This window comes from Lissotriton vulgaris, unplaced genomic scaffold (assembly GCF_964263255.1).
Source record: "Lissotriton vulgaris unplaced genomic scaffold, aLisVul1.2 SCAFFOLD_846, whole genome shotgun sequence".
Classification (NCBI taxonomy): domain Eukaryota; kingdom Metazoa; phylum Chordata; class Amphibia; order Caudata; family Salamandridae; genus Lissotriton; species Lissotriton vulgaris.
The window spans coordinates 1-888,158 of record NW_028254755.1 but is presented as its reverse complement, the minus strand read 5'-3'; the positions used below and the strand labels follow the sequence as shown (position 1 = coordinate 888,158).

The 888,158-nt window shown below is 45.1% G+C and overlaps 1 protein-coding gene across 1 annotated transcript; it reads right to left on the bottom strand.

Annotated features, from left to right (window-relative positions):
• Positions 1-44,099: 44,099 nt before the first annotated feature.
• On the bottom strand, positions 44,100-848,805 carry LOC147659421 (cytochrome P450 2G1-like). The gene is made up of 8 exons (XM_086951755.1): positions 848,349-848,805; positions 835,387-835,539; positions 791,954-792,114; positions 646,898-647,074; positions 484,195-484,336; positions 406,659-406,846; positions 45,772-45,913; positions 44,100-44,404 (listed from the first exon to the last, which is right to left on the bottom strand). The coding sequence occupies exons 1-8, from the start codon at positions 848,803-848,805 to the stop codon at positions 44,100-44,102; spliced, it is 1,725 nt and encodes a 574-aa protein (XP_086807881.1).
• Between the last annotated feature and the right edge of the window lie 39,353 nt (positions 848,806-888,158).

Sequence of the window (888,158 nt, the reverse complement as noted above, 5' to 3'; positions counted from 1 at the left end):
TGTGGCTTGGTTGAACCCAAACTCATTAAGCTTAAAAGTTATAGTACTGAGCTCCTAGTTCTAGGCAGCAACTGCTCCCTTTGGGGTCCCAAACACTGATCTGACTAGCTTGGGACCCCTCCCACCCTAAAGTAAACAACCTGGGATTTCTTAATGATGATAAGCTCACTATGAAAATGCAGATAGCTAAGGTAAGGGCCACTTGTTTTGCAGTCCTTAGATGGTTGAAAAAGATTCCAGGACTTATTCCCTAAGTGGATCAGCGGACTGTTATTCAGGCTTTAGTTATTTCTTGCCTGGACAAAGTGCATGTTCTGTATTTAGGCACTGATAAGTCATCTATACAGCACCTACAAATTGTTCAGAACACTGCTACTAGACTGCTTTAAAACTTACCCAGATATCTTACTGTTTCTCATTTGCTTAAAGAACTTTATTGGCTTAAGGTGGCCAAATGCATTGAATTTAAAGCATTGTGCTATATGTTCAAGGCCAAATTTGGCCTCGGACCTTGCTATGTGCTGCGACTTGTATGTCCTTATCTGCCCACTTGACCACTAAGATCCTCGCCCCAGGCCCTGTTCCTTGTCCCCAGGTTTTTCCTAATCCATATGAAGGGCCACTCCTCCGCCTATCTGGGTCCTAAGCTCTGGAACCCCCTACCAGATGCCTTTAGGAACTGTAAATCATTTCTCACCTTCCGCAAGATGCTGAAAACTTGGCTATTCTGAACTTTTTCTGTGTTAAAGCAAATCTGTGACCACCCTGCACCGGGAAACCCTTTGAGATAGCTGTGCGCAGTACAAGTTGCTAATAATAATATTCCAGTCTCTGCTACCAAAGCAACCTTGGGATACTCCCATCCTCTGATAATACTAACCAGTAACACCACTGTTGTTCTCCATTAAAAGAATTTGACATTGCCAATTCTTCCTCCCCTCACTATCTCAGAAATACAATGTGCTTTCCACAAACTTATGAATACAATGTGCTTTCCACAAACTTATGAATGCCTTAGGAACTCCACCTGCAGAGCAGAAAACATGTAGAAAAGTAACTTTCATATTAATATTAAATGTCTCAACTGTGAGCTTAAGGCCCACAGTCATGTTTTTTTTTTAATGCAAATTAGCTCTACAACCTACATGTAAGCCAATAAATGAAATCTTTGATAAATTAATCAAGCTACAGAATACTGTAAATTGATACATGTATTATTAATTGAAAATGACAACTGGTCACATTTTATACAAAAAGCATTGAACACACATATGATTGATTCTCACTAATCCTTGGTGCATGCACTGCATTAAATAGATTTTAGCACACCACCTTACAATTCAAACCTATAGAAGATTATTATCAGCAATCCAGATATTTCTGAAATGGAAAAACTTTTTCACACATATATATGTTGAACACTCAATATATGCACTTTCTGTATCTTTGGTGCACCATATCTTATTAGTATTATCGCCTCATATGAGTACATAAAACCAAATGTAAATATATATATATATATATTACCTACTGGCGGTCGCCAGTAGGTATATATAGTTAGGATTTTTTCTCTATGGGACTTTTGAAAATTCTATGTCTAATAACTTTGGCGTTTGTGGACGGAATCGGCTGAAATTTTTAGGAAAATGGCACATTTTGTTTTTGAGCAGCCCCTGAAAATTTGGGGGGGTTTCGTCAAGGGGGTGCCGAGAAAAAAGGGGGGTCCCAAAACGCATTTTTCCCATTCATTTTTCCATGAGGCGGTTGGCCTCACTTTTAGCTCGAACGGCTGAATGGATTTGCACGAAACTTGGCAAAATTGTAGGGACTGTTAGCCTGATGTGCCTTTGCTAGGTCTCAATATATGTGCTCCAGTGGATTTTGAGAAATTAACGTTTTAAAAAACAGATATATCTGTGACAGCGTCCCGGGTAGCGCTCCGGTTCGCGTACTTTTCGCGTAACGGAACTTTGCGAAGCTGATTGGCTCTCCGGTGTCTGTCAACATTCTAAACAGTCCGGAACGGCCGCAATCTTGTCTCTCGGTAGGATCGAGAGACAAGAGGAGGAGAAAAACGAAGGGGGAATTTAATGAAAGGGGGCAAGGTAGACCCCTCTTGACCCCCTAGGAATGATGTTGGGGTTATTAAAGGGTCCCGTGGGGCAAATAAAAATAAATAGATTTTTCGCGGTAGAAGCGCTTCCCGGTTCGCAAACCGGGTCGCGAACCGGGTCGCGAACCGGTAGCGAAACGGGAATTCGCCATTTTGTGTTTCGTTTTAATTAAATTACAAGATGGAGGAAAAACAATGTGAGAAATGGGTATAAGGGGGTACGGGAGACGTATCCTGACCCCCTATGTTTTCTGAGGGTGGCTGAGGATGCTCATATATGTTGATACATGTCTTCCAGCGGCTGCGCGTGAGCGGATTTTTTTTTTTTTGCTGCGTGACGTCTGTTAACATTCGATTCGAAGGAAATCAGGAAGTGTTGACCGCCATTTTGTCACTGCGAGTAAATATATTGTTAAAAATAATTGTTATAAATTAATCCGTATTGATAAACATTGTCTGCGCCATCTTGCCTTTTTACCAATGCCACACTTTTGTCGTGCACGGCAGCCATTTTAGATGCCTTGACAAGACCCACTCTCTGCACGCCGCCGATCCTCAGCATGGCTCCCCACCCTCGCAAGCATCTTCCCCACGCACTGGTCACCCCCGCTCTCTCTCTCATGCATGGGCCATAAACCTCCCCCCATCTGCGCTGCTCTTCCCTGAGAATCACACCCTGTGCCCGCCCGACACCTCCCTTTCACCCTATTCACTACCGCACCCTCTGACACTCCTCTTCCTCTGTGTCCGATTGTGGAGGCCGGTCCCAGGCTATCACCTAGCCCTGCGGATGTAGTTTATGGCCCTGTTAGACCTGACATCATTGGCTTGAGTCTCTCCTCCATTTTTCTGTTTGCCTCTACTGTTTTTACGATGTTTTGCTGGTATATGCTTTGGGCGCCGTGTCACTGCTGATCAGTGCCATAGCGCAAGTGCTCCCTCTGTTAAAATGATGTATCTATTGTATCCATGTTTGGCTTATTTGGTTTACTGTCAGTCCCTAGTCTAGTGCACCAGGAGTGCCGGGGCTTGTAAATACAAATGCCGCTCGTGGGCTTGCAGCACGTGTTGTGCCACCCACAGGAGCGGCCTCGTAAAAGAATGTCTACGGGTCGGTCATTGCGAGACCCACGTGCAGTCTTGTACTGCCACGCCGGCTGCGCAGGTATACCTACTTGCCAGCCCCTCCAACCTTCCCTTCACTGCATGTTAGTCACCCCTATGGTAGACCCGTGGGCAGGGTGCATTGTAAGTGTAAGGTAGGACAAGCCTGACCAAGTTGGCATGTCCTGATAGTGAAGTGCCGCCATCTTCGTGCTTCACTATTGCGAGGTAGCCTGCTCTCCATTGCTTAGAATGGGCCGCCGGGATTGTTAATGCTATGATCCTAGCTGGCTCGGAGAGTACGGTGCAATGTCGAGTTTGGTATCCCTGAACTCGGGGTTTGATTACGCATCCGGTGGTGTGGATGGTTTTTGGACTCTGGGTTCGAAAATAGTACTTTTAGAAAGTGGCTATTTTCTTGTCTAACCATATCTGGTCTCTGCTGGTCTTACGTGTGTGTGACAGGAGCTGGGTGGCTCCAAGAGGTCTGGATGAGTCAGTGTGGGATGAGTGGGACATTTACGTTGAGAGTAGGGGGAGAGTAGTTGTTGATAGCCTGCCTTGCCTGATACAATGCTGGCTCCACCTCCTGCCAAGCGACTGATGGCTCTGTGCCTGCCATGGACGATCCTAGCCCCACCTCCTGCCAGGAGGGCGATAGCTCTGCTCCTGCCAGTATCAATGCTGGCTCCACCTCCTGCGGGGCGTCTGAGGACCCGGCCCGGCTCAATGAATAGGCCAGGTGCTACTGCCTAGCTCCACCCACCACCGACCCAGGATGTTGGGAAACCCCCGGCATAGACAAAGGGATCAAAGACGAAAAGGGGTATAAGAGAAGGACCCCTGAACTAGGAAATCAGATCACTTCTGACAAGGAACCCTGTAACCAAGGACAAGAAGCCTACTGATCTAAAGGACTGCCTACCCCTTCTGCCAGTGTGCTGTTGTTGGGGGAATCCTGCAGTGCTTCTTTATTTTTGCCAAGGAACCAGGAGAGAGGAACTGTGTGTGTACTCTCACGCTTGCTAAGAAAATCTCCAAGGACTGGAAGAGTGCCAGTCTCCTGCTGAAGTCACAGGGCTAAAGGACTTCATCTGCTAAAGGTGCTATTTGCTGGAAGCGTGAATCCAGCACCTCTGAAAGAACCAGCAATCACGACGATCGGTGTTGGGCCCGACCGACGCCAGCAGCAACGCCAGTGAGTAGGAGTACGGCTCTAACTCCAGAGGACCTTGTGTCTGCCCCGCTCCTGATCGCATCAACCGTGTGCCCTTCGACGCCGTGAGCGCTGCTCACTCTGTGCAACTGCATCATCGACAACGCCTGCGAAGGCCTGATCGACACCGAAGACGCGACGCCGGATTGCTCGACGCCGCTGATCATCGTGTGCTTCATTTTCCTAAGGTACTGTGTTATTGGGGGTCCGTGTGACTCCAGGCCAGGCGCAGCGCTCCTCGCGGTCGACGCCGAACCTGTGGATTATCTTTGCCCCAGCGTTGTGTAGCTCCCGTGTAGTTACCCTGTTGCTAAGAACTGTGTTTCCAAGAAGAAGATTTGCTTGATACTAAAAGACTCTTGTGCTAAAGAAGAAACTACCTTTTGAACTATCCTTTTTCCTTCCCGAACGTTTTTATTCCGATTGTGTACAGTATTGCCGTTATTTGGTCTTGTGCTAAGTCTTATATAAAAATACTTATTTTTATAATACTACTGTGTCGTGTCCATTTGTAGTGTATTCACTTTATTACTGTATGTGGTCATAATTGCTTAACACACAGCCTCTGAGATAAGCCTGTTCTGCTCTGCCAAGCTACCAAGGGGGTGAGCAGGGGTTATCGAAGGGTGTGATCCCCTTGCCCTGACTAGAAAAGGAGTGTCCCTATTTGTCAGAAGTGTATACCTCTGCCAACTAGAGACAGCCGGTTCTAACATTGGATGCAGCGGGGAGGATTTGGACCTTGCATTTATGACCCATGTACAGTGATTAGTGTGCACTACGTAGTGAAAGCAGACCATAACGCAGTCACAATCTGATTCGGGAGGATCCTATTTTTATTCTCCGCTTTTCTGAAACTTGATTTTCTGAACACTGCCAGTTGTAACCATGAGTGACAACGGAGTCACTGCCCCTGCTATCGTTGTTGTGGAAGAGTTCGAGAGGAGTAAGCTAAAGAAATACAAGAAAGATGAGCTGAAACACTTTTGCAACCGGTTTGAAGTTCCTACCACCGGCCTCTCGAGAAAAGATGATTTTTATAAAGCATTGCAGGCCTGGTGGGAATCCAGAAATCCCTCTGATGTGGTGGTGGTACCCACAGAGGAAGGGGATGAGGAGGTGCCAGTGAATGGACCTGTGCCCTCTCCCGGAAGCAGTGTTTCCTCCAAAGGTCTTTCCCCTGAAGAAAGAGAAGAAAGGGCGAAAGAGCGAGCTTACAACATGGAGATGGCAAGGCTAAAGATAAATGGGCAGTTGGAGTTAGAAAATGCAAGAGGTAGAAGGGAAGCTGATTTAGAGATCAAAAAGTTGGAGTTTGAACGAGAGAAGTTAGCTTTGGAGCGTGAAGCCAGGTTGAGGGAACTGGATATCCAAGCTAAAGAGTTAGAGTTGAATCCCTCTGGTGGCAGCATTCCATCCGAGCCTGCAGAAAGTAAGTTTTACTTTCCGAAAGATGTGATCAAAGATTACAATAAGAATGAAGATATTGGTCAATGGTTAAAAGCATATGAGTTAGCATTGTTGGCCCACCAGGTCCCTGAGAAGAATTGGGGAGCGGGGTTGTGGGGTCGCTTTGTGAATGAGGGAAGAGATACCCTGTTAGACATGCCTGTTGCGGATAGGATGTCGTATGCTCATATGAAAGATGCTTTAATGTTACGATATGGTTTAACCCCCGAGCAGTACAGACAAGCTTTTAGAGAATGTAAGAAGTTGCCTGGTACGACGTGGGTTGAATATGTGTCTTATTTTTGCAGAGCCATGGATGGTTGGGTAAAGGGCAGCAAAGTGGAAAGTTATGAAGCTCTCTATGATTTGTTTGCGTGGGAGCACTTGTCTAATAACTGTTTTCCAGAGCTGCGCCAGCACCTGATTGATAGCAAGATATCTAACCCTAGAAAACTTGCTGAGGAGGCGGACCGCTGGGTCAGTACCAGGGTCCACAAGGGTCCAGTGGGAGACTCAGCCAAAGGTGGGCAGGGTCCCCAGCAGAAGAGTGGGGGGGACAAGGGTAAACAGAAGGAGTCTCAGAAAGGGCCCCAAAGTAATCCCCAAGGGAACCAAGGGAAAGGTTCCCAGCCTTCCCCTGAGAAGAAGCCAGGGGCCCCGACGGGTAAACCTGTTCATAGGGGCCCCCTAACCTGCTACGGTTGTGGGCAGGTGGGACACCGGTTTTATGACCCCCAGTGTCCCAAGAAGGATTCGAATGCACCGCCGCGTGCACCCCCTCATCAGTTGGCAAGTGTAGCCTTGGGAGGGGAGGAGATGGTTGTCCATGGTGGGAGGGGTCCCGCAGAAATGTCCCTGGTCTCGCTAGGAGACATGCAAATGGTCCCTCCACCCCCTCTGCCTAGTAACACTAGTAAATATAGGCAGTGGGTGACCATTAATGGCCATAGAGTGGAAGCTCTCAGAGACACCGGAGCGAGTGTGACAGCTGTCAAGTGTCACTTGGTGTCCAGAGAGCAGGTGGTTCCCCACGCATTCTACCCCGTGATAGCTGCCGATAACTCCCAGAAAGAGTGTGAGGTGGCTCAGGTTTCCTTTGAATGGAGGGGAGTTTCAGGTACTCTTCAGGTTGCTGTGAGGCCCGCCATGCCTGTCGACTGTCTCCTGGGCAATGATTTGGAAGACTCCCCTTGGGCTAAGGTGGAGAGAGCGGCGCACTTGAAAATGTTGGGTGTGCCAGAGTGGGTGTGTGCAACCACTCGATCCATGACAGCGAGTAAGGGTGTTGATGGGGTCCCGGAGCCTGAAAGTACGGCCCAGGACCCAGCTGTGAAGAGAAGAGGCAGGAGGCGCGGGAAACCGGCCCCCGTTGTTCCCGTGGTCCAGAAGGAGGTAGACCCTGAGGGGGATGCCCTGGAGCCCACAGGGGAACAAATTGCCGAACTGGGAGATCTGCCCGAGCTGACCCACTGGCAGCAGGATGGTGGTCCCTCCAGGGAGGAATTCTGTGCGGAACAGAAAGTGTGCCCTTCTCTTGTGGGCATGAGGCAGCAGGCCTCAGCCCAATCCTCAGGTGATCAGTCAGGGTCACATTTTGTGTACTGGGAGAACGACCTCCTGTATAGCGAGCCTAAGGCTGCTGAACCTGGGTCAGCCCGTGTGCTGGTGGTACCCCAGCGCTTCAGAGCCTTCCTACTGGGTTTGGCTCATGACGTACCGTTAGCTGGACATCTGGGGCAGGACAAGACCTATGACAGGCTTGTCACCCATTTTTATTGGCCTCAGATGCGTAGGGATGTAGACATCCATTGCAAGACTTGTCGCACTTGCCAGGCAAGTGGGAAAAGCGGAAGGAAGCAGAAGGCTCCCCTCCAACCTTTTCCGGTGGTCAGCACCCCCTTTGACCGGGTGGGTATTGACATTGTTGGGCCCCTGGACCCCAAGACAGCCCTGGGCAACAGGTTCATCCTGGTCTTGGTGGACCATGCCACAAGGTACCCGGAAGCCATCCCTCTCAGGACAGTGACGGCCCCCGTGGTGGGACGGGCACTGATGGGTGTTTTCTCCCGGATGGGGTTCCCCAGAGAGGTGGTGTCCGACCGAGGCACCAACTTCATTTCGAACTATATGAAGTCTCTGTGGAAGGAGTGTGGGGTAACCTACAAGTTCACCACTCCTTACCACCCTCAAGGAAATGGGCTGGTTGAGAGATTCAACCGGACCCTGAAAGGCATGATTATGGGTCTTGAAGAACCAATGAGGCGGAAATGGGACGTCCTCTTGCCATGCCTGTTGTTTGCTTACCGTGAGGTACCGCAGAAGGCTCTAGGGTTCAGCCCCTTTGAGCTCTTATACGGTCACCCGGTAAGAGGGCCTTTGAGTCTGGTCAAGGAAGGCTGGGAGCAATCTCCCAGGAAACCTCCCCAGGATGTATACAGCTACATGCTGGCCTTTCGGAACCAGACTCGGCGCTTCAGAGAACTTGCTCAGGCAAATCTGGAGGCCAGCCAGGAGGAGATGAAGCGATGGTACGACCGGAATGCCACTCTGGTAGAGCTTCAGCCTGGTCAGGAAGTGTGGGTCATGTCCCCTGTGGAACCTTGTGCGCTCAAGGACAGGTGGACTGGACCGTTTAAGGTTGTGGAGAAGAAGAGCGATGTCACCTACCTGGTGGACTTGAAATCTCCCAGGAACCCCTTGCGGGTCCTGCATGTCAACCGTTTGAAGCCCCACTTAGAAAGGTCCGAAGTGGGCATGCTCCTAGCTACAGATGATGGAACGGAGGAGGAGAGTGAGCCTCTTCCTGACCTCCTGTATGCTAAAGAGCAAGACGGGTCAGTGGATGGTGTGGTCCTCTCTGACACACTGACCCTTGAGCAGAAACAGGATTGTCACCAACTGTTGGGGCAATTCCCGGATCTGTTTTCCTTGGTTCCGGGTGTCACGCATTGGTGTGTCCATGACGTTGACACCGGAGACAGCCCTCCTGTGAAGCACAAGGCTTACAGGGTGACTGACAAGGTCAGAGCGTACATTAAGGAGGAGGTCTCCAAAATGTTCGCGTTAGGGGTGATTGAGTCCTCTAGCAGTCCTTGGGCCAGCCCAGTGGTCTTGGTCCCGAAGGCTGCAGCGCCTGGTGCTTCACCAGAACTCCGGTTCTGCGTGGATTACCGAGGACTCAATTCGGTCACGAAGACTGACGCGCACCCCATCCCCAGAGCTGATGAGCTCATCGATCGGTTGGGAGCTGCCCGGTACCTTAGTACGTTTGACTTAACGTCTGGGTACTGGCAGATCGCCTTGACTGATGGGGCAAAAGAGAGGTCAGCGTTCTCCACACCAGATGGGCTATACCAGTTCCGGGTGATGCCCTTTGGGATGAAGAATGCCCCCGCCACCTTCCAGAGGTTGGTCAACCAGGTCTTGGCTGGACTGGAGAAATTCAGCGCCGCCTACCTGGACGACATCGCAGTGTTCAGCGCCAGCTGGGAGGAACACTTGCGCCACCTTCAGGAAGTGTTGTTGGCCCTGCGCGGAGCAGGCCTCACAATCAAAGCCAGTAAGTGCCAGATTGGGCAGGGTTCTGTGGTGTACTTGGGGCACCAAGTAGGTAGTGGTAAGGTGGCCCCCCTGCAACCCAAGATTGATACCATCCTGGCTTGGGCACCGCCCAAAACCCAAACACAGGTGAGAGCCTTCTTAGGACTCGCGGGTTACTACAGGAGGTTTGTCAAGGATTACGGTAACATTGTGCACCCCTTGACTTCGCTGACTTCCAGGAAGCAGCCACGAAACGTGATCTGGACTGATGCCTGTCAAACGGCCTTTGACACCCTGAAAACTGCAATGTGCACAGCACCTATACTCCAAGCACCCGATTTTTCGAAGGAATTCATTGTCCAGACGGACGCTTCAGAGCATGGCGTGGGGGCTGTTCTAGCTCAGGTGAATGAAGAGGGCCGAGACTTGCCTGTAGCCTTCATCAGTAGGAGGTTACTTCCCAGGGAAACGAGGTGGAGTGCGATAGAGAGAGAAGCATTTGCTGTGGTCTGGGCGCTGAAGAAGCTAAGACCCTACCTGTTTGGGACTCACTTCCGGGTTCAGACAGACCACAGGCCCCTCAGATGGTTGATGCAAATGAGGGGTGAGAATCCAAAACTGTTGAGGTGGTCCATTGCTCTACAGGGGATGGACTTTACGGTGGAACACCGCCCTGGCACAGATCACGCCAATGCTGATGGTCTGTCCAGATTTTTCCGCCTTAGTGATGAGGACTCCCTAGGTTAAGGGTAGTTCTCCCCACATTTCAGCTGGAGGGGACACGTGTTAGACCTGACATCATTGGCTTGAGTCTCTCCTCCATTTTTCTGTTTGCCTCTACTGTTTTTACGATGTTTTGCTGGTATATGCTTTGGGCGCCGTGTCACTGCTGATCAGTGCCATAGCGCAAGTGCTCCCTCTGTTAAAATGATGTATCTATTGTATCCATGTTTGGCTTATTTGGTTTACTGTCAGTCCCTAGTCTAGTGCACCAGGAGTGCCGGGGCTTGTAAATACAAATGCCGCTCGTGGGCTTGCAGCACGTGTTGTGCCACCCACAGGAGCGGCCTCGTAAAAGAATGTCTACGGGTCGGTCATTGCGAGACCCATGTGCAGTCTTGTACTGCCACGCCGGCTGCACAGGTATACCTACTTGCCAGCCCCTCCAACCTTCCCTTCACTGCATGTTAGTCACCCCTATGGTAGGCCCGTGGGCAGGGTGCATTGTAAGTGTAAGGTAGGACAAGCCTGACCAAGTTGGCATGTCCTGATAGTGAAGTGCCGCCATCTTCGTGCTTCACTATTGCGAGGTAGCCTGCTCTCCATTGCTTAGAATGGGCCGCCGGGATTGTTAATGCTATGATCCTAGCTGGCTCGGAGAGTACGGTGCAATGTCGAGTTTGGTATCCCTGAACTCGGGGTTTGATTACGCATCCGGTGGTGTGGATGGTTTTTGGACTCTGGGTTCGAAAATAGTACTTTTAGAAAGTGGCTATTTTCTTGTCTAACCATATCTGGTCTCTGCTGGTCTTACGTGTGTGTGACAGGAGCTGGGTGGCTCCAAGAGGTCTGGATGAGTCAGTGTGGGATGAGTGGGACATTTACGTTGAGAGTAGGGGGAGAGTAGTTGTTGATAGCCTGCCTTGCCTGATACAATGCTGGCTCCACCTCCTGCCAAGCGACTGATGGCTCTGTGCCTGCCATGGACGATCCTAGCCCCACCTCCTGCCAGGAGGGCGATAGCTCTGCTCCTGCCAGTATCAATGCTGGCTCCACCTCCTGCGGGGCGTCTGAGGACCCGGCCCGGCTCAATGAATAGGCCAGGTGCTACTGCCTAGCTCCACCCACCACCGACCCAGGATGTTGGGAAACCCCCGGCATAGACAAAGGGATCAAAGACGAAAAGGGGTATAAGAGAAGGACCCCTGAACTAGGAAATCAGATCACTTCTGACAAGGAACCCTGTAACCAAGGACAAGAAGCCTACTGATCTAAAGGACTGCCTACCCCTTCTGCCAGTGTGCTGTTGTTGGGGGAATCCTGCAGTGCTTCTTTATTTTTGCCAAGGAACCAGGAGAGAGGAACTGTGTGTGTACTCTCACGCTTGCTAAGAAAATCTCCAAGGACTGGAAGAGTGCCAGTCTCCTGCTGAAGTCACAGGGCTAAAGGACTTCATCTGCTAAAGGTGCTATTTGCTGGAAGCGTGAATCCAGCACCTCTGAAAGAACCAGCAATCACGACGATCAGACGTTGGGCCCGACCGACGCCAGCAGCAACGCCAGTGAGTAGGAGTACGGCTCTAACTCCAGAGGACCTCGTGTCTGCCCCGCTGCTGATCGCATCAACCGTGTGCCCTTCGACGCCGTGAGCGCTGCTCACTCTGTGCAACTGCATCATCGACAACGCCTGCGGAGGCCTGATCGACACCGAAGACGCGACGCCGGATTGCTCGACGCCGCTGATCATCGTGTGCTTCATTTTCCTAAGGTACTGTGTTATTGGGGGTCCGTGTGACTCCAGGCCCGGCGCAGCGCTCCTCGCGGTCGACGCCGAACCTGTGGATTATCTTTGCCCCAGCGTTGTGTAGCTCCCGTGTGAGTTACCCTGTTGCTAAGAACTGTGTTTCCAAGAAGAAGATTTGCTTGATACTAAAAGACTCTTGTGCTAAAGAAGAAACTACCTTTTGAACTATCCTTTTTCCTTCCCGAACGTATTTATTCCGATTGTGTACAGTATTGCCGTTATTTGGTCTTGTGCTAAGTCTTATATAAAAATACTTATTTTTATAATACTACTGTGTCGTGTCCATTTGTAGTGTATTCACTTTATTACTGTATGTGGTCATAATTGCTTAACACACAGCCTCTGAGATAAGCCTGTTCTGCTCTGCCAAGCTACCAAGGGGGTGAGCAGGGGTTATCGAAGGGTGTGATCCCCTTGCCCTGACTAGAAAAGGAGTGTCCCTATTTGTCAGAAGTGTATACCTCTGCCAACTAGAGACAGCCGGTTCTAACAGGCCCCAACTGTAAAGAATCACCCCTCTTCAAAGGAGCTACAGTAGATCAAGGCCCCCACCCCATGAGATCCATCACACCACACGCGTTCCTACTATCTGATAACGATCCTGTATTGTGATTGGGGAGGGGATTCTCACTATAAGGGTGTGTGGGACCGAGCCTGAAGCAGAAGATTCCAGGGATGCCTTTTTGTACATCAAAGTCTTCACAATTATGTGTCACATTAAAAATATATAGCACTCCAACAAAGTAGTAGGATTATAACACTTTAATAACTTATAAATATATACAACGCTCTAACAAAGTAAACACGTTAAAAAAACATTTTAAACAACTATTTACATGGCAGCCTGCTGCAACATCCATCTCAAAGCAACAATGGGCTGCTTTGGTCTGTCTTTTAGTCGGCAAAATCCGTCGGCCTGTGAGGTGGCATCAGTAGCGGTCCGTTGTGCGAATAGGCCGAAGGCAGCACAACGCGCCGAGATCCGGACGGCACCCAGGTGGTGTCCAACAAGTTGCCGCACTGGTCTGGCCATCCTACAATGCTGCGCTGAAAACGGCGTGGGGCGCCCCTGGGGGGGGGGGAGGCGGCGCGAACAGGCCTCCCCAGGTGGAGGCTCCTCAGCTGCAGTGGGGCGCCCCTTGGCATCCAACTGAGTTGCACCCGCTCTTGCGACACAGTGCCTCGCTCGGCCAGCTGAATTGCGCCTGCTCTTGCTATTACAGCGCCTCACCCGCCATCCAGCTGAGTTGCGCCCACTCTTGCGGTGCAGCGATAGGCGGCTGCCACAGGACTCTCAAAATGGCGGCCGGCTCTTCGGATTTGGGCCTGGTCCACTAAAATGGCCCTGGGACACATTTGAACTCGGACATTTGCCTGCTAGGGCATGGGCCCCATTCCCGAAAGCGTCCCCTCAGCCTTGAAGATTCTACAAAAGTCATCGGGCCCCCGACTCCCGCAGGCTTCTGGTGGGGAGCGGCTGCCATGATTGCTTGCGGAATGGCCACGACGGAGCCACGAGATGGTGGTGCTCTCATGCTGACGCCAGCTTCAGTCTGAAACATCCAGAAACACTGTAGACTACCAATTCGATGACTTTCGGTGGAGCCCCAACGTGAGATGGTAGGGAAGAACTTGCCCTCCCCTCTTTTGACTGATGGTTCTTGTTGCCTGTCCCCTCTGTTGTCATCTAACGGAAAAAATGTTCTAAACCAATGAAAAGTGTTATTTTTAGGTCATATGATCAAGCCTTCCATCATTAGGATACCAAAAGTAAAATGAACCAATGAAAAGTTTTATAAACAAGTCACATGACCTGTTATGCGGCTTTGGGCTATAAAAAGCCTACAAAATCCGTTGGCCTGTGAGGCGGCGTCAGTAATGGACCGATGTGCGAATAGGCCGAAGGCAGCACAACGCGCCGAGATCCGGATGGCACCGAGGTGGTGTCCAGCAAGTTGCACTGGTGTGGCCATCCTACAATGCTGCGCCAAAAGTCGGCGTGGGGCGCCCCGGGGGGGGAGGCGGCGCGAACGGGCCTCTCCCGCCTCCCCAGGTGGAGGCTCCTCAGCTGCAGTGGGGCGCCCCTTGGCGTTTCACTCGCTATCTAGCTGAGTTGCGCCCGCTCTTGCGGCACAGTGCTTCACCCGCCATCCAGCTGAGTTCCGCCCGCTCTTGCGGCACAGTGCCTCACCCGCCATCCAGCTGAGTTCCGCCCGCTCTTGCGGCACAGTGCCTCACCCACCATCCGGCTGAATTGCGCCCGCTCTTGCGGCACAGTGCCTCACCCGCCATCCAGCTGCATTGCGCCCGCTCTTGCGGCACAGCGTCTCGCCCTCCATCCAGCTGAGTTGTGCCCGCTCTTGCGGCACAGCGTCTCGCCCTCCATCCAGCTGAATTGCGCCCACTCTTGCGGTGCAGCGATAGGTGGCTGCAACAGGACTCTCAAAATGGTGGCCGGCTCTTTGGATTTGGGCCTGGTCCACTAAAATGGCCCTGGGACACCTTGGAACTCGGACGCTTGCCTGCTAGGGCATTGGCCCCATTCCCGAAAGCGTCCCCTCAGCCGTGAAGATTCTACAAAAGTCACCGGGGCCCCCGACTCCCGCAGGCTTCCGATGGGGAGCGGCTGCCATGATTGCTTGCGGAATGGCCACGACGGAGCCACGAGATGGTGGTGCTCTCATGCTGACGCCAGCTTCAGTCTGAAACATCCAGAAACACTGTAGACTACCAATTCGATCAGTTCCGATGGAGCCCCAACGTGACCCGGTAGGGAAGAACTTGCCCTCCCCTCTTTTGACTGATTGTTCTTGTTGCCTATCTCTTCTGTTGTCATTTAACGGAACCTTTTTTGACTGCCATAAGGTGTTCTGGTCTGACCGCTGGTTGGTGGAGACATTTTGACTATATCCTGGACCTGCCCGGCCTCGTCCAAAATGGAGCTGGTATAAATGGGACTCGTAACTCCTTGTTGTGTACTGGTTGCCCAGCCTTGATATCACGAGATACGTATGCAGTTTTGAAGCACATGGCGGGCGGGAACGAGTACTGATTGAGCATTTGGACATCCCTATTGATATTAAGTTCTGATGCGTTATTGATTACTGTACTATTGAAAGTTCGAATTAATGTCACCCATGGTACTTGCCCGCAAATGTATATCTAGATAATTTTATTGTAACTGGCCCTGTCGTACTATAAAATGTACGTCCACCGATTCCGCAACTGTTAGACACCTTAGTTCTTGCAACCTAATGGCCCGCCCGTTACGTTCTTCTACAGTGTAAATGTCCCCTCATCATATACGATTACAGTTTGCTCCGTGGCCGGCCCACGTGGTTATAGGCCCGTATTTGTATACTGACATTTTCACAATAAAGGTTTTTAAAACAAAACATGGTAGTAGTACCTAGATTGGTAAAGTTTTGAATGATAGCCACTGTTTTCGAATCAGTAAAAGGCAAGTGAAATAAAGCAGCCCGATTACATGACGGTTAAAAGGTATAATACGCAGGTAAGCAGTAAAGATAAATGGTCAAGGGCTGTTGTGTTTTCCACTCCTGCAACATAAAGTGATCGATAAGAATCCGATATTCAGGCCTATCAGCGACTAAGACAGCAGGCCTAGCCTCTTTTGCTCAACGGCTCCCTCATGGGACGAAGAAACGCCCTTTTTCTCGAAATAGGAATATTTTACTTGCAGGACAGTTGTAAATTTCCCGGGAAAATACATTAGCCTGGAACATTGTTAGTGATAAACTGTAAATGCATCTGGGTCCTTTGCTTTACAAGTCAGAGTGAGAAAAAAAAGGTGGGGCTTTCATCATTTGGGAAAAAAAAAATGTTCTAAACCAATGAAAAGTGTTATTTTTAGGTCATATGACCAAGCCTTCCATCATTAGGAAACCAAAAGTAAAAGGAACCAATGAAAAGTTTTATTAACAAGTCACATGACCGGTTATGCTTACGTTACGCGCGCCGCGCCCCGGATCACTTCCGGGAAGCTGCGCTTCGCGCCTCGCGCCCCGGAGCACTTCCGGGTGCGTTAACGCGGCGCGTCATATGACGCATTACGCAACAATGCAGGTCCAGAATATAGTCAAAATGTCTCCACCAACCAGCGGTCGGAACAGAACCCCTTTCAGCAGTCCAAAAAGTTCTGTTAAATGACAACAGAAGGGACAGACAACAAGTCTGTGGAGCCGACCGCCATTTTGTGAGCTCCGTGGCAGCCGCCTGTCGCTGTACCGCAAGATTGGGTGCAATTCCGTTGGATGGCGGGTGAGACGCTGTAATATCAAGAGCAGGCGCAATTCAGCTGGCCGAGCGAGGCACTGTGTCGCAAGAGCCAGCGCAAGTCAGCTGGTCGAGTGAAGCGCTGGGGTGTAGCTGAGAAACCTCCACCTGGGGAGGTGGGGGAGGCTCGTTCGCGCCGCCTCTCCCTTCTAGTGCACCCCACGCCGTCTCCTGGCGCAGGAATATGTGATGGTCGGACCAGAGCACCGCAGGACGTGTCTTCAGGTCAAACGGATTGTGGGACAACGTGTGGAGCAGGCGCAATTATCTCGGGGGCCTCCGTCAAGCGGTTCAGGGAGGCACCGCATCACATTGTTTTCCAATGCAGTCAGGTCCACAAACAGCCCCCACTTACTTTGAGAATAGTGAAGCTGCAGCAGGTGCAAATAAGCTTCAGACAGTGTTACAAGCGCTGCTTGGAACCCTCAACTATGGCACCCAACATCCAGGACTTATGCCATTTGTGCAAGGCAGTGACATCAAAGCATCTCAGGGACCAAGCAACATACCATATCCAGAGTCCTTCCCACAACCTCTGCCTTCCTTCTTACCTAGTTATTGTTCTTTCACTCCCACTCCAGGCTTTTAGTCTGTGGATGGAAAACCATGAACCTACACTCACCTATGAAAATCTTACTATTGATGGTTGATTTTGAGCCACAAACACAAAGGCTTGTTTGGATCGATGTTGCAGCAGGCTGCCATGTAAATAGATATTTAATAAAACGTTTTACCCTGTTACTTGTTGATTTTGAGCCCCAAATACAAAGGCTTGTTTGGATCGATGTTGCAGCAGGCTGCCATGTAAATAGTTATTTAATAAAACGTTTTACCCTGTTACTTTGCTGGTGTGTTGCATATATTTATAATATTTGCATAGGGTTTGTCGTTATTTTGGGTGGGTAGGGCGGCGGAGCCGAACTGTCTTGCAGCCATCATGGTGTCGAGCTCAGTTCCTCTCACTAGTTTCGTATTTCTCATGAGGGGTTGTTCATAATGTTTCTATTTCAGCGAGGTCAAAAAGAGATCCCATTAGTGGCCTACTGATTTTGCTTGATTCCTTTTGGTTTTTTTAACGATTTTTCACTATCTGCAAAGACTAAACAGAGTATTGCGACTCTGTGCTTGTTTGTAAATAGAGAATGAACCAAAGAGAACCAATTCCAAAACAATAAATGCTAGGATAACAATCAATCAAATGGAGAGGGAAGCAGGCACGACGGATTACAACGGGGGCAAAGGCCTGTGTTACCTACCCTTCACTATCTGCAAAGAGAGAATACTCCTAAAAGAAAAGAGAAGGGGGGGCAGCGTTCAAAGCACATCAGCGTGCATAAACATGAAAATGTTTTTACCTACCACGTACTTGACATTTTAAAGCTTTTGATATTTGCTATTAAAAAAACATTGAAATTCACTGAAAAAAACCATAGGTTATAGACCATATATAGTTAGGAATTAGCATTCACAAAACCTTGAAAATTCACTGAAAAAAACATGGGTTATAGACCATATATAGTTAGGAATTAGCATTTACAAAACCTTATTTTACTCACACAAAACCATTGAAATGTCATATATAGTTAGTTGCACAAACTATATATCGCGCACCCGCAATCCACTGCTGATCATGTCACATATTACATCATTCATGAGATGATCAGTGACATCACTGATGACATCATTGATGACATCTCAAATGACATCACTGATGACATCACTGATGACATCTCATTTGACATTACTGATCACATCACTGATGACATCATTCATGTGATAATACGGTGAACCTCTTCAGACTCTAATATAATCTTAGATACACTCAGAGTAAATAGACACTCACAGACTGTCACTCATCCATGGAGTTACTCACACACCTAGTCAGTCATGCAAAGAATCAATCACACTTCCATTTCCTCAACTATACAGTTATACACACCTTACTTATTCAAACATATACTAACACATATTTACTCTCTTATACAATCCCTGATACAAGTTCACAATGATCCATACAGCCACTCACAAATTCACTGGCTCTTATGCACAGTTATTTATATATGTCAACTCTCACATGTACTGTGTTTAACATATGTACTTACTTTGACATGTAGTACTGAGATACTGAGATATCCATTCACTCACCAATACACTCATGCACACAGTCAACCGCCCATACAGCTGTTTCCACATGCACTTTTGAACCCATACATCTAGTGAATCAACTGCTCACACATCTATGCACAGAGTCATACACCTCCCAGCCACCCACACACACACTCAGTCTCCCATACAAATACTTGGGCAACCAATCAATAACCCATATACTTAATCATAAAGCTACTGATCAACACATGCAGCAGTTTACAGAACAACAGATATAATGATGCACAAATTAAGACAGTTTAGTCACTAACCCATGCACTCAGTGAGACACATTTAATCACTCACTCATACAGTCAGTCATGCACCTACTAAATCATTCATCCAGACACTTATACATCCACTCATTCTTCAATATGTAAGACATATTTTGACTTTTCAGAAACATACAGTCACTGGATGTTGTCATCTGTGATGTCATCAGTGATGTCATTTGAGATGTCATCAGTGATGTCATCAGTGATGTCATCAGTGATGTCACTGATCATGTCATGAATGATGTAATATGTGACATGATCAGCAGTGGATTGCGGGTGCGCGATATATAGTTAGTGCAACCAACTATATATGAAATTTCAATGGTTTTGTGTGAGTAAAATAAGGTTTTGTAAATGCTAATTCCTAACTATATATGGTCTATAACCCATGGTTTTTTCAGTGAATTTTCAAGGTTTTGTGAATGCTAATTCCTAACTATATATGGTCTATAACCTATGGTTTTTTCAGTGAATATATATATATATATAAATGTGGCCTAACCAATCGTAAAAGCATGGAGCCAAAATTATGCTAATCCAATCCCCCTTCTGATGGTGATCAAGCCAACACAAATTATAATCATTATCAGATTATGCCTAGTGGTCTTGAGCATCTTCCCAAGCATGTGCCACTTCCAACTCTTTCAAATCCTTTGCCAATCCAGATATATTCTTGACATATTTCTCCAAGTCCTTACTTTCATCGGGGACATAAGTACATAATTGCTTAACTTTTAACATCCGACAGACTCCACCCCCTTTTGCAAGCAAAGGGTCTAACGCAAATCGGTTTGTATAACCATAGACTTTATTGTAATAATCTCAGTATTCATATGTAATAAGGGATTTGCTGTACTAGTATCCATTTTGTCCACTATTGTGGACAGCTTTCTAATTTTCAAATCATTCAGAATTACTCCTACAGATGGAATTAAAGCACCAAACAAATCTACTTCTGCTGCACTTATAGCTTGGTTTGTTCTGGATTTATTTTTCCATTCAGGATCATTAAAATGTTCCACATGATAAATCTTCGATAAAACTTTGCCAAGATTATAGGTACCATGCCATCCATATGGCATTTTAAAATAAGCATTCTTTCCACAAAAAAAAGAGTCAAGGAATCACAGATTCCTGTCCCCTCCATCAAACAAAAATTATTTCCTCTCACTCCAAAAGTATATTCACATTCATATTCCCCTATAAAGAACAGATCTGTATAACTCTGATCAACGTTTATACACAACTACTCTTTGTGTTGCTAATCTAAAAATAATTTGGGTAAATTTCCTTTTTCCTGATGTTCAATTTCTTCACAACCGCACTTGTGATCTTTAGGATTGCCACAAAGAGCAATGGTGGTAGTGTTCCCCTAACAAAAGGGAAAACGTCCACACATAAGATAATATCTTTCACAGAAACAGTTTTAAACGTGTAGTACAAAACGTAGTAATTGTTATGTAGCCTGCAATGGGTGCTCTTGTGGCCTGATGCACACCCACCACCAGGAGTGTCAAAAGGCACAATGTGCCTAGAAAACAAGTAAAGATGAGAGCAGGCCACTCAGCACTCCACCTAATGTCCAATTAATATATATTCTAGGAAGTCCTAGATCTGTGTTCAGATTCTGTCAAAACCAGTTGATCTATCTTACGTTAGTCCACAATCATAGATATGTAATGTCCAATATTTTCCACAAAGCTCCAAATTCAGAGATCCAAGCCAAGTCGTATTCTTCCAAATTTTTATTGTAAATCCATACCTATATACCAACTTCACAGCTAACACCGCCGACACGTGTTTCGTCTCACAGAGACTTTTTCAAGGCAAAGAAGATAAAAGTGTAGGTAGAAATGCTGTCCCGGATCCGGTTTTAGTAGGTCGGAATATGTTCACCCAAGTGTGGGTCCCCAATTATGATAGAGATGGAAAATATACGCCCATAAATCCTCTCCTCACAAATAAACTGTGTGGAGAATCTTCTATTGTTGGTTGCATTTAGGATTGTGCTCTGATTCAGTTTTATACATTAGAACTCTCCATTTATCCTCCACCAAATAAAAAAAATGATTCTCCACATCTGACGTCAAACTAGTCAAAATATGTTTATGTGTATACGTAGTAGTGCCTAGTGACTTAAGGGATACAAAATATTTGCCTGTGATTTCTGTACCTTTCAAATAAGGATTCTTAATAAAAATTTCATAAGGGGAACTTGTGGGAGAACTACATCATAATTAAAAAACAGAATATTGAAAACTACATTCTCTATGAAGTATACTTCATAGAAGACTACAAGAGATAAAATATGTTAGAGGGAGATGATGATAGGTAATCCCGGCTGAAGCAGAAGCAGGTAACTGAATACAGACATAACAACTTCTAGCATTCATTGTGTCTTTGTACTCAACAAGCTGTCTAAAATAAACATTTGAAGTATAATCTCCTCTGGATACATCTTTGTGTAATTTCTTAACCCCCTACAACTGCATGTTACTATCAGAACAATGCTGCATGGTAGAGTTAAATTCCCCTGAGCTACCTGTAGCTGAATATAACCCTGTAAGCACTACAGCTAATGCTACAACTTAAGCCTTTAGTCTGCCTGTTTTGATGTATATATGCCTACTAGTATTAAGATGAGATTGGCTTCAATTACTTGGTTGGAATCTAAACCTAGGGTGGAATATAGCAGCTGCAGAGACTTCTCTGTCGGTTTACACTAGAGGTGGGCAGAACTTAGGGAGTTTTACTCAGCAAAATTCAGCAGAGTTACTTAAAAACTGTGAGATTCTGCGGAGTTCCGTCCACCTACGTGATGCTTTACATGAGATCATTGTGGAGGCTGACATGCCCCATGGAGGAGTTGTGCGCACCACCTGCCTGTGTCTTTGTGAGGAGTGGTGAGGGGAATGGGGGCGATGGATGAATATAGCAGATCTGTAATATTGAATGTGAAGAGGAAGACACTGGGCCAGTAGGGGGAGGACTTACTCACATCTCCCACCTGTAAGGGATCCAGTCCAATTGGTGCAACAAAGCCATCTCTCACTCACCAACTGCAGCAGGCCCCACAGCATGAGATGAGAAGCAGTCACTGCCCCCTCGGCCCCCTGGAATGTAGCTACAGCATCCTCCGGGCAGGCCAGCGAACCAGAGTTAGTAGGGGAGAGAGTGGCTTCAACCACAGCGAAAGGGCAGTGTGTTCCCTGGTGTCCCCGAGGGGGACCCTATCCTCTACTCACAGGGTTTCCCCAGTCGCATCTGGAAAGACTCCCGGGTCAGGGGGCAGGGGGTTGCACAGCTGGCCGGGAAGTTTAATTTAAAAAAAAATTAAAGTTAACTTACCTTTGCCGGCCTGGTCCTTCATCATACATCCTGCTCTCCTGCCTCTGGCAGGAACAGGAAGCAAGCAGCCTCCCTCCCCTCCCCTAGGGCAATCACAATGCTGCAATGGTAGCGTTGTGATTGTTCAGAACCCCAACCAGCCAGGAGTCTATGGGGAGGCCATTTTCTCCATGTAGGCTGCATTCAGCCTACATGTTTTTTATCGCAGTGCGAGAAGCAGGAACATAAAATGGTCATTTTACAATTTTATGTTTCCGCTTCTATCACTGCGAGAAAGCAGTGGGGCAACGCTCCTCCACCCTAGTAGAGGAGCCGCCCCTGGCTTTCCCTCATTGTGTACCTTTTGTGTATGTGCATTCTGGGGGAACAAGAGCCTGTGGTACACAATGCTCTGAGCTGGACTGATGCACACCGAACTGTGCTCCCCATCAGCTACTGCCTACCACTGTCTGTAGCACCAGCTTCACTTTGGACCTGCAGAAATGACGGGCGCCTCAAGTACCTAATTATTATTATTTTATTATTTATTTATTCTCAAGTACCTAATTTAGCAGTTGCAAAATGGCGCTCTGCTAGCATTAAGAGGACGCAAGGAACACTGGGCCTTGTAGTTATTACAACAACGGTGAGCGGTGAAGGGATCTAGTGAAAAGAACTGACTATTAGGAGAAGACCGTTTGCACACCAGAGTGCAGTTTGGCTGAAGGGGGGTTGTCCAAATGAAATATTGCTGCTGAGCTGATGGGAAAGTCCCTTCATCCGCAGAAACGTATTGCTTCTCTTGGCCCCACTCACGTATTTAGCGGGGTTTGTGCTTAAAGATCTGGTGGATTTTTCTTCAGCACCTGTGACTCATGTGCAGTTCATTCACCTATGGGAAGCTCTGGGAATCATTTTTATTGTACAGTAACTAATTAAAGAAGACAAGATTAAATGAAGCATTACAGAAAAGGAGAAAAGACAGGAGAGGAATCAAGGTAGAAAATGGAGCACTGTACTACTGAGAAACTGTACAAAGGCTTGAGTTGCCGGCTGAGTCGGTAAACATGGACACTTAGTGGTTTGATGCTCAGTGCTCACCAGCCAAAAGCAGTACGTTGAGAAACTGAGTGAGGGCACCAGTAAACTCCGCTCCGCCGGCAGTTGGTAGACTTTTGCCAAACTCTGGGCTTCAAGCGGAGTGGCAAAACTCCACAAATTTCTCTGGCGGAGTGGAGTTTATTGGCCAGGCCTAGTTTCAATCTGTGCAAACAGCAAAAACAATTTTCAAATGATACACAACAATATATATTGAAATCTTTCTGAATCTTCCTTAGCACTATTCCATGTTCTTCTAAAGGACAACCTTGGGCTCCGTTGGTCCCCTTAGAACTAAGTACTCCTCTTTCTTCTCTACAAAGTATATACAATTTCTTCAATAATAAACAGTTTTAGCTCACTAACTAATAGTCCCAGGATAAAATGCTCCAGTTCATCAACTAGTACTGGGAACTTGTTCCCTACAAAGTCTTTTTATTTTTTTTTATTTTAAAGTTTTTTATTGCAAGCAAGTCAGATCATGAAAGTATTTCATACATACAAACAAAATAAAGATATAACACATTTCGGTGTAAGCTTACAATCATCAATAGTTTCATACATGACTAATATAAATATGAATACATATTACTCTGTTTCCCCCTGGATCCACTGTTGAACTGGCGCCCACATTTTCCTTCCTGCATGTCTTTTTTTCCACCCTTTTGTTGCATAAATAGCATGTTCCAAATTATACATAGCTAGCCCTCCAAGTAGAAAAGGATGGAGGATCTTGGCTAATCCATTCTTGAGTAATACAAGCACGCAAGACAGACATAGCAATAAATATCAGCTTTCTATTATCATCTCCAGTTATTGCAGAGGACACCCCTATCAATATTAATTCTGCCGTTAGGTTAACTGAGATTCCCAATAATACAAAAAGAAAAGATTGAATTTCAGAGAGTAGTAATGTTAGTTGTGGACAACCAAAAAACATGTGCACTGCATTCGCAGTATCCAATGCACATCTATTGCATGATGTTCCTTTACCCGCTCCCCACTTAGAGACTTTTGCAGGGGTGTAATAGAGATCAAAAAGAACCATGTAGTGCTGTGTGCGAGATCTACCGGTCAATAAAATGGAATTAGCCAAGAAAATGGAGTCTTCAATCAATACATTATCCACACCAACCTTCTCATCCCATCTCTCTTGTACAGATAATAAGTCATCTGAGTAGGATGAAATCAACAGATTATAGAGAAAACCAATCTTTCTTTTAGCGTATAGGCTGTCAATCAATGGGATTTTCTGAAGACGGAGACGTTCCTGTGGGGATAATGTTTTAAGAAAGCTATGCAGCTGAAGATATTTATAATAATCTAAAGTGGTAAGATTAAACTTGAGTTGAAGCTCCAAAAAGGGTATTATATCATTATTCTGCCATAAATCTCCAATGCAGTTAATACCTCGATTACGACATTTTATCATGATATGATCTCTAAAAATAGAGGGAAGAATATGTTGAGACGTCAAAGGGGTATAACTCACGATTTTAAACATCCCCAGATGTCGCCTAATTATCTTCCAAGCCCGATAAGCTGCTATTATAATCTTAAATTTCGTTTTTTTATAGTAGCTGGGTTCTACATTTTTGAGCAAACATCCACGGGCCTCAACCCCTAGAGCGAATTCATATATAGAGCGGGAATGTGCCTCTGACATTGGTGCTTTAGTGCCTAAAATTAAAGGATTAATAAATTGCAATACAGATGCTAAATAGTAGAACAAAAAATGTGGAACACCCCATCCTCCTCTAGCCTTCGGGAGAATCACTTTTTTATAGGCTCTACGATGCCGTTTATAACCCCATAAAAATCTCCCCGGCATCCTCCCAAGTTGTTTAAAGAAGTCTAGAGGGAATTCTAAAGGCACAGTTCTAAATAGATATAATAGTCTAGGCAATATTATCATTTTTAATACATTGTTCCTTCCATGTATAGACAGGTGTAAATGATCAATTTGTTCCAGTGTAGAGTTAGCCTTTTTAAGAATAGGGTTAAAGTTAAGTTTTGGGATATCGGACACTCGGGTTCTAATCTTGATTCCCAGATATGTGGCAGTAGGTACTAAATTAAGATGTAGCGGTGGGTTCTGCCCGACATATAGCGTTTGAGTCTTCGAGAGATTGAGCTTATATCCAGAGAAAGCCCCAAAATGAGAAGCAAGCTCCTCGATCTTTGGCAGTGCCTTTGAGATGTCTGTTGTAACCACCACCACATCATCTGCGTAGGCCAGTGCTCTATAAGAGATGCCCGCAACCTCCAATGGCGTTATATCTTCCGCTCGGTTCAGTTCACATAGAAAAACATCAATATATATAGCGAAAAGGAGCGGAGATGAGGGGCATCCTTGCCTAGTGCCACGATAGATAGACAGCGGGGTAGATTTATTGACCCCAAATTTGGTGATTGATACAGAGCCCTCAAAGCCACAAGTCCCCTTTCTCCTTCCGTCTCAGACAGCGTTCTCCTGCTGTCCCTTGTGGTTCTCTAGCACTATGCCCTTTGCTGGGGTCCGAGTCTATCTCTGTCCTAACCACTGGTTTAGCCTCTCTTTCACAAGTTTTGTCATCCAATTCTCCAGAACCCTCCTCAGGTCGATCAAGTGCTATTTCAGTTTCTGACGGTTGCCCTACAGCTTGACTAACCTGCTCCTGTGATCTCTCCACAACTACTGGCTCTTCTGGAAGAGGAACTGTTATTTCATCAAAGGGATATGGAACCCTGTGAGTATAGACAGCATGCATCCAATTGGGGAGACCTCTGCACTTCACAACAGTTGCAGTCACGAGTATTACTTGATATGGCCCTCGCCAACAAAGCTCCAAGCATGACTCCCATATATGCTTCTTCACCACTACCCACTCTCCAGGACTTAGATCATGGCACTGCTCCTGGTGTGGCTGGGCTGTAGCAGCTCCAACCTGATGAGATGCCGAACGCACCACTGCAGCCAATCCTTTGCAGTAATCTAATATCATATCATCAGTAACATTCACAAGTGCATTTTAATGTATAGCTGGCATACTCATTGCCCATCCCATGGTGATCTCATGGGAAGATAGTCCTATCCTATGATTGGGTGTGTTTCCTAGGCTAATCAACATCAACAGCAAAGCATCTAGCCATTTCAAAGACACAGAGGCACACACTTGACTTTGGTGTCCCATTGACTTGCTCCAATAGACCTGAAGCTTCTGGTCGATAGCTACAATGCAGTCTCTGTTCACCTTGCAAGGCAGCATTCTCAGCACATCATTATTGAAGTGCGCGCCTCGGTCCTATTCCGAAGAAGTCGGAAAGCCGATACTTGGTACTTCCTCAACAACAGCTTTGCTGCTGTGAGACTACCATTCCTTATGGTGGTATATGCCACAACCGATCATAAAAAGATGCACATAAGAACCAACACATATCTTAGCTTGTTGCACACTAGCATCTCAATAAAGTCCTTCTGCATTCTGTTGAAGGCACCACCTAACCTCCCTATGCGGCTGAATGTCACGGTGGTTCTTTTCCCTACATTGTCATTTTGGCACACAACACATGCGTGGCATAATGCTTCAGCCATCAGCCTGAACCTTCGGATGAAGCCATATTTGATTAAACAATCTGACCATGGCATCCCTCCCTACCTGTCTTCAGCCAGGATAGCTTGACTCCAGTGGTGTGGAGAGCATGGGACTCACGTCTGAGCATACCCATCCCACTCAGGGTGACAAATGCAAAACCAACAGTTGATGGACAGAATGCAGAACAATGTCATACATTCACCCCAGTACAGAGATCTGGGCCTAAATCCATTGTTTTTTTGCACTCCACCCCAGTTCAGATATGGCCATATGCAAATCAGCCTTGACCCTGTGCCTCATGGGAACAGTCCAGCACGAACTGCCAAGCCATGTCTTTCCTGGACCGGAATCAAGCATCCTAGGACCGGTTTCTGGCTATCAGCCGTCTTCAGCCAGGATAGCTTGACTCCAGTGGTGTGGAGAGCATGGGACTCACGTCTGAGCATACCCATCCCACTCAGGGTGACAAATGCAAAACCAACAGTTGATGGGCAGAATGCAGAACAATGTCAAACATTTACCCCAGTACAGAGACCTGGGCCTGCATTATGCAGCACTTACCAATAGGCTTCTGCAGGCCCATAATAGGTAAGTTACATGGATTCCCCATGATCTCCTACAGTATCCATTGTTGAATCATTGTCTTTATCACCAGAGTTATTCTATCAAACATTTGAGTGTCAAAATATACCGCAGTGTTCTGGTATATTCCACATTCAGCTTTATATCCTTACGGACAGGCTCAACTCCTTGAATGAGTCCAAGGCCCTTTCCTGAAATCCAAAACTTCTAGTCTCACTGAATCTCTGAGATCTATAGGAGAGTCTTCTGTCATCATCATCGAATACATTCCAATAATTAGATTCTGATTTTCCAACATAAAGGCAATGTCCTCATCATTAGTTCGGAGCTCTATTCCTTTTCGGGTACAGTATATGGTGCAGTTCAGTTTGCACAACAAATCTCATTCAAACAAACTCACAGGACTTAAATTACAAACCACAAATTAATGATTATCCTCAAAACTTCCTATCTTTACAGGGACATCCTCAGTAATGGGATTCTCAATTTGTTGATTAACAACTCCAACAACTTGTATAGTTCTTCCCAATAAGAGTAGGTTTGCGACTTTCACTGTTTTCACAGTACAACGGGTCGCACCACTATCAACCAAAACTGATACATCGTGGCCATTTACCTCAGCATCTATAAATAAGCCACACTGGTCTACCTCCAAGACAGCACCAAGCACACAATCTTCCTCCCCCCTCAAGCACCGTCAGGAAGACTGATTGATCCCAAATTCTAGAAAGCATTCTGATTCAAATTAAGGACCTGGTATGAAGAAAATCTGGGAACATTAGCAGCTGTGGCATTGGGGGTTGGTGAACCTGTATCACCTGGGCCTGTGGAACATTCAAATTCTGTGATCTAGGTCTGGGTACATTCTGTTGCTGCATGGGATTACTAATCTGAGTTGGTACAAGCACTGGATTTTGACCGTGATTTGCACGATTAAGACACCATTCTTGCTTCCAGTGACTCAACCCATTGCATTACTGGCATAGGTTAGACTTCTTCATTTTTTTTGTTGTTGCAGAAAATCAAAAGACCACAAATAATACATGTCATGACTTCTTTTAGATACTTACAATATACCACATCACATGCATGGCAAGAAAGAAAATTAGAGACAAATTTCAATCACAAATATATCTGAAAATAGCAGCTCGGTTTACCTCAGATTACTTTTGATAATATAGGATAAAAGTGCCTGCGCAATAAATAGGTTGATCTAATTACTCAAGCTTTGGATTGGGAACGGGATAAAAAGAGAGACAACAAGGATTTCATTCACAAATATATCAGATAGGAAAAAAAAGCAGCTTGTTTTACCTTTTCAGTTATATTCAACTATATAAGAAAGAAAGTGCCTGTGCATTCAATAGGTTTATCTAATTAACCAAACTTCTGATCAGAAAAAGGGGATAACAACCAGACTTCATTCACAAATATAGAGCAGCTCCATTTACCTCTTAAGTTGCAATTGATTGTGTAGCAAAAAGTGATCTAATTAACCACATTTCTGATTGGAGCCCATATTTTTTGCCCAAACTCCCTTTTCCGTCGACCTCTTAACTTATATACTGCAGATTCTATATTATATATAGCCAGAATCCTGGACATCCAGGTGGAGAATGTAGGAGGGTCAGCACTTACCCATTGGGAAGTAACACATGTATGGGCAACGGCCATTGCAATAAACATAAATCCTATCTCTGCCCTAGTCCTTTTATTTGACTCTATATCATCTAATAACCCCAAAATAAAAAGGGTAGAGGTAATTAAAACTGGAAAACCTAAGATTTTTGTTAAAAAGGCCTCAAGGTTCTGCACAAATATATTCAATTTTGGGCGAAAATAAAACATGTGTAAAGTATCAGCAGCAACTTAGCCACATCTACTACATTTCCCTCCTCTCCCTCCAGCCCATTTAACAACATTTGCTGGTGTATAATATAGATCAACCACAGACATAAAATGTTGACTTCTAAGACTCCCAGTTATAATCACCTGGTCTGCCAGCTCCAGTGAATCCTCAATATAGATTGCCTCCCTTCCAAGCCTGTTTTACCATTTCCTATTCTGGGCTTCTATATCGTCCGGGGAGGTCTGAATTAAATGTTGATAAATCTTCCCAATCCTAGATTTACCCCTCACTAGCTCCACCAAAGACATCCTTTCAAGTGTTACATTTATCCTATTCTCGCTACAACCCAGAAAACTCTGTGTCTGCAGATACTTTAAAAATTCCCTTTTATCCACCCCATATTTATCCTGCAGATTTAAGAATGATAGGAGCTGACCCTCACTGTACAAATCTCACAGGGTGCTAATTCCTTTTCTCCCCATCTATGAGTAACTGTGTCCTGAAATATTGGCTGAAGTAAACCTGGAGCCATAAAAGGAGTATGTGCAATCAGCTTTGAGATTTTCATTTTCCGCCGTACCTGTCTCCAGATCCTATTTGCTGCTTTCAGTATTTCGAATTTAGTTTTTTTGTAATAACTGGGTTCTGGGAATCTGACCAGACAACCCTTAGCTTCAGAGCCCAGCCCTATTTCATATATTGTTGGTCTGGTTTCCTCTTGGATTTCAGCTTTATCTCCCAACTAATAGGATACCCATATGTTGTAAGATAGACGCCTAATGATACAGGGAGAAAGTGGGGATCAACCAAAAACCCCGTTGTTTTGGAAGGAGCATCAATTTGGCCGCTATTCTTGATTTACGGTATCCCCAAAGGAATCTCTGACAGATCCCATCAATCCTTGCTAAAGAGGATGCAGGAATCATCCTGAAAATGTACATGAATTTTGGGAGAACCGACATTTTAATAACATTGCTTTGACCACATAAGGAAAGGTGAAGATGATATAGCCATTCTAGTTTCTGGCTTACATTATCCACTATTGGAGTCATATTCATATCAGGGATCTGGTCTACAGCCGCTGTGATCCTAACCCCCAGGTAAGATGCCTCTTGGACAATCGGGAGATCTGCAGTTTGCGCTGTTCCAGAGCAGAGGATTTGTGTTTTATTGATATTTAACTTATAGCCTGACAGGGTTCCAAACTGTTCAGCTCATCGTTTTACCTCTGGGACTGCTGAGACAACATAGGTAGATAGCACCGCAATGAAGTCTGTGTATGGTAATGCTCTGTAATCAGTATCATGGATGCTCACCGCCTTGATGTTAATGTCCAGCTCTAATTTTCTTAAAAAGGGGTCACTATAAAGGGCAAAGAGCAGAGGAGAGCACAGGCAGCCATGCCTTGTTCTCTGCTAATATTAAACTCTCTTGAGTCCTGCCCTGAAATGCAAATTACTGCTTTTGGCGAGAAATATAACGCCCTAATTGCCTGAATGTATTGCTCACAAAATCCATTCTACTTCAGGACATACCATAGATACTGCCAGTGGTGATTCCGTGGCCCAGGCCAAATCAAGCAGGGCTATAACTCGGCGGACATTGTCTGTTGTGTCTCTGCCGGGGATGAACCCATGCTGGTGGAGTGAGACCTGAGGAGTGATTATCTTGCCTATTCTAGATGCAAGTATTTTAGAATAGATTTTACTATCACAATTTATAAGTGAGATGGGTCGGAATGATGCTGGCAACAAATCAGGTTTCCCCTTTTTTATCACCACTATGACTGTCTTCTGCCATGATTCGGGAGGATATCCCCTTGGAGCCAATTGAAAAATGTGCAGCATCTCTTGTTGAATTGTTTTTGCAAAAGGACTATAAAACTCCAGGGGAATTCCAACTGGGCCAGTAGCCTTACTGAGGGCTAAAGAGGTTAAAGCTATTTCTAATTTTTCCCCGATAATAGGGGACGCAATGACTTTATTTTGTTCATATGAGACCTCCTTTGTTTCTAGATCTTTTAGAAAGTCCATTAATAATCCCCCATTAGTGAAGGCCCTCCTTCAGTATACAGTTGCTCATACTAACTTTAAAAAACATTTAATACTGCTATTGGGGGTTCCTGAATTCAATCTAGGTAGTCTTTAATTTGTAAAATTCTGTTCGTTACCCCTTGTTGTTGAAGGCGTTTTGCCAGAACCCGCCCAGTATTTTCCCCCAGCTCATATAGTTCGGCCCTGAGAAGTATGTATTTAGCTGCCAGCTCTGAACCAAGATGTTGATTTATTTTGGATTTATCATTGATGCTACAGATATTTAATGAGCATGTACAAATTTTAGCCATCATCCCTATATTGAAAAACAGTACTGAATGTCTCCATTAAATGCAATAAATTACCAATAATCATAGAAATCATCTCAATCTTTCTTGAAAATATGCAAACACCATGACATGTATTTAAAAAGAAAGTTTAACCTTTGCTGAGCCATCCAACCCCTTCTCTCCCATCTTCCCTTAAACCCAGCCACCTTGAACCCCCCCTCCCCTCTCCCCTTGTCCCCCACCACCCTTCACTGACGGCTAGACTTAACAGGTCCAGTGATGGAGAGGGAGCCCTCCTGGTACCCTCCCTGACCCAAAGAGAAAAAAGAGGAGAGAAGTGATAAAATTACTATTGCCCCTGATAGCCAGGAAAAGGAAAACACAATTACAAAAGAAAAAAAATCACAGCAAAAGGAAAAGAAAAAAGACCCAGAAGAAAGCCAGCAATACAGTGAATTCCCTTCCAGCTACATATAGATTTTACTCAGAAACTCCTTAGCTAGAATCTCTGATGAAAAAAAATGAGGGATTTCCCTCCAAATTACTTTGAGCTTAAAAACACCTGAATTCCCTTATTTTAGAATGGCTAAATAATCTGGATCAGTCGCCAGTGGCGTTCTACTGTCGAGTGGCAGTAATCAGATCTTAAAAAGAACGTGTGATCACTAAAAGATCGTTGTGGGTCTGGACGGGCTAGATCATAGATTCCTTGAAGCAGGAGAAAGTTCCAGACATAGATCAGAATAGCGTGAGGTTTATTCCCTGTTGATGACAAAGATTCCCTTTTTTTAAATGGGAACCTGTGAACGTGCTGTATTTCTGGGGCCCAGTCCCAATTTCCCAACTCAGGCAATGCACCTTTCAAGAGCTTGACAGTAAACCTTTGAATATTCCCCCCCCTGCCCCTTCTGCAATGCCCAAGATCCTCAAATTATTGTGTCTCATACGATTTTTGAATTCTTCCAATTTCCAGCAAGTGTTTATCATTTGCTTCTCCAGTGACACTGTCATCTCTTTATGGGCAGAGGGGTCATTTTCCTGCACGTTAACTATCTGCTTTCTGCCTCCTCCATTCTTCCCAGAAATTCAGAGCATGTTTTGGAGACCTTCTGAATGACCCCCTGCATCCTCCTGCACGTTGTCTGGACCCTTAGGCTTTCGATGTGTGCTTCATCTCTTTGGGCCATGATGCTTTGGTGGATAGAGTCCAGGGAGGCAGGTTCAGCTTTGCCTGAATTGCTTCCACCTGTGACAGTGTTTCCTTCTAAATCCAGAGAGACAGAGTAATCCCATAGAAGACCCAGGTTTTTTTTCACCTTTTTTTTATTTCCATTGTCATGAGGATTCCGCCCTTTTTTAACTGTGGAGACATTGGCCAGGGTTTCACTTGCCCATCATTAGAGTTACTGGAGTCTGAGCTCTTACCCTGGCTATCTGAATCAGACCAGTCCGAGATATCAGACAGGGAAAAGAACTTATCGCTGGTTTCTGCCTCCCCCTCTCGGTTAGTAGCAACTTCTTCCTTTGCCCCAACCTGTTCAGCATTAAGGCCAGCTGGGTGAAAGATTTCATCGCCTGACGTTATTGCCTCCCCTTACCATTAGAGCTCTCCGAGACCTGCCCTGCCACTTGCTCAACCAACTTATTCTGCCAACATATCACATGCTGGTGAATCATACTAATCTCAGGCCTCAATCCTGTCACAAACCAGGACACAAAATGTCCCATATCTTTAAGCCTTGAAAAAAAGGAGAGGGGCTTTGAAGTTCCAAAGGGATAGGACCTAGTAACTTAATCGTTTAAAAACAAATGTTCCCTCTGGAGATGTCATTTCAATCATCAGCATTTATATAATTAAACCAACCATACGTCAATTATTCACATAAACATAGATGCTCCCTTCAGAATGTGTACGCACTTATATGTATATTTAATAAGTCATATCAAAATTTCAATAAAACCACGTATCATCATCAACAATAATAAAAACAAAAAAATGTTTTTTTAAACATACAAGTAATTTCATAAATCAACAATTAATGCCACGAGTACGGATACCAAACAGTGGGTTGAGGAGTACATTAGACCTCATGATTAAAAAGATATAAAAAAATTATCGAGACCTAGGTTGAAAATACAGACACGTAAAAATGGCAGGTTAAAATGAGATTACTAAGGATAATAATATGCAATAAAAAGGAAAAACATTAAGGGGCCCATTAGGATGTCGGGCGGATTGCCTCCGCCAGGGTAGTGGTGGCCACCGCCACCCTGGCGGAGGCAATCCGCCCGACATCCTTCCCTGCATTCCCCCCGCCATATTACCATGGCGGAGGGGACCGCAGCGGTGACCAACACCGCCCGCATGTTTTCCGCCCCGGTCGCCTTGCGGCCGGGGTGGAAAACCAGTAACATGGTGGCGGTGTCTGTTAGACACCGCCCGCCATATTACAATGGGCTGTGGACAATGCCTTTCCGTGGCGGCAATGCCGCCACAGTAAGGCATGCGGAGACTCCCTGCGGGGGCCCGTTGCGGGCCCCCTGGGAGTCCGTGGCTTGGGGGGTGCACATGGGGGGTACCTATGGTACTCCCCCGCATTTCAAAGTGCAACATGGCAGGCACCACGCGGTGCCTATCATGTTGCCCTTTGAAAAGCACAACATGCACTTTTACCATTGCGGCGGGCGGAGAATTCTGCTCCGCCCGCTGCAATGGTAAACATACAGGATGCGCCCGCCTGCATGGCGGGCGCATCCTAATGCCTATGTCGGGACCCCCGCACTGTTAGCAGGCGGTCCGCTTCTCCGTTAGGGTGGCGGGCGGCCAAAGCCCGCCCGCCATCCTAATGGACCCCTAAGTCTTGCTTGTTTCTCTACAGCTATGCTCTTGCACACTCAGGGACAGGCATAAAAAAGAGTGACTGCATGCGCTCTTTTCACCAATTGACAAAAGGTGAGACGATTAACCACTGTGTCCATCTCTAACTATTTAGGTTAGAATTCAATAGCAATTTAGGGTATGTAAATGAAAAAAACTTCTGACTATAACAACGAAACAGTTTTATGTGCTTTCACGCAGGATTATGAATATGTTTTTTTTTTAATTGTAGGACAAGATTAACGACACGTCCTCAGAATTACTACGGAACTGAATGGTGAGAGCAAATAAATCATATGTATGTTTAGAATGATGATCAATCATGCCACTACCAAACAATTAGACTGAGGTGTTTTTAACCCATATAGGTAGTGACCGTACTGAAAGTGAATGCCTATCAAACAGACTACCTATTCGAAGCAAAAAAAAGAAGGAAAAAGGTAACAATATAATCAGGATCAATAGTATAAATTGGCAAGAAAATTAACTCTACCCACATAGATGTGGAATACCTACTGTTCCATCTCTTTTCTATATTATATATAGGATTTTATATTTGATATCGTATCATTGAAGTGCGTACAATCTATATTCTACAGGAACCACACCGCCCGAGTGCTGTAGCACTGGTGAGTGCAGTGATTTATTAGTTGCAGCATTAAAGGGAATGAATGGATGTGATTTAACCATATAAATACAAATGTGATAGCAATGAATGAATGTGGAATCTCTCTGAAGCTCTATTGGGAGTTGTATTTGTACTTATGAAATGCTACAGTCTATGGCTTGTTATACATCATTAATTTGGTAATGATGTATAGGTCTGTGCCTAGTACACATTAAAGATATCGGTTTAATAATTGTCATGTATCCGTTGATCATAAATATGTTGTGTCTAAATAGATGGGGAAAGGATCACTTGTCCTGCGAAAAACTCAGGTCTGCAGGTTGGTAACTGGGTGTCTCCCAATAAAATGACCCTCATACACGTGTGTTTTTTTCTTGCTTTCGTCAGCGGTATATGAGGTGTCCCCGCTTATATCACACGTGCGTGCGTAATCACTGGGTCAATTCATTTGTGTGCACCCTCCACCAGGAGGTTATACCTTAAGTTTTAAGGCAGTAGTGATCGTGGAAATAAAGTGGTGAGGATGGTGATAAGTGATTTTAAAAGTATAGTCCGGATATCCAGTACTTGGAAGTTTATTAAATCTGGAATCGGACTATTGTTAAAAAATGGGGAGTTCGTGCTGCTGTGGAATCTGTTATGAATTCTAGCGCACTTAAAGGTCTACTAAAATGGTCGACATGTTTCAGCTATAGATGAGAATTAGTCAGACAGCTTTCTTCAGGACCATGGGGTGAAAGTGGTGAAATAAGTGAAAGAATAGGTACATTTATAACCTGATTCTTCAAGTGATGAGAGGTCTCATTGTACCCGGGTGGACGGAGGCAGAGACAGCACATGCTGCAGGCGTGGACGCGAAGGCGAAAGCGCTACCGTCTTCCTCAGAGAACCTCCCTCCCCTGATGAAGCTACTAGCTACTAATAAGGAGGTACAATGAGACCTCTCATCACTTGAAGAATCAGGTTATAAATTTACCTATTCTTTCACTTATTTCACCACTTTCACCCCCTGGTCCTGAAGAAAGCTGTCTGACTAATTGTCATCTATAGCTGAAACATGTCGACCATTTTAGTAGACCTTTAAGTGCGCTAGAATTCATAACAGATTCCACTGCAGCACGAACTCCCCATTTTTTAACAATAGTCCGATTCCAGATTTAATAAACTTCCAAGTACTGGATATCCGGACTATACTTTTAAAATCCTTATCACCATCCTCACCACTTTATTTCCACGATCACTACTGCCTTAAAACTTAAGGTATAACCTCCTGGTGGAGGGTGCACACAAATGAATTGACCCAGTGATTACGCACGCACGTGTGATATAAGCGGGGACACCTCATATACCGCTGACGAAAGCAAGCAAGAAAAAAACACACGTGTATGAGGGTCATTTTATTGGGAGACACCCAGTTACCAACCTGCAGACCTGAGTTTTTCGCAGGACAAGTGATCCTTTCCCCATTTGATGAAATGCAATTTAACAGGAGTTTGAAAGGATCCTAACTCTCACTCCCCCCCAATTGATTACCAGTGTCTAAATAGATGTCGTATGTTTTTAATTTTTAAGTGTGGAATAATGAAGATAATTGTATTATGCAGGAATATCATTACGGAAAGATTATGAAACATTTTGGGAATGTCCCTGGTTTTTATGTACATCTATTCTTGTCTTTTTATGGTAGGCTTATACATACTGTTGGGATAAGGAAAAGGAAAAGTGTTAGTCCTGAGGAAGGTGGCGTTATTTCTCACTGCTCCACCAAAGCGCTTCGACACACAATTTCATTGTTAAATTTGAGAAGAGTCAGCGATCAGTAAAAGACAGGGAAGTTCTTCTCCCCTGCAGGGTTCTGCCTACGATAACTCAGATTAACAGATCAAAGAAAAAAAGTATTGTCTCATGTAATTTTCCTGTCTGAGGGGTTGCTTTCTGATGAATTGTTGATTTATGAAATTACTCATATGTTTTTTTTAAAATGGTTTTGTTTTTATGATTGTTTATGATGATACATGTTTTTATTGAATTTTTGATATCACTTATTGAATGTACACATAAGTGCGTACACATTCTGAGTAGAGCTTCTATGTTTATTTGAATAATTGACGTACGGGTGGTTTCATTATATGAATGATGATGATTGAAATTACATTTCCAGAGGAATTATTTTTTAAACCATATTTTTAATCTCCAATATTTTGATTCTGCTATACTGTTTAAATACCTTTAACATCTCTCATAGTATGTATGAATTGTCTCTTTCGCTTCCTCGGTCTTCCGATCGATCTTAACCCAGTTAATATCTTGGGGTGGCACCTTAGACTTCAACCAAATCATTACCTGATCAAACTTCCTCATCACTATAGCTGAAGGACCATTAGTCACAGGATCTCTTGTTAACTGTCTTTTGGGCCACTCTATAGCTATTTTACATGCCGTCCAAAAAACACTTGGGACCCCAATATCAATAAAGGTATTCAAATTAGTCTGCAAAACTTTTGAAATTCCCACAAACCACTCAGCTTGTTTTAACTACCCCACAGGCTTCTCTCTTAATTTAGAAAATTAATACGTAAATGAAGCAAAATCACTCCGACTCCATGGTTAATATATGTAACCTCCACTAGGTACCTCCCATAAAGGGAAGCTTATATCTCCCCCGTTCTCCGGAGGAGTTTTTGTCTTGCTTATTCTAGACGCAAGTATTTTAGAATAGATTTTATTATCGTAATTTATAAGTGAAATGGGTCGGAATGATGCAGGCAACAAATCTGGTTTCCCCTTTTTTTTAATCACCACTATGGCTGTTTCCTGCCATTATTCAGGAGGATATCCCTGGGATACCCCACAGGTGATCTCTGTAGGTTCTGAGAGGAACTAGGGTAGTCTGGCTAACTGAGTTTGGCCGTTAGGGAAGGAGTGGATCCAGTCCACTGCCTTGTTGCAGATGCTACCATTGTGGAGCCTCATGATGAGGGTGGGGTGGGAGATGGTATCAAAGGCAGCTGAGACTTCCAGTAGGATGAGGACTGCAGTTTCTGCCTGGTCAAGGAGAGAGAGGATGTCATCAGTGGTGGTGAGTAGTGTGGTCTAGGTGCAGTGGTTGCTTCAACGCCAGATTGGGAGGTGACCAGGACGTGGTTCTCTTCGATGAACTTTGAGCGTTGGATGTTGGCCTTCTTGATGACCTTGGCTGGGAAGGGGAGGAGGGAGATGGGTCTGAAGTTCTTGAGGTCTGCTGGGTCAGCAGACGGCTTCTTCGGAAGGGGTTGATCTCAGCGTGTTTCCAGTCATTGGGAAAGGTGGCAGTTTCGATGGAGCAGGTGATGGTGCAGCAAAGCTGAGGGGCGATGGAGGCTGCTCTATGGAAGATGTTGTACATGCAAAGATCCGATGGAACTCCTAAATGGATACTCTTCAGGTCCTGAGTGTGTTGTGAGTCCGGTTGAGCATGATCTGTTGGGGTGTGGTGTGGTTGTGCACCATTGTGGTGGGTGTTGTGGGAGGGTCTTGGGTGTCAAAGCTGTCATAGATCTCCCTGATCTTGTGGTGAAAGAAGGTGCTGAGTTTGTTGCAGAGGTCTTGGGAGGGTGGTATATCTGTGGTTTCGCTGTTGGGCCTGGCGAACTCCTTGACAATGGTGAAGAGTTCTTTGCCGTTTTGTGCATTGGTGTTGATTCTGTCTTGGAACGCTGTTTTCCTTGTGGTTTTGAGGAGAAGGTGGTGTGCGTTGACAACAGATTTGAAGGTTGAGCGGTTTTCTGTGGTTTTGTTGCTCCTCCATCTCTCCTCGAGTTGTCTGTAGTTATGGAGGGTGGGAGCAAATCAACTGGCTTTCTTGGAGGGTTGCTTCCTTGGTGTCTTCTTGAGGGGTATCAGAGTGTCACCGCAATTGACGATCCATTGGTGAAGATTGCGTGCTGCAGTGATGGCGTCTGTTGGTGTTGGTTGAGCAGTCACGCTGAGGAAGTTGATGAGATGTTTTTCAGCTGCCTTGTTCCTGCTACAAAGGGGAAGGGGCGGTGATGTATTCTGGGAGTGGCAAAGGCGAAATGCACACAGTGGTGGTCGGTCCAGAGGAGTTCGGTGGTGTGGCTGTAAGTGATGTTCCCCCTAACGGAGAAGATAGGGTCAAGCATGTATCTGACTGTGTGAGTCGGTGCAGTGACAAGCTCCTTGAGTCTAATTTTGGCAAGGTTCTCCAGTGGGAGGCAGTGTTCTTGTCACTGGGGTTGTCTAGGTAGATGTTGAGGTTTCCAAGTACGATGCAATTGATGGATGCGAGAGCCTGGGGTACGATGAGATCTACAATGGTGTCGGTGAAGGGCAGGCAGGGGCTGGGGGGCCTGTAGATGAGGGTGCCACGGAGGGTGGTATTGTGGTTGGTCTGGATCTGGAAGTGGAGGATTTTCATGGTTGTCATTGGCTTGAGTGAGTGAGTGGTCAGTCTGAGAGCATTCTTTTTGACGATGGCGGGAATGGCAGTGGCGATATCCGGTCCAGAACAGAGGTTGGTCCATATTTCGGGGAAGAAGGCAATGTCGGGAGAGGCAGCATCGAGGAAGTCCCAGATTCGTGGATGCAGTTGAGCCGGTCGCTTGTGATTTTGATTGGCTGGGAGGTGAAAGGATCTGGCTTTTTGGCATGGGTGAAGGTATGGCTGCATTCTGGTAGGAGATGGATCCTTTGGTCTCCTTCAGCAATGCAATGTGGCAGGTGGTGTGGCATCCTGAGTTGAGGGCAAGGAGGGTGCTGGTGTCGTAGCAGTGGAAGGTTCGAGAACCAGGGTCTCTGGTGCTTGGCATGGTCCAGTCACAGACGAGCGCAGATGGGCTTAGCTTTATCCATTAAGTAGTGTTGTGGGGGGGCTGGACAGTTGGGAATTTGGAAACAGGGAGCTGTAAGGGTGACTGGAGGGGTTTGGGGCTGCGAGGGATAAAAGCAGCAGGCTCAAGAGTGCCATAAAAAAGAGAAGAAAAGGCAAAAGCAACAGCCGGGAAAAAAGCTGAACTAAAGGCAGAAAGCAGAAAAAGCAGAACAGAGAGACAGAGGGGCAGCCCAGCAGCAGAACAGTGATGCTCTACCACTAGATCACCAGGGATGAGGTACAGGCTGGAGCCTGTGGGTAATGGAAAGCCTTGAACTCCTGACCATAAGGTCAGCAACAGCAACCAAGTAGAGCTGTGCCGTGAAGGAAGCAAATCCACTAGACCACAGGAACTGTAAGTGCATCTAGGACTGTACAAACAATAGAGGCCCCAGGAACGCAAGTCCCTGAAATTCCTTCTATCATGTTTTGATTCACTGTGATAGTCTCCATCACACTCTAGTCCTTTTTCACAGCGGAAATCCCTCTTATATTAGGGCTCACATTCACTGGTGCAGTAGGCAGTCCGGTATTCCCACCTGCAACAGTGCTCCCACCTCCCTCTGTTCGAATATCAGTATAAGCGTGGGTAGCTCAGACATTAACACGTCTGTAAGACTGTTACTAGTATCACTATTGATGCTTTAATTTTTCTCTCAGTGCTCTCTTGTTTTATCCTTCCTTCACTTTTTGGTCTCTTTTTCCACTTCTCTACGTTGTAAAAATGGGTATAATTTTGCTCTTTTTATCATGTCAGTTCTTCACCTTTTCAGCTCTGCATCCAAGTCTGCATAAGTACACAGTGCCTTTTTCACCAATCCCTGATATCTCATTTTTTCTATGGTGTGAGCCACAAGCTCCCAAGCGTTAAGTACTTGAAATTGCGTGGGTCTAGGTTTTGGTTTCATCTCATATAGAATTATCGTCAACTTTTCAATAATTCTCAGTTTAAATGTACCATAACTTGGAAACACCAGTGCACCTTCTTTCACCTTGTGCAAGTGTTCAAGCTAAATACATGTGTGCAACTCTACATTTATCACCATATAATGACATGTCTTTATGCAGGGCTTCTCCCCACCGCTGAACATATCCTCTAAATAAACTTCATACGACTTTAAAGCATTTCATTTTCAATTAAAATGTATTTGTTTAAACACAAAAATGAATATCTTACTTAAAAATCTTGTTCCAAGTCATCAGCCAATAACAGCCAGCTTCACACCAACAGACCTATCCCAGCACGGAACGCTGTGATGACAATCTCACTCCTTGCAGCAGCTCACCTTCCTTTGCAATTTTAAGAAACTCACTCTTTTCAGAAATACACTTGGAACTAAATACAATGCAATAGCAACTAATAACAATTGTCTGCTTTACTAAAGAATCAACAGAAATCAATCGTACAAAAGTAATACAAACACACATTCAAATGAATCCTCATTCTGCAGGGAATCACTCTGATCAAGCAGCTTTCCTCTGTGCAAAAGGTCTGTCACACGAATCATACCTCACATTAACCCATAAAAATAAACATCCCAATCTTGATTGGTCTGCTGGGGATATCTCATGACAAACCCCACAACACCTCAGCAGACAATCATGATACAGTGTGTCCTACACATTTTAATATCATCCCAGAATCTTACGCCAAGTCATACCCAATAATAAATCCTCCACAATAAGCACAACACTCACAACATCAACCAGGGCCGGCTTCAGTACTGGTGGCACCATGTGCGACAATGTTTGTTGCCCCCCCCAATAACCACCTCACCATGGATTCCCTCACTACCACCATTTGACAATACCCCCCAAGCCTCCATAAATACTGTCTCTTAGATTGATTTAGTTTTATAGCACCACGCATACCAGTTTAAATCTGTCAGAACACTTTATATCACACATACATTGCACGCAGACAATCATACATGTGTTCCTCAGTGTATAGGAAATGTTACGTAAGACAGAGGCCTACAAGGTGTAGGAGTCACATGTCATCCATACTGGTAGGCAGTATGGTATAAGAGTCCTTGGTCTGGTAAAGCACAAATTCAGAATTTAAAATGTAACACCATTGTTATGGGTTTTCTTTAATATTTAGAATTGATTTGTACCCAAATTAACCCTTTTTGCAATATTAGGATAAGGAAAGTCTAGGCAAAAAAAATGTAGCTGCAATGCATCCCTTGCAACTTGCATGCAGCTCTTTGATGACAGTTAATAGCTTACTGCTCTATATTAGGATTATACCTTTTAAACTACAAGTAAAAAAAGGATCTCTCTCACAAAAGCGATAGCCCATTGACCTATTTTATAGTGTATGCACTCTGTGATCTGAATGGGACACGTTCTTTGCAGCAGGCATATTAACCTTCTGCGCAATGATGAGTCAAAACTTCCTCTACTAGACAAAGCCTTGGTCCCATCCAGGAAGAAAATTAATCACCGAAGTTATTGTGACATTTTTATTGATGCTTGAAAATTGCTGGGACAAGGAATGTGGCACTTGGTGCTTCTAAAAGAATAAACATTGTGCCCCCACCCCAAGTCAGCGCCTGATGAAGTGGCATCGATCGCACCGCCCTAGATCCGGCCCTGTTATCAACTTATCACATCGTATCACGCAATCTCCATGAAACACCACACAAATGCCATAACCACCGTAAGCTAAGCATGAGACTTTTACACACAACTCTATTGATACTCACTCCTCCGCTGTTACAACTTGATCTAAAACCACTGGAGAATCACCAATTCAAAACATGGGCACTTGGGACTGAGACTGGATCTAGACTCTAGGGTAACAGTTTTCTAACCTCTCTACTTCAGGTACCAAAAATCCTTGGTATGTTGCATAACTGAGAATGCTCTGAGTCATTTCTTACAATTAAACTATAGTCAATAGTCCTTTGTAGCAGCCTGAGAGGAAAATGTAGAAATTCTATAGGAAAGGAATCATATATAGCATAAAGCCACCCAATCAGATAGATGTCAGGAGAGGTCTGTACCTCTCCAAGTCTAAAGGGAATCGGACTAACCCTGAGGTGGATTCACTAATTAAAATGCACAAAGAGCATTCAAGCAATATGACCTTATGCATATCAGAGTACTTTTCCAGTTCGCAGAAACAAACTTGGCACTTTGAACACTACTCCCATATTCCAGTCTCTGCTTTCAAAGCGTCCTTGGGTTCCTCCCTTCGTCCGATAGTACCAATAGGTAACACTCCCTTTGTTCTTGATTAAAGTTATTTAACTATCACAATTCTTCCTCCCATCACTATATCAGAAATATAATGTGCTTTTCACTAATTAATTAATGTCTTTGGTCTGTACCTGCAGATGAAGGAGGAAACATGCAGAAAAATAACGTTCATATTAATAATATATGTCACAACTGTAAGTTAAGGCCCACAGTCATGCTAACTTAATTGCTTTCTTTAAAAGCATATTAGTTCTACAACCTACATATAATCCAATAAATGGAAATGTTGATAAAAGAATCAAGCTATATTATACTATACACTCATATACAGCATAATATTGATACATGTATTATTAATCGAAAACGACAACTGGTCACATTTTATTAGAAAAGCATTGAACACACATATGATTAATTCTTGTAATCCCTGGTGAATGCACTGCATTTTAACACATCACCTTACAATCTAAACCTATAGAAGATTAATATCAGCAATCCAGATGTTTCTGAAGAGGAAAAACGTTCATATGCACACACATAGATGTCAAAAAGCACAACAAATGTACTTTCTAGGCCTTTGGTGCACCATATCTCATTAGTATTTTTGCATCATAGGAGTACATAAGGCCAAATGTAAATATATATGTGGCCTAACCAATCGTAAAAGGATAGAGCCAAAGTTGTGCTAGTCCAGTAGCATTACCAGAAACGATAAACATGTGGAACATATTCCCAAAGACCCCTAGAGTATTTTCTAGCATCCGTGCAGGAACACAGCATGTATATACCAATATAATGTACATAGATACTATTTACAGAGGCATACAATATGAGGAGATTAACAAAAGGATATTGAATCATGTGCTCCTTTTTTACTCTACATAGCTGAAAAAGTCTTTGCAGGAGGTATCTAAATTTTCTGATTGTCATGGTGGGCCATCTGGACACCAGGACTCCGGCCATGCTGTTTGAAGAGGGATTTCAAGAATTTCAAAGCTTCTTTCAAAGAGGTGAAACACATGGTGTGGTTATTTAATTGGAAGCATATCCTAGCAGGATATATAGTAGCATAGGTGTGAAGTCTTTAGATCAATGTAGTTTCTAGACCTCTGCAAAGGCACTGCAGACCTCCTGGAGTGCCACAGTGAAATCCAGATAGATGAAGAACTCAACCCTTGGTATTCCATAGTCTTTTTCTCTCCCAATGTGGAACACAGTGTCCAGATCCCTGTAATTTAGTTTTGCCATGCATTCACCAAGTGTGGTGGAGCTCCAAGCAGGAGTCTTGGGCCCTGTGTTCTTTGGGCTCTCTTTACCAAAATGATTCAAGAGAAATTGTGTTTGAGTAGCAGCTTTCTGAGACGCTGTTCCTCGAATGTCTCCATCCTTCTCACATTCATGGATTCCTTCAGACCAATCATGTGAAGATTATTACTCCTGGAGCATGACTCAAGCATTTTATTTTTTGCCACTACTTTGGTTATTTCAGCAGTCAGACGGGCACCACCGTCTCACAGGTTTTTCAGTGACATCTACCTGAGATCCTATGCTCTGCCTCACCCAGCCAACTTCCATGCTTATCCATTTTCTCCTTCATTTGGTCAAGGCACACTCTGAGATGATCTAGCTTGCCATCAATTTGCACAGGCTGGATTGCATTTCGAGCAAGAGAAACAGTGTTCCCTCATCTTCTTCACTTACAGGGCCACTTGTCTGTTTCTCCAAGGAGTCAGTCCACACCTCCAATTGGCGCATAGCTAGGAGTAGTACATTGGATTCAAGCTTCACCTGCTTAGAGTCCATTTTCCCCTTGGCCAGAGGCTGGATAATCAGGTTTAGTAGGATTGGTTCTTGCTGCATGGGACATGGGAGTTGACTGGGTTGGAGGTCTTGCCTACACTCGGTATCATGGCATCGGGCACCTGGATGGCTGGTCAGAGGTACTCTGCTATGCAGTAAACAATACCCAACCAATGGCATTCAATGTTGAGTACCCCCAACAGGAGATGGCAGTTCACATGGTGTGGATTTCTATGATGCAGGTAGCTCAGGGTTCCAATATAGAGGGAAGTCAGATTGGGTGCATGGAGGCCCTAGAGCTCCATTTGCGGGTTAGTGGAAGGGAGGGGACATTAGATGTTGAGGAGGCAGAGATAAACTTTAGCCCCTCCACCCAGTGGAGTGCACTCATTCACTAGCATCACTGCTTACTCACATTTTTTTAAAGTGAGCCATAAGATTCAGGCGCAGCAGTGGCCTGCTCCTGTGGTCTCACAGATTTGGACTGGACCAAACTCTAAATCATCCCCTTTGAGGTTGTTAGTGGTCCATTAAAAAATCATGAACTTTTCAGTGGAATGGCAGACATTATCAGAACCAATACATGGTCAATATTTAATATTATCAGGACAGATTCACAAAGGTAAAATGAGACGAAAGTCTAACTTTACGACTTTCGGTATTCACAATGGCCATTTACTTCTCATAAATGTCCTTTGTGTATACCAAAAGTCGTAAAGCGCAACTTTTGGTATTCAAAAAGGGCATTTATTAATAATACCTTTGCTGATTGGGCCCATCATCTTTACTTGACCTTGTCTGGAAATTACTCTATCTTCTGACAGGCCTTTAATTATTTCCATCTGCCATGAGAAACTACTGGTAGTGTCAGATCGAATGAATTTAAAACTTTAAATATCAGGACCATACTAGTGGTGAAATGTACTAATGTATGATAATTGACATTGGCTGAAAATACAGCTTTAATTTGTACCTGCGGAAAATGGTATGAAAGCATCATTCTTCTTGAAACTGCCATCATCATTCAGGAAGTTCTGAGGAGTGAATTCTTCTGGGTTAGGGAATTTTTCTGGATCCCACAATACAGAACCAAGCATGAAGAACACATCAGTTCCCTGCAAAGGCAACAAAATGCAGAAACAAGAAACTATGAATACAAGCAACTAGAGTAAAATAAGCCATGAGAACTACATTATTTGAAAGAATAATCTCAAAAACATTTTAACAGACTTATAGAAATCAAACCACTAACAGACGTATATATGCTTTTCTCCAATGAACAATAATATCTGTTTCCACCTATCATGAGATATTTCCAGGATGTATGTATGTATTGTTTGGAGTAGCTAGAGTGAGAAATAGTTCTAGGGACTGTCAGGACATAGGCTTAGCTGTGAGTGTTTATGTAGTTGGTTTCCTGGGGGGTATGAATTTCATTTTAAGAATCCAGATTTCCCAGTTGTTGAATCGCAGATATATTGATCTATTAAAATGTAGTTGTTGGTCAGGACCAAGTCGAGCAAAACGAGTGAAAGGCCTGGAAAACTGTAAGCATGACTTTTGATTCAAATGTTGCAGAGCACTACACTAGGGTAATGTAGCAAACCTTTCAGCTTGATGGGGCTCAGATGAAGGCCATTCATTTTGTAGGTTGCGTACATTAGTAATAATCATGCTTATATCCATGCAGTAAAATAAATACTGTTGCTATTATTTACCTGTTGTCCAAACTCAAGCAGCTCTGTCACATTACACTGGGGCTTGCAGTTGAAGATATGGCACTAGAATAATTTACAAAAGCTAATTCTAGTGCATAACGCACCCAATAGGTCAATGGAACAGTCTTTTGCCTTTGGGAGAGCCTCCGATCATCTAATTGTTATACTAGAAATGCTACTGCCTACGCATTATCCTATTTAAGTTAGCATTTGTGGCACCATTTTCTATATATCCTTCTCTGTTTCTGAGAAAAGGCCTATGTTAAGTTTTGATTTTCCACAGTTGGGTTTTTGCTTTACTAATGAATATACTGTTCTTATTAGTGCATACCTTTCTTGCTAGATAGAGCCCTTCTTCCACTTGTCTAGTAGTGGGCATGAGCAGAACGACCTTGAGTAGTAGATAATATGTACCTGGAATCTGAATCGAAACATATCCTCTGTATTTCACTACTTAGCACCATCTGCTTGGAAAATTTCTCTGTGGGTGTGTCTTCATTGGTTTCGAAATTTACACAATGTATCTTTATGCTTGTTGATTTTAGTCCCTCTGATTGTATTCTGAATAAACAATTATTGGCTTGTATTCTCTACTGTCTTGCTGACTCTTTATTTGATACGGAAGGCTGAGAGGTGGTCATTAGTGACCTGAGTGACCCTAATCGGGCCACTTCCTTCAGTTGGCCCTGAACAGGGACTCTTTCGGGTGATTGATCCATCTCCTTCGGTGGACGGGGGGGAAGTCCAGGCCATCGTCGGGTCAGACTGAGGGTTCAGGGATCCCTGCACGAGAAGTATTGATTGCTCGCAGCTGCCCCTTACATCCTGCCGTACGGTGCCTCACCCAGTGATCATCCCGACTGGAGTCCTGAATGGCAAAACCCTTGGATCTGATTGTTTGGTCTGAAGAGTCGGCAGTGGAGCATCAGTTCGTATGTGCTACTCATGTCAGGTGAGTTTGCTTTGGATTTTTGTGGATATGGTACCATGCTGATTTGAGTTTGGTGTGGTCTGAGGACCGTTTTTAATAAAAACACTTGTAACTGCTTTGCCAGGCATAATTTGTTTTCTTCTCGGAAAAGCCTAGAATCAGTATGTTTTTCTCTTTGTGTTGTCATTTTTGTTCTGCAGATGCTCTATTGGAAGAAGCTCAGGCGGCGCCTCTAGAAGGTACCCCTAATTTTGATATGTATGTGAAACATGGGCTTGGCCCTATTATGTTTACTGGTGCAGAGCAGGAATATCAACGTATAAATATTGAGGGACATAAATATCCCGGCAAAAATATTGTGGGGAAGAAATAGACAACAAAAATATCGTGGACAAGAATACCGACTGACAGGTAAGTAATATCGATTTCAAAGACATCGACGTCTTAAATATCGTTGACAAAAATATAGTTGACAAAAATATTGAACTATTACTATTGTTAGGTATTTTAGTGTTTTTATTGAGAATTGTTTGTCATTTTATTATATGTATTAACATTTTACAATTTAATACTTTATTTTAAGTTTAATTTTGTGTTTTTAGTTCCGTAGAAGGGTTGTGGGTTTATAGAGGAGTAGGGTGGGAAGTAATGTAAAGTGTGTTTTGTGGTGTGTATATGTGTAAATGGTGTGAAGGGTGGTAAGTAGTTAATTTTTTATTGATTAATTATTATTTTATTTAAAATTAATTTCCATTAATTATTTAGTAATTAATAATTGTAATTGTGTAATTCATTTTAGGTGTGTGTTGTGGAGTTTATATGTGTAAATGGTGTGAAAGGTGGCAAGTAATTAATTTGTTATTGGTTAATTAATACATATTTATACATTAATTTCCATTAATTAATTAGTAATTATTAATGTTAATTGTGTAATTAATTTTAGGTGTGTGTTGTGAATATTATACTGTTAATTAATGATTTTGTATTATCTTTGTTGATAATATATTTACATTTATATATTAATTACGTTAATATTAGAAATTAAACTTAATAAAAATGTTGATGGTTTTGTTTTTTACTGTTGGGGTACTCCTCCGCTATCAAGCGCTTTCCCTACTGTTGCACTCACTGCAGTGGGAATAGTAATTTTTACCCCTCCACTATCCAATGCTTTCACTACTGTTGCACTCACTGGAGTGGGAATAATTTTTTTTACCCCTACGGTATCCAGCGCTTTCCCAACTGTTGCACTCACTGGAGTGGGAATAGTAATTGTTACTCCTCCGCTCACCAGTGCTTTCCCTACTGTTGCACTCACTGGAGTGGGAATAGTAATTTTTACCCCTAAGCTAGCCAATGCTTTCCCTACTGTTGCACTCACTGGAATGGGAATAGTAATTTTGACCCCTATGGTATCCAAGCTTTCCCTACTGTTGCACTCACTGGAGTGAGAATAGTAATTTTTACCCCCTCGCCATCCAACGTTTTCACTACTATTGTGTTTATTTTGTTATTAAATGTATGTTTTATTCTTTTTTTAATAGTTTAATGTGTCAATTAAATATAGAATATTTTATTTTTAAATTATTTATATCCGTGTATATTTTAATTTTATATAACTTAAAAAGTTTATAAATTAAATAAAGATAATAGTTAATAAAATGTATTTAAGTAAATATATGTATATGTACACATGTTTTGGTGATTCTATTTATTAAATTAAGTTTATTCGTTATAATTGGTTAACATATTTATTAAATTTAATGTATTGTGTTAATAATATTAATATTATTTAATTAATTTTATTTAAGTTATGTAATTTTTTTAAGTCAATATTCTTTACTTCTATATTTTTTACATCAATATTTTTGTGTCGATATTATTGTACGTACCTGTTTATGTATAGGAAGTTGATATTTTTGTTATCAATATTTTCACATCAATGTTTTTACTATCGATATTTTAACATGGAACCATGTTTACTACACTATGGCACAAATATATGCGGCACAAAGCCTAGTTACAGTGACCGTTGACCAGCACTTTTGATGAATAAAAGATTGGGTTTTTACAGGAATAGTTATTTAAGAGACAAATTAGACAGTCTATGTTTGATTCCCTCAGAACATGGCAGAAGGCAGCTATACAGAGATGATTGAATATGAAAAAGGAAGGGGAAAATGCAAATTCTGACCTAGAAAGCTGTAGCGTACGACAGGGAAAACAGGAAGCAGGAGTTGAATATGAAGATAGGAGGTTTCGATTACAGATTGATAAATCTTATTTGGCCCAAGAGGAAAGTGTTACTTTTTTGAGGGAATTGTTAGACACTCGATCCCTGCCCCCGTTTGCCCAGCAGAGGATTTATCCTGCTGTTCCTTCGTTACCACAGCAGTTTGTTACAACTACTCCAACTGTTCCTATGTCTACTGCTGTTGTTTCGACAGCTTTGTCTACGGCACCCTCTGCTCCTTCTTCTTCTTTGCCATCTGTGGCAATTGTAACTGTTAATGCACCTATTGACTCGACTCCTATATCTCCTGCTCTTTCGCCTCTGGCACAACCGTCAGTGACGATTGTACCTGTCACTTCTGTTACTTCTTCTATGGTTCTTTATCTTTCCACATTAGTGAATGTTGAGACACCAATATGTGGATTTGAGGATAGAGATTAGATAAAAGATAATGACTAATTGGATCCCTTAGTGCGATCTGGGGTGGGGGATGAAGAAAAACAAGTAATAGCTGATCAAGCTTAGCAGTGGGGTTGTAATCCCACTTATAGTGTGGAGAATGTTTGGGCAGTTATGCGAGATTTTGAGCCCTTTATATCAACATCCTCTTAAGCATATGTCTGCTATGTTGATTTGTCTTTGGCAGCAACACTTTAGGGATGATGTGCCACAAATTTTATTTGATATGAGCGATTGCTAGTGGCTTGGAGCCTAGCCAAGTGCTCATGAATACTACGACACTGACTGCCTATAGGGCTAGGTTTCATGAGAAGAGTCCTACCTCAGCATCTCGGTTTCCGATACAAGAGTTTCACCCTATTTATCATCCGAAGATACCTACGTTAACGGATCAGCGAAGTACTATTATCAGACTGCCTGTGGCAGCTCGTTTCCAGGAGCAATGGGTTTATACTCTGAAAAAGAAGTGGTTTTGTCTCTTAAGGCTCAATTACCCGATCCTTGGAAAAATCCTACAGCCTGGTATTAAGAGCTCAAGGACGCCGCCCCTTCTACTGTAATGACTCTTACTGATATTGAAATGTTTATTGGTCTGCTTGTTCCAGTTGATGTTTGGAGGCAGGTGCATACTCAAGATCATATCACGGAATTTGGAGGTACATGGGATGAGAATAGAGGTTGGGATCAGGAACAGAAAGTAGGAGATAAGCCTTGTGCTGAAATACTTGTTTGCAAGGACATATTATTACATATATGCATTAGCTTATTCCACCTAAGAAGGTGGATTGGGACAAATTGACAGCTTGTCGACAGAAGAAGGACGAGAATGTGTCGGATTTCTTTACTCGGTTTGAAGACACATATCTGGATTATAGAGCGCAGGATATGTCTATTGGGGGGAGTTTGATTGTTTGTTTACAGATTTGTTTCTGGCCTTCTTCCTGAAATAACGACTCATTTAGAGTTGGCTCGAAGAATTTTGTCTACGTCTTTTCCTTCTGTTATCTTGAATATGGCCCAACATTATGAACATCAAGATCGAGAGAAGAAGGAGAAGACAGATAAAAAGCATAAGGAGTTGAAAACAAAGGTATTGTTACAGCAAGCATGTATGTGTAATGGTAGAGGACGTGGTGGTTCTGCCAGACAGCTTCCACGCACTAGTAGGCAGCTGACCACAACAACATTGGGGAGAGGAGTTAGCCTAATGGCTAGGACGGTCGACATCAAATCTGGGGAACTGGGTTCGAGTCTCAGCAATGACGCTGAATATCCTGTGATTCTGGGCAAATCACTTAATCTCCCTGTGCCTAACAAAACAATGAATGTGTCCCCATGTAATGCAACTGGTGCTATGTAAAGCGCTCTGATACCCAATACCTTCGGATCAAGTTTGCGCTACATAAAACTCTGTAAAATAAAACAAAAAACCATTGGGGCTGAATCAGTGTGCGTATTGTAAGTAGGAGGGCCATTGGCGTAGCGAGTGTCCTGTGCTTTTGCAGAAAGTGGAAGTACCTAGAGGTTGAGGTACTCGTAGACGAGGTCATGGGATTGATGGAGCTCAAAGTGCTGCGGCCTCACAGGGTCGTTCTGATACCAATAATTTTGATGACCCTCTTGATGGACAGTACTACCAAGATGATTACAATACAGATGAGGTGACAGGGATGTCTTAAAGTTAGCACAGCCAGGGACAGAGTGAGCGACCAGTTCTGATACCTGTGGATCAGCATGGTCCTTATGTTACTGCAGATTTGCAAAGCTTGACTAAGGATTTTTTGGTGGACACAGGTGCAACAAAGAGTTCTGTTTCTCGACATTTGGTTCCTGGGGCGGCTTTGTCTGGCCATAATAATGTTCCGGTAGGTTTTTCAGGTGTACCGTTGTAAGTCCCATTTCTCGACCCCTTGCATTGACTGATGATCCTTTTACAGTGGATTCTCCATATTTGTTGACCTCAAATTGTGGAGAAAATTTGATGGTTTTGGATTTGTTGAAGCAATTGAATGCTACTATTTATTGTTCCCCAGTAGGAGTTTATATGACGATGGGCCCAAATGTGAGTACTAAACAGTGTTTGTGTCACCCTCTTCCTGTTGAATTTGCTAAGGTGCCATCCATGTTATGTGTGACAGGTGATAGAGATGTAGGACTGTTGCACATACTGACAGTTTCCATTCAGGTGAAAGACAATGTTGCTCTGTCTCGTATTCCTCAGTATAAGATACCTCCGGAGGGGGAAGGAGCTCTTTTACATATTATTCAGGATATGATACACAAAGGTGTAGTTGAAGAGATTGCTGCCAACATTTGTAATAGTCCCATTCTTCCAATTTTTGAATGGACACCCTCAGGTTCCTCTGATGATCATGAGGATGTTTACCATTTTGTGATTGACCTAGGCAAAGTGAACAAGATTGTGGACCGTCAGTTTCCAGTGGTTCCTGATATTACCATCCTTTTGACAATGATTCCTTCTACTGCTCAATTCTTTTCTGTTATTGATTTGAAAAATGCATTCTTCAGTATTTACATTCATCCAGATAGTAAATATCTTTTTGGTTTTACTCTAGCTGGTAGGAGCTTTAGATTTTGCCGAGTTCCACAGGGCTACACAGAGAGTCCGAGTATTTATAGTCAAGCTTTAAAGAATCAGTTGGATTCTCTTTTGGTTCCCTCAGGGAATGTATTGGTACAGTATGTTGATGAGTTTCTTATCGCTTCTGACACTGAACAAGGTTGTAGAGAGAGTACATTTCATTTGTTGCTGCATTTAGCTCATCATGGACATAAAGCTTCCCTTTCTAAATTTCAGAATTGTCAACAGGAGGTTACCTATTTAGGTCACCTACTCTCGAAGTATGGTAGGAGGCTGACCCCTGAGCGTATCAGTACTATTGTTTAAATGCCCATTTCACAAACTCAAAAAATATGTACACCCTTTTTTAAAGGTATCACTTCCTACTGTCGCCAACTCCCTGCTAATTAAAACTTTGCTTGCACTAACAATAAAAGAAGTGCACGAGCCTTTGCCTTGGATGCCTGAATGCCATCAGTCTTTCGAGCAAATGAAAACTGTGCTTCGTTCATCTCCAGTGCTTGGTACACTAACTATGGCAAGTCGTTCGTGCTCCATGTTCAAGAGATGGCTGGCTGTGTGCTTCATTTCTCTGCTCTGCTTAATTCTGTTGCAAGGGCTTTCTGGAGTTGTCTAAGAGCAGTTGTGGCTATGGCCACTTCAATCAGACAATCAGCTCGACTCTTACTTGATACTGACCTCACGGGCATGGTACCCCATGCTGTGGATACGCTTTTGTACAAGACAAGGACACTGCACCTCGCCAGTGCATGTCTTACTGGCTATAAATTGACATTGTTTGCTAAACATATCACGATCAAAAGATGTGCCACTCTGAACCCAGCCACATTACTACCCCTCCCTTCCGAGAGTGATGAAATTGACAAAGTTGATTGTATCTTCCGAACGGAGGAAGAGACAAAAGGACAGGTAGACTTGAATGATGTTACTTTATATGACCCACAAGGGGAACTATATGTCGATGGCTCTTGTTTCAAGTTACCAGATGGCACTAATACTGCAGCCTATGCTATTACCACACTGCGCACGGTAGTTGAGACATCACGGGTCCCTTATCAGTCGGCTCAAGCTGCTGAGTCAGCTGCCTTTATTCGAGCTTTCAAATTGAGTGAGGGACTGGTTGTCATTATCTATTCTGACAGCCAGTATGCCTTTGGGGTCGCACATAATTTTAGGCGTATCTGGGCTGAAAGAGGGTTCCTTACTTCCCATGGCACAAAAATTCAGCATGGACACCTTATATTGAGGCTTTTGTCTGCTCTGAAACTCCCAAAGAAATTAGTAATTGGGAAGTGTGATCGCCCACTGGTAGGTTACTGATGATATAGGTAGAGGGAATGCTTTTCAGACCAGACAGCTAAGGAGATGGCCCGGACAAAGATGAAAAGAATGTTTGTACCAGGTCCAGCTAGGTGGTTCCCTGAGGTTGTTGTGTTTGAAGATACCCTTGAAAGTGTAAAGGAAATACAGAGTGAAGCCACAATAGAAGAATTAGTGGAGTGGCAGAAGAATACAACATAGTTGGATGACAAAGGATGTTAGATTGATAAATCGGGGAAACTGAAATGGGTGTTGCAAGATGCAAATGGTCTTTCTGTGGTTACTATTTCCCACAGTCCAGCTCATATTAGTGCTAAAGGCATTTGTAAATTATTAGATCCTGTATGGCAGAATGACAATATTGCTAAGACAGCTGCGCACTGAGTGAAGTACTGAATGGCATGCATGATGCACAATCCTGGGAAGGGTACCCCTACACCGCCTGGTAATTTTGCCCCACCCAACTTCCCTTTTGAAGTCCTTCAAATGGACTACATTGAGTTAGAGAGATGTAATAATTCAAAGTATGTTTTGGTGGTTGTATATGCATTCAGTAAATGGTTTGAGGCTGACCCCAATAAAGACAATAAGGCCATTACAACTGAAAAGGTACTCCTAAAGGAGTTCTTTCCTCATTTTGGTTTGCCCCTAGTGATCTGGAGTGACAACAGAAGTCATTTCAATACAAAAGTGATTGAATTGATTTATGTGGGTCTCCATGTTAAGCAGAAATTCCATGCCGCTAATCAAACTCACATGTGCTACTAGTGGAACACTAGATGCATCCCTGTGGGCACTCTGTTTCTCCTCAGTGCGAAATGAGGGTTTTGAACATAGTTTATGTTGCAAATTATTCCGTGTTTTATTTCACACAATTTTTGTTGTGTTTGTGAGTTTACATATTCCAATTACTTCGTTTTTCATGTGTTCATACGTACGACATTATTATTTTCAGATCCTCCAAAGCATTTCGGGCGTACCTAACTGCCTTCTTCAGGGAACAACACTACAAAAATGAACAAATAAACAAACATAATAAGCAAATGTATTAAGATGCTTGCATTCAGCCTAACAAAGCTCATATGGTATGGTAGTTCGTACAGGTCAGTTCTGAGAAAGTAGTAACGCTTAAGAGTAACATGTTGGTCCAGCAAGGTGGTTAAAAACGGCTTAACTATATCGGGTTTGTTTTATGTTTTTTGACAGCTTCCATATTGAGCCAAATCACACACTACGGTCGAATGCGGCATGTAAGTGTGACGTTTTTTTACATCACCTTGTAACTCACGGTTTATAAAGGTCGAGCAGGTGACCAATTAAATCTCAGGAATTCACTTCACAAACCTCGTTAGTTTTTCACATGTAAGACACAGAAGCTTTAAAGGGTCATCATACCATATGAGCTTTGTTAGGCTGAATGCAAGCATCTTAATACATTTGCTTATTATGTTTGTTTATTTGTTCATTTTTGTAGTGTTGTTCCCTGATGAAGGGCTGTTAGGTATGCCCGAAATGCATTGGAGGATCTGAAAATAATAATGTCGTACGTATGAACACATGAAAAACTAATTAATTGGAATATGTAAACTCACAGACGCAACAAAAATTGTGTGAAATAAAACACGGAATAATTTGCAACATAAACTATGTTCAGAACCCTCATTTCGCACTGAGGAGAAACAGAGTGTCCACAGGGATGCATCTAGTGTTCCACAAGTAGCACGTGTGAAGTTATATATTTGGCGTCCGGGGACGATGGACGTCTCCTGTGGAGCACCTACAATACATTAAAACAATTCATAACAAAGAGAACCAGCTGTGAACCTGCCTCAATATTACAGTGCTAATCAAACTCAGTCATCGGGTTTGGTTGAGAAGTACAATGGTATTCCCAAACTTAAATTAGCAAAATTTCAGGAGACCACAGGGTTGCAGTGGCCAGATGTTTTACTGTTAGCCCTTTTGTCAACAAGAATGACTGCACATTCTAGGACAGGATTGTCTCCTTATGAGGTCGTGTTTGGGTGCCCGGCAAATGTCTGGGGCGTCCCACGTCCTTGTAAAATTTCAAATATTGAGTATCCTATTCTAATAGATTATCTTGGCCAGTTAACAGAAAGTTTATATTCTATTCACCAACAGGTGTGGGAATCCCTACCTTCTACACCAGAATGACAAGGCCATGATATTCGGCCTGGTGACTTGGTACTCCTCCGGTTTGGAGCCGCAATGGAAGTGGCCCGAGCAGGTCTTACTGGTGACACGGACTGCTGTAAAGTTTGCTGGCCATAGGAACCGGGTGCTAGCCACCCACTGCAGGAAGGTTCCTCTGCCTCTACCCTATGACAAGAGGGTAGGAGACGGCATTGTGGACGAGCTTGAGCAGGTGACTTGGTTTGTCCCATTCAGCAATGGCCAACTAATTTGGACACAGACAGATAAGGAACATTTTGACGTGTTGAATGCGGTTGTTCCTCCAGAAATATGAGCTATTCAAGAGCCGTTGTTCACCTATCCTACAGTGCCTCAGGCTACCAGGTACAATGTGCACCCTCGGCTGAGGGAAAGTGCATCCAAGGAGAAAAAAGATTAGGGATGGACTGCGTAAGATAGGTTGTACTGAGTTGTAGTGCCAAAGGTGATCTATCGAGCTTGGTGAAAGGTTTCTGCTCAATAATTAGTTGTTTTAACATTAGATAGGAAAGACAGGATCGAGGTATACTGTGGAGGTTTACCATCGAGATTGACGTGGGGGACAAGCTTAGGACAGAGCAAGCTCCACCTCCGGTGCTCAAGAGCGCCAACGTATTGATGAACAATAGGAGCCTGTACGAGTGAGGCTCTGACGGACACTGGCAACTTGCATATTTTTTTGCATTTTGTCCCCATTTCATCATTCATTATGCAACCCTTTGGTAGAATGGTTGCTGAGGAAGAGCAGCTATTACTTTCTGTTGCCCAGCATAATATGGTGTGGACTCGCAAAAAGAAAATAACATGTGTTGTTCTCGTGATGTTACTGTTGATAAAATTGTGTGTGGTGTCGTGGGTTTTGGAAAATGATCAAGATGTGTCTTTGCGTACAAAGGTTAAAATCGTTTCCCCGACAAGGAAGAAAAGGACAGCCTTGAGTAATATATTTTAGACACACATAATAGATTTTTTGGAGAAGGAATTTCTTGTTACCCCACTGAGTCTGTCACTAGTTTATGGACTCCATACCCATTATCTCTTCTGAAATATACCTACATCTGTCCAGAACAATTTACTGAAGTGAAAGGAGTTTTTGGTTTTGGCTAACCAGGTCCTTTTCTATGATATAGAAAGTCACAATGAATAGGTTATCCAGCGTGTGATAACACATATTGCAACACATTTTACATGGAAGAGCAGAATGGCACGTTGGTGGGTTGGCACTATAAGGAATTGATAGTTAACTGAGAGGCTGGTTATTATCCTGCTGGTTGCCCCATCTAAAACAATACATACACTTCTCTGTATATCAATTGTTCTGTAATAGTTCTGTAGAAAAATGCAATGTCCCTGGTGAATGACAAAGATCGGAGTACGTTTGGAATGAATACTAGATATGCTGCAGTAGATTTTGAAGGACCAATTTATGCACACCCGGGGTTCTATTTCTTGTCTAACAGTACTTATTCTAATGTTCATAATGGTACCAACGATGTTGCTCTTGGGATGGTATTGCCCTTAGGTGTGCCCACATATATATGATTAAGAGGCTTGCACTGCCGGAGCCTAAAAAAAGTGAAACTTTGACGGCGCAAGCCTCTCATAAATACATCCATGTGTTTTTATTAATGCAAAGGATGATTTCTTTATACAACTTGACTGTATTATCCTAATTAATAGTTTGTTTTCCTTCAGTATTACCACAGGCAACTGAGGAAAATAGTCCAGTACTTCTTTTACTACTTTCTTTTTTAGTTTCAAAATAAGCTTTATTAAGTTTAAAAAAACAAGCATATCATAATAGAGGATACAAAGTAATTAAAAGGGGGACAAATAAACACCAGCACAAAAATGAATCACATAGTCTCTAGGAGAAGGCTGCCATAGTACAGTGGATGTATATATACTCAACATTAGAATAAGTAAAGTGTTCACATGACTGGATATGGATGCAGAGCAGGATCATAAGGGAAGGATTACAGTAAAAGGGCACATATTTAATTGGAAACATCTGTTGCTTAGAGTGTATAAAGGATAACTAGATCAAGCTGAGGTTTCAGAGTAATTTGTACAGTTTATGATGGTTTGTTAGTAGCAAAGTTGTCATCCAAACATTTTCAAATAGGTCTGTGTTGTGATTTCCAGGGGGAGTGTTGTAGGTGGTGTTGTCGGCCCTCAGTTATGTGATATCTAGTTGATCCAAGCTTGGAAGGATGCCTTGTGTGTGTCCTTCCAGTTAGAGGTAATGGTTTTGATTATAGATGATAGTAAGAGATCAAGTAAAAAAAGTGATCTGCTGAACTTCTGATGTTCGGGTCAAGAAATTTTTGATGAGAAATGAAAATTCCTTCTTGGGTTGCATGTGTTGGAAATGGGGATGTTTAGTTGACAGAGGTATTCACCTTTGTCCAAGTAGGAGCCCTTCCTTTGAGCATACAGGCTTATCCCAAAGGCAATGTGTCAAGTATTTGGACCCAAACACGCAGTACCACGATGAAAACACCACAACAGTTTAGAGAAATAAAGTATCTTTATCCAAACCAAACAAGACCAAATAAAACAAAATCCATTATAGATGTATCAAGATATAACTTTTAAAAGTTTTACTTCAAAAATAGAACTTGTAGAAACATAATAGCTACACCTAGGGCTATTACGATGTTGTGACGGGCACACGTCCAAAGAACCGCGCCAACCGCGAGGTGCGACGGTAGGGGACGGAGTCACACAAATCCTGCAAACAACAGTACCTTGGAAACAAAGTCAACAGACGATGCAAGCCGTTGTGGAGGTTAGGTGTCAGTGATGAGGTGAAGCAGGATCCTGACAAAAATCCGGTTGTTGCCTCTATATTGGGTCCAGGAAAACATCAGGCCACGAAGAGGTTTAGAACCATTGTCAAGCCTAGCTTGGTAAACATTTGGGAAAACCTTTGCGTGTGGAATTGCACACAGTAAGATGGCCCCCGTGTTGTTTGCAGTCTAGTTTTCATTTCTAACACACCTGTGTAGTCACTAATGGTTAAGACAGGTGCGCGTGCTTCCCGCGGCGCACTTCAACTGAATTCCGGAGAGAGTAGTTGAGTTAGCGTTTCCTCCGCACTTATTTCAAGTGCGTAGGTTCGAGTTCGCAGTTTTCATAGAAATATTTCAGAGAGTATTCCGACATTTCCAGAGTCCAGACGGATATCCATGGAGCGTTCAGAGAGGTATCTGACGTTTTTGTGAAATCAGTATTGTAGCAGCTTCTCGACACAGAACTGGCAGAGAAGCTCTTATCCTCTTTGCAAGAGAGGTTAGCAGCGAGAGTGCAGAGGAGAGTGGAGCAACTTTCAAGTAAGACACATTTGCCGTTCCTGTTATCTCCGCCCAGGTTGCTGCAGTATTAAACCCCCAGCAAGGTCTTGACTGAGGATTTCCCTTGCGTCTTACCTTTCCTTTCCTTCCCTCCTCCCCTTCCCTGTTCCTTTTTGCGTGTTTGGAACCAACGTGGGAAATTCCGCATCTGTGCAAGATACTAAACTATTCAATTATACAGTTAGGTTTAACAGAACTCCCCGTCAGGCATACAGGTACAATGAATATCAGCATTGTTTGTCTCTAACACTTTCCTTGCATAGTCAAACACTTAATGTCGTATGTTCATTTATAGTTGCAGGGAGTCAGTCGCAACACAAAGACAACCTTAGAAGAGGGGCCATAACTCTTTCTTAGACTGGTAGGAAACTCTCTGTGATGTTATATGATATTTAGAGTGTTAGAGAGAAGTTGTTTATCTTTTGCCCCTTTGTGCATTAGTTATCTTCTCCTTCCTGAGAACTACACAAAGACTATCAGGGAGCAGAGAGTGAGGAACAGTGTCAGAAGGAGTTGTTTCATCTTTCTCTGCCACTTCCTCTGTTGGTGAACTTGCTCTGTACATTTGAGCGAGGATACTGGTAGAGGGGCGTTGGGAGCTATTGTCACTTCTACCTCCGTGAAGTTTGGAGCACCTTGACAGATTGAAGTGCCCACGTAGTTTTCTTCACCTGGGTAGAATGGCGGAAGGCTTAAATATAAAGGCGTTAGGCGCTATATTGGAAGGCATTCAGAAGGAAATAGGCGCAGTTAGAGAGGAAAACAAAACCTTGAGACATGAGTTATCAGCTTCACGGCAGGAAACTCACTTATTGGCACAGAAGGTTGAAGGGTTGGTTTTGAGTAATCCCACTGCTTCTCCTCCACCCACTTCGCTTCAAGCTAATCAGCAGTCAGTAGCACAGGTTATACATTCTGTCTCCCCGATTATTCCTTTAGCTGCCCCAGAAAGGTTTCATAGGGATCCACAAAAAGCCCAACTTTTTTTGACGCAATGTTCGTTATACTTTATGTGTCGGGCCAGTTTATTCCCTGATGCGAAATCTACAGTGGCCTTCATTTTATCTTATTTGCATGGAGATGCAGCTAATTTGGCAATGCCATTAGTGTCCAAAGATGATCCCTTTCTGTATGATTTTGAATTATTCAAAACGGAATTCTTGAGAATTTTTGATAGACGAAAAATTTCCCAGGCCACTAATAATGAGCTGCTGGAACTTCGTCAGGGTTCCAAGGACTTGGTGACATATTTAACACAGTTTAATAAGCTTCTTGTAGAAACCAATTGGCCCGAAGAGAAAAGAGCCGCCTTTTTTTATCAAGGGTTGAGAGATGAAATCAAAGATACCCTGCCGCAAATTCCAAACCGTCCAACGGAATTATCTGCTCTAGTGGATTTAGTGCTGGTAATAGATTTTCGTTGGTCGGAGAGGAAGGGAGAAAAGAAAAAAAGAATCCAAGTGGAACATCCCTCGTTTCGATAGAACTCGACAAGACGTTGAAAAATCATCAGGATCTGTTTCTGAAGGGGAACACATGCAGATTGGAGCAGTATGTGGGCCGCTAAGTAAAGAAGAGAAGGAACAACGTTGAGTTAAGAAACTGTGCTTGTACTGTAGAATCAGTGGTCATTTTGTTAAGGAATGTCCAAAAAGACCAAAGTTTCCGGTAAAGGGAAATGCCCAAAACCACCAGTAGACGGGATCGCTCTGGTGGCGCAAGAAGACAAAACGATCCCAGAAACTCATCAAATAATCAATACATTGCAGACTTTAGCCCCTCATTTGATTCTTCACATGACGATCAAATTCCGTGAACACCAGATTCTTGGAGGAGCTGTTCTGATTGATTCAGGTGCTACAGGCAACTTCTGTGACCTCAAATATGCTCAGCACATGGGCATTCATGCTATTTTGAAAGAAAAGAGTGAACCTGTTCGTGCATGAGACGGTACCAACTTATCGTCAGGTCCGATTACCAGTCACACAGAACCGTTGGAGCTTATCCAGGCTGATGGTCATCGCGAAGTGTTGCAATTTAACCTCATTGATGCACCCCAATTTCAACTTATTTTAGGATTACCTTGGTTAGCGATGCATATTCCTACCATCGATTGGGAAAATCGAACTGTGGAAATGAAGTCAACCTTTTGTTCTGAACATTGCTATTGTGCAGTTAACGAATCACTTGAACCTTCCCAAGCGTCCTTATTATCTTACGGAGGGGATTCTATCGGAGTGATTAGTACTGTGGAGATTCCTACAGAGTACCAAGACTTTCAAGAAGTCTTTAGCGAAGCAGAAGCCGAACAATTGCCTCCGCATCGTCCTTACGATTGCGCCATAGACCTGGAACCTGGATCCGTCCTTCCTTGCAGTCGCATTGATGCATTAACGGAAGCTGAGAACTGCCATCTGAAGGAGTATTTGGATAAATACCTTGCCAATGGATTCATTAGACCGTCTCAGTCACCAATGTCGTCTCCTTTATTTTTTATTCCTAAAAAGGAGGGCACTTTGAGAATGTGTATAGACTATTGTGCCCTAAATCGAGTGACAGTAAAGAATCGCTACCCCCTTCCGTTGATTTCAGTCTTTTTGGATCAGATAAAGGAAGCTCAAATCTTTACAAAATTGGATCTAAGGGGGGCATATCATCTAATTCGAATGAAGGCAGGACACGAGTGGAAGACGGCTTTTCGAACCAAATTTGGATTGTTCGAGTATTGTGTGATGCCCTTTGGGCTCTGTAATGCTCCAGCTGGGTTTCAGCATTTCATCAATGATGAGATGGGAGATCTCATTGATAAGATTGCGGTAATTTATTTGGATGATATTTTGATTTTCTCTCAAGATCCACAGCAACATCAGAGCATGTAAGAATTGTAGTTAGTCGCCTCCGTTCCCACCATCTCTACGTCAAGCTCGAAAAATGTGTCTTCAACTCACCTAGAGTGGAGTTCCTGGGTTTTGTTCTTCCCCTCAGGGAATCACCATGGATTCCAAAAAGGTGTTGGCAGTGGAAAGTTGGCCATCCCCCAAGAACGTAAAGGAGATTCAAAGGTTTCTTGGATTTGCTAACGTTTACCGACGTTTCATTCAGGGGTTCTCTCAACTAATTGTACCCATCACACGTTTACTCAAGAAAGGAGCGAAATTCCAATGGTCTGCAGAAGCGGAACGAGCATTTGCTCTTCTCAAGAAAAGTTTCACCACGGCTCCCATTTTACTGCATGCTGATCCTGCGGAGCCCTTCTTTGTGGAAGCCGATGCTTCAGATCAAGCCATTGGTGGGGTCCTGTCTCAACGTCAAAAAGAAACTGGACAGTTGCATCCGGTGGCATTTCGATCCAGAAAATTGAGTGTGGCCGAGATTAATTACACTATTGCAGAAAAAGAATTACTGGCAGTCAAAGATGCCTTTGAAGATTGGAGACACTACCTATTAGGGGCTAAACATACTGTGACGGTTTTTTCCGATCATAAGAATTTGCAATTTTTGAAGACAGCAAAGACACTCACCCCTCGACAACTCCGCTGGCCCTTATATTTTGCAGATTTTGATTTTGTAATCACAAACCGCCCCGGAAGTAAGAATGGAAAGGCGGATACCTTATCTCGGATTCTAACGGAAGAACAGGAACATGCGGTGGACCCTCAGCCGATCATTCCTGAGACCAAGATTGTGTGTGCCATGTCCATAGACAATATGCATGAGGAGATTCGAAAGGAATTATCTCCCGAAGCGATGGAACTTTGGATTTCACAAGGGCCATAGAGAAGAATACAAAACAATCTACCTTATTTCAAGGAAACCTTGTATTTGCCCACTGAGGCTCTACAGGAAAAAGCTATGAAGGAATGCGATGATCAACCTTTGGCTGGGCATAAAGGCATAGCTAAAACCCTAGATTTGTTGCAGCGCTATTTTTGGTGGCCTGGAATGTCTTCCCAAGTGAAACAATATGTTCTGACTTGCGAGCTTTGTGCTCGTAGTAAACCCGCTCGGCAGGCACCTCAGGGGTTATTGCAACCTTTGCCCACACCTTCCCATCCTTGGCATACAGTCACTATAGATTTGATTGTTTAGCTACCTCTTAGTCAAGGGTTTAATACCATTCTGTTTATGGTTGACACCTTCACCAAAATGAGTCATTTCGTACCACTAGTTGGTATACCCACTGCTTCTGAGCTTGCAAGGCACTTCAGTGAACACATAGTAAAACTGCATGGAGTTCCTAAACTAGTCATTTCAGATAGGGGTTCGCAGATGGTGTCCCATTTCTGGAAAGCTTTCTTATAAGGGTTGGGAGTGGAGGTTAGACATTCTACTAGTTACCATCCAGAAACCGATGGCCAAACAGAACGTGTAAACCAAGAGTTAGAGCAGTACCTTCGATTGTTCCTTTTGGATCAAGGGGGAGAATCTTCCAAGTTGTTATGGATGGCGGAATTCGCATTTAATAATGCTAAGAATATGTCCACTGGATATTCTCCCTTCTACTTGAACTATGGGTGACATCCGAATCCTTTTCAGACTCACATTGATTTGGAGGTACCAGCTGTGGAGGGACTTATGGAACACTTGGCTTCCATTCATAAGTCAGCTGAAGCTAATTTGTTAAAGGCAAAACAGCATTACAAAAGACATGCAGATAAACACTGTAGACTGGCCCCTGAATACCGGGTGGGAGATCAGGTTTGGTTATCCTCTCGTAATCTTCATTTAAAGGGTAATCGAAAATTTCAACCCCGATTTGTTGGTCCTTATCAGATTGACCAAGTGTTAGGCCCAGTTTCAGTGAGACTAAAATTACCTCCTGGTCTAGGGATTCATCCAGTTTTTCATGTATCACTCTTGAAGAAAGCTGCACCACACACTAGGTTATTGAAACCTCCAGCTCTCCTGGTCATAGATGGTTACCCAGAATACATAGTTAAGGGCATTTTGGATTCCAAATACACTAGAGGACAGCTTTACTACCTGATTGACTGGAAGGGGTATGGTCCTGAGGATAGGTCTTGGGAACCGGCAAGAAATGTTCATGCCCCTCAAGTGAAGAAAAGATTCCACTCACAGCATCCACACAAGCCAGGACCAATAAATCGGTCTTTGAGAGGGGGTACTGTCAGGAATCCGGTTGTTGCCTCTATATTGGGTCCAAGAAAACATCAGGTCACGAAGAGGTTTAGAACCATTGTCAAGCCTAGCTTGGTAAACATTTGGGAAAACCTTTGCGTGTGGAATTGCACACAGTAAGATGGCCACTGTGTTGTTTGCAGTCTAGTTTTCATTTCTAACACACCTGTGTAGTCACTAATGGTTAAGACAGGTGTGCGCGCTTTCTGCAGTGCACTTCAACTGAATTCCGGAGAGAATAGTTGAGTTAGCGTTTCCTCTGCACTTATTTCAAGTGCGTAGGTTCGAGTTTGCAGTTTTCATAGAAATAATTTAGAGAGTATTCTGCGTTTCCAGAGTCCAGACGGATATCCATGGAAGCGTTCAGAGAGGTATCTGACGTTTTTGTGAAATCCGTATTGTAGCAGCTTCTCGACACAGAACTGGCAGAGAAGCTCTTATCCTCTTTGCAAGAGAGGTTAGCAGCGAGAATGCAGAGGAGAGTGGAGCAACTTTCAAGTAAGACGCATTTGCCGATCCTGTTATCTCCGCCCAGGTTGCTGCAGTATTAAACCCCTAGCAAGGTCTTGACTGAGGATTTCTCTTGCGTCTTACCTTTCCTTTCCTTCCCTCCTCCCCTTCCCTGTTCCTTTTTGCGCGTTGCCTCTTCAGCGTTTGGAACCAACGTGGGAAATTCCGCATCTGTGCAAGATACTAAACTATTCAATTATACAGTTAGGTTTAATGGAACTCCCCGTCAGGCATACGGGTACAATGAATATCAGCATTGTTTGTCTCTAACATTTTCCTTGCATAGTCAAACACTTAATGTAGTATGTTCATTTACAGCTGCAGGGAGTCAGTCGCAACACAAAGACAACCTTAGAAGAGGGGCCATAACTCTGGTAGGAAACTCTCTGTGATGTTATATGATATTTAAAGTGTTAGAGAGAAGTTGTATATCTTTTGCCCCTTTGTGCATTAGGTATCTTCTCCTTCCTGAGAACTACACAAAGACTATCAGGGAGCAGAGAGTGAGGAACAGTGTCAGAAGGAGTTGTCTCTTCTTTCCTTGCCACTTCCCCTTTCCCCTCTGTTGGTGAACTTGCTCTGTACATTTGAGCAAGGATACTGGTAGAGGGGCGTTGGGAGCTATCGTCACTTCTACCTCCGTGAAGATTGGAGCACCTTGACAGATACTTTCTGCCATGGGTGAGGCGAGGTGTTGAATCCAAGACAGGGGAAGTAAGGCAGCATCAGCGATGAAGTGTCGATTCTAGTGAAGCATTGTGACATTGAAGAATTTGCGTGGTCACCCTCGTCGGTTATCTGCTCCACTATAACGTGATACTGGCACTGGCTGTGCCGGCATTGGTGCAAGCTCTGGCATTGGGAAGGTCAATAACTGCAGCCATTGAAGGGTAGTCAGAGCTGTGGGGCAGGAGGGGCAGTGCTATGTGTACTTCATGAGCAGCACACCCCGACTCGGTTTAGGTTGCGGAGTCACGGGCGGCATTGCTGGCAGTGCCGGAGATGTTCTCCTTGCTTTGCCATAAATCACACACTTTTCAGGGCCCAGGAACTGAAATTGGCACCCTTATGAATGCAGGTGTCCACAGAGGATTCCAGGTGCTGGTGGGTAGGTGTAGGTAACGTCATTGTGGCCCTAAGACTTGAGAACAGGAGGAAAGCACACCCAAGCCCTTGGAGATTCTTCTTCAATCAGGTTCACAGCAAAGTTCAAGTCTTTGTCCTCTCCTTGCAGAAGCAGAAACTGCAGGCCAACCCAGCACGGCACACACAGCAAAGGGTTAGTACTCCTCCTTCCATCTCTCCAGTTCTTCTCCTGAGCAGAGGTTCCTCTTGAGTCCAGAAGTGATCTAATTCTCTGAGGTTTAAGGTCCAATTCGTTTAGCCCATTTTCTCTTTGGTCTCTTTGTGGCCATGGTCTCAGAGCCCAGTCCAAAGCAATTCTGTCCTCTCTGGCCCAGCATCACTACAGGAGGTGAAAACAGTATTTTCAAAGGAGATACATCCTATTCAGGTGCTAGTGAAACTCCTCCCACTACTCTAAACGAGGCCCAGGTATATTCAGCCTGGCTATAAGTCATTCAGGAAAGGCAGGGCACACCTCAACCCCCTTGGGGCTGTCTAGAGGGAATGCACATTCCCAGCTCCTGTCAATCCAAAACCAGAGAGTGAATACACAAACAGGCAATATCCCACAGAATGGTTGAACAAGAAAATGCCTACTTTCTAAAAGTGCTCTGGCAACAAATGATGGACGGAATGCTGAATGAATCAAACTTCCACCCCCAGTCAAGAGATCTGTGTTAAATCCATCGTTCTTTTGTTCTCCATGCCATCGCAGTTTGGACCAAGCCATATGCAAATCAGTCATGACGCTTTTCCTCATGCGAACAGTCCAGACCGAACTGCCAAGTGGGGTTCTCCCTGGACTGGAAACAAGCATCCTGGTACCAGTTTTGGGGTAGCAACCTTCATCAGCCAGGATAGCTTGAATCCAGTGGCACAGCAAGCAAGGGGCCAATGTCTGGGCATACCCATCCCATTTATTTTAAAACGTGCTGCGGCAATAAATGATGGACTGAATGCTGAATGAATCAAACATTCACCCCCAGTTAAGAGATCTGAGTTAAATCCATCAATCTTTTGCTTTCTACGGCACCCCAGTTTGGACCAAGCCGTTTGCAAATCAGTCTTGACCCTGTTCCTCATGGGTACAATCCAGCCCAAACTTACAAGCCGGATCCTCCCTGGACTGGAAACAAGCATCCTGGTACTTGTTTTAGGGTAATATGCCTCATCAGCCAGGCTAGCTTCAATTCAGTGGCACAGAGAGCAAGGGTCCCTTGTCTGGGAATACCCATCCCCCTTAGGGTAAAAAGTTCTCTGGTAACAAATGATGGACAGAATACTGAATTAATCAAACATTCACCCCCTGTCAAGAGATCTAGGTTAAATCCATCATTCTTATGCACTGGAAATTTTTTATATGCCCAGATGGCAGAGACATAATTGTAAGATATATCAAGTTAGAACTCCTACAATTGGTCATATCCGTTAGGTGTTCTGTATGTCCTCCATATTGAAACCGGTCTATTGTTAGTGCAGCTTTACATGCATGACACACGCCACACCTGTGATTCACTTACATTGGAGTGGTTTCCACAATGGAGCTTTGTTTATGTATTTTTATTGTGACATCTAGTATAGATTATTTTGTTCCTTATATTTGCATTCTTCTGTATGCAGATATGGGTCTGTCTAAAACATTCTCATCTTCATTGGTGTGCAACATTTTCCGATTTCTGTCAAAATTCCTTTTGACTTTGTATTTAAGATTTGAATGATTTATCACCCAGACACGTTTATGCTTGTGACTCTGCCCTAATAACAGACAGGTGGCAATAGGGAGGACATATAGGACATTTAATGGATTTGACCAATTATAGGAGTTCTAATGTGATATATCTTATCTTATGTCCCTGTCATCTAGGGTGTATAGGAGAAGCAGGCAGAGAATGCCGGATCCGTTATGCAGAACATAAGTCTGTGATTCAAACAAAAAAACTCCAAGTACCCTTGGTCCAACATTGTTGTGATCAAGGACATACAGAAAATAAATTGAAGTGGATCATTTTGAAAAAAGTCTGGCCAAACTAGGACAGGCCATGACTGAAACACATAAAAACAGAAAAACATATTTGATTTTGTCTTCCGATACAGGAAAAAAAGGATTGAACAAGGAAATTATATGGCGAGTCACATGATCTGCCTCATACCATGTGTTCTGTATGTATTTTACATTTTTCAATTTCAATTAGATGTCTACACTCAGGAAGGTTGCCTTCTCCCTAAAGCCGCTAACATCATGAGGTTGTCAATATGCCAGGGGGCTTAGCTAGCCGGCTAACATGGCGGATGGGAACTACTAGGGCTCCGGCCGATCTTCCTACTAATCTGGCCAAATCATCCTTGCAGTGTGCCATCCCCGCAAGAGATAGATGGTAACAGGCAGCCCGTGAACTGCGGCAGTCAGGGAGACCTTCTACGAGCTGTTTTGGCCTGCAAGGCAGTGAGGGTCACCATGGGAAGAAGCAAGGGCTGCAAGCTGTGAGTCCGCGTGGAGAAGTTCGCGGACGGAAGGCGGCCGCCTGTGCTGAGAGGGTGGCTGCGGCTCGAACGTAGGGTCGATACAGCGGGGAAATACCAAAACCCCGAAGAGATGACTGTAAAGGCTGCGGATGGTGTTACCCCAGATGTGTTACGAAGGTTAGCGGGGCTACATACTGGGCATCAACTACAGAAGAGACGCCCCTACGCCGCACCGGAAACCGGGCCAGCTGTGTCCCGTAGCTCTCTCCCCAGTGAGGACGGTGGGTAGCTGCGGGGAGAAGTGGCGTTGCTCCCGCACTGTGCATCGGAAACATCGTAAAATACCTGGAGCGCCTGAAGTGCACCGGTCCTTAACACCTTAGCTGCTTCGCAAATATCCCTCCCCAGTGCTGCGCTGTCCATTGGAACTAGTGCTGAATGGACGTCCAATGGTCGTGCGCAGCACTGGGGAGGTAGCGCTCGTGACGACCGTTGGTCGTCAGCAGCACTTAAGAGGTTAAAGCTTGTGGCTCCCGGTGAGTGAGGCAAGGCAGCCCAGGCTGCAGCAGGGGTGAGAGAGCGCATCCCGCTGTGAAAGCTGAAGACTGCACGATGGTGGAGGCCTGGAGTGAAGAGGGACAGCGCAAGCCAGGGAGACCGGGACGGCGCTGGAAACCCCTCTGTGCATGAAAGCGGAGGCCTCCTGTTAGGAATATAAAAAGGCGGTCACGATCTGGTAAACTGGTGTCCTCGCGACGGAGCCTGCGACTCCTGGCACAGCCGAGCTGGTGAGGTGGATGACTACAGGAAGGGGGACTGCTCTATCAGTGGCAGCGAGCCAATATAAATTAACAAGCATTTACAATGCAATGGTTTTGCCTTTGTTAAAGTTAGAGCTATTGACATTGCTCTTGACATTATTTTTATTTGTTTTTTTTTTAACATAAATAAATGGCATTGTCATTTACAATAGCAAATTCAACCACTCATCTAACCCATCTGAACACCCAGCCACTGATCCACCCGCTCATCTATCTACGAATGCACTTGCCAATCTCTTCATTCACCCACCCAGCTGCCCACTTGTCTATTCTGGTACCCACTCATCTATCAAAGCAGGCGCCCGCCGACCTCATCATACATCCGCTCCCTCGTCCCTCCCTCCAGCTGCCCACCTACTCATCCATCCACTCATCCTTCCACCTATTCATCCATCCGCTCACACATCCATCCACCCACTCATCAATCTGTTCATCCTTCCACCCGCTCATCCATCCTCTCACTCATCCATATGCTCATCCTTCCACCCACCCATCCGCCCGCTCATCCTTCCACCTACTCATCCATCCACTCATCCTTCCACCTACTCATCCATCCATCCACCCACTCATCCATCCGCTCATCCTTCCACCTACTCATCCATCCGCTCACTCATCCATCCGCCCACTTATCCATCAGCCCACTCATCCATCCGCCCACTCATCCATCCGCCCACTCATCCATCCGCCCACTCATCCATCCGCCCACTCATCCTTCCACCCACTCATCCATCCGCTCATCCTTCCACCACCTCATCCATCCACCCACTCATCCATCCACTCATCCTTCCACCTACTCATCCATCCACTCATCCTTCCACCTACTCATCCATCCGCTCACACATCCATCCGCCCACTCATCAATCTGCTCATCCTTCCACCCGCTCATCCATCCTCTCACTCATCCATCCTCTCCCTCATCCATCCGCTCATCCATCCGCTCATCCTTCCACCCACGCATCCATCATGTGAATGAGAATGGATTAACCCACAGGGGAAATATTTCCTTATGGTGAAAAAGGTACAGTGAAAAGCTGCGAACATGCATTTCCGCCATGTATTCTCCAGCGGATTTTTCCTCCTCGTGGATAAAGCAAACACTTGATTGTATGTGGCACAATACACGTCGATTTATCACTTAAGTTCTGCAGCGCAGCGGTTATACGTGATTTTTGCCGCATCCCCTGTACATGGAGAGTGACATATAGCCATGTATCGGAGTGCAGACATTCATGTTTTTATCAGATTTATTTTCTGTGTATTGCACTGTTCCCTACTTGAACAGCAGACACGAGTAAACAGAAAGTGGCAGTTAGAAATATCACATTCTGAGGGCGGCATGGGGAAAAAAATAAAACGATTTCACTGCGTGTCAAAAACATCGCAACACATTTTCCATTGAGCCAAGAAACCTACAGAATGTTTGCTTCTATGTAATATTTGCAGAGGTCCACATGAAAGAAAACTAATAGCAACTGAGCCCCGCTAATTTTATTTTCACTATTATGTAACTCCTGACTTTTACAGTCACTCTCACGTTTACACCACCTTTCTTTCGCTGCTAAAACACCCGATTTTAATTTAATCTTAAAATTGTACTTCTATTTCAAGCGAATACTTTCACATGCTCTCTGCTTAGCTGGGAACCACCCGCAGTCCATTCACAAGCCCAGACCTTTCATCTGTCCCTGCTCCAGCCTAACGCGCGCTGATCATAGTTTTACTCTACGTTTGGAACACTTCAGCTCTGGATATGAAGATGACACCGGTAGGTAGGTGCACACGTGTACAGTTCATTCATTGCACACGATTCTGCTGCAATCACCCATGACATTCGCAGGCCGAGTGCTTTTTACAGACACAGGTATGCTCGCTGTTCTCATATAAAAAGTGAGAAAATAGATATTTACATTCCACCACAAGAGTTAGAGGCATTTTCTAATAAACGCATGGCCCATGTTTTTGGCGCATGCGCACTACGTGCGCATCGCCAGTCAAAACTTAAAAAAAGTTCATTTGGTGAAGTGCCCTTCGCCCCCACGTGTCTGCCAAGGGGCACAAGCCGGCTTTGGGAACAGCCAAGAGGGACACAGTGCAGCAGGAAGAGACAGCTGCAAGCTGCGCTTGGCCGGTGACTGCATTGGACCGCGGGATGTTTCAAAACGAGAGTAAAAGAAAGGAAAAGTCTAGACAAAGAGTGAGCAAAGAGAAACTAGCGCACCTCCTGGTCAGAGAGAAGTGTGACGTACGTCTGAGCACACGAGGCTCTTAACGTAAACACGGGCAGTGCCCGCGTCATACATGCACCCGGGTGGATGTTTCAGGAGAGCCCTAGGGCGCTTCACGCAGGTGCACAAGGGCATGAACCTCCATTCCAGAAGGGGTGGGTGTTAAGGGCACATGCCGGCGGCAGAGATGGGGGCACAGCAGGTCCACCCGGGTACATTCATTCAGCCTTCTCGTTCTGTCAGCCCTCGCCTGTCACTACAAGAACCACTGTCCTAATGCAAACAGGGCTAATGTCCCCTCCCTCTCCCGTGATCGCTAGAGTAATACAATAGTCATATCTGGGGTGCCGTGGGCCTTGGTGCCACTGCACCTGCTGCACGATGGATACCGACGCCCCTCCCCCCCTTTTCTGTCATCAAAGTTACCTAAAACTGCCTCAGTGACTCAGCAGCATCACAAGGGCCATGGGAGAACCGGATGGGTGTCAAAATAAAATGAAAGCAAGGTAGGAGTAAACAGCTCACTCTCTGGGTGCGGACTCATCGAAGCTACACGTGCGACACTCAGCGAGTTAAACAAAACTCGTCAAAGGCAGAGATCCCACGGCAGGATCCGGCTGCTCACCGAGGAGGCACTGAAAGCATGCACTGGCGCAATGCCAACCCCATACAGGGCTACAGAGCCGTCTGAGGGCAGCACACAGCTGCGCTTGTAAAGATCACACGCCTCGGCACACGGGATGCGGTGACTGAGTCCGGCTTCGGGAGAGCACACGCTGTAAACAAGGAGCACGTGCACGGGGCTTTGGCTCGTGCAGCTTCACTGTCAGAGCCGTGAGAGTTATACTGCATTCTGGAACTTGCAGTTTAGGGGTTTAGAGGATTATAAATCAAAATTGCCAATGGCATACATTATAATAAAAAGCATAAGACTGTTAGTTAAGTGCCGGCAGAGAGGGGCAGAGCCGAAGCTGCCCATCGGGACCCTCGCTCACTTTAAACGAGCCGTGCTCACTCAGACTGGTCGGGTTTGCTCACGCTTTCCAGCATGTACGCAGCGTGTTCTCGGCCAGATCTCAGCGTTTCATTCCAGGTGGATCGCGTTACAGGAGGCGGGGGCCGTGCCCGGTGCTGGCGCTGCAACAACCACACAAACTCCAGAGCGATCCCCGGGTCACACCGCGCAGGGGCGGGCGGGTGATCTGCCGCCTCCTCCCCGGGCACACGGAGAAACTTGTACCGGTACCGACCCCCACATCAAGTGCTGGTGCTCGCTTCAAGTGTGTGCTTTTAACGAGCCCCAAAGAACACTCCGGGGGGAGGGTGGATTACAGGGCCTCAGCTAAATGCAATTCAAATGTACTTGCCAAATGTACACATCTGCCCACAACCCTGAGCAGGAAGGCGGGTGCCGGCAATGCCGGACCAGATTCGGGGGCGTTCCAGAGAACAGGCTTTCGGCTGACGTAGCCAAAAGCCAAAAATTCTCGGGAACGCCCCCGAATCTGGTCCGAGATTGACGGACAGAGCCCTCTCCCAATGGCTAGCCTCCATTTATGGAGCTAGCCAATGGGAGGAGGGGGCGTATACCCGACCCCACACAGAAAACATAAAGTTTTTTGGCGCATGCGCACTACGTGCGCATCGCCAGTCAAAACCTAAAAAGTAGTCTGTGATCAGGGCGGTGCAGGTACTGTGGCCTAGGTAGCGCTGACCCCACACAGGCGGCCATCAGGTGAGTGCGATACATTGTGGGGAGCCAATATGCGAGGGTGTTGTGCCTCATTGGGAACGGGGCCTCTGCGGACCACAAACAAATCGGATACCCTTCACAGAAGCAACCCCTTGCCATTGAGTTGCGCCACAGGCCGATAGACTGTGGAATGCTTGGGCGGGCCTTGCCATTGCTCATCAGCAGATGAAGAGCCGTTGAGATGCCGCCTTATCTACGGAGGTGAGCCACTACACAATAGGACACGCCGCCCCGGATGCACAGCTTGCGCCATAAATTCCATCTCCTAAATTGTGTCCGGGCAAGCTGCTGCCACACACGTAGAACCTCCAAACCTGCTTTGTACGCCACAACTGCCGGAAGATAATAATCTCTCATTGCATAACGAGCTAGCGGGGAGAAGACAGACGCGGGTGAATCGCTGGAGGTACCTCCACTAGAACAAGTCAATCGTGAGAAAGAGAGCATTCTACAACGGATACGTTTTGCGGAAATGCCGCCACGATTAGGGGCCCGATGCTGAGGGTCACTGCCGGCTGTCATCAGGTGGAAGCCCAGATATTCCAAACTGTCACGAGACTGATAGAACAGAAACTACTAGGGGGACCCAGAGACCGCGACACATACCTCTGAGCCCAGACAGTCATTCATGATAGGACTGTAATATGCGCCTCAACCTGAATACGTCATTCAAGTAGCACAAGCCTAGATGACAGTTGACCTCTACCCTGGGCTCCTGACATGGCCATACCACCTTTGTACTGGCCCGACAGGTACTGGATGTAAATGCCCACGGCACAACAACTTGTGATGGACCGTATGCGTGCCAAGATGCAGCAAGGACCGCTGCGCACAGGTAACCTGGATCCTTCACGTTTAAGAGACGAGGGAGAGACGGAGCCGACGTCCACAGCACTGGCGGCCAAAATGGACTCTGTCCTTGCCGCAGAGGAGAAAATAGGAGCCGCACTAGAACATACCAGGGCATCCCTGGAAACCCGGACTGATAAGGTTACCTCGGACTTCACGCTTCTTCATGCAGATCAACCAGTCACTCACCGGTCACTCACAGTCATGCTGCCGCACTGCATGATATGATGGATTGTGTAAATGCCCTGGAGAATAGAGCAGAAGATGCGGTAGGACATTCCCGACGCAACAACATTCGGGCTGTGGGCTTGCCAGAAGGAGAGGAAGGCAGATGCCCAGAACAATATATTGAGAACTGGCTGTGCGTCCTTATGCCCCAGGGAACACTGTTGAAGCAGTTTGCAGTAGAGAGAGCCCATCGGGTGCCAGCACAGAGGCCTCAGCCAGGAGACAGACCCCGCCCATTCCTTTTTAAACTCCTCAACTACAGGGATAGGGATGCGGTGCTGCGAGAGACACGGAAGCTGGACCAGCTCACAGTAAGAGGTAGCGAGTTATGCTTTTCCCTGACTACACCGCTCTTGTAAAATGGCATAGAAACAACTATATGGCGGTGAAACGTCAGCTCCGGGAACTTGAGTTACTATACTCGTGTTGTTCCCTGCCAGGCTAAGAGTGGTTGTGAAGGGTAAGACCCGCTGTTACGATTCCCCTGCGGAGACATGGGACTGGCTAGAAGAATCCGGGCTGTAGATGCCTGAGCAGGCAAGAGGAATAGACGGCGCGGAGGACGAAGGGCACCACGCGGAGCAGCATCAAGAACAGTAGCCCCAACCCCAGAGAAAATGCGAACGGAGCGTCAGAATGTTCTGAAAGTGGTCACAACACTCGGAACGCCGTACCCTAAACAACGCTTGGAATCCTACGTGCAGTCCACGGTGGTGGTGAGAGGCTCATCATCACCATCAACTAAAATATCTGATGACCTTTGCCTACCAGTGGTCACTCCACAGACTGCTGATGGTATCCTAGGATGAGAACACTATCGTACTGAACTCTGTAGCAGACCACACATGCAAGTAGTACACTGTTTTTTACTATGGTTCTGTTAATGCTTTGCGGGGAGCGAGGGCAGGTCAGCAATACTAACGACCATACATACCCGTTAGACGCTACCTAGGAATCACTACGCTTATGCCTAGATACCTGATGAGTATTTCAATGGGAAGTTAACATGCACGCGACAATGCTTAACTCTTAACCCTGAATCCACCTGACCCGCAGACTCAACTAGCGATGCTTCTTAGCGACACACCACACATGCAGGGGTAATAAGGGGACAGCCACTGCAGAATGTCACCTGCACATGCACCCCATCAGGCACGCTTCTCTGGTGATGCGATGGCAACAGCTGCGACTGCGACATGCTTCTCTCGATGGGTCGGGCTTCCAGCTCCCAGCGACACTCAGGTTTTTGTATACAGAATTCCCAGCAAGGAAACTCTGAGGGAACTGAAGATGAAGTCTTTTGTCCCTGAGACTTCAGCAGGAGGCAAGCACAAGTTTAAGCCCCTGGAGTAATAATCTGCAAGATGATGAAAGTTCTTTGAAAGTTCCTTCTCCTTTACTTGGCAATGATGAAACCACTGCAGGCCAACCCAGCAAACAGCACACTGGCAGAGGGGCAGTCCAAACTCCTGCAGCTTCCTTGGTTCTTCTCCTTGGCAAAAGGTTTGTCTTGTTCCCATAAGAGATCTAAAGTTCTTGGGTCTGGTTCCCACTATTTATACCCCAAAATCCTTTGTTCTGGAGCACTCTGTTTACATGACTCCTTCTTTCCTTTCACAGTGCAGGGCAGAAACATCAGACGCCCCACGGGAGGTGGAGCCAGCATTGTGGAGGGAAGGCACAGCCCTGGAGCACCTTGTTGACATGATTCCTTCCCTCCTTTAACATTGCAGGGCAGAGACATCAGACACACCACAGGAGGTGAGGTGGAGCCAGCATTGTGGAGGGAAGGCCCAGTCCTATTCAGGTCCCAGGTGCAACTCCTCCCTCCCATCTAGATGCAGATCTCTCTATTCACCACTGGGCTGCCTTGCCTGTCTCCTGGAATCCCCCAGCCCTGTCACTCAAACTCCAGAAAAGGAATACACAATCTATCAGAGGCAGGCCTGGATAGTTAGACAAGAAAATACCTACTTTCTAAAAGTAGTATTTTCAAACACAGAATGTTAAAACCAACTTTACTAAAATATGTATTTTATCATTCTGAGTTCAGGCGTACTAAATTCAATTTCTACTTTGTTCCCGGAGTCAGTTAGGATTATAAAATGTAATAATCTAACTGCCCATTCTGGCCTTTGGAGAACAGGTATCCTTGCAATAGTGAAAAACGAAAATGGCTGTAATTTACTATCAGGACATGTAACACATGCATGTTCTACCTTTTACCTACAATGCACCCTGCCCTTGGGCCTACCTTAGGGGTGTCTAATATAAAGAAAAGGGAAGGTTTAGGGCAGGGGTCTCCAAACCGGTCCTGGAGGACCGGATCCATGCCAGATTTTTAAAATTACTACATGTATCTCAATGGGGATATCCAAAAAATCTGGATTGGATCCAGCCCTCCAGGACCGGTTTGGGGACCCCTGGTTTAGGGACTGGCAAGTAGGTGCACTTGCCAAGTCGACATGGCAGTCACCGACTGCACACAGGCCTTGCAATGGCAGGCCCGAGACACACTTTACAAGCTGCTTCTGTGGGTGGCACAACCAGTGCTGCAAGCCCACCAGCAGCATTTGATTTAAAAGCCCTGGGCACACATGGTGCACTGTACTAGGGTCTGACAAGTAAATTAAATAACCCATTCATGGAGTCACTAATCAGTACATCAATTTAACATAGAGAGCACGTGCACTGTTGCACTGAATAGCAGTGGCACAGTGCTGCTCAAAGCATATAACCAGAAAAACATATCAAAAACAGAGGAGGCAATCAGTAAAAATGGAAGGGAAACTCACGCCAATGATGCCAAGTCTAACAGTGCCTATATCTCACCAGGGCTTTGGTTCCCTATGCACCGGCAATGCCGCTGGAAGGCTCCTCTTCCAGGACCGGAGCGCTCACATCTATGAACTCACGGGCTAGCGAGATGCTGATATACAGACACTGGGCGATCTATACTGTGATGGCACACTTATCCCGTATGAATCCCTGGTTGAAGATGAGGGACTACCACCGGAGCAATTTCTAATGCACCGGTCACTGATTGCAACCCTGACCGCTAAATGGGGGGACATGTCCACAGAGCCAAGCCAACACCTTACCAGACAATACCTCCACTTCATGGGGCGAGGCAGACACCTGGTCCGTTGGTTTGCAGCGTCACTCTGTACACATGCAGCGATTACTCTAGATCCCATTCGATGCAAATGGGAACTAGACCTTGGGAGACAACTAGATGACAAGGAATGGGAAAGGGTACTGAAGAGCTCAGTACGTAAACCCAGAAACATGAGATTCCGACAAATACAATTGTTCAGTGTACACAGGGCATATTTCCACTGTACACAGTGTTCCCTAGATGTACCGAGCATGGGGCTGGGTTTGTCCACATGCTGTGGAGTTGCCATTGACTGCATACATATTGGCACACAATCAGTGAGTTACTGCACGCATGTACAGGCTGTGACATACCCTTTGACTGGACTGTTTAGCTGTTGCACAACTTTCGTAGAACCCCAGCCACAAAAGTAACATCCCGGTTCCTCGACCTGTGGCTGGTGGTCGCCAAGCGACTTCTCACCAAGAAGTGGAAGGTGCAGGAACAACCTCATATACATGCACGGCGACACTCGCTCTCCGCATGGGCTAGAGCAGAGGGAATTGCCATACAACGGGAAGAGACACTGGGATTGAGAAGGAGCCCATAGCTACTCAGTGGGAGGGACTGCTCCAAGCGCTTCAGCAAACCGAGGAAGCATACACAGGGGGATAACCAGAGGGGAGGGAGTAGGTGCCGAAGGCCATGTTCGTGTGCAACCACAGTTTTCCATGTATACACACATACTAATTGACACCAAGGGTGGGCACAACCAACGACAATGTAAGAAGGCAACTGCCAGACTGAAGAAATATGATGGGCTAATGGGGGAGCCGGGGGGCGGGGGGGAGGTGGGGATAATTAAAATAGCAATGGTCTACGTTATAATTGTTGGTTTTGAATTTTTTTAATTACCCGACATCTGTTCCGAAGTCCAAACTAATCGAATTGAAAGACTTTACGCGTTGGACTAATGGACACACGCTATCACTGAACTGTAACCTGTATTTATGAAATGAGCTGAATACTGGAGTCAAAACTCGTCCTCGTGCAACAGACGCCATATGTATCCTTGAATTGTCAAACTTTATGTAACAGCTGTATGCTTCCACTGTTGACAGGTGATCCAATGTACAGATAGCTCTCCGAGCATGTTGCCTTTAATGAACATATAATCTAAAAATCAATAAAAACAGATTTAAACTAAAAAAAAATGAGGTTGTAAATATGGCATTCTGTTTGGTGCATGATAAGATCCATCAGACCAAGGGCCAATATTTGTCACCTTCTACAAAGTTTTAAATATTGAGCCTTATCCCCCCTCGATCATTTCTGAATTATTTACAGTTCTTAATGTAATACATTTTCTAATTCATTCAGCCTCCATTTATTATTGATATGAGTGAATACCTGTTTCATACATGTATATTCGGCTCATAACAATGCCATTAGAATTCAAGTTTACATAAAAATTACAAGAGACTCCTAAGTTTAATCATATAACTAAGTTAACAGAAGAGAAAATATAAGTATGAAGGCATCTCTATGACAACATAATGCTAACATTTGATTAGTCACTCAGTAGTCATGCTTATTCCTCCTAGCATCATCACATCAGTATGCTACATGTCACATGTTCATGCTGGTTCTGCTTTTCTAATAAATTTGCGTTCGCTTAATTAAACGTGTTTTGTAAGAATATGTGACCAATGGATCAAACCTGCTAAGAGCTGCAAGTCTATCCTAACAGGTAAAATGAGTAATCTTTTCGATGTCACACGAGATAAAACCCCCACCATCCATAGTCTTTTGTTGATCCCGTAAATCTGAACATTTCGTAATAACTATAAGGTTAGCAAAATTGGTCGCTAATCAAATTATCTTTTCCTGTGTCTATACCCCTTCGGTAAACTCTGCCAGATCTCACTAAAATTGAAAAATATCTTTTGCAGGACTGGATATCAATCACTAAAATCAAAAATTAATGCCAAGTTGTCCATAAGGATCTCATATTTATGGAAAAGCAAGTGCAACATCTAAACTCTGAAAAAACTACAGACTATATAAAAAGGGGGTACTATAAATACAACCTGACAATTGCATGGTGTTTCTTCTATAAAAACAAATCTAGGCATAAGTATCTATTATTATTGTAAACATTACATACTTATGTCGGTTCCACTAGTCACAGCTTCCCCGAATATGTATTATTCATGGACCATAGCACGCGAGAATCTATATGTCAATTAGAATTACAAGACCTTCCAAGGTAGTAGCCTAACAAGGCACTAACATATTTGAACACAGACACAAAGGTGTGAAAACACAATGAAAACATGGTAGCACCTGTGCATATTAGGTAGAACATGAAGCCAGAAAATGGCATGATATACATCTCTTTATGCCTGTCCACACCCTGTGGGGTATAAAGTAAATCACAGTGAACAAATACTTTAGCAGAATGAACCTTGCACCATTTTACCTCTCAACTTAACAGACTTTTCTTTCTTCTTTTTTTCAAAATTGTGGCAGAAACAACATTGGGGCATATTCTCAAGGATCTATTGCATAGTTATCCGCACTTTGGCGAAGCCAAAGTCGCAATAAGTTCATCGCCCCATTCACAAGCTGGTGCTAACAGCCCATATCACCAGTTTACCTGCAACCGCAAAAAACATCGCATCAGATGACCCCGGTAACTAATGCTAATGAGAGTAGGCGTTCCTGATTAAAAACTCATGACAACACCACTTCGCAACATTCTTAATGACCATCCAGATCTGTGATAAGATAGCAAAACAGTCGATAAGGCGCGTTAGCAGCAGGAAACGAACACCTTCTCTGAACTGGTGTAAAGTCAGACAACAACCGTCACCTGATAAGGGAGCACAGCCCAGAGCCACACATGAAGAACAAAAGATGCCCAGGAGCAACTGAACATGCATCCCAGAACCCCAATAGGGCAATAACACCCACCACTACCCCCCCAGGACCCCACCACACCCTCCCCCCGGACCTAACCCAGGCACCCCTCCCTTTGGACAAAGATATTTCACATCAACTACACGAAATCATGAACCACACAATTTGCCTGTAGTCGCACAATCACAATCACAACACATTACATACATTTGTGATCAGAAAAAGGAGAATCATACATTAATCTTCAAATATCCAAATAATCCCTTTATTATAGAATAAACCTAAAACAACAATTGAGAAGAGTCATGGCAGATCTTCTCAGGACATTTTGAAGTCACAGCCTGCAAGACAAAAACCTAGATAAGAAGGTGTGTCATGCGCTCATCAAAGCACAGAGAGAGAGAACAAAAGAGAGAGAGAGAGAAAGAGAAGGAAAGAGAGAGAGGGAGGGACAAAAAGAGGGAGAGAGGGAGAGAGAAATAGAGGGAGAAAGAGAGCGAGGGAGAGACAAAGAGAGGGAGAGAGAGAGTGAATGAATGAATGAATGAATGCCTTCTCCTATAGCGCATGGCTACTCTTAAGCATCCCAGCGCTGTAAGACAAAGGAAAATAAAGACACTATTGGAAAAGGTGCGTCTTTAAGCGCTTCCTAAAAGCAAGGTGGTTTGACTCATGCCTGATGACATGTGGGAGTGCGTTCCATTCTTTAGCTGCATGCACCGAAAGTCGACGGCCACCCATCCGGGCCAGCTTCATCCTGGGAACTACCAGCAAGTTCCGCTGGTTGGATCTCAGAGATCTCACTGATTGGTGGCGACGAAAAAGGGGATCCAGAATAGGCGGGCCAGCACCATGGATGGATTTATGCGCCATGCACATGGTCTTAAAAGTTATCCTTCCCTTGATGGATAGCCAGTGCAAGGATTGAAGTGCGGCTTTTGCTGAACATCTTTTGGGGACTTTCATGAGCAGTCGAGCAGCACAATTCTGTACAGATTGCAGAATTTTTATGGTGCCGACTGGGGCCCCCATATAGACGGCGTTTGCATAACCCAGCCGTGACATAATCAATGACTGGACTAGCAATCTTCTGGCTTCGAATGGCAGAAGGTCTAACACTTTTTTTAAGACTCTCAGCAGCCCATAGCAGGTTGCGGCTACCTTTTTTGCCTGGTAGTGGAATCCTAGGGAGGAGTCTAACCAGATCCCTAAGCTTTTTATATGAGTCTTGGGTGCTGGGGGGGGTCCTAGGCAGTGAGGCCACCAAGGGTCAAGATTAATTGGGGCCTTGTAACCTAGGAGCATGATGTCCGTTTTGGCCCCATTTAGCTTTAAAAAGGAGGAAGTCATCCATTCCAGAACCTTGGTGAGACACGGGGTCAGATTGTTGATCCCCTGATTTGAAACATCGTTCCTCAGCAAGGAAACCACCAGCTGCGTGTCATCGGCGTAGGTAACGAGTTGGATTCCCCAGGGAAGAACCACCTCAGCCAACGGTCTCATATAGATATTAAACAGAGTTGGGCTGAGGGAAGAGCCCTGGGGGACGCCGTGATTCAGTTGCAGCTGGCTGGATGACACCTCTCCCTCAAAGACAGAGAAGCTTCTGTCTGATAAAAAAGAATGGAGCCATTTGATCGCCACTCCCGAGACTCCTGTAAGATGCAGCCGATGCAGCAGAAGAGAGTGGTTTACTGTATCGAAGGCTGCGCTGAGGTCCAAGAGGACCACGGCAGCACAGCCTCCTGCATCCACTATACCCCTAACTGCCTCCACTACTGCTACCAGGGCTGTCTCTGTTCCTTGTTTTGCTCTAAACCCGGTCTGGGTGGGGTGCAATCCTTCCGTGGATTCAATAAAGGAAGAAAGGACCTGATTCACATATTTTTCAGCTATTTTGCTGATAGTTGGTAATAGTGAAATAGGCCTATAGTTGGCCAGGTCTTCAGGGTCTAAGTTGGGTTTCTTAAGCAAATCTCTGACCTTGGCCTTCTTCCATTTGGGGGGCACTACACCGGAGGCCAGAGACGCGTTGATGACCTGCGTTATCACAGGGCATACTGTCCCTGATACCTGTTTAAGAACTGCCGGGGGAGCAGCGTCTAACGGGGAGCCAGATTTAAGATTACTAAGGAGACTATCCACTTCAGCCAGATCCAATGGAGGAAAGGCTTTGAGATCTACTGATGGGTTAGAGTCCATGTCCAGGTCCTCCTTTTTTCCACTCTTCCAATTATCTGGGGTGTCTGTCACTGATGCAAAGCCGGAATAGATGTTAGACACCTTAGATGCGAAAAAGATAGCTAACTCATCACAGTGTTTCTGTGGATTCTGAATAGGACTAATAGTCCTGGGTGTGGTTGCCAGGGATTGAAAGATTTTAAAAATTTCCCTGGGGGCGTTAGCTGCTTCCGCAATTTTGCTCTGATAATATGCGGGTTTGTGTGGTTTTTATTAGAGTTTTGTAGGATCTCAGAGTTGACCTATATTCATTTTTCGCAGCAACTGTGTAGTTCTTTCTCCACTTCCTTTCCGCACGTTTACACAGTTGTTTGTGTTCCTTGAGTTCCCTGGAATACCATGGTTGTTTATTGGGACCCTCTCTATGCCGTAGCTCTTTTTTTGGGAGAATAGGATCTAGTGTGGAGTTGATCCACTGATCAAAGGCTTCATTAGCTGCAACCGGGTCCTCATGGGGTGCGGGCGAACAGCTTTTCAGTGCTGCCTCCCATTTTTCAGTGGGTAATCTAGACCATACTCGACTAACCTTTTTTAGAATGGAGGCCTTGTGGGTCTGTGTTACTGGGGACCACAAGAAGGACAGTAGTGCATGGTCTGACCATGGTACAAAACTGGGCTGAGCGCATACTATATTTCCAAGATTAGTAAAGATGTGGTCTAGTAGGTGTCCACCTGTATGAGTGGGACTGTCCACGATTTGTTCCAGGTGCACCACTCTCAGGGTATCCACCAGGCATTGCGATGGCATGGCATTGACTTCATCTAGGTGAACATTAAGGTCGCCCAAGATGGTAAAATTAGGGGTACTACTGATAAGGAGAGAGATCTTATCTAAAAGATTATTACAAAAATCATGGGAGTCGCCTGGGGGTCTATAAACCAGGATCCCAGAAAAGGTGCAGGTGGGTGAGAAGGATATAGAAAAACCAATACTTTCACAGTCCATAAGTGGACTCTCCGAGGTTCTACATCTGAAGTTGTTTTTATAAATAATCGCCACACCTCCTCCTCTACCGGACATACGGTCCTGTCTAGCAATTGAGTACTTAGGTGGTAGCGCTTGCACTAAGTGTGGGTCTGAGTCATCAGTCAGCCATGTCTCAGTTAAGAATAGAACGTCAAAATCTCGTTCATCCAGGAGCAAGTTTTTTTCAGTGGTATGCCTTGGAAGAGAGCGACAATTAATCAGGGCGAGGGAAAAACTATCTGTGTTGCAGCTCCTGGGGTTAGGGGGCTTACAGTAGGGACATGGGACCGCTACCTCCTCTAAAAGTATATCCCCAGGGCAAATATCCCTAGCCCTTCCTCTAAGTGATCTGAGAAGGTCTCCACTGTAACTTACGCTGGTATGAGGGGTAGGATCCATGGGTATATCCCCTAGCCCAGTCCTGGCCCGTCCTGGCACGGACGGGCACAGACGGGCTCTCCTTAGGTGCTCCTTTGGCGCGGTATGGCGCGTCCACAAACGCGTACGCTAGCGCGTAGAGTGACTGTTTCAATTTATGCGCTTCAGCGCCGCGTGAGCTAGCCCTGCCTCGCACCAACTAGCGCGGCAACCTGGTCCTCACTCAAGATGGCCGCTAAGTTGAATCGGCCCCTGTGGGTCCCGTGGATCCAATGCCCAACTCGACTAGGTGGGAGCTGAGAGTCCCTGAGCGAGCGAGGCGCGAGGTGGGTAAATACTGAAGCCTCAGGAAGGGGTCTGAGTGTCAAGTGCAAAATTAAAATACAAGTGTGCACAATTTAAAAACACGTCAATACAATATTGTTTTAAACAGCTAATCACAAACTAGCTCCCGGCTTCCGCCTCAGGAGCGCTAATGTCCCTAGGTCTTACCCGGGCGTGCAACTCTGCTCAGAGAGGAAGAGAGAAAGAGAGAGAGAGAGAGAGAATGCCGACACAGCGGACCCAGGCCTCACTGCTCACCTGCTGCCACTGGTGTGTTTCCAACCACATGCAGGTACACACTGCAGTCCCCCTATGTTTACAAGCAATGAACACACATCTTTGAATGGTATTGATACAGTGTCTCATTGTTTTAACTTTCATAGGTGATGTCTTGTTTAGAATCAACACGCTAACCCTCTTTTTTTTTTTTTTTACTAAGCAATATAAGCATTGACAAAGCCAACAAGTCTGGCATTACATTGCTAAAACATGCTACATTTCACCTGGGAAGTGACAGCACATTAACACCATCCCTGCTTAAGATCTTCCCCTCCTGTGCTGAGGGTCAATGTTAATGGGTGTGGTCAGGACGAGCTCAGCTCGTCATGAGCACAGCTCCACTGTGCCTCATGACGAGCTGAGCTTGTCATGAGCATCGAAGGGGTTAAAGCCATGTGTATTAGCTTTGCCAGTACTCATGCTTTGTTCAGACACCATTTTATGCACATGGTAAGGCCATGCTGGCAAATAATCATGCAAAAATATCCTTTGTATCTGAACAGATCCAGTCCTAACATGGAATATGACAGACTAACGAATGATTGACCTACAAGATACTGACTACTTAAATTATTAAGCGACAGGGTGGAAACATGAATTTACTCAGAAACAGGATCACTGTCAATGCTTGGAGCATTTTTACTTGGAAAACAAAAATAGGTTGGTGGGGCAAGTCCAGGAGCTTGGAAGTAGAATTCAAGATGGTTGATGGATGCACACAGAGGTCAAGGCAATGCTCCTCTACGGGCCGTCCGAGGGGATCGGCTGCAATTTCAGCCTGCCGGTCGGGTTGCATCCATCAACCATCTTAAATTCTAATTCACTGATTTTCACTATCTGCTCAGTCAATATCAGAGGCCTTGACAATAAATTAAAGCGTGTTAGGGTTCTTGAAATGTTAAGAGTGCAAAAAGCAGACGTTATATGTCAGCAAGAAATGCATGTTCTTTGGGGTAAACAGGATATCTTAGAGATAAAAGGATATAATCTGGTAGCATGCTCTACTCAAACCTCAACTATCAGGGGGGTAACGATACATGTTAAAAAAGGCAGTGGCCCTGTCAAGTGTGTTTTAGAAGACAAATGGGTGATATGGACTATTGCATCATTGCCTATGGGAACTATCTGTACGATATATGGATCAAATGAGGATGATCCGCGGATTTTTAATGATTTAGAAAAAGAATTAGCATCATGGCCAAGCCCATTAATAATATGTGGAGACTTTAATATTCATTATGAATCAGGCTGGGTTAGAACACAGAAATATCACAGGAGAAAACCCCACGTTCATCAGGCTTTATCGGCCTTGAGGACCAGCTATGATCTGAAAGATGTGTGGAGGTAAAGCATCCTACCGACTACGGGTATACATATTTCTCAAATCCTCATAAGAAATGTTTAAGGCTAGATTACTTTCTTGTTTCATCATCTTTGATCACTATGGTAGATATAAGGAAATTACCTAAACTTTTATCTGACCATAATATTTAAGTCATGGACCTACCATCTCAAAATGAAGATTGTCCTCAGTTCAAGTGGACATTTGATAGAACGTTATTATTCAGTGAACAATATCTTAAACATATGAAACAATGGGTAACACAATATTATGATATGAATCGATACAGGGCCTATCGTTCTATAGTTTGGGACAGCTTTAAAACAGGCTTAAGGGGAGAAACAGTCAGCTTCATCAGTAGACCATGAAACAAGAAAAGAAAAAAATGAATACTTGGATAACAGAATTTGGAGAATTAGAAAAAGAGCATACTAGTGCAATTAGGCAAAAACAAGATATTGAAGAACTAATATTGAGGCAGAGAATAATGGTGGTAAACGCTGAAATAAACAGCTATTACAACAAGAAGGGGGTTGCTGTTTTTCAGGCACGAACAAATGAGAGATATGAATATGGGGAAACCATAGGCAAGATACTTGCTCTTTGGACTAAACAAAGAGCAGCTAGAAATAATGGGCCCGATGTAGGTAAACTCAATATACCGATTCTCAAATAAGGAATTTTACCGATTTGGTATTTAGGAATCAGTAAATATGACGTAGGTAAAAAATCAATGTACCTATTTTGTAATATTGCTTAATACCAATTCGGTAATACCGATTCGTTAACAAGGAACACCTTCCCATTCATTCCTATGGGCCCGGAGGCCCATAGGAATGAATGGGAAGCCATTCACTATTACCGATTCGGTATAACCGAATCGGTAATAGCGGGACCATATTCAAGGGTGGCAGGGTATCACATTGACACCCTGTTGCACCTCTGAATCGTGCATGTGGGCACATGTGGCGCACATTCATGCCCCAAGGGCTTGTATGTCTGCCACATGGCACCTTGAAAAAAGCAAATTATTGCTTTTTAAAGTTATTCAGTATTTACCACCAACTTGTAGTTGGTGGTAAATAACGAATCCTTAAAGCAAAAATGCACTCACTTGAGGGATACCTACATAGGTTTAAGGATTCGGTAATTTACAGATTCCTTAAAATAAGGAATCAGTAAATTACTGAATCCTTATTTCCAGCCTCCTACATTAGAAAGGGCTAAATACCGGTTGGTAACGGGAAAATCACTGATTTTCGTCCGTTACCCACTGGTATTTAGCTACCTACATCTGGCCCTAAATAACTGAAATTAAAAATCAATATGGAATTTCACACACAAAAATAAAAGATATTATAAAAGTTTTTGAAAAATCTTATCAAGAATTGTATGGGCAAGATAGCCTTGACCCCGTCCCGCCTAATGAAACAGAAGCAGTTCTGGGGAATCAGCTTAGGCTTAGTGAAGAAATGAAGCAAGACCTGGATAAAGAGATCACGATGGAAGAGATATTATTAGCTATACAGTCTGTGGCCACAGGAAAAGCAGCAGGTCCGGATAGAATTTCACTGGAATTATATAAAGCAATTCAAGTGGAAATAGCCCCGCTGCTTTTGGATCTATTTCTTGGAATACAATATAATGGGGCTCCTCCGGAGTCTTGGCAGAGAGCAGGTATTGTGGGTTTTTAAAAAAAGGGAAACCCTCTGATAATCTGGCATCTTACAGACCCATATCTCTTATGAACGTGGATGCTAAATTGTATTAAAAAATTCTTGTGATGCGGTTAGGGGGGATCATAGCTCATCTAGTCTCACCATGGCAGCAAGAGGCACAGCGGACCATATCAGACGTGCTATAGCCTTGTTTGATATAACGGAGAAAACTGGTGAGAAGATGGCTATGATCCTCCTAGATGCGGAGAAGGCATTTGACTGCGTCTTGTGGAAATATTTGTGGGCAACTATGGTACAGAGTGGATTTGGGCCTGGATTTATAACAGCTATACAGGCAATGGATCATGAGCCATATGCGAGACTTAGCATTATGGGTCAAGAATCAAATTCCATTCATATTACAAGAGGGACAAGGCAGGGGCGCTACTGTTCACCTATTTTGTTTTGCTCTATACATAGAAGTTTTTATACAACAAATCCTTCAAGAGCAGATAATTACACCAGTTATCAGTAATGGCCATGAAACAAAGATAATGGCCTATGCCGACGATCTGGTGGTAGTAACTGCTGATCCAGAGAAAGCAATTAATCAAATTCAGAGATTAGCCACAGCATATGGACATAAATCAGGCTATTTATTGAATACAGAGAAAACCCAGATCCTAAGTAATACTAATACTCCCTGTTGTGATTTTCGAAAATTAAAGGAAGTGGTTTATCTCAGAATCACGATTTACAGTAACGTAGACTCCATCTGGAAAATAAATCTGTTACCCATGATAAACAAGATTATTGCAGACTTACAGTGCCTTGATAGACTTCATCTTTCGTTTATAGGACGATGTAATATACTTAGAATGGTTATGCTGCCTAAGGTCTTGTATATGTTTAGATCCATTCCCCTAGAAATTGAAGATCTATTTTTAAAGAAATTGGATGGTATTTTCAGTAACTTTGTATGGAAATACTCAATAATCCGACGGTCCCTTAAACTTAACATTACCGCAAGATCGTGGTGGGTGGTCAGCTCCTAATCTAAGATATTACTATTATGCAACATTTTTACAACAGATGGCTTTTGTGATTTCAGCATTGATTGATGTAAATGGGGATCTTCCCTCGATATATGAGTTAGCTATAGGTAAGACTGCACAGGGAGTACTTCATCGACAGATAGAGGCCAGTTATTATAAAAAGACCAGATTTAAGGTAATGGTAGCAAATTGGAAAGTATGGAAAATAATGGTTGGGCTCATGCAAATAAAAAAATATAACAGATACACACCACTGTGGGAATCTTCCCTGTTTCCTACATCAATTTATGACAAACTGGCCAGGCAATGTGAAAATAAGGGAATCCTGAGGGTGGGAGATTTATATATAGCTGAACAATGGCTGTCATTCTTTGAGCTGTAGCAAAAATATGATATAACATCTGGAATATATTTTAAATATTAACAGCTCATCAGTGTTTCTTGAATCAAATCAAGTAAGAGGATATTTTAATGAATACAACATCTCCAATTAAGGCCATGTCTCAACCTCAGATACAAATTTAAAATCTTTATAGACTTCTGATAGATACACTCCCTGATGACCTGGAGTCAGTGGAAACAAAGTGGGCCACTAGGGTAGGAGACCCCGATGTTGATCTGTTTCAATCAATAGCTTTAGCAAAGAGAACATTTCTTGCAGTTAATTTAAAGACCCAACATTACTATGCGATCTCTATTATACCCCCGCCAAGCTCCCTCAATGGGGGAAAAAGGAGGATAATAAATGCCGACGCTGTGATCAAGGGATAGCAGATTTTATTCACATGTTTTATGGTTGTGACAAACTAGGTACCCTAAAAAAGCAAATAAAGGAGTTTTTGACAGCAGCAACAGGCAACAGAATCAATATCACTCCTACATTAATGATGCTAGGCTGTGATGAGAAGACGCAACATGACTGCCGGAAGAACAAATTTGTTTTTATATCAATAGCTGTAATCCGGCTTCTCATTGCAACATATTGGAAGGATGTGGATCCACCAGCATACCATGTCTGGCTAGGTCATTAACTGGCAATATATCATCTCGAGAAATCATTATATAAGTGTAAAGGTCATGCCACTTGCCGGAGAGGTTGGGAAATCTGGGCACCAATAAAGAAATGGATTACATGGCAAAGTCCAGTCAGGGATGAAATTAACTGATTAGAAATCTAAGTTGTATGATATGTATTCATGAAATGTCTAAGATGAATTTCTGTTTCTTTTCTTTTTGGTGTTTAAATTTGCTCACGAACAAATGTATATTTAATATTTTTGTCCTTTTTATACTCTCTCCAAGAAAATATAAAATAAAAAAAATATTCTAATTCACTGATTTTCAAGGCACATGCCACAATATCCATTAAAAGATAGAATGAACTCAATGTCTCCGTTCTTTGGTGTGTTCTCTTGTATTTCTCATTAGCCACAAGCCAACGCATTTCCTCGCAATGGGATTACCCTTGTGACTTCATCAGGGCTAAAAATACAATAAAAATACATCTTTTGTAATACATATTTTAACACTATGTTAAAAAATAGTTTGCAGTCTTATACACCCATACATCAGACTCTGTGATTATCCGCTCCATAGTAAAAAATATTTTTACAAAAGTTCTCCTAATACAAATTGATTTATCATATGTACTTAAGCTCATACTACTGTTTTAACTTTGCTTTTTCTAACTATAATGTTTCCACGTTGCTTTTATCCTCAAGACAGCACATACAAAGTGAGCTTAGGTGTGACTTATCGGCATTCACATCCTAATAGGTTATCTTGGGCAGGATTGGAGGAAAGGGTTGACACTTCCACCTAATAGACTGTGTCCTGTCCCCACATGAAGGGCTGCATACCCCCCTGTAGTGAGTCTGGAGCCAGAGCTGGGAGGGAGGACCTCTGAGCACTTTAAACCCCATATTTTAAGTCACCCCCACTTCAAAGGTACCACGGAGTATAATAACTGGACTTCTGACCCTCTCACTTCAGTACACTACTGAAAATGTGAAGAACTCTGACAGGAGGAAGGACAACTATGCTGCTAGAAGGACTGCCACTCTGCTGGACTGCTGCTTTGAAGAACTACTTTTTCTGCTGTCTGCTACCCTCTGCTCTGCTGATGAAGGACTGGATCCATCTCACTTGAACCCAGAGTGACTCCAAGGGTATGCTGACTTGCCCCCTGTTCTAAGTCATAGGGACATCAAAGACTTATCATCAATTTGCAACACCTGGACTTTGCTGTGCTGACTTGCCCCCTGTTCTAAGTCATAGGGATATCAAAGACTTCTCATCAATTTGCAACAACACCTGGACTTTGCTTGCTATAAGTCTTGCCCTGCCTTGTGGTGCTAATCCAGTCCTGGGCCCTTAGAAGTGGGTATAAAGTACTGCCAGACTCACACTTCAAATAAGTTGGCTGATTGGAACTGGCTCATCTCCCTTGATGCAAACGCATTGCCACTGATGCACAGACCACAGACATCGCATTGCTGACTGTTCAGAGCATTGTCTACAGTTTCTGACACATCTCCGGCTTTGCTCGGCTTGGCACTGACGCATCACCTTGAGTTCAGTGGTTCAATAACAATACATTGTCTTTTTTCTTCCTGCATTTAAGAAGATTTTCAGCGGGTCAAGGCTAGTCCCTATATCTGACCCATGCTCCCTCGCAGTCAGCCTGAACGTTTGGATTTACCCCAGTCTAGAGTGACCAGATAGTCCTGGTTGGCACTTTAAGCTTTCAAGCACTACATTTTTATTTATTCTTTTGGATTTTCGTCCCTTTAGTCTTGTTTTGATCAGAAAAATATAAGCTATTTCCTAAAGTGGCATGAAGTCTTTTTGTGGTGTTTTCACTGTGTTGTATTTTGAAGTATTTGATGTGTTACACAAATACTTAAACACATTGCCTTTTAAGTTAAGTCTGCCTGCTCTGTGCCAAGCTACCAGAGGATGAGCAAAGGTTAATTTATGATGTGCATCTGACTTGCCCTGAATAGGATTGTGGTTCCTGCTTGGACAAGGTGCATACCTCTGCCAACCAAAAACCCAATTTCCAACAGTCAAAATGTAGACTTTGACAGTAGTGATACCTTATCAAAACGTGGTAGATATGCCATCCGCCATAATACCAGTGCATCATTGCCTATACCACTTGTAACATGGATATCTGTAATTTTTGTATGTAGAATCCAGTCTGCCAAACTCTAAGTAAGCCTGAGAGCCCTGGTCATACTATGTAGAGGTGAAAGCCAAGTCCCAGCATACATTATAGACAGTCATTATTTTACAGCTGCTCCAAAAAGAACATATTGCTTATCTTCATACCACTCTTTTCAATGACTACTCTATCTCATCATAGATTCCTTACCTTTTGAATGCCTTCCAGGCACCAAACTGAATTTACAAATATTTCCAATAATTGCTCCTAAACCTACTGGTGTCAGACTCCACAGGGGCCTTGTCCTGCCCTCAGAAGTGGTGCCACTGAGCAGACTCTTTCCTGGTCAAAGCGTAGCACATTTTTAAACAAAGGACTATCAACATCAACAACTTTTGTTTCTGGACCCATCTTCTCTACTTTGCACCAGCAAATCCAATGAAGAGTTGGTTGTCCACCTGCTTGTACTTAGTCCTGTCTGTATAGAAACTGTGGAGCCTCTCAGTGTCCAGCAAATAAAGCCTCTCCTCCACATAAAGAAATGCAGCGAAGAAAGGAAAGCAAGGAGCATGATGAACTGCCCCACACGGTAGGGCAAGACCACTGTAGCCTTCCCTGATGCTGTCTGACCCCGTAAGGTGTCCACCTGCCCCCATGCTGGAGCCAGGTCACACCTCCATGACTTTGCTGAAAACCATGGCATTTTCAGATGGATCAGTACTGGCCACAGCTCAAGAAGCAGCTGCTGACCTCAAAGCAGATCTCAGATTTGTAATCAAGCTTGACTAAATCTCAGACAGTAACCCATTTCAAGATTAAAAAAGCACAGCCAAAGGCGTGAGAGGGTACTCAGGTGGTGCATTTGCCTCAGCACCAGGATGTTCAGTGCCTTGTGGCATTGTTGGTTTCAGACTCAGATGTGATACAGGACCTTCAGAATGTTCTAAATTACAGCATGATGCTGAGGAGGCTAACTTGCCATCCCTTCATTCTACAAGGCATTGATATGGCCACCAATAAAGATTACTTGTTGGTCATTCTGCCCTTTCTACATTTGCCTAAGATGGCATCCCTATTTAAGGCATAATGTGTGGGATTCAGTTCTCACCTACCATCAGAGATGTTGGCCTGGTTCTTAGCTAGCTCACAGTACTCCATCTGAACCCCTAACCTTACCAGGATTCCAGATAGTATCAGCAACCTCGACCAGACCACTATTTATTCCCCAAGGCTGTCTGGCAAAATTAAATGGGGGGAGCAAAGGCTATTGCGCAAGGGGTGTTGTATGGCGTTTTAGATTCTGAATGAATTTTCCCTATTCATGCCCTTATATAGGTACAATTTGTGTTGCTCTTATATAGGCATAGAAATCAAGCCCTTATTTAGGCATAGCCCATGCTACCCAAATTCAGGCATGGCTACTTCCATCCATTCACCAAAACGTCACAACGATTTGTTGGAAAATTAGACTCTTAAGCAGAAGGGACTTCCCCTAGCCTGGATATTGATTTCTCCAAGAACTCATTTATTATGCATGAACAACTATTCCTTAGGGGTTCATTCATGACCTTCATATGCCTGACTGTACGTCAATACTGGCATTCCTAAACAAAGCACGGTGTGGTTTGGTGCAATTTGACTACCTACTTGCCCGACGCAGCTCGCTACAGCAAGTGCCGAAGGTTGCCGACTCTCCAGCTGACTCACTGATCAGAAGCTGTCCTCCTCTGCTGAAATTCCAGGTCCAGTATTTCTAACTCTCCTTGCGGGGAGTGGGGAAATCGAGTCCGAGACAGAGATACCAAACCTCCTTCATTCTCAGGTATGGAGCTGATTAGAACCTAGGGAAACCTTTGGCAAATTCTTGGAAAAACTAAACCTATGCTAAAGACCATACTTACTTCTTCCCTCGTACTAGACTTAGGTTAGGTACATTGGGGTAGACGTATTTTAGAAGCACCAGTTGAGTATTTTAGCCTGTGTTATTTATGTATGTATTTTTCTATGGCTTAGAAACCATACAATGCTTTTACTGTAGTGTTTTATATTACTGTTCACGCTGTACGCATTATACTTTGCATTCTGTCTAACGATTGTAGCAGTTCACCTCTCTTGCATGAGAAAGAAGACTGTTGAATAAACCCCTTCTATTGAAACGCCTGTCTCTCTATTTTTCTCTGCAACTCTGCAGAAACGAAGCATGCACGATTGACTGAGTGAAATAGTTATCTATTGTTTCCACGACTCTGAAGATACGCTTTTATTCTTGGGGAAACAAAGTTGTCATGTTTATGCGGTTGTCAGAAACTAATCCCTTCTTGTGTATTCAAGAAAGCTTCTATTGACCTCTGAGCTAGCTGGCACTCACGATTAAGTTTAGTATATTCGATAGAGACATACTGACCTAAGTCCTATGTCATATCTATAGGGTATATTATTCCAATGCGCAGAGCCTATTGGTGCCCAATGTTTGGTAAGGCACTAATTTAACGCTAGATACTAAAGTAACTCAATCGTGCTTTTCTCAGAGACCCCTTTTCCATAATACTCCAATAGATATCTGGAGTAGGTAAATGGATAATATCCGCCATAGCTGAGTAGGACGAAAAATCCAATGAATTTGCTTTTGGGCTTGTTCAACGTTGAAGGATACAGCGTTCCAAAATATTGTGCTCCTTATCTTTGTTTCCTTGAAACTTGCTTTGCAAACTTTCAGTCAACAAAATGGCAGATGAAGATAATCCCAGGGCCAGTGGAGCTGCAGCTGATCCAGCCGTTGCAGCTTTAAACTATTCAGGTTTCCAAGAAACCGACGAGGATGCTATATGCATACCTCTAAATTTAAGCAAAGCCATCACTACAGGGCTGGACTGGCCCTAGCGGGCACCGGGCAATCCCCGGTGTGCCGCACGGGTGGGGGGCTGGTTTGGTACCCCTGGGAGCCATTTTTTACAGGGCCGTTTTTGCAGCATAGCTGCAAAATCAGCCCTGTAACAAAATCGGTCTAAAACCTGCCCGGGCAAAGAGCTCGGCGGCACCCATCCCCGGATGGGGGGAGGACGCCGAACACTTTGCCAGGGCTGGTTTTGGTTCCCAGTCCGGCCCTGCATCCCTATAAAACTTATAAAACATGGCCTATCAGCAAGATGTGATAGAGGCACATGAATATCACCAGACAGAGGTATTCTATTCATGGATAGTCTTTCCTGAAGCAGATCCAAAACCACATGTGTTTCACTTCTACAAAGAAGATGAACCACCAGAGGAATACATTCCTTTCGAGGACATTGAAATTCCGCTAACTTACCAAGAGCATGCGCTCTGGTTTAAAGGCGCCCTAAAAAATATTAATCACATTACCAGGCTCGGTCCACTAGGTAGACCAGGAACAACATGGCCGGTCTTAGCCAGCTATACACCACATCCTGAAATTAATGAAATGACACATGTGGCACTACTAGCTCAACTCAAAGAGCTAATCAAAATCTATAGACAATTGGTTCAATATGTCATGCGAACTCTTACAGTCCAACCGGCAATAATGATTCCACAACATCCCCCTCACCAGGGGAATACACAAAAAATTACACCACAGACTTTACACTCAGTCATTAGCAAGTTACCTGCAAAGCGGAAACAAATTCCATACTGTATAGCTCAAAAAATTCCTCAAATCGAAGCAGTATTTCCCAATACCAACCCTCATGAGAAACACAGGATTTTAACAATCTGTTTACCAATGGGGATCACACCATATCTGGAGGACTGCACCACTTGGGGTACAGTCTTCGCAGCTATTTACACTAAAACACACGGTGTTCCGTCTATGGTGGTAATACCTGATGTCCTGAAACAGATTCAAAATGAATACGGGGAAGAGCCTGCTTTAAATTTGGGTATGAAACTACTGAAATATTTCAAACAGGTCGCAATGATAATATTAGCTAATATTAAAGGTGAAGCAGCATCCGTGGCGATCCGACAGAAATTAAGGGAATTTGATCTAACTGAGCAACCAAAAGAACTAGCCAGAATAATTGAAAAATCCTATGAAGAATTAGGTGGAGACAGATTGGGTGGTAAACCAGTTAAACCTCAACTGTCTGACAGTCCTGAAAAGGTCTTTACTAAAAACACTCCTACTCCTTCTACAAAGAAGTGAGAAAACACTAAACAAACTTTTAAAAAGAGAAGCGTTCTCATTCCAGGGGTAGGTCTCCTCAAAAGGGGCCCTCTGAAAGGAGGTATAACCTCAGGAATAGGGATAATTTGAGAAAACTTGATAGATATCAAGATACTGATGTAAATGTAAATGTCATGGTACTTATAGAGCGCACTGTCACCAGACGGTCACCTTGCGGTGTCACCTATTCGGCTTCCTGGCGCTGATACTCATACCGCTGTGGAACCCCTCCTGGCTTTCCCTGTGAAGGGTCCACTCCTGGGCACCCCCAGGGTGAAGCCAGGCATCCTTAGCGCTGTTGGGGCCGGTGTGGAGGTTAAGCAAGCTACTGCCCAGAGTTGCAGCGTGGGGCCCGTGATTAGAATAGGCACTGAGGCGAGAATTAACAGGTCCGAGGAAATTGTGCCCGAGACCCCGCCAAGGTGGGAATCGAACCCTGGTCCTTGGCCAGAACTCTGCATCAGGGTCTGCCGCTCTAACCATTGAGCCACACTCCTCCACATTCCTCTCGTACCTTTCAGACTTTGTCACAGAAATCCGAAAGAAGAGGGGTCCAAAAACAAGGAAGAACGCGTGAAGTCCAAAGACGATCATCACGTTCATAAAAACAAGAAACCTCAATTCACCAAGATGAAGGTAGCAGGTCTAAAGATCAGACATGACGAGGATCTTGAGGGCAACTCAAGAACAGGGAATGGGCTCAGACAATGTTGGACGGCGCAGCAGAAGTCACCATAGCTCGCTAGAACTTGAAGGATCATCTGGAGACAGTGGACTTGAATGAATTAATTCAAGTTGAAACTGCAGATTCCAGGGTTAGTTCTCCACATGAGTTATATGAAGTAACACTCCGGATGGAAGGAGACATACCAAGAAAAGTGAGAGCCCTATTTTGGGAGCGGCTTTGGAAAACTTATGACATTCTTCTCACTGAACGAGAATGGCCACCAGAATTTGTCAGGGAGTGCCCACATGGCGAAGACATCATTGTGCCAGGCTTCTCCAACCACATTCCAATTCATTTAAAATATACTTATGCCAGGAAATGGGCAGTTGCCCAAGCTCCCGCATTATACAAAAATCATGTTGGATGGGATGAGGATTCTCCTCACCATAAAATCCAGCTACAAAATCGACCAACTGCACAAATGCAGTACCCAGTTAAGCAAGAAGCTAAAAAACAGGTCAGAGAGATCTTAGATCAACTTGAATACCAGGGGGTGATTGAAACATGCACCTCTTCAATGAACAATCCTTTGTTTCCTGTCTCCAAACCAGACAATAGATATCGTCTAGTATTGGATTACAGACATTTAAACTCTTGTTGCAAAACATTTGCAGTACAAAATGCACACAGAGCAGCATTAATGAATAACATTGTGCGTAAAAAATATAAAACCACATTAGCTATTTCTAACAGTTTCTTCTGTCACAACATTGAACCAGAAAGTAGGTATTTGACTGTTTTCTCAATCATGAGAACACAGTGTCACTTCTGTCATCTCCCTCAGGGATTCAAGAATAGTCCTGGGTTATTTTCAGCAAGGGTAACCGAGTTACTACAAACATACGATGACGAAGCATTGACATATGTCGATGACACCTATCTAACAGACGATGACTTGTACAGGCACTTGAACGGGGTGGACAGAATTATACTGGACTTCGCCTCTGAAGGGTACAAATTCAATTTTAAGAAATCAAGAAATGCCCACCTCAACGTCCTTTTCCTATGATACGAACTTTCAAGTGAAGGCAAAAGCCTGGCAGCAAACTTTTTAGAAAAGTGTGCGCTACTCCAACCTCCAAAAACGCTGAAAAAGTTGCAGTCAATTCTAGGTTTCCTGAACTTCGGAAGAACATACATTCTAAATTACGCAGAAAGGGTTAAACCTCTCTACGAATTAATCAGACCTGATTTTAAAATAGTTAATTGGACACAAAAAAACACCAACATTTTGCGTTCACTCCAAACAGACATGTTAGCAACAAAACATTTGCAAACACACCTAAACGTAACCAACTTAGTGATCCAAATCATTCCAGGACAATGCGGATTCACGTACTTAACTTTTAACGAAGGTGAAAAAGTAACAATAGCTTACAAATCACACTTGTATATACAAGCATAAATTAAATTCACTTCTGCAGAACAAATTCTGACAGCTGTTCAAAATGCTGTAGAAAAAGAGAGAGACCTCGCACAGAGAAAACGCATTATGGTCGTTACACCTGTACCTGCCTTAGAGGCTATAACAAAAACGAGTATTCCAAATGCTAAAGCTTTACATCCAAGATGGATACAATGGGTTAATTATCTTGCTGCAACAGATGTTGAATACGTTTTTGATCCTTATTTGAAAACACAAGCATTTTTACAATACGAACAAGAATGTCCTCTACCTCCTGAAATTCTGCCTCTAGAGTAGTATGAATGTATAATGTATACTGACGGATCAGCACAGCCTGCTAAGGGGGTAAACAAGCATACAGTGCTGCATGCACGATCGTTAAAGGTCGTTGGCTCGATGGCAAATTCCGACCAATGGTCACTAAAACTCAATCTCTAGAGATTGCACAGCTCAGCGAGCTGAACTACAAGTATTCAATGGCGCTTGATAATATGGACCGCAAATTCCCCACACTTAAAATGCGCAATTCGGATTATTGTGTTCAATCTTACAATGAATACTTGCAGAACTGGATTCAAAATGGTCACAAAGGTGGGACAATCAAGCATAAGTTGCTTTGGGAACAAGTAGTTCAGTTAAGACAAGGACTACAAAACACTCACGTGATACACACGCTGAGTCATCAACGTGATGGCGTTCACGTTGCAGGGAATTCATTGGCTTCCGTAGCTGAAATTACTTGTTCAAAAACGAAAATAGACGGCAAAATAATGATAGCTGTCAATGCTACAAGCAAAGGCAGCGGTGCAGCGTTACCTAATAAGTTTCCACTCGAATACTCATATATAATTGATGCAAACTCCGTTCCTTTTGCTTGAATCCCTGGAGTGGGGGGTAGAGGGATTCCAAACAGGAAACGTAGAGTAGCTCTGATATACAAAGAACATTTGGGAGAGGGTCGGAAACATCAAGGGATCTCTAAAATGATATTTACTTGTTAAAGAGATGTACTGGTGCCCAGGAATGAATGCACACATTCATATGTTTGTCGTTGACTGCATAGACTGCAATAGAGATCACAGCACAGAACGTCGCCAGATACCTGACTATACCATAGCCAGCCCAGTACAGACACCATTGTTCAACAGCATTAGACTTTCTTGTGGACAAATGCGGTCCCACAACTATTAAGGCAAGGTTCATTTGGATGTGGCCTCAGCGCTCGGCTGACGCTCGAACTGTTATAAAAGATTTGCGAGTCTTTATCGGCACATCCGTAGTCGGCACGCTACATTCTGCCCAGGGTCCTGCATTTAGCTCTCGAGCTTACAAGGGTGCCATGGCTAATCTGGGCGTTGCATTGCGGTACTCTAGTCCATTCCATCATGAGGGAATTTCGGTTGTGGAGAGCAAAAAACGGGACATAAAGCAATCTATAACAGCTAGGGTATTAGGCTCGGGTGACGGGTGTGTCAAACATCTAATAAGTATCCAAAGTAGTCCTAATCTGCCAAGAATTTCTCTAGGGGGTATCACTCCATATGAAGTCCTTTTTGGAACAAGAATGTTAGTAACTGACCTTGATTGTCAGACTTCAGTGGTAGACCAAAAACTCCTTGATATTAAAGACCGTTTGGCTGTTTTAGAGGACTTGAATGAAATAAGAACTAAACAAAGTAACGTGTTCTTGAAACCAACAACCACTGAAGAGAAACCGACCGTTCCAGCAAGGCCTGTCTGGATCCCAAAGCTTGGTGATCTGGTCAGAGAAAAGATCACGGACAAGAAGGAATTTGGGCCTTCTTACAGATAACCAGTACCTGTCCTAACAATCCACGGATCAAGAACAGTATTACTGCCGCCCCTTGCTGGAAAAAAGGAGAACCAGTTTGTGTCCATCGACTTGGTCAAACCACATCATGTGGCTGATAATAAGCAGTAGGCCAAGTGGAGTCTGTCAATGTTGCAGACGCCCAGCTCTGGCTACTATCCAAGAGGTTCAAACTGAGAGACTCATCACCTTTGAAGAATCTGCAGTGTGAAATAAAGGACTAAGCAACAAAGCTATGGAACTTGTACCTCCTGAAACCCAATCAATCAGAAATTTATAGAGCGCGCTACTTACCGGTTAGGGTCTCAAGGCGCCGGGGGGAGCAGGGCGCTGCTACTGCTCGAAGAGCCAGGTCTTGAGGTGTTTCCTGAAGCTGAGGTGGTTCTGGGTCAGTCGTAGGTGGGTGGGGAGGGCGTTCCAGGTCTTTGCCGCTAGGAGGTAGGAGAAGGATCCTCCTCCGGTGGTGGCTCTGCGGATCCGTGGGATGATGGTGAAGGCGCGGCTGGTGGAGCGGAGCTGGCGGGTGGGGGTGTAGAACGTGAGTCCGCTGTTGAGGTATTCCGGGCCCATGTTGTGGAGTGCTTTGTGTGCATAGGTGAGCTGTCTGACAGTGATCCTTTTGCTGACGGGGAGCCAGTGGAGATTTTTTAGGTGGATTGAGATGTGGCTATGGCGGGAAATGTTGAGGATGTGTCGTGTGGAGGCGTTTTGTATGCGCTGGAGATGGTTCTGGAGTTTGCCGGTTGTTCCAGCGTAGAGGGCGTTCCCGTGGTCCAGTTGGCTGGTGACGAGGGCCTGGGTGACCTTCTGTTTCGGTGGGGATCCATCGGAAGATCTTCCGGAGCATGCGCAGGGTGTTGAAGCATGAGGATGAGACGGCGTTGACTTGTTTGGTCATCGTGAGCGAGGAGTCCAGGATGAAGCCCAGGTTGCGTGCGTGGTCCATGGGTGTCGGTGTGGTGCCCAACGCCGAGGGCCACCAAGAGTTGTCCCAAGCCGAGGGGGATTGTCTGAGGATGAGGACCTCCATCTTGTCTGAGTTGAGTTTGAGACAGCTATGCTTCATCCAGTCTGCTACCTCTTTCATTCCTTCCTGGAAGTTTGATTTGGCGGTGGCTGGGTCATTGGTGAGGGAGAGTATCAGCTGGGTATCGTCGGCGTATTCCGTGCGATGGTGGCGGGGGGGCTCATGTAGATATTGAAGAGTATTGGCTGAGTGAGGATCCTTGGGATACGCCGCAGATGAGTTCCGTTGCCGAGGAGCGGAAAGAGGGGGAGGCGGACTCTATGGGTTATGCCGGTGAGGAATGAGGTGATCCATTCCAGGGCCTTCCCCTGGATGCCCGTTGTGTTGAGGCGGTGTGTTAGGGTGCGGTGGCATACGGTGTCAAAGGCTGCTGAGAGGTCCAGGAGAATGAGGGCTGCTGTTTCTACGTCATCCATCATGGTTCTGATGTCGTCTGTGACTGCGATGAGGGTGGTCTCGGTTCTGTGGTTTGCTCGAAATCCAGACAGGGAAGGGTCAAGTGAGTTGTTGTCCTCGAGGAACGCCGTCAGGTGTTTGTTGACGGTCTTCTCGATGACTTTGGCCGGGAAGGGGAGAAGTGAGATGGGCCGGAAGTTCTTGAGGTCCCTGGGGTCTGCGGTGGGTTTTTTCAGGAGGGCGCTGATCTCAATGTGCTTCCAGCTCTCAAGGAAGGTAGCTGACGTGAAGAAGCTTTTTATGACGTTCCGTAGGTGGGGTGCGATGATGGTGTCGGCCTTGTTGAAGATGTGATGGGGGCATGGGTCGGAGGGGGAGCCGGAGTGGATGGTGTTCATGACGTGGATGGTGTCTTCACTGCTGATGGGGGTCCAGGAGTTGATTGTAGTGGTGGGGGTTGTTGGGCTGGTGTCCGGAGGTGGGGGTTGGGGTCCGAAGCGGTCGTGTATGTCTGCAATCTTGCGGTGGTAGAACATGGCGAGGGAGTTGCAGAGGTCTTGCGAAGGGGTGATGTCGTTGTTGCTGGCGTCCGGGTTCGAGAACTCTTTGACGATGCTGAAGAGTTCCTTGCTGTTGTGGGTGTTGTTGTCTAGTCATTCCTTGAGTGATGTCCTCTTGGTGTTCCGGATCTGCTGATGGTATTCGCTGGTGGCGGATTTGAGGGCTGTCATGTTTTCCGTTGTCCGTTCTTTGCGCCAGGTGTTTGAGAGTTCAGCAGGCTTTCTTTGCGGCTTTGAGAGTGCCCGTGAACCATGAGGGTTTTCTGGTGGTGGTCTTGCTGTGGGTGTTCTTGACCGGAGCGAGGTTGTCAGCGCAGTTTGTGATCCAATGTGCGAGGTTGAACGCTGCGATGTTGGTGTCGGGGCTGTTGGTGTCGGCAGTTGGGTTCTGGCTCAGTGATGTGGTAAGCTGGTCCATGGTGATTTTGCTTCAGCATCTGCGGGGGATCCGAAGCGTGTGGTGGTGAGATGTGGTCCTCTTGAATTTAAAGTGTAAGCAACTGTGGTTGGTCCAGTGTAGTCCTGTGGCGTGGTGGAAGGCGATGTGGTTGCTGGCTGAGAAGATGGCGTCGAGGGTGTGGCCGGCGAGTTGAGTGGGGGAGTCCACTAGCTGCTTGAGTCCGAGGCTGGTGAGGTTGTCGAGCAGTGTGGCGGTGGCGCTGTCGTTGTTGTTTTCTAGGTGAAAGTTCAGGTCTCCTAGGAGGATGTAGTCTGGTAAGGCTAGGGCGTGCGGGCAATGGTTTCGCTGAATTGTGCGCGTGGGCCCGGGGGGCTGTAGATGAGCGTTCCTCTGAGGGTGGTCTTGGGGTCGGTGTGGATCTGGAAGTGTAGGTGTTCGGCGGTGGGGATGGTGTCTTTGGTGTTGATCGTGATGCTGAAGGTGTTCCTGTAGATGATGGCGATCCCTCCTCCTGATTGGTTGATGCAGTCCCTCCGGGTGATTTTGTAGCCGTCTGGGGTGGCTATGGCGATGTCAGGGTCCGAGGAGGCGTTCATCCAGGTTTCCGTGAGGAAGGCGACATCCGGTGCTGTTGAGTCGAGGAGGTCCCAGAGGTCGATGGCATGCTTGTGTACGGAGCGGGTGTTGAGGAGGATGCACTTGAGGTGGTTGTTGCTGCTTGGTTTGGCGGGCATGGAGCGGTTTTGGAGGCAGGTGAATTTGCAGGCTTGACAGGTGAAGGGTCCGTGGGTGCGCTTGGGGGTGGCCCAAATACCAGTTCGTCAAGAAACGCCTGTATACTATATAAATGTAACAAGTGATCCTGTGGTTCCAGCGATTTCAACGAATCCTGATGCAATCCCGACAATTGACAAAACTGCCTCTGGCTATTTCATTAACTTTGATACGTTTTCCGAGGATCCGAGCGAGCCTGAAACAACGCTAGTAAAAAAAACTTTTAAATAACAAGCAACAGACTTTTTTCATGACCTGGAAAAAACGTATCTGGTTTCACCATGGATTGAATTTTGGATTGTGTTGGGTGTGCTTTTTCTTCTAATTTGGTTAACTCTGGTAATAACTGTGGGAATGCTGATAAATGGAAGATATGTCAAAATGGACACAGCAAGTAAGAACACCAACTTACTCCTCAAACCACACAAATCATCTCATCGTGAAGAAAGAGACTTGTCATCACTGAACATCAGAGCCCTTCCTATACCAGGGGGTATAGCTTGGGACAGAACTAATTCAGACATTTTTGGCCCGTCAGAGCTGTTGAAGATTCCTCCCCAGTTCAAGAATGACTTTGTTTCATCAAGTACATTTTCTGATGATTGGGACTTTGAGACTGTTAATAATATGATGTCAGACGTAGAAATGTCTGCAGTATATACTAATCATGAATATTTAGAAGGTTCATCAGATTATGAACAAATGTATTGTTATAATCATTATGGGTAGCTCAAAAAAATTTGCTAGAACATTTCCGTACTTTTCAATGTTCAATGTATCCAATCCAGAATCATTTGACTTTAAACATGTAAACAAAACAGGAACGAAAAGTATGTTGACTAATACCCCCAAAAATTATTCTGCAGCCTTTATTGCTCAGCTGTTTACACTAGGTTTCGACTTTTGGAAAGACAACATTGAGACAAAAACTGTCTGGGGCACAAAGGAATGGCAGGTGCAGGGGATAGAAGCTATGTTTAGAGCCTGTAGCATCTCGGAGCAAATTATGTTTTTGAATGACACTGTCCAACAGAAGTCTTGTCTTGGGTTTGCCAAGATGAAAGACTTGAACAATCCGTCCATACCTACTCCTACACAAGATAGTGATAGCACTTCAAAGGGGGAGGTCGACGTACATACTATTTTGAATCACAACAGAACAGATCCAGATTGGAAGAAATGGTTAATCTGGCCAACAAACACAAACAACTGTCAAGATAGATTCCTGAATAAAACACAGGGTTTAATTTAGAAAAAGGTCTGTAGTTTCGTCAGTCACACATTTGACAATACACACATACATTTCTAGGTTGGAAAGATACTGATATAAATAGTTATGTCCCACTTCTTTTTTTTTGTTTTTTTGTTTTTGGGGGCGTTGAGATCCTGCACTCAGGATACTTCCTGGTTACCGTCTTCCGGTCAAGTGTCTGATACACAAAACACGGTGATCCGGGGAGACAAGACGTGGGTCACACGGCGTCTTGACATTATTTGGGCAGTGACTGAGGGTTATCCGCTCCCGGCTGTGCAAGGAGTTTTCCGGGTTTTACGAACAGTCTCACGTATTGCAAGAATGCTACTTACCTCGAGCAGCACCGGAACTACTAATCTACGTAGTCTCCACTTTATCAGGAAGCCCGGAGGATGCACATGCACTGGCTTTTACCACTACGATTTTAGACATTACTAACTGGCAAAGAACGGTCACAGGCCCGCCGGTTCGGAAATATCACCGGTGGAGCGACCTTCACTTGGTTCACGCTGTACAGGCAAGCCCTGAGGAGTCACGAACCACTCCGTTCCTAACGCGACAAAACACGTGTCGGCTGGTTGTGGAACGATTAAAACCTTGAAATTCATGGATACCTAGTGTCAAGGAATCTGATTAATATTGTTGTCTTTGGTTCGACAATTTTGCTTTTGTTGTGTACAGATACGAATGTAAATGACCATTGCGAGTGTGTGCAGAGGCATTTTCTGTATCAGATGACATGTAAGCATGGTGTGATGATCTTCCCCCCTTGCCTGACCTATTAGATTTTGTATTTTTATGATATTGAAACTTTAGTGGGTGGAACATGAAAAACGAAAGGTATAATTGAAATAGCTTTGGTTAGTTAGTTAGCACAAGAGTTACAAATTTGCTGAATGCAGCAGAGCTCTGGATGCTGTCTGTGTAGCGGGAGATGCTGTTGCTGGGAGAGATGCTGTGAGATGCTGATGAAAAAGCAGAATGCTGAACCTTCTATCCTAATTTAATTAGGTTAGAGAAGAAGATTGCGGAAGAATCTCGAGGAGGAAGAGAGTGTTGGAGAGGGGTGCGGCGCAACCGTCAGTATTTCTAGAGAGGTCATCTATCCTGTCCTGAATCTTGTCCTGAAGTCTTTGTCTCCTGACCTATCCCAGGGGACCCTTACCAGACCTTTGGCCAAGGGGTTGGCCTTCACACCATCCTTCGTAAATATACTTTTGTGTTATTTGAAGATGCTCTTTTCTCTCTATCCTCTCCTTTTCCTTAGACATCGTTCATTGAGTAAGTCTGTGTTATATTTATTTGATGACTTAATTGAATTTTCTCTCCAAAGAATGATGGTGATTGCATTGTGTATTTGAGATGGCTCACATGAGTCTGAAAATGTAGATAAAGATTTTAAAACTTTCCCAAATCTGTGATTATTTTACTTTAAAATTTAGAAAGGTTAGAGTTATGTACATTTTCACCATCAACTAGTTCAACTAATGGTCCTTCGACCAGAGGAAATAACTTTTTGATAAGTGAAAGGTTAGTTAGGAGTAAGAAATCACTAATCCTGAAAATTGTGTAAATTATAAACTTTGACTCCAGTGGTTTACTCAATTGTGTGTGTTTATGGGCCCAGGTGAGTATATGGTAGTGAAGTATCTGTTGTTGGTACGCCGCTGTATGAAAGGTAAGCCCTAGACTCATTTTTTTTGGGCTGTGTATCGAGAAGTCTGCATACGTTCAAATCTGGTTACAACTAAATATGTTTTTTATGTGCTCTTGTTGGCGATGCTGGAGATATGCAGGCTTTGGAATTCTAAAAATCCCCCACTGTTAGCGAGTGCCCCAGAAGCATTAACTATGTGAGCCTAATGGATATTACTGATGGCGTTAAAAGTCTGGAGAAAGGTAGGGCATTGTTTGTAGAAATGGAAACAACAGAAAGGTGGGTCCGATGATTAATCCACATATGCTGGAGGTCCCGGCTCCCCCCTCGCCCCCCAAGTCATAATGGGAGGAAGAGGAACATGAAACCAGCAGTAATCTTTCAACGGTTATACTCATCTACCCCTACTTACTTATTTTGAGGGACAAGAGTAACACCAGCAAGAAAGTTGGCGGAATGAGGACAAAAAAAAAGGAATTACAGCTTGGGGGTATTTTTAAGGAATTCCCAATGTTATCCTATGAGAGGAGTACTCCTCACATCAGTGAAAAACACATTTAGCTGTTTGTCACTACCAGAATATGTCAAACATACAAGTACATGTCCTACCTTAGGGGTGACTTTTAGCTATCATAAAAGGGAAGTCAAAGGCTTGGCCAATAGTTGTAAATGCCAAGTCGAAGTGGCAGTAAAATGCACACTCAGGCCCTGCATTAGCAGGCTTAAGACATGGTAGAGGGCTACTTAGATGGGTGGCAGAAGCAGTGCTTCAGACCCACTGGTAGCTTTTAATTTACAGGCCCTGGGCACATATAGTGCTCTTTACTAGGGACTTATAAGTAAATTAAATATGACAATTGGGTATGAACTAATGTTACCATATTTTAGGAAGAGAGCACATGCAGTTTAGCACCGGTTAGCAGTGATAAAGTTTGCAGAGTCTTAAAGTCAGCAAAAACAAGTACAGAAAAATGGGAGGAGGAAGGCAAAATAGTTTGGGGCTAGTCCTGCAGAAAGGACCAGGTCCAACAGACCTTGATCCTAAATGTGGTTCTTTCTTGATTTGCATACTCTTTGAGGCTATGCACAGCTGTCCTTTGAAATTACCAACCCTTAAGACTGCTTTCCTTGTTAAAAACCCTTTGCAATGTTACATTAGCCAACTGTGGCTCTGTCAGCACAATCACCCCAGACAACCTTCCCAGACAAAGTGGGTCTTTAGATTCAGACGTGGTTTTTGCTTTGCTTCTTTACTTCTGCTCTCTGTTAGAAATGAAACGTATTACTGCCATACTACTCGTACTTTACCTGGCATTATGTTAGCTATAGCTATATAGCTATTTCATAATACATTATTGCTAGATGTATACGCAATTAACAAGGGCAGATGTTATGCCACCATTTTACCACTCAAAGACGCCATTTTGTATTATAATCAGAACTGTTACTTGATCATTTATGAGAAATGGTCCTTGGTAAGTTTTGTTTCTCAAATGCTGAAACTTGCTCATTAACGCATGCCTTTTCTGTTACATAGAGGCCTTCTCCCACCGGTCTAGTGGGGAGGATAAGCCAGATGCAGAATCGAAATTTATGTTCTGTACCCCCACTGTATTACTACAGATACCAGTTTTTTCCATAGTAGGCAGGTCTTTGTGGACTCTGCAACATACATAATGTAACCGTATGCTTGGTAGGGTCAGTCCCTCTTTAGCCATCATAGAAGGCTGGTCAGATTGGACTCCACTGCAGTGTACCTTGTGAATAAACTAGTTTGCTTGTATTCTATACTACATCATCAGCTCTTCATTTCTTGGAATGGTAGAGGAGGTAAAGAGTGACCTGGGTGGCCACTTCCTTCAGTTTGGCGTAAGAACAGGGACTCCACCAGGTGACCCATCCCACCGTAGTCGGGCTATGGGGTTGGGGTTGCATCCGGTCAGATGGGCGGATCAGGGATCCCCATATGATAGAGCCTGGTTCTCGTGGCTGCCCCTATTGTCTGATCAGGCAGCTCCTCCTTGAGAGCTCTTTTGTTTGTATGTGTTTTTATTGCGTGTGTGTGTTGATTGAGTGCATAGTGAATGTGTCGGTTGCTAGGATGCTAGGGGTGTTGCTCTTGCTCTGCTGACCATCGGCTTGAGGAATGGCAGCCTGCGACTCCAGAAGGCACTCTGAGTTTTGAGATGTATGTGAAGCACAGTTTTGGCACTATCATGTTTCGTGCATTATGGCACAAGTATACGAGGGACAATACTGAGCTTCAGTGGCCACTGGATGGTACCTTTGACAAACAAAAATTGAATTATTTACAGGACAAATAATTCGCTAGAAGAAGTTGGCAGTCGATGTTCGATACTTTGCAGGTATGGCAGAAGGAAGCTAAGCAGAGGCATATACCAGCCGAGAAGGAGTCTAGGAAGAAAGCAATGCAAACAGTGTTTCAGAAAGCTGCAGCTTATGATAGAGAACAAACTGAAAATGTTATTGAGTGTGCAGATTGGAAGTTTCAATTACACTGTAATAAATCTTATGTTGTTTGAGAGGATGAGGATCCTTTTGTGGAGGATCTGCTGGAAACTCGTCCCCCACCTCCCTAAGCCCCACAGAGAATATATCCTGCTGTTCCATTGTCTCAGTCTTCAGTTGCTCCACCGCCTTCCTCTGGTCTTTCTGCAGCTTCGGCTCCAGCCCTATCTGTCTCCCCTCCAGTTTTGCAACCTGTGAGTGTGGTGTCTGCAGGTACCCCCCCACAGTGTCTGCTGCTTATGTTCATTTTTCTACTCCTACTCATAAACCTACCACACAGCCATTGCTTACACTGTTACCTACATCTGTATCTCTTGTGTCTTCCCCAGACATTTCATCCGCAGTGTTGGGAAACCAGTGTGAGGGTCAGATGGAGGGAATTGGGCAGCAGCACAGGAGCAAATGGAGCGGGTATTGATTTGATCTGATGTGGGTGAAGAGGAGAAAAGGATGGTTGCAAACCAGGCAGCACAATGGGCTCGGAGTCCGATTTATAGTGTGGAGGATATATGGTGTGTGATGAAAGATTTTGATCCGTTTGTACAACTGCATGTCCTTCAGCATATGTCGGCTACATTGATTGGTTTGTGGGAACAGAGTATTGGAGGCACAGCTCCTCAAATTATTTATGATATTCGAGCTCCTGTATATTCAGCTGGTATGGCCCCTGCAGAAGTTCTTAGTAATGTTGGGACACTACTCAGTCATCGAGAGAGAATATATCATTGTACTCTGACTAGTGTGTCCCAAATTGTGATGAGGGAGATGTGTCCTATTTTTCATCCTGAGATTCCAGAGCAGCGCAACCAGGGAGGAGTTGTGGTTCAACAATGGGTGGCAGCTCATTTTCAGGAACAGTGGGTTTATACCCCATGGAAGAGAAGTGAGGTGCTAGCTCTTAAGAGTCAGTTACCGGATCATAGGAAAAACCCTTTGGTGTATTATAAAGAATTAACAGAGGCCGCCTCCTCGTCAGTTATGACCCTAGCAGATATTGAGATGTTTTTCAGGCTGCTGGTGCCAGTGGATATATGGAGCTATGGAGGTAGGTAGGTATGAGCGACCCTTGACCCTTCCAGGTAGGTCGCTCCCCCTCCGCCTGTGCCTCCCTGCCCAGCTGCCGCTGCTGAGGAAGATCGAGGACCGCCACCACCCGCAGGCTACCACCTGCGCCTCATCCCTGGTGGCCAGTGGTAGGCCGTAGGTTGGCTCATCCTCCATTGTATTGCCTGTATTTTCTTTTATTGCTCCCGTTGTAGTGATTGCATTTTCATTGTTGTGTCTGTGACTGCTGGTGTCTGTCTCCCCCGCTGCCTGTACGTGGTCTGTGCCCGTTCTCTCCCTCTGTTCCCCTCACTGCCCCCGTGTCTCTCTGCCCGGTTTCCCTTCTGCTCCCCTCGCTGCCCCTGTGTCTCCCTGCCCGGTTTTTCCTTCTGCTCCCCTCGCGGCCCCCATGTCTATCTGCCCGTTTTTGCCTTCTGTTGATTAACTGCCCCTGCATTTCTGTGACCTTTCTGCCTTCTGTGCCACTCATTTCCCCCCTTTTTTGTGACCTTTCTGCCCTTTCTTGTGACCTTTCGCCTTCTGTGCCACTCGTTTCCCCCTGTTTTCTGTGACTTTTTTGCCCTTCTTGTGACCTTTTTGCCTTCTGTGCCACTCGTTTCCCTCTGTATTCTTGTGGCCTTCTTGCCCTTTTTGTGACCTTTCTGCCCTCTGTGCCACTTGTTTCCCCCTCAATTGTTGTGCCCTTTCTCCTTCTGTTTCCTTCTTCGCCACTCACCGCCCCCGCCGCTGCATCCCCTGCGGCTCCGCCCCCTGACTGCCCATTCGCTGCCTCTACCTCCCGCCTCCCAGCTGCTCCTCACTCCCACCTCCCCATACATGCCGGTTGGCACGCAGCAAACCCGTCTGAGCCTGTCTGCGCCTGGACCGCGCCCAGCACCCGAACCCCTGGCCCCCGCAGCCGCCACAGCGACTGCCGCCACTACGACACCAGCACTCTGCACGCTCTCAACCCCGGACGGACCCACAACTGCTTCAAGGCCACCCCGAAACGCACACACGGTCCCTTCACCTGCCGGAACTGCAGCTACACCAGCCTCAAAGCCGACGAACCACCCACCAAGAAAGACATCAACCACCTCCGATGCATACTACTGAACATCCGCTCCGCATGCAAACACGCCGTCGAGCTCTGGGACCTGCTCAACACAACCTCCCCGGACGTCGCCTTACTGACAGAGACCTGGTTGAACAACTCCTCCGCACCCGACATCACCATAGCCATTACAGACGGCTGCAAGATCACCTGCAGAGACCGCACCAACGGAGTCGGAGGAGGAATCACCATCGTCCACAAGAACAGCATCAGGGACTCAACTAGCACCGACGACGGGCTCAGCACCGCCGAAATAATGCATTTCTAGATCCACACAAACCCCAACTCCACCCTCAGAGGCACCCTCCTATACCAACCCCCCGGGCCGCGCCACATAGTTAGCGACTTCATCGCCTACTTCCTCAGCACGCACGCACTTACCTCCACCGACCTCATCCTCCTCGGAGACCTGAACTTTCACCTTGGGAACAACAATGACAACAACTCCACAACCCTGATCGGTAACCTCCCAACCTCTGAGTGAGACAACTTGTCACAACGCCCACCTACTCCACCGGCCACACGCTCGACCCAGTCTTCTCCTCAAGCCCGCACGTCTATGTCGGCCACACCACCAAACTCCTCTGGACCAACCACCGCTGCATCCTCTTCACCTTCCAGAAACCCACCACACACCACCGCACCCAACAGATCCCTTGCTGCCGCTGGAGCAAAATCACCGAAGACCAACTACATGCAAACCTCGCTCTCAGCCCACCCACCGAACCCTCCCACACCGACTTCGCTGCCCACAACCTCAGACGCTGGATCGAGGACTGCACCAACACCCTCGGCCCACTGAAGAAACTCCCCCACAGAGACACCAGCAACAGGGCCAGCTCGTTCACCCCAGAACTCTTAGATTCCAAGCAAGCCTGCCGGAAACTAGAGAAGAAATGGCACAGTGAACAAACTCCGGACAGCCATACAGCACACAAGGACGCCGTCCGCAATCACCACCACCTCATCAGGGCTGCGAAGAAGACCCCCTTCAAAGACCACCCAGACAACAATGCACACGACAGCAAGGAGCTCTTCAACATCGTGAAGGAACTTTTCAACCCCAGCTCCAACACCAACGGCATCCCGCCGTCGCATGCCCTGTGCGACTTCCTCGCCACCTTCTTCCACCACAAGATAGCAGACATCCACAATAGTTTCAACACCCAGACAGCTCCAACAGACAGCAACACAACAGACCCTCCGCACACCATCGACCACGTCCCCTTGCTAGCCTGGACCAGCGTGAGCGTCGATGACACCATGAAGACTATGAGCACAATCCACTCCGGCTCTCCTGAGGGATAAAAATCGATTTCTCATGTAAAAGGAGTATCTGATCTGTATTATGTTAGCATGATGCATCTATACATACCCTCTTTTGCTGAAAATTATCTATAGACATCTATATCTGCGTGCAAGGGCAAAAATGTTTCTTCCTCCCTGGTATAACTATTGCTAGCCGAGTAGGCCAAGAACCATACAGACGCCATTTTCTCTAGCCTATTCTTGAACACGAGCTGTGATCACTTGTTAGTCTCCAGTAATTGTCAAGCCGCAGTTTAGTTGAGTTACAGGGAGCAGCTGAACATAGATTATTTTCTCTACTGTCCTGAGACTCAAGGTCGCATCTGGCTTTGGGTGCGATAAGCGCATTACTGGAGGCTCCGTGCCTACACTCCCGGGCATTAAGACGAAAGGGAGTCACCCCTCCTGACCTTTTCCGTAATAAATAGTTAAGCTTTGAACTAATCATGTGTGCCATATATGGTCTTTCCCTGGAGCTCGAGGGCCAACTGGTGTTTTTCCTTTTACAGTGATTGTATGTGTTGAACTGCAAGTATATAATCACATGTTTGACTGCAAGCCAACAGTCTTCTCCGCGCACCTGATGGGTGAGAGTTGGAGAGGCTCCTCTATAGAGTATTTTGACTAATAAACGATTGAACCTTCTTCACTGCCAACTGACTGATTATTTGGTAGGGGGATTTGGGCTGTTGGTAGGTACAGCCCTTTTTGTTATTTTTGCAGTACTTCAGTTGGCAACTCTGGTGGGACTTCATGATAGCGTCGTCCTCCCGTAACCTGGTAGAAAGGACAAACTTACTCCGTTCTCGCGATGAGAGCGCCCCAGCTGCTAGTTACCCTTCACCGGAGTCCTACGGGCGTATCCCAGGAACTGACCGTGTTGGTCCTCAGGAGTTGGCAGGGGAGAATACGCAATTGTACCTGCGTGCACCTGGTGAGTGAATTGCCTTTGATGTCTTTTGAAACGCACTGTTGAGCAGTGCTTTTGAAACAGTTAACTGTGTCGGATTTGGTGGTAAGTGTACCACGGAGAATCTTGGGGGTCTGACGGGGCAGCATTGTGGCTGCACGGGTAGATGCTCCACGGACTTGTTTTATGAATAATAGAGACTCCGATCGGACGCCATGGAGTGGCTAGTGCAGCGCGCACCCAGTCGGACTGGTCTCGGAAAGGCCTGTGGTTGTACCTGGGTAGCCTTGGGGACACATCTGAGGCGATGCTAAGGCAGCAGGCTTGGTCAGAATAGTCCCAGGGGTGAACCAGGAAGACTGCGGGATGGTCTGTAGGACAGTCTGTGGTTATACCTGTCTGTCGGTCTCTTGGTAGTCTGTGGACTGCTTGATTTTGGTATCTGTTGGTCTGGAATCTGAATGGATTGATTCTCCATGAACACGAGTCGACGGGCTCTGTTCCTTGTTTGGAAAGAAAAAGAACAAAACACACAAGATGATGGACTGAATGTTGCATAATGGCAAAACATTTACCCCCAGTCACAGATCTGGGTTCAATCCATCGTTATTTTGCTCACCAAGCCACCCCAGTTCAGACATGGCCATTTGCAAATCAGTCTTGACCCTGTGCCTCATGGGAACAGTCCAGCCCGAACTGCCAAGCCATGTCTTTCCTTTACTGGAATCAAGCATTCTAGGACCGGTTTCTGGCTATCAGCCGTCTTCAGCCAGGATAGCTTGACTCCAGTGGCTTAGTGAGCAAGGGACCCACAATTGGGCATACCCTTCCCACATAGGGTGAACAGCAAAACACACAAGATGATGGACGGAATGTTGCAGAATGGCAACACATTAACCCCCAGTCACAGATCTGGGTTTAATCCATTGTTATTTTGCTCACCAAGCCACCCCAGTTCAGACATGGCCATATGCAAATCAGTCTTGACCCTGTGCCTCATGGGAACAGTCCAGCCCGAACGGCCAAGTCATGTCTTTCCTGGACCGGAATCAAGCATCCTAGGACCGGTTTCTGGCTATCAGCCGTCTTCAGCCAGGATAGCTGGAAAGAAAAAGAGACATGTCATTTTGATTATTTTGTATGTAAATGTATTATTGTTTTGTGTATGTTCAAGTCAGAGTGAGGTTGAATTGTTGTAGATGATTCTAGGACTCTAGTAAATATTCCCGATTTCATGCCCTTATGTGGTTATATGAAATCATATCCTTATATAGGGATAAGAATCATACCCATATTAAGACATAGCCAATGCAGTCCAAATACGGCAAGGCTACTCCCATAGACTCCTAGAAAGCACAACGGGTTCTTAAACAAACCAAGCCTCCAGCAGCCCGGGAATTCCCCCTGCTTCTGTATTGATTTGTCCTAGAACTCCGGGAGTCCTGAAAGAACTGCGAGTTCTTAGTGACATCTTATGTCCAACCTTACATCAAGCTCGGCACCTTCCAGGTATAAATATACCAGCATCTGCCTCAAGCAACACACGGTGGTTTGGAGCAGATCGGCTATCTACTTGCCCGACGCCCTGCTGATGCGAGTGCCGAAGGAAGCCGACCCTCCCTGCTGACGCACTGAGAGAGACGCTGTCTTTTCTCATGCCGAGAAATCCATCTCCAGTGTTTACCTGTCACGCTTGCGGGTTGCTGGGAGATCGAGTCCTGAGAAAGAGATACAAGACCTCCTTCATTCTATAACCAAGGTACGGAGCTGATTAGACCCTTAGAGAATTCTTGATTCAGATTCTTGGCAAAAATGATAACTCATCTACTCCTTCCCTGTACTAGGCTTAGGTTAGGTACACTGGGGTAGGCGTATCGTAGGAACACCAGTTGAGTATGTTTAGTCATTATGTTATCATTGTATGTATTTTATCTATTTTAAGTATCTTATGGCTTAGAAACCATATAAATGCTTTTAAAGTATTATGTCATAATACTCATTTTACTGTACGCACTTTACTTTATGACAAGTATTGCAATTGTGGCAATTCACTTCTCTTGCATGAGAAAGAAGACTGCTCAATAAATAACCTTTTTATTGAAAACGCCCGTCTCTCTATTTTCTCTGCACTCCTGGTGAAACTAAGCATGCACGATTAACTGAGTGAAATAGCTATCTATTGTTTCCGCGACTCTGGAGATATGCTCCTTATTCTGGGGGAGCAAAGTTGTCATGTTTATGCGGTTGTCAGAAACTAATCCCTTCTTGTCTATTCAGGAAAGTTAGCACCTTCTTGTTTACTCGAGAAAGTTTCTAGTGACCTCTGAGTTAGCTGGCATTTCATAATTAAGTCTAACATATTCAATAGAGACCTAGTCGATCTCAGTCCTACGTCTACACTGTCGTTTATGTTATTCCAATGCGCAGAGCCTATTGGGAATATAGGAACTACTCTACATGGCGCCCAACGTTTGGTAAGGCGATAATTTAACGCTAGATAATAGAGTAACTCAGTCGTGCTTTTCACACAGACCCCTTTTTCCCGTAAAAACTCCAATAGACGTCTGGAGTGGGTAAAAGGTTAATATCCGCCAGAACTTAGTAGGAAGAGATTCCTATGTAATAGTTTTTGGCTTATTCAACGTTGAAGGACACAGTGTTCCAAAATATTGTGCACCTAATCTTTGTTTCCTTGAAACTTGCTCTGCAAACTGTCTGTCAGCAAAATGACAGAAAGTGACGATGAAAGAGAGAGAGCTAGACTAGCAACTCAACTTTTGGCGGAAGACACAAGTCTCCAACAAAATGAACCGGATGCAATTCTCATCCCGGTAAATGTAAGGAAAACCATAACTATAAAACTTATAGAAAATGGAGTATCATCAAGAGGTGGTACAGTCATATTTGTTGTTGAGGCACATGAATATCGGCAGAGAGAGATATTCTATTTCTGGATAAAGTTTCCAGCAGCAAATGCTGTAACACGCGAGTTCCACTACTACAAAGCAGGCGAAACTCCAGCGGAATACCTTCCTTTCGAGGAAGTTGAAATTCCACTAACTTACCGGGAGCATGAGCTCTGGTTCAATGGTGCCCTAAAACATCAAAATCACAATACAAGGCTCGGTCCACTAGGTAGACCAGGAGCCACATGGCCGGTTCTAGCCAGCTATACACCACATCCTGACATTGAAGAAATGTCAGACAGAGAACTATTAGTTCAGTTAAAACAACTAATTAAAATACATAGACAATTGGTACAATATGTCATGCGGACTTTAACAGTCCAACCAGCAATAAAAGTTCCACAGCACACCCCTCACCAGGGGAACACTAATACAATCACACCACAGACTATACAATCAGTCATTGGCAAGTTACCCACAAAACGGGAACAAATTCCGTTCTGGTTAGCTCAAAAAATTACTTAAATAGAGGCAGTATTTCCTGCTACTACCCCTCACGAAAAACACAGAATTCTGACAATATGCCTACCAATAGGTATTGCACCACATGTGGAAGACTGACACTTGGGGAACAGTACTTGCTTCAATCTACACAAAAACACATGGTGTTCCGTCTATGGCGGTTATACCAGATGTACTAAGACAGATTCTAAAGGAATTCGGTCCATAGCCTGCTTTAAATCTAGGTATGAAATTACTAAAAGACCTTAAGCAAGTATCGGCTATACTACTAGCCAACATAAAAGGAGATTTACAAAAGGGGGTGGTGATGAACAGAGTGTCTGAATTGAGCAGACCACTCTTACCCAGTCCAAAGATCAGGGCTTGATCCATCACCGTTATTTATCTCACTGCCCCAACCCAGCTCAGAACCTGGCTATATGCAAATCAGTCTGTCCCTGGCCCAGTGCATCATGGGAACAGGGCAGACTAAACTACCAAGCCAATTCTTTACCAGAAAGGAGACAAGCTACCGGGGACCGGTTTCTGGCATTTCAGCCTCTTCGGCCCGGCTTGCTTGAATCCTGATGGAGCAGTGAGAAAGGGACTCATGTCTGAGTATACCCTGCCACACCTATAGTGGCCAAAATCGATTTACAAAAGGGGGTGGTGATGAACAGAGTGTCTGAATTGAGCAGACCACTCTTACCCAGTCCAAAGATCAGGGCTTGATCCATCACCGTTATTTATCTCACTGCCCCAACCCAGCTCAGAACCTGGCTATATGCAAATCAGTCTGTCCCTGGCCCAGTGCATCATGGGAACAGGGCAGACTAAACTACCAAGCCAATTCTTTACCAGAAAGGAGACAAGCTACCGGGGACCGGTTTCTGGCATTTCAGCCTCTTCGGCCCGGCTTGCTTGAATCCTGATGGAGCAGTGAGAAAGGGACTCATGTCTGAGTATACCCTGCCACACCTATAGTGGCCAAAATCGATTTACAAAAGGGGGTGGTGATGAACAGAGTGTCTGAATTGAGCAGACCACTCTTACCCAGTCCAAAGATCAGGGCTTGATCCATCACCGTTATTTATCTCACTGCCCCAACCCAGCTCAGAACCTGGCTATATGCAAATCAGTCTGTCCCTGGCCCAGTGCATCATGGGAACAGGGCAGACTAAACTACCAAGCCAATTCTTTACCAGAAAGGAGACAAGCTACCGGGGACCGGTTTCTGGCATTTCAGCCTCTTCGGCCCGGCTTGCTTGAATCCTGATGGAGCAGTGAGAAAGGGACTCATGTCTGAGTATACCCTGCCACACCTATAGTGGCCAAAATCGATTTACAAAAGGGGGTGGTGATGAACAGAGTGTCTGAATTGAGCAGACCACTCTTACCCAGTCCAAAGATCAGGGCTTGATCCATCACCGTTATTTATCTCACTGCCCCAACCCAGCTCAGAACCTGGCTATATGCAAATCAGTCTGTCCCTGGCCCAGTGCATCATGGGAACAGGGCAGACTAAACTACCAAGCCAATTCTTTACCAGAAAGGAGACAAGCTACCGGGGACCGGTTTCTGGCATTTCAGCCTCTTCGGCCCGGCTTGCTTGAATCCTGATGGAGCAGTGAGAAAGGGACTCATGTCTGAGTATACCCTGCCACACCTATAGTGGCCAAAATCGATTTACAAAAGGGGGTGGTGATGAACAGAGTGTCTGAATTGAGCAGACCACTCTTACCCAGTCCAAAGATCAGGGCTTGATCCATCACCGTTATTTATCTCACTGCCCCAACCCAGCTCAGAACCTGGCTATATGCAAATCAGTCTGTCCCTGGCCCAGTGCATCATGGGAACAGGGCAGACTAAACTACCAAGCCAATTCTTTACCAGAAAGGAGACAAGCTACCGGGGACCGGTTTCTGGCATTTCAGCCTCTTCGGCCCGGCTTGCTTGAATCCTGATGGAGCAGTGAGAAAGGGACTCATGTCTGAGTATACCCTGCCACACCTATAGTGGCCAAAATCGATTTACAAAAGGGGGTGGTGATGAACAGAGTGTCTGAATTGAGCAGACCACTCTTACCCAGTCCAAAGATCAGGGCTTGATCCATCACCGTTATTTATCTCACTGCCCCAACCCAGCTCAGAACCTGGCTATATGCAAATCAGTCTGTCCCTGGCCCAGTGCATCATGGGAACAGGGCAGACTAAACTACCAAGCCAATTCTTTACCAGAAAGGAGACAAGCTACCGGGGACCGGTCCCCGGTAGCTTGTTTCCTTCCCAGTGTAAGAATTGGCTTTTGTAGTTTGGTTTGCCCTGTTCCCATCATGCACTGGGACAGGAACAGACTAATTTGCATACAGTCAGGTTCTGAAACTGGGATGGTGCAGTGAGCTAAAAAACGGTGTTGGATCTAGCCCTGATCTCCTGACTGGGTGAGAGTATTCTGTTTAATTCAGAGACTCTGTCCCTCACCACCCCTTTTTGTAAATATTTTTGTCCACCCTAAGCGTGGAAGGGTATACTCAGATGTGAGTCCCTTGCTCATTGCACCATCAGGATTCAAGCAAGCCGGGCCGAAGACGGCTGAAATGCCAGAAACCGGTCCCCGGTAGCTTGTTTCCTTCCCAGTGTAAGAATTGGCTTTTGTAGTTTGGTTTGCCCTGTTCCCATCATGCACTGGGACAGGAACAGACTAATTTGCATACAGTCAGGTTCTGAAACTGGGATGGTGCAGTGAGCTAAAAAACGGTGTTGGATCTAGCCCTGATCTCCTGACTGGGTGAGAGTATTCTGTTTAATTCAGAGACTCTGTCCCTCACCACCCCTTTTTGTAAATATTTTTGTCCACCCTAAGCGTGGAAGGGTATACTCAGATGTGAGTCCCTTGCTCATTGCACCATCAGGATTCAAGCAAGCCGGGCCGAAGACGGCTGAAATGCCAGAAACCGGTCCCCGGTAGCTTGTTTCCTTCCCAGTGTAAGAATTGGCTTTTGTAGTTTGGTTTGCCCTGTTCCCATCATGCACTGGGACAGGAACAGACTAATTTGCATACAGTCAGGTTCTGAAACTGGGATGGTGCAGTGAGCTAAAAAACGGTGTTGGATCTAGCCCTGATCTCCTGACTGGGTGAGAGTATTCTGTTTAATTCAGAGACTCTGTCCCTCACCACCCCTTTTTGTAAATATTTTTGTCCACCCTAAGCGTGGAAGGGTATACTCAGATGTGAGTCCCTTGCTCATTGCACCATCAGGATTCAAGCAAGCCGGGCCGAAGACGGCTGAAATGCCAGAAACCGGTCCCCGGTAGCTTGTTTCCTTCCCAGTGTAAGAATTGGCTTTTGTAGTTTGGTTTGCCCTGTTCCCATCATGCACTGGGACAGGAACAGACTAATTTGCATACAGTCAGGTTCTGAAACTGGGATGGTGCAGTGAGCTAAAAAACGGTGTTGGATCTAGCCCTGATCTCCTGACTGGGTGAGAGTATTCTGTTTAATTCAGAGACTCTGTCCCTCACCACCCCTTTTTGTAAATATTTTTGTCCACCCTAAGCGTGGAAGGGTATACTCAGATGTGAGTCCCTTGCTCATTGCACCATCAGGATTCAAGCAAGCCGGGCCGAAGACGGCTGAAATGCCAGAAACCGGTCCCCGGTAGCTTGTTTCCTTCCCAGTGTAAGAATTGGCTTTTGTAGTTTGGTTTGCCCTGTTCCCATCATGCACTGGGACAGGAACAGACTAATTTGCATACAGTCAGGTTCTGAAACTGGGATGGTGCAGTGAGCTAAAAAACGGTGTTGGATCTAGCCCTGATCTCCTGACTGGGTGAGAGTATTCTGTTTAATTCAGAGACTCTGTCCCTCACCACCCCTTTTTGTAAATATTTTTGTCCACCCTAAGCGTGGAAGGGTATACTCAGATGTGAGTCCCTTGCTCATTGCACCATCAGGATTCAAGCAAGCCGGGCCGAAGACGGCTTAAATGCCAGAAACCGGTCCCCGGTAGCTTGTTTCCTTCCCAGTGTAAGAATTGGCTTTTGTAGTTTGGTTTGCCCTGTTCCCATCATGCACTGGGACAGGAACAGACTAATTTGCATACAGTCAGGTTCTGAAACTGGGATGGTGCAGTGAGCTAAAAAACGGTGTTGGATCTAGCCCTGATCTCCTGACTGGGTGAGAGTATTCTGTTTAATTCAGAGACTCTGTCCCTCACCACCCCTTTTTGTAAATATTTTTGTCCACCCTAAGCGTGGAAGGGTATACTCAGATGTGAGTCCCTTGCTCATTGCACCATCAGGATTCAAGCAAGCCGGGCCGAAGACGGCTGAAATGCCAGAAACCGGTCCCCGGTAGCTTGTTTCCTTCCCAGTGTAAGAATTGGCTTTTGTAGTTTGGTTTGCCCTGTTCCCATCATGCACTGGGACAGGAACAGACTAATTTGCATACAGTCAGGTTCTGAAACTGGGATGGTGCAGTGAGCTAAAAAACGGTGTTGGATCTAGCCCTGATCTCCTGACTGGGTGAGAGTATTCTGTTTAATTCAGAGACTCTGTCCCTCACCACCCCTTTTTGTAAATATTTTTGTCCACCCTAAGCGTGGAAGGGTATACTCAGATGTGAGTCCCTTGCTCATTGCACCATCAGGATTCAAGCAAGCCGGGCCGAAGACGGCTGAAATGCCAGAAACCGGTCCCCGGTAGCTTGTTTCCTTCCCAGTGTAAGAATTGGCTTTTGTAGTTTGGTTTGCCCTGTTCCCATCATGCACTGGGACAGGAACAGACTAATTTGCATACAGTCAGGTTCTGAAACTGGGATGGTGCAGTGAGCTAAAAAACGGTGTTGGATCTAGCCCTGATCTCCTGACTGGGTGAGAGTATTCTGTTTAATTCAGAGACTCTGTCCCTCACCACCCCTTTTTGTAAATATTTTTGTCCACCCTAAGCGTGGAAGGGTATACTCAGATGTGAGTCCCTTGCTCATTGCACCATCAGGATTCAAGCAAGCCGGGCCGAAGACGGCTGAAATGCCAGAAACCGGTCCCCGGTAGCTTGTTTCCTTCCCAGTGTAAGAATTGGCTTTTGTAGTTTGGTTTGCCCTGTTCCCATCATGCACTGGGACAGGAACAGACTAATTTGCATACAGTCAGGTTCTGAAACTGGGATGGTGCAGTGAGCTAAAAAACGGTGTTGGATCTAGCCCTGATCTCCTGACTGGGTGAGAGTATTCTGTTTAATTCAGAGACTCTGTCCCTCACCACCCCTTTTTGTAAATATTTTTGTCCACCCTAAGCGTGGAAGGGTATACTCAGATGTGAGTCCCTTGCTCATTGCACCATCAGGATTCAAGCAAGCCGGGCCGAAGACGGCTGAAATGCCAGAAACCGGTCCCCGGTAGCTTGTTTCCTTCCCAGTGTAAGAATTGGCTTTTGTAGTTTGGTTTGCCCTGTTCCCATCATGCACTGGGACAGGAACAGACTAATTTGCATACAGTCAGGTTCTGAAACTGGGATGGTGCAGTGAGCTAAAAAACGGTGTTGGATCTAGCCCTGATCTCCTGACTGGGTGAGAGTATTCTGTTTAATTCAGAGACTCTGTCCCTCACCACCCCTTTTTGTAAATATTTTTGTCCACCCTAAGCGTGGAAGGGTATACTCAGATGTGAGTCCCTTGCTCATTGCACCATCAGGATTCAAGCAAGCCGGGCCGAAGACGGCTGAAATGCCAGAAACCGGTCCCCGGTAGCTTGTTTCCTTCCCAGTGTAAGAATTGGCTTTTGTAGTTTGGTTTGCCCTGTTCCCATCATGCACTGGGACAGGAACAGACTAATTTGCATACAGTCAGGTTCTGAAACTGGGATGGTGCAGTGAGCTAAAAAACGGTGTTGGATCTAGCCCTGATCTCCTGACTGGGTGAGAGTATTCTGTTTAATTCAGAGACTCTGTCCCTCACCACCCCTTTTTGTAAATATTTTTGTCCACCCTAAGCGTGGAAGGGTATACTCAGATGTGAGTCCCTTGCTCATTGCACCATCAGGATTCAAGCAAGCCGGGCCGAAGACGGCTGAAATGCCAGAAACCGGTCCCCGGTAGCTTGTTTCCTTCCCAGTGTAAGAATTGGCTTTTGTAGTTTGGTTTGCCCTGTTCCCATCATGCACTGGGACAGGAACAGACTAATTTGCATACAGTCAGGTTCTGAAACTGGGATGGTGCAGTGAGCTAAAAAACGGTGTTGGATCTAGCCCTGATCTCCTGACTGGGTGAGAGTATTCTGTTTAATTCAGAGACTCTGTCCCTCACCACCCCTTTTTGTAAATATTTTTGTCCACCCTAAGCGTGGAAGGGTATACTCAGATGTGAGTCCCTTGCTCATTGCACCATCAGGATTCAAGCAAGCCGGGCCGAAGACGGCTGAAATGCCAGAAACCGGTCCCCGGTAGCTTGTTTCCTTCCCAGTGTAAGAATTGGCTTTTGTAGTTTGGTTTGCCCTGTTCCCATCATGCACTGGGACAGGAACAGACTAATTTGCATACAGTCAGGTTCTGAAACTGGGATGGTGCAGTGAGCTAAAAAACGGTGTTGGATCTAGCCCTGATCTCCTGACTGGGTGAGAGTATTCTGTTTAATTCAGAGACTCTGTCCCTCACCACCCCTTTTTGTAAATATTTTTGTCCACCCTAAGCGTGGAAGGGTATACTCAGATGTGAGTCCCTTGCTCATTGCACCATCAGGATTCAAGCAAGCCGGGCCGAAGACGGCTGAAATGCCAGAAACCGGTCCCCGGTAGCTTGTTTCCTTCCCAGTGTAAGAATTGGCTTTTGTAGTTTGGTTTGCCCTGTTCCCATCATGCACTGGGACAGGAACAGACTAATTTGCATACAGTCAGGTTCTGAAACTGGGATGATGCAGTGAGCTAAAAAACGGTGTTGGATCTAGCCCTGATCTCCTGACTGGGTGAGAGTATTCTGTTTAATTCAGAGACTCTGTCCCTCACCACCCCTTTTTGTAAATATTTTTGTCCACCCTAAGCGTGGAAGGGTATACTCAGATGTGAGTCCCTTGCTCATTGCACCATCAGGATTCAAGCAAGCCGGGCCGAAGACGGCTGAAATGCCAGAAACCGGTCCCCGGTAGCTTGTTTCCTTCCCAGTGTAAGAATTGGCTTTTGTAGTTTGGTTTGCCCTGTTCCCATCATGCACTGGGACAGGAACAGACTAATTTGCATACAGTCAGGTTCTGAAACTGGGATGGTGCAGTGAGCTAAAAAACGGTGTTGGATCTAGCCCTGATCTCCTGACTGGGTGAGAGTATTCTGTTTAATTCAGAGACTCTGTCCCTCACCACCCCTTTTTGTAAATATTTTTGTCCACCCTAAGCGTGGAAGGGTATACTCAGATGTGAGTCCCTTGCTCATTGCACCATCAGGATTCAAGCAAGCCGGGCCGAAGACGGCTGAAATGCCAGAAACCGGTCCCCGGTAGCTTGTTTCCTTCCCAGTGTAAGAATTGGCTTTTGTAGTTTGGTTTGCCCTGTTCCCATCATGCACTGGGACAGGAACAGACTAATTTGCATACAGTCAGGTTCTGAAACTGGGATGGTGCAGTGAGCTAAAAAACGGTGTTGGATCTAGCCCTGATCTCCTGACTGGGTGAGAGTATTCTGTTTAATTCAGAGACTCTGTCCCTCACCACCCCTTTTTGTAAATATTTTTGTCCACCCTAAGCGTGGAAGGGTATACTCAGATGTGAGTCCCTTGCTCATTGCACCATCAGGATTCAAGCAAGCCGGGCCGAAGACGGCTGAAATGCCAGAAACCGGTCCCCGGTAGCTTGTTTCCTTCCCAGTGTAAGAATTGGCTTTTGTAGTTTGGTTTGCCCTGTTCCCATCATGCACTGGGACAGGAACAGACTAATTTGCATACAGTCAGGTTCTGAAACTGGGATGGTGCAGTGAGCTAAAAAACGGTGTTGGATCTAGCCCTGATCTCCTGACTGGGTGAGAGTATTCTGTTTAATTCAGAGACTCTGTCCCTCACCACCCCTTTTTGTAAATATTTTTGTCCACCCTAAGCGTGGAAGGGTATACTCAGATGTGAGTCCCTTGCTCATTGCACCATCAGGATTCAAGCAAGCCGGGCCGAAGACGGCTGAAATGCCAGAAACCGGTCCCCGGTAGCTTGTTTCCTTCCCAGTGTAAGAATTGGCTTTTGTAGTTTGGTTTGCCCTGTTCCCATCATGCACTGGGACAGGAACAGACTAATTTGCATACAGTCAGGTTCTGAAACTGGGATGGTGCAGTGAGCTAAAAAACGGTGTTGGATCTAGCCCTGATCTCCTGACTGGGTGAGAGTATTCTGTTTAATTCAGAGACTCTGTCCCTCACCACCCCTTTTTGTAAATATTTTTGTCCACCCTAAGCGTGGAAGGGTATACTCAGATGTGAGTCCCTTGCTCATTGCACCATCAGGATTCAAGCAAGCCGGGCCGAAGACGGCTGAAATGCCAGAAACCGGTCCCCGGTAGCTTGTTTCCTTCCCAGTGTAAGAATTGGCTTTTGTAGTTTGGTTTGCCCTGTTCCCATCATGCACTGGGACAGGAACAGACTAATTTGCATACAGTCAGGTTCTGAAACTGGGATGGTGCAGTGAGCTAAAAAACGGTGTTGGATCTAGCCCTGATCTCCTGACTGGGTGAGAGTATTCTGTTTAATTCAGAGACTCTGTCCCTCACCACCCCTTTTTGTAAATAACATAAAAGGAGAAGCAGCATCTGTGGTGATCCGCCAAAAATTAAAAGAAACAGATATAGCAGAACAACCTTTTGAACTTGCCAGAATATTCGAAAAATCCTATGAAGAATTAGGTAGAGACAGTTTGTGTGGGAAACCACTAAAACCACAACTAACTGAAAATCCTGAAAAAACATTTATTAAGAATAATCTCATTCCTCAAAAGAAGAAGTGGGAGGGTAATAAGCAAATCACTCCCAGAGAAAAACAGTTTCAGACCAGAGGAAGGTCTCCCCAACGGAGAGATAAATCTCCATAAAGGGGGGGCAAGTCTCCACAACGGGAGCCCTCTGAAAAAAGATATAACCTTAGAAATAGGGAAAATTTGAGAAAACCTGACAGATATCAAGATATTGATATACGCCCCTCTCGATCTTTTCAGACTTCCTCACAGAAATCGGAAAGAAGAGGATGGTCAGAACATAAAGAAGAGCGTGTCAAGCCCAAAGACAAAGAACCTGCTCATCAAAGTAAAAAATTACAGTTTCCCAAAAAGAAGGTAGCCAGTATTAAAGTAAAACATGCCGAGGATTCTGAGGACACAACTCAAGAACGGAGAATGGGCCCAGACAATGCTAGACAGCGCAGCAGAAGTGACCATAGCTTGCAAGATCCTGATGAATCTTCTGGAGACAGTGGACACAAATGAATCCATTCAAGTGGAAACTGCAGACACCAGAGTCAGTGTACCTCATAAATTATATGAAATAACATTACGTATAGAGGGGGGCAAAACTAGGAAAATAAGAGGTCTCTTCTGGGAGAACCTATCTAAAGGTTATGATATCCTTCTAGCAGAAAAGGACTTGCCACCAGAGTTTGTCAGGGAGTGCCCACATGGCGAAGAAATGATTATACCTGTCTTCTCAAATCACATTCCAATCATAAAAAATACACATATGCTAGAAAATGGGCAGTGGCCCAAGCTCCTGCATTATATAAAAACCATGTAGGATGGGATGAGGATTCTCCTCACCATAAAATCCAGATAAAAAAATCAACCTACTGCACAGAGGCAGTATCCTGTTAAGCAAGAAGCTAAAAACAAGTCAGGGAGATCTTAGATCAAGTTGAGTACCAGGGGGTGATTGAAACATGCACCTCACAAATGAACAATCCTTTGTTTCCTGTCTCCAAACCAGACAATTCATATCGTCTAGTATTGGACTACAGACACTTAAACTCTTGTTGCAAAACATTTGCAGTACAAAGTTCACACAGTGCAGCGCTGATGAATAACATCGTGCGCAAAAAATATATAAACGACATTAGATATTTCAAATGGTTTCTTCTGTCAAAAAATTGCACCAGAAAACAGCTATTTGACCTCTTTCTCTAGTATGGGGGCCCAAAAGCAATTTTGTCGTCTCCCACAGGGATTCAAGAATAGCCCAGGATTATTTTCAGCCAGAGTAACAGAGTTACTACAAATGTATGATGCTGAGGCATTATCCTATGTCGACGATATCTATCTCACAGACGATGACCTGGAGACACACTTGAAAAGAGTGAACACCATAATACTTGTGTTTGCATCTGAAGGGTACAAATTTAACTTTAAGAAGTCAAGAATTGCCCACCTCACTGTCCTATTTTTGTAGTGTAGTTCCTATATTCCCAATAGGCTCTCTGCATTGGAATAACATAAACGACAGTGTAGACGTAGGACCGAGGTCGACTAGGTCTCTATTGAATATGTTAGACTTAATTATGAAATGCCAGCTAACTCAGAGGTCACTAGAAACTTTCTCGAGTAAACAAGAAGGTGCTAACTTTCCTGAATAGACAAGAAGGGATTAGTTTCTGGTGATGGGTGGGTCAAACATCTAATAAGTGTCCAACATAGTCTTAATAATCTGCCAAGAAATTCTCTGGGTGGAATCACTCCGTATGAACTTTTGTTTGGTACAAGAATGATAATCGAAGATCTCGATTGTCAGACTTCAGTGGTGGAACAAAAAGCGTTTGATATCAAAGATCTTTTGGCTGTTTTACAGGACTTGAATGAAACAAGAAGAAGTCTAAGTAACACAAAGCTAAAGCCAACAGCCACTGAAGAAAAACCACCTGTCCCAGCAATGCCTGTCTGGATTCCAAAGATTGGGGATCTGGTCAGAGAAAAAATCGCGGAAAAGAAGGAATTTGGGCCTTCTTACAGAAAAGCAGTACCTGTCTTAGCTATCAGTGGAACAAGATCAGTTGTACTACCGCCCCTTGCTAGTAAAAAGGAAAACAGGGTTGTATCAATCGACCTGGTAAAACCACAACCATGTGGCCAATAATAAGTAGTAGGCCCAGTGAACTCCCAAGAAGTAGCAGAAGACCAAACCTTGCTACAATCCAAGAGGTTCAAACTGAGAGACTAATCACATTCGATAAACCTGCAGTGAATAAAAAAGGACTATGCAACAAAGCCGTGGAACTTGTGCCTCTTGAAACCCAAATTGCAACAGTTCGTCAAGAAACACCTGTCTACAATGATGTAGCCTCTGACTATACTAACATGACAAAGGAAGAAGCAACTACAAAGATTGATAACAATCCTGATGCCATTCAAACAATTGGCAGAACTGCATCTGGCTACTTCATCAATTTCGATGACTTTTCTGATGATCCAAGTGAACATGACGACAAGCCAGCAAACAAAACGTTCAAAGACAAAATTACAGAACTCTTTCATCAACTTGGGGAAACATATCTGATTTCACCGTGGATTGAATTGTGGATTGTGTTAGGTGTACTTTTCCTCCTGCTCTGGCTCATTTTGGTTCTAAGCTTGGGAGGAATGATTGATGGAAAATACAGTACAATGAACACAGCAAGTCAGAACATCAACTTGGTTCTAAAACCTCACCTATCCTCTCACATTGAAAAAAGAGAACTGTCATCAGTGAACATCACAGCCATTCCTACACCTGGTGGTGTAGCATGGGACGCTACTGATTACGACATCTATGGCCCGGTTAACTCTTGAAATATCCACATCAGTTCAAGATTTCTTTAAGTGACTTTGTATCACCTAGTACTTTCTCTGATGATTGGGACTTTGAAAATATTACCAATATAATGTCAGCTAAATATACAGAACATGATTATTTACAAGGTTCATCAAATTATGAAGAAATATATTGCTTTAATCACTATGGGCATCACTATTTGCATAAATTGGCTAATCCTAGAAATGTTTTTATTTATAATCAATGGGATCATTGTCCAACTCCGCCAAAAGGCAGCTCAAAATCATTTTATGAGAAACTCCCATACTTTTCAGGGTTTAATATCACTGATCCAGAAATGTTTTATTTTAAATTTTTGAATAAGACAGGAATGAAAAACATGTTGACAAATACTAAACTGATTTATTCTGAAAAATGTTATGAAAAAATGTCTACGTTTGGTTTTGAATTTTGGAAAAACAACATTGAGACAAAAACTGTCTGGGGTACAAAAGACTGGCAGGTACAAGGTTTAGAATCATTATTCAGAGCCTGCATGACCCCAGAACAAATAATGTTCCTGAATTACACCATTCAACAAACGACCTGTCTTGGCCTAGCCAGGATAAAGGACTTAAACAAACCGTCTATACCAAAACCCATACCTGATAGTAATAGCACTACTGAAGTGGAGATAGACGTATCCCATATTTTAAAACATAACAGAACACTTCTTAATTGGAACAAATGGTTGATCTGGACCACGGACACTAATAACTGTCAAAATAGATTACTGAACAAAATACAGGGGTTTAAACAGAATAGGCCAGACCCAAGATATTCCCACAACATCCAGGGATAATAACAACCTATAGTGTTGGAAAACTATGCCTCGAATGGCTACAGAAATCCACACTACCTGAAAATAAGCAACACTTGACTTTACTTAGAAGGTGCTGACTTGCGAGATTTCTTACTGGGACCTCGCAAACAGCGTCAAAAACATTTCATATACGCCGATATATTCGCAGCTTACAATGAAGCTTGGAAAGTAACGCAAATTGAAACTGCAGAAAAAATACGAGAAATTGATCGTATTAATTTGGAAAAATCACTGTCTGTAGTGGACAATGCGTTAACGACTCTGTCCTCCAGAATTTATTCACTGGACAGCATTGTATCATCTGCTATTGATATAATAGAACAGGATATGCTAATGTTACAACATGGCCAGTCCCAATTACGTTCTATTGTACAGTTAGGCTGGATGTTACAAAATCTGCGTTCAGGTTACGTGCCATGGCGTCTGATAAAAACAACGTCATTATTTTCTATCTTTAACCTTACTGATAAACAAATCTCTTTGGCACAAAGAGGGGCAGACTATACGGTGCTGAGCATTGAAAAACTAGAAAGATTACCATTGACAGTCTCCGAAAAACCTGTAATTGAATGGATAATACATGGCACCATTACAATTCCGATAACGACTTTTCAGTTTCAATATTGCCAAAAGTATATACCAGCAGGCCTGTATGAAAGGTTGGGTAAAGGGTACATCAAGTCAACCTGGAATTTACCTTACACACATAGATGTTGGAGTGGGGGCAAGAAAGAGGTATTCCTTAGTGGTAACAACTGTAAAAATTCACTAAGCTGTACACTTCTGTGTCAAGGAATTAACTTACATGGAGCCTGCGAAGGTTCATCAAATAACCTTTCATGCCACTTGCACGGCACCCCTGCTACACAGATAGAGCCTTTTTTCATACAGCTTTCCAACGGCAGCTATGTTATAATAAGTGAGCACAGCTGTTGTGGCATGGTGCCAGGAACGGCCTATCTTGTGAGCGTTACTTCCAGGGTCACTTGTTGTATGCAAGTATTGTATCCAAACAACAAGCCAGACATGGAGGCAGCAATATGGCCTTCTTTGAATATCTCTTCTATTCGAATTGATACTTTAAGCAGAATGAAGTCTATTATTTTACAAACAACTGTGCCTTTAACTTCGTCTAGAGAAACGTATGATCTGCAAGTTGCAAGGACAGCAGCAGAGATACATACATTATTATCGACAAATTGCCCCGTACATTTCGTAGAAATGTTAAGCCAAATCTTAAACATGTCTGATACCAGTGGCATCGCACATGTATTTAAGACAATTTTTCGGTACTGTTAGCACCCTTTGAAGCTGTCCTGAGCATCTTCTCGAATTTCGTACACTCTGTGTTTGGCGGCCTGCCTCTCATCTTGGGACTCGTAGTAGGAATCTTATTTTTGTTCCTTCTGCTCCGATATGGCAAGTCTAGTCACAGACAAAACTCAGGCTACAATGGAAGACACGATCCTAGCAATGCAATACAGAAAGCGGATTACTAAAGTCCTCGGCTTGGCTCGGCTAAGAGATCTGAATACTACCTGGTTTCTTTCATTCAGACCAATCTGGCAAGATTGCATCTTACCTGTTCTACGATGCCTGCTCTGCGGAGAAGAATGTGTGTTAGAGGTCTGTCTCACACTTCCATCAGCAGTACCTATGGATATCGATACTTTGCTTGGTTCGGAAACGGCTCATGCAACGTGTTGTCCCCAGTGGCTACCCATTTTGATGACGGCATTCGTTGAGACCTCACCATTACGATTAGGTGGCGGTGAGGTACGAGATGAAAGCGGCACACAGGTACAACCTTCTGTGACCATTGCTGATCTAGACATCGATGATGGCAATGGTTCACATATATGCACTATTTCTACTTTTTTGGACTTGATCCAACTTTCACCTACTGGTGTAGATACATTTTTTTGCCAGCCTATCTGAGTTAATGTTCTCTCCTAACAACGAGAATAACTGTTGAAAAAGCAAGCACAAGGCGTTCCCTGAAATCTGAATTCGGCCGTCAGATTTGATAAACAGAACCTAAAAAACTTTGGATTTTTTTTTTTTCCCCAGAGAGCGAAATTGATTTTTTCCAGTTCCCAAAATATTTACCTTTTTGGCACATGACACCCTGCTTAAAGTAGAACTATTCTTAGAGAACAAGATTTCTATTCTTAGAAGCTCTAGAGACAATATTACTTAGTCTCTAACACATGTACAGTCTTCTATAACTATGTGATGAAATGGTCTCGACCTTCTCTTCTGTATTAAGAGCCATTTCATAAATGTAAATTTCGTGATTCATTCAGTCAACATTCTAAATGTACAATATATGCATTATCTGAATGATACCACTGCTTACAAAAAATGTACAGAATAATACTCCTTTTTTGTGTATATACCATTTCAAATGCATTTTATGTATTTTGGGGTGGGATGGAAAACGCATGCTTAGATATGCTTAAACATTGCTTAGTGTTTAGTAATGATGGACATTATATGTGGAGTGGGTGTTGTAGATGATTCTAGGACCCTAGTAAATATTGTCGAGTTAAAGGCCTTATGTGGTTATATCAAATCATATCCTTACATAGGCATAAGAATCATACCCATATTAAGACTAGCCCTGGGCGGAGTTGGCGGAGTGGGGCTTCGCGGAGCTACGCGAAGTGGGCGAGAAACTACGCCCACCTCCGCACTCCGCGTAGCCCCACTCCGCAAAACCACTGGCCGCCAGCCCCGCCACCCGCCTCCCTCTCGCCCTCCCTAAATACTTTCAAATAAAGGAATGAAATAATTTAAAAAGCACTTACCTTGCCGCCGCTGCCCGCCGCGTCCCCGGGGCTCGCTATCTTCCGTCTTCTTTAGTAATGCGCATGCGCGGGCGGCCGCGCATGCGCATTTTCTCGTGAAAATGCGCATGCGCGGCCGCCCGCGCATGCGCATTCCTAAAGAAGACAGAAGACGGAAGATAACGAGCCCCGGGGACGCGGCGGGCAGCGGCGGCAAGGTAAGTGCTTTTTAAATTATTTCATTCCTTTATTTGAAAGTATTTAGGGAGGGCGGGAGGGAGGCGGGTGGCGGCCAGCTATGCTCCGTCTGCGGAGCGTGGTTAGTGCCGCCTGGCTCCGCCAGCTCCGCAAAATGCGGAGTAGGCGGCACTACGCACACTCCGTGCACGGAGCGTAGCTGGCCGCCCACCCCTAATTAAGACATAGCCAATGCAGTCCAAATACGGCACTCCCGTAGACTCCTAGAAAGCACAACGCGTTCTTAAACAAACCAAGCCTCCAGCAGCCCGGGAATTCCCCCTGCTTCTGTATTGATTTGTCCTAGAACTCCTGGAGTACTAAACAAACTGCAAGTTCTTAGTGACGTCTTATGTCCAACCTTACGTCAAGCTTGGCACCTTCCAGGTATAAATGTACCAGCATCTGCCTTAAGCAACACACAGTGGTTTGGAGCAGATCGGCTATCTACTTGCCCAACGCCCCGCTGATGCGAGTGCCGAAGGAAGCTGACCCTTCCTGCTGACGCACTGAGAGAGACGCTGTCTTTTCTCCTGCCGAGAAATCCAGCTCCAGTGTTTCCCTGTCACCCTTGCGGGTTGCTTGGAGATCGAGTCCTGAGAAAGAGATACAAGACCTCCTTCATTCTATAACCAAGGTACGGAGCTGATTAGACCTTTAGAGAATTCTTGATTCAGATTCTTGGTAAAAACAATAACTCATCTACTCCTTCCCTGTACTAGGCTTAGGTTAGGTACACTGGGGTAGGCGTATCTTAGAAACACCAGTTGAGTACGTTTAGTCATTATTTTATCATTGTATGTATTTTATCTATTTTAAGTATCTTATGGCTTAGAAACCATATAAATGCTTTTACAGTATTATTTCATAATACTCATTTTACTGTACGCACTTTACTTTATGACAAGTATTGCAATTGTGGCAATTCACTTCTCTTGCATGAGAAAGAAGACTGCTCAATAAATAACCTTTTTATTGAAAACGCCCGTCTCTCTATTTCTCTGTACTCCTGGTGAAACTAAGCATGCACGATTAACTAAGTGAAATAGCTATCTATTGTTTCAGCGACTCTGGAGATATACTCCTTATTCTGGGGGAGCAAAGTTGTCATGTTTATGCGGTTGTCAGAAACGAATCCTTTCTTGTCTATTCAGAAAAGTTAGCACCTTCTTGTTTACTCGAGAAAGTTTCTAGTGACCTCTGAGCTAGCTGGCATTTCATAATTGCCTGATGACATTTGCTTGAGCGATTGTATGGTTGTAGCGCTTATTTTGAAACCTATGTCCGCTGTGTGATTGAACTAGAAAATTGCACCGAGTATTTTTAAAATTGGGAGCCTGTTCTACGGACACTCCCCAATGACATGCGCTGATACGACTGAATGTTTATAGCGCGATTTGTGAAATTTTGTAAACAGCACTGTGTCGATTGATTTTAAAAACTGCACCGTGTACCCTGTTAAACTGCATTTTGTATAGCACTCACCACTGAGGCACTTGTCGCCCCTGCAGCCCCGGTCCACCGCAAGTGCTAGGCTTGTTAGTGTGGAGGGTGCAGGGCGGTACCTTCTTCCGGCTTCCCGCCCGGGGCAGGCACTGATTGGGCGAGTGTGTGGAGGCGGAGCTGATGACTAGCCCATCCTCTACATAAACCTGATGCCCTCTACGACGTGCAGCAGGTACGCGCTGCGCCCGCGCCAAATACGCGCCGAAGACCAGCCTAAGACCAGCCCGTCTGGGCCCGTCCGGGTCAGGACGGGGCAGGGAACTATGCCTTGCCGGCCCTGCTAAACCCAGGTATGACCTCTGAGCAGTTAAGGGCCTTACATCCGGCTAAACACAGCAACTGTACTACACTTAGGCCTTCGCTCATAGGAAACACCACCTGCCCAAATTGCAAATTTACTCTCACTAACTTCCAACCCTACCCTGACCAAAGAGACTGTAATTCAAAGCAGAAACAGCTCCCCAGGCCTAAGGCTCAAGATTTTTCTTTTTATAGCATTAACTGTCGATCTCTACCGCAACACAAACTAGACATTTTTAATCTACTGCTTGACAATAAACCCAGTGCACTTTTCCTGACAGAAACTTGGCTACATGACTGCGCTGGTCCCGATGTAGCAACCGCTCTCCCGCCTAATTATGCTATTGCCAGGAGGGATAGAGCGGGTAAAATAGGCGGTGGTATCGCAATTATCTTCTGCAGAGAACTCAAATGTAGCCTTGAGTCGATCAACATCCCTGAATGTGAAGCTGCCTTTTTTAAAATCACCCTTAATCCCAATTTCACGTTCTCCGGTCTTCTGATGTACAGGCCCCCCGGGAATGCTAACACGTGGGCTGCAAATCTAGCGAACCACATCACACCATTTCATCTTGCCTCCAACAACTTCTCATTGATTGGAGACCTAAACCTGCACTTTGATGATCCAGCTAACGCCTCATGCACAAACCTGCTAGATGATCTAGCGGCATTGAACGTGAGACTACTTAACTCTGGCCCCACGCACAAGGCAGGACACCTGCTCGACCCTATTTTTTCAAACATTCCAGAATTGAGATGGCGAAATACTACTCCCATCTGCTGGTCAGACCACCATCTTATTCATTTTAGTCTAACACTATCAGCACCCACCCAGCTGAATCCTGTCTGGCCAGCTACCTCAATGAGAAATTGGGAGTTGCTTGACCTCGAAAAACTAATTGAAACTCTAGCCATAAATCCCCAACTCCTGGCCTCGATATGGAAAGCATTGGGAACGCAACACACACTTGGCTTGGAAACGCTGCAGATGGCTGTCTCCCTTCCTTTCCCACAAAGGGGAACGTTCACTGCCTCCCAGCCCCCTAGTTTAATGAGCTCCTAAAAGCGGAAAAATCAAAGTGCTAAGCGCTTGAAAGACAGTAGCGCAAACATTACGCACACGAAAAAAAAGAGACATACCATAAAGCCAGGAATAAATACCACACTGCCTGCATTAAAGCTCGAGCCCTTTATGTATCAAATACCATCAATACAGCACCAAATAGGGCAAGAACGCTCTTCATTACTGTAAAAGAACTAGCGGGTACGCAAACTACCGCAACTGCCTGTCCTCTTAACAAGCAACAATGTCAAGATCTCGCTATTTTCTTCACTGAAAAAATCGACAAGATCATTATTGACATAAATAAGAACACCACTGCAAATGACCCACAAGATGACATGGTTCCCATGCCGGCTGTAATGAACACCTTAGAACACTGGCCTCCTATTACCCTTGAGTCACTAAGGTCCACCCTCAAGACCATCAAGTCTGGCTCCCCCCGTGATCCGATACCCATTAGTGTTTGAAACAACTGGACGCTCCATCCCTGAACATCATCATCGACACTCTAAACTCCTCCCTCCAACTCTCCACAGTTCCTACACTCTGGAAACACGCTATGGTCAGTCCACTTCTGAAAAAACCCACAGCCAACCCCGAATTACTAGCCAATTACCGACCCATATCTCTTCTCCCAGCTTTCTCGAAACTTCTAGAAAGACACATCCACTCCGCCCTCACCCTTTTCACTGAAGAAAATTCCCTCCTTCACCCGTCACAGTCCAGTTTTAGGGCAGGTTTCTCCACTGAAACTGCTCTACTAGGAGTAACCGAAATCATCAGGAAACTCCTAGATGAGGGTCAAACAGTAGCACTCATTCTGTTAGACCTGAGTGCGGCCTTTGATACCATCTCACACAATAAACTACTTGCCACGCTTAGTAGAAATGGTATCTGTTGTGCCGCACTTAAGTGGATCAGGTCCTTCCTGACACAAAGGACGTTTCAGATCACATTTTCCCTCGCTTGCTCAGAAACGTTCAGCGCCCCGCATGGAGTACCCCAGGGCTCTATCTTGAGCCCACTGTTTTTTAACCTCTACCTCCGACCCCTGGCCGATTTAGCAGACAGATCAGGACTCACCCTCATGACTTATGCGGATGACTCGCAGATCATCTTCTCACTGTCTGAATCTAATCCCCTAGCCCCATCCCCTCTCAGACAGGGGCTCCACAATATCTTCAGCTGGATGTCTACCAATCAGCTGAAGTTAAATGGAGATAAAACGGAGATCCTTCTTCTGGGGAAAAACAAAGACCTATGGAACTCCTCCCACTGGCCCTCTGAGTTAGGAAACCTCCCCATACCAGCCACCCAAGTAAGAAACCTGGGGGTCACTGTCGACAATGCCCTCTCCATGAAACAACAAGCCAACAAAGTCGTAGGCCTCTGTTTCACCATCATGAAGTGGCTGAGGAAAATCCTCTGGATGCTGCCCTCTGCGACCCAAAAGACCGTAGTCAATGCACTTATTACTTATCGTCTTGACTACGGCAACATTCTTTATCTGGGTTCGAATCAGGCTGTAATTAGGCGGCTGCAACTTGTTCAAAATTCAGCCGCAAGATTCTGAAAACCGCCAGTGTATCGAAACACCTGAAGGACCTGCATTGGCTCAGGGTTGAAAACCGCATCAGGTTCAAAGCTCTGAGCTACATGTTCAGGATCAAAGCCGGTACGGCACCAAAATACCTGCAAGCACTGGCCCGCCCTTACATTCCTCGACAGAATTAGCGCTCTCAAACTGCAGCAAATTTTGGGGTGCCTAGTTTCAAACTGGCGAGAATGGGAGGGAGGTCCTTTTCATTCATAGGGCCCACTCTCTGGAACGCACTCCCTCCTCACATTCGCAAGGAAGACAACTATGCCAGGTTCAGGAAAAGCATCAAGACCTGGCTTTTCGAGAAATAACTTTAATGATCAGCTCATCTCATACCTCCGTTCAGTGATATGTCTCGGCGTCGGGAAACCCTTTTTGGGTAGCTGTGCGCCATACAAGTGTAAAAAAAAAAAAATAATAATTAAGTCTAACATATTCGATAGAGACCTAGTCGACCTCAGTCCTACGTCTACACTGTCGTTTATGTTATTCCAATGCGCAGAGCCTATTGGGAATATAGGAACTACACTACAGAATATGTTGTGAATGTCTGAACATGGCCATGTTTGAAAGTTTGTCATTATGATTGAATGAGGAATATGGCATAATTATCACTATGCCATGCATTAGTAAATTGTGTTGTTTTGGATGTTGTTGCCACCCTAATGATACCCGCTTGGCTGAAAGTCAACCTGCCCCACCTGAGGGCAGCCCGCGTTATGATATGTATGTAAAGCATGGAATTACACCTCTCTTGTTCAATACACTATGGCACAAGTATACTAAAGATAATGTAGAATTGCAATGATCCTTAACCGTGTCTTTTGACGAGAGCAAGATATGTTTTCTACAGGATTGATTGTTTTCTAAATGTAGTCGACAGTCAATGCTTGATTCCCTAAACCTATGGCAGAAGGAAGCAAAACGTAGGCGTATACGGGAGGAAAAAGTATGTAGGATGAAAGGAGGTCAGACGATTATGCAGAAAGCCATTGTTATGATAAAGCTCGAACTGAACAAGGAATTGATTGCGCAGATGGACAATTTAGACTACAAGTGGACAAGAACTATGTGACTAGGACTGAAGCTGAGGATGAGATGGAGGATTTATTGGACACACATCCACCTCCACCTTATGCTCCACAGTGTGTATATCCCGTTGTTTCCTCCACCCTAGTGTTGGCCCCTTTAGCCACTGCCCCTGTTGTTTCCTCTTCCCCTGTCTCTCCGGGAACGTCTTCTGTTTTATCTCCCTCTGTGACTGAGACGAATTCCTTATGGTCTGTTACATTTCCATCTTCTATTATGTCCGCAGCTGTTTTATCTCCCCCTACCCCCGCGTGGACTTCACAGTCCGCAAGCGCAACCCCATCCCTAGCTGTTTCAACCCCAGCTCGTGTTCCGGGAGATTTTGACACATGAAAGTTGTTTACTCATTTGACTGTAGGACCAAATGAGAAACAGATGATTAAAAATCAGTCCTCTCAGTAGATGCGACAGCCTATTTATACTGTAGCTGATATAAGGAGCACACTTCGAGATTATCAGCCTGTTATGGAGCAACACGCTCTGAAACACATGGCCACCCGTCTTATTACTCTATGGGAACAGTGTTTTGCGGGAGGGATGGCCCCCCAAGTGATGTATGATATTCGGGAAAGGGCTCATAAGTCTGAACTTAGACCACAGGAGGTGTACCAAAATGTTGAGGTCCTATTAAGTTATCTAGAACGGATGCACCAAAAGTGTTCTTCATGGGACTCTCAGCACCCGATGCGAGAAGTCCATCCTATTTTTCATCCTGAAATGCCGGAATTAAAAAATGATCAGGACGTGGTAACTAGACCTCGTGTAGAAGCACTAGTGCAGGAACAATTGATTTACACTGCTCGGAAGAGGAGTGAAGTCCTCTGACTAAAATCACAACTACCTGACCCCTGTAAGAAGCCCACGGCTTATTATAAAGAACTCACAAAGGCGGCTTCCTCCACTGTTATGACCCTAGCAGACATATAGCTATTTTTTGCATTACTCATCCCTGTTCATGTATGGTGACAGGTGCATGATCAGGACCATATTCAAGAGTTAGGTGGAACATGGGCTAAGATAAAAGATTGGGATAAGGAACGAAAGCCTGGTGATAAACCCAAACCCGAGCTACTGGCATTACATGGCTGTATCATTACTTACATGCATTCCTTAATTCCGCCTCAAGAAGGTGGATTGGGATAAATTGACAGCATGTAAGCAGAAGAAAGATGAAAGTGTTTCTGATTTTTTCACTAGATTTGAAGTTGTAATCATTGATTTTAGTGGGCAGGATTTATCAGTGGAAGGTGGTATACGATTATTTGTTAACCGCTTTGTGACTAATTTGTTACCCGAAGTTTCTGCACGGCTACAAGCCGCTGAAAGTACTTAGACTACGTCCTCGCCCTCGGCAATATTGAGTATGGCCCAATATTACGAACATAGGGAAAATGAGAATAATGATAAGACGGAAAAGAAAACGGAGGATCTTAAGACATGGGTATTGCTACAACAAGTTGTGCGAGGACGAGGCAGAGAGAGAGGCGTTAGAGGGTTTGCTCCAAGGGGGGCAGGCACTGGACGGGGCGTAGGGCCGGCTGTTGTTTTAGGAATAAACCAGTGTGCTTATTGTAAGCAGGAAGGGCATTGGCAATTCCAGTGACCCCTTGTTGCTGGCTCAGAATGGGGCTATCAGAGGTGAAGGAAGAGGTCGAGGTGGTGTGGATCGCAATGATATGCGTCGTACAGAGGTGATGCATGTTGGATCGGAAAATAATTATTTTGACAATCCACAAGGTAGGCAGTATTATAATGAGGATTGTGCGATGGATGCAACCGAAGGGTATGCCTATACATAGGACAGCCAAGGACACAAGGGGGACCAGGTGTCAGTACCCGTTGATCTACAAGGTCCTTATGTAAAGGTGCATTTGATGGGGACATCTGAAAACTTCTTAGTTGATACTGGTGCGATGAATAGTTCTATTTCTCATTCTCTGGTCCCCACGGCTGCTCTGTTTAGGCAAAAAAATGTTTTGGTGGGATTCTTGGGAATTCCTGTGGTAACCCCCATTTCCAAACCTATTCCTTTTACCATTGGTCCAGTTACGGTAGACTCTCCGTTTCTTTTGACTTCCCATTGTGGTGAAAATGTATTGGGCTTGGATTTGTTGAAGAAATTACGTGCAAAGATTCATTGTTCACCTGATGGTGTTTACTTGACTATCAATTCTCCTGGTGAACATACCTTGCAGTGCTTTGCCAAAAATGAACCCCTTCCTCCTGAATTCTTTGCTATCCCAGTGACACTGTGGGCCACTGGAGACACAGATGTAGAATTATTAAAGATTCCACCCGTTTCTATTACTTTGAAGCAAAATGCTCATCTTCCACGTATACCTCAGTATAAGATTTCTCCGGCTGGCGATAAAGCTTTGCTCTCCATCATTCAAGATTTAATCAAAAGGGGTGTGGTGGAAGAGACAGGTGCTAATACATGCAACAGCTCCATTTTGCCGATCTTGAAAAGGCCCCTGTTGGTAGTGATCCTGATTATGTTGATACTTATCGTTTTGTGATTGATTTGCGTTAAATTAATAAAATAGTGGTGCCCCAATATCCTGTGGTTTCTGACATCACTACTATTCTGACTATGATTCCTCCCACTGCTAAATATTTCTCTGTGATCGATTTGAAGAATGCTTTCTTTAGCATTCCGATACATCCTGATAGCCGTCATATTTTTGGCTTCTCATTATCTGGTCGCAGCTTCCGGTTTTGTCGCGCTCCCCAGGGGTACACGGAGAGTCCTAGTATCTATAGTCAAGAGTTGAAAACATTATTAGATGATTTGGTCCTGCCCCCTTGTAATGTACTTTTGCAATATGTTGACGATCTGTTAGTGGCCTCTGATACTGAGGAAGGTTGTAAGGATGCCACTGTACGATTATTGTCTCATTTGGTGGCTAATGGCAATAAAGTATCTCTTTCTAAATTCCAATATTGTCAAAAGGAGGTGACCTTCCTAGGTCATCTACTGCGAAAGAGGGGAAGAGACTAACCACTGAGCGTGTGACTACCATTTCTAATATGTCTGTGCCGCGTACTCAGCGCGATGCTCGTGCATTTCTGGCATAACTTCTTACTGTCGCCAATGGATTCCTAATTTTTCTCTTCTCACAAAACCTCTTTTGTATTTAACCACTAATGACGTGCATGAACCTTTACCCTGGACTGATGCTTTCCAAAATGCTTTTGACTCTTAGAAATCTGCGCTTTGCTCTGCACTCGTTCTTGGTACCCCTGACTATCGAATACCTTTTGTACTCTATGTACACGAGGTGGACGGTTGCTCGCTTTATGTGTTAACACAAGGCTTTGGTGGTAAGCAAAGACCTTGTGCCTATTTCTCTGCGGTGTTGGATAACATCGCCAGATCACTCCCCAGCTGCCTAAGGGCTAGGGCTGCGGTTGCGGTGGTGATTCGGCAGTCGGAAGGGCTCGTTCTGAACACTGACCTTACAGTGATGGTACCGCACACTGTGGATACATTACTGAACAAAACAAAGACCCAGCACCTTATGAGTGCACGTCTTACAGGTTACAAATTGACTTTGTTTGCTCCCCATATTACAATTAAACGATGTGCCACTTTGAACCCTGCCACGTTACTACCACTCCCTTCGAACGAAAAGAACAATGATGTTCATGATTGTATATTTTGGACTGAGGAAGAGACGAAGGGACAGGTAGATCTGACAGACACCCCTCTATCTGACCCTCAAGGGGAGTTGTATGTTGATGGCTCATGTTTCAAGTTACCAGATGGCACAACAACTGCTGCATATGCAATAACTACTCTTCACACTGTAGTTGAGGCCTCTCGAGTACCCTATCAATCAGCACAGGCAGCTGAGCTAGTGGCATTACTTCGAGCTTGTGAGTTAAGTGAAGGACCGAGAGTAAATGTTTACACAGACAGCCAGTACGCCTTCGGCGGGGCTCATTGTTTCGGCCGGCTGTGGGCTGAAAGAGGTTTTCTCACTTCCCATGGTCAGCGAATACAACATGGCCCTCTGATTTTGCGATTGCTGACAGCATTGACGTTACCAGAAATGGTGGCTGTAGTTAAATGCAGGGCACACAAGGCAGTGGTTGATGCAGTGGGTGAAGGCAATGCCTTTTCTGATCAAGTAGCTAAGTAGACTGCAAGATGTAAACTGACCTCAATGTTTGTGACTAGCTCTGTGAGGTGGGTGGTTAAAACAGAAATTTTTTATAACACCATGAAGAGTGTCTGTGACATACAGCGAGAAGCTGCTCCTAGTGAGCTGGCCCATTGGAAAGAAAAAGTTGGAAAATTAGATGCAAACGATTGTTGTATTGATTTGACAGAAAAACAACGGTGGTTATTGACCAATGCGCAAGTGAATGCATTCGTGACAATGGCACACGATTCAGCTCATATTTGGGATAAAGGTTATTTGTGCATTACTAGACCCTGTGTGGTATAATCCCAATATTCCAAGGGCTGCTGCTCATTTGGTACAATACTGCATAGTTTGTTTGCAACATAATCCGGGGGGCAGGGAGCCTGTTCTGAGTGAAAACTTTGCCCCACCATCTTTGCCTTTTGAGGTGCTTCAAATGGATTATATCCAGCTGGAGCTCGTAAATGATTTGAAGTATGTCCTGGTTGTGGTGTGCGCTTTCAGCAAATGGGTGGAAGCCTACCCGACTAAAGAAAATACTGCTTTGGCAACGGCAAAAGCTTTGGTAAAGGAGTACTTCCCATGCTATGGATTCCCTTGGGTGATCTGGAGTGATAACGGAAAACACTTTAATGCGGAACTCGTCAGTAATGTGTGTAATGGACTACAGATTAAACAGAAATTCCATGAGGCTCGACACCCCCAGTCCGCTGGGTTGGGCGAGAAGTATAATGGAATAGTGAAACTCAAATTAGCCAAAATCCAAGAGAGTACTGGATTGAAGTGGCCAGATGCCCTGCCACTGACATTAATGTCAATCCGAGTTACCCCACATTCTCGTTCTGGCTTATCCCCATATGAGGTCATCTTTGGACGCTCTGCAAATGTGTAGGGCGTCCCGAGACCCCGGACATTTCATGACATAGAGTATCCTATGTCAACAGACATATGCTTTGACTAAAGGTCTACGTTCCATTCATCAACAGGTCTCAGCAGTTTTGCAGCCCCTGCCAGAGGGTCCCGGACATTGCTTGGAACCAGGACAGTGGGTTCTAGTCCGAAACTATCAGCGAGAATCCAGTTTGGATCCCCAGTGGTCTAAACCCTTCCAGATCCTGCTGGCAACACGAACGGCGGTGAAGGTGGATGGCAAGAGACACTGGATACATGTGTCTCACCTGAAGAAGCTACCCCTCCCACTTGCATATGATCAGCAAATCCAGGAAGGGGTTCTGACCGAGGAAAGTGAGGGAGTTCCTCGTTTTGTCCCTTTTTCTGATGCCCAGGAAATTGGAGAAGGGCAAGGAGAAGGTGTTTTGCGTTCAGGAGGGGCTCTGTCATCAACACAAGTGATTGCCCCCGATTCTGTTGCCCCTGCAGTCGAACAAGAGGCTCGCAGTATCCCTGTTTCACTGGATTAATCATCTTCTGTTCTGTTCACTGGTCAGGAAGTGCCTGGCCATGTTCGATACAACCTGCGGCCCAGTAAACAACGCAGTACCCCAGGTGAATATAGTAGGAGATAGGGAGAGACTTGAGTGACAGGGTACAGACCTGCTCTACAAATGTCTGTTAGATACACTTCTGGGGTACTGAGCGAGACACTGGACTGAACGCGCTGAGAGCATTGAACATTTGTTTGCTCTGTTCAGAAAGAAAGACTGAATTTCTTGTTTAAAGAGGCCCAGGTTGCATTTTCTTCAAGGGTTGTGTGAAAAACATAACTCCAACGCGAGAAGTTTGTTTTGGCATTGTTTGTGATAAACGATAGGAGCCTGCCTGTGAGGCTCTAACGGACACAGGAAAGAAGCACCCTCTGGCAGGTTGGACTGCATCGCCCGAGTTTGTTTTTGGACTATTAGTTAGCATGTATTCCTTTGCTTGTTTCACTCCGTCATTTCCCTGTATATATGCCTGTCTATCCCAGGTGGACCGAACAAGTTAAAATTGAATTTGTAGGTATTATAGCAATATTAATAATCACATTAATGGGAGTATTCATCTACTTAGAATTTCGCCACCCTATGCATACTGTTTTAGAAACCACCCTCCCCCCCCCCCCCCACCCCCACCTCCGGAACATGTGTTTCACACTTTTGCCCCACATAAGGAAAGGCATCGTCAGACTTATGTAAAAAATGTATTTGCTGAAATGCTTCATCAAACACACAGTGCCACCAATACTACAAATTGTTGGGTTTGTGGTCTTTTACCATCTGTTATGCCAAAGCATGACTTGTTCATATCCTTACCCTTGTCTCATCTGGGGAGTTGTGAGGCTTGGTTTTAATTGCTTTCAATGATGTATATACATTATGCTGTGGACACTACAAGGTTTTCAGAAAAGGATTATGAAATGATTTTAGCATATATTGAGATGCATCAAAGATTCGATCCTGAAGGGAATAATAGAGAGGGAACATTAGATATGAATGCATGTATAAATATGTACACAACACATGAAAATGTCACCTGGCTGAAGAATGAGATTCTGGATTTTGTTGAATTTAATTTCACTAAGTATTTTCGACATTTTCAAGACTGCAATGTTACTGAAGACAGGGCTATCCCAGTGCCTATACTAAATAGTACCTCTGCGTTCTGCGTACTGGGTGTAGGATACATATCAGTAGGAGAAAGTCGATGTAATTACACTTATCAGTTACGTACCTTTAGTAGCCCCCATAATTAACCCCTCCTAATGTATATTTTGTTTGTGGAGAAAATGCCTATACTTGGCTTCCACAAGGTCGGGCTGGACGTTGCTATTTGTCTTTCCTGTACCCTCCGGTCTATATTGCTCCTTCCAATTATCATAAGGATCACCGCCTAGATAAACAAAGTATGCCTATTAGTAGGAACAAACGGATGATAGATACTACAGATATAGATCAGACAGATACTCCTGAACAGCATTTTATCGATATTTGAGTGTTTCCCATCTGGGGGCCTATAATCACCAGTAAAGAGGTACGGCATTTGTCCAGGGTAGTTGAAGGGGTAATCAACACTACTGCAGGAATACTGACTAACGTAACAGTGTAGCTTCAAGTGACTAGGCTCGTTTCGCTTCAGAATCAGATGGTTTTAGACGTTATCTTGACAGATCGAGGGGGAGCATGTTGTGTGATAGGTAGTTCCTGCTGTGTTTATATTCCTGACTCCGCCCCCTCCGTTCATTTGGCTATCCAGAAGCTACATCGTTTGGCTTCTGAAATACATGTAGAGACTGGTACATGGTCCCTCTCTGGTTGGTTCTGGGGTTGTTGTCTTCCTGGGGATGGAAAATTCTGATAGTACTGGCATGTATAGCCGGTATTATATTCATGTGCTGTCTTTGTGTACAATGTGGGCCTAACTGTTGCTCTCCCTTGAGACCGCAACCTTCCCAGAGAGCTGGAAACACGCTGAGATCAACGCCCTACTCAAAAAACCCAAGGCAGACCCCACAGACCTCAAGAACTTCTGACTCATCTCTCTGCTCGCTTCCCGGCCAAGGTCATCAAGAAATCGTTAACAGACAGCTAACCCGATACCTCAAAGAGAACAGAATCCTGGACCATTCCCAGTCAGGGTTCCACAGCAACCACAGCATGAAACCGCCCTCATCGCCGCCACCATCGACATCAGGACCCTGCTAGACAACGAGGAGACTGCAGCGCTCATCCTCCTCGACCTCTCAGCCGTCTTCGACACCGTCTGCCACCGCACACTACGCGTACGCCGCCACGCAGCAGGGATCTGAGACAAAACTTTGGAATGGACCACCTCCTTCCTCTCCGGCAGAACCCAGAGCGTCCGCCTCCCCCATTCCGTTCCGAAGCCTCCGAGATCATCTGCAGCGTACCCCAAGGATCCTCCCTCAGCCCGACACTGTTCAACATTTACATGGCCCCGCTCGCACACGTCGCCCGACAGCACGACCTCAACATAATCTTCTACGCTGACGACACTCAACTGATCCTTTGCCTCACCAAGGACCCCATCACCGCCAAAGCCAACCTCCATGAAGGAATGAAGGCCGTCGCCGACTGGATGAAGATCAGCCGTCCGAAGCTGAACTCGGACAAGACGGAGGTCCTCATCCTCGGCTCCAACCCGTCAGCCTGGGACGACTCCTGGTGACCAACAGCACTGGGGAAAGCCCCGACCCCCACCGACCACACACGCAACCTGGGAATCATCCTCGACTCAACGCTCTTAATGACCAAGCAAGTCAACGCCGTCTCCTCCTCCTGCTTCAACACCCTCTGCATGCTCCGCAAGATCTACAGATGGATCCCGACAGATTCAAGAAAGACAGTCACCCAGGCCCTCATCAACAGCAGACTCGACTATGGAAACGCCCTATACGCGGGAGCCCCGACCAAGCTCATCAATCGACTTTCAACGCATCCAAAACGCTTTGGTACGACTGATCCTCGATGTACCACGACATGGCCACATCACCCCCACCTGAGAACCCTGCACTGGCTCCCGTCAACAAGAGGATATCCTTCAAGCTCCTCATCCACGCACACAAGGTAATTCACAAGACCGGTCCAGCCTACCTCAACAGACGGCTCTCCTTCTACACTCCCAACCGCCAGCTACGCTTCGCCGACCTCTCACTCGCCACCGTCCCGCGCATCCGAAGAACAACCACCGGCAGGAGATCCTTCTCCCACCTCGCCGCTAAGACATAGAACACCCTCCCACTGAGCCTACGATAGACCCGAGGTCTGCTGACCTTCAGGAGGATACTAAAGACCTGGGGCCTTATTTATGAAGGCCTTGCGCCACCGGTGCGTGTCTTTTTCCCATTTTAAAAGTCACGTAAAAGTCGCGCAAGACCTTCATAAATAAGGCCCCGGGCTGTTTAATCAGTAGCGGCCCTCACCCACCCCCAGCGCCTTGAGACCCTCGCGGGTATGTAGTGTACTTAACAAATGACTGATAGATTGATTGATTGATATTTAGGATCACAAGATGGAATTGGGTTGCACAATGGATGATATTAAGGCATAGGATAAGGAGCGAAAGCCGAGTGAAAAACCTAGGGCTGAGATTCTGGCTTTGCCAAGTCGTGTCATCACTTATATGCATTCTCTTATCCCACCCAAATGAGTAGATTGGGAAAAGCTGAAGGCATGTCGCCAAAAGAAAGATGAGAGTGTGTTTGATTTTTTTACTCGATTTGAAGGGGGTGTTCTTGGATTTAAGTGGACAGGATTTGTCAGTTGAAGGTGGTTTTCCTTTGTTTGTTAACAGGTTTGTCACAAATTTGCTTCCAGAGATTGCGGCTCGGTTGCAAGCTTCTGAGAGTACTTGGACTACCTCCTCCCCTTCGGTGATATTGAATGTGGCCCAGTACTATGAGAATCGAGAAAATGAAGAAAAGTACAAGGTGGAAAAGAGTAAGGATTTGAAAATGAGGGTGTTGGTGAGGCAGGTTGCAAAGATGTCTCGAAGGGGAGGAGGCACTGGTCCAGCACAGAGGTTGCGGGGTGCCGGTAGAGGTGGTGCACCCTTAGGACCGAATCAGTGTGCATCTTGTAAAAAGGAGGGACATTGGCAAAGCGAGAGCCCAGAATTGATTCAGAAAATTGCAGTACCTATAGGGCTAGAGTGGAAGTGGTTGGGATGAGGTTCAAGCAGGTGCATCCTCTGGGGTTGCTCTGATCAGAACTATTTTGATGACCCTCGGGAAAGACAGTACTATCATGATTATAATGATAAGGATGAGCCTGCAGAGATGTCCTATGGTTAGGACAGCCGGGACAGGGAAAGGGACCAGTCCAAATTCCTGTAGATCAGTGTGGTCCTTATATCACAGCAGATTTGCATAGTTCGGCACAGACATTTTTGGTGGATACAGGTCAATGAATAGCTCTGTTTCGCATTTGCTGGTACCCGGGGCAACCCTGTCTGGCCATAATAATGTTTCGCTAAGTTTTTCAGGCGTACCGTTTGTGAGCCCCATTTACAAACCTCTTGCTTCGACTGTTGGTCCTTTTACTCTGGACTCCCCATTTCTTTTGACGGCGAATTGTGGGGAAAATTTATTAGGATTGGATTTGTTGAAAAAGCTACATGCTACTATTTATTGTTCCCCAAATGGTGAGTAAATGGCTCTTGGGCCTAATGTGGTTAGTGCAAAACAGTGTTTGGCAAAGGATGTGCCGCTTCCTGTTGAATTTAAGGATGTGTCTCATCCTCATTGTGGGCCACAGGGGATATAGATGTGGCGTTGTTGCAGATACCACCAGTTTCTATAAAGGTCAAGGATAACGCTGTGCTGCCTCGCATTCCTCAGTACAAAATATCACAAGCTGGGGAACAGGCTTTGATGTAGATTATACAGGACCTGATTAAATCGGGGGTAGTTAAGGAGACATTAGCGAATGTATGCAATAGCCCCATTCTCCCTATTCTTAAGAAGGCACCTTTGGATTACCCTGATGCACATCCTGATGTCAATCGCTTTGTGATTGATCTGCGGGAGATTAATAAGATAGTAGTCCCTCAGTTCCCTGTGGTTCCAGATATTACTGTCCTCTTGACCATTATTCCTTCCACAGATAAATTATTTTCAGTGATTTGATTTGAAAAAGACTTTCTTTAGTATTCCTATTTATCCAGACAGTAGGTATCTTTCTGGATTTGCTCTGGCTGGTAGAAGCTTCCAATTCAGTCGAGCTCCACAGGGGTATACTGAAAGTCCCAGTATTTATAGCCAGGCTTTGAAAAGTCAAATAGACTCTCTCGCTCTTCCCACAGCCTCCGATACCCAAGAGGGTTGTCTGGATGCTAAAATTATTAAAGCATTTGGCAAACAAAGGACATAAAGTGTCCCTTTCCAAATTCCAATATTCTCGACAGCAGGTGACCTATTTAGGTCACCTGCTGTCGAAGGAGGGTCAGCGGCTAATACCGAAATGAGTTAATGCCATTGTTAAGATGCCTGTACCTGTGACTCAGACAGATGTGCGTGCTTTCATAGGCATCACCTCGTATTGTCAACATTGGATACCGGCTTATTCTTTATTATTACAACCCTTGCTTTGCCAAACAACTAAAGATGTGCATGAACCCTTGCCCTGGATGCATGAATGTCAGCATGCTTTTGAGCAATTAAAAGTTGCGCTTTGCTCTGCATCTGTGCTTGGTACTCCTGATTATAAGAAGCCTTTCGTGCTGTATGTACACGAAATGGCCGGGTGTGCGCTTTCGGTGTTAACACAAGCCTTGGGGTAAGCAGAGGTTGTGTGCTTACTTTTCTGCTATGCTTAACTCTGTCACCAGAGCCCTCCCGAGTTGTTTAGGAGCTGTGGTGTTCTCTATTTAATGATCGGCAAGGCTCGTTCATAATCATGATCTCACAGTAATGGTACCTCATGCTGTGGATTTACTTTTGAACAAAACAAAGACACAGCACCTTACCTATGCTCGTCTGACCGGTTATGAATTGACTCTATTTGCGCCTCATATTACTATCAAAAGATGTGCCATTCTGAACCCAGACACGTTACTACCCCTCCTTTCGGAAGATGAGAACAAAAATTGTCCATGATTGTTTATTCCGCACTGAAGAGGAGACGAAGGGAAGGGTAGACTTGACTCATGTTTCCTTATCTGATCCACAAGGGGAACTATTTGTCTATGGTACTTGTTTCAAATTGTCAGATGGCACCACAACAGCTGCATATGCTCTTACCACGCTGCACACTGTATTTGAGATATTACGTACTCCTTACCAATCTGCGCAAGCTGCGGAGTTGATAGCCCTTTTGCGAGCATGTAAATTGAGTGAAGGACTGACTGTCAATATTTACACTGACAGCCAGTATGCCTTCAGGTGGCCCAGAATTTTGGACGCCTCTGGGGAGAGAGAGGATTCTTGACTTCACATGGCAGCAAGATGGTCTGAGAAGCTGAGATGGATATTACCCGACACATATGTATTTCCTGTATTTACAATTGCACATATTCCTGCTCATATTAGTGCAAGGGGAATTTGTAGATTATTGGATTTTGTGTTGCAAAATTACAATATTCCAAAGGTAGCTGCCCATTTGGTAAAACACTGTATGATTTGTTTGAAGCACAATCCTGGAAAAGGTACCCCTACACCTTCTGGTAATTTTGTCCCACCTTCCCTCCCTTCTGAGGTACTCCAGATGAATTATATTGAGATTCAACAAGTTATTCATTTGAAATATGTACTAGTAGTTGTTTGTGCATTTAGTGAATGGATTGAGGCCTGCCCAATGAAAGAAAACACAGCCATGGTGACGGCGAAGGTTCTTATTAAGGAGTTTTTCCCACACTACAGTTTGCCCCGTTTGATTTGGAGTGACAACGGAAGTAACTTTAATGCAAAGGTGATCCAATTTGTGTGTGATGGTCTGCACATCAAGCACAAATTTGATGCAGCACATCATCCTCAGTCACCAGGTTTAGTTGAAAAGTACAATGGTACTCTCAAGCTAAAATTGGCCAAGATTAAGGAAAGTACTGGGTTGCAATGGCCAGATGCATTACCCCTTGCTCTATTGTCTATAGAATGGCAGCCCATTCTAGAACTGGATTATCACTGTATGAGGTGGTCTTTGGACGTCCCGCAAATGTGTGGGGCATCTTTAGACCAAAAGAAAATTCTGAAGTTGATTATCCTCTGCTTGTCGGTTATTTATATGATCTTACCAAAGGTTTACAGTAAATTCATCAACAGATACATGAAGCTTTGCGTTTAGCACTGGAGGGGCCCGGGCACACCATACAGCCTGATGATTTTATCCTCATTAGGAATTACCAGGGGCAAGACAGCTTGGAACCTAGATGGAAACGGCCATATTTGGTCCTCATCACGACAATGACGGCAGTGAGAGTGGACGGCTGGAAGCATTGGATCCGTACCTCTCATTGTCAGCGAGTGCCGCTCCTTCTCCCCTATGATGATTGGATTCGCGAGGGGATAGTGGTTTATGAGACGGAGAAGGTTCCACATTTTGTTCCCTTTTCTGATGCATAACTGACTTGGGCACAGACGGAGGAACAGAGTGAGGCAGTTCTGAAAGTGGCAGTTCCCCCAGAAATTAGGGCTGCCCAGGCTTCTTCTTCATCTTATCCGCAGGAGCCTGAGTCTCGGTCTCCGACACCCCTTGAATTTCAGAATCTTCTCCGTGATGAGACAGTGCCTGGAGTAGCAAGTTACAATTTGTGTCCTCGACAAAAGGATAGTGCACCAAAAGAGAAGTGAGTGTTGCAGGGATGGACTTTGTGGATAAGATTAGTAAAAATGTTCCTTGTTTCTGCTTTTTCCTATTAGATTAGGGTTAAGAAGATTGGTGCACTGCCTGTGACGGAGGACAGGATAAGTTGAGGGTATTTTACAAGGAGGGAGAGTGCCCTATGCTGAGAACAGTGAACATTTGCTGATGGGCTGCAACAGTGTGGCTCCACCGTGAAGTGCTCAATAGCACCACCGAGGATCGAACAATAGAAGCCTGCCCGGGAGGCTTGTCACGGACCCTGATCTTCTCAACGTTTTCCTTTTTTTCTTTTTTATGTGTCCTTTCCTTCTTTGGTTCGATTACATTATTATTATTATTATTATTAGGGAGTTTTGTAAAGCGCCTGGTTTACGCCCAAGGCGTGTCCCCGCGCTGTGGTAGGTAGGGTGTCCGTGAGCAGTCAACAGTAATTAGCGTCTGAAGAGATAGGTCTTAAGTTTTCGCCTGAACAGGGTTTCCGAAAACTCCATGCGTAGTTCCATCGGCAGATCATTCCACCGCTTAGCGGCCAGGTATCTGAATGATCTACCCCCCATTCGTGTTTTCTTTATTTTGGGGATTTTCAGAAGACCTGTGCAAGACGAGCGCAGGCTCCTGGTGGGCTCATACCAGGTGACCAGACTTTGTAATGGGGCAGGGGCTTTTCCTCTCAGAATGCGGTGGCATGTGGCCAGAGCCCTGAATTCCACCCTACTCCTAACCGGAAGCCAGTGCAACTCCTGGAGCGCTGCCCTGGAGGGGGATCTTCTAGGAAGCCTCAAAACAAGGCGGGCGGTAGCATTCTGCAATACCTGGAGGCGGTTTAAAACCTTTTCCGTTGCCCCCAGATACAGCAGATTGCTATAGTCCATGCGAGATGTAACTAACGCATGCACCAGCGTCCGTCGAGCATCAAAGGGTAGGAAATCCAGGATCTTCCTCATGGTTTTTAGAATGCCGAAGCATGTCCCCACCACTCGACTAACCTGGGAGTCAAAAGCAAGATCCTCATCTAGCCATACACCCAGATTCTTTGCTTCATGACATGGAGCAGGTACCTCTCCCAGACAGGGTGGCCACCATGCCGACGACCAGACAGGTGGACCCCCCCCCACCACGAGCACCTCGGTCTTGCTGCCATTAAGTTTTAGGCAGTTGGCGGACATCCAGGCTGCCAGTTCTTGCATGCAGACTCTGAACTTGTCCGCCATTAGACCAGGTGCACGTGAGAGGGATACCACCAGCTGAGTGTCGTCAGCATAGGACACAAGACGTAGTCCGTGGCCTTCAACAATGGTCGCCAGCGGGGAGACATAAAGATTGAACAGGGTAGGGCTCAGGGACGAGCCCTGTGGCACTCCCTGGCCCAACCCAATCTCCCTAGAGTAACACTCTCCCTGGCGAACTTGGAAACACCTGCCTGTCAAGAAGGACCGGATCCATCCAAGCGCAGCTCCTGCCACCCCTCCATCATTCAGACACTGTAGCAAGGTGGAGTGAGCTACAGTGTCGAATGCTGCGCTTAGGTCCAAGAGGATCAGGGCCATGGTTTGGCCCTCATCCACTCCCTGTCGCAGAGCTTCCACTGCCATGAGCAATGCTGACTCCGTCGAATGGCAAGGACGGAAGCCAAATTGAGAGTCATGGAGTAGAGAAGCTTCTTCGACAAAACCCATTAGCTGGAGGTTCACGGTTTTTTCGGCAATCTTCGCCATATATGGCAGGAGGGAGATGGGGCGAAGATTGTCTAGCCTATCATAGCTAACATTGGGCTTTTTTTGAAGGGGGAGAACCACCGCTCGTTTCCAAGCATCCGGGACAGTATGAGTCTCGAATGAGAGATCCAGAAGACGACGGATATGAGGCTCCAAGACATGCAAACTGCCCATCAGGCGTCCAGGAGTGGTGGGATCACGAGGGGAGCCTGATTTAATTGACCCACAGATCTGAACGAGTTTTTCAGTGGGTGGGGTTACGAATGTCGCTAGCACCCGTCGTTCATCACATGCCTTAGATACCTCTACCACCTCGGGGTCCATGTCAACCCTACTGGGGAAGGTTGAGTATATAGTAGCGACTTTGTTGGAAAAAAATTCCGCTACTCGGTTGCAATGGTCAACTGTACAGAGTTCCTCTGGAACTGCTGCAGGCTTTACCACTGAGAGGGATTTGTATATTAGAAACAATTCTTTCGAGGAATTTTCGGCTTCCCCAATCCTAGTACCATAGTAGATTTTTTTGGCTTTTTTGATTAGTCCATGGTAATATCGCCTGCTAGAAACATAGTCCAATCTAGCTTGTGTGGCGAAATCAGTTCTCCAGCGCCTTTCTGCCCGTTTACACTTGGATTTGGCCATACGGACTTCTTCACTAAACCAAGGTGCATTTTTCAGTGCGCGTCCCCCTGTTTTAATCTGGGCAAGCGGGGCTACGTGGTCTAGGGCGGCTAGAATGCGTTGGTCCAAACTATCGTTAACAGTTTCCACATCCGTTCCCCTTAGTTCATCCCCCACCATAAGAGCTTCATTGAACCTGGCGAGTGAAAAATTGGCCCATCTCCGTCCAGGACGATGAAGTGCCACTTTTTCTAATACTTTAGCTCCCGGAATGGAGATCGAAAAGGGCGTCAGGAAATGATCCGACCAAGGGATGGGTACGAGGGCTAGAGCTTCCACTTGCCCCCAGTCGGCAAAAATAGGGTCCAGCAGGTGGCCCCGTTGATGGGTAGGGGATTCACCTACCAGCTCGAGCTGAAGGGCCCTCAGCTCCTTGCGAAGGTCCCCTGCTCCCCTATCAGTGGGGTCATCCAAGTGTATATTGAGGTCACCCAGCACCAGGAACTTATCTGTGCGTAGGGCTACCTCTGTGGCATTTTCAATCAGACTTTCTGTAAATCTCTTTCTCTGGTGGTTCTTTTTTTAAATCTATAGTAAAAATTTTTCTGTTTGGTCATCCTTTTGAAGAACATGAACAGCCTTGTGTTGCCCTGCGACCGGGGCAGCTCAGTTTCGATTGGTTGCTCAGACAGAAGATGTTCTGTATTGTTTTCATATTACTGTTCTTATTGATGTGAGGGGAGATGTTTTGGGTCTTGGAGTGTTCTGGTGATACCCCATTGTGTGCTTTATATCGGATTGTCTCTTCAGATCGTAGTAAAAGAGCAATACAAAGTAATGTTTTCTTAGATACACACAAGAAGTTTTTCGGAGGTAACACAGCTTCTGTTACAGGTTTATGGACTGCTTACCCATTGTCGTTGGTGAATTATACATGTGTTTGTCCTCCTCATTTCATATTGCCAAAGGGTGAATTTGGTGTGGGATATCCTGGCCCTTATTTGTATTATAGAAAACCCAGAGGGGCAGGTTACCCAGGTTGCATGCCTGAAATGTATTGTGATAATCTGTATATTGATAAATGAAATGTCACTCTGACAGGCTGGCATTATCAAGATCTGACAGTTACTCAAGAGGCAGGTTTTTATTCTGCATGTTGACCAATAATAAATAGTACTGATGCTTATTTCTATCTAACTTGTTCTGGATCGATAGTGTACAAAATTATATTGCATTTAGGGATAAAGGATAACCCTAGTATGAAGGGCATGAATACTAGATGTGCTCCATTGGATTATCAGGGTCCGCTTTAAGCACACCCAGATTTCTATTTTTTATCACATGGTACCTATTCTAATATGTCAAGTCAAGTCAAGTCAAAGAATTTATATAGCGCACTACATACCCAGAGGGTCTCAAGGCGCTTAGGGAGGGGAAGAGGATTACTTGTCAAATATCCACGTTTTAAGTTGCTTTCTGAATGCTAGGTGGTTCTGGGTAAGGCGAAGGTAAGTGGGTAGTGAGTTCCATGTTTTAGCAGCCAGGTATGAGAAGGATCTGCCTCCCATGGTTGTCTTGTTGATGCGAGGTACAGTGGCGAGGGCTTGGCTGGAAGAACGTAGTTGGCGGGAGGGGGTGTAGAAGGACAGTCGTGAGTTGAGGCATTCTGGTCCGATGTCGTAGAGTGATTTGTGTGCGTGGGTTAGCAGTCGGAAAGTGATCTTCTTATTGACGGGTAGCCAGTGGAGGTCTTTCAGGTGGCCAGAGATGTGTTCGTTACGCGGGATGTCTAATATGATCCTGGCTGAGGCGTTTTGGATTCGTTGGAGTTTCTTCTGGAGTTTAGCGGTAGTACCTGCGTAGAGGGTGTTTCCGTAGTCCAGTCGGCTCGTGACCAGAGCATGGGTGACTATTTTTCTGGTTTCGGTGGGGATCCAGCGAAATGTTTTTTTGAGCATGCGAAGAATGTTGAAGCAGGATGAGGATACGGCGCTGACTTGTCTGTTCATTGAGAGTGAAGAATCCAGGATGACGCCTAGGTTCCGTGCGTGGTCTGTCGGGATGGGTGCTTTTCCAAGGGCTTCCGGCCACCAAGAGTCGTCCCATGCAGAGGGGGATGTACCTAAGATGAGGACTTCTGTTTTATCTGAGTTCAGTTTCAGACGGCTGTGTTTCATCCATTCGGCAACTTCTTTCATTCCTTCGTGTAGGTTAGTTTTGGCGGTGCTGGGGTCATTGGTGAGAGAAAGGATCAGTTGAGTGTCATCCGCGTAAGAGATGATGTTGAGGTTGTGTTGGCGTGCGATGGCCGCGAGAGGGCTCATGTATACGTTGAAGAGGGTGGGACTGAGTGAGGATCCTTGTGGTACGCCGCAGATGACTTCAGAGGCCTCGGACTTGAATGGTGGAAGGCGGACTCTCTGGGTTCTTCCGGTGAGGAACGAGGTGATCCATTCGAGTGCTTTTCCTTGTATTCCGATGTTTCTGAGGCGTTGTAAAAGGGTGCTGTGGCAGACTGTGTCGAAGGCTGCAGAGAGGTCGAGGAGGATGAGGGCGACTGTGTCTCCATTGTCCAGTAGAGTTCGAATGTCGTCTGTTGCTGCGATGAGGGCGGTCTCAGTGCTGTGTTTTGCTCGGAAGCCAGATTGTGAGGAGTCGAGGGATTTGTTGGCTTCGAGGAAAGCGGCGAGCTGGTTGTTGACTGCTTTCTCGATGTGTATAACGGCACAGAGGATGTGGCCTTGGGAATGGTGCTACCTCTTGGGGTACCTTGCAAGTATAATAAACCAAATACAAGATGGGTAAAAAGAATGTTGACCAAGGAATTTTGTGAGGGAGTTACCGATTTGGAAGTCAACAATTACAGTAACAGTATCCCTTTTGGATATATACTTTCCTCTATTATCACATTTGGTGGCACTGCCATGGCCAGGGGTGAATGAGCTAGAGTGCATTTTGTGTGCAAACTGCAGATTCTGTCTCATTCTACAGTGGCAGCTCTACGTGACATGACCACCCAGTTACAAAGTATGCGCATATACTCCGAGCAAACAAAATATGCGGCAGATTTTATTTTAGTTAAGAGCGGCGGTGCATGCACAATAAAAGGAGAGCAGTGTGTGATCGGTATCACGAATATGGAAAGGAATATCACTCAGCATATTTTAGACATCCTGGAGAATGCTCGAGGAATGGAGAGTGGTAACCTGAGTTGGTCTTTATTTGGTGGTTGGGGTTGGATTCCAGAAAATGTCATATATTTCATTGTACTCTTAATTTGCTGCTTTGTTTTAATTCAGTGCCTTCCTTTATGCTGCTCATACTGTATTACTTGCATCTCTCCCAAAAGGATTTCAGTTCATGATACTAATGCGACTATAATGCTTCAAAAGGAGCTTGATACTATTATGCAAATAGATGAAGGTGGTTTTCGTTCAACTGCTTCTCTTGCAGGTTCTGTTCCTGATGTTATTTGTACCGCTAATGTCTAGTGTTATTTTCTCCCATAAGTTTGCTATGCCTATATACATACATATATCCATACTTGACATATTATTATTGCCTGTCTTTCTATATTGTCTCCACCTTTAAAATTGTAAAGACCCTTACCTGATAGCAAGAATAATGGTTTTGGTGTTAGCTAAATAATGCTGAAAGGAGGGTCTGTTAGAATCGAAACGGATTACTGTCAAATTACTCGTATTTACCCTGGTATTATGTTAGCATTTATTTAGCTACCTTATAATACATTATTGCTAGATGTATACGCAATTAACAAGGGCAGGTGTTATGTAAGTTAGGTTGACATCTGTGCCACCGTTTTACCACTTGAAGATACCATTTTGTATCATAATCAAAACTGTTACTTGATCATTTACGAGAAATGGCCCTTTGTAAGTTTTGTTTCTCAAATGCTGAATCTTGCTCATTAACACATGCCTTTCCTGTTACATAGAGGCCTTCTCCCATCTGTCTAGTGGGGAGGATAAGCCAGACGGCTTTGGGCAGTAGACAGCTTGTGCCAGGCTGCAAAATCGAAACTTATGTTCTGTACCCCCATTGTATTACGACATCTACCAGTGTTTTTCCATAGTGGGCGTCTCTTTGTGGGCTCTGCAACATACATAAGGTAACTGTATGCTTGTTAGGGTCAGTCTCTTGTCAGCCATCATATGAGACTGGTCAGATAAACTAGTTTGCTTGTATTCTCTACTGCGGTACAAAAGTGGGTGGTGATAGACGTAGCATCTGAACCAATCAAACACTCACACCCAGTCAACAGATCTGGGTTTAATCCATCATCATTCTTTAGCCCACTCTGCCACCCCAGTTCAGACATGGCCATATGCAAATCAGTCTAACCCTGTGCCTCATGGGAACAGTCCAGCCCGAACTGCCAAGCCATGCCTTCCCTGGACAGGAAGCAGGCTTCCTAGGACCGGCTTCTGGCATTCCAGCTAAAGAACGGTGATGGATTAAACCCAGATCTGTCCTGTGTTGGCTGATCTAAGATCCGGTCATGGGGAGTACCAGAGGAAGAGTTTCTGCATGTCCAATTCTCCTCTCCATACAGCGCCTTTTGTGCAAGGCAGAGGGCTTTACATTTGACATGCAGTTGAATCAGAAGCAAGTGGAGCTGCCTAATGCTAGATGGAGTGATATTAATGTTAAGTAGCACACATGCTGCGGCATTCTGCAATGAATGAAGTTTAGCTACCTGGTCCTTGTCAATGCCCAGAAACAATGAGTTACAGTAGTCTATTTTTGAAAGAATTAGCGCGCCTATGACCGTTCTTCTTGGATCCTGAGGTATGAAACGCAAAATCTTATGTAAGATCTTAAATAAGAAAAAACATGAGGAGGTCAGGAGATTGATCTGGCCTGTAAAGTTTAACTGCCTCCATTGGCCAACATGCTTGATTCCATATAGGGGGACCCTTTCAAAACGCCATGACCTCTGTTTTGTCTGTATTAAGTTTGAGGAAATTCAGGTTCATCCAACCCATGATGCACTGCAGACAATTATGGAAAATGCCAGCTGTGATTTCAACACTGAGATAGATATAACTATCTGAGTGTCGTCAGCATAAGAGATCAACGTGAAACCATGCGCTCTGATTAACTTGGCCAGAGGGGTAACATAGATGTTAAATAGGGTCGCGATAGTGCTGAACCTTGTGGTACCCCGCATGGGAAGCACAATTTCTCTGATTTCAATTTGTCCCAGCACACCCTCTGCTCCCTAGATATCAGAGGGGCGGAGAGTAGGGTTAGAGCCATGTCCCTAAAACCTATTGCCCTCAGCTGCTGCGTTAGCACCGAATGATTAATGGTGTCAAACGCTGCTTATAGCTCAAGTAGAATAAGGACAGCTAATCCCCCCATCTAGCTGTTTACGAATATCTTCTCTGTGACTCTAATCAGGGTATATTCTGTAGAATGGCGTGGTCTGAAGCTATGTTGGGTGGAGTCTAGGAGGTAATTTGAATCTAAGTAGTGAGTTAGTTCAGTATTGACTGATTTTTCTACAATGTTAGCCTTTAGCGGTAGACATGATATTGGATGGTAATTCTTTACTTCAGTGGGTCCAAGAAGGGTTTCTTTAAAATAGGCCTAATACATGCTTTTTCTATGACAAGGGAAAAGACCCAGAACTAATCACCTAATTTAGGAGAGGGGTTAGATGGCAGCTGATCTTTTCTGAGACCAGATGTAATATACCAGGGGGACACGGGTCAGTGGGAGAGCCTGACTTAGTCAATAGCAGCAGGTCATTAACTTTCCCTGCTGTTAGTGGGGAGAAACTGGACAAGTGGCTAAGGGTTGAGTTCTCATCAATAGTTTTGTCATTGTTTTTAGTTGAACTAGTGGCTGTTCCTTAGAGTTCAGTGTAGATTGATTGCACTTTAGTTTGGAAGAAGTTAGCAAACTTATTGCGGAAGGCTTGATCTGGTATGCACTTGTTCTCCTGTTGCAGCTTAGACAGGCAAATTACTGTTTTAAAAAGCTCTTTGGAAGTTTAATAGTTTCGTCCATTCTGTTTGTGAAATAGTTCATTTTGGCTTTTTTAATTGCTTCCTTGTATTCCTCTAGGGCTAGTTTGTAGGCTATTTTGTGTTTCTTGCTATAGTCAGCCCTCCATGTACGTTGTTCTCGCCTACATTTTGATTTAATGATTTTAAGATCCGAATTATACTAAGGTGCTGATGCCTGATTTCATCTCTGTTTCTTATTTTTTTCCAAAGCCAACTGGTCTGCTGCTGATTTAATCCATTTGTCAAAGTTGTTAACTGCCAGGTTGTTATCTGAGACAAGCGTAGGGGGGTTCCTATCAAGGGCCTTTTCAAACTCTTTTTAGTGTATTCTGTGCCAGGGGCGAGCCTGAACCAAGGGTGGCCTATTTAAGTGGGGCCTTTTTCTCTCTGGGATTGGTATTTGAAGCAAATGGCTTTGTGGTCCGTCCATGGTAGGGGAATTATTTTATCCAATCTAATATTAGGATTATCAGTAAACATACCTTTCAAGTTGCGGTCAGCCTTGTGTGTGGATTCAGAGATAATATGAGTCAGACCGAATCCCGCCAGGTTGTCCAGTAGCGTGGCTGTATCTCCATTATTATTTGATTTGAGGTGGAAATTAAAATCACCTATTATTGTGAAAGTAGGGAAATCTAGACATGATTCCAAGAGAGTCTGGAATGACTGAATACATTTAGACTTTGGCCCCGGCGGCCGATAGAGAAGTAGGCCCGAGAAATTCCAGGGGTTATTGATTTTAATAATAAAGTTCATGGCATCAGCTTTGAGTTGGTGGGTAGGATCTATGCTTACTCTGAAGCAGGAACGATATATTATGGCAATGCCCCCCTTTTTTCCCCTTCCTGCCTCAGCAGGCCATTTGATAGCCTGCTGGTACGGATATGTTCCAGACTGTCTCAGAGGTATCATTGGCCTAGGTTTCTGTTAGAAAGACCAAATCTGGATTAGACACCTGCATCATGCATTCAAACTTGTATTTATGCTTTATCATGGATCTGGTATTTAGCAGAATACACTTTAACGTGTTTTCAACATGGTTCTGGGAGTTACTTCCTCCAGTTTAGGAGTCCCTTTTTAGGAGCTCTTTGGGATTTGGTGATTACATAATGACTTCAGTATCTTTACCTATTGAAAATGTATCCCTGTTAGCCAGTGATGGGGCTATGAGAGTTCTGGTTGTGAGGTTAGTTTGTTTGCTCGATGTGTCCCTAAAAGAAAAGGCACCGGAGTTACATTTAAATGGGAGGCTATCACAGTTCCCTTTCCATAGAAGGGGGTAAAAGCACTCACCGTTGTTGTGCATAAGTAACTGTTCCCTGGTGTAGGCTTGAGGGGGAAAACGGGCAGGGGTCCTGGCGCAAGGTGAAATCTGGGCACTCAAGGGTGCAGACGAGCTTGCCTTTGGTGTGCCGGCAGAATGCCCGCTGCGTGGACACGCCAGTATACCGTTTTAAAGTCTACCATCTATAATCAGTTAATTTCTTTTTTTTTAAATAAAGTGCAAAAGGGCAATTGACACAGTAAAAGCTGTTTAAAACATACTTGCTGTTGCAGCGGGCGAGAATTCATCCGTTACTAACACAGAGTAATATGGACACGTCACACGTCATTCTATTCCACATGACAATTTTGGTGCAACCCCACAAGTCTGGTTCAGCACCCATTGCTTCAGTGCTGGATGCCTAAGGAGTTTGTGTAGTACATGTCAATGCATAGAGAGTAAGTGATTTGCAACATGTCTGTCTTGTAATCTTAATAACCAAACATGAAGCACAATATAAAAACACAAACTATATGTCTAATTCCAATTCTGCTGCTTTCCCCTTGATATTGACTCTATTCATTAAGATCCTTTTCTACCAACCTGATAAAACTGACACAGACTGTGGTCCTGTGAGCTACTAACAAGTGTCCGGCATCCTGTCTGCCATACTGAGGTCTCAACATCCATAAAAAGGTTGAAACATTGACAATGCGATGCACAGGAATACCTGGTACTATATTCTAGACCCAAATTACCCAGACCTCAGTCTTGTTGAACAGAAATTTCAGATGCATGTCTTTCTGTATGTACACAATATATGCGTGAAATATGTTCTTCCTTCCCTGTGTAATCACTAAGGACACAAAGCACTTTCAATTAATCAATCAGGATTCACAAAGCACTGCAAAGCACCCATGAGTGTCTCAAGTTGCTTTCTTTCCTCCACTCTCACTGTCCTGCACTAAAGGCTTATTTACAAAATGTGTGCCTTTTCTAAATATAGCTAATATACTTATGGTTACTTAATTGTCAGGCAAGACACATACACTTATCCCACATGGACTTCATGCAGACAGACATGAAGAGAGTCCCCTGTGTCAGACACTATCTCCTTGGGAAACCCCATTTGGGTAAAGATTCCTATCAGTGCCCTTGCTAACATGGGTACAGTCACTGTTCTAAGGGTTATGGCCAAAGTAATACTGAACTGGCAGAATGCATCTGCTTTGGTCTGCATCTAGGGCCGATACAAGTCTATGGCTAGCCTGTCAAAAGGTGTGGTCTGCCTCAGGTGTCCAGCAAAGAGTATGTCAGGAGCCTGCTCTAGTGAGAAGGCCCAATAATGCTGGGTGATTACCAACTATGGGTGGACAAAATATTTCTTTCCAACTGCGGAATTGGTGGAAATTTGGCAACTTTGCATCACTCTTCAACTAGGAGCTCTGGCCAGTTCCACCAATCACCGAGTGGTGAAATGTTTCTCCCATGAGGCTTCAAAATATGCAAGCTGGTGAGTACAAATGAGATTTGGACTCTCCTAGCAGGATTTCCTAAAACGGGCGGTCGACAGCATTCACAAGGGGTCACGGTTGATAGGCTGCCATTCAAGTAGATTTGCTGCAGCTTAAGTAGATTTTCTATTCGAGTGGCAGCAACATCTACTCGAATGGCCACATCCTCTTCCTATGATTTTCAGTGCCTTTAGTGCTACTACCCTAAATTGCAAAACGAGCAACACAAGCTGCATATTTTCCAACCGTTGTTAAAATTCCACAGAATCTCACAGAGTTGTTTTGTAACTCAGCGGAATGTCATGGAGTGAAATTCTGTGACTTCTGCTCACTCTTAAAACCAATACTCTCCTTGACCCAGACTCAGGGACCTTAGACTCACTGTACCGGAGGCAGTTTTCCCTTTAGATATAGTGATCATGAGAGGTGTCTCAAAGTTTCTGGACCTCAGCCAGGATCCAATGGCCCTCAAAGAGTGCCTTGCAGAACTGTACCTGGGATGGTTCTCCTGCAGCTAGCAATCCAGCCAGCTCAGGTAGGGCACCCTGGGTATGACTCTACTCCTTCTGGGCTATGGGAGCCTTAAAGTCTAGTTTCCCAAGTCCCTTGACCTCTCCCTTTATGATGTATGCATGGGCCATAGTTTCCATTGACAATGTATTCTGCAGAAGCCATTCAAGCAATCACAACATCTCCCGATGGACCTTAAGCTCTACCTCTTTCCTGATTGTATGCTTCAGGTCATTTATAAGCATACAGTCTACAGGTGTGGTGGGACTGACAGCTAATTTCAGTAGAACAGAGACCGCACCCCACTCCAGAGAAACCATTGCCATGAGATGCTAACCTAACTGTCAGCATTCATCATATGGTACAGTACATTGGGAATGATCTGCTCTGCAGACATCAGCTAGCAGCGGCAGTAGTCATGTTGGCTCCTGTGTCTCTCAGAGCCTACTCGCGCTCCCCTTGGAGCCGCTGCTGATACGTTTATTATTATCAGGCATGTGGACTATAGGTTCAATCTCCTTTCCACCAAGAGACTCCAGTGTGACCATTCCACAGCTCCCTCCAAGCCAAATTCCTCCCCTAGTCCTATACTGGCAATTACTAGGATCTGCCAACCTGTGCGGAAAATTCTAGTACATACAGAGTCTCTCTTCTTATTCTCTGCCTATAGACAGTCATTACACTGGGCCTAGTGATATGGGACCATGGACTTTTCTCCTGAAACACCTTCTTAATCTGCTTGGATGTTGCCCGGGAATCCTTCAACTTCAAATACTTTTGAGGCCCTTTAGAGAACTCCTTTGTAGTATCCTTGACCCTAGCGCCCTCCTTCTGTAGGTCGGGACCTATCCACCTATCATGTAGAAGGTGACTTTTTGGACACAGTTGCTGAGCCTGATATCCACTTCTTTCCTAAGCTTCCATGGATAGTGAGCTTGAAATCTATTAGGTACTAGGTAAACTCTGCAAAGCCATTCCTTAAGATGTACTCCTGCATAAATTTGACAGCCCTTCACAATCATACACATAGACCGGACAGTGGACCAATATGCATAGAATCAGCACCAACCCCAGAAAGTAAACCAATATTTATCTAAATATCAAAAGTAATTCCATGTGCCAGCTCCAAAGGTGCCATCTCTCCAAGGACACCACCATTGTTTCTTTCCCTATTTTGTTCTTTTTCTTTCCATTTCATGTTCCTGTCATATTCATGTTCTACAAGACAGATTTAGAAGTAGAAACATTATTATCTATTATTCAGAAGAAATATTTTGCCTCATAGTTCCACAATATTGATTAGACTCAAAAGATTTATGAATGGTATGTTCTATTTTGATACATATATATATTTTCTCTGATGTGTTTGTGAAAATTCATGTCTCTTTCTGATTTAATATCGTACTATATCATAGTACTGGAGCACATTTATGGCACATTTTACTATCTCTATATGGAAGTTGATTTACATGCAGACAATTTGGAGATCAGCCAATACTAATTGTTAATGCTTAACGTAGAAATGTAAACTAGACTGCATGTTCTTTCTTACCCTTATTGGGTTGAGTACTTAATAAGGTTGAGTGTTAGGTTGAGAAGTTCCTATACAATACCATAGGAACTCCTATTTGTGAAGGGGCTATGATCCTATGTTTGTGCCATTATAACTCCATATAGAAGATTTTTTTCCTAATCTTGAAAGGCATTGTTGTGTTATGTAGGGAGATATGTATATATCTCCATGTGGTTAGAACCCCTAGATGGTTCTATGGTGTCTGCTGATGTAATATCATACGGTTACATCTGATGTGTGGTCGTACAGGAGTCAATAATAAGTATAACATCTTTAGAGCTCTGAACATGTAGTAAATACAATGTTTGGTTGTATCTTAAATGTTTGTTCAGGTCATTATGAGTCATGTTTAATGTGGTTTTGTAATTGTTCATCTCAATGTATTGCATTATGTCATACGAAACGTCTTGTTGTATTTGGCTTTTCAATGTTTAATAATGTTTGATATTGTATTGTATATGTATTTTTATATGTAGTTTTATATGTGTTTTATATTTGTTCTATATATGTTTTAACTTTACAGCCCTGAAGAAGTTCTGTTCGCAGAACGAAACGCGTCGGCTGTGGCTAAAATTTAAAGAAAAATAAAAGCATTTGAGAAAGAATCACAATCATCTTTTCGATATGGACTCAGTATGAAATGACCTGACTATATATGTTTGGAAAGTGGTGCAGCAGTAATATAAGAGACAGCCCTTCACAATCCTTTACTTTACTGCCTTTCACCCAACCAGGCAGTACCTTACTAGTTAAATACATAAAATCCTCCAAAGACTGGTGTGACTGTTTCTGAAAATCTGTGAACTTCAGGCAATATGTTTCTGAGGTCAATCCAGATCTGAGAATGAAGGCCTCATTCATACAGGCATATTTTTCTGCTGAGCTGAATCTAGGGGCAATAATGTATTCCTTATAACAATGGGTATGTGCTTTTGCATGCTAACCCCGTCTCCAGGTCCCTCTGGTACTCTATGCACATGCAAGGCCACCTTATAACCTGCAAGCAACTTATCAATGTTTTCCACTAACACCTAACTAGGCACTATCTCTTTTGGGAGGTCGCCCTATGTTTATCTTCCCTTCAGAATTGCGGCACCATCATCACTGGGCTCTGATACCTTTATGGACCTCAAGTCCATCTTGCACTGGCTCCTTTCATGGGTCATCAAGGCATTCTTCTCTTCTAAAGCCAAGGTCAACGTTTTGCGCTCCACTGCCTTTTTCTCCTTAACCCCTTCCATGCTTATGATGAGCCCAGCTCCTCATGAGGCACAGTGGAACTGTGCTCATGACGAGCTGGGCTCGTCATAACTGCCGCAGCTCTCCCACGCGTCATTGATTCCCTGCTTGTGCGGGAGAATCAATCAGTGGGCGGAGTCGTGATGAGCCCAGCTCGTCATGAGCACAGCTCCATTGTGCCTCATGAAGAGCTGGGCTCGTCACGAGCACTGCGGTGCAGTGACCCCTCCCCCTCCCCCACACCATGGGGGAATTACCCCTGTGGCGAAGAGGTTAAGAGCAAGGGTAGCCAACTGAAATTTTAAGGCTCTCTCAGCATTCCTGTCCTCCAGTTCTGATTGGGACTATTAGACCCGACATCCTTGGTGCAGTATTTACCTAAACATTTTGCCTTTTCTCACCTACTTTTCTGAATTTGTTCTTCTTGGCATTATGATTCTATGCACTTTACCCCCACTAACCAAAGCTGAATTGCTTGTACTTTCTCCTTAGAAGATGGTAAAAGTGACCTACACCTAACTGCCACATTTAATTTACCTGTAAGTCTAAAGTAAATGGTATGACCTGTACCCAGGGGCTATACATGTAATTCTACTAGGGGGCAACAGCACCCATTGTGCCACCCACTAAAGTTGCCCTGCGAAACGTCTCAGGCTGCTAGTGCAGTATAAAACTGCCATTTTGACTTGGCAAAATAAACGTTTTTGCCAGGCCTTAAACTTCCTTTTTAATATTTAAAAGTCACCCCAAAGATAAGCTCAACAGGCTCATATGGCAGAGTACATGGTATTTAAAAATGAGTAAATGTGAATTTACATTTTATATGTCCTCCCATTGGAAAACTGCTCTAAGGCTGTCTCTCCCTCAGACTAACATTGTGTTACCGTATTACACTTAATAAGTGCTAAATTCAGAATGGGATCAGAGAGAGATATACTGTTTACACTCAATGTATAATTTATAAATCCTGTTTGATGGTAGGGTTGGATTTTAAATTACAATTTTGAAAATGCCAATTTTAGGAAGTTTATAAATCTACAACAAGAGTTCTAAGCAGAATAGATGAGATTTGTAAATAATCACATTCATTATTTCAAATAATGAAAAAAGGATCAGTCAATAATAATCAGCGGAAGGCTCAATCAATAGTATCAGTCAAGAAACTGCACCATTTATTTTATACTCACTGTGTGATCACCTGAGCGCTGAGCACATACATATTGAAATATGATTAACACAATAAACTTCCTGAGGCCTGCACTGCAACTGCCCAGCTGACCAGCACCAACAGGACCTGCCTGGTCCTGCTTGAGCCCTGCTGCTGGCCTCTGTTGGTGTGAGTCCTGATCGCCAAGCAATGCCCCCTAGATTCTGGACCCTTGGCTGGCCTCAGTGAGAACAACTCCTGAAGAAAAGGTGAAGATATGGAAGTTTTGGACTCCTTGCTACCACTTCGTGCTGACAATCGGCCCCCCATAACGACCACCAATGCAAAGCTCCATCAAGACCTGCTCTTCACATTTACAGAGACCATCCATGAAAAACAGGCATAGTGAGACCTGCATTTTGCGCCCACTGCCACCGACTACAACAACCAACCAATGTGAAGCAGCAGCGACGGCTGGCTCATCATGATACAGCCATGACCGTCCATAAAGCTCGATCTGCTCTTCACACCAACAGCATTCTCCTCGCATCCCCCACCAGCGTGAATGGACTTTTTAAAAATGTTTTTATTAGGATCCAAGCATTGCATTCACATAGATACAAATTCCAGGTAATGATCATAAAAGACTCACCATATGGATAATACATTTAGAAATAAATACATCTTTCATTTTCTATAACTTAATTGATGCACAGACTATACAAAATTACAATGAGCAGCTATCAACAGGGCACAAAAAGAATATATACCATAAATACAGTTGTCTTAAAAATAGATAGAGAAATAGCTTGTTAAGTGCACAGCAATTAAATGAGTGAGTAAAGGACTTAATCAAACCTTGCACACTAACCCTGCCTCTTCTGGCAGAAAATATTTCCCCCAGAGTTTCTTACATTTCTTCACTCCTCCAGTTCATATTGCACTTAGCAGTTCATTAATTCTAACTCGCCTAATTTTCTGTAGCCAGTCCTTCATCGTGGGGATCAATTGAGTATGCCATTATTGAATTAAGAGGGCCCGAGCTACGGCTGTCACTATATATACTCTTTTCACCCACTATCGGGCATCCCTATCGCAGGATTGTACCCTACGACTCTCAAACAAGAGGTTTAAGCAATATTGACCTTCTATTCCCTTACAAGGTAGTGGAATATCTCAGCCCAAAATCCCAGGATAGATGAGCAATTACCTATTACATGCAGACAATTAGCAGGAGATTGGATTATACATTGAAAACAGTTACCCGAAAGGTTGGGATTTATGTGTGCTAAAAAACGCTGGGTTTCTATAGAGAAGCCATTTAGCAAAAAAGAACATTCAACGCCAATTAGCTCCTCTCAATACACTAAAATGTAGTGCATTACCTTCCTTCCACATCTTATTTGTAATTTTCAGGCCTTCATATTTGTCCCATTCATTAATAACTTTTTGGGTGTGGTCAGGTTCTTTAAAAGCAGAAAACATTATTTTCCATTCCCCTGCCTTTTCCAATGCCCCGTCATCAAATGGCGCAAGGACCGCCTCTCGGCTACTGAGGATCTGGCCTAAGTCTAAATTAGACAGTATTTTATTAAGTCATTTGACTGAACCCTGGATTTAAAAAATCGTCTGGTAAACGCTGTCGGACTTTCGCTAAGTTTTGCCATCCATACCCTACCAGGAAACCTGAGATTTTCCTATATCCCGCTTTGCTGCACTTTTGGACAATTTTGGGTGCAAGCCTCATTCCAGGTTCAATATCTACTGCGTCCATGGGGATTGCCGTATTCATCAGGGGAAAGGAATATCTCCTAAACAGATCCCAGTGTTTCCGAAAGAACCAGTTCAAGCTCTTATAGCAAACTCTATTGGGTAGTTTAACAGACTTTAACACATCCACAATATGAAACTCTTTAAAAATCAAGTGCATACAATTATGTAAAAGAAACCCTGTATGTAATTTTGAATTAAACCTAGACATTTATTGTGCAAAATAAAATAAGATTGAGAGACAAGGGCAAAGGAGCATTATGGTTGAACAAAGCTCTTAGGGAACAAAAACAAGTCCTCCGCCAATGTGAGAGAGCTTGCCGTAAGTCTCCCATGCCCAGTGCGCGGGAGGCTTACACTATGCAGTTCGCATCATATAAAAAAGCTATCCGTTTGTGGAAGGCCGAATTCTATGAAGCAGCAATCCAGGATGCTGCCAATCCACAGAAAGAAGTATTTAAAGTCTTAAACGATTTACGGACAGTTAAGGGGCCAAATCCGACTTTTAATTTAACGGACTGTCAAGACTTTCAAAACTTCTTCATGAATAAAATAAAGGATCTGATGGTAGAAATCAGACAGACCCCTAATCTTCCGTGCTCTATTGAGCCTCCCTCTACTTCTTCGAGGCCAACAACAAACTGTCTGTCGGGGCTGCCTGCCCTCACCAAGGAGTCTCTATTTCTTATAATGAACCGGGTGAAGTCAGGTTCTCCAGCTGACCCCTGCCCGCCTAATATTTTTAAACTGGGATGGTCTGGGATGGAGGACAAAGTCCTTGCCCTGCTGAACCACTCCTTGGAGATGGGACTTGTTCCCTCCAACTTCAAAGAAGCTCGGGTGGTCCCCCTCCTAAAGAAACCAGGTTCCAATCCTAAAAACTTAAAGAATTTTAGGCCAATCTCCCAGCTACCTTTTCTCACCAAAATTCTGGAGCAACATGTGTTGCACTCTCTCACCCACTTCCTCGAAGGCAATCATCTTTTCGAGCCCAATCAGGCAGGTTTCAGAGCCCATCAAAGCATGGAATTGGTGATGCTTTCCGTGCTGGATGACCTGAGACTCAAGGCTGACAAAAAAAACCCTTGTGCCCGGGTCCTTTTGGACTTATCCGCGGCGTTTGATACCGTTAATCATGGCCGACTTTTATCGCGGATTAGGGATCAAAGGATACAGGGCACGGTCTTGGCCTGCCTGACCTCCTTTCTCAAAGATCGCTCGCAACAAGTTTAACTAGCAGACCTTATCTCAAATCCATCCAAGTTGACTTGTGGTGTGCCCCAGGGTTCAGCCCTTTCACCCCTGCTCTTTAACTTATATCTACAGCCTCTGATTGCAGCACTGAACAGGATGGACTGCAGGGTTTATAACTATGCCGACGATAAGCAGATTCTGATCCAGATTGACCACTCATCTACGGCCCACTTGAGAATGCAAGAAATTCTCAAGTTTACGAACAACTGGATATTGGACAACTCTTTAAAAATAAACCCGGATAAAACGGAAGTCCTGGCAGTCACTACAGCTGCCAATCCGTGGAGTGATCTTTTTTGGCCGGCCGAACTGGGGCCCTTTCCAGAACCGGCAGTAGCAGTAAAAAGCTTAGGCATCAGAATTGATGCCCTGCTATCTATGACACAGCAGGTATCCGCGGTGGTGGGCACCTGTGTTAGTCTGCTGCGTCCGCTGTGGAAACTATCTTCACTACTGTCTCTCTCCACCCTCAGGCTGGCGGTCTCTGCCCTGATCCTGGCTCGGCTGGATTACGGCAATTCCTTATATTATGGCCTCCCAAAAAACCTTTTGGCCAGACTTCAGGTGGTGATGAATGATGCGGCCAGGCTCATTTTTAATAAACCTAGGCGAACCCGGGCCACGACCCTACTACGGGACCTACATTGGCTGCCAATTGCTCAAAGAGCAAAATTCAAGACCCTTTGTATTGCTCACAAGGCCGTCTATGGCTCAGCCCTCAGCTATATCAAGGACCGGCTCATTAATTACATGCCAAGTAGGACCCTTCAGTCTGCTGAGGAATGTAACTTGATATGTCCTGGGTTCAACCTTGCATCCAAGGGTGGCAGAGCCTTTTCTAGCACTGTCCCCCTGGCATGGAACCTTCTCCCAGCTGAATTTAGGAAAGAAACCAATCTCCTAGTCTTTAGGAAGATTCTGAAGACCGTGCTTTTTATGGAGGCATGGGGGCCCCTATGATTCAGTGGCCTGGTGTCCTACTGATGTTGTGTGTCTGCTGATAGCGCTTAGATACCCCTGGGTAATAATGCGCTCTATAAGCTCATAATAACATAACATAACATAACAAAATAGGCAAAGTAGTAATCCTTAAGATTGGAGAGCACCAACCCTCAATCCTCTTGCAGTTCATAAAAAGTGCTTAGTGCAGTTCTAGCTGATTTTTCGCCAGGGTAAACAATGAGAACATAGACTTCACAGATTTAAAAAAGGTGACTGATAAAACACACAGAATAGCCCAAAACAAAAAATTGAATAGAGGAAGGACCGACATTTTAATCAGAGAGACTCTCCCAAGAATAGAAAGCAGGAGAGAATTCCATCTAGAAAATAGATTTTGAACTTTTTAAAGGAGAGGAGCAAAATTAAGAGTGTACTGATACTCAATCTTAGAAGAGGACCTTATCCCTTGGTATCGCTTCACATGTAAATTAGCACATGCAACCATATCAGAGTATAAAACATTGGTTTGAAGCCACACAATATTATTTCTGTCTTCTTCTTGTTATTTTGTATACCCTCCCAGCTCCTCATATTGAGCAAACAGTTCAAAAACCTTTCCTCAGGTCTCCTTCCTACTCTCTAAAATAAACATGATATCATCGGCATATACTTTAATCTCATCCATCTGTGGGGGAGGAGGATGTATACTATAATTTTCTTGAATTGCTCTGGCTAATGGCTTAATGAAGAAGGCAAATAAAATAGGGGATAGCGGGAACTCCTGCCTTGTGTCACGCAACACCTTTATTTGGCCCCCTTCTACTGAGTTGATGATAATACTGGCTTCGGCTTTACAGTACATTTTATATATGAGCTCTGTGATGGAATACCAAACCTGGTCAGAATATTGAATAGGGTTTCCCAGACAACGTGGTCAAAAACTTTTTCCACATATAGCAGAAACACCAGACCTTGTGTATCATTAACTGCAAAATAGTCCAGAGCTTCAGCTTGATAGTGTGTATTTGTACCCAACTGCCAGCCTGCTATAAACCCATTCTGATCTGTATGGATCAATCCAGGAGCTATTAAGTTAAATCTCTTGGCAAGCAACTTTGCAATGATCCTAAAATCTGTATTCAGTAATGAGATAGGGCGATAGGAGCTTTCCATCCTCGGCATCCTTACCTTTATTAAAAAAAACGTGCAACATTCCCTTTAAGAAGGAAGGGGGTATAGCACCCACTTGGAGCATTACATTTCCAAGCGATAAAAGGTAATCAGACAGAACATCTGAAAAACTTTTTAAAAATTCAAAGCAAATTCATCCGGGCCACAGGCTTTACCATTCGGAAGATTCTTTTATTGACAAGTTTTTTACTTGAAAAAAAAACATAAAACAATACAAATTAAACAAATACAGTACATATTGGTCCAAAGTCGTGCATGGAAAAATTACAGCAAAATATAACTCAGCATAATGGGTCAATAACATTATTAGATGAATCATTGCCCCATTTATCATAAAAACCTTACAGTGTCTTATTGCCAGCATTGAATTGAGAAGTGTCGCTAAAGGGAGTACAAAGGAAACCTCTGCTCTCATTCCATGGCCCCCATATTTGCGTCCATTTGCCCTGGCATCACAAGCTTTTATAGACCACCCTCTCCGCCTGCATACACCAGTCCATGTCAGACTCCCAGTCAACATATCTAGGCTAAAATCCTCCCTTCCATGTTCTGGCGATATTACCTTTTGCCACCATGCAGCCCAACAAGACCCCCCCTTGTTCAGTTCTGGACAAATCAATAGCTTCCCAGATGTTAAATAGACAAAGCCGAGGGGAAGCCTCAATAAATTTATGACATATCTGGGACATGGTGGGCACAACTAGCCCTGGGCAATGCACTACACTACGCTCAGGTAGTTTGCGAAGTTTGCGCTACTACGCACTACGCGATCTGCACGTAGCACAGTGCAAACACACGTAGCACAGTGCAAACACGCGTATCGTAGCGTAGTGCAGCGGTCATTTTTCGCCTGCTTGCAGCCCTCAACGTCAAGTTGGCGACCGCGAGCAAGCAAAATTACATCCCAAGCAAAATTACATCCCGGCAAGACTTTTTCCTCGTTCGAGATCAGCAACATCAAGTTGCCGATCGCGAGCGTGGAAAATAAACCTCCCGGCGAGATTCTCAACGTGGGGAGGTCAGGTTTCTCATTGCGAGGGGTCGCGTATGCTCGCGACCGCTCACGATGAGAAAATACCAGTCCGCGTTGAGAAAGCTGCTCCTCGAGTAAAAATCTACTGGAGCGGCAGTAAAAGACAGCTCACACTGTGCAAGATGCCGTTTTCAATGATTCCACAGTGCGGAAAAGCATCCGGCACTGTGCAATCATCGCGAACAGCGCACTACACAGTTCGCATAGCGCTACGCGTAGCTCGCTTAGTGCGATTGTGCACTTCGCGTAGCTACGTGTAGCGCTACTTCGTGAACTACGCCCAGGCTTAGGCACAACCCTACCCAATATTGATGAAGGACAGGGCATTCCCATTAATGGTGCAAGAAGGTACCAGTGGAACTACAGCCACAGGGGTGGACCGGGGAGTCGAGAAGCCTCATCTTAACAAGCACTGAACTAGTGTGGTAGAATCTGTGGAGTAGCTTGAGCCGTATGAGCTTGAAACAGGAACGGATAGCCACCTCCTGGGGTGAGGTTAGGGCCTCCCTCCAATCCTCATCGGTCATATCTCCTACATCGTAAGCCCATTTTGCACATATTTTATCATGAGTCTCAGGTAAATTATTAAGGATTTTACGATAGGTCAGCCAAATGGCTTTTTCTTGGAGGTAATCATCCAGGAGCCTATCGTCTAGAGGCGAGGAAACAGGTGGGTCAGAACTCTTGGGGATTGCTTTATATAATGAACTTCTTGCCTGAAGATATTTAAAAGTTTCCCCCTCGTGCAGTTTGTACTGTATCTGCAGCTCACAGAACGGATCAACTCCGCCCCTCGCCATAGGTCCCCAATTGTGGAGAGGCCAATCAGGTCCCATTTGTCAAACCCCGGCTGCCTTGAGAGCCTACCTAATTGACAGGACTCTCTAGCGGTGGAGTAACTCGCATGATTGTATCCTTCTAGCCCAAGGCCGCAGTAGCAGCATGCCAGATTGAAACCGTGGTAGAAGTCGGGGTGTATTTAGGTGTATATCTTGTCCCTCCATAAAGTGCCCTCAAGTAGTTGCCTGCAACCATATTATGCCTGTCCATTCTATTTGCTGGGTCTCTGATAGGTTGGTGCATCCATTGATTAAGGACCACTAGCCGTGAGGCCCAATAGTATGATCTAATGGCTGGTAAGGTGATACCCCTGTCGTAACAGCTTTTTGTGAGCTTGGCAAGAGCGATTCGGAGTGTGCTGTTGTTCCAAAGCAGAGTACATACCTCAGAGTCAACTGACTGAAAATATTGAGGTGGAACTAAATATGGCGCGTTCTGTAAAGCATAGAGAAAACGGGGAAGTGCCATAATTTTATAAAGGATGGATATACAACAAGGGGGTGATTCAATTTAGGAATTTCAGAGGCTGGAATCATATACTAATACAGTTATAAAGACAGATACCTCTGAATATCATAGATCACAACTATTCTTTTTGGCCTACAACAGTCCTTTTTATTGACTTTGGGCAACAAATTCTTTATATTTTTACTTCAAACCTTTTTTTTGTTTGACATTTCATACATCAGAGATCTTTTTTTTCCTTTTTCTTTTCTTTCAGTACATGAAAGCAGTTATATACAAATACACTTATATGTACAACATATACATCATTATTACATTTACACATACACCGCAAGTGATTAAACCAAAAAATTATCTTTACAAAAAATACCAAGACTCACTCAAGATTTACAATTAGTTACCACTCTTTTGGCACATATTCAATTTAATTTTGAGGGTCCTATAGTTTCCAATACCGTTTACTGGGACCAAAGCTACCTAGGTCCTTGAAGTATCATAATTTTAAGGTCCTGTATAGGGTCGGACATTTAATTTAGCAGTCTATTAAAAAGGAACATAAACGTTTCCGCTCAACTATCTGACCACTCCGGTGACCAATTAAGTACTCAAATAAGGGGATTACCCCTAATCCATAGAGCTAAAGGTTCCAGACCCAAAGCAAACAGCAATGGTGACAAGGGACAGCCCTGTCTCGTACCCTTCCCCAACTCAAAGATTGCTGGCCTGCCACCGTTAACGGTAATCCGGGCAAGGGGTTTTGAATAGAGTAAACCTACCCAGGATAAAAACTGACCACCAAATCTGTATCACTCGAGTGAGGCAAACAGGAAGGGCCATTCTATCATATCGAAAGCCATCTTGGCATCTAAAGACATAATCACTGAATCCTCTTGTATGGTAGAGGCCCTGCCCAGCACCCCAAAGAGGCGACGGAGATTAAGCGCGGTGTTCTAGCAGGCATAAAGCCAGACTGGTCCAGGTGTATCAGTTTGTGGAGAAATGGCGAGAGATGGAGAGCCTGAATTTTGGCTAATAGCTTGACCTCCGGATCTAGGAGAGAGATAGGTCTGTATGAGCAGCATTGTTCCTGGGGCTTCCCCTTTTTATGTATGATGACAATATTTGCTAATCTCTGTGCTTCAGGCAGAATCCCTCGATCAACACTCTCGTCGTACATTCGAACAAGAAACAGAGCAATCACTGAGGTGACAGTTTTGTAGAGTTCAATTGGAAGGCCACTCAGGCCCATGGCTTTTCCAGATTGTAGTGCGCTGATCGCCTTAGATACCTCCTCAGGAGTCAAGGCTGCATCAAGCTCTGTTACGTCCTGAGGATCTAACTCCAGCAGGGGCAGAGTGGAGAGTATTTTGGCCGCCTCTTCCTGGGTAGACGCAGACGAGGGGACATAAACATGCTCAAAATGGTTAATGAATGCCTCTGCAATCCCGAATCTATTGTGATGTCTTACGCCATTCGGATGTACAATTTCAGCTACCCGCCTGTTGGCTAATTCTTGCCTATCAAGCCATGCCAACAACTGACTGGCTTTGCCACCAATGTCATTCACACAGTGTTTAGTGGCCCGGTATTGTACCCTGGCTGTATCTTCTGCGATATCTCTATATTCTTTTTGTTTTACAGCTAGTTTATGTGAGGTGTCTAGTGATGCAGATGCCACTCAATTTGTGTTGGAGAAGGGCCACCTCCCACTCGATGTCCTCCAGCTGTTTACGTTTTTCTTTCTTGTGGCTCACCACTGCCGCCACCCCGCAACCCTGGATCACTGTCTTGTATGCCTTCCAGAGCATTACATCTGACTTGACAGAGCCATTGTTTTCCTCAAAATAATGTTTGGTGGCCTCTCTCAATTTGTCTCGTATCGCTGGCACGGTAATGTACCACAGGTTGAGGACCATTTCTTGACAAGTGGGTGGTGGCGTGCCAGGCACTCCACACCACTGGAGTCAAGCTAGCCGGGCTGATGAGAGGTGTTACCTCGAAACCGGTCCGGTCCTCGGATGCTTGATTCCGTTCTGGGAAGGACATGGCTTTTGTAGTTCGGACTGGACTGTTCCCATGGGGCACAGGGTCAGAGCTGATTTGCATATCGCCATTGTCTAACCCAGGGTGGTGTGGAGTGCAAAAAAACGATGGATTTGGGCCCAGATCTTTTGACTGGGATGAATGTGTGACATTGATCCACATTCGGTCCATCACCTGTTTTGTTTGCAATACCGCCATAAGTGCGCTGGGGATGCTCAGACGTGGGTCCCAGGCACTCCACACCACTGGAGTCAAGCTAGCTGGGCTGATGAGAGGTGTTACCTCGAAACCGGTCCGGTCCTCGGATGCTTGATTCCGTTCTGGGAAGGACATGGCTTTTGTAGTTCGGACTGGACTGTTCCCATGGGGCACAGGGTCAGAGCTGATTTGCATATCGCCATTGTCTAACCCAGGGTGGTGTGGAGTGCAAAAAAACGATGGATTTGGGCCCAGATCTTTTGACTGGGATGAATGTGTGACATTGATCCACATTCGGTCCATCACCTGTTTTGTTTGCAATACCGCCATAAGTGCGCTGGGGATGCTCAGACGTGGGTCCCAGGCACTCCACACCACTGGAGTCAAGCTAGCCGGGCTGATGAGAGGTGTTACCTCGAAACCAATCCGGTCCTCGGATGCTTGATTCCGTTCTGGGAAGGACATGGCTTTTGTAGTTTGGACTGGACTGTTCCCATGGGGCACAGGGTCAGAGCTGATTTGCATATCGCCATTGTCTAACCCAGGGTGGTGTGGAGTGCAAAAAAACGATGGATTTGGGCCCAGATCTTTTGACTGGGATGAATGTGTGACATTGATCCACATTCGGTCCATCACCTGTTTTGTTTGCAATACCGCCATAAGTGCGCTGGGGATGCTCAGACGTGGGTCCCAGGCACTCCACACCACTGGAGTCAAGCTAGCCGGGCTGATGAGAGGTGTTACCTCGAAACCGGTCCGGTCCTCGGATGCTTGATTCCGTTCTGGGAAGGACATGGCTTTTGTAGTTCGGACTGGACTGTTCCCATGGGGCACAGGGTCAGAGCTGATTTGCATATCGCCATTGTCTAACCCAGGGTGGTGTGGAGTGCAAAAAAACGATGGATTTGGGCCCAGATCTTTTGACTGGGATGAATGTGTGACATTGATCCACATTCGGTCCATCACCTGTTTTGTTTGCAATACCGCCATAAGTGCGCTGGGGATGCTCAGACGTGGGTCCCAGGCACTCCACACCACTGGAGTCAAGCTAGCCGGGCTGATGAGAGGTGTTACCTCGAAACCGGTCCGGTCCTCGGATGCTTGATTCCGTTCTGGGAAGGACATGGCTTTTGTAGTTCGGACTGGACTGTTCCCATGGGGCACAGGGTCAGAGCTGATTTGCATATCACCATTGTCTAACCCAGGGTGGTGTGGAGTGCAAAAAAAAACGATGGATTTGGGCCCAGATCTTTTGACTGGGATGAATGTGTGACATTGATCCACATTCGGTCCATCACCTGTTTTGTTTGCAATACCGCCATAAGTGCGCTGGGGATGCTCAGACGTGGGTCCCAGGCACTCCACACCACTGGAGTCAAGCTAGCCGGGCTGATGAGAGGTGTTACCTCGAAACCAGTCCGGTCCTCGGATGCTTGATTCCGTTCTGGGAAGGACATGGCTTTTGTAGTTCGGACTGGACTGTTCCCATGGGGCACAGGGTCAGAGCTGATTTGCATATCGCCATTGTCTAACCCAGGGTGGTGTGGAGTGCAAAAAAATGATGGATTTGGGCCCAGATCTTTTGACTGGGATGAATGTGTGACATTGATCCACATTCGGTCCATCACCTGTTTTGTTTGCAGTGCCACTGTATTGAGCCATAATGAGAGAGTGGTCAGAGATACCCCTGGGGAGGAAGGAGATCTCGTTTAACTTGGGAAGGTGGATGGCTTTCCAGAAGAGATAATCTGAGTGGATGACAACCATGGTTCACGTCGGAATTGAAAATTTACAAACTCTCCAGTAGGACGGCAGAACGTCAATGGAGCAAATTTAAAACTATTCAAGACTGTACAAGATATAAGCAGATTCACCATATCTATTTAAATAAGACCAAACAGGCCAAAATGCTGTATTTAACTGACAGGATTATTAATGCCACAAACTCCAATAAAGAGCTCTACAAAATTTTGAAGGAGTTTGCCACCCCTCACGCTGAACAGCGTGTTCTCCCCCAAACAAGAATGGGTTGACACAGTGTCCTCCTTCTTTGATGAAAAGGTCAAAGTCATATATAGGTCTTTCCCTCAAGATAACCTTAAGAACACTAATCTTCACCCAGTCGGAAATAGCCATCCTACTTTGCCATTGCTGACGGCTTTCAAAGCGGTGACTTGTGAACAAGTATCAGCGGCTGTATCAAAGATCAAATCAGGTTCCCCAGCAGATCCTCTTCCACCCCATTTGTCTGCTAAAATAGCACCCCTGTTAACATCTAGTCTTACAGAGATCTTTCACATGTCACTAGATCAAGCTATGGTCCCAACCAGATGGAAAACAGCTCAAGTCAAGCCCATCTTGAAAAAGCCAAACTCAGATCCGAGGGTACCAGTTAACTATCACCCTATCTCGCTACTGCCTTACTTTGGGAAGGTGCTGGAATCCCTGGTAAACAAACAACTTACTGCCCACCCGGAAAATCATGGATTCCTTTATCCATCGCAATCTGGTTTCGGGTTGGCACATAGTACCGAAATGGCAGTAGTAGAGATTGTTGAAAATATCAGGCTGGCCCTGGACAAAAGAGAATCCGCTATGCTGGTCCTTTTGGACCTTTCGTCTGCTTTCAACACCATCTCCCACAGCATTTTAGAACAGCGGCTCTGGGAGGTGGGAGTCAGTGACAAAGCCCTGGTCTGGTTCAAAAACTTTCTAAAGAACCGTTCAACCACTGTACATATAGATACCCTGGCCTCATGGAGTAGGCCAATAAGCATAGGAGTTCACCAGGGATCCATCTTAAGCCCTATGCTTTTTAACCTCTATGTAACACCTTTGGCCAGGGTAATCAGGTGCTATTGTTTTGAGGCTGTGTCCTACGCTGATGACACTCAGCTGTTGATCATGTTTGGTCCCGACCCTGCAGACACAATGATCTGATTTAAAAACTGTATGATCCATATTAACAAATGGATGGGCAATAACAAACTACAGCTCAAAGGCAGTAAAACGGAGATCATCTTGTTTGGCAGGGTGGAAGAATATTAGTTCAACAATTGGTGGCCACAGGAATTGGGCTTATGCCCATCCCCAAAACAAGCTGTGCATAATCTTGGAATAACCATCGATAATAAACTATCCATGAAAACCCATGTCACCCTTGTATTAGGCACCTGCTATGGCATCCTGCGGAAATTACGTATTTTTTTTAATGGATACCTATTGAAGCCAGGATAACTCTGGTGCAGGGTCTAATTGTAAGCTGATTGGATTTTGGGAATGCTTTGCTGGCTACCCTAAACGAAGATCTTTTTTCCAAACTGCAGATCCTGCAGAACACCGCTGCCAGACTTATTTTGAATCTGCCATCTAGATTTCCTTCAGCCCCCAGCCTGAGGTCCCTCCACTGGCTTCCGGTAAGAAAGAGAGGCATTTTAAAATCAAATGCCTCACTCATAAGATCATATATGGAACCGGACCCTGTTATCTAGCGAAAAAGCTTAACAGGTACCAGCCAGGAAGACTGTTAAGATCTAGTTCAAAATCTCTCCTTACCTCACTTCGAATCCGCACTGTATGAAGTGGGGGATGATCCTTTTCCTTTCTTGCCCCCCCACCATCTCTTGAATAAGCTTCCATCCCATCTTCTCTCCATTGTATAACACAAACATTTCCGTAAAGAATTAAAAACTTGGCTATTTGATCAGAAATAATGATGAATAGATATGACCTTCAGTCCTACTGTTCGAGCAGTAGCGGACCCCTTCCCCCAAGCGCCTTGAGACCCCCCCGGGTGAGTAGTGCGCTATACAAGTGCTATGATTGATTGATTGATTGATTGAGTCCCGCAAGCGCCCTGAGACCTTAAGGTGATTTGTGTGCTCAACAAGTTTCTTTGACTTTGAAGGTGCACTGTCTAGGGGAAGGGTGGCGTACTTGCCATACATCTATCAGTCCTGTGACCCCCAGAAAATCTGCCAATAGCTTCCCAAGTGGTTCCCCTTGCCTAGGTGGTAGGCGATCAAGTTCACCACTCAAGGCCGCATTACAGTCACCATCAATATGTCACCCTCGGGCAGGCCCACCATATGTGGACCTAGGTCAATCAAAGTGGATGAATGTATTTTGGGGGGTAAATATAAAGAACTCCGTACCAGGATGCCCCCCCCCCCCCGGATCCCCAGGCGTAACCTGCATCAGCTATCAACTTATAACCCAATCTGTTAAGTGTTCAATAGGAGATACCCTGGATATGTGTTTTTATAAGTAGTACTAGCTCAGGGAACATGGCGTTTTAGGTATTGTAATACTATCCCCCTCTTAATTCGGTCTCCTAGTCCATTCACAGTCCACAAAACTAATTTGAGGAGACCCAGTGGTGGAGTTGTATTGCAGTCAACACTCATCTGTCAAGATGGCTAAGGGCCCTGCTTCCCACATGGGCAATGGAACAGTAATAAATACCAATACAACCCTTTACCACAAGACACAAAGGTGAATACAAAACAATTTCGTCCATGGAAAATTCTTGAGTTGGCTTTTAGTGACCCGAGTGACTTTAAAAGCAACATCTCAATCGGACTGCACCAAACACACAATAAGACACTGCAAAAAAAATTATTACGTACATTATTAACGACCCAAATACCTTTGAATGCGACAACAGTAGACTCACCGCACAAAAAGCACATCACAAAACCATAAACACACATCAAAAATGCAACAGCACCCATTAACTCACCCTGGATCCCACCCCCACCCTGCCTCCCTGCAACGTCGGCTCAAAACTGCCCACCCGCCAATTTTGCAGAGCTCCTGTAAACCCAATTCAATTCTACTCTACAGAGGGAACTGCTACACAGCCGAACCACGCAAAAGGCTACGTTACCAAACCTTCGAGTTAACTTGTGCAAGAGCCCCTAAACATAACCATACAAGAGACAGTTTCTACATAGCTACCAAATATTTCACTTCCGCAGCTCTGCCCCCAAACAGTGGTTCTAGACAGTGCGCCAGTGACATCCCCAGCCGTTCCATTAGTTCTGACCGCACTACCAGGTAGGGAGATTTGCCACCCCTAATTCTGTATCCGGTAATATGAATGGACCACCCACCCCCATAAGACCAGTCAATACTCATCATGACTGCTGCTTGGCCAAGGTTCAGCTCAAGTTTGGCAGGCAAATTGGGTCTTTACTGCAGGAAAATTGGACCATTAGTCAGTTATCCTTATTTCTATCAGTACGTTCTGGGTGACTGTCCGGACTCCCCCCATGACTCTGGGATGATCACTTTCGAGGATTGGAGGAGCGACAACCTTCAAGCCAATCCCAGGTCTCCTTCGGCGTTTGGAAAAACCACGATTTCCCCTCGGCGAGTACCCTGAACTTGGCCAGAAAAAGCATAGCATATTTTAGGTTGTGATCATGAAGTGCCCGCTTTACTTCGAGAAAAAATCTGTGTCTTTGTTGTACCTTGTAGGTAAAGTCTGAAAAGAATGTGATAGTAGAGTTTTAAAATTTAAATGGCGGGGCTGCCCGTGCCGTAGGATAACATCTCTGTCATAAAAATTAAATATCCTCGCGAGCAGGGGCCGTGGAGGGGTGCTTGGTTTTGGGGGTCCCCCCGGCACATGATGAGCCCATTCCACAGAGAAGTATTTTGAAAGAGTCCGAGGCTGTAGGTGCTTCTGTATTAATTCTTCAATGAACAGATCCACGGCTTTCCCTTCTGACCTTTTGGGAACCCCCAAAATTCGGACATTGTTTCTTCGTGCACGCCCTTCATAGTCCTCCAATTTAGCCTAAAAAGCCTGGGCCTGTAATCGCTTGACCGATAATTTGAGGGACTTAGTCAAGGTCTGAAATAATTTCACTGAATCTTCGGTCTCCTTAACTCTATCGCCCATTTTACGAAGATTCACACGTATGAGGGTGACCTCTGTCATCACCATGTCTATCTTTTGCTCCAGCACCAAGTGAACCCCTTGAATGGCCTCCATAACGTCGGTGAGAGACGGGCTCTCTGTGGCGGAGTGTTGCTTCAGTTCGGTCTCAACTTGCTTTTCCCCTGCTGCATCAGCTTTAGAGTGGGAAAATTTGGATAGTTTCAGCAGGCTGGATTGCCTTGAGCCTCTGTTGAAAGCCATTATGTTGGATGAGGGGATAGCGGGCGCATATACTGGGGGGCCAATACCTACAATGATTAGAAAAAAATCCAGGTGCTCTGTCTTCTCTCTGACCCCCCAATGGAACAGTAACACGTCATGGGAGACAAAGAGTGACGTGCTCACCCTTCACCGCTATCATGTAGTTCCTCCATGTTTCTGGGGCAATAAAAGCCACCAACCCGGGTGTACAGGTCCCAGTCCTCTCCCTGAAGTGGGGCTAGCTGATCCCAAAGGCTTGGATCTATTAACTGTTGCTCTATTGCATTTGTTCTTCATTCACCCAATGGTCGACTGGAAATTAATTTCTCAGCCCGGATGGGGGAGTGGCACTGCGCTGCCGCACAATGGCGGGCCTGACGTGTATTAATGCCAAATGTCCCAAATTATCACAGGCGATCTTTTTTTCCAGTGGAAGGGGGGAGGCCGTGTCCACTGCTCCCAACCTCCACTGCAGCCTCGGAGGCCGATAAATGGTACCCGCCTCTCACCAAGTATTTTCATGCCCAACCGGCACAGAGCAACGTCCGCCGTCCAGCCCTGCCGACAAAGAGCAGATGGGGATTCACCAGGACCAAGATATGTCCCCCTCCGCAGCAGGGCCGTAGCACCAAGAGCAGAATGCCAGAGCGCGCCCGTAGGCCCTCACGGCAGTGGAGGTCGCGTAGAGCAGCTCTGGACATCGTCACAGCCACAGCGTCCTCGCGGTTCCGGTCCGGCATCGCAGTTTGGTTTTCTCGGGCCAGAGCTGGCGGATCTCCGCTGTTGGGGGGCCGGATGACTCTGTAACTTTCTGAGCACCCAGGTCGATGGTTTTTAAGGGCTATCCAGATAATTTAATGGCGTTTTGGGGGAAATTCAGCTACTGGAAGCTTGGAGCTTCACTTCTCTGCGGCCATCTTGGGTGTCGGCTATTCATGCCCCCCATTCAGAAGATTCTTGATTACCTCTATCAAATCCTCTTCAGAAAGGGTTGAGACATGTCAGCCCCCTCCTCTGTACATAATGTTGGAATATTGCAGTCTGTTAAGAATCTACCCAGGGAGAGCAGTTCCATCATCTGCTTTTGAGCATAAATCTGTCCATAATGCTCTAACATAATTTCTCCCACCTTCTCTGGTTCCAGACTCGTAATTCCGAGGTTGAACAATTCAAAACATTTATCCTGTTCTTGGCAGCTTGTTCACATGCCTGCCAGGCTAGAAATTTCCCAGTAAAGTTGCTTTCCTCATAAATTATTTGAGAATGGGCCCAGCTCAGCAACGGGCACTTTGCATAATATGCTTCGCTCAATGCTTGGCTAGCAATGTTGAAAGCTTTTTTATTAGCCCTGGGTGAAATCTTCAAAAAACTATCCTGGCTCTGCTGTACCTTTTGTTATAAAATTTGTTTTTGTTTTTTGGCTTTTAAGCTAATTTCTGCATCCTTGCTTGTTACTCTTCCTCTAATGAGTGCATTAATAGCATACCATACAATGCCCGGTGGTGCAGTCTTATCATTAAACATCAAAAATTATCTCATCCCCTCATCTAGGGCACACTGGGGGTTTACCCACTACTGTCTCAAAAATAATCATGACATGATCTTAAAACCCATTTGCTATCGAACTTTGGGATTTGTAATTCAGGGCTCAGTAGATTAAAAAAAATCTATATGTGAAGAGCTGCGGAATCTCCCTGAGAAGCAGGTGTATGAGATTTTGGTAGGACAAGCTGCCCTCTAGGGTTCAGATAAAGCAAGTATTTCCAGGAAATTCCTAATGACTTTCGAGGATTTTGGGTTTGTCTGTTTTTTTGCCTGAACCAAAAAGTCCAGTTTTGGGTGCTGCAGGAAAGTAAATCCACCCCAGATTATCAATTCACCAGGATTTTGCAATAGCGATTGAAACAGGCTCTCATATGGCATAATATTATCTTCTACTGGGGCACACAACCAGGTGACTGTTACAAGCCTGGACCATACTGACCACCTCACCCAGCACCACTGATCCTCTTTATCAGAGGCATGATTCACCACTTCAGCCCCCAGCCATTTTGCCGAAAAAATATCCATCCCACATTGAGCAGCTTGGGAAGATGACCAGTTTTTAAACATCGAGAATGCTGACAGCTTCCCAGCCGGAATATGGGTCACCTGAACCAAAATCACAGCTGGGTTTTCAGCTAGAATCCAGCTTTCTATTGTCTGCAATTTCTTAGTATTATTGAGGCCATTTGCATTAAAAGAAACTACTTTTAGGAAGCTACTCACACTGATAGTCTATTCTTAAATAGCCTTTAAGGAAACATATTACTTTACTAATCTCCCTCCCACAGCTGCACACCAGGATAAATCCACCACTATAATAGCCTTTCACATAGATGAAAACTAGATCCAGCTCTTTAGCCCCATATTTATCCTGCAATAAAAAAATGAGCAGGTACCTTTGGTGGTTGGCCCACATTCTACTCTACCACCCTTGATGCCTAAACTAGACAGCTGCATACTTGGATATATTTTAACAAGCTTTTCACCCCTACCTTTCACTTCACTTACCTTCACTTACCTTGTGCCTCCCCAGACCTGACTCCCTGAAGCTGCACTGAGTGGTGCACCATCACACTCACACCTAACATGGTTCCCCACCCCTTGGAATCTGGCACCCTAACCTTGGGCCTAGATGGAGCATCCTACATCTTCCCCTCCTACCCCGTCAGGATGCTAAAAAGTAAAAAGGGAAACATCATCAAAACAAAACAAAATAGTGCTGCATCAGAACTTCAGCCCAGAAATCCAGAGTTATAACAATGGGATGAACCATAAGCCACTGGGCCTGGGTAGAAATGTTTTTCTATCCGGCATTGAGCATTAGTGAGTGCTGGTGTGGGCTCCTCTGGATTTCTGGTACAAAAAGATTGTGTCCCAGTGGAAATCAAATGAAACAGAAAAAATCGATAAAGTATATTAATCAATAGAATCTAATCAAAGTCAAACACCACCATTCATTCCTTCCAAGCAATGGGTCTACTTTAATTGAATCATAATATTTGAATAAATCAATACATACAATGGAAAACAAATCCTAAATGGATATATTCTTTAAAAACAGGTGCACAGGGGAGTGAAGTGATAGGTGTATCGGAAGGATTGTGAAAAAGGACAGTGGTGCAGACATATATACATCAATCAGATAATTATAAACTATCCCGACAGTGTTACTGTCCAATCATTAAATGTCAAGTCATAACATATTTACAGATAAAAATTCTCTGTCATTTATGTCTGACCAAAAAAGTTGTGTTGACGTTTCGACCCCTAAACAGAACAGCCAATTTCATGCATTGTGGGTGGGGTCTTCATCAGGACAAAGGTGAGGGTGGGGAGGGGTTTTGGCACCTACGGACAATGACATAAGATTATTTGGGTGGTGTGTGCATAAAAGAGAAAAGATTTTTATATGCAAATGTCATGGTGAGTTACCAGTAGAGACTGCTCTATTGCTTCAGGCTGTATTTGAGAAAGGCTGGGCTTGTAGGCTCCTGTAAAAGAGAGGAGACAGGATACTAGGACCTGTGTTCCTAGAGCTACTGAGGGGTAACAAATATAAATTATATAAAGATTCCAAGACAACAAACTTACTCAGGCTTCTTAAAGATGATCGAGGTATTCAAAAAGTAAGGGCCCAGGTTGATGAGTAACCTGTGGCTGAAAACGGTAATATCTATGTCACAAAATAGCCCTCTAAAATAGGTCGAGTTTTAAAGCGACATATTACATGCCAGAGCAAGGTGGCACATTTACAAAAAACAGTACCAGTGATGTGTGTAATAGCATATAATAGCCATTAATATGCAATGTGCTTATAACCACTGTTATCAGCTTAAGGAAACCAAACTGTCAGCTTAAGAAGACAAACCCGGGCATCTGTATGTAACTCTGACAGGGTTACTTGTGTGAAAGGGAATTCAACAACTGGTTCTCAAAACATGAATACATGCATGAGTGCGAGTTCATCTTTAGAAGGTATATCGCGCCTGATGGGGGCAGTTTAAGCAAGATATTTGCAATAGACTCCTGTTTAAGTTAAATAACCTTGTGACGCTTGAGCATAAATACAAGGGGCCTCATTTATGAGAAATGACACATCGCTGCGTGAAAGCAGCGATGCGTCACTTCTCAGTGCGCACTCCTTGCGACATTCCTGCTGCGTCATATTTAATGTATGACGCATCATGTCGCAAGGACTTACAGATACGTCAGTATTTCTGACGTAACTGTAAGCGCAAAAGTGACGCATTGCTGGAGTGTGTCACAAAAGTGACGCAACTCCAGCAATGCGACCTTTCACATTGGGCAAGCCCCATGTGAAAGGGCCTGTGTCAGTCTTACGCCTGCTGTGAGGCAGGCGCAAGATTTGGCGCAACGGTGTCCTAAAAGTGACGCAGTGAAATCTCATAGATTTCACTGCGTCACTTTTACGACCCTTCCTTGCGTCAATACGCCCCCCTTGCATACATTATACCTGGCGCAGATATACTGTGGCGCAGGGGTTTACAAAGTGACGCATCTACCTAGATGCGTCACTTTGTAAATATGGCGCAACAAGGCGCATTTTTTACGCTACTGGTGCGTCACAAAAAGTGACGCACCGGCGGCGTAAAAGTGACGCACAGCCTCATAAATGAGGCCCCGTGTGTGCTAGATGAGAATTATGAACGAAATCACTAGTTGAATGCAAATAGATTGAAAATATGTGTAATATATTGTGGATGCAATATGCCCCGGAGGATCTGGGTCGTAAAATAGCAAGTCATGCTTTAACGTGCAGAATGTGCACGTCTCCAGCATGTATTTGAATCTCTCAACTGACAAGTTCACGGTGCTAGCAGATCACTGTTCTTGCCAGCAGCCGGGAGGTATGTAACCAGTCACCCTCCTGATTATCAGGAGATTTAATGTCTTCTCTCCCTCTTTTTTTTTAAATGATGTACTACACTGTTTTGAGGATGATTCATACAGCATTAGTTAACAACTTTTCTAGTAAAATCATCACGCTTCGTGACATTTCATGCATCCTTACTCACAAGGGATCAGGGATGTAATACATTTCACATATCTTTGGTATGTTTTTTAAATAATGGCTTTTACTGAAGCACAAATGAAGTGCTTTTTTCACCTTGCTCATCCCGGGAAGTTTATTTGGGACAATCACTTTACTAATTAAAACTTTTCCAGTTTAATTGGGGCATGCAACACAGCGCGGTTCTTGACATTTTGGTGCATCTGTACAGAGCGGAGATGCAACATATTGCACATATTTTCAATGTATTTGCATTCAACTAGTGCTTTCGTTCATAATTCTCATCTAGCATACGCAGTATTTATTTTCAAGCGTCACAAGGTTATTTAACTTAAGCAGGAGTCTAGTCCAAATATCATGCTTATACCGCCCCCATCAGGCGCAATATACCTTCTAAAGATGAACTCGCACTAATGCATGTATTCATGTATTTACAACCAGTTGCTGCTTTCCCTTTCACACAAGTAACCCTGTCAGAGTCACATACAGATGCCCGGGTTTGTCTTCTTAAGCTGACAGTTTGGTTTCCTTAAGCTGATAACGGTGGTTATAAGCACATTGTATATTAATGTTGACAAGGCAGTTATTATACGCAATTACACACATCACTGGTACTGTTTTTTGTAAATGTGCCACCTTGCATGTAATATGTCACTTTAAAACTCAACCTATTTTAGAGTGCTATTTTGTGACATAGGTATTTCCTTTTTCAGCCACAGGTTACTCATCAACCTGGGCCCTTACTTTTTTTTTAATACCTCGATCATCTTTAAGAAGTCTGAGTAGTTTGTTGTCTTGGAATCTTTATATAATTTATATTTGTTACCCCTCAGTAGCTGTAGGAACACAGGTCCCAGTATCCTGTCTCCTCTCTTTTTGTAGGAGCCTCGAGCCCAGCCTTTCTCAAATGCAGCCCGAATCAATAGAACTGTCTCTACTGGTAAATTACCATGACATTTGTATATAAAAATCTTTTCTCTTTTATGCACGCACCACCCAAATAATCTTATGTCATTGTCCGTAGGTGCCAAAACCCCTCCCCACCCTCACCTTTTGTTCTGATGAAGACCTCGCCCACAATGCGTGTATTTGGCTGTTCCGTTTAGGGGTCGAAACAACACTTCTGTATTTTTATGTCAGAGATATATGACAGAGAATGTTTTTCTGTAAATATGTTATGACTTGACATTTAATGATTGGACAGTAATACTGTTGGGATAGTTTATCTGATTGATGTATATAAGTATGCACCACTGTCCTTTTTCACAATCCATCCTATACACCTATCACTTCACTCCTCTTTGCACCTGTTTTTAAAGAATATATCCATTTAGGATTTGTTTTCCATTGTATGTATCGATTTATTCAAATATTATGATTCAATTAAAGTAGACCCATTTCTCGGAAGGAATTAAGGGTGGTGTTTGACTTTGATTTGATTCTATTGAATAATATGCTTTATTGATGTTTCTGTTTCATTTGATTTCCACTGGGACAAAATATTTTTGAACCAGAAATCCAGAGGAGCCCACACCAGCACTCACTAATGCTCAATGCCGGATAGAAAAACATTTCTTAAAATCCTACTTTCAAACCTGGATTAATCCAAGCTATCAATAATCTAATTTTGGAATTTCTGGATACACTATAATAAGCACATTGAGAAGCTAAGGCTCATTCAGCCAACATTGCATAGCAAGAAATCACTACCTGAGCCCACCAATCCCTGCACTTGATATCTCATGGAACAGGAAGGTATTCCTTGGGCATAATCACTAGCCCCCAGTAGACCAAAACACAGCCAAAATCTAATCATTCAGAATTCAAAAAAACATATTCAAGATTTGCTGCAATAATTCCTGTGCCTCGGAGACTTAACAGAACATTTGGAACTGCCCCTTTACCTGCACTCTCAGTTTAGATTGCTGAGCAATCATTGCCTGGGCTCCCTCTGCTTTGAAAAAGTGAAGCATCTTTACAAATCCTTCCTCTGACATGTCCAAAAAGATGTGACAGAGCGGGATCTCTCGAATAGTGAACTTTCTCTGCTTTATTGCCTTTGAAAGAACTTGTTATTTCACCCGGTAATCTGTCAAATTCATGAGAATTCTGCGAGGGAATTTCTGATTTGTGAGCTGATGAGCTGGTACGTAATGAGCTCTTGTGAGTGTAAGGTCACCAGATTTCTTAGGGAGAACATGCGTTTTAATAAAAGTGTACGCCCACTGAATTGTATGTTGTCTCTCCAGCCCTTCTGGATCCAACAATACAGAGATTAGAGCTCCAGGAGTGATTTTCCAACTCATCCAGTTTATCCTCAATTGAAGAATTTTGTTTCTGAAAGGTGGCACACTTTTCCTGCAGTATTGATACCTGATCCTCTAACTGAGAGATCCTTACTTCCTCCCCTTTTAAACTCTCAGGAATCTGAGCCACAGTCTCCTCGATCTTCAAAACTTGCATGCAGAGCTGCAATTTCAGTAGTTTGTGAAGCTTTCAAGTCCCTAACCTCCTCCAGAATAAGGTTTAGCAAAGTTTGGTGTTTTAGATTTGGCTGGAATTAGTCCTCCCAGTATTAATGTTATACAACCACCTCTGTTAAACATCGCCACTGGTCTCACACAAAGTTTACCTATGATGCCATCAGCAGTCCTAAAAATAGTGTCCTGGAATGTGGCAGGGCTTAAAAGTAAATCATTTTCAACGGAGTGGACTACTTTCATTGAAGAACATGATAATATATTCTTACAAGAAACATGGGCAGTGGACAAGGTGTTTCTTGAGGGATATTCTAATTTCTTTAAACCCGCTGTACAGGGAGAAAGAGGTAGACTAAAGGGTGGGTTGTCAATTTGGATTAGGCAGTCCGTCCCATACCATCCTGAGGAGATTATAATTGAATCTCTGGATATTCTCACCCTTAAGTTATCAAATGGCAACACTCAGGACACTCTTCTTATTAATGTCTACTCAAGGGGTTTACAAGGTGGGAAAATGTCTGACACAGTAGATGTATTACATGTCTTTTTAACTCACCACAAAGGGTTCTGTATTATTATAATCGCAGGGGATTTTAATTGCACTTTCGAACCACTAGTTTGTGAGGATTCAAATTTTAGCCAGGAGGAGGATGCCCAGTGGCTAATTCCTTCACTGGACATCACCCCTATTAAAAAGTGGACTAGAGCAGCGCTCCAGTTAAAAGCTCTGTCCCTAGAACATAGGTTAAGAGCAGCAAATAGTCGCACAAAGTCAGATACGCAAGAGGCTGCAACATTTAGCTCCAGGGATCACTCCAGTCCGATAGACAACCTTCTGGTTAATTTAGAATTATGGCCAGATTTGATTGATATGGAGGTTATTTTCCGACCCAGACGTGGGTCCCATGCTCACTAAGCCGCTGGAGTCAAGCTATCCTGGCTGAAGACGGCTGAAAGCCTGAAACTGATCCTAGGATGTTTGATTCCGGTCCTGGGAAGACATGGCTTGGCAGTTCGGGCTGGACTGTTCCCATGAGGCACAGGGTCAAGACTGATTTGCATATGGCCATGTCTGAACTGGAGTGGCTTGGTGAGCAAAATAACGATGGATTAAACCCAGATCTTTGACTGGGGGCGAATGTTTTGCCATTGTGCAACATTCCGTCCATCATCTTGTGTGGTTTGCAGTTCACCCTATGTGGGAAGGGTATGACCAGATGTGGGTCCCGTGCTCACTAAGCCACTGGAGTCAAGCTATCCTGGAGGAAGACGGCTGATAGCCTGAAACCGGTCCTAGGATACTTAATTCCGGTCCTGGGAAGACATGGCTTGGCAGTTCAGGCTGGACTGTTCCCATGAGGCACAGGGTCAAGACTGATTTGCATATGGCCATGTCTGAACTGGGGTGGCTTGGTGAGCAAAATAACGATGGATTAAACCCAGATCTGTGACTGGGGGCGAATGTTTTGCCATTGTGCTACATTCCGTCCATCATCTTGTGTGGTTTGCAGTTCACCCTATGTGGGAAGGGTATGCCCAGACGTGGGTCCCGTGCTCACTAAGCCACTGGAGTCAAGCTATCCTGGCTGAAGATGGCTGATAGCCTGAAAACGGTCCTAGGATGCTTGATTCCGGTCCTGGGAAGACTGGCTTGGCATTTCGGGCTGGACTGTTCCCATGAGGCACAGGGTCAAGACTGATTTGCATACGGCCATGTCTGAACTGGGGTGGCTTGGTGAGCAAAATAACGATGGATTAAACCCAGGTCTGTGACTGGGGCGAATGTTTTGCCATTCTGCAACATTCAGTCCATCATCTTCTGTGGTTTGCAGTTCACCCTATGGGGGAACGGTATGCCCAGACGTGGGTCCCGTGCTCACTAAGCCACTGGAGTCAAGCTATCCTGGCTGAAGACGGCTGATAGCCTGAAACCGGTCCTAGGATGCTTGATTCCGGTCCTGGGAAGACATGGCTTGGCAGTTCGGGCTGGACTGTTCCCATGAGGCACAGGGTCAAGACTGATTTGCATATGGCCATATCTGAACTGGGGTGGCTTGCTGAGCAAAATAACGTTGGATTAAACCCGGATCTGTGACTGGGGGCGAATGTTTTGCCTTTGTGCAACATTCCGCCCATCTTGTGTGGTTTGCAGTTCTCCCTATGTGGGAAGGGTATGCCCAGACGTGGGTCCCGTGCTCACTAAGCCACTGGAGTCAAGCTATCCTGGCTGAAGACGGCTGATAGCCTGAAACCTGTCCTAGGATGCTTGATTCCGGTCCTGGGTGACATGGCTTGGCATTTCGGGCTGGACTGTTCCCAATAGGCACAGGGTAAAGACTGATTTGCATATGGCATGTCTGAACTGGGGTAGCTTGGTGAGCAAAATAACAATGGATTATACCCAGATCTGTGACTGGGGGCAAATGTTTTGCCATTGTGCAACATTCCGTCCATCATCTTGTGTGGTTTGCAGTTCACCCTATGTGGGAAGGGTATGCCCAGGCGTGGGTCGCGTGCTCACTAAGCCACTGGAGTCAAGATATCCTGGCTGAAGACGGTTGATAGCCTGAAACTGGTCCTAGGATGCTTGATTCCGGTCCTGGGAAGACATGGCTTGGCAGTTCGGTCTGGACTGTTCCCATGAGGCACAGGGTCATGACTGATTTGCATATGGCCATGTCTGAACTGGGGTGGCTTGGTGAGCAAATTACAATGGATGAAACCCAGATCTGTGACTGAGGGCAAATGTTTTGCCATTGTGCAACATTCCGTCCATCATCTTGTGTGGTTTGCAGTTCACCCTATGTGGGAAGGGTATGCCCAGACGTGGGTCCCGTGCTCACTAAGCCACTGGAGTCAAGCTATCCTGGCTGAAGATGGCTGATAGCCTGAAACCGGTCCTAGGATGCTTGATTCCGTTCCTGGGAAGACATGGCTTGGCAGTTCAGGATGGACTGTTCCCATGAGTCACAAGGTCAAGACTGATTTGCATATGGCCATGTCTGAACTGGGGTGGCTTGGTGAGCAAAATAACGATGGATTAAACCCAGATCTGTGACTGGGGGTGAATGTTTTGCCATTGTACTACATTCCGTCCATCATCTTGTGTGGTTTGCAGTTCACCCTATGTGGGAAGGGTATGCCCAGACATGGGTCCCGTGCTCACTAAGCCACTGGAGTCAAGCTATCCTGGCTGAAGACGGCCGATAGCCTGAAACTGGTCCTAGGATGCTTGATTCCGGTCCTGGGAAGACATGGCTTGGCAGTTCGGGCTGGACTGTTCCCATGATGCACAGGGTCAAGACTGATTTGCATATGGCCATGTCTGAACTGGGGTAGCTTGGTGAGAAAAATAACGATGGATTAAACCCAGATCTGTGACTGGGGGCGAATGTTTTGCCATTGTGCAACATTCCGTCCATCATCTTGTGTGGTTTGCAGTTCACCCTATGTGGGAAGGGTATGCCCAGACATAGGTCCCGTGCTCACTAAGCCACTGGAGTCAAGCTATCCTGGCTGAAGACGTCTGATAGCCTGAAACCGGTCCTAGGATACTTGATTCCGGTCCTGGGAAGACATGGCTTGGCAGTTCGGGCTGGACTGTTCCCATGAGGCACAGTGTCAAGACTGATTTGCATATGGCATGTCTGAACTGGGGTGGCTTGGTGAGCAAAATAACAATGGATTAAACCCAGATCTGTGACTGGGGGCGAATGTTTTGCCATTGTGTGTTATTCCGTCCATCATCTTGTGTGGTTTGCAGTTCACCCTATGTGGGAAGGGTATGCCCAGACGTGGGTCCCGTGCTCACTAAGCCACTGGAGTCAAGCTATCCTGGCTGAAGACGGCTGATAGCCTGAAACTGGTCCTAGGATGCTTGATTCCGGTCCTGGGAAGACATGGCTTGGCAGTTCGGGCTGGACTGTTCCCATGAGGCACAGGGTCAAGACTGATTTGCATATGGCCATGTCTAAACTGGGGTAGCTTGGTGAGCAAAATAACGATGGATTAAACCCAGATCTGTGACTGGGGCCGAATGTTTTGCCATTGTGCAACATTCCGTCCATCATCTTGTGTGGTTTGCAGTTCACCCTATGTGGGAAGGGTATGCCCAGACATAGGTCCTGTGCTCACTAAGCCACTGGAGTCAAGCTATCCTGGCTGAAGACGTCTGATAGCCTGAAACCGGTCCTAGGATACTTGATTCCGGTCCTGGGAAGACATGGCTTGGCAGTTCGGGCTGGACTGTTCCCATGAGGCACAGTGTCAAGACTGATTTGCATATGGCATGTCTGAACTGGGGTGGCTTGGTGAGCAAAATAACAATGGATTAAACCCAGATCTGTGATTGGGGGCGAATGTTTTGCCATTGTGTGTTATTCCGTCCATCATCTTGTGTGGTTTGCAGTTCACCCTATGTGGGAAGGGTATGCCCAGACGTGGGTCCCGTGCTCACTAAGCCACTGGAGTCAAGCTATCCTGGCTGAAGACGGCTGATAGCCTGAAACTAGTCCTAGGATGCCTTATTCCAGTCCTGGGAAGACATGGCTTGGCAGTTCGGGCTAGATTGTTCCCATGAGGCAAAGGGTCAAGACTGATTTGCACATGGCCATGTCTGAACTGGGGTGGCTTGTTGAGCAAAATAATGATGGATTAAACCCAGATCTGTGATTGGGGGCGAATGTTTTGCCATTGTGTGTTATTCCGTCCATCATCTTGTGTGGTTTGCAGTTCACCCTATGTGGGAAGGGTATGCCCAGACGTGGGTCCCGTGCTCACTAAGCCACTGGAGTCAAGCTATCCTGGCTGAAGACGGCTGATAGCCTGAAACTAGTCCTAGGATGCCTTATTCCAGTCCTGGGAAGACATGGCTTGGCAGTTCGGGCTAGATTGTTCCCATGAGGCAAAGGGTCAAGACTGATTTGCACATGGCCATGTCTGAACTGGGGTGGCTTGTTGAGCAAAATAATGATGGATTAAACCCAGATCTGTGAATGGGGGCGAATGTTTTGTCATTGAGCACAATTCCGTCCTCATCTTGTGTGGTTTGCAGTTCACCCAATGTGGGAAGGGTATGCCCAGACGTGGGTCCCGTGCTCACTAAGCCACTGGAGTCAAGCTATACTGGCTGAAGACGGCTGATAGCGTGAAACCGGTCCTAGGATCTTTGGTTCCGGTCAAGTATGGGCGGAAAATCCGTTACGCTCGCGGATTTTGCGGATTTTCGGTAAATTCGCAATCCGCGAGATTTGCGAATTTCCCGCAAAATCCGCAAATTCGCACGCTGCGGATTTTTTTTTCTTGGTGATACAATTTTGCGGCGCGCGGCGTTTATCATCGTTTACCGAGTTGTTTTTCTCGATATTTTGCGAGTGCTGCGCCATTTTGGATCTTGCTGCGGGATCCCGCGGGAATTTGGCAAGCGCGATTACGTAATCGCGGCTTGCCAACTTTTGCAGCGAGCGTTTGTCAACGCGAGTACGCCGAGATCACGTCTCGCGGTACTTCGCAATTGCGAGATTTGAGATGCGGCGAGCAGCAATAATCTTGCACACGCGAAAATATAAAATTTGCAATTCTGCACAAGAAATCCACCAGCAAGCAGCATAAACCTTCTTGAAATGATGATTTTTATCTGAATAACTCCTTAGGTTGACATTTGCCTGCACTTTTTTAGCGAGGAGTCCATTTTGGGGAGGGGGGGAGGGGGGTGGGACGAAGGAATTGCCCCACAGTCTTCAACTTCCTGTTCCTGTCCAGCAGGCTCCTCCCAGTGCTTTGTCCATCTCCTGGTCACTTTTCATTTGGATCTGGAGCTGGAAGGATTACTTTTTGTGGATGCTGCTGGATGTTTTGATTTGAGGCCTTTTTGACTTTCTTTGGATCACTGTTGGATTAGAAATTTTACAAGTAAGTTTGTTTGGGGCATTACAGTTGCTGCAAATACAATTTTGGAATTTTCGATTTTTGGGCTGTTTTGGGCCTTTTGCCCAGGGGTACTCAGTGGTGGGTGGACTGAGTCTTTCTGTGGGGTGTCTTGAACTTAAACATCATGGAGGGCATGGATGGATTGGGATTGTGCTGATTTTTCAGTGATTTTCGTTTTTTGGGGCTGTACTTGTGGCCTTTTCACCAGGGGTATTTGAGTCTAGCATGGGCCTAGTCTTTCTGTGGGGTGTCTTGAACTTAAACATCATGGAGGGCATGGATGGAATGGGATTGTGCTGATTTTTCAGTTATTTTCGTTTTTTGGGGCTGTACTTGTGGCCTTTTCACCAGGGGTATTGAGTCTAGCATGGGCCTAGTCTTTTTGTGGGGTGTCTTGAACTTAAACATCATGGAGGGCATGGATGGAATGGGATTGTGTTGATTTTTCAGTGATTTTCGATTTTTGGGGGTGTTCATGGGGAGGGACAGGCCATGTGGCTGGGGGCATTTTGAGTGCTGCTACAGGCCCTGGCCATGTGCTGGGAGGCAAGTGGCCATTTTGAATGTAGGCATTGTTGTTAGGCCTGCAACCATTTTGCCTACTTTTCAACCTTTATGCCCAGGGGTAGTGAGTCTTGCATGGGCCTAGTCTTTCTGTGGGTTGTCTTGAATTTAAACATCATGGAGGGCATGGATGGAATGGGATTGTGCTGATTTTTCAGTTATTTTCGTTTTTTGGGGCTGTACTTGTGGCCTTTTCACCAGGGGTATTGAGTCTAGCATGGGCCTAGTCTTTTTGAGGGGTGTCTTGAACTTAAACATCATGGAGGGCATGGATGGAATGGGATTGTGTTGATTTTTCAGTGATTTTCGATTTTTGGGGGTGTTCATGGGGAGGGACAGGCCATGTGGCTGGGGGCATTTTGAGTGCTGCTACAGGCCCTGGCCATGTGCTGGGAGGCAAGTGGCCATTTTGAATGTAGGCATTGTTGTTAGGCCTGCAACCATTTTGCCTACTTTTCAACCTTTATGCGCAGGGGTAGTGAGTCTTGCATGGGCCTAGTCTTTCTGTGGGTTGTCTTGAATTTAAACATCATGGAGGGCATGGATGGAATGGGATTGTGCTGATTTTTCACTGATTTTCGTGTTTGGGGGCTGTACTTGTGGCCTTTTCACCAGGGGTATTTGAGTCTAGCATGGGCCTAGTCTTTCTGTGGGGTGTCTTGAACTTAAACATCATGGAGGGCATGGATGGAATGGGATTGTGCTGATTTTTCTGGGGTTTTTTCCGATTTTTTTGGGGTGTATAACTGAACTGATGTTCCTCTGTCTTCCATTGTTTTTAGGTGCACAAGACTCAAGAGAACCACCAGTGCCAGGAAGAAGTCCTGCAGCGGTGTGTGTGTGCAGCATAACGTCACGCGACGTCACGTCTGGCCTCAGACAACTCTACAATTCGTGCAACTGCGGCCTGCTGTCTGACCTGCTCTGAAGAAGATGGCCCCAAAAAAAGGTCTCCGTAGCTCCTCTAGCAAGAAAGTTGCTAGTAAGGAGCAGAAGAAGCAAGTTACCAAGGAAGCTGGTGTGCCAACCGCCACGTTTTTTGGGAGCAAAAAAAAATGTACGCCTGCAGCAGCAGGATCTTCTGGGGACCAAGCTGGGAGCAGCACCCCCGCTGCATTGGGTTCAGTGCCTCCACCACCACGCCAACTTAAGTCAAAGCCCTTGAGTGCTTCAGAGGCAGTCAGTGTACTTCTCCAATCACCATCGACCAGTGATGTTGGCTCATCGCAAGAAAGTAGCAGCAATGTCCCTGAATCAACACAGGTTGTTGTAACTCATCTGACAAGTGTTGAACAACCACAGCCGCAACAACAACATGTGCAAGTAGTACAAGCCCAAGTACGTGTGGAAGGAGAGGCAGCGCAAGGAGATGCGCAAGCAGAGGTGCATGGAGGGTCACAAGTGCCCACAATAGTTGTTCCTCCCGAAGTAGGGGCACATCAGGAAATTGACAATCAGACCGAGGTATCATTTGAGGAAGCCACTCCTCCTGATGATCATTCATTGTCTTCCACATCCCTAGCAAGGAAAAGATCAAGGGGGGTGTCTACATCTTCTTCAAGCCCACCTCCTACTGATGATCTGGATGACGATTGGGTACCACCACGGCAGACTGAGAGTGAGGCACACCATGATCTGACAAAGATACCTAAGCGTAAAAGGAAGGTCGTCGAAAAACTCATAGCTATGGAGTGTGATGAGACTCAACAAGAAGTGACGCATACTGCTGCTGATGAAGTCCTTCACGACGACGATCCAGTCATCATAATGGTCACTGCAGCTCCAGCGGGCATGCAGCAAAGAGACATTTTGACCCTATCCCGAGAAGCTGCTGAGCGTGATGATGATGTCGACGAGGAGTCAATGGAAACACAACAATCATTGGATTTGGAGTTAACTAGTACACCAACACCTACCGCTTCCATATTTCTTCCTCGCAAAAAGGGACTTCCATCCACCTCGACCTCAATTAGTGGTGGTGAAAGTGCAAAACGTACTGAAGTTCGGCAATCCACATCCTCCACTTCATCTGGCATTAGCAGCAGGACCACCACCACCAGTATCGCCGCCTCCTCCGGCCCCCAAAGACATTTCAAGTCTCCAGTTTGGGACTTCTTTAGTGTTTGCCCAAGAATGGAAAACGTAGCCATTTGTAGCATGTGTAAGCTTCGAGTTAGTTGTGGTAAGTTTGGTACCAACTATGGTACCGGAGGCCAGAGAGGTCATCTTAGGAGAGCGCACCCTGTCCAATGGTTTGCGCACCTAGAGGCGGTCAAGAAAGCCCGAATTGCACGTAATGAAAACGTTGATTTTTCATCTGATGATGACGAGGAGGAAGAAGACGATTCAAACACTTCACTTACACCCAGTACCCCTGTCAGCAGCACACCCCATGTGAGCCACACTAAGAGTGCGGGAGAGAGTGAGACATCAATGCGGAAAAGTTCATCAGCGAGCGTAACTGGGTCGAAGATATCATCATCATCCCGTAAATCCTTGGTCCAGGGCAACATTAAAAAGATGTTGTTTACAGAAGCGCAATATGAACGCAACCACCCACTGACGCGTCTGTATAACACTAAGCTGGCTAAAATGCTAGCTCTGGACCTTCTCCCTTTTTCTTTTGTAGAAGGGTTTGGTTTTCTAGAATTAGTGGCAGCGCTCTGCCCTAAATGGAAGGTTCCTAGCTGGTTCTATTTTGCCCGAGTTGCGGTTCCAGCACTACATGAAGATGTTCTGAAGGTGATTGGGGCAGCTTTGCAGAAGAGTGCTGTTCACACTATACATCTGACAACAGACATGTGGACCAGTGGTGCAGGCGCTGATTACATGTGCATCACTGCACACTGGGTCTCTTTTTCAGGGGCTAAAGCAAAGCTAAACACAGGTGTTGACGCGGACATTGTTTTTAAAGCTGCTCGGAAACATGCAACACTAGCCATGTTTGGTTTGGAGAAACGTCACACAGCAGAAAACATTTTGGATGTCTTTAACACAAAGGTCCTTAAGTGGCTGTCCCCAAAAAAACGCCAGGTTGGTTATGTTTCCACGGACAATGGCGCCAATATAGTTAAGGCCATGAGGCTGGGTGACTATTTCAGAGTGCCGTGTTTGGCGCACTGTATAAACCTGGTTGTCCAAAAATTCTTGGGTAATAAAGACAGTGCAGCGTACAGAGTATTGGACACCTGCCGAAAAATGTGCAACCATTTCAGCCATTCTTTTAAGGCCCGGAAGCAGCTGAGGAGCCTGCTATATCAACGTCAAATGCCAGTGAAAGCACTCATCCAGGAGGTGGTAACACGTTGGAACTCAACCTTCTACATGCTTGAGCGTCTGTATGAGCAGTATACGGTACTCGATCAATATTTCTTAACAGAGGGTACAGCTCAGGAGGACCTGAGGATGGGTGCGGCGCAATGGAACATAGTTCAAAGCCTGACACGCATGCTTCGTCCTTTTGAGTTCTTCACGCGTGCAGTCAGCAAGGAGGACTGTAATTTGGGAAAAGCTATCCCATTGTTGTACATGCTGGAGCACCAACTGAAGGAGGTGTGTTCTGTGTTTGAAAAAGATGTAAAAACCAAAGACTCTTTTGTTCTGGCTGAGAAATTATTAGAGCTCCTACAAGGTGATGAACGTCTTAAAAAGATCCACTCAGAACAGCATTACATTTGTGCTACTATTCTGGATCCACGCTACAAAAAGGCGCGGGCAGGCCAAGCATTCTTTCCTTTTGATGATGAACATGTTCCAAAGTACAAACGTTGGCTAGCCTTGTCAGCCAAGAGGTTTGAAAGAGAACGGCAGAAAATTGAAGGAAATGGATGTACATCAGCATCAGCAGGCCATCCCTAATCAAAACAATCCACTTCTTCACCTGTGGCTGTGGCACAAGTGACCTCTCAGCCGTTAAAGACACCGGCAACCGGATCATCTGCACCAGACACAACAGAAACATTGGAGGCTGAAGAGGATTGGCTAGCTCGGCTTGGGTTTGGTTCTCAAAAGGTCAGAGGCACAGCAACAGCTAAGCAAAGTGGAGGAAGCTTGGATGAGGACCTTGAGTCGATGGTGAAGGACTATCTGAATGACTCAACAGAGGTCTATGTTAATGCTGACCCATTGGCGTATTGGCATGGGAAAAAAGAATTGTGGCCACAGCTCACCAACCTGGCTTTAAGCTACTTGTCTTGCCCACTCGCAAGCGTGTCTTCTGAACGTGTTTTCAGTGCTGCTGGTGGCATTGTAACTTCCAAATGGAGCCGCCTCTCGCCCAAAAATGTGGAGAGGTTAACAAAGATCAAGATGAATCAGCACCTCATACCACCAGATTTCAGAGTACGAGAAAGCGCGCCGGATGAAGACGAGGTGGACAGCAACATAGATGAGGGAATTTCTACTCTGTCAGGTGACACTGAGCTCACCCTGCCTGAATTCGCAGAGTATGATGACAAAGCCTTATTCTTATTCCTGGACCGTGATACCGAGCCCTGAAAATGAGACAACAAATCAATAACTTTCTTTTTCGTCCTTATTCACTTTTATTCCTGTGTGTCTGTCTTTCTTTGTTGTGCACAGTTAATATATTTCAAACTTTAATCAGATAATCACAAAAACAAGCCCATCAGCAGAACTGTCTTCACTGGTTTGCTAATTGATTTGAAGGTGCCGCAGTCTGCATTCCTCAGGTTCACAAGTTCAGAAGAACATGCTCCTCTATCCTCCTCCTCCAGACTCCTATTTCCATCAAAGCAGAGGGCTGGTTTACGCCCAATGAAGAAAGACTCAGCACTTGTGGGGGTGTTGTTCTACCTCTTTGCAGGTGAGTTGACGGCTCTGGGACAATTGTTGGGAAGCTCTAATACCGGATAAAAGTGGTTTGGATCAAATCCGAGGCGCAAATTTTTTAGTGTTTTTGCTGACTTGCTTGCCTTTGAGGTGCTCTTAGGGGGGGTTCCGTCTGTTTGTGGGTGAGTTTCGGGGTCTGTCAGCACTGCTGGGACACTCTAATCTTGATTGCATTTGCTTTTCAGGAAATCCGTGGTGGCAACCCCGACTTATGGCCTAGCTACGCAGCGCGTTTGGACCGAAGGCCGAGAAATATTGTAAGTAGGAGATGTTGCTTTTGGCCTGTTTGGGGGTGTTATGCTTTTTGGCGGGTGGGTTGGCGGGTCTTGGGGCATTCCTGGGAAGGTCTAATACCGGGTAGAAGTGGTTGGGACAAAATCCACGCCGATTTTGTTGTTGTTGCTATTTTTGACATTATGCTCAATGTAGCGTTTTCGGGGGCCTGTTTGGGGGGCTTCCTGGTGTTTGTGGTTGGGTTTCGGGGTCTGGGCGCACTGCTGGCTATATATACTTTACTTTGCAAGAGGTTTGAAGCAAATCCATGGTGGCAGAGGGGAGTTAGGGCCTAGCTGCAGAGCGCGCGCGGAGTGATTTGGGAAATTTGGAAAAAAATGACAAAGTCCCCATTTTTGTACTTTTGCTCTTTGGCTGTTTGGGGGTCTTCTACTCGTTTTCTCCTGGGTTGACAGCTCTGGGGCCATTGCTGGGAATCTCTAATACCGGATAAAAGTGGTTTGGACAAAATCCACGCCGATTTTTATTTTGCTATTTCTGACATTTTGCTCAATGTAGCGTTTTCAGGGGCCTGTTTGGGGGGCTTCCTGGTGTTTGTGGGTGAGTTTCGGGGTCTGGGAGCACTGCTGGGACACTCTAATCTTGATTGCATTTGCTTTTCAGGAAATCCGTGGTTGCAAACCGGACCTATGGCCTAGCTACGCAGCGCGTTTGGACCGAAGGCCGAGAAATATTGCAAGTATGAGATTTTGCTTTTGGCCTGTTTGGGGGTGTTATGCTTCTTGGCGGGTGGGTTGGCGGGTCTTGGGGCATTCCTGGGAAGGTCTAATACCGGGTAGAAGTGGTTGGGACAAAATCCACGCCGATTTGTTTTTTGCTATTTCTGACATTTTGCTCAAATGAGCGTTTTCGGGGGCCTGTTTGGGGGGCTTCCTGGTGTTTGTGGGTGGGTTTCGGGGTCTGGGCGCACTGCTGGCTATATATACTTTACTTTGCAAGAGGTTTGAAGCAAATCCATGGTGGCAGAGGGGAGTTAGGGCCTAGCTGCAGAGCACGCGCGGAGTGATTTGGGAAATTTGGAAAAAAATGAATTGTGGCCACAGCTCACCAACCTGGCTTTAAGCTACTTGTCTTGCCCACTCGCAAGCGTGTCTTCTGAACGTGTTTTCAGTGCTGCTGGTGGCATTGTAACTTCCAAATGGAGCCGCCTCTCGCCCAAAAATGTGGAGAGGTTAACAAAGATCAAGATGAATCAGCACCTCATACCACCAGATTTCAGAGTACGAGAAAGCGCGCCGGATGAAGACGAGGTGGACAGCAACATAGATGAGGGAATTTCTACTCTGTCAGGTGACACTGAGCTCACCCTGCCTGAATTCGCAGAGTATGATGACAAAGCCTTATTCTTATTCCTGGACCGTGATACCGAGCCCTGAAAATGAGACAACAAATCAATAACTTTCTTTTTCGTCCTTATTCACTTTTATTCCTGTGTGTCTGTCTTTCTTTGTTGTGCACAGTTAATATATTTCAAACTTTAATCAGATAATCACAAAAACAAGCCCATCAGCAGAACTGTCTTCACTGGTTTGCTAATTGATTTGAAGGTGCCGCAGTCTGCATTCCTCAGGTTCACAAGTTCAGAAGAACATGCTCCTCTATCCTCCTCCTCCAGACTCCTATTTCCATCAAAGCAGAGGGCTGGTTTACGCCCAATGAAGAAAGACTCAGCACTTGTGGGGGTGTTGTTCTACCTCTTTGCAGGTGAGTTGACGGCTCTGGGACAATTGTTGGGAAGCTCTAATACCGGATAAAAGTGGTTTGGATCAAATCCGAGGCGCAAATTTTTTAGTGTTTTTGCTGACTTGCTTGCCTTTGAGGTGCTCTTAGGGGGGGTTCCGTCTGTTTGTGGGTGAGTTTCGGGGTCTGTCAGCACTGCTGGGACACTCTAATCTTGATTGCATTTGCTTTTCAGGAAATCCGTGGTGGCAACCCCGACTTATGGCCTAGCTACGCAGCGCGTTTGGACCGAAGGCCGAGAAATATTGTAAGTAGGAGATGTTGCTTTTGGCCTGTTTGGGGGTGTTATGCTTTTTGGCGGGTGGGTTGGCGGGTCTTGGGGCATTCCTGGGAAGGTCTAATACCGGGTAGAAGTGGTTGGGACAAAATCCACGCCGATTTTGTTGTTGTTGCTATTTTTGACATTATGCTCAATGTAGCGTTTTCGGGGGCCTGTTTGGGGGGCTTCCTGGTGTTTGTGGTTGGGTTTCGGGGTCTGGGCGCACTGCTGGCTATATATACTTTACTTTGCAAGAGGTTTGAAGCAAATCCATGGTGGCAGAGGGGAGTTAGGGCCTAGCTGCAGAGCGCGCGCGGAGTGATTTGGGAAATTTGGAAAAAAATGACAAAGTCCCCATTTTTGTACTTTTGCTCTTTGGCTGTTTGGGGGTCTTCTACTCGTTTTCTCCTGGGTTGACAGCTCTGGGGCCATTGCTGGGAATCTCTAATACCGGATAAAAGTGGTTTGGACAAAATCCACGCCGATTTTTATTTTGCTATTTCTGACATTTTGCTCAATGTAGCGTTTTCAGGGGCCTGTTTGGGGGGCTTCCTGGTGTTTGTGGGTGAGTTTCGGGGTCTGGGAGCACTGCTGGGACACTCTAATCTTGATTGCATTTGCTTTTCAGGAAATCCGTGGTTGCAAACCGGACCTATGGCCTAGCTACGCAGCGCGTTTGGACCGAAGGCCGAGAAATATTGCAAGTATGAGATTTTGCTTTTGGCCTGTTTGGGGGTGTTATGCTTCTTGGCGGGTGGGTTGGCGGGTCTTGGGGCATTCCTGGGAAGGTCTAATACCGGGTAGAAGTGGTTGGGACAAAATCCACGCCGATTTGTTTTTTGCTATTTCTGACATTTTGCTCAAATGAGCGTTTTCGGGGGCCTGTTTGGGGGGCTTCCTGGTGTTTGTGGGTGGGTTTCGGGGTCTGGGCGCACTGCTGGCTATATATACTTTACTTTGCAAGAGGTTTGAAGCAAATCCATGGTGGCAGAGGGGAGTTAGGGCCTAGCTGCAGAGCACGCGCGGAGTGATTTGGGAAATTTGGAAAAAAATGACAAAGTCCCCATTTTTGTACTTTTGCTCTTTGGCTGTTTGGGGGTCTTCTACTCGTTTTCTCCTGGGTTGACGGCTCTGGGGCCATTGCTGGGAAGCTCTAATACCGGATAAAAGTGGTTTGGACAAAATCCACGCCGATTTTTATTTTGCTATTTCTGACATTTTGCTCAATGTAGCGTTTTCGGGGGCCTGTTTGGGGGGCTTCCTGGTGTTTGTGGGTGAGTTTCGGGGTCTGGGAGCACTGCTGGGACACTCTAATCTTGATTGTATTTGCTTTTCAGGAAATCCGTGGTGGCAAACCGGACCTATGACCTAGCTACGCAGCGCGTTTGGACCGAAGGCCGAGAAATATTGCAAGTATGAGATTTTGCTTTTCGCCTGTTTGGGGGTGTTATGCTTCTTGGCGGGTGGGTTGGTGGGTCTTGGGGCATTCCTGGGAAGCTCTAATACCGGGTAGAAGTGGTTGGGACAAAATCCACACCGATTTTTTTTTTTGCTATTTCTGACATTTTGCTCAATGTAGCGTTTTCGGGGGCTTGTTTGGGGGGCTTCCTGGTGTTTGTGGGTGGGTTTTGGGGTCTGGGCGCACTGCTGGCTATATATACTTTACTTTGCAAGAGGTTTGAAGCATATCCATGGTGGCAGAGGGGAGTTAGGGCCTAGCTGCAGAGCGCGCGCGGATTGATTTGGGAAATTTGGAAAAAAATGACAAAGTCCCCATTTTTGTACTTTTGCTCTTTGGCTGTTTAGGGGTCTTCTACTCGTTTTCTCCTGGGTTGACGGCTCTGGGGCCATTGCTGGGAAGCTCTAATACCAGATAAAAGTGGTTTGGACAAAATCCACGCCGATTTTTATTTTGCTATTTCTGACGTTTTGCTCAATGTAGCGTTTTCGGGGGCCTGTTTGGGGGGCTTCCTGGTGTTTGTGGGTGAGTTTCGGGGTCTGGGAGCACTGCTGGGACACTCTAATCTTGATTGCATTTGCTTTTCAGGAAATCCGTGGTGGCAAACCGGACCTATGGCCTAGCTACGCAGCGCGTTTGGACCGAAGGCCGAGAAATATTGCAAGTATGAGATTTTGCTTTTGGCCTGTTTGGGGGTGTTATGCTTCTTGGCGGGTGGGTTGGCGGGTCTTGGGGCATTCCTGGGAAGCTCTAATACCGGGTAGAAGTGGTTGGGACAAAATCCTCGCGGAAAAGCCATTTGGCACTTTTTGTAACTTAGGGTTCGTTAGGGTTAGCCCTAGCAGCAGGATTGCATGTGTTTCGGGGTGTTCTAGATTTTTGCAACTGAGTTCTGGGATCTTAGAGCACTCGTGAGAATGTGTAATTTTGGTTGCAAGTCATTTGAAGAAAATCCATGGTGGGAAAGGGGGGATTTGGCATAGTTAAAGAAAGCCTTTGCCACTATTCTTAACTTAGGGTTCGTTAGGGTTAGCAGTATTTCTATTGCATGTGTTTGGGTGGGGGGGTTTTCGAGTCTTGGAGCGATGCTGGCTATGGATACTTTTGCTTGGTTGCTTGCAAGTGGTTTGAATGCAATCCACGGTGGGTAAGGGGGTACTTGGGCCTACTTTTACTTTCAAAGTACGTTTTGTCACCAGTTTTCTGCTAGGCCTCGTTTTTTGAGATTTGATTGGGGGTCTTCTACATTTTTGCGACTGGCTTTAGTAAGGGTCTGGGTGGGAGCACTGCTGGGAAGATCTAATTTTGTTCTAAAACACAGTTTACAGTACACCTAGCTTGAGGGGAAAGATCCGCTACATTAATTTGCCCATACTTATTTATCCTTCAAAAGGTGACTCAGAGTACGCACTTTCAAAAATATTGTACTGTCTACTAGGAAAATCAAAGTGTGACTTTTTGCACTCCACAGCCTACAAACCTTATATTTATTTATCAGTGGTGTTGTAATATTATATCACTTCCTGTTTTTCGTTGAATAATTACAGGCCGGGTTTCAGTCTGTGCAATGGGGAAAAAAGGATGGAGTCAGGCTTCACATTAGCGAGCCACAATTCAGCATCAGGCAGGCAGTGGACAGGGTGTCTTCTGGTGACCAACATCGATGGACGAAGCGTCGGCTGCAATGGAGGAGTGCCGCTAATAAGAGGATTTTTTTTCTGCAGGCAACTTACTTACCAAATTCAACAGGACAACTACAACAACATACAGATACAGTATCCTTTGTCTTTTTCTCTGACTGTGACTGCATTTCTTGGATCTCTCTCTGCTTCTAAATTGATCCCTTAACACATCACTTAGTCCACTCCACTATCACATCTGCACCACACATAGTCATTTGTAAGTGCTCCTACGTAATTCGCAAGTCGCAGCACGCCCCAGCCCGTAGAGGACTGGGATGGCCCCAATGATGAAGCATGTCACCAAGGGGCAACCCTGGTGAGTGAGGGGACACCTAGAAAAATAGCAATTTCTCCTTTTCTATCTACTATACCTTCCAGACCAACCCCATTGAGTGTTGTGAATGGATTTATAGTGACCAGCAAGGCTCTCAGGTATCTGGCAACAGAGACCTTATGTTGAATATAGTTATCAATAATTCCACACACGCCCTGTACTGTCGCATTCTTTCTTCCACAGTTGTCGAAAGTACTACTTACTTTTCACTGACATGCATGCAGTAGTGCATGCACTTTCAAAGATTGATGGATAGGTTTGTACCCAAAGATTTGTTTATGTTCAATTGTTTGTCCATGCAGTGCTTTTTTTACAGGGTGTCTGTGACCAACATCGATGGACGAAGCGTCGGCTGCAATGGAGGAGTGCCGCTAATAAGAGGATTTTTTTTCTGCAGGCAACTTACTTACCAAATTCAACAGGACAACTACAACAACATACAGATACAGTATCCTTTGTCTTTTTCTCTGACTGTGACTGCATTTCTTGGATCTCTCTCTGCTTCTAAATTGATCCCTTAACACATCACTTAATCCACTACACTATCACATCTGCACCACAGATAGTCATTTGTAAGTGCTCCTACGTAATTCGCAAGTCGCAGCACGCCCCAGTCCGTAGAGGACTGGGATGGCCCCAATGATGAAGCATGTCACCAAGGGGCAACCCTGGTGAGTGAGGGGACACCTAGAAAAAGAGCAATTTCTCCTTTTCTATCTACTATACCTTCCAGACCAACCCCATTGAGTGTTGTGAATGGATTTATAGTGACCAGCAAGGCTCTCAGGTATCTGGCAACAGAGACCTTATGTTGAATATAGTTATCAATAATTCCACACACGCCCTGTACTGTCGCATTCTTTCGTCCACAGTTGTCGAAAGTAGTACTTACTTTTCACTGACATGCATGCAGTAGTACATGCACTTTCAAAGATTGATGGATAGGTTTGTACCCAAAGATTTGTTTATGTTCAATTGTTTGTCCATGCTGTGCTTTTTTTACAGGGTGTCTTCTGGTGACCAACATCGATGGACGAAGCGTTGGCTGCAATGGAAGAGTGCCTCTAATAAGAGGATTTTTTTTCTGCATGCAACTTACTTACCAAATTCAACAGGACAACTACAACAACATACAGATACAGTATCCTTTGTCTTTTTCTCTGACTGTGACTGCATTACTTGGATCTCTCTCTGCTTCTAAATTGATCCCTTAACACATCACTTAGTCCATTCCACTATTACATCTGCACCACACATAGTCATTTGTAAGTGCTCCTACGTAATTCGCAAGTCGCAGCACGTCCCAGTCCGTAGAGGACTGGAATGGCCCCAATGATGAAGGTTGTCACCAAGGGGCAACCCTGGTGAGTGAGGGGACACCTAGAAAAAGAGCAATTTCTCCTTTTCTATCTACTATACCTTCCAGACCAACCCCATTGAGTGTTGTGAATGGATTTATAGTGACCAGCAAGGCTCTCAGGTATCTGGCAACAGAGACCTTATGTTGAATATAGTTTCAATAATTCCACACACGCCCTGTACTGTCGCATTCTTTCTTCCACAGTTGTCGAAAGTACTACTTACTTTTCACTGACATGCATGCAGTAGTGCATGCACTTTCAAAGATTGATGGATAGGTTTGTACCCAAAGATTTGTTTATGTTCACAATTGTTTGTCCATGCTGTGCTATTTTTTCTTGTCTCCCAAAACCTTTCCCAAAAAACCCCCGTACCCATCCATTTTTCAAACACTAACCCTCTTCCCCCGGGCTGTGTGGTTTTGATTGATGTGTGACTAAATTACAGCAATAAATCCACACACTTGCTGGGGAGGATAAGGTTATAGCAACAGGCTGGTGAAGAAATCCGAGGATATATTCTTACTCTGCTTGACAAAGACCCATGGCTAATGTCAAAGAACTTCAACCGAATTAGTAGTTATACTTTACCATTTGTTAGGCTACAATGCGGCACTGTTCTAGTGTACTTCTGTCACCTGCCATATTCTCTATTGTATCGTTGGATTGCTCAGGAGGACAAACCAGATTTCATTTTCTTTTTTTTCATAGGCATGCAACTGCCACTGTGTCACACCACTAGTACCACCGCTATGAGGAAATTTTATCCGCCCAGGATTGCCAACCTTATTCGCTGTTTCCCGTGGAGCCATCCCTGGGTCTAGCCCTACTTTCAAACACAAATTACAGGTAAGATAAGCGTTTGGTGGTTTGGGAGTATAATGGAGTATTAGGAGAGACGAGAGACTGACGGTAGTACTACTAAAGTCCTAGGACTCTTGAATTCACTTCACTTACTCTGTGAGAGGCACTTAGTGTTGAAAACATTTGGGCATTTACACTTAAAGGAAGAAAATGGAACTAAACTTTCAGGAAAACAAAGTCACTGTTAAACCCCCACCCACCAGGCAAGCAGTAAAAAACAGGTATGCTCAGATAAAGTTCGACAAAGTATATTTATATCCCTAACAAAATAATCTCCTGCAAGACCCTCCCTAACCCCAACGATTGTCCTTCAAAAGTCCCCAAAAACCCAACTCCCAATTCCCACCCCCCAAAAGTCTCTAAAAAAGGGGCAAGGGTCACTACGGGTGGATGCTGTTTACTTTTTGGGCCAGGGCATCATGCTCCTGGCGGAGCAAGGCGTGCTCTACGCGGACCCCCTCCAACACGTTTGTAGCGTGGTGGAGCTCCTGCTGAAGGCGGGACACCATCAGGGTACTGCGGCGCAGGCGTGCCTTCACTGCCCTGCAGGTGCAATGGCTGTGAGAGGCAACTGTTGTCCTTGCTGCTCAGCGGTGGCGTTTGGCTTTGGCAGCCCGGCTCTGTCTGGGTGGAGCACTGTGCTGGGTGGCAGCCCGTGGGGGCACGGAGGCCGATGCAGACGACGTTGTTGTTGTGGTCGAATGCACACTTTCTTCGTCCTCCAGGGCCACCAGCCGCCGATATTCCGCAACAGTGGCATCGATCCTCCGTTGCCGGGCCGCTCTAGCCAGCTCCTTCCTCCTTGTTGGTTTGGAAGGAGCATCTATATGAAGAAAGAAAGACATAGTCTGTAACCAATGCTCTTTAAGATTAACTCAATCATTTAGCAGAAATTTGTGTTGCAGTACAACTAGCAACTTGCAAGCGCATTACATAACTATTGAGGCCAGTATCTATCTAACCTCCCACTTCTTCATCCTTGCTCTAACATTAGTGGGAGTTTAAGGAACAAATTCTACGAGCACTATGGACTTCCATTGGAGTCGACTATGAAAGTACACCAGTCTTATTCTTCTTCTTGTCTCTTGTTTAGGAAAATTGGTACGTTATCTTCTGCAAGCCGGCATAATGCCAGCGCAGTGAACTTGCACCCGAGAAAAAGAGACGCACGCCATGATGAGTGACCTAGACTTGCGTTGCATTACTGTACCCGTCCAGTACATGCAGGTGGTAAAGCTCTTACTTTTCTTTTACGGGTGGCACTGAGAATACTCTGTTACAAGGGCTACTGCTTAATTAATTTAACTTTCACCCTACAGTGAAAATGAGTACTAGAAATGGAAAATTGAAGAAGATAAATAATCTGATTATCGATCACTTCACATGGGATGTTTTTGCTTATATATGGGATGACTTTAGGTGCTTTGCTTTTTATTGAGTGACCAGTGATACATCCACACATGAATGACTGAGTACTACTAAACTTATTAAGAGAGGTAGGGAGTGGCCAACGTAATAACCAGATCTATGCTGTGCTTGCAATACAAACTACTGCTACTATTGATGGTTGTATTTGGACAAAATTAAAACTTCTTTTCCTTGCCTTTCCTACACTGGAACGGACGTGCGGGTGCAGTGTTACATGCTCTTCAAAGTTACACTTAGTTCATCCACTGACCGTCCACTCTCTCTAGATCATGGGTACTCACAAACTTTCTCTCAGGGGCTAAATTTACAGTGTAGTTTGTGGCCGAGGGCCGCACTGGTGGGGGCGGAGTCAGAGGGGGCGGGGCTAAAGCAAAACGAAAACTTGTGACCATGAGGTTGCACACAGGTCCCTGCAGCAGATGCCTTCATCCACTGAGCCACCAGACCCAGCATTTACATACATCTCTCTCCCTCCTGCTCTCCCTCCTGCCCTCCCTCTCCATCTCTCTCTCCCTCCTGCCCTCCCTCTCCCTCCCCCTCTGTCATCTCACTGTGTGTGTGTCTGTCTGTGTCAGCCTTCAGCCCGGGCTGAGACCGCTTCCTCAACGTGCACACACAGACAACCACACCAAAGTACTTAACAGGTCTTTAAAAGACCATTAACATATTATTGAGGCTTTGTTTGTTGTAGCGCCCCTGCATCTCCACCCTGACAATCACTGCTTGCCCGGCTCCACAGAGCAGAGGCTTTGTTCTATTTCACCTCTTTGTGGCCCTGCATCTCCACTCTGTGGGGGCCGGGGGAGCAGTGATTGTCAGAGTGGAGATGCAGGGGCGCTAACAGGTGAAATACAACAAAGCCTCTGCTCTGTGGGGGCCGGGGGAGCAGTGATTGTCTGCAAGGTCTGCGCACCGCCAAGGAAGGCTTGCCGGGCCACCACCGGCCCGCGGGCCGTACTATGAGTACCCCTGCTCTAGATACACATATGCTATCTAAGAGTCAGATAGTAGCATGATTCAGGTATATGGACACATACAGTTTCTGTGTCACCCACCCAGGCTGTTGTCCTTCCACCCATCATTGCTTCATCATTCATCCAGCCATGCATCTCATATTCTTGCCTTCCCAGGCACGTCTTCAATCTCAATAAGTAAGGAATATATAAGAGCTTACCTCTGGCCGCCACCACCACCGTCTCAACTCTCACAGCCGCCGCCTCCTCCCCTGAAGAATTGCACTCCGCCTCCGTGTCGAGCACCACCACCTCCACGCTGGCCCCGCCACCAGATGTTCCACCTACAAAGTACATTTAAGAATGTTAGAATAAAGCACTCACTAGTCTTTGGTCTAGGAATGAAGACATGTGAAAACAATGTAATTTGTGACTGTCTACTTTAAAGTTAAAAAAAATGTCCCTTTTTCCAGGAAAGGTTGTCTTGCTGCACTTTTTGGCACAACTGATGAAGGCTGGTTTTTTAACACGCACCATTTTTCTCCACACAGACAGAAGATGGACTTCTAACAACAAGATCAAGTTGAAACCAGGTGAGAGCTCGGCTCGACCACAAGAAATGTCTTCAATTAATCGTCAGCACTAACCACTTTTCCATTATCAGTTAAACGTTTCGTTTTATTATGACTTCATTTTAATAAATGTGTTTACTTTTAATAAAGCTTTTAAACTTAAATAGACTCTGTGTTTTTTGTCCAGACTAGAGTGACTGAGCGAAAGGTTTTGCAATTTTTGCAAGCATGAGTCCAGATAGAACACTTCAAAAGACATTATGGACAATCCCAGAGGACTGCACTAAGTTGATAGAGCTATTGCTGACTAGAATGGGAGTTTCGCCAACCGTGCAATCTTAGTTAGCTACACAGACAGACTAATAAGAATAATCTAGTAATACCACAGGGAGTCATAGTAGAGGCAGGATAAGAATTTAGATACAGTCTACAAGAAGATCAAAGACGATTTTGAAAAAATCAAATGAGGAACGCTAGGAAAAATAGGTACTAGTCTAAAATGAAAACTTACTGGGGCCAGCAAAGGAGCCCTCGCCTGCCCGATCCTGGCCCTGTTCAACAGCATCCGCCGCCTACTGCTCCTGTGTCCTCCCCTCGCCCCTGGGGGGAGCTGACGTACAACATGAAAGAAAGAACAGAAAACATGGATGATTGTTGCTTGTCAATGTCAACCAAATCAAACATTTCAAAACAACAATAAAATATTTCCGCGAAATTACATTGATTAGGGTTAGTTTTCATTGATTTGCGGACCTGCGACTTCTAAAGTCACGTAACTCACTAAACAAAGTACTGAAAGGTTCACCTAGGACTGGCAGGCAGCAGTCCGCAGGCAAGACGCAAAGTGACAGACAAACTCCATTGTGATTTCAGTCAGATCAGTGACAACACTAACAGTTGCCTGCTACATAACCAGTCATTTAAATAGTCAAACTATCAATCCACCGCCACTATTTTTCTTATTGTCAGGGGTACAAAGGAAGGGGCAGATTTAAGCCCCTTGAGGCTCTTTTGCTCCATTCTTGCGTGACTTTTTTGACGCAGCAGCTAAACAAAAGAGGCGCCATGGTGCGGCGTATAATATTATAACAACGTGGCGCATTTGGGAGATGCATCCCGTTATAAAGCCCTGCGCCATCAGGGGGCGTTCCGGCGCAAGGGAGGGCATTCCTGCGCTGGAACACATCCTAAAAGTGGCTGAGGGAAATCTACAAAATTTCAATCAGTCACCTTTAGGACAATGATGCGTCACACAAACCCTGCACCTGCTTGAAGCAGACGTACGGCTTGATCCAGCATTGGGGAGATAGGGTACCCCAGAGCATTGCTGGAGCTGCGCCATCGTTGCGACGCAACTCCAGCAGTAAAGCTTCGGTGACGTTTTGGGCCCATGGTGCGCCGCATTGCAAATACGGCGCACCATGTTTGGTGGTTGTAGCGGGCCGCACAATTAATGGCGCATCCCTGCTACTTTGCAGGGATGCGACAGTAATTGCAATTCTGCCCCTTAGGGGCATACTTCGCCAGATCAAATGCGTCACGCAATACTACCCTTGCGACACGGCAGATGCGCCTCATTTACAATGCGGCGCGCCCTGGCGCAAGGGTAGGCACTTGCGTGATGCATCTCGTCACGTAAGAGCGGCACATCGCTGGAGTCACGTCGCCAACGCAATGCAACTCCAGTAATGCTCAGGGCCACCCAATACTTAACATGCTGTGTCAGTCCTTACGCCTGCTTCAAGCAGGCATAAGGAATTGAATTGACGTAGCAGCGTCGCAGAAGTGCCTGCGTTAAATCTTGTAGATTTCACGCAGGCACTTTTGCGAGGCACACAGCCGCCGGACCGCGCCCACCCTGCGTACTAGGAACACACCCATTGTGGCTTTATAACGTGACGCATCTCCCTAGATGCGTCACGCTGTAAATGACTCGCAGGGATGCGCCACGTTAACGTCGCTGTTGCGTCACGCAAGGCAACGTAAACGTGGCGCAAGGGGCTTGTAAATGTAATCTGCCCCCTAGTGTCTAGCATTACGCAGTTCTGTAAAGTACACTCATACATAATAGTTACTCAGGCCAATGAGACCACAAAATAGAAAACAAATAAGCATAGTAGCAACGCCACTGAGAAGGAGAGCGGTGCACCTGAAATGCACAGAAGATTTTGAAATATAATTTAACTACAATGTAATCGTCATCAGCGGCATTATTGGCTTGCTCCATGTAAAAAAAAAATATTTGCAATACAACAACACAGAGCAGGAGAAAACATAGTAGTGAGTGATATAGCTACTACTACTCACCAAGCCCGGGGATCTCCAAGCCGAGCTGGTCCAGCAGGTCGCGCTCCCGGTCCAGGAGGTCGGTCCAGCGGTGGGTGGCCTGGCTGTAGGTGCGCTGGACCCCGTAGAGGTGGGACATGGCCCAGCACACCTTCTCCCACCGCTTCCGGCGCTCCCGGATGTTGTAGCCGCCGGCCGCGATCCTGCCGCCTCCCGCGATGGTCCTGGGCAGGCGGCGCTGGACGAAGTAGACCAGCGCGCCCACTTCCTCCGGGCTGAAGATCTCCCGTCGCGTCTCCTGCTCCCCCCTCACTCGACCGCATGCTGTCCTGGCACGGGGTCCAGGACTCCTCCTCCCAGCCGCCGCTGCGGCCCTCAAGTGCCTGGGCAGCTTCACGGCGCCTGGCTTCACCATGGTCTGGGCAGGTAAGGTAGGAAGTAGAAAATTAAGAAGGAATAGGATAGGGAAGAAGAAAATAAAAGAGTTTAAAAAAGTAGTTTAAAAGTAAAGAAAAATAGCAGAAAAGACAAAAATATACAGCTAGGAAAAGAGAGGGATAGATAAGAAGCAAAACCGTTCAAAAAAAACTGAAAACAAGCAAAGGATGGCAAAGATAGCAAGAGGATTAAACACCATGCCCAGACACAGGAAATGAATGAAAAACAAGATGGCCGCCGCCCGTTCACGAGCGCGAAAGTAAGTTCGCACGAGATTTTCCTCGCGATCTCGTGCGAACTTGTACTCGCAATGCGCTAACTTCGCGAGATTTTACATAGAGGGCGGAAACGGAACTACGTCACGCAAACAAAATGGCCGCGCCCGTACTCGACCTTGGGGTAAATTTGCGTGTTGCGCTGCAAGCGGCTCGCGAATACTTAAAAAAAACTCGCGAAACAACAAGCCGCAAAAAAATATAAAGCTCATTCGCACGAATTGGCGGCTTCCGCGGTCGGTTTCGCACGACGCCGCGCCTCGCGAATAGCGCGAAAAAAACGAAAAACGATTTTTGCAAAAGCAATGAGCAGGTGCAAAAGGTCAACCTCATAATTTGTAACGATTCCCTGTAGTGCTTCCTGAGGGGGCCCTCCAGAATTCGGTTGCCTGCTTGCAACTATTGTGTGACCCTGCTCTGACCTTAACTGTATGCCACGAAGGTCCTGATTTACAGCTAAGGGAGCAGACAAGCAGGTGCCAGGCTGGAACTTCAAATTCAGTGACACATTAATTAGCCCCTAATTCATTATTGTCAGTTGGGGCAGGGCAGGTGTTGTTATTAAACTAACCCCAAATTAATTCATGTCAGTTCAAGCAGGGCAGGTGGGCTTGCTTTTCCCCCCCCCATCTTCTACAGTGATGATGAACTAGAGGGTGGCATTGATGTAACAGAGGGTGGCATGGGTCAAAGAGAGGGTGGCAGTGGTGAAACAGAGGGTGCTGGGAGGCTGTGATGATGAACCAGACGTAGAAACAACATAGTCGCGACCGTTGCGAGCCGACAAGTAAGTTCGCAATTGCGAACTACTACCAAATCCTCGCGAACTGGCAGAAACACTTGCGAACACACAAAAAAAAAATCCGCGGATTTTGCGGATTGCGAATTCGCAAATCCGCAAAATTCGCGAACGCCAGATTCGCAAAATTCGCCCATACTTACCCTGGGAAGACATGGCCTGGCAGTTATGGCTGGACTGTTCCCATGAGGCACAGGGTCAAGACTGATTTGCATATTTGCCATGTCTGTACTGGGGTGGCTTGTTGAGCAAATTAACGATGGATTAGACCCAGATCTGTGACTGGGGGCGAATGTTTTGCCATTGTGCAACATTCTTCCATCATCTTTTGTGGTTTGCAGTTCACCCTATGTGGGAAGGGTATTCCCAGACGTGGGTCCCGTGCTCACTAAGCCAATGGAATCAAGCTATCCTGGCTGAAGACGGCTGATAGCCTGAAACCGGTCCTAGGATTCTTGATTCCGGTCCTGGGAAGACATGGCTTGGCAGTTCGGGCTGGACTGTTCCCATGAGGCACAGGGTCAAGACTGATTTGCATATGGCCATGTCTGAACTGGGGTGGCTTGGTGAGCAAAATAACGATGGATTAAACCGAGATCTGTGACTGGGGGTGAATGTTTTGCCATTGTGCAACATTCCGTCCATCATCTTGTGTTGTTTGCAGTTCACCCTATGTGGGAAGGGTATGCCTAGACGTGGGTCCCATGCTTTCTAAGCCGCTGGAGTCAAGCTATCCTGGCTGAAGACGGCTGATACCCTGAAACCGGTCCTAGGATGCTTGATTCGGTTCCTGGGAAGACATGGCTTGGCAGGTCGGGCTGGACTGTTCCCATGAGGCACAGGGTAAAGACTGATTTGCATATGGCATGTCTGAACGGGGGTGGCTTGGTGAGCAAAATAACAATGGATTAAACCCAGATCTGTGGCTGGGGGCGAATGTTTTGCCATTGTGCAACATTCCGTCCATCATCTTGTGTGGTTTGCAGTTCACCCTATGTGGGAAGGGTATGCCCAGACGTGGGTCCCGTGCTCACTAAGCCACTGGAGTCAAGCTATCCTGGCTGAAGACGGCTGATAGCCTGAAACTGGTCCTAGGAAGCTTGATTCCAGTCCTGGGAAGACATGGCTTGGCAGTTCGGGCTGGACTGTTACCATGAGGCACAGGGTCAAGACTGATTTGCATATGGCCATGTCTGAACAGGGGTGGCTTGTTGAGCAAAATAATGATGGATTAAACCCAGATCTGTGACTGGGGGTGAATGTTTTGCCATCGTGCAACATTCTGTCCTCATCTTGTGTGGTTTGCAGTTCACCCAATGTGGGAAGGGTATGCCCAGACGTGGGTCCCGTGCTCACTAAGCCACTGGAGTCAAGCTATCCTGGCTGAAGACGGCTGATAGCGTGAAACCGGTCCTAGGATGCTTGGTTCTGGTCCTGGGAAGACATGGCTTGGAAGTTCCGTCTGGACTGTTCCCAAGAGGCACAGGGTCAAGACTGATTTGCACATGGCCATGTCTGAACTAGGGTGGCTTGGTGAGCAAAATAATGATGTATTAAACCCAGATCTGTGACTGGGGGTGAATGTTTTGCCATTGTGCAACATTCCGTCCATCATCTTGTGTGGTTTGCAGTTCACCCTATGTGGAAAGGGTATGCCCAGACGTGGGTCCCGTGCTCACTAAACCACTGGAGTCAAGCTATCCTGGCTGAAGACGGCTGATAGCGTGAAACCGGTCCTAGGATGCTTGGTTCCGGTCCTGGGAAGACATGGCTTGGCAGTTCGGACTGGGCTGTTCCTATGAGGCACAGGGTCATGACTGATTTGCATATGGCCATGTCTGAACTGGGGTGGCTTGGTGAGCAAATTAACGATGGATTAGACCCAGATCTGTGACTCGGGGCGAATGTTTTGCCATTGTGCAACATTCTGTCCATCATCTTGTGTGGTTTGCAGTTCACCCTATGTGGGAAGGGTATGCCCAGACGTGGGTCCCATGCTCACTAAGCCAATGGAGTCAAGCTATCCTGGCTGAAGACGGCTGATAGCCTGAAACCGGTCCTAGGATTCTCGATTCCGGTCTGGGAAGACATGGCTTGGCAGTTCGGGCTGGACTGTTCCCATGAGGCACAGGGTCAAGACTGATTTGCATATGGCCATGTCTGAACTGGGGTGGCTTGTTGAGCAAAATAATGATGGATTAAACCCAGATCTGTGACTGGGGGTGAATGTTTTGCCATGGTGCAACATTCTGTCCTCATCTTGTGTGGTTTGCAGTTCACCCAATGTGGGAAGGGTATGCCCAGACGTGGGTCCCGTGCTCACTAAGCCACTGGAGTCAAGCTATCCTGGCTGAAGACGGCTGATAGCGTGAAACCGGTCCTAGGATGCTTGGTTCCGGTCCTGGGAAGACATGGCTTGGCAGTTCCGTCTGGACTGTTCCCAAGAGGCACAGGGTCAAGACTGATTTGCACATGGCCATGTCTGAACTAGGGTGGCTTGGTGAGCAAAATAATGATGTATTAAACCCAGATCTGTGACTGGGGGTGAATGTTTTGCCATTGTGCAACATTCCGTCCATCATCTTGTGTGGTTTGCAGTTCACTCTATGTGGGAAGGGTATGCCCAGACGTGGGTCCCGTGCTCACTAAACCACTGGAGTCAAGCTATCCTGGCTGAAGACGGCTGATAGCGTGAAACCGGTCCTAGGATGCTTGGTTCCGGTCCTGGGAAGACATGGCTTGGCAGTTCGGGCTGGGCTGTTCCTATGAGGCACAGGGTCATGACTGATTTGCATATGGCCATGTCTGAACTGGGGTGGCTTGGTGAGCAAATTAACAATGGATTAGACCCAGATCTGTGACTGGGGGCGAATGTTTTGCCATTGTGCAACATTCTGTCCATCATCTTGTGTGGTTTGCAGTTCACCCTATGTGGGAAGGGTATGCCCAGACGTGGGTCCCGTGCTCACTAAGCCAATGGAGTCAAGCTATCCTGGCTGAAGACGGCTGATAGCCTGAAACCGGTCCTAGGATTCTTAATTCCGGTCCTGGGAAGACATGGCTTGGCAGTTCGGGCTGGACTGTTCCCATGAGGCACAGGGTCAAGACTGATTTGCATATGGCCATGTCTGAACTGGGGTGGCTTGGTGAGCAAAATAACGATGGATTAAACCGAGATCTGTGACTGGGGGTGAATGTTTTGCCATTGTGCAACATTCCGTCCATCATCTTGTGTTGTTTGCAGTTCACCCTATGTGGGAAGGGTATGCCTAGACGTGGGTCCCGTGCTTTCTAAGCCGCTGGAGTCAAGCTATCCTGGCTGAAGACGGCTGATACCCTGAAACCGGTCCTAGGATGCTTGATTCGGTTCCTGGGAAGACATGGCTTGGCAGTTCGGGCTGGACTGTTCCCATGAGGCACAGGGTCAAGACTGATTTGCATATGGCATGTCTGAACGGGGGTGGCTTGGTGAGCAAAATAACAATGGATTAAACCCAGATCTGTGGCTGGGGGCGAATGTTTTGCCATTGTGCAACATTCCGTCCATCATCTTGTGTGGTTTGCAGTTCACCCTATGTGGGAAGGGTATGCCCAGACGTGGGTCCCGTGCTCACTAAGCCACTGGAGTCAAGCTATCCTGGCTGAAGACGGCTGATAGCCTGAAACTGGTCCTAGGATGCTTGATTCCAGTCCTGGGAAGACATGGCTTGGCAGTTCGGGCTGGACTGTTACCATGAGGCACAGGGTCAAGACTGATTTGCATATGGCCATGTCTGAACTGGGGTGGCTTGTTGAGCAAAATAATGATGGATTAAACCCAGATCTGTGACTGGGGGTGAATGTTTTGCCATTGTCCAACATTCTGTCCTCATCTTGTGTGGTTTGCAGTTCACCTAATGTGGGAAGGGTATGCCCAGACGTGGGTCCTGTGCTTACTAAGCCGCTGGAGTCAAGCTATCCTGGCTGAGGACGGCTGATACCCTGAAACCGGTCCTACGATGCTTGATTCCGTTCCTGGGAAGACATGGATTGGCAGTTCGGGCTGGACTGTTCCCATGAGGCACAGGGTCAAGACTGATTGGCATATGGCCATGTCTGAACTGGGGTGGCTTGGTGAGCAAAAAACAATGGATTAAACCCAGATCTGTGACGGGGGCGAATGTTTTGCCATTGTGCAACATTCCGTCCATCATCTTGTGTGGTTTGCAGTTCACCCAATGTAGGAAGGGTATGCCCAGACGTGGGTCCCGTGCTCACTAAGCCACTGGAGTCAAGCTATCCTGGCTGAAGACGGCTGATAGCCTGAAACCGGTCCTAGGATGCTTGATTTCGGTCCTGAAAGACATGGCTTGACAGTTTGGCTGGACTGTTCCCATGAGGCACAGGGTCAAGACTGATTTGCATATGGCCATGTCTGCACTCGGGTGGCTTGGTGAGCAAAATAACAATGGATTAAACCCATATCTGTGACTGGGGGTAAATGTTTTGCCATTGTGCAACATTCCATCCATCCTCTTGTGTGGTTTGCAATTGAGAATTATGGCCAGATTTGATTGATATGGCGGTTATTTTCAGACCAGAGAGCGACCATAATCCCCTTGTAGTGTCTATGCGGAATTCCGCCTCTAATATTTCGGAAGTACAGCTTAATAGACTTGATAACATAGAGGCCTGGTTGACGAACGACACCAGATGTCTTGAATGGTGTAAGGTAGTATTAGACCCGGCTAAGTTGCAAGCAATGAATTCTTTGGTAGTAAATTATACCACTTCCCTTCAGGTTGATGTTGCAACTGGGCTGTCTAGGGACGGAGCTGCTAATACATATGAGCATCTTTTTAATCAATTAAAGGAATTTTTTTATTACACATAACACAAAAGGCCCTGCTCAAGTCAAGAGTAAAGCAGCACCCTGGTATAATTCAGACTGTTGTGCTGCTTACAAATTTTTAGCAATTGCAATAAGGAATAAGAATCTGGCTTGGATAAGAGAACAGCGTCAGGGCTATAAGTTATCCAAACACAAGGCACAACGAGATTGGGACGAGGCACACTGGACTGAACTTCAAAATGCCTGTTCTGGTAGGGACATGTCACAATTTTGGCATCTGGTGAAATGGGGGAGCGGGGCTCCTGCTAAAGCTCCCACCAATCATGTGGTCCTGGACCTGTGGGTTTCACATTTTAAAAGCTAATTTGCAAATAACCCTTGTTCACAGGACACTTTTGTGATGCCATTGTCACCCCCCCACTTAGTATCTCTAGCAAGGTAGTAGAAGTAGCATTGCTTAAAGTTCCAAAAGGGAGGGCGCCGGGTCTAGATTGCATTCCTGCCCCATGGATTCAATATATCCAACTTCTAATCAATGCCATTGATCAAGGGGGTGCGGTCCCTAGTTCCTGGGCTGGTGCGGTTATTCTCCCAATCTTTAAAAAGGGGATCGGCCATTGCCAGGAAACTATAGACCGATCAGCTCGATTGATTGTATTCAAAAAGTGGTAGCTAGAGTGATACTGGGGCAATTACAGACATGGTCGGATGACTGTCACATCTTATCAGACCTTCAAGCTGGTTTCAGGCAAAGGATTAGTACAGTGGACCAGGTGCTAAGGTTTATTCTTATCTACTGGTGCACTGTTACTCTGGGGAAAGGTGCTATCTACGCAGCATTCGTGGTTCTAAGATCCGCTTTTGATCTAGTTCCTCGCCCCAAAATGTGGCATAGTCTGCTAAAGCTGGGTATACCCCTGGAAATCCTGTCATTTATAATCAAACTACATACTGATAACTATGCCCAGGTTATGTGGGATCCGGCTGGGTATACTACAGATAAATTCCCTGTTGAAAAGGGGGTTAGGCAGGGGTGTGTCTTTGCACCCACCTTATTTTCCATCTACATAAACGGGGTTATGACATACTATGAAGATTATCCAACGGACGCCCCAAGTTTAGGTGGGAAAAAGATACCACTCCTGATGTTTGCCGACGATACTCTGACAGTATCAAAAACAAGACGGGTCTCCAACGTGTCCTGTCTCGCTTTGAGGAGTTCTGCGTGGACCATGACCTTGTGGTCAATTTTGACAAAACTAAGTTTATGGTCCGCCAAATCTCTTCAAAGCCTATCAGAGCAGTAAGGATGCAGGAAGGTCCATTGGAACTGACGGAGACATTAACATATCTTGGAGCAACACTAGATAAAAAGATGAGCTGGAAACCTCAAATTGATTGTTTATTGGTTAAACACGCTCAACATTCGGGGGCGTTGATTAGGGAATTTAATCATTCCCACACCAAACCGGTGGCCCCAGTTCTCCAGATATATAACTCCAAAGTTAGTGCGGCCATTTTGTACGGTTCTGAGTTGTGGGCATATGTGAACCTAGAGGCATTAGTAGTAAGTTAAAACAAATTCCTAAGATCTGTAACAGGTTTGCCGCAGTCTACCCCCCTAATTCTGCTATATTTTGATCTGGGTTGCCACTCACTAAGAGATGTCGCCCGACTTAGATCAGTCTTATATTGGAGAAGACTCTGGGTGACCCCGGAAATAATCTCATTTGCATTGGCGGCTCAGGAGATTCGTGATTTGGATGTGTACAATAAAATTGAGTGGTTTAGGGGCATTAAATTTACCCTTACCGAGCTGGGCTTGGTTCGGTTGTGGTCCCACCCGGAGGGAAGTGTATTTCCTACAGAAAAAGAGCTCAAGATGTTATACTGGAACTGGATGTATACCTGCCAGTTTGCATCTATTAGTAGCTCCACTCTCTCTAGCACCTTCTTATACTTAAAGTCAGAACCCCGATTTGAGCGATATTGGGACCTAATTACTTCTACTTGTGACCGCAAGCTTTTTCACCAATTCAGAGCTGGTAGCCTACCAACCAAGGCCTTTACTTCTAAATGGTTTGGGTCTACAAATAGCAATAGTAAATGCCCATTCTGTCCAGATAGGGTAGAAACGGCGGCCCACAACTTATTTGCATGCCCTGCTTACTATAACTCGAGACGCTATTGGATTAAACCCATCTGCATTTCGATGGGGACTAGGGATCACAGTGAGGCATATAGATTATTTAAATCTGCTGTGGACGGCCCCTATGTGGTCGCCCTAGCCAAGTTTCTGGGCCGTGTGGGTCACACGTTGGTTTGAAGGAGAGTCCCTGTAACCTTTACTATGTGTCACTTCAGAGTTGTACATATATTTAATTGTTGTTTTAACCTTTTGATGTATTTCCAATTATGAACTGCTTCTGGCCCACAGAAAAGGAAGGTTTTTTATCTATATCTTATAATATTTATAGCTTTAAATGATCATTTTGGGTCTCTCCTCCCAGTCTTATGTATTGGAATAGTGCGATGTAATGCTCTCTGATTATTCCCCCAATTTTGTATTCTGTATTTTTATATATCTGTGTTGACTTTTGTGATTTTTGAAATCGAAATAAAGAAATGAAAGTAAAGCATAGTCTTTGCATTCTTTTGCATGATAGATGAAGGGTTCCCTTGAGATGTCTCATCACTTGATAAAACCGGGGCCTCTTGCACCTCACTACTTCTTGCATCTTCCTGTTCAATATCTGCTGAAACCTGATTGGGTTAGTGGCAACAATAATTGAGACACCTCCGGAATGTTCCTTGCCGCACACACAAACGATGCTTGCAACTGCTTAACCTGGGCAACTCCTGAGGGTGCTGCTGCGCCCTTGGCCATCATAAAGGGGATATTCCATGACTTCTCTGGGCTTCATTAAGCTTTGCTTCTAAATCTGACTGGAAGAGATCACCCCAGTTATCTGACTCCTAGGGTTCTGGATGGGCTCATAGTAGTTTCTCCCAGCGTCCCCTCCAAGTATTGCTGGCCCTCAACAATGCTTACACCTTCTCCGTGCTCCTTGGTATTGCTAGGGAGTGTGTAATGTTTTGGGCGGTAGCATTGTGATTTGCTGCAGCTGTAGCTTTCACTACTCGCTTTTTGACCCATTGGGCCAGAACAGATGTATCAAAATGGGTCGTGGTTGTAGCACCAGAGACCAGAGTCCTAAGAGTGACTTCACATTATTGCGCTAGACACCTGTTCTTCAATCTTGCCCTCCCCCTTGCTTATCCACTGTGATAATAGCAGATGAAACTAACAGGCTCCCATGAGAGTTCTTACAGGTGTGGCCCAACCAGAGACCCTCTACTGGATAGTGCTACCAGGCCCTGCAGAGATAAAAAAAAACAGAACACATGCACTTACCCCTGATGAGAAACCTGGTGGCCATATCACAGCATGTAGGGGACCCAGTCTCTCAAGGGCAAGGACATCAGAAGCACAGGAATGAGGATAAGGAATGAGGATGGTATCCAACTTCTCTTGAAATAGAAACTCCTTTTCATTATCAGTCTTTTTTTTTACACAATCAGCCAGTGGGGAGATAGCAGTGAGTGGTGCTTTGTGATTTGTGACGCTATCTTCACCTAAAAGTATGAAAACTCATACCTACTGATCAGACTTTTTTCATTTTATTGTCATTTTATTTGCTAAAAATTACTCTATTTTTATAAATTGGTCCGGGATTTTTCTTGTGATGTTTTATCACTTTATTAGTGTATGAGTGCTGCATAAATACTTTTAACATTGCCTTTAAGTTAAGCCTGTCTGCTTTTGTGCCAAGCTACTAAAGGGTTACTCAAAGGTTAATGTAGGTTCTTTTGTGGTTGACCCTGAGATGGATTGTATGTATAATTGAGTGGGGCTTTCACCCCTCTCAAATGATTTCTTACATTTGTGCTTATTGGTGGGCTCATATACTTGTTTGTAAAGTGCCACTCAGTGAGAGGTGCAAAACCAAAGATTCCCCCAACAATTTGCCATCAGACTGGACTTCTTTTTGATTGGTTTTTGTTTCCTTTTTTTGTTCCAAAGTCATTCCTGCCTCATACATGTGCACCTGTGAAACTTGTTTGTAAAAATTTAAGAAAACCTGAGCAACATTGAGGGTGACACTATGGTGGATATGAAACAACTTTGTAGGGAGTGCCAATGTATAAGCGCTCAAAAAAGCAGATGCATATAGCACTCAGGACCTGGGTGCTACAATCTGTAGTTCAGGGAATATAAGAGGAGCAGGGTGAATAGAGAAAAATAGAGGAGAAGGAAAATGATCTCACCCCGGTCCCAGAGCAGCAGCAGGAGGAGGAGAACACCTCGACCACAAGACTGAGGTTCTGTGCCACAACAGGAAGTATTGTGTCCTTCAGCAAACTGTCCAGAGGAGATGGTGCACAGGAGACCTGAAAGGGAATCCAGGCTGCAGCTGGCCATGCTGAAGCTGACTGCAGGGGAGAAAAGAGTGGGGCAGCAAAGGAGGAAGTTGGCTGGGAAAAGGGCCTTGGAGGAGAAAAAAGGTCCAGCAGCAATGGTGGCAGTGACAACCGGGTGTCCACTAGAGATAATACGGTCCACATACCCAAGGATCTGGTGACTAAGGGCCAGATGTATCAAGATACCCTTTTGCGATTCTCAAATAGCCATTTATGAGAATCTCTATTTAAGAATTGCAAAATGGTATGTATCTAGAAATTCGCAATTTTTTTGCGATTTCTTAAAATTCCTTAATTGCAATTAGCAAATTGCTAATCGCAATAAAAGAATAATTTCCCATTCATTTCTATGGGCCAGGAGGCTCATAGGAATGAATGGGAAGTTATTCTCAATTAGCGATTCGCAATTTGCTAAATGCAAATTGAGAATAATTTCAAGGGTGCAAGGGTGTCTTAAGGACACCCTGCTGCACCCCTTAAATTTACATGTGTGCGCATAAGGCGCACATATTTGCCCTAAGGGCATGTATGCGCGTCACATGGAACCTTTACAAATGCCAAAAAGTGCATTTGTAAAAGAAATCGCAAATTACCACCAACTACGAGTTGATGGTAATTTGCGATTTCTTAATGTGGATTTGCAAAAAAAAATGCTTGATGCATAGCATATAAGGAATCTCAAAATTGCGATTCCTTAAATGCTTGAGCAAAATAAGGAATCGCAATTTTTGCGATTCCTTATTTAGCGATTTTGCTCATACATACCAAAACACAGTTTGAGATTCGCAAACGCCGGAATTCTGCAAATTCCGGCATTTGCGAAACGCAGACGGCTTCATACATCTGGCACCAAGTTTGTAGTGGGAAATTATATATACAAGTGTTTTGAGGCCTGTGAGACAGCTCCAGAGATGGATATTGTCCGTGAGGAGGATTGGGCAGTCAGCCTCTGGAGGAGTATACGCACTGATGGGAGGTATTCATGGTAGGCCCTAGGAAAGTGTGACACAATGAAGTGCCCACTAATGAAGGAAGCCCTTTTCAGGAAACATGCTTGCACCCCTGAGAACTACAGGTTGAACTTTAGCTGTCAATCCTGTCCTGCATGGATTTCATGGATTACTTTTGCAAGGCATTGTATAGTTGCAAGGGTAGCAGAGTGAGTAACTACAATGAGCTGTATAATCTGACTGCAAGGGAGTACATGCATTGTAATTGTTTTCCAGAGCTGTTTCAAAACCTGACACATTCCTAGCTCATTTTACCCCAGGAGCATGCAAAGGAGGTGGGCTTCTGGCTGATAACCAGAGATCACAAGAAGATACCTGGAGTTGACCCCAAGAAGGGTAGACACAGTGCTCCCCAGTAGAAGGAAGGGGCAACAAAGATAAAACTATAGAGTTCTCTCAAGGTACCCAAAAGAGCTCTCAGGGGAAGGAGTCGCAGAACATTTGGGAAGAAAAAAACGTTGTATCTTTGGGATGGAGCCGCCAAGCCACTCTAAGACCACATGCAATAAATGTTACAAATATGGGCCCTTTAAGAGGGATCCTAACTGCGAGTAGAGGAAGCAGCCCCCCCTTGGTGGGCAGACCACAGAGAGGATGAGTACAGTGCTTGAGGATGAATTTGCCCCAGTTAGTGGAGGAGAGAGCAATGGTTACCCTTGTGTCCTTGGGTGACAGAGAGAAGGCAGCAAAGATGCACATGCCTGACAATACTAAAAAGTATAGGCAATGGGTCATCATCAATGAGCTGTATGTGGAAGCTCTGAGAAACACGGGAGCCATCATGACTACTGTTACTTGTCATCTGGTGTCCTTAGAGCAGCAATCCTCAATGTCATCCATCAAGCTTTAACAGCTGGCAACAATGAGAGTCAGTACCCCATGTTTCTGGTTCCCTTTGAATGGGGTGTCTCAGGTTCCTTAAGGGTAGCTGTGATTCTAACAACTACTACCTCAACAAAGATGTGATTCTAAAAAGCCGCCAAGGATGAAAGTGTGTTAGTAATCCTAGGATTCTCCTAGAGTGAGGATACCCATCAGTCACCACACAGTACCGCCCTGGTCATCATCTGGGACACCTTTTGATCTTCCCATTATGAGACATACATGATGAACACAGGACTGAATGAAATGTCCTACATCAATTAATGACTCACTAAATGGTCCTTAACTGATAATCAAGTGTGATGGGTAAAAAGAAATTGGATTTCAAGTGAAACTATTTTTTCTTTTTCTTCATTACTAACACACCTTTGTTCACTTTGCACATTGCAGTAGCAATCATTTTTGAAGGTCCTGAGGAAGGCAAGGACAAGAGTGTTTATTTACATTGCTGAAACATGTCGACCTAAATATATTCTGGGCAGATATTAGTTTAAACTGCTCGATATTCTCTGTTTTTAATCTTGGGGAACTGAGTAAAAAGAATAAAACATAGTGTTGCTCATTTACCCAATCTTAATTCACTTTTCTACACTCACATGCACTGCAATTTCTTTTTACCCATCACACTTTATTATCAGTTAAGGACCGCTCAGTGAGTCATTAATTGGTGTAGGACATTTCATTCAGTCCTGTGTTCATCATGTATGTCTCATAATGGGAAGGTCAAAAGGTGTCCCAGATGATGACCAGGGCGGTATTGTGTGGTGACTTATGGGTATCCTCACTCTTTAGGAGAATCCTAGGATTACTAACACACTTTCATCCTTGGCAGCTTTTTAGAATCACATCTTTGTTGAGGTAGTAGTTGTTTGCATTTAGACCCGTGGACATTTTGTATGTAATGAAGTTATAATTGGGGGTTGTGTCCACGCTTGGTCTTTGAAACATTCCCTAGGGCCCTTCCCCAACGTTCTGTTGTGTTTGTAGCTGTGATTCTAGCCATGCCTGTGAATTGTCAGTTTGGGAATGACATGGAGCACACCATCAGGAAAGAAATGGAGCTCGTTCCCACTTGGAGAAGTTAGGGTTACCTGAATGGTGTGCCTGACAACACAGTCCGTGGCAGCCCAAGAGGAGATCCAAAGGTCCTGAAGCTTGCAAAAATTGCCCACATGTCTACCAAATGAGAAGGGATATGGGGCCTGGGAAACCTGCTCCAGAGGTTCCCATAGTCGGTGAGGAAGATGGTCCTGAGGGTGATGCCCTGGAACCTATAAGGGAGGATATTGCTGCCCTGGAAGACCTACCTGAGCTAACCAGTTGACAATCAGAAGGGGGCAACTCCTTGGCAAAGTTCTTTAAACCACACAAAGAGTGCCCCACTCTTAAGGGCCTATGGCAATAGGCTGAGGCCGAGGAAAATGGAGACATTTCTGGTGATCCCCTCATCTACTGGGAAAATGATCTCCTGTATAGTGAGGATAAGGTTCCTGATCCTAGAGCAACGCAGTGTTGGTGGTCCCCCACTTCTATCAGATTTTCAAACTTGTACTGTCTCATGATGTATCCTAAGCAGGACAAGACCTTTACAAGGCTGGTCACCCACATTCATTGGACCTGGATGATGAAGCACTCAGCTGCATTCTATAGGTACTGTCCTACCTACCTTGGGAGTGGGAGGTCCGATATAAAGCAGAAGGCTCCCCTGGTCCCTTTCACTGTCATGAGCACAATATTTGAAGATGTGCATTTACATTGTGGGGCCTCTGGCCCCAAGACAGCTCTGGGCAACAGGTACATCCTGGTCTTGGTGGAACATGCCACCTGGTACCAGAATCAAAAGGAACACATGATGGACGGAATGCTGAACAATCTAAACATTCATCCCCAATCACAAGGATCTGGGTTTAATCCATTGTTCTTTTGTTCACCATGCCATTGCAGTTTGGACCCAGCCATATGCAAATCAGTCTTGACCCTGTTCCTCATGAGAATGATTTGCATATGGCTGAATACAAACTGAGGCGGCATGGTGAGCAAAAGAACAATGGATTAAATCCAGATCCTGGTGACCAGTGCTGAATGTTTGCATTGTTCAGCATTCTATCAATCGTTTGCTCCTTTTGCACCTGGTACCAGAATGCCATACCTCTGAGGACAGTGACTGCAGCCCTGGTGGCCTGGGCGTTGATCACAATATTTACACAGGGATGGGAGTAAGTTCCCAAGAAACTGTCCCAAGAATGTAGTCAGTTACATGTTGGCTCTTAGGACTCAGTTGAGGCGCTCCTGAAGGAACGTTGAAGATACAGACATTTTGGGGTCCGTCCAACTGCAAAGTGACCTCTTCTAGCAAGAAATCAACCATTCGCAACAACCGCTAACACTAAACTCCATTGGGACCTGCTCTTGAAGCTGACAGCAACCATCTTCAAACGCTGCCAATGTGAGATGTGCACTATGTATGACTGTCTTGACCATCAACCAGTGTGAAGCTCGAGTAATAACCGCCTCTGCGCACTTCAGCCATTACCATCCAAGATGCTTGACCTGCTCTTGGTGCATACAACCTCCTCCTTGTAGACCGAATCAGCACAAAGCATTCTTTCTTCAGAATGCTTTGAACAAACTTTTAGAAGGTAGATCTTCACTGGGACTAACCTGGTCCATGTGTATGACCCATGCTCCATCGCGGTCATCCTGAAATTGTGCCTTTGCCCAGTTGAGGCCAAAAATCTTCAGCATTAATGCAAGAACAATGTACCTGAGCTCAAACATCACTTTACCACAGAAAGGCTATTGTTTCTGGTACTCAGCAACAACCTCTCTCTCAATAATTTCTTTTTCAAAAGATCCCTGCAAGCCCAACCCTGGGATATCACATCAATCCCTTAATCCACTTCATCTTCCCTTGCAGAACATACAACCTATTTCGCAAAACAACAATATGGCCTCCAATATGATCGTCAGGACTGAGACAAACTAAAACAGCACTAATTTTCCTTTGAACTCAAGAAACCAAATAATGTGTAATGTTGATGACTTTGTGGAAACAAATGAAAATAAACAAAAACAGAAACAATTGATGACTGCCACTGAAATGCATACAAGCACCGAGTCCACTGAAAATCCCTAAAAATCGAATAAAGGGAGAAAGGTAAAAGAAATTCCTGGGGAGAAAGGAATCTCACTGATATTCTGGCCATCTTTTGTCCACCCACAATTCAGCAGATACTCAGAGACTTACAATGTAACAAAAACAATCTAGAAACTGCAATAAATGATCAGTTCTGCCTTCACTAAAACATTTGACCTCAATGAAATCACATGATGACACATCATATGATGTTTGATTCTGAATTCCCCAAAATTATGCCATAAAACCTTAACCCTCATGAAACAATATTTGACATCACTGAAGCCTGGGGTATACCTCAAAGAGAAAAAAGTATAACTAAATCTCAATGAAATGATGAATGGTAATGTCAATAATCAGGGATGTCCTCTGGGATAGTGACATCTCTAAATTTGGAGTGTTGTTTTGTAGAAATAGAATATTTTACCCCGTTGCACTGATGAAGTAACCTCTGCACGCCAAACCGTAAATTATCCCGTAAGTCCAGACGTTTTAATTTTCTGTCATGAAAATTCTATGGCCAGAAGTGTAAATAATTAAGTAAATGATCCAATTTGCTGTTATAAGCCACAGTCACTACATCATAGTTGCATGGTTTACTGGGTATTTTATAATATGGAAGAAGGGTGTCCAAATTACAAATGGCTACTTAAGGGAACAAGCGTCTTTGTTCTTACTCACCAACCTCTTTTTTCTGCATTTCCTTATATATGTAAGACAAGCCACTATGGTGCGTAGTTGCCGCTAATCTGTAGGATCTGCAAGTTTGTTGGACAACATAAACTTTTGGTGAGGTGCCTAGACTGATTCCAAGCTCCCCCACAGGATATGTTGGCTTGGAGACCAGTTAGCTCACAGTGCTACGATAAGCCCCACAACCCTATCAGGGAGCAAATAGTTTCTGGCAACCACTGAACATGACAACCCTGACCCCTTAGGGATTGTGGTAACAGATCAGAACCTTTCGCTGAATCACTCATGTTTACTCGTGGTCATAGACATATACAAAGAATACACAGCGGGACGTTTTCAATATATTTATTGAACCAACGTTAATCTTGCATAGAATACATGTGCTGCAAAAATCAGTAGACAGAAGCAGATGTAAGTGATTACATGCGCCAAAAGAGTAAATAGTAGATACAGTTCTATCATGGTGTTAAAACAGTGTATACATGTAGGCATCTGAAATGAGGCAGTAAACCGGCATACTCCTTGTATGCAAACCCTACTCTGTTGGTACTGAGATTGCGTGTAGGTATGAAGCCAATAAACCCCCAAGGTAGGATCCAAAGCCTTTACCTGGTGAGAGAGAATGTAAGAACTTGTCCGGGTCCTGAACTGGACACCCCTCATGAGATATCAGACCGTTGTGTGGTGAAGTCCCAGCATGCAGGGACCCTCGGTGTCAGCTGAAGTGCTATCTCTGGTAAACTTTCATGATGCTAGTTGGTTATGATAGAAAGCATCCTTGTGATGTACGTGTAGATTAGTAATGTTATGGATATGTAGATAGCCCTGTCGCCACGTGGTTGAAGATAGAATGACTTTTTTACATTGTGTGATAAAGGGCCTTGTACATGATGTTCGAGGCATAGTGATAATGTTATGCGAAACTAGATTTATAAACAAAAGTAGTTTCAGAGAAACAATTCCAATCTTGTCACACTCGCAAATATGGGCAAAAGGTCACAGCAGAGATGTTATTGTGCAAAATTAGTACAATGTAAGAAAATGTGCAGCTTCGTTACTTGTATCAAAAAGACGGGTTATGCCCTAATCCCATCTGGGCAAAAACAAAGCAAGAAGCACAAAAAAGGATGTCCAGGGAAAAATATGAACAAGCGACTATAGCAAAAAGACAACCAAATTTGTCTCATACATGTGAGCAAAGTCCCCAACTATAACTTGTCAACTCTTTATAGACTTACAAGGATGTACTTAGTTCTTTTAACGTATCTTTCTTTTATCATAGATATGGGTATTTGCACGATTATACATTTATCATAAAGCAAAAGACAATATATATACATAAACACATAATCACAGTCAAAAGTTGATCAAAATCTTTTGTAGTACCCATCCTTTTTAACCTGGTTGCACTCAAATGCAATATCACAGCAATCCAGGTGGAGGTAATCCTATTCACACACTACCTCGACAGAGAGGTAACTTTCTATCTATTCAGTCACTTATATAGTGTGTAACCAACATATTCAAACATCATAATTCAATTTAGATGGACTCCTCCTCTTCATATGTCGAAGCGTTTCAGCCCACTGAGTCGGACCTCCTTAGGACAAGGGTAACACAATTGAACACAAATACTCCCTACAAAACAACATACCACAATTTAAAACCATACTCTTTGTTCTCATCATGAACAAACATGCTGTGTATTGCCCATGAATAGAAAAGTTGAGGTGATAAAACAGCCTTTGCACCCAACATGTGTACCTGTACATCGTGATACCCCTCCAAAACTAACCCTGGGCGTAGTTTGCGTAGTGGTGCTACGTAGCTCCGTGAAGTGCACTGTGCCCTATGCACGCTAAGCGTAGCTACGCGAACTGCGTAGTGCAGTAGGGAAAATCCTGTTCACACTGATTGCACAGTGCCCGATGCTTGTCCACACTGTGCAATCATTGCAAACAGCATCTTGCACAGTGCAAGCGGTCGTTTTCTGCCGCTCGAGTAGATTTGTACTCGAGCGGCAGCTTTCTCAACGCGGACTGGTAGTTTCTCATCGCAAGAGGTCGCAAGCATGCGTGACCACTCAGAATGAGAAACCTGACCTCCCCGCGTTGAGACTCTTGCCGGGAGGTTTATTTTCCACGCTCGCGATCGGCAACTTGATGTTGCTGATCGCGAACGAGGAAAAAGTCTCGCCGGGATGTTCATTTTGCTCGCTCGCAGTCGCCAACTAGACGTTAAGGACCGCGAGCAAGCAAAAAATACCTGCTACGCTACGTGTTTTTGCACTGTGCTTTGTGCAATTCACGTAGTGCGTAGTGGCGCAAACTACGCGCGCTCCACGAGCGTAGCGTAGTCCTATGCCCATGGTTATCCAAAACCTCTCCTTTTGAATACCCATGCTTAGTGTCAGTGCTCTGTGCCAAAGAGTATGTGTGCAAAACTCGCCCACTTTCCAAGTAATCACACCTCTAGTTAAACCTTCTGGGACCGGGGTAAACAACTACTGACCTCGTGCTGTTTACCCCAGTCCCAGCTTGTTAAGATCCTGTTGCGTGAGATTCCCGGACAGGATACTTGTAAGTAATTTAAATGGGGCACAGGAGATGTGCATTTTCTGTGGCAGTGAGACCCCCAACACTAGATTTTACTTTATTTCAGCAGGTACAGATGCACGGTGGCGTCTAGTTCCAAGTTTGTGAAGCTGTTGTGGCCCAACCAAAGTAGGTTTAACTGGAGGTGTCACAAAATGTGTGCCCCTAACTTGCCGACTGTCCCTAGCCGGTTGAAGTAATTTTAAAAATAATGTTCAATCAAAAGAAATTCTGTTAAGATTTTATCCAATAGTTCTTTATTTCATTTCTTCTTTACGAGTTGAAATTCACTCATAACTCCAATTTTTCATTCCGAAATACATGTACTTAATACAACCAATGCATTTCGGCTACAAAGAAGCCTTCCTCAGGGAACATGTTACTGTAAACAGAAGTATGCATTTAATACATGGGGATATGAATGGTTTACCAAACTGATCAAAGTACCAAGGTGATGTCCTAGCCATGTGACGTGACTGCTCCTGTACAAGATAGTGCTCAAGAAGTGAATCCTCAGTGATGAACCATGTGAAGTCAGTGGTCTCTGTGCTAGCTCAAAAATAACCTAATAATCTGAACGAAGGAATTGTGCTGCGAGGTGAACAGTGGATGTGTGACCGGTCATAGAAATCGATAACAGTCTGTAACACAACATAGCGTCTATACAAAGGAAGAGTAACAATCCCGGCTCTACGAGTTAAAAAGGTGATGTGACCCGATCGTCAAATTACAGCGGCACAAGTGTAAATCCAAGCGTCTAAACCAAAGAGGAGCGTATTAATCATAACGTCTTCACCAGAGTGGAGTGCATTAACGGGCAAGTGTTTGCAGTGTATACTCTAGCGGGTGCCTCGAGTTCTAATAAAGGGAGGTTCCCTATGTCATGTTAAATCAGTGCATGTAACCTTTATGTTAAAATAAATCGTTCTCGACTACCGATACATCGGGCCAATATTATTAAACGCCGCTACTTACTTGGGCAGTATGAAAAAGTTTGCGAAGAGATCCTCTGTGGCAATCTCGAGGGTCATAATAACAGATGCTGTGAGGGGGTGAAATCCCGGAAGTCATCTTTGTAACGTTAGTAAACACAGTGAAAGGACTGAATGGGCTGAATGGTGAATAGAGAAATAGGACTAAACAAACGTGTTTAGGTGAGTGCCATCTTGGAATATACGCAACTCTGATCAATCCTGCTTCTTCAACCTAATATAAATGTCAAAAAAAGCGTTAACAGTTCAACCATGGTACTTATAACCATGATATGCTATGTAATCGTGGTGAATAAAACCAGATCATACATTATTGCAAGTCTAAAAAAAAGAGCCGGATAAATGAGATTTCAGCAATCATCATTTCAAAGTCAGTGTAGCAAAAGAAAGGACTCATGATAATATCAATGTCGCAAGGGAGATATCTCAGAGGCTGAAGTGTACATTGAACAATGTTTATAAATAACAGCTATGTTCCACTCTGTCATTCATCCCCAATGGTTTTAGGGTTTCCAATCTATAAATCCAATAGTTTTCTCATTGCAATAGTCTTTTGTTGTTATCTATTCCTTCACATTTTTGTACAATCTCTAGTATTGTAAATCTGAGTTGGCTTATGTTGTGTGATGCGTCCATGAAGTGGCTAGCCACCGTCGATTTCGTCATTGTGTTGCGTATGTTTGATTTATGCTCATTCATCCTTGTCTTCATTTTACACTCAGTTTTCCCCACATCAGCTTGTCCACAGGGACATTTCAGGAGGTATATTACATTCATAGTGTCACATGTCGCAGATACCTTGAGTTTGATCTTATGACCCTTCCTCTGGTGTGTAATTGTTGTACCTTTAATGACATTATTGCAATTGTTGCAATTGTAACATGGTGTTGTGCCCAGATATCTTGCCTCAGTCTTACAATGTTTGTACTTAAGTATCTCACCCAAGTTATTCGCTCTCTGATATGCAAAAATAGGTTCCTCCTTGAATATATAATTGAAATCTGGTTTCTGTGTCAGTATAGACCAATGTCTTTTAATGATGTGTTTAAAAACGTTACTTTTGGTGGAGTATTTAGAAACTATTACTACTCGAGTGTTCTCTTTTTTGGTTGTTCTTATCAAGAGATCTTGTCTGTTTTTTTGTGCACATCTCATTTTTGCCCGGTCTAATACCTCCTGCGGGTACCCTCCTTCCTGAAATCTTCATTCCATTTCCTCTGTGCAGTGATTTGCTTTTTCCTGTGATGATACAATTTGTTTAACCCGAAGCATTTGTGAAAACGGTAGGTGCTTTTTTAAACTCTCCTGGTGGAAGCTGTGGTAATGGAGGAGGTTGTTGCGGTCTGTGGGTTTGCGGTATATGTCACTACTGAAACCTGTGTTGTTTCTTGTGATCTCCACATCCAAGAAAGTAATTCTGGTTGCATGTATTTCAGATGTAAACTGAATGCATTCAATTTTTTTGTTAAGATTCGCAACAGCTTCAGTTAAGATTAGTTGAGATCCACTCCATAGGATGAGCACATCATCAATATATTTTAGGATAAGTTTATTTATTTATTTTATTTATTTATAGGTTTATAACGCGCCGGAATCACACCCGAAGGTGTATCTCAGCGCAGTGCTGAAAGGAACAGGTCTAGCAGGCACTAAAGCTGAAATAGGGTTGTCTTGAGACTTTTCCTGAAGGCTAGATGACTAGAGCACTGTCTAAGGGAGAGGGGGAGGTTGTTCCACAGGCGCGGACCCATAACAGAAAGAGCACGTCCTCCCTGCCTGGTCTTGTTATGTCGTGGAATCTGTAGTAGCAGCTGATTACTGGACCGTAAATTACGAAGGGGATGATGATGAACACATTTTTCGGCCAGATAGAGCGGTCCTAGATTATGGAGACTTTTGTGAATCACACAGCAGGTCTTAAATTCCACCCGTCTCCGGATAGGAAGCCAGTGGAGCTTTTTGAGAAGGGGCAGAGATTGTGTTCTGGGGGGGGGCATTCGTCACCAGACGAGCCGCGGTGTTCTGAACCACTTGAAGTTTGTTGAGCACTCCTTCGTTGGCCGCTAAAAGAAGACCATTGCAATAGTCGAGGCGACACAATACGAGGGCCTGGACCAAGGTCTTCCTTGTGCTGTCAGGGAGAAGAAGAAACACTTTCCGAAGGAGGCTGATGATATGAAAACAAGACCCCACCGTGGTGTTGGCATGATGTACAAGATTGAGGTCATGGTCCAGGCGGACCCCCAGATTTTTCACCACCTGTTTGGGGGAAGGTGCCACTCCCAAACTCGTAGGCCACCAGTCAGGGGTCCACAGAATTTTTGCTTCCCCGAACAGCATGACTTCCGACTTCCCCACGTTGCACTGGAGAAAGTTCCTGGCCATCCAACCGGCGACCGCAGTCATGCCATTCGAGAAAGCTTGCCTTACCTCCGGGGTAAAGGTCTTAAAGGTAAACAACAGCTGAGTATCATCAGCGTATGAGATGGGTGAAAACCCAAAAGACCTCATAGTGTCTGCTAAGGAGGAGACATAAACGTTAAATAACGTGGGACTGAGACAGGAGCCCTGCGGGACTCCTCTGGTGATTTTGGTGGAAATGGAACTGAAGGATCCCATGTTGACCTGCTGGGTGCGATCTGCAAGGAAGCTGGTGAACCACGCCAGGGCAGATTTCTTTATGCCGATCTCCTTTAATCTTGTTATGAGAATGGTATGGGATATGGTGTCGAATGCTGCGGACAAGTCCAACAGCACCAACACCACAGAGAGACCCTTGTCCAGAGACATACGTATGGTATCCGTGACGGAAAGCAGGGCCGTCTCGGTACTATACCTAGGTCTGAACCCTGACTGAGAGTGGTCCAGACAGCCGATCTGCTCTATATAACTGGAGAGGTTAAGATTAACATGTTTCTCCATTATTTTGCCGACAAACGGCAAAAGGGAGATAGGCCTCAGGTTGGTCATATCCGACCAGGGAATAGAGGTGTTTTTTCTTATGGGCTTAACCAGGGCCTTTTTCCACTCCAGAGGGACCAATCCTTCAGAGAGGGAGCGATTAATCACCATATGAATGGTGGGACTCAGAGCATTCCCTATAAGATGCATCACTCGGGCGGGAACAAGGTCCGCCGGGCTGCCCGATTTAATCGTCCCAATCAGTGAGTTGACATCATTCCAGACTGATCTCGGGGATAGCGGACAGTACCGGAGGGCCAAGGCCAGCAGTTCCGAGTTTCGGGCTAGGCGAGGAATCCTCAATATCAACCAAGGTGGTGGCTTTAGCAATATTTTGGTAGATAGTGTCGATTTTATTTGCAAAAAACCCAGCAGTATCATCGCACAATTGTTGGGACACCGTCTCTGGGCTGTCGCACGCGATGGGGTTGGTAAAGGTACGAAGAACCTGATACAGTATTTTAGGGTCATTACCGGCCTTTAAAATGTGTTTTCCATGTTCTTGTGAAAGGATGTTTTCTTCTTCATATCTTTCCATGAAAAGGTTTGCATAGGCAGGAGCTGCCGAATTTCCCATGTAAGTTCCAGAGTGTTGCAAAAAATATTGGTTCTTCCATTTAAAGTAGCTGTGAAAGAGAGTGAAACATAGGAGTTCCATCAAGAAAACTTTCATATCCATATCAATTTCTGTTTGTAGTAATGCGTGTTCAATTGCTTCAATCCTCTCTTGATGGGGTACGGAGGTATAGAGAGCTTTGACATCCATGGTGCAGAGTAAGATAGATTCATCTAGTGTTAATTTAATGTCTTCAAATTTATTCATGAAGTCGGTGGTATCCTTAACATATGTCTTCATTTTCATCACGCTGGGTTGCAAGTATTTATCCAACAGTTGTCCAATTGGTTGGTGAATGCTTCCCCTTGTGGACACTATTGGCCGAAAAGGTGGTTTATGTAAGTCTTTGTGAATTTTTGGGAGCATATATATTGTGGGACTTCTTGGGTGTGTTGTTGTCAGGAATGTTTTGGTTCTGTCATTAATGGTCCTCTTTTCATATGCGTTATTAATGATCATTAGTAGTTGTTTGGAAAACTGTTCCATGGGATTAGTATCTAAAGATTGATAAACCCCTTGATTAGATAAGTGTAGTTCTACTTCTATTTTGTAATGTTTAGTATTGAGGATTACAATGGCTCCCCCTTTGTCTGCCTTCTGACAAGTGATGTTCAGATTTTTAGCTATTTGTTGTAGGATGCTCTTCTCTTTTTCAGTAAGGTTCTGCCGTCTGTTTTTTTGGGAAAAATTCAATTTAGATAATTCGATGTTTATGAGGTTCTCAAAGGTGTCTAATGTCTTGTGACTAGTCAGTCCCATATATGTGCTATGTGGTGTTAAACCTCGTATTTGATAACAACAAAAGACTGTTGCAATGAGAAAACTATTGGATTTATAGATGGAAACCCTAAAACAATTGGGGATGAATGACAGAGTGGAACATAGCTGTTATTTATAAACATTGATCAATGCACACTGTGTTAATTCAGCCTCTGAGATATCTCCCTTGCGATATTGATATTATCATGAGTCCTTTCTTTTGCTGGACTCACTTTGAACTGATGATTGCTGAATTCTCATTTATCAAGCTCTTGTTTTAGACTTGCAATAATGTATGATCTGGTTTTATACACCACGATTATGTAGCATATCATGGTTATAATTACCATGGTTGAACTGTTAACACTTTTTTTGAAATTTATATTAGGTTGAAGAAGCAGGATTGATCAAGAGTTACATATATTCCAAGATGGCACTCACCTAAACACGTTTGTTTAGTCCTTTATCTCTATTCACCATTCAGCCCATTCAGTCCTTTGACTATGTTTACTAACGCCACAAAGATGACTCCTGGGATTTCACCCCCTCACAGCATCGGTTGTTATGACTCTTGAGATTGCCACAGAGGATCTCTTTGCAAACTTTTTCATACTGCCCAAGTAAGTAGCGGCGTTTAATAATTTTGGCCCGATGTAGTGGTAGTCGAGCACGATTTATTTTAACATAGAGTTTACGTGCACTGATTTAACATGACATAGGGAACCTCCACTTAATAGAACTCGAGGCACCCGCTAGAGTACACCCTGCGAACACTTGCCCTCCACTTAATAGAACTCGAGGCACCCGCTAGAGTACACCCTGCGAACACTTGCCCGTTAATACACTCCACTTTGGTGAAGACGCTATGATGAATCTTAACAGAATTTCTTTTGATTGAACATTATTTTTAAAATTACTTCAACCCCGGCTGGGGACAGAGCAGTGACCAGGTGACGTTTCCCAAGTTAGGGGCACACATTTTGTGATTTAAATACGTGCACAATGGAGTACACACCCAGGAGCATGCAGCAAACAATAAATCTGGAAAATCAGGTGTGCGAGTGTATAACTAATTAACTAGAGGTGTGCCATATATGGTCCAGCTCAACCCCACTCCCCAAGCACCGGGGGCTGAGCTGGCCGTCGCTGTACCTTCCCCAACAACGGAGAACTGCGCAGTCCCTGGAGACCTCTCCGTGCTGCTTCTCTCCCTGAGGGAGTGGTCCGATGCAGCTAGTGAAAGCCCTTGAGGCTCCGGCGACCTCTGGAGGTTGTGCCCGCCCTCCTCTGTCATCAGTATTGCTCCGGCAATGCGGAGGAACTACCGTCTGGGATTCCTCTCTGCGGGGGCACGGCAATGACGACTGATGCAAATTTTCGATGCTGGAAAGATAGGCCACATAGAGGGGAGAGTGCTTCCTTCACCTCTGCTCTCCCCTCTGGTGGCTCCAAGAACACCAGGAAAGTGTACGGCTCAAAAACAAACTAGGATAGTGGGCCTTTGACCAGCACTCTTCACGTGCTGTATTAAGAAACAAAGCACTCCTCATGCTCCTTTCACCAAAAGGCCAGTGCAGCGCTGGACGATGTTGGGCTGAAAAACAAAAGTGCTCCCCTCATACTTTCCTTCTCCCAACAGAAAGTTACCAGGGCAGTCCAGTCCTTTTCCTGGCCCAGGCATGGCAACCACTGCAGGCCATCCTACCCCACAGTAGTTAGGGGCAGCCCTCCTCACACAGCTACTCCAGCTCTCCTCGTAAGCGGGTTACTCTTTTTAGGTATAGCATAGATCTTTATCCTGAAGTCTTTTGTATCCCTGAGACACCCAACAGGAAACCAGCACACACAATCCTTTGGAGATTCTTCACAAGCTGGATACCACAGCAGGGCAACGAGAGTCAGTCCTCTTCCTCCACCATAGATAGAATCAGCAACTGCAGGCCAACAGACCCCTCATACAGAGAAGGCAGTGCTCCTCAAACTGCCCTTCCACTCCTCTTCTTGGCAGGGTCCTCTTGTTCCTTGAGGTAATCTAAAGTCCTGGAGTTTTAGATGTAATGCTTATACCACACAATCTAATTGTTCTCTTTGTGGAAGGGTCTCTGAAACTAGTTCAAGCAAGTCCTGTCCTCCTTGGTGCTGCATGACCACAGGAGGTGGAGACAGCATTGTGAAATGGAGACCCAGCCTATTAAGTTACAAGAGAAACAACTCCTACCACTCTAAATGCAGACCAGGTCCATTCAGCCCTGCGATCAGTCACCCAGGCAAGGCAGGGCACACCTCAACCCCCGCAGTGACTGCCTAGAGTGTATTCACATCCCAGCTCCTGTCACTCAAACACCAGATGCTGAATGCACAAACAGCAAGAGGCACACAGAATGGTAAAGTAAGAAAACACCCACTTTCTAAGGCATTTTCAAACACAGAATTTAAAAACCACCTTCACAAAAAATGCGTTAGTTCTATGTTCAGATAGCCTAAATGTTATTTTTCGAACTTGTCCCTATTTCAAGCTACACATGTACAAATGTTACAGTGGAACCCCAATGATAACCCTATAGGACAGATAGCATTTCAATAGTCAAAACGAAAATACACAGTATTTCACTACCAGGACATGTCAAACACACCGGTACATGTCCTACCATTCACATACACTGCACCCTGACCTTGGGGGTACCTTGGGCGTACCTTGCGGTGCCTAACATGGAAGAAAATGGCAGGTTTGAGGCCTGGCAAGTGAGTGCACTTGCCAGGACAACATGGCGGTTTACAACTGCATGCGCAGACACTACAATGGTATGTCTGAGACACATTTACAGGGCTACTCATGTGGGTGGCACAGCAAGTGCTGCAAGCCCACTAGTAGCGTTTGATTTACAGGCCCTGGTACACATCGTGCATTTTACTAGGGACTTGCCAGTAAATCAAATATGTCAATCATGGATAACTAATGATATCACAATTTATACAGAGAACATGTGCACTTTAGCACTGATCAGCATTGGTAAAGTGACCAAAATCCTATAGCCAACAAAAACAGGGTCAGAAAATGGTAAGCAAAAATAAAACGTTTGGGGAGGACCCTGCAGAAAGGGCCAATTCCAACAGAAACATTTATCTAAGGCCATAACATTGCCTCCCTAACTGTGCGGGCAAGTGAAAACAGTACTTGTGTACAACAAGTGACTATAGAATTAACCGTTACCAGATAAGTGATGCCTGGTTCCATTCCGCAGCAACCTTGATCATTCAGCTTCATATCGCTTCCATTACTGAACAGCTTGAAAACCGGATGAATCACAGCACACGAAGAACCCTTCAGATAACAGAAAAGGTTTGCAACTCATGCACTGCCTACCCTATGAAGTATGATGTGAAATGTCCTATCATACTAAGGACCGGCTCAAAGGATTCCCACAGTCAGAACCGCTAAGAAAAATGTCTGTGTCCCCTTTCCTGCATCTGAATCTGAATGGTAACTCTCAGTATTCATGCACATAACCTCTCCCTAGTACTTCATAACTGCCTACTTGGTGATATTGTAGACAAAATTGGAATTGGGAAGTCGTGACTGGTAGAGTTATGTAACCATGGATTATCCAGTCTGTGGATGGTGTCTCAGCCACACTGAAAGGTAATTGGTCTAATTTTTTAATGTGCAACCTGGTGTATTTTGCACCTCTATCTGCCATTAAAATCAGTCTTTCAGTAAGCTCTTGTGCAGAAAACAGACCTGTGCTGTTGATATAACATCACAGCACAAGGCCAGAATGTAATGTTTGCAACGTCCAGTTTAATAATGCAATGGATGGTTGTTGCGGTTATCCATGTTGTAAAATAGACATATCTTGCTGTATTATGCCAATTTCAGAAGATACTATGGTGCCCAGTAAAGACATTCTGGATGTTAATGTGGTTATACCATTGTCAGACAAAGTCTTTTCTAAATTAACCCTATCAATCTCTCATAGTGACTCAGCAGCCTCATGTTGAGAAACTTTACATGCTTGTATTGCATACAAGAAGCTCTCTTGACATGGTTTTCAGGGACCTAACAATCAATCCCTGAGATCCAAGTTACCAGAAAGAAGGGACAAGTATTTTTTTACCTGAGTGACCGTTGAGGTTTTTTGCCAATTGAGGTAAAACTTCCCATTACTTCATGATGTCAAATCCCCGAGTGTTCTGATTGTACAAGTAACTGATATGGCATATTGGTCCTAAACCCTTCTGCATTGCCCAGGAATCTAGATTGACATCCCTTTTTATCCAAAGGCCAAACCAACCATCCCTTCTAATTGGAATCTAATGACTTGTAAGAACCATTACTTTCATGGTATCAAGTGTATCTTTGCTGTATTTTGTGAAATGCAGCCAGTTCTCAAAGCATGAGAATGCGGGAATACAAGGTGTGTTCAAATTCTTTATCCTGGCTAATCCAAGACAGGAAGTCTGTTGCACTGTTTTGCACAGGAAATTCTTTTGGTGTTTTATGAGGCATGCTCTGAATAAGGCCTCTGTTCCCTGAACCTGCGAATCTTTTGTCCACCCGACAGATTTTGTGTGTATGGTGTCTTTCCAAAAGTCGTAACCCTGTACAGACAGCTGGGAAAGAAAGGAAGCAGATATTTTCAGCTTGGTATTTGTTAGCATATTTTTCTTTGCAGGTGAAGGTGCAAGCCTATACTACTGAGACTGACGTTTCAAAAGCAGAATAATAAGTAAACTTTTGTGCAAATGTTATTGAACTACCTTTCAGTGGTATTGGGCAGTGTCCCCATTGAGTGTAATTATAAACAACACGTGGAAGTGGTGACTATAATGTTGATAACAAAACATATCACCGAAATGAGATGCACCATCATACCATTCATCCGAAGAAAATGCAGCTGATTGCTTTTGTAACAGCCTCTAAGGTTGGTACCAGGGTTACCACAATTATGCTCTTCTCCAGTGCTAGTGCTTGCTCTCTCACTACAGCAGGCTGTACTGCTGAGAGAATTTTTTTCATTAGGTGGGAAACGCATTTCAGTGTTTGTGTACAAATGTTATTTGTATGCAATACATACTATACAACCTTCATTAAAAATTATTTTGGTGTACCCAGTTGGTCAAGCAACTATGCGGATCACCAGGTTAGTGTGTGTTAATGTTTGGAAGCTATCATATCAGCATGTACGGAACATAAAATGTTCCTGTGTCCAATGTTTGATTGAGTATACAGGTCTAATTAAATCGTAGAGCAGTTTTACTCATTCTGCGTAATCCAAAATGTATGTGCTGCCAACATTTTAAGAATCCTAAAATGGATTGTAGGCTTTACAGAGTCGTTGGAGGTTGGAGCAATGCACATTTTTATAAAAAGTGTGCCTCTAGGCTTTTGCCTTGACTTGACATGACCCAGTTGAGCAAACTCTAGAATTATACGGTCTACACTGTCCAAGTGTTCCATTAATTCATTATCCATCAGATAAATATTATCTACAAAGGACAATGCCTCCTCATCAAAATTTTGAAGAAACACTGAGTCTAGCTAAAAACAGCCCAGGGCTATCCCTATACAACTGAGATAAAAATGCTGTCAAAGACTTGCTTTCAAGTGCTATATGTTGATAGAAAAATCAAGTTTATATATCTAGTGTTGTTTTGTATTGTTCCTGTACAATGTTATTCATTAGTGCAGCACTATGTGCATTTTGTAGGGCAAATGTGTAAGAAGACGGTATGAACTGTCTGTTTTATTACAGGAAACAAGGGATTATTCATAGATGAGGTGACATTTTCTAATACACCCGGGTATTCAAGTTGTTCTAGGACTTCCCTAATTTGTTTTTTAGCTTCATGTTTAATTGGGTACTCTCTCTGTTGTTGAAGAGTTGTTTTTAATGGGATCTTGTGATGAGGTGACTAATCATCCCACCTAACATGATTGAGGTATAATGCAGGAGCTGGCGCTAACACCCACTCCTTGGTGTAAGAATGTTTAATAGATTCTGGAACGAGGTAAGAGAAAGCAGGAAAAATGTGTGTCTCCCTCATTGCGCATTCCATTATGAACTCAGGTGGCTATTCCTTTTCAGCCAAAAGAATGTTGTAACCATTTGTCAAGTTTTCCCAAAAGAGAACCTTGATGCTTCTGGGAGTGTCCCCCTCCAAATTGAGTGTTATTTGATCTAACCAATGGGGGGCACTTACCCTAGTATCAGATGGTTCCACCATAATATGCTCACTCAGCGCTACTACCGCCAGATAATCCATCACGTTCTGGTGAGCTATTGCGACTTCTGCCGCATAGCCCATCATTGTAATTACCCATTCCCCGTTCAGAAGCAGAGTCCTCATTAGCCTGGACATGCCTTATTTTAACCACAGCTACCTTCTTATTATAATATATGGGTTTAGGAGTCTTTCATTTGTCTCCTTTTTTTTTTGTCAAAAGTGTTTTTATTGGCATTTTTAGAATAGAACATGCAACAATCCCAAACAACTTCCCACGCAGGGGGCAGAATCAAGATCAAGAGCAGTACAGGGCCCAGTCTCCCGAAATGTTGCAGTGGAACCAGGTCCTTGTCAGGTCGCCAGTTGTGGGGGAGAAGGGGAGGCTTAGCTAAAGCGACCGTCTAGCAGGGTAATGGAGAAGAGCCAACGCTCCCAGTGAGAGCAGGCACCGCTACCAGTCACCTAATACGTGGGACAAGGCAAAAGTGCGACCCACAGTGGCAATAGCATAACCTCACACGTGTGCCGGGATGTCACATGAAAGAAACAAGAAGAAAAAGAAACAACCCCCCCCACCCGACCCCTCCCACCTCCCCAGTGGTGGTAGCATTGCCCAGAAGAAGTAACCAACAATCACAGCTAAAACAGATGGAGGGCACGTACACTGAAAGGACAAACCGCGGATGGAAGTCCTTTGGAAAGGAATCGAACTAGGGGACCCCAGCGGAATTCCAAGTTTTTGAAATCATCTAAGAAGATGTCCCCCATTCTCTACGCACTCAGTAAACTCCACAGCCTCGCATGCCAGAGGGAGATGGCCGGGGCCTCCCTCTTCTTCCAAGCTGCAGCCAGTGTGAGCTTGGCCGCACTTACACAGAGCCATAGTATCTTCTTATCTGCTCTGGTTTGATGTTCAAGGTCCGTATCCCGGAGGTCCAGCAATACTTGGGCCATCGAGTCCGAGATGGGATAACCCAGCACCTCCTTAATGTGGGACAGGATCTCCTCCCAATAGGGACGGATAATGGGGCAGTCCCACCAAATATGCTGAAAATCCCCCAGCAGTCGGCACCCCCTCCAACACCTATCGGAAGAACCAGGGAAAATCTGCTTCAACTTGGCCGGGCAGAGGTACCAGTCCATCATAGTTTTAAGATGCGCCTCCCGCAGTTCCACCGAATGGTTGTGCTTTGCTATATCTGACCACAAGTGGGACCATTCCGCCTCGGAGATGTCCCGGCCGAGCAGCCCTTCCCACATAAACATGTAGCGAGGTCTAGGGGATATGGCAGTGGACAGGAGGAGTCTATAGATGAAGGAAATGGCCCCCCTCATGGTAGAGGTTCTGGACAAGAAGGCCTCAAAGGTCGAAAGTGGCCTGGTAGCAGCATCTCTTACTCGAGGGGACAACGCCCAGTGGAGTAGTTGGGTAAGGCGGTAACGCTCAGACAGCTGGACCCCATAGTCCTGTATGCAATTCTCAAAAGTGAGCGGGCATAGCCGTGGAACAGGTGCGTGAGTGCCAGGCATCCCCCTTCCTTCCAGGCATAAAAGGGCCCCTCAATCAGTGCCGGCGGGAAGGCGGGGTTAAAGTGTATGGGTGTAAAGGGAGAAGGAAATGTCGTCCATCGCTCATCCCCAGAAACAGAATCCCAGATCTTCAAGGTAGTGCTAGTGAGAGTACTAATATAAGCGTTCTTGGGCCAAACGCATTTAGGTTTCCACACTAAGTCCCAGATCGTCCTCCCTGCTATACTTCTGTCCATGTGTAACCAGTGTTTTTCCGACGTAGGTTGGGCCCATTCCACCAGCACTCGAAGGTTTGCTGCCTTATAGTACAGATGCATGTCGGGCAGACCTACCCCCCTCCCTCCTTGGACGGCGTAGGGTGGCAAAGGAGAAGCGAGCTCTACCCCCCTGCCAGATGAAACGCAGCATCAGTGTTTTAATGCGGCGGAAAAAGTCCCCCTCAAGAGTGATGGGGAAGGCCTGGAAGATATACAAAAGCTTGGGAAGGAGAGACATTTTAATCGCGTGAATCCTCCCCAACCAGGAAATGAACATCGGTTTCCACCGGCCCAGGTCCTTCTGGATCCTCGCGAAGTTAGCAGAGTAAAGCTTCCCGATCGTAGGGGTCAAATGAACCCCCAAATACTGGATAGAGGAGGAGGTCCAAGGCAGAGGCGTGAGTGGTTCAAGGCGCAGGACGTCAGCAGGAGGGAGAGTAAGGTTAAGGATATAAGATTGCTCGTAGTTGACCTTAAAGCCCGCCACCGCCTCATAGCGCTCTAGTGCCTCTCGTACGTGAGGGAGAAAATGGGCAGGGTCCAAAAGGGAGAGCAGAATGTCATCCGTGAACAGGGTGATCTTGTGCGGCTCCCCAGTGAAGGGAAGCCCCCGAATCTCTGGGTTCTCCCGCACTGTGATAGCCAACAGCTCTATGCTTAGAGCAAACAGGATAGGGGAAAGGGGGCAACCCTGCTGCGTACCCCGAGATTGCTCAAAGAAGGTTGACAGATGTCCGTTAATGGCCACGCGAGACCGGGGGGCGCTGTAGTTAGCCCTAAGCATCGTCCGGAATTTGGAAGAAAAGCCAAATGCAGTCAAGGCCAGGAACAGGAAGCTTAAGTCCACCCTGTCAAATGCCTTCTCGGCGTCAAGGCCCACAAGGACAGCAGGTATTCTAAACTTGTTGGCCTTCTCAATCAAATGCACTACTCTCCTGGTGTTGTCATGGGTCTGTCGCCCCTTAATGAAGCCGGATTGGTCGGGATGAATAAGAGCCAGCAGTAAGTTGTTGAGCCTGCCCGCTATGATTGATGAGTACAGTTTAGAGTCCAGGTTAAGGAGGGCAAACGGTCTGTACGAGGCGCACTTAGAAGGGTCCTTCCTGGGTTTGGGAATGACCGATATCAGCGCTTCTGCCATAGTGCCCGACGTCACCCCCTCCTTCGCCATTCCATTAAATAGGCGCACCAAGTAATCACAGAGCTCAGCGGCAAAGGTTTTATAAAATACGGCCGTAAACCCATCCGACCCAGGGGCCTTATGGGGTTTCAGGGCTTTGATGGCGGCCAATACCTCTTCCCTGGTGAAGGGGGCGGAGAGCGCCTCATTCCATTCCGCTGACACCTGGGGTAGCGGCAGCACCCGGAGATACTCCCTCTGGGCCCCAGCTTCAAGGGAGTCTCCCGCGTACAGCGACTTATAGAAGTCACCAAAAAGGGCAGCCTTGTCCTCATCCTGATGCGTTAGGGCCCCGGCCCCGTCCTGTATACCCCCAATATACTCCCTCTCCCTCTTGTCTAGGAGCTGCCGGGCCAGATGCCTCCCTACCTTATTCCCCTGGGAATAAGAGATGCGTTGTAGCTTCAGCAGCGTGAATTCCGCCCTGTTGTTGTAGTGAGCCCTGAGTTTGCCCCTAACCGCCGTCAGCTGCCGCAAGATCTGTCTGGAGGGGTCTGTTAGTGAGCCTGCTCTAGACTAGATAGCTCTTCCTCCAACTTCTCCCTTTCCTTCCCTCTCAACTTATTAAGGGCAGAGTTGAGTGCCAGACAACTCCCGCGAACAGAAGCCTTGAAGACGTCCCACGTGGTGAAAACCGACGTGTCACCCGTGTCCATAAGGGCAAAGAATTCGTTGATAGCCATCCATAAAGCAGTGCAGGAGGATTTATCCCGGATCAGGGAGGCTGGAAAGAACCAGTTGCGGTGGGCCCCATTCACCGCCTCCCAACGGAGACACACAGTAAGCAGGCTATGTTCAGAGACCGACAGAGGAAAAATCTTAGCCTCGCCTAGGTCCCCCCAAAGAGACTGGCTCAGGAAGAAGTGATCCAGGCGGGAGTAAGAATGGTGCACATAGGAGAAAAAGGTGTAGTCCCTGGACTGCGGGTAAAGAGCGCGCCACCCATCAAGAAGACCCATATCTGCAATCATCTGTTGCGTCTCGGCGGAGAATAGGCCGGTGTCAGATCTCTGGTGATGAGTGCTGTCTAACTCCCTCTGCCATACCAGGTTGAAGTCCCCCATTACAATTAGCGGACCCTCTATGAAGTCCAGGGCCTTCGGCAGTAGCTCCTGAAGGAACCCATTCTGACCCGTGTTGGGGGCGTACAAGACCAGAAACGTGCATAACCTGCCACGCAGCACGCCCTTGACCATAAGCCAACGACCCTCCCTATCGCTATGAACTCCTACTGGTTGGAAGTGCAAGACCGAGCGGAACATAAGGGCCACTCCCCTGTGCTTTGTGGGGGCCGAGGATCTATAAATAAGGGGGAACTGTTTATGCTTAAGGCGTGACTCCTCCGACCTAGCCAAGTGGGTTTCCTGGAGACCAACAACATCTAATTGGTGATCAAGGATATATTTCCAGATCTTCTGACGTTTCTGGGGAGAGTTCAGCCCATTTACATTCCATGTTCAAAAAGTGAGCGTCATTCTAAAAGGGGTGACATACCTAGCTCAACTGGGGTGTTCCCACACCTCCCTCCAACTCCCCCACCCCAAGCCCGACACCTCCTGCTCCCCTCCCTCCTCCCAACCAAGCAACCAAAAAGGAACACAATCTTAGGGACTCTAGTCCATCCACGTCGATCATCCCACACCCCGAACCCCTCCTCAACTCACTCCGTTCCCAGCAGCAATAGAAAACATACACACACCCCTGCTACCACCACTACCCCCCTCTCCCCCCACCCCCAACTCCCCCATCCCTCCCCGCCCCAACTCCCAGGAAACTCAGGCCCCATAGAACAGAACAGAGTAAAACAACAAGAGACCCCCCAAGAATGGACTGTGAAAAGAGTCTCAAGGGACGGGGGAATAGGCACAAGTCAATGTTCCACCAGGACCGGTAGCAGGAATGTCTCTGCAGAAAGAACATAGAGTACCCTCGATACCTGATGGAGGTGGGCCCCTCCGATACCAGCGATTCATCCTCCCAGGATCTCACGCAGCAGAAGAACCATCTGTTGACCAGCCTCAGTCACCAGCGCCACCGAGACCACCTCGGCCCCTCTCTCCTGGAAGCTTGCAGAGGAGTCCGGCCTCCCAACCGTCACGGTCCGGCACACTCTCCGCCAGGCCGGCGAGCGCTGTCGTCGCCTCGAACATGCTTCCTCTCTCCTGGAGGCAGAAGCAGAGTCCTCCAGGCCAAGGATTTCCATAGCCGCTGCAAGAGACCTGACCTGAATCAGCTTGTTCTGCCAGCGAAAGATGAGGCGAAAGGGGTGGCCCCAAGAGTAGGCCACATTCTGCTCCCGCAGGTAGGTGGTAACTGGCGGGAACTCCCGCCGCTTCAGTAGTGTGGATGCCGCCAAGTTCTGAAACAACTGGGGGGGATGCTCCCGGAATATCAGGGGGCTGAGTCCACACGCTTTCCTGAGTATCGGCTCCTTCAGCTGGAAGTCGTGGACACAGACCAGGATATCAGGAGGGGGCGCCCCCGGGCCCCGCGGCAAACCAACCCAATGCACTCTGTCCATGCGAATCCCCTTCAGGTCCTCCTCACCCAAGACCTGTAGAAAAAGGGCCTCCACGTATTCTTGGAGATCTGAGCCTTCGCCTTTCCATGGTACCGCTCGAATTCTGATATTGTTACGGCGGGATCTGTTCTCCAAATCCTCGGCATGGGCCTGGAGGTCCAGGTTCTGCTCCATCAGCCGGATTACGTGCTGATGGAGCTGGTGTACATCTTCTGCCAGCCCCAGGTCGTGCTCCTCTAGGGTCGCCACCCGTTCCCCAATGCCATCCACATCTCTCCTAACCTCCCGCAAGTCCGATGCCAGCTGGGATCTAAGCTCAGAGATATCTTCTTTAATGGCCGTGAAGAATTCGATCATGAAAGCCTTGCTGGCGGGTGCATCATCGTCCTCGAGCCGCGGTGACTTGTTGGTCCCTGGGGATACGGCAGGTGGTGCCCCCTTCGGCAACCCCTCCTTGCCGGGCTTGTCTTTCCGCAGTCTGGCCGCCATTCCGCTGGGCCCGACCCCCTCGCCCAGAACTCGCGAGGGAGGGGGAGCGTCCACTCAAGGGAACCGGGCCCCTTCGCTGTCCTACCCGCTATGGGACTCGCTCCGCTGGCCACCAGCTTGGCCCCCGCCGCCGGCTCTCACCTCGGCCAGGTCAGGTCAGGATATTCCTCCTCTGGCCAGGTCTCTCCTCGACACCTGCTGATCATCCTATATATTTGAACGTCTCGACAACATATATAGTCCATGAGACTCCATATAACAGTGAGTAACATATACCACTCGAAACTTTGAAGAATCTCTGTTAGTTTGAATGTCCAAAGTTGATGTGTTATATTCGGATAATGACGGCCAAGATCTTTGTATAAACAGGTAGATATTGGAGTTAACTGTTTATGCTTAGATACATGTTCATGCCTAGTATACAGCCGTACTTCTCTTAAATGAATATACGATTGTAAATTGCTGGAGCTATATGTATATATACATTTTTTGAAATTAGTTGATGAACGAGTATGGCATAATTCTTTTCTATAACCACATTGGATGGTCTTGGCAACATGATATTTCATTCTCTTTTGACAGTGATCACCTAGGTGTTTATATGTTTGTGTTTATAAATGTATTTTAGGTTGTTATGCATTGTTAATGATGAAACGGAATACATATTATATGGTCGTGATAATATTTTTTAATGTATATTTTAGATACCAACACGTTTTGGTGGCTCCTGAAGATGGCGTTCTCACGCCGAAACGCGCGTCGAAATACACTCGCCACAGTGTGATTTTTATTCATTAAATGAGTCTTATTTTTGAATGTATTGTCAGTTATGAAATGTATGCTTTTTATTGTTAGGCTCAGTTTGTACTTTTTGTAAGTTCATGAAAATGTTATATATGTGTATTGTTTTTAACTATTTGCATTAAAATCTTGACCAATTTTAATATAAAATAACTTTTTTGTGCACCTTGAGTTTTTACTGTCAATTGTTGTTACTTGTTTGCCATTATTACTGATTGCCTAGGGTGTTTATTCACATATTGTTGTCCCTGCCCTAGGAATCTCACTGCTATCAGTGTCCAGGGGGTCCTTGTTTTTTTCAATCCTCTCCTCGACGCCAGTCAAGCCAGAGCAGGCCGTCACCGTTGCGCAATCCCCATCCACATGTGGCAGGGCCGCAGATCCTTGTTCCGGGGACCTCCCCGGGTCACTCGGGCCGTAGTGGACTGGAGCCGGATCACGGTAGATGCTCCAGGGAAGGCGTTGCGGATCAATCTCCCCAGAAGCTTCCTTATCCCAGACAGCTGCCGCGCTAGGCCTCACCCGGCCGCACGGGGCTCCACCAGTGCTCAGGGTAGGCTCCCCGGGTCCTTCCCAGCGCAATCACTGAGCCACCTCCTGGGGCGCTAATCCGAGCAGGACCCACAGGCGGGGCGAAATCAGCAGGCGTGGGGCTTAGGGGGCTCGGGCGTCCACTCCCCGCTGGTCTCCAGGCCCACACGCTACCACCAGCCTTCCCCACTGTAGGCTATCTTTCGACTTCCTGGGCACCCCTACCAGGCTGCTCCAAGCCGCAAACTGCCCCAGCACGTGCTCCCGCCCACGGCGCTCGCAGCTCGCTGTCAGGAAGGCCCCACTGAGACTGGGGGCCAGCCACTCCAGGCCGGAGCGTCCTCCTCTGTACTCTCGAGCTTGCGGCAGGCCCCGCGTCACAGCTCCGGGGTAGTTGCCGTGTGTACACCGGCAGCACAGCAGGGGCCCAAAGTCACATCCACCGCCAGGAGCACCGGCGCAGAACCCCTCGACAGTCGCCTGGAATTACGGGTACTATTGCTGGTCAGGGCCTACTCAGGTCCAAAAAGCCCCGGCATCAAGCAGCTGGCGCGGCCGCGTCGCGGAGGCCAAGTCCAGGCACTCGTTCACTGCCCCCTCCTCCCCAGTCGCCGGGCCGCTGCAGCCTCACCTCACAGCTCTCCACACCGCCAGCAGGCAGACACCCGGCAGATCACCTCCAGAGCCGGACCTTGGCTTCCCCGACCGCAACACTTCGGGCAGTCACCACTCCGGGGCACCCTGCATCAGGCCGCCCCACAGCTCAGGCGGGCCCACGAGTGCCGCCAGGCAGGCCGCAGCGGCGAGCTCCTCTCACAGCATCCCCGCGGGCTAAACGGGACACTGGGGCACCACAGGCAGATTCCGGAGCCCAGGCAAAGTGGGGCACGGGACGTTAAAGCCCTGGGAGGAAGCTTAAACAATGCTTTATTCCGCTCGGCACCGGAGAGACTTGAGAACATGTCTCACTCGGTCGCCATCTTGGCCACGCCCCCTTGTCCCCTTTTTTAATGATGTAGTCTGAAGTGCGATGTGTTTCCCTTTTTGGCTTCATGCGCTCTTCTGATCTACGCTCTGACCATTCACTTCTCTCTGAATGTGTATTGAAAGAATCCTGAAAGGAACGAGAGGAACGTTTATCAGTATCCTTATACCTGTCAGGCTTTCTAATGTTATCACAGTTTCTCAGATTATATTTCTTTTCAGTGGTTTCCTGTTGAGGAAACCCACCCTATGATTGTGCCATGTTTATTTTTTATTGTACCATTTCTTCCTAAAAGAATCTGCTGCTTGCTTAAAGTTATGCTTTTCAGAATTAGTTTTAAGATGTGGTTTCCCAGGTCTGACTCACAAATTATATCTACCTAGCGTAACATAGGTTACTTTGATATTCTTAGACAATTCTCGCACCTGTTGGGAAGGAGTTAACTCCCTCAGGCATTGGAATATAGCTAATGCAGCTGCCTTGCCTTTTATGTTACTCAAAATAAAAGTGGGTACTGTGGCAAAATTGCCCATCAGTTTCATTCCTAAGTATGGGAAAGGTGCTGCTCCATGCACATTCATAACCTATTTCAATATATCAGGTTAAACAGCCACTGAAGAGGTCAATGAGTTCTGGTATAAACAGCAGCAAAGAGTGCACCTGTACCCCAAGAGGCACAATCTTTCACCAGGAGAGCCACCCCCATTGACAAGCACATTTTTAATATACTATGTTCTTCCTGTGGGCCAGTATGGGGAAAAACTGCCTCAAGCTGTTTTGTTTTCTCTGCTAACCAGAATGAAATTTGCTCCCGACTGCTGGGAATCTTATCCCATTACAACATTCAGCATTTGCAGACTGATACCCATATTAGCTAATATTGGTTTAGCAACCTGAGCAGTCCGCACATGGTTAACTGTGAATGTTTGAATTATGAACTGTGTAAGATTTCTGTACAATTTTACTAGATCCTGATATAGTGTGCTTAACTCTTCTGCACCTAAATTAGCAAAATTAGGATGCAGTGTATAACCCGCTAAGACCGGTCATGTCTTTACTGAGTGGACAGAGTCTCACATTTTCTGTAGTGTGGGGGAAGGCGCCTTTAAACCAATTTATGTGTTCTTGGTAAATTATTGGAATTTCTATATCCACATATGGAATGTATTCCTCTGGTGGTTGTTCTTCAATGTATATGTGAAACAATTGTGTGTGAGCATCCACAGCGAACAACTGAACCCAGATATAGAATACCTCTGTTCTGAATGCTTCATGTGCCTTAACCATAAAGGTAGCACAATTGTATGTATATTTCTAAATTTGGTGCTCCAGAAAGGGAATGGAGAGAGAGCTCAGGAAGAAATGTGCGCTTGTGAGGGTTGTAGAAGAGGAAAGGCGATGTGCAATATATACATCATAGACTGATGAAACCTATCCAGCCACATGAAGGCAAATCTATACAAGAAAACATAGCATCCTCATGACACAGATAATTAATTTTTGTTGTCTGTGCTTGATAAAACAAGAAAGACAATCAACGTTTCGACCCTCTTGTCATGTGTATGTTAATTGTTCCTTAGCCTGGGGGCTTCATCAGGACAATATAGAGACACCTAGAAATAATTGAATTGGTTCTTATTAATCAGGTGATGGAGAGTACAAATGTAATTGTTCTTGAAAGATAACAATGAATGTTTGCCAATTAGGTCCAGCTAGATGAATCAGGCAGTAGTTTATGAAAATTGTAGGCCCGTATGCTCCTGCATCAGAAAGGCGAGCAGAGAGGACCCGCAATGTGCTGAAACTTCTTCTATTTTCAGGGGGAATACTACCTACAGACCACTGGTGTCGCCATGAGTGCGAGTTTTGCTCTGGACCTAGCGATCCTTTATATGGATAGCTCTGAAGATACATTTATTTACAACCAAACTAATCGCTAAGTGGACCAGATCGCCATGTGGAAACGTTACATAGATGATGTGTTACTCATCTGTACTGGGAGTCCAACAGAGCTACAGATATTCTTTAAGTGGCTTAATGAGATATTGAATGACATTAAATTCACAATCCATTGGGATTCCAATATCATTGACTTTTTGGACATCACAATAAAGTCTGAGAACAATTCATTGTATACTACTCTCTTTCGAAAACCAATAGATAGGCACACCCTACTTAGATATGACAGCCGTCACCCTAGGGCGCTCTGGACAATTTGCCCTTTGGCCAATTCCTAGAATTCCTCTAAATTGTTCTCATAAGAAGGATTATTTCACAGATTTCGATTGCCTTCTGAATCGACTGTGGAACGTGGGTACCCAAAAAAATTGGTGAAACGAGCCAGAAAATGAGCGTGGTTCAACCCAAGGGAGTCTCTCTTGACACCTAAACCATGTGTCAAGGATCCCATGGACAGGCTCGTATGCGTCACTCTAGGAAAGTAGGATCTGCTTCTTATGGTTACCCCCATTTTTTGCTTGATATTACACAGTTTTTGACTAGTCCGACTGGGATCCTTCTAATCAGGACCCCAGTCTATCTGCTTTCTCCCTTAAATTGTCATGCATGTACTTTGGTACACTCCCGATTGGATACTAAGGTACCCTTATCAGTCCCTAGTATATGGTACAATGTACCCAGGGCATAGGTACCACTGAGGCCTCCCATAGGCTGAAGCAAGTATTATGCCCTCCAGGAGAGGCCATGCAAAATGGAACTACAGGTCTGCTACTGCAGCCTGTGTATGATGGTGCTTGCACCACTTACTTTAGATATAGGTTCACTATATCTATAGGTCACTACACTTAAAACTTATAAGTCCCTTCTATATCAGGCCTTATAAATCCTGAAGGCAGGGTGCGGGGTTTTTTGTGAGAGGGTGTCCCTGCATGAGCAGTGCCTCTCTGCATCCTTCCGAGACCATTCTCCCGGGTTGTCTGTGACCCTGCCCGACATATAGGTAGAGGTGCATTATAACCTAGCGGTAAATGCTATGTTGAAAATGGCTGCATAGAAACATATTGTGTTTGGTATCAAACACCTTGAAATCATACCTCCACATCAGCAACCGGTGTGGGAGGTATGATTCCACCCTTCTAAAGTGAGCTTTGTGGGGTCACTGATCTATCAGGTGCCAGCTTTCTCGACCCGGTCAGCACAAAATGGATGCTGCCGACCAGAGACACATTTCTGCCTTCCTGCTGCTAAGCCAAGCTTGAGCAGAGGAAGAATGCAGAATAGGCATCCTGTCACAGGGAGGTGTGACCACCTCTCAGATAGGATTTTGTGTTTTGGGGCTGGGTGGGTGCACTCTGTGAGTGCCTGAAAGTCTGCACTGTGGGCACATTTGGTGTCCCTTTGCCTAGTCCAGTTAAAACCAGTTCTGGGAGCCATTGGCACCTGCTCTGACGCAAAACTGGACAAAGGACATGGGTGTAACCCCACTGTCCTGACCCTCCCCTAGGAGGGTCCCCCGAATCTGTCCAATCTCTTCCAGTGGGTACAAAAGGGCTTACCTGGCTGTAAGACTTTAGATTTTACGTGGACAAGATTCTACAAGAAGAAACCACTGACCTTTGTGACCATCTGGATACTCTGGACTTCGCTGGACTTTGTCTGTGCCAGACTTTGTCTCCCTCTCTGTCCAAAGCTTTGTTTGTGCCCTTGAAACATACAGGCTCCATGCAGGACCTTTGGTATACTAAGGGCAACTGAAGAACCTTGGAGTGAAGGAGTCACTCCCCTGCACTAGCAGGCACCTCAAAGCAACTGACCAGTCTGCTGCTCCCGAGCTCCAGTGGACTATGAAGATTTCAGCAACACAGGAGGTGGGTTACTGAAGGTCCATGAGCTCGATCTGCCCTCACAGCAGGTTTGAGGCCAGTATCCCTTGTGGGGAGTGCATAACCTGAACCCCTGTGCACCGCATTGATTTGCAGTTGCATATGCTTGTTGGCAGTTCCCGAGCTTGTACATTGGACTGTAGTCCTCACCCTGAGCAGTATTTGCACCAAAGAACTCTGGCCTCCTCACACCGAATGCTCTGTTGGCTGGTACTGTGCAATCTTGTTCAAGGTCCCCTCGCGACTCCTGGTCATTCTGCCTGTGGGTCCTCCTGAAGGTCAACTTGATTTCTGTTGGGCTTTCCTGGTTGCTCCAGATGTGCCCTGACTACCCATTGCTTGATGAGTCCCCTGGGCATTGTGGGTCCACAACGTAACCTATTTGACCTTCTTGCATGGGTTGCTTTTGCCAAGGCTTCTTGGTGCTCCAGCCAGACACCGACCCCTCAGCACTTGACATCCTTTGTGGGACAGCTTGCATCTGGCTCCTGGTTGTCCTCAACATCTCGTGGCCCACGTGGCTGCAGAGTCAAGCATCCCTTCTTCGTACCTGAAGCACCCGGCATTGGTGTGCATCCATCTACTGAGCCCCTGGTCACTCTGAAGTGACCCAGGCTCTGTACCCTCTGCTTTCAGGTTCCTTCCTTCCAGAACCCAGGCTTTGGTTCCATCGGACCCTATTCACTTTCACGGCAGCGGTACTTTTTCACAGCCCTCCATTGAGAACAACAGCAGTTTTTGAAACCCAACCAATCCAGACCTATGCACCCAACTGCTCTGGGATAGGTAACTCGGGTACTAAGGTATCCATAGGTGGGGTGGCTCTTCAACCTCATAAGTTCCAAAGGGTTTGCTGGAAGTCATCCTAGAATGGTCCTTAAACTGTAAAATTGTAACCGCGACTTCCCTATAGAATTGTACGGAGCCCGTTGTCGTGTTAGAACTCTGCACCCGTCCTTTTTGGGGTCCCTATCTACTCACTATGGGTGGTTCCTTATAGTCCCAGCGATTCTACGTGTTCTAGACCTTGTCTCGACTCAAGTCGTGATTGCTATACCACTATTTTAGTATATGGTTTGGTCTCCCCCTGGAGCCCACTGTGTATTGTGCTACTTACAACTATTCTATTGATCTCCTATTGTGTGCTTTGGGTTTTATCCTCGTGTAGAGGATACTAGAGAGTGTTACATTAATAAATACATATTTTTATATAACTACTGTGTGGTTCTCCTTTCAGTTAGTCAATATAGCAGGGGATGTTAAAACAAGCTGCTTTACATTCTTTCAAGATTAAGCCTGAAGGCTGCTCTCCACAGCTACCACTAGGATAGCTTTCTAAAGGTTTTCTTTCACCTCATACTTCATAAGGGTCGTTTGGACAGGTGCAAGGTGTCCACTTTAATTAGTGGACTGCATATACCAGGCCAACTTCTCACAGTCAACACATACTGCCCATACAACAATGAGATAAAATGGATTATTAACAATCGTTGGATATTAATCTCTGATGACTTGGAATTGTTAGACCCTCCAATGCATTCTTATAGGAAGGGCAAGAACATGCAGGACCATGTGATCCTCTCACTCCTGGAATCCCCGCCACAGCTTTCCATTCAAATCCTGAGTCACTTACCTGAGATTGTGGGCCATTTCAAGTGCCACCACTGTAAAGCATGTACGCTTACTATTGAGACCAAGCAGCTGAACTATAAACAGCACACATTGGATTTAAAAATGCACACCAATTTCAACACTACTGATGTAATTTATGCTATCATATGCCCATGCGAACAGATGTATATAGGGCAGACATGTCAGAAAGTAAAGGCACGCATCCTCCAACATTGTAGAAGGATCGGGTGTGGTACTGTGGATGCACCCCTTGTAGAATATTTTCAGGCACTAGGACATCAACCTGAGAACATTAAATGGGTTGTACTTGAGAAAGCTACACTTGGTCTCAGGGGTAATGACATCAATTAAATTCTTAATACTTGTGAATGCAAATAGATGCATTCCATGGACACTCTTCTTGATCGTTTACATGAATTTGATGCCACCAATGCATAGTTATCTTGTTTAAATAATGAATGAACATTTTTGGCACTAAATATATATATGGTATAACGGTACCTGCATTTTTATACATCTTGCTGCATATGTGCAAGTATGTTTCATCAACTATCAAGTTGTCAATATTGTTTAAAAGATTCTCGAATGTTGCACCCGGTGCAGTTCGCCTTTATTACATAGTACCTGTTCAACTGCATCTATGTCTAGGATTAACTAGATTATGATGTTTTTATGTTAACTTCATTGAACCATCTAGCAGTTATATGTAAACATTGTCTTTCCTGTCCTCTGTATGATGATGTTGATTTTGCTCGTAATTTGTGATATCTTTGAGATATATTGCCTCTCTTGATGGGTCCCGTACTACTCGTCATATTCATCCATTATGTAAGGAATATGTCACCTGTTTGTTTTCAAGCTTGCACCATGGTGAGACCTCATGAAGCATTATTTCCAAAAGTGGAGCGTTTGACCTGGACGGGTCATTTGTAAAGATGACATATATTTATCACCAATATATTTATTTTACACAACACACATTTCCCCTATTTTTGATGTATATATGTTTTTTATGTATTTTTTTTAGCGCTATAGCATTATGCCACCATGTACTGAGGCCTTTATTTATTCATCTTCCCTGATATCTACAGAATCAATAGCCCCCTTCCATGCTCCAAACAAACCTAGCTGGGTTCGGTTTTTAACATCATCGCCTGTACTGAGGCCTTTATTTATCTATGGTAACGATAGCCCCCTTCTATACTCCAAACCGACCCGGCTGGGTTGAGTTTTCAGCAGCAGGTTTTTTTGAGATACATGCCTACTGTGTCCCACGGTCCTTTTGGAAATTTATGGAATCTCCAACCTCGTTTAAGATTCAACAGACCCAGACGGCTTTTGTCATTCACCTTCCGCCTCCTCACCCACGCACACAAAGCCCTACACGACCAAGGCCCGAGCTACCTCAACAGCCGAGTCAACTTCTACGCTCCCAAACGCCACCTCCGATCAGCCAACCACGCCCTCGCCGCCGTCCCCCGCATCCGAAGAGCGACTACAGGAGGAAGGTCCTTCTCCCACCTGGCCGCCAAGACCTGGAACTCCCTCCCGACCGACCTGCGCCTGACCCAAGACCACCTCTCCTTCAGGAAGAAGCTGAAGACCTGGCTGTTCGAGCAGTAGCGGCCCCCCCCCCCCCCAGCGCCTTGAGACCCCACGGGTATGTAGCGCGCTTTATAAGTGTCACTGATTGATTGATTCATGACACAGGCCGCTTCCGAGCGTGCCTGCATTCAGCGGCTGACCGGTTAGCGTGCCGCGCATGCACGTTTGTGGACTCATCTTAAGCGGCAGCGCCTCCAGGGCCAGTCTGTCAGTTTCAGGATTTCTTTGGACTGAAAAGACGGGTGAGTTAGAGCTTGCAGATTTTTTACTTAAAGAAAATCTTCCGTTCGCAGTTTAATTTGATGTGGTTTACGCTCACAATGGTAACTAACCCCCAGATGCATCAAAGTTATGTTTTGCGAGTCCTTAATAGCGAATTTTAAGGAATCGCTATTAAAGACTCGCAAAACGGGATGCATGTAGGAATTTCAATGTTATTTGCGATTCCTACTGATTCATTATTTGCGAGTCGCTAATTGCTAATCGCAAATAAGGAATGGAGGCCCATAGGAATGAACGGGAAAGCCATTCCTTATTTGCGATTAGCATTTAGCGAATCGCAAATGTGCCGCAATTTCAAGGGTGCCAGGGTGTCCAAAGGACACCCTGTTGCACCCCTGAAATGGTAATGTTCACTGGTGTTGCGCACACACATGTCCCAAGGACATGTGTGTGTGTGTAATATACAACTTAGAAAAATGCACTAAAGAGCATATTTCTAAGTTTTTGCTTTTTACCACGTAGTTTGGATTCGCGGTAAATAGCGACCCCAGATTGCGATTTCGCAATCTTGGAATGGTTCATGCATTGCATTTAAGGAATCGCAAATTACGATTCCTTAAATAAATCGCAATTATTTGCGAATTCTTAAATTGCGAGTGCATGAACCCTTGATGCATCTCAAATGCCATTTTTGCAGGGTGCAAACTGACGAATTTTGCGATTCGCACCGTTTGCGCCCGCAAAAATGCTTGATGCATCTATGTCCAATTCTTTCCCCTTTTTTGCTTCTTGTTTAAATGTAGTTGATTTAATCACCGCTTCAAAACACTGAGGTATGATGCAGTTTACAATGTTTATATCTGTCATTGATTTCCTGAGGGGCTTTCATTGCTATGTTCATCTGTTAAATACCGATACGAGTCTCAGCCTGGCTCTCGTGTTTCTTGTTTCAGGCAGCCACATGGTCATAGGACACGGTGGATTTGCAGTAAATCCATGTCTGGATAAAGTGAGCGTTTGGTGACCATAGTGGACCCTTATATATAGATCTCTTCATTTATATGTTTTTTTACACTCCTCCTTACTTGTTTAGTAGGATTTTGGTAATTCATTGCCCGTGATGATACACAAGGTTTCCCACTGGGCGACCGGCTAAATTGGATTTTAACACAATCCGCGATTTCAACATGTTTTATCACATTGGATCCCATTGAGGATCCTGCAAGATTTATCCAGATACACCGTTTTGCCTTGAAGTAAGTGGCATTATACCTTCGCTCATTGTGTAATTATCCCATTCCCCTCTTTGTGCTAGTGTTGACACATGCTTCATTTTTGCTTCTTATTTAAATGTAGTTGATTTAATCACCGCTTCGATACACAGAGGTATGATGCAGTCTAAATTTTTTTTATCTGTCATTGATTTCCTGATGGGCTTTCAGTGCTATGCTCATCTGTTAAATACCGAACACGTCTCAGCCTGGCTCTCGTGTTTCTTGTTTCAGGCAGCCACATGGTCATAGGACACAGTGGATTTCCAGTAAGTCCATGTCTGGATAAAGTGAGTGTTTGGTGACCATAGTGGACCCTTATGTAGAGATCCCTTGATTTATATGATTTTTTACACTCCTCCGTACTGGTTTAGTAGGATTTGGTAAATCATTGCCCGTGATGATACACAAGGTTTCCTACTGGGCGACCGGCTACATTGGATTTTAACACAATCTGCGATTTCAACATGTTTTATCACCTTGGATCCAACTGAGGATCCTGCAAGATTTATCCAGATACACCGTTTTGCATTGAAGTAAGTGGCATTATTCCTTTGCTCATTGTGTAATGATCCCATTCCCCTCTTTGCGCTAGTGTTGACACATGCTTCATTTTTGCTTTCAGCACACTGTGAGCCCTCTACATGCCTTTCTGATGCAGGAGCCTACAGACCTACCACTTTGATAAACTAAAGCTTGATTCATCTAGCTGGACCTAATTGGTAAACATTTATTGTTATCTTTTAATAACAATTACATTTGTACTCTCCATCACCTGATAATAAATATTATTGGCCCTCCGACCCCCAAGAAAGCCGACTATCTGAACTGTTCACTGACACCCTTACTAGCTTGAACTGTCAGCAACTGATTTCTACCTCCACTCACTGTAAGGGTCATATACTTGACCAGCTCTGGGTGGCCAATCTTGACATTTCGCCTCCACTGATCACCCCTTGTACCTGGTCAGACCATTACCTCATCTCCTTCTCTGTTGATTTTCCCCAGTTTTCACCGCCCTGTGGAATTTTAGTTTGCGAGCTAAACATCATCTGCGCCAGCTTGTCATCCACGTACGACATGCACAGCAGCCATTTTAGGTATCATGGTCTCCCTGTCCACGATCGATCGCCAGCGCGCCCCTCTGACCCAGCAAGCATCCTCCGCGCACCCTGGCTCCCCCTCCCTCCCCCTCATGAGCATAACCCTTCTGCATGACCCTGTCCTTGGGAGTCACGCCAGCGCCTGACCAACACCTCCTCTCCTCCCATGAATGCCCCTCTGTTGATAAACCTCCCCTCCGCACTGGTCTGTCCACACGGCATGAATACCACTCCTTTGATGACCCCTCACCCCGTGTCCAGCTGTCCACGCAGGTCCGAGGCCATTGCCTAAGCCGAGAGATATCATTTACTGCCCCTTATTGTATGAGGTCGCTCTCCTTCAAAGGACCCTCTATTGATCCAGGCCTCCCCACCCCCTGTGATATGATCAGGCGCACACATCCTAAGACTCGACGGAACACTCAGCTGCGTGATGACCCCCTCCTCTTATCAGCAGGTTGAGGACCTCTATTGTGAAGGTATATGGGGGTGGGATTGACACGAGGATTACGGGGATGTCTTTTCCTTGCTTTACAAAGTTCTGATTGTAATAAAGAAAGGTCACATGCCATAAACCAGTGTATAAGAGGCCAGGCCTCCGAGAGGCTGTAGAGCACCTCGAGACGATACCTTGTTGTCTGATCTGATGTGTTCTGCTCCGTCGGAATAAACTTCTGTTTCCTGCCTTCTGGTCTCCGGCGCCTGCCTCATTGCTTGGTAAACTTGAATGGTACAAGGGCGGTTAGCGCCGGGCAAATCTTGAGAAAGGTCCTAGCCCTACCTTTTTCCACAATTGGCGTCCCAAAGCGTGGGGCCCATCAGCGGCACGTGGATCCAGTGGGAGAGGTCCCGATGACAGAGTGAACGACTGCAACGATCGGGAAGAGCTCGTGTCCGATAGACCCTCGTCTGACAGCCGATCATCCGACCTTCACTAGTTCTGAACAGACCTCTCTCGAGTGATCTACGGTCCTGACTGGGAACCATCAGGAGTGCCACGGGCATCACGAAGGAGAGAGGACGATCGGGCGCTGGATCCAGAGGACAGGAAACCGTCCATGCGGTCCGGGTAAGGTCGTGTAAACACGACGAATTGAGAAAAGATTGTTTTGTTTGGATAATACTAGTATTACGCTTTGTTGAAACCTCTGGAGATTCACTGTCTGCAAACGGAGAAAACAACAGGCTCTCTCTTTGCAAACAGTGAAGGATAGGTAACGCAGACTTTTGTCCCCGTTGTAACCCGTCGTGCCTATCTTCCTCCCCCACTGTTTCCCGAACTGTCGTTCGTGGATTATTGTCTGGAGATTCTTTTCCTGCAAACAGGGAAGAACAAGGTCTCTCTTTGCAGGTAGAGAAAGAGTGGGTAACGATAACTTTTCGTGCCCGCTTATTCTCCCCACTGAATTGTTTTTGATGGACCGATTGTTCGGTATTGGTTCGTTTGAGGTATTCACCGCCGGCAAACAACGGAGAATAGAAATATTCTGTCTAGTCTTTGCCCGCCGTGATAAGATAGGTAGTGCAGACTTTTGTCCCCATTGTAATCCGTCATGCCTATCTTCTCCCCACTGGTTGGTAGCCTGTTTAGCCCGGACCGCTTATTAGAGATGAACCATCCAGCTCCACTGGAGGGCACCCCTAATAAGGACATGTTCACTAAGTATGGACTAGTCGCTATAGCTTACACTAAACTATGGCATAAATATACAAAAAAGAACCCTGAAAGTCAGTGGCCACTGATAGGTTCCTTTAATGAAAATAAAATAAAAACATTAGAAATAGCGCTCCAGAAGAATAAGACCACGCCCACTATGCTCGACAGTATCGGCATGTGGCGCAAAGAAACGGAACAACGAAAGAAAAGAGAAGAAGCAAAAATAGGGAAAGAATTACGAAAGGCAGCCCACCTAGCCGCAAAGCAACTAGAAGAGGAAATAAAAGAAAGAAAAGAAGCTACACAAAACCAAGAATCAGGGTCGACAGGCCAATGTCCTGTTAGGACCCCCTCTGCACTCTACCCTGAATTGCCCTCCAAACAACGGGCAAACGATGAGTTACTGCTAGGTCCCCCAATCATCTACATGCCCCCTCCATATGCTCCCAGCCAACAAAGCCTGCAAGCCCCGAGTGTGAGTGAAAGTGACCCTAGCGCTAGTGCACCAGCCCTCACGGCCTCTGCACCAGCCACATTAACAACTTCGTCAGGCGATCCCGAGGCTAGCAAACAATCACCAGCCAGACTAAATAGGTTGAGCAAAGATGAGCGGGATGGGATCGACAAAATAGCAAAGACATTAGTAGAACGAAGGGAGAGCGAAGATTATACAATGAGCGTATATAATTCACATGCCGACAGCCACAGACGGCATTTCATCTTGCGATTCAGCTACTACACCCTGAACGCATATGAAGATAGGTATCAAAGTAAGGGTCCTGCTAAACTAACAACGCTGTATAGGAAAATTGATGTTGGAGATGGGACTGAACGCGAGGCGACGGAGCTCTTCATGCAGATGCTTGAGGTCTTCCGCCACCTCGCGGAACAAAAACCAGAAGCCAAGGCTACAGTCCCTGAAACGACCTCGGTAGAAGTAGCCAATACTATGATGCCTATCAGAGAAGCGGCCCCTTACTGGATCCCGCCACGGGGCCAGGGAACAAGCGATGATATTAATAATGAAAATGCAAACGGGAGGGTTGTGTACAATTGGGTTTACCAACCATGGGACCGACAAGATATCCTAACCTTCAAACAAACCCTGCCCGATTTAAGAAAGAACCCGACGGCATTTTATACCGAATTAGGCACAGCCTTGGGTTCGACAATAATGACTTTAGCGGACATTGACTTGTTCTTTGGGTTATGCCTGCCAGCTGATGTGTGGAAGCAAATCCGGAAGGCTGACCACACGGATCTGTTTGGACATACCTGGGACCAACTCGGTAAACTAGATAGACAGCGAGAGCCAGGGAGGAAACCAGTAAAAGACATACTGGAACTCCCAGACAAACTAGTCCAGAAATTAAAGACACTGATTCCAGAAAGAAAGGTAGACTGGTCGATAGTCACGGCCTGCCGACAGAAACCCCAGGAAGATGTGTCAGAATACTTCTCCCGATTCGAGACAGTGTTCTCCGACTACAGTGGCCAAGACATGACCACCGCAACCGGACAACACCTGTTTGTACAAAATTACGTAAAGGGCCTAACACAAGAAGTCTCCCAAAAGCTGCAGACGAGCGAGAGTAGTTGGGGGGCCTCCAAACCCGCAGCTATCCTTCAGATGGCTCAGTATTACGAGCACCAAAAGAATGAGAATGATAGGGCGTCCGAGAAAAAGAAGAAAGATTTAAAGGAAAGGGTAATGATAGCCCAGATACAGGGTATAGCGATAGGACGGGAACACCAAAGGGGGAACTACCAATCAACCACCCCCAGAGATCTACCTTCTAAAGATCACACCCCAACACCCCACACTGGACGAAGAGACATTAGCAATGACCAATGCGCCTTCTGCAAAGGGTTCGGCCATTGGAAATCCCAGTGTCCGGTTCTACTAGAGATGAATAGAAATAGGGACTCCAGGGATGTGGCAGGAGGGCCAAGAAATAAAGTACAAGGACGAGGGCACACCAACGACACCAACAATGACAGATCAGGGAGACTGAACACATTTGACCGTCCCCGACAGAACCAATATCAGCTATCCGAAGGTGAAAATGCCCCCGATTTTGCATAGGACTGCCAGGGGCAAGGGAGGGATCCAGTCGAGCTCTGTGTTGACCAGCAAGGTCCTTATGTCACCGCTAAGGTCCTGGGTACAGAGTCTCCATTCTTGGTAGACACTGGGGCGACACGTAGTGTGTTATCAAAACGACTGATTCCAAGGGCACCCTTGTCTGGCTCACACATAACGTCGATAGGTTTCGATGGAACGCCCTCCACTAACCCCCTGTCCGTACCTATTACCTTTGACCTAGAAAACAACACCACTGACGTGACATTTCTGCTCTCCTCCAACTCCCCTGACGCCATTATGGGCATTGACTTACTGAAACATTTTCGAGCTACCATTAGGTGTTCCCCAGACGGAATACGAGTCATCCTGTACGACAACCCAGACATGCCCAGATCCCGTCCCCCACGACACATGTGCTCCATAACTGACGCTGACCTGTCCCTGCTTGACACCCTGCCTCCGTACCTGTGGGCCAAAAATGACTCTGATGTGGGGCGAATGATGATTGATCCTATTCACATAACTGTACGACAGGACGCTATGCTCCCGAAACTCCCGCAATATCGGATATCGCCAGAGGGTGAGAAGGCACTGGTAGCGATCATTCAGTCTCTGGTAGATGCAGGAGTGGTTGAAGAGGTGGTTAGCAACGTCTGCAACAGCCCAATCCTACCTATTGTTAAGAAGCAAGGTGAAGGAGATGAGAAAGCGTACCGCTTCATCATCGACTTGCGAGAGATTAACAAAGTGGTTGTACCCCAATATCCTGTAGTCTCCGATATCACCACCATTCTGACCCTCATCCCGTCCACTGCCACCACCTTCACTGTTATCGACCTTAAGAACGCGTTTTTCTCTATCCCCATCCATCCAGACAGCCGTTATCTCTTCGGCTTCACTTTAGAATCCCGCTCGTACCGATTTTGTAGAGCTCCCCAGGGGTACACTGAAAGTCCCAGCATTTACAGCCAGGCCCTCAAAAGACAGCTGGATGCCTTCCAGCTACCAGAGGGAGTGGTGTTGATCCAATATGTCGATGATATCCTTTTGGCGGCCGACACCACCCCACTTGCAACGACAGCCACCGTCCAACTCCTACACTTTCTTGCAGAAAATGGCCATAAAGTCTCCAAAAAGAAGTTACAGTTCTGCCAGCCACAAGTGACTTACCTAGGCCATCTCCTGTCCAAGGAAGGGAGGAAACTTACACCCGACCGAATCCAAACCATCCTAGACACCCCCATCCCAAAAACACAAAAGCAGGTCCGCTCTTTGGTTGGCCTAACCTCTTTTTGCAGACAGTGGTTGCCTAATTACAGCCTCATTGTGAAACCATTACTTGCCCTGCTGACCAAAGATGTCCCCTCCCCGCTTCCTTGGACTACTGAGTGTCAAGCCTACTTTAAGGAATTACGAGATGCACTCTGCTCAGCACCCGTCCTCGGAACCCCGGATTACTCCAAACCCTTCTCCCTCTTCACCCACGAAAGGGAGGGGTGTGCATTGTCTGTCCTAACGCAATCAATTGGTCCTAAGCAGCGCCCTTGTGCCTACTTCTCCACCACTCTTGATCCTGTAGCCAGAGCTTTACCTGCCTGCCTTCGAGCGGTAGCTGCCGCTGCTGTCTCTATCCGCCAGAGCGAAGGAATCGTACTTTCAAACTCCCTCACTGTGCTAGTACCCCATGCAGTCGACACCCTCTTGAACCAGACAAAGACCCAACACTTGACTAGCGCACGACTGACAGGGTACGAGTTGACTCTGCTTGCACCCCACATCACACTAAAGAGATGCACGACTTTGAATCCTGCCACATTGTTACCCCTGCCTGAAAATGACCCCGACATTCCTCCCATCCACGACTGTGTGACCCTCACGGACAAACAGACTAGGAGTAGGGTTGACCTCCGAGACACTGCTTATCCTGACCCCGATGGAGAGCTATGGGTAGACGGCTCATGCATCAAACTCCCAGATGGCACCACTTCAGCTGCCTATGCAGTAACGACAGCCCGAACAGTAGTTGAGACAGCCTGCATCACACAACGATCTGCCCAGGCAGCAGAGCTGATAGCCCTCACCCGAGCATGCATCATAGCCGCAGGGACCACCGCGAACGTATATACGGACAGCCAGTATGCCTTCGGAGTGGTCCACCATTTCGGGCTCCTGTGGAGGGAGAGGGGATTCCTGACGTCCCACGGCACCCCAATCCTCCACGGAGATCTAGTTTCCGCTCTGATTGAAGCAGTTCTCCTCCCCAAACGATTAGCGGTGATCAAATGTCAGGCACACAAAAGGGTAACAGACTTAGTCGGACAAGGGAATGCATTGGCCGACATCACTGCATGAACCACAGCTGAGAATAGGACAGTGACACGCATGTATGTGACCAGGTCACAAGCAGAGAAATGGACTGACGCAAGGGAAATGATCAGAGACATCCAGTCGGCCAGCACCCCTCACGAACTGACTAAGTGGGCAGGGGTGGGTTTGAAGGACGAAGAGGGCTGCTGGCGAACGAAGGATGCAAGCAAATGGTTGCTGCCCGACTCATATCTGATTCCCATACTGACAATGGCTCACTCCCCCGCACACATAGGATCTGCACCCATGATCGAACTCATTTCCAAAGTCTGGCACAACGACAAAATCCCTGACTCAGCCAGACGCCTAGTTCAGCAGTGCCTCATCTGTCTGCAACACAACCCCGGGAAAGGAACTGTGGTACCCCGGGGAGGGTTTGGGACCCCCAATCACCCCTTTGAGGTCCTTCAGATGGACTACATCCAACTAGAGAGATGCCAAAACCTGAAGTATGTACTAGTCATCGTATGTGCCTTCAGCAAATGGGTAGAGGCCTATCCAACCCGTGACAACACTGCCATGACTACTGCCAAAGTACTACTGAAAGAATTTTTCCCTCGCTATGGCCTTTGTCGAATTTTATGGAGCGACAATGGCCCCCACTTCATAGCTGAGGTTATCCAACTAATCCTAAAAGGGTTGGGGGTGAAGCAAAGGTTTCATGCGGTCTTCCACCCCAATCCGCCGGTCTGGTGGAACGCCATAATGCCACACTAAAGCTGAAATTGTCAAAAATAGTGGCCACCACTGGACTTAACTGGCCGGATGCCCTCCCACTGGCCTTGTTATCGATGCGCTCCACTCCCACCAAGCACCATTTGACCCCCTACGAGGTCGTGTTTGGGCGACCGATGAATCTCTGGACTGCTCCCAAACCGACCTCCATTCATGACGTCCCAGACGTCCTACTATCTGATTATTTGTGCAAGTTAACTAAAACGTTGTCTGTCATTCATCAACAGGTGCAGCAAGCCATCCCCGATGCCTCCAGGGGCCCCGGCCATGACATCCAACCGGGAGATTTCGTGTTGATACGAAATTTCCAGCGGAACAAGAGTCTGGAACCTCGGTGGACGGGCCCCTGGCAAGTGCTGATCACCACCCGAACGGCACTCCGAGTGGAGGGGAAGAAGCACTGGCTGCACGCGCATCATTGCCGGAAGGTCTCTGCAAACCTGGCCACGACAGAAAACGTCAGCGCCCAAGAAGAGCTCCTGAGCAAAGACCGACCGATATTGGACTGTTATCCCGATACTGAGGCACTCGAACTTGCAAAATTCTCTGATCCCACTGTGCCATCCAGAGAAGGGTATTTCCTGCGACGAAAGGAGGGAGTTTCGGCTAAGTAGGCCACGGACTAAGTTAAATCTCAGAACGGTGACCTGAACACAATCAAGGGTTACCGGGAGAGAAGCTAAACGAAGTCTGTGGTTCTGCCCACTACCGAGCCCCTTGAAGGTGATGGAAGCGCCAGATAAGAAGATGATGGAAGCGCCAGATAAGAAGATGATGGAAGCAACAGGAACTACCCAGTATAGAAATCCAAAGACTGACAACTTGCACAAATCAAAGACAATCGCACTCTTCATTGTCTTCCTCTTCTGCCTCCTCCTCATGACCTCCTTCTGGATTCTGGAGGAAAGCACACCGGCCCACAAGGCACTACTACCTACTGCACAACCGACACCCCTGAAAGAGCATCACCTAATCTCCCTGTCGCCTCAGCTCCGAGAAAGGCGCAGGGAATTCTGGAACAATTCCTTCGTGCAACTGTTGCACCAACACAACCTTGCTGCAAATGCTACGAACTGTTGGATCTGCGGGTTGCTCCCGCATGCCACTGGACACTCCATCCCCTTCATCCCTTCACCCTTCTCAGTTCACGGCTCTTGCCTCGCCTGGTTGATCCTCATGCAAGAGAGCCACAAGGACAACGCCACCTCCAGCCGGACAGTGTCACACTTCTACTCTGGGTTCTGGCTGAACAAAACCGGAAAGACCCCTGCTGCCCTGTGTCCTGCGCTCGCAGGCGCCACCTTCCTCAAAGACATTCCAGCCAAAGAACGAGTCGAAGTACAGGTGCTCCACAATCCAGCCAGAACCACCTTCACTCATCTGCAAAAACAAACTACCGCCACTCTGACTGTGGCCCTGTCTGTTATCAATGTCACAGGTCTCGTGTGTCTCGAAGGCCATGGAACGCAGCTGGTGGGTCACAGCGCCTGCCGAATCACCAGAACATTGGACTCAGCTGACCCCCCTTCCTTTGTTGCTTCTCCGAACATGTACTTTGTGTGTGGCACCAAAGCTTACACCTGGCTCCCGAAGGGTTGGAAGGGTATCTGTTACATTGCCTTTGTTCTTCCACCCACATATGTAGCCCCTGCCAACCATCACCGGCAGAGGCGTGCAGACGACCTTGGACAAGCCGACTCCACCGGAGCACAGTTCCTGGATGCAGCAAAGGGTCTTGTTCCTCTGTGGGGCCCAATGGCAAACAGCCGTGCTATCCGACACCTGACCCAGGCAGTAGAAACAACGATCAACATCACGGCTGGCATCCTCGCCAACAACACTGCGGAGCTTCAGGCGGTCCGCCTTGTGACCCTTCAAAATCGTCTTGTCCTAGATGTGGTCCTAGCCGACCGAGGAGGAGCATGCCGCATCATCGGATCCAGCTGCTGCACCTACGTGCCAGACAACTCGCCTTCAGTCTACAAAGCCATCGAACACCTCCACAGACTTTCCTCAGAGGTTCACCAAGAACAGGAAGGATGGTCGCTTGGGAGCTGGTTTTGGGACACTTTGAAGAACTGGGGTTGGAAGTTGTTTTCCTTCGTGCTGATACCTGTTGTGATATTATGTGGGTGTTGCTTAGGTATCCAATGTCTGCCACCTTTGTGCGGCCTTGTTTCTAACTGTATGTGCCCAAAGACTTTGGACTTCCGAAAGGAGCACATGAGCCCCCTCTATGAAGTAGAAATACGTGGCCTTATGGGGATAAATCCAAACTGACAAGTTGGCGAGACATGTTAAAAGGGAGGACTGTGGAATTTTAGTTTGCGAGCTAAACATCATCTGCGCCAGCTTGTCATCCACGTACGACATGCACAGCAGCCATTTTAGGTATCATGGTCCCCCTGTCCACGATCGATCGCCAGCGCGCCCCTCTGACCCAGCAAGCATCCTCCGCGCACCCTGGCTCCCCCTCCCTCCCCCTCATGAGCATAACCCTTCTGCATGACCCTGTCCTTGGGAGTCACGCCAGCGCCTGACCAACACCTCCTCTCCTCCCATGAATGCCCCTCTGTTGATAAACCTCCCCTCCGCACTGGTCTGTCCACACGGCATGAATACCACTCCTTTGATGACCCCTCACCCCGTGTCCAGCTGTCCACGCAGGTCCGAGGCCATTGCCTAAGCCGAGAGATATCATTTACTGCCCCTTATTGTATGAGGTCGCTCTCCTTCAAAGGACCCTCTATTGATCCAGGCCTCCCCACCCCCTGTGATATGATCAGGCGCACACATCCTAAGACTCGACGGAACACTCAGCTGCGTGATGACCCCCTCCTCTTATCAGCAGGTTGAGGACCTCTATTGTGAAGGTATATGGGGGTGGGATTGACACGAGGATTACGGGGATGTCTTTTCCTTGCTTTACAAAGTTCTGATTGTAATAAAGAAAGGTCACATGCCATAAACCAGTGTATAAGAGGCCAGGCCTCCGAGAGGCTGTAGAGCACCTCGAGACGATACCTTGTTGTCTGATCTGATGTGTTCTGCTCCGTCGGAATAAACTTCTGTTTCCTGCCTTCTGGTCTCCGGCGCCTGCCTCATTGCTTGGTAAACTTGAATGGTACAAGGGCGGTTAGCGCCGGGCAAATCTTGAGAAAGGTCCTAGCCCTACCTTTTTCCACAGCCCTCCGCGCCCTGCTGGCATCACGGCCCGCAACTGGAAAAACGCCAATATGACTTCTCTTCACTCTCTTCTGGCAGCCTCAATTCCTCCAGCTCCTGAATCTGTTTCTCACCAAGCCTCCACTCTTGAGCTTTGGCTGAAGGCAGCTGCCGACGTTGTAGCTCCTTTAAAGACTATTAAAACCTCACGCCCCCATGACGCCCAGCGATGGTTTACTGACCAGTTGAAACTTGATAAGCTAGCCCTCCGCCAGGCTGAACGCCGCTGGCGCCAGAAGTACGATCCTGCACTCAAGATTGAATTTACGACTTTACTAAGCAAATATAAATCTTCCATTCTAGAGGCTAAGACTTCCTACTTCTCACGCAAAATCTTGGAGTCGGCTTCAAAAGCCAAGGACATTTTTTCTATTGTCAATGAGCTCTCCCTCCCCGATCGTATTACCCTCCCGCCTGTTCCCACCCAGGCTTTGTTTGATGAGCTCAATGCCTTTTTTCAGGATAAGATTTCCACAATTAAAAATAATATCTCTCCACCTTCTCCCTCCAAATCATTTCCCCTCCCTTCTGAAAATGTCCATAAATTCCACACCTTCCCTCCCATTTCCATCACTGAATTTCACAGCCTTCTCCATAAGGTCAGTTCTGGCTCCCCTAGGGACTGCTGCCCCCACATATATTCAAAGAAATCTTTAGGCTCTGCCCCGACCCCGCCCTGGCCCTCCTCAACTCCTCCTTGACATCAGGAGTCGTTCCAGAGGCTTTTAAGCAAGCCATAGTGCTACCCATCTTGAAAAAGCCCAGCGCAGACCCTCTTGTGATGAGTAATTACAGACCCATCTCTCTCCTTCCTTTCTTAGGAAAGATCTTGGAGACGTATGTAACCAAGTGTCTGAGTACCTTTATGGAAACTTCCTCTTTCCTTGACCCTCATCAGGCAGGCTTTTGCCCACTACATTCCACAGAGATGGTGATAGCGGCAGTAATGGACACACTTAGAACTGGTGCCGACAATAATATCCCCAAGCCCTTGTACTATTAGATCTGTCGGCGGCTTTTGACACGGTCGATCATACCATCTTGATCGACCGTGTCAGCAACGCCGGCATCCGCGGCGTCTCCCTTGATTGGGTTTGATCCTTTTTGCAAGGCCGTTCCCAGGCAGTCCACCTCTCCACCTTCTCTGCTCCTTTTACCCCCCTCACTTGTGGTGTTCCCCAGGGTTCAGCTCTTTCCCCTCTTCTCTTTAACTTATATATGCAACCACTCATGGCATCCCTTCGTCACTCCCCAGCTACTATATACAATTATGCAGACGATTTGCAATTGATTTTCCCCCTGGACACCTCACCCTCTTCCCGTCTTAACATTCAAACCACAATGCTACTCATCTCCGATAGGATGGCTCATAGCCAACTCAAGTTGAATCCGTCTAAAACGGAACTTGTTCTGGTGGGCGGCCCTACCAACCCTTGGGATGATAACTTCTGGCCCCCTTCCCTTGGCTCCCCCCCTCGCCCAGTCAGCACTGTGAAAAGCCTAGGAGTGATCATCTCTGAGGACCTTTCTATGAAACCTCAGATCTCTGCAGTAACATCATCCTGCTTTTTCCAGCTGCGCAGGATCCGCAAGATCTGTAGATTCTTAACCAGAGAGGCACTCATACTAGCCATATTGGCTTTGGTCATCTCCAGGGTTGATTTCTCTAACATCTTGTATGCGGGGATCCCTGCCTACCAGCTTCAAAAACTTCAGCTAATTCAGAACCAGGCTGCCCGCCTGGTGTTTCATCAACCCAAACACCAGCATGTTTCCCCCCTCCTGAGGAGCCTTCATTGGCTCCCGGTGGCTAAACGGTGCTCCTTCAAACTTGGCTGCACCTTATTCAAATCCCTTCACAATCACGCCCCCGAGTTCATTTCCTCTAAACTCAAGCGATACCTTCCATCCCGCAATCTTCGATCCTCGGCCGATAATCTTCTCTGCATTCCATTGAACCGCCGCAAAAAACACGGCGGCCTTCGTTTTTCCTTTTTAGGCCCCACCTTCCGGAATTCCCTCCCTTCTTCCTTTCGCCATTGTTCCACCTACGAACTGTTCCGAACAACCTTGAAAACTCACCTCTTTAAGCTAGCCTTTGAGTAACACTTTCTGCCCCGGTCCGTTATGTCTGTTATGAGCGCCAAGAAACCGTTTCGGTGTACGTGCGCGGCACAAATTTTTTAACATAACATAACATAACCAATTCAATTATTTCTAGGTGTCTCTATATTGTCTTGATGAAGACCCCAGGCTAAGGAACAATTAACCTACACATGACAAGGTGGTCGAAACGTTGAGGGTCTTTCTTGTTTTATCAAGCACATACAACAGAAATCAATTATCTGTGTCAAGAGGATGCTATATTTTCTTGTATAGATTTGCCTTCGTATGGCTGGATAGGTTTCATCAGTCTATGATGTATATATTGCACATCGCCTTTCCTCTTCTACAACCCTCACAAGAGCACATTTACTCCTGAGCATTCTCTCCTTTCCCTTTCTGGAGCACCTAATTTTAGAAATGTACACACAATTTTGCTGCCCACTGAACATATAATCATATTATGATTAAGAATAAATTGCATTTAGTTGATTTGTTATGGTGATGTTTTGCTCTTTTTTTGTTAAATAAATATCCACTGCGACCACTTTTTTGTACTGGGTCCGGTGGATTCTCAGGTTACCTCCTTGTTCTATAACTTAACTAGAAAGGTAACATCGCCACCCGTTGTCGGGAGACCATGTTGTAGTAATTTCATAGTAACTGCATATCTGCAATTTTCCGTAATATTTAGAGTTACAACTTCTTCTCCATTGTTATCTCTGTGTTGGGACAATATTTTTAAAGAAGAAGGAAATTGATTAAATGAATTCCTGGAGATAGGGTAAACACAATGAGGGAAATTTTTATCCGACAGGTTTGTATAAACTAAAGCCAATACATAGGGTATACCTAGTCAGCTGCAGCGGATTTGCCTACCACCACACACGTCTCCGGTTTGGAGGTGAGTAGGGGTCCCTTGGAAAACACAATTGAACTACTCAGGTAGATTGTTAACTAAGAATCCAACGAACATTGGTGGCACCTTGTCGTGTAGTTCCCACTAATCTGTAGGATCTGCACATTTGTTGGACAGCATAAACTTTGAGTGAGGTGCTTATACTGATTCGTAGACCCCTCAGGATATGTTGGCCTAGAGACCAGCTAGCTCACAGTGCCACCAAAATCTCACCTAATCCTACCAGGGAGTGAATAGTTTCTGACAACCACTGAACAACCCTGACCCCTCAGGGATCCTGGTAACAGATCAGAACCTTTCGCTCAGTCACTCGTGCTTACTCGTGCTCAGAGAAATATACAAGGAATACACAGTGGGAATTTTTCAAAATATTTATTGAACTGATGTAATTCTGGTATAGAATACATGAGATGGAGCAAGGAAATGGAACTTGCTCAGATCAACCTCTCCTTAACAGGTACTAACAAATATAAATAGTAGGTAAAAGAAATTAAAATACACACGACCAGTGTTCCATGTAACGCGCGCGGGCGCGCGGGCGCGCGCGCACCTTGCTTTCCCCCCAAGCGCGCAGAGTGCCGAGGGACGCGCGCACACATCCTGTGAGTGCTTTCGCGCCGCCGCTTTTAAAATGCGAGCGGCGCGAAAACGGTAATTCCGGCTGTGGCTGCGGGGTGTTTGTGGCCCTTTGTGAAAACATTTGTTAATTGCAGCCCCGTCATGCGCTGCAATTACCAAACATTTTCACAATGGTTCACAATCAGCCCCCAACCGCGCCCCCTTAAGAGAAGACATTTAACAAGTCCGTGCTTTTGGACTTGCTAAATGTCTTCTCTTAAGGGAGCGCGGTTGGGGGCTGATTGTGAACCATTGTGAAAATGTTTGGTAATTGCAGCGCATGACTGGGCTGCAATTAACAAATGTTTTCACAAAGGGCCACATGGTTTCATAACTTCCAAGGTTTCAGATTGCTTTGTGTGACGTATGCGCACAGGTCCCTGCAGCAGGCCAGCCAAACCTTCATGCTGAGATAGAAATGTGACGCGAATAAAGCTTCAGGAACATCTCGGTAGCAGTGGCATTAACTGTCCAGGCTATCAGACCTGCACTTTTCATCCCCATGTCTACCGTAGGGACATAAACCCACTGAGCTGTCTCACTTGGAGTGAATCATGAGAGCTGCACATACTTTTCTGTTGCAAAAGTCTTTGGCCTGTAAGTTATGGAGAAATCAGCGCAGCATGTCCTGAACCCATTGAACTTTCTGTTTAGTTAGTTTTTGCCTCGCACACAGACCCTTGAAGGTTGATAGCTTATTTTTGGCCAATGCTATATAGTTTTTTATGTAAGTACCTGTCCGCGTGACGCTACTTTGCAGCAATATATTATTTCATTATTTAAGGGGTGCTATTTTACTCCATTTGGGCCAGTGCTGTTTTCCAGAAAGTCCATATTGGTAAAAAATATGAATATTGATTTTAGCTGCTGTAGAAAAGCACTGACCATTTGAATAAGATATTGGACACTATTATAATCCGCAGGTGCTGGCAAATAACTCCTCATTCCCAATTAGCGCCATTAGGATAATTCACGTAACCAGCTCAGTGGGGTTCGTAGATAAAAGGGACCGAGTTTGTGCAGCTGATTCAAATTTACCTTAAGGTGGTTAAGAGGCTGTGATACTCCAGTTCATTGGTACTCATTTTATCAACCTCAGAAGGACGAAATGGCGAGTTGTTCCCGCCAGTATTTTTCCCTCAACTCTGCTGCTTCTGGAGTTCTCTTTAGGAGGTTCATGCCTGCGAGTTCTGAGTGGAAAAAATACACAATGTGTGAAGAAAGCTCAACAGGTAGTGTGTGCTGTTGTGACGAGTGAATGGTTATTGATCCATAGGTCACAGGTTCAAATACTCAAAAGGACTTCACATCCTTTTGAAGTAAGTAAAATGAATATCAATTTCAATTTGGCAATCGTATTTATGTAAAAAAAAAAAAGGTCTTTTTACCATACTTTGGATAAATGTAATACATATAACAGAAGAAGTTGAAATGGAATTTGAAATAATCTATCAAACGTATTTATTGATTTTCTTAGATCTTGAGGTGCCGGGCACGTTACTAGTCAGGATAGAGATGCATTGTCAGAGCACTTGGAGTGTCTTGGATCTGAGGCACAAGTACACTGCATGTGGGGACATGGGGGCATAGCAGAGTCTGTGAATGGGTCTGTACCTAACAGTTGTGTATGCAGACTGCATTATGAGAGATTCATTCGATGCATAGTGTAGATGTCGGTGATGTTGCATTATATGCCCACCCCCTCCCCCGAGCAGAAGTTATAAGCGATGACTCATCTGGTGCAAAAGAACAAACACAGACTATTTGTGGTGAAACAACTTGAGTTGCATTTATTATACACGTGTGTTACAAGGTAACACACCTCCACAATTGCAACATCAATAAATAACTTGTTAGATGGAGTTGACACCATTTCTGTATGTATACCCATGGCTTGCATCACTGATCGCATTTTTCTTTTGGGACAATAATTGATTTTGATGAATAAAGGTGAGAGTATAAGCACCCGCCCCTGCACTTCTGCCAGAGAACAGATCAAATTCTCAATCTTAACTGTTATTGCTATTATATATTTCTTACTACCCCTGATGAGGCGGCGAAGCGCTTTATGCCGGGCAGCACATTGCTCGGAACCCGTGATTAATGGTTAGTTCAGTGTTATTGGTTACTGTTTGTTATTAGGGTTAGTCTTGTGCACTTAAAGCAAACCATTGCATGCAGTCATTTCAGTTTGTTATGGTGTACTAAAGTAATAGTGGATGGTTGCTGTCCTTAGTGGTGAGGTGAGCTCAGGCACATGGTTGGTGGTATTAATACAGTAGTTACAGGAGATTAGCTTATGGTAAGGCTTCTCTGTGTAGTTAGGCCTCTGGTGTTTGCAGTCTATCTTTTCCCCAGTAGGATACAACCATTGTTTGGCCTTCAGAAGCTGCTGCAGGACTTGCTTCCCAACACAGCTGGAATTGATCCGTAATTGGGAAATCCAGTAAGATGACTTCTGAGGTCTTTAGTAGAACAATACATTCATCTCTTCTACATTTCCTGGCCCAGTTCCCAAAATGACCCCAACTTGCAGTGCAGACTCTGGCCTTTTGTTTAAGTATTACTGTTAATCGGAGCCCGTGAAGGGGCTCTGATTAACATCACTACTTAAACAAAAGGCTACAGTGGCTGGGGAACCGAGCGGAACAGGAGGCAAAATGGGCACGAAAACATGGAAAAGCGGAGTGGGACAAAGGGCAGAAGGGCACAAAAACGAGTGGGACAGAGGGCAGAAAGGCAAAAAAACTAGTGGGACAGAGGGCAAAAGGGCACCAAAAACGAGTGGGACAGAGGGCAAAAGGGCACCAAAAACGAGTGGGACAGAGGGCAGAAGGGTACCAAAACGAGTGGGACAGAGGGCAAAAGGGCACCAAAAACGAGTGGGACAGAAGGCAGAAGGGCACCAAAAACAAGGGAAAAACTAGTGGAACACAGGACAGAAAGGGACAAAACGAGTGGGACAGAGGGCAGAAGGGCAACAAAAATGAGTGCAACAGAGGTCAGAATGGCACTAAAAACGAGTGGGACAGAGGGCAGAAGGGCACCAAAAATGAGTGGGACAGAGGGCAGAAGGGCACCAAAAATTAGTGGGACAGAGGGCAGAAGGGCACCAAAAATTAGTGGGACATAGGGCAGAAGGGCACCAAAAACGAATGGGACAAAGGGCAGAAGGGCACCAAAAATGAGTGGGACAGAGGGCAGAAACGCACAAAAAACGAGTGGGACAGGGGGCAGAAGGGCACAAAAAACGAGTGGGACAGAGGGCAGAAGGGCACCAAAAACAAGTGACATTTGGCACCGCAGACACGCGCGGTTTGGTTCCTGGCACACATAGCCATGGTTGCAGCGCACAGAGACCCTCCACTGCCGCACACAGAGGAAAAAAATTAGAGGGAACATTGCACACGACATTCATACATGGGTAAAAGGCTTTATGCTTGCTTAAAGAACAAACAATAATTTGCTACGTAACTGAAATCCCGCTTGAAATGGAAAATCGCCTTGTGCATGTACGAACCAGTACCGCGCAATTAACCATGTGATCAACCCATGTGAGAAGGAAACTCTCATGCATGCGCAAGGAGTTACTAACTGTTGGTTATCGAGGAGCCGCGTGGCTGGCATATGCTTGCCTTGATTTAAAAGGAGCTGTCGCTGCTAATGCTTTTGCTTAACAAAGAAGAAAATAACATGGGATACAGTAGAAGTGGGTGGTGAACAGTGATAATAAAATATTTGAGAAACTAACAACTGTTTATGATACCTTTATCAATAGTGTACGTTTGGGCTTGATGTACTAAGCCAAGGGAAAAGATGGTTGAAACGTAACACAAGTTGAGTCTGCGCACTGAAGGTTTGAAGTGACCTGGTGACTGGTCATTGACAGGCTACCAAGGACAGATGCCTGGGAACCCTCTTCAACTGCAGAATTATATACAATTTGTATCTAATCTGTTTTGTGAATGTGTATGAAAGGAAATGTTTCTGAAAAATGAATAAATTAAATGGGAAGGGTTCACTAAGCCAAGAACTAGTTAAGAAATCAACGATGACAGCATGACGTGATGACAACTCCCCTGCCCCTGCCGAATCACAGTCCTTGATTCACAATTACTTGCATCTTTTTAGGGTGGGACACGCAGAATTAAAGAGTATAACTTGAGTGGCTAAAAGTTAAGAGGAGAGACGTCGATGCTGAATGAGGAGTGGGGGAGAGCTGCTGCTGGAAAAGAACAGACTGAGAAGATTCAATACTGGGAACCTACTGGACCCTATATTCTCTAATTTAATCTCTCTAAAGCCAGGGTCTCCAACCGGTCGATCGCGAGCTACCGGTAGCTCGCCGACCCTCTGGGAGTAGCTCGCGCTACTTTCCAATTACTAGAGGCCATTTAAATAGTCTATTTTTGATCCTTTCATTGTCTTTCGCAGCTTTAAGACCTTGCCCGCCCACTCACAAACCAGCTGCTCTGATTAGCTGAATGAGCTTAGCTGGGGCGGGGCGGGACAAAGAAAGTGACGTTCTTCCTAAAATCCCGCGCCGTGGCGCAGTTCGTAATTGCCATCTGGCCTATCTTATCCTCCTGGGAAGCTGCGCTGGGAAGCTGCACAGGACTGGTAAGTGTTCCCCCTGATTATTAGAAGTATTGTTGGTAAAACTGTGTACGATTTTAATATCGGCTGCCACCGTGCTTTACATCTGCCTTCAGTAACAAAGCGCGATGGCAGCCGATAATAAAATCAAGATCCTGCAGGCAGTGAGCAGCTACCGCGCTCACAGCTGATTTAAAAATCCAAAGTCCTTGCCTGCACCAACTACTCTCACTATCACGCAAAGGCAAATTTAAAGCGTGTGGAAGTCAGTGAAAGCAGTTCAAGGCAGACAAAGACTTTTGATTTTTAACATTGGCTTCCGCTGTTGTAGCAGCTCAGTGCCTGCAGGATCTTTGCATTCACTGAGCAGCTTTCACTGACCACAGCACGCTTTAAATTCGAAAGCTGCTCAGTGAATGCAAAGATCCTGCAGGCACTGAGCTGCTACAACAGCGGAAGCCAATGTTAAAAATCAAAAGTCCTTGCCTGCCTTGAACTGCTTTCACTGACTTCCACACGCTTTAAATTTGCCTTCGTGTGGAAGTCAGTGAAAGCAGCTTTACAGTTTGGTGCTAGTGATGTCTCCGGGCAGATGAATGTGGGCAGATGAATGTGAGCAGGCCGGCTGCCGTTCCTCTTAGGTTAAATGGCGTCTCGTCTCACAAGGGTATTCTGAAGATGTTGTGCTCTTCAAGCAGGGAAGTCTTGGATGAGAGGGGACATATTTTGGACTTGGAAACTGGTCCTTAATCTACTAAAAGTGTTGGATTCCAGGAGCAGTTGGTGACAGCTGAAGCATTCCAGCTGGCTGCTCAGTACTCGAGTTGTGAGAGTCTCCTTTATTGACTGTCCTTACCATTGACAGAATTCCTTCCCTGTGACAATCTGCGTGCCTTTCAACCTTCCTGGGTCACATCCCCTGGAGAACCTTATCAAAAGACCACCACTCAAGACCTGTGCAGTCTGCATTTTTAATTAATATGATATATTTCCTGACCTATGCATACCTGTAGCCATCAGTGACTCACGATTAGTGCATGCAAGGACCTTTTTTAACATCGGCTGCAAACATGCTTTATATTTGACTTCAGTAACAAAGCACGGTGGCAGCCGAGGTTAAATTAAAGTCCAAGGTCCTTGCAGGCACTGGGCAGCAACTGCGGTGGCAGGCAATGTTAAAATCAAAGATTCTTGTCTGCAAGAGCCACTTTCACGTACTACTACAGCACGCTTTAAATTTGCCTTTGCGTGGTAGTCAATTAAAGCGGCTCAGTGCATGCAAGGCCCTTTGATTTTAACATCAGCTGACAATGTGCTTTATTATATCTTCTTTCAAATTATAGCACTGTGGCAGCGATGTTTAAATCAAAGCGCTTTACATGTACTGACCCAATCCTCCCAAAACAGGCCCTTCCCCTCTCTGTCCTGTCGCTCCCAGTCTCTGTCTCACACACTCTACCTTTGTGCCAAGGCAGCTCTGCTTGTGTGACAAGGAGCTGTGTTTTGCTGCACAACAGATACGCAAAACAAATTGTTTTGTAAGTACTTCTACTGGTTTGCGTTTAATAGAGGCAGTTTACAATTTTAGTGGCTGAGATGATGCAATTTCTTCTTGTGTGGGATTTTTCTAAGCAAGGCTCATAAGTCCCTAAGGCAGTGATTTTATCCATGCACTTTGATCCTATTGATGTTCTGTCTTTATTAGCATGGTTCTTGCTTTGTTTTACTTTTTTTGATAAGAAAGGGGATGCCTTCTATTGAAGCATTTTAATAGCGCTTACTAATGTGCTGCACTGAAGCACTTACCTACATGGTTAGCAGGCTATGGCAAGGGCAGGGCAGGGGGTTCAAAGTGTTTTCTTAGTTTTTTTATCCTATTTTGGATGGGCTTCCTTGTCTTGCCTGATAAACACCAAGTTGCAGTTATCATGTTATGGGACGCATTGCATAGCAGTGTGGTGAATGAGGTGTGAGACAGATATACAGTTTACTATGTTATGATTTTCAGTCTGCTGACCGCTTTGAACAGCTCTATAGTTGTATTTTGTTCAAACCACAGTATGGGCCACAAAGAAATTAGACTTAAAGACAATGAAGTAGGGCGTGGGAGGTGTCTTCGAAAAATGCGCGAGTTGCTTGACCTTTAGTAGCTCACGACAATTTTCACTGATCAGAAGTAGCTCTCACTACAGAAAAGGTTGGAGACCCCTGCTCTAAAGGTTTTGATACCGATCCCTCAGGTCTGGACAGATCACTTTCTTGTTTCTTTTTCCTTGCGGTGGCAGGGAAAGCTGGTTCTGAACCCTTCTGCTCCCGTTTTAAAGCGTCCCTGGCACAAGCTAGACATTAGTCATGATTCAGATCTTTTTTCAAGCCACAAGCCTCAGCTTCCACCTGATATTGAGTTTGCAAACATGAGTTTCCATGACTGGCTGACGCTAGTCTTGGATAGTTGTAGTCCTGCTAAACTGTGTGGAAAAATCGAGGGCAGTCCCCTCGTTTAATCACTTGCTGATTAAAGCCAAAAAATATTGTAAACAACTTGAGTTCGCTTGGAGACACTCGTATGATCTGGGAGCAAAATGCAAATATCGAGCATCTATTAAGCACTACCATAAATTAATCCGGAGAGCACGAGCGGAGTTTATTGCCGTTAAAATCTCGGCGAGTAATAACCCCTCTATAACAATATTCACCCTGCTCAAGGGCATGAAGAGCTCTGGCTCAACGGTAGACTCACCGATTACATCGAATTTTCAGTGCTATGACTTGGCCAGTTATTTTTTTAGTAAGGTGGAGAATATATATAAGAGCCTCTCTCCGGCCATTGGCATCACTGATTTTGTGGATGGACTAGGGGACATTGCACCCTTGGCGGTCAACAAATTGTCATCTTTTCCCCTATTGTCCTCCACTGATTTTGAGTCCCTTTGTTTGCAAATTAAATCTGGCTCTCAGGCCGACCCCTTGACACCTGCCCACTTTTGGCAGTTTCATTCCTTGATTTCACCGGTGAGCAAGGTTTTGGTCAACCTATCTCTGACTACAACGTCTGTTCCATCGGCGTGGAAGCATGCTAAAGTTGTTCCTCTTCTAAAGAAACCGTCTCTGGATCCTTTTGAGCCGGGCAATTATCGCCCTATATCCCAGCTGCCTTTTTTGGCAAAGTTGGTTGAATCTCATGTAAATACCATTTTTACTGAGTTTATTGAGATTAATGCCATCTTGGATCCTTTGCATAATGGTTTCCGATCTCACCACAGTATATAATCAGCTCTGTTGGCAGTGATAGAAGAAATCAGCGGCAGTCTTGAAGTCGGTGACTCTGCGGCCTTAGTTCTCCTGGATCTAAGTGCCGCCTTTGACACTGTTTCCCATGTGATACTTTTAAAGCGCTTACAGGAGATAGGAATCAGGGGATCGGCCTTGGCTTGGCTTTGTTCCTTCCTGGAGGGGCGATCCTTCCAGGTTTTGGTGCCACCTTTTCATGCACTGTAGCTCGCCCTGCAACAGGGGGTGCCACAGGGCTCAAAACTGAGCCCCCTGCTTTTTAACATTCATGTTCAACCCCTTGCGTTGGTGGCTAAAAGCAGAGGGTTGTCATTGGTGTCGTATGCCAACGACACCCAATTGGTGATTGCCTTCTCTAGGAAATGTAGTCATAACCTTAAAAAATTTAAGGAGGACTTTTTAGAGATTGCGGATTGGATGGCTTTAAACTGCTTGCAGTTGAATGCCAGTAAGTCTGAAGTCCTGCTGTTTGGGAAGGACCGGGATATGTGGTCTGAGCAATACTGGCCGAATCGTCTAAAACCGGCTCCTGTGCCTAAAGAGGCATTAAAGAATCTTGGTGTTTGGATCAACAGTGGTCTCACCTTTGACACCCAATCGAAAGCTGCGGCAGGGACCTGCTTTGGGCTCCTGCAAGGATTAATACCTCTTCTGGGTTTTTTTGCTCCAAAAGCTCATCAAACCATTGTTCAGTTGGAGATTTTATCTAGACTGGACTATGGTAATTCTCTTTACCTTGGTGCCAATAAGTCCAGTATTAGGTGCCTGCAGATAATACAGAATGCAGTGGCGCGCATTCTTGTGGCGCTCCCAAAATCTTGTACTGTATCCCACGTCTTACCTAAACTACATTGGTTGCCTGTCGAAAAAAGAATCCAGTTTAAAACGCTCTGCGTCTCTCACAGGATTCTGACTTAACAAGCACCTTTCGTATTGTCCAATTTGCTAACTTTCCATACGCCGCGGCGTACTTTAAGGTCCATCGATCAAGGCCTGGTCTGTATTTCTCGAGTCTTAAGAGCCAGAGCTGAGGCCGCTCTTTTCGTAGTCTTGCGGCGAAACTATGGAATTTGCTCCCAGTCTCTATCAGAGGGATTGAGAATCATTTTGCAGTTCGTAAAGCTATAAAGACCTGGCTCTTCCCCGTGTAATTTCTTCCCTCCCTGCTCACTCTCAAGTCTTTGGCGGCGCTGTGATGCCCTGTTAATGGGACAGCCATGCGCATTACAAATCCGACAATAAATAAATAAATTAATAAATTAGATTGAAGATTTGCAGAAGAATATCGAGGAAGGAGAGAGTTTAAGAGAGGGATACGCTTCAGTGCTCCGGGTTCTAGAGAAGTGTAGTAAGTATAATCCTATCTTGTACCTGTTAATAATCTTTGTCTCCTGACTCTTTATCAGGTGACCTCCACCAATCCTTTTGGCCAGGGTTTGGGTTTCCCCATTTCACCAATTAGTAAATATATTTCTGTCTTGAATTTGCATATCTTTTGAAAAGTATGAGTTACTGTGTCTATTGTCTCTTCATCTATCCCTCCTAATGCGTTACAGTTATTGAATGTGTCAGTATATTTGAATGTAATTTGATAAATCAATTTTTCTCTCCCATGAAAGTTGATGGAGTTTGCACTGTGAAGCTGTACAAATGAGCGTTCATTTTGATTGAGTTATTAGATAAAAGTTATTGAATCTTACTTGGAGTCTGTGATTATTTTATTGAAAGATATAAGATAGATTAATGAATATGTTAATATCACCATCAACTACACGACTATTGGTCCATTGACCAAAGGAAGTGTTGATCTGTGAAGGTTAGTTAGACATTGACTAATTCAGTTCAAAGTGAAATAAAACTTGACCCCCAGCGAAACACCCAGGAAACTTGAATGTGTATATGGGCCCATTTTGAGTAATTGTTTATTGAGAAATGTTGATCCTGGCTTTTCGCTGGATCAGTTTTTGTGGTAGCAGAGTGATGGTTATTATCGATTAGTTTGGTGATTATTGATCATTGATTATTGACTATTGTTCTGACTAATTGACTATATGTTTAACACTAAGGGGCATACTCTCAAGAACTCATCGCCGATTTAGCTTTTCCGCCACGAAATTGGCAATAGATTTATCGCCCTATTCACAAGCTGGTGCTAACAGCCCATTTCACCAGTTTACCTGTGATAGCTGCAGCAAAACACATTGCCACAGATGACCCCGGCAACTAACGCTAATCACCAGCAGAGTAGGTGTTCCCATCCAAAAACTCACAATAACACCACTTTGCTATATTCTCAACAACCATCCAGATCGGCGGTCCAAAAACAGGCGATAATATACGTTAGCAGAAGGGACTTAAGACCTGCTTTTTTCTGGTCTTAAGTAGGACGAAACCCTGCAGTAGAAAGAGAGCCGAGCTCAGAGTCACATCTGAAGACCAACATATGCCATGGAGCTACTAATCATGCAGCTTTGAGACCCAAGAGGGCCACAGCACCCACCGCCACAACCTCCCAGACCACCCGCACCCCCAGGACCAACGCCCCCCCCGGACTACCACTGAGGGAGCGCAGAACAATGCACCAGCCTCAGAGACGTAACGCCTGAAGATGTCATTGCCCACTACAGGCTCAAAAGGACAACCATCCTTCGCATCCTGACCCACATTGCCCACAGGCTGATGGTACCAACACAGCAGAAAACCAACATCCCTCCTGTTAGAACTGGGATTTCTGGTTGGCTAAGGCTTACGCCAAAGCCAGGAAGAAACCACCATTCTAGTCAGGGCAAGGGAGTCACATGCCAAGATAACCCCTGCTCACCCCCTTGGTAGCTTGGCACGAGCAGACAGGCTTATCCCGGAATATATGTGTAAAGCATTTGCGCACTCACACAACAGCAACAAGATCCTAGGCACACCACAAAAGGAACTCCACACAAGGTTATATAAAAATAACTTTTGTATTGTCAAAACACATCAGATAGTAATCACACAATATACATTGTGCCAACTGGCACGGGCAATATTCACACAGGATTATTTACACCTGGACAGGGCCACATAGGCCACTGTCAGCATCAACACTTAGCAGAAATAGCACTTCTAGAACTTAGAATAAGTGTAGCACAAAATAAAAATTATAGGTCACAACCAGTAACCACTGATAACCTACTAGGCAAAGCAAACTTCTAAGCATGAGCACCTTTAGAAGTCTACCACAAGCATAAAGGCAAAGCACATTACGCATAATCACATTTAGGCCTAAACAGTATAACTACAGTAGGCAAGCTCTCACTAGTCTAAACACATTAGACTCTCCCCCTAAGCATAACTCACATTTAGGGGCGTGACTCACAGTGAAGTAAACTCTCACTAACATAAACCTACATAGGTAAAATACCCTCATAATCATAGTAACATCACATTGCACAAAAATCACATTAGGCAATTATCATTCTAAACATAGTAAAATCACATTGCGCAAAAATCATATTAGGGCCTTGCGCCCTACCCACATACCAGCCCCCTGGCCAACTGGCCATCTCAAGAAGGGGCTCAAATGCGCTGTGTCCAGAATGTCAGGGCGCGCTGCCAATGCAGCGCCAGTCAGGCGTGCGCCACCGGCGCAAACCTAAACGTTGCAGCTGCCCACTAATTGCTGGGCAGCTGGGAACAACAACAGGGCCTAAACGTTGCAGCTGGCACTAAGTGCTTCACAGCTGTAGCAGGCCTGGCACCTCTGTGCCATCTGTCCCTCTCAGGGACTCTCAAATTGCGGCTAAATGGTGCAGTTTCCCACTACTTGCTGGGCAGCCGTAAATCAACTGTGGCATGGGCTCTCACTAGCCCGGGAACAACACTGTGCCAAATGCTGGGGTCACACAGTCTCTGGAAATAAAATATGCCACTAGGAGCACTCCAGCTCCTGAATGAATTGTGCACCCAGTCAGAGCCACACAGGCTCTCTAAACAAATGCAAAGTGCCCCCAAAGTGATTATGTCCCAATGTGCAGCGATAGGGGCTTTAAGCAACACATGCCCCCCAAGTCCCTCGTGGGGACCCTAAAATCACTGTGGGCCTCGTTGGAGCCTACGGGCTCGAGACATCAATTATGCCCGTTGGAGCACTCTGGCTCCTAAAACAATCATGCCCCTCGGAGCACTCTGGCTCCCAAAACAATCATGCCCCTCGGAGCACTCATGATGCTGTGCCTTCACCCGGCAACAACACACGCCCGGAGCCCCCAGGACACTCACCGGTCGTTCGTTGGAGGGACTGCTCCTCTCTTTGCCTGGTCCCTCTCTCTCGGGACTGGGGCTTTGCCACGGAGCCTGGAGGCTCCAGCACTCCTCTGTTCGGCGCGGGCGGGGCTCTCTTTCACCCTGGAGAGCCTCGCGGCTGCACTAGCGGGTAGGTAAAAATGACTTTTCCCACTCCAATGAGTGCAACATCACCCGGGCCGCTTCCCCTTCTCGGCGGCGGCGGGCGGGACTTCCGGCCAGGCCGCGCTGCGATTGGCCGGCCGGCCAACCACTTCCGGGTCGTCGCAGGCAGGGCGGCGGCCCAGCGGGGGCTGCGCACACTCCGGGGCTGCGGCGGTGAATTCTCTCCGTGATACGGGGTGGGCTCCCGTAAATTAAATAAATAATCACAGTAAAAGGGGCAATAAGCGGCAGGCTCAGCGGGGTGTGCACCCACGCCGCAAATTACCTCCAGAAGGGGGATCCTCACGCAGCCTCTCTGCGCTGCAGGCCCCCAGCAGCCCCTGAGTAAAGCGCTCCCAAGCGCTGGGGGGAAAAATAAAGCACTCCAAAGCGCTAGAGGCAAAAATAGAGTCTTCTAGTCCCCCAGGCAAGACCAGAGGGGTCACAGGAATTCCTCCAGCAATTCAGAGCATCCAGGGGCTGGGCAGGGCCCAGGGAGGCAAGCCTTCCCCTGGGCCCAAGCAGCAGCAAGCCCCTGGTAGATTCTAGTCAGAAACAAGAACATTTTCAGAGTGTCACAGCACCTTTTTATACCCAAAATCCTTTGTCTAGAAGGGTGCAGGAAATGTAAAAACCAGCTACAACTGGTTATGGGGAACTCCTTTCACTGGCCAGGCTAGGGACATCAGACGCACCACAGGGGGTGGAGCCAGCATTGTGGAGGGAAAACCCAGCCCTATTCAGGTCCCAGGTGTACCCCTCCCTCACATCAGCATGCTAATCTCTCCATTCACCACTGGGGCAGACCCATCCAGACTCCTGGAGCCAGGCTCACCAGCCAGTTCCAGCCAATCACACGCCAGACACAAATTACACAAACATGCCAACTTCTAGAAGTGGCTTTTCTACACTAGACACATTCATGCCTCATACATCATTGCGCAGCATTCAATCTCACGAGTTCACACATACCAAACTCGACCCTGCACTCCCCACACATCAGGAACTACCATGGTCACACATATTCCCCATGCATTCCTATGGGAGGGCAGGTCACTCTCACCACACACACAGAGAGCGCACGCACTTTACACTGGACCACAGTGAAAAAGTGCGCAGAGACCTAAAATCACCAACACCAGGTTACAGAAACAGGCTAGGAAAAAGCGAAAAGTTTCGGGGTGAACCTGCCAAAAAGGGCCGGGTACAACACAACCCCCTTCCAGCCAAAACACAGGGTAGACCAATAAATCCCTTGATGGGCTTCCCTGCTTTGGGTGACAAAACACGGACACGGGCCCGCACGGCAGGGACACCCTCCAGTTCTACGCCACTCTGAACCCACATGGATCTCTCTCGACAAGAGCTCTCTGGCCCAACTAGGATACCCCACTGGCACTCCCTAGTCGTCAACGCACAGGACCAGGCCCTAGGCCATCTAAATGTCACAGGTCCTGACCACTTCACAGAGTGGGGGGCAGTAACCCCTGGCACACAATAGCCATTCTCCACTCTCCCTCTCAGGGTAGCTACAACTACCACTGATCCTTCAACCTAGGGACCATACCCCCAGGCTGACCAGAGGTCACGGGCAAGAATACCCCACCCTACCTCTACTTCTGGGGTTCCGCACCCTCCCAGGGAAGCACCCACCAGAACACATCTCTCCCACCAGATCAGGACCTCTCTCCATCACTGGTCTACCACCTGGGATCTGGAAACTATTTCACTTCGGAGGTACAAAGCACACAGCACAGTCCCTCTTCAAGCAGGTGGGGGGACACAGCACGCAGCAAGTCCCCTTTCCTCTACCTTAGTGGAAACAAAAAACTGTCAAGGCCCACAATGACAGCAGGTATTCTAAACTTATTGGCCTTCTCGATCAAACGCACTACTCTCCTGGTGTTGTCATGGGTTTGTCGCCCCTTAATGAATCCGGATTAGTCGGGATGAATAAGAGCCGGCAGTAAGACGTTGAGCCTGCCCGCTATGGTTGACGAGTACAGTTTAGAGTCCAGGTTAAGGAGGGCAATCGGTCTGTACGAGGCGCACTTAGAAGGGTCCTTCCCGGGTTTGGGAATGACCGATATCAGCGCTTCTGCCATAGTGCCCGACGTCACCCCCTCCTTCGCCATTCCATTAAATAGGCGCACCAAGTAATCACAGAGCTCAGCGGCAAAGGTTTTATAAAATACGGCCGTAAACCCATCCGACCCAGGGGCCTTATGGGGTTTCAGGGCTTTGATGGCGGCCAATACCTCTTCCCTGGTGAAGGGGGCAGAGAGCGCCTCATTCCATTCCGCTGACACCTGGGGTAGCGGCAGCACCCGGAGATACTCCCTCTGGGCCCCAGCTTCAAGGGAGTCTCCCGCGTACAGCGACTTATAGAAGTCACCAAAAAGGGCAGCCTTGTCCTCATCCTGATGCGTTAGGGCCCCGGCCCCGTCCTGTATACCCCCAATATACTCCCTCTCCCTCTTGTCTAGGAGCTGCCGGGCCAGATGCCTCCCTACCTTATTCCCCTGGGAATAAGAGATGCGTTGTAGCTTCAGCAGCGTGAATTCCGCCCTGTTGTTGTAGTGAGCCCTGAGTTTGCCCCTAACCGCCGTCAGCTGCCGCAAGATCTGTCTGGAGGGGGTCTTTTTTTGAGCCTGCTCTAGACTAGATAGCTCTTCCTCCAACTTCTCCCTTTTCTTCCCTCTCAACTTATTAAGGGCAGAGTTGAGTGCCAGACAACTCCCACGAACAGAAGCCTTGAAGGCGTCCCACGTGGTGAAAACCGACGTGTCACCCGTGTCATTAAGGGCAAAGAATTTGTTGATAGCCGTCCGTAAAGCAGTGTAGGAGGATTTATCCCGGATCAGGGAGGCTGGAAAGAACCAGTTGCGGTGGGCCCCATTCACCGCCTCCCAACGGAGACAGACAGTAAGCAGGCTATGATCAGAGACCGACAGAGGAAAAATTTTAGCCTCGCCTAGGTCTCCCCGAAGAGACTGGCTCAGGAAGAAGTGATCCAGGCAGGAGTAAGAATGGTGCACATGGGAGAAAAAGGTGTAGTGCCTGGACTGCGGGTAAAGAGCGCGCCACCCATCAAGAAGACCCATATCGGCAATCATCTGTTGCGTCTCGGCGGAGACTAGGCCGGCGTCAGATCTCTGGTGATGAGTGCTGTCCAACTCCCTCTGCCATACCAGGTTGAAGTCCCCCATTACAATTAGCGGCCCCTCTACGAAGTCCAGGGCCTTCCGTAGTAGCTCCTGAAGGAACCCATTCTGACCTGTGTTGGGGGCGTACAAGACCAGAAACGTGCATAACCTCTCACGCAGCAAGCCCTTGACCATAAGCCAACGACCCTCCCTATCAATATGAACTCCTACTGGTTGGAAGTGCAAGACCGAGCCGAACATAAGGGCCACTCCCCTGTGCTTTGTGGGGGCCGAGGATCTATAAATAAGGGGGAACTGTTTATGCTTAAGGTGTGACTCCTCCGACCTAGCCAAGTGGGTTTCCTGGAGACCAACAACATCTAATTGGTGATCAAGGATATATTTCCAGATCTTCTGATGTTTCTGGGGAGAGTTCAGCCCTTTTACATTCCATGTTCCAATAGTGAGCGTCATTCTAAAAGGGGTGACATACCTAGCTTAACTGGGGGGTTCCCACACCTCCCTCCACCTCCCCCACACCAAGCCCGACACCTCCCGCTCCCCTCCCTCCTCCCAACCAAGCAACCGAAAAGGAACACAATATTAGGGACTCTAGTCCACCCACGTTGATCATCCCACACCCCAAACCCCTCCTCAACTCACTCCGTTCCCTGTGAGTGGCATACTCCAGCAGCAATAGAACACATACACACACTCCCCGCTAACACCACTACCCCCCTCTCCCCCTCCTCTCCCCCCACCTCCAACTCCCCCATCCCTCCCCGCCCCAACTCCCAGGAAACTCAGGCCCCATAGAACAGAACAGAGTAAAACAACAAGAGACCCCCCAAGAATGGACTGTGAAAAGAGTCTCAAGGGACGGGGGAAATGGCACAAGTCAATGTTCCACCAGGACCGGTAGCAGGAATGTCTCTCCAGAAAGAACATAGAGTACCCTCGATACCTGATGGAGTTGGGCCCCTCCGATGCCAGCGATTCATCCTCCCAGGATCTCACGCAGCAGAAGAACCATCTGTCGACGCAGCCTCAGTCACCAGCGCCACCGAGGCTACCGCGGCCCCTCTCTCCTGGAAGCTTGCAGAGGAGTCCGGCCTCCCCGCCGTCACGGCCCGGCCCACTCTCCGCCAGGCCTGCGAGCGCTGTCGTCGCCTCGAAGATGCTTCCTTCCTCCTGGAGGCAGAAGCAGAGTCCTCCAGGCCAGGGATTTCCATAGCCGCTGCAAGAGACCTGACCTGAATCAGTTTGTTCTGCCAGCGAAAGATGAGGGGAAAGGGGTGGCCCCAAGAGTAGGCCACATTCTGCTCCCGCAGGTAGGTGGTAACTGGCCGGAACTCCCGTCGCTTCAGCAGTGTGGATGCCGCCATGTCCTGAAACAACTGGGGGCGATGCTCCCGGAATATCAGTGGGCTGAGTCCACACGCTTTCCTGAGTATCCGCTCCTTCAGCTGGAAGTTGTGGACACAGACCAGGATATCAGGAGGGGGCGCCCCCGGGCCCTGCGGGAACCCAACCCGATGCACTCTGTCCATGCGAATCCCCTTCAGGTCCTCCTCACCCAAGACCTGTAGAAAAAGGGCCTCCACGTATTCTCGCAGATCTGAGCCTTCGCCTTTCCATGGTACAGCTCGAATTCTGATATTGTTACGGCCGGATCTGTTCTCCAAATCCTCGACATGGGCCTGGAGGTCCAGGTTCTGCTCCATCAGCCGGATTACGTCTTGCTGGAGCTGGTGTACATCTTCTGCCAGCCCCAGGTCATGCTCCTCTAGGGTCGCCACCTGTTCCCCAATGCCATCCACATCTCTCCTAATCTCCCGCAAGTCCGATGCCAGCTGGGATCTAAGCTCCGAGATATCTTCTTTAATGGCTGTGAAGAGTTCGATCATGAAAGCGGGTGCATCATCGTCCTTGCACCGCGGTGACTTGCTGGTCCCCAGGGATACGGCAGGTGGTGCCCCCTCCGGCAACCCCTCCTTGCAAGGCTTGTCTTTCCGCAGTCTGGCCGCCATTTCACTGGGCGCGACCCCCTCGCCCAGAACTCGCGAGGGAGGGGGAGCGTCCACTCAAGGGAACCGGGCCCCTTCGCTGTCCTACCCGCTATGGGACTCGCTCCGCCGGCCACCAGCTTGGCCCCTGCCGCCGGCCCTCACCTCGGTCAGGCCAGAATACTCCTCCTCTGGCAAGGTCTCTCCTTGCCGCCAGTCAAGCCAGAGCGGGCCGTCACCGATGCGCAATCCTCATCCACACGTGGCAGGGCCGCAGATCCTTTTTCCAGGGACCTCCCCGGGTCACTCGGGCCGTAGTGGACTGGCACCGCAAAAGGAGCCGGATCACGGTCGCTGCTCCAGGGAAGGCGTCGCTGATCAATCTCCCCATAAGCTTCCTTATTCCAGACAGCAGCCGCGCTAGGCCTCACCCGCCCGCACAGGGCTCCACCGGTGCTCAGGGTAGGCCCCCCGGGTCCTTCAGAGCGCAATCACCGAGCCACCTCCTGGGGCGCTAATCCGAGCAGGACACACAGGCGAAATCAGCAGGCGTGGGGCTTAGGGGGCTCGGGCGTCCACTCCCCGCTGCTCTCCAGGCCCGCACGCTACCACCAGCCTTCCCCACTGTAGGCTCTCTTTCGACTTCCTGGGCACCCACACCAGGCTGCTCCAAGCCGCAAAATGCCCCAGTGCGGGCTCCCGCCCACGGCGCCCGCAGCTCGCTGTCAGGAAGGCCCCACTGAGACCGGGGCCAGCCACTCCAGGCCGGAGCGTCCTCCTCTGTACTCTCGAGCTTGCGGCAGGCCCCGCGTCACAGCTCCGGGGTAGTTGCCGTGTGTACACCGGCAGCACAGCCAGGGCCAAAAGTCACATCCACCGCCAGGAGCACAGGCGCAGAACCCCTCGACAGCCGCCTTGAATTACGGGCACTATTGCTGGTCAGGGCCTACTCGGGTCCAAAAAGCCCCGGCCTCAAGCAGCTGGTGCGGCCGCGTCGCGAAGGCCAAGTCCGGGCACTCGTTCACTGCCCACTCCTCCCCAGTCGCCGGGCCGCTGCAGCCTCACCTCACGGCTGTCCACACCGCCAGCAGGCAGACACCCGGCAGATCACCTCCGGAGCGGGTCCTTGGCTCCCCCGACCGCAACACTTCGGGCAGTCACCACTCGGGGGCACCCTGCATCAGGCCGCTCCACAGCTCAGGCCGGGCCCATGAGTGCCGCCAGGCAGGCCACAGGGGCGAGCTCCTCTCACAACGTCCCCGCGTGCTGAACGGGACCCGGGGCAGATTCCGGAGCCCAGGCAAAGCGGGGCACGGGACGTTAAAGCCCTGGGAGGAAGCTAAAACAATGCTTTATTCCGCTCGGCACCGGAGAAACTTGAGAACACGTCTCACTCCATCGCCATCTTGGCCACGCCCCCCTTGTCTCCTTTTTTAATGATGTAGTCTGAAGTGCGATGTGTTTCCCTTTTTGGCTTCATGCTCTCTTCTGATCTACGCTCTGACCATTCATTTTCTCTCTGAATGTGTATTGAAAGAATCCTGAAAAGAACTAGAGGAACGTTTATCAGTATCCTTATACCTGTCAGGCTTTCTAATGTTATCACAGTTTCTCAGATTATATTTCTTTTCAGTGGTTTTCTGTTGAGGAAACCCACCCCATGATTTCTCCAGGTTTATTTTTTATTGTCCCATTTCTTCTTAAAAGAATCTGCAGCTTGCTTAAAGTTATGCTTTTCAGAATTAGTTTTAAGATGTGGTTTCCTAGGTCTGGCTCACAAATGATCTCTATCTAGGGTAACATAGGTTACTTGGATATTCTAAGACAATTCTCGCACCTGTTGGGAAGAAGTTAACTCCCTCAGGCATTGGAATATAGCTAATGCGGCTACCTTGCCTTTTATGTTACTCAAAATAAAAGTGGGTACTGTGGCAAAATTACCCATCAGTTTCATCCCTAAGTATGGGAAAGGTGCTGCTCCATGCATATTCATAACCTGTTTCAATATAACAGGTTAAACAGCCACTGAAGAGGTCAATGAGTTCTGGTATAAACAGCAGCAAAGAGTGCACCTGTACCCCACCAAGAGGCTCAATCTTCCACCAGGAGAGCCACCCCCATTGACAAGCACATTTTTAATACACTATGTTCTTCCTGTGGGCCAGTATGGGGAAAAACTGCCTCAAGCTGTTTTGTTTTCTCTGCTAACCAGAATGAAATTTGCTCCCGACTGCTGGGAATCTTATCCTATTACAACATTCAGCATTTGCAGACTGATCCCATATTAGCTAATATTGGTTGTGCAACCAGAGCAGTCCGCACATGGTTAACTGTGAATGTTTGCATTATGAACTGTGTAAGATTTCTGTACATTTTTACTAGATCCTCATATAGTGTGCTTAACTCTGCTGCACCTAAATTAGCAAAATTAGGATGCAGTGTATAACCTGCTAAGACCGGTCATGTCTTTACTGAGTGGACAGTGGATTTTCTGTAGTGTCGGGGAAGGCGCCTTTAAACCAATTTATGTGTTCTTGGTAAATTAATGGAATTTCTATATCCACATATGGAATGTATTTCTCTGGTGGTTGTTCTTCAATGTATATGTGAAACAATTGTGTGTGAGCATCCACGGCGAACAACTGAACCCAGATATAGAATACCTCTGTTCTGAATGCTTCATGTGCCTTAACCACAAAGGTAGCACAATTGTCTGTATATTTCTAAATTTGGTGCTCCAGAAAGGGAATGGAGAGAGTGCTCAGGAAGAAATGTGCGCTTGTGAGGGTTGTAGAAGAGGAAAGGCAATGTGCAATATATACATCATAGACTGATGAAACCTATCCAGCCACATGAAGGCAAATCTATACAAGAAAACATAGCATCCTCATGACACAGATAATTAATTTTTGTTGTCTGTGCTTGATAAAACAAGAAAGACAGTCGGCGTTTCGACCCCCTTGTCATGTGTATGTTAATTGTTCCTTAGCCTGGGGGCTTCATCAGCACAATATAGAGACACCTAGGAATAATTGAATTGGTTCTTATTAATCAGGTGATGGAGAGTACAAATGTAATTGTTCTTGAAAGATAACAATGAATGTTTGCCAATTAGGTCCAGCTAGATGAATCAGGCAGTAGTTTATGAAAATTGTAGGCCCGTATGCTCCTGCGTCAGAAAGGCGAGCAGAGAGGACCCACAATGTGCTGAAACTTCTTCTATTTTCAGGGTGAATACTACCTACAGACCACTGGCGCCGCCATGGGTGCGAGTTTTGCTCTGGACCTAGCGATTCTTTATATGGATAACTCTGAAGATACATTTATTTACAACCAAACTAATCGCTAAGTGGACCAGATCACCATGTGGAAACGTTACATAGATGATGTGTTACTCATCTGTACTGGGAGTTCAACAGAGCTACAGATATTCTTTAAGTGGCTTAATGAGAGATTGAATGACATTAAATTCACAATCCATTGGGATTCCAAGATCATTGACTTTTTGGACATCACAATAAAGTCTGAGAACAATTCATTGTATACTACTCTCTTTAGAAAACCAATAGAGAGGCACACCCTACTTCGATATGACAGCCGTCACCCTAGGGGGCTCTGGACAATTTGCCCTTTGGCCAATTCCTAGAATTCCTCTAAATTGTTCTCATAAGAAGGATTATTTCACAGATTCCGATTGCCTTCTGAATCGACTTGTGGAACGTGGGTACCCAAAAAAATTGGGGAAACGAGCCAGAAAATGAGCGTGGTTCAACCCAAGGGAGTCTCTCTTGACACCTAAACAACATGTCAAGGATCCCATGGACAGGCTCATATGCGTCACTCTTGGAAAGCAGGATCTGCTTCTTATGGTTACCCCCATTTTTTGCTTGATATTACACAGTTTTTGACTAGTCCGACTGGGATCCTTCTAATCAGGACCCCAGTCTATATACTTTCTCCCTTAAATTGTCATGCATGTACTTTTCCTACACTCCCGATTGGATACTAAGGTACCCTTATCAGTCCCTAGTATATGGTACCAATGTACCCAGGGCATAGGTACCACTGAGGCCTCCCATAGGCTGAAGCATGTATTATGCCCCCCAGGAGAGGCCATGCAAAATGGAACTACAGGTCTGCTACTGCAACCTGTGTAAGATGGTGCTTGCACCACTTACTTTAGATATAGGTTTACTATATCTATAGGTCACTTCACTTGAAACTTATAAGTCCCTTCTATATCAGGCCTTATAAATCCTGAAGGCAGGGTGCTGGGTTTTTTGTGAGAGGGTGCCCCTGCATGAACAGTGCCTCTCAGCATCCTTCAGAGACCATTCTCCCGGGTTGTCTGTGACTCTGCCCGACATATAGGTAGAGGTGCATTATAACCTAGCGGTAAATGCTATCTTGAAAATGGCTGCATAGAAACATATTGTGTTTGGTATCAAACACCTTGAAATCATACCTCCACACCAGCAACTGGTGTGGGAGGTATGATTCCACCCTTCTGAAGTGAGCTTCGTGGGGTCACTGATCTATCAGGTGCCAGCTTTCTCGACCCGGTCAGCACGAAATGTATGCTGCCGACCAGAGACACATTTCTGACCTCCTGCTGCTAAGCCAAGCTCGAGCAGAGGAAGAATGCAGAATAGGCATCCTGTCACAGGGAGGTGTGACCACCTCTCAGATAGGATTTTGTGTTTTGGGGCTGGGTGGGTGCACTCTGTGAGTGCCTGGAAGTCTGCACTATGGGCACATTTGGTGTCCCTGTGCATAGTCCAGTTAAAACCAGTTCTGGGAGCCATTGGCTCCGGCTCTGATGCAAAACTGGACAAAGGACATGGGTTTAACCACCCCACTGTCCTGACCCTCCCCTAGGAGGGTCCCCCGAATCTGTCCAATCCCTTCCAGTGGGTACAAAAGGGCTTACCTGGCTGTAAGACTTTAGATTTTACGTGGACAAGATTCTACAAGAAGAAACCACTGACCTTCGACCATCTGGATACTCTGGACTTCGCTGGACTTTGACTGTGCCAGACTTCGTCTCCCTCTGTCCAAAGCTTTGTTTGTGCCCTTGAAACATACAGGCTCCATGCAGGACCTTTGGTATACTAAGGGCAACTGAAGAACCTTGGAGTGAAGCAGTCACTCCCCAGCACTAGCAGGTACCTCAACGCAACTGACCAGTCTGCTGCTCCCGAGCTCCAGTGGACTCTGAGGATTTCAGCAACACAGGAGGTGGGTTATTGAAGGTCCATGAGGTCAATCTGCCCTCACAGCAGGTGTGAGGCCAGTATCCCTTGTGGGGACTGCAAAACCTGAACCCCTGTGCACCGCATTGATTTGTAGTTGCATATGCTTGTTGGCAGTTCCCGCCATAAGTGTGGCAGGGTATGCTCAGACGTGAGTCCCTTTCTCACTTTGCCACTGGATTCAAGCAAGCCGGGCTGAAGACGGCTGGAATGCCAGAAACCGGTCCTCGGAAGCTTGTTTCCGGTCCAGGGAAGACATGGATTGGCAGTTCAGGCTGGACTGTTCCCATGAGGCACAGGGTCAGACTGATTTGCATATAGCCATGTCTGAACTGGGGTGGCAGAGTGGGCTAAAGAACGGTTATGGATTAAACCCAGATCTTTTGACTGGGTGTGAGTTTTTGATTGATTTAGATGCTCCGTCCATCACCACCCCTTTTTTTGTACCACTTTTGGCCGTCAAAAGTGTGGCAGGGTATGCTCAGACGTGAGTCCCTTGCTCACTTTGCCACTGGATTCAAGCAAGCCTGGCTGAAGACGGCTGGAATGCCAGAAACTGGTCCTCGGAAGCTTGTTTCCGGTCTAGGGAAGACATGGCTTGGCAGTTCGGGCTGGACTGATCCCATGAGGCACAGGGTCAGACTGATTTGCATATAGCCATGTCTGAACTGGGGTGGCAGAGTGGGCTAAAGAACGGTTATGGATTAAACCCAGATCTTTTGACTGGGTGTGAGTGTTTGATTGATTCAGATGCTCCGTCCATCACCACCCCCTTTTGTAGCGCTTTTGGCCGCCATACGTGTGGCAGGGTATGCTCAGACGTGAGTCCCTTGCTCACTTTGCCACTGGATTCAAACAAGCCGGGCTGAAGACGGCTGGAATGCTAGAAACCGGTCCTCGGAAGCCTGTTTCCGGTCCAGGGAAGACATGGCTTGGCAGTTCTGGCTGGACTGTTCCCATGAGGCACAGGGTCAGACTGATTTGCATGTAGCCATGTCTGAACTGAGGTGGCAGAGTGGGCTAAAGAAAGGTTATGGATTAAACCCAGATCTTTTGACTGGGTTTGAGTGTTTGATTGATTCAGATGCTCCGTCCATCACCACCCCCTTTTGTACCGCTTTTGGCCGCCATAAGTGTGGCAGGGTATGCTCAGATGTGAGTCCCTTGCTCACTTTGCCACTGGATTCAAGCAAGCGGGGCTGAAGACGGCTGGAATGCCAGAAACCGGTCCTCGGAAGCTTGTTTCCGGTCCAGGGAAGACATGGCTTGGCAGTTCGGGCTGGACTGTTCTCATGAAGCACAGGGTCAGACTGATTTGCATGTAGCCATGTCTGAACTGGGGTGGCAGAGTGGGCTAAAGAACGGTTATGGATTAAACCCAGATCCTTTGACTGGGTGTGAGTGTTTGATTGATTCAGATGCTCAGTCCATCACCACCCCCTTTTGTACCGCTTTTGGCCGCCATAAGTGTGGCAGGGTATGCTCAAACGTGAGTCCCTTGCTCACTTTGCCACTGGATTCAAGCAAGCCGGGCTGAAGACGGCTGGAATGCCAGATACCGGTCCTCGGAAGCTTGTTTCCGGTCCAGGGGAGACATGGCTTGGCAGTTCGGGCTGGACTGTTCCCTTGAGGCACAGGGTCAGACTGATTTGCATATAGCCATGTCTGAACTGGGGTGGCAGAGTGGGCTAAAGAACGGTTATGGATCAAACCCAGATCTTTTGACTGAGTGTGAGTGTTTGATTGATTCAGATGCTCCGTCCATCACCACCCCCTTTTGTACCGCTTTTGACCGCCATAAGTGTGGCAGGGTATGCTCAGACGTGAGTCCATTGCTCACTTTGCCACTTGATTCAAGCAAGCCGGGCTGAAGACGGCTGGAATGCCAGAAACCGGTCCTCGGAAGCTTGTTTCCGGTCCAGGGAAGACATGGCTTGACAGTTCGGGCTGGACTGTTCCCATGAGGGACAGGGTCAGACTGATTTGCATATAGCCATGTCTGAACTGGGGTGGCAGAGTGGGCTAAAGAACGGTTATGGATTAAACCCAGATCTTTTGACTGGGTGTGAGTGTTTGATTGATTCAGATGCTCCGTCCATCACCACCCCCTTTAGTTCCCGAGCTTGTGCATTGGACTGTAGTCCTGACCCTGAGCAGTATTTGCACCAAAGAACTCTGGCCTCCTCACACCGAGTGCTCCGTCGGCTGGTACTTTGCAATCTTGTTCAAGGTCCCCTTGCAACTCCTGGTCATTCGGCCTGTGGGTCCTCCTGAGGGTCAACTTGATTTCTGTTGGGCTTTCCTGGTTGCTCCAGATGTGCCCTGACTCCCCTTGCTTGATGAGTCCCCTGGGCATTGTGGGTCCACAACGTAACCTATTTGACCTTCTTGCATGGGTTGCTTTTGCCAAGGCTTCTTGGTGCTCCAACCAGACACGACCTCTCAGCACTCAACATCCTTTGTGGGACAGCTTGCATCTGGCTCCTGGTTGTCCTCAACATCTCGTGGCCCTCATGGCTGCAGAGTCAAGCATCCCTTCTTCGTACCTGAACCACCCGGCCTTGGTGTGCATCCATCTACTGAGCCCCTGGTCACTCTGAAGTGACCCAGGCTCTGTTCCCTCTGCTTTCAGGTTCCTTCCTTCCAGAATCCAGGCTTTGGTTCCATCGGACCCTATTCACTCTCATGGCAGCAGTACTTTTTCGCAGCCCTCTATTGAGAACAACAGCAGTTTTTGACACCAATCCAGACCTATGCACCCAACTCCTCTGGGATAGGTAACTCGGGTACTAAGGTATCCATGGGTGGGATGGCTCTTCAACCTCTTAAGTTCCAAAGGGTTTGCTGGAAGTCCTCCTAAAAGGGTCCTTAAACTGTAAAATTGTAACCGCGACTTCCCCATAGAATTGTACGGAGTCCATTGTCGTGTTAGAACTCTGCACCCGTCCTTTTTGGGGTCCCTATCTACCCACTGTGGATGGTTTCTTATAGTCCCAGCGATTCTACGTGCTCTAGACCTTGTCTCGACTCAAGTCGTGATTGCTATACCACTATTTTAGTATATGGTTTGGTCTCCCCCTGGAGCCCACTGTGTATTGTGCTAATTACAACTATTCTATTGATCTTGTATTGTGTGCTTTGGGTTTTATCCTCGTGTAGAGGATACTAGAGAGTGTTACATTAGTAAATACATATTTTTATATAACTACTGTGTGGTTCTCCTTTCAGTTAGTCAATATAGCAGGGGATGTTCTGTTAAAACAAGCTGCTTTACAGTCTTTCAAGATTAAGCCTGAAGGCTGCTCTCCACTGCTACCACTAGTATAGCTTTCTAAAGGTTTTCTTTGACCTCATACTTCATAAGGGTCATTTGGACAGGTGCAAGGTGTCCACTTTAATTAGTGGACTGCATATACCAGGCCAACTTCTCACAGTCAACACACACTGCCCATACAGCAATGAGATAAAATGGATTATTAACAATCATTGGATATCAATCTCTGATGACTTGGAATTGTTAGACCCTCCAATGCATTCTTATAAGAAGAGCAAGAACATGCGGGACCATGTGATCCTCTGACTCTTGGAATCCCCTCCACAGCCTTCCATTCAAATCCTGAGGCACTTACCTGAGATTGTGGGCCATTTCAAGTGCCACCACTGTAAAGCATGTACCCTTACTATTGAGACCAAGCAGCTGAACTATAAACAGCACACATTGGATTTAAAAATGCACACCAATTTCAACACTACTGATGTAATGTATTTGAATTTGAATTTGAATTTTAACATATTTATTAAGCGCGCTTATACCGGGGCGGTTTCATGGCGCTAGACGGCGGTGAACCAGTGGAGGCAGAGAGGAAGGCTAGACTGCTAGGGATCTGGAAAACAGGAAGGTCTTGAGATGTTTACGAAATTCCGGATAGGAAGCAGAAGCTCTGAGGGCAAAAGGGAGCGAGTTCCAAAAAGATGGAGCTAGAACCGCAAATCTCGTCCCCCCGGACCTCTGCTTCCTGAAGCGGGGAACTGACAAGAGGGCCTGGTGAGAAGAGCGAAGCTCTCTGGCCGGAAGATAGGAAGATATAGCTTCACAGAGGAAAGCGGGGGCAGTCCCTGACCTGGCCTGATAAGTGTTGCAGCCCAACTTGAAAAGAGCCCTCTCCTTCACCGGTAACCAGTGCAAAGATTGCAACAGAGGGGTGGTATGGTGAAATTTAGGGAGACCATAAATCAGGCGGGCGGCCTGATTTTGTATCAGTTGAAGACGGCGGATTAGGTAGTCTGGGGCGCCATTGTAGACCACATTCCCATAGTCAAGGCGCGATAGCACCATGGCCATGAGAATGAGCTTAAGGGCGGGAGCAGAAAAAAAACGGGAAACCTTACGAATGGTGCGAAGGGAAAAGAAACAAGAAGACACCACTGAGTGAACCTGCGTGTGAAGAGAGAGGTGGGAGTTGATAAAGATGCCTATGGTTTTGACCTTAGGAACCGGGAGGGAAGGGGGACCAAGTGAATGGGGCCAGAAGGAAGGGGACCAAGGACTGCAACCACTCCCAGTCAAAACCAACTCGGTTTTGTCGGGATTCAATTTGAGGTGGTTGCAGTTCATCCAGTCTTGGATGAAGAGCATCACCCTCTGGAAGTTCTGGGCAGAGGTGGGGGAGTGGGAGAGGTTAAAGATGAGTTGGAGGTCGTCGGCGTAATTAAACACCGAGACCTCCATCTGCTGTAAAGAAAAAATGAGGGGTGAGATGTATAAATTAAATAACAGGGGAGACAAGGAGGAGCCCTGGGGAACGCCGCAAGTCATTCTGTGAGGAGGGGCAGCAAAGTCTGCCAGATGAACGGCCTGCTCCCTGTCTGTTAAAAAGGACCGGAGCCAGGCATGGGCCGTGCCCCCGATGCCCGCCGCCTCGACACGGGTCAACAGAATGTCATGGTCCACCGTGTCGAACGCGGCGGACAGATCTAAGAGGACCAGGGCCTGGGGGAGGCAGGTGTCAATGCCCTCCCTCAATTTGTCCATCACCAAAACTACCACCTTCTCGGTTGAGTGCAGCGGGCGAAAACCAGCCTGACAAGAGGAAAGGCGGCCAGTGGACTCCACAAAGGAGCTCAGAGTCCCGGTAACATGGGCCTCTGAGACCTTCGCCAGGTAAGAGAGAAGGGAAATGGGACGGTAGTTAGCCGGCAGGGTTGGATCAGCACCTGCCTTTTTTAGGATCGGAATAATGACAGCTGATTTGTGGGCATTTGGAACGATACCAGTTTTTAGGGAGTGATTGATTAATGTGAGAGGAGGGGAGTAACAGCTAGAGAAGATCTCTTTCAGGGCAAATGCCGGTCCGATGTCCTGGGGTGAACCTGATTTTACCCGGGCCAGTAAGGGAAGGAGGGTTTCTCGTGTCAAAGGGGGAAGCTGGGTGAGGGAAGGAGCAACGGGGAGCGGGTGAACAGTGATCGATGTCGGGGATGTGGGAGGGATGTTGGCCTTAATGAGAGCTACCTTCTCGATAAAGAAGGAGTTAAGGGAGTTACAGAGTGATTGAGAAGGGGGAATTTTGGAAATCACCCTGTCGGAGGCAGCGAGCTCGTGTACTGTGGCGAATATTTCCTTGGATTGATTTTCCGCTTCCAAAATTCTACCAGAGAAATACTCAGTTTTTGCTTTTAGTATGTCCCTTTTATATTCGTTGAGTACCAGGCAATAGTTAGCTTTAAGAAGGAGACAATAGGTACGTTGCCACGCTCGTTCTGCTCTGCGCGCCGCCAACTTCTTGTCCCTAAGGAGGGGGGTGAACCATCTGTTGGCAGCATGGGCGCGTTTAATAGCCACTCTCTTAAGGGGAACAAAGCTGTTGCACGCCTTTAGCAGCCAGTTATTGATAGCTGTGAGCTGGGCAGGAGGGGGTAGATCACTAAGCTCAGGGCTAGATGCAGCAAGGGAAGAGCAAACATCGGGAAGGTCAGCCTTGTCCCACTTTCTGACCCAGGTGTTTTTGGGCAAGGGAGGTTTTGGCGACCGTCCAAGGTCTAGTGCAAAAGAAATAAGGGAGTGATCTGACCAGGGGCAGGGCGAGGTAGTGGGGGGGTTGGTTGGGATATTGAGGGTTCATATTTGGTCAAGCTGATGACCTTGGATGTGAGTAGGTACAGCAAGCTGGGGAAGGAAATTGAGGCTAGTGAGCAGGGTCGTGAACTCCTTAGATCTGGCGTCCTCAGCCGGGTCATTCGGCCAGTAGTTTAGGTCCCCGAGAACCAAAACTGCCGAATTGTTCACTGCTAAGGTGGCCAATAGGTCCTCAATAGAAGTAAGGAATTGGGGGGTGGGCTGAGGGGGACGATAAATGAGTACACAAGTCAAGGGAACCCCGAATGAGGTAGAACGGGCTACTAGACAGTCCACAGCGGGAATAGGGGAGAAGGGTAATGTCTGAAAATGAAAATCAGAGCGGGTAATCAGGGCGACGCCTCCCCCTGCCTTTCCCCCAGAGCGGTCCATTCTAATGGCCGAGTAGGTCGGGGGCAGCATGGCTAAGAGGCTCGGAAGGGAATCGTCCCTAAACCAAGTTTCCGTAAGAAACAGTAGGTCGGGTTGGCGGGAATCGAGCAGGTGGAAGAGCTCAAGCTGATGCCCGACCGCAGACCTGGTGTTAAGGAGGATCGCGGTAGTGGTGGACTGGGGGCTACAAGAGGTGCAAGGATGAATGGAGTCGAGACTAGATGACAGGTGAGCAGGGGGAGGTGGGGCATCAGACAGCTGGTGGGATAACACACCAGGGCGTGAAAGTGTAGAGGGAAAGCGGCATAGCCCAAGAGAGGCAATACGCTCTATCACTGTGGAGGGAGGAGGACATAAGTGCCAGAAAGAGAGCATGGCCGCCGGGGGGTATCTGATGATCTGTGGGGCAGAGTGACAGGCCCCAGGCCCCGGCCATCCGCAGACGGTGTATGCTATCATATTCCCATGCGACCAGATGTATATAGGGCAGACATGTCAGAAAGTAAAGGCACTCATCCTCCAACATTGTAGAAGGATCAGGTGTGGTACTGTGGGTGCACCCCTTGTAGAACATTTTCAGGCACTAGGCCATCAACCTGAGAACATTAAATGGGTTGTACTTGAGAAAGCTACACTTGGTCTCAGGGGTAATGACATCAATTCAATTCTTAATACTTGTGAATGCAAATAGATGCATTCCATGGACACTGTTCTTGATCGTTTACATGAATTTGATGCCACCAATGCATAGTTATCTTGTTTAAATAATGAATAAACATTTTTGGCACTAAATATATATATGGTATAACGGTACCTGCATTTTTATACATCTTGCTGCATATGTGCAAGTATGTTTCATCAACTATCAAGTTGTCAATATTGTTTAAAAGATTCTCGAATGTTGCACCCGGTGCAGTTCGCCTTTATTACATAGTACCTGTTCAACTGCATCTATGTCTAGGATTAACTAGATTATGATGTTTTTATGTTAACTTCATTGAACCATCTAGCAGTTATATGTAAACATGGTCTTTCCTGTCCTCTGTATAATGATGTTGATTTTGCTCGTAATTTGTGATATCTTTGAGATATATTGCCTCTCTTGATGGGTCCCGTACTACATGTCATATTCATCCATTATGTAAGGAATATGTCACCTGTTTGTTTTCAAGCTTGCGCCATGGTGAGACCTCATGAAGCATTATTTCCAAAAGTGGAGCGTTTGACCTGGACGGGTCATTTGTAAAGATGACATATATTTATCACCAATATATTTATTTTACACAACACACATTTCCCCTATTTTTGATGTATATATGTTTTTTATGTATTTTTTTAGCGCTATAGCATTATGCCACCATGTACTGAGGTCTTTATTTATTCATCTTCCCTGATATCTACAGAATCAATTGCCCCCATCCATGCTCCAAACCAACCCAGCTGGGTTCGGTTTTTAACATCATCGCATGTACTGAGGCCTTTATTTATCTATGGTATCGATAGCCCCCTTCTATACTCCAAACCGACCCGGCTGGGTTGAGTTTTCAGCAGCAGGTTTTTTTGAGATACATGCCTACTGTGTCCCACTGTCCTTTTGGAAATTTATGGAATCTCCAACCTCGTTTAAGATTCAACAGACCCAGACGGCTTTTGTCATTCATGACAAAGACCGCTTCCGAGCGTGCCTGCATTCAACGGCTGACCGGTTAGCGTGCCGCGCATGCACGTTTGTGGACGCATCTTAAGCGGCAGCGCCTCCAGGGCCAGTCTGTCAGTTTCAGGATTTCTTTGGACTGAAAAGACAAGTGAGTTAGAGCTTGCAGATTTTTTACTTAAAGAAAATCTTCTGTTCGCAGTTTAATTTGATGTGGTTTACGCTCACAATGGTAACTAACCACCAGATGCATCAAAGTTATGTTTTGCGAGTCCTCAATAGCGAATTTTAAGGAATCGCTATTAAAGACTCGCAAAACGGGATGCATGTAGGAATTGCAATGTTGTTTGCGATTCCTACTGATTCATTATTTGCGATTCGCTAATTGATAATCGCAAATAAGGAATGACTTTCCCATTCATTCCTATGAGCCTAAAGGCCCATAGGAATGAATGGGAAAGCCATTCCTTATTTGCGATTAGCAATAAGCGAATCGCAAATGTGCCGCAATTTCAAAGGTGCCAGGGTGTCCAAAGAACACCCTGTTGCACCCCTGAAATGGTAATGTTCACTTGTGTTGCGCACACACATGTCCCAAGGACATGTGCCTGTGTAATATACAACTTAGAAAAATGCACTAAAGTGCATATTTCTAAGTTTTTGCTTTTTACCACGTAGTTTGGATCCGCGGTAAATAGCGACCCCAGATTGCGATTTCGCAATCTTGGAATGGTTCCTGCATTGCATTTAAGGAATCGCAAATTACGATTCCTTAAATGCGATTGCATTTAAGGAATCGCAATTATTTGCGAATTCTTAAATTGCGAGTGCATGAACCCTTGATGCATCTCAAATGCCATTTTTGCGGGCGCAAACGGACGAATTTTGCGATTCGCACCGTTTGCGCCCGCAAAAATGCTTGATGCATCTATGTCCAATTCTTTCCCCTTTTTTGCTTCTTGTTCAAATGTAGTTGATTTAATCACCGCTTCAAAACACTGAGGTATGATGCAGTTTACAATGTTTATATCTGTCATTGATTTCCTGAGGGGCTTTCATTGCTATGTTCATCTGTTAAATACCGACACGAGTCTCAGCCTGGCTCTTGTGTTTCTTGTTTCAGGCAGCCACATGGTCATAGGACACGGTGGATTTCCAGTAAATCCATGTCTGGATAAAGTGAGTGTTTGGTGACCATAGTGGACCCTTATATATAGATCTCTTCATTTATATGATTTTTTACACTCCTCCTTACTTGTTTAGTAGGATTTTGGTAATTCATTGCCCGTGATGATACACAAGGTTTCCCACTGGGCGACTGGCTAAATTGGATTTTAACACAATCCGCGATTTCAACATGTTTAATCACATTGGATCCCATTGAGGATCCTGCAAGATTTATTCAGATACACCGTTTTGCCTTGAAGTAAGTGGCATTATACCTTCGCTCATTGTGTAATTATCCCATTCCCCTCTTTGTGCTAGTGTTGACACATGCTTCATTTTTGCTTCTTGTTTAAATGTAGTTGATTTAATCACCACTTCGATACACAGAGGTATGATGCAGTTTACAATTTTTATATCTGTCATTGATTTCCTGATGGGCTTTCAGTGCTATGCTCATCTGTTAAATACCGAACACGTCTCAGCCTGGCTCTCGTGTTTCTTGTTTCAGGCAGCCACATGGTCATAGGACACGGTGGATTTCCAGTAAATCCATGTCTGGATAAAGTGAGTGTTTGGTGACCATAGTGGACCCTTATATATAGATCCCTTGATTTATATGATTTTCTACACTCCTCCTTACTTGTTTAGTAGGATTTTGGTAAATCATTGCCCGTGATGATACACAAGGTTTCCTACTGGGCGACCGGCTACATTGGATTTTAACACAATCTGCGATTTCAACATGTTTTATCACCTTGGATCCCACTGAGGATCCAGCAAGATTTATCCAGATACACCGTTTTGCATTGAAGTAAGTGGCATTATTCCTTTGCTCTTTGTGTAATGATCCCATTCCCCTCTTTGCGCTAGTGTTGACACATGCTTCATTTTTGCTTTCAGCACATTGTGAGCCCTCTACATGCCTTTCTGATGCAGGAGCCTACAGACCTACCACTTTGATAAACTAAAGCTTGATTCATCTAGCTGGACCTAATTGGTAAACATTTATTGTTATCTTTTAATAACAATTACATTTGTACTCTCCATCACCTGATTAATAAGAACCAATTACATTATTTCTAGGTGTCTCTATATTGTCCTGATGAAGACCCCAGGCTAAGGAACAATTAACCTACACATGACAAGGTGGTCAAAACGTTGAGGGTCTTTCTTGTTTTATCAAGCACATAGAACAGAAATCAATTATCTGTGTCAAGAGGATGCTATATTTTCTTGTATAGATTTGCCTTCGAATGGCTGGATAGGTTTCATCAGTCTATGATGTATATATTGCACATCGCCTTTCCTCTTCTACAACCCTCACAAGAGCACATTTACTCCTGAGCATTCTCTCCTTTCCCTTTCTGGAGCACCGATTTTAGAAATGTACACACAATTTTGCTGCCCACTGAACATTTAATCATATTATAATTAAGAATAAATTGCATTTAGTTGATTTGTTATGGTGATGTTTTGCTCTTTTTTTGTTAAATCAATATCCACTGTGACCACTTTTTTGTACTGGGTCCGGTGGATTCTCGGGTTACCTCCTTGTTCAATAACTTAACCAGAAAGGTAACATCGCCACCCGTTGTCGGGTTACCATGTTGTAGTAATTTCATAGTAACTGCATATCTGCAATTTTCCGTAATATTTAGAGTTACAACTTCTTCTCCATTGTTATCTCTGTGTTGGGACATTATTTTTAAAGAAGAAGGAAATTGATTACATGAATTCCTGGAGATAGGGTAAACACAATGAGGGAAATTTTTATCCTACAGGTTTGTATAACCTAAAGCTAATACATACGGTATACCTAGTCAGCTGCAGCGGATTTACCTACCACCACACAAGAGTCTGGTTTGGAGGTGAGTAGGGGTCCTTTGGAAAACACAATTGAACTACTCAGGTAGATTGTTAACTAACAATCCAACGAACATTGGTGGCACCTTGTCGTGTAGTTCCCACTAATCTGTAGGATCTGCACATTTGTTGGACAGCATAAACTTTGAGTGAGGTGCTTAGACTGATTTGTAGCCCCCTCAGGATATGTTGGCCTAGAGACCAGCTAGCTCACAGTGCCACCAAAATCTCACCTAATCCACCAGGGAGTGAATAGTTTCTGGCAACCACTGAACATGACAACCCTGACCCTCAGGGATCCTGGTAACAGATCAGAACCTTTCGCTCAGTCACTCGTGCTTACTCGTGCTCAGAGAAATATACAAGGAATACACAGAGGGTAATTTTCAAAATATTCATTGAACTGATGTAATTCTGGTATAGAATACATGAGATGGAGCAAGGAAATGGAACTTGCTCAGATCAACCTCTCCTTAACAGGTACTAACAAATATAAATAGTAGATAAAAGAAATTAAAATACACACAACATTCATACATGGGAAAAAGGCTTTATGCTTGCTTAAAGAACAAACAATAATTTGCTATGTAACTGAAATCCGGCTTGAAATGGAAAATCGTCTTGTGCATGTACGAACCAGTACCGCGCAATTAACCATGTGATCAACCCATGTGAGAAGGAAACTCTCATGCATGCGCAAGGAGTTACTAACTGTTGGTTATCGAGGAGCCGCGTGGCTGGCATATGCTTGCCTTGATTTAAAAGGAGCTGTCGCTGCTAATGCTTTTGCTTAACAAAGAAGAAAATAACATGGGATACAGTAGAAGTGGGTGGTGAACAGTGATAATAAAATATTTGAGAAACTAACAACTGTTTATGATACCTTTATCAATAGTGTACGTTTGGGCTTGATGTGCTAAGCCAAGGGAAAAGATGGTTGAAACGTAACACAAGTTGAGTCTGCGCACTGAAGGTTTGAAGTGACCTGGTCATTGACAGGCTACCAAGGACAGATGCCTGGGAACCCTCTTCAACTGCAGAATTATATACAATTTGTATCTAATCTGTTTTGTGAATGTGTATGAAAGGAAATGTTTCTGAAAAATGAATAAATTAAATGGGAAGGGTTCACTAAGCCAAGAACTGGTTAAGAAATCAAGAATGACAGCATGAGGTGATGACAACTCCCCTGCCCCTGCCGAATCACAGTCCTTGATTCACAATTACTTGCATCTTTTTAGGGTGGGACATGCAGAATTAAAGAGTATAACTTGAGTGGCTAAAAGTTAAGAGGAGAGACGTCGATGCTGAATGAGGAGTGGGCGAGAGCTGCTGCTGGAAAAGAACAGACTGAGAAGATTCAATACTGGGAACCTACTGGACCCTATATTCTCTAATTTAATCTCTCTAAAGGTTTTGATACCGGTCCCTCAGGTCTGGACAGATCACTTTCTTGTTTCTTTTTCCTTGCGGTGGCAGGGAAAGCCGGTTCTGAACCCTTCTGCTCCCGTTTTAAAGCGTCCCTTGCACAAGCTAGACATTAGTCATGATTCAGATCTTTTTTCAAGCCAAAAGCCTCAGCTTCCACCTGATATTGAGTTGGCAAACATGCGTTTCCATGACTGGCTGATGCTAGTCTTGGATAGTTGTAGTCCTGCTAAACTGTGTGGAAAAATCGAGGGCAGTCCCCTCGTTTAATCACTTGCTGATTAAAGCCGAAGGCGCGCCAAAGGCAGGCCCGTCTGCGCCCATCCGCGCTGAGGCCGGGCACAGGGCCAGAAACTCTGCTCTGGTAACTACCTATGTTTCTCCAACTAAAAACTTTCTTTTATCTCTGGATACCCACACTATGCACTGTCCTCAAACCCTTGCGGTAGACAAGTGGGTAGGCCCTATAAGCTGCCAACTATGCAAACAAAACATAGTACCCTTCATGAAACAACGGATTACAAACATCGAGAGGACTCTCAGGGGAGGCCTTATAAATGCCCGCTCTATGTGCAAGAATGCTCAGCACATATATGACCTAATTGCAGAAAATGAACTTGACTGCTTACTGGTAACAGAGACGTGGCTTAAAGACTGGTCTAACCCGGATATAGTCCAAGCTCTACCCCCGGGCTTCTTAATACAAAGATTGGACAGACCCCGCCAGCGGGGAGGAGGACTAGCAATCATTCATCGTGAGTCCCTGAAATGCTCTGCTATGGAAATACCTGACATGAAAGAAGCAGAATGTCTTGGCTTTAATCTTCAAGCCCATGACTCATTTATGTTCTCTGGGCTATTAGTATATCGACCCCCCGGACAAGCAACACAATTTTTGAAAAGTTTAGGGGAAGCACTTGCCAACCTAATCCTACGATTTGCAAACTTCACTCTGTTAGGAGATATAAACCTACATTTGGATAATACAAATGACCCAAATGTACTGTGCTTCAAAGAAACCCTACGTATCTTAGATCTGAAAATCCAAACAGTAGAGCCAACTCACAATGCTGGACACATATTGGACTGCATTTGCTCTAATATAAATACAATAAAAGTAGAATCACCACTAACCCAAACATGGTCAGATCACAAATTCATTGGTTTTAACCTTAAAATTGACAATAAAAAAGAAACCAATTCAATCGCAGGTAATACTAATTCAATCCCCTGTTGGGGAAAAATCATAGAACATCCGGACTTGAAGAGCTGGGTGGAGGCAGACAAGCCAGCTCTGTCAGGGAACGTGATCACCGACAATGAACACTACAAGGGCTGGATGAGAACTATTGGGGAGAGAATAAAAACACGAGGAACGAAATCTAAAACGCTACAAAGGAAAAAATCCGCTCCTTGGTATACTAACTCACTAAAAGTTACACTAGGAGAAGTGAGAGTCCTAGAACGTAAATGGCGACGCCAATACAAGAGTGACGATCGGGAAAACTATAAAAAGGCTAGGAGGAACTACCATATCTCTATCAAGCTTGCTAAAACAAGTTACTATACAAATTTAATTGAGTTGACTAACAATAATCAAAAAGAGATATTCCAAATTGTCAACGGTTTCAGAAAACCCAAAATATTATCTCAGGAAATCCCACCATCCCAGTCTCTCTGCGACAAAATCGCAGAATACTTTGAACAGAAAATTACTAATTTTACAAAAGATTTCCCACAGATCAATCAGGAAGAACTAGAAGCAGCATGTGTTATAGTCTCAAAGGAAACACCGGGCACCATAACCTGGGAAAGCTTTGCTGTGATTAGCCCAGTTGAATCATCCCAAGCCATCTCAAGACTGAACTTAGGCTCCCCTCTTGATCCCTGTCCTCCACGGTTACTTAGGGCTATAAAACATGAGATTAATCCAATGATCAATTCTATATTAAATTCCTCTTTACAAACAGGAGATATTCCAACATGCTGGAAGGTGGCTGCCGTTAAACCTCTCCAAAAAAAAGCCATTCAAGACCCAACAGTATTGTCAAATCTCCGGCCCATATCACTTCTACCAGCGCTATGCAAACTTGCAGAGTCCTGCATCAATAAACAACTCACAGCATACCTGGAGGACAATAATCTTCTCCACCCAAACCAAGCTGGCTTCCGATCCCATCACTCCACAGAATCTGCCCTCCTTTTTTCTACGGAAACAATCAGAGCTGCTTTGGATCAGGGCAAAAGAGCAGTCCTGATCCTGTTAGACCTATCTGCAGCCTTCGACACGGTGTCCCACGATATTCTGATACACTGCCTAAGAAGTGTAGGCATAGTGGGCACCGTGTTGAAATGGTTTACCAACTTTCTGAGACAAAGAAAGCAGATTACCATGCTAGGGCAGTACTGTTCGGAGGAAAGGGAAGTCCAATCTGGGGTACCTCAGGGCTCTAGTCTGAGCCCCATCTTATTTAATCTCTATATGGTCCCATTAATGAAGCTCATCTCCTCTTTTGCTATAAGTTCAATAGCATATGCCGACGACACCCAACTAGTCCTAATTCTAGATGAGGACGCGGCAATTGCTGAATGCTCTCTGAGGGATTGCCTGAAAGCCACTTTTAAGTGGATGAATATTAATCACCTGAGATGCAACACCGCAAAGACGGAAATTTTACCCTTTGGCAAAAACAATCTGTTTTCGCCCCAGAACTGCTGGCCGTCAGACACTGAGGACCCGCCGAGCACTATTAAGAGTGCTCGAAATTTAGGAATTAAATTCGATGAGGCATTATCCTTTAAGCAACAGGCAAGTGAAGTGGCAGGCTCATGCTTCAATGTAATAAAGGGTCTCAGAATTTTTTTCAACTTTCTCCCCCTATCAGCCAGGAAAACGGTAGCATTGGCATTAATAATATCCAGGTTGGATTATTGTAACAGCCTTTATGCTGGGGTCAATAAATCAGCCCTACATAAGTTGCAAATGGTACAACATGCTGCGGCAAGATTAGTGCTTAAAATGCCAAGAAAGACCTCGGCATCTGCAGCGCTCGATATACTTCACTGGCTCCCCATACAAAAGCGGATCCTGTTTAAAGTTTTGATAATTACCTTCAGAGCGTTCCATAAACGAGGCCCAACCTACTTATCCAAAAACTTCAATCGTTACTACCCCGGCCGACAATTGAGATCAGCAACGGCCAACCTGATGGTCATCCCAAAGTTTCGGCTCGTCACGAGAGGAGGTAAATCCCTAGCGGTCAGAGGGACTAAAGCATGGAACAAACTCCCTCACCAAATTCGTGAAATCTCCTGTGAGAGTAAATTTAGGAAATCCATCAAAACTTGGATTTACAACTTAACAGACACTACCTGCAAAACCCTGGTTTAGGATCAACGCCTCTGTGGGTATGAACACCTCCCACCACATGGAATACACAAGCCAAAAAGCGCCAAGATGCTCCCCGGAGTGATAGTGCGCTATAGAAATTCCCTATCACTATCACTATCACTGATTAAAGCCAAAAAATATTGTACACAACTTGAGTTCGCTTGGAGACACTCGTATGATCTGGGAGCAAAATGCAAATATCGAGCATCTATTAAGCACTACCATAAATTAATCCGGAAAGCACAAGAGTAGTTTATTGCCGTTAAAAACTCGGCGAGTAATAACCCCTCTATAACAATATTCACCCTGCTCAAGAGCATGAAGAGCTCTGGCTCAACGGTAGACTCACCGATTACATCGAATCTTCAGTGCAATGACTTGGCCAGATATTTTTTTAGTAAGGTGGAGAATATATATAAGAGCCTCCCTCCGGCCATTGGCATCACTGATTTTGTGGATGGGCTAGGGGACATTGGACCCTTGGCGGTCAACAAATTGTCATCTTTTCCCTTATTGTCCTCCACTGATTTTGAGTCCCTTTGTTTGCAAATTAAATCTGGCTCTCAGGCCGACCCCTTGACACCTGCCCACTTTTGGCAGTTTCATGCCTTGATTTCACCGGTGATCAAGGTTTTGGTCAACCTATCTCTGACTACAACGTCTGTTCCATCGGCGTGGAAGCACGCTAAAGTTATTCCTCTTCTAAAGAAACCGTCTCTGGATCCTTTTGAGCCGGGTAATTATCGCCCTATATCCCAGCTGCCTTTTTTGGCAAAGTTGGTTGAATCTCATGTAAATACCATTCTTACTGAGTTTTTTGAGATTAATGCCATCTTGGATCCTTTGCATAATGGTTTCCGATCTCACCACAGTATAGAATCAGCTCTGTTGGCAGTGACAGAAGAAATCAGCGGCAGTCTTGATGTCGGTGACTCTGCGGCCTTAGTTCTCCTGGATCTAAGTGCCGCCTTTGACACTGTTTCCCATGTGATACTTTTAAAGCGCTTACAGGAGATAGGAATCAGGGGATCGGCCTTGGCTTGGCTTTGTTCCTTCCTGGAGGGGCGATCCTTCCAGGTTTTGGTGCCACCTTTTCATTCACAGTAGCTCGCCCTGCAACAGGGGGTGCCACAGGGCTCAAAACTGAGCCCCCTGCTTTTTGACATTCATGTTCAACCCCTTGCGTTGGTGGCTAAAAGCAGAGGGTTGTCATTGGTGTCGTATGCCAACAACACCCAATTGGTGATTGCCTTCTCTAGGAAATGTAGTCATAACCTTAAAAAATTTAAGGAGGACTTTTTAGAGATTGCGGATTGGATGGCTTTAAACTGCTTGCAGTTGAATGCCAGTAAGTCTGAGGTCCTGCTGTTTGGGAAGGACTGGGATATGTGGTCTGAGTAGTACTGGCCGAATCGTCTAAAACCGGCTCCATTGCCTAAAGAGGCATTAAAGAATCTTGGTGTTTGGATCAACAGTGGTCTCACATTTGACACCCAATCGAAGGCTGCGGCAGGGACCTGCTTTGGGCTCCTGCAAGGATTAATACCTCTTCTGGGTTTTTTTGCTCCAAAAGTTCGTCAAACCATTGTTCAGGTGGCGATTTTATCTAGACTAGACTATGGTAATTCTCTTTACCTTGGTGCCAATAAGTCCAGTATTAGGTGCCTGCAGATAATACAGAATGCAGTGGCGCGCATTCTTGTGGCGCTCCCAAAATATTGTACTGTATCCCACGTCTTACCTAAACTACATTGGTTGCCTGTCGAAAAAAGAATCCAGTTTAAAACGCTCTGCGTCTCTCACAGGATTCTGACTTAACAAGCACCTTTCGTATTGTATAATTTGCTAGCTTTCTATACGCCGCGGCGTACCTTAAGGTCCATCGATCAAGGCCTGGTCTGTATTCCTCGAGTCTTAAGAGCCAGAGCTGGAGGCCGCTCTTTTCGTAGTCTTGTGGCGAAACTATGGAATTTGCTCCCAGTCTCTATCAGAGGGATTCAGAATCATTTTGCATTTCGTAAAGCTATAAAGACCTGGCTCTTCCCTGTGTAATTTCTTCCCTCCTTGCTCTCTCTCAAGTCTTTGGCGGCGCTGGGATGCCCTGTTAATAGGACAGCCATGCGCATTACAAATCCGACAATAAATAAATAAATTAATAAATTAGATTGAAGATTTGCAGAAGAATATCGAGGAAGGAGAGAGTTTAAGAGAGGGATACGCTTCGGTGCTCCGGGTTCTAGAGAAGTGTAGTAAGTATAATCCTATCTTGTACCTGTTTATAGTCTTTGTCTCCTGACTCGTTATCAGGTGACCTCCACCAATCCTTTTGGCCAGGGTTTGGGTTTCCCCATTTCACCAATTAGTAAATATATTTCTGTCTTGAATTTGCATATCTTTTGAAAAGTATGAGTTACTGTGTCTATTGTCTCTTCATCTATCCCTCCTAATGCGTTACAGTTATTGAATGTGTCAGTATATTTGAATGTAATTTGCTGAATCAATTTTTCTCTCCCATGAAAATTGATGGAGTTTGCACTGTGAATCTGTACAAATGAGCGTTCATTTTGATTGAGTTATTAGATACAAGTTATTGAATCTTACTTGGAGTCTGTGATTATTTTATTGAAAGTTATAAGATAGATTAATGAATATGTTAATATCACCATCAACTACACGACTAATGGTCCATTGACCAAAGGAAGTGTTGATCTGTGAAGGTTAGTTAGACATGGACTAATTCAGTTCAAAGTGAAATAAAACTTGCCCCCCAGCGAAACACCCAGGAAACTTGAATGTGTATATGGGCCCATTTTGAGTAATTGTTTATTGAGAAATGTTGATCCTGGCTTTTCGCTGGATCAGTTTTTGTGGTAGCAGAGTGATGGTTATTATCGATTAGTTTGGTGATTATTGATCATTGATTGTTGACTATTGTTCTGACTAATTGACTATATGTTTAACACTAAGGGGCATACTCTCAAGAACTCATCGCCGATTTAGCTTTTCCGCCACGAAATTGGCAATAGATTTATCGCCCTATTCACAAGCTGGTGCTAACAGCCCATTTCACCAGTTTACCTGCGATAGCTGCAGCAAAACACATTGCCACAGATGACCCCGGCAACTAACGCTAATCATCTGCAGAGTAGGTGTTCCCATCCAAAAACTCGCGATAACACCACTTTGCTATATTCTCAACAACCATCCAGATCGGCGGTCCAAAAACAGGTGATAATATACGTTAGCAGAAGGGACTTAAGACCTGCTTTTTTCTGGTCTTAAGTAGGACGAAACCCTGCAGTAGAAAGAGAGCCGAGCTCAGAGTCACATCTGAAGACCAACAGATGCCATGGAGCTACTAATCATGCAGCTTTGAGACCCAAGAGGGCCACAGCACCCACCGCCACAACCTCTCAGACCACCCGCACCCCCAGGACCAACCCCCCCCCGGACTACCACTGAGGGAGCGCAGAACAATGCACCAGCCTAAGAGACGTAACGCCTGAAGATGTCATTGCCCACTACAGGCTCAAAAGGACAACCATCCTTCGCATCCTGACCCACATTGCCCACAGGCTGATGGTACCAACACAGCAGAAAACCAACATCCCTCCTGTTAGAACTGGGATTTCTGGTTGGCTAAGGCTTACGCCAAAGCCAGGAAGAAACCACCATTCTAGTCAGGGCAAGGGAGTCACATGCCAAGATAACCCCTGCTCACCCCCTTGGTAGCTTGGCACGAGCAGACAGGCTTATCCCGGAGGCAATGTGTAAAGCATTTGCGCACTCACACAACAGCAACAAGATCCTAGGCACACCACAAAAGGAACTCCACACAAGATTATATAAAAATAACTTTTGTATTGTCAAAACACATCAAATAGTAATCACACAATATACATTGTGCTAACTGGCACGGGCAATATTCACACAGGATTATTTACACCTGGACAGGGCCACATGGGCCACTGTCAGCATCAACACTTAGCAGAAATAGCACTTCTAGAACTTAGAATAAGTGTAGCACAAAATAAAAATTATAGGTCACAACCAGTAACCACTGATAACCTACTAGGCAAAGCAAACTTCTAAGCATGAGCACCTTTAGAAGTCTAACACAAGCATAAAGGCAAAGCACATTACGCATAATCACATTTAGGCCTAAACAGTATAACTACAGTAGGCAAGCTCTCACTAGTCTAAACACATTAGACTCTCCCCCTAAGCATAACTCACATTTAGGGGCGTGACTCACAGTGAAGTAAACTCTCACTAACATAAACCTACATAGGTAAAATACCCTCATAATCATAGTAACATCACATTGCGCAAAAATCACACTAGGCAATTATCATTCTAAACATAGTAAAATCACATTGCGCAAAAATCATATTAGGGCCTTGCGCCCTACCCACATACCAGCCCCCTGGCCAACTGGCCATCTCAAGAAGGGGCTCAAATGCGCTGTGTCCAGAATGTCAGGGCGCGCTGCCAATGCAGCGCCAGTCAGGCGTGCGCCACCGGCGTAAACCTAAACGTTGCAGCTGCCCACTAATTGCTGGGCAGCTGGGAACAACAACAGGGCCTAAACGTTGCAGCTGGCACTAAGTTCTGCACAGCTGTAGCAGGCCTGGCACCTCTGTGCCATCTGTCCCTCTCAGGGACTCTCAAATTGCGGCTAAATGGTGCAGTTGCCCACTACTTGCTGGGCAGCTGTAAATCAACTGTGGCATGGGCTCTCACTAGCCCTGGAACAACACTGTGCCAAATGCTGGGGTCACACAGTCTCTGGAAATAAAATATGCCACTAGGAGCACTCCAGCTCCTGAATGAATTGTGCACCCAGTCAGAGCCACACAGGCTCTCTAAACAAATGCAAAGTGCCCCCAAAGTGATTATGTCCCGATGTGCAGCGATAGGGGCTTTAAGCAACACATGCCCCCCAAGTCCCTCGTGGGGACCCTAAAATCACTGTGGGCCTCGTTGGAGCCTACGGGCTCGAGACATCAATTATGCCCATTGGAGCACTCTGGCTCCTAAAACAATCATGCCCCTCGGAGCACTCTGGCTCCCAAAACAATCATGCCCCTCGGAGCACTCATGACGCTGTGCCTTCACCCGGCACCAACACACGCCCGGAGCCCCCAGGACACTCACCGGTCGTTCGTTGGAGGGACTGCTCCTCTCTTTGCCTGGTCCCTCTCTCTCGGGACTGGGGCTTCGCCACTGAGCCTGGAGGCTCCGGCACTCCTCTGTTCGGCGCGGGCGGGGCTCTCTTTCACCCTGGAGAGCCTCGCGGCTGCACTTCTCCTTTCTCCTGCTGGGCTCTCCTCTCCGCATGGGAGCCCCGCAGCACCGCTGCCGCCGGCCTCTTCACCCGGGCCGCTTCCCCTTCTCGGTGGCGGCGGGCGGGACTTCCGGCCAGGCCGCGCTGCGATTGGCCGGCCGGCCAACCACTTCCGGGTCGTCGCAGGCAGGGCGGCAGCCCAGCGGGGGCTGCGCACACTCCGGGGCTGCGGCGGTGAATTCTCTCCGTGATACGGGGTGGGCTCCCGTAAATTAAATAAATAATCACAGTAAAAGGGGCAATAAGCGGCAGGCTCAGCGGGGTGTGCACCCACGCCGCAAATTACCTCCAGAAGGGGGATCCTCACGCAGCCTCTCTGCGCTGCAGGCCCCCAGCAGCCCCTGAGTAGAGCGCTCCCAAGCGCTGGGGGAAAAAATAAAGCATTCCAAAGCGCTAGGGGCAAAAATAGAGTCTTCTAGTCCCCCAGGCAAGACAGAGGGGTCACAGGAATTCCTCCAGCAATTCAGAGCATCCAGGGGCTGGGCAGGGCCCAGGGAGGCAAGCCTTCCCTTGGGCCCAAGCAGCAGCAAGCCCCTGATAGATTCTAGTCAGAAACAAGAACATTTTCAGAGTGTCACAGCACCTTTTTATACCCAAAATCCTTTGTCTAGAAGGGTGCAGGAAATGTAAAAACCAGCTACAACTGGTTATGGGGAACTCCTTTCACTGGCCAGGCTAGGGACATCAGACGCACCACAGGGGGTGGAGCCAGCATTGTGGAGGGAAAACCCAGCCCTATTCAGGTCCCAGGTGTACCCCTCCCTCACATCAGCATGCTAATCTCTCCATTCACCACTGGGGCAGACCCATCCAGACTCCTGGAGCCAGGCTCACCAGCCAGTTCCAGCCAATCACACGCCAGACACAAATTACACAAACATGGCAACTTCTAGAAGTGGCACTTCCACACTAGACACATTCATGCCTCATACATCATTGCGCAGCATTCAATCTCACGAGTTCGCACATACCAAACTCGACCCTGCAGTCCCCACACATCAGGAACTACCATGGTCACACGTATTCCCCATGCATTCCTATGGGAGGGCAGGTCACTCTCACCACACACACAGAGAGCGCACGCACTTTACACTGGACCACAGTGAAAAAGTGCGCAGAGACCTAAAATCACCAACACCAGGTTACAGAAACAGGCTAGGAAAAAGCGAAAAGTTTCGGGGTGAACCTGCCAAAAAGGGCCGGGTACAACACAACCCCCTTCCAGCCAAAACACAGGGTAGACCAATCAATCCCTTGATGGGCGTCCCTGCTTTGGGTGACAAAACACGGACACGGGCCCGCACGGCAGGGACACCCTCTAGTTCTACGCCACTCTGAACCCACATGGATCTCTCTCAACAAGAGCTCTCTGGCCCAACTAGGATACCCCACTGGCACTCCCTAGTCGTCAACGCACAGGACCAGGCCCTAGGCCATCTAAATGTCACAGGTCCTGACCACTTCACAGAGTGGGGGGCAGTAACCCCTGGCACACAATAGCCATTCTCCGCTCTCCCTCTCAGGGTAGCTACAACTACCACTGATCCTTCAACCTAGGGACCATACCCTCAGGCTGACCAGAGGTCACGGGCAAGAATACCCCACCCTACCTCTACTTCTGGGGTTCCGCACCCTCCCAGGGAAGCACCCACCAGAACACATCTCTCCCACCAGATCAGGACCTCTCTCCATCACTGGTTTACCACCTGGCATCTGGAAACTATTTCACTTCGGAGGTACAAAGCACACAGCACAGTCCCTCTTCAAGCAGGTGGGGGGACACAGCACGCAGCAAGTCCCCTTTCCTCTACCTTAGTGGAAACAAAAAACTGTCAAGGCCCACAATGACAGCAGGTATTCTAAACTTATTGGCCTTCTCGATCAAATGCACTACTCTCCTGGTGTTGTCATGGGTTTGTCGCCCCTTAATGAATCCGGATTAGTCGGGATGAATAAGAGCCGGCAGTAAGACGTTGAGCCTGCCCGCTATGGTTGACGAGTACAGTTTAGAGTCCAGGTTAAGGAGGGCAATTGGTCTGTACAAGGCGCACTTAGAAGGGTCCTTCCCGGGTTTGGGAATGACCGATATCAGCGCTTCTGCCATAGTGCCCGACGTCACCCCCTCCTTCGCCATTCCATTGAATAGGCGCACCAAGTAATCACAGAGCTCAGCGGCAAAGGTTTTATAAAATACGGCCGTAAACCCATCCGACCCAGGGGCCTTATGGGGTTTCAGGGCTTTGATGGCGGCCAATACCTCTTCCCTGGTGAAGGGGGCAGAGAGCGCCTCATTCCATTCCGCTGACACCTGGGGTAGCGGCAGCGCCCGGAGATACTCCCTCTGCGCCCCAGCTTCAAGGGAATCCCCGCGTACAGCGACTTATAGAAGTCACCAAAAAGGGCAGCCTTGTCCTCATCCTGATGCGTTAGGGCCCCGGCCCCGTCCTGTATACCCCCAATATACTCCCTCTCCCTCTTGTCTAGGAGCTGCCGGGCCAGATGCCTCCCTACCTTATTCCCCTGGGAATAAGATATGCGTTGTAGCTTCAGCAGCGTGAATTCCGCCCTGTTGTTGTAGTGAGCCCTGAGTTTGCCCCTAACCGCCGTCAGCTGCCGCAAGATCTGTCTGGAGGGGGTCTTTTTGTGAGCCTGCTCTAGACTAGATAGCTCTTCCTCCAACTTCTCCCTTTTCTTCCCTCTCAACTTATTAAGGGCAGAGTTGAGTGCCAGACAACTCCCACAAACAGAAGCCTTGAAGGCGTCCCACGTGGTGAAAACCGACGTGTCACCCGTGTCATTAAGGGCAAAGAATTCGTTGATAGCCGTCCGTAAAGCAGTGCAGGAGGATTTATCCCGGATCAGGGAGGCTGGAAAGAACCAGTTGCGGTGGGCCCCATTCACCGCCTCCCAACAGAGACAGACAGTAAGCAGGCTATGATCAGAGACCGACAGAGGAAAAATTTTAGCCTCGCCTAGGTCCCCCCGAAGAGACTGGCTCAGGAAGAAGTGATCCAGGCAGGAGTAAGGATGGTGCACATGGGAGAAAAAGGTGTAGTCCCTGGACTGCGGGTAAAGAGCGCACCACCCATCAAGAAGACCCATATCGGCAATCATCTGTTGCGTCTCGGCGGAGAATAGGCTGGTGTCAGATCTCTGGTGATGAGTGCTGTCCAACTCCCTCTGCCATACCAGGTTGAAGTCCCCCATTACAATTAGCGGCCCCTCTACGAAGTCCAGGGCCTTCCGCAGTAGCTCCTGAAGGAACCCATTCTGACCTGTGTTGGGGGCGTACAAGACCAGAAACGTGCATAACCTCTCACGCAGCAAGCCCTTGACCATAAGCCAACGACCCTCCCTATCACTATGAACTCCTACTGGTTGGAAGTGCAAGACCGAGCCGAACATAAGGGCCACTCCCCTGTGCTTTGTGGGTGCCGAGGATCTATAAATAAGGGGGAACTGTTTATGCTTAAGGTGTGACTCCTCCGACCTAGCCAAGTGGGTTTCCTGGAGACCAACAACATCTAATTGGTGATCAAGGATATATTTCCAGATCTTCTGATGTTTCTGGGGAGAGTTCAGCCCTTTTACATTCCATGTTCCAATAGTGAGCGGCATTCTAAAAGGGGTGACATACCTAGCTTAACTGGGGGGTTCCCACACCTCCCTCCACCTCCCCCACACCAAGCCCGAAACCTCCCGCTCCCCTCCCTCCTCCCAACCAAGCAACCGAAAAGGAACACAATCTTAGGGACTCTAGTCCACCCACGTTGATCATCCCACACCCCAAACCCCTCCTCAACTCACTCCGTTCCCTGTGAGTGGCATACTCCAGCAGCAATAGAACACATACACACACTCCCCACTAACAACACTACCCCCCTCTCCCCCCCTCTCCCCCCACCTCCAACTCCCCCATCCCTCCCCGCCCCAACTCCCAGGAAAGTCAGGCCCCATAGAACAGAACAGAGTGAAACAACAAGAGACCCCCCAAGAATGGACTGTGAAAAGAGTCTCAAGGGACGGGGGAAATGGCACAAGTCAATGTTCCACCAGGACCGGTAGCAGGAATGTCTCTCCAGAAAGAACATAGAGTACCCTCGATACCTGATGGAGTTGGGCCCCTCCGATGCCAGCGATTCATCCTCCCAGGATCTCACGCAGCAGAAGAACCATCTGTCGACGCAGCCTCAGTCACCAGCGCCACCGAGGCCACCGCGGTCCCTCTCTCCTGGAAGCTTGCAGAGGAGTCCGGCCTCCCCGCCGTCACGGCCCGGCCCACTCTCCGCCAGGCCTGCGAGCGCTGTCGTCGCCTCGAAGATGCTTCCTTCCCCCTGGAGGCAGAAGCAGAGTCCTCCAGGCCAGGGATTTCCATAGCCGCTGCAAGAGACCTGACCTGAATCAGCTTGTTCTGCCAGCGAAAGATGAGGCGAAAGGGGTGGCCCCAAGAGTAGGCCACATTCTGCTCCCGCAGGTAGGTGTTAACTGGCCGGAACTCCAGCCGCTTCAGCAGTGTGGATGCCGCCAAGTCCTGAAACAACTGGGGGCGATGCTCCCGGAATATCAGTGGGCTGAGTCCACACGCTTTCCTGAGTATCCGCTCCTTCAGCTGGAAGTTGTGGACACAGACCAGGATATCAGGAGGGGGCGCCCCCGGGCCCTGCGGGAAACCAACCCGATGTACTCTGTGTCCATGCGAATCCCCTTCAGGTCCTCCTCACCCAAAACCTGTAGAAAAAGGGCCTCCACGTATTCTCGCAGATCTGAGCCTTCGCCTTTCCATGGTACAGCTCGAATTCTGATATTGTTACGGCGGGATCTGTTCTCCAAATCCTCGGCATGGGCCTGGAGGTCCAGGTTCTGCTCCATCAGCCGGATTACGTCTTGCTGGAGCTGGTGTACATCTTCTGCCAGCCACAGGTCATGCTCCTCTAGGGTCGCCACCTGTTCCCCAATGCCATCCACATCTCTCCTAACCTCCCGCAAGTCCGATGCCAGCTGGGATCTAAGCTCCGAGATATCTTCTTTAATGGCCGTGAAGAGTTCGATCATGAAAGCCTTGATGGCGGGTGCATCATCGTCCTCGCACCGCGGTGACTTGCTGGTCCCCAGGGATACGGCAGGTGGTGCCCCCTCCGGCAACCCCTCCTTGCAAGGCTTGTCTTTCCGCAGTCTGGCCGCCATTTCACTGGGCCCGACCCCCTCGCCCAGAATTCGTGAGGGAGGGGGAGCGTCCACTCAAGGGAACCGGGCCCCTTCGCTGTCCTACCCGCTATGGGACTCGCTCTGCCGGCCACCAGCTTGGCCCCCGCCGCCGGCCCTCACCTCGCCCAGGCCAGGCCAGGATACTACTCGTATGGCAAGGTCTCTCCTCACCGCCAGTCAAGCCAGAGCGGGGCCGTCACCGATGCGCAATCCTCATCCACACGTGGCAGGGCCGCAGATCCTTTTTCCGGGGACCTCCCCGGGTCACTCGGGCCGTAGTGGACTGGCACCGCAAAAGGAGCCGGATCACGGTCGCTGCTCCAGGGAAGGCGTCACGGATCAATCTCCCCATAAGCTTCCTTATTCCAGACAGCTGCCGCGCTAGGCCTCACCCGCCCGCACGGGGCTCCACCGGTGCTCAGGGTAGGTCCCCCGGGTCCTTCAGAGCGCAATCACCGAGCCACCTCCTGGGGCGCTAATCCGAGCAGGACACACAAGCGGGGCGAAATCAGCAGGCGTGGGGCTTAGGGGGCTCGGGCGTCCACTCCCCACTGCTCTCCAGGCCCGCACGCTACCACCAGCCTTCCCCACTGTAGGCTCTCTTTCGACTTCCTGGGCACCCACACCAGGCTGCTCCAAGCCGCAAAATGCCCCAGCGCGGGCTCCCGCCCACGGCGCCCGCAGCTCGCTGTCAGGAAGGCCCCACTGAGACCGGGGGCCAGCCACTCCAGGCCGGAGCGTCCTCCTCTGTACTCTCGAGCTTGCGGCAGGCCCCGCCTCACAGCTCCGGGGTAGTTGCCGTGTGTACACCGGCAGCACAGCCAGGGCCAAAAGTCACATCCACCGCCAGGAGCACAGGCGCAGAACCCCTCGACAGCCGCCTGGAATTACGGGCACTATTGCTGGTCAGGGCCTACTCGGGTCCAAAAAGCCCCGGCCTCAAGCAGCTGGTGCGGCCGCATCGCGAAGGCCAAGTCCGGGCACTCGTTCACTGCCCACTCCTCCCCAGTCGCTGGGCCGCTGCAGCCTCACCTCACGGCTGTCCACACCGCCAGCAGGCAGACACCCGGCAGATCACCTCCGGAGCGGGTCCTTGGCTCCCCCGACCGCAACACTTCGGGAAGTCACCACTCGGGGGCACCCTGCATCAGGCCGCTCCACAGCTCAGGCCGGGCCCATGAGTGCCGCCAGGCAGGCCGCAGGGGCGAGCTCCTCTCACAACGTCCCCGCGTGCTGAACGGGACCCGGGGCATGCCAGGCAGATTCCGGAGCCCAGGCAAAGCGGGGCACGGGACGTTAAAGCCCTGAGAGGAAGCTAAAACAATGCTTTATTCCACTCGGCACCGGAGAAACTTGAGAACACGTCTCACTCCATCGCCATCTTGGCCACGCCCCCCTTGTCTCCTTTTTTAATGATGTAGTCTGAAGTGCTATGTGCTTCCCTTTTTGGCTTCATGCGCTCTTCTGATCTACGCTCTGACCATTCACTTCTCTCTGAATGTGTATTGAAAGAATCCTGAAAAGAACTAAAGGAACGTTTATCAGTATCCTTATACCTGTCAGGCTTTCTAATGTTATCACAGTTTCTCAGATTATATTTCTTTTCAGTGGTTTTCTGTTGAGGAAACCCGCCCCATGATTGCTCCAGGTTTATTTTTTATTGTCCCATTTCTTCTTAAAAGAATCTGCAGCTTGCTTAAAGTTATGCTTTTCAGAATTAGTTTTAAGATGTGGTTTCCTAGGTCTGGCTCACAAATGATCTCTATCTAGAGTAACATAGGTTAATTTGATATTCTAAGACAATTCTCGCATCTGTTGGGAAGGAGTTAACTCCCTCAGGCATTGGAATATAGCTAATGCGGCTACCTTGCCTTTTATGTTACTCAAAATAAAAGTGGGTACTGTGGCAAAATTACCCATCAGTTTCATCCCTAAGTATGGGAAAGGTACTGCTCCATGCATATTCATAACCTGTTTCAATATAACAGGTTAAACAGCCACTGAAGAGGTCAATGAGTTCTGGTATAAACAGCAGCAAAGAGTGCACCTGTACCCCACCAAGAGGCTCAATCTTCCACCAGGAGACCCACCCCCATTGACAAGCACATTTTCAATATACTATGTTCTTCCTGTGGGCCAGTATGGGGAACAACTGCCTCAAGCTGTTTTGTTTTCTCTGCTAACCAGAATGAAATTTGCTCCCGACTGCTGGGAATCTTATCCCATTACAACATTCAGCATTTGCAGACTGATCCCATATTAGCTAATATTGGTTGTGCAACCAGAGCAGTCCGCACATGGTTAACTGTGAATGTTTGCATTATGAACTGTGTAAGATTTCTGTACATTTTTACTAGATACTCATATAGTGTGCTTAACTCTGCTGCACCTAAATTAGCAAAATTAGGATGCAGTGTATAACCCGCTAAGACCGGTCATGTCTTTACTGAGTGGACAGGTCTCACATTTTCTGTAGTGTGGGGGAAGGCGCCTTTAAACCAATTTATGTGTTCTTGGTAAATTAATGGAATTTCTATATCCACATATGGAATGTATTTCTCTGATGGTTGTTCTTCAATGTATATGTGAAACAATTGTGTGTGAGCATCCACAGCGAACAACTGAACCCAGATATAGAATACCTCTGCTCTGAATGCTTCATGTGCCTTAACCACAAAAGTAGCACAATTGTCTGTATATTTCTAAATTTGGTGCTCCAGAAAGGGAATGGAGAGAGTGCTCAGGAAGAAATGTGCGCTTGTGAGGGTTGTAGAAGAGGAAAGGCAATGTGCAATATATACATCATAGACTGATGAAACCTATCCAGCCACATGAAGGCAAATCTATACAAGAAAACATAGCATCCTCATGACACAGATAATTAATTTGTGTTGTCTGTGCTTGATAAAACAAGAAAGACAGTCGGCGTTTCGACCCTTTTGTCATGTGTAGGTTAATTGTTCCTTAGCCTGGGGGCTTCCTCAGCACAATATAGAGACACCTAGGAATAAATGAATTGGTTCTTATTAATCAGGTGATGGAGAGTACAAATGTAATTGTTCTTGAAAGATAACAATGAATGTTTGCCAATTAGGTCCAGCTAGATGAATCAGGCAGTAGTTTATGAAAATTGTAGGCCCGTATGCTCCTGCGTCAGAAAGGCGAGCAGAGAGGACCCACAATGTGCTGAAACTTCTTCTATTTTCAGGGTGAATACTACCTACAGACCACTGGCGCCGCCATGAGTGCGAGTTTTGCTCTGGACCTAGCGATTCTTTATATGGATAACTCTGAAGATACATTTATTTACAACCAAACTAATCGCTAAGTGGACCAGATCACCATGTGGAAACGTTACATAGATGATGTGTTACTCATCTGTACTGGGAGTTCAACAGAGCTACAGATATCCTTTAAGTGGCTTAATGAGAGATTGAATGACATTAAATTCACAATCCATTGGGATTCCAAGATCATTGACTTTTTGGACATCACAATAAAGTCTGAGAACAATTCATTGTATACTACTCTCTTTAGAAAACCAATAGAGAGGCACACCCTACTTATATATGACAGCCGTCACCCTAGGGGGCTCTGGACAATTTGCCCTTTGGCCAATTCCTAGAATTCCTCTAAATTGTTCTCATAAGAAGGATTATTTCACAGATTCCGATTGCCTTCTGAATCGACTTGTGGAACGTGGGTACCCAAAAAAATTGGGGAAACGAGCCAGAAAATGAGCGTGGTTCAACCCAAGGGAGTCTCTCTTGACACCTAAACAACATGTCAAGGATCCCATGGACAGGCTCATATGCGTCACTCTTGGAAAGCAGGATCTGCTTCTTATGGTTACCCCCATTTTTTGCTTGATATTACACAGTTTTTGACTAGTCCGACTGGGATCCTTCTAATCAGGACCCCAGTCTATCTACTTTCTCCCTTAAATTGTCATGCATGTACTTTGGTACACTCCCGATTGGATACTAAGGTACCCTTATCAGTCCCTAGTATATGGTACCAATGTACCCAGAGCATAGGTACCACTGAGGCCTTCCATAGTCTGAAGCATGTATTATGCCCCCCAGGAGAGGCCATGCAAAATGGAACTACAGGTCTGCTACTGCAACCTGTGTAAGATGGTGCTTGCACCACTTACTTTAGATATAGGTTTACTATATCTATAGGTCACTACACTTGAAACTTATAAGTCCCTTCTATATCAGGCCTTATAAATCCTGAAGGCAGGGTGCTGGGTTTTTTGTGAGAGGGTGCCCCTGCATGAACAGTGCCTCTCAGCATCCTTCAGAGACCATTCTCCCGGGTTGTCTGTGACTCTGCCCGACATATAGGTAGAGGTGCATTATAACCTAGCGGTAAATGCTATCTTGAAAATGGCTGCATAGAAACATATTGTGTTTGGTATCAAACACCTTGAAATCATACCTCCACACCAGCAACCGGTGTGAGAGGTATGATTCCACCCTTCTGAAGTGAGCTTCGTGGGGTCACTGATCTATCAGGTGCCAGCTTTCTCTACCCGGTCAGCACGAAATGTATGCTGCCGACCAGAGACACATTTCTGACCTCCTGCTGCTAAGCCAAGCTCGAGCAGAGGAAGAATGCAGAATAGGCATCCTGTCACAGGGAGGTGTGACCACCTCTCAGATAGGAGTTTGTGTTTTGGGGCTGGGTGGGTGCACTCTGTGAGTGCCTGAAAGTCTGCACTATGGGCACATTTGGTGTCCCTGTGCATAGTCCAGTTAAAACCAGTTCTGGGAGCCATTGGCTCCTGCTCTGACGCAAAACTGGACAAAGGACAGGGGTTTAACCACCCCACTGTCCTGACCCTCCCCTAGGAGGGTCCCCCGAATCTGTCCAATCCCTTCCAGTGGGTACAAAAGGGCTTACCTGGCTGTAAGACTTTAGATTTTACGTGGACAAGATTCTACAAGAAGAAACCACTGACCTTCGACCATCTGGATACTCTGGACTTCGCTGGACTTTGACTGTGCCAGACTTCGTCTCCCTCTCTGTCCAAAGCTTTGTTTGTGCCCTTGAAACATACAGGCTCCATGCAGGACCTTTGGTATACTAAGGGCAACTGAAGAACCTTGGAGTGAAGGAGTCACTCCCCTGCACTAGCAGGCACCTCAACGCAACTGACCAGTCTGCTGCTCCCGAGCTCCAGTGGACTCTGAGGATTTCAGCAACACAGGAGGTGGGTTATTGAAGGTCCATGAGGTCAATCTGCCCTCACAGCAGGTTTGAGGCCAGTATCCCTTGTGGGGACAGCAAAACCTGAACCCCTGTGCACCGCATTGATTTGCAGTTGCATATGCTTGTTGGCAGTTCCCGCCATAAGTGTGGCAGGGTATGCTCAGACGTGAGTCCCTTGCTCACTTTGCCACTGGATTCAAGCAAGCCGGGCTGAAGACGGCTGGAATGCCAGAAACCGGTCCTCGGAAGCTTGTTTCCGGTCCAGGGAAGACATGGCTTGGCAGTTCAGGCTGGACTGTTCCCATGAGGCACAGGGTCAGACTGATTTGCAAATAGCCATGTCTGAACTGGGGTGGCAGAGTGGGCTAAAGAACGGTTATGGATTAAACCCAGATCTTTTGACTGGGTGTGAGTGTTTGATTGAATCAGATGCTCCGTCCATCACCACCCCCTTTTGTACCGCTTTTGGCCGTCATAAGTGTGGCAGGGTATGCTCAGACGTGAGTCCCTTGCTCACTTTGCCACTGGATTCAAGCAAGCCTGGCTGAAGACGGCTGGAATGCCAGAAACCGGTCCTCGGAAGCTTGTTTCCGGTCTAGGGAAGACATGGCTTGGCAGTTCGGGCTGGACTGATCCCATGAGACACAGGGTCAGACTGATTTGCATATAGCCATGTCTGAACTGGGGTGGCAGAGTGGGCTAAAGAACGGTTATGGATTAAACCCAGATCTTTTGACTGGGTGTGAGTGTTCGATTGATTCAGAGGCTCCGTCCATCACCACCCCCTTTTGTAGCGCTTTTGGCCGCCATACGTGTGGCAGGGTATGCTCAGACGTGAGTCCCTTGCTCACTTTGCCACTGGATTCAAACAAGCCGGGCTGAAGACGGCTGGAATGCCAGAAACCGGTCCTCGGAAGCTTGTTTCCGGTCCAGGGAAGACATGGCTTGGCAGTTCGGGCTGGAATGTTCCCATGAGGCACAGGGTCAGACTGATTTGCATATAGCTATGTCTGAACTGGGGTGGCAGAGTGGGCTAAAGAATGGTTATGGATTAAACCCAGATCTTTTGACTGGGTGTGAGTGTTTGATTGATTCAGATGCTCCGTCCATCACCACCCCCTTTTGTAACGCTTTTGGCCACCATAAGTGTGGCAGGGTATGCTCAGACGTGAGTCCCTTGCTCACTTTGCCACTGGATTCAAGCAAGCCGGGCTGAAGAAGGCTGGAATGCCAGAAACCGGTCCTCGGAAGCCTGTTTCCGGTCCAGGGAAGACATGGCTTGGCAGTTCTGGCTGGACTGTTCCCATGAGGAACAGGGTCAGACTGATTTGCATGTAGCCATGTCTGAACTGAGGTGGCAGAGTGGGCTAAAGAACGGTTATGGATTAAACCCAGATCTTTTGACTGGGTGTGAGTGTTTGATTGATTCAGATGCTCCGTCCATCACTACCCCCTTTTGTACAGCTTTTGGCCGCCATAAGTGTGGCAGGGTATGCTCAGACGTGAGTCCCTTGCTCACTTTGCCACTGGATTCAAGAAAGCGGGGCTGAAGACGGCTGGAATGCCAGAAACCGGTCCTCGGAAGCTTGTTTCTGGTCCAGGGAAGACATGGCTTGGCAGTTCGGGCTGGACTGTTCCCATGAAGCACAGGGTCAGACTGATTTGCATGTAGCCATGTCTGAACTGGGGTGGCAGAGTGGGCTAAAGAACGGTTATGGATTAAACCCAGATCTTTTGACTGGGTGTGAGTGTTTGATTGATTCAGATGCTCAGTCCATCACCACCCCCTTTTGTACCGCTTTTGGCCGCCATAAGTGTGGCAAGGTATGCTCAAACGTGCGTCCCTTGCTCACTTTGCCACTGGATTCAAGCAAGCCGGGCTGAAGACGGCTGGAATGCCAGATACCGGTCCTCGGAAGCTTGTTTCCGGTCCAGGGGAGACATGGCTTGGCAGTTCGGGCTGGACTGTTCCCTTGAGGCACAGGGTCAGACTGATTTGCATATAGCCATGTCTGAACTGGGGTGGCAGAGTGGGCTAAAGAACGGTTATGGATCAAACCCAGATCTTTTGACTGAGTGTGAGTGTTTGATTGATTCAGATGCTCCGTCCATCACCACCCCCTTTTGTACCGCTTTTGGCCACCATACGTGTGGAAGGGTATGCTCAGACGTGAGTCCCTTGCTCACTTTGCCACTTGATTCAAGCAAGACGGGCTGAAGACGGCTGGAATGCCAGAAACCGGTCCTCGGAAGCTTTTTTCCGGTCCAGGGAAGACATGGCTTGACAGTTCGGGCTGGACTGTTCCCATGAGGCACAGGGTCAGACTGATATGCATATAGCCATGTCTGAACTGGGGTGGCAGACTGGGCTAAAGAACGGTTATGGATTAAACCCAGATCTTTTGACTGGGTGTGAGTGTTTGATTGATTCAGATGCTCCGTCCATCACCACCCCCTTTAGTTCCCGAGCTTGTGCATTGGACTGTAGTCCTGACCCTGAGCAGTATTTGCACCAAAGAACTCTGGCCTCCTCACACCGAGTGCTCCGTCGGCTGGTACTTTGCAATCTTGTTTAAGGTCCCCTTGCAACTCCTAGTCATTCGGCCTGTGGGTCCTCCTGAGGGTCAACTTGATTTCTGTTGGGCTTTCCTGGTTGCTCCAGATGTGCCCTGACTCCCCTTGCTTGATGAGTCCCCTGGGCATTGTGGGTCCACAACGTAACCTATTTGACCTTCTTGCATGGGTTGCTTTTGCCAAGGCTTCTTGGTGCTCCAGCCAGACACCGACCCCTCAGCACTCAACATCCTTTGTGGGACAGCTTGCATCTGGCTCCTGGTTGTCCTCAACATCTCGTGGCCCTCATGGCTGCAGAGTCAAGCATCCCTTCTTCGTACCTGAACTCCCCGGCATTGGTGTGCATCCATCTACTGAGCCCCTGGTCACTCTGAAGTGACCCAGGCTCTGTTCGCTCTGCTTTCAGGTTCCTTCCTTCCAGAATCCAGGCTTTGGTTCCATCGGACCCTATTCACTCTCATGGCAGCAGTACTTTTTCGCAGCCCTCTATTGAGAACAACAGCAGTTTTTGACACCAATCCAGACCTATGCACCCAACTCCCCTGGGATAGGTAACTCGGGTACTAAGGTATCCATGGGTGGGATGGCTCTTCAACCTCTTAAGTTCCAAAGGGTTTGCTGGAAGTCCTCCTAGAAGGGTCCTTAAACTGTAAAATTGTAACCGCGACTTCCCCATAGAATTGTACGGAGCCCATTGTCGTGTTAGAACTCTGCACCCATCCTTTTTGGGGTCCCTATCTACCCACTGTGGATGGTTTCTTATAGTCCCAGCGATTCTACGTGCTCTAGACCTTGTCTTGACTCAAGTCGTGATTGCTATACCACTATTTTAGTATATGGTTTGGTCTCCCCCTGGAGCCCACTGTGTATTGTGCTAATTACAACTATTCTATTGATCTCGTATTGTGTGCTTTGGGTTTTATCCTCGTGTAGAGGACACTAGAGAGTGTTACATTAATAAATACATATTTTTATATAACTACTGTGTGGTTCTCCTTTCAGTTAGTCAATATAGCAGGGGATGTTCTGTTAAAACAAGCTGCTTTACAGTCTTTCAAGATTAAGCCTGAAGGCTGCTCTCCACAGCTACCACTAGTATAGCTTTCTAAAGGTTTTCTTTGACCTCATACTTCATAAGGGTCATTTGGACAGGTGCAAGGTGTCCACTTTAATTAGTGGACTGCATATACCAGGCCAACTTCCCACAGTCAACACATACTGCCCATACAGCAATGAGATAAAATGGATTATTAACAATCATTGGATATCAATCTCTGATGACTTGGAATTGTTAGACCCTCCAATGCATTCTTATAAGAAGAGCAAGAACATGCGGGACCATGTGATCCTCTGACTCTTGGAATCCCCTCCACAGCCTTCCATTCAAATCCTGAGGCACTTACCTGAGATTGTGGGCCATTTCAAGTGCCACCACTGTAAAGCATGTACCCTTACTATTGAGACCAAGCAGCTGAACTATAAACAGCACACATTGGATTTAAAAATGCACACCAATTTCAACACTACTGATGTAATGTATGCTATCATATTCCCATGCGAACAGATGTATATAGGGCAGACATGTCAGAAAGTAAAGACACTCATCCTCCAACATTGTAGAAGGATCAGGTGTGGTACTGTGGGTGCACCCCTTGTAGAACATTTTCAGGCACTAGGCCATCAACCTGAGAACATTAAATGGGTTGTACTTGAGAAAGCTACACTTGGTCTCAGGGGTAATGACATCAATTCAATTCTTAATACTTGTGAATGCAAATAGATGCATTCCATGGACACTGTTCTTGATCGTTTACATGAATTTGATGCCACCAATGCATAGTTATCTTGTTTAAATAATGAATGAACATTTTTGGCACTAAATATATATATGGTATAACGGTACCTGCATTTTTATACATCTTGCTGCATATGTGCAAGTATGTTTCATCAACTATCAAGTTGTCAATATTGTTTAAAAGATTCTCGAATGTTGCACCCGGTGCAGTTCGCCTTTATTACATAGTACCTGTTCAACTGCATCTATGTCTAGGATTAACTAGATTATGATGTTTTTATGTTAACTTCATTGAACCATCTAGCAGTTATATGTAAACATGGTCTTTCCTGTCCTCTGTATAATGATGTTGATTTTGCTCGTAATTTGTGATAACTTTGAGATATATTGCCTCTCTTGATGGGTCCCGTACTACTCGTCATATTCATCCATTATGTAAGGAATATGTCACCTGTTTGTTTTCAAGCTTGCGCCATGGTGAGACCTCATGAAGCATTATTTCCAAAAGTGGAGCGTTTGACCTGGACGGGTCATTTGTAAAGATGACATATATTTATCACCAATATATTTATTTTACACAACACACATTTCCCCTATTTTTGATGTATATATGTTTTTTATGTATTTTTTTTAGCACTATAGCATTATGCCACCATGTACTGAGGTCTTTATTTATTCATCTTCCCTGATATCTACAGAATCAATAGCCCCCATCCATGCTCCAAACCAACCCAGCTGGGTTCGGTTTTTAACATAATCGCATGTACTGAGGCCTTAATTTATCTATGGTATCGATAGCCCCCTTCTATACTCCAAACCGACCCGGCTGGGTTGAGTTTTCAGCAGCAGGTTTTTTTGAGATACATGCCTACTGTGTCCCACGGTCCTTTTGGAAATTTATGGAATCTCCAACCTCGTTTAAGATTCAACAGACCCAGACGGCTTTTATCATTCATGACAAAGGCCGCTTCCGAGCGTGCCTGCATTCAGCGGCTGACCGGTTAGCGTGCCGCGCATGCACGTTTGTGGACGCATCTTAAGCGGCAGCGCCTCCAGGGCCAGTCTGTCAGTTTCAGGATTTCTTTGGACTGAAAAGACAAGTGAGTTAGAGCTTGCAGATTTTTTACTTAAAGAAAATCTTCCGTTCGCAGTTTAATTTGATGTGGTTTACGCTCACAATGGTAACTAACCCCCAGATGCATCAAACTTACTTACTTAAATTTCCATCTGACGAACCATCCCTGGCGGGGGTTCGTATACCGACCCTTCTCTTCGCGGACGACACGCTCCTAATCTCTAAAACCCCTATGGGACTACAGAAACTCTTGGACAATTTCCAATCCTTTTGTACTGATCGGGGCTTGGTTATAAACACCAATAAAACAAAATACCTTGTCCTTAACCCCCCCAAACAGCAAGTGCGTCCCCCTATCTTAAACACTGAGTCCCTGGAAAGGGTGAAAGTATTTGACTACTTAGGGATACGCATTTCAGACAAAATGGATTGGACTCCTCATCTAGACAAGATGCTGCTGAATCATAAAAGGATCACAGGTGGCCTATTGAGGGAGCAACGTTCCAGTTCGTTGAAACCAATAGGAACAGTCCTAGAGATCTATGCCGCCAAGGGCGTCAGCTCTGCACTTTATGGAGCTGAACTTTGGGGCTTTGCATCTTCACTAGCTCTTCAAAAATCTGAGAATAATTTCTGCAGACAAATAATGTCCCTCCCTCAAAGTACCCCACTCTTACCCTTATTTATGGACTTTGGCTGTACTCAGATTGGCGAAATCGCGAAATTTCGTCCTCTCTTATTATGGGCCCGTATTTGGCGGGTAGAGGAACTTAGTGCCTACGCCAGAGGCCTGGAAGAAATAATGGCGTCACCACATTGGGCCAGAGTCAAATGGCTAACAGACATGAAATCCTTATTGTCGAACTTGGGCCTATTGGACTTTTGGTCAAGCAGAACCTCTCCACCAAAACAAGTACTTAAAAACCTTTATCGGGATTGGATTTGCTCCCAAAGGCATTCTAGCACATCCATTGGCAGGCTTACTGAGGATTTTCTGAAGTTTAAAGACATTCCCAGGCGAGAACCCTACCTAGATATAATCGGGAAACCGTTTGCCCGGTCTTTGTATTTTAAATTCAGAACGGGTACCTTGCCATTGAACACTTTTACCAAAACATGGAAATCCTGTCCACACAAAACCGACCTGTGTCCTTCATGTCTAGCCCACCCAGAGACATTAGCCCATTTCCTATTTGTCTGTAGCGAATATGCCAATCCAAGAAGGGCGTGGCTGAAGAATTTGTGCCGGCAACTGGGAACCAGGAGCCATGATGTGGCAATCAGGATACTTGTTTCGGACAGTTATGTACCCTATGCCTGTGCCTTAGCTAAATTTTTATTCTGGGCTTGGGCTATTCGAGCCAGAAAGCTTAAAAACTCTGTTTAATTTTTTCTTAAACTATATTAATTCTAGCAAATGTCATATTTGTTGCTATTAACTGGATATGTCTTATTAATTTTATTAACCACCAATTCTTTTTAACTTGCTTTTATGATAATGAAATTTTATCGAAATAAAGCTTTTTGACTTGACTTGACATCAAAGTTATGTTTTGCGAGTCCTTAATAGCGAATTTTAAGGAATCGCTATTAAAGACTCGCAAAACGGGATGCATGTAGGAATTGCAATGTTATTTGCGATTCCTACTGATTCATTATTTGCGATTCGCTAATTGCGAATCGCAAATAAGGAATGGCTTTCCCATTAATTCCTATGAGCCTAAAGGCCCATAGGAATGAATGGGAAAGCCATTCCTTATTTGCGATTCGCAATAAGCGAATCGCAAATGTGCCGCAATTTCAAGGGTGCCAGGGTGTCCAAAGAACACCCTGTTGCACCCCTGAAATGGTAATGTTCACTGGTGTTGCGCACACACATGTCCCAAGGACATGTGTGTGTGTAATATACAACTTAGAAAAATGCACTAAAGTGCATATTTCTAAGTTTTTGCTTTTTACCACGTAGTTTGGATCCGCGGTAAATAGCGACCCCAGATTGCGATTTCGCAATCTTGGAATGGTTCATGCATTGCATTTAAGGAATCGCAAATTACGATTCCTTAAATGCGATTGCATTTAAGGAATCGCAAATATTTGCGAATTCTTAAATTGCGAGTGCATGAACCCTTGATGCATCTCAAATGCCATTTTTGCGGGCGCAAACGGACAAATTTTGCGATTCGCACCGTTTGCGCCCGCAAAAATGCTTGATGCATCTATGTCCAATTCTTTCCCCTTTTTTGCTTCTTGTTTAAATGTAGTTGATTTAATCACCGCTTCAAAACACTGAGGTATGATGCAGTTTACAATGTTTTTATCTGCCATGGATTTCCTGAGGGGCTTTCATTGCTATGTTCATCTGTTAAATACCGACACGAGTCTCAGCCTGGCTCTGGTGTTTCTTGTTTAAGGCAGCCACATGGTCATAGGACACGGTGGGTTTCCAGTAAATCCATGTCTGGATAAAGTGAGTGTTTGGTGACCATAGTGGACCCTTATATATAGATCTCTTCATTTATATGATTTTTTACACTCCTCCTTACTTGTTTAGTAGGATTTTGGTAATTCATTGCCCGTGATGATACACAAGGTTTCCCACTGGGCGACTTGCTAAATTGGATTTTAACACAATCCGCGATTTCAACATGTTTTATCACATTGGATCCCATTGAGGATCCTGCAAGATTTATCCAGATACACCGTTTTGCCTTGAAGTAAGTGGCATTATACCTTCGCTCATTGTGTAATTATCCCATTCCCCTCTTTGTGCTAGTGTTGACACATGCTTCATTTTTGCTTCTTGTTTAAATGTAGTTGATTTAATCACCACTTCGATACACAGAGGTATGATGCAGTTTACAATTTTTATATCTGTCATTGATTTCCTGATGGGCTTTCAGTGCTATGCTCATCTGTTAAATACCGAACACGTCTCAGCCTGGCTCTCGTGTTTCTTGTTTCAGGCAGCCACATGGTCATAGGACACGGTGGATTTCCAGTAAATCCATGTCTGGATAAAGTGAGTGTTTGGTGACCATAGTGGACCCTTATATATAGATCCCTTGATTTATATGATTTTCTACACTCCTCCTTACTTGTTTAGTTGGATTTTGTTAATTAATTGCCCGTGATGATACACAAGGTTTCCTACTGGGCGACCGGCTACATTGGATTTTAACACAATCTGCGATTTCAACATGTTTTATCACCTTGGATCCCACTGAGGATCCTGCAAGATTTATCCAGATAAACCGTTTTGCATTGAAGTAAGTGGCATTATTCCTTTGCTCATTGTGTAATGATTTATGCAAACAAAAGAAGGAGTATCCCCTACGTCAGGTTTTTTAAGAAAAAACTTACGGAGGGTGAGTTGTTTGGCAAAAAAAGGAAAAAGTCAACCTTTTTGTTAGGAAACCCCTCACTCACCACCTAGTGGTGACTTGCTTCATCATCGGGGTCCACCCTGGTGACCTAGCGTCACCAGGATGTGCTTCGACACCTGTGTTACAGTGGAGCAGGTTGTGACTGTATGTGCAAAAAAAGTGTTAAAAATTGTCCTGGTTTGACTTAAAATCAATTTTATTATAAAGTAATCAGAACAATGTTAAAAATTACTGGCGAGATACTGCTTGGTGAGTTACGGCCAAGGTATCTCTATATGTGTCTGAGTGGCTTGGTCGACATGTTTCTACCATCTGGGCAGTAGCCCGGTATTTTTCAGGACCAAAAACAGGTGGATGGGAGGTGTGTGCCCCCTAAAAGGTACACCCTATCCTGATCCCCTGTAGACCAACTGGAAAAATGACCAGTGGTAGATGTGCTCTTTAAAAATAAAAAGAGCCGTCTGGTTGCAAAAAAGGAAAAGAGACTTGTTATAAGCCTCTAGATTACTTCAACGGGCAGGGGGTAGGTTCTTCTAACCGCCAAACCAAGTTAGTTTGCGGGAGAATTAAACGGCCATTCACCTACTCCTATCCTCCTCTGCTCGGCTGAGCCGAGCAGAGGAGGATAGGAGTAGGTGAATGGCCGTTTAATTCTCCCGCAAACTAACTTGGTGAGCCGAGCAGAGGAGGATAGGAGTAGGTGAATGGCCGTTTAATTCTCCCGCAAACTAACTTGGTTTGGCGGTTAGAAGAACCTACCCCCTGCCCGTTGAAGTAATCTAGAGGCTTATAACAAGTCTCTTTTCCTTTTTTGCAACCAGACGGCTCTTTTTATTTTTAAAGAGCACATCTACCACTGGTCATTTTTCCAGTTGGTCTACAGGGGATCAGGATAGGGTGTACCTTTTAGGGGGCACACACCTCCCATCCACCTGTTTTTGGTCCTGAAGAATACCGGGCTACTGCCCAGATGGTAGAAACATGTCGACCAAGCCACTCAGACACATATAGAGATACCTTGGCCGTAACTCACCAAGCAGTATCTCGCCAGTAATTTTTAACATTGTTCTGATTACTTTATAATAAAATTGATTTTAAGTCAAACCAGGACAATTTTTAACACTTTTTTTGCACATACAGTCACAACCTGCTCCACTGTAACACAGGTGTCGAAGCACATCCTGGTGACGCTAGGTCACCAGGGTGGACCCCGATGATGAAGCAAGTCACCACTAGGTGGTGAGTGAGGGGTTTCCTAACAAAAAGGTTGACTTTTTCCTTTTTTTGCCAAACAACTCACCCTCCGTAAGTTTTTTCTTAAAAAACCTGACGTAGGGGATACTCCTTCTTTTGTTTGCATAAATATTCCTATCAGGGGAAAAGGAGGTATCTCTTTTCACTTCCGAGTGACAATATCCCTTGCTCTCTCTTTTGATTTCAAAAACATTGTGTAATGATCCCATTCCCCTCTTTGCGCTAGTGTTGACACATGCTTCATTTTTGCTTTCAGCACATTGTGAGCCCTCTACATGCCTTTCTGATGCAGGAGCCTACAGACCTACCACTTTGATAAACTAAAGCTTGATTCATCTAGCTGGACCTAATTGGTAAACATTTATTGTTATCTTTTAATAACAATTACATTTGTACTCTCCATCACCTGATTAATAAGAACCAATTAAATTATTTCTAGGTGTCTCTATATTGTCCTGATGAAGACCCCAGGCTAAGGAACAATTAACCTACACATGACAAGGTGGTCAAAACGTTGAGGGTCTTTCTTGTTTTATCAAGCACATACAACAGAAATCAATTATCTGTGTCAAGAGGATGCTATATTTTCTTGTATAGATTTGCCTTCGAATGGCTGGATAGGTTTCATCAGTCTATGATGTATATATTGCACATCGCCTTTCCTCTTCTACAACCCTCACAAGAGCACATTTACTCCTGAGCATTCTCTCCTTTCCCTTTCTGGAGCACCGATTTTAGAAATGTACACACAATTTTGCTGCCCACTGAACATATAATCATATTATAATTAAGAATAAATTGCATTTAGTTGATTTGTTATGGTGATGTTTTGCTCTTTTTTTGTTAAATCAATATCCACTGTGATCACTTTTTTGTACTGGGTCCGGTGGATTCTCGGGTTACCTCCTTGTTCAATAACTTAACCAGAAAGGTAACATCGCCACCCGTTGTCGGGAGACCATGTTGTAGTAATTTCATAGTAACTGCATATCTGCAATTTTCCGTAATATTTAGAGTTACAACTTCTTCTCCATTGTTATCTCTGTGTTGGGACATTATTTTTAAAGAAGATAGAAATTGATTACATGAATTCCTGGAGATAGGGTAAACACAATGAGGGAAATTTTTATCCTACAGGTTTGTATAACCTAAAGCTAATACATAGGGTATACCTAGTCAGCTGCAGCGGATTTACCTACCACCACACACGTCTCCGGTTTGGAGGTGAGTAGGGGTCCCTTGGAAAACACAATTGAACTACTCAGGTAGATTGTTAACTAACAATCCAACGAACATTGGTGGCACCTTGTCGTGTAGTTCCCACTAATCTGTAGGATCTGCACATTTGTTGGACAGCATAAACTTTGAGTGAGGTGCTTAGACTGATTTGTAGCCCCCTCAGGATATGTTGGCCTAGAGACCAGCTAGCTCACAGTGCCACCAAAATCTCACCTAATCCACCAGGGAGTGAATAGTTTCTGGCAACCACTGAACATGACAACCCTGACCCTCAGGGATCCTGGTAACAGATCAGAACCTTTCGCTCAGTCACTCGTGCTTACTCGTGCTCAGAGAAATATACAAGGAATACACAGAGGGAAATTTTCAAAATATTTATTGAACTGATGTAATTCTGGTATAGAATACATGAGATGGAGCAAGGAAATGGAACTTGCTCAGATCAACCTCTCCTTAACAGGTACTAACAAATATAAATAGTAGATAAAAGAAATTAAAATACACACGACATTCACACATGGGAAAAAGGCTTTATGCTTGCTTAAAGAACAAACAATAATTTGCTATGTAACTGAAATCCCGCTTGAAATGGAAAATCGTCTTGTGCATGTACGAACCAGTACCGCGCAATTAACCATGTGATCAACCCATGTGAGAAGGAAACTCTCATGCATGCGCAAGGAGTTACTAACTGTTGGTTATCGAGGAGCCGCGTGGCTGGCATATGCTTGCCTTGATTTAAAAGGAGCTGTCGCTGCTAATGCTTTTGATTAACAAAGAAGAAAATAACATGGGATACAGTAGAAGTGGGTGGTGAACAGTGATAATAAAATATTTGAGAAACTAACAACTGTTTATGATACCTTTATCAATAGTGTACGTTTGGGCTTGATGTGCTAAGCCAAGGGAAAAGATGGTTGAAACGTAACACAAGTTGAGTCTGCGCACTGAAGGTTTGAAGTGACCTGCTGACTGGTCATTGACAGGCTACCAAGGACAGATGCCTGGGAACCCTCTTCAACTGCAGAATTATATACAATTTGTATCTAAACCGGTGTGTGAATGTGTATGAAAGGAAATGTTTCTGAAAAATGAATAAATTAAATGGGAAGGGTTCACTAAGCCAAGAACTAGTTAAGAAATCAAGAATGACAGCATGAGGTGATGACAACTCCCCTGCCCCTGCCGAATCACAGTCCTTGATTCACAATTACTTGCATCTTTTTAGGGTGGGACATGCAGAATTAAAGAGTATAACTTGAGTGGCTAAAAGTTAAGAGGAGAGACGTCGATGCTGAATGAGGAGTGGGCGAGAGCTGCTGCTGGAAAAGAACAGACTGAGAAGATTCAATACTGGGAACCTACTGGACCCTATATTCTCTAATTTAATCTCTCTAAAGGTTTTGATACCGGTCCCTCAGGTCTGGACAGATCACTTTCTTGTTTCTTTTTCCCTGCGGTGGCAGGGAAAGCCGGTTCTGAACCCTTCTGCTCCCGTTTTAAAGCGTCCCTTGCACAAGCTAGACATGAGTCATGATTCAGATCTTTTTTCAAGCCAAAAGCCTCAGCTTCCACCTGATATTGAGTTTGCAAACATGCGTTTCCATGACTGGCTGATGCTAGTCTTGGATAGTTGTAGTCCTGCTAAACTGTGTGGAAAAATCGAGGGCAGTCCCCTCGTTTAATCACTTACTGATTAAAGCCGAAGGCGCGCCAAAGGCAAGCCTGTCTGCGCCCGTCCGCGCTGAGGCCGGGCACAGGGCCAGAAACTCTGCTCTGGTAACTACCTATGTTTCTCCAACTAAAAACTTTCTTTTATCTCTGGATACTCACACTATGCACTGTCCTCAAACCCTTGCGGTAGACAAGTGGGTAGGCCCTATAAGCTGCCAACTATGCAAACAAAACATAGTACCCTTCATGAAACAACGGATTACAAACATCGAGAGGACTCTCAGGGGAGGCCTTATAGATGCCCGCTCTATGTGCAAGAATGCTCAGCACATATATGACCTAATTGCAGAAAATGAACTTGACTGCTTACTGGTAACAGAGACGTGGCTTAAAGACTGGTCTAACCCGGATATAGTCCAAGCTCTACCCCCGGGCTTCTTAATACAAAGATTGGACAGACCCCGTGTCGTGTCTGGCATATCTACTATGCTTGTCTAGTTATCCTGTGGAATGTTATCTTTCATGTGATGTCATGGAATGCTAGGTACTGGACTCTAGGAGTCAGTTGATAACTGGGCTGAGCAAGTAACACACTGCTCCTGGTGGGGTTCTTTCCTTCCTTGACTTATTCTTGTAACCCAAACTTGGAATAAATATCTTAACCTTCCACTTCGTCTGATTCCTGATTCCTACATCAACATTACAATTTTGGCGACGTTTCTGGTGAACTTCTGCTTTCTACTCCAAGGATTTCTAAGATTAAAGAAACTTCAAGGTAATGAACTTCATTTTCTTCTATCCACTAATTCATAAGCATACTGGCACCCTGAGAGCCCCACCAGTGACCACTCTAACGATCGCCCACATGATTTAAGTGCCAGTCTCTGCTGTTAATTGCCTAAAATCCTTGAAGAATTCTTCTGCCTTTCTCCTGTCTATAACCTGCTACCTGCCTGTTTTGAGGAATACTTTTACTTATAATACCGACAGGCTGCAGCCCAAGGCGTTTAATCTGAAGAGTCATAATTTATGTGTCAAGCCCTGGATTGAAGGTCGGTGTATTCCTGCAGTCCAAGTTGGTTAACCTTTTAAGCAAAAGTACTCCAACGATGAAGAATCACGATTCATGTGATCATCCCTTCTTTGCAGATGAAGCAGTCACGAGGCAGTCATTTCTACAGTTTGCTACTGTGTGGTGAATGTATGTACATTTTACAATTTATTTTCGAGCAGTGCTTAATTTTAAAATGTTCCAGTACGCAGTCAGCAAGTTAATGCAAGTTTTTTTAAGGGTCAAGCCTCGGTTGCTGCTTTTATTCTGATTGAAGCATCAAAAGCATAACGAACAGAATGTTATACTTGCTAACAAAATGACTGTCTTACGCCACCTAATGTGGTTTTCCCTTACTTCAGCTAATTTTATTTAAGGACGTTTTCGTCATTTCTTCAAACAGCCTCGAATACAAGAATTGATGTCAAACTGTTGTATTCATTTTCAATCGCTGTTACAATATATTTTTAATTTTAAAAAAAGAAGTAACCGGCACATTTCAAACTGCATTTAAATCACCACGAGGCTCTCTCTTACCTCGAGCTTCTCTTACGTGGAATCCTCCTCCGGATTTTCTTCTCCTCTATGACGTTTTTTTTTTGGCAGCAAAAAGTTCACGTTGTTCACGTTGTTCTTGGAAGCCCAACTTTCTTCTGAAAGGACGTTAATACGACGTTGACAGCCATTTTGACTTGTGTTACCATGACAACACCACTTTCAAGCATCGGATTGTCATTTCTGACCGGAGTTTCTTTTATTTCATGTCATTTACTCTTGGTATTTCTTCACAAGCTTATTGAAATGGCGCTTCCTAAAGCTCCGACAACACGCTTCTGCTGGGTTGGAGAGTTCCAGGTGAAACTTATTTTCTTCAGCGATGCGCACGCTAAATTAACATTTAATTTACTCCAGTTTATTTTTCTTCAATAACGCGCACGTTATTTAACCAGTTCTGAGTGTCAGCAAGCAAGCGACAACATTTTCTGTCAGCGGAGTTTCGGTCATGGAGTGAAACTTTCGATGGTGTTTGCTGCCAGTTCCTTCTTTGTTCTCTTTTTGGAAATGTTGCTATGAAATTATTTCCCTGTTTTAAGTTATTTCCATGGAGATGTTTACAGAGCTTCTGTCCTATTCCATGACTACGGTGACTACTTTATTTATTTTAATTTATTGTTTTCATGAGACTTGATTATAGCTCTGCTTGTCATTCTTTGCTCAAGTTATATTGTGTTTAACTTAATTAATTTTACGCGATTTTCCTTTCACGTTGCCATTTATCGGCTGAAAATTTTCTGTGTGTTTTTTGAGTTATTTATACTATTGATAACTCTTAACCAAAACACAAGGTAGGCAGGGGTTATTTTTTAATGGCATTTTACTTGTTTTCGTTGGCAGGTTAGACTGTTCAAATTCTTGATGTAATTTCCATTTCTCTTTTTTGTGAGTTGATGTTCATGAGTATCATTTGTAGGTTAGGTACTACTTAAAGGTACTGCTTAAACTTTGTGATGTAATTCCATATCTCTTTTATGTGAGTGGATGTTCTTGTGTAACTTTTGCAGTTTAGGTAATGTTTAAAAAATACTGCTTATACTTCATGATGTGATTTCCATATCTCTTTTATGTGAGTGGATGTTCTTGAGTAACTTTTGCAGTTTAGGTAATGTTTAAAAAATACTGCTTAAACCTCATGATGTAATTTCCAATTCTCTCTTGTGTGAATGGATGTTCATGAGTAACAGTTGGAAGTTAAGTACTGCTTAATGTGATGTAATTTCCATTTCTCTTTTATGTGAGTGGATGTTCTTGAGTAGCACTTTTCGTGTTTCATATTTTATGTTACTGACATCAGTATGTGCATGGAGCTTCTTCCTGTTATTCTTTTTCAAAAGTTCTGTATGAATTTTCTTCAACAGTTCTGATTGATTCCTTTTTAAATGTTCTGCCAGTTTCTATTTTACCTTGCGCAAGGGTTTCTTTCTAGAAATTTACTGGCAATTGTTTCTTTTCCTCTCGTTCAAATTGTTCTTACTCCTGTTTAGTGTAATTTTTCACCTCTCTTTATGTTTCTTTCCGGGAGATTCTTGTGTTTTCTCCTGTTTGAGGTACTTTTCTCGTAATCTTTTTTGTGTTTCTCTCCATTGTCTTCCGTTCGTCGGTTCATGTCTTCATACCAGTCTGGCCAATTGGTGTGTTTTACTGTAACCTTGAACGTTTTTAGTAATTCTCTTTTGTCCTTTATTTATTTATTTATTTATTTGCTGGTTTTTATAGCGCTTGAATCAACTCCAGATGGAGTATCTCTGCGCTTATGGTGCCGACTAAACCGACGATGTAAATTGGAGCAGATGCTAGATCTCATTTTTAAATAAGACGGTTTTCAGTTGCCTTCTGAATTTTAAGTGCTCAGTACACTGTCTTAAGGACAGAGGGAGTCTGTTCCATAATGTGGGTCCTGCAATTGACAACGCTTTATTCCCATGCCTCGCTTTCTTGGCGCGGGGCACCACTAGGAGCAGATTATTGCTTGATCTTAGTGTTCGAGATGGAATGTAGGGAATAAATTTGTTTTCCAGATATGCAGGCCCTTGTCCATGGAGACATTTGTGTATCAGGCAGGCTATCTTGAATTTTGCTCTTTGCCGGATCGAGAGCCAATGTAATTGCTCAAGGAGGGGTTTAGATGGAGTTCTTGGCGGAGCATTCAGAACCAGGCGGGCCGCTGTATTTTGAATGACCTGGAGCTTAGCCAACACGCCTTCATTGGCAGAAAGCAGCAGGCCATTACAGTAGTCGATCCGACTTAGCACGAGTGCCTGTACTAGCGTCCTCCTAAAGGAATCTGGCAGTAAAGGGAAGACCTTACGCAGCAGGCTGATGGTATGGAAACAAGAACCCGAGATGAAGTTGGAATGCTGTTTTAGTGATAGTTCTTGGTCCAAACGGACCCCCAGGTTTTTCACTATCTGCTTGGGTTCTGGGGCTGCTCCCAAGTCCTGTGGCCACCAATCCGGGGCCCATAGCATCCTGGCTTCTCCAAACAGCATGACTTCCGTCTTGCTGACGTTGCACTGAAGGCAGTTGGAGGACATCCAGTGCGCCACTGCCTTCATGCCTAATGAGAAGGAGTTTCTTACTTCAGCGGAGAGGGTTTTAAAGGGGAAGAGGAGCTGGGTGTCATCAGCGTAGGATACTGGGATAAACCCGTACCTACGCATCACTCTAGCCAGTGGTGCCACATAAATGTTGGGGCACCCCTTTTGATATCTCCATCTCCGCTGAACGATATGCACCCATGGTGACAGTCTGGGTGCGATCGGATAAGAAACTCCTTAGCCAGGCAAGGGCTTTATTCTTGATGCCAGCGTTCGACAACCGCTCAGTCAAGATGGAATGTGACACGGTGTCGAACGCTGCAGACAGATCTAAAAGAACCAAGATTACTGAGATGCCCTTGTCCTGGTACATGTGCAAGTCATCAGTGACTGACAGAAGGGTGGATTCAGTGCTATGTTTGGGTCTGAAACCTGACTGAGAGTAGTCCAGAGCCCCAGCAAGTTCGATATAGCTGGAGAGATGGTGGTTGACATGCTTCTCAGTCAGTTTCCCTAGGAAAGGTAGTAAAGAGATGGGCCTCAGATTAGCCAATTCGGTCCACGGAGTCGCAGTGTTTTTCCTGATTGGTCTAACAATGGCTCGTTTCCATTCTCTAGGGACTTTGCCTGTGCTTAGCGAAAGGTTTACCATGTCTCCAATCATGGGGCGGAGTTGGTCAGCTAGAGCGGGCATTATCCTCGCTGGGATAGTATCGTCTGGGCTACCACTTTTGATCTGTGAGATCAAAGAGAGGATGTTATCAGACGAAATAGGAGGAAAGGTATCAAGAGAATGAGTATTCTGCTTCAGGTCGGCATCTATTTGGAGAGGCGCTGTATCAGTAGTGATGGTCTTGTTGGTGCAAATTATTTTTTCATAAATTTTGTCTATTTTTTCTGTAAAAAATTGAGATATTTCATTGCACAACTGCTGTGACGCTACCTCAGATGTTTCACATGCTGTAGGTTTGACAAATGTTTGAAGGATTTGATAGAGGACCCTGGGTGAGTTCCCTGCAGCTGTAATTTGTGCCGTAATATGGGTTTTTCGTGCTACCCGGATGGCTTTGTGGTAGATGGATAGTGAATCCCAATATTTGTTCTTGTCCTCTACCAAATGAGAAGTTCTCCACTTCTTCTCAAGCTTCCTGGCGGTTAACTTTAACGTCCTTAAATGGTCCGAGAACCAGACTTCCTGTTTTTTTGCCGGTCTGGGTTTAAAATGCTTCATGGGGGCAATTTTTCCTATCGCATCCCTAGTTGCACGTTCAAATTTTCCAAGTGCTATTTCAGCATTATCAGTGGGGAGGATGGCAAAGGGCTTGAATTTTCCCTTGAAGGAGTCAGCAGTAACTTTGTGCCATTGTCTGCGTACACTAGGTAGGGAGATAGTGCTTGCAGGAGTAGAGTTAGAATACGGGGTGTAGAATTCCATTATAAAGTGATCAGTCCAGTTAACCTGAAATCCAGGTAGACATGAAACTGACAGGAAAGTAGATAAAATCAGGTCAAGAGTGTGTCCAGCCTGATGGGTGGGCCCAGAATTTCGTTTTATAAGTCCTAGTAAGGATAAGTCTGTTAGTAAGGTCTGTGCCTCATTACAATCCAGCTTTTCGCTGTGTACATTAAAATCCCCTACTAGTATGAAGTTGCTTTCATTATTTATGTGAGGGGCCAGTAACTCAATCAGCTTATTGGAGAAAGTTGTGCAGGGCCCCGGAGGACGGTATATTAGGGCACCTTTTTGACTTTCTTTGGGGGACCATCCTATTTTAAAAATTAGTAGTTCCATTTCAGGGGTACTCAGCTCATCTAATATCGTGATGCTAATTTCTTGTTTGTGCACAATGGCTATCCCACCACCAGTTTTTATAGGCCGGTCCAGTCTGACTATTTTGTAGCCGTCAGGAATCCCTAGGGTTATAGCAGGGGTGGAGTGTGGTTTTAACCATGTTTCTGTGAGATAGCACAGATCGGGCTGTTTTGAGGAAATTAGGTCCCATACTTCGGCAGTGTGTTTGGAGAGTGACCTAATATTGCAAAGGATGTTTTTTCTCCCCGAGGGAGTCTGGGTAGAATCATTCTCAGTATTGCTCGGCGTTTTACATGGTTGATAGTGTTTAGCCTCAATATCGTCTCTTATTAGAGTACTGAACTGACTGTGGCAATGATAGCAGGAAAAAGGGCCTTCTATCTCAGGGAACACATCCCGTTTGCAGCCCGATAGTGGGGCAGATTTAAGTTGCCGCAGTACCTGAGGTGTATATGTGAGCCTTCGTGAGGAATGCCTTGGGAGGCCGTTTGATGCATCCCCCATGGCCCCTGTGCCCCGTCCTGTCGCGGACGGGCGCAGACGGGCAGGTCTTTGGCTTGTCTTAGGCGCCGTCCTGGGCGCCCCGCTGCGCTCAACCGCTGCGCGTTTGAGCCGACGAGGGGCTAAATAGCCCTCCGCTTGTGGTCAGCTAGAGCGCTAACCGCTCTACTTCCTGTGGGCGTCTGGCTCTTGCCTGCCCCGCCCCCCGCACAACGGTATTGGCTACCGAGTCGGACCGGGGCGGGCAGGCTGGAGTATCGAGCTCAGAGGCTGGGAAGCGGTCTAAACATAGAGTGCAGGTACAGTTTAAGTTCTAAATCTACTTTAGCTGAAATCCGCCGCTAGTGCAAGCGCTAGGCACAATGAGAAGTGTACTTTAAAAATTCTATACAATTTTAAAATAAGGCAATTGTCTTCAGGTAAAACAATTTACATACAGAGCATCCGCTCTAATATCGTTTCTGGCGCCAAGCGGGGTCAGGAGATGCTGCCACCGTCGTCCCTTACCGCGCTGGGTTGTGCCTCCTCGCCGCCTAAATAGCCCTCCGCTTGTGGTCAGCTAGAGCGCTAACCGCTCTACTTCCTGTGGGCGTCTGGCTCTTGCCTGCCCCGCCCTCCGCACAACGGTATTGGCTACCGAGTCGGACCGGGGCGGGCAGGCTGGAGTATCGAGCTCAGAGGCTGGGAAGCGGTCTAAACATAGAGTGCAGGTACAGTTTAAGTTCTAAATCTACTTTAGCTGAAATCCGCCGCTAGTGCAAGCGCTAGGCACAATGAGAAGTGTACTTTAAAAATTCTATTCAATTTTAAAATAAGGCAATTGTCTTCAGGTAAAACAATTTACATACAGAGCATCTGCTCTAATATCGTTTCTGGCGCCAAGCGGGGTCAGGAGATGCTGCCACCGTCGTCCCTTACCGCTTGAAAGAGAAGATGTGTGTGTTTACTTAATTCTCTTTTGTCCTTGAAAGAGAAGATGTGTGTGTTTACGTAATTCTCTTTTGTCCTTGAAAGAGAAGATGTGTGTCTTTTTGTGTTTCTTTTCCCTTTTCTATTCTTTCCATTATATTCTACATACTTTTGATTGTCTTCTCATCTTATTCTTGATTTTCCTTCTTTATAGTTTTTCACTATATTCTTTCTTCATCGTTCAATCTATGTTTATCTTGTTGTGGTTATGCCTTACATTTTCGATTCTATTATAAAGGGTTTGCATTTTCGATTCTATTATAAAGGGGAAGATGTGTCGTGTTTGGCATATCTACTATGCTTGTCTAGTTATCCTGTGGAATGTTATCTTTCATGTGATGTCATGGAATGCTAGGTACTGGACTCTAGGAGTCAGTTGATAACTGGGCTGAGCAAGTAACACACTGCTCCTGGTGGGGTTCTTTCCTTCCTTGACTTATTCTTGTAACCCAAACTTGGAATAAATATCTTAACCTTCCACTTCGTCTGATTCCTGATTCCTACATCAACATTACACCCCGCTAGCGGGGAGGAGGACTAGCAATCATTCAGTGTGAGTCCCTGAAATGCTCTACTATGGAAATACCTGACATAAAAGAAGCAGAATGTCTTGGCTTTAATCTTCAAGCCCATGACTCATTTACGTTCTCTGGGCTCTTAGTATATCGACCCCCAGGACAAGCAACCCAATTTTTGAAAAGTTTAGGGGAAGCACTTGCCAACCTTATCCTACGATTTGCAAACTTCACTCTGTTAGGAGATATAAACCTACATTTGGATACAAATGACCCAAATGTACTGTGCTTCAAAGAAACCCTACGTATCTTAGATCTGAAAATCCAAACAGTAGAGCCAACTCACAATGCTGGACACATATTGGACTGCATTTGCTCTAATATAAATACAATAAAAGTAGAATTACCACTAACCCAAACATGGTCAGATCACAAATTCATTTGTTTTAACCTTAAAATTGACAATAAAAAAGAAACCAATTCAATCGCAGGTAATACTAATTCAATCCCCTGTTGGGGAAAAATCATAGAACATCCGGACTTGAAGAGCTGGGTGGAGGCAGACAAGCCAGCTCTGTCAGGGAACGTGATCACCGACAATGAACACTACAAGGGCTGGATGAGAACTATTGGGGAGAGAATAAAAACACGAGGAATGAAATCTAAAACGCTACAAAGGAAAAAATCTGCTCCTTGGTATACTAACTCACTAAAAGTTACACTAGGAGAAGTGAGAGTCCTAGAACGTAAATGGCGACGCCAATACAAGAGTGACGATCGGGAAAACTATAAAAAGGCTAGGAGGAACTACCATATCTCTATCAAGCTTGCTAAAACAAGTTACTATACAAATGTAATTGAGTTGACTAACAATAATCAAAAAGAGATATTCCAAATTGTCAACGGTTTCAGAAAACCCAAATATTATCTCAGGAAATCCCACCATCCCAGTCTCTCTGCGACAAAATCGCAGAATACTTTGAACAGAAAATTACTAATTTTACAAAAGATTTCCCACAGATCAATCAGGAAGAACTAGAAGCAGCATGTGTTATAGCCTCAAAGGAAACACCGGGCACCATAACCTGGGAAAGCTTTGCTGTGATTAGCCCAGTTGAATCATCCCAAGCCATCTCAAGACTGAACTCAGGCTCCCCTCTTGATCCCTGTCCTCCACGGTTACTTAGGGCTATAAAACATGAGATTAATCCAATGATCAATTCTATATTAAATTCCTCTTTACAAACAGGAGATATTCCAACATGCTGGAAGGTGGCTGCCGTTAAACCTCTAAAAAAAAGCCATTCAAGACCCAACAGTATTGTCAAATCTCCGGCCCATATCACTTCTACCAGCGCTATGCAAACTTGCAGAGTCCTGCATCAATAAACAACTCACAGCATACCTGGAGGACAATAATCTTCTCCACCCAAACCAAGCTGGCTTCCGATCCCATCACTCCACAGAATCTGCCCTCCTTTTTTCTACGGAAACAATCAGAGCTGCTTTGGATCAGGGCAAAACAGCAGTCCTGATCCTGTTAGACCTATCTGCAGCCTTCGACACGGTGTCCCACGATATTCTGATACACCGCCTAAGAAGTGTAGGCATAGTGGGCACCGTGTTGAAATGGTTTACCAACTTTCTGAGACAAAGAAAGCAGATTACCATGCTAGGGCAGTACTGTTCGGAGGAAAGGGAAGTCCAATCTGGGGTACCTCAGGGCTCTAGTCTGAGCGCCATCTTATTTAATCTCTATATGGTCCCATTAATGAAGCTCATCTCCTCTTTTGCTATAAGTTCAATAGCATATGCCGACGACACCCAACTAGTCCTAATTCTAGATGAGGACGCGGCAATTGCTGAATGCTCTCTGAGGGATTGCCTGAAAGCCACTTTTAAGTGGATGAATATTAATCACCTGAGATGCAACACCGCAAAGACGGAAATTTTACCCTTTGGCAAAAACAATCTGTTTTCGCCCCAGACCTGCTGGCCGTCAGACACTGAGGCCCCGCCGAGCACTATTAAGAGTGCTCGAAATTTAGGAATTAAATTCGATGATGCATTATCCTTAAGCAACAGGCAAGTGAAGTGGCAGGCTCATGCTTCAATGTAATAAAGGGTCTCAGAATTTTTTTCAACTTTCTCCCCCTATCAGCCAGGAAAACGGTAGCGGTGGCATTAATAATATCCAGGTTGGATTATTGTAACAGCCTTTATGCTGGGGTCAATAAATCAGCCCTACATAAGTTGCAAATGGTACAACATGCTGCGGGAAGATTAGTGCTTAAAATGCCAAGAAAGACCTCGGCATCTGCAGCGCTCGATATTCTTCACTGGCTCCCCATACAAAAGCGGATCCTGTTTAAAGTTTTGATAATTACCTTCAGAGCGTTCCATAAACGAGGCCCAACCTACTTATCCAAAAACTTCAATCGTTACTACCCCGGCCGACAATTGAGATCAGCAACGGCCAACCTGATGGTCATCCCAAAGTTTCGGCTCGTCACGAGAGGAGGTAAATCCCTAGCGGTCAGAGGGACTAAAGCATGGAACAAACTCCCTCACCAAATTCGTGAAATCTCCTGTGAGAGTAAATTTAGGAAATCCATCAAAACTTGGATTTATAACTTAACAGACACTACCTGCAAAACCCTGGTTTAGGATCAACGCCTCTGTGGGTATGAACACCTCCCACCACCTGGAATACACAAGCCAAAAAGCGCCAAGATGCTCCCTGGAGTGATAGTGCGCTATAGAAATTCCCTATCACTATCACAGTCACTGATTAAAGCCAAAAAATATTGTAAACAACTTGAGTTCACTTGGAGACACTCGTATGATCTGGGAGCAAAATGCAAATATCGAGCATCTATTAAGCACTACCATAAATTAATCCAGAAAGCACAAGCGGAGTTTATTGCCGTTAAAATCTCGGCGAGTAATAACCCCTCTATAACAATATTCCCCCTGCTCAAGAGCATGAAGAGCTCTGGCTCAACGGTAGACTCACCGATTACATCGAATCTTCAGTGCAATGACTTGGCCAGATATTTTTTTAGTAAGGTGGAGAATATATATAAGAGCCTCCCTCCGGCCATTGGCATCACTGATTTTGTGGATGGGCTAGGGGACATTGGACCCTTGGCGGTCAACAAATTGTCATATTTTCCCTTATTGTCCTCCACTGATTTTGAGTCCCTTTGTTTGCAAATTAAATCTGGCTCTCAGGCCGCCCCCTTGACACCTGCCCACTTTTGGCAGTTTCATGCCTTGATTTCACCGGTGATCAAGGTTTTGGTCAACCTATCTCGGACTACAACGTCTGTTCCATCGGCGTGGAAGCACGCTAAAGTTATTCCTCTTCTAAAGAAACCGTCTCTGGATCCTTTTGAGCCGGGTAATTATCGCCCTATATCCCAGCTGCCTTTTTTGGCAAAGTTGGTTGAATCTCATGTAAATACCATTCTTACTGAGTTTTTTGAGATTAATGCCATCTTGGATCCTTTGCATAATGGTTTCCGATCTCACCACAGTATAGAATCAGCTCTGTTGGCAGTGACAGAAGAAATCAGCGGCAGTCTTGATGTCGGTGACTCTGCGGCCTTAGTTCTCCTGGATCTAAGTGCCGCCTTTGACACTGTTTCCCATGTGATACTTTTAAAGCGCTTACAGGAGATAGGAATCAGGGGATCGGCCTTGGCTTGGCTTTGTTCCTTCCTGGAGGGGCGATCCTTCCAGGTTTTGGTTCCACCTTTTCATTCAGTGCCACAGGGCTCAAAACTGAGCCCCCTGCTTTTTGACATTCATGTTCAACCCCTTGCGTTGGTGGCTAAAAGCAGAGGGTTGTCATTGGTGTCGTATGCCAACAACACCCAATTGGTGATTGCCTTCTCTAGGAAATGTAGTCATAACCTTAAAAAATGTAAGGAGGACTTTTTAGAGATTGCGGATTGGATGGCTTTAAACTGCTTGCAGTTGAATGCCAGTAAGTCTGAGGTCCTGCTGTTTGGGAAGGACTGGGATATGTGGTCTGAGCAGTACTGGCCGAATCGTCTAAAACCGGCTCCTTTGCCTAAAGAGGCATTAAAGAATCTTGGTGTTTGGATCAACAGTGGTCTCACATTTGACACCCAATCGAAAGCTGCGGCAGGGACCTGCTTTGGGCTCCTGCAAGGATTACTACCTCTTCTGGGTTTTTTTGCTCCAAAAGTTCGTCAAACCATTGTTCAGGTGGCGATTTTATCTAGACTGGACTATGGTAATTCTCTTTACCTTGGTGCCAATAAGTCCAGTATTAGGTGCCTGCAGATAATACAGAATGCAGTGGCGCGCATTCTTGTGGCGCTCCCAAAATCTTGTACTGTATCCCATGTCTTACCTAAACTACATTGGTTGCCTGTCGAAAAAAGAATCCAGTTTAAAACGCTCTGCGTCTCTCACAGGATTCTGACTTAACAAGCACCTTTCGTATTGTATAATTTGCTAGCTTTCTATACGCCGCGGCGTACCATAAGGTCCATCGATCAAGGCCTGGTCTGTATTCCTCGAGTCTTAAGAGCCAGAGCTGGAGGCGGCTCTTTTCGTAGTCTTGCGGCGAAACTATGGAATTTGCTCCCAGTCTCTATCAGAGGGATTCAGAATCATTTTGCATTTCGTAAAGCTATAAAGACCTGGCTCTTCCCTGTGTAATTTCTTCCCTCCTTGCTCACTCTCAAGTCTTTGGCGGCGCTGGGAGGCCCTTTTATTAGGACAGCCATGCGCATTACAAATCCGACAATAAATAAATAAATTAATAAATTAGATTGAAGATTTGCAGAAGAATATCGAGGAAGGAGAGAGTTTAAGAGAGGGATACGCTTCGGTGCTCCGGGTTCTAGAGAAGTGTAGTAAGTATAATCCTATCTTGTACCTGTTTATAGTCTTTGTCTCCTGACTCTTTATCAGGTGACCTCCACCAATCCTTTTGGCCAGGGTTTGGGTTTCCCCATTTCACCAATTAGTAAATATATTTCTGTCTTGAATTTGCATATCTTTTGAAAAGTATGAGTTACTGTGTCTATTGTCTCTTCATCTATCCCTCCTAATGCGTTACAGTTATTGAATGTGTCAGTATATTTGAATGTAATTTGCTAAATCAATTTTTCTCTCCCATGAAAATTGATGGAGTTTGCACTGTGAATCTGTACAAATGAGCGTTCATTTTGATTGATTTATTAGATAAAAGTTATTGAATCTTACTTGGAGTCTGTGATTATTTTATTGAAAGTTATAAGATAGATTAATGAATATGGTAATATCACCATCAACTACACGACTAATGGTCCATTGACCAAAGGAAGTGTTGATCTGTGAAGGTTAGTTAGACATGGACTAATTCAGTTCAAAGTGAAATAAAACTTGACCCCCAGCGAAACACCCAGGAAACTTGAATGTGTATGTGGGCCCATTTTGAGTAATTGTTTATTGAGAAATGTTGATCCTGGCTTTTCGCTGGATCAGTTTTTGTGGTAGCAGAGTGATGGTTATTATCGATTAGTTTGGTTATTATTGATCGTTGATTATTGACTATTGTTCTGACTAATTGACTATATGTTTAACACTAAGGGGCATACTCTCAAGAACTCATCGCCGATTTAGCTTTTCCGCCACGAAATTGGCAATAGATTTATCGCCCTATTCACAAGCTGGTGCTAACAGCCCATTTCACCAGTTTACCTGCGATAGCTGCAGCAAAACACATTGCCACAGATGACCCCGACAACTAACGCTAATCATCTGCAGAGTAGGTGTTCCCATCCAAAAACTCACGATAACACCACTTTGCTATATTCTCAACAACCATTCAGATCGGCGGTCCAAAAACAGTTGATAATGTACGTTAGCAGAAGGGACTTAAGACCTGCTTTTTTCTGGTCTTAAATAGGACGAAACCCTGCAGTAGAAAGAGAGCCGGGCTCAGAGTCACATCTGAAGACCAACAGATGCCATGGAGCTACTAATCATGCAGCTTTGAGACCCAAGAGGGCCACAGCACCCACCGCCACTACCTTCCGGACCACCCGCACCCCCAGGACCAACCCCCCCGGACTACCACTGAGGGAGCGCAGAACAATGCACCAGCCTCAGAGACGTAACGCCAGAGGATGTCATTGCCCACTACAGGCTCAAAAGGACAACCATCCTTCGCATCCTGACCCACATTGCCCACAGGCTAATGGTACCAACACAGCAGAAAACCAACATCCCTCCTGTTAGAAGTGGGATTTCTGGTTGGCTAAGGCTTACGCCAAAGCCAGGCAGAAACCACCATTCTAGTCAGGGCAAGGGAGTCCCATGCCAAGATAACCCCTGCTCACCCCCTTGGTAGCTTGGCACGAGCAGACAGGCTTATCCCGGAGGCAATGTGTAAAGCATTTGCGCACGCACACAACAGCAACAACATCCTAGGTACACCACAAAAGGAACTCCACACAAGGTTATATAAAAATAACTTTTGTATTGTCAAAACACATCAGATAGTAATCACACAATATACATTGTGCCAACTGGCACGGGAAATATTCACACAGGATTATTTACACCTGGACAGGGCCACATGGGCCAATGTCAGCATCAACACTTAGCAGAAATAGCACTTCTAGAACTTAGAATAAGTGTAGCCCAAAATACAAATTATAGGTCACAACCAGTAACCACTGATAACCTACTAGGCAAAGCAAACTTCTAAGCATGAGCACCTTTAGAAGTCTAACACAAGCATAAAGGTAAAGCACATTACGCATAATCACATTTAGGCCTAAACAGTATCACTACAGTAGGCAAGCTCTCACTAGTCTAAACACATTAGACTCTCCCCCTAAGCATAACTCACATTTAGGGGCATGACTCACAGTGAAGTAAACTCTCACTAACATAAACCTACATAGGTAAAATGTGCCCTCATAATCATAGTAAAATCACATTGCGCAAAAATCATATTAGGGCCATGCGCCCTACCCACATACCAGCCTCCTGACCAACTGGCCATCTCGAGAAGGGGCTCAAATGCCCTGTGTCCAGAATGTCGGGGCGCGCTGCCAATGCAGCGCCAGTCAGGGGTGCGCCACCGGCGCAAACCTAAACGTTGCAGCTGCCCACTAATTGCTGGGCAGCTGGGAACAACAACAGGGCCTCAACGTTGCAGCTGGCACTAAGTGCTGCGCAGCTGTAGCAGGCTTATCCCGGAGGCAATGTGTAAAGCATTTGCGCAACACACACAACAGCAACAATATCCTAGGCACACCACAAAAGGTAGTCCACACAAGGTTATATAAAAATAACTTTTGTATTGTCAAAACACATCAGATAGTAATCACACAATATACATTGTGCCAACTGGCACGGGCAATATTCACACAGGATTATTTACACCAGGACAGGGCCACATGGGCCACTGTCAGCATCAACACTTAGCAGAAATAGCACTTCTAGAACTTAGAATAAGTGTAGCACAAAATAACAATTATAGGTCACAACCAGTAACCACTGATAACCTACTAGGCAAAGCAAACTTCTAAGCATGAGCACCTATAGAAATCTAACACAAGCATAAAGGCAAAGCACCTTACGAATAATCACATTTAGGCCTAAACAGTATAACTACAGTGGGCAATCTCTCACTAGTCTAAACACATTAGACTCTCCCCCTAAGCATAACTCACATTTAGGAGCGTGACTCACAGTGAAGTAAACTCTCACTAACATAAACCTACATAGGTAAAATAATCTCATAATCATAGTAACATCACATTGCGCAAAAATCACATTAGGCAATTACCATTCTAACCATAGTAAAATCACATTGCGCAAAAATCATATTAGGGCCTTGCGCCCTAACCACATACCAGCCCCCTGGCCAACTGGCCATATCGAGAAGGGGCTCAAATGCCCTGTGTCCCGAATGTCGGGGCGCGCTGCCAATGCAGCGCCAGTCAGGGGTGCGCCACCGGCGCAAACCTAAACGTTGCAGCTGCCCACTAATTGCTGGGCAGCTGGGAACAACAACAGGGCCTAAACGTTGCAGCTGGCACTAAGTGCTGCGCAGCTGTAGCAGGCCTGGCACCTCTGTGCCATCTCTGTCCGTCTCAGGGACTCTCAAATTGCGCCTAAACGGTGCACCTGCCCACTACTTGCTGGACAGCTGCAAATCAACTGTGGCATGGGCTCTCACTAGCCCTGGAACAACAATGCGCCAAAAGCTGGGGCCACACAGGCTCTGGAAATAAAATATGCCACTAGGAGCACTCCAGCTCCTGAATGAATTGTGCGCCCAGTCAGAGCCACACAGGCTCTCTAAACAAATACAAAGTGCCCCCAAGGTGATTATGTCCCAATGTGGAGCGATAGGGGCTTTAATCAACACATGCCCCCCAAGTCCCTCGTGGGGACCCTAAAATCACTGTGGGCCTCGTTGGAGCCTACGGGCTCGAGACATCAATTATGCCAGTCGGAGCACTCTGGCTTCTAAAACAATCATGCCCCTCGGAGCACTCTGGCTCCCAAAACAATCATGCCCCTCGGAGCACTCATGACGCTGTGCCTAAACCCGGCACCAACACACGCCCGGAGCCCCCAGGACACTCATCGGTCGCTCGTTGGAGGGACTGCTCCTCTCTTTGCCTGGTCCCTCTCTCTCTGGACTGGGGCTTCGCCACGGAGCCTGGAGGCTCCAGCACTTCTCTCTTCGGCGCGGGCGGGGCTCTCTTTCACTCTGGAGAGCCTCGCGGCTGCACTTCTGCTGCGGGGCTCTCCTCTCCGCATGGAAACTTCGCAGCGCCGCTGCCGCAGGCCTCTTCACCCGGGCCGCTTCCCATTCTCGACGGCAGCGGGCGGGACTTCCGGCCAGGCCGCGCTGCGATTGGCCGGTCTACCAACCAATCCGGGTCGTCGCAGGCAGCGCGGCGGCCCGGCGGTGGCTGCGCACACTCTGGCTGTGGCGGTGAATTCTCTCCGTGATACGGGGTGGGCTCCGGTAAATTAAATAAATAATCACAGTAAAAGGGGCAATAAGCGGCAGGCTCAGCGGGGTGGGCACCCGCGCCGCGAATGACCTCCAGAAGGGGGATCCTCACGCAGCCTCTCTGCGCTGCAGGCCCCCAGCAGCCCCTGAGTAAAGCGCTCACAAGCGCTGGGGGAAAAAATAAAGCGCTCCAAAGCGCTAGATGCAAAAATAAAGTCTTGTAGTCCCCCAGGCAAGACAGAGGGGTCACAGGAATTCCCCTAGCAATTTAGAGCATCCAGGGGCTGGGCAGGGCCCAGGGAGGCAAGCCTTCCCCTGGGCCCAAGCAGCAGCACACCCCTGGTAGATTCCAGTCAGAAACAAGAACATTTTCAGAGTGTCACAGCACCCTTTTTATACCCAAAATCCTTTGTCTAGCAGGGTGCAGGAAATGTGAGAACCAGCTACAACTGGTTATGGGGAACTCCTTTCACTGGCCAGGCTAGGGACATCAGACGCACCACAGGGGGTGGAGCCAGCATTGTGGAGGGAAAACCCAGCCCTATTCAGGTCCCAGGTGTACCCCTCCCTCACATCAGCATGCTAATCTCTCCATTCACCACTGGGGCAGACCCATCCAGACTCCTGGAGCCAGGCTCACCAGCCAGCTCCAGCCAAGCACACGCCAGAAACAATTTACACAAACATGCCAACTTCTAGAAGTGGCAGTTCCACACTAGACACATTCATGCCGCCTACATCATTGCACAGCATTCAATCTCACGAGTTCGCACATACCAAACTTGACCCTGCACTCCCCACACATCAGGAACTACCATGGTCACACATATTCCCCATGCATTCCTATGGGAGGGCAGGTCACTCTCACCACACACAGAGAGCGCACGCACTTTACACTGGACCACAGTGAAAAAGTGCGCAGAGACCTAAAATCACCAACACCAGGTTACAGAAACAGGCTAGGAAAAAGCAAAAAGTTTCGGGGTGAACCTGCCAAAAAGGGCCGGGTCCAATACCTCTGCATACAAAGCTGCTGGCTGTGCTGCACTTGTTGGCCTCTGGTACCTTCCAACCAATAACTGCTAGAGTCGGAGGAGTCTCACATCCAGCCCTATCAAAGTTTCTCACACCTGTCCTGGATGCCATCATCAGCTTTATACCCCAGCACCTTCACTTCCCCCACACTGCGCAGGAACAGCTGGAGATGCAGCGAGGCTTCTACGCCACAGCTGGCTTCCCGCACATGTTGTGGGCAATTGACTGCACACATGTCCTACTTGTGCCTCCTGCCAAGCCTGCACACAATTACCGCAGCAGAAAGGACAAGCATCCCATCAATATGCACCCAATAGTGGACCACCGGGGACTGTTCACCAATGTCCATCGCCAACTTCCCAGGCAGTGTGCATGATTCCCACATCGTCTAACAGTCCATCATCGACCAGTGCTTTCAGGATGGCACCTATGGAAATGGAGTGCTTGTTGGTAAGTACCAACGGAATACACAACACACCTCAACTACGCAATCATACAACTCACAACTGTGGGAATGAACACGTAACAAAATCACATACAACATGCCAAACAACATGCCCACCTACCAGACACAACAACACGAGTAACTGTGGTAACAGGGGCAAGACATGTAGACAAACCATCCACAGAGGCACAGCCCCTCTGCCACACAATTGCAGAATAAGGGGAGAGGTGGGACACAAGAATGTGTGAAGAAGGCAAGTGACCCATGAATAAGAATGTACACAATGCCAAGTGTGGCTGTGATGTGCTGGACAGTCTTGAGTATGCATAGCACAGACATGTCCATGTGGACATATACTGCTGGTGTTTGTAGTGTTGTGTACAGTGGATGCAACCATGTTACCTCAGGCAGTGGGGAAGACCTTGGACATGTAGCTATGTCGGCCCACTGTAAGCTTAAGCGTAGTGGGCTGGGCCGGCGTACGACAGTCGAGCGTAGGAGTGTGAATAAATAACCCAGGGCCCTGGGCGTGGTTCACTTCCAGGATGGCCACCAAAGTAACTACTGCGTGTGTCTCTATGTCCGCCATATCCTGACCATAGGCCTACACACACGTGGCCAACCACCTTCAACTGACAAATCTACACTGGCGACAAGGTGGCTATGTCACACGCCACCCGGCGCACATCTCATCATCGCCTGCAGGGGGGTGTCTGCCAGGGCGGCACCCCTCACCCTTCCAAAATGGTACCGCCATGACCGGTGGTGCCTGCATGATCCTGTGTGCTTGCTGCACCCCAGCCTGCTGGTCCCCAGACCCATCCAGTACCCAGCGTTGATTGCCCGCCCCTACATACCCAGGCCTCACTGCTCACCTGCCACCCCCACCGTGTCTACAAGATGGCCCACCACATGCCAGTGCAATCCTCAAGTCCAAGGCCTGCGAGCTTGGCAGCCTCCTCAGCCGATCGCTTGCTTTCGCGCAACAGGTCCCCAGCACACCGAGCGGCACCACAAAGCGGAGGTATGTGTGTGCTGACTGCTCCCTTCGGCCTAGACTGCGATCCAATAGGTCTCACACAAATCAAATCCAGTCTGGACCTCCAAGGAACTGCATCATCACAGGCTGCACACCCGCTCAGCTCTTTAGGTGGGCCTACCTCAGTGCACCGCATGTCATTGCCACGTGGCAGTAGGCCCGTGCCAGACACAGTGCCTCAGGTGCCAGTACTTCTGTGCACCACAAGTCAACGTACAGCTTCCAGGCCTACTGCATCATCACAGGCTGCAGACCCGCTCAGCTCTTTAGGTGGGCCTACCTCAGTGCACCGCATGTCATTGCCACGTGGCAGTAGGCCCATGCCGGACACAGTGCCTCAGGTGCCACTACCTCTACGCACCACAGATCATCATCCTGTGGAGCTACCCCACAAGTCTGCCTCCAGCAGCCAACAGCATGTCCTCAGTAACATCACTGGAGCCCTTCACAGTCACTTGACCTCCCCCGTCCCAGGCAGGCTCATGGAAAGCCTGGGTGGAACGTCTGGAGACAAACTCCGAAGCGCACAACATCCCAGCACCCCAGCGGTGGCCCACTCGTAGGTGTGTGAGGTGTGAGAAGAAATGGCCCGAGGCTCTGGGCGTGGTCCAGTTCTAGGCTCTGGGCGTGGTTCAGTTCTGGGCTCTGGGCACAGTTCAGTTCTGGGCTCTGGGCACAGTTCAGTTCTGGTCTCTGGGCGTGGTTCAGTTCTGGGCTCTGGGCCTGGTTCATTTCTGGGCTCATGGTATGGTTCAGTCCGGGCGGGCCACAAAAGTAACTAAGGCGTGTGCATCTGTTGTAGTGTCGGCGCCATCCGGCCCTTAATCGACAATGTTGCAATGTAGCATGCAGCCGGAGGGCGGGCTCGCCTGAATGGATAAATAAAGGATCGCAAGACCGCTCGGGTCTAGGCTCATACATGCCAACTGTTGTGCATGTATCTTCATTGCCGCAAAGCAAAGGCCTAACCTCAATCGCAGCACAAGCTCAGCAAGGCCTGAACTCTACATCTGTGTCCGCCCTATCCTTGCCATAGACCTACACACACGTAGCCGCCCACCTTAAACAACCAACATTACAGTGTTGTTGTCAGGCTTGCGGACATGCACAGACAGGCATGACAATGGTGTGCCCTAGGAGTGCAAGTGATGCAACCGCACAACGCACACAAGTAAGTAGGCTCGGGGGAGGTGGTAGAAGCTGTGAGGCTACGTAATACACAATGATCCCGCACGTTTGCCAAAAGCAAAACATGGCAAACATGGATCCCAAAGTCGCACAAATCACATGCCACAAAACTTGTAAGTCTGCCAACACAGCATGCAGAACCACCAATTAACACTAATCTCAATTACCTCTTACAGGTGATCAAGGATCTGCACTCTGCCTGTGAATGATGAGACCCCTCCAGCCACGACACCCCAGTCCAGAGGCAGTACAATGTGGTCCACAAATGCACCAGGGGCACTGTTGAGTACATACTTGGCATGTTAAAGTCATGTTTCAGGTGGCTGGACATCAGAGGTGGAAGACTCATGTACAGCCCATAAATAGTGTGCAAGAGGATCATTGCCTGTTGTGTATTGCACAACATATGTGTACGCACCAGTGCCCCATGGATCCAAGTGCCATATGTTCCGGACGATGATGAGGAAGATAAGGCAGGTAGACCACACCCCACTGCAGCTGCAGCAGGAATAGCCTGAAGGAACACAATCATTAAAAATTTCTTCGCATGAGCACGCCACATCGTGACTGTCCTTAGCAATCATGGAACAGTACAAAATGACCACATGAACAGCATGTGCAAATAAATTCATGGCAACCCACATTCCCTGTATGCATGTCTATGTAAATTGAAAAAAATGTAAATTGATACTTGTATAGCGCACTACTCACCCGCAAGGGTCTCAAGGCGCTTGTACGAATACCACTGTGGAACCCATCCTGACTTTCCCTGTGAGGCGTCCACTCCTGGGCACCTCTAAGGTGGAGGCCAGGCATCCTTAGCGTTGTGGGGGCCGTTGTGGAGATTAAGCAAGCTATTGCCCAGAGTTGCAGAGTGGGACTCTATGATTGGAATAGGCACCGAGGCGAGAATTATCAGGCCCATGGAATTTTGAGATCTAGATCCGCCGAGGCGGGGAATTGAACCCTGGTCCCGGGCTAGACCTCTGCATCAGGGTCTGCCGCTCTAATCATTGAGCCACACTTCTCCATCCTCTGTCCTCTATCCTCTGCATTAGCACAACACTCTGACAAGTGTAAGTGCAACATTAAGTGCTAACAATCTCACGAATAGCAAATAGATGGTGGGGATGTCACCTCTGTACAGAGAGGCTGTTTAGAGTGTCATGTATTTGAAATGCCATTTCAGGGTGTCAAATGTAGTATGTAATCCCACTCATCAGCCTATCACATGTGTACAAAAACATGACCTGAAGTCTGTCATTGGTGTTCAAAAAAGACAACAGGGTGTCATTTAGGGTCACATATGACATTTTGGATATGTCATTTGGGGTCAAATATGAACCACCCTGATGCAGAGACGCACCCTGTGACTCAAGTCCCACAATATGAGCAACATGGACGTAAGGAGGATTATGTCAGGGGTTGTTTGTGCACATGGATGCGTAGAGTGTAACCTGCTCCTTTATGCATGTGGTCCACACACATCCACCTCAGTGTTGTAGCGTGCATCTTGTCATGATAATTGAACTGCAGCCATGCTAATCGTCATGCAGTGTCACTTGCATTGTCACTGTGTCTCATGGACCTGCAGCTTTGCTGGGTCCAGCACATGTGCATGGGCTTGTTGTGTGATTAGTGATGTGTGGGAAGGGCCCCCTCTGGGCACATTGTTAACAGGGGCCTACTTGCTGTTTCTATGTGTGCTGCAGTATGCAAAGGAGATCAGGGACATGATCCAAAGTCATTGTAGGTGTGCACTGTGTTATACTTAATTGTGCATGTATGCCATTGTGCCCATCTTCCCCGTCCCCCAGTCCCTGGTCATTACTCATCCTGTTGCTGTTGGGTCAGGTCATGTAGAGCAGTGTCCGGTCCCCCAACTCCTGCCACCGCCCCCCACTGATGACTGTGGACACCATTTCCTCCATCTCATCCAGCTCCTTCTGTGGCGCTGGACTCACATCTCCAGTGTGCATTGCTGATTTCCGGTTGTTAGTGAGTTTCAGCTTGATTTTGCGCTTCACATCATTCTAGCACTTCTTGGAACTTAACTCTGACTGCATTCACCTTGGCCAAGATGAACTGCCATATTGCATTTTTAGATGCCAATGACACAGTGGAGGTGATGAATAATTGGTGGAGCTCTATCACCTCCGTAATCAGGATCTTGTTTTCCTGCGGACTGAATTGCGGGTTCCTCTTCTTCTTCTTCTTCTCCTTGCCCTTCTCCTTCCCCGAGGTCCCTGGCTGGTCCTCTGGGGGGTTTGTGGGTTTCTGGTTGGACTCTGTAGACGCTCCAACTTTCCCCCTGGTGCTTCTCAGTTGTTTGGGTTTTGTTATTTATTTTTTTTGCCGCTTTTATGTTGATGTTCCCCGCCGCACATGGGAATAGCAAGCCTGGTGCTGCTTTTCGCTGATATCTGTATCGCTGTTGGGCCCATCGACACTTTTTCATATTTGGGTTTCTTTTTTTATTGGCGTCGGTAATTTTAACACAGACATTTGACGTGTTATCTGGAGACTATAGTCTGTTGCCGGGGAATTGAGAATATGCTGTTAACACGAAACAGCGTTATGTAAAATTGCATTAACCTAGGTTGGCGATAATTATCGCCCTTTCTTGAGAATATCCCCCTAAGAGTTAGTGTTGTGTTTTATGTTGTCTGGAAGCACAGGTACAGAGATACCTGGGAATCCCGGGAATGGAAATAAGAAGAGTGTGGTAAATGGAAATCATATTTCAGAAGGTTACTCGTCTGTTGTCATAATACTGAGAAGCTACGCAGGGCTGGCAATATTATATTAGGGACTATATTGTATAAGAGTAGAGTGTGAATGACAGCAGAGGGCCCACCTGTGAAACTTTGGCCTTGCCCAAAGGAGGAGTATCCCTAGATGAGTAGAAGGCCTAGACTGTTATAGACTGGACTGGGCTATCCCCCTTTAAGGTTGGTTGTTGTATATAAATAATGACCGTGGAGCATTGAGACCATTGCTACCACGCCTGTGTCAATTGGGATATCCAGTTCGCTCTTGGAATTGTAAAACCTACTATTGGTAATTGTTGCGGAAAACTTAAAGAAAAACATGTGAAAACGAAAAATAGCGACTGCTTCCCCTGGCAAAACTGAGCTGGCACCAACAGGAAGACAACAAACACTGCTGACATATTTAGAGGGTGCTATGGGGGCTAGAGAAAAACAAATCATCACAGTAGAGGAAACATGGCAGAATAGTGGGAAAGGAGGGCTTGAGTGTTCAAAATGATAGTAACATAATTCAGGGCAGCTGGGAAATGGTTGTATTGCTTCAAATACTAGTGATCTCATCCAAGAGAGTAGCCTGGAATTGGTAATGGAACTGCCCTCAAAACGCCATAAAAAAACAGAAATCAATGAAACTCAGAAAAAAATATCTGTAGTAAGCAATGCCCAAAAAAAAGCTGCCACTAAGAAAAAGAAGACAAATGGTAACTTGTCCAAGAGCAAAGAGGGCCAAAAAATGATAGACCTAGGTCAATGCACAATGAGTGATATAGCTGATACAGCTGACAAATTAAAGTTTGAAATATCTGATATAACCCAAAAAACTGGGAGCCCTACAGACCCTTGTAAATGATGTCTTTTTAAAACTAAATGACAAAGTGGATGAACTAACCCAGCTAATAAAAATTGATAACAAGAATGGACATGATAGACCAAATGGCGTGAGCAACTATGAGGTCAATGATAGATCTGAACAACATCACTTTTTAATACCGGGGTTAAAACATAGAAATGATCCATCAAGAGGGGGTTTTCCTACACAGGAAACAATGGACTCTAATTTAGAGATAAAATTGGCAAATGGTAATAATAAAAACGGGAGCACTGAACATCTAAGGCCGAAGCAAGGACATAGAATAGAGGCTACTGACCAATTAGTTGTGAAAAGCAGTACACATTTAGATCTGCCACCTGCAGCAACTCCATATGTTTTAATCATAGCAAATGCACCACTCTTACAACATACAGAAAAAGAGCACTGGGAATCACTTCAAAATAAAACCCTATTTTGTTTGGGGGGGAAACGGGCTTAACTAATGCACTTTTCGAAAACTTTAAAATGGTGAGGCGGGTAGGATGGGTGGGAAGTTGCAGAAAAATGATGGGGGGGGATTGTATTGTTTTAACTTTGAGAGACCCAAGACTTGTTCAAACTGTGCTGCATATAATGGGCAGTAAGAATCATATCTTAGAGAGAGAAATGTCCATCCATCTGTTAGGTTTTTTCTACCCGCCGAAAATGTTGTATAATTCCCAACCCAGACTAGAGAGACCGCAGAATTCAGCTTGCTGGAATCCCCTCGATACTATGGTAAATAACAGATATAATATCTGGGAAAAACAAACGCTACCAAACAGAGGGCCACAATATAACATACCAACACAGAATAGGTTTGAGTCCTAGCATCCTTACAAGATGTTGACTGACTACCTGTAGCCGAGGAACAAAATGGGCCAGGCCCTTTGATCTCTGTAATTGGTACTATTATAGTAGAAGACACGATCCTACAAAATTGTATTTCAGATAGCAGCAAAAGGATTGTATTGAAGTGAAATCAGGAAGAAGAACTAATCACTGGTACCCTCGAGACACGATGCTGAACCCGATTATAACTTGTGATAAAATAGATGATGATCTAACGGAGAAAGTGGGGGGAAATATACTATTTTGGAATGTTGCTGGCTTGGCCTCGAAAATTTCAAATCCCCTCTGGCACAAATTGGTCAAAGAACATACATTGTGAAGAACACAGTGAAGAACTTCCTATGCAGGGCTTTAGGACCTATCATACACCCGCAATAAGTGGGACCTATGGCCGTAATAAGGGAGGTATTAGTACCTATGTGTCCAACATTGTAAGAACTAGATGTGTAAAGTTCATTATTAAGTCTCAATATTATCATTTGGTAATCCTGTGGTTGGAAGGAAATGTATGCACTATCATTGTCAATTTGTATAATAATATACCGAAAAATAACATGTCAAGGGTCATAAAGGAATTAGAATCAGATTTGAGCAAACAATATGAGGAAACCACTGGGGATATTTGTATTGTGTGGGGAGGAGATTTTAATTGTACTTTATGTAAACATGGGAGTAACAGAATATGTGGCATAACTGAGGAGAAATGAGAGGGAGTGTCTCATTTTCCCCACACAAAATTGGGTGATCTGTTGAATGGGATTATATTCTGGTTTGATTTGTATTATACAAACGAGCAGTGTACCTCCCAGGTGGGTTTTCAGCCAACATTTAATGGACGAGGGTGCAACTCTATTATCGATTTTATATTGGCTTCAAAATATCACTATAGCAAGGTGGCAGCTTTTCAAACTATCCAGATGGTGTTGAGTGACCACTATTCAATCTGCTTTTGGTTAGAGCTGGAGACCACAAAGATTGCGGTAGATGGACAAAAACGGTACCAGGTGGAAATTAATCTTGCCAGGGCAAATGGTTATGTAGTAAAGTGGGAAAAAGTTGAACCAAGGCTCTTTTTACAAAACTTGATGATGGAATGTAAAAAAGATGTTGAGGTCTGCTTAGACTTAGAAAAAAACAATACTGAGGTTCAAATATCTTTCGGAATGATTGCCAAAAAAATCAAACATTTGTTATTTGTTAACAAGAAAAAAAGGAACAATAGAGTGGGCAGCTGGTTTGATAAGGCATGTTCAGCAGCCCATAAAAACTTAAAGAACGCACTCAAAGAAAAACCCAGAAACAATAGCACAGTAAGACTGACTAGGACTGCGTATAAACAGGCATTGACAAATAGAAGAACTGACATAAGAAAGGAGGCATGGCAGAATTTACATGAGGCTTGCATTAATAAGAACAACACAATATTCTGGAGGGTGGTAAATTCTCCACTATTTGTCAGGGATGATATCAATGTAATAGACATGGCAATCACGGAGGACTGCTGGGTGCAATACTTCAGCAGTCTATATAGTGATAATCATGACACTGGGATGGACGCACAACACGAGTCACAATCAGATACAAGACCTTTCCCGTTGGATGTGTCCTTCTCATTGAAGGAAATTGAGGACGCTATTCGAGAAAGTCCCTCAAACAAAGCTCCCAGGCCAGACGGAATACCGGCTGATGTCTTCAAATGTAATACAGACCACTGGGCTCCATTGTTACTAAACGTATTTTAACAGATGTTGTAGCTCGGATCTTATAAATACTTGGTCAGATGCGGTGGTCATACCAATATTTAAGAAAGGAGATCGAAATGACCCCAAATGCTACCGCCCGATTTCGCTTTTAGATTCTTTCTTGAAAGTGGTGGGGCGTGTCATTTAAAAAAAACTACAATACTGGGATGAGGAAACAAAAGTTTTATGCAAATTTAAATATGGGTTCCGAGCTGGTCTCGGGACCATTGAACAGGGCCTGAATCTCAACTTAATTATCTCGAAATACACTATAGCAAAGCAGGGCAATCTGTTTTTAACATTCATAGACCTAAGCTCGGCATTTGATTGTGTTTTACGTTGCAAATTATGGGTAATTTTAAATGACATGGGCATCGATAAAAATATTTATTATTTATCAAAGAGCTCTACAGTGATGCAGGAACCAGGGTTAGACATGGGGCTGGAGGGGAGTGTACAAAAAGGTTTAACATTCAAAAAGGTGTAAGACAAGGGTGCGTACTCGCACCTTTTCTTTTCACCCTATATATAAATAGTTTGGGTAGCCACCTTGCGAACCACCCAAATGATTATCCGCGTATAAACAGTAAACAAGTACCCATTCTTTTATACGCGGATGACGCTGTCATGTCAAGGACACAGATAGGGCTGCAAAGAGCTGTGAAACTCTTCATTGATTACATGGAGGAAAGGGGCCTGAAAGTAAATACCTCCAAAACCTATAGCATGAAATGTGGGACTAAGTTAACAAAGAAATGTAACATCTTAATCAATGATAAAGTAATTGAAGCTGCAGAAAGATTTGAATATTTGGGTATCAATTTTCAACAAACAGGTTCCTGGTCAGCGGCTATATCAGCACGGAAATTTGCATTTGCCAAGGCGACTGGGGCACTTAGATGTTTTGCTCGTAAATTAGGATGCAGACCCATTGCAGAGCTGGTAGCCATTTACAAGGCTAAATGTGTACTAACTGCAACCTATGGTGCGGGTTTATGGGGCTATAATGATGTGACTTCTGTTCAGGTCTGTAAAAATGATTTCTTTTGATATTTGTTAATGGTACCCAAATCATCATCTCATTACGTATCTCACTCAGAAATAGGTCTAGGATATATTACGGATTATATTAAAATGTGCCCACTACTTTTATGGCTCAGGACATGGAAAACTGAGGAAGCAGTTTTTAACCGTGAAGTGATTCGGGACTGTTTGGGGTTGGACAGGGCTCTACTTATCCCATGGCTAAAACACATTAGGGATGCAGCCCATACCTTGGGACACTGTGAATACTTTGAGAGCCCTGACTCACTCCAAACAGTCACAAAAAAAGGGCTTAAATTAGAATAGGACGCTTATCTTCGGAGGAAGCGTTGGGATATTGAATGTGTTAAAACCTCGGTAAAGGAGAATAACTGTATGTTAGTCTCTATAGGTATTCAGCCATACTTATGTTCTGTGACTGGTGGCTATGACAGAATGTTATTGACACGCTTCTGTATGGGGATTATAAATCGATGGATTACTTTTCCAACAAAAAACAACTGGTCACAAATACTGGAGCCCTGCCTATGTGATTTCATCTCTACACAGTCTACTTTGCATGTGACTTTCTTTTGTAAATTTTATGCACCCACTAGAAAATACTATCTTTTACCAATTTTAAAAAAGCAAGGGCTAAAACAATGTAGAACTGCATTTTTATGGTTACAGTGTCTAGAAAATGTAGGGTGGTATACTTTTTATTGTAGACTGTATATATTGTTTTTATGTGTGCTTTTGTGATTTTGACAAGAAATCGAATAAAGCTCTTTTGGATTTGATTTGATTTGAGTAGAAGGCCCTCTCCGAGCTTAAGTGAAGGGTAAACAGTGGTTTTTAATTGAAGTGACAGAAAGGATTTTTTTTTCTCTTTGTAGCCTGTGTAGAAAATATCTTTGTTTTAGTGGAACAGACAAATAAGCGCTGTTTTTACGCTGTTACTAACAAGAATTTTGTAATGAAAGACGGAAAAGACATTGTTGTATTAACTTGTGAAGGGAGGGTCAGTAGCTAGAGCTGTACTGGCATCACAGAGAGCTACGCTGGTATTGGTTGAAGCAGCAGTCGTGAGAAAGCTGCAGATTGTAAAGGGAGGTCAGTAAAAGAAGTAATACTAAAGTTACATAAGCCGCGCTGGCATTGGTCAGACCAGTTGGTGTGTTGAAAGGTCTGATTGGTTAATAGACCTGTAGCGCGCTGGTATTGGGTGGAGAAGGAAATACGTAGTAAGCTCTGATTGGTTTGTTGGTGTGAGTTGCTCAGGCATTGGACGAGTGTTGAATAATATTTTTAGTGAAAACACAGAAGAGTTTTGGGATTTTGTCAAGTGAATTAAATAAGAGAATGAGAAAAAAATTAAGTTGATTAATAAGATCAAGAATTTCTTTAAGAAGGACAAGTGAATACTAACTAGGGAGGGAATTCTTATGCCACCTCCTAATACACCAGCTTCCTATATGATGATGGAAAGGGGATATCATACATGTGTATGGTTGGAAAATTGGGTGGAGTATACAAGAGATGATGGTGTCTTAGCTTTCCATGAACATGGTACATTTAATGTAAGGATTCTTCAGAATTTGAGAAACAGAATGAATACCTTAGAACCAAATCCCAGTTTAACACAGTATGAGGCTTTGGAAGAATGGGAAGTTGAGGCATTTGAGCGTGAGAAATACAGAGGAGACATGAGAATTAATAGAGGATTTTTACCAAGATACCCATTTGACACGCGAGGAGATTAAATGAAAATATGGAGAAGGGCTGTAGTAACAGAGGGTTTGTATCCAGTATTGGTGGCTAATGAACAAGAAGGGAGCAAATGTAAGGAGAAAACAAAACACATAGGTGTGGCAGGGATAAAGTGTAATGAATCTGATTTGATAAAGATATCTCTGCCTTATCGGGAAAGTGCTAGAAATACAACTAAAAGTGCCCCTATGATGGGAAATCCATTGGTTCCACAAGTTCTATATGATCCATCAGTCATTCAAGCATCACAGGAAAAAGAAAGGGATGCATTGAACAAAATCAAATAAGAGATCATACAGAAAAGAAATCAGTTAAGCTTAAATGCAGAAGCACTGACAGTATCAGTAACGATTGGTCCTGTTATTCCATTGTATGGTGATAAACGAGGTACACCAAAATCACAAAATGTGGTAGCGTCACAGAATAGTGCTAGAAAGGAGATAGTCATGGTAGACAATCAAGTTAGTGAGTGTGACTCAAATGTTTCAATAATGGGTCTCCCAAATATTGAGGCTGTGACTGAAACCCCAAAGAGAATTTCACCCATGATTGTGAGAAGAAAAGTACCAGCTGTCACTCCAGTGGCAGGAGGTTCTGCTGGATTTTCTCCAGAAAGATCTGGAGGAATGGGCAAAGGGATTAGAAAAGAAGAAACCCAAAACTATAGATGTAAGCAAATTAAGGGTGAATTTAGAAAACATTATCATTGGTACAATAAGTCTTGATAGACTAGGTTCATATAAAGATGAAGAGTTGTTCTTTCTGTGCAAGAGTATAACCTGGAGGACAAAGAATTTGCATGAGAAAATAGCAGAAGCAGTATCAGAATTTGGAATAGATATAGAAAAGTCAAAGGTATTACAAACACACTATAGAGCAGAATTTACTGAAAAGGACTTCGAAAGCTTGAATGTGTCAGGAAGGAGATTGCAAATAAAGGAATTGATACACCTTTTTAAGAAATGGGGTGATGTAGATAGATGGAGAAGTAGACAGACAAAGAAAAGAGAGGAGGCAGTTGCCAAAGAGGTATTTACATTTCCGTTGAGAGAAGTAGAGATGGTTGAAAACATGTGTCCGATGAGAGAAGTGCCAGGTGATGGATATGATCATGTTCCGTGGAGCAGATAGGATATGTTGTCTTTTACTAATGATTTCCCTAGGTTGAGAGAGAAACTCATTGAATGGTACAAGCAGGTGGAGAAATTTGTCAAGGTATCAAAGGATTTGTTGAAAAATTTGGATGGTCTGTTTGATATAGTGGTACCAACAGATTTGTGGAAAGAATGTAAGATTACCACCGAAGAATATCCTAGAGATGCAAGAAGAGGTGCACCTTCAGAGGAAGTAATGAAGAAATATAACCAGGTGATTACTTTTCTGAAAGGGAAAATCTCCACTAAAGAAACTGATTGTGTTAAAATAGACAGAACAACTCAAGAACCCAAGGAGTCTGTGCATGCATAATATGAAAGGTTACTACAGGTGTTTAAACAATATAGTGGATTTGAAAACATTGGTGATAAAGAAATGGGACATTTTGTATATAGTTTTGTCTATGTACTAAGATCAGAAATTACCCAGATGATTCAGAAGCATATGCTTTGTTGGCAAAGCAAGCCAATCAATGATATTCTAAAGTATGCAAAATACTGCAGGGATGACATTGATTCAAAGCATAAAAAGTTGAAAGAGAAAATTATGTGGGCACACATTAGGATAGCAGAATGCCAAGAAGCAAATGCAGCTTCTCAAATTGATAATCAAATGAATGGACAGAATCTAAATAGTCTTTGAATGAAAGCAAAGGAAAAGGAAGAATGAGTAGCGAAGAAGGGAGATAGAAATATCCTTGTCATGGGTGTGGAAAGTTTGGACATTGGAAGAACGAGTGTAGAAACAGGGTAAATCAAATTTTGAATCCACAGATGCAGAATGGGGTGGTTGTGAATCAACAGCAAAAGCAGCTGATAGTTACTCCTCAGTTACAGGTGCCTCAAGCCCCTTTGCCCAACAATGTGAATGCTCAGGTGCAGAGATACAGTGTGAACACCGGATTCCGAGGAGGAAGTGGTAAGACTACACAGACTGTTCAACAACATTGGATGCAGAGTGATGCGGATGAATCGGGGATGTCGCAATGACGGTGCCTGAGGGGGAAGGAGTAGTGCATACTTTGCACATCCTTGGCGGTAGATCATTCGGGTCCATTTATTGATGGGAAGGTTGAAGGCAATTATATCACTTTCCTAGTGGATACTGGCGCTACCCGTTCTACTGTAAGAACAGCAGAAATCCCAAACTTACCACTCTCGGGAGAAACTATCCAAGTTGTAGGAGTCTCAAATAAGCATGTTAGGACTCTGATCAAAAAACTAATAGAAGGGAATATTGGAAATTTCAGAGACATGCATCGATTTGTGGCATGTGACTCGAGTCCAGTAAACCGATTAGGTAGGGACTTGTTGTGCAATATAAATTGTAACTCTTTTGTACACCTGATGGTGTGGCTTTCCAAATACCGAACAAAGATATAGCTTTCAAAATGTTGCTAGCTAAACAGGGAACAGAAGTGGATGAGATGTTTTCACTTCTTATTGAAAGTGATTTACCTGATGAATTAAAAGATACAGTGAGGTCTGATGTAAGGGTGGGCGGAAGTGACGTAAGGGACTATCGCAGAGAGGCATGGAGATTGAACCAATCCCCATGCCTCTCCGCGATATTTCTGTTACGCGAGAGTGCCCGCCTCCAGTCCGCCTCCCACTTCCCGCCTGCCTGATTATATTATATTTAAAGGCTAAAATGAAACTTAAACGAAACTTACCTTATTGCGGCTGCAACCTTCCCCATCGCGTCACCAGAGCAGTCAAAATCAGAATCAATGAGCACAAAAGCAATGTGAGGTGCAAAAAAAGTACTACCAAATAGCCACCCACTTTTTGAATGAACAACATTGTGTAAATGACTTGAACTGGACTGTAATAGAACAACTGCAGTCAGAAAATGGTCTGTTTGAAAAAGAACAGCGTTGGGTGTTTCGGCTGGGCACCCATATCATCGGTCTCAATGACGATATTCCATGGGGACAATTGAATTGACAACAACTGGTAACCCAGGGCAAAAGCCCACCTTAATGCATCTTCTAACACAGGAGATACGTCACAGGACTTTTTTTTCCCCCATCAACTTGTTTCCTTTTACATCGGAACGTTTCTATACATCCATAGTTAATTTATTAATACAGTCCCCCAGTGCAACCTCAGCATGGAACCACTGAGTAATATGTGGAGTGCCACCAGCGCCCTGGGTAGACAACTTTGTCAGCACAGCCATTTACTTGTTACATTTATACATTTCATTTCATTTCAAAATCTTTATTCGGTTATTCAAGCAGAAACAACCATAAAAGCACAGGGGTTAAAAAAATAACAATAAAACTTATTATACACATGATAAAAGTTCAAACCACGTATAAAAACACATGATAAAATCAGTAATCACAATTAAGCTAATATACTATTAATGACAGTAATAACAGTACTAAGTGATTAACCCTCCATACTATTTCTGAATTTTAGGGCAGATTTTAAAAAGCCAAATACAAATAAGGTACATTCGGGGTTTAACAATTGCAGGTAATACAGTGCTGGTCTAACCTGAGTGAAATTCAGTTTTTTTAAAAGGGGCTTTAGGTAAAACCTCTGAGGTAAATCGTAAAACGGGCAGATAAATAAAAAGTGTACCAAATCCTGCGGAGACTTATTGTCGCAGCCGCAGGGAGGTAACACTTGGCCTCGGTGAGAACCCTTTGGAACGGTTAACATGTGGTGGAAATAATCCAGTCAGAACCTAACTAGCAGGTGTCGGTCAAAACCCGACATCGGCCAAGATAGATAGGGCTCCATGGAAGATGTGGTCTTCAAGATAGCGTGTTTTCGAACACTAGGTTTATTTAGTTCTACCTCTTCGCGATGCATACGTTGTGAGAGAAAAAAAGTTTTCCTCACAAACTCTACATCAGCAATCCTAATAGAGTCAGTGTTTAAAAAGATTTCTGGGCGCCCCATACCGAAGAAACAATCTTTCAAATATTCTAGCCATGGTATTTTAAGCATGTTATCCAGGGATAAGGCCTTTCTCAGGAGTAGATGATTTAAAATCAAGTCTTTATTTAGCCAGCATTTTAACCAGCAGATTAGTGGCCGTCGTGCTAGAGTATCACTTATAAACGGAGTGCCGGTTTCTTCATGCACTACAAAGTTGGAAGTTATTCTCTGCCACCTCCATGTCGTTAGCTGCCACATACCCCCAGAGTTCGCTACCATAGCTTCCTATTGCTACACTCTTTGCCTGAAAAATCTTTAACAGTGCGGCGATAGGGCGTTTGTCCATTTTCTTTGCAAAATTAAAGATAGCAGCGTTGGCCGGGTTATCTCCCCCTTTTTCTCTGAAGTGATTACTTCCATTTTAACTGGTCGTCGAACAGGACGCCCAGATATGAGAAAGTTCTTGTTGTAGGAACCTTCTCATCGTTAACCCAGAATGAAAAGGCTTCTTATTACACTGCCGTACCTTCATTACAAAGGATTTGGTGTTATTAATAGATAAGTCTCGGGCTTTCATAAAACTATGGAAAGCATCTTGTAGGGTTTGAAGTCCTCTTGCGGTCCTAGCCAGTAAAACGGCGTCCTCCGCGTATAATAGGACAGGCAAGCCCTTACGACCGACATAGGGGTAATCAGCACCAGTATTTAATAAACACTCCTCCAAGTCATTAATATATAAATTAAAAAGAAAGGGGGCCAAAATACAGCCCTGTCTAACACCCCGTGGACTTTGAAATCCCTGGACACCTTAAGGTCCTGTGAGTACCTCACGTTGGCCCTAGTATCCTGATGCAGGTCCACCAGGAGGTTCACCAAATTAGGCTCCACCCCCATTGCATCCATGGCCTCCCAGAGCTTTCCCCGGTTAACACAGTCGAGAGCCGAAGAGAGGTCCATGAATGCCATGTGGATGGTGCCCTGTCGCGCTAAGGAGTATTTACCTAAAACCATATATAGGTTGAGGCACTGCGCTATTGTGGAGTGACCGGGCCGGAAGCCATATTGAATTTTGGAGATTACCCCGTGTTCTTCCACCCAGGCTGTAAATCTATTCAAAATCACTCCACCCACTACCTTGACCACAGAGTCAATTAGGGATACCGGCCTATAGCAGGATGTGCTGTTTCGGTCCCCTTTCTTAAATACTGGTACTATCGTCAATGTCCCCCAAGATCTGGGACAGCCATGTTCTGCAGCTGCATTAAGCACAGCAGTAAGGACTGGCACCCATAGAAGTACCCCTGATTTAAATGGGTCAGGGAGCATTCCATCGGGGCCTGGCGCTTTATTGCTTGATAACCCCCTAATGCCTTTTTCGACTTCACTATTAGAAAAGAGTGGTGGACTTACTCTTTGTTCACCTCTATCAAATTCTGATTGTGAATTAATACTGTCAAAAATAAGGCTAAAATGGGAAACCCACTCCTCTTCGGTGATATTCGTACCAACTGCGGTATCACCTACCGTGTCAAATAGGGGCTTGTTAATAATACCCCAGAATTTTTCACTATTACCTAGGGTAATGGGATCTAACAGATCTTGCCAGATGTTATCCCTCACTTCTCCCTTGCGCTTTACCAAAGCCTTTTTATAAGACAGTCATGATGCCCTTGCTTAGTAAGGGGTCCCTAGGTTTTAGTTTCAGAGCCGCCTTTAGGTCACGGCCTGCCTTTGAGTGGTAGTGATCGAACCATTTGGGATCCCTACAAGCAAGGCCCGATGATGGTACAGTTAGCATTTCGCCTACTTTTGATACAATACCATCAAATGCAAGAAGGATGTCTGGGGGGGAGAGAAACAGAGGACGCGCACAATGATAACTCTGTAGCACAAGATTTATGAATCTTGTCATAAAGTTGGTCCGAGTTCACCTTGGCCCATTTGAGGCGGCGCCTTCCATCGGTACATTTAAGGTTACCACAATTTGATGTCTTTTCCCGTAGTTTTAAAAGGTTGCCACCCAGTAAAATACAGACGGGATTATGGTCACTGTATGCATTTTCCTGGATTTTAAAACCTAATATGGTTGTGTGAAGGCCACTAGAAAGTAAAATGTGGTCAATATAAGACCCCGAGCAGCCCTTAAATGGTGGAACTAATTGATAGCTACTATCATCTATCAATGACATTGCAGAGTTTAGGTCAAATTCGTTCAAGAATTCCTTCAACCCGTCCCCCCTGCTAGAATGCTCAAAGTGAAGGCCCCCCATCCTGTGACAGCCCAACGAACCAATTACAGTGGTTTTAGGATTCCCGCAAGGATGTAGATTGAAATCCCCCAAGATGAACATCCGGTGGGAGAAGCTCGCACAGTGATGCCTGACGAAGTTACCCAGGTCGTCGAGTTTACTCTCCCCTCTTGAGTTTACGACATTATAAAAGTTGATAAAAGATATCTTTTCCTTCCCTCTTTCAACCATCACTACTTTAATGTTGGTATTATGGGTAGATATTGTTTTGACAGTACAAAACAGGGCTAGGTCAATGTACACGGCCAAACCCCCTCTGGCTCTACCACTTCGTGACGGCTCTGCCAGTACAAAGAAACTTTTATAGCCTTCTATAAATATGTCACTCTCTACTAACCAGGTCTCTTGCAAGCAGATCACCGAAAAGGATTTTATAAAGGCTAACCAAGTTGGATACTCCACCTTTCCTGCCAATCCAGCAATATTCCAGGAAATGACATTGTACGCCGAGACCTCAACCTCAGCTGGAAGCGGGGTCTGGGCTCCCGACATACTCTCTATGGGGTCAACGTTATTGGCTACAGTACTAACCCTCATAGGTGATAGATGTGCACAAGATATTTGACTGCTTGGCGCTTCAGTCACTGCCTCCTGTTGCACAATACTCCCAGTGTCAGACGCTCCGGGTGAGATGTCACCTGGATTATGGAGTCAGTGGACCATCTCTAGTCCGCTATACCTATTTTGTATGGGTATTTGACTGGATGTATATGGGTGCATTTGCCAGCCCCGACCCCCTCCCTTTTCCTCTGTGCCTTACTAGAGTCCAGTCCCCCTCCGTGTCTGAATAATGGGGCACGGGGTAAAAATATGTCAAAGGGAGAGGTTGAAGCGTTGACCCATTACTGTGGTATGGCCAGTTACAGATGTGTCCCACAGTGCGAGGGTCCCTAAAGTTCACGAGCACACAGCCGCCTTGTATATCTTTAGGCCTTTGCCCAATCCAGGGTACCCTACGCACCATCAGGATTTCACTGGAGACATTATGGGGAAGTGGTCTATTTCTATTGAGTCATTCCGCTGCCTTATTTTTCAGTGACATAAAGGACTCACTGTTCGGGTTCCTTAACTCAGGAACCCCAGTTAAAACTACCGTGTAAGGGCTTGATTCCGGTGGTAAATCAAGTCTTAACTTCCTGGGTGGTGCTGGATCAGGTATGACCCGGGGGATTTCACTAGGCTTTTCAGTCTCCACCCCTGTAGTTAAGGAGGCAGGTAATAGCGCACAGACTTTTTGTAGGAAAACGTGAGTAAGGTGGGGATTTGTGCACCCCGTCCTGAAGAAGGAGTTCCACTCCCAAACATGTTGACGCACACATGAGGTGATGTACATTGCATTACATTAAAACCTCTCAAATCACCCTTTTAACAGTACCAGCCCGGGGCCCATTAAAAATGTTTCTGAGTCCACCCCACGAGCCAGGTACTTTTTAACCATCACTTAAGTCACTTCGAACCCCACCACTCACTCAATATCATAAAAACCTCACATGCACCTTACATGGTCATTGTGTAAAAGTGTACCCGCGTAGTCGTAGGTAGTAGCACGCCGCATCCCGTAGAGGGGTACGAAGACCCCAATGATGAAGCATGACACCAAGGGTTCTTTTGGTGTGTGAGGGGTATTTAAAGAACACTACGTGCTTCCCACCATTGTAGGGACCACTTACACCCACTTGTGGATTCTCTATGTTTATAAAATTGTATTAAGGGAGAACTAATCCACCCCGTCTCTCTCTCTCTCTCCCTTTATGTTATTTTCATTATTCAGATAGCGTACAGCTGTGGGAGCAAATTCACATCAAACACGCACATAACACACATCCTAACCCACTACATATGAAATACCTAACCACAATCAACAATGGAGGATGAAAATGGTCTAACCTTTGGAGAGGAGGAGATTGACAGGATTCTGGCAGCTGGCAGTGAATCCTTTCGAGGGCTTAAGCAATACTGACCCAGGCCCCAGTGTGGCAGACTGGGATGAGTTAACAAATCTCAGGAGAACGCAAATAAAGGCAGCACTCCATGGGTTGCTGATGACAGAATAGCTAAGGGGTAAAATAGCACCTTAAGGACTCATCGTTAAAAATGAGGCTTTCATTTTCCAAAATGACATGCAGTTTAAGAAGGACTGGTCACTCATATTGTGGCACTGCACGAGGGACTGGCTTGTCCTAATAATAAAAACTGCCACTAGGATCGCTGAAGAATTAAAAATTGACATTCAGAAAATAGAGGTGCAGCTAAAATCGTACCAAACACCCAGCATCCTTAAAAAACAATTAGAAGAACTAAACCAACAGATGTCAGACTTTGAACTTACTCTCAAACAAAGTAAATTTAACAAACTAAAAAAAGATAAGGATCCCTTCACACCAGAAAGAGCATACCCCTATACTAACGATGGCTACCTCTCTAAGGATAACACTAGTGACACAGATAGCGATGGGTCTGATTGTAGCTCAACAGGGTCCAACTCAAGCGCATACCAAAAGTACCGATACCCCAGAGGGGGCCAAAGGCAACAGAGACAACCGCACCCAAGACAAAGGGGATGGAGAGGCTACCAAGCACCTCCCCAATACCAACCATACCTAGGCCAGCCGCCATTCGCACAATATCAATATGGTCCACCACCAGTGGGACCCAACTACCCACAATGGGCCCCAGAATTTGACAGCGGGTTCTATGGCCCTCAGCCTTTTTTAGGGTCACACCCGGGACCACGACGGGGCAGGAACAAGAGGGGGAACAACGTTATGTGGCAAGAAGTGGAACAAGAAGACCCCAGAGTAAGCACCAGGAGCATGACAGGTGCCCTCCAGAATCAACCATCAACCAGCAGGAGGGGGACCTAGTGGTCAACATAACACTGTGGACACTCTCAGACCTCCAGAAGTCAGTCTTTAACAAGGGCTTAGGTTTTGTCCCTACTAACAAACTTGACACATTCAAACTGCATGCAGAAATGCGGGATTTCGTTAAGAAAATTTAACACCAAACCTTCTTTCGGAATAAAGAAACCACTTTGGTAACCACTGACACTGGGCTGAAACCAAAGTCCACCTTCACCCCACCTGATGCAGTCTTACCAGTAGAAGTACTGGCATTTGAGAAGGCAGTAATGAGCGAACTAAGCACGTTAAACTCATCAAGTACTAAAGTCTTCCACAACACCAGCCGTGTGGAACAAGAAGCAATCAAACAACTAGCAGCAAACAAGGATATCACTATCAAACCTGCAGACAAGGGGGGGCGATAGTGATCCAAACCACGACCGCCTATGATCAAGATTGTCCAAGACTTTTGTCAGACAGGAGAAACTATACAGTCCTACAGGAGGACCCTACAGAGTCACTACGCACCACCATAGTGGGAATGGTGGAAGAGGCATTAGCCCACGATTGGCTGTCGAAAAAAGAGGCTGATTTCCTTGTCTACGATTAGAAGAACTAAACCAACAGATGTCAGACTTTGAACTTACTCTCAAACAAAGTAAATTTAACAAACTAAAAAAAGATAAGGATCCCTTCACACCAGAAAGAGCATACCCCTATACTAACGATGGCTACCTCTCTAAGGATAACACTAGTGACACAGATAGCGATGGGTCTGATTGTAGCTCAACAGGGTCCAACTCAAGCGCATACCAAAAGTACCGATACCCCAGAGGGGGCCAAAGGCAACAGAGACAACAGCACCCAAGACAAAGGGGATGGAGAGGCTACCAAGCACCTCCCCAATACCAACCATACCTAGGCCAGCCGCCATTCGCACAATATCAATATGGTCCACCACCAGTGGGACCTAACTACCCACAATGGGCCCCAGAATTTGACAGCGGGTTCTATGGCCCTCAGCCTTTTTTAGGGTCACGCCCGGGACCACGACGGGGCAGGAACAAGAGGGGGAACAACGTTATGTGGCAAGAAGTGGAACAAGAAGACCCCAGAGTAAGCACCAGGAGCATGACAGGTGCCCTCCAGAATCAACCATCAACCAGCAGGAGGGATACCTAGTGGTCAACATAACACCGTGGACACTCTCAGACCTCCAGAAGTCAGTCCTTAACAAGGGCTTAGGTTTTGTCCCTACTAACAAACTTGACACATTCAAACTGCACGCAGAAATGCAGGATTTCGTGAAAAAAATTTAACACCAAACCTTCTTTCGGAATAAAGAAACCACTTTGGTAACCACTGACACTGGGCTGAAACCAAAGTCCACCTTCACCCCACCTGATGCAGTCTTACCAGTAGAAGTACTGGCATTTGAGAAGGCAGTAATGAGCAAACTAAGCATGTTAAACTCATCAAGTACTAAAGTCTTCCACAACACCAGCCATGTGGAACAAGAAGCAATCAAACAACTAGCAGCAAACAAGGATATCACTATCAAACCTGCAGACAAGGGGGGGCGATAGTGATCCAAACCACGACCGCCTATGATCAAGAATGTCTAAGACTCTTGTCAGACAGGAGAAACTATACAGTCCTACAGGAGGACCCTACAGAGTCACTACGCACCACCATAGTAGGAATGGTGGAAGAGGCATTAGCCCACGTTTGGCTGTCGAAAAAAGAGGCTGATTTCCTTGTCTAAAAAGCACCCAGAATTCCCTATTTTTACAGTATCCCAAAGATACATAAGAACCTGGACAAGCCCCCAGGAAGGCCTATTGTCTCTGTCATCGGCTCCATTCTGGAACCCTTGTCCAGATTTGCAGATGCCTTTCTGCGTCCCCTAGTACAAGCTACCGACACCTATTTAAAGGACACCAAAGTGGTTCTCCAGTTGCTGAGCGATCTACCTTTTGACCCAGAAACCCAATTACTCCTGAGCCTCGATGTGGAGAGCCTGTACACAAGTCTGCCCCATGATGAAACACTTTCAATCATTGAGGAATTACTATTCACCACTCCTTGGAAATAACAAACACCTAGGGGTGTTGTTTTAGAATGCATCTCTATAGCACTCACAAAGAACTTTTTTGAGTACAAAAAAACATTATACCTCCAAAGCCATGGCACCAGTATGGGCAGCACATTTGCTCCAAGCCTGGCAAGCCTATATGTCCATCACCTGGAAACAAATAAAATCCTACACACAGACAATCCTTTCAGAAGTAACATCCTAACCTGGAAGAGATATATAGATGACATTTTTGTCATCTGGCGGGGTGACTTACAATCAGTGACGGAATTCATGACATGACTCAACACCCAAAACGTTTTCTTGAAATTCACCAGCTCGGTCTCTAATGCGCCTTTGGTGCTTCTGGATTTGAATATCTACCCCGAAGGCGGAATACTGAAAACCACAACTCACTTTAAGCCCACTGCCAGAAACTGCCTCTTAAGATTCAACAGTTTTCATCCGCGACATCTCCGGGAGCATCTCCCGTATGGCCAATTCCTCTGCCTCCGGAGGAATTGCACTGATGTACGAGAGTACAAAGCACAGGCAACAGACCTGAAAACCAAGCTTCAGCAGAGACAATGCCCGGACCAGGGGATCAACACAGCAATGAAGCGAGCCCGCAACAACATTAGAGAGGCCCTTCTAGAAGACAAGGAACACAAAGAAACTGACCAAAAGAGATCTATCTGTGTGACAACATACAGCACCCACTCTAACGAGGTCTAGAAAATCATCAACAAGCATTTGCGCACATTGGTGTGTGGTGAACTAGATTTTGAAAAACCCCTATTCGCACACAGGCGAGGGAAGAACCTAAAGGACATTCTAGTCCACACCCGCCCGCAAATTAAACAATCTGAACAACCAACACTGCATGGCATACAGGGGCACCACCCCGGTGGCAATTGCAGTAGTTGTCATTTGACCAAGAAAAGTAAGCACCTAACCTTTAGAAATGGGACGACGTGGGACCAAAGAAAATTCACAAACTGTAATAGCAAAAGTGGTTTACTTAATCACCTGTCCCTGTGGCCTCAAGTACGTTGGGATGACCACCAGAGCAGTCAAAATCAGAATCAATGAGCACAAAAGCAACGTGAGGTGCAAAAAAAGTACTACCAAAATGGCCACCCACGTTTTGAATGAACAACATTGTGTAAACGACTTGAACTGGACTGTAATAGAACAACTGCAGTCAAAAAATGGTCTGTTTGAAAAAGAACAGCATTGGGTGTTCCGGCTGGGCACCCATATCATCGGTCTCAATGACTATATTCCATGGGGACAATTGAATTGACAGTAACTGGTAACCCAGGGCAAAAGCCTACCTTAATGCGTCTTCTAACACAGGAGATACGTCACAGGTCTTTTTTTCCCCCCATCAACTTGTTTCCTTTTACATCAGAATGTTTCTATACATCCATAGTTAATTTATTAATAAAGTCCCCCAGCGCAACCTCAGCATGGAACCACTGAGTAATATGTGCAGCGCCACCAGCGCCCTGGGTAGACAACTTTGTCAGCACAGTCATTTACTTGTTACATTTATACATCCTTATTTGATTGAACAAATCAAGTCCCCCTATGCTACTTTGCTATGTAACTGCCAGCACCCTGAATATACAGCACCCATAGAAGTGTGCAGCGTCACCCCCCCGGGGAGTTAACATTTATCAGCACAATCAATGAGCGCCGTTTTTTCAAGAAACCTAACTTCCGCTTTAGATGTAGTGATTGTTTAACTGGCACTCTTGACTCTGGCATGTAACTGCCAGTCCCCTGAATATACAGCACTCATAAAAGTTTGCAGCGCCCCCCCCCGGGTTGTTAACATTTATCAGCACAATCACTGAGCGTGTTATTTTCATGAAACCTAAACTTCCGCTTTAGATGTAGCGACTGTTTAACTAGCACTTTTGACTAACTCAGACATAAGAATTATGTGCCCAAACAGGAGCAATTTCGGTGCAGAAAGGTGACAGCAGTGAGCCACTACCTTGCGGCCGATGCGCATGTGCAGAACAAGGGACATGAGGGCCACTCACCTGTACATGCACGGTGACCGCGCGCTGCTCACATGCCAGCACTATGCGACCTGGCGTACTCCGGGACCGGCAGCCCAAACAAACACGCGGCCCGGATAGACCATATATGGGCAGCCCACTTGCTTCCGTTTTTTTGGGCAATTAACGCCTAATTGATTGGACGATCGGATATAAAAGGCGCAAAATCTAGTCCAGCCTTCATTCACAGCAGAGCCGCGTTGGGGCAGCAAGGCGTAGGAATTTCCCTCGTAATCATGAGTACTATAGCTGGCAACGACGTGCAGAAACTCAAACTCTGAAGGTGAGCGATCTGAGCAGTATCTCTTACCTTACAGGGTGCAGATTGGCACGACAGTCCCCCCAACGTTGGGAGGCTCATGAGGCACACCATATTGTGGTAACAAGTATGCATTAAAAACAACTTTATTATCCTCCTCAGAATAACAGGTCCCCAGAGCTAAAGAGGTTAAACAAATAGAGCGTGTGTTTTATGATCTGTGTTTTGTTTGCCCTGTCTTCATTCCTTTTTTACAGGGCTCACCTTCACTATTAGGATGACAATATTTGTCTAGTAGCTGCTTCCCACACACATTTTTTCCTAGGTCACTGAATCAGGTATAATGGAAATCGTGAATCACTATAAAAATGAAATATTATTGTTTCTTTTCTTGTGTTCTTTTCTTAGGTTCGCTAATCGCAGAAACCTTTGTGACAATTAATTTAGGCACATATTAGCCTTGTCTTAGACTATCACTTTTCTTTAAACTACAGACTTTTTGTAGGAAAACGTGAGTAAGGTGGGGATTTGTGCACCCCGTCCTGAAGAAGGAGTTCCACTCCGAAACATGTTGACGCACACATGAGGTGATGTACATTGCATTACATTAAAACCTCTCAAATCACCCTTTTAACAGTACCAGCCCGGGGGCCCATTAAAAATGTTTCTGAGTCCACCCCACGAGCCAGGTACTTTTTAACCATCACTTAAGTCACTTCGAAACCCACCACTCACTCAATATCATAAAAATATCACATGCACCTCACATAGTCATTGTGCAAAAGTGCTCCAGCATAGTCGTAGGTAGTAGCACGCCGCATCCCGTAGAGGGGTGCCAAGACCCCAATGATTGAAGCATGACACCAAAGGTCCTTTTGGTGTGTGAGGGGTATTTAAAGAACACTACATGCTCCCCACCATTGTAGGGACCACTTACACCCACTTGTGGATTCTCTAGGTTTATAAAATTGTGCTAAGAGAGAACAAATCCACCCCGTCTCTCTCTCTCTCTCTCCCTTTAGGTTATTTTCATGTTAAAAAGCAGTAGCTGATACTTGTGTGAGTCTGGAGCAGAGCGAATCGATTGTGATGGGACATCCTGTCAAAGTGTATGTGCCACATTCAGTTGAAATCCTTTTAACAAGAACTCGTACTCAACATTTGACCCCTAGTTGGCTGACTAAGTATGAAAGATCTTGGGTGTTGAAAATGTAAGTGTGACAAGATGTACCATGGTGAATCCAGCAACCTTGTTGCTCGATTTCTATTGTGAGGAAGTGAAAGAGGAAGTTGATCATGATTGTTTGGATGTGACAGAAATGTGTACAAAGCCAAGGCTTGATCACCTTGACGTTCCACTGAAAGAGTCAGATTTTGTACTGTTTGTTGATGGGTCATGTTTGAGAAGGGAGAATGGAGAACTAATGTCTGGCTATGCTGTATGTACTATGTCAGGTTTCATAGAAGCTTCCTGTCTAAGAGGAGTCAAGTCTGGCCAAATAGCTGAATTTTTTGCATTGACGAGGGCTTGTAAATTTCTGAAAAAATTGTGAGTAGCCATATTTGCCACATAGTCAATGTGGTTTCGGGGTTGTTCATGATTTGGGCAAATTGTGGCTACAGAGGGGATTACTGACTTCTTCAGGATCTCCCATATGAAATGGCAAATATGTTAAAGAACTATTGGAAGCATTACAATTGGCAAGAGAAATTACAGTTGGCAAATGTGCCGCACATAAGTCAGGAAATGATTATGTGACAATGGATAATCGGTTCGCAGACAAAGTGGCACAATTTTGTGCAAGAAATACAATGTCTTTGAACAGAGGGATGGAAAAAAAGTTACCAATTGCCGACAAATGTTTTTCTCTGCTTTTGAAACATGGGATGAAGTTAGGCAATTACAGGATGGGGCAGACATGAAAGAAAAGGAACGCTGGATGAAAACAGGTTGCACAAAGAAGGCGGACGATAAAGTGTGGGTGTGTCCAGATGGCAGACCGATAATGCCAGATAGGTTGTTGTCACAAATGGACAGGGTATATCATGGAAATGCAAAATCGGGAGGGATGCCTTGATGAGACATTTCAGACAGATGTGGTTTAATCCCAAGTTCAGGATGGTTGCAGAGAGTCACTGCGAAAGATGTTTGACCTGCCAACTGTAAAACTCGGGAAGGAAAACAGTGGTTAGGTGGGGAAAAATTAGAAAAGCAGAGGGACCATTCACAAGATTGCAACTAGACATAATTGAGTTACCAACAGGCAATAGTTTGAAGTATGTCCTTGTTATTATTTGTCTGTTTTCTCGATGGCTAGCCGCCTTTCCCATGAGAAGCAACAACAGCCTCACAATTGCTAAACTACTGTTAAGAGAACTTATCCCGATATTTGGATTTCTAGTCATTTTGGAATCAGATAGAGGACCTCATTTTAATAAGGAGATAATTAAACTAATTTGTGAAGCTTTCAAAATAGAAGAGAAGTTACATTGTGCCTACCGACCAGAAGCCTCACAAGTGTTTGAGCAGCTCAATGGCACTATAAAATCCAGGTTAGGAACAGTGTCTGCATCCACTTCATTGAAATGGCATGATGCTTTGCCTATTGTATTGAGGAGCCTTAGAAGCATTCCTGATCAAAGTACAGGATTAAGTCCACATGAAATCCTCATGGGAAGAGCAATGAGACAAGCATTTATACCTGGAAACAGATTGATGAATATAACTGATGATTTAATATTGGACTATTGCAAAGGGCTGGCTGATCTAGTACGTTCTCTGACTCACCAGGTTAAAGAAGATCCGAACGCAGCACAGCCAAATCAAGCTCATGATTTGTGCCCTGGAGGCTGAGTCATGATCAAGAAGCATACGAGGAAGTCATGCCTGGAACCCAGGTGGAAAGGACCTCATTAAGTCATATTGGTCACAGCAACAGCAGTGAAGTGTGCTTGGGTTCCGAATTGGATACACGCCAGTCATACTCGAAGAGTCCCAAGTCCACCTGATCGACCAGAGCAGCAACTGGTTGAACAAAGATAAGAACCAGAAGCTCAGAGATGTGAAGTCGAAGAAATCAGAGAAACAGACTCTGAAGAACGCATTGAACGCCCGGACTCCCTGGCTCTAATGGGCAATTTAAAATCGGGTTCTCCCCTTGACCCATGCCCTGCTAAATTTCTAGCGAAAGTCGCGGAGGTGATCAATCCGCTGGCTAATCCGCTTTTAAATCTTTCGCTGAGGCTTGGTGTGGTCCCGCAAACCTGGAAGCAGGCGATGGTGATTCCCTTGCTCAAAAAACCTGGTCTAGATCCGAAGGGCCCGGTTAATTATAGGCCCATCTCTCTGCTGCCGGCCCTCACGAAGATTCTGGAAAAGCACGTACAAGGCGTGCTCTCTAATTTTCTTGAATCTAATGAGATCCTGCACGCCACCCAATCGGGCTTTCGTCCCCATCTCAGCACTGAGACAGCGCTCCTGGAGGTTTCGGAAACCATTAAAGGGGTTCTGGACTCTGGGGGCAAAGTCATGCTGGTGATGTTAGACCTATCGGCGGCGTTCGACACCGTTCCCCATGATGGTCTTCTCGCTAGACTTTTCGAGATAGGCTTACGGGGGACGGTGTTCGACTGGTTTTCCTCCTTCCTAGCCGGCCGCCGGCAATCGATCTGGGCCCCGCCTGATTCCGCCGTGATGCCGCCTCTGGGAGTCGGGGTCCCTCAGGGCTCTATTCTGAGCCCGACCCTCTTTAACATCATTATGACCCCATTGGCAGCGTTGGTGGAGTCGCATGGTGCCCAGATCGTATCCTACGCGGATGACACCCAGCTCCTCTTCTCTTGTAAGAGAGGAGGTGACTTTGATGGGGAGAGTATTCGGGATTGCCTTGGGGCTTTTTTTAATTGGTTCCATCTAAACAGCCTTAAGTGCAATTCCGACAAGTCCGAAGTACTCTTCTTTGGGTGCGACACAGAGCCAGATTGGCAGACTTGGTGGCCATTGGATATGTTCCCTCCGTCCTGCTCCTCTCAGGTTGCTAAGAATCTGGGGGTGAAGATGGATAACAGGCTTACCTTGAAATCCCAGATCCTGGGGGTGTCGGGCATCTGCTTTGGCATCCTTAGGATGCTGCGGAGGTTCCTTCCTCTGTTATCCGTGGAACATAGGACGCTGACAGTCCAGGCTCTGATTGGGTCCAGGTTGGATTATTCCAACGTTCTTTACCTGGGCCTTCCAGAGTACTTGCTGCAGCGGCTTCAAGTGGTGCAGAACGCCGCTGCCAGGGCAATCTTTGACCTTAGTAGGCGCTCCAGGGCCTCGGGCATGTTGGCAACTTTACGTTGGCTTCCTATCCGCAAGAGGATCGCCTTTAAGGCGCTGACCTTGGCCTATAAAGCTCTTCACAAGGAGGGAGCTAAGTACCTCCAAAAGAGACTGGTCTTTTATCATCCGACCAGGTCTCTGAGGTTGGAATCCCTGCACCTTGCTGTTGTCCCCCGGGTAAAGAAAGCGTGCCTCGGAGGCCGCTCTTTTGGACTGCTGGCATCTCAGCTGTGGAACTCTTTACCACTGGCCCTGCGGGGAGCCACCAGCCTGCTGGCTTTTAGGAAAGGCCTTAAAACTTGGCTGTTCACTCAGTAGCCGGTCTTCCGCGAATCTCTGGCCCACACTTCTTTTAGTCTTTTATCTGGTGTTATGTTAGTATGTTGCAGTTTTGTCTCTTTCTCCAATAAAGCGCCGGGACACTCTTTTTGAGTAGCCGTGCGCTATAGAAATAAATAATTAACATAACATAACATAACATTGATGACGAACAACCAAGTACAAGTCAAGTCGAGTGGGCACCAGTTACTGTACTGAAGAGACTGCTGTAAAGACCATTGTAGAGCTTGAAATTGAAAGACCAGAACGAAGTAAGCAAAATCCAGAAGAATCCGTCACAGAAATCCCAGATTCAGACCAGTCAGAAATAGAAGAAGTACTCATTGCAGAAAACTCAGATCAAATTCAGTTACAAGAAGAAAAGGAAGGGAAGGCTATTGCTGAAAGTCCAAATCCAGTACAGTTAGAAAAAGGGAAAGAATCAGCTGAAGAAAATTTAGATCAGAGGCTGTCAGAAGAAGAAAAGAGAAGAATAGAAATTCAGGAACAAAAGCAAACAACAGAAGAAGAAAAAGTAGGGAATTCAGAACAGAACCAAACAAAAGGAAAGAGAAAATAAAAGTACATTTGAAATAGGTGAGGAAGGTGAAAGGTCAGTACAGAAAAAAAGAGATAGAAAGGAAGGTCACTGGCCAAGGGGAATGAAAAGATTGAGATACATTCAAAGAAGAAAAACAGGGAAAGAACTAGAGCAAGTAGATGTGGTATCAAGTCAGGCTGAACAAGAACAAACAAGAAGAAGATCATTAAGGGCGTCAAAAAGAGTGAAGGTTCCAAGTAGAAAGTATAAGACTCCAGAGTGGACGTACATCATCCTTGAGGATTTTGAAAATCTTGATCTAAATGAAGAATCAAAAAGTGACACATTTGAAGGGTCTGATGAGAGGGAATTGAATCCACCTTAAAGAAAGACGTATTCTTTTTTGTTTTGCATAAAAGGTGGATTCTATTGAGAAGATATTAAAAATAGGACCCTAAAAGAAAGGCTAACTAAAGCGGAAGGCTTTTGAAGTGTGAGGTCACACAAAGATTTTATGTATTTTATTTTTAGACAGAAACTAAATTTAGAATTAACTTTAGAAACAAAAAAATGGCAGAAGTAAAAGTAACTGAACATCCAAAACCTAACTTAAAACGACGATGTGTTAAATGTTGTCTCTGTAGTATTACAATATTAATGTTGATGTGGTTGTTATTAACACTTGTAATACCTGTCCTAATGATAACTGATAATCAGAATAACACAAAAGTAAGTGAGAGAGTAAGTGTAGTTACTAAGAGAACTACTACTACATAATTAACACAAGTGGATAAAAGCATGTATTATCGTGATAAATCAAATAGTGATTTGTTATTGAATGTATTCACTTATCTCCTTTATCATTATGTGGAGACAATGGATGTGAGTGACTTATCTTTACATGAATCTACCTAGTTCTGTCTCAGGGGGTTTAACATATCAGCATCTACCATTAACATATGGTGTGTCTTGTAGTGTTGTAACTAGTTTGTTTTATGTTACTGGTAAGTTGCAATATTATTATAGAAACATGGATTTAGTATTTTCAGAAATTCCGATTAGAAGAAATATGAATCCAGTACTTAGTGCTAGAAATGCAGAGTTCATGGGAGAATTCTTTTGAACAACGAATCCCATATACATAACACATGCACATAGAAATCATTTAACATACTCTTTGCGTGATGAAGAATTCTTTTTTTTTAATTTAGTAGAAGAAAGAAGGCAGGATTTTCAAAAGAAAGCAGTTGAGCAAATGTCTCATATACCTCCATGGGCTGCTTTAGAAGGGGAGTATAAGAAAGACGAGACTCATGCTGCAATGTCCCTGGACTTGTAAAAATTGGGGAAATGTTGTCTTCATAAATTAAAAACTGAATATAATAGTATATTCATTGGTAGTAGCGAATGTGAACCTACCTTCCTAATAATGGGGGGATGGGGACTAAAAGGAGGAACTGATCCAGAATTTCCGGGAATTTATTTTATGTGCGGTAAAAATGCCTATTATAGGTACCCTGCACGGTGGTATGGCAGTTGATACATTGCCATTGTATGTCCGAAGGTATATCACATCACTAAGAACAATCAAACAAATGACATAAGCAAAGGAATAACAAGAAATAGAAGAGAAAGTTTTACAGTAATAGTAGGTGATATATTTGGTACATTGATACCGCCAGTTGGAGTCACATTAAATTCTCATAAGATGCGTCTATTGTCCAATGTAGTTGACCACTTATCAACAGATACTGCTGGAGGATTCTTAATGATCAATACTGAAATGGTTGCGATCAGATCTACAGTTTTTCAATATAGACTTGCTCGATATTCTTTTGGCAAAAGAGGGTGGAGTCTGTGGCATGTTGAAAGTTCAACACTGCTGTACATATATCCTGGATAAAAGTAAAGGTATTGAGGGATATATCAAGAATATTATGAAGATTCATAATGATTTGATCCCACTGGAGGTTGGATCAAATCATTGGATGACGGTGCATGAGAAACATTTATTAAACTTATTTCTAAAATAGGTGACTGTTTTGCACTTTTGGAAGTAGTTTATTAGGAAGAATATTAATCCCTATGATATGAATAGCACAAGTGCTATTAATATTACTAATGACCTATAAATGTTGTAAGGGAAAAATGAGGACAAGGTCAATGATTGTAATGAAGAACAAAAGAATGGAAAGAAAGATAAAAAGGGAGGAGATAGAGTTAGAGGAAATGAGAGACAATCTGCATGGCAACATGAAAGAAATGAGCATATAAAAAATAAAGAATGTGTAAAAACCAACGTAGATACTAAGATATAATGATAACGTTGGCAATTGGTAATAATGGGTATTTTATGATGGCTCTAAAATGCCATTACTGGGGGGATTGATGGAGTAAGGATTCGAGGAAAAGAAACTAGCTCAGATCAACCTCTTGTTAACAGGTACTAACAGAAAGAAATAGTAGATAAAAGAAAATTAACATACACACAACATTCATACATGGGGAAAAGGCTTTATGCTTGCTTAAATAACAAAGAACAAAATCATAAAAATCATAAAAGCCTTTCGTTTCTACTTTAATTATGTATAAAGAATGACATTGCTACAAAAATTGAGACATTTTTAACATGCATAGTTTACAGTTTGGTAAGTCTGAAGCATTGATTAATCCCTGGCCCAGTGTGTAAGATTGAAAAGTGTTCCTCCCAATGTTCTGATATTAGTCTGCATTGTGTTCGGGAGTACGATCTGCTTCTAAGTAGGCCGTCTTATTTGCTTTTTGCAAGCAGAACACAGGGTTACTTTTTAGTGCTTGTGCATGAGCTGAGAGGACCTTTATTAGTTGGCAATTCAATGGAGTGTCTGTTGTGTCCAAGGTTGCCATAATTGCCGATCTGCATGTTCTTATGCCTCTTATGTTCATGGCTTGTTTTAGGAAAGTGACTTGTGCTTTAGATAAATTCTGACAAATGCAGACAAGGTGGACAAGGTCCTCTTTAATGCTCCCACATAGTCTACAGTCTTTAGGCCCGTCGTGGACCCAAATTTGCTGGTCCATGGTGAATGGGAATTTGCCCAGATGCAGGGCCATTAATTGTAGTTTTCTATGGGCCAAGAACGTGATAGTTAGGTATGGTGCAGAGGTGAGTGATTTGTAGTTGGATAGTACCATCCAAGCATGTTTTCTCATGCTGAAAGTGATTTTGCCTGCTAGCAATGAGTGGAGCTTTGCTGATTTGTTTATAGCTTGCTTGAAGGCCAGGTAGGGCAGATTGGTTTCCCAGAGTTCTCTTATGCAAGTGTCTATTAGGGCCTTTTTTAGGTATTGGTTGTATGGGGACTTTGCCTCTTCCTCTAATTCGTCCCATATACAAATAACAAAGAATAATTTGCTACGGTACTGAAATCCCGATTGAAACCGAAAATCGTCTTGCGCATGTGCGAACCGGTACCATACAAATAACCATGTGATTAACCCATGTAAGAAGGAAACTCTCACACATGCACAAGGCGCTACTAACTGTAGGTCTCCAGGCACCGCATGCCTGGCATATGCTTGCCTGGATATAAAAGGAGCTATCGCTGCTAATGCTTTTGCTTAACAAAGAAGAAAATAACATGTTTAGAGTAGAAGTGGGTGGTGAACAGTGATAATAACATATTAGAGAAATTAACATCTGTTTATGATATCTTTATCAATAGTGTATGTTTGGGCTTGATGTGCTAAGCCAAGGGAAACGATGGAGGTTGAAACATAACACAAGTTGAGTCTGCACACTGAAGTTTTGAAGTGACCTGCTGACCGGAACATTGACAGGCTGCTAAGAACCAAGGACAGATGCCTGGGAACGTTCTTCAACTGTAGAATTATATACAATTTGTACCTAATCTGTTTTGTGAATGTGTGTGAAGGGAAATGTTTCTGAAAAAAGGAATAAATTAAATGGGAAGGGTTCACTAAACAAAGAATAAGTTAAGAAATCAAGAATGACAGCATGAGGTGATGACAACTCCCCTGCCCAATCACAGTCCATGATTCACGAATACTTGCAACTTTTGAGGGTGGAACATGCAGAATTAAAGAGTAAAACTTGAGTGACTAAAAGTTTACAGAGGAGACGTCGATGCCAAGTGAGGAATGAGTGAGAGCTGTTGCTCGAGAAGAACAGACTGGGAAGATTCAATACTGAAAGACAGCCTGATTAGATTGAAGATTTGCGGAAGAATATCGAGATGGGGAGAGTGTAAGAGAGGGATGCACTTCGGTACATCGGGTTTTAGAGAAGTGTAGTAAGTATAATCCCATCTTGCACCGTTTATAGTCTTTGTCTCCTAACTCTTTATCAGGTGACCTCCACAGGGCGTGGCTTGGAGGCCAATGCTGAGCGCTGGGCTACGCTACGAGGGTCCCGTAATTATCCTGTACGGGGGCCACCTCGTCCCCCCTATGGTCCTCTACGATCGGAGACCGTGAGGGAACTACATTGGAGAAACTTGACCCCCCATACAGCGTGATTTGAACCATTTTGCGGCTTTCTGGGCAGCGCTCGTGACTAGCAGCGAAAACCAAAATGGCGGTGAGACAGAGATCGGCGGCTCCTGGACCGCGCTGACGGAGAGGCGGTATACTGCTACGAGGAGCTGCGGAGCATGGTGGATGAGAGAGCGGCCCCTCTCAACGGCGACCTGGGAGATTCCTGGGACTTTGTCTGGAATTGCGGTAGGGGTGCTCTGAGTGCCCTTCCCCCCTCCCCCCCTGCCCTCGGAGAGACCGTGGCAGGAGAACGGCGACAGGCCAGCTCGGTGAACTGGGCACTGCAGGAGGACCTGAGCTGCTGGAACCTGCGCTGGTTAGTGGGGCTGAGTGGGACCCGGGGCTACCGGCTGCAGAGGCGGGTGTGTGGCCCTGGGACCTGCGGGCGCTGCGAGCCAGCGTGCGGGTGGGAGCGGGAGCCCTGAGGTTGAGCTGGCGGCTGAGCGATGACGGCCGGGGAGCTGACAGACGGAGCACAGTCTGAGGAGCCCAAACGCTGGGGTTTGGCCCCGAAGTAATCGAGAGCAGTCCCTGGGAGAGCACCAGCGCGCTGGGAGACCTGAGAGCGGCGAGAGGAGGGCCGCCTCTGGAGATGTGTTATATGACGGCCCAATATGGATCGGACAGGCTGGTGCAACTTTGGGAGATGAGACTGGCTGCTGGGGGCTGGAGTGGTGAAGCTCGCTGACACTGCATGGCCTGGAGCGGGGAGCACTGCGGTGGCCAAGAAGTATCGGGCGGCTGTACCGGGGAGAAGCACGGGGCCTAGGACCGGGCTCAGATAGACTTACATGGCACTGGTGATCTTGCCCGGCTGGTGGAGCGAGACTGCGGCACACTTTGACGGAATAGCACTGGGGCATATCGATGGTGAGGAGCTGACTTAGTCGTGCAGTGGGAAGTGCTGGCCCCTCCAGAACGCACAACAGTTGCACCTATGTAAAGGACAGTGGGATCATGTACCTTGAACCCTGCGTGTGCGGCCTGGAGGTCTTCGATATGGGCAAAACCAAATGGAAGAAGCATGGGGCGCAACAACTGCCTGACCCTGAACCCCCGCCACAACCAGAAGAAGAGACACACTAACTCCGACAAGACCCTGGCCTGCAGCAGCAGCTAGACAGGATCTTGATGGCCATCGCGGACTCCTGAGCTTCCTTGCAACAAGACATTGCGCAGGTGGCGACAGGCCTTAGCCTGTTGCGGACAGACCACTCTAAATTGGTGGACAGGGTGAAACAGGTGGAGAAGGTGATCCAGGAGGTGGAGCCTGCACAGACTGCATTAGGTGCGACCGTGACAAATGCTTTGGATCGCATTGCGGCTCTGGAGAGACGCGCCGAGGATGCGGAAGGGAGGAATAGACGGAACAACATCCGCGTGGTGGGTCTGCCTAAAAAAGCAGAGGGGCCGGATATGATACGCTACCTGGAGGACTGACTGAGAACGGTGGTTGCTCCTGAGGGCCTGTCTACCTTTTACACCCTGGAACGGGTGCATAGAGTCCCGGCAAGACCGCCACAGCAAGGGCGGCTTCCCCGACCAGTGGTGGCACGCCTACTGCAGTTTCGGGACAGAAACTTACTGCTATAGAAAGCCCGTATTGATGGCCCGTACCATGTGGGTAACAGTACAGTCACTCTGTTCCCGGATTATATCTTCGAGACGCAGCCATGCCAAGAATCCTTCCAGGCGATCAAGAAGGAACTGCGGGCGGAGGGGCTCCAGTACTCCCAGTTGCTTCCTGCCAAGCTCCGGATAGTCCTGGATGGAAGGACTTGCTTCCCTGAAACGCCAGAAGATGCGTGGAAATGGCTGGAATCCTATCGGGCTGGTAAAGATGGTATGGAGCAACATTCACAGAACCTCGCCGAGCCTTCACAGCTCCGGAAGTCCCAAAGGATACGGCGCCGACGGCGGGGCCTGCAGAAGCCATCTACTTCACAGACCGATGTGGAGCGCAGAGGTGCCTTTGAGGCGGTATCGGCCATATCTGGCGACTTGATGGCGACTCAGCTGCTGGACTCAGACCTGGAGAGGGGCTTGGAGCGCTCGGAAGCTGAATCAACAGCATCCAACAGTGTACACTTGCCGATGGTCACGCCTGGCACAGCAGACGTACTCCTGGATGAGTAACTTTTGCAATTTACGTGGATATTGCGGGTCTGTTGTAACTGGGAACGAGCGAGCGGACGGCACTCTGATCTTAATGTGCTGTTCCATGTGGCTGTGAATGGGGAGGGGAGCTCCTGGCTTGATCCTATGATGACGCAGGGGGATAGTGGCTAAATGTTGGGGGGACACTAATCATAAGCAGGAGGGGGGCTGGTGATATTAAGTTTCATGGGACCTTCGTGGTGCTGATTGGGCGTTGCTTTACCTGATTGTTTGATTGCTAGGCTCTATTCTGCTTCCACCGCATGGTCCTCAGTTAGCACACCTTTAATACCTTAGGGGCGGTTGTTGGGTTAGTTTGGATGGGATTGCTATGTTAGTGCCTGTTCTAGGGAGAGAGGGCAATGCAGAGGGTGGTTTGGGACTGTTGGGACAAGGGAATGTTAGAGCTCGGTCTTGGGACTCACCGGCGTGGTTAGAGGGGAATAGCGTTTTTTGGTGCATTATGCTACGAAACAATGAGTCCATCACCTGATGTAAAATGCATAACTTGGAATGTGCGGGGGTTGCACTCTATGCAGCGTAGATATAAGGTTCACTCGTATCTGGTGCGTAGGGGCGCGCAAATAGTTTTCTTGCAAGAAACCCATCTGACCAGAGCTGAGGGACTGGCATTGCAGCGTAGGTGGCGGGGCCAGCTCAATTATACTACCTACTCAGCTTTTGTGAGTGGGGTGCTGATCTGGGTCAGGGCTGGGGTCCCCTTCCAGCGGACAGACCAGTTGATAGACCCGGAGGGCCGTTATGTAGCTGTTAGGGGACACCTGCATGGGAGAGATGTGACCCTCTGTAATTTTTATGCCCCTAATGTGTATCAAGAAACTTGCTTTGCACACATGTCCGATGCCTTGGCTGACTATCTCACGACTCTGGTATTGTTGGGAGGGGGCTTCAACTCCATTGCAGATGTGACCATGGATAGATCCCATCCCCCATTGCCAGCTGCTCCGATCCATAAACTCTGAAAGGTTAGAACCCAATGGCAGGATATTTGGGGACTTATAGATATATGGCGCTCGCAACATCCCTGTGAACGCGATTACTCTTACTTCTCGGCTCTACATGATTTGCACGTGAGGCTTGATGCGGTTTTATGTAGCGCTGACCTGGCTCCCCTAGCACTTAATAGCGAATATTTAGCGCGCACCATCTCGGATCATAACCCGTTGCTGGTGAGTTTCCGCTGGACCAGGGAGCGCCCAGCGATACGGACTTGGGGTTTGCGACCGGAACTGCTGGAGGACCCTGCCTTTTGGACTGACCTAGAGGCAGGGATAGGGCGGTACTTTAGTGAAAATGAGGGCAACGCTCCGACAACTGCTTTTGAATGGGACACTTTCAAGGTGGTGGTCCGGGGATTCTGTATAGCTAATTGGGTGGGAGTGCGGAAGATGCTGCTGCGTGAGATAGACACTGCAGAGGAAAGTCTTAGGAGTGCCGAACGGAGTCACTCTACTAACTCGGAGACGCGGGAGGTGGTTTTGAATTTGAGGGAAGCAGTGGCGGCGATCGTGGAACGCTTGCGATGCTTCAACCATAGAGCCTATTTGGCCCAAGCACACCCTGAGAGGGACAAGGCGGGTATTTTACTGGCTTGGCTGGCCAACCCCCTCCCTAAGTCTGCTCCTATCCTGGCGCTGACATCCCCATCGGGGCAGTTGGAGTACACCCAGAAGCAAATAAATGCTCGATTTCACGACTACTATGCTGACTTGTATAGTAGCAGGCCGGGACGCAGAGGTGCAGGCTTTCTTGGAGGATTTGGAGCTGCCTACCATTGACGTGGAGGAGGCAGATTCTCTAGGCCGGGATATTGCGCTTGCTGAGATACGATGTGCTGTTAAACAGCTGGCCCGTAACAAGACTCCAGGGATCGATGGCCTGCCCATTGAGTTTTATTCGGCTTATGTTGACATCCTTACCCCTAGATTGCTATCGGTGTTTAAGGAAGCCAAACGACTGGGTGTGCTGCCGACCTGGACTATGGAAGCCATTATCATCCCTCTACTCAAACCAGGGAAGGCCCCAATGGACCCTTCTGCATGCCGACCCTTATCCATGCTCACCACTGACTATAAAATCCTGAGTCGTATTCTGGCCACCCGGCTACTCCCACACATGCTACGCTTGGTTCATCTCGATCAGGTTGGCTTCATCCCTACTCGCAGTATTGCGGGTAGCATACACAGGTTGATACGCATTTTGAGTGGAGACCATGGTGCAGACAGCCGGGCGGTGGTCCTATTGGTGAATATTGCAAAAGCATTTGATAGCTTGGAGTGGCCCTACCTGTTCTCGGTTATGAGAGCCTTTGGGCTTGGAGAGGGATACATCTGCTGGACTGAAATTTTGTACTCGTCGGTAAGCGCTAGAGTAAAGGTGGGAACTGTCATCTCCTCCTCGTACCCGGTGGGGCGAGGCACCCGACAGGGATGCTCACTCTCCCCGTTATTATTTGCCCTGGCCATAGAGCCATAGAGCCATAGAGCCATTGGCTACTTGTGCCCGGTTGGGACGAGCATTTCAGGGCCTGCGCAAGCCCTCCTACGCAGGTTCTGGGACATCTCTGGTTTGAGAGTAAATTGGGGGAAAACTTGTGTCTTTCTGGTAGCCCAATCATGTGGCCCGCCCACGTCTGCGCACGACGTCACGTGGGAGCCTCGTTGCCTCACTTACCTAGGGACGCCGCATATTTACCATAACTTGGATGATCTGCTTGACGGTAATATTGGGAAGGCTATGAGAGGGCTTAAGGGCAGCATGCAATTTTGGGGAACATTGCCGTTATCGGTGGCGGGCCGGGTGGCACTCTTGAAGATGGTGGCACTCCCCCGACTACTCTATTTCCTCTGCACATTGCCGATGTGGATACCTGTGGCCCTTTTCCAGCAGCTTTGTTCTATGATGAGCAGTTTTGTCTGGGGGAGAAGACGGGTGGCGTTAGACACACTGATACGCCCCAGGGCGGAGGGGGGACTTGCTGTCCCTGAACTTTATTATCTGGCTGCGCAGTTCCAGGGCCTCACCCAGGCGATAGTGCAGGAGTTTAGGGGGCCTGAACGAGCAGTCAAACCTGACGTGCCACGGCATGTCCTGTCCTTTGTGGTATTACAGCAAAAACTGCACGCAGATGCATTGACAGTAGAGGAACGCACTCTGAGGTTTTGTTGGAAACGGTACCACAGCAGAATAGGAGTGCAGCACCCTTATGCCCCGGAGATACCACTGGGCATGTGTACAGCGCTCCCGCATGGCGGCGATTGGTCGGCTCTTGCAGAGTGGGAAACCCTTGGGTTGCAGGTTATGGGAGACTTGTACAGAGATGGCGTCTTATTATCTTATGATGAACTGCAGGAGAGATTTGGACTTCCACTGGGACATAACTTAATCCATGCAGCCCTGATTGTTGCTATTCAGAAATACTGCGGAACAGGCCTGTCAGAACCCCCGGTGAGTGCGGTGTGCCAATATGTTACGATGTCGGCTGGCACCTACAAACCTGACACCTGCTTATATAAACTTATGCTTGAGGAGGGTTTGCTGCCGCTGCAGAGGCTTCGATCCCATTGGGAGGCGAACATGGATTGGGAAATTCCTGACTCGGCCTGGAAGCAAATAGTTAAGAGGGCATGGAATGACACTAGAAATGCTAGATTTCAGTTAGTTCGATTTTTCATATTGCATAGGGCGTACCTAACCACAGAGAAGATTAATCAGTATTTTCATGTAGATAGCGCACAGTGCCCCCGCTGTAGGCTGAGAGATGTGGGTCTTTTGCATATGCTATGGGATTGTCCACAGTTGGGTACTTACTGGGAGGATATCATTACATTAATAAGTGATATTACGGAATGACAGATTACTCCAGACAAAGGAACCTGTCTCATGCATTGCTTCCCCCACACTAGCAAGACAAGATTAACGAGCAAATTTCTGGACTTGGGATTGGTGTTGGCCAAAAGAGAGATTACGTCCCACTGGAAGAACCCGGGGGTCCCAGTTTTACCAGATGGAGGGCTGCGCTGCTTACATGGGTGGGGAGCAAGAGTGTGGTCCGCCTGCAGCAGGCTAGACGATGCCACAATGATAAAGCTCTAGAAGCAGCGTGGGCATGGGAGGCCCTGGTTGCGGAGCTGAGGACAACTGAGGCTCGGAACTGAGCGCACCCACTGGGAGTGGCGACTTGTAATGTGACTCCCCCATGGTAACAATGGGGAGACGCACTGTAAAGGTCGCCCCGCACCTCCACTGTAGTCATAGCATCCCATATTGCTGAGTATCTGTTACCAGGTCTATGCTCAATTATTTTAACTTATAGATCTACTACATTGTGTTGATTTAATTGACACGCCGGTGAGTGGGGGTGGGTGGTGGGAGGGTCGAGGGAGGGCAGTACAAGTTGACCTATTACTGATCAGGCCTAATGATGCAATGTACGGTGCTGGCACAAGTACCCAGGAGGTTAAGTTGAATGCTTCACGGACTGAGCAAGTTGCTCACAATTGGTTTTCTTTAATTCCTTGCTGCATGCTTGGTTGTTCTGACTGGAAAGTACTGCTGTATGGCATGTATTGTTGCAAGCACCATGGTATGGCCGTGCCCAATCGTAACCTGGATTGGTCATCTTGTACTTGTTGTGTATGAAAAAGAATAAAAATATATATTTTTAAAAAATACATAAATCATGTGACCTCTACCAATCTTTTTGGCCAGGGGTTGGGTTTTCCCATTTCACCACTCGGTAAATATATTTCTGTCTTGTATTTGCATGTCTTTTGCAAAGTATGAGTTACTGTGTCTATTATCTCTTCATCTATCACTCCTAATGTGTTAAAGTTGATGAATGTGTCTGTATATTTGAATATCGTTTGATAAATAAATGTTTCTCTCCCATAAAACTTGATGGAGTTTGCACTATGAATCTGAACAAATAAGTGTTAATTCTGAATGAGTTGTTAGATAAAATGTATTGAATCTTACTTGGAGTCTGTGATTATATTATTGAAAGTTATAAGATAGATTAATTAATTTTTTAAGATCCCATCAAATACTCAACTAATGGTCCATTGACCTAAGGAAGAGTGTTGATCTGTGAAGGTTAGTTAGACATTGACTAATTCAAAGTGAAATAAAACTTGATCCCCCCAGCAAAACAGTAAGGAAACTTGAATGTGTGTATGGGCCCATTTGGAGTAATTGTTGATTGTGAAATGTTCATCCTGGCCTTTCGCTGGATCACATGCGCTGCTATAATCAGTAGACCAAAGCAGGTGAAAGTGATTGCAAGCACCAAAAGAGTAAACAGTAGATACAGTTCTACAATGGTGCTAAAACAATGTGTATATATGCAGGCATATAAAACAAGGCAGTAATCAGGCGTACTTCTACTATGCAAACCCTACTCTATGTGTACCTAGAGTGTGTGTAGGTATGAAGCCAAGAATCCCCCAAAGTGATGATCTAACCCTATTACCTGGCTGGAGAGAATGTAGGACCCCATCTTGGTCACAAACTGGACACCCCTCTCGAGATATCAGACCGCTGCGTGGTGAAGTCTCAGCATGCAGGGATCCTCGGTGTCAACTAAAGTGCCTTCTTTGCTAATCTTTCAGGATGCTCATTAAATATAATAGAAAGCATCCTTATGGGGGCGTGGCTTGGACAGCAATGCGGACGTACGTCTAACTCCCCTCCCTCCAGAGCCCCGAGGACATAAACCGCGATTTTAACCAGCCAAACGAGTTCATCCCGAAACAGGGAACACAGGAGAAGCCATTGGAACAGCACGGGAAGAGAACAAGCCAAGGAACCTCCCGGACAAGCAACCAAAAGATGCAATATCAAGACTTTCCCCGCTCGAAACAAGTAGTCGGAAGCCCAGACAACATGGCGGGTGGAGAGTGCGAGCTGTGAAGCGAAGAGGTGAGCGCAGTCCCACTGTGCTGCACCCAACACCACAACCATACAATACCCTTTCTCTACCTCCCACCTCCTCTTTTTCCTTTCTTGCTGTGGGGGGATGGACAGTCAGGGGCCGCACACAAGATTAACCATCGGCCACACGAACTGACACACAGCCCAACCAAACCAGCATAGCGGGGGGACGGGAGGGAAGCCGAGACGCAAAGAACCAAAGACTATGCGAACTTGATGCTTGAAGTAACGATATAACTATGTATCCAGTTCGAAATGCCATTACCATTCTTGCTATGTCTCCCCCCCCCCGGGGCGTTTTCTTTTGCCTCTCGTATTTCTGCACCTTGTATATATAAACTTTCTTTCAATAAAAAATTACTGAAATCAACAAAAAAAGAAAGCATCCTTGTGATGTATGTACAGATTAGCAATGTTATGGAATGGTATGCGAACATAGATGGATAAATAGAAGTAGCTTCAGAGAAACTATTCCAACATTGTCACACACGTGAATATGTCCAAAAGGATACAGCAGAAATGTTATCATGCAAAACTAAGAAATTGTAAGAAAATGTGGAGCTTCGATACTTGGGCCTAACCCGGGCACATAACTGATGTGGCAATATCTTCATTTTTCATCTAATGGGCAAAATATAAAGAGATAACATCCATATCTTCTTTGGGTGGTTTCCTGGTATTTCTGCACATGTGTTACCTCATCTAAACAGCCACCACACTATCATTCAAATGCGGGAAAGAGCTTTCTGAATATGTTTTTCCTACTGACTATATGCCTCTGGTCAATGCTCACTTACCTTGGGAATGGTGTAACCTCTGAACTGTGTGTTACAGATCACAGAATGAGGAACTCCAAATGGGAGGAGGTTAATATATCTTTGGATCTCATGGATGACAGCATCGGTGTATGGCATTTTAGTCCTGTCTTCAAAAGAACTGGGACGGTGTCTGCCAATCACCTGGTCAATTTCTTCCTGCACCTTTTCTGCAAGAACAAAAAGTTTTCAGTAACTAAATTAAGTGATATTAAATTTTAGTTCATGTTAAATTGAATGAAAAATCCATTAACTTTTAATCATAGCTGTGTACATGGTGAACTTTCATTATCTTACCTGGAATAATCACACAATTTTACTATTGGTCGCATTCCTCAATATACATTTTACTCAACACAGGAACCAACTCCCCATTGTACATGTAAACAATCAGTTAACTATTTTTTAGAGAAAAAAGCTATTTGACACACAAAACAACATAAACACACAAAGCATCCCTGCTGCCAATGCAATTTTAGTTCTTCAGCAAAGCAAATCAACTAATATATAGGAGATATCTACATTTTAATGTTTCCTGTGAAAAACAGGGTTATTGGTTGAGGGGGGAGGTGAACTCTATTCAAGCAACAATCACAATCCTTGACAGGGTGAACCACAAAGGTCACTAAATTAACCTGTGTATTCACTCTCTGATAGCTTGGCACAAAAAACAGTCATGCTTAACTTAGAGGTAATGTGTAAAGTATTTATGCGGAATAGAAACTGTATCCAGGGAAAACACAACACAAGAAGAATCCAACAGCAATTAAGAAAAATAGAGTAGAATTAATAAATTATATAATACCAAAATCAATGAAAATTCAATCAGTGGAACCAGAGAAATGCACTTTTAAAGGTTTAATAAAACACTAACTGAGGGCATCTGGTTGGGCTAGACAGGTACAAAGTCACAGATTTTGCAGCAGGTCAGCTGGGCAGATGTAGGGAGGCCTCTGGAGCTTATTGTGTCCCTGCAACTCAGAACAGGAGGTCAGAACAGAACCTGTAGTCACTGTGGTAGTCCTGGGTTCAAGGAGATGGTTCCTCTTTCCTTCAAGCAGCAAGGCAGGCCTCTAGCAGCAGGGCTGTCCTCACATAGCTCGGCAGTACTCTAGTACAGCAGGGCAGGCTTCTGAGAAACAATGCAGGTCTCAAGCATCATGGCAGTCCTCGGAGAAAGACTGCAAACCTCAAGTACCAGGGCAGTTACCTTGAGTACAATGTAGTCTTTATGTAGTATTCATCACCCTGGACTCCTTGCTCACCATGAGTCGCTATCCTGTTTCCCCACGCTACACCTACTCCTAAAGATCTTCAGATGGACCCCCACCGAGTCCAGAAAGATGGTCACCCATGCACTCATCAGCAGCAGAATCGACTAAAGCAATGCACTTTATACCGGCATCATCCAGAAACTCTTCAAGAAGCTGCAGAACATTCAGAATGCCTCCACCAGACGTATCCCTTGCCACAGCCACATCACCGGGGATGTATGACGTTACAACGCATACTTTTACCACGCATACCTTTACAACGCGGTTTTTACAACGCATGCCTTTACAACGCATAGCGCTTTGGGGTGCTGGATAGTGAATAGTTTAATTTACTATTCCAACACCAGTCCCGGTGGACACTAGGAAAGGTGTTGGATAGTAAATTAAACGTATTCCCTGTCCTAGAGCGCCCCCCAACGCAATGCGTTGTAATGGTTTGCGTTGCAATGACTGCGTTGTAATGGTAGGTCGTTGTAAAAGTTTCGTTGTAACGGTTGTATACCCATCACCGGCCACCAAAGAGACCGCCACTGGCTTTGAGTCAACAAAAGAATCACATTAAAGTAATATACAATGTGGAACCTACGTACCTTGAACACGACCTCGCATTCCATACACCCACCAGAGACCTCAGCTGTGCCTAACTGACCATGGCTACTGTCTCACGTATCCGCAAGACCACAGCTGGTGAAACATTTTTTATTTTTTTTGCAGAGTTTTACATAGCGCGAACTTGACCCGAATCGGGTATCAGAGTGCTTTACATAGCACCAGTTACGTTACATGATAACACACATTAATTTTTGTTAGGCACGGGGAGATTAAGTGATTTGCCCAGAATCACAGGATGTTTTTGGCGTCATTACCGAGACTCGAACCCATTGTTCCCCAGGTCCGAGGACGAGCGCCCTAGCCATTAGGCCAACTCCTCTCCCCAAAGATCCTTCTCTGTCCTCGCAGCAAAGACCTGGAACATCCTCCATCTCCACCTCAGGTAATCACCATCACTTCCTCAATTCAGGAAGGACCTCAAGACCTGGCTCTTCGACTGTCCCACAGCGCCTTCCACGAACCTGCAGGTCCTCTCCCCCCAGCACCTTGAGATCCTTACAGGTGAGTAGTTGTGCTTTACAAGCCACCTGATCAATTGATTGTTACACAGGTTGAGGAGTGTACTGAGGAGTTGATCTTATGGACATACCTGGTGCCAGCTTTGAAGTGGTAGAAATATCTAGACTTCTCCACACATATGGCTCTATAATTTCCTTCCTACCCATGCCCATGCTCCAAGATGTGTGGGGTGATAATAGGGGACTTTGAATTTCTTTGTGAGTGTAGGAGGCATCCCTATTGAAGTGCAAGTGTAGTAGGTGACAGCTCCACTGCGCATATCTTGTCAGGATGACCCACCCTGCCCACACTTAGTTACTCTTTGTGATGCTGTTTGTGAAGAATGCACAAAGATCAATTGCAAATTACACCTAATATTGTGACTTAGAAAACAGGCTTCAGGCACCAAAACATTTTCTGCTCTTAGCACTGTGTGTCTGGAGCCTGTCTCCAATACACGTCTGGGGTGGGGGACAACGGGACTTTGTGCATTCCTTCTAGACCACCACACGCAAAGGGAGCTTAGGTATGACTCATTGGTCATCCACATCCTGATTGGTCAATCCTGGAGAGGATGGAAGGGAAGAGCTGACACTTACACCTGAATAGACTATGTCCTGTTCCCACACAAAGGGCTGCATACAGCCCTGTAGTACGCCTGGAGCCAGAGCTGGGACGGTGGACCTCTTTGCACCTCTTTGAAGTCACCTACACTTCAAAGGCACAACTCAGTATAGGTACTGGGTTTCTGACACCACAAAATCAGACACTAGTTGTCCTGTGAAAATCTCTGCCAGGAAGGACTGCTGTGCTGCTACAAGGACTTCCATTCTACTGGACTGCTGTTCTGGAAGATCTGCTTTTATGCTGTGCTGCCCTGCTGCTTCTTACCCTCTGCCCTGCTGATCAAGGACTAGGACCATTTCACTTGAACACAGAGGGCCCAATTCACAGAAAATTCACAACATTTATATGTCTCTCCCGGCTTTTCAGAATCAACAATCTATGTCACCAACTTTGGAGGGAACCCAAATTACGCTAGGGCAATTCCCCCTTCTGGATCTTGCCACATTGAACCTGGTCATGGCAAAAATAAACTCGGGCTCCCCTGTTGATCCTGCCCCTCCTTCTCCCCTGACTCTAGCTGCCAAACCATCTGTCCGGTAATTCTTGACTTGGTCAACTCCTCCATTTCTTCTAGAATTGTTCCCCCGCATGGAAGTGTGCACTGGTAAAGGCCCTCTTAAAGAAACCTAAACTTGATCAGTCCAAACTAGCCAGCTTTCGTCCCATTTTGCTCCTCCCTTAGATGAATAAGATTTTGGAAAAGCGTATAAACTCTACCCTAGTAGATTTTCTAGAATCCAACAAGCTTCTTCACTATTCCCAAACTGGCTCCGCCCTCAACAAGGAACCGAAACTGCCCTTCCGGTAGTAACCGAGGAGACAAGGTGAATATTGGATCAGGGAGGCAAGGCAGCGATCATCCTACTTGACCTCAGTGCTGCTTTTTACACTGTTAACCATCACACCCTGATCCACCGGCTAAAGAGTGTGGAAGTTACCTGGATGGCCATAACTTGGCTACAATCCTTTCTTAGTGATCGGTTCTTTCTGGTCTTTGAGGGTGATGTTGTCTCTAACCGGTTGTCTCTCAGCTGTGGGGTTCATCAGGGCTCCTCCTTGAGCCCGGCGCTCTTTAACATCTATATGAGACCTTTGGCTGAGATTGTCCATCCATTTGGCATTAAAATCATCACATATGCAGACGACATGCAGCTCATGGTGGCATTAAACCACCGAGAGGTCGTCTAGCACCCTCAGCCCGTGCCTAGAGGAAGTTGCCAAGTGGATGGAACCCTCATGCCTTAAGTTGAATGGGGATAAGACCAAGCTCATGCTCTTGGGTAACTGACCCTCATTCAACCCTGTTTTGCTCTGGCCGAACTGCCTCGGTCCGGCACCAAATCCTAAGACTCAAATCAAGAGCCTTGGTGTGTGGCTTGATTGCTCACTCAGCATTAATCACCATGTTGTTAAAATTCAAGCCACTTGCAAAAGCCTAATGAGGATGCTCTGCAAGATTCTTCCCCTTCTCCGTTTTCAGGAGAGAAGGCTTATGGTTCAAACCCTCATCCTCTCGCCTGGAGTATGGGAATTCCCTCTACCTGGAAGTCCCCCAGTCCACCATCCATAAGCTCCAGATCATCCAGAACTGTGCTGCTCACCTGCTTTTGCAGGTCCCCCGTAGACAATCTGCAAAACCTGCACTAAGGAGCCTCCATTGGCTGCCAATAAAGGCAAGGATCCAGTTTAAGGCCATGTACCTGACTCATAGGGCCTTCTTGAAGAAGGGCCCAGTCTCAATCCAATCTATGATCACTCATTATAAACCTCTCAGAGATCTCCGCTCTATGTCTGCCTTCCTAGTCACCACACACAGAATAAGGAAGGCTAGATGCGGCGTGCGTTCCTTTTCTCATAATGCTGCTAACTTATTGAACTCCCTCCCACTCCATCGGCGGAAGGAACACAATTTGCTCTCTTTCGAAAGCTTTTAAAAACCTTTCTTTTCAATGAATGCATCTAATCTGCTCCTCTCCTGTTATTTTGCGTTAGTCCACAGTGCTGGGAGGCCTGAGGGTAGCCATTGCGCTATATACATTTTATTTTAATTTCATTTCAATCCGAGACAAAATCCTAAACATACTACTTTTGGTATTCACAGAATGCACTTACTACTTTTGGTTAAACTTACTACTTTTGGTTCAACTGACTACTTTTGCCTAAACGTACTACTTTTTGTATTCACAGAAGGCATTTAGTAGTAGTATACTAACTTTAGTACTATTACTAAATGCATTCTGTGAATACCAAAATTAATAAGTTTAACCAAAAGTAGTAAGTGTCTTCTATGAATACCAAAAGTAGTAAGTTTTGGATTTTGTCTCAGATTAGTACTGTGAATCGGGCCCAGAGTGACTTCAAAGGCATGCTGGCCTGCCCCCTGTTCTAAATCCCAGGGACATCATAGACTTCTCATCACCCTGCAACAGCACCTTGACTTTGCTTGCTGCAAGTCTTGCCCTGCCGAGTGGTGCCAACCCAGTCCTGGGACCTTGAAAGTGGGTATAAAGTGCTACAACTGCTAAAATCCACGCATCGAGAACGTTGTGCTGTTCAGAACCTGCACATCTCTCTTGTCACTAATGCATCGCTGCTGCTGCATGGACCATGGACCTTGTATCAGCGACTGTGCTGCGCATTGTTTCCAGTTTCACACACATCTCTGACTGTGCGGCTCTGCGCCAATGTACCACCTTTGCTTCAGCATTTCGACACTAACGCATCACCTTCATTCCAGTGGTTCAACACCAGCGCATCACCTCTTTGCTTCTTGCATCTCGACTCTGTTGACAACACATCCCAGGTACTTTTCAGCGGGACTTACGCTCCATCACGGTCGGACTAGGCTTTTGGAATTACCCCTATCTATTGCAACCAGATGTGCCCGGATGGCACATTAAGCTTGTAAGGACTATATTTTCATTTATTCTTTAAAAATTCATAACTCTGGGTATACTTAGTGGATTTTTGTTGTCTTTATCTTGTTTTGTTCATAACAATATAAGCTGCTTTTGCTAAAGGAGGTGTGGAGTCTTCTTGTGGTGTTTTCACGGTTTTACTCTTTGAAGTGTTGCACAAATACTTCACACTTGCCTCACAAGTTAAGCCTGCCTACTCTATGCCACACTACCAGAGGGTGAGCACAGTTTCATTTATGATGTGTATCTGACTTAGCCTGGTTAGGATTGAGGATTCTGCTTGGACAGGGTGCATACCTCTTCCAACTAGAAACCCAAATTCTAACAATTAACAAGAGGATAAGGAGTTGAAAGAAGATGAGAAGGAACTTTAATTTACAGCTTTAGTTAGGAAATGCGGAAGGTTGAATGAAACTTCCAAGGGATGGGCATCTGTAAACGGAATAAAACTTGATTCATTTTCTTGGGGGATGAATAATGGACCAGAAAAACAAGGTCTTAAATGAACAGGAAACTGGTGAGTAGGCAAGAAATATGAAGACAACCAGATCTTGTATTGAGAAACAAATTTTGTGTAGGTGTACAGTAAAGTCAGCTCTGGCCTTCAAAGACTTCTTGGCTTGTCATAGATTTGTAAAACTTAATTTACTTTGTTTCTGTAATTATTCTCAGAACTGGAAAGCCGACTGAAATAAGGGACTAAGCCAGGACGGAGAAGGAAATGTTTGGGGATAGAATACTTGAAGACAGAAAAATTGTGACAACTTAGTTTTATAATAAGTAGCATTATTATAACCAAATCGCTCTAAGGGTAAATATTAAGAGATTTGTATTGCATGGTATTACTGTGGCGCCAAACATTTTGTTCCAGACTTTAATTTGCCATCTCTGTCTGCCCATCAGTATGCAGATGGAAAGCTGATGAAAATGCTTGTTATATGTTGCAGGGATAAAAAGCCTTCCACAATCAAGAAATATATTGAGAGCTCCTATCTGAAATGCTGATATCAGGAAATCCATGAAGTACAAAAATATCAATAAAAAGCTGTCATGACTACTGGAGAAGCAGATGAAATGGACAGAAAGGGTGAAAAGTCTGCATTTTAGAAAAAGTGTATCCAGTGACTCTGGTCACCCATTATCTCTTGAAAGGCTTTAAATCAGTAATAAAGTCCATAGAAATCCTATGCCACAGCTGAGGAACAATGGTAAAATGTTCTGAATATGCAAAGGTTTTCTTGTGAGTCGCAGTTCCTTGGGCACGAATGGGACAAACCTAAACCTAGTCCTCTACGTCCACATGAATAGCCTGCCACCAAAGAGAAAGCAGGTCAAGTTCAAGTATGGAATTAACTCTGCATTGACCAGGGACAGCAGTCATTGGACATCTTAGTATCTTCTTTTTACAAATCTTTAATTGGAAAAAACAATTTTTGCTGTCTAAGTATAGATCATTATGGTGCAGGAAAGGAGTTTCACACTGTGGTCCAGTTTTACTAATGTTTAACGCACTACAGTGGAGCATCCAAAGTTACTGTGTTACACTGCGTGAAAGGAAGAGAGAGAAGAGCGTCATATCTACCAAGATAATCCTTTGTTTCCTTTCTGTTTATGCTTGTGGACTTTAGGCTGTCAAGCACCAATGCCCACACATTTGCATCATAGAGCAAGGGTATGTACATCCTATTCGAGCATAGGTTCTGTACTGGAAGTCAAGCCTTCTAAAACAAAAGCTATGCTTTAATAAATGTCCCAACTTTCATGTATGCTGTACAATGCAGCCCATATGCAAACTTTGAAAGGATTGGAGACAAAAAAAATCTATAATTGTTACATCTGCCTTGAGGAGGCATAACATTTAGTTGCACATTCCTTTCTACTAATGGTAGTTGAGAGGGATATGTGACAAAACACATTTGTGGTTGCATTAGGGATGCCCATGTACTTCTCATGAAATTCCCCAAAGTCATGTAAAGTAGCTGAAAGTTGTGATTAGCATTACTTTATGTTACATTGGCCAACATTCAAACGCGAATCCTGATGTGCATTGGAAAGTAAATCAGTCACTTAACATAAGCTTTATTTTGGCAAAAGCCATAAATGCACAAAGCCATAATAAAACATCAATTAATAATCCACATTCAATATTATGCAGGTCCATAAAAAACACCATAAAAGGCAACACATCCTATTTAAAAAACAAGAGCACAGTTCAAATAGTTATACAAAAGTATATTAATATTATTCCAATTAATTAATTGGCCATGAAAGTTAATATATAATTCAAAACAGGAATAGACAAATATTTAAATTTGGTTACAGACAGTAAAAAAACTAGATAATACCATGGCACAAAGGATAAACACAATCTTGATTATAACTGATATCTCCTCCTGATATAAAAGCTGCTTTTATGAAGTTAAGTACTGGAAAACAAATTTCGGGGGATCCTAAGGATTGCAAAGTTATTAGCCCTTCCTTATGTCGTCCCACATTAACATTTAGCAATAGAGGCATCTTGGCTCTTGATATAAAGTACACAACTCAGTGGCTGGCTGGCACTTTGGATTGAGGGGTAGTCATACCTACACAGAGGTAAAGTCTGGTTTCATCCTCCCAATGAAAGGGGGGGACAAATTTAAGGTGCAAAGTCCATAATCTAAGAAGGGTTAGCCAGTGGCAATATGTTGGGTTTTTAATCCACCCCAAATATGGTTAAATGCTACAAGTGGTTGAGACATCAGCATGATTTACAATTGTTTTCTTGGCCTTAAACAACTCTAATCTTTTTTTTATAAACTTCTCAAGACAAAGTTCTTTGATGTACAGCTTGTGGTTTGGGTTCATTGTATGTGGAAATCTATATAAATCTAACAGGCCTAAACTGTCAAAAGAATCCCTCAGATACTTAAACCATTCAATTTTGTCCACCCTCTCAAATGACAGGCAGTCAGACATACAAGTTCTTGTCAGCCCAGCCTCTGGGGACGACCATAGTTTAACCCACAATAGAAGTGATGCTCAGCCAATCAGGTCTTCCAAAAAAGGCATCATAATTTTCTTGTGGCAAACAAAATTAGCTCTACCTCATGACAATAGTCTGTACAAAAATGGATTTTCAGCGCATCGTAGTATTTCCACTTGATTGTACCCCCAGAGGCCAGCATCATAGACACCCACTAGGATGCACTTACTCCTAAAGAGGGACAACATTTCGGGATTGGTTTATTCTGTAACTTGTGCGCAAATCTAAAAATGGCCTCAACATTTCTGTTAAAAAACTGACATCTGGGGGCGTGGCCAAGATGGCGGAGTGAGTGGTCGCACTTGCCACGATCTCCTCCGAGCCTGGGCCCCTAAGCTGCTGAAATACCGCTGATCTCCCCCCACGCTGCTATCCAGCGGCAGCGGAAGGTGAGGTGGACTCAGGTGTCTCGGTCCCGAGAAGCGAAGAAGCTTGAGGACGCGATTGGCGAGCTCCGGACTCCGTGCCGGGAACGGAGAAGGCCTTCGAATCAGGCCGGAAGTAGAGTCGGGTCCGCCTTGCGGCGTTGGCCGAGCCTGGGGAGCTGTCCTACAGCCGCGGAACTTGCCCGGGAGTGTGAGGAACTTCTGCCGGGTCTAACTGCTATCCCCTAGAGGCCCGACTGGCTGATCCCTGGTGAGGGAGGCACGGAGGGCTGAAGGTACGGGCCGGGTCCGGCCGCAGCGTGAGGCCGGGTCGCGGCCGCGAGACGGACCCAGGCGGCACTAGGAGGGACCCCCGACTTGTTTTGACCCGCTGGAAGTGCGGAGGCGGACCTGTCCGGCAGTCCGGTGGTGGCGAGTGACCCCGTCCGGGAAGAGGAAGCCTCTCGGAGCTGGCCGCATCCGGCGCCATTGGGGCAGTAGAATCACGCAAGGCCCCGGCTTCACCCCAAAGAAGGCCTGAAGCGGTTTGGACGCGGGTCACCCGGGCTATGAGTCTGCATTGCCCCCCCTGTGAACTGGTGTCGCGTATTGGAGTACACAGCTTGAGACTGGCCTGGGGCTGGGTGGGCCTGAAGGGGGGACTGGCTCGGTGACGGCCCTCAACCCAGGGAAGGAAGCACCGGAGACGAGCGGCCCGCTCGGTGGGTGCCTAAGAGGCCAGAGGGACTGGGAATCGCACTTGCCCGACGGAGACTGCTGGTGGACCTAGGGGGGATTGGGGCTCCACCCCCTTGCCCGGACACGGCCGGGGCTGCGAGGAGTGACGTCCGACCAGACAGCAGGGAACCGTGTTGCCTACAGGCGGAGAAATCTGCGCAACGCCGCGGCTGCGGCCTACAGGCCCTGAGTTACCGGTGGATAGCGGGTTCGAAGGCTGAGGAAGAGGCGGCCCCACCCGGCCTTCCCTTAAGATTGCCTGGGAGGGGCTGGGGGCCTGCTGGTCCGGTCTGGCGGGTGGCCCTCCGGGTCCATTTGTGGCGCAGTGATACGGTGAGACGGCGGCGGGCCTAGCTTGACCCCAGGCCGTGATTGCCCCAGGAACGTGGGGCCTTGCCCCCGCTCAGACCGGGTGGTGGTGGACGGCGCTGGCGTGGCCCTAGAAGTGATCAGCGAGTCCGGTGGTGGTGCGGAGTGGTGAACGAGTGGTGCATTGCTCTGTGTGGAACACCTCGCCCTCATTGCCCACGGTTGGGACGGCTGGGTCCGGGGCGAGCCTGGCACATGGGGCAAGACACTCAGGGAACAGCCGGATTGGAGGTGCGCGGACTGCAGTCGATGGCATAAGAGCACAGGGGACTCAAGAGATCGGTGCAGGTCGGCTGGCTGGTGGCCCGGGAGGGCAGCGACCACTGGTGTCTCTGCTGGCAACTGAGGAATCCAGTATATTGCTCAGAATGGCCGGAAATAAAGGAAATAAGAAGGGTGATCGGACCCTACCAGATATGCTGAGCAGAGGCACTGCGAGGCAAGATCGGGGACAGCACTCCCCAGGACAATCGAGCAGCTCCCAGGGGGCGAGTGGAGGAGAGCCGCCAGTCACCAGGTCCTTTCTTGAATCACTTTTTAGCTCCCTCCGAGAGGACTTTCAGACACTGAAGCAATAGGTGGCGGGGAAGGTTCGAGAAATGCGGAGGGAGGTTGATGGCCTGGGTGAGAGGGTGACCTCCATAGAAGAAGCCGGACACGCCCGAGATGAAGAAATCGCGCAGCTTCAGCAAGAGGTAATACGACTTCGGGGCCAACAAATCGATCTTCAATCACACGCGGAGGACCTTGAGAACCGTTCACGGAGGAACAACATTCGGGTCCGGGGTGTGCCTCTCGGAGAAGAAGGGGAGGACGCTGCGGGCTACCTGCAAGACCTGTTCAAAGAAATATTGGGCGAGCCAACCGACTTTCTTGTCAGAATAGACAGGGAGCATAGAGTGGGCCTGCGGCGCAGATCTCCGGCGCCCCCTCCCGACCTCTTGGCCTACTTGCCAGACTACCCCTTAAAAGAGAGGATCCTCCGGATGGCCCGAACCAAGCCTTCTCTGGAGTTCAGAGGTCATCGAGTAGCCCTTTTCCAAGATCTTTCAGTGGTCACACTGCAGAAACGCAAGTCCTTTAAAATTGCGACTGACTTCCTACGGGAGCATGACACTCAGTATTCTTGGGGCCACCCGTTCCGCCTCATCTTCCGATGGAATGGTACATTGCATCAGCTGCGCTCCCTTCAAGACATCTGCGCGGTACTGGGCATCACTGCAACTCACGAGGACGCACCCACCTCACGCCGTAGATGTGTCACCAGAGATGGCTGGCAATCAGTCCCTGGCTGCCGACATTCAGCCTCCTCGGCAAGACCAGACTCGCCTACTATCCGGGTGGAAATGGACAGCGCTGTGAGAGAAGTGGCTAGAGATACAGCGACTGGTGAAGTTGCGCTGACTGCCTAAGAAGAGCTCCGGGGGGAGATCGACATCGCTTTCTTGGTATTGCAGGTTTGGGGGCCCGGGGGTAGGGGGAAGAGAGCGGGGGGCTACGTGGTGGCTGGATGTCCACTTTTGTGACTTTCCATAGACTTGTCCGTTACGGGCCGGACTTGGACAATGGTTCCTTTGGAACAGTTTGAGGGACAAAGGGGATGGGGTGGGGGGGTGGGGGGGGGGGGTCTAGTTGGGGTGTGGGAGTTTCAGGGTGGGATCCGGGAGTTGGGTGAGGGAGAAGGGGTCGTCCAGTGCACCATGCAGGTATTTGTTGTTTTAGTTGCCTTTCTTTACCTTGTTCTGGCCAGAAGGGGACACGGTGAGCATGTGGAGAAGAGGGGATGGGTTGAACAATGCGCTGCGCAGTCTACGGACACACTGGTATCAGCCACACATAGCAGGTTGCCTAGCGAGGGGAGTTCCGTGTCCACATATTGTTTCCTATTTGCCTATTTGCCTCTGACGCTGGGGTGGGTGCTCACACCTTCTGCGGCCTCCGCAAAGAGTGGCCATGCTTCCACACACTCCATCCATTATGCCTCCTTACACTTTTAAGGTTATGACCCTGAATGTTCGGGGTTTGAATAATCCCGTCAAGCGGCGGGCGGTGCTCTCCCTGCTGGAGAATACTCACGCGGACATATGCCTCCTTCAGGAAACGCACCTGCTGCCTCAGGACACACATAGACTGCGCTCCCATAAATTTCCAATCCAATTCTTCTCCTCTTGCAATACCAAGACAGCAGGGGTGGCGATTCTGGTGGCCAGACACTTTAAGGGGGAGCATCTCCATAAGTTCACTGAGCAGAAGGGCAGATTGTTAGCAAACAGGTTCAGGGTGGGGGGACTCACGTTCACGATCGGATCCCTCTATAGCCCTAATGACAGACAGGAACGTTTCCTGCGGTTAGCGGTGGAGGATATCACTGCCTCACTAGACAGACATATTATTCTCGGAGAAGATTTTAATATGGTCTTCGACTCTGCTATGGATAGATCGGCGCAGCGCTCCCCGCAGGTCGGGGAATTCTCGGCCTGCTGTAAAGCACGGCTTGCGGAGGTTGACCTTCTGGACCTTTGGCGTCATATGAACCCCACAGACAGGGATTACTCGTATTATTCCCACGCGCATAAGACCTATGCGAGGCTTGATCACCTTTTGGTTACATCTCCGGTGCAGGAATTGGTCTCGGCGGCGGACATGGGGGTATTATCTTTATTGGACCACGCCCCAGTCGAGGCCACGTTGGGTCTGCCCCCCGCAACTCATCCTCCGAAGACATGGCGCCTCCGGGATACTCTGCTAAATAGGAAAGTGGTGGTAGACCGTATTGAAGAGGTGCTCCGTGACTATCTGGCCCACAATGATAACGCTGACACCACCCGAGCCACACAGTGGGCGGCTCTGAAGGCTGTCCACAGGGGGGAATTTTTAGCGATCTCCGCAGCTGAAAACAAAGAACCACGGGCCAAGAGGGAAGAGCTTACCGATAGGGGTCGTGAGTTTGAATTCATCCACCGCAGGACGGGGGCGCCAAGGATTTGGCGGCAGCTCAAAGAAGCAAGGAAGCTTCTGGCTGCCCTGGATATGGACCGGGCAGAGTACGCGGCTCTCCGGCTGCGCCATGCCTTTTATACAGGAGGAGACCGTTGTGGCAAGTTGTTGGCCAATAGGCTCCGTGTTGCGCGTCAGAGCCAGCTCATAAGGTAGATCTCCGACACCACAGGGAAGGTGGGGACGGAGGATGCTCGTATCTCGGCCGTGTTCCGCGGGTTTTACGCGAACCTTTATGCCTGTGACCCACCGGACGAGGCAGCCACGACCTCCTATTTGGATTCGGTCACCTTGCCGTCCCTGGATCCCTTGCAGGCGGAACACCTGAATAGGGATATTGGAATAGAGGAGGTGGTGTCGGCCATTGCCAGACTTAAACATGGCAAAGCGCCGGGCCCGGACGGCTACTCCGCGCTTTTTTATAAAACGTTTTGCCCATCGCTAGCCCCTGTCCTTACTCGCCTTTTTTACTCGCCTTTTTAACTCATTTGCGGAACCCGGGGCCATCCCGTCCGATCTCCTGCGAGCCTCCATCACAGTCATCCCTAAGCCGGGGAAGGACCCGAAATACTGTGGGTCCTACAGACCGATATCCCTTTTGAACGTAGACCTAAAACTCTACACGGGGATCTTGGCCAGTCGACTAGCGCCTCACCTACCCGGTCTCATCGACCCTGATCAGGCGGGCTTTGTCCCGGGGAGGCAGACAGTCGACAGTACAAAACGGGTGGTCCACCTGCTGGAGAAAGCCTCTCGGATTCCAGGGGAGAGAATGCTGCTGGCAGTGGACGCGGAGAAGGCGTTTGACCGAGTGCATTGGCCTTTCCTGGAACAGGTCCTGGTGAAGGCGGGTATAGGGGAAAAGTTCCGCTCCATGATTCTCAACTGCTACAAGGAGCAGACAGCTGTGGTCCGCATGAACGGATACACTTCTACGGCCTTCAACATTGAGAGGGGCACTAGGCAAGGTTGCCCACTCTCACCCTTGCTCTTTGCTTTATACATGGAGCCGTTTGCCCAACGGGTTCGAGTCAACCCGGTTGTAGCAGGGATACGGATGGGTGGCTTTACGCACGCTATCAGCCTCTATGCTGACGATGTCATCTTCTCGTTAGCTACACCCCAGACAGCCTTGCCGGCCTGCGTGGAGGAGCTGGCCTCCTTCGGTGCAGTCTCAGGCTTTAAGATGAACGTGGGGAAGTCGGTAGCCTTGGATATCTCCCTAGAACCGGCCACTAGGGCGTACCTACAGAATAGATTTCCCATGCTCTAGTTGTCAGAAGCGGTACCCTACCTGGGGATTAAGATAGCGCCCACGTTACCGGCTATGGTTTCGGCTAACTACTCGGCTCTAGGGGCAAAGATTAGGGAGGAATTGGGTCGATGGAACCGCGGCATCCTCTCCTGGTTGGGTAGGATTACTGCCATTAAGATGACGATCTTACCGCAGGTTCTGTAATTGTTCAGGGCTATGCCGCTCCAGCCACCAGCCGGGTGGATCCCGCAGCTGCAGTCAGAGGTGGCGCGCTTCATCTGGCAAGGGAAAAAACCCAGGATGCGCAGTGCCCTCTCACTTTTATCTCCTGAGGCAGGAGGTCTGGGAATTCCCGACTTTCGTAAATATTTTCAGGCAGCGCAACTGCGGTATTTCGTAGAATGGTGCAGATGGGAGTCGGATAAGCATTGGCTTTTCCAGGACCAGGCGGTGGCACGTAGACCTCTGCAGGAGATACCGTTCTTGCGCCGATCTCACCGACCTAAGAATCTATACGCTTCTTTTATCACTAGAGTGCCTTTGCGGGTCTGGGACGCTACTTGCCATAAGTATGACCTCACTTCGTTTCCGTCGCCGCTCTCACCATTAGTGGACAACCCGGACTTTACCCCGGGAATGGAAAAAGGGGCTTTTACGCATTGGAGGCAAGCGGGGTGTAGAGCTCTGTGTCATATGTATGGCCCTGAAGGGGTCATCCCATTTACGCAGTTCCGTCAAGAATTCTCCCTCCCCGAGACCGAGAGACATCGCTATATGCAAGCCCGACATTGGGCTCTTTAGCCACAGGTGAGAGAGACGGCGGATAGACACCTCTCACCGTTTGAGAGATGGCTACTATCACGTACATCAGACTCTAAACTGATCACGGATCTTTAAAGGTTTTTACAACAACCTTCAATGCACTTCTACAACCCGGGGAGGGAAAGATGGGAGCAGGAGCTGGGGAGAACATTGAGCCCCAAGGAGTGGGAACACATTTCCTATAGGGCGCGTCTCTCGGCATACCACATGGGCCTCACTGACACATTGACCAAGGTCTCCACCTATTGGTACTACACAACTGAGCGGATCCACGAATTTGACCGTAGTAACGAGGACACATGCTGGCGGGGGTGCGGGCACCGGGGCACACTTAAGCACATTCTATGGGATTGCCCTCTCTTGGACGCCTATTGGAAGGAGGTGCTGGACGAAATAGACTCTCATTTTGGCATTGAGCTCCCGCGCTTCCCTGCATATACCCTGTTGGGACTCCCGAATGGCCTAGTGTATCCCCTCAGGTCCCGTAGAGGTAGGCAAATAGCCATTGCCCTAGGCTCCGCGGTCCAGAACATCTTGATACACTGGTGCACTGTCACACCGCCCCCCATCACGGGCTGGCTCCATAGATTGTGGCATGTGCTGAGTATGGAAAAATTGTCCCTCATGGTGGCTGGGGACATAGCACAATTTAATGAACTCTGGCAACCATTTCATTCCTTATTGCTCACGGAGTTCAGAGAACTTACTTGTCCCAGATATCTCCGCCTCCTGCGGCTTACGAGCCCGGCAGCACCTGACCGGTGAATTGGTACGGGGCTCACTTTCCCCGTGAGCTGTGGCCTTGATGTATGCAATGGATGAGGCTAGTGCACTGGACGACGGGAGGGGAGGGTGGGGGGGAGTTGGGCTGGGGAAGTTGGAAGTTGGGGTTTGGGGGGTGTCTGTACTGAAAATGTCGTGTCATGCTGGGACAATGCACTCTCTCTATTGCCGTGCTGGGCTACCATATACGGACTGCGCCTAATAGCTATCTGCAAAGGTTGGGGTTCTCTGGCCGAACCAGGTTGCTCTATGATAGTGTGTATTTGTCTTGGTGTGTCATGCTGAATAAAATACTTTAAACATAAAAAACCGACATCTAAGAGTTAAAGGCGGTAACCAACTTAGAAACTAGTTAAAATGAATCCCAAGATATTTAAAATCTATAATTTACTTTTGTCAAAGTGGAATCACCCATTTTAAAGACTTTGACTTAGTGCTGGAGACTTTGACTTAGTGCTGGAGCATATGTGACTTTGGAAAGTTTACTTTAAGATCCAAGTCCTCCATATAAACTAAAAAGAGATTTAAAAGAGCCTGCAGGCTATTAGCTGTATGCACAATCAGAACTGTGTCGTCCGTGTAAACTAAAATGGGTAAGTAAATCAAACACACTACTTTGCACTGGGTTTGTGTTACAAACTTATTGCACATCACACATAAAGTGTTAGTAAATCCGGGCCTTAATGTCTTCTAATTCATTCTTATTTGTAAAGTTATAAGTATCTTCAGACTCTTTGATGAATTTAACTGAGTAAGCTTACCACTCTAACAGGTAGGTGTAGAACTTTGCTCAGAATTCTCTTCACAATTCATCAAGACTACTTTCCTAACCTGAAATGTATTATAGAAACTTTATAGAAATGTGCACAATGAACTTGACACAGCATTGATTTGCATAAATTGTCTGTTCAGATGGTTTCTTCTAACTTCAAAAGACTCTCTGGAACCCATCTAGAAATATGCATTCAATGAATGAATGCTTGATGGCAAACAATTCAAGGCAAAATAATTCTGTTCACGGGTTCCAAGGATGTCAAAACATGAGATGTTAGAACACAGTATGCTTCAACATATCATCAGATTGCACCAGTAACTGGACAGCACCCACAACCACTGTTCTATGTTGCATGTGCATGTGAGCAGGCGCTCACACTGTCTTTCCCAAGCACGAACACATTCTCCAAAAGCATGCACTTCACTGCTCCATGCAAGACCAAGAGATGGTGTGTGAGCAGCGCATCAAAATGCTCACTTTCTCTGAGCTGAATTGCAGTAACTGCAAGTTTACAAAGGCGGGCGGAAGATCAGAATGTGTGTGAAAAGACTTGCAAAGTCTTTCTCTTATCTGCATGGGTTTTGCAGCAACTGTAGGCCAACCCAACAAAGCAACAACACAGCAACTAGGCAGTACTCCTCCTGGCAATTCTTCCAGCTCTTCCACTTGGCGGGTTCCTTTATCCAAGCAAGTTCTAAAATTCGGGCTCTGGGCACTAATATTTTTACTCAGTTTCTTATTGTTCTCTTGGGCAGAGAGTGTCTGTGCTCAGTCCAAACCAATTTAGTTCTCTCTGACCCAGCTTCCCGGTAGGAGGTGGCGCCAGCATTGTCCAAGGCAGACCAAGCCCATTCAGTTGCAAGGAAATCTCCTCCCACTACTCTAAATACGGTACAGGTATATTCAGCCCAGCCCTGACTCATCCAGGAAAGGCAGGACACACTTCGACCCCCCCAGTGGCTGTCTGAAGAGAATGCACATCCCCAGCTCCTGTCACTCCAAAGCAAGTCAATCAATCCACAACCCAGCAGAGGCACACCGGATGGCTAAGCAAGAAAATGCTTTCTAAAAGTGGTATTTTCAAACACATATCATCAAAATCATCATTACTGCAAAAATTCAGTTTTACATTCTGAGTTCAGGCATCCTAAACTCCAATTCTCCACCTTGTCCCTATGGGAAGTTATACTTGTAAGATGTTATGAAGTAGCCCCCCTTCTATCCTATGGGACAGGTAGCCATTCCAGAGTGAAAAACTAAATACACTGTATTTCACTATCAGGACATGTCACACACACAGTACATGTCCTACCTTTCATATACACTACACCCTGCTGAAAGGGGTACCTTGGTCCTACCTTTAGGGTGCCTTACATGTAAGAAAAGGGAAGTTTAGGGCTTGCCAAGTTGGCATGGCAGGAAAAGCTGCATGCAGACACTGAATTAGCAGGGTTGACAACCCTTTTAACGGCTGCTCGTGTGAGTGGCACAATCAGTGCTGCAGGCCCACTATCATCATTTGATTTACAGGCCCTGGCACTCTCAGTGAACTTTACTAGGGACTTACCAGTAAATCAAATATGCCAATCATTGAACCACCTATCCATAATCCAATTTAAAATAGGGGCACCTGCACTTTAGCACTGAACAGAAGTGAGAATTTGCGCAGAGACACTAAACCAGCAAAATCAGGGTCAAAACCGGGAGGTCAGAAAGCAAAAAGACTGGGGAAACACGCCAAAAGATGCCATGTCTCACAGTGCCCTTTTCCTTTAGTACTTATATTGATGTTAGAATGTTCTCATCATTAGCCCACAAGTGGATGTCGGATAAAATATTGTTTGCAAAAATATTGTGTGGGCAGAATATTATGTCAAAACTGTCGAGGGCCAAAGCATTGAGAAGGTAAATGTAAATAGATAAGTATATATTTAGCATTCTTAACTTCACATCTATGTAACTTAAAGATATACATATCTTCAAGGTACATAGATGGGTAATTAAGTATAGTAAAACTTTGCTTTCCCATAAAAATGTACCTTTGAAATATGTTTGTCCTCGATATTCTTGACACAATATTTTGTCCACTCAATATTTTTTCCTCAATGTTTTGTCCAAACACCCCACACATTTCTCAAATTTGGACTTTTTAGCATACAACCCTCAGTTACATTCCAGACTTCATAGCTACATCTCTTTGAAGTGTTTGTACTGGGAAAAGGCAATACGTAATTAGCTTTGCTGCGCACCCATCTGGAGTTTGAAATTAGATGAAAGCAAATGTTTTGCTAACTCTACGCTCAGGTGCTGGAGCTAGGGTTCCATCTCCACCAATGTACAGCAATCTTGATATAGGGGAAAACCAAGCAAGCAAATTCCAAAAGAAACCCCAGCACTGAAGCAAGTTGTGGAACTTTAGAACTGTTTAAATGCTTCTTTGCAAATCCATCAACTAATATGCCACTAAACGTTCAATCATAGTCCCCATTTTGGCTTCTTCATCAAGGAATAGGTGTCTGCCTTCAGAGCAAGCGTTACTGATACAAGGTCAACGAAAGTAGACAGGCTGAGGTGGAAATTGTTGAGTTATATCAATTACATACCCCGGCTTACGGCCCCTTCCTATCACAGACACCTAACCCTTGCTGTGCACAATCTTTGGCCATGCCCAACCCTCAACAATGTAAGAAGGTGGGTTATTCGTTGGAATCGATGTGGGTCTTCCTCAAGTAATAAGTCAGCAACCTTCTGTCTACTAGGAACCAAGTACTCCATTGTAGAACTTTGCTCTCTCAGAGTAGTGAGGCATAGTGGTCTAAAACCTAATTAGGGAAGGTGGTTTGGGCTAGTGCCCCAGTCTGCAGGTACATAATAAACACCACCCAAAAAATCTTTGCCCAGCCAATGTTTTTACTTATAAAAAGGAAAAGCACTTTATTATGCACACACTACTTAACCCCTTCGAAGCTAATGATAAGCTGGGCTCGTCATGGCGCTTACCTGCCGTGCGCGGATGACAAGGCCAGCTCGTCATGTAACGCGGTAATTTCAAATCTGCCGCACACAGCGGGAAAAGCCGCCGCAGCGATGCAGTTAATACTATGCATTCATTTACAAACATGTTCAAGTAGGCTGGTGAAATTACCTATGGTGACACCCTCCTAACATCTCAAAACCCTAGCATGCTTTGAACCATAAGACCAAGATACACCACAGAGATACTAGACATAAAATAAGGGGTGTAGTTATCAAAAGAGGGCCTAACAATTTTTTCAGTGTCAACACAGTCATAAAAGCAGAAATTATTACATCAGACAGAGACAGAAAAAGCTTTAAAACTAATAAAGATGGTATCAACTTACAATGACATTAATTAGAACAGGGGTCTCTAACCAGGAGCTCGTGAGCTACTTTAGCTCTCCATCTACCTCTGAGTAGCTCACCTGTGTGCAGCCCAGCTTAATAAATTGAAGGCTTTTGCTTGGTTGAATTAATATACATAGATTATACAACCCTAATATAATGAGTACCTCTCAATGCATTTTATTAAACATAAGCATGGCTCAGTGCCAAAAAGGTTGGAGACCATTGAATTAGAATGTTTAATGACTCACTGTTACCTAGTGATGACGGATAAAACATTTCTATAACCTTCAGTAAAACATATAGGCCCAGATGTATGATGCCATTTAGCATTTCTTAAAGGGCCGAACTCTATTTCGTTATGAAAATCTAAATGACTTTTTCAGATGTACAAAGGGACAAAACCGGTTGCAATTTGCTATTTCTACCTGGTAGAAACCGTAAATTGCATTCTCGATTTAAGAATCGCAAATAGGAATTACTGATAAGCTATTCTTAAAGCTCATGTACAGAGCATTTCCTAAAATCAGGCATTTAGTTGATGCTATTACCATCGACTTGAAGTCAATGATAACCATGTGCTAAATGTAAAAATGCATTTTTTAATGCTACTTGAAGCGCAAATATGTCTCTAGGGCATATGTGCACTTACATGTGAACTAGGAAATTCAGGGGGCCTCCAGTGCGAACCTTAAGCCCATAGGTACCCATGACTTTGCGTTTCTCAAATTGTGATTTCCTATTTGGAAATCCCAATTTAGGAAATGCAAAGCATTTCCTATTTTTCCCAAAGGAGGGAATGTGAAAGCAGTTCCTATTTGCGATTCCCTAATAGTGATTCCTACTTTGTAGGAATTGCTATTAGGGAATCGCATATATAGTACATATCCTTTTGCATTTGTAAATGTAAATGTATTTGAGCTTATACAGCGCACAGCTACCCACAAAGGGTTTCCCGGCGCTTGCTTAGGGAACCCGTCCTGGTATTCCCCTGTGAGATAACCCCGGCAGGGTATCCACAAGGTGAAAGCCAGGCATCCCGCCGCGAGGGGCCGTTGTGGAGATTAAGCAAGCTATTGCCCAGAGTCAAAGAGTGTGAACCCTTGAGTTGAGAAGGCACCGGAGCGAGAATTATCGAGTCCGTGGAATTTTTTGAGCCCAAGACCCGCCGAGGCGGGGAATTGAACCCTGGTCCAGGGCCGATCTCAGCTTCCGGGTCTGCCGCCTCTAACCCCTGAGCCACACTTCTCCATTTCTTAAATAGTGATTCCAAAGGAATTGCTATTTAAGAAATGCAAATAGGAAGCTTTCTACATCTGGGCCATAAAGTTTAATTGTCAATGTTTTCATTGTCAGGTAAGCAGAGTCTTCTACGTTTAAGTGCAGCCATTGAACACACCACCACCATCACTTTAGTGCGGATTCTGTGGAGACTGTTGCACTCCTGGCAGCTTCACAAACATTTAAGAAAATTCTGGTGGTGCCCCTGCCCTCTCTGGGCACCACATACTGAATGCGTAAATTTTAAAACACCCATGCATGGGCTTATGGGGAGCACTACTTGATACTATGATTCAATTTACAAATGTCTACAAGTAGGCAAGTGGAAATATCTATGGTGCCATCCTCCTAGCAGTCCACACTGTTAGCGAGCCCCAATCTCTCAGAAAATTATAACCTCACATATGCTAGACTAGATAAGGTGAAATCATTATTAAAAGGCCGACCGTCTGAGTTTGTCAGGGTGTCATCACATTCATAAAAGCAGAAACATAACACAACGGACCAATGCAGCACCATCAAAACTTCTAGGAAAGGTGGCATGTCTCAGTATCGATCTCCCACTGTTCAAAACCTCTCCAAAGGGTAACCAATTTAACCACCTCGGAGATTTTAGAGAGACTTATAAAGAACACCTTTGTGGGGATGCTTCAGGATAATAAAATAATTCTATGACATTCATTCAGGTATACAAAAACAGTCATTGTGTCAGTATCAATAAAACATTAACATTTTAATAAACTATATGAAAAAATTTACTTTTTACTTTCAACACACTGCATGAGTAGCCTTAGAATTCAACAACGGCGATCCCTCATTCCCCAAAACTGCTGAGGAAAATCCTAAATTGCTTTAAACAGAGTGACAACTCTAATAGGTGAACAATTCGACAAATACAGGTGTGAGAAAGTGCCATCTTTCTTGCCTTGGTATGCCCCCACTTTTTTCTGAACTGCTGATGTGCTTTGATTGAGTGAGCCCTTGGTCCCTGCCAATCAGGTACCCAGGGCATGTGTTCCTTCGCTAAAAAGAAAAGCTATGCTGAAACAAAATACCCAATTGGCATCTCTGGTCACCTGTCAGCCCCTAGTAAATGGTACCCTAGGTACCCAGGGCATGGTGCCCACAGAACCCACTGCCCTGGCATACTTCAGTCACCCCTCCAGCTGGGTGCCCTATGCCAGAGGTGAGGGCACAGGTGCATGACCCTTGTGCCCCTACAGTGCCCAGGGCCATTCCTGGGCACTGTAAGTGCAGTGATGCCATTTAAGAATATATGGTGCTGGGAGGTTGTCATTACGAACTCCACAGCACCATAATGGCTACACTGAAGACTGACAAGTTTGGTACCAAACTTTTCAGCACATTAAACCCGCACTGATGCCAGTGTGGGATTTAATGTAAGATGCACGAGAGGGCATCTTAGAGATGCCCTACAAATCCCGAACCTACAATCCAGGTCTGGGCTGAGTGGCTGCAGAGGCTGCCATACAGCAGCCATGTTGCTGGACCCCTGGGTGGAGAGCCCCCCATTCTCCTGGGTCTGCAACAATGCACATACTGGGTGAGGTGCTATGTCTCCTCCCCCAGGATGGACAGGGGGAAGCTTCAAAGGCATACCGCCTCTGAGAGCTTCTCCAGACCATTTGCTGGACCCAGAAAATGGCCCCCCACCCGTCTACCCCCACTCTGGCGGGAAGACTGGTGGGAAAAACTACATCAGGAAGGAGGGTGTGCCAACCTTTGCCAACTCCACCACTCAGGTGGAGGAGGTGAGGTGAAGCACAACCCCGGGCTCCGGCCATCTTGTAGATGGGGAGCCCTGCCCAATCCCAGCTAAGCTCCTGCCCCCCTCCCACAGGAGAGGAGCAGGCTAGGGTGTGTCCTAACCCCAGGACAGGGACCCATTGGTCCCTGCCCTTGCCCTACCTGTAACGCTCCCTAAATTTAGTATTTAGGGGCTCCCTGAACCTTCCTTCCTCAGATCCCGATATCAAAAGAAGAAGGAAGATCAAGAGGAAGAAGACCCGCTGCGCAGCTGTTAACAACAGGACAACAACAACTTACTTGTCCCCAGCCCTACCGGCCTGTTGATCCTGGAACCTGCTCCTGCCTAATCCCGGCGACCTCCGCTGACAGCAACCTTGGGACACCCAGAGGACCTGCCTGCCTTGACCCTCTTGAAGATTGGGACTCCCATCAGCAGAAATTCTGCTGCAACAACCCACCTGGTGCTCACCAGGAAGCTCCGGACCAGCCTACTCTGCACCAGCCGAGCCCGGGCTGGGCCAACCCGAATGAAGACCACGAGGACGTCCCCCCGGCGACTGGGACCCAAAGTCAAGTGCTCAAAGACCTTCCTCGACAAACCAGCCGACGCCTGCAGACTCAGAACCAGGGGCTACCCCAACCGCGTCCAGTTGAGGGTAAGCTTTTCTGACCCCCAAAGACACCCCTGCACCTGGTGCCCGGCGGCCCCCCATGCCTCCCTTTGGGGTACCTACCTGTGCTCCATCATCCCAATTTTCCTCTCGAAGTGCTGGCCGCCCCCTGGAGAGTCACCTTCCCCGAGCCTGCAGCCTTTGTTCCTTTTTCAAGATCCTTATTGGATAACATTGAGCGCCCAAAGACTAAAAAGCACCCTGCACCCAGTCCCCCGAGTGCCGCTGGCTGTGACCTCTTGGCCCTTACCTACTTCCCCCCTTGCCCTGAGCAAGTAACCAGGAGCCCAACTCCCAGAGCCGCTTGGCCTGCTAGCCAGCAGCAACCAACCGAAGGCCCCCTTCCCCTCATTGGATAACATTGGGCCTACCTACTCTGCACCCGGCCGCCCCTGACCTGATGGGACTGTACTAACTATACTCACCTGACCTTGAGGGACCCCTGAGTCTATGCCCAGAACCCTAACTTCACCAACCAAGTACTCTCCTGGAAACCGGTAATTCACTTACCTGCCATTGGATAACATTGACCCATTTTGACCCAAAAATGTTCTAAGTGTGAAGTTATGAAAACTGAAAATATTCCTATAAAATCAGCCGAAGTCCGAATTCGAAAGTACTCACCTGTGATCAGGAGAGAAGCCAGTACTGTACCTTTCAGCCCAGTACTGAACCGCAAAAGTAATCCCCAGCGGGTTTACTAGTAACCTATATTTTCTCCATTGAAACCCATTGTCTGCTTTTCTATGAAATTTCTTCTAAGTGTCTACTTTTGAAAACTGCAAATATTCTTTAAAAATCTGAACCGCAAAATACTGAAACGCATTTACCTACCTGTTTTGAATTAAGCCCCCAGTGCTGGCCCTAGGAGACTAGTGCTGGGTTACAAAAGTAACGTAATCGTACTTTACCGGTAACCTGAATTTCCTCCAACTGAATAACATTGTCAGAATTACCTTGAAAAGTTTCTAAGTGTGAACTTTTAAAACAGCTTTATATTCAGGAAAATTCATCACAGTAACTAACACGTTTTTGCTAATCTGGTTTCAGTTTAGACCCCAGCACTGAATCTGAGATCTAGTCCTGGAACTACCCAAGTAATCCATAAAGTAATCAACTGTACTTACCTGTGAAAAACCCTTTGAGCTCAATGCTAGAGTGTGTTTCAGAACTATGTTGCTTACTAGCTATCCTGTAATTGTTGTGAGCTCAAACTTTATTGCTCCTCTGCAAAGTATTTACATGAGAGTACTCATACCTTGAAACGTATATTTTTATAACATTTGGTTCTAAAAATAAAACAACTGTATCTAAGGATATAATAACAATTGGCCTGGAGTTCAGTTCTTGAGTGTGTGAAACCTTTTGCTGACTGAGTGTGTGCAATAAATGCTTTACACTGTCCTCTGGTACTGCCTTACTGCTCGACCAAGCTACCACTTTGGAGAGTAAGGTCAGTTCTGACTTTAACCTCTGTTATACCTTTGGGGTTGGTGGACTCTATACACACTGTACTGCATTATTGTCCAGTATATATAGAGCCACTTTCTCACAAAAGGGGACATAAAATTACATTTGGTGACACTTTTGTGGGGTACGTTCTGCACTCCTCGCAGCCCCACAAACAATTGGTTGGGTGTTAGAGGTGCCCCTGCTCTTCCTGGTGCACTACGATAATCAAATGTGCAATTTTATGAGCGGAGCAGGAAATTCTAGGGGCTCCTTTAGCTCTAGGCCTGAATATTTAACTTTTTTTCTTTTGCGTTTTTTAATTTTTTTGTTTGTAAAGGCTATCCTGGGCTGAATCGTGCCATCCACATCCTCTTTTTATTTTGTTGGGAATGCGAGGGGAGCCTAATACCCTTCACAGTTCTTGCTGCTCCCTATCTCAGCTGTATGCATTTTGCCACAGGAGTGGCTCCACTTCTCCCTGCCTGTGGTTGTGGGCTAGGTCCTGCAGCACCACTCTTGATTGCTGCTACTTGACATTGGCACAGGAGAGAGGGAGAAGCACCCAGACATCTCCTCTGCATGGGTTCACCAAGCAGATGGGGTTCCCAAGGGTAGATTAAAACAGAGTGCGGTGGCGCTCCTTTTGTTAATGACGGTTCTCAGGAGAAGGGGCCTGCCCGGGAGCAAAATGCTCATCAAAGGACGCTCCTGGCACGCCCACTGCCAACCTCTGTATTACATATTAATTTCTTGTGATATCCCTCAGGGCCTTGACCCTCTCTTAGGGGTTGAGGGAGCACCAGGAGCGAAGCCCTACTCACAGCCAATCACCTCGGGCTAGTTAAGTACATAGCTCATCGTTATGTAGTGCACCTCAAGAAGGATACACCCTAATGTCACTTTTTACAATCTCTGCAAATTTCTCAAGGCTACCTTGCAGCATATATGAGGAAGTATAGACAGCATATCACTGTTCAAACATCAGATTAATTTTATTTGTGCATATTGTTCTTTTCTTTAATACGCCCTGATGATTTTCATCCTTGTTGGTGGAGCCAGTGTTGTGTATCTCTAGACACCTGTTTCAGGATAATTGCCCTTCTTCAGTAGAGCAAAACATTCTTTTGGTGGTGGAAGAAATGGCGGCCAAAGTCTTCTCCGGTCTCTGTATCACTCACTGGGCGCAGGGGCATGAGCCAGAGCTTGTCAGCTTCTTCGCTCAAGGGAGCCATTTTGAGTGAAAAGAGGGAGGGGGCACACTACCTCACATCCCAGCGCTCCGTGTACCCCAATGCATCATGGTAAATACAGTGTATGATAATACTTACTTCAGTGACCAATTTTAAGTCTTTCACCCTTGTTGGAGCAGCCAGTGTAACTCTATACAAGTGTTTCTTGATCAATTCCTTCATTCATAGAGAGCAACATGTCATTTTGGGGGTGCTGGAAATGCTGCCCAAAGTCATCTCAGGTCTCTATACCACTCACTGAGCACAGATGCATCAACACAAGCTCATCAGCTCAGTAGATCAAGGAAACCTTTTCAAACAGAAGGTGGGGGAGCACACTGCCTCACATCCCAGCACTAAATTTGCCCCAATGCATTGTGGTAAATGCAGTGCCTGATAACACTCACTTCAGTGGTAGTTTTTAATTTTGAACTCTTGTTGGTGGAGCCTGTGCTGTGTAACTCTAAATATGTGTTTTTGGATTAATTATTTCATCAGTAGAGTGCTAAGAGTCTTTTTGGGGGTGCTGGAAATGCAGGCCAAGGTCTTTTCAGGTTTCCGTACCACTCACTGGGTGCAGATGCATCAACACAAGCTCAACAGCTCAGTAGCTCAAGGGAGCCTTTTCAAACAGAAGGGGAGAGGGGGGAGCACATGCCTGGGGGCGCCTGAAGAAAAAGCTTCCTCCTGGCTTTCTATGAGGGAGGAGTTCAGCGGCTCCAAAGAGCAGATTGTGTTAGTTATTTTATTAAATAGTAGTACTCGAAGCTGTAACTTTACCACAGAAAGACTAAATTATTTTTTACCTGGTCCCTACCGGTCCCGGTCTTGGTCTGTGAGGAGTCACGGCGCAAGAGTGCCATAAAACAGCCCGAGGTGTCCGGCACGTGGGAGCCCTTGTTTCACCCTGAACTATTGCACTTGGCAATTTTTACCTGGTCCCTGCCGGTCCCGGTCTTTGAGGAGGAGTCACGGGCGCAGGAGCGCCATAAAACAGCCAGAGGTATCCCCCTGTGCGGGAACGCAGATCGGGGACGTATATCAGGGTGAAGACCGGGCCTGTCTGAGCCCGTCAGAGTCTGACTGAGGCTGGGCCAAGCCCACCCTCTTCGCCGTGTGGTCTGGACATATGGAATTATTATGACAACGTACGGAGAGGCGGTGCATCATTAAGCCTGAGGAGAAGAGTTACTTACACTAAAATCACGCTGGTAAGCGAGGACCTGGAACTATTCTTTTACGGTCTATATCTGCCTAACAGTAGTACCAGCTGTCACCACGGACATTGCGCCATATGAAAAAGGGGTCTCATGCTGCACATTTTATACATTATATTGCTTTTCTAGACAAGAACTTGTAAATGTATTGTAAATTCATAAATGTATGCGGTGACAGGAGATTTGATAAGAATGTATTCTCAGATCATTAACTCATAAAGGAAAATGGGGAAAAGAAAGGCGGTAATTGTACAGCCCCCGCCTACAAAAATGGTCTCGGAAGACCGAAAACCAACATTGCTGAGCTACCTTACAGGGGCGATGGGGGCTAAAGAAAAACAGATATCCTCAGTAGAAGCGCCATTGGTGACAGGAACATTAGGCACGACTGCTGGGTTAAACAATGTAGCAAATGCAGGAGTGGCTGGTTCTCCCGGTGGGGGGGGGGAGGGGGGGGGGGGGTTCAAAGGATATCTTACCCCAGAATGGTTGTCTCCAAAATGTGTCAGATCAAGCAATCATGATTCTTTCACACAGCCCCCACTGAAGCGGCAAAGAAATCCGGCATGCACAGATAAGTGGAACGAGGAAGTTGAGGAGAGGGGAAAAATATTGCGATTACTAAGACCACCAGGCCTAACCTGTCTAAACCCGGAAAATAAACAACCAGAACAAAAAAAGGTGCCCTGAAAATCACAGAAGATATAGGTAATAATACAAAAACAAAACCCCAGAGTAACCACTTAAGGAACTTAATCATGTTAGTTGAAAAAACTAGACGTCTTTTTGAGAGACTCACTAACTAAGATGAAGAACAGAGTAGATCAGATTGAGGTACGTTTGACTAACTTTCTAGCAGAGCAGGAAACAGCTAAATATACAACTAATGACTCCAGGCAAGAGGGCAATGGCAAACCCGAAACATGTATGAGCACCAACCTACGTAGCGATCAGCAGCATACTAACCAGAAAAGAGAAGTCATAGGGTTTAACACAATCAAATCCCACCAGATAGACGGATCTCCTTCCCTATATACTTCCATACTTAACACAACAGGCCAATACCCCAATGCTTTGATATGCTAAACGGAGGCAATAAGGGAGTAGTCATACAAGAGCATAGCTCTAATCTGACTCTTTGTAATCAACCTATGCACCCATATTTGCCTGGACAATTCCAACCGAACCATCTTACTAAGATTTACCACCAGCTGTCACACCATATACGGTTATACTTGCAAATGTACCCAGACTGAGGGCACAAGACAATGAATCCTGGAAAACTCTAAGAAACAAGTCCTTGCATTGGTTAGGCATGAAGGTTGGGCTTACGGAACAACTTTTTATGGATTTTAAGGTGGCCCGTAGGGTCAAGTGGGTTGTTAAAGCTCAGAAAACTCTATCAGGTGAATGTGTGGTGCTAACGTTTAAAACACCCCAATTAGTGGAGAACATCCTGTGGAAGGCATGGAATAACATCATGATTACGGGGGGCATTATTATATTGCCTCTCGGCTTCTTTTGCCAACCACCCCCTGCGATGGAGAGAAGAAGTATTAGCAGGGACACCGATGCAAGAAATCAGCATACATATAACATACCGGTGGGAAATCAATTTGCATTACTTCCATCTTTAGAGAAGATAGATTGACTTGATCGGTCACCCTAAATCATTTTAAACAAACCGCTGGCCCATACCCTTCCTGACCCAGAAACTATTGACTCTAGTCCTAAGAGTGTCTTTTTAGGAGGAGAAGACATGTTGAAGAAACAGAGTGAAACTCCAGTTGACATCCCCTTAGCACCGGTGTCATCCCTAATTGTAGGACTAGAGACAGGGCCGGGAAAAAATATGAATAGGAGCCCAGAGATTTCTTCACCTATCGTTGTAGCATGTGACATGCAAAATCAGCTCATTCACAATGAGAATAGTATATTGATTTTATATTGGAATATTACGGGCCTACGTTCCAAATTAACCAACCATCTACAACATGAATTTGTGGGGAAATGTATCATTCTTTGCATGCAAGAGACATGGACTGCTAACGAAATTCACATTGATGACTATAAGACCTACCATACACCTGCTACACCATCCACTCACTGGAGGCCCAAGGGAGACCTTAGCATATATATTTCAAATTTGGTGACCATAAACAAAATATCTTTTGTAATTTCAGAACCAAACTATCAAATGGTGGTCTTGATTATAGATAAACAAAATTCTGTCATTCTGATTAATTTCTATAATAATGCACAGAAATAGCAGCTGGCGGACATTTTGAAACAGTTTAGGAATACCCTTCAGGAAATACAGAATGGCAGTACAGGGAATGTTTTATTTGTGTGAGGGGGGATTTTAATACAGCCTAGTGTCCATCTAATATTGATGAAACTTGTGGATTGTTAGACGAGGATAACTGTAATCTAGACCATTTTCCACACTCTGTATATGGGGATTTCTTAAATGAGATTCTATTTGTTTTGGATTTGGGCTTTGCAAATGTATTATGTTCACCACCAATTCAATTTACCCAGACCTTTAATGGGAGAGGATTCAGCTTGATCATTGTTTTTATAATTATTCCGAATAGGTTGGCGCCCTACTTATTGAGTTATAAAACGCACAAAAACGCCTTGTGATCATTTTCCCTTGAGTGTGTCCATATCCCTCCCTTCACAAACTCTCAGCCCTTATATTAAGAGGATATATGCGGCTCAAGATATGGTAATTGACAAGTTATATGGCTATTCCCTAAAGTGGGATAAGATAGAGCCGTACAAGATCACTAAGACAGTGGTCGAGAAAAGCTACAAATCTATTATGAAATGCTTGAATGATTCCACACCACACGAGGGAATATTGGAGACCTACACACAAATGACAGAAACATTTAGGAATGATTTGAAAGTTGAAATGAAAAAAGGGATTGGACAGAACAAGGGGTGGTTTAATCATAAATGTACAAAAGCCTACTCAGAACTAAAACACGCACTACACAAAAAAGAAAGGGATATAACTGAAATCAAGCAGTTTAAGAAGGCTTATAATCAGGCCGTGAAAATATGTAAAGGAGAAATGAATAATGAAACCCTGGCCGACCTACATAAGGCAAGCATTAATAAGGATAGCAATGCCTTTTGGTGCCTGATAAAATCCACATTCCTAACAGAAGACACCCCTACTATAGGGGAAACAACACTTACAACGCAACTTTTACAACGCACTACCTTTACAACGAAACTTTTACAACGCAACATCCATTACAATGCATACCATTACAACGCAACCATTACAACGCATGTCACTACAACGCATACCACTACAATGCATGTCATTACAATGCAGTCATTACCATGCATATCATTACAACACATACCTACACTATCCTACACTTACCCTACTGTTACACTCCCTGGAGTTAGTATAGTAATTTTTACTCCTACACTATCCAATACTTACCCTACTGTTGCACCCCCTGGAGTTAGAATAGTAATTTTTACCCCTACACTATACAACACGTACCCTACTGCTGCACCCCCTGGAGTTAGAATAGTAATTTTTACCCCTACACTATCCAAAACTTACCATACATGCAATTTAATGGTATGCGTTGTAATGGTATGGGTTGTAAATGTAGTATGCTTTGTAGTGGAATGCGTTGTAAAGGTAGTTTCAAAGAATTTGTTGTAATGGCATGCTTTGTAATGGAATGCGTTGTAATGGATGTTGCGGTGTAAAAAATGCGTTGTAAAGGTATGCGTTGTAAAAGTATGCGTTGTAACTACATACATCTCTACTATAGAGACCGCTATTGATGAAGGACAGTGGGTGGTATATTTTTCTAACATCTTTGGACAGGCAGGGGAGGAGGACGGCATAGCTGTACGTGCTGCAACCTTGAGAACATTGTTAACAGATTTTCCAATGGATTTAGCCTTCACTCTAGAGGAGGTACAATGTGCACTAAAAGCCAGCAAGGGGGGAAAGGCTCCTGGGCCAGATGGCGTACCTGTTGACATTTTCAAATATAATACAGAGCTATGGGGCCCATTATTAATGCGAGTGCTGGCGGCTTGCGGTGCGATCGGACTCAATGAATGCTGGTCAGATTCCATCATGGTACCGATTTAAAAAAAAAAGGAGATAGACAGAATCCAGCATGCCATTGCCCTATCTCACTGCTGTATTCCTTGGGCAAAGTGGAAAAGTCCTATAGTCCTTAATCGGCTCCAACAATGGGCCGAGGACAATAATGTTTTACCAGACTTTCAATTTGGTTTTAGGGAGGGGATGGGCACAATAGAATAGGGTCTTAATTTAACCATACTTATGGGAAAATATATGAAGGCAAGAAAGGGAAAACTGTACCTGGTCTTTGTTGACCTCACAGCCGCATTCGATTGCGTATGTCATGGAAAACTATGGTGTATTTTAGCGGCAATAGGGGAGGAGGCTCCTCTAACTCATTTCTTAAGGGAGCTCTATATAAATGCAAGAGCTCGGGTGCGGTATGGGCCCAACGGAGAGTGCAAAGAGCTGTTCCAAGTGGAGAAGGGGGTTAGACTGGGCTGTGTTCTGGAATCTTTCCTATTTATACATTATACCAATGGTTTGGAGCAAGCCATGTTGGAAAGGTGCCGGGACCTACCTCAGCTGTCAAATTGCCTAACACTTGCCCTTCTCTACGCGGACGCCGCCGTAATTATGGCCCGAACACCAATGGGGCTACAAAGGGCTCTTGATAGCTATAACGAGTTTATGCAAAACTTAGGCCTGAGAAAAAACACTGCCAAAACTGTTATGAGTTGCGGGACTGGTGGTAGGAAGCAGAGGGATATTTACATAGAGACAAAAAAGGTGAAAACCACTATAACCTACACCTATTTAGGAATTTTAATTGATCATAAGGGCTCACAGCATCAGGCTATTAACCTCTTCGGTGCTCCAGACAGCCCGGCTGTCTGACATCACGGTGGGTGTGTGCGGAAGACAGCTGGGGGCCATCTGTTTTCTGCAAGCAAGGAATTTTCCCACAGAGAAGCGGTTAAGGCTAGGCAACTTCTCTTTATGAGAATGACATCCTTAGTGAATTTCTCAAAAAAGCTACGAAAGAGACCCCCAGTAGAGTTGATCCATATCTACCAAGCTAAGTGTGTTAGCACAGCCATCTGTGGCGCTGGGATATGGGTATACTGCGACGTAAACTAAATCCAGAAGGCGGAGAATGCATTTTTAAGGTATTTATTGGCGGTCCCACATTGCACATCAACCTATATCTGCCCTAGCGAGTTGGGGCTACCATACATCACAGACATAATAAAGGTGCAACCAGTTCTGTTATGACACCGGATATGGTCATCAATAAAAACCACATCTAATCGGAATGTATTAAGCAATAGTCTTAAACTAGAGCATGCTTTAGAGATCAGGTGGTTAAAGTACATAAAAGTTTTTATGTCCGACTTGGGCCAGCCAGAATACTACCATAATCCTTCTTCGCTGGGCTCCATTTCTAGAAATGCTTTCAAAAAACATTGCATGACCCATATGGAGCCAAATAGATTTGCCAGCAAGGCATTACGGCCCTCGGTTCAAACCAACCAAATGATGCGGCCCACCTTCGGCATGCAACCGTACTTAACACATACATTAAGTGAGTATGATAGATTTGTTCTTACACGTCTTAGACTCAAGGTAGTCCATCGTTTGGTAAGCTTTCCGACCATAAATGACTGGTCTAAATCCTTACCAAACTGCCCTTGTGACGGAGACTCTCGCAAACATCAATCCATGTAGTCCTGTTCTGTAAATTTTATTTGGAACAAAGGAGGAGGTGGATCACACCTATACTGAAAATATGGGGTATGAGGTAATGTCGCCCAGCCTATCTTGCATTGCAGCTCTTAGATAATGACGGTTTTGTGAGACACATTGCTCTATTCCTGAAGTGTATGATCAGACGTTGGACACATCTATGAATTTCGCCCCACTTCAAAGTATGTTGCTAGACCTTAGTTTTAACTTTTTTTAGACTTTTAAATGTTGTGGCAATATTTTAATTAACTTTTTTTATAAATATAGTATAATAATGTGATATATAACTGTAAAACTGTGCTTTTATGGTTTTTCTGTGTGCTAAATTGAAAACCCAATAAAGCTAAATTCTGATTCTAACAAACTTTGGATAACTTATATATGCCACAAATGTGACTAGGTTTTTGTATGCTAAGCCAGATTGATCATCACAAGTCTCAATTTCGTAGATATATTGATACTAAAGTGCATGATTCCTATCCCATGAAATTGAGAGCTACAAACCCTGTAACCTAAGCCCTCTACCTTTTCCACCTATCCTGTAACCTTAACCCTGTAAACGTAGCCCTGCAGCCCTAACCATGTACCAGTTATCCTTAAACACTGTACCATTAGCCCTGTACCCTTAACGTAGCACCCTGTATCCTTAACCATGTAGCCTTAACTCTGTGACATTAGCCATGTACCTTATACCTTTAACCCTGTAGCCTTAGCATGTGCCACTACCTCTGCACAGTATATCCCTTTCTCTTCACCCTGTATCCTGCTCCTGCTCCTGCTCAATGCTCCATTTTATGCCTCCAATAAATCCCCTTGAGGGCAGCCTTTGACATACCAGTCATAGATCCCGGGTTAGACCACAGATCTTCACATCCCAGCATTATCAGGTAGTTTTTAACATGTCCAAACCAGGGTAACCTAAAGTCTCCAGGCTGCCTGAGTAGCTCCTCCAATCCCACCCAATACGGGACTAGATCTGCAGAGACCCACTGCCATCTCAAATACATCAGAGGTCTGAGAGCCTTTTTATGAGTGATAGATTTATGCCAAGATCCAACCAAAGAGTTAAGCGTATACAGAAGAATTTTGTATTTTGTTTTAATCTGTATTTTGGTCATTTTAAAGTATTGTCATGTATGTAATATGTAGCTTTTATGATTCACTTTGTGATTTTGAATAAAGCTTACTTTGATTGATTGATTGAGTGGGGACCTATGTGGGAAACCTGCCAGAGCTTGCAAAAATTGATTATTGAACTCCTCCAAAGCAGGGACCTGCTCATGTCCCCATAATTCTCCCCATACAATGACCAACCAAGTGCTTGTAAGTTGAAAATGTGCATAGCTGGGAATATGGGTCAACAACCGGAATGCTTAAAACCCTTATGATACCTTCTGTATTATGCACTAACTACTTTTGGATTTGTGCAGTCCAGTCAAAGTTCACCATCAGGGTAAGACCCAGGTACTCAAAAGTGCATACACTTTAAAGAGGAGCACCGTTAAGAGACAGGTTTGGGAGGGTTGTGTGGTTAGGATTAAAGGCCATGCACTTGGTCTTTTGGAGTTTGATCTCAAGCCTTTTCTGCTCTCAGAAGACACCAAACTGGTCCAAAAGATTTTGGATGCCAATAGGAGAATTGGATACCAGTAGGGTGTCATCTACGAACAGGAGGGTAGGGATCTTCCTTTCCACTAAGATATTGGCATCAGAGTTGTACGTCTCTAACTAAGCTACCAAATCATTGATATATAGGTAAAACAAGGTTGGGGCAAGAACACACTCCTGCCTTACTCCCCTCGTGACTTGGATGGATGTGGTCACTTTTCCATGTATGCCAGACCTAACCTGTATATAGTTCTTCTAATGCAGCCTCCTGATGACATCAACAAGCCATTTCGGGGCACCCAGGTCAATCAGCACTTTCCACAGGGCCTCTCTAGGCACAAGATCAAAGGCTGTGTGAAGGTCAACAAAGACTACATCAAGTCAACCACTTCCCAAGACAACATACTTCCAATAGATGAGTTGTAGTCTGAATACTTGTTCAATGGTGCTGGTCCCTGATCTAAACCTCGCTTGGAGAGAAGTTAAGAGACCCACATCCTCAACCTACCCACTCAGTCTTTCCAGCAATATGCGACTAAAGAGCTTCTGGGAACTGTATAGGGGGCTAATTGGCCGGTAGTTGAATGACCGGGACCGGGAGCCTTTTTTATAAATTGGTACAATATCGGGCCCTGCCCATGTGGGGGAACAGGCAGGCCTTCCATTATAGAAATGAAATACAAAGCAAAGTAAGGGCCCCAAATTATTTTGTCGGCCTTGAACAGGTCCAAAGGCACCTTATCTAACCCAGGTGCTTTCCATGTAGTAATCCAATCTATGTCTTTGGTATGTGGAAAATTTGCAACATATCAGTTAGGGCAGGGCCTCCTTTTATAAGACATTATCTGCACAATCAGTCTCTTAGAACTTAACAATGAGGCCCTTATTACAATCAGGGTAAAACCTGGCCACATCATTTCTATGCCCTGCATACAGCCCCCCAAAGTGGACAATCCATGCTGCTGCAGGGATGCAAGAACTCAGAGGCAGCTGATTCTAATGTCCTGTCAGCCAAAATATTCCAAAACTAATAACGATCTTTCTTTTTAACTACTTTCAACAGGGCTTCCCACTTGTCCACCTAATGCTTGCACTTGGACTGAGCTAGTGTAGCTTTATTAGAGGTGCTTGCTTGCCTAATTAAATCCCTTTCTTCACTCCTAATGGCATCTGAACAAGATCTCCGGGCTATCCTACATACCGTAAAATACCATGAAGCCACTTTAGCCTTCCTAGGGAGGGACCTGGACTCTACTATAAAAAGCTCTTTTAGTGAATTGAACATAGTGTTATGAATAGTGTTGACATCACCTAATGCAGCAGCTGTCAAAGATTTCCCTCCCGGCAATAGCACTGCATCCAAGGCAGTGACAAGAGCCTCATAGACCTGCTTTTGAATGGTCTTAGTTGAGGCAAAAATATCCACCTCAAACTACAAAGATTACTTGAAGGGCTAAGCCTCCTGTTAACTGGTTCATTAGACTAGAGGATGTATTAGGTCCCAATTGGTGGAGGTTGAGATTCAGGGCATTGTGATTGCTATCTTGCTCCTGTACCACTTCAATATCGACTACTCGGTTCACAGCCTGATGTCTAGCAATCTGTAGTCATTTGATGGGAGCCCCCTGTGGATTGAAAGTGTCCCACCCCACTTTATCTGATTGAGTTCTCCCATTGCATGCTCTCAACCGATTACCAAGAACAAAAACATTTAGCTGCAAAACAGCAGCTGAGCACCTTTTACTTGGTGGTAAAGTAAGAGCAGGTACCACCCATGACTTGTCTTCTTCTCCGCTAATGAAACCAAGGCCCATGTCAATTGGTTCAAAACAGCAATTAGAATCCCCTAGCACTATTTTAAATGCATCATGTGGGAGAGATGCCAAATGGGCACTAATTACATTGATGGCTGCAAAATTAGCCTTGTGACTTTCATTCCTACAACAGACATTGCACCCCCATGGAAAATTTCAAATTAACACACAGAACATCAGGGGAACCTAGATCAATCATTCTAGATGAACATGCAAAAGTAGTTTTAACTCATGTCGTCAGGCCCCCTGATGCATGGCCTCTTGCACATGAAAGTGCAGGATGGTCAAAACAAGCAAACCCAGTTTGAAAATGGGATATAATGGCTCAAGTCTCCTGAAAGGTGAACCTTTCAAATTGATCCACAAAGTTAGCCCAATCAGGACACTAGAGTGGTAGTAGAAATGCTGAAATGCAGTACACTGGTGACTTGTTGGCCAGGGATTCAAGGTCCTTGGTTACAGAGAGGTCGATCATACCTCCCAGTATAATGGGCTGCAAAGTCCACTGAAAAGCCTTCCTAAGCATTCACTTGTTGTCGCTGAGGCCTTCCTCCATTGGACATATTAGGCTTGTAGAAAAAAACAAGAGGAACAAAACTAATAGCTGAGCTTGCAGCATCATGCCTACAGCCAGATCTGAAAAGCTGCAATGCCATACTTGGATACCTGCAATTTACACCAAGCAGTCCCCTTCTATGGTTTTTGTGAATGTCCTATCGATCCAATCCTCCATACCAACAAAATATCATCCTATTCTCGCATTGAAAGGGCAGCATTATGGACATGCCAGTAGCAGACTTTATTCTTAAGTTCTGAATATCTCTCTTCTCTGCTGTGAGGTAGAGGAGGTGCTCCAACTTGCACTGTCACATAGGTACAACAATCTGGTGGTGGGGTCAGATGCGACTGAGAGCACCTCATGATTTGCTGTAGTTTTTGCTCCTGAGGAGGTAATCTGACCAAGCCTATTGACCCTTATTGGTTTGGCCTCCCTAAGCCCCCTGCTCCAGCTATGCTACCATCTACTGAGAACAGAAATGTATAACCTGTGTTTGGAGTTTGGGCAACATTGATCCAGATAAAGGGATCCACCAATGGCATGCATCTCTGCTTGATGCAATTAATCATTGTGGTGTGGCTTGTCAATCAATCAGTCAGTCATTTGTAAAGCGCACTATGTACCCTGGAGGGTCTCAAGGCGCTGGGGGGGGGGGGCTACTGATCGAACAGCCAGGTCTTGGGCATCCGCCTGAAGGTCAGCAGGACTTGGGTCTGCCGTAAATGTATTCTGTACTACTAATCATGGAATCACAACCCTCAATCCTTTACCACAGAATGTAAACCCTCTATCCTTTATTCTGAACCTTTATCCAAATATTGTTCAACCTATACCATATACCCTTATTCCTCTATACATAAACCCTGCAATATGCCCCCCCAGTGGTTCAAAAAGGCTGTTGGGGCTTTATAGGATTAAGGTAAAGTCTAATACTCATCCCATTTAAAAGAAATGTTTGGTGTCTAGTGGGCTAGAAAGGGTTGTTAGTGTTTGGGTATTGGTGGATTCTAGGGTGGGCTTCCACTAGCCCATTCTTTTTAATAACTATAAGAACTCTTGGTGTCTAGTGGGTTTTCTGACATCTAGGGAAGGGCATATTGGGGGAAACCCCCAATATGCCCTCTGTGTGGTTCAGAAAGACTGGTGGAGTCTTTAGGGAAAAGGTATTGTCCAAAACATTTGCTGGCTGGCCCCCACTCGTAAATTCCTTTTGTATTCAAATAAAAGTCACTGGTGTCTGCTTGACTTTCTGCCCACTGGTGTGTGTAGATTGGGGAAAAACCCCAATCTGCTCCTCCGTGTGGCTGAAAGACTTTTGGGGCCGTCAGGAGTATGGGTGCAGCACAATGGCAAGGCTGGCCACCCCTGTACCATCTTTTTATAGATATACAAATGCCTAGAGTTCCCTTTAAAACTGGGAGAAAAGATTGCAGGCAAACGTTGTGGCAAATGTCCACTTCATTCCTGACAATAATGTTCTATTGCTTCAAATTATTCGCAGAAAATAATGTAGCATTGTTTCATCATTGGGGCCCCAATCCTATAAATCTGCTTTTTGAACTACACTATAAAACCCTGTGCATATCAAATCATATCTGCCTTTCTGTTGGTTTGTTGCAGAAGGGTGAGTTAGTCCAGCACTCTCCTTTTTACCAGTGCCTGGCAGGGAGTCTAGTAAAAGTAAATGCAACAGTGCTTAGCTCTTCTGCTAGACACATAATAGTGATAATGCTTTTAGGCAGGAAACTTTTTAACAAACATGCACTCTCAGCAGGGTATCTAATCCTTCAACCAATAAAACATTACTTCCCCTTTAAATGCTACAAGAAATTAGTGACTCATGCAGAAGCCTTGTGAGAAGTTGGCCTGATATATGATGTCTCCAATTCTGGGGGCACCTTGTATCAGTCCAAACAATCCCTTATGGTGTCTGGTTGTAAGTCAACCTTATAGACAAGCTATCCTAAGGGTAGCATGGACTAAGCAGCCTAAAAGGCTTAACTCAAGAGGTCGTGTTAAGCAAGCTGTTTTACCAATCACAATCCTGTAATATCAAATGAAAGGACACCACACAAGTTATATATTATAAAAATATATGTATTTATCACTAGAATAGTCCTCTGTACTCTTTATGAGTGCAGAGGCACAAGCGTTTAAACAAAAGCACAGTTAAACATATAAAAGTTGCACAATTATGGATGAGGCCCAGGGGCCACACAAACCATATATTAAAAAAGGGGTATAAGAGATACCAATCGAACAGTGGTTAGGCCTAGGGCCTAGGGAATCGCTGGGACCAATCGGGACTAGCAATACTGAAGTCGGGAAAAGCCCGCGGGAATCGGGTGCAGCGCTTAAAGCACACACACGCACCAATGCAAAGTCAAAGGTGCGTAAAAGTTACAAAGTTACTGTTTTAGGAACCTTCCGACTGACCTAGAAGGATGAAACTTTAGACACATACACTAGAGGTGTGTACCAGTGTAGGAACACCGGCGGTGCTGAGTTACCTCACCCACAGGAAGCGGGTGCACAGGTGCAAAGTAGTGTCGGGTTTCGTCACGCAGATCGATGGTGCCTGAAGATGAAGATGCTGCAGGCGTCGTGAAGAGAAGGGTCCCGTGTGATCCAAGGGTGGATCGAAGATATAGATGACCTGAAAGCAGAGGGGACAGAGTCTGGGTCACTTAGCAGTGACCAGGGTGGAACCAGGAAGGAACCAGGCAATGTCGGGCGCAATCAGGTCAATGTTGAGTAGCTTCTCTCTGCTGCCATGTGGACTTTGGGGCACCGAGGATGTCCAGGAGTGGATCACGAGCTGTCCCACAAAGGCTCTCGCTGTTGGCGGTGTCGGCTTCCGGATTGGAGCAAACAAACCTTGGCGAGCACAACCCACGCAAGATTCAAAGATCGCTTAGTACTCGGACCAGGAAGGTCAGAGTGGGTGCTCCCTTTCAGGGGAGCGAGGGCCAGTCCAGAGCACCCAGACTGGCGAGTTAAATTCAAAGGTTCGTCGGTACTGGGGCCACAAGCCAATGGGCAAATGACCGGACCAACGCGTTGAGCCAAAAAGTGCAGAAGGCCCCACGCCGCACTCGGTGAGTGGAGAGGGGTGAGCTTCGGTGCAGGAGTGGCTCGGGGCTGGGGCTTTCTCAAACCCTAATGCACAGCTTCGAGGGAGCCTCGGAAGCTGCACGGTCAGCGCCTTGTGGTCTGTCCAAGATGGCCGGCCCCACGCTTCAGGTCACCTCCACGGGTCTCAGCTTTGCAGGGACTGTGGATCAGGCTGTTAGAAGGCAGGAACGCTGGATCTTGTCGAACTCTGTCACTCGAGTTCCGGCAGGAACTGCAACAAAGCAATTGTTGAGGTGCTGGATGGTGCCTGTTTGCACAGGGTGGTCACTCTTTGACCACAAGGGTGATTCTTCAGTCTTCTACGTCGACTAGGATGTCAAAGGGTCCAGAGTTTTGTTTCATAAGTTTCAGTCAGGATAATCTGATGTGCGTTGGCACTGCTCCCACATATATACCTATCTAGTGGGCTGGATTACCTGCTAGGTCCCTCCTATGGGTGGGACCCTGGAAAGGGGTGGTTACACCCCTTTCCCTTTGTCCAGGGTCGCGCTGGGACTGGGGCTGGTGAGCCCCAGAACCGGTTTGGCCGGATTATGCAAGGGGAAGCCTTGTGCTCCCCAGGCAGTGTCTGGTTTCTTTCAAGCCTCCCTGCTACAATCCACTATCTCCTGTCTGGGATGGTGTGGCACCTCCCCGTGACAGGAAACCCTTTGTCCAGGCCTCCTCGGCTGAGTTTCGGTCAGCAGCAGGAGGTCAGACCCGTGTCTGTGGCAGAAGCGTCCATTTTGTGATGCTGAGGCTCTTTTAAAATCAACCGCGTTTTAGTAAAGTAACATGTCTTCTCCCTCTAGAGGGGTGGAATGCTATCCCCGTCGACAGGACTGTCGAGGGGATAGTATTCCAAATCGTATTCCCAATCCAGTTTCGTTTCTGGCCTGCTGCCATCTTGTAGTTTGTTGTTCTGCCTCCCTGCCCGGACCTCCACCCCGACCCCCGCCTCCCAGCTGACCCTCCCTCGCCCCTCCCCCCTCCACCATCCATTTATGACTGATGCATTTGCGTGCAGCGTTCACGCGCAGCGGTCACGCCCCATGCGCGCCGAAGGTGCGCCAAAGGTAAGCCCGGCTACGCCCGTCCGCGCCTGGACCGCGCCCAGCGCCAGACCCCCTGGCCCCCGCAAACCGCACTCCTCCCGCTTAACGTATGCCGCCGCCACCCTCCTAGCCCTTAACCCCAGACGCACACCACAATGCTATGAAGCTGCCCCAGGACGTACCCACGGCCCCTTCGCCTGTCACTCATGCAAGTTCGCCTGCATCAAGAGCCACACCAAATCCACTACCTCCAAACACAACTCCGACCCTAACCACCTGAAGTGCATCCTGCTGAACACCCGCTCGGTCCATAGACACGCCACTGAACTCTGGGACCTACTCGACACTGCTTCACCGGACATCGCCTTCCTCACAGAAACCTGGATGAATGCCTCTTCTACACCCGACATCGCCTTAGCCATCCTGGACAACTACAAGATCATCCGAAAACACTGCACCAACCAAACAGGAGGAGGCATCGCCATCGTCCATAAGAACACCATCAGAATCACGACCAGCCTCGACGATAACCTTGTAACCGCCGAACACCTCCACTTTCAGATCCACACCGACCCCAGGACCACACTTAGAGGCACCCTCATCTACAGACCACCAGGAACCCGTAAACAATTCAGCGAAGACATCACTGAATTCATCAGCCCACATGCCCTCGCCTCTGAGAACTACATTCTACTGGGGGACCTCAACTTCCACCTGGAAAAGAAAAACAACAACAACACCACCACCCTTCTGGACAACCTGGCTAACCTTGGTCTCAAACAACTTGTTGACATCCCCACCCATGTAACCGGACACACGCTCGACCCAATCTTCACCTCCTGCAAGTACATCTCCTTCGATCACACCACAACTCTCCATTTGACGGACCACAGCTGTGTTCACTTCAGCTACAAAACTACCTCGACTCACAACCCCCCACAACCTATTCCACGAAGAAACTGGAACAAAATCACCACCGACCAACTCCTCACATCGCTCAAACAAAACCCTCCCGCCCTCTCTTCGGACCCAAACCAAGAGGCCACCAAACTCAAACAATGGATCACTCATAGCGCTGACGAACTAGCACCCTTAAAAAACCACCAAACCAAACAGGGTAGCAAAAAGGCCCCCTGGTTCAACGAGGACCTTAAGAAATCCAAGAAACTATTCCGTACTCTCGAGTAAACATGGAGAAAAAACCCAACCACTGACAACCTGACCACCTTCAAGACAGCCACCCGCAAACACCACCAACTGATCCGATCCACCAAGAAATCAGCATTCAAGGATCGACTCGACAACAACGCCCAAAACAGCAAGGAACTATTCAACATTGTTAAAGAATTTACCGACCCCACCGCAGCCTCAAACGACATTACTCCCTCCCAAGACCTCTGCGACTCGTTATCCTCCTTCTTCTACAACAAAATCGCCGACATACATAACAGCTTTGAGAACATTTCCAATGAACAGTCCACTCCACCCACCTCCAAACCTAAACCGCCCTCTAACATCCTTAACGCCTGGAACCCAATCACCACTGAAGACACCATCCGCCTAATGAACTCCATCCATTCAGGCTCGCTCGCCCCCTGTCCCCACCACATCTTCAACAAAGCAGACTCCATCATCGCACCCCATCTCCGTGATGTCATCAACTGCTCCTTCAACTCCGCTACCTTCCCGGAAAACTGGAAACACGCCAAACTCAGCGCCCTCCTGAAGAAACCCACAGCAGACCCCTCTGAACTTAAGAACTACCGCCCCATCTCCCTCCTCCCATTCCCTGCCAAAGTCATTGAGAAAGCCGTCAATAGACAGCTCGCCGCCTTCCTTGAATCCAACAACTCCCTCGACTCCTCACAGTCCGGCTTTCGAGCCAAACACAGCACCGAAACCGCCCTTATTGCAGCGACAGACGACATCCGAACACTACTGGACAACGGAGAAACAGTTGCCCTCATCCTACTCGACCTCTCCGCCGCCTTCGACACAGTCTGTCATAACACCCTCATACAACGCCTCAACAACATCGGCATACAAGGAAAGGCCTTGAACTGGATCATCTCGTTTCTCGCCGGGAGAACCCAGAGAGTCCGACTCCCCCCTTTCAAATCAGAGGCCACCAAAGTCATCTGCGGAGTACCACAAGGATCATCACTCAGTCCCACCCTCTTCAACGTTTACATGAGCCCCCTCGCATCCATCGCGCGACAACACAACCTTAACATCATCTCTTACGCGGACGACACCCAGCTGATCCTCTCCCTCACCAAAGACCCAAACACCGCCAAAACCAACTTACACGAAGGAATGAAAGAAGTAGCCGAGTGGATGAAAAACAGCCGAATAAAACTTAACTCAGACAAAATGGAAGTCCTCATCCTAGGATCATCCCCCTCTGCCTGGGACGACTCATGGTGGCCATCGGCCCTGGGCACGGCACCCATACCCACAGACCACGCACGTAACCTAGGCTTCATCCTGGACTCCTCCCTCTCGATGACCAGACAAGTAAACGCCGTCTCATCCTCTTGCTTCAACGTACTTCGTATGCTCAAAAAAATCTTTTGCTGGATCCCCACCGAAACAAGAAAGACTGTCACCCACGCACTGGTCACAAGCCGACTGGACTATGGAAACACCCTCTACGCCGGAACCACAGCCAAATTACAGAAAAAACTCCAATGCATCCAAAACGCATCAGCCAGACTCATCTTGGACATCCCGCGCCAAGCTCACATTACCGGCCACCTGAAAGACCTCCACTGGCTTCCCGTCAACAAGAGAATAACGTTTCGTCTCCTCACCCACGCACACAAGCCCCTCTACAAACTAGGACCCGAATGCCTCAACACAAGAGTGTCCTTCTACACACCCACCTGCCAACTAAGATCCTCCAATCAAGCCCTCGCCGCAGTTCCGCGCATCCATAGATCCACCATGGGAGGAAGATCCTTCTCCTACTTGGCGGCAAAAACCTGCAACTTTCTCCCCACTCACCTTCGCCTTACCCAGAACCACATCTCCTTCAGGAAAGAACTTAAAACCTGGCTATTCGATAAATAATGCACCCCCTCCCCCAAGCGCCTTGAGACCCTCTGGGTGAGTAGCGCGCTATACAAATCCCTGAACTTGAACTTGAACTTACACAACATGTTTTGATAAAGCCAAACCAAAGTTAACATATAACCGCGATGGATTATAATGCACTTAATAGTATATGGTATGGCACTATCCTGGAACAGCTAAGGGAATTGGTCCCGACAGCTGCAGACAGGCTCAGCTCATGCTAGAGCACCATCTCACATAAAACCAAGCACTATGCCTCCAGGATTGTTGAGGCCTGCCATAGGAGTGACTTATAGATTTATATGTGTCCAGATATAGGTTTAGATATAGGTATACTATATCTAAGCAAGGGGTGATTACACCACCTTGCCCCAGCTGAGTGATCAGCCAGTTGTGTCGATTTTGGATAGCCAGCCAGGGGTGGCAAAAGATATGCTGCAGCCCCTGGTAGGCCTTGGATGCACCTAGGCCCTGGGCACCTATAGTGCTCTGTACAGGGGCTGATAAGGTGACCCAAACCAATGTAGTTATGCACCTAGGGTACATGGAATCCATTTTAAAGAGAGAGCAGATAGCCTGGGGCCCTGATTAGCAGGGAACCAGGCCAGCTAAGTTGAAAACCAGCTAAACACAAGGCAAAAAATCAGGTGTAACCATAGTCAGGTATCCACCTTCCTACACAACTCAGCCGAGGAGGCCTGGACCCGTGTCTGTGGCAGACGCGTCCATTTTGTGATGCTGAGGCTCTTTTAAAATCAACCGCGTTTTAGTAAAGTAACATGTCTTCTCCCTCTAGAGGGGTGGAATGCTATCCCCGTCGACAGGACTGTCGAGGGGATAGTATTCCAAATCGTATGACACCTTACACGACATGTTTTGATAAAGCCAAACCAAAGTTAACATATAACCGCGATGGATTATAATGCACTTATTAGTATATGGTATGGCATTATCCCGGAACAGCTAAGGGAATTGGTGCCGACAGCTGCAGACAGGCTCAGCTCATGCTAGAGCACCATCTCACATAAAACAAAGCACTCTGCCTCCAGGATTGTTAAGGCCTGCCATAGGAGTGACTTATAGGTTTATATGTGTCCAGATATAGGTTTAGATATAGGTATACTATATCTAAGCAAGGGGTGATTACACCACCTTGCGCCAGCTGAGTGATCAACCAGTTGTGTCGATTTTGGATAGCCAGCCAGGGGTGGCAAAAGATATGCTGCAGCCCCTGGTAGGCCTTGGATGCACCTATGCCCTGGGCACCTATAGTGCTCTGTACAGGGGCTGATAAGGTGACCCAAGCCAATTTAGTTATGCACCTAGGGTACATGGAATCCATTTTAAAGAGAGAGCAGATAGCCTGGGGCCCTGATTAGCAGGGAACCAGGCCAGCTAAGTCGAAAATCAGCTAAACACAAGGCAAAAAATCTGGGGTAACCATAGTCCGGTATCCACCTTCCTACACAACCCCCCCCAAACGAAAGGAGATAAGGCTATCCTTGACCAGGTAAGCCTATATTGCCTGAGTGGCCATATAAGGAAGTACCTGCACTAGCATGGTTATCCCCTGTCTCATGGTCCACTAAGCAATCCCTCACCCTTGGGGTATTAGAGGGTCTCCGCCATAGGGAATCACTACCTTGGGTGTGTCTTTGCAAAGTAAAAGGCTGGTGTTGATATGGAGTATTGAAGTGAGGCTCCACTAATTTAGGGCTCAGCTTCCTCCAATTATCTTCCACCATGTGTGCCTTTCTTTCACCAACAGTTTAAGCGTTTAAACAAAAGCACAGTTAAACATATGAAAGTTGCACAATATATGGTTTGCGTGGCCCCCGGGCCTCATCCATAATTGTGCAACTTTCATATGTTTAACTGTGCTTTTGTTTAAACGCTTGTGCCTCTGCACTCATAAAGAGTACAGAGGATTACTCTAGTAATAAATACATATATTTTTATAATATATAACTTGTGTGGTGTCCTTTCATTTGATATTACAGGATTGTGATTGGTAAAACAGCTTGCTTAACACGACCTCTTGAGTTAAGCCTTTAAGGATGCTTAGTCCATGCTACCCTTAGGATAGCTTGTCTAAAAGGTTGACTTACAACCAGAAACCATAAGGGATTCTTTGGACTGACACAAGGTGCCCCCAGAATTGGAGACATCATATATCAGGCCAACTTCTCACAAGCCTGTATACTCAATAGGAAGTTCTGAAGCCGCTAAAGCAATTTGCATTGATTAGGAAATGGGACTTCTTATTACAGTGGGGGTTGGTGACATTTTAAAATGGTGTGGTGCAAAAGTTGAAGATGAATTTTACGTAGCGAGCAAGTCCGGCCGTCATAAGGAGTTTAGCCGATGCACCAATGACCCAATCAGCCCCCCATTGATTTATCTATATTTCCATCATCCCCTGCATTCACCTGTTCATGCAGACTTCCATTCATCTTTCCTTCGAGAGACTCTCCCATTCCCTCATACCCCCACCCATCCCCAACAATTACCCTGCCAGCGTATATAAAGGGTACTCAAGCCTTGGTTCAGGAGATGATTCTAGAAATGAGAACGCAGCACTTCAGGGGGATAGAACACCGTTCGACAATGCACTTAAAAATGTCCCTTCTTCAGAGAGGAGCCTGATGCCAACTTGTAATTCAAATTTCCTGTGCCCAGTTCATCAAAAAGCAGACACTCAGGGGTTAATTAATAGCATATATCCTGCACCAGCAAGCCCAATTTCCAGGGTAGGTAAAGGTGATAGAAAAATTGTGAGGCAAGTGTCAGCACAAGCTGGAAGTAACTAAATAAACATTACTATGTGGCGAGCGGCGTTCACAGGATAAACGGTTTAGGAAAACGTTGCTGAAATTAACTTCTCCCCAAACCCTGAGATATATAAGAGCAAGGGCAATACATTCAAAGTTCCAGAACATTCATGAAAAAGAAAAAGAAACTTGAAAAGTGTGAGTATTTGTAAGCCACCTAATTCGGTCCACACAAACCATTGCAGTCATATTTTAGGGCGCAAAGATCTTCCCAGTGATGAGCACCATCTTCCCTAGTGCCGGTAGCATGTCCTTTAAGGGTGCACAGAACATTGAGAACAGGCATGCTTTGGCAAAGAGAGACAGCCCTGAGAGAGCCAGAAGGTGGGAGTAAGACCGCGAACGGTTTAGGAAAACGTTGCTGAAATTAACTTCTCCCCAAACCTTGAGATATATAAGAGCAAGGGCAATACATTCAAAGTTCCAGAACATTCATGAAAATGAAAAAAAACATGAAAAGTGTGACTATTTGTAAGCCACCTAATTCGGTCCACACAAACCATTGCAGTCCGATTTTAGGGCGCAAAGGTCTTCCCAGTGATAGGCACCATCTTCCCTAGTGGCGGTAGCATGTTCTGTAAGGGTGCACAGAACGTTGAGAACAGGCATGCTTTGGCAAAGAGAGACAGGGCGAGGAAGCCAGAAGGTGGAAGTAGGACTGTGGGAAAAGTAAAAGCATGAGGTGACAGCTAGTTCCAGCTTCTCTGGGGAGCTGAGTCACGCATGCCTGCCCAGTACTTTCTTTCTTAAGTAAGCTATCCTCCTGTTTTGGAATGTGCAGAATTATTTGCCTTTCACACAATATTTTCTGTGATTCAGAATGCCCCTGAGAAGGAGCTTAAGTACCCAGTTACAGAGCTCCTCACTCATTGAGGATATATTTACCAGAGATTATGGTCTTGTCAAGATGGCGGCCGCTTAGTTGTGGCTGTTTTACAGCGGAGCAGTTGAGATTAGGCTGGAGCCCCTGTAACTACTCCGAAGTTAGCTGATCCCTTTCTTTTGCCGATAAACGGTTACGGCAAGAAATTACTTCAAAAACGGCACGAAGCGAATGCTCTCTTCACTAACCTACCCTGGTTCTGCGGCACGGCTGTCACCGCCGGCCACCGAGTCTGTCAAGTCTGCCGAGTCCGTCCGCGAGCGAAGGGGCGGGGCACAGGTGGAGCGTTTCCGACCTCGAGGTGCAGAGTGGAGGCTCCGGATCAAAGCTGCGGGGATAGCAGGCTGCAGAGTCGCTGGGTCAGCGGGACCGAGATTGAGAGGAGACGCGGCGCAATGGCCCCAAAAGTGAATACCGGAGGCAAAGCAGCCGAGAGAAAGAAGAAGGCTGGCGTCGAGACGGCTGCAGGAGAGGCTGATAATGGCCCAAAGGTACAATCACAATCACCCCCGGTAAGAAAGCGGGTTGCAGCGAGGACAAGGCTGGCTACTGCTAACGCCCCTATCGCGGATATCTTTACGAAGACAGGAAAAGAGAAGGGGGTAAAGGCGATAGTACATATCAGCGAGGGAGGCCAGACTGAGCTATTTGCAGGGGCAGAGGCAATTGAGGTAAACCCACCTGGTATACCCGAAACGCAGAACAATGCACATAACAACCCAGAGGCAGTAAAAATGGCATCCGCCCACCCAGAGACTTGCAGTAAAACCCGAGGAAGCGAAGAGGGGTGAGATGACGCTGCTATGGAGGACTCAGCGCTGAATGCCTGTACCAACTTGGAAAAGGCTGAGGTCTGTGACGCAAGGCAACAGGAACAAGGGGTTCTCGATGCCCATGACTCGCAGGAGTGCGACCTGGCTGACAACGGGGCAATCAAGGTGGGAGATCAGAACTATCAGGAACGCGATGTGTCAAACAACGCGTCCCATCCGGAATTAGACAAAGGAAAGGACAAAGGAAAGGAGAAAGACCCGAGTCAATGCTTTTACTCATGTCGGAGGGCGGCGAATGGTCAGAAGATGATGAAGAAGACCATAGCTCCTTTCTGGAGGATAGTGACCCCGATCTGGAGAGCGACCCTGAGCATAAGTCCCCGGCAAAGGCAGTCAAAACCCAAATCGGCTCAAAAGGACAGAAGCCCCCCCAAAGAGAGCTTAGTTGGGATCATTCCTCTGCAATGCCTCTGCAAGGGAGCCCCGGTGGGGTAGATGCCCAGATGTCGCTCTTGGAAGTTATCCATCAGGAGATCCTCGCCCATAGAGAAGAAACTCGGCAGGACAGCCGAAAGTCCCAAGCAGCCGTTAGGAAAATGCAGGGAGTCGTAAGGAAACTCTCTAAGGTCTGCACCAACCTGGGAGAACGGATCTCGAACCTTGAGGAGAGAGTAGTCTCAATGGAGATGTAGGCTGCCGCTGCTACCAGCAAGGTTGATGCCCAAAGTTCCCAAGTCACGGACATTCAGTGGAAACTGGAGGACATTGAGAATCGCCTCAGGCGAAATAATCTCCGGATCCTTGGGGTGCCCGAGGGAGTCGAAGGAACCGATGTACGAGCCTACATAATCAAGCTATTTGAGCAGGCCTTCTCGGAGCTCTCAAGCTGGAATTGGTCCAAAGAAATTCAGCAGGCGCACCGTACCCCGTTTAAACTGAACAGAAATGCAAAAGAAGGTGACAAACCTAGGGCAATTTTGATTTTCCTGGGCAACTTTGTGCTGAGACAAGCAATCGCGGAAAAAGCCAGACCAGATGCCAAGAGGGTAGTTGAAGGGATTGCATTCTTCGTCCATCCGGACTTCTGTCATATGACAGTTGAAAGACGTTGAAGACTCAGACAGCTGATTAAACCGTTCCAGGACAAAAAAATGCAGGCCTATCTGATTAATCCGGCTCAATTGAAAATAATTAATGAAGGTAGGACACTATTTTTTTGCCTCAAAAATCAAAGCCAAAGAGTATCTAGAATCCCAAGGGAAGTAATGTAATGAACGCTAATAGTTTTTGCATAGGTAATTGAAGCACTACACTAAAGGTCCTGCGGGTCGGAGGACTTTGGATCACTTTTAGTTTAAGAGATGTAAGGGGTATGGCGATGGATGATATCTGAATGTACTGTATTTTTCTCCACTGCTCCAACTGTGACCATCACGTGCACAGACTAGGTCTGAGAGCCTTACGAGTGAGGGTGCAGGGAATGGGAGGGGGGTGGGACTTGGGCAGGGTGGGGACGAAGGGGGGGGAGGGAGGGAGGCCAGGGAGGCCAGAGGGGGGTGGTTGGGGGGGCTGGGGGGCAAGGGAAAAAAGCAAAAAATGAGATGACCTAGTGTTTTGAGTTAAACAATATTGGTTTGCTAGTATTATTGAAAGTTGTAGCAGCAGTAGTAGTTAAGGAATGCAAGGAAGGCTTAACTTATAGACATGACAGGCATTAGAATCTGTACAGTTAATGTGGGCGGGTTGAACGACTGGAGGAAGCGCCAGAGGCTGGGACACTTTACTAAGTACAATAACATTGATATTCTCTGTTTACAAGAGACCCCTCTCCCCTGGGCAAAAAGAAACCATATGAATATCAAGGGGTATGAGCTGCTGGCTTGCTCATCCCAAACATTGACAATAAGGGGGGTCGCTATCTTGGCAAGACCCTCATTTGGGGGAACAAGCGTTCTAAAGCAGATAGCTCAGGGAGGTGGGTAGTAGTGGAGCTCAATATAGGCTATACCCTGTGTGTAGTTTACGGTTCCAACCAGGACGACCCAGAAATCTACGACTACCTGGAAGGAGAGCAACTGGCCTACCCCTATCATAGTCTGCGGGGACTTAAATATCTCGGTTGACTGGAATATGGTGGCCGGTTATTCAGGACGTAAACCCAGAGTATATTGTGCACTGGATTCTCTCATAAAATCCCATGGGCTTATGGACGTCTGGGGGGCCAAGGAGCCATTGGACCCAGCCTATACATATTTTTCTGGACCTTCTCAACGATATTCTAAGCTTTATTACTTCCTGATCTCCCCTCCAGAGATAAACAAGGTGCATATTAAGAAACTACTGAAGTCAATTTCCGATCATAATCCTCTGATGTTGGTCTGTGAAGTGACTAAGGTGGAGAGGAAGCACACTAGCTGGACATTTGAGAGAAAACTACTCTCAGATTCCAGGTTTGTGGAGCATATTAGAAAATGGGCGAGAGAATTCTATGATGCAAATCGCTACGGTAGGTCACATAACGGTGTTTGGGAAGCATTCAAAGCCTCTTTTAGGGGTGAAACGATAAGCTGCTCAGCAAGGTTAAGGAGAGAGGATAAGAGAGATTGAGAACCTCATGGGCGAGTTAGTGGCAGCGGAAGAACAGCATAATAAAGACATTAGTCAAGGGATAGATGGTCAGGTAAACCTAAATAAAATTACTACTATTAAAGCTGATCTCGATAGAATAATAACACAGAAGGAAGTTAGCGAGTACCAGGCGTCTTGGGCAAGGCGCTATGAAACAGGGGAGCAGGCAGGGAGGGCACTGGTCTTACGAATAAGACAAGAGAGGACTAAGAACATCTCTGGTATGCATGAGAATGGAAATGAGTATAGTGAGCCAACAGACATTCTAAGGGTTTTTAAGAACTTTTATCAAGCGTTGTATGATGATGAGGGAGGGATGTGTGACCAAAACCCGGTCTATGAGGATGGGGGTCAAGGGCTAGATGAGCTGGCCAGGGAAGATCTCGATAGAGACCTGGCTCTGAGCGAAATAAATATAGCCCTGCAGGAGCTAGCTGCCGGCAAGGCCGCAGGCCCAGACGGGATCCCCCTGGAGGCTTATAAATGCGTGGAAAAAGAGATTGCCCCTATCTTGCTGGATCTATTCAACGGTATCTTGTGTACAGGCATAATACCGGACTCTTGGAAGGAGTCCAACATCGTCATCTTTCATAAGAAAGGGAAGCCCAAAGAACTGCCGGGGTCCTATAGCCCAATTTCGCTCATTAACGCGGACACAAAGTTATACTCCAAGGTCTGGGCTAACAGGTTGGGGGGGATTATAGGTCATCTTGTCTCCCCGTGGCAGCATGGGTTTGTGCCGGGTAGAGGTACGATGGACCACACCAGTCGAGCAATAGCTTTATTTGACACCCTTGGTGCTACTGGGAGGGAGATGACCATGATCCTCCTCGACGCGGAGAAAGCTTTTGACCGCGTGGTCTGGGACTTTCTGTGGGTTATTCTGGCCGGTAGAGGCTTCGGCAGCAAATTTGTGAGGGCTATTAAAGCCATGTACACTGATCCGGTGGCTAGGGTTCTTGTTATGGGCCAGCGCTCAGACAAAATATAAATTAAGAGGTGGACGTGCCACGGCTGGCCATGCTCTCCGATTCTGTTTTCCCTGTACATACACCCCCTCATACAGAAAATGTTAGCCTCCCCTCAGATCAGTCCAGTGGTTTGTAATGGCTTTACCACAAAATTGCTGGCTTATGCTGACGAACTGGCAATAATAACTACGGATCCTCATCGAGCTATGCCTGTCTTATCACAACTGGCCAAGGAATTTGGGCATCACTCTGGCTATCGTTTAAATGAAGGGAAAACCCAGATCATTTGCACTAAGAATATTACTAAGACGGATCAAAGATTTGTAGATTAAGCTGTATACCTAGGGGTTAGGGTTAATGCCTCGGTAGATAAGATCATTGAAGAAAACTACCCACCCCTCATTGAATCAATCGAATCCGATCTGAAAAGGATCGATGTCCTACATCTTTCTTTGATCGGCAGGGTCAAAGTCCTAAAAATGACTATGTTCCCCAAATTGTTATATCTTTTCAGGGCCATCCCATTATTATTAGGAGACACTGTGATTAGGAAAATAGAAGCCACCTTTGTAAGATTTGTCTAGCAATATGGTAAGATCAGGCGCTCGATCAATCTTTTGTTACTTCCATTGGCAAGAGGAGGATTGGCTATGCCAAATCTTAGACTATATTATCTTACCTGCTTACTCACACAAATGAATATACTGTTTCAACTCGATCCCGCTCCTCAGGAAGACTTGGCCGGGAATCAGAGCCTCCCATCTATTTTCGAGCTCCTGTTGGGGAGGAAGGCCCTAGGGGTGTTGAATTGTGAAGTTGAGCACAGATACTACAGGAAAGCCAGATATAAGATTTTGGAAGGGGTCTGAGGAACATGGAAGGCCATTAAAAAAATTCTGAATATCCCTAAAATCAATGTTAATATGAATCTGTGGAAATCCAGCCTTTTCCCCCACCTAGGACAGACTAATAACTCCATGGTTGGGAGGGACTGTGGGATAAGGGGTTTGGGAGATATTATGACAGGTAACGAAATTCTTAGCTTTGAGGTGATAAAGCAGAAATACGGTGTCCCTCAAAGCCACTGGTTTTTATACGGGCAAATCGTTCAATCATTGTCGGCAATAAGACCAAGGTTCACGCTGCCTCCTGGTAACTCAATGGTTGACTATTTAATTGGAGGGGGTAAAAAGATAAGAATAGTCTATAATCATCTGCTCCTTAGTCTGCAGGACGACTTGGAGAAAACTAAAACCTCTTTGGCACAGAAGTTGGGGGATCCTGATGTCGATCTAGACCTTGCCCGGCTTTCAAATAAGAAAATATTACGGTCCTCAAATCTAAGGGCCCAACACTACAAGACCCTGTTTATTTGGATATTTGGAGGGGTATTTATAAAGCGCAGCGTTCGCTCCGGAAGGAGCATCATGGCGCTGTAAGTCCTTGAGACCAGATCACTGAGTGGTATGGGGGGAGGCTAGATTGAAGCTTTTGTCCAGTCATCGGAGAGATTAAAAATCCAAGTTTTGAGGAGTTTCCTAAAAGGTTTTTCGAGCGTCTGAAGTCTGAGATGTCTTGGCATGCTGTTCCAGGCTCTAATAGCCAGGGTACTAAGGGTTTTACCGCCTTTAGACTTCAGGTTGAACTTGGCAGAAGTCATGAAGTTTTCTTGTGAGGATCAGAGGGAACGACTCGGATTATAGTGAGGGAAGCGTCTGGTAAGATAAGAGGGACCTGATTTGTTAAATGCTCGGAAGGCAACGGTTTAATCTCTATTATACCCCCGCGAAACTGTATGGATGGTTAGTAAGAGAAGATGATAGATGCCCTAAATGCAATAGCGGCCCTGCAGATCTATTACACATGTTTTATCACTGCCCCAATCTTATTTTAATACGTAGGGAAATAACTCTGTTTCTGGAGGGGCTGCTAGGTCATAACATCGATCTATCCCCTACACTGGTCTTAACAGGGACAGACGACAAGCTAAAGTCGGGGAGGGATGCTAAAGCCCTCGTCTTTATCTCAGTCGCTGTTTTGCGAATCCTAATCTCTGCAGGTTGGAAGAATACCACTGCCCCCACGTTCCAGATGTGGCTTGCCAGACTCCTGGGCATGCACAATGTAGAGTCATGTCTATACGAATTTAAGGGCAAAAAATCCAAAGAAATGGACAGAACAATTTGGGCACCATTTAAAGATTGGAAGGACTCGAAATAATTAATCTTAAGATACATATTTATTTGGGGTTTTCGGGTCTTACCCATCTCTCTTTTTATCGGGTCTCCTTAATATTCAAACTTGTATAAAATGTATATCCCCTGACTGTTTTATGCCAACTAAATTATGTCTATTAATAATATTGTACCTTCTGTATTAGGTTTTTAATGAACTGTATTTGCATTGATTTATTGTCTGGCTTACACCGTGTCTCTCAATAAAATAAAAATTAAATTTTTTTTTTAAAAAGGAGGATATATTTACCAGAGGCGGCCGGCATGCTTGCGGGAGGGAGGGAGTGGGGGGTCGCGGGTGTGGAATAAAAAAAGAAAAAATATAACGTACCTTACTGCCGGGTACCACACCACCTCCGCTCCAGGTCGGTCATGCTGTAAAGGTGCAGCGGCAGCCGGGTCTGTATGTTCCTGCTGTTGGAACAGGAAGCAGCCAGCGGGCAGCTTCCCTCCCTGTGGACTTCAGGACACAAGTGGACTTCATCCCCCAAGCAGCAATGCGCCAGGAGCTGCATTTGCAGAGTAGTGTTGAAAGGGGGCGTGACCTCAGACCACCTCTGCAACACAGCACAGCTCTGTGTCGCATACTGTAGGTACCTGACGGGTTAGTTGGTCCCCAGGGACCCTCAGGATTGATACCCCAACTTAGAACGTGCCGGAGGCAGGTTTGCAGAGTGGTGGGTAAAGGGGGTGTAGCCTTTGTCCACTTCTCAGCAATCCCGTTGTGTGGGGCTTACTGGAGGTAGGATGTAAGCTAGTTGGCCCGTAAAGGACCCCCCAGCAGCGAAGGGGACTTCAATCCCCATCCAAGAGCATGCCAGGGGACACATTTGGAGAGTGGTGGGCACAGGGGGCGTGGCCTGCTATGAGTACTTACCAATGCTGCTGTGCGGGTCTTAATAAAGGTAATAGGAGGGGTAGATGGCCTCCAAGGATGTCCTTGGAGGCCAACTACCCCTCTTGTTACCTCCAGTAAGTCCCACACAGTGGTATTGCTTCGACATCTTCGGAGGCCATGCCCCCTTTTTCCACCACTCTGCAAACGTGCATCCTGGCAGACTACGGGATGGGGGACGAAGTCCAATTTACTCCTGAGGGACTCTGGGGGCCTAGAAGTCCTCTTCGTCCTATGCAGAGGAATCCTGAGCGCTGGTCGGAGGCCCAGCACCCTTTCTCCATCACTCTGCAAACATACCTACTACTCAAAGAAGCATCTTTCTGCACCTCTGACTTAGAGGTAGTGTTAATCCCCCTGCCCTAATATGTACTAGGACCTTACAGAGGAGGTCATGCCAATCACAGGCGTATCCCAATGCATAGTGTTCCCTATTGTATATAGGTGTTTTCACTGTATTCTAAGTCTATTTTGGCATTGCACTGGTTCTAGGCCTGGTTAGTCAGTCAGTTGCCACCAGTACCCGTCAGCAAACAGTTGGGTGCACAGGATGACTTTGCAACAAGGCTTCTTTCTGCTCCTCTGGCGGTTCTTTGTGCACATCTCTTGCTTCTTTCTGCACCTTCCTTCGCCTTTCTGTCCTCCTGTTGCCTCTTTCTGTATTCCTGTTGCTTCTTTCTGCGCCTTTCTTCCTCTTTCTGCACATGTCCTACCTCTGTAGGCATAGTTAGATATTAGCGTTTAAAAAACCTTAGAAATTCACTGAAAAAACACAGGTTTCAGGGAGGTTATATTTAGTTGGACATTTCACTTGTACGAAACCAGGGAAATTCAAACGTTATAGTTAGTTCACTACATACCCACTCACTGATTCTTAGGTCTACACATCCATCCACTCACTCACCCATACAGTCACTCATACTTTCGGTCACTCATTAGTACATGACTAACATTTGAAATAATACACCTATATAGACATACACACTGCCACTCATCCATAGAGTTACTCACACACCTAGTCAGTCATGTAAATAATTAATCCCACTCCCATTTATTCACCTATACAGGTATACACACACCACCTCACTTACTCAAACAGATATTAACACATACTTATGCTCTTATACAATAACTGATACAAGCACACTCAGCCATACAGCCACTCTCACAGTCACTCACTCTCACTTATATTCATTTATATACTCCAACACTCACATATACTGCCTTTCACATATGTAGTTACTCACACATGTACCACTGAGACAGCCATTCACTCACCAACACACCCATGCCCATACTCAACCACCCATACAGTCCATCACATATGCACTCTTGAATCCATATACCCAGTGAATCACCCACTCACACATCTATGTACAGAGTCATAAAGCCCCACCCACACAAACACTCAGGCACCCATACAGATACTCAGACAATCAATCAATAACCCATATAGACACTCATGGAGCTATTCACAAACCCATACAGCCGCTTACCCACCAACAGACAGACTGCTACAGACATTCACACAGTTTAGTCACTAACCCATGCATTCAGTAAAATGCGTTTAATCACTCACTTATAGAGTCAGTCACATAACTACTAAATCATCCATTCAGACACTCATACACCCACTCATTCTTCAAAACACCTTGGCCTATATTCCAATTCCAAAAATTCTTTATTTCGGCCACATAGGCCATAAAAGATACAATAAAATACAGTACATATATTACACAGTATTTACATATAAAAAGATCTACTGGGTCTGCATGGGGTAAGGAATACATGGTAGTACCAGTTCAGGGGGACATTTTCTTCCTTATTATCCATGCTGCCATTAGGAATTTTGAAACAGCAAAGACAATATGGCCCAGGGTGTTGGTTTTCATGACCCTGTATGCCTGTAAGTACTCCCTAAAACCCAGGTTTCGACACAGCGGTGCTATCCAATGCTTCCTGGGACTCTGGTAGGCGTGGCAAACAAACATTATGTGTAAATCATCTTCATCCTGAGTTTTGCAACAAGGGCAAAGTTTGTCACCCCCTGTGGCCCATTTATGGGTGAATACTTTGGTGGGGAGTGTACCAAACCTCCATTGCAGGAACAGTTTCCTCGCCAAAAGAGGAAAGATAAAATCCATAAAAGGTTCGAAAAGATAAGAATTTTTGGATTCCATAAAACGTCCCGTCAAGGTGCCGCTGTTATGAGCGTTGTCCATGTCAGCCAGATTTTTGTTTTTGTAGAGCTGGGTGAGAGTTTTGCGCGTAATCCTTTGGCAGCCCTGAGCTGGATCATCCCATAGGTCTGGTAAGTTCAAACTGAGCAATTCCGTCATAATAAAAGCCAGCCAGGGAATTTTGTTGCTACCATTCAGCCTCAATACATGAACAAGGTCCTGTCTGTAATGGTACAGCTCCTCGGTAGTCCATATCCGGTGCCAAAACTTCACGGGTTTCGACAGGAGATCTTCAGCAATGGAGTGTAAACCCAAGTCTAGTCTTAGGGGGAGGAGTGGCATACCTTGCGGGAGAGCAAGTAGGCGTCTCAAAAAACTATTTTCCACCGCTGCCAGTGCCTTCCCTGCTTTGTGACCCCACAACTCGCTGCCATACATGGCTGCTGCCTTCGCTTGGGATCTATATGTTTCCAGGGCCGGGCTTACAGGCTTAAAGGTGGACTTATTTGCCACCTTCAGGAGTGCGCCCGATAGCTGGGATAGTTTCAGCCTTGATCTCGCTATCTGGCAGTCCCAAGCTAAGTTTTCTTGTAGTGTTACCCCCAGATATATAAAGGTCGAGACCCTCTCAAGACTAACTTCCCCCAGTTTTGGATTGGGTCTGGTTTTGGTAGGGGGATTGAAGATCATGAACTTAGTTTTTTCTGTGTTCACCTCCAGCCCATGTTGGCGACAGAAGAGGCCAAAACCATTCACAATCCTCTGGATTCCCATGGGGGATTTGGAAAGCAGGAGGGTATCGTCAGCAAACATAATTGCCGGGACCCTCCTGCCTGCCAAAAGCGGGGCATCATTGTCCTTAACGGTGTCAAGATGTTGAATGACACTGTTAATGAAAAGACAGAACAGGGTCGGCGCCAAGACATAGCCCTGTCTGACTCCTCGACGGACCGGAAATTTGCCCGAGAGCTTGCCATCCCTCCCACACCTCACTTGTGCATAGTTGTTCTCATGCAACCTGATGATAATACTAAGGAGGTGGGGGGGTACTCCTAGCTTCTGCAGAACCTCCCATAGTTTCCCTCTAGGGACTAGGTCAAAGGCTGACCTCAGATCCACGAAGACCATGTACAGTCTTCCTCCCTCTAGTGTTACAGTCTTCCGATACAGAAGGAGAAGGCGGAAGATCTGGTCCATGGTCGACGTGTTCTTTCTGAAGCCAGCCTGAAGGGGGCTCATGATGTCATTGTCCTCCACCCAGTCCAGGAGGTGATTGAGGATAAGGCGTGCAAAAAGCTTTTGGGGTACATCTATTAGGCTAATGGGCCTATAGTTGGCGGGGAGCAGAGTAGATCCCTTCTTGTGGATCGGAACAATCTCTGCCCCCAGCCACGACCCGGGGATTGACATACCTCCTAGAATGGCATTAAAAAGAATGAGAAGGTATGGACCCCAGATGTCCGAGTGATGCCTGAACAGATCCCCAGGTAGCCTATCCAGACCTGGCGCCTTCCCCGATGATAAATGCTTCAGGGCTGCCTCCACTTCCCCCAGGGATAGTTCCATGTCATGGTCCTGTGCGCCACAGGGCGCTAGCAGGGCTCTATCAGGGCAGGAGTTAGTGTCTTGGTAAAGCGCCCCAAAATGGGCCTCCCAAACCTCGGGGGCAATGTTGGGTTCCACTGCTTTTTTGAGTTCCCCTATCCCATTATTAACAAGGGCCCAGAATTTGCGGGAGTCCCTGACTTTTAGGGCATCATGAAGATCTTGCCAGTGATTCCAGTCCCACTCGGTCCTAAGTCGCCATCACTGCTTTATAGTGTTTCCTAAGGTCACGTACCTTGGCCTTATTTGACCCCTCTTTTATTGCAGCAATAAGCTCAGACTTTGCTGCCCTACAAGAGGAGGTATACCAGGTGGGAACATGGGTCTTTTTCTTTCGATTTGGCACCACCGGGTGAAATACCTCAGCCAAATCCCTCACAAGATCCTGGTGGATGCCACCCAGTTTCTCATTATATTCTGGGGTTCTTGGTGCATTTAGAAGTGCGTCCACCTCCATAAACCTTGGGAGTGCCAACTCGTATAGCTTACTAATGGCCTCTTCTGAACTCACAAGCTTTCCCCACTTAACCCGGCGCCTGTTAGTTGTAAGGACCAATTCCCCCGTGTCTCCCCCTGGGTTTTCTACCAATATGCCCGCTAAATGCAGGGGCCACTGGATGTTTAAACAAAGGGCATTGTGGTCACTATCTGACCTGTTTATTACCCTAAAGTCGAGGACTTTGGGCCAGAGTGTAATATCTAGCATGATATAATCTAGCCTCGACTCATGGCCCCTCCTATTGAAAGTACACACTGAGGGGGTATCGGAAGGGGTACGACCATTACAAGCCCTCAGTGCGTAGTTCAGAGTAAGGGACATAAGTTGTATTGCAAGGGGGGACCAGGCTTTGGGATGAGGGGAAGACGAGGGTGGGACCCCCCAGTAGTCATCCTCGGCCGTGAGGGCACCCTCTAGTATGCCCTCGAGAGGTTCAAAGTGGCAGTTGAAGTCTCCTCCAAGCACCACCTTGAAATCTCCCGGGAGTTGCCCCAGGAAGGAGGACAAGTCGTTTAGGGTTGGTGATTCATTTGGCGCGGCAACTGGTCGCGAGTAGACATTCACAATAGCCCATGATGGTTTACCAGGCCATGTGAGCCGAACGCACTGGATGTCCTGCGAGAACGTGTGCACCTGTTCCGCCTGGCACCCAGTGTGACTCGCAATCCAGATTGCCAGGCCACCTGACGGCCTCCCCCTCCCACTCCATTTGGCAGGGATTTCAAATACTTCAAACCCTCTCCTAGTTTGGGTGTCCCTCGCCCATGTTTCCTGAAGAAGGAGGATGTCACTACTACCCACTAAATGGTCCCACTCCGGTGTGCCTTCCTTGTTTGTTTCCTTGGCCTATATACATTAAACATATTTAAACTTTACAGAAATACACATTTACTGGATGATGTCATCAGTGATGTCACTTGAGATGTCATCAGCGATGTCATCAGTGATGTCGCTGACCATGGCATGAGTGATGTAATATGTGATGTTTCTTACGAGTGAAATGTCCAACTAACTATAACGTCCCTGAAACCATGTTTTTTTTTGTGATATATATATATATATATATATATATTCACAGAAAAAACCATAGGTTATACTCCATATATAGTTAGGAATTTGCATTTACAAAACCTTGAAAATTCAATGAAAAAACCATTGGTTGTAGGCCATATATAGTTAGGGATTTGCATTTAGAAAACCTTATTTTACTCGCATAAAACCATTGAAATTCCATATATAGTTATAAGCGCTAACTATATATCGCGCACCCGCAATCCACTGCTGATGATGTCACATATTACATCATTCATGACATGGTTAGTGACATCACTGATGACATCACTGATGACATCTCAAATGACATCACTGATGACATCACTGATGACAACATCCAGTGACTGTATGTTTCTGTAAAGTTAAAACATGTTTTACATATTGAAGAATGAGTACATGTATAAGTGTCTGGATGAAGGATTTACTAGGTGCATGACTGACTGATTGAGTGAGTGATTAAATGTGTCTCACTGAGTGCATGGGTTAGTGACTAAACTGTTTTAATTTGTGCATCATTATATCTGTTGTTCTACAAACTGCTGCATATGTTGATCAGTAGCTATATGAGTAACTGTATGGGTTATTGATTGGTTGTCCAAGTATTTGTATGGGAAACTGAGTGTGTGTGTATGGGTGGCTGGGAGGTGTGTGACTCTGTACATAGATGTGTGAGTAGTTGATTCACTATATGTATAGATTCAAAACTGCATGTGGAAACAGCTGTATGGGCGGTTGACTGTGCATGAGTGTATTAGTGAGTGAATGGATATCTCAGTGCTACATGTCAAATTAAGTACATATGTAAAACACAGTACATGTGAGAGTTGACATCTATAAATAACTGTGCATAAGAGCTAGTGAATGTGTGAGTGGCTGTATGGATCATTGTGAACATGTATCAGAGATTGTATAAGAGAGTAAAGTAAATATGTGTTAGTATATGTTTGAATAAGTAAGGTGTGTATAACTGTATAGTTGAGAAAAAGGAGGTGTGATTAATTTTTGGCATAACTGACTAGGTGTGTGAGTAACTCCATGGATGAGTGACTGTCTGTTTACACTGATTGTATCTAAGGTTATATTAGAGTCTGAAGAGGTTCATGGTATTATCACATGAATGATATCATCAGTGATGTGATCAGTCATGTCAAATGAGATGTTATCAGTGATGTCATCAGTGATGTCATTTGAGATGTCATCAGTGATGTCATCAGTGATGTCACTAACCATGTCATGAATGATGTAATATGTGACATCATCAGCAGTGGATTGCGGGTGCGCGATATATAGTTAGCGCTTATAACTATATATGGAATTTCAATGGTTTTATGCGAGTAAAATAAGGTTTTCTAAATGCAAATCCCTAACTATATATGGCCTACAACCAATGGTTTTTTCATTGAATTTTCAAGGTTTTGTAAATGCAAATTCCTAACTATATATGGAGTATAACCTATGGTTTTTTCTGTGAATTTCAATGGTTTTTTAATAGCAAATATCAAAAGCTGTCAAATGTCAAGTACGTGATAGGTAAAAACGTTTTCGTGTTTATGCACGCTGATGTGCTTTGAACGCTGCCCCCCCCCACTCCCCTCTTTTCTCTTAGTAGTACTCTCTCTTTGCAGATAGTGAACGGTAGTTAACTCAGACCTTTACCCCTGTTGTAATCCGTCGTACCTGCTTGTCTCTCCATTTGATTGATTATTATCCAAGCATTTACTGTTTTACAATTGGTTCTCTTTGGATCATTCTCTATTTACAAACAAGCACAAAGTCGCAATACTCTGTTTAGTCTTTGCAGATAGTGAAAAATCGTGTAAAAAAATAAGAGTAATCGAGCAAAATCAGTAGACCACTAATTCGATCTCTTTTTGACCTCGGTAAAATACAAACATTAGGAATAACCCTTCATGAGAAATACAAAAATAGTGAAATGAACTGAGCTCCACACCATGAGGGCTGCAAAACAGCTCGACTCCGCCACCCACACCGCCCAAAATAACGGCAAACCCTATGCAAATATTATAAATATACACAACACACCAGCAAAGAAACAGAGTAAAACATTTTATTAAATAACTATTTACATAACTATTTTATACTTTTTATTGCCCGATCCGGCTAGCTCAATCGATCGAGCATGAAACTCATGCACTGATAACAAGCGTTGAGAGTTTGTAGAATGATGGCTTCAGATTTTCCACATATGGTGTACTGGCGCGAACTGGCAGGGGGCGTTTGGATTCTACCCCTTCTCCAAATAAGATTTTCATACGTGAATGTTCGTTCATGCTTTTTGTCCCTGACTTGCTTCCATGTCACTGCCTTACATACATGGCATAAGTCCTGGTTGTCATACTTCAGAGTTCTAAGCAGCTCTTGTAACACTGTTTAAACCTTATTTGCACCTGCTGCAGCTTCACTATTCAAAGTAAGTGGGGTCCATTTGTGGACCTGACTGCATTGGAAAACAATGTGATACGGTGCCTCCCTAAACCGCTTGACGGAGGCCCCCGAGGGGCGGTGAGATGGCGCGGACTGAGAGGGGGCGCTTGGCTCCTGCCCCCTCCCCAAGTCGTGTTGCCCTGGTGAGGCCTGAGATCGCCCCCGGCATAGGCGGCCGGCTCCCGGGGTCCGGCGGAATTTTTTCCCTTTTGAAGAATCTTTCATTCTGGACCTTGTCCCACAATCCGTTTCACCTGAAGACACGCTGTCGTAGGGCGCCCCTTTACCGTTTTAGTTGCCATTCCGCCCGCTTTTGGTACTCTGTGCCTCTTCCGCCATTCAGCTGTTTACCGCTCGCTCTTGCGACTACAACGTCTCGCTCACCATGTAGTTGAGTTGCTCCCGCTCTTAAGATTTGACCGAACTTTTTGGACTGCTGAAAGCGGTTGTATTCCGACCGCTGGTTGGTGGAGACATTTTGACTATATTCTGCACCTGCATTGTCGCGTAATGCGTCATATGACGCGACGCGTTAGCGCACCCGGAAGTGCTCTGGTGCGCAAGGCGCAGCTTCCCGGAAACGATCCAGAGCGCTGCGCAGCGCGTAACGTAAGCATAACAGGTCATGTGACTTGTTAATAAAACTTTTCATTGGTTCATTTTACTTTTCTTTTCCTAATTATGTAAGACTAGGTCATGTGACCTAAAAATAACACTTTTCATTGGATTAAAACATTTTTTTCCCCAAACGATGAAAGCCCCACCTTGTTTCTGGATGTTTCAGACTGAAGCTGCCGTCACCATGAGAGCACCACCATCTCGTAGCTCCGTCGTGGCCATTCCGCAAGCAATCATGGCAGCCGCTCCCCACCGGAAGGCCGCGGGAGTCGAGGGCCCCCAAGACTTTTGTACAATCTTCAAGGCTGAGGGGACGCTTTCGAGAATGGAACCCAAGCCCTGGCAGACAAGCGTCCGAGTTCCAAGGTGTCCCAGGGCAATTTTACTGGACCAGGCCCAAATCCGAAGAGCCGGCCGCCATTTTAAGAGTCCTGTGGCAGCCGCCTATCGCTGCACCGCAAGAGTGGGAGCAACTCAACTACATGGTGAGCGAGACGCTGTAGCCGTAAGAGCGGGCGCTAAACAGCTGAATGGCGGAAAAGGCACAGTGTAGCAAAAGCGGGCGGAATGGCGACTGAAACGATAAAGGGGCGCCCCACTACAGCAGACAAGCCTCCGCCATGTGCTTCAAAACTGCATATGTATCTCGTGATATCAAGGTTGGGCAACCAGTACAGAACAAGCAGTTACGAGTCCCATTTACACCAGCGCCATTTTGGGCGCGGCCGGGCAGGTCCAGGATCTACTGAAACATAAAAAATGAGGCTGACGTCTCTGAAGCAGTTCACGAACAGCAGGACATAGCAAATAAACATGAACTCTCTAAAGCTGTTAACTCACTGCAGGACAAAACAAGTGAACCTGAAACCTCTGGAATAATTGTCGCTCAAAAGAACAACACACAAAACTCTGTAGAGCCTGAAGAAAAAAAAACAGAAGGGCACTGTACTTTCAGACACACTTAACACTAATGACTAAACAAAGATATCGTCTGTTTATAAAGCAGTTATCATCTTGACAGAATTGACAAAGAAGTGTACAGACACCAATGCATCAGCATTCTCGGAGATAACATCTTAAGGAACAAAGAAAGACCTGTTCACTCTTGACACCCCAGGTGCTGTGTATATTGCACTATAGTGCTGCATCGAGAAAACGGGCAACCCTATTGATGTGGATTTTTCATTATTGATTATTGTAAAGAAATTGCGACTCCCCCCTTTAGCAGATTAGCTAAATGTTTGCGTAATTTAGGCATAAAAGTTATATTATTGTTGTTGTTATCGTTATAGTTCTGGTTAATTTCAAAAAATGGTTAAATATATTTACAGTTTTTGTTGCGTTCGTTATATTTAAATGTTAATAAAGTTTTAAAATGTAACTGTCTTGGAGTACTATATTTTTTTTAAAAATCGGGTGAATGGGGCCTTGAATCGGGTTATTGTCATGTGTGGGCTTTGCAAGTGTACTGCTACAAGATCGGACATTTCAAACTCAAATGCACGTTCTTTTTCTTACCTTTCCGAAGCATGGAGCGCAATAGCAGGCAGAGAAAGGGTGATGCACGTGTTGAACACTGCCTGGCCTGCAAATTGCTGGCAGTGCCCCCCCGCCCGCTCCTGAAAGAGGGCACACACACACCGCCGCCCCGAGTACTTCACAAATCTTTAAAAGACCATGCGCTTGTTCAATGTGAAGTGGATAACATGGCTAATAGCATTTGCTGGATAATGCATGAATATCGCTGACTTTTCAACGATATTCATGCATTGCGGCCGTTTTTTATCGCATTTGCGATAAACCTTGCTAATAGCAAGGTTTATGTGCGATAAAATTCGCCGATGTGCGGTGATAATTTTTGTCTCTAAACAAGTTAGAGACAAAATTACCGCTAGTTGTTGGTAATATGCCCCCGGGTTTTTCCTTGCAGGAATCGGGAAGCGAAAGACTAGCACTGAAATCAGTAGTCTCACGCCTGAATCGGGAGGGTTGGCATGTCTGGATACTCTACAGCTGGGGTCATAAACTACATTCGCAGGGCTAGGTGATAGCCTAGGTCCGGCCTGGACAATCGGACACAGAGGAAGAGGAGTGTCAGAGGGTGCGGTAGTGAATAGGGTGAAAGGGAGGTGTCGGGCAGGCACAGGGTGTGATTCTCAGAGAAGAGCAGCGCAGATGGGGGGAAGTATATGGCCCATGCATGAGAGAGAGAGCGGGGGTGACCATTGCGTGGGGGAGATGCGTGCGAGGGTGGGGAGCCATGCTGAGAATCGGCGGCGTGCAGAGAGTGGCCCTGGTCAAGGCATCTAAAATGGCAGCCGTGCACGACAAAATTGTGGCATTGGACAAAACGCAAGATGGCGCAGACAATGTTTATCAATAAGGATTCATTTATAACAAAATATTTACTCGCAGTGACAAAATGGTGGTCACCACTTCCTGATTTCCATCGAATCGAACGTTAACAAACGTCACGCAGCAAAAAAAAAAAAAAAAACACGCACAGAGCAGTTTTTAGCCATGTTATCCAATGGAAGGTGGATAACACGGCTAAAAGCATTTGCTGGATAATGCATGAATATCGCTGACTTTTCAACGATATTCATGCATTGTGGCCGATGTGCGGCGATAATTTTTGTCTCTAAACAATTAAAACGAAGCACAAAATGGCGAATTCCCGTTTCGCTACCAGTTTGCGGCCCAGTTCGCGGCCCGGGAAACGCTTCTACCGTGAAAAATAATTTTTTTTTTATTTTCCCCACGGGACCCTTTAATAACCCCAACAACAATCCTAGGGGGTCAAGAGGGGGATACCTTGCCCCCTTTCATTAAATTCCCCATTCGTTTTTCACCTCTTCTTCTCTCTCGATCCTACCGAGAGATAAGATGGCGGCCGCTCCGGACTGTCACGCAGCAAAAAAAAAAAAAGCTCACGCACAGCCGCTGGAAGAGATGTATCAACATATATGAGCCTCCTCAGCCACCCTCAGGAAATATAGGGGATTAGGATACGTCTCCCGCACCCCCTTATACCTAGTAATTTAATTAACGAAGCACAAAATGGCGAATTCCCGTTTCGCTACCAGTTTGCAGCCCAGTTCGCGGCCCGGGAAGCGCTTCTACCGTGAAAAATCATTTTTTTTTTAATTTTCCCCACGGGACCCTTTAATAACCCCAACAACATTCCTAGGGGGTCAAGAGGGGGATACCTTGCCCCCTTTCATTAAATTCCCCTTTCGTTTTTCACCTCTTCTTCTCTCTCGATCCTACCGAGAGACAAGATGGCGGCCGCTCCGGACTGTTTAGAATGTTGACAGACACCGGAGAGCCAATCAGCTTTCTGCGCGCAAAGTTCCGAAACGCGAAAAGTAAGCGGACCGGATCGCTGCCCGGAGCGCTGTTACAGATATATATCTTGATTTAAACGTTAATTTCTCAAAATCCACTGAAGCACATATATTGAGACCTAGCAAAGGCACATCGGGCTAACAGTCCCTACAATTTTGCCAAGTTTCGTGCAAATCCATTCAGCCGTTCGAGCTAAAAGTGAGTCCAACCGCCCTATGGAAAACTCAATGCAATAAACGCGTTTTGGGACCCCCCTTTTTTGTCAGCCCCCCCTTGACGAACCCCCACCAAATTTTCAGGGGCTGCTCAGAAACAAAATGTGCCATTTTCCTGAAAATTTCAGCCGATTCCGTCCACAAACGCCAAAGTTATTAGACATAGAATTTTCAGAAATCCCATAGGGAATTAATCCTAACTATATATACCTACTGGCGATAGCCAGTAGGTAATATATATATATATATATATATATATATATATATATATATATATATGTATATTAACTACTGGCGGTCGCCAGTAGGTAGTTATAGTTAGGATCTGTTTTCCATAGGAAATCCGCAACATTTTATTGGGAATTACTTTGGCGCCGGCGGACGAATCTGCACGAATTTCTCCAAGAAAATGGCCCGCTCCGCTCCTTCCCTGAAAGTTTGGGGGGGATTCGACGAGTGGGGGCCGAGATAAAAGGGGGGACAGGCGCTGATTCTTTGCAGATACTAAGTGGCAGCGAATGTGGGGCTCATTGACCACGACCCACTGGGGATTTATAATACATGATGGAATGCGGAAGCATGTAAACTCACTGGAGTAAAACTGAACAAGGAAGCTATGAATGTGAGATACTTCAAAGACCAGCATGCCACGTGAGTGGCTACGCCCACTGAGGCGGGACTACTGTGTTTAAAAACTGTTGTGCCTTTGCTTCAAAAAGTGCAGCACCTCTGAAGAAGTGGTTCGTCCACAAAACGCGTCAGGAAATATGGACTCATAATGCTGTTGGCTGTGAGGCTCGACCAACGCTGTTACCTGCAAATAAATAATTGTGGCAAAGTAACTACCGTTCGAGAGGTTCTTCCTACAACGGGCACTTTGTGTGGTTTTTGTTTAAGCGGCCCCGCCTGAGCCGCAGGAGGAACCCCGGTGCTGCTTGCAGTGCTTCTGCAGGGACGCCAAACGACGCCGCTGCATAAGAGACAGGCGCTGATTCTTTGCAGATACTAAGTGGCAGCGAATGTGGGGCTCATTGACCACGACCCACTGGGGATTTATAATACATAATGGAATGCGGAGGCATGCAAACTCACTGGAGTAAAACTGAACACGGAAGCTATGAATGTGAGATACTTCAAAGACCAGCATGCCACGTGAGTGGCTACACCCACTGAGGCGGGACTACTGTGTTTAAAAACTGTTGTGCCTTTGCTTCAAAAAGTCCAGCACCTCTGAAGAAGTGGTTTATCCACGAAACGCGTCAGGAAATATGGACTCATAATGCTGTTGGCTGTGAGGCTCGACCAACGCTGTTCCCTGCAAATAAATAATTGTGGCAAAGTAACTACCTGTCGAGAGGTTCTTCCATATTTCAATTACCCGCCCATGAAGGGGCGGGTAATTGAAATATAAAATCAGGTGACTTGACTCCTTCGTGAAACTGCTGAATACAATTGTGCTAGCCCGTGACCAAGGTGCAGGAGCACTGAAACGCGTAGGGCTTTTAAAAGAGTTTGGAAAGGAAATGCCAGTTTGCAGTTTGCTTTAATAAAGGACTTTGTCATCACTGATGGGGCCCTGCTTGTCCATTTGAGTGCGTCTCCAAGCAAAAGGATAAAACATGTGGCAAACATTTACCGGCCAGTCCTAGGTCGGGGAGTTCGCACCACCTTTGAACTGTGAGGGGCTGCTGCGAGATACTGGAATCTCAGCATAGCGGAATGGCAAGTTACAGCACTAAATGGAACCGGAATTCCTTCTGAAACAACCCACTGAAGGGAATCTAAATGTGCACGAAAGGAATTGTTGCTGGCAGAACCCATGGAAGGGTGAAAGCACACGAGGGAAGACTTCAAGTCCCAGTATGCCTTTCTATTCATTGCACCGGAGCCAGCCCATGAAGGGGCGGGTAATTGAAATATAAAATCAGGTGACTTGACTCCTTCGTGAAACTGCTGAATACAATTGTGCTAGCCCGTGACCAAGGTGCAGGAGCACTGAAACGCGTAGGGCTTTTAAAAGAGTTTGGAAAGGAAATGCCAGTTTGCTTTAATAAAGGACTTTGTCATCACTGATGGGGCCCTGCTTGTCCATTTGAGTGCGTCTCCAAGCAAAAGGATAAAACATGTGGCAAACATTTACCGGCCAGTCCTAGGTCGGGGAGTTCGCACCACCTTTGAACTTTGAGGGGCTGCTGCGAGATACTGGAATCTCAGCATAGCGGAATGGCAAGTTACAGCACTAAATGGAACCGGAATTCCTTCTGAAACAACCCACTGAAGGGAATCTAAATGTGCACGAAAGGAATTGTTGCTGGCAGAACCCATGGAAGGGTGAAAGCACACGAGGGAAGACTTCAAGTCCCAGTATGCCTTTCTATTCATTGCATCGGAGCCAGCCCATGAAGGGGCGGGTAATTGAAATATAAAATCAGGTGACTTGACTCCTTCGTGAAACTGCTGAATACAATTGTGCTAGCCCGTGACCAAGGTGCAGGAGCACTGAAACGCGTAGGGCTTTTAAAAGAGTTTGGAAAGGAAATGCCAGTTTGCTTTAATAAAGGACTTTGTCATCACTGATGGGGCCCTGCTTGTCCATTTGAGTGCGTCTCCAAGCAAAAGGATAAAACATGTGGCAAACATTTACCGGCCAGTCCTAGGTCGGGGAGTTGGCACCACCTTTGAACTGTGAGGGGCTGCTGCGAGATACTGGAATCTCAGCATAGCGGAATGGCAAGTTACAGCACTAAATGGAACCGGAATTCCTTCTGAAACAACCCACTGAAGGGAATCTAAATGTGCACGAAAGGAATTGTTGCTGGCAGAACCCATGGAAGGGTGAAAGCACACAAGGGAAGACTTCAAGTCCCAGTATGCCTTTCTATTCATTGCACCGGAGCCAGCCCATGAAGGGGCGGGTAATTGAAATATAAAATCAGGTGACTTGACTCCTTCGTGAAACTGCTGAATACAATTGTGCTAGCCCGTGACCAAGGTGCAGGAGCACTGAAACGCGTAGGGCTTTTAAAAGAGTTTGGAAAGGAAATGCCAGTTTGCTTTAATAAAGGACTTTGTCATCACTGATGGGGCCCTGCTTGTCCATTTGAGTGCGTCTCCAAGCAAAAGGATAAAACATGTGGCAAACATTTACCGGCCAGTCCTAGGTCGGGGAGTTCGCACCACCTTTGAACTGTGAGGGGCTGCTGCGAGATACTGGAATCTCAGCATAGCGGAATGGCAAGTTACAGCACTAAATGGAACCGGAATTCCTTCTGAAACAACCCACTGAAGGGAATCTAAATGTGCACGAAAGGAATTGTTGCTGGCAGAACCCATGGAAGGGTGAAAGCACACGAGGGAAGACTTCAAGTCCCAGTATGCCTTTCTATTCATTGCACCGGAGCCAGCCCATGAAGGGGCGGGTAATTGAAATATAAAATCAGGTGACTTGACTCCTTCGTGAAACTGCTGAATACAATTGTGCTAGCCCGTGACCAAGGTGCAGGAGCACTGAAACGCGTAGGGCTTTTAAAAGAGTTTGGAAAGGAAATGCCAGTTTGCTTTAATAAAGGACTTTGTCATCACTGATGGGGCCCTGCTTGTCCATTTGAGTGCGTCTCCAAGCAAAAGGATAAAACATGTGGCAAACATTTACCGGCCAGTCCTAGGTCGGGGAGTTCGCACCACCTTTGAACTTTGAGGGGCTGCTGCGAGATACTGGAATCTCAGCATAGCGGAATGGCAAGTTACAGCACTAAATGGAACCGGAATTCCTTCTGAAACAACCCACTGAAGGGAATCTAAATGTGCACGAAAGGAATTGTTGCTGGCAGAACCCATGGAAGGGTGAAAGCACACGAGGGAAGACTTCAAGTCCCAGTATGCCTTTCTATTCATTGCACCGGAGCCAGCCCATGAAGGGGCGGGTAATTGAAATATAAAATCAGGTGACTTGACTCCTTCGTGAAACTGCTGAATACAATTGTGCTAGCCCGTGACCAAGGTGCAGGAGCACTGAAACGCGTAGGGCTTTTAAAAGAGTTTGGAAAGGAAATGCCAGTTTGCTTTAATAAAGGACTTTGTCATCACTGATGGGGCCCTGCTTGTCCATTTGAGTGCGTCTCCAAGCAAAAGGATAAAACATGTGGCAAACATTTACCGGCCAGTCCTAGGTCGGGGAGTTCGCACCACCTTTGAACTGTGAGGGGCTGCTGCGAGATACTGGAATCTCAGCATAGCGGAATGGCAAGTTACAGCACTAAATGGAACCGGAATTCCTTCTGAAACAACCCACTGAAGGGAATCTAAATGTGCACGAAAGGAATTGTTGCTGGCAGAACCCATGGAAGGGTGAAAGCACACAAGGGAAGACTTCAAGTCCCAGTATGCCTTTCTATTCATTGCACCGGAGCCAGCCCATGAAGGGGCGGGTAATTGAAATATAAAATCAGGTGACTTGACTCCTTCGTGAAACTGCTGAATACAATTGTGCTAGCCCGTGACCAAGGTGCAGGAGCACTGAAACGCGTAGGGCTTTTAAAAGAGTTTGGAAAGGAAATGCCAGTTTGCTTTAATAAAGGACTTTGTCATCACTGATGGGGCCCTGCTTGTCCATTTGAGGGCGTCTCCAAGCAAAAGGATAAAACATGTGGCAAACATTTACCGGCCAGTCCTAGGTCGGGGAGTTCGCACCACCTTTGAACTGTGAGGGGCTGCTGCGAGATACTGGAATCTCAGCATAGCTGAATGGCAAGTTACAGCACTAAATGGAACCGGAATTCCTTCTGAAACAACCCACTGAAGGGAATCTAAATGTGCACGAAAGGAATTGTTGCTGGCAGAACCCATGGAAGGGTGAAAGCACACGAGGGAAGACTTCAAGTCCCAGTATGCCTTTCTATTCATTGCACCGGAGCCAGCCCATGAAGGGGCGGGTAATTGAAATATAAAATCAGGTGACTTGACTCCTTCGTGAAACTGCTGAATACAATTGTGCTAGCCCGTGACCAAGGTGCAGGAGCACTGAAACGCGTAGGGCTTTTAAAAGAGTTTGGAAAGGAAATGCCAGTTTGCTTTAATAAAGTACTTTGTCATCACTGATGGGGCCCTGCTTGTCCATTTGAGTGCGTCTCCAAGCAAAAGGATAAAACATGTGGCAAACATTTACCGGCCAGTCCTAGGTCGGGGAGTTGGCACCACCTTTAAACTGTGAGGGGCTGCTGCGAGATACTGGAATCTCAGCATAGCGGAATGGCAAGTTACAGCACTAAATGGAACCGGAATTCCTTCTGAAACAACCCACTGAAGGGAATCTAAATGTGCACGAAAGGAATTGTTGCTGGCAGAACCCATGGAAGGGTGAAAGCACACGAGGGAAGACTTCAAGTCCCAGTATGCCTTTCTATTCATTGCACCGGAGCCAGCCCATGAAGGGGCGGGTAATTGAAATATAAAATCAGGTGACTTGACTCCTTCGTGAAACTGCTGAATACAATTGTGCTAGCCCGTGACCAAGGTGCAGGAGCACTGAAACGCGTAGGGCTTTTAAAAGAGTTTGGAAAGGAAATGCCAGTTTGCTTTAATAAAGGACTTTGTCATCACTGATGGGGCCCTGCTTGTCCATTTGAGTGCGTCTCCAAGCAAAAGGATAAAACATGTGGCAAACATTTACCGGCCAGTCCTAGGTCGGGGAGTTCGCACCACCTTTGAACTGTGAGGGGCTGCTGCGAGATACTGGAATCTCAGCATAGCGGAATGGCAAGTTACAGCACTAAATGGAACCGGAATTCCTTCTGAAACAACCCACTGAAGGGAATCTAAATGTGCACGAAAGGAATTGTTGCTGGCAGAACCCATGGAAGGGTGAAAGCACACGAGGGAAGACTTCAAGTCCCAGTATGCCTTTCTATTCATTGCACCGGAGCCAGCCCATGAAGGGGCGGGTAATTGAAATATAAAATCAGGTGACTTGACTCCTTCGTGAAACTGCTGAATACAATTGTGCTAGCCCGTGACCAAGGTGCAGGAGCACTGAAACGCGTAGGGCTTTTAAAAGAGTTTGGAAAGGAAATGCCAGTTTGCTTTAATAAAGGACTTTGTCATCACTGATGGGGCCCTGCTTGTCCAAAGGTGCAGGAGCACTGAAACGCGTAGGGCTTTTAAAAGAGTTTGGAAAGGAAATGCCAGTTTGCTTTAATAAAGGACTTTGTCATCACTGATGGGGCCCTGCTTGTCCATTTGAGTGCGTCTCCAAGCAAAAGGATAAAACATGTGGCAAACATTTACCGGCCAGTCCTAGGTCGGGGAGTTCGCACCACCTTTGAACTTTGAGGGGCTGCTGCGAGATACTGGAATCTCAGCATAGCGGAATGGCAAGTTACAGCACTAAATGGAACCGGAATTCCTTCTGAAACAACCCACTGAAGGGAATCTAAATGTGCACGAAAGGAATTGTTGCTGGCAGAACCCATGGAAGGGTGAAAGCACACGAGGGAAGACTTCAAGTCCCAGTATGCCTTTCTATTCATTGCACCGGAGCCAGCCCATGAAGGGGCGGGTAATTGAAATATAAAATCAGGTGACTTGACTCCTTCGTGAAACTGCTGAATACAATTGTGCTAGCCCGTGACCAAGGTGCAGGAGCACTGAAACGCGTAGGGCTTTTAAAAGAGTTTGGAAAGGAAATGCCAGTTTGCTTTAATAAAGGACTTTGTCATCACTGATGGGGCCCTGCTTGTCCATTTGAGTGCGTCTCCAAGCAAAAGGATAAAACATGTGGCAAACATTTACCGGCCAGTCCTAGGTCGGGGAGTTCGCACCACCTTTGAACTGTGAGGGGCTGCTGCGAGATACTGGAATCTCAGCATAGCGGAATGGCAAGTTACAGCACTAAATGGAACCGGAATTCCTTCTGAAACAACCCACTGAAGGGAATCTAAATGTGCACGAAAGGAATTGTTGCTGGCAGAACCCATGGAAGGGTGAAAGCACACGAGGGAAGACTTCAAGTCCCAGTATGCCTTTCTATTCATTGCACCGGAGCCAGCCCATGAAGGGGCGGGTAATTGAAATATAAAATCAGGTGACTTGACTCCTTCGTGAAACTGCTGAATACAATTGTGGTAGCCCGTGACCAAGGTGCAGGAGCACTGAAACGCGTAGGGCTTTTAAAAGAGTTTGGAAAGGAAATGCCAGTTTGCTTTAATAAAGGACTTTGTCATCACTGATGGGGCCCTGCTTGTCCATTTGAGTGCGTCTCCAAGCAAAAGGATAAAACATGTGGCAAACATTTACCGGCCAGTCCTAGGTCGGGGAGTTCGCACCACCTTTGAACTGTGAGGGGCTGCTGCGAGATACTGGAATCTCAGCATAGCGGAATGGCAAGTTACAGCACTAAATGGAACCGGAATTCCTTCTGAAACAACCCACTGAAGGGAATCTAAATGTGCACGAAAGGAATTGTTGCTGGCAGAACCCATGGAAGGGTGAAAGCACACGAGGGAAGACTTCAAGTCCCAGTATGGCTTTCTATTCATTGCACCGGAGCCAGCCCATGAAGGGGCGGGTAATTGAAATATAAAATCAGGTGACTTGACTCCTTCGTGAAACTGCTGAATACAATTGTGGTAGCCCGTGACCAAGGTGCAGGAGCACTGAAACGCGTAGGGCTTTTAAAAGAGTTTGGAAAGGAAATGCCAGTTTGCTTTAATAAAGGACTTTGTCATCACTGATGGGGCCCTGCTTGTCCATTTGAGTGCGTCTCCAAGCAAAAGGATAAAACATGTGGCAAACATTTACCGGCCAGTCCTAGGTCGGGGAGTTGGCACCACCTTTGAACTGTGAGGGGCTGCTGCGAGATACTGGAATCTCAGCATAGCGGAATGGCAAGTTACAGCACTAAATGGAACCGGAATTCCTTCTGAAACAACCCACTGAAGGGAATCTAAATGTGCACGAAAGGAATTGTTGCTGGCAGAACCCATGGAAGGGTGAAAGCACACGAGGGAAGACTTCAAGTCCCAGTATGCCTTTCTATTCATTGCACCGGAGCCAGCCCATGAAGGGGCGGGTAATTGAAATATAAAATCAGGTGACTTGACTCCTTCGTGAAACTGCTGAATACAATTGTGCTAGCCCGTGACCAAGGTGCAGGAGCACTGAAACGCGTAGGGCTTTTAAAAGAGTTTGGAAAGGAAATGCCAGTTTGCTTTAATAAAGGACTTTGTCATCACTGATGGGGCCCTGCTTGTCCATTTGAGTGCGTCTCCAAGCAAAAGGATAAAACATGTGGCAAATATATATATATCTCCAACAATCCTGGCAGTTCAGCCGTCACGTAGTCATTCACGCGCTGCCGCCAGCAAACAGGACACGGACCCAGTATCGGTGCTTTAATTATTTATTCCCCAAAAGGTCAGAGACTCTTTTCGCGGCTTTCGCCGCTTGTTCACTCGACAAATATTGTGCATTTGGTAAACATTTTTAAAGTGGCAGTGCATAATACAAGTGTGTCACATGATTAACATTTTCAATCGCAATGGAAAAAATACTTTTGCATAGTTTCTTCACAATGTTATGTGCAAAACTCTACATTATTTATGTGCAAAATCGCAATAAATAAATAAATATATATATAAGTAAAATACTGTTTAACATTTGACTCTAAAATATGTCATGCCTTTTGCCAAGAATGAGTCCGTTTTGGAATTACTCTACTTCCAAACAAAGTCGATATTTAACTCAGTAAAACACTGATTCCTGGCATGTCACAAATGTTTATTTACAACCCACACTGTTTTGTGCATTTACCAAGATGTAATCTAACATGTCCTATATATATATACTGACTCCACCCTTGCCATGAGTATATTTCATGTTCTATGTCCTAGTATAAACAAAGAGTAAAAACTGTTAAGGATCACTTGGGCTGCTCATTTGTTGCCTATCTATGAAACACACAAAAATACAATTTCCATAAAAAAAATAAGGGCTTCCAGTACTGCATGCTTGTCAACTGTCAACTTTCAACTGACGAACATATATCTGTAAACGGTCAAAACAACAATTCAATTCACAGATTTTTGGGCATGCACACAAGTGCAATGCTTTACTCATACAAACCTCACTGCAGTTTTCTGAAAATATGTTGTTTACTCCGGCAGAGTTCTAAATTAAGTATGGTAGAGTTGCTATGAATTACAACATATAGCCAGCATGATTGGTAAAAGGAAACAATACAAAAGCTCAATAAAATTACCTCTCACTTCTGGGTATTTTAGAAGAATCAGGCACCCATATGTCAGGGTAGAGGCAACAGTTTCAGCCCCCGCAAAGAATATCTGCAGGGTACTGGCCAATAGATTTATCATGTTAAATTCTGTTGCTGGATTCTGCTTTTCCTTAGAAAGGAGAGAAAACGTATGAAGAGTTACAAATTACATATTTTAGAGAACAAAATGTTATAATTTTCCCAACTCATGTTTAACTCAATGCCCCATTTATTGCATGCATTCAAAAAAGCAGCCTTTGGAAACGGTTGGACACTGCTTGATTTATTGAAACCAACCATCCAGTTCTCCACCTAGATTCCACCACCACAGTATAGATACAACAGTCTAGAAGTCATCACAGAAGTAGGTGTCAGGCCAGTTCTTTGCAGCCTATAAGCAATAAGGCAATAATGCCCCATGGCCTGTTTTAAATTGGGGGATTAAGTCCCCTTGAGTCCTGAGACTCCCTGGGGGCCAACTAGTCCACTAGGTACCTCCAGTAAGCACCAGAGGGCTGCATTGCAGAGAGGTGTAAAAAGGGACGTGGCCTCGGACCACCTCTCTGCAACACAGCCCTGTGATGCATACTAGAGGTACCAGGTGGGCTAGTTGGCCCCCATTGACCCTCAGTATTCAACGGGACTTAATCCCCCAATTTACAATGTGCAAGGGGGTGCGTTTGCACACTTGCTATGTCAGGCCCCGCCCCCTCCCTGCATCACTGTGCAAACATGCCCCCTGGCACATTGTAAATTGGGGGATTTATTCCCTTGAGTCCTGAGGGTCCTTGGGGGCCAACTAGCCCACCAGGTACTTCTAGTAAGCGCCATAGCACTGTGTTGCAGAGAGGTGCAAAAAGGGGCATGGCCTCTGAACACCTTTCTACAATGCAGACCTGTGGCGCCACAGAACTGCATTGCAGAGATGTGTACTGGAGGTACCTGGTGGGCTAGGTGGCCCCAGGGACCCTCAGTAGTCAAGGGGAATTAATTCCCCAACTTACAACGCGCCAGGGGGATCATTTGCTGAGTGCTGCAGGGAGGGGGCGGGGCCTAGCCACAATGCTGGCTTTTTAAATTTATTTTTAATTTTACAAGATGGGCTGTGTGCCCCCCCCTTGTTTTACATTATTTGGGGCCCTGGGAACCCCATCCCCAGGGCCTGCTCTTTGTTTTTACTTTTATAAAAAACAAAACTGAAAGGGGCCGCGCAGCCCCCCTCCCGAGGCCAATTTCGGACCCGGGGTCCGCATCCCTGGGGCATGGCCACACATATATATTTTTTTATTATAATATTTAGGGAGGGGGTCTACGTGGCCCCCCTCCTAAGGCTTCTATTGGCCCCGGGGACCTCATCCCCTGGGGCAGTGCCTCTTTTATTTATTTATTTTTATTGAGGGAGGGGGACTGCGTGGCCCCCTCCTGGGCCACTTCAAGCCCCGGGGACCACATCCCCCAGGGTCTGGCCACTCCGTTGGAGACTATGGGGGGAGCCCCAATACCCCCACGGTCCCTGCTGGCTCCCTGCCTCCTGCAGGAGACGGCATTGCCCACACGGGGAGCTGCTAACATGCAGCTCCCCTTGTGGAAAAGCAATCTACTTTGGATTTTGGAAGTGAGAGCAGGAAACCTGCTCTCGCTTCCAAAATCCAAAGCAAGTTTGCTATGACAGGGCAGAAGCTGCACGGCTCCCGCTCTGCCATAGCAACCAGCAGTGTCCTGGGGGTGGGCACCCTGGGACACTGCAGGAGCCAGCCCTGGGGCACTGGTGGTCCACAGGGCCATCAAGGGCTCCTGGAGGGCAGGGGGATGCAGCCCCCCTCCCAACATGTGTAAAGCCCCAGGGAGGTGGTGGTCCTCAGGGGTCCTCTACGGACCCCCATATTTCAATATTATGTTCCCCTGCGGAGGTGGTGGTCAGCGGGGCAGTGTGGGGGGGTTTAGCCCCCCCACACTAATTGTTTTAGCCCCGGGGAGGTGGCGGTCCCTGGGGATCAGGGGGGGCATGAGGCCCCCACTTATTTAGATAAATGTTCCGGGAGGTGGTGGTCCCCAGAGCCGCGGTGTGGTGGTTAGGACCCCCCACGCATTTCTTTAGAAAGCCCCGGGGAGGTGGTGGTCCCTGGGGCAGTGGGGCCCTGCGGGCCCCACAACTTAATTTATGAGTGCCCCTGGGATCGGGCCCACCTAGGGTTTTTTTGAAAATGAAGCACGGGAGCACGCGCTTGTTTTTTTTTTTACTTGTTTTTTTACTTTTGGTCTGGATTCGTGCACCCAGCCCAAATTAGGCCGATTTGTAAGAAAAAATGCTTTTTATTGGCCTGGGGGTCCTTGTGGGACCCCTGAGCAGGTCTAGGGGGTCAGGGTGTTTTTACCCTGCCCCCTTTTCTTGTTTTTCATGCTTAATTCTCGGATTTCTTGTGACTCGGTTCTGCCGAGTCACAAGATTGCTGCCAACAATTCCTGGTTTGGAGTGTTGGCAGCCAATTAGAATAAAGCTCATGGTCGGAAGGGTTTGCAAATCCACCGCGGCCATAGATATCAAAACTTTCATTTTTTTAATTTCTCAGCAACTACTAAACGGATTTACACCATTTTAAAAAAAAAAGGTTCGTTTCTGAACCAAGCACTACCTTTTTGCCAAATTTGGTGTAATTCTGTTCAGTAGTTCGGGCTATAGCCTGTCTCAAAATTGCCTATGGAAATGAACACACGAAAAACGCCTTTTGGGATCCCACTTTTTTCTCAGCCCCCGCTTTTTGAAACACCCCCAAACTTTCAGGATAGGAGCTGACTTGGATAGACTTTTTTTTTTAGAATTTCGCGAAGATTTGTCAAACAAAGCCAGAGTTATTAGCAAATCAAACACCGCTTTTCCTATGGAAACTAGGTTCTAACTATAACTACCTAGAGGGGAGTAAGGCAGGGTTGCGTTCTGGCCCCTACCTTATTCTCCCTCTACATTAACGGGGTGGTAGATCACCTATTGGACGAACCAGCAGACGCTCCCACTCTGGGAGGTGTAAAAATCCCAACCCTGCTGTTCGCCGACGACACCCTCCTCATCTCTAAAACCCCCCAAGGTCTCCAGACACTGCTGAACCGCTTTCAGGATTTTTGTACCACTAAGGGCCTTGTTATCAATGTAGATAAGACTAAGTACCTAGTTATACATCCACCTCGCAAACTTGGCCGCCCTCCCATCCTGAACTCTATACCCCTAGAAAGAGTGGCAGAATTTGATTATCTGGGAATCAGACTGAACGATGTGATGAGCTGGACTGCCCACATTGACAAAATGACATTGGCCCACAAAAGGGTGGGTGGCGCCATTCTTAAGGAGTTTAACAACTCTTCAAAACATTGTGTTGCCCCTCTACTTGAGATATACAAAGCACGTGCGGTCCCTGCGTCACTCTATGGAGCGGAACTGTGGGGTTTGGGTAAAGTCGACTCACTGAGCAAGGCCGAAAATAAATTCATCAAGGATCTCCTTGCCATTCCATCGAGTAGCCCGACCATCCCAGTGCTCATGGACACTGGCTGCAAAGCCATAAGGGACCAGGCTCGGCTTCGACCCCTTTTGCTTTGGGCACGTCTGTGGAGGGTCCCGGAGCTAAAATCCTATGCCAATGGTCTGGCAGAGGTGATGCATTCTGACGGTTGGCGTAGCATCAAATGGCTGAAGGATATAAAACAACTTTTAGGGGACCTAGGCCTGGACTCATGCTGGCATAGCCACTCCGCTCCTCCGAAGGAGACCTTAAAAAAACTTTTCTGGGAGTGGGTCTGTACGAAGCGCTTGAGAAGCCAGCAGCATTGCAAAACCACCGCAGCTTTTCTGCTGTTAAAAGACGATGTCATGTATGAGCCGTACATGGACATTATATCAGTGGCTATGGATAGGTCCCTGTACATTAAATTCCGGTTAGGAACCCTACCCTTGGCCGACTTCTGCTCGAGGTGGAATAAATCCCAGTCTACATCAGGCTACTGTGCTCTTTGTCAAGACAAGCCAGAGACGGTGCCACATTTTCTTTTTGAATGCCCGGACTACGGTCGCCCCAGATCACGTTGGCTCGGTCCCATCTGTAGAGAACTGGGTACTCGTCAGCACTCCGTTGCACTCCGGATCCTCTTAACTAACACAGCCCCTCCCATTGTTTGTGCTGTCGCTAAGTTTTTAAAATGGGCTTGGTTGATTAGAATTAGAAGACTGTCCATATCAATTTAATTCTCTTTTTATCTAATTTATGCTGACCTAATGTGTTTTATCTTTTTACTAAATGTACAGTCTTACTTTTTTCGACATGCTGTTTTTATCTTTTGTACTGCTTTTATGATATGTGCATATCGAAATAAAGCATCAATCAATCAATCAATAACTACCTATATAAACTACTGATGGTCACCAGTAGGTAGTTATAGTTAGGATCTAGTTTCCATAGGAAAAGCATTTTTTGACTTTGCTATAACTGTGGCTTCGTTTGACCAATCAGCATGAAATGTTGCCAAAAAAGGGTCATGGTGGGTACTATAGATTAGGAAAGTTTAGGGGTGATCCGTGCAGTGTGGACTGAGTATTCGGAGTGTGAAATAAAGTTGAGTTTGTAATGTTAATTCCCATATGAACCTTAAGCCACCTCCTCAACCAGAACCACTGAAAGGACTTACACCAAATTTGGCAGGGAGGTTGGTTCAAGGAAGTGCCTTCTTCTGTTCAGTAGTTTTAAGTTTAAAAATATAGTGATATCTCTGGTCATGAAGTCTTTGCGAATAAATAGAACTTATGCAGGGAAATGCACTGCTCTGATTGGCTGCCAACACTTCAACCAGGAAGTCTTGGCAGCCATCTTGGGGCTCAGCTTCAAACCAAGTCCCACAAAAAAAGTCAAACTAAAGAAGAAAAAAAATTGCCACAAATTCACAATGTTAAATTATGTGGTGTGGATTGTATATCTATGGTGTTTTATGTAATTGTGTTATGTTGTTTCTTGTTGAATTATGTGGTGTGTAATGGAAATGTGTTCAGTTTATTTGTGTGATGTGTAACTGTCCAATTGTTTGTATCAATAGAAAATATTTCAAAGTTTAAAAATGCACTAACCCCCTCACACAATGATTGTAGCTGTGGATTTTGAATGTTGTTCTTTGTACCCTGTTCATTTAAACCTTTTATATTTTTTCCAAATAATAAAATATATTACGTTTAGACAAAGTAACAGATAAATCCTACAAAGTGACCCCCCAACAGGATTTAGTGCAAGATGTGTAATTGATAGAGACCCCCTAAGGCAAAAGCATATACTTTAGAAAATAAAGCAAAAGGAGAGTTAGAGATATTGGTGTTGTAATTGTGTTTTACCTATATGTTATGGAGTGGAGTGGATATACATGGTGTGTATTGGAATAGTGTGTGTTGGGTTGGAATGGTTAGGTGTGGCATTTTGTGGCGTGGCTTTATGTGGTGTGGAGTGGGTTTGTGTAGTGGAATTATGTGGTATGGTGTTCTGTGGAATTCCGTGAATAGCAATTATGTGGTATTGATTGTATTGTAATTGTGTGGATTGGAATTGTGTATCATGCAGTGTAAGTATGTGGAATGGTATTTTGTGTTGTGCAGTGTTCTGTAGTGGAACTTAATTATGTGGTGTGCCCGGCCAATATTGTGGTATGATGCAATATGTGGTGTGGATAGAATGTATGTGGTGTATTATGTAATTGTGTTGTTGAGTCCAATTATGTGGTTTGTTGTTGAAAAATGTCTGCACAAAAAGCACAAGGTTTGTTTGGGGATTTATGACCGCTGTCTTGAAAACTGCCTTTGAGTTAGCAAACAAACGTGTTGATATGGAATCTGGTACTAGTTATGTAGGTGAGCCTACAACAGCTAGCTGCAAAGATTGCCAAAGTGAACTGTTGTGTCCAGTAAGCAACAGTGATGATGGATTGTGAAAGTTCTGCTAATGTGCCCCACACCAAAGCCTGTTCCTTTAGTTGTGTGCAGTGTTCTGCGCCACAAAATGTATGCTCGACCCATTTGCAGAATGTATCCACACATGAACAGAGTGACTAAACCATTGCAGATTTTGTGCGCGTTATGGAAGAGGCACTCGTATGAACTGCTAATGTGCTGTACACCAAAGCCTGTTTCTTCTGGTGTGTATAGTGTGCTGTGGACTGGACAAGGGTGTGAATTGCACCCTGCAACAGAAGCAGTGGTACAAACAGGTCAATGATTTATAGTTAGAGTGGTGATGAAGCACACGTTGAAAAGGCCAATAGCTCTTGAATTGGTGATTAACCTTTTGGCTTTGTAAATGCTCGTTGTGTTTTATCATGGTTTTTGTAATATGTATTGATGGGGAAATTGTAAGAACCTCAAAATATTTATTTGGCCTGAAAATGTATGCATTGCCATAGCAGTCCCTTGAACTAGAGGCACATATTCAGTGAGTGGATGTGCTCTTTTCGAATGAGCAGATCGCCCTATGCTGGATGCTGTAGTAGGCAGAATCAAAATCTAAATGACACAACAACAGACCAGTGACTGATGAGAGCAGGCTGGATACCCCTACAAGTGAGTAGATTATAATTTTAGTTAAAAAAAAGTCTTGGCTAACGCTAGAACTAAAAAATGTTCATTGCATTTTTTAAGCCGACGAAAAGGTGTATTTTTGAACATCAGTGCCTTTTGGGACATTTGATGAGTGGTTCAAACATGATATACCTTTTAAACCCACAGTGTTAAAATGTGCTCTTCCTTAGCAAAAGGCCTCTTGCAATTTTTTTAGAATGCTGAGCTGGTAAACAGCTTGTGTAAGCAAACGCAGGTGTAGATATTGCACATGTTTTGTAATACATTAAAATACTGTGAGATGGGATTGGATGAGAAACCAAGTCTCATGATGTGCCAACCAACAGATCAGCTGATTTTTGCGCTCCATCTTTCATGAGGTATCATTTAAGCGCTATCCAGAGGCAAATTTCACAACACACGTTCACTCTTACTTTCCGCATTTCTTAAAAATAAACGTTCCAAACTCCTCATGAATGTAGAAATCGAATACAAAAGAGCTACATCAGCATTCAGTCCCAGAAACACACATCTCTTAGATAGGCAGACCTCATAGAGGCACTTGAACACAAAGCTTCATATCCGGCTGCCCTGTATAATGAGAAGAAAGTGACCATCTCGGTTTCTACTTCACACAATAAGAGAGCATGTGGTGTGAAACAGAGGTAGTTGAGTACCTATAGTATACTTTACATGTGTCATCTTGTCCCTAAGAAGGCTAGGACACTCATCGAGGTCTCCATGAAGATGGTATCACTCAGAAGAGTGGCATGATGGGCATGATGGGAGTCGGTCTTTAATTTTAGATTAGGTCTGGCATTACAAGCTCTGCCTCTCTAATGAAAGTGGTCGAGAAAAGTGCGGCTTAAAAATTGTTGACAGATGTTTAACCTCTATCCGAGTCCATATAAGTCTTGCAAAAGTACACTGCATGAAAGCCGTAAATAGTGAGGTGTGTGCTTTAAACTGAAAGCGCAATCTTTCAAGTTTGAAAGTCTGACCGCAACCATGCCTCAGATATATCTACACTTCTGCATGGAGTCTGACGTGTGGTGCAGCTGATGACCCTAACTTGAAAACTATAAAGTCTATAATACGTATGCACAAATCATGTCAGAGTTACTTCAGCATTCTGTCCCAGAAACACAGATGACTTAGCTAGGCAGGCATCATGGAACCACTTGAACACACAGATTCATACCCGGCTGCCCTGAATAATGAGCAGAAAGTGGTCCATGCAGCTTCTACTACACACATTTAGAGAGCATGCCGTTTGAAAAAGAGGTAGTGTAGTACTTATAAACTTCTTTGCATGTGTCATCTTGCCCCATAAAAGGCACTAACACACTCACTGAGGTTTCCAGAAAGATGCTGACACACGCAAGAGTGGCACAACAGGAGTCAGTCTTTCAATTTCTGTTAGGCCTGGCATTTTTTAGCTCTACCTCTCTAATGATATTGTAGAGAAAAGTGAGGTTTAAAAGATTTTGCCACATATATTAAGCTGTATCTTAGTTCATTTAAGTCTCTGCAAAGGTATACTGCAGGTACACTATAGGCAGTGAGGTCTGTGATTTCTAGTGATGTGTGTGCTTTAAACTGAAAGCATACTGTCTCAATTTTGAATGTCTGACTGCTACCATGTGTTAGGTATGTCTGACACGTGTGGTGCAGCTGATGACCCTAACTTAAAAGCTATTCAGCATATCTTACCCCTGCACACATTTTGTCACAGCTATGTCAGCATTCAGTCCCAAACGCACTGATCTGTTTGCTTGGCAGACGTCACAGAAGCATTTGAACACATAGGTTTATACCCAGATGCCTTCTATAATGAGCAGAAAGTGATCCATGCATCTTCTACTACACACATTTAGAGGGCATGTGGTGTGAAACAGAAGTAATCTACTGCCTATAAGCTTCTTTACGTCTGTCATCTTAGCCCAAAGAAGGCACTGAGGCACTTATTGAGGTCTCTAGAAACATTCTGAGAGTAAGTCTGGGTGGTGAACTCCACTTGGCTCGCAGAGTATGCAGAGTTTTCCGCACTCCGAGTTACACAGAGTTCTGAAAAGCTGGTCCATAGAGCGGAGCATAGTTTTTTCTCTTCTCGCGCTCATCAACATCAAGTTGGCGAGCAAGGAAAATCCACCTCCAGGCGCGATTTGTCCTCATTTGTGCTTGTCAAGGTTAAGTTGGTGAGCGTTAGGAAGGGAAATCAACCGCCAGACGAGATTTCTCAATGCGGGCGGTCGGATTTCTCAATGGAAGTCTCTGCATATGCTTGCGACAGCTCGCATTGAGAAATCGTCTGTTCGCATTGAGAAAGCTGCCGCTCTGTTAGAATATCTACTCAAGTGGCAGAAAGAAAGCAGCATCCGCTTGCGCCTGCTTTTGGTGTGCATGGTGCAGTTTGCGATAATTTCAGATTGCGGACGCCCCTAAAATTATTGCAAACTACATTTTTTCTAACCCACTCTGCAGCTTGCGGAGCTCCGCGTAACGCAGAGGAGTTATTTTGCACTTTGCGGAGTTCTGCGGAGCAGAACTCTGCGAACTTCACCCAGGCTTAGCTGAGAGTTACAAGAGTGACATGACAGGAGATAGCCTTTTATTTACTCTTACGCCGACACTGTGAGCTCGGACTTTGTAGTGACACTGGTAGAGAAAAGTTAGGTTCAAAAGATATTGCCACATGTATCAACCTCTTTCCTACTTTATAGAAGCCTCTGCAATGGTACTCTGCAAGTAGGCCGTACTTAGTGAGGAGTGCACTTTAAACTGAAAGCATACTTTTTGAAATTTGAATATCTCATTGCTAACATGCCTAAGATATGTCTGCACTTCTACGTGTAGTCTGACGTAGGGTGCAGTTGATGACCCGAACTTAAAAACTATAAAGCCTATTATATTCCTGCACAAATCTTGTCTAAGCTACTTCAGCATTCAGTCCCAGAAGCTCAGAAGAATTAGCTAGGCACCAATCACGGAACCACTAGAAAACAGCTTCACCCGGCTGCACTGTAAAATGAGCAGAAAGTGATCCATGCAGCTTCTACTAATCACATGTATAGAGAATGGGGTTTGAAACAGAGGTAATCTAGCACCTATAGGCTTCTTTACATGTGTCATCTTGTAACTAAAAAGGCTCTGAGACACTCATTGAGGTGCCTAGAAAGATGCTCTCACTCACAAGAGTGGCATGACAGGAGTCGGCCTTTCATTTTGAATTAGGCCTGTTATTGCGACCTCTGCCTCTCTAATGAAAGTAGTAGAGAAAAGTGAACTTTAAAACGTGTTACTAGATGTACTAACCTTTATCCTAGTCCATATAAGTCTCTGCAATGGTACACTGCAAGTAGATCATCCATATTGAGGTGTATGCTTTAAAGTGAAAGTGTACTGTGTCAAATTTGAATGTCTGACTGTTCACATGTGTCAGGTATATCTGCACTTCGATGTTTAGTCTGACACGTTTGGTGCAGCTCCTGACCCTAACTTAAAAACTATACAGTCTATCAGACCCCTGTACAAATTTTGTCACAGCTACATCAGCATTCATTTGCAAACGCAGTGATCTGTTAGTTAGACAGCAGACATGTGTCACAGATGCACCTGAACACACAGCTTCTTACTTGGCTGCCCTGTATAATGAGGAGAAAGTGATCCATGCAGCTTCTACTATACACATTTGAAGAGTATGCAGTGAGAAACATAGGCAAACTAGTATTTAAAGGCTATTGTATGTGTCATGTCACACTTATTGAGGTCTTTAGGAAGATGCTGAGAGTCACATAAGTGGCATGACAGGAGTTAGTGTTTGATTTTGGGTTAGGCCTTGCATTGCAAGCACTGCCTCACTAATGAAACTGATAGAGAAAATTAAGTTTTAAAACATGTTCAAGATGTATTACTTTTGCACTAGTCTATATAACTCTCTGCAAATGTACACTGCAAGTAGTCAGTAAATAGTGATGCGTCAAGTTTAAACTGAAAGCATACTCTGTGAATTTTGAATGTCTGACTGCTACTGATCCAGCGCAACCCAATAGACTGATCAGTAATAAATATTCACAAAATTCACACTACTTTGGCCGATACACATTCACCCAAATCCCTGATGCGCTGGGGTCAAGGTATGTATCTTTCTCTAACTTTCCTTATGGGAAAACCCATTTCAGAACATCCTATATTTTATGCTTAACACATGTAATCGACTTTTCATCTACTTGGTCGATGAACCAACTAGCTGAAGAGTTGATGGTAACGACAATTCTAAGTACAATAACAATAAAATAATTTAACTAAAAAAGCACAGACTCTTTAATAAATTTCAATAATGTTATCTAGTAATTTTAAATGCTCAAAACAAACGTCATTAAGATCAAAAACCGGAACCCTTATGAAAGAGTAACAAACTAATCACAACCATAATTTGAATAACATCTCAAATGTTCGTTGTAAAGAGTGGATAGATGAAGAGACATTAGATGCAAAATAAATCTAGCAACATTAACTACCAAATTTGGAGGGATAGAGAAAGAGACAAAGGTACAGAAAAATATATCATTAAGACAATTATCGCTCTGCAATGTTCAATACTAACTCACTAATTCTGTAAAAGGGGAAAACCACTACCGAGGCCTAAGCAGTAGTGAAGGACCCTTGAAATAGGAGTCAAGGATCGAAGACTCTGGAAATCAGGACAGGGACAAGACAGAAACAGCAAGGTCTCTCAGCAAACCGACGAACGGCGTAGCACCCCTCTCTCGGAAAACTCAACCTACGCGATCTCTCTCCTGTCGGCATCACACAGACCACACCCCCAAAGCACCTATTCTTATACCTTAAAACTACATGTCCGTCCCACAACAGTTGCAAATTTCACAATTTCTAAGTAAGTGATTGGTTGGGCTATTGGATGGGACATCACCCCATCATAAAGTTACCCTTCTTTCAACTATACTATTATTCAAAAATAAATTTCCCATCCTCTCTCTCATGAGGTACATATGTTACAAAAATTATTATACAGTTTATTAATTTCAGTGACTATTGGTTCCGTTCCCACAGACACTGGGTTGGCTGTCAGTAGGCGTCCTTGTCCTTCACCAGGTCTGGCTCTTGCAGCTCAGTACATCATGTCAGTTACATGGTCACATGGTTGTTTGCTCGTGCATAAATCCGCCCACCCTCTAGTCATGTCAATTTAAGATTAGGGAGGACACTTTTTCAACTAAAAGAATAGGAAATAGACATTTATTAGTGAAACGATAACACAATTTTCACTGTTTACCACCCAATTCTGCACTAATTCATTATTAAAGTGTCAACCTAGTATAGATTAAGCAGGAGCAGTGTTATTTGTGAGTTTAAAGCACCCCACACCATGCATTTTACGAGTTACACATGCGGCCTTGCCATGCAAAACACTTTAATCTATTCTAAACACAAGATTATTACATTTACGGTCATTAAACACATTAATTTTGATTAGTTTGTGCATATTTGCAAAGCAAGCTTCCCACATGTAGTGTAATTGTGCAAAATAGTCATTCAGACACTACTTATTGTTAGTACATATTATAGGGGAGTTCAATTGAGCAGGTTTCATTTTCGCGAAATCCTGCTCCATCAATCTCCCCTCTGATGGCTTTTTAAGAGCCATCATAAATACTCACCATACCTAGTGCCACCATTTTATCTATAATTCACTTTTGTAAAACCATTGCTCTGATTGCCATCATTTCGGTATCAATCATCAAGAAAACAACAGCAGTATCTGTTGATACATGGTCAACAAGTGTGGATAATTTACTAATTTTATGCGATTTCAAAACAACTCCAACTGAGGGCATCAGTGAACCAAAAATATCACCTACTATTTCTAAAAAACTTGCTCTTTTACTATGTATTAGTCCTTGGTTTATTTCATTGACACTATTGCTTTTTCAGTCTACACGAAAGACTTTCGGGAAAACTGTCCCAAAATACCAGCTCCCATACCAATGTGTCGTGTAGGTGTGTACGTAGGATGTGGTGGCAGACGGTGTCGAAGGCGGCCGAGAGGTCCTGGAGGATGAGGGTCTCGGTTTCGCCGTTGTCCAGTAGGGTCCTGATGTCGTCTGTGGCAGCAATGAGGGCGGTTTTGGTGCTGTGGTTGCTGCGGAAACCGGATTGGCACGGGTCCTCGAGGAAGTGGGTCAGTTGTCCGTTGAAGATCTTTTGATGGCTTTCGCCAGGAACAGAAGAAGGGAGATGGGCTGAAAGTTCTTGAGGTCCTTTGGGTCCGCTGTGGATTTCTTGAGTAGGGCGTTGATCTCGGCGTGCTTCCAGTTATCCGGGAAGGTGGCAGTCTCGAAGGAGCTGTTGATGATCTTCCAAAGTTGGGGAGTGATGACGCGGTTTGCTTAGTTGAAGATGTGGTGAGGGCAGGGGTCCATTGGTGAGCTGGAGTGGATGGCGTTCATGATCTTGATGGTGTTGTTATCATTGACGTGGGTCCAGGAGAGCAGGAGGTTGGTGAGGCTGGTGAGAGGTGGGTATGCAGTGCTGGCGGCTGTAGAGGGGTCTGGGTATTGAGACTGTCATGGATGTCTGCAATCTTACAGTGAAAGAAGGTGGCTAGGGAGTCACATAGGTCTTGCAATGGCAGGATATTGTTGGAGCTGGAGCTAGGGTTGGAGAGCTCCTTCATGATGTTGAAGAGCTCTTTGCTGTTGTGTGTGTTGTTGTCAATGCGTTCCTTGAAGGAGGTCCTTTTGGTGGCTCGGATGAGTTGGTGATGCTTGCAGATGGCGTTCTTTAGGGCTGCGTGGTTTTCTGGTGTCTTTTCATGGTGCCACTTTTTCTCGAGTCTTCGACAAGTCTGCTTGGTTTCCTGGAGGTCAGTGGTGAACCAGTTGGCCTTTCGGTCGGTGCGTCTGTTTGAGGGTTTTTTGATCAGGGCGAGAGTGTTGGCACAGTCGTCGATCCATTGCTTGAGTTTGCTGATGACTGTGTCAGTGTCGGCAGTGTTTCTTGGTGGGTCTTGAGTGAGGGCAGTGATGAGCTTCTTCTGGTTCAGCTGCAATTTCCTTTTCTTCTCATTCTGCTTCTATCTCATCAGCTGTTTCTCCTCTTTCTGACTTGACAGCTGCTTCACTTCCCTCTGGCTTATTGGTGACCTCACCTTCTTTTGACTCAACAGCAGTATTCTTCTGTCCCACTCTACTTGACTTGTGCTTGGCTGTTCATCAACAAAATGTTTGTCAGAATCTATCACTCTTGAATCTTCAGCTTCGCACACTTAGGCTACAGGGTTTTTATTTTGATTTGCCAGTTGCTGTTTGTTAGATTTGGGGGTCTCTAGTTGGCATAGGTAGGTACTTGTGACAACTAGAGACCCTTGCCTCTAGTCAGGGTAAGGGGTTACACTCCTAAAACAACCCCTGCTCACCCCCGTGGTAGCTTGGCACGAGCAGACAGGCTTATCTCAGAGGCAGTGTGTAAAGCATTTGTGACCACATACAGTAACCCAGTGACAATAATACAAATGGACACCACACAAGGTTTATATAAAAAATAAGTATTCTTTATAAAGACTTAACACAAGACCACAAATGACAAAAATCCACAATACTATACTTATAAATGGTAGTTTTAGCTTAGTTCAGTTCTTAAGATGCAACACTTTGCGTCAATGTACCTTACGATGCGTTACGTTTCCACAAGTAATGTTGCAGCGATGGAAAGGCGGCAAAGTTCCGTTGCAAAGAAATAAAGACGTGAAAATCTTCCATATGCGGCACGCTTCTCCGATGATGCGAGGATTCTCGGTTCGATGCGTCAGCTGCAGCAATACCCTTGTTCAGCGATGCGACGGCAACAGCCTTGGCTGTGGCACTCTTCTCCGACATTGCGCAAAGCTTCTGCACAATGCAACAAGTACAGCGCCGACATTCAAGATGCGAGGGCAGCAGCTCCGACGGCAGCACGCTTCTCCGGGGATGCGAGGCGCTTTTCTCAATGTGGTGCAATACAACAGCTACAGCACCGACATCCACGATGTGACGGCAGCAGCAGCGACGGCGACATGCTTCTTCCTTGTTGAGTAGTGCTTCCAGCTCCTTGTGACTTGCAGTCCCTCAGAAGGCCCAAAACAGTAGCAGGCACTTCCAAAGAACTCTGGGAAGCTGGGGTTTGAAGTCTGTTGTCCTTGAGACTTCAGCAGGAGGCAAGCTCTGTTCCAAGCCCTTGGAGATCCTTCACAAGTTGAAAATAAAGTACACAAAGTTCCTTTCTCCTTCCTTTAGCAGTCAGGCAACCACTGCAGGCCAATTCCTTAAGCAGCACTTCAGCTTAGGAACAGTCTCTCCTCAGTTTCTTCAGGTTTCTCTCCTTAGCAAAGGTTTCTTCTTGTAGTCCAAAAGTGATCTAATTTCTTGGGCTCAGGGTCCCACTATGTACACCCCAAACTCCTTTGTCCTCTGAGGGCAGAGGGCCCTTTGCCTAGTCCAAACCAGTTCTGGAGCACTCTGTTAACATGACTTTTCTTTCACAGTGCAGGGCAGAAATATCAGATGCCTCACAGGAGGTGCAGCCAGCATTGTGGAGGGAAAGCACAGCCCTGGAGCACTTTGTTAACATGATTCCTTCTCTTCTTTCACAGTGCAGGGCAGAGACATCAGACGTACCACATGGGGTGGAGCCAGCACCGTGGGGGGCGGGCACAGTCCTATTCAGGTCCCCGGTGCAACTCCTCCCTCCCATCTAGATCTCTCTATTCACCCCAGGGCTGACTCATTCTGTCTCCTGGAATCCCCCAGCCCTGTCATTCAAACTTCAGACAAGGAATACACAACCTAGAAGAGGCAGGTTTGTAAGGTTAGACAAGAAACTACCTACTTTCTAAAAGTGGTATATTCGAACACAGAATGTTAAAACCAACTTCAATAAAAGATGCGATTTATCATTCTGGGTGTGCCCTCAGACCGAGGTCAGAGGACGTCACCCGCTCAGCAGCTCAGCGGTGCTCTACATCGCCTTTGTTCCTAGCAGCTCTACGTGCCAGGGTTCGAGGCTGACCTGCTCCTTTTATTTTCCTCCTGCCTGAGTGATTGTCTCCAGAGTTTGCCTGCCATGATTTCTTTAAATGTACTGTAATTGTGCCTGATTGTCCTGTATTTTGTGTACTTGTTGTCCACTTTTCTTTCCTGTGCCCCCTTTTCAATTGTGTCCATCACTTGCCCTGAGTTTCTGCTGACCCCCTTTTTTGAACCAGTACCCCGCTCTTCCCTGCTCTTCCCTCCGTTCCCACCGCTGCTCCCCTGCAGCCCCGCCAACTCGCCGCCCCGCTCCCGCCTCCCAGCTGCTCCTCCCTCCCACCTCCACGACCAGTGCCAGAACCCGGGGCCCCTGCAAACACCGCAACGCCCGACAGCGCTACGATGCCAGCACCATCCACGCACTCAACTCCGGACGAGAGCACACCTGCTACCAGGCCATCCCGAAGCACACATAAGCACACATAAGGACCCTTCTCCTGCCGGAACTGCAGCTTCAACAGCACTCGGCCCGCAAAACCACCAACCAAAGGACCCAACTACCTCAGATGAATACTCCTCAATACCCGCTCCGCCCGCAAACACGCCGGCGAACTATGGGACCTTCTCGACTCTAGCTCCCCAGACGTCGACCTGGCTGAATCCCACCTCAGCTCCCGACATCGCCATAGCCATCTCAGAAGGCTACAAGATCACCCGCAGGGATCGCACAAATGGCGTAGGAGGAGAAATCGCCATCTTCCACAGGAACACCATCAGAGTCCCAACCGACACTGACGACAACCTCAGCACCGGGGAACACATGCACTTCCAGATCCACAACGACCCCAACACTACCCTCAGAGGAACCCTCATCTACAGATCCCCTGGACCCTGACCACAGTTCAGTGACTCCATCGCCGACTTCATCAGCACACACGCCCTCGCCTCCACGGACTACATCCTCCTCGAGGACCTGAACTTTCACCTCAAGAACAAAAACGACACCAACTCCACCACCCTGATCACCAACCTCGCCAATCTCAGACTCAGACAGCTCATGACAGCACCAACACATGCCGCCGGCCACACGCTGGACCCCATTTTCACCGCAAGCCCACACGTCTCCTTCAACCACACCACCGAACCCCAATGGACCGACCACCACTGCATCCACTTCACGTTCAGGAAGCCCACCAACACACCCAACAGATGCCTCAAAGCTGCTGGAGCAAGGTCACATAAGACCAGCTAACCACTACCCTTGCCCGGAGCCCACCCACCAACCCCATCGACCCCGACCCCGACACCACCGCCTGCAACCTCAGAGTAAGGATCAACGACTGCGCCAACACCCTCGCCCCGCTCAAGACACCCCCCAACAGCCACAACAACAAGAAAGCCGCCTGGTTCACTGTAGACCTCCAGGCCTCCAAATGAACATGCCAAAAACTGGAGAAAAAATGGCTCCACGAACGAACACCAAACAAGAACGCCACCCACAGACACCATCAACTCATCAGAACTGCCAAGAGGGCCTCATTCAAAGACCGTCTGGATAACAAATACACAACAGCAAGGCGCTCTTCAACAGCGTGAAGGAACTCTCCAACCCCAGCTCCAACACCAACGACATTCCACCTTCGCAAGACCTGTGCGACGCGCTGGCCACCTTCTTCCACCAAAAGATCGCCAAAATCTATGACAGCTTCAATGCCACGACCGCCCCAACAACCATCACCCCCACGACCACCCCCTGCACCAACTGCCTGCTCTCATGGACCAGCATCAACAACAAGGACACCAGCGAGTTCATGAACCCCATCCACTCCGGATCACCGCTAGACCAATGCCCCCACCACATCTTCAACAAAGCCAGCACAGCCATCGCACCCCATCTCCGGAATGTAATCAACATCTCCTTCGAGACAGCAACCTTCCCAGAAAGCTGGAAGCACGCCAAGATCAATGCCTTACTCAAGAAACCCAAGGCGGACCCCAACGACATCAAGAACTTCCGACCCATCTCCCTGCTCCCATTCCCGGCGAAGGTCACGAGAAAATCATCAACAAACAGCTGGTCCACTTCCTCGAGGAGAACAGCATCCTAAACCCGGCCCTATCAGAGTTCTGCAGCAACCACAGCACCGAACCCGCCCTCCTCGCCACCACAAATGACATCAGGAACCTGATTGATAATGAAGGAACAGCAGCCCTCATACTCCTGGACCTGTCAGCCGCCTTCAACACGGTCTGCCACCTCACACTACGAACACGCATACACGACGCTGGGATCCAAGAGAAGGCCCTGGATTGGACTACATCCTTCCTCTCTGGCAGAATACAGAGCGTCCGCCTCCCCCCTTTCGCTCCATGGCCACCAAAATCATCTGCGGCGTACCCCAGGGATCCTCCCTCAGCCCGACACTGTTCAACATCTACATGGCACCCCTCGTCCACGTCGCCCGCTAGCACGACCTCAACATCATCTTCTACACCGACGACACCCAGCTGATGATCTCCCTCACCAAAGACCTTCACACCGCCAAAACCAACCTCCACGAAGGAATGAAGGCTGTTGCTGAATGGATGAGGAACAGCCGGCTGAAGCTGAATTCAGACAAGACGGAGGTCCTCATCCTCGGCTCCACCCCTTCAACCTGAGTCGACTCCTGGTGGCCGACAACCATAGGAACAGCCCCTACACCCACCGACCACGCACGCAACCTGGGGGTCATCCTCGACTCCACTCTCTCCATGACTAAACAGGTCAATGCCGTCTCCTCATCCTGCTTCAACACCCTCCGAATGCTCCGCAGGATCTTCAAGTGGATCCCCACTGAGACGAGAAGAACAGTCACCCAGGCCCTCGTCACCAGCAGGCTGGACTACGGACATACCCTCTACGTAGGAACGTCGACCAACCTCCTGAGACGATTGCAACACATACAGAACGCCTCAGCACGTCTGATCCTCGACATCCCCTGCCGCAGCCACATCTCACCCCACCTGAGAGACCTGCACTGGTTCCCCGTCAACAAGAGGATAACCCTCAAACTCCTCATCCACGCACCAAAGCTCTCCACAAGACCGGCCCAGCATACCTCAACAGATGACTCAACTTCTTCTTCCCTACCCGCCATCTCAGCTCCGCCAGCCTCGTCCTCACCACTGTCCCCCGCTTCCGAAGATCAACAGCCGGCGGCAGATCCTTCTCCCACCTCGCCACCAAGCCCTGGAACACCCTCCCCCTCCAACCTATGGCAGACCCAAGACCTACCGGCCTTCAGGAGCCTCCTCAAGCCCTGGCTCTTCGATCACTAGCAGCACCCCCCACCCAGCCCCTTGAGACCCTCACGGGCAGGTAGTGCGCTTTACAAATATCATGATTAATTGATTGATTCTGAGTTCAGGCAAACTAAACTCGACTTTCCACCATGTTCCCTGAGTCAGTTAGGATTATAAAATATAATATTCTAACTGCCCATTCTGGCCTATGGAGAACAGGCAGCTATGCAATAGTGAAAAACGAAAATGGCTGTAATTCACTATTAGAACATGCCACACCCACCAGGGCATGTCCTACCTTATACTTACAATGCACCCTGCCCTTGGGCCTGCCATAGGGGTGTATGATAGAAGAAAAGGGAAGGTTTAGGGACTGGTAAGTGGGTGCACTTGCCCAGTCAGCATGGCAGTCCAGACTGCACACAGGCTCTGCAATGGCAAACCTCAGACACACTTTCACAGGCTGCTTCTGTGGGTGGCACAACCAGTGCTGCAAGCCCACCAGCAGCATTTGGATTACCAGCCCTGGGTATTCCTGGTGCACTATACTAGGGTCTGACAGGTAAACCAAATCAGCCAATCATGGAATCACAAATTCATACATCAGTTTACAATAGGGAGGGCATATGCACTTTAGCACTGATCAGCAGTGGTAAAGTACCAAGAGACATAAAACCAACAAAAACAGGTCAGACAGAATACAGGAGGAAGGCAAAAAGTTCAGGGATGACCCTGCAAAAAGGGCCAGTTCCGACACTGTTTTTCAGGTCTTTCAATTGGACTTGGGGCTCTGCAAGTATGGATGACATGTATCCAGTTTGGCAAGCCAAAACACCAAAACACATCACTGCGGGGGGCGTGGTCTCGCTACAGATGGAGTGAGATGCACGCTTTTGGAGCTCTGGGCCACCGCTGGTGAAATTAGCATTTTAAGCTTTCTATCAACACCGGTGGTGCCTTACCTGGGGGCGACTGGTTGGCGGAGAGGCTCAAGATAATGCACGGGGGCCTGGCGACCCTCCAGACCAGCGGATAGTGGTGTGTGAAGCGGTGGAAGGCGAGCACTCTGCCCCTTGGGAACACGCCCGCCATTTTGTGGTGTCTGGCCCTGCACGTTCCCCGAGTGGGCGATTCCTGCTGTGACCCCACAATAGCGGAACAGAGAGCATCAGAGGAGCAGCCCCTAAGCCTGTGGAGGTGTTGCGAGGACTGAGCCAGACTGGTGCCAATTTCCCTCTGCTCTACCTGGCAGCGCCCTGGAGGAAGATTGCCCATGCCGATCGGCAGGGTAAGCGCCCGCCATTTTGCACCCTCCGTCTTTGAGCGCCCATGAGTGACCACCAGCTCGGAGCGGGGACCCAGACCGGGGTCTGCAACCATCATCAGGTCAACGTAGACAGTAAGGCTATGGGGGCTAGGGAGCATCGGCCCCAATAATTTGGGAGTGTCCTATGAGTTGATCACCTGCTTTGCCGACATTCTAGGTCCTCGCATACCGGGTCCCCACCAGGTCCAACTCGTGTTGATTGCCCCTCAGCAGATGCGCCTTTCATCCACTGCGACCTCGGGGCCTTTTGCACGCCCCCGGTTAATGGAACTACGCAGCAGGCTATAGGGGGCCATCCAGTGGCCCTCTGTGACAGGGCTGGGCCTGTTCGCCATCTGTTGCCTTTCTCCGCCCTTCTGCCGCTCACACACGGCGCTGGGTCACCTCCTGCCACGCTGATTGTTAGGTGCTTGCCATTTTGGATGTTCCTGGGCCTCCCAGGGTGTGCTTCGGAGGCCTTCTGGGCGGCTGTCACAAAGCCCAGCGCACTGCCAGCATCGCAGCCAAGTGGGGACCTCAGAGCCTTTTACCGCATCCTACCGGTGATGGGGGCGATAAGAGCTGACACCAAGGAGAGAGACTGTGGCCGCCATTTTCCCACAGGGGTGACTTGCAGGACTCGCTTGCACAACGCTGACCAGTCACCGGTCTGGGGGGGTTTCCTTTGATAATTAAGCTATCTGCGACTCCATCTGCCTGCAATCCTCCTGGGGCATAGTATCCACCCCAGTGGTGGCACCCCTGCCCTGCTGAGCTGCATTACCTGGGTCATTGCGTGAGCTGGGCTGCTGCATCCCTGGGTGCTTTGACGCTGCACCCCTGTCTGTCTGCGAGCAGTGCTGCAGCCCCCTATACATTGGCTCGCCCTCCCTGCGTGCCTACTCGAGAAACAAGCCCGGGCTTACAGGTCGCACCAGGCGCGGGGGGACACTAGCGACATCGGACAGCCCTGGGGTGGCTGGTGAGTCAGTTGGCTCACCGGAGGGCCTGAGTAAATTTGGTGATCTGAAGATCTGCATTGCCCTCACATCGGCACCAGGAATTTTAACGCATTGCGCCTCACTTTCACGGCTAACAATCTTCATAGGATTCCTTGAACAATGCACCACACCTCAGCAATACTGGAATTTGTCTCCGTCTGCCACAGCTTCTCTAGCATCTCTTGGGTCTCGAATCAGGGAGCCCAAGCGCGGCTGAGAGCGGGTGGCCGGTGACCCAACAGCAATCTCCCAACGACCTACTGCGAAAATCACCAATGCCCCGTGAACATGACTCGATCCAGGACTGGGAAAGAGCCCCAAGTAACACCCAAAGTCACTACAGACATGGACCTGTGGAACAAGCCAAGCTCAGCTTCGACAACCGACATGGTGCTGGGGGCTGGGAGTCCCTCCGAACCGGTTACACAATCTTTTATCGCGCTGTTCAAGCAAGAGCTAAAGACTGATATAGGGTCTCTAAGCACAGAAGTACAAGCATGTGTAAAGGAGCTCTGGAAGGATGTGGGAGAACTGGGCGGACGAGTAGACGACCTAGAAAAGACCCTTGACGCTCGCACGGAAGACCAAGAGCCTTTATGGCAACGGCTCGCCACACTGGAAGAGCAGCATATTGAGCTCCAGATCAAGCAAGAAGACCTGGAAAATGGTGGGCACCGTAACAACAAACGCATACGAGGTGTTCCAATCGGGGCAGAAGTCATGGACATAATGACCTTCGTAGCTGAGCTGCTCCACGACATCAGAAGAGACGACGACACCTCGCCGCCTACCCTGGACCATGCGCATACGGTCTCGGGACCACCCGGAACGCCTGGACTCATCCCTGATATTCTGACCGGGTCCACTTTTTTACTGAAAAAGAAGCCATCCTCAAGGCAGCCAGAGACAAACCTGACATACTGTGCAGAGGCACGTCCATCCAACTATTTCAGGATTTAGCTCCCACGACCCTTCGGTGCCGGAGGGACTTCCGACCCATCACAGACAATCTACGGGAACTTAATATCCGCTATCAATGGGGTTACCCCTTTGCCCTCATGTTCCAATGGGAGTCCAAATGCCGTGTGCTGAGATCCTACAGAAAGGCAGCCCAGCTGCTTCAAATCCCGGACACCCCCCCGGCCAGTCCTTCACGTGAGCCTCCCAAACTCCAAGTCCTGTTGAAGACTCAGTGGACCACGGTGCGTCAATTCAGACATCCATCTTCATGTGACGGCAGCAGATCATCCCAAGAAAAGCAAGACATAATACAACATATAAAATCTTTAGAAGAAGGACCATCGCCCCCAGGCTCGCAAGCGTCTGCCATCAAATGATCCGCCTCAATGCTTGTCGATATGCTAAACCCTTGCCCCATGCCTGGGGTTAGGCTCTGGTTTATCAGACTGCAGCTGCCACATCCCTCTTTTCTTCACCACGGAAGCTACATTGTCAGAAGCCTTGTCTTCACTACAGAAGCGGTGGCCTGGGGCTGTACCCCAGTCATACTGACTTACTATTTAGCGCGATGACCGACCCCTACTCCTATTCCTGGGAGAGTGACATCTCCGAGACAGCCTGTGCCGATGTGCGCGGCTACTCCCTAGACTGGAATAGGCCTTGTTGGCCATGTTGGCCAATACATTATTCAAGTTCTTTTATCTGTACCTACCTTTTACCCTCTCGTTCCCTTCCCTATCAATCCACTCGGCGGGGGTGGGCACCGTGACACTTGGGAGAGCTTTGAGGCGGCAACTACACCCGACGATAGGTGACGATGACTTCCGTACCCTGTTTGAAGATTATTTCCCTTAATGTGAATGGACTCAACTCCCCCAACAAACAGTGCTAAATATGGAGGTACTTATTGTGAGAAGTTGGCCTGGTATGTAATGCTCACTAATTCTAGTGATCACTTTGTACCATGCCAAACAACCCTTATGATGATTGGTTGTAAGTCAACCTTATAGACCAGTTATCCTAGTGGTAACATGGACAAAGCAGTCTTAGGCTAAACTCTGAAAGGCATGTGAAGCCAGCTGTATTACCATACACAACCCCCTTGAATACCAAATGAAAGGACACCACACAGATATATATATTGAAAATATATATAGATTTATTAACTAAAAGTATCCCCTGGACTCTTTATGAGCACAGAAGCACAAGCGTAAAACACAAGACAGTTTAAAATACACAAAAGTTGCACAATATGGATGAGGGCGGGTGGCCACTCAAACCATATACTAAGGAAGTGGTATAAGAGGTACCAATCTAGAAGGAAATAGGCCTAGGGCCTTGGGAATCGCTGGAGCTGATCGGGACTAGCAGTGACTAAGTCGGGAAAGGCCCGCGGCACTCGGGTGCAGTGTTTAAAGTGCACGCACTCACCAATACAAAGTCTATGGTGCGTAAAAAGTACAAAGTTAGTTAGTTCGGAACCTTCCGAGTGACCTAGAAAGCTGAAACTTGAGACACAGGCCCTAGAGGTGTGTACCAGTGTAGGAACACCGGCGGAGCTGAGTTACCTCACCCACAGGAAGCGGGTGCACAGGGTCGAAGTAGTGTCAGGTTTCGTCACGCTGGTCGATGGTGCTTGGAGCTGAAGATGCTGCAGGCGGCTCGACGAGAAGAGTTCCGGTGGATCCAAGGGTGGATCTGAAGATGTGAAGACCTGAAAGCAGAGGGGACAATGTTCAAAGTCACTAGCCAGTGACTACCGTGGAACCAGATTGGAACCAGGCGATGTCGGGTGCAAACAGGCGTTGAGGTGTAGCTTCTCTCTGCAGCCACGTGGACACCAGGGGTCGAGGACGTCCAGGAGTCTGTCACGAGCTGTCCCTTGCAGGCTTCTCGCTGTTGGCGGTGTCGGCAACTTGATCTGAGCAAACAGGCCTTGGCTAATGCAGGCCACGCAGGAATCGAAAAATGCTTATCACTCGGACCAGCAAGGTCAGAGCGAGGGCTCCTTTCTACAGGAGCTAGGGCAAGTCTGGAGCTACCAGACCCGCAGTGTAGTTTGTCGGTTTCGTTGCCAAGATGGCCGCTGACCACATGGCTAGTGGCCGGGATGGCGCGTCGAGTGGCACAATGCAAAAGGGCCCCACGCAGATCGTGGAGATGCTGGGGGCTGATCTTCGGTGCAAGGGCTGCTCAGTGGTGGGGGCTCTCAGTCCCCAAAGCACAACGTCGAGGGTGCCTCGGTTGCTGCGCTGTCAGTTTTTCGGGTGTCTTCCAAGGGGTCCGGTCCCACGTCTCTCGGTGCCTCCACGGGTCCCTTCTTTGCAGGGACTGTGGATCAGGCTGTGAGAAGTCTGGGAGTCTGGATCTTGTCAGGCTCTGGGCTCGGGCTCCGGCGGGAGGCGGCGGCAAAGCAGACGTCGAGTTGCTGGTTGGTGCCTGTGTTCACAGGGTGGCCACTCCTAGGCCACAAGGGAGATTCTCTTCAGTCTTCTGTGCAGCAGAATGTCGAAGTCCAGTCATCTTCTTAGTTTCAAGTTGATTCAGGATGATTTGCTGTGCAATGGCACTGCTCCCACTCTTATTCCCAATCTGAGGGGTGGATCACCTACTAGGTCCCTCCTCTGGGAGGAACCAGGAAGGGGGGTGGTTACACCCCCTTTCCTTTGTCCAGCTCCTCGCCAGGCCTGGGTCTGGAAAGTCCCAGGACCGGTTTGGACTGGCTTATGCACGGGGACACCTTGTTTGCCCCGGGCATGTCTCAATCTATTCAGCCCTGTCCTACCCAATACACAAAACCCTGTCTGGGGTGGTGCTCGCACCTCCCAAGGCAGGAAACTCTTTGTCCCAGCCTCCCTAGCTGGAAGGACTCCCAGCAGCAGGAGGTCAGACTTGTGTCTGTGGTGGCAGCATCCATTTTGTGATGCTGAGGCTCTGGTTAACTTTAACCGGGGTTAAGGCTACACACATGTCGTGCCCCTCTAGAAGGGTGGAATGCTATCCCCGTCGACAGAACTGTCGAGGGGATAGTATTCCAATTCGTATGACACCTTACTCGACATGTTTTGATAAAGCCAAACCAAAGATAGCATATAACCGCGAAGATTATAATGCACTTAAGAGTATATGGTATGGCAATATCCCAGAACAGCTTAGGGAGTGGTTCCCGATAGCTGCAGACAGGCTCAGCTCATGCTAGAGCACCATCTCACATGTAACCACGCACTCTGCCCCCAGGATTGCAGGGGCCTTCCATAGGAATGGCTTACAGGTTAACATGTGTCCAGTTTAAGGTTAGATATAGGGATACTATATCTAAGTAAGAGGTGAATACACCAACTTACCCCAGCTGAGTGATCAGCCAGTTGTGTCAAATATGGAGGCCAGGCCAGGGGTGGCACAATACTTGCTGCAGCCCCTGACAGGCCTTGGATGCACCTATGCCCTGGGTACCTATGGTACAATGTTACAGGGGCCTATAAGGTGAACCAGTTCCAATTATGTTATGCACCTAGGGTACATGGAGTCCATTTTAAGGAGAGAGCAATTAGCTTGGGGCCCTGAATAGCAGGATCCCAGGCCAACTATGTCAAAAACCAGCTAAACACCAGGCAAAATGTTTGGGGGTAACCATAGTCAGATATCCACCTTCCTACACTTATTGTTGTAAAACCCTGACATAATTTTCCTGCAAGAGACCCATCTCTTCAGGGCTGATGTAGTACGCAAGTCTCACCCACGTTTCCCTCACCAGTTCTGGTCCTCAGCAGCCACTAAGACAGCGGGTGTTGCTATCATCTGCAGGGCGGGCATCCCCCAGGGAGATACCAAGGTGATTCGTGACACTGAGGGCAGACTTCTTAAGGTGGAGGTCAGGAGAGGGCATTGCACACTTACTCTTTGTAACATAAAAGTGCCAAATCAGGGTCAGGACATCTTCTTGTGCAAGATCTTGAGAGATCACATAGTGCCAGTAAATTCGGACCTTATAGTAGGGGGGATTTTAACTTGGTATGGGATGCGGAACTAGATCGCAGTGGGGGCACCTTCCATAGGGTGGCAGCTATGTTGGCAGCAACGAAAAAATCCCCCACCGCTTTGAACCTTGTCGACGCCTGGCGCTATCACTCTCCCGAGCTTCAGGATTACATCTACTACTCCCAAGCGCACCGCTCCTATTCTCGCATTCATTTTCTATTTGTGTCACATTCTTTGATTAAAGACACCCTTTCTTCACAAGCGCTTCTCCCACCCTAATCGGCCTACTAGATTGCGGTTTCCACCCCACATTCTTAGAGATCCGTTGGATAGGGAGGAACTCCAAGCTACTATCTCATCCTATTTTGAAACGAACTACCTCCCGGAAACGCCCCTCCCTGTTTTATGGGATGTATTCAAAGCTACGATTCATGGCACCCTTACATTCATCGCCATTGCCAGGTCGCGGGAAGCCCGGTTATACGAGACCAAACTCACGCGCGAAATCAAGACACTTGAGAAATTAGATCAGGAGCGCCCTTTGGTGACACACAAGAGGCATTTAGCTGTCCTCAGAGGCCAGTTTTGTGCGCATAGAACGCCCTACTTGCTTTGCAACAGCGCTACTATGATGGTGGGGATTGGGTGGGTACTGTTCTAGCACGTCGCTTTGGAACACGGGCGGCTAAAGCTCACATTGCGAAATTAAACTTGGGAGACGGATCATGGGCCACCATAGAATCAGCTCATCTTCAAACGTTCCACGATTATTATGCATCTCTCTATTCTAGTGATCCGCCCGCCCCTGACCAAATATCGGCCGCCCTAGAAGCCTGTGTCTGGGACCCCCTGAGTGAGTATCATTCCGAGCTCTTGGAAAAGCCTATCAATCTAGAATAATTAACTAGTGCACTAAAAGGACTTCCACTAGGCAAAACACCGGGCCCTGATGGGCTCCCCGTCTAGTTCTATTGCACCTTCCTGCCGCAACTGCAACCATATCTCTTACGTCTCTTCAACTCCATCACGGTTTCAGTTGGGCCCTCCTCGAACATGGCGATGGCAGAATTAGCCCTCATCCCGAAACCTGGCAAAGACCCCACGCTATGCTCTTCCTTCTGCCCCATTGCCCAGTTAAATACAGATCTCAAACTTTACACAAAAATCCTTGCCAAACGACTTAGCCCACAATTGCCCAATCTCATTGAACCGGATCAGGTGGGGTTTATCCAACAAAGCCAGGGAGGGGACAATGTGCGTCGAGTAGCGTACCTTGCTGGTAAGGCTCGACACTGGAGGATACTGGCCTGTCTGCTTTTGCTGGATGCTGGAAAAGCGTTTGATCGGGTAGACTGGGTATTTCTCTGTGTTGTTATACAGAAAGTAGGTTTGGGTCCGCAGATGATAGCGCGCATTATGGCTCCTTACATCTCGCCGCTCGCCAGAGTACGGGTAAACTGTGAATTTATGCAGCCTATCTCCATCTGCAGGGGTACCAGGCAGGGCTGCCCCCTGTTACCTCTATTGTTCGCCCTTGTAGTGGAGCCACTCGCCATTATGATAAGCCAGTTCCCTGATATTCGTGGTATTGCCCCCGGGAGTATCGAACATTAAATTGCTCTCTTTGCATACGATCTACTTCTCACTTTATATGATCCATTGCATTCGCTTCCAGCGGCACATACACTGCTCCAGACTTACGAGCACGCCTCAGGGCTTAAAATCAACCATATGAAATCGTGGGCCCTTATTCTCACGATCCCGGCCAAGGAGGCTGCGACCCTGCAGGTCCTTGTTCCCTAACAGTGGGCGACCAGCTCTGTAAGATATCTTTGTCTCAATTTAACACCGGACTTAGCTACTTGGTCCCAAGCTAATTGGCAGGAATACAAAAACTCAGTCATCACCGACCTGCGAGCATGGAAAGCTTTGCTGCTTTCCTGGTTAGGAAGCATCAACACAGTAAAAATGTCCATTCTACCGAAGATTCTCAACCTATTTCAAACTTTGCCGATGCCCATTCCAGAACACCAAATTCAGGGGCTACAATGTAAACTGACCGCATTCATATGGGGCGGTAAGAGACCGCGATTCTCTAATAAAATTGTAATGCTCCCGCGAGACAAGGGTGGGCTTGCCTGCCCTAATCTGATAGAATACTATTGGGCATGCCATCTTTGCTTTATTTCGAAATGGGGAGCATGGCAGAGTGAGAAAGTGTGGTTCCACATGGATCGGGTGGTCACCTGTCACCCTCTTTCGGATCACGCTTGGTTGCCTCGGGAGGCGCGCCATCGTAGCGCCTACATGGCGGTCCCTATTAAAACGGTACTCGAGATCTGGAACAAAGTGGCAGTCCGCAGGGGCCTCACCTCCTTCCCGTTCCCGCATACTCCCTTTGCTCGCAACCCACAGTTTCCTCCTGCGTGTCGCCCACCCTATTTTGAAAATTGGACTGACAAGGATTGTAGAATGATACGCAACTTATTTATGGGGGAAGACCTCAAAACCTTTGCTCAATGCAAGCAAGAATTTAGTCTAACAGAGAAGGATAGATTTCAATATATGCAGCTCAGACACTGGCTACAGGGCTCCTCTTTGGTTCAGGCGGCCACGCAACCTTTCACACCTTTCGAGCGGCTGGCACATACCTTCAGCACCTCTAAGGGACTAATCTCTAGCATATATCAAGTTCTCCAGCACTCACAGCGTTCAGACCCTCACCCATATCAGTAGCGGTCGCAGTCACTTTCATATCCCTACATTGCCCCTTCTCAGTGGGTGCATTTCTGGTGCGACATCCCAAAAACTTTCCATAGCATCGCCCAGCACTAATATGCCTATAGGGTAATGACCCAATGGTGCTATACTCCCACTCAACTTAAAAAATTTTTCCCAAATGCGTCCCCCCTATGTTGGCGCTGTAGCCAAGAACTGGGGGATTTCATACACATTTGGTGGACGTGCCCTCTCTACTGGAAAGAAGTCTTCAACCAAATTAAACGGGTGCTTGGATACCCACTGTTTGAAGATCCGCTCACAATCATTCTGGGTCTTAAGCCAGTGAACCTGCGAGCAAAGACCCGCCGTGATCAGCATCTCAGTCTCCATATGCTGGGTGCCGCGAAACAGACGGTTGCCGTCTACTGGAAGAAAGCAGAAACACCTTCGATAAATGTGTGGTTCACCCGCTTAAGGCACACAGTGGCAATGGAGTTACTCACGGTGTGCCTTCAACTTCGGGACACCAAATTCACGAAACTGTGGAAACCGTTGGTAGACCATTTCGGGCGACTGGAAAACGTTAGATTACAGCCACCAAGACACTGAGCCCTATAGCTTTTTGACGATGCGGTCCACCCCACTGACCCAGAGGGCTTTTGGAACCCCCCACTCCATGACCTAGGCACTCTGTCTCTCGATGCTTAGACCATTGTTGCCGTCCTCAGTCCTGCCTTACATGCTGCCAGAGATAGTACCTGGTGTAGATGAAAATGCACCCTCTGGCAATGGGACATGTCTCAGAAATGGTAGCAGGGCATCATAACTTCTCCCAGTCACATCAACCCACCCACCCCCACTATCCTCTTCCTACCCTTCCCCCCGGTGGTTGTTTCTCCTTTTTTCTTTGATGCATGATGTATAGCTACTAGGTACAATAATGCCACAGTAATGCAGTAAAGACCTGCTGAATAGGGAAAGAGTCCTAAAAAGCTGACACGAGGCCTTGTGTCCTAGAAACTTTGCACCTGCCACTAGACAATTAGAACTCTAAGATACCAGTATCAGAGACTTTTGCGTCCGACACTGCCCTTTGCTAATGATATGGTTGACTGCAATTCGTAATTAAAATTAGTTCCAAAGCGACTGAAAAAAAAAAACCTAGGGATAAATTCTTTAAACAACAGTTTTGCCACAGTGAGACTGCCATTCCTTCCCATTGGATATGCCTCTACCCAGTGAGAAAACAATGACAAGACATATTTCAGCCCATTACATAGCGGAATTTCAACAAAATCAACCTGAAGATGGGTGAAAGGACCTCCTGCTTTCCCAATTACACTCCAACTTACAACTGTCTTCTTTCCTGGATTTTGTGTTTGGCATATGGTACATGTTTGATATAAACTTTCTGCGATGACCCTGAATTTTGGATTGTACCATGTCTGACGGAAGAGTCTAATCCTAGCATGTCTTCCAATATGAGTCATTCCATGGTACATCCTGGCCATGTGGAAAAGCAAAGAATCTGATAGTACTGGTCTTCCATCTAAATAGACCCATACCTATTCCTCTGCATTTTTCAAACAACTCATTCTCCTCCACTCTCCTTTTTCTTTATCACTGACCTCTTCCTGCATTTGTCTTTCTTCATCCCAAGTCTCAAATGAGGTTGTGAACATAAGGTGTCATTCAGTATTTATTCTTTCAATTGATCTGTTTATGCCAATGTAGTCTGTGTACAGTAACACGCTAATTGATCAGCTTATCTGTTGCTTTTTGCTACATTGTCATCCCCTGATTGATGTGCAGCACATTTTCAATCAATCAATCAGTGATACTTATAAAGCGCGCTACATACCCGTAGGGTCTCAAGGCGCTGCAATCTACAACTGCAATCCTTTTTGGTAACTATAAAGCTTCTAATAACTCCTTTACAGTTTTTCCATTCTGAATTGGTGAGACAGGGGAGGTCAAAAATCCTCTCTGCATCCATATCTGACCAAAGTCATGTATGACACCGAAACCGTACTGACTATCAGTGTAAATTGTTACTTTTAGACCTTTTGCCAATGTGCATGCTCTTGCCCGAGCAACCTGAGCGGAGTTTACTCCTTTCAGGCAGGATGCTTCTAATGCTCCAGATAGGGTACAGACAGCATAACAAGCACACAATTCACCCTTTTCGTTCCTTAGGCATGATCCATCCACAAACAATTCATAATCTGGTTCATCCAAAGGGTTATCCTCAATATCAGGACGAGGCTTAGTACACAGTTCTGTCACATCCAGACAGTCATGTTCTGCTTCCAGTCACATGTTGAGTCCGAGTGCAAGTTAAAAGTATCACAACAGAATGTGGCACGTACACCTTTAATGGATATCCCATTACAATTGATTCACTTTGTTCCAAACCTACACAAGTGGTGGCTACTGCTTTGAAGCAGCCTGCCAATGTTGCAGCCACTGAGTCCAAAGTAGCAGAAAAGTATGCCACTGGATGTCATCCCATTCCATGTTTCTGAGTTAAGACTGCAAGTGCACATCTGTCTCTCTCACAACTGTACAGTGCAAAATCTTTAGAATAATCTGGCATTCCCAAGGCAGGTGCTCGACAAAGACTGTTTTGCAATTTTGAGAGAGACTCCATAATTTCTTCATTCAAAACAATCCTATTGTTCACATCCTTTCGAGTCAACCTTTGTAGAGGGTTTTCAATCAATGAGAAACCACAAATCCACTGTCTACAATATCCTTCCATTCCCAAAAACGTTTGCACCTCATTCTCTTGATGATACTGATTCTTTGAGGAGTCACCTTTCTGACCCCTTTCTAAATTCTGTGACCTAAGTACTGAACTTCCTGCCGACAGTATTGCAATTTAGATGGTGACACTTTATGTCCCCCTTCTGCCAAATGGTTCAGTAAAGCAATTGTGTCTGCTACACATGCTTCTCGTGTCTTTAATGCCACCAGTAGGTCATCAATGTACTGAACCAGAACCGAATTTCCAGGCATAATCAAAGTCTCCAAATATTTTTTCAAAATCCCATTAAAGATTGAAGGACTCTCACTGTACCCTTGAGGAACTTGGCACCATGCCAAGACACGGTTTCCGAACTGGAAAGCAAACGAATATCAGCTCTCTGGGTGCAAAGGAATGGAGAAAAAGGCTTGAAACAAATAAATAATAGTGTACGATTCTGCATCACAAGTAATCTGACAAAGGATTACTGCTGGATTTGGTACTACTGGACAACATGGCACTACAATGTTATTAACTTTTCTTAAATCCAGCACTATCCTGTACTTTCCATTGGACTTTCTAATTCCAATATTGGGTGAGATACAGGGACTGCCCATTATTTCTTTTAAAATTCCTATTTCAATCATTTGTTCGATCACTGGTCATAAGGTCATAATATTTTTATTTGAAATCATAAAAGGGTATGCAAACAACCATATTACATTGTTAATTAGGTTGGGAGTTTTTGATAATGCAAAAAATTAGTTTGTGACACAGTTGTCGATAATAGATTAAACAATGATCAGATTGTACAATAAAATATTATTATAAAAATGTACGAACAATAAAAAATAGGAGATAGCGGTGCTATTTGAAGATTAGGCAGGCCGTTCAGTTCTGGACTGCTCCAGTTAATTTGTTTGTATTTTTTTTGTCCAGTTCTTTTGCTGCCGTTTTCCAGAAAGTTATAGCTCTACAATATAGTTGAATTGAAAAGCCTCTGAGACATTGTATGACTGCCCCTCTACATGTCCTTGTTTGTGCCTTCCTCAGTAACTCCAGGAGCAGTGTTTTTCTGATTTCTAGTAGTGAGGGGCAAATGCATAGAAGGTGTAGCAGTGATTCTTCTCCTTGTCCGCAGAGTCGGCATTCTTTGGTCGGCCAGCTACATTTCCATTTCGGAGTTTTGTGGGGAAAGAGCCCAGCCGCAGCAGTGTCAGGTAGTGCTTTTTGTGCTGTGCAAAGTGTTCGGATAAGTATGCTTGGGGTTTCAACGACTGATACGATTGTATCACTCACCATGCGTGACTTTTCCTGGCAAATGTAGTTTTTTCCATTAGTAACAACACCCGTTTAATTGCATTATTTGCTGCAGTTTTGAATCCGGAGTATGTGGAGATTGTGTGCCATGCCTCCTCGAGCTGTAAGGCCCGGAGGAATTCTTTTTGGATGGTAACAATTTAACCCTTTCGATGCTGATGACGAGCTCAGCTCGTCATCACTCAAAGGTGTTGTGTGCTGATGACGAGCTGAGCTCGTCATGGTGCCACTAAAATGGCATTTTCCAGCACAGGGGGGGAAAACGCCCAGCAGCCATGTGGTTAATTCTGTAACCTGGCTAGTTTTTCTATCTCTTCCCAACAGAAGTGGGCCAGAGTGTTGTGTTCAGCTTCCCTCATCCGCCAGTAATATTTAGCCATTGCCCCTTGTCTAGCAGGTATCTGTTTGTTGAGTCCATATCCAGTCGAATTTGAGTCTGAGAGATGTGTTGTGGAATTGAAAACAGTCTCTTGAAAAGGCTAGATTGTGCTAGGTTTAGAACATTGGTATCTTTCGTTTTCAGAATTTCCGACCCGTAGGATATCAAGGGGAGGAATTTAGCACCGATTAGTATAAGGAGAGGCCCTGTTGAGCAACCTGTTAGCTTCTTCTGAACAGTTTTGAAAGCGAAGAGAAGTTGTTTCGCTTTCGTTTTACCTTGATCTAGTTGTGACTTAAAATTGAGATTATGATCAAGATAAAACCCCAGGTATTTATTCGAGTCCACCAGGGATATTGATTTTGCATCTAGCTTTCAGGTAAATTTATCTTTTTTCTTGATTTTAAGATGTTTTGAAAAGCATAGCACCTTTGTTTTTTGATGATTGATTGAAAGTTGGGCGGAAGTAATGTAGGCACCTAGTTGAGACATCGATCGCTGTAGGCCTCTCGGTGTTTGGGCTAGAAGGACTTTATCATCCGTGTATTGGAGACTAGGTATCAATGTTTTGCCCAGTTTTGGGGGGTCGGTTTGTGTGAGTTGGAGGTTCTTCTCGAGGTCTGCAGTATAGATGTTAAATAGGCAGGGAGCCAGAACGCACCAGTGTTTTAGTCTATTGGTTGTTTGAATCTTTTTGGTTATTGTGTGCCCGTCACCTTTCTTAATTTGGACCCACGTGTGAGAGTACAAGTTGATTATGGCCTCCAATAATTTGGTGGGCGCCCCCCCAACTTTGCATTTTGGCCAATAACTTTGCCCTCAGAATGTTGTCGAATGCTCCCTTGAGGTCAATGAAGCATGCATACAAGGTGCAGGAGTTGGCATAAGCTTGATTGGCTAGGAGAGTTACGGCGGAGATGATTGTAAGTGTGCTCATTCCTTCACGAAATCCCGTTTGTGTGTTTGGCCTCAAATTTGTTCGATCTACCCAATCCTCTAGGTCTAGCAACAAATTGGATGCGTATATCTTAGCCTCGACATTGATTAGTGCTATCATTCTGTAGTTGGAGGGGTCGGAACGAAGGCCTGATTTGTATATGGCGTTTATAATGCTTCCTCGCCATGAGTCTGGAATGGAGCCAGTTGCAAGAGCATGTGTAAAGAGCGGGGTGAGAATACTGCTTCAAAACGATGGATCCTGCCGAAATAAGGCATTTGGCAGACCATCGGGTCCTGGGGCGCCCTCGGGTCTTAGTTTCTGTATGGTCTTGTGGACCTGATCTTGTGAGAACTGGCTGACAAATGCCTGTGAGCGTGGCTTGACTGGATCCGTGGCTGTTCCTGCTTGGAGGTCCCTATTCTCAGGTTGCATCCCATGGATTGTGGGACTGGGGGTAGAGATTACATTATACTTTTGATCGATATGGGCTCTCCAGGTGTCCTCCATTATATCCAAGTTGAAATGTCGATTCTGGCCTTTTGACAGCTGGTTAATTATACCCCAAAAGAGTTGTGAGTCTCCTTTCTTGCTGGCATGGAGGTGTTTCACCCACATGAGTTCTCTGTAATCGCGCTTGGCCACCTTGATGTTTATTTTGAAGTCCTTTCTGGTTTTTGCTATTAAGGATAAGATCTCTTGGGTGGATTCTTGACTATAGGTTCTTAGATGTCTTAAATATGTGTTCAGTTGTTTTTTCTGTTTCCTTAGGCTGTTTGTAAACCATGCTGCCCCTAATGAGCCTCCTGCTTTGTTCCCATTGCTCTTTCTTGGGAATTCTTTGTCTAGTTTGAGAGCGAAGGATTCCCAGGCCTCTATACACGATGCTTCATGTTCAAAACTTTCCAAGAGAGTGGTGCATATACCCATTATATCACCAATAGTTTCCTTTTTTCAGGTGAGGCGTTTTAAGTTAAAACATTGAGATTGTGAAGACATCTCCTTATTTGTTATTGGTCTTTGCGTATTTATGAGTAGATGAAAGTTTGTGGTAAGTGATCACTTTCTGCTCTGTCTTGTACTTGAAAGTTCGAAATGTATGGTAGAATATCGTAATCCGTAAAGGTATAGTCGATGAGTGAGCCTGTTTTTTGTGTGACCCTTATACAGGCTAGAGTATTGTTGATCAAACCTTGTGTGTTCAGCACGCACATTGAGAGTTCTTCCTAGAGTGCTGTGCATCTATTACCATGTAAATCACGTTGTTTGATGGTTTGTGGGTGGCCTATTTTGCTTTTTTCCCTTCCATGTACTAGGTTCATATTGAAGTCTCCCGATAATGATATTAGCGTGCAGGTGAGCAAGTTTGAGAGTAGCTAGTGTGGCACATAATTTCTCAACTCTTGACTTCTTTTGTTTAGATGCGTTCAATATTAACAAGCTGTAAGAGGGCGATACAGCAATTTTGATGCATAACATCCAGGTTGAGTCAAGATCTAGGACGGCAGCGTGCCATGGTATGTTAGTCGAAACAAAAGTGGAGAGTCCTCCTTTTGCTCTTCCGTGTTTGGAGGCTCTCTGAGCCGGATTTAGATGCTCCTTGAGTCCTACTATTGGTGTGAAATTTGTCTGCCATGTTTCTTGAAGGAGAAGTAGATCATATTGATTGATGAATTCCATAAAATCAGGGTCTTCAAGTTTTGCACTCAGGCTGTTCACATTCCAGGAGCGGAGATCACAGCCATGGTTCAAATTTGAGGCTTTGGAAGATTTTGTTCATGTTATAGCATTGCTGTTCCCGGCTCTATTTATCTGCCTGGTGCCTGAGGACCTGACTGCTTCTGAATTATGGCAGGTGATGGTAATTTTTCTTGCAGATTGGGCCATACCCTTCGTTGGGCTGTGATGTTCTGGACCTTTGGCTCCTCTTAGCAAACCCTCTGTCTGGTTAGGTGGTTGAAGTGGGCTTGGATAGCAATTGAGAGCAGGCTTTTTTACCTCAATGCCCCAATTGGCGAGTGAGTTCTGTTGCTGCCAAATCTGCTCGATAATGGAGCTGTCGAGGAAAGTGACTGTGGTGCTCTCTTGACCGATTGGGTTGAAATTTGGTCTGAACTCAATGCTTTCTAAGTTAGTAGTGTTAATATGGCTCAAAGGTTGAAGGGTTTTAAATACTTTCAATAGCGCGCTTCTGTTGAGGATGTCATGAGGTCCCCTTGAAACATAATGTGGAATAAAATCCAACTTCTGATCGCGATTGGGGAGGACTGGCCCTCTTTCATTGACCAAGCTCTTATTGGACTGCAGATCAGCCATGATTTGCTCTGAGTCTGTTAGAAACAGAACCTGTTGATTACTTGTAAGTATGGGTGAAATTTGCGAATTCGCGGTACGCGAATTCGCATGAAAGCTAATTCGCGGTACGCAAAATCCGCGAATTTGCAGATTTATTTTTTTGCATGTTCGCGGGGTTTTTTATAGTGCGGCGACCGCGAAGTTACCACAGCCATCTTGTTTTCAGTGTTCCCGTTGCGCATTTCCGTTTCTGGGCGCCTGCTGCATGCTCGCTTTGTGCATTTCCTATGTGCGGGCCACAATTGCGTGTTCGCGTCCGTTTTTGCGTGCTCGCGGGGGAAATATCACGCAAACTTACCCACGCGGCCGCAATGGGCACGGCCATCTTGTATTTCGTTCATTGCTATAGTCTGGGCATGCTTTTTCAATCCTCCCTTAATCTTTGCAACCCTTTGTTTCTTTGAACTTTTTTTTACTCATTACCTATCTATTTATTTTTGTACATCTATATTTTGTGTTTTTTTCTACTTTTGGTTACTTTAAAACTACTTTTTAAACTCTCTTTTCTTTTCTTTACTTTTTCCCTATTCTTTCCTATTTTTTTTTCAGATGTCCAGGACCATGGCAAAGGGAGCCGGGAAGAACCTTAAGGGGAAGGGTCTCGCACCCCGTACCCAGCTCCCTTGCGGGCGCTTAAGGGGGGAGGCAGTAACTGCCCGGGAGGTCTTCAGCGCGGTGGAGGTGGCCGCACTGGTTTCCTTTGTACAGCGCCACCTCCCCAAGACCGTCGCGGCAGGCGGCAGGCCCGGTACCTGGTACAGGCTCCGGGAGCATCGCCAGCTTATGGGGAAGGTGCCATAAGGGCCATGTATCGGGAGTCTGGGGTCCGGCGCACCTACAACCAGGCGACGTACAGGTGGTCCGACATCCTGGACCGGAAACAAGACCTGCTCGACCTGCTTGGAGTCGAGATCCTGGGCCTTGGTGAGTAGTAGTAGCTAGTATTTAATCACTACTTTGTTTTCTCCTGCTCTGTGTTATGATATTGCAAATATTTGTTTTTTCCGAAGAGCAAGAATGCTGCCGATTACATTGCAGGTAAATTATGTTTCAAAAGCTTCTGTGATTGCAGGTGTTCGCCTGCTCACTGGCGGTGCTACTATGCTTACTTGTTTTCAATTTAGTGCTCATTTGGCCTGGGTGATTATGTATGAGTGTACATTACAGAACTGCATAATGGTAGACACTAAAGACTCAAGTCTAGTCCTTCCTTTGTACTCCTGCCACTAAGAAGAGATAGTGGTGGTGGATTGATAGGCTGAGTATATTATGACTGGTTATTTACTATTTAGTCGGAAACTTTTTAGTGGTCCACAATCATGATGGACTGTGTCTGTCACTTTGCGTGCTGCAGAGTGCTGCCTGCCAGTCCTAGTAGAACCTTTTTGTAGTTGGTTTAGTGAGTTACATAACTTTCCAAGTAGACGGTCCGCAAATCTAGCAATACTGATATCCTAGTAGACCACATCAGATAGGTCAAGAAATTTAGTACAATTGTTGTCTATTTCCCCAAAATAATTTGTTATTGTTTTTTTGAAATGCTTGATTTGGCTGACAACAATCATCCATGTTTGTGTCTTTCTTTCATGTTGTACATCAGCTCCCCCAGGGGCAAGAGAACAGAGGAGGAGGTAGCGGCGCTGGCGGAGCAGGAACAGCAAGGCCAAGATAGGTCCGCCGAGGGCTCCTCTGCTGGCCTCGGTACATTTTTCTGTTAATATTATTAATTATACTTCCCTATCTTGTAAAGCATCTATTTATTCCAAACGTTCCTCATAATTCAATTTTTTCCTAAATCGTCTTTGATCTTCTTGTAGACTGTTTCTAAATTCTTATCATGATTCTCTGTGCTACTACTAGATTATTATTATTAGTAACAAAGACAATAAAGTTTGTCTCCACAGGATTTCAAAAAAGGTCGACCTTTTTTGAAATCCTGTGGAGACATGACAACGCTATTCTAAGGGAATGCACGTGCCACACCCGACGTTTTGAGAAAAAGCCTGAACCTTTCAAAGAATATAATTTCGTGGAACATTTGCATGAATTAAAATATATAAGAGAAGGAGGCTAATCCCTACACACCCCTGAATTTTGGACTAATAAATTTCGAAGTACAATCACAGGTCGTCATAGGACTACACAACTTTTTGCCCTGAAGAAGTCCTCTGGACGAAACGCGTTGGCTACGCTTGTATGAAAGAAAAAAGAATAAAAGTAATTTTTAAGCCCTATTGAACGGATTCTTCAAACTTTATTGTCTTTGTTACTATTTATTGTGGAGTGCTGAACCATTGTGTTATGTTGTGGAGTGGTGTGGCTCACTGGTTAGAGGCGGCAGACCCGGGAGCAGAGGACGGCCCGGGACCAGGGTTCAATTCCCAAAGCGGCAGGATCGTGGACCAGGGTCAGCGGACTTGATAATTCTCACCTCGGTGCCTACTCTAACCAGCAATCACACTCGGCAACTCTGGGCATTAGCTTGCCTCATCTCCACAACGGCCCCCCACATATGTCGGGGATGCCTGGTTTCACCTTGGAGATACCCAGTAGGGACCATCTCACAGGGAAAGCCAGGACGGGTTCCCCAGCGGTCTATTGCGCAGAGATACTCCTTCGGGAGTCGATTCTAGCGCGTTAGAAACCCACAATTAAAATTAATTAAATTAATTAAAATTAATTTATGTAATTTGGGGTGAATACCCTAGGAAACTTAGGGGTATGTGGCTTCAGGTTCTTTGAACCCAGATTTCTTAAACACGAGAGACCAACTTATAGATAGGTGCAGTCACATTGCCTTATACCCGTATGCTCATTGTTGTTTAGATTATTATTATTAGTCTGTCTGTGTAGCTAGCTAATCTTGCACAGTTGGCAAAAGGTGTTAAACAAAACTCCTATTCAGCAATAGCTCTAGGCACTGAGTGCAGTTCTCTGGGTTGTCCATAATGTCTATTGAAGTCTTCTTAATGTTTATGCTTTGACAATTCCCAACAATAAAATGTCAGGGGCCACCAAGAATAAGATACTAGTTTACATTTTGATTTGATATGAGGACATACTACTACTGGTGCAGGGACTATTCTGCACATACAGAAATATGGACAAGAAATAGGGCATTGGTGATAATAGGTGCAGTTAGACTTTCCAGTTTCCACATACCTCAGTCATAACAGAAGTTGAACCCCCAATCTCCTTATACTGAGACTAGCTAGTGTGTCAGAGTCTTTAATTAGCTCCCGAATGCAGCGATGATCCCCAATGATTAAACAACCCTGAACATAAGAATACGGAGTCAAAGTCCACTCCCGACCTCTCAGAGTCACGGAATCATGCTTTCAAATTGCAAACCCTTTCGCTCACTCACTCATGACCAAAAAACCACAGAGTTTATGTAAGTTTTAAAGATTTATTAAAAGTAAAACAACTAGCTCTGTGTGTACTCAGCAGTCAGTACATTACATTTCAATTGTGCATTATGTAAAAACATGTATTACAATCAAATTCATCCATAAAAGTTGAAAGTCTGAAGTCTTTGAAACTGAACAGTGGCTGATTTATTTTACACATTAATCGTGGGAGACCCCTCACCTGGTTGGAACTTAAAGTCTTGGTGATGATGATGACGAGTCGACTCCGAGTAACATCTGGCTATTGTTCTACTCGTAGAAGGGAAGCTTCTGTCTGTTTTGAGAAAAATGGTGCGTGTTAAAAAGCAAGCATTTATCAGTTGTGCCAATGAGCATTAAAAAAAAACACCCTACCCTTCCGAAAGGGGAATTTTTAGTTTAGACTGGAGAGTCACAAATAATTAAATTTTTTTAGTAACATATTTTTTCATTCCTAGACAAAATAGGGAGTGGTGTATTGCATCTAAAAATTTCACATGTATTTTCTAGGCGTAACACCATCGGCACAGCCAACCACCAGTGCCGGGGCCAGCGTGGAGGCGGTCACTCCAGGGGCGGATGCCGTGCCAGCAGGAACTGCTGTGGGGGATGCCACGGTGGTGGCAGGCAGTGGTAAGCTTAAGCTATTGTATTCCATCTTTATTCAGATTGCAGAGTAGGTTCGCTGCATGGGTGTATATGTTGTACAGTACAAGTAAGTACACTTTACTGTTAAGAAGACTTACAAATTTAGAAGTACATTTTTGTCAACCAGGTAGAACTTTGTACTGAAGACAGTCACCCTTGACTTTAGCATTAGCGGCAGGAGTTGATGAGTTACCAATGGCCTACTTTACATTTGACTTCAACTCAGCTGTGAAAGGTTTATCGAGAAGCCAAGTCAGATCAGAGATGAACTTGATGGATGGGATAAACGAAAAGGGAAAGAAGGGTGTAAGGAAGGACAAGCGAGTTAAATTATTGACTGGCAAAGAATGATACATGTTTTTGAATGCAGGCACAGTTGGCTGTAAATCTGATGCATGGCCGGTTGAAGGCTGAAGCAAGGATGGGTGGAAGGAGAAATAGGAGGACTGCCTGGGTGGATGAAACAGAAAATTTATGTGTGCGCAATATATCCTTTGGTGCAAATTCAAATGCAAGTCAAGCACGAATGCATGGCTGGCGGCTTTCAAAACACAAATAAAAAGGGTGTTTTTTGATGAGAAAAAGTAAGGGTTTTCCATTAAGAAGAATGATTGACATTTACTTTGAATGGATGGATGCCTGGATGGTATCTTCCTCATAGATAGCATAGGTGTATGTAGAGTAGACAGAGTAGACGGTCACTGGATGAAGACTAAGAGTGTTACTTTGAAGAGCATGTAACACCGCACGTCCGTGCCCGAGTAGCAAAGCCGAGGAAAGTAGAAGTTGTAATTTTTCAGAATACTCCCTTGACTAACAGTAGTTTGCAAGCACAGCATATATTGTGTATCTATATTGTATAGTTCACATTATCTAGTCAAGTCACAAGTGCCTTCCTCTGGCGCTTACGGGGACCACTCACTACCTCTGTTAATATTTTTTTTTAACTCTGTCATTCATGTGTGGCCTATCAGTGTTCACTCAATTAATAAAAACAAAGCACGTAAAGTCATCCCTTATATAAGCAAATATCCTGTGAAGGGATAGATGATCATATTATCTTCTTCATTTTCCATTTGTAGTAGTCAGGGGCAGGGCAGGGTGAAAGTTAAATTAATTGAGCAGTAGCCCTTTTAACAGAGTATGGCCAGTGCCACCCATAATAGAAAAGTAAGAGCTTCATGACCTGCATGTACTGGACTGGTAACAGTAACGCAAGTCTGTGTCATCATTGCTTGCGTCTGTTTTTTTTGGGTGCAAGTTGACAGCGCTGGCATTATGCCGGCTTCCACAAGTTTACGTACCAATTTCACTAAACAAGAGAGAAGAAGAAGACTGGTGTACTGTCTGAGTCTAATGTAGTGAGTCCCTATAGTGCTAGTAGAATTCCTGAAACTCCCATTAATGTTAGAGCAGAGGCCGATGAAGTTGGAGGTTCGATAGATACATGCCACACAAATGTTATGTACTGTGCTTGCAAGTTGCTAGTGCTACTGTGACACAACTTTCTGTTGAATAATTTTGTGTTAATCTTAAAGAGTATTGGACTTGGTTACAGTATTTTTCTTTTTCTTCATCTAGATACTCCTTCTAAACTATCTCGGAAGGAGTTGGCTATCCGGGCCAGGCTCCGGAAGCTTGAGTCAATTGTAGCAGAATATCGGCAGCTGGTGGCCCAGGAGGAGGAAGAATCTCAGTCGAGATCGACAACAGCTGCATCCTCCTCCGCTCCCCCTGGGTCATCCGGTCAGAGCAATCCTCCATCGGTAAGGCGCCGTGGTCTGCCAGCCACCCGCCGCCGCCAAGCAGCGACAACAACAGCTGCCCCCCACAGTGCCTGCAAGGCAAGGATGCACCGTTTGTCCCTGAGAGTGGCCTACCTTGAGCAGCAGGTGGCCCAACTGTCGAGGCAGAAAGCCCAGCTCAAGGCCCTCCGTCGGGAGCTCCCCGACCACCTGGCCACAGGACACCGCCGGCGGAAGTAGATGGAGAGAGACTGTCCCTTGCCCCTTTTTAAAAGAATTTTGTGGGGGGGAATTGGGCGTTGGGGTTTTTGGACCTTTGGGATATTTGATTTCATGGACATTGGTTGGGGTTAGGGAGGAGGGTGGGTTGGGTCTTGCGGGATAGTTTATTTTTGTTAGAGGCAAAATAATTATTTATTTTCTACTGAAACATAGCATACGCGTTTTATGTTTTGTGGGGGAGGCAGGGTGGGGTTAACTGAACTGTATGTTTGTTTTCCTGAAACTTAACTGGCTGCTTGATTCTAAATGTCTAAGTAATCGCCCAATTTTCTACAAAAGTTAGTGAATTCAATTGTCCTACTACTTTACTAGTACTACCGTCAGTCTCTCCTCTCCTCCTACTCCATTATTCTTCCTCCCACAAAATGCTTTTATCTTACCTGTCATTAGTGTATGAGAATAGGGCTAGGCACAGGGCTGGCTGCATGGCAAATGGCGATTAAAGTTGGCAATGGAATCCTGGACGGATGAAATGGCATCGTTGTGGTGGTAGTAGTAGTGGTACACACTGGCAGTAGCAGCATATGAAAAAAAAGGAAATGAAACATTGAGTGGCCTGAGCGTAGCATTAGAACAGTACAATACATAGTACAGTACACAAGAACAGTGCCATTGTAGCCGAAGCAATGCTAAAGTATTCAAAATATAAGTACTAGTTGCATTGAGTATGGCTACTACAAGAAATACTACTGAAGGTGAAGGACACAGCAGCGTAACCATTCGATTTGTCACGTGTAGGAGGAGGATGTTGTTGATGATCAATCCACTTGATGGTGCAGATGAAATTCTGATTTGATTTGCAAATAGTTACACATGGGTGTGTGTCAAGCAGAATAGGAATATAGGAATATATCCTTGGATTCCTTCACCAGCCTTGAATTTGATTTTCTGTTGTTTTTTACCTTATCCTCCCCAGCAAGTGTGTGGAATTATTGTTGTTCTTTAGTCACACCTCAATGAAAACCACACAGCCCGGGGTAAGAGGGTTAGGGTTTGAAAATTGGATGGGAATGGGGGGTTTTGGGAAAGTTTTGTGGAGAGAGGAAAAAAACACAGCATGGTCAAACAACAAATGAAGAAAAACAAATCTTACGAAGATATCCATAAATCTTTAAAGAAACATAAAGGAAGTGCACTACTGCATGCATGAAGTTGTTTGCTAAATGGATGGTTAGGTTACTGAAAAGTAGTACTTACTACAACTTACTAACTATGAAGAAACAATTTGACAGTACAGAGCTGCAGTAATTACGCAATTTCACTTGCCTATCTGGCCTCAGAGAGAATAAACACTTATTAGTACATTAAATTAGTTTTAAAAATAGCAAAGAAACTGATCAAATAGCTGGAGGGATGAATTTGAAGCAGAGAGCAAACAAACGCACAGAGTCACACTCATAGAAGTTCACAACAATAACAATATTTAAAAGATAAGGAGAACGAAGAGGATACTGCAACTGTATGTTATAGTTGTCATGTTCAATTTTGGAAGTTGCATGCATCCAGCCATTCCCCCTATTCGCTGTACTCCTCCATTCAATCTGACGCTCCGTCGATCAATCTTGGTGACCAGACAGACACACTGTCCACTGCCTACCTGGCGAATGCGGAATTGCGGATCGCTAATGGTAAGCCTGAGTTAATTGTTTTTCCCATCGTACAGGGTAAAAGACGGCCTGTAATTGTTGATGGAAAAACAGGAAGTGAAATTAAAACACCACAGACAAAAAAATATAAGGTACGGTGTGTAGTGCAAAAATAACACTTTCAGTTTCAGAGGCGACAGTATTACATACAAGCATCATTTCTAAAGTGCGTACTCTGAGTCTCCTTGTCTAGGATAGTAATTAGCACACAGCAGGCCAGGGCCATGCAGACGGTCAAGGCAGGCACCACTGAGTGAAGCAACCTGATGTAGCATACCCCTTTGACACAGACAGACAAAGCATATCTAATTGTATGCAGCAAGCCACATAGCCGCAATTTTACATGAACTGCTGTCTGGACTCTGGCATAACAACACTACACTGGCTCGACCACTCCATACCACGACTAGACAGACATGTAGTTCTGCTGTAGTTGTTGTTGACTGGTTTACCTGTTTGCCACTGACGAAATGGCCATAGTTCTTCCGTAAACCGACGATGATGATCCATTCATCCCAGTGAGTGACTGTAAAGAAAAAAGATATTATGTAAGTTTGATCATCAAGACTCATCATCATCATGGTATATTGGCAAACTCAATGTTGTTCATGCAGTTGCAGTCTAGTAGTCTACACACACAGTCCAAGGACATTTTACATATTAAAAAATGCAATGTAGTGGCCCCTGCAGTAGATTTGAATTTGAATTAAACAAGGTAAAAAAACAGAGTAGACTTGAGTTACATTTAGTGTGCAAAAGATTAAATAATAACAGAAGACCTATGATTCATTTCATGCACAACAAACAAACAGCAATTGCTTTCAGCAGAGCGAGACAGCCAGTGCTGTCCACTGCATGCCATCTCATTATTTATTACCTGTTCCACTTTTTGTCTGCTTCCTGCTCTTAAAGTGAAGGCCCACAGGGCAGCCTCTCGTGTCAATTTCAGAAGTAACTGTCAGCAATCAGCATATAGTCAGTAATTCCAGTCCCACTTCTTTTGAGGAGACTCTTCTACGAAATGACAGTTTCTTCATTCTGCGTAATCCAGCCATCTGCCTTGAGGGAAATGGATTGGGGGAGTTTCGAGGAGGAGGATAGAGGAGCATGACTGAGTTGTGAACTTGTGAACTTCAGGATTACAGACAGCGGCACCTTCAATAAGGAAATAAGAGGAAGACAGTGCTGCTGATGGATTTGTTGTGATTAGAGTTTTGTTGTGGTAAAAGTTGCAAAACAAAGAAAGAAACACAGGAGTAAAAGTAAATAAGGAGTCTGGATGGATAAAAAATGTAAGTCAGTTTCAGGCCTAGGTGTCAGGGAAGTAGAGCTCGTCCTCAAACTCTGTGAATTGAGATGGGAGTAGGTCAGCTAACAGAGAAAAACTTCCGTCACCTAAGTCGGTGTCCTCTTCTTCCTGCGTGGATTCACTTATTTTGTAATCTGGTGGTATGAAGTGCTGATTCATCTTGATCATTGTTATCCTCTCCACATTTTTGGGCAAGAGGCGGGTCCTTTTTGAAGTTACAATGGCACCAGCAGCACTGAAAACACGTTCAGAAGACACTCTTGCGAGTGGGCAAGACAAATAATTTAGAGCCAGCTTGGTGATCAGTGGCCATTGATCCCTTTTCCCATACCAATACAGCAATGGGTTGTGATCAATGTAGACCTCTGTTGGGTCATCCAGATAGGCCTGCACCATCCACTCAAGGTCATCCAGAGGTGCTGAACTTTGAATACCATCTGAGGCCTTTGTATCAACACTGGAACCAGCAAAACCTTGATGAGTTATCCAATCCGCTTCCGACAATATTATGGCTGGGCCTGGTGCAGGTGAGGATGATGATACGGTTGCTGGTGTCGGTAACGGCTGTGAGGGAAAGTGACTGCCTTGGACCACAGAAGTGGAGGACCTTGACGCCGGATGGCCTGCTGATTCAGTAGTACTTCTGCTGGTTCCTTCAATTTCCTGCCGCTTTATTTCGAACCGAGTGGCTGACAGAGCTAGCCAATGTTCGTACTTTGAAACATCTGCTTTATTAAAAGGAATGAATGCATTGCTGGCCAGTGCCTTTTTCTACCGTGGATCCAGAATAGTGGCACAAATATAATGTTGTTCTGTATGTATTTTTGTAAGCCTTTCATTGTCAACTAGGCGGGCTAATAAGCTCTCTGCCAACTGATATGCGTCTTGCTTGTCAGTATCACCTTTGAACATTGAAGACACCGCCTTCAGTTGGTGCTCTAGCATGCACAACAATGGGATAGTTTTGCCCAAAGTACAGTCCTCCCTGCTGACTTCACGCGTGAAGACCTCAAAAGGATGAAGCATGTCTGTCAGACTTTTAACTAGGTCCCATTCCTCCAACTCTAGCCTCATGTCTTTCATAGTAGAACCCCATGCAAGACATACTCATTGATTACCAAGCACTGCTCAGACAGACGCTCAAGCATGTAGAAGGTTGAGTTCCAACATGTTACTAACTCCTGGATGAGTCCTCTGACTGGCACTCTACTGTCATGTTGAATGTTCCTCAGCTGCTTCCGGGCCTTAAAAGAATTGCTGGAATGTGTGCAGATTCTTCGGCAGGTGGTCAGTAACTTGCTGACTTTGTTTTCTTTTTTCAAAAAATGTTGAACAACAATGTTAATACTGTGCGCCAAACACGGCACTCTGAAATAGCCACCATCATTCATGGCCCTAACTATATTACTACAGAGAAGCAGACCCTGTGCTTTTTAAGGAATAAATTCCAGTAAACACATATTAAGCAAGTCTACGGGGGAGTAGATCCGTAATGGGTTTCAGAGGGCGACTATGATGCCTATATCTAGTACTATGCAAATACAACAGGTGATGGACCGAATGTGGATCAATGTCACACACTCATCCCAGTCCAAAGATCTGGGCCCAAATCCATCGTTTTTTGCACTCCACACCACCCCGGGTTAGACAATGGCGATATGCAAATCAGCTCTGACCCTGTGCCCCATGGGAACAGTCCAGTCTGAACTACAAAAGCCATGTCCTTCCCAGAACGGAATCAAGCATCCGAGGACCGGACCGGTTTCGAGGTAACACCTCTCATCAGCCCGGCTAGCTTGACTCCAGTGGCCAGGGACAGACTAATTTGCATATAGCCAGGTTCTGAGCTGGGATGGTGCAGTGAGCTAAAAAACGGTGTTGGATCAAGCCCTGATCTCTTGACTGGGTGAGAGTATTCTGCTTAATTCAGAAACTCTGTCCATCACCACCCCCTGTTGTTTAATTATATCTAGTACTAGTCTTAAATTGTGTCACAGAATAATAAACGGATTAAATAACAAACAAATAAAGTTGGATTATAAAAAAAGTGTTTACACTTTATTAGATACCTCTCTTCAGGGTTACAATCTAAAATTAATAAAACACATCATGCTATGATGTATACATTCAATTATTAAAAAAACAGTCAAAAAAGAGTCGAGGCGGCGTTTTGGTGTAGTTAAAATGATGTCACCTTCATCAGGACATTGACATTAACTGTAATCTAGAAATTGGAAAAAAACAATTTAGATATCTTTGCTACATAATTGTGACACAATACAATAAATTAATTTTTTCTTTGCCTCTCTTTTAAACAAAAATTTCATCTTCGAAAACAAATTATACGTCCCCACTGCACTCGCATATTGTTGACAAAAATAAATGGTATTTCAACATCACATGTTTTCAGGTAGTATTCTTTTAATTACACATGGATTTATGTGGTCGTTATTGTTAATTGTTCCACCTTTAGTTGATAAATACCTTAAGTTGCGAATTTATATTGGCCGACTTTATTGTTCGGTTTCTGTGCAGTAGCGCTTGGGCTTCCAATATTTTTTCGTGCAGACTGATTGATTCAATCTCTAAAGAAAGAACGTTGTATCATAACTACGGTTCGTTCTCAATGTTATAAATCATCCTATTTGTCTAGACCCCATATTTACCTTGGATGAGACTTTTAGGTCTTTAAGATTGGGCACGTTGGAGCCACCGTTATGTAATACCAGGTGCAGTCTTATCTGACTTCTGGATTCTTTTGTCAATTCAGAATCAATAGAGGGGGTTGGAATAAATGACAGCATTGTGGTCTAAGTTTCTTTATTTAATTAATTATTGCCCACCTCCTAAGGCTATCGAAAGTATGAGCGTACTCACCAGAATTTAAAATCATATATGGTCCCAGGGAGATTGTGAGTCGTATGTATCTACTTCACAGTCACTGTTTTTTGCTCCATATGTTGTGTACCTGTAGGTATAAATAGATATTTCTACTTGGCTTACTGCGTACAGTATATACATTTTAAAACCTATTTCCACTCTCTTATGCCGATTTACAACCTAATATACAATTATGGGGGCTGAGTTTGGATTTAGTAACCAAGCGGGCTAAAACCGTATCTCTCTCTGATGAGAAAAACTTCTCGGGCCTCAGCTGGCTATAGCACTAATTATGCATCATAGTTCAGTAGAAAATGAATGCCGGAGACCAGGTCCTCTTCTTTATGAAATTAAAGTAAGGACTTGAATTGCCGACATTGGGGACAAAGCCTCGTGTTCATTTATGAATTGAGGTATTCTAATCTTATCTTAAATCCTGATATCCAAGTACTCTTTGTTATGAAGATAAAGTTAGGGCTTGAATTAACGGCATTGAGGATCGTGCCTCGTGTCTTAGAGTTGGAGTCTCTTAATTTTATCTTAAATACTAGCCAACATTTTTCGGTTGTTTAACATACCTGTATCAGCGCATTCGGCCTCCCTGCTCCAGCGTGCCCGTAGTTTCCTAAATGATTTTAAAACGCCACGCAGGATGCTCTTTATGCTGGCTCTACTTCGTTGGACCCGGAAGTGCTTCCTAGGTCATTCCTTTGTTTTAATAAGAACATTATAACTGCGGGGATGACATTTTTATAACTCACACGTGATTATTTGCAAAGTTGTTTGTGAATAATAAATTTGGTATTCCGCATATAATTAGTCTAAATCCACTCGGTTCTAATACTACCTAGGTCGACCCGGAAGTGTATGATTATGCGGGCTATACCGACGATATATTCTATGCAAACATATATTATTTCCAAAGTTTATTAGTTTGATGGAAATAAATCGGTAACTTTTAGTGTTTTAAATCTACTTTGTCGAGCAATACCAGGATATCGCGAAAAAAATAAAATACTCGCGTCCATTTTGGATTGGGTTTAATTTCCATTAAGGCAGCCTATTTGGATTTATATGTGCGGTTAGTTTTTAACAATCCGCAAGTGTAACCATCATATTGTTCTTTACTTACGATGTTCTCTTCGTTAATTAACAACATACATAAATATCATGACAATTCTTTCAAATGACTAAACATTTCCGAATTTCATCGTAGATCTTTGCGAATGATTACAACTTTCATGATTACCATCATTACTCATTTCCTAGATATGACATGATAACGCTGTTGATATTATCACCTATGATGTTAACAGTGCATACAATGCTAAGGTCATATAAATCCTGAAAGTACATACAATACTAAGGTTGTATAATTGAGAGATAACATTCCGTAGTTAACCTATTGTTATCACCATCATGATAATCTTATGGGCTTATTTTCTGTCTGGATCATCACATTAGGATTAAACAATCAATGAAAAAAGGATCAGACGACCTAATTTCAATTTAAACAATGTTAATCCTGATGTATATGCTAAAAAAATGTAATCGTTGTTTCTCTTAACTATCTATATACGCAGATGCAGTAGGCCGTTTGCAGGTAGTCCAGAATACGGCGGCCAGATTGGTTATGAGCGTACCAGCCAGGACTCCCTCTAAGCCCTTGTTGGAAGAGCTGCATTGGCTCCCTATACGGCAACGAATCAGCTTTAAAATATGTTGCACGGTCCAGAAGTGCTTATATGGAGACAGCCCTAAATATCTTTCTCAATCGCTGGAGCTATATCAACCTGGCCGGTCACTTCGCTCAAGCAATCAAGTCCTTCTGAAACCCCCTGTAACAAGAAAATCTAGACAGGGAGACCGAGCATTTTCTTCAGTCGGCCCCGCTTTGTGGAATAAGCTTCCCATTGAGCTGAGAATGACCAACAACCATCTATCCTTCAGAAAGTCACTTAAAACTCTCCTCTTCCGGGAAGCATTCCAACTCCACTAACCATCGCACTCTTCTCTGCTATTGTCTCTGGTGAACAAAGCGCGGAGATACCCTTATGGGATTGATTCCTGCGCGATACAAGAAATTGGAATAAAAAAATAAATAAATAAAATAAGATACATGTAGATATCCACCACCTGGAACCTCTCTCATTGGACATGATCTTTCTACTTACTCATTTTCCTTCAACAGAAACATGGAAGCACCCTTACCAGCTGTATCTTCTTTCTTTTTCATCAATTTACTCCTTCAACGCTCTATAGTTCCTCATCTTTTAAAATATTAATTAATTCCTTTATCTGTAACCTTTTCCCTGACACATTCAGACTCTCTAAATATTTATTACTAAAAGCCATTCTATAAGTTTTCTGCAACACTGTTGATGTTTTATGTCAACACCAAACTCTTTAGCTACTTCAGATAATTTCTCATGAAAGTTCTTTGCTCTCCAAGTAATATTTTTACACAAAAACAGTAGCTCTTCATCACTATAAGTCCCTAGTCTATCTGGACTTACTGTTCCAATAATCATTTCTTCTAAATCTACTTTCAATTGACTCACATTTATACTCTTAGGTTGGGCTTTTGGCTTGGTCATTTCTTTTATCCATTATTTAATTCCTCTGGAGAGGGACCTGTCGAACTTACTGTTACTGGAGTGGTATCTGGCCCTATTTTTCTCGGGTCTAATTGGATGCTTCTCCTAGGGGTCTTAGTAAATAAATCACTCACTGGTAGATCTAACAGGGTGGTATTTTGGCCATTGTGTCTATTATTTTTGGTACAGAAGCTATTTCACTCCTTACACTACTTCTCGGGACTGTCAATGTTGGTACCTTTTGTAATGTTGTATTTTCTCTAAATAGTGTAACCACAGGACCAATTGTTATTGGTACTGGTAAAGCTTCTGCATTCAAGTTCAATTGATTTACCTGCTGCACTTGTTCCAATCTAGCTTTATTCAACAAACCTACTTAATTTTCTCTTATTATTCTAGCTATTTCAGTGACTTGAGGAGTCAATGGAGTTACATTTACTATTTGTAGAGCACTTGGAGTCACCTCCCCTGAATTTTCTTCACATGGTGAGGTCTTTTTGTCATAATTTCTTCTAATAATCCATCATCCGAATCATCCAAGCCTTCCCTGGACATTTCTATATGTTTCTTCTTCTCCTTGCACTTTGCATCTGTTTGACTCTCTTCTGTTAAGACTGGACATAGACCCTCGGTCACTACCACTCTTCTCCATCTTTTCATCTGATCTTCTCACCTCGCAAACAGATATCTTGGAAAAAATCCCCTATATCTTCTACCACCTCTATGTTTCTCTCATTTGAAGGCTTCTTTTTCCCATTCTACCAATGCTTCATACTGGGTAAGTATTGGGTTTGGCTCCTATGAGTTCATCCTATCTCTTAAATTTTGTAAAATCCTTACATTGAATGTACCAAACCCAGGGAAAGCTAACATTTCATCATTCTTTGTATATTTTCTCCCGTTCTCTAACCAAACACATGCAAGGTACCCTCGCTCCATCCTAATATAGGAAGCAGTCGTTTTAGGGGGAGGAATTGGAATTCTCTCTCTTGTAACAACTGGTTTCGACTTCTTAAATAAACTCTTTATTATTTTTAGCAAACCCATTTTCAGACGTCTTTACTAATATTTCAACAAACAAACCTTTTCAACAAACTAACCAACAAAACTTCTCTGTAATTCTTCTTTCCATATTGGCTAGTCTCTGTCCTATACCAGCGCAACTCACACCAACCCAGCAATCACAGCGTACTACGTCACCACTGTCTTAACCAATATCAACATTAACTGTGGGCCAAAAATCTGTTCCGCACGCGGAATTTTGGAAATTTCGCGATCCGCAAATCTCGCGAAATTGCCGAAAAATCCGCAAATCCGCTCGCGGGCGGATTTTTTTTTTGCCCTACAGGAAGCACTTACAGTTAAGGCAGGTGCTCGAGTTGAAGCTAACTTTGTAACCATTTTAGAATGGCACCGGCAAGCTGCCAAAGTTAAAGTTGCTTACTTGCAAGTTGCAACTTCAACTCTGGCGGCTTGCCGGCACCATTCTAAAATGGTTACAAAGTTAGCCTCAACTGGGGCACCTGCCTTAACTCTGTAAGTGCTTCCTGTGGGTCAAAAATTAAACCCCAACAGGAAGCACTTACAGATATAAATAAAGCAGGTGCCAGAGTTAAAGCTCAAATTCAGTAACGTTTTAATCAGCTCAAAACATTAGTAAGCACGGTCGAGGCTGGGCAAGTATGCTTTAACCCCATATCTGCCGTCGAAAATTAGCTGTAATACTCGAGGGAGGTCTTTGAATCCCTGAGTTTCTGGAGCGCAGCCCCATGTAGTTCCTGTGACCAGGAGACTACTTTCTCCTCACCTGCTGCCCTGCTTGCTCTCTGACCCTTTATACACAAGAGGCATGTTGACACGCATAGAAGCCCGGCTCGTTTGGCCCCGCACCACATGGTCAGTGGAGACAAATCTTCTGGCCCTTTACGCAGCTGCAGTGTAGGAAAAGCACTTTACATTTACCCAACGAGTTAGCACTTACTGGATTAGCCAGTAGAAAGTACTCCAGTTGAGTAGAGGTATTGCACAAAACAGTGGCATCTTCGTGGATAGCTATGCAGGGCAGGATTCATTCTGGCATGAGGCTCCTGTCACAAAAATTAAACCTCAACAGGAAGCACTTACAGATATAGCAGGTGCCCGAGTTCAAGCTCAAATTCAGTAACGTTTTAATCAGCCCAAAACATTAGTGAGCACGGTCGAGACTGGGCAGTGTGCTTTCACCCCATATCTGCCATCGAAAATTAGCTGTAATACTCAAGGGAGGTCTTTAAATCCCTGAGTTTCTCGAGCGCAACCCTGTGTAGTTCCTTTGACCAGGAGACTGCTTTCTCCTCACCTGCTGCCCTGATCGCTCTCTGACCCTTTATACAAAAGAGGCATGTTGACACGCATAGAAGCCCCGCTTGTTTGGCCCCGCACCACACACTAGCGGTATCAAACGTCTTCCCACCCTTTCCCAACTATGATGGACAGCTCACTCAAGGGACCTCTGCGCTTTTTGGCGCTGTGGCAAAGTTACAGGCACACATGGTCAGTGGAGACAAATCTTCTGGCCCTTTACACAGCTGCAGTGTAGGAAAAGCACTATACATTTACCCAACGAGGTAGCACTTACTGATTAGCCATTAGAAAGTACTCCAGTTGAGTAGAGTGCAAATCACAAAAAAATCCACAAGTTCGCCGGAAAATCTTCAAATTTGCGGATTTGTTTGCGATTTTGCGTGAATTCGCGGACCGCAGATCCGCAAAATGTGCCCGTACTTTATCAACGTGACTCATACCGGGTTTGGTGGCTCAGTGGACTAATGCGTCCATTGCAGGGGCCTGTGTTCGACCTCATGGTCACAGGTTCAAATCCCGGCCGGTCCAGTCAGTCTTTCATCCATCTGAGGTCGATAAAATGAGTACCATTAAGTTGGGTAACAATGAACATCTGTTATTCAGCGCCAAGAGACCTCTGGGTGAACGTGCGTTTTACAAATACACATGTTATGTTATGTTATGTTATGTTATACCAATCAACCAATCTGGTCTTTGTTCACTCCCGCTGCTCCTTCCACTGACCCTCCCTTTACAATCTGCTGTTCGAGACACACCTGCTGCTTTATCAAATACCAGCGCAGCACTTTTTGACATCAGTATTACTCCTTCAACTGACCCCTCCTGTACCAAAGAAAAATCTACGACAATTTTCTGAATTAAAAAAAAATCTAATTCTGTTAGTAATAACATAAAAAGACAATGCTACCTTGTCTGCTCCTCTAAATAAAGAGATAGATTTCACTCTGTCCAAGAAAACCTTACTCTGCAAGTGACAATAATGACCAGCGTTATCTCACTTTTTTAGGGATAAAACTGAGGTTTCACAAAAGGACCTTTTGACATACAATAAGGGTGTCCTGTTACTCCTCTCGGGAATTACTGCCAGAGTTTCAAAAATGGACCCTTTGCTATTTCAAATACTCTACTTACATACAGCATTTTCCTAGATATAACACTGACAGCCCTACCTAGCTTTTCAGTATTATTACAATAGACAAAGTACTTCTGCAGTGTGATTTCTATACCACACTCTTCCTCTGCCTACTTCAGGCAGATTCCTTCCCGGGATTCCTCAGGCAACTCTGTACTTCTAGACAACATAAAACATGACACTAGCTTTGCATGTTAAGACATATAATTAATATTCAATAATCATTACAAAACTAATCAATAATTAAACAGTCCTCTGCTGCCAAGTAGCTGATCAAGCATGAACCCTATAGATTGATCAGGGATAAATACTCACAAATTTAACACTAATTTGGCCCATACACATTCACCCAAATCCCTGAAGGAGCTGGGGTCACGTTAGGTATCTTTCTCTAACTTTCCTTATGGGAAAACTTATTTCAGATCATCCTATATTTTATGTTTTACACATGTAATCGACTTTTCATCTACTTGGTCGATTAACTAACTGGCTGAAGAGTTGATAGTAATGAAAATTCAAAGTACATTAACAATCAAATAAATTGACTAAAAAGAACCACAGACTCTTTCATAAATTTCAATAATTTTATCTAGTAATTTTAAATGCTCAAAGCAAATGTCATTAAACTCAAACACCGGAACCCTCATGAGAGAGTAACAAACTAATCACAACCATAACAGAAATAACATCTTAAATGTTTGTTGCAAAGAGTGGATAGATGAAGCGAGATTAGATGCAAAATAAATCTATTGACATTAACTACCAAATTTGGAGGGATAGAGGAAGAGACAAATGTACAGAAAAATATATCATTAAGACAATTATCACTCTGCAATGTTCAATACTAACAGAATGAATCTGTAAAAGGGGAAAACCACTACCCAGGCCTAGGCAATAGTGAAGGACCCTTGAACTAAGATTCAAGGATCAAAGACTCTAGAAATCAGGATGGGGACAGGCCAGGAACAGCAAGTCCTCTCGGCAAACCGACGAACTGCGTCGCACCCCTCTCTCAGCCACCTCGACCTACGCAATCTCTCTCCGGTCGGCATTACACAGACCACACCCCCAAAGCACCTATTCTTATACTTTAAAACGACATGTCCACAATAGTTGCAAACTTCACAATTTCTAAGTAAGTGATTGGTTGGTTTATTGGGTGGGACATCACCCCATCATGAAGTCACCCTTCTTTCAACTATACTTTTGTTCAGAAATAATTTTCCCATCCTCTCTCTCATGAGGTACATATGTTAGAAAAATTATTATACAGTTTATTAATTTCAGCGACTATTGGTTCTGTTCCCACGGGGGCACTGGCTTGGCTGGCAGTCTATGTCCTTGTCCTTCACCTAGTGAGTACAGAATGATAGTTACATGGTCAAGTGATTGTTTGCTCACGCACAAATCCACACTCCCTCTAGTCCTGTCAAGTTAAGAATATGGAGGCCTCTTTTTCCACTAAAAAAACAGGAAATAGACATTTATTATTGAAACGATAACACAATTTTCACTGTTTGCCACCCAATTTTCACTAATTCATTATTAATGTTTCAGCCTAGCATAGCTTAAGCTGGAACAGCGCTATTTGTGAATTTAAAGCACCCCCCCACCATGCATTTTATGAGTTACACAAGCGACCTTGCCATGCAAACAATTTAATCCATTCTAAACACAAGATCCATATACTTACGGTCATTTACATATAAATTCTGATTAGTTTGTGCATATTTACAAAGCAAGCTTTCCACGTGTAGTGTAATTGTGCATATTAGTCCTTCAGACACTACTTAATGTTAGTACATATTATAGGGGAGTTCAATCGCGCAGGTTTCATTTTTGCGAAATCCTGCTCCATCACTACCACGACTCAGATATGTCTACACTTCTATGTGGTGTTCTGACATGTGTGGTGCAGCTGATGACCCCAACTTAAAAACCATAAAGTCTATCATACTTGTGCACAAATCTTGTCAGTAACTTCAGCATTCAGTCCCAGAAGAACAGATGACTTAGCTACGCAGGAATCACAGAACCATTTGGATACACAGCTTCATATATATAATGAGCAGAGTGAGCCATGCAGCTTTTATTACACACATTTAGAGAACATTCAGTGTGAAATAGAGGTATTCTAGTAGCTATATGCTTCTTTAGATTTGTCTTCTTGCCCTCAAAAAGGCACTAACATACTCATTGAGGTCTGTAGAAATATGCTGGCACTCACAAGAGTGGCATGACAGGAGTCGCCCTTTGATTTTGGGTTAGGCATGGCATTGTGAGCTCTACCTCTCTAATGAAATTGGTGGAAAAAAGTTAGATTTAAAAGATGTTGCCGCAAGTATTAACCTGGATTCTAGTTCATATAAGTCTCTGCAAAGATACACTGTAAGTACGCTATAGGTAGTGAGGTTTAAAAGATGTTGCCACATATATTAAGCTGTGTGGTTTAAACTGAAAGCACACTGCCTCAATTTTGAATGTCTGACTGCTACCATGTATTAGGTATGTCTGTACTTCTACGTTTAGTCTGACACGTGTGGTGCAGCTGACGACCCTAACATAAACTATACTGCCTATCATACCCCTGCAGACATTTTGTCCCTGCTACGTGAGCATTCAGTAAAAAAAGCACTTATCTGTTAGTTAGACAGGTGTCATGGAAGCATTTGAACACATAGGTTCATACCCAACTGCCTTCTACAATGAGCAGAAAGTGATCCATGCAGCTTCTACTACACTCTGTCCAGTTTGAATGTTGGACTGCTATCACATCTCATGTATGTCTTTACTTGTACGTGTAGTCTGACGTGCGCTGCAGCTAATGACCCTAACTTAAAAACTATACAGTCTTTAATGCCCCTGGACAAACATTTTCAGAGTGTCTTTACCTTTCAGTCCCAGAAGCACAGATCTGTTTGCGAGTTAGACCTCCTGAAAATACTTGAACACACAGCTTGATACCCAGCTGCATTGTATAATGAGTAAAAAGTGACCTATGCAGTTTCCTCTACACAGATGGAGAGAGCATGCAGTGTGAAACAGAGGTAGTGTGGTACCTTTAGACTTTTGTACATATGTCATTTTCCCCTAAAAAGACACTGGCATACTCACATAGGTCTCTAGAAAGATGCTGACACTCCAAAAGACTGGCATGACGAGAGTCAGCCTTTCATTTTGGCTTAGGCCTGACATTGAGAGCTTTGCCTCTCTAAAGAAACAGGTAGAGAAGAGTGAGGTTTAAAACATGTTTTATGTACATCAAATAAGCGCCCTGAGAATTTTGCAATTTATGGAGATGTTTGAGGTATCCCTCCCAATGCTACTCTTTACAAGTGTTGAGCATACAAAAAAATGTAACGGATTGTCCTCACACACCACCAGCTGCGATGATTTCCAAAACCACTGTTTGATGGCCTACACCTGGAGTCAAGGAGGCACTTCTAATTAAGAATGGATCCGTGATATATGTGTATTAAGAACTGTTGCAGCATCCTAATACAGTTTATTTGCTAGTCGTGGCACTTGGTGATTAAAATCAGTTGAGAGATAAGAGGAATTAGTACCCCATCACCACTGTTACCATTAACATGTTTCTGCCTTGTGGCTAAACTGAGTCCATGGCTTTTATCAGGATGGGCATATGGTATCCTAATGAGGCAACCTGCTTTGCCTCCAAACCAGACTGACCTGTTTCTACCTCTTAACTAATCTCGCTTACCGATACCTGTGGATAGACAAGAATATCCTTACCATTCCATATTCTACATGTAGGGAATGCATCACAATGGTTATATATTTAAAAGCATGCAAAACGTGCAAGCTTCATGGTTTTGTGGCACTTCACACGTGAGGTCAAATCATGTCATTATAATGGTTGTGAGACGAGCTCAAGTTCAAATTCAAGTTCGAGCATTTGTATAGCGCACTACTCACCCAGAGGGTCTCAAGGCGCTTGGGGAAGGGGTTCGTTATTTGTCGAAGAGCCAGGTTTTAAGTTCTTTTCTGAAGGAGATGTGGTTTTGAGTAAGGCGGAGGTGAGTGGGGAGTGAGTTCCAGGTCTTGGCAGCAAGGAAGGAGAAGGATCTGCCACCCATGGTGGATTTTCGGATGCGCGGGACTGCGGCGAGGGCTTGATTGGACGATCTTAGTTGGCGGTTGGGTTTGTAGAAGGATAGTCGAGTGTTGAGGCATTCGGGTCCTAGGTTGTAGAGGGCCTTGTGTGCGTGACCAGTGCGTGGGTGACAGTCTTTCTTGTCTCGAGGGGGATCCAGCGGAAGATCTTTTTGAGAATGCGAAGTATGTTGAAGCAGGAGGATGAGACTGCGTTGACTTGTCTGGACATCGAGAGAGAGGAGTCTAGGATGAAGCCAAGGTTACGTGCATGGTCTGTGGGTGTGGGTGCTGTGCCCAGAGCGGAAGGCCACCAAGAGTCGTCCCAGACAGAGGGGGATGGTCCTAGGATGAGCACCTCTGTTTTGTCTGAGTTGAGTTTTAGGCGGCTCTGTTTCATCCATTCGGCTACTTCTTTCATGCCTTCGTGAAGATTGGTTATGGCGGTGTTAGGGTTTTTGGTGAGGGAAAGGATTAACTGGGTGTCGTCGGCGTAGGAGATGATGTTAAGGTTGTGTTGACGCGCGATGGAGGCGAGTGGACTCATGTAAACATTGAAGAGGGTGGGACTGAGTGAGGATCCTTGTGGTACGCCACAGATGACTTCAGTGGCCTCTGAGTTGAAAGGGGGAAGTCGGACTCTGAGTTCTCCCAGCGAGGAATGAGATGATCCAGTCCAATGCTTTTCCTTGTATGCCGATGTTGCTGAGGCGTTGTGTAAGGGTGCTGTGACAGACTGTGGAGAGGTCGAGCAGAATGAGGGCCACTGTTTCTCCGTTGTCCAGTAGTGTTCGGATGTCGTCGGTCGCTGCAATGAGGGCGGTTTCGGTGCTGTGTTTGGCTCGAAACCCGGATTGAGATGGATCGAGGGAGTTGTTGGATTCAAGGAAGGCGGCGAGCTGGCTGTTAAAAGGATGGGTAAAGCATTTAGTGTGCCTCATAAAAGTTCATCCACATTCATACATATCCAGCTATATTGTGTCCCTGTGATTAATCAATATCTTACTCCGTCAAGCCTAGATGCATCTGCTATTTCGTCCCGATGTGTGTGGAGTGGAGCGGGGAGAGTGTTTTTATGCTGACAGAGACTTGCAATCAGCAGGTAATTGGTAGCACCTACGAGGTGAGGAGCTGTCCTTCCTGAAACCAGAGCGACCTCCACAAGGGGCTTTCACTGTGTTGAAGGCTCCTTGTAATTGTTGTTTTGGGTGTCAAGAGTGTGTACCCGCCATCGAGAATCATGCTAAATGTCGATGCAATTGGTCTGAGAAGGCGAGTCAGAGTGTGTACCCGCCATTCCAAATCATGCGAAATGTCGGTGCAATTGGTCTGAGAAGGCGATTACCCAAGGGGGATCGGAAGTTGGATGCACATTCACTGTAGTTGTGTAATGTCAATTAATAATTTACAAATTAATGGGGGTAACACCTTAACGACTGATCTAGACTGGGGGTGGTATAAGTATATATACAGCTTCTTTTACACACATTTACAAAGCATACGGTCTGAAACAGAGGACATATGCTACCTAGAGACTTCTTTAGTTGCGCCATCTTATGTCTGCTGTTCACCTTGTGCTGGTATTACATTTAGCTTCCTAGCAACAATACAAAGACCTTTGCAACATAGTACAAGGGTGCCTACATTGCAGGGAATGCTTTTTCATGTCCTGGAAAGAATTCCATCCTGCACAGGAACAATCACTAATGGTAATTTGCTGTCTCTTTGTATACTGCAAAATGCAGCATACATAGGAAAAGCAAATACAAGAAGAAATGAAAAGTTTCTCATTTTTGCACCTATTTAACACCAAAGGTCTCATTTATGAGATTTTGACACAGGGTAGCGCAGCTAGGAATCTTGCTGTGATGCCCTACGTCAAAACAAAAGACAGGAACGCACTCTAAGAGATTCGGTGCATTCCTGTTATTTTCCCCTGCACTGGTGCATAATGGGCTGCCACGCACTAACGCAGACATCATTGCACCATAGAGTAAGAGTGCCTGCATTGCAGGGCTGATTGATTTTGTGCTGGAAAGGACACCTTCCTACACAAAATCAATCCATTCTGGCAATTTTATTTTTCTATGTGTGCTGCACAAGCAGTATACATAGTAAAAAGAGAAAGCGAGGGGACATTAAAACATTTCTCCTCATTTTGCCTCCCTAATGCCATCTCTGAGGTGAAGTTAGATACTGACACATTACCAAGTTTATAATTTCTCATAAATCTGCAAATGTTACCGATTCCATGGGTGTTACGTGAAAACACCCACAGCAGCAATAATGGTATGCCCCTTTCACACACTGTTTTGCGAGAAAGGGGCACAATTTTACAAGGCCATGAAAGGCCATGTAACGTGGCTTTGTGTGGCCTTGTAAATATGCCAGGGCACATTGCGCCACTGGTAAATTAATAAAATGACACTCCGGGTGTGCATAAGTGCTCATAAATGAGGCTCAGGTTTTTCCTGATCTTAGTTTTGGACTGCCCCATATCTACATCTCCCTTGTAAAAAGGGGGTAATGACAAAAAGTGTTGCATCAGAACAACAACACCCACTGCCTATCCCATTAACACTGCAGACTAGTGCAGAAAAGGTCATATCTACAAGGTGGCATTAAGACACATTATTTGGCTTAAAGCTACTTTGACAATATGGAGCAGTACATTGGATCCACATGAACATCATTAAAACTGACGCTTCTGTTTTGCAATGCCCTTGTAAAAATGCCTCTTGCTCATACATGTAATAAATCACACATACAGACCTTTCACAAAAACATATGCACATTGTTACAAATATACATATAGCATATATTTTCTCTTTCTTTAAACAGTTTAGGAAGTCCTTGCAAGAAGAGCCTTTTTTTTTAACAAGTTTATATTTGTTTGTATTTTTTGTAACCATTTTCCAGTTTAACCATAAGCACCTGCGAGGGGAGGAGCTGTAGTTCCTGAAACTAGAGCTACCTCCAAAAGGGGTTGTCACTGTGTCAATATGACATGTGACTCAAGGGCCCTTCCTGTTGAAGGCTCATGGTAATTGTAGTTTTGGGTATCAGAGTGTGTACCCGACATCCATAATCATACTAAATCTCGGTGCAATTGGTCTGTGAAGGCAAGTACCCAAGGGGAATCGCACATTGGATGCACACTAACTTTTCATGTGTAATGTCAATTACTAATTTACAAGTTAATGGGGTAACACCACAACGCCCGATCCAGAGCGGAATATACCAGTAAGTGGCAGAGGGTGTTATAAGAATATATATATATATATACAGATGCATTGAGAAGAGTCATATGAGTTGTAACACTGGCATATCATTGTTTAATCCCTTTTCCCAAGACCTCAGGTGATACACCCGTCTTTGCTCACAAATCTAAAATTTTTACTTCTGGAGGTCAGGGGTGTTTATGCTTACTTTTTCTAAGACCGCCCATGTGAGATCCATATCGCTGTGGTAATGGTGTGTTTGTTTAGTGTTACTTAGTTTGTATTGTACTCCTGTCCTCATTAATGTGAACTTTTATATTCCGTGTGGTCATTCCAACGCAAAAAAAAAACACATGGACAGGTAATCAAGTAGGGAACACTTTCGCTGTTGCAATTGGTCAATTGTTTTACGATCCCATGTTCTTCTGGTCTATAGATCTACCTCTTTGGTAATTTGGTGAGGTGGCATGAAAGACAGTTGCCACAGGGATAGTGACCTACTGAAGCTTGTGTATCACACAATGTTGTGTGCAAAGGGTCTTGTGACTGTGGTGTCTTATTGTGTACCATTTTGTCGCGGGAGTTGTATTTCCCTTAAATACAAACAGGGGAAGAAACCATTATTTCGTTCCACCATTTAAGATCTTCCAGTTCTTATTGGTAATGATTAGGACTTTATTCAAGATAGGAGTGTATGTGGATACGCATACCACTCTATCCGTATTTGATTTTGATGACTTTCCAACAGTGTTTTCCTTTTGGTGTTTCGTGCTCTCCTCATAGCCTTTTTCAATGTCTTTCTTGGGTAGTGACCAGTTTTTGTTCTAAAGTATTGGCCTGTGTTTCAAATGTCTCCAATGAGGAGCAATTTAGCCTGAAGGCTTCTCTTATCTGTTGTCTTATTGTGGACCTTAGTGCTAATGCCTGCCTGATCAATGGAGATTACAGGAGCCAGAAACACTCCTTCTATCTTACACACAGTGAGTGTGAATTTCAAGTGTCTGTCTCTGGTATTGACCTATTTAGCTAATTCGACAGCTAGTTGTTCACTGCTATACCATATTATTATTACATCATCGATGTATCAACACTAAATTTAATGTGGTCTTTGTATGGATTTTCTTCAGTGAATATATGGTCTGACTCAAATTGATGTACATACAGACAAGCACTTGAACACACAAAAGCACTTTAACATACAGATTCATACCCAGAGGCCATGATGAATAAGCAGAAAGTGATCCATGCAGCTTCTTCTACACACATTTACAGAGAATGCAGTATGAAACTGATGTGGTGTAGTACTTATAGCCTGTTTTGCATGTGTCATCTTACCAATAAAAGGCACAGACAGTCTCATTGACATCTCTACAAAGATGCTGACACTAATAAGAGTGACATGACAGGAATTGACTTTTCATTTTGCGTTAGGCCTGGCACAGCAACATCTCTCTTTAAAGAAAGTGGTAGAGAAATGTGAGATTTAAAAGATGTTGCCAACTGTATTAACCAGAATGCTAGTCCATATAAGTATGGTAAGGTATACTTCAAATAGGCCATAGATAGTGATTTGGGTGCTTGAAAATGAAAGCATATTCTGTCTAGTTTAAATATCTGACTGCTACCATAATTCAGGTATGTCTGTACTTCTACATGTATTCTGATAATCTATGGTGCAGCTGAGGACCCTAACTGAAAAAGTACATGGTCCATTGTTCCTCTGGCCAAGTATTATCAGACCTACTTCATCTTTCACTCCCAGAAACAGAAATCTGTTCGATAGGCAGGCCTCATGAAAGCAGTTGATTACACAGCTTCATACCAGGCTGCCCTGTATAATAAGCAGAAAGTGATCCATGCAGCTTTGTCTACACACATTTAGAGATCATGTAGTATGAAATAGAGGTAATTTAGTACATATATGGCTTCATTACTTGTGTCGTCTTACCCATAAAAGGCATTGACACACTCATTGAGATCTCTTGAAAGATGCTGATACTCATAAAATTGGCATGACAGAGCTGGTCTTTCATTTTGGGTTCAGCCGTGCATTGCGAACTTTGTCTCTAATGAAACTGGTAGAGAATATGACGTTTAAAACATGTTGTGAAATGTATTAACCTCTATCCTCTATGAAAAGGTGCACACTAGAAAGCCATAGATAGTGATGTGTGTGCTTCAAACTAGGTGAGCTACTTAACTTTATAGGGGTCAAAATGTTGACTACAACCAGATAACAAGCCTGGACAACTGTAATTAATTGACAGTGTTCATGTACTGCTATGTGACATATTTGAAACAACTGACCTTTGTTAAAGCTGGATCAGTATCACCATGTGAATGTGATGGATATACATCACACTACCATGTCCTTGTCCACTACCCTCATGTCTCCACTTTGATCACAATCACTCCTCATTTCCTGTTTCCCAACCCTGAGCACCCATAATTGTAAATATTTGCATTAACTTCAGAGGATTGATCAACTGTGTTGCCACAACTAAAAGTCATAACTTCATTGTAAATAAATTGCATTACTTGCAAATTTGACTTTACAAGTTGGTATGGTGGATGCAAACTATTGTTTGTCTTTCTAATAATTGTGTGCTACCTGACCATTTGTTTGTTGTACTGTATTATTGACTCGGGGTTGGTAGCCTTTCAGGTATCCCCATTGATACACAACACTCTATGTGCAGGTACATATCTGCGAGGGTTTATGGTTTTTGGAATCTGAGGGTCCAAACATGTCAGAGAAAGAAAAACTATCTTACACAGAAGACTACATAAACAGTCTAATACAAGGACAGTCTGGGGTGGGTTTCCTATCATCCGATACCCCCAATATAGATTTCATACTCAATGAAAAAAACAGTAAATCGGAACGTTTGGAGAAAAAATTAATTCACACATGGTTGCACGGCCATCTTTTGACCAAGTATCCCCAGGCTAACATTTTTCCGGCTGGCCTTCAGGTCGGTAACAAGGCAGCTATTTTGTGGATTTGCCCAAATTCAAGGAGGGGTTTAGCTTCGTGGCAAACAACTGCTCACGCCACTGGATGGTGTTGGGCATAGAGACTGCTATTGACCAAGTGGAAAAACTTTTACAGGAGATCAACAACCTCAATCCTGAAATTAATGCAGACTCAGCACTCACAAACGCAAAAGAAGCTCTAGAAAGACTTGAAAAGACCATCAAGGACTTTGATATCAACACCCAAGCCAAAAAATATGATACATTAGCCAAATACATCACGTACTACGATAAGAAGAACACATATCCTTATCTCCAGGAAGACTACTTCAAACAGGACAACCAAGGGCACTTCTACAACAGCGGCAGGGAAGGATACTGAGGGAACAAACGTTATACCACCTTTTGTGAGTCCTCAGGTTCCAACAACGCTGGAAGTGATGGAGAGCATGCAAGAACCAGCAGTGGATTTTAATACAAAGACGCCTGGTATCAACCACCACAGGCACAACCTTCTTTTTTAGAAGAAGGCCAATGGAGACCCCCCAGAGGCAGAGGTTACGACTGGAACAGAACTACCCGCCGAGGACAGAACCAGCAGAACTGGATCACAGGTCGCCAACAGGGACAGGTCCATAAGCAGGTGAGATTACAGCAGGAACAACACAGAGAGATTCAGACCCGCCGGCGAACATACAGATGGTGACAGGGATGAAGAGTCCCATCATTAACTTATCAGCGTATGCACTATCCGACAATTAAATCAGTGTCCTGAGCAAGGGCTTGTCTTTCGTATCTACAACCTACCCCAATCACTTCAATATTAAAACAGAACTACACCGTTTCTTCTGTAAAATAAGGCTGAGACACTACTTCAAACACTCTCTACCAGTTTCATCAACGTCACAAACCGGACTACGAACACCAACTACATTTTTACCTCCTGCCCACATGGTGCCACACAGAATACTGTTGTTTGAATGTGTGGTTCTCCGTGATGTAATGAAAGTGTGTTCTACAAAGCAATATACCAAGCATACTGTGTTAACAAGAGGCCTTGGAAACCCTGAAACACAACCAGGCAATAGTGATTAAACCAGCTGACAAGGGTCGAGCTAATGTTATCCAAAATATACCGGATGACAAGGCTGAACTTTACTCTCAACTCCATGATGGAGTAAGCTACACCAGACTAACTGCAGACCCTACCAAGCACATCAGGAAGCAGATTCTGATCACTACCAAAAGAGGCAAACAAGCTGGATATGTATCAGACCAGGAGTTCTAATACCTCAACATCAAACAACCTCTCCTCCTGATGATCCACACTTTACCCAAATGCATAAGAAGTTAAATAAACCCCCCGGCCGGCCCATCATCTCCGGGTGCAGCTCTCTTTTGGAACCTTTGTGTAAATATATCAACTTCTTTCTGAAACCACTTGCGGAATTGACCACGGCATACTTACGAGACACTATGCAAGTGAATAACCTGATCGACGGTATGCCCATTGATCAAGAAACTCAACTACTTGTGACATTGGTTATAGTGTCACTTTATACTAGTATCCCCCAACAACCTGCACTGGAATCCATAGCTAAAGCCCTAGACAGAATACCACACCGGACCTATGTCCCCACTTTAATTGTGGAACTCTAGAAAATAGCCATGATGAGGAACTTCTTCCCTATTCCAAAATGAGTTTTTTTGTCCAAACGAAGGGAGTAGCCATGTGAGCAGCCATTTCCCCAGACCTAGCAATTCTATTCATGTATGAGTTGAGTTTGAAGAACAATTTGTTTTCTACCATACCAACCCCTACAAATACAAGGTGACAGAGTGGCACCACTACATAGACGATGTTCAACTCATCTGGAAGGGAAACAAAGCAGACCTACAAGCTTTTTTTGAATGGCTCAACACGAGATCCTCAGGCATAAAATTTACCATCAATTGGCATAAGAATACAATGGATTTTCTAGACATCACCATCAAACTAGATAAAGACCATCTATTTACAACACTCTATAGAAAACCAGCTGAGAGGGACACTCTGCTAAGATACTCCAGCCATCATACTAGAGGCCTCCGCGACAACCTGCCCTTCAGACAATTTCTCTGAATCCATAGAAGTTGTTCTCTCAAAGATGATTTCTTCCAAGAATCCGAAGATTTAATCAACTGTCTCATTGAACATGGATATCCGAAAAGACTAGTTAAAATGGCAAGGAAGGGAGCCTGGTACTACGACCGAGAAGCACTCCTTACACCTAAACAACATCCTACAGATATCTCAAGAATGATATGCGTGACCACTTTCTTCACCAGGAGCAATGAAATAAAGAAATTCATTAATGGACACTGGAATCTCATATCGGATTTCCGAACCACCATAACATTCCTTCAAAAAAGCCAAGAGCGTCTGAGATCATATTGTGCGTTCTTTGTTGGATACACAATCACAACCCACTATCCAGACACTCTGGAACTTACTGGAAATAGTGGGACACTTCAAATGTACCAAATGTAAAGCCTGCAAGTAGACTGTTGAGACAAAGCAATTCTGCTACGAACAGCACATCATCGACCTAAAAGTCCACTCTAACTGCACCACAACTATGGCATCTTGTGCCCCTGCAACAAACTATATATTGGACGAATGAGACAAAAGGTCAAAACAAGGATACTACAACATTGTAGTAGGATTAGATGTGGCACAGTAGGTGCACCCATAGTCGAACATTTCACGACAAAACTACATAAACCAGAATCACTGATATGGTTGTGTAAAGTTGTTTCAATAATGACATGCAGCTGTGGTATATTTGTATTCACGTTTATTTGCACAATAATAATATTCCCCCCGAGGAGCGCCGGCCGGCGCTCTGCACTCTCCGGTGATCGGCGCGCTAATCCTCTGCGCGCGCACTCGGCACCAACATGGCCGCCGCACGTCACGTCGACGTGACGTGATAAACTAGAACGCTACATATCTCCCCCTTTTACCAAAATCAAGTCCAGTCACTCACACTTCATTATCTAGTTCAAAGTCTCGAAATCTGGAGGGCCTTACCACTTGCCTTCCACTCCTGTGTTCTCTTGAGTCTCTTGACTCTGCGCTCCCGCATCCTCCATTCCTTCACTTACCGCTTCATCACTGTTCATATTTTCTCTCGACCTGTCCATCTCAGTTCCTTGAGTCTCGCTCTCTTCTTCACCTTCTCGCGCTTCCACTGCACTTGCTTCGTCCCCTTGCTCACTTCCGCTTGGCCTACTTTCCACATTCACGTCATCCATGTCTTCACTTTCCGTGTTCCTTCGTCCCCATCTCAATATCTTGTTGCACCGGGCCATGCGGTCCTGCGACCACACATTACCATCGCTCAGCAGAGCCGCCCGATCATATACTTCCTTGACTTGCATCGGCTTGCTATACTTGCTGTCTCCTTTCTTTTGTAGGGTGGCTAGCTTTACTCTCACCCACTCTCCCTTTTCCATGCAAATCTCTTTCACATTCCTCCGTTTGTTGTAGTGATCAGCGTAGATTGTTTGTGCTCTTTCCAGGTTGGCTCTTACCACGGCAGGGGACCACTCACTGGTTACCACCTTCTCCTTCCAGATCCTGTTGTCATGCGTGAAGGGTTCACGTCCTCTCAATATTTAAAACGGGCTGTACCCCGTGCTTGTGGTCGTTATTCTGTAGGCCCACACCATGTTCTCTATCGCTTTCTCCCAGTCTTTATTGCTGGATATGGCCGCTTGTATGGCTCCCATCACTACTCTGTTAAATCGTTCTACTAGGCCGTTCCCAGCTGGGTGGTAAATTGCAGTGTGTTTGACGTTGATGCCATTTCTTACCATGAATTGTTTCCATCTTTCCGATGTGAATTGTGGCCCGTTGTCGCTTAAGATGGACTTGGGTATTCCTTCTCTGGTGAACGTTTCGGATAAAAACTTCAAGATGTTCTCAGTGTCCATGGATTCGCTCACTTTTAGCTCTGGCCACTTGGAGTAACGGTCTATGAGGACACACACAAACTTCTGCGTGCTCTGGTCATCTAGCACCGGTCCTAGGATGTCTATGGACAACTCTTCCCACGGGTTGGAGGGATTGTCGAACTTTCCAAGAGCTGGACGTAGTGGTCTCAATGTTTTGTCAGCTCCTTGACATTTTGGACACTCCCTGACATGCCTCTCTGCTCTTATGTCCATGCCTGGCCACCAGTAATTTTGTTTCGCTCTGGCCTTCAGTTTTCCTATTCCTAAGTGGCCATCGTGTAGCAAGTCCAATAACTGGTTGATGAGGTTCCTTGGAGGAATCACCTTGTCTCCTCTGTAGATGAATATCCCCTTGTCCCCTACTGACAATTCCTCCTTCACTTCAAAATATGGCTTAAGGTTCGTCTTCACATTTCTCTTGTCTGGCCATCCTTGTATGATATGTGCCTTCACTTCCTTGATGTCGGTATCATCTTCATATGCCTCAGTCCATTCTTGTAAACTGATTAGTTTCTCTTGGTCTTCTATGAGAGCCACCATCTCTCCTCTGTCTGCTGGGTCTTCCTCTCCGGGCTCCATGGCCGCTGCCCTACTCAAGTAATCCGCTACTCGGTTCTTGTTTCCGGGGATGTACTCCACATCGTATCTGAATTCTAACAACTTTAAGGACATTTTGGATATCCTGGGTGTGGCGCTGGCATGTCCGCACGATGTCAATACCTTCACCAACGGCTTGTGATCTGTTTTGAGCAGGAATCGGGTACCCCACAAGAATTGCCGGAACCTCGTCATGGCCCACACCACCGCTAGCATCTCCTTCTCGATGACACTGTATTTGCTTTCGGTGTCCGTCAGTGCCCTGGATGCGAAGCTGATTGTCTCCATGTCCCCTCTTCCTCTGTCTTGCATAAGTACGGCGCCCAGTCCTTTGTCACTGGCGTCGGTGGTGAGCACCGTGGTGCCTTGTGGGTCGTACCCTTTGAGCGGTATGGCTCCTGAGACCTCCTTTTTTATGATTTCAAACTCTGCTTGGGCTTCTGGTGTCCACTGAAACGCCGTGCTCTCTCTGGTCAGCAGCCTCATGTTGTAGGTCTTTGAGGCAAAGTGTACCACAAATTTACTATAGTATTCCGCCATTCCCAAGAACGACCTGACCTCTTCCTTGTTCTTGGGGGGCGGTGCTTCAGCGATGGCCTTTACATTCTCTGCCTTAGGTGTGATCCCTTGTTGTCCAATTTCATGGCCTAGGTATGTCACTGATTGCAGGCCCAACCGACATTTTGACCATTCTGCCGTGAGGCCTTTGACTTTCAGTGTTTGTAGCACTTTATCTAGTTTCCGGTCATGATCCATCCTATCACGCCCCATCACCAAGATGTCGTCCTGGAAATACTGGACGCCCTCACAGTCTCTGAATAGTTGGTGCATCATCTTTTGGAAGACTGCTGCCGCCGAGGCCAGTCCAAACGGCATGCGACAGAATCGGTAGCACCCGAACGGGGTGATGAAGGATGTTAGACTTTTACTGTCCGGATGCAGTGCTATTTGGTGGTAGGCTGATGTCAGGTCAATGGTGGAGTACCACCTTACTCCTCTGGTCTTGGCCAGCATCTCTTCGATTCTGGGAAGGGGGAATTTCTCCACGACAATGTTTTTATTGAGTTCTCTCAGGTCCACACAGAGCCTGACCTTCCCGTTGGGCTTCATTACGACTACCAAGGGCGCCAGCCATTCGGCGCATGTGATTGGTTCTATGATGCCCTTCTTCTCTAGTTCTTGGAGTTCCATCTGGACTGCTTCTCTCACTGCGATTGGTACATTTCTCGCCCTGTGGGCTACTGGAACGGCTCCCTCCTTGAGCACGATCTTGTGTTGGAATTTCTCCATTTTGCCTACTGTGCCTCCAAACACCTTCGGGTAGTTCTCCTTCCATTTGTTCATATCCGGCCATTCCTCCTGTTCCGTAAGTAGGATTTGTTCCTTCCCTCCTGGGTCGAGTTTTATTCCCAGGTCGCCCTGGTCTAGCCATCCTAAGACGGAGGGTCCTTTTTCTGCAACGTATAGTTTGTACCACGCCGATCGTCCTCTAAACTCAAACAACAGGTGTCGGAATCCTAACATGGGAATGCGATCCCCGTTGTAGGTAACAGGCCGTATGTCTAGTTTCTCCAGTTCTGGGCCCAACTTGGGTCGGAACTCACCTTCCCACACTGCCCGTTGCACGATGGTAAATGGCGATCCGGTGTCTGCTACTACTGTGATGGTGATGCCGCCCATGGACATGTCTAGGACGGGTTTGGTTGATCTCTTACCGTCCACGCTCAGCACTTGGTCATATATGCATAAGACAGTGACCACTTCTTCCTCTGTGACGTCCTCGAGGTCTTCTTCGCCTTGGTCAACATATTTCACCGTTCCCTTTTGCTGTTTCTTCCGACACACTTTCTCGTAGTGGCCTACGATGCTGCAGTGTAGGCATTTGGCCCTGAATGCCGGACATCTTCTGTCATGTGCCTCATGGGACCAACTTCCGCACCTGTAGCACGTTTTCTTACTCTCACTGCTCGCCTGTTTCCCTTGCCATCTGTTGGTTCCTTTGGCCCCTGGTGGCTTGTTTCTTTGGTCTTTGCGGTGATCCTCTTCCTGTACTCTGTTCACCATGGTTGGGGTGGCCACTTCCTTCTTGGTTGCAATTGCGCACCTCCGTGCGAGCTCCGCCCTCTTCACGATGACTAACACATCTTTGAGTGTAGTGTCGCCACTCGCCCACAGCTTGTCTTGTACATTTGAGCTCGTGGTGTGCATGACCACCTGATCTTTAATGAATTTGTCTTCCCACAGTGCGTATTTGCATGTGGCTGCCAGTTTTCTCAAGGCCGCTACGTACTCTTCGATGGTTTCTCCTGCCTTTTGTTTCCTTTGTTGAAAGTTATATCAGTCCACTGAAACACAGATGGTGGGGCAATAACGTTCATCTAGGTCTTCCACTGCATGCGCATACACGTCGTCATCGGTGTCTTCTCTTTTTCTCGGTACTAGACTCTTGTAGATTCTGAGTCCCTCTGGACCTAGATTCAGAAACAGGATACGTTTCTTTCTCTGAGGAGTGAACTTTTCTTCGTTTTCGTCCTCTAGAACCCCTATGAAATTGTCTATATATTCTTTCCAATCCTCCCACTTCATCAGTGGATCGCCGGGCTTCGGCAGGAATTGCACAGGAGCAATCGCATACCCCGCCTGAGTGCTCATCTTCGCTTCCTTGGTGCCTGTTACGTCGGCGGTGTTGTCTGGGGGGCTGCCTGGGGTGTTGTTTTTGATCCCTGTGTGCGTGTTCCTCTGGGGACTCTTGTCGCTGGTCCCCACCTTCTCCTCTTTGGTAGCCAGCGCTACGCCCCTTGGGCGTGGGTTTGCAGGTAAGTGGTGCGTGTGTCCTGTACTGTGCAGTGGTTGCACTGCCTCTCTGGCCTATATGCCGCTTCTGTGCTTGGCTGTGGCACTGCCACGCTCCTCGGGTTCACGGTACCTTAGTGCGTCCTGCCGTGTCTGGCTGCGTCGTCTCATTGGCTGTGCTGCACCAGGTAGACCTTTCTAGAGTCTGAGTGGGTCAGGTGACCGTGTGTGGAAGTTCTGCTGCACTTCGTGGCTGCCACGTGGAGTCCAACCTTCCTTCTGTGCACTTCGTGGTGTTCTGGCCGCTTCTCCCGACCTCGTCGCCACTGTAAAGTTGTTTCAATAATGACAAGCAGCTGTGGTATATTTGTATTCACGTTTATTTGCACAATAATAATATTCCCCCCGAGGAGCGCCGGCCGGCGCTCTGCACTCTCCGGTGATCGGCGCGCTAATCCTCTGCGCGCGCACTCGGCGCCAACATGGCCGCCGCACGTCACGTCGACGTGACGTGATAAACTAGAACGCTACAGGTTGGTTTTGAAGAAAGTGACCATGGGAAGCAGGGGTGGTGACATCATCTCCATCTTAACACTTTGGGCGCGGCCGTGATTCTGCGCCTGTACGGCCGTTTTAATGAGTGGGCGGGTTCATGACGGCCCCCAGCCGTCATCAGCCACTGCCCACCGTGATGCATGACGGCTGGGGGCCGTCATCAGCATGGAAGGGGTTAAACATAAGGGAATGTAAATGGATGCAGGAAATGGATACTGTGAACAATGGGCTTAATGAACTTGATGGCACAAATGTCCATTTGTCTATTCTCGCCACTGCGTAGTATTCTCTCTGCCCACACTAAGCTATATCTGTTAACAATACTATATGACATTGTTTCTATCCATAATGTTCATTTATTTTCCTTGGATGTGCATTCATGGGTGGGCTCAATGAACTTGATGGCATAAATGCCATAATAATAATAATAAATAATAATAATAATAATAAATGCCAAATTGTCTATTCTTGCCACTGGGTAGTGTCATCTCTGCCCACATTGACCTATATCTGTTAACAATACACTATGACATTGTGGTCCTAAGGGGAATTGCTTCTGGGTACCTAGTGGCATGGTCCTCCACCACTAGGATAAACATGTGCCCAGATGCGGTCTGAGGATCAATTGGTCCAACAATGTCAATCCCCACTCTCTCAAAGGGAACCCCACCACAGGTAGTGGTATCAGGGGGGCCTTTGTGGTGCCACTGCTTTGCCACTGGCTTGACAGGTGAGACAGGAGCGTCAAAACTCCTTTGTGTGTTCAGACATGTGGGGCCAATGAAAGTGAGGGACAATTCTGTCCCAAGTCTTGTTTTGTACCAGGTGTCCTGCTAAAGGAATATCATGGGCTAGTGTCAATAGGAAGCCCCTGAATTTCAAAGGTATAACCAACCTCCTGGCTGCACCAGGCTTTGGAGTCTCTACCCTCTGAATACAGGAGCCCATCATCCCAATAAATCTTATGTGTGCCACTAGCATTCCCAGCAGCCTCAGAAGCAGCCTGCCTTCTGAGGGGTTCAAGCGAAGGGCAGCTCAGCTGCTCCTGACATATATCTGCCCTGGAAGGGCCCTCTGTCACCAAGAACTCAAACTGATCAGGCTCAAGCTCTTCTGGGACAGTTCCTTCTTCGGGAGAACACTCATCTCCCTCAAGAGACTGATCCTCACTCTGAGTCAGGGGGAAGGTACTGCCTTTACCCTACTGTTTCTTTTATTGGAAGGCACCTGGTCCATTATTCCAGAATCCAGGGCCTGTTCAGTTTTAAACATTTTGACCTGTGACCTAGTCACAGCAAACACATGGGCAGAGATTCATAACATTTCTGCATGGGTCCTTAACTTCACTTCAGACCAGGCTGAAGTCTCTAAATCATTTCCAAGCAAGCATTCTACAGGGAGGTATGCACTTACCACAACTTTCGTGAGGTCAGTTACCCCTCCCCAGGAGAATTTAACAACTGCCAGGGCATGGTTGGTCCTAACATTGCTAGCATTGGTAGAGTTCACCAAGTATTATCTGTCCAGGGTTCACCAGGTCTCGTGTCACCATTGTGACACTTGACCCAGTGTCCCTGTAGGCCACAGCCTCTTTTCCATTTATCAAAGGCTGCTGTATGTATTTTCCCAATTTACTGGGACTCACACTGGAGGACATATCCATGCCTCCATCACAGATCAGTATAGCCTGAGTTGGAACTCTGACTAGGCCAGATTCCATCTCAGAACCCAAGGTTAACCCTACTCCAACCTTCTGCTGAGTACCACCACCTAAAGCTGAACTAGGGGGAACAGTTGCCTTAGGGGCAATGGTGGCTGAAGGTGAATCTTTATTTCCAGTGCAATCACTAGTCCAATGGCTGCTCTGTTTACAGACTTAACACCATGGTTTCCTTTGGCCTTTCTTTGTGGAAAATTGGGAATCCCCACCATTAGAGGATTTCTGGGGGCCTTCTGAAGACTTCTGGTCTTTACCCTTCTCCCCACCCTTATTAGGAGCTTTCTTCTTCTGGTCACCACCTTGGTTCTGTACCTTCTGCTTCACCCTGGTTCTGACCCACTTGTCTGCCTTCTTTCCCAATTCTTGGGGAGAGGTCAGATCAGAGTCTACCAGGTGCAGATGCAACAGCTGATTCTGACAGTTATTAAGGATCTGCTCCCTCATGATCAAGTTGTATAATCCTGTATAATCACATACTTTACTTCCCAGTAACCAACCCTCCAGAGCCTTAGTAGTACAATCAACAAAGTCAACCAAGTCCTGAGTCTGTGTCTTTTGGTTATCTCTGAACTGTATTCTATACTGCTCAGTGGTTAGGCCAAACCCATCTATTAGAGCACTCTTCAGGACTTTGTAATCATCAGCATCCTCTTCTCTGACAGTGAGGAGCTTGTCTCTACCTTTGTTTGCAAAGGAGAGCCATAAGATTGCTGCCCACAGCTCCTGGGGGACCTTCTGTACTTTGCTGGCGCTTTCCAATGCAGTTATCTATTTGTGGATTTCATCCCCATTCCGATAGGGAGGGACAATCTTGTTTAAGTTTCTATGGTCATAAGTAGGGCTGAGCGTCAAATTCCGTTCCGCTCGCGGAAATTGCGATATTTTGGCATTTTCGCGTTCCGCGGAGAGCACGAAAATGCCAAAATTTCAGCGATCCACAGTATATCGGAGATTCTTTCCGAGCTCGCACTTTGAAAATACGTTCTCGCTCGCACGACCGCCTTATCAGGATCCCCACAATTGCCGAAGAGTTTTACGATCCGCTCGCATGCTCCACGAGATGTTGGTAGCCATTTGTGCTATCTCGCGAGAGTTCGCGACCGCGATCACGTCATTCGTCTCGCCATCAGACACCACAAGAGTATGAGCTCTCGAACACGTCATTCTCCACCACGAGCGAGAACGCGAGGACGCGAACACATCAATATCCAATGCAACAGAGAGCGTGAGAACGCGAACACGTAATTTTGGACGAGACATCGACATCCAGCGGAAGTGTGGTGAAGCTCGAGAACTCGAACACGTAAAATGTTCAATCTGGAGAAGGATATCATCTCTAGCAGCATAAAACCTTCTGTATATGATGATTTGGATGAAAAAGACTCCTCAGATTCTCATTTGGCTGTCCTTTTTTGTGCAAGGAGTCCTTTTTTAAGATGAGGGAGAGGGAGGAAGTGCCACAGAATCTCCAACTTCCTGTTCCTGTCCAGCAGGCTTCTCCCAATGTTTTGTCCATCTCCTGTTCATTCTGCCTTTGGATTTTGAGCTGGAAGGATCACTCTTTGTGTCTGCTGCATCATTATCATAGGATTTGAGGACTTTTAAATTTGATATTTTACAAGTAAGTTGGTGTTGTGTCTGTTTGATTGGGGGCATTGCAGTTGCTGCAACTACAATTTAATTTTGGTACTTATCATTCCTTTTTTTTAATTGTTGTGGGTAGTAGTAGTCAGTAGGCCCAGAGCTAGTCATGGGTGGGTGCATGATGAAGCAACTGTTCCTTTGGTGTGTGTTGAATATATTTCAAGCATCATTTAGGGCATGGATGACATTGGATTGAGTTGGGAAATGTATTTTTGGGGGTATTTCTGTTGTTGGGTGTCTTAAAGAAATGTCTTAGTTGTGTGTGTCTGGTGTGTTGGTGGTGTGCATGCACCCTGCTGACCTTTCTTTTGGCCTGTGTATCTTAGTTTTTGCATTTTATTGCATTAAAAGGCAAAGGAGTGTGCTTTAGCATGTATCCTTTTCTTGGCTTTTATAGGCCTCCTGCTTGTTGCTTGTGATTTGTGAGTGTCCATGTGGCTGGTGGCCTTATGTGGCGGGAGTTATTAGTGTGCTGCTTTCCCCATATTGGCCTGCATGCTATTCCTTTGTGGCCTAGGCTTCTTGTTGTGGGTAGGCCTGCCCATGAGGCTGGTGGCAATTTTGAAGGCTGGCAGTGTGGTTTTTGCAATAGGCCTGCATTGTCTGTCTTCTGTTTCTTGTAGTTGGGTGGGCCTGGCCATGTGGCTGGTGGCCATTTTGAAGAATAGGCCTGCAAGCTTGTGTGGTCTTGTCTGCCAACAGGCCTGGTTTCATCCGGTAGGCTCAGAGCAGGTAAGCAAAAGGTGCATTAAACAAATGTTTCTGTGTGGTCTGTTGAATGTTAACATCATTTAGGGCATGGATGGCATTGGATTGAGTTGGGAAATGTGTTTTTGGGGGGTATTTCTGTTTTTGGGTGTGTTAAAGGAATGCCTTTGTTGTGTGTGTCTGGTGTGTTGGTGTGCATGCACCCAGCAGACCTTTTTGTTGGCCTGTGTATTTTCGTTTTTTCATTTTATTGCATTAAAAAGGCTAAGCAGTGTGCTTTAGCATCCATCTTTTTCCTGCCTTTTAAAGGCCTTTTGTCAGTTCATTGTGCTTCCCGGGCCTCCTGCTTGTTGCTTGTTATTTGTGAGTGTCCATGTGGCTGGTGGCCTTTTGTGATAGGAGTTATTAGTGTGCTGCTTTTGCCATATAGGCCTGCATGCTATTCCTTTGTAGCCTAGGTTTCTTGTTGTGGGTAGGCATGGCCATGAGGCTGGCGGCCATTTTGAAGGCTGGCAAATTGCTTTTTGCAATAGGCCTGCATTGTCTGTCTTCTGTTTCTTGTAGTTGGGTGGGCCTGGCCATGTGGCTGGTGGCCATTTTGAAGCCTAGGCCTGAAAGCTTGTGTTTGGCTTGTCTGCCAACAGGCCTGCTTTCATCCAATAGGCTCAGAGCAGGTAGCCACAGGTGCATTAAACACGTGTGTCTGTGTGGTCTATTGAATTTAAACATCATTTAGGGCATGGATGGCATTGTATTGAGTTGGGAAATGTGTTTTTGGGGTATTTTCTGTAGTTGGATGTCTTAAAGAAATGCCTTTGTTGTGTGTGTCCGGTGTGTTGGTATGCATGCACCCTGCAGACCTTTTTTGGCCTTTATATTTTCGTCTTTGCATTTTTTTGCATTAAAAAGGCAAAGCAGTGTGCTTTAGCATGCATCATTTGCCTGGCTTTTATAGGCCTTTTGTCAGTTCATTGTGTTACCCAGGCCTCCTACTTGTTGCTTGTGATGATTTGTGAGTGTCCATGTGGCTAGTGGCCTTTTGTGGTGGGAGTTATTAGTGTGCTGCTTTTTCCATATAGGCCTGCATGGTTTACCTATTGGCTTACTGCTTCCATCCATCCATCCATCCCCTTTGCCAGCAGCAGCTCCCTGAATGATGTGATGCTCAAAAAATGTAATGCCAAACAGGGTCCCCCCCACTTCCATTACATTTGTATTTTGGTTGTTGTTCTTATTCTCTTTCCTATCCTTCCTGAGAGTGTAGTGTGTACAAAGTAGTATACCATAGCCCTTGCTGGCAAAGTGTCAGAAACGGCTAGACTATATCTTTTATGTATTTGTTTGTACTAGTACAGTAGTAATTGAACCACAACAACAAATGCAACATTTCACTGAGGTTATTCTCCTGGCTTATTTCTTTTAGGTGCACAAAAAGACAGAGGATGAGGTGTCATCATCATTATCACCACCCCTTGTACTGCCAGACAGAGATCCTGCTGCGCATCACGTCCACGTGTGACCACAGACATCTCCAACTTGTGCACCTGCGTCCTGCTTTACATCTGAAGAAGATGGCCCCAAAGAAAGGTATCAGGCCCTCCAGTACAAAGAAAGTTGCCGGTGACAAGAAGGAACAGAAAAAGGAAGTGCCACTAACCACGACTGATGTGTCGGCCAATGTGTTTTTTGGGACTAAAAAAATGATGCATGTAGCAGCATTGTCCGGGAACCAAGCTGGGAGCAGCACCTCCACACCAGCGGTCCAACCCCACCAACCTAGACCCAAGCCCTTAAGCGTCGCAGAGGTAGCCAGTCTACTAACAAGCAGCGATGTTGAAATGTCATTATCGCAAAGTAGTACACAATCAACGCAGGCGGAAACTCAGCAGATAAGTGTGCAGCAGCAGCCAAAAGAACAGCAGCAGCCGTAAGAACAGCCCACAATCGTAGTTGTTGCTCCTGAATTAGGGGCATTTCAGGAAATCGAGCTTCCTGCAGATAAAGTGGAGCAAATCACTGTTTCAGAAGATCTATTGTCTTCCATACCACTAGCAAGGAAAAGGAGGCTTAGTCCATCATCTTCTTCTTCAAGCCCCGCTTCTGATGATCGTGATGCTACTTGGAAGCGGTACAAAAGGAGGTGGTCATGGACGGAGCATCCGAATCAATCAAACACTCACACCCAGTCAAAAGATCTGGGTTTAATCCATCACCGTTCTTTAACCCACTCTGCCACCCCAGTTCAGACATGGCTATAAGCAAATCAGTCTGACCCTGTGCCTCATGGGAACAGTCCAGCCCGAACTGCCAAGCCATGTCTTCCCTGGACCGGAAACAAGCTTCCGAGGACCAGTTTCTGGCATTCCAGCCGTCTTCAGCCCGGCTTGCTTGAATCCAGTGGCAAAGTGAGCAAGGGACTCACGTCTGAGCATACCCTGCCACACTTATGGCGGGCAAAAGCGGTACAAAAGGGGGTAGTGATGTAGTGTAGTTCCTATTTTCCCTATAGGCCCTGCGCATTGGAATAACATAAACAGTATTGTAGATGTAGAAGTGCGGTCTTCCAGGTCTCTACTGACTATATTAGACTTAATTGGGTTTGTACCTAGCTCAGAGGTCACTGGAAACTTTCTTGACTGAATAGGAAGTGATCAGCTACCATGGCTCAGACAAGAAGGGATTCAGTTTTCCAACAACCGCATAAACCTGACAACTTTGCTCCTTAGAATAAGAGTCAATCTCTAGAGTCATGTGAAACAATAGACAGTTAGTTCACTCAGTCAGTTGTGCAAGAATTACTTTCATCAGGATGCAGAGAATAGAGAGATGGGCGTTTTCAATAAAAGGTATTATTTATTGAACAGTCTTTCTTCTCATGCAAGAGAAATGAATTGCCACAATTGCAAAATTAGTTATTATATAAAGTGCGTACAGTAAAATGAGTATTGCGAAATAATACTGTAAAAGCATTGATATGGATTCTAAGCCATACGATAGTTAAAAGGAGTAAAATATATACATTCATATATACATTAGGCTAACGTCCTCAACTGGTGCTTCTAACTACGCCTACCCCGGTGTACCTGACCTAAGCCTAATACTTGGGAGGGAGTAAGAAGCTGTTTAAGTTAAGTTGGTTTTGCCAAGGGTTTGCTTCAAGAATTCTCTCTAAGGGTTTAGTCAACACCATACCTCTGGAATAGAATGTTGGAGGTCTGGTATCTCCTCTCAGGACTCGATATCCCAGTCACCCGCAAGGGTAGGCTGGGAACGCCGGAGATGGATTTTCTCGGCAGGAGAAAAGACAGCGTCTTTCTCAGCGCGTCAAAGAGGAGGAGGAGGGGCAGCGTCCGTGGGCTTCTCACATCTGCTGGGCTCTGCAAGGGACAGCTGTTCTGCTCACCACACCATCGTAGTCGCGCTTGCTTAAGGCAATGCTGGTATTATTTATACCTGAAAGGTGCCTTGTTTGACGAAAGTTTTTGGACATAAGACGTCAATAAAGATGTCACTGAGAACCGGTCGTTTGTACAGTGCTCATTAGAGTTCTATTACTAATAAAAACAAAGCAAGCGGGGATTTCCCAGGTTGCTGGAAGTTTTATCTGTTGAAGAACTCGGAGTGTAATCTAGGAATCTAAGATAGTGGCTTCTGCTGTGTCATGTACTAATGAGCTGCAGAGGCGAGTTTCTGAAATATGGCTGAAATGTGGCTCTGATCGTTTATGCCATTATAAGGGTATGAATGGATTATAGCCGAATTGGGGCATAAGGTCACATATTGATCGGGGTGCTAGATTAGAACACGGCACCCACTCCACAAATTTACGTCCATCACATTACTAAAAACTAAAGCAATAAGATGCGTGTGTAACATTACCCACCCCAAAATACATATTACATTTAAAATGGCGTATTTTAAATACATGATAGTACTGTACGTCTTAAGCATAGAAATCATTCAAAATTATTGCATATATAATCAGTTGAACGATTTTGTGAAAAAATTACACATGAAATGTCTCTGAGTACAGAAAAGAAGGTCGAGACTATCCCATCACATAGAAATGCATTTGTTTGTAAATGTTCTAGAGGCTGAGGTAAAGTTTTCTGTCTCTAGATGTACTAAAAATAGAAGTTCTGTTCTTTATGAAAATTTCTACTTTAAGCAAAGAATTTGTGCCAGAAAAAAGGTCAATATTTTGAAAAATGTTCATTTAAAAAAAAAAAAACTTTTCATGGTGAACGGGGGAATAGCGTTCCAACGCTTTTCAGCAGTTTTTGTTGATCAAAACTGAAGGCCGAATTCAGAGTTCATGGGAACGCTGTGTGTCGGAATGCTTCCAAAAATCATTGTTTCTGTTCAGGGGAGAACATCATATCTGACAAGCTCTCAAAAAATTGGTCTACAAAATCAGGTGACAGTTCGACCAAGTTCGATAATGCAGTAACTTGGCAGGTGTGAGAATGATTGCTATCTTCGGTGTCTGGATCAGCAATGCTCACAGAAGGTTGTAACTGGGTGATGTTGCTTTTATTTCTCGCTCCACTCTCACCACCTAGTCGTAGCACAGGAGTCTCAACGAATGCCGTCATCAGGATTGGTAGCCGCTGGGGACAACACAATGCGTGAGCCGTTACAGGACTTAGCAAAGTATCGATATCCATTGGTACTGCTGATGGAAGTGCAAGACAGGTGTCTAACACGCATTCTTCTCCGCATAGCATACATCGAAGCACAGGTAAGATGCAGGTCTGCCATATAGGTCTGAATGAAAGAAACCAGGTCATGTTCAGATCTCTCAGCCTGGCCAATCCAAGGACTCTAGTTATTCGGTCCCGGTAGAGTAAAGCTAGGATCGTTTCTTCCATCCTTGCCGGAGTCATGTCTGTGTTTTGGCTAGCCATATCGGAGCAGGAGGGTCAAAAATAAAATGTCTGCTACAAGTCCCAAAATCAGGGGTATGCCGCCAAAGACTGAATGGACAAAATTAGGAATAATTCCCAGGATTGCTTTGAATGGTGTTAACAGTCCCGAAAAAATGGTCTTAAATACGTTTGAGATACCTACGGCATCCGACATATTTAGAATTTGGCTAAGCATTTCTGTTAAATGCACGGGGCAATTTGTTGATAAAAGGTCATGTATCTCCGATGCTGTCCTTGCAACTTGGAGATCATACGTCTCTTTTGATGACGTGATGGGCACTGTTGTCTGTAAAAGCACAGACTTCATTCTGCTTAAAGTATCAATTCGTATAGAAGAGACATTCAAACGAGGCCATATCGGAGTCTCAGAGTCTCCAGGGCCGTTTGGAAACAATGCTTGCATACAGCAAGTTACCATGGATGTTACGCTTACGAGATAGGCTTTCCCTGGCACAAGGCCACAACAGCTGTGATCCGTTTTTAGAATGTAACTCCCGTTTGCGAGTTGTCTAAAGAAGGGCTCTATCTGCGTTGCAGGAGTGACATGTTGGTGGCATGAAAGGTTGTTTGAAGTTCCTTCACAGGCTCCGTGTAAATTAATACCCTGGCACAAAAGTATACCGCTTAGTGAATGTTAGCAATTTTCACCACTAAGAAATACATTTTTGTTGCTGTCACTGTTGCATGTGTGTGTATATGGTAATTTCCATGCTGACTTAACGTACCCTTTACCCAATCGTTTATACTGGCCAGGATCTAGGGACACTGTAGGCAGGTTTACTGGGCTGAATAGTGCCTCAAAGGCTGATTCTGCTGTAATGACCGTTATACTTTTACCTTGAGCAAAAGCTCTTTCCTTTGCCACTGCTGTTCGAACAGCTTTTACAGAGTTTTCTGTAAGACTGAATGTTTTTTCTGCTTGTGTGTACAAATGTGATATGTAAGCTATTGGTACCGTTTCTCCCTCATTAGAGGTCAGGTACGTCAATCCGGATCTCCCTGGGATGACTCGGATTACAAGGTTGCGTGTATTGTCACGTGTTTCTAATTTTGTTTTAGCTAACATGTCTGTTTGCAGTGATCTCAAAATTTCTGTGTGTTTTTGAGTCCAGTTGATTGGTTTAAAATCAGGTTTAATTAATTCGTAGAGAGGTTTAACCCTCTCTGCATAATTTAGAATGTAAGTTCTTCCGAAATTCAGGAAACATAGAATCGATTGTAAGTTCTTCAGCGTTTTTGGTGCTTGGAGTACAGCGCACTTCTCTAAGAAGTTGTCCGCTAGGCTTTTTCCTTCACTTGATAATTCGTATCCTAAAAATAATACTGTCAGATGGGCAATTCTAGACTTTTTAAAGTTGAATTTGTACCCTTCTACCGCGAACCCAAGTATTATGGTGTTCACCCTTTTCAAGTGAGTATCCAAGTCGTCGTCTGTTAGATAGATGTCATCGACATAAGATAATGCCTCATCATCATATATTTGCAGTAACTCAGTTACTCTAGCTGAGAATAGTCCTGGGCTGTTCTTGAATCCCTGTGGGAGCCTACAGAAATTTTTCTGTGACCCCATTATTGAGAAAGCGGTCAAGTACCTGCTTTCTGGTGCAATATTTTGACAAAAGAAACCATTAGATATGTCTAATGTTGTTTTGTATTTTTTCCTAACTATGTTATTCATTAGTGCAGCACCATGTGAATTTTGTACTGCAAATGTTTTGCAACATGAATTAAGGTGTCTGTAGTCCAAGACTAGACGATATGAATCATCTGGTTTGGAGACAGGAAACAAAGGATTGTTCATTTGAGAGGTGCATGTTTCAATCACCCCCTGGTATTCAAGTTGATCTAAAATCTCCCTGACTTGTTTTTTAGCTTCTTGCTTAATTGGATACTGCCTTTGTGCAGTAGGTTGACTTTTTAACTGGATTTTGTGAGGAGGAGAGTCCTCATCCCATCCTACATGATTTTTATATAATGCTGGTGCCTGGGCTACTGCCCATTTCCTCGCATATACCTATTTTGTGTGAATCGGAATGTGATTCGAGAAGGCAGGCATAAGCATTTCTTCGCCATGAGGGCACTCCCTGACAAACTCTGGGGCCAATCTTTTTCAGCTAACAGGATGTCATAGCCTTTTGAGTGGTTATCCCAAAACAGACCCCTTATTTTCCTAGTCTTATCACCCTCTATACGCAGTGTTATTTCGTATATCTTATGAGGTTCGCTAACTCTGGTGTCGGCAGTTTCTACTTGAATGTATTCATTCGTGTCCACTGTCTCCAGATGATTCATCAGGATCTTGCGAGCTATGCTGATTTCTGCTGCACTGTCTAGCATTGTCTGTGCCCACTCCCCGTTTTTCAGCTGTGTCCTCAGTATTCTCGGCATGTTCGATTACTCTAATACTGGCTACCTTCTTTCTTGGAAATTGTAATTTTTTTACTTTGAGCAGGTTCCTTGTCTTTGGACTTGGTGTGCTCTCCTGGGTCTGACCGTCCCCTTCTTTCCGATTTCTGCGAAAAAGATCGAGAGGGACGTGTATCAATACTTTGATATCTATCAGGCTTCTTCAAGTTATCCCTATTTCTAAGGTTGTATCTTTTCTCAGAGGGCTCCCTCTGGGGAGAGTGGTGTTCTCGAGTCGGAGTTATTTCCCTCCGCCGAGGAGACCTTCCTCTGGACTTGTAAACTTTTTCCTTGGGAGTAGATTGTTTATTTCAATCCCAGCTCTTTTTAGGAGTGTTTGAATTATTTTTAATAATTAATTTTTCAGGATTTTCGAGTAGTTGGGGTTTTACTGGTTTCCCACCTAAACTATCTCTACCTAATTCTTCATAACATTTTTCTATAATTCTGGCAAGCTCAATTGGTTGATCTGTTATATCTGTTTCCTTCAATTTCTGGCGGATCGCCACAGATGCTGCTTCTCCTTTTATATTGGCTAGTAATATAGCCGAGACCTGCTTGAAGTCTTTCAGTAATTTCATACCAAGAGTTAAAGCGGGTTCTGGACCGTATTCATTCTGAATTTGTTTTAGCACATCTGGTATTACCGCCATGGACGGAACACCATGTGTTTTTGTGTAAATGGAAGCAAAGTACCCCAAGTGTCACAGTCCTCCACGTGTGGTGCGACCCCCATTGGAAGGCAGATGGTCAAGATTCTGTGTTTCTCAATAGGGGTAGTATTCGGAAATACTGCCTCTATTTGAGTAATTTTCTGCGCTAACCAGAAAGGAATTTGTTCCCGTTTTATGGGTGTTTTACCAAGACATGATTGTATGTTCTGTGGTGTAATTTTATTTGTGTTCCCCTGATGAGGGGTCAGCTGTGGAACATTAACAGCTGTTTGGACTGTTGCAGTCCGCATTACATACTGGACTAATTGTCTATATATTTTGATTAATGTTTTTAGCTGTGCTAAAAGTTCCTCTTTTGAAATTTTTGCAATGTCCGGATGTGGTGTGTAGCTGGCTAGAACCGGCCACGTTGCTCCTGGTCTACCTAGTGGACCGAGCCTGGTAATATGATCATTGTGTTTTAGATTCAGAAAATGGGGTGGTGATGGACAGAGTATCTGAATTAAGCAGAACACTCCTACCCAGTCAACAGATCAGGGCTTGATCCATCACCGTTTTTTTAGCTCACTGCACCATCCAAGCTCAGAACCTGGCTACATGCAAATTAGTCTGTCCCTGGCCCAGTGCATCATGGGAACAGGGCAGACCAAACTACCAAGCCAATTCTTTTACTGGAAAGGAAACAAGCTTCCGGGGACCGGTTTCTGGCATTACAGCCATCTTCGGCCCGGCTTGCTTGAATCCTGATGGTGCAGTGAGCAAGGGACTCATGTCTGAGCATACCCTTCCACGCTTATGGTGGACAAAACGATTCAGAAAAGGGGGTGGTGATGGACAGAGTATCTGAATTAAGCAGAACACTCCTACCCAGTCAACAGATCAGGGCTTGATCCATCACCGTTTTTTAGCTCACTGCACCATCCCAGCTCAGAACCTGGCTACATGCAAATTAGTCTGTCCCTGGCCCAGTGCATCATGGGAACAGGGCAGACCAAACTACCAAGCCAATTCTTTTACTGGAAAGGAAACAATTTTCCGGGGACCGGTTTCTGGCATTACAGCCGTCTTCGGCCCTGCTTGCTTGAATCCTGATGGTGCAGTGAGCAAGGGACTCATGTCTGAGCATACCCTTCCACGCTTATGGTGGACAAAGCGATTCAGAAAAGGGGGTGGTTTAGGGCGCCTTTAAACCAGAGCAAATGCTCTTGGTATTTTAATGGGATTTCAATCTCCTCGAAAGGAGCGTACTCTACCGGAGGTTTCTCCATTTTGTATAGTGGAACTCGTGTGTTGCAGCGTTTGCCGCTGGAAATTTTATCCAAGAATAGAATACCTCTGTCTGCCGATATTCGTGTGCCTCTATCACGAAGACGACTGTACCACCTTGTGTGGTCAGTCCGTTGTCTATAAGTTTTAACGTTATAGTTCTTCTTAAATGTACCGGAATGATTATTGCATTCGGTTCATTGATGTCTGTATCATCGGGACCCTGCTGAGTCGCATTTACTGCGGCTCCAGTGGTTCCATTGTTCTCGCCTTCTCCTGGCATTTTACTGTCAGGAAGGTCTTTTGTTGTAGATCAGGTTTCAAGGAAACACAGATTAGGTGTACAATATTTTGGAACACTGTATCCTTCAACATTGAATAAACCAGAGCTTTACATAGGAATCTCTTCCTACTAAGTTCAGGCGGATTTTAACCTTTCACCCACTCCAGACGTCTATTGGAGTATTTACGGGAGAAAGGGTCTGTGTGAAAAAGCACGACTGAGTTACTCTAATGTCTTGCGTTAGTTTATCGCCTTACCAAACGGTTGGGCGCCATGTAGTGTAGTTCCTATTTTCCCTATAGGCCCTGCGCATTGGAATCACATAAACAGCAGTGTAGACGTAGAAGTGCGGTCTTCCAGGTCTCTACTGACTATATTAGACTTAATTGGGTTTGTACCAACTAGCTCAGAGGTCACTGGAAACTTTCTTGACTGATTAGGACGTGATCAGCTTCCATGGCTCAGACAAGAAGGGATTCAGTTTTCCAACAACCGCATAAACATGACAACTTTGCTCCTTAGAATAAGAGTCAATCTCTAGAGTCGTGTGAAACAATAGACAGTTCACTCAGTCAGTTGTGCAAGATTTACTGTCACCAGGATGCAGAGAATAGAGAGACGGGCGTTTTCAATAAAAGGTATTATTTATTGAACAGTCTTTCTTCTCATGCAAGAGAAATGAATTGCCACAATTGCAAAACTAGTTATTATATAAAGTGCATACAGTAAAATGAGTATTGCGAAATAATACTGTAAAAGCATTGATATGGTTTCTAAGCTATACAATAGTTAAAAGGAGTAAAACATATACATTCATATATACATTAGGCTAACGTCCTCAACTGGTGCTTCTAACTACGCCTACCCCGGTGTACCTGACCTAAGCCTTATACTTGGGAGGGAGTAAGTAGCCGTTTAAGTTAAGTTGGTTTTGCCAAGGGTTTGCTTCAAGAATTTTCTCTAAGGGTTTAGTCAACACCATACCTCTGGAATAGAATGTTGGAGGTCTGGTATCTCCTCTCAGGACTCGATATCCCAGTCACCCGCAAGGGTAGGCTGGGAACGACGGAGCTGGATTTTCTCGGCAGGAGAAAAGACAGCGTCTTTCTCAGCGCGTCAAAGAGGAGGAGGAGGGGCAGCGTCCGTGGGCTTCTCGCATCTGCTGGGCTCTGCAAGGGACAGCTGTTCTGCTCACCACGCCATCGTAGTCGCGCTTGCTTAAGGCAATGCCGGTATTATGAAAGGTGCCTTGTTTGACGTAAGTTTTTGGATATAAGACGTCAATAAAGATGTCACTGAGAACCGGTCGTTCGTACAGTGCTCATTAGAGTTCTATTACTAATAAAAACAAAGCAAGCTGGGATTTCCCAGGTTGGTGGAAGTTTTATCTGTTGAAGAACTCGGAGTGTAATCTAGGAATCTAAGATAGTGGCTTCTGCTGTGTCATGTACTAATGAGCTGCAGAGGCGAGTTTCTGAAATATGGCTGAAATGTGGCTCTGATCGTTAATGCCATTATAAGGGTATGAATGGATTATAGCCAAATTGGGGCATAAGGTCACATATTGATCGGGGTCCTAGATTAGAACACGACAGTGATGGTCGGAGCATCTGAAACAATCACACACTCACACCCAGTCATAAGATCTGGGTTTCATCCAACACCGTTCTTTAGCCCACTCTGCCACCCCAGTTCAGACATGGCTATATGCAAATCAGTCTGACCCTGTGCCTCATGGGAACAGTCCAGCCCGAACTGCCAAGCCATGTCTTCCCTGGACCGGAAAAAAGCTTCAGAGGACCGGTTTCTGGCATTTCAGGCGTCTTTAGCCCGGCTTGCTTGAATCCAGTGGCAAAGTGAGCAAGGGACTCACGTCTGAGCATACCCTGCCACACTTATGGCGGCCAAAAGCGGTACAAAAGGGGGTGATGATGGACGGAGCATCCGAACCAATCAAACACTCACACCCAGTCAAAAGATCTGGGTTTAATCCATCACCGTTCTTTAGCCCACTCTGCCACCCCAGTGCAGACATGGCTGTATGCAAATCAGTCTGACCCTGTGCCTCATGGGAACAGTCCAGCCCGAACTGCCAAGCCATGCCAAGCTGTGTCTTCCCTGGACCGGAAACAAGCTTCCGAGGACCGGTTTCTGGCATTCCAGCCATCTTCAGCCCGGCTTGCTTGAATCCACTGGAGGTTGAGGGCAGTGCGTTTGGCTCAGAACACTCACCATCACTATCGACAACAGCAATTACTGGATCATTAGACCCAGTATCATCACTACAGGATTGGTAGTTAAATTTAGGCATTGGTAGAACCAGTGCTGATGCACAGAGACAAGAGCTTTAAAAATGTTTAGCACCCCTGAACATTGAGCGGATGGTCCAGGCCTATCTGGGCGACCCAACAGAGGTGTACATAGATCAAAACCCATTGCGGTATTGGTATGGGAAAAGGGCCCAATGGCCACTGCTCAGCAGGCTGGCGATAAGCTATCTGGCTTGCCCTGTCGCAAGTGTCTCTTCGGAACGTAAGCCACCAGCACAGTCTGAGAGTGATGCACGCCACAAGACAAGGCTAGTGAAAAGGAAGGTTCCAGAAATACTTAGAGTTATGGAGGTAGATGTACAAGAGGGGGATAATGTTGATGATGATGAGCCAGTCATCGCGCACATCAGTCCCGCCCCAAAGGGGATGGAGACCAACATTATTACCCTATCCAAAAAGGCTACTGAGCGGGATGTAGCATAGATACCATCAACACAGGTTACACCACCACGACTTCCAGCTTCCATATTTTCAAAGGCCCGGCAGGGACCTACATCCAGCTCAATCATCTCAGTAGGTTGTGGTAGAAGTCACCGTGTAGCTGCACAGAGTCACATTCCAAGCACACCCTCCAGTTCATCTGGTATTGAAAGTGGCACATCCAGCAGCGCCAGAAAGTTCTACTCCCAAGTTTGGGACATTTTTTCGGTTAGCACTAAGGAGGAGAATGTTGCTATATGCTCAATTTGTCGACAAGGTGTTCGGCGGGGTAAGCTTGGTACAAACTATGATACCGGAGGCCAAACAAGTCATCTCAAAATACACCACACTATTGTGTGGGAGGATCACCTACTTCACTTACAACAAAGTAAAAAAACTCAACCCATTGATGTTGGGCATGAAGAATCAGGGGAAGATATTTTCACGGTGGAAGGTGAAGAAGAGGGAGGTATTTCTAGCCCTGTCCCCTGTAGTGTAGTGGTACCGCCCACATCCTCGCCAGTAACATCTCAGTGGCACCGCAGTAAGAGCCATACTCAGAGTCAGGCTGAGACACCAAGGCGACCAAGTATTGCATTGAAACAAAGTGTGTTGTTGAGCCTAAGTGGGTTAAAGAAAACAACAGCACCACAAAGGAAAGTAATCCAGCCTACCATTGAGAGCATGCTTAGGTTGGAGGGGCAGTTCCAAAGCCACCACCCAACGGCACGGTTGTACAATGCGAAGCTGGCTAAAATGTTAGCGCTGGACCTTCTCCATTTTTCATTTGTGGAAGGGGTGGGTTTCCTTGAATTTGTGTCAGCCATTTGCCCTAAATGGAAAGTTCCCAGCCGGTCCTGTTTCGCAAGAATTGCTGTTCCGGCACTACATCATGATGTGCTGGTATTGGTTGGACAAGCTTTGCAGCAGAGTGCTGTTCACAATATCCACCTGACAACAGACATGTGGACCAGTTGCCAAGCCACAGATTACATATGCATCACTGCAGATTGGGTTTCTTTTGTGGGGGTTAGAGATAAGCTATCTGAAGTAGGTGCTGTTGAAACAGCTGAGATTTTTAAAGCTACTCGGAAACATACAATTGTAGCCATGTTCGCCATGGAGAAATCTCATACTGCTGTAAACATTTTGAATGGCGGCGCCCAAGAAGGCTTAATAATTGTTTTGTTTCCACAGATAATAGCAGTAATGTACATAAGGCCAAGGAGTTTGGTTCCTATTTCAGGGTTCCGTGTTTGGCGCTCTGCATAAACATTATAGTTCAAGACTTTCTGAAAAAAGAAGCCATAGTCAGCAACTTACTGACCACCTGCCGAAGAATATGCACTCATTTCAGCCATTCTTTTAAAGCTCAGAAGCAGCTGCGGATCATTCAACATGACTATAGAATGCCAGTCAAAGCACTCATCCAGGAGGTGGCAACATGTTGGAACTCAGCTTATTACACGCTTGACCGTCTGTTTGAGCAGTACAGGCCACTCAATGGATATGTCATGCGAAGAGGGGATGCTACTGTGAAAGGCATGACCCTTCAGATGGACCAATGGTGCCTAGTTAAATACCTGACTGAGATGCTTCGTCCTTTTGAGGTTTTCACACATGAAGTCAGCAAGGAGAACTGTACTATGGGCCTAGCAATCCCATTATTGAAAATGCTAGAGCATGAGCTGAAGGCGGTGTCTGAATCATACAAAGGTGTAGAGGAAAAAAAGAAGCCTATGAGTTGGTGGAGAGCTTAGCCCGTCGCTTAGTTGACAATGCAAGGGTGCAAAATAAGATTTTGTCACAAGAACATTACATTTGTGCCACAATTCTGGATCCACAGGCAAAATTGGCACTGAAGACATTAATTCCTTCTTAAGAGATGGATGTTGCCCGCTACAAAACTTGGATAGCTGAGGCAGCGAGTAAGTTGGAAAAAGAATGGCTGCTAATTAAAAGCCCGCTAGATCAACCCACAACAAGTACTGCAGTAGGGCATCCGACATCAAGTGTAAGTTCGGAGGTTGAGGGCAGTGCGTTTGGTTCAGAACACTCACCATCACTATCGACAATAGCAATAACTGGATCATTAGGTCCAGTATGTTCACTACGGGATTGGTATTTAAATTTAGGCATTGGTAGAACCAGTGCTGATGCACAGAGAAAAGAGCTTTAAAAAAGTTTAGCACCCCTGAACATTGAGCAGATGGTCATGGCCTATCTGGGCGACCCAACAGAGGTGTACATTGATCAAAACCCATTGCGGTATTGGTATGGGAAAAGGGCCCAATGGCCACTGCTCAGCAGGCTGGCGATAAGCTATCTGGCTTGCCCTGTCGCAAGTGTCTCTTCTGAACGTGTTTTCAGTGCTGCTGGTTTTATTGTAACAGTGAGAAGGACCTGTCTCTCAACCAAAAACGTGGAGAGGTTAAAAATGATGAAAATGTATCAGCACTTCATACCACCGAATTACACAATACATGAATCAAGGGAGGAAGATGAGGACAGCTGCTAAGGTGACAGAAGTAGTGTGTTACATGATGATTTCCTACTTCTGGTTGAACCCCCAGAGTTTGAGGACAAGCTCTACTTCCCTGAAAATTAGGCTTGCACTAACTGTCTTCCTCCCTTATTTTCTTTTATTTGTGTGTCTGTCTTTTTAGTTACAAACTTTGAATCACAACAAATCCATCACCACCGTCTTCTACTCTTTTTATTTCAATATACGAGTTTCAGCTGTCTGCATTTCACAGTACAGTCCTCCGAATCCTGCTCCTCCATCCTCCTGAATCTCCCTAAATCCATTGCCCTCAAGATAGATGATGATTGGATGATGCAAAATAGAAGAAAAAATAAAATCTTTCCTAGTCCCTCCAAAAGAAGTGGAACATGATGATGACTACTATAGCTATTCTCCTTTCTGAGCCGAGAGAGACTGCCCATTAACTGAAGATGAGATGGAACAGGTAGTGAATGATGCCATGCATTGGACGCAGACTGAGTGATTTTGTTGTTGTTTGTTGTGCATGAAGTTATTTCATTGTGTACTATATGTAATAACCATCATTCTACACACTACAAAAATCTAAAGGCAATTTTCCCCATCTTGCAACTATTTTTAATAAGAGCTTTGTACTTTTACTGCAGCCTGATACATTGCTTTTGAATACAGGAAGGAGACTCAATCTGTACACTGCATACTGAGTAGGACAACAGCACCATGATGATGATGGCGAGAGAGACGGCCCCTTAACTTAAGATGATAAGGAACAGGTGATGAAAATGAATGCCATGCATTGGACACCGACTCTGAGTGATTGGTCTTTGTGTTTTTGTTGTTTGTTGTGCATGAAGTGAACTCAAAGTGTACTAGTATTACTCTACACACTAAAGAGTGACTCAAGTCAATAATATTTCTACTCTTGTTGTTTAATACCAAAATTGTACTTCTACTGAAGGCCGATCTTCACAGTCACTCAGTACAAGTATCGGAGATGATTGGTGGAATAATAAGTTAGGACGTTTCATGAGTGGCATAAAAGGAAAACAAGTCAACACAACCACAGCAGACCTGAAGGCCTGTGTAGCAGTGGAGTCGAGTGCAGCAGTGGTCTGACTGTGGTGCATTGATTTAGTCACTTACATTGTAAAATGCTATTTTGCTGGATATGTGCTTTGTCCAACTATTTCAAAAAATGTACTCTAAAAGGAGGATGTGCTAAGCGTGCCGTCACTGTGGGCCTGCTCGGTCCTGTTGTTGCTGTAGGTCAATGCTGGAAACAGACTAGAGTAGAGATGATGCATACAAGCCGCCTCAGAAAGTTCTTGTTGCACTACACCATAACTGGTGCCTTTTTTTAACTTTGTTTCTCAATGTCCCTTTTGTTTTTCTATCTACAATTACAGGCCGGGCCTTACCCTGTGCTATACTTTGGAAAACAATGCACACTCACCTTATCAATAAATCTACATCTGCTAGGCAGGCAGTGGCGACACCCAAGATTGATGGACGAGAGGACCAAGAGGAATGCCGAGATGCAAATCCACATTTTTGACCAAGTAACACAGTAACAGTATCAACGTTCATCATCTTTTAAATAATGTTATTCATTTTTTGTCTACAATCTTTACAACAGTGTGTTCTTCTTGTTGTTATTATTATCAATAGGTTTGCTCTCTGTTTATAATTCATCCCTACAGATATTTAAAAATGTTCTTTGCTATCTGTAAAAGTGAGCCCGGAACAACTGAACACAAACTGTATGTAATACGGGTCTCCTTATCAATCATCATCATGCATGCATTTCCTTTTTCTCCCTTAACATATTGACATGGATATGGTAGTCTACAGTGTTTGTCGTTTGTTGTTTGTCCATGCGTGCTGTTTTTCATTTTCAAACCTTTCCCCAAACCCCCCTTCCCATCCATTCAACAAACCCGAACCCACTTCCCTCGGGCTGTGTGACTTATTGAGGTGTGACTAAATTATATGTACACCAATAATGTATCACACGCTTGCTGGGGCGGATGTAGCAAAAGCAACAGTACTTCAATTTCAAGGCAGGGCGAGGATCTTCTGCTTGCCCACCCATGAGCAGTATATCTGTGTTAGGTGATTTTTATTTACCAAAGGAACCTATACATCCGCATTAATTGTCGGCATCAATTGGATTTGTTGTCATCCTCCTACAAAGCACTAACAGTTACGCTTGTGTCCAGTATACTGTAGGCCTAATCAAGTGACTCAACACATCTATAGTTTGTAATTTTGTGTACTATGCTATCCCCACCACCATTATGTTTTGTTGTAAAATATTTTTGCATATTAATGTTTCGCAGTAAGTTCTGTACTGTACTTCATTCTAATATTCCTCGAACAGTCTCTCTCAGGCGACTTACTGTCTCATTTTATTTTTTTGCAAATGATGCTGCCCGTGTTTACTACTACTACTACCACCACAACCATGGCATGTTAGGAAAGGAAACTATCATCACCATGTAGCCATCGCTGTGCCTAAGTTAAACATCAAGCAAAGGTAAGAGAAGTTTGGGGGAGGCATAATTATTAATGGACATGTTTTCAATCGATTCACACACCCCTTTGAGTCCAGTTAAAGAATGCATAGACTAGAAGAGACTGATAGTACTAGTAGGACAACTCAATCAGTGAGGGGTGCCGCATCTATCTTTTTGTGTCTTACAAAGTCAGCCAATTATTTAAATCAAACACTGGCTATAGGCGGCCCTGCACCAGCAAGGAAACAGTGTGATGTAAAACAGTAAACCCAATCACAAAACATTAACATTGTATGTAAAGTAGAAATATTGATTTAATACCCTATCAAAAATAAACTATATTAAAAAAAACACAAAACCTGACCCACCCCGCTCCCTAACCCCAACCAATGTCCGTAAAGAAAAAGTCCAACCTAATTGTCCAAAACGCAAAACCCCAATGCCCGATTCCCACCCACCAAAAGAATAAATAAAAAAGGGGCAATGAACAGGGTCTCCTTAGGTTCGGCGGGCTCGACTTTGGAGGACACGCATTTGCTCCTCAAGAAGGGCGTCATGGTGCTTCAAAGCGTGGCAGTTGCAGCCACATTGGGGGGGCACCAGTGATGCTAAAGGAAGGGCGGCGGCGGGCGGCTGCCAGACAGTGGTGCCGTACCACTGGAGGGCGGTGACTGGGGCCCGGGGTATTGGAGGAGGCTGCAGCTGCTGCCGCCTCCTCCTCCAGGACCACCAGCAGAAGATATTCACATTAGATGGCCTCCAGCTTCCAGTGCCGGGCCTGGGTGGCCAACTCCTTCCAATCAGGTTTCCTCGTGGAAGGAGTAGCTATATATCCAAAAGAAAAAAACAAGACTATTGTAAAATATACTCTTAGAAAAGCAGTAAGACAAGTTAATTATACACATAGTGGCATGGTACCACTATCAAGCACGGTAGATAACATTTGTGGTATGTGTCTATCCTCCAACTTCCTTGGGCTTTAACATTTGTGGGAGTTTTTCAGGCATTCAACCAACCATGCATATGATTCCTATCAGCCACCTATGCATGCATGCATGCATGCATCACACGTATCCTTCTCTGTCAGTCATAAATATTAAATCTCGCCATTCCTTCTTCCTTCCACCCGTATTTCCCTTTTAGTTCAACAACATCCATGAAGGTGATCTAATCTGACTTTTAGTCTTCTCCATAAAACTTTCACAGCGGAGTTGAAATTAGTTGAAAGAGACCATTGGTTACTCAACACTCTCGCCACTAATGACTATACTAATGCCAATTAAAGGGTGTCTTCACTCTTCAAACGTTCACAACAACTTCTTACTTACTAAGTCTCAACAGTACAGTATATAGTCACCGCTGGCCCTGGCACTGGTGGTCGGTAGTGCACCTTGAAAAAAACATTACACATTTTTTAGGTGTCATATACACCTCCCCCTATTTTTTCAGTAGCAAGATTGAAAAATGAGTTAATAGTAATACATATACAACCTACATCACTAGTACTAATCAGGTAGTAGTAGACACTAGTAGTTATATATGGTCTCTAGGGTCATTCTAGTCTTTGGTTAGTGAGCCCGAGCCATGCAACCATTTTACCTTTGTGTCTTTTATTTTTGTACACGTGACGTTACCTCGCACCTTGTTGTATAAGACACCTTTGAGCCCACATGACCTCATACTGCTATTGTCTAAGCGCTGGGTACAAGGTTAACTAAAACATTAACAAGCCACTTTTTTATGGAGTTCTGGTGTTAGTCCATATTGCTTATCCATAAAAATGCTACACTTTTTGGCACGGCTGAGAAATGCTTGCAATATACTAACGCGCACCATTTTTCTCATTACAGACGGAAGATTCCCTTCTACGAACCAGAGCTTTACAGAGCTTATGATGTAACCACTACCAGTACCAGGATATTATAAGGTGAGGGGTCCCCAGAATTCGCTCAGAGATCTTCATTTATAATTTTATATAAACTATATTCCTACCAAGGGGATGGTGGTGCTTCCACCACTGTTCAGTTATCATGATTTCCCATTTTTTATGGACTTGTAGTTGTTGTAACTGTAACTAAGTCTAACAATGTTTATTGTTTTAATGTTATGCATTTTCCTGTTGGTGCTGCATTATAGAACAGCGTACAGAGCTTGTCAATTGAAAATAAAACTTTTGAACTTACATAGACTCGGTGGTATTTGGTGTGGACGAGTGAGCGAGCGAAAGGAAGGGTGTGCATGTGCATTGCTTTCACGACTGAGAGGTCGGGAGTGTTATGTTCTGGGTTGTCTACTTGTTGGGTATCTTGGGGGGTTCGGAGAGCTAATAGTTATGACGAGACACTACTATAACTAGTCGGGCAGGGGGTTGTGGTGGGTTCTGAACTTCTGATTGAGGTGTGAGGAAGGTCCAAACTCCCATCACCAACATCCTACTTTCTTGTGCAAAGTTCTGTATGCGCAAAATCCCTACAACAGTAGTAGTATGTCCTATTCTATCAAAATAGTAAAATCTGGTTGGGCATTTGTTGGTGGGAATTGTCGAAAAGCCTCAAGATTAACAAAGACTCAAGATCAATAAGACTAGAAGTAGTACAAGAGGACAACCCAAAGGACTGGATTCAATGGCTAGAGCTACTGGTGAATCTGAGTTTTATTCAAAACCTTTTAAATAAAGAGTAGCCAACTGGGCAAGCTTAGCTACAGACAGAATAATAGTAGTAGTACAGAGAGTCATCACAGCAGAGGCAGTTAGAGGCAGGGATAAAAAGAATTTAGAAACAGATAGTCCAGATCGAAGGATAATTGATGGTAAAAAATAGCATTAGGAAACGGAAACAATAGTTTGGAAAAAAATATGGTGCAGTAAAAGTTAGGGAATAGGAATTATTAATATTAAAAACAAGAAGACTTACTAGGGCCAGCAGAAGAGCCCTCGTCGTGGTCCTCCAGTCCCTGGTGTTGTTCTTGTGCTCCCGCCGACTCAGACCCTGTCTGATTCCAGAATACTAACTAAGCCTAAGTAGTACGTAGCACCTGACCTAGCCCAACTATTCCAGGTGTGCCAATTGTACATTATGTATGCATTTCCACTTCTTTTAGTCCTCGAAAATGCATAAATGGAGGACACATGACTACATTTTTGCATACACCAAATTGTTGGTTATTTGATTGATGCTGATGTTCTGTTAGTGCTAAGCCTATGACCACTCATTGAGCAAACTACAAAAGGTTCTACTAAGGACTGGGGTAAGCACTAGCATCATGTAATGTAACAGAGGGGGCATCACACATACCACTAAAAAATTACAAATTCATACTAATAAGTAACTAAACCTAAGTATCAATCCACCCGTATCTCTTAGTGACAGAACAAAGTAGGGACTAGAATCACTATAGCATTACGTAACTTAAGTTCTCTAAAATAAACTCTTACATAGTCACGCTAAGCGAGCACAAACGCAAAGTTGCAAACAAGTAAGATTAGCAGCGCAGAAGAGCACCTGTGTGATAACAATTACAGAAGACTTTTAAACGTAATTTACCTGTAATGTAAGCAGCAGAATTCCTGCTGGTTGGAAAATAAAGATATTTGCAATATATAACACAGAGCAGAAGAACAGACACAAAGTAGTAATAATTAAATAGTTACTCACCAAGACCCGGGACCTCCACTCCTAGCAGGTACAGCAGGTTCTGCTCCGGGTCCAGGATATCAAACCAGCTGGTTCTGTGTGCGCCGGACACCAGAGCAGCGAAACACTGCCCGCCGCACCTTTCCCCACTTCTGCTGACGCTCCTGGAGCCCGGAGCCCGGACCCGGGCCTGCCACCTGCTGCCAGGGTTAAGGGGAGGTGGCGCTGCACAAAGAAAACAAGAGCAGCCAACTCCACCTCCCCAAATAAGGCCCGTGCCTGCACCCCTTGTGGGCGCTGCTTTCTGCAAGGAAGGCGGTTGTGGCTCTGGCTACGCATAGAGCCATGTGGCCTTTTGACATGGTTCTGAGGTAGGCGGGGGCGGGAAAGAAAATGTAAAAATTAAAAAAGTAAGTAAAAGAAATGATAAAAGCAGGCAATAGAAAGAGTGAAAAAGTTGGTAAAAACACACAAAAAGTAGACAAAAACAAAAAATATAGAATCAGGAAAATAGTCTTAGAGATAATAAATAAAAAAGATTAAAAAAAGGATTGAAAATATACAGAGAGGATTGAAAAGCAGGCCTCAGAACCATAGCAATAGAGTGAAAAACAAGATAGCCGCGCCCATTACGATTGCTTGGGCAAGTTCGCGCGATATTTTCCTCCCGAACGGGCGCGAGCATGCATTGCGCAACACGGAACAGGAAATAAGCATCTCGAGTGGGCAGGACAAGTCAAAACAAGATGCCCGCGCCAATAAGCAACCGCATGGGCAAGTTGGCGAGACATTTCCAACACGATCACGCAGAAAATATCGCGAACTGGCGGGAAAAGCACTTCTGCGTCTTCGCAATATTTCCGCGTGTTTGCGGACATTTTTGACATTTTCGCAAAGAGTTGCGTAACGCGATTACGTAATTTCCGCCCACCCCTAGTCATAAGACCTTTCCCTACCACTAGGGAAGTTGCTGCCACCATGGGACTCTAGTCTCATCATTTTTCCTAGCTTTTTCAAGCTCTAGGGACTCCCTTTCTAAGGCTACTTTCTGTCTCCTTATTCTCAGTTGAGCTTCTTCAAGCCTCGGCTGTTTCTCTCTCTTCTCCTTGGAGGTGTCCCTCCTATGAGAAGAGACAGAGGTCCCTACTGATGTGGCAGAATGGTTAGATTCCTGTGAAGGAGATCTTGGCCAACTAGGCACACCCTCCACTTTTCCTGGTGGGACAAAAAAAGGGCCAACTTGGCCTTCTTCATCTCAAGTTGGAGCTGGATTGTCCAGGTCTAGGTCATTGTCACCTGCCTGGCCAGCATCAGAGTCTGAGTCCTGGTGGGTTTGACCACTGGGCCCTTCTTCCTCTGCTATTCCCACCCCACTGCCTACCCTTTCAGGCTCTGTAGCCTTTCTATGGTCATCCAGCAGTAACACTTGGGTGGTGGCATTCTTGCCTGTCTTCAGTTTCCTCATAGTACACAGAGCCCTTAATTCTAAAAAAAGGAATGTGTCATAATTGGATGTCTGCGACAAACTGACATCTGGCAAGGACCCACTGGTTCCTGACCCTGAAGACATAACTACTGAGGTGTGGCGTATGCACTACCTACTCTAGTTGTTTACCTACTAAACTATCTTGAGTTGTAGAAAGGGTGTGCTTAAGCCCCTAGCACACAACTCCAAGTTCAGTAGAACGTACTGTATTTAAGGTTGTATTATATGTACCTCTGGTACCTTTAGTGGTCTCCAAATGATCAATCACTTGAGATTATCTGGTAAAACAACGGCATGCTGGAATCCCACACGCTTGCCACCAATGTGAGAAGTTGACCTGGCATATGCTATCCACTATTCTAGTGGGCACCTTGCACCAGTCCACCCAACCCTTATTGATTGCAGGTTTAAAGACAATCTATATAGAAAGCTATCCTAGTGGTAGCTGTGGAGAGCAGCCTTCAGGCTAAGTCTTGAAGGAATGTAAAGCAACTTGTTTCATCAGTCTATAATCTTATGATTGACCAGATGAAAGGAGAACCACACCACGTGTATATATATATAAAATATATGTATTTAGTCTAAACACATCCCTCTAGTCTCTTTATGAGGCTGGAGGCAAAAGTACATTCAGTAAACTTATTTAGCACACAGAAAACTAGCAAAATATACGTTGAGCCCTAGGGGCGTGCCAAACCATATATTGAGAAAGTTGTGTAAGAACCACGACTGACATAGATACAAGGCCTAGAGCCTTTAGATCTGCTCGGGCCACCAGGAACCACCCAAGGTAGTAACACGGGGGACACACGGGGGGAAGCGTGCAGTGTCTAAACACAGTCGCGAATCACCAATAACTTCTATGGGGATAATGGCGGTTGAATGGTGTTCAGGGCTTGGACTTCAAGTAGCCCGATGCACAACTTTGGGAAAGCTCGGGAAGTCGATGCACTTGCAAATATGCACGGTGTCCAGGAGTTCCGGTTCCACGTCACTTGTGGCCTTTTGACATGGTTCTGGGGTAGGCTGGGGCGGGAAAGAAAATATAAAAATTAAAAAAGTAAGTAAAAGAAATGAAAAAAGCAGGCAATAGAAAAAGAGTGAAAAAGTTGTTAAACACACAAAAAGTAGACAAAAACGAAAAATATAGAATCAGGAAAATCATCTTAGAGATAATAAATAAAAAAGATTAAAAAAAAGTTTCCACAAACAAAGGAATGAAAAGATACAGAGAGGATTGAAAAGCAGGTCCCAGAACCATAGCAATAGAGTGAAAAACAAGATGGCTGTGCCCATTGCGACCGCTTGGGCAAGTTTGCGTGATATTTACCTCCCGAGCACGCAGAAAGCATCGCGAACACACCATAGTATTCCCAAACAGGAAATACGTATCGCGAACGGGCGCGAGCATGCATTGTGCGAACCGGAACAGGAAATAAGCATCGCGAGCGGGCGGGACAAGTGAAAACAAGATGCCCGCGCCCATAAGCAACTGCATGGGCAAGTTGGTGAGACATTTCCAACGCGATCACGCAGAAAATATCGCGAACTGGCGGGAAAAGCACTTCTGCGTCTTCGTGATATTTCCGCGTGTTTGCAGACATTTTTGACATTTTCGCAAATTAGTTGCGTAATGCGATTACGCAACTTCCGCCCACCCCTAGTCATAAGACCTTTCCCTACCACTAGGGAAGTTGCTGCCACCATGGGACTCTATCCCATCTTTTTCCCTAGATTTTTCAAGCTCTAGGGACTCCCTTTCTAAGGCTACTTTCTGTCTCCTTATTCTCAGTTGAGCTTCTTCAAGCCTCAGCTGTTTCTCTCTCTTCTCCTTGGAGGTGTCCTTCCTATGAGAAGAGACAGAGGTCCCTACTGATGTGTCAGAATGGTTAGATTCCTGTGAAGGAGATCTTGGCTGACTAGGCACACCCTCCACTTTTCCTGGTGGGACAAAAAAAGGACCAACTTGGCCTTCTTCATCTCCAGTTGGAGCTGGATTGTCCAGGTCTAGGTCATTGTCACCTGCCTGGTCAGCATCAGAGTCTATGTCCTGGTGGGTTTGACCACTGGGCCCTTCTTCCTCTTCTAATCCCACCTCACTGCCTACCCTTTCAGGCTCTGTAGCCTTTCTATGGTCATCCAGCAGTAACACTTGGGTGGTGGCATTCTTGCCTGTCTTCAGTTTCCTCATAGTACACAGAGCCCTTAATTCTAAAAAAAGGAATGTGTCATATTTGGATGTCTGCGACATACTGACATCTGGCAAGGACCCACTGGTTCCTGGCCCTGAAGACATAACTACTGAGGTGTGGTGTATGCACTACCTACTCTAGTTGTTTACCTACTAAACTCTCTTGAGTTGTAGAAAGTGTGTTCTTAAGCCCTTAACACACAACTCCAAGTTCAGTAGAACGTCCTGTATTTAAGGTTGTATTATATGTACCACTGGTACATTTAGTGGTTTTCAAATGATCAATCACTTGAGATTATCTGGTAAAACAATGGCACGCTGGAATCCCACACGCTGCACACCAATGTGAGAAGTTGACCTGGCATATGCTATCCACTATTCTAGAGGGCACCTTGCACCAGTCCAACCGATGCTTATTGATGGCAGGTTTAAAGACAATCTATACAGAAAGCTATCCTAGTGGTAGCTGTGGAGAGCAGCCTTCAGGCTAAGTCTTGAAGGAATGTAAAGCAGCTTGTTTTATCAGTCTATAATCTCATGATTGATCAGATGAAAGGAGAAACACACCTTGTATATATTACCTACTGGCGATAGCCAGTAGGTATATATAGTTAGAATTTTCAGAAATCCCATAGGAAAAAAATCCTATGTCGAATAACTTTGGCGTTTGTGGACGGAATTGGGTGAAATTTTCAGGAAAATGGCACATTTTGTTTCTGAGCAGCCTCTGAAAATTTGGGGGGGGTTTCATCAAGGGGGGGCCGAGAAAAAAGGGGGGTCCCAAAACACGTTTTTCCCATTCATTTTTCCATAGGGCGGTTGGAATCACTTTTAGCTCGAACGGCTGAATGGATTTACACGAAACTTGGCAAAATTGTAGATATGGTTTGCCCGACGTGCCTTTGCTATGTCTCAATATATGTGCTCCAGTGGATTTGGGGAAATTAACGTTTCAAAAAACAGATATATCTGTAACAGCGCTCCGGTTAGCGCTCTGGTTCGCGTAACTGACGCGTAACGGAACATCGCTAGGAGAAGCGGATTGGCTCCCCGGTGACTGTGAACATTCGAAACAGTCCGGAGCGGCCGCCATCTTGTGTCTCGGTAGGATCGAGACACAAGATGTGGCAAAAACAAAGGGGGAAATGAGCATAAGGGGGCAGAGTACATCCTCCCTGACCCCCTAGGTTTGATGAGGGGGCTTTAAAAGGGCCCCGCGGGCAAAAAAATAATAATTTTTATTATCGTTTTTTTTGCGGGGGGAGCGCTCGGTACGCGCACCGGGAAGCGGTCCGGGAAGCGTAATATTGGGAAAATAGGATGAAAAAATGTTTAAATATTGTATGTTTATTGATTGTTCTTTTTGTTTTTTTATTTTTTATTTTTTTTATTTAAGTACCAACATGTAGGTACCAATGCAGAGTCTAAAAATAAAAATACACCGTTTTCTTTGTAGATATCTTGCATGTTGTTTCAGAAGTTATTGTGGTATATGGAATTCATAGCGTAGTCTGTCAGGAAAGCAGAAACACCTTGGAGGCAGGAGATGATAAAGAGATATTAAATGCACATTGGAGATAATATAGTGGAAGAAAGGAAGTAACTATGAGCAAACTTGCTATGTAACACAAAAAAGTTGCACAGTATATTTAAAGTCTAATTTTACATTATAATCAATTTGCTACTAGTTTAAAAAATACGTATAAAAATGAATGTCTCAAACAATATTTGAATTATTAAATTTTTATATATTTTTCTGATTTGTTTTCAAAATTAAAAAGAACTTCTAATAATTCGTTGTCAGAATTTTTCTCATTTTCAATTAGGTAATCTACTGATTCTACACATTGTAGAAGTTCAAAGTCCCGTGATTCATCAAAGAATTCCGAGTCAATTTCTGTATCTTTGTTGCTTTCTGCAACAATTTCGAAGTTATTTTTTTTCTCTCCTTCCATTTTTGTGCTGTAAAATGAATTTAAAAAAAATATATCAGTACAGATAGGGCACTGTTGGGTTTAAGTACACACAGGTAGTTTGGTTTTTTAAACAGTGATTTTATCTTTGGGCAGTGTATGGTATCAGACTGGAAGTAGAAATATAAAAAAATGTATGTGATAAAGCCTAAGTCAATTCTTAATTATACAAGACAAGCCTAACTTCATCCATAACTAAAACAGAGACGTCTATCTTATTCTATAAGTATTACAGAGGGTTAGTATATAACTATCAGAAAATGTTTTCCTAATTAACTTAAAGTGCAGAACATACTTCAGTTTTTAAAATAACATCTTACCTTTCAAAAAAGAAGTTTAAGTTCTCAGTTGAAATGCACTTGATATGTACTTCAGGAAGTAGTAGTCAAAATGGCTGTGTTTCTCTCTCTTTCTTTATATATATTCAGGTACATAACCAATCAAATGTCATGAAAAAATAGAAGATATTGAAAGTAGTATTTTGATTGGTTGTCAATTCTAACACTTTATAAGTGTTTTTGTTAGGTAATTTACCTCAGGATATTTAGTCAGGCTTACAGCATAATTTTCTCAATGGAATTCCATCAAATTTGGGTAAATGGTAGGGACTGCTATGTAGTAGGGCCTATTCTATATTTGATGAAAGTGTATGTAGTGGTTTTTCTGTAAATTACTTTCCCACCTTTTTTTATCGAGCGCTTACTGGTGCGCTCCCTGGTACGCGAACCGGCAGCGTTACGGGAGTCCTCCATTTTGTGTATCGGTAGAATTGAGACATAAGATGGAGGACAAACAATGTTAATGGGTAGAAGGGGGCACGGTAGACACTTTGTGACCCTCTAGGTTTTCTGAGGGGGGATTAGGACGCTGATATATGTAAAAATAAAATAGTATAATTTTGGAAAATTTCCCGGGCGGAGCGCCCGGTACGCGCACCGGTAAGCGAACCGGGGAGCGTACTTTGGTGAAAAAAAAAAAGTTAGAAAAAGATAAACGTTTTGAATGATCAGAGGTAGGGTAGCTCTGAAAAGAGCTATTCGTTCTGTGGCTAATTTAGGTACCTACAAGTAGGTTCCAATGCACACTTTTAAATAAAGGACGAATATTCTATTCCCTTCATCGGGGAAGTGCACACCATCTCTTCTGTAGATGTCTTGAATGTTGTAACGCAAGTTATTGTTGTATAATAAACCCATTCCATAGTCTCTCATGTAAGCAGAAACAGATTTATTCACATGTTTCCGTTCTTTCTCAAATTGTGGAAAAAATTGGTTGGACCACTTACATTTCTGTCTTTGACATATATTGGAATATACCAAGGCAGCTTTGGGAAAAAGTGTCATCAATTGAAGAAAGGTGTTCTTTAAAAGCATTTCCAGACCAACCCCAGTCATAGTGCCCAAATCATTTCCACCACAGTGCACTATTAAGAGGTCAGGGTTTGGCAGATGCATACAATTTTTTTATTAAAAACATATAAAATATATTTTTCCTTTAAAAGAAGAATACATTTTACAGCTTTTGATATTTGCTATTAAAAAACCATTGAAATTCACTGAAATAACCATAGGTTATAGACCATATATAGTTAGGAATTAGCATTTACAAAACCTTGAAAATTCACTGAAAAAACCAGAGGTTAGAGACCATATATAGTTAGGAATTAGCATTTACAAAACCTTATTTTACTCACACAAAACCATTGAAATTCGCATATATAGTTAGTTGCAATAACTATATATCGCGCACTCGCAATCCACTGCTGATCATGTCACATATTACATCATTCATGACATGGTCAGTGACATCACTGATGACATCACTGATGACATCTCAAATGACATCACTGATGACAACATCCAGTGACTGTATGTTTCTGTAAAGTTAAAATATGTCTTACATATTGAAGAATGAGTGGATGTATAAGTGTCTGGATGAAGGATTTAGTAGGTGCATGACTGACTGTATGAGTGAGTGATTAAATGTGTCTCACTGAGTGTATGGGTTAGTGACTAAACTGTCTTAATTTGTGCATCATTATGTCTGTTGTTCTGTAAACTGCTGCATGTGTTGATCAGTAGCTATATGAGTAACTATATGGGTTATTGATTGGTTGCCCAAGTATTTGTATGGGAGACTGAGTGTGTGTGTGGGTGGCTGGGAGGTGTATGACTCTGTGCATAGATGTGTGAGCAGTTGATTCACTAGATGTATGGGTTCAAAAGTGCATGTGGAAACAGCTGTATGGGCGGTTGACTGTGTGCATGAGTGTATTGGCGAGTGAATGGATATGTCAGTGCTACATGTCAAAGTAAGTGCATATGTAACACACAGTACATGTGAGAGTTGACATATAAAAATAACTGTGCATAAGAGCCAGTGAATGTGTGAGTGGCAGTATGGATCATTGTGAACTTGTATCAGGGATTGTATAAGAGAGTAAATATGTGTTAGTATATGTTTGAATAAGTAAGGTGTGTATAACTGTATAGTTGAGGAAATGGAGGTGTGATTGATTCTTTGCATGACTGACTAGGTGTGTGAATAACTCCATGGATGAGTGACAGTCTGTGAGTGTCTGTTTACACTGAGTGTATCTAAGGTTATATTAGAGTCTGAAGAGGTTCATCGTATTATCACATGAATGATGTCATCAGTGATGTGATCAGTAATGTCAAATGATATGTCATCAGTGATGTCATCAGTGATGTCATTTGAGATGTCATCAGTGATGTCATCATTGATGTCACTGACCATGTCATGAATGATGTAATATGTGACATGATCAGCAGTGGATTGCGGGTGCGCGATATATATTTATTGCACCTAACTATATATGCGAATTTCAATGGTTTTGTGTGAGTAAATAAGGTTTTGTAAATGCTAATTCCTAACTATATATGGTCTATAACCTATGGTTTTTTCAGTGAATTTTCAAGGTTTTGTAAATGCTAATTCCTAACTATATATGGTCTATAACCTATGTTTTTTTCAGTGAATATGAATATATATATATATATATATATATATATATATATATATATATATATATATATATATATATTACCTACTGGCTATCGCCAGTAGGTATATATAGTTAGAATTTTTTCTCTATGGGACTTTTGAAAATTCTATGTCTAATAACTTTGGCGTTTGTGGACGGAATCGGCTGAAATTTTCAGGAAAATGGCACATTTTGTTTCTGAGCAGCCCCTGAAAATTTGGTGGGGTTTCGTCAAGGGGGGACTGAGAAAAAAGGGGGGTCCCAAAACGCGTTTTTCCCATTCATTTTTCCATAGGGCGGTTGGACTCACTTTTAGCTCGAACGGCTGAATGGATTTGCACGAAACTTGGCAAAATTGTAGGGACTGTTAGCCCGATGTGCCTTTGCTAGGTCTCAATATATGTGCTCCAGTAGTTTTTGAGAAATTAACGTTCAAACCAAGATATATATCTGTAACAGCGCTCTGGGCAGCGATCCGGTCCGCTTACTTTTCGCTTATCGGAACTTTGCGCGCAGAAAGCTGATTGGCTCTCCGGTGTCTGTCAACATTCTAAACAGTCCGGAGCGGACGCCATCTTGTCTCTCGGTAGGATCGAGAGAGAAGAAGAGGTGGAAAACGAAAGGGGAATTTAATGAAAGGGGGCAAGGTATCCCCCTCTTGACCCCCTAGGAATGTTGTTGGGGTTATTAAAGGGTCCCGTGGGGAAAATAAAAAAAAAATGATTTTTCACGGTAGAAGCGCGGCCGCGAACTGGTAGCGAAACGGGAATTCGCCATTTTGTGCTTCGTTAATTAAATTACTAGTTATAAGTGGGTGCGGGAGACGTATCCTAATCCCCTATGTTTCCTGAGGGTGGCTGAGGAGGCTGATATATGTTGATACATCTCTTCCAGCGGCTGTGCGTGAGCTTTTTTTTTTTTTTGCTGCGTGACAGTCCGGAGCGGCTGCCATCTTGTCTCTCGGTAGGATCGAGAGAGAAGAAAAGGTGAAAAACTAAGGGGGAATTTAATGAAAGGGGGCAAGGTATCCCCCTCTTGACCCCCTAGGAATGTTGTTGGGGTTATTAAAGGGTCCCGTGGGCAAAATTAAAAAAAATTATTTTTCACGGTAGAAGCGCTTCACGGGCCGCGAACTGGGCCGCAAACTGGTAGCGAAACGGGAATTCGCCATTTTGTGCTTCGTTAATTAAAGTACTAGGTATAAGGGGGTGCGGGAGACGTATCCTAATCTCCTATATTTCCTGAGGGTGGCTGAGGAGGCTGATATATGTTGATACATCTCTTCCAGCGGCTGCGCCATCTTGCCTTTTTTCGAATGCCACAATTTTGTCGTGCACGGCAGCCATTTTAGATGCCAGGCTGGTCCCAGGCTATCACCTAACCCTGCGGATGTAGTTTATGGCCCCAGCTGTAGAGAATTCAGACATGCCAATCCTCCTGATTCAGGCGTGTGAGTACTGATTTCAGTGCTAGTCTCCCGCCTCCCGATTTCTGCAAGCAAAAACCCGGGGGCATATTACGAACAACTAGCGATAATTTTTGTCTCTAACTTGTTTAGAGACAAAAATTATCGCCGCACATCGGCGATTTTTATCGCAGATAAACCTTGCTATTATCGCAGAAAAGTCAGCGATATTCATGTATTATCGATCTAATGCTCTTAGCCATGTTATCCACCTCCCATTGGATAACATGGCTAAGAACTGCTCAGGGCAGGTGAAAAGTCAGCGATATTCATGTATTATCGATCTAATGCTCTTAGCCATGTTATCCACCTCCCATTGGATAACATGGCTAAGAACTGCTCAGGGCAGGTGTTAGATTTTGGAGATATTCGCGCTTAGCGCGAATATCTCCAAAAGTTGGTAATAGAAGGTAGCGATGTTAGGGACTGTTTCCAGTCGCTAACATCTTGGCACGCCACTTTGCATGTCATTAGTGATAAGTATCACTGACATGCAAAGCGGGGCCCAAGATGGTCGCTATCTCCTTTTAGCTGTCACTAACTGGTGTTAGCGACAGCTTGGTAATAGGGAAATAATTTTATCTTCACTTTCATGGCTTTTAAAGCCAAAAAAGCGGAGATAAACCCCCTTGATAATATGCCCCACGATTCCTTGGGGGTTTCAGCTGACAGGGCTTGGTATTGTGTTACATGGTAATTTTTCCATGAAACGTCAGAGGGTCGATGCAGGGGTTCTAGAAGAGGTGATAAACCATTTAAGCCTCATGAACAAGCGCATGGTCTTTTAAAGATTTGTGAAGTACTCGGGGCGGCGGTGTGTGTGTGTCCTCTTTCAGGAGCGGGCGGGGGGGCACTGCCAGCAACTTGCCAGGTCAGGTAGTGTTCAACACGTGCATCACCCTTTCTCTGCCTGCTATTGCGCTCCATGCTTCGGAAAGGTAAGAAAAAGAATGTGCATTTGAGTTTGAAATGTCCGATCCTGCAGCAGCACACTTCCAAAGCCCACACATGACAATAACCCGATTCAAGGCCCCATTCACCCGTTTTTAAAAAAATAGATAACACTCCAACAAAGTAAGGTTATAAAACTTTATTAACTACTAACTTTAACGAACGGAACAAAAACTAAAAACATTTAAACATTTCTCAACACAAAAAGCAACAATGGTTAGAAGCTGTCTTTTGTGCGAATAGTCCCAAGGCAGCACAACGTGCAGAGTTCTGGACGGCACCCAGGTGATGTCGCCTGGGTGCCGCACTGGTTTAGGGATCCTACAATGCTGCTCCGAAAATTTGCGTGGGGCGTCCCGGGTGGGGCGGGGGGAGGCCTCGTCAGTAGCGGTCTGTTGTGCGAATAGTCCCAAGGCAGCACAACGTGCAGAGTTCTGGACGGCACCCAGGTGATGTCGCCTGGGTGCCGCACTGGTTTAGGGATCCTACAATGCAGCACAGAAAAACAGCGTGGGGCGTCCCGGGTGGTGCGGGGGGAGGCCTCGTCAGTAGCGGTCTGTGTCCAGTGTCACATGGCTGACACAACATGTACGACAGGCACCCAGGTGATGTCCATTAAACTGCCGCACTGGTTTTGGTATCCTACAATGCTGCTCCGAAAATTGGCGTGTGGCGGCCCGGGGGGGGGGCGTGGGGGAGCCGGCGTGAACGGGCCTCCCCAGGTGGCGGCCATCTAGCTGAGTTGCGCTCGCTCTTGCGGCCACAGCATCTCGCTCACCATGTTGCTGAGTTGCTCCCACTCTTGCAGTGCAGCGATAGGCGGCTGCCACATGGCTCTTAAAATGGCGGACAGCTCCTCGGTTTTAGGCCTGGTCCACTGAAATGGTCCTGGGACACTTTGGAACTCGGACGCTTGCCTGCTAGGGCTTGGGCTCCATTCTCGAAAAGCGTCCCCTCAGCCGTGAAGATTGTATAAAAGTCTTGGGGGCCCCCGACTCCCGCAGGCTTCCGGTGGGGAGCGGCTGCCATGATTGCTCGCGGAATGACCACGACGGAGCCACGAGATGGTGGTGCTCTCATGCTGACGCCAGCTTCAGTCTGAATGATCCAGAAACAAGGTGGGGCTTTCATCGTTTGGGAAAAAAAAATGTTCTAAACCAATGAAAAGTGTTATTTTTAGGTCATATGACCAAGCCTTCCATCTTTAGGAAACCAAAAGTAAAATGAACCAATGAAAAGTTTTATAAACAAGTCACATGACCTGTTATGCGGCATAGGGCTACAAAAAGCGTAGAAAATCCGTTGGCACGTGAGGCGGCGTCAGTAGCGGACCGATGTGCGAATAGGCCGAAGGCAGCACAACGGGCCGAGATCCGGATGGTACCGAGGTGGTGTCCAGCAAATTGCCGCACTGGTGTGGCCATCCTACAATGCTGCGCCGAAAGACGGCGTGTCCAGCTGAGTTGCGGTCACTGTTGCGGTACAGTGACTCGAACGCGCCGAGATCCGGATGGCACCGAGGTGGTGTCCAGCAAATTGCCGCACTGGTGTGGCCATCCTACAATGCTGCGCCGAAAGACGGCGTGTCCAGCTGAATTGCGGTCACTGTTGCGGTACAGTGACTCGAACGCGCCGAGATCCGGATGGCACCGAGGTGGTGTCCAGCAAATTGCCGCACTGGTGTGGCCATCCTACAATGCTGCGCCGAAAGACGGCGTGTCCAGCTGAATTGCGGTCACTGTTGCGGTACAGTGACTCGAACGCGCCGAGATCCGGATGGCACCGAGGTGGTGTCCAGCAAATTGCCGCACTGGTGTGGCCATCCTACAATGCTGCGCCGAAAGACGGCGTGTCCAGCTGAGTTGCGGTCACTGTTGCGGTACAGTGAGTCGAAAGCGCCGAGATCTGGATGGCCCCGATGTTGTGTCCAGCAAGTTGCCGCACTGGTGTGGCCATCCTACAATGCTGCGCCGAAAGTCGGCGTGGGGTGCCCGTTGGCTTATGAGGTGATGTCAGTAGTGGACCGATGTGTGAATAGGTCGGAACCAGCACAAGGCACCAAGATCCGAATGGCAAGTCTTGGATGTTGAGTGCCTCAGTTGAGAGTTCTGAGCAGTGCTTGTAAGACTGTCTGAAGCTTATTTGCACCTGCTGCAGCTTCACTAGGTCCGGCGGAACTTTTTTCCTTTTCCTTTCTGCTTCTTTTCCTACAATGCGTTTCATCTGAAGACACGACCAGGTCCCTGAATGTGTGCAGGGGGACGCTATTGATTGAATGAAAATGGCGGCTTGACACAAAGCTGACTCAAGCGTTACTGTTGGTGCTATACAGACAAAAATTGGTTTTCAGTTTGTACATTCTTCAGGTTTTTTTTTTCCATCCAAGTCTGATTGAGAGTTTGTAGAAAAATGGCTTCAGATTTTCCACATACTACTCTTCAACATTCTTCCTAAATGTAACAATGTGAAACTCACTAGGAGAACGGCTGTTTCTGTTTCCTTTCAAAATGCTGCCACCAATATTTTCTGAATGGAAGACACCATCTTGTAGCATAAAGGGCCGAAAGGGGTTCTGGTCTGGCCGATGGTTGGTGGAGACATTTTGACTATATCTTGGACCTGCCCGGCCTCACCCAAAATGGCGCCGGTATAAATGGGACTCGTAACTCCTTGCCCGCAAATGTATATCTAGAAAATGTTATTGTAAGTGGCCCTGTCGTATTTTAATTACAAAATGTACGTCCACCGATTCCGCAACTGTTAGACACCTTTGTTCTTGTCACCTAATGGCCCGCTCGTTACGTTCTTCTACAATGTAAATGTCTCCTCATCATATACGATTTCAGTTTGCTCCGTGGCCGGCCCACGTGGTTATAGGCCCGTATTTGTATACTGACATTTTCACAATAAAGGTTTTTAAAACAAAACACGGTAGTAGTATTTACATTTGTAAAGTTTTTACTTTTAGTGACTGTTTTCGAATCAGTAAAAGGCAAGTGAAATAAAGCAGTCCAATTACATGACGGATAAAAGGTATAATATGTAGGAACGCAGTAAAGATAAATGGTCAAGGGCAGTTGTGTTTTTCATGTCTGCAACATAAAGTGATCGATAAGAATCTGATAATCAGGCGTATCGGCGACTAAGACAGCAGGCCGAATCTCTTTTACTCAACGGCTCCGTCATGGAAGGAAGAAACGCCCTTTTTCTCGAAAAAGGAATATATTTTACTTGCAAGACAGTTGTAAATTTTCCGGGAAAGTACATTAGCCTGGAATATTATAACATATGTTTGAAAAAAAAATATTGTTCGAAAATAATAAAAAGCGTAATTTTTAGGTCATATGACCAAGCTTTTCATCATTAAATTAACAAAAGTAAAATGAAGCAATGAAAAGTTTTATTAACAAGTCACATGACCTGTTATGCTTACGTTACGCGCTGCGCGCCGCGCCTCGGATCACTTCCGGGTGCGCTAACGCGGCGTGTCATAAAACGCATTACGCGACAACGTAGGTCAAGAATATAGTCTAAATGTCTCCACCAACCAGCGTTCAGAACACAACCCCTTTCAGCAGTCCAAAAAGTTCTGTTAAATGACAACAGAGGGGACAGGCAACAAGAACCATCAGTCAAAGAGGGGAGGGCAAGTTCTTCTCTTCCGGGTCATGTTGGGGCGCTACCGGAACTGATCGAATTGGTAGTCTATAGTGTTTCTGGATGTTTCAGACTAAAGCTGGCGTCAGCATGAGACCACTACCATCTCGTAGCTCCGTCGTGGCCATTCCACGAGCAATCATGGCAGCCGCTCCCCACCAGAAGCCTGCGGGAGTCGGAGGCCCCCAAGACTTTTGTAGAATCTTCACGGCTGAGGGGACGCTTTTCGAGAATGGGACCCAAGCCCTAGCAGACAAGCGTCCGAGTTCCAAGGTGTCCCAGGGCCATTTTAGTGGACCAGGCCCAAAACCGAAGAGCCGGCCGCCATTTTGAGAGTCCTGTGGCAGCCGCCTATCGCTGCAGCGCAAGAGCGGGCGCATCTCAACTACATGGTGAGCGAGACGCTGTAGTCGCAAGAGCGGGCGGTAAACAGCTGAATGGCGGAAGAGGCACAGTGTAGCAAAAGCGGGCGGAATGGCAACTAAAACGATAAAGGGGCGCCCCACTACAGCTTGTCTTCAGGTCAAACGGATTGTGGGACAAGGTCCAGAATTGAAGAGTCATCAAAAGGCAAAAAGTTCCGCCGGACCCCGGGAGCCGGCCGCCTATGTCGGGGGCGATCTCAGGCTACACCAGTGCTATAAGACTTGGGGAGGGTGTCGGAGCCAAGCGTCTTCTCCGAGTCCATGGCCATCACACCGCCCCTCAGGGGCCTCCGTCAAGCTGTTTAGGAAGGTAACATATCACATTGTTTTCTAATGCAGTCAGGTCCACAAACGACACTCACTTACTTTGAGAATAGTGAAGCTGCAGTAGGTGGAAATAAGCTTCAGACAGTGTTACAAGCACTGCTCAGAACTCTTAACTATGGCACCCAACATCCAGAACTTATGCTATTTGAGAATGGTAGTGACATCGAAGCATCTCAGGGACCAAAACCATTAACGTACTTTCACGTATGAAAATCTTACTTGGGGAGGGGGCAGGAGCGAAGCGCCCCCTCCCAGTCAGCGCCACCACACCGTATGTTGAAAATCTGAAGCCATCGTTCTACAAAGTCAACCAAACTTGGATTGAAAAATCTAGAAAAATGTACAAACTGAAAACCAGTTTTGGTCTGCATAGCATCAGTAGCAACGCTTGAGTCAGCTTTGTGTCAAGTCGCTATTTTGATTCAACAAAGCACAGGCATTGAAAAAGGCTGAAATTCAGAACTCTAAACTATGGCACCCAACATCCAGGAGCCTGCCATCCAGATCTTGGAGCCTTGTGCTGTTTTCGATCTATTCACACATCGGTCCACTACTGACATCATCTTATAAACCAACGTTATGTAAATAGTTATTTAATAAAATGTTTTACCCTGTTTCTTTGCTGGTGTGTTGTCTATATTTTTAATATTTGCATAGGGTTTGTCGTTATTTTGTGCGGGATGGGTGATGGAGTCGAGCTGTCTTGCAGCCCTCATGGTGTGGAGCTCAGTTCATCTCACTATTTTCGTATTTCTCATGAAGGGTTGTTCCTAATATTTCTATTTTAGCGAGGTCAAAAAGAGATCCAATTAGTGGCCTACTGATTTTGCTCGATTACTTTTATTTTTTTACACGATTTTTCACTATCTGCAAAGACTAAACAGAGTATTGCGACTTTGTGCTTGTTTGTAAATAGAGAATGATCCAAAGAGAACCAATTCTAAAACAGCAAATGCTTGGACAACAATCAATCAAATGGAGAGACAAGGAGGCACGACGGATTACAACGGTGGTAAAGGCCTGCGTTAACTACCCTTCAGTATCTGCAAAGAGAGAGTACTACTAAGACAAAAGAGGGGAGGGGGGGGGTGCAGCGTTCAAAGCACATCAGCGTGCATAAATACGAAAATGTTTTTATCTATCACGTACTTGACATTTTAAAGCTTTTCATATTTGCTATTAAAAAACCAATGAAATTCACAGAAAAACCATAGGTTATAGTGGATATATAGTTAGGAATTTGCATTTAGAAAACCTTAAAAATTCAATGAAAAAACCATTGGTTTTAGGCCATATATAGTTAGGAATTAGCATTTACAAAACCTTATTTTACTCGCATAAAACCATTGAAATTCCATATATAGTTAGAAGCGCTAACTATATATCGCGCACCCGCAATCCACTGCTGATGATGTCACATATTACATCATTCATGACATGGTCAGTGACATCACTGATGACATCACTGATGACATCTCAAATGACATCACTGATGACAACTCAAATGACATCACTGATGACATCTCAAATGACATCACTGATGACATCACTGATGACAACTCAAATGACATCACTGATAACATCTCATTTGTCATCACTGATCACATCACTTATGTGATAATACAATGAACCTCTTCAGACTCTAATATAACCTTACATACACTCAGTATAAACAGACACTCACAGACTGTCACTCATCCATGGAGTTACTCACACACCTAGTCAGTCATGCAAAGAATCAATCCCACCTCCATTTCCTCAACTATAAAGTTATACACATCTTACTTATTCAAACATATAATAACACATATTTATTCTCTTATATAATCCATGATACAAGCTCACAGTGATCGATACAGCCACTCACACATTCACTGGCTCTTATGTTCAGTTATTTATATATCTCAACTCTCACATGTATTGTGTTTTACATACGTACTTACTTGCACATGTAGCAATGAGAAATCCATTCACTCACCAACACACCCATGCATAGTCAACCGCCCATATAGCTGTTTCCACATGCACTCTTGAACTCATACTCCTAGTGAATCAACTGCTTACACATCTATGCACAGAGTCACGCACCTCCCAGCCACCCACACACACACTCAGCCTCCCATTCAAATACTTGGGCAACCAATCAATAACCCATAGGGCCACTCTTATAGCTACTGATCAACACATGCAGCAGCTTACACAACAACAAACATACTGATGCACAAATTAAGACAGTTTAGTCACTAACCCATGCACTCAGTGAGACACATTTAATCACTCACTCATACAGTCAGTCATGCACCTACTAAATCCTTCATCCAGACACTTATACATCCACTCATTATTCAATATGTAAGACATATTTTAACTTTACAGAAACATACAGTCAATGGATGTTGTCATCAGTGATGTCATCAGTGATGTCATTTGAGATGTCATCAGTGATGTCATCAGTGATGTCACTGACCATGTCATGAATGATGTAATATGTGACATCATCAGCAGTGGATTGCGGGTGCGCGATATATAGTTAGCGCTTCTAACTATATATGGAATTTCAATGGTTTTATGCGAGTAAAATAAGGTTTTGTAAATGCTAATTCCTAACTATATATGGCCTAAAACCAATGGTTTTTTCATTGAATTTTCAAGGTTTTCTAAATGCAAATTCCTAACTATATATCCACTATAACCTATGGTTTTTTCTGTGAATATATATATATATATAAAATATATTTATTTAGTCTAAACATATCCCTCTAGTCTCTTTATGAGGCTAGAGGCAAAAGTACATTCAGTAAACTTATTTAGCACACATTAAACTAGCACAATATAGGTTGAGCCCTAGGGGCGTACCAAACCATATATTAAGAAAGTTGTGTAAGAACCACGACTGACATAGATACAAAGCCTAGAACCTTTAGATCTGCTCGGGCCACCAGGAACCACCCAAGTTAGTGACACAGGGGACCCACAGGGGAAGCGTGCAGTGTCTAAACACACCCCGCAAATCTCCATTAACTTCCATTGGGATAGTGGCGGTTGAATGGTGCTCGAGGCTTGGACTTCAAGTGGCCAATGCACAACTTTAGGAATGCTCGGGAAGTCGATGCACTTGCAAATATGCACGGTGTCCAGGAGTTCCGGTTCCACGTCACTTGTGAGAGCTGCGGGTCTCAGCTTTGCTGAGATCTCGTGTCGGCCTCTGAGAAGTCTGGAAGTTTATGTCCTGAGTCGCAAATACTTCGGAGTCCAGCGGGAGCTTCGGAAATGCAGACTGGCAAGATGCTTCTTTGGTGCCTGTTTGAACAAGGGAGTCACTCCTTGACCCCAAGGGAGATTTTTCCGTCTTCTAGTCGTGTAGAATGAATTTTGCTGTGCTACCCTACGTCAAAACAAAATGGCAGGAATACACTCTATGAGATATTGTGCATTCCTGTTGTTTTCCCCTGCACTGGTGCACAATGGGCTGCCATGCCCTAACGCAGGTATCCTTGCACCATAGAGCAAGAGTGCCTGCATTGCAGGGCTGATTGATTTTGTGCTGGAAAGAACACCTTCCTACACAATATCAATCCATTCAGGCAATTTCCTTTTTCTATGTGTGCCGCACAAAGCAGTTAACATAGAAAAATAAGAAAATGAGTTGAAATTAAAACATTTCCCATCGTTGTGCCTCCCTAATGCCACCTCTGGGAAGGAGTTAGGTACTGACGCATTACCATGTTTATAATTTCTCATAAATCTGCAAATGTTACAGATTCCATGGGTGTTGCGTGAGAACACCCACAGCAACACTCATGGAATGCCCCTTTCACACACTGTTCTGCAAGAAAGGGGCACATTTTTACAAGGACAACTAACGTGGCTTCGTATGGCCTTGTAAATATGCCAGGGCACATTGCAGCACTGGTATGTTAAAACAATGACACTCCGGTTGTGCAAAAGTACTTATAAATGAGGCCCAGGTTTCTCCTGTTCTTAGTTTTGGCACTGCCCCATATCTACATCACCCTTGTAAATAGGGGGCAGTGACAAAAAACAATTGGTATGGCAGTGCAACAGCAACACCAACTGCCTGTCCCTTTGACACTGCAGACTGGTGCAGTAATGGTCATATTTACAAGGTGGCATTAAGAAACATTAAGTGGCTTAAAGCTACCTTGAAAAATATGGAGCAGGACATTGCACCACAAGAACATCATTAAAAGTGACATGTCTGTGGTGCAATGCCCTTGTAAATATGCCTTTTGCTCATAAATGTATTTAATCAACTAAACACACCTTTCACAAAAACATATTCACAATGTTACAAATATACATATAACATATTTTCGCTTTCTTTAAACAGCTTAGGAAGTTCTTGCAAGAAGAACCCTTTTTTTAACAAGTTTATTTGTTTGTATTTTTTTTACCATTTTGAAGTTCATTTATTTTCTATTGTGTTTCAAAGTTAAGTAACTGCAACTTCAGCAACCAGCACAGAGCAATTTCCCTGGAGTCCCTGCCCTGCCTGCATGCACCTCACACTTTGTTTACAGTCCCTGGGGGCCTGAAAAGACCGCCGGCGTTCCCGCTGCTCGGGAGATCGCAACTTCAGGAACCAACACGGAGCACTTTCCCTGGAGTCCCTGCCTGCATGCACCTCGCACTTTCTTTACAGTCCCTGGGGGCCTGAAAAGAACGGCGGCGGTCTTCCCACACGGGACACGCGTGGGTCGTGCCCGGGCAAAGACCCTAGCCCGACCAAGGCCGGGCCATATCTCTTTCATCTACCACTTGAAAGGTACTGCGTTGTGCTCAGGGTTCGATTGGAGTTCACCGGCACCACTGAAGACTTGGTATTTATTTACTGTTTTTACTGAATTTGCTCCATAGCGTGCCATCCCTCTTAAACGTAGGAAGGAAGAAAGGAATATAGTTCGAAGTAAGGCACTGCGCACTGATTGCTTGTAATTTCATGGCCATTGGACCTCCGGACTCAGAACATTTATTTTGAGGGCGTATTCAATTCACCCATTCACTCCCTGCTTAACTTCTCCCCTTTCTTTATTGTTTCGTTTTTGTTACTTGTTCAATTGAAGATGGGGAAGAGAAAACGGGTTTTACCCAGAAAAAGTAAAAAATCAGTTAAACAGGGGGACCATTAGCGTCAATCTTTACTAAGTTATCTGATGGGAGCAGTGGGGGATATTGAACGACAGATTATAACTCTGTCGAAGAGGCTCTAAATCCTGCCAGGGAGGGAGGTGTTTCAGGGGAAGCCAGTTCCTTTAATCCAGCAGAAGAACATGGAAGGGACACAAATTTAAATGTTTGTGTGGTAAATATTTACAACCATATATCCGGCTGTGAATATACCAGTGAACATGAGATTGAAACACAACCTCCGACAAAGCGCCCCAGAAATCCTGATATGTGCCCTCTTATCCCTGTTATTCCAAGTTTAAAGCCAACTTAACCCCTATCGAAACCATGTAAAAAGGCCTCTGTAAAAGTTAACCCACAGAAAACAGAAAATTGGAAAAAAACATTACTCAGTTATAATGCACGCACACTCAGCGAGTTTGGCAAGTTAAATGTTAAGTTGGAGACCATAGAAACATACTTTAGAGATAGCTTAAGCAATCTGACGACTAGATTTGGCCAAATGGAAGCAAACCTGAATAAATGCCCGGACAAACTTGAGACCATTGGACAGGGGTGCATTTCCACTCAAGCAAGTTTACCTGGTAACAGGCCAAGATCTAATATTAATATCTCTTCCCCACGAACCAACAATGATATAGGATACAGCACACCAAATGTATTTTTTCACCCCCCTACTGCCAATAAGCTGACTTTTCTGCCTGCTATACTGCCAGTTATTATTCCTCCTATACAAGATACCACTGTTAACAACACGGACACCCAGCACGATAGGAAGAAGGTTCAGGAAATGTCATACCTGGACCTACCCCCAGCTGCCACACCTTACATCGTGGTGCTGGCTAATGTTCCTAAATTAGAACATGGGACCAAAGAATCTTTGTAAACGTTAAAAATTAGATCGCTGCATTGGCTCAGTACTAGGACGGGCCTTGCAGGGGAACTATTTGACGAATTCAAAATAGCAAGCCGGATCGGGTGGATCAGTAGAGGTCGTAAAACACTTCTGGGGTATTGTGTAGTCCTAACATTTAGGACCCCTCGTTTAGTAGATCTGATCATGAATAGATCAGGTAATCATACTACACTTGTTCCAGGAGTGAACGTACTTCCTCTTGGCTATTTCTATCCACCCATACCTGGTAGGCATGCAAGGCCAAATTGGGAACCCCATATCCCAACGCACAGTAATTATTTCAACATTCAGACACATAACTGCTACGACGCACCTAATAACCTCAAAGCACTTGATTGACTGAGTCAAGTGGACCCCGCCCAGGTAATTCCATCTAGAACCATAGTCAGTGACGCTATGTCGGGCCATTAATAACTGCCCTAATATCTGAAATAGGTGACACACAGCAAAAAGACACCATGGGGCATGCACATGTAAGTGCGGGCGCAGTACAGAAGACCCTGGCGGCGCCAACAAAGCCATCCCTACTACAAACCGGGCCCATTAATGTGCAGGAGAATGATGGGCAGGGAAGGAGTGGGGTTATAGACAGGAGGGATAAATGCCAGTTTTTATTTTGGAACGTGAAAGACCTAAAAAGTAAGATTTCTATCAACATATGGCTGGACTTTGTGTGTACGTTTGAGATTATAAGTCTCCAAGAAACATGGGCAGTGGAACCAATCCACATAAATGGATTTAAAACGCTTCATACCCCAGCAATAAGATCGCATCACGGCAGAGCCAAAGGGGGGCTATGTACCTACATATCTAATCACCTAAATTTGGAAAAAGTCGATTCAACTGTCTCTAACAGGTATTACCAACTCATAACTCTACAAGTTGATTTGGGTCTGCGTATAGTCTTAATAAACTTTTATAACATTATCCAAACAGATTTGCTTGAGGGTACACTGCGCAAACTAATCGCCGATCTGAACAAGTTACTTTTATGTTCAACTAAGGAAATCATTGTCATATGGGGCGGGGATTTTAATTCACCGATTTGTCAAAAGGATGCAAAGGGGGCATGTGGAATAGCACTTGATAATGATACCAATTTGTATCATTTTCCACACACATCTCTCCGAGAGCTCTTAAATGAGATCATGTTTTTACATGACATGGATTTTGCAAACAATCTCTGCTTACCGGTGGTCCTTTTTTCCCCAACATTTAATGGAAGAGGTTCCTTTTCGACCATTGACTTCATACTAATAACATGTAGGCATTCTACACGTGTTAGTACGTTTATCACACATGATATCACCTTAAGTGATCATTATCCCCAATGTATTGATATCTTAGTGAGTAAACAAGATTTCCATATGAAAGGTAACCCCAATACGTTGGTGAAGAACATTACATTAGGTAGACAAAATGGGTTTGCTCTAAAGTGGGAAAAATTGGACCCAGAGGCGTTTGTTACAAATATTGTCACAAAATGTAAAAACATGTTTTATTCCTGTTTAGATGAGAGATCTTCACATCAGGAAATAATCAAGAGTTTTTTTAATATTGCCAGACATATTAAAGATACTCTTTGCGTAAAAACAAGAGGGAAGAACGCACGTAACGAAGGATGGTTTGACTATCATTGCACAAAAGCTTATACTAAACTCAAATATGCCCTGAATGTGAGGGTAAGAAACTAGGACCATATTAGAGAAGCTAAAAGGAACTATAAGAAGGTCCTAAATGCAAGGAAGAAAACCTTTAAAGAGGAAGCCTGGAATGCTTTGCACGAGGCTTCAACCGATCGAGACTCAACAGCTTTCTGGAAAGCAGTAAATGGGCCTTTTCTGGTTGAGCGTGATAAAGCTAGAATAGAAATTGCCATAACAGAACTGGAGTGGATTTCGCATTACTCCAGTTTGTATAATAATACAACCAGAGACGAACAAGTGATCCCTGAAAATGGGGCCGATCCGGAGTTCTCCCCCCCATTCTTAAACTTACCCCTGGTTTTCAGCCTTAGCGAGGTCAATAATGCTATAAGTGCTAGTTTGGGCGGTAAGGCGCATGGTATACCGGTGGACCTATTGAAATCTAATCTGGCCTAGTGGGGACCGATTTTAACACAAGTTTTTATCGCGTGTTGCACACAGGTACTTTTAATTACTTGGTATGAATCAATAATCATACCTATTTTTAAAAAGGGGGATAGGTTGAGCCCAGCCTGCTATTCCCCAATCTAATTACTGGACTCCACAGTGAAGATCCTGGGACGAGTGATTTTAGAGAGGTTGCAGGCTTGGGCAGATGTACACAATATTATTAGTGACCTACAACATGGGTTCCGTAAGGGCTTGGGGACAATTGATCAAGGATTAAACCTATATATTATATTGGAAATGTGCATCAAAGCTAAGAGAGAAAGGTTGTTTTTAACTTTCGTTGACCTAACAGCCGCATTCGATTGCGCTGTTCACGAAATGTTATGGTCAATCTTAGGGGATCAAGGGGCTGACCATGTTTTAATCTCCTTCTTAAGGCACCTTTATATGGGTGCTAGGGCAAAGGTATGATTTGGGCGGGATGGAGAATGTATTAATAATTTTAGAGTTAGGTAAGGTGTTAGGCAAGGTTGCGTCCTTGCCCCCTTTTTATTCACTATGTACATAAACAATTTAGAGACCAGCCTGGTAAAAGAGTGCAGGGATTTACCGCTAGCTGCAACCCGTCCTATCCCTGCACTCCTTTACGCAGATGGTGCTGCCCTCATGTCACGTACGCCTCTTGGCCTTCAAAGGGTAGTTACCTCTTTTTCTAACTTTATGTCCAATCTAGGCCTTACCATCAACTGCTCAAAAACTTTCACTAGGAATTGCGGTAATGGACATAAAAAAAATGTGTAACACCATTTTTATCGATGATAAGGCAATAGAGCATACTATATCATTTTCTAATCTAGGGCTTTTATTCGATCATTCAGGATCCTGGAACTGTGCTGGAAAAACCAGAAGGCTCCTTTTTATTAAGTCCTTGCCAATTTGAGTAGAAAATTGGGAAAACGGCCCCCAGGGGAATTACTGCACATATATAAGGCAATATGTGTTGCGATAGCCACATAGGAAGCAGGAATCTGGGGTTTCTCAAATGTCAATACATTGCAAACGATAGAAAGTAAGTTTCTTAAATATCTCCTGTCTGTACCAGATAGCACAGCCAATTTCATCTCTCATGTCGAGCTTGGTCTACCCTACCTGGAGGACGTGATAAAAATCCAGCCCGTCCTCCTGTGGCACTGGGTATGAACTACAGATGAATCGGCCTTTAATCGTTACATATTAAAAGATGTTATGGGGCTCGATGGAGTGAAAAATATCAGATGGCTAGAATATGTTAAATCATTTGTAAGTCATCTAGGTCATCAGGAATATTGCTACGATCCCCATACATTAAGCAATGTTTCTAGGAAGGCTCCAAAGTCCGAGTGTATGAGATATTTGAGCGAAAAGAGAATATCCTTTGAAATGGATAAACCAACTGTTCAAGCGCATCATCTCACTTTGGCCTTTAAGCTTACTCAGCCATACATCATGATGGTTACCAGTGACTATGAAAGTTTTTTGTTAACGTGCTTTAGGTTAAATATCATATTTAGGTCACTGAGTTTCCCAGAACTGAATGACTGGTCGAGAACCCAATGCAAATGCCCATGTGACGACCTTTCTGCACAATCCTCTATACATTGTGTTTTTTTGTAAATTTGATCTTAGCTCTAGAAAAAGATGGATTGTACCAGTGTTGAAAAAATTTGGTTTGAAGCAGTGCCCTCCTGCTGACCTGGCATTAAAATTTTTTGGTAATGAATTTATAATTGCCTCCATTACCGTTTAAATTTTTTTTTTTAAATTGCGGAAATCAATTGAGATATGATATTATTGTGTTATAAACTGTCTTTATATTATTTTAAACTGTACAAATCATGATTATGTGCTTTTATGGTATGCTTCATCAAGTATCTGAATAAAGTAATTCGAGTGAGAAAGTGAACAAAAGCTACAAAAAAGTGTGCATCGACAGGGGAAAAACATTAAAAACAAGGATTTTTTATTGTCTGAAGCATCTCAGAAATGACTTGCTCTCCAACGCTTAGTGCGATTGAACACTTGGGCAGAAGAGTCCAGAATTGGTGAACACAGGCAAAGTATGTGGCATAGTTAAAATTTGGCCTGGTTCAGATGATGATCCTGCCTGAGCACTTCAGGCAGCTTGTTCTGCTTCCTGCTCTTTAAAATGTAATAGTTCTGATCTAGTCAGTCAAGCACTGTGCATGGGCTTGAGATGCTTATTTATGGAGGAAGAACTACAATAGGACTTTCTCTCAGATTAAAAAAAATGCTTTGCTGCAGATATTGCAAGTTGCCTTGCGAGCGTTCACCTATTTCTTCCCTTCAGGAATTGTAAAAAATTCCCACACTACAATATTTCTTTCCTTTTCTTTGGTGGTAATTTTAATAGCTACACTGTGCCGGAGTCACTTACCATGCGCGGGGATTCACGGCAGGTACACAAAATGTTTTTTAAAACTATAACAACAAGAAAACTGTGTACAACCAACAATACAATGTTCTTCATAAACATATACACTTATTTCTGTGACATTTATACTAATGCATTTAATTACAAAATATATATATTCAAAATATTTCATTAACACATACAATCAAATACTTACATATCTATACATACACTCTAGCATACAATAATGCATTCCACTGTACAATCATTGTCACAAATTGTACTGAATATCAAAGTTTAAAAACAAAAAATTTATATTTACTTTTTATAAATCAGAAGGTTCTTAAACATTTAAATGTATAGTTTTACATCTCCAAAACTATTTAGTTAACAAAAACAAATAAATGCAATATGATGCGGTTTAAAAAAAAAAGGTTGGAAATATTTACAAAAAAAATCAATGTTAGAGGAATGTTCTAGTTAGAAAACATAATTTAAAAAATGTATAATTCAATTTGGAAACTTAAGCATAGAGATATCTCATAATTAGAACCTAATATTTGAAAAACCTTAGAAATTCATGGAAAAAACCAAAGGTTACAAGGATTATATAGCTAGGCTAACGTTTCACTAGTATTAAACTAGAGAAATTCAGTTGTTATAGATAGTAAGCTAGCTATAACTCGCTACCCCGCAATGCACTGCTTATGACCTCACATATTACATCACTCATGACATGGTCAGTGACATCGCTGATGACATCCTTAATGGCATATAAAATTACATCACTGAATAAATCATCCATACAATCTCTGATGCACCCACTCACATCCCCATGTAACCTTTCATACGCCCACTCCAACTTCCACACTAGCCACCCAGTTATTCATAGATCAACGCACATCTAGTCACTTACCCATACAGCCACTCATACACCCACCTACTCACTAGTACAGCCACTGAGTACGCCATAAGGGCGGCCACATCCTCGACCATGTTTGGATCCACGGAGTCACGTCCTCCCGCCCTTTAATAACACCTTGTATGTGGTCGGACCATTGTCTGATTGATACCACCTTTTCAGCGGTCGGCCACATCAAGGCCCCCTTACGGGAGGGGGGCACGGCTCGCAAGTGGAAGGCTGTCGACCCCCCTAAATTTCTGGCTCATCTGTCCCAAACTTATTCCCCGGTACCCAACGACATTGGTACCGACGAGCTCCACGGTTGTGTGGCAGACTGGCTTACCACAGCCAGTGACATCTTTGCTCCCCTCACTAAGTTCCCTCAATCCCGGCACAATCACTCCCATAAATGGTTTACCCCCCACCTAAAAGTTCTCCATTTACAACTCCGCCAGTCTGAGCGGATGTGGAGGAGAGACTACAGCCCTGCAAGCAGAGACGCATACGTGGCTGCCCGCAATTGGTATAAACTCGCTATTCTGGCTGCCAAAAAAAGCTATGCCTCTGGGAAAATTCTATCTGCCCCTTGCCAGACTACGGAAATTTTTAAAATTCTTAATGAATTTACTTCCGACCCCAGGACGCTCCCTACCCAGGCCCCTACACAGGAAGCATGCAACACCCTCAGCACTTTCTTCATCGAAAAAATCGTATCGATCAAGAACACCATTCCTACTACACCTCCTGGCGCTGGACCTGTTTCCCCCCCTCACAACACTTCTTCTTTCACACAACTCCCTCTTCTTGATTCTTCCTCTCTGGCTACTCTTGCCACCCGTATTAAGTCGGGATCTCCAGATGACTGCTGCCCCCGTCTATTCTTAGGGACATCTGTCACGCTTTACCCGACTGTATTCTTCCCCTGTTAAACTCTTCCCTTTCCTCTGGGACGGTGCCGGCCCCCTTCAAGGAGGCCGTGCTGGTACCTCTTCTGAAGAAACCGGGGGCTGACCCCGCCGTCCCGGCTAACTACCGCCCCATCTCTCTCTTACCCTTCTTCTCTAAAATCCTGGAAGCCCACGTCACCACCTGTCTCTCACAGTTTATCGAGAGTTCCAACTTTCTCGAGGGCAACCAAGCAGGCTTTAGACCCGGCCACTCTACGGAGACAGTGATCTTGGCCGTGCTGGATGCCCTGAGAGACGGTGTTGACAAAGGTACCCCCCAGGCCCTGGTATTATTAGATCTGTCAGCCGCCTTCGACACGGTGGATCACAACATCCTTCTCCGCCGTGTCGAGCAGGCTGGCATCCAGGGCCTGGCTTTGGCCTGGATCAGATCCTTCCTGACGGGCAGGTCCCAGACCCTTAGCCTGGGTACCTTCAGGGCCCCTAAAGAGCAGTCGCTCTGTGGGGTCCCCCAGGGTTCTTCTCTGTCCCCTCTCCTCTTTAATCTCTATCTTCGCCCTCTTCTACTTTCTCTGAGGCTGTGGGACGTCACCGTGTTTAATTACGCGGACGACCTGCAGCTCATCTTCTCTCTCAATTCCCCTTCTGCTATTCCTAATTTTCAGTCAGCCATGTCCCACATCCTCCAGTGGATGGGCCATAACCAGCTAAAACTGAACCCCGGTAAGACGGAGCTCCTCCTTCCTGGCAGGAGCCCCACCTTCTGGGGGCCACACTTCTGGCCGGCGGAACTGGGTCCGTCTCCCACCCCCGTGGCCTCGGTGAAGAGCTTAGGGGTCACTATTGACTCCGCTCTATCCCTAGGGCCGCAGGTGGGGACAGTGGTCTCATCCTGCACTTACCAACTGCGCAGTATCAGGAAAGTGGCATACCTCCTTACACCTGAAGCCCTCCTGCAAGTCATCATGGCCCTTGTCCTCTCCCGCCTAGATTTTTCCAACTCGATCTACCATGGTCTGCCCAAAACATCGATGGGCAGACTACAGGTGGTCCAAAATCAGGCGGCGAGGCTGGCCCTAGGGATCCCGAAGTGGCAATCTGCCAGGCCCCTCCTCGTCAAACTCCACTGGCTCCCTGTTGCTTCTAGGGCAGCCTTTAAGATCGGCTGCCTCATCTTCAAATCCTTGGCTGGCTCTTGTCCCACCTTTGTAAAATCCCTTATCTTACCCTACTGCCCTTCCCGCTACTTGAGATCCTCCTATCTTCATCTCTTAACCGTCCCCTCTTACAAGCTCTGCAGATCTGGAGGCCGGAGATTTGCTTACCTGGCCCCCAAGCTCTGGAATTCTCTCCCTCTTTCTCTTAAAACTTCGAATTCTCTGATTCTTTTTCGTAAATCTCTAAAAACTTGGCTTTTCCCTCACTCTGGCTAGTCCTTCTGTCCTCTCTATTTCCAACCAGCGCCAGGAAACCCATGGTGTCAGTGCGCTATACAAGCACCCCTTACGATACGATACGATACTGACATATCCACTGGCATACCCATACTACGTCTCACACACTGATTTAGGCACCCATAGTGCTACTCACACACTTACTCACTCACCCATACAGTCAATCACACAGCTGCTTACCTATACAGTTGCACACACACTAACTCCCTGACCCACACAGTTATTACCACATACTCACTCACCTGTAAATTTATACTGACAGAAGAACATACTCACTCATACAGCCACCCTCACTTTCACTCACCTACCCATACATTCACTCACATACTCTATCACTCACCTATACTGCCTTTCACATACCCAGTTACTCACCCATTTATGAGTAACACAATCACTGTTTCACCCGCACAGTCATACATATACTCACTTACCCATGCAGCTCCACACATACACAATCACTAACCTATACAGCCAATGCCTCACCCACTCACTCATTACCTACCCATACAGACACTGAGACACTCATAGAGATACTCAGACAACCAATCTCTCACCCATATAGAAACTCACACACCCACTCAAACAGCCATACAGCCACTTAGACACCACTTGACAAAAACATTCACATATCTAATCATTCCCCTATACATTCAGTAAGAGACCTAATCACCCACTTATACAGTTAGTCATGCACCCTCTGAATCTTGCAATCAGGCACTCATATAGCAAATGATTCACCAATACACTATGGTATATAATTAAAAACTGTTTAAAAACAGACACCGGATGATATCATCAGTGATGTCATTTCAGATGTCATCAGTGAAGCCCCTGACAATGTCATGAGTGATGTCATATGTGAGGTCATAAACAGTGCATTGCAGGGGCATGAGTTATAATGGCTAAATTTCACTGGTTTTGTATGAGTGAAACATCAGCCTAACTATATCGTCCCTGTAACCTTTGGTTTTTCTAGTTAATTTCTAATGTTTTTAATGCTTATTCCTAACTATAACTTCCCTGTATGTCAGCAATCGCCGATGAGATTTCCCATCTGCTCGCAAGTGCCACGAGAATTGGTAGCCGGCCACATGCTCCCGCGAAAGTGTGTGATCGTGAACAAGTAATTCAGGCATGCCATCGGACTTCTGGTGGAAGAACACACTGAATTTGCAATCTGGAGAAAAATCTCTTTAGAGCAGCATCAAAACCTTCTCGAAATAGTGATTTTCATAAAACAAAAAACTCAGATTGACATTTGGCTGTACTTTTTTGTGCAAGGATTCCTTTCTCTTTTTTAGTTTTTTATTTAAGAGGAAGGATGTACCACAGAGTCTCCAACTTCCGGTTGCTGGCCAGATGGCTCCTCCCAGTGCTTACACGTAAATTGGAAAATTGGTGTTGTTTGTTTGATTGGGGCATTGCACCTACTTTTTTTGTACTTTTCCTCTTTTAATAAAAATAATCTTGTGTTGGGTGGCCTGTAGTTCAGTAGGAGCCTAGTTGTTTCTTTGTAAGTAATGTTCTATCTTTTATAATGGAAACATGTTGCTTAGTTCCCTGCATTTTCTCCCGTTTTTGAAATTAATTGATTTGCAATATTTATTTAATTAACTAGCCCAGTAGTCTGCCAATACTATAAGCCTTTCAGCCAGTATTCCCGGAGCTACTCATGGGTGCATGAAACAATTGTTTCTGTGGTGTCTGTTGAATATAAACATCATTAAGGGCATGGATGGCATTGGATTGAGTTGCAAATTATGTTTTCTTTGGGTATTTCATTTTTTTGTGTGTTAAATAAATGCCTTTGCTGGATGTGTGTGGTGTGGGTGTTGTGTAACTTGCAAACATATTTTAGCCCTGTGGAGTTTCATTTTTGCATTGTTCCATTAAAGCTGTGTTGTTTGGCATGCCTCCTTTGTCTGTCCATATTATAGGTCTGCTTGAGTTCATTGTTTTCTAGGCCTACTGCTTGTTGTGAGTGACCATGTGGATGGTGGCCATTTTGTTGTGGTAGTTAGTGTGATGCTTTTGCCATAGGCCTGCATGTCTTTCCTTTGTTCCTCTTGGCTTACTTATTCCTGTTGTTGTGGCCTGGCCATGTGGGTGGCAGTCATTTTGTGAAGGCAGCCAGTGTGCTTCTGTATTAAGCCTGCAAGATTAGATTCCTTTGTGGTAGCCATGCCTTGCTGTTGGTTTGCATGCAATTGTTTCTTCTTTTACCCAGCAGAAAATGCGGCACAGTTTACTACATTTTCTAATACATTTGCAATATCATTGATTTGAATTGATTCACTATGTGGCCTAGTCTGTCAGTGGGTTTTCCAACCAATAGGCCCAGAACTACTCATTAGGGTGCATGAAAAAAATATTTTTGTGGTGCCTGTTGAATCTAAACATCATTTAGGTCATGGGATACATTGGATTGAATTGCAAAATGTGTTTTGGGGGTATTTTATTTGTTTTGTGTGTGTTAAAGAATTGCCATTGTTGGATGTGTGTGATGTAGTTGTTGTGTAACTTGCAAACATTTTTTAGCCCTGTAGATTTTTGTTTTTGCATTGTTGCATTAAAGTTGTGTTGTTTAGCATGCCTCCTTTGTCTGGCCATTTGGCCTGCTTGAGTTCATTGTTTTCCAGGCCTCCTGCCTATTGTGAGTGGCCATGTGGCTAGTGGCGATTTTGTGGTGGTAGTTTGTGTGCTGCTTTTGCCAGCCCATAGGCCTGCATGTCTTTCCTTTGTTCCTTCTGGCCTACAGCTTCCACCCCCATTGCCAGCTGCAGCTCCCTGAATGCTGCATCCCACATGATGCACAATGCCAAACAGGTTCCATTATATTTGTATTTTTGTTTTTGTTCTTCTTCTTTCCTATTCTTCCTGAGTGTACACAGTTCACCATGAAAGCCCTTGTTGTCAAAGTCTCACAAATGGCTACACTGTTGTTATGTTTGTTTGATTACTGAGTTACTAAAATATAATAATGTAAATAATGTAACACTAACAGATGTGAGCACACACCAAGTTATATATTATATGTGTTTGTTTATACTAGTAGTAATTGAACCACAACAATAAATGCCACGTTTCACTGATGTTCTTCTTGCTTCTTTGATTTTAGGTGCACAGAAGAGGAGGGGTGTCATCCCCCATTGGACTGCCAGACAGAAGTCCTGCTGTGCATGACGTCTTGTGACATGTGACCATGGACATCTTTACAACTTGTACCACTGCGTGCTGCTGACCTCTGAAGAAGATGGCCCAAAGAAAGGTACTAGGTCCTCCAGTGCCAAGAAAGTTGCCAGTGAGAAGGAACTGCCACTTACCAAGGCTTGTGTGCCGCTCAAGATCTTTTTTGGGAAACAAAGAATTGTGCCTGCAGCGGCAGAGTCCAGGGAGCAAGCTGGGAGCAGCACCCCCGCATCAGTGGACCCACCCCACCAACCTAGGCCTGAGCCCATGTCTGTCCCAGAGGCAGCCACTCTAATCATGCCAATGAGCAGTAAAGTTGAAATTTACTTATCGTTATCGCAAAGTAGTACCCAATGAACGCAGGAAACTCAGATAAGGTGACAACAACAGCCGCGACCACTGCCCCCAATAGTAGTTGTTCCTCTCGAAGTAGGGGCAGCTCAGGAAATTGAGCTTCCTGCAGAGGAAGAAGAGCAAGCCACTCTTTCAGAAGATCCATGGTCTTCCAGATCCCAAGCAAGGAAAAGGAGAGTTAGTCAATCGAGTTCTTCTGCAAGTCCCTCTTCTGATAATCTGCACGCCACTTACAAGCCGCCACCTCAGTCTGAAAGTGAGACATGCCACAAGACATGGCTAGGGAAAAGGAAGATTCCAGAAAGGTTAGAGTTATGGAGGTAGATGTAGAAGAGGAGGATGATGATGATGATGAGCCAGTCATCATGGACATTAGTCCCGCCCCTTTGGAGACTGACATTACCCCATCTCTAATTGCTGTGAGGGATGCGGCACAGATACCACCAACACGGATAACATCAACACCACCTCCAGCTTCCATATTTGCATTTGCAAAGGCCCAGCAGCCACCTATATCCAGCAAAACCACTGCAGTAGAAGTAGGTAATGCGCAGAGTCAAACTCCATGCCCACCTACTAGTTCATCCGGCATTGGAAGAGGCCCCAGCAGCCCCAGATAATTCATCTCCCCAGTTTGGGACTTCTTTTCGGTTAGCAGGAAGGAGGTGAACATTGGGATATGCCCTATTTGTAGACAAGGTGTTAGTCGGAGTAAGCTTGGTACAAACAATGGTACCTGAGGACAAAAAAACTATCTGAAAAAACACCACCTGATCCTGTTGGAGGCGCACCTTGGTGGCCAAAAAACTGCACCCATTGTTGTTGATGGGGATGAAGGAGTAGAAGATCCGATCACGGTGGAAGGTGAAAAAGAGGGAGACATTTTCTCTGGTACACAAAGTAGCCCTGTCCCCAGCAGTCCAGTGGTACCAGCCAGATCTGCATCAGCAACATCACAGTGGCACAAGAGTAAGAGTCAGGCTGTGACACCAAGGGGTCCCAGGAAAGAGAGCACAGCAACAAAACGTGTGTTGAACCTAACAATATCTGGCATCAAGAATATGTCACCTGCATCAGTGGCACCAGAAGAGAAACAAATCCAGGCTACCATTGTCAGCATGTTTAGGTTGGAGGAGCTGTAGGAACGGCACATTTGTACGATGCCAAGCTGGCTAAAATGTTAGCGCTGGACCTTTTCGCTTTTGTAGAAGGGGTGGGTTTTCTTGAATTTGTGACAACCATCTGCCCAAAATGGAAGGTTCCCCGCCGGTCTTATTTTGCCAGAGTTGCTGTTTAATCAATCAATCAGGGGAGTTGTACGCTCGCTACTCACCCGTGAGGGTCTCAAGGCGCGGGGGTTCGTCCGCATGACTGTTTAGCCGAAGAGCCAGTTCTTGAGGGTCTTCCTGAAGGTGTTCAGGGAGGGGGCGCATCTGATGTCTGCTGGTAGCTCATTCCAGGTCTTAGCTGCAAGGCTCTTCCTCCTGCTCTTGCTCTGTAGATGCACAGGGTTTTGGCCAGTGCGAGGTTGGAAGAACGGAGGTTCCTTTTGGGTACATGGAAATTGATTCTGTCATTGAGGTATTTGGGTCCGTTCTTGTGTAGGCATTTGTATGCATGAGTGAGGATTTTGAAGGTGACTCTTTTCTCTACAGGAGCCAGTGGAGTCTACGTAGGTGTTGGCTGATGTGTTCTTGCCGGGGGATGCCAAGGACGAGTCTGGCGGCGGTGTTATGTATCATTTGGAGTTTGCAGAGTAGGAACTTGTTAATGCCGGCATAGAGTGTGTTTCTGTAGTCCAGTATGCTGGTCATGAGTGTGTGGGTGACTGTCTTCCTTGACGCAGGGGGATCCATTTGAAGAACTTGCGGAGGATGCAGAGGGTGTTGAAACAGCTGGAGCTGACAGTGTTGACCTGTTGTTTCACGGTGAGTGATGAGTCGAGTAAGATGCTGAGGTTTTTAGTGTGGTCTGAGGGGGTGGTGGGCTTCCGAGGATGGACCCCCACCAGCTCCTGTCCCATGCTGATGGGGTGGTTCAGAGGACGAGGACTTCTGTTTTCTCAGCGTTGAGCTTCAGTCAGCTGTTTGTCATCCAGACTGCGATGTCTTGCATTCCTTTCTGGAAGTTGCGTTTTGGGGTGGTAGGGACTTTGGTGAGGAAGAGGTTGAGCTGGGTGTCTTCAACATACAATACAATGTTGAGGCCGTGTTGTTGGACAATGGCTGCAAGAGGGGTCATGTAGACATTGAAGAGGGTGGGGCTCAGTGATTATCCCTGCAGCACTCTGTAGGTGTTTTGCGTGGGATCGGAGATGAAGGGTGGTAGTCTGATCCTTTGGCTTCTTCCGGTGAGGAGAGATCGGATCCAGTCCAGGGTTGTTCCTTGTATGCCGGCGTCGTCTAGTCTGGTGATCAGTGTGCAGTGGGAGACAGTGTTGAAGGCTGCTGATAGGTCGAGCAGAATGAGGGTTGCAGTGTGGCCTTGGTCCAGGAGGGTGTGGATGTTGTCTGTGGCAGTGAATAGGGTGGTCTCAGTGGTTGTTTCGGAATCCGGATTGGGACGGTTCGAGGATGGCGTTCTCTTCGATGAATCTTGTGAGTTCCCTTCTGACTGCTTTTTCTGCTACCTTGGCTGCGAAGGGGAGGAGTGAGATGGGCTGGTAGTTCTTGAGTCAGTGGGGTCAGCTGTGGGCTTCTTGAACAGGGGCCTGACTACAGCGAGATTCCAATTTTCTGGGAAGGTGCCTTTTTTTAAGGTGGTGCTGGGGATGTGTTGTAGTTCGGGTGAGATGACGGCTGCAGCTCTGTGGTAGATGTGAGGAGGGCAGAGGTTGTGGGGTCCCCTAGTGGATGCCTTTCATCGGTCGTGATCAGTATCCAGTTGGAGATGGTGGGCTGGCTGGAGTCTCTGGGGGTTGTGGGCCGGCTGTGGTGTGGATGGTTGACAAAGCTGTCATAGAGGATTTTGATCTGGAGGTGGAAGTAGGATCCAAGTTTGTCGCACCGGTCTTGGGATGGGGTGATGTCTGTGGCTTCGCTGCTTGGGTTGGTGAAATCCTGAATGACACTGATGAGTCCCTTGGAGTTGTTTCAGCACTACATCACAACGTGCTGGAATTACTTGGGCAAGCTTTGCAGCAGAGTGCTGTTCACACTATCCACCTGACAACAGGCATGTGGACCAGTTGCCAAGCCACTGATTACATGTGCATCACTGCACACTGGATCTCTTTTTTGGAGGTTTGAAAAAAGATATCTGCAGGTGTTGACACTGCTGAGATTTTTAAAGCCACTCGGAAATATGCAACTGTAGCTATGTTTGCCATGGAGAAATTGAATACTGCAGCAAACATTTTGGAAGAGTTTAACAGCAAGGTCTTTGAATGGCTGCACCCAAGAGGGCTTAGCATTGGTTTTGTTGCCAGAGACAATGGCAGTAATATAGTTTAGGTCTTGGCAGATGGTGGCTATTTCAGGGTCCAGTGTTTGGTGCACTGCATTAACATTATTGTTCAAGACTTTCTTGAATAAAAGAAGACTGAGTCAGCAACTTACTGACCACCTGCAGAAGAATCTGCACACATTTCAGCCATTCTTTGCAAGCCCGGAAGCAGCTGAGGATCATTCAACCTGAGCATATAGTGCCAGTTATAGCACTCTTTTAGCAGGTGCCAACACATTGGAACTCAACTTATTACAAGCTTGAGCATCTATTTGAGCAGTACAGACCAATCAATGAATATGTCATGTAAAGAGGGGATGCTATTGTGAAAGGCATGACTGTTGTGATAGACCAATGGGGCCTAGTTACATGTCTTACATAGATGCTACTTCCTTTCGAGCTCTTCACACATGAAGTCAGAAAAGAGAAGACTATACTATGGGCCAAGCTATCCCATTGTTTCACATGCGACAGGAACAGCAGAAGGGGGTGTCTGCAATGTACGCCGGTGTGGAGGGAAAAAAAAAAGCATATGAGTAGGTGGCTAGCTTAACCCTTCACTTATCTGAAAATACAAGGATGCAAAGAGGCATTGTGTCATCCAACCATTACATATCTGCGACAATTCTGGATTCACGGTACAAAGCAGTATTGAACACTAACACATTGATTCCTTTTTCAGAAGTGGATGTTGCCTAGTACAAAGCTTGGATAGCTGCAGAAGCCAGTAGCTTAGAAAAAGAACGGCTGGGAATTAGAGGCCCGCTACTCCAGCACACAACAAGTACTGCAGGGCAGCCGGCGTCAAGTTCAAATTCAGAGCCTGAGGGCAGTGTAGTTGGCTCACAGCAGTCAAAACCACAAACAACACCAAAAACAACATCAACAACAGCAAAAACAGGATCATCAGCTCCAATAAAATCGGCACAGGAATGGTATGTAAGGCAAGGGCTTGTTAGTTCCAGTGCTGAAGCAAAGGCAAAAGGGGCAGAGCAATGTTGAGTACCCCTGAGCATTGTGTGGATGGTCCAGGCCTATCTGGATGACCCAACAGAGGTCTATGTTGATCAAAACCCATTGGGATATTGGTTTGGGAAAAGGGGCCAAGGGCCAGTGTTCTGCAGGCTGGCGATAAACTATCTGGCTTGTCTCTTCTGAGCATGTTTTCAGTGCTGCTGGTACCATTGTAACAGTGAAAAGAACCAGTCTCTCACCCCAAAATGTGGAGAGGTTAACCATAATAAAAATGAATCAGCACTTTATACCACCGGTTTACACCAAACGTGAAGTAGCACAGTAGGAAGATGATGACAGCGAATTTGGTCATGGAAGTAGTGTGGTATGACCTACTTCTGGGTGAACCACCAGAGTTTGAGGACGAGCAGTTCTTCCTTTTCAACTAGGCTTTCAGTTTCAGCTTGTTACTTTTTCTTTCTTCCTTATTTACTTTTATCATTTGTGTGTCTCCATCTTTCTGGTTTGAATCACAACAAATCCATCACCACTGTCTTACTCTTTTATTGCTGGATTGGAGTTGCAACTGTATGCAGGCATTAAAGAAGTAAGTCCACTCCTCCGAGTCCTGCTCCAGTCCACTCCTCCTGACTCGCCCTAAATCAATTTTCTTCAAGCCAGACATTGGATGGAGAACAGTATAAGAAATGTATGCCTGCCTCGTTGAATCTCTCCAAAGAACATGACTAATTGACTTTTAGTTATTCTCCTTTCTGAGCTGAGAGGGACTGCCCCTTAGGAACAGGTAATGATGATGACATACACTGACGCTGACTCTGAGTGATTGGTTTTTATGTTGTTGTTGTTGAGCATGAAGTGTACTAGTATTTAATCAATTCTACACACAAAAAAGTGACTCAAGTAAATGTTTCCCTTCTTGTTGTTTAGTAACATAATTGTACTTCTACTGCAGGCTGATTCATTGCATTTTTGAATATGGAACCTGGACTCACTCGGTACACTACATAGTTGGACACCATGATGACCATATTATACTCTTTGCAGTCAGTCTGTAGGATCAGAGATGATTGATGGAATAACTCGACGCGTTTCATGAAGTGGCTTAAAAGGTAAACAAGTCAACAACAACCACAGCAAATCTACATGTCTGTGTAATGGTGGGGGCATGTGTAGTGGTATGACTGACACCGGTGCACTGATTTAGTTACTTAATTTGGAAAATGCTATGTTGCTAGATATGTCTGCTCTGTCCGGCTCAAAATCTAAGCTAAGTGGAGGTTTGGTGGGTGCCGCGGGCCTGCTCTGTCCTGCTGTTGTTATAGGTTAATGCTGGAAACACAGTAGACATGATTTAGCCATGCCACCTTTGAAAGTGATCTTGTTGCACTTCTCGTAATGTATACATTTTAACTTTACTTTTCTCCTTGATTTTCCAATATCCCATTTGTTTTTCCAGCTACACTTACAGACCAGCCATTACCCTGTGCTATACTGGAAAAACAACTCACACTTTACCAATCCGCATCCGCCAGGCAATCAGTGGCACCCAAGATTGACGGACGGAGGATACATGGAAGGAAAGACCAAGAGAAATGTTGAGATGCAACTCCCCAATTTGACCATAACATAGTATCATTCCTTATCTTTTAATTAATTTGATTAATTTTTTCTCTTCAATCATTAGAACTGTGTGTGTTGATGTCGATTATGTTTACTCTTTGCTTATATGTTTTACCCCTACATCTTTTTTTTTCATGTTCTTCTTTACAAGGAAGTCTGGTACAACAGAAGAGAAATTGTATGCAATTTGGGTCTCTCTGAGGGCAGACAGGGAAGGCAATTTCATAATAATAATTAATAATGTACTGCTGCCCTGTACTACTAGTCTAGTACTACTTATCATTAACCATCAAGTCATAATCATGCCTGCATTTCCTTTTTCTCCCTTAAAAGATGTATGATGGTCGTCTGCAAAGATTGTGTGATGTCATTTGAGATGTCATCAGTAATGTCATCAGTGATGTCACTGACCATGTCATGAATGATGTAACATGTGACATCATCAGCAGTGGATTGCGAGCGCGCGAGTTATAGTTAGTACAACAAACTATAACGGGGGAATTTCAATGGTTTTGTACGAGTGAAATGTCCAACTACCTATAACACTCCTGAAACCTGTGGTTTTTTCAGTGAATTTCTGAGGTTTTTTAAATGCTAATTCCCAACTATAACTTGTCTGAAACCTATGGTTTTTTCTGTGAATTTCAAAGGTTTTTTTAAATGCTAATTCCTAACTATAACTTGTCTGAAACCTATATTTTTTTCAGTGAATTTCAAAGTATTTGTAAATGACAATTTTTAAATGTATTTATTCTTCTATTTATTTTTTTGATACTGATTTACTAATTTTTTTAAACTATTTATTTTTAGATATTTCATTTTATAAATTACATTACATTGTGTCGCCCCCCCCCCCTTCCTTACTTTTTTTGGGCCCTGGGGGATCCCTGGGAACCCCATCCCCCAGGGCCTGACTCGCAAATCTAAATGTATTCATTTTTTTTTTCATAGGAAGGGGATTCCTATGGAAGGAAATACAAGTTACTTGTAAGTATGCTTAGAATTACTTTTCAGGGTCAGTGCTGGGATAAAAGATGCAGCACTGGGTTCTCTCCTGATAACAGGTGAGTAAATTGAAAGTTGTTGTTTGAATGTTTTTGGGTGAATATTTTAAAGGTACAAAACTCCACACTTAGAAGAATTTCTAAGTGAAACCAGTCAATATTAGCCTATGGAAGGAAAATCACTTAGCATGTAAGTAGTGTTATTGTTACCTTTTCATACTCAGTGGTGCATCCTGGATCCAGCACTGCTGCATCTCCTCTAAACAGTTGAATGAATGCAAATTATGAAAGACGCGCGGAAGCCCACATTTCATTTTTTTTTCATATCGGTAGGATGCGCGGATCATACGCGCACCCCACGATTTTCCCCCCAAAAAACAACAATTTTGGGACCCTGGGGGTCCTTGTGGGACCCCCTGAGGAAATCTAGAGGGTCAGGGTGTGTATACCCTCCCCCTTTTCATGTTTTAATCACACATTTCACAGACTTCTTGAGCCTCCCTTTTACCGAGGCATAAAATGACTGCCAACAGTTTTTAGTTTCGAATGTTGATAACAACTTGACAGCCAATTAGCATTCAGCGCATGATCAGAAGGGTGCGCTTATGGTACGATGACAATGCGCGCAGTATCCGTATTCATTTTTTTATGGGAAGAGACCCGCGTGCCCCCCTCCCGTGGCCAATTCCGGGCACCGGGGACCCCATACCCCGAGGCATGGCCAATCCTTTTTTTTGTTTTTTATGGAGGAGGGCTGCATAGCCCCCCTCCTGAGGCCTCTTCAAGGTCCCGGAGAGCCCATTCCCCGGGCCCGGCATTTTTTAAAAAAAAATGTGTTATTGGGGAGAGGCCGCGTGGCCCCTCTCCCGCTCCACTAGTAGCCCCGGGGAACCCATCCCCCAGGGCTGTCCCTTACTATCGGGGACTGTGGGGGGTCTCAAATCCCACCATGGTCCCGCCGGCTCCCCGCCTCCTGCGGGAGCCGGTGTTCTATCGATATTCAAACCCCAGATGTGTGTGTACCCCCTAGGAGTTGCTTTCACTTGACGTATGCATGTTTGTGGTAGCGTATGCATGTTAATGTTGTGAATGCGCACAATACGTCCCACCATCTGGCCGTGTACCCCTAATGTATTTCATTTTATTTGCGCATGCTCAATCACAACATGCCCAATCACAGCTCTCACACCCAGTGACATCATGCTCAACCAATCATCGTTCTGCAAAGCATTTATAACTTCCAACCTTCTCAAACTTTTCCTATTCCGCAGTCACAGCCATTAATAGTGTTCGTATCCACTTCTTCGTAGGTGAGCACTTTTTTAAAGGATAATTCAGTTAACTAATCAGAACAATCTTTAAGTACCGTGTAAATGCAACTTTTTGTTCGATTTGGCAATGTTGTTTTTAAGCACGCTTTCCTGCTTTTTTATATCGTTAAAGTTGACTTCATAACCTTTGTTTCTGTGCAAATCACGCAATCATGCTGCGTATCTTTAATTTGCCAAGCGCCACATGGCTGTTCCCCCAGCAATGTGCTACGTGCTGTTCAAGTTAATGCGATGTAGTTTTTCTCGTGTAAGTAGTGCGTCACGTGCCCCATGCATTGCAAAACTAATGTTTTCGGCAATAGTGTATTTTAGCACGGTTTCCAGCTTTTGTACGTCGAATAACTTGCCTTGTTAGCCGATGTTTCTTGGCAAATCCCTTAATTCTGCCGCCTTTCATTTTTCAAGTAGTGTGCCAGGTGTTGCTTCCTCCCCATGCACTGCACCTGTAATCGATTGGTCAAGGTTGTATTTTAGCATGCCCTCCATGTTTTTTAATAATGTTAAACTTGATTTCTTATCCTTTGTTCTGTGCAAATCACTTAATCGTGCCTCGTTTCTTTAATTTGCCAAGCGCCACGTGGCCGTTCCCACACCAGTGTGCTACATGCTGTTCAAGTTAATGCGATGTAGTTTTTCTCGTCTAAGTAGTGCATCACGCGCTTCATGCATTGCAAAAGTAATTTTATCCGCAATAGTGTATTTTAGCACGGTTTCCAGCTCTTATACATCGAATAACTTGCCTTGGTAGCCAATATTTATGGGCAAATCACTTAATCCTGCCGCCTTTCATTAATTAAGTAGTGCGCCACGTGTTGCTTCCTGCCCATGCAATGCACATGTAATCGATTGGCCAATATTGTATTTTAGCACGGTCTCCATGTTTTTTTAATAACGTTAAACTTGATTTGCCCCCTGTTCTAGCTCATTATACAGATGTCTCAACCATGGGATGTACTGGTCGCCACAAGCTGTTTATTCCTGCCCATGTACTATCCCAGGTGATGGTCAACAACTCGACACACCAGATCCACTGACTGCTCTCCATATGCTTTCTGCCGAAAATTGCAATGGACCTAATGGAGTTATCAGGTTTTACTTTAACATTTCATGATAGAAAATCATTCTGAGATAAGCATTTGTGTATTTCATGTGTTTACAGGCAGATAACTGTGCTGTTGTCATGTTTTGGTAGAATTAGTGGGCATTCTGCTATCAACAAAACGAAAAAAAAGCATGTCCTCCGGATTTTATTGGCCAAATATGTCATTTGAAATTGAACAATGTGTGGGTTATAATTTTTCCTGCTTCTATAAATATTTTTATAAAATGTAAATCTCCTTTGTGATAGTCTTATAGACGTTTGTTTCTGAAACCCATATGTTTCTCATTTAAATGCTTGTTACACGTTTTCAACCTGCACTTGAGATACAAATTGAAAATGTTGTTTTGAATTTTTTTATTTGAAGACATGTCTTTCAATTTTCCTTGATGTTTATTTCTCAATTTCTAGATCATGGAAGTCCAAAAGGGGTTCTATCAGATCAAGGCCAGGAGTTTGTGAATGAAGTGAGTGACCAATCTTGCCCTAACAGTTGCATATTGCAATGATATTTCCTATTTTGCTTGCCATAATTTAATTATACTTATTTTTTTAGGTTAATTGAGAGTTATCTAAGCTTTTACAAATAGAATGTTCTGTAAGTGCAACCTATCACCCACAGACAAATGATTTATGTGACCATACTAATATATAAGCTGTACACCTTCAGAGAAGGAGAATTAGTACTTCTGACAAATTGCAAGCGAACAACAAGAAAAGGAGGCATTTTGGAGCATAAGTTTACTGGACTGTACCGTATTGCTGATATGCAAGAAAAGCTTATAAAATTAGTCAATAATGCTAGCAAAATGCCTTTACGTACAACTTATAATCTCGACATGTTGAATCAAAGCGAAATATTTAACATAACCATTTGTATGTCTCTAAAAGCTTTTCCTACAGATATTGAAGCGTCCCGAATATGACAAATGGCAGTTAGTGATAGAATCTAACCAAAGATAACAGGGCAGCTACAATTGTGTTTTTTTTGCATGCTGGTAATGATACTTCCAAAAACATTAATTTGTTGAAGATACATTACTTTATGTTATTTTATTTTATTAACTGTTTTTGTTAGAATAGTTGTAAATAGGAAAGAGGGCTTTCAGGGATGACACTTATGAACGCCTACCCAGTGCGTCCATAGTGCCCATCGAAAGCATATTGGTATTCATATACATGATTTTGTCTAACCAATAGTATGGTCCTAACGCGGTTTGTTTGAAACCTCTGATGATTGCTTTTCAACCCCAATCCTATTGAGAACAATTGTTTTTATTGACATAAAAATTAAGCTTGGACATTTGTACAACATATACATGTTTAACTCTTTTTTCAGTTTGCAGAATGTTACATAAGTCAGCAGCCAATTGACGAGATTGAAGAAAGTATATCCTCCTGTTCTAGCTCATTACACTGATGTCTCAAACATGGAACATACTAGTTTTGAGAAGCTCAATGAAAATTGCAATGGACCTAATGGAGTCGTCAGGTTTGCCTTTAACATTTTATGATAGAAAATGTAAAATACCCTAGTGGTGTCATAAACTTCGAATTACTTGGTACTTCGTTTTGTCTTTGAATTTTTTTTCATAAAAAGGCACAGCTTAAAATTTGAACATAGTATAGTAAGATATTTCCATTATGTTTGTGAATTTAAAATTATGTTTCTTATCCTGCCATTACAACTTGTTTCGAACAGCTGTGACTGTCCTATGTACTAGATCGGTAAACCCCTGAAAACATGTAGAAAATATTGCAAATTAGGTACTACAATTTCTACCATTGCTGTTATGATGCGCTAATGTACTTCTTTTTTACATTTAGAGTCTTTCTCTACTGTATGGAGCCAAAAAGATTCCCACATTTTTAATGGATAACGTTAAGGTTAATACTCTCAATATGACTAGTCGGCTAAGTTAAAAAGTAACGGATATAAGTACTTGAGGGGTTTTTGGTGGCAGATAATCTCCAATTCACACTTGTACGGATAGGTCTGATACAGGGTGGATCTCTGTATAACTAATGGATGATTAGGTATTAGAATGGCATACAGAGCTCCCAACCTTCTTACTTTTTCTCTTAAAGGGTTCCAAGTTGGAGACGAATATTATGCTGTGCAGTAGAGGTTGACGGTGTTGCTCCACTGATACTTGGGCCTTCTCATGAAGCAGGAGGAGCCTCTCTCAATCTCCTTAACTCTTCCCTTGCAAAGTTGGTCGGATGCTTGATCTGCAAGTGCTTCCTTATACTTGCAGTTCCACACCAATACTTTTTATTGGGGTCTCCTCTTGAATGCAGTCTTGCATATGCGGCAAGTAACTTTCCTTGCATTCACCTTTTTCAAGACTTGTGGAAATTAATTTCAAAACATTCAATATTGTCATAACGCACACAGCCAGACAAGAATGAACTCTGCAACTGAAGTGCATTACAGAAAGGTAGCAAGCAAGAAATTAGATGATTGGGTATTAGGATGACATACAGAACTCACATATAAAGTGGTTTCCCAGCCTTTTTACTTTTTCTCTTGAAGCCTTGATGAGGTCTTTCCAAGAGAATTTGAAAGGAGAAAGTAGGAGATGAAGAACAGAGGTAGGACGTTATATCTCAAAGTGCAATAATGGATAAAAAGGGTGGACCAAAGTCTGCATGTACAATGGCCAGTGGAAGCATTTGGAGAGCGGGTAAACCCAAGGTCAAGTGAAGAGATTTGATTGATAAGGCATAGCAAAGGATGTGGCAACAACGGGGAAGAAGGTCCATGGGTGGTGGAGGCTGTGTTTGTAAATCTGCTCCATCTATAACGTTCTCTCTCTCACGGTTTTAATGTCGTTTTCTCTCTCTTTCTCTCTCTCACTCTCTCTCACATCGTTTCTCTTTCTCTTTTAAAGTTATGGACGCTGTTGTCCATTCTGACGTGTAGAACCAAAGCTGAGTTGAAGTTGTGAACTCTGCTGGTCACAGTGTTTACACAAAGTAGGCAGAGCGGCCTAGATATACAATACCTCTGATTAAATGCATTAGAAATAAAAGAGCTTATTTACAAACCCCTTGCACCACTTTTGCGTCACTTTCAACATGAGAAAAGTAGCACAAAAGTGGGGCAAGAGTTTTGTAAATAAGCCCTAACGAATATTGTCCTGCATAATGACTTGATCTCTCACCTAATTCTGTTTCATCTCTGAATCATTTTAAACACCTGTTGATCTGTAATGTAAATATGACGCAGTAGGCACTTCTATACAGACACCGCTTGAACGCAAGCCTGTGAGACAAGTGAAATGTATCAGGCACACTGCACACGTAAAAAAAAGGAAATATTGTCAAGTGTTACTTTGTCTTGTAATGTTTCACCTCATTTAGTCACATCGATCTAATTTTAAACACTAATTTTCTTTTTTGTTTTACAGATTACCTACCATACTTCTATTTTCAGTCCATATCACATGTTGTTTATTATATTGTTTTGTTAAAGTTATAGCTCTAGTTATTTATTGTACTGTTATCTTTTAGTTATGTTTCCAGCTATTTAATGTTTTAATAAAAGTTAATTTTAAAAAAGTATATACGTCTTTTTTTTGTGGGGGTAGCAGTCCCCAATAGAAATGATATTTATAGTTTGAAGTATAATTCTGAGGCTAACTCTTTACCAGATCTTTACCAGAGTCTATTGCTATCACTAACGGTTCCTATGGAAAAGTTTTAAAACTACAACACCATTAGCAGCATAGTATGGTGAGCTTCTAACATCTGCGCAAATTTAAGTGCTCCATGAACTGTTACTATGGTAACAGGCAGAAAGCCATTTGGGGGTAGGGTTGAAAGGTACTGTCTGTACAGAAACCGTTATATTTACCCAGGATCCTCTACATGACAGAAAGGAAAGCAAAGTAAAACAGAACACTGTGTACCACATTTACAACCCCCTTGCACCACTTTCTCATCCAACCCCCCTAAAAAATTAGAAGTGTGTGGGCCTCAATGACCCCCCTCAAGCCCGGGAAACCACGACCCCGGGTAATTTCTGTATTACGGGAGGCAGACTGCATGGCCCTCTGCCTGGTGCCCTGGACGGGACTGGATACCACCACGCCCGACGGCCAGCTCCTGCAGTGTGCACGGGTGCCTACCCCGGGACACTGCTGTTTGCTTTGACAGGGTAGGACTTTCACAACTCCCACCGTCCCATAGCAAACTTAGTTTGCATTTTGAAAGACAGCAGTGAAATCTGTTCTCACTTTCAAAATCTAAAGCAAATTGCATTTCCACATACAAATTTCCATCTCCCCATGCGAAAAAGCAATGCCGGCTCCCGAAGAACGCAAAAGTGATAACACAATGTTGCTAAATAAAACAGCAAGTGTGCTTGACCTCTCAGTATACCAGCTTATCCTACGTAATGTTATTTTCAATCACGTTCTGATAACCAATAAGAATCATGCTTTTAAAAAGACAGAAACATGCACCCTAGTTTTCAGTGTAGAAGGTTGTCAAACAACCAATCATTTCTTTTCTGTTTTTCAACACTTCATCTTTTCCACCATTTTAGAAAAATCTTAGTTTTCAAACTGCCATTTCATTTACAGAGACCATCTGAGTGCATCGAGACCTCCTATCAAGATGCTTAGAGTGTGAATTGTGGGACAGAACTATATTTTCTTGAGCCAAAGAGACTATAGAATAGGGTCCATTTACCACAACAATCTGTGTTTCAATATGTATGGCATCTATAGGAGAGATGCTGTACATTTTACAGATGAAGGGAACAGAGTCTTCCTCATGGACTTTAGACTCTGCATCGGAACTTACTTGTAAATACTAAAATCTCTCAATAAACACAGGGGCTCTTTTTAGAGCCACCCAAGATCTAAACACATAAGCTTGATGTATATGTCAAAAATACATGCTTTGTTTTTTTCGGCCGCAAAATGTGCGGATCCTACGCGCATCCTGCGACTTAAAAAAAATATATATATTCCTATAGAAACACCCATTTACTGGTTGATGTCATCAGTGATGTCATTTGAGATGTCATCAGTGATGTCACTGAGCATGTCATGACTGATGTAATATGTGACATTATCAGCAGTGCATTGCGGGGCGCGAGTTATAGTTAGGTCTACTGTAGCAGGGTTTCCGTTCTCCCACAGAACTGTGCATAGAGATCTAGAACCTCAGTGAGTTAGGATGATCCAAAACTCATCTCAGTGTCAGAAATCCCCTTACCTAGCTAGCTACAGTGTCTCATGGATCATTATGGAATGATCCATGTCTTAGACAAACCAGAACATGATCTTTAGAATACCTCAGGAATCGTGGAACACATGAACACTCTTTCGTTATATAATCATTTCAAACCAAAACTGAGAGTCAAAGAACACAAGTGCAAGTTTGAAATATTTATTATTCAATGCAAAGTTCTCAAACGCAGTATCTTGTATAATACCAAAATGCAGATTATAAAAATCAGAGTCAGCAGCATAGTCACTAATCCATAGTAAGCAAAAGGTGCTAGCATGTTATAATGCAAAATCTATAGAAATCTATAACACCTATATTTCGCGCACCCTATCTAGCATATTATTTTATATCTAAGAAGGTCTCATTCGGGCTTTAGCAGGGCGGCCCCATACCTCTCAATGTCAGTAGGAGCAGATCACATCAACAGCTACCAGCTCTCTTCATGCGCAGCACCAAGTGTCTACGTTCATTCCGTGTAACTCTATCTTAAACCCGCGTAGAGCCCAAAATGTTGGCATCAACATTATTTGTGTTATGTCTAATGTGGTGCGAGGATCAGGCCTCCCAGCAACCTTGTGTTAGGTTAATTTTAGAGTGTGCAGCTCTCAGTGTGCAGACAGTTGTACCAAGTGTACCAGGCAAAGCTGATAGCATAGAAATAACATATTATTCTCAAATAAACCACCTCACCGCTTCTAGGGTGAAAGCGACAACAACAAGTATGTGTCGTGTGCAAAACTGAAGCCGAAGGAAAAAAGGCTGTTTAAACATGTAATGCACTCATGCTAACTTAACGCAATATATGTAACGAAGTATCCATATGACACCCCCCCATTGGTCCGAGCACCGTCAAACATAAGGGAAAAGGCAATACTAAATCAGATACAAAAATTGAAAGCAAAGTTCAATAATCTTGAGCTAAAATAAGCTAAAAATATGTATGAATGAATATGTATGAATGCCTACAGTGGCCTCAAGTCTAAAAATAAAAACAAAACTTTCGAACCAAAAGTTATTCGCCAGGTCTCAAAAATATGAAATGTAGGACCAGGCCGCATCAATCCAAATGTATGTAAGAGAAAAAAACAAGGCACTTATCCGATATCCAAAGTCATGTGCCACATTGACGTTATCCTCAGCGACACCACGTGATTGAACTCTCCATCAGCTGAACACAGTCCATCCCTCCAATTCAGCGAGGGGAAAGTCATATTTCACAACAAAGCACTCCTCCCAGGCATGTCATGATTGGAAAGTATATGCAAAGAAAGTTGCAACAGCCTCCAGTATGAAATCACTGCCATCATCCGAAAATAGTTCAGCAATCCAATTCAGCAATGGGAAAGAACATACGTGCTCCTCCAGCATCGGATCCTCCTGTAACGTCAGAGGACAACTCGATGGGTTCACCAGATCGCTGTGTGTCAGAAAGGCATCCGCCGCTGCAGAGATCTCCCATTGGCCCAGAACTCCATTTATTGCTGCCAAGGCCATAACTCTTTCGCCAGAACAGATCAGCTCGTGAGCCACCACGGGACGCATTAGCTGATCAAAATCGACGTCAGGAGCAGTCCTCAAGCATAGGCACAAATCAATGGCCCAATCGAACTCGCAGCTCAGGCAGTGAAACACAGGTTGGACACACGTGAAGTCGGTGAACCGAAATGACAATCTATAGGCCGTGCTTAATGCTGCAAGCGGCAATGTTCCATAGTAATTGAGCATCCGATTACGGCACAGTGTCAGGAGGCGTTGAACGGCTTCTTGTGCAGGATGGGCATCCATGTTTTATGAAGAAAAACACCAATAAAATGCCAGCGGCTACAGCCAGCAACACAGGTAGTCCGCCAAACAAACTCGAAAAAATAGAGTGGAAAAACGTGGGAATGATACCAAAAACTTTTTCAAACGTAGTCACGAGGCCACTGCTTACTAATTTAAAAAAATGTGCAAGCCCAGTCGTTGAAGAAGCATTAAAAATCTGGTGCACCAGCTCACAGAAATGAAACGGCAAATCAGTATTTAAAAGCGCCTGCACCTCTGTGCGGGTGTTAGCTATGTGAAGGACATAAGTTTCCCGGGCCGAACTCAGGGTCACTTGTTTTTGAGACAAAAGGGCCCTTATTCTGCTTAAACCATTGAATTTTGCTTCCAAGGTTGGAATCCGTGGCCAGATGGAGACATCTGAAGACCCATGCGGGGGTGGGTATAGAACATTCTTGCAACACACCACACGCTCTGATACAGTTACCACATAAGCCACACCAATTAATAACCCACAACATACTTCGTTGTTTAAAAGCAAATAACTACCATTAGTCAATAATGTAAATGTGGGAACTACTGCTGGAACTGGCGTGCCTTTTAAAACACATGCTAAATTTGGGCGGTCCTGATTACAAGAACCGTGTAACTGAATGTGTCTGCATATTAATGAATGGTCAGGTGACTGTGTGCATTCCTCACCATTAAGATTCACTTCTTTTCCATCCTTCAGACATCTGGACGTGTATGGTAAGGACCATGCCTCATGTAGGAATGCATTGCCTAGTGGTTCATATCGTCCTATAGCAATATACCGCATACAGTTAGTAAATTTATATAAGGGAAATGGTAATGTAATTAATCCATGAATAAGCCACGTGGCAGTAGTGGTTTCAGCAACAGAGAAAGGTAAGGATTCTAGCTTCTCAATATGTAACATAGAAAATGAAGCATCACGCATTGAAAGCATGCGCTGTTTTTCAGTCAGATTAAAAGGGGCAAAAAGGGATGAAACGTTCAATGAGGTCCAGGGAACTCGACCAGCATTAAGTGTCTGTAGGGTCCAGGCAAACTGCATTACAGAACGCAATTGATTCTGACCATGGTATAACGTGGACACTTCATCATGTACAATGTCAACAACAGAAGAAACAATATTATCCAATGTGTAAATTCTGGAAGAAAGCATGTTAATACTGTTATCGACCACTGCAAGCACTTTTTCCAAATTTGCTTGATCAATAGCCCTTAGGCGTTTAGCTGCCTCAACTTGTGAAAATTTCCAAATTTCATTGTAAACAGCATAAATAAAGCGTTTAGATCTACCCCTAGCCGGGCCTTTTATAAAATCATTCAGGTCTATATTCTCATTCAAACGTGACAGATGCAGTTTTACTGCAGCCAAAGTGGAATGTTGCAACCAGGTCTGACACAATTTGCCTACTGAATAAGTAGTAACTGTGTGATCTGTTTCAAAACGGGGATCCGGCCTGATGTGTTTAAAACCTTCAGACAAACCCAAAAAACGACGTTGGCAAGAATCAGAGCTTCTTTGCCACAAAAGCCACCCATCTGGATCAAAACTGGAAATATTAAAGGAGGAATTGTGCAATAGGTCTCGCATCTCACTTATGGACAATGTAGTGAAATTATTCCAGCCTGAATATTCTTCCAAATCAGGGATGGTTGGTGCATTTAATTTTTTAGATGTAGCCAATCCAAAACATGTTGTCTGGGAAATAGTAGAATTTAAAAACAACATGTGATTCGGGATGAGACATGCACGATGCAAAGCCTCAGTGCCTTGTACCTGCCAATCTTTGGTACCCCAAACCGATTTAATGTCAATAGTCTCCTTCCATAACTCATAGCCATCTACAGCTAACCTGTCTAGAAAGGACTTTGAATACAGCAATTTTGTATCGGTAAGTCTGACTTTGGACATGAATTTCTGTTTCACTTTAAAATAAAACGACTCAGGATTTGATTGATTAAAATCTGTAAAATATAAGTATTTTCCCAGGAAAGTACTCGAGCTCCCTTGCAAAGGCGCAGGACAATGTTCCCACTGTGTGTAGTTTACCGGAACCCTCACGGAACTCGTTTTGTGTAAGAAATGATTCCCATAATGTTGATAGCAAAACAAATCACCATAATTAACAGAATCCAAGTACAAATCCTCAGCATCAAAGGCCGCATAATATTTCAAATCAGAGAACAATGCTTCTACGGCCTGAAGATCCCAATCATCAGAACGAATATTTTGCTTAATCACATCTCCCATGTTTACTCTAAGCACATTAGGAACATTAATAACTTCTGTGGGGCCATGTATCTGAAACCTAACCGCATCCCACACAATCCCATCAAGGACAGGCCAAGCAGTAATCTCTACTGAATGTAAGTCTCTCTTTAGTCTGTGTGCTGAATGTGAGGAGGAAAGAGGGGCCAATGTTCCATTAAGGTACCGAATTCCTGTTCTTTCTTTCACATAATGGCCATCGATCAGGCGAAAAAAATAAAACACAAAACCAATTGCCATAAAAAGATAAAATGAAAATAGTATCAGCCAAATGTATGTCCAAGGTGGAATCAGAAAATGTTTTTTAAACAACGTGGCATATCTTGCAATAGTCGATGGTTTCTTTGAAAGTTCCGAAACAGAGTCAAAAGAGAATCTGGACTGGTTAGCCAAACGAGCTTGTAAATCGGACATAGATAAATCAGCAGGATCTGCATAGGTCAGCTCATCAATGTTAGTAACAGGAATAGTATTTAATAAAGGACTGGACATAGCAGGCATCTCGAGGGACACCTCCTGATCTGCACCAGATGTAATAGCCAGCACAGAGTGCCTCACCATGGAAGGACAGGATACAGCCGGTGTCATGCTATGAAGAATCGGCCACCCTGTGTGTCTTGACATTGTCAATAGAAATAAATCTGTTTTCTTTACGACCTGGAAGTGGTGGTAAAATGACTGTTCTTGTGCCCTTCACTCCAAGAACCCGAACTGGTGCACGATATGAGGGACCAAATTCTTTCTTGTTATCGATCTTCTCTCGAACCAGTTCTCCAACTTGGGGTAGCCAGCCAACTACCGGGATCTGCAACGCATCATCCGACGTGGAGGGCAAGTGTTCCTTTGCAAGACTGTCTCTGGTCTTTTGTAGATCCTGTAAAACATTGCAATGTTCATCTACGTCAAAGGCCGCGGCCTGGGCCTGGCAGTCTGCACCATCAAGGTCAGGGACGTACATCTTGATACCAAAGAGCATTTCGTATGGGGTCCGCCCACCCAGAGACCTTCTAGGGAGATTATTAAGCGCACGCTGCACGCCATAGAGGTGGGTCAGCCAGTTTCTACCAGTGCCTATAACACGGGCTGTCAAAGATTGCTTTAAGTCGCGGTTCATTCTTTCTACTACAGAATTGCCCTCAGGCCTGTAGGGACTTGAAAACTTCACCTGTACTCCCAACGAAACCATAGCATCCTTATATGCCTTAGAGGCGAACGCCGGACCCTGGTCCGAATGGAAAGCACCACAAGCAAAGATTCCCACAAAGACACGCAAATCCTTAATGACAGTTCGCGAATCAGCGCTTCGATGCGGCCATACCCATACAAAGCGTGCGCATGAGTCAACTGCTACTAAGATGTATTTATACGCAGTATCAGAAGAAAAAGGACCGCAGTGATCCAAATAAACACAACCAAGTGGTTTATTAGAGATGTACAACTGTGTCTGAGGCGGACGCGCAGCAGTAGAAGGCTTGATCTGCTGACAAATGTCACACATAAGGACATAATCGCGCGTCTGTTTGTACAGTCCCCGCCACCAGAACCTCTGTTGTAGCTGACATACAGTGGCTGAGACGCCCGCATGCGCAGACGCCACACCTTCATGAGCCGCTGTAATCAGAGAAGCTCTGCGATCCGAGTTGGGAACTAGACGCTCTCCAACTTCAGGAATTTTCACATAAGGAACCTTATCGGGACTTAAGTGGTATGTGTACTTCGAAGGGAACCCCGCAGGATATTTACCTCCCTTCTCCGTGGCAGCAACAGCCGCCAAGATGTCATCATCTATTTTGCTTTTGGACCTCGTGACTGCTGCAACCAAGTATTTCGATACCGCAGACTTCGCTGCCTCATCAGCAAGCGAATTACCAACAGCGTGGACCCCCACGCGCTGGTGGCCGAGAGTATGAATCACAAACACGAGCAGCAGTTTCTCTTTAAGTTCCGCCACTCGGACCCAGATCATTTTATGTTTTATTGTGCTACCCTTGGAATCACGAAAATCATTCTGAATCCAAAAGAACAAGTTCTCATTGTAAGACTGGACACAGTAGTAAGAATCACTTACGATTAAAGTCGTCACACAAGGATCAGCGTACTCCAATGCGAGCATAAGAGCACGAAGCTCTGCTAATTGTGCAGTGCAGTCTCCTAGTGTTTGCGTGTGCACGACACTGGACTTGAACTCATCGTTCACCATGGCACCGACCACAATGGCGCAAGCGGAAACGTAGGCATGTTTAGAGCCATGCGCAACCTGCGCCGAACCATCCGTGTAAATGATACAATGGAAATCCTCCAACGGCCGCATTGCTAAAGGAGCAGGATGAACAAATTCATACTGTAAATACTCCTGCGACCGTAAAGCTGCGTCAAAAATAAACGTGACATCCTGAGATGTCAAGGATGTAGCCCACTGAATCCACCGAGGGTGCAAAGCTTTAGAATTCGGTACACTGGCTTTCGTGACCGCCTCCAAGGCAGGACACGGGGTAACCACCAACATGCGCTTTCCCTGCGACAGGGCACGTTCCTTAAGAATTGCCATCTGCACAGCCATTAAAACTTTCTCCACAGTGGAAAAACGCAGTTCAGCCGAAGTGTACAAGTGTGACTTGTAAGCAATAGGTACAGTATCCCCTTCATTAAAAGTCAGGTACGTGAAACCCACCGTCCCAGGGATAATTCTTATCACCAGGTTGGTCTGGTTATCACGAGTCTGTAAGTAGTCAGAAGCGAGCATATCAGCCTGCAAAGACTGCAGAATGGCTGAATGCTCAGGCAGCCAGCATGATTTGGAAAAAGATGGTTGTACCAAGGCATATAAAGGCTTGATACGCTGGGCATATTCCGGAATGTATGTCCTCCCGAAATTTAAAAAACCCAGTAAAGACTGTAATTTTTTCAGCGTTGTCGGAGAGCGCAACTGCGCGCATTTCTCCAGGAATTGAGGAGCCAACCCCTTTCCTTCGTGGTTAAGTTCATAACCCAGAAACAACACTGTGTACTCCGCAATGTGTGATTTTGCAAAGTTAAACTTGTAACCCATGTCTGCAAAGTTACAAATTATGCTGTTTACTCGACACAGATGCACCCAAAGTTCGTCGTCTGTGAGATAAATGTCATCCACATACGAACATGCAACTGGATCAAAACTCTCCAAAAGAGAGACTATGCGGGCGGAAAACACTCCAGGACTATTTTTATATCCCATTGGGAGTCGTTTAAACATTTTTTGTACGCCGCCGCACGTAAAACTGGTCCATTGGGAACTTAGACCATCTAATCTATGTGCATAAAAACCATTGGAAATGTCAAGCGTGGTTTTGAACCGTTTACGCTCAAGACTATTTACTAGGGCAGAGCCGTGAGTATTCTGTACTGCACAGTTACGGCAATGCGAGTTCAAATGCCGGTAATCCAAAACCAGACGATATGAGCCGTCCGGCTTGTTAACAGTAAAAAGGGGATTATTCATTGGTGACACACACGTTTCAATTACACCTTGATATTCCAATTGTTCAAGGATAGCCGCGACCGAAGCTTTAGCTTCACGCCGTATGGGATACTGGGTTGTGGCTGCGGCTGTGACCGTAAAGGAATCTCATGGCTAGGGGACAATTTATCCCAGCCACACTGATTTCGGTACACAGCCGGCGCAAGCGCCAGAGCCCACTCTTCTGCAAAATGCAGCGCTTCCACTCTCGATACAGTGTGCGCGAAACTGGGGAGGATTACCTCCTCCCCTCGCGGAGCTGCGAGAACAAAAGGTGGGGGCCAGTCAGCCTCCGAAAGCAAAATGTCATACGTATCCGAAAGATTTTCCCAAAATACCCCTTTTACAGTTCGCTGCATGTCACCTTCAATTAACAGGACAATTTCAAAAAGTCTTTCAGGGGGAGCAACATGTGTATCAGCTGTTTCAATCACAATAAAAGTCTCAGTCGCTGTCACCTTCAACAGTGGACGGAGGGCCTCTCTCACTATGGTAATCTCCGCCGCGCTGTCCAGCAAGGTCAGAGCCCACGTCAGATTCCGAAGCCGCGTTCTCACTATCTGGGGCATATCGATGCGCCGTTAAGGCTGCGACTTTCTTCTTGGCAAACTGCGGTCTCTTTGGCGTAGAGTCGTCCCGCTGATCCCCTTCACTTCGCGTGCGGGGCTGGCCACGTCCTTGCTGGCCACCCCTGCCCCTGCCGCCCCCTCCACCACCGGTTGACGGAGCCGATGAGTCCTGAAAGGAACGAGGAGAGCGTTGGTCAGAAGCCTGATATCTCTCAGGCGATTTAATCGTCGCGCGATCGCGCAAATCATAAACTCGATCTGACTGCGCAGGCTGCGAAGGCGTAGGACTAGAAACCTGTGTCTGCTGTTGATGTTGCTTACCCTGCTTCTGCTTTTTAGGCCAATTTTGTTTTTTGGACTTGGGTTGTCCACCCGTTTCCGAAGACTGTCCCTGGGGCTGCTTCTTCTCTTTTTCAGAAAAAGCTTTTAAACCCTTAGAAGTGGGGCCAACCATTTTATAAGCCGCCACAATAATTCTTGCCAGCTGACGGGGTTTCTCGGCATCGGGAATTAACGCCAGAGCATTGGCCACCTGAAAGTTCACTGCATCCCCCTTGACATTTGCAAGGATAAGACCGCAAACCGTCTCAAACGAGCCGCTCAGGCGCATACCCAATTCAACCGCCGACTCTGGTCCGTGATCATCCTGAACACGTTTAAGGACCGCAGAAAGGTTTGACACAGACGGGGTGCCATAGCACCTCGAGTAAACCGCTGCAAAAGTCTTACCCCATGTTTCACAGTCAGCAAGTTCAGGGGCTAAATCTTTCGGTAAACTAAGCGTAAGAATCCGGTGTTTTTCACCCGGAGTCGTATTAGGAAACACAGCCTCCAGCTGGTCGAATTTCTCGGCAAGCCAGTAAGGAAAATCATCCTTATTCTCTGGCTTTCTGCCCATAATGGAATTCACCAAGACAGGACTGATTTTCAAACCAGCCTGTTCTGCCCGAAGCTGCGCACCTGCGGGGGCTGCGCCATGAATATTACGACCAATGTAATGAACAAGCGCTCTAATCACTCCAACCGCGACATCATGAAGACGCCGCAGGTCACCCACATTACAAGTGGCGCGATTAGGATGAGGAGTAAATCCACCCAAAGCGGGCCAATTTGTGCCCGGAATGGACAAAGGACCTAACCTCGGAGCCGTTAAAGATTGGGGTAGGGCGCCACCAAACCAAACTCCGTGCTGCCAAGCGTCGATAGGTACTTCCAGTGCCCTGTACGGAGCATAAGCCGCCGGTACATCCGAGGCAGTGTATGAATGGAAGACACCCGAATTAGCGTCCACTGCCGGAAATGTTACCCAGGAATAAAACAATTCGTACGGGTACGCATGTTCCGCACTCACCACTAGAACCACAGCCAAGCCTTCCGCAGGTACATTATATTTATTTTTATTTTATTTTATTTTATGTAGCTTATAAAGCGCACAGCTACCCCCGGAGGGGTGTCCCGGCGCTAGAACCTGAGTCTTAGAGGGGAGAGAGGGAACAGAGAGGGGAAGTGGCGTAATAAATCAGAGTCTAGAAAAAAGCCAGGTTTTGAGTCTGGCCCGGAAGACAGATTCGGAAGGGCAGAATCTGAGATCGACTGGCAGCGAGTTCCATAGTTTTGCAGCAATGACACTGAATCCTCTGCCACCCATTCTGGATAGTCTAAAGCGGGGAGAGATCAGAAGGCATAGGTCATTGGATCTCAAAGATCTGATGGAACGGGATATGGAAACTCGTTTTTTTAGGTAGTTTGGTCCGCGATCATTAATGGCTCGGTGAGTCAGAGTGAGGATCTTAAACTGAATACGGCTGGCCACAGGTAGCCAGTGCAGTTCCCTACGATATGCGGCAACTGACTGACGATAAGAAATATTACCAATCAGCCTCGCCGCCGCATTCTGGACAATCTGCAGCCGGTCAATCAGGTATTGGGGAGCTCCGGCATAGAGGCTATTAGCATAGTCCAGGTGGGACGTGATGAGAGCGTGGGTAACTGTACGGCGGGAATCCAGAGGGAGATAGGGGAGGATTTTCTTGATCATGCATAGCTTCAGGAAGCAGGCAGAGGTCACTTTTTGAATCTGAGTCTTGCATGAAAGGGAGTCATTGAAATGGAAGCCCAGGTTACGGGCCGAATGGACGGGAGAGGGAGCGGGATCGAGTGCAGTGGGCCACCACCAGGAGGAGGGGATGGAATTTTTCTGGTTAAAAAACAGCACCTCTGTTTTGTCTGCATTGAGTCTTAGATGGTTTTCAGACATCCAATCACTGATGTTATTAAGGCACCGGCGGAAGTTGGAGAACGCGGAGTCAGAGTGGCCTCTAAAGGAGAACACTAGCTGAGTATCATCAGCATAAGAGACCACCCTGACTCCGTAGGACTCCACCACGCCGGCCAGTGGGGCAAGATATATGTTAAAAAACAGAGGGCTGAGGGCCGAGCCCTGTGGCACACCGCAAGATAAAGGTTTTTCCTCCGATCTGAAAGGCCGCAACAGCACCCTTTGACTTCTTCCAGAAAGGAAGGACTCGATCCAACTGATGGCAGTGCCGCCAATGCCCATATGCCGTAGTCGGTCAAGGAGGATGGGGTGGGATACCGTATCGAATGCCGCGGACAGGTCGAGGAGGACCAGCATGGCCTCCTCGCCTCTGTCCACGCACTCCCGGATGGTCTCCGAGACCTCCAGCAGAGCCGTCTCAGTACTGTATCCCGCCCGAAATCCAGATTGCGAGTCGTGCAGTAGTGAGTTGTTCTCCAAGTACTCCGTGAGTTGCAACTGCACGGCTTTTTCCAAAACCTTTGCAATTTGGGGAGGAGGGAAATAGGGCGGTAGTTGGAAAAAACAGTGGGATCGGCATCTGCCTTTTTTAGAATAGGGATCACCAAGGCTTCCTTCCAGGTGGTAGGGAAAAAGCCATGGTGCAGAGAGGCATTCCAGATGGAGAGGAAAGAGTCGGCTAGCAAGGGGGCCAGTTCACCCATAATTTTGGCCGGAACGGGGTCAGAGGGTGCACCAGACTTGCAATGAATGAGTAGTCTGATAGCATCCTCCTGGGCAAGTTTATTGAAGGCAAGAAGGGACGGAGAGGAAGGGGGATCGGTGGACAGAGGCCGATGCCTTGGCCCTTTAGGGAAGGAGACGCAGAGTTTATCGATCTTTTCGAGGAAAAAGTCCGAGAGTCCTTCACATAGTTTCTGGCTAGCTGAGACCTGAGTGGTCCTGGCCGGAGGGGTAATGAAATCTTTAACGATGGAAAATAGGGTTTTTGAAGAGTTTTTGGCTTTGGTAATTTGGAGCGAGAAGTGATCTTTCATGGCTGTTTTTTTATGTTTGAGAAATTTTTTCAAGGCCGCCTTGTAGGCAAGCTTAGCTTCAAGATCGTAATTTAGTCTCCACTTCCGTTCGAGTGCTTTACAGCTACTTTTTTCCTCGCGGAGGGAGGTGGAGAACCAGGGAGCGGAAGGACAGGATCTAGTGGAGGTGATAAGTTTCTGGGGGGCAATGTGGTCAATAGCGTTGATGAGGGCGGTGTTGAGCCTGGCGATATTAGAGTCGATATCCGGGGATAGATGGTCCGTCTGGAAGTGGAATATCGGGTCCAGGGAAGCGCAAGTGACTTTGTGCCACTTCCTTCCCAGCTCTTTCCTGGGCACAGGAGGGATAGATTTACGGTCTAAGGCCAGAGAAAAAGGGATGAGGTAGTGGTCGGACCATGTAAGAGGAAGGGAGGGGGAGACGGTGATAGTGGGGAAATTAGCGAAAATAAGGTCCAAAGTGTGACCCGCCACATGAGTAGGACCGGTGACAAGTTGAGTGAAATTAAGGCTGTCCATGATTTCCAGTAAATTATTCGCTTTTGCGCAGAGGGAATTATCCACGTGAAGGTTACGTATCCACGTATATGCCCGCAAGTGGTCGCGAACCGCGACGCGGCTATGCTGCGCTATGTCCACGGCCATGTTAGCACAGGAAGTGAAAAGAGACAAAGAGCAGTTTGTAGCACAACTGGGTAGTAATTCAAAGAAACCGTTTTTAGAAGAATTCAAGCTTGAAAAGACCTATTTCAAAAATAGGTAGGTTTTTCCGACACCACCGTTTACCGGAAACGGGAATGAAGGTGTCAAGGTTTGAATGATATACTACTCGAGTGTCATGAAATAAGGCCAACCAAACCGTTGGGCGCCATGTAGCAGGGTTTCCGTTCTCCCACAGAACTGTGCATAGAGATCTAGAACCTCAGTGAGTTAGGATGATCCAAAACTCATCTCAGTGTCAGAAATCCCCTTACCTAGCTAGCTACAGTGTCTCATGGATCATTATGGAATGATCCATGTCTTAGACAAACCAGAACATGATCTTTAGAATACCTCAGGAATCGTGGAACACATGAACACTCTTTCGTTATATAATCATTTCAAACCAAAACTGAGAGTCAAAGAACACAAGTGCAAGTTTGAAATATTTATTATTCAATGCAAAGTTCTCAAACGCAGTATCTTGTATAATACCAAAATGCAGATTATAAAAATCAGAGTCAGCAGCATAGTCACTAATCCATAGTAAGCAAAAGGTGCTAGCATGTTATAATGCAAAATCTATAGAAATCTATAACACCTATATTTCGCGCACCCTATCTAGCATATTATTTTATATCTAAGAAGGTCTCATTCGGGCTTTAGCAGGGCGGCCCCATACCTCTCAATGTCAGTAGGAGCAGATCACATCAACAGCTACCAGCTCTCTTCATGCGCAGCACCAAGTGTCTACGTTCATTCCGTGTAACTCTATCTTAAACCCGCGTAGAGCCCAAAATGTTGGCATTAACATTATTTGTGTTATGTCTAATGTGGTGCGAGGATCAGGCCTCCCAGCAACCTTGTGTTAGGTTAATTTTAGAGTGTGCAGCTCTCAGTGTGCAGACAGTTGTACCAAGTGTACCAGGCAAAGCTGATAGCATAGAAATAACATATTATTCTCAAATAAACAACCTCACCGCTTCTAGGGTGAAAGCGACAACAACAAGTATGTGTCGTGTGCAAAACTGAAGCCAAAGGAAAAAAGGCTGTTTAAACATGTAATGCACTCATGCTAACTTAACGCAATATATGTAACGAAGTATCCATATGACACTACTAACTATAACGGTTGAATTTCTATGGTTTTATAAGAGTGAAGTCTCAAACTAACTATAATGTCCCTGAAACCTATGTTTTTTCAATGAATTTCTAAGGTTTGTAAATGCTAATTTCTAACTATAACGTCCCTGAAACCTATGGTTTTTTCAGGGAATTTCAAAGGTATTTTAAACACTAGTTTCTAACTATAACGTCCTCAAAACCTATGGTGTTTTCAGTGAATTCAAAGGTTTTTTTAAATGCTAATTTCTAACTATAATGTCCCTGAAACCTATGTTTTCTTCAGTGAATTTCAAAGGTTTTTTAAACACTAGTTTCTAACTATAATGTCCTTAAAACCTATGTTTTTTTCAGTGAATTTCAAAGGTTTTTTAAAAGCTAATTTCTAACTTTGCCTACAAAGGTAGGAGAAGTGAAGAAAGAGGAAGAAAAGCACAAAAAGAAGCAAGCCAAATGCAGAAAGAGGCAACAGAAGTGCAGAAAGACGTAGAAAAGTGCTGGAAGAAGAAGAGATGTACAGAAAGAACCAACAGAGTATCAGAAAGAGGCCTTGGTGCAAAATCATCCTGTGCACACAACTTTTTCAGACGGGTACTGGTGATAACATGGATCCAAGTGGTCCTTGGATGCTTGATTCCGGTCTGGCAAAGACATGGCTTGGTAGTTCGGACTGGACTGTTCCCATGAGGCACAGGGTCAGAGCTGATTTGCATATAGCCAGTGTCTAACCCAGGGTGGTGTGGAGTGCAAAAAAACGATGGATTTAGGCCCAGATCCTTGTACTGGGGTGAATGTATAACATTGTTCTACATTCTGTCCATCAACTGTGTTTTTTGCAATTTTCACCCCGAGTGGGCTGGGTATACTCAGACGTGAGTCCCAGGCTCTCCACACCACTGGAGTCAAGCTATCCAGGCTGAATGAAGGCTGATAGCCAGAAACCGGTCCTTGGATGCTTGATTCCGGTCTGGGAAAGACATGGCTTGGTAGTTCGGACTGGACTGTTCCCATGAGGCACAGGGTCAGAGCTGATTTGTATATAGCCAGTGTCTAACCCAGGGTGGTGTGGAGTGCAAAAAAACGATGGATTTAGGCCCAGATCCTTGTACTGGGGTGAATGTATAACATTGTTCTACATTCTGTCCATCAACTGTGTTTTTTGCAATTTTCACCCCGAGTGGGCTGGGTATACTCAGACGTGAGTCCCAGGCTCTCCACACCACTGGAGTCAAGCTATCCAGGCAGAATGAGGGCTGATAGCCAGAAACCGGTCCTTGGATGCTTGATTCCGGTCTGGAAAAGACATGGCTTGGTAGTTCGGACTGGACTGTTCCCATGAGGCACAGGGTCAGAGCTGATTTGCATATAGCCAGTGTCTAACCCAGGGTGGTGTGGAGTGCAAAAAAATGATGGATTTAGGCCCAGATCCTTGTACTGGGGTGAATGTATAACATTGTTCTACATTCTGTCCATCAACTGTGTTTTTTGCAATTTTCACCCCGAGTGGGCTGGGTATACTCAGACGTGAGTCCCAGGCTCTCCACACCACTGGAGTCAAGCTATCCAGGCTGAATGAAGGCTGATAGCCAGAAACGGGTCCTTGGATGCTTGATTCCGGTCTGGGAAAGACATGGCTTGGTAGTTCGGACTGGACTGTTCCCATGAGGCACAGGGTCAGAGCTGATTTGCATATAGCCAGTGTCTAACCCAGGGTGGTGTGGAGTGCAAAAAAACGATGGATTTAGGCCCAGATCCTTGTACTGGGGTGAATGTATAACATTGTTCTACATTCTGTCCATCAACTGTGTTTTTTGCAATTTTCACCCCGAGTCGGCTGGGTATACTCAGACGTGAGTCCCAGGCTCTCCACACCACTGGAGTCAAGCTATCCAGGCTGAATGAAGGCTGATAGCCAGAAACCGGTCCTTGGATGCTTGATTCCGGTCTGGGAAAGACATGGCTTGGTAGTTCGGACTGGACTGTTCCCATGAGGCACAGGGTCAGAGCTGATTTGCATATAGCCAGTGTCTAACCCAGGGTGGTGTGGAGTGCAAAAAAACGATGGATTTAGGCCCAGATCCTTGTACTGGGGTGAATGTATAACATTGTTCTACATTCTGTCCATCAACTGTGTTTTTTGCAATTTTCACCCCGAGTGGGCTGGGTATACTCAGAAGTGAGTCCCAGGCTCTCCACACCACTGGAGTCAAGCTATCCAGGCTGAATGAAGGCTGATAGCCAGAAACCGGTCCTTGGATGCTTGATTCCGGTCTGGGAAAGACATGGCTTGGTAGTTCGGACTGGACTGTTCCCATGAGGCACAGGGTCAGAGCTGATTTGCATATAGCCAGTGTCTAGCCCAGGGTGGTGTGGAGTGCAAAAAAACGATGGATTTAGGCCCAGATCCTTGTACTGGGGTGAATGTATAACATTGTTCTACATTCTGTCCATCAACTGTGTTTTTTGCCCTTTAGTTTATAAGCATGCAGCAGGAAGGCATGGGTGTAGGTCACTTTTCTGGATTGGGTTGGATGTTAGTTAGTTGGGAGGGCGGGCTCGAAAGGCAGGAGGGGTTAAAGCTAAGGACAACTGGGGTTCAAGCTAAGGACAACTGGGATATTGAAGGGAGAGGAGTGGCTTGGGGGTATTACCATAGGGGTTTTCCATCAATTCAACCTTCCGATGGGACATTTTAGTCATGGAGTGTTTGGATTTGGGGCAGTGCAGAGAGTTAGTGACAGGGTCAGAGTTTTTCTTTGGTGTGAGGGGTTTTTGCTGGGTGTGGATTTTCTTTGCTTCTATGCGAAGTGACGCGATTTTATCCAAAGTAGTGTTGATTTTGAGTAGTAGATGGGCTGGTATAGGGAGCAGTTGTGAGATACCTCGGACAGTGGAGAGGAGGGGCATGTACTCAGGCAGGTTGGTGCCATTAGTGGAGACTAAGGTAGGAGCCCCATCCTATTAGGGTGGAGGATTGCTGGGCAAAAGGAGTGGGATGAAGCTTAGGCTGGGTTGAGAGCCCTGGGGGGGGGGGGTGAAGATGATTCTGGAGGTAAAACCATAGCATCCAGGTATTCCGCAGTAGAGTGGCATGGACCGGGGTGTGGGTAGAGACTGTGTGGGAGAGATGAGATTTGTGGGATGTGGGGGTGGAGGTGTGGGTGTGTGTGCATTAATCTGATTCCTTGCAAGAGAGAGGTGGAGTGGGTGCATGAATCTGCTTATTGTGTGAGAAAGGAGAAATTGGTTTAATGGTTTAAGAGGGGACAGGGGTGCCAGCAGAGCACAGGTTGGTGCAGAGTGCAGCAAAGTGTTGGTCAAAAATGGTTAGGTATTGTTCTGAGGTTGGGACTAGGATGTTCCCATTTCTGTAGATGGTTATTGTCAGTCCTGAGATGATGCTACAGTGAGCTCTAAGCATGAATACTATACAGTTAATAACACTCGCTTCTTTACACATTGAAGTTGTTATCATGCAAAAACATTTAATATGTGAAAACCCTTTTCCAGTTAACAAGTGGAGAATCAAGCCCTGAATCAATTGCCCACCCTCCAAACACCAAACACCCTAAACTATAACCACACAAATTAGAGAGATCTTCAGATGACAAAATACATTTGGACAGGTTTGCAAAACATGGACAAAAGAGAAACTACCTACAGATCATAGTTTGTGATGTCCAGAAAAATTCAAGCTAGACATTTTTAGCGAAAAATCATTACCAGGTATGCATCTTTACATCTACAAATTCATTAAAATGACACTTTTTAAATGCAAAGATGTAGCTACAACCCTAGTCAAGGCTCTGCTATCCTAACTAATTCTCTTGTATTGTAACATTAAAGGGGCAGTAGTAGAAGCCTGTGGGACCTCCAGTAAAGGTTTACGTGCTGCACCTACTTACAGCAGGACTCCTGTCTGACTAGAGGGACCTCTAGTAAAGGTATTTATCATTACAGCCTAACGATTTATGTCTGACTTGAAGAACACCTCACTTACCTGCTCCATTCTGATGAGGAAGCAGTCAATGTAGTCCCGAGGATTTTTGAGATCCAGAGTCTCTTGATTAATTTTCACTTTCTTTTCAGTAAAAGTCAGAAGATCTACTAGGTTGTTAAATATTTTCCGATGAGGTCCTGGTAGCAAATCCATCACACGTGGATATGTGTCATACATCTAGGCAAAAGATATGTATAGTAAAATACATTTGTTATAAAAAAAAATCTACTTTTTTGATTTAATATTTTTATATAATGCCATGGACTGTAAATGTGCTGTTTCAGGAAGCTGAAAGTGAATCGGTGTGAAAATTGAGTTATTGTACAGGTAATGCGTTTATTGGGTAGAAGCACTGAGGTAGCAAAGGGATGGTTCACATAATTACATTTTATGCCGAACTCACAAAGATTTTGCTATGGGTAGTTGTGACTTACTCCTGTTGTACCTCTCGTTTAATCCTAACTTTCAGGATTAGTTCTGGCTTACCTTTAGAACCCAACTCACAAAGGTAAATTTGCATCTGGAGATATCAGCACATATAGATGTATACATATGCATAGGTTTAAATCTCAGATTACATGTAATTCAGTAACACTGGGCAGAGAATTTCAGTAGAATTACTTTTGCAATATCTTTGCTTCAAGCGGTGGGTACACATTCAAATAAAAATATGACTACAAAGGTACTACTATTAATATACTGATGGTATTTCAGGTGTACATCAACCAAACACGTTTCTACATAGTGTGGGAGGAGTCTCTTTCTACACTTTATATAACTTTGTTTTGAAAAGAACATGGAAACAGGAATAACCATAAGAAAATTACCTGATAAGCATTACTACTGGAGGCACAGAAATATAGCCCACCCCTGAGTTCTCACATTTTCTCCTTATGCTTCGAGTTGCCATAAATCCTGACATAGTGTACATTTGTTCACAAAAGAAAATTTACAAGTGCATACTTACTCTTGTGTAATTCTATTCATGCACGTAGGTGAATGTTTACACTTTTTTGCTATTCACCACTTTTAAGTGTAGATGTACACCTAAATGTAGACTTGCATGACTTACATGCCTCAACCCCTCGGTTCACAGAGTGGAGATATATATATATATATATATATATATATTACCTACTGGTGGTCGCCAGTAGGTAGTTATAGTTAGGATCTACTTTCCATAGGAAATCCGCAACATTCTATTGGGAATAACTTTGGCGCCGGTGGACGAATCTTCGCGAATTTCTCAAAGTAGATGGCCCGCTCCGCTCCTCTCCTTCCCCGACAATATGGGGGGGGATTCGTCAAGCGGGGGCCGAGATAAAAGGGGGGTCCCAAAACGTGTTTTCTCCATGTTAATTTCCATAGGGCGGTCGAACTCACTTTTATCCAGAACGGCTGAATGGATTTCCACCAAACTTGGCAAAATTGTAGGGACTGGTAGCCCGATGTGCCTTTGCTATACTTAAGATATATGCTCCAGTGGTTTTTAGGAAAATTAACTTTGAAAAAATATATATTGGGCTACATTGGGCTATATATATGTTAGAGCCCAATGTAGCCCAATGAAGCCCAAAGATGGCCACCAGAGACAAAAAAACAAATGTAGCCCAAATATCAGCCAGATGTAGCCCAACTATAGCCCAATGACAGAATGTCCCAGAGTGTTCTAAAGAACAACTAGAGCGCTAACAGTCTTACTTATAAAGTGAGACTTATAGTTAGGAATTAGCATTTAAAAAACCTTTGAAATTCACTGAAAAAACTACAGGTTTCACACCAGTTATTGTTCGGAATTAGCATTTAAAAAACTTAAGAAATTCACTGAAAAAACCATAGGTTTCACACCAGTTATAGTTAGGAATTAGCATTTAAAAAACCTATTAAATTCACTGAAATAACCATAGATTTCACACCAGTTACCTAGAAATTTTACTGACATAAAACCATTGAAATTCCCACGTTATAGTTAGTTGGACTCACTATAACTTGCGCGCCTGCAATGCACTGCTGATGACGTCACATATTACATCACTCATGACATGGTCAGTGACATCACTCATGACATCACTGATGACACCATCCAGTGAATGTGTGTCTTTCTGAAAAATAAATATGTTTTATATATGTATATATATATATATATTCACTGAAAAAACCATAGGTTTCACACCAGTTATAGTTAGGAATTAGCATTTAAAAAACCTAAGAAATTCACTGAAAAAACCATAGGTTTCACACCAGTTATAGTTAGGAATTAGCATTTAAAAAACCTATTAAATTCACTGAAAAAACCATAGGTTTCACACCAGTTATAGTTACCTGGAAATTTTACTGACATAAAACCATTGAAATTCCCACGTTATAGTTAGTTGGACTCACTATAACTTGCGCGTGTAATGCACTGCTGATGACATCACATATTACATCACTCATGACATGGTCAGTGACATCACTCATGACATCACTGATGACACCATCCAGTGAATGTGTGTCTTTCTGAAAAATAAATATGTTTTATATATGTATATGTAAAGGTCGATGGAAGAATAAATGGTTAAATAAGTGTCTTAATGGATATTTTTTTTAAAGAAAATGATTGGTTAACTGGCTTATTAAGTGTATCATAGTGAATACATATATTAGCGAGTATTGTTTCAATATTTAAATGTTTGTATCAGTGTTTCACTTTGTATATAAGTGGGTGCATGGGTTGGTGAGTAGCTACATGTGTGTTTCTATGGCTTATTAGATGTTTTTTTTAGTATCAGTATAAATGTCTGTATGATTTGGTGGCGGTGTTACTTAGCACACTGATGCATAAATGACTGACTCACTGTTTGTATGTGTTTTGAAGACAGCATATGTGCCAGACTGTATGGGTGAGTGAGTGTGTATATGTATGTGTTAGTAAGTGAATGACTGTCTCACTACTGTCTTTATCAGTAACTAAATATGTTTTAATCTAGTATATGTGAGTATTGGTGTATATAAGTGAGTATATGTGAGAGTGAGAGATTGAAAGAGTTCTTGTTTTAATAAGTATGTGTTTCTATAAGTGATTGTTTAAGAGAGTAAGTATGTGTAAGTTTCCTTAGAAGTAAGGTGGTAGTGTGTGTATAGCTGTATATGCAAATAAATGGATGTTCAAAAGTTTATTTGCATGTGTGAGTATGTGTGTGAGCAACTTTTGGAAGACTGTCGGTGTATTAATGGATGTATAGGTGTCTCACTACATATGATGAGTGAGTATATGTATGAGTGACTATATAGAAGTGTTGGTGAGTGAGTGGATCTGTATATAAATGGTGGAATTACTGCATTGGTTGTTGTAACTGGTATAGGTATGTCCACTTTTTTTTATATGTTAGTTTTTTTTTCTTCAAAATGTGTTTCAAGGGTTACTTTACAGTGAAAGTAGGTCAGTCTCTCTGTCACAAGGATGGTGTCATCAGTGATGTCATGAGTGATGTCACTGACCATGTCATGAGTGATGTAATATGTGATGTCATCAGCAGTGCATTACACGTGCAAGTTATAGTGAGTCCAACTAACTATAACGTGGGAATTTCAATGGTTTTATGTCAGAAAAATTTCCAGGTAACTATAACTGGTGTGAAACCTATGGTTTTTTCAGTGAATTTAATAGGTTTTTTAAATGCTAATTCCTAACTATAACTGGTGTGAAACCTATGGTTTTTTCAGTGAATTTCTTAGGTTTTTAAATGCTAATTCCTAACTATAACTGGTGTGAACCCTATGGTTTTTTCAGTGAATTTCAAAGGATTTTTTAATGCTAATTCATAACTATACCTGGTGTGAACCTATGGTTTTTTCAGTGAATTTAATAGGTTTTTTAAATGCTAATTCCTAACTATAACTGGTGTGAAGCCTATGTTTTTTTTTTATCATTTTTTTCCGCGGCGCTCTGGGTACGCGCTCCGGTAAGCTCTCGGGTAAGCTCTCCGGAAAGCGCACTCAGAGCGCTACTTTCGTTCGTGAAAAAAATATGAATGAAAAGTTAATAATAACGCAAAACATTTCGTACCATACAAATAAAAGCAGTTTTTTTTTATAAGGAAATGAAAATGATTTTGCATTTCCGTAAAACTGTGAAGACGTCACTTCGGCGCGCAACGTAAGCGCCCCCGGAAGCGCCTACGTTCGCGCCGCGTATGCGCCCCCGCAAGTGCCTACGTTCGCTCCGCGTGTGCGCACTCGGAAGCGCTCCGGTGCGCGCAGCGTCAGCGCGTCAAGTCATGAGACCTTAAAATAACACTTTTCATTGGTTGCTAACAGTTTTTTTCACAAAGAATGAAATCCCCACCCATTTCCTTCACTTCTTCTTTCACTTTTGTGACTGAAAGACCTGTTTTTTGCTCCTGGATCTTTCTTGGTTTACCATGGCTGCCAGAGAATCCAGCAGTGATGAAGAACCTGATTTCATCAATGAAGAGCCTCCTACCCCAAAGGTGAAGGAACATTTTATTTGGACATTTTTTAAAATACCACCTAACCAAAAAAAGGTGAATGCTCCAAAAGTGGAGTGCAGGATCTGCAAACAAGTCCTGTCACGGGGTGACCCCCCAAAAAAATACTCATTTGGGAACTTTACGATTTTACGGCATGTGGAGAGGAAGCACCCTCAGAATTTTGCCCGGGAAAGTGTCAGGGCTCTGGCACAAGAGGTTCCCAGTGTTGGTGCCTCTACATCCACCGGAGGAGCAACTACTTCTGGGAGAGGGCAATCGCAGGAGCTCGTGCCAAATATTCAACCTGCTTTTAACCATGGTGTCCTGAGATGCAGATACTGCAATCAACTCCTTACCTTTGGGGAGCAAAGTGTCCAGCTCATGGTTCGAGCATTGGAAAACCATCACTGCCCTTTCCACCCCTATTTTTTTTTTTTTTTTTTTGCTCCTGTTGAGCAGTTTCCATTCCCTGTTTTTGTTCCTGTTTTGAAAAAAGAAGAAAACAAAAAGTTCTTTTCAGAACTACCTCCAATTCTCATCAAAGAGCTATATTCTTTAAAAAATGAAAAAGAGTAAGTGAAATGGAGTGCATTGATAATGGAAAGGAAAATGAGTAAGAAAGAACAGAAAGGTATGAGAGGAGAAAGGAAGTGAAGTAGGGGAACTGAAAGAAGGTGAATGTTGGGAAGGAAAGTAAGGAGAAGAAGAGTGAATATAGGGAATGTTGATATTCAAAGAAAATGTTGAAAAGGAACGGGGGTGTGGAAGGGTAAGAAAAGATGCATTGCTGGAGTTGAAGGCTGAAGGCCTCATTTATGAAGCCATGCGTCACCTTAACACCACCAGAGCGTCACTTTTTGTGACGCATCAGTCCAGTAAAAAATGCACCTTATTTATTCATATTTACAAAGTGGTGCATTAGGTAGATGCGTCACTATGTAAGCCCCTGTGCCACATTATTCCTACATCAGGTGTAATGTATGCAAAAGGGACGTATTGACGCAAGAAAGGGTCGTAGAGGTGACGCAGTGAAATCTATGAGATATCACCGCGTCACTTTTATGATGCTGTTGCGTCCAAATCTTACGCCTGTTTCACAGCAGGCGTGCAGGCCCTTTCACATGGGGCTTGGCCCCATGTGAAAGCATACATTGCTGGAGTTGCTTCATTTTTGTGACACACTCCAGCAATGCTTCACTTTTGCGCTTACAGATACGTCTGAAATACTAACGTATCTAAAAGAACTTCCAACATAATACGTCATAAATTTAATATGAGGCATGAGTAGAAGACTGAAGGACTCATTTATGAGGCCATGCGTCACTTTAACGCCACCGATGCGTCACTTTTTGTGATGCACCAGTGCTGTAAAAAATGCACCTTATTCAGTCATATTTACAAAGTGACGCATCTAGGTAGTTACGTCACTTTGTAAGCCCCTGCGCCACATTATTCCTACCTCAGGTGTAATGTATGCAAAAGGGACGTATTGACGCAAGAAAGGGTCGTAGAGTTGACACAGTGAATAAACTGGGGGCCTCATTTCTGAAAAGTGACGCATTGCTGCGTTAAAACAGCGATGCGTCACTTTTCTGTGCGCACTCCTTACGACATTCCAGATGTGTCATATTTAATGTATGACGAATCATGTCGCAAGGAGTTACAGATACGTCAGTATTTCTGACGCATTTGTAAACACAAAAGTGACGCATTGCTGGAGTGTGTCACAAAAGTGATGCAACTCCAGCAATGCGTCCTTTCACATGGGGAAAGCCCCATGTGAAAGGTCTTGCGTCAGTCTTACGCCTGCTGTGAGGCAGGCGCAAGATTTTGATGCAACAGCATCCTAAAAGTGACGCAGTGAAATCTCATATATTTCACTGCGTCACTATTACAAAGCTTTTTGCGGGGGAACGCCCCCTCTGCATACATTATACCTGACGCAGGTATAATGTGGCGCAGGGTTTTAAAAAGTGACCCATCTACCTAGATGCGTCACTTTTTAAATATAGCGCAACGAGGCGCATTTTTTACACCGCTGGTACGTCACAAAAAGTGACGCACAGGCGGCGCAAAACTGTCGCAAGGCCTTCATAAATAAGGCCCTGGATTTTCCCCATGCTTCGCTCCCCGGTGCGCTTCCCGGTGCGCGTACCGGGCGCTCCCCCCGCGCAAATCGTAAAAAAATATTTTTTTAAAATGCCCCGCGGGACCCTATTTTAGCCCCCACATCAAACCTAGGGGGTCAGGAGGGGGTCTACCCTGCCCCCTTATAGTCATTTCTCCCTTTTTTTTATGTCACCTCTTGTGTCTCGATCCAACCGAGACACAAGATGGCGGCCGCTCCGGACTGTTTCGAATGTTTACAGACACCCGTGAGACAATCAGCTTTCTGTGCGCAAGTCGCGTGGCACGCCCGTTGCGCTCCCCGGTGCGTGTACCGGGGCGCGCTTATAGATATATATATTTTTCGGAACCTAAATTACTCAAAATCCACTGGAGCACATATCTTGAGACATAGCAAAGGCACATCGGGCTACCAGTCCCTACAATTTTGCCAAGTTTGGTGGAAATCCATTCAGCCGTTCGGGCTAAAAGTGAGGTCTACCGCCCTATGGAAATTAACATGGGGAAAACGCGTTTTGGGACCCCCCTTTTATCTCGGCCCCCGCTTGACGAATCCCCCCCAAACTTTCAGAGAAGGACCGGAGCTCGAAGAGGCCATTTTGAGGAAATTTTCAGGAAGATTCGTCAACCGGCGCCAAAGTTATTCCAAATAGAATTTTGAGATTTAACATTGAAAAAAATCCTACCTATAACTACCTACTGGCGACCGCCTATAGGTAATATATATATATATATATATATATATATATATATATATATATATATATATGCTAAGGAGCAGCTCACTGGAGCGATATTTTGGCACTACAGATACCAGCAGGCTCACTGTGAGCCAACGCCCACTGGAGCAGGGGAAATTGATTTAATGAGGCCGGTGCTCCACGCAGTGTGTTTAAGTGAAGCCTCTGAAGAAATGCTCGAGGAGCATGAAACGTGTCAGGCTGAAAGATTTATTTGGACAATTGCTTTTACTCCACTGCGCTGTTTGTCTGCATAATAAACACGAAGATTCCTACCTGCAAGTTGGCTCCTCTAAATGGGAAACTTTGTTTTGTCTTTTGAATATATATATATATATATATATATATATATATATATATATATATATATATATATATATATATATATATATATATATATATATATATATATATATATATATATATATTTTACCTACTGGCAGTCGCCAGTAGGTAGATCTAGTTAGGACCTAGTTTCCATAGGAAATCCGCAACTTTGTATTTGGATTATCTTTGGCGCCGGTCGACAAATCTTCGCGAAATTCTCCAAGAAGATGGCCCTCGCCACTCCGCTCCCATCCAGAGTGATTCGTCAAGAGGGGGCTGAGAAAAAAGGGGCATCCCAAAACATATTTTCCCCATGCAATTTCCCATAGGGACCGTTAAGCGCGGCTACAGTCCGAACTGCTGAACGGAATTACACCAAATTTGACAAAAATGTAGAGTTTTGTTCGCAGATCACGCTTTTTGTTAAATGGTGTAAATCCATTCAGTAGTTCCTGAGAAAATCAAAAGTAAAATCATAGATATATCTATTGACAAAGTAGGGTACGCGTATCCTCCTGAGCACAAGCTTTATGCTGTTTAGCTGTCAACACTCCAAACCAGGAAGTTTTGGCAGCCATCTTGTGCCTCAGTAGAACCGAGGAAAAGGAAAATAGAAAAAGAAACACGAAAAACAAGAAAAGGGGGCAGGGTAGAAACACCCTGACCCCCTAGGCCTGCTCAGGGGGTCCTACAAGGACCCCCAAGGCCCCAAAAATGTATTAATTTTTTTAAATCGCAGGATAGGCATAGGACACGAGTATCCCGCGAAAAAAATAAATCCTGAAGCCCACTTTATTACTAATTAGCCCCCCTGGGGGCCAAGTCCCAGGGCCAATGTGTTTTATTATAATGGGGGACCCAGAAGGGTCCCCCAGCCCCGGGGACTGCCATCCCCTGGGCTTTAATATTTCATATGCGGGGGCTCACGGCCCCCACGCAGCCCCGGGGACCGCCACCCCTTGGGGCTTCTTTATTTTTATTATAATGGGGACCCAGAGGGGCCCCCCAGCCCCGGGGACCACCACCCCCTGGGGCTTTTACATTACCTATGTGGGGGACTCATGACCCCCCAGCAGCCCCGGGGGCTGCCACCCAGGGGTTTCTTTAAAAAAAAAAAACCTGTGTTGGAGGGCTCAAGTCCCCCCACACGCCCCGGGGACCACCACCTCCCTGGGGCACTAAATTATTAAATTGGGGTCTGTAACAGACCCCCCAGCCCCGGGGACCGCCACACCCCCGGGGCTTTTAAATGTTGGGAGGGGGGCAGCGTGGCCCACTTCCTGGAGCCTTGTGGTGGCCTTGGGGAATGCCACCCCCCAGGGCTGGCTCCTGCAGTGTCCCGGGGTGCCTACCCCTGGGACACTATAGTTTTCTATGGTAGGGCAGGAGCCGCGATGCCAAATAGCCCTACAGGTATCTCTAGTATGTGCGTTGCAGACAGGTGTTAAGAGCTGTACCCCTTTTTACACCTCTCTGCAACGCAGCTCTGTGGTGCTAACTGGAGGTACCTAGTGGGCTAGTTTGACCCTAGGGATCCTTAGAATTGAAGGGGACTTAATCTCTCAACTTAGATTGGTGACAGGGCGCGTTTAGACAGTGGTGAAGGGAGGGGACAGGGCCTGACGTGATGTGTGCAAACACGCTCTGTGGCGCGTTTTAAGTTGGGAAAAAAATTCAACTTCAAACCTGAGGGACCATGGGGGCCAAGTAGTCCACCAGGTGCTTCCAGGAAGCACCACTGCGCTGCATTGCGGAGAGGTGGTGCATGCTGTGCCCCTTTTTATATCTCGCTGCTACGCAGCTCCGTGGCGCTTACTGGATGTAGTACGAATTCCGATTTACTCACCTGTTATCAGGAGAGACCTTAGTGCTGCTTCTTTGGGCCCACTGCTGATCCTTTAAAGTAATTCTAACCGTACTTACAGTAACTTGAATTTCCTTCCATATTGACTAGTTTCACTTGGAAATTCTTCTAAGGGGCTGATTCTTATGCGGGTTAGAGGATTTGGCTCTCAAGGGAGTCATTATGACACTCGGGACTACAGGAGGTGAATTTTTCGCTGTATTCGTTAGAGGATTGTGTTGCGAGGATTCTAAAAAAATGTGAACGCTTGAATGCCTTTATGACAGCTAAAGATTCTTCACCTCCTGTAGTCCCGAGTGTCATAATGACTCCCTTGAGAGCCAAATCCTCTAACGAATACAGCGAAAGGTTTGAGAACCTAGCTCCACCAACCTCTGTGGATATGTCTCTTACTGAGTCCACTGGTAATAACCCACCACCCCACTCAAACCAAGCTATTAAGGGACCTGAGCTACTGGGCCAAGCTTTACTGTCTAGGGAAAAAGATACAAGAAAAGGCCCCATCATAAGAAAACCTCTGATCACCCAACCGACCATTAACTTGCCCCCGGAGGCTACCCCGTATGTTGCCATTATTGTGCCGTTATATTGACAGACTGATATCATGTATTTTTTTACGGTATTGTCTTTTACTGTTTGTTTGAATTATTATGTGGACCTCAATTGAGTTCCGTTATCATAAATAAAATAAACTTGAAACTTGCCATTATTGTCAACATCCCTCCCCTTGCTGTTGGGGAGGGAACCACCCGAGACTCTATTAAAAAACATTAAGACTTGGTGTGATTAAAACTGATCAGGGGAAAAGAATATATCTCGTAGCATATTAACTGGTAGACGGGTGGGATGGTTGGACCGAACAAAAAAAACTATAAAAGGAGATTGCCTCATCGTAAATTTAGCAAACCCGAATGAGGCCTGTCGCCTCTTTTGGGATGCTTCACAACTAGATGCACTAGAGGAAGATATCCGAGCACTACCTTTGGGCTTCTTTTACCCAGATGCAAGATTAGGTACTATGGGAGTGAGGCCTCCCCAGGCTAGGAATATTACTAACTTGAAGTACCCTATGAATATCCCACCTTCTTACCCTGCTAGAAACCAGACGTATAGCTGGGCAGCCATGAAAACGGGACTACGCCCAAAGACACCGAGCGAGCCTGGACGCAAGAACTCGGAGGGCTTGATCCTACAGAATCGTTTCTCCCCTCTGTCCCAGGTGGGAGAGATAGACTGACTGGTTGGTCCACAGAGCAGTCCACAAATAATACACCATCATGAAGCATCACCTGATAAGGGGGGGGGGGGATTTGAAGGTAAAACTACTGAGCTGGAATATCGCGGGGCTACGCTCAAAAAGAGAAGATGTTATATGGCTCAACTATTTAAAGCAGATTGATATTATTGCGTTACAGGAAACCTGAGATAGGGGGTGTAATTTCTGGGTGACTGGTTATTCCTCATATTTTGTCCCCGCGTGTAGTTCGATAGCGGGGAGAGATAAGGGAGGTCTTTTACTCCTGCTATCGGTCAACATAGCTGGAACTGTTACAAAACTAGACACAGCCTCAGATAATTATCTAATAGTGGAAATAACCAGGAAAAATAATTCAAAACTTCTGTTAATCAATTTTTATAATTCTATTTTAGATGGGCAACCTAATGAGCATCTTTGCTCACTAGGTACTTTTTTAAAAGGTTACAAAGAGAAACAGTCCACTTTTGTCGATTATATCTTAATGGGGAATTTTAACATTCATTTGTGTAATCTGAAATGTCAATATCAAGAGCTGGAGGGCCCGGCACACTCCGTAGCCCAACACTTTGAACATAGTTCTAAAGGGAAGGCGCTGGAGGAACTTACTTCTAAGATTGACGTGTATGAACCGGGATTTCACGATAATAAAGATCGTGTAGTAACATACTCTGCGAGGGAGTCTGAATCTATTATTGATTACATATTCATCTCCCCAGGATTAATTAAGCTACGTGATCTTTTATAATGCAGTTGTATCAGTTTTCAGTGACCACAACCCTGTGGCCCTGGAACTGGACAATATCAATAATTTCCTTAACATACCAACCAACATACGAGCAATAACTGCTATTAAAACTAAAGATCAAGGGAGGAGACTAAAGTGGAGCAAAGTTGTTCCACAAGACTTGGCTAATACCATTATTCAAAAAGCTGGCAAAGAACTAAGTACTTGCCTGGATTTGTCCAGCCAGGGGGGGGGGAAGTAATTTCTTCATTTGAAGCCATTTGTCTCCTAGTAGATAAAGAACTCACAGTAAAAACCCATCAAAATAAAACTCCTGCTAAAGGAAGGTTGATAGTAATTGCTCAAGAGCACATAGAAGGCTCCTGGAGGCCCTCAAAAAAACACCAAGAAATAAATTGCAGGTTGCACGGACAAGGAAAGAATACAAAGATATAGTGCAAGCGCGCAAAAATGAATTAAAAAGGGAGGCTCGGGAAGCCCTAATGGACAAGGCGACAATGAGGGATAGCTCTAGGTTCTGGGCCATTGTTAATACCCCTCTGTTCTCCGGCGTAGATAATTGTATGTTAGAAGTTAACATCACTGAGGAGGACTGGCTATGCCATTTTAAATCTATATATGGTAGTGACTTGGCTATAGAACCTTTTGAAGCTATCCCAATTACACCAACTAGGCCACAGATTGGTTTTCAGGTTGAGGAGGTCGAGAAGGCCATTATGACCACATCTGGAGGTAAGGCCCCTGGGCCCGATGGTGTTCCTGCAGATATGTATAAAGAGAACCCTAGTTATTGGGCTAAACTTTTAACAAATGTATTCAATTCCGCAGTAAGTTCTGGGTTCCCTGCAACATGGTCTTGCTCAACAATCATTCCAGTATTCAAAAAGGGGCAAAGAGGGGACCCTAGATGCTACAGACCTATATCTCTCCTAGATTCGTCTTTTTCAATTTTATGGAAAGTTATTTTGGCTAAACTAGATGACTGGGTTTCAAAGAAAGACCTCCTTTCTAATGCTCAATACGGGTTCAGGGCGGGTCTAGGGACTGAAGACCAGTGCCTTAACTTGCATTTAATAATAAACAAATATACGGTTGCCTCTAGAGGCTCGGTCTTTATGGGGTTCATGGACTTGTCCACAGCCTTTGACCTAGTTAATAGGTCAAGGCTGTGAACAATACTACTGGACCTGGGCCTCGATAAGGCGCTTGTGTACTTCCTGGCAGATTTACATAAAGATCTATACGCTTCAATAAGAATGTCCCAGGAGGGTAAATGCACAGCACGATTTATGTCAGGGAGAGGGGTACGCCAAGGGTGTATATTAGCTCCAATTTTATTCACCCTTTATATAAATTCTCTGGAAGACGCACTGGGGAAGGTAACGCCTGATATACTACGAATGGGAGGAACGCCTACACCCGTACTCCTGTACGCGGATGATACTGTCCTTTTGGCCCGGACACCACTGGGTTTACAGAGGCTGTTAAACTCTTTTGGTGAGTTTATGAAGTCCCTTGACCTAATGATCAATGTGGGAAAATCACATGTGATGACAATGGGAGCTAGAAAGTATAGCACAAAAAACTTCTTCTGCAATGGTAGTGTGATCTCTAGAGTTAATGTTTTCACATACTTGGGTGTAGTATTTGATGACAGAGGTGCTTGGGTTACCCAAATTAAGTCCAAAGTCAATACTGTTGGAAGATCATCAGCGGCAATCTTAGGTTTTGCTAAGCGGCTTGGTGGGAAACCCTGCGATGCAATTCTAACCATCTACAGAGCTAAAACAATTGCCGTAGCGAGATACGGGGCTGCAATATGGGGATATAAAAATCCAGAGTTAATTCAGCAGGAGGAAAATAAATTTTTCCGTGCCCTCCTTGGCTTACCACAATCTTCAGCCACCTTTTTAATCCATCAGGAATTAGGTATGGGCTAAATTGCTGAAATGATTAACATGGCACCTATTCTGCTATGGGTAAAAACCTGGCTGAACCCTAACCTGACATTGAATCACCTTATATTGCGGGACTGCATGGGCCTGGAAAAAGCCAAGGATATTCAATGGCTATCTTACATTAAAATAATGACCAAGGCCCTGGGTCGACCAGACATTTTTACATACCCCGAGGCCCTGGTAAAAGCTGATTTAAAATGGATTAAAGCAAACTTTATTAAAATCAGAGAGCAGGAGCGAGAGATGGAACAAGTCAGAAAACCCATGGTTAGGGAGCACTATCTATTGATCTCAACCTTGTCTATTCAACCGTACCTTACGTTAGTAACAATCCATTTTTACCGTTGGATATTGACAAAGTTTAGATTTAATTAGATGCACACATTATTAACTGACCACAAAACATGGTGTAAGCCAGAGGATGCTCCCCCCTGTAGATGTGATGGCCATTCACTCCAGGACACTACCCATTTTATGTTTTTCTGTCCTTTGTATAGAACAGCCAGAAGAAAGTTTATTGCACCCTTGTTAAAGGAAAAGGGATTTTTGCAAGTTAAACCAGCACTATTTTATCTGCAGCTAATGGAATCCCCAGTAATCATGGTTGGAGTAGCAAGTTTCATAGTGGCTTCCATTCGTTGTAAGAATCGGAATGCATTAGATTAACTGATACTACTGCTGTATTTTTATTACTTTTATGACATCAAATGAAATGTCTTTTTAAAAAAATAGGAAAAAACGTTTTGCACATGTATATATTTTAACTGTTTTATGTATATTACTGTAACCCCTCTTGTATTGTGACTTTTATGATTTTTTATGAATCGAATAAAGTGGTATTGACTTGACTTGACTTATGCGGGTTGGAAAGGCTTCCCGACCGAAAAAGGTTGGAAATTGTTTCCGACCCACTCGGATCGGGAGAGTCTGACCGACCAAGTATGATGCATCCGTATGCTCCCAGATACGATTTGGTTGGATTCCCATTGACTTCAATGGGAGCACATGTTCCTAACCGCATCATAATTGGGCAATGGGTCGCTCCCAATCCTATTTGGAAGGAGCAAATGCCATTAGGAGGCCTTCCTAACTGCATCAGAATCAGGTCCTGCGTGGGAATGCTTTCCAACCCGAATCAGAATCAGCCCCTAAGTGTGGAGTTTTGGAACTTAAAAAAATTCCTCTAAAATCAGCCGAACTACGAATTCCGATTTACTCACCTGTTATCAGGAGAGACCTCAGTGCTGCATAGTTCAGCCCACTACTGATCCTGAAAAGTAATTCTAACCGTACTTACAGTAACTTGAATTTCCTTTCATAGGCTAACATTGACTGGTTTCACTTGGAAATTCTTCTAAGTGTGGAGTTTTGGAAAATTGCTCTAAAATCAGCCGAACTATGAAATCCGATTTACTCACCTGTTATCAGGAGTGACCTCAGTGCTGCTTTTTTAGCCCAGCAATGACCCTGAAAAGTAATTCTAACCATACTTACCAATAACTTGTATTTACTTCCATAGGAATCCATTGTGTGGTTTTCAGCAGAGAAGTTTCTAAGTGTTGATTTTTGAAACGTACAAATATTCCTCTAAAATCAGTCGAACTACGAATTCTGATTTACTCAACTGTTATCAGGAGTGACCTCAGTGCTGCAACTATGAGTCCAGTAGTGATCCTTAAAAGTAATTTTAACCGTACTTACCAATTACTTGAATTTCCTTCCATAGGAATCCATTTTGTGGTTTTCACCAGAAAAGTTTCTAAGTGTGGAGTTTTGGAACTTTAAAAAATTCCTACAAAATCAACCAAACTGCGAATTCCAATTTACTCACCTGTTATCAGGAGAGAACCCAGCGCTAAATCTTTTAGCACAGCACTGACCATGAAAAGTATGTCTAACCGTACTTACTAGTAACTTTTATTTCCTTCCATAGGAATCCATTGTGTGGTTTTCACCAGAAAGGTTTCTAAGTGTGGAGTTTTGGAACTTTAAAATATTCTTATAAAATAAGCAGAACTACGAATTCCGATGTACTCACCTGTTATCAGGAGTGACCTCAGTGCTGCAACTTTAAGCCCAGTACTGATCCTGAAAAGTAATTCTAACCATATTTACCAGTAACTTGTATTTCCTTCCATAGGAATCCATTGTGTGGATTTCAGCAGAAAAGTTTCTAAGTGTTGATTTTTGAAACGTACAAATATTCCTCTAAAATTAACCGAACTGCAAATTGCGATTTACTCACCTGTTAGCACAAGAGAAACCAGTGCTGCATCTTTTAGCCCAGCACTGACCCTGAACAATAATTCTAACCGTACTTACCAGTAACTTGTATTTCTTTCCATAGGAATCCATTGTTTGGTTTTTAGCTGAAAAGTTTCTAAGTGTCTATTTTCACAAACTAAAAATATTCCTTAAAAATTGCCTGTATGACTTAAACGCATTCTTTCGACTGGTTACAGGAGATGCACCCGTGCTGGATCAAGGATCCACCACTGTGTAAGAAAAAGTAATGTTAACACTACTTACCTGATAAGCGAATTTCCTAGAATAACATTGGTGATTCTATGTGAAAAATTTTCTAAGTGTCAACTTTTAAAATACAATAATATTTCTTAAAAATCACTACTGTAACCAAAACACTTTTACTCAACTGTTTACAGGAGATGTCCCAGGACTGAATCTAGGATCCAGTCCTGTTGTTAGAAAAGTAATCCAAAAAGTAACTAATTGCATTTGACTAGAAATTTACATTGAGCTCAATGTTGCATTGTGTCTGAAATTGTGTTGCGCATTGCAACAACTGAAACTACTGTACTTAAAATTCTATTGCCTATTTCCAAAGTATTTAAAATAAAGTAATTTATCCTGAGAAGGTATATTTTGTAATGTAATGTATAATGTAATTATAATGCAATTTAAAAAATAAAATATCTACAAATAAACAGTTTTAAAAAATGTAGTAAATCAGTATCAAAACAAATAAATAGAACAATTAATACATTTAAAAATTGTCCTTTACAAAACCTTTGACATTCACTGAAAACACCATAGGTTTCAGGCCTGATATGGTTAGGAATTAGCATTAAAGAAAACCTTTGAAATTCACTGAAAAAAACATAGGTTTCAGGCCTGATATAGTTAGGAATTAGCATTTAAAAAACCTTAACAATTCACTGAAAAAAACATAGGTTTAAGGGGTGTTCTAGTTTAGAAACTTGTATTGGTGTGTCATTGGTTTCAAATATGGCACTCTGTATTTTACAGTGAGTGATGAAAGGTTATACTAGTGTATAATGAGGTGTATATGATTGTCACATGGATGATGTCATCAGTGATGTCATTTGAGATGTCATCAGTGATGTCACTGACCATGCCATGAATGATGTAATATGTGACATCACACAGCAGTGGATTGCGGGCGCGCCAGATGTAGTTAGTACAACTAACTATATCGGAGGAATTTCAATGGTTTTGAACAAGTAAAATGTCGAGCTAACTATAACACCCCTCAAACCTCTGTTTTTTCAGTGAATTTCTAATGTTTTCTAAATGCTAATTCCTAACTATATCAGGCCTGAAACCTATGTTTTTTTCCGTGAATTTCAAAGGTTGTTTTACTGCTAATTCCTAACTATATCAGGCCTGAAACCAATGTTTTTTTTCAGTGAATTTCAAAGTTTTTTTTAAATGCTAATTCCTAACTATATCAGGCCTCAAACCTATGGTTTTTTCAGTGAATATATATACTGTCTTTAGAGTTATGTTACTTTAAAACCGAACAAACCCATGGACCTGCAGCTAATGGCATTTGAGGAAGAGTTGTTAAACTTGAAACGCGTTATGCCTGTGTTCTTCTTGAATAAAAAGAACTCTTTAATAGCTCTGTTGGTGTGGCTCTTGCAGCGTGATGGATTGCGCACGTCTTTGGTTGATATATATATATATATATATATATATATATTCACAGAAAAAACCATAGGTTATAGTGGATATATAGTTAGGAATTTGCATTTACAAAACCTTGAAAATTCAATGAAAAAACCATTGGTTTTAGGCCATATATAGTTAGGGATTTGCATTTACAAAACCTTATTTTACTCGCATAAAACCATTGAAATTCCATATATAGTTATAAGCGTTAACTATATATCGCGCACCCGCAATCCACTGCTGATGATGTCACATATTACATCATTCATGACATGGTTAGTGACATCACTGATGACATCACTGATGACATCTCAAATGACATCACTGATAAAATCACTGATAACATCTCATTTGACATGACTGATCACATCACTGATGATATCATTCATGTGATAATACCATGAACCTCTTCAGACTCTAATATAACCTTAGATACAATCAGTGTAAACAGACAGTCACAGACTGTCACTCATCCATGGAGTTACTTACACACCTAGTCAGTTATGCCAAAAATCAATCACACCTCCATTTTCTCAACTATACAGTTATACACACCTTACTTATTCAAACATATACTAACACATATTTACTTTACTCTCTTATACAATCTCTGATACATGTTCACAATGATCCATACAGCCACTCACACATTCACTGGCTCTTATGCACAGTTATTTATAGATGTCAACTCTCACATGTACTGTGTTTTACATATGTACTTAATTTGACATGTAGCACTGAGATATCCATTCACTCACTAATACACTCATGCACAGTCAACCGCCCATACAGCTGTTTGCACATGCACTTTTGAATCTATACATATAGTGAATCAACTACTCACACATCTATGTACAGAGTCACACACCTCCCAGCCACCCATACACACACACTCAGTTTCCCATACAAATACTTGGACAACCAATCAATAACCCATACAGTTACTCATATAGCTACTGATCAACATATGCAGCAGTTTGTAGAACAACAGATATAATGATGCACAAATTAAAACAGTTTAGTCACTAACCCATGCACTCAGTGAGACACTTTTAATCACTCACTCAATCAGTCAGTCATGCACCTAGTAAATCCTTCATCCAGACACTTATATATCCACTCATTCTTCAATATGTAAAACACATTTTAACTTTACAGAAACATACAGTCACTGGATGTTGTAATCAGTGATGTCATCAGTGATGTCATTTGAGATGTCATCAGTGATGTCATCAGTGATGTCACTAACCATGTCATGAATGATGTAATATGTGACATCATCAGCAGTGGATTGCGGGTGCGCGATATATAGTTAGCGCTTATAACTATATATGGAATTTCAATGGTTTTATGCGAGTAAAATAAGGTTTTGTAAATGCAAATCCCTAACTATATATGGCCTAAAACCAATGGTTTTTTCATTGAATTTTCAAGGTTTTGTAAATGCAAATTCCTAACTATATATCCACTATAACCTATGGTTTTTTCTGTGAATTTCATTGGTTTTTTAATAGCAAATATGAAAAGCTTTAAAATGTCAAGTACGTGATAGATAAAAACATTTTCGTATTTATGCACGCTGATGTGCTTTGAACGCTGCCCCCCCTCCCCTCTTTTCTCTTAGTAGTACTCTCTCTTTGCAGATAGTGAACGGTAGTTAACGCAGGCCTTTGCCCCCGTTGTAATCCGTCGTGCCTGCTTGTCTCTCCATTTGATTGATTGTTATCCAAGCATTTACTGTTTTAGAATTGGTTCTCTTTGGATCATTATCTATTTACAAACAAGCACAAAGTCGCAATACTCTGTTTAGTCTTTGCAGATAGTGAAAAATCGTGTAAAAAAATAAAAGTAATCGAGCAAAATCAGTAGGCCACTAATTGGATCTCTTTTTGACCTCGCTAAAATAGAAATATTAGGAACAACCCTTCATGAGAAATACGAAAATAGTGAGATGAACTGAGCTCCACACCATGAGGGCTGCAAGACAGCTCGACTCCGTCACCCACCCCGCCCAAAATAACGACAAACCCTATGCAAATATTAAAAATATAGACAACACACCAGCAAAGAAACAGGGTAAAACATTTTATTAAATAACTATTTACATAACTATTTTATACTTTTTATTGCCCGATCCGGCTAGCTCAATCGATCGAGCATGAAACTCATGCACTCTGATAGCAAGCGTTGCTGCTGATGCTATGCAGACCAAAACTGGTTTTCAGTTTGTACATTTTTCTAGATTTTTCAATCCAAGGTTGGTTGACTTTGTAGAACGATGGCTTCAGATTTTCAACATACGGTGTGGTGGCGCGGACTGGGAGGGGGCGCTTCGCTCCTGCCCCCTCCCCAAGTAAGATTTTCATACGTGAAAGTACGTTAATGGTTTTGGTCCCTGAGTTGCTTCAATGTCACTGCCATTCTCAAATGGCATAAGTTCTGGATGTTGGGTGCCATAGTTAAGAGTTCTGAGCAGTGCTTGTAACACTGTCTGAAGCTTATTTCCACCTACTGCAGCTTCACTATTCTCAAAGTAAGTGAGTGTCGTTTGTGGACCTGACTGCATTTGAAAACAATGTGATATGTTACCTTCCTAAACAGCTTGACGGAGGCCCCTGAGGGGCGGTGTGCTGGCCATGGACTCGGAGAAGACGCTTGGCTCCGACACCCTCCCCAAGTCTTATAGCACTGGTGTAGCCTGAGATCGCCCCCGACATAGGCGGCCGGCTCCCGGGGTCCGGCGGAACTTTTTGCCTTTTGATGACTCTTCAATTCTGGACCTTGTCCCACAATCCGTTTGACCTGAAGACACGCTGTAGTGGGGCGCCCCTTTACCGTTTCAGTTGCCATTCCGCCCGCTTTTGCTACACTGTGCCTCTTCCGCCATTCAGCTGTTTACCGCCCACTCTTGCGACTACAGCGTCTCGCTCATCATGTAGTTGAGTTGCTCCCGCTCTTGCGGTGCAGCGATAGGCGGCTGCCACAGGACTCTCAAAATGGCGGCCGGCTCTTCGGTTTTGGGCCTGGTCCACTAAAATGGCCTTGGGACACCTTTGAACTCGGACGCTTCCCTGATAGGGCTTGGGTCCCATTCTCGAAAGCGCCCCCTCAGCCGTGAAGATTCTACAAAAGTCTTGGGGGCCTCCGACTCCCGCAGGCTTCTGGTGGGGAGCGGCTGCCATGTCTGCTCGTGGAATGGCCACGACGGAGCTACGAGATGGAAGTGCTCTCATGCTGACGCCAGCTTTAGTCTGAAACATCCAGAAACACTGTAGACTACCAATTCGATCAGTTCCGGTAGCGCCCCAACATGACCCGGAAGAGAAGAACTTGCCCTCCCCTCTTTGACTGATGGTTCTTGTTGCCTGTCCCCTCTGTTGTCATTTAACAGAACTTTTTGGACTGCTGAAAGGGGTTGTATTCTGAACGCTGGTTGGTGGAGACATTTTGACTATATTCTTGACCTACGTTGTCACGTAATGCGTTATATGACACGCCGCGTTAGCGCACCCGGAAGTGATCCGAGGCGCGGCGCGCAGCGCGTAACGTAAGCATAACAGGTCATGTGACTTGTTAATAAAACTTTTCATTGGTTCATTTACTTTTGTTATTTTAATGATAAAAGCTTGGTCATATGACCTAAAAATTACGCTTTTTATTGTTTTCGAACATTATTTTTTTTAAAACATATGTTTTTCCCGGAAAATGTACAACTGTCCTGCAAGTAAAATATATTCCTTTTTCGAGAAAAAGGGCGTTTCTTCGTTCCATGACGGAGCCGTTGAGTAAAAGATACTCGGCCTGCTGTCTTAGTCGCCGATACGCCTGATTATCAGATTCTTATCGATCACTTTATGTTGCAGGAGTGGAAAACACAACTGCCCTTGACCATTTATCTTTACTGCGTTCCTACATATTATACCTTTTATCCGTCATGTAATTGGACTGCTTTATTTCACTTGCCTTTTACTGATTCGAAAACAGTGACTAAAAGTAAAAACTTTACCAATGTAAATACTACTACCGTGTTTTGTTTTAAAAACCTTTATTGTGAAAATGTCAGTATACAAATACGGGCCTATAACCACGTGGGCCGGCCAAGGCGCAAACTGAAATTGTATATGATGAGGAGACATTTACACTGTAGAGGAACGTAACGAGCGGGCCATTACGTTGCAAGAACTAAGGTGTCTAACAGTTGCGGAATCGGTGGACATACATTTTGTAATTAAAATAAGACAGGGCCACTTACAATAACATTTTCTAGATATACATTTGCGGGCAAGGAGTTACGAGTCCCATTTATACCGGCGCCATTTTGGGCGAGGCCGGGCAGGTCCAAGATATAGTCAAAATGTCTCCACCAACCATCGGCCAGACCAGAACCCCTTTCGGCCCTTTATGCTACAAGATGGTGTCTTCCATTCAGAAAATATTGTTGGCAGCATTTTGAAAGGAAACAGAAACAGCCGTTCTCCTAGTGAGTTTCACATTGTTACATTTAGGAAGAATGTTGAAGAGTAGTATGTGGAAAATCTGAAGCCATTTTTCTACAAACTCTCAATCAGACTTGGATGGAAAAAAAATCCTGAAAAATGTACAAACTGAAAACCAATTTTTGTCTGTATAGCATCAACAGCAACGCTTGAGTCAGCTTTGTGTCAAGCCGCCATTTTCATTCAATCAATAGCGTCCCCCTGCACACATTCAGGGACCTGGTCGTGTCTTCAGATGAAACGGATTGTAGGAAAAGAAGCAGAAAGAAAAAGGAAAAAAGGAAAAAAGTTCCGCCGGACCTCGGGAGCCGGCCGCCTATGTCATGTGCGACCTTTGGCCACACCAGGGCAATAGTGAAGCTGCAGCAGGTGCAAATAAGCTTCAGACAGTCTTACAAGCACTGCTCAGAACTCTCAACTATGGCACTCAACATCCAGGACTTGCCATTCGGATCTTGGCGCCTTGTGCTGGTTCCGACCTATTCACACATCGGTCCACTACTGACATCACCTCATAAGCCAACGGGGCACCCCACGCCGACTTTCGGCGCAGCATTGTAGGATGGCCACACCAGTGCGGCAACTTGCTGGACACAACCTCGGTGCCATCCGGATCTCGGCGCGTTCGACTCACTGTACCGCAAGAGTGACCAGAATTCAGCTGGACACGCCGTCTTTCGGCGCAGCATTGTAGGATGGCCACACCAGTGCGGCAATTTGCTGGACACCACCTCGGTGCCATCCGGATCTCGGCGCGTTCGAGTCACTGTACCGCAAGAGTGACCGCAACTCAGCTGGACACGCCGTCTTTCGGCGCAGCATTGTAGGATGGCCACACCAGTGCGGCAATTTGCTGGACACCACCTCGTTGCCATCCAAATCTCGGCGCGTTCGAGTCACTGTACCGCAAGAGTGACCGCAACTCAGCTGGACACGCCGTCTTTCGGCGCAGCATTGTAGGATGGCCACACCAGTGCGGCAATTTGCTGGACACCACCTCGGTGCCATCCGGATCTCGACGCGTTGTCCTGCCTTCGGCCTATTCGCACATCGGTCCGCTACTGACGCCGCCTCACGTGCCAACGGATTTTCTAGGCTTTTTCTAGCCCTATGTCGCATAACAGGTCATGTGACTTGTTTACAAAACTTTTCATTGGTTCATTTTACTTTTGGTTTCCTAAAGATGGAAGGCTTGGTCATATGACCTAAAAATAACACTTTTCATTGGTTTAGAACATTTTTTTTTTCAAACGATGAAAGCCCCACCTTGTTTCTGGATCATTCAGACTGAAGCTGGCGTCAGCATGAGAGCACCACCATCTCGTGGCTCCGTCGTGGTCATTCCGCGAGCAATCATGGCAGCCGCTCCCCACCGGAAGCCTGCGGGAGTCGGGGGCCCCCAAGACTTTTGTAGAATCTTCACGGCTGAGGGGACGCTTTTCGAGAATGGAGCCCAAGCCCTAGCGGGCAAGCGTCTGAGTTCCAAGGTGTCCCAGGGCCATTTCAGTGGACCAGGCCCAAAACCGAAGAGCCGTCCGCCATTTTAAGAGTCATGTGGCAGCCGCCTATCGCTGCACTGCAAGAGTGGGAGCAACTCAACAACATGGTGAGCGAGACGCTGTAGCCGCAAGAGCGGGCGCAACTCAGCTGGATGGCCACCACCTGGGGAGGCCCGTTCACGCCGCCTCCCCCACACCCCCCCCCCCGGGCCGCCGCACGCCAATTTTCGGAGCAGCATTGTAGGATACCAAAACCAGTGCGGCAGTTTACTGGACATCACCTGGGTGCCATCAACATCTCAGCGCGTACTGCTGCCTTGGGACTATTCGCACAACAGACCGCTACTGACGAGGCCTCCCCCCGCACCACCCGGGACGCCCCACGCCAATTTTCGGAGCAGCATTGTAGGATCCCAAAACCAGTGCGGCACCCAGGCGACATCACCTGGGTGCCGTCCAGAACTCTGCACGTTGTGCTGCCTTGGGACTATTCGCACAAACGACAGCTTCTGACCATTGTTGCTTTTTTGGGTGAAAAATGTTTAAATGTTTTTACAGTTTTTGTTCCGTTCATTATAGTTAAAAGTTAATAAAGTTTTAAAATCTAACTTTGTTGGAGTGCTATATATGTTTAAAAAATCGGGTGAATGGGGCCTTGAATCGGGTTATTGTCATGTGTGGGCTTTGCAAGTGTACTGCTACAAGATCGGACATTTCAAACTCAAATGCACATTCTTTTTCTTACCTTTCCGAAGCATGGAGCGCAATAGCAGGCAGAGAAAGGGTGATGCACGTGTTGAACACTGCCTGGCCCGGCAAGTTGCTGGCAGTGCCCCCCCCGCCCGCTCCTGAAAGAGGGCACACACACACCGCCGCCCTGAGTACTTCACAAATCTTTAAAAGACCATGCGCTTGTTCATGAGGCTTAAATGGTTTATCACCCCTTCTAAAACCCCTGCATCGACCCTCTGACGTTTCCTGGAAGAATTAGCACGTAACACAATACCAAGCCCTGTCAGCTGAAACCCCCGAGAAATCATGGGGCATATTATCAAGGGGGTTTATTTCCGCTTTTTTGGCTTTAAAAGCCAAAAAAAAAAGAGATAAAATTATCTCCCTATTACCAAGCTGTCGCTAACACCAGTTAGTGACAGCTAAAAGGAGATAGCGACCATCTTGGGCCCCGCTTTGCATATCAGTGATATTTATCACTAACGACATGCAAAGTGGGCGTGCCAAGATTTTAGCGACTGGAAACAGTCCCTAACCATCGCTATCTCCTATTACCAACTTTTGGAGATATTCGCGCTAAGCGCGAATATCTCCAAAACCTAACACCTGCCCTGAGCAGTTTTTAGCCATGTTATCCAATGGGAAGTGGATAACATGGCTAAGAGCATTTGCTGGATAATGCATGAATATCGCTGACTTTTCAACGATATTCATGCATTGCGGCCGTTTTTTATCGCATTTGCGATAAACCTTGCTAATAGCAAGGTTTATGTGCGATAAAATTCGCCGATGTGCGGCGATAATTTTTGTCTCTAAACAAGTTAGAGACAAAAATTATCGCTAGTTGTTGGTAATATGCCCCCGGGTTTTTCCTTGCAGAAATCGGGAAGCAAAGACTAGCACTGAAATCAGTAGTCTCACGCCTGAATCGGGAGGGTTGGCATGTCTGGATACTCTACAGCTGGGGCCATAAACTACATCCGCAGGGCTAGGTGATAGCCTAGGTCCGGCCTGGACAATCGGACACAGAGGAAGAGGAGTGTCAGAGGGTGCGGTAGTGAATAGAGTGAAAGGGAGGTGTCGGGCGGGCACAGGGTGTGATTCTCAGAGAAGAGCAGCGCAGATGGGGGGAAGTATATGGCCCATGCATGAGAGAAAGAGCGGGGGTGACCAGTGCGTGGGGGAGATGCTTGCGAGGGTGGGGAGCCATGCTGAGGATCGGCGGCGTGCAGAGAGTGGCCCTGGTCAAGGCATCTAAAATGGCTGCCGTGCACGACAAAATTGTGGCATTGGACAAAAACGCAAGAGGGCGCAGACAATGTTTATCAATAAGGATTCATTTATAACAAAATATTTACTCGCAGTGACAAAATGGTGGTCAACACTTCCTGATTTCCATCGAATCGAACGTTAACAAACGTCACGCAGCAAAAAAAAAAAGAAAAGCTCACACACAGAGCAGTTTTTAGCTATGTTAACCAATGGAAGGTGGATAACATGGCTAAGAGCATTTGCTGGATAATGCATGAATATCGCTGACTTTTCAGCGATATTCATGCATTGTGGCCGATGTGCGGCGATAATTTTTGTCTCTAAACAATTAAAACGAAGCACAAAATGGCGAATTCCCGTTTCGCTACCAGTTTGCGGCCCAGTTCGCGGCCCGTGAAGCGCTTCTACCGTGAAAAATCATTTTTTTTTATTTTCCCCACGGGACCCTTTAAAAACCCCAACAACATTCCTAGGGGGTCAAGAGGGGTATACCTTGCCCCCTTTCAATAAATTCCCCCTTCGTTTTTCACCTCTTCTTCTCTCTCGATCCTACCAAGAGATAAGATGGCGGCCGCTCCGGACTGTTTAGAATGTTGACAGACACCGGAGAGCCAATCAGCTTTCTGCGCGCAAAGTTCCGTTTCGCGAAAAGTAAGCGGACCGGATCGCTGCCCGGAGCGCTGTTACAGATATATATCTTGTTTTGAACGTTAATTTCTCAAAAACTACTGGAGCACATATATTGAGACCTAGCAAAGGCACATCGGGCTAACAGTCCCTACAATTTTGCCAAGTTTCGTGCAAATCCATTCAGCCGTTCGAGCTAAAAGTGAGTCCAACCGCCCTATGGAAAAATGAATGGGAAAAACGCGTTTTGGGACCCCCCTTTTTTCTCGGCCCCCCCTTGACGAAACCCCACCAAATTTTCAGGGGCTGCTCAGAAACAAAATGTGCCATTTTCCTGAAAATTTCAGCCGATTCCGTCCACAAACGCCAAAGTTATTAGACATAGAATTTTCAAAAATCCCATAGGGAAAAAATCCTATATTACCTACTGGCGAGACGCCAGTAGGTAATATATATATATATATATATATTGATTACCAGTCCATTGATTACCAGTCCACATCCACTCTGATCAAGGAAGGCACTGACACCGTGAATTTCAACTCAAGAAAGATGATTTATTCCATCATGCTGCAAAAAGACGCGTTACGGCGTAAGCCTCCGCCTTGCTCACTTCATCTGCCAAAAGTGACGCTGTCAATTAAATACATTCCAACACATTCAAAAACGCTATGGTGTGACTGGCTGTTCGTCACCCTGGTTACCATGAGTCATGACATGATCGGCAATGAACATAGAAGTGTTCAATGCACTCCTCGAATACACATCGCATTAGCCACTTTAAAATTGTAAACAATGCTTTCATAATCCCTTATAGTGATGTGAAGCAATTAAATTATATATTCAACCATGTTTAGAAATTATAAACAAAGTAACAAGCAAACCGACTTTAACAATTTACATCATTGCAAAACCGGCAACATCGTGCTTGTTTTAAAACGAGGGTAGGTCAGCACCAGGCTTGTAAATATGCAGAGTTGTATTGCATTAAAATAATAGGGAGAGGTACAGAGATTAAAATGCATCCTAATCACTTTGTTCCGGGTTCCTGCTGTTCCTGACTGAGGTCACGATTCATGGCTTTATAGCGCTCAAAATGCTAGTTCAGTATGCCAAGGAAATATACATAACAAGGATTCACAGATATATATTCTGTTACATTCTGTGTATACAAGGCAAATGGAACTGGACTTTAATCATTTTGTCGAGAACACCTTAAAACGAGCCTCGTCTCCAAGTGGAGTTAGGATGTTTTGTGCCACTTAAATTCAAACAGTGTGTGACTCGAATGCCTCAGTGTGAACCCATGGTGGATACCCTCTGCATTAAATCCCTACCTGTATTGCGTGTCCGTGCATGTCTGGTTGTGCTCTCCATCATGTGTATTAGAGTGATTATGTGTTGGGAAAATAGTGAATTAAATAATAAACTAAGCAAAAAGAAAGTATTTACATAAGTGAAGTTGCAGATGTTATTTTTGGAGTGGGTCTCGGTTAGAGAGAAGAGCTACGCTGGACTATAAGTGTACTGTAAATGCTTCATCCGAGTTTAACCCATTGGGGATCTTGGAATCTAGCAGGATAATGTACCTGGATTCCAGACGTCTTAGGGCCAACCTGCGGTTACCCCCTCTGGTGTTCTTCGGGACACTGTCGATGACAAAATAGGAGAGGTGTTTGATGTTCCCTGCATGTGATTTGTTTATGTGTCTGGCTACCGGGTAGGTTTGATCATTGTTGTTTATGGCTCTCAAATGCTGTAGGATTCTGATGTGGGCCTGATGAATGGTGCTTCCTACGTAGCGCTTACCACAACTGCAAACAAGGACATAGACAGGATACTCTGTATTGCAAGAGTAGCTGCCTCTGATGGTATAGGGTTTGTTTCTGAAAGGTACTATCACCTCTTTAGTATTAACTCCATGCTTGCACGCTTTACATTTGGCGCCCTTTTTAAAGCCTTTCTGACTCGGGGGCCATACGACAGGCTTGACCATAGTCGGTGCATTGCAAACCAATTGGCTACGCATTGACTTCGCCTTCCTGAATGTGATTGAAGGTGTGTTACCATTCAATTGGCTAATTACAGGGTCATTGCGTACTAGTGGCCAGTGTTTTTGCAGAATTCTCCTCACATGATTGTGGTATGTATTGTATCCCGTTATCATTTTGGGGATGTTGGAAGTGGACTTAGATTGACTGTCTTTATTTGCCTCTTTAGTTGCAAATAAAAGATCCTTCCTGTTCTAATTTTTACATTTCTGTTCTGACTTTGCCAAAGTTTGTGGCCTGTACCCTCTTTTGCCAAGCCTCTCAAATAAATTGGCTTTAGCCTTATCCGCGCCTGCTTCTGTGCTGCAATTGCGAGTCATACACAGACATTCTGCTTAAGGAATGGATTCCTTAAGTTTGACCGGGTGAAAATTTTGCGCATGAAGCACTGCGTTTCCCGCCGTCGGTTTTCTGTATGTTCTGGTCTGTATCTTGTTCTGCTCTATATACAGTTCTAGGTCTAGGAACTGAATGGTCTCTGTACTTGTGGAGCATGTAAACCTCAAATTAAGTGCGTTCTCATTGATTTCTGTTTCGAAAACTTCAGCGCTCTCAACTGACCCTTTCCATAAGTTGAAAATATCATCTATGTAACGTTTGTAATGAATCAAGTATTCACACATCTTTGAGCTGTCACACCCCCCCCACCGAACCACACACACATTCACTCTACAAAACAAATACTCAGGTAACTAATCCATAACTAATATAGACTGTTACATAGATAGTAACAAATTGGTTCAGCAGTTTAAACAACAAGTGACAAAGTGATACAGATATTCACTCAGTTTAGTCACTAACCAATATATTTAATGAGACACTATAAATTAGTCAAGTAAACAGTCCATCACACTGTTACTAAATCCTCAATCCAGATATGTATATTTATATATCCACTCATTCTTCAATGCAAATTACTATATATATATATATATATATATATATATATATATAATAGATATTTAAATAACGAAGCAAACCACATTCCCTGGATGATGTCATCAGTGATGTCATTTGAGATGTCATCAGTGATGTCACTGACCATGTCATGAATGATGTAATATGTGACATCATCAGCAGTGGACTGCAGGCGCGTGAGATATAGTTAGTACAACTAACTATATCGGAGGAATTTCAATGGTTTTGAACAAGTAAAATGTCGAGCTAACTATAACACCCCTCAAACCTCTGTTTTTTTCAGTGAATTTCAAAGGTTGTTTTAATGCTAATTCCTAACTATATCAGGCCTGAAACCTATGTTTTTTTCAGTGAATTTCAAATGTTTTTTTAAATGCTAATTCCTAACTATATCAGGCCTCAAACCTATGGTTTTTTCAGTGAATGTATATACTGTCTTTAGAGTTACGTTACTTTAAAACCGAACGAACCCACGGACCTGCAGCTAATGGCATTTGAGGAAGAGTTGTTAAACTTGAAACGCGTTATGCCTGTGTTCTTCTTGAATAAAAAGAACTCTTTCAAGCTCAGTTGGTGTGGCTCTTGCAGCGTGATGGATTGCGCACGTCTTTGGTTGATATATATATATATATATATATCCCAAATCCTGTGATGAGACTCCTCGCGCACTCCACGTGGACTCAAAAAGCAGGACACAGACCCAATCTTCTCAGTGCCTCAAATCTTTATTTTGGCCAGATGTCTGAGACGCGTTTCGCAGCGCGAACGCCGCTTGTTCACTCGACAATCTCATATGAGCGCGAGGGCTTATTTAAAGTGACAGTGCTATGTGATACTGTGACCACGTGATTACTTTAGTCATAGACATGAAAGAAATACATAATAACAGCGTAATACTCGTAAAATACATTTCTTTACATTATTTTGATTTACATTGGTGAAAGTGTTGTGATTGATACATGTAAAATACATTAGTACAAATCTTGTTTAGTTAAATTCTAAATTTGATCATACTATAAAATATTGTATTATACTGTTTGTCCTAATCATATTAAATTTATGTAAAATACATTAATCCATGACCTTTCACCTTGCCCATATTGTTTCTGTTACTTATGCGTTCTTTTTATCATGCTACTCGACAATGAAAAAGTTTTGTTAAAGTGCTTAGTGATAAGTGATAAGTGCTTACACTTATTTAAAAACAAAGTTATCCATTATCTTGCTCTTGTTTTGCAACTTTTCTTATATACGTTCACTTTACCATTTTTTATGTACCAGTTCAACTAATTTTCCATATTCATTCCCAGATTTTATTTCATATTGCTCATCTTTTGTATACCCATGTTGCATCTTGTTTTTTATATTTTTTATATTTTAGTCAGACTACATATACATGTCATGCTGGTAATCACATTCGTCATATTTCATGTTGTATTGCTTAAATTTTCTGCGCATTTATAATGTCTATGTCACTCTCTTTAATCTTGTGTTCGTGGTATACCTCAAATTTAATGCTCGTTACTCATAAAATATTGGTTAAAAATGCTGATCAAACATTTCTAAAATATTTACACCATCCAAAATAATTCATATATGTACACCATATTTACAATATCCACACTTTGATAACTCCTAGGTATTGTACCTAAATTAATGTATTATTTATTGTTAATATTGTAGGGGCATGGGATCTAATTTTTGACTTTATCTTCTTCTGTGACATACATTTTAGTTATTGTTAGCATGGTTTTACTAAGCCAAACACGTATACATGTCCTCCGTAAGATTCAATCCATGGGGGTGTTTCGAATCCAACAGAAGGATGTAACGTGTTTCTAGTTTACGTAGCTTGTTTTCACGGTCCCCACCCCTCCTATTGGGGGAAATTGCATCTATCAGGTAGAACGTTAATCCTTTGTTGTTAGATGCATGATGTGTTCTAAAATGCCGAGCCACTGGGTACGTGTTGTCCATATTGGTTATGGCTCTTAGATGTTGCAGTATACGTACATGGGCCTGTAGTTTACTAGATCCCACATAATTCAATCCACATGGACAAGTTAGTACGTATACTGTGTACTCAGTTTTGCAATTTAACATTTTGTTGATCGCATAGGGTTTGGTTTTAAAGGGACTCAGGTACGTTTTTGTATTTACACCATGTGTGCAGGCTTTACAACTAGAACATCGTTTAAACCCTTTCAAATTTTGGCGCGTGAGATATAGTTAGTACAACTAACTATATCGGAGGAATTTCAATGGTTTTGAACAAGTAAAATGTCGAGCTAACTATAACACCCCTCAAACCTCTGTTTTTTTCAGTGAATTTCAAAGGTTGTTTTAATGCTAATTCCTAACTATATCAGGCCTGAAACCTATGTTTTTTTCAGTGAATTTCAAATGTTTTTTTAAATGCTAATTCCTAACTATATCAGGCCTCAAACCTATGGTTTTTTCAGTGAATGTATATACTGTCTTTAGAGTTACGTTACTTTAAAACCGAACGAACCCACGGACCTGCAGCTAATGGCATTTGAGGAAGAGTTGTTAAACTTGAAACGCGTTATGCCTGTGTTCTTCTTGAATAAAAAGAACTCTTTCAAGCTCAGTTGGTGTGGCTCTTGCAGCGTGATGGATTGCGCACGTCTTTGGTTGATATATATATATATATATATATATATATATATATTCACTGAAAAAACCATAGGTTATAGACCATATATAGTTAGGAATTCGCATTTACAAAACCTTATTTTACTCACACAAAACCATTGAAATTCCATATATAGTTAGTTGCACTACCTATATATCGCGCACCCGCAATCCACTGCTGATGATGTCACATATTACATCATTCATGACATGGTCAGTGACATCACTGATGACATCACTGATGACATCTCAAATGACATCACTGATGACATCTCAAATGACATCACTGATGACATCACTGATGACATCTCATTTGACATTACTGATCACATCACTGATGATATCATTCATGTGATAATACGATGAACCTCTTCAGACTCTAATATAACCTTAGATACAATCAGTGTAAACAGACACTCACAGACTGTCACTCATCCATGGAGTTACTCACACACCTAGTCAGTCATGCAAAGAATCAATCACACCTCCATTTCCTCAACTATACAGTTATACAAACTTTACTTATTCAAACATATACTAACACATATTTACTCTCTTATACAATCCCTGATACAAGTTCACAATGATCCATACAGCTACTCACACATTCACTGGCTCTTATGCACAGTTATTTATATATGTCAACTCTCACATGTACTGTGTTTTACATATGTACTTACTTTGACATGTAGCACTGAGATATCCATTCACTCACCAATACACTCATGCACACAGTCAACCGCCCATACAGCTGTTTCCACATGCACTTTTGAAACCATACATCTAGTGAATCAACTGCTCACACATCTATGCACAGAGTCATACACCTCCTAGCCACCCACACACACACTCAGTCTCCCATACAAATACTTGGACAACCAATCAATAACCCATATATTACTCAAATAGCTACTTATCAACACATGCAACAGTTTACAGAACAACAGACATAATGATGCACAAATTAAGACAGTTTAGTCACTAACCCATGCACTCAGTGAGACACATTTAATCACTCACTCATACAGTCAGTCATGCACCTACTAAATCCTTCATCCAGACACTTATACATCCACTCATTCTTCAATATGTAAGACATATTTTAACTTTACAGAAACATACAGTCACTGGATGTTGTCATCAGTGATGTCATCAGTGATGTCATTTGAGATGTCATCAGTGATGTCATCAGTGATGTCACTGACCATGTCATGAATGATGTAATATGTGACATCATCAGCAGTGGATTGCGGGTGCGCGATATATAGTTAGTGCAACTAACTATATATGGAATTTCAATGGTTTTGTGTGAGTAAAATAAGGTTTTGTAAATGCGAATTCCTAACTATATATGGTCTATAACCTATGGTTTTTTCAGTGAATTTTCAAGGTTTTGTAAATGCTAATTCCTAACTATATATGGTCTATAACCTATGGTTTTTTCAGTGAATTTTCAAGGTTTTGTAAATGCTAATTCCTAACTATCTATGGTCTATAACCTATGGTTTTTTCAGTGAATATATATATATATACATACATATATAAACATATATCATCTGTATATCTATATAAATACAAACATAAATGCATGCATACATATACTTATATGCATACAGATGCATGTTATTTACATGAAAGTTGAAAAAACACTAATAAAAGCAAAGCTAAAAAGCCACCTCATTACAAACAGAATGGCTTTAACTTAAACGAGGGTGAGATCTATTGCATTTTCAATGCTTGTTTACTTTGGTTCCATCAAGAAGGCATTCAGATGTGTCACACATTTGCCATAAATTCTGAATGTTAGCACTCTAGTTGCACATTAGATCACTGTAGTAAAGCTACTGCTCACCAGGGACGTCTGCTGCTGGTATTCAAAGTGCATGTTTCAGTCTGCATGTCAGAATTTTTTTAATGAAATAGAAGAGGATTTGAGAAGTCACTCAAAATGATCCCTCATTTTTCTTTCTGAAGCACTAATCATACTTTCTATGGCAAAATTAACCCCCTCATGTTGTTCCTTTTTAAATTGAGTGTTTTCAGAATTACCACTTCATTCCAATCAAGATGGCTTCTGGTGTGCCATACTTTTGTCATAAGTAAAACTGTTAAGCGCTCTAGTTGTTCTTTAGAACACTCTGGGACATTCTGTCATTGGGCTATACTTGGGGTACATCTGGGTGATATTTGGGCTACATTTAGGCTCTTTTGTCTCTGGTGGCCATCTTGGGAGACTGTATGTCAGAATTTTTTAATGAAATTGAAGAGGGTTTGAGAAGTCACTCAAAATGTGCCCTAATTTTTCTTTCTGCAGCACTAATCATAATTCATAAGGCAAAATATACCCCCTCATTTTGTTCCTTTTTAAATTAAATGTTTTAAGAGTTACCACTTTATTCCAATCAAGATGGCTTCAGGTGTGCCATACCTTTGTAATAAGTAGGACTGTTAGCGCTCTAGTTGTTCTTTAGAACACTCTGGGACATTCTGTCATTGGGCTATACTTGGGCTACATCTGGGTGATATTTGGGCTACATTTGGGCTCTTTTGTCTCTGGTGGCCATTTTGGGAGACTGCATGTCAGAATTTTTTAATGAAATAGAAGAGGATTTGAAAAGTCACTCAAAATGTGCCCTAATTTTTCTTTCTGCAGCACTAATAATACCTTCTATTGCATAATATACCCCCTCATTTTGTTCCTTTTTAAATTAAATGTTTTAAGAGTTACCACTTTATTCCCATCACGATGGCTCCAGGTGTGCTATACCTTTGTAATAAGTAGGACTGTTAGCGCTCTAGTTGTTCTTTAGAACACTCTGGGACATTCTGTCACTGGGCTATACTTGGGCTACATCTGGGTGATATTTGGGCTACATTTGGGCTCTTTTGTCTCTGGTGGCCATTTTGGGAGACTGCATGTCAGAATTTTTTAATGAAATAGAAGAGGATTTGAAAAGTCACTCAAAATGTGCCCTAATTTTTCTTTCTGCAGCACTAATAATACCTTCTATTGCATAATATACCCCCTCATTTTGTTCCTTTTTAAATTAAATGTTTTAAGAGTTACCACTTTATTCCCATCACGATGGCTCCAGGTGTGCTATACCTTTGTAATAAGTAGGACTGTTAGCGCTCTAGTTGTTCTTTAGAACACTCTGGGACATTCTGTCATTGGGCTATACTTGGGCTACATCTGGGTGATATTTGGGCTACATTTGGGCTCTTTTGTCTCTGGTGGCCATTTTGGGAGACTGCATGTCAGAATGTTTTAATGAAATAGAAAAGGATTTGAGAAGTCACTCAAAATGTGCCCTAATTTTTCATTCTGCAGCACTAATCATACTTTCTATGGAAAAATATACCCCCTCATGTTGTTTCTTTTTAAATTAAATGTTTTAAGAGTTACCACTTTATTCCAATCAAGATGGCTTCAGGTGTGCCATACCTTTGTAATAAGTAGGACTGTTAGCGCTCTAGTTGTTCTTTAGAACACTCTAGGACATTCTGTCATTGGGCTATACTTGGGCTACATCTGGGTGATATTTGGGCTACATTTGGGCTCTTTTGTCTCTGGTGGCCATTTTGGGAGACTGCATGTCAGAATGTTTTAATGAAATAGAAAAGGATTTGAGAAGTCACTCAAAATGTGCCCTCATTTTTCATTCTGCAGCACTAATCATACTTTCTATGGCAAAATATACCCCCTCATGTTGTTTCTTTTTAAATTAAATGTTTTAAGAGTTACCACTTTATTCCAATCAAGATGGCTTCAGGTGTGCCATACCTTTGTAATAAGTAGGACTGTTAGCGCTCTAGTTGTTCTTTAGAACACTCTAGGAGGCTGCAGTAGAACACAAAGGAATCAACTGACAGTCTCTGTCCTTGTTGGATGTACATGTTTTACTGAGAATGTCAGACTTCATTTTCACATGACTGAGAAAGATAATGTGAATTTACAGAAAATATGCTTTCAGTTTAGCTTATAGATCCCCTTCCAAACCACTGTGGGAAAATCATGAGATATTAGTTTTCTTTCAAACAATATTCATGATATCACAGCAGAAGGTTTTTTCACATGGTAAAATCACCTTAGAACTCACCACAATTCCTAAAACGAGTATGGTACCATCAACAAATGATTTATAATGTAACTAAAGTCCTAAAACCCTCTATTAACTACAATGCTTTTTAATGAGGTGCTATCATGTATATTGGTCCCAAGATGGCTGCCAACACTTCTTGGATGAAGTGCTGACAGCCAATCAGATCAGATGTGTGGTTAGGCTCCGCCCAGATATATATCTTTTTTTGAACCTAAATTACTCAAAATCCACTGGAGCACATATATTGAGACCTAGCAAAGGCACATCGGGCTAACAGTCCCTACAATTTTGCCAAGTTTCGTGCAAATCCATTCAGCCGTTCGAGCTAAAAGTGAGGCCAACCGCCCTATGGAAATTAACATGGGAAAAACGCGTTTTCGGACCCCCCTTTTTTCTCGGCCCCCCCTTGATGAAACCCCCCCAAATTGTCAGGGGCTGCTCAGAAACAAAATGTTCCATTTTCCTGAAAATTTCAGCCAATTCCGTCCACAAACGCCAAAGTTATTAGACATAGAATTTTCAAAAATCCCATAGAGAAAAAATCCTAACTATATATACCTACTGGCGACCGCCAGTAGGTAATATATATATATATATAAAGGGCAACCTTGTTTTTGGATATATATATATCAGCGCCACCTGAATGGGGAGTAAGGATCCCGGAAGGACCCATCGTGTTACTTGGAATATATATACGCCATTTTAAGGACCACCACCAAAGCAACAACAGTGGTCTTAAGTACTGGGTTATTGATTCTGTCATCAACACCAAAAGAGGCGGGGATAGGGAGACCAAGCTTAGAAAGCTGGAGACAAAATACATCCTCCTGCTCAATACTAAGGTGCCCCATGGGTTGAATGTGACTGAGGATCTCCACACTTGCTTGCTCTGAAAGACTTTAAGTATTAGGAATGTGTACTCTCCCCCACGTGGGAAATGTCCATGGTAGTCACCCGGCTGGGAGAGTGCTGGGACAGATCCCGTGGGGGCTGCGAGCAAACACAATCCACAAGTACCATCACTGCAAATTATAATGCTGCTATAAGAAAACTATGTATGTTTAGTTATTATTGTTTTTCACTGTGCACGTTTTTTCAAACCAGGTTAATAACCATTGATATATGATGAACTGTATAGGTTTTTTAACATTTGGTTATTCGTTTATTTATACTTTTTGGATTAGTTTGGTGTTGGGTTACAGGCCCCTTGTGGACCTGGTGTATTTGTCTTATCTCGTTCTAGCACATATACATTTATTAACATGGAGATCTTGGCACTCTCACAGTGATTTTCAACATGAACTTGTATGACTAATGTATGACTATTATAAAGTAAGACGTACCCGTTTAGGATTGGAAGCCTTAACATAACACGCTGTATAGAGCCCTGTACGAGCAGAGTTATAATAACTTATCTCCTCATCGACAATCGATATATTTGCAAACGCTCACTGTATTTGAGTGAAATGGATCAGGACCCTGATATATTGCATTATAAGTATTTGCACTTTGCCAATTTTGCACATATTGACACACTTTTTTAAGCACTATATGCACTTTAAAAAGTCAGCACGTAGCACTTTATACGTATTTTATATCGGGATTCCTGAATTAGAAAACAGAATTTTAAATCTTGTTTGCCAGTATGTAAATATAATGATTAGGGGCTTTATAATTCTATGTGTTTTAACCATGGTTTTAAAACGGGTCAGTGTAATAGATTTGTGTATTTTACCATAATACTTTCTCAGTCACTTTTGTTATTTAATCTGTTGAATATCATTCTTATGAGATTTGAATCTAACTGTATTTTACATGTATTAAGAAATTCTAAAGAAATATAACTGTATTTTACATTTATTAAGAAACCCTAAAGACAATGTGTTGCCGAGTATACTACAAAGTATGTTTTCCATGTTTATTAGCAAGTTTGCACAGGTGTTTTAAGTTAATCACTCGCTTTCACTTTAAAAGGTGTACCCAGTCAAATGAGCGCTGTCATGTGATCAAGGCTCTGTTAGAGCCGAAACGTTGGTGACTCTTTCTGCGTGAATAAATTTTTACACACCTCGAGGTCCGTGTCCGGAGTCTGCTTGCTGTGTTGCGCGAGCGTGCGAGCTGGGAGACAGACGGTGCACAGGAGATATAGCCAGTGGGATTCGTCCTGGCTTTACACGGGACCCTCCTTGAAAATTGGTCGACATCTGGGAATCGAATCCTTTCCTTGAACGGCGTTCTGGGAAGTTGGAAGCTCCGGTAGGAGTACGGTGCCTGACCCTCGGCTTCCGGTAATTGACCGGAACACAGAGCGAAGGATTTGAACGTCCTGGGCTGTACGTGACTCGGGCTCGAGTCTGACGGAAAGAATGCATCCTGAATGAACGAGGACGCTCGATCAAGGAAGCTTGTTAGCAACCTCTACAGCTGGGAAAGGAGAGAGGACGCCCCGGAACCTAGGTTTGTGTGCCGGCAGTTTGGAAAGCGGCCAGCCTAACGTTACCGGTGTTACATTTGGAAATATTGCAGAAAGATGTCAGGTGACAGCGTAAGGGAGCGGGAGACATTAGCTGCAACGATGTTTTCCGATGACACCCCTATCCCTGATAATATACCAGGGAAAAAGAACACAGAAGCTAGTGGCAGCAGCAACACTCCTAAAATCAAGGAATTATTTAAATCATTGGAAAAAAAGTCATTTCAGGAGCAAGCCAAGTGGTGGGAGTCGAAGTCACTGCAACGCTACATTGAGGTGAACCGCATCCCACGGGGGTTGAGAATATTAACAGCCCCCACTTATGAAAATCCAAACGCTGACCTAATGAAAGAGTGGGCAGAGATTAATTTAGAGGCTTCGCGACGCCAGGTGCAGGTGCTCATTAAATATGCGGACATTGACAGAGCCAAACTTCTTACGGAAATATCCGATTTGTATGAAGAAATTGATGGCCTAGGGGAGGAGGATGAGAAAAACAGACTCCTAAAAATAATGCAAGAACGTCTGAAAAAAGAGGAGGCGAAGATCGTGGCAAGAAAATCGTATAAATTCCAAAGGGACAGAAATGATTACGAGTTGGGCCAGATCTTTACTTTTGCGCGAAAATTTGATACTCTTCGCAGGGGTGGCGCCAAACAGCAACAACAACCTAATAGAAGGAACCCCCCGAGCCACCTCAACCCCGCAAGGAAAGAAGTAAGTGGAGCAAGCGATTCCTCAAATGCCACAGTGAGTTCGGATCCGGACTCTGATTTGGAAGGAGAACGCCATAGACAGGCGGAAGCGGCATCACTGCCAAAACTCACGCCCGGCCAGGAGATTGTTTTTTTAGGCCAGGACAGGCGGAATACCCTGAGATCCCACACAAAGGGCAATCAAGGAAACACAGGGCAAACTACAGGCGCCGCCAGAGGTTGCGGATGGCAAAAAAGAGGAAATCAAAAGAAGAGAGGCGGGGGAGTTGGGCGAAGCAATGCTCCACAACAGGAATAAAGCCAGCTTCCAATCGCACTATTGTTAACCTCACTGAATTGAAACTTACAGAAAAAGAGGAAAACATACTCAAACTTGGCTTATCATATGCTCCCCCTTGCGACTTTGATTACGCCAATACCAGATGTAATGTCTACAAGGCAGTTAGAAAACTGAAACTGCGCAAATTCTACGCCTTAAAAAATAAAGGTGAAATAACGCCAGACATGGAAATTCAGCAACCTGAGGCATCACAAGGAACACGCATTATAAGCGAGCTTTGGGAAACAGAAGGAATGGGATATGATATAACCCACAATACTAATGGAGCCAATAAAGGGTGGGATGAGAGTGGCAATAGAATAACCACAGTCACTGATTTTAGAGCACCATCCACCTTTTTTCCCATCTTTCTACGAGACAATATAGATATCTTCCAAGAAAATGTGGTATCGGATTTGAAAAAGTTGCAGATGAAGATGGGGAGCACTAAACGCAGATACTCAGCCCAACACCAACAATACAAAGCACTGACTGAGAAACTCAATAAGGAAAAGAATGTGATAATCAGAAGTAGTGACAAGGGGGGCAATGTGGTCCTCATGACTAAAATGGACTATGATAAAGAAGCCTATAACCAACTAAATGACAGCGATTGTTATGAAAAAATCAACAACCGTGAGCTCCTGACCATCAAGGAAGAATATCATCGCAAGCTATGTAAGTGGCGGTCAGCCAAACTCATTACTGACAATGAATTTGAATATTTAAAGGTTGAACACCCTGTAACACCGATTCTGTATTTTTTACCAAAAATACACAAAGACCCCATCCATCCACCGGGAAGGCCAATAATTTCAGCAAGGGGGAGCCTCCTTGAACATACCTCAATTTATATAGACCACTTTATACAAGGTTATGTTCAGCAATTGGGGTCTTACATACGTGATACTGGGGACTTCCTAGTGAAAATCAAGGATGTACAAATTCAGGAGGGGGATTGGTTGATAGCCCTTGATGTAACATCTTTATATACTAGTATTTCACACACCGATGGCCTTGATGCAATACGATATTACCTATCGAGAAGGAAACCGGGCAATGAAAAACACACCAAAATGCTGTTAGACATGTTGAACTTCTGTCTTTCAAACAATGTGTTTTTATTCAACTTTCAGCTGTATCGCCAGAAACAGGGGGTGGCTATGGGGGCCAGTTTCTCACCGAGTTACGCATGTCTGCACATGGGGGCTTGGGAGGAACTGGTCCTGGGGCTTGGTTTCCAGCATATCATTAAGAACAACTTAGTAGCATGGTTCCGCTTCATTGACGACCTGTTCGTCATATGGAGAGGTAGTCAGGAAGAGGCCCTCAAATTCATTGAAGATATCAATGATAACCCCCTTAACCTCAGATTCACTGCATCACTCAGTCAGGAAACAGTCACCTTTTTAGATGCTGAACTCTATACTAATGGGTGTCGTTTGGAGTCCAGGGTCCACAGAAAAAAGACAGCAGGTAACAGCATTTTACATGCTGCCAGTGCGCACCCGGTCCATCTCATTTCCAGTATTCCATATGGGGAAATGCTGCGGTTAAGACGCATATGCAGCAACCCATGGGAACTGGAACAAGCACAAATGGAAAGCAGGGAGAGGTTCCTTGAAAGAGGATACTCCGCAAAGGTGATAGACAAAGCTGTGCAGAAATCCCTACTAAAGAGTAGAGAGGAGCTCCTTATTAGTAAAGCAGATAAGGAGCCCCCCAGCGGAGGCACATCTAAACCAGACATAGCTGAGCCTGAATGCTTCAGATTAATTACAGGATTCACTAGACAACACCAGCAAATAAAGAGAATAGTGAACAAACACTGGCCCATTGTGCTAAGGGATAGTGTTATAGGCAAGAGTTTACCTAAGTCTATTTCTTTGACCTATAGCAAAGCCCCCTCCCTAAGGGACCATATAGTCAAAACCAACCCGGATCCCTTTACTAGAACAGAGTGGTGGCAAAGAAATAAGGGGTTCTATAACTGTAAAATCTGTAAAGCGTGTACCCATGGTGAAAACACCAAAACCTATAGGGATGGGTTGACAGGTAAGGAACATCCTATAACCCAAGTACTCACATGCAAGACAGAATACGCCATATATGTTTTGCGTTGCCCCTGTGGCCTACAGTATGTGGGCAGCACCAGGAATGCTGTCCATAAGCGCATTTTGCAACATCTGCGAGCAATTACAAACATGGACAGCACATATCCTGTTGCACGCCATTTTAAGGACCACCACCAAAGCAACAACAGTGGTCTTAAGTACTGGGTTATTGATTCTGTCATCAACACCAAAAGAGGCGGGGATAGGGAGACCAAGCTTAGAAAGCTGGAGACAAAATACATCCTCCTGCTCAATACTAAGGTGCCCCATGAGTTGAACGTGACTGAGGATCTCCACACTTGCTTGCTCTGAAAGACTTTAAGTATTAGGAATGTGTACTCTCCCCCACGTGGGAAATGTCCATGGTTGTCACCCGGCTGGGAGAGTGCTGGGACAGATCCCGTGGGGGCTGCGAGCAAACACAATCCACAAGTACCATCACTGCAAATTATAATGCTGCTATAAGAAAACTATGTATGTTTAGTTATTATTGTTTTTCACTGTGCACGTTTTTTCAAACCAGGTTAATAACCATTGATATATGATGAACTGTATAGGTTTTTTAACATTTGGTTATTCGTTTATTTATACTTTTTGGATTAGTTTGGTGTTGGGTTACAGGCCCCTTGTGGACCTGGTGTATTTGTCTTATCTCGTTCTAGCACATATACATTTATTAACATGGAGATCTTGGCACTCTCACAGTGATTTTCAACATGAACTTGTATGACTAATGTATGACTATTATAAAGTAAGACGTACCCGTTTAGGATTGGAAGCCTTAACATAACACGCTGTATAGAGCCCTGTACGAGCAGAGATATAATAACTTATCTCCTCATCGACAATCAATATATTTGCAAACGCTCACTGTATTTGAGTGAAATGGATCAGGACCCTGATATATTGCATTATAAGTATTTGCACTTTGCCAATTTTGCACATATTGACGCACTTTTTTAAGCACTATATGCACTTTAAAAAGTCAGCACGTAGCACTTTATACGTATTTTATATCGGGATTCCTGAATTAGAAAACAGAATTTTAAATCTTGTTTGCCAGTATGTAAATATAATGATTAGGGGCTTTATAATTCTATGTGTTTTAACCATGGTTTTAAAACGGGTCAGTGTAATAGATTTGTGTATTTTACCATAATACTTTCTCAGTCACTTTTGTTATTTAATCTGTTGAATATCATTCTTATGAGATTTGAATCTAACTGTATTTTACATGTATTAAGAAATTCTAAAGAAATATAACTGTATTTTACATTTATTAAGAAACCCTAAAGACAATGTGTTGCCGAGTATACTACAAAGTATGTTTTCCATGTTTATTAGCAAGTTTGCACAGGTGTTTTAAGTTAATCACTCGCTTTCACTTTAAAAGGTGTACCCAGTCAAATGAGCGCTGTCATGTGATCAAGGCTCCGTTAGAGCCGAAACGTTGGTGACTCTTTCTGCGTGAATAAATTTTTACACACCTCGAGGTCCGTGTCCGGAGTCTGCTTGCTGTGTTGCGCGAGCGTGCGAGCTGGGAGACAGACGGTGCACAGGATATATATATATATATATATATATATATATATATATATATATATATATATATATATATATATATATATATATTAGTTCCACTCCTTTCCGCTGCCTTGCCGGCCAGGACGAGAAGGAACGGATACGGACACCATGGATTGCGTGGAATTACCAGGTCTTTATTTTTCCAACAGCTTCATATGACAAGTTTCAGTTAACAAAGTAACCTTGCTCACAGGTGTGTGAATGACTAGGTTGGTGAGTGAGTGGGTGTGTCAGTGCCTCTATGGGTGAGTGAGTGGCTGTGTGAGTGTCTATATGGGTGAGTGAGGGGGTATCTGAATGGCTGTATGCGTGAGTGACTGGTTGTGTAAGTGGCTGTATGGGTGAGTGAGTGGCTGTTAGAGTGTTTAGTTATGTGAGTTGGTTTGTGAGTGGTTGTATTGAGAGTGAGTGTCTGTGTGAATGACTGTATGGGTGGGTGAGCAAATATGGGAGTGTCTGTATGGATGTGTGATTGAGTATGTAAGTCGTTGGGTGGGTGTATGAGTGAGATTATGAGTGCTTGTATGGGTGAGTAAATGGCTGTGTTGAGAGGACATATGGGTAAGTGAGTGGGTGTGTGAGTAGCTGTATTAGTGAATATGTTTATATGTGAGTATCCATATGGGTGAGTGTATGGCTAATTGAATGGCTGTGTGGGTGAGTGACTGGTGTTTTAGTGGCTGTATGGGTGAGTGAATGGTTTGTGGGAGTCAAAGAGTTTAAACATGCTTTGAAAGTAGTATGTATATAATAACGTTTGTAGAGCAATGTTCAGAATAGAGTTTTTTTTACAGTTCAGTCCAGTTTTTGGTAAACCATAAAAGTCACACACACACACAACAATACAAGATATTTAAAATGCATTAAATACATAAAACTAACCATCAGCAGTAAGCCCAGATACAATTCATGAATAAAACATTTTCAATTTGCAGCTGCATCAAGACATTTTTCCTTTTTAAAATACATCATTGAACCCCAGCAATAAAACAATAATTTTTCAAAATTCACAGTGTCATTTGTTAGTACAAAGCTTTCCTGACTAAACGGCAGTATGTAGACAGGGCATGTAAACATTTAATGAAGTGCATAATAACGTTTCACAGAAACGAACAGGTTTCAATCAAGTTTAGTCCATTTTCCTTTTGTCATTGACTTTCAGTTGAAATTTGGGGTTCAGACAATAAATAAATATTACCTTAATGACAATCATTCTTAAAGTGCAATAGTGCTTTTTTAACAATGCCAGAAAAATTCAAATATGAACCTTAAAATCCTCCACCGGTTGCAGGTGATCATTTTAAAACAATCTCAGAGGGTAACAGATAAAACAACATCTCAAATAAAAGAGCCCCATTATTTTCAAACTAACCTTCTTAACCAAATTGCAGCAGAAATAAATCTATATATCATTTCGCAAATGTATTCTGATTGGAGTAGTAAGAGATAAAATAGCACTGGTCTACATTTTTGGATGTTCAGAAACCTCAAGAGTGGTAAAATGTATTTCCCTGTGTGATTTATTGTATAACTTGCAGAAGAAAAGATAGGGCAACATGTTCTGGCTTGAATTACAATCACAGGGGCATGGACCCAAATGGGCCTCGTGATATGTTTGACTCAGATACAAGACCAATAACTCTATCACTCCGCAAGGCTAATAACCTTCTGGCCTTTAGAAAGGAGCTCAAGACGCTTCTTTTCTCCGCCTAACCAGTGGGCCTACAGTGTGTCTGCCGCTGGGTTTTTCTTGGTGGTGTTCAGGACTCTCTGCCAAAGCGCCGGGACACCCGATCTGGGTAGCCGTGCGCTCAAGAAATACAGTTCTAACATAACATAACATAACATAACATAAGTAGGCAAAGCTGAATCTAATGAGATCAAAAAAATTGCAATGGCTAAAAAGGTACAAAATATATGGCTCAATTCTTTTATTGGTAATCAAGGGAAAATATTCAGCTACCTGCTTTTTACTGCACTCCTTATATTCTCTATGATCTCTTAAAATATTTAGAAAATCTTATTAGTTGGGGTTTTCGTGATATAGGTGATCAGCTGAAGGTTTGTCAAGAAATCCTGCCTGCCCATGTGAGTCAGCTGGGTCTTCACATAGCTGAGGCTTGGTATTTTGTGAGCATGGTCACAGTTTAAACAATCTTGAATTATTTCCCGGTTGAGGCCAGTTCTTCATTTATCAAAATCGAGCACCATAACATGATTGGGGCACTTTGTGTATGGTCCGCCGGGGGGGGGGGGGGGGGGGGGGGGTTAGCCCCAGTTCTCTATGGCAAATAATAGAAGGCAAGCTAGGGAGCGAGACAATAATCTTCTGAAAAATACATTTTCTGGTCTATGTAGGGTGGACAAATTGCAGAAGCCCCACACCCCAGCTGGTGTAGCATCACAGCAGAGCATCGGGCAGTGTAGATATTAATGAGGGACTTGGTCTGTCTACTGCTGAGTTTCCGGGAAAATCTAAATAGGGCCTCAAGCGTTCTATCGAACCTCCTCTTCTTGACTTCTAAGAGGTAGGACCATGAACCTTTTTGATCAAGTGGAATGCCTAGTAGCAGAAAGTTGACCCCTGAGATAATTTTTCAATATTAATAAAACAGGGTCTCAATTTACGATTCTTTCCCACCACCATAACCTGTGACTTAGCGGTGTTGGTCTGCAGGCCCAGCTCACTCATGAATTCATTGAATCTGTTGAGCTGGGTCTGCAGGCCAACACTTGCTCTTGAGATCAGTACACAGTCATCTGTATATATTAGTGCAGGGAGGTTTCTTCGCCACACCCGTGGCACATCAATTGCCCCTTCATTCAAGAAGCTCCCCAAATCATTTACCTATGAGCAAAACAGGAAGCCAGCTAACACACACCCCTGTCGGACACCACTATTCATTTTAATCGGGGCTGATAATTCTCCATCTGCCCCATGCCTTACTCTATCTGTAACATCCTGCGGCATATGCGCAAAAAAATGGACATGGGGGCATCTATGCCCATACCTAACATCTTTTGCCATAATTTCCCTCTCATCACACAATCGAAGGCCGATGTCAGGTCTTTGAAGCCCAAGTAAAGATTGGTGTTTAATGTCATGGTGTATTTGCTGATTAGGATGTATGTTGTTAGCACGCATACTTTTACCACGCATACCATTAGCACACAATTTTTACAACGCAGGATCCCTTACAACGCATACCTTTACAACGCATGACATTACATCGCAGATACTATTACAACGCATACCATTACAACGTAAGTATAGGTAAGTATATAATTTTTTTAAATAATGTAATTAATAATAATTAATCATTATTTAAATAATTTAATTATTTAAATTAAATTTTATTCAAGAATTTGTTATTATATATGTTAAAAATACATGTTAAAAATACCCCTATACCCCATAACACAAACCCAGCCCTGTACCCTAAAAATACCCCTGTACCCCATAACCCAAACCCAGCCCTGAACCCTAAAAATACCCCTGTACCCCATAACCCAAACCCAGCCCTGAACCCTAAAAATACCCCTGTACCCCATAACCCAAACCTAGCCCTGAACCCTAAAAATACCCCTGTACCCCATAACCCAAACCTAGCCCTGAACCCTAAAAATACCCCTGTACCCCGTAACCCAAACCTAGCCCTGAACCCTAAAAATACCCCTGTACCCCACAACCCAAACCCAGCCCTGAACCCTAAAAATACCCCTGTACCCCATAACCTAAACCCAGCCCTGAACCCTAAAAATACCCCTGTACCCCATAACCCAAACCCAGCCCTAAACCCTAAAAATACCCCTGTACCCCATAACCCAAACCTAGCCCTGAACCCTAAAAATACCCCTGTACCCCATAACCCAAACCTAGCCCTGAACCCTAAAAATACCCCTGTACCCCATAACCCAAACCCAAACATAAACTTACCTATACTTACGTTGTAATGGTATGAGTTGTAATAGTATCTGCGATGTAATGTCATGCGTTGTAAAGGCATGCGTTGTAAGTGATCCTGTGTTGTAACAGTTTCGTGGTAATAGTATTTTGTGGTAAAAGATGCGTGGTAATGGTTGTATACCGCTGATTACCAAGTGAAGGTTTAGGCATTGCTTCACCATGCCCAGGTCCCTTCTAAAACCATATTGGATGTCCAAAAATGTCCCCTCTTCCGCTATCCAACTTTCAAGGCGATCAAGTAAAACCCTGCCCATCATAATCAGTGATATTGGGCGGTAACATTTGGGGTTTGACCTATCTCCCTTTTTGAAAATAGGGAAAATTATTGCTGTTGACCAGGATTCTGGAGGACCCGTGACCATGACTCAGCATAAAATGTTGGTTAAAATTGGGAGCCAAAAGGTCAGGCTTTGCCAGGAAGAGATCGGCCGGTATGCCATCGGGACAGGCCGCCTTGTTTTTCTTTGTTTAGCCTAAAGCCTTTGTAACTTCCTTGATTGTCAGTGGGTCTACTTTTCTCACAGCCCCTTTTGTATAATTGCCACATACTATAGTGCTAGTCGGGTCCCCCCGTTATTATAAATTGCCTGAAAATGATCAACCCACTTGTTTGAGGGAAGTGTGGCATCAGTTGTGTTATTATGGTTATCTTGAAAAAAGGGGGCATTGATGGTCTTCCAGATTAGATTACTATTTTTAGTGATGCTTGCTTCAGATAGCCTCTCCCTTGCCTCCTTCCTGACAGTCTCTGTGAGATTTGCTAGAGTCTTTTTATACTGGTATCTACAAGCTCTCACCCGTACTAAATCTCTTGGCTTTGACGAGCTTGTTATGGCTCCTTGTAAAATCATTATTGAACTACTTAAACCGTTTTCCGTCCGTAGGCTTTGGTCACATCTTTGAATTTCATTTAAAATGATAGAAATGTCTGTGAATGCTGCTAGCAAGGTTTTTGGATTTAGTTCATCTTCGGGGCAAATCGAGAATTGTGACCTATTTTTTTTTAAGTTTGCCCAAAACCACCTCAGGGTTCGTAGATGCCCATTTACACATGAGACCCTTATTTTTATGATGGATTATGGGAGGCGCTTCTAGGGGCAGATTCTTGGTTTGTGTTTCAAAGTAAATCACTAGAGGAAAGTGGTCGCTAAAAGGTACTTTTAAAATTGAAAAATGTACACACTTGGGCTTATACTAGTCAGAAAGGGCAATATATTCAATAAGGCTGCCCTGACCACAACTAGTATGTGTAATCTTCTCCTGCCTAGCACCCGAAGTCAAGTCTATGGTTAAAAAAAGAGAACATTTAGATAAAATAAAGTTTAAAACTTTGCCACATGAAGTGTGTACAAAATAGCTTTGACTCTCAAAGAAGTCTTCCATTTGGGTGCAAACAGACACCTGTGATAATGTGCAAAGTCTGCAGTTAATATCCCCGCCCCATTGTAATATATAAACTGTGTTCCGATCCATGATGTGTTTACTTAATAATGTTTCAAGGCTAGCCGCTATTTCTGTATTCAAAGGAATAAAATTGATGTGATAAAAATTTACAATTATGAGTGTGACATTTAGTTTATATGTGACATTAATTAATTGAAAGTGCGGTGGGTTCAGGTTAGAAAGCGTATTTTGTTGCCCAGAGTTGTTGTTATTAATGTGAGCAAGCCACCTGGGTCATGTCTTCCACGCGAGCGGAGAGCTGGTGCATCGATAGATTAAAAAACATCTATGTGTTTGTTCTCGCAGGCCCACACAGCTAGTGTTGTAGCCTTTTATAAAATCCAGCCAGTCACCATTTTTCACCTTGGGCCTGAGCCTAGCTACATTCCAGAACAGTTTACTGAACTATTGTCATCTTGTATGATGAGACCAGACTCTCTGGCCATGGGACTATTGATACAATTGGGTAAAGCCTCTGTCACCTTCTCTTTTATATATTATGTGCCCACACAGGGGGATGCCAGGGGCAAGGGTGTGGCCCATATGCCTGTATTGTTGCTCTCCCATCCTTGTTAGCATGAGCTTCAACCAGGGCAATCCCATGTTTATGTAGTCAATTAATTTGTTTGAGGGGTGAAAAGTGGTTGTAAGTTGGAACAACAGGTCGCTCCGGGACACCCCCATTAACGGAAAGCAGCTGCGGGAGGGTTTGCCTAATGGGCCTGTATGGGTATCCCAAGGGTACTGCCTCAATCCCTTCTCCCATAGGGAGCAGTTGGGATGCTCTATCCAGAAGACAGCCTACCATGTCCCATTGTTCCTAAAGTTGTCCACAATACAGTCACCAGGTGTCTCTTTTGGATGATGGCCTACCCAAGACACACGTTGAACGTTATTTATACTCCTGTAGAGTTTTTCACAACTAAAACAATTTGTGGTTTTAAGGAGCTAGTGGACAACCTTTTATTTTGGCAGTGCTCTTTGGCTAGGGGGAAAGGCTGAACATTTTTTTAAACTATTACTAGTGTTGTACCCTATGGGGGAGTTGCAGAATTCTTTGAGGTCTTATGCATGCTACTTGATGATTTGCAGGGGCTAGATGTTTTTAGATGGAAAGGAAAGACCGTTGCTGGGCCTCCTCTGCAAGCCTGATTATACCCTGGGTAGGCATACTGTTGAATTGAACTGGGCAGTGCAGGTAAAGCTATTTCTCCTGCCATCCTCCTGTATGTGGCCCGTGCCTGATACCCCCTGGTTGAGGCCTGCCGTGGTTGTGATAGTAGCCTCTGAGCTTTGCCTGTGCTCCACTGGACTTTTAAAGGTGCTCAAGACAGTGCTCAAACGTGATACAATCAAGATTTTTAGGGAAGTGTCAATACTGTTAAGGACTGCCAGAACTGGTTCAAGGCACACTTTTAGCGATTTTTCCAGGAGCTCTGAGAGGTTGGCTTGTGTTAGACCTTCCGGTGAGGTTTCATTAAATGGCTCAGTCCTAGGTCGCAATACGTAATTTTTGCTGACAGGGATACATTTATTTCCAACCAAGGGCAGCTTGCATTTCGTTGACAACCTATTACTGCTTTTTGCCTTTTTTACTGGTAGCAGTCGCTAGGTTCAAGCTGTGAGCTCTGATCGCCATTAAAAATACAAGGGTTTCCAGTGCCCTTACTGCTGCTTGCCTGGTGCAGTGGCTATGGGGGCTGTGGGGGCTGAGCTGTACCAGTGTCTTTGGCATCTCCATCCAGGGGTTTAGTATGCAGACCTTTCGTAGTAACACCCAACCTCTCCTCTATGCACTCAATCTCACTGTTAATCACCCCCATTGCTGTAGTAAAAAAATAGTTATGGTTGAGGCCAGCATGCGTTCTCTGGTGTCCGGCATCGCTGCCTTCCTCTTCCACATGATCTTACCTAACAAAAAGTTTTAATTCCTTTCCAGGCTGTATTCCCAGATGCAAGAGCCAAGAGGGATGCCCATCCAAGCATCGGTGAGATGTGGACAAGCGCAGATGGGCCCGCCTTTGGTCTGGGCTTTGCCTGGGCATGGTCGGGCACACCACATGTGTCCAGCGCTGCAGGGATGTTCTGACACCTTTGTGCTCTGTCAGGTGCATGGCCCGACCCTGCTGTGAAGCACATTGAGCTGGGGGACCAAGTCCCACCCCAGCAATGGCAGGAGTGATGCTGGAGTAGCAGGAGCAGGGCTACAGCTAAGTGGGGGGCCTCCTATGGCCCAAACAAGCAATTTTTAACATAACATTTTTGGATGTGTTGTTGGTCATTGAATGTCTGTTTGTTTTCCATTTTCACAATGTGTTCAGGGGCATTGGGACATCCTCTTAAAGATCCTTAAAAGCAAAGAGAAAAAAAACGTTTTAGAAAAATACTTCACAATATTTTGGGAACTAGGGTGGCTCTGACAGGAGCTGTTGTGTTGGTTTTATGTATCTGACTGCTACTAATAAGACTGGATGCAGAGTTGCAGGTTAATTAGAAACAGACTGTTGCCTTCATCTATAAAGTGCACTTCATCATTCTATACATTTCATGTATGTCAAAGCGCAGGTTGTTGTTATAGATACAGCCCATGCAATGATCTCTGAGGAATGCAGAAACAGTTTTATTAAAATGTTTCCTGGCTTTGTTAATCTGTGGACAGAATTGGTCACTTCCATTTCTGTCTTTGGCATATATTAGAGTACACCATGACAGTGTGAGGGAAAAGCGATATCGGTTCTGCAAAGGTTTATTTAATTAGGATTCCCAGTCAATGTGCCTAGACCACCACAAATCACAATAATGAGGTGAGAAGCTTGGGAATCCACAATTGATTTAGCCCAAGCCAGCAACTGCTGAAACGTTAACCAAGTAATCTGCACATTGGCAAACACAAGTCTGTGTCAATACCTCTCTTTTTTGCAGCCTCTTTAGCCCATGGATATAGCTGCGGCCCACAATCCATACACTAAACATTTTGAAGTGAAGGAGCAATAGCAGTCAGGAGAAGGTTTTGAGCTGAATAAAGTAGTTTTCCAAATGAAAATAAATTAAAATGGAGTTTTCAAAAAATATATATTTCATTTAATGCTGTCAGCATGTAAGTGAATAAAAATAGGTACTGTGTTGGATGCTTTAGTAAGAAGTCTTATTATTGGCTGTTGTTTAAGAAAAGAAATGTAATGCAGACATTGATATGATTTTAAATCTGTGGAGTAAGCACACCTGCTGTATCTTATTTTGAGTAGCATAATCCTTCTAGAATGTGTTAAGAACTTGTGAACTAGTTGTTGCACTGGGTTGCTAGGTACACAGAGTTAAGAGTGTATTGGGGGAAGGGTGTTAAAGAGACAGAACATTTTTGTTAATTGAGGAGTGATTACACATTTTAAGTAAAGGCAAGATTTAATTTCCAACTCAGGACTATGTAATTTATTGCTGTGCAGTTCTTACATTTAAAACAAATATAGCAAGATATAGGTTTTTTCTGCGTTTTTGTCTGAGATGATCGCGAATACATTATGAACATACATAGATAGGAGTCTCTTTTCGAAAGAGAGGGAAAGGCTTAACAGACACTAACAATTCACAAGAGGAGATAGTGTAGTCTAAAATGATAGACATGATTTCATTTGCTGCCTTTCTCATGATCACAGAGTGCAGAGTAGAAGAGGTTGCCATTTCATAGTTGCTTTGAATGAGAGAGGTGTATTATTTTTGTGCTTAGTTTTTAGAAACCCTAACAGTGTCAAAACTATCCACAAAGATCTGAAACAACAAAATAGTCTACAAACTGAATTCACTGATATGTACATGACTTTTTAATTCTTTACAAAATTAAATCAGAAATGAAGATGTATATTGGAGTTTGATAAAAAAAAGAGTATCACAGTGATATGAAAAGATATATCATAGGAGTAGTGTAGTCACAAATAAAAGATGAGAACATGTTGTCTGCCTATATATGAATTAGAAAGAAGTAATACTTCTTTGGTATTAATTGGGAAGTGTTTATCAACGTGGTTTTTAGCTTATATGACCACTTTGCATATGCTTGAATGATGAGATCTGGACTTGAGGTTGCACATAGTTATGTATACGGTTGGACTTTTGAGTTTACTTAAAGATTCAGAGAGGCATATCATTTTGGAAAGATGGCCTGCAGATGTACATCTATTAAGAATTTGCTTATATGTTTCCATGGTGATCTATGTTCGGTAAGGTTGATGAAAATGTCATATTCATGTAGAGTTGCTTCTTTTTTTTGTCAGCGCCGCATTTACCTGGGCACTCTTCCTTTTTGGGGCACTTACTTTCTGGCTTTGGAGGCTCGTAAGGGTTTTTTGCTCCTTCCCCAGTCCACCACGGCTTGCCAATTGTGTGGAGGGAAGTGAGTATTTCACCTTCTGCTCTTCCCTCCCACTTCCTGCTGCAGTTATCGGGCGGCGCTCTAGTTGTTACCAGCCCAGCTTATTTAACAGCATGATGGGCCGGACGCGCCGCGGTTAGTGGTTTACCTTGTTCAGAGGTGCCACGCTGTTGCGCTGCTGCGCTGTACATGCTTTGATTTTGCCTGGAATGTTTAAATGAAATATTGTGTGTGATTTTAATATGAGGTGGATTTTTATAGTTGATTATTTTCTTTGTCAGCGCTGCATTTACCTGGGCACTCTTCCTTTTTGGGACGCTTACTTTCTGGCTTTGGGGGCTCGTAAAAGTTTGTTGCTCCTTCCCCAGGCCACCATTGCTTGCCGATTGTGTGGAGGGAAGTGAGTTTTTCACCTTCTGCTCCTCCCTCCCACTTCCGGCTGCAGTTACCGGGCGGTGCTCTAGTTGCAGACACGTGCAGCGGGTGCGCCGAAGGCGGGCCCAAAGCAAGCCCGTCTGCGCTCGTCCATGCCAAGTTTGCTCTTTGTGCCAGGAACTCTGGCCAATTTACTTTAGACCCCGGTAAGCCACTTGTTTATTCCAGATGACAGGTCCTGGAGCTTCAAGTACTGAAGGGGTCGCATTGCAGGTCTATGAAGCTTGAGCCTCTGGCAAGTTGTCAGGTGTACAATTGTGCAAGCTGTAAGGCATTCATTCCGATGGGTGTGGCTCGGAATTCCTCTGAGGATACTCATCAGCCCCATTCCTTGTACATGAAGCATTCTTGTATGGGATATCTTGTGAATGCCAGAACTTTGATTAAGAATAGCACAGAATTTAGGGACTTTATGTCCCTACGTAAGCCCGATTGGGTATTCATTATGGAAACCTGGGCCAAAGATTGCTCAGGGCCCCAGATCTGGTGGATGATCTTTCCAGACTTGATAGGGAAGGGAGGATAGGGTGGGGTTAGGAGTACTGTATAAAGACATCTATCTATTTGTGCTTCACTGAGGCTCTCACCACTCCCTCATATCTGTATCAGGCCTTATATTTCTCTTTGAAGGTGCTACCAACCGAAGGTTTTGTTGGAGTAGTCACCTATCGGCCTCCTGGACCCAGAGCGATGTTGAATCAGGATTTCAGTAATCAAATAGAGCCCTATCTGGCAAAATCTAATATCACTCTCCTGGGTGACTTTAATTTTCATTTGGAGATAAGTCTGTGTACTGAAATGCAGGTTTTCTTGGAAACTATGGATTCTTGTGGTCTTCCCCAGCTGGTTAGGAGCTCCACTCATATGGCAGGACACATTTTTGATGGGATCTTCTCTATTGATCCTAAGATAGAGGTAAACAATCCTATCCCACTCTCCTGGTCGGAACATTATGCCATCTCATTCCATCTGCAAATTGCAGGATCTCACCTAAATCTTAATCTTAAGAACAGGGTGGAGATTAAGAGAAACTTTAGGCTCATTAATAAGGACGACCTTCCTAATAGACTTAGCAATTATGACTTCCTCCTTTACTCGGATGTTAATTCTATGTACAACAACTTTTCCAACTGGCTTTCAGCAGCCTTGGATTCTCTTACCCCCCCTTAAAGAGCACTATGTGGCCAGAAACCGCCCTTCGGCTCCTTGGTTCTCTGAAAGGTTGAGAAAGCTTAGACAAGTATGCCGACACCAGGAAAGGAAATGGTACCGGGATCCTGCATCAGTCAAAAGAGATCTGCACAAACATAGACTGAGAGAATACAAGCAAGCTATTAATGAGGAAAAGGTATCTTATTATTCTAAGATGACAGAATCCCTAAAGTTCCCAAGGGAGGTCTTCACTGTGATTAATTCCCTCCTAGCCCCCAAGGCCATTGCTGACACCAATGTTTCCCAGGATTTGTGTGATAAAATGGCATGTTTTTAATGTCAAAATGAAAGATATATACTCCTCCCTGGAGATGTTCAATGCGGGATGGTCAAAGTTAGATCTCCCATCGGAACCTCTGGTAGCTCCTTCGAAGGAATGCCACTTGCCACTTGCGCTCCTTTCCTCCTATACTTCAAGAGGACACTGAGCGGTTGTTAAGTGGAATCAGGTCTGGTTCTCCGCTGGAGCCTTGTCCCTTGAAAATCTTGAAACTGGGAATGGAGGCCATTGCCCCACCCCTGACTTCAATCCTTAATGCTGTCATTACATCAGCCCAGTATCCCACCGCGTGGAATACTGTGGTGGTTAAACCTCTCTTTAAGAAGCCTTCTTTGGACCCTGCAGAACTAAAGAACTTCAGCCTATTTCCCTGTTGCCTGTCCCAGCAAAAATGCTGGAGAAACATTTGAACCTCCATCTTAGTACTTATTTGGAGGATCATCAGCTGCTCGATGGCTCGCAGCATGGGTTCAGAAGTGAGCACAGTACTGAGACGGCATTAACCGTTGTATTCAACAACATTCAACATCAGGTTGATGATGGTCATTCCACCTTATTGATTCTCCTGGACCTGACGGCAGCCTTCAATACCATCTCTCCTCTTAGATTGGCTGGGAGACTCAGGGAAATAGGAATTGAGGGCTCTGCCCTTAATTTGCTTATATCATTCCTTATGGAACGGTCGCAAAGAGTTAAGATGGGCCAATTCTTGGTGGAGAAGTGTGGCTCAATGATTAGAGCGGCAGACCCTGATGCAGAGGTCTAGCCCGGGACCAGGGTTCAATTCCTTGCCTCGGCGGGTCTTGGGCTCAAAATTCCACGGACCTGATAATTCTCGCCTCGGTGCCTATTCCAATCATGGAGTCCCACTCTGCAACTCTGGGCAATAGCTTGCATAATCTCCACAACGGCCCCCACAACGCTAAGGATGCCTGGCCTCCACCTTGGGGGTGCCCAGGAGTGGATGCCTCACAGGGAAAGCCAGGATGGGTTCCACAGCGGTATTCGTACAAGCGCCTTGAGACCCTTGCAGGTGAGTAGTGCGCTATACAAGTATCAATTTACAATTTACAATTCTTCTAATCTCCTAAACAGTTGTTCTGTGGAGTTCCTCAGGGATCCTCATTGAGTCCTTCCCTTTTTAATATTTACGCTTGCCAGGGTTGGAAGATCTTTCAGCCTAGAAGTGTTATCCTACGTTGATGACACTCAAATCATGATTACCATCACTGAGAGTGTTGAAGCATCAGCGGCAAATTTTAAAAACTGTCTGCAGGCAGTGGCCTTATGAATGGTAGAGAACTATTCTAGACTCAATGGGGATAAAACTGAGATTTTAATTTTTGGAGACAAACAGGAGATTTGGCCAGAGGCCTGGTGGGCTGTTACGCTTGGATCTTGCCCTCACCCTGGCCTCAGTGCCAAAAATCTAGGCATCATAGTTGACACCTCCCTTTCTATGGGCCCTCAAATAGGTCGAACAGTTTCTCTCCCTCCCCTCACGGAAACAGGCAGTTGTGGCCCTTATGTTTTCTAGATTAGATTATTGCAATGCTCTTTATGTGGGGATAAATAAGGGGCTTGTGCATCGACTTCAACTAGTTCAGAATGCTGCTGCCTTACTGGTGATGGGCGTTCCCAAATACCACTCTTTCTCTGCAACCATCAGAAATCTGCACTGGTTTCCGCTGGGTCAGAGAATTGTATTTAAAGCCCAGTGCCTAGTGCACAAGGCCTTCTACAATATGGGGTCAGAAGGCATTAAAAAACGTTTTCAGAAATATGTCCCCAGCAAGCAGCTAAGATCAGCCAGCAAGAATCTGGTGATAGTTCCCAGGTTCAGGAAAGCCAGATGAGAGGGAGGGCCTTTTCGCTGGCTGCAGCTAAATTGTGAACTCCCCTGCCTCTTTCAATTTCTACTCTGGAAATCCATTCTTCGTTCCGTAAGGCCTTGAAGACCTGGCTCTTCACCAGCTTGAATATGTAAGCCCTTTTACCTATGAGAATCTCTGTACCCTGATCCCTTTCCGCAGCACCTTGATGCCCCTGGGCTAAGTTCGCGCTTTATAAAGCTTTTATTAATTTATTCATGTATATGGTGAGGAAGGTGCTTTTTCTTTAAACATGGTTTGTTTAAAATTCAGAAGGATTAATAGTGCAGAATGCCTTGAGAGTTATTTTTAAAAAATATTATGTATTGGCATTTAAGGAAAGAACAGTGTGGGTCTACAAGGTACTGCAGGAGTTTGTTTTTGTGTACTCCACTCTTGGTCATTCGTCCAATAGTCTTTATTACAGTAACATAGTATCAATAATCTGTTGAACAATTATCCAGTTAGTGCTGTGAGTGGATAGTATATATTGGACTTCTTTGACACCATTATTATCTCTATTAATCTGCATAATTGAGGATGTATCAAGTTGTAGTCTAGTTTATCTCATACCCTTACATCCTCTTGCATCTGTGCATTTGACCATACACCCTGGTTTGATGCTTTAAAGCCTTGAGAGTTCTTGTGCTAGCTTCATTTGGTGTGTAAATTCTGTTTGGGAAAATGCTGAATATATATTTTAGAGGCAGAGAAGTATTTGAGAAATAATGCACTATATCATTCACAAAAGATTTTGTGCTTGGACAAAACTTTTAAATGTTGTTTTAGAAACTGACTGATGCATGTGGATGCTAAGTAACAAAGCAATGTATGCCACTTGAGAGTTATGTATGCAATTATATACCAAGTGTGATATCTAGACTTCCGTCACACATAGCTCAGTAGAAAAGCTAATACATAGCAAAACAGGTAGTTTGATATTGACAGAAGGAGATAACCAATGTGTGAGATATATAGCACAACTGTTATGTATTTAAACAGTAATGAAAATACTCTAATAGTCAGTCACCGAGTAGTCAGGTACTCATGCAGTCACCCAACCACTAGTGAGGCAGTCATCAAATCAGAGATTCAGTAACCGTGGAGTTATTCTATTACCATGAAAATGCACCTCTACTCTTGCAATCAGGCAGGCATACATTATGTAGCAATTTAACTATAGAGGCACCACTTATACATTCATCTAGTCACCCAGACAGTAACCACTTACATGTGCAATTAAGAAGACTGTAACTATGTAGGCATTTTAAGACTTGCACAGAAGCTATGCAGTCATCTAAGCATCCTCTTACAACCCATGAAGTTGTTGAAATACTGAGGCACACGCATGGACTCATGCAAACACTTAGGTACTATTCATGTGGTCAACTAATTATGTAGATAGTACTATTGTAGTAAACCTGTTATTCATCCAGTAGCTATATACTCATTTAATTACTGAGGGAATACTCTTTCACTAATACAATCATCCCAGAACTACACTTACTTTCATCCAATCTCTCAACATTTAGGAATGGAGTCATGCAATCACACAGACACTAGACATGTAATCAGCCAGACATTACTGATGCACTCATTTAATTATCCAGGCACTACCCATTTAGTTATCTAAACACCCAGGCACTACCCGTTTACTGAGCTAGAAATGCATGGGCAGCAGCCAAGTAGGTATGCAATCACTGAAACACTATTGATGCACTCATCCAATCGGCTAGGTGTTATGCATATACGTTAACAATCATGTATGCACTTTCCATTCACTCTATCAATCATTTATATGCTATCTATGCACTCCTGCAATTATCCAGAGACTAAAGTTGCACTAATTTAATCCTCCAACCAGTATCCATGCACGTATTTAATTTTTGAGCCAATAGTCATGCACTTTTCTAATCATTCAGGCACTACTCATGCACTCATTAAAACACCCAGATAGTAGTAATATACTCAAAGTAACATTCAGGCAGTAGCTATACAGATATGGAATGACCCATAGAGTTCTGACATACTCAGGAACTCACCTAGGCACAGTACCTGTATCCTCAAAGAATCACCTAGGTATTATGTATGCACCAACTCAATCATCCAGGGAGTATTCATGTATTCAACCACAAATACATGTTTTTACAAGTTTTACTGTACAATATGTAGTATTTTCGAATCATCTGGTGAATTATAAATGCAAGCTGTGACATACTGTTGGATGTTGGTGGAAGAATTAGTGAGGTATATGCTTTGATAGACATTAACCAGCAGAATATTATATGCACCATTTCCCAATATTCTTATCTTCTTCATTTAAGTAAAACAGTACTGAGAGAGTAAATAGAGCACTAACACAGTGGTAGAGAGGCATCCTATAGCTAATATGTTGTGTTGGTATTTATAGTGTTGAGGCACCATATGTTCTTTTACACTTTTGGCTAAATTTAGAAAAACGAATGCAGACCAGCAGACTCGACTATGGCAATGCCCTCTACGCTAGAATCAACAAAAAACTGATCGCAAACTCCAGACCGTCCAGAACGCCATGGCCAGACTAATACTCGATATCCCATGGCCGAACCAGATGACCCAACACCTCAGTGACCTCCACTGGCTCCGCGTTGAAAGAAGAATAACTTTCAAGGTGCTCACACATGCCTACGAGACCCTCTACAACATCGGACCACAATACCCCAACAACCGCCTCTCCTTCCACATCCCCAAGAGAAACCCCTGCTTTGTCAACCCTACCCTAGCCACCGTACCATGCTTCTACAACAAAAGAGCAGGTGGAAGATCCTTCTCCTACCTCACAGTCAAGACCTGGGACGTCCCAAACCTCCAGCGAAGCTGACACTGCACCAATTCTGGAAATTCCTCAAGACCTGGCTCTTCAAATGACCCTAACAGAGTGCACCCCCCTACTCCAGCGCCTTGAGACCCTAACTAGTCAGGAGGGTGCTTTACAAACCCTGATAGCTTGCAGCTCTGCACTCAATCAATGTGGCTGTGTCTGCATTACTTTCAATGCACAGGTTTGTGTCATGTTTAGAACATTATGATGGATTCCTATGCTGTCCCCTTTCCTGGTGCAGAACTGGCTGCTATGCACCAATGGAGGCCCCCTTGCACCATGGTACAAGGGTGTCTGTGTAGTTGGGATGATTGCTTTTTTGCAGAAAGGGACACCTTTCTGTACAAAAACATTCACAGGAGGTATTTTCCTCCTTGTATGTGTGCTGTAGAATACAGCAAGCATAGAAACAGGACAGAATGAGGAGAGAAAAAAGTATTTCTCCTTGTTGTATCTCCTTACATCTCCCCGGGAAGCACCACCCACAGTAAAACCCATGGAATCCTTCTTTCACTTAAAGTGCTACTTGAAAAACACTTGTACTTATATGGCCATGAAAAGAAACGTAGAGTGTTTTTATGTGGCTTTGTAAATATAGAGCACCACATTACAGTGCTGGTGTGTCAAAAAAAGTGTTGATCCGGAAAGTACATGGAGCTTGTAAATATGCCCTCTTACCTTGAGGTTCATTTTAAAATTTACTACAAAAGGGATAAATTGCTCTTTCACCATGTACACGTGAGAAGTGAGATATGCTGTTGCTCTGTTGTATAAGAGGATGCTAAAATGTTAAAAGGTAAGTAATAAATAAAGTTTTGTGTTTTCCCTTCGTTTGTTATATTGAAGAGTGTGCATGCAGTAATATTTCCAGGTTCATCTGTAGATTTAAAACTGCAACATAACATCAAAACTGCTTTTGTATTATGTGTGAGTCAGTATTAAAATAGTTGGTAGATTGTCTAGGGTAAACATTGAAATATACCATTTTTTTTAAAGAACAAGTTCTATATAAATACACACAGTTACAATGCCTACAAACGTTCAGACTAAAAAGCAACAGAAACACCTACAGTATGTTTGCAGAAATGAGCTATGAAAGGGGCAAAATACAGAAAAAGCTGTGAAAGAAAAATAGAGCTACTTGTAAGAGGACAAAGTCATTTCTTATAAGTATATGTACACATTTTCAAAAAGTACAAAATAACAAAAATTAAATTATGCCTATGAGAAACATTAAAGGTGGAGAAACTGTACAATGCAAGAACAGAACTTATTGTAAAAGACATGGACACACCTTAACCAGGAGACACAAGCAGTTTAAGGAAATCAGAGTCAGAATGTTTCATGGTAGAGTGGGTATAAAACTGCAGAGAACTATGAAGAAGTACAGAGGAAGGGGAGAGACACTGAAAGAATGAGTTGAGAGAGTAGGTGATAAGGCCTTTGCTTTGAAAATGAAGCTTTTCATTTTGATTCTAAGTAGAATGAAGACTCTTGACAAAATAATCCAGAAGAAAAGATTACTGAATAGAAGTAACTTTTGAACAGTTTTTAGTGGAGAATGGATGCATACTTCTAGTACAGCGCCTTTCTTTTATGTAGAAATCTATCTCCAGGATAACAGATTAGTTCATACTATTGATGAAAGCAGACAATGTTATGAAATGAAGAATGGCAGTCCTATAGCAAAATAGGTGATGGTACCTAGAAATGTAGAAGAAGTTATTGTAGATGAGGTACAAGGGAGGCATAGTCAGGCCCCTGTATCCAAATGGAATTGTAGTAGTGTTTTTAGTATTAGACAGTAACCCACGGATGTATTAAGGAAATTCCTACTTATATTTCCAAGGCAAAGTTTAAAACTCAAAATAAGTACTTTACAAGGTTTGGATCCTTGCAAGCTGAGGAAGCATACACATCTGCAGGGACACTCACTTACTTATTTATCAAAGAATGTTTGCCAAAGCACCTTTTATCTTTGTAGGATGTTAGCTTTATACCACTCAACAATGCAAACTATAGTTAGAGCACTGTATTATGAGGAAACTCCTGCTTTATGTTTAGGAGAAATGAATAAGGCACATTTGCATGGTACTGTGTCAGAGGTGGAAAAGGTTTGTGATGATGTGCAGTTTTGTTTCTTTGGTCCAGAACAGGACTGTAGGAAAATTGAAGATTTGATAAGAGGAGGAGTTGTAGAATAGAACCCAGGTAGTACAGTTGATAGTCTTGAAAAAGAGGTTACAAAATTTAAGACAGTATGTGCTGAAAAACCAGAGTATGTTTGTATATACTGTCAACTCACTCACTACAAGAATTAAATGTGGACTGATTACTTATATTTAAAAAGTGAAATAGTGAATAATGATAATTGGCAAAGGTTTGCACTGTACTTATTTGTAGAAAAAAGATTTCACTTGTCCACATGACAAGTTATATGTAAGTACTGCTACAATAAATTTGAGGGTAATAAAATGCCTGCTAGAGCTGTGCATAACAAGTTAAAACTGGTTCCCATTCCAGAAGCACCTCAAGGTTTAAATATGTATGAGTCCACTCTTATCCAAACTAAACATCCATTTCAGACCATAGTACGTACAGAGTCAAAGACAGGCATTTTACCCCCAACAGAGCTGCAAAAAGGTCTAAAAGGTGAAGTGGAGTATTTGCCATTAGATGTCAAGAAAAACATTGAAACGGTAGCAGTAGATAGATTTAGAGGAAGGACAAGTAATTCTTGTAAATGATGTCCCTACCAAGAACAAGAAGATATGGCAGTAGTTAGTAGATGTTACCAAATTTAAAAAAGCAACTTTATATTTTGTAATAAAGGGTTGCTATAGCAATGTGGAAAGCCTGCAAGGTATCACACACATAGAGGATCAGACATTTCCATCAATAGCTCAGATTGAGAAGATGGATCAGTCCAAGACAGGAGAAATGTATTAATATCTTTTAATTCTAAAGAGGTGTTTGGTGATTCCATTGAGCTGTTCCAAATGAAGGAAGCAGAAGGAGCTCCATTAATTGTGTGTGAAAAATGTTTTGAAGCTCAGTGTAACCTACATTTTTTTCCTACTGGACTAGGTGGCAGGTATGATGAGCCTGCAGCTGAATATAGATGCAGTAGACTTTATTCAGGCGATCCTACATTTTATAAGTCTATTCCATATATATTTCACCTATTATTTGTTAGTGACTTGTCTGTCCTCTCATATACTGTAAATCATATTGTAAAAACAGGAGTTAATTTACATAATATATCAGCAAGAGAACTTTTGGAAAATGTTCAAGGAAAAGATGATCACTTGAAATATAATTTAATAAAGCTAATGGCATGTCAGCATGTGACTAATGAATACTGGTATCAGCGTCATGGTGAAGCCAAGTGCATGTTGAGGAACTTAGAGCACCTACTTGGTTCCTGATGCTTAGTTGTGCTGAATATTCATTGGATGACCTGCTAGAATACTTGCAGGAGGTACATTTAAATATAAAGACATTCACCTGAAGAGGCCAGGAGTACTTTGCTCACTAGTCCATGCAAATGTTTGCAGATATTTTAATCACAGATCTCAAGCAATAGTGACTTTCATCTTGAACAAAACAAAACCTCCTCTTGGTGAAGTGATTGATTTCTTTTGGCGTACAGAATACCAAGCCACAGGTGTTCCCCATATTCACATGCTGTTGTGGGCAGAAGATGCCCCAAAGTTTGGAACAAACAATGATGAGTCTGTGTTGTCTCCTGTTGAGCAGTATGTAACTTGCTACATCCCAAAGGAGAGTAGTGACAACATTTTAAGACATGTTTTATGATCCCAAAATCATAGATGTGGAAAATACTGTCAGCGAAGATACAGAGCAAAGGGAAATTTTATACAAGATGTTGTTTCCACAACCTGTCATTACACAAAGAAGAATCCTCAGCTTTTTGTCTACACTGAGACATACACTTACAAGGAAACCACCAAAACATACACACAACCTAAGAAGAACAGAGGCCTTCGAGTCCATTAATGACTACAACCCTGTGATTCTGAAGATGTGGAATGCAAACATTGATGTGCAGTTTGTTGCAGACAACTCAATTGCTGTTGCTTAGTATCTTATATATTGAATAATAAAGTCAGAGAAAACTGAAATGAAAAAGATGTGGGAGGAGATTTCAACAGAAAAGAGTCTTATGAAGAAATTGTACAGTTTTAGTTTGAAAATGCTTTCTCAAATCAAGATAGGCTCCTATGAATGTGTAGACCGGTTAAGCTGAGCTGGTTTGTTTTCTAAACCTGGAGGAGTTCTATGGGTGAGATTTAGGGCTTTCTAATACTCATAACAGAGTACTAAAGTATGTTCCTGAAATTCAATATCGTGCAGAATTTGAGCCACACAGTACACATATTCTGAAGAGTAACATGTTGGATGTCATCATCTGCAAATACTTCAAAATTATACTTTCAGAAGTAATGTCAGTGAAAACATTAATGAAGATAAATTTGCTGTGGCTGGATGTGAAGGATGTTGAGTGAAATATAAGAAAGGAAATGTAATCAACCATCGAAAGCTAAGTTACCAAACAGCGGACAAGAGAGTTTTTCTAATTACCTTTTCACAGTTGTTTAAGCCATGCCAAAATGAAAGTAAGCTACTTGGAGAATTTGACTGTTATGAAGACTCTTTCAATGCTGTGAAAGACAGAATTGAGTGCCCTGTGTTCCCAAAGTATCTTCAAATGTTGAGAGACGATATTGAACAAGAAGAAACACGCGCTACTGAGGTAGCAAGAGAGAGTTCTTAGAGCAGTCAAGGTTCAGCACCTGGATGTCAAGAACCTCTTGGACAGCCAATCATTGAACATTAAGCTGCAGTAGCTATGAATGAGTTGAAGAATGCAATGCATCAAGTAAGACAAGCAACTGCGGATCCACACATACTAATACAGAGATTGAACACAGATCAGAAAGACATTTTATAAGAGGTAAAAAGTAGTGTAGAACATTGGCTTCTGCATTAGAATAAAAAGTATGCATGTTCTACATATAAACCAGGATCTATTGTACATAAATGGTCAAGCTGGAACTAGAAAAAGATTCTTGATTTAAGAACCGACAAATTACCTAGAGAAGAGAACAGAGTGCAATTTTTCGTGTGTAGTCACTGAACCAGGAGGGTTTAGTTGCTCATAATTTTAAAGGAGTTACTCTTGATCGATTGTTGATGCTGCCTATTGAACATGACAACATATTACAATAGAAAAGATTATCTAGTGATGCTCATCATGAAGTGGTAAGAGTACTAAACAAATAAAAGCTACTAATTATTGATGAAGTCAGTATGGTGCCTAACCTAATGCTAGCTTTTAAACATTTAAGAATGCAGCAAATATTAAAAACTGACAATGATGTACTTTTTGGAGGAAAACACCTAATGGTGTTTGGGGACCTACCAGGGGTGGCTGGTGACATTTAAAAGTAGTGGGGCGTAAAATTATCACAGTACAGCACTGAGGCGAGCGTAGCGTAGCGAACGAGCTCAAACAACCTATGGGGGTTTGGGGGTTTTTCCCCCGGGGAAAACTTTGAAAAAATAGTGAATAAATGGAACAATTTGAAGCAAATTTGAGGAAGCAGGAAGGTTAAGAATGCAATACAGCCAGCAATGCCCCAGCCTCCTCCTTATGACCCCTATTACCCTCCTATCTCTCTCCTTTGCTTCTCTCCACCTCTCTCAAGGACCGGAAGAGCAGCAGCACTTTAATCAGGTCCTCTGGTAATATGCAACAAGAAGTACCAAATTGTGCAGCAGGGTTGGCCACATTTTACAGCGTAATGCAGGGTAGTATTATTTTATTATTATGTCATTTTTTTCACATTAACACTATGCGAAGGGCCTTCCATTGTGCAGCCACATATTACTGAATTTTTAGTAACATTTGCTGTTTTTTCTGATGGTTTTTGTTAAAATCTTCAACTTAGGCTGTAGCTGATGGATTATATAGCTAAGGTATCAAATCCATAATTATGCTTGAAATGCAGCAGCATTTAATAAATCCTGTGGCCTGACCTGGCTATAACACTGGTACCTCAAAGTGGTGTTGGACTGCATGACTGCCGTGTCGTGAGATACTGATGTGTGTGATATTAGTGTGAGTGTGTTTGTGTGAGGAGGGCAGTTGCACGTCTCACCTAGCATCCATTCTTTGAAAACCAAGGTGCAATTCAAACACATATTCATAAATCACATTAAGTATAACACTGAAAATCCTGAAGAAATATAATTGCACCAGCTAAATTGTTTTAGCCCTAGACAACAACGAATCAGAATACTTCCAAAAACCCATCCTCTTGCTTCAGTCCCACTCACAGTCAACAATCTAATGATCATGTTCCTATTGGTGTTTTAAGCAGTCAAACTAAAACCTCTAGCTCTGTCCTCCCTCCTTGCATGTAAATGTAAAACGCAGCGCTTACCAGAGCGGTCAGGCTGAGAGGGGAGCAGCGCTGTTTTTCAATGTTGTCACCATGCTTTATATCGCTTTCCAAGCCCATGTGTTGCTCATGAAAGGGCTCCTCCTAGACACTCTGCTGCACTCTGAGACAGTTAGTTCCTGTTTGCCCCTTCATGAATGCGGCCCACACATCTGGATGCAATCATCACACTTTATAGCGCTCTCCAATTACAGATGTTGCAGATGACAGGGCTCATCCTGGGCTCCCCTCTGCACTCTGGAACAGGTTGCCCCTGTTTACCCTTTCATATAAATGGGTCATGCAGCGGGATGTAATCACCGCAATCTAAACTGCACCCAAAGCACAGGTATTGCTGATGACAGGGCTCCTCTCGGAGGACCTCTTTAAGCAGCTTGTTTAACCAAATTATGTGGCAAGAAAAACCAGATTATATAGTATAATGTAGCACATAATATGGCAATATTATTTCAGTATTTTGATATTTTAACATGCATTAACGCTGCCAGAGCAAATGATTAACTCATTCAGAAGGATTCTTTTTGTAACCTAATCAATGCCATCTAAATTTGCTTCTCAGCTACTCTCCAAATTGGTCAAGCAGCTTTCAGCTGGATAAAAAAAGGGTAACGTGCAGACGAGCCAGCATGTAAAAACAGTGCCAATGGACTGCATGCAATCTCTTTAAGCCCTATTTATGTAGGAATTTGTAAAGTTATGTCTATTTTTAGGATATCTTTACATAGTCGATGCATGTACCATTTCACGATACCCATATAGATAGACTGTGCTTAGTCCAACTAACACATACAATTTCATTTCTTGATTTTCGCTGTGCTTCACTTGTAAGGATAAAAGAAGAGAATTCAAGAGAGAGACTTTAATTACCCAGGACTTCCAAGGGCCTTGCTGGTTCACGGGATGTCAACTGTTAAAACAGTAATGCGCTTGTCCAAAACCTGCAAAACAGCGAGGCCACACAGATGTTGGGAATCCGATTACCTCAGACTTCTGCTGATGAATTCATTAGAATAATGAAGTGCTCGCTGAGAGCAGATCACCTCACCCAGCACGGTTTGCAAATGTTACTGCTGAAAAGTACTTCAGCCCCTTTTCAGCGTGAACAGGCAGGATTATAAAGACACATCATGAATAATGTGAGGGGTCGATGCACACTCTAAAGGTGCAAATGAAAGAATCACGCTCTGTATATCGTCCGCTATCTACGGTGTACCGTCATTAGTACCAGTTTGAAACCTAAACAGCAAGTGTAATGTCACGGTCACCGCCAATTCATGAAACCATGAGGCTTATTTTTAATAACTGTTGATCTGTTTGAAGTGCAAGCAACATTTCTTTAGATTAGATGTTCCAATTATCCAATTGGTAGTTGGTAGTGGATTATACAGACCCTCCAGGATTTAGCGATTTGCAAAAAAATCGCAAATCACGCAATAACCACTCCACACTGTTACTTTGGCGTAAAAGGCCATTTATTAGGACAGGGTTGAAAATCAATTCAAGATAACACCAATAAACAGTTAACAATTCCCCCTCAATTCTTCCACACATCATCCACTCTCATCCCCCACTTACTCAACTCCCCAATTCACTCCACGACCTCTTCACTTCTATCATTCAGTTCCACCCTTCTCATTTAACCTCCTCCAACATCTACAGTCATCGCACTCCTGCCTGCCACACCCCCATCCTGCATGTGTATCCCCCTCCCCCGAAGGGTGATTCTGCCCGTCATGGACTCTCCACCCCTCCCAAGTACCGCCAACCAGGGAACCCCCGGAGGGCGGTTACCTGCCTCACCCAAACCAGTGCACCTTACGTTCTCAGTCACGCCGACACCAGATAGACTCATTCCACAACAGACTGATAGCATCCCGCATTTCCATCAAATAATAAGCATTTCCCATGTACGAATGGTGCACTCCATCGTCTCGATAAAGCAGGGATTCCTCCAAACGCAGGCCCACGTGAGCGATCACTTTGATCCCTTTCTCAGCACAAAAAAGTCTCATGGCCCTATTAAACTTACGCCGCGCCCTTTCAATGGTTGCCTGCTTCATTGCCCCTCTCCACACACGTCGTGGCACAAACTCTGTCCAAACAATACAGGCGCCAGCCAGATTGCTCCTCATGGCTTCCAAGTCCCGTTGCATCAAATGTAGCAAAGCCACTCCCGACTGCTTGACTAAGTCATTTTCCTCCAAATGGAGCACAATCATGTCCAGGCAACCCAGTTGGGCCCCCTTCCTCGTCAGCCAGGGCAGCAAATCGCCCCAACGCATGCCACTCTTACCCCACCACTGGTCCTCATGATGGCTGCTCCTCAGTCCCAGGCTACGGCCGTATACCTGAATGTCCGCATATTTCGAGGCCCAATGAACAAAGGAATGCTGAACAATCCAGGTAACCGTCTTGGCCCCCGGCCCCCGGACGCAACCTACGAAGAAAAAGAGATTAGCACCACAGTAAAAGCCAAAAACGCATCACCACAACAAACCCCCAACTGCACCCTCAACCCCTCCCCCTGATTCTCATTTGCGAACATAGCGTTCACAACAGAGAGACCGCCAGCGACCGATCCTTCTACTGGCATCCCATGACCACCCCAAACGCGCCGCTGCCGTGGCTGCACCTATCGAAAAAGAATGAGTCCCGTACCGAGAAGGATCCCTGCCTAGCAGCGCAGCGCCATCCGCAAAACCGCCAACAACTAGAAAGAAGTCACCCTCCTCTGAGAGGCACGCAAAAATATTTCTCCCAACGATCGCTGCACCCTGCTGCAAAACGCTCTCCACTCGCGCACCGGGCACACCTCCACACAACCACTCTCCCGCAACCATACCCACTTGCCACGTCCACCTTGGTCCGTCTTTGAATGACCCAACCAGATTCCCACACGCGACCCATCCAACCGCACGTCCTCAAACTGCCACCCAGGTGCACCCCTCGCTCCCAGCAACTCAGACACCCGAAAAGCCCCAAAGAACATCCAAATCATGCACAAACGAAACTACGCCACTTCCTGACCTTCATAACAACAATGGGGCAACTCCGTCAAAAGGCCTTGCAACAACTCAAACGTAATGGCCTCCCGCGGCCCCTCCCCCCATCCATCCCCCTTGCACGCCCCCAAATTTCCGGCATTCTACTGAGTAAAGGAGACCTAGCTGGATCAATACCCAAATAAATCATGCTATAAAAAGAAATCCCTACCAGTTTGCCTGAAATCGTGGTCTGAGACAGCCCCTTATCTATGCAGTGCATCACAAAACGAACCACACCTTGCTCACATTCACTTTCGGGCATACGCCATGTGCTCCTGGTTCAACCCAAAAACGAAATTCAGACCATGCCAATCTGTAGGAGCGCCTCGTTGAGTCCGCGATGGACTTTTCAACCAACCCCACAACTGTCACTCCCCCCAGGCCCAGATACCCTCCGGCACCTTGGTCTTGCAAGCTTCCGCTCCCGGCGCCAGCCTCCTGAAACGAGGCCACTGCGAACGAGACAACGCATCCGCAATGTCATTGCTTGCACCTGGGACATGTTCCGCGTGAAACAGCACATTAAAACGCAAACACAGCAGCATGAAGCTTTGCAGCAAGCGCAGAACCCTCAAGTCCCTTGCCTTGTAGTTGTTCAGCAAATCCACCACCGTCCTGTTATCCACATGAAAAACCACCGACCTGTTTTGAAACTCAGGCCCCCAAACCTGCAACGCCACCAACAAAGGAAAGAACTCCAGAAAGGCAATCCTCCGTCCCTGCCCCAACCAATGATCCGGCCACTGCTCCGCACACCATCTCCCCTCCCAGAAAATTCCAAAACCTGCTGCACCTGCAGAGTCCGAATAGAGCTGCACCTGCCACACCATCTTATCATGTCCAAAAATCATCGACACGCCATTGAAATCTTCCAAAAAGGTCCGCCACACCCGGAGATCCGACCGGACCCCCAAAGTGACACAGACCCTGTGGTGAGGGAGCACCGCCACTGACATGGCCATGCCAAGGCACCTACAAAATGTCCTCCCGGCCCTCACCACCCGGCACGCAAAATTCAGCAAACCAAAGAGATGCTGCACTGACCGCAAATCAATCTTCCGGATCTCCACCACCTGCAACAGAAACACTCGAATCTCCGACACCTTCTGCTCCGGCAAGCGCGCCTGCCAGGCCAGTGAATACCCAAAAAGGTCAAACAGCAACTGGGCCCTGCCGTCTTCTCAGGCGCCAAAGGAACTCCAAACAACTGCGCCAAACTCTGAAACTGCGTCAACGCCACCCCACACTCACCAGTCTCTCCATGTCCCACAAACAAGAAATCATCCAAATAGTGCGACACCAGCCGGTGTCCACTCCGGTCCACAAAGGCCCACTGCAGAAAAGAACTGAAAGTCTCAAAAAGCGCGCAAGAAATTGCACACCCCATCGGCAAGACCCTGTCCAAAAAAATGGCCCCCCCAAACTGCATTCCTAGCAAAGAGAAATCAGCCGGGTGAATGGGAAGAAGGCGAAAGGCCGACTTAATGTCACATTTGGCCAATTCCGCCCCCCCGACCACACATCCGCACCAGACCGATGGCATCATCGACCGACCCATACAACAACCTGGAGTCCTCCTCCGCAATGAAATAATTCACTGAACTCCCCTCCGGCCATGACAGATGATGAATCAGCCTGAACTCCCCTTGCTCCTTCTTAGGGACCACACCCAAAGGTGAAATAATGAGGTCCGACATCGGGCCCGCAATTCTGCCTTCCCTCACTTCCTTCTGCAATTTGTCCTCCGCTACTTCCAGTAATTCCATCGCAGACCGCAGATCCTCCACCCACCTTCTCTCCCGAGGACCCTGATACCCTACCCGAAAACCTTCCATAAACCCCCACTGCAACTTCAAAGTCGCCTCTCTATCAACCGGTGTAGGGGCCCTTTGGCCCAGACTGTCCCCGGCCCTTTGTAATCCTCCACTGTTCGGAAGGTGTGGCCAGTGTAAAACACTACGTAACCGGGTGTCACCCCCCACACTTGGAACACTCATGTTTGAATCTACAGGGGTGTCGCGTGCAGAAGCCTTTATTAAAATTCCAGCATGCTCCAATGGAGGCTCCCCCAGACTTGGGCTGCTGACCAGCAGTCCCTGTGTAGGTAGCCTGACTCCCTGCTCCCGTGGAAGATCCCTGACCACCCGCCCCAGACTGGGTGGGACGCGACTGAAAGGACCGGTAGGCGACCGGAAGGCCACTCGCTGTGTGTAGATGCTGCCGCCTGCATGGATGACATCCATTGAACCCAAAGTTCTTGATTAATATCCCCCCAAGCCTCGTCCGGGTTAACGCTAATCCTGGCCCTAAACTCCTCATCATAACTGAGCCAAGCAAATCCACCAAAATGCAACTGTGCTTTTCTGATGACATCCATATATTTGAAAAGAGCTATCGCTCTGTCCCCATGCTTCTCACAATAAATACTGTAATAAATCAAAAACACTGACGTCCAATTTTCCATCGTAACCGGCACTCTCGGCCGCCTAGTCAATTCCCATTCCTCTTCCTTGGACCCCTTTGTTGCCTGAATCTCTCTATGCAACAATTTGAAAACATCTACATACTCATGCTTCCATATCCTCGCCCTCGTCTTTTCCGACAAATGAGACTCAAGGGGCATCGCCAAGCCCACATAAGGCAACTTCTTCCGGTGTTTATCAGGTTCCTCTGGTTTATCAGTTTGCACACTGGCGACCACCATCTGCGATTTCCCGTCTCCCACCTTCCCCCTTGACCCCCCTTGCACCTCCCCGTCCCTGACACACCCATCGCCTACCCCCACCTTCTTACGACCCCCGTTGGTACCATCCTCCCACGCATCCCACCATGCACCCTCACCTGAGAGTTTGATGGGCAAGCAAAGTACGGACCTTAATTATGTTTAGTTAAGTAATATTAGGGATTTTTCATTTTTCACTTTTCTGCAGGTGTACTTGCAATTGTGGTTGCGTTTTGGACATTTGACTCTTTCGGTACGGAATTATTGAAGGACAGGCGAGTTTTCATAGCAATTATCTCTCTCAGAATAATGTATGATTTTGTTGACCCGTTGACCTCTTTTACTACGTTATATAATTTTTATCAGTTTTCCTTCGTGTTTCCTTTCTTACTGGGTCTATCTCCATTGCCTTAAAATCAGTCTGCTCTCATGCTTTCTACATGTTCATTTTCACAGGCTTTTTTCCGGCACAGTTATTACGAATAATAGGCATCTGGGATATTTCTACATATGTCAGACATTATAGACAATTTAACCCCACCGAAGTGCCGTATGTGGTTATAGTTCCCTTCAAGAGCGGCGATCTTGTTGGTGAGTCTTTTTTTCAGCTTTGAATAACTGTATTTAGTCTGCCCTCTCATATTTTGTCCTGTTCATGTTCACAGTCATTCTGTTGGTGTTCCGCAATCCATTACAGTGGGCATTTGGAACATTACCACGCATCTCTATGAAGTGACTTATATCCACTAGGTAACTTATTATTCAGCAGCTCGCTTATGCAGGGCCACTCTTATTGTTTCTTAACACGCAAGTGCACTTGGCACAACATGGGCATGGTCCCTACACTGCTGATTGTCTCTTTCAATCGTAATCTGTATTATGGTTGGGCTACTTCTCCTTTCCAGTGTATAAAGAGCTTTATTTAACTCAATTTGTTTCCATCTCCACAAGGCCATCCTACTATCACTAGCATGGCCACTAGTGTTCACTCCCTATCATCCTTGGTGATCACAGCTGATATAGAGTCTTTCACTATTTTACGCTGCATTGGACCCGCTGCAGTTGCCGATCAGGAGCTGAGGAGCACCTCGATACGGTAAAGGTGCCAATGAGGAGCAGTGCGTTGCTGTGATGCATGGCTCTGCGTCAATCTGCCTCGGTTCTGGTGAAACCCTCAGATCAGCCGGGAAAAGTATACTCTGACTCCAGTAAAGGGTCAAGGACCTTGACAACAGCTCTTTGGGGGCAGGACTCAGTCCCACAGACACAGCAAGATGACCAGCAACCCTCTGCTATTGTGCTTGGCTAAACCTATGCTCAAAAATATATAAAAAAGGAGAATATGGCAAACAAACACTCTCAGACACTTTAAACATGCCTATTTCAAAGTGGAATACTCTGTTAAAACAGAGCTATTGATTTAAGGCTGAAAAGGAATGGATAGGAGTAAAATAAAGTGCCGCGATAATGCCACTAAATTTCCATTTTTGTGCCGCGAAATTTCATTTTTTTTGCCGCTAAATTTGCAAATCTATGCCGCAATATCCTGGGGGGTCTGATTATATGGCAACTTGGCAAGCACTGTATATATTTATGCAGGAAATTCCGTAGACATAGAATTGAATACATTCAGTGATGCTTACCTGGCCCACTTGATCAACGCTAGCGCATCATTGAAATCCCGTCCTCGGCTGAGCTCTCATTCTTCCATCTATTCAACAAGCCTCACTCATAAATGCGATGTTAAGATACCTCTGAGTCTCTCACTTGTCTGTACTGGTGCATGGTATTAGAGTGCTAGGCACTGCCCCTCTGGAAACCCATATACCATTAATAACTTTTGTTATTATATTATAAGAAAGTATTTAGCCAGAGATAAACAGAACCGAGAGAGTCCAACGGTGATTGGCTACGGCACTATCATGGACCGATGAAGTACCTTCAGCTGAAGAAAGCGCGTGTTTTAGACTTTGGAGTCCCGGGTCTTCAAAGAGAGATCAGACTCCAGAAAAGTAGCCACGTCCTGGACAGCCTGAGCTGTCAGGGGATCACTATTACTGTAGGCACACTGGCACCAGATAAGCGCTCAGCATAAACCAGCATGTGTATTCATTGGCCTAAGAAAATTTTAAGACAAATTTAGCAGTACAGCAGAGTAGTTCATCCAGAAAGATGGAGGGCAGTTAGAAGCGGGTACGAGGCCTCGGGCATGCCCAGGGATCTTGGCCAGCCGCGGCAGGCGGCATCCTCATGGGAGGGAGGGGGAATAAAAATAAACGAATAAAGTAATAAACATAACTTAGCAATCAGACCCAGCGTCCCTGCTGATGTCTACCCGGCTGCTGCTGCAGATTCAGCCAGTTCGCCATGCATTGTACTAGTGGTAGTGAACACGAGGTGTGTCTGCCTCGACAAGAAGGCTCACACTCGCTTGTGGCTGGCTGGAAAGTATCACCTACTTCTCAACCAATCCAGTGCGCATGTTCTGTTTAGGGCTTAAAAATGTTTGCGACCAGCGCGAACATGCGCACTAGGCTGCTCAGAAGAAGAGCGACATGGAACAACCCTCGCTCTTCTAATGAGCAGCCCTAGTGCGCATGTTCGGGCTGGTCGCAAACATTTTTAAGCCCTAAACAGACCATGCGCACTCTTGCTGTGAGCTCCACCAACCAAGGATCTCCTGATAGATTTATGTTGATGCACATTCACTTCCACTGAACTCCTGCCGCTCCGCCCCCTTCTGAGCAGATTATCTCCGGCGGCCTGAAATTGTAATCAATGTGAGTGGGTGAGTGACAGCAGCTGCACGCTCCACTCGTGCCTCAAATTAATAGTGGGCCAACGCCCAAGCGCCCTAATGGACGCACCGCCCGTGGGACCTACTACAAGTAACTTTCATATATGGACAACCTGTATTCAGGAAACTACTACATAACAAAACAAGGAATTCACTGGGAAGTATTGGAAATGTAAACATTTGCGAAAACTTTCAATACAAATAGTCAATCCAAAATATGTGCCAAGCATCATATATGCATTATGCAGATATACTAAAGGATATAAGAGTGGGAGCTCTCCCAAAAGAGGGTGAGACAGTATTAAAAACCCGTCTCATCAACAATTTGTTTCCAAGTAATGTTTCAGCTGCTGAAATAATATATAATTTTGTTAAGGAAGAGAAGTGTATTGTTTGTTTGATGACAACTCTTGAGGAGTGTAGCAAGTTCAATGAACAATTATTGCAATTGGAATAAGAAGAGATTGTCAAAATTAGAGCAAATGATACAATGGAACATCAAGGAGTTACAGTGCTACTAACAGAAAAACTGCAATCAAAATTGTATAGTTTGGAAAAGTCTGTGTCGAAAACTGCAGGATTAAAAAAAAATTATGTATCTGTAAAAATTGTTGTGTAATGTTACGTCATAATTTATATGTTGAAGAAGGGCTAGTGAATGGTGCAATGGGTAAAATTATGAAATTTGCTAATTATCCACACAGATATGATGTGGAAAACTTTGCCGTAAAATGTTGTGATGTAGCAAAATTTAAGCAGATTGGTAGATGTGTTGTACGTTTCCTACTTGTGAAAGACTTGTCTGTCCAGCTAAATCAGTTCCCAGTGTCTTTGGCGTAAGCAGTAACTCTTTCTAAATCGCAACATTTAAGTGTAGATACAGGTCTGTTTATATTGGTAGTAGTGTGTTCAAAGAAGAAATGTCATATGTTGCTTTGTCGCAAATTATAAAATTGTGTGGTTCATTTCTGATTGATTTTGATAAGAAGAAAGACGCATTGCCTAAGGCAGCAGAGCACCTGGGGCCGGGACTGCAAGACCCACACAGCTGCGGGGCTTCCAGCGGAGAAGCAGCCCCTCCCTCCTTCATCCCGGGGGCATATTAACTTCTCGCGCCTCCCGCTCTGCGGGAGACGCATCACCTTAGGCAGCAGAGCACCTAGGGCGGGGACTGCAAGGCCCACACAGCAGTGGGGCTTCCAGCGGAGAAGCAGCCCCTCCCTCCTTCATCCCGGGGGCATATTAACTTCTCGCGTCTCCCGCTCCGCGGGAGACGCATCGCCTTAGGCAGCAGAGCACCTGTGGCCGGGACTGCAAGGCCCACACAGCAGCGGGGCTTCCAGCGGAGAAGCAGCCCCTCCCTCCTTCAGCCCGGGGCTATTTAATTACCCACATAGCACCACGACGCAGGACCAGGGCGCGGGCCGGCGCCGGGCGAAGCCCGGGCAAAGGGCGGGCCGTCTGTGGCAGTCCGGGGCCAGAGGAGGCCGGGCTGGGCCTACCCCATTTTATCTGCCAATTGATGCTGTCGACCCCCAAAGGTACTGTACTCTCAAATTTGCCATCAGAGGGGGTGCTGGAGTCCCTGTTCGTCACTACTGGACACTTCTTGTTGATCTTTAAGGGACCAATTGTCTGCTCTCATTGATATTGCCTCTGTCCCACTGCAAACAATCTTTGCCTGTTTCCATTTATCTCTATTTCCCTGGTATGGGAAAACGGAAGGATATGGAGGGTGGGGGTGTATCCTCCAGTAAAAAGGGGAAAAAGGCAAAAAAAAGGCCCCATGCAGCAATGAACTGTGTGTTATCCAGAATTGAAGACCTTGTTAATGATTGCGAAGAGGCTTTAGCTGGAAACAGTACTGCGGTTCTAGATGTTCCTGCGCAAAAGTCTGCTAGGGTTTCACCCAAGTCGCAAAGATAACTAATTCCTACCATGTTTGCTAAACAGAACCCCCGTAAGCAGAGCCCCAGCGCTTCACAAAAAGCAGGACCAGACACAGATCTTATTGTGCATATGGCACCAGAGCCAGAACCTCGCGAGGGGCCGGATCAGGACCATGTTATGCCTTTGGTCCCATGTACAAATAGGTTTGCTCCCCTGGATTCAGATCCTGCAGACATAATAGATACTTCTGAATCGGCAGCAAGGGGCAATCCCGATAGAGCTACTGGGGGGAGAGATGCTAGCTGTAACCTATGCATGACCACTAAGTTGGAGCTTCTAGATAGGATCCAGACCCTGGAAAATTTAGTGACATCCTTAACCGCGAAGGTGGAGGGTCTAGCTCAAGGGAGAGGGATCAGGTGTTTAGACTCTGCTCCACCTAGCCCACGGGGGCAACTCAAAACTGCTAACAAGGCAGGTTCTGTTCAATCTAGAGAGGTTTTTCCAAATGCACCCTCTTCAATGGTTAATGATCCAAAGGGCGGTGGAAGGGTAACTAGACCACCTCACATCCCTAGTTCATATGCTGACTCTGTGAGACGCACTACGCCAATAGGGCCTCCGCTGGGACAAGCCCCACCCACGAGGCTTAAGCAACCAGTGGTTTGCCCTATTCCAGCTGCGAACAAGTTTCCACTAAATTTGGGCGCACAAGGCATTCCACCACACTGTCTATCTGCTAGGCCTATTGTTTACATGACTCACGTTCCTAATTTGGTTACGGCAGGAGGCTACGAAAGTAATGAGTCGATTCACAATAAAACAATCCACTGGCTGAGGCACACAAGGGGGTGCAGATCTATTATAAGAGAAGACATGGCTAGAGTAAGACGGATTACTAGGACTGACTCCACGACCGTTTGCGTGCAGATTGAATTACTGGACCCTATTATAGCAGAGAATCTATTAATTTTGGATTTCAGAACATCTCCTCCTGAACACTCTTCCATCCAGATCCGCCTGTTCCCTCTCTGGCAGCAGGACCATGTGCCAGAGGATTCCGGGTTGAGCCAAATTGACTGACTAGACAGTGCACTTACTCTTCCCTGGGGTCTCGATCCATACCCACTAGGTGGGGAAGCCATTAGCCAAGCTCCCTCTGACCAAGCTGCTGATGTCTTTATGACCAATGGGGAACCCGCGCCTGACAATCTTGGTAGAGTGGGTAAAGGGTTATCATACGATGTCAATTCCAGCAACAAAACACCGGGGGTAATCCAGTTAATATCCTGGAATATAGCAGGCCTCCCAAAAAATTTAGCTGATCCAGAATGGAATGAATTCATAGGTAACTACGATATCATTCTGTTCCAGGAGACATGGAGTTTGGTTCCTCTCTATAAATTAGGGTTTACCACATACCACATCCCCACGACCACCTCGGGTAGGGGACGCCCATCGGGGGGACTCATGATCTGGGGGAAAATCGAGCTGAACTGGCTAGTATCTAACCATGATACCCTATCCCAGGACATCCTCCATCTATCTATTGGAGGGGATGAAAGTAATGCGCACTTGGAAATTTTCAACATCTATGCCAGAGGGTCACCAGGAGCCCAAAATAGCCCTACCCTAACAATTCTCGATACGGAATTGTCGGCGATCATCACTGATACAGGGATCATCGTTGCTGGCGATTTCAATTGCACCTTCGAGCCACTGTGCTGTGAAGATATCCTGGGCACTGGTGACGAGGACTCCAAGTGGGCCATTCCTCAACTTAGCTTAGTCCCAATAAAAAGATGGTCCCAAAGAGCTGTACAAATCAACACTGACGATGGAGCATAATTTACGAGGAGCAAATGGCAGAACCTGATCCAACCCCATGGGAGCATACACCTATAAAAGATCTAGTTCCCCGTCGCGCATCGATTACATACTACTTGATGTGGGGTTGTGGGCTGACCTTATTGATATGGAAGTGATTCCCAGGTGCGACAGTGACCACAACCCTCTACGTATGCAACTGATGAGAGCACTGTCCACTACCTCTATTGAGCTGGCCAGTTCCACGAGGCTGTTGACAAGGAAAATAACGCCCTCTAATTGCAGCCATATAGTAGGGCGCCAATGGTATGAACATTTCTGTGGCTTGTATTCCAGTGGGGTAGGGAATGTGCCAGCAGAGCAAGAGATTGGGCTGGCTTTTCCCAAATCCCATAAGCAGGGGGAACAGTTTGGGCTAAGAGAGGTCTTATCGGCAATTGCAACAATTGCGCCGGGTAAGGCTGCCGGTCCCCATGGACTCCCTGGTGATCTAATGCTTAATGATAAAACCTCTGGGCGCATTTTATTCTCCGGATTCTCAACCTCATTGTGAGCGGCCATCCAGTGCCAGACTTCTGGAAGGGTGCAGAGGAGGTGACCATCTATAAGAAGGGGGATAGGGAGGATCCTGCCAACTACAGACCGATCAGTTTGATCGACGTAGCTCAGAAAGTGGTTGGCAGGTTCCTCCTGACGAGACTGAGGACTTGGATAGATAAGGATGGCATTTTGTCACACTTCCAGGCAGAGTTCAGACAGGGGGTTGGCATGGTGGACCAAGTCTTCAAATTTTTTGCAATATACTGGAAGTCTGTTACTATCGAAAAAGGCAGCCTTTATTTGGCGTTCATAGATTTAAGAACAGCCTTTGACCTGGTCCCTCGTGCCTAGCTATGGCAGGTAATGTTCGATCTAGGTACCCCCCCGATCTTGGACATCATTAAACGTCTCCATGAGGGGAAGTATGCCAGAGTGAGGTGGGGTAGCCAGGGCCAATTGACTGAGAGGATAGTGGTTGAGAGGGGGGTCTGCCAGGGTTGCATTATGGCCCGACCCTGTTCTCCCAATTCGTTAATGGGGTGGTGGACCATTTGAGGGAGGATACGGCCGATGCCCCAACCCTGGCGGGGGAAAAAAAAACCCATGTTGCTCTTCGCGGACGACACCCTCAAAAAGCCCTATGGGGCTACAAAAACTACTTGTCCGCTTCACACAGTTCTGTGATGCCAGAGGCCTGACTATAAATACATCTATAAAAAAGTTAAAGACACTGGCACCATCGAAAAGTTTTAGAAACAACATTAGGCTGAATGATTCCCCTCTGGAACTTGTCGAAGCCTTTGACTACCTGGGAGTGCGGATTAACAGCCAGATGAAGTGGTCCTCCCATCTGGCAAAAATGTTGCTTATTCATAAACGCGTGTTGGGGGCCATTGCAAAACACCAGCGCCTTTCCCATAGTCGACCTGTGGCTCCTGTCATTAAGGTCTACGAGGGAAATCCCTGCCGTCATCACTATACGGGGTGGAACTGTGGGGTTTCGAGAATGTTACAGACTTAATAAGATCAGAGAACTAGTTTTTTAGGGATCTGGTTTCGCTCCCTCCATCGACCCCATTAGTCCTGCTCTGTTATGATCTCGGGAGACATCCAAAACATGAGGTTGGAAGGCTGTGCCTCCTACTGTTTTGGACACGCCTCAGAAAGACCCCGGTGCTTCTGCACTGATTGAACTGATTCAACTAGATGTAGGACATGGGATAGCCTGTCTATCCAAGTTGAAACAGCTAGTGGGGGACATTGGCTTGGGAGAGGCCTGGGTGAGCCAGAACCCACCGTCTAAACAGGTTGTAAAGAAGGCCTATTGGGACTGGGTTTCTGTAGCTGCAGCAAGAAATCAGAATCACGCCACCCGGAGGGAATGTTTTTTAGACGTGAAGCCTGTACCTAAACTAGAATCCTTCCTCGATCTTATTGAGCCCCCGAAAGATAGGACACTTTATCTGAAGTTTAGGTTTAGTACCCTCCCACTGAATGATTTCAGAGCAGGCTGGAGGAAGCCGAGGGAGAGTGACACAGGGTGCCCGGGCTGTGCCTCCCCTACAGAATCTGTCACTCATTTTCTCTTCGCCTACCCAGTGTATGGTCAGGCGAGGAGAAAATGGCTGAAACCCGTCTGTTCCAACTTGGGATGTAAAAACCATAGGTAGGCACTGCGTATCCGAACATCTGAGACCTCGATCGCCAGTGTGATTTGTGAGACAGGTAGGTACCTGGGCTGCGCCTGGTTGACAAGAGCGAAGCTTTCTAGGGTGACCCAGGTCCAGGCCGTGGATCCGTAGATTGTCACCTTCCATCGGGCTGTACTCTGTTTTTTATGATGAACCACTTTAAATTCATGTCTACTAATTTTTATTATGATCAATTGTATATATCAAATATTGAGGATTGATTACGCTATATATTTTTTTACATATTGTGCGAATGTAATAACAAAGGGCTGTCTCTCTCCTCTATCCTCTTTTTAACTTGTTTTAAATTGCTTTTATACTTTTATGATATTGTATATCGAATAAAGTTATATACATACAATAAAAAGAAAGTAAGTGCTGATGTAAGCTATGTAACTGAGTGTAATCGGTTAAGAGCTCAATATGAACCTCATTTAGGCCAGTATCCTGTGGTTTAAAAAGCAATACTGTATCCGAAGCAGAACATATCTAAACAGTCTATCACAGTTGAACAGAGAGATGAACAAAAAGAAAATCAACAAGGAGCAAAGTAAAGATAATTAGAGCACAATGATGAAATATAATTCTGTCACTTTGATAATAAATCTGGAGTGAACTGTTATGCAATTGTGTTGTGTTAAATGGATGATATAATTTGCCTCATTTTGCAAATTCTATTAAAGAAAAGGCAGATAAAACAATGTCTTTACAACTGTGTAGTGTACTTGAATAATTAAGACGTGATAGAACTATTATACATTCTGCTACTGGAGTAAGAAAACTCACTGATAACTGTCCTGGATCAGTAGTGTTCTCTCAAAATCTTCTGCAGGGTGCTGGGACCCTTAAATGGAGAAGATGTGAATATCAATGAATTATTTGGTTTAACTTATAAATGGACCCATAACTGTAAAGATTGTGAATTTACGTCTAGCACTGAAATTAATTCAGAATGATTCCTCTACTTGACATTAACAGATCGTGAAGTTGTGCCATTTAAAGATTTAACGGGTGGAAGAGTAGGGGTTCCTATGGTTGTCGGTGTTCCTGTGCGGGGTCCTGTATGGACAAGCATGTCTTTCAGGTTTCTCCCTCTCTTGTTTGCGAACATGTGTTTGTCTAGATTCAGATTGCCACAGTTCAGGATTCTCCAGTATTTATTTACAATTTTTAAGATTTGGTTAGAATGAGTGTTAAACGTTGTTACATAGATTGGTCTGTCTTCTTGATCTTTTTGTACTCTCTCTTCCAGGAGGGCCTATCTGTTGTTATTGCAGGCCCTTTTCTTAGCTTTGTCAATGATCTTTGTGGGGTATTTTAGATTAGTGAGTTTCGTTTTCAAGTCGGAGGCTTGTGTTTTATACTCTACTAGTTCAGTACAGTTCCTCCGCAAGTGGGGAAACTGTCCGTAATGGAGGTTTTCATGGAGGTGACGCTGGTGAAAACTGTTGTATAGTAACAGACAGTTCTTGGCAGTGGGTTTGAAATGTGTAGTGGTCTTGAGTGTGCCTCTATCGGGGTATATGTTTAGAACTAGCAATACTAGATTGTCATGTGACGTGGTGTTGGTGAATTTAAGGAAAGCATTTTGCTGATTTAGCCAAACCATAAAGGTTTTGGTTGACAGAATATCTCCTTCCCAGATAACCAGCACGTTGTCTATGTACCTTTTCCAGGTTTTGATGTTATTCCAGAAAGGGTTAGCTCAATGTAGGATCCTGCTGGTCTCAAGATGGTGCACTTAGAGACCAGCCAGGCTGGGAGCAAAGGTGCTCCCCATGCTGGTATTGTGCCTCTGTAGAGAGAATGTGTCCTCGTATAAGATGACATTTTTAGTGAGGGCCAAAGAGATGCACTCCCTTACTAAATTACGGGGTGTTTGGTAATCCCAAGTGGTTGAGAAAAGGATCTCCTCAATTATGTTTAGGGTCTCCTCGTGGGGTAGACTTGTGTAGAGACTCTCCACGTCAAGCCCCAACAATAATTGGTTGTTAGGATCAAAGGTGATATCTTGTAGCAATTGGAGAACAGCTTTTGTATCCTTCAAATAGGTTCCCGTTTTTTGAATAGGGGACAGAGGAAAGCGTCTGCAAATTTTTATAAAGGCTCCAGAATGGAGCTTATGCCGGAGACTATTGGACTATTGGACAGCCTGGTGGTTGTTGCAAGTTTGCAGGATACACAAAAAAACACCACTGCACTGAACTAGTAGACTATAAAACACAAGCCTCTGACTTAATAACTAAACTCACTAATCGCAAATACTCCACCAAGATCATTGACAAAGATATGAAAAAGGCCCGCAATAACAACAGAGAGGCTCTCCATACAACAAGTATGTATCCCTGTGTAGCATCATGTTTTACTTCCCATCTATCTATTGTATCTGATTACAATGTTTCTCCAGACCCTACAAAGTCAACCATGGAGTATTTCATGTAGAGTGTGTGTTTTCTGATAAATGTTTGTGCGTCTTGTTTTGTCTCTTTTTACAGGACACTGCACCAGTTTTAATTGATCACAGCTAAGTGAACGATGATTAATAAGCACTGTATATATCACTCATTTGCAGGTCATCACTGTTGCACACGGTATGCATAACATATCTGATGCTTTTTAATGTTGTGTTTCTCTTTCAGATTACCCTTAAGGACTTTCCTTTTGGTATCATATTTGATATTAAGACTAATCTGTCTCTAACACGTAGAATTCACTACCTGTTTATATAGCATCACATTAATTTTGACATTGTCAAACGAGGTATGTGAGATTGGTAGGGATCTATTAACCTGTCCTGAAGAAGAAGCAGCACCCTTCAAAACATGTTGACACACAGAGGAGGCTTTGTACATTGAAACAATACACCTCCAATCCACACCTTTTTAACAATACCGGCACCATGGAATATTAAGGTTTCTACTCCACAGGAGCTAGGTACTTTTTTAACGTTCACCTTTTCACTCACCCTTGACCCTTCCACTCACTCATTTCTACACCACACACAGTGAACACTACCAGTGCTCCCGCGTGCTCACAGGTATTAGCACGCCGCATCCCGTAGAGGGACGCAAAGGCCTCTATGATGAAGCATGACACCAAGGGCCCTTTGGTGTGTGAGGGGTATTTAAGAAACACTTTGTGCTTCTAACCATTGCAGGTAATGCACATGACCCTTGATTTAAGTAATCCTCTATCAAATCCCTGAAGGTTGGATCCTAGTGTTTATGACAATTTGCAAGGGGAGGTTGAATCCACCCCTGGTGTTCGGTAACGGCACCACCTCTCCACTCCCTGCATTTTTAGCTACACCTTTTGACCAGTAACTTCTCATAGAATCCTCCTTACCCCAATGGGTGTCCCACCCAGCCCTCATAAATGCAGCAATCCAAAAATCTATCTGGGGCTCCTGGGCTCCTCTACCTCCTCATAATCCACCAGCAAGACCTGTACACACAAGCAACTATACGTGTGCTGGCTCTCATGCACTGCACTACTTAATAGACACACATACATCGCAGCATGCACACGCATCCCCTCGACCTGACTGCCATTTCATACACCCCAGTTCAGGCCAAAGGTGAGTTAAACACACAGAGGCAGAACTTTACACAAGTGGGCCAGAAAGCGCCACTTCAGTGATACAGGCAAAAAGGACTATTCAGTCTACTAATCACTAGTATTGAAAACACAGCAGGCTGACACCTCCGTGCTCATGCTACTTAACTCCAGGTGGAGGCAGTAGGCTTCGGCCGCCTGAGGCTAATGCTTTGGGTGCTCCTTCTGTACTTAGCTGGACCACAATCAGTGAGACATGCCTAGGACAATGATCCGTGTTTGCCCTTGACCAAAAATTGTTACCAGGTTCCAGTTATCACAGGGGTACACATACATTATTATGCATGGAACATTTCTGTCTAAAAAATATTAAAAAATATATCCTGTTGGGTGATAATAAACTGGTTATAATGGCGCTCACTGGCTAATGGGTATAAGTAAATATCTTAATCTCATTGGTGGTGCTCCAAAGGAAGGGGAAATCACCCTACCCCCTAGTCCTGCCAGAACAGAAGTAGAACTGGTTTGGAGACTCAGACAAGTAGACTCCCAGGAACACAGCCCTGATGAAGTCGTGGGGACAAAGAAAAACACAAGAATTGTGTTATAATTGTGTTGTAATATTTTGATTAGCACTGAGTAAAGTGTGTGCTTGGGCATGTGTTTATAATAATGAAAAACAAACTGCCATTTTTGGGTGCAGAAGCAGAAAGACATACTCCTCTTCCTTTTGAGAAACTTCAGCAATTGACTAGAACGGTTTTAAGACAAAAGAGAATTTGTGACTCATATAAGAAGGGGTTGACTGAAAATGAAAGAATGAATTAGAATTTCAAACATTGGGAAAAAATGTTGTACCATTAGTAGACATGATTGGAAAATTGGAGGATGTGACAAGGTATTGAGAAGAATGAATGGAACCATCTGATAAGATTGGGGTGGCAAAAAAGAGTAAATTGAAGACAAATGTGAATGTGAGTAATTCTGAATGTGAAGTGGCTGTTGAAAAAGAGTTAACTTTAAGAGAAGTGCATGGAGGAGCATATGTGCATGTACTTTGGTTAAGGAGTAATCTTCACACATTTATGAAGAACTTCCCCACACTTAGAAAGTGGCCAGAGAAGTGGTATATAGAGGTGGGAAGGTGCATGACCATTTCAAAGGTGCTTTGGACAGATTTGGATGCCTTATTTTCAATTGTTTTGCCTCGAGATTTGTGAGTATTAGACCATAGTACAGTGGCCAGAAGAAGAACCATAGAGAAGCTACTAACAATAATGCTTCTTCAATTGTTATAAAGATATATTATCGGATTATGGAGCATTTACAAAAAAGTTCCCCAGAAACAGGTAATTGGACAAAGACACCATGAATGAAGGTTTTTTTGGATTTGCTTCAGCATTTGTGTTCAGATTTCATCCGAAATTAACTCACATATTCAGCAAAGTGTTATGTGCTGGAATGCAAAATTGTTGAATGAAATATAGACTTCTGTGAGGTAATCCAGGGATTTCTGCAATGCTAAAAGAAAAGCGATGAAGAAGAAATTGATGCAGGATCAAACAAAGTTTTTCCAAAAGATTGGTCATGAGGGTTTTCAAGAACCTAGGGCCAGATGTAAGTAGAAGCCCATTTGCACTTTCCTTATTGCGACTTTTAGCGATTCACAATTAGGAAATTTCAAAAGGCGATACACAAATGCGTATCTCACACATTTACAATTCCTATTGGGGTCGTAATAGACCTACCTCATTAATGTTCATAAGGTAGGTTGCAATTTGTACCCCATTGCAAATCACTAACAACACTGGGATGATGGCCTGCTGAGGTCCGCATACCACCATGTCTGTGATTGCTTTACAATGAAGCATCTGTTAAGCCCATTTTACTGCAAGGGAAACAGACTGCATTTCAGAAGTAAAACTTAAACCTTTTTTTCCCATTTTTTATGAGTAGGTAGCAGTCTGTGGGACCACTGCATGCTCTGAAAAAATGTTTGTATCACCATTCACAAAGGGGAAGGGTTCCCTTGTGGACCCCTTCCCATTTGCAAAGGGTCACCACCAACTTCAATGCTTCAACTGTAACCACATTTCAGTTGCAAAACATTCCTACATACCCCTTGGATTCAGTATTAGGAAGGGACGCCCTAAACACGCTCCTTTCTAACACGAATCACAAACCCTATTTACGATTCAGTAATAGGTTACTGAACCACAAATAGGGTTTAGTACATCAGGAAATTGTAATGAAGTAATTCACCATGAATACCAGGTATCTTCAAGATGAAGGTTTATTGAACACAGCTGTTGCAGGATCCCAGAAACTGTGAACTGTAGAATGTCCCAAGCAGGTGACACATTCACATTCTAGATGCAGATGACATAGGAGCATATGTTATCAACTCAGATGTCATCAACCCAGATCACCACAACATCTCCCTTCTTTACATAAAAGTGAAATAAACAAACAAAATTAACATGATAAAGAAATTGATAAGAATCTCCCTCTCCCTCCCTCTCCCTCGGGCTGAGTGGTCGCTCCCCAGTGTCCCTTTGTGACATTCGGTATCGTTGTGCTGCATTGCTTTGTCAAACTGCCTAATTATTATTGCCTGCTGTCTGCCTGGTTGCCGCTTTGATTTATTTGCACTTTTCTAATTGTAATTTGTTGCTTTCACTGTGTTTGTGCGTTTGCCCCAAGCGCTCCGCTGTGCTCCCCCCTCCCCCTCCATTTTGTTGTTGTTGTGGTCCTCTGTAGCCCACCCCGCCTCCCAGCTGAGCCGCCCTCCCACTGACTAGAAACAGCGCTCCCTTACCTGAAAGCGCCGTGACTCGCTCCTCTCCCTCGGGCTGAGTGGTCGCTCCCCAGTGTCCCTTTGTGACATTCGGTATCGTTGTGCTGCATTGCTTTGTCAAACTGCCTAATTATTATTGCCTGCTGTCTGCCTGGTTGCCGCTTTGATTTATTTGCACTTTTCTAATTGTAATTTGTTGCTTTCACTGTGTTTGCGCGTTTGCCCCAAGCGCTCCGCTGTGCTCCCCCCTCCGCCTCTATTTTGTTGTTGTTGTGGTCCTCTGTAGCCCGCCCCGCCTCCCAGCTGAGCCGCCCTCCCACTGACTAGAAACAGCGCTCCCTTACCTGAAAGCGCCGTGACTCGCTCCTCTCCCTCGGGCTGAGTGGTCGCTCCCCAGTGTCCCTTTGTGACATTCGGTATCGTTGTGCTGCATTGCTTTGTCAAACTGCCTAATTATTATTGCCTGCTGTCTGCCTGGTTGCCGCTTTGATTTATTTGCACTTTTCTAATTGTAATTTGTTGCTTTCACTGTGTTTGCGCGTTTGCCCCAAGCGCTCCGCTGTGCTCCCCCCTCCGCCTCCATTTTGTTGTTGTTGTGGTCCTCTGTAGCCCGCCCCGCCTCCCAGCTGAGCCGCCCTCCCACTGACTAGAAACAGCGCTCCCTTACCTGAAAGCGCCGTGACTCGCTCCTCTCCCTCGGGCTGAGTGGTCGCTCCCCAGTGTCCCTTTGTGACATTCGGTATCGTTGTGCTGCATTGCTTTGTCAAACTGCCTAATTATTATTGCCTGCTGTCTGCCTGGTTGCCGCTTTGATTTATTTGCACTTTTCTAATTGTAATTTGTTGCTTTCACTGTGTTTGCACGTTTGCCCCAAGCGCTCCGCTGTGCTCCCCCCTCCGCCTCTATTTTGTTGTTGTTGTGGTCCTCTGTAGCCCGCCCCGCCTCCCAGCTGAGCCGCCCTCCCACTGACTAGAAACAGCGCTCCCTTACCTGAAAGTGCCGTGACTCGCTCCTCTCCCTCGGGCTGAGTGGTCGCTCCCCAGTGTCCCTTTGTGACATTCGGTATCGTTGTGCTGCATTGCTTTGTCAAACTGCCTAATTATTATTGCCTGCTGTCTGCCTGGTTGCCGCTTTGATTTATTTGCACTTTTCTAATTGTAATTTGTTGCTTTCACTGTGTTTGCGCGTTTGCCCCAAGCGCTCCGCTGTGCTCCCCCCTCCGCCTCCATTTTGTTGTTGTTGTGGTCCTCTGTAGCCCGCCCCGCCTCCCAGCTGAGCCGCCCTCGCCCCTCCCCCTCCACCATCCATATATGACAGTTACTCCCGCGTGCAGCGTTCACGCGCAGCGATCGCGCCCCATTCGCGCCGAAGGTGCGCCAAAGGTAAGCCCGTCTACGCCCGTCCGCGCCTGGACCGCGCCCAGCGCCAGACCCCCTGGTCCTCGCATTGCCCAGCACTCCCGCGTTACCTACGATGCCACCACCCTCCTAGCCCTTAACCCCGGCCGCTCCCCCAACTGCGTCCAAGCCGCTCCTGGTCACACCCATGGACCTTTCTCATGCAACTCCTGCAAATTCATCGGCACCGACAACAACTCCGCTACAATCATACCACAGATTCCCGACCCCAACCACCTACATTGCATCTTGCTCAACACCCGCTCGGTCCACAGGCACGCTATTGACCTCTGGAATCTACTAGACACCATCTCTCCGGACGTCGCCTTCCTAACAGAAACATGGATGAACGCCTCCTCCGCCCCAGACATCACCATTGCCATCCCAGAAGATTATAAGATCATACGCAAGGACCGCACCGGCCACACAGGAGGAGGTATCGCTATCGTCCATAAGAAATCCATCCACATCTCAACCAGCTCTGACATCAATCTCGGCAACTCTGAACACCTTCACTTCCAGATCCACATCGACCCCAAGACCACACTCAGAGGCACCCTCCTTTACAGACCCCCAGGACCCCGCGCACAATTTAGTGAGGACATCACGGACTTCATCACTCCACACGCGCTCCCCTCCAAAGACTACATCCTTCTGGGAGACCTCAATTTTCACCTTGAAAAGAACAACGACCACAACTCCACCACCCTTCTGGACAACCTCGCCAACCTCGACTTAAACAACTTGTCACTTCCCCCACCCACATCGCAGGTCACACACTCGACCCAATCTTCACCTCCAGCAATCATGTCTCCCTCAGACACACTACGGCTCTCCTCTGGACCGACCACAGCTGCGTTCACTTCCCCTACAACAAGCCCAAACCCAACAACCACCCCCAACCAACTCTGCAAAGAAACTGGAACAAAATCACCATCGACCAGATCTCCTCTTCTTCTAAACCCTCCAGCCCACTCCTCAAACCCCGACCAAGCCGCCACCAACCTCACACTATGGTTATCCAACAGCGCCGACATCCTAGCACCACTGAAAAAACAACAAACCAAACTTAGCAGCAAGAAGGCCTCCTGGTTCAACGATGATCTTAAGAAATCCAAGAAACTCTGCCGCTCCCTTGAGAAGGCCTGGAAAAAAGACCCAACCACCAGCACCAAGGACGCCTTCAAAAACTCCACCCGCATACACCACCAACTGATCCGAAAGGCCAAGAAAACTGCCTTCAAGGACCGACTAGACAGCAACGCCCACAACAGCAAGGAACTTTTCAACATCGTCAAGGAATTTACCAATCCCTCGGCCAACTCTAACGACATCACCCCCTCTCAAGCCCTCTGCGACTCCCTAGCCTCATTCTTCCACAACAAAATTGCAGACATCCACAACAGCTTCGACAACCAACCCGGAGACCAACCCACCCAACCACATGCTGGACCTTCACCCCCCCCCCGAACATCCTTAACGACTGGAACCCAATCTCCACTGAGGACACCATCCGCCTGATGAACTCCATCCACTCAGGATCCCCCACAGACCCATGCCCTCACCACATCTTCAACAAAGCAGACTCCATCATAGCACCGCACCTCCGAGACGCCATCAACTGCTCCCTCAACTCCGCCACCTTCCCGGAAAGCTGGAAACACGCTGAACTCAGCGCCCTTCTGAAAAAACCCACAGCGGACCCCACCGAACTCAAAAACTACCGTCCCATCTCGCTCCTTCCATTCCCGGCCAAAGTCATCGAGAAAGCTGTCAACTACCAGCTCGCCGCCTTCCTCGAAGCCAACAATTCCCTCGACTCCTCACAGTCCGGCTTCCGAGCAAAACACAGCACGGAGACCGCCCTCATCGCTGCAACAGACGACATTCGAACTCTACTGGACAATGGAGACACAGTCGCCCTCATCCTCCTCGACCTCTCCGCAGCCTTCGACACAGTCTGCCACAGCACCCTTCTACAGCGCCTCAGAAACATTGGAATCCAAGGAAAAGCACTAGAATGGATCACCTCGTTCCTCACCGGAAGAACCCAGAGAGTCAACCTTCCACCATTCAAGTCAGAGGCCACTGAAGTCATCTGCGGCGTACCACAAGGATCTTCACTCAGCCCCACCCTTTTCAACGTATACATGAGCCCCCTCGCGGCCATCGCACGCCAACACAACCTCAACATCATCTCCTACGCGGACGACACTCAACTGATCCTATCACTCACCAATGACCCTAGCACCGCCAAAACTAACCTACACGAAGGAATGAAAGAAGTAGCCGAATGGATGAAACACAGCCGTCTGAAACTGAACTCAGATAAAACAGAAGTCCTCATCTTAGGTACCTCCCCCTCCGCATGGGACGACTGGTGGTGGCCAGAAGCCCTTGGAAAAGCACCCATCCCGACAGACCACGCACGGAACCTGGGCGTCATCCTGGATTCCTCACTTTCAATGAACAGACAAGTCAACGCCGTCTCTTCATCCTGCTTCAACATTCTTCGCATGCTCAAAAAAACATTTCGTTGGATCCCCACCGAAACTAGGAAAATGGTCACCCACGCTCTGGTCACGAGCCGACTGGGCTATGGAAACACCCTCTACGCCGGTACTACCGCTAAACTCCAGAAAAAAACTCCAACGAATCCAAAACGCCTCAGCCAGGCTCATATTAGACATCCCACGTAAAGAACATATCTCTGGTCACCTGAAAAACCTCCACTGGCTCCCCGTCAATAAGAGGATCACTTTCCGGCGCACACAAAGCACTCTACGAAATCGGACCAGAATGCCTCAACACACGACTGTCCTTCTACACCCCCTCCCACCAGCTACGATCATCCAACCAAGCCCTCGCCACGGTACCTCGCATCAACAAAACCACCATGGGAGGCAGATCCTTCTCCTACCTGGCAGCTAAAACCTGGAACTCACTTCCCACTCACCTTCGCCTTACCCAGAACCACCTAGCATTCAGAAAGCAACCTAAAACTTGGATATTTGACAAGTAATTCCCCACCCCTCCTCAAGCGCCTTGAGACCCTCTGGGTATGTAGCGCGCAATATAAATTCTTTGACTTGACTTGACTTGACAAGATACCAGCTCATGTAAAAAGAAAATACAAGGAATGCAACATATCAAATCATGTAAATAACACAATAAATAACAGATCCATCTCGAAACCTCATAGGCTTGACAATATTCCTCCGACCAGTTCTGCGTACAGATAAAGGACAGGAATCAGACTTGTCTTCTCTAGCTTGAACATCAGAAGAAACAACAGTAGGAGGAACAAAATGAAAAGATGTCTTGAGTGGAACATTTAAGCTATGGGAAGATGAAGCACCATTTTCCAAAGAGGTAACCTCTTTTAAATTCACTTTGGCTACTCTTCCTTGTTCCACCATTCATTTTTACTGGTTCTTATCGCATTTTTTGTAACAACCTCAACCCCAACTGTAGGTTTGAACTTAGACAACCCTTTCAAAACGTGATTAAGCTCCTTAATGCGTACCCAGTCACCCACCTTGAATTTGTCTTGTTCAGGTTTCAACCTATGTCTATCGTCATAACATTTTTTTCATTTTCCTTTGATATTCTTCTACTTTAGGTCTTAATGCACTATCAATTTTTATCATTCTTTCACTTTTCTTTTGAAATTCTCTCAACCAAGCAGGACAAAGTCTTGAAGAAGGAGGTCGTTCTCTTAAAAGTTCAAATGGTGATACCCCAGAGACAGCATTTGGAGTACACCTATAGGACAACAACATTTCTTCAACAGCTCTTGCAATATCAAATTTGTTTTGGATTCCCCATTGAATGCATTCCACCAATGTGCGATTCATTTTCTCCACAAGGCCATTGGCCTGCGGGTGATAAAGTGCTACACATCTATGTTTAATGGCATTATTTCCCAAAAAATCTGCATTTCTTTTGAAATGAATTGGACACCATTGTCCAATACAATTTCTCTAGAAAACCCTTCTCTAATGAATACATTTTTCAAAAATGTAACTACACTAAGGGTATTAGGTTCCTCCACAAACTTCACTTCCCACCATTTGCTATAGTAATCCACCACTACAATTGCAAATTTCATTTTCCTAGGCAGAGTACCAAATGGACCTATGAAGTCTATAGCCAATTTTGACCAAACTGTACTTGGTAAATCGACAGGTTGCAATGGGGTTGCCTCTGTTTTTAAGCTTTTATCACTTGTTGCACAAACAACACAATTTCGGACACAGGCGATGATTTCAGAGTCCATTTTAGGCCACCAGTAATTGTCTCTTATTTTCCTCTTGGTTATGGTCTGACCTAAATGGCCCTCATGCCCATACACAATGATCCTATCTCTTAAAGAAACAGGGGGGATAAATTTGTCTCCACGCATTAACATTCCCTTATCCTCAATAGACAATTCATCTGCCACCTTGAAATAAGGTTGTAAGTTTTGGGGGAGTGTCCTCTCTTTAGGACAACCTGACATAACATATTCCCTCACACTTTCCAATTCACTGTCTTTGAAAGATTCAGAAAACCACTCCTTCTCACTGAAAGTGGTATTATGGCAAATGTCAATACTCGCAATCAAACAGTCTTCGTCATAGTCATCATTATATTGTAGATTTTCAGTGTGATTAATTGGAGAACGTGATAAGTAATCGGCCCTTATGTTCCTACTACCAGGTATGTATTCAATGGTGAAGTTGTACTGTAGCAACTTCGAACTCAACCGAGCTATTCTTGGGATGTGATCTTTTATAGCAATTCCACTTAATATACTGACCAACGGCTTATGGTCAGTTTTAAGTACAAACTTCCTCCCCCAAATAAAACACTTGAATCTTTCCACAGCCCAGCAACAACTTAATAGTTTCTTTTCAATTACTGAAAACATTTTCTCATTGGGCTTCAATGACCTAGAAGGAAAACCAATAGTTGCTTCTTTCCCTTCTTTCAATTGTGTAATAGTGGCACCAAGACCCTCATTGCTTGCGTCCACAGTGATTATGCATTCTTCAGATGGTTCAAAGGGGGAAAGAACACCAGCAGATACTATCTCATTTTTTAAACTATCAAACTCTTTTTGGCACTTTTCATCCCACACAAATATTTTGTTCTTTTTTAACAATTCTCTAAAAGTCGCTGTTTTTGTTGAAAATTTTTTGAAGAATTTTCAGTAAAATTCACAAAGACCTAAAAATGAGGCCACATTTTCTTTTGTTTTAGGTGTTTTTTCTGGTCGCAAAAGGCCCAATTCTGCAAAAATAGTTTTGTGCATTTTGCCCCTAGTTCTTAAATTGGTACTGGTACTGGGGTTGGTGTCAGCATTTTAATGCACAGGGCAGTTCTCTGCAGTTTGTGCAAGATGTAAATAGTGGTTCTCATGGCAGAGACTTTACTAACAACATGCCTATTCAAACTATTAATAATATACAGATGTAAAATGGTCCTTGCCACATCTTATGGGCAAAAATGGACACTGGAAATGGAAATGTTGGTTTAATCCAAATAGATTGCAAGATGAGTTGCAAATGATTCCCCAAATGAAGCAGTATATAAATCAGATAGCACAAAATGGGGTGACACAGTCAATTGCGTCAGCCCTCTCCGCTCTTGTGCAGAACATGCAGAATCCAGGGTAGTTGATAGGGAATATGCTTTATACTCCACTCATTAAAAAGCTGATGCGAAATAAAATGAGTTTCCCAAAGTGTTTTAGATTTCAGCAAAAATCTTCAGTGATGAATGATTTTCTTCAATTTATGGTACACTCAGGGTTCCAACCAAACCGAGTTTGGTGAAATGACAGTGACTGAGGGGGAAGAGGACTGCATGATTGGTGCAGTCCTGGAAATAAACTAGAATGGCCCTTTTATGGAAAGAGAACTGAATGGCTCTCGAGTATCAATAGATACAGGTGCTACTCTTTCCATGGTTAGACGGGTGGAGGTTCCTAACCTACTCTTCTTGGGGATAGTTGTCCAGGTTGTAGGCATTTCCAAAAAACATGTAACCAATACACTTTTAGCTAATGTCCTAGTTAAAAATAGTTCAATTATAAATGGCCATTAATTCATAATCAATGACATGAGTCCAGGTAACGATTTTGGGTTGAGATTTTTTGTGGAAAGGTATTTGATTTTTTAACTCAAGTGAAGTCAAGTCAAAAAATTTGTATAGCGCACTACATACCCAGAGGGTTTCAAGGCGCTTAGGAGGGGAGGAGGATTATTTGTCAAATATCCACGTTTTAAGCTGCTTTCTGAACGCTAGGTGATTCTGGGTGAGGCGAAGGTAAGCGGGGAGTGAGTTCCATGTTTTGGCAGCCAGGTATGAAAAGGATCTGCCTCCCATGGTGGTCTTGTTGATGCGAGGTACAGTGGCGAAGGCTTGGCTGGAAGAGCGAAGTTGGCGGGAGGGGGTGTAGAAGGACAGTCGAGAGTTGAGGCAATCTGGTCCGATGTCGTAGAGTGATTTGTGTGCGTGGGTAAGCAGTCGGAAAGTGATCCTCTTATTGACGGGTAGCCAGTGGAGGTCTTTAAGGTGACCAGAGATGTGTTCGTTGCGTAGGATGTCTAATATGAGCCTGGCTGAGGCGTTTTGGATACGTTGTAGTTTCTTCTGGAGTTTAGCGGTGGTACCTGCGTAGAGGGTGTTTCCGTAGTCCAGTCGGCTCGTGACTAGAGCGTGGGTGACTGTTTTCCTTGTTTCGGAGGGGATCCAGCGAAATGTTTTTCTGAGCATGCGAAGAATGTTAAAGCAGGAAGAGGATACGGCGCTGACTTGTCTGTTCATTGAGAGTGAAGAATCCAGGATGACGCCAAGGTTCCGTGCGTGGTCTGTCGGGATGGGTGCTTTTCCGAGGGCTTCCGGCCACCAGGAGTCGTCCCATGCAGATGGGGATGTACCTAAGATGAGGACTTCTGTTTTGTCTGAGTTCAGTTTCAGACGGCTTTGTTTCATCCATTCGGCGACTTCTTTCATTCCTTCGTGTAGGTTAGTTTTGGCGGTGCTGGGGTCCTTGGTGAGAGAAAGGATCAGTTGAGTGTCATCCGCGTAAGAGATGATGTTGAGGTTGTGATGGCGTGCGATGGCCGCGAGGGGGCTCATATATACGTTGAAGAGGGTGGGACTGAGTGAGGATCCTTGAGGTACGCCGCAGATGATTTCAGAGGCCTCGGACTTGAATGGTGGGAGGCGGACCCTCTGGGTTCTTCCGGTGAGGAACGAAGTGATCCATTCCAGTGCTTTTCCTTGGATTCCGATGTTTCTGAGGCGTTGTAAAAGGGTGCTGTGGCAGACTGTGTCGAAGGCTGCAGAGAGGTCAAGGAGGATGAGGGCGACTGTGTCTCCATTGTCCAGTAGAGTTCGAATGTCGTCTGTTGCTGCGATGAGGGCGGTCTCAGTGCTGTGTTTTGCTCGGAAGCCAGATTGAGAGGGGTCGAGGGATTTGTTGGCTTCGAGGAAGGCGGCGAGCTGGTTGTTGACAGCTTTCTCGATGACTTTGGCCGGGAATGGAAGAAGCGAGATGGGGCGGTAGTTTTTGAGTTCGGTGGGGTCTGCTGTTGGTTTTTTCAGAAGGGCGGTGAGTTCAGCGTGTTTCCAGTCTTCTGGGAAGGTAGCGGAGTTGAAGGAGCAGTTGATGACGTCTCGGAGGTGCGGAGCTATGACGGAGTCTGCTTTGTTGAAGATGTGGTGAGGGCATGGGTCTGTGGGGGATCCAGAGTGGATGGAATTCATCAGGCGGATGGTGTCCTCAGTAGAGATTGGGTTCCAGGCGTTAAGGGTGTTTACGGGGGGAAGATGGTCAGCAGATGGTAGGGTGGGTTGGCATCCGGGTTGGTTGTCAAAGCTGTTGTGGATGTCAGCAATCTTGTTGTGGAAAAAAGAGGCTAGGGAGTCGCAGAGGGTTTGAGAGGGGGTGATGTCGTTGGAGTTGGCCGAGGGGTTGGAAAATTCCTTGACGATGTTGAAAAGTTCCTTGCTGTTGTGGGCGTTGTTGTCAAGTCGATTCTTGAATGCTGTTTTCTTGGCTTTTCTGATCAGTTGGCGGTGAGTACGGGTGGCGCTTTTGAAGGCGTCCTTGTTGCTGGTGGATGGGTCTTTTTTCCAGGCCTTTTCAAGGGAGCGGCATAGTTTCTTGGACTTCTTGAGGTCATCGTTGAACCATGAGGCCTTCTTGTTGCCAAGTTTGTGTTGACGTTTTTTCAGTGGTGCTAGGGTGTCGGCGGTGTTGGATAGCCAAAGGGTGAGGTTGGAGGCGGCTTCGTTGGCGTTAGAAGAGAGGGCTGGGGTGGTTCGAAGGAGCGATGTGGAGATCTGATCCGTGGTGATTTTGTTCCAGTTTCTTTGTAGAGTTGGTTGGAAGTGGATGATGGGTTTCGGCTTGTTGTAGGTGAAGTGAACGCAGCTGTGGTCAGTCCAGAGGAGATCCGTAGTGTGGCTGAAGGAGACATGGTTGCTGGAGGTGAAGATGGGGTCGAGAGTGTGACCTGCGATGTGGGTGGGGGAAGTGACCAGTTGTTTAAGTCCGAGGTTGGCGAGGTTGTCTAAGAGGGTGGCGGTGTTGCGGTCGTTGATCTTTTCAAGGTGGAAGTTGAGGTCTCCCAGAAGGATGTAGTCTTTGGAGGGGAGCGCGTGTGGGGTGATGAAGTCCGTGATGTCTTCACTGAATTTTGCGCGGGGTCCTGGTGGCCTGTAGAGGAGGGTGCCTCTAAGAGTTGTCTTGGGGTCGGTGTGGATCTGGAAGTGAAGGTGTTCGGAGTTAGCGAGGTTGGCGTCGGAGCTGGTTGAGATGCGGATGGATTTCTTATGGACGATCCTGAAAAAGATGAGAATTCAAATTTAAAATAAAATCACAAGAATTAAAATATTCCCAGTTCACAGAGAAGAGTATTCATCTCCAGAGATACTGTGAACAAGGAGTGTGGGATTTTCCAGGAAAAGAAACTTGGTTGATCACATGGGCAGAGCCAGTGCAGATCACTCAAACTGAATGCAATATACCTTCACACTCCACAATACAAGCTTACTCGTGAAGCAAATGAAGAGATTCACCTGTTATTGATGAAACGATTAAGCAAGGTATTCTAAAAGAAGTTCCTTGGAGCCAATATAAATCTCCAATTATGAGAATAATGAATACTAGTGAAAAATGGAGAATAGTACAGCACCTGCACACAATTATTGATATTGTGATTCCTTGTTGTCCTGTGGTACCAAATCCTGCAGTAATATTGTTTCCAGATCCTGCAGAAGTGTTGTTAACAAGCATTTTTTCAAGTCCTCTTCATGAGGATAGTCAGTGACTGTTTGCATTTAGATTCTGAAACAGAATCTTCATTTGCTGTAGAATTCCACAAGCGTATACAGAAAGTCCTTCAATCGGTCCCCTAATACTGATGAAGGATTTGAACAGTCTACGTATGCCTTGTGACTCAGTGCATGTCCAATATATTGTTGCAGCAAAAATGGAAGAGGGTTGTAGACATGACACAATTGCTTTGTTGAATTGTTTGGCTGAATATGGGTAGAAAGTAGCTCCTGTGAAATTACATCATTGTCAGGAGGAAGTTATTTATTTGGGACATCAAATTGAGAAGGGAGTACGAATGGTGTCCAAAGAATACATCTCAGCAATTCTGAAAATGAACCCACCAACAACGCAGAAAGAAGTAAAAATGTTTCTACAGATGGTTGGCTACTGTTGTCAGTAGATTCCAAACCTTTCCCTGACTGCAAAGAATTTAAAGAGAATGATTCACACTGATGTAAGGGATTAGTGCCTTGGGGCAATGAATGCATGCATGCCTTCTAGGAGCTAAGCCAGCTGTGTAGTGCCCCTGCTCTAGGAAGGGCAAATTGCAAGGAATATTTTCATTTATTTTGTCATGAATGAGAAGGGTGTGTACTTTTAGTCCTCATGCAGAAGCAAAGGGGTGGGAAGGGGTCAAGCAGACTAACCCATATTTTTTCTGCAATTCTAGATGCAGGGGCCACTGTGCTCCCTGGGTGTATGAAGGGGATTGAAGAGACTTATTTGGCAGTTGTTAATAGTGAGATGATTGTGATAGGACACACACTTATTGTGCTGATTTTACATTCAGCTGAGACATTGATGACTAATACACATACTCAGCATCAAATAGTGATTACCTAAGAATCAGCAGATTATTCTGGTGGCAGACAGCATTTCAATTAAGAGCTGCAATACACTAAATCCTGCAGATTTCTACCATTACCAAAAAAAGAACTTTTTGATCAAATAGTAGGCGTGGGTGGTGAACTCCGCCTGCAGAGTTCACGGAGTTTGGCAAGAACTCTGCACTCCACTGTATGGTGGGTTTAACTGGTGCCCTACCCACAAAACAACTGTATCTATATAAAGACTCCTAACTTGACATGACACACAGCATGAGAGCCATGTAGCCTTTACTGGCGGCATCAGCCGACTACCTTCTGCAAGCCTCGCAAACTTCCTCCTGATCTGTTGATCTTCAAATGATATATTTGAAAGAGCTTTTCCACTCCAGTAAGCAAAGTAGTCCAGATTTATTTTTTGCCTAATGAAGAGCGACATGCACAATTTTCAGGGCATCAAGACTTTTTAGTACTCAAGGAGTCTGGAAAAATGACCTTAGTAAATAAACCACTTCTGCTTGTAAAGCCTGTCATATTGAATTAAGGCAAAGTTGTTTCTAGGGTTGAGAGGTTTCACATTAAGTGTATGTTTGGGCCTGGGTTATTTGTATGCCACGGCTATTGGTGTGAATGCAGGTGTTTGAGCATATATTTGAAAGATGTAGCATTTAAATCTGACTTGCACTTTAATACATGTGTGCAGACAGCTCAGTTGCATATTCTGCAGACTTCAGTGTGGTATATTAATTAACGTAAGAAGCGCCATTTAAAGGTTTAACCAAATCAAGCCAATTATTCGCTGACAATCACTACATATTAGGCAGCACTAACTGGTGACTGAAGCATTGATTTGCAGTTCATGTGTCTGCTGTACCTGGTATTTGTGTGTTCTGCCCACTGAACTCCATGACGTGACATGCCATCCTTGTCTGCCATCGTTATGAGTCTGTAGTCTCTTCAAGGGGGCACACACACCATCTCTCATACCTGCTTCTTGCAGAGTGTGCCCTGCCCTGGCATGCCTGGAGGGCACAGTTGCGCATGTCAAGAGTATTCCATAGTGGCAACATCTATGCATTCCCATCGATAGCTAAAGGATGCATGTGCCCGAGCACTACATGCATTTGTGCAGGTACGGTATACAAACAATCTATACAATGATTGTCCGACTCCATATCATACATGTGCTGCATGCTCTTGTATATCTTTTGCATGCAGACTAGTGCAAGTGCACAAGCAATCACTAATTGTTTGTCCTGGTGTTTGCTGAAGTGTTGTCTAAAAGTAAATTGCCTTTTCTCAGGCAGAAGCTACCTATAGATAGGCGCACCAGCACCTGCAAGTGCAGCATGTCCATGGATGTTTAATGGTTCATAAATAGTCTCAGAAGAATCCTGTGATGTCCAAGCACTGGGATGTGGCAGAGATAAGAGCTAAAGTTATGTCCTCTCTATCAATAAAGCGTAAGGGCAGACACAAGCTGCTTTTAGTCCTTTGTTTAATTAAGGGTGGGAACACCACCTGCAAGCAGAACTCCACTGAATCTTGCTTAGTTTTTCTGTAATTTTGCGTAGTGAAACTCCTCAAGCTTCGTCCGGGCCTATCAAACAGATAAAACTGACTATAATTGTATTGTGCACCAAACCAAGATCGGATAAGCAGGATGTTCGATTAGAGTTGGCTGATTTATTTTTATTTGTGAATGGTTCCTGTCAGAGACCATTATGGAACTCTTCACACAGTAGATGCAATTAGCACAATACCATATTGGGGAAGTATAATATTTGTGAAAGGTAACTACAGCATAATTAGTAACATTGATCGTATTAATAAGAGCATACTACTAAAATCTATGTCAAAAAGCTAAAACTGTTTCGATTTTGACTAATTGGGGTCTCAAATGGGTTTCTTGATATGTGCTGGTGGCGATGACATTGATTCAGTGGGCAATCATTTTGCTGACGAGGTTGCAAAGTCCGGTGCTCTTATGTCTAGTAAATTAGGACCAAATTGAAAGTCAGAATGTGAAAGTGAATGCGAGGATTTGAGGGAACTGCAAAATGGAGGGCAGAAAGATGAAAAGAAAAGATAAGAAAAAGCAGGAAATTCAAAGGATAATTACACCATTATTTCTCAGATTTTTCTTATGCACATAACTTTTAACAGTAAAGTTAATTTTTTTTAAAGAATAACATAATTCCTTAGGTATCTGGCAGAAGATGTTTCTGTGTCTGCATTGAACTGTGTGAATTGAATTGCTGAATTATATGCCCATATCTGCTTGTATGAATTTATTTTGAAAACTGAAGTTAATGACATCAAGTTTTGAAAATTTTCAAGCAAAGCATTTTTTAATAATGGGGTTTAGATGTAAATTGAAAAGAGACTTGTACTGCCTGATTCCATATTGTTGCTGTTGGCAAGATACTTTCATGGGCCTGCATGTATGGGTTGTGGGTGTATGTTATCAATCTTTAAAAAATATTGGTTTATTCCAAATTTCTAGAAAATTCCAGAGATACTCAGTCAGGGAAGTGTCACCTATAAACGATTAAACATCAGCAAGAAGACAAATGGACAATCACATAGGAAAATCAAAAGTTCCTTTCACAAAATTAGAAATAGATTTTATAGAACTGCCCCCTTGTAAAAATCTAAGATATAGTTTGGTAATTTCAGTCTTTTTTCTAATTGGACATATACTTACTCAACCCACAGGTGAGACTCACTACCTGTAGCTGAGCTTTTATTAAGGTGGGTTGTTCCTAGATTTGATTCATCAACTTCTTGTGAGTGAGATAGAGCAACTAATTTTGAATATTAAGTCATGAGGGTCCTTTGTATGGCACTGAAAGTGGAGCAGGAATTCCATTGTGGATATCATACAGAAGCATCAGTAATTGTAGATAGGGTCAAAGTTTACCTGAAAGCAAAGTTGATTAAAGTGTGTGTGTCGGCAACATTGAAATAGTCAAATGTCCTTTCCTTCGTCCTTTTGACTCAGTCTGCAGAGCACACCCAAACGGACAACAGGTTTGTCTCCCTGTCCCTATAAAGTCATAATGTAGCAGGCTATGAAACTTTATAACTGCATATTACTGATAATACTGAATAATACTGATGATCTGGTTCTGTATTACTGCAAGGGTTTGGAAGATCGGGTGTGCTCTAACTCTTACCAGGTGAATTTAGCTACACCTTCAGCAAGCGAAGAACCCTGCAATTATTTAAAGCCTGGACATTGAATTGTGGTGAGAAAACATGGTAAAAATACCTATTTATAGACTCAATGCAAAGGTCCTTACCAAGTGATCTTGGTGATGAATATTGCTGTGAGGTGTGAGTGTTTCCTCAAATGGATCCACACATATCACAGAAAGAGAGTGAAGACTGCAGATGAATAAATGGTGACACACACCATACTTTCACATAGGCAAAGTTGAGTTTGCTACTTGAATTCAGAGGGCAGAGAACAAAAGTTCAGGAACAAAAAAAAACCAACAACATAATCAACTTAAAGGGAATTGAACTTTGAAAACCCAAAAAGCAACTCATATTTTGTCCCAGTTGTATGTTGTGCCTGTTGTAAAACAAATGAAGATGAATACAAGGCAAGTTAAACAATTTGACTGAAGATGGAATCTTTATACAATCTGATTGGTCTGAAGATGTGAAGGAAAAAAAAACAGTGTTGCAATAGGTTGACAGTTTGAAGACAAATTGAGAAAAGTCAGCTTGATAGCAATAGATCCGAATGACAGAGATTCTGAAAAGCCTGAAGTCAGGAGATCAATAAGAGTAAGAGTGCCAAACTAGAAGCATGCAGCTCCTGAGTAGGCATGTTTGGCAGAGATTGGACCACCAGAAGAATTAGTCATTGATCCGAGAGACTGTTGGAGGATCCTCCATGAACAGATATGAACTGGGAATGAAGGTGATCAACATTCAATGATTTTATGATGGAGTAATAGAATACAAATGTTGAATTTTTGAGACAAAATGTAATTTTTTTCCTGAAAACTTCTCTTAGATCAGAATCTCAGATTTTTCTTAAGCACATAACTTTTAACAGTAAAGTTAATTTTTTTTAAAGAATAATTTTATTCCTTAGGCATCTGGCAGAATATGTGTCTGTGTCTGCATTGAACTGTGTGAATTGAGTTGCTGAATTATATGCCCATATCTGCTTGTATGAATTTATTTAAAAAACTGAAGTTAATGACATCAAGTTTCGAACATTTTCAAAAAAAGCATTTTTTAAATTTGGGCACCTTGTTCAGAGTTTTTGTTTTTTAAAGTTTATATAGAAACAGTATAGTAATGCTATGTGTGATAGAAGATTGAATCATGGAAATGTTTCTGTTGGAACTTTTAAAGGAAAGTAATTTGCTTACAGAATTAGATGAGTGAAACAAGCTGTAAAAGCTGTAAAAGAGTAAAAGAGTGAAACATTGGTTAGCTCAAGTGCTTATGGGTATATTTGGTGTGTTGATCTCCCCATTGGTATAGCTTTGAATGATCTGAAAATTAGAAAGTTGTCTACTTTAGTGGATTGTTTGGCTGCTAAGACTGTAGGTTCATTAACTAAAATTAAGGAAGACATATTAGCCATTCATGCAATAGTTATGCAAAATAGGCTTGCTTGGGATATTTTCCTTGTGAAAGAAGATGGTTGTGCAGTGTAATAAAGGTCCAGCAAAGTTGTACATTTGTGCTTGATATTAGCATGCTAATTAATAAGTATATTAAAAATTTAACTAATGTTTCTGATGAAGCTAAAACCTTGTGGGAGACTTGTTCATGGGAATGATTGGTTTATTGCTCAGAATGATTGGAAAAGGAATTGTAAGGAATGGTAAATGGTTTGGTGATGAGGGTGGTGACTTATTAAAAAGGATACTAACCCCCTACCATAATAATGTTTCCTATTCTAAATGGTCGATTTAGACAAATAAAACCTCTAGAAGTTATCTGTTTTAATGGAGTTTTTGAAATGTAATTATGAAATATGAAGATGAGTAGAAAAAGAAAGAGGGGGGCCGTGGCCAAGCAACATGGTCGACAGGACGTGAGCTCCGCCTGCTCCCGACCGTCAGACCCTGAAATCCTTGTAAATCATCCTAGGGGACTGAGGTGTGGGTCGCGAGATCCCCTCATGCTGCGGGCTCGCTCAGCTGGTCAAAAAACATCAGCGCCAGCGGATACGATCGAGTGGAAATCCCTGACTGTGTCACCCCGGCCATTCGCCTACGCGAAACCGGGGTTTGAAGCCTGGACGCATGTGGGGGCGGACCTTTATGCTGCGGTCCTGCCAGCAGACCGCGAGAGTCCCGACATAGGAGGCGCCACCCAGGTTACGGAGTCCCCAGCTGGCTGATTCACTGTGAGCGGGAGGCGGTGGGGGCCTACGGGGGCCGGCGGCGGCCGTTCCTGTGGCTGTTGGGACATGTGCGGTGGCTGGTCTCTCCCACCTAGGCCTCCCCCAACACTATCGGAGCTTGTCCCTGGTGGCGCTGCCTGGCGGGGGTCCGCCCGGTGACTGCGGGAGCCGGGAGATTTGGCGCAGCCCCCAGACGGGGAGATCGGTGGCGGCTCGCTGCTGCGCGAGGACCCCGGACCGCGGCCTACGCCTGTCGGGAGCGGAGGCCCCGGACTTTGGTAAGGGCGGCCCCCGAGTCAGGAGGGGGTGTCGGCGGCCCAGGGGAGGGTCCATGGCCCCCGGAGCTGCCATCTGAGGACTGGGCTCGCCCCTGCAGGCCCCCTGCTGGGAAGGGCCCTGGGAGTCGCCTGCAACGGCTGGCGTCGACGGATGGAAGCGGCCCGGCCCGCTAATTGCCTCAGTCAGGGCCCTGCTTTGTACGGACTCTGCAGCGTCGGAGTCCCGGCTACTGGATGGCCTTTGGGGCTGACAGTGGAGGCGCACGCTCCTTGAGGTGAGGCCCTATGCTGGGCGCTAGGGGTCCTGGACCATGACGTTGCCCCCCTCAGCACACTGAAAGGGGGGGAGTGCCGTGCAGCGCCTCTGGGAGTGCCACTTCAGAGGCCCTATAGCACAAGAAGGCCCTGCTGGGAGGCGGATCCACCATTTTCGCGACCCAGAGTGCGGCCCGGGATCTAGTGGGGCCTCCCTCCCTTTCTGCGCCTTCCTTTCCCCTCTGACTCTGAGGTGTTGAAGCTGGAGCTAGCGGGGAGGGGTGGATTTCGATCTCCGCCGCTGTCCCATGGACAGAAAGAGGACATTTGGGGGCTGCTACCCGACCCCCCTCCGCCCTTGGATATCCGACGGTGGAGGCGAGAATTGGCTATGCAGCGGAGAGGTGGGGCGCGTCCGCGTCCTGGCACCACGACCCAGGAGGTGTGTGCATAGGAGGTACAGGGCCTGGACCTTGCCATCCTGTTGGTGAGCTGATTTGACCTCTGGGGGGGTTTTGGCAATGCGCAAAGACAGGATGGCTCGCTCGACGCAGCCCAACACAATCAGGCAATACAGTACCCAGAGATTGCCGTCCCAGTGGATCACACGCCAATCGGGCCAGGAGGACGGGGTGGAGGCCCCCGGAGAACACTGCTGGGCGGAATTGTTGAAGGCGATCCAGGGCTCCCACACTGCGCTGGAGCGACAGATTGAGACGGTTTCAATCGACGTCAACCTGTTGAGGACGGATCTCCGGAAGGTGGCGGACAAGGTCTCTGACTCCGAGGGCAATATTGAACAGCTACAAGGCGAGGTGGCCTCCCTCAGGATGCGGTCACACAACTCACGGCCATGACAGGTGCCCTGAAGCGGAGAGCCGAGGATGCGGAGGGGAGGGCACGTCGTAGCAACATCAGGGTTCTTGGTGTGCCGGAACAGGCAGAGGCGGGCAACGCCGAGCGCTTCCTTGAAAACTGGATTTGTACGCAGCTGTGTCCACGGAGACTGTCGGAAGTCTTTGTGATCGAAAGGGCCCACCGAGCTCTTGTCCCCCCGCCACACCCTGGGGCTCCTCCGCGAGCACTCATAGCCAAAATACTGAATTATCGCGACAGGGACTGCATCCTGCGGGCGGTGAGGGAAACAGCAAATCTCATCATCGAAAACAGTAGGATCTCCATATATCCGGATTATACCCATCAAGTCCAAGAGCAACAGAAGTCCTTTCTGGGGGTCAAGCAAAAGCTCTGTGAGATGCAACTTCAGTACATGCTGCTATACCCGGCTAAACTTAAGGTGCTCTCCCAGGGGAAGGCGCACTTGTTTGACTCCCCTGAGGAGGTCTGGGAATGGCTGGAGATCAGGGGAGACGACCTCCCGCCGGGTGAACGCAGTGGCCCCCGTGAGAAGTGGGGGACCCAGCCTCCGCGGAAACACCCTAACAGGCGGCGGTGCCGCTCGGAGACCGCAGTTAATGAGGAGCATCGTAGAGTCACAGTGAGGGAAGATGGGGCTTTGCTTCTGGCGCCGTCGGATGCCGAGGACTGCTCGGGGGCTACGAAGCCACATGGATCCGAAGATATCCTGGTCCCTGACACGTTGCAGGCTACAGTGAAGGACATGACTCACCGCTCCGGTGGTTCCAGCAGGGGGGGAAGATTAGTGCGTTTGGTTGTTGCTGACATCTTGCTCGCGGGAGGGGGTGGGGTGATTGTTCTAAGGTGTTCGTGGGAGGGGTGTGGCTGGGGTTGTGGGGGGAAAAGTTGGGGGGATTGTTGCAGGCATCAGGTGTATCACAGTTCGGGCTCAGGGTTGGCAGGTCGCAGGAAGTAGAACTGTAGGCTCGAATGGGTGCTGTCAACGGCCATGGGATATACGTTTTTAAGCTGGAACGTGAGAGGGCTAGGCACATGTACCAAGAGGCACAGGGTTCTATCCTTCCTCCGAAGACACAGAGTCTCAATTGCGTGCCTGCAGAAGACCCATCTGGATGATGAGGGTGCCCAAAAGTTAGGAAAAAGGTGGCGGGCCAAGTGTTTCATTCCTCTTTTTCTACGTATGCTAGGGGGGTCCTGATTTGGGTGGCCTTTGGGATCCCGTTCGCCATCCAATATGTGGAGGCGGATATCAATGGCAGGTACCTGCTCCTGCGGGTGAAGCTAGATGGGATGGATCTCTCACTACTGAATTCATACGCACCCAATGTAGATGACCCTGACTTCTTTTTGCACCTACAGTAAGTCCTTATTCCAGACCTGGAGGCCCCTCTGCTTTGGTTTGGGGACTTTATTGTGTATTGGACCTAGTCTTAGATAGATTCCCACCCCGCACGGACACAAAACCACGCATGACAGCGCGACCTCGGGAGGTGATGCAGAACTTAGGGGTCAGCGATTTGTGGCGTCTAGGTAACCCGACACAGAAGCTGTATACATGTTTTTCACCCACTCATAACACACATAGCCGACTGGACAGGGCTCTGGCTGCTAACGTTGATGCTTCTATCTCCCTAACAATTACACATCAGCCCTGTTTCTTTTCCGACCACTCTCCGGTGACATGCGTTGTACAGTGGGAGAGCCAGCCCTCCCGGCCTCGAACCTGGAGGATGCAGGTAGACCTCTTGCAGGACCAAGTGGGGAGGGACCATGTGGAGACCGCCCTCACTAACTACTTAGATTTGAACTGGGAGGGGGGGACATCGCCTATTCTACCAAATGGGACGCCATGAAAGTGGTAATACGCGGCGAATGTATGGGCCTCATCTATGGGGTCCGGAAGCAGCTGCTTTGAGATTTACGTGAGGCAGAGGATGATCTTCTGCGCCAACAAATGTTGTCGGATCCCGATGACATGAATCAAGAGTCAGAACAGGCAGTCCGATCGTGTGTGCATGACATACTGAATCGTCTAGACAAATATACTCTTGGCCAATATCGGCATCGTCTCCATCTAAAAGGGGACAAATTGGGCCGGCTATTGGCCTGGATTCTCAGACGTGAGTACACCCCGGACTGGATAGTAGCCCTGAGGGGGCCTGCGGGATGAATGGTACACTCGGAAGCGGGCATTCTCCGAGTCCTCCAGTCCCACCTGCAAACTGTATATGCCGCGGATCCCTCGGTTACTGAGGCCTCCTACCTCCCTTATCTCCAGGGGCTGACTCTCCAGGCCCTTCTGAAGGAGGCCGCAGAGGAATTGGATGAAGTCTTGACACTCCGTGAGGTGAAGGCGGCGATGGCTGGCCTGCCAAGGGCTAAATCCCCGGGGAGTGATGGCTTCCCCCTGAATTCTATCAAATATTCGGGGATACTCTTGCTCGCCTCCTATTACAAGTGTACCTTGAGGCGTTTGAACGTGACACCCTTCCGCCAAGTATGAACCAGGGCGAAATCTGTATGATCCTGAAGCCGGGTGGGGATGGCTGCGACCCTGCGACCCTGCGGCGTACCGGCTCATCACCATGATAAGCACAGACGTGAAGATTTTGACCAAACTATTAGCCACCCGACTGGCGCCGCATATGGCCCACCTGGTACACCCGGACCAATGTGGATTTATCGCGGGCCATAACACCGCCATGAACCTAAGGCGGTTGAATCACATTATCCATGAGGTACACAACAGGGAGGATCGGATGGTCCTGGTGTCGATTGACCTCGCTAAGGCGTTCGACACAGTCAACTGGGGGTACCTGCTGGAGGTCCTCCGGGTGGTGGGTTGGGCCCGACTTCTGTGGCTGGGTCCTCATACTATACAAAGCCCCTCGGGCCAGGGTTCGGCTCGGTGCAGCACGATCAGAGGAATGGCTTTTGGGACGGGGCACACGGCAGGGTGTCCCCTCTCGCCGCTCCTTTTTGCCCTTGCGATTGAGCCCTTGGCGGTCCACGTACGAACGGAAATGGCGCAGTGGGGAGTCACAATGGGGGACACAAGTAACGTGGTCTCATTTTACGCGGACGACGCCCTCTTTTATTTAATGGCCCTGAGGGGATCATTGCCCAACCTGCTCCGGCACTTGGACCGCTTTGGTGCAGCTTCGGGTCTGAAAATTAATTGCGGGAAGTCCCTGATCTTCCTACTGGCGGGTTACGGTACGGGGCCACTAACGAACCTGCTGAACCTAGGGCTGCGCTGGGAGCAGGAGGCGTTCCGGTATCTTGGGATCCAGGTGGCTCCAACAGATGCACAGTTATTGGCCCATAATATCGACCGGGTTCTTAAATCCTTACAACAGTGGGTGTCCTTCTGGAACTCCCTACCACTCTCCCTTATGGGGCGGCTAGCGGTCGCAAAGATGGTGATGCTCCCTAGGACGCTCTACGTCCTTCAGAATTCTCTGTGCCCGCTCCCCCGCGAGTCTTCCGCACACTTGCTTACTTCGTTACTCTGGGCGGGACGGCATAGCCGGGTTGCCCTCCATACCAATGTCTGGAGCTGGGAGGAGGGGGGCTTGGAGTTGCCGAGGTTTGACTTGTACTACTATGCGGCACAGCTATTGCCGGCTGCACGCTGGTTCGCGGATGCTGATAGTTGGGATATGGGACTTCTGGCCGGCAGAGCAGATGAGCGGCCAATACAGGTGGCATTGTTGCAGGGACGGGGAGCGGACGAGGCCCTACCGTATGTGGGACGCCACACTGCAGAGATCTGGCAGCGGTTTGTGGAGAGAATATTGCGACGAGCCCCCTTTCATAGGGAGTTGCCGGTGTGGATTTTGGCCCCTATAGTTGCCATGGAAGAACACATGTCCTTTCGCGATTGGCGGGCGGGAGGCTGTGAGACCTTGGCAGACCTTTATCCCGATGAATCCTTCATGTCCTTTGAACAGGCCGCGGAGGCCTTCGGGCTGGGAGGGGGGCAATACTTGCACTACAGGGGCCTCCAGGAGGTGACAAGAGCGGCCTGGCCCCAGTTCCCTGAGGCGCCCCCGCTGTCCCATACCCTGAACATTCTCCTTTCTTGTGGTAGAGGGCAAAAAACTGATATCTTTGCTTTATTCAGCCATGCAACAGGATTCCACCCCGCCGGTCCCGCCCTCATGGGAGGCTTGGGAGACAGACCTTGGGGCAACCCTGGACCCGGGGCAGAGCAAGCGTATAGGAAACCTCACACGTAAGGTGTCATGCAATGCGCGATTCAAACTGACACATTTCAATTGTATGCATCGTACCTATTTGACCCAGATTTCCTTGAAGCGAATTTTAGAAGACAAGGAGGACAACTGCCCCAGACGCGGGGTGGCGAGAGTGGGGTTCCTACACCTAGCCTGGGACTGCCCCTTGGTCGGGAGCTTCTGGATGGCGGTAGTGGATCGTATGCGTGCCGTAACCGGCCCTCGAATCGACCTGACCCCGCTTCACTGCTTATTAGCCTTGGCCCCTAAGCCTAAAAAGAGGAACCTTTCCTATAAACTATTGCAATTAATGTTGGTGTTGGCGAGGCGTAAGGTAGCGATCACCTGGATGGGGCGGAGGGCTCCTGAGATGTCAGCCTGGCTTAGAGATGTCAGAGAGTGGTCTCTGGCCGTGGAGACGCATATGCAGTGCACACGCAGGGACGAGAAACTGCAGGGAGATCTGCTCGCATGGCGAGTCAAGTGTGCTACGGGGTTGCCTCACAGCGATTCAAATGGCATGAGTGCTGAACTATTTTCATCTGAGGGGTCGGGGTCTGATGAGGAGGGAGGAGGGAGTGGAGAGGTTGGGTCCGTTCTGGTATAGTGCTCTGCTCGTTCCTCATATACATCTCCGGTTGTTAATGTGATTTTTTTCATTCCTCATGGACGCAGCCTGAACTGTGATGTCTGTACCCAATTGTGCCATAATGAGGTCATCGAACTGTCTACTCGTCTTGTATTATTGATGCCAATTGTAGGGGGGATTGTTTTTACCTGTTGAAAAAATCAAAAGAAAGTTTTTAAAAAAAAGAAAAAGAAAGAGGGAAGATATAATTGGTTAGATTAAATACCATATTTTATCATGAAATGAAGACCTTTGAGAAGACAAGGTAGAAGACACCATTATTGATGGATGGATTGTTGCTGAAAAGAGTAATGCAGTTTGTGATACATTGAAAAATCATCAGGGGGGCTTAAAAAAGAGTTTTATTAATTAAAAAATAATGTTTACTTGTGTGTGTTTTAGTAAGCATAACTAGACTGCACATTTATTTCACTGGGCTTTTGCTTGTTTGCAATTACATTTTCAATTTGCTGAAGAAATGTGGATTTTAAAATTGCAAGAACAAGTGTGCAATGTGAATGTTTCTCTTCTGTAGTTTTCTTTTTCATAAAATAGTTTAAATTAATTAATTTCATTGTGCTGTCTTCTTCTACTGAATACAATGTAATTATTTGTATGCCTTAGGAGGAAGTCATGCCAGAATGTTCTTGTATGTTGCAATATTCAAGTCTACTGAATTGTACTCCTGCGGCACAGCCGGGAGCATTGCTTTTAAATGAAGTTAGCGCTGAAATTTTAATTCTTGTGTGTAATAACTGTCACTGTGAATCCTACCTTTTCACCCAACTGCACGAAGACTGGGGGCTTCATTTCCCACCTTCACCGCCTAGCAGCAGAGCTAAATGCTGCAGCGGGAAACGCCCAAATAATTGACGCCAGCAGCGAGTGAGCCGGTCCAGTGGCCACGCCCACTCGCTCGAGGCCACGCCCACTCCGCCTACAAAAACATGTGCACTTCACGTACGCGCAGCGGACGGGCGCAGCGGGTGCGCCTAAGGCAAGCCCGTCTGGGCCCGTCCGGGCCCAGCCGGACCCAGGCCCAGGAACTCTGTCGGATTTGCCGCATGATCGTTTGGTGTACACAAGTGACATGCTCCGGGCTCTTCACCCGGAAAAAAATCAGGAGTGTCGTTACATCCACGTTGAAGGTAAACCCTATACCAACTGTGCACGCTGTAACCCAGTCGCTCAGATCTCGGGAAAGCCTGGACTACAGATGGGCCTTCTGAACTGCCGTTCCCTCCCCAAGCATGCACACGAAACCAACCTGCTGATACAAGACCAAGGCCTGGACGTACTGTTTCTCACAGAAACCTGGCTCTCTGCCAGCTCAGACTCTGACATTGTCAATGCCCTACCCCCAGGCTATCTTATTCAAACCCTGCATAGACCTAAAGGGAGAGGAGGGGGGCTGGCAATAGTCCACAGAGAACACCTTGTCTGTAGAACCAGCAATGCCAACATTGAAGATTGCGAAAGCTGCCATTTCGCTCTCCAACCTTCCCCGGCACACTCCCTCTCAGGATTGTTGATTTATCGCCCTCCGGGTACACCAGGGAAATTCATCAATGCTCTCACCGAGACGGTGTCACAACTAGCTTCTTCCGCCCCTAACTTCCTCCTTGTGGGTGACCTCAATCTCCACCTTACAGACCCCACAGATTCTACAGCATCCGATCTCATTCATGACCTTATGTCATTTAACATACGGCTGATCAATAACGGACCCACCCACGACAAGGGACACCTCTTGGATCCCGTCCTTACCAATATCGCGGACATCACTACCGGATCCCCCCTCCCTCTCCCATGGACAGATCACTTCCTAATCCCTATCTCCTATCACCTATTCATAGCACCCCCCCAACCCTCCAAAACCCGGGTTACCGACCGACGTTGGCACAAGCTTGTACCAGATGAATGGGCCACTATTCTCTCAGATTCTATACCTACCCTCTCCACTGATCCTGTCATTGCCGATGAACAGTTTAATTCCTGGGTCACATCCTCATTGGATCAACTCCTCCCCAAAACCACCACTCTCAAACACACCAAACGAGTAAACCCCGCTCCTTGGTACACACCGGAGCTTAAGTCTCTGCGACAGGAATGCAAGAGAACGGAACGTTCCTGGAGAAAGGATAAGTCTAAGGTAAAAAAGGACGCCTACCACACCGCATTACAAACTTATAAAACCACCCTTCGCAAGACCAAAAGTTTATTCTTCCAAGAAAGAATAGAAAATTCCGCTTGCTCCAGCAAGGAATCTTTTACTATTTTAAAAGAACTCCTTAAGGTCCCAGACCCTGGACCTAGAAACCCACCAGACCCCAAGGCAGATGAGGAAAAATGCTATAAAACTAGCCAACTTCTTCAAGGAGAAGATCCAGAAAATCCTCAACTCTATCCCAACCACAAACTCGTGCGAGGAAAAAGAGATCAATAATATTCCTATCTCCCCCTGTCTCACCTCTTGGGGACAAGTGACTGCCGAAGAGGTCGAAAGCACGCTTAATAACATCAAAAGCGGTTCCCCCAGGGACCCTGCGCCGCTACGTATCCTCAAGAGAGTAGCACCCACGATCATTCTCCCCCTCACCCATCTTATCAATGCCTCGCTGAAACAGGGAGTCGTCCCCTCTAGCTGGAAGGCGGCAGTCGTTAAGGCGCTATTAAAAAAACCATCCCTGGACCCGGTGGACCTGGCCAACTACAGGCCAATTTCTCTTCTCCCAGGAACTAGTAAGGTCGCCGAAAAGCTAGTGAATAGAAAACTTTCACAATTTTTGGAAACCAATAATCGGCTGAAAAGCTTGCAGACGGGATTCCACCCAGGGCAGGGCACCGACATCGCCCTCCTTGTGGCGGTGGAGGAGGCCAGAGCACTTCTAGACGCGGAAGGATCAGTGGCAGTGATCCTCCTCGACCTCAGTGCAGCCTTCGACACCGTCAATCACCAACTCCTTATCCACCGACTCAGGAGTGTCGGTGTAGAAGGAACCGCACTGTCCTGGCTATCGTCCTTTCTGGGTCATCGCTCCTTTCAGATCTGGGAGAATAACACCCGCTCCTACGAAACACCCCTCCAATGCGGCGTGCCTCAGGGCTCTTCCCTGAGTCCCACATTATTCAATATCTACATGTCCCCATTGGAGGAGGTTGTCATCCCGTTCGGAGTGAGTATCGTCAGCTATGCTGACGACACACAACTAGTGGTGTCCCTATCTCACCCAAGCCAACAACCTGCGGACCTATACAACTGTCTGACGCAGATACATGGATGGATGAACCGCTCATATTTGAAACTTAACGGTTCAAAGACTGACATTCTCCTCCTTGGTCAGAAGGGGCTCTCGCTTTCACAGAACATCTGGCCACCCTGTCTAGGCTTGCCTCCAGACCCGAAACCCGAGGTTAAAAGCCTGGGTGTGTGGCTCGAAAAAGACCTATTGTTTACAACACAAGCAAAAAAAGTAGCCGGGACGTGCTTTGGGCTCCTCAAATCTATTCGAAAGATCTTGCCCCTACTTCCTCCCACCTCTCAAAAACTGTTGATCCAAGGCCTGATACTATCTAGGCTCGACTACAGTAACTCCATCTATCTAGGCGCTCCTGAGGCAACCTTGAACAAGCTACAAAGGATCCAAAACGCAGCTGCCCGGATCCTCACCAACACTCCTGCCAGAGCCTCGGCCAAACCAGCCTTGAAGCTTCTCCACTGGCTCCCGGGAAGAGAACGAGTGAAGTTCAAAGCCCTCTGCCTGGCTCATAGACTGCTTCAAAACAAAGGCCCCCCGATCTTAAAAAAATTCATCAAACCATATAAAGCCCCAAGATCCCTTCGATCCGACCAGGAACATCTCATCATCATTCCCAGAGTCAAGAAGGCTCGCACAGGTGGAAGGCGCTTCTCGGTCCACACCGCACGCCTCTGGAACGCCTTACCCCGCGACCTGAGAACAGAACCTAACGATCTACGATTCAGAAAGCGGCTGAAAACCCACCTCTTCCCTTATTTATTTATTTATTTTATTTAGGAGATTTGTAGAGCGCATGGCTGCCCGGGAGCGTCCCAGCGCTGACAGAATCCACTAAGGTCTCCAAGGAAGGGGCCGGGGGGGAAAGCAAGGGATCAAGGGAACAGCAATGTCTTCAGGGATTTGCGGAATGTTAAGAGATTAGGCTGGGCCCTGAGGGCCGGTGGAAGAGTATTCCACATCTTGGATGCTAGGAAAGAGAATTGTCGACCTCCGAAACGTGATTTTTTGATTTTGGGTATTTTGGTCAGGTGGGCATTGGTAGAGCGTAGGGTTCTGGTTGTTGTGTAGGGAGTTACGAGATTTTTCAGAACCGGGGGGGCTTTTCCGTGCAGGATTTTGTGGGTTAGGCACATGGCCTTGAAATGCACCCTTTGTTCCACCGGGAGCCAATGCAGTTCTTTGAGTGCGGGCTTGGCAGAGCAGCGTTTTTTGGTGCCAGTAAGAATTCTGGCCGCAGCATTTTGCACCACCTGAAGCTTAGAGATGACTTTTTTTGGGGATCCAAGATATAAGGCATTGCCGTAGTCCAATCTGGACAGTATGAGGCCCTGGATGACCAGTTTTCTAGACTGGAATGGTAGGAGTGGAAGAATTTTGCGAATGGAGCGGAGCAAGCCAAAGCAAGTTCCTGCAGTTTTTTTGGCCTGGGTGCTGAGAGTGAGTTTATCGTCCAACCAGATCCCCAAGCTTTTGATATTGGTTTTGGGGATTGGTGGTGGGCCCATGCTGGGCGGCCATAGAGACTCCGGGCGAAAAAGGGACTGGTTGCCTAGTACCATTAGCTCCGTTTTTTCCCCATTGAGCTTTAAATGGGAGTTGCTCATCCAACTGACGATATTCTCCAGGCAGGAATACAGATCGATGGAGGGGGGTTCTGACTGGCTCAGAGAAACGACCAGCTGTGTGTCGTCTGCGTAGGTCAGGAGTTTGATGCCGTAGGGGACGACGATTTGTTCCAGAGGTGCCATGTATACGTTGAAGAGTGTCGGGCTCAGAGAGGAGCCCTGGGGCACTCCGCAACGTATCGGGGTTTCCTTGGAGATACAGTCTCCATCTGCTACCTGAAAGGAGCGGTTGTGGAGGAAGGATTTTAGCCACTTAAGGGCTGTCCCTGTGATGGCGAGGTTTCCTAGGCGTTGGGCAAGAATGCTATGGTTGACGGTGTCGAATGCTGCACTAAGGTCCAGGAGGATCACTGCCACTGATCCTCCTGCATCGATGATTTTCCTGGCTTCTTCGACTACCGCCACCATTGCTGTTTCTGTCCCTTGGCCCGGGCGGAAGCCCGTTTGAGAGACTTTTAGCAGTTCATTGGACTCCAGATAATGTGAGAGCTGGGAGTTTATGTGTTTTTCCGCCAGTTTACTGATGCCTGGGAGGAGAGATATAGGTCTGAAGTTGGCCAGATTATCCGGGTCAAGGTTAGGTTTTTTTATGAGTGCTTTCACTACCGCTTTTTTCCAGTTTGTGGGCACTGTCCAGTTAAATCCCAATCTCCCCCCCCTGCCCTCACTGACACGCAGTTGTACGGATCTTAGCGCTGGGATACTCACGGGTGACTACGCGCTTTATAAAATGTTTTAATAATAATAATATTAATAATACTGTTGCCCAAGCTGCAACTGTATTTTCATTCATTTTTTAAGTGGCTTATTGTTTGGTTTGCTTCAACAGTGCAATGTCAGTTCCCTTGTTTTTAGGGTAAAGGGTGAATAACATTTATTCATGAATCTGACATTTCCTAAACTAACATATTTACCAAATGTCTTCAATGTTAATTGGTATATGTCATGTAACTTTGTTAGTACAGCAATATGATAGCACTTCAAGCTATGTCCTGTGCGTTGTTTTTTTACCTCTCTGAAACTATAAAATGTGCCATTTCTGGGATGTGTCGCAGGTCTTTTGCTCGGTTCTATGGAGGCAGACTCCATGATAGTCTGCCCATTTGATTTATCCTGACAGACTTTTCTTAGACATGCCACAGACGTTTCCATGACTTTCATCTTTTTTGTCAGAGGCCGAAGGCATGTCGATCCTCTTGTTGATTACTCCCATTTGACTTTCTAACTGAGTAGATTTCTGTTACCTCTTTAGTGAATTTTATATTTGTTTATGGGTAATGCCCCTATGTTATGACCTCGCGCAATTTGTATTTTTTTATGCAGTATTGGTGGCAATTTGAATCTGATTAAATAACGTATCGTTGCCTTCTGTACTCATTATAAATATTGGATCAACTTTTAAGATTTTTACTTTGAATATTGTCCTGCAAATGTTCCCTTTATTTGTTCAAGGGCCCTTGTCCGTTGGGAATCGCCCCCCAGATCCTGCGCTATGGCCCTGTACATTCATTAGTGCAATCTCCAACACGAGTACTAGTGTATGTGGCTTAGAAAAGTGGCTGGATTGCCTGATCCTTGCTTAGCTTAAGGGTCAGGGTGATTATAAGATGCATTTATTTCAAAAAGATTTATTTAAAAAAATAAGAGGTAGAAAATGGTGTAGAGGAGTAGAGCTCTGACATCCCTAAGAATGAACTGCCACTGCCTCATTTCCTAGTCCACCTGCTTTTTATTTTTTCTCTTTTGTCCTCTATTTTATTCCCTGCTTTCACTCATTCTTTCCACTAATTCCATTAATCTTTCTCCTTTCTTGATTCTCTAACTTTCCTCGGTTTACCAACCTTCCTTTCATTCTTTCTGTCTTTCGCATTCTTTACTTCACTTGTACACATGTTTTTCTTTCTCTTTCTTCTCATCTTTCTTCATTCTCCCACTTGGCTTCACCTACTTTACACCATCTGTATATCTTATGTGCTCATTTTTTCTTGTTTGTTGTCAATATTTTTCTTTTCTCTCATCACATTTTCCATGGTACCTATTCTTTCTTTCTTTCTTTCTTTCTTTCTTTCTTTCTTTCTTTCTTTCTTTCTTTCTTTCTTTCTTTCTTTCTTTTTCGCCTTTGCTCTTTTTCTGTGCTTTCTCCCTCACACCCTAATTTCTATAATTTAACCTTTGGCATCATAGGTGCTGGAAGAAGGGGTGGGGAGGATGCTACACCACCCCCAAGATAAAGGTAAATGAGCAATATTGGTGCCTTTAAATTGTGTTTCCATATTGTCCCATTTGCTGTGCTTCAAACACAGGGGTCAAATGTCTGAGTATGTGTCTGCCAAATTGCTGCTGATTCTTTGACATGGAGAATGGTGTTTACTTTCTCTGGGAGCAAAGTGAGAGGATTTTTTGTAAGGTGAAATACTTGAAAATCTTGCTGTGGTATAGGGAATGTGAAAGGAAAGGCTGTAGGATGTCATTTCTTTCTAACACACAACAACTAAATACCTGAAAAAGAACTATCCAAATATTTAAGACTATATCAGCAGTTAGGAAAATACAAATTAAGCATTTTTGTTATTCTGATTTTCGCACATTATTTTATTAAGCTGTATCAGTAATGCTATACATCTCTGAAAATGTAGTGGCCATTTCATTGTGTGCCGACTATAAATAACAGTGCACTATTACAACATGCTTTAGTAATATATTATTTACCAAGTGTGTTCCAAACTACACCCTTACATCATTGAGGAGAAGTCTTGGGGTCTTCTTCCCCCTGAGGCCTGATTACCAATTGGGACCTGAAATTCAAGGATTCCAAGCACTAGAAGGCATGCTTGCACACTGTGAGCCCTGGGGGCGGGGTAACCCTCTCTGGTTGTGTCGCAAGATCCTTTGCAGCAGCCTTCGACGCCATCTCCCACCGCATACTATCTGCCAGACTCCACAATGCCAGAATAAGGGGAACCGCCCTAGACTGGATCTGCTCCTTCCTTGCCGGCCGAACTCAAAGAATCAGACTCCCGCCCCCCCTCTCTGAACCCACAGAGATCAGATGCAGAATACCCCAAGGATCCTCCCTCAGGCCCACACTCTTCAACATCTACATGACCCCCATCGCTACCATCGTCAGAAAACACAGACTCGGTATAGTATCCTATGCCTATGAGCCTCAGCTAATCCTCTCCCTCACCAAGGAACCCGACATCACTAGGCACAACTTCCACAAGGATTGAAGGATATCGCAACCTGGATGAGCAGCAGCTGCCTGAAGCTCATCTTAGAGAAAACGGGAGGCCCCATCCTCAGATCCACCCCCTTCCTGTGGGATGACACCTGGTGGCCACCCAAACTCGGCAACCCTCCCACTCCCACAGGCTATGTCCACAACCTTCTGCATACTACGCAATACCTTCGAATGGATATCCCTAAATTCTGGAAGCCCGTCATCCACTTACTCGTCACTAGCAGGCTGGTCTATGGGAATGCCCTCTATGCCAGAACCAACAAATCTCTACTCCACAAACTCCAGACCATCCAGAACGCCGCAGCCAGACTCATCCTCAGCATCCCACAACAAGACCACATCACCCAACACCTCCGAGACTTCCAATATCTTCCCACGGACCTTTGGAAAGCCTGGACGGTACTGTGCCACTTTGTTGACCCAATTTTGATTTGGTCATTCCGATGTGGACTAGCCCTTGGTATCCCTATTGATGGACTCAGTGTTTGTTGCCATTTTGTGGCCTTCACATACATGACTAACCTCTCAGTTTTATAATATCTTGCTAGTGCAAGTGAATGGGGAAGAGAAAAACACTAGATAGTAGGGTGGGGTGGTCAAAAAGAGGGTAAAAAGTTATCAAAACCTCCGGAAGGCAACTATGTAAAGGACAGATTAGATGTTAACCTGCTTAAAACGCTGTTACATCTGCAGCACCAATCCCACCAATGTGGCGGGGAGCTGAAATAGTCCCCATCCACTAAAAAGGGAGTAAACAAGAACCTGGGGATTATAGGCCCATACGCCTTATTGATGTAATGAAAAAATGTTGGCAAAGTTGAGAGACAATTATCTTTAATCGAACAGCAACAAAACAGTGGGTCTGATGTTTGGCAATCATCACCCGGAGTGGACCCACTCATGGTGGCCAGAAACATTGGGGTCATGTCCCTCGCTGGTTGAATCTGCAAGATACCTTGGTGTCATAGTTGATACCAGTTTATCTTTCAACCACCAGATTAATAGGACGGTATCCTTCTGCTTTTGGATCATAAGGACCCTCAGAAAGTTATTCCCACTTCTTTCCCTTGGTACACGGAAACAAGAGGCTGTATCTCTAATACTATATAAGTTAGATGATTGTAATGCCCTCCTTCTGGAATCCAACAGGTCTACCATCAATAAACTTGAGCTGGTACAGAATGCTACAGCAAAACTAGTACTGGACATTCCAAAATACCAATCAATCTTGGCTGCCATCAAAGAGTTGTATTGGCTTTCAGCACAAAATAATCCTATTTAAAACTTTGTGTATTGTGCATAAGGCAACTTAGTGGAACCCCAGTATCATCTGCACCAATATTTACAGATGACACCATCTTGTTTTTACAAACACCTAGGGGTCTCGAAAAGTTTCTGGATAACTTTTACACAATATAGAACCAGAGGGAATCAGGAATATCTTCCAATAGTATGTCCCTAACAGACATTTGCGTTCAACCATCAAATATCTGGTGGTTGTTCCGAGATACAGAAGAGCACGATGGAGAGGAAAAGCTTTCTCTGTTGTGGCAGCTAAGCTCTGGAATACTCTTCCTTTATCCATATCCAGCTTGGAGTTATACCTTCCTATTCATAAGGCTTTGAAGACCGGGCTTTAGCTGTAACCGCAGTAGCGCCTAGACACCTTAGGGTATTTGTACGCGCTTTGTAAATCCATTCATTCAAAACAGGTCCTGATAAACAGATTGAATGAATAAAAACATAATAATAATATCTTAACACCATACCAAGCAGGGTTCAGATCCCGCTCAAGTACAGTCAAACAAGTATTTTGACTAAAGTGCATTTTATATAACTACATTAAATTAAAGGGTGGACACATCTATATCGCCTTCATAGATCTAAAAGCTACATTCTACCTGGTACCAAGAGCCCCTGTGGGCTTCGCTAATAAAACAAAGTGCTTCTGAGGATCTCCTTAGTCAGACAGTCAGGCTGCATCAAGATCATTATGCTATGGGGTATCCATGGTGAGTTTACTGAACCAATTCCCATAGCTAGAGGAGTGAAGCAGGGTTGCGTGCTCGTGCCCATCCTGTTCTCACTCTATATCAATGATGTCATTGACCACTTGAAAAAAATGCAAGCATGACTCTCCGAAACTTAGTAGAACCCCGGTATCATCTGCACTAATATTTGCAGATGACACCATCTTGTTTTCACAAACACCTAGGGTTCTCCAAAAGTTTCTGGATAACTTTTACACATATTGCATTGAAAAGGGTTTGGAAATACACACCAGGAAAACCAAATATATGGCCATAAATCCTCACCAGAACATTAGGAGGAAAATCAAGTTGGAGGGCAACATTTAGAACATGGGAATAATTTTGTCTTTCAAGGTGTTACACTTGACTCCAGATTGTCATGGAATCCACAAATAAATCAGGCTAATGTTGCGTTAACGCATGGGTCAAGGGATCGCCTTAGTAAATGCAATGCATATGTAAATAAATTGATTATGCCGGCCATAGAAATCTGTAAAAAAAAAGCTCAAGCCCCTGCCCTTTATGGATCTGAGCTGTAGGGTATAGGTAATACAAAGCAGTTGGCACTTGGAGAGAATAAATGAATGAGAGGATTTCTAAGTCTACCAACTGTGGCACCCTTGGTATCCACATACAATGATTTGAACATCAAACAGATGGGGCATATTATAAATCTGTGGCCAATACTTTATTCGATCAGATAATGGACAACAAAAGGGTTGGTTCATTATAGAAAGGGTACTATGAAGTCACTGCAACTTGATAAGGTATTAACTTTTCAATGGTTTAGACATGTGCAGACTTGGCAAAACATGCTTGGCAGGGAGAACAGCATTCTTTGCTGTCGGTTTTGTACTGCAACGCTAGCGCTGGGGGGTTGAACCTTTCACAGTTTAAGGAACTACAATTACTGCGTGGGACTGTTTTTATTGAACTTCGTTTTTATTCCTGCAATTCATTTTAAATACTTTGCTGCTCACTGATCGCAAATTGTTTGCCACTTTGCACATTGACTAAAAGACTATTATCATCTTACTTGTGAACATATTTCTCTCTGCTGGGTCCCCGGTCCTTCACGGCAAGTGCCGGTTGTACGGAGGGACAGGAAGCAGACCTCCATTGGGCAACGTCATGGGTGCTGAGACCGCCTTCCTCCCTACTTAAAATCCCTCCACAGCGTGGACGCGCGCAGCGAGAACAGCATTCTTTGCTGTTGGTTTTGTACTGCTACGCTAGTGCTGGGGGGTTGAACATTTGACAGTTTAAGGAACTACAATTACTGTGTGGGACTGTTTTTATTGAACTACGTTTTTATTCCTGCAATTCATTTTAAATACTTTGCTGCTCACTGATCGCAAATTGTTTGCCACTTTGCACATTGACTAAAAGACTATTATCATCTTACTTGTGAACATATTTCTCTCTGCTGGGTCCTCGGTCCGTCACAGCGAGTGCCGGTTGTACAGAGGGACAGGAAGCAGACCTACTTTGGGCAGCGTCATTGGTGCTGACCCCGCCTTCCTCCCTGTTTAACACCCTCCACAGCGCGGACGTGCGCAGCGGCGCGCCTGCGGCGCACCGACAGGCTTGCCGTCCACGACTGGAAGCCGCCTGCCGCCTGACCCCCTGTTTCATTTTCTACATATTTAGGGTAAGCTGGTCTTTACACTATGTTAGGCTACACCAGACAGGAGTTAATCTCCTTAAACACCAGTAACATCCCCGTTGCATCAGAGTCAGAAGAACGGCTTGGGGTCCGACCCCCGCCGTTCTCATTCTCCAGCAAATTCTCAAAACCCCTCCCCACAAATATTGGTAAAACCCATTTGGAAAATGCACCTAAAGCTAACTCCCCTGAAATGTTGATTACTAATGTTAAAATGGAAGGTAAATCCCTTTATGCTCTTTACCTTAATACTAGGTCGATACCTAAACATGCACTTGAGCTGTGAAGCCTTTTAGAGACTGAAAAACCTGACATCTGTTTCTTTACAGAAACATGGCTCCACAGCCAAGCCTCACCAGATATAACGTTTGCCTTCCCCCAGGAATATAACCTGATTAGGTTGGACAGGGAAGGTAATCGAGGAGGAGGTATCGCAGCAGCAGCAAAAGCCCCCTTTGAGATTACAAAGCTAGAGTCTCTTTACAACCCTATGCTGGAAATAATTATCATAAATGTTAGGTTTAACAATGTTACATTTGGGAGAGTAGCCTTGGTATACCGAACTCCTGGCTCAAAAGCCAAATTTGTTAATGATCTTTTAGAAACGACAGCCTCACATGTGTTAGCAACTGATAATTTTATTTTATTGGGAGATTTTAATCATCATGCAGAAGCTTGTTTCCTTCCCAGTGAAAGAATTGGCTTGGTAGTTTGGTCTGCCCTGTTCCCATGATGCACTGGGCCAGGGACAGACTAATTTGCATATAGCCAGGTTCTGAGCTGGGATGGTGCAGTGAGCTAAAAAACGGTGTTGGATCCAGCCCTGATCTGTTGACTGGGTGAGAGTATTCTGCTTAATTCAGAAACTCTGTCCATCACCACCCCCCTTTGCTTAATTCTTTTAGAAACCACAGCCTCACATGTGTTAGCAACTGATAATTTTATTTTATTGGGAGATTTTAATCATCATGCAGAACTATCCTCAGACCCGGACACCAGCCATCCGATCACCACTATGGAAATTTTAGGTCTAACTCAAAGGGTAACCGGACCAACACACCGGGCCGGCCATACCCTTGATTTAATTTTTACCAATTTGGATAATATAATTAATGAAGCCCCGCTTTCTATGATCTGGACTGACCACTTTCTTTTAAAGTTTAGCCTTCCCATACCCACTGTGACGATTCCTAGAAGCAAAAAAACAGTTTTAATTCGACCATGGCGTAAAATGACCCCAGAGACTTTTTTAACTCATTTTAAACCTCTTACAGAGCAAACGAATAATGTCGAACAAATGCTAACTCAGTAAGAAACTTCCATTGTGGAAACTCTGGATAGGATTATACCCCAAACTAGTGTCAATGTAAAATCCATTGTTTCCCCCTGGTTTACTGCCGCCTTGAAAAAAGATAAGCAGACCAGTAGAATAGCAGAACGCCTGTGGAGAAAAACTAATACTCTGGAGAATCGTGAGAATTATAAACTGGCACACTCTACCTACGTTAAAAAAAATTAAATCTGCAAAAAAAAAAACTATCTTACTCAAAGGATAAACAAAGCGGCCCACTCTAGCAAAGAACTTTATAAAATACTAAATGAATTTATTTCCCCCCCGGCGGAACAATCTGTGTTTATCCCTACTCAGGAATGGGTGATTCTCTGTCTTCCTACTTCGATAATAAAATTAAATCAATCTATTTCGCCTTTCTGGAAACCAGTCATGATCTATTGCAATATGGTAATGATCTATTTCACAATGTCCCCATCAATGAAGCCATTGGGACACCGTCCCTCACAGAATTTGACCCCATAACCACCACTGAAGTTTTGGACGGTCTTAGAAAAATTAAATCTGGCTCCCCTCTCGACCTTTTTTCCCCCCGCAATTGTACGGAAATAATTCTGCTATCGGCCAGCTCCCTCACTAATATCGTTAATACCTCTTTTGAGCTTGCCATCATTCCCAGTAGTTGGAAGCATGCCATGGTCAAACCCATTTTCAAAAAGCCTTCTAGTGATCCGACCCTCCTGACAAACTATCGCCTATCTCCTTACTTCCCTACTTTGGTAAGGTACTGGAATATCTGGTGAATAAGCGCCTTGCCACCTACATTGAATTACATGGCTCCTGGTCTCAGTCAGGTTTCTGCGTTGTGCAGTAGCACTGAGACAGCTGTTATGGAGATTGTTGACAACATCATACTAACGCTAGACAGAGGCGATTCCGCAATTCTTGTCCTACTAGATCTATCTGCAGCCTTTGATACCATCTCCCACAGCATTTTGAAACATCAGCTGTGGGAGATAGGTATCAGAAGTAAGGTCCTTTCCTGGTTTGAAAACTACCTTGCGGACCGCCTCACCTCCATTAAGGTTGACACCTTAGTATCTAGCAGTCTTCCTCTCACCGTAGGAGTCCCCACGGGGTCGATTCTCAGCCCCATGATATTTAATTTGTACCTTACGCCATTGGCTAACATAATAAAATCCCATGGTTTCAAGACAGCATCGTATGCCGACGACCCTCAGGTGCTCATCATCTGCAACTCTGATTATGTTGAAACTTGCTGCAGGTTTAAAAAATGCATGACTGATATCAGTATCTGGATGTGCAATAACAAGCTCCAACTGAACTGTAGTAAAACGGAAATCATTCTGTTTGCAAAGCTAAAGAAGTCTGGTCACAGAACTGGTGGCCCCCAGAATTGGGACCATGCCCCGCTCCCAAGGAGGCTGTACGTGACCTAGGAATTACCATAGACTGCTCCCTCTCCATGAAGACCCACATTAATCAAGTATCAGGTGTTTGCTATTGGATTATGCATAAACCACGAAAAATGTTCAAGTGGCTACCCTTAGAAGCCAGAAAGCCACTGGTGCAAGGTCTAATCATAAGCCGCTTGGATTATGGCAATGCACTGTTCGTAACACTTAATGAGAATCTACTCTCTTAGATGCAAACACTGCAGAATGCTGTGGCTAGACTGGTTCTAGATCTCCCTCCCAGATCAGCCTCCGCTCCAAGTCTCAGGAACCTGCACTGGCTCCCAATCCGCCAAAGAAAGCCAATTTAAAGTGCTAAGTCTGACCCACAAACTACTCCACAGTGCCAGTACTACTTATCTTGCAAAAAAACTGGTCTGGTATCGTCCCATAAGATCATTAAGATCCAGCTCTAAATCGCTCTTGGTTCAGCCATGTGTACATACTTCACGTAACGAATGTCGGTCCTTTTCTTATGTTGCTCCTCAACTCTGGAACAAACTACCTCCGCATCTATTGTCAATCACCAATCACCTATCTTTTCGCAAAAACTTAAAAACCTGGCTTTTCCCAAAATAATCAGTGCTGTATCAAGACCATGCCTTTGTCAAGGTTTGTGTGTTCTTCGCTGCTAAGCGCCGTGAGACCTCACGGTGAAATGTGCGCTCTACAAGAGCATCTGACTTATGACTTATGACTTCCCTCATATTGGACTGAGCCATAATCATTGTCCAAGGCCTCAAAAAGCTATGTTAAGCAAATATACTGGGGATATATGTTAAATGTTCTTCATTGTGACCAAAACTTAGGGAGGTTGACAAAAATGTTTTAACCAACAAGCCCATCCCATCTTTTGAAGACTTTCTGGACATTATCCAACCCCATAAAGCGAGGTTATTATATAAGAAATTTCATTATGACATACACCACATTAAAGCCTACAAAGTGAAATGGAAGTTGCAGGGTGAAGATATCTGTGCCTTATGTACCCTGGGCCATACTGGGGATGTTGCACACGTTTTGTGGTTTTGCACAGCTTATGGCAAGATAAGGATGAAATGGATTCGCCCACTATACAAAAGACTAGGGTTTAGGAAATACCAGAAAGCCCTAAGAGTAATGAAGAATGATAAAACATAATACATAGTTCTTAGCTTGTACAAGGATTTATTATCTGTTGGATTTGTAAGGAGCAAGGCGGGCCTGACACTGTAATGATGGATAATTTAGTTGTTTGACTCTGTTGTAACTTTAGAATAGTACTATTGTTAGCATATTTTACAAATTGTGTACAAACATATAGATTTAGGATTAAAAAAAGATGAATTGTAACTTTTATACAGTACACTTTTAATGGTGTGTAACTGAAATTAAAATTATTTGACTGATTGCCTGACAGACAAGACAACATAGTCCCTGAATGTGAAGAGATCTTAGCCTCTGATGTTATTGTTTCTCCCTGAGGTAAAAGGTCCTCTTCACCTAGGGTGGGTGTTAGCAAATGGTAATGCATCCCTAAAATGATTGAGAAACATAGCAAGAGGTCAGCAAAGCTTAATAGCACTTTATCTAAAACTAACTAGATGAATTTAGGGTCTTAAAGGCTAATGAGCCCACTGTGCCAGATGTTCCATGAACCCCACTCCAGTCTTTACCTGACAGCTCATTATGTCAGGTGGACGAGTGTGAGGGTAGCCTGTCTGTAGGAGATTTAATATCCCCTCTTATTAAACAAACAGTGGTTTCTGAGCTCACGGTTAAGACTATGGTGCATGAACTAATTTAGTTAATCAGCTCCTTGAAGGGAGGGAGGACCCGATTCAATGGGTAGGCATTGGGAAAGCTCATCACTGTATCTGTACTTTGAAATTTGCATACGGCAGAAAGCAAAACAGCTCAAATCATTTTGGTAATGGGAGGATTCCAACAAGTCTAGAGGGCCCATGGCTGGTAATCCTGGCTGTCACATCTCAAAAGAGACTGGTGTTCATAGCGGTCTAAAAATAAAGCTTCAAACAAATCCCTATTGTATAGCCCTGGCAAACAGGGAGGGCTCAGCAGCATGCAAAGTTTATATGGTTAATGTGCCTAGTATCTTAACAAATCCACGATAGGAGGACGAGGATTTGCTGAAGAGTAAGCTCATCTAGTGGATCCGCCATGTTAGGGGCTGTAGGTCAGTTATCGGAGAAAACATTATAGGGGCCAAAATATCCATGATTCCTCATAATGCGATGTATTGTATTGAATCACTGTTAACAGATAGGAGTATGGTCGATAATTTGGCGGCCCTGGACCTAAGAACTACCCCCCTTGGGTTCCAAAATCTAAGGATAATCCGTTATTTACTGGGCCAACAACCAGCCCTAAGCTCCAAATTCTGAGGATGTGTGTTGGTGTTGGGTTTTGTTGATTGACAACAGCAGCAAAGTGACCAGGTAGACAGGGAGGAGGTGCTTTGTTCAGGTGCATATGAGGAGGACTGCCAGATAGGACACCCTTGTGCTTATATTATTCCCAACTGCCAATCCATCAGTCATACATCTACAGGCCGGTTAATGGAGCAATGTAGTCTGATCCTGAGCCCAAGCCTTGTATGAAAACCTGTCATTTCTGATCCCTAGTGATTCCGTTCCAGTCCTGCAGTCACCAACAGCTACGGTATCCCTGAAGCTCTCACTGGTTTCCTGGAACATAGCTGGAGTTAAATCAAAATTGTCTTTACCCTATTGGATCTCCTTTGTGGAATCTCCTTCGTATTTTACAGAAAGCCTGGGCGGATATCTAAAATTTCCATAAACCCAAGCCATCGAATAAGTTTGGTCGCCCCACTAGGGGACTGTTGATTTGGGTAAAGATCGAACTGAGATGCTGTGTCACCCAACTTCACACTGGCAGCCCTTATATCATGGGTATTTGAATCAAGGGGTGCTCCAATACCGCCATTAGTACATATAATATCTATGTACAAGGAACACGGGAGGGCAATCTGATACCCTCCAGAAATTAGAGGAGCTATTGGACAGAGGACACCCCACTCATCGTTTGATGGAAGCAGGTGACTTTAAAGTCACTTTTGAGCCCCTAGCCAGAGATGATGTTTGCAGGGCAGGTGAGGAGGATGAACTCTGGAATATACCAAGTCTGGTTTTATCTCCTGTCAAAAAATTGAAAAAGGCTACAATCCAGTTCAAAGCCTTGTCCTTTGTGTTTGGGGTCAGAGCTCCCAATGGTAGAACTAAGTCTGACAAGCTGGGGGCACACTCCTAATACTTGTTTGAGTAGCATAGACTATATCTTGTTGATGATATAGAAATAAGGCCAGAATAGAAAGTGACCATAACCCCCTACCTCTAAGGCTGTTGTTACAATGGTCCGTCCTTTTTGCGTGACGTGTGGCGTATGGAGACGTGCTGGCAGTTTAATATCGGCTGCCGGCTTTTGATTCTGAACTATAGAACTTATTTGAGGTGATAGTGATTGGGACGGCTGCATATGGTGTTGGGGCTAAGTGATTGTTCAGGGTGATTTTGAGTGGGCTTGCACAGTTAAAGTCTGGTGTGCGCGCCTTGGACTTGGGAATCTATCAATATTATATATACCCTTCCTGTATCACAAGCAATCCTTTAACTGATTGAAATATAAATACAGTATCAACTGCATCAGGCACAATCATCTCAGTTGCCTGCATCAGTCTGCTTTATTGCTGTTGCCCCATCATTGAATTGACAGTCTGCCTTGACTTTTTTATCATCGTGACTCACCTTTTTAATAGGAATGCCGCTTCTACAGTTGATAGTAAATATTCAAGATAACCGTGCCTTAGATGTGGACTGACACAAAGGCTGTTGCTTCGTTTATTCGTTAATTTCATCGTAATTTATCTTTTTAATAGGAATGCCACCTCTATAGTTGATAATAAATATTCAAGATAACCGTGTCTTAGATGGAGATTGACACAAAGGCTATGCTCTGGTTATTCGTTAATTTCTCTTCTTGTTGGGATTGACCTTTCTTATGCTATAGTGAACTGAAGAAGTCCCTTACAGGATGACATGCGTCGGCTGTATCATTATGAAAACTGATGAAATTGGAATAAAAAGTAAACTTTGAATATAGATTTGTGTTGGATAGCAATTACACAGTCTCTTTTCTCAGTTTTATATTAATGTGTGGTGCACCTGTGCTTATGTTTACATTGTTACCATGGAGTTGTTTGCCTAATCAGGACAGGCAGTATGCATTATCTCACGACCTGGTTTTCACCAATTACAAATGACGTTTAAAGTGGCGGCACCTAGTGCCACAAGGAGAGCTTTTGCAAGTCATAAAAAAGGACCTAATAGAGAGTATCACAGAGATTTCAGCTTTAAGTAAGGAGGCAGGGGAACTGGGGCCAGTGATTGACGTGAACTCTTGACTCTTTGAGAGGCGGCTGCAGCATTTTATGGCCCCTGTGGTAACAATTGAATTATCAAAGGGCAGGAAATACCTGGTTTAGAAGAGAATGTAGAACACTACAAGCATGACTATCAGGCCATCAAATCAAACGATGTACCCCTTGTAAGATCACTAAGGAAGTTATTTAAACAGACCCAGAAAAAGGCGAAGAAGGAGTGGGATGAAGATCGGTGGTACCTTTAATTGAGGCTTGCAAAGACAAAGATACCAATTTCTTTTCGTCCTTGGTTACATAAAGTGGTACTAGAGCGAAACCATTGGTTGAGAATCACATAGCAACAAAGGAGTGGCATTACCATTTTAAATCACTTTATTACAAAGCTATAATCTCCACTATCCCTGTAAAATTTCAATGGGAAATTAAAACTCATATTGACACAGTTGTGCAACACAAAGTGCTAGGCCCTGACAGCATTCCCGGTGACCTTTTTCTACATGCAGGGGACAGCTGAGCTGCACAAATTAATTACTCTCTAATGCCATAGCTGGTGGTGCTCCCATTACTGGGTCTTGGAAGGAATCCAAGATGATACCTCTATGTAAGAAGGGTGACAGTAACACCCCAATGAACTATAGGCCCATTAGTCTCATTGACTCAGCACAGAAGATCTTCTCTCGAACTTTGTTGTTGAAGATACAGGACTGGATAGATGGTTATTGTATACTGTAACAACCCCTCAAAGCTGGCTTCAGGCACAGGATAAGCACCATTGATCAGCTCCTTTTTTTCTTGCTACTATTTTGGAAAATAGTGGTTACCGGGAGAGGGAGCCTTTATGTCGCTTTCATTGATTGAAATCGGCATTTGACTTAGTCCCTAGAGCAAACCTTTGGTGTGTGCAGCATGACATGGGTATGCTGATGGAGATCTTATTTATTGTGGTTTCCTCCATGATGAAAATAGTGGCAGGGTAAGGTAGGAGGACCAAGGCCAAATTACACAACCATTCAGTGTGTCCAAAGGCATTCGCCAAGGATGTGTTTTGACCCCAACTCTTTTTTCTCTTTATCTGAATAATGTTGTTCTGTTTCAGGCCACTAAACCTGCTGATGCTCTGTTGTTATATAAGGAGAAAATCCCAACACTCCTTTTCACTGACGACACCCTTTTACCGTCAAAAACCCAGGGACCTCTGTAATTGTTATTTAATCAGTTTGAAGTTTTTTGTGCAATGCGGAGCCTTGAGATAAATAATTCAAAAGCTAAGTTTATGACAATGAAACCCAATAAAACATACAGTGAGAGGCTTACCCTTAGTAGGGCCCCCCTAGAGAGGGTGGATCCGTTTTAGCATTTGGGCATCATGTTGTCTGAAAAGATATCCGGGAAACAGCATACCACCAAGATGTCTCTCAAACTCAGACAAACAGTTGGGCCGCTTATTAAAGAACAACAAATCTCAATTAGCAAGCCTATCCTTCCAGCCCTACAAATGTATAATCTTAAAGCATTGGGAGGTGCACTTTATTCGGTGGAACTCTGGGTCTTTGGAAGATGTGAAAAACTATCTTCTATAGAATATGAATTCCTCGGGAACCTGGTGCACGTTCCCTCCAACATCCCGTTATTGCCACTAAAGCTGGATATGGGTAAGAGATCAATTGGTGATAAGGCCAGATTGCGTCCTTTGTTGTATCGTAGGCAAGTCAGGTCTACCCCTGAATTATCCTCCTGTGCCATGGCTCTTCAAGAAGTAGTTACTCTTGATAAATCTAAGAAACTTGCATGGCTTTAAAACGTGAAATTACTGCTGGCTGACATTGCTTTGCCCAAGATTTGGGATTATACATCCATTGATAATTTCCCTCCTAAATCCCGGGTGAAAGATCGATATTGGGAGTGGGTTAAACACTCTGAGTACAAAACATCGACAAGGGGCCAGCTGATGAACAACTTCCTGAAATTTAAATCTGGCTGTGTTTTAGAGTTCTATCATGATACCATCCTGATCCCAAACTAAAGAATATTGTATATGCATTTCAGGTTGAATACTCTCCCTCTTAATGTGTTTGTAAGTAGGTGGTCCAACTCCATCCCTGTATCTAAGTGTTACCACTGTTACACAGATCTGTCCAAGACCATTGCCCATGTTTTGTTTGTATGCCCAGCCTATAGGATTCCTGAGGAGAAATGGTTGGAACCTGTCTGCAGGGTATTGGGCACACTGAGTTATTTAGTTGCCCTCAGGATTTTGAAATCTGACTGGTCCACTTTATATGCCTCTGCTGTTGTCAAATTCTAAGGGCATATGTGAGGTATTAGGAGGAGATTTCTTATATTTATTGGTTTTAACTTGTTAGGATGAGATCTTGTTAACCATAACAATAATGTTTTCTGTAATGGGCACAATGCCTTTTAATGTATACTACTTTTTAGGTCCTATTACCATATCATTTGTGATGATGTTTATTTCATGCTGTCTCTTGTTTTATCTGTATTTATTTGGCTGTTCAAACATTTTAAAGCATTCGGTTGCTGAAAAAAAGCTTATTTACTACTGCACCCCTACCACTCTTTCTTAATGCAATTGCTACACTTGTTCTTTGAGTAATACATTAATTTTTCACAGCCCCTGTAACTCAATTGATATAACATTGATGACACCATCCACACTCTGAAAAATTGTTCCTGTACCACTGTCGTTCAAGTCACTGTACTGGGATCTTCATATTGCTCTCTGCCTCCACTCCAGTGCACTGAATTTGCATTTTTTGGCACATACATACATAGTTTATGAACTTTTGCGGAACACTGAAGAACCTTCTGAAAACAAGGCAAAGTTAACACTTAATTGATGGAGCATGCATGACACCCTTGCTCTGTGCGATGAGTAAAAGAGCAGACCTAATGAGAAAGACTTAGGAAAACAGGACTTAGGAAAAAATAGAAGCAGGCTCAGGGTGCTGTAGCAGGCTTGTAGCCGGAGAATCCACACATTAAAATCACCCAATCAGTAAACTGCTTGCCTTCATGAAGTAGGGAGCAAGAAGATTCATTAGTAACACAAACACAAATTAGATGCAAGCCCTGTGGCATACTACATTAAAGTACCAGTAAATAAGATAAAAGTAGAGTGAAAGATTTGAAAGATAAATACATTGGTGAAAGTCAACAAATCCATGGGTAAAAGAGTTGCATGGAAGATTAGTGAAATCACACCTTCAGGTTGAGGTGTAGTACAAAATGGAAAACAGCAGTTGCCTTTTGTGCTTCCAGGCTCTGCTGGCAACAAAACATGCACTACCTCTGTTTAATTGTCACTAAAGATGCAAATAAAAAAGCACAGATCCCTTCCGTGCAGGTACAGCGTTGAAAACAATGTCCTACTAAAGTCCCTGGTACTGTTCTCGCAATGTCACTTACAGATATTGCATGAATATATCTAAGTTCATTTCCTTTTCAAGTTTTTTTAAGCATAAGTACTTCAAGGAAAAACCAGAGAAAATTGATTCCCTAATCACCCTGCTAAAATCATTTCAATTCACTTACCCGCAAGCCGGAATTTTGTTTTCAGATGACTTCAACATGTTCATACTACAATCCGGCTCATTTCAAGGAAAACAATAACTTAAATCTTACGGGAAAACATTCCCTTAGTATTCACCAAACATCGTAGAATTATTTGTCTTGGTAAATCTTGTGCCTCATCACCAGCCAATATAGGGATGTCTACACCAAATGGCCCCTACCACAAGACCAACCAGCAGCACGAACCAGAATATCACAGCATGCTAACTCCATTCTAGATTATACAGTAGTTAATATGGAGCTATTTCAAATGACTACTAGTTATCAAATCATCCCTCGATTAGAGAGTGACCACAGTCCCCAGCTTATTGAGCTTCTCATCCCCAAGAGCTGCAGCAAATAATGACCAGCTGGAAGACACAAGCCTTTACAACTTAAAAAGGCTAGCATAGAATGTCAAAGACGCACTTGAATTCATGAATTGTATAAAAAAGCAGATGGCAACTAAGCCAGTCACAAACTGGCAGGTATCATGACAAATTTAGGAAAACATAATAACGATTCTCATCTCTAAATTCTCTTCACACCATATGAAATACAAAAACAGAACCAGGAAAGGAACATCTTAGTGTGTCAGCTCGCTAACATGGAAAACAATGTTGCTCCACAGGGAGATAATAAGACTTCGGAGAAACACATTAACAACGGGCAAAAAAGTGAGTCTTCAAATCAACCTGTTAAGGTGACAACACAAAAAGGAAGTATGAGCAGAAAAGAAATGATAACAAACATGCTTCTGGTCAAAGCTGTTGCAAACAAGCAAATCAAACACCAACAAGAAGTTTTGGGCAGAAATAAACAGCATAGCAAACAGCTTTTTTCGACATCACAGCGCAAACATTCCTGAGGCCGAATGGATAGCACACTTGAACATGCCTGACAAACAAGTATCAGCGGAAGAATGCCATCAAGCTCTGAACCAACTGAAAAGTAATGTTTTAGAAAACCAGTCTAAAGGAAATTGGCTTTAAAGTACTCAAGTTGAGAAAGTCCTAAAAAAACTCAGGTAAGGGAGGGCCCCGGCCCAAACAGCTTGCCGAATGCACTATTTATGTTTGACCAACGTTTCTGGGCAGATCATCTCCCTCTGCTGTTTAACCATGCATTTCAATCAAATAGCATACCAGCATCATGGAAAGGTAATGTCCTTCACCCAATATTTAAAGCTGGCAGCAGATCAGATCTAATGAATGTGTTCTGAGCACACCTGTTTTTCTTTTTTTTTTAAAACAATTTACTTGGTTATTTTGATCTGCGTGCTGCAACTAATAGAGTATACCCAATACTCTGCCTTAAACTAAAAAGAGTGGCTGGCCAGCGAGTGTTGACACAGACTTAATTGCGCACAACCTGATATATTTGTTGATCTAACACTGTTTGTTCTTTCACAAAACCAATTTATTCATATATCGTTCACTGTTATTATCAACAACAATATTACAGCATTATCTGACAGTTCACATTATTCATAGTGTTTCACATCAATTCATAATTCAATGTATAAACAAAAAGAGCAAACAATCAGTACAAAGTTGGTTAGGCTGGTATTCGCCCAATGCATTTCGGGACGTTAAGAAAGTCCCTTCGTCAGGGGCACCACTGTAAAATAAACATAATATACAGGCACATCAGTATATCGTATTACATTTCAACTATATAAAGAAAATTGTAGAGTAACATTGCCATGCAAAGAAATAATGAAAACAGAGCCTTCACCATCATTACCCGTGTAGTATTTGTGTAAAAAACAACGTCAAGCTTTTTACTCACACCAAAGGATTGAAAACCTCTATCTCAATGGGTTGCTAATTGGCTGAAGTCAGTCAACTCAAAAAAAGCAGTTTTCTACAAACAAAAATTCAAACCAATGTCTTAAACACAACACTATTCTTTGTGCGTCTCATAGCATAAGCCCATAACGTCAAGCCATGTGGTTTCATACCTATTATCTTTGTTCCACGTGTGGACTTTACACGATTCCCACTCCAGACCTCGTGTCACATTCTTCAACTCGAAATATTGTTAACCTGTAGAGTGTTAGCAATACACCATCACTATTGCATAACCTCGATTTGTCATAAAACAATCACAGCGTTGATCTTTACATACCTAGTGTCACCTCGGAACGTTCTGAAGGTAATACTTATACGACGTCCTCTCAACTCGCACTGGTCATCACACTTGTTAAATAATTATAAAACCGTCACTCTACTACTCACGAGTTGTCCACACAAGTACGCCCATCACACTCTTAACTCTCACCTTGTCGGAATCTGTCAAAATCCAAACGCCACTGTTATCCGTTCTCCACTCCTCGCTCCAAACAGTCCTACGGCCGTAAAAACTTAGGTCGGATACTTCCTACTTAACCTTTTCCTATTGGTTACACGGCCGTTACATCCGCCAATCCCGTCAGCTCATGCGTTTGCTTGGCCAAAACCGAACAACCTTCAGCCAGTCTCTCCCATTGGTTGAACACCCGTCGTATCTACCAATCATTAGAGATATAATGCCTACGATGGCTATAGATCAATCTACGTGATAGTGTCCTGTTTTTTTATAAACAAAAAACCAATGCTTTATTGTTGTGGCAACGAGGGTAAATGAAACAAAAACAAAAACCCAAAGCTTTTTGATGCGAACAAGGAAGGAGAATGAAACCCATTAAAAACCACGGGTTTCTTTAAAATAGACAGAACAGAGGCAGTGAGGTGGGAAGGAAACTAAGAAATGTGACAAAGTGACAGAGATATAAAAAATATAAAAGAGTAAATAGATAAACCTCTACCTTTTTCTTTGTAATTGGAACATATTTCAACACAGCAAGATACAATATAAACTCCACGCAGCAATAATGTCTAAAGATAACTACTAAGTTCAATGCGGAAATATATTCCAATTACAAAGAAAAAGGTTAACATTATTTCGAGTTGAAGAATGTGACACGAGGTCTGGAGTGGGAATCGTGTAAAGTCCACACGTGGAACAAAGATAATAGGTATGAAACCACATGGCTTGACGTTATGGGCTTATGCTATGAGACGCATAAAGAATAGTGTTGTGTTTAAGACATTGGTTTGAATTTTTGTTTGTAGAAAACGGCTTTTTTTGAGTTGACTGACTTCAGCCAATTAGCAACCCATTGAGATAGAGGTTTTCAATCCTTTGGTGTGAGTAAAAAGCTTGACGTTGTTTTTTTACACAAATACTACACGGGTGATGATGGTGAAGGCTCTGTTTTCATTATTTCTTTGCATGGCAATGTTACTCTACAATTTTCTTTATATAGTTGAAATGTAATACGATATACTGATGTGCCTGTATATTATGTTTATTTTACAGTGGTGCCCCTGACGAAGGGACTTTCTTAACCACTTGGATGCTAAGGTGCTTCTGGTGCCACAATGTAATTTCCATTGAAATCAATGGAAACTCCATGACGAGTTACCCTTGTCATTAGCGGCGAAGAGGTTAACGTCCCGAAATGCATTGGGCGAATACCAGCCTAACCAACTTTGTACTGATTGTTTGCTCTTTTTGTTTATACATTGAATTATGAATTGATGTGAAACACTATGAATAATGTGAACTGTCAGATAATGCTGTAATATTGTTGTTGATAATAACAGTGAACGATATATGAATAAATTGGTTTTGTGAAAGAACAAACAGTGTTAGATCAACAAATATATCAGGTTGTGCGCAATTAAGTCTGTGTCAACACTCGTTGACCAGCCACTCTTTTTAGCAGATCAGATCTGGCAAACTACAGATTGATCGCGCTCATAGATGTAGAAACCAAATCTTATGCCTCAAATCTTCTCGTAGACCTTGAAGATTCGGTCAATTCCAGCAAGATACTTCCAATCACACAAACCGGCCTCAGACCAGGCACAAGCACAATGAATAACCTCTTTGCCTTGAATCTCCTTGCCGAAAAAGCGCAACAAAAGGTTACCGAATTGTATACCTGTTTCGTGGACTTAAAAGTAGCGTTTTATATGGTACCTAGAGAGCTCTTTTATGTCAAAGGATGGAAAAATTGGGTATCCCGCCAAAGTTACTAAGAGCAATTATAAATTTGTACTCAGCAACTTGGGTACAGGTAAAGCTAGGAATTGGAGCGTGAACCACAGTAAAAATCCCAATGCATAGAGGCTTAAAGCAAGAGTGTTTGCTAGCTCCCAGCTTATGTAACATATTTACAGCAGATTTAGACACCAGGCTGACAGAAGTCCGAAGTGACCCTCCCAAGCTAGCTAACCACCAAGTTAGAAGTCTACAATATGCTGATATTGTTCTATGCAGTCAGATCCCTATTGGCCAACAGTGTTTGATAATGAAACTGTTGGAATATACAGAGGCACTTGGATTATCGCTAAATTACAACAAAACAAACTATTCAAACGCAATGATGTAATTTTTTTTAATCTACAATAATCGTGTCTGTTTAAACACATTTATTTGGATTCCACAATTTACCTCTCAGGCGCAAGTCCACTTGGAATTTGGGCTATTCATCCAACTCCTGCTAAGGTCAGCAGCAATACTTAAATTGTGCTGGAAGATGAGAGCAGCTCATGAAGAATGCTTGTTAGGTCTCTGCTCGACAGAAATAAAGACCAAGCCTAAAAGTAAGAAAGACTGGCCTACTGTGTTTGAGCAAGCTTTCACCAACCTCAACATCCATGAAGTATAGAGCGCAAACAACAGCTGTCCTGTAATTAAAATTTTTTACATAATGCTGCCAAACACAAAGCCTGGCAACTGGATAATGCAGAGCTGGCAAAGAAGAAATCTGGATGGTTGGTTTTATCCTTGTATGGGGCCTGGTCACCTCAGCCGTATCTCGTACATCATGCATCTCCAACAATACAACACTTACTGCTTTTGACTCGATTGGGAGCTTTTTGCTAAAAAGATAAAGTCCCAACATCGAAACAAACATCACTGACAAGTCAGAGCCGACTCCTCGAAAATGCAGAAGAGTCAGTTTTACATCTCTTGTGCATTTTCCCAGACATCAGTCAATGGAGACGACACTTCCTACTTCCAGCCCTTCAATCTCTTTGGAAAAGATCATGCGGACCCGCTGTGATGGCATTACTCAATAGCCAGTTGCAACTGCTTCCATGCAGGACAATACAGCTTTTGCAAAAAGTCAGCAAACTGCTACAAACTACATCGAATCCACTTTGCTGACCATAGTCTAAAGTCTTGTGGCTGTTCTAAAATGCATATTGCAACTCTATAATCAATGAAAAAGAGGACATCGGACATCTGGCACACTTTTGCACATAGATCTAACTTTATTGTTTTAGATGTAATCATGCACAAACCCTTATTTTAAGATTTTTACATGCATTTGAACTTCTACATATTAATTCAAGTCCTGCGGCAGCTATAAACTGCATAGTGCAAGTACATAAATAATTGAAATAGAGGATAGTAGACATTTGATATACACTTGTACATCATTTTTTTCTCCACAAATTTTAGACGTCAAATGTATAATGCCTCGTTTTAAGATCTGTGTTTGAAATTGAAATTATTTTTTAGCAGGGACACTATTAGGTCCGAAATTGTAATTTTTACACATCAACCTTTAGCCCTGTGGCAGATCAATATTGCACAGACCATCCTTACAATCTCTGAAGATGAGGTCAGTAGCCATTTGCACATTTTGCACACAAATGCGTCATCTTGGTTCCTAGACATAAGATGCTCAATGTCCCATTTTAAGAAGGTAGAATGAATTTATAATTTTGTAGATTAATTGCTTGTCTTGACGCAGCCGCAAATAGCATAGTGTATGTACACATCCACCAAATGCGATGACAGTAGCCATTTCGCATACGTCCATATACAGACCCAATTTAATTGCTTTAGTCAAAACATGTATAAAGCCTTATTTAAAATATTGGCTTCAAAATATTTTAGTATCGGCCCGGACTACACCATCTGTCATTTTACATTTTATAAAGCTGTGGAATACCACAACAAAGAGAAATAATGCCTCATGCAACGCTAAGTAAGCGCAATTTCAAAGTGTAAATAAGAACGTTGTTGTACTTGGTGCATATTATCATAAATTGTAATAGTTTTAATTAACTACACAATAAAGTCATTTCCTACACTAAAAAAAAGTACTTAGCTCAAATAGTAAGTAAGTAGTTTTATTTGTACATGATTAATTAAAATCTTTACAAAACAATAAAAGCATGGATACAAATTGTTAAATGTTAATTGTACGCGGTTCCTCAGTATTACAAATTTGATTAATGTCAGTGTCTTAGTTGCCCATAAATGTTTAACAACCTTATAGAACTCTCTTTTTCAACTAATTCCAAAAACTTTACGACTCAACAATTTAATTTTGTGTTAACGGGGTTAAAACACAATTTGACAGCCTGCCTGCATGTCTGGACGCTGTGTGATTTGAAGGAGGATCGTAATAGGTTGTGTCTCAAGTCTTTCAATTAAGGACAAGTACACATCACATGGACGATGTTTTCCTTGTCAGCTTTACACAGACGTCACTGCTGAGAGAAGTTTTGTCTTACCCACGGTGACATATGTGGGATTATCGGAATTGAGCCCAGGCGTAATTTTAAAAACTTTTCTTTTGTTTTTAAATTCATTCCAATGTTAAAATACGCTTGCAGTTGCTTTCTTCCATAATCACCGAGCGTGATCTAGCCGTGCCCTCTTTTTGCTAATGAGTCCTTATCCTCAATGGAGGAGATGATGCGTGCTGATTTTTTCACAACTTTTTTAAAAGACAAGAGGTCTGTTGGGATGTCCCAAAGGTCGGTGAGACCCAGGACTTTAAGTGAGTCAGATAGATAGTCTCTAGCTGAGGATTTACGATGTCGGAGTAGCTCTTCCCATACGTTGAACTTTAGAGAACCAGACTCAGCCCTGCGAACTGCGTGCCAGCTGATAACATACGCACTGCGCCTTCCTAGTGTTTGATTCAGAATACCAAATTCTAACCGAATTTGTGCAGGCAAGACATATCTTGGCAGGTTGAAAATAGCCCTGTATGAGTTAGCTATTACTTTGTCCAATACTGCAGCGTCCTTCCCTTGAAGGGATTCACTCCCATATGTGAGAGTTGGTTGTGGTTTTGCACTCAAAACCTGGAGAAGAGCGTTGAGCGTTAGGTCAGGGAGTTTGGCCTTGAGAGATTTAACGGCCAGATAAGTCATGGTTTCCTTCCCTTGTAACGAATCCAATTGAGGTTTGAACGAGGTCTTGGAGTCCAGAATTACTCCCAAATATTTGTAGGTGGTCACTAGGTCCAACCCTTCTCCATTTATGTGCCACTTGATTTTCCTTTTCTTTTTGTAATTCACTGCCATGACCTTGGATTTGTTGAAGTTTATTTGCAGGGCATTCCTTTCTGAAAAGGAGTAGGCTACATTTAGAAGGTGCTGGAGGCCTATTGGTGTCCGGCTTATCAGTACCAAGTCATCCGCGTACAGCAGGTTTGACAGTGGGATTTTCCCTAGTTTCGGGGCGTGACAGAGGCATTTATCGAGTTGCCCTGGCAGGTCGGCAAGAAAGAGGTTGAATAAAATTGGTCTAGGACGCAACCTTGTTTGAACCCTTTTGTTGTTGGAATGAGTTTAGAGAAGTGTGTGCCCGCTCCTAGTTTAACTTCAATCCAGGTGTTTGAGTGGCGTAAGATCAGCGCATCTAAGAGATGTTTGGGTATTCCCCAGTTGTCCAATTTCTGCCAGAGTTTGTTGCGATCCACGTGGTCGAATGCAGCAGTATAATCAATAAAGGAGAGAAAAAGGGGGTTTTTAATCTCTTTTGCTGCTTCCATCAGAATGGTCAGTGCCATGATGTTGGTTGTGGTCCCTTGACCTCTTCTGAACCCTGTTTGATTGATCGGAATTATTGAGTTTTCAGATGCCCATTGCGTCAGATCTTCCAGTATGGTTCCTGCAAAATACTTAGCCTCCACATCTATGAGGGCAATAGGCCGATAATTATTTGGGTGTTTCTTGTTGCCTTGTTTGAAAATTGGACTGATTATTGAGGCGTGCCAGGAATCAGGTAGAGTCAGAGTGTCCTTTATGTTATTGAATATTGGTGTTAATGCTGTGCTCCAGAATTCCGCGTCCGATTTGTACAGCATAGGCGGAATGCCGTTTGGCCCGGGGGCTCCTGTCGGTCTTCCCCCGGCTATTTGCCTTATGACGTCGGCTATTTAACAACAAGGGGTGGTGATGGACAGAGTTTCTGAATTAAGCAGATTACTCTCACCCAGTCAAGAGATCAGGGCTAGATCCAACACAGTTTTTTAGATCACTGCACCATCCCAGTTCAGAACCTGGCTATATGCAAATTAGTCTGTTCCTGTCCCAGTGCATGATGGGAACAGGGCAAACTAAACTACCAAGCCAATTCTAACACTGGGAAGGAAACAAGCTTCCGGGGACCGGTTTCTGGCATTTCAGCCGTCGGCGGCCCGGCTTGCTTGAATCCTGATGGTGCAATGAGCAAGGGACTCACATCTGAGTATACCCTTCCACTCTTAGGGTGGACAAAATATTTAACAACAAGGGGTGGTGATGGACAGAGTTTCTGAATTATGCAGAATACTCTCACCCAGTCAAGAGATCAGGGCTAGATCCAACACCGTTTTTTAGCTCACTGCACCATCCCAGTGCAGAACCTGGCTATATGCAAATTAGTCTGTTCCTGTCCCAGTGCATGATGGGAACAGGGCAAACCAAACTACCAAGCCAATTCTTACACTGGGAAGGAAACAAGCTTCCGGGGACCGGTTTCTGGCATTTCAGCCGTCGTCGGCCCGGCTTGCTTGAATCCTGATGGTGCAATGAGCAAGGGACTCACGTATGAGTATACCCTTCCACGCTTATGGTGGACAAAATAAGTAAACAACAGGGGGTAGTGATGGACAGAGTTTCTGAATTAAGCAGAATACTCTCACCCAGTCAAGAGATCAGGGCTTGATCCAACGCCGTTTTTTAGCTCACTGCACCATCCCAGCTCAGAACCTGGCTATATGCAAATTAGTCTGTCCCTGGCCCAGTTCTGAGCTGGGATGGGGCAGTGAGTTAAATAACGGTGATGGATCAAGCCCTGATCTTTGGACTGGGTAAGAGTGGTCTGCTTAATTCAGACACTCTGTTCATCACCACCCCCTTTTCTGAATCGTTTTTGGCCACTATAGGTGTGGCAGGGTATACTCAGACATGAGTCCCTTACTAACTGCTCCATCAGGATTCAAGCAAGCCGGGCCGACGACGGCTGAAATGCCAGAAACTGGTCCCCGGAAGCTTGTCTCCTTTCTGGTGAAGAATTGGCTTGGTAGTTTGGTCTGCCCTGTTCCCATGATGCACTGGGCCAGGGACAGACTGATTTGCATATAGCCAGGTTCTGAGCTGGGATGGGGCAGTGAGTTAAATAACGGTGATGGATCAAGCCCTGATCTTTGGACTGGGTAAGAGTGGTCTGCTTAATTCAGACACTCTGTTCATCACCACCCCCTTTTCTGAATCGTTTTTGGCCACTATAGGTGTGGCAGGGTATACTCAGACATGAGTCCCTTACTCACTGCTCCATCAGGATTCAAGCAAGCCGGGCCGACGACGGCTGAAATGCCAGAAACCGGTCCCCGGAAGCTTGCCTCCTTTCTGGTGAAGAATTGGCTTGGTAGTTTGGTCTGCTCTGTTCCCATGATGCACTGGGCCAGGGACAGACTGATTTGCATATAGCCAGGTTCTGAGCTGGGATGGGGCAGTGAGTTAAATAACGGTGATGGATCAAGCCCTGATCTTTGGACTGGGTAAGAGTGGTCTGCTTAATTCAGACACTCTGTTCATCACCACCCCCTTTTCTGAATCGTTTTTGGCCACTATAGGTGTGGCAGGGTATACTCAGACATGAGTCCCTTACTCACTGCTCCATCAGGATACAAGCAAGCCGGGCCGACGACGGCTGAAATGCCAGAAACCAGTCCCCGGAAGCTTGTCTCCTTTCTGGTGAAGAATTGGCTTGGTAGTTTGGTCTGCCCTGTTCCCATGATACACTGGGCCAGGGACAGACTGATTTGCATATAGCCAGGTTCTGAGCTGGGATGGGGCAGTGAGTTAAATAACTGTGATGGATCAAGCCCTGATCTTTGGACTGGGTAAGAGTGGTCTGCTTAATTCAGACACTCTGTTAATCACCACCCCCTTTTCGGAATCGTTATTAAGCATGGGCGAATTTTGCGGATCTCGCGTTCGCGGATTTTGCGGATTTGCGAACTCGCAATCCGCAAAATCCGCGAATTCTCGCGAATTTGCGGATGTTTTTTTTTTATGTTCACACGGGTTTCTGCAAGTTCGCGAGGGTGTTGTACAATTTCGCAAATTGCGAAATTGTACAAAACGCGTGCGAACACAATAATATGAAGAGAAAGAAGCTCCTGGTCACAGGAACAGCACGGGGATTGCGCTCATGAAAGTCAAGGATGCAAAGGCCTCTACCCAGCATCACAGCTGACTTTCCACGGTAGATTTGGGAAGAGGCACACCTGTCCAGCCTCGAAGACGCTCATGATTGTTTTTGGGCTAATGAATGAGTCACTGAATTTGAGCATCAACTAGTTCGAGCGACCATGTGTGTGTAACTATGCAATCGCCCCGAAGGGTGCAGGGGTCCCTTGAGTGAGCTGTCCATCATAGTGGGTGAATGGCGGGAAGACGGGGCCAAACGTGCGGGGCTTCCATGCGAGTTCACATGCCTCTTGTGTGCATAAAAGGTCAGAGAAAGATCAGTTCAGCAGATGAAGAGAAAAAGCTCCTGGTCACAGGAACAGCACGGGTATTGCGCTCGTGAAAGTCAAGGATGCAAAAGCCTCTATCCAGCACCACAGCTGATTTTCCACGGTAGATTTGGGAAGAAGGCACACCTGCCTCGACGACGAATGAGTCACAGGAAGGGCACTTACTAAATTAGCTTCAACAGGAAGCTCTAATAGATAAAATAAAGCAGGTGCGAGCACCTGCTTTATTTTATCTATTAGAGCTTCCTGTTGAAGCTAACTTAGTAACTATTTTAGGATGGCGCTGGCAGCTTGCCGGCGCCATCCTAAAATAGTTACAACAGGCCAGGCTTGAACTTTTGCCCCCGGAAAAATCCGCCGCTCGCGGATTTGCGGATTTTCGGTAAATTCGCGGGAGTTCGCGGATTGCGAATTTACCGAAAATCCGCAAAATCCGCGAGCGGAACGGATTTTCCGCCCATGCTTAATCGTTATGACCTCCGCTGGCATGGTGGCCAAATGTCCAGACCTGGTTTGACAATAGGAACTAGGTTACCCTGTGAGTAACTAGATAAAGGAGACAAAGAAAAGAAAACTGTGTGAGGTCATTTTAAAAGGTTGTTAAAAGAGGTCTCCTGATAAAGTATTGTAAAAACGTGTCCTTCAATCCTCCAAAAATATGTGCCCTCTGTGATGTTGCGTATTTTTTTCTAGGGCCTGTGCAACTAGAGGTTTTCTGGATGAGGACAAGTGTGACTTTATTTGAACACCACCTCTTGTGTATCATAATGGAAACCTCCAGTTTGCGCAAGGCCAAAAAAACTATGGGGTATATTAGCAAGAACCTCGTTAAAATTTTCGCTGTTTTAGCGGCAGGAAACTGCCACTAAAACTGTGATAATGGGCTTGCTAATATGCGTTATGGAATTCCCATAGAAACCCAGGTTAGATGTCCTGCACATCTAACCTTGGTTTCTATTGGAATTCTATAACGCATATTAGCAAGCCCATTATCGCCGTTTTAGAGGCAGTTTCGTGCAGCTAAAACGGCGATAATTTTAACAATGTTCTTGATAATATGCCCCCTAGTAACTTAAGCCACTCGTTAGCATTAGCAAATGAAAAGAACATCCTGCTATCCTAACGTTTTATCTTTAATAAATGTACCCATCACTGCTGCCTAATTGAGGACAAAGGGTTGTTAGCTCACACCTCATGAAATAGCGACTGCTCATGGCAACTAAGGGGCACATTAGCAAGAACATCATTAAAATTATTGCAGTTGTAGCGGCAGTAATGGGCTTGCTAATATGCGTTATAGTATTCCAATAGAAGTCCAGGTTAGATGTCTTGCACACATAACCTGGGCTTTTATTAGAATTCTTTAACGCATATTAGCAAACCCATTATCGCTGTTTTAACGGCAGTTTCCTGCCGCTAAAACGGCGATAATTTTAACAAGGTTCTTGCTAATATGCCCCTAAGTATTTTATGTAACCTATAAAAGGGTGTGAAAAACTGAGAACTGTAACATTTGTATTCATGCCTTCATAATCCTTCCTGGCACAAGTGTCTGAACACTGCATCTATTTTTGTATACCTATGGTAATCCTGTGCATACGAATATTTGTGCTGCTAAACTGGTAATACTTTATGTATCCAGTTACAATGTACATTGTTATCGAACATTAGGAGAAACATTATTTACCTGTCCCCAGAAGGAGCTCATTTCATGAAAGCACTCAGTTATCATGCGAGTCAGAGAGAAGAGCTCCGAGTCCTTGTAATCATAGCGGTTTTCAAACATAATAGAGACGATAACGTTGGTGTTGACAGCCCCGAAGAGATCTCTGGGGTTAAATGGAGAACCTAGTGAAAAAAAGATATCATTATTTCATGGAAATGTATTTTTTTCATATTCCAAATTAAGATGCGGGTGTCAACTGCCATATTACTGAGTGCAAAATGACCCGGTCTATCAATGAGACACTGGTGAGTAGTACATCAGCCCACTGGGTCGGTGTAGGCTAATGCCTGTGAGTCCATGGTGAAGAACAACCCAGCACACTCCACCTTGCTGGAGATCTTTAAACCTTCACTGCAACCGACCATGAGGAGGTGACGCAGAAGCTTGAACAGTTCGCCAAGCAGGTGCCATGTTCATGGTTTAGATTTTATTTTAAGAATAAACTCCCAAACGGAGAGTTTATTATTAGAAAAGAAAACAATTTGATGGTACTGAAAAGGAGGACGTTTTCAACATGATTAAATGCGCACCACCCAACCCCCAGGATCACCATGCTTCTTGTTGTGGTCAGTCCCAGACAGGTAACACCAGTGACAGTTGTCCTGCCCTAAATATGGGAGAATGTGTATCACATTTATATGGCGGCCAGGTGAAGAAAGTTTCATCAAGTTTAGGTTTTCATAGTCTGCATCAGCTGATGCACTGCTAACGGAAACACCAATGTTGCCTCACCCTTCAATAGGATGGAGGAACCCTTATTAGGCAAGCAATTCCTTATTATGATTTTTTTTCAGAATCCACAACTACATAAATTATCCATCACAATCACACCCAATGTGTGGCTTTAGGTAGTTTATATAAAATTTACAAAATCTTTAATAATGTATGATGGCCTTTCCAAGAAGTAGGACAATTTTTGTGTAAGAAATTGGAGTTTTAGTTGTGGGGGGTAAATACCCACCTCAAGCTTTTTAATCTATATACAGTAGAGTTGGGACAAGCTTTGGTGAATTTGAGTCTGGTCCGTCCCCGACTAGGCCACATGACTCTACGCATTCTTCAATACACCGATGACATTCTAATAATGGATAACACTAAACTGGGCCTGAGTGAGCACTGAACAGTTGCATATGTACAATGAAAGGAACCTCCTCATGATCAATCAGGACAAACAAAACAAAGAAAGTAATATTTGGGCGCTATAAAAACAAGGAACTACTCTCATGTCACATGGGGATCAAGACCATAAACACGACTCCAAAATATAACTACCTGGGGCTTTGGTTTTCGGGGTCCACCCAGCCTCGATCCATAAAGGCTCAATGAAAAAGAAATCCACAGATATAATTTACAGTCTAGCCTACCTTAACAAGAAGCTAGACAGCACTTCCCCGGTTCCATTTCTTAAACCGATAAAGGCATCCCTTCTCCCAGCACTACAATACAGTCACCAGGCCTTTCTTGATGGTGGAGTGGTGTGGCTCACTGGTTAGAGGCGGCAGACCCGGAAGCAGAAAACGGCCCAGGACCATGGTTCAATTCCCAACGCGGCAGGGTCGTGGACCAGGGTCAGCGGACTCGATAATTCTCGCCTCGGTGCCTACTCTAACCAGGGATCACACTCGGCAACTCTGGGCATTAGCTTGCCTCATCTCTACAACGGCCCCCCACATTCGCCGGGGATGCCTGGTTTCACCTTGGAGATACCCAGTAGGGGCCATCTCACAGGGATAGCCAGGACGGGTTCCCCAGCGGTCTACAGCGCCACGACGCCTCAGGGCAGCAGTGCGCTTTACAAGACACATTGCATTACATTACATTACATTGATGCCTGCTCCATCAGCCTAGAAAATGCACCGAGCTCAGGTTACAAGAAAATATTTCATTGGCCAAGACACCTTTGCAGATCTGGAAATCGACTGGATGTCGGCTTACCAATTCAAAAGCTAACCCGCAAATTAGACATCCTGAAGAATTACTTGCAGATGCAGAAAGCCCCCAAAAAGCCACTTAAGGCCTGTCCGAGAGCCTAGATAGCCCAATAGCTCAGGTGTCTACAAAAAGCACTTAAATCTTTGCAAATTGAAGTTCCAGCTCAATCTATTGACCACATCCCTTACCTGGCCACGAAAAAGGTAATTAACAGACAGTTACACTTGGCCTCATTCCAGCCAGATTTTGCCTCTCTAAAATTATCAGAGATTTTACTCCTCTGAAACTCCTCATACTCGGTCAGCAGACCTCAGCCTTACCTCTCAGAGACCATCAATAGCCGAATGTGCAAAGATATCATGTACATGCTCCTGCTGGGGTTACCGGTAGCAGATTTTAACCCCGGCATGGGCCAAACCGGGTAACGATGGCGCATGCACGCCATGTAACTTCAAGCAAGAATCATTACTGCACCTTCTGTGCTGCTGTCCATCTCTAGATGCTGCAAAGAGGGCCTAACCAAAACCAACTTTCCTGTTGAAGGGGGCACGCATGTGCCTGGGGGCCTCTGCAATATGTTTCTCCTACTCTGATGCAATATCCCTATTGAGGTAAGAAAAATGCCTCAAAATCCTAGGAGCTCACCTTTAAAGTCTATCCACCAACTCCCACATCATCAAACATCTTCAAAAACTCATAACTGACTATCGGTTAATGAAATCCAGAAACACCTATCCATATCCATACAGCTTAGACACAATGACAGTCAACTGGCACTACCACATTTTAAGATTTTGCCCTGGTAGATTGTCTGTTTTACCTCAAATAGCAACTTAACTGACTTCCTTATATTTCATTTTCTAGGGTCTTATAACCTTTTTAAAGCTCCATAACCGTTGTCTGCACTAAGAAACCTGGCAATATCCAGTGGCATGTCAGGACCAACTGCCCACCAGGCTAATGCTCCTCTGACTAACTCCTATCCAAGCCCAAAATCAGCGCTCGGCACCTTTGCACTATTACCACCCTGCCTTAGGTTATTATTATAATTATTTTAGCTTTCTAGTATTTTAAAGGTTTTTACCATAGTAAATCTTTCTTATCCCTGGGCAACTGACATGAAATGCATGGTCCTATAAATTATTTCACTAGTATAATGAATTACATTTCGTCGTAAAAGTTGTTCTCAATGAGTGCTGTACTGACAAAGTAACATGGAATAATCCTTTTGCTATGGTTTTTGTTAACTATACAATGTCATTTGACATAACATCACACACCCACCTCAATTATTAATCACAGTCCTTTTCAGAATGAACCACAAGAGTCACTAAATAAACCTGATATCTATGGCACAGGCTTAACTTAGAGTCAAAGTAAAGTAAAGTATTTATGCAGCACCAACATAGTAATACAATCAAAAAACGACAGAAAAAAAATAGCAAACCAATTTGGAAAAAATTGTCAATTTTAATAAATAAAGTGATATAAAAATGACAAAAATTCAATCAGGGAAACGAGGTATGATTTTTTTTAAAGTTTTAGGTTCAAGATTGCACAAAAAAGGATTAAGTCGCAACTGCGATCAACTGGTTGCAATGTACTTAGATGCATTTTGAGGCAAACTGAGATGGAGCACAGGTCAGAAATAAAAACCAGGTTTGACTTAGGCAGACGTTTCACCTTTGGCCTTAAGGCAATATTCTGATGACGGATGGTCAGGCCGCTGGCTGCCATAGTGGCATTTGGGAGACCGCCGTCAAGCATTCAGTGGTCTGACCACCATATTCTGAGTCAACGGCCGGGCTAGCGGTCGGAAAGGTGTTAGTACCATGGCGGGGGCATTCGGTGGCCATGGAAAATAGGCACAGCACATGCCTCTGCCATGCAACACCTCCTGCATATTTGTGCACCCTCAGCCATGCACCATGTTGTGCATGGCACATGGTGCACAGAGGTCAGTGGGGACATTACATACACCCCAGGGCCACTTTTCAGTGCCCTACGATGACATGGGGTCTTGCTTGGGGCCCCCCAAATCTCTTTCAAACAACAATTTCCGGGAGGACTTCCCACCATGAAAAGGCTGTCGGAAAGGGATATCATAATCCCAACGACGGTGCCTGCCTCAGCACTGCTGCGTTTAGAGACACTGCTCCAACTGTCGCCCCGTCAGGATTGGTTATTCTGGCGGAGCTGGCAGTCTGGCTTCCAACATATCAGGGTCCAACCGCCAGTATCAGAATACAGCGGGCGGGCTGAAGTGCTGTCAGTGGTTGAACCGCCACTAATGGGCTGTCTGTGGTCCAACCACCAACATCACATTCAAGCCCTAAGGGGCACATGCATCAAGGTATTTTGAAATCGCAAACAGTGAAATTCGCCAAAATCGGCTGTTTGTAATCACAAAATGGCATTTTGCAATGCATGAAAGTTTTTGAGATTCGCAATTTAGGTAATCACATTTTTTTTGCGATTACCTAAATTGAGAATGCAAATAGGGAATTGCAATTTGCGATTCCCTAATGCATATGCAAGAAGCCTTTCCTAAGTGAAACTGTCCATATAGGAAACGCTAATTAGGATCAACTTAAAGTTGATGCTAATATGTGTATATTTGAAAAATGCACAAAACTACATTTTTCAAAGTGCCATGTGACCCACATATGCCCCTAGGGCCTGTGTGTGCCTTACATGTGCACCTTTTTTTGTTAGGGGTGCCTCAGGGGGGCCTTAGGCCCCCAGGCCCCCTTGCATTTGCATTAACGAATTTGCGATTACCAATTAGGTAATTGCAATTTAGGCAATGCAAGACCATTCCCATCTAAGAATGGAGTCGGAATAGCAAATAACGGTTCTCTAATTGCGTTTGCAATTCTTATAGAAATCGCACTTAGAGAATCGCTATTTGCAGCCTGTTTTGATGCATTGAATTTTGCGATTACCAAATAGCAATTTCTTAAAAATCGCTATTTGGTAATCACAAAATGTAACTTTCATGCATGTGCCCCTTAGTCTTGTTGCGTTCTAATCTAGGACCCGATCAATACTGTGACCTTATGCCCCCATACGGCTATAATCCATTCATACCCCTATAATGGCATAAACGATCAGAGCCATATTTCAGCCATATTCAAACATATTTCTGAAACTCGCCTCTGCAGCTTATTACAGTAGATGACACAGCAGAAGCCACTATCTTAGATTCCTAGATTACACTCCGAGTTCTTCAACAAGATAAAATTCAGCAACCTGGGAAAGCCCCGCTTGCTATGTTTTGATTAGTAACAGAACTCTAATGAGCACTGAAAGGACGATCACTTCCTAGTGACATCTTTATTAACGTCTTATGTCCAAAAACTTACGTCAAACAAGGCACCTTTCAGGTATAAATATTACCAGCGTTGCCTTAAGCAAGCGCGAACGATGGTGTGGTGAGCAGAACAGGTGTCCCTTGCAGAGCCCAGCAGGTGCAAGCAGCCCACGGACGCTGCCCCTCCTCCTCTTTGACGCGCTGAGAGAGACGCTGTCTTTTCTCCTGCCGAGAAAATCCAGCTCCGGCGTTTCCAGCCTACTCTTGCGAGTGACTGGGATATCGAGTCCTGAGAGGAGATACAAGACCTCCAACATTCTATTCCAGAGGTATGGTGTTGACTAAACCCTTAGAGAGAATTCTTGAAGCAAACCTTGGCAAAACCAACCTAACTTAAACTACTTACTTACTCCCTTCCACGTGATAGGCTTAGGTCAGGTACACTGGGGTAGGCGTAGTTAGAAGCACCAGTTGAGTACGTTAGCCTAATGTATATATGAATGTATATATTTTATTCATTTCAACCATTATATGGCTAAGAAACCATATTAATGCTTTTACAGTATTATTTCGCAATACTCATTTTACTGTACGCACTTTATATAATAACTAGTATTGCAATTGTGGCAATTCATTTCTCATGTATGAGAAGAAAGACTGTTCAATAAATATTACCTTTTATTGAAAACACCTATCTCTCTATTCTCTGCATCTTGGTGAAAGTAATCTGCACAACTGACTGAGTAAAATAACTGTCTATTGTTTCACACGACTCTGAGAGATTGACTCTTATTCTAAGGAGCAAAGTTGTCATGTTTATGCGGTTGTTGGAAAACTGAATCCCTTCTAGGCTGTGCCAGGGAAGCTGATCACTTCCTATTCAGTCAAGAAAGTTTCCAGTGACCTCTGAGCTAGTTGGTAACAAACCCAATTAAGTTTAGCATAGTCAGTAGAGACCTGGAAGACCGCACTTCTACGTCTACACTGCTGTTTATGTTATTCCAATGCGCAGGGCCTATAGGGAAAATAGGAACTACACTACAGTCTCTGAACTGGAAGTCAAAAATCCTCAGCGGGGCAAGAAAGCAGGCTATTGCCAAGGAGCAGTCCATCATGTTGGATAGCCATTGGAGGAGATTCCTGAAAAATTGTTGACTTTTGACAGGAACGCTCTGAATGGAAGAAATTTCAATTTCATGCCCAGAGACGGTCCCTCCTTGGCTACATACTTTTGGACCCTTCACCCAGTGAAGATTTCTATGTTCAGACGTAGTCACTTTTTTTAATGGAACTCAGATTTTTCCAGCTGGGCAAGGCTGCAGGTTATAGCCAAAGAAGGCTCAACAAAGCCAGATATTTTTTCTGCGAGGTCCCGCTGAATAAGATTTGTGCTGCAGAAAAACTCACACATATGCAACCAGGATTTTCAGCCCAGTAGCAGTGTGTCTTCATTGGGTCAGCTTGGTAGGCTTTTGGAGCTGCAATTTTTTTAAGGCCTAGGTTTCAGGAAATGCTAGAATGAGAATACTTTTGCACAAGCAATAGTTTCAGGACCTCAGGAATGCCACTTTATTTATTTATGTAAGCATATTTATTTATGTAAGCGATTTGTAGAGCGCACAAATACCCTTGCGTGTCTAGGCGCTGAAGGGTTCAAGACTCAACCCTGTAGAAGGCACCAGCAGGATACAGGGCAGTTACAGTTGGAACTGATCAGCTGGAAAGTTACACTATTCTTCTTGTAGCTTGCTGTGCCCTGTAGCTTAAACAAGAGATCAGCCTATGACATTTGGGGTCAACTTCTTTGTCTTGCGCATAATAAAGAGTGCAGATTCAGTCCTTTAGTGCTCTTCTCAGTTGCTAGGCTACAGGTTCAGCCTTCTTTTGATCTCCCACTCATCTGGTAGTGCTCAGTAGAATACTTGGGATGCCATATTTATGCATGGCACCACCATGTGAGTTTGGGAGACTCATGGCCCCTCCATAACCAGTAAGGTTAAGGTTTATAGCGGTGACTCTACCCACATTTGCAGTTTTTCGTGTGTGCCTTACTGAAAACAATGACATAAATATAGCAGGAAGACCTACTGGTACCATGCACTGTTCAATTGGTTTTGTACCCAAAAACCTATTGGTAAGTATCATTCTTAATGATGCACAAAAATTCCATAGATAGTCTTAAATGTTTCAGAAACGTAATTGTTCAACTCTTCCTCCGTATTTAACTGCGGCCTGATGCATTTTGGGACAAAAGAGTCCCTTCCTCAGGGGAAAACCTATAACAAATATTCTGAAATTACTCATGATGTCAGTTTACTGGCAGTGGACAATGTTACCTCAACAGCAAGTAGCAGAAAGGTGAAGGTCATATAAAGAATGTGCACAACACTTAAAGTCTGCATCCAAGAAGATATAGGTCAGGTAATCACTGAAAAAGTGCTCACATAAGGGCAAATACGAAGATGAAAGAGATCATGTGTGTAAAAAACAGAACCAAATAACTCCAAGTAGTGAGGAAAGAGACAATATGCTCATCAAGGGAAAAGACCCATTAAATAAGAACGGTGCTGAGTAAAAAACAACAACTCACCATGGCACGAGCTACAGATAAGCGTAATGTAAGGGGCATACAGGAGTGGACCATGTCACTGTGAAAAACATGATATATGGAGCCAAAATTACAAGAACTTCAAAACAATGTACTGTGCAAACTAGAATTAAAAGCGTTCAAAAAAGCTCACCTAAGGACCCGCTTAGTGTAATGTATCCATAGGTTTGGGTGACAATTTTCCAAAGCCACTGTATTCAAGTTCTACTCGCAGCGCGCATTACACTAAGTGGGTCCAAAGGTGAGCCTTTTTGAACACTGTTCGTTCTAGTTTGCACAGAACCGTTCCTATTTAATGGGTCTTTTCCCTTGAAGAGCATATTGTCTCTTTCCTCACTACTTGGAATTATTTGGTTCTGTTTTTTACACACATGATCTCTTTCATCTTCATATTTGACCTTAATGTGAGCACTTTTTCGGTGATTACCTGACCTATATCTTCTTTGATGCAGACTTTAAGTGTTGTGCACATTCTTTATATGACCTTCGCCTTTCTGCTACTTGCTGTTGAGGTACCATTGTCCACCGCCAGTAAACTGACATCATGAGTAATTTCAGAATATTTGTTGTAGGTTTTCCCCTGAGGAAGGGACTCTTTTGTCCCAAAATGCACCGGGCCGCACGTAAAATACGGAGGAAGAGTTGAACAACTACATTTCTGAAACATTTAAGACTCTCTATGGAATTTTTTTGCATCATTCGGAATGATTAATGGTATGCAGAACCAAGCACAGAAATATTGTTTCTGTATTATGAATGTTATTATTTGACATGTAGTGTTTAATTTGTGTCTATATTGAATACAATGACAGTTTATTTATTTGGGTAGTCTTGTTTATTTCTACTTACCAATAGGTTTTTTGGGCAAAAACCCAATTGAACAGTGCATGGTACCAGTAGGTCTTTCTGCTATATTTATGTCATTACTATTTTGTCATCCTGTTTGACAGCGGATGAAGTACCGTAGCACCAATTATTGAATATTCACAAGTTGACCATCGTTAGGTTTATCTTGGAGTGCACCATCAACCTTTCTACTTTACTGAAAACAATCCCACAGTGCCTCTCTTAGCTGTATTATCAGCTGATTAAGAAATTACTAGGAAGGAAATACAAATATTGGTATTGCTGGGTGCAGGGTCAGTCCAGATTTTTATCTATGGCCCTCACAAGCTACTACCTGCCTACATCTGTGCTTTAAATATAGATCTCTCTGCTCTTGGCCTATTCAGGTCTCCAAAGTAACCTGACAGTGATGCCTTTAGTACCAATTGCTTGTCCCTTTTACTATAGTTCCCCTTGTGGTCCGAATCTGTTGATACCTAGTCATCTCAGGGATATTTGCCCAAATACCCATAAAAATATCCCTCTTCACTGATTAGGTCTTCTTTACCATTTTCTTGCCCTACAGCCTCCCCCCACAACTGATGTTACAACTCAAACTCTGACAAAGAGAGCAGCTTTTATATAAACTTAACCAAATCTGAGGTCCTTATCCTTTCCTTTCCCCAGGAAGTAATATATGATTGGAAAACATATTTTCCATTTTAAAGGGCCAGTCAGCATATTAAATATTTGAGAATCAATTTTACACTCAAGAATGCTTACCTCTATAAAACAAATATTCCCCACTTACCCTTAGATAATTGCAAAATCCTTAGACAACAGTCCCATCTTTTCCTCTCCTGGAAAGGCAGGATCAACTTGACCAAGAAAAAAATTCTCCTTATGTTCATATATGTGTTTATGGCCCTCCTCATACTTTTAAAACAAAAAATGTTTGATGACAATAAAAATAGTACTTTGCTTCCTATGGTTGAAGGGTCACCCCTAAATTTCTGACAAATTCTTGCAGAGACCAAACAATAGGAGTGGCTTGGGACTCTCAGAACTACTTATTTATTACAGAGCATGTCAGCTATGAATCCTTGTAGACTGTTCTGTGCAACCTACAGACAAGTTGTGGCCACATATGGAGGGAACACTAGCTATTAGATCTCTGTGGGACCTGGCTTGGTTCTCCAAAAGAGACAAACCCACCAATGAATACTTAAACAGTCGATGAATGCCACTCTTCCGATCTGGGACAACATATGCAAATGCCACCACCTTACCATCCTCCCATTCCCTCATATGCCTATCCACCATAATCTGTCCTTCAACCCGCTGTGATCCCAGAACCCTTTGATGGCTGGAAATAAAATTCTCGGGGAGGCAAGATGGCAGCTGCGATGCCGGCTGAGTGAGCTGATTTTTTGTGCTCTCCTGAGCAGCGCTCCCCCTCTATGTATGTGGCCTGAGGCGGTGTGTTGTGGAGGAAAGAAAGGAATCATGGTGCTCTTGGGCATGATCTGGCGCTCATGGCTGTGGCATTTGAAGCTGCCCGCACCTTCACGTTTAACATGGCCCCTCTTCTTGACTGCAGTTTCTTCTACTTGGTCCTGTCGGATAACTCTGATAGCCCCAAAGATGACAGGAAAGGGTTCCAAGACCCGGGGACTGCTGGCAGGCTCAGGAAGCCCTGGGAAAATTGATGGGGATGCTGAGATAGGCCGGTCGGTAACAGGGGCAGCCGTTACCCAGCCAGGAATGGGAGGATCTACAGATTGGGCTGTGGGCCGAGCGGTAGGAGGTTGCACCTCCGCTCGCATCTGGCAAACAGTCTCCTCAATGTTTAGGGCACATAACCAAAAAAATAAAAATGCTGAAGATGCAGTAACATGATGGAAATCCTCTCCCAAACAAGTTGCATCCCCTACATTACCCGCGAAATCAGGGACTCTTGGGTTACCAGATGAGGTGCTGATTCAAGGTACTTTGACCCCTTTTGGGACAGATTCCAGCGATCTAGCTCCAGGTAACACTGAAGGGGTGGCGAGGCAGGGTGTGCTATGTGAAGGAACTGAAGTTGTCAGCTATGAAGCAAGTCAGGATGAATTAGCTGTGACCTTGGAACCAGGAACAAATGAAAGTGGAAAAATCACCAGAAGGCAAGAACAATAAATTATGGGTAACAAAGTTTCTTCAAGTGGGGGCCAGTGGAGAGCACTGAACACATTGAGCTCTGACTTAATGGCAAGGAAACCTCTCTTAGACCTCCAAGATGTGGAAACCTATGCTCCGGGCCCTGTAAAGGAGGGGGATTCAGGTGATAAATTCTGCTCCATGTCCGACCCCTCTTTATCCTCAGGGAATGAAAGCCCTGGAAGGGATTGGGCAGAAGATGAAAGCGATGCAAGCAGCCTCCGCTTGGGGAAGGGAGAGGTTGAAGAAAATTCTCCTTATATCTCCGCAACTGTCCATAAAAGGGAACCTGGCACCCCTGCTTTAGACAAGGTCTCTGGTTTAGTGTGTTCAATGGTCTGTGACTACTCTTTCTCTCTTAAACTAGATGGAAATGGTGTAACCGACGGTGCAACATCTTTAGGAGCTCCAAGCTTGGATCAAGCCATGCCTAGTGAAATAACCCTCTCTACCATCTATCAGAGCATTTTGGCTCACAGGGAGGAGACTCGTGTGGAAAGTTCACGTACCCAGGGGGCCTACTGTAAATTGAAGAACTCAATATGCAGGGTGGCTAAGACCTGCCCTGACTTTGCCGCTAGAACTGGAAAAGCGGAAGCAAGAATCTCCACAATGGAGGATGAACTGGTAGTGCAAAAGGCCCTTCTCACTCCTTAGATGCCCAGAAGATGGATAGATTATGGAAACTGACGGACCTCGAAAATACGAAATAATTTATGGATATTAGGTATCCCAGAAGGCAAGGAAGGCACAGATGCTCGCCAGTTCTTTGTGGAACTTTTTACTGAAGCGTTCCTGGATCTGAAGCAATGGGACTGGAAAACTGAACTTCAGAGGGCCCGCCGGTTTCCCTTTAATCATCGTAAAAAGACCGGTCAAGCAGCTGAAAAACCTTGTGCCATTTTGATAAGTCTCAATAACTTTTTGGCCAGAGACGCATTGTATGATTTAGCTAGGCCAGATAGGAAAAGGGCAGGGAAGGGGTATGATTTCTTTGTGAGACCTGACTATTGCCACGTAACAGCCGAAAAGAGATGTCAGCTTTGCCAATTAATCCCACGATTTCAGGAAAAAGGGGCTCAGGTGTTCTTGCTTAACCCTGCCAAGTTAAAAGTGCTTTTTAAGGGGGAGGCAAAAACAATTTCTCTGAAATTTCAGCTAAGGAATTTTTGTATACACTATAGAATAGGTAGGGGGAGTATTTTGACTTTCCTATGTACATACTGATGTTGGTGCTGGCATACACTGGCTTAAAACTCTTTTCCTTTTTTTGTAAGCCTGTTCTTGGGATTCTTTTTTTTCCCTTTCATTAGCTCAGGAGAGAGGGGGGGGTCTTAGTCAGCTCTCCATCACAGAGGACTGGCGGTCCTTATACCTCACGAGGTGGGTGGAAGGGAGGGGTTTTGGTGGGCGGGGCAGGGAAGTCAGGGGTCAGGGGTTTGGGGGGATGGGGAGGGAGGGGAGTGTTGTGGGGGTTTTCGTTCTGTTCTCTTTGGTTTTGTTACTATGCTGCTATATGGGCAAGGACGTTTGGAATGTGTTCTATTATTATGTCTAACCCTTCATGTTTTTCTTGGGCAATGTGCTGTCCTGAGTTTCTAAATTACAAGGATGATAGGTAGCCTACGCATCTGCTCACTTAACAAATGTGGTCTCAATGACAGGAGGAAGCGGGGCATGCTAGCCAAACAGCTCTGTTATATGCAGATTGATTTGTTATGCCTTCAGGAAACCTATATACCATGGAGTAAGCAGTGGTGGCTGAGGGATCTTGGGCTTGAAGTGCTTGCTTGTACCCGGCAAGGCACAACAATTAAGGGGGTGGCTTTTTTAGCCAGGCACGGGTGGGTTTATGTAAATGAGTCAAAATAGACAATTTGGGCCGCTGGACGATTGCTGCAATCCTAGTAAATAATACCCCTATGTCACTCTGTTCAATTTATGGATCTTATTTAGATGATCCGGATATCTTAAACTTTCTCAGTGTTGAACTTGCCCTATGGCCCCACCCGCTAATACTTTGCAGAGATTTTAATATTCATTTAGATGGCAAGTTTGATATATGTGATGCTTTTCCATATCAAGGTAGGAAAGTTTGAGTTTTTAAAGATCTTCAAGGATTGGTGAAGGAACATGGGCTATCTGATAGTTGGCATAAACTCAAATCACCGATCCAGGGTTCACGTTTTATTCAGCTCCCCCAACAGGCTAGTTCGGTTGAACTATTTTTTTTTCCAGTCAATTGATTGAGACAAGTAAGATTGAGATCTTTCTGAGAATTATCTCAGATTACAGCCCTGTAACTTTTGAGATTCCATTGAGGGGCATTTTTAAAGGTTCAGAGACCCTGGACCTTTGAAAGGGTACTTTTGCTCAATGGGGTATATTGTACTCATGTGGCCAAGTGGATTGAGGAATTGTTCTCTTTTAATCGCAATACAGCCTCAGTAGGTATTGTGCGGGATGCTTTTAAACAGCTCTCCAAGGAAAACTGAGTTTTTCCATAGCCCGTCAAAAATCAATACAGAAAAAATCATACCTGGGTAGAATAATTAAGGTCAGCGGAATATGAATTAATGAGTAGGATTCAGGGGTGTACAAATGTAGAGGAATGGCAACAACGCATTGCCATTATAAAGTCTAAAATTCATCGTCATTTTGGCAGGAAGGTGGCAGCAAAATATATGCAGTGGAGGGCTGAGTCATACGAACTAGGGAAAAACACAGGCAGGGTTTTAGCCAAACGGCTGCAAAAGCGTGAAGTAGCTAATCATGTTTGCACAATTTAGGATCATGCAGGGCAGTTCCAGGAATCCCTGGCATGAATTCTGAATGTTTTTCAGAACTTTTTAGCCAACTTTATGCTGAGGGACCTGCCTTGACAGGGATAGACTCTCTGGAAGGGGATTTTTTCAATGGTATGGACACAATGAAGGTATCTCAGGATCAAAAAGAGACACTTGAAGCCCAGCGTACAAGGGAAGAAATAGATCTTGCAATAACCTCTTTAGAACGGGCAAGGCGGTCAGTCCAGATGGCATTCCCCTTGAATTTTATAGCACATTCTGACAAGTACTTTAGCAGGATATTATGCTCTTATTTGAACAGGCTAATGGAAAAAATCATATTCCTGACTCTTGGCGGAAGACAACTATTATCGTCTTTAAGAAAAAAGATAAGCCAGTACTGAACCCAGCTTCCTACAGGCCTATAACTTTGATCAATTGTGATAGTAAAATCTAATCAAACATTTTGGCAGTTAGACTTGGAAAGGTTATCACCCCTCTGGTATCTTTGTGCCAGCAAGGGTTTATCCCGGGAAGGGACACCGCGGATTATGTCTGCATTGTAATAGCCCTTCTTGATTGGGCACAGGACACAGGATCACCGCTGGGGGTTCTCCTCTTAGATGCTGAGAAAGCATTCGATAGGGTCTCATGGCGATTCCTGTGGTCTGTCCTATGTTGGAAGGGGTTGGGTAGGGGCTTTGTACAAGCAGTCAAAGCATTGTATCTATCTCCAGAGGCGGTGATCCGGATTTCAGGGCAAGATTCCAAACCTTTCACCTTCAGAAGAGGCATGAGGCAGGGGTGTCCTTGTTCACACCTGCTTTTTGCACTGTTTATTGATCCCTTTTTAAAAACAATTGAGCTAAGTACCCATATTAAAGCAGTTGGGATTGGGGATATTGAGTACAGAGCTTTGGCATACGCAGACGACATTGCGGTTCTTACAAGCGATGTTGTCTCTACCTTTCCTGTGGTGAAAGATCTAGGAGTTTAGGGGCTCATTAGGACTCATTAGGGCTCATTAGGATGGCGGACGGACCTGCGTCCGTCCGCCACCCCAGAGGAGGAGGGACCGTCCGGAGGGGCAGCGGCGGTCCCTCCGTGCTAATTAGGATTTGACCGCCACCCTGGCGGTCACATCCTGTATATTTAACACGCCTCAAAGTTAAAAACACCATGTTTTCCTTTGCGTGCATGAAGCTGCAGGCACCGCGTGGTGCCTGCCGCATTGTGCACGTAAAGGCAGGGGGGTACCATAGGTACCCCCCATGTGCACCCCCCACCCCCCCTTCACCCCTGGGGGCCCACAACGGGCCCCCAAAGAAAAGTCTGTATGCCTTTCCACGGCAGACATGCCACCGTGTAAAGGCATAGGACCGCTGACATCCTAAGATAGCTGGCGGTGTCTGATAGACACCGCGTGCGATGTTAGAGCTTTTCCGCCGCGGTCGGAAGGCGACCGCGGCGGAAAAGCAGCGGACGGAAAAAAGATCCCCCAGCCATCCTAATCTGGCGGGGGTCTTTTTTCAGTCCACAGCAGTTAATCCGCATCATACGGGCCGGCGTTGACTTCCGCCGGCCCGGAAGATGCGGATTAACCGCAATCCTAATGAGCCCCTTAGTTAGGTGCCCTTTCGGGGTACAAGCTGAATGTGGATAAGACTCAAATTCTCTGTTCTGGTATGGTCTGTCCCCCGGACTTCCCAGTCATTCCAGAGGCTACCTATTTTGGTATCACAATCACAGCTACGGTCGACAAAATACCCTATTTAAATATAAACCCAATTATTGAAACCGCTAATAAAAAATTGGAGGGAATGGATCAATTACACCTCTCTCTCTTTGGGCGAAGCAATGTTATTAAGATGTCAATTCTCTCCAAATGTTTGTATCTTTTTAAGACCCTTCCTCTTGAGTTTTATTCTTTCTGTTTTGTAAAGCTAGGAAGGGTTTGCTCTAGGTTTCGGTGGGGCTATCGCAGGTCCAGACGAGCGGCCAAATGGATAAATCTCCCCCAGACAGCAAGGGGGTATTGCTATTCCTAGCTTTCTGCTTTATTACTGGGCCGCTGTGTTACAGCACATGGCCATCTTGCTAGTTGGGGCTAAGGCTGAAATTTCAAGGGAATGTAGCCCGTCCATATATGAATTGGTGTAGGGGAATCAAGCTAAGGGCTGTCTGGTCTCGGTTCTCGAACCTAGCAATTATAAAAAGACCAAATTAAAAATTTTGCGAGCAGCCTGTAAGGTGTGGAAACCGATCCGGCGGAAAATTATGATTTCTAATCTGAATGCATACACTCCATTTGTAACCACAGGTACACTGCTGTCAGCCTTCCGGAATCGAGTTATTTTTGAGTGGGCTAATAAGGGTATTTATTCCTCGGGGGACTTTTTTGGAGAAGGACAATTTGCAACATTTGCAAAACTGCAGGAAGAATACCGTCATTGTAGGGGTGATTTTTTAAAATATCTGCAGATCCGGAGCTTCTTGGGGGAAAATACGCGCAGGGTGTTGTCAAATTTTGAAAAGATACCCATGGTGGAAGCTGTTCAAAAGAACTCTTGGCTGGGAAAGATCTATCATATCCTGCTTGATTAATTCCCTGATGATTTGACGGTATATTCAGATAAATGGGCAAGCAAGTGTGGGTGGAAGCAATCGTTTTGAGGACTCCCTGTCCCTGGCGAGCCAGATTATAAATATAGGAAGCATCAGGAGCCAACACTTCATGTCAGTCTTTGACCTGTACTATAAACCCGCGAAGATTGCAAGTGGAGGGGAATGGGGGGAGGAAAATGTAATGGATGTGATCTCCAGGCAGCAGATACTGTACATATGTTCCATTCCTGTCGAAAACTTGCTGATTTTATACATGGTATAGAAACATTTTTTAATAACAACTTTGGGGACATCAGTTTTTGTTACACCAGCTCTTCTCATTTTGGGAGTAGGGAATAATACTGAAGCGGGTAGTAGGGTAAGATCTGAGACAGGCTTTGTGTTCATAGCTATGGCCATCGCCCGCTTGTGTATCACTTCCAAATGGATTAGTGCTGATCACTAATTGGCGTGGAAGGTTATTTGCTACATATAATATTGAATCTTCAATTTATAAACTGAGAGATCTGGAAAGAAAGCGCTGGGACAGCAAATCTGGGCCCCCATTGTGGACCAGGGTTGAGTAAAAGACTAGGAGGGCTATCTGTATCTTCCTGTTGTTTCTCTATTCTAATATTTGATGTGTTTCCTTCTACTCCTTTGTCAATGAAATGGAATAAGGAAAAGAATAATTTACTTAATTTTCTTCAAAATGTCTCTTCTTCTGTAACTACTTAATTAGGTCTGGTGGCTCAACAGCCCTGCATATCTTGTTGAATGGTATAATCACTGATCACTGATTACTACATTTTTTGTTGTATGGTCATTTATATCCTCTCTGCTTCACAGATTGGTCATTGCCGTAGGTCTAGATGTATTAGCAGTAATACATTGATATTAATTTGTGTTCATGACTTGTTTAAGGGAACAAAACAACTTCAAAATCTAATAAAAACAATAAAAAAAAATGATGACTGGAAACAAAGGGATTGCACCATGATTTTAGTTCTTTTTCGGAGGGCTGAAATAAGATCCTTCATTAGGTTTAAGCAAATCTTCAGCTGGAGGAAGTAGAGGGATATCGCCATGTCCAAGTTAGAGACTGGAGGCCTGATTCATGAATGTAAACGTACACTTTTCTGTACATGTATGATTGTTTGGTATTCACAAAGGGGCTTACTAGTAGTAACTTTACAAAGGTGCAGTCTCCGCACACAAAAAGTTATGACTCTCCTATCTTTTAATTTGCATAGAGTCCGCTCTTGTAAAGATGTTACTAGTAAATCCCTTTGTGTATACCAAACAATGTTAAATGTACACAACAGTGTAAGTTTACCTTTGTAATCCTGGTCTAGAAGGACTATTCAATAAGGGTGGGGAAAATTGATGGAGTTTTACTCCATGCAATTCCACAGAGTTACATAAATCTTCAGCGCAAATTTCAACTTGAGCGCAGTTTTCTCCTCGTGAATAGTAGCGAATGACCATGACGGCCCGCATTGAGAAAATCTTTACGGTGCCATCCTAGCACCTTAAAATCACAGTAGGGGATGCCAATTCTTGTGTCTTAACATTGGCGAACAAAATACAAGAAAAAACTCCATCAAGCAGCGGTTGATGGAGTTTTGCTGGAACTCCATGTCACAAGTGCAATGCAAAGTGGGCTAAACTCTCCACCAGTGAAGAAGAATTTATTGCCCACTCCTACTATTCACAAAAGAAACATACACTTGTGAGTAATTTATACACATACTTTACCCTTACACTTTTGTGTAACTTTACTAATTTGGGCTATTCACAAAATGTGAGTGTAAAGTTAACCAAAAGTGTATACCTACATGTCTACACACTCTGAAACAAGAGGTGCAGCCGTATTTACAAGAGTAAGCTCCTACTTAAAAAAAGAAACAGTAGCAGGTCCAGTGACACACATGGGTAAGCACTGATATTGCAACACTCTTCCATTAGAAAATATTGGAGGTGGAAACTTAAAATGAAACCCCATAGAATATTTTGTTAAATTAAACTATTTAAAATATAAGTTAATGATAAAAATACATCAAAATAAAACATATTTAACAACATTTTTCCATTTTGAAAATTAAAAGAAGAGTTTAAAAAAATGATTTTTTGGGGTTTCCTGAGAGATTACAGGATATCAAAAATATTATCGCCATGAGGGAGACACTCATGCAGGAAATGTTTTAGGTCTTGCTGGCCCTCAAAAGATGTACTTTTAACAATTCAGTAGGCCTGCAAACCGCCCACAGCATACCATTAGTTGTTTTGCTGCCACTCTCATTTGCAATCTTTTGATTGCTTAGCTATCATAGACTTCCCTCCCTTTCTTTTAGTATCTCCTCCCTGGACAATGGACCAAGTTCTTGGGTTCTATCTCGTCTTTGTTCTTCCTACTCTTTTTGCAAAGGAATATTGTTTTTTTTTAATATAAGTATTTTGGTATTATTACTGGACATGAACTGATAAGGCAAGTATACATCTTTTTCTTAATGTTACTTTTACCGTATCTTTTGGAACTGATGCTTTTGTTGAGAGAGGACCCTGCCAACTACAGCCCAATAAGCTTAATTGACGTAATCCAAAAGGTGGTTGGCAGGGTTCTGATCTCCAGAATGGTGGTTTGGCTAGAGGAGGGAGACATATTAACGCACCTACAAGCAGGATTTAGGCAGAAAATAGGTACAATGGACCCAGTCTTCAGATTTATAGCTACGCATTGGAAAACTGTGTCCATTGGCAAGGGGTCGTTGTATTTGGCCTTTATTGATCTTAAAACTGCTGTCGACCTTGTACCGCGAGTTAAATTGTGGCAGGTGCTGCATGACATGGGCCTACCGCGATATCTCCTAGAGTTAATCAAAAGATTGCACGATGGTACCTATGCGAGAATCAGATGGGGGAGTGCAGGAGAACTGACTGAGAGAATACGAGTACAGAGGGGGGTCCGCCAGGGATGTGTGATGGCTCCCACCTTGTTCTCCCTCTTTATAAATGGGGTGGCAGACCATTTAAGGGAGGACCCAGTGGATGCCCCCACCCTGGCAGGTGAAAAGATACCGACCCTCCTCTTTGCAGACGACACTCTCCTAATGTCCAACACCCCCTCTGGTCTCCAGAAACTTTTAAATAGGTTTAGTGACTTCTGTGAGGAACGTGGGCTCACAAGTACCACCACTAAAACTAAACTAATGGTGCTGTCTAGCAGCAAGAAAGTTAAGAGGATTAATGTTTCCCTTAATGGTATTTTACTTGAGGAAGTGGATGCCTTTGACTGCTTGGGAGTCAGGATAAACCGTAAAATGAAGTGGGACTTCCACGTAGCTAAAATGCTTTTAAGCCTTAAAAGAGTGGCGGGAGCTATCTCTAGAGTTCATCGTGCGACCTCCAGTAGACCCATTAGCCCTGCTTTAGCAGTCTACGATGGTAAGGCCCTGGCAGCTGCAACCTGCGGATCAGAACTGTGGGGCTTCGACAGAGTCCCAGATTTAGTTAAAGCAGAGAATAAGTTTCTGAGAGAGCTAGTGAGTCTCCCTATTTCCACTCCCTTAAAACCATTACTCCACGACATGGGTCACAGTTTTTTAAAGACATTGTTGGCCTTCGGCCTCTACTTTATTGGGTACGTCTCAGAAGGACACCGGAGCTTGTCAACTATGCGGCTGTCCTTGATGATCTTATTACTTTGAACTCTCCAATGAAGATTGGCTGGCTAAAAAAATTGATGGATCTGGTGTTTAATTTAGGGCTAAGCGAAGAATGGATCTCTCAGTCACCACCCCTGAAGGAAATTATCAAGAAACTCTATTGGGAGTGGATTCAAGTAAGAGACTTGAAAAATCTAAAGGGGGGCTTTTTAACCGACCAGTTTTTGCTCCATAAGCCAGAGAGGAAGCTAGAACCCTTTCTGGATTCCATTAGAAACCCAAGAGACAGAACCTTGTTTTTGAAATTGAGGCATGGAACCCTACCCCTGAATGTCTTTACTAAAAGCTGGAAAGACGTCTCTCACCATCAAGCTACCTGCCCGGGGTGTTCTAATCCCACTGAGTCTCTAGCTCACTTCTTGTTTGCCTGTAGGACGTACAGGGGGCCCAGAAGAAGATGGCTAAGACCAGTTTGTAGAGAACTGGGAACAAGGCAATATTCAGTTGCTCTCCGCATTCTAACAACAGACACTACATCTATGATGGTAATCTGCGGAGTTGCAAAATTTCTGGGGAAAGCATGGCAAATACGAACAAAGCTTGCTCAACTGAGAATGGGGTAGGATACCAAGTGGTATAACTGTGTTATTATATCAACTATCACTTTATTAATTAGCACTTTCCAGCCCTGGAATGTATGTGTATGTATTGGCATTTATATAGCGCACTACTTACCCGTAGGGTCCCAAGGCGCTTCGACCGCTGCGAAACCCTTCCTGGCTTCCCTGAGAGATGGTCCCTTAATGGGTATCTCCAGGGTGAGACCAGGCATCCCCGGCGGTCTGGTGGGGCCATTAGTGAAGATGAGGCAAGCTAATGGCCAGAGTTGCCGAGTGTGATCGCTGATCAGAGTGGGCACCGAGGCGAGAGAATTATCGAGTCCGCTGACCCTGGTCCAGAAACCTGCCGCGCCGGGAATCGAACCCTTGTCCCGGGCCGTCCTCTGCTCTCGGGTCTGCCGCCTCTAACCAGTGAGCCACACTACTTCACTTCTTCACTTGGAACAAATGAGACTGGACTTGTTTTTACTACCGATGTGTATTTTAATTAGTTTTTTAACTTGCTCCTTCGCTTTTGTATTTTGGAACTTGTTTTATCTATTTTACCCCTTGTGATGAAATTGTATTTACTTTTATGATACTGTGTTATCGAATAAAGTATTACAACAACAGCTTTTGTTACTTACACTCACAACCGTACTACTCTGCACCTCCCTACTTCATGCTACTCCAGTCCAAGCCAATCTACTCCACACCAATTTATACCCTTCCACTTTATGCCACTCTATGCTACTCCACACTACACTATTCTAATCTATGCCACTCTACTCTACACGACTCAACTCTACTTTACCCCCTCCACTCTAAGCCACTTAACTTCACTCCATGCCACACTACTCTATGCCACTGCACTGCATGCCACTCCAGTTTACTCTACGTCACTCCACACAATGCCACTTTATGGAACACTAAAGCACTTTACTCTATGGCATTTTACACCACTCTACATCACTACAATCTATGCCATTGCACTCTATGCCACTCCACTCTATGCTACTCCATGCCACTCTTCTCTATGCCACTCAACTCACCCTACTCTATGCCGCTCCAAACATTTCTATGCCGATCTACTCTTTACCATTACACCCTACTCTATGCAACTCCACACAATGCTACTTTATCGCACTCTTTGCCACTCCACTCTATGCCACTCTACTGTATGCCACTGTACACCACTCTACTTTATGCCACTCCACTCCATTATATGCCATTCTACTCTATTCTATGCCACCCCACTCTATGCCACTTTAATCCATGCCATTCCACTCTACACCACTCTACTGTATGCCACTGTACACTACTCTACTTTATGCCACTCCACTCCATTCTATGCCATTCTACTCAATGCCACTCTAATCTATGCCACGCCACTCTATGCCACTTTAATCCATGCCACTCTACATGTGTCGACTCTATGCCTCTCAATTCTACTTTATGCTATGCTGTTCTACTCTAACTCACTTTATGCCACGCTAATGTATGCCATTCCACTACACAGCACTATACACTATGCCTCTCCATTTCACTTTATGCCACTCCACTCTCCACCACTCAATGCCACTCCACTCCTCTCTATGCCACTCCATTTAACTCAACACCTCTCTAATCCACTCTACGTCACTCTATGGCACTCTGCTCTATGCCCCTCTACTCTATTCCCCTCCATGGCACTCCACTCTATGCCACTTTATTCTATGCTACTCTACTCTATGCCATTCCACACCACTCTATGCCACTCTAGTTTATGCCACTCTATGCCACTCTTCTCCATGCATCATCACTCTTCTCCACTCCACTCTACACCACTCTATGCCACTCTACTTTTCCAGCTCTACTCTATGCCACTCCTCTCTACTCCACACCATTCTACTCTATGCCACTCTACAACACTCTGCTCTACACCACTCCCCACTACACTACACCACGCCACTCTACGCTGCTATGAACCCTACTATATGTCACTAATATATGCCACTCCACTCTATGGGATGCCACTCTACTTCACACAATGCCATTCTACTCTGCTCTACAGCAATCTTCTCTATGCCACTCCACTCTACTTTATGCCACTCTACTCCACACACTCCATTCTACTTGATGCCTCTCTATTCCCCTCTATGCCATTCCATTCCACTCTACACCACTCTACTTTGCGCTACTCTATTTTATGTCACTCTACTCTAAGCCACTCCATGCTAGTGCACTCCACACAATGCTATTCAACTCTATGCCACTTTACACCACTCTACGCCACTCCACTCTATGCCACTCTACTCTATGCCACTCTACGCCATTCCACACCACTCTATGTCACTCTACTTTAAGGCATTCTATGCCACTTCCACTCTACTCTACAGCACTCCACTCTACTCACTCGACTCTACTCCACTCTACTCTATGTCACTCTATTCTTTGTCACTCTACTCTTTGCCACTTCTCTCTACTCTACACCACTCTACTCAGCGCAGTTCTCTGCCAAGCTACTCAACACCATTCTACTCTATGCCACTCCACTCTACGCTTATCCACGCCACTTGAGTGCACATCAATCCAAACGACTTTATCCTACACTGTTCTACTCCATGCCACTCTACTCCATGCCACTCCACACAATATCATGCTACTCTGTTCTGCAACACTCTATGCACTTTAATCAATGTCACTCTACTCTACGCCACCCCACTCTAAGCCACTCTCCTCCACGCCATTCCACTCTATGCGATGTCACTCTATACCACTCTACTCTACACCACTGTACTCTATGCCACTCCAGTCTATTACACACCAATCTATGCCACTCTACTTCTTTGTTCTCAACACTGTCTTTTCTAAGAGAATTGCGAGGTACCAGTTTCAAAGATCAGTGCCAGTCTTACACGTCACTGATTCAATTACGGGTAGGACTGCCCCTGCCTTTCATGCTATTGGGGTGACGAAAGAGGTAGCATTGAGATGTGCAATAACAGCAAACCATTGCTTACAGTGGCAAGAAGTCATAGAGCTGGAACACCATGCCCTATTAAAACAAGCTGCTATTGTAGTGTTATTATTTTAACAGGTGAATTGGTGAAGGTTGCTTACTTTCTGCATTGGGCTTGCTTCACCCATATTTTTACAGCAGTATTAGGGTCTCCCGCCCTTCACTGCAGTTTTGAAGGTAGGTTAGCTTGGTGTATTAGGCACCTGCTGCAGCGCTCTGAAAGTTGGCTTAGAAAACCTAAGGAGTTAGGCCCATGTGGGCAAGTGGTTAGGCTGGACCCTATTCAGATAAGAAAAACACAAAAATGCCTGAACCACCATTGTTTTAAACAAGATTCGATAGGTCAAAAACACCAATTGTCTGATTTGACAAGGTATTTTTATTTATACCAACTATTTTTATCTATTTTTTAAATTTTTATGAGAACTTTTTTTTCAGCAAATAAGACAACTGTACATCCATATATTTACACTATTATTCAATGCAATTTACAAACAAATAATGACAGTACAAAAAGCATTAAATGAAATGAATACTAACATCCTACATATAACACAAGACTGTTAAACAAGACCATACATCATATAATCATGTATCTTGAAATTTGACACTTCAATCAATTCAAACCTAAAGGAGTTTAGTCAATAAATGACAACTATTTGGACCAGCAATTGCTGGTTTAGTGCTTTGAATAACCAAAAGTCCTCTTTTTTAAATGCCGACGCGTTTCGATTCCAGGACACCAGTTCCTGAAATCTCTTCAGGGCGTTGTCATTGTATCTATGGAAGATGCAAAGAAAACAATAAAGTTTTATTCACAACATTCCAGACTCGTCTCTATTCTAGTGAAACTCAGTTGTTGTGCATTATGTGAGGACCTACCAGATGGTTTCAAAAGAAGTGGGAGCTGCGGAATTCATTCTTGTGGTTACACAAGCCTTGTCTTGTGAAAGTGCAAACTTTTAAGTCTTCCTTGAATGTTTGGTAATCACCGCCCCATTACATGCAGCACACCATTCTGTTAAGAGAAATGGCTGATATCATTTCCATGCATTTACTACTGTGTTGCTTCTGGCTTTTGTGAAAATTTATCTCTAACATACCTTTTTTGGCCGCTATTTGCAGGGTTTAGCTGATTAAATTCATGGGCCTCTTAATTGTCAACCTCCGGATGTTTTACTCCGGCTGGATTGTAGCTGTAAGAATGGAGAATACTTTTGTTGGTTTCTATTTCCAATAGCATGAGGTTTGACCTATCCTATGTGTCCCCAGTCGTCGCGTACCTTAAGTGTAGCGCGATGTCCTTTCTGTGCAATTCCCAAAGTGATGGTAGCGTTTCTGTTGGATTAACAGAAACGGTTAGCACGCGCTGCTTTTTAATTAGCCCCAAAGGTCTGCATTGTTGTGCGATGCGAACGCACCTACCTCTCCCTCGGTTGCTGCTGCTCACCTCACAATCGCATCAAGATGGCGGCCATGTGAATTTTGGCTTGTTAAACGTATAGACTAAAACAGTTGCATTGTGGGGCATGTAGTCTTTTGTTGATAATACACGTGATGGCCAAAGTTTGCCGTTTGTTAAACGTATATACTAGACCAGTTACATTGTGGGGCATGTAGTCTATTGTTGGTAATACACGTAATGGCCAAAGTTTGCCGTTTGTGGAGCGTTAGAACAGAAATTGCGTTCCCGGCTCCATTGTCATATAGTACATGGGGGGAGAGGCTGAAGCACTATTGGTGAATAATTAAATTTGCGGGGCATGTAGACAAATGTTCCCAATGCTTTGGCCGGCACACCTTGTGGCCAGGTTTCTTATATATAAGCAACTGCGGCATTCATTTACAAGTTCGACTACAAGGGCATGCAAAGCTATGGAAGCCAAAGCATTTTCCAAGGACAATTAGGCAAGCATTAACCTGCATTTATTCGCAATGGCCGGGGCTTGTCAGGGGTTTCTGAAGGCACAGTAAAGCCTTTCTGTGGAATGCTGTGGGCAAAGGTGTGCCAGGGAGGAATTATTAAAAGGTTGTAAAGACAGTCAAGACACTTCATGGACACCCTATTACCACAGGGAGGGATATTAGCCGGCCCCACAAAGGGCTACTGCGTAATCTAGAGTCTCGCTATCTCAAACAGGCTATTCAGCCCTGTCTGTGTACTATTGAATTTAAGAATCAAATATGCTTCTTTCTGTAGAAGCACTTTTTCAACATTTACTGCGTGATTAGATGATTTCAAAGTAAACAAAATTGACCACTTAAGGTCGTTTTCATCATGATTTTTCGCCACGTAGTGTTCCACCATTGGTGCTGTCAAGACTCTCTTTTTAATCCTTGATCTATGCTGGCTGATGCGCAAATTGACCTGTTGGCATGTTTTCCCAATGTATATCATTCCACATGGGCATTGTATCACATAGATAACGTTCTTGGTCTTACAATTGGAGAATTCAAGATGTTTCCATTTGGTCCCTGCATGACAAAACTCGCTACCTTCCATGGTGCTGGAACAGGCCACGCAGTTCCCACACTTGTGGTGGCCCAAGACTGGTTTCAGATTCCACTGTGCCAGCAGATCACTTTTCTTTTTGGGTAATGAGACGTCAGCTCTCATAATCTGCTGCCCAAGATTTTGATTCTTTTTGTAGGCAAACATGGGGCGGGGGAAGGGGCATTCTAGATTTTCGATGCCAATTCTTCAGAACAGCTTGCCTGAGTTTGTGCGTGTCAGGCCCAAACGTGGTGACACATACTAGTCTTTCTAGTTCTGGCTTCTTTCTCACTTGGAGCAGACATTCGCGAAGGGTGAAGTGAGCTCTTTTGAACGAGTGTTTCAATAACTTTTTGGGGTACCCTCTCTGTTTCATTTCGTTACAGAAATTGTGGGCATGTATCTCACAATCATTCACATCCGAACAATTTCTCCTTATGCGTAATAGTTGCCCGTAGGGAAGATTTGTTTTCAATTTCCTAGGGTGGGCACTTTTGTGGTGCAAGACGGTGTTCCTGTCGGTGTTTTTTTTGTGGAGGGATGATTTCAACTGTCCTGAGACGCATGTTATTTCAACATCCAGGAAAGTCATACGGTGTTGCTATGTTCAATTGAGAATTTAATATCTCCATGCCTAGTGTTGAGCCATTCGTGGAACGCCAATAGATGAGCCTGGCTCCCCTGCCACAGGAGCCAAACATCATCTATATACCGATACCACTGAGTGATATAATGTCTGAATCTCTCTTTGTATTGTGCCATGAAGAGCACTGCCATCTCTGGGGCATAAGGACACCCCATGGCAGTGCCCTTAACCTGCATGAAGTAGTGGCCATTGAAGGAGAAATAGTTCTTCTTGAGTGCAATCTCTGCCAACCTCAAAATGAATGAGGTGGGCACTCTGTGTGGCCTTTCTCTTTTGTCAAGATATAGTTCCATCACCTCCAACGCTTCCTCTTGCGGGATCTGCGTGTAGAGGGATGTAACGTCCATCGTGACCATTATCTGTAATTCTGGATCAAACTGTGTTCCCTCAACCTTCAACAAAAAGTCTGTTGTGTCTCTTAAATAAGATTTAACTTCAGACAAAAAAGGTTTCAAAAAGAAATCAACGTATTGAGAAATAGGCTCCAAACAGGAGTCACAACCCGAAACTATCGGGCGTCCCGGCGGGTCATTGAGGTTCTTGTGAATCTTCGGCAGGAGGTACAACACAGGGGTTCTGGGGCATTTCTTAGAAAGATAGTCATATTCTTTAGCACCCAGGTACCCCTCCTCTCTGCCTTGTTGTAATATCTCAGAAATAAGCCATTGAATATCTCTGACAGGGTCCTCACCTAGATGTCTGTACCATGTTTTGTTGTTGACCTGTTTGGCCCCTTCTGCTAGATATTTCTCACGGGACCAGACGACTACGGCACCGCCTTTATCGGCTTGTTTGATTACTATGGAGGTGTCTTCCTTGAGTGCCATTATTGCCGCACATTGTTTTTGGCCCATTTTTTGTTGCACATTGCTCTTGCCTTTCTCGAGTTTGCTGATAGCTGACAGGAGCACTTGCTCAAAAGCAAAAATTTCCTTGGGAATATTGTGACTCGGGACAAATTTAGATTTGTTTCTAAGGCCAGTGACTTCTGTATTTATTGTGGCTGGTTGATTGGCGAAAAAAGCTTTAAGCCTTATTTTTCGACAAAATTCTATGGCTTCTAGCTTCAGCCTGGTAAAGTCAGTCTTCTTACAAGGCACAAATTTGAGCCCCAGATATAATACAGCTATCTCGTCACTGGACAATGTCCTGGCAGATAGATTCACCACGGTACTAGGACCTCCTACGATTTGTAGAAGCGGTTCCTTGTCCGCACTTCCCATGGCGCTTTGTAACAGACTTTTGGTTGTTGTCCCTGGTCAAAAAAAGACACCTGCTTCTTTTGGTTGTTTCTATTGTCTGACCCAGATGAGTCAGCTGACGAAGTGTCCGAAAAGGTTTTAAACCTGTTCCTCGAACGGCCTTGGTAAGTTGATAGTGCTCTACAAGAATCTTGTTGGGTGTAGTAGTCTTCCTTCAAAAAAGGATAAACCTGTTCAATCTTGAACGCTTTTACGTCTGTAGGAGAGTAGGGTCTGCTTTCCTATGGTCACCCCAATTTTTGCTTTTTGCTTCACTTAATGTGGCTGTGGGCCTGCTCATCAGACCCACAGCTTGCTGTTCTCTCTCTAAATTCACAACCATGTACTTTAGGTACATTACCAATTGGGTATTGGGTCACCTTATCAGCCCCTGTACAGTGTACTATAGGTACCCAGGGCATAGGTGCATCCAGGGCCTACAAGGGGCTGCAGCATATTTTTGCCACCCCTGGCTGGCCATCCAATCCGACAGAACTGGCTGATCACTCAGCTGGGGCAAGGTGGTGTAATCACCCCTTGCTTAGATATAGTATACCTATGTCTAAACCTATATCTGGACACATATATACCTATAAGTCACTCCTATGGCAGGCCTTAACAATCCTGGAGGCAGAGTGCTTGGTTTTATGTGAGATGGTGCTCTAGCATGAGCTGAGCCTGTCTGCAGCTTTCGGAACCATGTCCTTTAGCTGTTCTGGGATATTGCCATACCATATACTCTTAAGTGCATTATAATCCTCGCGGTTACTTGCTAGCTTTATCAAAACATGTCGTGTAAGGTGTCATACGCTTTGGAATACTACCCCTTCGCCAGTCCTGGCAATGGGGGTAGCATTCCACCCTTCTAGAGGGAGAAGACATGTTACTTTCCTAAAACGCGGTTAAATCTAACCAGAGCCTCAGCCTCACAAAATGGATGCTGCTGCCACAGACACTAGTCTGGCCTCCTGCTGCTGACCGAAACTCCGGCAGGGGAGGCTTGGACAAAAGGTTTCCTGTCACAGGGAGGTGTTACACCACCCCAGACAGGAGATAGTGGATTGGGGCAGGGAGGGCTGAATGAAACTAGACACTGCCTGGGACACACAAGGTGTCCCATGCAAAGTCCTGTTCAAACTGGTGCTGGGGCTCCCCAGCTCTGGCGCGAAACTGGACAAAGGGAAAGGGGTGTAACCACCCCCTTCCTGGGTCCCACCCATAGGAGGGACCTAGCAGGTGATCCAGCCCCTTGATTTGGAATAAAGGTAGGAGCTGTGCCATGGCACATCAGATCATCCTGACTGGAACTTTGAAACAAAACTCTGGACCCTTCGACATCCTACTCAACGTAGAAGACTGAAAAATCTCCCTTGTGGTCAAGGAGTGGCAACCCTGTGCAAGCAGGCACCATCAGCGCTCAAAAGTTTTCTTTGCCATTGCTCCCGCCAGAGCTCGAACAACAGAGACCAACAAGACCTGGACTCCCAGACTTCCAACAGCCCGGTCCACAGTCCTAGCAAAGCTGAGACCCGTGGAGGGGACGTGAGATGTGGGACCGGCCCTCTTGGAAAGTCAGCAAAGTGCTTCCTGTGCAGCTCTTGAGGCACCCTTGAGGCTGTGCATTGGGGATTGAGAAGCCACAGCCTCAGCAGCCTGTGCACCGAAGATCACCTCTCCACACTCACCGAGTGCTGCGTGGGGCCTTTTTGCACTTTTCCTGCTTGACACGTTGTCCGGTCAGTTGCCCGTTGGCTACTGGCCTCTGTGACGATGATCCTTCAAATTTAAACTGCTGGTCTGGTTGCTCCCGACTGGCCCTAGCTCCCCTGAAAAGGAACCACCGATCTGACCTTCCCGGTCTGATCCAGAAGCCATCTTTGAGTCCTGCGTGGGTTGCATTTGCCAAGGCTTGGTGACTCCGATTTGAGAACCGACACCGCCAACAGCAATAGCCTTTGTGGGACAGCTCGTGTTCACCAGCTGGTCATCCTCGATCCTTCCTGGTCCACGTGGCAGCAGAGACAAACTACTCAACAGCACCTGATCGCAACCCGACATTGCCTGGTTCCGTCCTGGTTCCATCCTGGTCACTGGCTAGTGACCTAGACTCTGTCCCCTCTGCTTTCAGGTACTCTACATCTATGATCCACCCCTGGATCCAACCGGACTCTTCCCTCCTGGCCGCCTGCAGCATCTTTTTTTCTCCAGGCTCCATAGAACTCCACGAAGAAACCCAACGCACATTGGCACCTATGCACCCGCTTCCTGTGGGTGAGGTAACGAGGGTACTCCGGTGCCCCGGTAGTGATTTCCATCCCTAGTGTCCTAGTTTCAAGTGGCTAAGTTCTAGTCCAGTCGGAAGTCTCCTAAACTTATAACTTTCTTATTTTTACGCACCATTGACTTGTATGGTAAACGCGGTTGCCTATAGACACTACATCCGCATCCTGTGGGCCTCCTATGTCCTAACCTTCATTAGTTCAGTGTAGGCCCAGCGATTCCCAAGGCCCTAGGCCTTACCATTGTTCGTGAAGTGGTACTTATACCACTTTTTTTATATATGATTTGAGTGGCCACCCGGCCTATCCATAATTGTGCAGCTTATTGTATGTTATATTGAGTTCTTTGTTTAACGCTTGTGCTTCTGTGCTCATAAAGAGTATAGGGGATTATTCTAGAAATAAATACATATATTTTGTAATATATAACTTGTGTGGTGTCCTTTCATTTGGTATTTAAAGGATTTTATATGGTAAAACAGCTGGCTTCACATGCCCTCTTGAGTTTAGCCTAAGACTGATTTTGTCCATGCTACCCCTAGGATAGCTGGTCTATAAGGTTGACTTACAACCAATCATCATAAGGGTCGTTTGGACTGGTGCAAGGTGATCACTAGAATTAGTGATCATCATATACCAGGCCAACTTCTCACATTGGTGGCAGCGGTGGGATTTGAGCTTGCTGTTTGTTTTACCAATTGTAATCTTTGACAATATCATTTGAAAATCATATCAAGTACCTTAGGTACATATAAACAAATCTTTACATACTTAAGTTCTACTGAACTTAGTGGTTGTAGACCAAAGGGCTTAGCACACCCTGACTACAACCTCTAGAGAGGTTCAAGTAGGTAAACACAGAGTGTAGGTAGGTGCACCACCTTCACCTCACTAGTCATGGCTGGCACACGTGAACCATCCAGTTCTCTACCTGTGAGTGACCCTCCCAAGGCAGCATCCCGCTATGAAAAACTCAGCTTTCGAGTATTGAGTGCCTTGTGCGTCTCAAGAGAGCTGAAGAGGGGTCATAACCCCACAATCCCCATCCTAATAGCTATCCTAGAGAAAGCTGATCTTGAGAAGGATACTGAGACAGGTTCCTTAGGTAATACAGGAGAAGGGGTCTCCAGAGAAGATGATACCGTCACTCCAGAGGAGGAGGAGGCAGACGGGGATGAGTCAGATGATCAGGAGAATGGTCAAGTTCAGGTCAGAAGACTTAGAAGGGCCAATGTAAGCCTACATGGGGATGGAGAGGTGGCACACCTTCCCAGACCTAATAGTAGACTTAACCCTGGCAATAGAAGGGATAGATCTCCTTCCAGGGAGTCTAACCAGTCTAATGCCTCCAGGGGATCTCAAAGGGGAATGTCTTCCCCCCAGAGAAGAGAACATGAGGCTAGGATGAGAGCTGTCCAACTTCAGATTGAGAAAGAAGAGATAGCCCTGGCCCAAGCCAAACTTGCTTTAGCAAGGGAGCAATGATTAAGTGGATTAGAATCCACTGGTGGCAGCAGTATCCCTAAGGATAAAGACAGGTCCTATGATAACAGAAACCTGAGTAAGATTGTGCCCCTCTACAGAGATGGGAATGACATCCACAAATGGATAACTGCTCTTGGGAGAGCCTGCATGGTACAGCAGGTTCCTCAGGATCAGTGGCAGCAATCTTGTGGCTCTCCTTTTCAGAAAAAGGGAGAGATAAGCTCCTCACTGTTAGACCTGAGGATGCTAAAAACTACACTGTCCTGAAGAGTGTTCTTATTGAGGGTTTTGGCCTAACCACTGAACAATACAGGTTGTTGTTCAGAGACACCCAAAAAGCTCAAACTCAGGACTGGACTGATTTTGTTGATTGGGCCACTAAGGCTCTGGAAGGTTGGTTGCTTGGTAGTAAAGTTAAGGACTATACAGGATTGTATAATTTGATCATGAGAGAACAAATCCTTTATAACTGTCAGAACCAGTTGTTGCACCAACCCCTGATTGACTCAGATTTGACCTCTCCCCAAGAATTGGGAAAGAGGGCAGATAAATGGGTCAGAACCAGGTTAAGCAGAAACCCCAGAACCAAGGAGGTGATCAAAAGAAGGCAGACCAGAAGGGTGGAGATCAAAAACAAAAAGACCAGAAGTCTTCTTCAGGCCCCCAAAATAATACTAATGAGGGGGGTCCCAAACTGGAAAGAAAAAGAAGAAGAACGATGGCCCAAAAAAACCTTGATGTAATTACTGTAAGTTAGTTTCTCACTGGTTTAGTGAGTGCACTAGGAAAGGTGGAGCCCCTGCCACTGCAGCCCCTAAGGCAACTGCACCCCCTAGTACAGTCAGCAGTGGCAGCCCCCAAACTAAAGCCATAGTGGGGTTAACCATGGGTACTGAGATGGAGTCTGGCCTAGTCAGAGTTCTTACTCAGGCAATCTTGATCGGTGATGGGGACATGGATATGTCCACTACTATGAGTCCCAGTACTCTGGGCAAGTACAGGCAGACGCCTTTGATTAATGGTAAAGTGGCTCAGGCCTACAGGGACACATGTGCCAGTGTCACTATCGTGACACCTAACTTTGTGGACCCTGGACAACTTGTACTGGGTGATAATTGCCTGGTGACCAATGCTAGCAATGTCACTAGTCCCCATCATGTGCCAATTGTTAACTTCTCCTGGGGAGGGGTAACTGGCCTCAACAGAGTTTTGGTAAGTGCAGACCTCCCAGTTGACTGTCTTTTGGGCAATGATCTAGAGAACTCCATGTGGTCAGAAGTGGAGTACAGGACTCATGCAGAGATGCTAGGTATTTCAGCACATGTCCTTGCTCTGACCAGGTCACAGGCCAAATAGTGCTTACCTGAACCTGTGCTGGATCTTGAAACAATAGACTCGACACAACCCAAGAGAAAGAGCAAGAGGGTAAAGGCAGTGCCTTCCCACTTGCCCCAGGTTGAGGATCAGCCCTCCCAGGAGGCTGATTCTGTGATCCAAGAGGAGACTGTCCTGGAACCTGATGAGGTTGAGTTTCTGGGGACAGGGGGACCCTCAATGGCAGATCTGGGGCAGGCTCAGTTAACTTGTCCTTCTCTTGAACCCCTCAGACAGCAAGCTGCTGCTGAGGCTGCTGGGAATGCTCAAGGTACCCATAAAGTATATTCGGATGATGGGCTCCTTTATTCAGAGGCTAGAGACCCCAAGCCTGATGCTTCCAGGAGGTTGGTCATACCTCTGCAATTTAGGGGCTATCTTATTTATTTATTATTTATTTATTTTTTGCATTTGTAATGCGCGCAGATACCCACAAAGGGTTTCCCGGCGCCAGGACTAAGAACCCAACAGCACAGAAAGCAAGACGGCCAGAGACCACAATTATTTATTGAAAAGCCAGGTTTTAACGCTTTTCTTAAAGCTGGCAAAGTTTTCCTCCTTTCGTAAAGCTGGGGGAAGGGAGTTCCAGAGGACTGGTCCCAGATAGGTCCCAGATAGATCTTCTAACCTTGACCCATGATATTCCTCTAGCAGGACACTTAGGCCAGAACAAGACTTGGGACAGGCTTGTCCCTCACTTTCACTGGCCTCACATGTCAGAAGATACCAAGGAGTTTTGACGCTCCTCTGTCACCTGCCAAGCCAGTGGCAAATCAGGTGGCACCACAATGGCCCCCCTTATACCACTACCTGTGGTGGGGGGTACCCTTTGAGAGAGTGGGGATAGACATTGTTGGACCAATGGACCCCCAAACAGCATCTGGGCACAGATTTATACTGGTGGTAGTGGATCATGCCACCCGGTATCCAGAGGCAATTCCCCTGAGGACCACAACAGCTCCAGTTGTGGCAAGGGTCCTACTTGGAGTTTTCTCCAGAGTGGGCTTTCCAAAGGAGGTACTTTCAGACAGAGGTACCAACTTCATGCCTGGATATCTAAACGCAATGTGGAAAGAGTGTGGTGTTAACTATAAGTTCACTACACCCTACCATCCACAGTGCAATGGGCTTGTTGAAAGATTTAACAAGACCCTAAAAGGGATGATAAAAGGGCTACCTGAAAAGCTTAGGCGAAGATGGGACATCCTTTTACCCTGCCTTCTCTTTGCCTACAGAGAGGTCCCACAAAAGGGGGTTGGCTACAGCCCTTTTGAGCTTTTGTTTGGACATCCTGTAAGGGGTCCCTTGTGTCTTGTGAAGGAAGGATGGGAGTTACCTCTCAAAAAGCCTAAACTTGACATAGTGGACTATGTACTTGGTCTCCGCTCCAGGATGGCTGAATACATGGAGAAAGCTTCCAACAACCTTGAGGCCAGCCAAGAACTCCAAAAAGCTTGGCATGGCCAAAAGGCTGTGCTGACTGAGTACTAGCCAGGGCAGAAAGTGTGGGTGTTGGAGCCAGTGGCCCCAGCAGCTCTCCAAGACAAATGGTCTGGACCCCACACCATAATTGAGAAAAAGGAAGAGGTCACCTACTTGGTGGACCTTGGCACCCCTAGGAGCCCCCACAGGGTGCTCCATGTAAACAGACTGAAAGCATATGTGGACAGGGCAGACATGGGCTTGCTCATGGCTACAGATGGGGAGCAGGAGGATGAGAGTGACCCTCTCCCAGACCTGTTATCCCATAACCCTGATGATGGCTCAATTGATGGTGTGGCCTTAGCTGGCAGCCTCACTGACCAGCAGCAACAGGACTGTAGACAGGTTCTACAGTCTTACAGACATATGTTTTCATTTACACCTAGTCAGACTAACTGGTGCACCCATGAGGTGGACACTGGTGACAGTCTGCCTGTGAAGAGTAAGATCTACAGGCAACCTGACCATGTCAGGGATTGTATAAAGACTGAGGTGCAGAAAATGCTTGAGTTTGGAGTGATTGAGCCATCAGGGAGCCCCTGTGCCAGCCCAGTAGTCCTTGTGCCAAAACCTCACACCAAAGATGGTAAGAGAGAAATTAGGTTTTGTGTGGACTATAGAGGTCTAAATGCCGTCACTAGGACAGATGCTCACCCCATTCCAAGAGCAGATGAGCTCATTGATAGATTGGCTTCTGCCAAGTTTCTGAACACATTTGATTTGACAGCTGGTTATTGGGAAATCAGGTTAGCTGAGGAGTCCAAGGCCAAAACAGCGTTCTCAACCCCTGGAGGTCATTATCAATTTGTGTAATGCGCTTTGGATTGAATAATGCACCTGCCACTTTCCAAAGGTTGGTGAACCAAGTCCTTTCTGGGTTGGATAACTTTTGCGCAGCTTATCTGGATGATATTGCTGTCTTCAGCTCCACCTGGGAGGATCACCTGATCCACCTGAATAAGGTTTTGGAGGCCCTGCAAAAGGCAGGCCTAACTATCAAGGCAAAAAGTGCCAGATAGGGCAGAGCAAGGTTGTGTACCTGGGCCACCTGGGAGGTGGGGGTCAGGTTCAACCACTGGAGAGTAAGATCCATACCATACAGGACTGGGCTCCTCCAACCACCCAGACACAGGTCAGAGCTTTCTTGGGCCTGACTGGGTACTACAGAAAATGTGTAAAGAATTATAGGTCCATTGTGACACCATTAAATGATCTGACATCCAAGAAGAAGCCCAAAAAGGTTCAGTGGACAGTTAGCTGTCAAAAGGCATTTCATGACCTGAAGAAGGCCATGTGCTCTGCACCTATCCTAAAGAGTCCTGACTACTCCAAAGAGTTCATGTCCAAACAGATGCTTCTGAGTTGGGGGTGGGAGCTGTGCTTTCACCACTTAATGTAGAGGGTCAAGACCAGCCCATTGCTTTTATTAGCAGAAGGCTGACCCCTAGAGAGAAACGTTGGTCAGCCATTGAGAGGGAGGCCTTTGCTGTGGTTTGAGCCCTGAAGGAGTTGAGACCATACTTGTTTGGCACCCACTTCAGAATTCAGACAGACCTTAAGCCCCTCTTAGTTTAGTTTAGTTTATGGCATTTATTAAGCGCTTGGTTGCACAGAGAACAGTGCGTCCCCGCGCTGACAACCCTTCCTACAACTCTTCGGCCGGGCTCAAAGAGGCTGGACACAGGGGCAAGGGAACACTATGCTGAGTTTAACCTGGGAAAAAGATGGGTTTTCAGCCTCTGTCTGAACCTGGTTTCAGAGGGCTCCATCCTCAGTTCGATAGGTAGGTTATTCCAGTTGTTGCTGGCATGGTGTCTGAAAGAGCGTCCTCCCATCCTTGCTCTATGTATCCGAGGTACCACTAATTGCATGCTACCCATCGACCTCAAAGGACGTGTAGGGCGATATATTGGAAGCAAGTCCTGGAGATATGGAGGTGCTTTTTTGTAAGCTATACGGTGGGTGATGCACATGGTTTTGAAATTGATTCTTTCCTTTATTGGGAGCCAATGAAGGGTGCGTAATGCATGTTTCCCAGAGGCTCTCCTCGGGAGGTTGAGGACCAGCCTCGCTGCAGCGTTCTGGACGCGTTGAAGCTGTGTTAGGCCCTTTTAACTAAGTCCACATAGGAGGGAGTTCCCATAATCTAACTGGGAGGTGACCAAGGCGTGTACCATGGTTTTTCTGGAGCTAGGGGGCAATAGGTCCAGTATTTTCCTTAGGACCTTCAGAAGTCCGTAGCATTTTCCCGCGACCTTACCCACATGATTGGTGTAGGCAAGATTAGAGTCCAGATGAAAGCCAAGGTTCTTAACTGTGTCCACTGGGATCGGGACAGAGCCCAGTTCAGTAGGCCACCAGGCAGAGGTCCAGATGGAAGGACGTGGACCTACAATAAGAACTTCCGTCTTGTTACCATTAAGGCGGAGACAGTTTTGTTTCATCCAGCCGTCAAGAGCCACAAGGCAAGCCGAGAAGTTCTCAGCATCCACAACTGGATCACGGGACAAACTGATCACCAGTTGTGTGTCATCTGCATAAGAGACTATTGCCACACCATATGACTCCACCAGTTTGGCAAGGGGTTCCATGTACAGATTGAATAATGTAGGGCTCAAAATAGAGCCCTGGGGAACCCCTTGCCTGAGACACCTTATACTGGATTTGCATGGTGGGCAATGCACTTGAAATCTTCTGTTTTTAAGAAAGGATACAAGCCACTCATGAGCAGGTCCGGTTATTCCCTTTTCCCTCAGTCGGTCCAGTAGTACGGGATGTGATACGGTATCAAACGCCGCACTTAAGTCTAATAGGACTAGTGCGGCCGTGTGACCTTCATCCGCCTTGCTCCGCAGCAATTCTGTTGATAGGAGGAGGGCAGTCTCAGTCGAGTGTTTCGCTCTGAAACCCGATTGAGACGTGTGCAGGAGCAGGTTTTCCTCCATAAAACTTACCAGCTGTCGATTGGCCAGTTTTTCTACTACCTTCGCACAGTAGGGGAGAAGGGAGATAGGCCTTAGGTTGTCGAGTTGCGCTATGCTAAATCTGATGAAGGGTGAAAATCCCAAACTGCTCAGATGGTCCATTTCCCTACAGGGAATGGACTTTACAGTGGAGCACAGACCAGGGACTGACCATGGCAATGCAGATGGTCTCTCCAGGTATTTCCACTTAGAACATGAAGACTTATCTGGTCAAGGTTAAGTTTAATGTCCCTGCGTTTGGGGGGGGGGTTATGTAGGAGAGTAGGGTCTGCTTTCCTATGGTCACCCCAAATTTAGTATGTAGTGATTTACATCCGTGGGGGCAGATTTATGATAACTGGCGCATCCCCAGGGATGCGCCAATTTTCGTGCGCCGCAGCTCCGCCACCCATGGTGCGCCGCATTTACAATGCGGCACACCATGGGGCAAAAACGGCACAGATGCGTCACGCATCTGTGCCGTAAAAGTGGCGCATTGCTGGAGTTGTGTCGCAAGCGCGATGCAGCTCCAGCAAGACTCGGGGGTGCCCTATCTGACCAATGCTGCGTCAAGCCTTACTCCTGCTTCAAGCAGGCGCAGGGTTTTGACGCAGCATTGGCCTAAAAGTGACTGAGTGAAATCTTATAGATTTCACTCAGCCACTTTTGCGAGGCGCACCTGCCCCGGAACGCCCACCTTGCGCCGGAACGCCCACATGTGGCGCAGGGCTTTACAACGTGACGCATCTGCCTAGATGCGTCACGTTGTAAATGGGTCGCAGGGATGCGCCACGTTTACGCCGCCGTTGCGTGACGCAAACGTGGCGCAAGTCCAACATAAATCTGCCCCCTAGTGTCCTAGTTTCAAGTGGCTAAGTTCTAGTCCAGTCGGAAGTCTCCTAAACTTATAACTTTCTGATTTTTACGCACCATTGACTTGTATGTTGAACGCGTTTGCCTATAGACACTGCACCCGCATCCTGTGGGCCTCCTATGTCCTAACCTTCGTTAGTCCAGTGTAGGCCCAGCGATTCCCAAGGCCCTAGGCCTCACCATTGTTCGTGACGTGCTACTTATACCACTTTTTTAATATATGGTTTGAGTGGCCACCCGGCCTATCCATAATTGTGCAGCTTATTGTATGTTATATTGAGTTCTTTGTTCAACGCTTGTGCTTCTGTGCTCATAAAGAGTATAGGGGATTATTCTAGAAATAAATACATATATTTTGTAATATATAACTTGTGTGGTGTCCTTTCATTTGGTATTCAAAGGATTGCATATGGTAAAACAGCTGGCTTCACATGCCCTCTTGAGTTTAGCCTAAGACTGCTTTTGTCCATTCTACCCCTAGGATAGCTAGTCTATAAGGTTGACTTACAACCAATCATCTCAAGGGTCGTTTGGACTGGTGCAAGGTGCTCACTAGAATTAGTGATCATCATATACCAGGCCAACTTCTCACAACGTCCCTGTCGTATTTGGAACTTTTGTCATTAACGGTGTTGTCCTTAAACACTCTGATCTCTTTTTCTATTTTGTCCAGAAGTGCATTGGCGTCAGTCACAACCTGACTGTTTTTAATTGCTTCCGTCAGCTCCTCAATTTCTTGTTCTTCCTTACGGCACAGTCTCTGTGCAGTTTCAATAGTGTCGACCATAAGGTCCCGGCTGCACTTGGTGGCGAAAAATCATGATGAAAACGACCTTAAGTGGTCAATTTTGTTTACTTTGAAATCATCTAATCACGCAGTAAATGTTGAAAAAGTGCTTTTACAGAAAGAAGCATATTTGATTCTTAAATTCAATAGTACACAGATAGGGCTGAATAGCCTGTCTGAGATAGCGAGACTCTAGATTACGCAGTAGACCTTTGTGGGGCCCGCTAATATCCCTCCCCGTAGTAATAGGGTGTCCATGAAGTACCTTGACTGTCTTTACAACCTTTTAATAATTCCTCCCTGGCACACCTTTGCCCACAGCATTCCGCAGAGAGGCCTTACTGTGCCTTCAGAAACCCCTGACAAGCCCCGGCCATTGCCAATAAATGCAGGTTAATGCGTTGTAGGACTTTATTCGATAAAAACATTTATCATAAAAGTAAAAACCAATTTCAAGTACAAACAACCCTTAAAATTCATACAAAACCATATACAGGTTTTAAGTGCATTAAAAAACATATATACAGTTAAAATTGGGTGAACCAGTAGAGCCATTTAAATAGAGTAGCAGCATGGTCAGTCACAGTTAACCTGAAATATCATTTAGCACCCTCATTTGAGATCATCTTTAGCTGATTGGATCTTACCTGCCAGGCTCTTCCCAGATATTTCGCGACTCTACACACCAGAGCCAATGATGATACATCTGTTGTAAGAATGCGCAGGGCGTTAAGGTGCTGTCTGAAGCCCAGTTCCCTACAAATTGGCCTAAGCCACCATCTTCTTACACCCCTATAGGCTCTACAAGCGAATATAAAATGTGCTAAAGACTCTTTGGGGCATGGGCAACATGGACATGAGGTATGGTCAGGCAGGGAAGGTCTCCACTTTTCAGTAAATGAATTTAATGGTAAGCTTCCATACCTGAATTTTAGGAAAAGTGTTCTATCACCAGGTGATTGGATGAAATCCAGAAATGGTTCGAACATTCTGGCAGACTTATTTTTCAGAAATTAGTCGGTCAGAGGTCCCCACCTATGCCCCTCTAGTTCCTCTTTCAGAACCCAGTCCCAATACAATTTCTTAACAACATTTTTTGGTGGGGGGGACTGAGTCAGCCAAAGCTCACCCAATCCTAACCACGTGACCAGCTCTTTCAGCTTGCTCAGCCATCGGATCTTGGCACAGGTTGCCTAATTGTCCTTGGAAAATGCTTCGGCTTCCATAGCTTGCATGCCCTTGTAGTCGAACTTGTAAATGAATGCCGCAGTTTCTTATGTATAAGAAACCTGGCCACAAGGTGTGCCGGCCAAGGCATTGGGAACATTTGTCTACATGCCCCGCAATTTTAATTATTCACCAATAGTGCTTCAGCCTCTCCCCCCATGTACTATATGACAATGGGGCCGGGAACGCAATTTCTGTTCTAACACTCCACAAACGGCAAACTTTGGCCATTACGTGTATTACCAACAATAGACTACATGCCCCGCAATGTAACTGGTCTAGTCTATATGTTTAACAAACGGCAAACTTTGGCCATCACGTGTATTATCAACAATAGACTATACGTTTAACAAGCCAGAATTCACACGCCCGCCATCTTGATGCGATCGTGAGGTGAGCAGCAGCAACGGAGGGAGCGGTAGGTGCGTTCGCATCGAACAACAATGCAGACCTTTGGGGCTAATTAAAAAACAGAGCGTGCTAACCGTTTCTGTTATTCCAACAAAGTATTCTCCATTCTTACAGCTACAATCCAGCCGGAGTAAAACATCCAGAGGTTGACAATTAAGAGGCCCATGAATTTAATCAGCTAAACCCTGCAAATAGCAGCCCAAAAAGGTATGTTAGAGATCAATTTTCACAAAAGCCAGAAGCAACACAGTAGCAAATGCATGGAAATGATATCAGCCATTTCTCTTAACAGAATGGTGTGCTGCATGTAATGCGGAGGTGATTACCAAACATTCAAGGAAGACTTAAAAGTTTGCACTTTCACGAGACAAGGCTTGTGTAACTACAAGAATGAATTCAGCAGCTCCCACTTCTTTTGAAACCATCTGGTAGGTCCTCACATTATGCACAACAACTGAGTTTCACTAGAATAGAGACGAGTCTGGAATTTTGTGAATAAAATTGTATTGCTTTCTTTGCATCTTCCATAGATACAATGACAACGCCCTGAAGAGATCCCAGGAACTGGTGTCCTGGAATCGAAACGCGTCGGCATTTAAAAAGGAGGACTTTTGGTTATTCAAAGCACTAAACCAGCAATTGCTGGTCCAAATAGTTGTCATTTATTGACTAAACTCCTTTAGTTTTGAATTGATTGAAGTGTCAAATTTCAAGATACATGATTATATGATGTATGGTCTTGTTTAACAGTCTTGTGTTATATGAAGGATGTTAGTATTCATTTCATTTAATGCTTTTTGTATTGTCATTATTTGTTTGTAAATTGCATTGTATAATAGTGTAAATATATGGATGTACAGTTGTCTTATTTGCTGAAAAAAATGTTCTCATAAAAATTTAAAAAATAGATACAAATAGTTGGTATAAATAAAAATACCTGGTCAAATCAGACAATTAGTGTTTTTGACCTATCGAATCTTGTTTAAAAACAATGGTGGTTCAGGCATTTTTGTGTTTTTCTTATCTGAAAGTAGGCTTAGTCACATTACTTGCAACTCCCACTTCCAGTCATTCCACAAGACAATCAAAAGCAGTGCTAGAAATGAGGCTTTAGGACCGAGTGCACTAGTTGGGGGAAGAGGGGGAGGAGTCTCTCGCTCCCCCCAGCCTGCCTCAGACATCCGTGCTACTAAGAAAGGGGACAGAGCATGCAGAACCTGTGGTGTGACAACACCAGGATATATTTACTGAACTGGTACATGTTACATTATTATGCTACAATGCAGCACTGAACTGCCAGAGCTGACCTGCTTTGGGGGACTACCTTCTTCCGACCTGATCAGCCAGCCATCTTTCGGCCCGCACTCCCTGGCCAGGCTCCCTGGCCTCAGTGACATGCCAGAACGGTTCAGGCTCAGGATGCTTTGGACACCGGAAAGAGGAGAGCCCTGCTGAAGAGGTGTGGGGGCAAGGCGAGGTGAGGCACATGTTCGACAAGAGACACAACTACCTACTTTATCCTATTGCCCTGAATTCTTTCTTAAAATAGGGTGCTGCAGAACACTGCAGAATGGCACTGTGTTTTTATGCAACTCTGTGTAATTCCACATAGTGCAAACCTGTGAACTCTGCCCACCCTTACTCTACTATACACCACCCTACTCTACACCACTCCAGTCTATGCCACCCCACCCTATTCCCCTCTACTCCACTGCCTCCACTCCATCCTATGCCTCTCTACTCTACACCACTCTACTGTATGCCACTCCAGTCTATGCCACTCCAATCTATGGAACTCTATTCTATGCTACTGTACTGTACACCACTCTACTCTATGCCACTCTACTGTACACCAGTCTAATTATACCACTCTACTGTACCCTACACCACTCAATTCTTCACCACCTCATGCTACTCTCCTCTACATCACTCTTAACTAAGCCATGCACTAACTTTTAGCCATGCTGCCCTCTGTCTTTTTACCAGCTAATTAAAATCAGGGGATATACATAGTCTCTATTTTCATTTTCCAATGTTCAACAAGGAAGATCAATGAATGTTTATGGTTCCCCACTTCAACTATGGAGTGAAATGTTGATCATTTTGTGCAGTGGGATTATATCTGGTTCAAATATTATGGCCTAATTAGCTGGCTGGAAGACTTGAAGTACTTCTTACTTACACAATGGTGGTGGTGTGACATGATCAGTGAATGCCACGTTTCTGCCAACCTTCTCTTAGGCCCATGAGCCATTAGTAAAAAACACAAAGGTTGTTAACCAACTATTTGCTAGTAATACAGAACTGTGGCAGAGTGCACGGCTGAGATTCCATATGTCGGTGCTTTTCCTAAATGTAAATTATGCCATTACGTAAGTCAGGTATCTTTTTCAACATGTTTCATTATTTGAATTGTTTAGATGCTTCACTGGAAGCAACTGTAGTTGTATGACTCTATATTGTATTAATTATTGTATTCACCAATTCTACTTGCCTGTACTTAACTTTGCAAACCGATAGGACAATGGATGCAATTGTGTTGTTTTCCAGTACACATGCATTATAGTAAGAGTATACCTACGCAACTAAAGTATTTATACCTTTTTTGTTCCTGATCTCATCCAACATGCAGTTGGCTTCTTCTTGTATTCGTTGCTCAATGCTTCTCTTCCCCACTCCAAAATTCCTTAAGGTAGTAAGTGAAAAACGACGTAACTGTTTCCACCGTTCAATGTCTTTAGTGAATGCCATCCCTAAGGGCAGAAAGAAAATTAAAATTTTCAGAGGAACACAGCTCAGAAAGTGATTTGGAGTGGTAATAATCCTAACGCACCACACTTTAGGTTCTCTTTGTTAGTTCATTTCTATTTCAAATCTTCAATTCCCTGTTAAGATAAACAGATTCAGGAGACACAACATTAGGTCGCCTGAATTACAAAGTTGCGTGCACTAGCAGGTTTGACTTCTACACACAAAAAACTGTTTACAATATGCAAAAGTTGCTTTGCGCTCACACAAAGAGAAACGTCTATGTTCTTTGTGAGTAATTCTCCACCTGTATGAGGTCAACAGGCCTCCCACGGGGGAATGCCCTGTTTGTGGATATACAAAAACTGACACATTTGTGGATATTCGCAAACTCCTCTCAGGACTGTTCCCAATCTGAAAACAGACAAATGTAATCTGACTGAGATATACCACTCACACAGGCATGAGTACATCTATTCCCAGGGCAGGAAATAGTGAGGTACTAGGGGAAGAGGCTCCTTCACTTTTAAATAGTACTTTCTTCCAGGAGTTCTGTTTGCATTTCATGTTTTTCGAATTTAAATATATGTACTATATATTTTAACCTTGACAATTTATTTAGCTATTTTGATGTTATTCAGAACAGCTGTTCTGCTCAGTATTATACTTATTTTAAAATTCATCAGTTATAGTAGAGTATATGCCTTGAATGATTCTGGTGAAGAATACTAATGTTCAATAGGAGATTAGGTAATGGTAAGGCATGAACTAGCATTTTAAAAAGCTTTGAGTCTAATCCAGTGACCTGGGTGGTCTCAAGTTGAACATAGGTAGCCATTGGTAATTTTAATACTACTCCACTCAGCTTCTAGAAGGTCTCATAGAGTGCAAAAATGCACTATTAAAAGTTGGTAAAATTTTAGGTCCAGACAAAGGTTTCAGTAATTTAAACCTGAACACAACCCCTGGTTACTATGCAACAGAGCAGACATGCTTAACTTAGTGAAAATGTGTGAAGCATTTAGAAGTACTAATCACATGGAACTGGAAATATAGATGCTCTTTCAGACTAACCACAATGGATGCAGGTTGAATACGTAAAGGGGGTATCTCCTATGCAAAGACTGTAACTTCTGACTTCATCTCTGAAATAGAGGTCAAAATACTTCAGTGGGGTAAATGCTGCAGATTGCATCTGAGGAAGTCCTCTTGAAGAAGGATAGACATTGGACGAAGTCCAGCTGGAAGCATTGATTTTGGCGGAAAAGTTCAAATTTCATGCCCAGGGAAGTCCTCTAGTTGGTTAGATACTTTTCTCACGTTCACCTGGTCAGGATTTCTTTGTTTGGACTTAGGGACTCATTGAATTCACGGTGGATGGCCCATGGGTCCACAATCGAAATGAAGTAAAATACTCTGCTCCCATGATGGAGAGGCCACCCATCAAATGTATAACTAAACGCCAAGAAGACAGTAATTTATAAAGCCATTGCCAAGAACAACCATCACTGCGATTCCTGCAATGCATTTACTGTTTGCTAAGGTGCAACATTAAAAAAAGGATGCAGCCCAGTAGCAAATGGTATTCATTTATTCTTTTAAAAACAAAATCCAGAAAAAGGATTTTCATTTTGAACAGAAAAAAAAGTACTGCTCGCCTTGCCATGGGATTATTTTCCCATTGTGGGGGAGCATTCTAATAGTTTGCTGTTCTTTACCACCAGGTTTTACCTGGTGGTAAGAAACAGTTGATAGTGACTACAGGTATGCCAGTCTAAATTGGGTGGGAGGATTTGTAGCCAACTCTACATTGGCCCTAATGACAAAGGCTGTTGGAGAAGTTTGGCCACAGCAGAGATAGAGCAATTTCTTTTCTGGTGAAACTTAAGTTCGGTAACTTAAGATCTGCCTTCCATTAAATTTGCTAAATGGACTATAATATTGGCAAGAAGGAGACTCCGTTCAAATTGCGATAGTGTACCCTCTCCACTAATAAATAAATCAGGACCCTAATCTAATTTTTTGGAGCTCAGAATCCTACAGTGGGGCAAGGCTTCGGGCTGTTCCCAGGTAGATTGCACCAACATCAGATAGGCTTGAAACATGGGCTTGCTGAACAGGTTTTTCAAATGGCAAAAAGCTCTGAGTGAACCAACCTTCTTTTCATGACCAATGAGGTTGCGGCATGGGTGGATTGACTTTGGTGTTGATCAAGGTCCTCTGGAGATCGGAAAGCGACAACTTTTCAGAGGTTGTTAGGAAAGACACAGACAGCCAAAGGTCCTAGGACCTCATTGACACCACTAAGGGGTCCGAACTTACTCCAGCAGGGGACACCTGCAGGGTCCAGTACAGCTCAAGTTGTAACTGGTTAGGAGGGCAATTCAGGAAAAAGGCACCTAGCAGCTTGTTGTGTCCCTGTTGCCATGCAGAAGGTCAGTCAACTGACCCTTGGACTCCACTTCTTTGTTGTGGGTACAAGTGGAAACATGTCAAGTCCTTCCAGGTCTCCTCAAAGGTCTTAAACACAGGAGTGTAGAAGTAGGCCTAATCAAGGCCTACCGGTGTTAGGGGTTCGCCCTTCTTTGCACACTAGTCCTTAGAAAAATAAGTAGAGATTAGCACGAAAGCTGTAATATCAAAAATAAGTATTTATTAACCTCACATGAGGGAGACTGCATCATACAGTACCCTCAGGCCGCTGTAGGAGACAGTGTAAGGAGTACAAAGATCACAGGTCTTATATACCCCATTTACTGCTGAGTATGCAGGAAGACACAAAAATAGGCAGTACAAGTGTGCACACAAATACACATAAGGATACATAAGAATTGCTTAGTCAACAGAGTGGGAGGAGAGACTAAACTGCTTACATCAGTCAGAATAGCCGGACATTTACATATAAGGACAGGGGTATTGGCAGCTACAGGTCTTTCTGAGCATGTGCAAGGCTCTGGCTCAGTGATGAAGTAGTTAACTATATCACATGACACAAGCAGAACGCAAGTTGAGTAAAGGGGAAGAGGGAGAAAGCAAATGGCAAGCACATGGCTAACTAAAGTGGCTGCCACAAAAGAAAATGGCTTCAGCTGATGCTAACAGTCATGGCAGCTAGTTTTCCACAGAAGTGCAGTCCTTCTTCAGTTATGCCACAGGTCAGAAAGTGTTCTGATGAGCTGGTGGTGAGGTACAGTGGGTGAGTGTGACCCCTGGCCACTCCCTATCTAACAGAGGAAAAGTGCCCAGGGTCAATCATGATCACATTTACAGCACTTACTGTGTTTTATTGAACAGTTCTAGGTGGCATCCAAGATGGTATGGGCTTGTATGTTAGACAGGGGTGTGTTGTGTGAATTAAGCAGTCCCCACCTCCTAAGCAACACCAAGTTGGTTCTTGGACAAGCTCCCTCTCCTATTGACCTGGTGTTCAATGGACTACCTTGGGCCTAAAGAATAAATGCCTACCCTTTCTCAGGTCTACCTTAACACTAAACTATGAACCGGTTTCACCTAAGTCCCTTTCTAGTTAATGAAGTTTGTGAAACCTCCCCAGCTGCCTTATCTGAGATTATATGTATCATACTCTCTACACTAAACCCATCCAATCATCAGGCTAAGACATAGTCTCCACTCTTGGGGCAGTTTTCATACCTTATTAAGGTCAAGCATTGTTAGGGCATCTGCTCTCAGGTAATACAATTAGCCCCCAGGAGCTTTAGGTAGGAAAAATGCAAGTTTCTAAAAGTTCTTTTTCTTTGCCATTTATTTAAAAGGAAAGTTTACCACTGAATGTAATTTTCAATAAATATTACAAAATAGTGGTTGAACCATTTTTTCTATCATGTCCCAAACCTAAGATAGTAGAACTAATATTTTAATCTGTACACTAATTTGCCTCTAAGGACAGCCAAAGCCTTCCACAAAGATAATAGCTCTGGGGACTTGTCACTTCACGGACGTGGTAACATCACATTTCAACATGTCACACTTTAAAATACTTTGCACCTTACCTTCTTGGCTACACGGACTACACAGTGGCGACTTATTAATAGGAAGGATTTTCCCTTGTCAAAAGGGTTATTTTGACAAGTCGAGAAGCATGCTTAAATTGAAGGAAACCGGTACAAAAGGGGGTGGTGATGGACGGAGTATCTGAACCAATCAAACACTCACACCCAGTCAACAGATCTGGGTTTAATCCATCACCGTTCTTTAGCCCACTCTGCCACCCCAGTTCAGACATGGCCATATGCAAATCAGTCTGACCCTGTGCCTCATGGGAACAGTCCAGCCCAAACTGCCAAGCCATGCCTTCCCTGGACTGGATTCAAGCTTCCTAGGACCGTTTTCTGGCATTACGGCTTTATTCAGCCAGGCTTGCTTGAATCCAGTGGCAAAGTGAGCAAGGGGGTCAAGTCTGAGCATGCCCTGCCAACTTATGGCGAACAAAGAGGTACAAAAGGGGGTGATGATGGACGGAGCATCTGAACCAATCAAACACTCACACCAAGTCAACAGATCTGGGTTTAATCCAGCACCGTTCTTTAGCCCACTCTGCAACCCCAGTTCAGACATGGCCATATGCAAATCAGTCTGACCCTGTGCCTCATGGGAACAGTCCAGCCCGAACTGCCAAGCCATGCCTTCCCTGGACCGGATTCAAGCTTCCTAGGACCGGTTTCTGGCATTATACCCATCTTCAGCCAGGCTTGCTTGAATCCAGTAGCAAAGTGAGAAAGGGACTCATGCCTGAGCATACCCTGCCAACTTATGGCGAACAAAGCGGTACAAAAGGGGGTGGTGATGGACGGAGCATCTGAACCAATCAAACACTCACACCCACTCAACAGATCTGGGTTTAATCCATCACCGTTCTTTAGCCCACTCTGCCACCCCAGTTCAGACATGGCCATATGCAAATCAGTCTGACCCTGTGCCCCATGAGGGGCACATTATGTAAGAGTTCATCAGTTGAATAAGTGGCTTTTAAATCAAATTTTGTCTGCCTTAAGAAATATTGGAGGCCTTATTGCACTGACATGTGCATTCATCACCAATTACTTTGATTGGTAAATGAATAACAACTTTGGGCATCATTACGATGTCGGTCGGAAAGTTTCCGAACGGCAGTCGATTTTTCCTAAACCGCATCAGAACCTATGTTTCCCACTGACTTGGAAACATTTCCAACCAACCGATTACGATGGAAAGGTAACCATTTGGTCAGTCCAAATAGGTTCCGACCGGCATTTGGAGACTCCAAGTCAGTCGGAGCCAAATTGTACAACTTCACCGACTGCATTTCCGACCAACGTATTCCAATTTCGGATATGGACAGCCTTTCCGACTCGGTCTGTCCGACACGGAATGGCTGTCAGAAACTGAATTTGGGGGCCTGTAGAAGGCCCCCCTTCATCCTGAGGCCTTTGGTTGAGGCCGTGGAGGTACCCATGGACCCCCTTTAAACCCATGCACAGTGTGGCAGGCACCATTAGGTGCCTGCAACAGGGTCAAGTTTTTGGAATCATTATAATCAGTCAGTCGGACTAGCTGAATGCAAGTCGGTCGGAACCGATTCCGACAAGGATTCGGTCGGTTTGCTTTCCGACCGACATCGTAATGAGGCCCTTTATGTTAATGCAAAATTGTGAATTAAAAAAGAAAACACAATGGATGATGGGGCAGGGGTTGGGGTAACAGAGGACACACAGGCAAGTAAATATAAGTGCTAAAATTCATATTATATACAGTTAAATTAATCTTAATAACATTGAAAAAATTGAAAGGAAAATGATACACATTAAAATGAGCTACAAATTATACCCAAATGATATACTTATGAAGCTGAAAAGGATTTCTATCTATTTACCTCATGCGCTTTCAAAACTTAACAGAAATATACAAAGCCTAATTGTATTGCTGATTCATCAATTGGTTGCTGCTAAATTCTAGCCTGCATTTTTGAAAAAAATTATAATATTCTGTTTGGGCAATTCCTTCCCACAAGACCAAATTAGACAAGAGATTGAGGGTTTTTATCATAGCGGAGACACTTAATGGTGTTTTGTGGAAAACAATTATACAGGATTCCAGTAGGAACTACAATTTCCCACCTATTTGATCTGAATTTCTTAGTTGAAAAATATTGACTATGCAGAAAGTTGTTTTGCCTGCACTTAAGCACTCAAGTGTTAAAAAATGGATTAAGGAGGTCTATAAAGCTATAACATACAAAGATTTGAGTGAAGGCAAATAAGAAATGCTTGAGCTATTTGAGAGTATATTTTTTAGTTACCCCACCAAGAGGTGTATGTGGGAGCTGTTGTTGAAAAACGTTAGGCACAGCTTTGTGCATATTGGGTGTTTTATAACTGGTGTTTTCGAATTTTGATGCAATTGAGTGATTGTAAATATGGTTGCAAAAGTAAGATTTGTGAATATTCATGTGAAATCATCTCATATTTATTTTGTGTTTATAAAGTTTTGTCTAAGGCATGCATTATACACTTAAAGGAGGATTGTAGATGGAATGATATGCACTGATATGAAAGATGCACCAGATTTATTTTCAGAGTAAAGCCAAATTAAGCATGTGTAAAGTTACCAAAGGTCCTTATTAGAGCTTGCCTAACTGGATACTTCATGACAAACATGGCTAAAAACCCATCCACCATATCACAAGTGTATTGTAGCCTAGGACACATGTAACATAGCAGATGGGATATCTGCGATATTTGTGGCATAGTATATCATCCTCCAACTACTAAACAAGGCTCAAAGTTTTAGATTCCATAGCCAGCACGCTGTAAGCAAGAGCAAGTTCTCGTTTTCCCAGTTGTAAATGAGAGATTGATTGCTCAGATAAGAAATATTTGTAATCTATTTATTCTACAGCTAGTAGATCTCTGTGCTCAAAGATTAAGTCAGTGAACCACCTATTCTGATAAGGGAGTTCTACTTTAATTATTTGCATGTTGAGGACCATAAGGAACATTTCATTTTTGTATCGTTTTCATTGAGTATGCACTCAGCTTTTGTATTTACCAACTGTATAGGATTTGAGTTAAGGGAATATTAGCCTTATTTAGTTTTTGGAAGATGGACTATTCCATCAAAACGTGTTTAGTAGCATGTCTGCCTTAACGCAAGTGCTCTGGGCTATAATGCACGTGTTTACAATAGGATCGATGGAGAAACAATGACATACATTGTTTTAATTTTGTAAATATTTGTGACATTGAAACACATCTTAGAAAACTGATAGTATTTCAACTTTTGGTATGACACAACTTTTAAATACTTCTTTGTATTTAATGTTTTGATTGAAACATTGGGCGCGATTTAGAGTTTGGTGGCTATGAAACTTCATCAGAAATGTGACGAAGTACTCTGCCCAACAAATTGTTGGGCAGCCCGCTCTATTTGAGTCGGGTGGACATTCATGTTTCTTATGGCAGTGTCTCCACTTTTTTCACCGTTGGAAACCATTCAAAGGTAGTTTGACAGAGTTGGGGCTGACGGTGTAGGAGCATCAGGCAGCCCATGCTATTTAAAGCAGGTGATGTGATGCAATATGTTTTTTTCATTTCGGACTGCTAGAGAATCCCCAATGGCCCGGATAAAAAAATAGGAACATTACATACACACCCTGGGAAAAAAAAAGTGTCAGGGGCACTTAATTTTTGTTTTTTTAAAAGTAATCTCCCACTTTGGGAGTTTGTTTTTGGAAAACAACTAAATTTGATGAGCGTCTTTCTGGAACATGGGAGCCACTCAGCAAACACCCAGTGTCTTTTGAGGAGCCTCCAACATGGAGGCTCCTCTGAAGGCATAAATATCTGCAGAGCCAGTGTGATCTCTTAATAGGGTGGGCAGTAACACAGCCAGGGTGGAGGCGAAATTACCTCCACTTCCCTGATAGATGAATGGTCAACAGGCAAATTATAAATCAGACCCAATGTTTTATGCAGGATTTGCCTAAATTGTAATTAACCCATTCAACTAAAAAAATTGTTTTCTTAATTGTGAAATAATTAAATACTGACTGACATAAAATGCTTTGAAATGTGTATGACACAAAAGACGATGATATCTGGCGAAATAAATATAACAAAAAAACACTCAGAGACAAAGGGTCCTAGGGAAATTTTTGAGACCAAGCCGGGTTCACATCCCCGAATATTGACTTATAAAACAACACAACGAATCCGGGGTCTAAGAGCCTAATCTAAGTGAAAAGACCAAACACCTCTCCAAATGGTAGAGTGTATCTACATGTGCTACAAAGAATGCTAAATTTAAGGAAACTCACATACAGAACCAACTAATTATTAGTGATAACGTGGTTGGGACCAGTTAGAATACTCAAAATCTGGATAACCATCAACTATTCCAAGTGATCAGTTTTATCATTTGGTCAACCAGCTAAAAGGAATGGTGAACCACTTGATCATAGAGGACACAACGCCTGTATACGCAAAGGTTAGAACCCAACCAAAAAAATCACTAATGAAAAATCCAAAGGGCAATTAGTTCTTATTTGCCCATAAGGACACTAGAAAGACATGCAGTGCATAGAAAAGTGGGTTAAAATCAGGTGATGTGTCCTAACACAGAATATTTTTATTAAAGACGGGGACACACCCCTTCATTAAAAACAGAACAGTGCAAACTGCAGCTTAAACAAATAACTGCCATCAAGGGGCCAACATGTTTCAGCCAAACGGGCTCTACTTCCCTAAGGCTTTCTTCAGGGCCTCTGTTCTTATAATTGCTACTGCATTTATTAGTGTAATTGATTTAAAAATAATCAAAACAGTGACAATACTTGCTGTGATACCGTGAAAGAATACACAGTCTGTTCCTCTACATCAAGGGATGCTGATTACATCTGTCAAAAAAATCAAAACACACCACTTGTGATGACATATATACATAGACATTAATCTCTAGTTCGTGTGTGAATTCCTTATAATATTATGCAAATGAATGAAGAACATATATTTGCTATCCCAAATTGTAGTGGGACTGGGCCTCACCTCACCTGGACCATGCTCAGGATATTGAGGCCCAGCTCTATCAACAGTGAGTTAAAAACAGAGGTTTTTTATCATGGACTTGGAAAGTACTCAACATGAAATACGAACTCAAGATCTCTATTTCACAAATACTAACTGCATACAAAGTCAATCATCTGGACAGATGCATTGTGATTCTAGTATACCCCCGGACACAACTCAAACTCCCAACCTGTAAACAACAGCACCAAATACGATTGTATTGTGTATTTAGTTAAGTTTATTCATACTGAATATGACCGGAAGGCAAAATTAATGAGGGACATTGTCCTTTCAGAACTGCTTGTTGTTATACTGCCAGAGCTCTAGATAGTCGATACTGGCAATATATTAATGGAAATACAACCCTAAAATAACAAAAAAGACAAATAGCCTAATTCAGCTTAAAGGCCATGTCCTCCCGGCGGCGATGGAAACCATTCAGTTTAGATAATTTTACATGTTTTCCCAACTCCAAGCACAAATGAAGTTAACTTCATAGAGGGACATAAAACAAACCCCTTTCGTATGAGCGATATATTTAATATGCCAAAACGTGACACTCATAAAATGTCTCGACCTCCCTAGTCAATGTACAATCTTAAACGAAACCGCATATGGTGGGGGCTTACCTGATCCGTCGGTACTCCGAGACTTCTTCTGAGTCTTAGGGGAGGTACCGACATCAGGACGAGGCGCCTATAAGTAAACACGAGTGGATGCTCGTTTTTCGCGCCATATCTGTTTAAAATAGACCTGGGTGTATAGTAAGGTGAACACCAAGCTGAGTGGTACAAAAACGTGGTACGATGCCCACCTTTCACTCTAAATTTAAAAAATCCAGAAAATTGTCATCTCGATAAAGTATACTTGACGAGTGCGGAGATCCGCCCCTGACTACAAAATGACGTCAGAGCACTGCCGTTTGTAGTTCATAATTATCAATACGGGGAGGGCCCTGTCAGTAGACACAGAGCCAGAGGTATTCGTGTATTTTGTACAAGAGGGAGAAAAAGGCATAAACATCTAAAATAGCCCCAGTGTCTACCCGGCAAATGATTGAATTTACAATCACGTTTGTTTAAGCCGAGTGGACTAGGACTAGAAGATGACGACCCGGTAATGGCGTCTGTAGTTCTTAAATCGCTACCGGGTGAAGAATTGAGAAGTTAAATGCCCCCGCACGATTCTGTTAGAATAATGCCATCCAGGTCAGCGTTCATCATTCAGTAATCGGTGCAGTACATCAACGACACTAATAATATGTACTGGAGCCAAGTTGGCTAAAGACTACAGAATAGCGTCACAGTAATGGCGTCTGTAGTTCTTAGGTTGCTCCCAGATGACTGCCGGGTGACAAACTCTTTAGTTTGGATAACACCACCCGAATTTCTTTTATTGCTGGTATCTTACCCCGCCTGCCTAAATAGTATTCATATAGACAGTCCGACACAAATATTAATCATAAACACATAAAAATAGATGTTTTAATGCCACTCACAAGTGTTAAAGAGAGTGTGCCTGACTACATCTGTGCCAGGGAAGGTGGTGCCTTAGGGTAAAACGTGAGGGTGGAGGGGAAACGTGCGGGATATATCTCATAGATTACCCTCTCAGATGGGGCAGCCCATAAGACTTCAATCTTGTACTAAGGGAATATAAACATTTTACTCAAGGGCCCAACACTCATCCTGGTAGGCTGATCCAAGGGATCTCGTCATTCCACCCTAGCGTATCAGCTCTCAGCTTGAAAATTCATTTCTGTTCCTTGATGAATAAATATCTGGACACATCGCTGATATGTGCAGGAATAACTGTTTTTTCAAGGACTGTCCAGTGGAAATCTTCTGCCCCATGATTGTTCTCAACAAAATGTTTGGTCAATCTGGTAATAGTCTTCTTACAGCGGAAGGAGCTCTCATGCTCAAGCATCCGAACCCGCACTTTGTGAGTTGTCATCCCCACATATTGAGTGGAGCAAGGGCACATCAGTAGATAAATAAGATTGGAACTATTGCAGTTTGAAAAATACTTCTGGACCCATGGCCGATCTGTACCAATATCTACCGTGGTAGAATGTCTGGTTTGTGGGCAGGTGTAACAGTTCCCACAGGGATGATGGCCCACCGCAGGGAGCAAATCCCATAGGGTGCCAATCATTCTCTTAGGCACTTCCTTAGGGCGTGTATGGACCAGACGATCTCGTATGCTGGTTGCTATTTTAAACGCAAATAAGGGTTGAGCAATTTTGTCCCTGCTCTGATTTAATAAACACCAATGTCTGCGTACTATCTTTTGGATCTGATTGGCCTTGGTGGAGAATGTGCTCACAAACGTCAACCTATCCATAGGTGGCTTGGACATCGGGGCATCCAAAAGTGCCTCTCGATGATTATTGCTGGCTCTCTTAATTGATCGCTTGATCAAAGGTACCGGATAGTGTCTCTTTACTAACTGTTTGGATAAGTCCTTTGCGTGGTGCCTATAGGTATCCTCCGTCGAGCAATTCCTTCGAACCCGAAGGAACTGGCCATAAGGAAGATTATCCCTAAGGGCCTTAGGATGCTGACTCTCATATAGCAACAAAGAATTTCTTGCCATGGGTTTGCGAAAGAGTTCGCTTTGCAGCCCTGAGGATGTCACATATATTGACAGATCCAGAAATGCCAAACTCTCCTTACTTATCTCTACAGTGAATTTGAGATATTGGTTCTGGGCGTTCAACCAGTGATGGAAAGCCAAGATGGAGTCATGGCTCCCTCACCAGATAACCAGAACGTCATCGATGTATCGCTTCCAGCAACGGATGGATGTAAAATATGGATTTTCTGTAGTGAGGACATGTTCTTGCTCAAACCGGTCAATGTAAAGATTCGCCAGGGTCGGCGCAAAAAAGCTGCCCATGCTCGTCCCTGATACTTGCAAATATATGGTATCTTCAAACCGAAAGAAATTATCTTTCATTGCTAGTTTAGCCAAAGACATGATAAAGGGCACAGACGTTATACTGTTAAGGTCAGTATCCCCCAGGATGGATGTTATGACTTCCAAGGTCTCATCCTGGAGATTGAAGTGTAGAGGGACTTGACATCGAAAGAGACTAAAAAGTCTCTTTCGGGATCAAATTCGATGTCTGGGATCACCCTCAGCACATCCTTTGTGTCCTGTAAATAGGTGGGCATGCATTTCACTGTAGGTCTCAAAAAATGATCCACAAATGTGGATAAAGGTTCAAGAACCGAGTCCAATTTCTCCTCATTACATTTTAGTTGTGCTCCCGAGAGCCATCTTAAAATAGAGGAGAGACAGTGGTGAACTACGGCAACTGAATTGTCAACCCTGTCCCAGGTGAAGAGCAGCTGCATATCATCAGCGTACGCCATCACCTTACCCCCAAACTCTCTGCCAGGTAAACCAGGGGGGTCACATAGATATTAAAAAGAAGGGGACTAAGAGAGGACCCCTGAGGGACTCCCGTTGTCACAGCCTGGCAGAAGGAGGCAGACAGATCTTCTGGACTCGGCCGTTAAGAAAGGACCTGAGCCACCTCCAGGCTGTCCCTGACACACCTATCCTGGCCAAACGTGAGAGAAGGAGAGAGTGGGAGACCGTATCGAACGCATCCGAGAGGTCAAGCAGAATCAATGCAGCCCTCCTTCCAGAGTCCAAGCACTCCCGAATGGCCTCCACAACCTCCACCAGCACAGATTCCGTGCTATGAGCTGTACGGAACCCTGACTGAGCGGGATGCAACAGACCTCCTCTTTCAACAAACTCCGTAAGTTGCTTGGTGACCACCTTCTCACATACCTTGGCCAAGCCCGGTAAAAGAGAGATAGGCCTGTAGTTACCTGGACTGCGGGTGTCTAATGATGGCTTTTTTAGAAGTGGTAAGATCTTAGCCTGTTTCCAGGACGCAGGAACGCCAGCTGTGAGGAGGGACAGATTGACAATGCTATTTACCTCAACATTAATAGTCTCAGCGGCTGCTGCTAACAACCTAGCCGGACAGGGATCAGAGGGAGAGCCCGATTTTAGACTCCTGAGAATTTTAAGTGAATCAATCAAGTTCACAGGAGTAAAGGCATTCAAACTGTCTGTGGTATCCTCCGCAGGAGTCAGAGGCAACTCCTCAGTCTCATTAGCACCTGGTGAGAAAGCCACCTGAATCACGCGGATTTTGTCCAAAAAAATGCAGACAGAATCTCGCACCATACGACAGAAGGTAGAGATGCACTCGCCTGGGCTAGAGGTGACTTAAAGCTCTGTACTATTGAAAACATTTCTTTAGCATTATTTTTAGCAGAGTCAATGCGAGCGGTGAAGAAATCCCTTTTAGCCTGAGCTATGGCCTCATAATAGATTTTTTGCTTATCACTGAGCTTCAACTTGGCAGCCGGGCAATAATCGATACAGCGCCAAACTCGCTCCAGAATCTTGCATTCATGTTTCAATTCTCTGAGAGCTAGGTTATACCAGGGTTTCGAGGGAGAACTCCTGGCAAGCCTAATTGAACTCAGTGGAGCAAGGGAATTGACAGCCTTTGAAACCCAGCTGGTAAATTCCTCTAGTTGGCTCTCCAAGCCACCTGAGAGAGAGGGTCTGGATGATGCCAGGGTATGAATAAGAGCACCGGGGGCAATTTTGTCAAAAGCCGGTTTGCGAGCGAGGCACACTGGAGGGTTAGCATTACGCACCTCCCATGAAAAATATATCAGGAAATGATCGGACCAGGAGACCTGACACAGGTCCTCATCAAAATAGGGAAGTTGGTGCAGATAGGGTCCAAGATGTGACCTGCCAGATAGGTTGGGAGCCCAACCTGCTGGGTTAGTTGGGCTACATGCAGGCTATCCAGAAAGCCTAACGTGTCCGTAGCCTGGAAAAAATGGATGTTTAAGTCCCCCAGCACGACATACTTAGAGAATCGCAATACCCTAGTTACGATGGCATCCCCACAAGCTAGCAGGAATGGACTCGCTTGCCCACGGGGCCTGTAGATAAGAGAGCCCCGAAGCGTAACGTGATTGAGAAATGAATGCTGAAGTCAAGAACTTCACAGGCCCCCAAAGAAGTGACATCTTCCATCCACAAATCCCACTTATCCTTGTAGAAGATGGCTAACCCCCGCCTCTCCCTTCTGGGCGGTTTGCTCGAGTAATCTTGTACCCAGCTGGCATAGCAAGAGTGACAATGGAGTCCGACGAGGCATCCAGCCAGGAGTCCGTGATAAACAAAAGATCTGGAGAGCTCACGTCAAGGAGATCAAAAACCTCGGATTCCATTATAGTCTACACTATCTTTGTTTTTCAACTGTGACCTGGATTCAGCTCGCCCATTACTCAAGGGAGGAACATTCAGGAGGATTGCTACATAAGGACCACACTCTGGTGGAAGATGTAACATCTCCTTATCATCTTGAATACTAGAGACTTTTCTATTTGGGGACAACATTGTGTATGCTTGCTCATTTATGCCCTTATTGTGCCCATTTTTCCGATTAGTAGCATTAATGTCTGTGGAAAGGGGACCTTGCCTGCTAACACTAAGGGGCAGATCCTTATTAGCCAAGTGGCTAGAACATTCGGGCCTACCGTGCTTCTGCACAGCTACACTAGCATGGCTTCTAATGACTCCATTCCTCACTATGCTGAACGGTTCAGCATTGCTGTTAATTGATGGCCTCTCTCTTGATTCAGACTGCCCACTACGGGCTGAACCCCCGACTGAATCTTTAGATTTTACCCCAGAGCATGAAATCGTGTCACCAACCAATGTGCACATAGATGCCACAGTAGATTCTAATTAATCAAGTCTTTGCAATATTGAGAGGAAGTTGTTATTATTTGTTACATATACTGGGGGAGATGTCGCCACCACATTAACATCACTAGCGGGTGAACTAATCAAAACCTCAAGCCTGGATAATAATCCCTCAATCAAACGTAGGCTATTACGAATAGGGTCAAGTAATACAGAGATTAGCAACTCCAATCTACTCCACTGATCATTATTATCAACAGATACAGACTGAGCCTCTAGCGTTATAGGAGGGGCTACTAGTTTAGCGATAGGTGGTGAGATAACAATTTCCTGGTTCAATATATCATCCACACTAGGCTCCACCAACTTGAGAAGTTACACAGTTTTGCATGATCCCTGAACCAATCTGTACACAATCCCCCCTCGCCCCTCCCCCTTCCCAAGGCAAGTCATAACCGCCTTGTGGCCGAATGGAGACAGCGTTTCTGGGGGAACAACTACGGGGGATTTTGCCCTACATAGTCCGCCCATTGAAGATCTCTTCTGTGCAACTATAGTATCCAGGGAAAGTCTCTTTTCTGTGAGCAGTATCTCCTGGGTTAATACTGACTCTGCTCGTAGGAGGCAGGCATCCAAAGTCCCCAGAACCCCCCACACCTACTTGCAGTTGGCCATCCCTGCGTTTAGCACGTTGCAAGCACCTCTCAGCCACAATGTCAGAGGGCTGGCCCAGCCCGGCCTCCTTTGGCTCTGATGGGCGCAAATAGGCCCAACCTTGGCCCGGGCTTTGCCTGAGCACGGCACAGGCACACCCGCGCACGTCCCGCGCTGCAGGAGCCCGACAAGTCTTTTGAGCGCCTCCTGGTGCTCTCAAACTTCGTCAGCGGTGTGCGCCCTGCAGAAGTAAAGTCCCGCGGCTGCAATGACTCCTGTGGCGGTGGCGGCCCCAACAAAGCAAACAACAGCAGGTAAGATTTACAGGAAGCTCCCATGCTGAGGGAGCCAGACAAGCCTTTTGAGCACCTCCTGGTGCTCTCAAACAGCGTCAGCGGCATGCGAGCCGCGGGAGGTGCTGGGAAGTAAAGTCCCGCGGCGGCGATGACGCCTGTAGGGATGGCGGTGGCGGCCCCCAACAAAGCAAACAACAGCAGGTAAGATTTACAGCGAGCTCCCATGCTGCGGGAGCCCGACAAACCTTTTGAGCACCTCCTGGTGCTCTCAAACTGCGTCAGCGGCGTGTGCACCACGGGAGGTGCAGGTAAAGTCCTGCGGCGGTGATGACTCCTGTGGTGGCCCCAACAAAGCAAACAACAGCAGGTAGGATTTATAGCACTATTAGCTCGCATGTTGCCATACTCCAAATCATTGATTGTCCCCCAATTGTATTACCTTTACAGGCATGATGCAGTTTTGCCCAAAGTCCTTCATGATGTCCACTTTTTGCTTTCCAAATCTCATTATTGTACGATCTTCTCAGACGCTTTAATGAGCATAGCTTTGTGAGTTTGGCAACACTGTAAGGCTGATTGTAAATAGCTTTAAATGCTTTATTTAGTGCTTTATTTTGAAGATATAGCCTATGTGTGTACCACGTTTTGATGAGGAGCCGAGTCAGAAACCCACCTCAGAACACGAACAGTTGCCCTCTTACCTAACTCCCTATCCTCTCCTCTACTTTCAGACTCCGTCTAGTACCCTAGATCAGTACTGTTCCTTTAAGGCTCATCGCTCTTCCATGCCTGCCGGTCATGTGATCGGGTCAGATGATCCATTCACCTTCAAAACGGAAGAGGAGACACTTCCTGGTCGTCCACATCGAGGATTTGAAACCTGGAGGTGGGATCTCGCCAGTAGAGCACGGGACGTTGAGACATTCGTCATTGAGCCGGGACGCAGAGGAGTGAAGACCACTGCCACGAAGGACGAGGAGACACTAGGAGCCAGGCGAAGCGTCAACCCCAGACGACGAAAGAAGGGAGTCGGACCACTTCCGACAATGCGCAGGAGGCGGCCACGGCCCAGGAGTGTTGCGGCTCCACAAGGTACGGGGCTGTTAAGGTGCCGTGTGGGGAAAGGGATCTGAGGAGGCGAGGGGGGGGGCCGGAAAACACAGTGGGAACCTCTGCTCTCGTATACAGTAAAGGAAACTATCCCGAATATTAAAAGGGTGTAGAGCAGTTCACTGGCGACGGTTGGGTGCACTCTCCCTCACTCCCTCTTCCCTGCTTTTTCTCTCTCTCTCTTTATTGTATCCTTGTTTGTTGTCCGGCATTTTGGGTATCAACGGACGGCAAGATTAAACACTTAAAGCCTTGTCAAAGTCTGACGGAAGACAATACAAGAAGACCCAAGAAGGACTGCTTATTATGTTTATTACTTTAGTTATAGGAAGAGTTCTCCCCCCCATCCTTCTTTGTGAAAGGCAACAAACCAAATAAAAGGATTTGCATATCGTATTGTACCTCTCTGTCTCCTTCTCTGCCACCGGACACGTGGTGTCAGAAGTGGGCTTCGAAATTCTCCTAAGGCAAGGAAAATGGAGAATCTTATCCAGCAACTTATTCGAGGGCAGGAGAAGCTGGAGTGGGCTGTCGAGAAGCAAATGGCCACAGCCCATGCCGACAGAGAGCTTTTTAAGGACACCATGACAAGCCAAGCAGAACGACTACAGGTAGTCACAGATGACCGAGTCCAATTAGCAACCCAACTGCAGAATCGCACTGGGACTGGTCCTAACATCTCCCTTCAGAAATATATAACAGGCAAAGATCCTGACACGCTTTTACTACATTTTGAAAGAGCAGCCCGAGCAACAGGTTGGCCAGAGGCCAAATGGCCATTTTTTCTAGCGCCCCTTCTCACAGGGGAAGCGCAAGCCGCTTATCAAGTGGCAAATGCATCCGGGAACACCCCTTATAAAGAAATAAAAGAAATAATACTGGATCACCTAGGAATGGACCCTGAAGCATACAAGGTCAGTTTTAGAAAAGAAAGAGGAACCCCTGCAGACAACCCTAAGACATTGTATTTCAAATTGAAAGCATCCGCAGACAAATGGCTGAAACCGCAGGTCAACACCAAGGAAGAAATCATGTCCCTTATTTATTTAGAGCAGTACCTAGAAGCCCTACCATACCCTATCCAGCGTTGGTTAAAGCAGCATAAATGACTAACAGTCGAACAAGCGGTTGAGATGGCTACTGCCTTTTATGGGGCTCAACCCCTTCCCTTGTCTGGGGATCCTGAAAAACCTGTATGTCCCTCATCTTCTATAGGAAAAACGGACCGAAAGCCGGCTAAACCCTACCCAGAACCCATGAAATCCCGTCAATACCGACCCAAACCGGTTGCTGTCCGCGGCCCTCAATGCTTCGATTGTAGAGAGTTGGGGCATATAGCCAGAACCTGTCATTGGAAATAGTCTTCAGAGGAACCAATGGACATAAGCTGTATTCCTCCTTTTGTGTTGTACACCGATGAGTTGGGTCCCAGTTATTACGTGAGTGTCCTTGTGGGGGGATGAAGGTACAGGCTTTGTTAGATTTGGGCTGTCACCAGTCAATCATTCACCAGTCCTTGGTAGATCCTTCTCTCATTGCAAATGGAGCAATGGTGCCTATTAGGTGTGTGCACAGAGACGTGCGAAGTTATCCCTTAGTAGTCTTATCCATCTCCCTCCCGAACAGAAAGACCTTACAGGCTAAACTTGGGGTATGACCCTTTCTACCCGAACAGTTAATTCTAGGGAGAGACAACCCTTCCTAGCTCACCTGAAGGCCAACCTTCACTCCGAAACATCCTCTCCAAAGACCTATTCCTCCCTTCTCACACAAGCTCCATGGCTCTCTGACAGGAGCTTCAGATATAATCAATTAAACAATCCCACTCTTCAGCCAGCCTGGGATCATGCAAGACAAAACCTTCAGCTCCAAAACCCAGTATACCCTTATTTTCATATACAGAACGAACTCCTATATAGAATGGCAAAAGAGGGATGTCCACCCCAGCTCGCAGTACCCCAGGCCTTCAGAGAACAGGTCTTATTATTTGCTCATTCGCATTTGCTTGCGGGTCACAGGGGCGCACACAAAACCATAGAAATACTTTTGAGACACTTTTACTGGCCTGGTATCTTCTCCCATGTGAACAAGTTCTGCCGGGAATGCGAAATCTGCCAGAGAAAGAACCCCTACAAACCACCCACGGTACCATTACAACCCCTTCCCATCATAGGCAACCTCTTCGAAAGAATTGGTATGGACCTCATTGGACCATTACCACGAACCAAAAAGAGACATCTTTATGCCTTGGTTGTTGTGGATTATGCCATGCGATATCCGGAGGCTTTTCCTTTATGCAAACCTACTATTCAAACCATTGGCGATAAACTCCTGGAGTTAGTTTCTCGGGTTGGGTTTTATGTGAGATGCAAACAGATCAGGGGACCCAATTTGTGTCTAATTGCCCAAGTTTGTAAATCCCTCGATATCTCTCATATCAAAACATCAGTATACCACCCTCAGACTGACGGCCTGTGTGAACGCTACAATGCCACCTTAAAACTCACACTAAAGAAGCTTCTGAGTGTAGAGGGAAAGGAATGGGATATGTTACTCCCTTTGGCTTTATATGTAATTAGGAGTCAAACCCAAGCGAGCTTAGGCTGTTCCCCCTTCCAATTACTATATGGCCGAGAACCTCGTAGCCTGTTGGAGATCACTAAGGAAGTATGGGAGCAGGAAAAAAATGAAAATTCGAAATCCTTCCTTAATTATACACAGAGCTTACGTAACCGCTTACAGAAATTGTGGGACTTTGCTGATGCCAATCTGGAAAAGTCCCAAACCAAACAACAAATCCAGTATAACAAAGGAAAACAGTGGAGACAGCTACAGGTCGGCGATTAGGTGTTAATTCTCATGCCGACCGCCATTACGAAAACAAAAGCAGGGTGGCAGGGTCCTTACAAAATCATACTAAAGGTGGGCTTGACATCCTATAAGGTCCAGATCACCCCAAAACGAGTCCAACTGTATCACATCAATCTTATGAAAAAGTGGTTGGGGCCCATTCCTAAAAACATACACATGGTTAACCCGATAATAGAACAAGAAACCACCCTAACCCAATTAGTAACTAGTCAGGAACTGACAGTAGCTCAAAAATACACCTTGGAAGAAACATTACGCCCCTTTGCAACCTTGCTCTGACCTTCCCGGACATACTACCGTGGCAGAACACTCTATTTCCACTCAACCAGGCAAAGTCATCAAGCAAAAACCATACCGCATCCCGGCTGCCCGAAGGGAAGCCATAGAGAAGGAAGTTTAAAATATGTTTTCCTTAGGGGTGATACCGCCTTCCAAAACTGAATGGTCTTCACCAATTGTACTAGTTCCGAAACTGGACAGTTCTGTCTGGTTTTGCATAGATTTCAGAGCTGTTAATGCCATTTCAAAGTGTGATTCGTACCCCCTTCCTAGGGTGGATCAATTAATAGAAAAGTTCGGGGAGGCACAGTACATCACCACCCTTGACCTCACCAAATGGTACTGGCAGGTGCCTCTAAAACCCCAAGACCGAGAAAAAACAGCCTTATCAACACCTTCAGGCCTGTATTACCATTCGGGTTACACGGGGCACCTGCCTCGTTACAACGCCTTATGAATAAAGTACTGTTAAAACATCAAGCATACTCCTCAGCTTATTTAGATGACATCATTATATACAGCCCCACCTGGGACACACATCTTCAGTATTGTCATCTAGTTTTACAAGCTCTCCAGTCCGCAGGGTTACATATTAACGCCAAGAGATCCTAGGCAGGTTTTACGAAGGTCAAGTATCTAGGATTCCTCTTGGGCAACGGATGCATAGAACCCCAACAAGAAAAGGTCAGAGCAATATCCCAGGCCCCTTCCCCTACCACAAATAAGGGTGTGCGGGCCTTTTCAGGCCTCCTGGGATACTATCGCCGATTTATCCCACATTATTTTGAGTTGGCTACTCCTCTTACCGACCTGCTAAAAAAAGAAACAAAACCCAGAGACCTCATTAACCCCCCCCTAGAACCAAACAAGCTTTCCTTGAATTGAAAAAAGTCATCACATCCAGTCCAATATTACGATCGCCCAACTTTTCCAGACCTTTCCTACTACAAACAGACGCTTCTGAAAATGGGCTGGGGGCTGTTCTGTCACAAACATCTCCTGAGGGGGTCGAACATCCCATTCTTTTTCTAAGCCGTAAACTCTTCTCCCGAGAAAAGAAATACCCTGTGATAGAAAAAGAATGCGTGCAATCAAGTGGGCGGTGGAAAAGCTAAGATATTTTCTTGAGGGTTCCCATTTCATTCTGTATACAGACCATGCCCCGCTCCTTTGGATGAGCAGAAACAAGGGGAACAACCAACGTGTATTACGGTGTACCCTCGCCCTTCAACCCTTGTCTTTTGAGGTCTGACATCGAAAGGGTTCTGAAAACGGGAATGCAGACTTTCTCTCACGAATCCCCCTGTTCCTCAATCGGGAACAGACTGGGGTGGGGGTATGTGACGAGGAGCCGAATCAGGAACCCACCTCAGAACATGAACAGTTGCCCTCTTACCTAACTCCCTATCCTCGCCTCTACTTTAAGACTCCGTCTAGTACCCTGGATCAGTACTGTTCCTTTAAGGCTCCTTGCTCTTCCATGGCTGCTGGTCATGTGATCGGGTCAGATAATCCATTCACCTTCAAAACGGAAGAGGAGACACTTCCTGGTCGTCCACATCAAGGATTTGAAACCTGGAGGTGGGATCTCCCCAGTAGAGCACGGGACGTCGAGACATTCGTCGTTGAGCCGGGACTCGGAGGAGTGAAGACAGCTGCCACGAAGGACGAGGAGACACCAGGAGCTGGGCGAAGCGAAGCACCAACCCCATACAACAAAAGAAGGGGGTCTTCCAGCAATGCGCAGGAGGCGGCCACGGCCCAGGAGGGTCGTGGCTCCACAAGGTAAGGGGCCATTTAGGTGCCGTGTGGGGAAAGAGAACCGAGGAGGCAAGGAGAGGGCCGGACAAAACAGTGGGAACTTCTGCTCTCGTATACAGTAAAGACAACTATCCCGAATATCAAAAGCGTGTAGAGCAGTTCACTGGTGACGGTTGGGTGCATTTTCCCTCACTCCCTCTTCCCTGCTAAAAATGCCTGATAGTGAAACGGCGCCCTTACCAAGTTTTCTTTTTTTTTTTCTCTTTCTTTATTGTATCCTTGTTTGTTGCCCGGCATTTTGGTTATCACCGGACGGCAAGATCAAACACTTCAAGCCTTGTCAAAGTCTGACGGAAGACAATACTTCAGTTATAGGAAGAGTTCTTCCCCCCCATCTCCCCCCCATCCTTCTTTGTGAAAGGCAACAAAGCAAATAAAAGGATTTGCATATCGTCTTGGAACTCTGTCTCCTTCTCTGCCACCATACACACGTATTTTGTTTTGACCTGATAGGGTATCCCTTAGATGTTTGTTTTGCTGAAATGACCAGTATAGTGAGTAGTTAGATGGTCCAAGTAAAAGGCAAAAAATGGTATCTTAGCTACATCAACATAGAGCTAGACCGCACAAACAGAGAGAGAAGCATTGCACACACAGCAGATAGTGAGGGATTTCGATATATTAGCTTACTGTACTAGGAGCCCAAGGAAGACACATGAATATGCTGCTTGAGGATCATAAGACCCATAGCCAATGTATAGTGATGAGCTTGATTACCCGGATAGTCAGTGTGAGGAGTTTTGAGGCATACACACAGTCAAGGAGGACTGTGAAGAACGCTGCTATGCGCTCTTATCACCTTTTGTCTTGATTATGCCAAGTCTATCCATTTGGAACTTCAAGACAATTCTTTTAACAACCTCTTCTGCCACTCCAATAAGAAGAATCATCAACAATTCCTTCGCTAACGGAATATTTCCAGAAGAACTCAAAAAATCACACATACGCCCTTTACTGAAGAAAACAAACTTGGACCCGCTGAACACTGACAACTACAGACCCATTACAAATGGACCTTTCCTGGGCAAACTGATAGAAAGAGCAGCGTTCACCCAGATGTCACAATTCATTGAAGAGAATGACATTCTTTCAGACTTCCAAACAGGATTCAGTTCAGGAAGTGGCACTGAATCTTCCCTCTTTGACATCTGGGATGACCTGAAGAATACAGTTGACCGCAACGGGGTTGCTGCGCTACTCCTCTTGGACCTCTCAGCTGCCTTTGACACGGTTGACCATGACACTCTGAAACAAAGACTCCATGAAGCCGGCATAGAGGGAACTGCTCTAGACTGGATTTCGTCCTACTTTCGAAACAGAACTAATGTCATCCACACCCTACCTTTCTCATCCAAACAGTACTCCACGAAAGCAGGGGTCCCTCAAGGTTCTATCATCTCGCCCATGCTTTTCAACATGTACATGAATTCATTACCACTACTGATCAATAAATTTCACCTCACGTGCTATAACTATGCAGATGACACTCAAATACTCCTGCAACTGGAATACCCCAAAAACATTGGAAAATCACCAATTTTCAGCTGTCTCAGAGCCGTCGAACAATGGATGACTTGGAGCCATCTCAAATTGAATGCTTCAAAAACTGAAATACTCACATGTGGCGATTGAAAACATTACAACCTGCTTGCCACATGGCCTAATAAATTGGGATCACCACCTAAAGTATCGAAGAAAGTAAGGAACCTCGGAATGACCATGGACTCCAAGCTGTCGATGAATGCCCAAGTGGATAAACTAGCAAGATCAAGCTTTGTCACTGTAAAAACGCTGCGACAAATTTTCCCTCATTTGGGATTTCCACACAAGGTCCAAGCTACCATCTCCCTTGTTCTGTCCAAACTCGATTACGCCAATAGCCTCTACCACGGATCACCTTTAACAACCATGAAAAGACTACAATGGATTCAGAACTCGGCTGCTAGACTACTCTTGCATATCAAACCGCGAGACCACATCTCCCCAACCTTGAAAGCCCTGCATTGGTTACCGGTTGCCAGAAGATCCACGTTCAAGCTGCTTTGTATCACCCACAAAGCAAAACATGGAATGGGACCGCTCGTCATCAGGAATAAAATCACCAAACACATTCAACAAAGGAACCTCTGCTCTAAAGGAGCATCTTGCCTCAAAATCCCAAGAAACATTAAACAAACCATGGGTGGCACATCTTTCTCTGTTCAAGCAGCCAAACTATGGAATTCTTTACCCTCCAACATAAGGTCCACCGACAACCACCTTATCTTCAGAAAACTACTCAAGAATTGGCTCTTCCCCACATAAGCACCATACGCCAACAGAAATTTACAGCATATCCCTCTGTATAAAAGCATTTGTTTTCACTATAGATATGTACCTATCTTTGTGTTTTGCTTTGTATAAACATGTAAAATAATTATTTTGTTGAGAGGAAAAAAAAAGAAAAGAAAACAATATATATTAATATTAAATAAATAAATAAAAATCATCTTTGGTCTACATGTACATACTTCCATTGTGCATCTATGTACCTTCCATGTATTTGGATCTGTGTGTCTGTTACTTTTCTCCTGAAAAGCATATCCAATGCACTACCCTATTTCTCACCATGTGCCTCTATCAATATCTTTAATCTACATATACTTCCCTCCTTTATGTATCTATATGCTTTCAATGTACTTATGGAACTATATATTTATATCTTTCTTCTAATCTAGCATTTCAAATGAACTGCCCTATTTCTCAGCCTTACTTCTCTCAATATATCTTCTTGCCCAACCTTCTGACTCATCTCAAACTTCTTTCTACTACTCTTTCCAATGCACTACCCTGTCTCTCACCCTATACATCTATCAATATATCCTCTACATCCATTCTCTCATTCATCCCAAACCCCATACCACTACTATGATCCCCAAAAAACCCTTTCTAGACTCTCTCCTACTCAACCCCTCCTTGCATCATCTGACACGTCTTTTACTATACTGATCCCTAAAACAAACCTTTCTAAACTCTTCCCTCTGACTCCTTCCCTCCAAAACTCATTTTTACTCATCCAAATGCCTTCTCCTACTGATAAGACCTAAAAAAAAACCTTTACTCTTTTATCCCTCAACTATCCTTTTCAAACAAAATTAACAGACTAACATGTTCGCTTCTTAAATTCCATATTCAAATATAATAATTCACCACTAATCGTTTATGGGTTCCAGAGTAGTGTGCTGCTCGCCAATAAAGCATCTCAGCACCCCATCAGGGTTACAAGCGCTATATAAATGCAAACCTTTTCCCTTTTCTACCCCTCCCCAACCCTTCTCAATCCAAATAACTAACATATCCACCACTAAAATTACTTTCATGTTTCACCATACTAATTCAACACTAATCCTTATGGGTTCCAGAGTAGCGTGCTACTTGCGCTTCAAAACCCCATCAGGGGTAGCAAGCGCTTTATTAATACAAACCTCTTTACCTCTTCTATCCCGCCACCTACCCTTCTCTAACCAAATAACTGAATAACATATCCACTACTCAAATTACTTCATATTTTACTATATTAATTTTCAACACTAATCCTTTATGGGTTCCGGAGTGGCGTGCTACTCACCAGAAAAGCGCTTCAACATCTAACAGGGGTAACAAGTGCTATATGAATGCAAACCTTCCTTCCCTTGAATCCCTCCGATATCCTTCTCACTCCAAATAACTGACTAATATCCACCACTGAAATTACTTTCATATTTCACCATATTAATTCGCCACTAATCCTTTATGGGCTTCCTAAATAGCGTGCTTCAACACCCTATCAGGGGTACCAAGCGCTATATAAATACAAACCTTTTTTCTCCTCTATCCTTCTGCTATCATTCCAAATCCAAATAACTGACTAACCTATCCACCACTTAAAATGTACTTGCATGTTTCACTATGCTAATTCAACACTAATCCTCTCACTTACTTGCCGAAGAAGAGCTTTGGCGCCTCAGCAGGGGTAGTAAGCGCTATAAAAATGCAATTATAATATAAAACAATACAATAATGCAGCTGTATGGCTACTGTTAAATGTTCCAAGGCAGACTGACATTTACACTTATCTAAAGGAACTCCATTGGCTGTCAATCTGGGAGAGAATGCGGTACAACATTCGAATGCCAGCCCATTGAGCTTTCTATCAGACTGGCACTGCAAGGATCACCCATTATCATCCAGCCAGAATCCTCAGTTCTTCCAGTGCAGGGCTGGCCATAGTAGGAAGAATTAGAAGAAAAAAAAGGGGTGGTACATCCTTCTCCGATCTAGAGCCCGAGGTATGTAATGCCCTCCCTCTGGACTTGTGGGCACTGAGGAATTAAAATTGCTTCAGGAGCATCCTCAAAACATGGCTGCTTAACATAGCCTTTTAGTGATTCAGTCATGTTAGAATTGAGTACCAGGTATGGTGAGACCATTTTGAGAAGCTTTATTCAGAGCAAACACAAGGAGATGACAGACGGAGCACTGAAACCTTTCAGACACTCACCCCCAGTCACAGATCTGGGTTGAATCCATCATCATTCTTTAGCTCACGTCGCCAACTTGGTTCAGACCCAGCTATATGCAAATCAGACTTGAAACTGTGCCTCATAGGAACAGTCCAGCCCGAATTGCCAAGCCAGGTCTTTCCTGAACCTGAAGCAAGCATCCTCGGACCGGTTTCTGGGTAACACCCTTCATCAGCCAGGCTAGCTTGAATCCAGTGGCAAAGTGAGCAAGGGACCCACGTCTGGGCATACCCTTTATTTAGACCCTGTAGATACGCCTCCATTGGAGGAAGTCGTTTTTACCAGCCAGCCATTAAATTATACATTTTTCACTCTGGGCGAGATTGAGGTTTGTCTCGGTTGGATAGCGCAGTCAAAAGCCACAGAGCCGGATTGGCATCCTGGGGATATATTTTTATCAGCTATTACAATCTGAGCTCAATATATCTTACTTTTGTCAAAAGCTATAGCAAGTGAAGCCCCAGTCCCGGGGTTATGGAAGGGGGCAGAGGTAGTCCCCATCTCTAAAAAAGGGGACAGAGACAAGCCTTCCAACTACAGGCCTATCAGCCTTGATGCCCTCCAAAAGGTTTTCTGTGGAGCACTTTTGTCGAAGATCCAGACATGGGCTGAGGATAACACAATTTTATCTCAATACCAAGCCGGCTTTAGGGAAAAGACGGAGGATAATCAACCAGGTATTTTGCCTCCTGCTTCTTTACTGTAAAGTAGTAGTACTAGGACACGATAGTCTATATTTAGCCTTCATTAATTTAAAGACAGCCTTCGATTTAGTCCCCAGGCACAAATTAATCAATCAATCAAAGACATTTATAGAGCGCACTACTTACCCGTAGGGTCTCAAGGCGCTGGGGGAAGGGGGGTGCCGTTACTGCTCGAACAGCCAGGTCTTCAGCTTCTTCCTGAAGGAGAGGTGGTCTTGGGTCAGGCGCAGGTCGGTCGGGAGGGAGTTCCAGGTCTTGGCGGCCAGGTAGGAGAAGGACCATCCTCCTGTTGTCGCTCTTCGGATGCGAGGGACGGCGGCGAGGGCGTGGTTGGCTGATCGGAGGTGGCGTTTGGGAGCGTAGAAGTTGATTCGGTTGTTGAGGTAGCTCGGGCCTTGGTCGTGTAGGGCTTTGTGTGCGTGGGTGAGGAGGCGGAAGGTGATTCTTTTGTTGACGGGGAGCCAATGAAGGTCTCTCAGATGTCCGGAGATGTGGCTGGTTCGTGGGATGTCGAGGATGAATCTGGCTGAGGCGTTCTGGATCCGCTGGAGTCTCTTCTGGAGCTTGGCGGTGGTCCCGGCGTAGAGGGCGTTGCCGTAGTCCAGTCGGCTGGTGACGAGGGCCTGGGTGACGGTCTTCCTGGTCTCGGTGGGGATCCACCAGAAGATCTTCCGTAGCATGCGTAGGATGCTGAAGCATGCAGAGGAGACGTTGTTTACTTGCCTGGTCATGGAGAGGGAGGAGTCCAGGATGAAGCCCAGGTTTCGTGCGTGGTCTGTCGGTTTGGGTGCGGTGCCCAGGGCTGGAGGCCACCAGGAGTCGTCCCAGGCGGAGGGCGAAGAGCCCAGGATGAGAACCTCCGTCTTGTCTGAGTTCAGTTTCAGGCGGCTGGTCGTCATCCACTCGGCTACCTCTTTCATCCCTTCGTGCAGGTTGGCTCTTGCGGCGGCGGGGTCGTTGGTCAGGGAGAGGATCAGCTGGGTGTCGTCGGCGTAGGAGATTATGTTCAGGTTGTGTTGTCGTGCGATGGCCGCGAGGGGGCTCATGTAGACGTTGAAGAGGGTGGGGCTCAGCGAGGATCCTTGAGGGACGCCGCAGATGACTTCGGTGGCCTCTGACTTGTACGGTGGTAGGCGGACTCTCTGTGTTCTTCCGTCGAGGAAGGAGATGATCCATTCCAGAGCCTTCTCCTGGATTCCGACGTTGCTGAGGCGCTGTACTAGGGTGCGGTGGCAGACAGTGTCGAATGCCGCGGAGAGGTCTAGGAGGATGAGGGCCGCTGTTTCTCCGTTGTCACCGTTAAGGTAGGTGCTTAAAAGTATGGACATCCCGCCATCCATCCTCAGCCTGGTAGTTTGATTGCATGAAGGCAACTATGCCCAGATTAGATGGGGATCACAGGGGCAATTTACAGAGCGCATCCCAGTTGGCATGGGAGTCCATCAAGGTTGCGTCTTGGCACCCACTCTATTCTCTTTGTATATGAACAGAGTGGTTTGTTTTTTGCTATAAAAGCCTGCTGACTCGCCAACCCGGTGGGGGGAGGCAGCAACCCTCTTATTTGCGGATGACAACCTGCTGGTGTCAAAAACCCCAGTGGGGCTACAGCTACTACTTAACAGATCTCATCTCTTCTGCGATACAAGGGGCTTGGGGTTCAACACCACAAAAACAACATTTATGGCCTTCAACCCCTATAAGTCCAACAAATGTCACCTAACGTTAGGAGGGATCCTCTAGGAAAGAGTCAGTACTTTTGATTATCTAGGCATCCGTCTTTCTAATAAAATGTCCTGGACGCCCCACCTGGCAAAGATGCTCCTAGGCCACAAGTGCGTCACAGGGGCCCTTGGTAAAGAACATCGGTCTTCACATTGCAGACCTGTTACTGCTGCTCTGCAGGTTTATGATTCAAAAGCAGTCAGCACAGCCCTGTATGGGGCAGAGTTATGGGAATTCGACAAAAAAAACGGAGCTCAGTAGATCAGAGCATAAATTCCTAAGGAACCTCATGATGCTGCCTCAAAGTACCCCGCTTACACCCCTAATGCTAGATATGGGTAGACAACCCATAGGAGATATAGCCAAGCTGCTCCCATTGCTATACTGGGCTTGTAACCAGAGGACACCGGAGCTACTGCCTGATGCAAAAGCTCTATCAGAGGCAATCTGCCTAGATACGTGCAACAAGGTGGGATGGATCAGGAATGTCAGAAAGCTGGTATTTGATGTAGGGCTCCAGGCAACATGGGAAAAACCAGATCCACCCTAGCTCCAAACAGATATAATAAAGTGACATTATTGGGACATGGTGGGGTAACAAGAGTCCACTCAGCCTGACCAGGGAAAGCTTACCATAGAATTGTATTTGTACAAACAGGTTATATTATTGGAACCCTATTTAGATCTAATTCAGGCTCCCCGGGATAGGATGCTATCCATTCAAATTTAAGTTTGGCACCCTCCTTGTTGGCGAGGCAACAGCTAAGTTGCATACCAATGATCTAAGTCCAAGTGACTGCCCAGGATGCAAAGTACCAGTGGAGTCTGGTGCCCATGTGTTGTTCGCATGTCCTGCTTATGTGCAGCTAAGGTCTAGATGGGTAAAGCTGATTTGTCAGCAATTGGGCACACAGAGTCATCAGGAGGCCCTGCGTATCCTCAAGTCAGACACTAGACCAGTCTTTGCCTCTGCAGTGGCCAAGTTTTTAAGTCACATGTGGAAAATAAGGAGGAAGGCTCGAACAAGAGGATAATAGTAAGCAGTAGGCTGGCTCTTTGTCTTAGTTGTTCGAGGGTTTCTGGCAGTCTCACTCATGAAAATCTGTAATCCCCTAGATGCATGGCATAAGCATTGTATCTATTAATAATCATCATATCAGTTTTAAAATGAGAAAGGTTCAAGAGGCAAAAAACATGATTGTGGGGTTTGCTGATAGTTTTAGAATGTTTTAATCACTGAAATATTTTGATAGCTCTTCTTTGTTATTCCCCTTTTGAAATACTCCTTTTCTTTTCTTCTTTTTTGGTATTGTCTTAAATTCAATGAATTTTATCTTTATTTTAAGAATGAGTTTGTATGATGAATTGTTCTCATTTAGCTCACGCCCGATGGCATTGTAGCTCTTTGTGGTCTACAAATTGAATTGCACTTATTCCCAGTTGGCGTACTTAACCATATTGTGCACCACAAGTAGTTAATGTACGCTGGATTTGATTATGTTACCATCCGTCTGTCAGCATGTTTTAGTGCAAGGAAGAACTTGCACACTTACTGTGTCATGTACTGTATGAACCGTTCATTTTTAACTTTTTTAATTGTATCTTAAGCTGTATTTATTTTATCTTTTATGACATGAGCTGTCAAAATAAAGCTTATATTGATTGAATTGAGTATATGGTACTAGTGAGGGGATGCTCTTCAGTAGCTGCGTGCTTTTTAAATGTCTGCTTTAAAACAAATAAAAAGTATGTGGCAACACAAAGAGACAATGCCAAGGTTTCAGCAGATAGGCAGTTAGAAGAGCTGGGGCATATGTATTTATAGTGTAATGTAATGTAATGTATGTGTCTTGTAGGCGTCGTGGCGCTGTAGACCGCTGGGGAACCCGTCCTGGCTATCCCTGTGAGATGGTCCCTACTGGGTATCTCCAAGGTGAAACCAGGCATCCCCGGCCAATGTGGGGGGCCGTTGTAGAGATGAGGCAAGCTAATGCCCAGAGTTGCCGAGTGTGATCCCTGGTTAGAGTAGGCACCGAGGCGAGAATTATCGAGTCCGCTGACCCTGGTCCACGACCCTGCCACATCAGGAATTGAACCCTGGTCCCGGGCCGTTCTCTGCTTCTGGGTCTGCCGCCTCTAACCAGTGAGCCACACCACTCTACTAAGTGTAAGGAGTTTGCCCTAAGAACATACCACAGGATAGGCATATTCCCAGGGGAAATGGCATGCAGTATAAGAAGCTGGAGATCTTGGTATACATAAAACTTGAAGAATTCATAGCATATATACAGACAGTGAAGAGCCTGGACACATTAATAAACAGCAAAGAGCTTGGGGTGGGATGACATGTAACATGCAGAGCACGTGTACCTGGCGGGATAGCCTTATGATCCTGCGTAGTTTAGGAGCTTAGTACACATACACATGGATTATGAAGGATGTGTTGTACATGGACATGTGGTGTGAGGAGTCTAAAAATTTGAGCCCCTAGATATATAATGAGAGAAGCTTACAGCTCGTGGGCATGCGTTTCATGGCATAGACTGTGAAGAATGTGGGAGTTTAATGCACCTGGAAGTACTGTATAACACGTTTAGGGACATAAATGAGAGTGGGAAGTGCTTGAACACATGGAGGTCTGAAACAAGAATGATGGGTGAATATTTGAGAACCCTTCAGTATATGTCGTGTGAGGTGTTGTGCCACATTGAAATACAATATTAATGTGGAAGAGCGAGTCTACATCTACAATGTGGGGTTCTTTCTTAGGGTCTGTGAGCAGTTCCAGGTCACAGGCTCCGAAATTGGCGTGGCTGATCAGAAGTGCCTTAGAAGGAATGTGCCATGGAAGGGGTGAGACTTTGCACCCCCTCGGGCTGTTACCTCCTTTGGATATTTGTGTGCCTGAACTTTGTCACCCAAGCAGTGTCAAGGCTAGAGGGGGCAAACTAGGCATGGTACAATCTGATAAAAATGTTGTGTTTTACACATTGCTTATATACACACATCACCCTATCGGCGATAACACTAGAAAATGCACAGCCAAAGTAGTGATATGTTTATAGACAATAATTAGGTTTTAATATTTCTGTCAAACAAAAGTTTTGTTATTGAATGGCTGACATGTAGCCCAAACCTGGTTACCAGTCTCACCTTTTTGATAGTGTGACCTACACAGATCATTTGAACCCAGATAGGGGTGCCCTACCGTGTACCCTGCACCATGAGGATTGTTGATCTGAACACTGGAAAGCAGAGCTGGATAGCACGGAGAGTGGAAATATGCACTCTCCATTCTGAATGCCCAGTGACACATAGTCAGCGGCTGCAGCAACCAGTGCGTAAGAATGGCTGCCTCATCAAAATACTTTCTGAGATGATGAAGCTGGTGCGGCTACAAAATGAGGCATTTGCTACTTTGTAGAGCAAATAGGGAGAGCAAATGATGCCACCTTACAATGGCATGTTCCTACATGATGGCAGGGAAAACAAGCATTTGCAATGCAATCGGTTTCGCATTTGCAAGCGTTTTATTTATTGGTATTTAAAAAAAAAGATAAATAAAAGGCATTGCCATTTACAATGCCAATAGCTTAAACTCTCGTAAATGCAAGCCCTATTGTATTGCAAACGCATTCAGCACCCGTGCTATAAAGATGTTTAAAAAAAAAAAGGATTAGGAGAGACCATGCCCTGCATGGAACAGCAGGCAGGAAAAAGGTATTTGAGAAAAAGTTCCCGGAGTACAAATTGTCATTGGTGTGCAGTGGGGAGAGGCCCTGGCTGAGGACTGCTATGACGCGCATGTCAAGGACAGATAGCATAGGTCTGTGTATAAATCAGATAGTATGCACCACTAGACAGTAGGGATAGAACTGCCTGTGTTGCATATTTATGCTAGCGGTGTAAGAGCGTGTCTCTATGGGAGTAAGATTATGTTGATGTGAGCACCTGATTGTTTAAACTGGGAATGAGCACTGCCAGTATTTATTGTAAATTGCATTAGTATAGCGTTTACTAGCAACATCTGGCCTTCTTTGCGGATTAGGTTATCATCTCTTGGCAGTACACTTCAGCACAGTTCGTATGATAATGCGCATATGGCATAACATATTAGATGACTCATAGTTGGCCCTTGCTTTTGCATGCTGATTGCACATTCACATATGTAGTGGAGAGCAGTTTGTTATGTAGAGACTGTTGATTTTAAGGCAACTGGCACGTAAAATGTGTTTAAGAGTATATACATACACCTCCAGTACTTCCCCTTATACTGCACACTGTGATATTCCGTTCTCTCAATTGCATGGCCCTGCAGCTCAGATATATTACCTCAACTGGGTGTCACATTTGCTTCTGTTATATGCAGCATTTTAGCACAAGTGTGTGTAGGTAATAAATCATACACTAATAAGGCAAAATGTAGATTTTCCACAGCCTTGGTGGGCTGAAAATCTGGATTTTATTAAGGACACGGAGGCAAATATTATGCAATAAATCCTTTATTGCCACCACTCAGCAGCAAGAGAAACACAACATGTTCTTAGAACAAAGAATATAGAACTTCGGAGAACATTCCAATCACAATAAAACTCCTTTCTTGCATGTACACTTCCTTCTTATGTTGCCTGCTAAAAGAGAATATATCAACAAAAAAATAAATCCAAAAACCAATGTCTTAGAAACTCGAAACAAAACACGAAGTCTTCTTTCTTCACTCCAACGCGGATATGAAAATCAAAATCTCATATTGTCCATTCAAATTGAATTCTGACCTGCACAAAAAACAATATCAGAAAATAATCAATATAAGGGTCACGGGCTAAGGGTGGGATAATATTTGCCTTTGTGTCCTTAATAAAATCCAGATTTTCAGCCCACCAAGGCTGTGGAAAATCTACATTTTATGGCACGACACGGAGGCCAACATTATGCAAGTTCAAAGCATATCAACAATACATTGAGCAGCACTCTCAATTGGTTTAAAATAACATTTCCTGAAAACAGAATCAGTTGACCAATCTGCACTTTTCAGAATATCTTGTAAACTTCCTCCTAAAATTCTTGCTTTTGAAGCAGCTGCACCTCTAACAGAATGCGCTTTAAACTTACTTGTATCAACACCTGCTTTTTCCATAAGCATTTTTACCCACCTTGCCAAAGTTGGCGCCGAAACTGCTTTAAAAGGATACCTGAAAGAAATCAGTAATTGTTCTACCCCAATAGGTCTAAAGGGTTTAGTTCTGCTTTCATACTCTTTAACACAACGAACCACACAAAGCTTTTCTTTCTCTACCAGATAAGGATAGAACACTGAATTCGAATTCGTCTTCGTTCTTTGCTTTATATAAAAACATATTCCCTCCGGAGTATAACACCTGCTTGAAACTTCCAAAGCACGAACATCTGAAACCCTTCTAAATGAAAGAAGACACAACAACATGGTAAGCTTAAGAGTCAAATCTCTCAGACTCAAAAACGTATTGTCCTCCCATGACTCGAATAAAATTAAAACAACAGATACATCCCACAAAGAAGAGTATCTAGGTCCAGGAGGAACCGGCAATCTAATACTTCTTAACAATCTCTTAACCATAACATCCTGACCAATAGAAATACCATTAACCAACTCATGTCCAGCCGAATTAGCAGACCTATGTAAATTCACTGACCTATAAGCCAAACCACCTTGAAATAAACCTGTTAAATAATTCAAGATATTAACTACATCTGTTGAAACGGGATCCAAACCCCTTTCCACACACCAACCATTCCATCTATTCCATGCTGACTTATAAACCTTCCTTGTACCTGGAGCCCATGATTCCTCAATGAGTTTCTCAGCCTCCGATGAAAGTCCTGGCTTACTCCAAACTCTCCTGACAGTTTCCAAGCCAGAAGAAGAAGATGACCTGAGGTCACTAAATCATGAAACTCCCCTAAAGGACCTCGTAAAATCCCTTTGATCGCAGGAAGAAGAATTGGTAAATCCACACTCATTTCTAATAACATAGGGTACCACGCCTATGAGGTCCAAAATGGGGTAATCAGAACCACTGTTTCCTTCCATTTCCTGATCATTCCAGTCACTCTGCTTATCATTGAAAAAGGAAGAAACGCATAAGGCCTTAGACCTCTCCAATCCTGTAGAAATGCATCTACACCCATCGCATCCGGATCTGGATGCCAACTGAAAAATCTGTCTACCTGTCTGTTCAACCTGTTCACAAAGAGGTCTACCTGAAAAGGTCCCCAAAACCTGTTCAATTTCATAAAAACTATTCTGTCCAACATCCAATCGCTTGAATCGTAAAAGTTCCTGGAATACCAATCTGCCACAGAATTCGAGTTCCCTGGAATATGTTCTGCTTGAACAAAAATATTCCTTTCCAAACAATACTCCCAAAAAATCTTTGCTATGTCCGCCAAACCTTTCGAACAAGGACCTCCAATCCTGTTCACATAACGCACTGCAGAAACATTGTCCATCCTCAAGATCACCGAACAACTCGTAGTTTGTTCCCCAAAGCATTTTAAAGCGAAAGATCCTGCTAACAACTCTAAACAATTTATATGTAAATTTCTTTCCTGACTCGTCCAACGACCTCTAGAACTTAGCCAACCGCATCTTGCACCCCATCCTTCCAAACTTGCATCTGATTCTACAATTAGATCCGCATTCTCTCCAAAAATTGCACGCCCATTCCATGCACCCATATTCCTTAACCACCAAATCAGCACCTGTCTCGCTTCCTGCAAAAGACACACATTTTCTGAATATTTCAAACCACTCCTTAAATGATAATCTTTCAATCTCTGTAGAGCCCTGTAATGCAATGGACCTGGAAAAATTGCCTGAATTGTTGAAGACAAAAGACCCACAATGCGAGCCAACATCCTTAATGATATACTGTCCATTTTCAAGATATTCCTTAACTCTTTCCGAATTCTCTTCAATTTTTCCTTTGGTAGCTTCAACATAGCTTGTTCTGTATCTACCACAAAACCCAACAAGCATTGGAAATGCAATAGGTCTCGCATTGGAAAAGTTGGAGCTATTGGTTTTGTAAATGACAAATATTTTATTTATTTGTTGGTTTTAAAAATAGCTAAATTAATAGCTTTGTTATTTACAATGCCAATAGTTGTAATTTTTGCGAATGTGACACGTATAGCATTTGGAATGCAACATTTCACGTTACGTAACCTTTATTGTTATTGTAATGGAATTTTTTTTATTTATGTTCTTTTTTTGAAAGTAGCGAAATTAATAGATTTGTTATTCACAAGTGCAATACTTTTATGTTTCGCAAATGTGACACCTATTGTAACACAATATGTGTTGTAGCACTGAGTGGTGTGAGGGTGAGGGGTGTGAGGGTGAGGAGGTGAGTGAGGGGGTGTGAGGGTGAAGGTGTGTGAGGGTGAGTGAGGGGGTGTGAGTGTGTGTGACGGTGTGTGAGGGTGAGGGTGTGTGAGGGTGAGGGTGTGTGAGGGTGAGTGAGGGTGTGTGAGGGTGTGTATGAGGTGTTGAGGGTGAGTGAGGGTGAGGAGTTGAGGGTGAGTGAGGGTGAGTGTTTGAGGGTGAGTGAGGGTGAGGGTGAGTGACGGTGAGGCGTTGAGGGTGGGTGAGGGTGAGTGAGGGTGAGGGTGTTGTGAGGGTGTTGAGGGTGGGTGAGGGCGAGGTTGTAAGACTGAGTGAAGGGGTGTGAGGGTGAGCGTGTGTGAGGGTGTGTGCGGTTGAGGGCATGTGAGGGTGAGGGTGTGTGTGTGTGATGTGAGGGGTGGGGGTAAGTGAGGAGGTGATGGTGTGTGAGGGTGAGGGGATGAGGGTGTGAGGGTGAGTGAGGGTGGGCGAGGGTGAGGGTGTGAGGCTTATTGAGAATGTGTGTGTGTGAAGATGTTTGAGAGTGTGTGAGGGTGGGGGTGTGTGAGGGTGGGGGCATGTGAGGGTGTGTGGTTGAGGTCATGAGTGTGAGTGAGGGTGTGTGAGGGTGTGAGGGTGAGTGAGGATGTGTGATGTTGAGGGTGTGAATGTGTGTGAGGGAGGGTGGGCGTGGGTGAGGGTGTGTGAGTGTGAGGGTGTGTGAGGGTGTGTGTGTGAGCGTTAGTGAGAGTGAGTGTGTTGTTAGGGTGGGGGGTGAGGGTGAGGGTGAGTGAGGGTGAGGGTGAGTGTGAGTGAGGGTGAGTGAGGGTGAGGGTAAGGTGTTGTGGGTGAGTGAGGGTGAGGTGTTGAGGGTGAGTGAGGGTGAGGTGTTGAGGGTGAGTGAGGGTGAGGGTGAGTGAGGGTGAGGGTGAGTGAGGGTGAGGGTGAGTGAGGGTGAGTGTTTGAGGGTGAGTGTGGGTGAGTGAGGGTGAGTGAGGGTGAGGGGTTGAGGGTGAGTGAGGGTGAGGGTGAGTGAAGGTGAGGGTGAGGTGTTGAGGGTGAGTGAGGGTGAGTGAGGGTGAGGGTGAGGTGTTGAGGATGAGTGAGGGTGAGTGATGATGAGGGTGACTGAGGGTGATTGAGGTTGTGGGGTTGAGGGTGAGTGAGGGTGAGGGTGAGTGAGGGTGAGGTGTTGAGGGTGAGGGGCTGAGGGTGAGTGAGGGTGAGGTGTTGAGGGTGAGTGAGGGTGAGGTGTTGAGGGTGAGTGAGGGTGAGGGGTTGAGGGTGAGTGAGGATGAGTGAGAGTGAGGGTGAGTGAGGGGTTGAGGATGAGGTGTTGAGGGTGAGTGAGGGTGAAGGGTTGAGGGTGAGTGAGGGTGAGGTGTTGAGGGTGAGTGAGGGTGAGGGTGGGTGAGCGTTAGTGAGCGAGGGTGAGTGAGTTGTTGAGGGTGAGGTGTTGAGGGTGAGTGATGTTGAGGGTGAGTGAGGGTGAGGCGTTGAGTGTGTGAGGGTGACGGTGTGAGGGTGAGGGTGAGTGAGGGTGGGCGAGGGTGAGGGTGTGAGTCTTATTGAGAATGTGTGTGGGTGTGTGAGGATGTGTGAGAGTGTGTGAGGGCGGGTGTGTGTGAGGGTGGGGGTGTGTGAGGGTGGAGGCATGTGAGGGTGTGTGGTTGAGGTTATGAGGGTGAGTGAGGGTGTGTGAGGGTGTGAGGGTGAGTGAGGATGTGTGAGGTTGAGGGTGTGAAGGTGTGTGAGGGAGGGTGGGGGTGTGTGAGGGTGTGTGAGTGTGAGGGTGAGTGAGGGTGAAGTGTTGAGGGTGAGTGAGGGTGAGGTGTTGAGGGTGATTGAGGGTGAGGGTGGGTGAGCGTTAGTGAGTGAGGGTGAGTGAGTTGTTGAGGGTGAGGGGTTGAGGGTGAGTGAGGGTGAGGCGTTGAGGGTGAGTGAGGGTGAGGGGTTGAGGGTGAGTGAGGGTGAGGTTGAGTGAGGGTGATTGAGAGGTGTTGAGGGTGAGTGAGGGTGAGGGTATGTGTGAGTGAGGGTGAGGGATTGAGGGTGAGGTGTTGAGGGTGAGTGAGGGTGAGGGTGGGTGAGGGTGAGTGAGGGTGAGGAGTTGTGGGTGAGTGAGGGTGAGGGGTTGAGGGTGAGTGAGGGTGAGGCGTTGAGGGTGAGTGAGGGTGAGGGGTTGAGGGTGAGTGAGGGTGAGGTTGAGTGAGGGTGATTGAGAGGTGTTGAGGGTGAGTGAGGGTGAGGGTATGTGTGAGTGAGGGTGAGGGATTGAGGGTGAGGTGTTGAGGGTGAGTGAGGGTGAGGGTGGGTGAGGGTGAGTGAGGGTGAGGAGTTGTGGGTGAGTGAGGGTGAGGGGTTGAGGGTGAGTGAGAGTGAGGGTGAGTGAGGGTGAGGGGTTGAGGTTGAGGGTGAGGTGTTGAGGGTGAGTGAGCGTGAGGGTGAGTGAGGTGTTGAGGGTGAGTGAGGGTGAGGATGAGTTAGGGTGAGGTGTTGAGGGTGAGTGAGGGTGAGGGGGAGTAGTTGAGGCTGAGTGAGGGTGAGTGAGAGTGAGGGTGAGTGAGGAGTTGAGTGTGAAGGGGTGAGGGTGAGGGTTTGAGGGTGAGTGAGGGTGAGTGTGGGTGAGGGTGAGTGTGGGTGAGGGGGAGTGAGGGTGAGGGTGAGGGTGAGTGAGGGTGAGTGAGGGTGAGGGTGAGTGAGTGTGAGGGGTTGAGGGTGAGTGAGGGTGAGGGTGAGGGTGAGTGAGGGTGAGGTGTTGAGGGTGAGTGAGGGTGGAGGGTGAGGGTGGGGGGGTGAGGGGGTGAGGGTGAGGGTGAGGGGGTGAGGTGTGAGGGGGTGAGGGTGTGGGGTGAGGGTGTGGGGTGAGAGTGAGGGGGTGAGTGTTAGGGGGTGATTGTTAGGGGGTGTGAGCGTTAGGGGGTGTGCGTGTTAGGGGGTATGCGTGTTAGGGGGTGTGAGGGTGAGGGTGAGTGAGGGGGTGTGAGGCTTCGGGTGTGTGACATTGCGTGAGTGTGAGTGTGTGTGAGGGTGAGTGAGGGTGTGTGAGGGTGAGGGTGTGTGAGGGTGAGTGTGAGTCATTGTGAGTGAGTGTGAGTGAGTGTGAGTGAGGGGGTGTGAGTGTGTTGTTGTGAGGGTGAGGTGAGTGAGCGTGTGTGTGTGTGATGGGGTGTGAGGGTGAGGGAGTGTGTGTGAGGGTGAGGATGAGTGAGGTTGTTTGAGTCTGAGAGTGTGTGAGGTGTAGTGAGTGTGAGAGTGTTGTGATGTGTTTTAGGGGAGCGTGTGTGTGTGAGGGTAAGGTGTTTGAGGATGAGGGGGTGTGTGTGTGAGGGTGAGTGAGGGGGTGTGATGTTTCAGGTGTGTGATGGTGTGTGAGTGTGAGTGTGTGTGAGTGTGATTGAGGGTGAGAGAGGTGTTGTTAGGCAGAGGGTGTGTGACGGTGTGTGAGCGTGAGGGTGTGTGAGGCTGAGTGTGAGTGATTGTGAGTGAGTGTGAGTGAGGGGATGTGAGGGTGATGGGGTGTGAGGGTGTGTGTGTGTGAGGGTGAGGGTGAGCCAGGGAGTGTGAGTGTGTGTGAGTTGTTGAGGGTGAGAGTTAGGGTGTGTGAGGGTGATGGTGTGAGGGTGATTGAGGGTGTGTAAGGGTGAGGGGATGAGGGTAAGGCTGTGTGAGGCTGAGCGTTGTTGATGGTGAGAGAGTGTGAGGGGTGAGAGTGGGTGCGGCTGTCCGGTGTAGTGAGTGTGAGCTTGTTATGAGGGGTGTTATTTTTTGAGGGGAGTGAGGGTGTGTGAGTGTGTGTGAGTGTGAGGGGGTGTGAGTGTGTGTGAGGGTGAGTGTGAGTAAGTGGGTGTGAGGCTGAAGGTGTGTGATGGTGTGTGAGGGAGAAGTTGTGTCAGGGTGATTGAGTGTGTGTGAAGGAGTGTGATATTTTTGGTGTGTGAGGGTGATGTTATGAGTGTGTGTATGTTAATATTAATTATTTCATATGTGTTGTGTAAAAAAAAACGTGATAGATCTTCCCTTTGTAATTGTCCTGCCTTATGTGTATATTTGTATGTAATCGAACTGTGTATGTTTTTTACTTACTGTGTGGTGTTATGTGTGTTGTAGGTGTTTGATGAGACCCGTAATTAATGTAATTTTTTTTAAAATGGCCGACGCAATGCGTCACCTTGACGTCCCCTAGGTTAGCGTTCTAGTTTATTTTTGTATTGTGAGTGTTTACGTTTTTTTGACGTTTTTTTCTAGCCAATCGGAGCGCGACGTTTTTGACGTAGCGTTCCGATTTGCTTATGTCAACGGTGGAATTCCCCAGAGATCGAGAATGTTGGTGCGCGGAAGGCGTGTTCTTGTTCCTGTGCTGTTGCTGCGTCGTTTGACAGGTAAGAATGTATTCCAAAGTGTTTTTTTATGTAATGTAATGTAGTATCTATACTATCTTTAAGTGAACGACTGAATAGGAGTGTGTTTTTATAACTTGACAAATTTTATTTTGCCGATCGTAATATTTGTAAATGTTTGTAATGTAATGTAAATTAAAGTCTTGTTTTTAATTGTTGATATGTAATGCAACGAAGGATGTTTATTTCGAATTGTCGGCTCTTTATGTATGTAATGCATAGTATCTTATTGTTCAGATATAATTTTTAATATGTTTGCTTTTAGTTAGTAGTTGTGTTAATAATGAGAGCAGTGTTTTTTTGTGTGTAATTGTGTAGTATGTTGTATATCTGCGTGAATATTTTATATTGTTTTAACTTTACGTTCTGTTATTTTAGTTATTAAGAAATGTATGTTTGTATAGCTTTTTATTTTGATGTGTATGTAAATTTCGTGCTGTTGTTTGTGATACTTCCTTTTCGTTAATAATGAATGCAATGTCTCCGCTTTGTGTTACGATGTATTTGTAAAGCAATATTGTCTTCTTATATATGCTTTCTCCATGTTGCTATCCGAATTCTGACTTATGTCCACATTACTGTAGAGTATCGAATTTTTTTTTGGTATATTTGATGTAATTTCGTGTGAATAAATGCTTGTGTTATATGCGTACGGTTTTTTGTGTAACTCTTGACAATTGTTTTTAATCCGTCCCATTCCCCGGGTGACTAATGCTTATTTATTCCCCCAATAAAAAGTAGGCTGTTTCACATTTGTGTTTGTACATCCTCGTCCTCGCTTCCTGCCAGATATTTTTTGTTGTTTTGTTGGTGTTATATTGTCCGAATCATTTTTGTTTTGTGACCTGAAGCCTGATAAACATCCTTGGATGCTGTAGCTCACATTTGGGAAGTATATTTTGCGTGTAACGTATGTGATGCACGACTCCGTTGACCCCCTTTTGTTTTTAATTTTGTCCTAAAATTTGTTTGTCTCCGAAAATGGCATAAAATTTATCAATTTGTTAAATGCACAATAATTTTTTTTATTAGGGTGGAATAGGAGGCAATTTTTTGAGTCTTTACTTATATTGCGTTTTGTTTAGTTTAATTTGATTGTTTATTTTGCTGGTGGATTAGGATGGCGTATTTTTCCTTTGGATTTTGTTTTTGAGGATGTATTTCTGCTACGTATATTGAGGGTGTATTTGGATGGTGAATTCGGCTGTTATTTTATTAGGGTGGATTAGGACTCTGGATTTCTATGTTGGAGTTAGAGTGTGGATTAGGATATTCTATTTCTATTTTTCCTTTGGATGCTGTATTTGTGTGTGTGTGTGTGTGAGGGTGAGTGAGGGTGTGTGAAGCTGAGGGTGTGTGACGGTGTGTGAGGGTGTGTGAGCGTTAGTAATTGTGTTTGCTGCATGTCTGATGCTTGTGGATGTCTGATGCTTGTGGATGTCTGATGCTTGTGATTCTTGGGATGTCTGATGCTTGTGGATGTCTGATGCTTGTGGATGTCTGATGCTTGTTGATGTCTGATGCTTGTGGATGTCTGATGCTTGTGTATGTCTGATGCTTGTGTATGTCTGATGCTTGTGATGCTTGTGGATGTGTGATGCTTGTGGATGTCTGTTGCTTGTGGATGTCTGTTGCTTGTGGATGTCTGTTGCTTGTGGATGTCTGTTGCTTGTGTATGTCTGATGCTTGTGGATGTCTGATGCTTGTGGATGTCTGATGCTTGTGATGCTTGTGTATGTCTGATGCTTGCGATGCTTGTGTATGTCTGATGCTTGTGATGCTTGTGGATGTGTGATGCTTGTGGATGTGTGATGCTTGTGGATGTCTGTTGCTTGTGGATGTCTGTTGCTTGTGTATGTCTGATGCTTGTGGATGTATGATGCTTGTGGATGTCTGATGCTTGTGATGCTTGTGGATGTCTGATACTTGTGGATGTCTGTTGCTTGTGGATGTCTGTTGCTTGTGGATGTCTGTTGCTTGTGGATGTCTGTTGCTTGTGGATGTCTGTTGCTTGTGGATGTCTGATGCTTGTGGATGTCTGATGCTTGTGGATGTCTGACGCTTGTGGATGTCTGCTGCTTGTGATCCTTGTGGATGTCTGATGCTTGTGGATGTCTGATGCTTGTGGATGTCTGATGCTTGTGAATGTCTGATGCTTGTGTATGTCTGATGCCTCTGTGCCTAACAAAATGAATGTGTGCCCTTGTATAACGTAACTGGTGCTATGTAAAGCACTGCTATACTACGTTGAGTGCAGGTCTATTTGGCGCTATATCAACTGTGATTCTGGGCAAATCAATTCATCTCCCCGTGCCTAACAAAATGAATGTGTGCCCTTGTGTGATGCAAATTACATATGCTGCGCTAAAATTAGCAAAATAAATATGCTGAAGATACTGCATGTGACATGTATTGCGTAAAAAGCGCTCAACTTCAGCCTTGAAAAGCCTGTTTCAGTCTCAGTAATGTTGCCAAAAAGCCTCTTGTGTTTCTGGGAAAATTACTTAATCTCTTCGTGCCTAACAAAATGAATGTGTAGTTAACACCACCTTCCCAGTATAGAAAAATAGATTATGTGAAAGCATTGGCTATCGTACTTTCAAACAGCAAGCTTTTATAAAAACTTTTACATAGAGCAGTTTTAAACTTTAGTTCTCGCGCCGACGGCACACTTTTATAAAGACTTCACATGAAGCATCTTTAAGTTCTCTTTTTACATTTTGATTAAATCGTGACACTTTATTTGCTTAAGGCGAATAAGCTGAACATTTGCTAACTGTTCCTAAACTGAAAGCAGACATGGTGGCGCCTGCTAAGTATCTTCTAAAGTGTCCCTGTGATTTGTAACAGTTTTTAATCTAATGAAAGACGAAACCGTGTTCCTGCCAGATATTTTGTGTTGTTTTGTTGGTGTTATATTGTCCGAATCATTTTTGTTTTGTGACCTGAAGCCTGATAAACATCCTTGCATGCTGTAGCTCACATTTGGGAAGTAGATTTTGTGTGAAACGTATCTGATGCACGACTCCGTTGACCCCCTTTGTTTTTAATTTCGTCCTAAAATTTGTTTATGTCTCAGAAAATGGCATAAAATTTATCAATTTGTTAAATGCACAATCATTTTTTTTAATAGGGTGGAATAGGAGGCTATTTTTTGAGTCTTTACTTATATTGTGTTGTGTTTAGTTTAATTTGATTGTTTATTTGGCTGGTGGATTAGGATGGCGTCTTTTTCCTTTGGATTTTGTTTTCTAGGATGTATTTCGGTTGCGTATCTTGAGGGTGTATTTGGAGGGTGAATTCGGCTGTTAGTTTATTAGGGTGGATTAGGACTCTGGATTTCTATGTTGGAGTTAGAGTGTGGATTAGGATGGTTTATTTATATTCTTCCTTTGGATGCTGTATTTGTGTGTGTGTGTGTGTGTGAGGGTGAGTGAGGGTGTGTGAAGCTGAGGGTGTGTGACGGTGTGTTGAGGGTGTGTGAGCGTCAGTGAGTGTGTTTGCTGCATGTCTGATGCTTGTGGATGTATGATGCTTGTGGATGTCTGATGCTTGTGGATGTCTGTTGCTTGTGGATGTCTGTTGCTTGTGGATGTCTGTTGCTTGTGGATGTCTGCTGCTTGTGATGCTTGTGGATGTCTGACGCTTGTGGATGCCTGCCGCTTGTGGATGTGTGGATGTCTGATGCTTGTGGATGTCTGATGCTTGTGTATGTCTGATGCTTGTGATGCTTGTGTATGTCTGATGCTTGTGATGCTTGTGGATGTGTGATGCTTGTGGATGTCTGTTGATTGTGGATGTCTGTTGCTTGTGTATGTCTGATGCTTGTGGATGTCTGATGCTTGTGATGCTTGTGGATGTCTGATGCTTGTGGATGTCTGATGCTTGTGGATGTATGATGCTTGTGTATGTCTGATGCTTGTGATGCTTGTGGATGTGTGATGCTTGTGGATGTCTGTTGCTTGTGAATGTCTGTTGCGTGTGGATGTCTGTTGCTTGTGGATGTCTGTTGCTTGTGGATGTCTGTTGCTTGTGGATGTCTGTTGCTTGTGGATGTCTGTTGCTTGTGGATGTCTGATGCTTGTGGATGTCTGTTGCTTGTGGATGTCTGTTGCTTGTGGATGTCTGTTGCTTGTGGATGTCTGTTGCTTGTGGATGTCTGTTGCTTGTGGATGTCTGTTGCTTGTGGATGTCTGTTGCTTGTGGATGTCTGATGCTTGTGGATGTCTGTTGCTTGTGGATGTCTGTTGCTTGTGGATGTCTGTTGCTTGTGGATGTCTGCTGCTTGTGATGCTTGTGGATGTCTGACGCTTGTGGATGCCTGCCGCTTGTGGATGTCTGATGCTTGTGGATGTCTGCTGCTTGTGATGCTTGTGGATGTCTGATGCTTGTGGATGCCTGCCGCTTGTGGATGTCTGATGCTTGTGGATGTCTGCTGCTTGTGATGCTTGTGGATGTCTGATGCTTGTAGATGTCTGATGCTTGTGGATGTCTGATGCTTGTGGATGTCTGATGCTTGTGGATGTCTGATGCTTGTGATGCTTGTGGATGTCTGATGCTTGTGTATGTCTGATGCTTGTGTATGTCTGTTGCTTGTGTATGTCTGTTGCTTGTGTATGTCTGATGCTTGTGGATGTCTGATGCTTGTGGATGTCTGATGCTTGTGGATGTCTGATGCTTGTGGATGTCTGATGCTTGTGGATGTCTGATGCTTGTGGATGTCTGTTGCTTGTGGATGTCTGTTGCTTGTGGATGTCTGATGCTTGTGGATGTCTGACGCTTGTGGATGTCTGCTGCTTGTGGATGTCTGACGCTTGTGGATGTCTGCTGCTTGTGGATGTCTGATGCTTGTGGATGTCTGATGCTTGTGAATGTCTGATGCTTGTGTATGTCTGATGCCTCTGTGCCTAACAAAATGAATGTGTGCCCTTGTATAACGTAACTGGTGCTATGTAAAGCACAGCGATACTACGTTGAGTGCAGGTCTATTTGGCGCTATATCAACTGTGATTCTGGGCAAATCAATTAATCTCCCCGTGCCTAACAAAATGAATGTGTGCCCTTGTGTGATGCAAATTACATATGCTGCGCTAAAATTAGCAAAATAAATATGCTGAAGATACTGCATGTGACATGTATTGCGTAAAAAGCGCTCAACTTCAGCCTTGAAAAGCCAGTTTCAGTCTCAGTAATGTTGCCAAAAAGCCTCTTGTGTTTCTGGGAAAATTACTTAATCTCTTCGTGCCTAACGAAATGAATGTGTAGTTAACACCACCTTCCCAGTATAGAAAAATACATTATGTGAAAGCATTGGCTATCGTACTTTCAAACAGCAAGCTTTTATAAAAACTTTTACATAGAGCATTTTTAAACTGTAGTTCTCACGCCGACGGCACACTTTTATAAAGACTTCACATGAAGCATCTTTAAGTTCTCTTTTTACATTTTGATTAAATCGTGACACTTTATTTGCTTTAGGCGAATAAGCGGAACATTTGCTAACTGTTCCTAAACTGAAAGCAGACATGGTGGCGCCTGCTAAGTATCTTCTAAAGTGTCCCTGTGATTTGTAACAGTTTTTAATCTAATGAAAGACGAAACCGTGTTCCTGCCAGATATTTTTTGTTGTTTTGTTGGTGTTATATTGTCCGAATCATTTTTGTTTTGTGACCTGAAGCCTGATAAACATCCTTGCATGCTGTAGCTCACATTTGGGAAGTAGATTTTGTGTGTAACGTATCTGATGCACGACTCCGTTGACCCCCTTTGTTTTTAATTTCGTCCTAAAATTTGTTTATGTCTCAGAAAATGGCATAAAATTTATCAATTTGTTAAATGCACAATCATTTTTTTTAATAGGGTGGAATAGGAGGCTATTTTTTGAGTCTTTACTTATATTGTGTTGTGTTTAGTTTAATTTGATTGTTTATTTGGCTGGTGGATTAGGATGGCGTCTTTTTCCTTTGGATTTTGTTTTCTAGGATGTATTTCGGTTGCGTATCTTGAGGGTGTATTTGGAGGGTGAATTCGGCTGTTAGTTTATTAGGGTGGATTAGGACTCTGGATTTCTATGTTGGAGTTAGAGTGTGGATTAGGATGGTTTATTTATATTCTTCCTTTAGATGCTGTATTTGTGTGTGTGTGTGTGTGTGAGGGTGAGTGAGGGTGTGTGAAGCTGAGGGTGTGTGACGGTGTGTGAGGGTGTGTGAGCGTCAGTGAGTGTGTTTGCTGCATGTCTGATGCTTGTGGATGTATGATGCTTGTGGATGTCTGATGCTTGTGGATGTCTGTTGCTTGTGGATGTCTGTTGCTTGTGGATGTCTGTTGCTTGTGGATGTCTGCTGCTTGTGATGCTTGTGGATGTCTGACGCTTGTGGATGCCTGCCGCTTGTGGATGTGTGGATGTCTGATGCTTGTGGATGTCTGATGCTTGTGTATGTCTGATGCTTGTGATGCTTGTGTATGTCTGATGCTTGTGATGCTTGTGGATGTGTGATGCTTGTGGATGTCTGTTGATTGTGGATGTCTGTTGCTTGTGTATGTCTGATGCTTGTGGATGTCTGATGCTTGTGATGCTTGTGGATGTCTGATGCTTGTGGATGTCTGATGCTTGTGGATGTATGATGCTTGTGTATGTCTGATGCTTGTGATGCTCGTGGATGCGTGATGCTTGTGGATGTCTGTTGCTTGTGAATGTCTGTTGCGTGTGGATGTCTGTTGCTTGTGGATGTCTGATGCTTGTGGATGTCTGTTGCTTGTGGATGTCTGTTGCTTGTGGATGTCTGTTGCTTGTGGATGTCTGTTGCTTGTGGATGTCTGATGCTTGTGGATGTCTGATGCTTGTGGATGTCTGATGCTTGTGGATGTCTGATGCTTGTGGATGTCTGTTGATTGTGGATGCTTGTGGATGTCTGATGCTTGTGGATGTCTGATGCTTGTGGATGTCTGATGCTTGTGGATGTCTGTTGCTTGTGGATGTCTGTTGCTTGTGGATGTCTGTTGCTTGTGGATGTCTGTTGCTTGTGGATGTCTGTTGCTTGTGGATGTCTGTTGCTTGTGGATGTCTGATGCTTGTGGATGTCTGTTGCTTGTGGATGTCTGTTGCTTGTGGATGTATGTTGCTTGTGGATGTCTGCTGCTTGTGATGCTTGTGGATGTCTGACGCTTGTGGATGCCTGCCGCTTGTGGATGTCTGATGCTTGTGGATGTCTGATGCTTGTGGATGTCTGTTGCTTGTGGATGTCTGATGCTTGTGGATGCCTGCCGCTTGTGGATGTCTGATGCTTGTGGATGTCTGCTGCTTGTGATGCTTGTGGATGTCTGATGCTTGTGGATGTCTGATGCTTGTGGATGTCTGATGCTTGTGGATGTCTGATGCTTGTGGATGTCTGATGCTTGTGATGCTTGTGGATGTCTGATGCTTGTGTATGTCTGATGCTTGTGTATGTCTGTTGCTTGTGTATGTCTGTTGCTTGTGTATGTCTGTTGCTTGTGTATGTCTGATGCTTGTGGATGTCTGATGCTTGTGATGCTTGTGGATGTCTGTTGCTTGTGGATGTCTGATGCTTGTGGATGTCTGATGCTTGTGGATGTCTGATGCTTGTGGATGTCTGATGCTTGTGATGCTTGTGGATGTCTGATGCTTGTGTATGTCTGATGCTTGTGTATGTCTGTTGCTTGTGTATGTCTGTTGCTTGTGTATGTCTGTTGCTTGTGTATGTCTGATGCTTGTGGATGTCTGATGCTTGTGATGCTTGTGGATGTCTAATGCTTGTGGATGTCTGATGCTTGTGGATGTCTGATGCTTGTGGATGTCTGATGCTTGTGGATGTCTGATGCTTGTGGATGTCTGATGCTTGTGGATGTCTGATGCTTGTGGATGTCTGTTGCTTGTGGATGTCTGTTGCTTGTGGATGTCTGATGCTTGTGGATGTCTGACGCTTGTGGATGTCTGCTGCTTGTGGATGTCTGACGCTTGTGGATGTCTGCTGCTTGTGGATGTCTGATGCTTGTGGATGTCTGATGCTTGTGAATGTCTGATGCTTGTGTATGTCTGATGCCTCTGTGCCTAACAAAATGAATGTGTGCCCTTGTATAACGTAACTGGTGCTATGTAAAGCACAGCGATACTACGTTGAGTGCAGGTCTATTTGGCGCTATATCAACTGTGATTCTGGGCAAATCAATTAATCTCCCCGTGCCTAACAAAATGAATGTGTGCCCTTGTGTGATGCAAATTACATATGCTGCGCTAAAATTAGCAAAATAAATATGCTGAAGATACTGCATGTGACATGTATTGCGTAAAAAGCGCTCAACTTCAGCCTTGAAAAGCCAGTTTCAGTCTCAGTAATGTTGCCAAAAAGCCTCTTGTGTTTCTGGGAAAATTACTTAATCTCTTCGTGCCTAACGAAATGAATGTGTAGTTAACACCACCTTCCCAGTATAGAAAAATACATTATGTGAAAGCATTGGCTATCGTACTTTCAAACAGCAAGCTTTTATAAAAACTTTTACATAGAGCATTTTTAAACTGTAGTTCTCACGCCGACGGCACACTTTTATAAAGACTTCACATGAAGCATCTTTAAGTTCTCTTTTTACATTTTGATTAAATCGTGACACTTTATTTGCTTTAGGCGAATAAGCGGAACATTTGCTAACTGTTCCTAAACTGAAAGCAGACATGGTGGCGCCTGCTAAGTATCTTCTAAAGTGTCCCTGTGATTTGTAACAGTTTTTAATCTAATGAAAGACGAAACCGTGTTCCTGCCAGATATTTTTTGTTGTTTTGTTGGTGTTATATTGTCCGAATCATTTTTGTTTTGTGACCTGAAGCCTGATAAACATCCTTGCATGCTGTAGCTCACATTTGGGAAGTAGATTTTGTGTGTAACGTATCTGATGCACGACTCCGTTGACCCCCTTTGTTTTTAATTTCGTCCTAAAATTTGTTTATGTCTCAGAAAATGGCATAAAATTTATCAATTTGTTAAATGCACAATCATTTTTTTTAATAGGGTGGAATAGGAGGCTATTTTTTGAGTCTTTACTTATATTGTGTTGTGTTTAGTTTAATTTGATTGTTTATTTGGCTGGTGGATTAGGATGGCGTCTTTTTCCTTTGGATTTTGTTTTCTAGGATGTATTTCGGTTGCGTATCTTGAGGGTGTATTTGGAGGGTGAATTCGGCTGTTAGTTTATTAGGGTGGATTAGGACTCTGGATTTCTATGTTGGAGTTAGAGTGTGGATTGAGTGTGAGTGGTGAGTGAGGGTGATGGGTTGAGGGTGAGTGAGGGTGATGGGTTGAGGGTGAGTGAGGGTGAGGTGTTGAGGGTGAGTGAGGGTGAGTGAGGCTGAGTGAGGGTGAGGCGTTGAGGGGGAGGGGTGGAGGGTGAGGTGTTGACGGTGAGGGAGGGTGAGGTGTTGAGGGTGAGTGAGGGTGAGGTGTTGAGGGTGAGTGAGGGTGAGGGTGAGTGAGGGTGAGGGTGAGTGAGGGTGAGGTGTTGAGGGTGAGTGAGGGTGAGTGAGGGTGAGCTTTTGAGGGTGAGTGAGGGTGAGGGTGAGGGTGAGGCTGAGGAGTTGAGGGTGAGGCTGAGGAGTTGAGGGTGAGTGAGGGTGATTGAGAGTGAGGGTGAGTGAGGGGTTGAGGGTGAGGTGTTGAGGGTGAGTGAGCGTGAGGTGTTGAGGGTGAGTGAGGGTGAGGGGTTGAGGGTGAGTGAGGGTGAGGTGTTGAGGGTGAGTGAGGCTGAGTGAGGGTGAGGCGTTGAGGGGGAGGGGTCGAGGGTGAGGTGTTGAGGGTGAGGGAGGGTGAGGTGTTGAGGGTGAGTGAGGGTGAGGGGTTGAGGTTGAGTGAGGGTGAGTGAGGGTGAGGTGTTGAGGGTGAGTGAGGGTGAGTGAGGGTGATGTTTGAGGGTGAGTGAGGGTGAGGGTGAGGCTGAGGGGTTGAGGGTGAGTGAGGGTGAGTGAGAGTAAGGGTGAGTGAGTTGTTGAGGGTGAGGCGTTGAGGGTGAGTGAGGGTGAGTGTTGAGGGTGAGTGAGGATGAGGTGTTGAGGGTGAGTGAGGGTGAGTGAGGGCGAGTGAGGGTGAGTGATGGTGAGGTTGTGGGGTTGAGGGTGAGTGAGGGTGAGGTGTTGAGGGTGAGTGAGGGTGAGGTGTTGAGGGTGAGTGAGGGTGAGGGGTTGAGGGTGAGTGAGGATGAGTGAGAGTGAGGGTGAGTGAGGGGTTGAGGGTGAGGTGTTGAGGGTGAGTGAGGGTGAGTGAAGGTGAGGGTGAGGTGTTGAGGGTGAGTGAGGGTGGGTGAGGGTAAGGTGTTGTGGGTGAGTGAGGGTGAGGGGTTGAGGGTGAGTGAGGGTGAGTGAGGGTGAGGTGTTGAGGGTGAGTGAGGGTGAGGGTGAGTGAGGGTGAGTGAGGGTGAGTGAGGGTGAGGGTTTGAGGGTGAGTGTGGCTGAGTGTGGGTGAGTGAGGGTAAGGGTGAGTGAGGGTGAGGGGTTGAGGGTGAGTGAGGGTGAGTGAGGGTGAGTGTGGGTGAGTGAGGGTGAGGGTGAGTGAGGGTGAGGGGTTGAGGGTGAGTGAGGGTGAGTGAGGGTGAGTGAGGGTGAGGTTGAGTGAAGGTGAGGTGTTGAGGGTGAGTGAGGGTGAGTGAGGGTGAGGGTGAGGTGTTGAGGGTGAGTGAGGGTGAGTGATGGTGAGGGTGAGTGAGGGAGGGTGATTGAGGGTGAGGTGTTTAGGGTGAGTGAGGGTGAGGGTGAGTGAGGGTGAGGTGTTGAGGGTCAGTGGCTGAGGGTGAGTGAGGGTGAGGTGTTGAGGGTGAGTGAGGGTGAGGTGTTGAGGGGTGAGTGAGGGTGAGGGGTTGAGAGTGAGTGAGATGAGTGAGAGTGAGGGTGAGTGAGGAGTTGAGGGTGAGGTGTTGAGGGTGAGTGAGGGTGAAGCATTGAGGGTGAGTGAGGGTGAGGTTTTGAGGGTGAGTGAGGGTGGGTGAGCGTTAGTGAGGGAGGGTGAGTGAGTTGTTGAGGGTGAGGTGTTGAGGGTGAGTGAGGTTGAGGGTGAGTGAGGGTGAGGGGATAATGGTGTGAGGGTGACGGTGTGAGGGTGAGGGTGAGTGAGGGTGGGCGAGGGTGAGGGTGTGAGGCTTATTGAGAATGTGTGTGGGTGTGTGAGGATGTGTGAGAGTGTGTGAGGGCGGGTGTGTGTGAGGGTGGGGGTGTGTGAGGGTGGGGGCATGTGAGGGTGTGTGGTTGAGGTCATGAGTGTGAGTGAGGGTGTGTGAGGGTGTGAGGGTGAGTGAGGATATGTGATGTTGAGGGTGTGAAGGTGTGTGAGGGAGGGTGCGGGTGGGTGAGGGTGTGTGAGTGTGAGTGAGGGTGAGGGTGAAGGGTTGAGGGTGAGTGAGGGTGAGGTGTTGAGGCTGAGTGAGGGTGAGGGTGGGTGAGCGTTAGTGAGTGAGGGTGAGTGAGTTGTTGAGGGTGAGGTGTTGAGGGTGAGTGAGGGTGAGGGGTTGAGGGTGAGTGAGGGTGAGGAGTTGAGGGTGAGTGAGGGTGAGGGTGAGTGAGGGTGATTGAGGGTGAGGGGTTGAGGGTTAGTGAGGGTGAGGGTGAGTGAGTGTGAGGTGTTGAGGGCGAGGGGCTGAGGGTGAGGTGTCGAGGGTGAGTGAGGGTGAGGTATTGAGGGTGAGTGAGGGTGAGGGGTTGAGGGTGAGTGAGGGTGAGGTGTTGAGGGTGAGTGAGGATGAGTGAAGGTGAGTGAGGGTGAGGGTGAGTGAGGTTGTGATTGGCATATGTGAGTGTTTTGCATGTGTTAATGTTTATTTTAATGTAATGTGTGTTTGTGTTTTTGTATGTGTATTGGTTTTATAAGTGTTTATTGCATTTTTTTAAACTGTTTTTTATTTGTGTTATGTTAAAGTGTCGTACGCTATGTATTCCCTTTACGTTTGTTACGTAAGGGATGTTAGCGTTCTATTTTTTTTGTGATGGTGATGTAATGTTTAGCGTGACGTAATTTTTAGCCAATCGCAGCGCTACGTTGTGTGACGTAGCG

What these genes read in the sequence shown, in the direction of transcription:
- LOC147659421 (XM_086951755.1), bottom strand. Translation starts at nt 848,805, where the DNA reads ATGGTGCGAGATTCTGTCTGCATTTTTTTGGACAAAATCCGCGTGATT. An exon ending in GGAGTTTGTTGAAAGAGGAG is followed by an intron (nt 835,540 to 848,348) that starts GTCTGTTGCATC and finishes TTCTGCCCTTAG; the next exon opens with GGATGGCATTCACTAAAGAC. An exon ending in AAAATACCCAGAAGTGAGAG is followed by an intron (nt 406,847 to 484,194) that starts GTAATTTTATTG and finishes TTGTTCTTGCAG; the next exon opens with AAAAGGTGCAGGAAGAAATT.